Consider the following 1,153,433-nt stretch of genomic DNA (forward strand, 5'->3'; position numbering starts at 1 on the left):
GGATATCGCCTTTGAAGAAAATGACCTGGACCATTCTGCAAGGACTAGTGATCTCACAGCAGGAGCCTGACCGCTGGTAGATGTGTAAGGGGTGGACGGACCCCTTACACGGAGGTGCAGTTTTTCCCCCTGAAGATACCCCACGCTGGGGTAGTTAAAAAGTGTTGATTGTTGGTAGTCCCCAGCCGTCCCGTCCAGCTACCCCATCACCCCCGTCGGGGGCCGAGGAGCCAAAACTGGAGACAGAGGAATCAGAGTCACCGGCCGATTATGAACCGTTCTGAAGGCTGCGCCGCCTGCCCGGCCAATCCCTCTCCGATTATGTGAGGGCCCAGCGGGCTGAATGGCTGCGCGCCTACCACCCCGCGTGAACCATAGCGATCAGAGGTGATGGACATATCTGTGTTGAGAACCGGTATTGTTGGAAGAACCGGTGAAGATTTATAGTTGCAGCAATGTTCAAGTTACCGAGCCCGGAAGGAGCCTGATGCCGGACTGTGCAAGGACTCCCTCCGTGATTGTGACGGAGATTTTTATTGTCTATTGCTTCCTGCCTACAAAGACCGGGAGTGCTGGGAGAGCCTCCGGGCAGAAAACCAGCTAAGACCGGGAGCGCCTGTTGAGGGCCTCCGGGCAAACGTGCTACAAAGACCGGGAGCTCCCTTGGAGGGACTCCGGGCGCCGGACTTGTGTGCCCATTGGTTGTGTTTTTGCGTGAAGGTTTTTAAAGTTTTATAAAGAGATTGCCTTGCTGGTTAGGATTTTGTCTTACAGATGCGAGCCTTGCCGGGAGGCTAAGGCAAAAAGAGGGGAGGAATGTAAGGGGTGGACGGACCCCTTACACGGAGGCGCAGTTTTTCCCCCTGAAGATACCCCACGCTGGGGTAGTTAAAAAGTGTTGATTGTGTTTTACAGTGTTGGCGGGTTTCCTCTCCCTAGATGTCAGGGTGGGACGGCTGTCCCCATAGGAACAGCACAGGAGAGAGGAGGAGTCGGACAGTCTAGGGGAGGGTGAGAGGTTGCTGTAGTAAGAAGTCAGTTTCTGCTGGGACGGGGGAGAAGGAGCAACGGGGGCAGAGTGTGGGGTCGATTGTGGCAGTTAGCCAGAGAGAGAGAAAAAGGAGAGTGTCCGGATCGGGAACCAGCAGTGTACAGGTGGGACCCGAAGAGGCTTAGCCGGCGAAGCAGAAGTGTGTGGGTCAATTCTGCAGTAACCGGAGTGTGAGCTTAGGCAAACGAAAGTAGCCGAGCAAGGCCCCTGAACAGAGAAAACAGGAACAGTTTCCCCGGCAGGAATTGTGATTTGACACTGCAAGATTTTGTGTACCGAGACTGTGTTGAAGATATGTGTAATAAAATGCCTTTTGGTTCAGCTGATGCCTGTCTGCGGAGTTTTCCTGAGTCTGCCAGCGTGCTCCTGCCATCCACACTCTGCCCCACAAAACATTCCCCTGTCCCAATAGTGACGGCTGGGCCGGGGGTTCGCCTGTCGCCAAAAGGGGCCACGACTACACCCCCCGAGGCACCCCCGGCACCCCGTTACAGATGTCACACATAAGGAGATTGCTAACGAGATCACTACTGTGTCATAGAAACCGCGACTCAGCAGCGATCTCGCTAGCGATCTCGTTATGTGTGACGGTACCTTTAAACTCCTCTGTTATCTCCTCATCTCTATATGTGATTATCCCGTCCCTTTATTTAATCTTTTGGATTCTAGTGGCCTGTTTAAATGGTTTTGTCATTGAAGCCAAGAGTTTTCCTGCTTTGTTGCCCCATTTAAAGTATTTGTGTTTCAAGTAATCAATATTATTCAGTGCTGCTTTGTGAGCCAACGTCTCTGCAGCCTCTTTGGCTGCTAGGAAGTTTTGTTTTGCAGCGGGTGTATTAGAAAGTTTGAACATCTTGTATGACTGAGTTGTGTTTTTGGGTTTCCAAAATGCGCTCCATTAGCCTTTTCTTTCTGTAGCTAACATATGTAGTTATTTGCCCCCTCACCACTGCTTTAGAAGCTGCCCAAAATAGATGAACGTCCTCCCCATGTTCCTGGTTGTCTTTTTTGTATGTGTCCCAGAAGGTCTGTAAAGACTTCTTAAAGTCCTCTGACTGATAGAGATAGGATGGGAACCTCCATTTCCTTTCTCTTGCTAACAGCCCCATCCAATTTGGATTTGAAAATGACCAGTGCATGGTAAGATAGAAATACAGTATGTCTAGAATGTTCAAGGATGTGAGGGTAACACAGATGAGCCCACTAGCCAATAATCTAATCTCGTATGAGAATTGTGAACATGAGTAGTGTGAATAGTCTTTGTCGATCGGGTGCTGTAAACGCCATACGTCAACCAACCCAAGATGGTCCATTAATAATTGTATGCATCCCTTATGTGTGACCGAATGTGGTTTAGGGGGTTTGATCAATCTAGGACTGGGTCATACGCCTCGTTAAAGTAACCTCCCACTATTAAATTAGAAGTGTTCCAACCAGCTATGTTTTCCAGGAGACCGGAGTCAAATTTTGTGTCAGGAATATTAGGTGCGTATATGTTGACTAGGCAATAAACCGTACCTTCAATGTTTATTTTGACCAAGAGAACTCTCCCCGAAGGGTCCTCCATCACATCTAGTACCTCATGATTCATGTTCTTATTGATGATTAGAGATGAGCCAACCCCCTGGAGTTCGAGTTTGGTTCCGTTCGTCGAATGGTACCCCGTTCGACGAGCCGTTCGACGAACCTCTCGAACCCCATTGAAAACAATGGGAGGCAATCACAAACAGCTAAAAACACCTGAAAAACACCCTTAGAGTTGACCAAAAGGTACCAAACAACTCCCTAGACAACACAAACAGATGGGAAAGTGACAAGGACAAATACCCATGCAAAAACTAAACAGCTGGATGAGGAACAACTGGAGGAGACACAGATATAGGCATGGCATGCCCTTCTAAAGTCATGTAAAACACAGCAAGGGGACTCCAAGCAGACTCTCCCTTTTTTCAAAAAATTGGGCCCCACAGACACCACTTCAGTGGCAGCACTTGTACCCCAGTTGCAAACTGTATGTGTTGATTTGCATCAAGCACATTCCAAAATACGCCAGCCTTAACTGTCCCCAGGATGACACCGGGGTAGGTAGCAAAGTCTTTGCTGAACCATAACTTGTTCATCTTGGCTCATTTTTAAAAACACAGCAAGGGTTACTCCAAGCGGAGTCTCCCTTTTTTCCAAAAATTGGGCCCCACAGACACCACTTCAGTGGCAGCACTTGTGCCCTAGTTGCAAACAGGATGTTTTGGGCCCCACAGACACCACTTCAGTGGCAGCACTTGTGCCCTAGTTGCAAACAGGATGCTTTGATTTGCATCAAGCACATTCCAAAATACGCCATACTTAACCGTCCCCAGGATGACACCGGGGTAGGTAGCAAAGTCTTTGCTGAACCATGACTTGTTCACCTTGGCTCATTTTTAAAAACACAGCAAAGGAACTCCAAGCAGAGTCTCCCTTTTTTTCCAAAAATTGGGTCACACAGACACCCCTTCAGTGGCAGCATTTGTGCCCCTGTTGCAAACTTGACAGGTACATTTGCATTAGGCACATTCCAAATCCACAATCTTTTACTCTCCCCAGGATGACACAGGGGTAGTAAAGTCCTTGCGGATCCATGACTTGTTCATTTTGATGAACGTTAGTCTGTCCACATTGTCACTGGACAGACGCGTGCGCTTATATGTCAGCACACACCCAGCAGAACTGAAGACACGTTCAGAGACAACGCTGGCAGCTGGACACGACAAGATCTCCAAGGCGTAAGTGGCGAACTCAGGCCATTTTTCAAGATTTGATGCCCAAAATGAGCAAAGCTCCAGTTGCAAAGTCATGGCATCGATGTTCATTTGGAGATACTCCTGTATCATCTTCTGCAGCCGTTGACTATGTGTCAGACTTCTTGTCTCTGTTGGCCTTTCAAAGGATGGTGGAAAAGCCGAGCTAAGATTGAGTAACAGCTTCTGCTGATACTCCTGCATACGTGCGTCCCTTTCTATGGCTGGAATTATTTCACAAAATTTGGACTTGTACCGGGGATCTAATAATGTGGCAAGCCAGTAGTCATCATCACTTCTAATTTTGACAATACGAGGGTCATGTTGTAGGTAGTGCAGCAAGAAGGCGCTCATGTGTCTTGCGCATCCATGCGGACCAAGTCAAGACTGACTATCCCTGACAATGCAACTATGGCTCTAAAACTGGCAGCACCGTTTGCTATAAAAAATAGCGTAGCAAAATGTGCATCAGGGTTTAATGCAGAGGTGCTGGGACTTGCTTGGCACAAGTGGGACACAAAATTAGTATAGCAGCCACTTTTTGGATGCCACTTATGTCCAGCACTGTTTGCTATAAAAATAACGTAGCAAAATGTGCATGAGGGTTGAATGCAGAGGTGCTGGAAATTGCTTGGCACCAGTGGGACAACAATGGAGTATAGCAGCCACTTTTTGGATGCCACTTATGTTCAGCACTGTTTGCAATAAAATTAGCGTAGCAAAATGGGCATGAGGGTTGAATGCAGAGGTGCTGGAAATTGCTTGGCACAAGTGAGACACAAAATTAGTATCGCAGCCACTTTTTAGATGCCACTTATGTTCAGCACTGTTTGTTATAAAAATAGCGTAACAAAATGTGCATGAGGGTTGAATGCAGAGGTGCTGGAAATTGCTTGGCACCAGTGGGACAACAATGGATTATAGCAGCCACTTTTTGGATGCCACTTCTGTCCAGCACTGTTTGCTATAAAAATTGCATAGCAAAATGTGCATCAGAGTTGAATGAAGAGGTGCTGGAAAATGCTTTGCACCGGTGGGACACAAAATTAGTATAGCAGCCACTGTTTGGATGCCACTTATGTCCAGCACTGTTTGCTATAAAAATAGCGTAGCAAAATGTGCATCAGGGTTTAATGCAGAGGTGCTGGAAAATGCTTTGCACCGGTGGGACACAAAATTAGTATAGAAGCAACACTGTTTGGATGCCACTTATGTCCAGCACTGTTTGCTATAAAAATAGAGTAGCAAAATGTGCATCAGGGTTTAATGCAGAGGTGCTGGGACTTGCTTGGCACAAGTGGGACCCAAAGTTAGTATAGCAGACACTTTTTGGATGCCACTTATGTCCAGCACTGTTTGCTATAAAAATAGCGTAGCAAAATGTGCATCAGGGTTTAATGCAGAGGTGCTGGAAAATGCTTTGCACCGGTGGGACACGAAATTAGTATAGCAGCCACTGTTTGGATGCCACTTATGTCCAGCACTGTTTGCTATAAAAAGTGGCAAAAGTGGGCAGGTGGGTACAGTGGCCGGGTTCTCTGGGTCAGTGGACATGAAAGGAAGCCTCACTTTCTATCCCTCCTAATGGTGAAATGCAGCAAGGAATTTCCTGAGCTTAGGTACACAGACGCTGTTATCTGAAGCTGTATACAGCGTTTCCACGGACCTGACTGTCACCTATGGCTGTGAGCCAGAGAAAATGAGCCTTGAAAAGGGCTGAAATAAACTTCTGTCCCTAATCTGTAGAGCGCTGTGTGTATAGCGTACACAGCTGGAGCAGCGCCAGGAGCTGCGTGAGCGGTGACTGTCATCTACACACAGAAAGCAGATAATGGTGCCGTGAGAGAAAATGCCCGTATTTGTAATGCAAGGACATGTGACATGGACAGCCTATGACACATGCCCTTGCTTGTCTGGCAAAAAAGACCACTTAGCTGTTTGTGTGTCTGGGATTGGCTGACATGCTGGTCCGCCCCACTGCACGAGCGCTTAAGGGAAAAAAAAAATAGCGATCGCCATTTTCTTAGCCGCACTGATCTAAACGCGCAGCCCCCGCACACTATACGGTGAAATTAGATAATAGTGGGAATCACAGAGTGACTCACACTATTACAGTGAAAAGCCAGCTAGTAACTAGCTAGGCTTTTTGCTGATCGAACCATTCTCGAACGTAACTCGAGCTATCGAACTTTTAGAATAAAGCTTGCGTTCGCGTTCGATCTCGAGCCCCCCCAAAATCACTTGAATATGAAATTGGCGAACCTCGAACATCGCTCAACTCTATTGATGAGAATGGCAACCCCTCTCTGTTTCTTGGTGAAGGATTCCTCAGCACACATGATGTACTTCCTACCAAGGAGAGAAGGGTGGTTACCTTTCATCCCGTGTGTTTCCTGTAGAAATAGGATGTGGAAATTAGAGCGATTCAAATAATTAAGAATTTTTCTCCTTTTACCAGTGAATTGAGACCATTCCCATTGCACGAGCACCATATCATCTCCTGCAATGCAGACACTCCCACGTATGATTGGTTAGCCATCACCCAATACCTGACTTAGGAATTTTTTCACAGCCTGATCTTGTCTCATTCAGGTCCCCCACCCATCCCAGCCAATGAGTAGAGACCCCCCCAAAAGCATACATTTGGAGATACACATGCCGAGGATCCCCCCAACAATACCCCATTAAACCCCCCCTCCCCAACATCAAGGCTTCCTGCCTTCAAAATAGACATTCCTATGACCAACAGTAAAAATTCAACCATTTTGTCAAACAATCAAGCTTGATGGCACCATGTCAAGTGTCTCTGTTGGATTGTGAATGTGATGCTCCTGTGTTTAGGTGATTCAGGGCCTTCTCCGCATCTCCAAACACCCAATTCTTCCCCTCCACTGTGAAACAAAGGGTCACTGGATATTGAAGGCTGAAGTGAATGTCTGTCTCCACTAACAATTAACAATTAACTAACACACCAGGCTGAAAGCTTTACGTTTTGCTGCCACAATTGCTGAGTAATCTTGAAAGAGTAGAAGATTTTTGTTGTTGTATGAGAGGGCCTGCTCTCTCCGGAAGGCAGCTAAAATTTTACGTTTGTCCTGAAAGTCATGCACTCTAAAAATGAACGGACGGGGTCTGGATTCGCCATCCCTGCGGGGGGAGGGATCTATTCTGTGTGCTCTTTCGATGGCTAATGACCCTGATGTTGTTTCCACCTTTTGGGCCTTAGGTAGCCACTCAGTGGTAAATTTTAATAAGTCCCTTAGTTGGATTGACTCAGGGAGCCCTACAAGCCGGAGGTGTTCCTCCTCGACCTGTTCTCCAGATCATCCACCTTTTCCAACAGAGAGGCTACATCGTTCCAACAAGGTCATGTACTGAGTCCTCTAGGCCCAAAACCCTCTGTTCCACCTCCGTCAGCCTGGTATCTTGTGCATTAACCTGGGTTACAATAAGATCCAAAGAGGATTGGAAAGCTTCAGCCTGCCGTCAATGACTGGCATTAGCAAGTCCATTATGGCTTTGGCTGTGGTTTGAGGATCGGACACAGTCATGATGGCCTCCGTTGTAGCCCTTGCCAGAGGGGGCAAGTCCTGACTCCGTGTCCTCCCTCCTTTTTTAGCTGGTGTGGGGGTTATTTTTGCTTACAAATTTGTCCATATTGTGTTGAGCACCAATCAACTTCTTTGCAGAAATGGGTGACAGCACTTTAGGATGTTTATACATTTGTATAGGAAGGATGGTTAATATGCTGAGCCCTGGTCCTGGTTGTCAGTCAGGCTACAAGGCTGTAAAAAGATCTCTTTCTCCCATGGGTCTCTAGCAGAGGTCCCAGCTTCCCTGTGTGACGCCCTGGCAAAACCAGGTAGTCAGAGAAGTAGTCCACCTTCCTTGATTCCAACACAACAGCCCACACCCTGGTACAATACACAGCCATTAAAGCCTAGCCACCCCCTCATGACAATAGGGACACACCAGTGGGCAGGACCAGGCAGATGGGACTGCCCACCTAGGGGTCCTGAGGTTTCAGGGGCGGGAACAAGAGAGTCGAAGTGAGTATTCTAGTCTGGACACTTGAAGTTGACAGTTCACAGCAGAGTCAGGGGGTTAGGCCCCTGGACTACCAGACTAGGTGGCAGACGGCAAGCAGAATTATAGGCGACGGAGATCCGGTCGCGAAAGAACTCAAGTGGACCGGGGAAGGGTTGTAACCCACTGGTGCTGACAGCGGGAATCCGGTCCAGAGGCTGTACACTGTCGGGGTACCTGGACTCTAGGACAAAGGCGGTTGCAAGCCCCCTTTTTAATTGACCAGCCGTGGACAAGGTTTCAGGCCTTGTTCCACAGAAGCCCAGAGAGCAAAACGGAAGCCCAACACGGGGGATAGGGTGTCTGTCAGAACCTACAGAAATCCCAAGGGTCATATTTTGTGGGCCACAGCTCCCAAACATACACAGTACCGGGAGTGGATTTCCCCGTTCCAAGCGGAGTTGTAGCAGAGAAGACACAGACACTGAGTGCTGGAGGAAGGGACCCCTGTTTGCTACACCCGAATACACCCGCCAAAGGCGACTGGTCACTGGCAACTTGGTTTACCACTGGACTTGTGTGAGATTTTTTGAACTGTGAGTACACCATTGATCCCCAGTCTAGCCCGGCACGCCATCTCCAGCAGCTATTGCTATTAGTGTGAATCCCCTCCACCTCTGGGTACTTTTATACATATGACTGTTATTTGATTTGTTATATATGTGCTGCTAAAACTCTTGTCTGATCCACTAGGATATGCATAGCACTTTATATGGGACAATGTGCAATGTTTATGTAATCCCATGTTTCTGTGGTAATAGTAATTGTATTGCACATGACACTTTATTCCCTGTATCCTTTGTGGACATGTACTTCCTTGTAGCAATAATGTGACTTAATTAACTATATACTGAATACCTGGATACCCTTTTTGACCCCTGATCTCCATATGCAATTTATGAGTGTTATAATATGGTATTTGCCAGCTAATAAAATATTTATTGTTATCCCTTAAACCACAATTCTCCGTTTTTTGTTGAATTATGCCTGTGGTGGGTTATTTACCTATTTGTTTTACAATATGATATGCCCTGCTATAGTACTTTGGATTGTTCTTTTGTTTATACAGTCCTGGTATGTATGCAATGACCGTCCGGCAGCAAGCGTCTGTGGTACTCGGTCAGTTAACAGGCGCAGCTGAGCTAGAGGTGGAGACATGGACTGATCAGGACCGCGCCTTGGTAACCGCCATCTTTGAAAAACTGAGGGCTGCTTTTGAAAACCGCACTAAGGCAGAGCTCAGGATGAAATTCTATAATTGCAAACAGCGCACCCAGGATAGCATCAGAGACTATGCCCTGAGATTGCAATCAGCGCTGCGGAATCAAAAACTGGTTAACCCCATCAGTGACATGGAGGGATATAAGATGCTTGTCGAGCAGTTTTTGCAAGGCCTGGGGTCTGTGGAGGACCGCAAGCAGCTACGGCTGTGGGCCCTGGAGCATCCTACACTGGACTTTGCTGTTTTGAAGGAACAGGCCATTAAAGCTCTGCAACCCCCAGAGACTGCTGACTCTCTGCCACAGTCCTGGCAAGCCGTCACTTCCCCTCTACATGTGCCATCTCCTGACCTAGCGTTGCCAGAGCCAAAATTCCCGGCAATGCCTGCGGACAGTACCAGTGATTTGGTATCACAGGTGCAGCAGCTAAGCAGCGACGTCGCAAGGATCCTAGAGGCGATGCAACTCTAGCCAAAGACCAAGCCGGCAGAGAAGATCCAGCTCGCCGACTGCTCGGAGGTTGTTCCATGGATGAGAGGGAGGAACTCGACATACAGAGGAAGGAACAGCGACCGGTATGGACAGCTTATCTGTTATAAATGTAACAAGACTGGCCATTATGCCCGTCACTGTCCTTTAAACGGGCAACCCCTGGGGCCAAGGGCCAACCCCCAGGAATAAAACAACAAGGCCCAGTGGATTTGAGAGAGCGGTACGTGGGGGGGAAGGTCCATAGTTTCCATCACTCTGGATGAGATCCCGACCTCTGCACTTCTTGATACCGGCTCCCAGGTAACAACTATACCTCATGCACTGTATAACAAGTATTGGTCAGATGATGAACTCACCCCGCCAGATAACGGCATCACCATTTTTGCCATCAATGGGTTACCAGTGACTCAAATCGTGTTCAAGGAGGTGACCATTAAGGTGGGTCGGGTAAAGTTAGAGCGTCAAGGACTCATTGTAGTGAAAAATGACCCTAGTGACCGGAACCCTAAAATGATTTTGGGAACCAATGTTATTGAGAATTGTATGGGGGAAGTGTTGTTTTGACTACAACAGCTCTCTGAGACTGCAGAGGGTCCTGCAACAAGAAATCCGGACTCTCCTGCAGCGGCAGCAGGTACATTTGTCTGGTGGGGAAATTGTGGTGGTGTACGGGTGATGGATGCAGCTCCTCTTGTAGTACCCCGCGGAGTGAAATGAGGAAATGGTGCAGGGCAGCTGTAGGCTCCCATGGACAAGATTACCAGGCAGTGGTAGAGGCCCTGCCCTCAAAGCACTGGCCCACAGTATTAACGGCCAGAGGGGTAGTTGATATCCGTAAGGGGAGGGTGCCCGTGTGAGTATTGAATTGCGGGGAGGAAGAGGTTAAATTGCCCAGGTACGCCACTATTGCCAAATTGTACACTGTAAATGAAGCTTCCATACAGGCAGTAGCATCCTCAACCAGACCAGTCAGCCAGTGACAGTTCCCAGGGTCAGCCAGAGAAATGGTGTCAGGAGTTACATGTAGGTACTGACTCCACAGCACTATGTCAGAAACAAGGGGTCTACAGGGTAGTACAGGATACACACAGGTGCTCATCCACCCATAAAGGAAAGGTACAGGCCCACACCACCTACCCACTATCAATTCGCCAAGGATATGCTGAAAATCATGAAGGGGGCTGGGGTCATCCGTGATAGTTGCAGCCCCTGGGCAGGCCCACTAGTCCTGGTGCAGAAGAAGAACGGCACTATGAGGATGTGCGTGGATTACAGGCAAATCAATAAGATCACACATAAGGATGCCTACCCACTGCCCCGAATTGAAGAGTCATTGGATGCATAGAAATCTGCAAATTAATTCTCTACCCTTGATCTTAATAGCGACTACGGGCAGGTGGCTGTTGCTGAAGAAGACCACGATAAGACTTCCTTTGCCACCCCGATGGGATTATGTGAATTCAACAGCATGCCATTCGGGCTGTGCAATGCATCGGAAACCTTTCAAAGGCTTATGGAGTGCTGCTTGTGCCACTGCAAATTCGAAACTGTCCTGCTTTACTTAGATGACGTGATTGTCTATTCCAAAACATACGAAGCGCATCTGGAATATCTGGCAGAAGTCTTCGAAGCCCTGTCCAGGTACGGGATGAAACTCAAACCATCTAATTGTCACCTACTGAAACCCAAGGTCCAGGACCTGGGACATGTAGTCAGCGCTAAGGGAGTGGCTCCGGATCCTGAGAAGATCATGGCTATCCAGCACTGGCTAAGGCCTAAGAACGTGAAGGAGGTACGCCAGTTTCTGGGCCTGATGGGCTAGTATAGAAGGTTTTTGGAAGGCTACACCAAGATGGCAGCCCCCTTGCAAGATCTCCTAGTCAGCCAAACCCTGCATGGGAACACTGCTGGTCCACCGTTCACATGGGGTGAAGAACAGGAAAATTCCTTCAGGCAGATGAAGTTAGCCTTGACAGGAGATGAGATCCTGGCATATCCCGACTACAGCCTTCCTTTCATCTTATACACTGATGCCAGCAACGTGGGATTGGGAGCTGTCTTGTCCCAGGTGCAGAATGGCAAAAAGAAGGTGATTGCATTTACCACCAGGAAACTCCATCCAACAGATATGAATCCTGAGAACTACAGTTCTTTCAAGCTGGAGTTCCTGGCACTTGTCTTGGCCATGACAGAGATATTCAAGCACTGCTTGGCCTCTGCAAAACAGAGTATACTGTACACGGATAACAACCCCTTGACCCACCTGGACACGGCGAAGCTGGGAGCACTGGAACAGCACTGTAGCAGGGTAGCAAGGTTGGCAAACTATGATTTTATCATAAAGTATAGAGCTGGTTGCAAGAACGCCAACGCAGATGCGTTGTCCAGAATGCCCCATTTACCTGATGATGGGAGGGATGAAGGTGACTTAGAGGAGATTCAGTTGCCTGCTTTCCATCACCCTGTTAATATGGCACAGCCTCGATCTCACAGTAATCGAAAGGAAACAACCTTCAATCAATTGCCCCATCATGGTTGGCAGGAAATGCAAGATAATGATCCTGCAATCAAACTAATCAAGACATTGATATCCCAAGCTGATTCCCATGTTGAACCAGATGCTCCAGAAGAAGCTAAGAAGTTGTGGAAGGACAGAAGTCGACTGTATCTCCATCGAGGCAAGTTGTGCAGAAGTCTCATTAAGCCCAAAACGCATGAGAGAGTATGCCAGGTAGTGATACCCAAAGCGTATGTGCCGGTGGTCTTGGAAGCATATCATGACAGAGCTGAACACTTTGGCTGGAAGAAGTTAGAGATGCTGCTGAAAAGTCGCTTTTATTGGATTGGAATGAGAGACACCATAGAGGCCTGGTGCAGAAACTGCGGTCCTTGCGCCTTGAGTAGGAAAGATAGCACCAGTCAGCAAGCCCCACTTCAACCAATAGTTACCAAGCAGCCTCTGGAAAATGTAGCCTTAGACCATGTCAAACTCACACCAAGCAGGAGTGGTTACACCTATGCACTCACGATTGTGGATCACTATTCAAGATTCCTGGTAGTGGTACCTGTCAAAGATCTAACTGCCAGCACAGCGGCGAAGGCCTTCCAAGCACACTTCTGTAGACATGGGTGCCAAGACCAAGTCCTCACAGACCAAGCTGAAATCTTCAAGGAATTCTGTAGCATGTACGGATGTAGGAAGATACGCACTACCGCCTACCATGCCCAAACAAATGGGATGTGTGAGAAGATGAATCATCTAGTCATCAACCTGTTGAAGACTCTACCACTTGAGGAGCGGAACCAGTGGCCTGAAAAATTGCCAGATCTTGTTGACATGCACAATAATATTCCTGTGAGCTCCACCAAGTGTGCACCCGCTTACCTGATAAGAGCCAGACCTGGGAGACTCCCAGTGGACTTGGAAATGGATGTTGAAGTACCTGCAGCTTACCCACCAGATGCAGATTGGGATGCCAAATGCCAAATTCAGTACAAACAGATTCAAGAGTATGTTGAAGAGAATTTGCACCAGAGTAGAGAAAACAAGAAAAGAACTTCAACAGACAAGCAAAGGCTACTCCTTTCTCGCTAGGTGAAGTAGTACTAAAAGGAAAGAGGACACTACACAAGTTGGATGACCAATGGGAAAAGGAACCCTATGTAGTGCAACCCTCCAACTTTGACAATCAGAAAACTTGTCTTATCAGCAAGGATCAAGGAAGAACCACATCTGTCATTTCAAGAGACCACTTGAAAAAGTGCCCATAACCCTTAAGAGTCCAAAATGAGGCTCCACCTCAACCTCAAGCCATTGAGAAGAGAAAGAAAATGATCCATACTATCCAAGGTGATTTCCCAGAAGATTGGCCTATGCACAGTGGAGCAGTGATTGTACCTGTCTTAACATTCCAATAAGCGGTGGAGGAACCAGAATAGGAAAGGCTTACTGACACTGCACCCATTCCAGCGCCTAGAGTAGCACTCATACCCTTACCATGAACACGTAGAATCCTACCAGCCACATCTGTCACTGATGGTGAGGTACCCGTAGAAGATATTGCCACATCACAGGGGGAAGAAGAAGGTCCAGAGTTAAAGAGGTCGACTCGGGTTAACTTTGGCCAGCCCCCACTGAGATATAGAGAGTAAAGGTAGCGGGACCCGGCTATCTAATTCTAATATTGTGTTTTCTTTTGTTATTTTTCTAAGTTTGTTATTTTCCTGAAAATGATAAGTAAAATTTGAAAAATGCTAAAAATGTTGATTATCCTGGAAAGTCACCTGATTGTCTGCCAAATATTTAAAAGTTAAACATGGACCATGGCTGCGGGACTGGCAGAAGCCAGCATGAACTTGTGCTTTTGTATATAGTTGCGCCCAGTGCGCCTATCAGAGTAGTCTTTTGAGCCTCCAGGACTCAACCCTGTCGTGGAACCAAGTAGGAAGTGGTGGGATTCAGGTTGTTTGGGTGGCGGGTTGAAGGGAGAGGGACAATGGGAATGGACTGTCGCAGGAAGGGGCTGTAGTGGAGTAGGCTGAACCACCGGCTACCGCCACAACCGGTAGCATTCCCAGGGTTCACTTAAAAAAAAAAAATGAACTCTACGAGTTTTTACAATGTAACGTTTAAGTAATGTGCCTCCCCTGTGAGGGAAGATTAACTAACATGTACTTTTTACCTTTTTACAGTTTCATGAAAGCTCTGTGTGTGCTGTAGCTCGAGGATGAGCGATGTTTAACCAAGGGGGGGTGTGATGCCCCTGACTATATCAGAGTGTCACAGGGAACTGCAACCTCTCCTTTAATGGTGCAGGGCCCACCCCCCATGGATCCAAGAACCCATATACAGGTGTCATATCATCTGCACTACAAATCCCAACATGCACCTCACACCATGACTGTCAGGCACACCAGTGGGATGGTCTAGTGGGAAAGGGCCACCCACCTAGGGGTCAGGCAGACTAGTGAGAGGAACCAAGTCAGCAGACACTGTAGAGAGGGCTCCCAAAGTGTGAGGAGCTGGAGGGAGTTGGAGATTCCTGAAGTGACATTTGTTGGGCCGCAAACAGTGACCCAGGGCCCAAGGAGATGGTAGAAAGCCTAAGCTAGTGACAACGACTGACTGGTGCCGAGCACGACAGGGTGCCAGGACCCTAGATTGGGGAGAAGCTCTATGCGACCCAATAATTGACCTGCGGTGGAAGGGGGCCTTCAGGGACCTTCCACATAAGCCCAGAGGTTGGGGGCGATAGCACACTGAGGGGGACGGGGTATCCCATACAGACAGCCCGCTAAAGTCCCGCTTGCCAGCTCCCAAGGGCAAGGACTTTGCCTAATAACAGAAGAACTATTTCTGATAGTTACAGACTATAGGGACTCCAGACAGAAACACTGTGCATGGAAGCAGGCACTGGATCACTAATGACCCCTGGGGCATGGGACCTGGACGTGTTCCCTAAGAATAGCAGTGACTCACAAAGACTTAGATCAGCAGCATGTGGGCCTCTTTTATTCTGCGGTACTGTGGATCCAACAGTGAGTAAAACCCTGCCCCTGTACCCAGCGTGCCATCCCATTCACTCCACCCGAGCGTCCCTGCCTGAGAAGGGACCTACTATCCAGCTGCTCCACACCATCTGCCTCGGTCCTCCATCCAGCAGCGGCGGTAGTCCCCTTTACCGCAACCCGCAGGTGGCGTCACAAACTCTCCTTGTAAATATCCCAATTTTACATCTAAGTGGCTGCTGAGCCCCGTGTTCAAGGACCCTCGAGCCACAGCTAAACCCCCGGATCCGAGCAGTCCGACTACTGCAGGGGTGGCACACGATCACTGCTCATCAAATTCATGATGAGCAGTGCCACAAATCTTACTCGAGCAGGGACTGGAGTAGGATTTGTGGTAAGGCATAGCTAGCATATCTCTTAATGAATAAAGATGAGCGAACATTTGGAGGTTCGGCTCGCAGGCAGCAATAAAACTGAATCTCCACTGGTTCGAACTTTACTAAGCCAGGTTCAAAATCACTGATTGGCAGTTTGAGCCTCCACGCACATACAGTCATGGCCAAAAGTTTTGAGAATGCTACAAATATTAATTTTTACAAAGTCTACTGCTTAAGTTTTTCTAATGGCAATTTGCATATACTCCAGAATGTCATAAAGAGTGATCAGCTTAACAGCAATTACTTGCAAAGTCAATATTGGCTAAGAAAATGAACTTTAACCCCCAAAACACATTTCAACAGCACTGCATTCCTGCCTTAAAAGGAGCAGCTAACATTGTTTTAGTGATTGTTCCATTAACACAGGTGTGGGTGTTGATGAGGACAGGGCTGGCGATCAATCAGTCATGATTAAGTAAGAATGACACCACTGGACACTTTAAAAGGAGGCTGGTGCTTGGTATCATTGTTTCTCTTCAGTTAACCATGGTTATCTCTAAAGAAACACGTGCAGCCATCATTGCTCTGCACAAAAATGGCCTAACAGGGAAGAGTATCGCAGCTACAAAGATTGCACGTCAGTCAACAATCTATGCATCATCAAGAACTTCAAGGAGAGAGCTTCCATTGTTGCCAAAAAGGCTCCAGGGTGCCCAAGAAGGACCAGCAAACGCCAGGACTGTATCTTAAAACTGTTTCAGCTGCGGGATCGGACTACCAGCAGTGCCGAGCTAGCTCAGCAATGGCAGCAGGCTGGTGTGAGTGCTTCTGCACGCACTGTGAGGCGGAGACTCTTTGAACAAGGCCTGGTTTCAAGGAGGGCAGCAAAGAAGCCACTTCTCTCCAGAAAAAACATCAGGGACCGACTGATATTCTGCAAAAGGTACAGGGAGTGGACTGCTGAGGACTGGGGTAAAGTCATTTTCTCAGATGAATCCCCTTTTCGATTGTTTGGGACATCTGGAAAACAGCTTATTAGGAGAAGAAGAGGTGAGCGCTACCACCAGTCTTGTCTCATGCCAACTGTTAAGCATCCTGAAAGGATTCATGTGTGGGGTTGCTTCTCAGCCAAGGGAATCGGCTCACTCACAGTCTTGCCTAAAAACACAGCCGTGAATAAAGAATGGTACCAGAATGTCCTCCAAGAGCAACTTCTCCCAACTGTCCAAGAGCAGTTTGGCGCCCAACAATGCCTTTTCCAGCATGATGGAGCACCTTGCCATAAAGCAAAGGTGATCACTAAATGGCTCATGGAACAAAACATAGAGAATTGGGTCCATGTCCTGGAAACTCCCCAGATCTTAATCCCATTGAGAACTTGTGGGCAATCATCAAGAGACGGGTGGACAAACAAAAACCAACAAATTCTGGCAAAATGCAAGCATTGCTTATGCAAGAATGGACAGCTATCAGTCAGGATTTGGTCCAAAAGTTGATTGAGAGCATGCCAGGGAGAATTGCCGAGGTCCTGAAGAAGAAGGGTCAACACTGCAAATATTGACTTGCTGCATTAAATCATTCTGTCAATATAACCTTTTGGTACTCATAATATGATTGCAATTATATTTCTGTATGTGATGTAAACATCAGACAAACACAATTAATAACCAGAGGGCAACAGATCATGTGAAAAAATAATTTTGGTGTCATTCTCAAAACTTTTGGCCATGACTGTACAGCCAGCATAAGCAGATCACTTTCGAGGGCAGGTGGGTGGGCTTTTTCTTTTTTTTTGTTGCACACTACATCCGATCACGCTGTTGTTACCCCCAGTGCACGCTGCTCAAACACTGCAAGTGGCTTGCACTGGGCTGAGCACTAAGTGTACCTGAGCACAGCACTGCCCACGTGAGTGAAGTTCACATATAAAGCATTCGAACTTTGAACTCAAACTCTGGTTTTTAAAGTCGGTGTTCAATTCGAAAACCGATCATTGGGTTCACTCATATCTATTCATGAATCAGGAATGTGACTTTAGCACATCTCCTCTTCAATACCAGCATGAACAACTCCGGTCTTAATGAATTGGACAATTAATCAAAATAAAATAGCGTATAAATCTCTTCAAATGAAAACATATTGGTATTCTAGAGTGGTGGTCCTTAAAAAAATGGAACTCATATACATAAAATAAAGGGAAATTGAAAATATATTGAACAACTTAATATTTTTCCAAATATTTATATATGATAATTTCGAAGCGTTCTTATTTTTGTAACTATTCTCCATAAATTAGTAAAGTAAAGTAAAGATTATACAACAAAACAGTATAATAAAATCCTGTTATTCTGTGTTCAGGCTTTTAATATTTATTTTTTTTATAGATTAGTAATATGAAGCTATTTTATATATCATCATTTAGAAATCAATATAGAAATTCTATGAATAAAATGTAAATAAATGTCGATGTCTTAATAAATGCATACAAAACGACAGACAAAAATCAGGGTATGGAAGTGCTCTGGCCATAAAGAGGTTAATTACAAAAACACAACAAATGTGAGCATGTGATGATCATGTTTCTTTTTTCAGCTTCTGTCTAAAATTATTAAACCAAATTAAAACATGGAACATTTACTAAAGTTTACATTGATTGGACACATCATCAAGGATTGCCAAGGTCAGTTATTTTAACAAGCAAGGTCTGATTTAAGTAACTGACCAAGTCTCAATAAAGTGATTGTTAAAGCAAATTTAATTATGCTTTACCATCATGGAATGCTAGAGTTAACCTGACTCACGGGTCACATCCCACCATAATGATCCTGCCACGAATAATCTGTACTGCTTCAAGCACTCAATTGATTTCTACATTGATAGTCTTCCATGTAGATTCTCCAGCCTGTCGACATGAACAATTGCAGAATTTGGGGTCTTTATTTTGGCTATATTTTCTGTGTCATTGAAGATAACTAGAAGTATTAAATCCACAAACCCAACAAGCCTCTAACAATGCTCCTGTCTACATTGTTTAGGACTTATAAAAGATCTGTTTAATCTCAAGACAAAGTGGCACTCTCCAGAGGATTTCCTCAGTCTGTTTCCTTATGTTGCTCCAAGCATGTCTTCTTCCATAAAGTCCCTGCAAAACAAGGCTCATGATTATATTCATTAGCAGAAGGTCCCAGCATACCTACTGTACATCAAGAAAGATAGTTTTAGTGCCATTGCAGATAACCTTTTGGCCCACGCAAAGACGTCACAAAGAAATATTGTGCTCAGAATAGGATGGCTTTAAGTCTGTTTTGTGTTACTTCTACATTTTTTTTTCCTGTGGTCGCAGCCTAATGGATTGTTGTAACACATAAAGAGTGTATTGTGATAAGAAAGTCATAAAATCCTTATCTGTCCCTACTTTGGGATTTACCTTGACATTGGAAGAAGAATTTTGTTTGTTTAAAAATCTTTCCTCACTTTAAACAAATAGTTTTCCAATAAACACTTAAAATAAATGTAATCCAGTTATCCCTCGATAACATAGCTAAAATATACCTAAAATCAGATACATGGGGTTAATTATTTAGAATATCAGAATGGAGAGAAAAGAAGGGTGTAAGATATGACCATGTGCATTAATGGAGACAAGTCTACAAAGATGGCAACTAAAGTCAAAAACATTTCTTAATAAAACCACAGAAGATTTATAATAAATATTTATTAATGTAGACATATATGATGTTGTTATTTTGTTAGGGATGCATTACACAGCACTTGGTGACACAGACAGAAAAGGATCCCTGTGTAAAGCCTGTGTCAGACGTCACTGATTCTGGTATGTATGTGCTAGTTTTTATACGTACCAGAATCACAAACATACGCAGACCCATTAGGGTATGTGCCCATAATCAGGAGTTGCTGCGTTCAGGAGTTGCTGCAGAAAAAACAAGCATAGTGGGCACGGGATTTCTAGGAATCCCATCCACTATGCTTGTACTGTGCACCACAGCGGTTTGGACGTAGCTGACGTATGCTGCATCCAAACCGCTGCAAATACTGATCGTGGGAATGCACCCTTATAATCAATGGGCCTGCGCACACATCTGTGATTTTTCACTGACCATGTCTCCGTGCGGCATACTCGCGTGTCCGTGATTTCCGCACAGAGACATGTCCATTTTTTTCTAGCATCACTGATGTCACTATGGTGTGGTCCGTGAAATACATACCAGAAAAACACGGACATTGAAAATAAAAAAACATTTTTAACTCACCATCTCCAGTGCTGTTTGTCTACGGCCTCAGCTGCCTCTGTTTCTGAGCTGGCTCATTACTGCATGCATATTCATGTATGCAGGAGCAGCCGATCTGGAAGTAGCTGCAGCGGAGGTCAGCATAAGCCAGAAACACAGCAGAGCCGAAGAGTTCAGCACCACGGACAGCAGGAGCGGGGACAGGTGAGTATAAGTCCATGTGCAATCATGGATAACGGATCACGAATCTGTCGCAGGCGGGGGCGCAGGCCACGACCAGTGGGGAGTTACTTGGGACACTCGGATCCAGGATCATGGCTGTGGCTCGAGTGGCAGCTGGATCCTGGGCTCGTGCAGCAGCCCGTCGCCCACAACAATATAAAGGGGGTATTTACAGGGGAAGAGTTAGTCAGTGACGCCACCCGTGTGTTGCGGTGATTTGATTGTGGCACCGCTGCTGCCTTTGATTGTGGCACCGCCGCTGCTGATGGAGCGGGGCAGCAAGATGGTATCCCCTCCACGGGTAGGGGAGGTGTAGTCCCGGGGCCCAGGTGTAGGTAATGTGCAGTGCTGGGGCGCAGTCTGCAGGCTGGACCGGATGACACCGGTGTACTCACTGTTGTTGAATAAACCACACAAAGTCCAAGTAGTAAACCAAGTGCCGGATACCGGTAGCCTACAGAGGGGTGTGCTTGGGTCCCACACACCGGTTAACAAGACAGGGGCCCTTCCTCCTGCACTTCAGTGTATTGTCTTGTGTGTTGACTAGTCCGCATAAAACGGGAAAAGTTCACTCCCGGTGTCTTTACTGTGGAAGCTGTTGTCCGCGAGAACTGACCCTTGGGATTTTTGCAGGCACTTGCAGACGCCCTATCCCTGCGTTGGGATTTCGTCTCGCTCTATCTGGGCTCTCTGGTTGGACAACACGTGGAATCTTGTCCCCTTCTGGCTAATTGACAAGGGGCTTGAAGCTGTCCTCGCCCTAGGGTCCAGGCACCTCGACTGTGCACGGCCTCCGGACTGGATCATGCCCCGATCCACTTAAGGTCTCCCACGACCGGATCTCCATCGCTTGTGGCCCTGCTCTGCCATCTGCCACCTAGTCAGCTCTGGTAGTCCGGTAGTCCGGGAGCTACGACCCCCGGCTACCACTTCACTCCTCTCACTTCCTCTGTCCAGACTTGTCTGCTGTGTTCCCTCCCCTGACACCTCAGGACCCCTAGATGGGCATCACCATTTGCCTGGCCCAGTCTACTGGTGTGTCCCTATTGTCCTGGGGAGTAACTAGGCTTTGTGGCTAGTGTTATACCTGTGTGTGGGTTTGTGTTGGTAGGCAAGTAGGATAGAGTCCTGCATCTGTAGGATTTGTGCAATCTCTGTGACAACCTGGTTTTGCCAGGGCGTCACATATCACAAATTGCACATGGACAACCCACATGTGCCGTGAATCACAGCACACAGGGACAGATGCGTTTTTTACTCGTCAGTGAAAAACGTCAGTGTTTTTCACTGACGTGTGAAACAGGCCTAAGAACAGTGCTTTTTTTGCGGTGGCACGCGCCGGTATGGCGTACCGGAAAATCTGAAGAGCGCTGAGGATAAGCACCTCTGGCTCTGTCCACATGGCTAATTTGTAAATTTGCTATATCATCAGCCATTGGCTGGAGCAGGGTGACCTCTGTGTCTCCCCCCCTCTGATCTGATTGGAGCTAGCATCCATGTAGCACTATCCCTCCAATCAGATGTGGAGGGGCGGTGGGTGCCCGCCCTCTTCAAGATGTTCATGGACGCTGAAGATTGATGTAAAGGCCAGTCAACCCAATCTGCTGCCATCCGGTAAGGTATTTGCTCCCCTCTGCTGTCTTCCACTCCCCCCCAGACCTCCGTTGCCCCCCGTCGTCCGATTCAACCCCCCTACTGACCTCTGCTCCCTCCCACCTGCCCTGTAATCACTGTGCTGCTCCTGCCACCGGCAATCGGGTCCCCAAGTAATCGCCCCCCTGTCCCCCAGTGCTCACCCCCCCGTCCCCCCGTGCTCACCCCCCCGTCCTTCAGTGCTCAGCCCCCCCTGCTTCCCCCTGCTACCACCGGCGCAATGTCCGCTCCCAGCTGCTAAGCGGGAACACTAGAAAAAAAATCTCACACTTACCGGTCTGCAGCCTCCCGGGACACGTCCGATCGGCTTCAGGACCTGCCGGTAATCAGCTGGTGCAGTCACGCTACGGCATCAGCTGACAGTATAAGTCCAGCGGTGGGGCCGGCTCTTTACTTCCCAGCTGGTTTAAGCGATCAGGTGATGCTCTGAGGTGACTGCAGCAGCTGATTACCGGCGGCTCCTGGAGCGATCAGTCGTGTCCTGGGATTTTGCAGACAGGTAAGTAGTTGTTTTTTTTTGCACTGATACATCAGCTGATTGTATAAATGGCTTTTATACAATCAGCTGATGTGTCATGTGATTTATGTCCTTAAACCTGACATCATCTGATCGCTTTGCCTTCCAGCAACCAATCAGATGATATTGGCTCCGGATTGGACGGCGCGGGACCCTTGACCCAGGATTACTGCGGAGGGGAGTTCTTTATTTCAATAAAGATGGAGTCACTAATTGTGTTGTGTTTTATTTCTAATAAAAATATTTTCTCTGTCTTGCGTTTTTTTTATCTTTACAAGAAATTCATGGTGGCCATGTCTAATATTGGCGTGACACCATGAATATCAGGCTTAGGGCCTGTTGATAATATACAGCTGGCCCTAACCCCTTATTACCAAGCGAGCCACCCGTCACCAGGGCCGCTGGAAGAGTTGGATACAGCACCAGAATATGGCGCTTCTATGAAAGTGCCATTTTCTGGGGAGGCTGCAGACTGAAATTCGCAGCAGGGGTGCCCAGAAAGCTTGGACACTCTGGTCTGCGGATTCCAATCCCCAGCTGCCTAGTTATACCTGGCTGGACACAAAATTTGTGCGAAGCCCGCGTCATTTTTTTTTTTCTTAAATTATTTCATGAAATTCATGAAATAATTAAAAAAAGGGCTTCCCTATATTTTTGGTTTTCAGCCGGGTAAAAATAGGCATCTTGGGGTTGGGGGCATCCCGTACCTGCCTGCTATACCTGGCTAGCATACAAAAATATGGCAAAGCCCCGTCATTTTTTTTTTTTTACATTTTACGTTTTTGGGCAAAAAACTCCTGCATACAGTCTTGGTTGAAGGATGCTGAGCCTTGTAGTTCGGTAGCTGCTGTCTGCTCTCCTGCATACACTAGTGGAGGGAGTATGCTGAGCCTTGTAGTTCAGCTCCCCCTGCCTCTCTCTCCTGCATACACTAGTGGATGGAGTATGCTGAGCCTTGTAGTTCTGCTACCCCTGCCTCTCCTGCATACACTAGTGGATGGAGTATGTTGAGCCTTGTAGTTCTGTACCCCCTGCCTCTCTCCAGCATACAGTACCGCATGTAGTATGTAGTAAACCCTGCACAGGATCTCCCGGCAGCACGACAGCAACGACAGCACTCCCTCCCACTCCTCAAACTCGGCCACCGGCTGACAGTTCCCCCCCACCTCCTCCTCCTCAATCTTGTCCGCCGGCGCCTAACAGCACCCCCCCGCTCCTCGTCTCAGAGATGCGCACCAGCACAGAGATGCACACCAGCAAATACTTTTTTACAAAAAAATCACTGCCTAGGAACAATATATGGGCCCTTTGCAGTCAATGGCTCATTATAATGTGCAACTCCACCTGCTTTGGAAATTAAAATGGGCCCCTTTACCCCTTAGATACCTGTGCAGAATGGCACAAATCCCACCAAACTGGTAGATCGCGCTGTCAGAGTTTAACAGCGTGATCTAACTAGTTAACAAGCTCGAGTGGATCAGAGAGTTAGCTGCACCTGTAGGCTGATCAGATCAGCAGATATGTGCGAGAAAATATGAGGGCTCGCTCCGTGAGTCTGCATTTTATGGGACAGCCATGACCTTATACACATAGCTACGTCTAAGGTCTTAAAGGGGTTAAATATAAAATCTGAATTTCACAGCTGAATTCTAGGAAATCTGTCAAACTCTAATTTTGTCAGATTCGCTCATCTCTTTGTGTAAGCATTATATGTGGTAAAAAAAAAAATTGCTTCAATGCTTTCATAAGCAGGGTTCTGTGGTAGCATTACTTTATAGTCATGGCCAAAAAAGTTGGTGCCCTTGAACTTGTTCCAGAAAATGAAGTATTTCTCCCAGAAAATTATTGCATTAACACATGTTTTGTTATATGTATACTGTATATGCATGTTTATTTCCACTGGGTCTATTGGAACAACACAAAAAAGGAAAAAAAGGCAAATTGGACATAATTTCATACAAAACCCCCAAAATTAGTCTGAAAAAATTGTTGGCACCCTCAACTTAATATTTGGTTGCACATCCTTTAAATAAATAACTACAATTAATCGCTTCATATAACCGTCACCAAGCTTCTTCCACCTCTCATCTGGAATATTGCACTACTTCTTTTGCAAACTGCTCAAGGTCTCATAGTTTAAGGGTTCCTTCTCACAACAGCAATTTTAAGATCTTCAATAGGTGTTCAATGGGATTTAGATCTGGAGACATTGCTACCACTTCAGAACTCTCCATCTATTTCTGGGTGCTTCTTGAACTTTATTTGGGGTCATTTTCCTGATAGAAGACCCATGAACTAAAACACAAACTCAGCTTTCTGATACTGGGCACTACAGTGTGAACCAAAATCCTTTGGTAATGTTCAGATTTCATGATGCCTTGCACACAGTCAAGGCACCTAGTGGCAGAGGCAGCAAAAAAAAACCCAGACATCTTTAAATCTTCACCATATTTGACTGTAGGTACTGTGTTTGTTTCTTTGTAGGCCCCATTCAATTTTCAGTAAATAGTAGAATGATATACTTTACCAAAAAAACTTTATTATGGTCTCATCTATTCACAAGAATATCTCCCTGAAGGATTTTGGCTTAAGGCCGCTTTACACGCTACGATATATCTAACAATATGTCGTCGGGGTCACGTTGTTAGTGACACACATCCGGCATCGTTTGACATATCGTAGCGTGTAACACAAATGAGCAACTGTAAACGAGCAAAAATACTCACCTTATCGTTGCTCGTTGACACGTCTCTCATTTTCTAAAAATCGAACGTCCTTCTGTGCACCAGTTGTTCATCATTCCCAAGGCAGCACACGTCGCTGTGTGTGACACCCCAGGAACGATGAACTGCGGCTTACCTGCAGCCGCCGGCAATGTGGAAGGAAGGAGGTGGGCGGGATGTTTACGTCCCGCTCATCTCCGCCGCTCCGCTTCAATTGGGCGGCCGCTGTGTGATGTCGCTGTGACGTCGAACGTCCCTCCCCCTTCAGGAAGAGGATGTTCTCCGCCCACGTCCTGCTCATCTTCGCCTCTCCGCTTCAATTGGGCGGCCGCTGTGTGATGTCGCTGTGACGTCGAATGTCCCTCCCCCTTCAGGAAGAGGATGTTCTCCGCCCACGTCCTGCTCATCTTCGCCTCTCCGCTTCAATAGGGCGGCCGCTGTGTGATGTCGCTGTGACGTCGAACGTCCCTCCCCCTTCAGGAAGAGGATGTTCTCTGCCCACGGCGAGGTCGTTCGTGCGGTAAGTACGTGTAACGGGGGTTAACGACTTTGTGAGACATGGGCCAAAAATTGCCCGTAACGCACAAATGATGGGGGCGGGTGCGATCGCACATGCGAATGCACAATAAATTTATACGTGTAAAGCGTCCTTGACTCATGTACTTTTCAGCAAACTGCAGTTTAGCTTTTTATTTCTCTGTGTTAGCATTTCATTCAAATGTCGATGGGTAGCCTGAATTTCTTTGGAATTTGATAAAGGCTGCTTATCCACCATCCTGACTATACTGCATTGCAGCTACAGGGCCATGGGTTGGAAATGTCTTAATTATTTTGCTCACCATGGAGAGAGGAACACGAAGATCTTTGGAGATAGATTCGTAACCTTGAGAGTGTTGATATTTTTCAACAATTTTGGTTCTCAAGTAGTGATGAGCGAGTATGCTTGTTACTACTCGGTACTCGCACGAGTATCACTGTACTCGGGCTACTCGGCGGTGACCGAGTAATCTCGCGATACTCGTGCTGTACTCGTGGTCTTCATGTTGGCGCTCTTTTTAGAGCCAGCCCTTATGCAGGGATTGGCTGGCAGACCAATGCAATGCCACAGCCCTGTTGTGGAATTGCAGTGATTGGCCGGCCATCACAGAATGACCGTGCCTTTAGCCCGACACTTCCCCGCTCGGCTACGGCCCCTCCCGCACTCCACTCCGCGTGTATATTTATATGCACGCTTACACACACACGTACGTTTTTTTTATTAATTTACAGTTTTATGGTTTCTACATGCTGCCGCTGGTCATTTCACAAAAATACTCGGGTCTCCCATAGGATAACATTGGGCTCGGTGCTCGGGCCGAGTACACGAGTATCTTGGGAGGCTCGGCCCGAGCCTCGAGCACCCGAGCTTTTTAGTACTCGCTCATCACTATTCTCAAGTCTTCAGACAGTTCGCTACTCTTTCTGTTCTCCATTCTTAGTGTGGCACACACAGACACACAATGCAAAGATTGAATTTTACTTCTCCACTCTTTATCTGGTTTCAGGTGTGATTTTCATATGTTTCACCCCTGTTACTTGTCACAGGTGAGTTTGAACAAGCATCACATGCTGAAATAAAGTCATTTAGTATAATTTTTAACAGGTGCCAACAATGTTGTCAGGCCAATTTTGGAGGTTTTGTGAAATTATGTCCATTTTGCCTTCTCTCAGTTTTGTGTGTCTTTCCAATACACACAATGGAAATAAACATGTGTATAACAAAACATGTTGAATAGCGATATGTTTCTCTAGGGAAGTGCTTCATTTTCTGGGAGAATTTAAAGAGTGTCAACACTTCCAGCCATGACTGTATTGTCCCATTTATATCAGGATATGTCTCCAATTTATGATGTGTGACATCACTGCTCACTGGCTATTTGACTGTTACTTAAAGGTGTTTTACCATGAATAAAGTTAATTTTAAAGTTCATTTTAATCAATAGATCTTGGTAAAATAATAAGAACCACTATTGGAAGTGTATAAATAAAATGTTCCTAATCTGAGATAATCTTATAATTGTGCCCTATGTACTATGTAATGGCCGTGTCTGACTGTACAAGGACAAGTATATGCGTAGATAGAGAGACTGGGTATATGCCCCACTGTCACCAGAAAGTACAGATGTTGATCATTCCAATTTCTTTTTATTCAGGTCGACGCGTTTCAGAGAACTCAGTCTCCTTCATCAGCACATATCAAGGTTGGTTTTTGTTGATATGTCCTGATGAAGGAGACTGAGTTTTCTGTAATGCGTCGGCCTGAATAAAAGGAAATTGAAATGATCAACATCTGTACTAAATGGTGACAGCCCTGCGTATACCCAGTCTGTATCTACACATATACCTTTGTTATACCGGGGCTGCGGCAGACGCCATTTTTGTATACAAGAAAAAGGAGGAGGAGTGCACTACAACTGCATATTAAAATGTAATATACAAGAAAAAGGAGAGCCATTTTTGTATGCTTACATAGGGGTTGTGACTGGCACAACCCTAAAAGATGAGTTCCTTGCCTTGTGTCTCTCGTTACCTTACCTGGTAAAACCCTATTCTGTGCTTGTGTCCACAGTTCTCGTACAAGGACATGGTCTGATCATACCACATCTCCTGGGCCAGGGTGGGCACAAGAGAAAATATACAGACATCACAGCATGAGAACTCACCTGATTCTTATTGTGAGGTAAACATTTCCCTGTCTGTTTTCAAAAACTATTTTACCTCAAAGAAAGAATTATTTGCGATACCATGCTGTAATGTCTGTATACTTTTTATTACTTCCTCATCTGCCCAGGAGCTGTGGTATGGTAGACAATGTCCATGTACAGGCAGACACAACCATTACACAGTACATAGCAGGGGCACATACAGTATATAGGATTATCAGCTCAGGAACATTTTAAATAACATCCAATTGTGGAAATTATTATTATTCTGACTCGCCCACCCCAGGGCTATGGGACACCCGGTGCCGGGCCGGACTAGTCCGGTGGTAGTCAGTGGTGGCTGGGCCCGGCTCCGTGGCCCTGGTGGGTGTCAGTTGAATAAGTGGCTTAAGTTAAAGTTTGTGTTCGTGACGCCACCTGTGGTATGCGGCTAATAAGCCGCCGCTGCTGTGTGAGGCCTCCGGGATGATATTATGGCAGCAATGGTAGTACTGCTCCCCACAGGTGGAGCAATGCCCGGGGCACAGTTGGTGCTTGTAAATGTCTATGCAGATGAAATAACTGAGGCAACTTCAGAGGTGCAGTTCAAGTTCTTTTACTCACAGTTCTTGTCAGGGCAGGCAGAACCCTTGGACTGCTGGGACCGCTGTCAGGGACCTCCGTCTTCTGGGTGATTCAGAGTGTGAAATCCGGTACCCTCTCTCTTAGTGTCTCTTTCTCTGCTGTCTTCACTAGCCTTGCCTTTGTTAAGATGGACTTGGCTTGGCCTCCATTACAGCCTCCAGGCTGGGGGGTCACCTGTCGGCTGATTACCCCTTTTCTGAAGGGCTGCTCTGGGTTCTGGCCCTGGGAGCTTACAACGTCCCTGGGCCTCGGTTTTTACTGTTTGGAGATTGTCTTTTCACTCCTCCAGTCTCTAGGGACCGTCCCCTGTCGCAGCTAATCACTCCACCGATGTCACTGTGGACCAGGCCACCGCAGCCTGCAGCTACTCGTAGCGCCTCTGGGCCCTCGGCTTCGGTACCCAACAAGGACAGCTCGTGGTACCTACAGGACTACCCGCGGCCCTGCGACCCTTTCTTTCCTTCTCTTCTTTCTCCTCCTTGCCTGCCTCAGCAGGCCTCCTCCTCCCTCCTTTCTCTCGTTCTTCTCCTCCAACTACATGCTGCTTCTCTCACTCCCTGAGGTAAACTGAAACTAACTTGACCTTCCTTTCTCTATCTGCTCTCTGGTGGCTCCTCCCACCTCCCCAGTTGCTAAGCTACCACCCTATGGGAGCAGGGATGGATCTTACAGCCCCTCTCAGCATGCAGCATGGGAGGGTTGCCTGCCACTTTCCCTGGTCCTGTGTGTCCCTAGCAATGGGTGTAGTGTGGATTTACCAGGGGACCGGAGTTCACTCTCTTCCTCTCCCAGAATGGGGCATCACACCGCTGATGGGGTGCAATGACCTGTGGCGACGGAAGCCTCAGGGGCGCCACACTCCCCCACAGCAAATCCCAGCACGTCCTCGGGCTGAAAAACAACAAAAACATGTGGAGAAACTGCAAAATTTTTGTTATGCAAAACATAAAACAATAAAACATTTCTTCCCTTTATGGGAGGCACATATCATGAACGTTGCGAACTTCTTATAAAGAAAACTCTAAGTGTGCACTTCCAGTCCATTGCACGGTTTGGCAAATCCCCCATAATTCTGGTAGGGGGCACAACAGGTGCAACTAATTACATTTTTGGCTACAACAAGTCCAGTAGCCCGGCAGTTCGTTTCTTTCAATCAAACAAAATGACACAATCAACCAGCCATTAAGTCCAATGGCCTGGTTACATAGGACACATAACAACATACCAGCCACTAAGTCCAGTGGCCTGGTATGACATGCCACATACACTTCCACCGGGGCCCACATTCCAGTTCAGTGGCCCGGTAGCACATAACATGGGGGGTGACGTCTTCAAAAAGAATAAGGGGCAAAACACAGCAGGAAAGGGTGTCGTCTTCGAAAAGAATGAGGGGCAAACAGGGGCTATTTACAGTTCAGCAGCTCTTCATCTTTACTCTTCATTGCAGGGGTCCTTCTTTGGCAGGGCCCTGGGCAGCATGTAGGCCATGGAGATCCTGGTCTGCGTTTCTTGCGTGGCTGTCACAGGACCTCTGCTCAGTTCTGTGACCTGGGTCTGCCTTGAGGTAGTGCTGCGGCTGCTGCTGACAGGAGAGACGCCGCACGCTGGCATAGTGCGGCGCCACTCCGGTTCTTCTGAGGCCGTCTCCTCCCGGGCCTCCCGCTCCTGCTGGTACTCCTGCACCAATCTCCGGCAGGTCAGCTCGTTTGCCAGTGCGGTTTCCTTGGGGCGCAGGGGCTTTTGCAGTCCCCTACTCTCTATGGGCGCTGCGTCCCAGTGCACTCCCGGGGATGTCGCTCCCAGGAGACTCACAGGGGGACTCGGTAGGGGGCCCACTAGCTGGTCGGGGTCCACCCCTCCCCAGGCTCCGTCTGCGGGGGTTTCGGGCAGGCCTCCGGTGCCCCACCGAACATTTGCGGGGCTGGCGGGGAAGGCCTGCGGGACAGTGGAGGGACAGGGCGGTGGCGCTTGGTGGGTCAGTGGGTCCGGACGGGTCGGGGCTTCACATTGCTCACCCGGTCGCTGCTCCGCGGCCTCCATCCTGTGGCCCACACTCTCCGGCACCATCGGTGTTTCACTCCGCCGGTCCACCTCTGCTTGCAGGTTACGCAGTCTCCGAGCCAGGATTCGCATTTCCTCCCGGAGCAGGTCCAGCTCGGGATCCATCTTCCCGGTCCCAGGTGTACACTCCTGCAGCCTCTCTGCCATGCTGCCGACCTGGGGAACGCTTGCTGGATTACTGCTCGGGTGCTCGACCACGCCACTCGGCTTCTCCCTTTCCCTTCTCGGCGGCGGGGCCGGAGGCTGCACTTGCATCTGGCGCCAGACTGGCGCCCAGCCCACCACGACCGGCATCACTCCGCTTGCGATAAGGTACATTTTCGTTGTCTGCTGGTCTGGCTTTTTAAACTCTGTCTGCCAGCCGGCCAGCTTATTTGGTCACCACTTCTTTTTCTTCCGCTTTCTATGGCGGGCACCGCTTCGCGCGCTTTTCTTGGACAAGGGGGCGGGGCTTCTCTTCGCGCCCTTTCTTCTTGCACGCCCCCCTTCTTCCCGCTCTCAGCAGCGCTAATGGCGGCGGTTTCTCAGTAAAGTACACAGTCTGTCACACGGCTCTCCAGGCGCACAGTACCCGGTGTGACCGGGCACGAAATCCTGTTCGTGACGCCAAAAGTTGACTCGCCCACCCCAGGGCTATGGGACACCCGGTGCCGGGCCGGACTAGTCCGGTGGTAGTCAGTGGTGGCTGGGCCCGGCTCCGTGGCCCTGGTGGGTGTCAGTTGAATAAGTGGCTTAAGTTAAAGTTTGTGTTCGTGACGCCACCTGTGGTATGCGGCTAATAAGCCGCCGCTGCTGTGTGAGGCCTCCGGGATGATATTATGGCAGCAATGGTAGTACTGCTCCCCACAGGTGGAGCAATGCCCGGGGCACAGTTGGTGCTTGTAAATGTCTATGCAGATGAAATAACTGAGGCAACTTCAGAGGTGCAGTTCAAGTTCTTTTACTCACAGTTCTTGTCAGGGCAGGCAGAACCCTTGGACTGCTGGGACCGCTGTCAGGGACCTCCGTCTTCTGGGTGATTCAGAGTGTGAAATCCGGTACCCTCTCTCTTAGTGTCTCTTTCTCTGCTGTCTTCACTAGCCTTGCCTTTGTTAAGATGGACTTGGCTTGGCCTCCATTACAGCCTCCAGGCTGGGGGGTCACCTGTCGGCTGATTACCCCTTTTCTGAAGGGCTGCTCTGGGTTCTGGCCCTGGGAGCTTACAACGTCCCTGGGCCTCGGTTTTTACTGTTTGGAGATTGTCTTTTCACTCCTCCAGTCTCTAGGGACCGTCCCCTGTCGCAGCTAATCACTCCACCGATGTCACTGTGGACCAGGCCACCGCAGCCTGCAGCTACTCGTAGCGCCTCTGGGCCCTCGGCTTCGGTACCCAACAAGGACAGCTCGTGGTACCTACAGGACTACCCGCGGCCCTGCGACCCTTTCTTTCCTTCTCTTCTTTCTCCTCCTTGCCTGCCTCAGCAGGCCTCCTCCTCCCTCCTTTCTCTCGTTCTTCTCCTCCAACTACATGCTGCTTCTCTCACTCCCTGAGGTAAACTGAAACTAACTTGACCTTCCTTTCTCTATCTGCTCTCTGGTGGCTCCTCCCACCTCCCCAGTTGCTAAGCTACCACCCTATGGGAGCAGGGATGGGTCTTACAGCCCCTCTCAGCATGCAGCATGGGAGGGTTGCCTGCCACTTTCCCTGGTCCTGTGTGTCCCTAGCAATGGGTGTAGTGTGGATTTACCAGGGGACCGGAGTTCACTCTCTTCCTCTCCCAGAATGGGGCATCACACCGCTGATGGGGTGCAATGACCTGTGGCGACGGAAGCCTCAGGGGCGCCACAATTCCAAGATCTATTGATTAAAATTGAGTTTGTTCATGGGTTAACCCCTTTAACTGCCCCAAACTCCAAAACTGAGCCAACTCCCTTTGTCCAGTCTGAGCTGCTTTAGCATGGAAACCCTGCATGTATTTCTGACACCATATTCCAAGGCTTTATAAGGGACTTTGTCAGCAAGTTTTTCCTATGGAGTTTGAGAGAAGAATAATGGAGAGACTGAGACCATGATTCCAGCAATGAATCACTTACTGCACAGATTGATGCAATGTTGATAGAATTTTGTTTTTTTTTCTGTTGTAGATGTATTAGTGATCAGAGTGCTGAGTTATGTATAATGCCGCCCACACCCCTGATTGGCAGCTTCCTATGTGCACTGTATATTGGCAGCAAGTTGCCAAAAAGTGTTAGGGGTAGGGTTTCACAGGCTAGCCGGACTGCTCTGCATGTGAGACCTAGTCCTCTAGTGATAATCTCAAATAAAACACTGACTGTAAACTATAGCACACAGCCTAATAGGTGACACATCCCTGTAGCCTGGCTGCACACCTCCTGAGTATTCAGGTAGTATTGCTGTCTGTTACCAAGTGCTTTCTAAAAGTCAAGCCTCACTTTTCACTTGGCACTGCTCCAGCCCGGAGTCTGATTATCTTCTCAGCTGCTCTATCTAGCAAACAGGTTTTTCTACCAGCTGAGTAAGGGGGTGTGCAGCATGGTTTATGGTGTTGTAATTATGTTTATTAGCCCATGATGAAGGGATTTTTTCAAAGTTGATAGTGGTGGGATGGCTGTACTCAGACTCTACATTCATAAACAGTTTTATAAATAATCCTATTAAATATTTGTCTTTTGTGACTGAGTTCTTACTTAACAGATGTGGGTGCCCCTGAAACAAGCACATTATGGGGGTCTGCAGGATAGCGTCTGCAATTAAAAAATCTAATATAATTCAAAAGATGCATTACTACAATTTGGTTGTATTCCAAGTAAGCTAATTTTAAGATGAAATACCATTAAAAACAAATCCCAATATAAATTATTTGTAGTTGTATTATGAATAATTTGTATAACATTTCTACAATATAACTCAGCACCCCTATCCTTACCCCTATCCTTACCCCTTATAAGAAGATGGAAACCAGGAGTTAAAAGAGGAAGGGGCAGGCAGAAAAAACATTGTCTCACTGACAAAGGGTATGATATTGGGTGCAGAGCACGAGGGGCAATGACTAAACCGCTCTCTGTGGTGTCCATCGGAGGCTCTGCACTAGGCATAACACAGCGTAAAAGTTTGGCATGGTGTGCATCTTACGGGTCACTTGTCTATAATATCTGTCACTAAAGACAAGCAGTTTGCATTTCTTGGCAAAGCCAATTGTTTAAGTGGCAGCTAAGAGACCAAGATAAAAATGTGCATCTATAAAGCGCATCTTCAGCTGGATGCATGGTGCCTGAAGTCATTTAGCTGTCATTATTTTAAGGCTTGTTTGACATCTGACTGTTTTGGGAATTTAGTGGGTATTGTGGGACAGTTGAAAGATTTCCTGCTAGCAGTCTTTCCACACCGACTTAAAGACGACTAGGGATTCTTCTGTCGAAGGTTATAGCAATAGAATAGAGAAAGACATTAATCCTTCCACTCTTGTTACTTACTGCTCAAGAATTGAATTATAATGCAATTAGTGCCAGACTAAATACTGGAATGTGAACAAAACCAATGTGCATATGTACGTAAGATGGATAGATAGATAAATAGATCGACAGATACATTTAGATAATTTATATATACTGTATCACATATATATATATATATATATATATATATATATATATATATATATATATATATAAATATATATATATATATATATATATATATATATATATATATATATATATATATATTTATTTTTTTTTTAAACTAATACATCTGAATAAAGATTAAGTTTTATTATCCCAATCAGTGAGGCCTATATACACCATAACTTGTATTTTGTCCATAGGTGTGTATAGCAGAGCAGCTAGGGCATTTGCCTTGGCTGTACAGCAGACCGGGTTTCTTGTAGGATCAAAGTATCAGGAAACGACAAGACAATGAGGAGAATGACAAGGCAATGAGAATGCAATGTATGAACGCAGCGATAACCTGTCAGATTTTTCTGTTATTTAATATAAGGAGGAAGGTTCTATTTTATTATTGAAACTATCTCTCTATGTATGGAGACACACAGATTCTAGTCTATTTCTTTCCTGCAGGTGTGTTTTGTTAACTTTACACTTACTAATGCCTGGGCTTGATGTCCGTTTACAATTTACAGCTGACTTCAACTCCCAAAATATTACCTCGATTGCCACTGCACCAGGGTAATAGGGAAAGCTGTTGCAAAGTGCCAGAATAGGCAGGTCTAATGTATTGCGCCGATTCTGGGGTGGTTTGTGGCTACGATATTTAAGCTGGGAAGGCCCAAATAACCATGCACCTTCCAAGCCTGATATTATTAGCCCACAGCTGTCTGCTTTACCTTGGCGGTTATCAAAAATAGAGGGGACCCTATATCGTTTTTTAAATTACTTATTTATTTATATTTATTTATTTATTAAATTAAAGCAAGCTGAAAAATGGTGCAGGTGTAAAACTGTCAAAATGCCTGCTCTAATCTAAGATGTCCCTTCTACCTCAACTCGCTCTGAATTGCAGTGTGCCGAGCATCACACTGCTGGTTCTCATATAAGACCACATGATCGATATGGCTATGGAAACGTGGCTACAACATATTGTGTTTAGCAGGCAATCCCTGCATGTTTAGTGGCTGAAAAATAGTCCTAAAACATTCAGGGTGGGGACTCTGCCGAGTAACGAGCCTGCCCAAGCATCCTGATGCTCGATCATGTATCGAGCAGTCCAGAGCACGCCCACTTATCACTAGTGCCAACACTTTCAGACATCACTATGTATATATATATATATATATATATATACTTTATATCACAAAAGTAAGTACACCACTCGCATTCTTGTAAATAGTTGATGATATCTATTCATGGGACCACGCTGCAAATATGACAGTTTGATGTAATGTAACATAGTCAGTGTATAGCTTGTATAAATTTGGTGTGTCCTCCAAATAACTCAGGAGAAACATGGATTAAAAAGTATGCTGCTTTAGATGAATAGAAAATCCAAAATCGCTGGGTAGTAGATGAAGGTGGTTTATTCAACGCGTTTCAATGTGAAACCCCTCTTCTTCATCAGGGAATGAATCGAATTCAGCCTTTGTTCTCCTCACCTAGTTGCTGCAACACACGATTAATGATTAACATCTTAACCAAATAAGTTTATCTATGTCTTATCAGACCACAGTACATGGTTATCCATGTGCTTGTCTTCAGTAAACAGTTTGTGGTCTTTCTTGTACATTATCTTTAGAAGAGGCTTTTTTGTGCTTCATCAGCCTTGCAGACCAATTTACAGTAAGGCTATGAGCACACACTGCGTTTTTTTGACGCTGCGTTTTTGTGAGTTTTTGGACGCTAAAAACGCACAAAAACGCACTCACGGCAAAAAAAGCGGCAAAAAATGCGTGCGTTTTTACCGTAATTTCCTTCGTTTTTGGCTGCGTTTTGCTGCGTTTTTGATCTCTGAATTTTTCAAATGCATTGCATGGGGGAAAAACGCAGAAAAAAGCAGGAAAGAATTGACATTTCCATTTTTTTTTAAGCTCAAAAACGCAGCTTAAAAAAAAAGTTGTGTGCGGACAGCAAAAATTAAAAATCATAGACTTTGCTGGGGAAGCAAAGTCATGCAGTTTTGAGGCCAAAAACGCACCTGAAAAACGCGCAAAAACGCCACGAAAAACACACTGTGTGAACTTACCCTTATGCTGTGTGTGGCGTATGGTCTGAGCACTGACAGGTTTACCCTCAAACCTTTAACCTTTGGTCGACCATGGTGAGGCCTATTTTGAACCTGTGGAATCTGTCTTGTTAAATGACTGTATGGTCTTGGCCACCGTGCTGCAGCCCAGTGTTAGGGTGTTGGCAATCTTCATATAGCCTAGGTCATCTTTATGTAGAGCAACAATTATTTTTTCAGCTCCCCAGAAAATTATTTGCCATGAGGTACCATGTTAAACTTCTGGTGACCAGTATGAGAGAGTGTGGGAGCAATAACACTAAATTTAACACTCGTGCTCCCCATTCACACCTGAGACCTTGTAAAACTAATGAGTCACATATCACCGGGGAGGGAAAACGGCTACTTGGGCACAATTTGGCTATTTTCACTTAGGGATATACTATCTTTTTTTGCAAGTGGTTTTGATCTTAATGGCTGTGTGTTGAGTTATGTAGATGGAATATGAAATTTACACTGTGATACAACCTGTATACTGAATACTTTACAATGTATCAAAGTGTCATAACTTCTCCCATGAAATGATATAATAATATACTTACAAAACAGAGTACTCCCCTCACATTTTTGTGATATATGCGCTCTCTCTCTCTCTCTTTATATATATACAGTCATATGAAAAAGTTTGGGCACCCCTATTAATGTTACCCTTTTTTCTCTATAACAATTTGGGTTTTTGAAACAGCTATTTCAGTTTTATACATCTAATAACTGATGGACTGAGTAATATTTCTGGATTGAAATGAGGTTTATTGTACTAACAGAAAATGTGCAATCCGCATTTAAACAAAATTTGACCGTTGCAAAAGTATGGGCACCTCAACATAAAAGTGACATTAATATTTTGTAGATCCTTCTTTTGCAAAAATCATAGCCTCTAGTCGCTTCCTGTAGCTTTTAATGAGTTCCTGGATCCTGGATGAAGGTATATTTGACGATTCCTGTTTACAAAACAATTCCAGTTCAGTTAAGTTTGATGGTCGCCGAGCATGGACAGCTGCTTCACATCATCCCACAGATTTTCAATGATATTCAGGTCTGGGGACTGGGATGGCCATTCCAGAACATTGTAATTGTTCCTCTGCATGAATGCCTGAGTAGATTTGGAGCGGTGTTTTGGATCATTGTCTCGCTGAAATATCCATCCCCTGCGTAACTTCAACTTCGTCATTGATTCTTGCACATTATTGTCAAGATTCTGCTGATACTGAGTTGAATCCATGCGACCCTCAACTTTAACAAGATTTCCGGTGCCGGCATTGGCCACACAGCCCCAAAGCATGATGGAACCTCCACCAAATTTTACTGTGGGTAGCAAGTGCTTTTCTTGGAATGCCGTGTTTTTATGCCTCCATGCATAATGCCTTTTTGTATGACCAAACAACTCAATCTTTGTTTCATCAGTCCACAGGACTTTCTTCCAAAATGTAACTGGCTTGTCCAAATGTGCTTTTGCATACTTCAGGCGACTCTGTTTATGGTGTGCTTGCAGAAACGGTTTCTTTCGCATCACTTTCCCATACAGCTTCTCCTTGTGCAACGTGCGCTGTATTGTTGACCGATGCACATTGACACCATCTGCAGCAAGATGATGCTGCAGGTCTTTGGAGGTGGTCTGTGGATTGTCCTTGACTGTTCTCACTATTCTTCATCCCTGCCTTTCTGATATTTTTCTTGGCCTGCCACTTCTGGGCTTAACAAGAACTGTACCTGTGTTCTTCCATTTCCTTACTATGTTCCTCACAGTGGAAACTGACAGTTTAAATCTCTGAGACAACTCTTTGTATCCTGCCCCTGAACAACTATGTTGAATAATCTTTGTTTTCAGATCATTTGAGAGTTGTTTTGAGGAGCCCATGATGCCACTCTTCATAGGAGATTCAAATAGGAGAACAACTTGCAAGTGGCCACCTTTGAATACCTTTTCTCATGATTGGATACACCTGCCTATGAAGTTCAAAGCTCAATGAGGTTAGAAAACCAATTTAGTGTTTTAGTAAGTCAGTAAAAAGTAGTTAGGAGTGTACAAATCAAGAAATTGATAAGGGTGCCCATACTTTTCCACCGGTCAAATTTTGTTTAAATGCGGATTGCACATTTTCTGTTAGTACAATTAACCTCATTTCAATCCAGATATATTACTCAGTCCATCAGTTATTAGATATATGAAACTGAAATAGCTGTTTCAAAAACCCAAATTGTTATAAAGAAAAAAGGTTAACATTAATAGGGGTGCCCAAACTTTTTCATATGACTGTGTATATGTATATATATATATATATATATATATATATATACATACAGTGCCTACAAGTAGTATTCGACCCCCTGCAGATTTAGCAGGTTTACACATTTGGAATTAACTTGGCATTGTGACATTTGGACTGTAGATCAGCCTGGAAGTGTGAAATGCACTGCAGCAAAAAAGAATGTTATTTCTTTTTTTATTATTTTTAAATTGTGAAAGGTTTATTCAGAGGGTTATTTATTATTCAACCCCTCAAACCACAAGAATTCTGTTTGGTTCCCCTAAAGTATTAAGAAGTATTTCAGGCACAAAGAACAATGAGCTTCACATGTTTGGATTAATTATCTCTTTTTCCAGCCTTTTCTGACTAATTAAGACCCTCCCCAAACTTGTGAACAGCACTCATACTTGGTCAACATGGGAAAGACAAAGGGGCATTCCAAGGCCATCAGAGACAAGATCGTGGAGGGTCACAAGGCTGGCAAGGGGTACAAAACCCTTTCCAAGGAGTTGGGCCTACCTGTCTCCACTGTTGGGAGCATCATCCGGAAATGGAAGGCTTATGGAACTACTGTTAGCCTTCCACGGCCTGGACAGCCTTTGAAAGTTTCCACCCATGCCAAGGTCAGGCTTGTCCGAAGAGTCAAGGCTAACCCAAGTTAAACAAGGAAGGCGCTCCGGGAAGATCTCATGGCAGTGGGGACATTGGTTTCAGTCAATACCATAAGTAACGTACTCCACCGCAATGGTCTCCGTTCCAGACGAGCCTGTAAGGTACCTTTACTTTCAAAGCGTCATGTCAAGGCTCGTCTACAGTTTGCTCATGATCACTTGGAGGACTCTGAGACAGACTGGTTCAAGGTTCTCTGGTCTGATGAGACCAAGATCGAGATCTTTGGTGCCAACCACACACGTGACGTTTGGAGACTGGATGGCACTGCATACGACCCCAAGAATACCATCCCTACAGTCAAGCATGGTGGTGGCAGCATCATGCTGTGGGGCTGTTTCTCAGCCAAGGGGCCTGGCCATCTGGTCCGCATCCATGGGAAGATGGATAGTATGGCCTACCTGGAGATTTTGGCCAAGAACCTTCGCTCCTCCATCAAGGATCTTAAGATGGGTCGTCATTTCATCTTCCAACAAGACAACGACCCAAAGCACACAGCTAAGAAAACCAATGCCTGGTTCAAGAGGGAAAAAATCAAGGTGTTGCAGTGGCCTAGCCAGTCTCCTGACCTTAACCCAATTGAAAACTTGTGGAAGGAGCTCAAGATTAAAGTCCACATGAGACACCCAAATAACCTAGATAACTTTGAGAAGATCTGCATGGAGGAGTGGGCCAAGATAACTCCAGAGGCCTGTGCCGGCCTGATCAGGTCTTATAAAAGACGATTATTAGCTGTAATTGCAAATAAGGGTTATTCCACAAAATATTAAACCTAGGGGTTGAATAATAATTGACCCACACTTTCATGTTGAAAATTTATTAAAATTTAACTGAGCAACATAACTTGTTGGTTTGTAAGATTTACGCATCTGTTAATAAATCCTGCTCTTGTTTGAAGTTTGCAGGCTCTAACTTATTTGCATCTTATCAAACCTGCTAAATCTGCAGGGGGTTGAAGACTACTTGTAGGCACTGTATATATATATATATATATATATATATATATATATGAATATATACCGTATTTTTCGGATTATAAGACGCAATTTTTCTCCCAATAATTTATGAGGAAAATGATGGGTGTGTCTTAAAATCTGAATGTAGCTTCCTGGGAGGTGAAGAATGGGCGCTGTGCCGGCTGCCATGCGCGCTACGGTTGGGGCTGTCTTTGCGGGCGGCTATCTGTCTGTCTGTGCGGGTGGGTGGGTGGCTGGCTGTCTGTTCTGACAGCTGTCTGTCTGTGTGGGTGGCGGTCTGTCTGGCTGTCTGTGTAGTGGGCTGTCTCGGCAGGCGGATGTCTGTGTGGGTGGCTGGCTGCCTGTGCGAGCGGCTGGCCTCCTGTGTGAGTGGATGGCTGCCTGTGTGAGTGGCTGGCTGCCTGTGCGAGCATCTGGCTGCCTGTGCGGAGGGCTGGCTGTGTGGAGTACTGGCTGTCTGTCTGTACAGAGGGTTGTCTGTGCAGAAGGCTGTCTGTGTGGGCGGCTGTGTGGAGCAGGGCAATGCGGCGTGTATCCTAGATAGTCTGACTTCAAATAATGGCGCCCAGAGTCGGCACGAGCGTAGATGGAGATCTCGACTTGTCATTGAGCCAAGATCTCCATCTGTGGACGCACCGACTCTGGGTGCCATTTCTTTGAAGCCCGCACTACTGACAGATCATCTGTGACACTTGCCGCACTGCCCTGCTCCACGCAGACAGCACAACCCCCACCACTGCCATCACAGATCCCCCGCTGCCCTCACAGGCCCCACTGCTGCCAGCACAGACCCCGCTGCAGCACCTGCAGCTTCGCTCTACTCCACCACTGTCCCAGTCTCCTGTGACCCCACTCTACCACCACAGCCACCCGCCTCCAGTAAGACACAACTGGAGTATCAGATGGACCACCTTTTTCATCTTTAAATTTGGGATGCATCTTATAATTTGGTTCATCTTGTAAAACGAAAAATACGATTTTATATATGGGCTATGTACTGAATACAAACATGCACAACACCATTAATATGGTTAGCCATTGTGTAACTCACCATTCCAAAGTTAAATTGGTAAGTTGCCATTGTGCCCCCCACTAAATGACATTAGCTACTTTTCCCCATCCCAATAAAAATATAAGTTCAAAGTGAAACCTGTGAAAGTCAATGTGAAACCTCCAAAAGGAGGTAAAAATAAGTAAAACGTTCGTATAGAAATGTGGAACGTAGAAGAAATACATAATCGCGATTAGAGACCGCGAAAGGAAAAAAGCACCTGAGAAGAGAGGTAACCTTCGTTCAAAACCGTGAGAAAATTGCAAACTTCGCATGCAGGAACATACCGTTGAAAAATGTTAGAGTGCTTGCGTCAAGAGTAACATATAAAGTGATAGTCTTGTTATTACAGGAACGAGGGGAGCTAGTGAACAGTTAAAAACAAGAAGAAAGAGACATGCATTAGGAGAATTAAAACCAATATGTTGGATAAGTATTAGAAAGAACAAATGATAAGGTAATCACATTAAAACAGAAGATAGTGATAATTAAAAATATATCATATGAATGAAATGCTGTATAACTGAAGAGGGTTTTTGTGCCGCCCAGTGCCCCTTTACCTTCAGGTCATCTCAGGGTCTTCAGGGGCGGCGCATCCTGGGTCCTTTTGGTCACAGGTAGGTTGACGTCTATGGGATTCGTGACGCCACTCTCTGTATTGCGGTCAGGGCGACCACCACTGCAGATTAGAGGACGCGTGGGGCTGATGGTAGGCGCAGTTAGATGTGATAGCCTCCCAAGAGTGAGGCTGGCCCCAGGGCCCAGTGTGGGAGTGTAGTACCACAGGTCGCAGAAGAACTCACACGCACAGCAGGAATGTCTTTCAGGGTTTTTACTCACTTCAGGTGGCAGGCGTGAGTAACTCGGGCGATGCTGTAATGTTCCAAGAGGGGAACCAGGCTCCTTCAGGCTGACTTTAAGGGGTGGCTGCTGACTCGCCTTGGTAGCCCTTGTGTTTTTGTGGTAACCCAGACTTGTAGTCCTACGGGGTCACCCAGGGAAGTTGCTTCCACCTGTTCTCCCCTTTTCGGCCCGTTTGCTTGTAGCTTGGACCAGGTAACTCTGGCTGCTTGCCTCATGTAACCTATGGGCCCTCTCATTGCTAAGTGGCTGCGGACTCTGTGGTGTTTTGGTGGAGGGTATGAAGTACCCCCACCTGCAGGTTAAGCAGGCCAACTGAATGGGCCCCTGCACTGGGGACCTGTAACCCCATGCGGGCAGGGTCTACTGGCAGTCCCCGTACTCAGCCACCTCTCTGCACTCCGGCCTCAGGTGGTTTTCAGGCGGCACTACCAGGTAGCCCTTACTCCCCCGCCAGCAACCACTGCACCTGCGGTGTCTGACTAGTGACATCCTCAAGGTTTCCTCCTTGTGACTCCTCTCCCTGAGCTTCACTGACTGACTGGCTCACTACTCCCTCCCCTCTGTGCCTGCCTCCGCAACTTAGCAACCAGCCTCTCTACCACACCTCTTGAATGGAGATGGAGGCCACGCCCCCTCCTGGATTCCCCAGGGGTCCCTTCAAAGGTCAATGTGGGAAACCTGGTTACTATGCGCCTGTGTAACCACACCCCAGTCAGCCTTCTTGATTACCTGTGTTGTACTGACACAGCATGGGTGCAGTACTCAGTGGTGCCTGAACAGGTCAGGGGCGCCACATTATTTTGCGGTACTTGCTCCAAATTTTTTGAAAAGCCTTCAGGCAGCCCTCATTGATAAATGTTGGAGGGCCATCAGACGGCATTCACTTATAATATTTTCGATGGACAGCAGTTGTCCTGCAGTCACAATGTTTAGAGGGCCAGCAGGTGGCCCTCACTCAATTTTTAGAGGGCCAGCAGCTGGCTCTCACTCGTAATATTTGGAGGCCAGCAGTCAGACCTCACTCAATTTTAGAGAGCCAGCAGGTGGCCCTCACTCATAATTTTGATGAGGTCATCAGGCAGCCCTCACTCAACTGACAAAACTTTGAGAATCAAAAAGATGGTGACTGGCGATGAGGCCATAATCGGTGTAACGATCCCGCTTCTGTGTCTACTCAAACGCTCGTGGCTCACAATTAAAGAGGAAGCTTTGCATGTGGACCTTGTGCAGATGGAGACGGAGAAATTACACAGGGTGTTATTTGGTTGCACAGCCTGACTGCTGGCACTAGGAATGTTGCCGTTTCAGCTTGTGGACTCTGAGGCTTTCCGCAACCTAATGGCAGCAGCTATCCTGCGGTATTCAGTCCCCAGCCACCACTATATTTTGGTGTGCCATCCTCGCCTTACATTTGCTTATGTCCCAAAACATCACCTGTGCCCTGACCAACATAGTTAGTTTTCAGCAGTATACCTAAAGAAGAACTGAAATGGAATATACCATGCCTATATGCCTCCAATTCAAAACTATTACCATTACACCAGTTATCCATACACTGAAGCCAGCCAATAGTGGTATTAATAGGGAATAGAATAGATGTAGGCCTGAAAAAAACTTTTGGTGTTAGGTAGCAGCAGCAGTGTGTATGGCTAGAATCCCTGCCTACATGCCTCTAATACACTATCCCTTCTACAACAGATTGCTTTACAATAAATGCAGCTAGGAAAGGTATTATTAGAACATAGAATAGATTTTTTAGGTAGCTGCAGCAAGGTCTGTAAGGCTAGAAACCCTGCCTACATGCCTCTAATACACTATCCCTTCTCCAGCAGCTTGCACTACACTGAATGCTGCTAAGAGTTGTGTTATATTATTTGCATACCTCTCCCTACTTCATCATAATTACATGCCTCCCAATTCATTATAATTACACACCTCCCAATTAAATTATAAATACACGCCCACAATTCATTATAGTTACATGCTCACCACCAAATCATTATAACTACATGCTCCCTACCAATTTATTATAATTACATACTTACTAATTCATTATATCACATATTTTATCCCACCCTCAATTCAGTATAATATAATGTCCTCTAGTCTACCCCCTTTTCATTTACAGAAAAAAGAATCAATGCTTACTTCTCCATATGATCCATTGCAGCTCCTTTTCTCTTGTGGCCGGTATGTGTGTGCGCTGCCCAGCGACAGCCGACGGGCTGCTCGGATCCAGATCCGCAGTGGCTCGAGAGATCTTCGGACCCGAGGCGGGGTCGCTCGGCCTCTTGAAAATAAAAAGGGGAAAAGAAAGGTTGAATTGGATAGTGTTCGTGATGCCACCCACGGGTTGTGGTAAAATGGGATACCACCGCTGCTGCGTTTAGGAGAGAGGGAGAGCATCCGGGAGCGATGGGATCGCAGCTGATGATGTTAACCCCTCCGTGGGCAGGGGAAGGTGTCCCGGGGCTCGATAATGGGTGGCTAGGGACCCGTTGGAAGCAAAGGGGCACAACGTACTCATGCAGTCCAGAGATGCTGACACTGACACCAGGTAAACCAAAGTCTTGAATGCCCTGCAGCTTTAGTTCACCCTTTTGGCATTGCTGGTTGGTCTGAAGCCTTGTCCCTTGGCACTGTGTTTACACTTGGTGGATCCCTTGCGCCTAAAACTACTCGTGTCCCGCTCACCTGCGTGGCTAGCAGAGTGAGCTTGCTCTCAGGGTTCACGCTTGGGATTTTCTGGACAGTTTTGGGAAGTCCTATCCCTCTCGTTGTGCTAGTACCCCGATTTTGGAGCTGGTGGAGAGCGGTTCATGAAGATTCTGTCCTCATCTAGTGAATTACTGTGCTGCATAAAGCTACTTCCCAGCCTAGGGTCCGCGTACTCCGTCGTGCCCTGGCCCTGTCCGGTTGTAGCACAAGGCCGCCGAACTGCCCTCCATGGCAGTACTGTGCCCCTTGCCACTAACCCCTGCGACCGGTGTTCCAGCTCCTTCCAGGCCAGGCCAACGTCTGGCACCTGGGACGGGTACAGGAGCCCAGCTCCGCAGCGTGACCTTTCCTGTCACTGCTCACTGACACTCTCTGACTACAACTGACACTTCTGGCCCTCCTTCTACCATCCCTCCATCTGGGCGGCCCTATTCCCCTCAGGCTACCCAATGGGTGTTTGGTGGGTGTGGTGCAGAGTGTTCCTCAGGATTTGTGTATACCTGTTCTTAGCAACACCAAAGGGACAGGACCCATAACCAAGGAGGAGTGGGTACCATGTAGAAGGGCTGATTGCACGGCACCCTTGTGACGACCTGATAAAAAAAAAATCCAGCACTCAAAGCATGAAATAAGGTAATTTTTATTTAAATTTTTATAGAACGCAATTTTGTGTCAATTATTGTCAAAAATGTTTCGGTCTTCCGACCTTCATCAGTTTAACACTATAACAGAAAAAAAATATTTAGAATCAATACAAGTGTTTTCTCCAAAAAAAGAAATATTCATAACATTCTTAGCATTCAGAACGGCAGAATAAATTCATCAATTGACATTATAGCTATGCAAATGGTAAACAAAAAATAAAAAACCAAAGCTAATAATCTGTCAGGTGAGTCACTTCAATAGCAGAAGCATGTCCTCCTAAAAATAAGGGGAAAAAAATTTCACTGATTTTTTTAAAGGTGCAGTGTATGGTTCCTTGTTTTTGTCTTTTTCTGTTTCTCCCTCTTCCCCTTTTTTTCTTCTTTTTCTTTCTTTCTTTGTCTCCCTTTCTCTTGCTTCACATATGTCCTGGCATAATTACATCATCGCACCAGCACCAACTAAGTCATACAGGAGGCAACAGAAACTTTCTGTAGCTGCGAGGCCATACTCAATTGCGGCATAGGAGCTTCATTAATGCTCCCTGTCTGGTGATTATCACCACTGATGGTGGCACAATAATACTATAATGAGAGCAATCTGGCCATGCCCTTCCCCTTCATTATAGTCCACATCCAGATAATAAAGCTTTTGACTATGTTGAGCATGGCAGGCTTTGGAAAGCTGAGTGATGTATGAGCACCAGTACACCTGGTTAGGTTCCACAGATCACACTACACCAAAGATCAAAAAGCTACAATGCAAACCACTGTAGGGAGACAGCACACTGAGTAGCATTTGACGTAGGCTAGGGAGGCAACTTTAACCAAAAGATCCATGCTGCTTTAGTCAAACTATATAAAGTACGCCACACACAGGGAAAATAAATGGCCTTAGCAGGAAAACAGGATACAGAGTTCTAACAATGGTACTTCTGTATTAGAACAGTATACAAGTCCAAGGGGAACTTCTTATCTACACAGACAGACACAAATGGATTCACCTAGACTTTGTCCACCATACCATGCCCTGGGTGGTACCCCTGCCACGCCCTATTAACATTCAATTCTAAACATACTGGAGCTTGCTTCTGAGCTTATATCACAGAGGGTTTAACCACCACTGTGATATATATCTCCCATCCATGATGTGACCAGCAGCCATCCTACATGCCCTTCCCCGGCCTAAACCCGGGGAGGCTTGGCACCATCCACCAGCAAACAGCTGACCTCGACAGTTCGTTTGCATTATTATTTAGTTTATCATGCCTATGCTCTAAATGGAAGTAAAAGTCCTGAAGTTCCAGGATCCACTTGGTTATATGGGCATTATTCCCTTTCTTTTCCCTCAGCCATCTCAGCATGGCATGGTTGGTCATTAGCCTAAATTTCTTGACTAATAGGTAATATTTAAAGTGTTTAACCCCCACTTGATGGCTAAACATTCTTTCTCCATGACAAGTCATTCTTCTGGCAAGAAGACTATTTCCTACTAAGGTAAATTATTGGGTGTTCTTTGCCATTAACTTGTTGGGACAAGACGGCATCTAACCTGACCTTTGATGCATCCGCCTGGACCACAAATGTGTTTTTGAAGTCTACTAGCACAAGCTATTTATACAGGGCTAGTTTCCAATTATGGAAGGCTGTCTCTGTTTCTTGAAACCATTTGGCCATAGCCGGCTTTGTACACTGAAAGATGTTGACAAATCCCGCAATACCCAGACACACTAACTTGTTTCTTCAAGAGCGGATGTGGCTGATTCTGGATTGCGTCAACCTTATTCACTTATTGCTTTATGTTGTCCCTCTCAACAATATAGCCTAAGTATTTTGCGACCTCCATGCCCATGGCACATTTATTCGTGTTTACAGAAAACCTTGCCTCCCTTACAGCCTGGACCCTGCTCAAATGGTTTCCCTAATGCTGCCTGAAGATCACAAAGTCATCCAAGTAGGCCGCTTTTGTGGGAAGCTAGCATCTGGTCAATGGCTCTATGGAATGTGGCCGGAGCTCCTTGCAACCCAAACTACATCCTTGTGTACTGGAAACATCAGAAAAAACAAAATATGTCAGCTCACCGAACCATAGCACATGTAGCGTCTAGAAGAATTCAATCAATCCTGGGCAGTGCAGGGAACTTGGATTCCGGATAATCTTGTAGACACAAATCTTTCGGGATATTCCAGCAACTTCGACCAGATGTCCTAGCTATGAGTAAGGAGTAGGACCCTCCAGTCCGAAACACGTAAGCGTTCTTCACATTGGTGACCCATTTGTATTTTATACATGATACCTGTTTTTAATTTTTTTGAATAAAAGTCTTTGATTTTATAATCCTCTGGTCGAAGTTGCTGGAATATCCCTAAAGATTTGCACTGGAAACATCAGTCTGTCATTGAAAAGGCCAGCTTCTCCTTGGCTTCATTAGACATGCCAATACCCTTTTGTGAGGTCCAGGGGGATAATATATGGGGCTGGCCCTAGCAAACAATCAGTTCATTGACACAGAGCATTGGATATGCATCAAATTTAGAGACCTCATTCAGCTTCCTATAGTCATTGAAAAACCACCATTCTCCATCTGGTTTCAGCACTAAGACAATGGGAATGGACCAGTCCGTCTTAGATGTTTCAATGACTCCCAGGCTTAGTATCTGCTTTACCTTTTTTGAGATCCCCTCCTGGAGGGGTTCGGGGATCCGATATGGCTTCAAGGTCACCTGAACATGAAGCTCTGTGAGAACCTCATGTTCTATTATCTGAGTACAATCTGTAACTCTAAAATTAGGTCTCTGATCCTATGGAGCAATTTTTGACACTACTGCTTCTGGGCACATGACAGAATCTCTGCCATCATTACATCTTCAATGTCTGCTTTAAGCTTAGCCACCAATCATGGAGTTTCCACAGCATCCCTAACTTTCCAAGGCTTGATCACGTTTACATGGTGTACCTGGTAGGGCTTCTTTCACCCAAGGAAGTGAAATTTATAGTCAACCTTAGCAAGCTTTTAGACAACTTTATAGGGGCACAGGCATTTGACCAGAAACTTACTCTCCACAGTGGTTACCAGCACTAGTACCCAATCCCTAAGGCTGAACTGTATCATCCTTGCTTACCTGATTGTATACCCTTAACAGGGCCTCTTTTGCCAGGAGGAGGTGATCTCTTGTCATGTTGGACATCACTTCGGCAATTTATTTTTGCATTTGGGGCCATGCTTGATTACACTCCTGTAGGGTGTAAACTCTGCTTCCCAAATCTCTTACACAATATCCAGGAGACCAAGGGAGCGCAGTCTGTATAACAGCTCAAATGGGGTAAATCCCATAGAGGCCTATGGGACATCTCTGATAGAAAATAACAGGTACAGTAGTAGACAGTCCCAGTCTTGGCTGTCCTTCTCTACAATCTTCTTTAGCATGGCCTTCAAGGTATTATTAAGCCGTTCAAAAAGACCATTCGTCTGTGGGTATTATATAGAGTTCCAGAGTTGAGTGCTCTGCAGGGCTGTGCACAATTCCCTCATGACTTTCGACATGAATGGGGTTCCTTGGGCTATCGGGATCTCTTTAGTCAGTCAAATTTGCTAAAAGATCTGGACTAGTTCTCTGGCCATACTCTTACCAGGGGAGTTTCTCAATGTTAGTGCCTCTAGGTACTGTGTAGCATAATCCATGACCTCTAGAATATATTGATGCCCTCTAGAAGACTTGACCAAGGGTCCTACTAAATCCATTCTATATGATCAAATGGAACCTCAATGATTGGTAACAATACTAAGGAGCTATGGAAATGAGTGGCCAGGGTGGTTTGCTGACATGTGGGACAGGATCTGAAATAAATCATCACAATTTAACAGTGACAATCAGGACTGTAGAACCTCTGGAGGAGCCCGATCCTTTCTCTGGTGTTTGGAATCAAAACAGACAGGCTCGGGCATCAACCTGCTGTATGCTGATTCATAGACAGGCTAGCAATAGTTCATCTCTGCTGGTCTGTTTGCTCCTTTGGTTACATGTTGTGGGAAGGCCTATCACAGTAATGGCGAACCAAAGGCACGCGCGCTGGCGCCACATTCAGCCACTTTTAACTGCCGATGTGATCGCGCCGGCAGTTCAAAGTTGTGTTTGAGCAGAGACATTTCTCCTCCCTCCGACACTCCCCCTAGGCCTGTTGCCTAGGAGATGGAGGAGCATCAGAAAGCAGCGCCGACGTCTTGTGGCCGCGCAGGAACTGACTTAGGACCCAGCAGCGAGCAGAGGTGGAGCTATGCTGGAAAGTGAGATTTTTTTTTTTTTTTAAGCTGTGTTCGGCTGTGCCAAGGTGTGAGGGGACAGTGCCAGCATGGGGCAAACAGAGCACTGGGCAAACAAACAGAGTATGGGGCAAACAAATAGAGCACGGGGCAAACAGAGCACGGGGCATACAGAGCACGGGGCAAACACAGCACAGGGCAAACAAACAGAGCACAAGGCAAACAAACAGAGCACGGGGCAAATAAACAAAGCATGAGCAAACAAACAGAGCACGGGGCAAACAGAGCACAGGGAAAACAGAGCACGGGGCAAACAGAGCACGGGGCAAACAGAGCACGGGGCAAACAAACAGATCACGGGGCATACAGAGCACGGAGCAAACAAACAGAGCACCGAGCAAACAAACAGAGCACGTGGCAAACAAACAGAGCACGGGGCAAACAGAGCACGGGGCAAACAGAGCACAGGGCAAGCAAACAGAGCATGGGGCAAGCAAACAGAGCATGGGACAAACAGAGCACGGGGAAAACAAACAGAGCACGGGGAAAACAAACAGAGTAGGGGGCATACAGAGCACCAAGCAAACAAACAGAGCACGGGGCAAACAAGCAGAGTGGCGCGGGCGGGGAAGGATGCCGCTGCGCTGCACTCGCTAACGCTCGGGTCCGGCGCTGCTGCGATGGCTGCTCGGTGGCTCGAGCAGTGGGCCGGATCCGGGGACTCGAGCAGTGGGCCGGATCCAGGGACTCGAGCGGCGCTCCTCGCCCATGAGTGAAAGTGGGTAGTTTGGTTTGGGGATTTGGTCCGTGACGCCATCCACGGGTTGTGGTGAGGTTGGACACCACCGCTGCTGGTGACGGGGATCCCGGGAGCGATGGTAGGGAGCAGCTGGGATGTTGTTTCCCCCCTCCGTGGGTAGGGGTTGGTGGTCCCGGGGCCTGGTGAGGTGACGGGGAGGCAGGGTTGGCAAGGTGCAGGGTCGCCTGGACTGCGCAGCGCGGTGCCGGATGGCACGGTTGTACTCACTCAGCCACAAATGTACACAAAGTCTCTGGTAAACCACACGGCTGGATGGACGGGTCCCGCAGCCGGCTGCTGTGACTTCTCCCGGACGGTTGGTGGTGGCTGCCTTTCCCTGCACCTTTGTGTATGTTCGGTCCCGATGGATTCCCACCGGTAACCCGCTCCCCAGCGTGTATATGTGCCGGAGGAGCCCTTTTGCCCGCAGGCTCTGGCCCTTGGAACTCTAGCTGTGGCGGTAGCTGTATTTCCTTTTGCTGGTCGGACGGTTGCCTTCAATCGGATCTTGGCTGTTAGGAAACCCCTGGGGTTCCGGTCACTGACGGATTTGACCTATAATGGCGACTCCAAGCCTGGTCGGGGTCCGCAGGACCTGCCTGTGTGTGCTGGCTTCACATCGCTCCCCGATTCGATATCGGCGGGCCACCGCCAGTCCCCGGTCCTACGGTTCCGCGTTGATCTGCCTCTCCTGCAGACGGCCACCACCGTCTGCCAACCTTGTTCTTAGTGCCCGGGCCACACACCCGGACACCGTCAGTTCACTCCTTCACTACTACTTCACTCCTTTCACTTCCCTAACTGATCTCTGCTCTCAACTGACTTCCTTCTCCCGCCTCCAGGACTGTGAACTCCTCAGTGGGTGGGGCCAACTGCCTGGCTCCACCCCACCTGGTGTGGACATCAGCCCCTGGAGGGAGGCAACAAGGATTTTGTGCCTGGCTGATGTGCCTGTCTCGGGGTGAAGGTGTGTGTTGTAGTACCTGTGACGACCTGGCTAGTCCAGGGAACCACAAGAGCACGGGGCATATACAGAGCACGGGGCAAAAAGAGCACGGGGCAAACAAAAAGAGCACGAGGCAAACAAACAGAGCACGGGGCAAACAGAGCATGGGGCAAACAAAGCATGTGGCAAACAAACAGAGCACGGGGCAAACAAACAGAGCATGGGGCAAACAAACAGAGCACGGGGCAAACAAACCAAGCACAAGGCAAACAGAGCACGGGGCAAACAGAGCACGGGGCAAACAGAGCACGGGGAAAACAAACAGAGCACGGGGCAAACAAACAGAGCACGGGGCAAACAGAGCACGGGGCAAACAGAGCACGGGGCAAACAGAGCACGGGGCATACAGAGCACGGGACATACAGACCACGGGGTGTACAGACCACGGAGCAAACAAACAGAGCACGGGGCAAACAGAGCACGGGGCAAACAGAGCACGGGGCATACAGAGCACGGGACATACAGACCACGGGGTGTACAGACCACGGAGCAAACAAACAGAGCACGAGGCAAACAATCAGAGCACGGGGCAAACAATTAGAGCACGGGGCAAACAGAGCACTGGGCAAACAGAGCACAGGGCAAACAGAGCACAGAGCAAACAGAGCACAGGGCAAAAAAACAGAGCATGGGGCAAGCAAAGAGAGCATGGGGCAAACAGAGCACGGGGCAAACAAACAGAGCACGGGTAAAACAAACAGAGCACGGGGCAAACAGAGCACGGGGCAAACAGAGCACGGGGCATACAGAGCACTGGACATACAGACCATGGGGTATACAGACCACGGAGCAAACAAACAGAGCACGGGGCAAACAGAGCTCGGGGAAAACAGAGCTCGGGGCAAACAGAGCACGGGGCAAACAGAGCACGAGGCAAACACAGCACAGGGCAAACAAACAGAGCACGAGGCAAACAATCAGAGCACGGGGCAAACAGAGCACTGGGCAAACAGAGCACAGGGCAAGAAAACAGAGCACGGGGCAAGCAAAGAGAGCATGGGGCAAGCAAAGAGAGCATGGGGCAAACAGAGCACGGGGCAAACAAACAGAGCACGGGGCAAACAAACAGAGCATGGGGCAAACAAACAGAGCACGGGGCAAACAAACAGAGCACGGGGCAAAAAAACAGAGCACGGGGCAAACAAAAAGAGCATGGGGCAAACAAAAAGAGTACGAGGCAAACAAAGAGAACGGGGCAAATAAACAGAGCACGGAGTAAACAATCAGAGCACAGGGCAAACAGAGCACAGGGCAAGAAAACAGAGCACGGGGCAAGCATAGAGAGCATGGGGCAAGCAAAGAGAGCACAGGGCAAGCAGAGCACAGGACAAACAAACAGAGCATGGGGCAAGCAAACAGAGCACGGGGCAAACAAACAGAGCATGGGGCATACAGAGCACGGAGCAAACAAACAGAGCACCGAGAAAACAAACAGAGCACGGGGCAAACAAACAGAGCACGGGGCAAACAAACAGAGCATGGGGGATACAGAGCATGGGGCATACAGAGCATGGGGCAAACAGAGCACGGGGCAAAAAAACAGAGCACGGGGCAAAAAAACAGAGCACGGGGCAAACAGAGCATGGGGCAATCAAAAAGAGCACGGGGCAAACAGAGCATGGGGCAAACAGAGCACGGGGCAAACAGAGCACGGGGCAAGCAGAGCACGGGGCAAGCAGAGCACGGGGCAAACAAAACACAGGGAAAACAGAGCATGGGGCAAACAAACAGAGCACGGGGCAAACAAACAGAGCATGGGACAAACAAACATAGCACAGGGAAAACAAACATAGCACGGGGCAAGCAACGCACGGGGCAAACAGAGCACGGGGCAAACAGACCATGGGGCAAACAAACAGAGCACGGGGAAAACAAACAGAGCACGGGGCAAACAGAGCACAGGGCAAGCAAACAGAGCATGGGGCAAGCAAACAGAGCATGAGGCAAACAGAGCACAGGGAAAACAAACAGAGCACGTGGAAAACAAACAGAGCACGGGGCAAACAAACAGAGCATGGGGCATACAAAGCAAAGGGCATACAGAGCACGGGGCAAACAGAGCACGGGGCAAAAAAACAGAGCACGGGGCAAAAAAACAGAGCACGGGGCAAACAGAGCATGGGGCAAACAAACAGAGCACGGGGCAAACAGAGCATGGGGCAAACAAACAGAGCACGGGGCAAACAGAGCACGGGGCAAACAGAGCACGGGGCAAGCAGAGCACGGGGCAAGCAGAGCATGGGGCAAACAAACAGAGCACGGGGCAAACAGAGCATGGGGCAAACAAACATAGCACAGGGCAAACAAACATAGCACGGGGCAAGCAGAGCACGGGGCAAACAAAAAGAGCACGGGGCAAACAGAGCATGGATCAAACAGAGCACGGGGCAAGCAGAGCACGGGGCAAGCAGAGCACGGGGCAAACAGAACACAGGGAAAACAGAGCATGGGGCAAACAAACAGAGCACGGGGCAAACAAACAGAGCATGGGGCAAACAAACAGAGCACAGGGCAAACAAACATAGCACGGGGCAAGCAGAGCACGGGGCAAACAGAGCACGGGGCAAACAGACCACGGGGCAAACAAACAGAGCACGGGGCAAACAAACAGAGCACGGGGCAAACAGAGCACAGGGCAAGCAAACAGAGTATGGGGCAAGCAAACAGAGCATGAGGCAAACAGAGCACAGGGAAAACAAACAGAGCACGGGGAAAACAAACAGAGCACGGGGCAAACAAACAGAGCATGGGGCATACAAAGCATGGGGCATACAGAGCACGGGGCAAACAGAGCACGGGGCAAACAGAGCACGGGGCAAAAAAACAGAGCACGGGGCAAAAAAACAGAGCACGGGGCAAACAGAGCATGGGGCAAACAAACAGAGCACGGGGCAAACAGAGCATGGGGAAAACAAACAGAGCACGGGGCAAACAGAGCACGGGGCAAGCAGAGCACGGGGCAAGCAGAGCACGGGGCAAACAGAGCATGGGGCAAACAAACAGAGCACAGGGCAAACAAACAGAGCATGGGGCAAACAAACATAGCACAGGGCAAACAAACATAACACGGGGCAAACAGAGCACGGGGCAAACAGAGCACGGGGCATACAGAGCACGGGGCATACAAACCACGGGGCAAACAAAAAGAGCACGGGGCAAACAAACAGAGTACGGGGCAAACGGAGCACAGGGCAAGCAAACAGAGCAAGGGGCAAGAAAACAGAGCATGGGGCAAACAGAGCACAGGGAAAACAAACAGAGCACGGGGCAAACAAACAGAGCACCAAGCAAACAAACAGAGCAAAGAGCAAACAGAGCACGGGGCAAACACAGCACAGGGCAAACAAACAGAGCACGAGGAAAACAGAGCACAGGTCAAACTGAGCACAGGGCAAACAGAGCACAGGGCAAGAAAACAGAGCATGGGGCAAGCAAACAGAGCACGGGGCAAGCAAACAGAGCACGAGGCAAACAGAGCAAGGGGCAAACAAACAGAGCACGGGGCAAACAAACAGAGCACGGGGCAAACAAACAGAGCACGGGGCGAACAAACAGAGCACGGGGAAAACAAACAGAGCACAGGGCAAATAAACAGAGCACGGGGCAAACAGAGCATGGGGAAAACAGAGCACAGGGCAAACAGAGCATGGGGAAAACAGCACGGGGCAAACAGAGCATGGGGAAAACAGAGCATTGGGCAAACAATCAGAGCACGGGGCAAACAAACAGAGCACGGGGCAAACAAACAGAGCACGGGGCAAACAAACAGAGCACGGGGCGAACAAACAGAGCACGGGGAAAAAAAACAGAGCACGGAACAAACAAAGAGAGCACGTGGCAAACAAACAGAGCACGGGGCAAACAAACAGAGCACGGGGCAAACAGAGCATTGGGCAAGTAAACAGAGCACGGGGCAAACAGAGCACGGGGAAAACAGAGCACAGGGCAAACAGAGCACAGGGAAAACAGAGCACGGGGCAAACAGAGCATGGGGAAAACAGAGCATTGGGCAAACAAACAGAGCACGGGGCAAACAAAAAGAGCACGGGGCAAACAAACAGAGCACGGGGCAAACAAACATAGCACGGGGCAAACAGAGCACGGGGCAAACAGAGCACGGGGCATACAGAGCACGGGGAATACAGAGCAAAGGGCAAACAGAGCACGGGGCAAACAAACAGAGCATGGGGCAAACAAACAGAGCATGGGGCAAACAAACAGAGCACGGGGCAAACAAACAGCATGGGCAAACAGAGCACGGGGCAAACATAGCACAGGGCAAACAGAGCACGTGGAAAACAGAGCACGGGGCATACAGAGCACGGGGCAAACAAACAGAGCACAGGGAAAACAAACAGAGCACAAGGAAAACAAACAGGGAATGGGCCAAACAAACAGAGCACGGGGCAAACAAACAGAGCACGGGGCAAACAAACAGAGCACGGGGCAAGCAAACAGAGCACGGGGCAAGCAAACAGAACACGGGGCAAGCAAACAGAGCACGGGGCAAGCAAACAGAGCATGGGGCAAACAAACATAGCACAGGGCAAACAAACATAGCACGGGGCAAACAGATCACGGGGCAAACAAACAGAGCACGGGGCAAACAAAAAGAGCATGGGGCAAACAAAAAGAGTACGAGGCAAACAAAGAGAACGGGGCAAATAAACAGAGCACGGGGTAAACAATCAGAGCACAGGGCAAACAGAGCACAGGGCAAGAAAACAGAGCACGGGGCAAGCAAAGAGAGCACAGGGCAAGCAGAGCACAGGGCAAACAAACAGAGCATGGGGCAAGCAAACAGAGCACGGGGCAAACAAACAAAGCACGGGGCATACAGAGCACGGAGCAAACAAACAGAGCACCAAGCAAACAAACAGAGCACGGGGCAAACAAACAGAGCACGGGGCAAACAAACAGAGCATGGGGATACAGGGCATGGGGCATACAGAGCATGGGGCAAAAAGAGTACGGGGCAAAAAAACAGAGCACGGGGCAAAAAAACAGAGCACGGGGCAAACAGAGCATGGGGCAAACAAACAGAGCACGGGGCAAACAGAGCATGGGGCAAACAGAGCACGGGGCAAACAGAGCATGGGGCAAGCAGAGCACGGGGCAAGCAGAGCACGGGGCAAACAGAACACAGGGAAAACAGAGCATGGGGCAAACAAACAGAGCACGGGGCAAACAAACAGAGCATGGGGCAAACAAACATAGCACGGGGCAAACAAACATAGCACGGGGCAAGCAGAGCACGGGGCAAACAGAGCACGGAGCAAACAGACCACGGGGCAAACAAACAGAGCACGGGGCAAACAAACAGAGCACGGGGCAAACAGAGCACAGGGCAAGCAAACAGAGCATGGGGCAAGCAAACAGAGCATGAGGCAAACAGAGCACAGGGAAAACAAACAGAGCACGGGGAAAACAAACAGAGCACGGGGCAAACAAACAGAGCACAGGGAAAACAAACAGAGCACGGGGAAAACAAACAGAGCACGGGGAAAACAAACAGAGCATGGGGCATACAGAGCATGGGGCATACAGAGCACGGGGCAAACAGAGCACGGGGCAAACAGAGCACGGGGCAAAAAAACAGAGCACGGGGCAAAAAAACAGAGCACGGGGCAAACAGAGCATGGGGCAAACAAACAGAGCACGGGGCAAACAGAGCACGGGGCAAACAGAGCACGGGGCAAGCAGAGTACGGGGCAAGCAGAGCACGGGGCAAACAGAGCACAGGGAAAACAGAGCATAGGGCAAACAAAAAGAGCACGGGGCAAACAAACAGAGCATGGGACAAACAAACATAGCACAGGGCAAACAAACATAGCACGGGGCAAACGGAGCACAGGGCAAGCAAACCGAGCAAGGGGCAAGAAAACAGAGCATGGGGCAAACAGAGCACAGGGAAAACAAACAGAGCACGGGGCAAACAAACAGAGCAACATGCAAACAAACAGAGCAAAGGGCAAACAGAGCACAGGTCAAACAGAGCACTGGGCAAACAGAGCACAGGGCAAACAGAGCACAGGGCAAGAAAATAGAGCACGGGGCAAGCAAACAGAGCACGGGGCAAACAAAGCATGGGGCAAACAAACAGAGCACGGGGCAAACAAACAGAGCACGGGGCAAACAAACAGAGCACGGCGCAAACAAACAGAGCATGGGGCGAACAAACAGAGCACGGGGAAAACAAACAGAGCACGGAACAAACAAAGAGAGCACAGGGCAAACAAACAGAGCACGGGGCAAACAAACAGAGCACAGGGAAAACAAACAGAGCACGGGGCAAATAGAGCATGGGGCAAACAAACAGAGCACGGGGCAAACAGAGCACGGGGAAAACAGAGCACAGGGCAAACAGAGCACGGGGAAAACAGCATGGGGCAAACAGAGCATTGGGCAAACAAACAGAGCACGGGGCAAACAGAGCACGGGGAAAACAGAGCACAGGGCAAACAGAGCACGGGGAAAACAGCATGGGGCAAACAGAGCATGGGGAAAACAGAGCATTGGGCAAACAAACAGAGCACGGGGCAAATAAACAGAGCACAGGGCAAACAAACAGAGCACGGGGCAAATAAACATAGCATGGGGCAAACAGAGCACGGGGCATACAGAGCACGGGGAATACAGAGCACGGGGCAAACAGAGCACGGGGCAAACAAACAGAGCACGGGGCAAACAAACAGAGCACGGGGCAAACAAACAGCAGGGGCAAACAGAGCACGGGGCAAACAGAGCACGGGGCAAACACAGCACAGGGCAAACAAACAGAGCACGAGGCAAACAATCAGAGCACGGGGCAAACAATCAGAGCACTGGGCAAACAGAGCACAGGGCAAACAGAGCACAGGGCAAACAGAGCACAGGGCAAGAAAACAGAGCACTGGGCAAGCAAAGAGAGCATGGGGCAAGCAAAGAGAGCATGGGGCAAACAGAGCACGGGGCAAACAAACAGAGCACGGGGCAAACAAACAGAGCATGGGGCAAACAAACAGAGCACGGGGCAAACAAAAAGAGTACGAGGCAAACAAAGAGCACGGGGCAAATAAACAGAGCACGGGGTAAACAATCAGAGCACAGGTCAAACAGAGCACAGGGCAAGAAAACAGAGCACGGGGCAAGCAAAGAGAGCATGGGGCAAGCAAAGAGAGCACAGGGCAAGCAGAGCACAGGGCAAACAAACAGAGCACGGGGCATACAGAGCACGGAGCAAAGAAACAGAGCACCGAGCAAACAAACAGAGCACGGGGCAAACAAACAGAGCATGGGGCAAACAAACAGAGCACGGGGCAAACAAACAGAGCACGGAGCAAACAAACAGAGCACGGGGCAAACAAACAGAGCACGGGGCAAACAAACAGAGCACAGGGCAAACAAACAGAGCACGGGGCAAACAGAGCATGGGGCAAACAAACAGAGCACGGGGCAAACAGAGCACGGGGCAAACAGAGCACAGGGCAAACAGAGCACGGGGAAAACAGCATGGGGCAAACAGAGCATGGGGAAAACAGAGCATTGGGCAAACAAACAGAGCACGGGGCAAATAAACAGAACACAGGGCAAACAAACAGAGCACGGGGCAAACAAACATAACACAGGGCAAACAAACAGCACAGGGCAAACAAACATAGCACGGGGCAAACAGAGCACGGGGCATACAGAGCACGGAGCATACAGAGCACGGGGAATACAGAGCACGGGGCAAACAAACAGAGCACGGGGCAAACAAACAGAGCACGGGGCAAACAAACAGCATGGGCAAACAGAGCACGGGGCAAATAGAGCACGGGCAAACACAGCACAGGGCAAACAAACAGAGCACGCGGCAAACAATCAGAGCACGGGGCAAACAATCAGAGCACGGGGCAAACAGAGCACGGGGCAAACAGAGCACTGGGCAAACAGAGCACAGGGCAAACAGAGCACAGGGCAAACAGAGCACAGGGCAAGAAAACAGAGCACTGGGCAAGCAAAGAGAGCATGGGGCAAGCAAAGAGAGCATGGGGCAAACAGAGCATGGGGCAAACAAACAGAGCACGGGGCAAACAAACAGAGCACGGGGCAAACAAAAAGAGTACGAGGCAAACAAAAAGCACGGGGCAAATAAGCAGAGCACGGGGTAAACAATCAGAACACAGGGCAAACAGAGCACAGGGCAAGAAAACAGAGCATGGGGCAAGCAAAGAGAGCATGGGGCAAGCAAAGAGAGCACAGGGCAAGCAGAGCACAGGGCAAACAAACAGAGCATGGGGCAAGCAAACAGAGCTTGGGGCAAACAAACAGAGCACGGGGCATACAGAGCACGGAGCAAACAAACAGAGCACGGGGCAAACAAACAGAGCATGGGGCATACAGAGCATGGGGCATACAGAGCACAGGGCAAACAGAGCACGGGGCAAAAAAACAGAGCACGGGGCAAACAGAGCATGGGGCAAACAAACAGATTACGGGGCAAACAGAGCATGGGGCAAACAGAGCACGGGGCAAACAGAACACAGGGAAAACAGAGCATGGGGCAAACAAACAGAGCATGGGGCAAACAAACATAGCACAGGGCAAACAAACATACAGTTAGGTCCAGAAATATTTGGACAGTGACACAATTTTCGCGAGTTGGGCTCTGCATGCCACCACATTGGATTTGAAATGAAACCTCTACAACAGAATTCAAGTGCAGATTGTAACGTTTAATTTGAAGGTTTGAACAAAAATATCTGATAGAAATTGTAGGAATTGTACACATTTCTTTACAAACACTCCACATTTTAGGAGGTCAAAAGTAATTGGACAAATAAACCAAACCCAAACAAAATATTTTTATTTTCAATATTTTGTTGTGAATCCTTTGGAGGCAATCACTGCCTTAAGTCTGAAACCCATGGACATCACCAAACACTGGGTTTCCTCCTTCTTAATGCTTTGCCAGGCCTTTACAGCCGCAGCCTTCAGGTCTTGCTTGTTTGTGGGTCTTTCCGTCTTAAGTCTGGATTTGAGCAAGTGAAATGCATGCTCAATTGGGTTAAGATCTGGTGATTGACTTGGCCATTGCAGAATGTTCCACTTTTTTGCACTCATGAACTCCTGGGTAGCTTTGGCTGTATGCTTGGGGTCATTGTCCATCTGTACTATGAAGCGCCGTCCGATCAACTTTGCGGCATTTGGCTGAATCTGGGCTGAAAGTATATCCCGGTACACTTCAGAATTCATCCGGCTACTCTTGTCTGCTGTTATGTCATCAATAAACACAAGTGACCCAGTGCCATTGAAAGCCATGCATGCCAATGCCATCACGTTGCCTCCACCATGTTTTACAGAGGATGTGGTGTGCCTTGGATCATGTGCCGTTCCCTTTCTTCTCCAAACTTTTTTCTTCCCATCATTCTGGTACAGGTTGATCTTTGTCTCATCTGTCCATAGAATACTTTTCCAGAACTGAGCTGGCTTCATGAGGTGTTTTTCAGCAAATTTAACTCTGGCCTGTCTATTTTTGTAATTGATGAATGGTTTGCATCTAGATGTGAACCCTTTGTATTTACTTTCATGGAGTCTTCTCTTTACTGTTGACTTAGAGACAGATACACCTACTTCACTGAGAGTGTTCTGGACTTCAGTTGATGTTGTGAACGGGTTCTTCTTCACCAAAGAAAGTATGCGGCGATCATCCACCACTGTTGTCATCCGTGGACGCCCAGGCCTTTTTGAGTTCCCAAGCTCACCAGTCAATTCCTTTTTTCTCAGAATGTACCCGACTGTTGATTTTGCTACTCCAAGCATGTCTGCTATCTCTCTGATGGATTTTTTCTTTTTTTTCAGCCTCAGGATGTTCTGCTTCACCTCAATTGAGAGTTCCTTAGACCGCATGTTGTCTGGTCACAGCAACAGCTTCCAAATGCAAAACCACACAACTGTAATCAACCCCAGACCTTTTAACTACTTAATTGATTACAGGTTAATGAGGGAGACGCCTTCAGAGTTAATTGCAGCCCTTAGAGTCCCTTGTCCAATTACTTTTGGTCCCTTGAAAAAGAGGAGGCTATGCATTACAGAGCTATGATTCCTAAGCCCTTTCTCCGATTTGGATGTGAAAACTCTCATATTGCAGCTCGGAGTGTGCACTTTCAGCCCATATTATATATATAATTGTATTTCTGAACATGTTTTTGTAAACAGCTAAAATAACAAAACTTGTGTCACTGTACAAATATTTCTGGCCCTGACTGTAGCACGGGGCAAGCAGAGCACGGGGCAAACAGAGCATGGGGCAAACAGAGCACGGGGCAAACAGACCACGGGGCAAACAAACAGAGCATGGGGCAAACAAACAGAGCACGGGGCAAACAGAGCACAGGGCAAGCAAACAGAGCATGAGGCAAACAGAGCACAGGGAAAAAAAACAGAGCACAGGGAAAACAAACAGAGCACGGGGCAAACAAACAGAGCACCAAGCAAACAAACAGAGCACAGAGCACCGAGCAAACAAACAGAGCACGGGGCAAACAAACAGAGCATGGGGCATACAGAGCATGGGGCATACAGAGCACAGGGCAAACAGAGCACGGGGCAAACAGAGCACGGGGCAAAAAAACAGAGCACGGGGCAAAAAAACAGAGCACGGGGCAAACAGAGCATGGGGCAAACAAACAGAGCACAGGGCAAACAGAGCATGGGGCAAACAAACAGAGTACGGGGCAAACAGAGCACGGGGCAAGCAGAGCACGGGGCAAGCAGAGCACGGGGCAAACAGAACACAGGGAAAACAGAGCATGGGGCAAACAAACAGAGCACGGGGCAAACAAACAGAGCACGGGGCAAACAAACAAAGCATGGGGCAAACAAACATAGCACAGTGCAAACAAACATAGCACGGGGCACACAGAGCACGGGGCAAACAGAGCACGGGGCATACAGAGCACGGGGAATACAGACCACGGGGCAAAGAAACAGAGCACGGGGCAAACAAACAGAGCACGGGGCAAACAAACAGAGCACGGGGCAAACAAACAGAGCACGGGGCAAACGGAGCACAGGGCAAGCAAACAGAGCAAGGGGCAAGCAAACAGAGCATGAGGCAAACAGAGCACAGGGAAAACAAACAGAGCACGGGGCAAACAAACAGAGCACCAAGCAAACAAACAGATGCACAGGGCAAACAGAGCACTGGGCAAACACAGCACAGGGCAAACAAACAGAGCACGAGGCAAACAAACAGAGCACGGGGCAAACAGAGCACAGGTCAAACAAAGCACAGGTCAAGCAGAGCACAGGGCAAACAGAGCACAGGGCAAGAAAACAGAGCATGGGGCAAGCAAACAGAGCACGGGGCAAGCAAACAGAGCATGGGGCAAACAGAGCACGGGGGCAAACAAACAGAGCACGGGGCAAACAAACAGAGCACGGGGCGAACAAACAGAGCACGGGGAAAACAAACAGAGCACGGGGAAAACAAACAGAGCATGGAACAAAGAGAGCACGTGGCAAACAAACAGAGCACGTGGCAAACAAAAAGAGCACGGGGCAAACAAACAGAGCACGGGGCAAACAGAGCACGGGGCAAACAGAGCATGGGGCAAACAAACAGAGCACGGGGAAAACAGAGCACAGGGCAAACAGAGCATGGGGAAAACAGAGCATTGGGCAAATAAACAGAGCACAGGGCAAACAAACAGAGCACGGGGCAAACAGAGCACGGGGAATACAGAGCACGGAGCATACAGAGCACGGGGAATACAGAGCAAGGGGCAAACAGAGCACAGGGCAAACAGAGCATGGGGCAAACAAACAGCATGGGCAAACAGAGCACGGGGCAAATAGAGCACGTGGAAAACAGAGCACGGGGCAAGCAAACAGAACATGGGGCAAACAAACAGAGCACAGGGAAAACAAACAGGGAATGGGACAAACAAATAGAGCACGGGGCAAACAAACAGAGCACGGGGCAAGCAAACAGAGCACGGGGCAAGCAAACAGAGCACGGGGCATGCAAACAGAACATGGGGCAAGCAAACAGAGCACGAGGCAAGCAAACAGAGCACGGGGCAAACAAACAGAGCAAGGGGCAAACAAACAGAGCAAGGGGCAAACAAACAGAGTATGGGGCAAACAAACAGAGCAAGGGGCAAACACACAGAGCATGGGGCAAACAAACAGAGCAAGGGGCAAACAAAAAGAGCAAGGGGCAACAAACAGAGCACGGGGCAAACAAACAGAGCACGGGGCAAACATGGCTGCAAGGATGGGGGAAGCGTGAAAGGATGGGGAAACATTCAAAGATGGAGAGAAATGTGCAAAGATGGAGGACAAGTGCAAATGTGACGCCCTGGGCAAGCCAGGGGTCACAGGTCATAACACCACCACATCCTACACCCCAGATAGGTACACCAAAGCTACACAAAATTCCTTGTTGCCTTCCTCCAGGGGCTGATGTCCACACCAGGGGGTGGGCCAGGCGGTTGGCTCCGTCCACCGAGGAGTTCACAGCCCTGAAGGCGGGAAAACCAGGCAGATTAAGTGGAGAGTTCAAAGTGAGAGGAAGGAGAAGGAGGACAGTGAGAGTAGTGACAGTAAAAGTGACAGGAGAAAGCCTGAAGTTGGTCCGGGTGTGGGCCCCGGACTGAGACAGCAAGGTCAGCAGACGGCGGTGACCGTCTGGAGGAGAGGCTGCTCGGAGGTTGCCGGAAGGACCGTGGACGGGTAGTGGCCCGGCGGTACCGGAGCGGTATACGAAGAGCAGTCAGCACCATTGGCAGGGGCCTTTTGGATCCTGGCAAGGCTAGGAGTCGCCGTGAATTTGCCAAATCCGTCAGTGAAGGGGACCTCTGGGTCTCCCAACAACCAAGTCCCGATTGAAGGCAACAGTCCGACCGTTAGAGAGAGACACCACCACCGCCAGGGCACCATTTTCTCAGGGCCAGCGCCTGCGGGCAAAGTAGGGCTCCTCTGGCCCATAACCAAAGCAGGGAGCGGGTTACCGGTGGGAACCCATCGCTACCATCATCATCTTAGGTGCAGGAAAAGGGACCGTCACCGTCAACTACTGGGGAAAAGCAACTGCAGCCGTCCGTGGGAACCGTCTTTCCAGCCGTGTGTTTTACCGAGAACTGTGTCCCCGTCTCAGGCTGAGTGAGTACCACAGTGCCGTGAGGCACAGCGCTGCCCCCGCATCCCTGCACCCCACCAAGCCCTGCACCGGCCCTGCCATCCAGCATCCCCCCACCTCATCACTGGGCCCCGGGACAACCACCCCCTACCCACGGAGGGGAGAACTAACAACTTTGCTGCTCCCTGTCACAGCTCCCGGGATCCCCATACAGAGCAGCAGTGGTGTCCATACAATCACCACAACCGTGGGTGGCGTCACGGACAATAAACTATCCCAACAACCAAACCCCTTTCACTCACGGGCGAGGAGCGCCGCTTGAGTCCCCGGGATCCGGCCCATCGCTCGAGCCACCGAGCAGCAGCAGGCCCCTCCTCCGCCCGCGACACAAAGATGAGGGAAACATGGCTGCAAGGATGGGGGAAACATGGCTGCAAGGACGGGGGAAACATGGCTGCAATGTTGGGGGGAAACATGGCTGCAAAGATGGGGGAAATTTGACTGCAAGGAGGGGGGGAAACATGGTTGCAAGGATGGGGGGAAACATGCCAGGAGGGGGTAAATTTAACAGGAAGGGGAACATGCCAGGAAGGGGTACATTTACCAGGATGGGGGGATACATTTACCAGGATGGGGGGAAACATGAAAGGATGGGGGTACATGAACATGCCAGGATGAGGAAACATGCCAGGATGGGGAACATTTTGCAGGAAGGGGGACATTTATCAGGATGGGGTACATTTACCAGGATGGGGTACATTTACCAGGATTGGGTACGTTTACCAGGAAAGGGGACATTTACCAGGATAAGGGAACATGCCTGGATGGGGTACATTTACCAGGATGGGGTCATTTAACAGCATGGGGGAACATGCCAGGATGGGATACATTTACAATGATGGGGTACATTTATCAGGATGGAGTACATTTACCAGAATGGAGAACATTTACCAGGATGGGGAATATGCCGGGATGGGGTACATTTACCAGGATGGGGCCATGATGGGGACAAATATACCAGAATGTAGGAAATATATATCAGGATGGGTGACATGTTTACCAGGAAGTGGCCCAGGAAGGGGACATAACTACACAATGAAGGGGGAGGGGAGCAACTTTTACGTCTTTATGGGATTTCAAGATGTTCAGACTTTGAAATGTAGATGTGAATTACAGGGTAAATCTGATTGCATTCCATGCTAAAATCTCTGTCTAATATGCTGCAATTTTTTCCAGAAAGATCAATCCAACTACCGTGTCTGGAAAGGGCAGGGGCTCAGCTTCAATGCGTGGTAAGCACGCATGAGCGTGATCCCCCCTGCTGAAGAGAAGACTGCAAAAGTAAGGTCACAATCAATTATTTACATAATAGGATTGGTTGGCACTTTGGAAAAAAATATGGGTTTAGGGCTACAGTTTGGGCACTCGGCCTGTGAAAGGGTCGCCATGACTGGCCTATCAGATCTGCTTCCCTCCTTTTTATGCTGGTGCAATCCTTACACCCATGCCAGCTATAGTTTATTCTATGTTGGTCTGGGAGGTTTGGTGTCCCAGACTTACTGGTGAACGTTGTGCTCATTGCTTGGCGCAGTTATGGAGTTTACCCCTATTGTTTTGCAGATTCCTTCCTGCTTTTGTTTTTCCTCCTGAACCCCTTATTGTTTTTACCTTTGTGTGCATGCTCCATTACAGAATTTTGATTTTCCCTTGTCTGTCTTTAACTGTGGATTTCATCACATTCCTGCCCCGTCCCTCCCTGGAGGGGGAGGGAATCAGCTAGTGAATGGTCAGGAGCAGTGCCATGAAGGAGACTCAAGCCTTTCTACCATCGGGAGTATCCCTAAGACTAGGGATAGCATAGGGCCCTCTTTCTTGAGGGACAGCTTAAGAGCCCTGGTTCCTTACTATCCCATAGTGATCATGACAGTCAAGTCATAATACAGTTAGGTCCAGAAATATTTGGACAGTGACTAGTGATGAGCGAGTACTAAAAAGCTCGGGTGCTCGAAGCTCGGGCCGAGCCTCCCAAGATACTCGTGTACTCGGGCCGAGCAACGAGCCCAATGTTATCCTATGGGAGACCCGAGTATTTTTGTGAAATGACCCCCCGGCAGCATGGAGAAACCCTAAAAATGTCACAAAAGTCTCAGAAGAGTGCTCAAATGACATGGCAACAGCATGGGGAAGACCCCTTGAAGCATTTATCACTGAAAAGTCACAGCTGTGAACAATTTTGTCCGCGTTTTACGCCATTTTTACGGACTCACCAGAAAACCTTCCAAAATGACCCCAAAATGATTTTTCATGGCGGAAATGTTAAGGGCACATACCCAATAGTGAGATAGAGCTGATGTATGTTACTTTTTGAGATTAATACATGAAAGATTTTACGTGAAAACATTGTGTGGCACTCTGATGTCCCTGAGAAGAGACGTACATGAAGGCCTCTTGAGTCTAATGTGCCCATTTTGAGGAAGTGAGTCTTTGTAGTATTTTCCTTTGCCAGGGCAGTCCAAAATTGTGAGGTTCACCAATGCCCCTGCATACAGACGTGCATGAGGGCCTGTAAACCTGAAGTGCCCATTGTAAGGAAGTGGGTCTATTGTAGTATAGCCCTTAGGCAGGGCAGCCAAAAATTGGGAGGCTCCACGTTGTCCCTGGGTAGAGACGTGCATGAGGGCCTCAAAACATTAAGTGTCCATTGTCAGGAAGTGGGTGTATTATAGTATAGCCCTTAGGCAGGGCAGCCAAAAATTGGGAGGCTCCACATTGTCCCTGGATAGAGACGTGCATGATGGCCTGTAAACCTGAAGTGCCCATTGTAAGGAAGTGGGTCTATTGTAGTATAGCCCTTAGGCAGGGCAGCCAAAAATTGGGAGGCTCCACATTGTCCCTGGATAGAGACGTGCATGATGGCCTGTAAACCTGAAGTGCCCATTGTAAGGAAGTGGGTCTATTTTAGTATAGCCCTTTGCCAGGGCAGCCAAAAATTGGGAGGCTCCACGTTGTCCCTGGATAGAGACGTGCATGATGGCCTGTAAACCTGAAGTGCCCATTGTAAGGAAGTGGGTCTATTGTAGTATAGCCCTTAGGCAGGGCAGCCAAAAATTGGGAGGCTCCACATTGTCCCTGGATAGAGACGTGCATGATGGCCTGTAAACCTGAAGTGCCCATTGTCAGGAGGTGGGTGTATTATAGTATAGCCCTTAGGCAGGGCAGCCAAAAGTTGGGAGGCTCCACATTGTCCCTGGATAGAGACGTGCATGATGGCCTGTAAACCTGAAGTGCCCATTGTAAGGAAGTGGGTCTATTGTAGTATAGCCCTTAGGCAGGGCAGCCAAAAATTGGGAGGCTCCACGTTGTCCCTGGGTAGAGACGTGCATGAGGGCCTCAAAACATTAAGTGTCCATTGTCAGGAAGTGGGTGTATTATAGTATAGCCCTTAGGCAGGGCAGCCAAAAATTGGGAGGCTCCACGTTGTCCCTGGGTAGAGACGTGCATGAGGGCCTCAAAACATTGTTCCCATTGCAAAGGAGCGGGTCTCCTGTCGTTGTAATGTCCATTCTGCAAAAAATGGGCGAAAAAATTTACCACTGGGGGTATACCTGAAACAAAGGCCTAAGTATTGCAATTTGTAACGGTCATCATCATGGTGGCGCATGAGGAGAAGGAGGAGCAGTCCAGCGATTATCCAAAGTCCAGAAGTGTGTACCCATGGGTGAGTGGAGGTACATGGCAAACTTTAAATTCCGCTCTCATTTGCTGGTGGTGTGGTGAAGTCTGGCCCAATCCAACCCTTGTTCATCTTGATCAGAGTCAGCCTGTCAGCATTTTTAGTTGACAGGCGGGTGCGTTTATCTGTAATGATTCCACCTGCGGCACTAAAAACACGCTCTGACATAACGCTAGCAGCAGGGCAGGCCAGGACTTCCAAGGCGTAGAGAGCCAATTCATGCCACGTGTCCAGCTTGGATACCCAATAATTGTAAGGCACAGAGGAATGTCGGAGTACAGTTGTTCGATCTGCAAGGTACTCCTTCAGCATCTGGGCAAACTTAGGATTTCTTGTGGCACTACCCCGCACCTCAGGGGCTGTGGTACGTGAGGGGCTGAGAAAACTGTCCCACATCTTAAAGACTGTTCCCCTACCTCTGGCGGATTGGACTTGTGCCTCTCTCGGCTGTACGCCTCGGTTGTCCACTGATTCCTGACCTATGCCGCTAGCGTTTTGTGAGGGGAATGCTTTGCCTACTTCCGTGACTATGGCCTTCCGGAACTGCTGCATTTTGGTTGACCTCTCCTCCACGGGAATAAGAGACAAAAAGTTCTCCTTGTAGCGTGGGTCTAACAGTGTTACCAACCAGTAATGATTGTCGGCCAAGATGTTCTTAACGCGAGGGTCACGAGACAGGCAGCTTACCATAAAGTCAGCCATGTGCGCCAGACTCTTAACAGCCAGGACTTCAGTAGCCTGACCAACAAGATGACTGAACATGCTGTCCTCCTCCTCCTCCTCCTCCTCATCTACCCTGTCCTCTGGCCAGCCACGCTGAACCGAGGATATGACTGGTGTGCATGTCATATCCTCAATTTGGCCGGAGAGTTGCTCCATGTCTTCATCCTCCTCCTCGTCATAGTCCTCCACTGCACGTTGTGATGAGACGAGGCTGGGCTGTGTGTTATCACCCACACCCACTACTGTTTCTTGCTGCAACTCATCGCGCTCCGCCTGCAATGCATCATGTTTGTTTTTCAGCAGAGACCGTTTTAGAAGGCAGAGTAGCGGTATGGTGACGCTAATAATGGCGTCATCACCACTCACCATCTTGGTGGAGTCCTCAAAGTTTTGGAGGATGGTACATAGGTCTGACATCCATCTCCACTCCTCAGGTGTTATGTGTGGAGTTTGACCCATTTCCCGACGGCTTAGGTGATGCAGGTACTCAACAACTGCCCTCTTCTGCTCACATATCCTGACCAACATGTGCAGAGTTGAATTCCAACGCGTGGGGACATCACACACCAGTCTGTGAGCCGGAAGATGCAAACTGCGCTGAAAGCCGGCAAGGCCGGCTGAAGCAGTAGGTGACTTTCGAAAATGTGCAGACAGGCGGCGAACTTTTACCAGCAGATCAGACAGCTCTGGGTATGACTTTAGAAACCGCTGAACCACGAGGTTGAGCACATGGGCCACGCATGGAACATGTGTCAGCTGGCCTCGCCTCAAAGCCGCCACCAGGTTCCGGCCATTGTCACACACGACCTTTCCTGGCTTTAGGTTCAGAGGTGTGAGCCAGTGATCTGCCTGCTGTTTCAGAGCTGTCCACAGCTCTTCTGCATTGTGGGGTTTGTCACCTATGCAGATTAGCTTCAGCACAGCCTGTTGCCGCTTCGCCGAGGCAGTGCTGCAGTGCTTCCAGCTTGTGACTGGTGTGGAGGGTACAGTGGATGAGGATGCGCAGGAGGAGGAGGAGGCTGAAGAGCATGACATTCCGGAGCTGTAGAGTGTGGGTGAAACACTGACTGAGGTAGGGCCTGCAAACCTTGGTGTGGGAAGGACGTGTTCCGTCCCTCGCTCAGACTGGGTCCCAGCTTCCACAATATTAACCCAGTGTGCCGTCAACGAGATGTAGCGGCCTTGCCCACAAGCACTTGTCCACGTGTCTGTGGTTAGGTGGACCTTGGGTGAAACAGCGTTGTTCAGGGCACGTGTGATGTTTTGTGACACGTGGTTATGCAACGCGGGGACGGCACACCGGGAGAAATAGTGGCGGCTGGGGACCGAGTAACGTGGGACAGCTGCCGCCATCAGGTCACGGAATGCTTCTGTCTCCACCAGCCTAAAAGGCAACATTTCCAGCGCAAGCAGTCGCGAAATGTTAGCATTTAGAACTGTGGCATGTGGGGTGTTGGCAGTGTATTTGCGCCTGCGTTCAAAGGTTTGCTGAATGGATAACTGAACGCTGCGCTGGGACAAGGACGTGCTTGATGATGGTGTTCTTTCTGCGTAGGCAACTGCAGGTGCAGGAGTGGAGGAGGCTTGTTCGCAGGCAGCATGGACAGAGGATTGGCTCACATGCACAACCAGCGAAGACGTAGCAGTGACATCAGCAAGCACTGCTCCTCGACTCTGTTGTACTTCCCACAAAGTCGGGTGCTTGGCTGACATGTGCCTGATCATGCTGGTGGTGGTCAGGCTGCTAGTTTTGGTACCCCTGCTGATGCTGGCACGGCAGGTGTTGCAAATGGCCTTTTTTGAATCATCTGGATCCAACTTAAAAAACTGCCAGACTCGGGAAGACCTAACATTTGTACAGGCACCTTGTGTCGTCGTGTTGTTCCGGGGAACGGTTGCCTGACTTCTGCCTGGGGCCACCACCCTGCTTCTTACTGCCTGTTGTGATGCTACGCCTCCCTCCCCCTGTGCACTGCTGTCCTCGCTCTGCATATCCTCCTGCCAGGTTGGGTCAGTTACTGGATCATCCACCACGTCGTCTTCCTCTTCCGCACCCTGCTCCTCCTCCTGACTTCCTGACAATTGTGTCTCATCATCGTCCACCACTTGTTAAGACACGTTGCCAACTTCGTGAGAACGTGGCTGCTCAAATATTTGGCCATCTGTACAGACGATCTCCTCATGACCCACTTCAATATGAGCTGGCGAGAGGCCAGAATGTGTGAATGGAAACGTGAACAGCTCTTCCGAGTGTCCAAGTGTGGGATCATTAATGTCCGAGGAGGACGTGTACTCAGCCTGGTGGTAGGAAGGAGGATCAGGTTCAGAAATGTGCGGTGCAGTATCACGGCTACTGACACTTGACCGTGTGGAAGACAGAGTGTTTGTGGTGGTGCCAATCTGACTGGAAGCATTATCTGCTATCCAACTAACAACCTGTTGACACTGGTCTTGGTTCAAGAGCGGTGTACTGCTGCGGTCCCCAAGAATTTGGGACAGGACGTGCGAGCGACTAGATGTGGCCCTTTGTTGTGGCGAAATTAGAGCTTGCCCACGACCTCGGCCTCTGCCTGCACCACCATCACGTCCACTTCCTTGTTCCTTGCCAATGCCCTTGCGCATTTTGCAATGCTGTGCACTGCTGACGTGTATATTCACTACTTGTGCGTTATATCAAAGTTTGTGGAAATTGCACACAAGTGCACCTGTACGCTGCCACCAACAGGCACACACGTGCGGTTTTAAAAACCAAGCACGGACGCAATAAGAACCTAACAGGTTTTTTTGGGGAGCGACAATTACAGACAAGTCAGACACTATCTGGACTGTTTTACACTGTGTACACCAGCCCCAGATATGATGAAGGCTGGTATACGGTCACCACTACCCTGCCTGCCTGCCTGCCTGTATACTGGTACAATAGTCCTGACAAGGACTCTTCTGGTCACTAGCCTGTATTCAGACCTGGCTATACCCTGCCTGTATATAGCAACAATAGTCCTGAGAAGGACTCTGCTACTGTACTCCGACCTGGCTATACCCTGCCTGCCTGTATACAACTAGAATAGTCCTGAGAAGGACTTTTGGTCACACTGTTTGCAGCCCTGCAACTGAAAAAGCTATAAAAGGCCGCAAAGCTTTCCCTGAATCAGCGACACTCTCCCTGCACTGACTGTCTGGATAGCTGTGAGCAGAGCACAGCGCGCTGGCCGGTATAAAGGCTCGGTCACGCTGTGCAGGCCGGCCAATCACTGCAATTCCACAACTAACAGGGCTGTGGCATTGCAGTGGTCTGCCAGCCAATCCCTGCATGAGGGCTGGCTCTCAAAAGAGCGCCAACATGCAGAAATGAAGACCACGAGTACAGCACGAGTATCGCGAGATTACTCGGTCCCCGCCGAGCAGCCCGAGTACAGCGATACTCGTGCGAGTACCGAGTAGTTACAAGCATGCTCGCTCATCACTAACAGTGACACAAGTTTTGTTATTTTAGCTGTTTACAAAAACATGTTCAGAAATACAATTATATATATAATATGGGCTGAAAGTGCACACTCCCAGCTGCAATATGAGAGTTTTCACATCCAAATCAGAGAAAGGGTTTAAGAATCATAGCTCTGTAATGCATAGCCTCCTCTTTTTCAAGGGACCAAAAGTAATTGGACAAGGGACTCTAAGGGCTGCAATTAACTCTGAAGGCGTTTCCCTCGTTAACCTGTAAGCAATGAAGTAGTTAAAAGGTCTGGGGTTGATTACAGGTGTGTGGTTTTGCATTTGGAAGCTGTTGCTGTGACCAGACAACATGCGGTCTAAGGAACTCTCAATTGAGGTGAAGCAGAACATCCTGAGGCTGAAAAAAAAGAAAAAATCCATCAGAGAGATAGCAGACATGCTTGGAGTAGCAAAATCAACAGTCGGGTACATTCTGAGAAAAAAGGAATTGACTGGTGAGCTTGGGAACTCAAAAAGGCCTGGGCGTCCACGGATGACAACAGTGGTGGATGATCGCCGCATACTTTCTTTGGTGAAGAAGAACCCGTTCACAACATCAGCTGAAGTCCAGAACACTCTCAATAAAGTAGGTGCATCTGTCTCTAAGTCAACAGTAAAGAGAAGACTCCATGAAAGTAAATACAAAGGGTTCACATCTAGATGCAAACCATTCATCAATTCCAAAAATAGACAGGCCAGAGTTAAATTTGCTGAAAAACACCTCATGAAGCCAGCTCAGTTCTGGAAAAGTATTCTATGGACAGATGAGACAAAGATCAACCTGTACCAGAATGATGGGAAGAAAAACGTTTGGAGAAGAAAGGGAACGGCACATGATCCAAGGCACACCACATCCTCTGTAAAACATGGTGGAGGCAACGTGATGGCATTGGCATGCATGGCTTTCAATGGCACTGGGTCACTTGTGTTTATTGATGACATAACAGCAGACAAGAGTAGCCGGATGAGTTCTGAAGTGTACCGGGATATACTTTCAGCCCAGATTCAGCCAAATGCCGCAAAGTTGATCGGACGGCGCTTCATAGTACAGATGGACAATGACCCCAAGCATACAGCCAAAGCTACCCAGGAGTTCATGAGTGCAAAAAAGTGGAACATTCTGCAATGGCCAAGTCAATCACCAGATCTTAACCCAATTGAGCATGCATTTCACTTGCTCAAATCCAGACTTAAGACGGAAAGACCCACAAACAAGCAAGACCTGAAGGCTGCGGCTGTAAAGGCCTGGCAAAGCATTAAGAAGGAGGAAACCCAGCGTTTGGTGATGTCCATGGGTTCCAGACTTAAGGCAGTGATTGCCTCCAAAGGATTCGCAACAAAATATTGAAAATAAAAATATTTTGTTTGGGTTTGGTTTATTTGTCCAATTACTTTTGACCTCCTAAAATGTGGAGTGTTTGTAAAGAAATGTGTACAATTCCTACAATTTCTATCAGATATTTTTGTTCAAACCTTCAAATTAAACGTTACAATCTGCACTTGAATTCTGTTGTAAAGGTTTCATTTCAAATCCAATGTGGTGGCATGCAGAGCCCAACTCACGAAAAATGTGTCACTGTCCAAATATTTCTGGACCTAACTGTAGGTCTTCTGTGCTTTCCCCCATTAGATATTGTGTCAGCACCTCTGCCCACTCTTCTGGATATAATTTCTCCTGTTCCGCTACCCTTTTGAAAACTATCAGTAATGGCCGAACATCATCACCTGGTGTCATCTTATTCAAGGCACTCCTTACCGCCTTCTGCACATGTAATCATCCCCTTGTCAGTGTGGCTTCCCTGGTCTCAGCCAAAGCATCATCTGCTGCTGCTGTAGTTGTTGCTGCTGCAGCTGGAACAGTTGCACCAACAGTTTGATGGTTTCCTGCTGGGCTTCTAGTTGCTACTACCATTGGTGTTGCTGTAACTGAGAATATTAACTTTATCATCTCCTCCATGTTGGCTTTTTTCACTCCAGCTGCTTTTACCCACGACATGTGGTTTCCAAGTGGTAGTCACAAGTGCCTCTCGGGTTCGCGACCATGCTTTTCAACCAATTGTAGGAAGACATCTCTCTGGGTGGCATCTCAGGTAGGCATGGAGGTGTCTTTAACCAAAATCTCCAGGCTGCTTTATTAAAATTTAATAAAGCAAATCATGCACAAGGAAAATAAATAGCCTTGGCAGAAGAACAGGATACACAGTCCCAACAACGGCACTTCAGTATTAGAGCCGCATACAAGTCCATGGATGGAGACTTCACTCAGGAGGACTTCTTACATTGTCCACACACAGACACTAATGAATTCACCTGGACTTTTTTTATGTTCACCATATCACGTCTCGAGGTGGGGATATGTGAACAGCCAATCCAACCCATCACTCTGCTTGCAAACCCAGTCCTTGCCACGCCCTTTTAGCAATCTCAATACTTAATGTAATGGAGCATGCTTTGGGGCTTAAATCACAGAGGATAACCACCGCTGTGTTACATTTTTCCCATCCACGAAATGTCCAGCAGCCATCTTACACAAGGTATGGCGATATAGAATGGTTCAATATTAAAAAGGACACAAAACAAAGATCATTTTCTTTTTAACTTCTATGCAGAAATGATCATAAGGAAACTGGGCTTATGTGATTCACGTATTTCTTTTAAAATAGGTGGCAGAGAATGAGAAGAACATCAAGAAGTTGATAAGTTGACAGAGCAAACTGAGAATGTACTTTACCTGAACATCAAGAAGGTCAGAATGATGAATACCACCAATGGTAAAATCCATATAAAGATCTGCAATGAAGAAATTGAAGTGGTCAACAGTTTTGATTTTCTTCAATCCCTCAATAATCATAGCAGGGGTTCGACAGCAGAGATCAAGGGTCGATAATCACTGGAGCATTCAGCCACGGTGAGCATGGATGAAATAGGACTTCTCAGGTACCATGAAGTACTTTTTACCATTTACCTTTTGTGCCTCCTCTATTTCCTCATACATTGTAAGCTTGTGAGCAGAACCCTCACTCTTGGTTTCTATTTAATTGTGTTATTCTGTAATGTATTCTGTAATGTCTAGTGTTGTCTGAATATGTCTTTTTTGAATTGGAAAGTATGGTGAATTATATCGGCACTATATAAATAAAAAATATTATTATTATTATTATTATTAAACAGTATATGGTTCCGAAAAATGGACACTCATGAAAGCAGACAGAAGAAAAAATCATGCATTTGAGCTACGGTGCTGGAAAAGATTTCAGGACAGCTGGGATCACTAAAAAAAATGTTCTTCACCATATAAATCCAGAAAAGTTCCTGGAAGGCAAGACCATCAAACAGAGACTGAATTATTTTAGATGTGTGATGAGGGCAAATCGGAAGTGTAAGAGGTAAAGGGAAAAAGAAGACAATGAAGGCCAGTTGGATTGATGGAATCAAGAATAAAAACTGAATAAACAATTAGCAATTGAAAGAAGCCGTGGAAAACAGAAGCATGTTGAAAACTGGCCTACAGGGTATCCAAGGGTTGGCGACAAGTGAATGGATACTATTATCGTATGTCTTTGGAGTATTTGAGGAAACTCACGCAGAAGAACATCGGATCTCCTTTCAGAGGTTGTCCTGGTGGGATTTGAATCTTAGATTCTAGCACTGCAAAGTAACGGTACTAGTACCTTGCTACCATGCATGTTATACTTTAAAGGGATTGAACACTCCTCAGACTGCCCTGCTCAATCCCAATCTTTTATCCCCAGTAAAAAACACACACTCACCTTAGGTGCCAATACCATTCCAGTGATGTCACCTCTGCCTCTCCTGGGGATTGAATTACAATATTATGTTACATGGTCCCTGAGACCAGTCAGAGACCACTTAACTCTTCCTGGCTTTGTACAAATTGTATACATCCAGAGGGAGTGAGAGCAGCTTATCTTATGGCAGCAGTGATGTATGTGAGGCAGAACCATATTTCACATCTTTTAAATTTAGGAAAGAGGGACTCATATAGTGGCTCCTTGTGAAGTCCATTAGAATTCGCAAAGAACACAATATAGCTTTCATGGATTCACAGTATCCACCACACACAGTATGACGACCATCAAGGCCAACTACACATTATGATGCCTCCACACAGTATGATGCCCAGAGTGACCATCACACACAGTTTGAAGCATCCATAATCACCATACACAGCATGATGCTGCTGTAGTACCAACACCGTGTAATGCTCTGCAGTACATTCCCACACACCATATAATGCACGCACAGCACCCCACACAGTGTAATGCCCCCACAGCATCTCCACACAGTATAATGCCCCCACACTTCCCTACAAATACAGAACAATGCCCTCACACTAATTAACTGAAATGCTGTGGAGAAACAAGCGCAATAGGGTCTTATCTGAATATAAAGGGAAATAACGCGTTGGTAATGTGTTCACCTTGTGAGGTTGTAGCCACCCACAATCAGTAGTAAAGGTATAAAACAGCTGCTGAAAGCTCTACAACACCAGGAGCTGAAGCAGTATGTAGGAACCAGGGAGAAAACCATGGATTATAAAAGTTGTAGGTAAAAGAAGGTCCAAATCGCTGGATTAAAACCCTCATCTACAAACCAGTGATTTGGACTTTCTTTTATTAGTGCAGTTATCCTTGGTTTTCTCCTGATTCTGACACTAATTAAGACACTATGATGCCTACACAGCACAGTATCAGGCCACATTAATCTCCAAACAGAATAATGCCCTTATAGACTCTCAAAACAGAGTGTAATACCTACACAAAGTATGATGCCCCACTGCCCCCCTAAACAGTATAATGTTCGCAGTGCCTTCAACATAGTATGATGCCCCCACTGCACCATAACATAATACAATTCCCATAGCACTGTATGATGCCTCCACAGTCTCCAGTGACCCTTACACAAGCATCTCACTTAATTTAATACCTACACTTCAGAGATGAAGCTTGTCTTTGCTGCCCAGTCATGTGACCAGGAAATATCATGCGAAATGATAGCTCTCCAGTGTCTACGTAGACGAAATGGTGCAGCAATAATCTGATAGCTCTTTGTTCCAACATGGTCTTCAACTGTATCTTTGTTACTGTAAGGGGATGCGCGGCCAATATTCAATATATTTTATGCCAGAATTAGAGATGTGATCAGCTTCTGAAACATTTGCTTCTTTTTCAACTCGACATGATCACAGGTCAATTATTGTTTCATTCTGCTGGTAATATGTGCATTTATGACTATGTTCACATGGCCAGTCTTTATGTAGTTGCAAATACAGCATTTAAATAAATGATTTGTAACAAATGGAGAAAAAACAAATACATACTTTGATTTCCTTTTTTTTAAGTCAGGTGTGGAATTTAAAGGACCGGCAGACAGCATAAGCGCGGCTGCCGACCGAGCCCTGCAGTTCCCAGGAATGTGCCTGGGAGACGCAGAAAAAGTCATCGCGGGCCACTTTGCAGCATTAGAGGCCTGAGTTCAAGACCCACCAAGGACAATATCTGCATGGAATTTGATATGTTGAATATGCAGCAATCCATGAATTGCTTGTGTTTCCTCACACTCCAAAGCCCTACTGATAGTGTGACGCCCTGGGCAAGCCAGGGGTCACAGGTCACAACACCACATGCACCCCACATTCCCTGCAGGTACACCAAGCTAACCCAAAATCCTTGTTGCCTTCCTCCAGGGGCTGATGTCCACACCAGGGGGTGGGCCAGGCGGTTGGCTCCACCCACCGAGGAGTTCACAGCCCTGGAGGCGGGAAAACCAGGCAGATGAGTGAGGGAAGTGAAAGTAGAAGGAAGTGAAGTAGTAGTGGAGCAAAGGAGAAAAGCTGAAGTGACAGAAAAGTGAGAGTAGTAAAGCCTGAAGTTGGTCCGGGTGTGTGCCCCGGACTGTGACAGCAAGGTCAGCAGACGGCGGTGATAGTCTGCAGGGGGACTGCTCGGAGGTTGCTGGAAGGACGGGTAGTGACCCGGCGGTACCGGAGCAGTATACGAAGAACAGTCAGCACCAGGGCAGGGGCCTTTCGGATCCCGGCAAGGCTAGGAGTCGCCATAATTTGCCAAATCCGTCAGTGAAGGGGACGTCTGTCTCCTAACAACCAAGTCCCGATTGAAGGCAACAGCCCGACCGTGAAGGGGAGACACCGCCACCGCCAGGGCACCAGTTTCCCAGGGCCAGCGCCTACGGGCAAAGTAGTGCTCCTTCAGCCCAGATTGAAGCCGAGGAGTGGGTAACCGGTGGGAACCCATCGCTGCCAAGAGACTTTCATAGGTGCAGCGAAGAGACCGTCACCGCTAACTGCAGGGAACCGCAGCACCGTGACCGTCCGAGGGACCCATCCAACCAGCCGTTTGTTTACCGAGAACTGTGTCGTGTTTACTGGCTGAGTGAGTACCTCCGTGCCGTGCGGCACAGCGCTGCCCCTGCGCCCCTGCACCTCCACAGGCCCCATCCCCGCCTGTCCACCATCCCAATCCCATCACCGGGCCCCGGGAGCACCACAACCCCTACCCACGGAGGGCACATCAACAACTGGCTGCTCCATACCATCACTCCCGGGCTTCCCATACAGAGCAGCGGTGGTGTTAACAAATCACCACAACCGTGGGTGGCGTCACGGACAATAAACTATCCCAAAACACCAATTCCCCTTTTCACTCACGGGCGAGGAGCGCCGCTCGAGTCCTCGGGATCCGGCCCATCGCTCGAGCCACCGAGCAGCGGCAGGCCGCAGCAGCCGCGGCAGCCGGACCCGAGCAGAGGGATAGCACGGCGTCCCCTCCTCCGCCTGCGACAATAGCAAATGGGGCAGTGATGTGGCTGAATACAGTCTGAAAACCATTGTGGAATTTGGTGGTGCTGTGTAAGTAATAATCTGTAACATATCTGTTTCTGTGTTTTCACTAGAAGTGTCTCTGTCACCTTTTGTGCTCTGTGCATGTGCAGTGTTTAAAAACCAATATATTAACAGATGACCATCTGTCATGATCTTTTCCCATCAGTGTTAAAAAATGAAGCAAGTTTCTGTCTCTTTTTTAGAAATACAAAAAAGTTATGCAGACTATGCCTTTTGACCAGGATAAAAAATGGATTAAAAAATGGATCCAAAAATATAAATACAACAAGGTAAAGCACAGTAATAGTATTTTGGGTCTTCCAGCAAGACAATGACCCAAAACGTACAGCCAAGGCAACAAAGGAGTGGCTCAAAAAGGAGCACATTAAGGTCATGGAGTGGCCTAGCCAGTCTCCAGACCTTCATCCTATAGAAAACTTATGGAGGGAGCTGAAGCTTCGAGTTGCCAAGCGACAGCCTCAAAATCTTAATCATTTATAGATGATCTGCAAATAGGAGTGGACCAAAATTCCTCGACATGTCCGCAATCCTCATCATCAAAAAATGTCTGACTGTGGTGCTTGCCAACAAGAGTTTTGCCACCAAGTATTAAGTCTTGTTAACCAGAGGGATAAAATACTTATTTCTCTCTGAAAAATGCAAATAAATTGAAATGATTTATAGAATTTGATTTTCTGGATTTTATTTTGAATATTCTCTCTCTCACTATTAACCCCTTAACAATCCATGACGTACTAGGTATGTCATGGATCGTGTCACTATCATTGCCGCAGGCAGGCCGCAGCGATCCGCACACATATCAGCTGATTTCAACAGCTGACATGTGTGCCTGCAAGTTACAAGTGGAATCGCATTCCACCCACAACTTTTAACCCCTTACATCTCTCTGCCAAAATCTGGCAGCGAGATATATATGCGTGCAGCCATTACTTTTACTTACCGCCGCCCCCACCGAAAGTCACAAGCATGATCACGTGACTTCCGGTGGTTGCCATGGTAGCACAGGGTCATGTGATGATGCCTGTAGCTAACATGAGTAACTTTCTCTCAATGCCGGTATAGTGCCAGCACTGTGAGTAAAGCAGCATATTTGCAGATCTTGGCTCTGTAGCTGAGATCTACAGATATGGCAGAGCGATCAGATTGTTGATCCATATAACCCCCTAAGAGAACTAGTAAAATAAAAAAAAGTAAAAAAAAAAGTTTTCAAAAATAAAAAAAAATAAAAAACCTAAAAGTTCAAATCACCCCCCTTTCGCCCCATTGAAAATGAAAGGGTTAAAAAAAATAAAAAATATACACAGATTTGATATTGCCGTGTTCAGAAATGTCTGATCTATCAAAATATAAAATCAATTAATCTGATCAGTAAACGACGTAGCTGCAAAAAAATTCGAAATGCCAAAATTATGTTTTTTGGTCGCCGCAAGTTTTGCGCAAAATACAATAACAGGCAATCAAAATATAGCATCTGCGCAAAAATTAAAAACGTCAGCTCGAGATGCAAAAAATAAGCCATCACTGAGCCATAGATCCCAAAAAATGAGAACGCTGCGGGTTTCGGAAAATGGCGCAAAACGCGCTTTTTTTTGGACAAGGTTGTGAACTTTGTTAACCCCTTAGATACAAGTAAACCTATACATGTTTGGTGTCTACAAACTCGCACCGACCTGAGGCATCACACCGACATATCAGTTTTACCATGTAGTGAACATGGTCAATAAAATATCCCATACTATTGTGCGATCACACTTTTTTGTGCAGTTTTTCCACACTAGAAACCATAAGTTTTATTATATAGTGTACTGGAAAACAGCAAAAAAATAAAATTCCATTTCAAGGTACGACTCGTCCCGCAAAAAATAAAGTCCTCATATGGCAAGATTGACAGAAAAATAAAAAAGTTACGGCACTCGGAAGAAGCGGAGCAAAAAAAAAAAAACCAGATAAATGGAAAACGCATGGGAGCTGAAGAGGTTAAAATTAACCTACCTTTAAAATTATAGACTGTTCATGTCTTTGTCAGTGGGCAAACTTACAAAATCAGCAAGGGATCAAATAATGATTTCCTTCACTGTAAATACTCTACAAGTTTACACAGGTTGATAAGATTGTGTCTCGTAGCGTCATGACATTTGTTTTCATAAATCAAAGCCGCTAGTCCTTATTGAAATAAATTGCATTCACATTTTTTTAACCAAAAACATATCAAACGCATATGAGTATTATCTGTTTGCCTTGTTCGGTTACAATGTAATGCTTGGATTACACGCCTATTCAACCTTGTTGATGGAGTCCTCAAGAGTTGTGGAACTATCCATTATTTTGCAAACTTTTATTGAAGAGCCATCTCAACACATAATGAAAAAAAGTCAGAATCTTTTTTTCCTTGCTCATTTAGTGATCTGAAACCCGATAGTCGTGCTGAAATTTCAACATGCTCTTATTTATGTGGGAATATGTTGAGCATGGGCAGATAAGGTAACACTATCAGATTTTGCTTTGTGCTCACGGATAGAAGTGCTATGCATACCTTTTTTGTTTGTGTTTCCATTACTTTTGACCAGTCACATGAAAAAAAAACTGTTTGCTCTGTAACTTCATCCCACCTGTGATCTCTGAACACATTTCTAACGTTTTTCTTTCGTTGAAAAACAAATGGTTAAAATAAATCCAAAATTATTTTCTTTGAATATGCAGTACAAAAAAAAAAGACAATGTAACACACAGTGAGTATAAAAGAACAATGACTCACTGTTTGCAGGTATCTTCCGAATCTATGTACAAATGAGCTCAATACCCCAAGCAGAAGGAGATAATGTATTGCACTAATTGATTTGGAAAGGAAGTTACATGCTGAGACCATAGAGAATTTATTGTATTGTGCATGATTTGGAACATCTAGCCATGCTTAAGCTAACTTTATGAACTCCGTGGAATATGTTAGTGCTATATAAATAATTAAATCTAGACAACAGATGTTTTCTGGGAATTTTGAATAGCATGTGATGTTTATTTTTCATGTACTCAGGTACAAGATTTCTGAAGACAGAGGGGGCTTCTGAAATATTCATGAGGTTCACATTCCTCATCTCTGGACGATCAGTATGAGAAATCTGGCAGCTCTGTAATTTGGGTCCTTACAATCTTAAAAAAAACATACTCTACAAATAGTCTTGATTAAGTCATCCTTTCGTCTTTACAATGTATCTCTCTCTGACGCTGCAGTTATAACATTGTCTCTTGTCTCCTGGTCCATTAAACTATACCAAATGTAGGTCATCATAGGCAGGTGGTGGATGGGAGAGAGTATTTTTAAAACGATATGACTTTTTCGATCAAAAAGTTGCAAAAATGGTTAATGACGGGAAAGAAGCGAATATCTCAACATAAAAATAAGTGACGCAAATGATGACTCGGAGCCTATGACTGTAGCATCAGACTACAAAGGATTTATTTGAACTGGAGCAATAAAAATGGTTTCAAATATGTAAACATGATTCAAAACTTAAAATTTAAAAACTTTTTAAAATTCATACTGAGTAGAGATGAGCGAACCGGTCCCGGTTCGGCTCGAGGTCGGTTCGCTGAACGGAGGTCCCGTTCGAGTTCGGTTCGTCGAACGTTCGACGAACCGAACTCGAGCCAATAGGAAACAATGGCAGGCAATCACAAACACAGAAAAACACCTAGAAAACACCCTCAAAGGTGTCCAAAAGGTGACAAACAACTCACAACACAACACAAACACATGGGAAAGTGACAAGGACATATACTCATGCGAAAACAAAACAGCTGGACAAGGAAAAAGAGGAGGACACACAGATATAGGCATGGCACGCCCTTCTAAAGTCATGTAAAACACCGCAAGGTGACTCCAAGCGGAGTCTCCCTTTTTTCCAAAAATTGGGCCCCACACACACCCACCCCTTCAGTGGCAGCAGTTGTGCCCCAGTTGTACACTTCACAGCTAGATTTGCATCAAGCACATTCAAAAATACGCCATAATTAACCGTCCCCAGGATGACACCGGAGTAGGTAGCAAAGTCTTTACTGATCCCAGCTCTGTTCATCTTGGCTTCTTTTAAAAACAATGTAAGCAAGGGTTACTCCAAGCGGAGTCTCCCTTTTTTCCAAAAATTGGGCCCCACACACACCCACCCCTTCAGTGGCAGCAGTTGTGCCCCAGTTGTACACTTCACAGCTAGATTTGCATCAAGCACATTCAAAAATACGCCATAATTAACCGTCCCCAGGATGACACCGGAGTAGGTAGCAAAGTCTTTCCTGATCCCAGCTCTGTTCATCTTGGCTTCTTTTAAAAACACAGCAAGCAAGGGTTACTCCAAGCGGAGTCTCCCTTTTTTCCAAAAATTGGGCCCCACACACACCCACCCCTTCAGTGGCAGCAGTTGTGCCCCAGTTGTACACTTCACAGCTAGATTTGCATCAAGCACATTCAAAAATACGCCATAATTAACCGTCCCCAGGATGACACCGGAGTAGGTAGCAAAGTCTTTCCTGATCCCAGCTCTGTTCATCTTGGCTTCTTTTAAAAACAATGTAAGCAAGGGTTACTCCAAGCGGAGTCTCCCTTTTTTCCAAAAATTGGGCCCCACACACACCCACCCCTTCAGTGGCAGCAGTTGTGCCCCAGTTGTACACTTCACAGCTAGATTTGCATCAAGCACATTCAAAAATACGCCATTCTTATCCGTCCCCAGGATGACACCGGGGTAGGTAGCAAAGTCTTTCCTGATCCCAGCTCTGTTCATCTTGGCTTCTTTTAAAAACACAGCAAGCAAGGGTTACTCCAAGCGGAGTCTCCCTTTTTTCCAAAAATTGGGCCCCACACACACCCACCCCTTCAGTGGCAGCAGTTGTGCCCCAGTTGTACACTTCACAGCTAGATTTGCATCAAGCACATTCAAAAATACGCCATAATTAACCGTCCCCAGGATGACACCGGGGTAGGTAGATAAAGTCTTTGCTGACCCATGACTTGTTCATCTTGGCTTCTTTTAAAAACAATGTAAGCAAGGGTTACTCCAAGCGGAGTCTCCCTTTTTTCCAAAAATTGGGCCCCACACACACCCACCCCTTCAGTGGCAGCAGTTGTGCCCCAGTTGTACACTTCACAGCTAGATTTGCATCAAGCACATTCAAAAATACGCCATAATTAACCGTCCCCAGGATGACACCGGAGTAGGTAGCAAAGTCTTTCCTGATCCCAGCTCTGTTCATCTTGGCTTCTTTTAAAAACACAGCAAGCAAGGGTTACTCCAAGCGGAGTCTCCCTTTTTTCCAAAAATTGGGCCCCACACATACCCACCCCTTCAGTGGCAGCAGTTGTGCCCCAGTTGTACACTTCACAGCTAGATTTGCATCAAGCACATTCAAAAATACGCCATAATTAACCGTCCCCAGGATGACACCGGAGTAGGTAGCAAAGTCTTTCCTGATCCCAGCTCTGTTCATCTTGGCTTCTTTTAAAAACACAGCAAGCAAGGGTTACTCCAAGCGGAGTCTCCCTTTTTTCCAAAAATTGGGCCCCACACACACCCACCCCTTCAGTGGCAGCAGTTGTGCCCCAGTTGTACACTTCACAGCTAGATTTGCATCAAGCACATTCAAAAATACGCCATAATTAACCGTCCCCAGGATGACACCGGAGTAGGTAGCAAAGTCTTTCCTGATCCCAGCTCTGTTCATCTTGGCTTCTTTTAAAAACAATGTAAGCAAGGGTTACTCCAAGCGGAGTATCCCTTTTTTCCAAAAATTGGGCCCCACACACACCCACCCCTTCAGTGGCAGCAGTTGTGCCCCAGTTGTACACTTCACGGCTAGATTTGCATCAAGCACATTCAAAAATACGCCATTCTTATCCGTCCCCAGGATGACACCGGGGTAGGTAGCAAAGTCTTTCCTGATCCCAGCTCTGTTCATCTTGGCTTCTTTTAAAAACACAGCAAGCAAGGGTTACTCCAAGCGGAGTCTCCCTTTTTTCCAAAAATTGGGCCCCACACACACCCACCCCTTCAGTGGCAGCAGTTGTGCCCCAGTTGTACACTTCACAGCTAGATTTGCATCAAGCACATTCAAAAATACGCCATAATTAACCGTCCCCAGGATGACACCGGAGTAGGTAGCAAAGTCTTTCCTGATCCCAGCTCTGTTCATCTTGGCTTCTTTTAAAAACACAGCAAGCAAGGGTTACTCCAAGCGGAGTCTCCCTTTTTTCCAAAAATTGGGCCCCACACACACCCACCCCTTCAGTGGCAGCAGTTGTGCCCCAGTTGTACACTTCACAGCTAGATTTGCATCAAGCACATTCAAAAATACGCCATAATTAACCGTCCCCAGGATGACACCGGGGTAGGTAGATAAAGTCTTTGCTGACCCATGACTTGTTCATCTTGGCTTCTTTTAAAAACAATGTAAGCAAGGGTTACTCCAAGCGGAGTCTCCCTTTTTTCCAAAAATTGGGCCCCACACACACCCACCCCTTCAGTGGCAGCAGTTGTGCCCCAGTTGTACACTTCACAGCTAGATTTGCATCAAGCACATTCAAAAATACGCCATAATTAACCGTCCCCAGGATGACACCGGAGTAGGTAGCAAAGTCTTTCCTGATCCCAGCTCTGTTCATCTTGGCTTCTTTTAAAAACACAGCAAGCAAGGGTTACTCCAAGCGGAGTCTCCCTTTTTTCCAAAAATTGGGCCCCACACATACCCACCCCTTCAGTGGCAGCAGTTGTGCCCCAGTTGTACACTTCACAGCTAGATTTGCATCAAGCACATTCAAAAATACGCCATAATTAACCGTCCCCAGGATGACACCGGAGTAGGTAGCAAAGTCTTTCCTGATCCCAGCTCTGTTCATCTTGGCTTCTTTTAAAAACACAGCAAGCAAGGGTTACTCCAAGCGGAGTCTCCCTTTTTTCCAAAAATTGGGCCCCACACACACCCACCCCTTCAGTGGCAGCAGTTGTGCCCCAGTTGTACACTTCACAGCTAGATTTGCATCAAGCACATTCAAAAATACGCCATAATTAACCGTCCCCAGGATGACACCGGAGTAGGTAGCAAAGTCTTTCCTGATCCCAGCTCTGTTCATCTTGGCTTCTTTTAAAAACAATGTAAGCAAGTGTTACTCCAAGCGGAGTATCCCTTTTTTCCAAAAATTGGGCCCCACACACACCCACCCCTTCAGTGGCAGCAGTTGTGCCCCAGTTGTACACTTCACGGCTAGATTTGCATCAAGCACATTCAAAAATACGCCATTCTTATCCGTCCCCAGGATGACACCGGGGTAGGTAGCAAAGTCTTTCCTGATCCCAGCTCTGTTCATCTTGGCTTCTTTTAAAAACACAGCAAGCAAGGGTTACTCCAAGCGGAGTCTCCCTTTTTTCCAAAAATTGGGCCCCACACACACCCACCCCTTCAGTGGCAGCAGTTGTGCCCCAGTTGTACACTTCACAGCTAGATTTGCATCAAGCACATTCAAAAATACGCCATAATTAACCGTCCCCAGGATGACACCGGAGTAGGTAGCAAAGTCTTTCCTGATCCCAGCTCTGTTCATCTTGGCTTCTTTTAAAAACACAGCAAGCAAGGGTTACTCCAAGCGGAGTCTCCCTTTTTTCCAAAAATTGGGCCCCACACACACCCACCCCTTCAGTGGCAGCAGTTGTGCCCCAGTTGTACACTTCACAGCTAGATTTGCATCAAGCACATTCCAAATCTACAAGCATTTACTCTCCCCAGGATGACACAGGGGTTGTATATTCCTTCTGGATCCATGACTTGTTCATTTTGATGAACGTCAGTCTGTCCACATTGTCACTGGACAGACGCGTGGGCTTATCTGTCAGCACACACCCAGCAGCACTGAAGACACGTTCAGAGACAACGCTGGCAGCTGGACACGACAAAATCTCCAAGGCGTAAGTTGATAGCTCTGGCCATTTTTCTAGGTTTGAAGCCCAAAAGGAGCAAGGCTCCAGTTGCACAGTCATGGCATCGATGTTCATTTGGAGATACTCCTGTATCATCCTCTCCAGCCGTTGACTATGTGTCAGACTTGTTGTCTCTGGTGGCCTTGCAAAGGAGGGTCTAAAAAAATTATGAAAAGATTCCATAAAATTGCTGTTACCAGCACCAGATACGGTCCTACTGGTACGTGTAGACTGTTGAAGATGACGAGACCGTCCCATGTTTGTCAAGTTACAACTGGGAGATTCACTCCCTGCACCTGCACGGTTGTTTGGTGGAAAAGCCGAGCTAAGATCGAGTAACAGCTTTTGCTGATACTCCTGCATACGTGCGTCCCTTTCTATGGCTGGAATTATGTCACAAAATTTGGACTTGTACCGGGGATCTAATAGTGTGGCAAGCCAGTAGTCATCATCACTTCTAATTTTGACAATACGAGGGTCATGTTGGAGGTAGTGCAACAAGAAGGCACTCATGTGTCTTGCGCAGCCATGCGGACCAAGTCCACGCTGTGTTTGTGGCATAGAGGTGCTAACCGTTCTTTCGTCCTCTGACATCTCCCCCCAACCTCTTTCAACTGAAATTTGACCAAGGTCTCCCTCATCTGCTGAGTCTTCCATGTCCATGGACAGTTCGTCCTCCATTTCTTCATGTCCTCCTGCACCTTCCTCAACATCTCGCCTGCTACCATGCGCCCTTGTTGATCCATGTCCCCCATGCTCCCATGCCTGGCGCCTTGGTGATGATGAACGTCTGGACTTTGGTGATGTTGTTGTCCCTTGCGCATATGAATCCTCCTGTAGTTCATCCCCTTCCTGTTGTCCCACCCCCTGACTCCGAATAGTGTTTAGCGTGTGTTCCAGCATGTAAATGACTGGAATCGTCATGCTGATAATGGCATTGTCAGCGCTAAACATATTCGTCGCTATGTCGAAACTGTGCAGAAGGGTGCATAGGTCCTTGATCTGAGACCACTCCATCAGGGTGATCTGCCCTACCTCTGCATCTCGTTGGCCCAGGCTATACGTCATGACGTATTGCACCAGGGCTCGGCGGTGCTGCCACAGTCGCTGTAACATGTGGAGAGTTGAATTCCAGCGTGTCGGCACATCGCATTTCAGGCGATGAACCGGCAGGCCGAAAGACTTCTGGAGCGATGCAAGTCGCTCAGCTGCGGCGCTTGAACGGCGGAAGTGAGCAGACAGTTTTCGTGCCCTGTTCAGAAGGCCATCTAGCCCGGGATACTGTGTTAAAAATTGCTGCACGACAAGGTTCAACACGTGAGCCATACAAGGTACGTGTGTCACCTTGCCCAGGCGAAGGGCCGCACCCAGGTTTGCAGCATTGTCGCACACGGCCTTACCAGGCTGCAGGTTGAGTGGAGACAACCATTTATTAAACTCGGACCGCAGAGCTGACCACAACTCCTCAGCTGTGTGACTCTTATTCCCAAGACATGTCAAGCTAAAGACCGCCTGATGCCGTTGCGCTCTGCTGCCAGCATAGTAATGAGGGGTGCGTGATTCCTTCTGCGCAGTGAGAACGCTGGTGGCCTGACCAGGCAGGCTTGGGGCGGAGGTGGAGGACCCAGATAAGGTGGAGGATGCAGAAGCAGTGGCGGAACTTGGACAGACAGAGGATTGACACACAAGTCGTGGGGACGGCAAAACCTGTGCAGCAGACCCTTCACCATCTATCACCATAGTTACCCAGTGCCCAGTCAGTGACATGTAACGTCCCTGTCCATGCTTACTGGTCCAAGTATCGGTGGTGAAATGCACCCGTTCACACACAGAGTTTCTCAATGAAGCGGTGATGTTGTGTGCGACATGCTGGTGTAGCGCGGGCACACCTTTCTTAGAGAAGTAGTGGCGACTAGGCATCTGGTACTGGGGCACAGCGACAGACATAAGGTCTCTAAAATCCTGTGTGTCCACTAGGCGGAAAGGCAGCATTTCGGTAGCCAACAGCTTACAGAAGGATAGAGTCAACCTCTTCGCTTTGTCATGGGTCGCAGGAAGTGGCCTTTTATTTGACCACATCTGAGGGACAGAGATCTGGCTGCTGTGTGTAGACGGTGTTGAGTAGGGTGTCCCTGGAAAAATGCAGCTTTGTGAGGAAAGTGCAGGCGGAGACATGATGTTGCCTTCATCCAACGTTGGTGCTATCGATGTCTGAGAGAGCTGTACACACTCACTTGTTTCCCCTTCCAAAACAACTGACGACCTACCAAGCAAACTGTCTGTTGCGGTTACAGTGGTGGAAGTTGTGGGTGGAAAAACAGGTGTGACAGCTGTCCCCACAGTCCTAGAAGATGACGAGCGCGCGGATGCACTGGAAGGGGCAGGCGGTGGATGGTTTGCTCCGCTAGGCTGCATTGCAGCACGGTGAGCATCCCACTGGGCCATATGATATTTATTCATGTGACGATTCATGGAAGAAGTTGTCAAACTGCTGAGGTTTTCACCTCTACTAAGAGAACCATGACAAATTTTACATATCACATAATTTGGGCGATCTTTTTCTATGTCAAAAAAGGACCAGGCTAGGCAAGGCTTAGAGGCCATGCGACCTGTTGATCCACCCCGAATAATGCTCAGAGGCAGAGTGGTGGCTGAGGATGCAGTTGTAGACGTGCTACCAGTGCTCCGACTTTGTCCAGGAAGGCGCAAGGTAACTTCGTCGTCGGTTGCATCCTCCTCCACCGCCTCTGTTGACCTCCTCGAGTGACTCACTGGGGGTTGACAGTAGGTGGGATCTAGAACTTCATCATCAATTGTTGTGTTTGCACTCCCCTCCCCCTCAGACCGAGCCTCTTCTTGCCCTGACCGAATATTTAAGTTGTCATCCCAATCGGGTATCTGCGTCTCATCTTCATCAGAATGTTCCTCATTGTCTATAACCACAGGTGTTACAGTTTGTGACAAAGGGTCAACATTATGCTCAGAAACTTGTTCCTCACGGCCTGAATCCGAGTCACAAAGGTTCTGGGCATCACTGCAGACCATTTCCTGTTCTGTACTCACTGTAGCTTGGGAGCAGACCTCTGATTCCCAGGCTATAGTGTGACTGAACAGCTCTGCAGACTCAGCCATCTCAGTTCCACCATACTGTGCAGGGCTGATGGAGACTTCAGAGCTGGGAGAAATCAAGTGTGATTGGGATGACAACTCAGAGGACTGGTGTTTTTTGGATGCGGTACTTGAAGTGGCTGAGAGGGCACTTGTTGGACCACTTGAGATCCATTCAAGCATTTTCCTTTTTTGCCCATCATCTACCTTTCTTCCTGTTGTTCGTGTCCGTAAAAAAGGGAGCACATCGGATTGTCCATGGTAAGTAGTAGACATCTTACTTTTGCTGGTAGAGGGTCTATCTTCAGCAGATGATAATGGAGCTTTGCCACCTTCCCCACGGACAAAACCTTTTTTGCCTTTTCCACCACGCCTCTTCCCCTTTCCACCAGCATCTGTCATTTTGCCACTCATGTTGATTGCGACAAGATTGTGGACTGAAAATGTGGTAGTAAAAATTGAGAGGTGGTGTAGATTGCAGCGGTGGTCTAGCTTTATTAACAGCAGAATAATAAAGAATAAATATCCCTGACAATGCAACTACAGGCCTTAAACTGGCAGCAAAAATTGCTAGTATAATGGCTTAGTTATAATGAGTTGGAGTGTGCAATGCAGGCAGAGGTGCTCTGCAAATGTCTTTGCACTAGTGGGACTATAGCAAAGTCCAATAGCCACAGATAGGATGCCACTAGGTACACTGAGTGTTTGCTAGTATAATGGCTTAGTTATAATGAGTTGGAGTGTGCAATGCAGGCAGACGCGCTCTGCAAATGTCTTTGCACTAGTGGGACTATAGCAAAGTCCAATAGCCACAGATAGGATGCCACTAGGTACACTGAGTGTTTGCTAGTATAATGGCTTAGTTATCATGAGTTGGAGTGTGCAATGCAGGCAGACGCGCTCTGCAAATGTCTTTGCACTAGTGGGACTACAGCAAAGTCCAATAGCCACAGATAGGATGCCACTAGGTACACTGAGTGTTTGCTAGTATAATGGCTTAGTTATAATGAGTTGGAGTGTGCAATGCAGGCAGACGCGCTCTGCAAATGTCTTTGCACTAGTGGGACTATAGCAAAGTCCAATAGCCACAGATAGGATGCCACTAGGTACACTGAGTGTTTGCTAATATAATGGCTTAGTTATAATGAGTTGGAGTGTGCAATGCAGGCAGACGCGCTCTGCAAATGTCTTTGCACTAGTGGGACTATAGCAAAGTCCAATAGCCACGTATAGGATGCCACTAGGTACACTGAGTGTTTGCTAGTATAATGGCTTAGTTATCATGAGTTGGAGTGTGCAATGCAGGCGGACGCGCTCTGCAAATGTCTTTGCACTAGTGGGACTATAGCAAAGTCCAATAGCCACGTATAGGATGCCACTAGGTACACTGAGTGTTTGCTAGTATAATGGCTTAGTTATCATGAGTTGGAGTGTGTAATGCAGGCAGACGCGCTCTGCAAATGTCTTTGCACTAGTGGGACTATAGCAAAGTCCAATAGCCACAGATAGGATGCCACTAGGTACACTGAGTGTTTGCTAGTATAATGGCTTAGTTATAATGAGTTGGAGTGTGCAATGCAGGCAGACGCGCTCTGCAAATGTCTTTGCACTAGTGGGACTATAGCAAAGTCCAATAGCCACGTATAGGATGCCACTAGGTACACTGAGTGTTTGCTAGTATAATGGCTTAGTTATCATGAGTTGGAGTGTGCAATGCAGGCAGACGCGCTCTGCAAATGTCTTTGCACTAGTGGGACTATAGCAAAGTCCAATAGCCACGTATAGGATGCCACTAGGTACACTGAGTGTTTGCTAGTATAATGGCTTAGTTATAATGAGTTGGAGTGTGCAGAGGACAGGAGGGTACAGTGGCAGGATTGTGGGGCTCTGGGTAGAGGAATGGAAGCCTGCCTTTCTATTCCCTCCTAATGGTGAAATGCAGGGAGGAAATCCCTGACCTTGGCTACACAGACGCTGTTGCTGTTTTCAGGACCTGTCACCTATGGCTCTGACCCTGCCGGTTTGAGCCCTTAAAAGGACTGCTATAAAGTGCTCTCCCTAAGCTGTCTAACGCTGTGTATGCAGCGCATACAGCTGTATCGGCGATAGGACTCAGGAGGACGGAGCTGCGACACTGATGTCTGACACCAAAGACGCAGAAGGCAGATAATGGCGTCCTGGAGGAAAATGTCCGTTTTTATAATGCAGGGACATGTGACATGGACATCCTATCACACATGCCGTTGCTTCTCTGGCTAAAAGTCCACTTAGCTGTGTGTGTGTCTGGGATTGGCTGACATGCTGGCCCTCCCCACTAGACGCGCGCACTTAGGGAAGGAAGACAAGGAAAAAAAAAAAAAATGACGATCACCATTATCCATACAGCAGTGATCTGAATGCGCTGTTCCCGCACACTATACACTGAAATGTCATAATAGTGTGAGTCACAGAGTGACTTACACTATTACAGTGGAAAGCCAGCTAGGAATTAGCTGGTTTTTTTGCTGCTAGAACCGTTCTCGAACGTATCTAGAACTATCGTGCGTTTGCAAAAAAGCTCGAGTTCTAGTTCGATCTAGAACAGCCCCCAAAATCACTCGAGCCTAGAACTGGAGAACCACGAACCACGAACCGCGCTCAACTCTAATACTGAGTATCTTATCCAATTATTTTTGTCTTTACTTTTTGTAAATTTTTTTCTGCGTTTTTTCAAAGTTATGACCCCCTCCCCCCCCCCCCCCCCGAAAAAATAGATGCAAATTTTCATTTACGCCAACTTTGCATACACCATTGAACTTCTCTGTGGATTTTACTTTTCACTTCTGATACTGGCCAATCAAAACATGGCTGCGCCCACACAGAGGGAACATTTGCATCTTTATTACTAGGGGGAACCGGCAGACACAGACAGAAGAGGACTACTGGGCAAGAACAATACATGGGCCCCTTCCTATCCAATAACTCATCATAATGCACAATTCCACTTGTTTTGGAGGTAGAAATGGACCCTCTCACCTCTTGGGACTCTGGGTGGTTGCACAGGTTGCACCACTAGTATGTCCACCCCTGTAGGATAACTTGGAAAGAGAATAGAAGAAAAAGAAGAACTGTTCCAGTGTAAATAATAAAAAATCCAAACCAAAAAATGAGCCGGAGAATAACTTGGTATACATGCAAAATGTTGGAGAATGTTCACACTGTGGTTATTAAGCAGAAAAAATTGAAGATAGAAACAAAATGAGCCTATATTAAGTAAGTAAAAATTAATATAAGTACATAAAAAAACATAGGGTGCTTAGTACACTCTATTATTCATTAGAAAACCATAAAAGCCATCCCACTGCGACAAGGTGTATCCCAATCGAGACGGACCTATCATTTAATATTAAAACCTCACTTAGTGTCAGACGACCTCAATGTAGATGGCGGCAAACCAGGACTGGAGCCGATTGGTAAGACACGTAGCCAAGGGAAACTATATGAAATGCCAGGCTCAAAAAAGGAGAAGAGAGCTAGGCATTTCATTTATATAGCTTCCCATGGCTGGGTCTTTGGATGGTCGGCCCAGGTGCTGCTCTGCCTCCATCTACATTGAGGTTGTCTGACACTAAAGCCTGCTTTACACGCTACAAGATATCTTACGATGTGTCGGCAGGGTCACGTCGTAAGTGACGCACCTCCGGCATCGTAAGGTATGTTGTAGCATGTGACAGCTACGTGCAATTGCGATTGAACGAAAAACCATTCATTGCATGCACGTCGTTCATTCCTGACGAATTGAACGTCAGACTGTTCATTGTACCCGGGGTAGCGCACATGGCAGTGTGTGACACCCCGGGAATGATGAACAGATCTCACCTGCCTCCTGAGGCTCCCGGCCCACAATGCGGAAGGAAGGAGGTGGGCGGGATGTTTACGTCCCGCTCAGCTCCGCCCCTCCGCTTCTATTGGCCGGCTGCCGCGTGACGTTGATGTGACCCCAAACGTCCCTCCCACTCCAGGAAGTGGACGTTCACATCGAGGTCGTATGGAAGGTAAGTATGTGTGACGGGGGTTAATCGTTTGTGCGGCATGTTCAACAAATTGAACGTGCTGCACATACGATGGGGGCGTTGCAAATCGCATACGATATTGTATGCGAAATTGCAACGTGTAAAGCAGGCTTTAGTTTTAATTAGATACTAGGATCGTCCCGAAAGAGGTACACGTTGTCACGATGGGATATCGTTTACGTTTTATTGATCAAAAATAGTGTGCACTAATTATTTGTTTTATTTATATTTACTATTACTTCTTACTTACATAGCAGGGTATATATTTTGTTTCTATGTTAGGTTTTATATAGAAAAAAATCCAGTGAAAGGTTTTATTTAACCCTTTAATGATTATAAGTCACCTTCCTGCCTTTGATGCAAGCTCGCAAAAACTTTTTGGGTGTTTTGTTTTTACACATTTCTGAATTTTTTGTCACCACTTAAAACAAAACCTATACATGTTTGATATCTCTGTAATCATACTTACCTGGAGAATCATATTTCCAGGTCATTTTTATGTTAAAATAAATGTAACAAAAAGACTTGCAAAAATTCCCTTTATATTGCTATGTTGTCATATTTGAATTTTTTTTCCAGCTTTCCTATTATAAAATGACATCATATGATAAAATGCATGGTTTCTTTCAAGGCATAATTTATTTTTTCCATCAGTATATCCAAAGGAGGGCTTGATTTTTGTGGGATGAGTTGTAGTTTTTTAAATAAACCATTTGCTTTAATATAAAATATACTGAAAAACAGGAAAAAAAAATCTAGGTGGGATAAAATGGTGAAAAAATGAAATTTTTCCATTTTTGGAGGTTTGCTTTTAGGGTACTTTCACACTTGCATGTTTTTCCTACAGTCGCAATCCGCCATTTTGGAAAACAGCGCAATCCGTTAACGGATTCCGCTGCATCTCATAGACTTGTATTGACGATGCTTTGCGACTGATGGTCCTGCGTTGCGTCCGCCAGCTGACGCTGCGTTGCATCCGCCGGGCAGAAAGAATGCAACATGTAGCGTTTTTCTGCGCTTCCCAGAGAGTCAAAAAAACACAATGTGTTGGCTTCCGTCGGCATCCATCATTTTTATAATGGAAGCCTATGGTGGCGGAATCCATCGGAATTCGTCATTTGATGGATTCCTGTGACGGATCCGTCTTTACACAACTGTGCATGCTCAGTTGAGTAAATTGCTGAAAAAATTCTACAACAGATTCCGTTGTTTTGCAGCATCCGTCGCATAAGTTGTGCCACTATATGCAACGCATCCGTTACATCCGTCACACAATCCAATGCGACGAATGTTGCACAATGCAAGTATGAAACTAGCCTTACTGTGCTCATTATATAGTAAAATGGCACATCTAGATGATTCTCTATGTCCGTATCATTATTGCAATGCAAAACTTGAATTGATTTTTTGGGTTTACTATAAGTGGTGAAAAAATAGTTGGTTTGTGTCACCATTTTCCATATCAGTTTTACTTTACCATGAATGGAGCTGTGTGAGGGCTTATTTTTTGCATGGCAAGTTGACATTTCTATTGATACCATTTTGGTGTAGATACAACATTTTGATTGCTTTTATTGTATTCTTTAGGCGTATGTGACCAGAAAAATGCAATTTTGGTGTTTTGAGTTTTCTTCTTTAGGCCTCTTTCACACGTTCGTGAAAAACCACGCACGTTTTTCCCGGACAAGTCAAAGGTGCGTTTTGCCCTCCGTGAGCCATGTTTATGGCACACGTGTGTTCTCCGTGTGTTATCCGTGATAACATACGGAGAACGGAAACTTTCTACTCACCTGTCCCTTGCTTCGCTGTCCGTGGTGCTGATCTTCGGTCTCCGGTCCTGCTGCTGCTGCAGCTTCCGGCCGCAGTGAAGTGAATATTCAATGAGCATAATGAGCGGCGGTCGGTAGCAAGTGACAGCAGCGGCAGAGCCTGTAGTGCTGGAGAAGGCGAGTAATGTTTTGTTTTTTTTCTCGCAGACACATGTTATTTCTCCGGTGCGTGTCACACGGAACTCATCTGTTTGGTCCATTTGAGTTACATGTGATCCGTTTACATTACGTGTGACACCCGTGATGCTGGAAAGAAAATGGACATGTTGCCATGAGAAACACACGGACACATGTATGTACGGAACGGACACACGTTCTGTGCGTAAATACATACGTGTGTCCAACTCCATTTGAAAAGATAGGTCTACGTGTGTACGTGTCTCCGGTACGTGAGGAAACGCACCAAACACGTACTGGAGGCACGTACGTCTGAAAGAGGCCTTACAGTGTGTACTGTGTACAGGTTAATTCATTTTATATACACTGGACTTTTATAGACTACCGATACCAAATATTGTTACTTTTTAATTTTTGTTGAGGATGAAAGGAGAGTGATTCCATTTTTTTATAATTGTATTTATATTTTTAAAAACTTTTTTCTTATTTTCAATTTATTTTTTTTATTCCACTTAGAGAACTTGAACCTCTGATTGTTTGATTGATTATAATATACTGCAATACTATGGTTTTGGAGTATAAAGAAAAAAATCATAGTCTTCTATAGAGGTGAGCGCGGTTCGCGGTTCGTGGTTCTCCAGTTCGCGACTCGAGTGATTTTGGGGGCTGTTCTAGATCGAACTAGAACTCGAGCTTTTTTGCAAACGCACGATAGTTCTAGATACGTTCGAGAACGGTTCTAGCAGCAAAAAAACCAGCTAATTCCTAGCTGGCTTTCCACTGTAATAGTGTAAGTCACTCTGTGACTCACACTATTATGACATTTCAGTGTATAGTGTGCGGGAACAGCGCATTCAGATCACTGCTGTATGGATAATGGTGATCGTCATTTTTTTTTTTTTTCCTTGTCTTCCTTCCCTAAGTGCGCGCGTCTAGTGGGGAGGGCCAGCATGTCAGCCAATCCCAGACACACACACAGCTAAGTGGACTTTTAGCCAGAGAAGCAACGGCATGTGTGATAGGATGTCCATGTCACATGTCCCTGCATTATAAAACCGGACATTTTCCTCCAGCACGCCATTATCTGCCTTCTGCGTCCTTGGTGTCAGACATCACTGGTGAAGCTCCTATCGCTGATACTGCTGTATACGCTCCATACATAGCGCTGGACAGCTTAGGGATAGCACTTTCTATCAGTCCTTTTAAGAGCTCATACCGGCAGGGTCAGAGCCATAGGTGACAGGTCCGTGAAAACAGAGTTTAACAGCTACACAAGATGACAGCGTCTGTGTAGCTAAGGTCAGGGATTTCCTCGCTGCATTTCCCCATTAGGAGGGATAGAAAGGCAGGCTTCCTTTCCTCTACCCAGAGACCCACAATCCTGGCACTGTACACTCCTGCCCTTTGTACACTCCAACTCATTGTTACTAAGCTATTATACTAGAAAACACTGAGTGAACTTAGTGGCATCCATCCTTAACGTGGCTGTTGGACTTCTGTATCGTCCCACAAGTGCAAAGATATTTGCAGCACGTTTGCCTGCATTGCACACTCAAACTCATTGTTACTAAGCCATTATACTAGCAAACACTGAGTGAACCTAGTGGCATCCTAAACGTGGCTATTGGACTTCTGTATAGTCCGACTAGTGCAAAGATATTTGCAGCACGTCTGCCTGCATTGCACACTCAAACTCATTGTAGCTAAGCCATTATACTAGCAACCACTGAGTGAACCTAGTGGCATCCTAAACGTGGCTATTGGACTTTTGTATAGTCCCACTAGTGCAAAGATATTTGCAGCATGTTTGCCTGCATTGCACACTCAAACTCATTGTAGCTAAGCCATTATACTAGCAACCACTGAGTGAACCTAGTGGCATCCTAAACGTGGCTATTGGACTTCTGTATAGTCCCACCAGTGCAAAGATATTTGCAGCACCTCTGCCTGCATTGCACACTCAAACTCATTGTTACTAAGCCATTATACTAGCAACCACTGAGTGAACCTAGTGGCATCCTAAACGTGGCTATTGGACTTCTGTATAGTCCCACTAGTGCAAAGATATTTGCAGCATGTTTGCCTGCATTGCACACTCAAACTCATTGTAGCTAAGCCATTATACTAGCAACCACTGAGTGAACCTAGTGGCATCCTAAACGTGGCTATTGGACTTCTGTATAGTCCCACTAGTGCAAAGATATTTGCAGCACGTCTGCCTGCATTGCACACTCAAACTCATTGTAGCTAAGCCATTATACTAGCAAACACTGAGTGAAACTAGTGGCATCCTAAAAGTGGCTGTTGGACTTCTGTATAGTCCCACTAGTGCAAAGATATTTGCAGCACGTCTGCCTGCATTGCACACTCAAACTCATTGTTACTTACTAAGACATTATAATACCAAAAATTGAGTAAACTTAGTGGCATACAAGAAGTGGCTGTTGTACTCCATTAGTGCCCCACTGGTGTAAATCTATGTGCAGCACCTCTGCATGACACCCTCCTGCTCTGTTTTTAATAAGCTATAATGATAGCAAAAAATACTGCCATTTAGTGGCATCATAGAACTGGATGTTGTATTTCATTATTGTCCCACTGGTACCAAGCTATTTCTATCACCTCTGCATGACACCCTCATGCACATTTTGCTACGCTAATGTTATAGCAAACTCAGGGAATTCATTGCTGCATTTGATAATTCGGAGGGATAGAAAGTGAGGCTTCCTTTAGCTTTTCCTTCTGTTCATAGACAGCATCTCCAAGTCCACACCCGAAGACCAATTTCTCCTCCACGTGTAAGTGTGGAGAGGCAGCTAGTGCGCATGCGTGTGCCGATTTACCCCAGCTGCAGCCTAACTACAGTGTTTCGCCTAGTGAGTATGCTCAGCCTGACTGTGCCATTCCTGAGGCTAAGTCTTCATTTCGGGATACAGCGCATGCTCCCACACTTAGTGTGAAAAGCCTCTTTGCACAGGTACTTGCATTCCGTGCCGGGTCTAAGTCCTGTTTTGTGCCGAGACACCATGTTAAAGGTGATAGTCTTTTTTCAGAGACTCTATTTCATGCAACTGACCATGCTCAGGCACTTACTGCATCAGAAACTAGGTCCGGTAATGAACTCTTTGGCCCTGCCCCTGATGTGGGGGGGGCCCATATAGAGCACAGGGCATCAGGTGTCCTGACGATGTGGCCAGGCCACTCCCAAATGGCTTGCAGAGGCCCGCCCCTATGACTTGTCACCTCATTATTGATGGTCAGACGATGACTGGTGAGGTGTTTGTGTCGTGGCAGCCATGAGGTCATTATTGAAGTTGCGGTTCCAAATAGGACGCTAGTTATGCCACTCATGACGTGTCACTCTGCTTTTGTCTCGAGGAGGTGCATTGTGGTCCACCCTGGTTTGGGGCAGACCCAGGTTATAAAACGGGCTGGAGCCAACAAGGAGGTGCGCAGTCTTCTATTATGCTCCGAAAGAGCACACCTCCATGTGTTGAACCCATTGCGGCTTTAGGCCAGAGGTAGGCAGGGATAGGGCGTCGATGCAGGCCGCCATCACAGTTGGTAACGCAGAACAGTTAAGACCAGCTCCTGTCCTACAAGTCCTGCTTGTGCAGCCCAGTGGCATTAACAGGCCTGCTGCTGCTGATGCGCCTGCTGTCCACAGGTGTGGCCCCAATGCACACGGTCAGCGTACTGAATGGCCCCTGTGATGTTAACAGGGAGTTCCTGGGCTGGGTGGGCGTGTGGACCCTGTGACGCTAACAGGGCTCCCAGTCTCAAGATCCGAGTGGCGTCTAACTCGGTTCAGGCAACTATTAGTTTCATAGCCACACAGATCTGTATCCTCCACCTAACCTTCCATTTGCCAACCTCTCCTTTTCCATCTGGGAGCACGGTGGACATTGACTGCTGATGGGGATATATACCTTTCTCTTTCTTTTCTTATTAATTTTCGTTATATACCGGTAACATAGTATATACCACCTTATCCAAATCTGCCAGTCCCACCGTAACAGATGGTGTTTCTTCATCAAATGTTACTTTTGCTTAACCACCAAACCCACGGACAAAAACTTTTTTCCCCTTTCCACCAGCATTTGTCCTTTTTCAACTCATTTGGTATATGACCAAAAGTGCAACTCTGCAGGGACACCGTACTCAATGCCATCTCAGCCCAGCAGCCAGCCCTCGGTCCCTCAGATGTGGACAAGTAAAAGCCCATTTCCTCCTATCCATGACAAAGCATTGAGATTCACTCTGTGCAGCACTGGTGTTTACTGGAAAAGCAGATCTAAGAATCCGTACCACCTTCTGCAGATTCTCCTGTATACGTGCGTCCCTTTCTATGGCTGGAATTATTTCGCCAAATTTTGTCTTGTACCGGGGATCTAACAGTGTGGCAACCCAGTAGTTAGCATTACTTCGAATTCGTACAATCCGAGGGTCATGTTGTAGGTAGTGCAGCAAGAAGGCGCTCATGTGTCTTGTGCATCCAGGAGGACCAAGTCCTTGGTGTGTTGGTGGCAGAGAGGTGAGAATCGTGCCTCCTTCCTCTGCCCTCTCCCCTTAACCTCGCACAACCGAAATGTGAACAAGCTCTCACTCATCTGCTGAGTCTTCCATGCCCATCGCAAGTTCATCCTCCATTTCTTCATGGGCTCCTGCACCTTCCTCAACAATTTTTGCTGATACTATGCGCCCTTGTTAATCCCTATCCCCCACCATGACTGCCGCCTAGGTGCCGCTCAACGTATGGACCTTGTACATCTTATTATCCCTTCTGCATATGACTCCTCCTGTACTTCCTCCCCTTCCTCTTGGACCAACACCTGACTCCGCATAATGCTTACAGTGTGCTCCATCTTGTAGATGACCAGAATTGTCATGCTGAGAATGGCATCGCTAGTGCTAAACATCTTCGTCGACATTTGTAAACTGTGTAGAAGGGTGCATAGGTCCTTCATCTGACACCACTCCAGCAGCGTGATCTGCACCACCTCTGGATCAAGTTAGCCCAGGGTATACATCATACCGTATTTCAGCAGGGCTCTGCGGTGCTGCTACAGACGCTGCAACATGTGCAGATTCCAATTCCTGCGTGTCGGAACATCGCATTTCCGGCGTTTAACCGCCAGACCATAAGACTTCAGGAGCGATGAAAGTTGTTGAGCTGCTGGGTGCGAAGGATGAAAGTGAGCACATAGCAGCGTGCCCGCTGCACAAGGCCATGTAGGCCGGGATGGTATTTTAAAAATTGCTGGAGAATCAGATTCAACACGTGAGCCATACAAGGCACATGTGTCACATAGCCCTGACGAAGGGCCGCAGACAGGTTTGCATCATTGCCGCACACGGCTGTTAAGTCACCAACGTAGTCCACTCAATCAATTTGTACTCCGGTCGCCAGGTGACAACGTGTTCCTTTCGTGCATAGTGCTGATGATGGGAAAGGAGTCGATGCCTGCGGCGCAGGTGGACACAGGTTATGGTCACCCACTGGGTTGCGTTACCTTGACAGATACAGAACCACAGGCTGAATGTAGGTGGTGGGTATCTCACAGATGAAGTACCATCATTCAGCTACAACCAATGGGAAGACACCACACCCTTTTTTAGGCCCCTCCTGTCTGCAGATTACTGCCAGACAAAGCTATGAACCTCTTGTTACTGTTACCCCCAGTTCAGTTTTATGAGTTTGTGTGCTTGTTACCTGACTACTTTTCCTGCTTGCTGTTTATGTACCTCGTTGGCCGATCCGCATTTCACCTCTGCTTGTTTTCTGATTAAGTCCTGGCCATCCCATTCTGTTCTTCTTCCTCAATTAATGTTTTTGACCCTGCATGACTACTATTCTCTGGAACTGCAGCCTTCCACAGGTATTGATCAACTTGGGCCCTGTGTAATTCCAAATCACTGTATAGGGGTTAAAGGGTTTCAGGGTTCTGGGTGTCCAGCTTGGTGAGTGGCTTGCCTCTAGCCTATCCTTTACAGCCCATCTGAGTGTGTCGATCCAGGCAGGCGTTACACCGTGCCCTCTGCAGAAGGCCATGTAGGCCGGGATAGTGTTTTAAAAATTGCTGGACAACCAGGTTCAACACGTGAGCCATACAAGGCACGTGTGCCACATTGCCCTGAAGAAGGGTCGCAGACTGGTTTGCATCATTGTCGCACCCGACCTTCCCTGGCTGCTGGTTGAGTGGAGACCACCATTGATGAAACTCGGTCTCACTCTCCAGAGCTAACCATCCACAATTCCTCAGCGGTGTCTCACATTTCCCCTACATTTCAAAGTAAACATTTGACCTCCTGATGGCCTTGAGCTCTGCTGCCAGCATAGTAAGGAGGTGTGGGGGATTCCTTGGGCGCAGTTACAACGCGGGTGGCCTGACCACACAGGGTTTGGGCTGAGGTGGAGGACCCACACGAGGTTGAGGAGGCAGAAGCAGTGGAGGAACTTGTACATACAGATGAAGGATTGACACACAAGTCGTGTGGACGGCAAGACTTGTACAGCAAACCCTTCTCCATCTCTCACCATAGTTACCCAGTGCCCAGTCAGCAACATGTAAATCTCCTGTCCATGCTTACTGGTCCAAGTATCTGAGGTGAAATGCACCCTGTCACACACAGAGCTTCTCAAGGAATCGGTGAGGTTGTGTGCGACCTGCTGTGGTAGCGCGGGCACGCCTTTCTTGGAGAAGGAGTGACGACTGGCCATCGGCTCTTGGGGCACTGCAATAGGCATAAGGTCTCGAAAATCCTCGATCTCAAAAGGGTGTAAAGGCAGCCTTTCTGTTGCCAACAAGTTGCAGATGATGAAACTCAACCTCTTAGGCATGTCATGCCCTTCGAAAATCATGTAAAACACAGCGAGGGGACTCCAACCACAGTCTCCCTCGTTGCCACTAATTGGGCCACACACACCCCACTTGACTGGCATCAGTTGACCCCCCTTTTGAAAAAGAAAAAGATGCTTTGCATGAAGCACTCTCAAAAATACACGTGCCTTTCCCGTCCCCTGGCTGACCCAGGGGAAGAAAAGTCCTCTGAGAGCCATGACTTGTTCATCTTGGTTCTTTTAGAAACACAGCGAGGGGACTCCAACCACAGTCTCCCTCGTTGCCACTAATCGGGCCACACACACCCCCCTTGACTGGCATCAGTTGACCCCCCTTTTGAAAAAGAAAAAGATGCTTTGCATGAAGCACTCTCAAAAATACGCGTGCCTTTCCCGTCCCCTGGCTGACCCAGGGGGAAGAAAAGTCCTCTGAGAGCCATGACTTGTTCATCTTGGTTCTTTTAGAAACACAGCGAGGGGACTCCAACCACAGTCTCCCTCGTTGCCACTAATTGGGCCACACACACCCCCCTTGACTGGCATCAGTTGACCCCCCTTTGGAAAAAGAAAAAGATGCTTTGCATGAAGCACTCTCAAAAATACGCGTGCCTTTCCCGTCCCCTGGCTGACCCAGGGGAAGAAAAGTCCTCTGAGAGCCATGACTTGTTCATCTTGGTTCTTTTAGAAACACAGCGAGGGGACTCCAACCACAGTCTCCCTCGTTGCCACTAATTGGGCCACACACACCCCACTTGACTGGCATCAGTTGACCCCCCTTTTGAAAAAGAAAAAGATGCTTTGCATGAAGCACTCTCAAAAATACGCGTGCCTTTCCCGTCCCCTGGCTGACCCAGGGGAAGAAAAGTCCTCTGAGAGCCATGACTTGTTCATCTTGTTTCTTTTAGAAACACAGCGAGGGGACTCCAACCACAGTCTCCCTCGTTGCCACTAATTGGGCCACACACACCCCACTTGACTGGCATCAGTTGACCCCCCTTTTGAAAAAGAAAAAGATGCTTTGCATGAAGCACTCTCAAAAATACGCGTGCCTTTCCCGTCCCCTGGCTGATCCAGGGGAAGAAAAGTCCTCTGAGAGCCATGACTTGTTCATCTTGGTTCTTTTAGAAACACAGCGAGGGGACTCCAACCACAGTCTCCCTCGTTGCCACTAATTGGGCCACACACACCCCACTTGACTGGCATCAGTTGACCCCCCTTTTGAAAAAGAAAAAGATGCTTTGCATGAAGCACTCTCAAAAATACGCGTGCCTTTCCCGTCCCCTGGCTGACCCAGGGGAAGAAAAGTCCTCTGAGAGCCATGACTTGTTCATCTTGGTTCTTTTAGAAACACAGCGAGGGGACTCCAACCACAGTCTCCCTCGTTGCCACTAATTGGGCCACACACACCCCACTTGACTGGCATCAGTTGACCCCCCTTTTGAAAAAGAAAATGATGCTTTGCATGAAGCACTCTCAAAAATACGCGTGCCTTTCCCGTCCCCTGGCTGACCCAGGGGAAGAAAAGTCCTCTGAGAGCCATGACTTGTTCATCTTGGTTCTTTTAGAAACACAGCGAGGGGACTCCAACCACAGTCTCCCTCGTTGCCACTAATTGGGCCTCACACACCCCACTTGACTGGCATCAGTTGACCCCCCTTTTGAAAAAGAAAAAGATGCTTTGCATGAAGCACTCTCAAAAATACGCGTGCCTTTCCCATCCCCTGGCTGACCCAGGGGAAGAAAAGTCCTCTGAGAGCCATGACTTGTTCATCTTGGTTCTTTTAGAAACACAGCAAGGGGACTCCAACCACAGTCTCCCTCGTTGCCACTAATTGGGCCACACACACCCCACTTGACTGGCATCAGTTGACCCCCCTTTTGAAAAAGAAAAAGATGCTTTGCATGAAGCACTCTCAAAAATACGCGTGCCTTTCCCGTCCCCTGGCTGACCCAGGGGAAGAAAAGTCCTCTGAGAGCCATGACTTAATCATCTTGGTTCTTTTAGAAACACAGCGAGGGGACTCCAACCACAGTCTCCCTCGTTGCCACTAATTGGGCCACACACACCCCACTTGACTGGCATCAGTTGACCCCCCTTTTGAAAAAGAAAAAGATGCTTTGCATGAAGCACTCTCAAAAATACGCGTGCCTTTCCCATCCCCTGGCTGACCCAGGGGAAGAAAAGTCCTCTGAGAGCCATGACTTGTTCATCTTGGTTCTTTTAGAAACACAGCGAGGGGACTCCAACCACAGTCTCCCTCGTTGCCACTAATTGGGCCACACACACCCCACTTGACTGGCATCAGTTGACCCCCCTTTTGAAAAAGAAAAAGATGCTTTGCATGAAGCACTCTCAAAAATACGCGTGCCTTTCCCATCCCCTGGCTGACCCAGGGGAAGAAAAGTCCTCTGAGAGCCATGACTTGTTCATCTTGGTTCTTTTAGAAACACAGCGAGGGGACTCCAACCACAGTCTCCCTCGTTGCCACTAATTGGGCCACACACACCGCACTTGACTGGCATCACTTGACCCCCCTATTCAAAATGAAAAAGATGCTTTGCATGAAGCACTCTCAAAAATACGCGTGCCTTTCGCCTCCCCTGGCTGACCCAGGGGAAGAAAAGTCCTCTGAGAGCCATGTCCACATTGTCAGTGGACAGACACGTGTGCTTATCTGCCAGCAGACCCCCAGCAGCACTGAAGACAGGTTCCGAGAGAACGCTGGCTGCAGGACACGACAAGATCCCCAAGGCGTACGTGGCGAACTCAGGCAATTTATCCAGATTGGAAACCTAAAATGAGCAGGGCTCAAGTTGCACAGTAATGGCATCGATGTTTCCTTGCATATACTCTTATATATGTGTCTCCTCCTCTTTTTCCTTGTCCAGCTGTTTTGTTTTCTCATGAGTATATGTCCTTGTCACTTTCCCATGTGTTTGTGTTGTGTTGTGAGTTGTGTATCACCTTTTGGACACCTTTGAGGGTGTTTTCTAGGTGTTTTTATGTGTTTGTGATTGCCTGCTATTGTTTCCTATGCAGTTCGAGTTCGGTTCGTCGAACGTTCGGCGAACCGAACTCGAACGGGAGCTCCGTTCGGCGAACCGACCTCGAGCCGAACCGCGACCGGTTCGCTCATCTCTAGTCTTCTATGAAGATCAGGCTTCACTGTGGTACCAAGATGGCAGTGATGTTGGTCTTCATTAGGCCCTACCTGCCATGGTAACCTTTCAGTTTCCTGTATTAGTCTTGCAGTGGGGCTGGTGGCAGCCAGTGAACTCCCGCACTGTCAATACATGAAGTTGTCAAAGATTGACAGTGGCATCTCAATAGTTAACATTAACGATCAAAGCTGCTTTTTGGACGCTGTTGTCAATGACAGATGAATGTATGTAACATAGCCAGAATCTAACGAGTTTGAAGTGAACTCAATGCAAGAAGTACAATTACGCCCATATGCTCAAAGGTCTTAATTCTTCTAAGGCCAACATAAGTGACACCTCTGCTTCTCCTATGAGACCAGCCAGATGGAGATTGGCCAGTCTGTAGACTTATCTCGGGGCAGGTTTGGTGGTTGATGGACATCCATAACACCCTGTTAGGTTTGGCCTCTGTTGTTGAACTGGCATTGTTCTGGTTTATTCTGTTGTGTAAACCCTGAATGCCGTATTAGGACTCCATCGTTGGACTCGGCCCGGCCACTATTTTGAAAAATAATTCTGTCAACTTCTGTACTTGAACCTGGCCATACCTTAACTACATTTTCTCCCTCCAGTTGTGTCTTTGTTCTTGGCACACTCTGGTTTAGGCCTCGCTTCCATCTACTTTTCCCCCCTAAATTGCTCCATCATCAAAAAGCTACTCTGTGGATGAAATTCAAAGGTCACAGTAGGAAAGGCCAGATCCCATTATAAGGGTGGAAAACTGAACATGAGAGTGCTCCAGGGACCCACTAAAAGGAGTGACTCGCAAAGACACCAATTTTAGGTTGACTAATATCCTGACATTGCCAAAATTACATCAAATGAAAGATGCTAAAAATAGTAAATTCTGACTGACTTGTCTGATGTTGGCAGTAGAGATGAGTACATTTTCTGAAATACATTAGGTTCAATTTGTCTGAATCTGCCGAAAATATGTATTATGACTGAGTCAAATTGGCATAAATCGAAAGTGCTGAAAGATTTTCAAGCCCCACTGGACTGTATTTCCCGTTATTTAACACAAATTTAACCTTTATGTTACATTGACCCCAACATTTATTGATATGTATAAACAGATGCTAACCAGTGATAACTAACAGTCTGTTATCAAGCGTTGGGTGTCACTAGATTATCACAAAATGAATCAGAATAAGCAATAGTTGATGTATGTTTAGATGCTAGTAGCTTGATAAAGAAAATGCAGCCATAGTAGGTGCGGAAAAAGCAGATCATGCACATGAACAATAGTGTATAAGACAAAAGCAGGTACTTGGCAGGTGCAAATAATGAATGCCCAGCAATCACAGCACTGACAGCAGCAGGTCCCTTCCTAAGGACTCGCTCTAATTAGCCTATAGCATTGTCACCCTGGTACAGGGAAGTACCAAGTGAACGTTGAAAGGGAAGGGACACCCTGTGTCTAGGGAAGAGGAAGATGGTGACCCCTGACCAAACTTACTGCTTGTCCCTGGAGTCCCCCACCACCCTAGATAGGTTCCGCACTTATGCACCGAGCTGGAAACCTGACCCTAGGTATCCCTAGACTTGTGCCCTAAATAGGGAATGGGTGGGATGAGTTCTTCATCAACCCCACTAAACGCTAGAGAACACACAAGGGAAAGTGCATGAACTACTTATCCACAGATGACTCAGGTAGAAGTTTCAGCAATGATACCACAGATGAGTACAAGCTACCTGCTAGCAACCAGAGCTTGATTCAATTGAATAATATCAGCAGCGCAAGTCCAGGGAATACTCTCATGTTTAAGTACATGGAGAATACTGATAATCAGCTTATAGATGGATGGAGGGCTCTGCTGGGTCCTAAAGAGATGAAAATCCAGCAGGAAGGCTACCTAGTACAATGAATGTCGCGGGCGGAGGAGGGGACGCCGCTGCGCTCCCTAACGCTCAGGTCCGGCGCTGCTGCTGCTGCTCGGTGGCTCGAGCGGTGGGCCGGATCCGGGGACTCGAGCGACGCTCCTCGCCCGTGAGTGAAAGAGGGGGAGGTGGTTTGGTTTGGGGATTTAGTCCGTGACGCCACCCACGGGTTGTGGTGAGGATGGGCACCACCGCTGCTGGTGAGGGGGATCCCAGGAGCGATGGTGGGGAGCAGCTGGGATGTTGTTTTCCCCCTCCGTGGGTAGGGGTTGGTGGTCCCGGGGCCCGGTGATGTGATGGGGCTGCAGGGCCAGTGAGGTGCAGGGTTGCAGGGACAGCGCGGCGCAGTGCCGGATGGCACAGGTGTACTCACTCAGCAAATGAGGCACAAAGTCTCCGGTAAACCAAACGGCTGGATGGACGGGTCCCGCAGCCGGCTGCTGTATCTCTCCCTGGACAGGTGATGGTGGATGTCTCTCCCTGCACCTTAGTGTTCTGTATTGACTACTGTGGCTTCCCAGCGGTAGTCCGCTCTCTGGTGTATGGGTGCCGGAGGAGCCCGTTGTGCCCGCAGGCGCTGGTCCTTGGGTTTCTAGCCGTTGGCGGTGGCTGTATACCCTCACGGTGTGGACGGTTGCCTTCAATCGGGACTTTTGCTGTTAGGAAACCCCTGGGGTTCCAGTCACATTCGGATTTGACTGTTATCGGCGGCTCCAAGCCTGGTCAGGGTCCGATGGCCCTGCCTGTGTGTGCTGGCTTCACTTCGCTCCCCGGTCGGTACCGGCGGGCCAACGCCCGACCCCAGTCCTACGGTTCCGCATTGCTCCACCACTCCTGCAGACGATCACCACCGTCTGCCAACCTTGCTGTCAGTGCCTGGACCACGAACCCAGACACCCAAGTGTTTGCTCCTCACTCTTTGACCTCCAAGACTAAACTCTCACTTTTCCCGCCTCCAGGCCTGTGAAATCCTCGGTGGGTGGAGCCAACAGCCTTGGCCCTGCCCCCACCTGGTGTGGACATCAGACACTGGAGGGAGGCAACAAGGGTTGTGTGTTTGACTAATATTGCTGTCCTAGGGGTGGGGGTGTTTGTGTGTTACCTGTGATGACTTGGCTAGTCCAGGGCGCCACAATGAATACTAACAGCAGGAACAATAGAAAGTCAGGGAGCATTTTTTGCAGCTAAACCGAGTGACCTTCTATTGCCTGAAACCACATGAGTGTCTGTCACCCTTGACTCACCTGCGACAGGCATTGGATGCAATATGCGAATTACACTCTGTTCAAACTCTACTGTGAGTGTGAGCCAAGTGTCATGTTACTGCAATCCAAATCCTTTGCATGCGAGAGTTGGAGCACAGGTGCGAAGAAGAGGGAGAGATTAATTCCTCCATCTTCATCGCTGCCTGTCTGTGTCTAAATCGGACTGCACTTAGATGTCATCATCAGTGCAGTCCGATGTTTCACATGTACCTATAGACTTTTATGAGTGTGAGTGATCAGATATACGCTGCCAAAGGCAGCATGCTGCAAATTTTTCATCATGCCAATTCGGCAAGAGAAAAAAAATTGCAGATGAACACTGCCTCATTGTATAACATTTGTGCAAGTGCAATCTGATTGCACTTGTCCATATTAAACATAAGTGAGAGCGAAGACTAACACAGTGTCAGTGACGCTTATCTCTTTTTGTCTCTCTATCAATTTATTGTAATAATATCTATTTTCTTCTCACATCTGTATTTTGTGTACTATGTTTATCAAACTGAACATTGAGGTCCTAGCTTATAACCACATTCCCCAAAAAATTGCAGCAAACACTCCTTATTGAGCTCTTATACTGGGTAAAAGTGCTCATAAACCTCTGACCTATAGTCCTTCATGACTGAGTGCTGGGTGGCCAACCGTCCAGAAGTTCCAGGACAGTCCATAAAAATAGAATACTTTTTGCAATGTACGTCCCAAAAATTTCAGGCACCCATGATTTTTTTACGGTTGAAGAAACTTATAGGACTTATTTTGACTGTAATTACCTCCATTTTACAATATACAGGGAATGCAGTTGATGTCATCATATGAGAATTACGGGCTGCAGACATGTATCTGTGCCACCCCCGTGCCAGCAGCCAGCGCTGCTCGGGTCCAGACCTCCTGGGGTGGTAGCTCGAGATTCTCCAGACCCGGGGGTCTCGCGGACACGCCGAATAAATGGGGCGACGTAGATGTACGGACTAGGCCGTATTATGTTTGTGACGTCACCCACGATGTGTGGTGAGTTGGGACACCACCACTGCTGTTATGGGGCACCCGGGGGAGGTGTAGTGGCAGCCGGATGTTAACCCCTCCGTGGGTAGGGATGGTCACCCCGGTACTCAGTGGCTCTGGTGCAGGGTATAGCGACGGCGGGGGGATGCTTGTTTCATCACAGTCAATAAATCACACAAGTCTCTGGTAAACCAACGTGCTGGTGGCCAGTGCCGCGGCCGGTTGCATTCGGGTCCCCCACCCAGGCTGGTGGTCTCTATCCTTTTCCTCTGCACTGTTTTGTGTAAGATAGACTTCCTAGTCTGGAACTGAGGAGTCCTCTCCCAGCTGGATGTTGCCTAAGGAGCCGTGCCCGCAGATGCTGGCCCGTGGGATCTATGAGCCCTGGCGGTGACCTCTTATCTTTATCGGTGGGCTGTTGTCTTCTATGAGGGACTTTGGGTGGGACAGGACCTATAATCCTGGCCTCAATCGGGTAATTAACCAGGCCGCTGGTTTCCTGTCCTGGCTTCAGGGTCCCAGTACCCCCCTTTGTGCTCCGGGTTCTGGGTCGGTTCCCAGTGTCGGTACCGGCGGGCTACAACCCTGTACCGGTCCACCTCGGTTCTGCCAAGCCGTCTTCCCGTCTCCTGCTGACGGAGACCCCCGTCTGCCACCTAGGCAGAGGCACCAGAGCTCCTACCCTGGCACCGTTCAACTTGAACTTTCCCTGCTGAAGCTACATTTAGCTCCAGCCCACACTCCTCTCAACTTGAATTCCAAACACTATCTCTCTAGAACTGCTTGTTTTCCCGTCTAGACCCCTGGGTGGGCGTGTCCAACCACCTGGTCATGCCCACTGGTGTGTCTATCTTTCCCTAAGGGGGGGTGACTAGGGTTTCAGGTTGGCTGTGTGTTTCCTAAGTGAGGGAAGGTGTTATGCAGGGGCCTATCTGTGACTACCTGGTTTTGCCAGGGCGTCACATTCCCCCTTGGTTTAATACAGACCGTCCGCGGGCTGTCCGACCACCAACATTTATTGAACTGGAAAAGATGAAAAAGGTAAACAGATTGCAAGTATACCAACATATTTACATTCAAGCATATTTAGTTTCTTCCCTTACAGGAGGCATTTTTCTTAAACGTTGCACATATAAAAACCGGGACAGGACGGACCCGGTCCTTCTCACCTCATTCACCCAAAACAACCTGCCCCCTGGTGCCACTGCTAAGCACTGGTGTGCACCCTTTGCCCAAGTCCAGGACAGATCCAGGTGTTGCCCGTACAGGCCGGGTAAAAAGTTCCTTACCCCACAGTCTTTTCAAGGGCCCCACGTCCAGGGGACCCCTGACCCGGAGATTAGTCACCGGTTTTGCTGGTGACAGGGCCTCGGCCGACTCTACCGCAGGCCCATCCTCCATTCAGCCTCTCCAGAGACTGCGGCTGGGTGAGAAGGTTGGTCAGGGACTATTTACAAGACCCAATAGTTTATGGGTTGGCCTGCAAGTTCACGGCCATTGGCTTTTTAACTGAAACACGGGAACTGTAAAAGCACAGATGGTCTCAACGGGGACTTTAAACTGAAGGTAGCCGGAAACCACTACCACTGCTGCATGGGGCCGTATGGCTCACTTGGCCCCTTGGGGTCACAATTCCGGGACCAGCTGCAATGCGTCCCGGAGCTTTGAACTTCCATCGGGAATGGAGGTGGTATAGCAGGTGATGCCGCTGCTGCTCCTGGGAGCAGTGCCGGCCGGCACTCTCCCATCACATAGGAAACAGGCTCCAGCTCCGGGCAGGTCAGCAGGGACGAAACGGTCTGGGTACCTTTCTCCCATCGCGACACTGTTCGGGTAGCTCGGCTCTCACGGGCCCACACCACGGCCACCATTCACTGGACCTACGCTCTCCACTCCAGCACCTGTTGTAGAGACTGTGACCGCACCCGGACACAGAATCTTGCCAGCTCCCGCTCCAGCCAGGCAGCGGTCCTCATCAGTAAGCAATCTGATTGTCGTTCCTCCATGGGGATCTCCACTACACCTCAGGGCGCCGCCACTCCAGCGGTCAGCGCGGCGCCAGCATCAGGGTTAGGCGCAGACATCTTCTCGCTTCTTCCCCTCGGTCTTTTGCCAGCACTCCTTCATGCGGCTTGTTAGTTTCGTTTTACGACCTTGGGGTTCACCTTCCGGCCGTGTTCCCAGGGGATGGGGCTTCGGCTTTCGCACCCTTTTCTCGGGGAAAAAGACGATGGGCTGGAGTTTTGCGCCTAAAAATGGCGGCAAAAATGGCGACTTATGAAAATTTCTCAACGGATCTCCGCTGACTGTCCAATACAAGGCGCACTTCCACAAGGTAAGTGGATGGGTAAGTATCCTGTTCGTGACGCCAAGTTTCGGGGTGTACCGCCTCCATGCCAGCAGCTGACACTGCTCGGGTCCGGACCTCCTGGTGTGGTGGCTCGAGGGTCTCTAGACCCGAGGGTCTCGCAGACACGCCGAATAAATGGGGCGACGTAGATGTACGGGCTAGGCCGTATTAAGTTTGTGATGCCACCCACGGTGTGTGGTGAGTTGGGACACCACCGCTGCTGTTATGGGGCACCCGAGGGGAGGCGAAGTGGCAGCCGGATGTTAACCCCTCCGTGGGTAGGGATGGTCACCCCGGGACCCAGTGGCTCTGGTGCAGGGTATAGCGACGGCGGGGGATGTTTGTTTACTCATAGTCAATAAATCACACAAGTCTCTGGTAAACCAAGGTGCTGGTGGCCGGTGCCGTGGACGGTTGCATCCGGGTCCCCCACCCAGGCTGGTGGTCTCTATCCTTTTCCTCTGCACTGTTTTTTGTAAGATGGACTTCCTAGTCTGGAACTGAGGAGTCCGCTCCCTGCTCAATGTGGCCTAAGGAGCCGTGCCCACAGACGCTGGCCCGTGGGATCTATGGGCCCTGGCAATGACCTCGTATCCCTATCGGTGGGCTGTTGTCTTCTATAAGGGACTTTGGATGGGACAGAACCTATAGTCCTGGCCTCAATTGGTTAATTAACCAGGCCGCTGGTTTCCGGTCCTGGCTTCAGGGTCCAAGTACCCCCCTTTGTGCTCCGGTTTCCGGGTTGGTTCCCAGTGTCGGTACCGGCGGGCTACAACTCTCTGGCCTGGTCCACCTCGGTTCTGCCGAGCCGTCTTCCCGTCTCCTGCGGACGGAGACCACCGTCTGTCACCTAGCCAGAGGTACTAGGGCTCCTACCCTTGTACCGTTCAACTTGAACTTTTCCTGCTGGAGCTACACTTAGCTCCAGCCCACACTCCTCTCAACTCGAACTCCAAACACTATCTCTCTAGGACAGCTTGTTTTCTTGCCCCGGGCTGTCTAGACACCTGGGTGGGCGTGTCCAACCACCTGGTCACGCCCACTGGTGTGTCTATCTTTCCCGAAGGGGGGGTGACTAGGGTTTCAGGTCGGCTGTGTGTTTCCTAAGTGAGGGAAGGTGTTATGCAGGGGCCTATCTCTGACTACCTGGTTTTGCAAGGGCATCACATATCTTGTTTTGTTATTTTTACTATTCATACACATTTTTAAAAGTCCCGCAGAACTTTTAACTCCATCCCAGCATGCCCTGCCCTGTTTGTCCTGCCAGACCCGTTTGTCCTGTCGGACTCTTTTCTCCTGACAGTGGCCATCCTAGCTGTGCTATCTTTTACCCTTCTCTGCACAGCTGCCACAGTCCCGGTTACTGCCCATGGAGTGGCACCTGGCGTACTGCTTTGTGGTTGGTCTTTTGTTAAGCTCTTCCAATGAAAGGGTAAGGCTGAGTTCCCTCTGTGGTCCAGTGACTCCACTCAAACTCTCCGTCCTCATCAGCAGTGAGCATTACAGTTTGCTCTGGCCATGGACTCCACTGAGTGCAGTCAGCGGCCCCCTTGGACAGCAGGAATCATTCCCGAACCCCGGAGGTCGGCGACTGGCCGATTGAGTGCCTTTTTCTTTTTTTTCTTTCGGGCTTTCAGAGAAGGGATATGAAGGGGGAGGATACTGTGGCGCCATCTTCCCTAGTGTGCCGGTGCTCCGCAGCATCATAGCACCATGTCCCTGCACTCTTTTCTGCACAACCAACCTTGTGCGGCACGATCCTCTGCTTACCTGCATGGCCACCCACATGTAGCATAGCTCTCTTCAGTCCCGCATGGCCATTCCCGTGTTGTGTGGTCCTTGGCTCTCCCCTCCCGTGACCACCCACATGTGTTGTCCTCTGCATTCCCTTGTTGCCATACATGTGTATTGTGGTCCCTGGGTCATCCCCCCTACATATGCCCACATATGTGACGGTTTTCTGCTCCCACCTAAACGCCAGAACCTGCGCATGCCACATGGGGAAATCTTGGTCTCCAGCCTGGGGGTACGAATGCGTTACAGTTTGCACTGATGATGGACAAACATCCCAAAACATGTATATTGCAAATTAAGTGTCTGGTTTGTTTCTATATCGTTAAGCATAAGGCAAGGCTCATTAAAGGGTCAATACTGAATTTTAGGAAATTTAACCCAATAGGTGGACTTTAAGTCCCCTTCCTCTTTGAAAAGGTCGTTTGCATAGTCATGAAATAAGTCGTAATTTGGAAGCATTTAATTTTTATTGACATGCATTCTTTAATTTGGCTTGTTTTATAAATGTTTGACATATTTTTGGAATGTATAAAAAAGTTTAAAACATTTTTGTGAGAATTTGCTCTGGACTTTCATGATAATCTATATATATAATTGCCTTATTCTGTCTGTCTGTCTGTCTGTCTGTCTATCTGTCTGTCTGTCATGCTCCGAAATTGTGTCCTTACGGTGACACAAAGCTGATTGGCCGCTGGGCTCGCCATGGCCCCGCCCCCCCACACGGATTGGCCTCTCGCCCCGGCTCTCTGCAGGCCCCGCCCCCCTCACGCAATGCACGCTCGCTCTGGCCCAACTGACACGGAGCTCCGATTCCCAGGTGAGTACACACACACACACATCAGATCACACTCACTCTCACACACACCTCACACATCACATCCACACACTCACAACATCCTGGGATATCGCTTGCTTCTACACCGGCTCCGTCACGATCCCAGCAGCGCCAGACATAACCTTGCGATGCTGGGATCTTGACGGAGGCCGTGAAAGCTGGTAACCATTATACACATCGGGTAACTAAGGTCCCTTGGTTACCCGATGTGTATCATAGTTACCAGTGTACACCGGCTCACACTCACTCTCATACACACCTCACACACACATCACATCGCATCCACACATCAAGGTCCTGCATCGGCGGAAAATACACACACATAACAGCACACACACACACAAATCAGATCACACTCACTCTCACACACACCTCACACACACATCACATCGCATCCACATACTCACAACATCCTGGGATATCGCTTGCTTCTCGGCGGCGATACTGTGCTGTTGTGACCTTCCAGGACCTGCCGGAGGATCACATGGCCAGAAGCATGTGATATCTCCGGATGTTGTGAGTATCAGCGCGTATGTGCAATATCGTCAGCGTGTGTGTGTTTGTGTGTGAGTGTATGCGATCGGGTGTGTGTGAGTGTATGCGATCGGGTGGGTGTGTGTGGGTGTGTGTGAGTGTATGCGATCGGATCTGTGAGTGTCGGCAGAGGAGCACGGCGTGCTGGAGGAGGCTGAGAGGAGAGAGGCTGATCCTGGGGAAGGCTGGGATGGGGAGGCTGATGCTGGAGACGGAGAGGCTGATGCTGGGGACAGAGAAGCTGATGCTGGGGACAGAGAGGCTGATGCTGGGACAGAGAAGCTGATGCTGGGGACAGAGAGGCTGATGCTGCGGGAGGCTGATGCTGGAGACAGAGAGGCTGATGCTGGGGACAGAGAGGCTGATGCTGGGATGAGAGAGGCTGATGCTGGGGACAGAGAGGCTGATGCTGGGGACAGAGAAGCTGATGCTGGGGACAGAGAGGCTGATGCTGGGGACAGAGAGGCTGATGCTGGAGACAGAGAGGCTGATGCTGGGGACAGAGAGGCTGATGCTGGGGACAGAGAGGCTGATGCTGGAGACAGAGAGGCTGATGCTGGAGACAGAGAGGCTGATGCTGGGGACAGAGAGGCTGATGCTGGAGACAGAGGCTGATGCTGGGGACAGAGAGGCTGATGCTGGAGACAGAGAGGCTGATGCTGGGGACAGAGAGGCTGATGCTGGGGACAGAGAGGCTGATGCTGGGGACAGAGAGGCTGATGCTGGGGACAGAGAGGCTGATGCTGGGGACAGAGGCTGATGCTGGGGACAGAGAGGCTGATGCTGGGGACAGAGAGGCTGATGCTGGCGACAGAGAGGCTGATGCTGGGGACAGAGAGGCTGATGCTGGAGACAGAGAGGCTGATGCTGGAGACAGAGAGGCTGATGCTGGGGACAGAGAGGCTGATGCTTGGGACAGAGAGGCTGATGCTGGGGACAGAGAGGCTGATGCTGGGAGGAGAGAGGCTGATGCTGCAGGTAGAGAGGCTGATGCTGGCGCAGCATGGCGGATGGAGCACCTTTGGGAGTGCGCAGCATGGCGGATGGAGCACGTTTGGGAGTGCGCAGCATGGCGGATGGAGCACGTTTGGGAGTGCGCAGCATGGCGGATGGAGCACGTTTGGGAGTGCGCAGCATGGCGGATGGAGCACGTTTGGGAGTGCGCAGCATGGCGGATGGAGCACGTTTGGAAATGCGCAGCATGGCGGATGGAGCACGTTTGGGAGTGCGCAGCATGGGGGATGCAGCACGATGGGGAGTGCGGAGTATGGCGGATGGAGCACGTTTGGGAGTGCGCAGCATGGGGGATGCAGCACGATGGGGAGTGCAGAGTATGGCGGATGGAGCACGTTTGGGAGTGCGCAGCATGGCGGATGGACCACGTTTGGGAGTGCGCAGCATGGCGGATGGAGCACGTTTGGGAGTGCGCAGCATGGGAGATGGAACACGATGGGGAGTGCGCAGCATGGCGGATGGAGCACGTTTGGGAGTGCGCAGCATGGGGGATGGAGCACGATGGGGAGTGCGCAGCATGGCGGATGGAGCACGTTTGGGAGTGCACAGCATGGCGGATGGTGCACGTTTGGGAGTGCGCAGCATGGCGAATGGAGCACGTTTGGGAGTGCGCAGGATGGGAAATGGAGCACGATGGGGGGTGCGCAGCATAGGGGATGGAGCACGTTTGGGAGTGCGCAGCATGGCGGATGGAGCACGTTTGGGAGTGCGCAGCATGGGGGATGCAGCACGATGGGGAGTGCGGAGTATGGCGGATGGAGCACGTTTGGGAGTGCGCAGCATGGCGGATGGACCACGTTTGGGAGTGCGCAGCATGGCTGATGGAGCACGTTTGGGAGTGCGCAGCTTGGGAGATGGAGCACGATGGGGGGTGCGCAGCATAGGGGATGGAGCACGATGGGGAGTGCGCTGCATGGGGGATGAAGCACGATGGGGAGTGCGGAGTATGGCGGATGGAGCACGTTTGGGAGTGCTCAGCATGGCGGATGGAGCAAGTTTGGGAGTGCGCAGCATGGCGGATGGAGCACGTTTGGGAGTGCGCAGCATGGGAGATGGAGCACGATGGGGAGTGCGCAGCATGGCGGATGGAGCACGTTTGGGAGTGCGCAGCATGGGGGATGGAGCACGATGGGGAGTGCGCAGCATGGGGGATGGAGCACGATAGGGAGTGTGACGGGGTGTACAACAGAGCAAAGGATGGACGAGGCCGAGGGACGATCCAACAGGTTTATTCACAAGAACACTGAAACAGCACACGATAAGTCCACGTAAAACAGATTCGGGGGCCCTTCCCGACAATCCTCGGACCGGATAACAAAGCAATCGTCCTTACAGTAGTCCAAAGAGTTCGACACAATCCCACGTGGCCGCGGATCTCCAGTCTGCAACAATCCACACACACAGACCCCAGGATCCAGCCTCAGCTATGGATCCTGGTCCTTCTCCAGCCGAGCTCCAACTAACTGAACTAACATGTTCTTCTCTCCTGGGATCAGCCCCTAAGTTGGGCACACCTCCCCCTGGCCATTTGATGCATGAATGGACTTTAGACTGCTGGCTCTGTTCTGTTTACCAAGTTGTTGTTGGAGAAGTCCCATGCTGAGAAGAACAATATATATATGCAACCCCCACCAAATCAATGACAATAGCTACTGCTGAAGCCTGAGTGCAAGATGATACAGGCTGGGAAAAGGTATAGTCACTTACATCCCAAGACATAGTATTACAGCAAATACAGTGAGAAGGTAAAATACATCACATGGCATCTTATACAAAAATATGGGATGGAGAAAACTACATACATCATGACAATCCCTCCCCCTCCCAACTTGTGTACGTACTAGGGACCTCTACAGGTCACTTGTTAAGTACACACAGGCAGAGCGTTACTTACATGTGGCTTCATGCAGCCACGAATTGGCATCGTAGCTCTCCCACATCATTACCCAGGAGAACAGCTGCCGGCAGACCACCCATCACCCCAACCACACATCGCCTGACCCCAAAACCAAAGTTCAGATCCACAGTGGCTGTGGGAATAGTCCTCCATTGTCCACCAGCCAGTTCAATGACAATCCCAGGTCCTCTATGGATTGCCTCAGGCCGAACCACTCGGGGATCAGCCAGTGTGAGGAAAGCACCCGAGTCACAAAATCCAACAAGTCTCTGTCCATCCAGCACAACCTCCTGCAAGTGCTTACCTCGATGAGCAGAAGTCGTCATAACTGCGGGTCGCACCCCGTAAACTCCTGGTGGTGCAACATGGGGGGCTGAGTCACTAGGCCAGTCCTCGCTTAGCGGTGCCACATCTTCCTCCATGGCACTGGGCTGTAAATAATTAACAATCCGATTGGGTGCAGGATCAGTCCTCATTTGAACAGCTGGGCAGGAGACTTGCCGATGCCCTGGCTGTCCACATTGATAGCATCTGAGCTGGGTCTCCCTCCATCCAAGGCGTCCTCTTGGGTAAGGGGTAGGGGAACTTGGAGGCCGGCTCCCACCTGAAGGTGCTGTAGGGGTTTGAGGATGATTCCTCCATGGGCTGACTGGGCATGAGGCCTGCAAATGCCCGGGATGCCTACAAACATAACACCTGCGCTCTGTTACTTCCTCTCCCCGGCGTATTCCAGAAAGTGCAGTAGAAGCAACTGGAGGCACGTTCACACGGGTATCAACATGTGGTGGCTTAGAGGAACGTGGAACAATGGGGACAGAATAACTGGGGGCATCCGGTGTTGTAGAGCTGTTAGGCGTCTCTCCATCCTCCAACAGAACCCTCCACTGAGGCTTGATAGTGAGCACCTCATCAGCTAGAGCAGCAGCTTGTTCCACAGTTGACGGCTTTCTCTCACGCACCCATTCTCTGATTTCCGCAGGGCACCTGGCATAGAACTGCTCTTTCAGGATGACCTGGAGGAAGGTCTCCCAAGTTAAGGCTCCCTCTCCCTCCAGCCAGCGATGGCATACTTGTTTCAGTCTGTGGGCAAACATCTTGAAAGACACTTCTCCATCACAGGCTAATGTACGGAACTTAGTCCTATAAGTATCTGGGGTCACGGCATAATGTTCCAGAATGGTCTGTTTTATCTCCCCATACTCACAATTCCACTCAGGGTCCATAGCTCTATAGGCGTCGGCAGCTCCACCCTCCAAGAGGCCCACCAGTTGTCTGACTCGCTCTCTCTCTGGGACTTCCATTAATCGGCACTGATGCTCAAAGTCCTGAAAGAAGCCCTCAATGTCACCTGCAGCTTCATTAAATGGCTTAAAGTCCTTGCGGGACACTCTGGAGAATTCCCTCATAGTTGGTGCTGTGGTTACAGTTTGTCTGGAGCCTCTAGCTGCTTCCACAGCAAACCTCCTCTCCAGCAATGCCCTCTCTTGAGCTCTGCGAATAGCCTCCATCTTATATTCAATAGTGACCTCATCTCCAAGCAGTGCCATCTCCTCCTCATACCACACAATCCATTGACTTTTTTGGGTATTTACCTCCAGCTCCCGTCTTTCCTCCCTTTGCTGTGGAAATTGTTCCTCGGTGCCATCTTGCAGGCAAGCGTTTTCCAATGCCTCAATTAGTTGCTCCTTAGAGAGTCCTTTGTAACCGACTCCTAATTCACGGGCCATTGTTTGTAGGCTCACCACAGTCCAGTTCCTGTATCCTGAGGTTCTGAATCCAGATGTTAATGGCCCGTTGTCCTCCATTCTTTCTGCTCTGATCCCACCGCTGCCACCAGTTTGTGACGGGGTGTACAACAGAGCAAAGGATGGACGAGGCCGAGGGACGATCCAACAGGTTTATTCACAAGAACACTGAAACAGCACACGATAAGTCCACGTAAAACAGATTCGGGGGCCCTTCCCGACAATCCTCGGACCGGATAACAAAGCAATCGTCCTTACAGTAGTCCAAAGAGTTCGACACAATCCCACGTGGCCGCGGATCTCCAGTCTGCAACAGTCCACACACACAGACCCCAGGATCCAGCCTCAGCTATGGATCCTGGTCCTTCTCCAGCCGAGCTCCAACTAACTGAACTAACATGTTCTTCTCTCCTGGGATCAGCCCCTAAGTTGGGCACACCTCCCCCTGGCCATTTGATGCATGAATGGACTTTAGACTGCTGGCTCTGTTCTGTTTACCAAGTTGTTGTTGGAGAAGTCCCATGCTGAGAAGAACAATATATATATGCAACCCCCACCAAATCAATGACAATAGCTACTGCTGAAGCCTGAGTGCAAGATGATACAGGCTGGGAAAAGGTATAGTCACTTACATCCCAAGACATAGTATTACAGCAAATACAGTGAGAAGGTAAAATACATCACATGGCATCTTATACAAAAATATGGGATGGAGAAAACTACATACATCATGACAGGGAGTGCTTAGCATGGCGGATGGAGCACGTTTGGGAGTGCGCAGCATGGCGGATGGAGCACGTTTGGGAGTGCGCAGGATGGGAGATGGAGCACGATGGGGGGTGCGCAGCATACGGGATGGAGCACGATGGGGAGTGCGCTGCATGGGGGATGGAGCACGATGGGAAGTGCACACCTCCCCCAACACACACACATACGCGCGCGCACTGCACAACACACCACACCACACACACACACTGGGAACCACAAACAACTGCCCTACACAGACACCCACACACACAGACAACGCTGCACACACAAATATACGCACATACCGCACAACACGCACATTGCACAAAACATACCTCCCCCCAAAACACACCACACACACACAAACTGCGCAACACACACACAACGCTACAGATACACAGCGCTCCACAAACAACGCAACACACAAACAACACCGCTCTCACCCCCCATCACACCCAGACAACATCCAGAACATGTACAGCGCCCTACACAAACACTTGGTAACTACACACAACAACATCTATATATATATATATATATATATATATATATATATATATAACAAAAATCATACATGAACTACACAATACGTAAATTCTAGAATACCCGATGCGTAGAATCGGGCCACCTTCTAGTGTAAGATAAAAACTGTAAATGGAATGCTACATCTATTATGAGTTGGCCAAGTAAATAACCAGACTCCTCAGATATTGCTTAGATCCATACTGTCAACACTTCATGAAATGTAGTAGAATTACTTGATTTTGAGGTGTGGAGTAAATATTTGTCATCTAAAACTAATCTTGCACACACCCTTATTTGTGTAGCAGTTGCTCACTTTTCATCCATGCTATCAAACAGTTATCTGCTGATTGATATCTACATACTCAGGAAACATATGGGTCTGTTTACAAACAGAGGAAGCAATTTGATCCTCCTCTATGTGATATTTCATTGCTTCCTTACTTTCCGTTTAAACTAGACATAAAATGCTCACTTGCCAACACGCATTTTTGCATCTGGTTGACAAATATAATTATTTATTAACAATTCAACTTTGTAGTTTATACAACTTTAAATACATTTTCCCCCAAACTACCCTTTACTTTCCAATAGAAACCCTCGTTTTTTTTTCTAAATTACCTTTTTCTCTACGCAACCTCATTCCATTTACTACATCACCTTTCTTCCTTAAAATATGTTTAAAATATGTTTGGAATTGCGGTTCAGACCATTTGACTGCTTTTGTGGAAATCCCTTTAAAAAAATGACATATTCCATCAATCATAAATGTCAATATAGCAATATAAAATCAGGCTACAATAATAGTTTTTTCTTAAAAAGAATAAATTAAAAAGTACAGAAAAATAACATTAAACAGGGTAGTTGTAAACTGGTGCATTAATCTATCCAGGGTAATCCCATTTTAAGCCTAATATGTCCCAAGGGCTCTATAAAGGGCACTTTACACACAGTGACATCGCTAGCGATGTCGCTGGTGAAAGCACCCGCCCCCGTTGGTTGCGGGTCAAGGGCAAATCGCTGCCCGTGGCGCACATCGCTAACACCCGTCACACGTACTTACCTGCCTAGCGACGTCACTGTGGCCGGCGAACCGCCTCCTTTCTAAGGGGGAGGTTTGTTCGGCGTCACAGCGGCGTCACTATGCGGTCGCCCAATAGAAGCAGAGGGGCAGAGATGAGCGGCCGGAATATCCCGCCCATCTCCTTCCTTCCTCATTGGTGGCAGCCGCAGGTACGATGTTGTTTCTCGTTCCTGCGGTGTCATACATAGCGATGTGTGCTGCCGCAGGAATGACTAACAACATTGTACCTGCAGCAGCACCGATATTTAAGATTAGAACGACGTGTCAACGTTCAACGATATGGTGAGTATTTTAATCATTAATGGTCGTTCCTGCGTTTCACACGCAACGACGTCGCTAACGAGGCCGGATGTGCGTCACGAATTCCGTGACCCAAACGACATCTTGTTAGCGATGCTGTTGTGTGTAAAGTGGCCTTAAAAGAACCACCTTTTATGTGGGCATTTTCTTTTAGCCTTAAAAAAAACAGCATGACTTTCAAGCATTTTTTTGGGTGGTGTATTTTTTATTCTGTCTTTTTTTTCACATGCACTTGTTTAAATCTTATTGTGAAGTCTGTGGGAAAATGCAAGGAAATGAATATTTGGCATTTTTCAACACGTTTTCTGATAGATTTAGGAGTCCTAAGTTAGGACTGAAAGAAACACATTTTTAGAATGTCTGTAAAAAGAAATGACACTGAAAAATGACACCCAAAAAACAAAAAAAAAAACACATGAAGTGTTCTTAGAAAGTTTTTGGAAATTCATTTTTGTAATCAAACTCACTTGTAGGAATTTTTTTCTCACTTACACTAGTAATATTATACTCCCATTTATATTTCACTTATCCTTAATACATTAGTATAAATAATGTCAAACCATTAAGAGTGTTTTCGGAATCTCAATATTACGGATAGATCATCAATATGTGACTAGTGGGGATCTGATTGATGAAGCCCCAGTCAGTGAGCTGGTTGAAGGGGCTGATATTCTGCTTGAGTGCTGGAGCATCTACAGTATAATCCTTTTGAGACAGTCAATTTTGGCATTAATGCGCAAGCCAATTTTTTTAAAATCTGATCAGTGCCACTTTATGTAAAATGGAATGCCTCAACATATCTAAGTGATTCTGAATTTTTTTTTTATGACACATTGTACTTTATGTTAGTGGTAAATTTAGGACAATATAAATTGTGAAAATATATGAATTTTGGTAAAAATTGTGAAAAATGTGCAATTTTCAAATTTTCAATTTTTACATTCTTAACCCCTTTACGACCTTCGATGTACATAAGTATATTATAGGTCACCTTCCTTTTATGCAGACTTGCGAGAGGAGCCCAAAATATTCCCAGCACATGTCTGCTGATCTGATCAGCAGACATGTTCAGCTATCAGGAGCGAGGGAATCAGAGATCCACCAGTGCCTCTTAGCCCCTTAGATTGAGCTGTCAAACTGTGACAGCGTGATCTAACATGCTTCAGCAGGGATCGTGCCATTCCTCGCCGCCATAGACGGCCCCATAACGCAATCATGGGGCGCCAATTGGTAATAATAACAGCATGATGACCCCTTTCACTGTCATATCTCACTTTCTGTGAATGCAGAAGCGCCAGTATAGTAATTTTGGAACACAAATTTTGCTTAAATAGACTGTGATTGCCTTGTTGGATTTGCAGTGTCCTTTAACACTAGAACTACTGGACTCGTGACACCAATATAGAAATACATGGTGCAAAGTAGTCAAAATGACTACCTCAGTAGTTCTAGTGTTAAGGTGCCTAAATACCACAAACATCTCCTATCTGATGCCATTTTAGAACCTACACTCCTCAAGGATTTTATTCAGTGGTATACTGTATTTTTTGGAATATAAGATGCCCTTTTTCCCCCAAAAATTGCTTAGTAGCTGAATGTAGCTTACTGGGAGGGTCAGGGGAGCTGTGGAGTGGGGTGACAGGCTGCAGATCTATGGCTGCAGGAAGCCAACAGCGGCACCAGTGGGGCGATGCTGCGGACTGTGGGCCAGAAGGAGGGGTGTACTGGTGGCACGAGGCAGGCGTCATTGACCTTCCGGTGATAGACGCGATTAACTTCTGGAAAATGGCACTGGAGGCAGCATCTCCGGTGTCATTTTCCCAAAGTCCATCGGATTTATTTGCTTGCGTTCAATAGTGTCTGCCTCGCACCACCATGACACACCCTCCTTTCAGCATCAAGCCACTCGTGCCTCCGCTGGCTTCCTGTGACCCCGCACATCACCCGATAAGCTACATTCGGCCTATAAAACAGACCCCAATTTTAACATAAAGAATTTTTTTTCTCCTTTTTTCGTCCTCTAAATATGGGGTGCGTCTTATGGTTTGTTGCATCCAACAGTCTGAAAAATAAAAAAGTAAGCATTTGAACCCACAAGTACTACACAGAATTTTAAAATGGCGATGAGGAAAAATGCCACTTAATGACCACTGTTTTAATGTGTATCAGTGTTTGTTAAGGGGCTGTTTATTCTGTTCTGTATACCTGTATACTGTGTAAGGCCTCCGTCACACATCCGTGCCGCCGGTACGTGTTTGCCATTTTTCACACATACCGGAGACACGTACACACGGGGACCTAGTTAATCCTAATGGTCAGGACATATGTAAGTATTTAGGAACGGAACGTGTGTCCGTTCCATACTTACAAGTGTCCGTGAGTTCCATACGCTGACATGTCAGTTTTTTTCCGGCAGCACGGGTGTCACACGGCCCGCACACATACCACATGGATGTAGTGTTGATGCGGGCCCGTGTGACACGTGCCGGAGAAACACACGTGTCAGGTTAAAAATAAAAAAAACACACACTCACCTCCACAAGCCATGCAGTCTCTGCCTCGGCTGTCACCTGCATCCGACACTCAGTGAATTTGAACAACGCATCTTCTTCACTGGGGGCCGGAAGCAGCGTCCGCGGGGCGTGGCCTGTGCTGGACACTTGGATTCAGCACCGCAGACAGCACCGGAGGAAGCAGGTAAGACGGAGATTTCCGTTCTTCGTGTGTTATTACGTATAACACACGGAGAACATGTACATGCCACAAACACGGCACACGGGGAGCAAACCACCCCTTTAACACATACGTGAATAAATGTTACGTTTTTTTCACGTGAGTGTGGCAGAGGCCTAAAGCTATGATGAGTACTGCAACCCCCATCTTTTTGATATATCAATATATATATATATATATAGATATTATGTTCCTAGAAAATATGGTACTATGTATATATATATTTGCCTAAGGAAAAACATATGGCAAGATATCATTAGCAGTTTTACTCAACCCTAAATCTGATTAGTGAGGCAGTCTACAGGTTCTTTGCTCTGAGTTCCCTAAACTGCCATACATTTACCATGAAAGCATGTTTTTGAGATATCCACATTTTAGTGGATTACCCTCTATACCTAGCATTTGTCATGTATAATATATATGTAGTGGATACCCATGAGTGCCATATTCTAGCTCCCTATTCAAAATTAAGATCATTTATTCAACTCTGGACGTCTATTCTGAAGACCCATGGAGCGTATCAGATTGTAGAAATGTTTAAAAAAGCACAACTGCCATTCAAATAGAATGCACAAGTTCTTCCCGTGCAATAAATCTCTTCCTTTGTGTTCTCCTATTCTTCCCATGAACTTCATTTTCCTGCGCACATTGCCCCTATTTTCTATACTATTAGATGCATGATAAGTTTATTAGCATATATTGAAGCAATCTTTGCTGCTCCCATGCTCAATCTTCAGTTCCAATAGCCAAAAAAATGGAAGAAATGTCCCATTCGCAAACTGAATTTGCATGTGTCACACTTTTCATAATGAAACATATAGCAGCTGTGATAGTGTTTATAGCCTTGTTTATCACTAATTCACTTCAAGACTGCCCTAATTTATTATATGCTGGTGAATAGTAATTCTTGAAGCCTTTTATGCAAATAAGATGTGACCGTGTATGACATTTTGCGCTAAAATAGGTTTCAGTTCTGTGCCATTTTATCCAACATCGTTTCCTTACCCAACTTCTAAGTCCGTGTCACAGCCCATGTGCATGTGTCCTGCTGCATACTTTCAAACATTTACCCAATTAACCTTTTAATAATAGAATACTTCATAAATGTTATAAACAAATTGTCCGAATTAATTACTTGGTAATCAACCTAATAATACCCATGACTCAAGAACATTGCTTGGTACCTAAGGTCATGTCTGTCATGCAAATGTCTGCACTGGTAAAAAAATAGGAAACAAGCATGTTAACTAGACATAAACCTTGAAAGTGTAGGTTCAGTCTTTCAACAGTTATATATCATACAGTAACAATGCTTGCATACAAATGCTTCCATAGGAAACTGGAAAAAATACCACAAGATAGCTTTACACCATAAAATGTCTTTCTTCTGGCATTAGTAGAAACAGAAAGGTCCCAGTTTGTGAGATATTATCGATTGGATGATTTTAATTATGATTAGTATAATTATATAGAATCCTTATGAAGAAATTGTACCACATTCTATAACACTATTATTTTATTTAATGATCCTCAGCTCAATCTAGAGTCATGAGAACTTGATTGATGAATGATCTATAGAAAGATCGCATTTGTGCCAATCTAGATACTATAAGTCAACCAAGGTGTTCTCTGTTACTTTGATTGTATCAAGCCATCAGGTTACTGGTATTTCTCTTTGCCTTGTTCCTTCTCCGCTTCCAATCATTGTCTTTCTCCATTGACTGCCCTCAACATATCTTGTGTCCAACGCAAACAAATCATAGTTTGCTTCAAGTGACATATGTGGCTTGACTTTTTCCACAATTTATTTGTTTGTTCTTTTTGCCATCCGTGGTATTGATAATGTCCTTTTCCAGCACCACATTTCAAAGACGTTGATTCTTCTGTCTTATTTCTCTATCGTTTAAGTTTCCCCATTGAATGATCTCTTCATATCTTGTGTCTAAAGCAAACAAATTGTAGTTGCGTCGAGTGACATGTCTGGTTTGATTTTTTCCAAAATGTATTTGTTCTTTTTGCCATCCAAGTTATTGATAATGTCCTTCTCCAGTATCACATTTCAAAGATGTTGGTTCTTCTTCTGTGTTATTTCTTTATTGTCTAAAGCTGGTGTCACACATAACGACGACGACAACGACGTCGCTGCTACGTCACCATTTTCTGTGACGTTGCAGCGACGTCCCGTCGCTGTCGCTGTGTGTGACATCCAGCAACGACCTGGCCCCTGCTGTGAGGTCGCCTGTCGTTGCTGAATGTCCAGCTTCATTTTTTGGTCGTCACTCTCCCGCTGTGACACACACATCGCTGTGTGTGACAGCGAGAGAGCGACGAAATGAAGCGATCAGGAGCCGGCACTGGCAGCTGCGGTAAGCTGTAACCAGCGTAAACATCGGGTAACCAAGGGAAGACCTTTCCCTGGTTACCCGATGTTTACGCTGGTTACCAGCCTCCGCTCTTGCTGCCAGTGCCGGCTCCTGCACTGTGACATGTGGCTGCAGTACGCATCGGGTAATTAACCCGATGTATACTGTAGCAAGGAGAGCAAGGAGCCAGCGCTAAGCAGTGCGCGCGGCTCCTTGCTCTCTGCACTGTGACATGTAGCTGCAGCACACATCGGGTTAATTAACCCGATGTGTACTGTACTTAGGAGAGCAAGGAGCCAGCGCTAAGCGCGGTTCCCTGCTCTCTGCACATGTAGCACGGCGACGTTATGATCGCTGCTTCTGCTGTGTTTGACAGCTAAGCAGCGATCATAACAGCGACTTACAAGGTCGCTGTTACGTCACCGAAAATGGTGACGTAACAGCGACGTCGCTGTCGCTTAGTGTGACACCAGCTTAAGTTTCATACCCGTATGTTACCACATAAGAGACCAAACTATGTACGAGCCTATCTTGAACACCAGTCAGAACACCAGTCAAATATTCCTCAATTGAAAGACCTTGTCCAGTGACTTCATTATTGTTTTGCCCATAGCTATTCCCCTATTGATGTATGATGTCATTACTGCATCTTGAGTGATCATTGACCCAAGTAGGTTGAAGTTCTTTACAACTTCCAGTTTGTCACCGTCCATCTCAGATGTGTTCCAGTCAGACCTGGCAGTAGACAATATCTTTATCTTTTTTGTGTTGTGTAGCATTCCCATGTTCGAGCTGTCCAGCTTGACACTTCATAATAAGTCCTTCATTTCATCTACACTTATTGCTATAAATATTGTATCGCCTGCATACTTAAGATTACATAATTACATAGTTATATAGGTTGAAAAAAGACCTAGGTCCATCTAGTTCAACCTTCCTACACTAATTATACATTTGTGACAGAAAATGTTCTATAACCGATAATGTTATGTGTACTCAGGAAATTATCCAGCCCTTTTTTAAAAGCTGTTACAATGTCTTCCATTACTACCTCTTGCTGCAGGGCAATCCACAGTCTGACTGCTCTAATTGTAAAGAAGGGTTTCCTATTTAGCTGCCGGAATTGCCTTTATTGCACCCACAGTGAGTGCCCCTTTGTCCTTCGTGTTTGGAATGAACTGTTCATGTGCCAGTCCTTTGTATTGACCACACATGTATTTATACATATATAAATGGGATCTCCTCTGAGAGTTCTTTTTTCTAAGCTAAACAAGCTCAAGTTTTCAAACCTTCCATCCCTTGTAATAATCTAGTACCCGCCTTTGAACTGACTCTAACTTCTGAATATTTATTTTAAAATGTGGAGCACAAAACTGGATTCCATATTCCAGATGTGGCCTTACAAGTGATTTATAGAGGGGTAACAATACGTTGGGATCACAGGATCTAATTTCTCTTTTTATATACCTAAAAATCTTATTTGCATTTGCAGCTGCTGCTTGACATTGAGTGCTGCTGCTCAGCTTATTTGTAACCAGAATACCCAAGTCCTTCTCCTGTTCTGTAGTCCTGAGTTAACTTCCATTTAATGTATTTGCAGCCATAAGATTACTCTGTTTTAGGTGTATGACTCTGAATTTATTAACATTAAATCTCATTTGCCAAATATCTGCCCATTCTGACATCTTATCCAGATCTTTTTGTAATATTGTACTATCAAGGTCAGTTTTTAATATACTACATTGTTTGGTGTCATCAGCAAAGACTGACAGTTTACTCTCTATCCCATGCACAAGGTTATTAATAAAAAAGATTAAAAATAATTGGCCCTAGCACAGATCCCTGCGGCACCCCACTGCTGACTATAGCCCAATTAGAGAATATACTATTTATGACGACTCTTTGTTTCCTATCTTTTAGCCAATTTCCTACCCACCTGCCTAAAGTTTCCCCTAGTCCTTGCTTCTGGAGCTTCAGTGTAAGGCTGTTATGTGGTACAGTATCAAATGCCTTTGCAAAGTCCAAATTGTTGATGATTGGTCCAGTAATTTTAATTACGGTAGTTCTTTTTTTTACAAGCCTAACTGAAAATAGCTTCTGCATATAAATTAAAGAGAAATGGCTAAAGGATGCAGCCTTGATGGATGCCTTGCTCTTCTTTAAACTAAGACGCATCACAGTGTTCGGTTTGGACTGTTGCTTCTTGGTCTTATTCTTTGGCCTATTCCATTATTGATCTAAAGTTAGCTTGTTTCCCTGCATTTTCTTAATCCTGCTTATTCCTATGGCAGCTCTTTGTCAAAGCAAGGCTGCATTTGTCTTTTTAGGATCTTCAGTAGTATTTTGCTGGCATGAAGTATGAGCACAATAGTCTGATAGTTTCAACAGTCAGTAGCATCTCCATTCTTTGGAATAGGAATATTCACCAATTTTGCTCCTTCTTTGAGCCATTTTTAACAGTTGTCCATACAGTATCTGTTAACTCCGGCATGTGATGATATCAACTGCTCACATCCAGGCATTTTGTTGTTTGACAGAAGCCTTGCTACAGCAACAACTTTATCTTTCAGAATGCTGAGCTCTCTATCGTTTCCAATCTCAGTTTCTCCCTGTATCACTTAGTTGTCCTTGTAGAGGTGCTCCATGTACTCTTTCCATCTTTTCATCTTTCCTTGATCTGTTCTGGTTCAAATAGTTTGTTCCCATTGGAATCTTACATGTCCACTCTTGGTTGAAACTTTCTTTGTATCTCTTTGACTACTATAAGCAACTATAATTTTGGGTGTCAACTAAGCTTATAATTCATTTTGCAGATTGTTCTACTGCTTGTGGTCTTGTAAAACTCAAGGTTATATTAGTTAAACAGCATTTTTAGAATTGGTTTGCCTAAGTGAAGGAATATCATTTTAGTTTTCTCTTAGGTATTATTACTGATTTTACATCTACAGTCAGTGAGACTCTTCTATCAACAGAAGGAAAGAGCTGAAGACAGGGGCTTGTATTATCAAATTTTTATGCAAATGTTATTTTTCTCTGATTTTCCTAAAATGTCAGTATATTGTTCAAACCATTGACCGTTTGAGTATAAATCACATTTTATTGGAAAAACCTCCCAATGGTAACAAGTTTTTTTCAAAACTAAAACAACTCAGAATGCGCTGTTCCGAATAATTATGTACAATGGTGTTTCCAAAAATTTTATAGGTTGTAAAGAACTGAAAGGGGTCATTGGTTTAATAGTCATTATTAAGTTGTCCTATTTGCTTAAATCAAAAGCTTTTCTAATCAAAAACATCTCCACAGGCCACGTTACATGCTAACACAGGATCCCTTCTTTGATATCAGCTTCACAATTCTTGAATCCATTGAACTTTTTTGGATAGTTTCTGCTTAAATTTATTTCTGGGATGTCAGAATAGCCTCCCAGAGCTGCTGTTTTGATGTGAACTGCCTCCCACCCTCATAGATCTTTTGCTTGAGGATACTCCAAAGGCTCCCAATAAGGTTGAGGAAAGGGGAGGCTGGTGGCCACATCATGAGTTTATCTCCTTTTATGCCCATAGCAGCCATTGAATCAGAGGTTTTCATTGCAGCATGAGATGGTGCATTGAGATTAGTGCATTGTCATGCATTAGGATAATTTTGCTACAGATGGCATGGTTCTAATTTATGTACCATGGAACAAAGTGGTCAGTCAGAAACTCTATATAATTTGCCAAGTTAATTTTCACACCATTAGGGACCCTAAATGGGCCTACCAGCTCTATCCCCATTATTTTGGCCCAAAACATTCCGACACTTCCTTGCTTACGTCGCAGCCTTGTTTGAAGATGGTGACAATCCACCAACCATCCACTACTCCATCCATTTGCCCCATCCAGGGTTGTACAGCACTCAAGAGTAAATAGGCTGTTTTATAATTAGTATTCATGTATATATGGACAAACTGCAACTATTTCTCCTTGTAAACACTGTTTAGGGGTGACTGAACATTAGGTTTATGCACAATTGGAAGCCTCTTGGAGGATCCTCCACCTGAGGGTCAAGGAACTCCAATGGCACCAGCAGCTTCAAATACATGTTTGCTGCTTTATATTGGTATTTATTGCAGCTGAGTAGTGATGAGCGAGTACTAAAAAGCTCGGGTGCTCGAGGCTCGGGCCGAGCATCCCAAGATACTCGTGTACTCGGCCCGAGCCCCGAGCCCAATGTTATCCTATGGGAGACCCGAGTATTTTTGTGAAATGACCACCGGCAGCATGTAGAAACCCTAAAAATGGCACAAAAGTCTCAGAAGAGTGCTCAAATGACATGGCATCAGCATGGGGAAGACCCCTTAAAGCATTTATCACTCAAAAGTCACAGCTGTGAACAATTTTGTCCGCGTTTTACGCCATTTTTACGGACTCACCAGAAAACCTTCCAAAATGACACCAAAATGAATTTTCATGGCGGAAATGTTAAGGGCACATACCCAATAGTGAGATAGAGCTAATGTATGTTACTTTTTGAGATCAATACATGAAAGATTTTACGTAAAACATTGTGTGGCACTCCGATGTCCCTGAGAAGAGACGTACATAAAGGCCTCTGAGTCTAATGTGCCCATTTTGAGGAAGTGAGTCTTTGTAGTATTTTCCTTTGCCAGGGCAGTCCAAAATTGTGAGGTTCACCAATGCCCCTGCATACCGACGTGCATGAGGGCCTGTAAACCTGAAGTGCCCATTGTAAGGAAGTGGGTCTATTGTAGTATAGCCCTTAGGCAGGGCAGCCAAAAATTGGGAGGCTCCACGTTGTCCCTGGATAGAGACGTGCATGAGGGCCTGTAAACCTGAAGTGCCCATTGGAAGGAAGTGGGTCTATTGTAGTATAGCCCTTAGGCAGGGCAGCCAAAAATTGGGAGGCTCCACGTTGTCCCTGGATAGAGACGTGCATGAGGGCCTGTAAACCTGAAGTGCCCATTGGAAGGAAGTGGGTCTATTGTAGTATAGCCCTTAGGCAGGGCAGCCAAAAATTGGGAGGCTCCACGTTGTCCCTGGATAGAGACGTGCATGAGGGCCTCAAAACATTAAGTGTCCATTGTCAGGAAGTGGGTGTATTATAGTATAGCCCTTTGGCAGGGCAGCCAAAAATTGGGAGGCTCCACGTTGTCCCTGGATAGAGATGTGCATGAGGGCCTCAAAACATTGTTCCCATTGCAAAGGAGCGGGTCTCCTGTCGTTGTAATGTCCATTCTGCAAAGAATGGGCGAAAAAATTTACCACTGGGGGTATACCTGAAACAAAGGCCTAACTCTTGTAACGGTCATCATGGTGGCGCATGAGGAGAAGGAGGAGCAGTCCAGCGATTATCCAAAGTCCAGAAGTGTGTACCCATGGGTGACTGGAGGTACATGGCAAATTCCCGTTACAAACTTTAAATTCCGCTCTCATTTGCTGGTGGTGTGGTGAAGTCTGGCCCAATCCAACCCTTGTTCATCTTGATCAGAGTCAGCCCATCAGCATTTTCAGTTGACAGGCGGGTGCGTTTATCTGTAATGATTCCACCTGCGGCACTAAAAACACGCTCTGACAAAACGCTAGCGGCAGGGCAGGCCAGGACTTCCAAGGCGTAGAGAGCCAATTCATGCCACGTGTCCACCTTGGATACCCAATAATTGTAAGGCACAGAGGAATGTCGGAGTACAGTTGTTCGATCTGCAAGGTACTCCTTGAGCATCTGGGCAAACTTAGGATTTCTTGTGGCACTACCCCGCACCTCAGGGGCTGTGGTACGTGAGGGGCTGAGAAAACTGTCCCACATCTTAAAGACTGTTCCCCTACCTCTGGCGGATTGGATTTGTGCCTCTCTCGGCTGTACGCCTTGGTTGTCCACTGATTCCTGACCTATGCCGCTAGCGTTTTGTGAGGGGAATGCTTTGCCTACTTCCGTGACTATGGCCTTCCGGAACTGCTGCATTTTGGTTGACCTCTCCGCCTCGGGAATAAGAGACATAAAGTTCTCCTTGTAGCGTGGGTCTAACAGTGTTACCAACCAGTAATGATTGTCGGCCAAGATGTTCTTAACGCGAGGGTCACGAGACAGGCAGCTTACCATAAAGTCAGCCATGTGCGCCAGACTCTTAACAGCCAGGACTTCAGTAGCCTGACCAACACGATGACTGAACATGCTGTCCTCCTCCTCCTCCTCCTCCTCCTCATCTACCCTGTCCTCTGGCCAGCCACGCTGAACCGATGATATGACTGGTGTGCATGTCATATCCTCAATTTGGCCGGAGATTTGCTCCATGTCTTCATCCTCCTCCTTGTCATAGTCCTCCACTGCACGTTGTGATGAGACGAGGCTGGGCTGTGTGTTATCACCCACACCCACTACTGTTTCTTGCTGCAACTCATCGCGCTCCGCCTGTAATGCATCATGTTTGGTTTTGAGCAGTGACCGTTTTAGAAGGCAGGGTAGCGGTATGGTGACGTTAATAATGGCGTCATCACCACTCACCATCTTGGTGGAGTTCTCAAAGTTTTGGAGGATGGTACATAGGTCGGACATCCATCTCCACTCCTCAGGTGTTATGTGTGGCGTTTGACCCATTTCCCGACGGCTTAGGTGATGCAGGTACTCAACAACTGCCCTCTTCTGCTCACATATCCTGACCAACATGTGCAGAGTTGAATTCCAACGCGTGGGGACATCACACACCAGTCTGTGAGCCGGAAGATGCAAACGGCGCTGAAAGCCGGCAAGGCCGGCTGAAGCAGTAGGTGACTTTCGAAAATGTGCAGACAGGCGGCGAACTTTTACCAGCAGATCAGACAGCTCTGGGTATGACTTTAGAAACTGCTGAACCACGAGGTTGAGCACATGGGCCACGCATGGAACATGTGTCAGCTGGCCTCGCCTCAAAGCCGCCACCAGGTTCCGGCCATTGTCACACACGACCTTTCCTGGCTTTAGGTTCAGAGGTGTGAGCCAGTGATCTGCCTGCTGTTTCAGAGCTGTCCACACCTCTTCTGCATTGTGGGGTTTGTCACCTATGCAGATTAGCTTCAGCACAGCCTGTTGCCGCTTCGCCGAGGCAGTGCTGCAGTGCTTCCACCTTGGGACTGGTGTGGAGGGTACAGTGGATGAGGATGCGCAGGAGGAGGAGGAGGCTGAAGAGCATGACATTCCGGAGCTGTAGAGTGTGGGTAAAACACTGACTGAGGTAGGGCCTGCAAACCTTGGTGTGGGAAAGACGTGTTCCGTCCCTCGCTCAGACTGGGTCCCAGCTTCCACAATATTAACCCAGTCTGCCGTCAACGAGATGTAGCGGCCTTGCCCACAAGCACTTGTCCACGTGTCTGTGGTTAGGTGGACTTTGGGTGAAACAGCGTTGTTCAGGGCACGTGTGATGTTTTGTGACACGTGGTTATGCAACGCGGGGACGGCACACCGGGAGAAATAGTGGCGGCTGTGGACCGAGTAACGTGGGACAGCTGCCGCCATCAGGTCGCGGAATGCTTCTGTCTCCACCAGCCTAAAAGGCAACATTTCCAGCGCAAGCAGTCACGAAATGTTAGCATTTAGAACTGTGGCATGTGGGGTGTTGGCAGTGTATTTGCGCCTGCGTTCAAAGGTTTGCTGAATGGATAACTGAACATTGCGCTGGGACAAGGACGTGCATGATGATGGTGTTATTTCTGCGTAGGCAACTGCAGGTGCAGGACCGGAGGAGGCTTGTTCGCAGGCAGCATGGACAGGGGATTGGCTCGCATGCACAACCAGCGAAGACGTAGCAGTGACATCAGCAAGCACTGCTCCTCGACTCTGTTGTACTTCCCACAAAGTCTGGTGCTTGGCTGACATGTGCCTGATCATGCTGGTGGTGGTCAGGCTGCTAGTTTTGGTACCCCTGCTGATGCTGGCACGGCAGGTGTTGCAAATGGCCTTTTTAGAATCATCTGGAGCCAACTTAAAAAACTGCCAGACTCGGGAAGACCTAACATTTGTACAGGCACCTTGTGTCGTGTTGTTGTTCCGGGGAACGGTTGCCTGACTTCTGCCTGGAGCCACCGCCCTGCTTCTTACTGCCTGTTGGGATGCTACGCCTCCCTCCCCCTGTGCACTGCTGTCCTCGCTCTGCATATCCTCCTGCCAGGTTGGGTCAGTTACTGGATCATCCACCACGTCGTCTTCCTCTTCCGCACCCTGCTCCTCCTCCTGACTTCCTGACAATTGTGTCTCATCATCGTCCACCCCTTGTTAAGACACGTTGCCAACTTCGTGAGAACGTGGCTGCTCAAATATTTGGCCATCTGTACATACGATCTCCTCATGACCCACTTCAACATTAGCTGGCGAGAGGCCAGAATGTGCGAATGGAAACGTGAACAGCTCTTCCGAGTGTCCAAGTGTGGGATCATTAATGTCCGAGGACGTGTACTCAGCCTTGTGGTAGGAAGGAGGATCAGGTTCTGAAATGTGCGGTGCAGTATCACGGCTACTGACACTTGACCGTGTGGAAGACAGAGTGTTTGTGGTGGTGCCAATCTGACTGGAAGCATTATCCGCTATCCAACTAACAACCTGTTGACACTGGTCTTGGTTCAAGAGCGGTGTACTGCTGCGGTCCCCAAGAATTTGGGACAGGACGTGCGAGCGACTAGATGTGGCCCTTTGTTGTGGCGAAATTAGAGCTTGCCCACGACCTCGGCCTCTGCCTGCACCACCATCACGTCCACTTCCTTGTTCCTTGCCAACGCCCTTGCGCATTTTGCAATGCTGTGCTGACGTGTATTCACTAGACTTGGGCGTTATATCCAAGTTTGTGCAAATCGTGCACCTGTACGCTGCCACCGACAGGCACACACGTGCGGTTTTTAAATGCAAGCACGGACGCACTAAGAACCTAACAGGTTTTAGGAGCAAAAATTAATGAGAACTCTGACACTATCAGCCACTGCTGATTGACGTGTATTATACACTACACTTGTGCGTTATATAATAGTTTGGTAAAAACGCACACAAGTGCACCTGTACGCTGTCACCGACAGGCACACACGTGCGGTTTTTAAATGCAAGCACGGACGCACTAAGAACCTAACAGGTTTTAGGAGCAAAAATTAATGAGAACTCTGACACTATCAGCCACTGCTGACTGACGTGTATTATACACTACACTTGTGCGTTATATAATAGTTTGGTAAAAACGCACACAAGTGCACCTGTACGCTGCCACCGACAGGCACACACGTGCGGTTTTTAAATGCAAGCACGGACGCACTAAGAACCTAACAGGTTTTAGGAGCAAAAATTAATGAGAACTCTGACACTATCAGCCACTGCTGACTGACGTGTATTATACACTACACTTGTGCGTTATATAATAGTTTGGTAAAAACGCACACAAGTGCACCTGTACGCTGCCACCGACAGGCACACACATGCGGTTTTTAAATGCAAGCACGGACGCACTAAGAACCTAACAGGTTTTTAGGAGCGACAATTAATGAGAAGTCTGACACTATCTGGACTGTTTTAGACTGTGTACACCAGCCCCAGATATGATGAAGGCTGGTATACGGTCACCACTAGGAATGGCTATATACCCTGCCTGCCTGCCTGCCTGCCTGTATACTGCTACAATAGTCCTGACAAGGACTCTTCTGGTCTCTAGCCTGTATTCCGACCTGGCTATACCCTGCCTGTATACAGCAACAATAGTCCTGAGAAGGACTCTGCTACTGTACTCCGACCTGGCTATACCCTGCCTGCCTGTATACAACTAGAATAGTCCTGAGAAGGACTTTTGGTCACACTGTTTGCAGCCCTGCTACGGAAATAGCTATAAAGGGCCGCAAACCTTTCCCTGAAGCAGCGACACTCTCCCTGCACTGACTGTCTGGATGGCTGTGAGCAGAGCACAGCGCGCCGGCCGGTATAAAAGCTCGGTCACGCTGTGCGGGCCGGCCAATCACTGCAATTCCACAACTAACAGGGCTGTGGCATTGCAGTGGTCTGCCAGCCAATCCCTGCATGAGGGCTGGCTCTCAAAAGAGCGCCAACATGCAGAAATGAAGAGTACAGCACGAGTATCGCGAGATTACTCGGTCCCCGCCGAGTAGCCCGAGTACAGTGATACTCGTGCGAGTACCGAGTAGTAACAAGCATACTCGCTCATCACTACAGCTGATCTCTTAGTCCAATGAATTTGTTTGGCAGAAATCATCCTCATTATGCCTTTATCTGCACAAAATTGCCTGTGCTCTGTATCAGCCAGAAATGCCCGCGCAGTTCGATGATCACAGTTATGTTTTGAGGCAGTATCTAATGTCTTCATACCGCGAAAGCATTGTACTTTTTGATGATTTTCAGAAGCAGAGAGATTCAAACTGCTTGTTCTCACCCACAAAGCTCTCCACAGTGTGGCACCCCCCTACATCTCCACCCTCCTCTCTGTCTATCACCCCACCCGTTCTCTACGCTCTGCAAACGACTTTCGACTAACATCCACACTAATTTGAACCTCCTACTCCCGGATCCAAGACTTCTTCCGAGCTGCACCAACCCTCTGGAACGCTCTACCCCAAGAAGTTAGGACAAATCATAACTTACTCAGCTTCAGGCGCACCCTAAAGATGCATCCAGCTCCAGCTGAGGGAAGAGTCCAGCTGAGGGAAGAGCCTTTGCATTCATCTGGGGAAATGCCCAGCTTCAGCGTGGCGGCTCCAATCACTGAAAATAGCTGCTTCACGGTAATCAGAGCACTCGAGTATCACCCGCTGCCCGTTACTAAACTTTACTCAATCTAGCATCCTAAAGCTCAACTATGTATAGAGTAGTGCCGAGCAGACTCGCTCACTGCTAATTTATACAGTTTATAGGTACATTAACAGTGAAAAAAGTTCTGAAATAATCCTTCTTGGCATGATTTTTTTACATGACAAAAACCTGGCATTTTTTTCACCGGTGTGTGGACTTTAATATCCATTATATAAGGTAACTTTCCATTAAAAAAGAATGAATAATAAGTTAGAAAGCATCAAACTTGGAACAGTTTCTGGACATATATAATTGGTAGGCGCACCAAGTTACACTTTAACTTCTGGAAATGAGGACAGTTTTTGTGTGAAACGACAGGTACACTTTAAAATACCTGTGACTAGTGAGTGGAAATGAGGAAAAACCAAGTGAAAAAAAAAAAGATAAAAAGTTTTGAAAATAATTGTGTTTTAAATTCCATAAGGAACCACAGCCCTATATACAAAAAAGGAAATGCATATTTTTTTTTATTTCCTTTGTTAAATTTATGTAAATTACAGTTTCCTCTATGCGATATCCCAGGGCTATAATCCAGCATGTATTTAATTACACAAAATCTTGATGAAAGATTTCCTCACAGTGCACTTTACCTCATTACAACATCATTACAAATAAGTATAAAGTGTAACTGCCAACTGTCAGAAGAGAACAAATGCAAACGACAATAGGAATACATTGATTCATGAAGACAGTGAACATAACGTCATGTTATTTTAGCTCTGGCTTGAAGAAAAAAGCAACATAGTTTACATGACAACAGAAAGATATTTCATGTTCTACAGGGGATCTTTCTAAACAGAATGTTTGATAGATACTCCATGTACTTGCCATAGAAAACGTGCTTAAAGTTCATTCTCACTACTTGATTTTCATGCGTGAGAAATTGTTGCATTTTGTTAAGACATTTTTGTCCTTTGGAGAAATATAACAAAATTAATTCAAAATTACATTTCACAGAACATTGTTGAAATCACTATAGGATATTTCCAAGTCAAATACAACAAATTTGAAATGGGACCACAACATTTAACATAGTTGAACTTAAAGGGAACTTGTCAGGTCCAATATGCACCCAGAACCACGAACAGTTCTGCGTGCATATTAGTAATTCCTGCCTAACAGTCCCTGTATCTAGTAGCATAGATAAAGAAATCTTTAGAAAAAGTATTTCTAAAGATCTTTTATCATATGTTAATAAGGCCAGTCACTAGTCGCAAGGGCGTTAGTTCTCTTGGCTAGTCGGCGCACATAACATGTCAGCATGCCCTTGTGGGCGTACTAACATACTAATGAATGTGTAGCGATGCCACATATACCTCTCTCTTGATGGCGGCCGGTGGAGGATGGATGTGCACAGCACATAATCGGAAGTTCCAGCACATGCGCTCTGTACCTCACTGAAGCCAGGAGGCTTACATCTGGCATCAGTATAGTGCACATGATCGGAAGTCCTGGGGACTCTGCATCATGCCCAGTGCGCATCCATCCTGCACCAACAGCCATCAAGAGTGAGATATGTGTTACTGTGTATTCATTAGCTTGTCAGCACGCCTACAGGGGTGTGCTAACATGCTATGTGGGCCGATTAACCAAAGGAACTAATGCCCTTGTGACTAGTCGCTTGCCTCATTAGCATATAATAAATGATCTTTAGAGATACTTTTTCTAAACATCTCTTTATGTATGCTAGTGTATACAGGGACGGTTAGGCAGTGATTAGCAATATACACCCAGAACTGCTCGTGGATCTGGATGCATATTGCACCTGACAGGTTCCCATTAACACCTCTTTTTATACAGCATGTATAAATGTCATATAGTGCAATCTTGGTGGCAAGATAATTGTTAAAATGGGCATATGTTAAAAGAGCATTTTTTGTAGGCTAAAGCTGAAGGTAAGACAAGTGACCCCCTAAACAGATCAGCTGTGAGATACAGTTGAAATTAATCTATGCAGAGGGTAATTAAAGGGACATTCCATGTCAAACTAAAGTTTACTTTTTCTTTAATAGAGAGTTCAGATTGCAAAACATCAGCTTGAATGTGCTTGAGCAAAAAACTTACCCTCCCAGCATGATACGGGGATGAGGGCAGGATGCCATACTGAGATACCGTGAGGTGTGGACCAGGTCCAGCCACTGACAGTAACAGCCAGCTTGAGAGCTGCACAGGGAATAGAAAGAGTATTGCTCCAGTCAAAGCTAGTGACTAGAGATGAGCGAGTGTGATTGTTACTATTCACTGCTCGCATGAATAGTACGGTATTCGGGTTGTTACATTGCGAGTTTTTGTGTACTCACCTCGTGATATTCGCATGTCTCGTGCAGCAGATTCGGGTGCCTGATTTGCAGCCACTAAACATGCTGGGCTTCTCAATTCTCAACCAATCACAGTAATGCCACAGCCATAGGGCCTACAAAAGACCTTCTGCCACCATTTTGCCATTTTGCACACATTACATTGCCAGCATCTCTCTCCAAGCGCTTCATACTCACTGATCCCCTGTACGAACACTGACTTTTAAAGAAAACAAAACAGAGTTCGGTTCGGAATTCAGACACTTTACGTGTAAACTTCACTTGTGCGAGCATCGTTATGCTAAGATACGCTCAGTGCTCTGTCCAGTGCGAGCTGCTTGAAGTGTTTGAATGGCTCGTACTGGGAGTAACAACAGCATTATCAGATGTAGTGTGTAACCCCCCCAAAAAATGGAAAACCCCTGTCTACCTTCCTCCGGACGTGATCAGCTTATGGCTGGCTGCACGTGGGCAGAGACCCGCACTGCCAATCGGTGACTTCCATTGTGGTTTGGGCCAAGTCCAAACCCGTGGAGGTACAGTTCAGCTACACGCACCAATCCAAACTTCCATGGGTTCTCTTATCTCTAGTTCAGACACAATGGGTTGTGTCATTGGCCGCCTGAGTTAAATGTCCCTCTACATATAAAATGCAGACATGCGGCGTCTGCACCATTTTGTGATTGCCCCAGCTTAGCAATAGTGTTGCTTCCGCTGCTGCTAACCAGCTAGCTTAGCTAGTTGGGTTAATTTTAGGTAGTTGAGATAGTTAAGAGGGCGATAGTGAAGAATACGGAAGTGCAAGGGTGTGCAGTGTGCCACAAATCGGCATTTTATTATCTACTGATTGCGAATTGTGTGGTCCTTTCACAAATTGCTATTTCAGCCTCTAAATAGTGATTGTTAATTTAGTGACAGGTAACTGACTGATGTGGGATTAGGATTGTGAATCGGCTGGTTAAAAGAGTTAAAGGAAACATCAAACATTAGTGGGAAGCATCATTGCTCCTCTGTTGCTGGGTACATCACAGGTTTAATTTACATATGAAAGAAAAAAGATTTTATAAAGACCTTTTTTTTACATGTTTTTAGGTGTCAGGCAATATAAAGACTTGTTTGGTAAGGTATTTAGTAATAAATCTATAGATGCTGGTGGGAGGGATGGTATGGGTGACCGGTGAGGTTCCCTTTAATTACCAGTTTATTAACATCTGTCAATGACAGTGGTGGCAGCTGTAACAGGCACTCTGAAGGTAACAGGAACTATTTTGGTCATCTATAACAAGAGTATGTGTTTTTTGTCACAAACTGCTAAGTGAACATCAGTGCCTTTTTCTAAATAGTCTATATGCACCACACAACATATAGCATTGACTATTATTTCTAGTCTAAATGAGGCAGGGGTAGTTTATTATTTTTCACAGTCTTTCAGATCAAATTTTACCAAAGTTTTTACCTTTTAAATAAATATACTCAGTTACCCCGAGCTCTATCTCTGTCAGTGCATAATATCCATCACATGTAAAGCACAATCTTTCAATACTTTCAAATATAGACTGAAAGACTCAAGGCACTCCTCTTAAAAGCAGCACTAAACTAAATGTTATCTTTAAGAACAGCACTTAACATTTCCATAACCATCATTGCCATGTCTTCCAATGTTTCCTTGTAGACTGTGAGACGTCTCCCGTGAATCTATAGTAGAGAAATAGGCTATTGCCTATCATGCTGTCACAGGAAAAATGGAACCTGAATGGAGTTGGGTTGAAAGTAACATCAACAAAGAATTATGCTGAAATTTGCATTATAAATTTTATTGAAAGGTGTATTACTGCAGAATATTACATGGAAATATTGGGGAGTATTAAAATTAGCAAATTTCAGGGAAGAATCTCCCAAATATTGTAGACTTATTGGTTATGGCTATTTTTTGGTGAGGGTTAATAGGGTTAAAAATTAAAAAATTAAAAATGAAATAATACACTTGCATTACTTTTTCCATACCTGTTTTACTAGTCCAATATGGTAACTGTACACTACACAACTATACTGTATAGGCTAAGAGAAACCAAGGAAAAAATTGTGAAAACATACCCTGCTGTAACTGAATAAAAGCATAGTGCATATAAACATAGGGTACTTAGTAAACACTGAGTATGAGATGGTATACATGGAACTTGTGAGACCATGTTCACACTGGCCATGAGACAAAGAGAAACCAAGGAAAAAATTGTGAAAACATACCCTGCTGTAACTGAATAAAAGCATAGTGCATATAAACATAGGGTACTTAGTAAACACTGTTTTTGATCAAAAAAAGCATAAAGCTATCCCACCAAACGTCAAGATGTACCCAGTTGGGATAGTACCTACACTCTCTAATATTAAAACCTTACCATGGGTCTAAAATAGGCCTCAATGTGGCTAAGGGCTGAGAGCGACCGGGTCCCAACAGGACACACACAGTCAGGGGGATTCACAGAATGAAATGTCCAGCTCGCTGAGAAGGGGGCCACTCCCTGTTTGTACTGAATACAAAAAAACTACATAAAAACAAAAAAGTGAGCCGGAGTATGAGATGGTATACATGGAACTTGTGAGACCATGTTCACACTGGCCATGAGACAAAGAGAAACCAAGGAAAAAATTGTGAAAACATACCCTGCTGTAACTGAATAAAAGCATAGTGCATATAAACATAGGGTACTTAGTAAACACTGTTTTTGATCAAAAAAAGCATAAAGCTATCCCACCAAACGTCAAGGTGTACCCAGTTGGGATAGTACCTACACTCTCTAATATTAAAACCTTACCATGGGTCTAAAATAGGCCTCAATGTGGCTAAGGGCTGAGAGCGACCGGGTCCCAACAGGACACACACAGTCAGGGGGATTCACAGAATGAAATGTCCAGCTCGCTGAGAAGGGGGCCACTCCCTGTTTGTACTGAATACAAAAAAACTACATAAAAACAAAAAAGTGAGCCGGAGTATGAGATGGTATACATGGAACTTGTGAGACCATGTTCACACTGGCCATGAGACAAAGACAAACCAAGGAAAAAATTGTGAAAACATACCCTGCTGTAACTGAATAAAAGCATAGTGCATATAAACATAGGGTACTTAGTAAACACTGTTTTTGATCAAAAAAAGCATAAAGCTATCCCACCAAACGTCAAGGTGTACCCAGTTGGGATAGTACCTACACTCTCTAATATTAAAACCTTACCATGGGTCTAAAATAGGCCTCAATGTGGCTAAGGGCTGAGAGCGACCGGGTCCCAACAGGACACACACAGTCAGGGGGATTCACAGAATGAAATGTCCAGCTCGCTGAGAAGGGGGCCACTCCCTGTTTGTACTGAATACAAAAAAACTACATAAAAACAAAAAAGTGAGCCGGAGTATGAGATGGTATACATGGAACTTGTGAGACCATGTTCACACTGGCCATGAGACAAAGACAAACCAAGGAAAAAAAGGAAAAAATTGTGAAAACATACCCTGCTGTAACTGAATAAAAGCATAGTGCATATAAACATAGGGTACTTAGTAAACACTGTTTTTGATCAAAAAAAGCATAAAGCTATCCCACCAAACGTCAAGGTGTACCCAGTTGGGATAGTACCTACACTCTCTAATATTAAAACCTTACCATGGGTCTAAAATAGGCCTCAATGTGGCTAAGGGCTGAGAGCGACCGGGTCCCAACAGGACACACACAGTCAGGGGGATTCACAGAATGAAATGTCCAGCTCGCTGAGAAGGGGGCCACTCCCTGTTTGTACTGAATACAAAAAAACTACATAAAAACAAAAAAGTGAGCCGGAGTATGAGATGGTATACATGGAACTTGTGAGACCATGTTCACACTGGCCATGAGACAAAGACAAACCAAGGAAAAAATTGTGAAAACATACCCTGCTGTAACTGAATAAAAGCATAGTGCATATAAACATAGGGTACTTAGTAAACACTGTTTTTGATCAAAAAAAGCATAAAGCTATCCCACCAAACGTTCCATGTATACCATCTCATACTCCGGCTCACTTTTTTGTTTTTATGTAGTTTTTTTGTATTCAGTACAAACAGGGAGTGGCCCCCTTCTCAGCGAGCTGGACATTTCATTCTGTGAATCCCCCTGACTGTGTGTGTCCTGTTGGGACCCGGTCGCTCTCAGCCCTTAGCCACATTGAGGCCTATTTTAGACCCATGGTAAGGTTTTAATATTAGAAAGTGTAGGTACTATCCCAACTGGGTACACCTTGACGTTTGGTGGGATAGCTTTATGCTTTTTTGATCAAAAACAGTATTTACTAAGTACCCTATGTTTATATGCACTATGCTTTTATTCAGTTACAGCAGGGTATGTTTTCACAATTTTTTCCTTGGTTTCTCTTTGTCTCATGGCCAGTGTGAACATGGTCTCACAAGTTCCATGTATACCATCTCATACTCCGGCTCACTTTTTTGTTTTTATGTAGTTTTTTTGTATTCAGTACAAACAGGGAGTGGCCCCCTTCTCAGCGAGCTGGACATTTCATTCTGTGAATCCCCCTGACTGTGTGTGTCCTGTTGGGACCCGGTCGCTCTCAGCCCTTAGCCACATTGAGGCCTATTTTAGACCCATGGTAAGGTTTTAATATTAGAGAGTGTAGGTACTATCCCAACTGGGTACACCTTGACGTTTGGTGGGATAGCTTTATGCTTTTTTTGATCAAAAACAGTGTTTACTAAGTACCCTATGTTTATATGCACTATGCTTTTATTCAGTTACAGCAGGGTATGTTTTCACAATTTTTTCCTTGGTTTCTCTTTGTCTCATGGCCAGTGTGAACATGGTCTCAAAGGTTCCATGTATACCATCTCATACTCCGGCTCACTTTTTTGTTTTTATGTAGTTTTTTTGTATTCAGTACAAACAGGGAGTGGCCCCCTTCTCAGCGAGCTGGACATTTCATTCTGTGAATCCCCCTGACTGTGTGTGTCCTGTTGGGACCCGGTCGCTCTCAGCCCTTAGCCACATTGAGGCCTATTTTAGACCCATGGTAAGGTTTTAATATTAGAGAGTGTAGGTACTATCCCAACTGGGTACACCTTGACGTTTGGTGGGATAGCTTTATGCTTTTTTTGATCAAAAACAGTGTTTACTAAGTACCCTATGTTTATATGCACTATGCTTTTATTCAGTTACAGCAGGGTATGTTTTCACAATTTTTTCCTTGGTTTCTCTTTGTCTCATGGCCAGTGTGAACATGGTCTCACAAGTTCCATGTATACCATCTCATACTCCGGCTCACTTTTTTGTTTTTATGTAGTTTTTTTGTATTCAGTACAAACAGGGAGTGGCCCCCTTCTCAGCGAGCTGGACATTTCATTCTGTGAATCCCCCTGACTGTGTGTGTCCTGTTGGGACCCGGTCGCTCTCAGCCCTTAGCCACATTGAGGCCTATTTTAGACCCATGGTAAGGTTTTAATATTAGAGAGTGTAGGTACTATCCCAACTGGGTACACCTTGACGTTTGGTGGGATAGCTTTATGCTTTTTTTGATCAAAAACAGTGTTTACTAAGTACCCTATGTTTATATGCACTATGCTTTTCTTCAGTTACAGCAGGGTATGTTTTCACAATTTTTTCCTTGGTTTCTCTTTGTCTCATGGCCAGTGTGAACATGGTCTCACAAGTTCCATGTATACCATCTCATACTCCGGTTCACTTTTTTGTTTTTTTGTTTTTTTGTTTTTATATACTGTATAGGCTGTATCTGCATTTGACTTCTTTGATGTATACCTACTTAACATTTGTTGATACGTTGTCCTTTTTTAGCTGTTTTGGCACTCCTGTTAAAGTTGGTAAAACTGTTGCTGTGTTAACCTTTATGTCCGAACTATTTCTGTTTGATTCTATGTTTTTTAAGGATTTATCCATTGCATGAACGTAGTTAAACCTTTGTAAACTATATACTTGTGTACAAGATGTATAGTAAATGAAAAAGTGCCACTGGCAATGAACATGGTACTGCGGGAGAAAAAAAACATACAGTACTATGGGGAAGAATGAGGGAATAGCTAGCAACAGCAGCAATAAGGGTACTGGTGGCACTAGCCATTCCGGCAGTAGGAGTACAGTACGCACATCACATTTGGCCTCTTTTGTATTGGACAAGCGCATGAGTGGGAAGGAAGCCGAGGGCATAGTGCAATATATGTGACATCATAATCACATAAGAATGATGTTTCCTACTATGCAGCAGTAAAGTTGAAACATGTGTTACTTCAAAGAGGCTACTACATTTTTAGGGACTAGATGATGTCATCCCCCTCATATTTCCTTTGAACAAACGCCACAAAATTTAACCTAAAACTCAGCCTTAAACTTCTCCACAGAAGTTTATATGTGTATATACAGAGGGTGAAATAGGTATTGAACACGTCACCAATTATTACATATATTTCTAAAGGTGCTATTGGCATGAATTTATCACCAAATGTCGGTAACAACCCATCCAATTCATTCAGGCAAAAAAAATCAAATTGAGACGTTCTAGATAAAAATCTGCTGCCATCTACCAGGATGATGAAGATGAAACAAGGGTGGACACTTCAGCAAGCCAATGATCCTAAACACACAGCCAAAGAAACTCTTGATTGGTTTCAGAGAAAGAAAATAAAGCTGCTAGAATGGACAAGCCAATCACCTGAGGTGAATCCAATAAAATTTTATTGAAGGATCTGAAGCTCCAAGTTCATGGAAGGATCCCACAGAACTTTCAGGATTTGAAGCGAGTTTGTGTGCAACAATTAGCAAAATCATACCTGAGCATTGCATGCGACTAGTTTCTCCATCCAGGAGAGATCTTGAAGCTGTCATTACCAACAAAGGCTTTTGTAACAATCATTAAATTAATTTCAGTAAGCGTTGTTCAATATTTTTTCCCTTTGTCATTTCTCATAATTTCACATCACTACATTTCTCGACATCTATGGTGTGATTTTTTTGCCTGTGTGGATTGGATGGGTTGTTACTGACATCTGGGGAGAAATTCATGCCAATAACACTTTTAGAGACATATTTACTTTGAAAATTGGTGAAATGCTGAATACTTATTTTGTGCGCTGTGTATACACTGCTGTATACACTGCTCTCAAAAAATAGGGATATTTGACTTTCGGGGGAAATTTACTTAAAATGTAAAAAGTTCAAGCTACAGTGATATTTCATCTTAAAAGTAGGCAATTTAAGTAGAAGTATGCAATGGTGATTTCCTCATGTCAAACAATTTACTACAATAAAAGTCAACAACATTAGTGGGTATACCCCCCAAAAATGTCAATGTCTTAATCAGTTGTCATGGGGCCTTGAGCATTAACTACATCTTAACAACAACATCTCATGCTATTCACAAGTTGAGTTATTGCTTGCTCAGGCATGGCATCCCACTCTTCTTGAAGGGCAACCCTCAGGTCATTGAGGTTCTAAGGTACAGAGTTAAGAGCCTCAACTGATCCCTTATGTTTTCTATGGGATTCTTGGCAGAAGGTGGTGCAGGCCACTCCAACTGAGGTAACCCTTTTTGTGACCTCTCCAGCCGTCTCTCGGTATTTCAGTTGCAACCTGCTGATGATCTGACCATGTGAGTTTAGTGGCCACTTCCATCTGAGAACATCCTGCTTGAAGGCTCCCAATACTCTCAAGCAGGATGTTCTCAGATTATTCACAATTATTATTATTAGGTGTTATTTTGGTTTCATGATGTCAAAATTTGAACAGCATGATGAGGAGGACTGTTTAAATACCAATTCGAATTGAATTCTGAAATTTATTGGGCGATTCATGGATCATACACCTGTTGTGAATTTTGCCATTAAGCTCCTTGTTAGAGAACAGCAAGATATGCAAAAAGTACTGAAACATTGAACAGTTGGACCTGTGCATTCAAAGGTTTAGAGAAAATCACATTAAGTTCACCTGAAAAGGTTAGAGAACATTTTAGGTTCATAATGAAATTTCACCAGAAAGCTAGATATCCCTAACTTTTTGTGAGTATTTACATTTATAATGGGTTTATATATAGTTAGGCTAAGAAATATCTGGAGAGTGATAAACGTTTCGGCACATTATCTATTTACCAAAACATATTCAAGATGCAGATATATAGTCAATGTGAGCTTAAAGTGCAGACTCTCAGCTTTAATTTGAGGGCATTCCCATGCTAATTGAAGTAAGGGACTAGGAATTATATCTTTTTAATATGTAGCTGCCTATTTTTCAAGGGAGCAAATGTAATTGCATAATTATATCAAATAATCTGTTTAATGGGCTGCATGGCTATTCCTTTGTTAATCCATCATCAATTAAGCAAGTAAAATGTTTGGAGCTGATTCCAGGTGTTGCATTTGCAATTGTGTTGCTGTTGTAGCGCCCCCACGGGGCAGGTGGTTAACCTACTCGTCACCAGGCCATTTCGGGTCGGGTCAGGTCAGGTGATGTCACAGGTGGCCTTGCCTGGTTCCATTTCCCCCAGGCGTATAGCAAATGGTGGGGAAGCGGGGTATTGGGGAAAGTTTATCGTCATGCCACCTGTGTTATGTGGCCAGGAAGTAGCCGCCGCTGCTGGGTTCCTTGCTGGGGGCAGGTGTTATGGCAGCCGGGATGGTGTCACTCACCACAGGAGGAGCGGGCCCCGGGTGGATGATGAGGGGTTTTAATGGCTGTTGGCGGCAACAATGGTAAGGATGAGACAACACAGTCTTTGCAGGTTCAAGGTGTAGTTTACTCACAACTTCAGCTGCCAGCCTGGTCACACTGGTCACTGCCGTAATGGGCTCTGGTCAATCCCAGATCCGGTAAGGGGCCACCACGGGTATTTTGACAAAGAGGGAGAGAGAGAGTCCTATTTCTAGGGCGTCCCCCTCAGCAGTTAGGTACTCTGGCTGAGCTCCAGCTCCAAGCCCTGGGTCTAGTAAAGTCCACGTTTTCTAGAGATGTCTTGTCAGAATTCTGGTCTCGACAGACCTGGTTTTGATGTGAGTGTGTTGCACCTATTTCTACCCCAAGTTGAACCTGCCCCCCAGGTGGCTGGCTTCAGTGACCGGGGAAGTCCCATGATTGTGATGGCCAATCCCCTGCCTACCCTGAGCCATCACACCCTGTGGGAAGGCTCCTAAGCTGTATGTAGTGTGTGAATATGGAACGGTGATTAACCCCTCCTTACCTGAGATAGATACCGCACCTTAATTGAGGTGCAGTACCCTGTGGTGACCAGAGCCTCAGGGGCACCACATTCCCCCACGGCAAATAGCAGCACTCCTGAACTGCAACAAAACACAGTTAACACCATAATTTTTATATGCATGTAACAGGTTTACAAGAAAACATCCTTCCATTTATGGGAGGCAGCAATGACTTAAACAAATTTCAAACATTTTCAACAATAACGGTCACAGATCATCAAAACATTTCAAGTCAGAAAATATTAGTAATGAGAAAACATTCTGCATATGAAAAACAATAACAATTATTCTTGCTTGGTTGCTGGTGTTTCCTAAGGAGGGCCGAGCCTAGCCCCCCCAGTGTCGGCTGCTCATATGTCATCCTTGAGCAAAATGCTCAGCCTTTCCACAGTGACGGCAGATAGGTATTAGGACATCCACAGTACCTGAGGCAAGCTTCTTCTCAAGGACTTCTCCATGATAATCCTCCATGATAGTCTGCTGTAGCGGTTGAATCGCGACTACTTCAGGTTTTCTTCCACTATGGCTCTCCAGGTGATAAAACTGCCAAGACCAAATCCCTCCAGGATCATCTTTACTGCCGCATCTAAGTGGGATGTGACTGACAGGTTGCAGGGCCCATCTGCGCTTTCGCCCTGCGGTTGTATCGTTGGCAGATACTAATCTTCTTCCTTACTGATGAAGTCTGGTATCACAGGCATCAAGGTTTCAAGGGCTGGAACAACCTGGTCCCCTACATCAATTGCCATATGCTTTCCTTCCCCCTTCATGAGGTCATCCGAGGTGGTAAACTCCACCTCCGGCAAGGGATCCCCTTTTCGCACACTTTTTGGGGGGCCATCCATGAGGGCACGCCCCCTTTCCCCCTTTTCTTCCCGCATGGAATTGTTATTGGCGACTGTTCTTTTTTCAAATGAACGGTTCAACACCAAATTATCTGGTTTAACAAAGTTCTCTGTAGGCGCTCAGTACCCAGTTTAATGGGCACGATATCCTGTTCGTGATGCCAAAAGTAACGACCTACGGGGCAGGTGGTTAACCTACTCGTCACCAGGCCATTTCGGGTCAGGTTAGGTCAGGCGATGTCACAGGTGGCCTTGCCTGGTTCCATTTCCCCCAGCCATACAGTAAATGGTGGGGAAGCGGGGTATTGGGGAAAGTTTGTCATGATGCCACCTGTGGGATGCGGCCAGGGAGCATACGCAACTGCAGGGTTCCTCGCCGGGGGCAGGTGTTATGGAAGCCAGGATGGTATTGCTCCCCACAGGTGGAGCGGGCCCCGGGTGGATGATGAGGGGTTTTAATGGCCGTTGGTGCCTAAGCGCTGGGTGGCGGCGCCAGTAAGGATGAACCAACACAGTATCTGCAGGTTCAAGGTGTAGTTTACTCACAGCTTCAGCTGCCAGCCCGGTCACACTGGTCACTGCCATGATGGGCTTTGGTCAATCCCAGATCTAGTAAGGGGCCACCACCGGTGTTTTGAGAAAGAAGGAGAGAGAGAAAGAGTCCTATTTCTAGAGTGTCCCCCTCAGCAGGTAGGTACTCTGGCTGAGCTCCTGCTCCAAGGCCCGGGCCTAGTAAAGTCCAAGTTTTCCAGAGTTGTCTTGTCAGAACTATGGTCCTGACAGACATGGTTTTGATGTGAGTGTGTTGAGCCTATTTCTACGCCAAGTGGAACCCGCCCCCAAGATGGCTGGCTTCAGTGACCGGGGAAGTTCCATGATCGTGATGGCCACCCCCCTGTCTACCCTGTGCCATCCCACCCTGTGTGAAGGCTCCCAAGATGTATGTAGCGTGGGAATGTGGAACACTGGTGATTACCTCCCCCTTACCTGAGATTGATACTGCACCTTAATTGAGGTGCAGTACCCTGTGGCGACCAGAGCCTCAGGGGCGCCACACTGTGACTTACAAAATACAGTCAAAGGAGAACTTAATAGAAGAAAAAAAAGACCACCATGAGGCTTAAAAAAAAAGAAGGAATCCGAGAGAAAGCAGAAATGTTAGGAGTAAACTAAAACTTTAGTAAACTAAAAGATTGCACTGGAGAACTTAGGAACTCAAAAAGGTCTGGACGTCCTTAGAAGACAACAGTAGTGGATGATCACAGAATCCCTTCTAGGGGAACAAAAACGCTTTCGCAACATGCACCCAAGTGAAGAAAAGTCTCACGGATATAGGTGTTTCAGTATCTAATTCTATCATAAGAGAATACTCCCTGAGAGAAAATACAGAGAGGTCACCACAAGGTGCAAATGATTAATCTGCCTTTAAAAAAGAAAGGCCAGATTAGACATTGCCATAAAAAAGATTAAAGAAGTCAGCCCAGTTCTGGAAAATCATTTTTTGACAATAAGATCAACCTGTATCAGAATAATATAAAGGAGCAAATCTGGAGAAGGCTTGGAATGGTTCATGATCCAAAGCACACCACATCCTCTGTAATACATGGCGGAAGGAGAGTGATGGTCGGGCATGCATTCCAATGGCACTGGTACACTAGTGTTTACTGATTGTGGTAATGAAGACAGAAGGAGCCGTATGCATTCTGAAATGTACAGCGTGAGACTTTATGCTCAGATTCAATCAAATGCAAAAAGAGGAATAGACGGTGCTTCACAGTACAGATGGACAATGTCCTAAAATAGACTGCAAAGACAGCCCAGAAATGTTTTAAAGCAAAGAAGTGGAATATTCTGCAATGATCGAGTCAATCACCAGATGTTAGCCCCAACAAACATGCATTTCACACATTTAAGACAAACCTTAAGTCAAAAAGATCTACAAGAAAGCAACAATTAAAGTCAGCTCCAGTAAAGGTCTAGTATAGCATATGTCGCGGGCGGGGAGGAGGGTGTCAGCACACCGCGCTCACCCCTTCTGCTCGGGTCCGGCAGCTGCTCCTGGTGGCTCGAGCTGTGGGCCGGATCCCGGGGTTTCTCGAGCGACACTCCTCGCCCGTGAGTGAAAGGGGATGTTTGTTGGGTGTGGGGATTGTTATAGTTCGTGACGCCACCCACGGTTGTGGTGATTTCACCACCGCTGCTCAGTATGGGGGTCCCGGGGATGGTGATGCGGAGCAGCCAGGTGTTGTGTTGCCCCTCCGTGGGTAGGAGTTGGTGATCCCGGGGCCCGGTGATGAGATGTGAAGTGTAGGGCCTGGAGGGCGCAGGGACGCGGGGGCAGCGCTGTGCCTTGCGGCACTATGGTACTCACTCAGCCTGACACACGGACACAGTTTGTACGGTAAACCAACAGCTGGTAGGACGGTCCCACAGACGGCTGCACCTGCACTCCCGGTAGGTGACGGTGATGTCTCTCTTCCTTGCACCTGTGTTGACTGATGGTAGCGGTGGATTCCCTCCGGTTACCCGCTCCCCGGCTGCAATCTGGGCCGGAGGAGCTCTACACTTTGCCCGCAGGCGCTGGCCCTGAGAAACTGGTGCCGTGGCGGTGGCGGTGTCTCTCCAATACGGGTTGGGCTGTTGCCTTCAATCGGGACTTGGTTGTTGGGGGATCTGCGTCCCCGTCACTGACGGATTTGGCAAATCTGGCGACTCCTAGCCTTGCCGGGGTCCGAGAGGCCCCTGCCCTGGTGCTGACTGTCCTTCGGAACACTGCTCCAGACCACCGGGCACACAGCCAACGGGGTCCTTCCAGGAACTTCCAAACGGTCCCCCTCCAGACAGTCACCGCCGTTGCTGACCTTGCTGTTCTGGCCCTCACAAAGCTGGACCCTTCAGGCTGTCTTTCTCTTCTGTTACTTTGCTTGCTTTTCCTCCTTTACTACTTTCACTTTCACTCTCTTAACTCCTCCACTTTAGCTCCTCACACTTGCCCTGCCTGGGCTATCTGCCTGGTTACTTCCTGCCTCCAGAGCTGTGAGCTCCTTGGTGGGCGGAGCCAACCGCCTGGCCCACCCCCTGGTGTGCATCATCAGACTCCTGGAGCAAGGCAACAAGGATTTGTGGTTAGCTGTGATGTGCCTACCTGGAGTGTGGGGTGTGGTGGTGTGTGACCCGTGTCCCCTGGCTTGCCCAGGGCGACACATTCCCCCTTAGCAAAATGCAGACCGTCCGCGGGCTGCCGTCCTACACCAGTTTTATTTTTCTGTAAAAAGGGGATAACAGGGTTAAGCAAAACATAAATACATTTTTAATCAAAAACTCTTCCCAAGACGGGAGGCACATTTACTTAAACGTTGCAACGGTATACGGTCACGGTTTCCGCTCTCTCCCACCCAAGCAACCTGGCCCTGATGCTGCCCCTAAAACCCAGGCAGCACCCCTTGACCCACAGTCCAGCACAAGTTACCCGAGCGGGATCTGTCCTTCCCCTCCAGAGGGTAGCCACCGGTTCCTTTGGTGGCTGGGCCCTAGCCTGCTCTGCTCAGGGCCCTCCCTCCAACCTGCCTCTCCGGAGGCGGCATTGCGGAAACGGTAACGGTAACCAACATATTTACAAGCCACTTAACGTTTGTGGTGCCCTGCAAGTTCACGGGCTTGTCCATGGATAGTTCCCATGCTTTTTAAACTTTAACGGTCCCCACGGGGACAACGGTGCCGGCTCCTGCCGGTTCTAATCACTGCAGACAATCAGGTGACAAACTCGGTATAATCATTTATCATCATTTTTCAAAACTTTCTAAACTTTTTCAAACAAACAGCAACACTCTTTTACATTTGCGGACCCCTTTCACTCATAGAACGGTCTCCCTGTACCTAAGTGGGGGTCTACCTAGGTTGGAACGGGTGGACCTTCGGGGCCCGGTGTCAGTGGTGCTAGACAGCGGGGTAGAGGGAACAATCGGTTCCTCCTCCCTGCTATAGTGTGGAGCAGGTGGAGGTGCAGGGGGGCTGGGTACAGGTTCATCCCTGGGCACTGGCACTGGTTCTGGCTCACGGTTAACCGCTTCCACTACTTCTTCATCCACGGGTTGTGGGAACAGTATCACTGGAAGAATCACCGCGCCGTTCTGTGTAGGCCAGTCTGCTGGGAAGTCACCCATTACAGTGTGGATTACCTCTGCTGCCTTCTCCACTGGTGGAGGAACCGGTACTTCAGCCTCTGCCTTCAGCGCTGGGGGGCATTTCTTTAGATGGTCCCGGGAAACTGTGGCTAGGGTGTCCCCTTGGTCACGACTGATCTGGTAGGTCTTCCCATCTCCCCATTCTGTGGGCTGTATGACATAAGGGACTTTCTCCCACTGATCATCCAACTTGTGGGTTTTTCTCTTCCGTTTCAGCACCACATCTCCTGGCTGGAAAGGACCTGCAGGCGCCTTCTGGTTGAACCGGTGCTCTTGCTGCTCTCGACTTCGACTGAGGTTTTTCTCCACATACTCCTGGATTTGCCGGTACTGTGCCCTCCTCCGACTTTCCCACTCTGCCGTTGAGGGGAGTGCTTCCGGGGCTTCCAACCCCATCTCCAGATCCACCGGCAGGCGGCCAGGCCGAGCCCTCATCAGATACGCTGGGGTGCACTTCGTCGAGCTGGACGGGATATTATTATACATGTCGACCAAGTCAGGTAGCTTTTCCGGCCACATGTTCCGTTCTTCCAGCGGTAGCGTCTTGAGGAGCCCCAGGACCAAGTGATTCATTTTCTCGCACATGCCGTTGGTTTGGGCGTGGTACGGAGTGGTCCGGATCTTCTTGCAGCCGTACAACTGGCAGAATTCGTGAAACATCTCTGCTTCAAAAGCCGGGCCTTGGTCAGTCAGCACCTTCTCGGGGTACCCATGGGGTCGGCAGAAATAAGCCTGGAACGCTCGAGCAGCGGTTCGACCAGTTAGGTCCTTAACGGGGACTACCACCATGAATCTTGAGTAGTGGTCTACCATGGTCAATGCGTAGGTGTACCCACTTCGGCTAGGGGTGAGCTTGACATGGTCCAGGGCGACCAGCTCCAGCGGCTGATGGGTGACTATGGGATGTAACGGTGCCCTCTGGCTAGTCTCGTCCTTTCTCCTCAGTGTACAAGGACCACACTCTCGACACCAGGCTTCCACCGATTCACGCATCCCACTCCAATAGAACCGCTCCCTCAACAGCATCTCCAGCTTCTTCCACCCGAAATGGCCAGCACCATCATGGTATGCTCGCAGGACAGTAGCGACCTCAGCTTGAGGAACGATCAACTGGCATATCTTCTCATGGGTCTTCGGGTTGATCAGCTCACGGTACAGCCTCCCTTGGTGTAGGTAAAGCCGTTTTCGTTCTTTCCACAAGCGTTGAGCTTCGGCTGGAGCGGCAGGGTCTATTCCCATAGCACCTTGTTCCACCAGAGTCTTGACAAGGCGGACAGCCGGCGCTTGGTCCTGGACGTCCTGCCACTCTTGACTGGGCCGCGGGTCCAGATCCACCCTTTGCTGACAGACTTGTACCCTCTCAGTAGGCAGCTGGTGAAACGCAGGCAACTCGATCTCCTCGAGGTCGTCATCCTCGCACCCCTCTTCTGACAAATGGGGCATCCGGGAGAGTGCATCAGCATTTATGTTGACACGACCAGCTCGGTACTTTATGGTGAAATCATAGTTGGCTAGCCGGGCTACCCACCGCTGCTCCAGCGCGCCCAACTTGGCCGTGTTCAGGTGAGTCAGCGGGTTGTTGTCCGTAAACGCTGTGAATTTGGCTGCCGCCAAGTAGTGGCGGAACCGCTCCGTGATAGCCCACACCAACGCCAATAGCTCAAGCTTGAAGGAGCTATAGTTCTCAGGGTTCCTTTCGGTCGGCCAGAGTTTTCGGCTAGCGTAGGCAATCACCTTCTCCTTTCCATCCTGGACCTGGGATAGGACCGCTCCTAGCCCCACATTACTGGCGTCTGTGTAGAGGATGAACGGGCTCCCATAGTCAGGGTACACCAGGACCTCTTCTCCGGTCAAGGCCGCCTTCAACTGGCAAAAGGACTCCTCATGCTTGTCCTCCCACGACAGTGGGGCCCCAATGGGTCTACCACCTTTGGTCTGTCCCACGAGGAGATCTTGCATGGGGGCAGCCATCTTCGTGTATCCCTTTATAAAGCGCCGATAGTACCCCACCAGACCCAGGAACTGCCTTACTTCCCTCACTGTAGTTGGTCTCGGCCAGCTCTGGATGGCAGTAATCTTCTCAGGGTCGGGGGCGACACCATCCGCACTCACCACATGCCCTAGATACTGCACTCTGGGTTTCAGCAGGTGGCATTTTGAGGGCTTCAACTTCATCCCGTACTGGGCAAGGGACGCGAACACCTCGGCCAGGTGCTCCAGATGGGCTTCATACGTCTGGGAATAAACAATCACATCATCCAAATACAGCAGGACGGTCTCGAAGTTTAAATGTCCCAGACAGCACTCCATCAACCGTTGGAAGGTCCCAGGGGCATTGCACAGCCCAAACGGCATGCTATTGAATTCGCAGAGTCCCATCGGGGTGGTGAAGGCGGTCTTCTCCCGGTCCTCTGGGGCCACGGCCACTTGCCAGTATCCGCTGGTGAGATCAAGGGTCGAGAAGTAGTTTGCAGTTCTCAGTGCAGCCAAAGACTCTTCAATACGAGGTAATGGATAGGCATCTTTATGGGTTATCTGGTTGATCTTCCGGTAGTCCACACACATCCGCATGGTACCATCCTTCTTCTTGACCAGTACCAACGGAGCGGCCCAGGGACTACAGCTGTCCCGAATAACCCCTGCCTCCTTCATATTCCTCAACATATCTTTGGCACACTGGTAATGTGCGGGGGGAATAGGTCTATACCTCTCTTTGATAGGGGGATGTTCACCTGTGGGAATGTGGTGTTGGACCCCCTTGATCCGCCCAAAGTCTAGGGGGTGCTTACTGAAAACCTGTTCGTACTCCTGCACCACCCTGTGTACCCCGGCCCTGTGATGTGTAGGGGTATCATCAGTGCCTACATGTAGCTGTTGGTGCCACTCCTTTGTGTCCCCCTGAGGTGGGGAAGTGCTGGGGGTAGGTGGGAGTGTGGATGGACTGGCTTCCTGGATAGTGTGAGGGTCCAGGGTGAGCAGCTTGGCAATGGTGGCATACCGGGGGAGCCTGACTTCTTCCTCCCCACAGTTCAACACTCTCACGGGCACTCTCCCTTTCTTCACATCTACCACCCCTCGGGCGGCCACTACAGTGGGCCAGTGCTCGGAGGGCATGGGCTCCATCATTGCAGGGTAGTCACGCCCCTGAGGCCCTACTGCTGCCCTACACCAGATCATCATCTCACTCCTAGGGGGCACAGTCAATGGAGCAACATCCATCACTCTCACTCCACCAATCTCCCCTCCTGTTGAGCTTACATGCTGGCGGTACATCAGGGCGCGGATCTCACTCTGCACAGCCCTCTGCCGGCTCCCCGCCGCTGTGGCGGCTAGCTGTTGCAATAGGTTCAACACATCAGCCATGCAGTGTTCCATCACATTGGTTCCCAGCACTATTTTCGGGTTATGATCACTGGGTTCATTCATGATCACAATCATACCCTGGTGTTGCAGTTCAGCTTGCCCCACTGTCATAGCCACTTGTTTATACCCCACCTGGGTCAATGGAAGTCCATTAGCGGCAATCAAATTTATACTATTGTCTGGAGGCGCCAGCTCGTCTGTGGCCCAATACTGCCGATACAACGTGTACGGTATGGTGGTTACCTGTGATCCAGTGTCCAAGAGAGCCATCACCGGTATGCCGTCCACAGCCACGGGGATGATAGGGCGGGCCCCGACATATCGGTCTCGCCAGTCCGGGGGGCCACGGTGTTCTACTCCTGAGGATTGGCCCGGGGCCCCAGGAGTTGCTCGTTTAACGGGCACTGTCGGTAAATATGGCCCGGCTTACGGCACTTGTAGCAGATTGGGGGTCTGCTCCGCGGGTTGTTAGCGCTTCTCCGCTGCATCCAGGGAACATCTTCGGGACTTTCAGCAAGCTGTATCTGCGCTGGAGGCTGAGATCTGGTCAGAGGTTGTAGCGCAGCAAGGATCTTGGCAAGGTCTCCGTCCAGGCGACGGACCTGGGCTGCCAGTTCTTCCACGGTGCTGCTCGGGGCTGCAGGTATTAAGGAGGTTGGTTTGGCTGAGGCCACCGCAACGAGAGCTGTCTCGACGGGCCACGGGACGGGTTCCAGGACTTCAGCAGCTGGGGGCTGTAGTGCCTTGATAGCCCGCTCCTTTAACACAGCAAAGTCCACATCAGGGTGTTCCAGGGCCCACAGCCGGAGTTGTTTACGATCCTCAGGGGACCTCATCCCCTGCGCAAATTGCTCCACTAACATCTTGTTGCTATCCGCCTCATTAATAGAGTTCACCCGCTTCAGCGTGCGGAGGGCGGTCTGCAGACGTAGAGCATAGTCCCGAATGCTATCTCCAGCTCGTTGCCGGCACTGGTAAAACTGCATCCTCAGCTCAGCTTCAGTCCGGGTCTCGAAGGCAGTCTGTAGCTTCTCGAAGATGGTGGCTACAGAGAGCCGGTCCCCCTCGGTCCAGGTCTCCGCTTCCTGCTCCGCCACGCCGGTTAGCTGACCTAGCACTATCGCTGCTCGTTGCTTATCGGTCAGGGGGTACAGCTCTAGCAACGGGTTAAGCTTTTTCCGGAAGGCCTGTAGGGCATCCGGTTTCCCGTCATACTGCGGTAGCCAGGCAGCTCCGGGCGCATAGGGCAAGGAAAACGGCATGACCGGAGCAAGCGCGGGGGCCGCGGCACCTCCCGCCGGTACGACCGGGACCTGGGCAGGCCCATTCCCATCCGCGGGTGCCGCTGCGGCTGCGACCACCGCTCCTCCAGCGGCTCCGTCGGGCGCAGACATCTTGTTTCCGTCCCCCTTAGCTCTTTCCGGCCCCTCCTCTCTCGGGGCGGGGTTCTGGCCTTCGCGCCTCTACTGCTCGAGAAGACGCTCGAGCGGGAACTTTTCGCGCCAAAGATGGCGGCTTCTGAAATTTTTCTGCCGGATGCCTCCGGCGGTAACAAGGCGCACCTCTACCTGACGGCAGAGCGGTAAGATCCTGTTCGTGACGCCAAGTTGTCGCGGGCGGGGAGGAGGGTGTCAGCACACCGCGCTCACCCCTTCTGCTCGGGTCCGGCAGCTGCTCCTGGTGGCTCGAGCTGTGGGCCGGATCCCGGGGTTTCTCGAGCGACACTCCTCGCCCGTGAGTGAAAGGGGATGTTTGTTGGGTGTGGGGATTGTTATAGTTCGTGACGCCACCCACGGTTGTGGTGATTTCACCACCGCTGCTCAGTATGGGGGTCCCGGGGATGGTGATGCGGAGCAGCCAGGTGTTGTGTTGCCCCTCCGTGGGTAGGGGTTGGTGATCCCGGAGCCCGGTGATGAGATGTGAAGTGTAGGGCCTGGAGGGCGCAGGGACGCGGGGGCAGCGCTGTGCCTTGCGGCACTATGGTACTCACTCAGCCTGACACACGGACACAGTTTGTACGGTAAACCAACGGCTGGTAGGACGGTCCCACAGACGGCTGCACCTGCACTCCCGGTAGGTGACGGTGATGTCTCTCTTCCTTGCACCTGTGTTGACTGATGGTAGCGGTGGATTCCCTCCGGTTACCCGCTCCCCGGCTGCAATCTGGGCCGGAGGAGCTCTACACTTTGCCCGCAGGCGCTGGCCCTGAGAAACTGGTGCCGTGGCGGTGGCGGTGTCTCTCCAATACGGGTTGGGCTGTTGCCTTCAATCGGGACTTGGTTGTTGGGGGATCTGCGTCCCCGTCACTGACGGATTTGGCAAATCTGGCGACTCCTAGCCTTGCCGGGGTCCGAGAGGCCCCTGCCCTGGTGCTGACTGTCCTTCGGAACACTGCTCCAGACCACCGGGCACACAGCCAACGGGGTCCTTCCAGGAACTTCCAAACGGTCCCCCTCCAGACAGTCACCGCCGTTGCTGACCTTGCTGTTCTGGCCCTCACAAAGCTGGACCCTTCAGGCTGTCTTTCTCTTCTGTTACTTTGCTTGCTTTTCCTCCTTTACTACTTTCACTTTCACTCTCTTAACTCCTCCACTTTAGCTCCTCACACTTGCCCTGCCTGGGCTATCTGCCTGGTTACTTCCTGCCTCCAGAGCTGTGAGCTCCTTGGTGGGCGGAGCCAACCGCCTGGCCCACCCCCTGGTGTGCATCATCAGACTCCTGGAGCAAGGCAACAAGGATTTGTGGTTAGCTGTGATGTGCCTACCTGGAGTGTGGGGTGTGGTGGTGTGTGACCCGTGTCCCCTGGCTTGCCCAGGGCGACACACATACGAAAGATGGAAATCTAGCATTTGGTGACTGCCATGGCTTCAAGACTATAGGCAGTCATTTCTCTACAAAAATATTAAAAATGAACATTTTATTTATGGCAAAGATAATTTGTCCAATTACTTTTGAGCCCCTGAAATGAGGCTTTGCAGAAAAATGGTTACAATTCCTGTGTATATATGTACGGTATGTACATACATTTAGAATACCAGCCAATAGGTTGTACATATCATTTTATGCATTCATTTGCCTTTGTTTTTTTTAGGATTCACTCTGCGTATAAATGCGCCGAGTGCACTGTGATAAAAAAACACATTGCGTTCGCACCACTGTTATTCAATGAGGCAGTGTTCATCTGCGAGTTATTCCTCAGCAATAATTGGGCTGAGAAAAAAAATTGCAGCATGTTGCATATGGCCTCGTATATAAGACGAGACTTGCCAAATTAATGGATGAGAAAAAAAAACGGACAGCACGTGGAGCGTCCCTATGCCATCCAATTATTACTCATGCATCTAAAAGAAAAAAAACTTGTATAAAAACATAGAAAGATAGATAAACACAGTGGGTAAAATAAGTATTTGATACACTGCCGATTTTGCACGTGTCACACCTACAAAGGACAGATCTGTAATTTTTATCATAGGTACACTTCATCTTTGACAGACAGAATCTCCCACAAAAATCCAAAAAAATCACTTTGTATGATTTTTAAATAATTAATTTGCATTTTATTGCATGAAATAAATATTTCATACAATAGAGAAACATAATATTTGGTACAGAAACCTTTCAATTACAGAGGTCAGACGTTTCCTGTAGTTCTCAATCAAGTTTGCGCACACTGCAGCAAGGATTTTGGCCCACTCCTTCATACAGATCTTCTCTCTGTCGACCGACTCACAGTCGTTGCAGTGGGTGGACCATTTTTTCACTGCTTAGGCTCTTTTTTATGACAACTCTGATAGCATCTTCCTTGCTGAATCTAAACTCCATAGGCCCCAGCAGGGGGCTTGGCCGGTTCTGCCTAGAGTTTTGCTGGTGAGCCACTGACACCCATTGAAATGACTCTACCCTTAGGAGTAATTTCTCTGAGGGTCTGTCAGTTAAGCTTGCCGTTGAGAGATTTGTGACGGTTCACATTTAGTTTTTAGGTTCTGCAAATTAAACGTATTTGGTTTCTGTACGCACTCAAAGAGTTAATGTTATTTTTCCTTGCAGGTTGCTGCTAAACTAGTTGATCTCAATTGCAATTGGTTTCTGACCACTCCTCTCCTCTTGAAATAGTCACATGATCCTTAATGTGATGCCGGCTAAAGAATCATTATCTACTGAACACCCAAAGAGACAGGAAGGTATTTGTAAGGCTGAAGATTCTGCTATTGGAGCAGTGTCATGTTCTGTCTGGTGTTTGACTGCTTCTGTTGGGTGTTTATCCTCTTGTTGTCCTCCTTAACTCATGTAGTCTAATGCCCCTGTGTTAGCATGCTGTGTGATAGAGTTTTTGGTGTCCTCTGTTGGTCAATTTCTGTGGGGTTACTACTCTGGTCCCGGTCTTCCCCTGGGATGAGGGAGAGGGAAAATTACATCAGGGCTGGCCAGGAGCAGGGCCAAGAAGGTGGTCCAGACGTCCTCACCATCAGCGGTATCTCTTGGAGCAGTTATAGCTAAGGCTCCCTAGCCTGAGGACCAGCCTAGGAGCCCCTATCCCCTGTTATCTCCTTTACCTCTGTGACAATTTCTTCCCATATAGGTCTGACATAGTCCAGTGCTTCCCACGGCATTACCCGATTTCATCCATCAAAGTCTCTGGAGCTTTTATCTGATAATCCTCAGGTTTTGAATAGCAGCCACTCTCGGCTCACACTGTGATCCGTCAGACATGGTGACTCTGATGATGTAATGTTACTGACATCACTGCTCTTCACAGTCACCGGTTGTTGCACAGCGCGACCCAGAACTTCTGAAGAGTGATAACATTACTGACATCACTGCTTATCAGAGGTACCAGGTTTCAAAGAGAGTAGAGTGAGACACCAGTGGCTGTTGCTCGAAGCCTATGGATTGTCAGTATGACTACAGTATCATAGTATGCAAAAGATAATGTTAAAAATACATTACATATGGATGGCATCCGGATGTTAGGTGAGAAGTGAGAAATAAATCGCACACTCGTATAGCACTCACATGACATGTGGAACGACATATGCATGACATTTGTCCCACTTTTCTTAATGAGAATAAGAGCAATTTTAGAATTTTAGAATATACACATGTAGAGTCAGACAAGTGTTAAGTTGCGGTTTGTCTGTCTAAATCCAAAACTGTACCTCCACCTAAAAAGCCACCTCACTCTGGTCGTTTTGAGGAAGACAACCTGGGTGCATACATCTCCTTCATTTTTGTCTCTTTTCCAAACAAGAAATTCCTGGCATAAAGAGGGGATACCTCTCCCACTCCTAAGGATCATGTTAGGCCTTGGCTTCCCTCTAGTCCTACTCCTGAGGGTAAAGTTAGGAAGTCGCTTTTATGTACCCCAACTTATTATTCTATCTGAAAAACTGGCCCCCACACCCCGGCAGTGTGGAAGATGATGATCTGGGTGTGTATATTTTCATATTTTTTATCATAACATTGGTTTTCCCTTCCAAAAAACATCAAGTGGAAATATGCATCAGGGGCTCTGGGCTCAAGGTTCCTTGGTCTGTACCATGTTGTGGTCATTGTTAACCCTATGGATCTTTGGCTGGAGCTACCCCCAGTACTTTATGCCTGTAATGTTGTGCACAGGTTGTCACTCAGCAGATGTGTTGTGTCTCTTGAGTCTACGTCATTACTATCCCCATTGTTGTGCGTTACTGGTAACCGTGAAGGTCAGCTCACATTAGGTGTGAACAATGGTAGGCTGGATCATATTTTTCAGAGGTGTTTTCTGGGTGAACTCAGTCGTGAGGGTCCAGAAACCCCTCATTAAATGTGGGGTAGTGTCACAGCCGTCTCTTTGCATCTAGATACTTGTGACAGGATTTGTGCCAGAGTCTCTTTGCCATTTGAGTCTCCTCACATTAAATATAATTCCCTTTCCTTTGGTACTGAAAGAGTTAATGTCAGTTTTGTTTTCCAGCAGCATCTGACTCCTGGCCTCAGGTACTTCTATTTGTTGACCACTCCCTTCCCCGTATATATGGCCAAATTTCCCAGTAGAAGGCGCTGGTTATTCTGATTCATTCTGAAGCTTGACTTTGAGTTGGAAGGAGCTACTGCAGCCCTTGTTGTGTCCTGGTATCTGACTGCAGCAGTGAAGTTGGGCTTTATCCTTTTGTTGTTTCTCCTGTCTGTCGTACCTTCCCCTCTTGTTGTATTAGTGCAGCGGTGGGACTAGCGATCCTTACCTACAAGCTCACAATTCAGGGTTATTACAGGGTCTCTCAAGGTTTCAGGTATCATGCTCGGCGATAGGTGTGGAATCTGTATAGAGACTGGCTAGGAGTGAAGGGTGCAGCTGCAGTTAAGTGCACGAGTAGTTCCATCATCCCCTTACCTAGCACCAGGGCCCACCATTGTTCAAGTTTCTCCTGTGTACCCGTTGTTTGTTGTGGTGAAACCTCTGTATGTTGCGTCTTGTCCCACGCTGCACCTTCCCCAAGTCTATGCATGACACTCATCTTGGTAGAGAATATTCGTGTTGGGAACATGATTCTTCAGGGCGTCAGTGGTTGGCGGATGAAAATGAATTGACTTTAAAATTACTCTGTGATAAATTTCTGCTGGAACAGATAAGTCGTACTCTCATATTCAGTAGATCCATTCCCCTTGTTTCCTCATTCAGTGCTACTGCACCAAGCAAAAATGGTGACCAGGCTTGGTAAATGATATTTAGACTAACATATAGTGACAACAAGCTAGACTGTATGGCGTAATCATAATTGCAATATACTCAAAATATTGTAAAATGCATTGTGTTTGTTTTTAAGACTACTCTCGTTTAGTAAGCTGCTATTTAATGAAGAAGTGTATAATTAGAGATCAAATATTACTGCAGTCTCTTAAAAAACTACGGGCTTTAGTATTACATAAGGTAAGCTATAGCATATTGGAGGGACATGTTCTTTTCCTGCTTTACTTGAAACATTGTTTAGTCTTTGGCAGACTCAAATAGAGTATGCAGTCCGCCAATGGTCTGAAACTCATGTCTGAGTTTGCAAATGTTCCCCTCGCTTCTTTGAAGTTACTTCCATGACTGAATTGGTGTTTCCTATCCTTGGTTTCCACAATGAAAAATCTGCTGAACACGTGTCTCAAAAACAGAAAAAAAGCTGCCTAATAGCGTTTTTTCCTTTTCTTAATCTATTTCTCATATCACTAATCTTTGTTTTTCTTTTTGTTTTCTAGACCGAAATTCAAGCCAGAAATAATAAACAAAATCGCATCATTTAAGTTAGTACGTTGTATAAAAAATTCCAAGATGAACATAGTATTCTGACCCAAGGAAAGTTTGTTCTCAGCAAAGCGTTTACATGCTCCCTGAACACGAAGCACATGGCATCCTCTCATTTATAGATAATCATGGGTCTTCAGGAGAAGAGACCACTACAACTCATGTGTTTGCTATTATGCTTTGCATCTGTAAAATCAAAACATTTGCTAATTCCCCATCTTAAATGACATGGCTGCATCTTCTTACAGAAGCTGTGCAGATTCTTACTGTAGCCCTGTTATGTAACTGTCTAACTTAATAAGGAATAACATGATGACAACTTTATTGAAGTTACAGTGGCATTTACAGATATTTGAATGCATAGTTGTAAAAGAGGAGTTACGCTATGATACAGAATGCTGTAGGTGCAGACAGGAAAAAAAAAAGATCTTGTGCAAAGCATAAAAAATGACTATAAATTTAGTAATTGTAAATTAGACAAAAAAAAATTGTAATTGACCTACCATATTTTCCGGATTGTAACACAAACTTTTCCTCTCCCAAAACTAGGGATAAAATGGGTGTGTGTCTTACAAAACAGATATGACTTACCAGGGTGGCGATGCTGGAGCTGGGTCATAGGAGGCAGTGTCACAGGACGCGCTAGGGAGTGCCGTGGTGGACACCATTGATCTGCGAGCATGCGGGCTGCGAGGGTGTCACAGGATGGGGTGTCTCGGCGCCGGTGCATTGAGCTGACTGCGGGTTCCATTGAATCGCCCGCAGTTGAAGTGATGGACTCCACGGCCATTTTCTTGAAGTCCATCTCATCAACTGTGGGCGATTCAATGGAGCCTGCAGTCAATTCAATAGCACCAGCAACCGAGACACCACTTCCTGTGACCCTCCTTAGTCACTCCACTACTGTTTCACCCCCGTAGCCCGCCGGCAGATCAATGGCGCCTGCCACCAAGACACCCCTGAGCCCCCAGTATCACCGACTCTCCTGAGCAGCAACAGCCCCTCCTCTGAGCAGCATCGCCCTGCCTCCTGTGACCTTCCTGAGTCACACCACCACCGCCGCTTCCCCTGGTGTGCATTAGGATTAAGATGCAGTAGGATTATAAAATGGAAGCTCATTTTAACATTAAAAATTATTTTTTAATATTTTCCTCCTCTAAATTTGGGGTATGTCCTATAATCCGGTGTGTATTATAAAATGAAAAATACGGTACTTTCAAGAATTCATCAAAAATGTTCTTACTTTCTTGACCCTAACCTAAGCATCAGAAATTCAGTAGTTTTCTAAGTCTAAGCACAGGAGGAAGCTCAGCCCCCAAGCTGGCGCTGTTCACTATGAGGAGGTAGTCCGCCCCTTATTATTCTTGTTCTACATTCCTCATTATTTTCTTGCCCCTTTGCTGTGTCACAAATTTAAGTGATCTCAATACTGTAGACATATTCGTTGTAGGCAACTCATTGTGTCGATAGGCAGCTGGTGTTACCCACCATGCAGCAGCGGTTTCTTAACACAACTATTGTCTTGCGTAGTAATAACACCACAAATGCTGGGAAACTAATTACCTAAAATGTATTGCTGTACCACATTATGGTTGGTAATCTATTATCCCGACAGAGATGCATCTCACATATTAGTGTAATTGCAAAATATGCAAGACTGTGGGAATTTGGAATACTAGCCAGCCACTCAATGGCTGTTTGGTGGGTTAGTAAGTGGCTGTTTCATTAGGATTTTGCACCTATCCTGCCCCCGCCTCTTTCATCAAAGGGGCCTGCTGCATCCTGTTGTACATTTATGTCTGGACATAGTAATAATAAGTTTGGCTGCCTTTTTTTCTGTGATATTTTTATTGATTTTTGTCCTGTCTTCATTGAATTATTATGCTGACCAGACCATGGCCAACACAGATTCATGTTTCAATTACGATCTCCAATCATATGTTAGGGATAAACAATAATGCTACATGAGCCTTTTATGTTCCCACGCTTGCAAAGGCACAAAAACAAAAAATATTTAGCAAACATATGAAGATGATGGTAATCATATAAGCTATGAATTTTTAAAAGCATTTTTTGTCTTTTCTGTCATCCCTACTCAAGGGTCTGCCGGGAGAATTCAGATCAGTCAATGCTGATCAGTAAACGCCGATAAGAAACTGATTTTTACAAACAATGAGAATGATGGTAAATAGAAAATAGTTACAGAAGTCATTGATATATTTTTGTTTTTTTAATTTTCACCTTTTGTGCCTAACCCAATGCAGGGGTACAATCCTGCATAGGGGCTTACCAGGGAAATTCACACCAGTCAAAACACAAAAACTACTCATTTTCACAAAAATGAGAATGATGGTAAAGAAACTAGAAATATAATAAGTCATATAGTTTCTGAAAAAAAAATATTAGTGCTCAGTGGTCATCATTGCCAAAGGCAATGCCAGAAGAATTTATATTCAATGCCCTGCCCCCACGAGGAAGCAGGAAGAAATGCATGCATTGTATGGTGATATATGGTGCTAAAAGTCAAAAGTTATAAACATTGTTACCCTTTTGCTCGTCATCATTGGATGTGGCACCTGTGCTTTTAGTATTACCTTACGGATTTTATACAGTCATGCTGAAAATGTTGGTAAACTTACAATTGTTCCACAAAATGAAGTATTTCTCCAAGAAAATTATTGCAATTATACATATTTTGTCAAATGCATGTACACTACAGTTCAAAAGTTTGGGTCACCCAAACAATTTTGTCTTTTCCATGAAAAATCATACTTGTATTTAACAAATGAGTTGCATAATGAATAGAAAATATAGTCCAGACATTGACGAGGTTAGATGTAATGATTTTTACTTGAAATAATAATTTTCTCCTTCAAACTTTGCTTTCGTCACATAATGCTCCTTTTGCAGCAATTACAGCTTTGCAGACCTTTGGCATTCTAGCTGTTAATTTGAGGAGGTAATCTGGAGATATTTCACCCCGTGTTTCTAGAAACCCCTCCCACAAGTTGGATTGGCTTGATGGTCACTTTTTGAGTACCATACAGTCAAGCTCTCACAACAGCTCAATAGGGTTGAGATCTGTGACAGTGCTAGCTACTCCATTAGGGATAGAATACTGTTTTGGGTTATCAGCCTGCTATAGGATGAAATTGACTCCAATCAAGCGCTGTCCACAGGGTATGGCTTGGCGTTGCAAAATGAAGTGATAGCCTTCTTTATTTAAAATCCCTTTTACCATGTACAAATTTCCCACTTTACCAGCACCAAAGAAACCCCAGACAATCACATTACATATATTACATGTATAGTATATGACTTACTGACAGCAAAACGTAATGTTGACCACTCTCTGCTTATCCTTCTTTACCTCTCTGCCGCCTTCGACACTGTTGACCACCATCTCCTTCTCTCTATGCTCCATTCTATTGGCCTAAAGGACACTGTGCTTTCCTGGTTTTCTTCTTATCTTTCTGGCCGTTCATTCAGTATATCATTTGCTGGTTCCACATCTTCTCCTCTTCCACTCACTGTTGGGGTCCCTCAAGGTTCAGTCCTTGGCCCTCTTCTTTTTTCCCTGTATACTGCCCCAATTGGAATAACCATCAGCAGATTTGGTTTTCAGTACCATTCTTATGCTGATGACACACAGCTATACACCTCATCCCGTGAGCTCACCCCCGCTGTACTACAGAACACAAGTGACTGCCTGACTGCAGTTTGCAATGTCATGTCTGCTCTCTATCTGAAATATAACCTTTCTTCTGTCTTCCAACCTTCCTAAACCTGACATTTCCCTCTCTGTGTGTGGCACAACTATAAGTCCTATAGCAAGCCCGCTGTCTGGGTGTTATACTTGACACTGATCTCTCCTTCACCCCCACATACAATCTCTTGCCCGCTCCTGTCACTTGCACCTCAAGAACATCTCTAGAATCCGCCCCTTTCTCACAATGGAAACAACAAAAACCCTCACCGTGGCCCTGATCCACTCTCGCCTTGACTACTGTAACTCTCTATTAATTGGTCTCCCCCTAACTAGACTCTCTCTTTTACAGTCCATCCTTAATGCAGCAGCCAGGGTCACCTATCTGGCTAACCACTACTCAGATGCCTCTGCTCTTTGCCAGTCATTGCACTGGCTGCCCATATATCACAGGATCCAATTCAAACTGCTTGTTCTCACCCACAAAGCTCTCCACAGTGTGGCACCCGCCCTTGTCTCAGTCTATCACCCCACCCGTTCTCTACGCTCTGCAAATGACTTTCAACTAACATCCACACTAATTTGAACCTCCCACTCCCGGATCCAAGACTTCTTCCGAGCTGTACCAATCCTCTGGAACGCTCTACCTCAAGAAACTAGGATGAATCACAACTTACTCAGCTTCAGACGCACCTTAAAAATGCATCTTTTTAGGGCGGCCTATCACACTCCCTAATCAAATCCAAATCACATAGTCCCTCTACAAATTCTCACAACATAACCCCACGTCAAACTCCATGGCACCCAAATGCATATCAAAGTTCTGGCCAATTGGTCCAGGAAGCCGTTATCTATCCCCCATTTCCTTGAGATGGCTGGACTGTCATTGTAAATAAGCACTTGTAACTTGCCCCCCCCCCCCATATCTCATTGTAGATTGTAAGCTCTCACGAGCAGGGTTGCCTTTTTTCCCTCTAAATATTGTATTTTCTATAACTGTTACTTGTTTGTATATGATCCTCCTGAATTGTAAAGTGCTGCGGAATATGTTGGCGCTATAGAAATAAAGATTATTATTATTATTATTACTATTATTATTATTACCTCCACCATGCTTGACAGATGGCGCCAGGCACTCTTCCAGCATCTTTTCAGCTGTTCTGTATCTCATAAATGTTCTTCTGTGTTATCCAAACACCTCAAGCTTCAAATCGTCTGTCCATAACACTTTTCCAATCTTCCTCTGTCTAATGTCTGTGTTCTTTTGCCCATATTAATCTTTTCCTTTTATTAGCCAGTCTCAGATATGGCTTTTTCATTGCCACTCTGCCCTGAAGGCCAGCATCCCAGAGTCGCCTTTTCACTGTAGACATTGACACTGGCATTTTGTGGGTACTGTTTAATTAATCTGCCAGATGAGGACCTGTGAGGCATCAATTTCTCAAACTAGAGACTCTAATGTACTTGTCTAGTTGCTCAGTTGTGCAGTGGGGCCTCCCACTTCTCTTTCTACTTTTGTTAGAGCCTGCTTGTACTCTCCTCTAGGACCTAGGACGCAAACTCAGCTTTATGACACTGGACACTACATTACCCAATACCCTTTGGTAATCTTCAGATTTGATGATGTCTTGCATACAGTCATGTATGTCATGGCAGGCACCCAGAAGCAGCAAAACAACCCCAAAATATCTTTGAACCTCCACCATATTTGACAATAGGTAGTGTTCTTTACTTTATTGGTCTCATTCCTTTTTTTAGTAAACAGTAGAATAATGTGCTTTTCCAAAAAGCTCTCTCTTGATTTAATCTGTCCATAAAACACTTTTCCAAAAGGATTTTGACTTAAGTATATTTTGGCAAACTACAGTTAGCTTTTTTATATGTCTCTGTGTTAGCAGTGGGGTCCTTCAGGGTCTCCTACCATAGCTTTTCCTTTAATTCAAATGTTGATGGATAGTTCACACAGACAGTCATGTGCCTTGAGACTGTAGGTCAGCTTGAATTTCTTTGGAACTTGATTGGGGCTACTTGTTCATCATCCGCAAAAAACAGTATCTCCAAATAGAACATAGCAAGTGGGAACAAGTGGCAGCTGCTGTAACAACACAAACATAAGAATTCAGCAGCCTCTGTAAGTGTTAAGATATATGCAAACATAGAATGTATGAAATTTAAACTGCATCAATGCTACATGGAATAAACTTAGAAAAATGTGAAGTTGCTCAGTTCAATGAGGTCACCTGAGGTCAGGTTACCTGCAATCACAGGTGTAGGACCTTGCGAACCCCCAGTTGTGCAAGCAAATAACCTGAGTGATGTCACCACTCATCACAGTGGCTCATTCTCTGCCTGATGCTCACAGCGGGCGGTCATGTTCTATGTTCGCATACTGTCACTTCAGATGTAGCAGAACTGGAATTGTCATGGGACCTTGTTACGTCAGACCTGAGTGGTTTGAGGGTTAATAAAGGGGCGAAAGAGGGTGTGGGGGTTTTTTTGCATTTTATTTCAAATAAAGGATTTTTTTTGGTGTTTGTGTTTATTTCTTTTTACTTACAGAGTATAGTTTATTTCTTTTCTTTTCAATTACAGGTTGTTTTTTAAACCCAGTTGGACCCGCTGATCCCGAGTATCTGCAAGTCTGCCCATCACTAGTAGGCATACAGTATGGATCAATTATATTTCTGATTCAGCTTTTGTTATAGGGCAAAGAGCTGTTTATGTTTACACAAATACAAACAAAACTGTAAACTGTACTGTGTCCCTGTTTGTTCTAATGTTTTATAACTTTGAAATGTGGAAATATCCCATATTGATATTGTATAGTCAGTTTTTAAATATCCAGGATATAGTGAACTTGGAAGTTGACAATAAAAGAATATCCATAAACACTACACATCTCTATTACCACTAAGGGCTAAAGTGTCATAGGTGTCTATACCAGTCTTAAACAATGTAAGATAAACATGATAAAATAAAACATGGAATCTATATCAGCCTTCCTCATCATCTTATGTAGCTTAATCATAAATTAACACAGTGCTTCTGAAACTATGAGGCTGTCCTCTCCAGTGAAGCACCACATAGTTGTTTGTGTTCCGCAGCTGAGAAGGTAGTTTCCATAGAAGTGATCATAAACTGCCCAGAACTTTCTCTGGCTGCAGAAATATTTAGTGTAGCAACATATTGGGCTTATTTAGTACTTTGTACTGTTATAATAATGTAAGGGAAACATTTGAGATATTTTTCATTTTAGTAAAGACTTCTGACATCTTCGAGTGCCTGGTGAGACCCCAATTGAAAACATTGAGCCTTTTGATTAACAGATCACCATGTATGTTAGAATGTTAGAGCTCTAGATACACTCTTTCATTATTCTATTGAAATCACATAGCAGATATTATTTGTAGCTATGCGATAAAATATATATAAAACACAGTAATTTAGTATTACAGGTAAAATACCTTTGTGCAGGTACAATCGCAATTATGGGCCAAGATGGTGCAGTCATGAGGGTGCAGATGGTCCACCTGAGGGATGCTGATAACAAGATCAAGGACATTCTTTGCCCAGGTAGCAAATCAAAGGATTTGTAGGCTCCAGATGCATGCATATAACGTGTGAATTGTAGCCGTTTGTTTATCATGTTATACCAGTGCAGTGAAGTCATTTTTCCTATTAGAACTATGGTAAGCATTCTCTGATATTCTGAAAAATAAACTAAATCAATGCTTTCAATTAGTTTGATGAGAAAGTCCAGTGTTCCTTTACACCTGCAATTCTTTGAAGTAAAAAAAAATAAAACAAAAAAAAGATAAATAGCTACTTTGTTTTACAATTACCATAAATATTTGACTTTTTTCTTCCTCTAAAAAGGATACATTTCCACTGTTTTTTCTCTTATATTCATTTATTCAGGTGATCCATATATAAAAAAGGGTGAGATTCAAGTCTTTTCTGCAGTTTTAGACAGAACAACTCTTTTTTTCACTAGATTGTAGATCCAAACAGGCAGGGGAATGTAAGCCAATGTAATATTGTATAAACTGTAATAATATTTACTAACCTTTGTTATAGATTTTCCAAGGATATTATTCAAATAAAGAGATATTCTATACTTATCAAACTGAAAAACATAGAATGTGTTTCATTCAGAATTAAGATCCAAAGTCAATACTGGCTCATCGATTTTGCACAAGTAAAGTGACTTACTGCACACAGGCGTTTTCACACCTACTAGTTTTCAGCTGAATATGGCTTATTTTTTAGAAAACTTTTGAATTGGGTAAGTGCAATAATTCTATTCACAGATGTGTTTTTTAGTAATAAAAAACAAGAAAAATGTATTAAATAGCAGTAGTAACCCCTTCCCAACATGGCCAATTTCCATTTTCGGATTTTAATTTTGTCCTTCTTTTTTTTAAGAGCCACAATTTTTTTTTATTATTTTCTGTCAGCGTAGGTCTATGAAAGCTTATATTTTGCCGGTCGAGATGTCCTTTAGTATACTGAAAAATGGAAAAAAAAAATCTAAAGTTGGGTGACATTGCAAAAAACCTCGCAATTCTGACATTGATTTTTTTTAAAATTGTCTTTATGACATACGTTGTATGGCAAAAATTACATGGCGATACGGTTGTCTTCATCAGTTTAATTACGACGATACCAAGGTTTTTTTTACTATTTTTGTAGTAACTAGAGATGACCAAACCTAAGGTGCAGAGTTTAGATTTAGGCCAAATACCGACTTTAAAAAAAAACCCTAACAAACAAAAAATCAGAGTTCGGGTGCTCTACATACAGTCATATGAAAAAGTTTGGGCACCCCTATTAATGTTATACTTTTCTCTTTATAACAATTTGGGTTTTTGCAACAGCTATTTCTGTTTCATATATCTAATAACTGATGGACTGAGTAATATTTCTGGATTGAAATGAGGTTTATTGTACTAACTGAAAATGTGCAATCCACATTTAAACAAAATTTTACCTGTGCAAAAGTATGGGCACCCTTATCAACTTCTTGATTTGCACACTCCTAACTTCTTTTTACTGACTTACTAAAGCACTAAATTGGTTTTGTAACCTCATTGAGCTTTGAACTTCATAGGCAGGTGTATCCAATCATGAGAAAAGGTATTTAAGGTGGCCACTTGCAAGTTGTTCTCCTATTTTAATCTCCTTTGAAGAATGGCATCATGGACTCCTCAAAACAACTCTCAAAAGATTCAAAACAAAGATTATTCAACATAGTTGTTCAGGGGAAGGATACAAAAAGTTGTCTCAGAGATTTAAACTGTCAGTTTCCACTGTGAGGAACACAGTAAGGAAATGGAAGAACACAGGTTCAGTTCTAGTTAAGCCCAGAAGGGGCAGGGCAATAAAAATATCAGAAAGGCAGAGAAGAAGAATGGTGAGAACAGTCAAGGACAATCCACAGACCACCTCCAAAGACCTGCAGCTTCATCTTGCTGCAGATGGTGTTAGTGTGCATCGGTCAACAATACAGCGCACGTCGCACAAGGATAAGCTGTATGGGAGAGTGATGCGAAAGAAGCTGTTTCTGCAAGCACGCCACAAACAGAGTCACCTGAGGTATGCAAAAGCACATTTGGACAAGCCAGTTACATTTTGGAAGCAGGTCCTGTGGACTGATGAAACAAAGATTGAGTTGTGTGGTCATACAAAAAGGCATTATGCATAGAGGCAAAAAAAGCACTTGCTACCCACAGTAAAATTTGGTGGAGGTTCCCTCATGCTTTGGGGCTTTGTGGCCAATGCCGCCACCGGGAATCTTGTTAAAGTTGAGGGTCGCGTGGATTCAACTCAGTATCAGCAGATTCTTGACAATAATGTGCAAGAATCAGTGATGAAGTTGAAGTTACGCAGGGGATGGATATTTCAGCAAGACAATGATCCAAAACACCGCTCCAACTACTACTACTACTCAGGCATTCATGCAGAGGATCAATTACAATGTTCTGGAATGGCCATCCCAGTCCCAAGACCTGAATATCATTGAACATCTGTGGGATGATTTGAGACGTGCTGTCCATGCTCGGCGACCATCAAACTTAACTGAACTGGAATTGTTTTGTAAACAGGAATGGTCAAATATACCTTCATCCAGGATCCAGGAACTCATTAAAAGCTACAGGAAGCAACTAGAGACTGTTATTTTTTCAAAAGGAGGATCTACAAAATATTAATGTCACTTTCATGTTGAGGTGCCCATACTTTTGCACCGGTCAAATTTTGTTTGAATGCGGATTGCACATTTTCTGTTAGTACAATAAACCTCATTTCAATCCAGAAATATTACTCAGTCCATCAGTTATTAGATATATGAAACTGAAATAGCTGTTGCAAAAACCCAAATTGTTATAAAGAAAAAAGGTTAACATTAATAGGGGTGCCCAAACTTTTTCATATGACTGTATGAACTTCACTTGCATGAGCATCGCTGTGCTCGGGTACACTCGGTGCTCAGCCCTATGCGAGCCACTTGTTGTGTTTAATCAGCTCGCACTGGGGGTAACAACAGCGTGATCAGATGTAGTGTACAATCCCCCCTAAAAAGATTGAATAACCCCACCTCGAAAGTGATCTGTTTATGGCTGGCTGCATAAGGGCAGAGATGGGAACTGCCCTATTAGTGACTTCCATTGTGGTTCGGGCAAGTCCAAACCCATGGAGGTATGGTTCGGCTGCACTCACAGAACCAAACTTCCACGGTTCGCTCATATCTAGTAGTGGCCTGTAATGTTTTCCTTTTTTTTGGTCAATGGGGTTGAGTAAGGCTTTGATTTTTGCAAGGCAAGCCTATGTTTTTATCAATAACATTTTGTGATAGATATAATAATTTGATCGCCTCTTACTACATTTTTTGTATTGTTGCTGCAATAAAAAAAATGTGAGTTTGAGGTTTTTAAATTATTTCTATTTATGGTGTTTACAAGTTGGGTTAATATTTTTTTTTTTTGAGAGATCAGATATTTATGAATATGCCAACACCACATATGTGTACTTTTTATATTTTTTAACAAATATGTTTATTTATAAGGGGGGAAAGGTAGGTGATTCAAATTTTTAAATTAAAATTTTCTAAACTTTTTTTAAAATTTTTATTTTATTTGATAGTACCCTTTGGGGATAAGAACCTGTGATCATCTGATAGCTATTACAATATACATTACAATATACACTAGCAGGTAAAAGTTTTGACACCCCTGATCAAAAATAGTTATTGTGAACAGTTAAGCAAGCTGAAGATTAAATGATTTCCAAAAGGCATAAATTAATTATTAATTAATAATTAAGATGACACATTTCCTTTCCATTTTGGGCAACAAAAAAAAAATCTTTTCATATTTTACATTTTTACATTAACTAAAAAAGGAAAATGGGCTGATGCAAAAATTTGGGCACCCTGCATGGTTAGTATCTAGTAGCATCCCTTTTGGAAAGTATCACAGCTTGTAAACTCTTTTTGTAGCCAGCCAAAAGTCTTTGAATTCTTGTATGAGGGATTTTCATTTATTCTTCCTTGGAAAAGTCTTCCAGTTTTGTGAGATTCCTGGGTCGTCATGCATGCACTGCTCTTTTGAGGTCTAGCCACAGATTTTCAAGATCAAGTGACTGAGATGGTCACTGTAAAACCTTCAGCCTGCGCATTTTGTGGATTTTGATGTGTCTTTGGGATCATTATCCATTTCTAGAAGCCATCCTCTTTTCAACTTCAGCTTTTTTACAGCAAACGTTTTGTGACAGCTGCTTGGTAGGATTGCTAGAGAGGCAAATCAGAATCCCTGCTTGACTGCAAAAGACCTTCAGAAAGATTTAGCAGTTTCTGGAGTTGTGGTAAATTGTTCTACTGTTCAGAGACACCTGCACAAGTATGGCCTTCATGGAAGAGTCATCAGAAGAAAACCTCTCCTGTGTCCTCACCATAAAATTCAGTGTCAGAAGTATGCAACATCTAAACAAGTCTTATACATTTTGGAAACAAGTCCTGTGGACTGAAAAATAAAACTCATTAGCCACATTGATCAAAAGGTATGTGTGGAGAAAAAAGAGCACAGAATTTCATGTAGAATCCTTTTCCAACCATTAAGCATGGGGTTGGATCAGTTATGCTTTTGAGTTGTGTTGCAGCCAATGGTATGGGGAACATTTCATGGGTAGAGGGAAGGATTGATTCAACGAGATTTCAACAAGTTCTTGATGCAAATGTAAGGGGTGGGCAGACCCCTTACAAAGAGGTGCAGTTTCCCCCTGAAGATACCTCACTCTGGGGTAGTTACTGTTGATGTTATTAATAAACATGTTTTTACTGTGCAGTGGGTTTTCCCCTAGAGCCCGGGTGGGACGGCTGTCCCCATAGAAACAGGGCAGCAGAGAGGAGGAGCCGCAGCTTAGAGAGAGAAGTGTGTGTGTTGAAGTCAGTTGATTCCGGGACGGGGGAGAAGGAACAGCCAGGGGCAGAGTGTGGAGCTGAGTGGGCAGAAAGAAAGAAAGAAAGAAGGGAAGAAGAGAAGAAGTGTCCTCAAGGGTGAAGCAGAATTGGTGTGGGTCCAGTCTGTGTTAGCCGGAGTGGGAGCCTAGGTGAAGTGGAGTAGCCGGGCACATCCGCACTAGAGGAGACAACAAGGAAAGATTTCCCCGGACAGGAATTGTGACCGTGCGCTACAAAATCCGTGCATTGAGCTGTCTGTGAAACTCTGTGCAATAAAGATGTCGTTTGGTTTATCTGATCCCTGCCTGAAGAGTCTTCCTGCGGCTGAAAGTATGCTCTTTTACACCACACTCTGCCCCACAGAACAATCCCCTGTCCCAATAGTGACGGCGGAGCCAGGGGTAGGCCTGCTAGAAAAAGGGGCCACGACTACCACCCCCGAGGCACCCCTGGCACTCCGTTACATGTGGCGTAGTCGGCAGGATACGGATTATCTGCAGGGGGTCCCGATCCAAGAAGATGGAGACCAAGTGGTGCCTAAGGCGTTGGACCAGGCACAAGACGGCGGTAAGATGGCCGCCGTCTTCACGAGTACAGCGAGCGCGCGAAGAATTGGCGCCAAACGAAAGACCCTGAGTTGGCCAGCGAAGAAAAAGAAGTACAGAGTACGCCGTCCAAAGAGGGGAGGTGCTGGCCCTAAGATGTTACTGAAAACATGTGGAGAGGGTGGCAGTACAGAGAAAAAGAAGAGTCGCCTATGCTGGGTCGATTTAATGTGTGAGACTGGGGGTGGAGCGTATACAAGAGCGGGAAAAGAAGGCCCGCCTCCACCTTCCCCAGCATCTCCACCGTCCCCGGCGCCATTACAGGAAGGTCTGCAAGAGATCGGATGGGAAGAGTGTCAGTACCGGAGACGTACACAGCAGAGACCGGTGCTGGCTGAGATTTCCCGGCCGAGAAACACGCTGGCGGTGTCGCCAGAAGTCATGACAGGACTGAGTGCTGACCCAGACAAGGGGATACCGGCGGTGTTAGCGATCCACCAGAGTATGGTCACACACCCGGTGATCGTCGTGGAAAGTCCCCGTCCGTCCCGTTCAGCGACCCCGTCACCCCCGTCGGGGGTTGAAGAGGCAAAACCGGAGACAGAGGCGCCAGAACCACCAGTCAACTACGAACCATTCCGGAGGCTGCGCCGCTTGCCAGGTCAGTCCCTTTCCGATTATGTGAGGGCTCAGCGGGCCGAATGGCAGCGCGCTTACCATCCCAAGTGACCCGTAACGACCGGAGGTGATGGACATGTTCGTGTTGAAGACCGGTGTTGTTAAAGAGCCGGAAAAGTTCCACAGTTTGCAACCATGTTTAAGTTACCGAGCCCGGAAGGAGCCTGATGCTGGACTGAGCCAGGGGCTCCCTCCGTTATGTTAAGGAAGACTTTATTGTTTGTCCTCCTATCTACAAAGACCGGGAGTGCTGTGAAAGCCTCCGGGCAGAAGACCAGCAAAGACCGGGAGTGCCTGCTGAAGGCCTCCGGGCACACTGCCTACAAAGACCGGGAGCTCCCAGGAGGGACTCCGGGCGCAGAACTTGGGCGCTCAGTGGTTGACTTTGTTTATGAAGGTTTTAAAGTTTTATCCAAAGTTTGCCTTGCTGCTAAATTGTGTTTTACAGGTTCGAGCCTTGCCGGGAGGCTTAGGCTTAAAGAGGGGAGGAATGTAAGGGGTGGGCAGACCCCTTACAAGGAGGTGCAGTTTCCCCCTGAAGATACCTCACTCTGGGGTAGTTACTGTTGATGTTATTAATAAACATGTTTTTACTGTGCAGTGGGTTTTCCCCTAGAGCCCGGGTGGGACGGCTGTCCCCATAGAAACAGGGCAGGAGAGAGGAGGAGCCGCAGCTTAGAGAGAGAAGTGTGTGTGTGTTGAAGTCAGTTGATTCCGGGACGGGAGAGAAGGAACAGCCAGGGGCAGAGTGTGGAGCTGAGTGGGCAGAAAGAAAGAAAGAAAGAAGGGAAGAAGAGAAGAAGTGTCCTCAAGGGTGAAGCAGAATTGGTGTGGGTCCAGTCTGTGTTAGCCGGAGTGGGAGCCTAGGTGAAGTGGAGTAGCCGGGCACATCCCCACTAGAGGAGACAACAAGGAAAGATTTCCCCGGACAGGAATTGTGACCGTGCGCTACAAAATCTGTGCATTGAGCTGTCTGTGAAACTCTGTGCAATAAAGATGTCGTTTGGTTTATCTGATCCCTGCCTGAAGAGTCTTCCTGCGGCTGAAAGTATGCTCTTTTACACCACACTCTGCCCCACAGAACAATCCCCTGTCCCAATAGTGACGGCGGAGCCAGGGGTAAGCCTGCTAGAAAAAGGGGCCACGACTACCACCCTCGAGGCACCCCTGGCACCCCGTTACACAAACATAACACCATCTGTAAAAGATTTGAAGTTGAAAAGATGATGGCTTCTACAATGGGATATGATCCTAAACACACATCAAAAACTACAATATACATACTATCTCAAAAGGCACACACTGAAGCTTTTACAATAAACCTCACAATTGCGTGATCTGAACATCATTGGAAATCTCACAAGAGCAGTGCATGCAAGACAACCCAGGAATCTCATAGAACTGGAAGACTTTTAGAAGGAAGAATGGATGAAAATCCCTCAAACAAGAATTGAAAGACTCTTGGCTGGCTACTAAAAGAGTTTACAAGCTGTAATACTTGCCAAAGGGTGAGCTACTATGTACTAACCAAACAATCTACAAAAATTAGCGCACAACAACCAAAGTAAAAAAAATATTTTTTTTATTAACAACAGAGACAATTAAAAAAAGGTGAGCAAGACTAAATAATGAGATAAACCACTGGGGCTGCACTCACAGAGCAACCAAGGTCTATCAATACATTTATTATAATGGTAATAGTACTGTGGCAGAGACACTAATGTGCAAGGCCATTATCTTTTCACAATTAATACTGTATCCAGATATGCTGCAATAGTACACACGTATAGTATAATCTATAGTTGAATAGTTGTAGAGACCAATAACATATGTTGTCCTAATGAGTCATGACAGTAACCCTCTCCAAATACAGACATCACTCCATTGAGCTATGCAGCCTACACCCAGATACACATTACAATGCCTCTGCCCTCACTACATATAGTACGCTCTGCTAGATTAGTAATACAGGTAGGAGATGCATATTACCAGGTTGGCCAGATAGCCTGAAGCATCCCAGCTCCCTCCCGACACGTGTTTCGATTTACAGTCTTTCTCTACATTCCTTTTGTTTTTCATAGCATACATATAGAAACAGTGAAAACATCTATATTTTGCATAGCACTCTACCCATCTGTTTAAAACAGTAGCCTTTGATGTAGGAGAAGTAACTATAAATTTGATGTGTTGATGTGTAGATTCCAATCTATAGGGAATGACTTGGCGTAGTAAATCGCTACATGTAAATTAGCCAATTTATGCATAACTTCAATTCTTTAGTTGTAGTCTAAATAGCAGTAATGCAGATCAGAATTCATATATTCAATATTCAAATACATTTTGGCGCATTTTGTACTGCTGCACTTGTTTATTTTTGTACAAGAATTTAGGATAAACCTTAGGCTACACAAAGAAAAGCACAAGCTCATTAGGGTGCCTATAACTGGCATCAAGACTGTTGTGCATTCTCTTTAAACATTCTTATGCTAACCCTGATTTTACCAAAGTGTCAGATTTTTATAAGTTGGGGTGGGAGCTGTATTGTCTCAAGGTCCATCTATTGGTAAACTCCATCCAGGCGCTTTCTTTGCTTTTGTTATCTTTGGCTGAATGTAGTTACGATATTGGTAACAGGGAATTATTGCCGATTAAGTTAGCGTTTGAGGAATGGCGACATTTTTTGGAGGGAGCTACTCATCTTGTTACAGCAATTACTGAGCATAAAATCCTTCTTTACCTTGAGATGGCTAAATGTCTTACACTGTAACAAGCTCGATGGTCTTTATTTTCTTACTAGGTTTAATTTTTTATTTACATATCACCCTGGTTCTGTTTAATTTGCCTTATATACACATTATTATACAGTAAAGAAGGTTTTCTAACATTTTTTCTTGTAAAATCCATTTTATCCTCGGCTTTGTATGTTTTATTCTCACTACGTAAAAGTAACGTTATACTCTGACAACACTGTTCCTAGCAGCAACTTGGGTGTCAAAGACGTGTCCAGTAGAGATGAGCGAACTGGTCGCGGTTCGGCTCGAGGTTGGTTCGCCGAACGGACCTCCCGTTCGAGTTCGGTTCGTCGAACGTTCGACGAACCGAACTCGAACTGCATAGGAAACAATGGCAGGCAATCACAAACACAGAAAAACACCTAGAAAACACCCTCAAAGGTGTCCAAAAGGTCACAAACAACTCACAACACATGGGAAAGTGACAAGGACATATACTCATGCGAAAACAAAAGAGCTGGACAAGGAAAAAGAGTAGGACACACAGATATATGAGTATATGCAAGGAAACATCGATTCCATTATTGTGCAACTTGAGCCCTGCTCATTTTAGGCTTCCAATGTTGATAAATTGCCTGAGCTCGCCACGTACGTCTTGGGGATCTTGTCGTGTCCTGCAGCCAGCGTTCTCTCGGAACCTGTCTTCAGTGCTGCTGTGGGTCTGCTGGCAGATAAGCACACGTGTCTGTCCACTGACAATGTGGACATGGCTCTCAGAGGACTTTTCTTTCCCTGGGTCAGCCAGGGGACGGGAAAGGCACGCGTATTTTTGAGAGTGCTTCATGCAAAGCATCTTTTTCTTTTTCAAAAGGGGGCTCAACCGATGCCAGTCAAGTGGGGTGTGTGTGGCCCAGTTAGTGGCAACGAGGGAGACTGTGGTTGGAGTCCCCTCGCTGTGTTTCTAAAAGAACCAAGATGAACAAGTCATGGCTCTCAGAGGACTTTTCTTCCCCTGGGTCAGCCAGGGGACGGGAAAGGCACGCGTATTTTTGAGAGTGCTTCATGCAAAGCATCTTTTTCTTTTTCAAAAGGGGGCTCAACCGATGCCAGTCAAGTGGGGTGTGTGTGGCCCAGTTAGTGGCAACGAGGGAGACTGTGGTTGGAGTCCCCTCGCTGTGTTTCTAAAAGAACCAAGATGAACAAGTCATGGCTCTCAGAGGACTTTTCTTCCCCTGGGTCAGCCAGGGGACGGGAAAGGCACGCGTATTTTTGAGAGTGCTTCATGCAAAGCATCTTTTTCTTTTTCAAAAGGGGGCTCAACCGATGCCAGTCAAGTGGGGTGTGTGTGGCCCAGTTAGTGGCAACGAGGGAGACTGTGGTTGGAGTCCCCTCGCTGTGTTTCTAAAAGAACCAAGATGAACAAGTCATGGCTCTCAGAGGACTTTTCTTCCCCTGGGTCAGCCAGGGGACGGGAAAGGCACGCGTATTTTTGAGAGTGCTTCATGCAAAGCATCTTTTTCTTTTTCAAAAGGGGGCTCAACCGATGCCAGTCAAGTGGGGTGTGTGTGGCCCAGTTAGTGGCAACGAGGGAGACTGTGGTTGGAGTCCCCTCGCTGTGTTTCTAAAAGAACCAAGATGAACAAGTCATGGCTCTCAGAGGACTTTTCTTCCCCTGGGTCAGCCAGGGGACGGGAAAGGCACGCGTATTTTTGAGAGTGCTTCATGCAAAGCATCTTTTTCTTTTTCAAAAGGGGGCTCAACCGATGCCAGTCAAGTGGGGTGTGTGTGGCCCAGTTAGTGGCAACGAGGGAGACTGTGGTTGGAGTCCCCTCGCTGTGTTTTACATGCTTTTAGAAGGGCATGACATGGCTTGGAGGTTGACTTTCATCATATGCAAACTGTTGGCTACCAAAATGCTGCCTTTCCAACAACTGTGGTTATAGGCAATGAGGAACATACTGATGAAGATGAGACGCAGATACCCGATTGGGATGACAACTTAAATATTCGGTCAGGGCAAGAAGAAACTCGGTCTGAGGGGGAGGGGAGTGCAAACACAACAATTGATGATGAAGTTCTAGATCCCACCTACTGTCAACCCACAGTCAGACACTCGAGGAGGTCAATAGAGGCGGTGGAGGAGGATGCAACCGACGTCGAAGTAACCTGGCGCCTTCCTGGACACAGTCGGAGCACTGGTAGCACGTCTACAACTGCATCCTCAGCCACCACTCTGCCTCTGAGCATTATTCGGGGTGGATCAACAGGTCGCATGGCCTCTAAGCCTTGCCTAGCCTGGTCCTTTTTTGACATAAAAAAAGATCGGCCAAATTATGTGATCTGTAACATTTGGCATGGTTATCTTAGTAGAGGTCAAAACCTCAGCAGTTTGACAACTTCTTCCATGAATCGTCACATGAATAAATATCATATGGCCTGGTGGGAAGCTCACCGTGCTGCAATGCGGCCTAGTGGAGCCAACCATCCACCGCCTGCCCCTTCCAGGGCATCCGCGCGCTCGTCATCTTCTAGGACTGTGGGGACAGCTGTCACACCTGTTTTTCCACCCACAACTTCCACCACTGTAACCGCAACAGGCAGTTTGCTTGGTAGGTCGTCAGTTGGTTTGGAAGGGGAAACAAGTGAGTGTGTACAGCTCTCTCAGACATCGATAGCACCAACTTTGGATGAAGGCAACATCATGTCTCCGCCTGCACTTTCCTCACAAAGCTGCATTTTTCCAGGGACACCCTACTCAACACCGTCTACACACAGCAGCCAGATCTCTGTCCCTCAGATGTGGTCAAATAAAAGGCCACTTCCTGCGACCCATGACAAAGCGAAGAGGTTGACTCTATCCCTCTGTAAGCTGTTGGCTACCGAAATGCTGCCTTTCCGCCTAGTGGACACACAGGATTTTAGAGACCTTATATCTGTCGCTGTGCACCAGTACCAGATGCCTAGTCGCCACTACTTCTCTAAGAAAGGTGTGCCCGCGCTACACCAGCATGTCGCACACAACATCACCGCTTCCTTGAGAAACTCTGTGTGTGAACGGGTGCATTTCACCACCGATACTTGGACCAGTAAGCATGGACAGGGACGTTACATGTCGCTGACTGGGCACTGGGTAACTATGGTGATAGATGGTGAAGGGTCTGCTGCACAAGTCTTGCCGTCCCCACGACTTGTGTGTCAATTCTATGTCTGTCCAAGTTCCGCCACAGCTTCTGCATCCTCCACCTCATCTGTGTCCTCCACCTCCGCCCCAAGCCTGCCTGGTCAGGCCACCAGCGTTCTCACTGCGCAGAAGGAATCACGCACCCCTCATTACTATGCTGGCAGCAGAGCGCAACGGCATCAGGCGGTCTTTAGCTTGACATGTCTTGGGAATAAGAGTCACACAGCTGAGGAGTTGTGGTCAGCTCTGCGGTCCGAGTTTAATAAATGGTTGTCTCCACTCAACCTGCAGCCTGGTAAGGCCGTGTGCGACAATGCTGCAAACCTGGGTGCGGCCCTTCGCCTGGGCAAGGTGACACACGTACCTTGTATGGCTCACGTGTTGAACCTTGTCGTCCAGCAATTTTTAACACACTATCCCGGCCTAGATGGCCTTCTGAACAGGGCACGAAAACTGTCAGCTCACTTCCGCCGTTCAAGCGCCGCAGCAGAGCGACTTGCATCGCTCCAGAAGTCTTTCGGCCTGCCGGTTCATCGCCTGAAATGCGATGTGGCGACACGCTGGAATTCAACTCTCCACATGTTACAGCGACTGTGGCAGCACCGGCGAGCCCTGGTGCAATACGTCATGATGTATAGCCTGGGCCAACGAGATGCAGAAGTGGGGCAGATCACCCTGATGGAGTGATCTCAGATCAAGGACCTATGCACCCTTCTGCACAGTTTCGACATGGCGACGAATATGTTTAGCGCTGACAATGCCATTATCAGCATGACGATTACAGTCATTTACATGCTGGAGCACACGCTAAACACTATTCGTAGTCAGGGGGTGGGACAACAGGAAGGGGAGGAACTACAGGAGGATTCATATGCGCAAGACACAACAACATCACCAAGGTCCAGACGTTCATCATCACCAACGCGGCAGGCATGGGACCATGGGGGACAGGGATCAACAAGGGCGCATGGTAGCAGGCGACATGTTGAGGAAGGTGCAGGAGGACATGAAGATATGGAGGACGAACTGTCCATGGACATGGAAGACTCAGCAGATGAGGGGGACCTTGGTCAAATTTCAGTTGAAAGAGGTTGGGGGGAGATGACAGAGGAAGAAAGAACGGTTAGCACCTCTATGCCACAAACACAGCGTGGACTTGGTCCGCATGGCTGCGCAAGACACATGAGTGCCTTCTTGTTGCACTACCTCCAACATGACCCTCGTATTGTCAAAATTAGAAGTGATGATGACTACTGGCTTGCCACACTATTAGATCCCCGGGACAAGTCCAAATTTTGTGACATAATTCCACCCATAGAAAGGGACGCACGTATGCAGGAGTATCAGCATAAGCTGTTACTCGATCTTAGCTCGGCTTTTCCACCAAACAACCGTGCAGGTGAAGGGAGTGATTCTCCCAGTTGTAACTTGACAAACATGGGACGGCCTCGTCATCTTCAACAGTCTACCCGTACCAGTAGGACCGTATCTGGTGCTGGTAACAGCAATTTTATGGAATCTTTTCATAATTTTTTTAGACCCTCCTTTGCAAGGCCACCAGAGACAACAAGTCTGACACATAGTCAACGGATGGAGAGGATGATACAGGAGTATCTCCAAATGAACATCGATGCAATGACTTTGCAAATGGAGCCTTGCTCCTTTTGAGCTTCAAATCTAGAAAAATTGACAGAGCTCTCCAGTTACGCCTTGGAGATTTTGTCGTGTCCAGCTGCCAGCGTTGTCTCTGAACGTGTCTTCAGTGCTGCTGGGTGTGTGCTGACAGATAAGCGCACGCGTCTGTCCAGTGACAATGTGGACAGACTGACGTTCATCAAAATGAACAAGTCATGGATCCAGAAGGAATTTACTACCCCTGTGTCATCCTGGGGAGAGTAAATGCTTGCGGATTTGGAATGTGCTTGATGCAAATCAAAACATCCTGTTTGCAACTAGGGCACAAGTGCTGCCACTGATGGGGTGTCTGTGTGCCCAATTTTGGGAAAAAAGGTAGACTCCGCTTGGAGTAACCCTTGCTTGCTGTGTTTTTTAAAAATGATACAAGATGAACAGATCTGAAGGCAAGATGAAGGCAACATCATGTCTCCGCCTGCACTTTTCTCACAAACCTGCATTTTTCCAGGGACACCCTACTCAACACCATCTACAGACAGCAGCCAGATCTCTGTCCCTCAGATGTGGTCAAATAAAAGGCCACTTACTGCGACCCATGACAAAGCTAAGTGGTTGACTCTATCCCTCTGTAAGCTGTTGGCTACCGAAATGCTGCCTTTACGCGTAGTGGACACACAGGATTTTACAGACCTTATGTCTGTCGCTGTGCCCCAGTACCAGATGCCCAATCACCACTGCTTCTCCAAGAAAAGCATGCCCGCGCTACACCAGCATGTCGCACACAACATCATCACCACTTCCTTGAGAAAATCTGTGTGCGACAGGGTGCATTTCAACACAGATACTTGGACCAGTAAGCATAGACAGGGTCATTACATGTCACTGACTGGGCACTGGCAAACTATGGTGAGAGATGGAGAAGGGTCTGCTGTACAAGTCTTGCCGTCCCCACGAGTTGTTTCAATCCTTGTTCTGTATGTAGAAGTTAATACACTGCTTCTGCCTCTTCAACCTCGTGTGGGTCCTCTACCTTGGCGCAAACCCTGTGTGGTCAGGCCACCCTTCCTTGCAACTGCGCACAAGGACTACCACACACCTCCTTACTATGCTGGCAGCAGAGCTCAATGCCATCAGGCAGTCAAAGTTTTACTTTGAAATGTATGGGAAATGTGAGTCACACCGCTATTCCAGAGAATAGTAGTCAGGCAGGGTCAAAACATTAATTGAGGAACAGGAACAGAATGGGACGGCCAGGACTTAATCAGAAAACAAGCAGAGGTGAAATGCGTATCGGCCAACAAGGTACATAAACAGCAAGCAGGAAAAGTAGTCAGGTAACAAGCACACAAAATCATAAAACTGAACTGGGGGTAAAATTAACCAGAGGTTCATAGCTATGTCTGGCAGTGGTCTGCAGACAGGATGGGCATAAAAAAGGGTGTGGTGTCTTCCCATTGGTTGTAGCTGAATGATGGTATTTCATCTGTGAGATACCCACCAGCTACATTCAGCCAGAGATTCTGCATCTGTCAAGGTAATGCAGCCCAGTGGGTGAGCATAACCTGCGTCCACCTGCGCCGCTGGCATCGACTACTCTCCCATCATCAGCACTATTCATGAAAGGAACACTTTGTCACCTGGCAACCGGAGTACAAATTGACGGAGCGGACTACGTTGGTGACTTAACAGCCGTGTGCGGCAATGATGCAAACCTGGCTGTGAGCCATCGTCAGGGCAATGTGACACACGTGCCTTGTATGGCTCACGTGTTGAACCGAATTCTCCAGCAATTTTTAAAACACCATCACGGCCTACATGGACTTGTGCAGCGGGCACGCTCACTATGTGCTCACTTCCATCGTGCGCACACAGCAGCTCAACAACTTTCATCACTCCGGAAGTCTTAGGGTCTGGCAGTTAAACGCCGGAAATGCGATGTTCCGACACGCAGGAATTGGAATCTGCACATGTTGCAGCGTGTGTGGCAGCACCGCAGAGCCCTGCTGAAATACGGTAAGACATATAGCCTGGGATAACTTGATCCAGAGGTGGTGCAGATCACGCTGCTGGAGTGGTGTCAGATCAAGGACCTATGCACCCTGCTACACAGTTTTGAAATGTCGACGAAGATGTTTAGCACTGGCAATGTCATTCTCAGGGTGACAATTCTGGTCATCTACATGATGGAGCACACTGTAATTATTATTCAGAGTCAGGTGTTGGGACAAGAGGAAGGGGAGGAAGTACAGGAGGAGTCATATGCGGAAGGGATAACAAGATCTACGAGGTCCAGATGGTCAGCGGCACCTATGCGGCAGTCATGGTGAGGGAGAGGGATTAACAAGGGCGCATAGTATCAGCAAAAAGTGTTGATGAAAGTGCAGGAGCCCATGAAGAAATGGAGGACGAACTGGCGATCGGCATGGAAGACTCAGCAGATGAGTGAGAGCTTGCTCACATTTCGGTTGTGCGAGGTTGTGGGTAGAGGACAGAGGAAGTATGCACGATTCTCACCTCTCTGCCACCAACACACCAAGGACTTGGTCCTCCTGGATGCACAAGACACATGAGCGGATTCTTGCTGCACTACCTACAACATGACCCTCGGATTGTACGAATTCAAAGTAATCCAGAATACTGGGTTGCCACACTGTTAGATCCCCGGTACAAGACAAAATTTGCAGAACTAATTCCTGCCATAGAAATAGACGCACGTATACAGGAGTATCTGCAGAATGTGGTACGCAATCTTAGATCTACTTTTCCACTAAACACCAGTGCTGCACAGAGTGAATCTCAACGCTTTGTCATGGATAGGAGGAAATGGTCTTTTACTTGTCCACATCGGAGGGACCGAGGGATGGCTGCTGTGCTGAGATGGCGTTGAGTACGGTGTCCCTGCACAGTTGCACTTTTGGTCATATCCCAAAATGAGTTGGAAAAGGACAGATGCTGTTGGAAAGGGGAACAGGTGTGTTGGAAAGGGGAAAAAAATTTTGGTCCGTGGATTTGGTGGTTAAGCAACTGTAACATTTGCTGAAGAAACAACATCTGTTACAGTGGGACTGGCAGATTTGGATAAAGTGGTATATAATCTGTGACCGCTATATAACGAAAATTAATAAGAAAAGAAAGAGAAAGGTATATATCCCCATCAGCAGTCAGTGTCCACCGTGCTCCCAGTTGGAAAAGGAGAGGTTGGCAACTGGAAGGTTTGGTGGAGGATACAGAGCTGTGTGGCTATGAAACTAATAGTAGCCTGAACCGAGTTAGACGCCATTCGGATCTGGAGACTGTGAGCCCTGTTAGCGTCACAGGGTCCACATGCCCACCCAGCCCAGGAACTCCCTGTTAACAACACAGGGGCCATTGAGTACGCTGACCGTGTGCGTAGGGGCCACACCTGTGGACAGCAGGCGCATCAGCAGCAGCAGACCTGTTAATGCCACTGGGCTGCACAAGCAGGACTGTTAGGACAGGAGCTGGTCTTAACCGTTCTGCGTTACCAACTGTGGTGGTGGCCTGCATCCACCACCCTATCCCTGCCTACCTCTGGCCTAAAGCCGCAATGGGTTCAACACATGGAGGTGTGCTCTTTCGGAGCATAATAGAAGACTGTGCACCTCCTTGTTGGCTCCAGCCCCTTTGATAACCTGGGTCCGCCCCAAACCATGGTGAACCACAATGCACCTCCTATAGACAAAAGTAGAGTGACACGTCATGAGTGGCATAACTAGCGTCCTATTTGGAAACGCAACTTTAATGATGACCTCATGGCTGCCATGACCCAAACACCTCACCAGTCATCGTCTGACCATCAATAATGCGATGACAAGTCATAGGTGTGGGCCTCTGCAAGCCATTTGGGAGGACACCTGATGCCCTGTGGTCTATATGGGACCCCCACATCAGGGCCAGGGCCAAAGAGTTCATTACCGGACCTAGTCTCTGATGCAGGAAGTGCCTGAGCATGCTCAGTAGCATGAAATACAGTCTCTGAAAAAAGACTATCAGCTTTAGCATGGTGTCTAGGCACAAAACAGGACTTAGACCCGGCACGGAATGCAAGCACCTGTGCAAAGAGGCTTTTCACACTTAGTGTGGGAGCATGCGCTGTATCCCGAAATGAAGACTTAGCGTCAGGAATGGCACAGTCAGGCTGAGCATACTCACTAGGCGAAACACTGTAATTATGCTGCAGCTGGGGTACATCGGCACACGCATGCGCACTTGCTGCCTCTCCACACTTAGACGTGGAGGGGAAATTTGTCTTGGAGATGCTGTCTATGAACAGAAGGAAAAGCTAAAGGAAGCCTGACTTTCTATCCCTCCGAATTATGAAATGCAGCAATGAATTCCATGAGTTTGCTATAACATTAGCGTAGCAAAATGTGCATGAGGGTGTGATGTAGAGGTGCTAGAAATAGCTTGTCACCAGTGGGGCACTAATGGAATACAACAGCCAGTTCTATGATGCCACAAAATGGCAGTATTTTGTGCTATCATTATAGCTTATTAAAAACAGAGCACGAGGTTGTCATGCAGAGGTGCTGCACATAGATTTGCAGTAGTGTGAATAGACAAAAGTACAATAGCCACGTTTAGGATACAACTAGGTACAGTGAGTGTTTGCTAGTATAATGGCTGAGTTTAAAAAAGTTAGAGTGTGCAATGCAGGCAGACGTGCTGCAAATAACGTTCCAATACTGTGAATAGACAAAAGTACAAAAGCCACGTATAGGATGCCACTAGGTACACTGAGTGTTTGCTAGTATAATGGCTGAGTTTAAAAAAGTTAGAGTGTGCAATGCAGGCAGACGTGCTGCAAATAACGTTCCAATACTGTGAATAGACAAAAGTACAATAGCCACGTTTAGGATACAACTAGGTACAGTGAGTGTTTGCTAGTATAATGGCTGAGTTTAAAAAAGTTAGAGTGTGCAATGCAGGCAGACGTGCTGCAAATAACGTTCCAATACTGTGAATAGACAAAAGTACAAAAGCCACGTTTAGGATACAACTAGGTACACTGTGTGTTTGCTAGTATAATGGCTGAGTTTAAAAAAGTTAGAGTGTGCAATGCAGGCAGACGTGCTGCAAATAACGTTCCAATACTGTGAATTGACAAAAGTACAATAGCCACGTTTAGGATACAACTAGGTACAGTGAGTGTTTGCTAGTATAATGGCTGAGTTTAAAAAAGTTAGAGTGTGCAATGCAGGCAGACGTGCTGCAAATAACGTTCCAATACTGTGAATTGACAAAAGTCCAATAGCCACGTTTAGGATACAACTAGGTACACTGTGTGTTTGCTAGTATAATGGCTGAGTTTAAAAAAGTTAGAGTGTGCAATGCAGGCAGACGTGCTGCAAATAACGTTCCAATACTGTGAATTGACAAAAGTACAATAGCCACGTTTAGGATACAACTAGGTACAGTGAGTGTTTGCTAGTATAATGGCTGAGTTTAAAAAAGTTAGAGTGTGCAATGCAGGCAGACGTGCTGCAAATAACGTTCCAATACTGTGAATAGACAAAAGTACAAAAGCCACGTTTAGGATACAACTAGGTACACTGTGTGTTTGCTAGTATAATGGCTGAGTTTAAAAAAGTTAGAGTGTGCAATGCAGGCAGACGTGCTGCAAATAACGTTCCAATACTGTGAATTGACAAAAGTACAATAGCCACGTTTAGGATACAACTAGGTACAGTGAGTGTTTGCTAGTATAATGGCTGAGTTTAAAAAAGTTAGAGTGTGCAATGCAGGCAGACGTGCTGCAAATAACGTTCCAATACTGTGAATTGACAAAAGTCCAATAGCCACGTTTAGGATACAACTAGGTACAGTGAGTGTTTGCTAGTATAATGGCTGAGTTTAAAAAAGTTGGAGTGTGCAATGCAGGCAGACGTGCTGCAAATAACGTTCCAATACTGTGAATAGACAAAAGTACAAAAGCCACGTTTACGATACAACTAGGTACACTGTGTGTTTGCTAGTATAATGGCTGAGTTTAAAAAAGTTAGAGTGTGCAATGCAGGCAGACGTGCTGCAAATAACGTTCCAATACTGTGAATAGACAAAAGTACAAAAGCCACGTTTAGGATACAACTAGGTACACTGTGTGTTTGCTAGTATAATGGCTGAGTTTAAAAAAGTTAGAGTGTGCAATGCAGGCAGACGTGCTGCAAATAACGTTCCAATACTGTGAATAGACAAAAGTACAAAAGCCACGTTTACGATACAACTAGGTACACTGTGTGTTTGCTAGTATAATGGCTGAGTTTAAAAAAGTTAGAGTGTGCAATGCAGGCAGACGTGCTGCAAATAACGTTCCAATACTGTGAATTGACAAAAGTACAATAGCCACGTATAGGATGCCACTAGGTACACTGAGTGTTTGCTAGTATAATGGCTTAGTAACAATGAGTTGTAGTGTGCAATGCAGGCAGACGTGCTCTGCAAATGTCTTTGCACTAGTGGGACTATAGCAAAGTCCAATAGCCACGTATAGGATGCCACTAGGTACACTGAGTGTTTGCTAGTATAATGGCTTAGTAACAATGAGTTGTAGTGTGCAATGCAGGCAGACGTGCTCTGCAAATGTCTTTGCACTAGTGGGACTATAGCAAAGTCCAATAGCCACGTATAGGATGCCACTAGGTACACTGAGTGTTTGCTAGTAAAATTGCTTAGTTTAAAAAAGTTGGAGTGTGCAATGCAGGCAGATGTGCTCTGCTAATGTCTTTGCACTAGTGGGACTATAGCAAAGTCCAATAGCCACTTTTAGGATGCCACTAGGTACACTGAGTGTTTGCTAGTAAAATTGCTTAGTTTAAAAAAGTTGGAGTGTGCAATGCAGGCAGATGTGCTCTGCAAATGTCTTTGCACTAGTGGGACTATAGCAAAGTCCAATAGCCACGTATAGGATGCCACTAGGTACACTGAGTGTTTGCTAGTATAATGGCTTAGTAACAATGAGTTGTAGTGTGCAATGCAGGCAGACGTGCTCTGCAAATGTCTTTGCACTAGTGGGACTATAGCAAAGTCCAATAGCCACGTATAGGATGCCACTAGGTACACTGAGTGTTTGCTAGTAAAATTGCTTAGTTTAAAAAAGTTGTAGTGTGCAATGCAGGCAGACGTGCTCTGCAAATGTCTTTGCACTAGTGGGACTATAGCAAAGTCCAATAGCCACAGATAGAATGCCACTAGGTACACTGAGTGTTTGCTAGTATAATGGCTTAGTTAGAATGAGTTGGAGTGTGCAGAGGACAAGAGGGTACAGTGGCAGGATTGTGGTGCTCTGGGTAGAGGAATGGAAGCCTGCCTTTCTATTCCCTCCTAATGGTGAAATGCAGGGAGGAAATCCCTGACCTGGGCTACACAGACGCTGTTGCTGTTTGAAGGACCTGTCACCTATGGCTCTCTGACCCTGCCGCTTTGAGCCCTTAAAAGGACTGCTAGAAAGTGCTCTCCCTAAGCTGTCTAACGCTGTGTATGCAGCGCATACAGCTGTATCGGCTATAGGACTCAGGAGGACGGAGCTGCGACACTGATGTCTGACACCAAAGACGCAGAAGGCAGATAATGGCGTTCGTGAAGAAAATGTCCGGTTTTATAATGCAGGGACATGTGACATGCAGATCCTATCACACATGCCGTTGCTTCTCTGGCTCAAAGTCCACTTAGCTGTGTGTGTGTCTGTGATTGGCTGACATGCTGGCCCGCCCCACAAGACGCGCGCGCTTAGAGAAGGAAGACAAGAAAAAAAAAAAAAAAAAATGGCGATCGCCATTATAGAAACAGCAGTGATCTGAAGGCGCTGTTCACGCACACTATACACTGAAATGTGATAATAGTTTGATTCACAGAGTGACTTACACTATTACAGCAGAAACCAAGCTATGATTTAGCTGTTTTTTGGCTGCTAGAACCGTTCTCGAACGTTTCTAGAACTATCGAGCTTTTGCAAAAAGCTCGAGTTCTAGTTCGATCTAGAACATGCCCCAAAATCACTCGAGCCTAGAACTGGAGAACCACGAACCACGAACCGCGCTCAACTCTAGTGTCCAGGCATCTTCCCAATCCTTTACCCATTTGAGTGCTGTTTCCCTCCATTTCAGCGATTTTACTGGCCCCCGGACCCCCTGGGGGTCTGACAGATGTTTAAGCTTACCATTGTCTTCCATTATGCTCCTTACTTGAGACGAGCACCCAAGCATTACAAATTGCTCGACTCGAGTACCAAACACCGAAGCATTTTAGTGCTCGCCCATCACTATTTATTATACAAAATGTATCATGACTTAAAGGACATAATGTACATTACCATGTCACTATTTTACTATAGATTTAATACTATTATTCCACTCAACTTAAGGTCACACTTTAGAGGATAAATACTTCAAGTGACAAATCTTTGAAACTTGTAACAGGTTTGAAGGCTTGGCAAAGTACACTGGTGTTGTGTAAGAAAAAGCAAGATGATTTTAGAAAACAGCAGGCTTTCTGGAACAAATAGGGAAAGAAATTCCATTTTCGCTATTTTATCCAAGTCATATGGCACACTTTGTATTTTATCTCTACACAGACGGCAAAGATCAAGCCCATTTTCTGGATGTTTTGGTTGAAATTTATTTTATTTATATATTCACTCTGAATAGAATTTTTTTTTATCTGCCAAGACAAATCTTCAGCAATGTTAAATCATTAAAATATGTAACTTTTAAAACCAGCTTGTATCATAAAATGACTTATAATATTATCAAATTATATTTTTATGAATTCAAATATACCATATTGTTTGCTTTATAAGACGCACTGGATTATAAGACAGCGCCCAAATTTAAAAGAGGAAAATAGGAAAAAAATAATTTTTAATGTTAAAATGAGGGTCTGTCTTATAATTCTAGTGTGTTTTAATCCTAATGCTTACCAGGGGGTAGCAGCAGCTCAGAAAAGTCACAGGAGGCAGGGTGATGCTGTGAGGTCAGAGGTCAGAGATAGGGGGGTTGCAGCTCAGGCGGGTCAGTTATACTGCAGACTCAGGGGTGTTGCAGTGGTCGTGGGCACCATAAATCTGGTGGCGGGCTGCGGGGGTAAAACTGCAGTGAAGTGACTTAGGAGGGTCACAGGACGGAGGTTACAGGACAGGGTATTTCGGCGGTGGTTGACGAGATGGACTTCAAGAAATTGGCTGCAGAGTCGGCGAGTGCACAGATAAGACTCCTCAGCCACTTTCTTGAAGTCCATCTCATCAATCTGCGCGCACGCCATCTCCGCGGCAATTATCTTGAAGTCCATTGTGTCAACTGCGGGCCCACAGTCAGCTCAATGCACCCGCCACCAAGACACCCCATCCTGTGACCTTCCTAAGTTGCTCCACTGCTGCGACAACCCCGCAGCTCACCGTCAGATCAATGGCGCCCGCAGTGACACCCCTAAGCCCGTCTGGTGACCCTGCCTCCTATGACCCCCCTCCACCACCGCCACCCCAGTAAGCCATATCCATTTTGTAAGACACACTCCCTTTTCACCCCCAATTTTGAGGGATAAAAGTGCGTCTTAAAATCCACAAAATACGGTATCTACTGCTACTTTTATTATATATAGGAAATAAATTATTGTACATAACTGGAGCCAATTAAACAATATATGGATCTAGGAAGTTATGCTCTGTACATTGCTTACATATTGCCGCAGATATGTTGATCACTGGTGTGTCAGGCTTCGGAATAGATCATCAATATCTTAGTCATGGACAGCACGTTTAATACTGTATTCCATACTGGTGCTATATAGCTAATTGTGTTACCTCTATCTTCCTTTTATTTCAATGTTGAACTTATTAAGCCATGTTTTTACCAAATATGTCCTGAGCAGCGATGTCCTGCCAGATTCTCTGTTTTACATTTTATATTTTCATATTGCTGTTATTTGCCTGCCAGATGCAACTGTGCAACTATTTATTGACCTCTGAAGTCGTTCCCTACACTGAAAAAATAGAAATAAATTATTCTGTATGAAAACACATGTTTATAACACAGAAACACTTCTGTCTTTCTTAGTTCACACATTAAAATTCTCTTTTTAGTAAAAAAAAATTTCTTGGAGAGATAAAATACAATGTTATTTGCTTTGTTTTTCTAATGTACTAGATAATACAATCACTGGAAAATATTGTACTGAAGCCCAAAAATACGCCCTTCCAAAGTAATCAGAACTACAAAGTGCTAAGAGATGGTTATGAACGATGCGAGTACGTCAAGGAATCATTCTCTATATTCCATACTAAATGGGACCGCTGAAGTTTATCGATTGTAAGTTCTAGTGAGTAGGACCCTCACGTCTAGTGGTTGAATTGTTTTATCACGGCTGTACGAAGAACACAGAAAGGTCTCCAGACTTTTAAAGACAGGGATAGAGACATATGTATTGCCATATGAACACTTTGAGCCCTCGCGGGCAGGGACCTCTCTCCTCCTGTACCTGTCTGTGTCTTGTACTGTTTATGATTATTCTACTTGTCCCTATTATGTATACCCCTTTCACATGTAAAGCGCCATGGAATTGATGGCGCTATAATAATAAATAATAAAATAATAATAATATGCCCCCCGACAGAACTTCCTTTGTGTTCTCACTCTAAAGTGCCCACAATTATGGCCCCCTATGCTTATAGTCAGATACCATAGCAGTGAATACCCCAAACAAAATTTGCTCACGCAATACTCCCAACAAAGTACAATGATATTACAATATCCCCTGCAAAATTTAATGCCCCCACAATTCCCTAAGTATGATAAATTCGTACAGTATGATACCTCTACACTGCTCTATCAAGACTATGAGACCACCACAGTGCTTACTGTAAACACTCTTGTGACGCCCTGGCCTATCAGGTCGTCACAAGGGTACTGTGCAGTCTGCCCTTTTGCATGGTGCCCGCTCCTCCTTGGTTACGGGTCCTGTCCCTTTGGTGTTGCTAAGAACAGGTATACACAAATCCTGAGGAACACTATGCACCACACCCACCAGACACCCATTGGGCAGCCTGAGGGGAATAGGGCCACACAGATAGAGGGATGGTAGAAGGAGGGCTAGAAGTGTAAGTCAGTAGTTCAGTAGTGAGGAGAGTGGTCGGTTCAAGTGCAGGTGACAGTAAAAGGTCACGCTGTGGAGCTGGGCTCCTGTACCCATCCCAGGTGCCGGATGTTGGCCTGGCCTGGAAGGAGCTGGAACCCCGGTCGCAGGGGGTGATGGCAAGGGGCACGGTACTGCCATGGAGGGAAGTTCGGTGGTCTTGTGCTACAACCGGGCAGGGGCCAGGGCACGACGGGGTACGTGGACCCTAGGCTGGGAAGTAGCTTTACACAGCCCAGTAATTTATCCGACGAGGACAGAGTCTTCACGAGCCGTTCTTCACCCACTCCAAAATCGGGGTACTAGCACAACAAGGGGGATAGGACTTCCCAAAACCGTCCAGAAAATCCCAAGCGTGAACCTTGAGAGCAAGCTCACTCCGTTAGCCACACGGGTGAGCGGGACCCGAGTAGTTTCAGGTGAAAGGGATCCACCAAGAGTAAAAACAGTGCCTAGGGACAAGGCTTCAGACCAACCAGCAATGCCAAAAGGGCATGGACCCAGCGTGCGCCGACAACATCTGCAGGACATTCAGGACTTTGGTTTACCAGTTGTCGGTGTTAGAATTCCAGGACTGTGTGAGTACGTGGTGCCCCTCTCCTCCTGATGGGTCCCCATCCTTTCACTATTGAGCCCCGGGACACCTTCCCCCTGCCCATGGAGGGGTTAACATCCCAAGCTGCTCTCCCATCGTTCCCGGCCGCTCCACCAAACGCAGCAGTGCTGGTATCCCACATTACCACGACCTGTGGGTGATGTTATGAACTGTACTGTTCACCTCCCCTTGTAAATAGCCCCCCTTTTTCATTTCGAGGAACCGTGCGACCCCGTCTTGGGTCCGGAGACCCCTCGAGCCACTGCGGATCCAGATCCGAGCAGCCCATCAGCTGTCGTGGGGGCAGCACACTCTCACATAGGGTAGAGCAAAAAAGAGAAGACCTACAATAGGGTGGTGTCACACCGGCACCTAACTGGTCCCTGTACAGACTAGAAAGACCCTAGCCGCATAACTTAAAACACCACTCTGACCTAACTTCTTAAAAATTTCATTGAGTGGTTTCATGTACCTCCTGAAGAGGACGCAGCAACACACTGCCCACAAGGGAAGAGCAAGGTGTGCAGAAAAACACAAAAAACCAGAGTGAGAAAACTAAGACAAGTTCATATAAGGTAGAGAGGGAAAGCTAAAGAAAACTACAAATAAGCAGATCAAGTAAAACCTCACAGAGAAATAAAAGAAGTGAAAGTAAAAAGTGCTGGGAAGGAAAACAAACTGACTCACTGCAGGAACTAAACTGGTGTTTAACCAATGAGGTAAACCCCTTAGCTTAGGGGATGGATCTCCTAAACAGAAATCCACTTAGAGGTATAGCCAGCGAGGAAGTGCAATGAAAGGTGAACATATAAAACCCAACCCAGGATGTGATAGACCAAAACGGGAAAATTCAAAACATCTGAGGAGCAGTGAACCAAGAAGTGGGAGAATAAAAAGAATTGGAACCATCAGCATTTGGCCAGGGAAGAAAAGGCAATAGCTCAGTATACAAAGGAACAGACCATGCAGAAACAGGTCACCTGATCAAATCCTAAAACCGAGCCATCAGACTCATCACACATTATGATGCTGCCACAGTACCTTCAACACAGTGCTCCTCAAAATACTATAATACCCCTATGTTCACACAATACAATATGACATCCCCTCTGTTTCACTAAGCTAACAATTAAAAGGATAACAATGTTTTGAACTTTTGATTTTCAGGCTCCATATCTCATCATCCACTACAGGTTTGAACGTGAGACTACCATCATTTCATAGACAGTCATCTTGGCTAGCTCATACACAAATTTTACTTGCAATTATTTAGCAGATGATTAGTTATGCAGATTATTGTCATGTCACCAAATTGTTACTGTTTTGCTCCAAGTGGTGGAAAAATCTTTTTATTTCTGTAAACTACAAATTGCAACCTGTTCTCACATTCCCCAAGAGCTCAGTGTGTTATTAGGTTGATTTACAATCAAAGATCACTGGTTTGAGTTGAGCAGCAGCCATGAAGGAGATTTCCCCAAAAAAGAGAAACAGCATTATCCAGCTCATTGATAGTGGTCCTTGGTCAAGAAAATTGCAAAACTGCATCATGAGAGTGCCATGATTGTTGAAATAATTTGAAATGAAGTCTGTCCATCTATTCAAAATCTAAGAGGTGGACGTGCATGTATAATATCAGAGTCAATAAGTCTGCTCATCCCAAGGTCTCTCAGTTCTGGTGCAACTAACATGGCAGTTGGAGGTGGCTTGTAACCTTTGTAATAGTTAGATCACAGATGTCCATGCAAGCACCATGTGTAGTGACCAGAAAAGCCACTACTAATGTGTGTTCTGTATTATCTATGTGATTACATTTGTGACACCAATTCCCCACCTTGGGAGGAGGTAAATTATTTAGTGTTGCGCTGCCCTCTACTGCCCTGGTTTGGTATTGCAATTTGTATTGCAATTGATTTGAAAGCAAGGAAGTGTCTGTTGGGGGCGGAGCTTGAGAAGGCAGTTGAAAGATAAAACAGTTAGATGCGGTTGAGTTGCTGTGATGCAGGAGAAAAAAAGGAGACCTCCATTTTCAGATATGCAGGGGGTGTAATGAGCACCCTATTCGGAGCGCCCCATATCTGCAAGAACAGAGTACTGAAAAAGTAAGCAACAAGCTATACCCATATTCTAACACATATTCCTTTTTATTCCTCAAGATTGATGTGTCAGCGCTATATTCCAATATAGCACATCACCTTGGCTTATTATGCCTATCCCTGTTCCTTGAAAAAGATGACAATATTCCACCTACCCAAAAGGAATTTATATTAGAGAGCATGGAATTTGTTTTAAACAATAACTTTTTTACCTTTGAAGATAAACTCTTCCATCAGAAACTGGGCACAGCGATGGGATCCAAAGCTGCATGTTCATATGCCAACCTGTTTATGGGAATCTTCGAGTATATTTTCATCCAGAACAGTATTTTTGAGGACAATTTAATTTTATACAAGCGTTACATAGACGATCTAATTTGGAACAATAAACAAAACAACATTGACTCCTTCTTGCAGCACCTGAACCAGAACAATTGGGGATTAAATTTCACTTTCTCTTATCACAAAACCATAATCAATTTTTTAGATTTGACTATATTTAATCTGGATAATAAAATATTGACCAAAACATACTTTAAAAAAGTAGATGCCAATGGATACATTCATTACAGTAGTGAACACTACAACAAATGGCTGAGGAACATTCCAGCCAACCAATATAAGCGCATCAGAAAAAATTGTTCCCGTCTAGTTGACTTCAATGACCAGGTAAAAATTCTCAGAGAACGTTTCTTGGAGAAGGAGTACCCTAGAACTCTTGTCCAAAAAGCATATCATGTTTCTACAATGCTAGAACAGAAGGACCTTGATTGCACCTAAAGTCCCTACCAGCTCTGCTTCGGGAAGCAATGAGAGCCCTTTCAATCTCAATTTTCTGACTACTTTTAGCAGTGACAACACTAGCATCAGAAACATTTTTAAAAAACATTGAAGTGTTTTACTAAATGATCCTTTTCTAAGAACCATCCCCCCCCCCTCTTCCAGGCATAAATTTCAGGAGAGCCCCCAGCATAAAAAATGTTCTAGCCCACAGTCGTATCAGGACAGCTCCTTTAATAACTAACAACTCCATTGCTCCCTTTGGATCCTATAGATGTGGTACAAGAAATTGCCTATACTGCAAAACCATTTGCCATAGGCGCACCAGTTTTAGCTCCTCTAAGGGAACAGAGGAGTTTTTCATTAAATCCCACCTCACTTGCCAATCCAATTTTGTTATTTATCTCATTGACTGTCATTGTGGCAAGCAATACATCGGTAGAACTTGCCAAGCTGTGCATAACCACTTGAACTCACACAGGCACAATATTAAGATCGGCTACATGCTTCACGGTCTTTCCAAGCACTGCACTTTGTTCCACAACAAACTATTGCTTTCACCATTACTCCTATCGAACAAATTCCACCTAATTGTTCCAACAGAATGAATAATCTCAGTAAAAAGGAATCCTTTTGGATACATAAATTGGATACCTTGAAACCTACGGGCTTGAACTTGGTTACGGATTTGTCTTTTTAGTTTTTTCTTTCATTGTGCAGTCTTTTCTATTGTCATATATGCCTTGCATTTGTTTTTCTCATAAGGTTCATAATGTACTTTAGTTCTCACTATTTTTGTATTCACATATTTTAAATTATATATTATATTACATACTAAATTTTACTATATATTTTCAGACGTGTTTTTAACTATTAAGTATTAATTTTAATTATTATATTTATATACGATTCTGTTACGGGGGGCTGTCTGATAATAACCGAAAGGAGTATCAGACAGTCAGGGTCCACCGTGCAAAGACTTTGCTGCAGACTATGGCAGAGTGCAATACCTCTGTTAACTCACAGAAAGATATAATAAGAAAGTAAAGCAATTCCTCCCTTACTTGGAGGGTGTGTGGAATGATCTCTGTTAATAATCACAGAGACAAAGGCAATGTGTGCGAAATGGCACCTACCTAGGTCCGCTCTTCTAGTGGTGCAAAAGAGACGAACAGCAGCGTAAGCCGCACAAAGCTCCTACCTGCGTTCGCTCCACTAGTGTGCGAGGACACGAACCACTAGATATGGCACCTGCCTAGGTCCGCTCTTCTAGTGGTGCAAAAGAGACGAACAGCAGCGTAAGCCGCACAAAGCTCCTACCTCTGTTCGCTCCCCTAGTGTGCGAGGATACGAACAACTGCCAGACGCAGTATAAGGAACGTTACCCTAGCGGCAACGTCCACCTACGAGTACAATCACAAGGCCCAGCCAGACCATGTGCCTCAGGCACCTGCCTATGTCCGCTCCCCTAAGAGGTAAGGATACGGACAGCAGCCGAAGCTGTAAGGTATAAGAACGCTACCCTGCCGGTAGCGCTCACCTAGCATAGACAGAGAAATGCCTAGAGGAACGCGCACAGAGCGTCTACTCATATGCATGAACCAAGAGGACTGAGCACCATGCGGCGTGTGTCAGGGTCTTATATAGACTCTGTGCCTCATCCAAGATGGAGGACACCAGAGCCAATCCGCTTCCAGAACGACAGGAGTGACGTCATGCTGGCCTATCACCGAGCAAGACGTCACAAGCACATGACCAGCGACCAATCGGCATAGAAGGTGTCAGAGACATGTGACCTCGTGTCAGCGATGATGTCACCCGCACATGTGCAATGGCTCCAAGATTGGACTTAGTCTCCGGCGCTCGCACATGTGCAGTAGCAAGAAATCTGGACTTAGTCTCCAGCGCTCGCACATGCGCAGTAGCAAGAAATCTGGACTTAGTCTCCAGCGCTCGCACATGTGCAGTAGCAAGAAATCTGGACTTAGTCTCCAGCGCTCGCACATGTGCAGTAGCAAGAAATCTGGACATAGTCTCCAGTGCTCGCAGCAACCGTAACAGTACCTCCCCCTCAAGGGCCCCCCTCCCGGCGACGCAGATAATCGGCAACTAAGTCGGGAGCATGGACAGCCTCCTCAGGCTCCCAAGAGCGATGTTCCGGGCCATAGCCCTCCCAATCTATCAAGAAGAACCTGCGCCCTCTAACCATCTTAGAACCAACTATGGCTCGTACCTCATAGCTAGAGCGAGAGGAATCAGAGGCAGGAGAGTGCACTTCACGAGCGTGAGGTAAAATAGCCGGCTTTAGCAGTGAGACATGGAATTTGTCATGAATCCTAAGATGGACAGGTAACTTCAATTGATAGACTACAGGATTTACCTGTCGAAGAACCTCATAAGGACCCAGGAAGCGAGGAGCAAATTTGACAGAGCTCACTCTAAGTCTCACGTGTTTTGCACAGAGCCACACAAAGTCCCCTGGAGAAAAGACAGGAGCCGGGCGACGAAACCGATCGGACACCGTCTTCATACGGTCCTTAGCTGCTTGGATCGACTCTTGAGTCCGATCCCAAACCTCTCTGGCATTAGTTGCCCAGTCGGCCACAAGAGGAGAAGGTGCAGCAGCGGGAAACGGTACCGGTACCCTAGGGTGTTGCCCATTATTGAGTACGAACGGTGTCTGCCCAGTGGCCTCAGCCAGCGAATTGTTAAGGGCAAATTCTGCCCAGGGTAGGAGGGAGGACCAGTTATCGTGGCTCTCAGCAACAAAGTGTCGAAGGTATATAATCATAGATTGATTGGTACGTTCAACCAAACCATTAGTCTCCGGATGGTATGCCGAAGAGAGATTCAACTCAATTTGCAGAAGGCTACAAAGATCTCGCCAGAAACGGGAAGTAAATTGCGGGCCTCTATCACAAATGATACGATCTGGCATCCCGTGAAGCCTAAAGACATGCTTGAGGAATAGTTTGGCTAATACCCTGGAAGATGGGATTCTCGATAATGGTACGAGATGAACCATCCGGGAGAAATGGTCCGTAATGACCCACACAAATCTATGTCCCTGTGAACATGGAAGATCACCCACAAAGTCCATGCCTACCACCTCCCATGGTCTATCTGGCACTGGTAAAGGATGCAAGAGTCCAGCCGGTCTCTGCCGTAATGGACGGTTGCGAGCACACGAGTAGCAGGAACCGACATATCTCTTGACGTGGCTGGCTAAGTGTGGCCACCAATACCACCTCTCCAGTAACTCTCGTGTCCGCCTAATACCAAAATGCCCACCCACCTTTGAGGTGTGGGCCCATGACAGTATATCATTCTGTCGATCAGGCGGAACAAATGTCTTGCCCGGTGGGATTTGGTCTAACGTCACAGGGGAGAGCGTATGAAAAACCCTGGAGGGAAGGATAAGACGAGGTTCGTCATTCTCTTCCTGGGTAGAAAGCATAGAGCGAGACAGGGCGTCTGCCTTGTTATTCTTACTCCCAGACAAATAGTTGATGGAGAAGTGAAAGCGGGAGAAAAACAAGGACCAGCGGGCTTGGCGAGGATTCAGACGCTGAGCGGTTTGTAAGTACGTCAGATTCTTATGGTCTGTATAGACCTGGAAAGGATGTTTCGCTCCTTCCAGCAAGTGACGCCACTCCTCCAAGGCTAATCTCAAGGCGAGCAGTTCCCTATCCCCAATGGTATAGTTTCTCTCTGCCGGTGAAAAGGTTTTAGCAAAGAAGAAACACGGCCTTTTTCTACCTGCACCGTTCTTTTGATACAAGACCGCACCAGCACCCACTGAAGAGGCATCAACCTCTAAGAGGAAGGGCTTACTCTCATCGGGTCTTTGAAGAACGGGAGCAGTTGAAAAGTGTCTTTTTACTGCCTCAAAAGCCTGAGATGTCTCAGTAGACCAGGCTTTGGGATTAGCACCTTTCTTAGTCAAGGCCACCAAAGGGGCCACCAAAGTAGAAAAATGGGGTATGAACTGCCTGTAATAATTTATAAATCCTAAGAAGCGTTGCACCGCCTTCAAGGAATGAGGTTCGGACCATTGCAGGACAGCAGAGAGCTTCGCAGGATCCATAGCCAGACCCTCTTGTGAGATAATGTAACCCAAAAAAGGCAATGAGGACTGCTCGAATACACATTTCTCGAGTTTAGCAAACAATGAGTGCTCCCTTAAACGGGAAAGGACACGAACGACATCCTGACGATGAGTCTCCAGATCAGGAGAAAAAATCAGGATGTCGTCCAGATACACCACTACTGAGGATAACAGTAAATCCCTGAACACATCATTTACGAAGTCCTGAAATACTGCGGGTGCATTACATAACCCAAAAGGCATGACGAGGTATTCATAGTGACCGTCTCGGGTGTTAAAAGCGGTCTTCCATTCGTCACCCTTTCGAATTCGTACCAAGTTATACGCACCCCGCAGATCCAACTTCGTAAAAACTTGAGCTCCTCTCAGTCTGTCAAAGAGCTCCGAAATTAAAGGTAATGGGTATTTGTTCTTTATTGTGATTGCGTTGAGACCCCTGTAATCTATGCAGGGACGCAAATCACCCTCTTTCTTCCGAACAAAGAAAAACCCAGCTCCCGCGGGAGAGACAGACTTACGAATGAACCCCTTCTCTAAGCTCTCTCTTATATAGGTCGACATGGCCTCCGACTCAGGTATCGACAGGGGGTAAACCCTGCCTTTAGGTGGAACCGAACCTGGGATAAGGTCTATGGCACAGTCATACGGCCTATGGGGTGGAAGAACCTCAGCACCCTGTTTGGAGAACACGTCAGCGAAATCCAAATAGGGTGTAGGTATGGGAGAGAGATCAGTTGATGCAACTGCAACGACCTTAGGTGGTAAGGGAAGACATCGGGACTGACATTTCGAACCCCAACTAATAATGCTGTCAGACTCCCAGTCAATGTGAGGAGCATGAGTCCGAAGCCATGGAAGACCCAGAAGGACGTCGTCTATACCCTCAGGCAAAACAAGAAAAGAAATCTCCTCTATGTGACCCTGAGACAGGGAAAGGCGCAAGGGAACTGTCCTCAATGTAATGGAGTCAGACAACATAGTTCCATTAACAACACGGACAGGAATAGGCGCCTCTAACATGATAGAGGGAATATTGTGTCCCTTTACAAATCCTGAGGACACAAAAATCCCGTCAGCTCCGGAATCCACAAAAGCCATAATAGGCCATGTATTCTCAGATAACGAGAGCTGACCTGGGATACAACACTTAGAGGGTGCAGAAGACGTCTCTAGTAACCCCCCTCTAATGGTTACTAGGCCAGGGAGTTTCCCTGACGACTAGGACACTTGTTGGCATAGTGCCCAGCCTGACGACATACGTAACATATAGGAGGACCAGACTTGCGTAGTCTGGAGAACGTATGACCTAACTCCATAGGAGTGGGAGATGTTTCAGATGCTGAGGAAGATGGTAGTGGACCCTCAACAACTGGAATAGCCCGATGCTTAGGGCGTGAGGAAGAGACCTCGAGTCTACGTTCCTTATGGCGTACATCGATCCTCGTTGCTACTGTGATCAAGTCCTCCAGAGAAGCAGGGACTTCACGAGTAGCAAGGGCATCCTTGACATAGCCAGCCAACCCTCTCCAGAAGATAGGAATCAACACCTTCTCTGGCCAATCTAGTTCTGCCACCAGAGTTCTAAAAGCAATGGCATAAGAACTAGTGGATAACGAACCCTGAGATAGATCTAACAGTCTCAGGGCCGCATCATGGGTAACCTGCGGACCCATGAATACCGCCTTAAGAGCATCAAGAAAGTCTTGATGTCTCAGAGTAACCACATCAGAGCGCTCCCATAGGGGAGTAGCCCATTCAAAGGCTTTGTCCTGAAGTAAGGAGATGATAAAGCCTACTCTGGACCTCTCCGTAGAGAAGCGAGAAGAGTTAACCTCTAGGTGTATCTGACACTGACTAATGAAACCACGACATGATCTGGCATCGCCAGAATATCTGTTTGGTAGAGCAAGTCGAGGATCATGTGCAGATGTCACCATGGTCTGAGGTTTATCCTCTATACTCTTGAGCCGTGACTCAAGTACTTGTATGTAACGGTGTAACTGCTGATATTCTGCCATAACTGCCAGACCCTAGGCTCAGTCCTAATGTTACGGGGGGCTGTCTGATAATAACCGAAAGGAGTATCAGACAGTCAGGGTCCACCGTGCAAAGACTTTGCTGCAGACTATGGCAGAGTGCAATACCTCTGTTAACTCACAGAAAGATATAATAAGAAAGTAAAGCAATTCCTCCCTTACTTGGAGGGTGTGTGGAATGATCTCTGTTAATAATCACAGAGACAAAGGCAATGTGTGCGAAATGGCACCTACCTAGGTCCGCTCTTCTAGTGGTGCAAAAGAGACGAACAGCAGCGTAAGCCGCACAAAGCTCCTACCTGCGTTCGCTCCACTAGTGTGCGAGGACACGAACCACTAGATATGGCACCTGCCTAGGTCCGCTCTTCTAGTGGTGCAAAAGAGACGAACAGCAGCGTAAGCCGCACAAAGCTCCTACCTCTGTTCGCTCCCCTAGTGTGCGAGGATACGAACAACTGCCAGACGCAGTATAAGGAACGTTACCCTAGCGGCAACGTCCACCTACGAGTACAATCACAAGGCCCAGCCAGACCATGTGCCTCAGGCACCTGCCTATGTCCGCTCCCCTAAGAGGTAAGGATACGGACAGCAGCCGAAGCTGTAAGGTATAAGAACGCTACCCTGCCGGTAGCGCTCACCTAGCATAGACAGAGAAATGCCTAGAGGAACGCGCACAGAGCGTCTACTCATATGCATGAACCAAGAGGACTGAGCACCATGCGGCGTGTGTCAGGGTCTTATATAGACTCTGTGCCTCATCCAAGATGGAGGACACCAGAGCCAATCCGCTTCCAGAACGACAGGAGTGACGTCATGCTGGCCTATCACCGAGCAAGACGTCACAAGCACATGACCAGCGACCAATCGGCATAGAAGGTGTCAGAGACATGTGACCTCGTGTCAGCGATGATGTCACCCGCACATGTGCAATGGCTCCAAGATTGGACTTAGTCTCCAGCGCTCGCACATGCGCAGTAGCAAGAAATCTGGACTTAGTCTCCAGCGCTCGCACATGTGCAGTAGCAAGAAATCTGGACATAGTCTCCAGTGCTCGCAGCAACCGTAACAGATTCAGCATCAGTAATATAGTTCCCTATACTCCTGCCAATAGGATTGGCTTCATTAAGCCTTCCTTGTTTTCACCAGCTTGTCTTGCAGGTTTAATAGTTGCCCTTTCTCTGCTGATCTATGCATGTATATTGATAATAATTTTCTGCCCCTGGGGGGCTTTTACCCTCAGTTTACTGTTTTTATTCATTAAAATTGTCGGTTCTCCTTCCCTCCCCTTCCCTATTTTTTCGGGATTCTACATCATCATCATATCCCTTGAGCCTTGGGTCCGTCTCCCAGGTGACCCCGGTGTTCACCCAAAGGGTTAATATATTTTTTCCCCCCTGTCTCCTTCCTTTCCCCCGGTCTCGGGCTTTTTATAGTTAATCGATTCATTTTGTCTAATTTTTAATATCATATAGAGGTGTAGCCTCAATTTATCCTCTTTGCCTTTCAGGTTTCAACTTTGTCTTTTAAAATTTTATATGACATTTATTTCTCTTACTGCTATACTGCCTTTATTCCCCCTGCACGCTAACACTTTGTTTTTTTGTTGTTTTTTTCCACATTAGCTATCCCCAGTTACCCACTTTGCGCAGACGCTTTTTCACACTGGTTTGACACAGTTTTTCACCTTAAGTTCACCCCTCGCGCAGGCGCACAGTCCCTTTTTCCCACGCTGTCAACCTCCATTAACCTCCCTTAAGATGTCACCGCTCCCGCTCTGTACCCTTCTTCCCATCATGTTTGTTCACTTTATGTCTGCATTTTTTTATTTATCACAGTATTTCGACACTTCCTTTGTTCCCATCCATATTATGATAAGGGTCTAATTGTACTTAATTAAAAGCCCTTCTCTTATGCCAGCAGGGTAATATAAATAACTGCAAAACCTTGCTTTTTCCCTTTATTTTACACTCTCACACATCATTTATTTATCTCTTTTTTCACTATTTCTGTTCATTTTTCCAATTTGCTTTTCAACCACCACCACATATTTTTCCTCAATCTTGCCCATTCGGCTTTATAATCCACTTTTTCCCGTTGTTTTCTAAACTTTTATATTTCCAATTACTTCTACTCCCCCAGACGCTGATCCAGCCTTATTCCCTTTGCACGCTAGCACTTTTTCATCTTCTTTGCGCAGGCGCTGTTCACTCTAGTCTGACTCGGCTTTCACCTTAGATCATCCCTCGCGCAAGCGCACACACTTTTTTTGCCACGCTGTCAACCTTTAATAACCTTCCCTGCGGTCCCGCTCTTTACCCTTTTCCCGTCATGTTCATTCACTCCGGTCTGTTACAGATTCACCTTAGATCACCCCTCTCGCAGGCGCACGCACTTTTTTTCCCACGCTGTCACCCTCCAAATAACCCTCACCGCGGGTTATAACTGCTCCCACTATATGCCTTTTTCTCCACTACATGTCCTCATCAGTCCATTCACCTTAGCATTTTCACATTCCCTTGCCCTCACCAATATTGTGGCAAGGGTTTAATTGAATCTAAATAAATAAAAAAACCTTTTTTTTGTTTCCATTCCATTTTCACAATATAAATAATCACCACACTTTGTCCTTTCAGTTGATCGTTTATTTGATCTTATTACTTCATTTCACAAACACTTATATACATATTTACATCTTTTTTTCTACCATGTCCGCCCCTTTTTCCTATTACTTTGCATTCACCACCGTACACATATATACATTTATATATATTATCACTTTTGCCCTTCTATCAGCACAATTCCACTACATCGTTTTTTTCCCGTTTTCTCGTTTTTTTCCTCTTGTTTCCTCCTTTTTTTATTCTCTCTTTTTTTCCTTTTCTTCAACATTCAGAACTTTATCCACCCCCCCACGTGTCAAATGAGTCACGGGGAGGGTGATGACGCAAATAGTGAATACGTGGCTTGTTTGTAACATATATATGGGAGCCTGCGGCTCCCTCTCTGCTATAGTATTCTCTGTACATTGTCCTGAAGAAGAGGACGGATATGTCCTCGAAACGCGTAGACCTGTGAAAATAAAGGGAAGAAATGTAATAACATCATCTGTACTCCTGTGGTTTGGCGCGGTATTTAAACCTGCTTTTCTCCTGCTATCTGATATACATATTCTAACACAAGGAGAAGGACTGCAGTACTGCGCAGTATATTGCACTGATCCTCCTCCTCTTATACCCAGCACAGTTAGTCCAATTGATAGTGACATCCATCCTCCCAAGGCCGGGATAGGAAAAACGCTTCAACTAGTTCACTGTGTAAGAGATCTCTTTATCGCTATGAAATTACTGTCTATTGGAAATGGAAAAAGCAACTTTGTTTGACTAAAAATTGGTTACAAGATTTCAGTAAAGTTCATCATTCAAGTTTTCACAGAATCCTCGGTGTATGTCTTCCTTCAGCGGCCTTATACCTGGCAGATATCACCACAACTCAGTCTCCAATCTCTGTTATTTTTTTCTTCATAATTTGCCACCTAACCTAGAGATTTGCTGGAGCCATCAGAGACACCGTGACCTGAAGATCCTCCAAAGTAGTAGGCCCGGCTTCTCACAAGGCGGTGCAACAAATTACACATGTGCTGCACATTACGCAAGTCTGGAATGGGTGGTCCAAAAGGAAAGTGAAGAAGCCTCGACTTCAATATGGTCATAAGAAGTGTTTGCTCAAGTTTGCAATAAAGTATGAAAAGTGGACAATAGAATGATGGCCTCCATAAATACCTCCCACAAAGTATAATGCCCACCCAACACTGTATTATGGATCTAGAACCCCCTCCTACTGCAAAATGTCATTACAGTCCCCACACAGAATGGTGTCCTTTCTGCATCAACACACACCCATAGTATGATGGTCCTCAACACAGTATGATGCCCCTACAGTCCCCCGCATTGTATGAATCCTCCACAGCACAGCCAGTATGATAGCTTTTACAGCCCCCCACACAGTATGTTAGCACTAGTGATGACCGAGCATGCTCTTCTCTGCTCGTTACTTGATCAAGCATCGGGGTGCTTGGACATGACATTAGTACTGAGTATAAAGGAAGTCAATGGGAAACTTGAGCATTTTTAAAATCTGATGCTCGATGCTTGATCAACTAAAAAGCAGTGGCAAGCAAACTCGCTCATCACTGGTTGGCACCCATGGTCACTTTTAAAGTTTATGCCTCCACAATAGATTCCTTTACACAGTATGGTTCCCTGTGTTTTCACTACACTTTGTGATTCCCCCACAGCCTCAATACATAGTATAATATTCCCACAATCCCATATATTATAGCCCCACAGTACCCTACATGCAGTATAATGGCCCCCACCCCCTAGCATAGAGTACAATAAGACCCGCAGCCTCCCAAGACAGTAGGTTGAACCCCACACTAACTCCATACAGCATGATGCCCCAATGTGCTTCTAACACAGTGTGATGGGCATCAAAGAGTGTCTCCCACACTCTTTGATGCCCATACTAACCCCCCCAAAAAACCAGAATGATTTCTCCTACAGCTCTGAAAATGTGATGCTCCCTGAGCACACCCCACACACAGTATGATGGCCCCTACAATCCCCCCAACTCACAAGTACTGACAAAACATAAGAAACATCTCACCTAGTCCCATTCCCTCCATATGCTGCTCTGATCTAAACAGCATGTTGTCTGAGGCTCTGTCACTGAATTCAACTGCATCCCCCATTCTCCAACTCATAAGACGCATAGTGGCCACACGATCATGGTAACACCTAACTTGTATTTTTTTTATTGTTTTAGTGCTGCAAATTCAGTTTCTGACCCCACATGCTATGACCAATAACTATTTCATTTTTTATGTTGATGGAGCTTTGTAAGGGCTATTTTTTTGCATGGTGAGTTAACAATTTTTGATACTATATTGGGATACATATCACATTTTGATAGCATTGACCAAAAAAATTGCAATTTTGAAGGTTTCAATATTATTATTATTATTATTATTATATGGCACTTACCATAAATGTTAAATAATTGTATATCTTGATAGATCAGACTTTTATGCATGTTCTGATATTTAATATGTTAATTTTTTTAACATCTATAATTTTAAAGTGCAAAAAAGTAAGTGATTCAAATGTTTGCTTTATATTTTTCTTGATTTTTTTATTACTTTTGTTTTTTAACTTTTAGGGTTCTTTTTAGTCTATTAACATAAATATGCAGTTGTGTGAACATTGATTCTATATACTACAACAGCATGATATTTTAAAAATAGTAGTCTAATTTGAAGCCCAGGCTCTAGCTAAGTTTCAAAAGACCACAAACATGGCAATCATGGAGACCTTCAGTAGGGTCCCAACTATCATGGCAATTTATCAGCACTCTCTCCTCATAGGTGAGGTGGTTCAATGCCCATCAAATCTCTTACAGGACCTGCTGTTGCGAAGTTTACTTTTTTCAACAAGTGCTGCTGAATTAATTCCACTGGTGGCACTGATCAGGGAGGAGACATTGGGACCAGAAATTTGCGGTACAGGCTCTGTCCAGCCACAGAGATCGGGGTGTCAGGGAACAGTAGTGTTATCCAGTATGAATACTTTGGAGAGCATCACACCTTATAAATACTACCAGTCTAGTGTTGAGAACTGCTAGATATATCTAGTTCTATTCTAGCTAAGTTATCTACTATATGCTTCTTCTTGGTTGTTATATTCCTGTTGTCTGACCGTGGCCTGTTTCTTTACCATTCCTTTGCCTTCCAATTAGGTACATGACTGCCCTCCTTGTTCTGTCCCTGCTATCTGACTGTTGCTTCAAGCTTGCACCATTGGCCAGCAGCTGACTTTGTGGTCCTGTATAAGTCTAGATCCCATTACAAGTGTTAAAGAGTGAAGGAAAGGGAAACCCTGAATGGTTTGCAGAGTGGTTCACACTAAGCCTGTCCATGGTAGCAAATTTAGAGCTACTACTATTAGTAAGTAAAGATGAACAAACAGAAGGTTCGATTTTTGGTATCCATACCAAACACAGACTTTTAAAAACAAACAGAGCTTGGGTTTGAAGTTCGGATGCTTTCTATATGCACACTACTCGCACGAGCATCACTGTGCTTGGGTACGCATGGTGCTCAGCCAAGTACGAGACGCTTGCAGTGTATAGTGTATGAACGGCTCGCACAGGTGGTAACAACAGCATGATTGGATGTAGTGTGCACCAAGCAAATAATATTGAAAAACTCTACCCATCCATGCCAGGAAGTGTTCTGTTTATGGCTGGCTGTATATGGGTGGAGACCCAAACTAACCAATTAGTGACTTCCATTGGGGTTGAGGTCAAGTCTGGGTCCTAAACCAAACTTTATCTAAAGTCGGACTGAATCCACCGAACTGAACTTCCACGAGTCCACTTAGTAAGCTATTACCCACATAATAATGCCACTATCATAAATTGACTGTGGCAATTAAAGGAATTACACCTGCGATATCTATAATATACCCCTGCACCTGACTTGATACATGCACATCACACGTTGAAAAGGGGTTAAAACTGGAGATTCACAATTTGAATTGAAAGAGGCATTGTCATAAATTTACTGCTTTGCTAATATGTAATACAGTTACACAAAGATACAGTAAAGTCTGTTAAAATGATATGGAACATCCCTGCAGCTGGGGAAAAAATGTTTAACCAACAGAGGCCAAAAGACCTCTTTACACCAAGGGTGAATTCATCAAGACTGGCGTGGCGTTTCAAATGCCTTCTGGAGTAAGATGCAACAAATTCATTAAGAAATGCACACATCTTAATCAGTTTGGCACATCTCTAGGTTGTCTGTGTGCCAGAATAATCACTATGAGCTGGAGTCAATTTCTGCTGTAATTTACGTCACTTTCTGGAGTAAATTATAGTAAATCTGGCGGACTGCAATTAGCTACGCACCTGCTACTAAGTCCTTCCACTTTTCAGAAAAATGGCAGTGCCGGCATTAAACAATTGCAAAATTCTTCCTATTTTATAGGACAGTTCTTGGCTTAAAAATAATTATGAATTTCCCCTAATTATTTGCACTAGTTTTTTGAACAGGATCAAGACCTCTGTGTTTTTTGTGATTTTAAAAAAATTGAGGAAAAAAAAAATACATCACAACCATAATGTATGAAAAAAAACCAACAGCTATAAATCTATGGCAATGCCTATCACAGGAATTGGGCTAACCAGACTATAACTCACATAATCCCCTGAAACACAATAACATAATAAATAATTCATCTGTTTACAAATACATAGATTGTAAGCTTCTTAGCAGAGCCCTCACTCCTCTTGTTAAGGGTTGAATTATGTGTTTACTCTGCAATGCTATTGTCTGTACAAGTATTGTATTTTTCGAATTATAAGACCCACTTTTCCTCCCAAAAATCTGGAAGGAAAATGAAGGGTGTATCTTATAATAAATGTAGCTCACCGGGGGTGGTGGAGAATGGTGACAGGAAGCAGGGATGATGCTGCGGGCTGTGTGCTGCCAGGGCTGTGAGGCAGGGGACACTGCTCTGCGGGTGGCGCCGTTGTATGCGTCAAGCAGCGCGGCTCTGTGTGGCGGATGGTGCTGTTCTGTGTGGCGGGAGGTGAGGCAGAGGCCATCTTGAAGACATCGGCAGTGCAGGTTTCAAATAATAGCATCCAGAGTTGGCACATGCGTAATTGGAGTTCTCGGCTAAAGATCTCATCTGTGCATGTGCCGCCTCTAGCCCATTGATGTCCTAGCAGTGGACTTAAGAAACATGATGCTCAGAGGTTGTGCATGCGTAGATGAGACCTTGGCTTGTCATTGAGCCGATAACTCAATCTGCACACGCGCCACCTTCGTGCGCCATTCCTTTGAAGCATGCACTGCTGACAGTTCCTGGATGTTTTCTCTACCTCACAGTGCTGTAGAGAATCTGAGACAACTGCTGCACCACCCGCAGCTTTGCCCTGCTCCATTGACCACCCCTGCCTCCTGTGACCCTCGCTCCTCCACCTCGGTAAGACACCACCGGATTAGAAGATGGATCCCATTTTTTTTCAATTTATTTTCTCTAAATTTGGGGGGTGTCTTATAATCCGGTGCATCTTATAAAACAAAAAATACAGTACCCTTCTGAATTGTAAACTGCTGTAGAACATGTTGGCGCTATAGAAATAAAATTAATATTAAATTATAGTTAATACCAAGCAAATAGGCTCCTTCATTATAGAAATATTTGTCAGCACTAGAGTTGCGGGAGTAGCTAACTGTTCACACCCGCTATACTCATAACGAGTACTGTCTAATACTCACATACTCATTCCGAATAGCGTGTGCAATGCAAGTTAATGGGGAATAACTTGCAAAGCAACAAATATCCCGAATGCTGTATTATTCATGCGAGTAGCAAATAGTGCGGAATTACTCGTTACATTGCGAGTATTCCCCAATGACTTGCATTGCACAAGCTATTCGGAATGAATACTCGAGTAGTAGACATTACCCGTTATGAGTATAGCTAGTATGAATAGTTAGGTACTCACTCAACTAGTAAGCAACAATCCTAGAGAAGACAGTATGAGTAAATTAAAATGTTTGTTTTCTCTTTTCCCTCCATCACCTGTCATCTACATTACCGCTTCCTCTTCTAAATTTAATGTGTCATTTTTTTAATTAATGTTGGATATTTAACCCCTGTAAAGAGAAAATTGTCAACTAGTATTTTTATAATATTTTTTTTAATTAATGTTATATATGTAATATTGACAATTGAAGTTTAAAATTTTATGACCTAATATTGTTAAATTGTCACTCTTGTTTCAGACAACTTGATCTAATTTGATAATATGCTAAATAAGGAATCAGTACGTTAATTCATTAAAAATATTTTATCTACTCGGAAATGCCTGCTTCTAGTTATCTACTTTATTAAAGGGAATCTGTCAGCTGGTTTTCGCTACGTCATCTGAGAGAAGCATGATGTAGGCAAAGAGATCCTGAATCCAGTGATGCATCACTTAGATTACTGGGTGCAGCTGTTCTAACACAATCAGAATTTTTATATTTAGCCATGTAGCAGAGCTGAGAGAGCTGCTCTACCCACACCAGGCTATCTAAAGAGATTATACATTGACAGTGAGGTGTCAGTCAAAGGAGGGATATGCTGGACACACAATTTGAACAAAGCATAACTAGAGGTACCCTAACTAAAGGCCACGTCACACTTAGCAACATCGCTAGCAACATCGCTGCTGAGGCACAACTTTTGTGACATAGCAGCGATGTTGCTAGTGATGTTGCTGTGTGTGAGATCCAGCAACAACCTGGCCCCTGCTGTGAGGTCGCTGGTTGTTGCTGAATGTCCTGGACCATTTTTTAGTTGGTGCTCTCCCACTGTGAAGCACACATCACTGTGTGTGACAGCAACAGAGCAACAACTAAATGTGCAGTGAGCAGGGAGCCGGCTTCTGCGGACGCTGGTAACCACGGTAAGCAGCGGGTAACCAAGAAGCCCTTACCTTGGTTACCCGATATTTACCTTCGTTACCAGCGTCCGCAGCTCTCATGCTGTCAGTGCCGGCTCCTTGCTCTCTGCACACGTAGCCGGAGTACACATCGGGTAATTAACCCAATGTGTACTGCAGCTAGGAGTGCAGGGAACAGGGAGCCGGCACTGGCGGTGTGAGAGCGGCGGACGCTGGTAACAAAGGTAAATATCGGGTAACCAAGGTAAGGGCTTCTTGGTTACCCGATGTTTACCGTGGTTACCAGCGTCCGCAAAAGCCGGCTCCCTGCTGCCTGCACATGTAGCAGAGTACACATCGGGTAATTAACCCGATGTGTACTGTGGCTAGGTCTGCAGGGAGCCAGCGCTTAGTGGTGCGCGCTGGTTACCAAGGTAAATATCGGGTTGGTTACCCGATATTTACCTTAGTTACCAAGTGCAGCATGCTTCCACGCGACGCTGCTGGCTGGGGGCTGGTCACTGGTTGCTGGTGAGATCTGCCTGTGTGACAGCTCACCAGCAACCCGTGTAGCGACGCTCCAGCGATCCCTGCCAGGTCAGGTTGCTGGTGGGATCGCTGGAGCTTCGCTTAGTGTGACGGTACCTTAAAGATCAGTAAAAGTTACCTTTTATTATTACCAAATTAAATTACCAATCTAAAACTGGCATTTAAGGTGATATATTAAATAATCTCTAAGGCTGCTTTCACACATCAATTTTTTTCCATCAGGCACGATCCGGCCAAAACATGAAAAAACGGATCCGGCGTCTCTTGCAGCCGATTAGTTTTTTCCCCCATAGACTTCTATTAGTGCCGGATGGCCTTGCACTCCATTTGGCTTTTGCCGGATCCGGCAAAATTTGCTTGTCCGGCGGCCGGATGGAACGTTCAATGTAACGTTTTTTGTCTCCGGCGAAAAACCATATTGCGCCATATGGCATGTTTTATAATGGAAGCCTATGGACACTGGATCTGGCGTAATACGGCAAAAAATGGATTACGGTGTCGGATACGTTTTTTTTAACTGAGCATCAATTTGGCTGTATCTATACAGATATAAAAGCCCTTGACTCCTCATTGTCCCAGACTGCCTGCCTGACAAGACTACCTGCAAATACTGTCTGCCTGACAAGACTGCCTGCCTGACAAAACTGCCTGCCTGCCAGCCAGCGTGATCCTGCCAGCGTACCAGCCAGCATGATCCTGCCACCCTACCAGCCAGCGAGATCCTGCCAGCCTACCAGCCAGTGAGATCCTGTCAGCCAGCAAGATCTTGCCAGCCTGCCAGCCAGCGAGATCGTGCCAGCCAGCCAGAAAGATCCTGCCAGCCTGCCTGCCTGCCAGCAAGATCCTGCCAGCCTGCCAGCCAGCGAGATCCTGCCAGCTAGCTTGCCAGCCAGCGAGATCCTGCCAGCTTGCCAGCCAGCGAGATCCTGCCAGCCTGTTAGCCAGTGTGATCCTGCCAGCCAGCGAGATCCTGCCTGCCAGCCAGTTTAGAAGTAAGTTTTTGTTTTTGTTTTTTTTTCCATTATTTTTATTTTATTTTAATAAAGGGCTTAAGCCAGAGGTCCTTTAAGCACCTCCCAGGGTCATTGGCATGATCGTCACGGCGGTCAACAGAGAGTAAGTTTTTAGGTTTTTTTTTTCTACTTCATTTTCATTTGAGTGTAATGATTTTTTTTATCTTTTTCAACAGGCTTCAGAGCGGGATCCCGATTCGGACAGTGAGGAGGCAGGATGTATAAACATAGACCTCCTCATCGATGGAGTTCGAGAGCGGGAGCCGCTGTGGAATATGGGGGACCACTGCCACACAGATGCTGTTGTAACCCGTCGGCTCTGGGAGGAAGTTTGCCATGCAGTGGTGCAAGATTGGGAGGACCTTAATCCTCGAGCCCAGAATCAAGCGCATAAGTATTCACAGTTCAGTAGGTTATGTTGCAGGATTTAATGTTTTGTATAATAACCATTTTGTGTTTTCACTTTCCAGGGGATAAAGTTATGAAATGGTGGCGGTCCATCAGGGATCGCTTCAAGAAGGAATTTAATAAAGAGATACGGGCTCCAGGTGGATCCGGAGGACGCATATCAAAATACAAATATACAAGAGCTTTATCGTTCCTCCAGAAAACTATGATGTGCAGAAGGTAAATATTTCCCACAACATGTACAAAGTAAAACTGTTTACATGTGTAACCTTTAAGTTTCAGCCAGAGCCAACCAATAGCACTATAATTACATTTTTGCTTTTTTTCCTTTCTACCACAGCACCATCTGCAGAACTCAGAAGCCAGCATCGATCCCTTGTGGAGCGATCCCACAAGAGTCCGCCACTGGAGAACACTTGGACAGACCCAACCCTTCTGCACCTTCCCTGCTCTGCTTGCTGGTCCTTTGGTCCCATCCACCAGTGCTGGAGCATCTGGTGAGACTTCATTACATGAAGCTGCTGGTGACCAGGTAGCTTTTCCCCTACCCCACCCCTCTGACACTGCTGCTCTCAGTAGAACACCTTTGGGTTCTGGGCAGCAGCATCAGAGGGGCTATGCGCCCGAGTTCTTGACCCTACATTCAGCCTTCCAGAATGCACTTAAACTGCTTTCAGAACAAACTAGTTCTGGATTCAGCCTGCCACTGGACAGGATGCATTTAGATGCAAGAAAGTCGCCAAATCATTGTTTTTTCCAGGCAGTACTCGAGCGCACGTGTGACGCCCTGGCCTATCAGGTCGTCACAAGGGTGCTGTGCAACCTGCCCGTCTGTATGGTACTCGCTCCTCCTTGGTTACGGGTCCTGTCAATTTGGTGTTGCTACCAACATATATACGAAAATCCTGAGGATCACTCTGCACCACACCCACAAAACACCCATTGGGCAGCCTGAGGTGAATAGCGCCACCCAGATGGAGGGATGGAAGAGGGAGGGCAAAGATGTCAGTTGTAGAGTAGTAGAGTAGTAGTTGAACAGTGAGCAGCGGTGACAGGAAAGGTCACGCTGTGGAGCTGGGCTCCTGTACCCATCCCAGGTACCAGACGTTGGCCTGGCCAGAAGGAGCTGGAACCCCGGTCACATGGGGTTGTGACAGGGGGTACGGTGCTGCTACATAGAGCAGGCCGGCTGCCTTGTGCTACAACCGGGCAGGGACCAGGGCATGACGGGGTACGCGGACCCTAGGCTGAGAAGAAGCTTCACGCAGCCCAGTAATTCACCCGACGGGAACGGAGTCTTCAGGAACCGTTTCCCACCCGCTCCAGAATCGGGGTACTAGCGCAACGAGGGGGATAGGACTTCCCACAAACGTCCAGAAAATCCCAAGCATGAACCCTGAGAGCAAGCTCACCCTGCTAGCCACGCAGGTGAGTGAGACTCGAATCGCTTCATGTGAGAGGGATCCATACGTAGGACACACAGTGCCAAGGGACAAGGCTTCAAGCCAACCTGCAACACCAAAAGGGCACGGACCCAGCGTGCTCGCCCAAAAGAAGGACATTCGAGAGTTTGGTTTACCTGGTGTCAGTGTCAGTGACTTTGGACTGTGTGAGTACCTGATATCCTTTTGCACCCTACGGCTTCCCACTCCATCTATCAGCGGATCCCAGGACACCACTCCCTCCCCCTGCCCACGGACAGGGTAATATCTCGAGCTGCCCCACACCACCGTGCCGGGGCTTCCCCCAAATGGCAGCGGTGGTCCCTCACGTTACCACACACCGTGGGTGGCATCACAAACACTATCCCCTTTCACCACCGTAAACAAACTCCCCCCCCTTTTTTATTCCTGGTGTCCGCGCGACCCCGCCTCAGATCCAGAGACCCCTCGAGCCACTGTGGATCGGGGTCCGAGCAGCCCGTCGGCTGTCGTGGGGGCGGCACACATGGAAAAGCTTTCTCCTGACCAGCAAAGGCATGTAATGCAAGCCACCGAGTATGCTCTGGCATAGGTTAGCTCCCAACCCCCTCCACCCACCCCTGCAATTCCTACCGCATCTGCCCCCCTCCAGCCATTGTCCCTCCTCCCCCTCCTGTACAATACCAGCATCCTGCCCCATACCAGTTCCCAACCACGACATCGGTGCATCCACTCCTTGCTCTACATCTACTCCCTGCCCAGTACCACCAATCTGCTTACACACCCATCCTGCTCCAACTACAACCCTCTTCTTCACAAACCACCTCTTCTGTCACCCAATCCATCCCTTACAGCCCTCATTCCTTACCAAATCCCATCCCATCTCCTGTTTATCCTCTTGGTTTCTCCACCACCCCTTCATCTTTCTTCTGTTCCTTCACCACCACCACCACATTCCACCCTCCATACTCCCACTGTCAAAGTTTTCCCATCTGACAGCGTCAGCCCTTCCAGTAATATCTCCACCCCAAACTTTATGAACTTATGTTCATAACTTTATGACTTATGAAGTTGCCAAATCATTGTTTTTTCCAGGCAGTACTCGAGCGCACGTGTGACGCCCTGGCCTATCAGGTCGTCACAAGGGTGCTGTGCAACCTGCCCGTCTGTATGGTACTCGCTCCTCCTTGGTTACGGGTCCTGTCAATTTGGTGTTGCTACCAACATATATACGAAAATCCTGAGGATCACTCTGCACCACACCCACAAAACACCCATTGGGCAGCCAGAGGGGAATAGCGCCACCCAGATGGAGGGATGGAAGAGGGAGGGCAAAGATGTCAGTTGTAGAGTAGTAGAGTAGTAGTTGAACAGTGAGCAGCGGTGACAGGAAAGGTCACGCTGTGGAGCTGGGCTCCTGTACCCATCCCAGGTACCAGACGTTGGCCTGGCCAGAAGGAGCTGGAACCCCGGTCACATGGGGTTGTGACAGGGGGTACGGTGCTGCTACAGAGAGCAGGCCGGCTGCCTTGTGCTACAACCGGGCAGGGACCAGGGCATGACGGGATACGCGGACCCTAGGCTGGGAAGAAGCTTCACGCAGCCCAGTAATTCACCCGACGGGAACGGAGTCTTCAGGAACCATTCCCCACCCGCTCCAGAATCGGGGTACTAGCGCAATGAGGGGGATAGGACTTCCCACAAACGTCCAGAAAATCCCAAGCGTGAACCCTGAGAGCAAGCTCACCCTGCTAGCCACGCAGGTGAGTGAGACTCGAATCGCTTCATGTGAGAGGGATCCATACGTAGGACACACAGTGCCAAGGGACAAGGCTTCAAGCCAACCTGCAACACCAAAAGGGCACGGACCCAGCGTGCTCGCCCAAAAGAAGGACATTCGAGAGTTTGGTTTACCTGGTGTCAGTGTCAGTGACTTTGGACTGTGTGAGTACCTGATATCCTTTTGCACCCTACGGCTTCCCACTCCATCTATCAGCGGATCCCAGGACACCACTCCCCCTGCCCACGGACAGGGTAATATCTCGAGCTGCCCCACACCACCGTGTCGGGGCTCCCCCCAAATGGCAGCGGTGGTCCCTCACGTTACCACACACCGTGGGTGGCATCACAAACACTATCCCCTTTCACCACCCTAAACAAACTCCCCCCCCCCTTTTTTTATTCCTGGTGTCCGCGCGACCCCGCCTCGGATCCAGAGACCCCTCGAGCCACTGTGGATCCGGGTCCGAGCAGCCCGTCGGCTGTCGTGGGGGCGGCACACATGGAAAAGCTTTCTCCTGACCAGCAGAGGCATGTAATGCAAGCCACCCAGTATGCTCTGGCATAGGTTAGCTCCCAACCCCCTCCACCCACCCCTGCAATTCCTACCGCATCTGCCCCCCTCCAGCCACTGTCCCTCCTCCCCCTCCTGTACAATACCAGCATCCTGCCCCATACCAGTTCCCAACCACGACATCGGTGCATCCACTCCCTGCTCTACATGTACTCCCTGCCCAGTACCACCAATCTGCTTCCACACCCATCCTGCTCCAACTACAACCCTCTTCTTCACCCACCACCTCTTCTGTCACCCAATCCATCCCTTACAGCCCTCATTCCTTACCAAATCCCATCCCATCTCCTGTTTATCCTCTTGGTTTCTCCACCACCCCTTCATCTTTCTTCTGTTCCTTCACCACCACCACCACATTCCACCCTCCATACTCCCACTGTCCAAGTTTTCCCATCTGACAGCGTCAGCCCTTCCAGTAATATCTCCACCCCAAACTTTATGAACTTATAAGTTTTATATAATAAAAAATTTTTTTTGGTTAAATGATTGTTACGGGGGGACTGGCAGATCAGGATAATGTGGTAAATATCCCAAATCGCCAGTCGGGGTCCACCGTGCTCCAGATGACAAAGGAGCTGCTGACAACCCAAAGGCTAGGCAGAGATTAAAGAGCTGGGTGGCTCTGAGATAACCCAGGAGACCTGGGAACCGGTCCTGTGTGTAGGGACATGTAAGAACGAACCACAACTCAGTTAGCGTTTCGGTTTACCTGGCGCTACACCGACCACATGTGCAAGAAACATGTCAGGCCAGGTGGTGACCAGGTAGCGTTGACTGGAAGACCGCCGCAAAAGCGCCCTGTCTGCCATGTGTGTATGACACGTCAGACCGAGCGGTCCCCCGATTAGCGTTACTGGCCGCCATGGCTCTCAACTGGCCATGTGTGTACAGGACACGTCAGGCCAGGTGGTCAGACCGGTAGCATTTACTGGGAAGCAGATAAGAGGGGAACAGGGTTCACACACCCAGCCCAGGAACTCCCTGTCAATGCCACAGGGGTCCTGGGGTACGCTATCCATGCTCTTAGGGGGCATGACCAGACAGGTGGCACAGCAGCCGAAGCCCAGTTAACCCAACTGGGCTGCACTAGCAGGACTGGACGGTTGGAGGTGGAAGCCCTGCGCCTGACCCTAACGTGCTGAGCCACGGGTGTCTTGGCGTGACAAGCACCGGACGCTTAATCCTACCTACCGCTTCCAAACTAAGACTTATGCCGCAATGGGCTCTATACATGGAGGTGTGCTCACAACAAGCATATGAGAAGACTGCACACCTCCATGTTGTCTTCAGCCCCTTTTATAACCTGGGTCCGCCCCAGATCGAGGGTGGACCACAATGGCACCTCCAGGGTCCAATAGCGTAGTGCCACGTCATCAGTGACATCACCAGCAGCCTATTCGGTACTGCCACGTCACTTAATGACCTCATGGCTGCCACTCCCCAAACACCTCACAGTCATCGTCTGACGACCAATGGTGAGGTGCCGTGTCATAGGGACAGGCCTCCATGAGCAAGTCCAGAGTGGCCACATCTCAGGACACCTGATGTGTGTTGGCCTATCAGAGCCTGCCACCTCACGGACATGCCCAGTGAGGTCCTTACCAGACCAAGCCTCTGATGCACTAAGTGCCTGAGCATGCTCAGTAGCCTGATCAACAGTCTCAGATATCAAACTATCAGCCTGAGCATGCTCAGTAGGCACAACACAGGACTTAGACATGGCATGATGTCCAAGTACCTGTGCAAAGAGGCTTTTCGCACTAAGTCTAGGAGCATGCTCAGTAGCCCGAACTGAGGACTTAGCCTCAGGAATGGCACAGTCAGGCTGAGCATGCTCACTAGGTGAAACACTGGACTTAGGCTGTGGCTGGGGTAAATCGGCACACGCATGCACATTATCCGCATCTCCACACTTAAGGCGGCGTTACACGCTACGATTTATCTGACAATATGTCGTCGGGGTCATGGATTCCGTGACGCACATTCAGCATCGTTAGTGACGTCGTTGCGTGTGACACCTGCGAGCGACTCCGAATGATCGCAAATAGGTTGAAAATCATTGATCGTTGACACGTCGTTCAGTTTCAAAATTTTGTTCGTCGTTTGGAACGCAGCAGACATATTGGTACGTTTGACACCCTGCCAACGACAAACAACCTCCACATGACTGCCCTGGTCAAACAATATATCGCTGAACGATTTAGCGTCGTTTATGAGATGTGTACGTGTGACCGCTAATAAACGACCTATGAGCGATCTCAGCAAATCGTAACTACGATCTGGACGTGTCACATCGCTAACGAGATCGTCAGATAAATCGTAGCGTGTAACGAGGCCTTTAGACATGGAGGATGAAGTAGCCAGCTGGACAACCCGAGGCACGGCTAAAAATGGCAGCCGGCGCCTGGGCGCAACTGAAACCGCGGCAGGCTGCTTGCGGCTATGGCGGCGCCAATTCGTAACAATGATTTATTGTGTTTGTTTGTTTTTTTTAATCATAAGGTAAAATAACTTGGTTATGGTATCAAGGTAAAATATTTTGGGTAACTATAAAAAGGTTTCTAAACAAATCTTACAAGGTACAATAAAAGCAAAAGCATAAATAGGAGAAGTGCTGAAGGGGAGAAAAGAGTTTTTAACTCCAAGAGAGGGTGACCTCAATTAAATATAAGCATAAGCATAATGCCCAGGGCAGAAGTAGCGCTGCATCAATAATGGTCATAGACTCATCAAGTCATGATGTACTTCCATGTACACAAACAATAGAAGGCAGTGCTACTTACCAATGCCAGGTCACCGTAAGATACCGGGTTAACACATGGGGACCGGCGTCCCAACACGTGTTTTGCATTGGTGTGCTTCGTTGGGGGACGTCCCATTCAGCACTTCTCCTCCCCCTTCCATATTTATTATTCTGTACTTATGTTATACCCTAAGCGCATCACTTTAATAAATATTTAAAAATATTTGCTTGTTTGGGCAATTTTCTTGCATTTTAGCAAATTTAAAGACTCCTATTTCTGCTTTTGTTATTATCTCTAGTGAGTTGTTGCTAATACCGATATGTGATCTGTGCGTGGTCCTTGTTTGTATCAAAAGGTACAATAAAAGGTACAATAAAAGGTAAAAAATGGTTTAAAACACTAATATCAGAAATATTACAAATGAAAGAAGTTTGGTATATACATACAAAGATTAAATCATGTCATCCTGCCATTCACGTCTTCCTTCAGGTGACATGAAGTAATCAGCAAACTTGTCCCTTATTCTAGTCACAGCATCACTTCTTCGAAAACTAACATTACTGTAATCACACAAAGTAGTTTGTTCACCATTCTCATCAATAGAAATATGTTCTTTAGATATGACAAAATTGTGGAGGACGACACACGCTTTAATGACCTCATCAACAGTTTCAATCTGCAGGTTAATGGCGGTCAATAAAACCAGCCATTTTGTTGTTAGAATAGCAAAAGAGCACTCCACCATTCAGCATGCTCGTGATAATCGATAGTTGAATACTATTTTGGTTTGCGTCAAGCCACTACTCGAGTAGGGCTTTAGAAGGTGTTCGGAAAGTTGAAAAGCTTCATTAGCAATGAACACAAATGGCATTGGTGGCAAAGTGGTCTCAGGGAGCAGTCTTGCTGGTGAAAAATCAAGGGTGTTCCTATACAACTTATGCCCTATCGCTGACATTTTGATTACTTGTAAATCATTGGAGCAGCCATAGGCACCATTGTCCACCTCTACAAATTTGTAATGCGCATCTGTGATGGCCATAAATACGACAGAAAAGTACCTTTTATAATTGAAAAACTCAGATCCAGATGCCGCTGGTTTCACAATAGTGATGTGCTTCCCGTCCATCGCACCCAAGCAATTGGGAAACTGACATATTTGTTGGAAGTTATTCGCAATTTGAATCCAACTGTCCCTTGTGGGTTGTGGGATAAATTCTTCATGCAAACAGTCCCACAATGCTTGGCAGGTATGGCGGACAATTCCGGATATTGTGGAAATACCAAGCCGGAATTGGAAGGGAAAGGACGATAGTGATTCTCCTGTTGCAAGGAATCTGTTAAAAGAAAAGCAATAATTAGTAAAAAAATACCAACAACATTACAGTTAAAAGTCTCCTGACAGAAGGATATACAATAAAAATGCCTTACCTAAGAGTGACCAGCAAATGCTCTGCTAGGGAAATCGAGAACCGGCAGTACGTGTCAGTCTTCTGGATTTGTTCTTCAACATAGCCAACTACACCGGCTCCTGGTAAACATGTGCAGGGAGCCGGCATATGCTGATGCCTCGCCCGCTCAGCCCCGCTCCAGCGTACACCGGCTCCCGGTACACATGTGCAGGGAGCCGGCACCCGGCCCTCCGCACGCATCGCCCGCTCCAGCGTACACCGGATCCCGGTACACATGTGCAGGGAGCCGGCATACGCTGACGCATCGCCTGCTCACCCCCGCCACACATTGGCACGCTCGGCCCCGTCCCCGGCGGACATAACCTTGCAATGCTGGGATCGTGACGGAGCCGGTGTACGCTGGTAACCATGATACACATCGCGTAACTATAGAAAGCGCTTCCCTTAGTTACCCGATGTGTATCATGGTTACCAGCGAACACCGGCTCCTGGCACACATGTGCAGGGAGCCGGCATACGCTGCGGTCAATAATGAAGTGTCATGCAGCGGTGAAAGAGTTAAAGACACTGCAAGACACTTGATTATAGGCAGCGGGCACCCCCAGAAGAGAGAAGACAGAAGAAAGAAGACCCCGCAGTCATACTCACCAGACGCCGACCGGGAGCAGGTGAGCGCATCAAGGTCTTGCAGCGGCGGAACACACACGTACGCACACACATAAAAACAGACACACACACATCAGATCACACTCACTCACTCACACACACACATCAGATCGCATCCACACACAACATCCAGTTATATCGCTTAGTTCTCGGCGGCGATACTGTGCGTGCAGTGACCTTCCAGGACCTGCCAGAGGATCACATGGCCGGAAGCATGTGGTATCTCCGGATGTTGTGAGTGTGTGAGCGCGTATGTGCGATATCGTCAGTGTGTGAGCGCGTATGTGCGATATCATCAGTGTGTGTGCGTGTATGCGATCGGATGTGTGCGTGTATGCGATCGGATGTATGCGTGTATGCGATCGGATGTGTGCGTGTGTTCTGATGTGTGCGTGTATGCGATCGGATCTGTGAGTGTCGGCAGAAGTCAGAGGAGCATGGCGTGCAACACAGCTGCTGGCACCGCCCACCGGAGGGCACAGGGAGAAGTGGGGTGTGAGTGTATGCGATCAGATGTGTGCATGTATAATGGGGAGTGCGCAGCATAGGGGATGGAGCACGATGGGGGGTGCGCAGCATAGGGGATGGAGCACGATGGGGGGTGCGGAGCATGGGGGATGGAGCATGATGGGGCGTGCGCAGCATGGGGGGTGGAGCACGATGGGGGTGCACACCTCCCCCCAAAACACACACACAGCGCCACATGCGCACCGCACAACACACCACACACACACTGGGAACCACAAACACCGCCCTACACAGACACCCACACACAGACGATGCCGCACACACACAACACCCAACACACAAACACCGCGGCATACACAAATAAACGCACATACCATGCAACACACACACACTGCACAAAACATACCTCCCCCCAAAACACACACACACACTCCACACCCACACAAACCGCGCAACACACACAGCACCACACACACAGAACGCTGCAGACACACAACGCTCCACATACAATGCAACACACACAACGTGACACACAAACAACACCGCTCTCACACACCCCCCACACCCAGACAACACCCAGAACATTTACAGTGCCCTACACAAACACTTGGTAACTACACACAGCAACATCTATATATATATAACAAAAAACATACATTAACTACACAATAAATTCTAGAATACCCGATGCGTTAGAATCGGGCCACCTTCTAGTATTACATATTAGATATCGATTTCACATTACACTGCCTATCTACAGTAAAAACATTCAGATAAATGGGAAGGCTGTGAACCATCCCTGAATTTTCTATTAACCCATAGAGCTTGCTGTCTTCAAATGACATAGGAAAAATCTGCTGACAGAGTCTCTTTAGTTTCTTTTAGTCAAAGACAATATTAATCTGCCCGCAGAGCACAAAGACAGATTTTAAAAAAAGTGAGTGCAGGTCTTTGTCTCTTTGCTTCAGCTCTTCTGTTTGTTAAACAGCAAATAAGCATAGCCCGGAAGTTAGATTTCATTTCAAGTCACTGGACAAAAAAATGTGCGATGTTAAATTTAGGGAAATAAAGTTCCAGAAACTATAGTGTCGGCAGAATGCAGATGAAAAGGAACTGTTACCTCAAGAAGAATGGATAGCAAATTACAGTGCATCATATTGGAGACACTTTCTTGACATTTTCTGCTGTTGTGTGCAAGAAAAGCATTCTTCTTAAATCTTTGGCAATTAATGTGTGATTTTTTTTCATGTTTTTTGTGACCTTATTGACAATTTGCAACCACACTTTTGATGCTTTTTTTTATTACGCCCCAATATCTTAGCAACTTGAAGAGCACTGCATCCCTTTGTAAGGCTATGTTGACATGTCCTGTAATCATTTCCGTTTTTGCATCCTTTTTGAAACTGATTTATCAAAAGTTGTCATACATTAGGTTCAATCCGTCAGCCAGCCGTTGTTGTTGCCAGACAAAAAGTCCTGTGTGCAGAACTGTTCTTGTGCAAATCCAAATACGGATTGCTAACGGATCCATTAAAGCATTATGAAAGCCAATGATCACGACTCCATTAGTAAAGCATCTGTTCACCTATCAGTTAACGGATCCATAGCATATAGACTCCCATTTTATTTTAACAAATCTGCTGCCCATAAATGCTAGATAAGAATAAAGTAGAATAGATTAGAATAAAATATGATAAAATAGATAGATAAATAGATAGATAGACAGACAGATAGATGATAGATGTGCAACACATATATAATGTCCCACCCCCCTGCATAATGGGCTAATGGGCAACTGTGGCCTGCTATTTTTAGGCTGGGGAGGGCCCAATAACCATGGGTCTCCCCAGCCTGAGAATGCCAGACCCCAGCTCTCCGCTTTACTTTTCCTGGTGATTCAATTTTGGGATGAGGCCACATTTTTGTTTTTAAATTATGTATTTAATTTTAAATAAATAATTTAAAGCAACAGCGTGTGGTGACCTGTATTTAGGATTACCATCCAAGGAAAAGCTGCCAGCTGCAGCTGTCTGCTTTACTTTAGCTGGTTGTCAAAAATAGTGGGGGCTCCTGTCCTTGTTTCTTTTTTAAAAGATTGAATTTGGGGTTTAAAACAATGGTAAATGCCTTTTAGTGTCACATGAAAGGCACTAAAGGATGCACGCTTACAATATGCAGGGCAGTGGGACATTATATATGTGTTGCACATCTATCTATTTATCTCTCTTTCTCTCTAGCTAACTATATAAAATCATAACTTGAACAAAGGACCGGCACTCCAAATCTTCTGGAATTTTTTTCAATTTATTCCACATCATAAGTACACAGGCGTAAATAACGCGTTTCGGCTAATAGTGAGCCTTTTTCACATCTCTATATATATATTTATATGTATACACATATATAGCTCTGGCAAAAGTTAAGAGACCACTGCACAGTTTTATAAACAGCTTCTCTACATGTCTGACAGCCATTCTATTCCAGTGTCAGTAGAATTCCACCAGAGTACACCTCCTTCTACTTAATGTGCTTCTGATTAGGTGATCACCTGAACCAAATCTTATTTCACAGGGGAAAATATAAAAATCACTGTTGTGGTCTTCACAATCCTCTTGCAATAGGACAAGCTTGTCAGGTTTCCGGGTTTTCCAGTTCTCTTTTGACAAAAGCTTGCCCTCGGTTAACATGGAGTTTACTGTTCTGTTGCCCTACTTCCTGTCCAGCTGCTTAAAAGGCCGCCTCTAAGCCTAGTCCAGTGCCTGAGTATACTGCTTGCTGTGTGCTCCTGCCTTGCTGCTTCTAATTCCTGATTGCCTTTGGATCCTCCTGAAAGAATACCGACCGACTCTGGACCATACCCGGTTTCTTCAAGCTGTGCCTGGACTCCGTCTGCCGTCTGTGTTCAGCACTTCTGCCCGGTTCCTTCCGGTTTGTAACCACTCTGGACTATCATCCCGTACGGACACTCCTGGACTTTACCACTTGCCCCTTGTGTCCCGGCTGCTGCGCATTTAGGCCTTCCGGGGTGATTGCCGGACAGTCCCTGTATAGGGGTTCGCTCTGGTGGTCTCCCTGGGGGAGTCCGGTGTGTGGCCCCGGGAATTCCCTTTGCTCCGTTTCGGGAAAGTATTTAGTGTGTTTGTTCTGCTGTGTTTGTTCCGTTCTGTACCTACCGTGGTTACATATTATAAACATCTTGTACCAAGAACTCGTCTCTGGTTGTCATTGCCCTAACGCTATCGAAATCCTCAGAACATACAATAGTATTACATTATACTCAGGCCATAAGAGGATTTCGCTGGGGCAATGACTGAGACACGAGTAGATCAGCTCTTTTCCATGATTAACTCCTTACAGCAGGAGATGGAAGCGGTACAAACTAAACTTAGAGATGTGGAGGCACAGCTGGGCCATGATCACCAGGTACTGGGTCCGGCTATTCAGGATTTGCAAGTCAGAGTGGAGGCTCAGGAAGCCGTCCCCACTACGTCCGTATCAGCTGCCGGTATGCCTAGGTTACCCCCATTCCGTTTCAATGGTGATCGTAGTCAGTTTCGTGGATTTGTTAACCAATGTATACTGTTTTTTGATGTACATGCTGATTATTACCGTTCTGACCGGTCAAAAGTGTTATGCATAATCATGTTATTAACCTCACGAGCACTGGCTTGGGCTAATCCTATGATAGAGAATCGGGACATTCGTTTAAATCACCTGGATGACTTTCTGACCGCAATGGCGCAAATGTTTGATGATCCGAATCGCCGTGCTACCGCTGAATCAGCTCTCCTTTCCTTACGTCAGGGAAAGCATTCTGTCGTTGAATACGCCACTGAGTTCAAGAGGTTAGTGGTAGACACCGACTGGGGAAACAATGCATTATTGTCTGTTTTCAGAAAAGGTTTGTCCGGTACCATCAAGGACGAGTTAGCTCGTTACGAATCTCCAGGGGATTTTGAACTGTTTCTCCAGCACTGTGTGCGTATTGATACCCGCTTGACGGAACGTAGACAGGAAAAATGGGCAGCTGTAAACCGTGTAAACAACTTTGCGTTTCCTTCCAGAGAACCCGCTCTCAGGACGCCACGGGAGGCCGAGGACGTTCCTATGCAAGTGGACTCTCTGCAAAAGCGAGAGACCAACGAACGTCGTGAACACCGGCTCCGTGAGCGTTTGTGTTTCTATTGCGGTCAATCGGACCATTTCTTGATCGACTGCCCAAAACGTCCAAATCGCCCAAATAAGGTATTGGCAGCCATGGCAGAGTGTGACAACACGGACGCAGAGTCCGATATCTCTGAGGCAAGTGGACACTTGGATGCGGTATTTCCCTTGACTGTAATGTCAACCTCACCGAAGGACTCAGAAGGGAAATATACCCATTGCTCGCTTCCCATTCAGATCCGGTGGGAGGGACAGCTAATACCTACCTCTGCAATGATAGACTCTGGGGCAGGGGGAAATTTCATGGACTCTTCTTTTGCCAGGAAACACGGTATCCGGACTCAGCAAAGATCCTCACCGGTTACCATGGAGACGGTAGACGGATCTCCGTTAATCTCTGGACCAGTTGATCGGGAAACAGTACCGCTAGAATGCGTGATGAAGCCAGGTCAGCAGGAGACCCTTGTTTTCATGGTAATTTCTTCTCCTCATTTTCCGATTATTTTAGGTATTCCGTGGCTACGGTCTACAAATCCTGTCATCGATTGGGAGACTAAGGAAATATCCTTTCCACCGCAGAGTGGTCCGACCATTAGTCCAACTGTTCCGGTTACAGTAACACCGAATGTGGAGGGCACTGTACAGGTACCTGTTTTACCCCCGGTTTATCATGACTTCACTGATATATGCGACAAAAGAAAAGCCGATCAGCTTCCCCCGCATAGACCGTATGATTGCCCCATAGACTTACTCCCAGGGGCGGAGATCCCGTTTGGTCATGTCTACCCGTTGGCGGCACCTGAGCTAGAAGCACTAAAAGAGTACATTGATGAAAGTCTAGCCAAGGGATTTATTCGCCCGTCTACCTCACCAGCAGGGGCACCCATCTTTTTCGTGAAAAAGAAAGAGGGGACTCTGAGACCCTGTATTGACTACCGGGAACTGAATAAAATAACCATCCGGAACCGGTATCCGTTACCATTGATTCCTGAGCTATTGGAGAGGGTCCAACAGGCAAAAATATTCACTAAATTGGATCTCCGTGGGGCATATAATCTACTTCGCATACGTCCCGGAGACGAGTGGAAGACCGCGTTCCGATGTCGGTATGGACATTTTGAGTACCTAGTGATGCCTTTTGGACTTTGTAACGCTCCCGCGGCTTTCCAACATCTAGTTAACGATATTTTTAGGGATATAATGGACCAATTCATGGTGATTTATCTGGACGATATCCTAATCTTTTCTGATTCCCTACAGGAACACCAGGAGCACGTCAAGACCGTACTTACCCGGCTGAGGGAAAACCACCTGTACATTTAGCTGGAGAAATGCGAATTCCATTGCTCACAAATACAATTCTTAGGTTATGTCATCTCTCCTCAGGGACTGAACATGGAGTCTGGCAAGATACAAGCAATTCTAGACTGGCCGGAACCGGGAAACATCAAAGAGGTACAACGCTTTGTCGGTTTTGCCAACTTTTACCGACGCTTTATCCGTAACTTTTCAGAGATCGTTCGTCCCATCACTCTGTTAACCAAGAAAGGACAGAAGTTTGTGTGGTCCACCCAGGCCCAGGAAGCTTTCCATCGTCTCAAGGTTTGTTTTACCTCAGCGCCAATATTAGTACATCCGAATCCCGCACTTCCCTTTATCGTGGAAGTCGACGCTTCCGACTATGCATTAGGGGCCATCCTTTCTCAAAGGACTGGGGACAAGAGTCTCTTGCATCCGTGTGCTTTCTTTTCCCGCCGGTTGTCCCCTGCAGAAAGGAACTATGACATTGCGGACAAGGAATTGTTGGCGATTATTTCAGCTTTTAAGGAATGGAGACACCACTTACAGGGAGCCGCGCAGCAAGTGATAGTACTCACAGATCATCGTAATCTGGAATTTCTTAAGTCTGCCAGGTGCCTGTCTCCACGGCAAGCCCGTTGGAGCCTATTCCTTAACCAGTTCAATTTTATCGTTACCTACCGTCCAGGTTCACGTAATGGGAAAGCCGATGCCTTGTCCCGAATCCACGTCGTGGACTCCGTGCCTGGAACCCCGTCTCAGACCGTGTTATCGGATGCCAATTTCGTTGGAGTAATCCAGGACCAGGACTTGTGGAAGGACATCAAGCTGGCCTATGATGGTGACGTATTTCTTGCTGCCCCCCCGAATGATGTAACTCTTGTTCTTCGGAATGGTGTGTGGTTGAGAGAGCGACGTATTTATGTCCCGGAGGCCGTAAGACTTCGGGTTCTCAAGTTAGTCCATGACTCCGTGTTGGCTGGTCATAGGGGGGTACAGAAGACGCAGGAATTTTTGAGCCGTTTTTTCTGGTGGCCTACCTGTTTAAAGGATGTAAAGGACTATGTCCACTCATGTGTGGTTTGTGCCCGGTGCAAGATCCCTCGTGTGGCTCCTACGGGACTCCTCCAACCGTTACCCGTGCCATCTCGCCCTTGGGGGTCTATCTCAATGGATTTTATTGTGGAGTTGCCGGTCTCAGGCGGTCACAATACCATTCTAGTGGTGGTGGATCGGTTGACAAAAGCTGCTCACTTTATTCCGTGTACCGGTCTTCCCTCAGCCGCAGAGACAGTGGATTTGGTTATCCAGAACGTATTCCGATTGCATGGGGTACCAGACGAGATCATCTCTGACCGGGGCGTGCAGTTCACGTCTAGGTTCTGGAAGGGGTTTTGTACGGCACTCCAGATTGATGTCTGTTTGTCTTCTGCATACCATCCTCAGACAAATGGGCAAACCGAACGGACTAATCAAACCCTGGAACAATACCTTCGATGTTATGTCAGCCATCTGCAGGACGATTGGTTGAAGATGCTTCCGTTGGCGGAGTTCTCGTATAACAACACTCAGAGCAGCTCCACTAAGGTAACGCCTTTTTTTGCTAACTTGGGTTACCATCCGAATGTTTTGCCTAGGTCACCCGTAGCGGTTTCGGTGCCAGCGGTGGAGGACCGAGTGACAGAGCTACGACAAAATCTGGAGATTCTAAAAGACACTGTGGCTACGGCTCAGGAGCGTTACAAGAGGTCGGCAGACACTCACCGGAAACCGGCACCCATGTATAAGGTAGGGGACTCTGTATGGTTATCCACCAAAAACCTGAGGTTGGGTGTTCCTTCGCAGAAGCTGGGACAAAAATTCATCGGTCCGTTTAAGATCACCGGGATCGTGAGCCCTGTGGCCTGTCGGCTGCGGTTACCGCACCATCTGAAGGTACACCCGGTCTTTCATGTTTCTCTCCTCAAACCCGTTTCTCCTAATACGTTTCATGGTCGTGTCGTGCCTCCTCCTCCGCCTGTGATGGTCGACGGCGAGGAGCAGTTCGTGGTTGAGGACATTATTGACTCCCGGATCCATCGTCGTCGGCTTCAATATCTGGTACGTTGGCAGGGGTACGCCCCCGAGGACGATTCCTAGTAACCGGTGGGTAACATTCGGGCACCCCGGAAGATTGCTCAGTTTCATCGACGGTACCCGGACAAACCTGGCCCTGATCCGTCCTGAGGCCGTTTCTGGGGGGGGGAGTAATGTCAGGTTTCCGGGTTTTCCAGTTCTCTTTTGACAAAAGCTTGCCCTCGGTTAACATGGAGTTTACTGTTCAGTTGCCCTACTTCCTGTCCAGCTGCTTAAAAGGCCGCCTCTAAGCCTAGTCCAGTGCCTGAGTATACTGCTTGCTGTGTGCTCCTGCCTTGCTGCTTCTAATTCCTGATTGCCTTTGGATCCTCCTGAAAGAATACCGACCGACTCTTGACCATACCCGGTTTCTTCAAGCTGTGCCTGGACTCCGTCTGCCGTCTGTGTTCAGCACTTCTGCCCGGTTCCTTCCGGTTTGTAACCACTCTGGACTATCATCCCGTACGGACACTCCTGGACTTTACCACTTGCCCCTTGTGTCCCGGCTGCTGCGCATTTAGGCCTTCCGGGGTGATTGCCGGACAGTCCCTGTATAGGGGTTCGCTCTGGTGGTCTCCCTGGGGGAGTCCGGTGTGTGGCCCCGGGAATTCCCTTCGCTCCGTTTCGGGAAAGTATTTCGTGTGTTTGTTCTGCTGTGTTTGTTCCGTTCTGTACCTACCGTGGTTACATATTATAAACATCTTGTACCAAGAACTCGTCTCTGGTTGTCATTGCCCTAACGCTATCGAAATCCTCAGAACATACAATAGTATTACAAAGCTGGATGGCAACACAAGTGCTAGTAATATCCCAAAAGTAATAGGAATGAAAAAATAACTTAACCATTCCAAAGCTGTAAAAAAAAAATCTTGAGTGAGGAAAAGAAGGGCTCAATTCTGGCTTTATTAGCAGAGGGATACAGTGAGCGTCATGTTGCCTCCATCCTTAAAATTTCTAAGACGGCAGACCATTACAACAAGGTCAAGCAGCAGACATTAGGGAAAAACAAAGCTACAGACTGGCAGAGGGCGAAAGCGACTCTCCACTGACCGAGATGACTGTTATCTTACTCGATTGTCACTCATCAACCACAGGATGATATGAAATGACCAACATAAGGAATGGCAAATGGCAGCTGGGGTGAAGTGCACAGCAGGAATAGTTTGTAACAGGCTCCTAGAGGCAGGGTTTAAGTCATGTAAAGCTAGAAAAAAGCCTTTCATCAATGAGAAGCAAAGGAGAGCCAGGCTGAATTTTGCCAAAGACCTTAAGTATTGGACCATAGTGGACTGAAGTAAGGTAATCTTCTCTGATGAGTCTAATTTTCAGCTTTGTCTCACACCTGGTTGTCTAATGGTTAAATGGAGACTTGGAGAGGCGTACAAGCCACAGTGTCTTGCACCCACTGTGAAATTTGGTGGAGGATCGGTGATGGTCTGGGGATGCTATAGCAAGGCTGGAATTGGGCAGATTAAACTTTGCCGAAGGACGTATGAATCAAGCCGCATACAAGGTTATCCTGGAAAAACAGATGATTTCTTCTGCTCAGGCAATGTTCCCCAACTCTGAGGACTGTTTTTTCAAGGAGGATGCCACACAGCTAGGTCAATCAGTGTGTGGATGAAGGACCACTACATCAAAACTCTGTCATGGCCCACCCAATCTCCAGACCTCAACCCCATTGAAAATCTCTGGAATGTAATCAAGAGGAAGATGGATAGTCACAAGCCATAAAACAAATAACTGCTTAAATTTTTGAACCAGGAGTGGCATAAGGTCACCCAAAAGCAGTGTGAAAGACTGGTGGAAAGCATGCCAAGATGTATGAAAGCTGTGATTAAAAATCATAGTTATTCCACAAAATATTGATTTCTGAACTCTTCGTGAGTTAAAACATTAGTATTGTTGTTTCTAAATTATTATAAACTTGCTTCCTTTGCATTATTTGATGTCTGGAAGCAATGCATTTTTTTTGTTTTTTTGACCATTTCTCATTTTCAGAAAATAAATGCAAACGTGTTTGCTTGGAAAATTGGAGACATGTTGTCAGTAGTTTATAGAATAAAAGAACAATTGACACTTAACTCAAAAATAAAAAATATACCTTTAAAGAGAAAAATCTGAAAAACTGAAAATTTTGCAGTGGTCTCTTAATTTTTGCCAGAGCTGTTATATATATCTAAATATAATTATAAATATATATATATATATATATATATATATATATATATATATATATATATATATATATATATAATATATACTGTATATATCAGTGTAGGGACCCACAAGACATTAGGACCCTTCCTTGACGTTGGGTTGTCGGCATCCATTTTCTGGCCAAAATATCAACTAATACCTCATTTATATTTTATATATACTGTATGTAGTCCTTGTAAACTGAGTCTCTGTTCCCATGTAATGCTCTTACAGTCATATGAAAAAGTTTGGGCACCCCTATTAATGTTAACCTTTTTTCTTTATAACAATTTGGGTTTTTGCAACAGCTATTTCAGTTTCATATATCTAATAACTAATAATAAAATTTTGTTTTTATGTTTTTGTTTTTATATATCTAATAACTGATGGACTGAGTAATATTTCTGGATTGAAATGAGGTTTATTGTACTAACAGAAAATGTGCAAACACCATCGAACACCATTGAAAACAATGGCAGGCAAACACAAACACATACAAACATGCATAAACATGAACACACACACACACACACATATTATGCTCACCTTACCTTCTGTTCCATCGCCGGCCTCCCGGGACTTGCAGTTCGCCGGTACAAGATGTCTATCGGGTAACAATCGCGACCAATGCCGGAACTTCCACTGACAAAGCGCTGACGTCTAAGGCAAGAGCCGCTTGCCTCTGATTGGCCAGCGCACTGCCTTTGAGTAGCGTCTGACAGTTGAAGTTCCTGCCTCATCGCGATGGTTACCCAATACACATCCTGTAGCGGCGAACTACGTGTATCAGGTAACCATCGCGACAAGGGATGAACTTCCTTGTCAGACGCTACTCAAAGGCAGCGCGCTGGCCAATCAGAGGCAAGCGGCTCCTGCCTTTGATGTCACCGCTCTGGCAGCGGAAGTTCCGGCATCGGTCACGATGGTTACCCGATACACATCTTGTACCGGCAAACTGCAAGTCCCAGGAGGCCGGCGATGGAATAGAAGGTAAGGTGAGCATAATATGTGTGTGTTCGTGTATGTTTGTGTATGTTTGTGTGTGTTTATGTGTGTTTGTGTGTATTTGTGCATGTGTGGAATGGCACAATAGGGGACCAGGATGGGACATTTAATAAGTTGTGGAAGGAATTGTCTGCATTGCAATGATTTCCTAGGGGAAATCTTGCTTTACTGAACGAGTAACTTGGTTAACAAGCACACTCCCAGAATGGAATGTTCTCGTTAACCAAGGTTCCATTGTATTAACATTGAATGACAGTATTACTGTGAAAAGCCAGTTACGCTTTTGGTGATCGAACCGTTATTGAACATAACCTCGAACTGTCAAACTTGAGGCTAATTGTTCGCAATTGTGGAACGACTTGAACATCGCCTAAAACAGGTCGAATTTGAGATTGGCGAACAGTTCGACCCGAACACCGCTCATCTCTAGTCCCTGCACTGCGATACACACTGCAGGCCAAACAGAAGCCGGCAGTCTTCATTGGCGTCCCAGTGACTGAGGGTGGTGCATGACAATGATGTCATGAGTTGCTGTGTCGCCCTGGGCAAGCCAGGGGACACAGGTCACACACCACCACACCCTACATCCCAGTTAGGAACACCACAGCTAACCAAAAATCCTTGTTGCCTTCCTCCAGAGGCTGATGATTCACACCAGGGGGTGGGCCAGGCGGTTGGCTCCGCCCACCGAGGAGGACACAGCTCTGGAGGCGGGAGAAACCAGGCAGATTAGCCCAGGCAGGGCTCAAGTGCAGATAGCTCAGGGGGAGCTAGAGTGAGGAGTTAAGCGAAAGGAGTAAACAAGTAGTGAAAGTAGAGAGAAGTAAAGTGGTAAAGGAGGAAAGCAAGAGTGGTGACAGAAAGAAAGCCTGAAGTAGTCCAGCTGTGTGCAGGACAGGTCAGCAAGGTCAGCAACGGCGGTGACTGTCTGGAGGGGGACCGTGTGGAAGTTCCTGGAAGGACCACGGACGGGTAGTGGCCCGGCGGTCTGGAGCAGTGTACCGAAGGACAGTCAGCACCAGGGCAGGGGCCTCTCGGACCCTAGCAAGGCTAGGAGTCGCCATAATTTGCCAAATCCGTCAGTGAAGGGGACGTAGATCCCCCAACAACCAAGTCCCGATTGAAGGCAACAGCCCAACCAGAGTAGGAGAGACACCGCCACCGCCAAGGCACCAGTTTCTCAGGGCCAGCGCCTGCAGGCAAAGAGTAGAGCTCCTCCGGTCCAGCTTGAAGCCGGGGAGCGGGTTACCGGTGGGAACCCATCGCTACCAGCATAGAACAAAGGTGCAAGGAAAAGGGACATCACCGTCACCTACTGGGAGAGCAAGTGCAGCCGTCCGTGGGAACCGTCTTTCCAGCAGTGTGGTTTACCGTAAAACTGTGTCAACGTCTCAGGCTGAGTGAGTACCACAGTGCCGCAAGGCACAGCGCTGCCCCCGCGTCCCTGCGCCCACCAGGCCCTGCACCTCCCTCACCATCACCGGGCCCCGGGATCACCAACCCCTACCCACGGAGGGGCAACACAACACCTGGCTGCTCCGCATCACCATCCCCCGGATCCCCGTATTGAGCAGCGGTGGTGAAATCACCACAACCGTGGGTGGCGTCACGGACAATAAACACTTCCCACACCCAACAAACCCCTTTCACTCACGGGTGAGGAGTGCCGCTCGAGAAACCCCCAGGATCCGGCCCACCGCTCGAGCCACCACTGAGCAGCAGCCGCCGGACCCGAGCAGAAGGGGTGAGTGTAGTGTGCTGACACCCTCCTCCCCACCCGCGACAACTTGGCGTCACGAACAGGAACTTACCGCTCTGCCGTTAGGTAGAGGTGCGCCTTGTTACCGCCGGAGATATCCGGCAGGAAAATTTCAGAAGCCGCCATCTTTGGCGCGAAAAGTTCCCGCTCGAGCGTCTTCTCGAGTAGTAGAGGCGCGAAGGCCAAAACCCCGCCCCGAGAGAGGAGGGGCCGGAAAGAGCTAAGGGGGACGCGATGGCGGCTGGACGCATGTAGCTGCAGCTATAAAAGCAGGGACGCCAGGACTCTGCGGACATACCGTTCCTGGAAGAAGAAGCCATCATGTGGATGCCGTCCCGCGACACCGTAGCCCCCGCGCCTGGAACCGCGGCGTGGGTGGAAAACCGAACCGCGCAGCTCTACCAAAGGCTGCAGGTCAGGATGCAGCTCCTCATGGAGGAGTGGGAGACCGACATGGCGGACGTCATAGCCACCGTGTGGAGACGCGAGGAGGAAGCGGAGAAAGGGAGGGTGAGTGACCCACGTCCCGATGCCCTGGAAGGGCCGGTCATCGCGGCTGCGGGGCCCGGTCCAAGCCCTCTCCCCCCGTTGCCTCCCGCGCCACCCGTCTCGGAGGCCGTGACCCCGCCACTAGGCCTGCTACCACCGCAACCGGTAGCAATACCCAGCGTCCACGCCCAGGCGTACCGACCTGTAGCCGGAGCCCGCAGTAAACCGGAGGTGTTACCGTGGAAGATTCCAAAGGTTGAACCGGAGGCATCCCCTGAAAAATCCCCCGAGCCGGAGCCGATGACCCGCTCCGAGCCGAAGGCCCAGCAGCGGAAAGCCCCTATGCCCATCCCCCACACCTCGGCTGAGGTAGCGCCGGGTTGTTGCTGCAAGGCAGCGCCCAAGGCCAAGACACCGCGGGACATGCCGCCCAGATTCCTGACAGTGGGCAATGTCCAGGATGTCCCGCGGGGCCCGACCCGTGCGCCGGCGCTGGCAGAAGCGCCGTATTGGGATAGGGAGCCGGTACCGCTGGGCCTGGAGATCGCCGAGAGGGAACGAAAGAAGGCCGAGCTGGTGGCCCGAGCTATCAAAGAAAAAGAGAATCTCCGACAGGCCACGTTCCGTGTCCGGGGTCCGTTGTACGAGGGGCAGGTGAGGCGGTTTGATGTCCGCCGGGGCTACGGGTTCATCTACGAGCCGGGCCTGGAGGCCGAAGTGTTTGTAGCCCGGCGGGATGTGAATGCCCACCTGCCTGAGGAGCATCCCGGCCGCAACCTAATGCCAGGAGACATCGTGCAATACACCCGGCACTGTGGGGAGTGGGGGTGGTTCGCGCTGGACGCTAAGTTAAGGGGCAGCTAAGAGTCCCGAATGAGCGCCGCGCCCCCTCCCTTGGAAGGAGCACTGGAGCCTGAAAGTCTGGAGTAGGGCAGCGGATGCCCGTTGCACCGTCCCCGTTGGGACCACCATTTTGTTTGTTGTTTGAAAAGTTGAAAAATGATGAAAATGATTACCGAACAGTAACCAGATTATCTGTGTGATTTGCAACCGGCTGGAGCCGGCACCGTTGTCCCCGTGGGGACCGTTTAAAAAGTTTTGCATGGAGAAATATCCATGGACAAGCCCGTGAACTTGCAGGGCAACCACAAACGTTAAGTGGCTTGTAAATAAGTTGTTTGCCGTTACCGTTTCCGCAAATGCCGCCTCCGGAGAGGCAGGTTGGAGGAAGGGCCCTCAGCAGAGCAGGCTAGGGCCCAGCCACCAAAGGAACCGGTGGCTACCCTCTGGAGGGGAAGGACAGATCCTGCTCGGGTACCGTGTGCTGGACTGTGGGTCAAGGGGTGCTGCCTGAGCTTTAGGGGCAGCATCAGGGCCAGGTTGCTTGGGTGGGAGAGAGCGGAAACCGTAACCGTAAACCGTTATGCAACGTTTAAGAAATGTGCCTCCCGTTAAGGGAAGATTTATTAAAAATGTACATATGTTATTATTTTACCATGTTATCTTTTACAGAAAAATAAAACCGGTGTTGGACGGCAGCCCGCAGACGGTCTGCATTTTGCTAAGGGGGAATGTGTCGCCCTGGGCAAGCCAGGGGACACAGGTCAAACACCACCACACCCTACATCCCAGTTAGGAACACCACAGCTAACCAAAAATCCTTGTTGCCTTCCTCCAGAGGCTGATGATTCACACCAGGGGGTGGGCCAGGCGGTTGGCTCCGCCCACCGAGGAGGACACAGCTCTGGAGGCGGGTGAAACCAGGCAGATTAGCCCAGGCAGGGCTCAAGTGCAGATAGCTCAGGGGGAGCTAGAGTGAGGAGTTAAGTGAAAGGAGTAAACAAGTAGTGAAAGTAGAGAGAAGTAAAGTGGTAAAGGAGGAAAGCAAGAGTGGTGACAGAAAGAAAGCCTGAAGTAGTCCAGCTGTGTGCAGGACAGGTCAGCAAGGTCAGCAACGGCGGTGACTGTCTGGAGGGGGACCGTGTGGAAGTTCCTGGAAGGACCACGGACGGGTAGTGGCCCGGCGGTCTGGAGCAGTGTACCGAAGGACAGTCAGCACCAGGGCAGGGGCCTTTCGGACCCTGGCAAGGCTAGGAGTCGCCATAATTTGCCAAATCCGTCAGTGAAGGGGACGTAGATCCCCCAACAACCAAGTCCCGATTGAAGGCAACAGCCCAACCACAGTAGGAGAGACACCGCCACCGCCAAGGCACCAGTTTCTCAGGGCCAGCGCCTGCAGGCAAAGAGTAGAGCTCCTCCGGTCCAGCTTGAAGCCGGGGAGCGGGTTACCGGTGGGAACCCATCGCTACCAACATAGAACAAAGGTGCAAGGAAAAGGGACATCACCGTCACCTACTGGGAGAGCAAGTGCAGCCGTCCGTGGGAACCGTCTTTCCAGCCGTGTGGTTTACCGTAAAACTGTGTCAACGTCTCAGGCTGAGTGAGTACCACAGTGCCGCAAGGCACAGCGCTGCCCCCGCGTCCCTGCGCCCACCAGGCCCTGCACCTCCCTCACCATCACCGGGCCCCGGGATCACCAACCCCTACCCACGGAGGGGCAACACAACACCTGGCTGCTCCGCATCACCATCCCCGGGATCCCCGTATTGAGCAGCGGTGGTGAAATCACCACAACCGTGGGTGGCGTCACGGACAATAAACACTTCCCACACCCAACAAACCCCTTTCACTCACGGGCGAGGAGTGCCGCTCGAGAAACCCCCGGGATCCGGCCCACCGCTCGAGCTACCACTGAGCAGCAGCTGCCGGACCCAAGCAGAAGGGGTGAGCGTAGTGTGCTGACACCCTCCTCCCCGCCCGCGACATTGCCATAGCACAAACACTGATGAAAGCTGCTGGATTTTGCTTGCTGGCTACACAGGAGGATGCCGCACAATGTGGGCGCCAGGGAGGGTGAGTGCAATGGAATTTATTTGCGTTAGACAAAAGGGAAACATATTTACCATCATAGAAACAGTATATATATACCAGGAGGGGGACAATATATAAAAGAAGTGCCACAGGAGGGGGACAGTATATACCAGAAGGGGAATGGTATATACCAGGATCGGCCCAGGAGGGGAATAGTATATACAAAGAGGGGGACAGTATATATCAGGAGGGCCCAGGAGGTGGACAGTATATATCAGGAGGGGGATGGTACATACCACAATGGGCCTAGGAGGGGGACAGTATTCACTAGGATGGGGACAGTATATACCAGGAGGGGAACAGTATATACGTATATACCAGGAGGGCCCCAGGAGGAGGACAGTATGAACCAGGGAAGGGATGGTATATACCAGGATGGGCACAGGAGGGGGACAACATATACCAGGATGTGTTCAGGAGGGGGATAGTACAGTCATGGTCAAAAGTTTTGAGAATGCTACAAATATTAATTTTTACAAAGTCTACTGCTTAAGTTTTTCTAATGGCAATTTGCATATACTCCAGAATGTCATAGAGAGTGATCAGCTTAACAGCAATTACTTGCAAAGTCAATATTGGCTAAGAAAATTAACTTTAACCCCCAAAACACATTTCAACAGCATTGCATTCCTAAAAAAGGAGCAGCTAACATTGTTTTAGTGATTGTTCCATTAACACAGGTGTGGGTGTTGATGAGGACAGGGCTGGCGATCAATCAGTCATGATTAAATAAGAATGACACCACTGGACACTTTAAAAGGAGGCTGGTGCTTGGTATCATTGTTTCTCTTCAGTTAACCATGGTTATCTCTAAAGAAACACGTGCAGCCATCATTGCTCTGCACAAAAATGGCCTAACAGGGAAGAGTATCGCAGCTACAAAGATTGCACCTCAGTCAACAATCTATTGCATCATCAAGAACTTCAAGGAGAGAGCTTCCATTGTTGCCAAAAAGGCTCCAGGGCGCCCAAGAAGGACCTGCAAACGCCAGGACCGTATCTTAAAACTGTTTAAGCTGCGGGATCGGACTACCAGCAGTGCTGAGCTAGCTCAGCAATGGCAGCAGGCTGGTGTGAGTGCTTCTGCACGCACTGTGAGGCGGAGACTGCTTGAGCAAGGCCTGGTTTCAAGGAGGGCAGCAAAGAAGCCACTTCTCTCCAGAAAAAACATCAGGGACCAACTGATATTCTGCAAAAGTTACAGGGAGTGGACTGCTGAGGACTGGGGTAAAGCCATTTTCTCAGATGAATCCCCTTTTCGATTGTTTGGGACATCTGGAAAACAGCTTATTAGGAGAAGAAGAGGTGAGCGCTACCTCCAGTCTTGTCTCATGCCAACTGTTAAGCATCCTGAAACGATTCATGTGTGGGGTTGCTTCTCAGCCAAGGGAATCGGCTCACTCACAGTCTTGCCTAAAAACACAGCCATAAATAAAGAATGGTACCAGAATGTCCTCCAAGAGCAACTTCTCCCAACTGTCCAAGAGCAGTTTGGTGCCCAACAATGCCTTTTCCAGCATGATGGAGCACCTTGCCATAAAGCAAAGGTGATCACTAAATGGCTCATGGAACAAAACATAGAGATTTTGGGTCCATGGCCTGGAAACTCCCCAGATCTTAATCCCATTGAGAACTTGTGGGCAATCATCAAGAGACGGGTGGACAAACAAAAACCAACAAATTCTGGCAAAATGCAAGCATTGCTTATGCAAGAATGGACAGCTATCAGTCAGGATTTGATCCAGAAGTTGATTGAGAGCATGCCTGGGAGAATTGCAGAGGTCCTGAAGAAGAAGGGTGAACACTGCAAATATTGACTTGCTGCATTAACTCATTCTAACTGTCAATATAAACTTTTGGTACTCATAATATGATTGCAATTATATTTCTGTATGTGATGTAAACATCAGACAAACACAATTAAAAACCAGAGGGCAACAGATCATGTGCAAATATAATTTTGGTGTCATTCTCAAAACTTTTGGCCATGACTGTAGATACCAGGAGGGCACTAAAAGAAGACAGTACATACCATAAAGGGGACAGTATACACCAGGAAGGGCCAAGGGACAGTATATACCAGGAGAGGGACAGTATTTACCATGAAGGTCCCGGGAGGGGGACAGTATATATCAGGAGGGAGACAGTTTATAACAGTAAGAGGACAGTATTTACCAGGAAATGGATAGTATATACCAGGATGGGGGAACATATATACCACGATAAGTTCAGGATGGGGGACAGTATATACCAATAGTTGGACATATTTACCAGGATGGTGGACATATTTACCAGGAAGATGCCCAGGATGAGGTACATTAGAACAGGATGGTAGACATTACTTCATAATGAGGGGAGGGCAACCTGTATGTCTTTAGAGGATTGAGATCTGACCAACATGTGGGGAAGCCCAGGTCAAACTTTTGCATCAGGATGCATCGAACTGTAGTTACGCTACTGCTCATGCACATACACATGACAGCTTAATCTGAAAAATTACTTGAAAGTGCAGTAAAACCTTAAGTCAAAATCATCTGAAAATGCACAAATCTGCACAAAAAAGTAATTGCTCATTCTGTATGCTTTGTCAATTCCTCATAATTTGAGGAAACAATCTACAGCCCTAAGTTTTAAGATATAGCTCTCTTGGTAATGTAAATTCTGGTTTAAACAACATGTGTAAAAGTGTGGGCCAAAAGTTTTATTCAAGTGTAAAGCCTGTGAACTTATAAACTATAAGTTCAATATTTATTTTGCAGGAATAGCAAACAACTTGTGAACAGTCTTAGGCCCCATGCACATGTCTGATTTTAACGTAGGAATGCTATCCTTGTTTTTCACAGACAACACTCATATCTATCTATGAAAATCTATGGGCCTGTTCACATGTTCATGAGTTATCATGAACCGAGATGTCTGCAGAAAATTGCAGAGAGATATCGGATTTTGATCCAAGGGATGTATCAAAATCAGCAAGGCAAGTGAATGGGTTGTTAATAGTGTTGAGCGAGTATGCTTGTCACTACTCGGTACTCGCACGAGTATCACTGTACTCGGGCTACTCGGCGGGGACCGAGTAATCTCGCGATACTCGTGCTGTACTCGTGGTCTTCATCCCTGCATGTTGGCGCTCTTTTGAGAGCCAGCCCTCATGCAGGGATTGGCTGGCAGACCACTGCAATACCACAGCCCTGTTAGTTGTGGAATTGCAGTGATTGGCCGGCCTGCACAGCGTGACGAGCCTTTATACCGGCGGGCGCGCTGTGCTCTGCACACAGCCATCCAGACAGTCAGTGCAGGGAGAGTGTTGCTGCTTCAGGGAAAGGTTTGCGGCCCTTTATAGTTATTTCCGTAGCAGGGCTGCAAAAAGTGTGACCAGAAGTCCTTCTCAGGACTATTGTAGTTGTATACAGGCAAGCAGGGTATAGCCAGGTCGGAGTACAGGAGCAGAGTCCTTTTCAGGACTATTGTTGCTGTATACAGGCAGGGCAGGCAGGGTATAGCCAGGTCAGAATACAGGCTAGTGACCAGAAGAGTCCTTCTCAGGATTATTGTAGCTGTATACAGGCAGGCAGGCAGGGTATATAGCCATTCCTAGTGGTGACCGTATACCAGCCTTCATCATATCTGGGGCTGGTGTACACAGTCTAAAACAGTCCTGATAGTGTCAGACTTCTCAGTAATTGTCGCTCCTAAAAACCTGTTAGGTTCTTATTGCGTCCGTGCGTGCATTTAAAAACCGCACGTGTGTGCCTGTCGGTGGCAGCGTACAGGTGCACTTGTGTGCGTTTTGCACAAACTAGTATATAACGCACAAGTCTAGTGAATAATACACGTCAGTCAGCAGTGTCTGATAGTGTCAAACTTCTCAGTAATCGTCGCTTCTAAAAACCTGTTAGGTTCTTAGTGCGTCCGTGCTTGCATTTAAAAACCGCACGTGTGTGGCTGTCGGTGGCAGCGTACAGGTGCACATGTGTGCGTTTTGCACAAACTTGGATATAACGCATAAGTCTAGTGACTATAATACACGTCAGTCAGCAGTGTCTGATAGTGTCAAACTTCTCAGTAATTGTCGCTCCTAAAAATCTGTTAGGTTCTTAGTGCGTCCGTGCTTGCATTTAAAAACCGCACGTGTGTGCCTGTCAGTGGCAGCGTACAGGTGCACTTGTGTGCGTTTTGCACAAACTTGGATATAACGCACAAGTCTAGTGAATACACATCAGCACAGCATTGCAAAATGCGCAAGGGCGTTGGCAACGAACAAGGAAGTGGACGTGATGGTGGTGCAGGCAGAGGCCGAGGTCGTGGGCAAGCTCTAATTTCGCCACAACAAAGGGCCACATCTACTCGCTCGCACGTCCTGTCCCAAATTCTTGGGGACCGGAGCAGTACACCGCTCTTGAACCAAGACCAGTGTCAACAGGTTGTTAGTTGGATAGCGGATAATGCTTCCAGTCAGATTGGCACCACCACAAACACTCTGTCTTCCACACGGTCAAGTGTCAGTAGCCGTGATACTGCACCGCACATTTCAGAACCTGATCCTCCTTCCTACCACAAGGCTGAGTACACGTCCACGGACATTACTGATCCCACATTTGGACACTCAGAAGAGCTGTTCATGTTTCCATTCGCACATTCTGGCCTCTCGCCAGCTCCTGTTGAAGTGGGTCATGAGGAGATCGTATGTACAGATGCCCAAATATTTGAGCAGCCACGTTCTCACGAAGTTGGCAATGTGTCTCAACAAGGGGTGGACGATGATGAGACACAATTGTCAGGAAGTCAGGAGGAGGAGCAGGGTGCGGAAGAGGAAGACGACGTGGTGGATGATCCAGTAACTGACCCAACCTGGCAGGAGGATATGCAGAGCGAGGACAGCAGTGCACAGGGGGAGGGAGGTGTAGCATCCCAACAGGCAGTAAGAAGCAGGGTGGTGGCCCCAGGCAGAAGTCAGGCAACCGTTCCCCGGAACAACAACACGACACAAGGTGCCTGTACAAATGTTAGGTCTTCCCGAGTCTGGCAGTTTTTTAAGTTGGCTCCAGATGATTCTAAAAAGGCCATTTGCAACACCTGCCGTGCCAGTATCAGCAGGGGTACCAAAACTAGCAGCCTGACCACCACCAGCATGATCAGGCACATGTCAGCCAAGTACCCGACTTTGTGGGAGGTACAACAGAGTCGAGGAGCCGTGCTTGCTGATGTCACTGCTACGTCTTCACTTGTCGTGCATGCGAGCCAATCCCCTGTCCATGCTGCCTGCGAACAAGCCTCCTCCGGCCCTGCACCTGCAGTTGCCTATGCAGAAATAACACCATCATCAAGCACGTCCTTGTCCCAGCGCAGCGTTCAGTTATCCATTCAGCAAACCTTTGAACGCAGGTGCAAATACACTGCCAACGCCCCACATGCCACAGTTCTAAATGCTAACATTTTGCAACTGCTTGCGCTGGAAATGTTGCCTTTTAGGCTGGTGGAGACAGAAGCATTCCGCGACCTGATGGCGGCAGCTGTCCCACGTTACTCAGTCCCCAGCCGCCACTATTTCTCCCGGTGTGCCGTCCCCGCATTGCATAACCACGTGTCACAAAACATCACACGTGCCCTGAACAACGCTGTTTCAGCCAAAGTCCACCTAACCACAGACACGTGGACAAGTGCTTGTGGGCAAGGCCGCTACATCTCATTGACAGCACACTGGGTTAATATTGTGGAAGCTGGGACCCAGTCTGAGCGAGGGACGGAACACGTCCTTCCCACACCAAGGTTTGCAGGCCCTACCTCAGTCAGGGTTTCACCCACACTCTACAGCTCCGGAATGTCATGCTCCTCAGCCTCATCCTCCTCCTGCGCATCCTCATCCACTTTACCCTCAACACCAGTCCCAAGCTGGAAGCACTGCAGCACTGCCTCGGCGAAGCGGCAACAGGCTGTGCTGAAGCTAATCTGCATAGGTGACAAACCCCACAATGCAGAAGAGGTGTGGACAGCTCTGAAACAGCAGGCAGATCACTGGCTCACACCTCTGAACCTAAAGCCAGGAAAGGTCGTGTGTGACAATGGCCGGAACCTAGTGGCGGCTTTGAGGCGAGGCCAGCTGACACATTTTCCATGCGTGGCCCATGTGCTCAACCTCGTGGTTCAGCGGTTTCTAAAGTCATACCCAGAGCTGTCTGATCTGCTGGTAAAAGTTCGCGGCCTGTCTGCACATTTTCGAAAGTCACCTACTGCTTCAGCCGGCCTTGCCGGCTTTCAGCGCTGTTTGCATCTTCCGGCTCACTGGTGTGTGATGTCCCCACGCGTTGGAATTCAACTCTGCACATGTTGGTCAGGATATGTGAGCAGAAGAGGGCAGTTGTTGAGTACCTGCATCACCTAAGCCGTCGGGAAATGGGTCAAACTCCACACATAACACCTGAGGAGTGGAGATGGATGTCCGACCTTTGTACCATCCTCCAAAACTTTGAGGACTCCACAAAGATGGTGAGTGGGGATGACGCCATTATTAGCGTCACCATACCGCTTCTCTGCCTTCTAAAACGGTCTCTGCTCAAAAACAAACATGATGCATTGCAGGCGGAGCGCGATGAGTTGGAGCAAGAAACAGTAGTGGGTGTGGGTGATAACACACAGCCGAGCCTCGTCTCATCACAACGTGCAGTGGAGGACTATGACGAGGAGGAGGATGAAGACAGGGAACAACTCTCCGGCCAAATTGAGGATATGACATGCACACCAGTCATATCCTCGGTTCAGCGTGGCTGGCCAGAGGACAGGGTAGATGAGGAGGAGGAGGACAGCATGTTCAGTCATCGTGTTGGTCAGGATACTGAAGTACTGGCTGTTAAGAGTCTGGCGCACATGGCTGACTTTATGGTAAGCCGCCTGTCTCGTGACCCTCGCGTTAAGAATATCTTGGCTGACAATCATTACTGGTTGGTAACACTGTTAGACCCACGCTACAAGGAGAACTTTATGTCTCTTATTCCCGAGGCGGAGAGGTCAGCCAAAATGCAGCAGTTCCGGAAGGCCATAGTCACGGAAGTAGGCAAAGCATTCCCCTCACAAAACGCTAGCGGCATAGGTCAGGAATCAGTGGACAACCAAGGCGTACAGCCGAGAGGGGCACAAGTCCAATCCGCCAGAGGTAGGGGAACAGTCTTTAAGATGTGGGACAGTTTTCTCAGCCCCTCACGTACCACAGCCCCTGAGGTGCGGGGTAGTGCCACAAGAAATCCTAAGTTTGCCCAGATGCTCAAGGAGTACCTTGCAGATCGAACAACTGTACTCCGACATTCCTCTGTGCCTTACAATTATTGGGTATCCAAGCTGGACACGTGGCATGAAGTGGCTCTCTACTCCTTGGAAGTCCTAGCCTGCCCTGCCGCTAGCGTTTTGTCAGAGCGTGTTTTTAGTGCCGCAGGTGGAATCATTACAGATAAACGCACCCGCCTGTCAACTGAAAATGCTGACAGGCTGACTCTGATCAAGATGAACAAGGGTTGGATTGGGCCAGACTTCACCACACCACCAGCAAATGAGAGCGAAATTTAAAGTTTGTAACGGGAATTTGCCATGTACCTCCACTCACTCATGGGTACATACTTCTGGACTTTGGATAATCGCTGGACTGCTCCTCCTTCTCCTCATGCGCCACCATGATGACCGTTACAATAGTTAGGCCATTGTTTCAGGTATACCCCCAGTGGTAAATTTTTTCGCCCATTCTTTCAGAATGGACATTACAACGATAGGAGACCCGCTCCTTTGGAATGGGAACAATGTTTTGAGGCCCTCATGCACATCTCTATCCAGGGACAATGTGGAGCCTCCCAATTTTTGGCTGCCCTGCCAAAGGGCTATACTACAATAGACCCACTTCCTTACAATGGGCACTTCAGGTTTACAGGCCCTCATGCACGTCTCTATCCAGGGACAATGTGGAGCCTCCCAATTTTTGGCTCTCCTGCCAAAGGGCTATACTACAATAGACCCACTTCCTTACAATGGGCACTTCAGGTTTACAGGCCCTCATGCACGTCTCTATCCAGGGACAATGTGGAGCCTCCCAATTTTTGGCTGCCCTGCCTAAGGGCTATACTACAATATACCTACTTCCTTACAATGGGCACTTCTGGTTTACAGGCCCTCATGCACGTCTCTATCCAGGGACAATGTGGAGCCTCCCAATTTTTGGCTGTCCTGCCAAAGGGCTATACTACAATAGACCCACTTCCTTACAATGGGCACTTCAGGTTTACAGGCCCTCATGCACGTCTCTATCCAGGGACAATGTGGAGCCTCCCAATTTTTGGCTGTCCTGCCAAAGGGCTATACTACAATAGACCCACTTCCTTACAATGGGCACTTCAGGTTTACAGGCCCTCATGCACGTCTCTATCCAGGGACAATGTGGAGTCTCCCAATTTTTGGCTGCCCTGCCAAAGGGCTATACTACAATAGACCCACTTCCTTACAATGGGCACTTCAGGTTTACAGGCCCTCATGCACGTCTCTATCCAGGGACAATGTGGAGCCTCCCAATTTTTGGCTGCCCTGCTTAAGGGCTATACTACAATAGACCCACTTCCTTACAATGGGCACTTCTGGTTTACAGGCCCTCATGCACGTCTCTATCCAGGGACAATGTGGAGCCTCCCAATTTTTGGCTGTCCTGCCAAAGGGCTATACTACAATAGACCCATTTCCTTACAATGGGCACTTCAGGTTTACAGGCCCTCATGCACGTCTCTATCCAGGGACAATTTGGAGCTGCCCAATTTTTGGCTGTCCTGCCAAAGGGCTATACTACAATAGACCCACTTCCTTACAATGGGCACTTCAAGTTTACAGGCCCTCATGCACGTCTCTATCCAGGGACAATGTGGAGCCTCCCAATTTTTGGTTGTTCTGCCAAAGGGCTATACTACAATAGACCCACTTCCTTACAATGGGCACTTCAGGTATACAGGCCCTCATGCACGTCTGTATGCAGGGGCATTGGTGAACCTCACAATTTTGGACTGCCCTGGCAAAGGAAAATACTACAAAGACTCACTTCCTCAAAATGGGCACATTAGACTCAAGAGGCCTTCATGTACGTCTCTTCTCAGGGACATCGGAGTGCCACACAATGTTTTCACGTAAAATCTTTCATGTAATCTCCAAAAGTAACATACACCAGCTCTATCTCACTATTGGGTATGTGCCCTTAACATTTCCGCCATGAAAATTCATTTTGGTGTCATTTTTGAAGGTTTTCTGGTGAGTCCGTAAAAATGGAGTAAAACGCGGACAAAATTGTTCACAGCTGTGACTTTTGAGTGATAAATGCTTCAAGGGGTCTTCCCCATGCTGTTGCCATGTCATTTGAGCACTCTTCTGAGACTTTTGTGACATTTTTAGGGTTTCTACATGCTGCCGGGGGTCATTTCATAAAAATACTCGTGTCTCCCATAGGATAACATTGGGCTCGGTGCTCGGGCCGAGTACACGAGTATCTTGGGATGCTCGGCCCGAGCCTCGAGCACCCGAGCTTTTTAGTACTCGCTCATCACTCATCACTAGTTGTTAAAACGTCGGACCGTCCTTGGATGACATCCAAGTGCAGCCTGACTTTCATGGACGGTCTGAATCGAGAAAGTGGAGAAACTTTTTTTTTAAATTCTCCACATACAAGAAAAATGGAGGACACTTGGACCACATTCTGATCAAACTGTAATCAAACTCTGTTCAGAATAATTGGTCCGTTTTTACTGCACGTGGAAAAATAAGATCAGACGTATGAATAAACCCTTACATTACCTGGTTCAAGAGGCGAAAATATCCATTTTGCCAAGCATGTTTTGCAAGAAACTGATTATCACTAGTGATGGGTGAACCCGAACTATAAAGTTCGGGGTCTGTGCCGTACATCTAGTACTCGTGCACGGACTCCTAACACGGATTTCTCAGAGAAGTCCGTGTTACTGTTCAGGTTTGGCCACCTGGATAAAAATTTTAAAAAAATGCACACTGCATTTAGTACCTAGTATTAGCCTCTATGGCAAGTATCACAGCTTGCAAACAATTTTTGTTGCAGCCAAGAATTTTTCAATTCTTGTTTGAGGGGTTTTCATCCATTCTTCCTTGGAAAAGTCTTCCAGTTTTGTGAGATTCCTGGAATGTGTTTCATGCACTGCTCTTTTGAGGTCTAGACACAGATTGTCAATGATGTTCAGATCAGGGGACTGTGAGGTTCATTGTAAAACCTTCAGCTTTTGCCTTTTGAGGTAATATATTGTTGATTTTGACGTGCTTAGGATCATTATTAGGGATGATCGAATATCACAAATATTCGGCAATATTTGTCTTCGCGAATATTCGACGAATAGGTCGCCGCTATGCGAATATTCGCTGGGCAATGTAAGTCTATGGGAAGCCCAATTAGTTGCTATTCAGCAACTATTTGGGTTTCCCATAGACATACATTGCGCATCGAATATTCGCAAATAGTTGAATAGCGGTGACCTATTCGTCAAAAATGGGCATAGCCGAATATTTGAGGTATTCGATCATCCCTAATCATTATCCATTGGTTGAAGCCATCCTCTTTTCAACTTCAGTTTTTTACAGATGGTGTTATATTTGTGTGGTATCCCACAAAGTGGTCATCTTCTTGGGATACCACAAATATATAGTATTTCGCACAAATGTAATTTTCTATGTGTATTAAGTACTGTAGAATATTGTGAAAACCTGCAGACAGGCAGAACTCAGAGGGTTGAGTTTCCCCTGTGCAGTCATCCAATGACTGCAGTGATAGGAGTCCCATGCAGGGGGGAGGAGCTAACTCCGACTACGCGTGGAAAGATAGGATCGGCTGGGAGATGGCAGTTAAGGAAATAGCGGGAGTTGATGTCCTCCATTTTGTGAGTAGTTTTTCTAGCGAGAAGAAACGCTGCCCCTCAGAGGTCTGCCTGTCTAGTGTGGTTGAATTTACCACAGTATGCGTGGAAAACACTGACTAGCTATCACCTGTAAATAGTTATTTATATTACCAGTAAAGAGACTGTTCATCACCGAAGCGGAGTTGTTTTATGATTAAATATTAACAACAACAATAACAACTATTAGCCCCATCAGACTCAACCGTGTCCCACACGAGGTTACCACATTTGCATCAAGAATTTGTTAAAATTTCATTGAACCCATTCTTCCATCTACCCATGAAATGTCCCCCATGCCATTAGCTGCAACACAACCTTAAAGCAGAATTGATCCACCCCCATGGTAAATGATTGGGGATATGTTCTTTTCCTGAAATTCTGTGCCCTTTTACACACATACCTTTGACCATTGCGGCCTAAGAGTTCAATTTTAACCTCATCTGTCTATAGGACTTGGTTCCAAAGTGTATCAGGCTTGTTTGGATGTTCTTCTGTATACCTCTGATGCTGAATTTTACTGTGAGGACGCAGGAGAGGTTTTCTTCTGATGACTCTTCCATGAAGGCCATATTTGTGCAGGTGTCTCTGAACAGTAGAACAATGTACCACAACTCCAGAGTCTCCTAAATCTTCCTGAAGATCTTTTGCAGTCAATTGGGGGGTTCTGATTTGCCTGTCTAGCAATACTAAGAGCAGCTCTCTCAGAAGTTTTGCTTGGCCTTCCACACCTCAACTGTTCCTCTCAATTGTCATTTCTTAATTATGTTTCAAGCTGAGGAAAGGGCAACTTACAAATGCCTTGCTATCTTCTTATGGCCTTCTCCTGCTTTGTGGACCTTCACCATTTTCATTTTCAAAGTGCCAGGCAGCTACTTAGAAGATCCCATGGCTGCTGTTTTTGGCACAAGGTTAAAGGTGGCTGGGTTTTTATAAAGCTGTGAAATTTGCATCACCTGCCTTTACAAATGATGATAATGAACAAGCCATAACCCTAATAGGGTAATAAAGGTCTGAAACCTTGGTCAAAGTTATCTGAGCACACAAATCTCCAAGAGTGCATAAACGTTTGCCTGCACCCATTTTCCTGTTTGTAATTTTTGAAATGTAAAAGATGGAAGTATTTTATTTTTCTTGCCTAAAATAGAAATGAAATATGTCATCTTTAAATTTATGCCTTTTATAGTTCATTTCATCTTCAACTTGCTTAACTGTTCACAATAACAGTAATTTTGACCCGGGGTGCACAAACATTTGCATGCCACTGTTTGTGAATGGTAAATCTGATCCCTGCACTGTTATATATGCAGGCGCTTATAAGCACTTTACCAGTGCATCACAGTCATTGAATTTTCACAGACCTCTGTTACGTACCGTGCAGCAGCTGCATTTTGGGATTAGAATAATGAGGAAAGCATTTTTTCTCTTTTTCACATCTTCAATCTTTTCTGCAGTCTGTGAAAATATTTTAGGAATGCATCAGGCACCTCATTTATCAGTGCTTGTTTTGAGGGTGCAAAAATATATTGAAAAGAAACACAAGAGTAACACAGATTTAACATCCAATATGAGATCCTGCCAATCACAGTAATTTTGCTTGCCAATTTGATGAATATATTATTCAATATACTGCTCACCATGAAATACAAACATTCTATTCTTGACAGTCAGCATCAAATATTCAGGGCATAGGTCCCAAACTTCTGAATTGGTGCCCAGATCATGCAGCAACCATTACTTTGAACTTTGTCTTCACGTAGTAACGTAGTACCTTTGTCAGCATGATACTGGTACTGAGAAAGGAGCCACAAGGAGCCAGAAGCTCTCTGCCTTTCACCTACAATCTTGTAGGCCTCAGGCTGCTTTCTGCCTATAGTTTCCAAAACATCTCCGCCCTGGTGCAGTGGCACAATAACATCTCAACATTGTGCCACCTGCAACGTCCCACTGTTTATACAAGTCGAGAGAAAAGACAGAGGATACAGTGCAATCATGATTAGGTGAGTATAAACTTTATTGCTTGTTATGTTATGTGGCAATACAATGCTCTTCCATCATACTGTGAAAAGGGTCTGTGGGTACATTATACTGTGTGAGTGACACTGCAGGGGCATCATACTGGGTGTAGGGTCATTGGGGTATCATATTGTGTAAAAATCTGTTGAGGCATCATACTGTGTGTTGGGGCTGTTGGAGCCATCATACTGTGTGAAGAGGTAGTGGCAGCAAAATCTTTTGTATGTGGCTAGTTGTAGCAGCAATATACTGTGTGTGCGAGAGGCTGTGGAATAACATACTGTCCTTGACTGGTTGTGATGAAACTATACTGAGTGAGAGGAGGGCATTGAGGTCATCATACTGTTGGAGGGAAACTAAGATGCATAATTGTGTGAGGATGGCTCTGGGCATATCATTCTGTGTGTCGGGGCTGAGGTAGCTTCATTCTGTGAAGTGGGATCATACTATGTGTAGTTCTGTAGAGGGGTCATAATGCAATACAGTTATAATAAAGTGGGGAAGCCATAGAGTTAACATACTGTGGGAGGGGTGGCTTTGAGGGCTTCATACAGATGGGGCTGTGATGGTGTCATAGTGTATGGGGGACTATAAGGGCATGTTGGATCCTCTATAGAGGCCATTAAAAGGGTATTGTGATGGATGTGAACCCTAAGGGGCTTAAACATGGGAAAAGCTACTGTGTAAATGCTGCTATGCTGTGCATGTTCCTTTCCCTATATTTAAAAGTTTGGAGATATGCCCATCTATCACTGGACCTATGCACTGTGATCCTTTTGACTAAGTGCATGTTTAATGCTGATGGCAGAGTAATGACACAATTTTGCATGTAGAATTGGAAGTTAGTGTTGTTGGCAATGTGTGTCGCATGGGGATTTAGCTCAGAGTACACTGAGTTTCTGGGTGGCATCTTACCATGCTCACAGTTCAGAGTGTGACACTACACTCTAGGGCTCTTGTTAGGCTTCTGAGTTTCTCAGACAGGCTTGGGAGTCAACCAAGTTGTGCTCTCTTTGGTTCAGGCTAGCAGGAGTTAAGTTCTACTAGCCTGGGGATTGTCTCTAGAGTTACATATTGTGAGAGACTTATCACAGCTTCTTACTGCCCTTTTTAAGATGGTGGAGTTGATCTTCCCATGCTGATTATAGCTTGCAGCGATACCGATCCTTGTGCTGTGGTGTTCCAGTTGCTGGATATGTTCTGTGCATTATTTGGGGTGTTGTGGAAATATTCTCGTTGTTTGTTTATTTCCTCCATGATTCTTTATTTCCCCCCGACCACATATTGTCTTACCTCTGTGTGAGCTTGCAGTGAGTTTGAGTTTTGGTTTTTCCCTGTCTGTCTTTTTGTGTGGGATTAATCACACTTGTCACAGTCCTCCCCAAGGGTAGAAGAGAGTGGATATTAGAGCAGAGCTGGCCAGGAGAAGGACTAGGCTGGCAGTCCAGACATCTTCAACATCAGAAGTATCTCTGGGATAAGGGACTGCTAGGGCTCCTCTAGCCTGAGAGCCAGTCTAAGAGCCCCACTCCCCAGTTATCCCCTGACTGCACCACATGACAATAGATTCTGGAGATATGAACAGTCAAATTTTGCTTATAAGTTCTACAGAGGAGTCGTAGCTGGAAGAAGCCGTCATGTCAATCTGGGCCAGATGGAAAATTCTAGAAAAAGGAGCAATCCTAATCAGAAAGAACATCAGCTATAGTTATTATACTATATATAACGATACTGTACTAATCTCTTATATAGTTAGCAGAACTGACATCCTTCACTTTATGGTTACTGCATTGAGGTAATCTGAATTGTCTCTTCAGGAAGGAAGGAGACAAACTTTAGTTCCACCTATTGGAAGTAGCAATCCTAAAAGTCAAAAGTGGCCCTTTATCGAGTCTTGTCATATGACTTAGGATTTATGCCAGATCAGAACTTCAATTTGCAGACACGGTGTTTCGGGGTGATTGCACCTCGTAAGTGCAAAGTATGAGATCTGATCTGGCTGTATGAGAATATATAGTGGGGTCTAAGGGGAAAACTTTTCTCCTTGACTGACTGACAAACCAATCTGGCTGCTAATGAGGGGTCTTATAGCTGCAGTGGTCCTCTGGGAAATAATCTGGGATAATCTGAACAATTTATTTGTAAAAATGAACAAATAGCCAAACAAAACATAGACAGTATTTAAAGTAAGGAGCAAGAAATATTTTATTGTTTACAAGTTATAGTAGCTCATTTCCAGGGTAAGCCCTTCATCCGATAAACATAGATGTTATCGGGCGGCACGGTGGCTCAGTGGTTAGCACTGCTGACTTGCAGCGCTGGGGTCCTGGGTTCGAATCCCACCAAGGACAACATCTGCAAGGAGTTTGTATGTTCTCCCCGTGTTTGCGTGGGTTTCCTCCGGGTTCTCCGGTTTCCTCCCACACTCCAAAAACATACAGATAGGGATTTTAGATTGTGAGCCCCAATGGGGACAGTGTTCCTGATGTATGTAAAGCGCTGCGGAATATGTTAGCGCTATATAAAAATAAAGATTTGATTTGATTTTTGTCTATTTATATCTAAAAAAAGGGTTATCCCAAAATGCGTTATAACTTATAGCCAATAAGTTACTTCTTGTTACTCCAAGCGCTGGACTCAAGGGTTTTTTTTTTATTATTTATTTTTAACAAATAGCATACTGTTACACTTTGTTTTTCCTCTCTGCATTATTATTATTATTATTATTATTATTATTACTATCATCCTTGATTCTGTGGCAGTGACCCTGGAAGACCTGGAGCTGAATTACAGTCAATACAAGTGCTAATAGTTGTGACTCACGGCTTCATAAAGTAAGAATTGATTTTCCTCCAACCAATTCCCCTGTTTCTTATGTTATTACCCTACGAGGTGCTCTGTTTTTATTTAGATTTATATACTGTATATCTTTCCTTTTGACCCATCTCCTTGATTTGAGGTAATTCCAGTCTTTTTAACAGTGTGTGTTTTACTTATTTATTTAGTTTAGTCAGAAGCAATTTAGTGGTGCAGTTCTGTCATTATGTCATTATGTAGTGGTACGTGTATGGCGCTATTTGTTAGTAATTTTTTTCATAGAATGTGTTTATGTAGAAGTATGTTAAAATTATTTATTCATTATGTACTGGTAATGGTTATGGTCATCATGTATTATTTGGACCATATTTACTGGTAGTTTTACTAATGTTGGACTTTGTAGAGTGTCTTTTAGTATGTAGGTAATATTTAGTCCTGGTATAGCAGCAACAAGGGTATACAATATTTATATATGTATAGATTTTCTTTTAAGTGGGGAGTTATGTATTTTGGAGGTTGGGCATCTGATCTTAAGAGCCTATCAGCAACATCTTGATTCTTGTTATACTCATTGAACTTAAAATATTGTTTCTTTCTCGCCTTTTCATTGGGGGACACAGACAGTGGGTATTATGATGTCTCCAGGGAGGCGTGACACTAGATTTGCAAATGTGTTAGCTCCTCCCCCCACAGCATATACCCTAGCTAGGCAGGAAACTAGCTCAGTTTTTTTCTAGTGTCAGTGTTTATTCTATTTTTGATTATGGGGCAATACCAGGGTGCCTTGCCACCCTTGTTCCCCCCGCTTACGGGCAGAGGAAACCTGGCATGCACAAGCCGTCAGTCTTCCCTCGCGCCCAAGTGGTCGGGTCTACGTACCCCTCCCTGGAAGCACCTCACACCAAGGTAGCTCCAGAGGGCTAAGCAGAGCCGAGGACCTGCTTCAGCCTTAAGCCGAAGATGCGACCCTGAGATCCCCGCATCCCTGGACCGACGCGTACTCAGGCGGAGCCAGGAGCAGGTAGGGAGACGACGAGTCCTCTGTCCCCTGCATCCAAACCACCGCCTGAAAAGGCGCCGGTGGGGCGATGCAGGCTGTGATCCCGGGGAGCCTCATTAATTTAGCTCCCGGCGTCGGCCTGCATTCTAGCAACGCCCCCTCTCACTGCTCTGGAAGCCGCTCCCTCAGTTAGCAGCGGCTCTCCTTCTGATTGGCCGTCACGTTTGGTCCCAGCCCTGGGACCAATCAGCCTCCGGGGGCCATCTCTCCCCTCCATGCTGCCAGGAACGCTGGACGCCATCTTCCACGTGGGGAGCAGACTTGGGTGAGATCGCCTCCTTGGCTCTGCACTTCTGCAGCGCTGTATACCGCTCTGCTCAGCGGTATATCGCTGTCTTTCTAGCGGTGTGTGCCTGCTGGCTAGCGGTGTATATCAGCTGTTAGCGGTATATACTGGCTCTGCCTTTAGGTATATGCCGACTGTTTGACAGTATATGCCATTTTGCTATCGGTATATACCGGCTGTGCATAGCAGTCACTTTCTAATACTGCTAGTGGCTCCTTACTCATACTACAGCGGCATAACCCTATTTCTATAGGGCTGTAGGACTCTGTTGCTGACATGCGTAACCGCAAGGGTGATAAACCTTCCCAAGCATCCTCTACGGACCTGTACTATGCTTGTACCACCTGTGGACGCTCGTTTTCTAATGGCCAAAGCTATCCACTATGCCGGGGCTGCGATGCTACTACCGTGTCACGACAGACCCCATTGCCGGACCAGGATGCCGTGCAGTCTTTGGATTCTGCTCCGGCCACCGGCCAGGCAGCACCCCCGTCTGATGACGTAATTCCTGCATGGATTCTTCTAATATCCAAAAGGATAGAGGACCTTGCCGCTCAGATATCCCAGCCTTCCACAGGCTCCCACAGCCTTCCCCCGGCTCAGCTCCCTCAGAGGAGCCCGCCTGCTTCGTCTGGTCCTTCTTCCCCAGAACATAAAAAGGCTGTTTCCAAAAGTCGCCATTGCGACCTCTATACCTCATCCGACTCGGACGATGGTCAGTCTGACCGAGGTTCCGTGACTTTTAGTAGTCACGATTCTCAAGACTCTGACTGTGATTCAGATGTCCTTTCTGAGTCTAGGCATATAGAAGACACACTAATTTCGGCTGTCAATCACTCTGTCGATTTCTGATCATCCTCCGGACCCGACTTCTCAGTCGGCAATCAAGCGGGCCAAGAAGCCTCCTAAGTCCTTTGCCAGGGATCCGGTTTTTCGTCAAATCATATCAAAACGGTGGAATCACCCTGATAGAAGGTTTAATAAAAAACCCTTCACTTCATTCGCTTATCCCTTTCCATCTGAAATGGTTAAGTCCTGGTCAGTACACCCCGTTGTGGATCTGCCAGTATCCAGACTGGCTAAACACACGGTCATGTCTGTTTCAGACAACGCGTCTCGCAAAGACTCGTCCGACCGCGCAGTTGATGCTACGGTCAAATCTATTTTCCAGGCTTCGGGCTCCTCTCTTTGCCCCCCTGTTTGCCTTGACATGGGTCGCGAGAGCTATGGGTGTGTGGAGTAAGAACTTGCGCAGGATGCTTCGCTCCTGTAATATTCCTCTGGAGGCCCTTGAGATCCTTGATTTGTTCTCTCTAACCTCTAATTATTTTCTTCACGGCTCCCTAGATACAGCCAGTTTGTCTGCCCTAATGGCAGCCAATGCTGTCTTTGCCCGCAGAGTCCTTTGGCTAAAGATATGGAATACAGACAGTGCCTCCAAGAAATCCCTGTCCACACTCCCCTTCCATGGCCTTCGTCTGTTTGGAGAATCCTTGGACAAACTCATATCTGAGACGACGGGTGGTAAAAGTACCATTCTACCACAAAAGCGGCCCGTATCCAGGAATTTTAAAAAACCTTCTTGGTGCAGGCAGCCCGCTCCCCAAAAACCGTGAGCCCAAGGATCGTCCCAACGCTCAGATCAAGGATCCGGTCCCTCAAGGGGCTCTTCCTGGCGTCCCCACTCCAAGCAATCTAAACCCAAACGACCTCGCCCTGTATAGGCCCCCTCAGCATGACGCCAGTTATCCCTGAGATCCGACTCCTGTTGGAGGCCTGCTTCTGCTTTTTCAGGATATCTGGGTAGACCTCACTTACGATGCTTGGGTTTGACAAATCGTCACCTCAGGTTACAAGATTGATTTCCATTCCCTGCCGGCCAACAGGTTTCTGCTTTCTCGTCTTCCAAAGTCCAAAATGCAAAGCCAGGCCTTATTTCAGGCCATAGCCTCTTTACAGAAGGCAAACGTTATCATTCCAGTGCCCCTGGAACAGCGCAGCAAAGGTTTCTATTCAAACCTTTTTGTCGTTCCCAAAAAAGATGGCTCTGTCCGTCCTATCTTGGACCTCAAAAGACTGAAAAGATCCGTACGGATTCGGACCTTCGGAATGGAATCATTGAGAGCAGTGCTAGCTGCCATGGAACTGGGAGAATTCCTAGCTTCCATAGACGTTCAAGTTGCTTATTTACACAATCCCATATGTGTATCTCATCAACGGTTCATTCGTTTTTCCGTAGGACACTGTCATTTCCAATTCAGGGCCCTCCCCTTTGGACTGGCCACTGCGCCTCGGGTGTTCACAAAGGTCATGGCAGCCGTCATGTCCATTTTACACCCCAGAGGCGTCCTGGTCGTTCCCCAGTTGGACGACCTACTTGTCAAAGGGAGCTCTCTTCAAATTTGCTTAGAAAGCATGCAGATTTGCGTAGACATGCTGTCAAGGCTAGGGTGGCTTATCAACTTCAACAAGTCATCCCTCATTCCTCATCAGCGCATCACCATTTTAGGTATGCTGATAGACACGGCTCAGTCCCGAGTTTTTCTTCCAGAAGACAAGAGGTCTTCCCTGATCTGGGCCGCCCAATCCCTCCGCTCCAGCCGTTACACATCCCTTCGGAAAGGGATGAGAGTGTTAGGCAAGATGGTGGCAGTCATGGAAGCTGTGTCCTTTGCCCAATTCCATCTGCGCCCTCTACAACTGGATCTTCTATCCTCCTAGGACAAGAATCCAGCTTCTCTAGACCGGTCAGTCCGCCTATCTCCGACTGTGCTCCACTCCCTCGTCTGGTGGACTCAAGTCTCTTCCCTATCTCAAAGGAAGTCCTTCTGCCCTGTCCACTGGCAAGTAGTCACGATGGATGCCAGCCTGATAGGCTGGGGGTCGGTGTTTCTCCACCACACTGTTCATGGACAGAGGGTCTCCTTCCAAGCGCTCCCTGTACATCAACGTTCTAGAGATCAGAGCCATATTTTTGGCCCTTCAGAACTTTCAGTCCTTACTATTGGGCCTCCCTGTTCGGATCCAATCAGACAATGCCACGGCTGTGGCTTACATCAACCATCATGGAGGAACTCGCAGCAGGGCAGCGATGAAAGAAGTATCCAGGATTCTTCTTTGGGCAGAGATGCACATTCCCATTATTTCAGCTGTCCATATTCCGGGGGTAGACAACTGGGCCGCAGACTTTCTCAGCAGGCAAGGTCTAGCGGCAGGAGAATGGTCCCTCTACGACGAAGTGTTCCATAAGATCACTCTTCGTTGGGGACTCCCAGATGTGGATCTCATGGCTTCTCAGATGAATGCCAAAATACATCCCTTCATATCCCAGTCGAGAGACCCGCTAGCGCTCAGCTCCGACGCTCTAGTCTTTCCGTGGTCGCAGTTTCGGCTACGCTACATCTTCCCTCCGTTTCCTCTCATTCTGAGAGTAATCAAGAAAATCAAAGCGGAGGGAATCCCGGTGATCCTCGTAGCCCCGGACTGGCCCAGGAGAGCCTGGTACGCAGAGATTCTCCAACTTCTCAGCGACACTCCCTGGCATCTCCCTGACCGCCCGGATCTTCTGTCGCAAGGTCCAATATTCCACCAGAATACAGCACAGCTGCATTTGACGGCGTGGCGCTTGAATCGTTGATTCTAGCAAAGTCGGGTCTTTCATATCATGCTTAATGCTCGGACGCCCTCCTCCGCCAGTATCTATCACAGGACCTGGAAGACCTATCTTTCCTGGTGTGACCGTCATAATCGGTCACCCCTTGCCTTTTCCATCCCTAATGTTCTTGCCTTTCTGCACGACGGTCTGGACTTGGGACTGGCTCTCAGTACCCTTAAGGGACAAGTTTCTGTCTTGTCAATATTTTTCCAGAAGCAGCTGGCTTCTCGTACTCAGGTCCATACCGTTCTTCAAGGGGTAGCGCATTTTGTCCCTCCTTATCGCTACCCCTTAGATCCCTGGGATCTGAATCTGGTTCTCGGAGCTCTTCAGCTTCCTCCCTTCGAACCTCTGAGAGAAATCTCTCTTCAACGACTGTCTTGGAAGGTTGCCTTTTTAGTCGCCATTACCTCTATCAGGCGAGTGTCCGAACTGGCGTCCCTTTCCTGTTGCTCACCTTACCTGATATTCCATCATGATAAGGTGGTCCTTCGGCCTTCCCCCGCTTTTCCTCCGAAGGTCGTATCTTTTTTCCACTTAAACGAGGACATTGTGTTGCCGTCATTCTGCCCGGCCCCGGTCCACTCCTTTGAAAAAGCCCTTCACACTCTGGATCTCGTCAGGGCTCTGTGGATCCACATCTCCAGAACAGCGCCGTTGCGCAAGTCCGATGCCCTCTTCGTCCTCTCAGAAGTACACAAAAAGGGCAACCAGGCATCTAAATCCACGATTTCTCGAAGGATCAGGACTGCCATCTGCGAGGCATACAAAGCACGAGGTTTTGTTCCTCCTCAATCTGTGCGGGCCCACTCTACGCGAGCAGTGGGTGCTTCCTGGGCTATCCGCCATCAGGCTTCGGCGGCCCAACTTTGCAAGGCCGCTACCTGGTCCAGTCTGCACACGTTTACAAAATTCTACAGAGTGCATACGCATGCCTCCGCGGATGCTGCTCTTGGAAGACAAGTCCTTCAGGCGGCAGTGGCCCATTTATAAGTGGCCACTGCTTTGTTTTTTGACAGTGTTTTGCTATATGTTCACTGCAGTTGCAGTCGTTAGTCAGCTCTTAGTCTGATGTTATACACTTTTAACCCTAGAACGCATACCTGGGGCCTTGCAGGCCTGCTAGGTTACTTGTTTTCTATGGTAGATTTTTATGGTTGCGTGTTCTAGGGTTAATAGTTCAGTTCCCTCCCAGGGACTGCTTTGGGACGTCCCACTGTCTGTGTCCCCCAATGAAAAGGCGAGAAAGGAAATTACATTTTTGTGTACTCACCGTAAAATGTCTTCCTTGGAGCCTTTCATTGGGGGACACAGCTCCCACCCTTGTGGTTTTGGTTATCCTTCTCCTACTGCTTTTACACCAAACTGAGCTAGTTTCCTGCCTAGCTAGGGTATATGATATGGGGGGAGGAGCTAACACTTTTGCAAATATAGTGTCACGCCTCCCTGGAGACATCATAATACCCACTGTCTGTGTCCCCCAATGAAAGGCTCCAAGGAAGACATTTTAAGGTGAGTACACAAAAATGTCATTTATTTTATTCTTTGCCGATAGTTGAATAGATTGGAGGTCAATAGTTTTGCAATCCTATTTTTTGCTATATTAACCCCTTAACGATCCTTGACGTACTGGGTACGTCATGGTGACATGGTGCTAAACGACCCATGACGTACCCAGTATGTCATGGCGAAATCGGGGTCCCGGAGCCCCGGGGAGAGAAATGTGTTTAATTAAACAGTAGATTCGGGAAGGAGGGGACCTCTGCCTGACCTCAGGAGGGGTGGTGCCTCCTCCCCGAACCTACAGAGGCTGTGATTGGCTGACGAACGCCGCTCAGCCAATTACAGTCACTGTAATGTTCCAGCCATTGAAAACGGCTGGAACATTGAAATCCAGCCCTGATCAGTGCTGCTGTAGCACTGGCCATTGGCTGGAGCTGGGTGATCGGTGCTTCACCCGCCCCCAGCTCTGATTGAAGAGACCGGTCTTGTGACCGATCTCTCCAATCACCGTGGATCTGGTGCCGGTGACCTGTGTCCATCCCTGAAAGCCGAGGAGAGCGGTCTCTGCGGGTGCCCATCGGTAAGTTGCTGCCCCCGCCGCCCGCCCCTGTCCCCGATCACCCTGCCAGCCCCGCCGCTGTCTCCTATCGCCCCGCCTGCCACTTCCAGCCCCGCCGCTGTCTCCGATCGCCCCACCAGCCCCGCTGCTGTCTCCGATCGCCCCGCCAGCCCCGCCGCTGTCTCTGATCACCCCGCCCGCCAGCCCCAACCCCGCCGCTGTCTCCGATTGCCCTGCCCGCCACCACCAGCCCCACCGCAGCTCCGGTCGCCACCGCCAGCCCCGCCGCTGTCTCCGATCACCCCACCCGCCCCCGCCAGCCCCGCCGCTGTCTCCGATCGCCCCGCCCGCCAGCCCCGCCGCTGTCTCCGATCGCCCCGCTGCTGCTCCCGATCCACCGCTGTCCCCGATCGCCCCGCCCGCCACTGTCCTCGCCGCCACGTTCGCCACTGTCCCCACCGCCACGTTCGCCACTGTCCCCGCCGCCGTCGCACCCACCTTTTTCAGCCGCTGCTGCCCCCGAATCGGCCCCCACTGTTCCCGATCGGCCGCCGCCGCCTCCTTCATCGGCTGACCCTTCCCCATCGCCACTCCACCTCCTCCCCCTCCATGTGCTGCAAGCCACCCTCCCCCCACATGTGCTGCAAGCCACCCTCCCCCCACATGTGCTGCAAGCCACCCTCCCCCCTCCATGTTCTGGGCCCCCCCTCCCCCCGGGGACCCCCCTCCTCCATGTGCCATCTCTCTCTCCCATCAGACTCTGCCCGCCTCCCCGATCTGCTGCCTGCTCTCTCCCATCCTCTTCATCTACTGCCTCCTCTCACACTCCTCAATCTGTTGCCTCCTTCATCTGCTGCCTCTTCTGTCTGCTGTGATCCTGCTGCCTAGATCCATCCTGTAAGGTAGGTATCCCCAGCTCACCTCCCTCCCCCCCATCCTCCGCCGCTCCTCCATCCGCTGCGTCATTTCCCATCATCCATCCGCTGCGCCCTTTCCCATCCTCTGCCGCTCCTCCATCCGCTGCGCCCTTTCCCATCTTCCATCCGCTGCGCCCTTTCTCATGTGCCGACCCGCCCTCTCGGATCGCATTATCCAGCGCAGTTGCTCGCTTCCAGACTGGAGTGGATGATGCGATGCGAGACTCGTGCATTGCTCTCACGTTTGGCACTGGTCTTAGTGGCAGGCGCTCATATTTTTTTTTTTTTTTTCATTTTTTTGTTTTTTAATGATGTCTGTATTTTTTATTTCGCCAAACTAATTTTTTTGTATGGGGGGGGTCTAGTTTCCAAAATGGGATCACATGTGGGGGAGTTCCATTGTTTAGGCACCTCAGGGGGTCTCCAAATGCAACATGGCGTCTGCTAATAATTCCAATAAATTTTACTGTGAAATGGCGCTCCTTCTCTTCTGAGCCCCGCCGTACGCCCAAACAATTGATTTCCACCACATATGAGGTACCTGTGTACTCAGGAGAAATTGCACAATACATTTTATGGTGCATTTTTTCCTGATACCCTTGTGAAAAAAAGCTACCTGTTTGAAAACACAATTTTGTGGTAAAAAAAAGAATAAAATATTTTCACGGCTGAACATTACAAACGTTTGTGAAGCCTCCAGGGGTTCAAAGTGCTCACTAAACAGCTAGATAAATTCCATGAGGGGTCTGGTTTCCAAAATGGGGTCAATTGTGGGGGAGCTCCATTGTTTAGGCACTTTAGGGGGGTCTCCAAACACAACATGGCGTCGCTAATAATTCCAACCAATTTTGCTGTGAAATGGCGCTCCTTGCCTTCCGAGTCCTGCTGTGTGCCCAAACATTTGATTTCCACCACATATGAGGTATCTGCGTACTCAGGAGAAAATGCACAATACATTTTATGGTGCATTTTTTCCTGATACCCTTGTGATAAAAAAAGCTACCTGGTTGAAGCAACAGTTTTGTGGTAAAAAAAAAAAAATTATTTTCACGGCTCAACATTATAAACTTCTGTGAAGCCCCCAGGGGTTCAAAGTGCACATCACACATCTAGAAAAAATATTTGAGGGCTCTAGTTTCCAAAATGGGGTCACTTATGGGGGAGCTCTATTGTTTAGACACCTCAGGGAGTCTTCAAACCCGACATGGCGTCCGCTAATGAGCGCAGCTAATTTTGCACTCAAAAATTCAAATGGCGCTCCTTGCCTTCCGAGTCCTGCTGTGTGCCCAAATATTTGATTTCCACCACATATGGAGTATCTGCGTACTCAGGAGAGAATGCACAATACATTTTATGGTACATTTTTCCTGATACCCTTGTGATAAAAAAAAGCTACCTGGTTAAAGCAACAGTTTTGTGGTAAAATTTGTTGTTTTTTTTTTCACGGCTCAACGTTATAAACTTCTGTGAAGCCCCCAGGGGTTCAAACTGCACATCAAACATCTAGAAAAAATATTTGAGGGCTCTAGTTTCCAAAATGGGGTCACTTGTGGGGGAGCTCCATTGTTTAGGCACCTCAGGCAGTCTTCAAACCCGACATGGCGTCCGCTAATGAGTGCAGCTAATTTTGCACTCACAAATTCAAATGGCGCTCCTTGCGTTCCGAGTCCTGCCGTGTGCCCAAACATTTGATTTCCACCACATATGAGGTATCTGCGTACTCAGGAGAAAATGCACGATACATTTTATGATGCATTTTTCCTGATACCCTTGTGAAAATACTAATTGTTATGGCTAAAGTAACATTTTTGTGTTAAAAAAGTAAAATTTTCATTTTTCCTTCTACATTGTTTTGGTTGCTGTGAAGCTCCTAAAGGGTTAATAAACTTCTTGGATGTGGTTTTGAGCAGAGTGAGGGGTGCAGATTTTAGAATGGGGTCACTTTTGGGTATTTTCTTTCGCCTAGGTTTCTCAAATCACTCCAAATGTGATGTGGTACCTAAAAAATTTTTTTTGTAAATTTTGTTGGAAAAATGAGAAATTGCTGATGAACTTTGAACCCTTCTAACTTCCTAACGGAATTTTTTTTTTTTTTCAAAAATTGCGCTGGTGTAAAGCAGACAAGTGGGAAATGTTATTTAGTAACTATTTTGTGTGACATATCTCTCAGATTTATGGGCATAAAATTTCAAATTTTGAAAATTGCGAAATTTTCAAAATTTTCGCCAAATTTCTGAAATGTTCACAAATAAACGCAAAACATATCGGCCTAAATTTACCACTGACATGAAGTGCAATATGTCACGAAAAAACAATGTCAGAATCGCCAGGATCCGTTGAAGTGTTCCAGAGTTATAACCTGTCAAAGTGACACTGGTCAAAATTGCAAAAAATGGCCGGGTCTTTAAGGTGAAAACAGGCTGGGGGCTGAAGGGGTTAAAAGCAAGATTGGATTTATTTTATTTATTTTTGTTTTCTAACTACCAGACTTTGGGTTTGCTTAGGCTCTGAGAATGTGGGAAGCAAAAAAACAAAAACGTTTTTGTACTTTTTGCCTTCCATCATAAATACACTGTGTGCAGAATTATTAGGCAAGTTGTATTTTGGAGGATTTTTTTATTATTGATCAACAACTATGTTCTCAATCAACCCAAAAGACTCATAAATATCAAAGCTTAATATTTTTGGAAGTTGGAGTGGTTTTTTTTAGATTTGGCTATCTTGGGAGTATATCTGTTCTTGCTGGTAACTATTACTGTGCGGAATTATTAGGCAGCTTAATAAAAACCAAATATATTCCCATCTCACTTGTTTATTTTCACCAGGTAAACCAATATAACTGCACAGAATTTAGAAATAAACATTTCTGACATGTAAAAATGATCAACATTGCGTGCAGCAGCCACCACAGCCTCCCAGACACTGTTCCGAGAGGTGTACTGTGTTCCCTCTCTGGAGATCTTACATTTTATGAGGGACCACAAGTTCTCTATGGGGTTCAGATCAGGTGAACAAGGGGACCATGTCATTATTTTTTCATCTTTTAGACCTTTACTAGCCAGCCATGCTGTGGAGTAGTTGGCAGCTTCACGCTTGATTTTCCTCAATTCATGGGCAGTTATTTTGCGCCTTTTTTGCCCAACATGCTTCTTGTGACCCTGTTGGCTATTTGCCATGAAACTTTTGATTGTTTGGTGATCACGCTTCAAAGGTTTGGCAATTTCAAGACTGCTGCATCCCTCTGCAAGACATCTCACAATTTTGGACTTTTCAGAGCCCCTCAAATCTCTCTTCTGACCCATTTTGCCAAAGGAAAGGAAGTTGCCTAATAATGAAGCACACGTTATATAGGGTGTTGATGTCATTACAGCACACCCCTCCTCATTACAGAGATGCAAATCACCTGATTTACTTAATTGGTAGTGGGCTCTCAAGCCTATACAGCTTGGAGTAGGACAACATGTATAACAATTATCATGTGAGCAAAATACTCATTTGCCTAATAATTCTGCACACAGTGTATGTTGTGTAGTGGAGAGGTACAGGAAACTAGGGGTTTGTCAATTGTATGAGAAAGCAGGAGGTAAACAAAAATGTTATGAACCCAAATATACTGTTCATGGAGTGGCCTTCAATGCGATGTTCTGTGCATGTACAGTACTTGCCTGGAGGCAGTAGCTTAGCTACTGGGGGGGCAGATGGTGCGGTTGTCCAGGGCCCTGTGCTCAGAGGGGCCCACCCACAGCTACAATACTGTAAACACTGCACTTTTAAATATAGTGGCTTATATATATCACGATGTACAGGACGCGCCCAAGCAGCACAGTGTGCATTGCCAGGTCGTATCATACCGCGCACCAGTCTGCAAAGGATTCCTGGCTGTTGCTCCAGGACCTGCGGTGCTCATTGCCAGCTCCGTCTCCCTCTGCTGTCTCAGGGATTCCCTCCTGCTGCACAGGGAGCTCTGGGATGGTGGTAAGATGCAGATAGCATCTAAGTTTGTGTACAGAGAGGGAGGCAAGTAAGTTACTGTGGAGGCAAGTGGCAGAGTGTTCATTACTGTGCAGTGTGGGGGCTATATAGTATAAGGGCTTGATAACATGTATGTAATGAGGTGATGTGTGTGGGGAGGGGGCTATTACATTGTGCAGTGTGGTGGCCTGATAACATGTATGTAATATGGTGATGTGTGAGGGGGAGGGGAGCTATTACTGTATAGTGTGGGAGCCTGATAACATGTATGTAATGAGGTGATGTGTGTGGGGGGGCTATTACACTGCAGTGTGGGGGCCTTATAACTTGTATGTAATATGGTGATGTGTGTGGGGGAGGGGAGCTATTACTGAATAGTGTGGGGGCCTGATAACATGTATGTAATGAGGTGATGTGTGTGGGTGAGGGAACTATTACACTGTGCACTGTTATAGTCTGTATTGTGTGTTGCACTGTATACTTACTTTGTGGGATTTTTTTAATTAAAGTATATTTAGAAAAGTTATTTACATATTAAATTAAAGAGATATACATTAAATATGAAAGACAAATGTGGTTATGGACCACCCAAGAGCAGTGGTCCCATGATACCATGTGTAGGGGAACTATGGGCCCATCATACCGTATGTAGGGGAGCTGTGGGCTCATCATACCATGTGTAGGGGAGCTGTGGGCTCATCATACCGTGTGTAGGCGAACTATGGGTCCATCATACCGTATGTAGGGGAGCTGTGGGCTCATCATACCATGTGTAGGGGAGCTGTGGGCTCATCATACCGTGTGTAGGGGAACTATGGGCTCATCATACCGTATGTAAGGGAGCTGTGGGCCCATCATACCGTGTGTAGAGGAGCTGTGGGCCCATCATACCGCGTGTACGGGAGCTGTGGGTCCATCATACCGTGTGTAGGGAAACGGTGGGCCCATCATACCGTGTGTAGGGGAGGTGTAGGGGCATAATACTGTGTATAGAGGAGCTGTACTTGGGAGACTCAGGAGACATTGTTAAATGTTAAGTGGACACTTAAGAAGCATTATTCCTACAGGGGCACTCGGGGTATTGTGACCGTTAAAGGTGCACTGGGAGCATTATTACTTTCGAGGGACAAAATTTGGACACTTGTCTAGGGCACTTGCCAAGCCAACAATATTTTCCAGAGGGCAATTTTACCATACAGAGGGTACAAAGGAGGCAAGTTACCATGTAAGGGGCACAGTGGTGGCATTGCTATGTGGGGCAGTCTGTTTTTGTGTCACACAGCAGGAGCAGTAATAGGGGCACATTAGGCAGCAGTGGCTCAGCATTGGGGTATCAGCAGGATGAGGGGTTTGTACAGGTCGGGAATAGACGAGGACAGTGCTGGAAATGTGTGAAGTCAGATATGTCTTTGTTGTAATCTCTGCAGACAAGCCCTGGCTGGAGAAGTCATGTCTGTCTGGGTCAGATGGAAAAGACGAGAAAAGTGAAAGGGTCCATCAGAAAAAACATTAACTGTAAGCCACTATCTGTAACTGTACTGTTATCTCTCACATGTACTGCAGACTAATATGGTGGTAATATCAGTGTTGGCCTTTGTGTAGATATATTTTCATTAGTAGCTCGGTCATGTGCTGAGGTGCCTGTATATCTGATGCCCTGGCAAAACCAGGTAGTCACAAAAGTGTCCATCCTCCTTGTCACCACCAAAAACCCACACTCAGGTACAACATACAGCCATAAAAGCCTAGCCATGCTCTCGTGATAATAAGGACACACCAGTGAGCGGGTTCAGGCGGATGAGAACGCCCACCTAGGGGTCCTGAGGTGTCAGATGCGGGAACACAACAGTTGGAGTTTGGAGTTAAGTGAAGTTGGAGTTCAAGTTAAGTGGAGGAGGTGAAGTAGAGGAGTAGTGAGTGGAAATCAAGTGCAGATTGTGCAGTGTAGTCAGGGGGTAGGGGCCCTTAAACTACCCGGCTAGGTGGCAGACAGTGAGCAGGGCCACAGGTGACGGAGATCCAGTCGCGGGAGACCTAAAGTGGACTGGGGGCAGGGTTGTAGCCCGCCGGTGCCAACAGCGGGAGTCCGGTCCGGAGGCCGTGCACAGTCGGGGTGCCTGGACCCTAGGACGAGGAAGGTTGCAAACCCCCTTGTTAATTCACCAGTAGAGGACGAGGTTTCAGGCCTTGTTCTCCCAAAGCCCAGAGAGAAAAACAGAAGCCCAACACGGGGGATAGGGTGTCCATCAGAACCCACAGAAATCCCAAGGGTCAGATTTTGCAGGCCACAGCTCCAAATACATACAGAACCGGAAGTGGACGTCTCCGTTCCATGCAAAGTCGTCCAAAAGGAGAGACAAACACAGCGTGCAGGAGGAAGGGACACCTGTTCACTAATCAGGATGTGGGACCCAAATACACCCTCCAATGGCAGCCGATTACTGGCAACTTGGTTTACTACTGGACTTGTGTGCAATTACTGAACTGTGAGTACACCATTGACCCCCGGTCTAATCCGGCGTGCCACCTCCAGCAGCCATCCCTCCCGTGTACCGACACAGGGCCCTGAGACTACACCTCCCCTACCCGTGGAGGGGATTCCATCTAGCTGCCCCGTTCCACCAGCCCCGGGCTCCCCATCACCAGGCAGCGGCGGTGTCACCATCCCTTACCGCGACCCACGGGTGGCGTCAAAGACAAAATCCCCTGTAAATACCCCCCTTTACGACGGTTGTGAGGAAGGACGGCCGTGCGAGCCCGGGTCCGGTCACCACTCGAGCCGCAGCAGTAACCCGGATCTGAGCAGCCCCAGAAACGGCAGCAGCCCCCACCCCCATCATATACCCATTGTTAATATGCGCTACCATAGTTGTTACCTGGTTAGGGGTCCATTCAGATATTTTGCCCTTCTGAACTGAACTACTAGCTACGCCTCTGCCTGGAGGTCAATCTAAAGCCCTTGGCAGTGGAGTTTTGGCTCTAACATATAGGTGACACCCTGCGGTAATGACCTGCATCCCACCTAGCTCTTATATCGGCTGTAGAAACTCTTACATTCAATGGTTAATAACTATTGCAGCATCTTTGGATTTTGATAGAGGCAGGGGATTCCCTAAGTCATCCCTTTAATATCACAATAATGACTGTGAACTCTGCACTAAAATCAGGGGCCTTACTACAGGTCTGACATGTACAGAATCCTGACAGTCAGAACTCTGTATAAGTAATGTATTGAATTATGTAAGGAATCTCAACAGTGCCTACTTCATGGGACTAATTAAAAAATGCAAAACACAAGTAAAAAATGTTTGGAAGTATAAAATGAACAATTTGTAAAGCCTTCAACTTCGATTATAGATATCATGCTACTTATCTGTCCCGAGAAATGCTGGAAAAAAAAAAAGCAATACCGTAAGTGCTGTATTTGTTGCTAGTCATCCTGTTTCTCAAAAACAGAACAAAAAGTATTCAAAACATATTATGTATCTTAAATGATACCAATGACAACCAAATCTCGTGCAGCATGTCTTATAGCAAGTCTTATAGCATGATGGAAAAGAAAATTGTTATGGGTTTTATTGTTGTTGTTTTTTTTTGTTTTGGGCTTATGTGCCGAAAGTAGTAGTAGAAACACATAAACAATATGTATACATTTGTATAGGCATAATTGTACAAATGTAGGAGGTGATCAGAATACCCCAACTCCTACTAGGTGTTGTATTAAAGTGTACTGCATAATGTGTGTTTTAGACTACTTTAAAGTGTAAGCTATGGGTGTCAAAAATATATTATAGTTATATGCATGGGAATACATAGAGGCTTTGTTAGTGGTAGGTGAATAATATGCAGGTGCTGTCAAGCACAGAACCGGATATTTTTGGTAACTAATGGAATAGTGACCCCTGTTCCAGGTGTGCGCTGAAGTGGCCGACGCCTCCCCTCCTCTGGACTGTGTATGGTTTAACCTTGCAGAAAAAGTGCAGGAAAGAGTCTGTGAGGTGAGAGATTGGACTGAGGGGTTCAGGAATGGTTGTGCCTCGGGCGTGGTTTGATATTGCGAGACACTGCCTGAGGAGAATCCAATAAGCATGGAGTGGGAATATATACGGTGCCAGTTGCAAGTCTTTCGCGAGCTGGGCCATGACAGAACCCAGACTTAGCCAGGCCAGGACACATAAGAAGAGAAAATGTCACTCGGAGGATCCCAGCCGCCTCATGCCGGAAAAGAAGAAAAGTGCCCTCTTGCCTCATCTGGAGAAGTGTGCTAACGCCGTTGTTTTCCACCAGGTGGCACTATAGGTGGTTTCATTGCATAGTGCATGGATATTTTACTATACCTAGACACCACTTCTATGCCTATAGCTGCCGCCGTTCTCAAGTTAATGGTGGTGGGCAGGATATGGGTGGACACACTATATACAACTGGTCTGGGGTCTGAATGAAATTACTGGACTGGCTTGGCTCTGATTTATTCAGGGGGATGGATATAGGTACAACTAAGTGGTTACAACTGTAACTTTACAGCATTGGGTTTTTGGGATTAAATCTCTTCAAGGTCAACATCTGCAAGGAGCTTGAATGTTCTTCCCATGTCTGTGTGGGTTTCCTTCAGTTTTCTCCCACACACCAGAGACATACTGATAGAGAACTTATATTGTGAGCTCCAATAGGGACAGGGATAATTATGTCTGTAAAGTGCTGCAGAATATAATGGTGCTATATACCGTATTTTTCGGACTATAAGACGCACTTTTTTCCCCCAAATGTTGGGGGAAAGTGGTGGGTGCGTCTTATAGTCTGAATGTAGCACTGCGAGGAATGAGGGTGCTGCGGTGTAGAAGGTCATCGGCGGCACGAGCAGGCTGTAACAGTGCCTACCATGCCCACTCATTTCATATGCATGCCCATCATCTCTCAGCGCTGAAGCCAATGCTGACAGGTGGGCCGGATGATGGGCGGGGGGTGCACCGTGCCAGCAGCCGGGCTGCTCGGATTCGGATCCACAGTGGCTCAAGGGGTCTCTGGACCCGGGGGTCATGTGGCCACTCAGTTAAAAAAGGATATTTACAGGGGGATCGAAAGTTCGTGACGCCACCCACGGTGTGTGGTAATATAGGAGACCACCGCTGCTGTTGAGGGAGCCCAGTGACGATGGGGTAGCAGCAGGATGTTTAACCCCTCCATGGTAGGAGGTTTTGTGCCCCGGGGCCTGTTGGGTGTTGGTGTTTGGGGTGCCATTGGGTGGAGGAAAAGGGGCTTTTCAGCGTACTCACTCAGTCCAGGAATAATGACACCGACAGCTTGTAAACCAGAATTCTGAGCACCACTGCAGCCTGGAGCGAGCACGGTGGGATCCGTGCCCTTGGTGTTGCTGTTAGCCTGCGGCCTTTTCCGTGGCCCCTTCTCACTAGTTGGACCCTCAAGCTTGAAACTCTTTGGATCCCGCTCACCCATATGGCTAACAGAGTGAGCTTGCTCTCAGGGTTCACGTGTAGGATTTCTTTGGACTGTATTTGGGAAAGTTCTATCCCATCGGTGCGCTAGTACCCCGATTTTGAAGCGGGTTGGGGATGAATCTTGAAGTCTTCATCCCCGTCGGGCAAATTACCGGGATGCGTGAATCTACTTCCCAGCCTAGGGTCAACGTACCCCGTCGTGCCCTGGCCCCTGCCCGGTGATGGCTCAAGGCCACCAGCTGCCCTCCTCGGCAGTCCATGCCCCTTGACGCGATCCCCTGCGACCGGGGTTCCAGCTCCTACCAGGCCCAGACCAACGTCTGCCACCTAGTAAACTCCAGGAGCCCTGCTCCGGACTGGTGACCTCTCTCTCCCAGAGAGTCACTTTCCACCTCCTACTCCTTTCAAACCTGTTTCACTTCCCTGTCACTTTCTCACTTCTCCCTGACAACCCCCCATGTGGGCGGCCCAATTCTCTTCAGGCCCCCCAATGAAGTGTCTGGTGGTTTCGGTGTAAAGTGTTCCTAGGATTTTGACTGGCTAAGCTGTTAGCAACACCAAAGGTCAAGGATCCATAACCAAGGAGGAGTGGATACTGTGCAGAAGGGCAGATTGCACAATACCCTGTGACGACCTGATAGGGCAGGGCTTCACACACGCATAGCAAAGAGCCAGCCCGTGTGATCACCCCTGGCAACTACAGCATGGAGTGATCATGTGTGGCTGTATTCACTGCTCCCCATGCATCATCCTCAGCGCGGGGGGCAGTGAATAAGTACGGTATACTCACCATTCCCCTGCAGTATCGCGATGTCATCCTTCCTGCCGGCCAGCTGATCTGTGTAGAGAACGGTGAGCACAGGGATGATGTCATCTCTGTGCGCACTCTCCACACACATCAGTGGCTGCAATCAGGAGGTCATCGCGATGCTACAGGGGAACGACTCCACACAGGTCAGCGGCGCTGCTGCTGACACAGAGAGGAAGATGATTGATGCTGCAGGGAGTGAGGAAAGGTGAGTATAAATGTTTATTTTTTTCTGTGCCATAGGATACAGGCCATATATCAGGATGGGGTATATAGCAGGATGAGGGCATATACAAGGATGGGGGTATATTATGAGCAGGATGGGGGTATATAGCAGGATGGGTGTATATTATGAGCAGGATGGTGGTATATAGCAGGATGGGTGTATAGTATGAGCAGGATGGGTGTATATAGCAGGATGGGGGTATATACCAGGATGGGGGTATATAGCAAAATGGAGTTATATAGCAGGATGGGGATATTTAGCAGGATGGGGGTATATAGCAGGATGGGGGTATATACCAGGATGGGGGCTATACTAGGATGAGGGACATATATACAAGACAGGAGGATCATTACCAGGATGGGGTACCTTAGTAGAGAATTTGGGGACATTACCCCCATAATAGTGTCAGCAGCAGATCCTCGCCCCATAACAGTGTGTCAATACCACATTTTTTGCTTAAAATTTTATTTTCCTAATTTCCCTCTCTAAAACCAGGGTGCGTCTTATGGTCCGGTGCATCTTATAGTCCAAAAAATATGGTAAGCAAATATAATAAATAGTAAATGCAAAGTTATTAAGATGGAAGTGGGTGAGGGAGAGGACTAATTTTGGTGACGGCCTAAGGCCTATAGTCAATTTAAGCCACTACGGATAGAGTACTTCTGTTTGTGTCTTCTAATATGTCATTTAGACTGATCAGAAGATGGCATCAGTTAAGGTCAATGATATAACCTTGAGTTAAAGTGCTGTTCCTAAAATCTTATTTATAAATATCTATTTTTAACCCCTAACCACTTATTTAATTTATTTAGTTTACAATATCTTACATTTCTCTCTATGCATCTAATCCTTATATGTGCTTTTATTACTTTTCTTACTGTGACATTTTGTTCATGGGGAGTCTCAAACAAGATGTCATATCAGAGGTATGGCCTTCCAGTCATTATCACAGCACCTGGAACAAGACATCATCTGGTGGTGGCTCTGTGGTCACTTAACACACTCTGATGACATCCGTAATCATTAGCACTGATAGAAGCTGTGGGAAGTTAACTGCAGTGCAGGAATTGCGACTACAGCATTGTCCACAGCTTCTATCACTGCTCTGAAACAAATTCTTATCAGCGGCAGCTCCAATGTCACTCACACTGCTTCCATCACCACCCCCTGATGGCATCCTTTTTCAGAGAAACAAGCTGTGGACCATCAGTGAAAGAAGATGTGTGCCCAGCTGTGGTCACTTCTCCCATAGCTTTTATCTGTGCAGTTGATTCCAGATGTCATCAGAGGCTGTAATAATTGACTGCAGGACCACACCCTCATGATGTCATGTTCCTGGCAGGATTATAGAAGGTGAAGTGAGTGCAGGTCATCCTCCTGATAATATCTTGTTTGAGACTCCCCTTAAACTAAACATTATAGATAGTAAAGTAAAAGTGCACATATAGGGATTAGCTGTATAGGGAAAAAGTAAGGCATGTTAAAATAAAGAACATTACAACAGTGGTTAGGGGTTAAAAATAAACATTTTAGGTATCAGAAAATCCCTTTAAAGGGAATCAACCAGAAAGATTGTCATAAACGAGGGGCTGCTGATAAGTCTTTGGCTTTGTGATCTTTTTTTGTTTCTATTGTAATGAATGTTACATCATATAAAAGCCTTATGTGTCTAATATATATTTTCAAAATTTTGTGTTTGTGGCTTATGGTAACAGTGTTCTACGCACGTAGTAAAACAAAATCGCTAATGCTAAGAGTCTAATGCAATATTCAGAGCAATTGAGAGCAGAGGAGGGATAAAATTTTTGTTTCTGCAGGGAAAGTCCCCAAAGGATATTCATGGTAATATATCGCAGACATTGGGGGATCAATGCCCTTCATATTCCACAGTTAAGAACTGGGTTGCCAAATTTAAAACGGCCACTTCAGTACCAATAATGAGGAGAGTCCGAGATGAGTAAGAGTGGTTGTTGTTCTGGAGATCGTTCATCCTGTGCACAACCTCATACTGGAGAATCGACGAATTTCAGCTAAAGCAATAGCAATAGCAGACATCATGGGGATTGCCTGTGAATGTCTTTGTGTCATTATCCATGAACATTTTGACAAGAGGAAGCTATCTGCGAAGTGGATCCCCAAATGTTTAACAACAGATCAGAGAAGCATGGTTCATTTCTCGGCGTTTCCGGACTGATAAGAACTTCCTGGATCGACTAGTCACTATAGGTGAGATCTGGATTTATTTGTATGACCCTGAAAACAAGGAGCAGTCAAAAGAGTGGTTCTCCTCGTCCAAAGAAGTTCAGGGTGCAAAAATCAGCCTCTAAGGTGATGGCGTCTGTGTTCTGGGAGGAGGGTGTGCTGCTAGTGGACTACCTTCAAAAGGATTCCACCATCAATACAAGGTTTTATACTGAACTTTTGGACCAATTGAAGGCAGCTCTGAAGGCCAAAAGGTGCAGCAAGCTGTCCAAAGGAATCTTGTTCCTGCAAGACAACGCCTCCGCTCACACAGCACAAGCGACCACGGCAAAACTGGCAGAGCTGAGATTCCAGCTGGTTGACCACCCACCTTATTCACCAGATCTACCTCCCTCCGACTATTATCTGCTTCCAAAGCTGAAGAAACATCTCAAGGGTACCAAATTTCACACCATTTCTGATGCCATGGCTGCTACGGATGCATGGTTGAAGGCATAACCGAAATCCTTTTTTTTGCTAGGCTTACAGAACTTTTAATACCAATGTAAGAAGTGTGTTGACATCAATGGAAAGTATGTGGAATAAATTTAAAGTTTCATCATCCTATCTCGTTTTTTTTTGGGTAAAGCCAAAGACTTATCAGCAGCCCCTCATATAATTTAAAGCTAGTTACATACTGGCGATAGGATGTTGAATACAATCATACCTTAAGTTGAGAGATTGGATGCTTGATTGCTGAAAATTGTTAATCAAAGGTCCAGAAATACACTAATTGTTTTAGTGGCATGTGCATCGGGGCAAAACTATGTGGATCGGGTTTTGCGTTACTATTCCGCACCTGTATGCTTGCCTGGCTTTTCTCCCCACTTCACTGCCATTACTTTTATATCCAGCGCACGATCAGTAGCATCTAGAAGCATTTCAGGAACTCATTACTAAGATGGTATCGGAGTCAGTGCATATACATATCACTATCTCTAGGCACCATCTTTTGAAGATGGTGTCCTCCTGCTTTGAATTTCTTCGATGCTCATGCCATGGGTGGTGAATGCGTCGTCACCTCCTCTCTTTTCTTCAACATCGCGTCACGAGGCTCTGAAAAGTTCAAAGCAGGAGAACAGCGTCTTCGATATAATGACATTGACTCTGACACCATCTTAATGAAAAGTTCCTGAAATACTTCTGTATGCAACTGTGTGCCTGCAGGACATAAATGTAATGGCAGTGACAAAGGGAGGAAGACCAGGTAGGCACAGGGGCGGAATAATAATGCAAAACCCAACCCACATAGTCCTGCTCCATATGCACATGCCACTTAAACAATCAGTGCATTTCTGGAACTTTAATTTTTCTGCAGTCAAGCATCCAATCACTCAATTGAAGGACTAATTGGATTCAGCATCCTAGTGCCACTATAGCACTGGCTTTGCTTTATATAGAAAAATCCTGCTGGTTGGTTCCCTTTAAACCTTTGAGACTTTAGAGTTCCAATCTCTTTCTTTTTGAGTTTGGAGATTTTTATATCTCAGAAAATAAGTTGAGAAAAGCTCCATATAGAAGTTCAGTAAATGCCATTTTTTATTTTTGCTTCAGCTCCATGAATGTAATATTATACTGCGATTAATCCAAGTGTTATAATTATATAAGCAACAGGCTATAAAATTCATTTAGAAAGTTTCTTCAACCATTTTTTAGTCATTTAGGTACAAATATCAGTTTGGTAAATGATTGTGACCTAATTAAAGCACTGGGATGACACAGTCAAGACAAAGTGCAGTGAGAAAAACACTTAGGGCTGGGCTGTTTGTCCAATGTTGCCTGAAGGTCTACTTTTCTGTGCTGGATTAAGTTGTTAGTTTTACAATGAAGCACTGTGGTACAAATGTTTTCTTAATGCAGGATGATTGTTATGTTGTTTAAATAACTCTTCCACTAATGGTTGAAATTTTCATGTGCTCTTGACTGTTAGTTTCTTTTTTTTTCTATTTAATGCCATTTCATGTTGTTTCCGCCTTAGATTACTTTTACAGTTTATATTATAAATACGATTTTGCATTACAGACAAAAGTGACATTTCTATCTGCTCCTAAAAAGTTAAAAGCCACTTATATAACTACTAGATTGCAGTATAAAATACATGCAATTTTAATGATAAATATGTAAGTCTCACGGTATAAACCATGGCTGAACACAATATACTAGCATTGATTAGCTCAAAAATATATACTAATGCTTAAAGTGAACCTGACAGGTCCCCATGATCCGAGAACCACCAGCAGCTGTGGGTATCTAATTTCGCTTTCTAGCAGTCCCTTTATTACATTGCAGGCATAAACAGATATTTAGAAAAAGTATTTCTAAAGTCCATTTATGATATGAAAATGACCCCCTTGACTAGTCGATGGGGCATTAGTTCCTCAAACTAGTCAACCCACTTAGTATGTTATCATGCCCCTGTGGGAGTAATAACATGATTTCAAGAGCCAGCATCATTGCCAGCGCTATACAAAGTTGGCTCACGCGCACCGCTTTGTTCATTCACATTACTGAGCCTTTGAAGCTGGGTGTACATATCTTGAATTCAGAGAGGCACCCTGCGCTTGACTGTAAGTATAGAAGACAGCTCACGATGTGATTACATGGTAAGTAGGCTAACTGGGCGAGATTTTTACTTTTTTTGGTGCACACTATATCCAATCAGGCTGTTACCCTCAGTTTGAGCCATTCAAACACTGCAAGTGACTCACACTGAGCTGGGGACCAGGCGTACCCGAGCACAGCAATTCTCGCTCGAGTGGGCTTCATACATAAAGCACCTGAACTCTGATTTCAAACTCTGTTGTTTGTGTAGAGTCTGTGTATGCTACAAACACCAAACCTCTGGTTTGCTCATTTCTACCTGTCAGATTTAGAGATAAGTGAATCCGTTGAAGTTTGGCTTGGTGGGTGCAGCCGAAATTTAAATTAAGATCGGTTTGGGACCCGAACTTGACCTGAACCCCAATGGAAGTCACTATTTGGGCAGTTTGGGTCTCCGCCCACATGCAGCCAGCCCTAAACAGATCAATTCCAGTGGTAGTGGGTGGGGTTTTTCCATTTTTTTGGGGTGCACACAACATCCGTTCATGGGCTGAGCATCGAACATACCCATGCACAGCGATGCTCACGCAATGGTGTTCATACGTAAATCATCCAAACTCTGAATACAAGCTCTGTTGGTTTTTTGCAAAGTCTGTATTTGGTATGAACACTAAACACCAAACCTCACGATCACTCATCTCTAGTCAGGTTTCCTTTAACCTCTTACCGACATTGGACGTACTGGGTATGTCATGCCTCATGTCGGTATACTCATTGCCGGGTTGCTGCTTGTTTTAACAACTGACATGTGCGGCTAATAAGCACAAGTGGATCCACTCTCCACTCGTTCCTATTAACCCCTTGCACTGCACTGTCAAAATGTGACAGCGTGGTGTACATCGCAGCTGCGGTAAGTTCTCACTCAGCTGACTCCATCGGAAGTCACGTGACGTGATCACATGGATCTGATGATTGCCTTGGTAGCACAGGGTCATGTGATGACTCCTGTAGCTATCATGAGTCAGTTTTTCTTACAGCCAGCAGAGGGCTGTGTGTGAGAGGAGAGCTGCTTTTATGCAGATCAGAGCAATGCTGCTCTGATCTACAGAAAGGAACTGACAATCAGACTGCTGAACCTTATAGTTCCCTATGGGGACTAGTAAAATAAAGAAAAAGAAAAGTTTTAAAAAATTTAAAAAAAAATTAAAAAAACCTTAAAGTTCAAATGACCCCCAATTCGCCCCATTGAAAATTAAAGGGTTAAAAAAATAAAAAATATGCACGTTTGGTATCGCCGCATTCAGAAATGCCCGATCTATCAAAATATAAAATTATTTAATCTGATCGGTAAATGGCGTAGCAGCAAAAAAATTCCAAACACCAAAATAACATTTTTTCGTCGCTCCAAATTTTCCGCAAAATGCAATAAAATGCGATCAAAACATAGCATCTGCACAAAAATGGTACAGTTAATAACATCAGCTTGAGACACAAAAAATAAGTCATTGCTGAGCCATAGAGCCCGAAAAATGAGAATGGTGCTTTTTTTCAGAATATGGCGCAAAAAGTGCGCCACTTTTTTGGGAAAAACGTCTGAATTGTTTTTAAATTAGATAACATTAAACCTATACATGTTTGGTGTCTACGAACTCATACTAACCTGAGGCATCACACCGATACATCAGATTTACCATAAAATTAAACAGTGAAAAAAATATCTCAAAAAACATCCTGCAATTGCGATTTTTTGCAATTTCTCCACACCATTTTTTTTGCCGTTTTCCAGTACACTATTTGGTAAAACTTATAGTTTCATTTAAAACTACAATTTGTCCTGTAAAAAACAAGCCCTTATATTGCAAAATTGATGGAAAAATTAAAGAGTTATGTCTCTTGGAAGAAGGGGAGCAAAAACCAAAGACTGAAAAAGGGTAAAAAGGTTAAGAAAGAAATGATCTATTTTTATTCAGCCCAATAATATATAATACTAAAACACTAGCAAAAATAATATGTGTTATATACAATCTCAGATTCCCTTACATTATCTATATTTCCATTACATGGTAAGTACTAATGATAACCATGCTGGTGGTCTACAAATAGGTAAAGCAATGGAGAATAATGCCCAGGATTATTAGGTAGATAGATTAAATGAGTAAGACGCTTGTATTATACATGTCTTAGTCTGAGTGTCTCCTGTGTATTACTCAGAAACCAATATAGTAATTCCTGGAAGGGATGTTAAGAACTAAGTGTCACAATGATGCTTCAAAAATGTGAACTATTCATTCAGCCATTTAGTCTTTACCAGGGGAAAAAAATGAAAAGATGGAGAGTTTACATAACAAATGTAATATACTATACACGTTTCACTCAGCTGTTCCACAACACTCATAAAGGACCAATGGTGTCTATTATCATCCATGTACCGTATATTATAGGCGATATTAAGCTGTTTTTTTATAGATAACCAATTAAACAATATCACTACCGCCTGTTTTAGTCCATATAGGCCATATTATTTTATTGTTTAGTCCATCTTCTTATATGAGTAACCTTGCAAAGCGCTTGCAAGAATAAATAACTTTGCAATTTACATCGTATTAAACATCCCCTCTATTCTCAAGACTGGAAGGATTTTTATTTCTGTAGTTTTATATTTGTGGTCTAGGGTACTGGCCCCTTCTCGTCTCGTCTACTTACTGCAAATGTCGACGATCTTGCCAAGGATCGTTAAAAGCCATCCTCTCCCTACCCATTACAGCCGTGTCAAGTATTGGCATAGCTGGGATTGACCACTGTAAAAAAAAGGAAGCAAAAGAGTTAAAGCAGTACATACTTACTGAGTCTCTGGGGCTGCAGTGTTACTTTCAGGTCCAATAATTATCTCTAATGCATAATTACTGCTTGCCTCACCCACTGGCATTTCTGATTGGCTGCTGTTGGGCCACACCCCCACCCTCTGAGACAGGTTCTGTAATTGGTGAGAATTACTGGTGATAAATAAATAAATAGAAAAAAATTGGTGTAGGGTCCCCCCTGTATTAATACCGACACAGATAAAGCCACGGCTACAGGCTGCAGTCCCCAGCCATACATTTATAATAACTGTGTATCAAAATAAGGGGAATCACATGTGGATTTTGTTTTTTACCTAAATAAATAATTTTTTAAAAAATACCGTGCTACACACCAGCAGCACAGGTCACCTGCTATCTCCAAACTATCTACTTGCAACCAAGGAGATTGCATAGTTCATAGCAGTGATAAATTCAGCAATACATCATGCAGAAACAGCATGAGACAAACTGTTTAAGCTTCAATAAGAAATATACCGTAGATATTTTTCCTAAATATTTCTGGTTTTGACTGGGCACAGAAAAAAAATGTTTTACAGCTTTTATATATATATATATATATATATGAAAAAGATTATTTTTTAGGTCTGAGCACGTAGTGCTTGATTCAATCAACTAAGGGCTTAAAGGAACACACTTATTATGGCTTCATGCAATAAGTGCAGTCTGCTGGGCCAAAATGATCCCATTATATTTTTGACCTTTGCAGAGGATGACGACTGCCACCCTCAAAGTAGACTTCCTTTGTCCTCTTCAGTTTATCGCATTACATGTAGGGGACAGAGCTAATGAATAGAGTGACTCCCAATTACTAAAGAAATGAGATATTGAAGAGCAATGGACTATAATTCTTACACAGGGCCATTCTATAATTGCCCAGTTATAAGACAATCTTGCATCTTCATATATCTCTTTTTTTCATGAAGATGCTTACATAAGATGCAGTGTCTCTAAGGCCTGTTTCACACGTCAGTGAAAAAACACAGACGTTCTTCACTGCCGTGTAAAACACGCACATGTCCCTCCGTGTGCCGTGATTCACGGCACTTGGGTTGTCTAAGTGAAATCCGGGCTCCGTTCTCCGTGGTCCGTGATTGCACATAGAGATTAACTCACCTGTGCCCGCTCCCGCTCTCCATGGTGGCCGGCGCTGACCCCCGCAGCAGCTGCTTCCGGGTCGGCTGTGTCGTGCATTCATGAATATGCACAGCAGTAATGAGCCGGCTCAGAAGCAGCAGGCAGAACAGGCTGCACAGAGCGCCGCTGGAGTCGGGTGAGCAAATATGATTTTTATTTTATATGCACGTTTTTTTCTGGCACGTGTTTCCCGGATCACACCACTGCGTGGTTCGTGGGACATCAGTGATGCCAGAGAAAAATTGCCATGTCTCCGTACGGCAATCATGGACACGCGGGTACACTGCACGGAGACAAGGTCAGTGCAAAATCACTGATGTGTGAGCAGACCCATTCATTATAATGGGTCTGCGTATGTCAGTGATTCTGGTATGTAGAAAAAAAAGCACAAACGTTCCAGAATCACTGACGTGTGAAACAGGCCTTATAGAAATGTTTTCTTCATAGCTAAAAAACAATGAGAGTATGAATGTAACCAACAAACCATACAGCAGCATACAGAATGTGAATGGGATGAACATACCACACAGCAGCATACAGAATGTGAATGGGATGAACATACCATATAGCAGCATATAGAATGTGAATGGGATGAACATACCATATAGCAGCATACAGAATGTGAATGGGATGAACATACCATATAGCAGCATATAGAATGTGAATGGGATGAACATACCATATAGCAGCATACAGAATGTGAATGGGATGAACATACCATATAGCAGCATACAGAATGTAAATGGGATGAACATACCATATAGCAGCATACAGAATGTGAATGGGATGAACATACCACACAGCAGCATATAGAATGTGAATAGGATGAACATACCATATAGCAGCATACAGAATGTGAATGGGATGAACATACCATATAGCAGCATACAGATTGTGAATGGCATGAACATACCATATAGCAGCATACAGAATGTGAATGGGATGAACATACCATACAGCAGCATACAAAGTGTCAATGAGACCGACATACCATACAGCAGCATACAAACTGCCAATGGTACCAACACACCATACAGCAGCATGCAGAGTGTCAATGGGGCCAAGATACCATACAACAGCATGCAGAGTGTCAATGGGAGCAATGTAGTAGCATACAGATTGTGAATGGGATTTATATACCATACAGCAGCATTCAGAGTGTGAATGGAGCAAACACGCCATACAGACTGTCAATGGTACCAGAATACTATAAAGCAGCATAAAGTGTGTCAACAGGATTAATATACCATACATAAGCATACAGAATGTCAAAGGGACTAACATACCATACAGCAGCATAAAAAGTGTCAATGGGACCAACATACTATGCAGCAGCATACAAAGTGTCAATGGGACCAACATACCAGACAACAGCATACAGTCTCAATGGGGCCAATACAACATAGAGCAGCATACAGACTGTCTATTGGGCCAAGATACCATACAGCAGCATGCAGAATGTCAATGCGACCAACATACTATACAGCACCATGCAGAGTGTCAATGGGGCCTACATATCATACAGCAGCATACAGAGTGTCAATGGGAGCAATGTACCATACACCACCATACAAAGTGTCAATGGGATTAATACACCATACAACAGCATGCAGACTGTCAATGGGACCAACATACCATACAGCAGTATGCAGAGGGTCAATGGGACCAACATACCATACAGCAGTATGCAGAGGGTCGATCGGACCAATATACCATACAGCAGTATACAGAGTGTCAATGGGACCAATATACCATACAGCAGCATGCAGAGTGTCAATGGGACCAACATACTATACAGCAGCATGCGGAGTGTAAATGGGACCAACATACCATACAGCAGCATACAGAGTGTCAATGGGACCAATATACCATACAGCAGCATACAGAGTGTCAATGGGACCAACATACCATACATCAGCATACAGAGTGTCAATGAGACCAACATACCATACAGCATTATGCAGAAAATCAATGGGACCAATATACCATACAGCAGCATGCAGAGTGTAAATGGGACCAACATACCATACAGCAGCATACAGAGTGTCAATAGAACCAATATACCATACAGCAGCATACAGAGTGTCAATGGGACCAACATACCATACAGCAGCATACAGAGTGTCAATGGGACCAATATACCATACAGCAGCATACAGAGTGTCAATGGGACCAATATACCATACAGCAGCATACAGAGTGTCAATGGGACCAACATACCATACAGCAGCATACAGAGTGTCAATGGGACCAACATACCATACAGCAGCTTACAGAGTGTCATTGGGACCAACATACCATACAGCAGTATGCAGAAGGTCAATGTGACCAATATATCATACAGCAGCATGCAGAGTGTCAATGGGACCAATATACCATTCAGCAGCATACAGAGTGTCAATGGGACCAACATACCATACAGCAGCATGCAAAGTGTCAATGGGACCAATATACCATACAGCAGCATGCAGAGTGTAAATGAGACCAACATACTATACAGCAGCATACAGAGTGTCAATGGGACCAATATACCATACAGCAGCATACAGAGTGTCAATAGGACCAATATACCATACAGCAGCATACAGAGTGTCAATGGGACCAACATACCATACAGCAGCATACAGAGTGTCAATGGGACCAACATACCATACAGCAGTATGCAGAAGGTCAATGGGACCAATATACCATACAGCAGCATGCAGAGTGTCAATGGGACCAACATACCATACAGCAGCATGCAGAGTGTCAATGGGACCAATATACCATACAGCAGCATGCAGAGTGTAAATGAGACCAACATACCATACAGCAGCATACAGAGTGTCAATGGGACCAATATACCATACAGCAGCATGCAGAGTGTCAATGGGACCAACATACCATACAGCAGCATGCAGAGTGTCAATGGGACCAATATACCATACAGCAGCATACAGAGTGTCAATGGGACCAATATACCATACAGCAGCATGCAGAGTGTAAATGAGACCAACATACCATACAGCAGCATACAGAGTGTCAATGGGACCAACATACCATACAGCAGCATGCAGAGTGTCAATGGGACCAATATACCATACAGCAGCATACAGAGTGTCAATGGGACCAACATACCATACAGCAGCATGCAGAGTGTAAATGAGACCAACATACTATGCAGCAGCATATAGAGTGTCAATGGGACCAATATACCATACAGCAGCATACAGAGTGTCAATGGGACCAATATACCATACAGCAGCATACAGAGTGTCAATGGGACCAACATACCATACAGCAGCATACAGAGTGTCAATGGGACCAACATACCATACAGCAGTATGCAGAAGGTCAATGGGACCAATATACCATACAGCAGCATGCAGAGTGTCAATGGGACCAACATACCATACAGCAGCATGCAGAGTCTCAATGGGACCAATATACCATACAGCAGCATGCAGAGTGTAAATGAGACCAACATACCATACAGCAGCATACAGAGTGTCAATGCGACCAATATACCATACAGCAGCATGCAGAGTGTCAATGGGACCAACATACCATACAGCAGCATGCAGAGTGTCAATGGGACCAATATACCATACAGCAGCATGCAGAGTGTAAATGAGGCCAACATACCATACAGCAGCATACAGAGTGTCAATGGGACCAATATACCATACATCAGCATACAGAGTGTCAATGGGACCAACATACCATACAGCAGCATACAGAGTGTCAATGGGACCAATATACCATACAGCAGCATACAGAGTGTCAATGGGACCAACATACCATACAGCAGCATACAGAGTGTCAATGGGACCAATATACCATACAGCAGCATACAGAGTGTCAATGGGACCAATATACCATACAGCAGCATACAGAGTGTCAATGGGACCAACATACCATACAGCAGCATACAGAGTGTCAATGGGACCAATATACCATACAGCAGCATACAGAGTGTCAATGGGACCAATATACCATATAGCAGCATACAGAGTGTCAATGGGACCAACATACCATACAGCAGCATACAGAGTGTCAATGGGACCAATATACCATACAGCAGCATACAGAGTGTCAATGGGACCAATATACCATACAACAGCATGCAGAGTGTCAATGGGACCAACATACCATACAGCAGCATGCAGAGTGTCAATGGGACCAATATACCATACAGCAGCATGCAGATTGTCAATGGGACCAATATACCATACAGCAGCATGCAGAGTGTCAATGGGACCAACATACCATACAGCAGCATGCAGAGTGTCAATGGGACCAATATACCATACAGCAGCATACAGAGTGTCAATGGGACCAACATACCATACAGCAGCATGCAGAGTGTCAATGGGACCAATATACCATACAGCAGCATGCAGAGTGTCAATGGGACCAATATACCATACAGCAGCATACAGAGTGTCAATGGGACCAACATACCATACAGCAGCATACAGAGTGTCAATGGGACCAATATACCATACAGCAGCATACAGAGTGTCAATGGGACCAATATACCATACAGCAGCATACAGAGTGTCAATGGGACCAACATACCATACAGCAGCATACAGAGTGTCAATGGGACCAACATACCATACAGCAGCATACAGAGTGTCAATGGGACCAATATACCATACAGCAGCATACAGAGTGTCAATGGGACCAATATGCCATACAGCAGCATACAGAGTGTCAATGGGACCAATATACCATACAGCAGCATACAGAGTGTCAATGAGACCTTGATGTGGACCCATATGGCCTACATATGGCAATACACACGTTTTGTGCATAATACTTTTCTGTGCGACTCAAGTTTTATTCTATAATTGGAGCTGAAATGACAGAAATATTTAGTCTCAACATTGGTGTTTGTGTTTGTTACTTATCCTAGTCTGTGTATAGAGCGAACTATATATAGACTCTTGTTTAGTGTGATCTGTCTAAGCTTTTTTTCTTAATTTTAGAAATGTCTACGTTAGAGATGTATATGTAATTAGAAGCAACGTAAATTGTGATGTGTTTAAGGTCTACGATGAGCTAATTAACTTTTAGCGGGACTGTCCCTCCCAAGAAAACAATATGGGAATAGCTCTGGAAACTTATTTATAGCATTTCCTTTACATTTCATCCCATTCCATGAAGACCCCGGCATAACAAAAACACACAGTAACAAATGCAAGTGTCTCAGTAAACTCCCTTTATTTAGTTCACTTAAGTTGTTTCATTTTGCTGTTGTTCAAAGAGCAAGAGTACAAAAGATCAAGATAAAACCGTATCTGACCCAAGCATCCTGCGCGTACATAAAAAATGACCTCATTATAGGAGTACTCCATAGTGTAGCTTTTTTTTTAGCATCCTTTTTAACAACAGGCTTTTACCAAGACAGCCACCTGTGTGCATGGTGGACCTTTCGAAGAAAGTTTTTAAAAAGGATTTGAAAAAAAAAAACTATCCCAACAGATATTTTAAAAAAAATCATAAATCCTAAAATCTACAAGGAGCTGTTGAGTATTTCCCACTAAATTGTACAGCTAGCATACCGTCCACATGTAAATCATACTGAGCGGTGTGCCGTCCAAATAAATAATATCTACTATAAACAAATGCAAACATCTCTTTCAACAAAACCGTAAATAAAAAAAAAATACCAGTCCTTTTACACAATAAATATTAAGAAACCATTGACATAGTTGAAAATATTCTCATATAAATTAACAACTTTAATTACATATAGCAGAATGAACATAGGTTAAAGCAATTAACAAAGAGGAAAGTGGAATGCAAATAAAATATTTCCGAGAATGAGTTGGTCGCTATAGCTAAAATATAAAGAAGAAATAGTTTATAGATTTACCATGTTTGTTTTTTTTATTATTTTACAAAATAAATAAATGTTTTAATAGAGCAAAATAAAAGAATAAATTACCTTTTCTGTAAGTTGAATGTTTTTTTATTTGTTTTTAAATTTAAATTTTAGAAGCCCTTAGTTCTAAAATGTGGCCGTTTTAATACCTAGGAATGAAAAAAAAAATACCCACTGTTTGGTATGATGCTATGTTGTTGGACCTACCGGACATTTTTCTTTTTTGTTTACAGATCTGAAAGGCTTTCCCAATGGGAAATGTCTTGTTTCAATATTTTTTTAATTGTGAAAATTTATTTTAAAGGGTATCCTTAAAATTAAAAAAAAAATCACAATAAGGCTTTATGTATTTTAATTAACTGATAGTAAATAGAATTTGAAATAAAAAATGACTAAACAAAAACATTTTTGAAAATCAATTTAAGAAAATCAACAAAAAAAAAATATTTTTTTTCCCCCCACACAAATGCTTAATGATGAAAAGATTATTTCTGGATAAAGGAAGATGGACTCATGGTTTTAGAAAAAAATGTGGTAACATTTACCATTAATTAGGTTTTTTTTTCCCCAACAGCTACCTTAAAGGAGGGTTGTCTACAATATAGGATTGCCTGCAAAATGTTTAAATATGGTAACAATTTCTATTGCTATTTGTGGACATGCAGATTTCATTAAACTAAATTGTCCTCTATGCTATTTAGTAGTGGTCAGCCTTGATTACCATCCTATTTTCCCTCATCTTGTCACGCAGATTTTCTGTTTCCTATACTTTCATTGTAAATTATAGAAAAACACTATATACTGTAGTACCTATCTTTTTTTTCCATGAGTCGGAGGGTACATAATGGCCTTTTATATTCCCCTGTTGATCTGACCTTCATTTGCCTTGCCCAGATGTCATTGTTTTGTTTTTTTTTTTATTTTTAACTATTTTTTTATTTTAAATAACTCTATAAAGTATCTTAAAGTTCTGCTATTTTTTTTTAATAGTGGCTAACGGAAATGAAAATCTCTTAGTGTTTTAACTTTATCTAATTTTTCATAACCAACGAGGTTTAAGACCACCATTTTGAAAAGTATTTGATAATTACCTTTATAGTCCTTTCATGACTTACAATATTACAAGTAAAATATACAGCTCGCAAAAAGTGGTTATTATGTATCTGTTAACGTGGCGTCATATCGATTTGAAGGGGATAGTTATAAGTCTAAGATGACTAAATATTTTACAATGATGAAACTGACCTCTATAGAATACAGTACAAATAGAACATTCTGGAAAACCAGCAATCATTTACCAATATCAGTAGATATTCGTCTTTCAGCTTGGTCTGTGTGACATTCATTTTTAGGAAAATTAGTGTTTGACAAGAGGTAAATATTTTGACATTTTAATAAAAAAATAATATTGTAGAATACCGGTGACCCTGAGGATCTAAATCACTTAGGTGTTGGTCACCAACGTACTGATTTGTTCAATGTTAAACATTTTTGGATTAATGTAGTGTATTGGAAAACTTTATATCACCATATATATATTACTGAATAAAAAAAAATTGAGTTTGACATCTATCGAGTCTCTAAAGGAATGCTCTTTTCGTAGGCCCATTTTTTATCATCTATGGCTTCAATGTAAACTGACAAATTAATACCAAGAGGCCATAGTTACTATATGAGGAACTAGCAGTGTGAAGAAAGAATAAAATTAATTATTTTTGGGGAGTTCACTTTTACAAATGTCTGGGTTGGAAATGAGTTAAAACCTTTACACTCTTTAACTTCCCAAGTCCTTTTACGTCTTAGATCAAATTTTCTTTCAGTCTTTTTTTTTATGAAAAAGAAGTTTGAAATATGTAAAGGAAGCAAATACATAAGATTGCCTTAAGATGCAAGCTAAATACTGTGGGAAAAAAAGGAAAATAAAAGCATGTATTCACTAACAATACACGACTAGACAAACGCAGACATAATTATTTCATCATGTTGACTTCGGCCATGATATGTTTCTCTTACTGAAATGCTCTGTTGGTAAAAGTTTTCTGTCCGGTGACAAAGGATGGATGGTTTTTTAATTTTGCTACTGAATTGAATACGGCACAGTATGAAGCTTGCAAAAGATGATTTGTTTGATAAGTCAAGATTTACCATTAGCAGAATGATAATATGGAAAAATTAGGTATAGAGAAAATAAAAAATTGCTGAAGTGCCATTTTCGAAAGGAAATACAAGCTGCTTAAGGGCAGCACAATTACCCATAACTGAATGGAAATAAAATATGTAATTTTGGCTTTGATACATTGTCTTTTACACTCAATCCTTTAAATTCTTCCCTCCCATATGCTCAGTGATTATTAACCACCGGCAGACTTATATCTTCACACGTCTTTGGTGTAAGTGTCTCATTAAAGGTAGAAAAAATATTGAAAATAGTCATAAAAATATCTATTTTGATGTGTGCTGTAGCATTTCTGATATAGCTCATGTTAAGTGCAGCTCTTAAAACCTCTCTTGAAAATACTTGTTAAATAAGGATATTAAACAGGTCAAATACTGTTGTAGTGCAAATAAAAAAGAAACATTTTTTTTTTACAAAATATAGAAATGTTTGGTTCCAGTATCTGAACCAACATGTTCCTTTCAAGTATCTCTCATGAAAGAACAAAAATATTAAACATGTTACTTCCACTGAAAAGTCTCTCTTTTCTTTGTTTTTGGGTAAACAGTTTTCAAACCCCATAAGTTGCATAGTTCTAAGATCGTAAGCACCTTAGCGAAATTTAACTTTGTATGCTTTCAATTCTTTTTTTGTTTTTGTTTTTCTGTATTTTTTGCAGTAATAGTGCAGAGGAAGAAGTCGAGTCTCCTGCGCAGTATAGATACTTATAGAGTCTTAAGAAGGTGGTCTAGATCTCTGTATATCTATCTATACAAACTCGAATAAATGCAAACACATTTACGCAAACAGTGAATGTGATGTATCTATAGATATACAGGTGTATTCTTGTGCCTGTAAGTCTGTTGGTCACACTCCCGCCTAGAAGAGCTGGAAATGTCCCTTTCGTATATTGGTTGCTGCAGGTGTAGAACTTGCACTTCCTTTGTGTCTTATTTCTTCTTCCATTGATCATTGCTCTGCTGCAAGTCATTTGTCGTCTTCTTGATTAGCGTATTCAATAACTGATACTGTTTCTGCATTTTTGTTCATCTTTTTTTTACGAGCAACCGCACTCTTCCACAATCATGTTCTGGATATCCTTTTTAATGATATTTTGTCCATCGTCATAGTAAAGCATGGACATGGCTCTCAACTTAGAGGGAACACAACAAGATTTGATACTATTGAAGGGACTGTGGCCTTTAACCCGATACTGGTGAATGACTGTAGAATGAAAGGACAGAGATGCCCCAGATGTCCCTGCAATGTGGTTAGGGCAATCCCCCTCGCAATAATTGGCATGGTAGCCAGGAGGTGCTATGATCCAGTCGCTCCAGCCAATGTCCTTGAAACTTACATAAAAATGCTTTTTACAGCAATTGCTTACTTTACCATCACATTCTAAGCCACGTTTCCTCCTTCGGTGAGGGTGTTCGTCTGTCTGCTGAGCCACGATCATTAGGAAAGGTCTATGTGACTGCTCTTTTTCTTCTTCACCTACAGTTGCCCCTGCTTCTTTGTCTTCATCATCTTTTCTCTTTCTCTTACCAAGCAAGACAGGGGTTGCTCCTGATTCTTGGCATTGGTCACATGCTATTCGAACATCCATTGATGACTTTCCATGATTTAGAAGGCGCTGAATGCTCCCAGATATAGGGAATGTATGCCAGCCACTCTTCTTTGTGTCCACCACTTTCTCAGCAATCAGCACTTCATTTTTGTTCCCATCAGGTCCTCTGTGCTCCTTCTGTCCTCGTTGCTGCTGGTATAATCGAATTGTTAACCTCGCCCGGCTTCGATTGGCTTTGGAGAGTTTAAGGAAAAGCCAAAGTTCTGCCTCCCTGATTATCAATAGATCGCTGCCTTCTTTGGAAATTTCGAAGTGGAGTATCTTCTTTGAGGGTCCTACAGATCAAGGGCAACAAAACAAAATATAAATATTTAGTTGTTTGACTTTCAGCTTTTTTGCATACATTTTTTGAGCATTATCTTATACAATTCATATATTGGAGAGGATATATAGCACAATACGTGAGGTTTGGGGTTTTGAGTTTGCTCAGTGCTTCAACTACTTTTCATAGCAGAGCCAAGAACTGTATTGCTCCTAAATGTCTCTAATGCATGTTCCATTTGACACTACAGGATACATATCGTGCAAGTCATTAACTCTAAAGTGAATATGTCAGAGGCTTCTTGATTACTAATAATCCCTAATACATCTGCATGGTATATTCTGCTTTCATCATTACACCAATCTACGAGGGCATGCACATGTGCTTCTACCCTCTAAGTTCACAAATAGCATTAGGAGAAGCAGATTTCACAAATACTCAGCACTTTCAAACAGTGTCGGACAGGTTGACAAGGGTCCCCCAGTAACATTGAGTTTGGGGGCCCACTGTTCAGCTACATACATGTAATACATTAACCGCATTCAAAAATTTACCATATAATGAACGCGGGTAGTTTGATAAATAAATGATGAGATGATGCCCTTTTCAGTACACAATAAATAAAGTATATTGTGCCAACTACTACTCATATAAGGTGGGGCCCACCAGGGAATTTATCTGTCCTCCTGTTGGCCAGTCCAAGCCTGCCTTCTAACAAATCCTACACTTAAGTCTAGAGATGATATACACATATGTATGGAGAATAGTTTTTAAAATACCAGAGGATATCACAGAGGTAGGAGAGCTGAGCTTGTAATTCAACTCACCCTTCATGTTATGATCTCTGTAGTTTTCCTACAGCACTTACTAGGTTAATTCACGACGACATGCACTGAAACAAAGTTAGCTCTGCTACATCTGTATCTTATCCATGTATAGTAAAGTTTGCAGTTTCCTGTGTACATCTATTTACCTGCTTGTGCGTCTGTCTTGCATAAGCAGATTTATAAAGTGTTTATAGAAAGCTTTGTCATTGACAGCTATGTTTCTAATTTAACATGCTGTGTGCATGTTAATTATAGCACTCTGGTGGTAGATATGCTGAGGAATGGATATAATCAGAGAAGAGCATATTTTGGGATGTTTTCTCCTATGCATATACTTGTTGGCATAATGGTTCTGATCGTGAACATCATGATGTGGGGGCGTTCCCTTGATAAAGACTCCATGTACTTGGCAGAGGGTGAAATGAGTAATAGGTTCTGCTGGGTTATTTGATCATGAGCAAATGAAGCGTTTCTTATTATAACAAGTATTACTTTATTAGGGGAAGGTGACAATTTAGAAGACTGAACGTTTTTTACTGTTCCAAAAAAAAATGATCAGAGTCTCCCAGATGGTCGCTGCCATTCTTTCACTCGATGATATAAGCAGTTTGGGTGATAACTAGTTAGTACAGTGTTTTATAGGCACTGAATCTGTTGCGGCAGCACAGGCAGGACCGTCTATGTTTAGGTCTGCTACAACATGTTGTATACTAATAACTGGAACACATAAAATGCATTTCTGTTCCTGCTTGTATGATTTCAGGGCTATGGAACATTTCGAGGAAGTTATTTCATGTCAACTATTTTACAATGAAATTCTAAAGAAGGAAGGATAAGCCCGCTAAGGAGGCTAGAGAAGATCAGAGCCACTTTTACTTTCAGGTTAAATCTCCAAGGATGAGTTCACAGGTCCAGTAATCACCTGTTAGAACGGATGTTGCAGTGATCCATTGGCAAAAAAGTTGTACAAATAAAACTTTTTTGTCTGTTGTTAAATAACTGATGTCTGCCAGATCTTTTTTTTTTAACATTGGAGAACAAATCCGTTAATGCATCGCTATTTAGCCATCCGTTTTTCTTGCCTTCGTAAACAATCCTGTTGTTTTATTACAGGATCCATTTCAAATGGAAGATAAATAGCAATCCCTTAATGGATCTGTCCCCTATAGATTCCAATATTAAAAAAAACGGATCCAGCAGAAATCAGTTATTTAACAATGGTCAAAAAACTTGTGTTTATACAAATTTTTTTGCCACCAGATTGCTGCTAGATCCATTCTAACAGATGATTACTGGACATGTGAACTCAGCCTTAGGATATCAAGCAAAAACATTTAACTTGTCTCTCCTCTTTTATCCCTCGTTAGGCATAGTTACACAGTAAAAACTTTCAAGAAGATGGTATCAGGCGGCCACATGAGCTAGGACTATCAGCTTATAAAAAAAAAGGAGGCCGTAGCATCCCATCAAGGTTCATTGGTTTATAGGGTTTTCAGAACAGCAGCATTATATACATTACTATAAATTATTGCAGAATGAACCATATGGGTCCCTCCGTTTTTGCGACCAGTGGTGGTCAGAAGACCTGAACCTATACTTATGTTAGAATATAGATACTTATAGAGGCAAATTTTACAGTTTGGTGAGGAATGGCAGTCCATTGAGGTAGAGGTACTGGACTGAATGGGTACGAGCAATCTCAGAACATGATACACGTTTTTAAATAAATGTAAACTTTTAACAAACTTTTGTCAATTTTTGGTTGCATATAAGAAGTTTAAAATCAGTGCTGGTCTGGGTCCTGAGAATGAAGGGAAAGAATGGCTCAAATGGCTCAGCTCTGACTTTCTATTAGTCCATACAATGCTCCACTCAAGCTTGGAGGATCAGATAAAATGTTGTGCACTTTTCTATCAGCGACCAGTGGGACCCCCACAAATCAAGACTTTGCTTTTGTGTGTGTGTGTGTGTGTGTGTGTATAGTTAGTCTTTTATGTTACTTAATAGATTTAAAAAAAAAATAAATAAAGGTAAACTCAACAAAATATGTGGTGAGCTTTAATTACTGTAGTTAGACAATGATGTCTGCTAAAGCCAGTTAGGCTTTATGAGAACACTTTACGGTAAACTTGATAGGAGACCAAAATCCGCCTGGGCTTCAAGCGAGTCCATCATGAGCATGAGCTATTATAAGATTGTGCCCAAATTTAAAGGAGCTCATCATTCACCACTAAAGGTTTTGGTCTTTTGGAATTAGATTAATATAACTTGGAAGGGTCTTCCTTATATATACTACATAAAAGGCAGACCCTTCAAAGAAAAAATTAGCAGGCCTATAAATGCAAGCCGACAGGATACATTTTTTTATATATTTGGTCTTCAGAGACCTTATATATGAATAATCTACCTGGATTTCCCAAGTTTAGTTTCTACAGATTGAATTTATCAGAGACCAACCTGGTCTAGTCAGAATCAATGAGAGGAAGCATGAATATAGTTGCACAGTCGTTGTAGTTAGTTTGCATTTGTCTAGTTGCAGGAGCTTGTCATCTTAAAAGGTTTCCTATTATTCACACCTATACTACAGTGCTTGTCTAGGAAGATCAAATATTCATAAAACTGGCCAAAGTCTCTTGAATCAACACAAGTTGAATAGATGTGCTACTTATAAAGGAAAAAGATGAGGTAGGTAAAATAATAGGCAAACTAAGTAAAGCCTAGCTAACAGCAGCCTTATAAGAGAACCTTGGGAGAAATATTGGCAGATTGTGAGTGAGTCTTTGAGAGAGAACAGGATTTGTACGACTTACTGTGTATGCCTTAACGTCTGCAAAGAGATACCTTGGCATCACATACAGCCGCCACACCAACAGTTAAATTATCCCGAAATAAACTAACACTGCAGTTTGACTTTCTGCTTAATACGATTCTGTTTAATCACACTAGGGGAATGTTAGGAGAAGTGCTATGTCGTGATGGAGCTCAATCGGCTGCCAACAGTCAACCAGCCCGGTGGCCTTTTACTTCTTGGATGATACATGAGACAAAGAACTTACTAGTAACTTCCCTTGTGGACTATAAAATATTTCCTCCCAAAAAAAATGTAGCTGTCGAGTCCGGCAGTGAATATATATTAGTTTTTTAATCTATAGCTATCCTCAAAACCAAGTTGTCAAGAGTGAAATTTTCATTCTTAGAAAGAAAAGTGCCATAAATAGAGAAGACATGTTATTTTTCACCGCAAGCTCGTTCCAGATCAGTAAACTCATTTCCAAAATGAGAAAAGCTTTGCACGATGTTCCCATCAAAAGAGAACAGCTCCTTTTGACTTTTCTCTCCTCTGTCACTTACTTAAAGCCAAACAGTTGTGAAGGTTCTGATAAATGCTACCCTCTCGGAGCTAACTCCTATTGAAATATTGCCCTTGTTTGCCCTTTGTCAATATGATGTAAATGATTGCGGAATGATTCAAATCCACCAAGATGAATGCGACTAAAGGCCTTATTATACCAGAAGAAAAAATCCGACCGTTGTCTCCCGTTAATTGCAATTGCAGTCAATGAGAAAATCGCAGACAGAAAACTACCTAATCTGCTTTTGTGCTTGTGTAGAATAGAGATCTAAATCATGAGTATGTCAGCTTGTGGATATATTAAATCATGCCTGCGTACCCTTAATGTGGAGCAGAGAAACGCTGCATTGTTTGGGAGTTCTTGTGTGCAATCATATATATTCTTTATTTGACTTAACATCTCGCTATGGTGCCTGCTCTTTTTCTTTCCATAGAAAGGTAGTCAAGATGTTGCTTTTATATAACAGCCCTTACCAGTGGATAGGACAGCAGTTATCCAATGAGACTTTACTGCTGGAGCTCTGCATGAAAAGTCATTAGGTAGAAGAAGAAGTCTGCAGTGGCCAGTGCCCTCTAGTGGCCACTGGAAGGAAGCTACTGTTTCACAGGACTGCAAGTTTTCCTGGACATATTATCATTGGTATTTAACTCTTTGCCTGTCGAAATAGCTGTACAAATCAACTAAATGAAACTCAACAGTGATATCATATGTTTCACTAGATTACTGAGCAGTAAATGTAAGTGTGGAATAAATGGATCCATTGCAAGTAAAAATTATCACTGGCCTCCTGTATGCAACTAGACATCTGCTGTATGGTTATTATTCCTTGCTACTCATTAGCTGCCATTAGATGGCTAGAATAATGATATATGCTATGTTAAAGGGAGTGACAGATGTGAAAAAAATGCCAGTGTTTTGAATAAATAATTTTCTGACAAGACAAGACTTGGACTGGCCCATGGGTGGACAGGTGAATTCCCCGGTGGGCCCCTCTCCAGGAGTTTGTCACCCACCATTTTATATGAGTAGTAGGCACAATACCCTTTATTAACTGTGTACTGACAATGGCAGCATCTCATCATTTATCAAACGCATCAGTTAATTATATGGTAGACTTGTGAATGTGGATTATAGCTTAACAGTGGGTCCTAAACTCGATGTCTCTAGTGGATTATTGTCACCCCAGTCCTAGTGTGTGATGGACTCTTAACCAAGAGTGTTGGAGATACCTCTCCACAGGCCAGATCTTCCAATCTGGTTATACTTACGTGACCTGTCTTCCTAGCATCCTGAGAACTTCTTCCCTAACCCAAGGAACTCTCCCCTACATATGAAGCTTCCACATCTCTTGGTACATTCACCTGTCCTGACCTGTGAAGTCTTTCAAGTCATAAACCCAACTTAGGGTCGCCCCCAGTGTAACGAGGCAACCACCCATTTGGACGAAGGATTTGCGTGTTGCAAGCCAACCAGATTAGATCATTTAATTTACAAGGTTGCTGTGAGGTTGCAGAGAGCCCAATGAAAGCAACGGAACTTCTTGAAGGACTGACATCATGGAGCAGCTGCGCTCTAGTCACAGCAGGATTTTAATTGATATGACAGCATCAGTCGGACTGTTATATTGTCCATTTTCTAACTAACGTATAGCTAAAGACTTTTTTAATGCCTTGAATTTTTTTATTTTAGATGGATTGCAATTTCTTTAAGTATCGTATAGGATGAAGTTACTTGCCAAGACATTCTCTGCCTAGCAACCGATTCATACATTACATAATGAATAGCCTTATGCTTGCAGAAAATAACATTTTGGCATCCAGTTACGAGTATTGGCTTCATCACATTAAAGCCAGAAGGTTTATACTTTGTATATCTCGTGTAGGGAGAATATGGATTACGCCAATAGAAATCTTACTCACAAAGCAGCTGGGTAACCTGAAGAGCCAACATGCATCTTTATTGTAAAGCATTCCAGGAGTGCAGCGGGTGCCTTCTCCACAGATGTGAATTGCATTTATTCACTAAGCCATATGAAGCTTGACTGGTAACTTTCAGGCTTGATAACAGTCTCATTGACAGTGGAGGACGCAATCCTTCATTGTGTACTCAGAGCGCTGGCAGGAATGTCTGATCTGAAAGCATGCACACACTGCAAGGCTTTTCCTGCAGACAGAACATCTGAGTCAACAGGTTTTTTAAGACTGGAAACTCTGAGTGCTGTCCTAATTGTTTATATTGCTGGAGCACACTTTAAACAGAAATGCTTATAGTTCCCGCACATACTTTGACTACCATGTTCTACGCTAAACAATGACATTCTTTTTACTTTGGCTTAGAGGCAAAATAAAAAAAATGTGTTTACCAGCCCATTCCTTTTTCAGTTGTAGCTACACCGAGGTTTGACAGCCTCACAGCTTCTGCCTGCTGCAGAGGATTTCAGCAATCAGCCAGCGCTAAATTTTTATTCTTATGAATGAGCGAGGACTCATGAGGACGTTTCCAAAGGCTTCTCGGAAGAAGCACAGAAACTTTCTTTTATAATGGAACGGTGGCTCAGTGGTTAGCACTGCAATCTGGGGTCTTGGGTTCAAATCCCACCAAGGACAACATCTGCAAGGAGTTTGTATATTCTCCCGTGTTTGTGTGGGTTTCCCCCGGTTTCCCCCCACATTCCAAAGACATACTCATAGGGAATTTAGATTGTGAGCCCCAATGGGGACAATGATGATCACGTCTGTAAAGAATTTATAGTGCTATATACCCTTTTCAGCGGTCCTGTAAGGTGAGGAGATGATGGAGCACTTTAAGATGACTCCTCAGTGGGACAGCAGAACTCCAACTATAGGGAGGGGGAGATATATACAGCAGTTAAAGTCATCTCCTTGCCTAATTTTACAGCTGTGATGACTGCAAGTGCACAACTCAGTGCTCTGCTACCTGGAACAGCACAGCTGTGCATTACCCTGGCACCAGATGTGTTACCCACTCTCCTGGCATTTCACCTTCTGCTGCGTTTCGGGTTAACCCTTAAGTAGCATCAATACCTTTAGCTACAAATAATGTGGTTATTGTTTTGGTTTTTTTGTCTCCTGCTGGCTAATTACAATGCTAGGATAAAAAACATCCCCTAAGGGCTAAAGTCATATTTAGCACTCAGGACCTTGCTGAGTTTTGCAGAATGTCCATACCCTCCCCCTCTCTCAAACACTTGTACTTTGTTAAAGATTCTTAGAGATAGCTCATTCTAGGTGAATTTAGCAAATGTAAACAGGTAGGCTGCAGCCAAGGTTAAATCCCAGAAAACACATTATTTGGCCATTTCTGCCCCTGTGAGTTGGCTATTTATGGACCTTTTAAAGAATGACAGCCACACTCACCTGCTTCAGCAAAAGTGATGATTTCTGAAGTTTGCTCCAAGATTTCATTCATTTCTGCTCTCCGTGCAATAACATCATCTATTTGCACTTGGCCATCCTCTCCCACTTTCCCCACGTGAACTTTCTTGATAGCGTTTAAGAGCGCGGCTTTAGGCACCGGTTGAGTGATGTTGGGTCTGTCCCTCATATGCAGCATATTTAAGATGTGCTTCTTCACTGCCTCAACCATGTCAGTCTGAGAAGTGGGTGCATCCTTGTGGAATCTGGAGAGCGAGCATGACGGACAGTCTGTGACCAAACTGTGCCCCTCAGATCCCGGAGTTGGCGTACTCCTCACCATAATCCAGCAAAGTACCAGCAGAAATCCGTTCAGTAAATGCACAGACATCCTGACACCAGCTTTTATAGGCTTGATATTTTTTTTCTTTTTATTCTCTGAGTAAAAAGCTTATCCCTTTAAAAATAAAAAATAGAACTTTTTTTATCCTCTAATCTGAAGCAAAACAGAGAAAAAAGTTTTTCAGTGTAGTTTTAGTCAGCAGTCTTCAGAAAGTGCTGGGAGTACTTGAGGCTGTCAGTGAGGAAAGCTCTGACTTCTGTCTCAGAGTGAGAGAGGGAGAGTGAAAAAGAGACAGACGAGAGGACGATTGGCCTCAACTAAGTGAATGAGAGGGTGGGAGTTTGGTCTATGAGTAAGAAAGGGGAGGAACATTTCGAGCTCTGCTCTGGTGCTCCAAGCTATACACACCAATGTTAATGTTTTCACCGCCCTCCTCTTTTATCTTTTCTTTTTCTTTTTTTTTAGTCTCCAGAGCCTCGGAATCTGTTCTCTTTTTTTTTTTCATCATATTAGACACATTATTGTCTGAAGCTGCCCATGTTCCATAGCCTCTATGTGCACAGCAGTTAGCAGGTTTTCACACGCTGTTCTTCACAGGTATCCTAGCAAAGCTTAGACCTTTTTTATGACTTTTGGAGAGAGAAAAATAAGTAACTTAACACAAATACCTCTGGCAGTCATTACTACTGTCCCGCCGCTGCTCGGAGGAGAGGAGGGGGGAGATAACCTAGGTGTATAGACAATAACGTATGGTTCGAGCGATGATGAAGAATTACGAAACACTCCATGACACAGCTGCTGTCTGTTATTTCATTGCCATATGAGCAATCACAAGGAGCGAACTTGGGGTTTCCTGTACAACTGATTCAATATCATTACAGTGACTAAAAGAAAGTCTTCACTTTATTCCCACAGACTACTGTATTACAAACATGTAGGAGGCATTGATGCACACTGTTATGCTAAACGATTACTATGTCGCTGCCATCTGCTCTTTATTTCCTACACACACCAATATATATATATTTACCCGGGCTCAGTAGTATGCGCTCCTACTTCTGCCCCTCCCGACATGGCACATGCTCCGGTAGCCCCCACCAGTGCCTCCCAGTATACATGAGCATGTGTATACAAATTTCTTTATGTCTTTCTCTTTTCTGATATGATATTTATATGTTTATTTGTTTTTCGGATTTTATGTTGTAAGACTTGTTCACACGAAGATTTTTGCTTCTTTTTTTTCCCCATGTGTTTTTTTTTCGTGCAGCAAAATACACAAAATTTCAATAGCCTCATTCACATGGTGCTTTTTTCCTGCCGTGTCAACTATTTCAGCGTTTTTCCTGCAATTTTTTTTAACCATTTTATTGAATATATAGAAAACACATGCAGAACCCATGAAAGAGGCGTGGTTTTGTTTCTGCCAACACTTTCCATTTTTCATGCAGAAAAAAGAGAAACACTGTAAAAAAGTATTGTGTGAGCATCACAAGTGATGACATGATATAATATGATTACAGTATATAATAAAATCTAGGGTGGACATAAAATTGGTGCAGCCTTTGCAGCCACACAGGGGCCCAAGAGTTAAAGTGAGCCACATCCACCACCATAGCAGGTGGAATTGTCCATTATGATGAGTTATTAATAGAGATGATCGGCTTTGCGAATATTTGCCGAATAGATCGCCGCTATTCGACTATTCGCGAATATTCGATGTGCAATGTAAGTCTGGGAAACCCGAATAACTACTATTCAACACTATTCGGGCTTCCCATAGACTTACGTTACGCATCGAATATTCGCATAGCGGCAACCCATTCATCGATATTCGCGAAGCCGAAGTTATTAACTACAAAGGGCCCATATATTGATCTTGCACAGGGCAAAAGAAATAAGGGGGTCACATCCAGCTACAAAGCATTAGGAATTGCACATTAAAATGAGCTATTGGACTGCAAAGGGCCCATATATTGTTCTTGCACAAGGGACCCAAGAGATAATGTGGGCACTTCTGCCTCCAAATCTGGTGGAATTGTGCATTATGATGAGTTATTAACTGCAAAGGCCCCATATCTTGTTCTTGTATGAAGCCACAGATGTAAGGAGGCCATTTCTACCTCCAAAGCAGAAGGAATTGTGTATTATGATAAGGTATTGGACTATAAAGTGCCCATATATATTGTTCCTACACAGGGGCCCTTGAGTTAAGGGGGTCACATCCACCTCCAAATTAGATTTAATTGTGCATTATGATGAGCTATTGGACTGCAAAGAGCCCACATGTTGTTCTTGCAGGGGGGTCCAAGTCATAAGGAGGCCACTACAACCTCCAAATCAAGTTGAATTGTCCACTATGATGAGTTATTAAATGCAAAGGGCCCATATATTGTTCTTGCACAGGGGCCCATGAAGTTAGGGGGCCACTTTTACCTCCAAAGCAGTAGGAATAGTGAATTAAAATGAGCTATTGGACTACAAAGTGCCTATATATTGTTGTTGCACAGGGGTCCAAGAAGTAAGGAGGCCACTACAACCTCCAAAGCAGGTGGGATTGTGCCTTATGATGAACTATTGGACTGCAAAGGACCCATATATTGTCCTTACACATGGACCATCTTCTGTCTGTGTGAATAAAACACAGCTATTGCAATATCACAGTGAGTGCCAAATAACAAGCTCAGCTCTGCTCTGCTCTGAGAGACTCAGCTCTGCTTCATCTGTATATGCATTCCACTCGCTGGTAAACACTTGGCATGGATTTAAGATCCTGATTTCTTCTTTATCCTCAGTACATGATTTTAGTCCTCCCTGAGAGCCATATAAGTTCATGTTCCTGTAATTAATGGATTGACATAATCATATAAATACACATTGTACAATCTCCAGCTCAGATCCGGCTGCTGGTCTTCTTTTATAATATGTCATTCATTCTTACAAAATCATAGTCCACATCTTTCTATTATTTCCCATTCACTATATTATACAGCTATATAAATACAGGACAGACAGCACAAAACTTCACATTTTAAAGTTCATATTTCATAAGGTCGTAGGCGTTCATATGTATATTTTGACTTCGCTCCTTGTGGAAATGGTCCGTACGGTGTATCATATAGTAAGAGCCTGAGTAACCAAAGGCTTATAATAATGCATATTAATATCATGTCTCTCTGTAAACAGCCCAAGAGAGAGCTGTAATTATGGCTTGCTGCAATGCCGAGCCTGAGACTGAAGGAAAAGTTCAGCTAGATACATCTTTAACTCAGCAAGCAGTCTTCTCTCTCCTAGGAAACTGACGAGAATTATTCTGAATGTTAGTATATAAAACTATTTATACTTTACCTCTGTGGTTAAACTCCAGCTATCAAGCCCCATAATATTGATTTTATTATTTTACTCCTGTAATCGCTGCCTTCACCATATAATACAAGGATTTAGTCAGTGCAGAGGGTATGGAGTTACTAAAAAGAGTAATGGAAGTGTATAGGCATGTAATAATCTGGATATAAGCAGATATAAGTGTACAGTATGAGCAGGGCAGTAAGGATGTGGGCACTTCTGAAAAAGAACGAGCAACAGGGGAACTGTTGTTGAGGAATTCTAAAGACACAGACACACACACAGAGACACACAGACACACACTGACACAGACACACACACAGAGGCACACAGACATATGGGATGCCCTGGCAAAACCAGGTTGTCACAGAGACTGCACAAATCTTCCAGGTGCAGGACTACATCCTCCTTGGCATACCAACACAAAACCCACACCCAGGTACACAACATCAGCCAGCAAAGCCTAGTCACTCCCCATGACAATAGGGACACACCAGTGGGCGGGGCCAAGTGGATTGTGACACCCACCTAGGTATCCTGAGGTGTTCTGGAAGGGAACAGAGAGTTCAGTGCTGACAGAGGAGGAGAGAGGAGTGTGAAGTGACAGAGTAGTCAGGGGTTGGAGCCTCTTGATTACCGACTAGGTGGCAGTTGGCAGACAAGGCCACAGGCGATGGAGATCCCATCACGGGAGACCTTAAGTGGATCAGGGCAGGGTTGTTGCCCGCCGGTGCTGTACCGCCCTGAGAAAGGCCCGGACGCTTCTCCACTGCTCGGGCCGAGCCGCTCAAGGTCTGGGCTCGGGTTGTTAGTGGCACGAGCGCCTCCGGACCGGGGGCCACGTCGCTCTGTTAAAGGGGAGGCAGTGGGAATGGTGGTGGTGTGGGACGAGGCGCGCAGCCGGGTGTGCTACGTTGTCGTCCTATGGGTCGTGACGCCACCCACGGGTCGTGGTGATGGGATGCACCACCGCTGCGGCTGGAGTGAAGGTGGGCCCATCCGGAATCGGTGTTGCGGCCGCAGCTTAGATGTCAGCCCCTCCGTGGGTAGGGGCAGTGTGTCCCGGGGCCCGGTGGTGGGGGACCGCTGGCGACGGTGTTGTTGTCGTGGTGCAGGGTGCCGTGCTGCGTTTAAGTGTCGTGCCTGGATGGCACTGGTGTACTCACGATTAATTCACACTCAGAGTCACTGGTAAACCAAAGTTCGGGTATGGTCGGGTCCCGCAGCCGGCTGCTAGTGTCCCCTGTGAGGTTGATGGTGGCCCCTTTCCCTTGCACCTCTTGTTGTGGTTTTTTGGCTCCCCTGCCTGGACAGTGGTAGCCTGCTCCCTGGCGTTGAGCTGCCGGAGGAGCCCTCGGTTGCCTGCAAGCGCTGGCCCGTCGGGTGTTTGGCTTTTGGCGGTGGCACTCACCCGGTATCGGTGGGCTTTTGCCTTCTTTCGGGACTTTGGGTGTGGATGAACCCGTGAGGTCCAGCCAGCAATCAGTCAATTTGCCTAAACTCAGTGGCTTCTAAGCTAGGACGGGGTCTGAGTATCCGGTTTCTGGTGCTCCGGTACACGGTTGACTCCCCGGTTCAGGGCCGGCGGGCTCCAACCCTGGCCCGGTCCCTACGGTTCCGCCGGTTGCTGTACCGGTACTCCTGCAGACGGCCACCACTGTCTGCCTGCCTGACGGTTCAAGGGTCCCAGGCTCCTACCCGGGTCCCTGACAGCTTTGAAACTCCACTCCTCTCACTGTCCCTGTCAGCTCTCCTGTTAAACTGTTTGTATTTCCTGCCTCAGGACAGTAGTCTCCTCGGTGGGTGTGTCTTTCCGCCTGACTCCGCCCACCTGATGTGCCCTACTGGCCCTGAGGGAGGCATCAGGTCTCCCTTTCGGGTGATGGGTGTGTCCTCACAGGGGGTGGGGGTGTGTATGTAATGTGGTAGGTGTTATTACCTGTGACCCCTGGGGTCCAGGGCGTCACAGTGCCGACAGCGGGAATCCGTCAGGGTGCCTGGACCCTAGGGCGAGGACAGCTTCAAGCCCCTTGTCCATTAGCCAGCCGGGGACAAGTCTCCACGTCTTGTCCCACTAGTAAGCCCAGAGAGCAAGACGGAAGCCCAACGGGGGGGATAGGGCTCCACAATTGCCTGCTAAGATGATCCCACGGGTCAGTTCTTGCGGGCCACAGCTCCCAACACACAGAATCACCGGGAGTGGACTTCCCCGTTTCAAGCGGAGTAGTCAAACTGAAGACACAAACACTAACTGGAGGCGGAAGGGACCCCTGTTTGCCGTGCCAGGATGTGGGAGCCGAATACACCCGCCGGAGGTCACCGGTAACTGGCAATTTTGTTTACCATTTGGACTCTGTGTGAATTTCTCTGGAACTGTGAGTACACCATTACTACCCGGTCCAGCCCCGCAGAACACGCTCCGCAGCATCCTTCCCCGTACACCTGGGCCCCGGGACAACACCTCCCTACCCGTGGAGGGGATACCATCCTGCTGCCCCGCTCCATCAGCCCCGGGCATCCCATACCACGGCAGCGGCGGTGTTACCAAACATCACCGCAACCCACGGGTGGCGTCACTGACAAACTCTTCCCCTGTAAATACCCCCCTTTTTATTGTTTTGGGCAACGGGCCACTGCACGAGCCCCGGATCCAGCTGCCACTTGAGCCCCAGCCACGATCCCAGATCCGAGCGCCTCGGGTAGCCTTCCCTGACGTGGTCAGTCACCCTTGCCCGCGACACACTCAGGCACAGAGACACAGAGGCACACAGACACAGAGGCACACAGACACACAGGTACACAGACACAGAAGTACACAGACACACATACACACAGACACACAGGCACATAGACACAGAGGCACAAAAACAAAGGCACACAGACATACGCACACAGAAACAGAGGCACACAGAAACAGAGGCACACAGACACACAGGCACATAGACACAGACACAGAGGGACACAGACACAGTCACACAGACACACAGATACACAAGCACACAGACACAGGCACGCAGACACAGAGTCACACAGACACACAGAGGCACACAGACACAGACATAAAGGCACACAGACATACAGGCACACAGACACACAGGCACACAGACACACAGGCACACAGACACAGAGGAACACAGGCACAGAGGCACACAGACACACAGGCACACAGACACACAGACACACAATATGGAGAGAAAGTATGCACACCAGTGACTATGCAAGGGGAATACATGTAATAGCAGAAACTGCTGTGTGAATACTGGCCTGAAAAATACAATAGCTACATGCAAAAAAATGAACAAATGAGAGTGGAATCTGCATTACTGCCATGAAATATGAATAAAGAGAAATTTAGCTATTGAATTGATCAATGCAACAGAGCCCCAAAACCTCTTCACAGTATTCTATTATTTTTGGGGTCCCTAGCTAATGTGTGTCCTCTCATGCAGTTAAAAAACTTACCAAGTATGGGAAGCTGAGATCCAGGCTATATATGTATAATGTGGACTGACAAGGTATGGGTGGGGTCGGGTTCACAAATAAAACACTACTAACAATTAAAGAAATAATGTTTGGAACACCATTCTAAGTCTGAACTGGGTTTTATTTCTTAGTAGTCTTTCGTTTGTGAACCCGACCCCACCCATACCTTGCCGGTCCACATTATACATATATAGCCTGGATCTCAGCTTCCCATACTTGGTAAGTTTTTTAACTGCATGAGAGGACACACAGTAGCTAGGGACCCCAAAAATAAGAGAATACCGTGAAGAGGTTTTGGGGCTCTGTTGCATTGATCAATTCAATAGCTAAATTTCTCTTTATTCATATTTCATGGCAGTAATGCAGGTTCCACTCTCATTTGTTCATTTTTGCATGTAGCTATTGTATTTTTCAGGCCAGTATTCACACAGCAGTTTCTGCTATTACATGTATTCCCCTTGCATAGTCACTGGTGTGCATACCTTCTCTCCATATAGTGATTTTTTTTTTGTTTTTTTGCAACCAGTTCAGACTTAGAATGGTGTTCCAAACTTTATTTCTTTATTTGCACACAGACACACAGGCACACAGACACAGGCACACAGACACAGAGGAACACAGGCACAGAGGCACACAGACACAGAGGCACACAGACACAGAGGCACACAAGCACATTCACACAGGCACACAGACATACAGGCACACAGACACAGAGGTACACAGGCACAGACACACAGGCACACAGAAACACAGGCACACAGACACAGGCACACAGACACACAGGCACATAGACCCACAGACACAGAGGCACACAGACACAGGGGCACACAGACACACAGCCACAGAGACACACAGGCACAGACACACAGACAAAGAGGCACACAAGCACATTCACACAGGCACACAGACAAACAGGCACACAGACACAGAGGTAAACAGGCACAGACACACAGGCACACAGAAACACAGGCACACAGAAACACAGACACATAGGCACACAGACACATAGAGAGACAACCACATAGGCACACAGACACAGAGCACACAGGCACAGGCACACAGGTACACAAACACACAGGCACAGAGGCATATAGACACACAGACACATAGACACACAGGTACAGACACACAAGCACATAAACACAACGGCACACAGACACACAGACACAGAGACACACAGACATACCAACTGAGCTTACAATCTACTACTCAGAAGATTTTTCATTTACTTTAGCATTAAAAAAGAAAATCTATAGGTTTAATTTAATTTAAAAAAAATGCACATCTCAGATAGATAGCTGGATGGATAGATAGATACATAGATAGATTGATAATAGAGATAGATAGCTGATAGAGAGATAAATAGATAGATGGATGGATAGATAGATAGATAGATAGATAGATGGTATCCAAAAATAGGAAAATGAAAAAAAAATAGAAAAATAAAGGCAGCATTCCAGCTTTTTAGTGAGAAAAGGCTTTAATGAGCCACAGGCTCATTAAAGCCTTTTCTCGCTATAAAGCTGGAGTGTTGCCTTTATTTTTCTATTTTTGGATATATAATATAAAAACAACTTGTGGAAGGTTACGTGGAGGCCTGTCACCCAGTATCTGCAATAGTGGTGCTTTTCTATGACTATTTTCATAGATAGATAGATAGATAGATAAATAGGCAGCAGCAATGCTGGCACAGCACAATATTTAGATAATGAAAAGGGGGGACACCATAGAGGACGCAGGAGGAATTTACAGTGAAGACCCGACGCGCAAAGATGTCAGTCAAAGTGCAGTGTATTTCTAGAACTTTGGTTACAGAAGTTTCAGCAATCAAGCATCCAATCTTTCAACAAAAGGTATGCTTGTATACAGCATCCTAGAGCCAGTATGGCACTTTTTTTTATAGCAAAATCCTGGTGGTTGGTTCTCTTTAAGAAAAGTTGAAATACAAGCCTCAGTGTTGTCTTATTTGGTTATGCTCAGCAAACAGGTTGACAATTTTATAATTCTATTACTAATTATCCTATGTGCTATGCAATGTGTAAGGAAGGTGCAATCAGTGTTGGCTTAAAGGGGTATTCCCATCTCTAAGATCCTATTCCAATATGTAGTATGTGTAAATGTGTAATAATAAAAATATTAGCAAATACCTCCAATTAGAGATGTAGTATAGTTTTTTTTTTGTTGAATTGGTCGGTGGCTGACCTCCACCTTGCGTGCATCTCAATTTGGTTTGTTTTTCCACCTGTCTTGATTTTGGCAATTGGTGACTGTTCACATTCAGCCATCAGGCCCTGTCCACAGGCTATTTACTGCAAGCAGCATTTGCTTGGACCTGTCCCGCCCCAGCCATGATTCAGTCATGGGTATGGGATTGAAAAGAACCAGGTAAGTGCTGCTAAGAACAGTTCTACTTTTCATATGTGAGGCCTTATGGCACATTTTATATAAAAATATTTTAGAGTAGGACTGCCCCAAAGATATTTGCTGTGACGTGGCGGGGTAGCTCAAGAAACTGCAATTTTTTTTTTGCCAAAAATCTCAAACTTATAATAGTACAGTTTGGAATTTTTAAGTGCAATGCGCATCTTATAATACATGCCATTTTGAGTTTAGCTGGCTTTCTTTTTTTTTATGTAGTATAGTTTTCCATTGCATTCCAGTGCATTGCAGTTTAGGTATCCTTGGTTATAACCAGAAGCTACTAACTGTCCCTATATGCTTGGCTATAACCTTGGATACCTAAGCTGTAATGCCCTACACATGAGGTAAGCAACGTGGCTTTTTAGAAGAACTATACTACATTTCTAATTGGAGGTATTTGCTAATATTATCATTATTATTACACCTACTACAAATTGGGGTGGGATCTTGGAGAACCCTTTAAGCTACAATTATCTATTTGTAGTCTGATGCTACTGTGTATTATACTTAAATAATATCAAAGGAAGAAAAGATGAGCTATTCCCTGAAGTGGAGACCACAGGCATTGTCCACAACAATCGATCAGGGACTCCTAATAGTAAGCCCACTCATGTCTGTGCTCTGCATGTTGATTCCATACCCGGACCCTAAAGCCATACATGTAAACAGGTTGATTTTACCAGAATAATCCTGAGCCAAGACTGGAAAGGCCAGGACTTGTGTAAAAAAAAACTGGGCATTTGGTGGTAAATAGGGTTTCAGGGCATTTTCGTGGCATTCCTCGAAGTTGATGGGAGTAAAGCTTAAGGTTATTCCAAAAATCATAATGTAGTCTAATAATAATGTATAAATATATTATTAATTTAAGCCAAAATAACTCTTTTCTAAATGTGCCGCATTTTGCACATGTCACCTTCCCCCAATGGATGCCCGCCAGGCTCTAATTACCCTGCAGTTGGCATTGGAACTGGTTGATCCTGCACAGTCTATCTCAGCCATATTCCTGCCAGCATAGCAATGTCTAGAATGGAGCGGCTCCAGTGAGGGAAGATGTCACTGGAAAAGGCAGGGCCTACTTCAGTATAGTGCAGCAGTGTGCCTGAGTGTGGTAACTACGGAAACAGAATGTAGTGTAGGTTTGGGCTCTGAATAAAAGGGCTGAGGAGAATGAGATACTGCAGGTTGATTGGCCTTAGCTCACAACTCTTCAAGGGTCAAATTATGCAGCACGAACACCAAGTATTGGTTGCACCCCTGGCCACCCCCCAAGCTAGACCCATTTGGCAGAGAGGGATGCTCAGTAGGTGCCACGGATGGTTTATTCATTAATACTCATAGCAACCAGAACTTTCTCATCTTTATGTAGCTTCACTCAGAGGCTAGGGAGGAGGGGGTTGGCGGAGAATGTGCCCTGGGCGCAGTGTCAGGGAGGGCGCTGTTGGGCTGCCTGATGCAGCTCTCTGTGAGACTCCCTGGTGGCTGTGTTTGCCGCCCTCTGTGGTGGGAGCCGGCAATTCTCTGCAGAGGCAGGCTGGCCCTTGAGGCAGATATGCAAATGCTCCCCCCTCCTCCCCCAAGGCTGGTCCCCCAGCAGCAGTTTCAGGACGCCCGGCTGTCTGCTGACGACAAAGTACTTTACATTTATGTGTACAAGTGCTGGCCGGACAAGTGCTTCAGACACTGCCACACTTAGTGCTGTGTGGGTGTCTGCTGGCCTGATGGCCTCAGCGCGCCGGCCATGCTACTTCCTCATCAGACTGGGAGAAGATAAGAGGTCGCATAGTTCATGCAGGAGGTCAGAGACAGGGCCGGATTATGTGTGTCTGTGGAGGCTCTGAGATGTGGTGAGTTATGCCTCCAGCCTCCGCACAGATCAGGTCGCATGGCCAAGCTGCCTCAATAACTCACAATGAGCGACAGCAGACACCAGTGTGAGTTGCCCAAGGAAGGGGGTACTCGATCCCGAGCGGCTACAAATGGGGGATGTCACTTCTGGTGGCCGTTGCCCGGTCCCTTGCCCTGGGGACGATTAATAAAAAGGGGTATTTACAGGGGAGTTATAGTTAGTATTCATGTGATTCTGTGACACCCCTGGATTATCGGATCGTCACAGGGTATTGCACAATCTGCCCTTCCGTGCAGTATCCACCTCCTTCTTAGTTTTGAGTCCCTAACCATATGGTGTTGCCTACATCAGCTAATCAAACCCTAGATACACCCTGCACCACACCCACCAAATACACCAGTGGATGGCTTGAGTGGAATTGAGTCGCCCACCTGGGGGGTTGGAGAGGGGAGGTGAGGAGTGTCAAAAAAGAGAGAGAGTAGTCTGTGGAGTGAAAGTGAGAGGAGGTCAGGTGTGGGCTCCTGGGAAACAATCTAGGTGGCAGACGGTGGTCTAGGCCTAGAGGAGTCGGACCCCCGGTCGCAGGGGATCGTGGCAAGGGGCACGGATCTGTCGAGGAGGACAGCCGGCGGCCTTGCACCATCACCGGTCCTGGACCGAGGCACGACGGGGTACGTGTACCCTAGGTCGGGGACTAGCTCCAGGCAACCCGATAATTTACCTGCGGAGAACGGACCCTTCAAGATTCGTTGCCACCCATTCCAAAATAGGGGCACTAGCGCAATGAGGGGGATAGGACTTTCCAATCCAAAATGGGCCAGAAAATCCCACGTGTGAGCCCTGAGAGCAAGGTCCCACACTTAGCCACAGTGGGGAGCGGGACCTGGCAAGTTTCACACTACTGGGACCACCAGAGAAGTAAACTTAGTGCCAGGAGGCAGATCACGGATCACCAGGCAGCACCATTAGGGATGGGACCCGAACTAAGTTCCCCTCAGTGGCAGCGGTGTCCAGAGACTTGTTTTACCAGTTGTCGGTTTCTGCTTGATGGACTGAGTGAGTACCAAAGTGACCCCTCTTGCACCCAACGGCATTCCCCCGCACCTACCAAGTCCCGGGGCATCCCCCCTACCTGTGGAGGGTTCTAACACCTGGCAACCCCATTCCATCACCCCCGGGTACTCCCCAACTGTAGCGGTGATACTCCTAATTACCACATACCACGGGTGGCCTCATGAACTCTATAATATCCCTTGTAAATACCCCCCTTCATTTGAGTGGCCGCACGACCCCCGGGTCCGGAGACCCTCGAGCCACTGAGAACCCGGATCCGAGCAGCTCGGCTGCTGACACGGGGGCAGCACAATGCCACCTGCGGTAGTGCGGTAAGGGAATGGGTGCCGCCACTACTGCTTGTGAGGTACTGGGGCTGATGGAATCAGCAGCGAGTGTGTTAACCCCCTCCACAGGTAGGGCAAACACCAGTGTCCTCTAGGTGCTGGATGAGGTGCAGGCTGAAAGGAATGCAAGCAGGCAAAGTCCGAGTGAAACAGGGAGTCTTTACTGATGATTTTACTCACAGGTCACACTCCCGTCATGCTGGGGACAGATTCTTGGTTCCCTTTGATCAGCTGCTGTCACTGAGGTTACCCGCGGCCACCGGTGGATGCAGCGGTGGCCGCGGGTAACCTCAGTGACAGCAGCTGATCGCGCGGCTGTGTTCATTTGCTGCATGGAGGTGACCGGAGCGGCTGTGTCTGCTGCAGCTCCGGTCACCTCCATGCAGCTGCGGTGGAAGCGACGCTGGATCATCCTGGATTACGCCGGACAAGGAGGGCTTTTTGGGGCAGATTAAAGTGGTGAACCAGGGTATATGTGTGTTTTTATTTCTAATAAAGGATTTTTTCGGGTGTGTGTTTATTTACTGTAACTTACAGATTAATCATGGAGGGTGTCTCATAGACGCCTGACATGATTAATCTAGGACTTATTGGCAGCTATGGGCTGCCAATAACTCCTTATTACCCCGATTTGCCAACGGCACCAGGGTAAATCGGGAAGAGCCGGGTACAGTCCCAGAACTGTCGCATATTATGTATGCGGCAATTCTGGGCGGCTGTTGGCTGATATTGTTAGGGTGGGGGGCTCCCCATAACGTGGAGCTCCCCATCCTGAGAATACCAGCCTTCAGCCGTATGGCTTTATCTGGCTGGTTTTAAAAATGGGGGGAACCGCACGCCGTTTTTTTTAATTATTTAATTATTTATTTCACTACACAGTATAGACACGCCCACCGGCTGCTGTGATTGGGTGCAGTGTGACACCTGTCACTCAGAGTGGGGGCGTGTCTCACTGTAACCAATCATAGGCGCTGGTGGGCGGGGAAAGCAGGGAATACGAAATTGTTTAATGGGCGGCCGGCTTTTTCAAAACAGTAAAAGCCGCCGGAGCAGTGTGAATGCCGTGCAGCGCCAGGGATCGGGGATCGGTGAGTATATGAGAGAGGGGGATAGACTGACATGGACTGAGAGTGAGGGACAGAGATAGTGACGGACTGACAGAGATTAGTGCATGACAGACATTGTGAGGCGCTTCAGAACGCAGCTTTTCAGCTGCGCTCTGAAGCAGACCTTTTTGAAGCTGCGGTGCAGAGCGCACACCTGCGCACATAGCATCAGACACCAAAATCGTATGAGGGATGTCACACGTTACAATTGACTAGGTTCGTGCAACAAAACGCTCAATTCTAGAGAATGATACGATGTGTTTGCGATCAACGGTTTTGCGTTCAATCCTGATCGCATGTAGCTGTCACACGCAGATACCTCACAAACGATGCCGGATGTGCGTCACTTACAACTTGACCCCAACGACGGATTGTGAGATATATTGAAGCGTGTGTAGCGGGCTTAAGGGACCCAAGACCTATGACACCTAATGGGAGCCGGCTGTATTACATAGGAGAAATATCGTACATTATTACATTTCAATACAATTCAGTTTACACATACAAATACAATGCATTTCCATTAGTCACCATAACAAAGAGGGCGGTAACACACTAGTCACCCTATTACATCTGCACCAAACTACACAATAACAATAATCTCTGATTATTGTATTTTTATACCTTTTCCCGCTTATTTGATGCATTTTTGGAGCAGATATGAAGTCACATTTTTAAGGATTTTTTTATAGTACAGAAAAGCTTTGATTCTGCACTTAAAAATGTAAGTGCAGTTTTTTTACATGGGATTTTTTAATCTCCAGTTAGAAACCTCTAGAAAAAAAAAAGCACTAAAACCGCACAATTCAGTGGTGTCTTTAGAGGCACAAGGGGGCACAGTTTTCATTAAATCACATCCATTTTGCTTGGACAGTTAAACACGGCAGAATTTCTGTGCAAAGAAAGCAGCAGAAAAAATGCAGCATTTATGCTACATGTGAACACGGCCTATTTGTCCAACCAAAGTGGATGTGATTCATGAAATCTCTGCCGTCGGTGCATCTAATGTTGCTGCTGAACTGTGCAGTTTTGGTGCTTTTTTCCTCTATAGGCTATGTGGAGCCTGAAAAAAATGTAAGCAAAAAAAAAACTCTCACTTTTAAACGCACAATCAAAGCTTTTCTGTAGTATTCTGTAAAATGCATAAAAACCCGAATTCACAGCTGCACCAAACATGTATCAAATATTGGGGAAAATGCATTAAAAAAACACGCAGCAAACACGCAATAATCAAAAAACATTACTATTGTATTGAATGGTGCTAACATCTGTGAAAAAAATGCAGCATTAACACAGCCTCAGCGTTACACGTTTTATGGGTTTAATAGGTTTAATAGACAAAAATCAATTGCGACATGTTTTTACACCATTTACCAATCCCCATAAATAATCAGATTTATGTGTTGTGCGGGTCGTTACGATTTTAGGGATACCAAATATAGTGGAACCTTGGATTAAGAGTAACTTGGTTTGAGAGCATTTTGCAAGACAAGCAAAGCTTTCTAAAAATTTGTATCTTGGTTTAAGAGCAATGATTTGCTATAAGAGCAAATACTCACCGTGCACACTACCGGTTCTGTCCTTTCACCACACTCTGACCCGCTCTGGAGCAAACTTTCCGTACATATGTACTGTATATTGTATACCATTGTACGGTACAGTATATACTATATAGTATGTCTATCAATTTGCATGTGTGGATACAGTATTGCACTTTGTTATTGATAACTAGACCACACATTGCTTGTACTGTACCTCTCACACACCAACAATTCTATTGTAAGCTAACCTGCAGTTTAATTTGTTTTATATGCTTTTACTGTACTACAGTATTTTGTAATTTTATTTGAATACAGTACATTATTTTGTATTACTGAAATAAGTTTGTATAAATACAGTAAATATTTTTGGATTGTGGAACGAATTGTCTGCGTTTCAATTATTTCCTATGGGAAAATTTGCTTTGATATAAGAGTAACTTGTCTTAAGAGCACAGTCCCAGAAACAATTATGCTCGTAATCCAAGGTTCCACTGTATATTCATGTTATTTACTCATTTGTGATATTTCTTGTTTTTTTTTTTAAATTACATTATTATTATTAGCCACAGGCTAGTATTCACAGGAGCATCATCATGGTAGTAACAAGGTTCTTTAGTAAGTCCTCGGCTAAGATCAAAAACCACCAGCACCCCTCGTCTGAAGTGGATGGGATCGATAAGCGTGTAAAAAGTTGTACCTCCCTCTGTGCTACACACTATAAAAACCACTGACAGAAATTGACAGCAGTATATAAGTGGTTAACAGCAGTAGGCGGAGAACCAGAATATGCAATTACTGTGCTTTGTGAAAAAATGTGTGATTCTGAGAATAATCCCTTTAAAGTCCTGCTTTTTTTGGCTTTTAGGCCCGTTTCACACGTCAGTGAAAAACAGTGACGTTTCTCACTGGCGTGTAAAACACGCACATGTCCCTGTGTGTGCCGTGAATCACGGCACACGTGGGTTGTCTAAGTGCAATCCGGGCTCCGTTATCCGTGGCCCGTGATTGCACTTAGAAATCAACTCACCTGCGCCCGCTCCCGCTGTCCATGATGCTGATCGCTCCCGCGACGCAGCATCCGGCCGGCGGTGACCCCCGCAGCAGCTGCTTCCGGGTCGGCTGTGTCGCGCATAATGAATATGCGCGACAGTAATCAGCCGGCTTAGAAGCAGCAGGGAGGACGGGCTGCAGAGGACATCGCTGGACGCCGGGTGAGTTAAAATGTTTATTATTTTAAATGCACGTTTTTTTCTGGCACGTGTTTCACGGAGCACACCACTGCGTGGTCCGTGCGACATCAGTGATGCCAGAAAAAAATGGACATGTCTCCGTGCGGCAATCACGGACACACGGGTACGCCGCACGGAGACACGTGCAGTGAAAAATCACTGACGTGTGAGCAGACCCATTCATTATAATGGGTCTGCGTATGTCAGTGATTCTGGTACGTTTAAAAAAAAGCACAAACGTACCAGAATCACTGACGTGTGAAAGAGGCCTTAAACATTGGGAATCAATCAGTTATGTTATACATTTATATTAATATAAAATACTGCTTGCCCAAGTGACCTGAGGTTATTATTTTTGCCCTTTTTGAAATGATGCTTTCTTATCTGTGTAAAATGCAAGCATAAGTTAGTTTTCTATAGTATACAGTTGCTTAGAGCCATGAAAGTATATGTGCGTGCGTATTTGTGTTCCCCATTGTCATTGTAAGGCAGCACAGTCTCAAAGTGTTTCCAGCGCTATTGCATTAAATGAAAACAGTAAGCTCTTTATTACAAGTTTATTTTACAACACAAGCCCCTGGCTCCCACGATGGATGCAATACATAGAGTAAGTTATGCTAGGTCATCTATCAAAAAGAACAGCTTTATTCCACCAGCACAAAACTCCATATTCATCTAGGACACTTTTTATATTTTTAATTACACTCCACATATATTTTTAGTGAATATAAACTGCTTCTTAAAAACAAATCTTCTGTTAACTTAAAGCCAAAAATTACATTTTCCTATTCAAGAAACTTTTATATCCAGTGCAGTAAAATATAATGAGTGCTTAAATTCTGGGAGAGATGAAGTAAACCAAGCAGCTGCTTACAAAACACCTCCACTGGGCTTATACATGACATGAAGAGTTTTCACTGATGTATTACCAACATGTGATTCATGATTTACAGTGACGTTATTAATCATGTTTAATGCAAGTATGAGCATTGCCCCGAAAGCTGGAGATACAGAACTACCGTACTATCCATGATGATAATGATTAGTCAACTCCTTGCACTTGTGGGGTGAGCCACGTGATAGTACACAGCAATAACACGATTGATTGCCAGCATCCCACGGGATAGTACACAGCAATAACATGAGTGATTGACAGCATCGCACGGGATAGTACACAGCAATAACACAGGTGATTGCCAGCTTCGCACACGATAGTACACAGCAATAACACGGTGTGGCGGGTGTCCCAGTCTGTCCGCAGGCCGGGCTTCAGAAAAAAGGCGCCCGGAGCGGCGCATGCACGGATGGAGCTCTTATCCAAGACATCCATCTGCGCACGTGCTGACTCCCGGCACCATCATTTAAAGCCGGGACCGCGAACAGACTGGGACACCCGCCACACAGCCACCGCAGTCCGCACATCCGCCTGGCTGCACAGAGTGGCAGCTGGCCACTGGGACAGAGAGGCAGCCGGCCGCCGGGACAGAGAGGCAGCTGGCGCCGGCACCGACAGGCACCCTGCCGGCCGCCCGCACGTTGTAGCACTCAGGAGGCAGGGGATAGTCAGGCACGAGTCTTGTACCTATTTTACTCGTCACCAGGCTGGTTTGATGATCTGGGATGTCGCGGTGGCCTGCCCAGTTTTGTGCCCTGAGGTGTACACCAATAAGGAGGGAGGATGATAGGGGTTGTAATAGGATGATTGTCGTGATGCCACCTGTGGTACGTGGCTAGAGATTAGCCGCCGCTGCTGTCGCTGTCCTCCGGGGCGGATAGTAATAGCAGCCGAAGATGGTATCGCTCCCCACAGGTGGAGTGGGCCCCGGGAAGGATGATGAGGAGAGTAGTGATGGTGAAAGCCTTTGGTGCCGAGGCACGGGGCGGTGGTGCTGGTAATAAGAGTCCAAGTCAGATGCTGCGGTTCCAGGTGTCGTTACTCACTCTTTGTGCCGCTCGCCTGGGTGGTACTGGTCTCCTACTGTGATGTGCCCCATCGACTTTAGATAAGTTAGAAGCAGTCACCGGTGTTTGAAAGAAAAAAAAGTCCTTTTTTACAGTTGCCCTTCCAACCATGAGAAACCTGGGCTGAGTGCTCTGTTCCAAACTGCAGGCCCCGTGAAGTGACAAGAAGAAAGTGGTGATGGTGTCATTTCCCAGAACTGGTGTCCCGAATAGACTGACTGAAGATTGTGTGAGTTTGCTCCTTCTTCTACCCCAAGTGGAATCCGCCCCCAGGTGGCTGGTTTCAGTGACCGGGGAAGTCCCATGCCTCATGATGGCCACCCCCTATCTACCCTGACTCATCCCCCCCTGTGAGAAGGCTATGAAGCTGTATGTAAAGTGTGAATGTGGAACATCGGTGATTAACCCCCTCCTTACACGAGGCGAATATCGCACCTTAATTAAGGTGCAATACTCTGTGGCCACTGGAGCCTCAGGGGTGCTACACACGCACCGACAGGTACCCTGCTGGCCACCCACACGCACCCGGCTGCCCACACAAAGAGCCGCACAGACAGCCCCCCGCCAATTCACCTCCCAGTAAGGTATATTTGGATTTTAAGATGCACCCCGTCATTTTACTCCCAAATTTTTGGGAGGAAAAGTGCTCATTACTCGATTCAAGCTGATCAGATGCTCAGACGAGCTAAATGCGAGTAACGAGTATTATGGAAGTCAATTATTGGCCTGTCCAGGTTTCCGCCCACATACAGCCAGCCATAAACAGATCATTTCCAGTGGGAGGGTATTTTTTCTTGGGTCATACTATGTCTGAAAACATTGTCTCATCCCCAGGAGAACCAGCAGGAGACTATGACTGGCCCTCTCTGGGGTACCTGCACACATCATGCAGTGAAGCAAGCCTTTGCATTGTGGTCATTGTTTCACGGACTAAATATCCGAGCACCCGCGATATTCAGCAAAGCTCCAAGAATACCTGAGAACCCTGATGCTTGAATGAGTAATCACCAGTGCCGAGCATGCTCGCTCATCACTATTGGTAATATAACATTACAAAATCATCAGTTTTACTGAAATTAGATGATGCAATAATGAATACACCCCATATCAAAAACTAATACATGTAGTATTTTGTATGACCTGCATAATTTTTAAGGACAGGACCAAGTCTTCTAGACATGGAATGAATAAGTTGGTGACATATTGCATCATCTATTGTTTTCCATTCTTCAAGAACGACCTCTTTTACAGCCTGGATGGTAGATGGAGAGTAATGCGGGTGTCACAGGGTACGATCTATCCTGCGATCACACGAGCGATCGTACCCGCATCCGTCGTTTGTGCGTCACGGGCAAATCGCTGCCCATGTCGCACAAAGTCGTTAAACCGCCGTCACACTTACTTACCTGCTGAGCGACCTCGCTGTGGGCGGCAAACATCCTCTTCCTGAAGGGGGAGGGACGTTCGGCGTCACAGTGACGTCACACAGCCACCGGCCAATAGAAGTGGAGGGGCGGAGATGAGCGGGACGTAAACATCCCGCCCATCTCCTTCCTTCCGTATAGCCGGCGGGTGCCGCGGGACGCAGATAAGCAGTATTCATCGTTCCCGGGGTGTCACATGGATCGATGTGTGCTGCCCCGGGTACGATGAATAACCGGCGCCATGAAAAATAAACGATTTTTTAAAAATAAGCGACGTGTACACGACTCACGATTTGTGACCGATTCAGCATTGCTCAGAGGTGTCACACGAAATGTCATCGCAAACGATGCCGGATGTGCGTCACGAAAACTGTGACCCCGACGATGCATCGCATGATAGCTCGTCTCGTGTGACGCCCGCATAATTCTCAACTTTTCTCTCCAGAATTACTGATAGGCATTTAATTGGGGTCAGGTTAGGAGACAAACTTGGCCACAGAATCATTTTCAACTTATTCTTCAACCTTGACCTTAGATGTGTTGTTTTGGATCATTGTTATATTGGGAAACTGCACATGTACTAAGAGCACAGAGTGATGGTGATATCTCTTTCTTCAATATAGAGCAGGACATCTGTGAATACATGATACTATTAATATGTAGCACCCCAACATAAGCAGCACTTATGGAGCCCAACATAAGGGCACTGCCACAATGATATTTCATTGTTGGTACCATGCATTTTTCTTCGTACTCCTCACCTTTGCGACACCATAAATTTGAAGCCATCAGTTCTAAAGACATTTACCTTGGTCTCATTACTCCATCATATATACCAGTAGTCTTCACATTTTTCAGCGAGGCCGTGACAAACTGCAGGCAGGCTTTTTTGGGCTTGGACTTTAGGAGAGGATTCCTGCATGGACGATACCCATGCATGACATTCCTCTGCAGTGTACAACATAATATGTGCTGGGAAACACTGCAGTTTGGCAATCTACTTCTTTAGCCCATCTGTAGTGAACTTGCATGTCCATTTTCTTCATTCATTCTCATCAGAAGACACTTCTGTTTAGGTATTACTTTCTGTGGTGGGTTTGGACGTCTCTGTGACATGGTTGCAGTTCTACCTTTGTTACATTTGTATCACTTTTGCTACAGTATTTTAACTGATAAGTAAAGACTTCTTGTAGTCTTTACCTTTCTTGTGTAGAGACATTATTTTCCTTCTCAGGTCTTGTGACATTTCTTTGGGGAAATCTGCTACAATAAAATCACCAATAATTAAACCTATAACCAGTCAATAGCTTAATAGGACTAGTCACAGCAGTTGACGGGTTAAAGGGTTATGGGTATCTAATTGTTTTATCCTATTGTTTTATGCATTTTAAATACAATATGCATATTAGATAACTCCTTCAAAGAGGACACTTCTCTTGACATGTTTTAGTGAATGCTTGAATTCCCAATGAAATAACAATTCTGACGCATCTTGTCCTAGATGTCAATGCTTTGTCTTTCCTCTGCTGTTCCTCCCAAAAATGTATGAAGAGCGTGACATTGGGTGTTACCTACACACAGTCTGACATTGATCAATTAATACCGCTAGAGTCAGATGCACCCCTTTGACAAGCGGACTGGTAACACTTATTTGTCAATTTATGCATACATTTGTTGGAGGAATTACAGAGATCAGAGATTATGTGAATGGAAATCCAAATGAATTGTATGTTCTTTATATTGCCTACAATAATTTGCTGTTAAATGTGATCTTGGGTGAGTGGCGCACCATTCCTGGGTCTATGGTGGAGCCACCTGGTTCATTATAAAGTCCCCTGCAGCCAAAATAAAAATGTCTACTGTCTTCGATCATTGTTTTCAACTAGTTGCTTCAGAGAACTTGAAAAATGAAACACAATTGGAAAAAGTCTACATTATAAGCCTCTTGTTTTACAACATATATAGCAGTGTATTTTGCAATCCTTACATTTGATATAGTGATTGTTTGCAGCATAGGCCGCATAACCCTCATGATTACAGTGGACTCAGTATGAAACTTCTGTATTCTACGAATATTCCTAATAACCAAAATTTTGGTTGTGCTGTTTTGGCTAACAGGAGTACGGACCTATACAGTGCCTACAAGTAGTATTCAACCCCCTGCAGATTTAGCAGGTTTACACATTCGGAATTAACTTGGCATTGTGACATTTGGACTGTAGATCAGCCTGGAAGTGTGAAATGCACTGCAGCAAAAAAGAATGTTATTTCTTTTTTTTTTTTTTTTTTTTTAAATTGTGTAAAGTTTATTCAGAGGGTCATTTATTATTCAACCCCTCAAACCACAAGAATTCTGTTTGGTTCCCCTAAAGTATTAAGAAGTATTTCAGGCACAAAGAACAATGAGCTTCACATGTTTGGATTAATTATCTCTTTTTCCAGCCTTTTCTGACTAATTAAGACCCTCCCCAAACTTGTGAACAGCACTCATACTTGGTCAAAATGGGAAAGACAAAGGGGCATTCCAAGGCCATCAGAGACAAGATCGTGGAGGGTCATAAGGCTGGCAAGGGGTACAAAACCCTTTCCAAGGAGTTGGGCCTACCTGTCTCCACTGTTGGGAGCATCATCCGGAAGTGGAAGGCTTATGGAACTACTGTTAGCCTTCCACGGCCTGGACAGCCTTTGAAAGTTTCCACCCGTGCCGAGGCCAGGCTTGTCCGAAGAGTCGAGGCTAACCCAAGGACAACAAGGAAGGAGCTCCGAGAAGATCTCATGGCAGTGGGGACATTGGTTTCAGTCAATACCATAAGTAATGTACTCCACCGCAATGGTCTCCGTTCCAGACGAGCCCGTAAGGTACCTTTACTTTCAAAGCGTCATGTCAAGGCTCGTGTACAGTTTGCTCATGATCACTTGGAGGACTCTGAGACAGACTGGTTCAAGGTTCTCTGGTCTGATGAGACCAAGATCGAGATCTTTGGTGCCAACCACACACGTGACGTTTGGAGACTGGATGGCACTGCATACGACCCCAAGAATACCATCCCTACAGTCAAGCATGGTGGTGGCAGCATCATGCTGTGGGGCTGTTTCTCAGCCAAGGGGTCTGGCCATCTGGTCCGCATCCATGGGAAGATGGATAGCACGGCCTACCTGGAGATTTTGGCCAAGAACCTCTGCTCCTCCATCAAGGATCTTAAGATGGGTCGTCATTTCATCTTCCAACAAGACAACGACCCAAAGCACACAGCCAAGAAAACCAAGGCCTGGTTCAAGAGGGAAAAAATCAAGGTGTTGCAGCGGCCTAGTCAGTCTCCTGACCTTAACCCAATTGAAAACCTGTGGAAGGAGCTCAAGATTAAAGTCCACATAAGACACCCAAAGAACCTAGATAACTTGGAGAAGATCTGCATGGAGGAATGGGCCAAGATAACTCCAGAGACCTGTGCCGGCCTGATCAGGTCTTATAAAAGACGATTATTAGCTGTAATTGCAAACAAGGGTTATTCCACAAAATATTAAACCTAGGGGTTGAATAATAATTGACCCACACTTTTATGTTGAAAATTTATTAAAATTTAACTGAGCAACATAACTTGTTGGTTTGTAAGATTTATGCATCTGTTAATAAATCCTGCTCTTGTTTGAAGTTTGTAGGCTCTAACTTATTTGCATCTTATCAAACCTGCTAAATCTGCAGGGGGTTGAATACTACTTGTAGGCACTGTATCTGTAGTACGGTCTCATATTCAACTGACAGATCTACTATAATGTCTGCTAAACATCACACCTGAGGCCACACACATCTGTATTTCAGGTCTGGTCTGAATCTGTGATATGCCAACCGTAGATTGCCATAGGCCTGGATCGTACTTGCACCTCTGTGGAAGAATACAGTACTCTGATGCACTTTATATGCACTCTTTAGCAGGGAAAAAACTCCATTATGGAAAACTACATAATATTTTTTACCTTCCACAGAAAACAATCAACTTTATTTGCATTATCCATTAATTTCTCAGAAGTGCATTATTGCGGTTCCTAATAGCACCATCATTGCGTTATCTCATCTCAGCATCAACGCATAGTTGCAGACAAGAAAATAAAAAATGTAGCATTTGATCAAACCAATAGAGCATTATTGTTCCTCAAAATGTTACCCAAACAAAAGTAATTCTTGACATCACCCACAGCATTTTAAGCCTTAATGGGAATCTGGCAAAAGGTTTTTTTCTATGTAAACTGAGGACTGTGTGCTGTAAGGGTTAAAATAACAAAATGCAACTGTGCCTCTCTTATTTGTGAGTGAGCTAATATTTACTTAGACTAAAGTACAATGATTAAAAATGCTGGAAGAGACAGGAAGCACAAATAGGGTCTTAGGGTACTGTCTCACTAATCGATGTACCAGCGATTCCGACCACGATACGACCTGGTCAGGATCGCTGGTGCGTCGCAACAGGGTCGCTAGTAAGCTGTCAATCAGGCAGATCTCACCAGCAACCAGCCACCAGCCACCAGCGACTCATGTAACGATCCTGCGTTTGGTAACCAGGGTAAATATTGGGTAACTAAGCAAAGCGCTTTGCTTGGTTATCCGATATTTACCCTGGTTACCAGCGTACACCGCTTACAGGCTGCCAGCGCTGGCTCCCTGTATACGTAGCTAGGGTACACATCGGTTTACTAAGCAAAGCGCTTTTCTAAGTTACCCGATATTTACCCTGGCTACCAGCGTACACTGCTTACACAGAGTCGGTGCTCGTTGGTCTTCCGCCGTCAAACACGCCGATGTGTGCTGCAAAGCGGGAGACTAACGAGCAAAAAAGGAACCAGAACAGTGTGTAATGATCAGCGATTTCACAGCAGGGGCCAGGTTGCTGCTTAGTGTCACACACAGCGAGATCACTGATGAGGTCACTGGTAGGTCACAAAACCTGTGACTCAGCAGCGATCTCGCTAGCGATCTCGCTATGTGACAAGTACTCCTTATCCTAAAACAATGTCAGCAAAGGTGCTGTAAGGGTAGACTCACCTGGTATGGTTGTGAGAGTCACAACCACTGTAATGACATAAATACGGCTGCAGCAGAACCCACATGGAGATGCAGTTCAAATTTGGAGAGAAAAGGGTTAATAGACCATGCTGCTGTAGAAAAGACGATCAATGTACAAGGAATGATTTTATTTGTCTACGCGTTTCAAAGCCTTATGGCTTCTTCCTTAGTACAAATCATATACCAATATATGATTTGTCCTGAGGAAGAAGCCAAGAAGTTTTGAAATGCCTAGACAAATAAAATCATTCCTTGTACATGGATCCTCTTTTCTACGGCAGCACGGTCTAATAACTCTTTTTTTCTCCACATTTGAATTACTTAAACTAAAGGCTTTATTACATGTGATTAACAATGCTTGATCTAACTAGCAGGTACATGGCAGTCTGGAACGACCCCTGCTGTGATTGACACCTCACAGTCAATGCTCAATCTCTATTGAGAGCCTGGTGCAGCTCCCTGGGCTCAGCTACATGCTTAAAAGTCAATTATTTGATTATGTGAGAACGGCTGTATCCAGTAATCTATGTGATACACCGTTGGATTCAGAATCTCCTTGCCTACATTAAGTTGCTATCAGATGAGGTAGCAAAAACCTGTTGACAGATTCCCTTTAATAATTAAGAATTGATTAGAAATAAAAGTTCATACAGTAATAAACTCTTTATCTCCCGTGTACCATGTATAATCTTAGTGTCTTGTTACATGATTTGCTATATGTGCCCCTAAGTACCAGTGTAAGGAGCTACCATCACAACCCTATAGCTATGCTCCTGTTGGAGCTATTATGATATAGTAAGCATCAGAGTCAGCAAAGGGAAGATTTGAATGAGTGCTAATGTTGCACAATCTTTATTATTTTTATTATCATTATTACTATTACATTGTAGAAAACGATCTGAAAATATTCCGCCCTTCGAGCCAGTTTTGCTTTTATGTCTTTTTGTATGACAAATTTTGCCATTGATTAATGACGCTTTATGTCACTCATGTCAGTAAGTCTTTATTAAGCAAATTCTTGCATTTGTATGATACTCATTTGGATATTAAACAACTCCGGAAGACAAGCTTCAATCAATTGACGGCTCAGCAAACACTTTCCTACACGAAAATCCATTTAACATCATCTTGGGAACAGGCAAATATATGGTATGTTTGCACAATTGAAAAGGCCTGTGATCCCCCCAACCAATGAAAAGAGTATGTGCGAGTCCCCCCAGCCTCCTCTTTTTTGACTTGTTTAAATACCAGTGTAGTACATCACAGCTACATTGCCTTTCTCACCATCACTAACTGCACAAATTAGTTTATCTACATGATGGACCCATAGCCTGTGATAGTGCTTTTTCCTTCCTAAATTAGTCATGATTGTAACACCATCCTCAAATGACATTATATACAATCATGTCATGTGATAAATTGTTGAATTTTTGGTGAAATGAACTCATCATCGTCAGGCGTAGGTGGAAATAGGATTTTCTGCTTTTGGTTTCTGTGGAAAGCTATGTAAGTTTCATGATTTCACAATCAAATTTGTTTACTCTGATTTTCTTATGTGTTATTTTATGCTTGTGTTCGGTTTTTATTAGATTAATATTGGATTCTGTGACTTTAGAAAAACACTTGGACTGATCATCCAAAACTCATTCAGTAATGGATTCCATTAATATTGTCAGTTTTCGATGTGCCACATGGAAAATATAAAAAATAAATAAATAAAAAAAATTACCTTAGCCCCACAAGTTTGATCTTGGATAATGTTAAAACTATATATCAAAGTTTCATAGACTACTATTACATAATGTAACCAAAAGAAATGTATTATAAATTCCTAACCCTTTAAAGTAATCTAAATTTAGGAATTGCAGAAACAGTATCGTTTTTTGGGTAGTCTAATCATATAAACAGTACATTGCATTACACGTTCGCGAGGGTGGGGGCAGCACTTCCACTTCCTTACACAGTACCAGGCATAATTCAGATATGGCAGTGTGCATGGGTAAACTAAATGGGGACACTGCAGCTTTTTAAAAAATCTTAAAAATGGAATTTTATATTATTTGAGAACATAAAAGCATCTATTGTCTTGCACCTGACATTAGACTATTCTAGCAAAAGATCCACCATGAGGTCAAGCTTTGGATAAAATTATGCATTTTAGCCAAAACATTGGCCTATAAATAGTATGGATGATATTTTGAGATATTGTATTTATTTGCTTTCGTGAGATATTGGAATTCTTAGCCATCATATAATATAGGTGTATAGGATGGATATGTGAAGCCCCTGGACTATTCAGGTCGTCACAGGGTACTGCACAAACTGCTCTCCCCGTGCAGTATTCAACCCCCCAGGGTTCTGGGTCTCTATTCTGCAGTGCTGCCTCCATCAGCATTCACAAATCCTAGATACACTTTGCACCACACCCACCAGGAACACCAGTGTGCTGCTTAAGCAGGAATAGGGCCGCCCACCTAGGGGTCAGACAGGGAGGTGGGTGGTGTCAAGGTCAAATCACTTGTTGAGCAGCCCTCGAGCTGTGAGGAGCTCTGATGGAGCTGGGAGTTGGAGCTCCCAGGGGAGAGGAAAATTAGGTCGCAGACGGTGGTCTGGACCTAAAGGAGTCAGACCCCCGGTCGCAGGGGATTGAGGCTAGGTGCCTGGAACTCGTCAAGGAGGACGGCCGGCAGCCTGGTCCTGTCACCGGTCCGGTACCAAAGGCATGATGGGGTACACGGACCCTAGGTCAGGCAGAAGCTTCAGGCAACCTGGCAATTAACCTGAGGAGAACAGGGTCTTTATGGACTGTTCCCACCAGCTCCAGAATCGGGGCACTAGCTCAACGAGAGGGATAGGGCTTTCCCAGCAAGCAGCCCACTGAAATCCCAAGCGTGAGCCCTGAGAGCATGCTCCTCCACTTAGCCATAGTGGGGAGCGGGGCCTGGATAGCTCCAACCTACCGGACCACAACAGACACTCTAAAACTTAGTGCTAGGAGGCAGGTTACAGACCACCAGGCAGTGCTGCAGTGGATGGGACCTGGACAAGATCCCCTTGAGAGACAGTGGCGTTCAGAGACTTGGTTTACCCTGTTGTCAGCGTCTGCTTCATTGCTGAGTGAGTACCCGACTGACCCCTGCACTGCATCCCCGCATCCCCATCCAGAGTCCCGGGGCCTACCCCTACCCGTAGAGGGTAACGTCATCTAGCTGCCCCACTCCATCACCCCGGGTACTCCCAAGGGCAGTGGTGGTACTCCCAATTACCGCACACCACAGATGGAGTCATGAACTATACCACATCCCCTGTAAATACTCCCTTTTACATTTGAGTGCGGCCCCTGAGCCCCCGGGTCCGGAGACCCTCAAGTGACGAACGAACACCACCCCCGGATCCAAGCGGTTCAATCCGCTGCTGGGGCGGCACAGATACAACTATGTGTATTCATACTGCTTATATGCAACAGAATTACAGAATTGTAATGTTTTTTTTTGAGCCTTAAAAGGATCCTAGTTTACTTATGGAAGTAATGGTATGGCTGTACAGGCCCTTGTCCCCCAATAAAAATAATACCTGGTTTTTGTAGCAGTCCAATATAGCAGTTTTGACAAATTTAGTGTAGATGTCATATGACGATCAGGCTGGAAGTGCATTAGAAGAATGCTTGGAATTCATCTTTTTCTTCTTGACACACCCCAGTGCACTTTCAGATTAATTTGTATATAGTTTCTACTCTAGATTTCTCATGTCTGGCACATATGTAAAAAATATCCCCGTTCGCAAAGGTAATTCTCATGATGTAACTACACCTGTCGCACCAGGACTGAACAAACACCAAACAAGCAGCGTAACACAAAGGGAACACCAATACAATGGAAGACCTTAGTGCTATGGAGAGGGGTGCCGTGTCACCTCCTAAAACTCATCTGAGGCTGATCCCTACACTCCTTGATGTCCCTAAACAGGTTCTTCCTGCCATATGCCGATCATGTGTCTATTCTCTCGCTGGCCCGGAACTCACCCTAACTAGTGAAGGCCAGAAAGATGCTAGTCTTGCCACTGCAAAAAGACGGCACAAGGTTGGAAAGACAAACAAGTGGGGAAAGACACAACAAATAATACTCCAGCATGAACTTCTCAGCAGCAACTAAAGCGACACCTCAACTTTCTCCAGAGACTGGCTCCTTTCAAATGGACAGCATAGGTATGAGCTATAGCCAGTGTAGGGAGGAGAGAAGAGGAGATACGGAGGCGCTGCAGCTTAGATTACAGCTACCTGTTAGATCATTGTAGGATAGAAATAAACCTTAACCTCTTCAGTACCAGATGGAATTAAATGCACTGCGGCTCAAGGTAAACAACGTGCAGGAACTAAAGAGGATCTGTGATCAACAACATGCTGTGACCTTCTGATCCCCTGAGATCACATCAGGCCATGACACATTCATAACAGTAATATCTTGCAAATCTGTGAGTGAGCGACTGCTGGAACACCCAACCAATCTTGAGAAATGCACATTTAAAAAATAACAGGGGTCATTTATTACTTATTATTTTGCCGGAGAAAGTCAAATACAATGGTTAGCTTTTTCAGGCAGTCCCATAGACAAATAATGGCTGCTAATACATTGTAAAGCCACATTATAGGGAGCCCACTCTTGTGGTTGTCTCAAATTGTTTTCACAGAACTTGGTCAATATTGAATATACATAGATGTACTTTATCTGCAAATGTATATAACAATAATCAATTTGTTGCTATACACAGTTTATTTCTACAAGCGAGCTTTGTACTTGAATGACAGCCTTACATAGTCTGTATTTTGTAGTACTGGGTGTGGTAAGGATTGCTATCTCATGCACCCTTAGGCCCATTTTCCTTCTTAGTTATTACAGTGATTTATCATGCTTTTTGCTATAAATATAATGCAGTCTACTATATTGTGAATGTGGCTAGTAATGAAAATCACGTGAGAAGATTCATTTAGGTTATGTCCTCAATGTGTAATATTACTTATTGAAATAAGTAAAACAATCTAATGAAATTAATTAATTAATTATTAATTATGCCCAAGTCTTCCTAGTCATGCAAGATACCAGATGAAACAACTTGTATTCTGCACTGTTTCATACCTGGATATTGCTGTTTGATTTATGGAAACTTCTACTTCACATATTTCATGAAAATCTGACCTAACCATGTTCACAATGGCATGTACTACATGCTTAAAGTTTACATTTATATCAAAAGAGAACATTAGATTCTTACTCATTAACATGCTATTTCATTTTTCTATTGACTTTTTTGACAGTGAAAGGTAATCTGACAGCAGGTTTTCTCTACCTCACCTGAGAACAGCATGATGCAGGGAGATTCTTAATCCAACGATGTATCACTTAGATTACTGGCTGTAGCCTTTGTGATATAATCAGAGGTCTTGGATTTAGCTAAGCGCCAACATCAGGCTCCCAATAGAGATTGTACATTGACAGTATAGGTACCGTCACACTAAGCGACGCTCCAGCAATCCCACCAGCAACCTGACCTGGCAGGGATCGCTGGAGCATCGCTACACGGGTTACTGGTGAGCTGTCACCCAGGCAGATCTCACCAGCAACCAGTGACCAGCCCCCAGCCAGCAGCGACGCGTGGAAGCGATTCTGCGCTTGGTAACTAAGGTAAATTTCGGGTAACCAACCCGATATTTACCTTGGTTACCAGCGCACACCGCTTAGCGCTGGCTCCCTGCACACCTAGCCAGAGTACAAATCGGGTTAATTACCCGATGTGTAGTCTGTCTACGTATGCAGAGAGCAGGGAGCCGGCACTCGCCGCGTGAGAGCGGCGGACGCTGGTAATGAAGGTTAATATCGGGTAACCAAGGAAATGGCTCCTTGGTTACCCGATATTTACATTGGTTACCAGCGTCCGCAGAAGCCGGCTCCCTGCTCAATGCACATTCAGTTGTTGCTCTGTCGCTGTCACACACAGCGATGTGTGCGTCACAGTGGGAGAGCAACAACTAAAACATGGTCCAGGACATTCAGCAACAACCAGCGACCTCACAGCAGGGGCCAGATGTTGCTAGATGTCACACACATCGACATCACTAGCAACATCGCTGTTACGTCACAAAAGTCGTGCCTCAGCAGCGATGTTGCTAGCGATGTTGCTTAGTGTGACGGTACCTTAAGGTGTCAATCACAGGAGGGGGCATGTCGGACAATATGGCACATGTAAGCTAGTAACAGCAGTGATAATCAACAAGAGATAATGCCTTTAGTTTAAGGGTACCGTCACACTTTAGCGACGCAGCAGAGATCCCACCAGCGATCTGACCTGGTCAGGATCACAGCTGCGTCGCTACATGGTCGCTGGTGAGCTGTCAAACAGGCAGATCTCACCAGCGACCAGTGACCAGCCCCCAGCCAGCAGCGACGTGCAAGCGACGCTGCGCTTGCACGGAGCCGGCGTCTGGAAGCTGCGGACACTGGTAACTAAGGTAAACATCGGGTATGGTTACCCGATGTTTACCTTAGTTACCAGTGCACACCGCTTAGCTTAGTGTGTGCAGAGAGCAGGAGCCGGCACGGGCAGCGTGAGAGCTGCGGAGGCTGGTAACGAAGGTAAATATCGGGTATCGGGTTTCGGGTATCGGGTACCTTGGTTACCCGATGTTTACCTTGGTTACAGCTTACCGCAGGCTGTCAGACGCCGGCTCCTGCTCCCTGCACATTCAGGATTGTTGCTCTCTCGCTGTCACACACAGTGATGTGTGCTTATCAGCGGGAGAGCAACAATAAAAAAACAAACCAGGGTTGTGTGTAACGAGCAGCGATCTCACAGCAGGGGCCAGATCGCTGCTCAGTGTCACACACAGCGAGATCGCTAATGAGGTCACTGCTGCGTCACAAAAAACGTGACTCAGCAGCGATCTCAGTAGCGATCTCGCTGTGTGTGAAGTACCCCTAAGTAAAGAACAGCAACGAGTCTGATAACAGAGGCGTAGTTGCTTTTTTTTAAGCCCTACAGCATGCTGTCTTCAGATTACATAGCAAAAACTTATCTTTTAAGCTCAACCATTTTTGTTTAAGGCTAGGTTCGCACACTGCGTCTTTTTGACGCTGCATTTTTGTGCGTTTTTGGCCGCTAAAAACGCACAAAAACGCACCTGCATCGAAAAAACGCATGCGTTTTTGTCGCGATTTGGTGCGTTTTTGGCTGCGTTTTGCTGCGTATTTGATCTCTGCATTTTGCTGCGTTTTTCAAATGCATTGCATGGGCGGAAAACGCAGAAAAATGCAGGAAAGAACTGACAAGTCCATTTTTTTTTTTACTCAAAAACGCAGGTAAAAAAAACAGATGTGTGCGGACAGCAAAAATAAAAACTCATAGACTTTGCTGGGGAAGCAAAGTCCTGCTGTTTTGAGGCCAAAAACGCACCCGAAAAACGCACAAAAACGCCGCGAAAAACGCACTGTGCGCACATAGCCTAACAGTTCTTCTCTCTGACACAATAAGAGGACTACTTCTTGATAGCCATATTCCTTTCAATGGAGCATCATTTTTTGCCACCAAATCTACCAGTGTGGATCTTTATGTAGTTTCCTGATTTCTCCCCTTCCCTATTATGTAGTCACCAATTCTGGTAAGGCCTCTGCCACACTCACGTGGAAATCACGCACGTGCCGCGAGACACTTATTTTCCCTGCATGTTGCGCGTGGTAAGTACGTGTCTCCGGTATGTGTGGTCCACGTGTGTTCTCCGTGTGCTATCCGCGATAACACACGGAGAACCGGTAATTTACATACTCACGTGGTCCTTGCTGCTGTCCAGGGTTCTGATCTTCGGCTCCAGCCCCGCCCACTCTCCGCTGATGCTGCTTCCCGCTGAGCGGAGGGGCGGAGATCAGTACCCGTGACAGTACGCCCACCTCCTTTACACACTCATAATGAGCGGCGGCCGGCAGCAACTGTTTACAGCGGAAGATTCTGCAGGGCTGGTGGAGGTGAGTATGTGTTTTTTTATTTTAAAATAATGACACATGTTTCTCTGGCGCATGTCACACGGGACCGCATCCACACTAAATCCGTGTGGTACGGGTGCGGGTCGTGCGACACCCGTGCTGCCGGAGAAAACGTGGACATGTCGACGTGAGGAACACACAGACACACGTAAGTACGAACGGACACACGTTCTGTTCCAAAATACTTACGTGTGTCCAAACCATTATGAAATCATATGTCCACGTGTGTACGTGCCTCCGGTACGTGAAAAAACTGGCAAACACGTACCGGAGGCACAAACGTGTGACAGAGGACTAAGACAAGGTTTCTCCTTTTTTTTTCTTCAGCAAGTGGATAATTGTATGATTAAATATTTATCTGTATCCCAAGTGGAAAGGTAGAATCTATAAATAAAAAGATGAACGCTTCATAGGTCAATGAGTAGCATTTTATATACACAGTGCTGGCCAAAAGTATTGGCACCCCTGCAATTCTGTCAGATAATACTCAGTTTCTTCTTGAAAATTATTGCAATCACAAATTCTTTGATATTATTATCTTCATTTAATTTGTCTTCAATGAAAAAAAATTAAAAAAATTGTCATAAAGCCAAATTGGATATAATTCCACACCAAACATAAAAAAGGGGGTGACAAAAGTATTGGCACTGTTTGAAAAATCATGTGATGCTTCTCTAATTTGTGTAATTAACAGCGCCTGTAACTTACCTATGGCACCTAACAGGTGTTGGCAATGACTAAATCACACTTGCAGCCAGTTGACATGGATTAAAGTTGACTCAACCTCTGTCCTGTGTCCTTGTGCATACCACAGTGAGCGTGGAGAAAAGAAAGACGATAAAAGAACTGTCTGAGGACTTGAGAATCCAAATTGCGAGGAAGCATGAGCAATCTCAAGGCTACAAGTCCATCTCCAAAGACCTAAAAGTTCCTGTGGCTACGGTGCGCAGTGTCATCAAGAAGTTTAAAGCCCATGGCACTGTGGCTAACCACCCCAGATGTGGAAGGAAAAAAAAAATTGGCGAGATATTTCAACGCAAGATTGTGCGGATGGTGGATAAAGAACCTCGACTAACATCCAAACAAGTTCAAGCTGCCCTGCAGTCCGAGGGTACAACAGTGTCAACCCGTACTATCTATTGGCATCTGAATGAAAAGGGACTATATGGTAGGATACCCAGGAAGACCCCACTTCTTACTCCGAGACATAAAAAAGCCAGGCTGGAGTTTGCCAAAACTTACCTGAGAAAGCCTAAAACATTTTGGAAGAATGTTCTCTGGTCAGATGAGACAAAAGTAGAGCTTTTTGGGAAAAGCCATCAACGTAGAGTTTACAGGAAAAAAAAAGAGGCATTCAAAGAAAAGAACACGGTCAAACATGGCGGAGGTTCCCTGATGTTTTGGAGTTGCTTTGCTGCCTCTGGCACTGGACTGCTTGACCGTGTGCATGGCATTATGAAGTTTGAAGACTACCAACAAATTTTGCAGCATAATGTAGGGCCCAGTGTGAGAAAGCTGGGTCTTCCTCAGAGGTCATGGGTCCAACTAAATGCAAACCAGATGGAATAGCATGCCGCTGCAAGATGCTGTGGTAACCATGCTGGTTCAGTATGCCTTCAGTTTTGAATAAATCCTCAACAGTGTCACCAGCAAAGCACCCCCACACCATCACACCTCCTCCTCCATGCTTCACGGTGGGAAACAGGCATGTAAAGTCCATCCGTTCACCTTTTCTGCATCGCACAAAGACACAGTGGTTGGATCCAAAGATCTCAAATTTGAACTCATCAGACCAAAGCACAGATTTCCACTGGTCTAATGTCCATTCCTTGTGTTCTTTAGCCCAAACAAGTCTCTTCTGCTTGTTGCCTGTCCTTAGCAGTGGTTTAATAGCAGCCATTTTACCATGAAGGCACAAAGTCTCCTTTTAACAGTTGTTCTAGAGATGTGTCTGATGCTAAAACTCTGTGTGGCATTGACCTGGTCTTTAATCTGAGCTGCTGTTAACCTGCGATTTCTGAGGCTGGTGACTTGGATAAACTTATCCTCCGCAGCAGAGGTGACTCTTGGTCTTTCTTTCCTGAGGCAGTCCTCATTTGAGCCAGTTTCTTTGTAGCGTTTGATGGTTTTTGCCACTGCACTTGGAGACACTTTCAAAGTTTTCCCAATTTTTCGGACTGACTGACCTTCATTTCTTAAAATAATGATGGCCACTCGTTTTTTCTTTACTTAGCTGCTTTTTTGTTGCCATAATACAAATTCTAACAGTTTATTCAGTAGGACTATCAGCTGTGTATCCACCAGACTTCTGCACAACACAACTGATGGTCCTAACCTCATTTATAAGGCAAGAAATCACACTTATTAAACCTGATAGGGCACACCTGTGAAGGGAAAACCATTTCCAGTGACTACCTCTTGAAGCTCATAAAAAGAATGCCAAGAGTGTGCAAAGCAGTAATCAAAGCAAAACGTGGCTACTTTGAAGAACCTAGAATATAAGACATATTTTCAGTTGTTTTACACATTTTTGTTAAGTATTTCATTCCACATGTGTTAATTCATAGTTTTGATGCCTTTAATGTGAATCTACAATATTCAGAGTCATGAAAATAAAGAAAACTCTTTGAATGAGAAGGTGTGTCCAAACATTTGGACTATATTGTATATATATATACATACATTGTCACGCATGGCAGGCCCACCAATATGTCTCTACTTACCATATTGAATTGTGTTCAGGATACAAGACTTTGAGCAGCATTATCTGTAAATACATAAAGCTGTGTGTGTGAGAACTTCCTAGGAACCAAATGGTGTGTGGATCTGGATGAGCACTATGGTGATAAATGTGAAGATTTAGGTTGTAACGAGCTGCCCAGCTCTTTAGCTCAAGGGCTTAAATCTGAAAAGTAAAATCTTGCATATTTCATTCTCTCAATAGTCCAAACTGTGTCATGCCCGAGATGATAAAAATGTATACACCTCCATAGACTGATTGTATAAAATCAATCAGAAAACTAGTAAACATACAAAAAAATAGATAATAAAACTCTAAACAACATTTGAAATCAATGAAATCACACTAAATAGTATAAATACCGGCACTGATCATTCACCAGTGGATTAGCTAGCAGCTCCCTATGCTGAGTGATGTAGTTCAGTGATGACAAAGCATCTATACTATATAAATCTCAATCTGCACTAGCAACTTGTATATGTCATTCTCCAATTCAAAAGGTATCAAGCTGTAGTAAGGAAAATTAAAACTTAACTTTTATTAGATCTGCTAAAAAAGTAACTGAGAAAAATATATACACAGTACACACAGAATATTCAGTCGCACACCATGCCAAGGAACATGAAGCCCATTGCAAAAAAAAAAAAACTGTCCACTCTAAAAAATTCTTATAATAATAAGTGAATCCAACAGTAACTAATGCATAAAATGAAAAAATGGTTCTATATTGTGGTCTGGACAAATCTGAGAGGAAAAGGAAGAAATGCAAGTTCCCTATTACACCTTTTATCTCTCCCTGTGTTGCTCTATAACTCCCAACCTTCGAAGAGCCTGACCTAGTTTTTTTCTTGGTTGGGATTGCCCTGTATGTCCTTATGGTCCCCCAGATGCATTTTGTCCTAATTATCTCTTGAATTCTTTAGGGAATCTGAACCTACAACTGGTGGCATTGTCAAGCTTAGTTTGCCCCTCCGGTTTAGGCCACCTAGGCTTAGTAGGTCAAATGTTCTCTTTGGGGTTGGATAGTGTTTTGTTCACAAGGAATGACAGATCAGCAATAGCATCACCTATAAGTTAAGAACTCTTTGCACTTGATGCAATGCAATTTATTTTTTCTGTGCAGTCTAGTGTAAGGAAATTGTTGGATTCCTGGTGATTGGATTCCTGCCCCTGAAGAAACAAGCATATTAATGTACTGTATATATTGCATAGAGTATAATATATATGTAGGAGTTTAAATAGTAGGACATTGTAAGAAAGGACTTAAGGGGGCTTTACACGCTACGATATCGTTAATGTTTTATCGTCGGGGTCACGTTGTTAGTGACGCACTTCTGGCGTCATTAACGATATCGCAGCGTGTGACACTTACCAGCGACCTTAAGCGACCTCAAAAATGGTGAAAATTGTTCACCATGGAGAGGTCATCCGAAAACCAAAAATCGGTAATGGTTGATTATCGATGTGGTTCGTCGCTCCTGCGGCAGCACACATCGCTGTGTGTGACACCGCAGGAGCGAGGAACGTCTCCTTACCTGCCGCCGGCCACAATGCGGAAGGAAGGAGGTGGACGGGATGTTACGTCCCACTCATCTCCGCCCCTCCGCTTTCATTGGCCGGCCGCTTAGTGACGTCGCGGTGATGCCGAACGTCCCTCCCCCTTGAAAGAGGGATTGTTCGGCAGTCACAGCGACGCCACTGACCAAATAAGTGCATGTGACGCTGCGGCAGCGATCACACGAAATCCCATGCACAACGGGGGGCGGGTGCTTTTGCGTACGATATCGCTAGCAATTGCTAGCAATATCGTAGCATGAAAGCCTGCTTTACTCTGTGCTATGTGACTACAAGGCAAGGAAGTACCATAGTTAAATTGTGGGACTAGCCCACAGAGGGAGTAGCCAATGACTAGGAAAGAGGACTGACTCCCTGTTAGAGTTAGATAGGGATTAACGGGAGTTTAGTTGAGACATGCAGGGCATGTTTAACAAAAAGCTGTATTTAGTGCATCTACGTAAGTCCGAAGAAGGAGAATGATTGTGAGGTAGAGTTAAGTCCTCCCAAAGACTGCAACTTCAGGTGTGAGAACACAGGGCTAGGAACAGACAAATGGCCCCAATATTAGAGACTGAGTTGGTGGACATACTGCAAGCTGGGTCTCTGACTCTTCCTGTCAGGGGTGAGGACAAACTCCAATGCAGAGGGATCCATGTTTTGACATGGAAACATGGAACCTTCGGCAACGACTGCGAGCAGAGAGCTTTTTGCTGAGACTATGGCGACCTCCTTAGGACTTGGTCTGTCTGAGGGCCTGGTTAGTCCATTGAGTAGGCCAAGTCCACCACACTATCACACACAATATACCTCACTGTGTGGGGATGGACAGGGTTTCCGAGGACCGAGCCTCAACTGCAACTACTAACACTGGTCACCCTCACAACTGTCATAGTTATCAGGATCAGACCTTGCTTTATGAGAAACAGAAAGAAGCTGGGGAGGCTTGAGCCATAGTGAAGACAGTGACCATTCTGCGATCTGAGGAGAGAAAGCACATGGACAGTGGAATGGCGGACAGCGATGCAGCATGAAAAAGACTGTAATTTCAGAAGGGAGAACAAACGTATAGGAACGGACATATGGCCCCAATACTAGAGACTGAGCTAGTGGACATACTGCAAGCTGGGATGCAGCAGTGATCCACGCTTTTACACAGGACCTTTGGCAGCGACTGCAAGCAGAGAGCTTTTCACTGAGACTATGGTGAACCCCTTAACCCCTTCTTGTCATAGTAAGATAGGCCTTTCAGAAGAAGTGCATCAAATGATAGGACTCAGTTATATGAGGGCATGGGTCTTGATCTCCACTGTAGTGAGTGGCCTCCTTGGAGATTCTTCAGAGAAAGGAAAGATGAAGGTGGTCAGTTGGGTAGAAAACTAAGTTTATGAAACTTTATTGCTGAATACCAGAAGTTTCAAGAGAATGTACTAAAAATATGTGCCCGATATCTCACACTTAAAGTTGAAGGTGTTGAACTAAAAGACTTGTTGAAAAAGAACTGTTTGCCTGATTTTCTATCTTCAATGCGTATGGGACTTGGTTCGCCTGAGACATTGACAATATGCAGCCTCCCCAAAGGCACAACCTGCAGCGGTAAAACTGTCACACCCAGGCAGTTCCACCACACTAACACAAACAATATCCCCCACCCTATGGGATAGCCAGGGCATCCAAGGACCGAGTCTCGACCTCAACTGCCCCCTCTGGCCACCCTCACACTCATCCATTCTAATTGGGAAAGCAAGTATGGAATTATAGAAACAGCTAAGATACGTCACAAAGTACACTACCATGAGAAAAGGAAAATTTAACTCCTACTTTATTTGACTTTTTGATATTACACTGTAAACAGTTTCCAGCACCGAGTCTGGAATGCAGAGAGAATGAGAAGTAGCCATAAATATACTAGTTCTTCTCAGTGTCCTCATACAACTCAATTAGGTCAGACAGGTGTGCTAAAGGAATAAGTTTACAAATTAGGGGTCCTGGGGATATGTCGGTTGTTTATCATTCTTCTACATAGTGGAATGCATGCTGGATATATGATAAGAGAAAGAGGAGCTGCTCTTTGGGACAACACACAGGGACACTTTTTGGCAGGTTATAAAGTTATAAATTACAATTACTTCAATTTTTAAAATGATTTTGCTTCCAGAACTGAAACTACACAGTTGAGCTCCAAAATCGAAAAATATCATACTTTATGCTTCCAAGAGTGTGTTCTCCTAACCTGACTACATCCAAATGAGCCATGTCACCCCATAGACAAGCCATTTAGAGTTAACAACTGTAAACATCAACATACTTCAATGTGGCTTGTTGCCATTTCCTTTACTCTACAGGCACAATGCATTACGTGAAGGCTGCTTTAAATTCAGAAACAAGCAGGATGAGAAATTGACAAGCTACATTCTTACATTGCAGGGCATGAACAGAAAAACACATTAAAAGAAAATCAAGACTTCGGTGTAATATGTGCTTATGTTTTATGTCATGAAGAGGATAAAACGTACATTCAGGTGATTCCTGGTTTTCCCATTTGGGTAGATAGGACTGAGTCATACACAGCCAAATTACAATGCCTGTGGGATGGTGAAAGGTCCAGAATTTTAGTCTTGTGGTCAAAGTTCATTTCGGGATAAATCTTCAGCTGTGTTGTTAACTTTTTCTTATATCCTTTATGTCTAGTGAGCATTCTTGTACGTGTATTTTTATTCACAAGCTAATCTGCTGCATTTGATTTCAGTCAATAACGCCATGCTCAGATAACTGTACAAGCTCCTTCAAGATGCAGGTTCATCTGAGGTTGTAAATGTACAATCTTTCACTTCTCTGTAAAAAAAGAGAAACTTGACAGTCTAATTTCTTGAGCTTTAGATAATATATAAGTGCTCTTCTCCAGCCTGTACTGGATCCTTTTTGTCATTTTTGAAAGCTCTATTATCAATTTAATAAATAGATCACAACCATTTAATCTTTATGGGAATGTTCACATAACAGATTTTAACACCAGACAAATCTGCTGAAGAATCACTTGCACTTTGCAGTTTGGTATGCCTATGAGCCATGAGACGAATTAGCCTCATTTGAATCCTCATGTGGCTACTAGTTATGAGCGAATATACTGTATGTGGCACTATTTGTTACTCACACAAATATTAAGGTATTCAAGATATTTGTTACTCATTAAGTATTTTGGTATTTGCCTTGTACATTTCAAGTCCCCTCCCCATATGTTTTGTGCTAGATTTTCAGCCACTAAACATGCAGGGATTGCCTGCCATTAATAGTAAAGCTGTAGCAATCTTTACTACTGGCATTGCTGTGATTGGCATAGGCAATGAAAAAAATGTGTGTTCCCCGCCTATTTGTAATAACCAGTGGAGATAAAGGAGACACCTGGGGACTGGTATTCTAAGGCTGGGGACGTCCATGGTTATTGGACCCTCCCAAGCCTAAAAAGAGCAGCCTGCAGTCACCCCACAATTTGTGTATCCATTAGATGCACCAATTGGGGCATTTTACCCAGCTTATCGGGATTGCACTGGTGCAGTGCCATTGGGGGTAATATATCGGTTTATGTCAGCTGTGATTTGTCAATAATCACAGCTACTATCAAGCCCTAGGTTGGTAATAAAGAGGTGTCTATAAACCCCCCCTCTGTCACGAGTGTGTCACAGGTGACAGACAGTACTGTGGTGTCCAGCAATAGAAGGTTACAGCGTTTGGCTGTGCAAAAGACTCCCTGACTTTCTATTATTCCTGCTGTCTGTATTTAGTGTACTAGGTATCTCGTCTGCTGGGTGTTCATCCTTTTCCCTTTAGGACCCAGCGGAGCCCCTCTTCCTTTCAGCTGCTGATCATCTGTATTTCCCCTTGGTAAAAATACTCTAATTTTCTCTGGACTTGGGTTAGTGATATTCAGTTCCTATATAAGCTCTGGATGCAATAAGGTGGCTTGCACTCACCTGTAGCATTGTTTCTGTTCTTTCCTGAACTTCTTCCTGAGGCATCTGGAGATAAATTGTTCATGCACTTTCCCCATGTGTGTATGTGCTCACTTTGTCTTCTTTACTGTTTAGTGGGGTTGATGATGAACTCATCCCATCCATTCCTTATCTAGGGCCCAACTCTAGGGTCATCCTAGGGTCAGGTATCCAGCTCGGCGCATAGGTGCGGCACCTATCTAGGGTGGTGAGGGACCCCAGGGGCCAGCGGTAGGTTTAGTCAGGGGCCATCATCTCCCCTTTCCCTAGACGCAGGATTTCCTTTCCCTTTTGCTCCTCACTTGGTACTTCCCTGTACCTAGCGTGACACTACCCCATTACCAATCCTGTAAGTAAAATCTTATAACTCAGAATTCCAGTAAACTGTATTTGCAATTGGCCAATCACTTTACTCACTAAGTTAATGTCAGCACATCCACTTTTTCATTCCGCACTGATTGAAACAAAACTTGGAACAGACCTTTTGAACTATATAAGCCAGAGCCCTTTCATAGTTTTTTTTCACTTAGTCTTGCCAAGGTTGTTACAACATGTTCCCCATATACAGTACCCGGTAGTTTTTTCAAGTATCTGGTTTTATATATATAAATACTCCTTTCTCTTAGAGGGTTACAAGCCCACTTACTTATATAAATAAATGCCACTTTCATATGTCCCTTGGTGCATTTAATAACAAAAATAAAGTATTGGACAGTCACCAAGCTGCTCAAATGTGTATATACCACTATGCAGGAGGCACGTCTTTTTAAGTGCCATTCACTCTGTCAAGTTTTCCATAACTTCACAGCAGCCTATTGAGCTCAGTGTTGCATACTTTTTTAAATTGACTGTTTAACAAACAGGGACAAGATGCGAAGCACTGCCAGTACTCGAATATGTCCAAATAAACCAAAAAAAGGTTTTACTTCTGAACTTACATTACAAGGATGAAGTATGTCTATATATATATATATATATATATATATATATATATATATATATATATAAAGAGAGAGAGAGAGAGAGAGAGAGAGAGAAAGTGCTCAGTATAAATAAGTAAACCCTAACAGATTTGTCAGAAAACATTTAGTTTTCGCTGAGAATCAACATTTTTTCTATACTAAAATATACTCCAAAAAACATTGGCCATTGGTAGCAAAATAGAATTGTTTCCTAACAAATTTATTCAAGACTATGTTATAAGAATGTTCCAATGAAGGTTTTAGGACCAAAGCTAAATTTTATACTGCAGAATTCTAATTAACAAGAATTCAACCACTGATAAGTCAAATTATTCAACAAATTGTGTATCAGGGACTTTAAAAATAAAAAAATGTACCTAAGCACTAACAAGCATGTACAGTGGCTACAAGTAGTATTCAACCCCCTGCAGATTTAGCAGGTTTGATAAGATGCAAATAAGTTAGAGCCTGCAAACTTCAAACAAGAGCAGGATTTATTAACAGATGCATAAATCTTACAAACCAACAAGTTATGTTGCTCAGTTAAATTTTAATAAATTTTCAACATAAAAGTGTGGGTCAATTATTATTCAACCCCTAGGTTTAATATTTTGTGGAATAACCCTTGTTTGCAATTACAGCTAATAATCGTCTTTTATAAGACCTGATCAGGCCGGCACAGGTCTCTGGAGTTATCTTGGCCCATTCCTCCATGCAGATCTTCTCCAAGTTATCTAGGTTCTTTGGGTGTCTTATGTGGACTTTAATCTTGAGCTCCTTCCACAGGTTTTCAATTGGGTTAAGGTCAGGAGACTGACTAGGCCACTGCAACACCTTGATTTTTTCCCTCTTGAACCAGGCCTTGGTTTTCTTGGCTGTGTGCTTTGGGTCGTTGTCTTGTTGGAAGATGAAATGACGACCCATCTTAAGATCCTTGATGGAGGAGCGGAGGTTCTTGGCCAAAATCTCCAGGTAGGCCGTGCTATCCATCTTCCCATGGATGCGGACCAGATGGCCAGGCCCCTTGGCTGAGAAAGAGCCCCACAGCATGATGCTGCCACCACCATGCTTGACTGTAGGGATGGTATTCTTGGGGTCGTATGCAGTGCCATCCAGTCTCCAAACGTCACGTGTGTGGTTGGCACCAAAGATCTCGATCTTGGTCTCATCAGACCAGAGAACCTTGAAGCAGTCTGTCTCAGAGTCCTCCAAGTGATCATGAGCAAACTGTAGACGAGCCTTGACATGACGCTTTGAAAGTAAAGGTACCTTACGGGCTCGTCTGGAACAGAGACCATTGCGGTGGAGCACATTACTTATGGTATTGACTGAAACCAATGTCCCCACTGCCATGAGATCTTCCCGGAGCTCCTTCCTTGTTGTCCTTGGGTTAGCCTTGACTCTTCGGACAAGCCTGACCTCGGCACGGGTGGAAACTTTCAAAGGCTGTCCAGGCCGTGGAAGGCTAACAGTAGTTCCATAAGCCTTCCACTTCCGGATGATGCTCCCAACAGTGGAGACAGGTAGGACCAACTCCTTGGAAAGGGTTTTGTACCCCTTGCCAGCCTTGTGACCCTCCATGATCTTGTCTCTGATGGCCTTGGAATGCCCCTTTGTCTTTCTCATGTTGATCAAGTATGAGTGCTGTTCACAAGTTTGGGGAGGGTCTTAATTAGTCAGAAAAGGCTGGAAAAAGAGATAATTAATACAAACATGTGAAGCTCATTGTTCTTTGTGCCTGAAATACTTCTTAATACTTTAGGGGAACCAAACAGAATTCTTGTGGTTTGAGGGGTTGAATAATAAATTACCCTCTGAATAAACTTTACACAATTTAAAAAAAAAAAGAAAAAAAAGAAATAACATTCTTTTTTGCTGCAGTGCATTTCACACTTCCAGGCTGATCTACAGTCCAAATGTCACAATGCCAAGTTAATGCCGAATGTGTAAACCTGCTAAATCTGCAGGGGGTTGAATACTACTTGTAGGCACTGTAGATGCTACCCACCTGCTTGTTGTGACCGGCGCCGTTCTTCGCAGTCACAGACCTCTCCTGCTGATAATACATTGGCTACATCTTTTCTGCTTTGCTCTGTAGATGGGATGGGACTGCAAACATCATGATGATTGATAGCTGGCTCTCTGCTGCCTAAGGGGTACTTCTCACATAGTGAGATCGCTAGCGAGATCGCTGCTGAGTCACGGTTTTTGTGACGCACCAGTGACCTCATTAGCGATTTCGCTGTGTGTGACACTGGGCAGCGATCTGGCCCCTGCTGTGAGATCGCTGCTCGTTACACACAGTGCTGGTTCATTTTTTGGACGTTTTCTCTCCCGCTGTGAAGCACACATCGCTGTGTTTGACAGCGAGAGTGTAACGATCTGAATGTGCAGTGAGCAGGGAACTAGCATCTGGCAGCCTGCGGTAAGCTGTAACCAAGGTAAATATCGGGTAACCAAGCGAAGCGCTTTGCTTGGTTGCCCGATATTTACCTTGGTTACTAGCCTCCGCCGCTCTCAGGCTGCCAGTGCCGGCTCCCTGCTCCCTGCACACGTAGCCAGAGTACACATCGGGTAAATAAGCAAAGTTGTTTGCTTATTAACCCGATATGTACTCTGGCTAGAAGTGCAGGGAGCCGGCGTTAAGCGGTGTGCACTGGTAACCAAGGTAAATATCGGGTAACCAAGGGTAGTGCTTTGCTTAGTTACCCGATATATACCTTTGTTACCAAGCGCAGCATCGCTTCCACGCGTCGCTGGTGGCTGGGGGCTGGTCACTGGTCGCTGGTGAGATCTGCCTGATTGACAGCTCACCAGCGACCATGTAGCAACACACCAGCAATCCTGACCAGGTCAGATCGCTGGTGGGATCGCTTGAACGTTGCTAAGGTGTGACGGTACCCTAACTGTGGGAGCCAGCTGTCAATCAGCATGATGTTGGCTTTGCTGCCCTGTCTGCAGAGGAGAGGCCCTGGGCACAGCAGCCAGGTAGATAGCAACTACCTGCCTTTTAATGCTTAGACATTTTGTTTTGAAAGTCCTGGATATACCCTCTAAATAGGTTTCAGCAGTATTCTGTAATTGAGCATTACTAAACAAAGAAAACCCCTTGTCATTCCGTGCTGTCACAAATGTCATGCTCTAACAGAGCCTGGTTCAGAGTGTCCTAACAGAGCCCGTGCACAGTACTCTAATGAGCATGATTCCTAGTAGCCTAATTGAGCCTGGTGCACAGTGCCATAGTAGAGCCTAGTGCACAGTACCCTAACAGAGCCTGGTGAAGGTTGCCGTACCACAGTCTGGTGCACAGTATCGTAATAGAGCTGGTGCAAAGTACCCTAATTGAGCCTAGAGTAGAGTACTCTAAAAGAGCCTGATGCAGAGTACCCTAACAGAGCCTGGTGCACAGTACCTTAATTGAGCTTCTTGCACAGTACCCTAATTGAGCCTGGTTCACAGTGATCTAAAAGAGACTGTTGCAGGGTGCCCTAACAAAGCCTAGTGCATGGTGTCCTAACTGAGCCTGGTGCGCAGTTTCCTAATAGAACCTGGTGCAGGGTGCCCTATTAGAGCTTGATGCAGAGTGCCCTAATAGAGCCTAGTGCAGAGTGCCCTAATAGAGCCCGATGCAGGGTGCCCTAATAAAGCCTGGGGCACAGTACCATAATTGAGCCTGGTGCAGACAGCCCAAATATTGACTGGTGCACAGTACTCTAATTGAACCTGGTGCAAAGTACCCTAACAGAGCTTAGTGCAGGATGCCCTAATAGATTCTGGTGCAGAGTGCTGTAACAATATCTGGTGCACAGTACCTTAATTGAGCCCGGTGCAGAGTGAAATAATAGAGCCTGGTGCAAGCTGCTCTAACAAAGCCTTATGCATAGTGGTGGGTTCCTGTACTAAGAGCAGCCAGGTATACAACTGTTCAGCCTGGGAAAAGTTTTGGAGGATGAGGAGGAGGAACCATGTTCACAGCAGGGTGGCACTTAGGCAGCTCATGGGTATCACAGGAGCATGATTGGGGGTATACAGAGGACACAGGTAATACACCTCCCACCAAAAACAGCTTGTCTTTACCTCTGGGCAGCCTGGGACACATGAGTGAATACATGCTGATGTGCCTGTGCAATTACCGCCGAGTTGCCCAGATTGTTACAGTGCTCATTACTGGGTGACCACACTGCTGGATCCCCACTACAAGGACAACTTGCCATCTTTATTTCCGTCACTGGAGCAAGATCATAAAATGTGAGTCTACAAGCACAAGCTAGTACTGTACATGCACTTCTGAGGGAATTCCCACCTGACAGCGGGAGTTCAGTAGAAGCACAAGACAGGAGGAGGAGGCCACTGGCACCACCTCGGAAGGGAAGGTTAGCCTTCTCAAAATATGGAAAACCTTCCTCAGCAAGCCACAACAACTGTCAAGACCATCCGATATGGTTCAAATTAGCAGAAGGCAGCATTTCAATAACATAGTGGAATAGTACATATCCTCATATCTCCACGTACTGAGTGATGGGTCTGCCCCATTTAACTTCTGGGTCTCCAAATTGGACACATCATCTGTGCTTGCCCTTAACACCATAGATGTCCTCTCCTGCCCTGTGGAAAGTGTACTGTCGGAATGTATGTTTAGCACTGCAGGACGTGAGATCACAGACAGATGAATTGGCCTGTCCATGGCTAAAGTGAGCGAGCTCACATTCATTAAAGTGAACCAGGAGTGGATCCCACAGGACTTGTTCTTAACTTGGCTGACTAAAGTATACCAGCCGCATCAAGCCATTGTTATACTCCACCGCAGTTTCTTTGTTCTATTTGCCATTCCCAATGTTTTAGGGCCTCTCCAAGTTTAAAAAAAACATTGTTAGCAACTTCCTCTGCCTCACTTGGACCCCGCCTCCTGGTTCAAGATTATTATTTTACATTTTCTCATATATCATTTAAATTGTATTTGTTGGTGACAGATGCTCTTAACTAATATTAATTCTTCTTCTCCTTCACCTTCTTCTTCTCCTCCTTCTCTTTCTCCTTCATATCCTTGGTGTAACATGTGAAGCCACAAAGGGCCCAAAAGGTAAAGAGGTCCATTTCCACCTTAAAACAGGTGTAATTGTGCATTATGATGAACTATTGGACTGCAAAGGGTCCACATATTGTTCTTACACATGGACCATCTTCTGTTTGTGGCTGCCACTGATAACACATAATTCCCTGAGTGGCGTGTGGTCCCTTGTTTCAAGCTTACAATCTATAAGGAAATAGGAGAGACACAAAAGGTAAAAATACACCTACTTTTTACTAACTGAAGACTTTTTTAAGTATATTTTAAGTAATAACTTATTATAATTAACACATAGAATCCTTCATATAATGTTGTCCATGCAGGGCCTCCATATTATTTTTTTCCTAACAAAATAGTGGCCCATTATGACTGCTGTTGACTTTGTTAGAAGAAGTTTTCTTGCCTTGTACTTGTACTTTGAGAACATTTAACAAAGTGCTGTACTGCATGGGGTGAAATAAGGCAACAAGAATAAAGATTTCTTGTACAGCCACTCATCAGTATGTACTTATTTTTTTTCTAAGATCGATCCAGCCAAATCACCCAAGCGTAGTGCAAGAACATAGAAACGAAAAATCTATGTGAATTCCCTATAGCAAAGTAATGAATATAATCAATGTCATAAAATGAACGGGCATTTTTTTAAGAACCAAGTCTTTTGAAGCCTGAGGCTTAGACATTAGGGAATTAAAAGGAAACTTGTTGAAAATGAATGATGAACAAGCACACTAGTCCAATATTTACAGATCAGACTAACTCCACCGTAGTATTACTTTCCTAGTTGTACTTTCTTTAATTGCTATTTTATGTGTTGAAATGCCTTATACTAAAAGTCGAGAAAATGAATCCTAGCTTCCATTATGGACAATATAATAACAAGATGAGTTATGACACCAGAATGTAATATATATCCCATTATAGCTTATTGTCATAATAAAAAGGGAAGAAATGATTTGTTATCAGAGTGAAATTTATGTAAGACCAAGGCCAGCCAAGTGCATGGTGTTCAAGAACCAAGACACTCTTCAAAGACAAAGCTCCAAGTATTCTACTGTATCTTAAATTTCCTAGTTATTGACTATCACTGACTCTGCAGTTCAATAAGTAACACAATTTAAGACCAACCAACTAGTTTAAGGTAAAATCTAATAAAGCTTACGTTTTTATCTATCATCAATGATTCATCATACATCCTAGTAGGTCTTGGTGATATCTATGATCTTGGGCCACCGTTGGTTTCAGTAATGAATGGCTCTACAGATCTTATACCATTCCTGGACTGTTCAGAGATATGTTATTACAATTTTGACACTATGTTGTAAGCAATATTGGCAGTCCGTTGAAATCCGATTTTTAATGATAGAGATGTCTGAGCAATAGCAAGAGGTTGAAAAGTGTTATACTGGAATTCAGGAGTGATATATGATCACAAATTTCAGTAATTTAACCTTTTGTCTAAAAATAATTTTAATTGGATTTCCGACTGGATTTCCTATTTGCCAACTGCCCGAAGTCTTAAAAGGGCCGACCGACAGCAAAATATTTTTTTTTAACCATGGCCATGGATTGATTAAAAATAATAAACACAAGCAAACTCACGTTCCAAAACACTCCATGGATTCAGTACAGTCCACTGCGGAGCTCTGTGCCACTTCTGGAAGTGGTGTCTGCTTCTAAATCCCAACAAAGCTGCTGCTTATAATTAGCTGCAGCGGTCAGGTGACTAGAAGAGTGTGTCATTGATGTTTCTCAGAAAAATGAGTTTTCCTATTCATTTGACTTCTGCCAATTACACAACTATTAGCAGGATGCACCAGTGCTGCAACCCCCAAACAGGGCAGAGAGCTCTTCTGGAGCTTGCCCTCTCTAGTGACCCATTTTATATATTTGTATACCTATATATTTGCTGCAAATTTTTATTGACCTTACCAAGGGTGTAGTGTTCAATTAGATAATTAATTAGAACAGCCTAAAGACATGCCACTATATAATCCTGGGAGCAGTGTAACATGGCATAGGCTGGTATTCCTGGGCGAGGTGCTGTTCTCTCTCCCCCGAGCAAGCTACTATAAAGACGGGGTCGTAGCTGGGTATGTGGACTTGTATCATGAGTGCAGTGTGTCCTTGTAGGTCGCATGAAGCAAATGGTTTCAGGCGGCCAGAACTGGATGACTTCTTATTCAGAAACGGAGACCACCAGTCATTTAAAACAAACATAGTTTTACTTGGGAAAAAGGAAAGGTCCACCACCAAAATTTTTCATAATTTTTTTTTTGTCTTCTTTATTGAGAAATCACATACAGTACATGATAAAATCAAAAATGTCCCATGATGTGGACCTAATAAACCCACGCCTTACACATTTCAGAGATGACTCCTTACTCATAGGCATGTATGTGATTTCTCAATAAAGAAGAAAAAAGAAAAATTTAAGGAAAATTTTGGTGCTGGACCTTTCATTTTTTCTATTGACTTGTGCATCACAGCATGATGTTACTCACCTCTCCACCGCTATTGTATCCGACGCTGGATTTCAGCTCAATGCGCATAACCCCGGAGTTTGGGTCATGCGCACTACTTCAGTTTGAAGCCAAGATGCGTACACCCGGCTTCATAGTGCACATGACCCAAACTCTGGGGTCATGCGCACTAAGCCAAAATCCCCCATCGGATGCGATGGCAGCGGAGAGAGAAAATTAAGTCTGGGCACCCTTCTCCAATACACTGTGACCGGGTCTCTGACTGCTCCGGTCCCAGACCACTGTCTGCGACCTAGCCAAAGTCTCCCAGGGAGCTACAACTCCCCTCAACTCCTCACTCTCTGAGGGCTACTACTTCACTGACTAAGTCCCTCCCACCAGTCTTCCTGACCCCTAGGTGGGTGGCCCTTTTCTAGCTAGACCACCCACTGGTGTGCCTTACAGGGTGTGGTGTAAGGTGCGGCTAGGATTTGAATGCTGATGGAACCAATACCAATAGTTAGAATCCCAGAACCATGGAGGGTGAGTTCTGCACCATAAGGAAAAGGAGTGCAGTTTCCTGTGACACCCTGATAAGATCAGGGGCGTCACACAATCCTTACCCAGAATGCAGGGCCAATCCCCCATGGTTCCAGGTTCCTAAGAAACCGGTGTCAGTACTGTGCCGCCCCGTGCTCGGCGGCAGCCGAGCCGCTCAGGTCCGGACCTTCAGTGGGTGGCTCGAGGGTCTCCAGACCTGGAGGTCCACGATCACTCCGATCTAAAAGGGATTGGCAATTTGGGGACGTAGGTGTACGGCCAGAGCCGTGTTTGAGTTTGTGACGCCACCCATGGGTTGTTGTGAAGGTGGACACCACTGCTGCAGTTACGAGGCACCCGGGAGAGATGTTGCACAGCAAGTTGTTAACCCCTCCGTGGGTAGGGATGGTGGCCCCGGGCCCCGTTGGGGGAGTAGTTGGACTGTGCAGGGAGATGGGCGGCTGGAGGGCACTGGTGTACTCACGATTAGTAACACACACGAGTCTCTGGTAAACCAAGGTGATGGTGGTCGGTGCCCGCAGCCAGCTGCAGTCTGGTCCACCACCCAGTTGGTGGTCTCTGCCTTTCTCCTGCACCTGTTTGTGTGATGGTGGACTACCTGCGCCTGCAACGTCAGGAGTCCGCTCCCCGGCTTCTGGATGTCGGAAGACCCCTTTGTCCGCAGACAATGGCCCATGGGATCTCTCTGCCGTGGTGGTGGCTTTCTATCCCCATCGTTGGGCTGTTATCTTCAGTCGGGACTTTGGGGATGGACATAACCTATAGTCCTGGCCGCAATCAGTTAATTAGCTAGCCCCCAGTAGCTTCTGGACCTAGCTACAGGGTCTGAGTACCCCCTTTGTGCTCCAGTTTCCGAGTTGGTTCCCCGGGTTGGTATCGGTGGGCCACTACCCTGTCCCGGTCCACCACGGTTCCACCTGGCCGTCTTCCCGGCTCCTGCAGGCAGAGGCCTCCGTATGCCTCCTAGCCAAAAGTGCCCGGGCTCCTACCCTGGCACCTGTCAGTTAGTTGCAGACCTGACACACAGGCCGGCTTCTACTCTACTTCTCCTCCACTCACAGACTCCAACTAGAAACTGACTACTTTTCCCACCTCAGGCTCTCTGAACTCCTCGGTGGGCGTGGCCAACCACCTGGCTCCACCCCCTGGTGTCTCCATCAAGCATTGAGGGGGGTGACTAGGGTTTTAGTGTTTGGCAGCTGTCACCTTGTTAGGGGACTGGTGTTGTGCGGGGCCCTATCTGTGACTACCTGGCTGGCTAGGGCGTCACACTACCATCAGCACAAATCCCAATCACACCTGACGTCATGACCTGTCAGACACACTAGTTGGCTGGTTAAGCTGGAATAGGGCCACCCACCTACGGGTCAGGCAGACTGGTGGGAGGAAGAGAGCAGAGTAGTGAGAGCCTTCAAGGAGTGAAGAGCTGGAGTAGTAGCTCCCGGGGAGCTAGACCGAGGTTGGGTCACAGATGGTGGTCTGGGACCAGATGAGTCGAGGACCGGTGGCAGAGACATTTGCAAGGGTGCGACGGACATAGTCTAGGAAGACTGTCGGTATCAGAAACCCAAAAGAACTAACCGGTACCGAGCACGACAAGGGTACAGGATCCTAAGTCAGGAGCCGATTCAACGTCCTGATAATTAACCTGAGAGGAAGAGTCTCTTTATGAGCTTCCCTAAATGCTCAGAGATTGAAGACGACAGCACACAGCGGGGGATAGGGCTTTCCAGTAAAGCGGCCAACTAAAATCCCAAGTGCCAGCCATCAAGAGCCCAGCTACACTAAAAATATAGTGAGCGGGGCCCCAACAACTTCAAGCAGAGGGGCCACAACAGAGAACTAACTTGTGCATGGAGGCGGGTCTGGATTACCAAGTGACACCGGTGGGAGCGGACACCTGGATGGGCTCCCCCGTAGTGACTGTGATGCACAGAGTCGTCTGCTTTATAATACTCATTCAGCACCACGACTACCCACAGTGAGTACCCTGGTTCCCCTGTACCCTGCGCTCCCAAATATCTACCCAATCACCCAGAGGCCGGGGCCTTCCCTACCTTTGGAGGGACTGACACCTTGCTGCTCCCCACCATCTGCCCCGGTACTCCTTCCAGCAGCAGAGGTACTCCCATTACCGCAACCCGCAGGTGGCGTCACGAACTTCTCCCCTGTAAAGAATCCCCTTTCAAGGATCGGAGTGAGTGCCGAGCCCGGGTCCGGACACCTCGAGCCATGACCATCCCGGATCCGAGAACCCCGGTCTGCGCCGGGGTGGCACATGGGCACTTAAGAAGTATTATTGCTATAGGGACAATCAGTGTATTGTGATTGTGATTGTGAAATGGGCACACTTGGGGCATTATTACTTTTTAGAGGGCAAAATGTAAGCAATGTTTCTAGTGCAATTGCAAGGAACATTAATAATTTTATTAATTGCGCTATGTTACCATTTAGAGGGCACAAAGGTGGCATTTACGTTGTAAGAGATGTAAGATGGTGGTTGAGTTCTTACCCCTGTGTAATGAGATATAAAGTAAAGTTATGTAAGAAAGTAATGTAAAGTAAAGGAATGCATAAGATCTGCTGTAATGTATAGATATAGAAGTGCTGGTAGTGATATAAGGTTATAACATAGGATGTTGATAAGATAGGTGGTCTGGCAACCGACTACAGGGCGACAGTTGGCAGTTCGGATTAGGCCATGGGGAAGGAACTAGTGCTAAGGGAGAGAGACAGATCCATGGATTATTCTCTGAAAGTGGCAGAAGTACAGAATATAGCTGAAGATATTTGAGTTTCCCCCTCCCAGTTTATTTTTTGCACCATTTGCGCATCCCCTGCTGGATTTAGAGGCTGTGGGCTGTGAGTGAGTAGTAAGTTATCTAGCCGATGCATTCTGTCCCAACTGACCCCGTGGACTCAATCAGCCCCTGACACGGGCTCGGCCTGGTCCACTCTAGACCCCACAGGACAAATATTTGGGGAGGGGAGGGAGGAAACCTGTCACTATCCTCAGGTTAAGAACAGGTGGACTCTTGTTGAGGAGAAGAGGAAGAAAGTAAACGGATGACTTGATGTGTCTCATGGGTCCATGGTTTGAAACTTTGCCCCATTTACAAGGAGGACTGCAACCGGCGAGCCATTGTGACTTTTGGGCTGTTGTGAAACATTTAAGGACTGTGCCCTCATCTTGTGCTAGATGGAAGAGCTGGACAATGGCTTATGGCCTACTTTTTTTGGACACCCGTGCTGATGACCCAACCAAGTGGGACTGAAGTTGTACCAATCCCAAATATTTTCAGCTGTAATTTTAAGTGTTTATGTATGCCTCGTGTTTGGTGTCTTGCAGGTCCAGACTAGAGATGAGCGAACCGGTCGTGGTTCGGCTTGAGTTCGGTTCGTCGAACGGAGGTCTTGTTCGAGTTCAGTTCGGCGAACGTTCGACGAACCGAACTCGAACCGCATAGGAAACAATGGCAGGCAATCACAAACACATAAAAACACCTAGAAAACACCCTCAAAGGTGTCCAAAAGGTGACAAAAAACTCACAACACAACACAAACACATGGGAAAGTGACAAGGACATATACTCATGCGAAAACAAAAGAGCTGGACAAGGAAAAAGAAGAGGAGACACAGATATGGGTATATGCAAGGGAACGTCCATGTCATTACTGTGCAACTTGAGCCCTGCTCATTTTAGGCTTCCAATCTGGATAAATTGCCTGAGCTCACCACGTATGCCTTGGGGATCTTGTTGTGTCCCGTAGCCAGCGTTTTCTCGGAATGTGTCCTCAGTGCTGCTGGGGGTGTGCTGACAGATAAGCACCCGCGTCTGTCCACTGACAATGTGGACATACTAACGTTCACCAAGATGAACAAGTCATGCCTCACAGAGGACTTTTCTTTCCCTGGGTCATCCAGGGGAGTTAAAAGGCACGTGTATTTTTGAGAGTTCTTTATGCAAAGCATCTTTTTCATTTTGAAAATGGGGGTCAACTGATGACAGTCAAGTGGGGTGTGTGTGGCCCAATTAGTGGAAATGAGGGAGACTGTGGTTGGAGTCCCCTCGCTTCAGAAAAAAGAACCAAGATGAACAAGTCATGGCTCTCAGAGGACTTTTCTTCCCCTGGCTCATCCAGGGGAGGTGAAAGGCACGCGTATTTTTGAGAGTGCTTCATGCAAAGCATCTTTTTCATCTTGCAAATGGGGGTCAACTGATGCCAGTCAAGTGGGGTGTGTGTGGCCCAATTAGTGGAAACGAGGGAGACTGTGGTTGGAGTCCCCTCGCTTTAGAAAAAAGAACCAAGATGAACAAGTCATGGCTCTCAGAGGACTTTTCTTCCCCTGGCTCATCCAGGGGAGGTGAAAGGCACGCGTATTTTTGAGAGTGCTTCATGCAAAGCATCTTTTTCATCTTGCAAATGGGGGTCAACTGATGCCAGTCAAGTGGGGTGTGTGTGGCCCAATTAATGGAAACGAGGGAGACTGTGGTTGGATTCCCCTCGCTTTTGAAAAAAGAACCAAGATGAACAAGTCATGGCTCTCAGAGGACTTTTCTTCCCCTGGGTCATCCAGGGGAGGTGAAAGGCACGCGTATTTTTGAGAGTGCTTCATGCAAAGCATCTTTTTCATCTTGAAAATGGGGGTCAACTGATGCCAGTCAAGTGGGGTGTGTGTGGCCCAATTAGTGGAAACGAGGGAGACTGTGGTTGGAGTCCCCTTGCTGTGTTTTACATGCTTTTAGAAGGGCATGACATGGCTTAAAGCTTGACTTTCAGCATCTGCAAACTGTTGGCTACCAAAATTTTCGAGACCTTATGCCCATCGCAGTGCCCCAAGAGCCGATGCCCAGGCGCCACTCCTTCTCCAACAAAGGCGTGCACGCGCTACACCAGCATGTCGCACCAAACATCACCGCTTCTTTGAGAAACTGTGTGACAGGGTGCATTTCACTACAGATACTTGGCCCAGTAAGCATGGACAGGGGCGTTACATGTCGCTGACTGGGCAATGGGTTACTATGGGGAGAGATGGAGAAGGGTCTGCTGTACAAGTCTTGCTGTCCCCACGAGTTGTATCAATCCTTCCTCTGTATGTAGAAGTTAATACACTGCTTCTGCCTCCTCAACCTCGTGTGGGTCCTTCACCTCGGCCCAAACCCTGTGTGGTCAGGGCACCCTTCCTTGTAACTGCGCACAAGGAAAACCACATACCTCCTCCTTACTATGCTGGCAGCAGAGCTCAATGCCATCATGCGGTCAAATGTTTACTTTGAAATGTATGGGAAATGTGAGTCACACCGCTGAGAAGTTGTGGACGGTTAGCTCTGGAGACCAAGTTTCATCAATGGTTGTCTCCACTCAACCAGCAGACAGGGAAGGCCGGGTGTGACAATGATGCAAACATGGGTGCGGCCCTTCGCCGTGACAATGTGACACACGTGCCTTGTGTGGCTCACGTGTTGAATCTAATTCTCCAGCAATTTTTAAAACACCATTTTAAAACACCATCCCGGCCTACATGTCCTTGTGCAGCGGGCGCGCTCGCTATGTGCTCACTTCCATCGTTCGCACACAGCAGCTCAACAACTTTCGTCGCTTCAGAAGTCTTTAGGTCTGGTGGTTAAATGCCTGAAATGCGATGTGCCGACACGCAGGAATTTGAATCTGCACATGTTGCAGCGTTTGTGGCAGCACCGCCGAACCCTGCTGCAATAAGTTATGACATATAGCCTGGCCTAACTTGATCCAGAGGTGGTGCAGATCACGCTGCTGGAGTGGTGTCAGATCAAGGACCTATGCACCCTTCTACACAGTTTACAAATGTCGACGAAGATGTTTAGCACTGGCAATGCCATTCTCAGCGTGACAATTCTGGTCATCTACATGATGGGGCACACTGTAAGCATTATTCGGAGTCAGGTGTTGGGACAAGAGGAAGGAGAGGAAGTACAGGAGGAGTCATATGCGGAAGGGATAACAAGATCTACGAGGTCCAGATGGTCAGCGTCACCTAGGCGGCAGTCATGGTGGGGGAGAGGGATTAACAAGGGCGCATAGTATCAGCAAAAAGTGTTGAGGGAGGTGCAGGAGCCCATGAAGAAATGGAGGACGAACTGGCGATGGGCATGGAAGACTCAGCAGATGAGTGAGAGCTTGCTCACATTTCGGTTGTGCGAGGTTGGGGGGAGAGGGCAGAGGAAGGAGGCATGATTCTCACCTCTCTGCCACCAACACACCAAGGACTTTGTCCTCCTGGATGCACAAGACACATGAGCTCCTTCTTGCTGCACTACCTACAACATGACCCTCGGATTGTACGAATTCGAAGTAATGCTAACTACTGGGTTGCCACACTGTTAGATCCCCGGTACAAGACAAAATTTGGCGACATAATTCCTGCCATAGAAAGGAACACACGTATACAGGAGTATCTGCAGAAGGTGGTACGCAATCTTAGATCTGCTTTTCCACTAAACACCAGTGCTGCACAGAGTGAATCTCAATGCTTTGTCATGGATAGGAGGAAATGGTCTTTTACTTGTCCACATCTGAGGGACCGAGGGCTGGCTGCTGTGCTGAGATGGCATTGAGTACGGTGTCCCTGCAGAGTTGCACTTTTGGTCATATACAAAATGAGTTGAAAAAGGACAGATGCTGGTGGAAAGGGGAACAGGTGTGTAGGAAAGGGGAAAAAAGTTTTTGTCCGTGGGTTTGGTGGTTAAGCAAAAGTAACATTTGATGAAGAAACACCATTTGTTATGGTGGGACTGGCAGATTTGGATAAGGTGGTATATACTATGTTACCGCTATATAACGAAAATTAATAAGAAAAGAAAGAGAAAGGTATATATCCCCATCAGCAGTCAGTGTCCACCGTGCTCCCAGATGGAAAGGAGAGGTTGGCAACTGGAAGGTTAGGTGGAGGATACAGAGCTGTGTGGCTATGAAACTAATAGTAGCCTGAACCGAGTTAGACGCCACTCGGATCTGGAGACTGGGAGCCCTGTTAGCGTCACAGGGTCCACACGCCCACCCAGCCCAGGAACTCCCTGTTAACATCACAGGGGCCATTGAGTATGCTGACCGTGTGCATTGGGGCCACACCTGTGGACAGCAGGCGCATCAGCAGCAGCAGGCCTGTTAATGCCACTGGGCTGCACAAGCAGGACTTGTAGGACAGGAGCTGGTCTTAACCGTTCTGCGTTACCAACTGTGGTAGCAGCCTGCATCTACGCCCTATCCCTGCCTACCTCTGGCCTAAAGCCGCAATGGGTTCAACACATGGAGGTGTGCTCTTTCGGAGCATAATAGAAGACTGCACACCTCCTTGTTTGCTCCAGCCCGTTTTATAACCTGGGTCCGCCCCAAACCAGGGTGGACCACAATGCACCTCCTGGAGACAAAAGCAGAGTGACACGTCATGAGTGGCATAACTAGCGTCCTATTTGGAACCGCAACTTCAATAATGACCTCATGGCTGCCACGACATAAACACCTCACCAGTCATCGTCTGACCATCAATAATGAGGTGACAAGTCATAGGGGCGAGCCTCTGCAAGCCATTTGGGAGTGGCCTGGCCACATCATCAGGACACCTGATGCCCTGTTGTCTATATGGGCCCCCCACATCAGGGGCAGGGCCAAAGAGTTCATTACCGGACCTAGTCTCTGATGCAGTAAGTGCCTGAGCATGCTCAGTAGCATGAAATACAGTCTCTGATAAAAGACTATCAGCTTTAGCATGGTGTCTAGGCACAAAACAGGACTTAGACCCGGCACAGAATGCAAGTACCTGTGCAAAGAGGCTTTTCGCACTAAGTGTGGGAGCATGCGCTGTATCCCGAAATGAAGACTTAGCCTCAGGAATGGCACAGTCAGGCTGAGCATACTCACTAGGCGAAACACTGTAGTTAGGCTGCGGCTTGGGTAAATCGGCACACGCATGCGCACTAGCTGCCTCTCCACACTTAGACGTGGAGGAGAAATTGCTCTTCGGGTGTGGACTTGGAGATGCTGTCTATGAACAGAAGGAAAAGCTAAAGGTGTGTGTTACAGCAAGGAGCCACCGCGGAAACACTTCGTTCAATTGTGAGGGGAGTGATTTTGGAGTTTGGTGAGGAGTACCGTAACGCCAGTGAGCAGCATCCTGTGCCACAGACCAAAATTCTTACGGTGCTGTCTATACTGCTTACCGTGAGAGGAGCGTAAAGTCTGTATTTCTGGCAACTGGACATCACAGTACCCGGGTCCGGTAGGCTGTGCCCAGAAAATAATGCGGGCACGCAACACTTTGTTTTATTAGCAAAACACATATCTGTTCTGGGTAGGCCGACTATTTATAGACAATAAGACTTGCTGCCTCTGCACTGTCAAATTGTCACGTACAGTTTAAATCATAGAGGGACAGCGACACATGTTTGCATTGACTGTTGATGTTCATGATTTCCATGACTGTGTTGGAGAGCTGTGTGGTTTGCATTCACACTGTTATCATCTGTCTTATCTGTGATGCTTCAGCTAACAAGGGTATTCAGGGGGGGTAATGTGTTTTGTCTATGTTTACGTAGATAACTGGGAAGCTCTTGTGATGCGCCACTGGTAAAGCTGGTGTCACACTAAGCGACAGCGACAACGACGTCGCTGTTACGTCACCATTTTCGGTGACGTAACAGCGACCTTGTAAGTCGCTGTTATGATCGCTGCTTAGCTGTCAAACACAGCAGAAGCAGCATCATAACGTCGCTGTGCTACATGTGCAGAGATCAGGGAGCCGCGCTTAGCGCTGGCTCCTTGCTCTCCTAGGTACAGTACACATTGGGTTAATTAACCCGATGTGTGCTGCAGCTACATGTCACAGTGCAGAGAGCAAGGAGCCGCGCGCACTGCTTAGCGCTGGCTCCTTGCTCTCCTTGCTACAGTATACATCGGGTTAATTACCCGATGCATACTGCAGCCACATGTCACAGTGCAGGAGCCGGCACTGGCAGCAAGAGCGGAGGCTGGTAACCAGCGTAAACATCGGGTAACCAGGGAAAGGTCTTCCCTTGGTTACTCGATGTTTACGCTGGTTACAGCTTACCGCAGCTGCCAGTGCCGGCTCCTGATCGCTTCATTTCGTCGCTCTCTCGCTGTCACACACAGCGATGTGTGTGTCACAGCGGGAGAGTGACGACCAAAAAATGAAGCTGGACATTCAGCAACGACCGGCGACCTCACAGCAGGGGCCAGGTCGTTGCTGGATGTCACACACAGCGACAGCGACGGGACGTCGCTGCAACGTCACAGAAAATGGTGACGTAGCAGCGACGTCGTTGTCGTCGTCGTTATGTGTGACACCAGCTTAAGTCGTGTTCGCACACACACACACACACACACACATGCACAAACACAGAGGGATTAGCAGGTAGTAGGCAACAGAATAGATTGTTCAATTATTTAAATTGTATGCATGGTTCTTATTGTTTGTTTTGGTAAAGTTAAGCAATCATTTATCAACCCAACTGCCTAGAGTCCTTTTCCTGTTGCCTGGTTTTGCTGCATACTGGGGAGCCCACCCTGTACACGACTTAAAATGAAGCATAAGTCGCAATGTGAATTTCACTGTGCTACAATGTGGCCTAGCGTGCCTGTGCAACCATCGCCTGCCCCATCAAGTGCATCTGCGTGCTTTTCATTCTCTGTGACTGTGGGGACAGCAGTCTCACATGGTTTTTCACACTGAACTTCCACCCCTTTACACGCAACAGGGAGTGTGATTGGCATTTCATCACTTGTTTTGAAAGTGGAAACAGATGGTATTGTTGAGCTGTCAGACATCGAGAAAACCAACATTGGATGCAGGCTACATTATATCCACACCTGCACCTTCGTCACAGATTGCCTGGACTACATGCAGTTAATAATTGCATTCCAGAAATGGAAAGGAGTGTAGAATGCACATGTGTTGTACCTTGCTTGGCAGCAAAGGAACACTAACTTAGAATTACAGACAATTTTAGGAAGGCAGAAAAAGAGTCAGCTCATTGGGCAAATTAAATAGCGTGGCAAAAGTGGACAGGTGGGTAAAGTGGCCGTGTTCTATGGGTACCAGGAAAGTAAAGGAAGCCTCACTTTCTATTCCTCCGAATGATCAAATGCAGCAAGGAATTCCCTGAGTTTGCTATAAAATTAGTGTAGCAAAATGTACATGAGGGTGTCATGCAGAGGTGCTGCAAATAGATTTGCACCAGTGGGATACTAATGGAAGTCCAACAGTCACTTCTTGTATGCCACTAAATGGCAGCATTTTTTGCTATTATTATAACTTATTAAAAACAGAGCACGAGGGTGTCATGCAGAGGTGCTAGAAATAGCTTGGCACCAGTGGGACAATAATGACGTCCAACAGTCACTTCTTGTATGCCACTAAATGGCAGCATTTTTTGCTATTATTATAACTTATTAAAAACAGAGCAGGAGGGTGTCATGCAGAGGTGCTAGAAATAGCTTGGCACCAGTGGGACAATAATGACGTCCAACGGCCAGTTCTTGTATGCCACTAAATGGCAGCATTTTTTGCTATTATTATAGCTTATTAAAAACAGAGCAGGAGGGTGTCATGAAGAGGTGCTAGAAATAGCTTGGCACCAGTGGGACAATAATGGAATACAACATCCAGTTCTTGTCTGTCACTAAATGGCAGCATTTTTTGCTATTATTATAGCTTATTAAAAACAGAGCAGGAGGGTGTCATGCAGAGGTGCTAGAAATAGATTGGCACCAGTGGGACAATAATTAAGTCCAACAGCCACTTTTAGGATGCCACTAAGTTTACTCAGTCTTTGGTATTATAATGGCTTAGTAACAATGAGTTTGAGTGTGCAATGCAGGCAGACGTGCTGCAAATATCTTTGCACTAGTGGGACAATAATAAAGTTCAACAGCCACTTCTTGTATGCCACTAAATGGCAGCATTTTTTGCTATTATTATAACTTATTAAAAACAGAGCAGGAGGGTGTCATGCAGAGGTGCTAGAAATAGCTTGGCACCAGTGGGACAATAATGACGTCCAACAGTCACTTCTTGTATGCCACTATATGGCAGCATTTTTTGCTATTATTATAACTTATTAAAAACAGAGCAGGAGGGTGTCATGCAGAGGTGCTAGAAATAGCTTGGCACCAGTGGGACAATAATGACGTCCAACAGTCACTTCTTGTATGCCACTAATGGCAGCATTTTTTGCTATTATTATAGCTTATTAAAAACAGAGCAGGAGGGTGTCATGCAGAGGTGCTAGAAATAGCTTGGCACCAGTGGGACAATAATGGAATACAACAGCCAGTTCTTGTATGCCACTAAATGGCAGCATTTTTTGCTATTATTATAGCTTATTAAAAACAGAGCAGGAGGGTGTCATGAAGAGGTGCTAGAAATAGCTTGGCACCAGTGGGACAATAATGGAATACAACAGCCAGTTCTTGTATGTCACTAAATGGCAGCATTTTTTGCTATTATTATAGCTTATTAAAAACAGAGCAGGAGGGTGTCATGCAGAGGTGCTAGAAATAGATTGGCACCAGTGGGACAATAATTAAGTCCAACAGCCACTTTTAGGATGCCACTAAGTTTACTCAGTCTTTGGTATTATAATGGCTTAGTAACAATGAGTTTGAGTGTGCAATGCAGGCAGACGTGCTGCAAATATCTTTGCACTAGTGGGACAATAATAAAGTTCAACAGCCACTTCTTGTATGCCACTAAATGGCAGCATTTTTTGCTATTATTATAACTTATTAAAAACAGAGCAGGAGGGTGTCATGCAGAGGTGCTAGAAATAGCTTGGCACCAGTGGGATACTAATGGAAGTCCAACAGTCACTTCTTGTATGCCACTAAATGGCAGCATTTTTTGCTATTATTATAACTTATTAAAAACAGAGCAGGAGGGTGTCATGCAGAGGTGCTCGAAATAGCTTGGCACCAGTGGGACAATAATGACGTCCAACAGTCACTTCTTGTATGCCACTAAATGGCAGCATTTTTTGCTATTATTATAACTTATTAAAAACAGAGCAGGAGAGTGTCATGCAGAGGTGCTAGAAATAGCTTGGCACCAGTGGGACAATAATGACGTCCAACAGTCACTTCTTGTATGCCACTAATGGCAGCATTTTTTGCTATTATTATAGCTTATTAAAAACAGAGCAGGAGGGTGTCATGCAGAGGTGCTAGAAATAGCTTGGCACCAGTGGGACAATAATGGAATACAACAGCCAGTTCTTGTATGCCACTAAATGGCAGCATTTTTTGCTATTACTATAGCTTATTAAAAACAGAGCAGGAGGGTGTCATGAAGAGGTGCTAGAAATAGCTTGGCACCAGTGGGACAATAATGGAATACAACAGCCAGTTCTTGTATGTCACTAAATGGCAGCATTTTTTGCTATTATTATAGCTTATTAAAAACCGAGCAGGAGGGTGTCATGCAGAGGTGCTAGAAATAGATTGGCACCAGTGGGACAATAATTAAGTCCAACAGCCACTTTTAGGATGCCACTAAGTTTACTCAGTCTTTGGTATTATAATGGCTTAGTAACAATGAGTTTGAGTATGCAATGCAGGCAGACGTGCTGCAATTATCTTTGCACTAGTGGGACAATAATAAAGTTCAACAGCCACTTCTTGTATGCCACTAAATGGCAGCATTTTTTGCTATCATTATAGCTTATTAAAAACAGAGCAGAAGGGTGTCATGCAGAGGTGCTGCACATAGATTTGCACCAGTGGGGCACTAAAAAATTACAACAGCCACTTCTTGTATGCCACTAAATGGCAGCATTCTTTGCTATCATTATAGCTTATTAAAAACAGAGCAGGAGGGTGTCATGCAGAGGTGCTGCACATAGATTTGCACCAGTGGGGCACTAATGGAGTACAACAGCCACTTCTTGTATGCCACTAAATGGCAGCATTTTTTGCTATCATTATAGCTTATTAAAAACAGAGCAGGAGGGTGTAATGCAGAGGTGCTAGAAATAGCTTGGCACCAGTGGGACAATAATGGAATACAACATCCAGTTCTTGTATGCCACTAAATGGCAGCATTTTTTGCTATTATTATAGCTTATTAAAAACAGAGCAGGAGGGTGTCATGCAGAGATGCTAGAAATAGCTTGGCACCAGTGGGACAAAAATGGAATACAACATCCAGTTCTTGTATGCCACTAAATGGCAGCATTTTTTGCTATTATTATAGCTTATTAAAAACAGAGCAGGAGGGTGTCATGCAGAGGTGCTAGAAATAGCTTGGCACCAGTGGGACAATAATTACGTCCAACAGTCACTTCTTGTATGCCACTAAATGGCAGCATTTTTTGCTATTATTATAGCTTATTAAAAACAGAGCAGGAGGGTGTCATGCAGAGGTGCTAGAAATAGCTTGGCACCAGTGGGACAATAATGGAATACAACAGCCAGTTCTTGTATGCCACTAAATGGCAGCATTTTTTGCTATTATTATAGCTTATTAAAAACAGAGCAGGAGGGTGTCATGCAGAGGTGCTAGAAATAGCTTGGCACCAGTGGGACAATAATGACGTCCAACAGTCACTTCTTGTATGCCACTAAATGGCAGCATTTTTTCCTATTATTATAGCTTATTAAAAACAGAGCAGGAGGGTGTCATGAAGAGGTGCAAGAAATAGCTTGGCACCAGTGGGACAATAATGGAATACAACAGCCAGTTCTTGTATGCCCCTAAATGGCAGCATTTTTTGCTATTATTATAGCTTATTAAAAACAGAGCAGGAGGGTGTCATGCAGAGGTGCTAGAAATAGATTGACACCAGTGGGACAATAATGAAGTCCAACAGCCACTTTTAGGATGCCACTAAGTTTACTCAGTCTTTGGTATTATAATGGCTTAGTAACAATGAGTTTGAGTGTGCAATGCAGGCAGACGTGCTGCAAATATCTTTGCACTAGTGGGACAATAATAAAGTTCAACAGCCACTTCTTGTATGCCACTAAATGGCAGCATTTTTTGCTATCATTATAGCTTATTAAAAACAGAGCAGGAGGGTGTCATGCAGAGGTGCTGCACATAGATTTGCACCAGTGGGGCACTAAAGAAGTACAACAGCCACTTCTTGTATGCCACTAAATGGCAGCATTTTTTGCTATCATTTTAGCTTATTAGAAACAGAGCAGGAGGGTGTCATGCAGAGGTGCTGCACATAGATTTGCACCAGTGGGGCACTAATGGAGTACAACAGCCACGTCTTGTATGCCACTAAATGGCAGCATTTTTTGCTATCATTATAGCTTATTAAAAACAGAGCAGGAGGGTGTCATGCAGAGGTGCTAGAAATAGCTTGGCACCAGTGGGACAATAATGGAATACAACATCCAGTTCTTGTATGCCACTAAATGGCAGCATTTTTTGCTATTATTATAGCTTATTAAAAACAGAGCAGGAGGGTGTCATGCAGAGGTGCTAGAAATAGCTTGGCACCAGTGGGACAATAATGAAGTCCAACAGCCACTTTTAGGATGCCACTAAGTTTACTCAGTCTTTGGTATTATAATGGCTTATTAACAATGAGTTTGAGTGTGCAATGCAGGCAGACGTGCTGCAAATATCTTTGCACTAGTGGGACAATAATGAAGTTCAACAGCCAGTTCTTGTATGCCACTAAATGGCAGCATTTTTTGCTATCATTATAGCTTTTTAAAAACAGAGCAGGAGGGTGTCATGCAGAGGTGCTAGAAATAGCTTGGCACCAGTGGGACAATAATGACGTCCAACAGTCACTTCTTGTATGCCACTAAATGGCAGCATTTTTTGCTATTATTATAGATTATTAGAAACAGAGCAGGAGGGTGTCATGCAGAGGTGCTAGAAATAGCTTGGCACCAGTGGGACATTAATGGAATACAACAGCCAGTTCTTGTATGCCACTAAATGGCAGCATTTTTTGCTATTATTATAGCTTATTAAAAACAGAGCAGGAGGGTGTCATGCAGAGGTGCTAGAAATAGATTGGCACCAGTGGGACAATAATGAAGTCCAACAGCCACTTTTAGGATGCCACTAAGTTTACTCAGTTTTTGGTATTATAATATAGAAAATATACTCCGGCACACTAAGGGATATCATGAAAAAGAGTCCAATATGGTGCTCAAAAAATGTTTTTATTTGAAATGAGTATTTTTGTCCAACGTTTCAACCCGTTGAGGGTTTTCTTCAAGGACTAATTAGTGATAACAGAAGAAAAGAAAGGGATACAATGTTACAACAGTATAATGTACACAATTGTTGCATAGTAGGGACATGTATCACATACATGAGAAAACATGAGCAAAATTCTTTACAAAAACATAACAAGCATTCCATATAAAGTATACATGAGAATCACCCATGAACAAATTGTAGTAATATAAAACGCATCCCATCTGGGATTAGTATAATGTGATTGTACATATTGTGTGGATAAAAATTAAAAACATACCTATGGTAGGATGAAACTAAAGTTCTTAAGTAAGCACCAGGTCACGTTAGGAGAAACAGATTTTAATGTCCAAAATGGTACTAGAGAAAGGTGAAACATAAAGTGTTACTTTTGAGAGCTGGTACTAATGACCATGGGGAACAATAAGGGATTGTGTTGTCGGCCTACCTAAGAGGACCAGTTTTGGGTGTTGGGACATCTATTGGTGTGAGTAGAGAAGAGGTCACAGCCATATTGTGAAATCAGAAGAATATGCAAATGTTCACTATGTTCACTATAGGTGTCATATAGAGGCAGGTGTCATATCGGCGCCCCTGGGAAGCATACCCTGCAAGTGAAGCTAGTGTGTAAATTCCACAGGAGTCACTGGAAGTCTAATCCTAAATTAGGAGGATCATATTTCTATAAAAAAAACAAAAGACATGACAGAACAAATGGCATATAACCCTAAAAGGGGGGGGGCACACCTTGTAAGTAAAGTTAGGATGTGTCAGGGGTCCAAGCCACGTTATAAGTCAGGTTCACGCCACTGTGGGTGAATAATTCATGCTGTGATTACATGAAAATCAGTCTGAGATGTATGTCAAAGACTAAAAGCATAGTGGCATTCTCAACCAGGGAAAAGTAAAAGCATGATTACCATGAATACAGGAGTAGATAGGTAGGTCTTAGATGGCACCACAGGAGTACTGGGGAAACTAATAGAAAAACACATAACGATACATTACATTAGTGAAAAGGACTATGTATGGATCATAAGAATTACCAAAACGGAAATGGTAATGGACATACCTTACCACAGAGTGTGGATCTCACAGGTGTAGTGCTTTGTTAGCCTCAAGTCAATACATCTGTGATCCTATAGGATCATCAAATGGTGGGTGTTTGCTATAGCGACAGTAAGAGAGGTCATATAATGGAGATTGCAAAAGTCAAAATGACCATGTCTAAAAAGGAAAATCTAAAGAGTCCATCATACCTTGTTCAGTGGTGGCTGTGTAATGTAAGTGAGGCTACATCAGCTGTGGCAGAGGTCTGCAAGGTTCAAAGGTATGTTCCCCTTAAGTGGAGGAATTGCTGTAATGTTAAAGAAGTGATAAAAGGAACATGTGGGTAAGGTGAATATATGAACGTCATAAGGGGTGTAAGGTGGTAACATAGATGTCCCAACACCCAAAACTGGTCCTCTTAGGTAGGCCGACAACACAATCCCTTATTGTTCCCCATGGTCATTAGTACCAGCTCTCAAAAGTAACACTTTATGTTTCACCTTTCTCTAGTACCATTTTGGACATTAAAATCTGTTTCTCCTAACGTGACTTGGTGCTTACTTAAGAACTTTAGTTTCATCCTACCATAGGTATGTTTTTACTTTTTATCCACGCAATATGTACAATCACATTATACTAGTCCCAGATGGGATGCGTTTCATATTACTACAATTTGTTCATGGGTGATTCTCATGTATACTTTATATGGAATGCTTGTTATGTTTTTGTAAAGAATTTTGCTCATGTTTTCTCATGTATGTGATACATGTCCCTACTACTACTATGCAACAATTGTGTACATTATACTGTTGTAACATTGTATCCCTTTCTTTTCTTCTGTTATCGCTAATTAGTCCTTGAAGAAAACCATCAACGGGTTGAAACGTTGGACAAAAATACTCATTTCAAATAAAAAATTTTTTGAGCACCATATTGGACTCTTTTTCATGATATCCCTTAGTGTGCCAGAGTATATTTTCTATATTACCTGTTTTTCTCCAGAGCACCTACCCTTGTTCTAGTGGTTGAGCCAGGTTTTACCTTTGGTATTATAATGGCTTAGTAACAATGAGTTTGAGTGTGCAATGCAGGCAGACGTGCTGCAAATATCTTTGCACTAGTGGGACAATAATAAAGTTCAACAGCCACTTCTTGTATGCCACTAAATGGCAGCATTTTTTGCTATCATTATAGCTTATTAAAAACAGAGCAGGAGGGTGTCATGCAGAGGTGCTGCACATAGATTTGCGCCAGTGGGGCACTAATGGAGTACAACAGCCACTTATTGTATGCCACTAAATGGCAGCATTTTTTGCTATCATTATAGCTTATTAAAAACAGAGCAGGAGGGTGTCATGCAGAGGTGCTAGAAATAACTTGGCACCAGTGGGACAATAATGAAGTCCAACAGCCACTTTTAGGATGCCACTAAGTTTACTCAGTCTTTGGTATTATAATGGCTTAGTAACAATGAGTTTGAGTGTGCAATGCAGGCAGACGTGCTGCAAATATCTTTGCACTAGTGGGACAATAATGAAGTCCAACAGCCACTTCTTGTATGCCACTAAATGGCAGCATTTTTTTGCTATCATTATAGCTTATTAACAACAGAGCAGGAGGGTGTCATGCAGAGGTGCTGTAAATAGCTTGGCACCTGTGGGACAATAATGGAATACAACATCCAGTTCTTGTATGCCACTAAATGGCAGCATTTTTTGCTATTATTATAGCTTATTAAAAACAGAGCAGGAGGGTGTCATGCAGAGGTGCTAGAAATAGATTGGCACCAGTGGGACAATAATGAAGTCCAACAGCCACTTTTAGGATGCCACTAAGTTTACTCAGTCTTTGTTATTATAAAGGCTTAGTAACAATGAGTTTGAGTGTGCAATGCAGGCAGACGTGCTGCAAATATCTTTGCACTAGTGGGACAATACAGAAGTCCAACAACCACTTTTAGGATGCCACTAAGTTTCCACAGTGTTTGCTAGTATAATGGCTTAGTAACAATGAATTTGAGTGTGCAAAGGGCAGGAGGGTACAGTGCCAGGGTTGTGGGTCTGGGTAGAGGAAAGGAAGCCTCCCTTTCTATCCCTCTTAATGGGGAAATGCAGCGAGGAAATCCCTGACCTTAGCTACACAGATGCTGTCATCTTGTGTAGCTGTTAAAATCTGTTTTCACTGCCCTGACTGTCACCTATGGCTCTGACCCTGCCGGTATTAGCCCTTAGAAGGGCTGAAAGAAACTTCTATCCCTATTCTGTATAGCGCTGTGTATAGAGCGTACACAGCAGTATCGGAGACAGGAGCTATGCCAGCGGTGACTGACACCCAGACGCAGAAGAGATAATGGCGTCCGGACGGGCAGATACTCGTTTTTATAATGCAGGGACATGTGACATGGACATCCTATCACACATGCCGTTGCTTCTCTGGCTAAAAGTCCACTTAGCTGTGTGTGTGTCTGGGATTGGCTGACATGCTGGCCCGCCCCACTACACGCGCGCGCTTAGGGAAGGAAGACAAGGAGAAAAAAAAAATGGCGATTGCCATTATCCAAACAGCAGTGATCTGAATGCGCTGTTCCTGCACACTATACACTGAAAGTTCATAATAGTGTGAGTGTGAGTGAGTGTGAGTCACAGTCACAGTCACTATTACAGCGGAAAGCCAGCTAGTAATTAGCTTGTCTTTTTGCTGCTAGAACCGTTCTCGAACGTATCTAGAACTATCGAGCTTTAGCAAAAAGCTCGAGTTCTAGTTCGATCTAGAACAGCCCCCAAAATCACTCGAGCCGCGAACTGGAGAACCTCGAACCGCGAACCGCGCTCAACTCTAGTCCAGACATGGTCAAGGACGGCCATGTTCAAAAGGGGAGGAATGTGAGATGATGGTTGAGTTCCTACCCCTGAAGACATCAAATGTGTTCTTAAATATATATGTGGGATAAAATATAAAGTAAATTTATATAGAAAAGTAATGTAAAGTAAAGGAATGCATAAGATGTAGTATAATGTACAGATCTAGAAGTGCTGGTAGTGATATAAGGTTATAACATAGGATGTTGATAAGATAGGTTTCCCAGCAATCGACTGTAGAGCAAGTGACATGTGTGTGGCAGTTGGGATTAGCCCATAGGGGTAGGAGCTAGTGCTGAGGGAAAGATAGACTCCATCTTAGAATTCAGTTGGAGAACGACCAGAGTTAAGAGCAGACGTACAGGTCCGTCAGATCATTTTAGTCGCATTCGTTGGGTGACTCGTGGAGGCTGTAACGTCAAGATCAAACAAAAGTGATGTGAAAAAACATATGGACACATGGAGGATGATTGTAACCCAAAATAAAAACCAGTGGAAAAATCTAGGACTGGTCGAAGGCCATAGCAGCCCTTATGGCTAGTAACTGGAGTTGCACGCAAGGCGAGTATGCAGTCCAGTGTGTCAGTTCCGAGACCGTCACTACTCCATGTTGCTGGAGGATGTGAAACTGCATGGGGACTGGATTGACTCTCATAAACAACTCCATTGTGCTAGGCCGGGCAGCGGCAGAAAGACTGGGAACATCTACAATAATAACAGCTGAAATGAACTTAGAAGAAATGTGTCTTTAGGTGTTTGATACAAATGAATCTTACTATGAGATTTGTGCCCGCTACCTCTCGTGTAAATTTGCCATCCAGAGATTGCATAGTAAAGAATGTTGTGTAATAGGAATTATCAGTCTCCGTTTCCTCCACGATCCGGTCCTGGCCTGCCAAAGTCAATGGCGAGAAACAACCGCCAGAAAGGTATGAACACCTCTGCTCCTATCCACACACCAAGTCCTATCCACAACACTTTTCCTGTGAAGTAGGGCCGGGGCGCCTACTGGAGGGAATCCCTCATCGATTACTGCCCCATGCCCTCGCTTTACATTTGGCATGTTCATTAAATGAGACCACAAGTTCTAGTGCTTTACTGCACATAAACTGGGCAACAACAATATATGTTAGATAGCAGACACAAATCTTCTTGCACATTTCAGTGTCAAAAAGGATTATGCAAATTGTTTTTTCAGGGAGGCTGTAGATGAACTTTAGTACCACCTATCTATTGCAAGTTGCAATCCTAAAAGTCAACAGCTACCCTTTAATGAGCCTGTCATATGATTTAGGATTTATGCTAGATCAGAACCCCAACTTGCAAGCACACATTCTTCATTTCAGTTGTTCCAACAGCCATAAGTCCTTTTCTTCCCAACACTATCCAGGTTAGTACCACATCAGTGTCCTTGGAAGTCATTCTCCTCCTCCAGTAGTTCTGTCTGTTTCCTGTTAGAGGGATTTTGCCAATATGGCTAGACTGAGCTATAAGCTACTCAAGACGCCTAGGGGACACCTGCTCAAGACACTCACTTCGTTCATTGTCATGCTGTGTCTTGCAAGAGGACATGTCTCTCTCGGTCACTCATTCCTTTAGTCAGTATGCTGACCAGGTCCACTAGATCATTCCATGTTACAGTCACCTCTTTTGCTTTCTCAGTTGTTCCCTCTTTTCCTCTGTCTTGCTATACTATGTAATGGTCCCCCTCTCTTCAGGACACCCATCCCTTGTTATGTGGCTCTGCTGTTACTCAGACCTGAGGTCTGTTTCTATCACAGGTTGGGCCCTAACTAAAGGAATGAGTGACCAAAAGAGATGTGTCCTCTTGCAAGACACAGCAGGACAATAGGCAAAGTGAGTTAATGAATTTCAAGTTTCACAGATTCTTATGTTCGGGGATGATCATATTTAAGCAAGGAGGAATGTACGAGGTACAAAATGTTGATATACTGTGTAATGTGATGTGATGTAAATTTTAATATGTTCCTAATGTATAGTAATATGGTATAACTAGCTGTTCCCAGCCAGCTATCGCTCGGCACACCCATTATGATCAGCTCCTTAGTGTATGCAGGACTCTGCTGAGGGTATAAAGGTCTCCCCCAAGGGTAAACAGCTTCCCCCAAGGGTATACAGCTCTTCTCCCCCCCAAAGGTTTGCAGCTCACCTCCCTGGTATATAGCTCCCCCCCAAAGGTATACAACTGTCCCCTTCAAGGGTGTACAGCTCTCCTCCACCCCAAGGGTATACAGGGCTCCCTCCCCCAAGGCTATACAGCTCACCTCCCTGCTATATAGCTCTCCCCAAAAGGTATAGAGTTGTCACCCTCAAGAGTATACAGATCTCCTCACCCAAGGGTATAAAGGGTATACAGCTCACCTCCCTGGTATATAACTCCCCCAAAGGTATACAGCTGTCCCCCCAAGGGTATTCAGCTGTCCTTCCCCCAAGGGTATACAGCTCTCTTCCTCAAGGGTAAACAACTCCCCTCCCCCCAAGGGTATATAGCTCCCCTTCCCCCAAGGGTATGCAGATCTCCACCTAAAGGTATACAGATCACCTCCCTGGTATATAGCTCCCCCCAAAGGTATACAGCTCTCCCCCTCAAGGGTATACAGCTCTCTTCCCCCCAAGGGTATACAGCTCACCTCCCTGGTATATAGTTCCCCCCAAAGGTATACAGCTGTCCACCCCCCAAGGGTATAAAGCTGTCCTTCCCCAAAGGGTATACAGCTGTCCCTTCAAGAGTATACAGGTCCCCTCCCTCCAAGGTTACACAGCTTTCCCCCCAAGGGTATACAGCTCTAGTCCCCAAGAGTATACAGCTCTCCCCTAAAGGTATACAGCTCTCCCCCTCAAGGGTATACAGCTCACCTCCTTGGTATATAGCTCCCTCTAAAGGTATACAGCTGTTCTCCCCCCAAGGGTATACAGCTGTCCTTCCCCAAAGGGTATACAGCTGTCCTTTCCCCAAGGGTATTCAGCTTTACTTTCCCCAAGGGTATACAGCTGTCCTTCCCCCAAGGGTATACAGTTCTCTTCCCCCCAAGGGTATACAGCTCCCCTCCCTCAAGGATATATAGCTCCCCTTCCCCCAAGGGTATATAGCTCCCCTCCCCCAATGGTATAAAGCTTTCCTCCCCCCAAAGGTATACAGCTCTCCTCCCCAAGGGTATACAGCTCTCCCCCCAAGGGTATACAGCTCTTTTCCACCCAAGGGTATACAGCTCACCTCCCTGGTATATAGCTTTCCTCAAAGGTATACAGCTGTCCCCCTCAAGGGTATACAGCTTCAACCCCAAGGGTATACAGCTCCCCTCCCCCAATGGTATACAGCTTTCCTTTTCCCCAAAGGGCATACAACTCCCCCCAAGGGTATGCAGCCCCTCGATCTGTACACAGCTAGCTGTATACAGCGGGGGTGTAAGGGTTAATCACCGTGGCACTACACTGCAGAGTTGAATATTTGCGGGTTTCCCGGCGGGTTGGGGGTGTAAGGATTAATCACTGTGGCACTCCACTGCAGCCTTGATTATTGGCGGCTTTCCCGGCGGGCTGGCAGTGTAAGGGTTAATCACTGTGACAGGTTAATCACCATGACACTACACTGCACATGGAGGGGAGGAGTCAGAGGTAACATGATCAGCTCCTCAGTGTCTGTAGGACTCTGCTGTTGTCATGGTGCTGGATGAGGTGAAATTTATGTGTGGTGTCAGGGAGGGATTTAGAGTGTTGATGTAGCAGAGCTATGTGTGGGGGGATGGAGCCGCATGGGCTCATGTACGGGGGCCGGGATTAGCGAGTAACCAATAGGAATCACAACGGCTCTTATATATATAGATGCATAAGGTAATATATGTGTAGTTATAAGATAGGTTGCCCTGCAACAGAGTGCAGGGCAAGTGACAGTTGACAGAATTAGCCCTTGGGGGAGGAGCTAGTGCTGAGAAAAAGAACAGTCTCCATCTTGTAATTAAATTAGGGTTTCTGACTGAGAAGAAAGCGGAGTGCTGGCTTAGGTGTGAGGCATTACCAGATATCTCATTGTTAACTCCAGAACATCGGGAGCCGACGGCTCTTATTTGGTGCCAGGGTGAGCATCCATTTTTCCTCCAGTGGGGATACAGATGTGGAGATCAACTGTGGGCAGAAGAAGCAAGCCTGTTAAAAACCATAGACCTAAGCCAGGGGGTTCAGAGTATAAAGGACAGGCTTGAATGGAGATAGATCAGCTGAGAACCTAATGCAAGTCCTGAAGTGAGTTGTAACCAAGGAAAGAAAGATAGATAGATAGATAGATAGATTTGTACCGCCCCGCGTCAGCAGCCTGCCGCCGCTGCTAGTATCCGGGGGTCGGAGTCGCGCGGCCACTCGGAATAAAAGGGGGGTTATTTACAGGGGATTGGAAGGACAGTTTGTGACGCTACCCGTGGCATGTGGTAAAGTGTAGTACCACCACTGCAATGTGGAGTACCCGGTGGCGATGGTATGGGCAGCCAGATGTTTAACCCCTCCATGGGTAGGGGGTGATGCCCCGGGACTCGGTGTTGGTGACAGGGAGGTGCCATTGAGACGGTCAAGGATCACTTTAGTACTCACTCAGTCCAATAACGCTGACACAGACAACCGTGGTAAACCAAAGTTCTTAGCACCTCTGCAGCAGGGAGGGAGCATGCCTGGATCCCGTGCCCGTTGGTGTTGCTTGTTAGCCTGTGTCCTTTTCCGTGGCACCTCACTTCTAATTGGTCCCTCTAGCATGGAACTATTGAGTCCCGCTCACCAGCATGGCTAACTGGGTGAGCTTGCTCTCAGGGTTCATGCTTGGGATTTTCTGGACTATGTAGTGAGAAAGCCCTATCCCCCTCGTTGCGCTAGTACCCCGATTTTGGAGCGGGTGGAGAACGGATCTTGAAGGCTCCATCGTCGTCGGGTAAATTGTCAAGACGCTTGAAGCTCCTTGTTGACCTAGGGTCCACGTACCCAGTCATGTCCTGGCCTCAGCCCGGTGATGGCACAATGCCGCCGGCTGTCCTCCTGGACAGTCCATGCGCCTTGTCACGATCCCCTGCGACCGGGGTCCAGCTCCTACCAGGCCCAGACGAACGTCTGCCACATAGTAACCAAGGAGCCCAGCTCCTGACCTCCTCTCCCTTTCACCTCCAACACTACACTGTTCTGCTGCTAACACTCCTGACCTCCCCTTAACCAACCCCGCAAGTGGGCGACCTTATTCCTCTCAGGTCAGCCCCTGGTGTGTCTGGTGGGTGTTGCGCAGAGTGTTCCTAAGAATTTTGATTAGCTTGCTCTTGGCAACACCAAAGGTCAGGGACCCATAACCAAGGAGGAGGTGGATACTGTGCAGAAGGGCAGATTGCACAATACCCTGTGATGACCTGATAGGCGAGGGCATCAAAGATAGATAGATAAATAGATAGATAGATAGATAGATACTGGATCTCTATGTAAATAGATAATAGGCAGATCATAGATGATAGATATAATAGATAGATGGATAGATAATATATAGATGTAATAGATAGATAGCTAATAGATAAAAGATAGATAAATTGATAATAGATAATAATAGATAGATGATATATAGATAGATAGATACTGATTCTCTGTGTAGGTGAAGGTAAGAGTCAGATTAATTTATTCCCATAAAACTACTATAAAGAATTGAGCAAAAAAATACAAACATACATAAAAATATCTTTATTTTCGCCCCCTTCGAATCAAACCAGCAACTTTGAAAAATGTGTCCAGCAACCCCTAGCTGGTGAGCCACTAGGACTGATGATGTCAGAGGGAGGATTTTATATAGACGAATCTACAATGCTACCTCTTACACAGGATACAGAGCTCCATTGTACAGCACAGTATCTCTGTGTCCTGTGTTCTACAGGGAGAGGAAAAGAGATTTATTTTCTTCTAATAATATTACTAAAAACAATAATAAAAAATTAGAATAATGTCATTTTGATGCGATTTTTTTTTTATAAAATAATTAACATGACTAATCATTAAATAACATGGACATATTTGGTGTCTAATGTAATCGTAATGACTCAAAACAATGCAGCGATTAGATTATTTATGGGGATCGGTAAATGGCGTAAAAAATGGCGCAGTTTATTATTAATTACATTCTTATTAGATTTTTTATGGGTTTAATAGAAAAATATTAAACCCATAAAAAATCTAATAAGAATGTAATGCTGAAGCCGTGTTCACACGTAGCATAAATGCTGCGTTTTTTCTGCAGGTGTCCACACCACAAAACAAAATAACAATCTTCTCTGATTATTGCGTGTTTGTGTTACTTTTTATGCATTGTCCCCCTTATTTTATACAGGTTTGTTGCAGTGAATCCTGAAGCTTATTAAGAAAAAAATCCTCAAATCCGCACAGATCAGCGGCATCTTTAGACGCTCAGCAGGTGGAGGTTTCATGACGTCTCATCCACTTTGCTTGGATACTTAGGGGTACTTTTCACGCTGCAACATCGCTAGCCGATGATAGCGATGCCGAGCACGATAGTACCCGACCCCGTCGCACATGCGATATCTTGTGATAGCTGCCGTAGCGAACATTATCGCTACGGCCGCTTCACACGCACTTACCTGCCCTGCGATGTCGCTCTGGCCGTGACCCACCTTCCTAAGGGGGCGGGTCGTGCAGCGTCACAGCGACATCACACGGCAGCCGTCCAATAGAAGCAGAGGGGCGGAAATGAGCGGGACGTAAACATCCCGCCCTCCTCCTTCCTTCCGCATTGGCGGTGGAGGCAGGAAAGGAGATGTTCCTTGCTCCTGCGGCTTCACACAATGCGATGTGTGCTGCCGCAGGAACGAGGAACAACATCGTATCTCCTATTGGTGCGACATTATGAAAATGTCCGACACTACACAGATCACCGATTTACGACGCTTTTGAGATCGTTTATCGGCGCATCTAGGCTTTACACATTGCGACGTCGTTACCGACGCCAGATGTGCGTCACTTTCGATTTGACCCGACGATATCGCAGTAGCGATGTCGCAACGTGCAAAGTACCCCTTAGTCCGTGTTCACATGTAGCATAAATGCCGGATTTTTCTGCTGTCACGCTCCCCGGCTCCCCTGCTAGGCTCCCCGGCTCCCCTGCCATGCTCCCTGGCTCCTCTGCCATGCTCCCCGGCTCCCCTGCCTTGCTTACCGGCTCCCCTGCCACCCTTCCCCGCTCTCAGGTCGCGCTCCGCCGCTCCCGTGCCAGGCTTCCTGGTCCCCCGCTCCACAGCCTTCCTGCTCCATCGCCTGCGGCCCGGCTCTCCTGCCTCCTGTTCACCGCTCCCTGCTCTGGCTTCTGGCACCCGGGCCTCGCGCATGCGCATTAGGGCACGCGCGCGGTCATTGACCCTCTCTTAAAGGGCCAGTGTCCTCCAACAGGATATTGAAGAATCAGGTACAGAGTATATAGGGGAATCCTTTCCAAGTGGGCGGGGCCTGTTCTTCGTGTTTTGCTAAGCTAGGAGTCAGGTCTCCTTGTGTCTTGCGGTATACTTACCTATCTCTCTCCTAGAGCCGCTCCTGCCTCGCCATCCGGTCCTGATGATTCCCGAACCCCGAACGGTGACTGTCCGCCATCCCGTCAGTCCATACCATCTCTGATCCCTGTGGTGACCCGTCTTCTCGCTCCTTCGGTTCCGGACTCTGCCTGACGTCATCTCGGCCTCCGAACCTGAGCTCCGTCACCCGGACTACCTTCGGTGACTCCGTGGTCCCAGGGACTTCTGCTCCAGCTACCGGACCCCTTGCCTTCAGTGAGGTGTTCGGCCCAGTGGATCCACCTCCTGGGTCTGCCCGTCCACCTGGCCCTAACAGTTTCCATGAAAAGATGTCGCTGAACTGTGCGATTTTAATGTTTTTTTTCCTCTACAAGTTTTTATGTGGAACTTAATAAAATGCAGAAGAAAACTGCAAATACTTTTATAAGTGCAGAATCCAAGTTTTTGTGTACTATAAAAAACACTTTAAAACGCAGATTCACATGTGCACCAAAACCACATTAAATAATGGAGAAAAGGCATAAAAAATGCAGCAAAAATGGAATAATCAGAGAAGATTGTTATTGTTTAGTTTGGTACAGACAGCGGCAGAAACAAAAAACACCTCATTTATGCAACGTGTGAACACGGCCTTATAGGCACAAATAAACAACATGTGTGAAGTGATGCTTATATAAATATAAGAAAAATCTGGTTGCTCTGACTATGAATGACAGTCTGCTGTATGACCCTTAGGGGTACTTTACACGCTGCGACATCGCTAGCGATGTCGAGCGCGATTGCACCCACCCCCATCGCACGGCCGATATGTGGTGATAGCTGCCGTAGCGACGTTGCTGTGACCGGCGAACCACCTCCTTTCTAAGGGGGCGGTTCGTTCAGTGTCACAGCGACGTCACAGCAGCGTCACTGAACCGCTGCCCAATAGAAAAGGAGGGGAGGAGATGAGCGGCCGGAACATACCGCCCACCTCCTTCCTTCCTCCTTTTGTGGACGGAGGTAAGGAGATGTTTGTCGTTCCAGCGGTGTCACACATAGCGATGTGTGCTGCCGCAGGAATGACAAACAACATCGTACCTGCAGCAGCACCGATATTATGGAAATGAACCACGTGTCAACGAGCAACGATTTTGCACGTTTTTGCGCTCGTTGATCGTCGCTCATTTGTTTTACATGCTGCGATGTCGCTACCGGCGCCGGATGTGCGTCACTAATGACGTGACCCAACGATATATCGGCAGCGATGTCGCAGCGTGTAAAGTACCCCTTACTGCTAAATGGGTGTGGCTAGGGGTGCAGTCAAAATTTGCCGCAGCATGCGCAATGCGCCTCAGAGTTTGTCCCTCTTTCTGTTCTTCAAAAGTTGGGAGGTATGCAGTTGTAAATGAACCAACAACGGTTTATTAACTATATGCACATCAAGGATTAACACTTTAAATGTGAGATATTGATATAGCACAAGTAACAGTAGTAAATCAGATTATTTCACAGTGGATTAATCAACAGCACATGTATAAGGAATGCAATCTCAGAATTTTTTACACAGTATACTTACACAGTATTGTTCTTATTCCTAACTAATTCCTAACTAATGGTCACCATCGATGTTATCGTACTGAAGATCACTCTAGCAGGGACATGTCAGTGTCAGTCTATTTGTTACTGTCATCTAAATAATACTATACAGCGTAGGGCCCTGACAGGGTCAGAGATGCTATTTGCTAGGCTACAAGTGGAAATCGAGGGATCTCTTTACACCCTCTACTGGCTGTCTGCTTTCGTGCTCTGAAGCACAGCCCATGGAAATGGTCCTCTGCTATAATCTGGTCGTCTCTCAGGCATGGTTTGAATAAGGTCAAGGTCACGGTCTTCTACTGGTACTGATCAAGGGTTTTACTCTAGCGCTGGTCACAGTCTATCATTGGCACAGGTCACAGTCATTAACTATTGCAGGTCATGGTCTTCCTCTCTTCTCAGGTCCCCGATCTTCCTCTCAGGTAAACAATCATTCTGGGGAAGGTTCTGGTGCCAATTCCTCATCTTTTTGGCCTGGCCAGGCCCTTTATATTTAGTAACTGTGAAACAACTATCACCTGACCTGGTGTCTCTTCTAATCCCCTCCATCTAGGAAACTGATTATTCGCTTTGTAGTTCCAGCTGTTCTTACAATTTCTGGCCACTAGATGGTGATATTTACTTATTTAAGTTTCAGAGATTCTTGATTACCTTACAGATGGCTAACATTAGGAGTAGCCTTTTCTTACTTCAGCACCCCTAGTATCTCCAGTATTAGATTAGATGGACAGAGTGGACAGCAGTGTGAGATGTTTCTTCTTGCCTCAGGCCACTTTGTATTGGCAGTATTAGATTAGATAGTGACGTGCCCACAGGGTCTGGGTGGTTACTCGTCACCATGCCAGTGTAGGGGGTTGGGATGTCACAGCAGCTAGGCCCGGTTTTGTGACCCCGGTGGTGTCAAGAAATGGGGCTGATGATGGGGATAGTAGTTATTCATGACGCCATGTGTGGTGTGCGGCTATAATAGGAGCCGTCACTGCAAGAAGTTTCCTCTGATGGCCGATGGTAGTGCAGCAAGGTTAGTACTAGAGTTGAGCGCGGTTCGTGGTTCGTGGTTCTCCAGTTCGCGGCTCGAGTGATTTTGGGGCATGTTCTAGATCGAACTAGAACTCGAGCTTTTTGCAAAAGCTCGATAGTTCTAGAAACGTTCGAGAACGGTTCTAGCAGCCAAAAAACAGCTAAATCCTAGCTTGGTTTCTGCTGTAATAGTGTAAGTCACTCTGTGAATCAAACTATTATCACATTTCAGTGTATAGTGTGCGTGAACAGCGCCTTCAGATCACTGCTGTTTCTATAATGGCGATCGCCATTTTTTTTTTTTTTTCTTGTCTTCCTTCCCTAAGCGCGCGCGTCTTGTGGGGCGGGCCAGCATGTCAGCCAATCACAGACACACACACACCTAAGTGGACTTTGAGCCAGAGAAGCAATGGCATGTGTGATAGGATCTGCATGTCACATGTCCCTGCATTATAAAACCGGACATTTTCTTCACGAACGCCATTATCTGCCTTCTGCGTCTTTGGTGTCAGACATCAGTGTCGCAGCTCCGTCCTCCTGAGTCCTATAGCCGATACAGCTGTATGCGCTGCATACACAGCGTTAGACAGCTTAGGGAGAGCACATTCTAGCAGTCCTTTTAAGGGCTCAAAGCGGCAGGGTCAGAGAGCCATAAGTGACAGGTCCTGCAAACAGCAACAGCGTCTGTGTAGCCCAGGTCAGGGATTTCCTCCCTGCATTTCACCATTAGGAGGGAATAGAAAGGCAGGCTTCCATTCCTCTACCCAGAGCACCACAATCCTGCCACTGTACCCTCTTGTCCTCTGCACACTCCAACTCATTCTAAGTAAGCCATTATACTAGCAAACATTCAGTGTACCTAGTGGCATCCTATACGTGGCTATTGGACTTTGCTATAGTCCCACTAGTGCAAAGACATTTGCAGAGCACGTCTGCCTGCATTGCACACTACAACTTTTTTAAACTAAGCAATTTTACTAGCAAACACTCAGTGTACCTAGTGGCATCCTATACGTGGCTATTGGACTTTGCTATAGTCCCACTAGTGCCAAGACATTTGCAGAGCGCATCTGCCTGCGTTGCACACTCCAACGAATTATAACTAAGCCATTATACTAGCACACACTCAGTGTACCTAGTGGCATCCTATACGTGGCTATTGGACTTTGCTATAGTCCCACTAGTGCAAAGACATTAGCAGAGCACATCTGCCTGCATTGCACACTCCAAGTTTTTTAAACTAAGCAATTTTACTAGCAAACACTCAGTGTACCTAGTGGCATCCTATACGTGGCTATTGGACTTTGCTATAGTCCCACTAGTGCCAAGACATTTGCAGAGCGCATCTGCCTGCGTTGCACACTCCAACTAATTATAACTAAGCCATTATACTTGCACACACTAAGTGTTTTTTAGTGGCATCCTATACGTGGCTATTGGACTTTGCTATAGTCCTACTAGTGCCAAGACATTTGCAGAGCGCATCTGCCTGCGTTGCACACTCCAACTAATTATAACTAAGCCATTATACTAGCACACACTCAGTGAACCTAGTGGCATCCTATACGTGGCTATTGGACTTTGCTATAGTCCCACTAGTGCCAAGACATTTGCAGCACGTCTGCCTGCGTTGCACACTCCAACTAATTATAACTAAGCCATTATACTAGCACACACTCAGTGTACCTAGTGGCATCCTATACGTGGCTATTGGACTTTGCTATAGTCCCACTAGTGCCAAGACATTTGCAGCACGTCTGCCTGCGTTGCACACTCCAACTAATTATAACTAAGCCATTATACTAGCACACACTCAGTGTACCTAGTGGCATCCTATACGTGGCTATTGGACTTTGCTATAGTCCCACTAGTGCCAAGACATTTGCAGCACGTCTGCCTGCGTTGCACACTCCAACTAATTATAACTAAGCCATTATACTAGCACACACTCAGTGTACCTAGTGGCATCCTATACGTGGCTATTGGACTTTGCTATAGTCCCACTAGTGCCAAGACATTTGCAGCATGTCTGCCTGCGTTGCACACTCCAACTAATTATAACTAAGCCATTATACTAGCACACACTCAGTGTACCTAGTGGCATCCTATACGTGGCTATTGGACTTTGCTATAGTCCCACTAGTGCCAAGACATTTGCAGCACGTCTGCCTGCGTTGCACACTCCAACTAATTATAACTAAGCCATTATACTAGCACACACTCAGTGTACCTAGTGGCATCCTATACGTGGCTATTGGACTTTGCTATAGTCCCACTAGTGCCAAGACATTTGCAGCACGTCTGCCTGCGTTGCACACTCCAACTAATTATAACTAAGCCATTATACTAGCACACACTCAGTGTACCTAGTGGCATCCTATACGTGGCTATTGGACTTTGCTATAGTCCCACTAGTGCCAAGACATTTGCAGCACGTCTGCCTGCGTTGCACACTCCAACTAATTATAACTAAGCCATTATACTAGCACACACTCAGTGTACCTAGTGGCATCCTATACGTGGCTATTGGACTTTGCTATAGTCCCACTAGTGCCAAGACATTTGCAGCACGTCTGCCTGCGTTGCACACTCCAACTAATTATAACTAAGCCATTATACTAGCACACACTCAGTGTACCTAGTGGCATCCTATACGTGGCTATTGGACTTTGCTATAGTCCCACTAGTGCCAAGACATTTGCAGCACGTCTGCCTGCGTTGCACACTCCAACTAATTATAACTAAGCCATTATACTAGCACACACTCAGTGTACCTAGTGGCATCCTATACGTGGCTATTGGACTTTGCTATAGTCCCACTAGTGCAAAGACATTTGCAGAGCACGTCTGCCTGCATTGCACACTACAACTTTTTTAAACTAAGCAATTTTACTAGCAAACACTCAGTGTACCTAGTGGCATCCTATACGTGGCTATTGGACTTTGCTATAGTCCTACTAGTGCCAAGACATTTGCAGACGCATCTGCCTGCGTTGCACACTCCAACTAATTATAACTAAGCCATTATACTAGCACACACTCAGTGAACCTAGTGGCATCCTATACGTGGCTATTGGACTTTGCTATAGTCCCACTAGTGCCAAGACATTTGCAGCACGTCTGCCTGCGTTGCACACTCCAACTAATTATAACTAAGCCATTATACTAGCACACACTCAGTGTACCTAGTGGCATCCTATACGTGGCTATTGGACTTTGCTATAGTCCCACTAGTGCCAAGACATTTGCAGCACGTCTGCCTGCGTTGCACACTCCAACTAATTATAACTAAGCCATTATACTAGCACACACTCAGTGTACCTAGTGGCATCCTATACGTGGCTATTGGACTTTGCTATAGTCCCACTAGTGCCAAGACATTTGCAGCACGTCTGCCTGCGTTGCACACTCCAACTAATTATAACTAAGCCATTATACTAGCACACACTCAGTGTACCTAGTGGCATCCTATACGTGGCTATTGGACTTTGCTATAGTCCCACTAGTGCAAAGACATTTGCAGAGCACGTCTGCCTGCATTGCACACTACAACTTTTTTAAACTAAGCAATTTTACTAGCAAACACTCAGTGTACCTAGTGGCATCCTATACGTGGCTATTGGACTTTGCTATAGTCCTACTAGTGCCAAGACATTTGCAGAGCGCATCTGCCTGCGTTGCACACTCCAACTAATTTCAACTAAGCCATTATACTAGCACACACTCAGTGAACCTAGTGGCATCCTATACGTGGCTATTGGACTTTGCTATAGTCCCACTAGTGCCAAGACATTTGCAGCACGTCTGCCTGCGTTGCACACTCCAACTAATTATAACTAAGCCATTATACTAGCACACACTCAGTGTACCTAGTGGCATCCTATACGTGGCTATTGGACTTTGCTATAGTCCCACTAGTGCCAAGACATTTGCAGCACGTCTGCCTGCGTTGCACACTCCAACTAATTATAACTAAGCCATTATACTAGCACACACTCAGTGTACCTAGTGGCATCCTATACGTGGCTATTGGACTTTGCTATAGTCCCACTAGTGCAAAGACATTTGCAGAGCACGTCTGCCTGCATTGCACACTACAACTTTTTTAAACTAAGCAATTTTACTAGCAAACACTCAGTGTACCTAGTGGCATCCTATACGTGGCTATTGGACTTTGCTATAGTCCTACTAGTGCCAAGACATTTGCAGCACGTCTGCCTGCGTTGCACACTCCAACTAATTATAACTAAGCCATTATACTAGCACACACTCAGTGTACCTAGTGGCATCCTATACGTGGCTATTGGACTTTGCTATAGTCCCACTAGTGCCAAGACATTTGCAGCACGTCTGCCTGCGTTGCACACTCCAACTAATTATAACTAAGCCATTATACTAGCACACACTCAGTGTACCTAGTGGCATCCTATACGTGGCTATTGGACTTTGCTATAGTCCCACTAGTGCCAAGACATTTGCAGCACGTCTGCCTGCGTTGCACACTCCAACTAATTATAACTAAGCCATTATACTAGCACACACTCAGTGTACCTAGTGGCATCCTATACGTGGCTATTGGACTTTGCTATAGTCCCACTAGTGCCAAGACATTTGCAGCACGTCTGCCTGCGTTGCACACTCCAACTAATTATAACTAAGCCATTATACTAGCACACACTCAGTGTACCTAGTGGCATCCTATACGTGGCTATTGGACTTTGCTATAGTCCCACTAGTGCCAAGACATTTGCAGCACGTCTGCCTGCGTTGCACACTCCAACTAATTATAACTAAGCCATTATACTAGCACACACTCAGTGTACCTAGTGGCATCCTATACGTGGCTATTGGACTTTGCTATAGTCCCACTAGTGCAAAGACATTTGCAGAGCACGTCTGCCTGCATTGCACACTACAACTTTTTTAAACTAAGCAATTTTACTAGCAAACACTCAGTGTACCTAGTGGCATCCTATACGTGGCTATTGGACTTTGCTATAGTCCTACTAGTGCCAAGACATTTGCAGAGCGCATCTGCCTGCGTTGCACACTCCAACTAATTATAACTAAGCCATTATACTAGCACACACTCAGTGAACCTAGTGGCATCCTATACGTGGCTATTGGACTTTGCTATAGTCCCACTAGTGCCAAGACATTTGCAGCACGTCTGCCTGCGTTGCACACTCCAACTAATTATAACTAAGCCATTATACTAGCACACACTCAGTGTACCTAGTGGCATCCTATACGTGGCTATTGGACTTTGCTATTGTCCCACTAGTGCCAAGACATTTGCAGCACGTCTGCCTGCGTTGCACACTCCAACTAATTATAACTAAGCCATTATACTAGCACACACTCAGTGTACCTAGTGGCATCCTATACGTGGCTATTGGACTTTGCTATAGTCCCACTAGTGCAAAGACATTTGCAGAGCACGTCTGCATGCATTGCACACTACAACTTTTTTAAACTAAGCAATTTTACTAGCAAACACTCAGTGTACCTAGTGGCATCCTATACGTGGCTATTGGACTTTGCTATAGTCCTACTAGTGCCAAGACATTTGCAGCACGTCTGCCTGCGTTGCACACTCCAACTAATTATAACTAAGCCATTATACTAGCACACACTCAGTGTACCTAGTGGCATCCTATACGTGGCTATTGGACTTTGCTATAGTCCCACTAGTGCCAAGACATTTGCAGCACGTCTGCCTGCGTTGCACACTCCAACTAATTATAACTAAGCCATTATACTAGCACACACTCAGTGTACCTAGTGGCATCCTATACGTGGCTATTGGACTTTGCTATAGTCCTACTAGTGCCAAGACATTTGCAGAGCGCATCTGCCTGCGTTGCACACTCCAACTAATTATAACTAAGCCATTATACTAGCACACACTCAGTGTACCTAGTGGCATCCTATACGTGGCTATTGGACTTTGCTATAGTCCCACTAGTGCCAAGACATTTGCAGCACGTCTGCCTGCGTTGCACACTCCAACTAATTATAACTAAGCCATTATACTAGCACACACTCAGTGTACCTAGTGGCATCCTATACGTGGCTATTGGACTTTGCTATAGTCCCACTAGTGCCAAGACATTTGCAGCACGTCTGCCTGCGTTGCACACTCCAACGAATTATAACTAAGTTACATTGTCAGGGATATTTATTCTTTATTATTCTGCTGTTAATAAAGCTAGACCACCACTGCAATCTTCACCACCTCTCAATTTTTACTACCACATTTTCAGTCCACAATCTTGTCGCAATCAACATGAGTGGCAAAATGACAGATGCTGGTGGAATGGGGAAGAGGCGTGGTGGAAAAGGCAAAAAAGGTTTTGTCAGTGGGGAAGGTGCCAAAGCTCCATTATCATCTGCTGAAGATAGACCATCTACTAGCAAAAGTAAGATGTCTACTACTTATTGTGGACAATCCGATGTGCTCCCTTTTTTACGGACACGAACAAGAGGAACAAAGGTAGATGATGGGCAAAAAAGGAAAATGCTTGAATGGATCTCAAGTGGTCCAACAAGTGCCCTCTCAGCCACTTCAAGTACCGCATCCAAAAAACACCATTCCTCTGAGTTGTCATCCCAATCACACTTGATTTCTCACAGCTCTGAAGTAGAGTTGAGCGCGGTTCGTGGTTCGTGGTTCTCCAGTTCGCGGCTCGAGTGATTTTGGGGCATGTTCTAGATCGAACTAGAACTCGAGCTTTTTGCAAAAGCTCGATAGTTCTAGAAACGTTCGAGAACGGTTCTAGCAGCCAAAAAACAGCTAAATCCTAGCTTGGTTTCTGCTGTAATAGTGTAAGTCACTCTGTGAATCAAACTATTATCACATTTCAGTGTATAGTGTGCGTGAACAGCGCCTTCAGATCACTGCTGTTTCTATAATGGCGATCGCCATTTTTTTTTTTTTTTTTCTTGTCTTCCTTCCCTAAGCGCGCGCGTCTTGTGGGGCGGGCCAGCATGTCAGCCAATCACAGACACACACACACCTAAGTGGACTTTGAGCCAGAGAAGCAACGGCATGTGTGATAGGATCTGCATGTCACATGTCCCTGCATTATAAAACCGGACATTTTCTTCACGAACGCCATTATCTGCCTTCTGCGTCTTTGGTGTCAGACATCAGTGTCGCAGCTCCGTCCTCCTGAGTCCTATAGCCGATACAGCTGTATGCGCTGCATACACAGCGTTAGACAGCTTAGGGAGAGCACATTCTAGCAGTCCTTTTAAGGGCTCAAAGCGGCAGGGTCAGAGAGCCATAAGTGACAGGTCCTGCAAACAGCAACAGCGTCTGTGTAGCCCAGGTCAGGGATTTCCTCCCTGCATTTCACCATTAGGAGGGAATAGAAAGGCAGGCTTCCATTCCTCTACCCAGAGCACCACAATCCTGCCACTGTACCCTCTTGTCCTCTGCACACTCCAACTCATTCTAAGTAAGCCATTATACTAGCAAACACTCAGTGTACCTAGTGGCATCCTAAACGTGGCTATTGGACTTTGCTATAGTCCCACTAGTGCAAAGACATTAGCAGAGCACATCTGCCTGCATTGCACACTCCAACTTTTTTAAACTAAGCAATTTTACTAGCAAACACTCAGTGTACCTAGTGGCATCCTATACGTGGCTATTGGACTTTGCTATAGTCCCACTAGTGCAAATACATTTGCAGAGCACGTCTGCCTGCATTGCACACTACAACTTTTTTAAACTAAGCAATTTTACTAGCAAACACTCAGTGTACCTAGTGGCATCCTATACGTGGCTATTGGACTTTGCTATAGTCCCACTAGTGCAAAGACATTTGCAGAGCACGTCTGCCTGCATTGCACACTACAACTTTTTTAAACTAAGCAATTTTACTAGCAAACACTCAGTGTACCTAGTGGCATCCTATACGTGGCTATTGGACTTTGCTATAGTCCCACTAGTGCCAAGACATTTGCAGAGCGCATCTGCTTGCGTTGCACACTCCAACTAATTATAACGAAGCCATTATACTAGCAAACACTCAGTGTACCTAGTGGCATCCTATACGTGGCTATTGGACTTTTGTCAATTCACAGTATTGGAACGTTATTTGCATGACATCTGCCTGCATTGCACACTCTAACTTTTTTAAACTCAGCCATTATACTAGCAAACACTCACTGTACCTAGTTGTATCCTAAACGTGGCTATTGTACTTTTGTCAATTCACAGTATTGGAACGTTATTTGCAGGACGTCTGCCTGCATTGCACACTCAAACTTTTTTAAACTCAGCCATTATACTAGCAAACACTCACTGTACCTAGTTGTATCCTAAACGTGGCTATTGTACTTTTGTCAATTCACAGTATTGGAACGTTATTTGCAGCACGTCTGCCTGCATTGCACACTCAAACTTTTTTAAACTCAGCCATTATACTAGCAAACACTCACTGTACCTAGTTGTATCCTAAACGTGGCTATTGTACTTTTGTCAATTCACAGTATTGGAACGTTATTTGCAGGACGTCTGCCTGCATTGCACACTCAAACTTTTTTAAACTCAGCCATTATACTAGCAAACACTCACTGTACCTAGTTGTATCCTAAACGTGGCTATTGTACTTTTGTCAATTCACAGTATTGGAACGTTATTTGCAGCACGTCTGCCTGCATTGCACACTCAAACTTTTTTAAACTCAGCCATTATACTAGCAAACACTCACTGTACCTAGTTGTATCCTAAACGTGGCTATTGTACTTTTGTCAATTCACAGTATTGGAACGTTATTTGCAGGACATCTGCCTGCATTGCACACTCAAACTTTTTTAAACTCAGCCATTATACTAGCAAACACTCACTGTACCTAGTTGTATCCTAAATGTGGCTATTGTACTTTTGTCAATTCACAGTATTGGAACGTTATTTGCAGCACGTCTGCCTGCATTGCACACTCAAACTTTTTTAAACTCAGCCATTATACTAGCAAACACTCACTGTACCTAGTTGTATCCTAAACGTGGCTATTGTACTTTTGTCAATTCACAGTATTGGAACGTTATTTGCAGGACATCTGCCTGCATTGCACACTCAAACTTTTTAAACTCAGCCATTATACTAGCAAACACTCACTGTACCTAGTTGTATCCTAAACGTGGCTATTGTACTTTTGTTAATTCACAGTATTGGAACGTTATTTGCAGCACGTCTGCCTGCATTGCACACTCAAACTTTTTTAAACTCAGCCATTATACTAGCAAACACTCACTGTACCTAGTTGTATCCTAAACGTGGCTATTGTACTTTTGTCAATTCACAGTATTGGAACGTTATTTGCAGCACGTCTGCCTGCATTGCACACTCAAACTTTTTTAAACTCAGCCATTATACTAGCAAACACTCACTGTACCTAGTTGTATCCTAAACGTGGCTATTGTACTTTTGTCAATTCACAGTATTGGAACGTTATTTGCAGGACATCTGCCTGCATTGCACACTCAAACTTTTTAAACTCAGCCATTATACTAGCAAACACTCACTGTACCTAGTTGTATCCTAAACGTGGCTATTGTACTTTTGTTAATTCACAGTATTGGAACGTTATTTGCAGCACGTCTGCCTGCATTGCACACTCAAACTTTTTTAAACTCAGCCATTATACTAGCAAACACTCACTGTACCTAGTTGTATCCTAAACGTGGCTATTGTACTTTTGTCAATTCACAGTATTGGAACGTTATTTGCAGCACGTCTGCCTGCATTGCACACTCAAACTTTTTTAAACTCAGCCATTATACTAGCAAACACTCACTGTACCTAGTTGTATCCTAAACGTGGCTATTGTACTTTTGTCAATTCACAGTATTGGAACGTTATTTGCAGGACGTCTGCCTGCATTGCACACTCAAACTTTTTTAAACTCAGCCATTATACTAGCAAACACTCACTGTACCTAGTTGTATCCTAAACGTGGCTATTGTACTTTTGTCAATTCACAGTATTGGAACGTTATTAGCAGCACGTCTGCCTGCATTGCACACTCAAACTTTTTTAAACTCAGCCATTATACTAGCAAACACTCACTGTACCTAGTTGTATCCTAAACGTGGCTATTGTACTTTTGTCAATTCACAGTATTGGAACGTTATTTGCAGGACATCTGCCTGCCTTGCACACTCAAACTTTTTTAAACTCAGCCATTATACTAGCAAACACTCACTGTACCTAGTTGTATCCTAAACGTGGCTATTGTACTTTTGTCAATTCACAGTATTGGAACGTTATTTGCTGGACGTCTGCCTGCATTGCACACTCAAACTTTTTTAAACTCAGCCATTATACTAGCAAACACTCACTGTACCTAGTTGTATCCTAAACGTGGCTATTGTACTTTTGTCAATTCACAGTATTGGAACGTTATTAGCAGCACGTCTGCCTGCATTGCACACTCAAACTTTTTTAAACTCAGCCATTATACTAGCAAACACTCACTGTACCTAGTTGTATCCTAAACGTGGCTATTGTACTTTTGTCAATTCACAGTATTGGAACGTTATTTGCAGGACATCTGCCTGCCTTGCACACTCAAACTTTTTTAAACTCAGCCATTATACTAGCAAACACTCACTGTACCTAGTTGTATCCTAAACGTGGCTATTGTACTTTTGTCAATTCACAGTATTGGAACGTTATTTGCAGCACGTCTGCCTGCATTGCACACTCAAACTTTTTTAAACTCAGCCATTATACTAGCAAACACTCACTGTACCTAGTTGTATCCTAAACGTGGCTATTGTACTTTTGTCAATTCACAGTATTGGAACGTTATTTGCAGGACATCTGCCTGCATTGCACACTCAAACTTTTTAAACTCAGCCATTATACTAGCAAACACTCACTGTACCTAGTTGTATCCTAAACGTGGCTATTGTACTTTTGTTAATTCACAGTATTGGAACGTTATTTGCAGCACGTCTGCCTGCATTGCACACTCAAACTTTTTTAAACTCAGCCATTATACTAGCAAACACTCACTGTACCTAGTTGTATCCTAAACGTGGCTATTGTACTTTTGTCAATTCACAGTATTGGAACGTTATTTGCAGCACGTCTGCCTGCATTGCACACTCAAACTTTTTTAAACTCAGCCATTATACTAGCAAACACTCACTGTACCTAGTTGTATCCTAAACGTGGCTATTGTACTTTTGTCAATTCACAGTATTGGAACGTTATTTGCAGGACGTCTGCCTGCATTGCACACTCAAACTTTTTTAAACTCAGCCATTATACTAGCAAACACTCACTGTACCTAGTTGTATCCTAAACGTGGCTATTGTACTTTTGTCAATTCACAGTATTGGAACGTTATTAGCAGCACGTCTGCCTGCATTGCACACTCAAACTTTTTTAAACTCAGCCATTATACTAGCAAACACTCACTGTACCTAGTTGTATCCTAAACGTGGCTATTGTACTTTTGTCAATTCACAGTATTGGAACGTTATTTGCAGGACATCTGCCTGCCTTGCACACTCAAACTTTTTTAAACTCAGCCATTATACTAGCAAACACTCACTGTACCTAGTTGTATCCTAAACGTGGCTATTGTACTTTTGTCAATTCACAGTATTGGAACGTTATTTGCTGGACGTCTGCCTGCATTGCACACTCAAACTTTTTTAAACTCAGCCATTATACTAGCAAACACTCACTGTACCTAGTTGTATCCTAAACGTGGCTATTGTACTTTTGTCAATTCACAGTATTGGAACGTTATTAGCAGCACGTCTGCCTGCATTGCACACTCAAACTTTTTTAAACTCAGCCATTATACTAGCAAACACTCACTGTACCTAGTTGTATCCTAAACGTGGCTATTGTACTTTTGTCAATTCACAGTATTGGAACGTTATTTGCAGGACATCTGCCTGCCTTGCACACTCAAACTTTTTTAAACTCAGCCATTATACTAGCAAACACTCACTGTACCTAGTTGTATCCTAAACGTGGCTATTGTACTTTTGTCAATTCACAGTATTGGAACGTTATTTGCAGCACGTCTGCCTGCATTGCACACTCAAACTTTTTTAAACTCAGCCATTATACTAGCAAACACTCACTGTACCTAGTTGTATCCTAAACGTGGCTATTGTACTTTTGTCAATTCACAGTATTGGAACGTTATTTGCAGGACATCTGCCTGCCTTGCACACTCAAACTTTTTTAAACTCAGCCATTATACTAGCAAACACTCACTGTACCTAGTTGTATCCTAAACGTGGCTATTGTACTTTTGTCAATTCACACTACTGCAAATCTATGTGCAGCACCTCTGCATGACAACCTCGTGCTCTGTTTTTAATAAGCTATAATGATAGCACAAAATACTGCCATTTTGTGGCATCATACAACTGGCTGTTGTATTCCATTAGTGCCCCACTGGTGACAAGCTATTTCTAGCACCTCTACATCACACCCTCATGCACATTTTGCTACGCTAATGTTATAGCAAACTCATGGAATTCATTGCTGCATTTCATAATTCGGAGGGATAGAAAGTCAGGCTTCCTTTAGCTTTTCCTTCTGTTCATAGACAGCATCTCCAAGACAAATTTCCCCTCCACGTCTAAGTGTGGAGAGGCAGCTAGTGCGCATGCGTGTGCCGATGTACCCCAGCTGCAGCATAATTACAGTGTTTCGCCTAGTGAGTATGCTCAGCCTGACTGTGCCATTCCTGACGCTAAGTCTTCATTTCGGGATACAGCGCATGCTCCCACACTAAGTGTGAAAACCCTCTTTGCACAGGTGCTTGCATTACGTGCCGGGTCTAAGTCCTGTTTTGTGCCTAGACACCATGCTAAAGCTGATATTCTTTTTTCAAATACTGTATTTCATGCTACTGAGAATGCTCAGGCACTTCCTGCATCAGAGACTAGGTCCGGTAATGAACTCTTTGGCCCTGGCCCTGATGTGGGGGTCCCATATAGACCACAGGGCATCAGGTGTCCTCCCAAATGGCTTGCAGAGGCCCACACCTATGACTTGTCACCGCATTATTGATGCTCAGACGATGACTGGTGAGGTGTTTGGGTCATGGCAGCCATGAGGTCATCATTGAAGTTGCGTTTCCAAATAGGACGCTAGTTATGCCACTCATGACGTGTCACTCTACTTTTGTCTCCAGGAGGTGCATTGTGGTTCACCCTGGTTTGGGGCGGACCCAGGTTATAAAAGGGGCTGGAGCCAACAAGGAGGTGCGCAGTCTTCTATTATGCTCCGAAAGAGCACACCTCCATGTGTTGAACCCATTGCGGCTTTAGGCCAGAGGTAGGCAGGGATCGGGTGGTGGATGCAGGCCACCACCACAGTTGGTAACGCAGAACGGTTAAGACCAGCTCCTGTCCTAACAGTCCTGCTTGTGCAGCCCAGTGGCATTAACAGGCCTGCTGCTGCTGATGCGCCTGCTGTCCACAGGTGTGGCCCCTACGCACACGGTCAGCGTACTCAATGGCCCCTGTGTTGTTAACAGGGAGTTCCTGGGCTGGGTGGGCATGTGGACCCTGTGACGCTAACAGGGCTCACAGTCTCCAGATCCGAATGGCGTCTAACTCGGTTCAGGCTACTATTAGTTTCATAGCCACACAGCTCTGTATCCTCCACCAAACCTTCAAGTTGCCAACCTCTCCTTTTCCAACTGGGAGCACGGTGGACACTGACTGCTGATGGGGATATATACCTTTCTCTTTCTTTTCTTATTAATTTTCGTTATATAGCGGTCACAGATTATATACCACTTTATCCAAATCTGCCAGTCCCACTGTAACAGATGTTGTTTCTTCAGCAAATGTTACAGTTGCTTAACCACCAAATCCACGGACCAAAACTTTTTTCCCCTTTCCAACACACCTGTTCCCCTTTCCAACAGCATCTGTCCTTTTTCAACTCATTTTGGGATATGACCAAAAGTGCAACTGTGCAGGGACACCGTACTCAACGCCATCTCAGCACAGCAGCCATCCCTCGGTCCCTCCGATGTGGACAAGTAAAAGACCATTTCCTCCTATCCATGACAAAGCGTTGAGATTCACTCTGTGCAGCACTGGTGTTTAGTGGACAAGTAGATCTAAGATTGCGTACCACATTCTGCAGATACTCCTGTATACGTGCGTCTATTTCTATGGCAGGAATTAGTTCGCCAAATTTTGTCTTGTACCGGGGATCTAACAGTGTGGCAACCCAGTATTCAGGATTAGTTCAAATTCATACAATCCGAGGGTCATGTAGGTAGTGCAGCAAGAAGGCGCTCATGTGTCTTGTGCATCCAGGAGGACCAAGTCCTTGGTGTGTTGGTGGCAGAGAGGTGAGAATCGTGCATCCTTCCTCTGCCCTCTCCCCCCAACCTCGCACAACCGAAATGTGAGCAAGCTCTCACTCATCTGCTGAGTCTTCCATGCCCATCGCCAGTTCGTCCTCCATTTCTTCATGGGCTCCTGCACTTTCATCAACACTTTTTGCTGATACTATGCGCCCTTGTTAATCCCTCTCCCTCACCATGACTGCCGCATAGGTGCCGCTGACCATCTGGACCTCGTAGATCTTGTTATCCCTTCCGCATATGACTCCTCCTGTACTTCCTCCCCTTCCTCTTGTCCCAACACCTGACTCCGAATAATAATTACAGTGTGCTCCATCATGTAGATGACCAGAATTGTCACGCTGAGAATGACATTGCCAGTGCTAAACATCTTCGTCGACATTTCAAAACTGTGTAGCAGGGTGCATAGGTCCTTGATCTGACACCACTCCAGCAGCGTGATCTGCACCACCTCTGGATCAAGTTATCCCAGGCTATATGTCTTACCGTATTTCAGCAGGGCTCTGCGGTGCTGCCACACATGCTGCAACATGTGCAGATTCCAATTCCTGCATGTCGAAACATCGCATTTACGGCGTTTAACTGCCATACCCTAAGACTTCCGGAGTGATGAAAGTTGTTGAGCTGCTGTGTGCGCACGATGGAAGTGAGCACATAGCGAGCGTGCCCACTGCACAAGGCCATGTAGGCCGTGATGGTGTTTTAAAAATTGCTGGCGAATTCGGTTCAACACGTGAGCCCTAAAAGGCACGTGTGTCACATTGCCCTGAGGATGGCCCGCAGCCAGGTTTGCATCATTGCCGCACACGGCTGTTAAGTCACCAACGGAGTCCGCTCCGTCAATTTGTACTCCGGTCGCCAGGTGACAACGTGTTCCTTTCATGAATAGTGCTGATGATGGGAGAGTAGTCGATGCCAGCGGCGCAGGTGGACGCAGGTTATGCTCACCCACTGGGCTGCATTACCTTGACAGATGCAGAATCTCTGGCTGAATGTAGCTGGTGGGTATCTCACAGATGAAATACCATCATTCAGCTACAACCAATGGGAAGACACCACACCCTTTTTTATGCCCATCCTGTCTGCAGACCACTGCCAGACATAGCTATGAACCTCTGGTTAATTTTACCCCCAGTTCAGTTTTATGATTTTGTGTGCTTGTTACCTGACTACTTTTCCTGCTTGCTGTTTATGTACCTTGTTGGCCGATACGCATTTCACCTCTGCTTGTTTTCTGATTCTTTCCTGGCCGTCCCATTCTGTTCCTGTTCCTCAATTAATGTTTTGACCCTGCCTGACTACTATTCTCTGTAATAGCGGTGTGACTCACATTTCCCATACATTTCAAAGTAAAACTTTGACCGCCTGATGGCATTGAGCTCTGCTGCCAGCATAGTAAGGAGGTGTGTGGTAGTCCTTGTGCGCAGTTGCAAGGAAGGGTGGCCTGACCACACAGGGTTTGCGCCAAGGTAGAGGACCCACACGAGGTTGAAGAGGCAGAAGCAGTGTATTAACTTCTACATACAGAACAAGGATTGAAACAACTCGTGGGGACGGCAAGACTTGTACAGCAGACCCTTCTCCATCTCTCACCATAGTTTGCCAGTGCCCAGTCAGTGACATGTAATGACCCTGTCTATGCTTACTGGTCCAAGTATCTGTGTTGAAATGCACCCTGTCGCACACAGATTTTCTCAAGGAAGTGGTGATGTTGTGTGCGACATGCTGGTGTAGCGCGGGCATGCTTTTCTTGGAGAAGCAGTGGTGATTGGGCATCTGGTACTGGGGCACAGCGACAGACATAAGGTCTGTAAAATCCTGTGTGTCCACTACGCGTAAAGGCAGCATTTCGGTAGCCAACAGCTTACAGAGGGATAGAGTCAACCACTTAGCTTTGTCATGGGTCGCAGTAAGTGGCCTTTTATTTGACCACATCTGAGGGACAGAGATCTGGCTGCTGTCTGTAGACGGTGTTGAGTAGGGTGTCCCTGGAAAAATGCAGGTTTGTGAGAAAAGTGCAGGCGGAGACATGATGTTGCCTTCATCTTGCCTTCAGATCTGTTCATCTTGTATCATTTTTAAAAAACACAGCAAGCAAGGGTTACTCCAAGCGGAGTCTACCTTTTTTCCCCAAATTGGGCACACAGACACCCCATCAGTGGCAGGACTTGTGCCCTAGTTGCAAACAGGATGTTTTGATTTGCATCAAGCACATTCCAAATCCACAAGCATTTACTCTCCCCAGGATGACACAGGGGTAGTAAATTCCTTCTGGATCCATGACTTGTTCATTTTGATGAACGTCAGTCTGTTCACATTGTCACTGGACAGACGCGTGCGCTTATCTGTCAGCACACACCCAGCAGCACTGAAGACACGTTCAGAGACAACGCTGGCAGCTGGACACGACAAAATCTTCAAGGCGTAACTGGAGAGCTCTTGACATTTTTCTAGATTTGAAGCACAAAAGGAGCAAGGCTCCATTTGCAAAGTCATTGCATCGATGTTCATTTGGAGATACTCCTGTATCATCCTCTCCATCCGTTGACTATGTGACACACTTGATGTCTCTGGTGGCCTTGCAAAGGAGGGTCTAAAAAAATTATGAAAAGATTCCATAAAATTGCTGTTACCAGCACCAGATACGGTCCTACTGGTACGGGTAGACTGTTGAAGATGACGAGGCCGTCCCATGTTTGTCAAGTTACAACTGGGAGAATCACTCCCTTCACCTGCACGGTTGTTTGGTGGAAAAGCCGAGCTAAGATCGAGTAACAGCTTCTGCTGATACTCCTGCATACGTGCGTCCCTTTCTATGGGTGGAATTATGTCACAAAATTTGGACTTGTCCCGGGGATCTAATAGTGTGGCAAGCCAGTAGTCATCATCACTTCTAATTTTGACAATACGAGGGTCATGTTGGAGGTAGTGCAACAAGAAGGCACTCATGTGTCTTGCGCAGCCATGCGGACCAAGTCCACGCTGTGTTTGTGGCATAGAGGTGCTAACCGTTCTTTCTTCCTCTGTCATCTCCCCCCAACCTCTTTCAACTTAAATTTGACCAAGGTCCCCCTCATCAGCTGAGTCTTCCATGTCCATGGACAGTTCGTCCTCCATATCTTCATGTCCTCCTGCACCTTCCTCAACATCTCGCCTGCTACCATGCGCCCTTGTTGATCCCTGTCCCCCATGGTCCCATGCCTGCCGCGTTGGTGATGATGAACGTCTGGACCTTGGTGATGTTGTTGTGTCTTGCGCATATGAATCCTCCTGTAGTTCCTCCCCTTCCTGTTGTCCCACCCCCTGACTCCGAATAGTGTTTAGCGTGTGCTCCAGCATGTAAATGACTGTAATCGTCATGCTGATAATGGCATTGTCAGCGCTAAACATATTCGTCGCCATGTCGAAACTGTGCAGAAGGGTGCATAGGTCCGTGATCTGAGATCACTCCATCAGGGTGATCTGCCCCACCTCTGCATCTCGTTGGCCCAGGCTATACGTCATGACGTATTGCACCAGGGCTCTGCGGTGCTGCCACAGTCGCTGTAACATGTGGAGAGTTGAATTCCAGCGTGTCGCCACATCGCATTTCAGGCGATGAACCGGCAGGCCGAAAGACTTCTGGAGCGATGCAAGTCGCTCAGCTGCGGCGCTTGAACGGCGGAAGTGAGCACTGCAGACAGTTTCCGTGCCCTGGTCAGAAGGCCATCTAGGCCGGGATAGTGTGTTAAAAATTGCTGGACAACAAGGTTCAACACGTGAGCCATACAAGGCACGTGTGTCACCTTGCCCAGGCGAAGGGCCGCACCCAGGTTTGCAGCATTGTCGCACACGGCCTTACCAGGCTGCAGGTTGAGTGGAGACAACCATTTATTAAACTCGGACCGCAGAGCTGACCACAACTCCTCAGCTGTGTGACTCTTATTCCCAAGACATGTCAAGCTAAAGACCGCCTGATGCCGTTGCGCTCTGCTGCCAGCATAGTAATGAGGGGTGCGTGATTCCTTCTGCGCAGTGAGAACGCTGGTGGCCTGACCAGGCAGGCTTGGGGCGGAGGTGGAGGATCCAGATGAGGTGGAGGATGCAGAAGCAGTGGCGGAACTTGGACAGACAGAGGATTGACACACAAGTCGTGGGGACGGCAAGACTTGTGCAGCAGACCCTTCACCATCTATCACCATAGTTACCCAGTGCCCAGTCAGCGACATGTAACGTCCCTGTCCATGCTTAATGGTCCAAGTATCGGTGCTGAAATTCACCCGTTCACACACAGAGTTTCTCAAGGAAGCGGTGATATTGTGTGCGACATGCTGGTGTAGCGCGGGCACACCTTTCTTAGAGAAGTAGTGGCGACTAGGCATCTGGTACTGGGGCACAGCGACAGATATAAGGTCTCTAAAATCCTGTGTGTCCACTAGGCGGAAAGTCAGCATTTCTGTAGCCAACAGCTTACAGAGGGATAGAGTCAACCTCTTCGCTTTGTCATGGGTCGAAGGAAGTGGCCTTTTATTTGTCCACATCTGAGGGACAGAGATCTGGCTGCTGTGTGTAGACGGTGTTGAGTAGGGTGTCCCTGGAAAAATGCAGCTTTGGGAGGAAAGTGCAGGCGGAGACATGATGTTGCCTTCATCCAAAGTTGGTGCTATCGATGTCTGAGAGAGCTGTACACACTCACTTGTTTCCCCTTCCAAACCAACTGACGACCTACCAAGCAAACTGCCTGTTGCGGTTACAGTGGTGGAAGTTGTGGGTGGAAAAACAGGTGTGACAGCTGTCCCCACAGTCCTAGAAGATGACGAGCGCGCGGATGCCCTGGAAGGGGCAGGCGGTGGATGGTTGGCTCCACTAGGCCGCATTGCAGCACGGTGAGCTTCCCACCAGGCCATATGATATTTATTCATGTGACGATTCATGGAAGAAGTTGTCAAACTGCTGAGGTTTTGACCTCTACTAAGATAACCATGGCAAATGTTACAGATCACATAATTTGGCCGATCTTTTTTTATGTCAAAAAAGGACCAGGCTAGGCAAGGCTTAGAGGCCATGCGACCTGTTGATCCACCCCGAATAATGCTCAGAGGCAGAGTGGTGGCTGAGGATGCAGTTGTAGACGTGCTACCAGTGCTCCGACTGTGTCCAGGAAGGCGCCAGGTTACTTCGACGTCGGTTGCATCCTCCTCCACCGCCTCTATTGACCTCCTCGAGTGTCTGACTGTGGGTTGACAGTAGGTGGGATCTAGAACTTCATCATCAATTGTTGTGTTTGCACTCCCCTCCCCCTCAGACCGAGTTTCTTCTTGCCCTGACCGAATATTTAAGTTGTCATCCCAATCGGGTATCTGCGTCTCATCTTCATCAGTATGTTCCTCATTGCCTATAACCACAGTTGTTGGAAAGGCAGCATTTTGGTAGCCAACAGTTTGCATTTTATGAAAGTCAACCTCCAAGCCATGTCATGCCCTTCTAAAAGCATGTATAACACAGCGAGGGGACTCCAACCACAGTCTCCCTCGTTGCCACTCACTGGGCCACACACACCCCACTTGACTGGCATCGGTTGAGCCCCCTTTTGAAAAAGAAAAAGATGCTTTGCATGAAGCACTCTCAAAAATACGCGTGCCTTTCCCGTCCCCTGGCTGACCCCGGGGAAGAAAAGTCCTCTGAGAGCCATGACTTGTTCATCTTGGTTCTTTTAGAAACACAGCGAGGGGACTCCAACCACAGTCTCCCTCGTTGCCACTCACTGGGCCACACACACCCCACTTGACTGGCATCGGTTGAGCCCCCTTTTGAAAAAGAAAAAGATGCTTTGCATGAAGCACTCTCAAAAATACGCGTGCCTTTCCCGTCCCCTGGCTGACCCCGGGGAAGAAAAGTCCTCTGAGAGCCATGACTTGTTCATCTTGGTTCTTTTAGAAACACAGCGAGGGGACTCCAACCACAGTCTCCCTCGTTGCCACTCACTGGGCCACATACACCCCACTTGACTGGCATCGGTTGAGCCCCCTTTTGAAAAAGAAAAAGATGCTTTGCATGAAGCACTCTCAAAAATACGCATGCCTTTCCCGTCCCCTGGCTGACCCCGGGGAAGAAAAGTCCTCTGAGAGCCATGACTTGTTCATCTTGGTTCTTTTAGAAACACAGCGAGGGGACTCCAACCACAGTCTCCCTCGTTGCCACTCACTGGGCCACACACACCCCACTTGACTGGCATCGGTTGAGCCCCCTTTTGAAAAAGAAAAAGATGCTTTGCATGAAGCACTCTCAAAAATACGCGTGCCTTTCCCGTCCCCTGGCTGACCCCGGGGAAGAAAAGTCCTCTGAGAGCCATGACTTGTTCATCTTGGTTCTTTTAGAAACACAGCGAGGGGACTCCAACCACAGTCTCCCTCGTTGCCACTCACTGGGCCACACACACCCCACTTGACTGGCATCGGTTGAGCCCCCTTTTGAAAAAGAAAAAGATGCTTTGCATGAAGCACTCTCAAAAATACGCGTGCCTTTCCCGTCCCCTGGCTGACCCCGGGGAAGAAAAGTCCTCTGAGAGCCATGACTTGTTCATCTTGGTTCTTTTAGAAACACAGCGAGGGGACTCCAACCACAGTCTCCCTCGTTGCCACTCACTGGGCCACACACACCCCACTTGACTGGCATCGGTTGAGCCCCCTTTTGAAAAAGAAAAAGATGCTTTGCATGAAGCACTCTCAAAAATACGCGTGCCTTTCCCGTCCCCTGGCTGACCCCGGGGAAGAAAAGTCCTCTGAGAGCCATGACTTGTTCATCTTGGTTCTTTTAGAAACACAGCGAGGGGACTCCAACCACAGTCTCCCTCGTTGCCACTCACTGGGCCACACACACCCCACTTGACTGGCATCGGTTGAGCCCCCTTTTGAAAAAGAAAAAGATGCTTTGCATGAAGCACTCTCAAAAATACGCGTGCCTTTCCCGTCCCCTGGCTGACCCCGGGGAAGAAAAGTCCTCTGAGAGCCATGACTTGTTCATCTTGGTTCTTTTAGAAACACAGCGAGGGGACTCCAACCACAGTCTCCCTCGTTGCCACTCACTGGGCCACACACACCCCACTTGACTGGCATCGGTTGAGCCCCCTTTTGAAAAAGAAAAAGATGCTTTGCATGAAGCACTCTCAAAAATACGCGTGCCTTTCCCGTCCCCTGGCTGACCCCGGGGAAGAAAAGTCCTCTGAGAGCCATGACTTGTTCATCTTGGTTCTTTTAGAAACACAGCGAGGGGACTCCAACCACAGTCTCCCTCGTTGCCACTCACTGGGCCACACACACCCCACTTGACTGGCATCGGTTGAGCCCCCTTTTGAAAAAGAAAAAGATGCTTTGCATGAAGCACTCTCAAAAATACGCGTGCCTTTCCCGTCCCCTGGCTGACCCCGGGGAAGAAAAGTCCTCTGAGAGCCATGACTTGTTCATCTTGGTTCTTTTAGAAACACAGCGAGGGGACTCCAACCACAGTCTCCCTCGTTGCCACTCACTGGGCCACACACACCCCACTTGACTGGCATCGGTTGAGCCCCCTTTTGAAAAAGAAAAAGATGCTTTGCATGAAGCACTCTCAAAAATACGCGTGCCTTTCCCGTCCCCTGGCTGACCCCGGGGAAGAAAAGTCCTCTGAGAGCCATGACTTGTTCATCTTGGTTCTTTTAGAAACACAGCGAGGGGACTCCAACCACAGTCTCCCTCGTTGCCACTCACTGGGCCACACACACCCCACTTGACTGGCATCGGTTGAGCCCCCTTTTGAAAAAGAAAAAGATGCTTTGCATGAAGCACTCTCAAAAATACGCGTGCCTTTCCCGTCCCCTGGCTGACCCCGGGGAAGAAAAGTCCTCTGAGAGCCATGACTTGTTCATCTTGGTTCTTTTAGAAACACAGCGAGGGGACTCCAACCACAGTCTCCCTCGTTGCCACTCACTGGGCCACACACACCCCACTTGACTGGCATCGGTTGAGCCCCCTTTTGAAAAAGAAAAAGATGCTTTGCATGAAGCACTCTCAAAAATACGCGTGCCTTTCCCGTCCCCTGGCTGACCCCGGGGAAGAAAAGTCCTCTGAGAGCCATGACTTGTTCATCTTGGTTCTTTTAGAAACACAGCGAGGGGACTCCAACCACAGTCTCCCTCGTTGCCACTCACTGGGCCACACACACCCCACTTGACTGGCATCGGTTGAGCCCCCTTTTGAAAAAGAAAAAGATGCTTTGCATGAAGCACTCTCAAAAATACGCGTGCCTTTCCCGTCCCCTGGCTGACCCCGGGGAAGAAAAGTCCTCTGAGAGCCATGACTTGTTCATCTTGGTTCTTTTAGAAACACAGCGAGGGGACTCCAACCACAGTCTCCCTCGTTGCCACTCACTGGGCCACACACACCCCACTTGACTGGCATCGGTTGAGCCCCCTTTTGAAAAAGAAAAAGATGCTTTGCATGAAGCACTCTCAAAAATACGCGTGCCTTTCCCGTCCCCTGGCTGACCCCGGGGAAGAAAAGTCCTCTGAGAGCCATGACTTGTTCATCTTGGTTCTTTTAGAAACACAGCGAGGGGACTCCAACCACAGTCTCCCTCGTTGCCACTCACTGGGCCACACACACCCCACTTGACTGGCATCGGTTGAGCCCCCTTTTGAAAAAGAAAAAGATGCTTTGCATGAAGCACTCTCAAAAATACGCGTGCCTTTCCCGTCCCCTGGCTGACCCCGGGGAAGAAAAGTCCTCTGAGAGCCATGACTTGTTCATCTTGGTTCTTTTAGAAACACAGCGAGGGGACTCCAACCACAGTCTCCCTCGTTGCCACTCACTGGGCCACACACACCCCACTTGACTGGCATCGGTTGAGCCCCCTTTTGAAAAAGAAAAAGATGCTTTGCATGAAGCACTCTCAAAAATACGCGTGCCTTTCCCGTCCCCTGGCTGACCCCGGGGAAGAAAAGTCCTCTGAGAGCCATGACTTGTTCATCTTGGTTCTTTTAGAAACACAGCGAGGGGACTCCAACCACAGTCTCCCTCGTTGCCACTCACTGGGCCACACACACCCCACTTGACTGGCATCGGTTGAGCCCCCTTTTGAAAAAGAAAAAGATGCTTTGCATGAAGCACTCTCAAAAATACGCGTGCCTTTCCCGTCCCCTGGCTGACCCCGGGGAAGAAAAGTCCTCTGAGAGCCATGACTTGTTCATCTTGGTTCTTTTAGAAACACAGCGAGGGGACTCCAACCACAGTCTCCCTCGTTGCCACTCACTGGGCCACACACACCCCACTTGACTGGCATCGGTTGAGCCCCCTTTTGAAAAAGAAAAAGATGCTTTGCATGAAGCACTCTCAAAAATACGCGTGCCTTTCCCGTCCCCTGGCTGACCCCGGGGAAGAAAAGTCCTCTGAGAGCCATGACTTGTTCATCTTGGTTCTTTTAGAAACACAGCGAGGGGACTCCAACCACAGTCTCCCTCGTTGCCACTCACTGGGCCACACACACCCCACTTGACTGGCATCGGTTGAGCCCCCTTTTGAAAAAGAAAAAGATGCTTTGCATGAAGCACTCTCAAAAATACGCGTGCCTTTCCCGTCCCCTGGCTGACCCCGGGGAAGAAAAGTCCTCTGAGAGCCATGACTTGTTCATCTTGGTTCTTTTAGAAACACAGCGAGGGGACTCCAACCACAGTCTCCCTCGTTGCCACTCACTGGGCCACACACACCCCACTTGACTGGCATCGGTTGAGCCCCCTTTTGAAAAAGAAAAAGATGCTTTGCATGAAGCACTCTCAAAAATACGCGTGCCTTTCCCGTCCCCTGGCTGACCCCGGGGAAGAAAAGTCCTCTGAGAGCCATGACTTGTTCATCTTGGTTCTTTTAGAAACACAGCGAGGGGACTCCAACCACAGTCTCCCTCATTGCCACTCACTGGGCCACACACACCCCACTTGACTGGCATCGGTTGAGCCCCCTTTTGAAAAAGAAAAAGATGCTTTGCATGAAGCACTCTCAAAAATACGCGTGCCTTTCCCGTCCCCTGGCTGACCCCGGGGAAGAAAAGTCCTCTGAGAGCCATGACTTGTTCATCTTGGTTCTTTTAGAAACACAGCGAGGGGACTCCAACCACAGTCTCCCTCGTTGCCACTCACTGGGCCACACACACCCCACTTGACTGGCATCGGTTGAGCCCCCTTTTGAAAAAGAAAAAGATGCTTTGCATGAAGCACTCTCAAAAATACGCGTGCCTTTCCCGTCCCCTGGCTGACCCCGGGGAAGAAAAGTCCTCTGAGAGCCATGACTTGTTCATCTTGGTTCTTTTAGAAACACAGCGAGGGGACTCCAACCACAGTCTCCCTCGTTGCCACTCACTGGGCCACACACACCCCACTTGACTGGCATCGGTTGAGCCCCCTTTTGAAAAAGAAAAAGATGCTTTGCATGAAGCACTCTCAAAAATACGCGTGCCTTTCCCGTCCCCTGGCTGACCCCGGGGAAGAAAAGTCCTCTGAGAGCCATGACTTGTTCATCTTGGTTCTTTTAGAAACACAGCGAGGGGACTCCAACCACAGTCTCCCTCGTTGCCACTCACTGGGCCACACACACCCCACTTGACTGGCATCGGTTGAGCCCCCTTTGGAAAAAGAAAAAGATGCTTTGCATGAAGCACTCTCAAAAATACGCGTGCCTTTCCCATCCCCTGGCTGACCCCGGGGAAGAAAAGTCCTCTGAGAGCCATGACTTGTTCATCTTGGTTCTTTTAGAAACACAGCGAGGGGACTCCAACCACAGTCTCCCTCGTTGCCACTCACTGGGCCACACACACCCCACTTGACTGGCATCGGTTTAGCCCCCTTTTGAAAAAGAAAAAGATGCTTTGCATGAAGCACTCTCAAAAATACGCGTGCCTTTCCCGTCCCCTGGCTGACCCCGGGGAAGAAAAGTCCTCTGAGAGCCATGACTTGTTCATCTTGGTTCTTTTAGAAACACAGCGAGGGGACTCCAACCACAGTCTCCCTCGTTGCCACTCACTGGGCCACACACACCCCACTTGACTGGCATCGGTTGAGCCCCCTTTTGAAAAAGAAAAAGATGCTTTGCATGAAGCACTCTCAAAAATACGCGTGCCTTTCCCGTCCCCTGGCTGACCCCGGGGAAGAAAAGTCCTCTGAGAGCCATGTCCACATTGTCAGTGGACAGACACGTGTGCTTATCTGCCAGCAGACCCACAGCAGCACTGAAGACAGGTTCAGAGAGAACGCTGGCTGCAGGACACGACAAGATCCCCAAGACGTACGTGGCGAGCTCAGGCAATTTATCAAGATTGGAAGCCAAGAATGAGCAGGGCTCATGTTGCACAATAATGGCATGTTTCCTTGCATATACTCATATATCTGTGTGTCCTCCTCTTTTTCCTTGTCCAGCTCTTTTGTTTTCGCATGAGTATATGTCCTTGTCACTTTCCCATGTGTTGTGAGTTGTTTGTGACCTTTTGGACACCTTTGAGGGTGTTTTCTAGGTGTTTTTCTGTGTTTGTGATTGCCTGCCATTGTTTCCTATGCAGTTCGAGTTCGGTTCGTCGAACGTTCGACGAACCGAACTCGAACGGGAGGTCCGTTCGGCGAACCAACCTCGAGCCGAACCGCGACCGGTTCGCTCATCTCTAGTTAGTACAGCTCTCCACAGGCAGAGATCAGGCCCACAGGAAGGTTAGGAGTAGTAGTAATCTTTTGTAGGAGCACAGGGTTGGAGGCGGTGAAAAAAAAGAGCAACACTGGGATTGCAATCAAAGTTCTTTAGTCACTGAGATGTCTCCACGTTTGGACTGCTGGACTCTGCTGTCATGGGCTCCAGCCGATCCCGGATAGTTTGGAGGTCAGAATTGGTGTTTCTTTCTGTGAGTCCTTCCTACTTGCACTGTGTTGTGTGAGTCCTTGCAGCTTGAAGCTACACTGAGACCCTGTGCCTGGTATTGGCTCTGTTCCTTTCCCGTGTGGCAGGCAGCACGAGTCCGTTACTGGTGCTGCTCTTTTGTCACGACTCCTGGCTCTATATGCAGCTGTGCCCCGAGCACTTTGCGTGGACCAGAAGACTTGAAATCCTCTGCCCGGCGGATTCTACTGGCAGGGACGTGCAGTGCCCACCAGCCTAGGGCTCCGCACCCTGTTCTGTGCACTTGGTCCTGAGGAAGCTTTGGTGCAGCTCTCCCCTCAGCGACCGTGTTCTCCCTATGTCTCACTTGTTCCCTGTTGCTGACTAACTGTCCCTGACTGAATGTTTGTTTGTATGTCACCTTACTCCCCGTTGTGTAGCTCCACCCCCCGGGTTGCTGAACTAGTGGGTGGGAGGTCCCATACCTTATGGTGACCATCCAAGTGACCCTACCCTAACCCAGTCCCGGTGAGAGGGCAACTAACTGTGTGTTTTGGTGGATTGTGATGATTTACCGGCAATGACCTCTTCCTTACCCAGGATGAATACTGCACCTCTGGTGAGGTAGGGCAGTACCCTGTGGCGACTGAAGCCTCAGGAGCGCCACAATAGGAATGATGGAGAACAATGTGAGTGGCCTCTTTTTGCCTCACCATGCCTGGCATCTGCAGTATTAGATTAGATAGAGAGAGTGGATAGTACTGTGAGTGGTCTCTTTTTTTCTCAGCACCAATATTATCTCCAGTATTAGATCAGAAAGAAAGAGGCCTTTTCTTGCCTCAACACCCCTGTATCTGCAGTATTGGATTAAATAGGCATGGTGGAGAACAGTGTGAATGGTCTCTTTTTGCCTCACCATACCTGGTATCTGCAGTTTTAGATCAGATAGACAGAGTGGATAGCTCTGTGAGAAATCTCTTATTTTCTCAACAACCTTGGTAACTCCAGTATTAGATCAGACAGAGTGGATTGCAGTGTGAGCAGTCTCTACCTACTTCAGCACCCTTGGTGTGTCCTGTATTGGATCAGATAGACATGTTATATAGCTGGGTAACTGACCTTTTCTTACCACAGTACCATTGATATCTCCAGTATTATACCAGAAAGACAAGGTGGACAGCAGTTTAAGCAGCATCTTCTTACCTCACAATTAGAGAGGAGCAAAGTTGAGGCTCAAGGTTCGGGTTCGTGGATCAAATGCTGAACGTATGAAGAAAACTTGTGTGAGCAACACTGTGCTCAGGTACGCTTGGTGCTCAGCCCTGTGCGAGCCGCTTGCAGTGTTTGAATAGCGCACACTGGGAGTATCAACAACGTGCTCGGATGTAGTGTGCAACAAAATATAAGTTTGAAAAATCCCACCCACTCTCCCTCAGAAGTGTTCTGCTTATGGTTGGCTGTATGTGGACGGAGATTCAAACTGCTAGTCAGGGACTTTGATCTGGGGTTCATATCAAGATCAAGCATGTGGAGGTAGGTTCATTTTCTGCCAGCGAACTGAGCCTCAACGGAACCGCTCATCTCTATTCATCATCACTGATATGTTTTCTATTAGATGAGAAAGATAGGATGAATAGCAGTGTGAAAAGCTTTGTCTCACCTTAGCACTCCTAATCTCTTCAGCATGAGATCAGAAAGACTAGGTGGACAGCAGTGAGCGCATACTCATTGTACCTCAACAACCCTTTTGTTTCCAGTATTCGATCAAATGATAGAACTGCTCTGAAAATGAAAATGGTCTTCTCTGGAATGTGTTGGGATTTGTCTTTAGGGTGGGCTAGTTGTCATGCTTTGTCTATGCTATATACTATGTAAGTATTATGTCATTCATGTTAACTTGTATTTGGAGCTTTTCAATAAAAAGTATTTGATTTAAAAAAGAAAGCGGGGAGAATGGACAGCAGTGTGAGCAGCCTGTTTTTAAGTCTGCACTCCTTTTATCCTCAGAATTAAATCACAATGACAGAGCGGATAGAAATATTTGCAACTTGTTCTTATCTCAGAAGCACTGCTATTCAGATATGTGTAAAGTTAATACAATTTTAATTTACCAAATCAGATGACTAACTGGGAAATTTAATTTGCAGCTAAGCTGTTCTCAAATTAATTTTTCTGTAAATATAGAGCATAATAGACATAGCATAAAAAAACTAATACCTCACCGCGCATCTGTCCAGTCACCCCATTATTACCAGTGCCTGTTGCCTACCTTCTGGTCCTCAGGACTAGAGATGAGAAATTCCGTGGAGGTTCGGTTCGCTGGCATCAAACGAGCTGAGCCTCCACTGTTTCAAGCTTGGCCCGAACACTGAAGCAAGCCACTGATTGGCAGTTTGAGTTTCCACCCACATACTGCCAGCCATATGCAGATCACTTCAGGGGGAGGGTGGGCTAGCAATTTCAAAAAATGTTTGTGCTGCACGCTACATTTAATCATGGTGATGTTACCCCCAATGCGAGCCATTCAAACACTGCAAGCGGCTCGCACAGGGCTGAGCACCAAGTGTACCTGAGCACAGCATTGCTTGTGCAAGAGGACTTTGAATGTAAAGCATCCGAACTCCGAACCCAAACCTTGATTTTTTAAGTTGGTGTTCGGTTCGAAAACTGAACCTCAGGTTCGTTCATCTCTACTCAGTGCCTCTCCTTTTCACCGTTCTGTGCTGGTGACTTCACTTTAGAAAAGGATTTCTAGGGCTTTCAGTTCACAGCAGCAAAGGTGCTAAGACAGATGAGCCATCAGGCGTGTATAAGGTTATGTGCGCACTTTGCTTTTTTTCATGCATTTCAGCAGCGTTTTGAGCTGTAGCGTTTTAATGCAAATTGGCATGCGTTTTGATTTCCAGGCAAAGTCTATGGAAAATAGGGCTTTCTTGTGCGCACTTTGGATTTACAAACGCTGCATTTTAGTTGCAGAAAATTTGTCAAAATCCCTGCGTTTGAAGAAGCAACATGTCAATTGTTTTTGCCATTTTGGCAGCGTTTTAATAACATTGAAGTCAATGAGAAATGTCTAAACGCATATTTTTCAAGAAAGAATGCATTTCATTTGCTTTTTACTAGCAATCTGCATGTGTTTTTGGCATAATAAACGCAGGTCTTTCGGTCTCTCTCTCTGTCTCTATCTCTCTCTCTGTTCATGTCGGTCTCTCCCTCCCACCCCTTCTCTCATACTCACCGATCCACGATCACCGGGGCGGCTCTGCACGGCGTTCACACTGTGGCAGCTTCTCCTCTTTTGAAAATGCCGGCCGCTCATTAATCCATCACGTATTTCCTGCTTCCCCCGCCCACCGGCGCCTATGATTGGTTGCAGTCAGACACACCCCCACGCTGAGTGACAACTGTCTCACTGCAACCAATCACAGCTGCCAGTGGGCGGGTCTATATCGAGCAGTTAAAAAAATATATAAATAATTTTAAAAAAAAACGACGTGCGGTCCCCCCCAATTTGGATACCAGCCAGGGTAAAGCAACACGGCTGAAGGCTGGTATTCTCAGGATGGGGAGCTCCACGTTATCGGGAGCCCCCCAGCCTAACAATATCAGCCAGCAGCCACCTGGAATTACTGCATCTATTAGATGCGACAGTCCCGGGACTCTACCTGACTCATCCCGAATTGCCCTGGTGCGGTGGCAAACGGGGTAATATGGAGTTAATGGCAGCAGCCCATAGCTGCCACTAAGTCCTAGGTTAATCATCGCAGATGTCTCCCCGAGATACCTTCCATGATTAACCTGTAAGTTAAAGAAAATAAACACACACATCCAAAAAATCCTTTATTTGTAATGAAAGAAAAAAACAACCCTCTTTCACCAATTTATTAATCCCTCAAAAACACCTCCAGGTCCGACGTAATCCACGCAAGGTCCCACGACACTTCCAGCTCTGCTACATCGAAAGGTGACAGGAGTGGCAGTAGAACACCGCCGCTCCTGTCAGCTCCATGCAGCAACTGAAGTGAGTTGCGCGATCAGCTGTGCTGTCACTGAGGTTACCCGCGGCCACCGCTCGCAGGTGGAGGACTGCAGCTGTGGCCGCGAGTAACCTGAGTGAAAGCACAGCTGATCGCGCAGCTCACTGCAGTCCCTCAGGGGATTTACGATCACAGGTGAGTCCTTCATGTGTGACCGCAAATCAAGCCGCGGCACACGCACAGAGCCGCGCGATCACAATGAAGTCGGGTGAAATTCATCTGAGTTCATTCTGATCACGTGGCACTGTCTCGCAGCCAGCCATGCTCTTTTTGACAGTAAGGTTCCACTCGGCTCTGCTACAAATCTTTGGGGATGCTGCAGAGCCGAGTGAGACCGCACTGTCAAAAATGTGCGCTCTGGATGCTTTTCCCACTCTGTCTATGGCAGAGCAAGCATCCAGAATGCATGAATTCTCCAGGAATGTGCGCACGTTGCGTTCTGCCGAATGCGTCTCAGAAGGCAGCTTTTTCGGCTGCGTTCTGAGACGCATAGGCAGTGACTTACACGCTGCGGAATTGAACGCAATGTACGCACATAGACTTAGGTTGTTATCTTTTGTCAGGTGTTATCAGCCTCTTCGTACCTTAGAACTTTTGGTACCTCCATTTTTGTTACAATTACACAGTACAAAGAACTATAATGGATATTTACATAATGTATACATAATAAGCAAAACTCTCGAAATAGCCATACTACAAAATGTCATAATCAGCAATAAATGAATGTGCATTATACTCTACATTGCAATTTTCAAATTGCAAAAAATGAAGAACAAGCATGTGTGAACACTTCTACCACAGGCATCTTCAGTATTATATCAAAATATACACTGGGAGCCCATTCTCTAATAGATAAGCTTTTTTGTTAATACTTTGTTTTCCCAAATCCTTCTGTAATATGCGCTGTGCTCCTGGTCACATGAATTCTGGCTGAGATTCCTCCGACTTCCTTTGCCATCATGTTAGATTCTCCAAGTTCTTGGCTCTGGAATCTGATTTGACATCACAGTCATGTGACTTATGTTTTGTGGGTGGGCGGGGCTCAATGCAGCAGAGTTCACTCAGTGCTTTTGTGCATAGGTCTTCAGGCACTGCTCTCACATCTCTCTGCACAGTTTTGCCTCCAAACCTCTACCTTATATCTGTATGTATAGAGCAGGAGTGTATATACATGTACAAATCCTGCTTTATGGGAGTATACTGCCAATAATATATATATTCATACATATCCTTTCCCCTATCCATCCATTCACAGTAGCACATGAGTAGTAAGTGAGCAGGAGTAAAGGTGGTGTTACACGCAACGATTTATCGTGCGATCGCATGAGCGATCGCACCCGCCCCCATCGTTTGTGCGTCACGGGTAATTCGTTGTCCATGTCGCACAAAGTTGTTAAATCCCCGTCACACGTACTAACCTAACAGGTGATGCACATCATCTTGTCTTGACATTGTGAATCATGATGTCACGACATACGTCAACCAACGCCTAGTCAGCACTGGAAGCACAGGTGCAGAGTGAAGGAACACACGGAATAGGATGCTAACTGCCCTGAGGAACAGGCGAGTAGCTACAAAGGCAAGACAGGTGAGCAGGGAAGTACATGTATATATTTTTTATTTTGTAACCCCTATGTTTATTATTCATATGGGGCCTGTAGAAACACCAGTCCATTATAACATACATATGATTTGCATCAAATATGAATGAAATATGCTGGCCAAATTTGAGCTACTTGTCCAATTTGACCATTGTCAGATTCACTGATCACAACTGGCTACCCAATGTTCAATCATTTAACAAGTTTTTTAACAATATGGAGTATATTAGCCAAGCCTGACACCCCTTTACATACAGTTTTATTTGGGGTACAACTCCACTATTAATTCAAAGCAGGGTTTAGCTGTGTGGATGAGAAGCCTTGACACATCTTTTGTGGGTTTATGAGACTAGCGGTATTTGGAGTCGTATTGCTACTTCTTTACCAATTATGATATAACATTTCCATAAATTTCTAACTTTCTCCAAAAATTGAAAATACATACAAGTATTTATTAGCCAGTGTTTTATCTCACATAGTGTAATCTTCAAGTATTCAGCCTGTTACCAGCAAGCTTATATTTATTCTTCCCATTGGTATAGGCCATATTTTTGGAAACTGAAAGCCAGTGATAATGGGGGAAGGATAATGGTCAAAGTGATCTGATGGCTGTATTGTGTGTGCTTATCACGTACAAGCTGTCCAGACTCCATCATGTACAAGAGTTAACTAGATAGAAAGAGTCCAAAGTATCTGACCTTTTACCAGTCAACCTCAGATTCACGTTCAGGGCTGCACAATGTAAGTGCTGTTAAACATGGAACGTGAAAATATCTTCAGTGTAAACGGGTAGAACTTTCAACACAGTGCATTTCAGTTCAGTTGGTAAATATTTCCAGGTGCCCAGCTCTAATTTTAGGAAGGTCAGGTTTGCAAAGGTTAAATTGCAGTCAGGATTTCCATAAGTCTCTATCAGTTTGATAAAGGGAATGTAATTAAACTCAACATTCTTACAGAGATTAACTCAAAGGCCGGGCATTCTCCACTCCGTGGTCATTTTTTGCTTTTTTTTAAACATTTTCATAATTGCTTGTTTTAATTCACAACACACATGGAAGATAGATATAGTTTAGCTCAAAATAGTTTTGCCAGGAAATGTTACACATGGAGGTGACAAATATTTAAGCTGAGTCAATGCAATTTTTTTACCTAATGCATAATAAAAAAACTAAACTCAATAGTCTAAAGAAAATACCCTTAAAAAATGTTATAAATAGAGATATTTTTTTATGAGCGGCCCATCGTAATGTTTGTACTTGTAAAGAAGCTTTGTTTCAGCAGATCATGTAAGACTTAGTCATCAAAAAATGACTTTGACAAGTAAGTTTGTTCAGCTGCTTATAATGCCTCTATTTTCTACCAATGAAGTTACAGTAATCATCTCCTCCCTGGCATTACTCACGGTATTTTTGGTTCTGCATATACAGAATTGCTTCTATTCAAAAAATTCTGAGCTCATAATGATTAACACATGTCACATGAAAATTATTACCAATCTATTACAAATATATGACAAATTCCTCTGATTTTACTACATATGGGGAACATTTTCCACTTTTTTGTTATTGCAGGTCTTTGCTATTTACTAAAAGTCAACATTTACTACAAAAAATCTAAAAAATATAATCGCATTGTATTTTATCATATATTTTATTACATTTATCGTCTTATCTGAGTACAGAATTTAACCTTATATTAAAAATTAAAGTATTATTTGGCTGTTTTCCCAGTTCTACTCATTTCTTGCCTGTGTATATTTTTAATTGGATCTGTCAGCCATTATAGCTCCTATAGGGGTTGACGTAACTTGCATTAATACTCTGTTTCTCCCTATATCACTACATAGTTCAGCAGATTTACCATTCAGGAGTGAGGGAAATGCGAGTCTCAGTGTCAATCCTAATGGGAGCTGTAATGGCAAACATTTCCTGTTGTCACTTTTGGAAAACACAGAGGAAAAAACAGCTACAAGTATGAAACAGCTGAATAGAATATTAAAATACTTCACACAAGAGAACAATATTATGACTTATATTGAATACTTTACTGATTTTCTGCACGTGTTGGCTAAACCTTTTTTTTCTATGCTATTAATATATTTATTATTATTATTATTATTATTATTATTATTATTATTATTATTATTATTATTATTAATAATAATAATAATAATAATAATAATAATACTAATAATAATTATTATATTTGTATTTTTTATTTTTCATTTATTTTTGCATTTGTTTATTTTTATTCCAGTTTTTTCCATCTTCTTATTAATGCTTCCACAATTGATTTCATCACACCAAGCTGCTTGCCTATCTCAGATTCAGTCTTCCCAGCTTGGTGCAGGGCTACAATTTTGTTTCTGGTGTCCTTCGACAGTTCTTTGGTCTTCACCATGGTGGAGTTTGGAGTGTGACTGGTTGAGGTTGTGGACAGGTGTCTTTTATACTGATAACAAGTTCAAACGGATGCAATTACTACAGGTAATGAGTGAAGGACAGAGGAGCCTCTTAAAGAAGAAATTACATGTCTGTGAGAGCCAGAAATCTTGGATGTTTTTAGGTGACTAAATACTTATTTTCCACAATAATTTACAAAAAAAACTTGCCGAATCAGACAAGGTGATTTTCTGGATTTGTTTTCTCATTTTGTCTCTCATAGTTGTGGTCTACCTACGATGTAAATTGCAGGACGATGTAAATTGGTGGCTGACTAAATACTTTTTTCCCCACTGTATCTGATAAGACAAATTTTCTTCTTTCTCTGCCAGAATTGATCAGTCATTACCAAAATTCTCTATTCTGAGGTAAAATCTGTATTCAGTGAAGGCTTTGCCATTACTGAGATAGGAGAACGGCAGTTGGTGCTGATGAGTTTCTATGTAGATAAAGGAAGGAGCAGGATTGATATTTCATCAGTAAAAATTCTAGGCTGAAGGAAGCAAAGTTTTATTACATTTAGCGGTATAAGGGGAAAAGGAGATGCAAAAACGAGAGTTGTGACTAGAGATGAGCGAACCGGTCCCGGTTCGGCTCGAGGTCGGTTCGCCGAACGGAGGTCCCGTTCGAGTTCGGCTCGTCGAACGTTCGACGAACCGAACTAGAACTGCATAGGAAACAATGGCAGGCAATCACAAACACAGAAAAACACCTAGAAAACACCCTCAAAGGTGTCCAAAAGGTGACAAACAACTCACAACACATGGGAAAGTGACAAGGACATATACTCATGCGAAAACAAAACAGCTGGACAAGGAAAAAGAGGAGGACACACAGATATATGAGTATATGCAAGGAAACATCGATTCCATTATTGTGCAACTTGAGCCCTGCTCATTTTAGGCTTCCAATCTGGATAAATTGCCTGAGCTCGCCACGTACGCCTTGGGGATCTTGTCGTGTCCTGCAGCCAGCGTTCTCTCGGAACCTGTCTTCAGTGCTGCTGGGGGTCTGCTGGCAGATAAGCACACGTGTCTGTCCACTGACAATGTGGACATGGCTCTCAGAGGACTTTTCTTCCCCTGGGTCAGCCAGGGGAGGCGAAAGGCACGCGTATTTTTGAGAGTGCTTCATGCAAAGCATCTTTTTCATTTTGAAAAGGGGCATCAACTGATGTCAGTCAAGAGGGGTGTGTGTGGCCCAATTAGTGGCAACGAGGGAGACTGTGGTTGGAGTCCCCTCGCTGTGTTTCTAAAAGAACCAAGATGAACAAGTCATGGCTCTCAGAGGACTTTTCTTCCCCTGGGTCAGCCAGGGGACGGGAAAGGCACGCGTACTTTTGAGAGTGCTTCATGCAAAGCATCTTTTTCATTTTCAAAAGGGGCATCAACTGATGTCAGTCAAGTGGGGTGTGTGTGGCCCAATTAGTGGCAACGAGGGAGACTGTGGTTGGAGTCCCCTCGCTGTGTTTCTAAAAGAACCAAGATGAACAAGTCATGGCTCTCAGAGGACTTTTCTTCCCCTGGGTCAGCCAGGGGACGGGAAAGGCACGCGTATTTTTGAGAGTGCTTCATGCAAAGCATCTTTTTCATTTTCAAAAGGGGCATCAACTGATGTCAGTCAAGTGGGGTGTGTGTGGCCCAATTAGTGGCAACGAGGGAGACTGTGGTTGGAGTCCCCTCGCTGTGTTTCTAAAAGAACCAAGATGAACAAGTCATGGCTCTTAGAGGACTTTTCTTCCCCTGGGTCAGCCAGGGGACGGGAAAGGCACGCGTATTTTTGAGAGTGCTTCATGCAAAGCATCTTTTTCATTTTCAAAAGGGGCATCAACTGATGTCAGTCAAGTGGGGTGTGTGTGGCCCAGTTAGTGGAAACGAGGGAGACTGTGGTTGGAGTCCCCTCGCTGTGTTTCTAAAAGAACCAAGATGAACAAGTCATGGCTCTCAGAGGACTTTTCTTCCCCTGGGTCAGCCAGGGGACGGGAAAGGCACGCGTATTTTTGAGAGTGCTTCATGCAAAGCATCTTTTTCTTTTTCAAAAGGGGGCTCAACCGATCCCAGGCAAGTGGGGTGTGTGTGGCCCAGTTAGTGGAAACGAGGGAGACTGTGGTTGGAGTCCCCTCGCTGTGTTTCTAAAAGAACCAAGATGAACAAGTCATGGCTCTCAGAGGACTTTTCTTCCCCTGGGTCAGCCAGGGGACGGGAAAGGCACGCGTATTTTTGAGAGTGCTTCATGCAAAGCATCTTTTTCTTTTTCAAAAGGGGGCTCAACCGATCCCAGGCAAGTGGGGTGTGTGTGGCCCAGTTAGTGGAAACGAGGGAGACTGTGGTTGGAGTCCCCTCGCTGTGTTTCTAAAAGAACCAAGATGAACAAGTCATGGCTCTCAGAGGACTTTTCTTCCCCTGGGTCAGCCAGGGGACGGGAAAGGCACGCGTATTTTTGAGAGTGCTTCATGCAAAGCATCTTTTTCATTTTCAAAAGGGGCATCAACTGATGTCAGTCAAGTGGGGTGTGTGTGGCCCAATTAGTGGCAACGAGGGAGACTGTGGTTGGAGTCCCCTCGCTGTGTTTCTAAAAGAACCAAGATGAACAAGTCATGGCTCTCAGAGGACTTTTCTTCCCCTGGGTCAGCCAGGGGACGGGAAAGGCACGCGTATTTTTGAGAGTGCTTCATGCAAAGCATCTTTTTCATTTTCAAAAGGGGCATCAACTGATGTCAGTCAAGTGGGGTGTGTGTGGCCCAATTAGTGGCAACGAGGGAGACTGTGGTTGGAGTCCCCTCGCTGTGTTTTACATGCTTTTAGAAGGGCATGACATGGCTTGGAGGTTGACTTTCAGCATCTGCAGACTGTTGGCTACCAAAATGCTGCCTTTCCAACACCTGTGGTTATAGACAATGAGGAACAAACTGATGAAGATGAGACGCAGATACCCGATTGGGATGACAACTTAAATATTCGGTCAGGGCAAGAAGAGGCTCGGTCTGAGGGGGAGGGGAGTGCAAACACAACAATTGATGATGAAGTTCTAGATCCCACCTACTGTCAACCCACAGTCAGACACTCGAGGAGGTCAACAGTGGCGGTGGAGGAGGATGCAACCGACGACGAAGTTACCTTGCGCCTTCCTGGACACAGTCGGAGCACTGGTAGCACGTCTACAACTGCATCCTCAGCCACCACTCTGCCTCTGAGCATTATTCGGGGTGGATCAACAGGTCGCATGGCCTCTAAGCCTTGCCTAGCCTGGTCCTTTTTTGACATAGAAAAAGATCGCCCAAATTATGTGATCTGTAAAATTTGTCATGGTTCTCTTAGTAGAGGTCAAAACCTCAGCAGTTTGACAACTTCTTCCATGAATCGTCACATGAATAAATATCATATGGCCCGGTGGGAAGCTCACCGTGCTGCAATGCAGCCTAGCGGAGCGAACCATCCACCGCCTGGACCTTCCAGTGCATCCGCGCGCTCGTCATCTTCTAGGACTGTGGGGACAGCTGTCACACCTGTTTTTCCACCCACAACTTCCACCACTGTAACCGCAACAGGCAGTTTGCTTGGTAGGTCGTCAGTTGGTTTGGAAGGGGAAACAAGTGAGTGTGTACAGCTCTCTCAAACATTGATAGCACCAACGTTGGATGAAAGCAACATCATGTCTCCGCCTGCACTTTCCTCACAAACCTGCATTTTTCCAGGGACACCTTACTCAACACCGTCTACACACAGCAGCCAGATCTCTGTCCATCAGATGTGGTCAAATAAAAGGCCACTTCCTGCGACCCATGACAAAGCTAAGAGGTTGACTCTATCCCTCTGTAAGCTGTTGGCTACCGAAATGCTGCCTTTCCGCCTAGTGGACACACAAGATTTTATAGACCTTATGTCTGTCGCTGTGCCCCAGTACCAGATGCCCAATCACCACTGCTTCTCCAAGAAAAGCATGCCCGCGCTACACCAGCATGTTGCACACAACATCACCACTTCCTTGAGAAACTCTGTGTGCGACAGGGTGCATTTCAACACAGATACTTGGAACAGTAAGCATAGACAGGGTCATTACATGTCACTGACTGGGCACTGGCAAACTATGGTGAGAGATGGAGAAGGGTCTGCTGTACAAGTCTTGCCGTCCCCACGAGTTGTTTCAATCCTTCTTCTGTATGTAGAAGTTAATACACTGCTTCTGCCTCTTCAACCTCGTGTGAGTCCTCCACCTTGGTGCAAACCCTGTGTGGTCAGGCCACCCTTCCTTGTAACTGCGCACAAGGACTACCACACACCTCCTTACTATGCTGGCAGCAGAGCTCAATGCCATCAGGCGGTCAAAGTTTTACTTTGAAATGTATGGGAAATGTGAGTCACACCGCTGAGAAGTTGTGGACGGTTAGCTCTGGATACCGAGTTTCATCAATGGTTGTCTCCACTCAACCAGCAGCCAAGGAAGGCCGGGTGCGACAATGATGCAAACATGGGTGCGGCCCTTCGCTGTGACAATGTGACACACATGCCTTGTGTGGTTCACGTGTTGAACCTGGTTGTCCAGCAATTTTTAAAGCACTATCCTGGCCCACATGGCCTTCTGCAGAGAGCACGGTGTAACGCCTTCCTTGATCCACACACTCAGATGGGCTGTAAATGATAGGCTAGAGGGAAGCCACTCACCAAGCAGGACCCCTAGAACCCTGAAACCCTTTAACCCCTATACAGGGATTAGGAATTGCACAGGGCCCAAGGTGATTAATACCTGTGGAAGGCTGCAGTTCCAGAGAATAGTAGTCAGGCAGGGTCAAAACATTAATTGAGGAACAGGAACAGAATGGGACGGCCAGGACTTAATCAGAAAACAAGCAGAGGTGAAATGCGGATCGGCCAACAAGGTACATAAACTGCAAGCAGGAAAAGTAGTCAGGTAACAAGCACACAAAATCATAAAACTGAACTGGGGGTAAAAGCAGAGCTATGTCTGGCAGTGGTCTGCAGACAGGATGGGCATAAAAAAGGGTGTGGTGTCTTCCCATTGGTTGTAGCTGAATGATGGTATTTCATCTGTGAGATACCCACCAGCTACATTCAGCCAGAGATTCTGCATCTGTCAAGGTAATACAGCCCAGTGGGTGAGCATAACCTGCGTCCACCTCCGCCGCTGGCATCGACTCCTCTCCCATCATCAGCACTATTCATGAAAGGAACACGTCACCTGGCGACCGGAGTACAAATTGACGGAGCGGACTCCGTTGGTGACTTAACAGCCGTGTGCGGCAATGATGCAAACCTGGCTGCGGGCCATCGTCAGGGCAATGTGACACACGTGCCTTGTATGGCTCACGTGTTGAACCTAATTCTCCAGCAATTTTTAAAACACCATCACGGCTTACATGGCCTTGTGCAGCGTGCACGCTCGCTATGTGCTCACTTCCATCGTGCGCACACAGCAGCTCAACAACTTTCGTTGCTACCTAAGTCTTTAGGTCTGGTGGTTAAACGCCTGAAATGCGATGTGCCCACACGCAGGAATTTGAATCTGCACATGTTGCAGCGTTTGTGGCAGCACCGCCGAACCCTGCTGCAATACGTTATGACATATAGCCTGGGATAACTTGACCCAGAGGTGGTGCAGATCACGCTGCTGGAGTGGTGTCAGATCAAGGACCTATGCACCCTGCTACACAGTTTACAAATGTCGACGAAGATGTTTAGCACTGGCAATGTCATTCTCAGCGTGACAATTCTGGTCATCTACATGATGGAGCACACTGTAATTATTATTCGGAGTCAGGTGTTGGGACAAGAGGAAGGGGAGGAAGTACAGGAGGAGTCATATGGGAAAGGGATAACAAGATCTACGAGGTCCAGATGGTCAGCGGCACCTATGCGGCAGTCATGGTAAGGGAGAGGGATTAACAAGGGCACATAGTATCAGCAAAAAGTGTTGAGGAAGGTGCAGGAGCCCATGAAGAAATGGAGGACAAACTGGCGATGGGCATGGAAGACTCAGCAGATGAGTGAGAGCTTGCTCACATTTCGGTTGTGCGAGGTTGTGGGGAGAGGGCAGAGGAAGGAGGCACGATTCTCACCTCTCTGCCACCAACACACCAAGGACTTGGTCCTCCTGGATGCACAAGACACATGAGTGGCTTCTTGCTGCACTACCTACAACATGACCCTCGGATTGTACGAATTCAAAGTAATCCAGAATACTGGGTTGCCACACTGTTACATCCCCGGTACAAGACAAAATTTTGCAAAATAATTCCTGCCATAGAAATGGACGCACGTATACAGGAGTATCTGCAGAATGTGGTACGCAATCTTAGATCTACTTTTCCACTAAACACCAGTGCTGCACAGAGTGAATCTCAACGCTTTGTCATGGATAGGAGGAAATGGTCTTTTACTTGTCCACATCTGAGGGACCGAGGGCTGGCTGCTGTGCTGAGATGGCGTTGAGTACGGTGTCCCTGCACAGTTGCACTTTTGGTCATATACCAAAATGAGTTGAAAAAGGACAGATGCTGGTGGAAAGGGGAACAGGTGTGTTGGAAAGGGGAAAAAAGTTTTGGTCCGTGGATTTGGTGGTTAAGCAACAGTAACATTTGCTGAAGAAACACCATCTGTTACAGTGGGACTGGCAGATTTGGATAAAGTGGTATATACTATGTTACCGCTATATAACGAAAATTAATAAGAAAATAAAGAGAAAGGTATATATCCCCATCAGCAGTCAGTGTCCACCGTGCTCCCAGTTGGAAAAGGAGAGGTTGGCAACTGGAAGGTTTGGTGGAGGATACAGAGCTGTGTGGCTATGAAACTAATAGTAGCCTGAACCGAGTTAGACGCCATTCGGATCTGGAGACTGTGAGCCCTGTTAGCGTCACAGGGTCCACATGCCCACCCAGCCCAGGAACTCCCTGTTAACAACACAGGGGCCATTGAGTACGCTGACCATGTGCGTAGGGGCACACCTGTGGACAGCAGGCGCATCAGCAGCAGCAGGCCTGTTAATGCCACTGGGCTGCACAAGCAGGACTGGTAGGACAGGAGCTGGTCTTAACCGTTCTGCGTTACCAACTGTGGTGGTGGCCTGCATCGACACCCTATCCTTGCCTACCTCTGGCCTAAAGCCGCAATGGGTTCAACACATGGAGGTGTGCTCTTTCGGAGCATAATAGAAGACTGCGCACCTCCTTGTTGGCTCCAGCCCCTTTTATAACCTGGGTCCGCCCCAAACCAGGGTGAACCACAATGCACCTCCTGGAGACAAAAGTAGAGTGACACGTCATGAGTGGCATAACTAGCGTCCTATTTGGAACCGCAACTTCAATGATGACCTCATGGCTGCCATGACCCAAACACCTCACCAGTCATCGTCTGACCATCAATAATGCGGTGACAAGTCATAAGGGTGGCCCTCTGCAAGCCATTTGGGAGGACACCTGATGCCCTGTGGTCTATATGTGCCCCCCCACATCAGGGGCAGGGCCAAAGAGTTCATTACCGGACCTAGTCTCTGATGCAGTAAGTGCCTGAGCATTCTCAGTAGCATGAAATACAGTATTTGAAAAAAGAATATCAGCTTTAGCATGGTGTCTAGGCACAAAACAGGACTTAGACCCGGCACGTAATGCAAGCACCTGTGCAAAGAGGGTTTTCACACTTAGTGTGGGAGCATGCGCTGTATCCCGAAATGAAGACTTAGCGTCAGGAATAGCACAGTCAGGCTGAGCATACTCACTAGGCGAAACACTGTAATTAGGCTGCAGCTGGGGTAAATCGGCACACGCATGCGCACTAGCTGCCTCTCCACACTTAGACGTGGAGGGGAAATTGCTCTTGGAGATGCTGTCTATGAACAGAAGGAAAAGCTAAAGGAAGCCTGACTTTCTATCCCTCCGAATTATCAAATGCAGCAATGAATTCCATGAGTTTGCTATAACATTAGCGTAGCAAAATGTGCATGAGGGTGTCATGCAGAGGTGCTAGAAATAGCTTGGCACCAGTGGGGCACTAATGGAATACAACAGCCAGTTCTATGATGCCACTAAATGGCAGTATTTTTTGCTATCATTATAGCTTATTAAAAACAGAGCAGGAGGGTGTCATGCAGAGGTGCTAGAAATAGCTTGGCACCAGTGGGGCACTAATGGAATACAACAGCAAGTTCTATGATGCCACTAAATGGCAGTATTTTTTGCTATCATTATAGCTTATTAAAAACAGAGCAGGAGGGTGTCATGCAGAGGTGCTGCACATAGATTTGCACTAGTGTGACTAGACAAAAGTCCAATAGCCACATTTAGGATGCCACTAGGTACACTGACTGTTTGCTAGTATAATGGCTTAGTTAAAAAAAGTTTGAGTGTGCAATACAGGCAGACGTGCTGCAAATATCTTTACAATAGTGTGAATAGACAAAAGTACAATAGCCACGTTTAGGATGCCACTAGGTACACTGAGTGTTTGCTAGTATAATGGCTTAGTGAAAAAGAGTTGGAGTGTGCAATGCAGGCAGACGTGCTGCAAATATCTTTACAATAGTGTCAATAGACAAAAGTACAATAGCCACGTTTAGGATGCCACTAGGTACACTGACTGTTTGCTAGTATAATGGCTTAGTTAAAAAGAGTTGGAGTGTGCAATGCAGGCAGATGTGCTGCAAATATCTTTACAATAGTGTGAATAGACAAAAGTACAATAGCCACGTTTAGGATGCCACTAGGTACACTGACTGTTTGCTAGTATAATGGCTTAGTTAAAAAAAGTTGGAGTGTGCAATGCAGGCAGACGTGCTGCAAATATCTTTACAATAGTGTGAATAGACAAAAGTACAATAGCCACGTTTAGGATGCCACTAGGTACACTGACTGTTTGCTAGTATAATGGCTTAGTTAAAAAAAGTTGGAGTGTGCAATGCAGGCAGATGTGCTGCAAATATCTTTACAATAGTGTGAATAGACAAAAGTACAATAGCCACGTTTAGGATGCCACTAGGTACACTGACTGTTTGCTAGTATAATGGCTTAGTGAAAAAGAGTTGGAGTGTGCAATGCAGGCAGACGTGCTGCAAATATCTTTACAATAGTGTGAATAGACAAAAGTACAATAGCCACGTTTAGGATGCCACTAGGTACACTGAGTGTTTGCTAGTATAATGGCTTAGTGAAAAAGAGTTGGAGTGTGCAATGCAGGCAGACGTGCTGCAAATATCTTTACAATAGTGTGAATAGACAAAAGTACAATAGCCACGTTTAGGATGCCACTAGGTACACTGAGTGTTTGCTAGTATAATGGCTTAGTGAAAAAGAGTTGGAGTGTGCAATGCAGGCAGACGTGCTGCAAATATCTTTACAATAGTGTGAATAGACAAAAGTACAATAGCCACGTTTAGGATGCCACTAGGTACACTGACTGTTTGCTAGTATAATGGCTTAGTTAAAAAGAGTTGGAGTGTGCAATGCAGGCAGACGTGCTGCAAATATCTTTACAATAGTGTGAATAGACAAAAGTACAATAGCCACGTTTAGGATGCCACTAGGTACACTGACTGTTTGCTAGTATAATGGCTTAGTTAAAAAAAGTTGGAGTGTGCAATGCAGGCAGACGTGCTGCAAATATCTTTACAATAGTGTGAATAGACAAAAGTACAATAGCCACGTTTAGGATGCCACTAGGTACACTGACTGTTTGCTAGTATAATGGCTTAGTTAAAAAAAGTTGGAGTGTGCAATGCAGGCAGATGTGCTGCAAATATCTTTACAATAGTGTGAATAGACAAAAGTACAATAGCCACGTTTAGGATGCCACTAGGTACACTGACTGTTTGCTAGTATAATGGCTTAGTTAAAAAAAGTTGGAGTGTGCAATGCAGGCAGACGTGCTGCAAATATCTTTACAATAGTGTGAATAGACAAAAGTACAATAGCCACGTTTAGGATGCCACTAGGTACACTGACTGTTTGCTAGTATAATGGCTTAGTTAAAAAAAGTTGGAGTGTGCAATGCAGGCAGACGTGCTGCAAATATCTTTACAATAGTGTGAATAGACAAAAGTACAATAGCCACGTTTAGGATGCCACAAGGTACACTGACTGTTTGCTAGTATAATGGCTTAGTTAAAAAAAAGTTGGAGTGTGCAATGCAGGCAGACGTGCTGCAAATATCTTTACAATAGTGTGAATAGACAAAAGTACAATAGCCACGTTTAGGATGCCACTAGGTACACTGACTGTTTGCTAGTATAATGGCTTAGTTAAAAAAAGTTGGAGTGTGCAATGCAGGCAGACGTGCTGCAAATATCTTTACAATAGTGTGAATAGACAAAAGTACAATAGCCACGTTTAGGATGCCACTAGGTACACTGAGTGTTTGCTAGTATAATGGCTTAGTGAAAAAGAGTTGGAGTGTGCAATGCAGGCAGACGTGCTGCAAATATCTTTACAATAGTGTGAATAGACAAAAGTACAATAGCCACGTTTAGGATGCCACTAGGTACACTGACTGTTTGCTAGTATAATGGCTTAGTTAAAAAGAGTTGGAGTGTGCAATGCAGGCAGACGTGCTGCAAATATCTTTACAATAGTGTGAATAGACAAAAGTACAATAGCCACGTTTAGGATGCCACTAGGTACACTGACTGTTTGCTAGCATAATGGCTTAGTTAAAAAGAGTTGGAGTGTGCAGAGGACAGGAGGGTACAGTGCCAGGATTGTGGGGCTCTGGGTAGAGGAATGGAAGCCTGCCTTTCTATTCCCTCCTAATGGGGAAATGCAGCGACGAAATCCCTGACCTTGGCTACACAGACGCTGTCGCTGTTTTCAGGACCTGTCACCTATGGCTCTGACCCTACCGGTTTCAGCCCTTAAAAGGACTGATAGAAAGTGCTATCCCTATGCTGTCTAACGCTGTGTATGGAGCGCATACAGCTGTATCGGCGATAGGACTCAGGAGGACGGAGCTGCGACAGTGATTTCTGACACCAAAGACGCAGAAGAGATAATGGCGTCCTGGAGGAAAATGTCCGGTTTTATAATGCAGGGACATGTGACATGGACATCCTATCACACATGCCGTTGCTTCTCTGGCTAAAAGTCCACTTAGCTGTGTGTGTGTCTGGGATTGGCTGACATGCTGGCCCGCCCCACTACACGCGCGCGCTTAGGGAAGGAAGACAAGGAAAAAAAAAACAAGCAGCAGTGATCTGAAGGCGCTGTTCCCGCACACTATTCACTGAAATGTCATAATAGTGTGATTCACAGAGTGACTTACACTATTACAGCGGAAAGCCAGCTAGGAATTAGCTGTTTTTTTGCTGCTAGAACCGTTCTCGAACGTTTCTAGAACTATCGAGCTTTTGCAAAAAGCTCGAGTTCTAGTTTGATCTAGAACAGGCCCCAAAATCACTCGAGCCTAGAACTGGAGAACCTCGAACCACGAACCGCGCTCAACTCTAGTTGTGACCTCCAATTAAAGGGCTTTTCCACTTCAATGTTATTTATGACCTATACTTTAGATAAGTCACCAATAATAGGCCGTAGAGATTCAACACCTGGCACCCCCACCAATCAGCTGTCTATAGTTCCAGTAGTGGGTGGATGTGAACAGTGTTTAGATTGAACACCAGCAATCTCAAGCAGTGGCAGCTCTCAGGTACTGCAGATCAGCTTTGTATATTAGCTTATAGAAGGGGTTAAACTTTTATTGAAGGCGCAACTAAGAGCAGTGTCTACATTTTCTATTTTAGGCACATACATACAAACACACACAATAATTTTGGGTTGTGTGAGAATACAGAAGTGGGCACATGGAGCCCAAGCAAACATGGAGAGAACATATAAATTCCCTAGAGAAGTTACCCTAAGGCCTCTTTCACACGTAGGTACCTCCGGTACGTGTTTGGCAGTTTTCTCGTATTCCGGAGACACGTACACACGTAGACCTATATATTCCTATGGTTTTGGACACGCGTAAGTATTTTCGCGCGGAACGTGTGTCCGTTCCGTACTTACGTGTGTGCGTGTGTTTCTCAACATGTCCGTTTTCTCTCCGGCATCATGGGTTTCACACGGAACGCAAATGTGTCACACGTAATGCAAACGGACCACACGGATGTGTTCCATGTGACACGCACCGGAGAAAAGACGTGTCTGTGAGGAAAAAAACAAACCTTTACTCACCTTCTCCTGTCCTGCTGTCTCTGCTGCTGCTGTCACTTGCTGCCGACCGTCGTTCATTATGCTCATTGAATATTCACTTCACTGCGGCCGGAAGCAGCAGCAGCAGCAGGGAGTCGGCAGGGCCGGAGACCAAAGATCAGCACCACGGACAGCGACGCCAGGGACAGGTGAGTAGAAAGTTCCCGTTCTCCGTGTTTATCACGGATAACACACGGAGAACATACATGTGCCATACACACAGCACACCGAGGGCAATGCGCACCTTTGACACGTCCGTGAAAAACGTGCGTGATTTTCACGGACGTGTAAAAGAGGCCTAAGGGTGCGCTCACACGAACATATGCACACGATTATCGGATTGCATCACCCGGCACGGCCGCATGCTCTCCTGACAGGAGCGGATTGTCTGCATGTATTTCTATGCAGCTGAGATGCTCCTGTTCGAAGACTGTGCGGCCAAGCCAGTTGATGTGATCCAATAATCGTGTGAGTTATACGTTCGTGTGAGAGCACCCTTAAAGTGAATCTGTCAGCAGCACAATGTAGGTAAAAAGATCATGAATCCAACTATGTGTCACTTAGATTACTAGATGCAGCCTTTCTGGCTTTTAGATTTAGCCATGTAGCAGAGTTGAGAGTTGAGAGAGTTCTGTCCCGCCCACACCAGGCTCTCTATACAGATTATGCATTGACAGTAAAGGCCCCGTCACACTAAGCAACATCGCTAGCAACATCGCTGGTAACGAACAACTTTTGTGACGTTGCTAGCGATGTTGCTGTGTGTGACATCCAGCAACAACCTGGCCCCTGCTGTGAGGTCGTTGGTTGTTGCTGAATGTCCTGGGCCATTTTTTAGTTGTTGCTGTCCTGCTGTGAAGCGCACATCGCTGTGTGTGACAGCGAGACAGCAACAACTAATGTGCAGTGAGCAGGGAGCCGGCTTCTGCTGAGGCTGGTAACTAATGTAAACATCGGGTAACCAAGAAGCCCTGTCCTTGGTTACCCGATATTTACCTTTGATACCAGCCTCCTCCGCTCTCACTGCCTGTGCTGCCGGCTCCTGCTCTGTGCACATGTAGCTGCAGCACACATCAGGTAATTAACCCGATGTGTGCTGTAACTAGGAGAGCAGGGAGCCAGCACTAAGCAGTGTGCGCTGCTCCCTGCTCTGTGCACATTTAGCTGCAGCACACATCGGGTTAATTAACCTGATGTGTGCTGTAACTAGGAGACTGGGGGCTGGTCACTGGTTGCTGGTGAGCTCACCAGCAACTCGTGTAGCCACGCTCCAGCGATCCCTGCCAGGTCAGGTTGCTGGTGGGATCGCTGGAGCGTCGCAGTGTGACAGCTCACCAGCAACCTCCTAGCAACTTACCAGCGATCCCTATCGTTGTTGGGATCGCTGGTAAGTTGCTTAGTGTGACTGGACCTTAAGGTGTCGCGCACAGCAGGAGGTGTGCTGGACTGTGAGCGTGGGTGACATTTTAGTAGGAGCAATGAGAAGTCCTGCTGGTTAAACAAACATAGCAAATAAGCAATAGATCGGACCTTGACAAGACAGGCATCCTTGAATTCTCTGTGTTAACCCCTGCAGCATGCTGTCTTCAGATTACATAGCAAAAACTTGCTGACAGATTCCTTTAAATCATATTCAGTTTCAGGCAACTACTGGCAGACACAGACAGAAGTGGCCTCTGTGCAAGAACAATATATTGCCCCTTTGCAGTTCAATAGCTCATCATATTGCACAATTTCAGCTGCTTTAGAGCTAGAAGTAGTCCCCTTTTCTCTTGGGCCTATGCAAGAACAATATATGACCCCTTTGCAGTCCACTAGTTCATCATAATGCATATTTTCACCTGCTTTGGAGGTAGAAGTGGCCCCCTTACCTCTTGAGTTCCTGTGCAAGAACAATATATGGGCCCTTTGCAGTCCAATAGCTTTCATAATGCACATTTCTACCTGCTTTGGAGGTGGCAGTGGTCCCCTTAACCCTTGGCCCCTGTTTGGCTGCACAGTTTGCACCAATATGTTCAACCCTGTAGGCAACACTAATCACTGATCCAACGTTCATGTAAGTAGTGCAGTAGTAATAACAACCCGATCTAAGACCTCCATCCAGTATGGAACACCGTAAATCATAATTTAATTTGTGTACAATCGTCAAAAAGGGGAGCCCTTTCAATAAAATGTTCATTCCTAAGCTTTGAGGGAGATGTTTCCCCTAATTCTTTAGAGCCTTTCTGCTACATAAAATCATATGGTTAAACCGTTTTAAAGATTTCAGCTCTGAAATCTGCAGAATTATGTCTGTCATGCTGGGTTATGGTACAGGATGTCGATACTGGAACATTAATGTAAAATTTCTACAACAAATCTAGATATTTAATTACATTAAAATATTTGCTAATTTGTATTTTTGAAACATAAATTGAAAAAATAAATTATAAAATAATATTCAGATATAAAACTACACAAAGTCATAACAATTAAATGCCTTCTATTGCTAATTTCATCTGTTTTTCATAATGGCTTTAAAATAAATCAGATAGCAGTGCAGACTACACTGCCAAGTCTATTGATTTATATCTCAATGAACAATTAACTAGTGCTCAGTGCTTTACAACCTACGTGTTATTTACTTACTGTATTTATTGAGGCAGAGTCATTAGCATCTGTCACCCATAGACATATGTTCAAACCTAAACTCACTAGGTCTAATTGGGTTCAATTGACATTTCTTAGCAGGAAGGACCTAGGAATGAACTAGCAAAGAGACTAAATTACCTTGTGCCCTTTGAGAGGATGTTCGTCCAGGTCAGGGTAGAGGTCAATGTGCTGCCTAAGCCTGTAAACAAATACTTCACCTTCTTAGCCATCTACTTGCTGATTGCCACTTTATAAGCCCCGCACATATATAGCAGACGCCTTAGTTACACATTTACATAAAGTCGTCATTATGACCTTATTTTATAATAAAACCATGACAGTTATGCCAGATCTGAATTTAGAACAGATATGCGGGAATCCCAAGAGACGCTAATAACTTTAATGTTGTCTATCGGGGCACAAATAACTTTACAGATTGTGTTATGTTTGTAGCCAAAAATACCAGAAATGGTGACAGAAACAGCATAAAATAGTAGAGTGAGATTTATGGCATACTGGAAAAATGGGTGATCAAGGGTTCAACCCCATCAATAAATAAAATAAGCACTCCGAAATGGATGTAAGGAATAGAGATGAGGAAACCTGAGGTTCATTTTTGGAACCAAACACCAAATTTAAAAATCAAGGTTCGGGTTCGAGAATCAGATGCTGTATATGTGAACTTCACTCGCGCGAGCATCGCTGTACTTAGGTACTCTTGGTGCTCAACCCTGTGCGAGCCGCTTGCAGTGTTTGAACGTCTCACACTGGGGGTAACAACAGCGTGATCAGATGTAGTGTGCAACCCAAAAGGTTGTTTGAAAAAGCCCGTCAACCCTTCCCCCGGAAGTGATCTGCTTATGGTTGGCTGTATGTGGGTAGAGACTCAAACTGCCAATCAGCGACTTGCTACGGCGTTCGGGTCAAGCTCAAGCCAGTGGAGGTTCAGGTTCGCCTAACCTCCACATAACCGCTCATTATTATCATGCAGTCTTGAAAATGATAATGTTTTGACCCCTATATTTGGGTTTTCATCAGGCAGAACAAATTTTTGTACAGGATATGTTTTTAAGATGGTGATACTGTCAAAAGTCAACGTGAGAATAATAGAAAAATCAGACTGCTAAGATGTAGAGATATGATGGTGCAAATAGTAAAGAGTCTTACATGCTGTTGGATAAATAGAAATGCTAAAAAGGCTGCTTATATTTCTAATGCAAAATCTAGGTTGCCTAACCATGATGGCTGGTAAAAGCAAGGCGGTATTATTGTGCCCATGTGATTAAAGGGCACAGGTGCCACTGCAAGTCCAATAGTTACTCTCCTAGGATTGAAACAAAAACAATTAATTGTTTGATGTACATAATTAGGATGAAATTAGAAAAATTGATAAAAAAAATATCGCTTTGTCTTGACAATCTATATATTGTCAATATTTACATTCTTTCTTATTTGATGAGGACATGAATGGGTTAAGGACCAAAATATTTTGTCTTATTTTCTACTTTTTTTAAAAAAAAAATAATAAGGAACTTGTGGTATGTCATGGAGCATTAAGAAAAATGGCACCGTGCTTAAGAGGTCATTTTTCTTTCATTGCTAGAACTCAACATTTCTAAGAGCGGCTGTTGAAATCAGAGATAACAGGATGACGAGATAAGTAGACTTCACATCTAATGAAAACCCTCATGTGTATTCTGTCAGAGGTGATTAATGCATCTCTAAAGATCTTGCAAGGTCTTCACAGTATATTTTTATGCCTCTTTTATTTGTGTTAACACATTTTCTTATGATCTGCCCACCAGCCTCATAGGGGAAAAATCCACTAACGTTTTCTTTTTTTTTTTTCTTAAGATTTCCATTATGCTACTAAACTGTTCAAGTTTCAGTATGGAAATGGCCCTAAGCAAGAATTAAGATTGGACGCTCTGAAAATATTTTGGTTTTTTTGCCCATACTTTCTGAAGCCAAATGACTTTTTAACCTCTTAGCCTTCTCAAGCTACCTTCACCTTTAGCCCTGTTTATTACTGCAAAGCTGCGTAATAAAATTTCGTTTAAATGTTCAGGGTTTATCCCTGATCCATGTATTCTTTAACGTTTATATGTTTGTTTAGTATTTTTTTCTGTTTGTTTTTTATTAGTAAATTTCCTTTTACCACAAGTTTTGTCGACAAAACCTTAGAATTAGTTCAAACCCTACTCTTGCCTATTACCAAAATGCTACTCAATGGAAAGGTCACAATCATTTCTATAATAAATGAATATTAAGTGTCATATGTTTATTTCTTTTATATCTGAAACAGTTCTTGTTTACGAGGACCTTCAGCCTCCATTACTAAAGGACTAAAAAATCTAAATCATTGACTGTAATACACTGTACAGTTTCCCAGTTTGTGCTTTGAAGACTTCAATATAGGTATTCGATTACTTGCTGTGTCACCACCTTACTTATTGGGCAGTGCACAGGCACATTACCGCAATGTAGACTACATTTAACCCACTCAGCCCCAGAACGGGTAAAGTACTTGGTGCTGCCCCTTGTGAGCGTGTCTAATTCTTACACCATCAGTTACTAACCACTGAACACCGCCACTTCTGTATTTATAAGCATGATATAGTACCACTATCCTGATGCAGAAAGTAGCACAATTTCCTTGTAAATAAATTGCACATTATATATATATATATATATATATATATATATATATATTTATATATATATATATATATATATATATATATATATATATATATATATATATACAGATATGCATAGATATATAAAGATACAACCACTTTTTTTCTTAACCACTGTTCAGGTGCTTAGTTTTTGGGACATTCATGGAATTGATAAATATGTCCCAACATTACTCTAAATTTTGTAAAAGTGGCTGTAGTGGTAATTTAATACTTGTTTCTTACTGTACTTTGTTCTCACATTGGCCTACATTGAACTTGGCCATATGTTTGAGAGGCTTGCTCACTGGACAGCTGTCTTTTTGACTTTACAGTTTGTGAATATTCGATTTGTGTTTCTAAGAGCGTATATCATATTTTTACTATTTTGTGATGTTTGTTATATTTCTAGTAAATAAATAATTATAATTTATATAGTACACTAATGGGTTCATAAACTTTAATGCTGAGGGCCCAGGACATTCTGAGTTCAGTCCTGATTAGTACATTGAAAAGTTGTCATTCTAAGTTTACCTGAACATTCAGAAAGTCTGCCATCTTCCCTGTACAATGAAAACCAGGATTCATCCGTAAAGATACCCCTCGATATGTTACACGCAATCAAATATGAGCTTTTACCCACTCAAGATGGTTATGATGGTGAACTGCAGTCATGTGGAGACATCTATGAGGACAAGGAGCAGCAGCTAAGCTTCCCTGAGACAGTTCCTGACAGTTTCTGCAGAATTTCTTTGGTTATGAAACCTGAATGTTGCAACAGCTGTCTGGGTGACTTGTCTCAGAAGATCTTGGAGTTGAAAATGCTGGATGTTGAGGTCCTGGGATGGTGTGTTTACATGTGGTCTGTGGTTGTGAGGCTAGTTAGATGTACTGCCAAATTCTCTGAAACACCTTTGGTAGAGAAATGAACATTTAATTCATGGGCAACAGCTCTGGTGGACATTCCTGCAGTCAGCATGCCAATTGCATGCTCCCTCAAAACTTGTGACATCTGTGGCATTGTGCTATGATAAAACTGCACATTTTAGAGTGGCCTGTTATTGTGGCCAGCCTAAGGCACACCTGTGCAATAATCATGCTGTCTAATCCGCATCTTGATATCCCACACCTGTGAGGTAAATGGATTACCTCACTAATAGAGATTAAAGCTGGCTTTAGGGGTGCTTCACACATAGCGAGATCGATACCGAAATCGCTGCTACGGCACGGTTTTGGTGACGCAACAGTGACCTCATTAGCGATCTCGCTGTGTGTGACACTGAGCAGTGATCTGGCCCCTGCTGCGAGATCGCTGCTCGTTACACACAGCCCTGGTTCGTTTTCTTCAAAGCCGCTCTCCCGCTGTGACACACAGATCGCTGTGTGTGACAGCGAGAGAGCGACGAAATGAAGCGAGCAGGGAGCAGGAGCCGGCATCTGGCAGCTGTGGTAAGCTGTAACCAGGGTAAACATCGGGTAACCAAGGTGGTTACCCGATATTTACCTTAGTTACCAGCCTCCGCAGCTCTCACGCTGCCTGTGCTGCCGGCTCCGGCTCTCTGCACATGTAGCTGCAGTACACATCGGGTTAATTAACCCGATGTGTACTGTAGCTAGGAGAGCAAAGAGCCAGCGCTAAGCAGTGTGCGCGGCTCCCTGCTCTCTGCACATGTAGCTGCAGTACACATCGGGTTAATTAACCCGATGTGTACTGTAGCTAGGAGAGCAAGGAGCCAGCGCTAAGCAGTGTGCGCAGCTCCCTGCTCTCGCGGTTATGATCGCTGCTTCGGCTGCTGTGTTTGACAGCTAAGCAGCGATCATAGCAGCGACTTACAAGGTCGCTGTTACGTCACAGAAAATGGTGACGTAACAGCGACCTCGTTGTCGCTGTCGCTTAGTGTGAACCAGCCCTTACACACAACGACATCCCTAGCGATGTCGCTGGTGTAAGCACTCGCCCCCGTCGGTTGTGCGTCACAGGCTAATCGCTGCCTGTGGCGCACAACATCGCTTACACCCGTCAGACATACTTACCTGCCTAGCGACGTCGCTGTGGCCGGCAAACTGCCTCCTTTCTAAGGGGGCGGTTTGTTCGGCGTCACAGCGGCATCACTAAGTGGCCGCCCAATAGAAGCGGAGGGGCGGAGATGAGCGAGCCAAACATCCCGCCCACCTCCTTCCTTCCTCATTGCGGGCGGCCGCAGGTACAGTGATGTTCCTCGTTCCTCCGGTGTCACATGTAGTGATGTGTGCTGCCGCAGGAACGACGAACAACCTGCGTCCTGCAACAGCAACGATATTCGGGAAAGGAACGACGTGTCAATGATCAGGTAAGTCATTTTGATCATTAACGGTCGTTCCTGCGTTTCACACGCAACAACGTCGCTATCGAGGCCGGATGTGCGTCACGAATTCCGTGACCCCACAGACATCTCGTTAGCGATGACGTTGCGTGTAAAACCCGTTTTAGACAAATCTGTGAACAATATTTGAGAGAAAACGGCCTTTTCTGTACATAGAAAAAGACTTAGATCTTTGAGTTCAGCTCATGAAGAATGGGAGCAAAAACAAAAGTGCTGCAGTTATATTTTAGTTCTGTATATATATATATATATATATATATATATATATAATTAATATGTATATATATATATATAATTAATATATATATATATATATATATACTGTATATATACTATATGTATACAGTGTATATATATATATATATATATATATATATATATATATATATTTATACTGTATATATAATATATATATATATGTTTATATAAATAAGTATTTGTATTCTATATTATATGTGTTGTGCCATTTTTAAATATCATCTGTATTTTAAATGATTGTAAAAAAAGTTTAATTGAAAACTTTAAGCAAGGACTGGACATTGCATAAAACTGAACACAATGCAGCTTAGGACCTTGGTTACAAGGCAGTTTTACAGTTCTGTAATAGCAGGTGGCCCTCACTGATGTTTCGGTCAAGGATAGGCTATTGTGCCCTTCACATTGGCCAGAATTCCTGATACCTCCCCTTCCAAGTCCAAATAAGTGAGGACAATGCAGTTGTACCTTTCCTAGAGATTTTTTGAATTCCCTACTAAGCTTAGCATACTTTCCTAAGTGAATGAGTTATTTAACACAGTTGAACAATGCTGTGGCACCTCTCTAGGGGCTAGGAAGAAACTATTTACAACCAGACACAGTAGGACTTAATAATGAACTGAGGAAGGGGACAGCAGGAGCTGTTTGTGTAATGAAGAATGTGTGAGACCATGTAGACTATTTTCTAGACTTGGATGTGAGGACTGCTGAATGCCGCAATAAGGCACTGCATGCACGAGGTATTGTATTTTGTTAAGACCTTTCTACAGTGTTGATTAAACTTCCATGTATTCCAATATATAGGAAGGTGAAGATTAGAATGTTATAAAAAAAATAAACATTGTAATAGTTTATTTTATTTTATTTTAACTGGCTTTTTCTCATTTCATACAATAATTATGGATTAATTTTTTTTATTAATATGCTAAAAACTAAAATAATTAGAACATAGTAATTATTCATTAGAATCTAACAAAAAGGAGGAAAATTGTATTGTCAATATCTTTTTGTATTTTTCGTAAAATTGACAGAAAAGCAATTTTGAATACACCAGTGTGAACTGCGCTCAAAAGACATATGATTGTGATGGCACGCAGAAATGTAACTATAGGTGGTATAAGAGTGAGGTCACAACTTGTCTCAGGTGACTAAGTAGTCTACAAAATGAACAGAAGTACTACCAATAACACAATATTGTAGGGCAATGTTACATATTTTGCTTGGTATCATTGGTGCACAACAACATTTGCAGATGCCATAAGGTACGGAGTGATATGTTATGGGCAATACAACAACATGGTAATGAAAGGTCATCTGTGGCTAGTTTGAGACATGTTGCACTATCCAGTGTAGTACTGACCAGGGTGGGACTGCGGTGTCTGGGCCCACCAGGGGAACTGACTCTAGGTGCCCACCATACAGCGATATGCAAATACCTATTAGCCGCTATCCCCTTTATAGTCGAGCACTGACTGTAAAGCACAGGCGGCTCCTGCACATCTCCTGTGCACCATAACTGATGCATAATTACAGTAGTTTGCAGTAGAGGGTCTTTGATGACAAGTTATCACCAATCCACAGGTTAGGTAGGTGATAATTTATTGATTGGTGGAACTAGACCAGTGAAAACCGCACCGATCGGAAGAACTTTTATCCCTGACAGGGCACTTGTATCCCCATTATATAATGTAGAGGCAGGTGGAATGTGTGACCGCAGCTCCATTCGTCCTCTTTGGGGTGGTCAGATAAAAACAAGTGCAGCACTCGCAGCCACTGAGGGAATCAATGGGTCAGTGGTCGAGTCAGACATGAGCTCCAGTGTAATGGGGAAAAAAATTGCACAATTTGCAGGTCAGTGCAGGTCCCAGTAATCAGACCCCACTGATGAATAAGTTATCACATGCTTAGGCCACGTTCACACTGTCAGTATTTGGTCAGTATCTTACATCAGTATTTGTAGCCAAAACCAGGAGTGGGTGAAAAATGCAGAAGTGGTGCCCGTGTTTCTATTATACTTTTCCTCTGATTTTACATCTCCTGGTTTTGGCTTGAAATACTTAGGTAAAAAACTCACCAAATACTGTGTGCACGTGGCCTTAGTAAAGGTGATTACTTGTTTTCATTGGAGAACCTCTGTAAGTGCATATTTGCTGCTGTGCAATAGTCGCAGGACAGCGAGGGGTTAAACATTCAAATATTTAAACTATTGGAAATAAAGAATCTTCCCCATATTGATATCAGAGAGAAAAAGTGACCTCCATACACAACACAATTTACTATACAAAACCAATAATACCACATACAAGGGAGAAATACCGTCACACTCTGACCAGACAACATATTACCACCACATAGTGACTGAATACACCCACATACAAGAAAGAAATACCGCCACACCGTGACCAGATATTATATTACCAACACATAGTGATCAAACACAACTACATACACGAGAGTAATACCGCCACTCCATAATTAGACCACATAGTAACCAAATATTACCACATACAAGGGAGAAATACCACAACACTATGACCAGACTTCATAATGACCAAATAATACTACATACAAGAGACATACCACAAACCATGACAAGACCACATAATACTACTACACAGTGACGAATACTAAAATAAATGATCATGAATAAAAACCACAATGCTAATAACACTAATATTACCATCAGTGCCATTATACACAGGAGCTCTGTATATATTGTCAGTGTACAGGTTATACAGTGATCACCGATTACTATATTAGCAAGAGATCTGTACATAGGTAATACAGTGATCACCAGTGGCATTATATGTGACGCCCTGGACTAGCCAGGTAGTCACAGACAAGCCCTTGCACAAACACCAGTCCCCTAAAAAGGTAACAGCAGCCAACTTAAAAACCCTGAATCTCCCCTCTCAGGCTTTGACGTTCACACCCGGGGGCGGAGCCAGGTGGTTGGCCACGCCCACCAATGAGTTCGGATAGCCTGAGGCGGGAAAAGCAGATGAAGATGATGAAGTTAGGGAGGAGAAGAGAATAGTAGAAAAGGAGAAAACGTCTGTTGGGGATCTAGGTCGTAGCCCGGATACCCTGTGGCCAGGAGGCAGACGGTGGTTGCCGCCTGCAGGAGCTGGGAAGACAGCTGGTGGAACCGTAAGGGACTGGGACAGGGTACTTTGGAAACTGGAGCACCAGGAGGGGTACTTAGACCCAGAACGAGGCCCAGAAACCACTGGACCGAGTCAAATTCACTGATTGGGGTCTGGACCTTAGGTTCTTTCCCACCCAAGTCCCGACTGAAGACAACAGCCCAACGAGGGGGAGAGAAAGACACCGCTCAGGCAGAGAGATCCCACGGGCCAGCGTCTGCGGGCAAACAGGCTCTCCCAACACACACACAAATCCGGGGAGCGGACTCCCGTCACGGAAGTGCAGGCAGTCAAAGTCTACAAAATGAGGTGCAGGAGAAAGGCGGGGACCACCAAACTGGGTGGGGGACCAGACGCAGCCGGCTGCGGGCACCGACCACCATCTTTTTGGTTTACCAGAGACTCCGGTGTATCTGTCATAGTGAGTACAACAGTGCCCTCGGGCCGCGCACCGCCCCGCATCGTACCAATAAGCTTGCACCCCCACATCCTAACCCCAACAACTGGGCCCCAGGACCATCAACCTCCTACCCACGGAGGGGTCAACACCTGGCTGTGCAACACCGTCCCCGGGAGCCTTGTCAATGGCCGCGGTGGTGTCCACACTCACCACGACCCGTGGGTGGCGTCACGAACTTAAACCCAAAACCACGGCTCCGGCCGTGAACCTCCCCACCGAAACCTCTCACGTAGCGCCAGCCTCCCTTCAGAGCGACGGGACCCCCGGGTCCGGAGGTGCTCGAGCCACTCACGACGAGCCCGGATCCGAGCGGCTCGGCAGTGGTACATTATACACAGGAGCTCTGTATATAGTGTGTGTGTGTGTGTGCGTGCGTGTGTGTGTGTGTGTGTGTGCGTGCGTGTGTGTGTGCGTGCATGTGTGTGTGTGTGTGTGTGTGTGTGTGTACACATATATTACACTGACTTACCAATGACGTCTCTAGTTGAAGTTATTCATCTTCGCTTTTCCTCTTCATCCGGCGCTGACCGCCATCACTTCTTCCAGCCATGATGCGACTCTGCAAAAAATAACACACAGTCACCTATAGCCGATCACTCCCAGAGCACATTCCATACTTTTTCCTCAATTTCTACACTACATCAGACTTTTGATTCCCCATGGAAGACAGTATCCTCAAAATTAACGTATATTTCATCAGTAATAATCTCCCCTAATTTGCTACTACAGTAATTACCTCCACTTGTCACTATAAACCAATAATGTAGGTCCCTCATCCTGGCCCCTTTCATTTAATAATATCTGGGGGAATAAGTGGAATCAGAAAGGGTTGTTACAGTAATTGCTTCCTGCACAAAATATCCCCCACACACTGCTCCCCTCCAAAAGAGGGCCACAAAGTGCCCCTTTCCATAATGTACCCCAAAATGTGCCCTTTCTATAATATCTTTCTGCATAAATTCCCCCTGCTCCTCATTATACTATGCTGCCTTTCAAAATCTACTTCCAAATTGCCTCATAATGACCCTCATTTCCCATAATGTTCCCCACTACCCCATAATGTCACTTGTAAAGTAACACCGCCCCTCCTTCACCAAGGCCCCCTCATCTCAAGTTACCACAAAAAACTGAAAGCTTATTCTCTTGAGTATAATCCTAGGGTGGGAAATGCAGCAGCTACTGGTAAATTTCCAAAATAAAAATAGACCCCAATAAAATGTAATGCCCCCATCCTTGTGCCGTGTAGCAATGAGCCCCCCATCCCTGTATCGTGCAGCAACAGACCCCTCCATCCTTGTGCCGTGTAGTAACGGGTCCCTCCATCCTTGTGCCATGTAGCATTGGGCCCCTCCATCCTCGTGCTGTGTAGCAACTGGCCCCCCATCCTTGTGCTGTGTAGCAACAGGCCTCCCATCCTTGTATCGTGTAGCAATGCAAAGCATTCAACTGTAGTAAAATCCTGATGGCAGTGGCAGCTGCGTACACCACGCAATCATCGAGGGTTGCTTCTTGCGGGCACATCGACCCCTTTATGATCATGCACGGAGCCGCCGCTGCTGTCAGCGATTTACTGCAGTTAAGTGCTTTGCGGCGCTGTAAAGCATTTAACTTAAGAAAAGCCATGAAGTCAGCCTGCAGCGACGGCTCCGTGCAGTGGACGGGATCACCGAGGGGTCTATGTGTCTGAAAGAATACAGTTGTAGGCACCGCGGGAATAGAGCAGAGGTGAGAATATTTTTTTTTTCAGCTCCTCCTGAGTGCTTACCTCCTCTCTGCAGCCCTGCGTGTTCTCTTCTTCTCTGCGGCCCTGGCGGCAGTGTGATGTCGGCCGCTATGCTGGTGCGGTGCTGAGGAGCACCTCTGCCTCAGTCTTGTCACTGGCTGCACTGTTCAAATGTACGTGTGTCTGAAAGATGTGCATACATTTGAATAGCGGCGCGGTCCCAGGACCTGTACACCGGATATGTACAGGCCTGGGACTTCTGCAGTGCAGGACCTTTGGTGAATCACATGACTGTGATGTCACCAAAGGTCCTTCTGCAACCGCGGAAACTGCAGCGATAGTACAGAACTTGTGCTATCGCTGCAGTTTGTGATCGAAAGGCTGGGGGGCCCTCAGAACATGGGAGTCCTCAGCGTAGGGGCCCTGCCCAGTCTGCCCGCACATAACGCCGACCCTGAGAAACAGGCAGCTCCATGGCGCTCTACACAGCCCCGCACTATATATGGCATGGGGCCCACTGCTGGCCCGTTCCTACTGGGGGATTCCCCGGTACCCCAGTGGGCCAGTCCGACCCTAGTATTGACTAACATACAGCAGTGGCCTTGTAATGTAGTATAGCTGGGTATGTCAAAAAGCCTGGGAAAGCACTGACTGCTGGTATAGCAGAGTCTAGCAATATAATAGTACTGGGGATGACACAACATACAGAGTAGTATGGATCTGTGATATAACAGTGCCGTCTATGATTATTGTTATTATTATTATAGCCCCATTTATTCCATGGCGCTTTACATTTGTAAAGAGTATACATAAAAACAAGTACAATAATCATGAACAATACAAAAACAGACTGGTACAAGAGGAGAGAGGACCCTGATCACGAGGGCTCACAGTCTACAGGAAATGGATGAGGATACAAAAGGTGAGGGAGAGCTGATCGGGCAGCGTTATAGCGGACAAAGGGTTACTGCAGCTTGTAGGCTTGTCGGAATAGGTAGGCCTTCAGGTTCTTTTTGAAGGTTTCCATTGTAGGTAAGAGTCTAATATGTTGGGCTAGAGAGTTCCAGAGTATGGGGGAGAATTCTTGGATGTGATTGGGGGAAAAGGAGATAAGAGGGGAGGAGAGAAGGAGATCTTGTGAGGATCGGAGGTTGCGGTTTCTATGTTAAAAGACTCAATGAGGAAATGGTTAGCAATATAGCAGAGCTCCAAGCTGTATAAGAGAACTGGGAATGTCAGGAGACTGAAATTCAAAGATAATCAGCAGTAACAGTATACAGTAGCAGTGAAAACGTCCACTACCTGAATACTCTGGTTGCATACCACCACCTGAGGTAGGTTATCAGGCATGAATGTGTGACCTTACATGCTAAGTTACAAGACACACCATAAAATAAAGAGAGCTGTCTGGGTCTGGACTGGAGGATGGTGATCCGGGTGCTTGAGTTAAGACAGGTGAGTAACACTAAAAATGGGATGTTACAAAGTGGATAGAGACTGTAAGTGAGCAGCACAACACATAAAAGAATTTAATTTGTATCTGTGTTTGAAGTTAACTCTTGGTAATCCAGATTTATTTGAAAACATTTGAATAAATTTGGTCGTGACATGAGTGGCAATGTTTGTAAAGTGAAATTTAAAGTGACATTTCTGGTAACTAATGCTATCAGTTTCTATTGTTGGTGAAGCCACTTTGAAACCTACTGCTTCCCTACAGTGCCACTGATTCAAAATACGAATAAATTCATGGATTTTTTTAAATGTAGTGGCACTTTAGAGACAACAGCTATGTTTTTGAGGTTGTTCTTGGTTCTACCTAAAAGGGTTTTTTTTATAAAGACAACTCCTTTTAAATGTAAATTGGCTTCTGCCAGACAATATTTTCTCCAACTCCTCCCATGCACATGTATGCTCAATTCTATAGATCACATGTGTTTTCAGTAAGGATAGTGATGCAGGAGAAAGAATGGTGTGATGATGACTGTGCTGCTGGGACGTAACAGAAAGCAATGCACTTTGTCCAGATGAAGGGTGGTATGTTTCTCAATGCATTTTGAAGTGGTCACACTTTTTCCTCAGGAGAATCACCTGTAAACACTTTGTTCCATCCCTTAAGAGCCCTGCCTTGCACCCAAACAGTAGATTTCCACCACATATGGGGTATTGGCGTACTCAGGAGAAATTGCACAACAAAAATGGGTTATTTTCTTCTATTACTCTTGTGCAAATCATTTTCTCCTTCCACATTGCTTTAGTTCCCATGAAGCGCCTAAAGGGTTAATAAACTTTTTAAATGTGGTTTTGAGCACTTGGAGGGGTGCAGTTTTTAGAATGGTGTCACTTTGGAGTATTTTATGTCATTTAGGCCCTTCAAAGTAATTTCAAATGTGATGTGGTCCCTAAAAAAATGGTTTTATAAATTTTGTTGGAAAAATGAAAAATTGCTGCTGATAATAATAAGCAGGTTGAACTAGATGGACCTAGGTCTTTTTTCAATCTATGTAACTATGTAATCTTTTAACCCCTCTAACTTCCTAACAAAAAATGTTTCAAAAATTGTTCTGATGTAAAGTAGACATGTGGGAAATGTTATTTGTTAACTATTTTGTGTGACATAAGTCTCTGATTTAAGGGCATAAAAATAAGAAGTTTGAAAATTGCAAAATTTTTGCCAAATTTCCAATATTTTAACAAATAAACGCAAAAAAAATATCATTATAAATTTACTAGTATCATCAAAGTACAGTATGTCACAAAAAACATGCTGAGAATCACAAGGGTATGTTGAAGCGTTGCAGAGTTATCCCACATAAGGCCCCTTTCACACATCAGTTTTTTACCATCAGTCACAATTCGTCGAAATGTGAAAAAACGGATCCAGCGCTGGATCAGTTTTTTTCCCATTGATTTCTATTAGTGACGGATTGTGATGGATGGCCACACGTTTCATCCGTCGTACAACAGATCTGTCCTCCAAAAGTATGACGGAGACAACGTTCATAGAAACGTTTTTTGGGTGCATCGAAAAAACGGACAGCGACGGATCCGTCGGCGTCCATCATTTGTTAGAATGGAAGCTTATGGGTGCAGGATCCGTTGCCATCCCTCAAATGACAGAATCAAGCGACTGATCCGTTTTCTGATTCTGGGCATGTCCAGATCTATTGTAAGTTCACTTCTGGTGACAAAAAAGTCTCTCTCTCTATTATTTTTTATACAAAAAAACTAAAATTGACCAGCACCTGCAACCAGAATAAAGAATGTGTGAACAGGTGCAAGCTGTTAGGACTGCGTAATACACAAATAGAATAATACAGCAGCACTCTGTAAGCGCCAAGATATGTGCGAACATTGAGCATATATAAAAAGAGCTGGAAAACAAAGGAGCACAAATAGGGTCTTATCTGGGGGAGAGGAAGGGGGTAAAGCACTGAGAGAAGTGTAATGTGGCGCGGGGTGGTAGTTGTGGGCGAGGTAATCGTCTGCTGCATCTCGCCACTCTACATGAAAATGGAGGTCCTGTCTGGGAGTGTGGTGGTCCACTTCTGGAGGTGATATGTCTCTGCAGGCCGCATGTTGCTGATGGTTTTAGCTGGCCAGGACCAGATGGTACACAGTTCATTAAGGGAGACCACAGATTAGAAAAAACATAGTTTTACTGAACATAAACTTTGCTCCCTCTCTTCAGGACACACACGTCATGCGGCCCTGCTGCTCCTCAGACCTGAGGTCTGTTCCTGTCACAGGCTGGGCCCTAACTGAAGTTACCACAGAAACCCTCTCTCTCCCTCAGCACTAGCTTCTCCCCTATAGGCTAATCCCAATTGTCTGTTGCCGGGCAGATTTAACCATTACTCGCAGATCTATAATACTTATACACTTATAATACCTTATTAAGCATCCTACATTATATACTACATAACACTACATCTTATACCAATACACAGACATTACATCATCAGTACTGCTACACCTCTACATGGGAACATTCTCGACTCTGCTACATCTTATACATTACAATACCTTACACTACACATTGCTACATAATATTACTTCATATCTGCTCATATGTATATATATATATATATATATATATATATATATATATACAGTTAGGTCCAGAAATATTTGGACAGTGACACAAGTTTTGTTATTTTAGCTGTTTACAAAAACATGTTCAGAAACACAATTATATATATAATATGGGCTGAAAGTGCACACTCCCAGCTGCAATATGAGAGTTTTCACATCCAAATCAGAGAAAGGGTTTAGGAATCATAGCTCTGTAATGCATAGCCTCCTCTTTTTCAAGGGACCAAAAGTAATTGGACAAGGGACTCTAAGGGCTGCAATTAACTCTGAAGGCGTCTCCCTCGTTAACCTGTAATCAATGAAGTAGTTAAAAGGTCTGGGGTTGATTGCAGGTGTGTGGTTTTGCATTTGAAAGCTGTTGCTGTGACCAGACAACATGTGGTCTAAGGAACTCTCAATTGAGGTGAAGCAGAACATCCTGAGGCTGAAAAAAAAGATAAAATCCCTCAGAGAGATAGCAGACATGCTTGGAGTAGCAAAATCAACAGTCGGGTAGATTCTGAGAAAAAAGGAATTGACTGGTGAGCTTGGGAACTCAAAAAGGCCTGGGCGTCCATGGATGACAACAGTGGTGGATGATCGCCGCATACTTTCTTTGGTGAAGAAGAACCCGTTCACAACATCAACTGAAGTCCAGAACACTCTCAGTGAAGTAGGTGTATCTGTCTCTAAGTCAACAGTAAAGAGAAGACTCCATGAAAGTAAATACAAAGGGTTCACATCTAGATGCAAACCATTCATCAATTCCAAAAATAGACAGGCCAGAGTTAAATTTGCTGAAAAACACCTCATGAAGCCAGCTCAGTTCTGGAAAAGTATTCTATGGACAGATGAGACAAAGATCAACCTGTACCAGAATGATGGGAAGAAAAAAGTTTGGAGAAGAAAGGGAACGGCACATGATCCAAGGCACACCACATCCTCTGTAAAACATGGTGGAGGCAACGTGATGGCATGGGCATGCATGGCTTTCAATGGCACTGGGTCACTTGTGTTTATTGATGACATAACAGCAGACAAGAGTAGCCGGATGAATTCTGAAGTGTACAGGGATATACTTTCAGCCCAGATTCAGCCAAATGCCGCAAAGTGGATCGGACGGCGCTTCATAGTACAGATGGACAATGACCCCAAGCATACAGCCAAAGCTACCCAGGAGTTCATGAGTGCAAAAAAGTGGAACATTCTGCAATGGCCAAGTCAATCACCAGATCTTAACCCAATTGAGCATGCATTTCACTTGCTCAAATCCAGACTTAAGACGGAAAGACCCACAAACAAGCAAGACCTGAAGGCTGCGGCTGTAAAGGCCTGGCAAAGCATTAAGAAGGAGGAAACCCAGCGTTTGGTGATGTCCATGGGTTCCAGACTTAAGGCAGTGATTGCCTCCAAAGGATTCGCAACAAAATATTGAAAATAAAAATATTTTGTTTGGGTTTGGTTTATTTGTCCAATTACTTTTGACCTCCTAAAATGTGGAGTGTTTGTAAAGAAATGTGTACAATTCCTACAATTTCTATCAGATATTTTTTTTCAAACTTTCAAATTAAACTTTACAATCTGCAATTGAATTCTGTTGTAGAGGTTTCATTTCAAATCCAATGTGGTGGCATGCAGAGCCCAACTCGCGAAAATTGTGTCACTGTCCAAATATTTCTGGACCTAACTGTATATGAGCATATTTGCTGTCTTCAGGAGTAGAAACACGACCACCATCTTACAGAGACTCACCTTGAAAGGTTGTGACAGTCACAACCACTGTAGTGGCGTAAAGCACAAATGCTGCTGCCCCGCATGGAGGGTAAATTCAGGATGGTTGTAGTAAGGGTTAATGCCGCGCTGCCGTGAATGAAAGGAAACTCAAAAGAAAATTTGATGGTGATTTTATTAACAACGTGATTTGACGATATCATCTCCATCATCATGTCAAAATCACATCCTGAAGAAGGTGATATCTCCAAAACGTGTTGTTAATAAAATGGCCATCACATTTTTTGGAGTTTCCTCTCATTCATGACAGCACGGCATTAACCCTTCTACGACCATCCTGGCTTTAACATTGAACATATAATATTTGAACTGCATTACTGTTATATGAAATATGAAGATACTTAGCACATAAATTGGCGAATTCATTACAGCCCATTAGCAGCGGCAAGTCGTCATTCTTTGACGGGACCCTATAACAATATCATGCCTTTTCCGAGCTAAAAGCCTACAAATTTATGGGCAGGTAAGATACAGCATTAATAAAAAAAATAACCTTAGGCTGATGGGAGGAGTGTACACGCAATATAAATACATGCTATCCTGCTCCCTGATATGTCAATTTAAAATGGATCAATATAGAAGAAAGGAATTTTTATCAAAAAGGATTCCAGCCGTACAGTGTTTTTTTCTTGGAGTTTTTTGACGGGAGGAGTGCTCAGTCTGAAAAGAAAGCAGACATAAATCTTATTTTTCATGTACAGTTTCCATCTGTGACCAGAACATGTACTTATTATGTATGGCCCTATTCACATGTCTGTTGTTTTTTTTTATCAACTTGGTCTGCAATAAAGACATGGAGACATATCCATTTTAGAATTAAGTCATAGATCAAAATTACATATACAAATCAATAAGTCCGTGAAAATCCCTTACAGCACAAAGTTCATATTCTTATGTGATCCGCGTGCTGTTTTATACATCGTAATTGATGGGAGATCCTTTGCAGATGCTCGTTTTTTTCTCAGACGTGAAAATCCACTGAAGGAACACTGTTGGTAAAACTGACACAATGAGCATGCACTGATGAAACTTGGATAAAAAACATTGCCGTACACCGACCCATGTTTTTACGTCCGTTAAAAATCACGGATGTCTGAATGAGGCCTTACTTTGAGCATCCTTGTTACAATGGATCATATTAAAATGATCATTTTGGGAGGTTTAAAAAAGCATATTTTAAGATTAGGCAAGAGAAGTTCAAAAAGGATTGTACCGCTATCCTAACATCGATATTCAAAGTACATCAGATTCATCCCATCATAGGAAAACTATTACCAATGTTTGAGTTTGATATGGTGAAATCTGGTCACAAAATTTCACCACCTAGAATGACCTGAAAGCTGTAGATGTTTTGAGAGATGTAGCTCTGCCATAGCTGGAGAACTGAAGATGAAGACCATTGGTCTATAGGGATCTAAATATGTAAACCCCTATAAGAGATGGTCAGGTGCACATCAAGACTTTGTTTAATCCCCCTGCATGTCTCAGGAAAGTAAGAGAAGATTGCCTGGAAGTGAGTGCTAAAGAGAAATAACTCTCTCCCGGGTGAATGGGTTCCATTAATACATTCATTATAAAAAGCAGTAATGCAAAGAAAAAACTGTGAGTCTATATAATATTGTACTTGATGACATGTCCTCATTCACGGAGCTAGTTCTAAATGTGTACTTAACTGCACAAAATTATGTTAAAATCCTGCTTTCTGGACGTCTTGAGATGAATTGTTGGCTTAAATATCCTCTGTAGTCACGTACCACATAAAATTGTCAGCACTCACGTCTTCACTCTGTATCAATAACCTGCCTCGGAGTCCCTCACTTGACATCCCACTGGTGTATACCATACGTACTATTTCAGGGTATTAACACACAGATTCACACATAAAGGTTGCAGTTTGCGAAACTGTGTGGTAGGAAAATGTCGAAGAAACTGCAGACCTTCTACTGTGAGAGCAAAACTTCAGCAGATGCTCCACAGGATGTGTCTCAGACTATTTTGGCATTGAATGCCTATAGTACATTGACACTAATAATCGATTATATGAATACGCGGTGTTTGGAGGAGATGGAAAGTTTAGTGCCTGCCAGTCAGACAGGGAGACTCGGCACTGGGGAGTCTGTTTTTTCCACACAGCATATATCATTGTTTTTCATGCTCATAAGCCATTAGCTATGGGGATCAGGATCATATTAAGTTTAAGCAGGATTGGAAGCTCCCACTTAGTGAAGTTAATAAGTGTGTTTTGTGCGATTTTATACTCCTTCCTAAGACATAGCATCGAGTTCTTGGGTTCATCCACAATTCTTGGCAAAGTAAAGACTTCCTAGCAATTTACATACTGGGCAGAAAGCCTCTTGGGGGCTTTCAAATACGTCAAAAATATTTACTTACCCAGCATCTCAGAATAGAAATCCCGAGATAGCAGATTTGGAGCGCGTTAAGCTTTTAATTGGCCTTAAGCAGATATAAATCACGCTGATATTTAGTGTAATAAGGGATATAGAATAAATATACACGTGCTACTGATATTCAGCTATATATACAGGTGCCCTGAGGACAGTTTTTCCTATGTTAGTACATTGTAGATGTAATTATTTAGCATTGATAAATTTGGGCACTCTTAGCCCTTTCAATTTTATTTATCCTCTTCCCAAGTAATTCTATGTTTTAAGAAATTTGCAATGTGTGACAGTAAATTTGTAAAGTGGGAAAACTCTACAACCTTTAGCCAAGGTCTTCCGAAATCATAAAACGTTTCAGAAGGGCACATGGGTAGATTCATGTCCATTTGACGGCTTTAACCAATTCCTTTACGTACTGTAAATAGTGGAAGATGTATCAAATGTGAAATTTTTTTATTTTTTTTTAAATTATTTTTACATTTCTACTGCCAGACTATATTAAAGACATAGTGAATTTGTGTACATCCATCTGATATATTTTATTGCTACGGAAAAGTCTAACACTTTATAAACTCCTTTAGCCACTCAGTGATCTGAATGAGTCTTAATGACTGACCCCCCCCCGTTTTTTTGTTTTGTTTTTGCCTCTTCTAATTCCTTCAGTCTTATTTTTTTTTTTTTGTAACTGACGTTGCTATATAAGGTTTCATTTTATGCGGGATAAATTGGGTCACATATAAATTACAGTGTAACTTACATAATTTTTTTTTGTGACACGAATATAGAAAAATAACTATTTTTGGTTTAGTTTTTTGGGCAGTACATTTTTTACTTTTCCCACCAAATGAGCAGATAAATTAATTCTTTATGTTATTGCGATCATGTGACAAGGGGAGATGGATGTGATAAGGAACCAGCAGCCTTGATATGTAGGGATGATCAAATACGTCAAATATTTGGCTTCGCGAATATTTTCCAAATAGGTCGCCGCTATGCGAATATTCGATGCGCAATGTAAGTCTATGGGAAGCCTGAATAGTTCCGAATAGTTGTTATTCGGGTTTCTCATAGACTTACATTGCGCATTGAATATTTGCGAATAGTCGAATAGCAGCGACCTATTCGGAAAATATTCGCAAAGCCGAATATTTGAGGTATTCGATCATCCCTATTGATATGTTAGTGCCTACCAAGTGATTATGTGATCAACAGGTCGTACAGAAGCATCAGCATTGCAAATGCATCTGTTCTCTGCATAGCACTTACTGAGCACTATATAATCGGCAAAATATAAGACAGAAGTTGTGAGAAACTGCTTCTGTCTTCTCCTCAGGGCCTCTGGGCCTGTGAGACAGCTGGGGACTGGTTATGCTGTTGCTAGATTCCAGAAACTTTCACCTCTTACCTTGAATTCACAATGGTGCAGGGATAATAGGGATAAAACCTTGGACCAGGAGCTGTACATTTGTGGCACTTGGTCGTTATGTGGTTAAAATTCTATTTAACTAGGTTGATGTGCCATAACAAGAAAAACACTGACAAAGTGAATAACATTGAATAATGTATTATGTTTGCACCTGTAAAGGGGTGGAATACATTAGGCATCAAGTGGATATGATGTTGAAATGTAGTGTGCTGTGGAATATGTTGGCGACATAGAAATAAAAATTAGTATTATTATTATTATGTGAAAAAAATTAGCAAACACGAGCAAACAAATTGTGATGCCTAGATGACTGGGTCAGATGACTGATAGAAAAGCTGGCATTGTGGGATAATCTCAGTACGCATTATTTACTACTTAGAAAAAGTAATCCAAGGAAGGACAATATTTCTCATGGATTTTTCTGGCTCTGATGCTAGTGAAGAGCAGAGGCCAGTCCATCTGGTCTAATCACAAGGATAACATAAGGTACCATGCTGAAAACAATGGCGGTATACCTATTCAAAAGTCTGATGCAGTATATAATAGTATGTTTAATAATATGACTGCTTGGTGTGAAAAATAGAGGTCTCTATCTATATCCAGTTTATATTTTAGAGGGGTTGTCCAGGACTATATTGTTGATCACCTATCCTTACAATGGATCATCACTATCAGATTGGTGGAGTCCGACAGTTGGCACTCCCACTGATCAGCTGTGCACGCTATGCACTGCAAACCAGTCCTCATTCACCCCCAAAAAGCATAATAATAAAATGTATTCACTTATATAGCACAATTAATTCCACAGCACTTTACATACATCCACAACACTGTCCCCACTGGGGCTCATAATCTAAATTCCCTATCTGTATTATAGATGAGCGAACTTTTGGAAGTTCCATTTACCTGCAGCAAACAAACCGAACCACCACGTGTCCGAACCTTGCCCGAGGAGGTTCGCAATAACTGATTGGCAGTTTGAGTCTCCGCTCATATGCAGCCAGCCATAAACAGATCACTTCCGGGGAGGGTGTGCAGGCTTTTTCATTTTTTTTGGGGGGTTACACGTCACATTTGATCACGCTGTTGTTACCCCAGTGTGAGGCTTTCAAACACTGCAAGCGGCTCCCACAGGGCTCAGCACAGCGTTGCTCGTGAGTTAAGTTCATATGTAAAGCATCCAAATTTCAAACCCAAACCGTGTTTTTTTAAGGTGGTGTTCAGTTCAAAAACCGAGCCTTAGGTTCCCTCATCTCTATCACTATGTCTTTGGCGTGTGGGAAGAAACCAGAGAACCTGGAGGAAACCCAAGCAAACATGGGAAGAACCTACAAACTCCTTGCAGATGTTATCCTTGGTGGGATTGGAACCTAGAGCTGCAAGACTGCAGTGCTAACCACTGAGCCATCGTATCATCGTGACATATCATTGGTGCAATCTGTGCAGCTGCACAAGGGTCCAACAAGTAAAAGGGACCATTTCTACTTCTAAAGTAGACATAATAGTGCAATATGAGAAGTTAGTGGATTGCAAAGGGCCCATATACTGTTCTTGCATAGAGGCCCTATCCCGTCTGTGCTTGCCAGTGGCAAAAGGATAGGTCATCAGTATTATAGTCCTGAACAATCCCTTTAATTTATCCACTGAGGTTAACAAACAAACGTTTAGGTTATTTATTTTATGTTAGTTGAATTAGAAATCTGGCCATAGGAAGCAGTGGAGTTTCAGCTAAAATTGTTTCCCTTTCTTTCTTTTCTCTCCATCCATCCATTTCTTTCTTTCTTTCTTTCTTTCTTTCTTCCTTTCTCTTTCTCTTTCTTTCTTTCTTTCTTTCTTTTTTCTTTCTTTCTTTCTTTCTATATAATTCTTTCTTCCCCTTTCTTTCTTTCTTTCTTTCTCTCTCTATATATATTTCTTTCTTCCCCTTGAAAGATGAATATTAATAGAAATTAGGACGTTAAAGTTTTGCATCAGATTGCTAATAGCTACTCCTTGTACTGTACTTTTCTGTACATAGCTAAAGACAGAGTCGTGATGCTAAAATAGAGGGAGATGTATGAAGACAAAAACTTGTTTTACGCAGTCGTTTATCACCCTCTACTGGACATAAGTGGAATGGCTGAACCACATTCTAAGAATCTAAATTGCAGGCATCCGTGGAAGTCATGAAGAGTACATAAACATTTGTGTGTATATTTTTACTGTATATCCTGTGATCTGATCAACATGACCACCATGGTTTTTGTTATAGACTATTTGTGTAAATAGGATGTATTTAGAATGTTTTTGTTTTTACTTAATTACACTAAGTTTAACCGTTTTCCTCTTCAGTTTTATATGTTTTCTAGCAACAATAATCAGGTGAAACACAGGCGTAAGAGAGTTTCGGCAAGAATTTCTGTGTTTATTTTACTAATTGGATCATTTATTTGGCACTGCAGGTTAATGTTCTTCCTTCCTGATTTGATGTTCCTTTCAGTGTTAGGGTGCGGCGTCTGAACCAGCAAACCAGATGTGTGTGCTGCATACAGTCAGTGTCATAGGAGAAATCCTCTGCTACAATCCAACCTGTTTTATAGAACAGACACATTTCTAGTCACATATCTACTTCCTAACATTTTCTCTATAACACAAATTTTCAGATACATGTGTGAAAGTGGACTTATGGTATACTCTGCATTAACAGATTGTAGATGTACCCAAATAACGTCCATGAAATATATGTTTATAATTGAAAATGAGTAAATTAAATCAATGTGATTTTGTGGTACTCTGTCAAGAGTTTCTATTCTATATATGGGTGCGTGCTGCCATCCAGTGGTTGTGATGGGGATTGCAGCCCATCAGGGGTTTTCCAAGCTTGTTTCGATTTAATGTGGGTCCGAGAAGTTAGAATACTTAACGGAAAATCATGAAAAGGTAAAGGTGAACGAATCGTTTACTGCAGATGTTCAATTTTCTAGTAACACCATCAGAGGAAAAATTAAGAATTACACTAGGCCTAGAGACTGAATGCACAACTGTAATTGCTTTCATAAGGTGTTGAAAATTGGTTCTAGACAACTATCTTTAAAGAGAACCTGTATGTTAAAAGTGGTCATTTTTTCTCTTCATTCCCCCCGAGAATGCACTTTTTTTTTTGTTTTTCCAATTTTTATTTTTTGAGAAAAAAAACCATTTTTAATGATGATTTTTATGGTCTGTACCAAAGAGGTATGACTCACCGCTATCTATGGGGGACTGTTTTTTTAGGCTGATTTGCATTATTATCTGCGAGCAATGCTGCATTGTAAAGATCATAAAAATTTGCCCAAATTAAAAGGCCCATATCTCTGAAACCATATGGCAGATATAAAAAAGAAAATAAAGTAATACAAAGAGGATAAGCAAAAATAAAATAAGTGCAAGAGTCGGTCACTTTTGCCTACACTAGTTTGATTTCTTTAAACACAGGAGATCTCAAATATGAAAGCAGCAGTGTATGTTGTATTTATATCATCTTTTTTTGTATTAAAGTGATTCCATATTAAGCTGTAGCTTGCCCCCTAGTCACACTGGAAAGGCATGTCACATTGTGGGGATACAGTCAGAGGCTCAGTGTGAAACAAAAAGAGCTACAGTCCCCGAACAAATTTGTGCAGAAAATACTTCAGCATATTGTACAGCAGATAATGTGAACCATACTTATAAAATGAGCACTTTTTGACCAGAAGAGTCAGAAATGGGAATATTAGAATTGGACAATCATTAAAGGGAACCTGTCAGGTGCAATATGCACTCAGCACCATGAGTAGTTCTGGGTTTATATTACTAATCCCTACCTAACTGTCCCTGTATCTAGCAGCATAGATAAAGAGATCGTTAGAAAAAGTATTTCTAAAGGGGGCTTTACATGCAGCGACATCGCTAGCGATGTCGCTGGTGAAAACACCCGCTCCGTCGGTTGTGCGTCACGGGCAAATCGCTGCCCGTGGCACACAATATCGTTACTTACCTGCCTAATGATGTTGCTGTGGCTGGCGAACCGCCTCCTTTCTAAGGGGGCGGTTCGTGCGGCATCACAGCGGCGTCACTAAGCGGCCGCCCAATAGAAGCCGAGGGGTGGAGATGAGCAGCCATAACATCCCGCCCACCTCCTTCCTTCCTCATTGCCGACGGCCACAGGTAAGCTGTAGTTCGTCGTTCCCGAGGTGTCACACATAGCGATGTGTGCTGCCTCGAGAATGACGAACAACCTGAGTCTTCAACAATCAACGATTTTTTGAAAATGAACGACGTTTTAACGATGGACGATATGGTGAGTATTTTCCATCATTAACAGCCACTCATTGGTGTCACATGCAACGACGTTGCTAACGATGCCAGATGTGTGTCACGGAATCCGTGACCCCGGCGACATATCGTTAGATACGTCGCTGCGTGTAACGGGGCCTTAAAGCTCTTTTATCTTATGCTAATGAGGCCAGCGACTAGTCACAAGGGAGTTACTTCCCACGACTAGTCCGCACTCTTAGCATGTTAGTATGCCCACAGAGGCGTACTAACATGCTATTCAATGCAGCATCATCAGTGGTGACGTGTGACAGTGTGTCCACTGTCACCACTGTTCAGAAGTCCCTGCACTTCTGGTCATGCGCACTATGAAGCCAGGTGTACATGTGCCAGCTTCAACGAGGTCTTGTGCGCATGACCGAAAGTGCCAGGGACTTCTGATCATGCGCAGTACCCGGTTTCTGAGGATGTAGCACCAGACAGGTAAGCATGTTTTGGCTGGTAATAATGCTGGCAGTGCGTAGTGAATAGCATGTTATTAAACCCCTGTGAGAGTGCTATCATGGTAAGAGGGCAGAATGAGCGCAGGAATTAACGCCCCTTGTAACTAGTCCCTTCGCTCAATAGCATATGATAAAGGATCTTTAGAAATACTTTTTCTAAAGAGCTCTTTATCTTTGCTACTAGATACAGGGACAGTTAGGCAGGGATTAGCAATATACCCCCAGAACTGCTCGTGGTTCTGGTGCATATTGCACCTGACAGGTTCCCTTTAAGAAAAGGTAATATAAAAGCTTATCCTTTGAAATACCAAGAATTTTAGGTGCTTTTTTCGTAAATGGTTAATTTTATTAAATTGTTTGGCATTACAGTAATTCAGATTTGATTGCATCCCTCCTATCTTGGCCCTTTTTTTTGTCTTAACCTTGCATTAGGCCGGCTATTTATATTAGAGAATTGTTGGTTGAACACTTAACTGACAGTCCTCTCTCTGCTGAGCCTTGCAATAAGGCCTAAGCCACACGGCGAGAAAAACAGTGCGAGTGGAGTGCGATAAAACATCGCATTCCACTTGGACCAATATTAGCCTGTGTGTCAGCACACATGAGCAATTATTTTCTCAGCCCTAATCAGACTGAGAAAACAATCGAAGCATGCTGCGATTGTAAGCTAAGACTCTTTCTCTCGCACCCATTCAAGTGAATGGGGCGAGAGAAAAATCGCACAGCACTCGCGGTACTCCGGTGTACTGCTAGTGCAGTGCGAGAATGGCAATATCCGGCTACGCAGGAGAAAGGGAGAGAAATCCCTCCCTCCCCTCCTGAGTGCCGGCCTGCCCCCCGCAGCTGAGGTCTGTTCGCACGAACGGACCTCAGTTGCAAGGACACACGCATGACACTCGGCTCTATTGTACTGCCAGCATGAGCCGAGAGTCATGCAGTAGTCCACGTGTGGCCCCAGCCTAATCAATAGAAGAGATTAAAAAATCATCAACTGTGGCAGCTGCATATTTTTTAGGCATGTACAATTAGGTCCAGAAATATTTGGACAGTTACCGAATCTTTGTGATTTGGGCTCTGCATGCCACTCTCTTTTATTAAACTCCTTCACGACTGTATCTGTCACTTTTCACTGCAAGCCCGCATAATTCCTTGCACATGTCATCTGATCTGATCAGCAGACGTGCAGCTAACAGGTGCGGGGGGGTCAGAGATCCACCTCCGCCTGTTAACTAGTTAGATTGCGCTGTCAAACTCTGACAACACGGTCACACACTCACTGACGGGGATCACGCCATTCCCCGCTGCCACTAGTTAAATCTTACTTTCAATATTTTCCATTTAGATTTAACACTCGCCTCCAGGGAGCACAGAGCACCGATGGGTTGTCATGACAACTGGGGATCAGCTGATAACTCCTATCACTATCATGGTGAAGTTCCTGTGCATGCCAGCAAAGCGCCTACATTCACAGATAATCAAAATTTCTACTAAAGCATTGTTCTGAACAGCAGAAGTGATTGAACAATGCAGGTTTCAAGTGACAAGTCTCCTAAGGGGACTAATAAAATCAATAAAAAAAGTACAAAAAAATAAATTAAAAAATAAATAAATGGTCAAATTAGCCCCTTTTGCCCCATTGAAAATAAAATAATATAAAAAAATATACGGTTAGGTCCAGAAATATTTGGACAGTGACACAATTTTCGCGAGTTGGGCTCTGCATGCCACCACATTGGATTTGAAATGAAACCTCTACAACAGAATTCAAGTGCAGATTGTAACGTTTAATTTGAAGCTTTGAACAAAAATATCTGATAGAAATTGTAGTAATTGCACACATTTCTTTACAAACACTCCACATTTTAGGAGGTCAAAAGTAATTGGACAAATAAACCAAACCCAAACAAAATGTTTTTATTTTCAATATTTTGTTGCGAATCCTTTGGAGGCAATCACTGCCTTAAGTCTGGAACCCATGGACATCACCAAACGCTGGGTTTCCTCCTTCTTAATGCTTTGCCAGGCCTTTACAGCCGCAGCCTTCAGGTCTTGCTTGTTTGTGGGTCTTTCCGTCTTAAGTCTGGATTTGAGCAAGTGAAATGCATGCTCAATTGGGTTAAGATCTGGTGATTGACTTGGCCATTGCAGAATGTTCCACTTTTTTGCACTCATGAACTCCTGGGTAGCTTTGGCTGTATGCTTGGGGTCATTGTCCATCTGTACTATGAAGCGGCGTCCGATCAACTTTGCGGCATTTGGCTGAATCTGGGCTGAAAGTATATCCCGGTACACTTCAGAATTCATCCGGCTACTCTTGTCTACTGTTATGTCATCAATAAACACAAGTGACCCAGTGCCATTGAAAGCCATGCATGCCCATGCCATCACGTTGCCTCCACCATGTTTTACAGAGGATGTGGTGTGCCTTGGATCATGTGCCGTTCCCTTTCTTCTCCAAACTTTTTTCTTCCCATCATTCTGGTACAGATTGATCTTTGTCTCATCTGTCCATAGAATACTTTTCCAGAACTGAGCTGGCTTCATGAGGTGTTTTTCAGCAAATTTAACTCTGGCCTGTCTATTTTTGGAATTGATGAATGGTTTGCATCTAGATGTGAACCCTTTGTATTTACTTTCATGGAGTCTTCTCTTTACTGTTGACTTAGAGACAGATAGACCTACTTCACTGAGAGTGTTCTGGACTTCAGTTGATGTTGTGAACGGGTTCTTCTTCACCAAAGAAAGTATGCGGCGATCATCCACCACTGTTGTCATCCGTGGATGCCCAGGCCTTTTTGAGTTCCCAAGCTCACCAGTCAATTCCTTTTTTCTCAGAATCTACCCGACTGTTGATTTTGCTACTCCAAGCATGTCTGCTATCTCTCTGATGGATTTTTTCTTTTTTTTCAGCCTCAGGATGTTCTGCTTCACCTCAATTGAGAGTTCCTTAGACCGCATGTTGTCTGGTCACAGCAACAGTTTCCAAATGCAAAACCACACACCTGTAATCAACCCCAGACCTTTTAACTACTTCATTGATTACAGGTTAATGAGGGAGACACCTTCAGAGTTAATTGCAGCCCTTCGAGTCCATTGTCCAATTACTTTTGGTCCCTTTAAAAAGAGGAGGCTATGCATTACAGAGCTATGATTCCTAAACCCTTTCTCCGATTTGGATGTGAAAACTCTCATATTGCAGCTGGGAGTGTGCACTTTCAGCCCATATTATATATATAATTGTATTTCTGAACATGTTTTTGTAAACAGCTAAAATAACAAAACTTGTGTCACTGTCCAAATATTTCTGGACCTAACTGTATATATATATATACACATATTTGGTATTGCCGCTTTCAGAAATTCCAGATCTGTGAAAATATAAAAATGAGGGGTATAGCAAAAAAAAAAAATCGAAATGCCAATCTTACATTTGTTTGGTCGCCGCAACATTTTATTACAATACAATAATTAAAAATGTTAGCTCAAGTTATGGAGCAAAAATTGAGAACACTACAGGTCTCAGAAAATGGCGACAAAAGCACAAAAGTAATTAAACATATTTACTTTACTAGATAATCCTTTGCAGGCAGTGACTGCCTAAAGTCTGGAAGAAAATAAAAATGGTCTGCAGCACTCTTCTCCATGGACGTAAAGTTAAAATCAAAGAAGCTTTAAGGAACCCACTGGAAGAAAGTCCAATAGATAAAAGACAGTGTCCAAATAAATCCAAGGTGAAAAAATAATCCAATAGATTATTCTGTCATGAAAAGAGGTCTATATCAAGTACAAGCGTAGAGCAGCATGACGTGCTTAAATAGTGTGTTTCACAGACATAAGACAATTACTAGATAGCTCCTCCCACCAAAAACATCTATACTGTACATATACTCAAAAAAGGTCACATTTAACATAAGGAATTCTCATAATACAAATACACAAGGGAAAAGGATGGTGGACCAAGAGGGGGAAGGGGGCAGAAAGGATGACTGAACAAAATAATGAATAACGAAAGCAAATTTTAATCCTAATCCATCAATTTAAGTTCTGGTCAACAAGTTCTGGTTCAACCAAGGTTCAGCATCACCACAGAGAAGAAACCTAAAAAAAAAAAAGATGCAAGGAGAGGCCAGAGATTATGATAGACAGCTGAGAACAATAAATTCTATATTAACCACTTTACGACCATTGATGTAAATTTACATCAAAGGTTGTGTCCCTGCCTTTGATGTGGGCACACATGCTGAGCCCGCATCTTTACCTACATATGCTGACTGATCTTATTCATGTGCCTCTAATAGCCACAGGTGGATCAAAGATCCGCCATGGCTGTTAACCAGTTAAATCATCCTGTCACTCACTGCCAGTGGGCATTAACACTCGTCGCCAGCGAGCACAGGGCACCGATGGGTTACCATGTCAGCCAGTTGTCAGCTGACCACTATGTCTGTCATGACAATCTTCCTGTGAATGTGCCTGATGCCACAGCACGGCCACGCACTGACTTCATTATGTACCAGAGCCAGTATTCATCATCGGACCTTGTGTAGATTATATTAGAACTGGATTTTTGGGGTTATTAAATTGAAGAGGGTGTGTTTTAAATTTTATTTCAAATAAAAGATTTTTTCGGTGTTTGTGTTTACTTCTTTTCACTTACAGATTGATAATGGAGTGGGTCTCATAGATACCTCCCATTACTATGTGGCGCCCTGGACAAGCCAGGGGCTACAGAGAACAACACCTACACACCCCACACTCCCGGTCAGGCACACCAAAGTCAGATGAAAACCCTTGTTGCCTTCCTCCAGGGGCTGATGTTCACACCAGGGGGGTGGGCCAGGCGGTTTGTCCCGCCCACCAAGGAGTACACAGTCCTAGAGGCAGGAAAAGTAGGGCAGATAGAGTTTGGAAGTGCAAGTGAGAGGAAGGAAAGAGGTTGAGGAGCAGACTGAAGTTGGTCCGGGTGTGTGGCCCGGACAGATCAGCAAGGTTGGCAGACGGTGGTGACCGTCTGCAGGAGTGACCTATTGGAGTTTACCGTAAAGACCGTGGACGGGTGGTGGCCCGGCGGTACCGGACCGGTACGCAAAGAGAAGCCAGCACCATCCGGCAGGGGCTTACGGACCCCGGCAAGGCTAGGAGTCGCCGTGAATTTGCCAAATTCGTTAGCGAAGGGAACCTCCTGGGTTTCCCAGCAGCCAAGTCCCGACAGAAGGCAACAGTCCAACCGAGAGAGGGAAACACAGCCACCGCCAAGGCTACCGTTCCCAGGGCCAGAGCCTGCGGGCAAAAGGGGCTCCTCTGGCCCACATCCAAGCCGGGGAGCGGGTTACCGGTGGGAACCCATTGGAACCATTACACTACATAGGTGCAGGGAAAGGCAGTCACCATCAACCTGCCGGGAGAAATAACACCGCAGCCGTCTGTGGGACCCGTCCATCCAGCCGTGTGTTTTACCGAGAACTGTGTCCTCATCATTGGCTGAGTGAGTACCACCGTGCCGTGTGGCACAGCGCTGCCCCCGCGACCCTGCACCTCGCCAGGCCCCGTAACCCACCTGCCATCCATCCCTACCCCATCACCGGGCCCTGGGACAACCAACCCCCTACCCACGGAGGGGAGAACTAACATCCAGGCTGCTCCCAGTCATCGCTCCCGGGATCCCCGTCCAGAGCAGCAGTGGTGTCACCAATATCACCACGACCGTGGGTGGCGTCACGGACAATAACCAAATCCCCACCATCCAATCCCCACCCTTTTCACTCACGGGCACTAAGCGCCGCTCGAGTCCCCAGGATCCGGCCCACCGCTCAAGCCACCACCGAGCAGCAGCAGCCGCAGCAGCCGCGGCCAGACCCGAGCAGTGGGAGAGCGCAGCGTCCCCTCCTCCGCCCGTGACAACTTGGCGTCACGAACAGGACCGTTCTGCCGTCTGGTAGAGGTGCGCCTTGTTACCGCCGGTGGTGTCCGGCCGGAAAATTTGAGAAGCCGCCATCTTCGGCGTGAAAAGTTCCCGCTCGAGCGTCTCCTCGAGTAGTGGAGGCGCAAAGGCCAAAACCCCGCCCCTGTAGAGGAGGAGCCGGAAAGAGACTAAGGGGGACGGAAACAAGATGTCTGCGCCCGACGGAGCCGCTGGAGGAGCGGCGGACGCAGTCGTGGGAGCACCCGTAGATGGGCCTGCCCAGGTCCCGGCCGCGCTGGCGGGGGGCGCCGCGGCCCCAGCTCTCGCTCAGGTGATGCCATTCTCTTTGCCCTATGTGCCCGGAGCTGCCTGGCTACCGCAGTACGATGGGAAACCTGATGCCTTGCAGGTTTTCCGGAAAAAAACTTAGTCCGCTACTAGAACTGTACCCCCTGACTGATAAGCAACGTGCAGCGCTAGTGCTGTGGCAGCTAACCGGCGCGGCTGAGCAAGAGGCGGAGACCTGGGCCGAAGGGGACCGGTCCTCTGTAGCCACCATCTTTAAAAAGACTGCCTTTGAGACCCGTACCGAGGCGGAGTTGCGGATGCAGTTCTATCAATGCCGGCAACGGCCCGCAGATAGCATTCGGGACTATGCCTTGCGCCTGCAAACCGCACTCCGCACACTGGAGCGGGTGGACACCATCAACAGTGCGGACAGTAACAAAATTTTAAGTGAGCAGTTTGTGCAGGGGATGAGGTCCTCAGAGGACCGCAAACAACTCCGGCTGTGGGCCCTAGAACACCCTGATGTGGACTTTGCCGTATTAAAGGAACGGGCCATCAAAGCTCTGCAACCCCCCGCATCTGAAGCCCCTGAGACAGCACCGTGGCCGGTTGAGACTGCTCCCGTTGTGGTGGCCCCTACCTTATCAGCACCTCCAGTGCCTGCAGCCCCAAGCGGAACGATGGAAGAACTCGCTGCTCAAGTTTGCCGCATGGATGGGGACCTTGCTAAGATCCTCGCCACACTCCAGCCTCCGACCAGATCCTAGGCCCCGGTGAAGATGCAGCTCACCGACAGCCCTGAGGACGTCCCCTGGATGCAGCGGAGAAGGGCCAATGACTCACGGTATGGACCCCCAATCTGTTACAGGTGCAGCAAACCCGGCCACTACTCCCGACGGTGTCCGTTAAACGAGCAACCCCTGGGGCCACGGGCCAATCCTCAGGAGTAGAACCCCATGACCCCCCAGACTGGTGGGGCCGGTACATCGGGGCCCGGCCCATCATCCCCGTGGCTGTGGACGGCATACCGGTGATGGCTCTCCTGGACACTGGATCACAGGTAACCACTATACCATACACACTGTATCAACAGTATTGGGGAAAAGACGAACTGGCTCCCCCAGATGCCAGTATGACACTGATTGCTGCTGATGGACTCCCATTGACCCAAGTGGGGTACAAGCAAGTGGCCATGACTGTGGGACGAGCTGAACTACAACACCAGGGTATGATTGTGATAATGAATGAACCCAGTGATCATAACCCGAAGGTAGTGCTAGGGACTAACGTGATGGAGCACTGTATGAGTGATGTGCTGACCCTACTGCAGCAGCTGGCCGCTACGGCAGTGGGGAGCCGACAGAGAGCTGTGCAGCGTGAGATCCGAGCCCTGATGTACTGCCAGCATGTGAAATCGACAGGAGGAGAGATTGGTGGGGTGAGAGTGATGGATGTTGCCCCTTTGATTGTGCCTCCCAGGAGCGAGATGATGATTTGGTGTAGGGCAGCGGTAGGGCCTCAGGGGCGTGAGTACCCCGCCATGATAGAGCCCATGCCCTCTGAACACTGGCCCACAGTAATGGCCGCCCGAGGGGTGGTAGATGTAAAGAAGGGGAGGGTGCCTGTAAGGGTGCTGAACTGCGGGGAGGAAGAAGTCAGGCTTCCCCGGTATGCTACCCTTGCCAAGTTGTTCACTCTGGATCCCCACACCATCCGCGAAGCCGTTCCCCCAACCTCACCACCTACTGCCAGCACTCACCCATCACCAGGGAAATTAGACGAGAGGTGCTGACAGCTACATGTAGGCACTGACGATACCCCCACACATCACAAAGAAGGGGTATACCGGGTGGTACGGGAGTATGAGCGAGTTTTTAGCAAACATCCCCTAGACTTTGGGCAGATTAAAGGGGTCCAACACAATATCCCCACCGGTGAGCACCCCCCTATCAAAGAGCGGTACAGGCCTATTCCCCCTGCACACTACCAATGTGCCATAGACATGTTGAAGAACATGAAGGAGACAGGGGTTATTAGGGACAGCTGTAGTCCCTGGGCCGCCCCTTTGGTACTGGTTAAGAAGAAGGATGGCACCATGCGGTGTGTGGATTACCGAAAAATTAACCAGATAACACATAAGGACGCTTACCCTCTGCCCCGCATTGAGGAATCTCTGGCTGCGCTGAGAACCACTAATTACTTTTCCACCCTTGACCTCACCAGTGGGTACTGGCAGGTGGCTGTGGCACCAGAAGACCAAGAGAAGACTGCATTTGCTACCCCTATGGGACTCTGCGAGTTTAATAGCATGCCGTTTGGGCTGTGCAATGCCCCTGGAACCTTCCAACGGCTGATGGAATGCTGTCTGGGGCATCTAAACTTTGAGACCGTCCTGCTGTACCTGGATGATGTGATTGTGTACTCCCAGACATATGAAGCCCACCTAGAGCACCTAGCCGAGGTGTTCGCGTCCCTTGCAAAATATGGGATGAAGTTGAAGCCCTCAAAGTGTCATCTGCTAAAACCCAGAGTGCAGTACCTAGGACATGTGGTCGGTGCCGAGGGTGTCGCCCCTGACCCTGAGAAAATCACCGCCATTCAGGACTGGCCGAGGCCGACCACGGTGAAGGAGGTGAGGCAGTTCCTGGGCCTGGTGGGGTATTACCGTCGCTTCATCAAAGGGTACACGAAGATGGCTGCCCCCATGCAAGACCTCCTCGTGGGACAGACCAAAGGTGGTAGACCCCTAGGAGCCCCATTGGTGTGGGAAGAAAGGCATGAGGAATCCTTCCGTCAGCTGAGAGCGGCCCTGACCGGAGAGGAAATCCTTGCATACCCTGATTACAACCACCCCTTCATCCTTTACACCGATGCCAGCAATGTAGGCTTAGGGGCAGTCCTATCCCAGGTCCAAGACGGAAAAGAAAAAGTGATTGCTTATGCTAGCCGAAGGCTTCGACCGACTGAGAGGAACCCTGAGAACTACAGCTCTTTCAAGCTTGAACTCCTGGCACTAGTGTGGGCTATCACCGAGCGGTTCTGCCATTACCGGGCAGCGGCTAAGTTTACCGCTTTCACGGATAATAACCCACTGACGCACCTGGACACAGCCAAGCTGGGCGCGTTGGAACAGCGGTGGGTGGCTCAAGTACAGGGCCGGCCGTGCCAACGTTAATGCCGATGCACTCTCTCGGATGCCCCACCTGTTGGAAGAAGGGCCCAAGGATGACGACCTCGAAGAGATTGAATCCATCAACAACGGGTAAACCTGGACCCGCTGCCCAGCCAGGAGTGGCAAGAAGCCCAGGACCAGGCACCCGCTGTCCGCCTAGTCAAGATCTTGGTGGAACAAGGCGCTGCTGGGATAGACCCTGCCGCCCCAGCTGAAGCCCAAAGCCTGTGGCGAGAACGGACCAGGCTGTATCTGCACCAGGGGAAGTTGTACCGTGAGCTGATTAACCCAAAGACCCATGAGAAGATCTGCCAGTTAGTAATTCCCCAAGCTAACGTGCCCACCGTCCTGCAAGCATTCCATGATGGTGCTGGACACTTCGGATGGAAGAAACTAGAGATGCTGTTGAGAGAGCGGTTCTATTGGAGTGGAATGCGGGAATCTGTAGAGGCCTGGTGCCGAGAGTGTGGCCCTTGCACGCTGAGAAGGAAGGATGAGGCCAGCCAGAAGGCGCCCCTACACCCGATCGTTACACATCAACCACTGGAGCTGGTTGCCCTAGACCATGTAAAGCTCACCCCCAGCCGAAGTGGGTACACCTACGCTCTAACCATTGTAGACCACTATTCGAGGTTCATGGTGGTTGTCCCAGTCAAAGACCTAACTGGCCGTACCGCCCCTAGAGCGTTTCAGGCTTATTTCTGCCAACCACATTGATACCCTGAGAAGGTGCTTACTGACCAAGGCCCGGCCTTTGAAGCGGAGGTATTCCATGAATTCTGTCAGTTATACGGCTGCAAGAAGATCCGGACCACGCCTTACCATGCCCAAACCAACAGCATGTGTGAAAAGATGAACCACCTGGTCCTGGGCCTCCTCAAGATGTTGCCGCTAGAAGAGCAGAACCTGTGGCCGGAGAAGCTACCTGACTTGGTCGATATGTACAACAATATCCCTTCCAGCTCAACGAAATGCACCCCAGCATACCTGATGAGGGCTCGCCCCGGCCGTCCAGTTGGAGGATCCAGCGGTGGCGGCGAGTTACCTCAGTGACAGCTGAGCTGATCGCGCGGCTCACCTCAGTTGCTGCGTGGAGCTGACAGGAGTGGTGGTGTCTGCTGCAGCTCCTGTCACCTTCATGAAGCAGATTGATGCTGGACCTCCAAGGATTACGCCAGACAAGGAGGGGTTTTTCGGGCTTAATAAAGTGGTGAAAGAGGGTATTTGTTAGTGTTTTTTATTGCAAATAAAGGATTTTTTCAGGTGTGTGTGTTTATTTACTGTAACTTACAGATTACTCATGGAAGGTATCTTGGGGAGACGCCGGACATGATTAATCTAGGATTTAGTGGCAGCTATGGGCTACCATTAACTCCTTATTACCCCAATTGCCAACGCACCAGGGCAAATCAGGAAGAGCCGGGTACAGTCCCAGAACTGTCGCAGCAAATGGATGCGGCAATTCTGGGCGACTGCTGGCTAATATTGTTAGGCTGGGGGGCTCCCCATCCTGAGAATACCAGCCTTCAGCCATATGGCTTTATCTGGCTGGTATTAAAATGGGGGGGGGGACCGCACGCCGGTTTTTTAAATTATTTATTTATTTTACTGCACAGTATAGACACGCCCACCAGCTGCTGTGATTGGGTGCAATGATGCAGCTGTCACTCAGCGTGGGGGGCGTGTCTGACTGCAACCAATCTCCGGTGCCTGTGGGCATGGAAAGCAAGGAATACGAGATTGATTAATGAGCGGCCGGCATTTTCAAAGTAATTGTTGCCGCGTATTCTCTGCACAGCTGTTCCTCGCTGCGCTAGTGATGAGGGAGCGGTAAGTATGAGCCGGGGGAAGAAACAGACCGAGCGCCAATGTAAGTATGACTGCATCATGAAAAAAGGTAAGTATACTGAATTAAAAAAAAACCCATCGTTCGTTTAACCTTCGTCAGGCTGCATAATTTTACAACGTTAACAGCGACCCCTTATCTTGGAAGGGGGTGGAGATATTTTATTGAAATTTGGCCAATATATTCTGGACCAAAACTGCAGAGGTAGAGGTGTCACGAAATTTCAGCCCTCTACGGCTTTTGGAAAAAAAAAATTATTGCAATTTTAAAACGGAATAGTTACAATTGTACCTACTCAGCTGGACGAAGGTTAAAAACGCACACGGACGAAGCGTGCCGAACACGGACATACTCCATGTGCGGTCCGTGCAGGCACGGACCCATAGACTTTAGCGGGTCTGTGCCTGAGTGCTGCCGGCCAAATATCGGACATGTCGTCCGTGTCGAAAAGCGCACACATGTACTTTCCACACGGACGCACGTTCCGTGTGATTTTACGCGTGTGTGCCATCCTCCATAGAATAACATTGGTCTCTGTGTCTCCGTGTCTCCGGTACGTGCAAAAACATACCAAACACGTACCGTAGGCACGGATGTGTGTTGCAGGCCTCACAGAGTGAGGCGCAGTCTGACTGCAACCAATCAGAGATGCCAGGACTGCCAGTGGGTGGGGGAAGCAGTGAATATGCATGAGGGTAATGAGCAGCACCAGAAGTAGTGCTACAGCCATGCGGGAGACTTGGTAAGTATAACACTCTTATTTTATTTCCTATTTGCCTTCTTTTTTTTTAATTATCTGGGAGGCCAGATCCAGATAGTTACATGGATTTCCCAGAGAACGCCATGCTCATAACGGTGCATGGATACTAGGTATTTGGTTTGGATCCCAAATTTTACAGTCTGGGTTTGCCCATCACTAATAAACATTATGTCTGAAAGAGCAAGAATGTAACATACAGTATGTTAAAGAATATCCTGCTTACAGTGAAGTATGTTGGTGGCTTGGTGATATCTAAAGTTAAGCATAGTGGTGACTCGCTGATGCTTTGCGATTGCTATGCTTCCTCCAGCATTGGAAATCTGCAGAGATGAGAGCAAAATAGATTCAATCAAGTCTCATGAAATACTAGGAATAAACCAAAGCACACATCAAAGTCCAACAAGGCTTGGATTGAGAAGTTCTTGACGATTCTGAGGTGGCCGTTACAGTTCCAACTTGAATTTTATAGAAAATCGTTGTTGAGATTTCAAGACGGTGGTTGCAGAATTAAACCCCCCAAAATTAAACAGGAGGCCATTGTGTCTGAGGAATAGTCTAACATTTCTCAGTACGTTGCAGAACCTGGTGTCCGGCTATTCATTATGTTTGGAACAGGTCATATATAAGCAAATAGTGGCTTTATTAAATACTAGAAACACTTTTTATGAAGGGATTGAATCATTCTGAGACTTCAGTGTTCATTAACCCCTTCATCACGCAGCCTGTTTTAACCAATCCTGACCAGGCCAATTTTTTTCCAATTCTGGCCAATGTTACTTTATGAGGTAAGAACTGTGGAACGCCCCAACAGATTCCAGTTATTCTGAGATTGTTTTTCATGACTTATTGTTCTTCATGTTAGTGGTAAATTTAGGATATTTTTTGCATTTCTTTATGAAAATATTGGAATTTGGTGAAAATGTTAAAAAGTTAGAAATTTTCAGTTTCAATATTTATGCTTTTAAACCAGAGAGTTATGTCACACAAAATAATTAATTAATAACATTCCCGCATGTCTACTTTACATCTTAACTATTTTTAAAACATATTTATTTTATTAGCAAGTTAGAAAGGTTAAAAGTTTACCAGCAATATCTCATTTTCCAACAAAATTTACAAAACCATTTTTTTAAGGATCACATCATATTTGAAGTGACTTTGAGAGGCCTAAGTGACAGGAAAAAATGAAAAGTGACACTATTCTAAAACCTGCACCCCACAAGGTACTCAAAATCACATCAAGAAGTTTATTAACACTTCAGGTGCTTCACGGGAACTAAAGCAATGTGCAATGAAAAAATGAAAATTATACTTTTTCACACAAAAATGTTACTTTAACCCAAGAATTTGCATTTTTTTTACAAGCACCACATGAAAAAATGCACCATACAATTTGCTGTGCTATTTCTCCTGAGTGCAGAGACACTCCATTTGGTGTAAAACTACTGTTTGGGTGTATGGCAGGGCTTGGAAGTGAAGGATTGTTATTTGACTTTTGAAAGGCAAAATTGTCTGGAATCGACAGCGTACGCCATGCCAAGTTTGCAGAGCCCATGATGAGCCTAGGCAATAGAAACTCCCCCTACAAGTGACCCAATTTTTGAAAGTAGACCTCTCAATAGTGTATTGAGCACATTAAACCCAAGGGGCTTCACAGAATTTTATAACATTCAGCCATATAAGTAAAAAAATCATATTTTTCCCTCACAAAAATGTTGTTCTAGCCCAAAACTTGACATTTTATCAAGAGTAACAAAAAAAAAATGCACCATACAATATCTTGTGCAATTTCTCCTATGTACACCGATACCCCATATGTGGTGGAAAACTACTGTTTGGGCAAATGGCAGGGCTGTGAAGGGAAGGAGCGCCACTTGACTTTTGGGATGCAAAATTGGCTGGAATCGATAGCCGGCGCCATGTAGTGTTTGCAGAGCCTATTATGTGCCTAAACATTAGAAATCCGCCAAAATTTACCTCATTTTTGAAACTAGACTTCTCAAGGAATTTATCTAAAAGTGTGCTGAGCACCTTGAACCCCATGTACTTCACAGATTTTATCACATTAAGCCATGGAAATAAAAAAAAATCATATTTTTCCCACAAAAATGTTGTTTTAGTCCCACATTTTTCATTTTCACAAGTGAGTGTAGGGCTATGTGCCCACGCTGCAGAAAATGTGCGGATTTTGCCGTGGATTTCTCGTGGAAAGGCCGCGGATTTTCCAAAAATCTGCAGCATAGCTACTCCCCAGCCATTTCTATGGCATTTGGGAAATGCTGTGCCCACACTGCGGATTTTTCCGCAGCGGAAATCGTGCGGATTTTCGTGCGGAAAAATCTGCAGCATGTCAATTATTGTTGCGGATTTTCGTGCGGATTTTGGCTATTCAATTGAATTAAAAAAAATCGCAAAATCTGCAACAAAATCCGCATCAAATCCGCACCTATGAAAAGGTGCGGATTCCGGGGGAAAGCTGCGGATTTTGATGCAGAAAAATCTGCAGATACAGAGTCCCGTGAACACATAGCCTAACAGGAGAAAATGGACAATAAAATTTGTTATTCAATTCCTCTTGAGTATGCTGATACTCCATATGTTGTAGAAAACTACTGTTTGGGTATACGACATGGGTCAGAAAGGAGGCAGCACCATTTTGGCAGGAATAGATTGTGGATGCCATATCACAATTGAAGAGCCCCTAACATGCCAAAACAGCAGAAACCTCAACAAGATGTGACCACATACTGTTTTTTTGTACTAAAACGTTGCTTGGCACCACATTTTTAATTTTCTAAGGGGTAATGGGAGAAAATAAATGATACAATTTGTTATACAATTTCTCCTTAGTACATCAATAGCCCATATGTAGTGGAAAACAACTTTTGAGGCTCATCTCAGAAGGATAGTGCAGACTTTGCTTTTATGGATTGTGGGTGCCATGTCAAATTGGCAGATGCACTGAGGTGCCAGAAGAGCAGAACACCCTACAAGTGACCTCATTTTACAAACTACAACCCTCAATGATATTATATAGGGGGGCAGTGGTCATATTGACACCACGGATGTGTCACATAATTTTATACCATTGGGCGGTGAAAAAAAACACTTACATTTTTACAAGAAAAATTTTTAGCTCCTGATTTTACATTTTCACACAGGAAAATGGATGAATATGGCACCAAAATTTGTCACACAATTTCTGATTAATGTGGCAATACCCCGTATGTGACAGTACAGTTCTGCTCAGCCACAAGACTCAGGATGGAGAGAGCGCTTTTTGACTCTTGGAGTGTAAATTTTGTACACTAGTTTTCAGACTCCGTATACAGAGCCCTTAGGTGCTAAAAGAGCAGAATCTCCCTCAAGTGACCCCATTATGGAAGTTAAACCCCTCTAAGAATTTTTTACAGGTGTAATGATGATTTTGACTCCATGGGTGTTTTCCAGAAACAAGCAGAAATGGATATTCTGGAGAAACACACCCATAAACTACATGGGTTCTCTTCACTACAGAAATGTGGGACAGAAGAGGATCAAAAAACGCGGAATCCAAAAAAGGTAACAGTGTGGCTGGAAATTTAACGGACTGCAGACCTAATCCTGACACAGAACTACCAGTAGCCGTGGGGCGTGCCTACGATGACCTGGACGCCTCGACAAAGAGAGAGAACTAAATAATCTGACAGAAATATAAGAAAGCTAATCTGCCTCGGAGTAATCCCCAAAGATAGATAGATAGCCCCCCACAAGTAAAGGCTACGGTGATATAGAAAAATACAATACAAAGCCAGAAAAGACAGATTCAGCAAAGTTGAGGCCCAAACTATCTTTATAGGAAAGAGCAACTGTCTGCAGCCGAAAAAACCCTAATATATATCAGGACTACTGATATGGAAAAATCCTCTCCCCCACTGTACCAGCACTCAGATATTACTGGGATCCAAAAACACTAATACAGATGAGGGACTGAATTAATACCAAGCATGACAAACACAAACCTTGCAGACTCATGGAGCTAAGTATACAAACACTACCAGCAGGGAATGATCCCATTCCACCACGAACTCCACACAGACAAAAAAGGAATCATGCATTAGTATCAAAGCAGAAAAAGCAACAAGAAAGGGGAAAACAAACAGCAAAGGTACAAAGACCACTTATCTGAGAGTCGTTCTGGAAGTGAGCAGAGCTGGTTACAGAATGTCCTTAACACACAGGAGCAATAGAACACCGGCAAGTAACAAGAGAAAGCTACTAAGTTAAATAGCCCAATCTGACCCTGATTGCCAGTTCTCTGCAGGTGTGTCGCTTTCATTCCACACATCAACTGCACCACCAGCACTGACCACAAGAGGGAACCAAAAACTGGAAAACGTATTCACAACAGGAGGCATTTGGATTTGGGAGTGCAGATTCTGTTGGATTTCATTTATGGGGGAACCATAGCGCTTTTCAAGAGCCTTTGAAATACTAGTAACTTGAAAGCCCCCCAATAACAGAAACAGACCTAAGTGGGGACTTGTTTTTTTTGTGGGTTGAGTTGAATGCTAGTGTTGGCAATTTGGGGTACAGAATATTTTGGATCAGTTCCCATTTATATTGAGCACTTATATCAAGGTTTCCATCCACATCTGTGAAATACGTGATTCTGGGGAAATCTCCAATGGATCCATTCATTAATGAGGCAGTAGAGTAAAGGGTACTTTACACGCTGCGATCTCGCTAGCGAGATCGCAAGTGATCGTACCCACCCCCGTTGGTTATGCTACACGGGCAAATCGCTGTCCGTGGCGCACAACCTCGTTAGTCCCCGTCACATGGACTTACCTGCCCTGTGATGTCGCTCTGGCCGCTGAACCGCCTCCTTTCTAAGGGGGCAGTTCGTGCGGCTTCACAGCGATGTTACACGGCAGGCGTCCAATAGAAGCGGTGGGGAGGAGATGAGCGGGACGTAACAGCCTGCCCACCTCCTTCCTTCCGCATTGCCAGCGGGATGCAGGTAAGGAGATGTTCGTCACTCCTGCGTTGTCACACACAGCGATGTGTGCTGCCGCAGGAACGAGGAACAACATCGCTAATAAGCAGATAACGATTTTTGGTTTCAGGACGACCTCTCCACGGCAAATGATTTTGACCTCTTTTGCGATCATTTAAGGTTGCTCGTAGGTATCACACACTGCGATCTCGTTAATGAAGCCGGATGTGCGTCACAAACACTGTGACCCAGATGATAATTCACTAACGATATCGCAGCGTGTAAAGCCCCCTTTACTCCTGACTCCATTTGGTCTCTGTGCTGCTGGGTCCATTCTTTGAAAGTGCACTTTTGTGCAGGCCTAAATAGTGGTGCAAAAAGATGGACAGATGGGAGGTCAAAGTGTCTCCCTCTGCCTCATTACAGTGAATTTTACATTGGGAATTTTGTATGAATCACGTTTTTCAGAGATTAAAACGTAATCCCCAATGAAAGCACTCAGCTTAGAGGGCAGGGAAAATGTGACCTGCATCATACTGCGATCTTTGGGAGGCAGAATAAACAAATCAACATAAATATAAGAATTGGCTTTATTACAATCTTTTTACGCTGTTCACAGTGCAGAATAAGTGATTAGGCGACTTTATTCCTCAGGTCAGTACAATTACAGACATACCAGATTTATATAGGTTTTTTCAGTTTGCCTACTAACACACTAAAAAAATATTTTTTTTACAAAATAAAGGTTTGTTGCATCACTGAATTTTGAAGACTATAGTTTTTTTTATTTTTCTGCTGACAAAGTCATATGAGAGCTTGTATTTTGTGTAATGAGTTAAAGTTTTTATTGGTATCATTTTGGGCTACAATATTTTCAAATTGCTTTATAGACTGTTTTTTGATAGGTACACTCAAGAAGAACTAGCAATTGAGGAATTGTTTGTTGCTTTTTTTATGCCGTTAATAGTGATGACAGTTTTATTTTTCGGGTCAGTACACATATGACGATACATCATTTATAATTTTTATGTTTTGCCCCTTTTACACCATAAAAACAATTTAAGAAAAAAAAAATAGTTTTTGTATTTCTGGGTTCTGAGATCTATAGCATTTTCAATTTTTTGCTTACGTAGCTGTATGGTGGCTTTTTTTTGCCAGTCAAAATAAGTTTTTTAGTGATACCATTATCATTTACATATACATTTTTGATTGCATTTTATTCCACTGTTGTCAGCAGTATGATGGAAAGATGAAAAACATAGTTTTTGTTAAGGTTTTCTTTTTCAATCCTCAATGAAGGAGTTAACTAGTGTGATAGTTTTATATACCGGGTTGTTCTGGACGTGCTGATATCAAATGTGTATACTGTTTTGTATATTTTTGTTTTTACATAAATTTAAATATTTATTGGTATAATTTTTTCATTTTTTTGCTCTTCAGTTTCTGATTTTTCTTATATTTTTATATATTTTTACCTTTTTTTAACTTATTCCCTATACAGGACATTAAGTTTTATTCCTTTAATCGCTGGTATAATGTATTGCAATGTAGAAGCATTGCAATACATTATAAATGTCAGTTTTACACTGTTGTGCGGTGTTCAGCGCTGCACTCGCTGGGTGTCATGGATGTCATTGGACTCTGTTCACACTGCAGAATCCGAGCAGCAGTCTGGGATCCCTTAAGGCCACTTTACACACAGAGATAAATCTTTGGCAGATCTGTGGTTGCAGTGAAATCATGGACATATTGTTCCATTTGTACACAGCCACAAAACTGGCACTGATTGTCCACAATTTCACTGCAACCACAGATCTGCCGCAGATTTATCTCTGTGTGTAAAGTGTCCTTTAGTTACAGTCTGTCATAAGCATCTGCTGGTTCTGGCTGTGCTGCTCTCCAGTACAGCAGGAGTTAATTCCTGCTGGCTTGTGGTCATCTGCTGGGAGCTCAGGCAGTTCATTACTATCCTCCGCTGCCTGCACCCTATATATAGTTCTGCTCCTGGGGCTGATTGCCGGATATAGCTTCTGCTTCCTATGCTATGGTGATCTACAAGTTGTGGTTCAGTGTGGTGTGTGAATCCTCCAGTTGTGCATTTATTTCCTAACCCTTTTACGTTACTCCCCAGTTCACATACTTTCCCTCTTTTGTGTTTGAGTGCAGTGTGCATAAGTTTTCATTTACCCTTGTCTGTGTCTTTTTGTGGGGTTTTTGATACTGGCTTTCTTGCCAGCCTCAATGTTGGGGGGGAGTAGTACCAGGGCTTGGACAGGAGACAGGGCCATGCTGGGTGTCCAAACCTGGCTACCATTGAGCTTACCTTGGAGATTAGGGACAGCACAGAGGCCCCAGTCTTAGGGTCAGCCTAAGAGCCCCTGTTCCATCTGTACATACCCTGTGCATACACTGACACAAGGGTCTTCTTAGACCCTACTCCTAGCAAGGTCTAAGATTCTTGCTGTAGCTGGATGATAGCCTCATACCTGCCTCAGGCAACAATCGGTTCCCCATGATCACATTGCTTTGGAGTGGTAGTACACTCCCTCTCCCAGCACCTAACTGGTACGATTGCAATTGATCACAGCAGTTAGGGGGTTAAACATCCATGGGCATTGCAGGAACTTACGCTAAGCTCCTGGTGGTGATCATGTGTACACAGCTCCTGCGCGATCACCATGACATAAGGTAACCCCTATTCAACCATTATGTAAACTTACATCAGAGGTCGTGAAGGGGTTAAAAGGAGCATTTTGTGTTGAATTTGGAGAAACTACTTGTTGTTCTAGTTTCGTTGAGCTACTTAAATTGTTCTTGATTGGTTTACTGCAAACAGCAGAAAATGTGGAAGGTTTGCTAATAAACCTAAATTGCATTGAGGGTTGAATAATTCTGATTGCACCTGTTACATTTTGCTATTCTAGTGCGGTCTATGTGCGGTTCTGTATTGGAGCTCTGCGTTCTTCACTATTACTTTATGCTGTGTAGAGTTTTCGAGCGATGTAAATGTACAGTAGTTTTCAGTAAATTATTGGCAGGCTTGTTTTCCCTTGCCTTACATGAATCAGGGTGGTCGCATCTTGTGTGAAAGTACATATTATGGCCCACATATTGTAAAAATAAAACACATCTGGGATTTAGAGAACAACTTTCATGTATATATACAAGTAGTTTTTTCTTTATTTTTATAAAGCTTATGGGCCTGATTCATTATTGCTGTTAGGCTATTATTTGTCTAGTTTTCGTTTTTTGCCTTTTTTTCATTTGTGTCTTATTCTTCTTTTAATGTGGGCCTTTTTTTTAAAGTCTACTTTAGATGTGTTCATCTGTTTTGTTTTTTTTTTAAGTTTGCAATTGTAAGAAGTGTTTGGGGTTGTGTATTTTCTGCTGATTCATCAATTGTGTCTTTTTTAAAAGTTGCAAAGGTTTTGTGCTCCCTCCGCCAGAGTGATGTTATGTATACCTGGAATATTCAAGCAACTTTTGCAACATATTAGCAGAACAAATTACATTTTGCTCTAAAAAGATGCTTAAAAAATGGTGTGATGCATCAGGCCAATATATGTTCTATAGTTAGCTGATGTTTCTGTTTTTGAAACATTTTTAATTCCATACAATTTTTTAAATAGAAATGTAAAAAAAATGTAGAAAAAATATTGATAATTATTACCTATAATTTTTCCCATATAGAGTTATTTTAGTAAATATTTCATTTGTAGTCGTTTCATATACAGAAATGTATGCCTCGCTATCTCTTTCCCTGTCTGTCTCTGTCTGTCTCTTTCCCTGTCTGTCTCATTCCCTGTCTCTTTGTCTGTGTCTGTCTCTTTGTCTGTGTCTATCTGTGTCTGTCTGCTTCTTTGTCTGTCTGTCTCTTTGTCTGTCTGTCTCTTTGTCTGTCTGTCTGTCTCTGCTTGTCTCTTTCCCTGTCTCTTTCCCTGTCTCTGTCTGTGTCTGTCTCTGTCTGTTTGTCTTTTTCCCTGTCTGTCTCTTTCCCTGGCTGGATTGTGACACGCCAACATTCCATTCAAGGTCGTGGCTGCGCATTCTTCTGAAGTTCTGGCTGCATTGTGCCTCCCAGCTCCATTGACTTTAATGGATTCAGGTTTTTTGGCAAAAAACTGCAAAGTGCGGGGATAAAATTTCCCCTCAAAACATAGTCTATGAGGTTCACAGAGTCAAATAAAGTGTCTGTGCAAAATTTTCTGATTGTACATGCGATGGTGCGAATTTCTTTAACAGGCACACACACACATGCACACACACACACGTACACACACACACAAACATACACACACAAACATACACACACACACACATACATACATGCACTCAGCTTTATATATTAGATAATCATTTCTCTACCATTAATTTGATTGCTGCTTTGGTGTCCATGTGTGTCCTGCAATTGGTAATGCACCATACATTATATAGTTAACTTATCCAGCCATTCACCAGTCACAGTGGTCACTTGCTGTCCATACCAACATCCATACTGGAACCAGTTGTTGAAGTCAGTGGTCATGAGAACTATGTATGTAAAATCATTGGTGCAAGTGTGAAGCCCCGCAAACGCTGTGTCGGTGCATTACCTTCAGGGACTCCACGTAGCTGGATCTGGTCACAGGTAGGAGATCTTCTTCTTGTCGTGACGCCACTCTCAGTATTGCGGCCAATAGGGACCGCCACTGCAGGTTGAGGGGCGCCTGGGGCTGATGGTGAGTGCAGTTAGTTGGAATAGCCTCCTGAGAGTGAGGCAAGCCCCAGGGCCCTGTGTAGGTGCGTAGTACCACAAGGCGCAGAATAACTCCACACAGGCAGAATGTCTTTCAGGGTTTTTACTCACTTCAGGTGGCAGGGTGAGTAACCCGGGCGTAGCTGGGATGAACCAGGCGGGAACCAGGTGTCCTTCAGGCTGACTTGTGAGGGTGACTACTAACTCGCCTTCCTTAGCCCTTGGTGGTTTGGGGTGACCCCGACTTTGAGTCCCTATGGGGGTCACCCAGGGAAGATGCTGCAGCCTCTCTCCCCTTCGTTTGCCGTGTGCTTGTCGCCTGGGCCAGATCACTCCAGCTTCTTGCCTCCTGTGAGCTATGGGCCCTAACTGTGGCTACGTGGCTGCGGCTTTTGTGGTGTTGTGGCGTGGGCTTTGAGAGCCCCACACCGGCAGGTTTAGCAAAAGAAAGCTGGATCTATCTCCGCTTCGGGATCTGCCGCCCGTTTGGGCCTGGTACTCTCTAGCAGTCTCCTTACTTCCCACTCCGTTGCTCTCTCTCTAGCTGAAGATGGATTTCGGGTAGCACTCCTAGTTGACCGTTCTCCCCCGTCGGTAGCCACTGCGCGGGCGCTGTTAGACAGCAACAGCCCCACAGGTCTGCTCCTCACTGAGCCCTATGGAGTTCTGCTCTAACTGACTCACTGCCCCTCCTCTCCTGTTCTTGCCTACGCCACCTAGCAACCAGATTCTCTTACCACACCCCTTGAGAGGAGATGGAGGCTTTTGGCCCCCTCCACTATTCCAGTGAAGGTCAAGGCTTTTCCCCCTCCTGGGATCCCCAGGGGTCCTCTCATGGGTACATGTGTGAGAGCTGATCACTATGCGCCTGTGTACCACACCCCAGTCAGCCTTCTGGATTACCTGTATTGTACTGTCCCCAGCATGGGTGCAGTACTCAGTGGTGCCTGACCAGGTCAGGGGCGCCACATTCCCCCTTAGTTATCACCAGCACGTCCTCGGGCTGCAAGACAACATTTTAAAATGCATAAAACATTAAAACATTTTTAAAAGCACCAGGTACCATACATCACCACCCTCCACCCACAAGTCCGTTAACCCACCCAAAACCCTTTCACGTTGGCCGCGGCTTCAGCCACTTCTGGCAGGATGTAGAGGCGGCTTTCATGGTCTGGTGGTCTTCAGGGTATACCTGGCCTGGTGGATCCGCGCCTTCAGCCTCTTCTGGCAGGATGCAGAGGCGGCCTCCACAGTTGGTGCTGACCAGGTACCCTCTTTGTGGTGGAGAGCCAGGCCCCATAAACAGGCATGCTCTCTGGTTGCAGGTAAGCCAAGGCCCTATATACGGACGGGCTCCTCCTGGTTGCAGACGAGCCAAGCCCCTAAACAGGCTGACTCTGGTGGTGGTGGTGCCCTCTGGTGTAACTATTTACACTGCGAGAGTTTGTGGCTATAGCCAGTTCATAGCCTTAAGGTTTATTTCTCACAATAGTTTTTGTGGGCACATTCTTGAACTTTAAAACGTTGCAAAACAAACTTCAAAACTGGTCAAAACTTGCTGTACTTTACTTAAACTTAGGCAGATTCCTCTTCACCAGGGCTTGGGCCTGTAGGGCTGCGGCACCTGTTGCTTTCTTGACCTTTTTCTTCATCTGTAGTTGTCTCTTCATTAGGTCTTTGGTCTTTTCTTTCTTTATGGCTGTCTTTCCTTTCTTCTTTGGGACATGGCACTACATCTAGGGCATACCAGCCTCTTTCGCCTTGATGCATAGTAAACTGTACGGAGTCTCCTGTACGCAGGTTCCTTCCAGGATGTCCTCTGGGCAGATTAGCTCTGACGTCTCTCCTATTGACAAAAATGCCTTCTTTGATACCAGGTGCTACGATGAACCCATATCCTGACTTGAGGCTGAAGTCCTCCACTACTCCTCTGCAAAGGGGTCCTCGGACCTGTGCTTTGGCTCTTCTCAGGAACCTTTTTTCTTGTAGGTCTCTGGCCGTGACTTCTCTCTGCTCTGGGGATGGCGGTGCAGGGAAAGACTGGGTTCTGCTACGGCGCTGTGTCTTGCGGGCTGGATTCTGCGAAGTGCAGCTTACAAGCTCCCAGGTGAGGCTTTGGGGCAGATCTTCTTCCGCAGGAGGTGTCAGGTCTTCCTCGTCCCAGCGGGAATATGGCAGCATCTCCGGCTCTGGGACTAGCACTGCTGCTGGCTCCGGGGGCAACTCCTCAGCTTCTTGCCCTCCTCTCCCCCTTAGTTCTTCTTGGCACTCCTTTGGTGGCAGTGCTGGGGATGGGCTTTCTTCGGCAGGCTCAGGCAGGGGACTCTTTGGCGTGGTTGCTGCAGGGGTTGCCGGAACCCTCTTGGGGGTGTGCGGAGGGAGCAGATACCGATCCACCATCTCTTGTGGGAACTGGGCCTCTAGGTCAGCCTTCAGCTTCCAGTATTCGGGGTCCTCTCCTATCAGGGACTTCCTAGCAGGGACCTCTTTGGACTGGGGAGCGGTGTCTGCTCTGGCCTTGCAGGCCGGGGTAAGTGGTGATGCAATCTCTTGGCGGGCCGCGCCCTGTATGGCGGCGGCCTGGTCTTGGCGGGCCGCGCAGGGCATCGCTGCGGCGGCCTGGTCTTGGCGGGCCGCGCCCGGAATGGCGGCGGCCTGGTCTTGGCGGGCCGCGCCCTGTTTGGCGGCGGCCTGGTCTTGGCGGGCCGCGCCCTGTATGGCGGCGGCCTGGATCGGCGTCGCAGCTGCGATGGGATCTGTGCAGGCTGGGCTGGGCGTCGCTGCAGGGACCGGGTCTTGGTGGGCCGAGCAGGGCATCGCTGCGGCGGCCGGGGCTTGGCGGGCCGAGCAGGGCATCGCTGCGGCGGCCGGGGCTTGGCGGGCCGAGCAGGGCATCGCTGCGGCGGCCGGGTCTTGGCGGGCCGAGCAGGGCATCGCTGCGGCGGCCTGGGCTTGGCGGGCCGCACCTGGCGTGGCTGCGGCCTGGCTCAGCGTCGCCGCGCCGGGCGCCTCTTCAGGGACCGCGGGCGTGGCAGCAGGGGTCGGGGCATCCGGGCCGGCAGGGGTAATACTGGACTCACCCATCGGTGGCAGCATCGGGGTCTGAGTCGTCGCCGTCCGGTCTGGCACTCGTCGTGCGGTTCCCCTCTCATAGGCCTGAACCGCGGCAGCCATCTCCAGAAGTTCCATACGTTCTTCTCGGATCTGCTCCACGACCCGGGTCTCCAGTCGGTCGCAGAACTGGGCCAGCTCCCGATACCACCAGGCAGCGGAGCCCGGTTCTGGATTTCTGCGGTCAGACGCCATTTCTTCTGCGCCCTCTTCTGCACGACTCTCCAGCTGTGGACTCGCCGTTGCCTCTAGTAGCAAGCTGTTCAGTTTCCGCTCTGCCTCTTTCAGCAGCTCCTCTCCCAGCAGCAGGCTTCTGGCTCCCTTTCCTTCCCGCCGTCTCTGGACGCCTCCGCTCTCTTCACAAGCGAGGTCAGAACTCTGCAGGGGATCTCTGGGTAGCCACACCTCTTCGTGGGCGGTAACTTCTCCCAGCGCGGGCTGCTGTTGTTTTTCAGCGCGCTTTTCATGGTGGCAATATGGCGGCGCTTCCAATTTTCCAAGCGGACCGCCCAGGCACATGGTCACCTGTCTGAACAGGTCTAGTCCTTATCCTGTTCGTGACGCCAGATGTGAAGCCCCGCAAACGCTGTGTCGGTGCATTACCTTCAGGGACTCCACGTAGCTGGATCTGGTCACAGGTAGGAGATCTTCTTCTTGTCGTGACGCCACTCTCAGTATTGCGGCCAATAGGGACCGCCACTGCAGGTTGAGGGGCGCCTGGGGCTGATGGTGAGTGCAGTTAGTTGGAATAGCCTCCTGAGAGTGAGGCAAGCCCCAGGGCCCTGTGTAGGTGCGTAGTACCACAAGGCGCAGAATAACTCCACACAGGCAGAATGTCTTTCAGGGTTTTTACTCACTTCAGGTGGCAGGGTGAGTAACCCGGGCGTAGCTGGGATGAACCAGGCGGGAACCAGGTGTCCTTCAGGCTGACTTGTGAGGGTGACTACTAACTCGCCTTCCTTAGCCCTTGGTGGTTTGGGGTGACCCCGACTTTGAGTCCCTATGGGGGTCACCCAGGGAAGATGCTGCAGCCTCTCTCCCCTTCGTTTGCCGTGTGCTTGTCGCCTGGGCCAGATCACTCCAGCTTCTTGCCTCCTGTGAGCTATGGGCCCTAACTGTGGCTACGTGGCTGCGGCTTTTGTGGTGTTGTGGCGTGGGCTTTGAGAGCCCCACACCGGCAGGTTTAGCAAAAGAAAGCTGGATCTATCTCCGCTTCGGGATCTGCCGCCCGTTTGGGCCTGGTACTCTCTAGCAGTCTCCTTACTTCCCACTCCGTTGCTCTCTCTCTAGCTGAAGATGGATTTCGGGTAGCACTCCTAGTTGACCGTTCTCCCCCGTCGGTAGCCACTGCGCGGGCGCTGTTAGACAGCAACAGCCCCACAGGTCTGCTCCTCACTGAGCCCTATGGAGTTCTGCTCTAACTGACTCACTGCCCCTCCTCTCCTGTTCTTGCCTACGCCACCTAGCAACCAGATTCTCTTACCACACCCCTTGAGAGGAGATGGAGGCTTTTGGCCCCCTCCACTATTCCAGTGAAGGTCAAGGCTTTTCCCCCTCCTGGGATCCCCAGGGGTCCTCTCATGGGTACATGTGTGAGAGCTGATCACTATGCGCCTGTGTACCACACCCCAGTCAGCCTTCTGGATTACCTGTATTGTACTGTCCCCAGCATGGGTGCAGTACTCAGTGGTGCCTGACCAGGTCAGGGGCGCCACACAAGACTAATGGAGGGCTTTTGAATGTCAATTATGGTTATCTATTTATTTATATTGTAATATTACCTACAATAGGTAAAATCCATAAAATCGCATAAAACCACTTGAAGTGGATCTGTCACCAGTTTTTTTCTATATGCTATAGGGGCAGAGATTTTGATTGCCGCTATGTATCACTTACAAATAACCGTGCCCAAATCGCTGATTGACAGCTTCCTGTGTACACTGTCCATCAGCACAAAGCTGCCAATCAGTGGTGGGGGAAGGGTTATACAGAACTCATGAATATGGAGGAGTACATTACTAATCTAATGCTAGTGATATTATCAAAACTGTAGAAAGTAGCTCAGTAATGGACACATCGCTGGATCCAGGGTCTCTGTCTTCATATAATGCTGCTCTCCTAATAGGTGGCAAAAATCCGGTGACAGATTCCCTTTAATTTAAATCTCATCACACCAAGCTCTTTAAATATGAGCATCAGTGTGATGTCCTCAAAAAGCTTTATTTTTTTCATTATCTGGTGTAGCACATGATCCATCCCAACAAGTCAGCAGGTCTGATTATGTGATGCAGTCTGTGACTTCTGGAGCACCACATTAACCTCATTCAAACCCATCTTAGTTTGAATTCTGCTGCTATGTGTCAATTGACTTCTAGACACATTATTTGGAACTGTTTGACTGATCAGTTGCTTTTATGGCTGTCAGTAAACACTCATTACGATGCACTCTTAGCTGTAAACTAGTAAGACAGTCCAGTTGTGCTCACAATGTATGTACAGTATGGATACTACTGCTGTATACGCTACCAGCATTACACAGATAATTGGTGGTCCATGGAGATTAAGATCCAGTGACTATTCAGCAGAGGGAGGGGGAGCACAATCCTTTCAAATAAGGAAGCCACTGTTAAACTGGATTATACCCATGGGAGTTGCGGTTAGCAAATACCTAAATCATTCCATGTCAATCACATCTGTATATTCTACATGAGCATTACCATTGCATTTTCTGCTGGATGCCATTCTAATCCTTTAAAACATGAATATTTTAGCTTAGCTAAAAAAATTATGCAAATACGTAAATTATATCATTACAAACACTATATGTATAAATATATATGTTTACGTGTGTGTGTGTGTGTGTGTGTGTATGTGTGTATATATATATATATATATATATACAGTTGTGCTCAAAAGTTTACATACCATGGTAGATTTTTTTGCTTTCTTGGCCTTTTTCAGAGAATATGAATGATTACACAAAATCTTTTTTTTCACTCATGGTTAGTGGTTGGGTGAAGCCATTTATTGTCAAACTACTGTGTTTTCTCTTTTTAAATCATAATGACAAATGACCCTGATCAAAAGTTCACATACCCCAGTTCTTAATACCGTGTATTGTCCCCTCTAACATCAATGACAGCTTGAAGTCTTTTGTGGTAGTTATGGATGACGTGTGTTCCTTCCTCATATGGTAAAGCTGCCTAATCTTTTTGGCAAAAAGCCTCCAGTTCCTGGAAATTCCTGGGCTTTCTTGCATGAACTGTGCTCTTGAGTTCTCCCCAGAGTGGCTCAATAGTATTAAGGTCAGGAGACTTAGATGGCCACTCCAGAACCTTCACTTTGTTCTGCTGTAGCCAATGACAGGTCGACTTGGCCTTCTGTTTTGGATCGTTGTCATGTTGGAACGTCCAAGTGCCCAGCTTCTGGGTTGATGACTGCAAATTTGCCTCCAGTAGTTGCTGATAATGTTCTGCATTCATCTTTCCTTCAACTTTGACCAAGTTTCATGTGCCTTTGTAGCTCACACATCCCCACATCATCAGCGATCCACCTCCATGCTTTAAAGTAGTAATAATAATAGTAATAATAATAATAATAAATCTTTATTTTTATAGCGCCAACATATTCCGCAGCACTTTACAATTCAGGAGGATCATATACAGACAAATAACAGTTATAGAAAATACAATAATTAGAGTATGGAAAAAAGAGACAACCCTGCTCGTGAAAGCTTAAAATCTACAATGAGATGGGGGAAACAAGGTGCAAGTGCTTATTTACAATGACAATCCAGCCATCTCAAGGAAATGGGGGATAGATAAGAGATGCCTTAACCAGTGAGCCAGAACCTTGAGATGCATTTGGGTGCAGTGGAGTTTGACGTGGAGTTATGTTCTGAGATGTTGTGGAAGGACTATGTAAATTTAATTTGGCTAGGGAGTGTGATAGGCCACCCTAAAAAGATGCATTTTTAGGGAGCGTCTGAAGCTGAGTAAGTTGTGATTCCTCCTAGCTTCTTAGGGTAGAGCGTTCCAGAGGATTGGTGCAGCTCGGGAGAAGTCTTGGATCCAGGAGTGGGAGGTTCGGGTTAGTGTGGATGTTAGTCTAGTAGGAATGGTGTTCCGTTCATCATAGGCCTTGTTGACACCTCTCCAAATGTAACGCTTATGATTGTCATTAATAAGTTTGATTTTGGTCTCATCACTCCAAATTACCTTGTTCCAGAAGTTTGGAGGCTTGTCTCTGTGCTGTTTGGCATATTGTAGGTAAGATACTTTGTGGCATTTGTACAGTAATGACTTTCTTCTGGCGACTCAACCATGCAGCCCATTTTTCTTCAAGGGCCTCCTTATTGTGCATCTTGAAACAGACGCACTGCTAGTTTTCAGTGAGTCCTGTAGTTTAGCTGATGCTATTTGTGGGTTTTTCTTTGCATCTCAAACAATTTTCCTGGCAGTTGTGGCCAAACTTTTGTTGGTCTACCTGATCGTGGTTTGGTTTTTACAAAACCCCTGATTATCCATTTATTAATCACAGCTTGAACACTGCTGACTGATTATCAATTCCTTGGATATCTTTCCTTGGATATCTTTTTGTATCCCTTTCCTGTTTTATACAGTTCAACTATCATTTCCTGTAGATCCATTGATAATTCTTTTGCTTTCCCACAATCCAGAAATATCAGAGGCTGGATGAAAGATGCAAGAGTCTGTCTGGATCCCAGAAACTCCCTCAGCTTTTATGCACACACACTGATTACAGGCAAACATGTCACAGGTGAGGCTGTTACCTTTATTAGCCATTCAAACCCATTTGTGTCAACTTAAGTGCATGTTATCAGGCCAAAATCACCAGGGTATGTGAACTTTTGATGAGGGTCATTTTAATGTATTTGGTTGTTTTAAAAAGACATAACACAGTAGTTTGACAATAAATGGCTTCACCAAACCACTAACTATGAGTGGGAAACAAAATTTGTGTAATCATTCACGTTCTCTGATTATAGGCCAATAAAGCAAGAAATCTGTCAGGGTATGTAAACTTTTAAGCACTATTGTGTATAAATATATATATATATATATATATATATATATATATATATATATATATATATATATAGTAGAACCTCGCTTAACAAGTAACCCAGTTAGCGAGTATTTTGCTTAACGAGCAAAGCTTGCCATAAATTTGTAACTCAGTTTACGAGCAAGCTTTGCCGAATGAGCAAAATACTCACCGCACACATGTCCGAACATCCACCACGCTCTAACCCACTCTTGCAGTCCACACAGACACACACAAGCACGAGCAAACACACACGCATAAACGCGCACGTAAACACACATATTATGGTCAACTTACCTTCCGTTCCATTGCCAGCCTCCTGATTCTTGTAGTTTGCCAATACAGGATGTTTATCGGCAACCATAGCGTTGAGGGAGGAACTTGCTCTGGCATCGGAAGTTCCTTCCTCGTCGTGATGGTTACCCGATACGCATCCTGTACTGGCAAACTACAAGAGCCATGAGGCCGGCGATGGAACAAAAGGTCAGGTGAGCATAATATGTGTACCTTCCGTTCCATCGCCGGCCTCATGGTACTTGTAGTTCACCGGTACAGGATGTGGATCAGCAACCATCGCGACGAGGGAGGAACTTCCACTGTCACCCACTACTTAAAGGTAGCGTGCTGGCCAATCAGAGGCAAGCGGTTCCTGCCTTTGAGGTCAGGCTCTGGCAGCGGAAGTTCCTCCCTCGTCGCGATGGTTACCCGATACACATCCTGTACCATCAAACTACAAGATCCAGGAGGCCGGCGATGGAACGGAAGGTAAGGTGAGCATAATATGTTGACATGCGTGTTTGTGCGTGTTTGTGTGCGTCTGTGTGTGGCACAATAGGGGACAAGGATGGGACATTTAACAAGTTGTCTGCATTGCAATGATTTCCTATGGGAAATCTTGCTTTGCTGAACAAGTAACTTGGTTAACAAGCACACTCCCAGAACGGATTGTTCTCGTTAACCAAGATTCCACTTTACACTGTATATATATATATATATATATATATATATATATATATATATATATATATATATATATATATATATACATATATACATATATATATATATATATATATATATATATATACTGTATATATTGTGAAATGATCATTTGTACTGTGCTGAGAGGGTTAATGTGGGTTATCTGGGCCAGGTTCATTATTTCGTTATGGCCAGCTAAAGAGATGGGCGGGACGGCTGTTCACCATATCTCCACCTCGGGGTGTGGTTCCAGGGGCAAAAGTCAGGCCTCTGGACACACCCAGGGCCTTGCTCTGAATTTCCTGTGGTGGAGGGAGTAGCCGGGCTTGTCTGTGGGTGGAGGTGTGAAAACCTGCTGTCTGAGAAGGCTATGTTGGGACTTATATCGTTGGACTGAATCTGGAGACCTGGTCTTTGGGAACGTGCCTGTCTCCTGCTTGTAATGCCATTTTGTATGCAGTACTGGCAATAGGCTTTATGCACTTTGAATAAAGCAGCCTGAGATTAAGGAAGTGCCTCCTGTGTCTACCTGAAACACGCATGCTGAGTGAGTACCCCCCCAGGTTGCAAGGTGCAACATCACAATCTATATATATATATATATATATATATATATATAAATAAATATATATATATATATATATATATATATATATATATATATATATATATATATAAAAATAAATATATATATATATATATATATATATACATATATATATATATATATATATATATATATATATATAGATAGATAGATAGATAGATAATCCAATCTACCAATTGTGCAAGTGTGACTAGTCAGGTCGTCACAGGGTACTGCACACTCTTTATCTCCCAGTAGGACTCAACCCCCTATAGTTCTGGGTTCCCAATTTGCAGTACTGCCTCCACCAGCATCTAAAAATCCTAATCACACCTTGCACCACACGCTTTCATGCACACCAGTGGGCTGCCAAGCTGGAATAGAGCCACCCACCTAGGGGTCAGGCAGCGAGGTGGTAGGTGACGAGCAGTCGAGTGGTATCCCTCGAGCAGTGAGGAGCTTGAGGAAACTAGGAGTTGGAGCTCCCAGGGAGAGAAACAGATTGGGTTGCAGACGGTGGTCTTGGCCTGGAAGAGTCGGAGACCCGGTCGCGGGAGATTGGGACTGGGTGCTGGCTTAGTTGATGAGGACGGTTGGCAGCTGCAGTCCAATAGCCGGTCCGGATCCGATAGCACATCAGGGTACTGGACCCTAGGTCGGGGAGAGGCTTCAAGCAACCCGGCAATTAACCTGCGGAGGTCAGGGCTTTTATGGACTGTTCCCACGAAGCTCAGAGATCAGGGGCACTAGCGCAACGAGGGGGATAGAGCTTTCCAAGCAAAGCAGCCCACTGAAATCCCGAGCGTGAGCTCCTGAGAGCAAGCTCCTCTGCTACCCATAGTAGGGAGCGGTGCTCGGAAAGCTCCAAACTGACGGGCCACCTGGACACTTTAAAATTCTGTGCACGGACGCAGGCCACGGATCATCAGGCAGTGCTGCAGGGGACGGAACCTGGAAAAGCTCCCCAGGAGGGCAGCGGCACTCAGAGACTTGGTTTACCACGCTGTCAGGGTCTGATTTCATTCTGAGTGAGTACCTGATTAACCCCTGCCACCATCGGGTCTGCGCTCCCCCTGCCATACATCCCACCATCCAGGGTCCTGGGGCCTTTCCCTACCCGTGGAGGGTAAAGTCATCTGGCTGCCCCACTTCATCACCCTGGGTACTCCCAACGGCAGCGGCGGTACTCCTTATTACCGCACACCATGGGGGGCATCACAAACTATCTAACTCCCCTGTAAATAACCCCCATCACGTTTCGGAGTGACCCCGACCCCTGGGTCCGGAGACCCTGGAGCCACGAGTAGTGACACCCGGATCCGAGCGGTTCGACCGCTTCTGGGGCGGGATTCATCTGAAACACAAGTTCTCCCACTTAAGAAGATGAGAGAGGCCTGTAATTGACATCATAGGTCGACCACAACTATGAGAGACAAAATGAGAAAACAAATCCAGAAAATCACCTTGTCTGATTTTGCAAGATTTTATTTGCAAGTTATGGTGAAAATAAGAAAATAAGTATTTGGTCAATAACAAAAGTTCATCTCAATATTTTGTTTTATATCTCTGTTGGCAATGACAGAGGGCAAATGTTTTATGTAAGTCTTCACGAGGTTGGCACACACTGTTAGTGGTATGTTGGCCCATTCCATGCAGATCTCCTCTACAGCAGTGATGTTTTGGGCCTGTCGCTCGGCAACACAGACTTTCAACTCCCTCCAAAGGTTTTCTATGGTGTTGAGATCTGGAGACTGGCTAGGCCACTCCAGGACCTTCATATGCTTCTTACTAAGCCACTCCTTCATTGCCCTGGCAGTGTGATTGGGATCATTATCATGCTGAAAGACCCAGCCACATTTCGTAATCAATGCCCTTGCTGATGGAAGGAGGTTTGCAGTCAAAATCTCACGATACATGGCCCCTTTCATTCTTTCATGGATCAGTCGTCCTTGTCCCTTTGCAGAGAAACAGCCCCAAAGCATGATGTTGCCACCCCATGCTTCACAGTAGGTATGGTGTTTTTTGGATGCAACTCCGCATTCTGTCTCATCCAAACACGATAAGTTGTGTTTCTACCAAACAGTTATACTTTGTTTTTTTTAGACCATATGCCATTCTCCCAATACTCTTCTGGATAATGAAAATGCTCTCTAGCAAACTTCAGATGGGCCCGGACATGTATTGGCTTAAGCAGGGGAACACGTCTGGCACTGCAGGATCTGAGTTCCTGGTGGCGTAGTGTGTTACTGAAGGTAGCCTTTGTTACAGTGGTGCCAGCTCTTTGCAGGTCATTCACTAGGTCCTCCAGGGTGGTGCTGGAATTTTTTCTCACCGTTCTTGTGATCAGTTTGACCCCACAGGGTGAGATCATGCGTGGAGCCCCAGATCGAGGGAGATTATCAGTGGTCTTGTATGTCTTCCATTTTCTTATTATTGCTTCCACAGTTGATTTCACAGCAAGCTGCTTGCCTATTGTAGATTCAGTCATCACAGCCGGGTGCAGGGCTACAATGTTGTTTCTGGTGTCCTTCAACAGCTCTTTGGTGTTCACCATAGTGGAGTTTGGAGTGTGATTGTTTAAGGTTGTGGACAGGTGTCTTTTATATGCATAAAAAATTGTTTAAAAGAACTGAAGTCCTCAATGGTTGATACCTTTTAATGGCTATCTGAAAAGATGGTAATAATAGCAAGCTTTCGAGACTACTCAGGTCTCTTCTTCAGGCTCAATATAACACAAAATCTGTAGAGTCACATATTTATACACAACAGGACATAGAATGGGGTAGTAAATAAAACAAGTTATGTGAAGCAGAACTATCACTATGGCAGGAGGAAAAACTGTTGTGGCCATAAATATTGCTGCAGTTCAGTGTGAAAGTTTTATTGACTTCTGATTGAGGTCTGGTCCAGGGCTGTGATGCCCCCGGATGGTCTGAGGAGCACATCTCTTAATTAATGTAAAAAGACATGAATCCATGAGACACATTCATTCCTGCTCTGAATGTGTCAAAGGTAATCATGAGTTTGTACTCCCATAGTCTCCTATCTCTCTGGGACTTGAAGTTACCTTTCAATACCAGCAATTTCATGTCCATGATGTTGTGGTCTGAGTTACAAAAATGTTTGGCCACAGGTAGATCTATCCTTTTTTCTCTAATTGTGTGGCGGTGAGAATTCATCCTTGTCCTGAGCTGTTGTCCTGTCTCCCCGACATACAGACCCCCAGTTGGACATTTGGTACATATAATTAAGTACACCACATTGGTTGTGGTGCAGCTGAAGGAACCTGGGATCTTGTAGTCCTGATGTTATCCGGGATTCTTTATCTTGTCCCTTGTCAATATAAATGGACAGGTCTTAAATTTTTTCTGGTTGCAGGGAAGTGTTCCTGTTGTTGTTGGAGAGGACAGGGAGCTTCTGATAATGATGCTTCTTAGATTTGGCGGCTGTCTAAAACACAGAAGTGGGGGGGTCTAACACGGTACAAAGATATATTTTATATGCATAATAAGTTCAAACAGGTGCCATTACTACAGGTAATGAGTGGAGGACAGAGGAGCCTCTTAAAGAAGAAGTTACAGGTCTGTGAGAGCCAGAAATCTTGCATGTTTTTAGGTGACCAAATACTTTTTTTTCCACCATAATTTGCAAATAAAATCTTGCCAAATCAGACAAGTAGATTTTCTGGATTTGTTTTCTCATTTTGTCTCTCATAGTTGTTGTCCTTATATCCTCCCTCATAAGAGTGAGAAAGGAAAAAGGAAAGGAAAAAAATAGAAAACACGTTACAAATTTTCTAAGTAAATATATTTGTAATGGTGCTATTGACATGAAATTCCCACCAGTTGTCAGTAATATCCCATCCAGTCCATATGGGCAAAGAAATCCTACTATAAATGTCCATGTATGAAACTATGTGTAATAATGAGCAATGAGATTGAAAAATCATGACACTAGTTGAAATTTATCAGTAATTAGAAAGCAAATCAACACTTGTTGAAAAATTTTATCTGCTGATTCAACTGATATCTCATTACCAAGGTGCTACACAAAAACATCTCTGTTGTGAATACATTTGAATTAGATTCTAGTTTGGGGCTCCCTCTTGTGGTCAGTGCTGGTAGTGCAGTTAACTTGCTGAATGGGAAACAGACAGCTGAGGAGGATTAGCAATCAGGTCATTCGGATTGGGCCTATATAATTGAGTAGTTTCCTCTTTTTCCTTGCCGGTGCTCAATGTATCTCCTGTGTGCTAAGGACATTCTGAAACCAGCCCTTTTCTCTGTGTCTACCAGAACTCCTCTCAGATAAGCTGGTCTTTGTACCTCTGCTTATGGCTTTCACTTTCTTGTTATTTTGCCTTTGTGGAGTTCTTGGTGGAGTTGGATCATTCCCTGCTGGGAGTATCTGTGTACCTTGCTCCATATTCTGCTATGTATTGTGTTTTGTCATGCTTGTTACTAAATTCAGTCCCTCCTCTATATCAGTGTTTTTCTTGGATCCCAGTAACACCAGAGTACTGATATAGTGGGGGAGAGCCCGTCTAGGCTCAGTATTTTTCCATATCAGATGTGCTGGTATTTACTAGGGTTTTTACGGCTGCAGTCAGTGCTCTTTCCTGTCCTTTCCTATGCAGATAGTTTGGGCCTCATCTTTGCTGAATCTATTCTCTAGCTACATATTGTGTTTTCCTATATCACAGTAGACTTTACATATGGGGGGCTATCTATATCTTTGGGGACTGCTCCGAGGCAGATTAGCTTTTCTAACATTTCTCTCTGTAGGAATATTTAGTTCTCCGGCTGTGTTGAGGCGACCAGGTCATCGTAGGCACGCCCCACGGCTACTTCTAGTTGTGAGTCAGTATTATGTCTGCAGTCCGTTATGGTTCCAGCCACTCTGGTTATTTTTTGGGTTTACGAGTTTTTGTCCTTTTTTTGATCCTCCTCGGTCACTGAATCATAACACATCTCATGATGAGTTAAACCAGTGATATGTCTCAAGAACTTTGCAACCTTATTGATGCAAGACATATTGATGGCATTGGTACAGAAGAATTTATAAACCACTGAAAGTTCCAGTAAGCACTGCTGGGGCCATAATCCAAAAGTGAAAAAGAACATAATTTCACCAGAACAGGGCCAGCCTTAGACTGAATGGTGCCCTGTGCAAAATTGCCCTTTGGTGCCCCCACGCTTCTAATTTTTTTACCCAGTTTCCCAGGACACAAACGAGGACAGGAGGTTAATTTTTTTATACCCTAGGAAAATTAATCTCTTCAAATGTACAATAAACTCCTCCAGATTTGTGCTGGAGAATCTGCACCTCAAATCCACATTAATGTCACCAGGTCTGATCTCGTTCTTATAGGGGTCTTCTGATTTTAACTATTTATACCATATCCCTGGATATTACATTATGGATGGTACAAGCAGATCTCACCAATGGGGCGCACATGTATCTGGAGAATGAGGCACTGATGCTGTTCGTGGAGAGATGGTTTAAGTCCCAGTACACTTGGATGGGGGTTCTGTCATCTCTGGACTGAGAGCGGCACATGTGGCCCCATTGGTGGGATCAGCATCTACTATACAAATCCTGTGGATAAATGTACATGATACCAGACAAGGCACCATGATGCCGGCAGCCGATGCTGCGTGTACTCTGGACCAAAAAGTCCAAAATACAGATGTTAGAGGGTAATGTAAGAAATTAGAAAAAAACCTCTGCTTTCTACATAATAAAGAGTCATCAGATTATATGTGTCGCTGCCTCTCAGCTCCACTGACCTGAACAGACTGAGGTTCAGCAATACATGCATATAAGGATGGGGGGTGCTGTGTATGTGTTGCTGACTCTCAGCTCCAATGACCTGAACAGACTGAGGTGCAGTATCTCATACACACCATCATGATGGGGGGTGCTGTGTATGTGTCGCTGCCTCTCAGCTCCAATGACCTAAACAGACTGAGGTGCACTACCACATAAACACCATGAGGGAGGAGTGCTGTGTATGTGTCGCTGTCTCTCAGTTCCAATGACCTAAATGGACTGAAGTGCAGTCTCACATACACACCATAAGGACGGTAAGCACTGTGTATGTGTCACTGCTTCTCAGCTCCACTGACCTGAACACATTGAGGTGCTGTACCACATACACACCATAAGGATGGGGGGCACTGTGAATGTGTCGCCTCCTCTCAGCTCCAATGACCTAAGCAGACTGAGGTGCTGTACCACATACACACCATGAGAGAGGGGCACTGTGTATGAAAGAATTATGGCATATATACTGTAATCCCTTTATTAATCAGTCTGGGCTCACACCAGCTGGCAATGCTGCAAATATTTTTGTTGGAAAAGTTGTAAGATAAATCCACGCCGAATCATGTGATATTCCGCAGAATATTCTGCTTCTACCTGATCTGCTGCACTAGATTGAACAGTGTCTTCCCTGGGTTTGACATTCTGCACATTGACTGGATCTCCAAAGTGTGTAATGTACGCTGTCAGGATTTCATTTGCCAATTTGAATGGTCGTGTGATCGCTCACAAGTGATTTGCAGACTCTGTGTCATCTGCAGATTGACATCTCCTCTCATTGTTATAATTTCCAGTTTGAGAGAAACAGGAGGAGACATCATTCTGCAGATAACCACACATTGCAAATCACATGTAAGCAATCAAATGACAATTACTCGAATCGGAAAGTGAAATACTAACAGACCGCATATTACACACCTTTAGGATATGGCAGATCAATATTCAGAATTACATTATATTACACACTATACGTGACAGGTACAGGGCATATGTAGGATGTACAATAAATATATATATGTATCTATTACCCTACACATGCTCTGCACCCACTCTGACTGCAACTGCAGGGCCCACTGGCATCACGTCACAGGCTCCCCCTGATGTCATTACACTTATCTGGGACCCGCAGCTGCAGAGCAAGGGCGAAACAGAGAACCAGTTGAGATCCGCTCCTCAATGGTATTCAACCATGCATCCGAGGAAACAGCAATGGCCACCATCACTCACAGGCCCAGTCGTTTTGCCCCCGCATAAATCACACCATATACATGACACACACATAGTGTTACGAACCAGCGTCGCCATAGCCGCAAGCAGCCTGCTGCGGTTCCTGTTGCGCCCAGGCGCCGGCTGCCGTTCTTGGCCGTGCCTCGGGTCGTCCAGTTGGGTGTTCCTTCCACCACGTCTAAGTGTGGAGAGGCGGCTAGTGCGCATGCGTGCGCCGATTTACCCCAGCCAGAGTCTAAGCCTGGTGTTTTGCCTAGTGAGCATGCTCAGCCTGATTGTGTTATGTCTGAGACTAAGTCCTCAGTTCAGGCTACTGAGCATGCTCCCAAAATTAACCCTAACAGCCTCTTTGCACAGGTACTTGGACTTCGTGCTGTGTCTAAGTTCTGGGATGTGCCTACTGAGCAGGCTCAAACTGATAGTCTGCTTTCTGAGCCTGTTGCTCAGGCTACTGGGCATGCTCAGGCACTTAGTGCACCAGAGGCTAGGTCCGGTAAGGACCTCACTGAGCATGTCCGTGAGGTGGCAGGCCCTGATAGGGCAGAGGGTGTCAGGTGTCCTGATGACGTGGCAACTCCGGACTGGCTCGCAGAGGCCCGCCCCTATGATCTGGCACCTCAGTATTGGTCGTCAGACGATGACAGGTGAAGTGTTTGGGGCGTGGCTGCCATGAGGTCATCAATGACGTGGCGGTTCCGGATAGGTCGCATGTGACGTCACTGATGACATGGCACTCTGCTATTGGACCTTGGTGGTTCCACCCTGGGTTTGGGGCGGACCCAGGTTATAAAAGGGGCTGGAGACAACATGGAGGTGCGCAGTCTTCACTTTTGCTCAGTCAGAGCACACCTCCATGTTAGAGCCTCATTGCGGCATAAGCCTATGTTGGGAAGCGGTAGGTAGGGTTAGGCGAACGGTGCCTGTCACGCCAAGATTCGTGGCTCGGCACATCAGGGTCAGGCGCCGTGCTTCCCTCCTGCCGTTCCAGTCTTGCTATAGCAGCCCAGTGGCGTTAACTGGGCTGCGGCTGCTGTTCTTCCGGGCCGATTGTGCCCCCTACGCACACGGACAACGCACCTGCTGCGCCACCTGTCTGATTGTGCCCCCTACGCACACGGACAACGCACCTGCTGCGCCACCTGTCCGATTTTGCCCCCTACGCACACGGACAACGCACCTGCTGCGCCACCTGTCTGATTGTGCCCCCTACGCACACGGACAACGCACCTGCTGCGCCACCTGTCCGATTTTGCCCCCTACGCACACGGACAACGCACCTGCTGCGCCACCTGTCCGGTTGTGCCCCCTACGCGCACGGACAGCGTACTTCAGGACCCCTGTGGAGTTAACGGGGTGTTCCTTATTTTCCTCGGCTTCCCGGTCAACGCTACTGGTGTACCCATCTGGCCTGACGTGTCCTACACACACGTGGCCAGTCGAGAGGTGGCCAGAAACGCTAATCGGAGGACCGCTCGGCCTGACGTGTCCTACACACGTGGCCGACAGGGCGCTTTCGTGGCGGTCTTCCGGTCGACGCTGCCTGGTTACCACCCGGCCTGACGTGTTTCCTGCACACGTGGTTGGTGTAGCGCTAGGTGCACCAAAACGCTAATCGGGTTGTCGTCCGGTCTGACGTGTCCCAACACACGTGACCGGTTCCCAGAGTTCCTGGGTTATCTCAGAGCCATCCAGCTCTATAGTCTCCGCCTAACCTTCAGGTGCCAGCAGCTCCATTGTCATCTGGAGCACGGTGGGCCCCGACTGGCGATTAGGATATATACCCCCTGGTCCTAATCTGCCGGTCCCCCCGTAACAGTAAGACTGCGCCAGGGTCTGGCTGGCGTGGCGGAGATGGAGCAGCTACGTCAGTTCATGCTGCAGCTTGATGCCAGAGTGAGGTCTCTGAAGAAGTCTGCTCTTGCTGCTGATATGGATGATGTGGTGGCTCAAGCGGCTGCAATGGTGTCAGTCACCAAGCCTACTCCAACCCTTCCTCACCTCTCGCTGCCCAACAAGTTTACGGGGAACAGCAAGGCATGTAGGGGATTCGTGAACCAGTGCTCAGTCCATCTAGAGCTGTTGGCTGCACGGTTTCCTACAGAGAGGTCGAAGGTGGGGTTTATCATTTCCTTACTCTCTGATAGAGCACTGGAGTGGGCTACACCATTCTGGGAGAGGAATGACCCCGTAGTACAGGACTCTAAGGAGTTTTTGGAGTCCTTGCGACAAGTGTTCCTGGGGCCTCAGGTCACTCACGACTCGGCCCTACAGCTACTGACTTTGGAGCAGGGGCGTACCTCCTCAAGTCAATATGCTGTGAGTTTCAGGACACTTGCTGCAGAACTGGGGTGGTCAGAGAGGACTCTCATTCCACTGTTCTGGAGGGGATTAGCCGCGCACGTGAAGGACGCATTAGCGTCGCGTGAGGTACCAACTACCCTTGAGGGCCTCATGACTCTGGCTACCCGCATTGACCTGCGGACCTCCGAACGTCAGATGGAGCGCAGGTCAGAGGGTCGTTCAGCCACTGTAGTGGTCTCTCCTACTGCACCTCCCTTAGAGGACATCTCTGTCCCTTTGGACATCGCTAGGGTTGGTGTTGCTAGGTCTTCGAGTCGCAAGGGCATTTCCTGTTTCGCTTGTGGGCAGTATGGTCATTATGCCAACCGTTGCCCAAAGCGTCAGGGTAAGCGACCGCGATTGGTGACCATAGCTGAAGGTAGACTGGACTCTGCATCATCCATTAGGGTGACGTTTCCCGCGTCCATTTCCTTTAAGGGGTCAACATGGTCCACAAGGGCAAGTGTGGACACAGGTGCTGGGGATAGTTTCATCTCCTCCTCTTTTGCCCGGCGGCATGCCATCCCACTGGTGGAAATGCCAAGGCCAGTGAGAGTCCGTGTAGTGGATGGGTCCTTGTTGCCCAAGGTAATTCACCAGCGGACAGTGCCCTTTACCCTTGCCATGTCATCTGGGCATAGGGAGACCATTTCATTTCTGGTTCTCCCTAAGGGTGCAGATGATATTCTGCTGGGTATTCCTTGGTTGAAGCAACATTCCCCACATATCGACTGGTCGTCTGGGGTGATTACGCGGTGGAGCGAGTCTTGTAGCTCCCACTGCATGTCTCCATCTTCCGCCCGTCGCTCAGTGGTATCTGTGGCGACTATAGACCATTCGAGTGGGAGGGCCGCTAGAGGGGGGGGTACTGTTACGAACCAGCGTCGCCATAGCCGCAAGCAGCCTGCTGCGGTTCCTGTTGCGCCCAGGCGCCGGCTGCCGTTCTTGGCCGTGCCTCGGGTCGTCCAGTTGGGTGTTCCTTCCACCACGTCTAAGTGTGGAGAGGCGGCTAGTGCGCATGCGTGCGCCGATTTACCCCAGCCAGAGTCTAAGCCTGGTGTTTTGCCTAGTGAGCATGCTCAGCCTGATTGTGTTATGTCTGAGACTAAGTCCTCAGTTCAGGCTACTGAGCATGCTCCCACAATTAACCCTAACAGCCTCTTTGCACAGGTACTTGGACTTCGTGCTGTGTCTAAGTTCTGGGATGTGCCTACTGAGCAGGCTCAAACTGATAGTCTGCTTTCTGAGCCTGTTGCTCAGGCTACTGGGCATGCTCAGGCACTTAGTGCACCAGAGGCTAGGTCCGGTAAGGACCTCACTGAGCATGTCCGTGAGGGGGCAGGCCCTGATAGGGCAGAGGGTGTCAGGTGTCCTGATGACGTGGCAACTCCGGACTGGCTCGCAGAGGCCCGCCCCTATGATCTGGCACCTCAGTATTGGTCGTCAGACGATGACAGGTGAAGTGTTTGGGGCATGGCTGCCATGAGGTCATCAATGACGTGGCGGTTCCGGATAGGTCGCATGTGACGTCACTGATAACATGGCACTCTGCTATTGGACCTTGGTGGTTCCACCCTGGGTTTGGGGCGGACCCAGGTTATAAAAGGGGCTGGAGACAACATGGAGGTGCGCAGTCTTCACTTTTGCTCAGTCAGAGCACACCTCCATGTTAGAGCCTCATTGCGGCATAAGCCTATGTTGGGAAGCGGTAGGTAGGGTTATGCGAACGGTGCCTGTCACGCCAAGATTCGTGGCTCGGCACATCAGGGTCAGGCGCCGTGCTTCCCTCCTGCCGTTCCAGTCTTGCTATAGCAGCCCAGTGGCGTTAACTGGGCTGCGGCTGCTGTTCTTCCGGGCCGATTGTGCCCCCTACGCACACGGACAACGCACCTGCTGCGCCACCTGTCTGATTGTGCCCCCTACGCACACGGATAACGCACCTGCTGCGCCACCTGTCCGATTTTGCCCCCTACGCACACGGACAACGCACCTGCTGCGCCACCTGTCTGATTGTGCCCCCTACGCACACGGACAACGCACCTGCTGCGCCACCTGTCCGATTTTGCCCCCTACGCACACGGACAACGCACCTGCTGCGCCACCTGTCCGGTTGTGCCCCCTACGCGCACGGACAGCGTACTTCAGGACCCCTGTGGAGTTAACGGGGTGTTCCTTATTTTCCTCGGCTTCCCGGTCAACGCTACTGGTGTACCCATCTGGCCTGACGTGTCCTACACACACGTGGCCAGTCGAGAGGTGGCCAGAAACGCTAATCGGAGGACCGCTCGGCCTGACGTGTCCTACACACGTGGCCGACAGGGCGCTTTCGTGGCGGTCTTCCGGTCGACGCTGCCTGGTTACCACCCGGCCTGACGTGTTTCCTGCACACGTGGTTGGTGTAGCGCTAGGTGCACCAAAACGCTAATCGGGTTGTCGTCCGGTCTGACGTGTCCCAACACACGTGACCGGTTCCCAGAGTTCCTGGGTTATCTCAGAGCCATCCAGCTCTATAGTCTCCGCCTAACCTTCAGGTGCCAGCAGCTCCATTGTCATCTGGAGCACGGTGGGCCCCGACTGGCGATTAGGATATATACCCCCTGGTCCTAATCTGCCGGTCCCCCCGTAACACATAGATACTATATTAAAGATAGATGGAAGCAGGGTCAGACTGGGGTGTCTGGGGTCCACAGGAGTTAAATCTAGAGGACACAGTACAGCTATATGCAAATACCTGCAGAAGCCAAAACACAGCCTCCTATACACAGCAGAAGCCCCCACATAGCCTCCTATGCACAGCAGGAGTCGCCACACAGCCTCCTATGCACAGCAGGAGCCCTCACACAGTCTTCTATGCACAGCAGGAGCCCCCTCCAGCCTTCTATGCACAGCAGGAGCCTCCCCAGCCTCATATGCACAGCAGGAGCCCCCCAGCCTCCTATGCACAGCAGGAGCCCCCACACAGCCTCCTATGCACAGCAGGAGCCCTCACACAGATAGGCAGACAGATAGAAAGACAGATATTTACTGTAATAGAGACATAGATGCTTAGACAGATAAATAATTGAGAAATAGATCGATAAGACAGATAGATTAGACGGCTAATAGATAGATACAGACAGATATATAATAGAGATACATAGATATATATAGACAGATATATAATAGAGAGATTGCTAGACAGATAGATAATAGACAGATAGAGAGATAGATAGATAGATAGATAGATAATAGGTAGATATACATAGACAGCCAGCCAGAATGGATGTATAGACAAACGGTAATGGTAGTGAAATGGTAGGGGTCAATGAAGGATTAGGGGGGGGCTGGGACATGCAAGGAACATAGGCAGGCTAGGAGCAATAATTGTGTTAATAGTATTAAATGTCTACTGGCAAATGCAAGAAGTCTTGCAAACAAAATGAATGAATTGTAGAGTCTTATGTCAACCATGGATTATGATGTGGTGGGCATAACGGAAACCTGGCTGGATGAAAGCCATGACTGGGTGACAAACTTAGAAGGTTATACTACTGGGTGACAAACTTAGAAGGTTATACTACATTCAGGAAGGACGGGAAAGACAAAGAGGTGGTGGGGTGTGTATATTTATCAAATCTAACCTAAAACCTTTGTTGAATAATGACATTGGGGGACTGCAACAATGTAGAGTCAGTATGGGTAAATGCACATAGGGTGGGAAATAATGAAAAAATGCTAATTGGAGTTTGCTATAAGCCTCCTAACATACCTGAACCAATAGAGGGTGAAATGCTGCAACAAATTGAAAAGGCAGCTAATAATAATAATCGAGTTCTTATTATGGGGGATTTCAACTATCCAGACATACAGTGGGACATAGAATCTTCTGTTTTTGCTTTAAAGCTGTAAGTTCTTATCTACTATTCAAGACAATTTCGTCTCTCAGGCCCACTTCACACGTCCGTGAAAATCACGCACGTGTTTCATGGACGTGTCAAAGGTACGTTTTACCCTCCGTGTGCCGTGTTTATGGCACTACGTTTATTCTCCATATTTTATCCGTGATAACACACGGAGAACGAGAACTTTCAACTCACCTGTCACTGGCTTTGCTGTCCGTGATGCTAAACTTCGGTCTCCGGTCCTGCCGACTCCCCGCCGCAGTGAAGTGAATATTAAATGAGCATAATGAGCGGTGGTCAGCAGGCAGAGACAGCAGGGCTGGAAAAGGTGAGTAAAGATTTGTTTGGTTTTTTTTTGACACGTGTGTTTCTCCGGCGGGTGTCACACGGGACCGCATCCACACTACATTTGTGTGGTACGGGTGCGGGCCATGTGACACCCGTGCTGCCGGAGAAAAATGGACATGCATCCGTGTGGAGCACACGGGCTCACGTCTGCTGCACAAGGACGGACGGGCCAATGGCTGCACACGTGCGTGCACATAAACCCATTGATTTTAATGGGTTTACATGTGCCCGTGTCTTCGTTACATGCGGGCACGGACCTAGCACGTACCGGAGATACGTGCATGTGAAGGTGGCCTCAGATAGTAGATGAACCAACGAGGGTAGTTAATTTGCTAGATCTGGTCCTGTCAAATAGATTGAATACAATTTCAGATCGAAGGTCCGGGAGCACTTGGGCACCAGCGATCATAATATGGTAAGCTTCAAAGTAATATTTAATAGAACATTTAAAAGAGGAAATGCTAAAACCTGGAAATTTAGGAAAGCTGATTTAAACAAATAAAGGGAAGAACTTAAATGTGTAGATTGGGATAATGTCATGGTAACTGGGGATACCGAACATAAATGGGGTAAGTTTAAGGATATACTACTAGAGTCCTGTAAAAAAACTTATACCCTCTGGTAAAAAAATGGCCAGGAATAAAAAGAAACCACTATAGATAAATAAGACTGAAATATAAAAAAGAAATCAAGCAAGCAAAATAAGTTACTGAAACAAAAATCGCCAAGGACATTAAAATAAATCCCAAAAGCTTTTATAAATACATTAATGCACAAAGGAGAATAAAGTATAGTATTGGCCCCTTAAAATATAATAACAAGTTAGTTATAGAGGACAAACAAAAAACTGAGATATTAAACAGGCACTTCTCATCAGTGTTCACCAAGGAGCAGACTATTTCAGGGATCATTCAACAAGTGAAAAATCAAAGTTCACCACCCGATATAATTAATTTAACACAAGAAGAAGTATGTCTGTGTGTGAATAAATTAAACAGTGACAAATCCCCCGGGCCAGATGGCATTCATCCACGAATATTGAAGGCATTTAGCTCAGTAATCAACAGACCGCTGTGTCTCATCTTTTTAGACTCACTTGTAACAGGCTTGGTGCCTCAGGATTAGAGGATTGCTGATGTGGTACCGATATTTAAGAAAGGTAAGAGGGTGGATCCAGGCAACTACCGTCCAGTAAGCCTGACATCAGTAGTATGCAAAGTTTTTGAGGGCATTATAAGGGATAACATGCAAAAATATATTGAAGAAAATAATATAATAACTGACAGCATGGATTCATGAAACATAAGTCGTGTATAACCAATCTGTTGGGGTTCTATGAGGGGGTAAGTGCAAATCTGGATATTGGTAATACGGCTGATGTGATTTATTTGGACTTTGCAAAGGCATTTGATACTGTACCACATAAAAGCCTTATACTTAAACTCCAGAAGCAAGGACTAGGGGAAACTATATGCAACTGGCTAAGGAATTGGTTAAAAGATAGGAAACAAAGAGTAGTCATAAATGGTACATTTTCTAAATGGGCTATAGTCAGCAGTGGGGTGCTGCAGGGATCAGTGCTAGGACCGATTCTTTTCAATCTCTTTATTAATGACCTTGTGGATGGGATTGATAGTAAAGTGTCAGTCTTTGCTGATGACATCAAATATGTAGGATATTAAAAACTGACCTTGATAGTACAATATTACAAAAATATCTGGATAAGATGTCAGAATGGGCAGGTACTTGGTAAATGAGATTTAAAGTTGATAAATGTAAAGTAATGCTCCTAGGACGGAGTGATCCTATAGCTGCGTATACACTAAATAGAAGTAAACTCAGGACTACAGAACATGAGAAAGACTTGGGTATTCTCATTACAAATAAGCTGAGCAATAGTACTCAATGTCAAGCAGCAGCTGCTAAAGCAAACAAGATTTTAGGGTGTATAAAAAGAGAGATTAGATCTCGTGATCCCAACGTATTGTAACCCCTCTATAAATCACTTGTAAGGCCACATCTAGAACATGGGATCCAGTTTTGGGCTCCACATTTTAGGAAGGACATACAGAAGTTAGAATCAGTTCAAAGGCGGCTAACTAGACTACTACAAGGAATGGAAAACCTCCCATATGATGGTTAAAAATTTAGATATGTTTAGCTTAGAAAAAAAGATGTCTCAGAGGAGATCTCATTTATATGTATAAATACATGTGTATATAAAGGACTGGAACATGACTTATTTCTTCCAAAGACAGTACTAAGGACCAGGGGGTATACACTGCGAATAAAAGAAAAGCGATTCTGGCAGCTAAATTCTTTACAGTTAGAACAGTCAGACTGTGGAATGCCCTACCACAAGAGGTAGTAATGGCAGATACTATAACAGCTTTTAAAAAAGGGCTGGATGATTTCCTCAATACACACAACATTGTTTGTTATAAGTGACTTAGGGACGAAATGTAGAATTGGTGGAGTAAGGTTGAACTAGATGGACTTAGGTCTTTTTTCAACCTATATAACTATGTAACTATGTAACAAACAGCTAGATATTGCACAATATACAGGACACACATGTTATACATAACACATACACACACACACCAAATAATACATTACAGATATGATACACAGCACGTTATACTCACAGTTATTTCCTGGGCTCCAGGATTTCAGCAGAGCTTTAGCAGCATCTCTGGTAGTGCAGGCACCCCTCCCCCCTCTCTCTCTGGTAAAGCCGGAGAAGAGAGGAAACCGAGCACTGAGAAGGGGAGGTCGCCCTCTGATGGAGCCTGTGCACCAAAGGAGCAACAAGGTGAAAGTGAATTGCTGCTTCCTGGGTGCCTCCTCTGCTGTCTGTCGGCCGACGCCCTGTGCGACTGTCGTGGGTGGGGAGGAGGGTGTCAGCACACTACGCTCACCCCCTTCTGCTCGGGTCCGGCGGCCGCTGCTCAGTGGTGGCTCGAGCTGTAGGCCGGATCCCGGGGGGTCTCTCGAGCGGCACTCCTCGCCCGTGAGTGAAAGGGGTTTGTTGGGTGTGGGGATGATTATTGTCCGTGACGCCACCCACGGTTGTGGTGATTTCACCACCGCTGCTCTATACGGGGCTCCCGGGGATGGTGATGCGGAGCAGCCAGGTGTTGTGTTGCCCCTCCGTGGGTAGGGGTTGGTGATCCCGGGGCCCGGTGGAGGTTTGTGAGGTGCGGGACCTGGTGGGCGCAGGGACGCGGGGGCAGCGCTGTGCCTTGCGGCACTGTGGTACTCACTCAGCCTGAGACGTGGACACAGTTTGTACGGTAAACCAAACGGCTGGTAGGACGGTCCCACAGACGGCTGCACCTGCACTCCCGGTAGGTGACGGTGATGTCCCTCTTCCTTGCACCTATGTTTGACTTGTGGTAGCGGTGGATTCCCTCCGGTTACCCGCTCCCCGACTGCAATCTGGGCCGGAGGAGCTCTACACTTTGCCCGCAGGCGCTGGCCCTGAGAAACTGGTGCCGTGGCGGTGGCGGTGTCTCTCTGCTTCAGGTTGGGCTGTTGCCTTCAATCGGGACTTGGTTGTTGGGGGATCTGCGTCCCCGTCACTGATGGATTCGGCAAATTTGGCGACTCCTAGCCTTGCCGGGGTCCGAGAGGCCCCTGCCCTGGTGCTGACTGTCCTTCGGAACACTGCTCCAGACCACCGGGCACACAGCCAACGGGGTCCTTCCAGGAACTTCCAAACGGTCCCCCTCCAGACAGTCACCGCCGTCGCTGACCTTGCTGATCTGGCCCTACACAAAGCTGGACCCTTCAGGCTTCTTTCTTTACTGCCACTTCACTTGCTTTCCTCCTTTTTCCACTTTTCTACTTTCACTCTCCCTTTGCTGTTTACTTTTGCCCTGTCTAGACTACTCCTCCACTCCTTCCACTTCCTCCTCCCTGACTAGACTGCCTGGTGTTCCCGCCTCCAGAGTTGTGAGCTCCTCGGTGGGCGGAGCCAACCGCCTGGCCCACCCCCTGGTGTGCATCATCAAACTCCTGGAGGAAGGCAACAAGGATTTGTAGTTTAGCTGTGATGTGCCTACCTGGAGTGTGGGGTGTGGTGGTGTTGTGACCTGTGACCCCTGGCTTGCCCAGGGTGTCACACGACCGCACCACTCGCACATAGGTAAAGCTGGCCGTGCACCAGAACCATGACCAAGTGCTTCCCACAAGATCACAAGTGAAAAGAATAAGAAGTGTTGTCCAACAGTCAAGGACCACTTGTGGAAAGCTACAGAAAGATCTGAAGTCAGTAGGTACAATTGTTTTAAAGAAATCAGTAAGTAATGCACTCAACCTCTATGGCCTATGTGCATGCTCACCATTCAAGCCTCCATAGCTGAACAAAAAGCATGTTTAAGAGCATTTAAAGTTTTCTCCTCAACATTTAGACAAGCCTGTGAAATACTGAGAAAGAATAGTCTGGTCAGAAGAGACCAAAGTAGAACTCTTTGGATGCCAAAGGTATAACCCTAAAAACACCACTCCAACAGTGAAGTTTGGGGGTGGGAACATTAGAGTATGTGGCTGTTTTTCAGCACTAGCAAACTTCACATCATTAAAGGAGGGATGAAAGGACAAATGAACCCAGACATTCTTAATAAACGTCTGCTGCCATCTACCAGGATGATGAAGATGAAAAGAAGGTGGACATTTCAGCAACACAATGATGCCAAGGAAATTCTGAATTTGTTTCAGAGTATGAAAATAAAGCTGCTAGATTGGCCCAGTCAGTTATGTGGCCTTAATCCAATAGAAAATTTATGGAAATAACTAAAGATCAGAGTTCACAGAACTAGAGGATTTAAACAGTGTTTGTGTGGACGAATGGACCAAAATCCCATCTGAACAATGCATGCAACTAGTTTCTAGATACAGGAGGCATCTTGAAGATGTCTTCACCAACAATGGCTTTTGAACAAAGTATTCATTAAATTTCAGTAAGCGTGTTTAATACTTTTATACTTTTTCCTTATGTCATTTCTCACATGTGTCGTTATTGTACATAACTTAATTTGTGGACCTCTACACTTTGATTTATTTGCCCGCCTGAATTGGCTGAGTTGTAACTGACAACTGGTGAGAATTTCATGTTAATAGCACCTTGAGAAAATGTGTGTGTGTGTGTGTGTGTGTGTGTGTGTGTACTATATATATATAGATTTTTTTTCATGGTCCAACACTGAAGATATCATACTAATGTTACAATGTAGAGTAGTCAGTGTATAGCTTTGTAACCATGTAAATTTTCTGTGCCCTTTAAATGACTCAACACAGCCATTAATGACGAAACAGCTGGCAACAGAAGTGAGTACAGTCATTGCCAAAAGTTTTGAGAATGCTACAAATATTAATTTTTACAAAGTCTACTGCTTAACTTTTTCTAATGGCAATTTGCATATACTCCAGAATGTCTTAAAGAGTGATCAGCTTAACAGCAATTACTTGCAAAGTCAATATTGGCTAAGAAAATGTACTTTAACCCCCAAAACACATTTCAACAGCACTGCATTCCTGCCTTAAAAGGAGCAGCTAACATTGTTTTAGTGATTGTTCCATTAACACTGGTGTGGGTGTTGATGAGGACAGGGCTGGCGATCAATCAGTCATGATTAAGTAAGAATGACACCACTGGACACTTTAAAAGGAGGCTGGTGCTTGGTATCATTGTTTCTCTTCAGTTAACCATGGTTATCTCTAAAGAAACACGTGCAGCCATCATTGCTCTGCACAAAAATGGCCCAACAGGGAAGAGTATCACAGCTACAAAGATTGCAGCTTAGTCAACAATCTATCGCATCATCAAGAACTTCAAGGAGAGAGCTTCTATTGTTGCCAAAAAGGCTTCAGGGCACCCAAGAAGGACCAGCAAACGCCAGGACCGTATCTTAAAACTGTTTCAGCTTCGGGATCGGACTATCAGCAGTGCCGAGCTAGCTCAGCAATGGCAGCAGGCTGGTATGAGTGCTTCTGCACACACTGTGAGGCGGAGACTGCTTGAGCAAGGCCTGGTTTCAAGGAGGGCAGCAAAGAAGCCACTTCTCTCCAGAAAAAACATCAGGGACCAACCGATATTCTGCAAAAGGTACAGGGAATGGACTGCTGAGGACTGGGGTAAAGTCATTTTCTCAGATGAATCCCCTTTTCGATTGTTTGGGACATCTGGAAAACAGCTTAATAGGAGAAGAAGAGGTGAGCGCTACCACCAGTCTTGTCTCATGCCAACTGTTAAGCATCCTGAAACGATTCATGTGTGGGGTTTATTCTCAGCCATGGGAATCGGCTCACTCACAGTCTTGCCTAAAAACACAGCCATGAATAAAGAATGGTACCAGAATGTCCTCCAAGAGCAACTGCTCCCAACTGTCCAAGAGCAGTTTGGCGCCCAACAATGCCTTTTCCAGCATGATGGAGCACCTTGCCATAAACCAAAGGTGATCACTGGCCATGACTGTACAACCCTATTTGAAAATTGCCAAATTGTGCCCAAAAGCAGAGGTGTATCTAGGCTTTCTGGCACTCGGGGCAAGAATTCAGTTCGACGACCCCCCCCCCCACACACACACAGTTTCGGTAGTTGTCATGTGACCGCTCATTCATATATGATTTGCACACTCAGTCATGTGTAGACCAGCTGCTCTTCCTGACTCTCATTATTCAATGAAAATCAGAGTAGAAAGAGAAGCGAATTGTCACATGACTAAATATGAAAATCGCACATGAGTGGGGCAGCCATGTAATGACTGCTGGAGCCAGAATGCAGAGTTGAATCCTGATAGCCAGTATATTGCACGCTTTTAGGACTGGGCTAGAGAGCTTAATGTTATAATTACAGGGGTTATCCAGGTTTATGCTGAAAGTCTGTAGTCACTCTAGATGACTGCAGACTTCTGAATTCTCGCAACGCATGCTCTGCATACTTTTAGGATCCTCTCATGTCAGTGGTGAGAGTGGACGGTCATATGAGCACAAGTTTGCCGGGTACTGCACATACGCCTCACTGATTTGAATAGGAGCAGATGGGCAGCACCTAGCCGTGGCCACTATTAGAGGATGGGGCAAAATTGAGCACTCCGGCCATCTGCTGCCATTGCTGGTACCTAGAACAGCTGATTGGCAGGGGGCCAGACCCCCATCCAATCAGACATTGATGACCTATCCTGGGAATACAGAGGAATCCTGACAGTGTGCACAGCGCTCAATCCCCATTCATCAGTCTGCTGTCACATAGTGACCACAGAAATCTGTCTAGAGCTCAGAAAACAGTGTTGGGAAAAAAATGTATGACTTGGAAATTGCATGTTGTCCTCAGAATTGATTCAGATATACACGGCTCCATTGTAAACAGACAAAACTGTCCATCTAAAGAAGCTGCACAGTAACTTCTCTAAACCTGTGTAAATGTTAGTGTAGTGTCAGAATGTTATTGTAGTGTCAGTGTGTTAATATACTCACTGATCACCGTCTTCTCTGGTGTCCAGAGCCGCTCCGTTCGTTTCCTGAGTCACCCATGGCTCTACAAACTCTCCGGGTCATACTCCGCTCTACACAACACAGAAGAGGCTTTTACAATGTAAGTCTATGTAGTGTCAGAATGAGGCCCAGAACAAGGCTCCATAGACTTAAGGGTACTTTGCACACTACGACATCGCAGGTGCAATGTCGGTGGGGTCATGTCGAAAGTGACGCACTTCCTGCGTCGCTCTCGACATCATAGTGTGTAAATCCTAGATGATACGATTAACGAGCGCAAAAGCGTCAGAATCGTATCATCGGTGTAGCGTCGGCGAAAACTATAATTACGCTGACGTGACGGTCCGATGTTGTTCCTCGTTCGTGCGACAGCAGACATCACTGTGTGTGAAGTCGCAGGAGCGAGGAAGATCTCCTACCTGCGTCCCGCCTGCAATGAGGAAGGAAGGAGGTGGGCGGGATGTTCACATCCCGCTCATTTCCGCCCCTCCGCTTCTATTGGCCGCCTGCCATGTGACGTCGCAGTGATGCCGCATGACCCGCCCCCTTAATAAGGAGGCGGATAACCGGCCAGAGCGATGTCGCACGACAGGTGAGTGCATGTGAAGCTGGCATAGCGATAATATTCGCTACGGCAGCTATCACAATGATATCGCAGCTGCGACCGAGGCGGGAACTATCGTGCTCGGCATCGCAGCATCAGCTTGCGATGTCGTAGTGTGCAAAGTACCCCTTACACTGAGAGACATCACTCACACACAGAGCAAAGTGATCCGCAGTTCGAACTGATGTCACGTGACTCAGAAGAGCAGGGCAGCGGTGCTGGACACCGAAAAAAGCACTAGGGGAATATATTAATGCACTGACACTGAAGTACACTAATATTTACACAGAATATAAGGGGTCACGGAGGATTATACTATATTATGACCACAGACAATAAAATGTCATGTTGTATATAACACCGGATGTCTGTAGTCACAGTATATTATACAACAGTCATGCGTTCTCCTGTATACTGGATGTAATATACTACTGTATGTGCACAGACATCAGATGGTATGTACAGGATAATATGCACTGGTAATATCTGATATTCTGTACTCGGCATAATATATAACAGTCACATATCCTGTATATAACTTCAAATCTCTGATTACCACAATCTACTTCAGAGATAGATCAGTATATGATATGCAGTGACTACAGATATTAGATGTCAGATATAGGATAATATGTAATAGTATATAATATACTATGACTGCAGAATATCAGATATCACACCAGTCACATATTATCTGTATATAACATCTGGTGTCTGTATAGAGGAGATTGCATCCAGTATACAGGAGTACACAGGACTGCTGTGTGTGTGTGTGTGTGTGTGTGTACACTATGATTAAAGTAATCAAATATTACACCACCAGTCACATATCTGTAAATAACGTCTGGTATCTGTATATAGTATACCACATACAGTATACAGGCGAATATTTGAATGGTGTATGATATATTGACTGCACACATCTGATGTATTATAAGTACATAATATCAGACATTACACCAGTCACATATTATCTTGTATATAATATCTGATATCAATACATACGAGTATACAGGAGAGTGCGTGACTCGTGTATGATATATTAACTACAGACATCTGATGTAATACTAATTCTACCATCACATATTATATAACATTGGATGTCTGCCACATAGTACACCACATATACTAATCTATACACTATATGACAGGGGTAGGCAACTAATTATCCCAAGAGGCCACATGAGAGACAGTGACTGGTTTAGAGGCCGAACCAACAGGCTGAAACAAATTTTGCTCAATATTAATATTAACATTAGAGTTGAGCGAGGTTCGTGGTTCTCCAGTTCGCGGTTCGAGTGATTTTGGGGGCTGTTCTAGATCGAACCAGAACTTGAGCTTTTTGCTAAAAGCTTGATAGTTCCAGTTACGTTCGAGAACGGTTCTAGCAGCAAAAAGCCAAGCTAATTACTAGCTGGCTTTCCGCTGTAATAGTGTAAGTCACTCTGTGACTCACACTGTTATGAAATTTCAGCATATAGTGTGCGTGGACTGCGCATTCAGATCCCTGCTGCTGGGATAATGGCGATCGCCAATTTTTTTTTTCCTTGTCTTCCCTAAGCGCGCGCGTGTAGTGGGGTGGGCCAGCATGTCAGCCAATCCCAGACACACACACAGCTAAGTGGACTTTTAGCCAGAGAAGCAACGGCATTTGTGATAGGATGTCCATGTCACATGTCCCTGCATTATAAAAACGGACATTTCCTCCAGCACGCCATTATCTGCCTTCTGCGTCTGGGTGTCAGAAACCTCTCACGCAGCTCCTGTCGCCGATACTGCTGTGTACGCTCTACACACAGCGCTATACAGAATAGGGATAGAAGTTTCTTTCAGCCCTTGTAAGGGCTAATTACAGTAGGCTCAGAGCCATAGGTGACAGTCAGGTCCATGGAAACCATTGTTTAACAGCTACAGATAAGAGCGTCTGTGTAGCTAAGGTCAGGGAGTTCCTTGCTGCATTTCACCATTAGGAGGCATAGAAAGTGAGGCTTCCTTTCCTGAACACTGACCCACAACACGGCCACTGTACCCTCCTGCCCTTAGCACACTCAAGCTCATTGTTACTAAGCCATTATACTAGCAATCACTGAGGAAACTTAGTGGCATCCTAAAAGTGGCTGATGGACTTCATTAGTGTCCCACTGGGGCAAAGATATTTGCAGCACCTCTGCATTGCTCACTCAAGCTCGTTGTTACAAAGCCATTATAATAGCAAACACTGAGGAAACTTAGTGGCATCCTAAAAGTGGCTGTTGGACTTCATTAGTGTCCCACTAGTGCAAGGATATTTGCAGCACCTCTGCATTGCACACTCAAGCTGGTTGTTACAAAGCCATTATAATAGCAAACACTGAGGAAACTTAGTGGCATCCTAAAAGTGGCTGTTGGACTTCATTAGTGTCCCACTGGTGCAAATCTATTTGCAGCACCTCTGCATTGCTCACTCAAGCTCGTTGTTACAAAGCCATTATAATACCAAACACTGAGGAAACTTAGGGGCATCCTAAAAGTGGATGTTGGACTTCATTAGTGTCCCACTAGTGCAAGGATATTTGCAGCATCTCTGTATTGCACAGTCAAGCTCATTGTTACAAAGCCATTATAATACCAAACACTGAGGAAACTTAGTGGCATCCTAAAAGTGGCTGTTGGACTTCATTAGTGTGCCACTAGTGCAAAGATATTTGCAGCACCTCTGCATTGCACACTGAAGCTCATTGTTACAAAGCCATTATAATACCAAACACTGAGGAAACTTAGTGGCATCCTAAAAGTGGCTGTTGGACTCCATTAGTGTCCCACTAGTGCAAAGATATGTGCAGCAACTCTGCATTGCACACTCAAGCTCAATGTTACTAAGCCATTATAATACCAAACACTGAGGAAACTTAGTGTCATCCTAAAAGTGGCTGTTGGACTTCATTAGTGTCCCACTGGTGCAAATCTATTTGCAGCACCTCTGCATTGCACACTCAAGCTCATTTTTACTAAGCCATTATAATACCAAACACTGAGGAAACTTAGTGGCATCCTAAAAGTGGCAGTTGGACTTCATTAGTGTCCCACTAGTGCAAAGATATTTGCAGCACCTCTGCATTGCACACTCAAGCTCATTTTTACTAAGCCATTATAATACCAAACACTGAGGAAACTTAGTGGCATCCTAAAAGTGGCTGTTGGACTTCATTAGTGTCCCACTAGTGCAAATCTATTTGCAGCACCTCTGCATTGCACACTCAAGCTCATTGTTACTAAGCCATTATAATACCAAACACTGAGGAAACTTAGTGGCATCCTAAAAATGGCTGTTGGACTTCATTAGTGTCCCACTGGTGCAAATCTATTTGCAGCACCTCTGCATTGCAAACTGAAGCTCATTGTTACAAAGCCATTATAATACCAAACACTGAGGAAACTTAGTGGCATCCTAAAAGTGGCTGTTGGACTTCATTAGTATCCCACTGGTGCAAATCTATTTGCAGCACCTCTGCATTGCACACTGAAGCTCATTGTTACAAAGCAATTATAATACCAAACACTGAGGAAACTTAGTGACATCCTAAAAGTGGCTGTTGGACTTCATTAGTATCCCACTGATGCCAATCTATTTGCAGCACCTCTGCATTGCACACTGAAGCTCATTGTTACAAAGCCATTATAATACCAAACACTAAGGAAACTTAGTGGCATCCTAAAAGTGGCTGTTGGACTTCATTAGTGTCCCACTAGTGCAAATCTATTTGCAGCACCTCTGCATTGCACACTCAAGCTCATTGTTACTAAGCCATTATAATACCAAACACTAAGGAAACTTAGTGGCATCCTAAAAGTGGCTGTTGGACTTCATTAGTGTCCCACTAGTGCAAATCTATTTGCAGCACCTCTGCATTGCACACTCAAGCTCATTGTTACTAAGCCATTATAATACCAAACACTGAGGAAACTTAGTGGCATCCTAAAAATGGCTGTTGGACTTCATTAGTGTCCCACTGGTGCAAATCTATTTGCAGCACCTGTGCATTGCACACTGAAGCTCATTGTTACAAAGCCATTATAATACCAAACACTGAGGAAACTTAGTGGCATCCTAAAAGTGGCTGTTGGACTTCATTAGTATCCCACTGGTGCAAATCTATTTGCAGCACCTCTGCATTGCACACTGAAGCTCAATGTTACAAAGCAATTATAATACCAAACACTGAGGAAACTTAGTGGCATCCTAAAAGTGGCTGTAGGACTTCATTAGTGTCCCACTAGTGCAAAGATAGTTGCAACACCTCTGTATTGCACACTCAAGCTCATTGTTACAAAGCCATTATAATACCAAACACTGAGGAAACTTAGTGTCATCCTAAAAGTGGCTGTTGGACTTCATTAGTGTCCCACTGGTGAAAATCTATTTGCAGAACCTCTGCATTGCACACTGAAGCTCATTGTTACAAAGCCATTATAATGACAAACACTGAGGAAACTTAGTGGCATCCTAAAAGTGGCTGTTGGACTTCATTAGTGTCCCTCTAGTGCAAAGACAGTTGCAGCACCTCTGTATTGCACACTCAAGCTCATTGTTACAAATCCATTTTAATACCAAACACTGAGGAAACTTAGTGGCATCCTAAAAGTGGCTGTTGGACTTCATTAGTGTCCCACTGGTGAAAATCTATTTGCAGCACCTCTGCATTGCACACTGAAGCTCATTGTTACAAAACCATTATAATACCAAACACTGAGGAAACTTAGTGGCATATTAAAAGTGGCTGTTGGATTCCATTAGTGTCCCACTAGTGCAAAGATATTTGCAGCACCTCTGCATTGCACACTCAAGCTCATTGTTACTAAGCCATTATAATACCAAACACTGGGGAAAATTAGCGGCATCCTAAAAGTGGCTGTTGGACTTCATTGGTGTCCCACTAGTGCAAAGATATTTGCAGCACCTCTGCATTGCACACTCAAGCTCATTGTTACTAAGCCATTATAATATTAAACACTGAGGAAACTTAGTGGCATCCTAAAAGTGGCTGTTGGACTTTATTAGTGTCCCACTAGTGCAAAGATATTTGCAGCACCTCTGTATTGCACACTCAAGCTCATTGTTACAAAGCCATTATAATACCAAACACTGAGGATACTTAGTGGCATCGTAAAAGTGGCTGTTGGACTTCATTAATGTCCCACTAGTGCAAAGATATTTGCAGCACCTCTGCATTGCACACTCAAGCTCATTGTTACAAAGCCATTATAATAACAAACACTGAGGAAACTTAGTGGCATCCTAAAAGTGGCTGTTGGACTTCATTAGTGTCCCACTTGTGCAAATCTATTTGCAGCACCTCTGTATTGCACACTCAAGCTCATTGTTACAAAGCCATTATAATACCAAACACTGAGGAAACTTAGTGGCATCCTAAAAGTGGCTGTTGGACTTCATTAGTGTCCCTCTAGTGCAAAGACAGTTGCAGCACCTCTGTATTGCACACTCAAGCTTATTGTTACAAAGCCATTATAATACCAAACACTGAGGAAACTTAATGGCATCCTAAAAGTAGCTGTTGGACTTCATTAGTGTCCCACTGGTGCAAATCTATTTGCAGCACCTCTGCATTGCACACTGAAGCTCATTGTTACAAAGCCATTATAATACCAAACACTGAGGAAACTTAGTGGCATATTAAAAGTGGCTGTTGGATTCCATTAGTGTCCCACTAGTGCAAAGATATTTGCAGCACCTCTGCATTGCACACTCAAGCTCATTGTTACTAAGCCATTATAATATTAAACACTGAGGAAACTTAGTGGCATCCTAAAAGTGGCTGTTGGACTTCATTAGTGTCCCACTGGTGCAAATCTATTTGCAGCACCTCTGCATTGCACACTCAAGCTGATTGTTACAAAGCCATTATAATAACAAACACTGAAAAAACTTAGTGGCATCCTAAAAGTGGCTGTTGGACTTCATTAGTGTCCCACTAGTGCAAATCTATTTGCAGCACCTCTGCATTGCACACTCAAGCTCATTGTTACTAAGCCATTATAATACCAAACACTGAGGAAACTTAGTGGCATCCTAAAAATGGCTGTTGGACTTCATTAGTGTCCCACTGGTGCAAATCTATTTGCAGCACCTCTGCATTGCACACTCAAGCTCATTGTTACAAAGCCATTATAATAACAAACACTGAGGAAACTTAGTGGCATCCTAAAAGTGGCTGTTGGACTTCATTAGTGTCCCACTTGTGCAAATCTATTTGCAGCACCTCTGTATTGCACACTCAAGCTCATTGTTACAAAGCCATTATAATACCAAACACTGAGGAAACTTAGTGGCATCCTAAAAGTGGCTGTTGGACTTCATTAGTGTCCCTCTAGTGCAAAGACAGTTGCAGCACCTCTGTATTGCACACTCAAGCTTATTGTTACAAAGCCATTATAATACCAAACACTGAGGAAACTTAATGGCATCCTAAAAGTGGCTGTTGGACTTCATTAGTGTCCCACTGGTGCAAATCTATTTGCAGCACCTCTGCATTGCACACTGAAGCTCATTGTTACAAAGCCATTATAATACCAAACACTGAGGAAACTTAGTGGCATATTAAAAGTGGCTGTTGGATTCCATTAGTGTCCCACTAGTGCAAAGATATTTGCAGCACCTCTGCATTGCACACTCAAGCTCATTGTTACTAAGCCATTATAATATTAAACACTGAGGACACTTAGTGGCATCCTAAAAGTGGCTGTTGGACTTCATTAGTGTCCCACTGGTGCAAATCTATTTGCAGCACCTCTGCATTGCACACTCAAGCTGATTGTTACAAAGCCATTATAATAACAAACACTGAAAAAACTTAGTGGCATCCTAAAAGTGGCTGTTGGATTTCATTAGTGTCCCACTTGTGCAAAGATATTTGCAGCACCTCTGCATTGCACACTCAAGCTCATTGTTACAAAGCCATTATAATACCAAGCACTGAGGAAACTTAGTGGCATCCTAAAAGTGGCTCTTGGACTTCTTTAGTTTCCCACTAGTGCAAAGATATTTGCAGCACCTCTGCATTGCACACTCAAGCTCAATGTTGCAAAGCCATTATAATACCAAACACTCAGAAAACTTAGTGACATCCTAAAAGTGGCTGTTGGACTTCATTTGTGTCCCACTGGTTTAAAGATATTTGCAGCACCTCTGCATTGCACACTCAAGCTCGTTGTTACAAAGCCATTATAATACCAAACACTGAGGAAACTTAGTGGCATCCTAAAAGTGGCTGTTGGACTTCCATTAGTGTCCCACTGGTGCAAATCTATTTGCAGCACCTCTGCATTGCACACTGAAACTCATTGTTACAAAGCCATTATAATACCAAACACTGAGGAAACTTAGTGGCATCCTAAAAGTGGCTGTTGGACTTCATTAGTGTCCCACTAGTGCAAAGATAGTTGCAGCACCTCTGTATTGCACACTCAAGCTCATTGTTACAAAGCCATTATAATACCAAACACTGAGGAAACTTAGTGGCATCCTAAAAGTGGCTGTTGGACTTCATATGTAGAGATGAGCGAACCGGTCCCGGTTCGGCTCGAGGTCGGTTCACCGAACGGAGGTCCCGTTCGAGTTCGGTTCGTCGAACGTTCGACGAACCGAACTCGAACCGCATAGGAAACAATGGCAGGCATTCACAAACACATAAAAACACCTAGAAAACACCCTCAAAGGTGTCCAAAAGGTGACAAACAACTCACAACACAACACAAACACATGGGAAAGTGACAAGGACATATACTCATGCGAAAATAAAAGAGCAGGACAAGTAAAAAGAGGAGGACACACAGATATACGCCCTTCTAAAATCATGTAAAACACCGCAAAGTGACTCCAAGCGGAGTCTCCCTTTTTTCCAAAAATTAGGCCACACACACACCCACCCATTCAGTGGCAGCAGTTGTGCCCCAGTTGTACACTTCACAGCTAGATTTGCATCAAGCCCATTCAAAAATACGCCATAATTAACCGTCCCCAGGATGACACCGGCGTAGGTAGCAAAGTCTTTCCTGATCCCAGCTTTGTTCATCTTGGATCATTTTAAAAAAACACAGCAATCAAGGGTTACTCCAAGCGTAGTCTCCATTTTTTTCCAAAAATTGGGCCCCACACACACCCACCCCTTCAGTGGCAGCAGTTGTGCCCCAGTTGTACACTTCACAGCTAGATTTGCATCAAGCACATTCAAAAATACGCCATAATTACCTGTCCCCAGCATGACACCGGGGTAGGTAGATAAAGTCTTTGCTGAACCATGACTTGTTCAACTTGGCTCCTTTTAAAAAAACACAGCAATCAAGAGTTACTCCAAGCGGAGTCTCCCTTTTTTTCCAAAAATTGGGCCCCACACACACCCTCCCATTCAGTGGCAGCAGTTGTGCCCCAGTTGTACACTTCACAGCTAGATTTGCATCAAGCACATTCAAAAATACGCCATAATTACCGTCCCCAGCATGACACCGGGGTAGGTAGATAAAGTCTTTGCTGAACCATGACTTGTTCTTCTTGGCTCCTTTTAAAAAAACACAGCAATCAAGGGTTACTCCAAGCGGAGTCTCCCTTTTTTTCCAAAAATTGGGCCCCACACACACCCACCCATTCAGTGGCAGCAGTTGTGCCCCAGTTGTACACTTCACAGCTAGATTTGCATCAAGCACATTCAAAAATACGCCATAATTAACCGTCCCCAGCATGACACCGGGGTAGGTAGATAAAGTCTTTGCTGAACCATGACTTGTTCATCTTGGCTCCTTTTAAAAAAAACACAGCAATCAAGGGTTACTCCAAGCGGAGTCTCCCTTTTTTCCAAAAATTGGGCCCCACACACACCCACCCATTCAGTGGCAGCAGTTGTGCCCCAGTTGTACACTTCACAGCTAGATTTGCATCAAGCACATTCAAAAATACGCCATAATTAACCGTCCCCAGGATGACACCGGAGTAGGTAGCAAAGTCTTTCCTGATCCCAGCTCTGTTCATCTTGTATCATTTTAAAAAAACACAGCAATCAGGTGTTCCTCCAAGCGGAGTCTCCCTTTTTTCCAAAAATTGGGCCACACACACTCCCACCCCTTCAGTGGCAGCAGTTGTGCCCCAGTTGTACACTTCACAGCTAGATTTGCATCAAGCACATTCAAAAATACGCCATAATTAACCGTCCCCAGGATGACACCGGGGTAGGTAGCAAAGTCTTTCCTGATCCCAGCTCTCTTCATCTTGGATCATTTTAAAAAAACACAGCAATCAAGGGTTACTCCAAGCGGAGTCTCCCTTTTTTCCAAAAATTGGGCCCCACACACACCCACCCATTCAGTGGCAGCAGTTGTGCCCCAGTTGTACACTTCACAGCTAGATTTGCATCAAGCACATTCAAAAATACGCCATAATTACCCGTCCCCAGGATGACACCGGAGTAGGTAGCAAAGTTTTTCCTGATCCCAGCTCTGTTCATCTTGGATCATTTTAAAAAAAACACAGCAATCAAGGGTTACTCCAAGCGTAGTCTCCCTTTTTTCCAAAAATTTGGCCACACACACACCCACCCCTTCAGTGGCAGCAGTTGTGCCCCAGTTGTACACTTCACAGCTAGATTTGCATCAAGCACATTCAAAAATACGCCATAATTAACCGTCCCCAGCATGACACCGGGGTAGGTAGATAAAGTCTTAGCTTAACCATGACTTGTTCATCTTGGCTCCTTTTAAAAAAACACAGCAATCAAGGGTTACTCCAAGCGGAGTCTCCCTTTTTTTTCCAAAAATTGGGCCCCACACACACCCACCCCTTCAGTGGCAGCAGTTGTGCCCCAGTTGTACACTTCACAGCTAGATTTGCATCAAGCACATTCAAAAATACGCCATAATTAACCATCCCCAGCATGACACCGGCGTAGGTAGATAAAGTCTTTGCTGAACCATGACTTGTTCATCTTGGCTCCTTTTAAAAAACACAGCAAGCAAGGGTTACTCCAAGTGGAATCTCCCTTTTTTCCAAAAATTGGGCCACACAGACACCCCATCAGTGGCAGCACTTGTGCCCTAGTTGCAAACAGGATGTTTTGATTTGCATCAAGCACATTCCAAATCCACAAGCATTTACTCTCCCCAGGATGACACAGGGGTAGTAAATTCCTTGTGGATCCATGACTTGTTCATTTTGATGAACGTCAATCTGTCCACATTGTCACTGGACAGACGCGTGCGCTTATCTGTCACCCAGCAGCACTGAAGACACGTTCAGAGACAACGCTGGCAGCTGGACATGACAAAATCTCCAAGGCGTAAGTTGCGAGCTCTGGCCATTTTTCAAGATTTGAAGCCCAAAATGAGCAAGGCTCCATTTTCAACGTCATGGCATCGATGTTCATTTGGAGATTCCTGTATCATCCTCTCCAGCCGTTGACTATGTGTCAGACTTGTTGTCTCTGGTGGCCTTGCAAAGGACGGTCTAAAAAAATTATGAAAAGATTCCATAAAATTGCTGTTACCAGCACCAGATACGGTGCTACTGGTACAGGTAGACTGTTGAAGATGACGAGACCGTCCCATGTTTGTCAAGTTACAACTGGGAGATTCACTACCTGCACCTGCATGGTTGTTTGGTGGAAAAGCCAAGCTAAGATCGAGTAACAGCTTCTGCTGATACTCCTGCATACGTGCGTCCCTTTCTATGGCTGGAATTATGTCACAAAATTTGGACTTGACCGGGGATCCAATAGTGTGGCAAGCCAGTAGTCATCATCACTTCTAATTTTGATAATCCGAGGGTCATGTTGGAGGTAGTGCAGCAAGAAGGCGGTCATGTGTCTTGCGTGGCCATGCGGACCAAGTCCACGCTGTGTTTGTGGCATAGAGGTGCTAACCGTTCTTTCTTCCTCTGACATCTCCCCCCAACCTCTTTCAACTGAAATTTGACAAAAGGTCTCCCTCATCCGCTGAGTCTTCCATGTCCATGGACAGTTCGTCCTCCATTTCTTCATGTTCTCCTGCACCTTCCTCAACATCTCGCCTGCTACCATGCGCCCTTGTTGATCCCTGTCCCCCATGGTCCCATGCCTGCCGCCTTGGTGATGATGAACGTCTGGACCTTGGTGATGTTGTTGTGTCTTGCGCATATGAATCCTCCTGTAGTTCCTCCCCTTCCTGTTGTCCCACCCCCTGACTCCGAATAGTGTTCAGCGTGTGCTCCAGCATGTAAATGACTGTAATTGTCATGCTGATAATGGCATTGTCAGTGCTAAACATATTCGTCGCCATGTCGAAACTCTGCAGAAGGGTGCATAGGTCCTTGATCTGAGACCACTCCATCAGGGTCATCTGCCCCACCTCTGCATCTCGTTGGCCCAGGCTATACGTCATGACGTATTGCACCAGGGCTCGACGGTGCTGCCACAGTCGCTGTAACATGTGGAGAGTCGAATTCCAGCGTGTCGGCACATCGCATTTCAAGCAATGAACCGGCAGGCCGAAAGACTTCTGGAGCTAAGCAAGTCGCTCAGCTGCGGCGGTTGAACGGTCGAAGTGAGCAGACAGTTTTCGTGCCCTGGTCAAAAGGCCATCTAGGCCGGGATAGTGTGTTAAGAATTGCTGGACAACAAGGTTCAACACGTGAGCCATACAAGGCACGTGTGTCACCTTGCCCAGGCGAAGGGCCGCACCCAGGTTTGCAGCATTGTCGCACACGGCCTTACCAGGCTGCAGGTTGAGTGGAGACAACCATTTATTAAACTCAGTCTCCAGAGCTGCCCACAACTCAGCCGCTGTGTGACTCCTATTTCCAAGACATGTCAAGCTAAAGACCGCCTGATGCCGTTGCGCTCTGCTGCCAGCATAGTAATGAGGGGTGCGTGATTCCTTCTGCGCAGTGAGAACACTGGTGGCCTGACCAGGCAGGCTTGGGGCGGAGGTGGAGGACCCAGATGAGGTGGAGGAGGCAGAAGCAGTGGCGGAACTTGGACAGACAGAGGATTGACACACAAGTCGTGGGGACGGCAAGACTTGTGCAGCAGACCCTTCACCATCTATCACCATAGTTACCCAGTGCCCAGTCAGCGACATGTAACGTCCCTGTCCATGCTTACTGGTCCAAGTATCGGTGGTGAATTACACCCGTTCACACACAGAGCTTCTCAAGGAAGCGGTGATGTTGTGTGCGACATGCTGGTGTAGCGCGGGCACACCTTTCTTAGAGAAGTAGTGGCGACTGGGCATCTGGTACTGGGGCACAGCGACAGACATAAGGTCTCTAAAATCCTGTGTGTCCACCAGGTGGAAAGGCAGCATTTCGGTAGCCAAGAGCTTACAGAGGGATAAAGTCAACCTCTTAGCTTTGTCATGGGTCACAGGAAATGGCCTTTTATTTGTCCACATCTGAGGGACAGAGATCTGGCTGCTGTGTGTAGACGGTGTTGAGTAGGGTGTCCCTGGAAAAATGCAGCTTTGTGAGGAAAGTGCAGGCGGAGACATGATGTCGCCTTCATCCAACGTTGGTGCTATCGATGTCTGAGAGAGCTGTACACACGCACTTGTTTCCCCTTCCAAACAAACTGACGGCCTACCAAGCAAACTGCCTGTTACGGTTACAGTGGTGGAAGTTGTGTGTGGAAAACCAGGTGTGACAGCTGTCCCCACAGTCCTAGAAGATAAAGAGCGCGCGGATGCACTGTAAGGGGCCGGCGGTGGATGGTTCGCTCCGCTAGGCCGCATTGCAGCACCGTGAGCTTCCCACCGGGACATATGATATTTATTCATGTGACGATTCATGGAAGAAGTTGTCAAACTGCTGAGGTTTTGACCTCTACTAAGAGAACCATGACAAATTTTACAGATCACATAATTTGGGCGATCTTTTGCTATGTCAAAAAATGACAAGGCTAGGCAAGGCTTAGAGGGCATGCGACCTGTTGATCCACCCCGACTAGTGCTCAGAGGCAGAGTGGTGGCTGAGGATGCAGTTGTAGACGTGCTACCAGTACTCCGACTCTGTCCAGGAAGGCGCAAGGTAACTTCGTCATCAGTTGCATCCTCCTCCACCACCTCTGTAGACCTCCTCGAGTGCCTGACTGTGGGTTGACAGTAGGTGGGATCTAGAACTTCCTCATCAATTGTTGTGTTTGCACTCCCCTCACCCTCAGACCGAGCCTCTTCTTGCCCTGACCGAATATTTAAGTTGTCATCCCAATCTGGTATCTGCGTCTCATCGTCATCAGTATGTTCCTCATTGTCTATAACAACAGGTGTTACAGTTGGTGAAAAAGGGTCAACATTATGCTCAGAAACTTGGTCCTCACGGCCTGAATCAGAGTCACAAAGGTTCTGGGCATCACTGCAGACCATTTCCTGTTCTGTACTCACTGTAGCTTGGGAGCAGACCTCTGATTCCCAGGCTATAGTGTGACTAAACAGCTCTGCAAACTCAGCCATCTCAGATCCACCATACTGTGCAGGGCGGATGGAGACTTCAGAGCTGGGTGAAAGCAAGTTTGATTGGGATGACAACTCAGAGGACTGGTGTTTTTTGGATGCGGTAGTTGAGGTGGCGGAGATGGCACTTGTTGGACCACTTGAGATCCATTCAAGCATTTTCCTTTTTTGGCCATCATCTACCTTTGTTCCAGTTGTCCGTGTCCGTAAAAAAGGGAGCACATCGGATTGCCCACGGTAAGTAGTAGACATCTTACTTTTTCTGGAAGATGGTCTATCTTCAGCAGATGTTAATGGAGCTTTGCCACCTTCACCACAGACAAACCCTTTTTTTCCTTTTCCAACACACCTCTTACCCTTTCCACCAGCATCTGTCATTTTGCCACTCATTTTGATTGCGACAAGATTGTGCACTTAAAATGTGGTAGTAAAAATTGAGAGGTGGTGTAGATTGCAGCGGTGGTCTATCTTTATTAACAGCAGAATAAACAACAATAATTATCACTGACAATGCAACTACGGCCCTTAAACTGGCAGCAGTGTTTGCTAGTATAATGGCTTAGTAACAATGAGTTTGAGTGTGCAATGCAGGCAGAGGTGCTCCAAATATCTTTGCACTAGTGGGACTATACAGAAGTCCAATAGCCACGTTTAGGATGCCACTAGATACACTCAGTGTTTGCTAGTATAATGGCTTAGCTACAATGAGTTTGAGTGTGCAATGCAGGCAGAGGTGCTGCAAATATCTTTGCACTAGTGGTACTATACAGAAGTCCAATAGCCACGTTTAGGATGCCACTAGGTACACTCAGTGTTTGCTAGTATAATGGCTAAGTAACAATGAGTTGGAGTGTGCAATGCAGGCAGAGGTGCTGCAAATATCTTTGCGCTAGTGGGACTATACAGAAGTCCAATAGCCACGTTTAGGATGCCACTAGGTACACTCAGTGTTTGCTAGTATAATGGCTTAGCTACAATGAGTTTGAGTGTGCAATGCAGGTAGAGGTGCTGCAAATATCTTTGAACTAGTGGGACTATACAGAAGTCCAATAGCTACGTTTAGGATGACACTAGGTTCACTCAGTGTTTGCTAGTATAATGGCTTAGTAACAATGAGTTGGAGTGTGCAAAGGACAGGAGGGTACAGTGGCAGGGTTGTGAGTCTCTGGGTAGAGGAAAGGAAGCCTGCCTTTCTATCCCTCCTAATGGGGAAATGCAGCGAGGAAATCCCTGATCTTAGCTACACAGACGCTGTCATCTTGTGTAGCTGTTAAAATCTGTTTTCAGGACCTGTCACCTATGGCTCTGACCCTGCCGGTATGAGCCCTTAAAAGGACTGATAGAAAGTGCTCTCCCTAAGCTGTCCAGCACTGTGTATGGAGTGCATACAGCAGTATTGGCGATAGGACTCAGGATGGAGCTGCGCCAGTGATGTCTGACACCAAGGACGCAGAAGAGATAATGGCGTCCGGACGGGCAGATACTCGTTTTTATAATGCAGGGACATGTGACATGGACATCCTATCACACATGCCGTTGCTTCTCTGGCTAAAAGTCCACTTAGCTGTGTGTGTGTCTGGGATTGGCTGACATGCTGGCCCTCCCCACTACACGCGCGCGCTTAGGGAAGGAAGACAAGGAAAAAAAAAAATGGCGATCGCCATTATCCAAACAGCAGTGATCTCAATGCGCTGTTCCCGCACACTATACACTGAAATGTCATAATAATGTGAGTCACAGAGTGAATTACACTATTACAGCGGAAAGCCAGCTAGTAATTAGCTGGTCTTTTTGCTGCTAGAACCGTTCTCGAACGTATCTAGAACTATCGAGCTTTTGCAAAAAGCTCGAGTTCTAGTTCGATCTAGAACAGCCCCCAAAATCACTCGAGCCTAGAACTGGAGAACCTCGAACCGTGAACCGCGCTCAACTCTATTCATAAGTGTCCCACTTGTGCAAAGATATTTGCAGCACCTCTGCATTGCACACTCAAGCTCATTGTTACAAAACCATTATAATACCAAACACTGAGGAAACTTAGTGGCATCCTAAAAGTGGCTGTTGGACTTCATTTGTGTCCCACTGGTGCAAAGATATTTGCAGCACCTCTGCATTGCACACTCAAGCTCGTTGTTACAAAGCCATTATAATACCAAACACTGAGGAAACTTAGTGGCATCCTAAAAGTGGCTGATGGACTTCATTAGTGTCCCACTAGTGCAAAGATATTTGCAGCACCTCTGCATTGCGCACTCAAGCTCATTGTTACAAAGCCATTATAATTAGAGTTGAGCGCGGTTCGCGGTTCTCCAGTTCTAGGCTCGAGTGATTTTGGGGGCTGTTCGAGATCGAACTAGAACTCCAGCTTTTTGCAAAAGCTCGATAGTTCTAGATACATTCGAGAACAGTTCTAGCAGCAAAAAGCAGGGCTTTTTACAGCTACAGTGTGCAGGAGCCATCGCTGGCAGCCTGCCACAAGCTGGTAACCAAGATAAACATCGGGTATCCAAGCAAAGCGCTTTGGTTAGTAACCCGATGTTTATCTTAGTTACGTGCAGGAAGCCCACACTTCCCCACTCAGCTCGCTCCACCTCCTCCTGCCCGCGGCATGTACACATACATACACACACACACACACACACACACACACACACACATGGTCCCGCTCGGCTTACCTGCGGTGATGAAGTCCCGCCATCCCGACCTCAGCGCTGTCACTGTCCTCCATGGCCGCCGCTTGTCACATCACCTCTCGCTTCCGACCCGAGACTGACTAGCGGTGATGTCACGGGCCTCTCGCGATACTTGGTGTGAAGGCGCCGCTCATTGAACTCAGTGACAGGGGCTGTCAGTGTGCTGGAGATCAGCGCAGGTAATGTACCTCGCTGACAGCAGCACTTGTCATCCTTTGCAGTGACCTGGGCTGACGCATTAATGTTAGCTCAGGTCACTGCACTGCTCTCCCAGCCAATGGGGAACATCCTGCTCTTCATTGACTGGGACAGTGTGGATCGTCATGGCAACCCCTTGGATTACAGCAGACCTGGATTTGATTTTCATTCTAATAAATTGGTTAAAGAGGGAATGTTTTGGGGAGTGTTTTTTCAAATAAAAATGTGTTTGTCGTCTATTTTTTTATTACTGACTGGGTTGGTGATGTCGGGTATCTGATAGACGCCTGACCTCACCAACCCCAGGGCTTGATGCCAGGTGACATTACACATCTGGTATTAACCCCATATATTACCCCGTTTGCCACCGCACCAGGGCGCGGGATGAGCTGGGGCGAAGCACCAGGATTGGCGCATCTAATGGATGCGCCACTTCTGGGGTGGCTGCAGCCTGCTATTTTTAGGCTGGGGAGAGTACAATAACCATGGACCTCCCTAGTCTGAGAATATCAGGCCCCAGCTGTCTGCTTTACCTTGGCTGGTGATCCAATTTTGGGGGACCCCTACGTGTTTTTTTTTTTAATTATTTATTTAATTTAAAATAACAGCGTGGGGTGCCCTCAGTTTTGGATTACCAGCTAAGGTGAGGTTGCCAGCTGTGGTCTGCAGGCTGCAGCCGTCTGCTTTACCCTAGCTGGCTACAAAACTAGGGGGAAACCTACGTCATTTTTTTTTTTCATTTTTTTGGCTAAATACAAAGCTAAGCACCCCTTAGTGCCACATGAAAGGCACCAAAGGGTGCTCCACTTTTTCTCCACTTTTTCTCCATTTTTTCTCCACTTTTTCTACATTTCTTTCTCCACTTTTTCTCCACTTTTTCTCCACTTTTTCTCCACTTTTTCTCCACTTTTTCCTCCACTTTTTCTCCACTTTTTCTCCACTTATTCTCCACTTTTTCTCCATTTTTTTCTCCACTTTTTCTCCATTTTATTCTCCACTTTTTCTCCACTTATTCTCCACTTTTTCTCCATTTTATTCTGCACTTTTTCTCCATTTTATTCTCCACTTTTTCTCCACTTATTCTCCACTTTTTCTCCATTATATTCTCCACTTTTTCTCCACTTTTTCTCCACTTTTTCTCCATTTTTTTCTCCATTTTTTCTCCATTTTTTCTCCACTTATTCTCCACTTTTTCTCCATTTTTTTCTCCACTTTTTCTCCACTTTTTCTCCATTTTTTCTCTACTTTTTCTCCACTTTTTCTCCATTTTTTCTCCACTTTTTCTCCACTTTTTCTCCATTTTTTTCTCCACTTTTTCTCCACTTTTTCTCCACTTTTTCCTCCACTTTTTCTCCACTTTTTCTCCACTTATTCTCAACTTTTTCTCCATTTTATTCTCCACTTTTTCTCCACTTATTCTCCACTTTTTCTCCATTTTTTTCTCCACTTTTTCTCCATTTTATTCTCCACTTTTTCTCCACTTATTCTCCACTTTTTCTCCATTTTATTCTCCACTTTTTCTCCACTTATTCTCCACTTTTTCTCCATTATATTCTCCACTTTTTCTCCACTTTTTCTCCACTTTTTCTCCATTTTTTCTCCATTTTTTTCTCCACTTTTTCTCCACTTTTTCTCCACTTTTTCTCCATTTTTTTCTCCACTTTTTCTCCACTTTTTCTCCATTTTTTTCTACACTTTTTCTCCACTTTTTCTCCACTTTTTCTCCACTTTTTCTTCACTTTTCCTCCACTTTTTCTCCATTTTTTTCTCCACTTTTTCTCCACTTTTTCTCCAATTTTTCTCCACTTTTTCTCCATTTTTTCTCCACTTTTTCTCCACTTTTTCTCCATTTTTTTCTCCATTTTTTCTCCACTTTTTATCCATTTTTTCTCTACTTTTTCTCCACTTTTTCTCCAATTTTTCTCCATTTTTTTCTCCACTTTTTCTCCACTTTTTCTCCACTTTTTCTCCATTTTTTTCTCCACTTTTTCTCTACTTTTTCACCACTTTTTCTCCACTTTTTCTCCATTTTTTCTCCACTTTTTCTCCACTTTTTCTCCATTTTTTTCTCCACTTTTTCTCCACTTTTTCTCCACTTTTTCCTCCACTTTTTCTCCACTTTTTCTCCACTTATTCTCAACTTTTTCTCCATTTTATTCTCCACTTTTTCTCCATTTTATTCTCCACTTTTTCTCCACTTTTTCTCCATTATATTCTCCACTCATTCTCCACTTTTTCTCCATTTTTTCTCCATTTTTTCTCCATTTTTTCTCCATTTTTTCTCCACTTATTCTCCACTTTTTCTCCACTTTTTCTCCATTTTTTTCTCCACTTTTTCTCCACTTTTTCTCCACTTTTTCTCCATTTTTTTCTCCACTTTTTCTCCACTTTTTCTCCACTTTTTCTCCATTTTTTTTCTCCACTTTTTCTCCATTTTTTTCTACACTTTTTCTCCACTTTTTCTCCACTTTTTCTCCACTTTTTCTCCATTTTTTTCTCCACTTTTTCTCCACTTTTTCTCCACTTTTTCTCCATTTTTTCTCCATTTTTTCTCCATTTTTTCTCCATTTTTTCTCCACTTATTCTCCACTTTTTCTCCACTTTTTCTCCATTTTTTTCTCCACTTTTTCTCCACTTTTTCTCCACTTTTTCTCCATTTTTTTCTCCACTTTTTCTCCACTTTTTCTCCACTTTTTCTCCATTTTTTTTCTCCACCTTTTCTCCATTTTTTTCTACACTTTTTCTCCACTTTTTCTCCATTTTTTCTCCACTTTTTCTCCACTTTTTCTCCATTTTTTTCTCCACTTTTTCTCCACTTTTTCTCCACTTTTTCTCCATTTTTTTTCTCCACTTTTCTTCAATTTTTCTCCATTTTTTTTCTCCACATTTTCTCCACTTTTTCTCCACTTTTTCTCCATTTTTTTCTCCACTTTTTCTCCACTTTTTCTCCACTTATTCTCCACTTTTTCTCCACTTTTTCTCCATTTTATTCTCCACTTTTTCTCCATTTTATTCTCCACTTTTTCTCCATTTTATTCTCCACTTTTTCTCCACTTATTCTCCACTTTTTCTCCATTATATTCTCAACTTTTTCTCCACTTTTTCTCCACTTTTTCTCCATTTTTTCTCCATTTTTTTCTCCACTTTTTCTCCACTTTTTCTCCACTTTTTCTCCATTTTTTTCTCCACTTTTTCTCCACTTTTTCTCCATTTTTTTCTACACTTTTTCTCCACTTTTTCTCCACTTTTTCTTCACTTTTCCTCCACTTTTTCTCCATTTTTTTCTCCACTTTTTCTCCACTTTTTCTCCACTTTTTCTCCATTTTTTCTCCACTTTTTCTCCACTTTTTCTCCATTTTTTTCTCCATTTTTTCTCCACTTTTTATCCATTTTTTCTCTACTTTTTCTCCACTTTTTCTCCAATTTTTCTCCATTTTTTTCTCCACTTTTTCTCCACTTTTTCTCCATTTTTTTCTCCATTTTTTCTCCATTTTTTCTCCACTTATTCTCCACTTTTTCTCCATTTTTTTCTCCACTTTTTCTCCACTTTTTCTCCACTTTTTCTCCACTTTTTCTCCACTTTTTCTACATTTTGTTCTCCATTTTTTCTCCACTTTTTCTCCATTTTTTCTCTACTTTTTCTCCATTTTTTCTTCACTTTTTCTCCACTTTTTCTCCACTTTTTCTCCACTTTTTCTCCACTTTTTCTCCACTTTTTCTCCACTTTTTCCTCCACTTTTTCTCCACTTATTCTCAACTTTTTCTCCATTTTATTCTCCACTTTTTCTCCATTTTATTCTCCACTTTTTCTCCACTTATTCTCCACTTTTTCTCCATTTTATTCTCCACTTTTTCTCCATTTTATTCTCCAATTTTTCTCCACTTTTTCTCCATTATTTTCTCCTCTCTTTCTCCACTTTTTCTCCACTTTTTCTCCATTTTTTCTCCATTTTTTCTCCATTTTTTCTCCATTTTTTCTCCACTTATTCTCCACTTTTTCTCCACTTTTTCTCCATTTTTTTCTCCACTTTTTCTCCTCTTTTTCTCCACTTTTTCTCCACTTTTTCTCCACTTTTTCTCCATTTTTTTCTCTACTTTTTCTCCACTTTTTCTCCACTTTTTCTCCATTTTTTTCTCCTCTTTTTCTCCACTTTTTCTCCACTTTTTCTCCATTTTTTTCTCCACTTTTTCTCCATTTTTTTCTACACTTTTTCTACACTTTTTCTCCACTTTTTCTCCACTTTTTCTCCATTTTTTTCTCCACTTTTTCTCCACTTTTTCTCCATTTTTTCTCTACTTTTTCTCCACTTTTCTTCAATTTTTCTCCATTTTTTTTCTCCACATTTTCTCCACTTTTTCTCCACTTTTTCTCCACTTTTTCTCCATTTTTTTCTCCACTTTTTCTCCACTTTTTCTCCACTTATTCTCCACTTTTTCTCCATTTTATTCTCCACTTTTTCTCCATTTTATTCTCCACTTTTTCTCCATTTTATTCTCCACTTTTTCTCCACTTATTCTCCACTTTTTCTCCATTATATTCTCCACTTTTTCTCCATTTTTTCTCCATTTTTTCTCCACTTATTCTCCACTTTTTTCCATTTTTTCTCCATTTTTTTCTCCACTTTTTCTCCACTTTTTCTCCTCTTTTTCTCCATTTTTTTCTCCACTTTTTCTCCACTTTTTCTTCACTTTTCCTCCACTTTTTCTCCACTTTTTCTCCATTTTTTTCTCCACTTTTTCTCCACTTTTTCTCCACTTTTTCTCCATTTTTTCTCCACTTTTTCTCCACTTTTTCTCCATTTTTTTCTCCATTTTTTCTCCACCTTTTTCTCCACTTTTTCCTCCACTTTTTCTCCACTTTTTCTCCACTTATTCTCCACTGTTTCTCCATTTTATTCTCCACTTTTTCTCCATTTTATTCTCCACTTTTTCTCCACTTATTCTCCACTTTTTCTCCATTATATTCTCCACTTTTTCTCCACTTTTTCTCCACTTTTTCTTCATTTTTTCTCCATTTTTTCTCCATTTTTTCTCCACTTTTTCTCCATTTTTTCTCCATTTTTTCTCCATTTTTTCTCCACTTTTTTTCCACTTTTTCTCCACTTTTTCTCCATTTTTTCTCCACTTTTTCTCCACTTTTTCTCCATTTTTTTCTCCATTTTTTTCTCCATTTTTTCTCCACTTTTTATCCATTTTTTCTCTACTTTTTCTCCACTTTTTCTCCACTTTTTCTCCATTTTTTCTCCACTTTTTCTCCACTTTTTCTCCACTTTTTCTCCACTTTTTCTCCACTTTTTCTCCACTTATTCTCCATTTTATTCTCCACTTTTTCTCCATTTTAATCTCCACTTTTTCTCCACTTATTCTCCACTTTTTCTCCATTTTTTTCTCCACTTTTTCTCCACTTTTTCTCCATTTTTTTCTACACTTTTTCTCCACTTTTTCTCCACTTTTCTCCACTTTTTCTTCACTTTTCCTCCACTTTTTCTCCATTTTTTTCTCCACTTTTTCTCCACTTTTTCTCCACTTTTTCTCCACTTTTTCTCCATTTTTTCTCCACTTTTTCTCCACTTTTTCTCCATTTTTTTCTCCATTTTTTCTCCACTTTTTATCCATTTTTTCTCTACTTTTTCTCCACTTTTTCTCCAATTTTTCTCCATTTTTTTCTCCACTTTTTCTCCACTTATTCTCCATTTTTTCTCCACTTTTTCTCCACTTTTTCTCCATTTTTTTCTCCATTTTTTCTCCACTTTTTATCCATTTTTTCTCTACTTTTTCTCCACTTTTTCTCCAATTTTTCTCCATTTTTTTCTCCACTTATTCTCCACTTTTTCTCCATTATATTCTCCACTTTTTCTCCACTTTTTCTCCATTTTTTCTCCATTTTTTCTCCATTTTTTCTCCATATTTTCTCCACTTTTTCTCCACTTTTTCTCCACTTTTTCTCCATTTTTTCTCCACTTTTTCTCCATTTTTTTCTCCATTTTTTTCTCCATTTTTTCTCCACTTTTTATCCATTTTTTCTCTACTTTTTCTCCACTTTTTCTCCACTTTTTCTCCATTTTTTCTCCATTTTTTCTCCACTTTTTCTCCACTTTTTCTCCACTTTTTCTCCATTTTTTTCTCCACTTTTTCTCCACTTTTTCTCCACTTTTTCTCCATTTTTTTTCTCCACTTTTTCTTCAATTTTTCTCCATTTTTTTTCTCCACATTTTCTCCACTTTTTCTCCACTTTTTCTCCATTTTTTTCTCCACTTTTTCTCCACTTTTTCTCCACTTATTCTCCACTTTTTCTCCATTTTATTCTCCACTTTTTCTCCATTTTATTCTCCACTTTTTCTCCATTTTATTCTCCACTTTTTCTCCACTTATTCTCCACTTTTTCTCCATTATATTCTCAACTTTTTCTCCACTTTTTCTCCACTTTTTCTCCATTTTTTCTCCATTTTTTTCTCCACTTTTTCTCCACTTTTTCTCCACTTTTTCTCCATTTTTTTCTCCACTTTTTCTCCACTTTTTCTCCATTTTTTTCTACACTTTTTCTCCACTTTTTCTCCACTTTTTCTTCACTTTTCCTCCACTTTTTCTCCATTTTTTTCTCCACTTTTTCTCCACTTTTTCTCCACTTTTTCTCCATTTTTTCTCCACTTTTTCTCCACTTTTTCTCCATTTTTTTCTCCATTTTTTCTCCACTTTTTATCCATTTTTTCTCTACTTTTTCTCCACTTTTTCTCCAATTTTTCTCCATTTTTTTCTCCACTTTTTCTCCACTTTTTCTCCACTTTTTCTCCATTTTTTTCTCCATTTTTTCTCTCCATTTTTTCTCCACTTTTTCTCCACTTTTTCTCCACTTTTTCTCCATTTTTTTCTCCACTTTTTCTCCACTTTTTCTCCACTTTTTCTCCATTTTTTTTCTCCACTTTTCTTCAATTTTTCTCCATTTTTTTTCTCCACATTTTCTCCACTTTTTCTCCACTTTTTCTCCATTTTTTTCTCCACTTTTTCTCCACTTTTTCTCCACTTATTCTCCACTTTTTCTCCATTTTATTCTCCACTTTTTCTCCATTTTATTCTCCACTTTTTCTCCATTTTATTCTCCACTTTTTCTCCACTTATTCTCCACTTTTTCTCCATTATATTCTCAACTTTTTCTCCACTTTTTCTCCACTTTTTCTCCATTTTTTCTCCATTTTTTTCTCCACTTTTTCTCCACTTTTTCTCCACTTTTTCTCCATTTTTTCTCTACTTTTTCTCCATTTTTTCTTCACTTTTTCTCCACTTTTTCTCCACTTTTTCTCCACTTTTTCTCCACTTTTTCTCCACTTTTTCTCCACTTTTTCCTCCACTTTTTCTCCACTTATTCTCAACTTTTTCTCCATTTTATTCTCCACTTTTTCTCCATTTTATTCTCCACTTTTTCTCCACTTATTCTCCACTTTTTCTCCATTTTATTCTCCACTTTTTCTCCATTTTATTCTCCAATTTTTCTCCACTTTTTCTCCATTATTTTCTCCTCTCTTTCTCCACTTTTTCTCCACTTTTTCTCCATTTTTTCTCCATTTTTTCTCCATTTTTTCTCCATTTTTTCTCCACTTATTCTCCACTTTTTCTCCACTTTTTCTCCATTTTTTTCTCCACTTTTTCTCCTCTTTTTCTCCACTTTTTCTCCACTTTTTCTCCACTTTTTCTCCATTTTTTTCTCTACTTTTTCTCCACTTTTTCTCCACTTTTTCTCCATTTTTTTCTCCTCTTTTTCTCCACTTTTTCTCCACTTTTTCTCCATTTTTTTCTCCACTTTTTCTCCACTTTTTCTCCACTTATTCTCCACTTTTTCTCCATTTTATTCTCCACTTTTTCTCCATTTTATTCTCCACTTTTTCTCCATTTTATTCTCCACTTTTTCTCCACTTATTCTCCACTTTTTCTCCATTATATTCTCCACTTTTTCTCCATTTTTTCTCCATTTTTTCTCCACTTATTCTCCACTTTTTTCCATTTTTTCTCCATTTTTTTCTCCACTTTTTCTCCACTTTTTCTCCTCTTTTTCTCCATTTTTTTCTCCACTTTTTCTCCACTTTTTCTTCACTTTTCCTCCACTTTTTCTCCACTTTTTCTCCATTTTTTTCTCCACTTTTTCTCCACTTTTTCTCCACTTTTTCTCCATTTTTTCTCCACTTTTTCTCCACTTTTTCTCCATTTTTTTCTCCATTTTTTCTCCACCTTTTTCTCCACTTTTTCCTCCACTTTTTCTCCACTTTTTCTCCACTTATTCTCCACTGTTTCTCCATTTTATTCTCCACTTTTTCTCCATTTTATTCTCCACTTTTTCTCCACTTATTCTCCACTTTTTCTCCATTATATTCTCCACTTTTTCTCCACTTTTTCTCCACTTTTTCTTCATTTTTTCTCCATTTTTTCTCCATTTTTTCTCCACTTTTTCTCCATTTTTTCTCCATTTTTTCTCCATTTTTTCTCCACTTTTTCTCCACTTTTTCTCCACTTTTTCTCCATTTTTTCTCCACTTTTTCTCCACTTTTTCTCCATTTTTTTCTCCATTTTTTTCTCCATTTTTTCTCCACTTTTTATCCATTTTTTCTCTACTTTTTCTCCACTTTTTCTCCACTTTTTCTCCATTTTTTTCTCCACTTTTTCTCCACTTTTTCTCCACTTTTTCTCCACTTTTTCTCCACTTTTTCTCCACTTATTCTCCATTTTATTCTCCACTTTTTCTCCATTTTAATCTCCACTTTTTCTCCACTTATTCTCCACTTTTTCTCCATTTTTTTCTCCACTTTTTCTCCACTTTTTCTCCATTTTTTTCTACACTTTTTCTCCACTTTTTCTCCACTTTTTCTCCACTTTTTCTTCACTTTTCCTCCACTTTTTCTCCATTTTTTTCTCCACTTTTTCTCCACTTTTTCTCCACTTTTTCTCCACTTTTTCTCCATTTTTTCTCCACTTTTTCTCCACTTTTTCTCCATTTTTTTCTCCATTTTTTCTCCACTTTTTATCCATTTTTTCTCTACTTTTTCTCCACTTTTTCTCCAATTTTTCTCCATTTTTTTCTCCACTTTTTCTCCACTTTTTCTCCATTTTTTCTCCACTTTTTCTCCACTTTTTCTCCATTTTTTTCTCCATTTTTTCTCCACTTTTTATCCATTTTTTCTCTACTTTTTCTCCACTTTTTCTCCAATTTTTCTCCATTTTTTTCTCCACTTATTCTCCACTTTTTCTCCATTATATTCTCCACTTTTTCTCCACTTTTTCTCCATTTTTTCTCCATTTTTTCTCCATTTTTTCTCCATAGTTTCTCCACTTTTTCTCCACTTTTTCTCCACTTTTTCTCCATTTTTTCTCCACTTTTTCTCCATTTTTTTCTCCATTTTTTTCTCCATTTTTTCTCCACTTTTTATCCATTTTTTCTCTACTTTTTCTCCACTTTTTCTCCACTTTTTCTCCATTTTTTCTCCATTTTTTCTCCACTTTTTCTCCACTTTTTCTCCACTTTTTCTCCATTTTTTTCTCCACTTTTTCTCCACTTTTTCTCCACTTTTTCTCCATTTTTTTTCTCCACTTTTCTTCAATTTTTCTCCATTTTTTTTCTCCACATTTTCTCCACTTTTTCTCCACTTTTTCTCCATTTTTTTCTCCACTTTTTCTCCACTTTTTCTCCACTTATTCTCCACTTTTTCTCCATTTTATTCTCCACTTTTTCTCCATTTTATTCTCCACTTTTTCTCCATTTTATTCTCCACTTTTTCTCCACTTATTCTCCACTTTTTCTCCATTATATTCTCAACTTTTTCTCCACTTTTTCTCCACTTTTTCTCCATTTTTTCTCCATTTTTTTCTCCACTTTTTCTCCACTTTTTCTCCACTTTTTCTCCATTTTTTTCTCCACTTTTTCTCCACTTTTTCTCCATTTTTTTCTACACTTTTTCTCCACTTTTTCTCCACTTTTTCTTCACTTTTCCTCCACTTTTTCTCCATTTTTTTCTCCACTTTTTCTCCACTTTTTCTCCACTTTTTCTCCATTTTTTCTCCACTTTTTCTCCACTTTTTCTCCATTTTTTTCTCCATTTTTTCTCCACTTTTTATCCATTTTTTCTCTACTTTTTCTCCACTTTTTCTCCAATTTTTCTCCATTTTTTTCTCCACTTTTTCTCCACTTTTTCTCCACTTTTTCTCCATTTTTTTCTCCATTTTTTCTCCATTTTTTCTCCACTTTTTCTCCACTTTTTCTCCACTTTTTCTCCATTTTTTTCTCCACTTTTTCTCCACTTTTTCTCCACTTTTTCTCCATTTTTTTTCTCCACTTTTCTTCAATTTTTCTCCATTTTTTTTCTCCACATTTTCTCCACTTTTTCTCCACTTTTTCTCCATTTTTTTCTCCACTTTTTCTCCACTTTTTCTCCACTTATTCTCCACTTTTTCTCCATTTTATTCTCCACTTTTTCTCCATTTTATTCTCCACTTTTTCTCCATTTTATTCTCCACTTTTTCTCCACTTATTCTCCACTTTTTCTCCATTATATTCTCAACTTTTTCTCCACTTTTTCTCCACTTTTTCTCCATTTTTTCTCCATTTTTTTCTCCACTTTTTCTCCACTTTTTCTCCACTTTTTCTCCATTTTTTTCTCCACTTTTTCTCCACTTTTTCTCCATTTTTTTCTACACTTTTTCTCCACTTTTTCTCCACTTTTCCTCCACTTTTTCTCCATTTTTTTCTACACTTTTTCTCCACTTTTTCTCCACTTTTTCTCCATTTTTTCTCCACTTTTTCTCCACTTTTTCTCCATTTTTTTCTCCATTTTTTCTCCACTTTTTATCCATTTTTTCTCTACTTTTTCTCCACTTTTTCTCCAATTTTTCTCCATTTTTTTCTCCACTTATTCTCCACTTTTTCTCCATTATATTCTCCACTTTTTCTCCACTTTTTCTCCATTTTTTCTCCATTTTTCTCCATTTTTTCTCCATAGTTTCTCCACTTTTTCTCCACTTTTTCTCCACTTTTTCTCCATTTTTTCTCCACTTTTTCTCCATTTTTTTCTCCATTTTTTTCTCCATTTTTTCTCCACTTTTTATCCATTTTTTCTCTACTTTTTCTCCACTTTTTCTCCACTTTTTCTCCATTTTTTCTCCATTTTTTCTCCACTTTTTCTCCACTTTTTCTCCACTTTTTCTCCATTTTTTTCTCCACTTTTTCTCCACTTTTTCTCCACTTTTTCTCCATTTTTTTTCTCCACTTTTCTTCAATTTTTCTCCATTTTTTTTCTCCACATTTTCTCCACTTTTTCTCCACTTTTTCTCCATTTTTTTCTCCACTTTTTCTCCACTTTTTCTCCACTTATTCTCCACTTTTTCTCCATTTTATTCTCCACTTTTTCTCCATTTTATTCTCCACTTTTTCTCCATTTTATTCTCCACTTTTTCTCCACTTATTCTCCACTTTTTCTCCATTATATTCTCAACTTTTTCTCCACTTTTTCTCCACTTTTTCTCCATTTTTTCTCCATTTTTTTCTCCACTTTTTCTCCACTTTTTCTCCACTTTTTCTCCATTTTTTTCTCCACTTTTTCTCCACTTTTTCTCCATTTTTTTCTACACTTTTTCTCCACTTTTTCTCCACTTTTTCTTCACTTTTCCTCCACTTTTTCTCCATTTTTTTCTCCACTTTTTCTCCACTTTTTCTCCACTTTTTCTCCATTTTTTCTCCACTTTTTCTCCACTTTTTCTCCATTTTTTTCTCCATTTTTTCTCCACTTTTTATCCATTTTTTCTCTACTTTTTCTCCACTTTTTCTCCAATTTTTCTCCATTTTTTTCTCCACTTTTTCTCCACTTTTTCTCCACTTTTTCTCCATTTTTTTCTCCATTTTTTCTCCATTTTTTCTCCACTTTTTCTCCACTTTTTCTCCACTTTTTCTCCATTTTTTTCTCCACTTTTTCTCCACTTTTTCTCCACTTTTTCTCCATTTTTTTTCTCCACTTTTCTTCAATTTTTCTCCATTTTTTTTCTCCACATTTTCTCCACTTTTTCTCCACTTTTTCTCCATTTTTTTCTCCACTTTTTCTCCACTTTTTCTCCACTTATTCTCCACTTTTTCTCCATTTTATTCTCCACTTTTTCTCCATTTTATTCTCCACTTTTTCTCCATTTTATTCTCCACTTTTTCTCCACTTATTCTCCACTTTTTCTCCATTATATTCTCAACTTTTTCTCCACTTTTTCTCCACTTTTTCTCCATTTTTTCTCCATTTTTTTCTCCACTTTTTCTCCACTTTTTCTCCACTTTTTCTCCATTTTTTTCTCCACTTTTTCTCCACTTTTTCTCCATTTTTTTCTACACTTTTTCTCCACTTTTTCTCCACTTTTCCTCCACTTTTTCTCCATTTTTTTCTACACTTTTTCTCCACTTTTTCTCCACTTTTTCTCCATTTTTTCTCCACTTTTTCTCCACTTTTTCTCCATTTTTTTCTCCATTTTTTCTCCACTTTTTATCCATTTTTTCTCTACTTTTTCTCCACTTTTTCTTCAATTTTTCTCCATTTTTTTCTCCACTTTTTCTCCACTTTTTCTCCACTTTTTCTCCATTTTTTTCTCCATTTTTTCTCCATTTTTTCTCCACTTATTCTCCACTTTTTCTCCATTTTTTTCTCCACTTTTTCTCCACTTTTTCTCCACTTTTTCTCCACTTTTTCTCCACTTTTTCTACATTTTGTTCTCCATTTTTTCTCCACTTTTTCTCCATTTTTTCTCTACTTTTTCTCCATTTTTTCTCCACTTTTTCTCCACTTTTTCTCCACTTTTTCTCCACTTTTTCTCCACTTTTTCTCCACTTTTTCCTCCACTTTTTCTCCACTTATTCTCAACTTTTTCTCCATTTTATTCTCCACTTTTTCTCCATTTTATTCTCCACTTTTTCTCCACTTATTCTCCACTTTTTCTCCATTTTATTCTCCACTTTTTCTCCATTTTATTCTCCAATTTTTCTCCACTTTTTCTCCATTATTTTCTCCTCTCTTTCTCCACTTTTTCTCCACTTTTTCTCCATTTTTTCTCCATTTTTTCTCCATTTTTTCTCCATTTTTTCTCCACTTATTCTCCACTTTTTCTCCACTTTTTCTCCATTTTTTTCTCCACTTTTTCTCCTCTTTTTCTCCACTTTTTCTCCACTTTTTCTCCACTTTTTCTCCATTTTTTTCTCTACTTTTTCTCCACTTTTTCTCCACTTTTTCTCCATTTTTTTCTCCTCTTTTTCTCCACTTTTTCTCCACTTTTTCTCCATTTTTTTCTCCACTTTTTCTCCATTTTTTTCTACACTTTTTCTCCACTTTTTCTCCACTTTTTCTCCATTTTTTTCTCCACTTTTTCTCCACTTTTTCTCCATTTTTTCTCTACTTTTTCTCCACTTTTCTTCAATTTTTCTCCATTTTTTTTCTCCACATTTTCTCCACTTTTTCTCCACTTTTTCTCCACTTTTTCTCCATTTTTTTCTCCACTTTTTCTCCACTTTTTCTCCACTTATTCTCCACTTTTTCTCCATTTTATTCTCCACTTTTTCTCCATTTTATTCTCCACTTATTCTCCACTTTTTCTCCATTATATTCTCCACTTTTTCTCCATTTTTTCTCCATTTTTTCTCCACTTATTCTCCACTTTTTTCCATTTTTTCTCCATTTTTTTCTCCACTTTTTCTCCACTTTTTCTCCTCTTTTTCTCCATTTTTTTCTGCACTTTTTCTCCACTTTTTCTTCACTTTTCCTCCACTTTTTCTCCACTTTTTCTCCATTTTTTTCTCCACTTTTTCTCCACTTTTTCTCCACTTTTTCTCCATTTTTTCTCCACTTTTTCTCCACTTATTCTCCACTGTTTCTCCATTTTATTCTCCACTTTTTCTCCATTTTATTCTCCACTTTTTCTCCACTTATTCTCCACTTTTTCTCCATTATATTCTCCACTTTTTCTCCACTTTTTCTCCACTTTTTCTCCACTTTTTCTTCATTTTTTCTCCATTTTTTCTCCATTTTTTCTCCACTTTTTCTCCATTTTTTCTCCATTTTTTCTCCACTTTTTCTCCACTTTTTCTCCACTTTTTCTCCACTTTTTCTCCACTTTTTCTCCACTTTTTCCTCCACTTTTTCTCCACTTATTCTCAACTTTTTCTCCATTTTATTCTCCACTTTTTCTCCATTTTATTCTCCACTTTTTCTCCACTTATTCTCCACTTTTTCTCCATTTTATTCTCCACTTTTTCTCCATTTTATTCTCCAATTTTTCTCCACTTTTCTCCATTATTTCTCCTCTCTTTCTCCACTCTTTCTCCACTTTTTCTCCATTTTTTCTCCATTTTTTCTCCATTTTTTCTCCATTTTTTCTCCACTTATTCTCCACTTTTTCTCCACTTTTTCTCCATTTTTTTCTCCACTTTTTCTCCTCTTTTTCTCCACTTTTTCTCCACTTTTTCTCCACTTTTTCTCCATTTTTTTCTCTACTTTTTCTCCACTTTTTCTCCACTTTTTCTCCATTTTTTTTCTCCTCTTTTTCTCCACTTTTTCTCCACTTTTTCTCCATTTTTTTCTCCACTTTTTCTCCATTTTTTTCTACACTTTTTCTCCACTTTTTCTCCACTTTTTCTCCACTTTTTCTCCATTTTTTTCTCCACTTTTTCTCCACTTTTTCTCCATTTTTTCTCTACTTTTTCTCCACTTTTCTTCAATTTTTCTCCATTTTTTTTCTCCACATTTTCTCCACTTTTTCTCCACTTTTTCTCCACTTTTTCTCCATTTTTTTCTCCACTTTTTCTCCACTTTTTCTCCACTTATTCTCCACTTTTTCTCCATTTTATTCTCCACTTTTTCTCCATTTTATTCTCCACTTTTTCTCCACTTATTCTCCACTTTTTCTCCATTATATTCTCCACTTTTTCTCCATTTTTTCTCCATTTTTTCTCCACTTATTCTCCACTTTTTTCCATTTTTTCTCCACTTTTTTCTCCACTTTTTCTCCACTTTTTCTCCTCTTTTTCTCCATTTTTTTCTCCACTTTTTCTCCACTTTTTCTTCACTTTTCCTCCACTTTTTCTCCACTTTTTCTCCATTTTTTTCTCCACTTTTTCTCCACTTTTTCTCCACTTTTTCTCCATTTTTTCTCCACTTTTTCTCCACTTATTCTCCACTGTTTCTCCATTTTATTCTCCACTTTTTCTCCATTTTATTCTCCACTTTTTCTCCACTTATTCTCCACTTTTTCTCCATTATATTCTCCACTTTTTCTCCATTTTTTCTCCATTTTTTCTCCACTTATTCTCCACTTTTTTCCTTTTTTTCTCCATTTTTTTCTCCACTTTTTCTCCACTTTTTCTCCTCTTTTTCTCCATTTTTTTCTCCACTTTTTCTCCACTTTTTCTTCACTTTTCCTCCACTTTTTCTCCACTTTTTCTCCATTTTTTTCTCCACTTTTTCTCCACTTTTTCTCCACTTTTTCCTCCATTTTTTTCTCCACTTTTTCTCCACTTTTTCTCCACTTTTTCTCCATTTTTTCTCCACTTTTTCTCCACTTATTCTCCACTGTTTCTCCATTTTATTCTCCACTTTTTCTCCATTTTATTCTCCACTTTTTCTCCACTTATTCTCCACTTTTTCTCCATTATATTCTCCACTTTTTCTCCATTTTTTCTCCATTTTTTCTCCACTTATTCTCCACTTTTTTCCATTTTTTCTCCATTTTTTTCTCCACTTTTTCTCCACTTTTTCTCCTCTTTTTCTCCATTTTTTTCTCCACTTTTTCTCCACTTTTTCTTCACTTTTCCTCCACTTTTTCTCCACTTTTTCTCCATTTTTTTCTCCACTTTTTCTCCACTTTTTCTCCACTTTTTCTCCATTTTTTCTCCACTTTTTCTCCACTTATTCTCCACTGTTTCTCCATTTTATTCTCCACTTTTTCTCCATTTTATTCTCCACTTTTTCTCCACTTATTCTCCACTTTTTCTCCATTATATTCTCCACTTTTTCTCCACTTTTTCTCCACTTTTTCTTCATTTTTTCTCCATTTTTTCTCCATTTTTTCTCCACTTTTTCTCCATTTTTTCTCCATTTTTTCTCCATTTTTTCTCCACTTTTTCTCCACTTTTTCTCCACTTTTTCTCCATTTTTTTCTCCACTTTTTCTCCACTTTTTCTCCATTTTTTTCTCCATTTTTTTCTCCATTTTTTCTCCACTTTTTATCCATTTTTTCTCTACTTTTTCTCCACTTTTTCTCCACTTTTTCTCCATTTTTTTCTCCACTTTTTCTCCACTTTTTCTCCACTTTTTCTCCACTTTTTATCCACTTTTTCTCCACTTATTCTCCATTTTATTCTCCACTTTTTCTCCATTTTAATCTCCACTTTTTCTCCACTTATTCTCCACTTTTTCTCCATTTTTTTCTCCACTTTTTCTCCACTTTTTCTCCATTTTTTTCTACACTTTTTCTCCACTTTTTCTCCACTTTTTCTCCACTTTTTCTTCACTTTTCCTCCACTTTTTCTCCATTTTTTTCTCCACTTTTTCTCCACTTTTTCTCCACTTTTTCTCCACTTTTTCTCCATTTTTTCTCCACTTTTTCTCCACTTTTTCTCCATTTTTTTCTCCATTTTTTCTCCACTTTTTATCCATTTTTTCTCTACTTTTTCTCCACTTTTTCTCCAATTTTTCTCCATTTTTTTCTCCACTTTTTCTCCACTTTTTCTGCACTTTTTCTCCACTTTTTCTCCATTTTTTTCTCCATTTTTTCTCCATTTTTTCTCCACTTATTCTCCACTTTTTCTCCATTTTTTTCTCCACTTTTTCTCCACTTTTTCTCCACTTTTTCTCCACTTTTTCTACATTTTGTTCTCCATTTTTTCTCCACTTTTTCTCCATTTTTTCTCTACTTTTTCTCCATTTTTTCTCCACTTTTTCTCCACTTTTTCTCCACTTTTTCTCCACTTTTTCTCCACTTTTTCTCCACTTTTTCCTCCACTTTTTCTCCACTTATTCTCAACTTTTTCTCCATTTTATTCTCCACTTTTTCTCCATTTTTTTCTCCACTTTTTCTCCACTTTTTCTCCACTTTTCCTCCACTTTTTCTCCACTTTTTCTCCATTTTTTTCTCCACTTTTTCTCCACTTTTTCTTCACTTTTCCTCCACTTTTTCTCCATTTTTTTCTCCACTTTTTCTCCACTTTTTCTCCACTTTTTCTCCACTTTTTCTCCATTTTTTCTCCACTTTTTCTCCACTTTTTCTCCATTTTTTTCTCCATTTTTTCTCCACTTTTTATCCATTTTTTCTCTACTTTTTCTCCACTTTTTCTCCAATTTTTCTCCATTTTTTTCTCCACTTTTTCTCCACTTTTTCTGCACTTTTTCTCCACTTTTTCTCCATTTTTTTCTCCATTTTTTCTCCATTTTTTCTCCACTTATTCTCCACTTTTTCTCCATTTTTTTTCTCCACTTTTTCTCCACTTTTTCTCCACTTTTTCTCCACTTTTTCTACATTTTGTTCTCCATTTTTTCTCCACTTTTTCTCCATTTTTTCTTTACTTTTTCTCCATTTTTTCTCCACTTTTTCTCCACTTTTTCTCCACTTTTTCTCCACTTTTTCTCCACTTTTTCTCCACTTTTTCCTCCACTTTTTCTCCACTTATTCTCAACTTTTTCTCCATTTTATTCTCCACTTTTTCTCCATTTTATTCTCCACTTTTTCTCCACTTATTCTCCACTTTTTCTCCATTTTATTCTCCACTTTTTCTCCATTTTATTCTCCAATTTTTCTCCACTTTTTCTCCATTATTTTCTCCACTCTTTCTCCACTTTTTCTCCACTTTTTCTCCATTTTTTCTCCATTTTTTCTCCATTTTTTCTCCACTTATTCTCCACTTTTTCTCCACTTTTTCTCCATTTTTTTCTCCACTTTTTCTCCACTTTTTCTCCACTTTTTCTCCACTTTTTCTCCATTTTTTTCTCTACTTTTTCTCCACTTTTTCTCCACTTTTTCTCCATTTTTTCTCTACTTTTTCTCCACTTTTCTTCAATTTTTCTCCATTTTTTTTCTCCACATTTTCTCCACTTTTTCTCCACTTTTTCTCCACTTTTTCTCCATTTTTTTCTCCACTTTTTCTCCACTTTTTCTCCACTTTTTCTCCATTTTATTCTCCACTTTTTCTCCATTTTATTCTCCACTTTTTCTCGATTTTATTCTCCACTTTTTCTCCACTTATTCTCCACTTTTTCTCCATTATATTCTCCACTTTTTCTCCATTTTTTCTCCATTTTTTCTCCACTTATTCTCCACTTTTTTCCATTTTTTCTCCATTTTTTTCTCCACTTTTTCTCCACTTTTTCTCCTCTTTTTCTCCATTTTTTTCTCCACTTTTTCTCCACTTTTTCTTCACTTTTCCTCCACTTTTTCTCCACTTTTTCTCCATTTTTTTCTCCACTTTTTCTCCACTTTTTCTCCACTTTTTCTCCATTTTTTCTCCACTTTTTCTCCACTTTTTCTCCATTTTTTTCTCCATTTTTTCTCCACCTTTTTCTCCACTTTTTCCTCCACTTTTTCTCCACTTTTTCTCCATTTTATTCTCCACTTTTTCTCCATTTTATTCTCCACTTTTTCTCCACTTATTCTCCACTTTTCTCCATTATATTCTCCACTTTTTCTCCACTTTTTCTCCATTTTTTTCTCCATTTTTTCTCCATTTTTTCTCCATTTTTTCTCCACTCTTTCTCCACTTTTTCTCCACTTTTTCTCCATTTTTTCTCCACTTTTTCTCCATTTTTTTCTCCATTTTTTTCTCCATTTTTTCTCCACTTTTTATCCATTTTTTCTCTACTTTTTCTCCACTTTTTCTCCACTTTTTCTCCATTTTTTTCTCCATTTTTTTCTCCACTTTTTCTCCACTTTTTCTCCACTTTTTCTCCACTTTTTCTCCACTTTTTCTCCACTTATTCTCCATTTTATTCTCCACTTTTTCTCCATTTTAATCTCCACTTTTTCTCCACTTATTCTCCACTTTTTCTCCATTATATTCTCCACTTTTTCTCCACTTTTTCTCCCCTTTTTCTCCATTTTTTCTCCATTTTTTCTCAATTTTTTCTCCACTTATTCTCCACTTTTTTCCATTTTTTCTCCATTTTTTCTCCACTTTTTCTCCACTTTTTCTCCACTTTTTCTCCATTTTTTTCTCCACTTTTTCTCCACTTTTTCTCCACTTTTTCTCCACTTTTTCTCCACTTTTTCTCCACTTTTTCTCCACTTTTTCTCCATTTTTTTCTCCACTTTTTCTCCACTTTTTCTCCACTTTTTCTCCACTTTTTCTCCACTTTTTCTCAATTTTTTTCTCCACTTTTTCTCCACTTTTTCTCCACTTTTTCTCCACTTTTTCTCCACTTTTTCTCCATTTTTTTCTCCACTTTTTCTCCACTTTTTCTCCACTTTTTCTCCACTTTTTCTCCATTTTTTTCTCCACTTTTTCTCCACTTTTTCTCCACTTTTCCTCCACTTTTTCTCCATTTTTTTCTCCACTTTTTCTCCACTTTTTCTCTACTTTTTCTCCATTTTTTCTCCACTTTTTCTCCACTTTTTCTCCATTTTTTTCTCCATTTTTTCTCCACTTTTTCTCCATTTTTTCTCTACTTTTTCTCCACTTTTTCTCCACTTTTTCTCCACTTTGTCTCCACTTTTTCCTCCACTTTTTCTCCACTTTTTCTCCACTTATTCTCCACTTATTCTCCACTTTTTCTCCATTTTATTCTCCACTTTTTCTCCATTTTATTCTCCACTTATTCTCCATGTTTTCTCCATTTTATTCTCCACTTTTTCTCCATTTTATTCTCCAATTTTTCTCCACTTTTTCTTCACTTTTTCTCCATTATATTCTCCACTCTTTCTCCATTTTTTCTCCACTTTTTCTCCATTTTTTCTCCATTTTTTCTCCATTTTTTCTCCACTTATTCTCCACTTTTTTCCATTTTTCTCCATTTTTTTCTCCACTTTTTCTCCACTTTTTCTCCACTTTTTCTCCATTTTTTTCTCTACTTTTTCTCCACTTTTTCTCCAATTTTCCTCCACTTTTTCTCCACTTTTTCTCCACTTTTTCTCCACTTTTTCTCCACTTTTTCCTCCACTTTTTCCTCCACTTTTTCTCCACTTTTTCTCCACTTATTCTCCACTTTTTCTCCATTTTATTCTCCACTTTTTCTCCATTTTATTCTCCACTTTTTCTCCACTTATTCTCCACTTTTTCTCCATTATATTCTCCACTCTTTCTCCACTTTTTCTCCACTTTTTCTCCATTTTTTCTCCATTTTTTCTCCATTTTTTCTCCACTTTTTCTCCACTTTTTCTCCACTTTTTCTCCACTTTTTCTCCACTTTTTCTCCACTTTTTCTCCATTTTTTTCTCCACTTTTTCTCCACTTTTTCTCCACTTTTTCTCCACTTTTTCTCCACTTTTTCTCAATTTTTTTCTCCACTTTTTCTCCACTTTTTCTCCACTTTTTCTCCACTTTTTCTCCACTTTTTCTCCATTTTTTTCTCCACTTTTTCTCCACTTTTTCTCCACTTTTTCTCCACTTTTTCTCCACTTTTTCTCCATTTTTTCTCCACTTTTTCTCCACTTTTTCTCCATTTTTTTCTCCATTTTTTCTCCACTTTTTATCCATTTTTTCTCTACTTTTTCTCCACTTTTTCTCCAATTTTTCTCCATTTTTTTCTCCACTTTTTCTCCACTTTTTCTGCACTTTTTCTCCACTTTTTCTCCATTTTTTTCTCCATTTTTTCTCCATTTTTTCTCCACTTATTCTCCACTTTTTCTCCATTTTTTTCTCCACTTTTTCTCCACTTTTTCTCCACTTTTTCTCCACTTTTTCTACATTTTGTTCTCCATTTTTTCTCCACTTTTTCTCCATTTTTTCTCTACTTTTTCTCCATTTTTTCTCCACTTTTTCTCCACTTTTTCTCCACTTTTTCTCCACTTTTTCTCCACTTTTTCTCCACTTTTTCCTCCACTTTTTCTCCACTTATTCTCAACTTTTTCTCCATTTTATTCTCCACTTTTTCTCCATTTTTTTCTCCACTTTTTCTCCACTTTTTCTCCACTTTTCCTCCACTTTTTCTCCACTTTTTCTCCATTTTTTTCTCCACTTTTTCTCCACTTTTTCTTCACTTTTTCTTCACTTTTCCTCCACTTTTTCTCCATTTTTTTCTCCACTTTTTCTCCACTTTTTCTCCACTTTTTCTCCACTTTTTCTCCATTTTTTCTCCACTTTTTCTCCACTTTTTCTCCATTTTTTTCTCCATTTTTTCTCCACTTTTTATCCATTTTTTCTCTACTTTTTCTCCACTTTTTCTCCAATTTTTCTCCAATTTTTTCTCCACTTTTTCTCCACTTTTTCTGCACTTTTTCTCCACTTTTTCTCCATTTTTTTCTCCATTTTTTCTCCATTTTTTCTCCACTTATTCTCCACTTTTTCTCCATTTTTTTCTCCACTTTTTCTCCACTTTTTCTCCACTTTTTCTCCACTTTTTCTACATTTTGTTCTCCATTTTTTCTCCACTTTTTCTCCATTTTTTCTCTACTTTTTCTCCATTTTTTCTCCACTTTTTCTCCACTTTTTCTCCACTTTTTCTCCACTTTTTCTCCACTTTTTCTCCACTTTTTCCTCCACTTTTTCTCCACTTATTCTCAACTTTTTCTCCATTTTATTCTCCACTTTTTCTCCATTTTATTCTCCACTTTTTCTCCACTTTTTCTCCACTTTTTCCTCCACTTTTTCTCCACTTATTCTCAACTTTTTCTCCATTTTATTCTCCACTTTTTCTCCACTTATTCTCCACTTTTTCTCCATTTTATTCTCCACTTTTTCTCCATTTTATTCTCCAATTTTTCTCCACTTTTTCTCCATTATTTTCTCCACTCTTTCTCCACTTTTTCTCCACTTTTTCTCCATTTTTTCTCCATTTTTTCTCCATTTTTTCTCCACTTATTCTCCACTTTTTCTCCACTTTTTCTCCATTTTTTTCTCCACTTTTTCTCCACTTTTTCTCCACTTTTTCTCCACTTTTTCTCCATTTTTTTCTCTACTTTTTCTCCACTTTTTCTCCACTTTTTCTCCATTTTTTTCTCCACTTTTTCTCCACTTTTTCTCCACTTTTTCTCCATTTTTTTCTCCACTTTTTCTCCATTTTTTTCTACACTTTTTCTCCACTTTTTCTCCACTTTTTCTCCACTTTTTCTCCACTTTTTCTCCATTTTTTTCTCCACTTTTTCTCCACTTTTTCTCCATTTTTTCTCTACTTTTTCTCCACTTTTCTTCAATTTTTCTCCATTTTTTTTCTCCACATTTTCTCCACTTTTTCTCCACTTTTTCTCCACTTTTTCTCCATTTTTTTTCTCCACTTTTTCTCCACTTTTTCTCCACTTTTTCTCCATTTTATTCTCCACTTTTTCTCCATTTTATTCTCCACTTTTTCTCGATTTTATTCTCCACTTTTTCTCCACTTATTCTCCACTTTTTCTCCATTATATTCTCCACTTTTTCTCCATTTTTTCTCCATTTTTTCTCCACTTATTCTCCACTTTTTTCCATTTTTTCTCCATTTTTTTCTCCACTTTTTCTCCACTTTTTCTCCTCTTTTTCTCCATTTTTTTCTCCACTTTTTCTCCACTTTTTCTTCACTTTTCCTCCACTTTTTCTCCACTTTTTCTCCATTTTTTTCTCCACTTTTTCTCCACTTTTTCTCCACTTTTTCTCCATTTTTTCTCCACTTTTTCTCCACTTTTTCTCCATTTTTTTCTCCATTTTTTCTCCACCTTTTTCTCCACTTTTTCCTCCACTTTTTCTCCACTTTTTCTCCATTTTATTCTCCACTTTTTCTCCATTTTATTCTCCACTTTTTCTCCACTTATTCTCCACTTTTTCTCCATTATATTCTCCACTTTTTCTCCACTTTTTCTCCATTTTTTCTCCATTTTTTCTCCATTTTTTCTCCATTTTTTCTCCATTTTTTCTCCACTTTTTCTCCACTTTTTCTCCACTTTTTCTCCATTTTTTCTCCACTTTTTCTCCATTTTTTTCTCCATTTTTTTCTCCATTTTTTCTCCACTTTTTATCCATTTTTTCTTTACTTTTTCTCCACTTTTTCTCCACTTTTTCTCCATTTTTTTCTCCATTTTCTCTTTTCTCCACTTTTTCTCCACTTTTTCTCCACTTTTTCTCCACTTTTTCTCCACTTTTTCTCCACTTATTCTCCATTTTATTCTCCACTTTTTCTCCATTTTAATCTCCACTTTTTCTCCACTTATTCTCCACTTTTTCTCCATTATATCACTTTTTCTCCACTTTTTCTCCCCTTTTTCTCCATTTTTTCTCCATTTTTTCTCAATTTTTTCTCCACTTATTCTCCACTTTTTTCCATTTTTTCTCCATTTTTTCTCCACTTTTTCTCCACTTTTTCTCCACTTTTTCTCCATTTTTTTCTCCACTTTTTCTCCACTTTTTCTCCACTTTTTCTCCACTTTTTCTCCACTTTTTCTCCACTTTTCTCCACTTTTTCTCCATTTTTTTCTCCACTTTTTCTCCACTTTTTCTCCACTTTTTCTCCACTTTTTCTCCACTTTTTCTCAATTTTTTTCTCCACTTTTTCTCCACTTTTTCTCCACTTTTTCTCCACTTTTTCTCCACTTTTTCTCCATTTTTTTCTCCACTTTTTCTCCACTTTTTCTCCACTTTTTCTCCACTTTTTCTCCATTTTTTTCTCCACTTTTTCTCCACTTTTTCTCCACTTTTCCTCCACTTTTTCTCCATTTTTTTCTCCACTTTTTCTCCACTTTTTCTCTACTTTTTCTCCATTTTTTCTCCACTTTTTCTCCACTTTTTCTCCATTTTTTTCTCCATTTTTTCTCCACTTTTTCTCCATTTTTTCTCTACTTTTTCTCCACTTTTTCTCCACTTTTTCTCCACTTTGTCTCCACTTTTTCCTCCACTTTTTCTCCACTTTTTCTCCACTTATTCTCCACTTATTCTCCACTTTTTCTCCATTTTATTCTCCATTTTTTCTCCATTTTATTCTCCACTTATTCTCCACTTTTTCTCCATTTTATTCTCCACTTTTTCTCCATTTTATTCTCCAATTTTTCTCCACTTTTTCTTCACTTTTTCTCCATTATATTCTCCACTCTTTCTCCACTTTTTCTCCACTTTTTCTCCATTTTTTCTCCATTTTTTCTCCATTTTTTCTCCACTTATTCTCCACTTTTTCCATTTTTTCTCCATTTTTTTCTCCACTTTTTCTCCACTTTTTCTCCACTTTTTCTCCATTTTTTTCTCTACTTTTTCTCCACTTTTTCTCCACTTTTCCTCCACTTTTTCTCCACTTTTTCTCCACTTTTTCTCCACTTTTTCTCCACTTTTTCCTCCACTTTTTCCTCCACTTTTTCTCCACTTTTCTCCACTTATTCTCCACTTTTTCTCCATTTTATTCTCCACTTTTTCTCCATTTTATTCTCCACTTTTTCTCCACTTATTCTCCACTTTTTCTCCATTATATTCTCCACTCTTTCTCCACTTTTTCTCCACTTTTTCTCCATTTTTTCTCCATTTTTTCTCCACTTTTTCTCCACTTTTTCTCCACTTTTTCTCCACTTTTTCTCCACTTTTTCTCCATTTTTTTCTCCACTTTTTCTCCACTTTTTCTCCACTTTTTCTCCACTTTTTCTCCACTTTTTCTCAATTTTTTTCTCCACTTTTTCTCCACTTTTTCTCCACTTTTTCTCCACTTTTTCTCCACTTTTTCTCCATTTTTTTCTCCACTTTTTCTCCACTTTTTCTCCACTTTTTCTCCACTTTTTCTCCATTTTTTTCTCCACTTTTTCTCCACTTTTTCTCCACTTTTCCTCCACTTTTTCTCCATTTTTTTCTCCACTTTTTCTCCACTTTTTCTCCATTTTTTTCTCCACTTTTTCTCCACTTTTTCTCTATTTTTTCTCCATTTTTTCTCCACTTTTTCTCCACTTTTTCTCCATTTTTTTCTCCATTTTTTCTCCACTTTTTCTCCATTTTTTCTCTACTTTTTCTCCACTTTTTCTCCACTTTTTCTCCACTTTGTCTCCACTTTTTCCTCCACTTTTTCTCCACTTTTTCTCCACTTATTCTCCACTTATTCTCCACTTATTCTCCACTTTTTCTCCATTTTATTCTCCACTTTTTCTCCATTTTATTCTCCACTTATTCTCCACTTTTTCTCCATTTTATTCTCCACTTTTTCTCCATTTTATTCTCCAATTTTTCTCCACTTTTTCTTCACTTTTTCTCCATTATATTCTCCACTCTTTCTCCACTTTTTCTCCACTTTTTCTCCATTTTTTCTCCATTTTTTCTCCATTTTTTCTCCACTTATTCTCCACTTTTTTCCATTTTTTCTCCATTTTTTTCTCACTTTTTCTCCACTTTTTCTCCACTTTTTCTCCACTTTTTCCTCTACTTTTTCTCCACTTTTTCTCCACTTTTCCTCCACTTTTTCTCCACTTTTCTCCACTTTTTCTCCACTTTTTCTCCACTTTTTCTCCACTTTTTCTCCACTTTTTCCTCCACTTTTTCCTCCACTTTTTCTCCACTTTTTCTCCACTTATTCTCCACTTTTTCTCCATTTTATTCTCCACTTTTTCTCCATTTTATTCTCCACTTTTTCTCCACTTATTCTCCACTTTTTCTCCATTATATTCTCCACTCTTTCTCCACTTTTTCTCCACTTTTTCTCCATTTTTTCTCCATTTTTTCTTCACTTATTCTCCACTTTTTCTCTACTTTTTCTCCACTTTTTCTCCAATTTTTCTCCATTTTTTTCTCCACTTTTTCTCCACTTTTTCTGCACTTTTTCTCCACTTTTTCTCCATTTTTTTCTCCATTTTTTCTCCATTTTTTCTCCACTTATTCTCCACTTTTTCTCCATTTTTTTCTCCACTTTTTCTCCACTTTTTCTCCACTTTTTCTACATTTTGTTCTCCATTTTTTCTCCACTTTTTCTCCATTTTTTCTCTACTTTTTCTCCATTTTTTCTCCACTTTTTCTCCACTTTTTCTCCACTTTTTCTCCACTTTTTCTCCACTTTTTCTCCACTTTTTCCTCCACTTTTTCTCCACTTATTCTCAACTTTTTCTCCATTTTATTCTCCACTTTTTCTCCATTTTATTCTCCACTTTTTCTCCACTTATTCTCCACTTTTTCTCCATTTTATTCTCCACTTTTTCTCCATTTTATTCTCCAATTTTCTCCACTTTTTCTCCATTATTTTCTCCACTCTTTCTCCACTTTTTCTCCACTTTTTCTCCATTTTTTCTCCATTTTTTCTCCATTTTTTCTCCACTTATTCTCCACTTTTTCTCCATTTTTTCTCCATTTTTTTCTCCACTTTTTCTCCACTTTTTCTCCACTTTTTCTCCACTTTTTCTCCATTTTTTTCTCTACTTTTTCTCCACTTTTTCTCCACTTTTTCTCCATTTTTTTCTCCACTTTTTCTCCACTTTTTCTCCACTTTTTCTCCATTTTTTTCTCCACTTTTTCTCCATTTTTTTCTCCACTTTTTCTCCACTTTTTCTCCACTTTTTCTCCACTTTTTCTCCACTTTTTCTCCATTTTTTTCTCCACTTTTTCTCCACTTTTTCTCCATTTTTTCTCTACTTTTTCTCCACTTTTCTTCAATTTTTCTCCATTTTTTTTCTCCACATTTTCTCCACTTTTTCTCCACTTTTTCTCCACTTTTTCTCCATTTTTTTCTCCACTTTTTCTCCACTTTTTCTCCACTTATTCTCCACTTTTTCTCCATTTTATTCTCCACTTTTTCTCCATTTTATTCTCCACTTTTTCTCGATTTTATTCTCCACTTTTTCTCCACTTATTCTCCATTATATTCTCCACTTTTTCTCCATTTTTTCTCCATTTTTTCTCCACTTATTCTCCACTTTTTTCCATTTTTTCTCCATTTTTTTCTCCACTTTTTCTCCACTTTTTCTCCTCTTTTTCTCCATTTTTTTCTCCACTTTTTCTCCACTTTTTCTTCACTTTTCCTCCACTTTTTCTCCACTTTTTCTCCATTTTTTTCTCCACTTTTTCTCCACTTTTTCTCCACTTTTTCTCCATTTTTTCTCCACTTTTTCTCCACTTTTTCTCCATTTTTTTCTCCATTTTTTCTCCACCTTTTTCTCCACTTTTTCCTCCACTTTTTCTCCACTTTTTCTCCATTTTATTCTCCACTTTTTCTCCATTTTATTCTCCACTTTTTCTCCACTTATTCTCCACTTTTTCTCCATTATATTCTCCACTTTTTCTCCACTTTTTCTCCATTTTTTCTCCATTTTTTCTCCATTTTTTCTCCATTTTTTTCTCCACTTTTTCTCCACTTTTTCTCCACTTTTTCTCCATTTTTTCTCCACTTTTTCTCCATTTTTTTCTCCATTTTTTTCTCCATTTTTTCTCCACTTTTTATCCATTTTTTCTCTACTTTTTCTCCACTTTTTCTCCACTTTTTCTCCATTTTTTTCTCCACTTTTTCTCCACTTTTTCTCCACTTTTTCTCCACTTTTTCTCCACTTTTTCTCCACTTATTCTCCATTTTATTCTCCACTTTTTCTCCATTTTAATCTCCACTTTTTCTCCACTTATTCTCCACTTTTTCTCCATTATATTCTCCACTTTTTCTCCACTTTTTCTCCCCTTTTTCTCCATTTTTTCTCCATTTTTTCTCAATTTTTTCTCCACTTATTCTCCACTTTTTTCCATTTTTTCTCCATTTTTTCTCCACTTTTTCTCCACTTTTTCTCCATTTTTTTCTCCACTTTTTCTCCACTTTTTCTCCACTTTTTCTCCACTTTTTCTCCACTTTTTCTCCACTTTTTCTCCACTTTTTCTCCATTTTTTTCTCCACTTTTTCTCCACTTTTTCTCCACTTTTTCTCCACTTTTTCTCCACTTTTTCTCCACTTTTTCTCAATTTTTTTCTCCACTTTTTCTCCACTTTTTCTCCACTTTTTCTCCACTTTTTCTCCATTTTTTTCTCCACTTTTTCTCCACTTTTTCTCCACTTTTTCTCCACTTTTTCTCCACTTTTTCTCCATTTTTTTCTCCACTTTTTCTCCACTTTTTCTCCACTTTTCCTCCACTTTTTCTCCATTTTTTTCTCCACTTTTTCTCCACTTTTTCTCTACTTTTTCTCCATTTTTTCTCCACTTTTTCTCCACTTTTTCTCCATTTTTTTCTCCATTTTTTCTCCACTTTTTCTCCATTTTTTCTCTACTTTTTCTCCACTTTTTCTCCACTTTTTCTCCACTTTGTCTCCACTTTTTCCTCCACTTTTTCTCCACTTTTTCTCCACTTATTCTCCACTTATTCTCCACTTTTTCTCCATTTTATTCTCCACTTTTTCTCCATTTTATTCTCCACTTATTCTCCACTTTTTCTCCATTTTATTCTCCACTTTTTCTCCATTTTATTCTCCAATTTTTCTCCACTTTTTCTCCACTTTTTCTCCATTATATTCTCCACTCTTTCTCCACTTTTTCTCCACTTTTTCTCCATTTTTTCTCCATTTTTTCTCCATTTTTTCTCCACTTATTCTCCACTTTTTTCCATTTTTTCTCCATTTTTTTCTCCACTTTTTCTCCACTTTTTCTCCACTTTTTCTCCATTTTTTTCTCTACTTTTTCTCCACTTTTTCTCCACTTTTCCTCCACTTTTTCTCCACTTTTTCTCCACTTTTTCTCCACTTTTTCTCCACTTTTTCTCCACTTTTTCCTCCACTTTTTCCTCCACTTTTTCTCCACTTTTTCTCCACTTATTCTCCACTTTTTCTCCATTTTATTCTCCACTTTTTCTCCATTTTATTCTCCACTTTTTCTCCATTATATTCTCCACTCTTTCTCCACTTTTTCTCCACTTTTTCTCCATTTTTTCTCCATTTTTTCTCCACTTTTTCTCCACTTTTTCTCCACTTTTTCTCCACTTTTTCTCCACTTTTTCTCCATTTTTTTCTCCACTTTTTCTCCACTTTTTCTCCACTTTTTCTCCACTTTTTCTCCACTTTTTCTCAATTTTTTTCTCCACTTTTTCTCCACTTTTTCTCCACTTTTTCTCCACTTTTTCTCCACTTTTTCTCCATTTTTTTCTCCACTTTTTCTCCACTTTTTCTCCACTTTTTCTCCACTTTTTCTCTATTTTTTTCTCCACTTTTTCTCCACTTTTTCTCCACTTTTCCTCCACTTTTTCTCCATTTTTTTCTCCACTTTTTCTCCACTTTAACTCTACTTTTTCTCCATTTTTTCTCCACTTTTTCTCCACTTTTTCTCCATTTTTTTCTCCATTTTTTCTCCACTTTTTCTCCATTTTTTCTCTACTTTTTCTCCACTTTTTCTCCACTTTTTCTCCACTTTGTCTCCACTTTTTCCTCCACTTTTTCTCCACTTTTTCTCCACTTATTCTCCACTTATTCTCCACTTTTTCTCCATTTTATTCTCCACTTTTTCTCCATTTTATTCTCCACTTATTCTCCACTTTTTCTCCATTTTATTCTCCACTTTTTCTCCATTTTATTCTCCAATTTTTCTCCACTTTTTCTTCACTTTTTCTCCATTATATTCTCCACTCTTTCTCCACTTTTTCTCCACTTTTTCTCCATTTTTTCTCCATTTTTTCTCCATTTTTTCTCCACTTATTCTCCACTTTTTTCCATTTTTTCTCCATTTTTTTCTCCACTTTTTCTCCACTTTTTCTCCACTTTTTCTCCATTTTTTTCTCTACTTTTTCTCCACTTTTTCTCCACTTTTCCTCCACTTTTTCTCCACTTTTTCTCCACTTTTTCTCCACTTTTTCTCCACTTTTTCTCCACTTTTTCTCCACTTTTTCCTCCACTTTTTCCTCCACTTTTTCTCCACTTTTTCTCCACTTATTCTCCACTTTTTCTCCATTTTATTCTCCACTTTTTCTCCATTTTATTCTCCACTTTTTCTCCACTTATTCTCCACTTTTTCTCCATTATATTCTCCACTCTTTCTCCACTTTTTCTCCACTTTTTCTCCATTTTTTCTCCATTTTTTCTCCACTTATTCTCCACTTTTTCTCCACTTTTTCTCCATTTTTTTCTCCATTTTGTCTCCACTTTTTCTCCACTTTTTCTCCACTTTTTCCTCCACTTTTTCTCCACTTTTTCTCCACTTATTCTCCACTTTTTCTCCATTTTTTTCTCCACTTTTTCTCCATTTTATTCTCCACTTTTTCTCCACTTATTCTCCACTTTTTCTCCATTTTATTCTCCACTTTTTCTCCATTTTGTTCTCTTTTTCTCCACTTATTCTCCACTTTTTCTTCATTTTATTCTCCACTTTTTCTCCATTTTATTCTCCAATTTTTCTCCACTTTTTCTTCACTTTTTCTCCATTATATTCTCCACTCTTTCTCCACTTTTTCTCCACTTTTTCTCCATTTTTTCTCCATTTTTTCTCCATTTTTTCTCCATTTTTTCTCCACTTATTCTCCACTTTTTTCCATTTTTTCTCCATTTTTTTCTCCACTTTTTCTCCACTTTTTCTCCACTTTTTCTCCACTTTTTCTCCACTTTTTCTCCATTTTTTTCTCCACTTTTTCTCCACTTTTTCTCCATTTTTTTCTCCACTTTTTCTCCACTTTTTCTCCACTTTTCCTCCACTTTTTCTCCACTTTTTCTCCATTTTATTCTCCACTTTTTCTCCATTTTATTCTCCACTTTTTCTCCACTTATTCTCCACTTTTTCTCCATTATATTCTCCACTTTTTCTCCACTTTTTCTCCACTTTTTCTCCATTTTTTCTCCATTTTTTCTCCATTTTTTCCCCACTTTTTCTCCATTTTTTCTCCATTTTTTCTCAATTTTTTCTCCATTTTTTCTCCATTTTTTCTCCATTTTTTCTCCACTTTTTCTCCACTTTTTCTCCACTTTTTCTCCATTTTTTCTCCACTTTTTCTCCACTTTTTCTCCATTTTTTTCTCCATTTTTTCTCCACTTTTTATCCATATTTTCTCTACTTTTTCTCCACTTTTTCTCCACTTTTTCTCCATTTTTTTGTCCACTTTTTCTCCACTTTTTCTCCACTTTTCCTCCACTTTTTCTCCACTTTTTCTCCACTTTTTCTCCACTTATTCTCCACTTTTTCTCCATTTTATTCTCCACTTTTTCTCCATTTTATTCTCCACTTTTTCTCCACTTATTCTCCACTTTTTCTCCATTATATTCTCCACTTTTTCTCCACTTTTTCTCCATTTTTTCTCCACTTTTTTCCATTTTTTCTCCATTTTTTTCTCCATTTTTTTCTCCATTTTTTCTCCACTTTTTATCCATTTTTTCTCTACTTTTTCTCCACTTTTTCTCCATTTTTTCTCTACTTTTTCTCCACTTTTTCTCCACTTTTTCTCCACTTTTTCTCCACTTTGTCTCCACTTTTTCCTCCACTTTTTCTCCACTTTTTCTCCACTTATTCTCCACTTTTTCTCCATTTTATTCTCCACTTTTTCTCCATTTTATTCTCCACGTTTTCTCCATTTTATTCTCCACTTATTCTCCACTTTTTCTCCATTTTTTTCTCCACTTTTTCTCCACTTTTCCTCCACTTTTTCTCCATTTTTTTCTCCACTTTTTCTCCACTTTTTCTCCACTTTTTCTCCACTTTTTCTCCATTTTTTCTCCACTTTTTCTCCATTTTTTCTCCATTTTTTTCTCCATTTTTTTCTCCATTTTTTTCTCCATTTTTTACTCCATTTTTTCTCCACTTTTTATCCATTTTTTCTCTACTTTTTCTCCACTTTTTCTCCACTTTTTCTCCATTTTTTTCTCCACTTTTTCTCCACTTTTTCTCCACTTTTTCTCCACTTTTTCTCCACTTTTTCTCCACTTTTTCTCCATTTTATTCTCCACTTTTTCTCCATTTTAATCTCCACTTTTTCTCCACTTATTCTCCACTTTTTCTCCATTATATTCTCCACTTTTTCTCCACTTTTTCTCCCCTTTTTCTCCATTTTTTCTCCATTTTTTCTCCATTTTTTCTCCACTTATTCTCCACTTTTTTCCATTTTTTCTCCATTTTTTCTCCACTTTTTCTCCACTTTTTCTCCACTTTTTCTCCATTTTTTTCTCCACTTTTTCTCCACTTTTTCTCCACTTTTTCTCCACTTTTTCTCCATTTTTTTCTCCACTTTTTCTCCACTTTTTCTCCACTTTTTCTCAATTTTTTTTTCTCCACTTTTTCTCCACTTTTTCTCCATTTTTTCTCCACTTTTTCTCCACTTTTTCTCCATTTTTTTCTCCACTTTTTCTCCACTTTTTCTCCATTTTTTTCTCCACTTTTTCTCTACTTTCTCTCCATTTTTTCTCCACTTTTTCTCCACTTTTTCTCCATTTTTTCTCCACTTTTTATCCATTTTTTCTCTACTTTTTCTCCACTTTTTCTCCACTTTCTCTCCACTTTTTCTCCACTTTTTCTCCACTTTTTCTCCACTTTTTCTCCACTTATTCTCCACTTTTTCTCCATTTTATTCTCCACTTTTTCTCCATTTTATTCTCCACTTTTTCTCCACTTATTCTCCACTTTTTCTCCATTATATTCTCCACTTTTTCTCCACTTTTTCTCCATTTTTTCTCCACTTTTTTCCATTTTTTCTCCATTTTTTTCTCCACTTTTTCTCCACATTTTCTCCACTTTTTCTCCATTTTTTTCTCCACTTTTTCTCCACTTTTTCTCCACTTTTTCTCCATTTTTTTCTCCACTTTTTCTCCACTTTTTCTCCACTTTTCCTCCACTTTTTCTCCATTTTTTTCTCCACTTTTTCTCCACTTTTTCTCCACTTTTTCTCCACTTTTTCTCCATTTTTTCTCCACTTTTTCTCCATTTTTTCTCCATTTTTTTCTCCATTTTTTTCTCCATTTTTTCTCCACTTTTTCTCCATTTTTTCTCTACTTTTTCTCCACTTTTTCTCCACTTTTTCTCCACTTTTTCTCCACTTTGTCTCCACTGTCTCCACTTTTTCCTCCACTTTTTCTCCACTTTTTCTCCACTTATTCTCCACTTTTTCTCCATTTTATTCTCCACTTTTTCTCCACTTATTCTCCACTTTTTCTCCATTTTTTTCTCCACTTTTTCTCCACTTTTTCTCCACTTTTCCTACACTTTTTCTCCATTTTTTTCTCCACTTTTTCTCCACTTTTTCTCCACTTTTTCTCCACTTTTTCTCCACTTTTTCTCCATTTTTTCTCCACTTTTTCTCCATTTTTTCTCCATTTTTTTCTCCATTTTTTTCTCCATTTTTTACTCCATTTTTTCTCCACTTTTTATCCATTTTTTCTCTACTTTTTCTCCACTTTTTCTCCACTTTTTCTCCATTTTTTTCTCCACTTTTTCTCCACTTTTTCTCCACTTTTTCTCCACTTTTTCTCCACTTTTTCTCCATTTTATTCTCCACTTTTTCTCCACTTTTTCTCCATTTTAATCTCCACTTTTTCTCCACTTTTTCTCCATTTTAATCTCCACTTTTTCTCCACTTATTCTCCACTTTTTCTCCATTATATTCTCCACTTTTTCTCCACTTTTTCTCCCCTTTTTCTCCATTTTTTCTCCATTTTTTCTCCACTTTTTCTCCACTTTTTCTCCACTTTTTCTCCATTTTTTCTCCACTTTTTCTCCATTTTTTCTCCATTTTTTTCTCCATTTTTTTCTCCATTTTTTCTCCACTTTTTCTCCATTTTTTCTCTACTTTTTCTCCACTTTTTCTCCACTTTTTCTCCACTTTTTCTCCACTTTGTCTCCACTTTTTCCTCCACTTTTTCTCCACTTTTTCTCCACTTATTCTCCACTTTTTCTCCATTTTATTCTCCACTTTTTCTCCACTTATTCTCCACTTTTTCTCCATTTTTTTCTCCACTTTTTCTCCACTTTTTCTCCACTTTTCCTACACTTTTTCTCCATTTTTTTCTCCACTTTTTCTCCACTTTTTCTCCACTTTTTCTCCACTTTTTCTCCACTTTTTCTCCATTTTTTCTCCACTTTTTCTCCATTTTTTCTCCATTTTTTTCTCCATTTTTTTCTCCATTTTTACTCCATTTTTTCTCCACTTTTTATCCATTTTTTCTCTACTTTTTCTCCACTTTTTCTCCACTTTTTCTCCATTTTTTTCTCCACTTTTTCTCCACTTTTTCTCCACTTTTTCTCCACTTTTTCTCCATTTTATTCTCCACTTTTTCTCCACTTTTTCTCCATTTTAATCTCCACTTTTTCTCCACTTATTCTCCACTTTTTCTCCATTATATTCTCCACTTTTTCTCCACTTTTTCTCCCCTTTTTCTCCATTTTTTCTCCATTTTTTCTCCATTTTTTTCTCCACTTTTTCTTCACTTTTTCTCCACTTTTCCTACACTTTTTCTCCATTTTTTTCTCCACTTTTTCTCCACTTTTTCTCCACTTTTTCTCCACTTTTTCTCCATTTTTTCTCCACTTTTTCTCCATTTTTTCTCCATTTTTTTCTCCATTTTTTTCTCCATTTTTTACTCCATTTTTTCTCCACTTTTTATCCATTTTTTCTCTACTTTTTCTCCACTTTTTCTCCACTTTTTCTCCATTTTTTTCTCCACTTTTTCTCCACTTTTTCTCCACTTTTTCTCCACTTTTTCTCCACTTTTTCTCCACTTTTTCTCCATTTTATTCTCCACTTTTTCTCCACTTTTTCTCCATTTTAATCTCCACTTTTTCTCCACTTATTCTCCACTTTTTCTCCATTATATTCTCCACTTTTTCTCCACTTTTTCTCCCCTTTTTCTCCATTTTTTCTCCATTTTTTCTCCACTTTTTCTCCACTTTTTCTCCACTTTTTCTCCATTTTTTCTCCACTTTTTCTCCATTTTTTCTCCATTTTTTTCTCCATTTTTTTCTCCATTTTTTCTCCACTTTTTCTCCATTTTTTCTCTACTTTTTCTCCACTTTTTCTCCACTTTTTCTCCACTTTTTCTCCACTTTGTCTCCACTTTTTCCTCCACTTTTTCTCCACTTTTTCTCCACTTATTCTCCACTTTTTCTCCATTTTATTCTCCACTTTTTCTCCACTTATTCTCCACTTTTTCTCCATTTTTTTCTCCACTTTTTCTCCACTTTTTCTCCACTTTTCCTACACTTTTTCTCCATTTTTTTCTCCACTTTTTCTCCACTTTTTCTCCACTTTTTCTCCACTTTTTCTCCACTTTTTCTCCATTTTTTCTCCACTTTTTCTCCATTTTTTCTCCATTTTTTTCTCCATTTTTTTCTCCATTTTTTACTCCATTTTTTCTCCACTTTTTATCCATTTTTTCTCTACTTTTTCTCCACTTTTTCTCCACTTTTTCTCCATTTTTTTCTCCACTTTTTCTCCACTTTTTCTCCACTTTTTCTCCACTTTTTCTCCATTTTAATCTCCACTTTTTCTCCACTTATTCTCCACTTTTTCTCCATTATATTCTCCACTTTTTCTCCACTTTTTCTCCCCTTTTTCTCCATTTTTTCTCCATTTTTTCTCCATTTTTTCTCCACTTATTCTCCACTTTTTTCCATTTTTTCTCCATTTTTTCTCCACTTTTTCTCCACTTTTTCTCCACTTTTTCTCCATTTTTTTCTCCACTTTTTCTCCACTTTTTCTCCACTTTTTCTCCACTTTTTCTCCATTTTTTTCTCCACTTTTTCTCCACTTTTTCTCCACTTTTTCTCAATTTTTTTTTCTCCACTTTTTCTCCACTTTTTCTCCATTTTTTCTCCACTTTTTCTCCACTTTTTCTCCATTTTTTTCTCCACTTTTTCTCCACTTTTTCTCCACTTTTTCTCCACTTTTTCTCCACTTTTTCTCCACTTTTTCTCCACTTTTTCTCCATTTTTTTCTCCACTTTTTCTCCACTTTTTCTCCACTTTTCCTCCACTTTTTCTCCATTTTTTTCTCCACTTTTTCTCTACTTTTTCTCCATTTTTTCTCCACTTTTTCTCCACTTTTTCTCCATTTTTTTCTCCATTTTTTCTCCACTTTTTATCCATTTTTTCTCTACTTTTTCTCCACTTTTTCTCCACTTTTTCTCCACTTTTTCTCCACTTTGTCTCCACTTTTTCCTCCACTTTTTCTCCACTTTTTCTCCACTTATTCTCCACTTTTTCTCCATTTTATTCTCCACTTTTTCTCCATTTTATTCTCCACTTATTCTCCACTTTTTCTCCCTTTTATTCTCCACTTTTTCTCCATTTTATTCTCCAATTTTTCTCCACTTTTTCTTCACTTTTTCTCCATTATTTTCTCCACTCTTTCTCCACTTTTTCTCCTTTTTGTTTTCCATTTTTTATCCATTTTTTCTCCATTTTTTCTCCACTTATTCTCCACTTTTTTCCATTTTTTCTCCACTTTTTCTCCACTTTTTCTCCACTTTTTCTCCACTTTTTCTCCACTTTTTCTCAATTTTTTTTTCTCCACTTTTTCTCCACTTTTTCTCCAATTTTTCTCCACTTTTTCTCCACTTTTTCTCCATTTTTTTCTCCACTTTTTCTCCACTTTTTCTCCACTTTTTCTCCACTTTTTCTCCACTTTTTCTCCATTTTTTTCTCCACTTTTTCTCCACTTTTTCTCCACTTTTCCTCCACTTTTTCTCCATTTTTTTCTCCACTTTTTCTCTACTTTTCTCCATTTTTTCTCCACTTTTTCTCCACTTTTTCTCCATTTTTTTCTCCATTTTTTCTCCACTTTTTATCCATTTTTTCTCTACTTTTTCTCCACTTTTCTCCACTTTTTCTCCACTTTTTCTCCACTTTGTCTCCACTTTTTCCTCCACTTTTTCTCCACTTTTTCTCCACTTATTCTCCACTTTTTCTCCATTTTATTCTCCACTTTTTCTCCATTTTATTCTCCACTTATTCTCCACTTTTTCTCCCTTTTATTCTCCACTTTTTCTCCATTTTATTCTCCAATTTTTCTCCACTTTTTCTTCACTTTTTCTCCATTATATTCTCCACTCTTTCTCCACTTTTTCTCCTTTTTGTTTTCCATTTTTTATCCATTTTTTCTCCATTTTTTCTCCACTTATTCTCCACTTTTTTCCATTTTTTCTCCACTTTTTCTCCACTTTTTCTCCACTTTTTCTCCACTTTTTCTCCACTTTTTCTCATTTTTTTTTTTTCTCCACTTTTTCTCCACTTTTTCTCCACTTTTTCTCCACTTTTTCTCCATTTTTTTCTCCACTTTTTTCCCCCCCCCCCCCCCCCCCCCCCTCCACTTTTTCTCCACTTTTTCTCCATTTTTTCTCCACTTTTTCTCCACTTTTTCTCCACTTTTCTCCACTTTTTCTCCACTTTTTCTCCATTTTTTTCTCCACTTTTTCTCCACTTTTCCTCCACTTTTTCTCCATTTTTTCTCCACTTTTTCTCCACTTTTTCTCCACTTTTTCTCCACTTTTTCTCCATTTTTTCTCCACTTTTTCTCCACTTTTTCTCCATTTTTTTCTCCATTTTTTCTCCACTTTTTATCCATTTTTTCTCTACTTTTTCTCCACTTTTTCTCCAATTTTTCTCCATTTTTTTCTCCACTTTTTCTCCACTTTTTCTGCACTTTTTCTCCACTTTTTCTCCATTTTTTTCTCCATTTTTTCTCCATTTTTTCTCCACTTATTCTCCACTTTTTCTCCATTTTTTTCTCCACTTTTTCTCCACTTTTTCTCCACTTTTTCTCCACTTTTTCTACATTTGTTCTCCATTTTTTCTCCACTTTTTCTCCATTTTTTCTCTACTTTTTCTCCATTTTTTCTCCACTTTTTCTCCACTTTTTCTCCACTTTTTCTCCACTTTTTCTCCACTTTTTCTCCACTTTTTCCTCCACTTTTTCTCCACTTATTCTCAACTTTTTCTCCATTTTATTCTCCACTTTTTCTCCATTTTATTCTCCACTTTTTCTCCACTTATTCTCCCACTTTTTCTCCATTTTATTCTCCACTTTTTCTCCATTTTATTCTCCAATTTTTCTCCACTTTTTCTCCATTATTTTCTCCACTCTTTCTCCACTTTTTCTCCACTTTTTCTCCATTTTTTCTCCATTTTTTCTCCATTTTTTCTCCACTTATTCTCCACTTTTTCTCCACTTTTTCTCCACTTTTTCTCCATTTTTTTCTCCACTTTTTCTCCACTTTTTCTCCACTTTTTCTCCATTTTTTTCTCCACTTTTTCTCCATTTTTTTCTACACTTTTTCTCCACTTTTTCTCCACTTTTTCTCCACTTTTTCTCCATTTTTTTCTCCACTTTTTCTCCACTTTTTCTCCATTTTTTCTCTACTTTTTCTCCACTTTTCTTCAATTTTTCTCCATTTTTTTTCTCCACATTTTCTCCACTTTTCTCCACTTTTTCTCCACTTTTTCTCCATTTTTTTCTCCACTTTTTCTCCACTTTTTCTCCACTTATTCTCCACTTTTTCTCCATTTTATTCTCCACTTTTTCTCCATTTTATTCTCCACTTTTTCTCGATTTTATTCTCCACTTTTTCTCCACTTATTCTCCACTTTTTCTCCATTATATTCTCCACTTTTTCTCCATTTTTTCTCCATTTTTTCTCCACTTATTCTCCACTTTTTTCCATTTTTTCTCCATTTTTTTCTCCACTTTTTCTCCACTTTTTCTCCTCTTTTTCTCCATTTTTTTCTCCACTTTTTCTCCACTTTTTCTTCACTTTTCCTCCACTTTTTCTCCACTTTTTCTCCATTTTTTTCTCCACTTTTTCTCCACTTTTTCTCCACTTTTTCTCCATTTTTTCTCCACTTTTTCTCCACTTTTTCTCCATTTTTTTCTCCATTTTTTCTCCACCTTTTTCTCCACTTTTTCCTCCACTTTTTCTCCCACTTTTTCTCCATTTTATTCTCCACTTTTTCTCCATTTTATTCTCCACTTTTTCTCCACTTATTCTCCACTTTTTCTCCATTATATTCTCCACTTTTTCTCCACTTTTTCTCCATTTTTTCTCCATTTTTTCTCCATTTTTTCTCCATTTTTTCTCACACTTTTTCTCCACTTTTTCTCCACTTTTTCTCCATTTTTTCTCCACTTTTTCTCCACTTATTCTCCATTTTATTCTCCACTTTTTCTCCATTTTAATCTCCACTTTTTCTCCACTTATTCTCCACTTTTTCTCCATTATATTCTCCACTTTTTCTCACTTTTTCTCCCCTTTTTCTCCATTTTTTCTCCATTTTTTCTCAATTTTTTCTCCACTTATTCTCCACTTTTTTCCATTTTTTCTCCATTTTTTCTCCACTTTTTCTCCACTTTTTCTCCACTTTTTCTCCATTTTTTCTCCATTTTTTCTCCATTTTTTCTCCATTTTTTTCTCCACTTTTTTCTCCACTTTTTCTCCACTTTTTCTCCACTTATTCTCCACTTTTTTCCATTTTTTCTCCATTTTTTCTCCACTTTTTCTCCACTTTTTCTCCACTTTTTCTCCATTTTTTTCTCCACTTTTTCTCCACTTTTTCTCCACTTTTTCTCCACTTTTTCTCCACTTTTTCTCCACTTTTTCTCCATTTTTTTCTCCACTTTTTCTCCACTTTTTCTCCACTTTTTCTCCACTTTTTCTCCACTTTTTCTCAATTTTTTTCTCCACTTTTTCTCCACTTTTTCTCCACTTTTTCTCCACTTTTTCTCCACTTTTTCTCCATTTTTTTCTCCACTTTTTCTCCACTTTTTCTCCACTTTTTCTCCACTTTTTCTCCATTTTTTCTCCACTTTTTCTCCACTTTTTCTCCACTTTTCCTCCACTTTTTCTCCATTTTTTTCTCCACTTTTTCTCCACTTTTTCTCTACTTTTTCTCCATTTTTTCTCCACTTTTTCTCCACTTTTTCTCCATTTTTTTCTCCATTTTTTCTCCACTTTTTCTCCATTTTTTCTCTACTTTTTCTCCACTTTTTCTCCACTTTTTCTCCACTTTGTCTCCACTTTTTCCTCCACTTTTTCTCCACTTTTTCTCCACTTATTCTCCACTTATTCTCCACTTTTTCTCCATTTTATTCTCCACTTTTTCTCCATTTTATTCTCCACTTATTCTCCACTTTTTCTCCATTTTATTCTCCACTTTTTCTCCATTTTTTCTCCACTTTTTCTCCACTTTTTCTCCACTTTTTCTCCATTTTTTTCTTCCATTTTTTCTCCACTTTTTCTCCATTTTTTTCTCCATTTTTTTCTCCATTTTTTCTCCACTTTTTATCCATTTTTTCTCTACTTTTTCTCCACTTTTTCTCCACTTTTTCTCCATTTTTTTCTCCACTTTTTCTCCACTTTTTCTCCACTTTTTCTCCACTTTTTCTCCACTTTTTCTCCACTTATTCTCCATTTTATTCTCCACTTTTTCTCCATTTTAATCTCCACTTTTTCTCCACTTATTCTCCACTTTTTCTCCATTATATTCTCCACTTTTTCTACACTTTTTCTCCCCTTTTTCTCCATTTTTTCTCCATTTTTTCTCCATTTTTTCTCCACTTATTCTCCACTTTTTTTCCATTTTTTTCTCCATTTTTTCTCCACTTTTTCTCCACTTTTTCTCCACTTTTTCTCCACTTTTTCTCCACTTTTTCTCCACTTTTTCTCCACTTTTTCTCCACTTTTTTCTCCACTTTTTCTCCACTTTTTTTTTTTCTCATTTTTTTCCCTCCACTTTTTCTCACTTTTCTCCCTTCTCCACTTTTTCTCCACTTTTTCTCCATTTTTTTTCCACTTTTTCTCCACTTTTTCTCTACTTTTTTTTCTTTTTCTCCACTTTTTCTCCACTTTTTCTCCACTTTTTCTCCATTTTTTTCTCCACTTTTTCTCCACTTTTTCTCCACTTTTTCTCCACTTTTTCTCCATTTTTTTCTCCACTTTTTCTCCACTTTTTCTCCACTTTTCCTCCACTTTTTCTCCATTTTTTTTTCCACTTTTTCTCCACTTTTTCTCTACTTTTTCTCCATTTTTTCTCCACTTTTTCTCCACTTTTTCTCCATTTTTTTCTCCATTTTTTCTCCACTTTTTCTCCATTTTTTCTCTACTTTTTCTCCACTTTTTCTCCACTTTTTCTCCACTTTGTCTCCACTTTTTCCTCCACTTTTTCTCCACTTTTTCTCCACTTATTCTCCACTTATTCTCCACTTTTTCTCCATTTTATTCTCCACTTTTTCTCCATTTTTTTCTCCACTTTTTCTCCACTTTTTCTCCACTTTTTCTCCATTTTTTTCTCCACTTTTTCTCCACTTTTTCTCCACTTTTCCTCCACTTTTTCTCCACTTTTTCTCCATTTTTTTCTCCACTTTTTCTCCACTTTTTCTTCACTTTTCCTCCACTTTTTCTCCATTTTTTTCTCCACTTTTTCTCCACTTTTTCTCCACTTTTTCTCCACTTTTTCTCCATTTTTTCTCCACTTTTTCTCCACTTTTTCTCCATTTTTTTCTCCATTTTTTCTCCACTTTTTATCCATTTTTTCTCTACTTTTTCTCCACTTTTTCTCCAATTTTTCTCCATTTTTTTCTCCACTTTTTCTCCACTTTTTCTGCACTTTTTCTCCACTTTTTCTCCATTTTTTTCTCCATTTTTTCTCCATTTTTTCTCCACTTATTCTCCACTTTTTCTCCATTTTTTTCTCCACTTTTCTCCACTTTTTCTCCACTTTTTCTCCACTTTTTCTACATTTTGTTCTCCATTTTTTCTCCACTTTTTCTCCATTTTTTCTCTACTTTTTCTCCATTTTTTCTCCACTTTTTCTCCACTTTTTCTCCACTTTTTCTCCACTTTTTCTCCACTTTTTCTCCACTTTTTCCTCCACTTTTTCTCCACTTATTCTCAACTTTTTCTCCATTTTATTCTCCACTTTTTCTCCATTTTATTCTCCACTTTTTCTCCACTTATTCCTCCACTTTTTCTCCATTTTATTCTCCACTTTTTCTCCATTTTATTCTCCAATTTTTCTCCACTTTTTCTCCATTATTTTCTCCACTCTTTCTCCACTTTTTCTCCACTTTTTCTCCATTTTTTCTCCATTTTTTTCTCCATTTTTTCTCCACTTATTCTCCACTTTTTCTCCACTTTTTCTCCATTTTTTTCTCCACTTTTTCTCCACTTTTTCTCCACTTTTTCTCCACTTTTTCTCCATTTTTTTCTCTACTTTTTCTCCACTTTTTCTCCACTTTTTCTCCATTTTTTTCTCCACTTTTTCTCCACTTTTTCTCCACTTTTTCTCCATTTTTTTCTCCACTTTTTCTCCATTTTTTTCTCCACTTTTTCTCCACTTTTTCTCCACTTTTTCTCCACTTTTTCTCCACTTTTTCTCCATTTTTTTCTCCACTTTTTCTCCACTTTTTCTCCATTTTTTTCTCTACTTTTTCTCCACTTTTCTTCAATTTTTCTCCATTTTTTTTCTCCACATTTTCTCCACTTTTTCTCCACTTTTTCTTCCACTTTTTCTCCATTTTTTTCTCCACTTTTTCTCCACTTTTTCTCCACTTATTCTCCACTTTTTCTCCATTTTATTCTCCACTTTTTCTCCATTTTATTCTCCACTTTTTCTCGATTTATTCTCCACTTTTTCTCCACTTATTCTCCACTTTTTCTCCATTATATTCTCCACTTTTTCTCCATTTTTTCTCCATTTTTTCTCCACTTATTCTCCACTTTTTTCCATTTTTTCTCCATTTTTTTCTCCACTTTTTCTCCACTTTTTCTCCTCTTTTTCTCCATTTTTTTCTCCACTTTTTCTCCACTTTTTCTTCACTTTTCCTCCACTTTTTCTCCACTTTTTCTCCATTTTTTTCTCCACTTTTTCTCCACTTTTTCTCCACTTTTTCTCCATTTTTTCTCCACTTTTCTCCACTTTTTCTCCATTTTTTTCTCCATTTTTTCTCCACCTTTTTCTACACTTTTTCCTCCACTTTTTCTCCACTTTTTCTCCATTTTATTCTCCACTTTTTCTCCATTTTATTCTCCACTTTTTCTCCACTTATTCTCCACTTTTTCTCCATTATATTCTCCACTTTTTCTCCACTTTTTCTCCATTTTTTCTCCATTTTTTCTCCATTTTTTCTCCATTTTTTCTCCACTTTTTCTCCACTTTTTCTCCACTTTTTCTCCATTTTTTCTCCACTTTTTCTCCATTTTTTTCTCCATTTTTTTCTCCATTTTTCTCCACTTTTTATCCATTTTTTCTCTACTTTTCTCCACTTTTTCTCCATTTTTTCTCCACTTTTTCTCCACTTTTTCTCCACTTTTTCTCCACTTTTTCTCCACTTTTTCTCCACTTATTCTCCATTTTATTCTCCACTTTTTCTCCATTTTAATCTCCACTTTTCTCCACTTATTCTCCACTTTTTCTCCATTATATTCTCCACTTTTTCTCCACTTTTTCTCCCCTTTTTCTCCATTTTTTCTCCATTTTTTCTCAATTTTTTCTCCACTTATTCTCCACTTTGTTCCATTTTTTCTCCATTTTTTCTCCACTTTTTCTCCACTTTTTCTCCACTTTTTCTCCATTTTTTTCTCCACTTTTTCTCCACTTTTTCTCCACTTTTTCTCCACTTTTTCTCCACTTTTTCTCCACTTTTTCTCCACTTTTTCTCCCATTTTTTTCTCCACTTTTTCTCCACTTTTTCTCCACTTTTTCTCCACTTTTTCTCCACTTTTTCTCAATTTTTTTCTCCACTTTTTCTCCACTTTTTCTCCACTTTTTCTCCACTTTTTCTCCACTTTTTCTCCATTTTTTTCTCCACTTTTTCTCCACTTTTTCTCCACTTTTTCTCCACTTTTTCTCCATTTTTTTCTCCACTTTTTCTCCACTTTTTCTCCACTTTTCCTCCACTTTTTCTCCATTTTTTTCTCCACTTTTTCTCCACTTTTTCTCTACTTTTTCTCCATTTTTTCTCCACTTTTTCTCCACTTTTTCTCCATTTTTTTCTCCATTTTTTCTCCACTTTTTCTCCACTTATTCTCCACTTATTCTCCACTTTTTCTCCATTTTATTCTCCACTTTTTCTCCATTTTATTCTCCACTTATTCTCCACTTTTTCTCCATTTTATTCTCCACTTTTTCTCCATTTTATTCTCCATTTTTTCTCCACTTTTTCTCCACTTTTTCTCCACTTTTTCTCCATTTTTTCTCCACTTTTTCTCCATTTTTTTCTCCATTTTTTTCTCCATTTTTTCTCCACTTTTTATCCATTTTTTCTCTACTTTTTCTCCACTTTTTCTCCACTTTTTCTCCATTTTTTTCTCCACTTTTTCTCCACTTTTTCTTCACTTTTTCTCCACTTTTTCTCCACTTTTTCTCCACTTATTCTCCATTTTATTCTCCACTTTTTCTCCATTTTAATCTCCACTTTTCTCCACTTATTCTCCACTTTTTCTCCATTATATTCTCCACTTTTTCTCCACTTTTTCTCCCCTTTTTCTCCATTTTTTCTCCATTTTTTCTCAATTTTTTCTCCACTTATTCTCCACTTTTTTCCATTTTTTCTCCATTTTTTCTCCACTTTTTCTCCACTTTTTCTCCACTTTTTCTCCATTTTTTTCTCCACTTTTTCTCCACTTTTTCTCCACTTTTTCTCCACTTTTTCTCCACTTTTTCTCCACTTTTTCTCCACTTTTTCTCCATTTTTTTCTCCACTTTTTCTCCACTTTTTCTCCACTTTTTCTCCACTTTTTCTCCACTTTTTCTCCACTTTTTCTCAATTTTTTTCTCCACTTTTTCTCCACTTTTTCTCCACTTTTTCTCCACTTTTTCTCCACTTTTTCTCCATTTTTTTCTCCACTTTTTCTCCACTTTTTCTCCACTTTTTCTCCACTTTTTCTCCATTTTTTTCTCCACTTTTTCTCCACTTTTTCTCCACTTTTCCTCCACTTTTTCTCCATTTTTTTCTCCACTTTTTCTCCACTTTTTCTCTACTTTTTCTCCATTTTTTCTCCACTTTTTCTCCACTTTTTCTCCATTTTTTTCTCCATTTTTTCTCCACTTTTTCTCCATTTTTTCTCTACTTTTTCTCCACTTTTTCTCCACTTTTTCTCCACTTTGTCTCCACTTTTTCCTCCACTTTTTCTCCACTTTTTCTCCACTTATTCTCCACTTATTCTCCACTTTTTCTCCATTTTATTCTCCACTTTTTCTCCATTTTATTCTCCACTTATTCTCCACTTTTTCTCCATTTTATTCTCCACTTTTTCTCCATTTTATTCTCCAATTTTTCTCCACTTTTTCTTCACTTTTTCTCCATTATATTCTCCACTCTTTCTCCACTTTTTCTCCACTTTTTCTCCATTTTTTCTCCATTTTTCTCCATTTTTTCTCCACTTATTCTCCACTTTTTTCCATTTTTTCTCCATTTTTTTCTCCACTTTTTCTCCACTTTTTCTCCACTTTTTCTCCATTTTTTTCTCTACTTTTTCTCCACTTTTTCTCCACTTTTCCTCCACTTTTTCTCCACTTTTTCTCCACTTTTTCTCCACTTTTTCTCCACTTTTTCTCCACTTTTTCTCCACTTTTTCCTCCACTTTTTCCTCCACTTTTTCTCCACTTTTTCTCCACTTATTCTCCACTTTTTCTCCATTTTATTCTCCACTTTTTCTCCATTTTATTCTCCACTTTTTCTCCACTTATTCTCCACTTTTTCTCCATTATATTCTCCACTCTTTCTCCACTTTTTCTCCACTTTTTCTCCATTTTTTCTCCATTTTTTCTCCACTTTTTCTCCACTTTTTCTCCACTTTTTCTCCACTTTTTCTCCACTTTTTCTCCACTTTTTCTCCATTTTTTTCTCCACTTTTTCTCCACTTTTTCTCCACTTTTTCTCCACTTTTTCTCAATTTTTTTTCTCCACTTTTTCTCCACTTTTTCTCCACTTTTTCTCCACTTTTTCTCCACTTTTTCTCCACTTTTTCTCCATTTTTTTCTCCACTTTTTCTCCACTTTTTCTCCACTTTTTCTCCACTTTTTCTCCATTTTTTTCTCCACTTTTTCTCCACTTTTTCTCCACTTTACCTCCACTTTTTCTCCATTTTTTTCTCCACTTTTTCTCCACTTTTTCTCTACTTTTTCTCCATTTTTTCTCCACTTTTTCTCCACTTTTTCTCCATTTTTTTCTCCATTTTTTCTCCACTTTTTCTCCATTTTTTCTCTACTTTTTCTCCACTTTTCTCCACTTTTTCTCCACTTTGTCTCCACTTTTTCCTCCACTTTTTCTCCACTTTTTCTCCACTTATTCTCCACTTATTCTCCACTTTTTCTCCATTTTATTCTCCACTTTTTCTCCATTTTATTCTCCACTTATTCTCCACTTTTTCTCCATTTTATTCTCCACTTTTTCTCCATTTTATTCTCCAATTTTTCTCCACTTTTTCTTCACTTTTTCTCCATTATATTCTCCACTCTTTCTCCACTTTTTCTCCACTTTTTCTCCATTTTTTCTCCATTTTTTCTCCATTTTTTCTCCACTTATTCTCCACTTTTTTCCATTTTTTCTCCATTTTTTTCTCCACTTTTTCTCCACTTTTTCTCCACTTTTTCTCCATTTTTTCTCCACTTTTTCTCCACTTTTCCTCCACTTTTTCTCCACTTTTTCTCCACTTTTTCTCCACTTTTTCTCCACTTTTTCTCCACTTTTTCTCCACTTTTTCTCCACTTTTTCCTCCACTTTTTCCTCCACTTTTTCTCCACTTTTTCTCCACTTATTCTCCACTTTTTCTCCATTTTATTCTCCACTTTTTCTCCATTTATTCTCCACTTTTTCTCCACTTATTCTCCACTTTTTCTCCATTATATTCTCCATTCTTTCTCCACTTTTTCTCCACTTTTTCTCCATTTTTTCTCCATTTTTTCTCCACTTATTCTCCACTTTTTCTCCACTTTTTCTCCATTTTTTTCTCCATTTTGTCTCCACTTTTTCTCCACTTTTTCTCCACTTTTTCCTCCACTTTTTCTCCACTTTTTCTCCACTTATTCTCCACTTTTTCTCCATTTTATTCTCCACTTTTTCTCCATTTTATTCTCCACTTTTTCTCCACTTATTCTCCACTTTTTCTCCATTTTATTCTCCACTTTTTCTCCATTTTGTTCTCCTCTTTTTCTCCACTTATTCTCCACTTTTTCTTCATTTTATTCTCCACTTTTTCTCCATTTTATTCTCCAATTTTTCTCCACTTTTTCTTCACTTTTTCTCCATTATATTCTCCACTCTTTCTCCACTTTTTCTCCACTTTTTCTCCATTTTTTCTCCATTTTTTCTCCATTTTTTCTCCATTTTTTCTCCACTTATTCTCCACTTTTTTCCATTTTTTCTCCATTTTTTTCTCCACTTTTTCTCCACTTTTTCTCCACTTTTTCTCCACTTTTTCTCCACTTTTTCTCCATTTTTTTCTCCACTTTTCTCCACTTTTTCTCCACTTTTTCTCCATTTTTTTCTCCACTTTTTCTCCACTTTTTCTCCACTTTTCCTCCACTTTTTCTCCATTTTATTCTCCACTTTTTCTCCATTTTATTCTCCACTTTTTCTCCACTTATTCTCCACTTTTTCTCCATTATATTCTCCACTTTTTCTCCACTTTTTCTCCACTTTTTCTCCATTTTTTCTCCATTTTTTCCCCACTTTTTCTCCATTTTTTCTCCATTTTTTCTCAATTTTTTCTCCATTTTTCTCCATTTTTTCTCCATTTTTTCTCCACTTTTTCTCCACTTTTTCTCCACTTTTTCTCCATTTTTTCTCCACTTTTTCTCCACTTTTTCTCCATTTTTTTCTCCATTTTTTCTCCACTTTTTATCCATATTTTCTCTACTTTTTCTCCACTTTTTCTCCACTTTTTCTCCATTTTTTTCTCCACTTTTTCTCCACTTTTTCTCCACTTTTCCTCCACTTTTTCTCCACTTTTTCTCCACTTTTTCTCCACTTATTCTCCACTTTTTCTCCATTTTATTCTCCACTTTTTCTCCATTTTATTCTCCACTTTTTCTCCACTTATTCTCCACTTTTTCTCCATTATATTCTCCACTTTTTCTCCACTTTTTCTCCATTTTTTTCTCCACTTTTTTCCATTTTTTCTCCATTTTTTTCTCCATTTTTTTCTCCATTTTTCTCCACTTTTTATCCATTTTTTCTCTACTTTTTCTCCACTTTTTCTCCATTTTTTCTCTACTTTTTCTCCACTTTTTCTCCACTTTTTCTCCACTTTTTCTCCACTTTGTCTCCACTTTTTCCTCCACTTTTTCTCCACTTTTTCTCCACTTATTCTCCACTTTTTCTCCATTTTATTCTCCACTTTTTCTCCATTTTATTCTCCACTTTTTCTCCATTTATTCTCCACTTATTCTCCACTTTTTCTCCATTTTTTCTCCACTTTTTCTCCACTTTTTCTCCACTTTTCCTCCACTTTTTCTCCATTTTTTCTCCACTTTTTCTCCACTTTTTCTCCACTTTTTCTCCACTTTTTCTCCATTTTTTCTCCACTTTTTCTCCATTTTTTCTCCATTTTTTTCTCCATTTTTTTCTCCATTTTTTTCTCCATTTGTTACTCCATTTTTTCTCCACTTTTTATCCATTTTTTCTCTACTTTTTCTCCACTTTTTCTCCACTTTTTCTCCATTTTTTTCTCCACTTTTTCTCCACTTTTTCTCCACTTTTTCTCCACTTTTTCTCCACTTTTTTCTCCACTTTTTCTCCATTTTATTCTCCACTTTTTCTCCATTTTAATCTCCACTTTTTCTCCACTTATTCTCCACTTTTTCTCCATTATATTCTCCACTTTTTCTCCACTTTTTCTCCCCTTTTTCTCCATTTTTTCTCCATTTTTTCTCCATTTTTTCTCCACTTATTCTCCACTTTTTTCCATTTTTTCTCCATTTTTTCTCCACTTTTTCTCCACTTTTTCTCCACTTTTTCTCCATTTTTTTCTCCACTTTTTCTCCACTTTTTCTCCACTTTTTCTCCACTTTTTCTCCATTTTTTTCTCCACTTTTTCTCCACTTTTTCTCCACTTTTTCTCAATTTTTTTTTCTCCACTTTTTCTCCACTTTTTCTCCATTTTTTCTCCACTTTTTCTCCACTTTTTCTCCATTTTTTTCTCCACTTTTTCTCCACTTTTTCTCCATTTTTTTCTCCACTTTTTCTCTACTTTCTCTCCATTTTTTCTCCACTTTTTCTCCACTTTTTCTCCATTTTTTCTCCATTTTTTTTCCACTTTTTATCCATTTTTTCTCTACTTTTTCTCCACTTTTTCTCCACTTTTTCTCCACTTTTTCTCCACTTTTTCTCCACTTTTTCTCCACTTATTCTCCACTTTTTCTCCATTTTATTCTCCACTTTTTCTCCATTTTATTCTCCACTTTTTCTCCACTTATTCTCCACTTTTTCTCCATTATATTCTCCACTTTTTCTCCACTTTTTCTCCATTTTTTCTCCACTTTTTTCCATTTTTTCTCCATTTTTTTCTCCACTTTTTCTCCACTTTTTCTCCACTTTTTCTCCATTTTTTTCTCCACTTTTTCTCCACTTTTTCTCCACTTTTTCTCCATTTTTTTCTCCACTTTTTCTCCACTTTTTCTCCACTTTTCCTCCATTTTTTTCTCCACTTTTTCTCCACTTTTTCTCCACTTTTTCTCCATTTTTTCTCCACTTTTTCTCCATTTTTTCTCCATTTTTTTCTCCATTTTTTTCTCCATTTTTTCTCCACTTTTTCTCCATTTTTTCTCTACTTTTTCTCCACTTTTTCTCCACTTTTTCTCCACTTTTTCTCCACTTTGTCTCCACTTTTTCCTCCACTTTTTCTCCACTTTTTCTCCACTTATTCTCCACTTTTTCTCCATTTTATTCTCCACTTTTTCTCCACTTATTCTCCACTTTTTCTCCATTTTTTTCTCCACTTTTTCTCCACTTTTTCTCCACTTTTCCTACACTTTTTCTCCATTTTTTTCTCCACTTTTTCTCCACTTTTTCTCCACTTTTTCTCCACTTTTTCTCCATTTTTTCTCCACTTTTTCTCCATTTTTTTTCCATTTTTTTCTCCATTTTTTTCTCCATTTTTTACTCCATTTTTTCTCCACTTTTTATCCATTTTTTCTCTACTTTTTCTCCACTTTTTCTCCACTTTTTCTCCATTTTTTTCTCCACTTTTTCTCCACTTTTTCTCCACTTTTTCTCCACTTTTCTCCACTTTTTCTCCATTTTATTCTCCACTTTTTCTCCATTTTAATCTCCACTTTTTCTCCACTTATTCTCCACTTTTTCTCCATTATATTCTCCACTTTTTCTCCACTTTTTCTCCCCTTTTTCTCCATTTTTTCTCCATTTTTTTCTCCATTTTTTCTCCACTTATTCTCCACTTTTTTCCATTTTTTCTCCATTTTTTCTCCACTTTTTCTCCACTTTTTCTCCACTTTTTCTCCATTTTTTTCTCCACTTTTTCTCCACTTTTTCTCCACTTTTTCTCCACTTTTTCTCCATTTTTTTCTCCACTTTTTCTCCACTTTTTCTCCACTTTTTCTCAATTTTTTTTTCTCCACTTTTTCTCCACTTTTTCTCCATTTTTTCTCCACTTTTTCTCCACTTTTTCTCCATTTTTTTCTCCACTTTTTCTCCACTTTTTCTCCACTTTTTCTCCACTTTTTCTCCACTTTTTCTCCATTTTTTTCTCCACTTTTTCTCCACTTTTTCTCCACTTTTCCTCCACTTTTTCTCCATTTTTTTCTCCACTTTTTCTCTACTTTTTCTCCATTTTTTCTCCACTTTTTCTCCACTTTTTCTCCATTTTTTTCTCCATTTTTTCTCCACTTTTTATCCATTTTTTCTCTACTTTTTCTCCACTTTTTCTCCACTTTTTCTCCACTTTTTCTCCACTTTGTCTCCACTTTTTCCTCCACTTTTTCTCCACTTTTTCTCCACTTATTCTCCACTTTTTCTCCATTTTATTCTCCACTTTTTCTCCATTTTATTCTCCACTTATTCTCCACTTTTTCTCCCTTTTATTCTCCACTTTTTCTCCATTTTATTCTCCAATTTTTCTCCACTTTTTCTTCACTTTTTCTCCATTATATTCTCCACTCTTTCTCCACTTTTTCTCCTTTTTGTTTTCCATTTTTTATCCATTTTTTCTCCATTTTTTCTCCACTTATTCTCCACTTTTTTCCATTTTTTCTCCACTTTTTCTCCACTTTTTCTCCACTTTTTCTCATTTTTTTTTTTTCTCCACTTTTTCTCCACTTTTTCTCCACTTTTTCTCCACTTTTTCTCCATTTTTTTTCTCCACTTTTTCTCCACTTTTTCTCCACTTTTTCTCCACTTTTTCTCCATTTTTTCTCCACTTTTTCTCCACTTTTTCTCCACTTTTCCTCCACTTTTTCTCCACTTTTTCTCCACTTTTTCTCCATTTTTTTCTCCACTTTTTCTCTACTTTTTCTCCATTTTTTCTCCACTCTTTCTCCACTTTTTCTCCATTTTTTTCTCCATTTTTTCTCCACTTTTTCTCCATTTTTTTCTCCACTTTTTCTCCACTTTTTCTCAATTTTTTTTTCTCCACTTTTTCTCCACTTTTTCTCCACTTTTTCTCCATTTTTTTCTCCACTTTTTCTCCACTTTTTCTCCACTTTTTCTCCACTTTTTCTCCATTTTTTTCTCCACTTTTTCTCCACTTTTTCTCCACTTTTCCTCCACTTTTTCTCCATTTTTTTCTCCACTTTTTCTCTACTTTTTCTCCATTTTTTCTCCACTTTTTCTCCACTTTTTCTCCATTTTTTTTCTCCATTTTTCTCCACTTTTTCTCCATTTTTTTCTCCATTTTTTCTCCATTTTTTCTCCACTTTTTATCCATTTTTTCTCTACTTTTTCTCCACTTTTTCTCCACTTTTTCTCCACTTTTTCTCCACTTTGTCTCCACTTTTTCCTCCACTTTTTCTCCACTTATTCTCCACTTTTTCTCCATTTTATTCTCCACTTTTTCTCCATTTTATTCTCCACTTATTCTCCACTTTTTCATTCTCCACTTTTTCTCCACTTTTTCTTCACTTTTTCTCCATTATATTCTCCACTCTTTCTCCACTTTTTCTCCAATTTTTTTTCCATTTTTTTTCCATTTTTTCTCCATTTTTTCTCCATTTTTTCTCCACTTATTCTCCACTTTTTCCATTTTTCTCCATTTTTTCTCCACTTTTTCTCCACTTTTCTCCACTTTTTCTCCACTTTTCTCCACTTTTTCTCCACTTTTTCTCCATTTTTTTCTCCACTTTTTCTCCACTTTTTCTCCACTTTTCCTCCACTTTTTCTCCACTTTTTCTCCACTTTTTCTCCACTTTTTCTCCACTTTTTCCTCCACTTTTTCCTCCACTTTTTCTCCACTTTTTCTCCACTTATTCTCCACTTTTTCTCCATTTTATTCTCCACTTTTTCTCCATTTTATTCTCCACTTTTTCTCCACTTATTCTCCACTTTTTCTCCATTATATTCTCCACTCTTTCTCCACTTTTTCTCCACTTTTTCTCCATTTTTTCTCCATTTTTTTTTCCATTTTTTCTCCACTTATTCTCCACTTTTTCTCCACTTTTTCTCCATTTTTTTCTCCACTTTGTCTCCACTTTTTCTCCACTTTTTCTCCACTTTTTCTCCACTTTTTCTCCACTTATTCTCCACTTTTTCTCCATTTTATTCTCCACTTTTTCTCCATTTTATTCTCCACTTTTTCTCCACTTATTCTCCACTTTTTCTCCATTTTATTCTCCACTTTTTCTCCATTTTATTCTCCACTTTTTCTCCACTTATTCTCCACTTTTTCTCCATTTTATTCTCCACTTTTTCTCCATTTTATTCTCCAATTTTTCTCCACTTTTTCTTCACTTTTTCTCCATTATATTCTCCACTCTTTCTCCACTTTTTCTCCATTTTTTCTCCATTTTTTCTCCATTTTTTCTCCACTTATTCTCCACTTTTTTCCATTTTTTCTCAATTTTTTTCTCCACTTTTTCTCCACTTTTTCTCCACTTTTTCTCCACTTTTTCTCCATTTTTTTCTCCACTTTTTCTCCACTTTTTCTCCACTTTTTCTCCACTTTTTCTCCATTTTTTTCTCCACTTTTTCTCCACTTTTTCTCCACTTTTCCTCCACTTTTCCTCCACTTTTTCTCCATTTTATTCTCCACTTTTTCTCCATTTTATTCTCCACTTTTTCTCCACTTTTTCTCCATTATATTCTCCACTTTTTCTCCACTTTTTCTCCACTTTTTGTCCATTTTTTCTCCATTTTTTCTCCATTTTTTCCCCACTTTTTCTCCATTTTTTCTCCATTTTTTCTCAATTTTTCTCCATTTTTTCTCCATTTTTTCTCCATTTTTTCTCCATTTTTTCTCCACTTTTTCTCCACTTTTTCTCCATTTTTTCTCCACTTTTTCTCCACTTTTTCTCCATTTTTTTCTCCATTTTTTCTCCACTTTTTATCCATATTTTCTCTACTTTTTCTCCACTTTTTCTCCACTTTTTCTCCATTTTTTTCTCCACTTTTTCTCCACTTTTTCTCCACTTTTCCTCCACTTTTTCTCCACTTTTTCTCCACTTATTCTCCACTTTTTCTCCATTTTATTCTCCACTTTTTCTCCATTTTATTCTCCACTTTTTCTCCACTTATTCTCCACTTTTCTCCATTATATTCTCCACTTTTTCTCCACTTTTTCTCCATTTTTCTCCACTTTTTTCCATTTTTCTCCATTTTTTTCTCCACTTTTTCTCCACTTTTTCTCCACTTTTTCTCCATTTTTTCTCCACTTTTTCTCCACTTTTTCTCCACTTTTTCTCCACTTTTTCTCCATTTTTTTCTCCACTTTTTCTCCACTTTTTCTCCACTTTTCCTCCACTTTTTCTCCATTTTTTCTCCACTTTTTCTCCACTTTTTCTCCACTTTTTCTCCACTTTTTCTCCATTTTTTCTCCACTTTTTCTCCATTTTTTTCTCCATTTTTTTCTCCATTTTTTTCTCCATTTTTTCTCCACTTTTTATCCATTTTTTCCTACTTTTTCTCCACTTTTTCTCCATTTTTTTCTCTACTTTTTCTCCACTTTTTCTCCACTTTTTCTCCACTTTTTCTCCACTTTGTCTCCACTTTTTCCTCCACTTTTTCTCCACTTTTTCTCCACTTATTCTCCACTTTTTCTCCATTTTATTCTCCACTTTTCTCCATTTATTCTCCACTTATTCTCCACTTTTTCCATTTTTCTCCATTTTTTTCTCCACTTTTTCTCCACTTTTTCTCCACTTTTTCTCCATTTTTTTCTCCACTTTTTTCTCCACTTTTTCTCCACTTTTTCTCCACTTTTTCTCCATTTTTTTCTCCACTTTTTCTCTACTTTTTCTCCACTTTTTCTCAACTTTTTCTCCACTTTTTCTCCACTTTTTCTCCATTTTTTTCTGCACTTTTTCTCCACTTTTTCTCCACTTTTCCTCCACTTTTTCTCCATTTTTTTCTCCACTTTTTCTCCTTTTTTTCTCCTTTTTTTCTCCATTTTTTCTCCACTTTTTTCCATTTTTTCTCCATTTTTTTCTCCACTTTTTCTCCACTTTTTCTCCACTTTTTCTCCACTTTTTCTCCATTTTTTCTCCACTTTTTCTCCACCTTTTCTCCACTTTTTCTCCACTTTTTCTCCACTTTTTCTCCACTTTTTCTCCATTTTTTTCTCCATTTTTTCTCCACTTTTTCTCCATTTTTTCTCTACTTTTTCTCCACTTTTTCTCCATTTTTTTCTCCACTTTTTCTCCACTTTTTCTGCACTTTTTCTCAACTTTTTCTCCACTTTTTCCTCCACTTTTTCCTCCACTTTTTCTTCACTTATTCTCCACTTTTTCTCCATTTTATTCTCCACTTTTTCTCCATTTTATTCTCCACTTTTCCTCCATTTTATTCTCCAATTTTTCTCCACTTTTCTCCACTTTTTCTCCATTTTTTCTCCATTTTTTCTCCATTTTTTCTCCACTTATTCTCCACTTTTTCTCCACTTTTTCTCCATTTTTTTCTCCACTTTTTCTCCACTTTTTCTCCACTTTTTCTCTACTTTTTCTCCATTTTTTTCTCCACTTTTTCTCCACTTTTTCTCCACTTTTTCTCCACTTTTTCTCCACTTTTTCTCCATTTTTTTCTCCACTTTTTCTCCACTTTTCTCCATTTTTTTCTCCACTTTTTCTCCACTTTTCCTCCACTTTTTCTCCATTTTTTTCTACACTTTTTCTACACTTTTTCTTCACTTTTTCTCCATTTTTTTCTCCACTTTTTCTCCACTTTTTCTCCACTTATTCTCCATTTTTTCTCCACTTTTTCTCCACTTTTCTCCACTTTTTCTTCATTTTTTTCTCCACTTTTTCTCCACTTTTTCTCCACTTTTCTCCATTTTTTCTCCACTTTTCTCCACTTTTTCTCCACTTATTCTCCACTTTTTCTCCATTTTATTCTCCACTTTTTCTCCATTTTATTCTCCACTTTTTCTCCATTTTATTCTCCACTTTTTTCCACTTATTCTCCACTTTTTCTCCATTATATTCTCCACTTTTTCTCCACTTTTTCTCCACTTTTTCTCCATTTTTTCTCCATTTTTTCTCCATTTTTTCTCCACTTATTCTCCACTTTTCTCCATTTTTTTCTCCACTTTTTCTCCACTTTTTCTCACTTTTTCTCCACTTTTTCTCCACTTTTTCTCCATTTTTTTCTGCACTTTTTCTCCACTTTTTCTCCACTTTTCCTCCACTTTTTCTCCATTTTTTTCTCCACTTTTTCTCCTTTTTTCTCCTTTTTTTCTCCATTTTTTCTCCACTTTTTTCCATTTTTCTCCATTTTTTTCTCCACTTTTTCTCCACTTTTTCTCCACTTTTTCTCCACTTTTTCTCCACTTTTTTCTCCACTTTTTCTCCATTTTTTTCTCCACTTTTTCTCCACCTTTTCTCCACTTTTTCTCCACTTTTTCTCCACTTTTTCTCCACTTTTTCTCCTTTTTTTCTCCTTTTTTCTCCATTTTTTCCACTTTTTTCCATTTTTTCTCCATTTTTTTCTCCACTTTTCTCCACTTTTTCTCCACTTTTTCTCCACTTTTTCTCCATTTTTTTCTCCACTTTTTCTCCACCTTTTCTCCACTTTTTCTCCACTTTTTCTCTACTTTTTCTCCACTTTTTCTCAACTTTTTCTCCACTTTTTCTCCACTTTTTCTCCATTTTTTTCTGCACTTTTTCTCCACTTTTTCTCCACTTTTCCTCCACTTTTTCTCCATTTTTTTCTCCACTTTTTCTCCTTTTTTTCTCCTTTTTTTCTCCATTTTTTCTCCACTTTTTTCCATTTTTTCTCCATTTTTTTCTCCACTTTTTCTCCACTTTTTCTCCACTTTTCTCCATTTTTTTCTCCACTTTTTCTCCACCTTTTCTCCACTTTTTCTCCACTTTTTCTCCACTTTTTCTCCACTTTTCTCCATTTTTTTCTCCATTTTTTCTCCACTTTTTCTCCATTTTTTCTCTACTTTTCTCCACTTTTTCTCCATTTTTTTCTCCACTTTTTCTCCACTTTTTCTGCACTTTTTCTCAACTTTTTCTCCACTTTTTCCTCCACTTTTTCCTCCACTTTTTCTTCACTTATTCTCCACTTTTTCTCCATTTTATTCTCCACTTTTTCTCCATTTTATTCTCCACTTTTTCTCCACTTATTCTCCACTTTTTCTCCATTTTATTCTCCACTTTTCCTCCATTTTATTCTCCAATTTTTCCCCACTTTTTCTCCACTTTTTCTCCATTATATTCTCTGCTCTTTCTCCACTTTTTCTCCACTTTTTCTCCATTTTTTCTCCATTTTTCTCCATTTTTTCTCCACTTATTCTCCACTTTTTCTCCACTTTTTCTCCATTTTTTTCTCCACTTTTTCTCCACTTTTTCTCCACTTTTTCTCTACTTTTTCTCCATTTTTTTCTCCACTTTTTCTCCACTTTTTCTCCACTTTTTCTCCACTTTTTCTCCATTTTTTTCTCCACTTTTTCTCCACTTTTTCTCCATTTTTTCTCCACTTTTTATCCATTTTTTTCCTACTTTTTCTCCACTTTTTCTCCATTTTTTTCTCTACTTTTTCTCCACTTTTTCTCCACTTTTCTCCACTTTTTCTCCACTTTGTCTCCACTTTTTCCTCCACTTTTTCTCCACTTTTTCTCCACTTATTCTCCACTTTTTCTCCATTTTATTCTCCACTTTTTCTCCATTTTATTCTCCACTTTTTCTCCACTTATTCTCCACTTTTTCTCCATTTTATTCTCCACTTTTTCACCATTTTATTCTCCAATTTTTCTTCACTTTTTCTCCATTATATTCTCCACTCTTTCTCCACTTTTTCTCCACTTTTTCTCCACTTTTTCTCTATTTTTCTCCATTTTTTCTCCATTTTTTCTCCACTTATTCTCCACTTTTTCCATTTTTTCTCCATTTTTTTCTCCACTTTTTCTCCACTTTTTCTCCACTTTTTCTCCATTTTTTTCTCCACTTTTTTCTCCACTTTTTCTCCACTTTTTCTCCACTTTTTCTCCATTTTTTTCTCCACTTTTTCTCTACTTTTTCTCCACTTTTTCTCAACTTTTTCTCCACTTTTTCTCCACTTTTTCTCCATTTTTTTCTGCACTTTTTCTCCACTTTTTCTCCACTTTTCCTCCACTTTTTCTCCATTTTTTTCTCCACTTTTTCTCCTTTTTTTCTCCTTTTTTTCTCCATTTTTCTCCACTTTTTTCCATTTTTTCTCCATTTTTTTCTCCACTTTTTCTCCACCTTTTCTCCACTTTTTCTCCACTTTTTCTCCACTTTTTCTCCACTTTTTCTCCATTTTTTTCTCCATTTTTTCTCCACTTTTTCTCCATTTTTTCTCTACTTTTTCTCCACTTTTTCTCCATTTTTTCTCCACTTTTTCTCCACTTTTTCTCCACTTTTTCTGCACTTTTTCTCAACTTTTTCTCCACTTTTTCCTCCACTTTTTCCTCCACTTTTTCTTCACTTATTCTCCACTTTTTCTCCATTTTATTCTCCACTTTTTCTCCATTTTATTCTTTCTCCACTTTTTCTCCATTTTATTCTCCACTTTTTCTCCATTTTATTCTCCACTTTTTCTCCACTTATTCTCCACTTTTTCTCCATTTTATTCTCCACTTTTCCTCCATTTTATTCTCCAATTTTTCTCCACTTTTTCTCCACTTTTTCTCCATTATATTCTCTGCTCTTTCTCCACTTTTTCTCCCCTTTTTCTCCATTTTTTCTCCATTTTTTCTCCATTTTTTCTCCACTTATTCTCCACTTTTTCTCCACTTTTTCTCCATTTTTTTCTCCACTTTTTCTCCACTTTTTCTCCACTTTTTCTCTACTTTTTCTCCATTTTTTTCTCCACTTTTCTCCACTTTTTCTCCACTTTTTCTCCACTTTTTCTCCACTTTTTCTCCATTTTTTTCTCCACTTTTTCTCCACTTTTTCTCCATTTTTTTTTCTCCACTTTTTCTCCACTTTTCCTCCACTTTTCTCCATTTTTTCTACACTTTTTCTACACTTTTTCTTCACTTTTTCTCCATTTTTTTCTCCACTTTTTCTCCACTTTTTCTCCACTTATTCTCCATTTTTTCTCCACTTTTTCTCCACTTTTCTCCACTTTTTCTTCATTTTTTTTCTCCACTTTTTCTCCACTTTTTCTCCACTTTTCTCCATTTTTTTCTCCACTTTTTCTCCACTTTTTCTCCACTTATTCTCCACTTTTTCTCCATTTTATTCTCCACTTTTTCTCCATTTTATTCTCCACTTTTTCTCCATTTTATTCTCCACTTTTTTTCCACTTATTCTCCACTTTTTCTCCATTATATTCTCCACTTTTTCTCCACTTTTTCTCCACTTTTTCTCCATTTTTTCTCCATTTTTTCTCCATTTTTTCTCCACTTATTCTCCACTTTTCTCCATTTTTTCTCCACTTTTTCTCCACTTTTTCTCAACTTTTTCTCCACTTTTTCTCCACTTTTTCTCCATTTTTTTCTGCACTTTTTTTCCACTTTTTCTCCACTTTTCCTCCACTTTTTCTCCATTTTTTTCTCCACTTTTTCTCCTTTTTTTCTCCTTTTTTTCTCCATTTTTTCTCCACTTTTTTCCATTTTTTCTCCATTTTTTTCTCCACTTTTTCTCCACTTTTTCTCCACTTTTTCTCCACTTTTTCTCCATTTTTTTCTCCACTTTTTCTCCACCTTTTCTCCACTTTTTCTCCACTTTTTCTCCACTTTTTCTCCACTTTTTCTCCTTTTTTTCTCCTTTTTTTCTCCATTTTTTCTCCACTTTTTTCCATTTTTTCTCCATTTTTTTCTCCACTTTTTCTCCACTTTTTCTCCACTTTTTCTCCACTTTTTCTCCATTTTTTTCTCCACTTTTTCTCCACCTTTTCTCCACTTTTTCTCCACTTTTTCTCTACTTTTTCTCCACTTTTTCTCAACTTTTTCTCCACTTTTTCTCCACTTTTTCTCCATTTTTTTCTGCACTTTTTCTCCACTTTTTCTCCACTTTTCCTCCACTTTTTCTCCATTTTTTTCTCCACTTTTTCTCCTTTTTTTCTCCTTTTTTTCTCCATTTTTTCTCCACTTTTTTCCATTTTTTCTCCATTTTTTTCTCCACTTTTTCTCCACTTTTTCTCCACTTTTTCTCCACTTTTTCTCCATTTTTTTCTCCACTTTTTCTCCACCTTTTCTCCACTTTTTCTCCACTTTTTCTCCACTTTTTCTCCACTTTTTCTCCATTTTTTTCTCCATTTTTTCTCCACTTTTTCTCCATTTTTTCTCTACTTTTTCTCCACTTTTTCTCCATTTTTTTCTCCACTTTTTCTCCACTTTTTCTGCACTTTTTCTCAACTTTTTCTCCACTTTTTCCTCCACTTTTTCCTCCACTTTTTCTTCACTTATTCTCCACTTTTTCTCCATTTTATTCTCCACTTTTTCTCCATTTTATTCTCCACTTTTTCTCCACTTATTCTCCACTTTTTCTCCATTTTATTCTCCACTTTTCCTCCATTTTATTCTCCAATTTTTCTCCACTTTTTCTCCACTTTTTCTCCATTATATTCTCTGCTCTTTCTCCACTTTTTCTCCACTTTTTCTCCATTTTTTCTCCATTTTTTCTCCATTTTTTTCTCCACTTATTCTCCACTTTTTCTCCACTTTTTCTCCATTTTTTTCTCCACTTTTTCTCCACTTTTTCTCCACTTTTTCTCTACTTTTTCTCCATTTTTTTCTCCACTTTTTCTCCACTTTTTCTCCACTTTTTCTCCACTTTTTCTCCATTTTTTTCTCCACTTTTTCTCCACTTTTTCTCCATTTTTTCTCCACTTTTTATCCATTTTTTTCCTACTTTTTCTCCACTTTTTCTCCATTTTTTTCTCTACTTTTTCTCCACTTTTTCTCCACTTTTTCTCCACTTTTTCTCCACTTTGTCTCCACTTTTTCCTCCACTTTTTCTCCACTTTTTCTCCACTTATTCTCCACTTTTTCTCCATTTTATTCTCCACTTTTTCTCCATTTTATTCTCCACTTTTTCTCCACTTATTCTCCACTTTTTCTCCATTTTATTCTCCACTTTTTCACCATTTTATTCTCCAATTTTTCTTCACTTTTTCTCCATTATATTCTCCACTCTTTCTCCACTTTTTCTCCACTTTTTCTCCACTTTTTCTCTATTTTTTCTCCATTTTTTCTCCATTTTTTCTCCACTTATTCTCCACTTTTTCCATTTTTTCTCCATTTTTTTCTCCACTTTTTCTCCACTTTTTCTCCACTTTTTCTCCATTTTTTTCTCCACTTTTTTCTCCACTTTTTCTCCACTTTTTCTCCACTTTTTCTCCATTTTTTTCTCCACTTTTTCTCTACTTTTTCTCCACTTTTTCTCAACTTTTTCTCCACTTTTTCTCCACTTTTTCTCCATTTTTTTCTGCACTTTTTCTCCACTTTTTCTCCACTTTTCCTCCACTTTTTCTCCATTTTTTTCTCCACTTTTTCTCCTTTTTTTCTCCTTTTTTTCTCCATTTTTTCTCCACTTTTTTCCATTTTTTCTCCATTTTTTTCTCCACTTTTTCTCCACTTTTTCTCCACTTTTTCTCCACTTTTTCTCCATTTTTTTCTCCACTTTTTCTCCACCTTTTCTCCACTTTTTCTCCACTTTTTCTCCACTTTTTCTCCACTTTTTCTCCATTTTTTTCTCCATTTTTTCTCCACTTTTTCTCCATTTTTTTCTACACTTTTTCTACACTTTTTCTTCACTTTTTCTCCATTTTTTTCTCCACTTTTTCTCCACTTTTTTTCCACTTATTCTCCATTTTTTCTCCACTTTTTCTCCACTTTTCTCCACTTTTTCTTCATTTTTTTTCTCCACTTTTTCTCCACTTTTTCTCCATTTTTTTCTCCACTTTTTCTCCACTTATTCTCCACTTTTTCTCCATTTTATTCTCCACTTTTTCTCCATTTTATTCTCCACTTTTTCTCCATTTTATTCTCCACTTTTTTTCCACTTATTCTCCACTTTTTCTCCATTATATTCTCCACTTTTTCTCCACTTTTTCTCCACTTTTTCTCCATTTTTTCTCCATTTTTTCTCCATTTTTTCTCCACTTATTCTCCACTTTTCTCCATTTTTTTCTCCACTTTTTCTCCACTTTTTCTCAACTTTTTCTCCACTTTTTCTCCACTTTTTCTCCATTTTTTTCTGCACTTTTTCTCCACTTTTTCTCCACTTTTCCTCCACTTTTTCTCCATTTTTTTCTCCACTTTTTCTCCTTTTTTTCTCCTTTTTTTCTCCATTTTTTCTCCACTTTTTTCCATTTTTTCTCCATTTTTTTCTCCACTTTTTCTCCACTTTTTCTCCACTTTTTCTCCACTTTTTCTCCATTTTTTTCTCCACTTTTTCTCCACCTTTTCTCCACTTTTTCTCCACTTTTTCTCCACTTTTTCTCCACTTTTTCTCCTTTTTTTCTCCTTTTTTTCTCCATTTTTTCTCCACTTTTTTCCATTTTTTCTCCATTTTTTTCTCCACTTTTTCTCCACTTTTTCTCCACTTTTTCTCCACTTTTTCTCCATTTTTTTCTCCACTTTTTCTCCACCTTTTCTCCACTTTTTCTCCACTTTTTCTCTACTTTTTCTCCACTTTTTCTCAACTTTTTCTCCACTTTTTCTCCACTTTTTCTCCATTTTTTTCTGCACTTTTTCTCCACTTTTTCTCCACTTTTCCTCCACTTTTTCTCCATTTTTTTCTCCACTTTTTCTCCTTTTTTTCTCCTTTTTTTCTCCATTTTTTCTCCACTTTTTTCCATTTTTTCTCCATTTTTTTCTCCACTTTTTCTCCACTTTTTCTCCACTTTTTCTCCACTTTTTCTCCATTTTTTTCTCCACTTTTTCTCCACCTTTTCTCCACTTTTTCTCCACTTTTTCTCCACTTTTTCTCCACTTTTTCTCCATTTTTTTCTCCATTTTTTTCTCCACTTTTTCTCCATTTTTTCTCTACTTTTTCTCCACTTTTTCTCCATTTTTTTCTCCACTTTTTCTCCACTTTTTCTGCACTTTTTCTCAACTTTTTCTCCACTTTTTCCTCCACTTTTTCCTCCACTTTTTCTTCACTTATTCTCCACTTTTTCTCCATTTTATTCTCCACTTTTTCTCCATTTTATTCTCCACTTTTTCTCCACTTATTCTCCACTTTTTCTCCATTTTATTCTCCACTTTTCCTCCATTTTATTCTCCAATTTTTCTCCACTTTTTCTCCACTTTTTCTCCATTATATTCTCTGCTCTTTCTCCACTTTTTCTCCACTTTTTCTCCATTTTTTCTCCATTTTTTCTCCATTTTTTCTCCACTTATTCTCCACTTTTTCTCCACTTTTTCTCCATTTTTTTCTCCACTTTTTCTCCACTTTTTCTCCACTTTTTCTCTACTTTTTCTCCATTTTTTTCTCCACTTTTTCTCCACTTTTTCTCCACTTTTTCTCCACTTTTTCTCCATTTTTTTCTCCACTTTTTCTCCACTTTTTCTCCATTTTTTCTCCACTTTTTATCCATTTTTTTCCTACTTTTTCTCCACTTTTTCTCCATTTTTTTCTCTACTTTTTCTCCACTTTTTCTCCACTTTTTCTCCACTTTTTCTCCACTTTGTCTCCACTTTTTCCTCCACTTTTTCTCCACTTTTTCTCCACTTATTCTCCACTTTTTCTCCATTTTATTCTCCACTTTTTCTCCATTTTATTCTCCACTTTTTCTCCACTTATTCTCCACTTTTTCTCCATTTTATTCTCCACTTTTTCACCATTTTATTCTCCAATTTTTCTTCACTTTTTCTCCATTATATTCTCCACTCTTTCTCCACTTTTTCTCCACTTTTTCTCCACTTTTTCTCTATTTTTTCTCCATTTTTTCTCCATTTTTTCTCCACTTATTCTCCACTTTTTCCATTTTTTCTCCATTTTTTTCTCCACTTTTTCTCCACTTTTTCTCCACTTTTTCTCCATTTTTTTCTCCACTTTTTTCTCCACTTTTTCTCCACTTTTTCTCCACTTTTTCTCCATTTTTTTCTCCACTTTTTCTCTACTTTTTCTCCACTTTTTCTCAACTTTTTCTCCACTTTTTCTCCACTTTTTCTCCATTTTTTTCTGCACTTTTTCTCCACTTTTTCTCCACTTTTCCTCCACTTTTTCTCCTTTTTTTTCTCCACTTTTTCTCCTTTTTTTCTCCTTTTTTTCTCCATTTTTTCTCCACTTTTTTCCATTTTTTCTCCATTTTTTTCTCCACTTTTTCTCCACTTTTTCTCCACTTTTTCTCCACTTTTTCTCCATTTTTTTCTCCACTTTTTCTCCACCTTTTCTCCACTTTTTCTCCACTTTTTCTCCACTTTTTCTCCACTTTTTCTCCATTTTTTTCTCCATTTTTTCTCCACTTTTTCTCCATTTTTTCTCTACTTTTTCTCCACTTTTTCTCCATTTTTTTCTCCACTTTTTCTCCACTTTTTCTGCACTTTTTCTCAACTTTTTCTCCACTTTTTCCTCCACTTTTTCCTCCACTTTTTCTTCACTTATTCTCCACTTTTTCTCCATTTTATTCTCCACTTTTTCTCCATTTTATTCTCCACTTTTTCTCCACTTATTCTCCACTTTTTCTCCATTTTATTCTCCACTTTTCCTCCATTTTATTCTCCAATTTTTCTCCACTTTTTCTCCACTTTTTCTCCATTATATTCTCTGCTCTTTCTCCACTTTTTCTCCACTTTTTCTCCATTTTTTCTCCATTTTTTCTCCATTTTTTCTCCACTTATTCTCCACTTTTTCTCTACTTTTTCTCCATTTTTTTCTCCACTTTTTCTCCACTTTTTCTCCACTTTTTCTCCACTTTTTCTCCATTTTTTTCTCCACTTTTTCTCCACTTTTTCTCCATTTTTTTTCTCCACTTTTTCTCCACTTTTCCTCCACTTTTTCTCCATTTTTTTCTACACTTTTTCTACACTTTTTCTTCACTTTTTCTCCATTTTTTTCTCCACTTTTTCTCCACTTTTTCTCCACTTATTCTCCATTTTTTCTCCACTTTTTCTCCACTTTTCTCCACTTTTTCTTCATTTTTTTTCTCCACTTTTTCTCCACTTTTTCTCCACTTTTTCTCCATTTTTTTCTCCACTTTTTCTCCACTTTTTCTCCACTTATTCTCCACTTTTTCTCCATTTTATTCTCCACTTTTTCTCCATTTTATTCTCCACTTTTTCTCCATTTTATTCTCCACTTTTTTTCCACTTATTCTCCACTTTTTCTCCATTATATTCTCCACTTTTTCTCCACTTTTTCTCCACTTTTTCTCCATTTTTTCTCCATTTTTTCTCCATTTTTTCTCCACTTATTCTCCACTTTTCTCCATTTTTTTCTCCACTTTTTCTCCACTTTTTCTCAACTTTTTCTCCACTTTTTCTCCACTTTTTCTCCATTTTTTTCTGCACTTTTTCTCCACTTTTTCTCCACTTTTCCTCCACTTTTTCTCCATTTTTTTCTCCACTTTTTCTCCTTTTTTTCTCCTTTTTTTCTCCATTTTTTCTCCACTTTTTTCCATTTTTTCTCCATTTTTTTCTCCACTTTTTCTCCACTTTTTCTCCACTTTTTCTCCACTTTTTCTCCATTTTTTTCTCCACTTTTTCTCCACCTTTTCTCCACTTTTTCTCCACTTTTTCTCCACTTTTTCTCCACTTTTTCTCCTTTTTTTCTCCTTTTTTTCTCCATTTTTTCTCCACTTTTTTCCATTTTTTCTCCATTTTTTTCTCCACTTTTTCTCCACTTTTTCTCCACTTTTTCTCCACTTTTTCTCCATTTTTTTCTCCACTTTTTCTCCACCTTTTCTCCACTTTTTCTCCACTTTTTCTCTACTTTTTCTCCACTTTTTCTCAACTTTTTCTCCACTTTTTCTCCACTTTTTCTCCATTTTTTTCTGCACTTTTTCTCCACTTTTTCTCCACTTTTCTTCCACTTTTTCTCCATTTTTTTCTCCACTTTTTCTCCTTTTTTTCTCCTTTTTTTCTCCATTTTTTCTCCACTTTTTTCCATTTTTTCTCCATTTTTTTCTCCACTTTTTCTCCACTTTTTCTCCACTTTTTCTCCATTTTTTTCTCCACTTTTTCTCCACCTTTTCTCCACTTTTTCTCCACTTTTTCTCCACTTTTTCTCCACTTTTTCTCCATTTTTTTCTCCATTTTTTCTCCACTTTTTCTCCATTTTTTCTCTACTTTTTCTCCACTTTTTCTCCATTTTTTTCTCCACTTTTTCTGCACTTTTTCTCAACTTTTTCTCCACTTTTTCCTCCACTTTTTCCTCCACTTTTTCTTCACTTATTCTCCATTTTTTCTCCATTTTATTCTCCACTTTTTCTCCATTTTATTCTCCACTTTTTCTCCACTTATTCTCCACTTTTTCTCCATTTTATTCTCCACTTTTCCTCCATTTTATTCTCCAATTTTTCTCCACTTTTTCTCCACTTTTTCTCCATTATATTCTCTGCTCTTTCTCCACTTTTTCTCCACTTTTTCTCCATTTTTTCTCCATTTTTTCTCCATTTTTTCTCCACTTATTCTCCACTTTTTCTCCACTTTTTCTCCATTTTTTTCTCCACTTTTTCTCCACTTTTTCTCCACTTTTTCTCTACTTTTTCTCCATTTTTTTCTCCACTTTTTCTCCACTTTTTCTCCACTTTTTCTCCACTTTTTCTCCATTTTTTTCTCCACTTTTTCTCCACTTTTTCTCCATTTTTTTTCTCCACTTTTTCTCCACTTTTCCTCCACTTTTTCTCCATTTTTTTCTACACTTTTTCTCCACTTTTTCTCCACTTTTTCTCCACTTTTTCTCCACTTTTTCTCCTTTTTTTCTCCTTTTTTTCTCCATTTTTTCTCCACTTTTTTCCATTTTTTCTCCATTTTTTTCTCCACTTTTTCTCCACTTTTTCTCCACTTTTTCTCCACTTTTTCTCCATTTTTTTCTCCACTTTTTCTCCACCTTTTCTCCACTTTTTCTCCACTTTTTCTCTACTTTTTCTCCACTTTTTCTCAACTTTTTCTCCACTTTTTCTCCACTTTTTCTCCATTTTTTTCTGCACTTTTTCTCCACTTTTTCTCCACTTTTCTTCCACTTTTTCTCCATTTTTTTCTCCACTTTTTCTCCTTTTTTTCTCCTTTTTTTCTCCATTTTTTCTCCACTTTTTTCCATTTTTTCTCCATTTTTTTCTCCACTTTTTCTCCACTTTTTCTCCACTTTTTCTCCACTTTTTCTCCATTTTTTTCTCCACTTTTTCTCCACCTTTTCTCCACTTTTTCTCCACTTTTTCTCCACTTTTTCTCCACTTTTTCTCCATTTTTTTCTCCATTTTTTCTCCACTTTTTCTCCATTTTTTCTCTACTTTTTCTCCACTTTTTCTCCATTTTTTTCTCCACTTTTTCTCCACTTTTTCTGCACTTTTTCTCAACTTTTTCTCCACTTTTTCCTCCACTTTTTCCTCCACTTTTTCTTCACTTATTCTCCACTTTTTCTCCATTTTATTCTCCACTTTTTCTCCATTTTATTCTCCACTTTTTCTCCACTTATTCTCCACTTTTTCTCCATTTTATTCTCCACTTTTCCTCCATTTTATTCTCCAATTTTTCTCCACTTTTTCTCCACTTTTTCTCCATTATATTCTCTGCTCTTTCTCCACTTTTTCTCCACTTTTTCTCCATTTTTTCTCCATTTTTTCTCCATTTTTTCTCCACTTATTCTCCACTTTTTCTCCACTTTTTCTCCATTTTTTTCTCCACTTTTTCTCCACTTTTTCTCCACTTTTTCTCTACTTTTTCTCCATTTTTTTCTCCACTTTTTCTCCACTTTTTCTCCACTTTTTCTCCACTTTTTCTCCATTTTTTTCTCCACTTTTTCTCCACTTTTTCTCCATTTTTTTTCTCCACTTTTTCTCCACTTTTCCTCCACTTTTTCTCCATTTTTTTCTACACTTTTTCTCCACTTTTTCTCCACTTTTTCTCCACTTTTTCTCCACTTTTTCTCCTTTTTTTCTCCTTTTTTTCTCCATTTTTTCTCCACTTTTTTCCATTTTTTCTCCATTTTTTTCTCCACTTTTTCTCCACTTTTTCTCCACTTTTTCTCCACTTTTTCTCCATTTTTTTCTCCACTTTTTCTCCACCTTTTCTCCACTTTTTCTCCACTTTTTCTCTACTTTTTCTCCACTTTTTCTCAACTTTTTCTCCACTTTTTCTCCACTTTTTCTCCATTTTTTTCTGCACTTTTTCTCCACTTTTTCTCCACTTTTCTTCCACTTTTTCTCCATTTTTTTCTCCACTTTTTCTCCTTTTTTTCTCCTTTTTTTCTCCATTTTTTCTCCACTTTTTTCCATTTTTTCTCCATTTTTTTCTCCACTTTTTCTCCACTTTTTCTCCACTTTTTCTCCACTTTTTCTCCATTTTTTCTCCACTTTTTCTCCACCTTTTCTCCACTTTTTCTCCACTTTTTCTCCACTTTTTCTCCACTTTTTCTCCATTTTTTTCTCCATTTTTTCTCCACTTTTTCTCCATTTTTTCTCTACTTTTTCTCCACTTTTTCTCCATTTTTTTCTCCACTTTTTCTCCACTTTTTCTGCACTTTTTCTCAACTTTTTCTCCACTTTTTCCTCCACTTTTTCCTCCACTTTTTCTTCACTTATTCTCCACTTTTTCTCCATTTTATTCTCCACTTTTTCTCCATTTTATTCTCCACTTTTTCTCCACTTATTCTCCACTTTTTCTCCATTTTATTCTCCACTTTTCCTCCATTTTATTCTCCAATTTTTCTCCACTTTTTCTCCACTTTTTCTCCATTATATTCTCTGCTCTTTCTCCACTTTTTCTCCACTTTTTCTCCATTTTTTCTCCATTTTTTCTCCATTTTTTCTCCACTTATTCTCCACTTTTTCTCCACTTTTTCTCCATTTTTTTCTCCACTTTTTCTCCACTTTTTCTCCACTTTTTCTCTACTTTTTCTCCATTTTTTTCTCCACTTTTTCTCCACTTTTTCTCCACTTTTTCTCCACTTTTTCTCCATTTTTTTCTCCACTTTTTCTCCACTTTTTCTCCATTTTTTTTCTCCACTTTTTCTCCACTTTTCCTCCACTTTTTCTCCATTTTTTTCTACACTTTTTCTACACTTTTTCTTCACTTTTTCTCCATTTTTTTCTCCACTTTTTCTCCACTTTTTCTCCACTTATTCTCCATTTTTTCTCCACTTTTTCTCCACTTTTCTCCACTTTTTCTTCATTTTTTTTCTCCACTTTTTCTCCACTTTTTCTCCACTTTTTCTCCATTTTTTTCTCCACTTTTTCTCCACTTTTTCTCCACTTATTCTCCACTTTTTCTCCATTTTATTCTCCACTTTTTCTCCATTTTATTCTCCACTTTTTCTCCATTTTATTCTCCACTTTTTTTCCACTTATTCTCCACTTTTTCTCCATTATATTCTCCACTTTTTCTCCACTTTTTCTCCACTTTTTCTCCATTTTTTCTCCATTTTTTCTCCATTTTTTCTCCACTTATTCTCCACTTTTCTCCATTTTTTTCTCCACTTTTTCTCCACTTTTTCTCCACTTTTTCTCCACTTTTTCTCCATTTTTTTCTCCACTTTTTCTCCACTTTTTCTCCACTTTTTCTCCATTTTTTTCTCCACTTTTTCTCCACTTTTTCTCCACTTTTCCTCCACTTTTTCTCCATTTTTTTCACCACTTTTTCTCCACTTTTTCTCCACTTTTTCTCCATTTTTTCTCCACTTTTTCTCCACTTTTTCTCCATTTTTTTCTCCACTTTTTCTCCACTTTTTCTTCATTTTTTTCTCCACTTTTTCTCCACTTTTTCTCCATTTTTTTCTCCACTTTTTCTCCACTTTTTCTCCACTTTTTCTCCACTTTTTCTCCACTTTTTCTCCATTTTTTTCCTCCACTTTTTCTCCTTTTTTTCTCCACTTTTCCTGCACTTTTTCTCCATTTTTTTCTCCACTTTTTCTCCACTTTTTCTCCACTTTTTCTCCACTTTTTCTCCATTTTTTTCTCCACTTTTTCTCCACTTTTTCTCCACTTTTCCTCCACTTTTTCTCCATTTTTTTCTCCACTTTTTCTCCATTTTTTCTCCATTTTTTCTCCACTTATTCTCCACTTTTTTCCATTTTTTCTCCATTTTTTCTCCACTTTTTATCCATTTTTTCTCTACTTTTTCTCCACTTTTTCTCCACTTTTTCGCCATTTTTCCTCCACTTTTTCTTCACTTATTCTCCACTTTTTCTCCATTTTATTCTCCACTTTTTCTCCATTTTATTCTCCACTTTTTCTCCACTTATTCTCCACTTTTTCTCCATTTTATTCTCCACTTTTCCTCCATTTTATTCTCCAATTTTTCTCCACTTTTTCTCCACTTTTTCTCCATTATATTCTCCACTCTTTCTCCACTTTTTCTCCACTTTTTCTCCATTTTTTCTCCATTTTTTCTCCATTTTTTCTCCACTTATTCTCCACTTTTTCTCCACTTTTTCTCCATTTTTTTCTCCACTTTTGCTCCACTTTTTCTCCACTTTTTCTCCATTTTTTTCTCCACTTTTTCTCCATTTTTTTCTCCACTTTTTCTCCACTTTTTCTCCACTTTTTCTCCATTTTTTTCTCCACTTTTTCTCCACTTTTTCTCCACTTTTTCTACATTTTTTTCTCCACTTTTTCTCCACTTTTCCTCCATTTTTTCTCCATTTTTTTCTACACTTTTTCTCCACTTTTTCTCCACTTTTTCTCCATTTTTTTCTCCACTTTTTCTCCACTTTTTCTCCACTTTTTCTCCATTTTTTTCTCCACTTTTTCTCCACTTTTTCTCCACTTATTCTCCATTTTTTCTCCACTTTTTCTCCACTTTTCTCCACTTTTTCTCCATTTTTTTTCTCCATTTTTCTCCACTTTTTCTCCACTTTTTCTCCACTTTTTCTCCACTTTTTCTCCATTTTTTTCTCCACTTTTTCTCCACTTTTTCTCCACTTATTCTCCACTTTTTCTCCATTTTATTCTCCACTTTTTCTCCATTTTATTCTCCACTTTTTCTCCATTTTATTCTCCACTTTTTCTCCACTTATTCTCCACTTTTTCTCTAATATATTCTCCACTTTTTCTCCACTTTTTCTCCACTTTTTCTCCATTTTTTCTCCATTTTTTCTCCATTTTTTCTCCACTTATTCTCCACTTTTTTCCATTTTTTCTCCATTTTTTTCTCCACTTTTTCTCCACTTTTTCTCCACTTTTTCTCCATTTTTTTCTCCACTTTTTCTCCACTTTTTCTCCACTTTTCCTCCACTTTTTCTCCATTTTTTTCACCACTTTTTCTCCACTTTTTCTCCACTTTTTCTCCATTTTTTTCTCCACTTTTTCTCCACTTTTTCTCCATTTTTTTCTCCATTTTTTCTCTACTTTTTCTCCACTTTTTCTCCACTTTTTCTTCATTTTTTTCTCCACTTTTTCTCCACTTTTTCTCCACTTTTTCTCCACTTTTTCTCCATTTTTTTCTCTACCTTTTCTCCACTTTTTCTCCACTTTTTCCCCTTTTTTTCTCCACTTTTTCTCCACTTTTTCTCCACTTTTTCTCCATTTTTTTCTCCATTTTTCTCCACTTTTTCTCCACTTTTTCTCCATTTTTTTCTCCACTTTTTCTCCACTTTTTCTCCACTTTTTCTCCACTTTTTCTCCATTTTTTTTTCTCCACTTTTTCTCCGTTCTTTTTCTATGGTTGGTCTACCCATTAGCTCTGCCATGCATACTGTAGCTCTACACCTACTGCACATGTTACTTTATGATTGTCATCTCTTTCGTACCAGAGCTGTCTAAGTCTACTCTGACCCCATATTTGTAATTACTATATTGTCCTTGTACTGTATTATGACATTTGTATCATGTGTTTCATTTCTTGCTGTGTTGCAATTTTTTTGCTGCATCCCAATTGTACCTCTACATTGTTCGAGTTTATGTTATTTTTCTCTCACTCTTATGTGATACTGATTATTGTCATTTTTCATGATTACATGCAGATAAGTCCAATCTGACGAAGGCTCAGGCCGAAACGTCATTTGTAACTTGTTTTGGACAAAAACATATATGCTTATGAAAAAAATTTTTTTCTTAATACGGACCAATAAAGAGTGATTTTGCATTACTATCCGTTGTGACTTACTGACTTAGTCTGGGAGATTTAGAGTGCCGAGGATACTCACTAATTTTATCTATTATTACCTCTGAGCACCTATATACCAGTGAGCAGAGCTTCCTCTACAGTAGTTCTCCTGATTAGGCATGCCCTTACCTCATGAGCAGGGCATTGCAGCTTTGGTAGCAACCATTACGACATGGACTCTGCTGCTGTGGACCCGGGGAGAGTGAGTGCAGATTCATTGCACCCACACTCCTCACATGAAGGGTCCGCACTCCTAGAAAATGGGGAATACGTTCCCTGAGTGTCTCCCCCCCATATTCTAGACGGTCCAGAGTCATCGTGGGACCCCTTTATTTTTTTTCTTACAATAAATTGGTGAAAGAGGAAATGTTTTGGGGACTGTTTTTTCAAATAAATTTCTTTTGTCGATATTTTGTTTTTGTTAGTACTGACAGTTTATGATGTTGGGTATCTAATAGACGCCATGACATCACAAACTGCTGGGCTTGATCTCAGGTGACTTTACAGCTAGTATCAACCCGATTTATTACCCCGTTTGCCACTGCACCAGGGCACGGGATGAGCTGGGGTGAAGCACCAGGATTGGTGCATCTAGTGGATGCGCCACGTCTGGGGTGCCTGCGGCCTGCTATTTTTAGGCTGTGAAGGCCCAATAACTATGGACCTTCCCACCCTGAGAATACCAGACCACAGCTGTCCGCTTTACCTTGGCTGGTGATCCAATTTGGGGGGGACCCTACTTTTATTGTGTAATTATTAATATTTATAAAATAATTATAAAAAAGAGCCTGAGGGGACCTCCACATTGGATCCCCAACCACGGTAAAGCTGCCAGCTGTGGTTTTCAGGCTACAGCCGTCTGCTTTACCCTAGCTGGCTATAAAAAATGGGGGGACCCAATGTCATTTTTTTTTTAACTATTTTTTAAATAGAAAAAATTAATGGGCTTCCCTGTATTTTGATTGCCAACCAAGGTAACGGCAGGCAGATGGGGGTGGCAACCCATAGCTGTCTGTTTTATCTGTGCTGAGAATCAAAAATACCGCGGAGCGCTACGTCATTTTTTTAAAGATTTATTTTTACAGCACTGTGATGTCCAGCAATCAAAATACAGGGAAGCCCATTTTAGTTTTAGTTATTTAAATAAATAATTAAAAAAAATATATATGGGCTCCCGCTGCATTTTTTGTATTGCTAGCTAAGGGTAATCCAAGCAGCTACTGGCTGCTAACCCCCACTGCTTGGTGTTACCTTCACTGGCAATGGAAAATCCAGGGAAGCATTTTTTATTTTTTTTGCCAAAAAACTACAAAAAAAGGACGTGAGCTTTTTTGTATGCTAGCCAGGTATAGCAGGCAGGTGGTGGAAGAGTTGGATACAGCGCCAGAAGATGGCGCTTCTATGAAAATGCCATTTTCTGAGGCGGCTGCAGACTGCAATTCGCAGCAGTGGGGCCCAGAAAGCTCAGGCCAACCTGTGCTGCAGATTCCAATCCCCAGCTGCCTAGTTGTACCTGGCTGGACACAAAAATGGGGCGAAGCCTACGTCATTTGTTTTCTAATTATTTCATGAAATTCATGAAATAATAAAAAAAGGGCTTCCCTTTATTTTTGGTTCCCAGCCGGGTACCTGCCTGCTGTACCTGGCTAGCATACAAAAATATGGCGAAGCCCACATCATTTTTTCAGGGGGCAAAAAACTTCTACATACAGTCCTGGATGGAGTATGCTGAGCCGTGTAGTTCTGCAGCTGCTGTCTGTCTGTATGGAGAAGAGCAGACAGCAGCTGCAGAACTACAAGGCTCAGCATACTCCATCCAGAACTGTATGCAGAATTTTTTTGCCCACCAAAAAAATGACGTGGGCTTCGCCATATTTTTGTATGCTAGCCAGGTACAGCAGGCAGCCACGGGCTGCCTCCAACCCCCAGTTGCCTATTTGTACCCGGCTGGGAACCAAAAATATAGGGAAGCCCGTTTTTTTTTTATTATTTCACTTATTTCATGAAATAATTAAAAAACAAATGACGTGGGCTTCGCCCCATTTTTGTGTCCAGCCGGGTACAACTAGGCAGCTGGGGATTGGAATCCACAGCACAGGTTAGCCCGAGGTTTCTGGGCGCCTCTGCTGCGGATTTCAGTCCGCAGCCGTCCCAGAAAATGGCGCTCTCATAGAAGCGCCATCATCTGTAGCTGTATCCAACTCTTCCAACAGCCCTGGAGCCGGGTGGCTTGTTGGGTAATCATGAGTTAATACTGGCTTTGTTTTACTAGCCAGTATTAAGCCAGAGATTCTTAATGTCAGGCACGTTGGACCCGGCCATTAAGAATCTCCAATAAAGGGTTAAAAAAACCACCAAACAGAGAAAAAATACTTTAATAGAAATAAATACACAGACACATTAGAGACTCCATCTTTATTACCCCCTGTCAGCCCTCCACGATCCTGCTCTTCTGTCTTCTTTCTTTCTAGTGTAGTAGTAGTGACGATTGTAGTGAGGATGAGGTGCACCTGCCCATCATGGGCTGGGGCATCTCATCCTCACTACAATCCTCACTAGTGTAGTAGTAGTGACGATTGTAGTGAGGATGAGGTTCACCAGCTCATCACTTGGGGCTGGGGAACCTCATCCTCACTACAATTCTCACTACAATCGGGAAGCAGCGTGCAGCCTTCACTCCGTGAGTGATCAGTGCTGGCTGTCAGCGGTAACAGCGGTAACGCTGACAGACGCGTTACCATAGCAACGGTGCTCTCGGAGCCGCGGTTAGCGGTGACGTCACCGCTAACTGCGTTGCTATGGCAACGGTGATCTCCGTTAATGACCGGCTGTGTCAGCCGGTCCCTAACGGAACGGGGAGTCGACCGTGTGCTAGAGCATGTCGCCGGTACACGGCGATACACATATGTGCACCGTGTACCGGAGAGATGCACTCGCAGGTCCTACATGACGCGTCATATGGTCACATGGCTATTTTGACGTCACGATAGGTCCTGCATCTCTGCTGGCAGTGCAGATCACCGGGAGGATTAAGCGATCATCGGATGGAATAGCGGCAGGAGACAGAGTGCAGAAGGGATCGCGGGGACCGGTAAGTGTTATGGCAATGTTTATTAACTGTTTGTGTGCATTTATAATGCATTTTTATGTGTTTGTGATTGCCTCCCATTATAGCCTATACGTTCGCGTTTGGTTCGTCGAACGTTCGACGAACCGAACTCGAACGGGACCCCCGTTCGGCGAACCGGCCTCGAGCCAAACCGGGACCGGTTCGCTCATCTCTAATTATAATACCAAACACTGAGGAAACTTAGTGGCATCCTAATAGTTGCTGTTGGACTTCATTAGTGTCCCACTAGTGCAAAGATTGTTGCAGCACCTCTGCATTGCACACTCAAGCTCATTGGTACAAAGCCATTATAATACCAAACACTGAGGAAACTTAGTGACATCCTAAAAGTGGCTGTTGGACTTCATTAGTGTCCCACTAGTGCAAAGATATTTGCAGCACCTCTGCATTGCACACTCAACCTCGTTGTTACAAAGCCATTATAATACGAAACACTGAAGAAACTTAGTGGCATCCTAAAAGTGGCTGTTGGACTTCATTAGTGTTCCACTGGTGCAAATCTATTTGCAGCACCTCTGCATTGCACACTGAAGCTCATTGTTACAAAGCCATTGTAATACCAAACACTGAGGAAACATAGTGGCATATTAAAAGTGGCTGTTGGACTCCATTAGTGTCCCACTAGTGCAAAGATATTTGCAGCACCTCTGCATTGCACACTCAAGCTCATTGTTACTAAGCCATTATAATACCAAACACTGAGGAAACTTAGTGGCATTCTAAAAGTGGCTGTTGGACTTCATTAGTGTCCCACTAGTGCAAAGATATTTGCAGCACCTCTGCATTGCACACTCAAACTCATTTTTACTAAGCTATTATATTAGCAAACTGTGATGCCATTTTAAGGGCCATAGTTTCATTGTCCGGGATAGTTATTGTTGTTTATTCTGCTGTCAATAAGGGTAGACCACCGCTGCAATCTACACCACCTCTCAATTTTTACTACCACATTTTAAGTGGACAATCTTGTAGCTACAAAATGAGTGGCAAAATGACAGATGCTGGTGGAAAGGGGAACAGGCGTGTTGGAAAAGGAAAAAAAGTTTGTGTCCGTGGGGAAGGTGGCAAAGCTTCATTAAGATCCGCTGAAGATAGGCTATCTTCCAGCAAAAGTAAGATGTCTACTACTTTCCTTGGACAATCCGATGTGCTCCCTTTTTAATGGACCCGGACAACTATAACAAAGGTAGATGATGCACAAAAAAGCCCATGCTTGAATGGATCTCAAGTGCTCCAACAAGTGCCCTCTCCTCCACCTCAACTACCGCATCCATAAAAAAACAGTCCTGAGTTATCATCCCAATCACACTTGCTTTCTCCCAGCTTTCAAGTATCTATCCGCCCTGCACAGTATGGTGGAACAGAGATGGCTGAGTCTGCAGAGCTGTTCAGTTACACTATAGGCTGGGAATCAGAGGTCTGCTCCCAAGCTACAGTGAGTACAGACCAGGAAATGGTCTGCAGTGATGCCCAGAAACTTTGTGACTCTGATTCAGGCCATGATGACCAAGTTTCTGAGCATACTGTTGACCCTTATTCACAAACTGAAACACCTGTTGTAGTAGACAATGAGGAACATACTGATGACGATGAGACACAGATACCAGATTGGGATGACAACTTAAATATTCGTTCAGGGCAGGAAGAGGCTCGGTCTGAGGGTGAGGGGAGTGCAAACACAATGCTTGATGAGGAACTTCTAGATCCCAGCTACTGTCAACCCACAGTCAGGCACTCGAGGAGGTCACAGAGGCGGTGGAGGAGGATGCTACTGACGACGAAGTTACCTTACGCTTTTCTGGACAGAGTCGGAGTACTGGTAGCACGTCTACAACTGCATCCTCAGCCACCACTCTGCCTCCGAACACTAGTCGGGGTGGCTCAGCAGGTCGCATGCCCTCTAAGCCTTGCCTAGCCTGGTCCTTTTTTGACATAGCAAAAGATCGCCCAAATCTTGTGATATGTAAAATTTGTTGTGATTCTGTTAGTAGAGGGCAAAACCTCAGCAGCTTGACAACTTCTTCCATGAATCGTCACATGAATAAATTTCATATATCCCAGTGGGAAGCTCACCGTGCTGCAATGTGGCCTAGCGGAGCGGACCATCCACCGCCTGCCCCTTCCAGTGCATCCGCGCGCTCTTCATCTTCTAGGACTGTGGGGACAGCTGTCACACCTGGTTTTCCACGCACAACTTCCACCACTGTAACTGCAACATTCAGTTTGCTTGGTAGGTCGACAGTTGGTTTGGAAGGGGAAACAAGTGCGTGTGTACAGCTCTCTCAGACATCGATAACACCAACTTTGGATGAAGGCAACATCATGTCTACGCCTGCACTTTCCCCACAAACCTTCATTTTTCCAGAGACATTCTACTCACCACCGTCTACACACAGCAGCCAGATCTCTGTCTCTCAGATATGGACAAATAAAAGGCCATTTCCTGTGACCCATGACAAAGCTAAGAGGTTGACTTTATCCCTCTGTAAGCTCTTGGCTACCGAAATGCTGCCTTTCCGCCTGGTGGACACACAGGATTTTAGAGACCTTATGTCTGTCGCTGTGCCCCAGTACCAGATGCCCAGTCGCCACTACTTCTCTAAGAAAGGTGTGCCTGTGCAACACCAGCATATCGCACACAACATCACCGCTTCCTTGAGAAACTCTGTGTGTGAACGGGTGCATTTCACCACCGATACTTGGACCAGTAAGCATGGACAGGGACATTACATGTCGCTGACTGGGCACTGGGTAACTATGTTGATAGATGGTGAAGGCTCTGCTGCACAAGTCTTGCCGTTCCCACGACTTGTGTGTCAATCCTCTGTCTGTCCAAGTTCCGCCACTGCTTCTGCCTCCTCAACCTCATCTGGGTCCTCCACCTCCACCCCAAGCCTGCCTGGTCAGGCCACCAGCGTTGTAACTGCGCAGAAGGAATCAAGCACCCCTCATTACTATGCTGGCAGCAGAGCGCAACGGCATCAGGCGGTCTTTGTCTTGAAATGTCTTGGAACTAAGAGTCACACAGCGGCTGAGTTGTGGGCAGCTCTGGAGACTGACTTTGGTAAATGGTTGTCTCCACTCAACCTGCAGCCTGGTAAGGCCGTGTGCGACAATGCTGCAAACCTGGGTGCGGCCCTTCGCCTGGGCAAGGTGACACACGTGCCTTGTATGGCACACGTGTTGAACCTTGTTGTCCAGCAATTTTTAACACACTATCCTGGCCTAGATGGCCTTCTGAACAGGGCACGAAAACTGTCTGCTCAGTTCCGCCATTCAACCGCCGCAGCTGAGCGTCTTGCATCACTCCAGAAGTCTTTCGGCCTGCCGGTTCATCGCCTGAAATGCGATGTGCCGACACGCTGGAATTCGACTCTCCACATGTTACACCAACTGTGGCAGCACCACCGAGCCCTGGTGCAATACGTCATGACGTATAGCCTGGGCCAATGATCACCCTGATGGAGTGGTCTCAGATCAAGGACCTATGCATCCTTCTTCACAGTTTCGAAATGGCGACGAATATGTTTAGCGCTGACAATGCCATTATCAGCATGACAATTCCAGTCATTTACATGCTGGAGCACACGCTAAACACTATTCGGACTCAGGGGGTGGGACAACAAAAAGGGGAGGAACTACAGGAGGATTCATATGCGCAAGAGACAACAACATCACCAAGGTCCAGACCTTCATCATCACCAAGGCGGCAGGCATGGGACCATGGGGGACAGGGATCAACAAGGGCGCTTGTAGCAAGGGAAATATTGAGGAAGGTGCAGGAGAACATGAAGAAATGGAGGACGAACTGTCCATGGACATGGAAGACTCAGCGGATGAGGGAGACCTTGGTCAAATTTCAGTTGAAAGAGGTTGGGGGGAGATGTCAGAGGAAGAAAGAACGGTTAGCACCTCTATGCCACAAACACAGCGTGGACTTGGTCCGCATGGCTGCGCCAGAAACATGAGTGCCTTCTTGCTGCACTACCTCCAACATGACCCTCGGATTATCAAAATTAGAAGTGATGATGAGTACTGGCTTGCCACACTATTAGATCCCCGGTACAAGTCCAAATTTTGTGACATAATTCCAGCCATAGAAAGGGACGCACATGTTCAGTAGTATCAGCAAAAGCTGTTACTCTATCTTAACTCAGCTTTTCCACCAAACACCCATGGTGCACGAAGGGAATCTCCCAGTTGTAACTCGACAAACATGGGACGATCTCGTCATCTTCAACAGTCTAACCGTACCAGCAGCACCGTAACTGGTGCTGGTAACAGCAATTTTATTGTATCTTTTCATAATTTTATTAGACCATCCTTTGCAAGGCCACCAGAGACAACAAGTCTGATGCATAGTCAACGGCTGGAGAGGATGATACAGGAGTATCTCCAAATGAATATCGATGCCATGACTTTGCAAATGGAGCCTTGCTCCTTTTGGGCTTCCAATCTTGAAAAATGGCCAGAGCTCTCCACTTACGCCTTGGAGATTTTGTCGTGTCCAGCTGCCAGCGTTGTCTCTGAATGTGTCTTCAGTGCTGCTGGGTGTGTGCTGACAGATAAGCGCACGCGTCTGTCCAGTGACAATGTGGACAGACTATCGTTCATCAAAATGAACAAGTCATGGATCCACAAGGAATTTCCTACCCCTGTGTCATCCTGGGGAGAGTAAATGCTTGTGTATTTTGAATGTGCTTGATGCAAATCTACCTGACAAGTGTACAACTGGGGCACAAGTGCTGCCACTGAAGGGGTGGGTGTCTGTGTGGCCCAATTTTTGGAAAAAAGGGAGACTCCGCCTGGAGTAACCCTTGCTTGCTGTGTTTCTAAAAATGATCCAAGATTAAAAGATCTGGGATCAGTAAAGACTTTGCTACCTACCCCGGTGTCATCCTGGGGACAGTTAAGGATGGCGTATTTTTGAATGTGCTTGATGCAAATCTACCTGTGAAGTGTACGACTGGGGCACAAGTGCTGCCACTGAAAAGGTGTCTGTGTGGCCCAATTTTTGGAAAAAAGGGAGACTCCGCTTTGAGTCACCTTGCGGTGTTTTACATCATTTTAGAAGGGCATGCCATGCCTATATCTATGTCTCCTCCTCTTTTTCATTGTCTAGCTCTTTTGTTTTCGCATGAGTATATGTCCTTGTCACTTTCCCATGTGTTTGTGTTGTGTTGTGAGTTGTTTGTCACCTTTTGGACACCTTTGAGGGTGTTTTCTAGGTGTTTTTATGTGTTTGTGATTGCCTCCCATTGTTTCCTAAGCGGTTCGAGCGGTTCGCCGAACCGAACGCGAACCAGACCTCGGTTCGGGGAACCGAACTCGTGCTGAATCACGACCGGTTCGCTCATCTCTAATTAACATACAAATTATTTTATATGAATATGAATTATGTCACTTAATATTTAGCAGAATTAAGTACACTGACAGTCCCCTCCCCCAATATACAGTATAAGCCTCATATACAGCATGAGCTCCCACACAGTCCCCCTAAACTCAGTATGAGTCCTGCCTTCCATCCTATATGCAGGCACATATCCCACACACATATAAAACCAATCCTCCCCTCGCTCCCATTCCCTGGCGCTTTGCTCCGGCTTCTAGTGCGCTGATTACGTACAGCAGACAAGGATGGGGTGACGTCATCACATCCGCTGTCTCAGTCACACGCACTGATTGGTAAAAGAAGGAACCGGCGGCTTTGGTCTCCACCAATGTATATACTGCTATCTGCATCTTGAGGCTGGGGATAGCGGTGACATCATGAACCGTGACATGGGGGTGGGAGGGTGTAGTGTGGCCCTTGGGCCACTGATTTTAGCCCTTTGACTGTCTCGGCTGGACTGGAGCAGCCAGAGGGCCAGATGTAGCCTGCAGGCCGTATTTTCCTAGGTCTGGTATATGATATATTGTGATTACAGACATGAGATGATATATACCAATATGTGATGTCTGAATCACAGTATGTCATATACCAGTCACACACTAATCTGTATATATACTGTGTTTTATATATATATATATACTGCATATATATATATGTATATATATATATATATATATATACACACACACATTATGTATGTATATATACAGTATATATATATATATATATATATATATATATACACATATATATTGTAACAGGGTTACTGGTCCTATAGTCGATGGGAGGTATGTGGCACAGAGATGGTTATCCTCTGTAATGTAAGCCCGGGAGTAAGCTCCAGTACATGTAGTGCTGGGAGAATATTAGGAGAATATTAGGGCCGGGTTTTACGAGCAGCCGGAGAGATGGGTGGGTCTGGCTGCTCACATACCTCCACTTCTGGGTCTGCTTGTGGATATAAAAGCAGACCAGGAGTCTCATAGGGTGTCTGTGTTTGGGGATTGCTGGACTCTAACAGAGAGGAGCTCTGTGTGAAAGTGGACTGTTTATGCTGAGTGGGCACGCCCGTAGTGACACGGACTTATTGTTTTTTTTTTGTTCTTGTTTTATACCTTTGTGGCCGAAAAGGCTTGCTTTATGTTTCTGCTGAAGCAGGTTATGAGACTTTTAAAATAAACCTGCTGGACTTTTCTAATGAAACCGTTCCTGTCCTTACCTCAACATGCAGCCAAGTGAGTAGCCTTGTTACATTTGGTGGAGAATGCGGGCATCGTTCCCAGGAAACATGTGTGACGGCGGCAGGAGCAATATATGTCCTGGGTGAAGGTGGCTGTGAGTGGCAAGGCTGATTCACCCAAGATGGAGGACGTGATTAAACACCTGGTGCAGGCTCAGCAGCAACAACAACAAGCCCAGCAGCTACAACAACAGGACCAGCAGGAGACCAATAGGCTGTTGTTACAACAGTTGCAGCAGCAGTGAGAGGAACAGCAGCAGCAGATTAAACTTCTTGCAGAGGCGATACGTGGTCCGAGAACTGATCCAACCGAGAGACCAGGTGCGTCCGGAAGGCAGTAGGAATGTGATGCAGAAAATGACCCCTGGGGATGACATAGAGGCCTTTTTAACGGTGTTCGAGAGAATTTCTGTGCGTGAGAAACTTCCGCAAGTACTGTGGGCAGAGGTGCTGGCGCCATACTTAATAGGGGAGCCGCAGAAGGCATACTATGACTTGGCCCAACAAGGTGCGCAAGAATATGTAAAATTAAAAACCGAAATCTTGGCACGCCTGGGGGTGACAATGACTGTCAGGGCCCAACAGGTCCATCGCTGGGTGTATCACCGTGACAAACCGCCCCGCTCCCAGATGTTTGACTTAGTACACTTGGTCCAGAAATGGTTGATGCCAGAGACTTCTACCCCAGCACAGATGGTGGAGCGAGTGGTAATGGATCGGTTCGTGCACTCCCTTCCGAGGCCGGTACAGACATGGGTTGCCCAGGGTGATCCCCAGAATGCTGACGACCTGGTCGGTTTGGTCGAGCGATACCAGGTGGTAGAGGGGTCGTTGGGGAAGCCACAGAACTCACCCTCTACATACTGGGGTTCCCAACAGGGGGTGGATACCCAAAAAGGGGCGGGTTATTCAAGGTCAAAAGGGGGCGCCGGAGCTAGTACCGAAGGTCTCAACTGGGGACATAATTTGCTTTAGATGCCATGGCCCAGGTCATATTGCTGCCCGTTGTCCCCTGACCACCGAACAGATGGAATGTAACTTAGGTCGGCGGTGCTCCTATTACGCATATCCGGCCTGCAGTGTGGACTGTCCCTCCAGTGAGGGGCCACAAGCATGTCCCGTAAAGGTAGACGGGGTGCGAATGACTGGTCTATTAGACTCCAGGAGTTTGGTGACCCTGATAAGGGCCACACCCCCGCTGAACTTGATCCCAGGAAAGAGGATTGGAGTCCGCTGTATCCACGGGGATGCGAAAGACTATCCTGTGGCCAGAGTGATTATTGAGACGATGCAAGGTTCTGATTCCCACGAAGTGGGCGTGGTCCCGGACTTGTTGCACCCCATTATCCTTGGTAGAGACTTTTCCTTATTTCGGGACTTGTGGGGGAAGGGGGACGTGACCGGAGGCGCGGTGCAAAGCCAGATCGCTCCAAACAAAGTCCCACCACAGCCGGTGTCTGACTGTTTCCCTTTGTGTGTGCTTGTGGGTGATGAGGAGGAGACAACGTCTCCTGAGCCAGATGTTCCTGAGTTAGGGGTGAGCATAGAAAACTTTGGGTCTGCCCAGCATAGGGACCTAGCTCTGAGGGAAGCATTCAATAGTGTAACAGTCATAAATGGCATAGCTCAGGAGCCCGGAGCTGACACTAGATTTCCATATTTCATGATGGGCGGGGATTTGTTGTACCGGGTCACAAAGATAGGAGAGGAAACAATTGAGCAGCTGCTAGTCCCAGGGCCCTATAGGCAGAAAGTGTTGGACTTAGCCTATTCACATATCTTGGGTGGCCACCTGGGCGTAGATAAAACGCAAGAAAGGATTACTAGAAGATTTTTCTGGCCCCGATGTTACCGTGAGATCAGGGGGTATTGCAGGTCCTGTCCCACATGCCAGCTAACCGCTCCAACTTCTCATTTCCGCAGTCCCCTAGTGCCGTCACCCATCATAGAAGTTCCGTTTGAGAGAATTGCCATGGACTTGGTAGGTCCTCTTGTCAAATCTGCTCGTGGGCACCAATATATAATGGTGGTCCTCGATTATACAACACGCTACCCGGAAGCAGTGCCCCTGAGAAACTCGTCGGTCAAAAGTATAGCCCGTGAGTTGGTTCAATTCTTTGCCCGGACAGGGCTACCAAAGGAGGTCCTGACTGATTAAGGGACCCCTTTCATGAGCAAGGTGATGCGGGAGTTGTGTAAAATCCTCCAGATTAATCAATTGAAGACGTCAGTTTACCATCCGCAGACGCATGGTCTAGTGGAAAGGTTTAACAAGACATTAAAGAATATGCTCAAAAGGTAATTGAGAAGGATGGCCGCGACTGGGACTGCCTGCTACCGTATTTACTATTTTCTATCCGGGAGGTTCCACAGGCCTCTACTGGCTTCTCTCCAATTGAACTCCTGTATGGCCGACACCCCCGGGGACTCTTAGATGTAGCCAAGGAGACCTGGGAAGCCGAAGTGACCCCCTACCGAAGCGTCATTGAACACATCGCCCAGATGCAGGAGAGAATGGCTAAGGCAATGCCCATCGTAAAAGAGCACCTCCTCCAGGCACAAGAAGCTCAAGCAAGGATCTACAATCGGTCGGCCAGAGTGAGACACTTCAGCCCCGGAGACAGGGTACTCGTGCTGATTCCGACAGTGGAGAGTAAGTTTCTGGCCAAATGGCAGGGCCCATATGAAATAGTAGAAAAACTGGGAGAAGTGAACTACAAAGTACATCAACCCGGGAAGCGGAAAACCTATCAAATCTACCACATCAACCTTATCAAGCCATGGCAAGACAGGGAATCCCGGGAAACCTCATGTTTGGTGGCCAAGCCAGAAGATAACATTGAAGATGTAATCGTGGCAGAGTCGCTGTCAAAAGCCCAAAAACAGCAATGTCGAGAGTTACTTCAGCAGAACAGAGACCTGGTCTCGGACGTACCTGGATGTACCCAGGTAATAGAACATGAGGTTCTGACGGAACCCCACGTGCGGGTGAACATAAAACCCTATCAAATTTCTGAGGCTCGGCGAGAGAGGATCTCAAAAGAGGTGAAACGAATGTTGAAACTAGGAGTCATCGAGGAGTCCAAGAGTGGTTGGTCCAGTCCAATTGTCCTTGTGGCGAAGCCGGATGGAGAATGGAGATTTCGTAACGATTATCAGAAGCTGAACGAAGTCTCCAAGTTTGATGCATATTCGATGCCTCGTGTTGACGAGCTGATTGAGAGGTTGGGCCCGGCACGGTATATAACCACCCTGGATCTGACAAAAGGATATTGGCAAATTCCCATGTCACAAAATGCCAAAGAGAAGACAGCCTTCTCTACGCCTGACGGATGCTTCCAATACAGCCGGATGCCGTTTGGACTGCAGGGAGCCCCGGCCACCTTTCAGAGGGCCATGGACCAGATCCTGGCACCCCATAAGGATTACGCAGCGGCATATTTGGACGACATTGTGATCTTTAGCCCTGAATGGGGAAGCCATCTGGGAAAGGTCCAGGCGGTGTTTGATGCACGGAGGAAGGCGGGGTTTTCTATAAATCTGAAAAAGTGTGCCATGGGAAAAGAAGAGGCCAAGTATCTAGGCTATGTGGTAGGTAGAGGTGTAATTAAACCCCAAATCAACAAAGTGGATGCAATCCAGAACTGGCCAAGACCACTTTCGAAGAAGCAGGTCAGGGCCTTTCTAGGAATCGTAGGGTACTATAGAAGATTTATTCCTAACTTTGCCGTGGTAGTTGCACCTCTGACTGACCTCCTTAAGGGGACGAAATCAGCTATGGCCAAGTTGACCTCGGAGGCGGAAACGGCATACCAGGAATTGAAAGTAGTTTTGTGTAAACAACCAGTCCTGGTGGCACCTGACTTCAAGAGGGAGTTCGTGGTCCAGACGGATGCCTCAGAAGTTGGATTGGGAGCGGTCCTGTCTCAAGAATTACACGGAGAGGAACATCCCATTCTTTACCTGAGTAGAAAACTGTCGCCTTGTGAGAAGAATTATTCTATCGTAGAAAAAGAATGTTTAACCATAAAGTGGGCGGTGGACACGTTACGTTACTACCTGCTGGGTAGACAGTTTTGGCTGATCTTGGATCATGCCCCGCTCAGGTGGATGAGGGAGAAAAAGGGTAGGAATGCCAGAGTTACCCTTTGGTTTCTAGCCCTGCAGGATTATTGCTTCCATGTTGAACATAGAGCTGGGCGGCTGCATGGTAATGCTGATACCCTATCGAGACTCCCTTGTCTAGTGGTAGGTGGTGCCAAGCCCCACGGCTTTGGGCAGAGGGGGGAGGTGTGTAACAGGGTTACTGGTCCTATAGTCGATGGGAGGTATGTGTCACAGAGATGGTTATCCTCTGTAATGTAAGCCCGGGAGTAAGCTCCAGTACATGTAGTGCTGGGAGAATATTAGGAGAATATTAGGGTCGGGTTTTACGAGCAGCCAGAGAGATGGGTGGGTCTGGCTGCTCACATACCTCCACTTCTGGGTCTGCTTGTGGATATAAAAGGAGACCAGGAGTCTCATAGGGTGTCTGTGTTTGGGGATTGCTGGACTTTAACAGAGAGGAGCTCTGTGTGAAAGTGGACTGTTTATGCCGAGCGGGCATGCCCGCAGTGACACGGACTTATTGTTTTTTTTTGTTGTTTTATACCTTTGTGGCCGAAAAGGCTTGCTTTATGTTTCTGCTGAAGCAGGTTATGGGACTTTTAAAATAAACCTGCTGGACTTTTCTAATGAAACCGTTCCTGTCCTTACCTCAACACGCAGCCAAGTGAGTAGCCTTGTTACAATATATATATATATATATATATATATATAGGCTCAGGTGTAATCATTAAATAAAACAAATAAAGAAAACAAATCTACAGTATATATATATATATACACAGACACACATGTATGTTTACTGTATTATTTTTTTTTATTTACTGATCACACGTGGGCCTGGCTGCAGGACATCACATATGTAATTTAAGGTCCTGTATATGATGTATACTGTCCTGGAGCCAGGCACAAGAGTAGTTGGTGTTTCATGCTGTACAAAGGTGTCTGTTGTCACTCACTGTATTGAGGTGGCTCGGCCAAGTGACCTGATCTGTGCGGAGGCTGGAGCCATAAGGCTAAGTTCACACATCAGCTTTTTCCAATCAGGCACAATCCAGTTTGTGCCTGATGCAACGGATCCGTCTCAGATTGTGTAAAAACTGACACGGATCCAGGTTTTTTTTTGGTTTTTTTTTTATTATGCTGAGAGAGAGACCCCATCATCCCCGCACAAACACCGGCACTATCGCCCCCATCATCCCCGCACAAACACCGGCACTATCGCCCCCATCATCCCCGCACAAACACCGGCACTATCGCCCCCATCATCACCGCACAAGCACACACGCAGACACTACCCTACGCATCATCACCGCACACCCCGGCACTACAGCCCCCATCATCACCGCACCACACAGGCATTACCTCATGCACCATCAACGCACTGCCAGTATGGTTTGAAGTCAGGTTACTACCAGCGTGGGAAACCAGCAAGGGAACCCCTGTTTCATTCCATTTTTTTCTATTGTATTAAGCATATAACAGGGAGTGGTGCTCTGTTTGCTGGATTTGCACCCCAGCTACTGGCTGCTTCATTAGCCTCCTTTTTGTTCACCAACTGATATTGTAGGTTTTAAAACCCAGAGAAGATGCAGTGTAGTGTAGGACCCAGCAAAGGAGGTTGCCGTGAAGGGGCGCTGGACTGGTATTACAATGGCCATTATAATATTCTAAATACCTTCACTTATGTATAAGGTAGAATTTATTTTGGTTTTTCACAGTGTGCGGCTGGAATTTTTTCTTTTATTTATATATATATATATATATATATATATACAGTTAGGTCCAGAAATATTTGGACAGTGACACAATTTTCGCGAGTTGGGCTCTGTATGCCACCACATTGGATTTGAAATGAAATCTCGACAACAGAATTCAAGTGCAGATTGTAACGTTTAATTTGAAGGTTTGAACAAAAATATCTGATAGAAATTGTAGGAATTGTACACATTTCTTTACAAACACTCCACATTTTAGGAGGTCAGAAGTAATTGGACAAATAAACCAAACCCAAACAAAATATTTTTATTTTCAATATTTTGTTGCGAATCCTTTGGAGGCAATCACTGCCTTAAGTCTGGAACCCATGGACATCACCAAACGCTGGGTTTCCTCCTTCTTAATGCTTTGCCAGGCCTTTACAGCCGCAGCCTTCAGGTCTTGCTTGTTTGTGGGTCTTTCCGTCTTAAGTCTGGATTTGAGCAAGTGAAATGCATGCTCAATTGGGTTAAGATCTGGTGATTGACTTGGCCATTGCAGAATGTTCCACTTTTTAGCACTCATGAACTCCTGGGTAGCTTTGGCTGTATGCTTGGGGTCATTGTCCATCTGTACTATGAAGCGCCATCCGATCAACTCTGCGGCATTTGGCTGAATCTGGGCTGAAAGTATATCCCGGTACACTTCAGAATTCATCCGGCTACTCTTGTCTGCTGTTATGTCATCAATAAACACAAGTGACCCAGTGCCATTGAAAGCCATGCATGCCCATGCCATCACGTTGCCTCCACCATGTTTTACAGAGGATGTGGTGTGCCTTGGATCATGTGCCGTTCCCTTTCTTCTCCAAACTTTTTTCTTCCCATCATTCTGGTACAGGTTGATCTTGGTCTCATCTGTCCATAGAATACTTTTCCAGAACTGAGCTGGCTTCATGAGGTGTTTTTCAGCAAATTTAACTCTGGCCTGTCTATTTTTGGAATTGATGAATGGTTTGCATCTAGATGTGAACCCTTTGTATTTACTTTCATGGAGTCTTCTCTTTACTGTTGACTTAGAGACAGATACACCTACTTCACTGAGAGTGTTCTGGACTTCAGTTGATGTTGTGAACGGGTTCTTCTTCACCAAAGAAAGTATGCGGCGATCATCCACCACTGTTGTCATCCGTGGACGCCCAGGCCTTTTTGAGTTCCCAAGCTCACCAGTCAATTCCTTTTTTTCTCAGAATGTACCCGACTGTTGATTTTGCTACTCCAAGCATGTCTGCTATCTCTCTGATGGATTTTTTCTTTTTTTTCAGCCTCAGAATGTTCTGCTTCACCTCAATTGAGAGTTCCTTAGACTGCATGTTGTCTGGTCACAGCAACAGCTTCCAAATGCAAAACCACACACCTGTAATCAACCCCAGACCTTTTAACTACTTCATTGATTACAGGTTAACGAGGGAGATGCCTTCAGAGTTAACTGCAGCCCTTAGAGTCCCTTGTCCAATTACTTTTGGTCCCTTGAAAAAGAGGAGGCTATGCATTACAGAGCTATGATTCCTAAACCCTTTCTCCGATTTGGATGTGAAAACTCTCATATTGCAGCTGGGAGTGTGCACTTTCAGCCCATATTATATATATAATTGTATTTCTGAACATGTTTTTGTAAACAGCTAAAATAACAAAACTTGTGTCACTGTCCAAATATTTCTGGACCTAACTGTATATATATATATATATATATATATATATATATATATATATATACACACACACACGTATGTTTACTGTATTATTTTTTTTTATTTACTGATCACACGTGGGCCTGGCTGCAGGACATCACATATGTAATGTAAGGTCCTGTATATGATGTATACTGCTCCAGGCACAAGAGCAGTCAGTGTTTCATGCTGTACAAAGATTGTGTAAAAACTGATGCGACAAATCCGGTAAAAAGCGGATCCGTTTTCTTTTTTGTTTTTTTATTATGCTGAGAGAGAGAGACCCCATCATCCCCGCACAACCACCGGTACTGTCGCCCCCATCATCACCGCACATCCACACATGCAGGCATTACCGCATGCATCATCACCGCACACCCCGGCACTACAGCCCCATCATCACTGCACCACACAGGCATTACCTCAGTGACGTCCCCGCTGACAGCACGACTCCCTTCAGTTGCTGCATGGAGCTCCCAGGAGCGGTCGTGTTCTACTGCCACTCCTGTCAGCTTCATGTAGCAGAGCTGATAGCGTCGTGGGACCTCTGTGGATTACGTCGGACCTGAAGGGGTATTTAGAATTTTAATAAAATTGGGAAAGAGGGTGTTTTTTTGTCTTTTATTCCAAATAAAGTATTTTTTTGGGTGTATGTGTTTATTTACTTTCACTTACAGGTTAATCATTGGGAGTGTCTCATAGACGCCTGCCATGATTAACCCCTTATTACCCCGATTGCCAGCGCACCAGGGCAATTCGGGATGAGCCAGGTAAAGTCCCGGGACTGTCGTATCTAATAGATGCGGCAATTCTGGGCGGCTGCTGGCTGATATTGTTAGGGTGCTGGGTTCCCCATAATGCGGAGCTCCCCATCTTGAGAATATCAGCCTCCAGCCGTGTGGCTTTATCTTGGCTGGTATCAAAATTGGGGGGGGACCGCACGCCGTTTTTTCTTAATTATTTGTTTATTTATTTTACTGCAAGATATAGACCCACCTACCAGCGGCTGTGATTGGTTGCAGTGAGACAGCTGTTACTCAGCGTGGGGGCGTGTCTGACTGCAACTAATCATAGGCGCCGGTGGGCGGGCAAAGCAGTGAATACAAGATTGAATAATGGGCGGCCGGCATTTTCAAATCAGGAGAAGCCGCCAGAGCACCGCGCCCGTGATCGGTGATTGGGTGAGAGTGAGTGAATGAGTCAGTGAGTCAGTGAGTGAGAGAGTTTGAGAGAGAGTGAGTGAGTGATTTTCTGACAAGCAATGAATTTATATTACTTCTGGGCATGCTCAGAATTAAAAACCGGATACGGTACATGCTTACGGCATTTGAAACATGCCACCGTATCCGGCGCGCATAGACTTTCATTATGCACCGTGCCGCACCGCGCCGCACCCGGCACTATGCAGTTTTTTGCCGCTGTCAAAAAACGTTCCTCTCTGCGTCCTGTGCGGCCCCCGGAGTGACGATTTTTGCCGCATATGGCAAAAACCGGATCAAACGCAAGTACATGCGGCACAATCCAGCGCTAATAAAAGTCTATGAGGAAAAACTGCACCCAGCGGCAAAAATTATCGGATGCGTTTTTCCCGCAAAGCGCCAGATTTGTGCCGCACAGCAAAAACCTGATGTGTGAACATACCCTAACTCACCACATCTCAGCGCCTGCACAGACACACAGGATCCAGCCCCGACCTCCTGCACAGACCATGTGACCTCTTCTCTTTTTTGTCTCTGATAAGGAAGCAGCATGGCCGGTGTGCTGGGGAGACAGGTCAGCAGACACCCACACAGCACTAAGTGTGGCTCTGTCTGAGGCACTAGGCAGGCCTGCAGCAGACAGCTGGGCAGCCTGAAACTGCCGCTGAGGGACCAGCACGGGGGTATTTACCTTTCTGTCACCCGGGCCAGTCTGCCCCTGCAGAGAATAGCAGTCTCCCCCCACAGAGGGCAGCAAACGTAGCCGTCAGGGAGACACTCAGAGCCCTGCATCAGGCAGCCTGACAGCGCCCCCTGAGTGCTTGCACCCGGGGCAGATGCCCCGCCAGCCCCCCCTAGATATGCCTCTGCCAAAAGTGTCAATACTTTGTGTGGCCACCAATATTTTCAAGCACTGTCTTAACCATTTTGATCATGGTGTTCACTAGAACTTCACAGGTTTCCACTGGAACTCTCTTACACTCCTTCACTGAGCTGGTGGATGTTAGAGACCTTGCAGCACTCCTCCACCTTCCATTTGAGGATGCTCCACACATGATACCGGGTGAGGGAAAATGGCTAATTGGGCACAATTTGGCCATTTTCACTCAGGGTGTACTCACTTTGAGGGCAAAAAAATGCATATATATATATATATATATATATATATATATATACTGGTCCGCATAAATGAGTACACTCATTTGATAATTAAGATCTGAACTCATTTCTCACTGAATACCAGACCATACAGTATATTTTGACAAAACTGGGTTTCATAGAATATTTTTGGAACCCTTAACATGAAAGTGAGATAAATACCATAACTTTTATTATAAAACCCTCAGTTTTACTCATATTATTTGATGCAAAAGAAGAATACAGCCCATATACAGTAAATGACTACTGCATCTAGTATTTTGTATGACCTCCATGATTTTTAAGGACAGCACCAAGTCCTCTAGGTATGACATGAACAAGTTGGTGACATATTACTACATCTATCTTTTTCCATTCTTCAAGAACAACCTCTTTTAGAGCCTGGATGCTGGATGGAGAAAAGAGAAAATTACATTGATTTTTTTAAATAATTAATTTGCATTTTATTGCATGAAATAATTATTTGATCACCTGCCAACTAGCAAGAATTCTGGATCTCACAAACCTGTTATTTTTTCTTTAAGAAGACCTCCTACTCTGCACTCGTTACCTTTATTAATTGGACCTGTTTGAACTTGTTACCTGTATAAAAGACACCTGTCCACACACTTAAACAATCAAACACCAACCTCTCCACCATAGCCAAGACCAAACGTCTGTCTAGGGACACCAGGGACAAAATTGTAGACCTGCACAAGGCTGGGATGGGCTAAAGGCCAAAAAGCAAGCAGCTTGGTGAGTATGTAGACAATACCCGGGTCTTGCCGCAGGTGAGCGCTACTGAGACGTCACAGGTGGGCGGACGGAGGTGGATCTATGAGGTATTTAAGGGCATAAGGTGGTGGCTTACAGACAACATGTAACGGCCCTTGAGAAAGGTTGCCGAAAAGCGCTTCGGGCTTGTGATCCTGGATACACCACCATTCGTCTGATTAATCCGGTATGTTCTGATACAATTGTCTGTTGCAATGTTGCTCTTTACCCTGACTATATGAGTAATCGTTGATAGCGGTTTTCATTGCACTATTCATTACGTTGTACCTGATTTTCAGACCCCTGGGGGGTTCACCTTAGATCCCCTGCATTATATGGGTATAGCCTCTAATCATTAAACTATTAGTGTGAGTGTTAGTATACCATCCCTAACCAAAGTAAATGCAGGTGTACTATTATTGCTGTATCCGGATCACTACACAGCAGGATTACTTTTTAGCCTTTGTATCATTAGTATGTCTACACTGTGTGTGTTGGTGATTGTTTTAATATATATTTTTCAATAAAGTGAGCATAAAATAACTCCATTGTGTGGCATCACATTGTTTTAAGATACTGAGGAGTATGCATATATTTGGTAAAACTGGGGGATCATTACGTGAGAACACGAGGTTGTAACATGGTTCACTGTAATTCCCCTTTTTTCATGAAAACTGTTATACTAGCTTGGTGAGAAGGCAACAACTGTTGGCCTAATTATTAGAAAATGGAAGAAACACAAGACGACTTAATCTTACTGGGTCTGGGGATCCATGCAAGGTCCCGCCTAGTGGGGTAAGGATAATTTTGAGAAAGGTCAGGAATCAGCCCAGAACTACACGGGAGGACCTTGTCTATGACCTGAAGAGAGCTGGGACCACATTCTCAAAGATTGGTAGAAATGTTGTTCTACGATACTCTGTTAAGATTGCACTTTATTCTCCAGTGACTGAAGTTTGCTGCTATGCGTCAGTACCTGAGTGTTGACTCTCTGTACATCTGAACAAAAAGCAGAATGTTCTGTTTGGTAGGCATTCTCCAGCCTAGTGATTTATGCCTTCATATCCTTGCTAGTGAGTATGGCTGTGATGCTAGAGCGTAACTTCCTGAGCTCGGCCAGTACTCCTCCTCCCAACCATGTCTCGGTATTTGAAGGAAATATTTGTCCTTTAGGCAATCCCATATACTTTCTAGCAGACCCCCTCTCACAGTTCTTCACTCTCGCCCTTTTTGCAGCTGTGGCTAAATCTGTAGGGCAGACCTGGTTCAGGTCATGTGACACTCCAGAGGAATACTCCATTTCTGTTTCCTCGAAACACATCAAACCACAGATAATCGGGACCCTGTGCATTCGAGATGCCTGTGTTCTGGGGGCTTACCGAGAAGTGGCGTGGATGAAGGCTCACCTCCTCTCTTAAGCCCGCTTTACACGCTGCAATGTATCTTACGATGTGTCGGTGGGGTCACGACGTAAGTGACGCACATCCGGCATTGTAAGGTACATTGCAGTGTGTGACAGGTACGTGCGATTGCGATTGAATGTTAAAACGTTCATCACATACACATCGTACCTGTCTCTAGAATTGCATGTCAGATTGTTCATCATACCCGGGGTAGCACACATCGCAGTGGTGACACCCCGGGAACGATAAACAGATTTTACCTGCGTCCTGCGGCTCCCGGCCCACAATGCGGAAGGAAGGAGATGGGCTGGATGTTTACGTCCCGCTCAGCTCCGCCCCTCCGCTTCTATTGGCCGGCTGCCGCGTGACGTCGCTGTGATGCTGAACGTCCCTCCCACTCCAGGAAGTGGACGTTCGCCGCCCACATCGAGGTCGTATGGAAGGTAAGTACTTGTGACGGGGGTTAATCGTTTATGCGGCACGTTCAACAAATTGAACGTGCCACACATATGATGGGGGCTTTGCAAATCGCATACGAAATCGTATGCGAAATTGCAACGTGTAAAGCAGGCTTTAGGCAAGAATCCTCCTCTATCATTATGTCCACATTCAGATAACCGCAGTTTTTTTTGGTGACACCTGTGTTCCGAAGGTGGGTCGAACTGCTCAGGGTCTGCGAGATATTAGTCTCCTTACTATTCGACGATTCCTGAGCGCGGGTGGAAGCAGCTTCTGCATAGCTTGAGGAACCAGTGGCCATGTTTTTTCCTTTCTGCAAGGTGTGAACTGTCGGCTTCTTTGCAAAGAAGCTCTGCATGTCTCTGGTGTCGGGCGAAGGAACCCACGCTTCTTGACACAGATTTCTCCCCCTCTTCCTACTGCTCATAGCCCGGGGTAGAGAGCCTCAAGGGTACTTTACACACAACAATATCGCTAACGATATATCGTCAGGGTCACAGTGTTCGTGACGCACATCCGGCGCTGTTAGCGATATCGTTGTGTGTGACTAAAAGGAGCGACGATCAACGATCGCAAAAACGTCAAAAATCGTTGATCGTTGACACGTCGCTCCTTTTCATAATATAGTTGGTGGTGCATGCCACTGGTTGTTCGTCGTGACACCGCAGGAACGACGAACATCTCCTTACCTGCGTCCACCGGCAATAAGGAAGTATCATAGTATCATAGTATCATAGTTTTTAAGGTTGAAGGGAGACTCTAAGTCCATCTAGTTCAACCCGTAGCCTAACATGTTGATCCAGAGGAAGGCAAAAAAAACCCCAATGTGGCAAACAAGTTCCAATGGGGAAAAAATTTCCTTCCTGACTCCACATCCGGCAATCAGACTAGTTCCCTGGATCAATACCCTGTCATAAAATCTAATATACATAACTGGTAATATTAAATTTTTCAAGAAAGGCATCCAGGCTCTGCTTAAATGTTAGTAATGAATCACTCATTACAACATCATGCGGCAGAGAGTTCCATAGTCTCACTGCTCGTACAGTAAAGAATCCTTGTCTGTGATTATGATTAAACCTTCTTTCCTCAAGACGTAGCGGATGCCCCCGTGTTCCAGTCGCAGGCCTAGGTGTAAAAAGATCTTTGGAAAGGTCTCTGTACTGTCCCCTCATATATTTATACATTGTGATTAGATCCCCCCTAAGTCTTTGTTTTTCCAAACTAAATAACCCCACGTTTAATAACCTGTCTTGGTATTGCAGCCCACCCATTCCTCTAATAATCTTGGTCACTCTTCTCTGCACCCTTTCCAGTTCAGCTATGTCCTTCTTATATATCGGTGACCAGAATTGTACACAGTATTCTAAGTGTGGTCGCACTAGTGACTTGTACAGAGGTAGAACTATATTTTATGAAGGTGATGGTGGCCGGTCATCTCCGCCCCTCCTCTGTTATTGGGCGGTCGCTTAGTGACTCCGCTGTGACGCCGAACGAACCTCCCCCTTAAAGGAGAGATTGTTCGGTGTCTCCAGCGACGTCGCTTAACAGGTATGTGCGTGTGGCGCTGCCGTAGCGATATTGTTCTCTACGGCAGCGATTACCCCCATGACGAAACAGCAACATGGGCGGGTGCTATCGCGCACGACATTGCTAGCTATTGCTAGCGATGTCGCTGCATGTAAAGCCCCCTTTAGATAATTAACGTTGGCTGAATCTTGGTGCCGAAGAGGGAGTCGAGGCAATATGGGTCCGCACTTCTCCATAGCCAGGCCACTCCTATTGTTGCGATTTTAATATTTTATTTTCAATAAAGTATTCTCTTGTTTATTTTAATGTGTCACTATATTTTCCCTATAGATAATAATATTATTCATTTATATAGCGTTGTTAATTCCACAGCACTTTACATACATTGGCAACACTGTACCCATTGGGGCTCACAATCTAAGTTCCCTATCAGTATGTTTTTTGGAGTGTGGGAGAAAACCGGAGTACCCGGAGAAAACACTCGCAAACACGGGGAGAACATTCAAACTCTTTTGCTGATGGTGTCCTTGGTGGGATTAAAACATATTGAGATGTTTTATTGCTGTCTGAAGGGCACTATTTACAATTATATGAGATTGTTGAGCTAACAATATGTTCACAAGTAGTTTTTTATGAGCTTTCTCATTGCTTGCAATGTTGAGAAAGTGATGTCAAAATACTGATAGAATTGACATGCTTTTAAAAATGCAACAGTTTTCCATTTCAGTCAGGAAAAAAAATAAATCGTGTGCATTAGATTTATGGCATCTCCTAACTTTTGCTGGTCCTATATAAATCAGCTTTTCATTTTCAAAACACTCATGTAGAAATGGTTCAAAAAACATTGCAAACATGTGAACGTAGCCTTAATAGCTGGGCCATCTCTCAGCGTATTTCACCATATACACCATGGAAGACACGCAGAGGAGGACCTCAAAATTATTTTTTGGGACAATTTTAAAAAGAGTGGAACTCCTACAGTGGTAAAGCCTATGCACTAATTTCAAGGCCTAGCAAAAATGTAAAAGAACTATTGCAATACACAGTGGAAGACACGTAGAGGATGGCCTCAGAATACATTTTTTAAATTTTTTAAAAAGAGTGGGACTCCAGCAGTGGAACAACCTATACATTAAGTGCAAGGCCTAGCAAAAAATTGAAAGAGGGATTACAATACACCCTGTAAGACACGTGTAGGAAGGCATCAGAAATTTGTTTCCCATTATTAGGATTGGTACTCCTACACTAGTAAAGCCTATGTGTGGCGCACATGACCTGGTCAGGCACCACTGAGTATTGCACCCACGCCTGGGTCAGTACAAACAGATAATCCCAAAGGCTGAGTAGGGTGTGGACACACAGACACATAGTGGCTAGTTCTCACACACATCAGAGGGGACCCCTGGGAAGACCCAGGAGGGGGCGTGGCCTCCACATCTCCGCTAGTGGTGGGGTGGAGAAGCTGGTTGCTAGGTTGCAGTGGCAGGCACAGTGGGAAGGCAGTAGTGAACCAGTATGAAGTGAGGAAGCGCAGTGTGCAGTCGCAGAAGGAGCACGTGCGCGGTGTCACTAGTCAGACCCTGCACGTGTAGTGGCTGTTGGCGGGGGATTTCGGTTACCACACAGTCAGACTGAAAGGCACCTCAGGAAGGAGCGAGATGACTGAGTAAGGGGACTCCTGGTAGACAAAGCCTGCACGAGGAAACAGGTCCCTAGAGCAACAAACCAAGTATTCGGCCTGCTAAACCTGCTGGTGAGGGTGATGAATGTGCCTCACCAACCTACACAGAGTCCGCAGCATCAGCAGCAACGAGGGGGCCCATAAGTGAGACGGGGCAAGAAGCCAGTTCTTTACTTGGCCAGAAAGGGGAGAACGGCACTTGCGACTTCCCTGGGTGATTCCCGCAGTACTACAAGTCAGGGGTCACCCCAAACAAGAAGGGCTAGGAAGGCGAGTTGACAGTCACCCCTGGATCAGCCTGAAGGATTCCTGGTTCCACCTGGTTCGTCATAGCATCACCCGGGTTGCCTCACTCTACCATCTGAATGTGAGTAAAAACCCTGAAAGACATTGCCGCCTGTGTGTGAGTTCTTCTGCGACCTGTGGTTCTACACGCACCTACACCCAAGCTCCTGGGGCCAACCTCACTCTCGGGAGGCCATGACACCAGACTGCACTTACCATCAGCCCCTGACGCTCCCTAAACTGCAGTGCCGGTCACCCCCTGACCGCAATTACCCAGAGTGGCGTCCCAATTCCATTGAAGTTAACCTGACATACCTGTTGCCGGAAGATCTCCAGCACATGAAGACCCTGATGTGACCTGCAGGTGAGATGGGCTTCACATCTGCACTATGTGCCAGGGCTGTCAAACATTAGTAGTAGGTACTCTAATATACCTTGGAAAACACATAGAACAGGGCCTCATAAAACCATTTTTTCTCATTATTAAGAATTAGGCTTTCCCAGTTTAAGTGTCCCAAGCACTAAGTGCAAAAGCTGCCAAAAATTAGAAAGACGTACTCCAATACACCCTGGAAGACAAGTATAGGAGCTCCTCAGAAAACATTTTTTTCCTATTATTTAGTAGTGGGACTTCTAGACTGGGAAAGCCTCTGCACTAAGTGCAAGAGATGAAAAACATTAACCCCTTGGAGTACAGATGAGTAAAAGGTTAGCCATGTTTTGAACTTTTGAATTTCAGGCTCCATATCTCACCATCCACTACAGCTTCAAACGTGCAAGTACCTTAACTTTATAGACAATCTTCTTGGCTATCTCATATATAAATTTGACTTGCAACTATTTAGTATATGATTATTCATGCAGATTCTTGTCATGTCATGTCATTGTTACTGTTTTGCTCCTGTTGAGGAAAAATAGTTTTCTTCCTGAATACTACAAATTACAACATGTTCACACATTCTCTAATAGCTCAGTAAGTGACTTGGTTAATTTCCAAGAGAAAGGTCACTAGTTCGAATCGAGGAGCCATGAAGAAGAACATTCTGGCTCCCAAAGTAACTCGCTTTCCTTGCATTTCCCACATATTGAATATTTCTTTCAGAAATGCCAGCTTTAGAAGGGGGGTGGCTAAGGCCAGGAAAGTGTCAGCCCATTTCCACCATTTTTAAAGACAAAACATGCCTTATTGGCTTTGCAAAAAAACAAAATGATATCCTAGAATGCTGCCTGAATTGTGATATCACAACCCATTGTTTAAGGAGCTTAAAGTGGTGACAGATCAAATTATAAAGCAGCATTGGGGTGCTTGGGTACTCACAGTGCTCGACCAAGTATCGTGGGTGCTCATATCTGTTGTCAGTGCAACAAGAAAACAAAGAGCCGTATCCATTCAGTGAATGATGGAAGTTTGCACCCCAGTACAAAAAAAATTGATGTGCCTGAATGGATCTCCTAGGGGATAAAAAGAATGTTTTTGGATGTAGTCTGTCAAGAAAAAGAACCCTGCCCTTCTCCCCCTGGAAATGCTTTGAATATGGTTGGTTGTATGTGGGCGGAGTACTGGACTGCCCAGTCAATGACTTCAATAATATTCGGTACTCAATTGAGCCCTTTCAAAGCACCTGATTTGCTCAACATGATTAACAAGCACATGGGCATTTTAGTGCTCACCCATCTCTAGTTTCAATCAGATCTGCAATTGGCAACTGATGAAGTACATGTGTCACTTACTGCACTTGTCAAGTGTGAAATTAACTATATTAGCCCCATCCTATTTATCTTCAAAAAATACTAGCTAGCATGCAAGAGAGAATGGAAAAATAAAACCATCATATTTTCATCGCTGCCTTGTTTTTTGTTGGGGTCCCATAAGGTCCATGTTACATGCAGCAGGATTTAAACGAGGAAGCAAGGTGAATTTCATCTAACATTCAAAAGTTGAAATTGGCTTATTACTTGGATAAGCTGTGCTACCTGCTTTGCAAAGCATTCACTGCTGCTTTTGCAATCCCCAAGGACCCAACACTCCTCCCCTGTACCAGAGCTGTGATGCTGGCACTACTCCGATGAGACTCATTTTTCATTGTTTTTTAATTCTATATACAAATAACAATAAATATTTTTTACATATATTCTGTCGGTACTTTGGTTTTTGTAGAATTATTCTGAAAAAAAGAGTATGCCAATGAATGCTTGCCTAGCACATGGTTAAAGAAAGCAATGTTGGCATACACAAGGTGCATGAGCACTCAAGGACACGTTTTTTTCTGTATATAGAAGCATTCCCAGCACACACCTTGAAAAAAGACATGATCAAATCTCTTGTAATTTGAATAAAAAAAATCATTTCACAGGTGCTCAAATTTCCCTGTAAAGACATATATAATACTTTAAGGTCTCCTTAAACTCTTAAATGCAATCACAGCCATAGCAATGTCAAAGTGACCTTAACATAAATAGCTTTGTATAATTAGATGGTAACTTTTCTTCACTGCTACAGTATTTTGTCACAAACACTATCTGCACAGAATATTTCTGTTTTTTCTATTTCTATTGCTAACCTTTGACCAGTGTCATCCTCTCACTAAAAAGACATGGTTTCAGCACTACATTGGCTTTTATACAGTCTATGATAGGTTGTGCTATACTTTATGATGTGCAATACTATGAGATGGCTGTGCTGTACTTTGCAATATGATAGCTGCAAGGTGTTAACGGAATGCATACCCAGTGATGCCCGAGGTCATGTGAGCCTTTTCTGATACAATTTTCTGCATTGTAGCAGAGGGCACCCAAGTTGTTCGAATTTACGAGGTGCAGTGAGTTTCCTAAAATTTAACACAAATTTGATTTGTATTTGAATAGACTTTTTGATCAAGTTGAACATAAAGGAAAAAAAAGATGTGAGCAGATCCTTATATCTTCTTTATTGTTCTTTGCTTTGAAGAACCTGTTGAAATTCTTGACTGAGGGTGAGTACATTATTGAAATGTAAATTTGCTGATCGCCTAATTTTGCCTTAAAAAATTGTCTTGTGATGAATACATTTGCGTGAATCTCAATACTTTAAAGCTTGTAATTGCTCAGAAAGTACACATGGGGGAAAGAAGAGTAAGAGAACCCCGTTAACCATATGAATGGTACTTTGCAGATGAGAAAAAGAGGATCATTGCCAAAGATAAAAACTTACACTCAACAGGGCAGAAAGAGAGAGTACAGAAAGTACAAGAAAGATAAGATCTTTGAGAGATTGCACAATGCAGTAGATTGAGAAAACCCTAGTGATCATAAGAGCTTTCAACTTAACATGTGACAAAAAGAGGAGAGGAACCCACTAGCCATAAAAGCTTCCACTCTACAGAAGAGAAACTTACCCAGTGATTCAGGAAATTGAAAATAATTCTGCTGTACAAACTGTGCACTACTGGGAACCACTGACCTGGTATGGTCCAGGTACTGACCAGCACTATTCAAGGTATTATGATCCTTAAGGTGTCACAGTTGCAGGGCCCATGTAGCAATTCAGAATGAGTATAGGCCACTCTCTGATGCTTCAGTAGTGTGTGTGATGAGTGTATCTCACTCAGGGGATATCCCGAGTGAATCTGGTGTCAGAAGGTCACAGCGTCTTGTTGCTGGAAAGTTCACTACCGCTATTTGATAACATCTCCTTGCTTGTGGTGCTGTAAGGGTTAAGCACCTTTTCCTGACTGGCTGCTGGCTGGAGCTGCCAATCTCAGGTGTGGCTCTTTGGGATCACTCCCCTTCCCTATTTAAGTCATGTGATCTGACTACATGATGCCTGTGATAGAAACTGAATGTCTCATTTCTATGTGGTCCACTTTGGAAGGAGTCTGCTCTGTCATTTTGTGTGCAGCAGTGGTGTTTCCTGCACTGAAGCCACCTTGAGTGTCTTTTCCTTGCATGTCCATTTCCCCTGTTTTTATACCTTCCCTTGTGTTTCTGTATTGTAGTGGCGAGTCTAGTGATCTCGTCAGCCTATGCACTAGCCAGGGTGAGTGGAGGGCTAGCGAAGGCCTAAGGTAGCTGGCTCGGTGAAAGGTTGCAAGAACTTGTATAAAAATGCTGGGAATCTTAGGAGTCAGCTTGAGGTGAGTTCAAGAGGTAATCGCTTACCACTCTCCCTAGCGGCAGGCACCTCCGTTGTAACGTGACCCCTGTGTTCCCTGATAGTCATGTTCGTGACAGTGTGATAAATGATATCCAACAATTTTTCCTTTGTGAATCACAAATCAAATATTAAAAAGTTCTATGTGAAACCGTGATTGTCAGGAAATTCTACTCAAACTTGATCCTATGCAGATCGATCCACTCAACTATCTTCTTTACTAGCTGTACTACCCGGCTTCGCCCGGGTTAATAACTGTTGTTAACAAAATAGAATGTATTACCAAAAATTTATTCTGCACACAAAAACCACAAAACAAATAGATAGAAATGTAATTATTAAAAGGCAAAAACTAAGCTAATAGAAGCATTTCACAACATATATGTCAACACCACAGATATTCCACACAGATTTAACTAAATTGGCCAAGTAATGTGCTCTGTCTGTCTCTTTCCAGATCTGTCTCTTTCCCTGTCTGTCTCTTTCCAGGTCTGCCTCTTTCCAGGTCTGCCTCTTTCCAGGTCTGCCTCTTTCCTCGTCTGCCTGTCTCTGTCTCTTTCTTTGTCTGTCTCTGTCGCGGGCGGAGGAGGGGACGCCGCGCTCTCCCACTGCTCGGGTCCGGCTGCCGCTGCGGCTGCTGCGGCCTGCTGCTGCTGCTCGGTGGCTCGAGCGATGGGCCGGAACCCGGGGACTCGAGCGGCGCTCCTCGCCCGTGAGTGAAAGGGGATTGGGATTTGGGATAGTTTATTGTCCGTGACGCCACCCACGGTTGTGGTGATTTGTTGACACCACCGCTGCTCTGTATGGGGATCCCGGGGACTGATGACAGGGAGCAGCAAAGTTGTTGGTTCTCCCCTCCGTGGGTAGGGGGTTGTTGTCCCGGGGCCCAGTGATGAGATGCGTGATGCAGGGCTTGGTGGGGTGCAGGGACGCGGGGGCAGCGCTGTGCCTTACGGCACTGTGGTACTCACTCAGCCTGAGACGATGACACAGTTCTCGGTAAAACACACGGCTGGAAAGACGGTTCCCACGAACGGCTGCACTTGCTTTCACCAGTAGTTGACGGTGACGGTCCCTTTTCCTGCACCTAAGATGATGATGGTTGCGATGGGTTCCCACCGGTAACCCGCTCCCCGGCTTGGATATGGGCCGGAGGAGCCCTACTTTGCCCGCAGGCGCTGGCCCTGAGAAACTGGTGCCCTGGCGGTGGCGGTGTTTCTCTGTAACGGTTGGACTGTTGCCTTCAATCGGGACTTGCTTGTTGGGAGACCCAGAGGTCCCCTTCACTAACGGATTTGGCAAATTCACGGCGACTCCTAGCCTTGCCGGGATCCGAAAGGCCCCTGCCACTGGTGCTGACTGTTCTTCGTATACCGCTCCGGTACCGCCGGGCCACCACCCCTCCGCGGTCCTTCCAGCAACCTCCAAACAGTCACCCCTGCGGACAGTCACCGCCGTCTGCTGACCTTGCTGTCTCTCAGTCCGGGGCACACACCCGGACCAGCTTCAGGCTGTCTTAACTGTCACTTTCCCTTTACTTCAGCTTCTCTCCTTAGCTCCTCTACCACTTCACTTCCTTCTACTTCACTCCTCTAAACTGGACTGCCTGGTTCTCCCGCCTCCAGGGCTGTGAACTCCTCGGTGGGCGGAGCCAACCGCCTGGCCCACCCCCTGGTGTGGACATCAGCCCCTGGAGGAAGGCAACAAGGATTTTAGGTTAGCCTTGGTGTTCCTATCTGGGGTGTAGGGTGTGGTGGTGTTATGACCTGTGACCCTGGCTTGCCCAGGGCATCACATCTCTATCTCTCTGTTTCTTTCCCCATCTGTCTCTTTCCAGGTCTGCCTCTTTCCCAGGTCTGTCTCTTTCCCAGTCTGTCTTCCCGTCTCTTTGTCTGTGTCTTTTCCTGTGTGTCACTTTCCCTGTCTTTGTCTGTCTCTATTTCTTTGTCTCTTTCCCCTTCTGTCTCTATCAAGGTCTGTGTCTTTCCCCAGCTATCTTTGTCTGTCTCTCTGGCTGTCTCCTCCTTCCCTGTCTGTCTGTCTTTGTCCCTGTCTGCATGTCTGTCTGTCTCTTTCCCCATCTGTCTCATTCCAGGTCTGTCTCTTTCTAGGTCTGTCTCTGTCTGTCTCTTTCTCCGTCTCTCTGTCTGTCTTTTTCACCGTCTGTCTCTGTCTGTCTCTTTCACCGTTTGTCTCTGTCTGTCTCTTTCCCTGTCTGTCTCTATCTCTCTGTCTCTTTCCCTGTCTGTCTCTGTTTGTCTCTCTGTCTGTCTCTCTCTATCCGTCTCCCCACCAACATCTTATTACCTCACATATAAGCTTCTTATACTATGAATGTCTTTTGTTCCTATAGCAACCACTCACAGCTCCTACTAATAACCTGTAGTTCCAGGCTCCATTTACTTTAATGAAGGCATGTTTTTTGGAGAGTTACTGTAAAGTGCGAGGTTAAATTTTCCTGTCAAAACATAGTCTACGACGTTCCCTGGGTCACATGAGGGGTCTGTGCAAAATTTTGTGATTATAAATGCGACGGTGAGGATACACTTTTCGTTTCACTTTTTCCCCATTATGGATATAGGGGCAAAATTGATTGGTAAATTGGAACGCGCGGGGTTAAAATTTCGCCTCACAATTTAGCCTATGATGCTCTCGGGTCCAGACGTGTGCATGTGCAAAATTTTGTGATTGTAAATGCAACGGTGCAGATGCCAATCCCAGACATACACACATACAGCTTTATATATTAGATGTTTGATTTGCTGTATATTTTCAATGGGTATGTGAACATATATGCCTTTTAAAGAGGCCACTGAGAATAAATATATGTCATCAGCCTGGAAAACATGTCTTTGTGGTATTTTTTTCCATAAAGGCAAGATAAATAAAATCAAGCAGTTGTTGAAAAATGATGGTAATACGTGCAAAAACAACCTTTTCAGTCCTTCATATGGAACTTTTGGAAATTGAGATTAAAAATAGTAAAAAAAATAGTAAAAATGAGACAGAAAGAGACTTCAACTCTATTCATTGGAACATTTTGATAGCACTGATTTCATGAATCAAATCCATATGGTGGTTGCTCATAACAAAGGAATATGGACACCTTCTGTTTGGATATGTTGCCTAAAATCATTGCACATACAGCAATACATCATTTCCTTTGTTATCAAGTACTTTTCTATTTAAAACCTAATCAAATCAATAAAATAATGAAAAAGGCATGGGAATACTGATCCTTTAAATAATAAAAAGAAACAATGATGGAAATAATGGTACATAAAGTTTATGTTTTATTCACCATAATGAGCTTCTCTTCATTATTCTGCAGGTCCTACACAGAATGCTGTAAAGACATTTTATCTGGAACGCATTAACTATCATTGTAGTGTTGTGATTGCATCCATTCTAAACACCCACATTTAGCGTCATCGCTTGGATTGGTGCATGTTTGTGTAAATGAACGTTCGTAAAGAGGAAGAAAAAAGGAAAGGAACAACAGATGTTTACAAAATTCTTGTGGTAGCAAATTTCAAACGTTCAGAATAATAGATGACATGAACATTTAAGTTAAAATAGTGCATCAAAGCCTCGGAGTAATTGGTCTTTTAAGCTGGTATTTAAGTACATACCACTACGTTTATTTTTAAAAACAATTCTCTAGATTGGTTCCATCATGGTCACTATGGCCTACATCTTGCTGTGTCAATAGGATGAACGTGTTGTTAATTAGCCATCTTTAATATATTTTCTAATTTAAGAATTCCCAAATTATTTTGTTGTTGTACAGGCAGAATCTGACATAACTTGGAATATGTTATAACCACGGAAGACTAGTTGTTGTTTGTTTGTTCAATGAAGAGTAGTTCCAAAATCATCAATAAGATCTGATACAAATTTTGACAGTATTTTACAAATCTTATTGTTTGCGACAATTATGGTATATGTCTACGTCATACAAGTATGAAAGCCTGCCAACTGTATCTGACTTCTATGTCGGAAAAAAGTGGAACAGGAACTTCAAAAATATGACTCCATAAATACATGATGAATACACCAAATAGGTCAAAATCTGTGGACTCCTATCAGAAAGTTCTTGACAAAACTAACTGCCTGCTGCCACCACAAGGCGGAGCCCAATACATATTCATTGATGTAGCTAACGTTAAACTAAAAGTCAAATGCAAATATCTTCTGACTTACAGTAGATCTCACTGGTGCAAGAAAATGCTGCAGTTGTATAGATTAAAAGTTTAAGGAAATCGGACCTCACCTTCCTCTTACTAAGGGTCCCAAAGCAAAGGTAAGGCCTGCCTCTATGATAGGTGCACTCCTGCCATCAGACCTTTCATGCACCACTGCATGAAGACCACACTTCTCGCACTTGTTTAGACTAGGAGTTTTTTGTGGCACATGTTTTATATGTAAACTGAGGAAATTCACACCTTGAGACAATTTTAAGGCTGTGTGCCCCCGATCTGTGTTTGCAGCATTTTGGATGCAGCATGTTCCAGCTACGTCCAAAACCCTGTGTTGTACAGTACAAGCACAGTGGATGGGATTTTTAGAAATCCCATGCCCGCTGTGCGTGTATGGCCCACAGCAAAAGCTGACATGTGGTGCAACTTTCCTGAGCTGCAGCATGTCAATTCTTTGCTGCGTAGTCTCAAGCATCCTCTGCAGGGAGAACAGAAAGACCATAGCTCCCTGAACCCTGATCGTGGCCACGGGCAGCTGTGGTCTCCTGCGTTCACCTGCGGAGGAGACTCGTAGCGCCGCAGGTCAGGACCCACCACATCCAGGACACAGCAAGTCCTGATCGTGGGCACATACTCTAACTTATTCTTCCCAGCCATATCTTCTTTGAGAGGCTCAGGAGAATCTTGAAAACATAGAAGACTTATAGTTCAAAGCAATATAAAACTTGAGAAAAAAATCATTAAATGGCTCTTGCTGCAATTAAAAGGGGACTGTTCATGTCCAAACAAAGATCTTGATAATTTTTTTTTTTATTTGAGATTGTGTCACTTATGTGTTATTTGGACTGTCTTTGAGTGCATGTGTCCTGGATGTATTTGGCTTCTGTACAGTACAGTATATGAGTCATATGTGAATGGTATAATGGGTCATGTACCCTATATGTGAGTGGTGCATTTGAGGCATGTGTCCAGGGAGTAGATGGTGCTAATGTTTCATTGGTCCAGCATGATAGTTGTCCATATTTGTTTTTTGCCCAGGAGATGGGTGGAATGTGCCCACCATGGGGGAAATGTGTGTGGCATGTTTAGTGTATATGTGGCATGAATGTGTACAGTGTTGAATAGCTCTGTGATAGCTCAGAGACCACAACATGGATGAAAATAAAAACACTAGGCAGCCCTAGTACCACTTGTATCATGTTTTAACAAGAAGTTTAATTAAAAAGTAACTGAGAATTTTATTTTTATTTCAGAAATTAATAGTACACTTGCCGCAACCTCCAGCAGGAATACAAGGCTTCAGTACTCGGAGCCTAATCCTGTCACAGTGCCTCCGATAGCTCTGGCAATCCACAGGTTGGTAGGAAAATGTAAAAGTGAATATGGTAATAGGGGAAGGTAAGTACAGTATGTGGTTGCAGGGTCTGATTCTGTAGTCCAGCTATGTGCAGTGGCTAAGCTTCCCGGTCTGGTTTCACTTTCATGTGGTTGACCTTGGTTGATCCTTTGTGAACGCCTTACAAGGATAGGTTCCTTCACAAAATCATGGTATAGATTATTATCAGAATCCCAATGAAAAATTGATCTTTCAGGCAGAATTTCTTGACTAGGAGTAGAAGCTCTCGGCCAGTGGGTAGACATTGTAGGACGGAACCACCAAGACAATGAGTTATTGATATCAAATTCTAGTAAACAGGTATGTGGTTGTCCTCTTAACTCAGAAGAGACATCTGGCTTGGATTTCTTCTTTAAAAGCGATTAATCAGGGAGGAGATACTCTGCAAGACAGAGTTTAAGTCGGTTTCTGTGCACAATACAGGGTTCTTGATCAGCTCTCTGAATACAATAGATGTCACTTTCAGGACAGGGGAATGCTTAAATAGGATATGGCTGTCTTTCCCACTGTGTATCTAATTTCCCCGTGATTATTCTTTTACCATACTCTGTCACCAACATGAAGTGGTCTAGCATTTGCTTGTCTGTTGAAGTCATGCTGTTGTCTCTTGTGAGCTTCCTTGATTCTAGTATCAATAATCTCTTGTGCTTACCTCAGTCATCTTTGATGATCACTTGCCCAATCAGCAGTAGGTAGAGGGTTGATGCGATCTGGCACAGTAACAGCTAGAACAAGGTCAACCTTGACGACCAAACATCAAGTAATACGGTGTGTATCCAGTAGAGCAATGTGTCATATGGCTGTACACATAAATGATTTCTGGAAGCCACGATGGCCAATCCGCCTTTTTGTAGGGGGGGGGGGAATAGTTTTGAGTAAGTTCAGGATAGTTTGAGTCATCTCTTCACAGAGCGCATTGTATTGGGGATGGTATGCTGTGGTTCTACTGTCATGGGCGGAGGAGGGGACGCTGCACTCTCCCACTGCTCGGGTCCGGCTGCTGCTGCCGCTGCTCTGTGGTGGCTCGAGCGGTGGGCCGGATCCCGGGGACTCGAGCGGCGCTCCTCACCCGTGAGTAAAAACGGTGGGGATTTGATTGTGGGGGATTTGAGTATTGTCCGTGACGCCACCCACGGTTGTGGTGATATTGGTGACACCACCGCTGCTCTGGATGGGGATCCCGGGAGCGGTGACAGGGAGCAGCTTTGTTGTTAGTTCTCTCCTCCGTGGGTAGGGGGTTGGTTGTCCCGGGGCCCGGTGATGGGGTAGGAGTGGATGGAAGGCGGGTTACGGGGCCTGGCGAGGTGCAGGGCCGCGGGGGCAGCGCTGTGCCGCACGGCACGGTGGTACTCACTCAGCCAATGATGAGGACACAGTTCTCGGTAAAACACACGGCTGGATGGACGGGTCCTACAGACGGCTGCGGTGTTGTTTCTCCCGGCAGGTTGATGGTGACAGCCTTTCCCTGCACCTATGTACGGTAAATGGTTCCAATGGGTTCCCACCGGTAACCCGCTCCCCAGCTTGGATATGGGCCGGAGGAGCCCCTTTTGCCTGCAGGCTCTGGCCCTGGGAACGGTAGCCTTGGCGGTGGCTGTATTTCCCTCTCACAGTTGGACTGTTGCCTTCTGTCGGGACTTGGCTGCTGGGAAACCCAGGAGGTTCCCTTCGCTGACGGATTTGGCAAATTCACGGCGACTCCTAGCCTTGCTTGGGTCCGAAAGCCCCTGCCAGATGGTGCTGACTTCTCTTTGTGTACCGGTCCGGTACCGCTGGGCCACCGCCCGTCCATGGTCCTTACGGTAGACTCCGATAGGACACTCCTGCAGACGGTCACCACCGTCTGCCAACCTTGCTGTACCGCCCGGGCCACACACCCGGACGCTGTCAGTTAGTTGCTCCACTACCACTTTCCTTCCTTCCACTTTCACCTCCAAAACTGAACTCTTTACTTTTCCCGCCTCCAGGACTGTGAACTCCTCAGTGGGCGGGACCAACCACCTGGCCCACCCCCCTGGTTTGAACATCAGCCCCTGGAGGAAGGCAACAAGGGTTTTGTGTCTGACTTCGGTGTGCCTGACCGGGAGTGTGGGGTGTGGTGGTGTTGTTCTCTGTGGCCCCTGGCTTGTCCAGGGCGCCACATTCCCCCTTAGTAAAATGCAGACCGTCCGCGGGCTGCCCGTCCATCACCGGTTTTATTTTCACAACTGAAAAAGATAACGGTAAAACAGGTATTACAATTAAAATAACATCTTCCCACATAGGGAGGTACTCTTACTTAAAACGTTGCGTTCCTTCCGCTCTCTCCCACCCAAGTAACCAGGCCATGATGCTGCCCCTAAGCAAACAGGCAGCACCTTTTGACCCCAGTCCAGCAGAAGTTACCCGAGCAGGTTCTGTCCTGTCCCCCCTGGTGTGAACATCAGCCCCTGAAGGAAGGCAACAAGGGTTTTGTGTCTGACTTCGGTGTGCCTTACCGGGAGTGTGGGGTGTGGTGGTGTTGTTCTCTGTGGACCCTGGCTTGTCCAGGGCGCCACACTACGTTCTTACAATGTGAACAATTCCTGAAAAAGCTGTGACTCAAAAGCTAACATTTTTCCAAAGTACAGCAGCGGTAGTTTTAGCAATACGATTTCTCACAGGAACAGCTATGATAAATTTGGTGCAACGATCAACAATGGTCAGTATGTAAGTATGGCCTATTGTGCTAGGTTCCACATTCAAGTGATCAATGGCTGCTAAGTCAAGTGGACAATAATTGATGGTGGGATGAAGTGGTGCTTTCTGATCTGCTTTCTCTTTTCTCCTGGTGGTGCAGGTAGAACATTCTTGACACCATTTTTCAATGTCACCTGTCATGCCAATCCAATAAAATCTACGGCAGATAGTCTCTTCCATCTTCTGCACACCAAGATGTCCAGACTGATCATGGTAAGTTGTGAGGACCATGCTTGCATCTCTTCGACTCTCAATTTGAATTTGTAACCATCCCCCTTTCTCTACAGGAGGTTCTGTAATATTTCCTTGAAGCTGTGAGGTAGGATTTGTTTGTATTTGTAATGTCCAACATTATAGAGCAACACATGGCCCATCAGGGGACATCTAGTAGTCTCTAATCTGGGTCACTACACACTTAAATGGAAGGTGCCATATTTTTTATTTTTGTATTAATAATAGTGATTATGAAATCAAGTATTTTTAATACAAAATTAAACTCACTGTTTAGTTAGCTTTTATTTAATTCTAGTTTTACTGAAGCACTGGGGGCTGCCATCTTGGATTTACTGTGTGTAACGACAGTTACTCACCTCCCTTATGGCAGCCCTCTGTGCATTCACTCTGATGGTCGGACTGCGACCCTATACTTAATACAGGACAGCTCCCTTCTGTGACCTGGACGCGCCCCCTGGGCTGTCCAGATCACAGCAAAGGGAGGAGATCGGCACCATCTTTGTGCAACTCCCAGCATATGCTGTGTGCTGCACTTTCCCCCCTGTCACCCATTCGACCTGTGTGAGTACCGGCACCCCTCCCCCTGCCACCGCTGCTACCATCTCCAATGACAGCCCCCGCTCTCCCCACCGGCCTGTCAGCCTGTGTGAGTACTAGCGCCCCTCCTACCGCCACCGCTGCTATCATCTCCAATGACCCCCCTGCTCTCTGCCCCAGCCTGTCACCTGTTGGCCTGTGTGAGTACGGGTGCCCCTCTCCCCACCGCCGTTGCTACCATCTCCAATGACACCCCCCGCGGCGCTGCTGCTACCCTCCCCTCTCTCCTTGCCACAGCCGCCCTCATGCTGGGTGCTCAGTCACACACACAGTATATAGTATATACACACACTGGCTCTGCCGCCCTCATGCTGCTCAGTCACACACACAGTTTACACACACACACAGTACATATGGTGTATAGTATATACACACACTAGCTCTGCCTCCCTCATGCTGCTCAGTCACACACACAGTATACACACAGTACACATGGTAAATAATATACACACACTGTCTCCGCCTCCCTCATGCTGCTCAGTCACACTCACAGTATATACACACTGTACACACGGTATATAGTATATACAGACAGTATATAGTATATACACACACTGGCTCTGCCTCCCTCATGCTGCTCAGTCACACACACAGTATATACACACAGTACACATGGTGTATAGTATATACACACACTGGCTCCGCCTCCCTCATGCTGCTCAGTCACACTCACAGTATATACACACTGTACACACGGTATATAGTATATACAGACAGTATATAGTATATACACACACTGGCTCTGCCTCCCTCATGCTGCTCAGTCACACACAGTATATACACACTGTACACACAGTATATAGTATATATGCATGCTGGCTCCACCTCCCTCATGCTTGGTGCTTGGTCACACACAGTATATACACACTGTACACACACACACACTGTGTGCGTGCGTGTAGCAGAGCATTGCGGGTGTGCATGTGTGTGTGTGGTGCAGAGCATTGCAGGCGTGCATGCAGAGCATTGCAGGGGGGCGTGCGTGTGGCAGAGCATTACGAGCCTGCATATGTGTTAGAACATTATGTATGCGTGTGTGTGGCAGAGCATTGCAAGCGTGCATGTGGCCTGAAAAATTGCGGGTGGGCATGCATGCGGCAGAGCTTTGATGGAGCGGGCCATGCAGAGCGCTATGTGGGAAGCACTATGCAGCTGTCCTTGGTTACACTTTAGACATTTGTGGTCACCAACAAAATGGCTCTACACTGTGTCCCTAAACTTCATTCTCTTATCCTTTTGGAAACACCCAGATTGGGAGAGGGAGGGGACATCACACACGAGAGCAAATTCTGACCACTTTTACTGCAGCTGTAGTGTGAGCTAGTTCTACAGTAGGATTTCAGCAGCTGCTCCCCCTTGTGTTTAAGAGTAGAAAATATTAAACTTTTTATTTTTTTTATATTTTGCTCAATTAAAAACAAATATCTAAACAAAACATTAAAAGATTAATACTTTCCATTTTTTCAGTTATTGAATTTTGTTTTTTGGACGACACCTTCCCTTTTAAATAAGAAACCTTGTCACATATCTTATCCGAGAACTATGCTTCTTCCTTCATCCAGGCTGAGCATTAAAGGGTTGTTCCCAGCTATAAGATCCTATCCCAACATGTAGTAGGTGTAATAATAATAATAATAGCAAATACCTCCAATTAGAAATGTAGTATAGTTCTCCTGATATACAGAAGCCACGTCTCTTACCTCATGTGCAGGGTATTGCAGCTTAGGTATCCATGGGTATGACCACGAGCAACTAACTGTCATTATATGAGTGGATAGCTAAGCTGCAACGCCCTGCACATGAGGTAAGAGACATGGCTATATCAGAAGAGCTATATAAGACTTAGATTTGGTATCCCTGACTCAGCTTTTAAACCAGTTCTCTCACTTATAGGGGCTCTTAATGACTTAAGACCCCGTTACACGCAACGACGTATCTAACGATTTATCGCCGGGGTCACAGATTCCGTGACGCACATCCGGCATTGTTAGCGACGTCGTTGCGTGTGACAGCAAGGAACAAGCATTAACGATGGAAAATACTCACCTTATTGTCCATCAATGACACGTCGTTCCTTTTTAAGAAATCGGTGATTGTTGAGCACATAGGTTGTTCGTCGTTCCCGAGGCAGCACACATCGCTACGTGTGACATCTCGGGAACTACGAACTGCAGCTTACCTGCGACTGCTGGCAATGTGAAAGGAAGGAGGTGGGCGGGATGTTACGTCCCGCTCATCTCCGCCCCTCCGCTTCTATTGGGCGGCCGCTTATTGAAGCCACTGTGACGCCGCACGAACCGCCCCTTTAGAAAAGAGGCGGTTCACCGGCAACAGCGGTATTGCTATTGTAAGTACGTGTGATGGCTCCAAACGATTTTGTGCACCACGGGCAGCGATTTGCAACATACAAACAATGGGGGTGTGTTACGAGGGGGACCCGGGGAAGCGTGACAAGATGGAAAATGGACAGCTTCCGCCAGTCAAGGTCCACTGTGCGGTGTAAGGGACCGCTGCTATGGTCAGGAAAGAGTGAGCGGGTTGCTACTAGTGATCGTCTGGAATGTCACAGACGATCTATGTACACCGGTCCGCCCTAACCCGTGAGGGTTGTATGGCTCGGGGCTTCTCGATCGGTGTACCTGTTGCACGGGGACGCACAGAGGTGCCTACGCACGTGTGCCAGCGGGAGTCACAAGATATGGCATGAGGGTAGCACAGAGGTGCCCACGCACGTGTGCTTTCAATAACCAGGTGAGTCCGGTGGAGACTCGAGGAGCTCACCTGGGACAGGGACACGGCCTGTCAAAGGAGATACTGCCAGAGCAGCAAGGCAGGAACACGGCCTGCTGAAGGAGATACTGCCGGAGCAGCAAGGCAGGAACACGGCCTGCCGAAGGAGATACTGCCGGAGCAGTAAGGCAGGAACACGGCCTGCCGAAGGAGATACTGCCGGAGCAGCAAGGCAGGAACACAGCCTGCAAACCAGGTGCTGCCTAAGCAGCAAGAGCCAAGCCCACAAAAGACAATAATGCCTGAGCAGTGGCGTGGCAGCACGCTGCCAGACATCCAAACATAGAAGGACGGTCGCGCGCCGCCATGATGGCAGGGGGAGCTTTTAAGGAGGTGTAGCTCCACCCAAGGGCGGGTGTGAGATGGACGTGACCCAATCAGGATTCGTGACGTCTTGGCCCGGCCAGTTAGGATTCAGCACACCACCAGCCTCGTTATCGGGCCGTGTGCTATCAGTGAGCGAATCAGAAGACGTCACGTGGGGCACATACTCATCTTCCTGCCTCTGGGTCATAAAGGCGGGATCCTCGGTTTCACAATGTTCAGAGATAAGGGAAGTCTTGCTGCTTCCCTGAGCATCCATCCCTTGCACACTGCGCAACCTCCCAGACCCTCTGTGATGCTGAGCAGGAGGGCTCGTGGCAGACAAGGGATGGGAGACCACTCCATTCCTTGCAAGGGTAGAACCACCAGGTGTCACCCCTCTGCTGCATCTCCAAAGAGGCAACTCCTGCAGACTGCGCAGTCTCCCAGACCTTTGGTGCTGCTGAGCAGGAGGGCTCACGGCAGACAAAGAATGGGGGACCACCTCATTCCTTGCAACAGAAAATCCACGAGGTGTAACAGGGGTGGGTGCTTTCACTAGCGATATCGCTGCATGTAACACCCCCTTTACTCCGTAATAGGAATTATTTGCCAGAACTTATTAGCTTCCTGTTCTGCAACTCAGCCAGTGTAACAATTTGGAAAACAAGGAATATTTATGATTTTATTAACAATGACCCTCATTCCATAAGAGTCCTTATATGGTCAAATGGGAAAAAGATCTAAAGATCTTCTCCTTGGAACAATGGCAACACTGCCTTAAAACAACATATAATTCTATTGCTTGTGCGACTCTGCATGAATCATTTTACAAGAGCATCATAAGATGGTATTATACCCCAGTGCTTTTCAATAGAGCAGCATTAACTCCGTCGCCACTTTGTTGGAGAGAATGTGGAAGCGAGGGAAATCTCCTTCATACCTTCTGGAGCTGCCCGAAATTAAAGGGCTTTTGGTCAGGAATATCTGCTCTGATAAACCGGATAACCCACATTTCTATTAACCTTACGCCACAAATGGCTGTCTTATCTTTGGATATGGAGCACATCGAACCTATTGTTAGACCGATTATAATTCAAATATGCATGGTAGCTAAAAATCTAATTGCATCATACTGGAGACAAGTTTTGATTCCCACAATCACCAAGGTGATTGACAAAGTTACCTTACATAACGATCTCGAACAAAGTTATGCAATTTATAATAATTAATTTGCTGCTTATTATAAAAAATGGAGCCCTTGGCTTTCTTACCAACAAAATTCTTAATAGCGTCTGGTCCATGTGCTTAATGTCTGATTTTTAAACTTCACAATCCTTGAAAATTGAGACTTCTATACCTGGAATTTGACTTTTTTATTCTGCATTTTATCTTCTTTATATATATATATATATATATATATATATATATATATATATATATATATATATATACATACTTGAATTATTATAAAAGTTCTCCATTGTTTTTTACCCTTTCACACTCCCTTCCCTCTGAGAGAGAGAGAGAGAGAGAGAGAGAGAGAGAGAAAATCCCGAACCCGGATCGTGCAGCCGGATTCCCGGATCCAGGTCGGGCCAGGATCGGACGCTGAAACCGCTCGGATCCGGATTTTTACAGTTCGGATCCGCTCAACACTACTGCACAGACATTGTTCTGACAGGTTCTAGTAATTTGTAAAGCAAGGATTAGGCAACAGATATTACAATATAAAGTTTATATATCACTTGATTGGAATAAAGGCGTTAAGTGCTCACAGCAGCAGAAGTGTCGTGAATACGGTGTTGCATGTGTTGTTTGGCCCTGTCCTACAGACAACAGCCAGAGTTTTTGAATTACAATAAACTAATTTACTGTCAAATTCAGCAATTTCTGCTCATAGTAAATAAATATGAGCACTTTGAAATAAACATAAAATAATGGCCTATAAACAACTAAGGGCCATAATTGTGTTCTTGGATTCTGATCAATGCAAAACTAAGTTTTCTGAATTTACTATACGGAATAAGTAGTCACCACACATTCTTTCCATGAATGGATTCAAATAGCACATTTCCCGTTAAAGGATATCTGCAATATTACTCAAGATGAAAATATATTTTCAACAGAAGCCATTAAACACCTGGAATTAAAGAAATCACTTGTATTGCTAAGAACATCATGTACTCTACATGACACTATGCTCACTGTTACAATATCCATGTTAATCTACCTAATACATATATGGGTGTGTGTACTGTAATATCCATTACTGAGTAGAGGTTTTAGGCAGGTATGAAGAAAAATGCAGCAAAATAAGAATGTTTCAAAAATGAATATGTTGATAGTTTATTTTCATCAATTAGCAAAATATAAAATGAATAAACAAAAAGAAGCCTAAATCTAATCAATATTTGGAGGGACCACCCTTTAACTTTAAAACAGTATAAATTTATTAAGATTCCACCACTCATGGTGTCCTTTAGATGCTGTAAGTGACAGGTCAGTCGTCCTGTGGCATCTTGGGTATGTTGGGCTGTCATTATGGTGAGTGATTGCCCAGTCACCAAATCTGAGTCAGGCGGGTGCTGGGCTGTTAGTATGGTGAGGGACTGCCCATTCACCAAATCTGAGACAGGGGCATGCTGGGCTGTCAGTATGGTGAAGGACTACCCAGTCACCAATCTGAGACAAAGGCATGCTGGACTGTCAGTATGGTGAGGGATTGCCCAGTCACCAAATCTGAGACAGGGGCGTGCTGGGCTGTCAGTATGGTGAGGGACTGCACAGTCACCAAATGTGAGACAGGAGCATGCTGCTGGCCTGTCAGTATGGTGAGTGGTGAGGGACTGCACAGTCACCAAATCTGAGACAGGGGCGTGCTGGTCTATCAGTGTGGTGAGGGACTGCCCATTCACCAAATCTGAGACAGGGGCATGCTGGGCTGTCAGTATAGTGAGGGACTACCCAGTCACCAATCTGAGACAAAGGCATGCTGGACTGTCAGTATGGTGAGGGATTGCTCAGTCACCAAATCTGAGACAGGGGCGTGCTGGGCTGTCAGTATGGTGAGGGACTGCACAGTTACCAAATCTGAGATGGGCATGCTGCTGGCCTGTTAGTATGGTGAGGGACTGCACAGTCACCAAATCTGAGACAGGGGCACGCTGGGCTGTCAGTATGGTGAGGGACTGTCCATTCACCAAATCTGAGACAGGGGCATGCTGGGCTGTCAGTATGGTGAGGGATTGCCCAGTCACCAAATCTGAGTCAGGCGTGTACTTATAGCCTGACAGTATGGTGAGGAACTGCTCAGTCACCAAATTTGAGACAGGGGCATGCTGGGCTGTCAGTATGGTGAGGGACTACCCAGTCACCAATCTGAGACAAAGGCATGCTGGATTGTCAGTATGGTGAGGGATTGCTCAGTCACCAAATCTGAGACAGGGGCGTGCTGGGCTGTCAGTATGGTGAGGGACTGCACAGTCACCAAATCTGAGACGGGCATGCTGCTGGCCTGTTAGTATGGTGAGGGACTGCCCAGTCACCAAATCTGAGTCAAGCATGTGCTACTGGCCTGTCAGTATGTTGATGGACTGCCCAGTTGTCCAATCTGAGTCAGGAGTGTGCCAGTATTATTATTGACAGCACAGCTCCCCTGTCTGGCTGGGCCTACGTGGTTTTCTCCAGTTGTCCCCTGTCCTGAGTAATTAGCTGCCTACTTAGCCTGCTGGCAGTGATCAAATCATTGCCAATTGTAGCTTTGCTCAGTAGTATTGTAATCCTGCATTTTGATATTTTGATGTTGTTGCTTAACCTTTGACTACTTACTTGGATTACCCCTTTTTGCCTTGATGCACACTGAGCTTGGCTACATAATTCTGGACTTGGCCTCTGATTATTTGTTTCTCTTTCTTTTCCCTTTTGTCTGTGACTTTCCTGGCTTTTGACCTCAGACATCTTGACTTCGCCGCCTAATAGATTGTTCGTGAGAAGTGATTCAGCATCACGCAATTCTTCTAGGTACAATTTAAAATTCAGGGATTTTGTAGGATGAGTAAACAATTATACCAAACAGTTGATAATGAGCATCACTTTCATAAATAGACTAAAACACAGTCATTACCTGAAACATAGACAGCTGGTATGAGGTTTAGAACTCGGTGATTAAGACACAAACTGCACTAGAATGGTGAGGTTGTGGAAAACAGTTTCATGTTACAGATGGTGAAATACTATTCAAGACTGAACACACAAACAAGACACAAGGTAGTTATTCAGCATCATCAAGGTCTATCACAAAGATTTCAAAACAGACTGGGATTTTAATCTCTTTTAAAGAAGCATCAAGAAAATGCAGTGGTCAGCCAAGGAAAGTTAGTTCAGCTGATGAAAGACACATCATGCTTACTTGCCTTCACATTCGGAAGATATTCAGCAGTGCTATCAGCTTATAACTGTCAGCAAACAGTGGGACCTAGCTACACACATCTACCGCTCAGGAACATCTGGCCAGAAGTGGTCTTTATGGAAGTCATACCATCTATATGATAACAAGGTGAAATTGATTTTTCTAAATGAATAGTACCTACAATGAAATACAGCTGTAGCTGTAAATTTATGTGGACCTGCATGAGTGTTCCTGATATCGGAGAGGTACATTTTACTGATGGTATCATGAATTCAACCCTCTCACCCCCAGGCAATTTTACGTTTTTAATTTTTGTTTTTTCCTCCCCTTCTTCTGAGAGCCATAACTTTTGGAATTTTCTGTCAATATTGCCATATGAGGGTTTATTTTTTGCGGGAGGAGTTGCATCGTTGAATGAAACAATGAGTTTTACAATATAGTGTATTGGAAAACAGGAAAATAATTTCAAATGTGGAAAAATAGTGAAAAAAGTGAAATTCCACAATGGTTTAGGGTTATTTTTTTACTCGGTGTTCACTGTATGGTAAAACTGACATGTCAGTATGATGCCTTACATTTGTTCGAGTTTGTAGGGGAGTTTTTGGGGGAGTTTTTATCTCCTCTTCTTGTTGCTATTTTTGATATTTATCAGTGTAGGGACCCGCAAGCGTGAGGATCCGTGATGAGGATTGTGGGCTTACGTACATTGGCCAATTTACAAACTAATACCTCACATATATTTAATATGTATTTTTTTTTGCACTTTGATTATGTGGGGTGCAGCCGGGCCTCTTAATACGGCCGTGCATAGTGGAATTTCTGTCCCTTACATGCTGCAGTGAGTAGTGTCCGAGTAACCCGCCTAATCTAATAGTAAGGGCGTGGTAATAGGTTGCTGGCTGGACACCATGCGCATACAAGTGTGAACAGTGCCCTATGCGCGCCACTAGTGTGCAATTTACCTTGCACCTGTGAAGTGTCCATCATGTTGAGAGGCTTGTCTGCATCCTGTTTGTGCATTAGATGTGTTGACCTGGGCTAACTGGACTGGTTGCCCTTTTTTGCTGTGAGTACGAGTTTGTAGATACCAAACATGTATTCTTTTACTTTTATCTAAGGGATGCAAAAAGTCAGAAGTATGTCCACAAAAAGAATAGCACTTTTGTTGCCATTTCCATGACCCATAACGTTCTAATTTTTTGGGATCAGCGGCTCAGTGGTAGCTTATTTTTTGGATCTTGAGCTGACATTTTTAATTATATTATTTTTGTGTAGATCCGCTGTTTTGATCGCTTGTTAATGCATTTAAAATATTGTTGCGGTGACCAAAAAAACTTAATTTTGTTGTTTGAAATTTTTTTCACTCCTTGCTGTGTACCAGTCAGGTTAATTAATTTTATAGTTTGATTGGGCATTAAGGAATGCGGTGATACCAATTATGTATAGTTTTTTAACTATTTTATTTTCACTGAGGCAAAAGGGGGGTGATTTGAACTTTTAGTTTTTGTTTTTTTTTTCATTCTTTTTAAAAGTTTTTTTTATTGATGTTACTAGTCCCTTGAGGGGACTTTATCACTGCAGTGTCCAATCGCCTGTGTATTTCTGCTGATCAGAGCAGCATTGCTCTGATCATCAGAAATGCAGAGCTCCTGTGAGTGTCGGCTTTCTGTCGGCTCTCACAGGAATGCATCACGGTAGCATCAGGGGTGATTTGCTGACACCACACTACCATGGCAACACCACGGCGCCCCGTGATCGCATCAGAAATGGCGAGATTCCAGCCACAGCCATTTAAATCACAGTCAGTGCTTGACACCATGATCTAAGATGTTAACAGGCATGAATGGATCTCCGTTCGATCTGTGCCTGTTAAACCACACATGTCTGCTGGTCAGATCAGCAATCTTGTGTGGGAATTACAGCGGGCTCCTGGAGGGAGGTGACCAAGGACATACCATTACATCCTTGGTTGTTAAGGGGTTAAAGAGGTACTGCTCTATATTGAAAGAGAAGATGATAGCATCCCTCCATGTCCTTGAACAACATGCAGTTTCCAATAGGTGAATGATTCAAAACACACATTTGTTGCATTTCTGAAAAACAGGGTAAATGTTATTCAATGGCCGTGTGGGTCTATTTAGTAGCCAAGCATGTAATACTATCAAAACACCAAACTGTAATCTGAAGAGACAAGTTGAGCATCACTCTCCATCTAGCATTTGGGCTCTAAAATTATGGTAAGTTGTTCGTGGAAAATGGAACAAGATAGCTGTTGCAATATGTCACCAACTTGCTCATTCCATGCCTAGAAGACTTGGTGGAGCCCTAAAAAGTCCTTTAGGTCATACAAAATACTGGATGAAGTAATTTTTTATGTGGAGTGTATTCATTTTTTCATCAACTAATTTGAGTAATACTAAAGATTTTCTAATGAAAGTTATATTAACCTTACTTGCAATGTAATGGGTTAAAAAATGTTTGGAAAAACTCAGTCTAGTAAAAATGATGTAAATTGATCATGTATTCAGTGAGATATTGATTAAAATCTTACTTTTCAAAGGGGATATAATTTTTTATGCTGAGTACTGTATATATGGCCAGTGTAATGTTCAAACTGGTGAAAGATCCTGAAATTTGATGAAAACACTTTGATGAATTAGAGCCATATTGTGTATAAAAGCTGCAAAATGCCGTTGCTCATATAAATTGCATAATATTGTCATAAGTGGCATTACACTTCAAAATGTTGAATAATACTGTAGATTGTGGTCTGTTATTTAAAACCTGTGTTCCTGCTCAAATATGAAACATCTTGTTCAATTCAAACTTGAATTTTTCAACCTTTTCCCACACTTCAAGCTTCAAACATAAATATAACAATTTTAATGTTATGGTAAAGAATCAGCAACAAGTGGGACACAATTGTGAAGTAGAACCAAATTTATTCCTTATTTTAAACTTTTTTAAAAAATAAATAACTGAAAAGTGGGGCGTGCACTGTTATTCATCCCCTTTACTTTCAGTGCAGCAAACTCACTCCAGAAGTTCATTGAGGATCTCTGAATGATCCAATGCTATCCTAAATGACTGATGATGATAGATATAAGTCACCTGTGTAATCTAGTCTCTGTATAAATGCACCTGCTCTGTGATAGTCTCACTGTTCTATTTATAGCACAGATAGCATCATGAAGACCAAGGAACACAACAGGCAGATCTGTGATACTGTTGTGGAGAAGTTTAAAGCCGGATTTCGTTACAAAAAGATTTCCACAACTTCAAACATCCCATGGAGCACTGTGCAAGAAATCATATTGAAATGGAAGTAGTATCATACCACTGCAAATCTACCAAGACCCGGCTGTCCATCCAAACTTTCTTCTCAAACAAGGAGAAGACTGATCAGCGATGCAGCCAAGAGGCCCATGATCACTCTGGATGAACTGCAGAGATCTACAGGTGAGCTGGGAGAGTCTGTGCACAGGACAACGATCAGTCGTACACTGCACAAACCTGGCCTTTTACGGAAGTGTGGCAAGAAAAAAGCCATTTCTCAAAGATATCCATAAAAAGTGTCATTTAAAGTTTGCCACAAGCCACCTGGGAGACACACCAAACATGTGGAAGAAGGTGCTCTGGTCGGATGAAATTAAAATCGAACTATTTGGGCACAATGCCAAATGATATGTTTGGCGTAAAAGCAACACAGCTCATCACCCTGAACACACCATCCCCACTGTCAAACATGGTGATGGTAGCATCATGGTTTGGACCTGTTTTCCTTCAGCATGGACAGGGAAAATGGTTAAAATTGATGGGAAAATGGATGGAGCCAAATACAGGACCATTCTTGAAGAAAACCTGTTGGAGTCTGCAAAAGACCGGAGAATGGGATGGAGATTTGTCTTCCAACAAGAAAATGATCACAAACATAAAGCAAAATCTACAATGGAATGGTTCACAAATAAATGTATCCAGGTGTTAGAATGGCCAAGTAAAAGTCCATATCTGAATCCAATCGAGAATCTGTAGAAAGAGCTGAAAACTGCTGTTCACAAACGCTCTCCATCCAACCTCACTCAGCTCGAGGTATTTGCAAAGGAAGAATGGGCAAAAATTTCAGTCTCTTGATGTGCAAAACTAATAGAGACATACCCCAAGCGACTTGCAGCTGTAATCGCAGCAGAAGGTGGCACTACAAAGGATTAACTTAAAGGGGATGAATAATATTTGTTAGGACCAGGTGGATGGGCAGGCCCAGAAGGTGGATCCACTGGGCTGAACACCTCACCGAGGGCAAGGTGCCCGGTAGCCGGAGCACTACGGGTAGCAGGACAGTCCGTTCAGAGGAGTGGAGTGAAGACGTCCCTGGGACCATGGAGTCTCTGAAGGTAGTCCGGGTGACGGAGCTCAGGTTCAGAGGCCGAGATGACGTCAGGCTGAATCCGGAACCAACGGAGCGAGGAGGTGGGTCACCACACGGATCCAGGGATCGGAGATGGTAGGGACTGACAGGATGGCAGACAGTCACCGTTCGGGGTTCGGGAATCATCAGGACCGGTTGGCGAGACAGGAGCGACTCTACAAGAGAGATAGGTAAGTATGGCACAAGACACAAGGAGACCTGACTCCTAGCTTAGCAAACACGAAGAACAGGCCCCGCCCACTTGGAAAGGATCCACCTATATACCCTGTACCTGATTCCTCAATATCCTGTTGGAGGACACTGGCCCTTTAAGAGAGGGTCAATGACCGCGCGCACGCCCTAATGCGCATGCGCGAGGCCCGGGTGCCAGAAGCCAGAGCAGGGAGCGGTGCACAGGAGGCAGGAGTGCCGGGCTGGCTCAGCGTTGCCGATGGGCGCCGGGAGCGGGAACCGGGCTGCCTGGAGACCGCAGGTGATGGGGCATGGAGGCTGTGGAGCGGGGGACCGGGAAACATGGCACGGGAGTGATGGAGCGTGACCTGAGAGCGGGGAAGCGTGGCAGGGGAGCCGGTGAGCGTGACAATATTGCACGCCCCAATTTTCATTTACTTATTTTTTTGTAAAGGTTTAAAATAAGCAATAAATTTCGTTCAACTTCACATTTGTGTTCCATTTGTTGTTGATTCTTCACCATAATATTAAATTTTTTCATCTTTATGTCTGAAGCCTGAAATGTGGGAAAAGGTTGAAAAATTCAAGGGGGCCGAATACTTTTGCAAGGCACTGTATATATTATAGTATATATATACAGTACTAGCTGTAGTACCCAGGATAGTGACTGTCTCTCTCCCAGTCTCTGTCTGTGTGTCGCTGTCTATCTGTCTCGCTGTCTGTCTCTTTCCTTGTCTGTCTGTTTCTATCTCCTTGTCTGCATTTGCATCAGTCTATCTATCTCAATCTCTGTATCTGTCTGTCTGTCTCTCTCTCTCTGTCTCTTTGCCCATCTGTCTCTTTGCCCTTCTGTCTCTTTGTCCAGCTGTCTTTTTGCCCAGCTGTCTCTTTGCCCGGCTGTCTCTTTGACCGGCTGTCTCTTTGCCAGGCTGTCTGTTTCTAGGTCTGTCTCTTTCCTGGTCTGTCTCCTTCCTGGTCTGTCTCTTTCCCGCTCTGTCTCTTTCCCACTCTCTTTCCAGGTCTGTCTCTCTCCAGGGCTGTCTCTTTGCCAGGCTGTCTCTTTCTAGGGCTGTCTCTTTGCTCGTCTGTCTCTTTGCCCGTCTGTCTCTTTGCAGGGCTGTCTTTCCAAGGCTGTATCTTTCCAGGGCTGTCTCTTTCCCCATCTGTCTCTTTCCCGCTCTGTCTCTTTCCCGCTCTGTCTCTTTCCCACTCTCTTTCCAGGACTGTCTCTTTCCCGGTCTGTCTCTTTCCCCATCTGTCTCTTTCCCCATCTGTCTCTTTCCCGCTCTGTCTCTTTCCCGCTCTGTCTCTTTCCAGACCTGTCTCTTTCCAGATCTGTCTCTTTCCCGGTCTGTCTCTTTCCCGGTCTGTCTCTTTCCCGGTCTGTCTCTTTCCCGATTTGTCTCTTTCCAGGTCTGTCTTCTTGCCCGTCTGTCTCTTTGCCCATCTGTCTCTTTTCCAGTCTGTCTCTTTGCCCATCTGTCTTTTTCCAGGGCTGTCTCTTTCCCCGTGTGTCTCTTTCCAGGTCTGTCTCTCTCTAGATCTGTCTCTTTCTAGGACTGTCTCTTTTCTGGGCTGTCTCTCTCCAGGTCTGTCTCTTTGCCCGGTCTGTCTCTTTCCAGGGCTGTCTCTTTGGGCGTCTGTCTCTTTGGGCATCTGTCTCTTTGCCCGGCTGTCTCTTTGCCCGGCTGTCTCTTTCCCCGTCTGTCTCTTTCCCCGTCTGTCTCTGTCTTTCTCTATCCGTCTCACTACCGACATCTTTTTACCTCACACATAAGCTTCGTATACTAACAGTTTATCTTGTTCCTATAGAAACTACTGACAGTTTCTATTTATAGCCTGGAGCTCCCAGCTTCATTCAGAATAATAAAGGCAGGATTTTTGTAGAGTAACTGGAAAGGACGGGGTTAAATTTTTCCGCTCAAAAATAGTCTATGACGTTCCCTGAGTCACATGGAGTGTCTGTGCAAAATTTCGTGAATGTACATGTGACGGTGTGGATTCCCTTAGCAGACATACACACATACACACACACATACACATACACTGAGCTTTTTATATATATAGATATATATATATATATATATATATATATATATATATATATATATATATATACTAGAAGGTGGCCCGATACTACGCATCGGGTATTCTAGAATTTACGTATTGTGTAGTTCATGTATGATTTTTGTTATATAGATATATATATATATATATATATATATAGATGTTGTTGTGTGTAGTTACCAAGTGTTTGTGTAGGGCGCTGTACATGTTCTGGGTGTTGTCTTGGTGTGACGGGGGGTGAGAGCGGTGTTGTATGTGTGTTGCGTGTGTTGCGTTGTTTGTGGAGCGATGTGTGTCTGTAGCGTTGTGTGTGTGTGTTGCGCGGTTTGTGTGTGTGTGGTGTGTTTTGGGGGAGGTATGTTTTGTGCAATGTGTGTGTTGTGCGGTATGTGCGTATATATGTGTGTGCCGCGGTGTTTGTGTGTTGGGTGTTGTGTGTGTGCAGCGTTGTCTGTGTGTGTGGGTGTCTGTGTAGGGAAGTTGTTTGTGGTTCCCAGTGTGTGTGTGTGTGTGTGTTGTGCAGTGCGCGCGCGTGTGTGTGTGTGTGTTGGGGGGAGGTGTGCACTTCCCATCGTGCTCCATCCCCCATGCAGCGCACTCCCCATCGTGCTCCATCCCCCATGCAGCACACTCCCCATTGTGCTCCATCCCCTATGCTGCGCACCCCCCATCGTGCTCCATCTCCCATGCTGTGCACTCCCAAACGTGCTCCATCCGCCATGCTGCGCACTCCCAAACGTGCTCCATCCACCTTGCTGTGCACTCCCAAACGTGCTCCATCCGCCATACTCCACACTCCCCATCGTGCTCCATCCCCCATGCAGCGCACTCCCCATCGTGCTCCATCCTCTATGCTGCGCACCCCCCATCGTACTCCATCTCCCAAGCTGCGCACTCCCAAACGTGTTCCATCCACCATGCTGCGCACTCCCAAACGTGCTTCATCCGCCATGCTGCGCACTCCCAAACGTGGTCCATCCGCCATGCTGCGCACTCCCAAACGTGCTCCATCTGCCATACTCAGCACTCCCCATCGTGCTGCATCCCCCATGCTGCGCACTCCCAAACGTGCTCCATCCGCCATGCTGCGCACTCCCAAACGTGCTCCATCCGCCATGCTGCGCACTCCCAAACGTGGTCCATCCGCCATGCTGAGCACTCCCAAACGTGCTCCATCCGCCATGCTGCGCACTCCCAAACGTGCTCCATCCACCATGCTGGGCACTCCCAAACGTGCTCCATCCGCCATGCTGCGCACTCCCAAACGTGGTCCATCCGCCATGCTGCGCACTCCCAAACGTGCTCCATCCGCCATGCTGCGCACACGTAAACGTGCTCCATCCGCCATGCTGCGCACTCCCAAACGTGCTCCATCCGCCATGCTGCGCACTCCCAAACGTGCTCCATCCCCCATGCTGCGCACCCCCCATCGTGCTCCATCCCCCATGCTGCACCAGCATCAGCCTCTCTGCCCGCAGCATCAGCCTCTGTCCTCCCAGCATCAGCCTCTCTACCCGCAGCATCAGCCTCTCTGTCCCCAGCATCAGCCTCTCTGTCCCCAGCATCAGCCTCTCTGTCCCCAGCATCAGCCTCTCTGTCCCCAGCATCAGCCTCTCTCATCCCAGCATCAGCCTCTCTCCTCCCAGCATCAGCCTTTTCTGTCCCCAGTATCAGCCTCTCTCCTCCCAGAATCAGCCTTTTCTGTCCCTAGCATCAGCCTCTCTCCTCCCAGCATCAGCCTCTCTCCTCCCAGCATCAGCCTCTCTCCTCCCAGCCTACCCCAGCCTCTCTCCTCCCAGCATCAGCCTCTCTCCTCCCAGCATCAGCCTCTCTCCTCCCAGCATCAGCCTCTCTCCTCCCAGCATCAGCCTTTTCTGTCCCCAGCATCAGCCTCTTTCCTCCCAGCCTACCCCAGACTCAGCCTAACCCAGCATCAGCCTCCCCCAGCATCAGCCTCTCTCCTCCCAGCATCAGCCTCTCTCCTTCCAACATCAGCCTCTCTCCTCCCAGCCTACCCCAGCCTCAGCCTCTCTCCAGCCAGCATCAGCCTCTCTCCTCCCAGCATCAGCCTCTCTCCTCCCAGCCTACCCCAGCCTCAGCCTCCCCCAGCATCAGCCTCTCTCCTCCCAGCATCAGCCTTTTCGGTCCCCAGCATCAGCCTCTCTCCTCCCAGCCTACCCCAGCCTCAGCCTCCCCCAGCATCAGCCTCTCTTCTCTCAGCCTCCCCATCCCAGCCTTCCCCAGGATCAGCCTCTCTCCTCCCAGCCTCCTCCAGCACGCCGTGCTCCTCTGCCGACACTTACAGATCCGATCGCATACACTCACACACACCCACACACACCCGATCGCATACACTCACACACACCCGATCGCATACACTCACACACACCCGATCGCATACACTCACACACACCCGATTGCATACACTCACACACACACACATTGACGATATTGCACATACGCGCTTATACTCACAACATCCGGAGATACCACATGCTTCTGGCCATGTGATCCTCCGGCAGGTCCTGGAAGCTCACAGCACAGTATCGCCACCGAGAAGCAAGCGATATCCCAGGATGTTGTGAGTATGTGGATGCGATGTGATGTGTGTGTGAGGTGTGTTTGAGAGTGAGTGTTATCTGATGTGTGTGTGTATGTGTGTGTGTGTGCTGTTATGTGTGTGCGTGTGTGTATGTTCCGCCACTGCAGGACCTTGATGCGCTGGTAACTATGCTACCATGGTTACCAGCGTATCTCGTCTCCCGCTCGCATGGGAGCCCACACCAGCATACGCCGGCCAGCCCCAGCAATGCGAGGGTATGTGTCGGCTGGTTTGGCGGCGTACGCTGATGTGGGCTCACAGGGGTACAGTACTCACCTGGTAGTCGTGGCTCCGTGACCGTGTCGGTTCGGGGAATGCGTGGGGGGGTGGGGCCAGAGCTAGCGTGCATTGCGTGAGGAGGGCGGGGCGTGGCCGAGTTGCCAATGCCTGCAGGGTGCCGGGGCGAGAGGCCAATCTGTGGGGGGGCGGAGCCTGGGCCAGCGGCCGGCTAATCCGTGTGGGGGCGCAGCCTGGGCGAGCGGCCAATCCGTGCGGGGGGGGCGGGGCCATGGTGAGCCCAGCGGCCAATCAGCTTTGTGTCACCGTAAGGACACAATTTTGGAGCAAGACAGACAGACAGACAGACAGAATAAGGCAATTATATATATAGACTAGAAGGTGGCCCGATTCTACGCATCGGGTATTCTAGAATTTACGTATTGTGTAGTTCATGTATGATTTTTGTTATATATATATATAGATGTTGTTGTGTGTAGTTACCAAGTGTTTGTGTAGGGCGCTGTACATGTTCTGGGTGTTGTCTGGTTGTGACGGGGGGTGAGAGCGGTGTTGTATGTGTGTTGCGTTGTTTGTGGAGCACTGTGTGTCTGTAGCATTGTGTGTGTGTTGCGCGGTTTGTGTGTGTGTGGTGTGTTTTGGGGGAGGTATGTTTTGTGCAATGTGTGTGTTGTGCGGTATGTGCGTATATTTGTGTGTGCAGCGTTGTCTGTGTGTGTGTGTGTCTGTGTAGGGCAGTTGTTTGTGGTTCCCAGTGTGTGTGGTGTGTTGTGCAGTGCGCGCGCGTGTGTGTGTGTGTGTTGGGGGGAGGTGTGCACTTCCCATCGTGCTCCATCCCCCATGCAGGGCACTCCCCATCGTGCTCCATCCCCCATGCAGCGCACTCCCCATCGTGCTCCATCCCCTATGCTGCGCAACCCCCATCGTGCTCCATCTCCCATGCTGCGCACTCCCAAACGTGTTCCATCCGCCATGCTGCGCACTCCCAAACGTGCTCCATCCGCCATGCTGCGCACTCCCAAACGTGGTCCATCCGCCATGCTGCGCACTCCCAAACGTGCTCCATCCGCCATACTCAGCACTCCCCATCGTGCTGCATCCCCCATGCTGCGCACTCCCAAACGTGCTCCATCCGCCATGCTGCGCACTCCCAAACGTGCTTCATCCGCCATGCTGCGCACTCCCAAACGTGCTCCATCCGCCATGCTGCGCACTCCCAAACGTGGTTCATCCGCCATGCTGCGCACTCCCAAACGTGCTCCATCCGCCATGCTGGGCACTCCCAAACGTGGTTCATCCGCCATGCTGCGCACTCCCAAACGTGCTCCAGCCGCCATGCTGCGCACTCCCAAATGTGCTCCATCCGCCATGCTGCGCACTCCCAAACGTGCTCCATCCGCCATGCTGCGCACTCCCAAACGTGGTCCATCCGCCATGCTGCGCACTCCCAAACGTGCTCCATCCACCATGCTGCGCACACCCAAACGTGCTCCATCCGCCATGCTGCGCACTCCCAAACGTGCTCCATCCGCCATGCTGCGCACTCCCAAATGTGCTCCATCCCCCATGCTGCGCACCCCCCATCGTGCTCCATCCCCCATGCTGCACCAGCATCAGCCTCTCTACCCGCAGCATCAGCCTCTCTGCCCGCAGCATCAGCCTCTCTCCTCCCAGCATCAGCCTCTCTACCCGCAGCATCAGCCTCTCTCCTCCCAGCATCAGCCTCTCTGTCCCCAGCATCAGCCTCTCTGTCCCCAGCATCAGCCTCTCTGTCCCCAGCATCAGCCACTCTCATCCCAGCATCAGCCTCTCTCCTCCCAGCATCAGCCTTTTCTGTCCCCAGCATCAGCCTCTCTCCTCCCAGCATCAGCCTTTTCTGTCCCTAGCATCAGCCTCTCTCCTCCCAGCATCAGCCTCTCTCCTCCCAGCATCAGCCTCTCTCCTCCCAGCCTACCCCAGCCTCAGCCTCCCCCAGCATCAACCTCTCTCCTACCAGCATCAGCCTCTCTCCTCCCAGCATCAGCCTCTCTCCTCCCAGCATCAGCCTTTTCTGTCCCCAGCATCAGCCTCTCTCCTCTCAGCCTACTCCAGCCTCAGCCTCCCCCAGCATCAGCCTCCCCCAGCATCAGCTTCTCTCCTCCAAGCATCAGTCTCTCTCCTCCCAGCATCAGCCTCTCTCCTCCTAGCCTACCCCAGCCTCAGCCTCAGCCTCTCTCCTCCCAGCATCAGCCTCTCTCCTCCCACCATCAGCCTCTCTCCTCCCAGCCTACCCCAGCCTCAGCCTCCCCCAGCATCAGCCTCTCTCCTCCCAGCATCAGCCTTTTCGGTACCCAGCATCAGCCTCTCTCCTCCCAGCCTACCCCAGCCTCAGCCTCCCCCAGCATCAGCCTCTCTACTCTCAGCCTCCCCATCCCAGCCTTCCCCAGGATCAGCCTCTCTCCTCCCAGCCTCCTCCAGCACGCCGTGCTCCTCTGCCGACACTCACAGATCCGATCGCATACACTCACACACACCCACACACACCCGATCGCATACACTCACACACACCCGATCGCATACACTCACACACACCCGATCGCATACACTCACACACACCCGATCGCATACACTCACACACACCCGATTGCATACACTCACACACACACACATTGACGATATTGCACATACGCGCTCATACTCACAACATCCGGAGATACCACATGCTTCTGGCCATGTGATCCTCCGTCAAGTCCTGGAAGCTCACAGCACAGCATCGCCACCGAGAAGCAAGCGATATCCCAGGATGTTGTGAGTATGTGGATGCGATGTGATGTGTGTGTGAGGTGTGTGTGAGAGTGAGTGTGATCTGATGTGTGTGTATGTGTGTGTGTGTGCTGTTATGTGTGTGCGTGTGTTTATGTTCCGCCGCTGCAGGACCTTGATGCGCTGGTAACTATGCTACCATGGTTACCAGCGTATCTCGTCTCCCGCTCGCACGGGAGCCCACACCAGCATACGCCGGCTAGCCCCAGCAATGCGAGGGTATGTGTCGGCTGGTTTGGCGGCGTACGCTGATGTGGGCTCCCAGGGTTACAGTACTCACCTGGTAGTCATGGCTCCGTGACCGTGTCGGTTCGGGGAATGCGTGGGGGAGGTGGGGCCAGAGCTAGCGTGCATTGCGTGAGGGGGGCGGGGCGTGGCCGAGTTGCCAATGCCTGCAGGGTGCCGGGGCGAGAGGCCAATCTGTGGGGGGCGGAGCCTGGGCGGGCGGCCGGCCAATCCGTGTGGGGGCGCAGCCTAGGCGAGCGGCCAATCCGTGCGGGGGGCGGGGCCATGGCAAACCCAGCGGCCAATCAGCTTTGTGTCACCGTAAGGACACAATTATGGAGCAAGACAGACAGACAGACAAACAGAATAAGGCAATTATATATATAGACTAGAAGGTGGCCCGATTCTACGCATCGGGTATTCTAGAATGTACGTATTGTGTAGTTCATGTATGATTTTTGTTATATATATATATAGATGTTGTTGTGTGTAGTTACCAAGTGTTTGTGTAGGGCGCCGTACATGTTCTGGGTGTTGTCTGGGTGTGACGGGGGGTGAGAGCGGTGTTGTATGTGTGTTGCGTTGTTTGTGGAGCGCTGTGTGTCTGTAGCGTTGTGTGTGTGTTGCGCGGTTTGTGTGTGTGTGAAGTGTTTTGGGGGGAGGTATGTTTTGTGCAATGTGTGTGTTGTGCGGTATGTGCGTATATTTGTGTGTGCAGCGTTGTCTGTGTGTGTGTGTCTGTGTAGGGCAGTTGTTTGTGGTTCCCAGTGTGTGTGTGGTGTGTTGTGCAGTGCGCGTGTGTGTGTTTGTGTCGGGGGCAGGTGTGCACTTCCCATCATGCTCCATCCCCCATGCAGGGCACTCCCCATCGTGCTCCATCCCCTATGCAGCGCACTCCCCATCGTGCTGCATCCCCTATGCTGCGCACCCCCCATCGTGCTCCATCTCCCATGCTGCGCACTCCCAAACGTGCTCCATCCGCCATGCTGCGCACTCCCAAACGTGCTCCATCCGCCATGCTGCGCACTCCCAAACGTGCTCCATCCGCCATACTCCACACTCCCCATCGTGCTCATCCCCCATGCATTGCACTCCCCATCGTGCTCCATCCTCTATGCTGCGCACCCCCCATCCTGCTCCATCTCCCATGCTGCGCACTCCCAAACGTGCTCCATCCGCCATGCTGCATACTCCCAAACGTGGTCCATCCGCCATGCTGCGCACTCCCAAACGTGCTCCATCCGCCATACTCCGCACTCCCCATCGTGCTGCATCCCCCATGCTGCGCACTCCCAAACGTGCTCCATCCGCCATGCTGCGCACTCCCAAACGTGCTCCATCCGCCATGCTGCGCACTCCCAAACGTGCTCCATCCGCCATGCTGCGCACTCCCAAACGTGCTCCATCCGCCATGCTGCGCACTCCCAAGCATGCTCCATCCGCCATGCTGCGCACTTTCAAACATGGTCCATCCGCCATGCTGCGCACTCCCAAACATGCTCCATGCGCCATGCTGCGCACTCTAAAACGTGCTCCATCCGCCATACTCCGCACTCCCCATCGTGCTGCATCCCCCATGCTGCGCACTCCCAAACGTGCTCCATCCGCCATGCTGCGCACTCCCAAACGTGCTCCATCCGCCATGCTGCGCACTCCCAAACGTGCTCCATCCGCCATGCTGCGCACTCCCAAACGTGGTCCATCCGCCATGCTGCGCACTCCCAAACGTGCTCCATCCGCCATGCTGCGCACTCCCAAGCGTGCTCCATCCGCCATGCTGCGCACTCCCAAACGTAGTCCATCCGCCATGCTGCGCACTCCCAAACATGCTCCATGCACCATGCTGCGCACTCCCAAACGTGCTCCATCCCCCATGCTGCGTACCCCCCATCGTGCTCCATCCCCCATGCTGCACCAGCATCAGCCTCTCTACCCGCTGCATCAGCCTCTCTGCCCACAGCATCAGCCTCTCTGCCCGCAGCATCAGCCTCTCTCCTCCCAGCATCAGCCTCTCTACCCGCAGCATCAGCCTCTCTGCCCGCAGCATCAGCCTCTCTCATCCCAGCATCAGCCTCTCCGTCCCCAGCATCAGCCTCTCCGTCCCCAGCATCAGCCTCTCTGTCCCCAGCATCAGCCTCTCTCATCCCAGCATCAGCCTCTCTCCTCCCAGCATCAGCCTTTCTGTCCCCAGCATCAGCCTCTCTCATCCCAGCATCAGCCTCTCTCCTCCCAGCATCAGCCTCTCTCCTCCCAGCATCAGCCTCTCTGTCCCCAGCATCAGCCTCTCTGTCCCCAGCATCAGCCTCTCTCATCCCAGCGTCAGCCTCTCTCATCCCAGCATCAGTCTCTCTCCTCCCAGCATCAGCCTTTTTGGTCCCCAGCATCAGCCTCTCTCCTCCCAGCCTACCCCAGCTTCAGCCTCCCCCAGCATCAGCCTCTCTTCTCTCAGCCTCCCCATCCCAGCCTTCCCCAGGATCAGCCTCTCTCCTCCCAGCCTCCTCCAGCACGCCGTGCTCCTCTGCCGACACTCACACACCCGATCGCATACACTCACACACACCCACACACAACCAATCGCATACACTCACACACACCCGATCGCATACACTCACACACACCCGATCGCATACACTCACACACACCCGATCGCATACACTCACACACACACACATTGACGATATTGCACATACGCGCTCATACTCATAACATCCGGAGATACCACATGCTTCTGGCCATGTGATCCTCCGGCAGGTCCTGGAAGCTCACAGCACAGTATCGCCACCGAGAAGCAACCGATATCCCAGGATGTTGTGAGTATGTGGATGCGATGTGATGTGTGTGTGAGGTGTGTGTGAGAGTGAGTGTGATCTGATGTGTGTGTGTATGTGTGTGTGTGTGCTGTTATGTGTGTGCGTGTGTGTATGTTCCGCCGCTGCTGGACCTTGATGCGCTGGTAACTATGCTACCATGGTTACCAGCGTATCTCGTCCCCCGCTCGCACGGGAGCCCACACCAGCATACGCCGGCCAGCCCCAGCAATGCGAGGGCATGTGTCGGCTGGTTTGGCGGCGTACATTGATGTGGGCTCCCAGGGGTACAGTACTCACCTGGTAGTCGTGGCTCCGTGACCGTGTCGGTGTTCGGGGAATACGTGGGGGGGTGGGGCCAGAGCTAGCGTGCATTGCGTGAGGGGGGCGGGGCGTGGCCGAGTTGCCAATGCCTGCAGGGTGCTGGGGCGAGAGGCCAATCTGTGGGGGGGCGGAGCCTGGGCGAGCGGCCGGCCAATCCGTGTGGGGGTGCAGCCTGGGCAAGCGGCCAATCCGTGCGGGGGGGCGGGGCCATGGCGAGCCCAGCGGCCAATCAGCTTTGTGTCACCGTAAGGATACAATTATGGACCAAGACAGACAGACAGAATAAGGCAATTATATATATAGATATATACATATATATTTATATATTTTTATATATATATATATATATATATATATATACATATGCAGCTTTGGCAATATTTAAGATAATTAAGAGACCACTGCAAAATTTTTCAGTTTTTCTGATTTTTCTCTTTATATTTTTGAGTAAAATGTAAATTGTTCTTTTATTCTATAAACTACTGACATGTCTCCGAATTTCAAGCACTACATTTTGTATTTATTTTCTGAAAATGAAAAATGGTCAAAATAATAAAAAGAAGCATTGCTTTCAGACATCAAATAATGCAAAGAAAACAAGATCATAATCATTTAGAAACAACAACACTAATAATTTTTTAACTCAGGATGAGTTCAGAATCAATATTTTGTGGAAAAACCATGATTTTTAATCACGGCTTTCATGTGTCGTGGCATGCTTTCCACCAGTCTATCACACTGCTTTTGGGTGACCTTATGCCACTCCTGTTGCAAACATTTAGCTGTGACCTGCAAACCTCTGAAAACTTTCATGTTTGTATTAGGTTAATACTGTATACTTATATGTGAAGTAATGATAAGGCTTGATATCAGCAAAATGCAACAATGTTTAAAACATTTGTTCAGTTAAGCAATTAAATTTTGGAACCGTTGTGGGCTCTCTGTAGTAATGCTGAATATAACATTGCACGTTGTTAACAAGATCCAGAAAGGCCGTTTAATGGTCAAGACATCCCGCTGCAACCAGGTAAGACCTCTACACTCACTACACTACAAAATTTTTCCCTTCTGTCTAGTGTGCCAGGATTGGCACAGGACTGGATCCCACACCCGTGTATACCGGCCCTGGCTACGTTACACTCCGGCAGTCACTGTCACTTTCAATGTCCAGGTGGAGTGCGTGGATCAATCATGGCCTGCACTTTGAAAGTGACTGCCACAGTGCGGGGCACGGTCGCGTCATGCACTCAGCCCGCACTTTGATGGTATGTGCCCATGATCATTTTAGATGTAACGTGTTTCCGCTGTGTCCTAAACGCTGTGTAGCACCCACAGGGCATGGGTTAAATTACTCGTCGCCGGGCCTGATGAAATTGGGTCTGTGGATGTCACGGGGTGTCTTTTTTGACTGGTTTCGTACCCCGAGGTGTACAATAAAGGAGGGGGTGGTGATGGATGATGATGGAGGTTGATTTCGTGACGCTACCTGCAGTATGCGGCCAGGGAATAGCCGCCACTGCTGTCGCTGTTCTCCGGGTCGGATGGTAGTAGCAGCTAAGGTGTTTCTGCTCCCCACAGGAGGAGCGGACCTCGGTGAGGATGATGAGGTGAGTAGTAATGGCGGGCACTGAAGCGCAGGGCGGTGGCGCCGGGAATAACAGACGGACACAGTCTCTGCGAGTTCCAGGTGTTTTACTCAGTTATGCAACTCACTTGGGTAGTAGCGGTCACCCGCTGTGGTGGGCCCAGTCAAACCCGGATCCTTTAGAGGTCAGAGCTGGTACAGTGGACGGTGGGCCCTTCCTCCTTGCACTTGGTGTTGGATCCCTGTGGCCTGAAGCTCTTGGAGACCCTGATTCTTGAAAAGTGTTCTACTCTCGTCCCGTATGCAGGTGCCGCGGTTCTGTTGTGGGGCCTGACTTGGAACACGACCTCGGATCCTATATAGCACTGAGCTCCGGGAATTGTGGGGGCTGGAGGGACATGCAATCACCCTGGCCTGTAGATTTAGGTTGACAACCTGAAGTATAATCCACCCTAGCATTCTGCACTGTACAGCGCCGATCCCGAGGGAGCAATGAAGCTGTCCCCTCGGCTACCATATTCACTCTTGTGTCCCACCAGAGCCACTGGTAAAACCCGACTGCTCTTTTCCTCTCCTGCTGGAGAACTCTCTAACTGTTCTGTTGCTCCTAACTTCCCCTGGTGGTTGCTCCCCCGTCCCAGGTTCCCGCCACTAGTGTATTGGGAATCCCAAGTGTGGTGGTATCCTAAAGACCCAGCAACGTTGGTGACCCCTTTTGACCCAAACCTAGCCCGGTCCATGGTAAAAGAGGGCAACCTACTGTGTATGTGAATTGGTGTGTTGAGGAACCGGTACCGACTTCCTCTGGATCCAGGTTAAGCACTGCCCCTTAAGTTAGGTGCAGTACCCTGTGGCGACTGGAGCCTCAGGGGCGCCACAGCTGCTTTGTACAGTAGACGCTCAGTGGAAGGGACTTATAGAAAACTTATGCAGAAAGTACTTCTTTTCACTGGAGCATAAACTAACATGCAGCGCAGCTCTCAAAGCTGTAGTATGTCAATTTATGCTGTGCATATGTGAATGTATGCTTCCTTAGCGCTCTATCAGACCGTGTTTCATCTATTCTCCCTCTGGGGGTTCACGGCAAGAGCTGCTTGAACGGAGGCCATTTCAAAATCAGGACCAGTGACGCCCACTCCCTCTAGTAACCCGCCACAAGACTGGCCACACAGGAATTCATTCCCTGGAAGGATCTTGTGGACCAACTCCCTGGCAGCGGAATAACATCATACTGTCAGCATACACCGTGGTTGTGCGAGGGCTGCACAACCAAATCAGGTGAGCAGTTTTCAATTACTGGTCTCACCGTTACCGCCCAGACTCTTCACATGCGCTCCCTTGTTTTACTCTTTATTCGTGACCCCGCAGGAAAAGACACGCTGCTTGCAGGACGCAGCATGTTTTGAAAGTGTGCACATACACTGAAAGTGAAAGTCACTTCCAGAGTGTGGGGCACAGCCGCAACTCCGGCAGCACTTTCAGCACTTTCACTTTCACTTTAAAGCCGCTGCTGGACTCTCGGAATGAGAGTCATCTCCGGGCAAAAACAACATGTTTTTTTGTCCAAGAGATGTAGGTGCTGAAATTTATACACCAATTACTGCATCAAATCTATATCGCATCACTACAGCATAGTGTTTTGATGCATTTTTTTTGCCAGAAGATGTAGATTTAGTGCAGGAATTTGCAGTATACATTTCAGCAACGAGTCTGCATCTCCTGGCAAAACAAATCTCAGTTTTAGTGTAATTTTCTACCAATAGATGCAGATTTGGTGCAGAAATATCTCTCTCCAGTTGTCCAAGTGTGCCGCCCCCGTGCCAACAGCCGGGCTGCTCGGACCTGGATCCGTGGTGGCTTGAGTGGTCTCCGGACCCGGTGGTCATGCTGCCACTCAATGAGAGGGGGACTATGTACAGGGGGTTTAGATGTTTGTGACGCCACTCACGGTGCGTGGTAAGTTAGGGTACCACCACTGCTGTTGGGGGATGCCCGGTGGCGGTGGTATGGCGGAAAGGATGTTTAACCCCTCCGTGGGTAGGGAGTTTTTGCCCCGGGAGCCCGGTGATGGTGATGTAGGGGTGCCATTGGGGTAGGAGAAGGGTTTTTCAGTGTACTCACTCAGTCCAGAAATAATCACACCGACAGCTTGTAAACCAGAGTTCTGAGCACCACTGAAGCTGGGAGGGAACACGCTTGGGTCCATGTACTTGGTGTTGCAGTTAGTCTGTGACCCTTTTCCTTGGCACCAGTGTTTTCTTCTTTGGACCCTCAAGTCTGAAACTTTTTGGGTCCCGCTTACCCGTGTGGCTAACGGAGTGAGCTTGCTCTCAGGGTTCACGCATAGGATTTCTTTGGACTGTATTGGGAAAGTCCTATCCCATCGGTGCACTAGTACCCCGATTTTGGAGCAGGTTGGGGATGACACTTGAAGTCTTCACCCCCGTCGGGTAAATTACCAGGACGCATGAAGCTACTTACCGGCCTAGGGTCCACGTACCTCGTCGTGCCCTGGCCCCTGCCCGTTGATAGCTCAAGGCCGCCGGCCACCCTCCTCTGCAGTCCGTGCCCCCTGACATTATCCCCTGCGACCGGGGTTCCAGCTCCTACCAGGCCTAGACCAATGTCTGCCACCTAGTACTCAGGAGCCCTGCTCCACCTGTGACCTCTCCTCCCGAGAGTCACTTCCTTCCCCTTCCAATGCCACTTCACTTCTCCTCTCACTTTTTCACTCTCCCCTACCAACCCCCCATGTGGGCGGCCCTATTCCCTTCAGGCCCCCCAATGTTGTGTCTGGTGGGTACAGTGCAAAGTGTTCCTAGGGTTTTGATTGGCTCAGCTGTTGGCAACACCAAAGGACCAGGACCCGTAACCAAGGAGGGTGGATACCGTGCTGAAGGGCAGATTGCACAATAGCCTGTGACGACCTGATAGGCCAGGGCGTTACACAAGCAGCTGGGAACTCAATGAGTATTAAAGCTCTCTTAAAGTTATCAGTTTGAAAGCTGCCGCAACACCAGATGGCTGTGAGCTCTGGTAACCTTCCGGGAGACCCGGTGGCTGTGAGCTCCAGTAACCCTGATACACCATTTTATAACACAAAAGTTTTGCTTTACATTGAATCCAATGGGGTTTGGTATGTTTGCCAGCGAATCCAAACCAAACTGAGTCTTGAAAGGCTCACTCATCTCTAATCACCAGAACTACCATCAGTACATGGTACATCAATTGTAATGTCAGGTCAGACCCATATAAATTTATATTGGGTGACACGTTGGTTAGTACTGCTGCTTTGCAACACTAGGGTTCTTAGTTCAAATCTCACCAAGGACAACATCTGCAAGGAGGTTGTGTGAGTGTCCTCTGGGTACTCCAGTTTGCTCCCACACTCGAAAGATATACTGATAAGGAATTTAGATTGTGAGCCCCAATGAGGACAGTGTTGCTGATATATGTAAAGCGCTATGGAGTGAATAGTGCTATATAAATGAATAAATATTATGATATTGCATGAAGTGACAATTCCCAGAATATTCTTAACAATGGTAAGGAGATACTGGTAGTTGTTATCAGTAGAGATGGGTGAATAGTGAAATATTCAGATTTGGATTATTCGAGCTGAATAATTTCTATTATTCGTGTATTCATCACGAATAACAAACCCAATGCAATTTAATAAGAAACTCAATTAATTTTCATGAGTACCTTGGATGTTGGCTTGAAGGGCTGTAAAAATGCTGAAATGGATGTAAAAGTGCTGAAACTGAATGGGAACAACATGGGGAAGATGCCTTGATGTATTTCTGACTCACATTTGGTTTCTGGGAATAATATTGTCAGAGTATTACATGGATTAAAAGCAGGAGAATTATATTTAATGAGATTCCCCGCAGTTGTATCACTAATTCTGGGTCCACTCATTAGATCTCATACATATGCACTGCTTCCTCAGCCCATCCTCTTTGCCATCATCTATGAATGGCTGCATTCAGACTACTGCCATGCTAGCATCTCAGATTTTCTGCCCTTACAATAGCTGTATGGGTCCCTGAGTGGAGTGCATAAATAAGTAGATAAATAAATGTTCCAGGGTCCCCCCTATATAGAAACCCGTCACTGATAAAGCAGATGACTGCAGGCTGCAGCCCCTAGCCATGTGCCTTTATCTTGACTGTGTATCAAAATAAAAGGGACCCTATGTGGCTTTTTTAATTATTTGAAGAAATAATTTTTAAAAAATGTGCAGTCCCCTTAAATTTGATACCCATCCTTGGATAAAGCCGATAGCTAGGGGCTGGTATTCTCAGGCTGGAGAGGCCCATGGTTATTGGGCCCACCAGCCTAAAAATAGCAGCCCACAGCCACCCAGAATTTTTGCATCTATTAGATGCGGCAATCCTTCCTCACTCCAATTGCCCTGGTGTGGTGGCAATCGGGGAAATATAAGGAGTTAATGACAGCTCACAGCTGCCACTAAGCCCTAGATTATTAATGGGTAGAGGTCTATAAGACACTCCCTCATTACTAATCCTTCAAGTGAAAAGAAATAAACACAAGCACTGAAAAAATCCTTTATTTGAAAAAAAAATAGAAAAAGCACAGTTGTCCAATTTATTAACCCCACAACCACCCAGGTCCTATATAATTCACACGAAGTCCAACGATGACCCCCGCTCTGCTACATAATAAAGTCGTGATAACAGAGAGTAGAGGAGACAAGGGTTCTCAATACCGCGCTGTGAGGACATAGGAATATATTCTGAGCATGAAGCCATATTCCTATAGCCGCCATCTTGTCAAGCTTCAATCAGAATGCTAATGAATCTGAGGAACCTGTCTGTTTAGCAGTGGTGTGACAAAAGAAAAAGTCTATGATATGGAAATTAGGTGAGCCTTGGGAACATAAAGAGAGAGGAAGACCCCCTCCGTGACACTGTAGCAGAAGTTCCTATCTACTTAGCAAGTTTGGAAGTATCCATTCAGAGAGGCTCCAGTAGAATATGGTTAATATTTCATGTGCTGTGCTTCCTAGAAATATGGCAAGCATAAAAATGGTGTCTCAGCATGCGGACAATGCTAGCACATATTTTATATGGAAGTGGGGCCTTGGGAAGTACCCCAAATGTGATATAGGCCAGTGGGGAACCAGCAGACCAGCCATGCGTCCTACCATTTTGAAGCTAAAATCATAACTGTCAAAATGAGAGCATTGACGTCCGCCTACGACGTTGCCAGGCAAAGTTATGGTCAATATTCCCTTTTGGGATATTATTTTGACTCCAGCCAGGGGTGGAGCAGTGCTCCCTCTGAGGTCACTAAGGTAGGAGGGGACAGGGATTGAGCCAAGTTGATATCCTCAGTGCAGCCATTTTTTAGCTGTTCTTTGCCTTTGCCGGGGGTCACGTGTGGATACACCTGTGGGAAAGTTCCTGGAATCCTGGTCTACAGCGCCCCCCTGTGGCCAGACGCACAAGGTAACTGCTTGAACTGTATGCCTGTTTGTAAACCATGTTTTATTTGTAACTGTACTCTGACCTAGGTATATCCTGTAGATTCCATATTGTATATATTGTAGTTTCTAGTGTGCATAAGGCCGATTAAATTATATAATTAATCTTGGGCTGTTCTGTTATCTCGATCTTGAATCCCACGTCTGTGTGCTCGGTTAATAGTTACCGTAAATTGGTTGGTGGCAGCGATTTTGTGCCAAGGATCATTATGGAGCAGCCAGTGAGATTTGGGGAGGTTTTTATATATTCCGTCCACGGAGGTCAGGGGAATATATACCCTACTCTCACCGGAAGCCCTTCAAGCATCGGCACAGTAGAATAGCGGCCTCTTTGCTTATTGTCGGGCAATTCCATAATTGGCCTGACTACAAGAGGGGCACATGAGAACGCGTCACATGCTCTGTCTGTCGGTCGGACGGGTGGTAGAAAGGAAGGACGTAATTCCCGCTTCCTATACCCCCCTTTCGTGACATATTTCTGACATGCGCCAATGACCCAAACGGATTCAGAAGGAGATTAATGCTTCTTTATTTCCATGCCAAGTCAACGCGTTTCAGGAGTCTCAGCTCCCTTCATCAGGACAACAGGCAAAGAACATCAAATCTCTGTTGATGTTCTTTGCCTGTTGTCCTGATGAAGGGAGCTGAGACTCCTGAAATGCATTGACTTGTGCCGGCGAGTGTGTATGATGTGGACCTGTCATGCACATAGGCTTCAGAAGACAGAGGAGCAAGATGGCTGAGAGAGGAGGCAACAGTCCTGGAGAACAGCGCCGCCCATCGGGCCAACCAGCACCGCAGCAACGAACTTAGGTGAGTATTATGAAGTGTTTTTTAATAATTTTGTATTTAATACTATTGTAAGACATATATTTGTTTGGCAACATGACAGTTAAAATTACTGCTCAATTTTATATAATGAATCTTACATAATAAAAGCTAAGGCTGTTACAACTATGAATGAATGAATGAATGAACAAAAAATATTCTTCACTGATGCAAAAAAATGCATCACAATTGTCATTATGTATGTGCATATTTTATACTATATATTATATTGTGTTGTGAATGTGTTTACTATGTACATGTGAATGTATAGTGTAAATAGACATGTCATTTTTATTATATTGTGTGTAATGTGAATATACATGTAAATGTGCATGTGTTTACATGAGTGGGGCTTGATAATGGGGGGCCCAGACACAAATCCTGCACAGGGGCCCATTGTTGAAACAAAAAATAAAATGTTACAACTGCAGGGAAACTTTGAGACAACTTAGCAAAGTCCCAATTCTGATACTAGAAGGTGTTAAGTATTAGAAGCTTGTAATTTAGTTGGCTGTGAAGTGTATGCTCTCCTGGCCGAGTTGAAAAAACGTATGACTAACCATGGCTCACACAAGAAAGTTTGGAAACATTTTTTATGTGCAGTGATTTTGGAAATGTAAACATAGTCAAGGGCTGTATGACTAATATTTTGAAGTGACCCCAACATGACCAGTTTGGACCTTACTTCAATAATTCTTAAATAGCAGGGATATAAGAATAATTTGCAAAAAAAATAAGGGGGATTGTAAAGAAAACAATTGCAAAGAAAACACTGTGCCTAATACATAAAGACTGGCAGTGTTCACACCAGTCTTAATGAGGAGATGGGCTGGAGTCAGATACTCTTTGTGAATAAAGAGCACTGGACAAATGTTATACACCTTCATGTGTCCCTTGCGACAAATCCTACTCCATTCCCTCCTAGAGTAAAACTTGTGACGTAATGAATAACGCCGTTTGTCTACTTACTTTGGAACTGGACAAAAAATGTATGACAATGTCAAAAGTCACATAATTTTAGTACAATCCACAGTTGCACCAAAATTATATAATCACCCTGACTAATGTTGGTTTAACAACCAATCTGTACCGAAAACCCACTGCCACCAATAATTTGTTGCATTACTCAAATTTTCACCTGACCCATTTACACAATGGAATACCAAAGGGCCAGTTTTTACTGGCCCATAGGAACTGTGGCATGGAGGTAGATTTCCAAACACTGGCATGTGATCTAACGCAAAGATTTTGTGCCCGAGGTTATCCACAAAAGATAATCAAACAAGCCTATTTACACTCCTCGCAAAGTACAATCGCCAATACTTTATAACGTCAACATGGTTTAAATTCTCCTACCATTTATATGGTCACTTCTTACAAAAATCAGTGGCAAAATGTTTAGAAGTTCTTAAATAAAAATTGGACCATTCTCAGTAATGCACCATGTCTGACTCCATTTATTTCTTCTCATCCGAAACTTAGAGCTAGAAGAGCAATAAACATGAAGTGCCGTTTGACCACCAGTAACTTTCAGAGACCCATGTTCAAACTCTGTGGCACTTTTTCATGTGGAAATTGTACTGTGTCCATATTTGATTGCAAATGAAAGCATTAATTTACTTATCTTTCCTTCTCATACATATTCTAAGGTTTACACCAATTGTCGTCCCCGAAATATTCTATATTTACTTATCTGCAGTTGTCCTAAGATATATGTGGGACAGACTTCTCAAGAATTAACACGTAGAGTACAACAACATCTTTCTAATATTGCCACATCCAGAATGGATTGGGAGAAAGGCAAAACTCTAACCTCAATTACTACACATTTTTTGGGCCATCGTGATGGCCGTAGTAGGCGACTATTGTTTATGGTCATTGACTCAGTTTGTGCTAATATCAGGGGTGGCACTATCACTAATGAACTACTTAGACAAGAATCGCAATGTTTTCCAGGTTACGGAGTTTGGCCCCACATGGACTAAATGAAGAACTTTTTTTCACCCTTCTTTACAAACAGATATAAATAAAAAAAGGAGGAAGGAATTTAAATTGTGTGTATATACTGTGATAACACGCTCGGGGATCGCCTTTGCTGGGTTCAAAGGGCACGAATTCCAGGTGATACTTGGTCAGATGTATTGCAGTGAAGCACAAACAAAAAACAACACCAACAAAATAAATCCTTGCCTGTCCGGTGCTAACTATACAGGATGATATCCTAACTACAGACTGGAGGGCTTTTCCCTTCCAGCTAAACCATGCAGACATCGACCAATGCTCCCACTCACAAGTGTCTCCTACACAGACAGGCTTTCTGTGTTCCCAGATGGAGACCCTCCCCCAACTTTCCAGCCTCCTTTTACATCAGTTCTTCGCCTCCCATCCATTAGCAGCCAGGTGATCCCGACCAGGCTAGGTCACATAGGACCGATACCGGGGCGAGATATACCTGCCCTCATCCACTAATCCCACATGAGTCTCACAATACATATATACAGTTGAAACCAGAATTTTGCAAACACTTTCTAAAAAGACACATCTGCATGTTTTTCTCACTATCTGTCATGAAATCAGAATAAACCTTTCCCACTTTAGGTAAATTAGGAATCAAAATTATTTTTGTTTACCAAATGCCAGAATAATAACAAAGAGAAAATGTTTTAAGGCATTCTTATTACTTTCCGCAAAGCCAAAAGTTTGCATACACCAAGGGGTACTTTGCACGTTGCGACATTGCTACTGCGATTTTGTCGGGGTCAAATCGAAAGTGACGCACATCCGGCGCCTGTAACGACGTCGCAACGTGTAAAGCCTAGAAGCACCGATAAACGATCGCAAAAGCGTCGGAAATCGGTGACCTGTGTAGTGTCAGACATTTCCATAATTTAGCTGCAGCAACAGGTACAATGTTGTTCCTCGTTCCTGCGGCAGCACACATCACTGTGTGTGAAGCCGCAGGAGTGAGGAACATCTCCTTACCTGCGTCCCGCCTGCAATGAGGAAGGAAGGAGGTAGGTGGGATGTTTACATCCCGCTCATCTCCGCTTCTATTGGCCGCCTGCCGTGTGATGTCGCTATGACGCCGCACAACCCGCCCCCTTAGAAAGGAGGCGGGTCGCCAGCCAGAGCGTCGTTGCAGGGCAGGTAAGTGCGTGTGAAGCTGCCGTAGTGATAATGTTTTCTATGTCAGCTATCAAAAGATATCGCATCTGCGACAGGGGCGTGGACTATCGTGCTCGGCATTGCTACAATTGGCTAGCGATGTCGCAGCATGCAAAGTACCCCTAAGAGTGCTATGCCTTTAAACATTATGGTACAGTTTATATGATGATGTCATGTCTTTGGAAGTTTCTGAAAGGTTTAGTGGCAACATCTGAGTTAATTAGAGACACACCAGTGGATGTATTTTAATGCACATCAGAAATATACTGATTCTTTGTACAGTATCATGGGAAAATTAACAGAAAACAGCCAAGATCTCAGGAAGAAATTAGGAACTTGCACACCTATGGTTCATCCTTGGGTGGAATATCCAGATACTTGAAGGTACAAATAATCATACACAAGTACAAACAAGATGGAAATGTCCAGCCATCATACTGCTCAGAAAGGAGACAGGTTCTGTGTACCAGAGATCAACGTGGTTTGGTCAGACATGTGCATATCAACTCAAGAACAAAAGCAAAAGCCCTTGTGAAGATGCTGGCGGAAGCTGGTAAGATTCTGTCATTATCCACATTCAAACAAGGACTGTATCAACATAGGCTGAAATGGCAACTCTGCCAAGAAGAAGCAATTACTCCAAAAGAAACATAAAAAGCCAGATTAATGTTTGTAAATGCACATAGGAGGGAAGACCTTAATTTTTGGAGACATGTCCTAAGGTCTGTCGAAACTATAATAGAGCTGTTTGGGCATTATGACAATCATTACGGTTGGAGGAAAAAGGGAGAAGCTATGATGCCTAAGAACACCATCCCAACTGTGCAACATGTAGGTGACACCATCATTTTGTGGTGCTGTTTTGCTGCAGGAGGGATGGTGCACTTCACAAAATTGATGACATCATGAGGAAAGAAGATTATGTGGCAATATTGAAGCAACATCTCAAGACTAGAGTTGAGCGCGGTTCGTGGTTCGTGGTTCTCCAGTTCTAGGCTCGAGTGATTTTGGGACATGTTCTAGATCGAACTAGAACTCGAGCTTTTTGCAAAAGCTCGATAGTTCTAGAAACGTTCGAGAACGGTTCTAGCAGCAAAAAACCAGCTAAATCCTAGCTTGGTTTCTGCTGTAATAGTGTAAGTCACTCTGTGAATCACACTATTATGACATTTCAGTGTATAGTGTGCGTAAACAGCGCCTTCAGATCACTGCTGTTTCTATAATGGCCATTTTTTTTTTTTTCCTTGTCTTCCTTCCCTAAGCGCGCGCGTCTTGTGGGGCGGGCCAGCATGTCAGCCAATCCCAGACACACACACAGCTAAGTGGACTTTTAGCCAGAGAAGCAACGGCATGTGTTATAGGATGTCCATGTCACATGTCCCTGCATTATAAAAACGAGTATCTGCCCGTCCGGACGCCATTATCTCTTCTGCGTCTTTGGTGTCAGACATCACTGTCGCAGCTCCGTCCTCCTGAGTCCTATCGCCGATACAGCTGTATGCGCTGCATACACAGCGTTAGACAGCTTAGGGAGAGCACTTTCTAGCAGTCCTTTTAAGGGCTCAAACCGGCAGGGTCAGAGAGCCATAGGTGACAGGTCCTGAAAACAGCAACAGCGTCTGTGTAGCCAAGGTCAGGGATTTCCTCCCTGCATTTCACCATTAGGAGGGAATAGAAAGGCAGGCTTCCATTCCTCTACCCAGAGCCCCACAATCCTGCCACTGTACCCTCTTGTCCTCTGCACACTCCAACTCATTATAACTAAGCCATTATACTAGCAAACACTCAGTGTACCTAGTGGCATCCTATCTGTGGCTATTGGACTTTGCTATAGTCCCACTAGTGCAAAGACATTTGCAGAGCGCGTCTGCCTGCGTTGCACACTCCAACTCATTATAACTAAGCCATTACACTAGCAAACACTCAATGTACCTAGTGGCATCCTATCTGTGGCTATTGGACTGTTGTCTAGTCACACTAGTGCAAACACATTTGCAGCACCTCTGCCTGCATTGCACACTCCAACTCATTATAACTAAGCCATTATACTAGCAAACACTCAGTGTACCTAGTGGCATCCTATCTGTGGCTATTGGACTTTGCTATAGTCCCACTAGTGCAAAGACATTTGCAGAGCGCGTCTGCCTGCGTTGCACACTCCAACTCATTATAACTAAGCCATTACACTAGCAAACACTCAATGTACCTAGTGGCATCCTATCTGTGGCTATTGGACTTTGCTATAGTCCCACTAGTGCAAAGACATTTGCAGAGCGCGTCTGCCTGCATTGCACACTCCAACTCATTATAACTAAGCCATTATACTAGCAAACACTCAGTGTACCTAGTGGCATCCTATCTGTGGCTATTGGACTTTGCTATAGTCCCACTAGTGCAAAGACATTTGCAGAGCGCGTCTGCCTGCATTGCACACTCCAACTCATTATAACTAAGCCATTATACTAGCAAACACTCAGTGTACCTAGTGGAATCCTATCTGTGGCTATTGGACTTTGCTATAGTCCCACTAGTGCAAAGACATTTGCAGAGCGCGTCTGCCTGCATTGCACACTCCAACTCATTATAACTAAGCCATTATACTAGCAAACACTCAGTGTACCTAGTGGCATCCTATCTGTGGCTATTGGACTTTGCTATAGTCCCACTAGTGCAAAGACATTTGCAGAGCGCGTCTGCCTGCATTGCACACTCCAACTCATTATAACTAAGCCATTATACTAACAAACACTCAGTGTACCTAGTGGCATCCTATCTGTGGCTATTGGACTTTGCTATAGTCCCACTAGTGCAAAGACATTTGCAGAGCGCGTCTGCCTGCATTGCACACTCCAACTCATTATAACTAAGCCATTATATTAGCAAACACTCAGTGTACCTAGTGGCATCCTATACGTGGCTATTGGACTTTGCTATAGTCCCACTAGTGCAAAGACATTTGCAGAGCGCGTCTGCCTGCATTGCACACTCCAACTCATTATAACTAAGCCATTATACTAGCAAACACTCAGTGTACCTAGTGGCATCCTATCTGTGGCTATTGGACTTTGCTATAGTCCCACTAGTGCAAAGACATTTGCAGAGCGCGTCTGCCTGCATTGCACACTCCAACTCATTATAACTAAGCCATTAGACTAGCAATTTTTGCTGCCAGTTTAAGGCCTGTAGTTGCATTGTCAGGGATATTTATTCTTTATTATTCTGCTGTTAATAAAGCTAGACCACCACTGCAATCTACACCACCTCTCAATTTTTACTACCACATTTTCAGTCCACAATCTTGTCGCAATCAACATGAGTGGCAAAATGACAGATGCTGGTGGAAAGGGGAAGAGGCGTGGTGGAAAAGGCAAAAAAGGTTTTGTCCGTGGGGAAGGTGGCAAAGCTCCATTATCATCTGCTGAAGATAGACCCTCTACCAGCAAAAGTAAGATGTCTACTACTTACCATGGACAATCCGATGTGCTCCCTTTTTTACGGACACGAACAAACGGAAGAAAGGTAGATGATGGGCAAAAAAGGAAAATGCTTGAATGGATCTCAAGTGGTCCAACAAGTGCCCTCTCAGCCACTTCAAGTACCGCATCCAAAAAACACCAGTCCTCTGAGTTGTCATCCCAATCACACTTGATTTCTCCCAGCTCTGAAGTCTCCATCAGCCCTGCACAGTATGGTGGAACTGAGATGGCTGAGTCTGCAGAGCTGTTCAGTCACACTATAGCCTGGGAATCAGAGGTCTGCTCCCAAGCTACAGTGAGTACAGAACAGGAAATGGTCTGCACTGATGCCCAGAACCTTTGTGACTCGGATTCAGGCCGTGAGGAACAAGTTTCTGAGCATAATGTTGACCCTTTGTCACAAACTGTAACACCTGTGGTTATAGACAATGAGGAACATTCTGATGAAGATGAGACGCAGATACCCGATTGGGATGACAACTTAAATATTCGGTCAGGGCAAGAAGAGGCTCGGTCTGAGGGGGAGGGGAGTGCAAACACAACAATTGATGATGAAGTTCTAGATCCCACCTACTGTCAACCCCCAGTCAGGCACTCGAGGAGGTCAACAGAGGCGGTGGAGGAGGATGCAACCGACGACGAAGTTACCTTGCGCCTTCCTGGACAGAGTCGGAGCACTGGTAGCACGTCTACAACTGCATCCTCAGCCACCACTCTGCCTCTGAGCATTATTCGGGGTGGATCAACAGGTCGCATGGCCTCTAAGCCTTGCCTAGCCTGGTCCTTTTTTGACATAGAAAAAGATTTGCCCAAATTATGTGTTATGTAAAATTTGTCATGGTTCTCTTAGTAGAGGTCAAAACCTCAGCAGTTTGACAACTTCTTCCATGAATCGTCACATGAATAAATATCATATGGCCCGGTGGGAAGCTCACCGTGCTGCAATGTGGCCTAGTGGAGCCAACCATCCACCGCCTGCCCCTTCCAGTGCATCCGCGCGCTCGTCATCTTCTAGGACTGTGGGGACAGCTGTCACACCTGTTTTTCCACCCACAACTTCCACCACTGTAACCGCAACAGGCAGTTTGCTTGGTAGGTCGTCAGTTGTTTTGGAAGGGGAAACAAGTGAGTGTGTACAGCTCTCTCAGACATCGATAGCACCAACTTTGGATGAAGGCAACATCATGTCTCCGCCTGCACTTTCCTCACAAAGCTGCATTTTTCCAGGGACACCCTACTCAACACCGTCTACACACAGCAGCCAGATCTCTGTCCCTCAGATGTGGTCAAATAAAAGGCCACTTCCTGTGACCCATGACAAAGCGAAGAGGTTGACTCTATCCCTCTGTAAGCTGTTGGCTACCGAAATGCTGCCTCTCCGCCTAGTGGACACACAGGATTTTAGAGACCTTATGTCTGTCGCTGTGCCCCAGTACCAGATGCCTAGTCGCCATTACTTCTCTAAGAAAGGTGTGCCCGCGCTACACCAGCATGTCGCACACAACATCACCGCTTCATTGAGAAACTCTGTGTGTGAACGGCTGCATTTCACCACCGATACTTGGACCAGTAAGCATGGACAGGGACGTTACATGTCGCTGACTGGGCACTGGGTAACTATGGTGATAGATGGTGAAGGGTCTGCTGCACAAGTTTTGCCGTCCCCACGACTTGTGTGTCAATCCTCTGTCTGTCCAAGTTCCGCCACTGCTTCTACATCCTCCACCTCATCTGGGTCCTCCACCTCCGCCCCAAGCCTGCCTGGTCAGGCCACCAGCGTTCTCACTGCGCAGAAGGAATCACGCACCCCTCATTACTATGCTGGCAGCAGAGCGCAACGGCATCAGGCGGTCTTTAGCTTGACATGTCTTGGGAATAAGAGTCACACAGCTGAGGAGTTGTGGTCAGCTCTGCGGTCCGAGTTTAATAAATGGTTGTCTCCACTCAACCTGCAGCCTGGTAAGGCCGTGTGCGACAATGCTGCAAACCTGGGTGCGGCCCTTCGCCTGGGCAAGGTGACACACGTACCTTGTATGGCTCACGTGTTGAACCTTGTCGTGCAGCAATTTTTAACACAGTATCCCGGGCTAGATGGCCTTCTGAACAGGGCACGAAAACTGTCTGCTCACTTCCGCCATTCAAGCGCCGCAGCTGAGCGACTTGCATCGCTCCAGAAGTCTTTCGGCCTGCCGGTTCATCGCCTGAAATGCGATGTGCCGACACGCTGGAATTCAACTCTCCACATGTTACAGCGACTGTGGCAGCACCGCCGAGCCCTGGTGCAATACGTCATGACGTATAGCCTGGGCCAACGAGATGCAGAGGTGGGGCAGATCACCCTGATGGAGTGGTCTCAGATCAAGGACCTATGCACCCTTCTGCACAGTTTCGACATGGCGACGAATATGTTTAGCGCTGACAATGCCATTATCAGCATGACGATTCCAGTCATTTACATGCTGGAACACACGCTAAACACTATTCGGAGTCAGGGGGTGGGACAACAGGAAGGGGATGAACTACAGGAGGATTCATATGCGCAAGGGACAACAACATCACCAAGGTCCAGACGTTCATCATCACCAAGGCGCCAGGCATGGGAGCATGGGGGACAGGGATCAACAAGGGCGCATGGTAGCAGGCGAGATGTTGAGGAAGGTGCAGGAGGACATGAAGAAATGGAGAACGAACTGTCCATGGACATGGAAGACTCAGCAGATGAGGGAGACCTTGGTCAAATTTCAGTTGAAAGAGGTTGGGGGGAGATGTCAGAGGACGAAAGAACGGTTAGCACCTCTATGCCACAAACACAGCGTGGACTTGGTCCGCATGGCTGCGCAAGACACAGGAGTGCCTTCTTGTTGCAATACCTCCAACATGACCCTCGTATTGTCAAAATTAGAAGTGATGATGACTACTGGCTTGCCACACTATTAGATCCCCGGTACAAGTCAAAATTTTGTGACATAATTCCAGCCATAGAAAGGGACGCACGTATGCAGGAGTATCAGCAGAAGCTGTTACTCGATCTTAGATCCGCTTTTCCACCAAACAACCGTGCAGGTGCAGGGAGTGAATCTCCCAGTTGTAACTTGACAAACATGGGACGGTCTCGTCATCTTCAACAGTCTACACGTACCAGTAGGACCGTATCTGATGCTGGTAACAGCAATTTTATGGAATCGTTTCATAATTTTTTTAGACCCTCCTTTGCAAGGCCACCAGAGACAACAAGTCTGACACATAGTCAACGGCTGGAGAGGATGATACAGGAGTATCTCCAAATGAACATCGATGCCATGACTGTGCAACTGGAGCCTTGCTCCTTTTGGGCTTCAAACCTAGAAAAATGGCCAGAGCTATCAACTTACGCCTTGGAGATTTTGTCGTGTCCAGCTGCCAGCGTTGTCTCTGAACGTGTCTTCAGTGCTGCTGGGTGTGTGCTGACAGATAAGCGCACGCGTCTGTCCAGTGACAATGTGGACAGACTGACGTTCATCAAAATGAACAAGTCATGGATCCAGAAGGAATTTACAACCCCTGTGTCATCCTGGGGAGAGTAAATGCTTGTGGATTTGGAATGTGCTTGATGCAAATCTAGCTGTGAAGTGTACAACTAGGGCACAAGTGCTGCCACTGAATGGGTGGGTGTGTGTGGGGCACAATTTTTGGAAAAAAGGGAGACTCCGCTTGGAGTAACCCTTGCTTACATTGTTTTTAAAAGAAGCCAAGATGAACAAGTCATGGGTCAGCAAAGACTTTATCTACCTACCCCGGTGTCATCCTGGGGACGGTTAATTATGGCGTATTTTTGAATGTGCTTGATGCAAATCTAGCTGTGAAGTGTACAACTGGGGCACAACTGCTGCCACTGAAGGGGTGGGTGTGTGTGGGGCCCAATTTTTGGAAAAAAGGGAGACTCCGCTTGGAGTAACCCTTGCTTGCTGTGTTTTTAAAAGAAGCCAAGATGAACAGAGCTGGGATCAGGAAAGACTTTGCTACCTACTCCGGTGTCATCCTGGGGACGGTTAATTATGGCGTATTTTTGAATGTGCTTGATGCAAATCTAGCTGTGAAGTGTAGAACTAGGGCACAAGTGCTGCCACTGAATGGGTGGGTGTGTGTGGGGCACAATTTTTGGAAAAAAGTGAGACTCCGCTTGGAGTAACCCTTGCTTACATTGTTTTTAAAAGAAGCCAAGATGAACAAGTCATGGGTCAGCAAAGACTTTATCTACCTACCCCGGTGTCATCCTGGGGACGGTTAATTATGGCGTATTTTTGAATGTGCTTGATGCAAATCTAGCTGTGAAGTGTACAACTGGGGCACAACTGCTGCCACTGAAGGGGTGGGTGTGTGTGGGGCCCAATTTTTGGAAAAAAGGGAGACTCCGCTTGGAGTAACCCTTGCTTGCTGTGTTTTTAAAAGAAGCCAAGATGAACAGAGCTGGGATCAGGAAAGACTTTGCTACCTACTCCGGTGTCATCCTGGGGACGGTTAATTATGGCGTATTTTTGAATGTGCTTGATGCAAATCTAGCTGTGAAGTGTACAACTAGGGCACAAGTGCTGCCACTGAATGGGTGGGTGTGTGTGGGGCCCAATTTTTGGAAAAAAGGGAGACTCCGCTTGGAGTAACCCTTGCTTGCTGTGTTTTTAAAAGAAGCCAAGATGAACAGAGCTGGGATCAGGAAAGACTTTGCTACCTACTCCGGTGTCATCCTGGGGACGGTTAATTATGGCGTATTTTTGAATGTGCTTGATGCAAATCTAGCTGTGAAGTGTAGAACTAGGGCACAAGTGCTGCCACTGAATGGGTGGGTGTGTGTGGGGCACAATTTTTGGAAAAAAGTGAGACTCCGCTTGGAGTAACCCTTGCTTACATTGTTTTTAAAAGAAGCCAAGATGAACAAGTCATGGGTCAGCAAAGACTTTATCTACCTACCCCGGTGTCATCCTGGGGACGGTTAATTATGGCGTATTTTTGAATGTGCTTGATGCAAATCTAGCTGTGAAGTGTACAACTAGGGCACAAGTGCTGCCACTGAATGGGTGGGTGTGTGTGGGGCACAATTTTTGGAAAAAAGGGAGACTCCGCTTGGAGTAACCCTTGCTTGCTGTGTTTTTAAAAGAAGCCAAGATGAACAGAGCTGGGATCAGGAAAGACTTTGCTACCTACCCCGGTGTCATCCTGGGGACGGATAAGAATGGCGTATTTTTGAATGTGCTTGATGCAAATCTAGCTGTGAAGTGTACAACTGGGGCACAACTGCTGCCACTGAAGGGGTGGGTGTGTGTGGGGCCCAATTTTTGGAAAAAAGGGAGACTCCGCTTGCAGTCACCTTGCGGTGTTTTACATGACTTTAGAAGGGCGTGCCATGCCTATATCTGTGTGTCCTCCTCTTTTTCCTTGTCCAGCTCTTTTGTTTTCGCATGAGTATATGTCCTTGTCACTTTCCCATGTGTTTGTGTTGTGTTGTGAGTTGTTTGTCACCTTTTGGACACCTTTGAGGGTGTTTTCTAGGTGTTTTTCTGTGTTTGTGATTGCCTGCCATTGTTTCCTATTGGCTCGAGTTCGGTTCGTCGAACGTTCGACGAGCCGAACTCGAACGGGACCTCCGTTCGGCGAACCGACCTCGAGCCGAACCGGGACCGGTTCGCTCATCTCTACTCAAGACATCAGCCAGGAACTTAAAGCTTGGGCGGAAATGGGTCTTCCAAATGTGCAATGACCCAAAACATGCTGCCAAATTGGTTAAAAAGTGGCTTAAGGATAACAAAGTCAATGTTTTGGAGTGACCATCATAAAGCCCTGATCTCAATCGTATTGAAAATTTATGGGCAAAGCTGAAAAGGCCGGGGCCAGCAAGACAACCTACAAATATGGCTCAGTTACACCAGTTCTGTCAGTAGGAATGTGCCCAAATTTCTACTATTGTGAGAAGGTTGTGGAAGGATATCCAAAATGTTTGACCCAAGTCATAGAGTTTAAGGTCAATGGTACCAAATACTAATAAAACGTATGTAAAGTTTGGACATTGCTGAACATAATAAAAATGCCTTAAAACATTCTCTCTCTCTGTCTCTCTCTCATTATTCTGATATTTGGCAAATATAAATAACTAGCTGTACTACCCGGCTTCGCCCGGGTTAATAACTGCTGTTAACAAAATAGAATGTATTAACAATAATGTATTCTGCACACAAAAACTACAAAAAAAATAGATATAAATGTAATTATAATGTCTGTCTCCCCCTCTGTATATATTTCTCTGTCTCTCTCTCTATCTGTTTGTCTGTCTGTCTCTTTCCTTGTCTGTCTCTGACTGTCTCTGTCTCTGACTCAGTCTGTCTCAATCTCTTTCCCTGTCTGTCTATCTATCTCTGTCACTTTCCCTGTCTGTCTCTTTCCCTGTCTGTCTCTTTCCCTCTCTTTCCCTGTCTGTCTCTTTCCCTCTCTGTCTCTTTCCTTCTATCTCTCTCCCTGTGTCTGTCTCTTTGCCTGTCTCTTTACCTGTCTGTCTCTTTCCCTCTCTTTCCCTGTCTGTCTGTTTCCCTGTGTCTGTCTCTTTACCTATCTGTGTCTGTCTCTTAACCTGTCTCTCTCTTCCCTGTCTGTCTCTTTCCCTGTCAGTCTGTCTCTTTGTCTGTGTCTGTCTCTTTGTGTCTGTCTCTTACTCTGTCTATGTCTGTTTCTTACCCTCTCTGTGTCTGCCTCTTTCCCTGTCTGTGCCTTTTTTTTTCCTGGTTGCATTGTGACACGCCAACATTCCATTTAAGGGCGTTGCTGCACATTCTTCTGAAGTTCTGGCTGCACTGTGGCTCCCAGCTCCATTCGCTTTAATGGAGACAGGTTTTTTGGTGAATAATTGTAAAGCGCGGGGTTAAAATTTCCCCTCAAAACATAGCCTATGATACTCTCGGGGTCCAGAAGAGTGAGTGTGCAAAATATTGTGGCTGTAGCTGCGATGGTGGAGATGCCAATCCCGGACACACACACACACACACACATACTCGTTTTTGGTGGTTTAGGGGGACACCTGACTGGAACATGTATTGTGGGGACTACCATTCCCTGCAGTGATATTAACAAGGCAATCATATAGGAATATTTTAGTGCAATGTGTAACCACAGTTATCACTTGAGCTAATCAATATTGCTTAAAATAAGGAACCTGACTTTTACTATCCTTGTGAGGACCGTTTCATGAACAATGACCATCTGAGGACATCTGTAAATACACACATCTCAGGGTTTTAACCACCTGGGGACTAAGATATTTTTCTGCTGTTAGGTCACTAACAATGGAGGTCTATAGGAGAAATTACATTTAAGGCTTGCCCACACAAGCGTATTTGCCCGTCTGTGCAGTGTTCGCAAATAGGGACCAAAGCTTTGGTCCCTAATTGCGGACACTGCACAGACGGGCAAATACATTCGTATGGGAGAGTCCTAACTTGTTGAAAAAAAAATCACCACACCAAGACCATGCTGTTTTTTTAAACAAACTGCCAATTACCCAAGAAATACAAAGTGAGAAAATGCTCCATCTACAATGCTTTTCATTTTGTGGTTATTATACTTTCCCTGTTCAGTGCTAGCCAATCTGTCAGCAGCATTTTTCTGCGAAAAAAACCAGGTATAAACATTTAATCTGTTTGAGAACAAAAATTGTTTGATTTTCCCATAATAACCAATCACAGCTTTGGTATCAACCTTTGATTAGTTGCTATAGGTGATTAAGACAGAGTGATAAGTACAGGCCAATGGATTTTTATAGAAAATGGTGTGTGTAACACCAGCCTTACCAATTTTACCATTGATGTTGCATTCAGGCCCTTAAAGTTAATGTATTATTTCCTTCCCGCAAAATGACCTAACTCTACATTAAAGGGGTATTCTGGGAATACAGAATTCCCAGTACCTGGCAGGACACCTGTAAGGAGAGAAGGGGGACTGGTGCTTATAGTCTCGTCACCGGCGGCCTTCCATGCCATGCAGCAGCCTCCATCACCGGCGCCGCAAAGTCCCAAAGTGTTGGGCCGGCATCTATCGTTCATGTTACCAGCGGCTACTCACGCTTCACTGGTTAGGCTCGATCTGCTTCTGAAGCCTGTGAGTGGCTGGCAATCACGTGTACAATGACGTGGTAACAGACACTTCCGGTTTTTGTAGCGCCGGTGACGGGAGCCCCTGCTCAGGACAAGAGACCGTGGATGATGGTAAGTACCAGTCCGCCTCCTATCCCTACAGGTGTCCTGCCGGCTGACAAGAATTCTCTATTCCCGGAATACTCCTTTAAGTTTTTAAGAGACTAGTTTACAATTGACATATGGTAACATGATTTGGATGAAGTGAGCACAAAAGCAGTACTAATATACAGCTGGGCTATTGCTACAATGGATGGGGTTGGAGCGAACTATGATCCCAGTACTGAAGTTAGACAGTAATACAGTTAGACCTACAGTGTAGGTAAATTAATAAATAAATGTGACAGACAAATATTGAATGCCAAAGTAACAAATTTATTCAACATTTTATATAAAATACATATGTAAAACAATTGAAGTTGCAGGGTTGAAACAGAGCGGAGTAAGAACAGTTCACAAGTTGTGGAAGGAGGGCGAGTGCACTGAGGTCACAAAAAGCCTTTGGTAAAACAGATCAAAATCTTGGAGTTTCTTTTAGTAATACCTTTGTTGGTCCTGGGTTTTTGGGAAACCTTCTTTCCATTTAAAATTTAAGTTGAAATTAACCCAAAACTATTTAGTCATGTTGACTAAACAACTAGACACAATGTTAGCAATGGTAAAATGCTTTAGAGAAACCGAGAACAAAAATAATTTCATTCTATCTAATACTTACAATTCAATATGTCCAAGTAAAAGCTTATGTAACTGAGCAACATAAGCATACAGCACTATGAAAATAAGTGTGAAAAACAAAACGCACAGTCAAGATTTACAGGTGTGCTATTCATATAATAGGGCCTATTGATATCCCTAGTGTACCATATCAAATAAAGGACAAGCGGCTATATTGCACACTTGCTTGTACTATACCACTTTCAGACATGCAGGTACAAGTCTTTTATTATTAAACCTAAAGGGGTTCTGGAACCAAACAGGTGTACTCGCCTACTGTTGCGCCCCTAGGTCCTGGTCCGGACAATAATGGTGTTCCCAGAGCAATTCTGGCATCCTGGCTCTCCAACACCTCTGTTAGAAACACTCTTCTTGAGCATTTCTAGCCACTTGTGGCTGAAGGACTAAAGGCCGGAAGGTGCAGTGTATCCGAACATCATATGATGGCGTTCCAACCCATGAATGGGGCGACACCTTCACGAAATCCCAGGCATGCACAGTGGAAGCATTGCCTGGGATGGTGGTGCAGAGCATGTGACCACTGTAAACGTGAGATTTGCTCCACAGCAGTCAAATGCTCCGCACCAATGCATCCTGGAATACCGGCCAGTAAACAACAGCAAAGAGGACCGGAGAAGACCTGGAGGAGCGGTGGGAGGAGGGAAGTCGCATTTCTGCAACATGCTATGGCACACCGATTACCATATCATATTGCAGAAAAAAAGTTGTGACAACAGAACCCCTTCAACAACTCGACAGTTATTGTTAGCACATATTGATCATCATGTGTTACACACACTTTTGGGATTATAGGGGTTTTTTTAAACAATTGCCACAAATGTTTTCTGTAATAACTGTTTCCAGCACCTTAATCTTTTATAATTTTACTTGCCCATCATCTCTTGCATTTGTATATTGCCATACATTTTTGTTGTTTTATTGACTAGGGATGACTTTGAAGACTGAAGGAAAAAAGTGTTTTTCAAATTAATGCTGGAGAGAGAAAGATCAGATTTGGGCATCTCAATCCTGATTATAAGTGAAATCAGGTCAATCTGGTTTGACCCGAACATCAGTGGGGTCGCTTGTTTTTATTGATCACTTACAAACATTTCATTATCATGGCGGCAGTTGTCCTGCTGCTGGGTAGGGCCAGCTGTTCAATAAAGGGACATTAATTGGCCTTATCATATCAATATCTCACTTGCAATGCTTGACTGTGTGTATTTGCTATTTATATTGGTTCATTTTTGTAGTTATTTTTATGTTGCCCAGGTACATGGACTTTTATTTGGGTTGGATATATTAAAGGAGCTCTGTCAGCTATTATGAATCCCATAAAGTAACATATAGGGCTTAAAGGGGTACTGTCATTTGACAAGTAAGATAGAGAGCTGGGGCCATGCCGTACTGGTTGCAATACGTACGGCCCCGTTCTCCGCCCGCCTGCTATGTGTCGGGTTGTAATACCCAGGCGCATGCTCTCTGCCCAACACAGCAATGCAGTACCTCTTGAAAGTAGGGGGACCAAGGAGTCTGGGGTTTTATACTCCTATGGTCACCCATTCTTGCACTGTTCTAAAACAAAAATAGTTGACTAAAAAGGAAGGAAAGAGTGGTGCCACTTGGGGATGACCAAAGCAGTAAAAAATATATACATACAATAACCCCCTGGAAGGACTTGGCCAAATTAAATGGCTACCCCACACTTGGTGGTGGGACCACATGGTGTATACCGGAAAACTGATACGTGTTTCCGTAGAGTTTACAACAAGAGAACCAATAAAGTCACCCACGATCAAGTCGATGGAACCATTACTTCTGTAGGTCTAAATTTACTATAGGGGTATAACATGACAGTTGTTAGACGGATATAAAATGAAAAGTTTTTATTAACAATAAATACTAGACCATGGTAATGTGGCAACGTTTCGGGATACAAGCCCTTTGTCAAACCGTAACATAAAATGCGCAGGGTCTAGAATGAGAATACATATAATCAATTAAAATATTAATAAACACATAAGATATAAAAATGTTTACAAGTCGTACATAATATAAATAAAACCGGGTTATCCTGATTCTGAATCATAAACACACAATTATGTATATACACATATACACACACGTACATATGTCGTATCTCCACTAAATAATAGTACATCATAAATCATTGTTTGTTGAATTAGTCATAGAAAATCCATTGATACACAGATATGCATAGGCTATTACCTTAAGCAGTGTATAATACCATAATATGTCCAGTTACATTATTCTATATAGGGGAGAGAGTTAAGAAACAGGTCCCAGTGACTCCTGTACAATAATGAGTTTTCAAAGATAGTGAGGAATAGCTTACCTAGAGTGCTTTGGTTATGTGACCAACGGCCCCATAGTGTAAAGTGTAGAGCTTCAGAGCAGTTGATAGGCAACACCTAAAAGTTAGCTAGAGTATTACAGGGCGTTGTAAGGCTACGGTCCTCACGTGTATAGAAGCATTAGACCCACAGGAGACCCTTGGTGAAGAGTGATCTTACCTATCTGAGGGGTGATGCGGAGTCACAGCAGCGTGTGCGTGTGGGCAGCAAAGGAGCCCGTGCCTCTTAGGTGCAGCGGGCTCCGGCATCCACGTGGGGTGTACCGTAGCCTTACAACGGTCTGTAATACTCTGGCTAACTTTTAGGTGTTGCCTATCAACTGCTCTGAAGCTCTACACTTTACACTATGGGGCCGTTGGTCACATAACCAAAGCACTCTAGGTAAGCTATTCCTCACTATCTTTGAAAACTCATTATTGTACAGGAGTCGCTGGGACCTGTTTCTTAACTCTCTCCCCTATATAGAATAACGTAACTGGACATATTATGGTATTATACACTGCTTAAGGTAATAGCCTATGCATATCTGTGTATCAATGGATTTTCTATGACTAATTCAACAAACAAATGATTTATGATGTACTATTATTTAGTGGAGATACGACATATGTACATGTGTGTATATGTGTATATACATAATTGTGTGTTTATGATTCAGAATCAGGATACCCCGGTTTCATTTATAGTATGTACGACATGTAAACTTTTTTATATCTTCTTTTGTGTTTATTAAAATTTTAATTGATTATATGTATTTTATCATTCTAGACCCTGCGCATTTCATGTTACGGCTTGACAAAGGGCTTGTAGCCCGAAACGTTGCCACATTACCATGGTCTAGTATTTATTGTTAATAAAAACTTTTCATTTTATATCCGTGTAACAACTGTCATTTTATACCCCTATAGTAAATTCTTGCACTGTGTCGTTCCAAAGTCTGAGCATAAACAGAAAAGTGACTTTTCACTCTGCTTTCCCATAGAGAATAGAATGAAAAGAGTCACTCTTCTTGTGCATCTACTGACTGTGGACTAGCACAGTATGGGAAGGGGGGCAAGTATAAAAAATACATCACCGGATTTCCTATTCCACCTACTATAAGCCCCATGAGTTTGAGGCTCAGAGTAGGGGATAGAACTGTTAGGTTTTAGGTAGAATTAAATTTCTTTTGTTCTTTTCTAGTATGCTAACCTATAATTTAACCAAACTTAAAACCCGGTGCCTGGCTCAAAATGTTGTGTTTATTCTATTGGATTGCGTTTTAGAGCTGTTATGCGGTTCTTTATGTAAAACTTAACAGCAAGCCAGTTTCTGTCTTTCAGTGCAGATGGTTCTGCAGCGATACATGCCACACAGTCATTTTTTCCAGACACTTTACATTTATGAATAAATTTAATCATATGTTTCTCTATAGCCTTCACTTCCTCCCTGTTCCAAGGTATCTTCTTTACAGGTTTTCGGCCTGAAAAATAAAAAAAAAATATATATTTTAAAATACCGGTTTTCATATCAATATATGAGAATTGCATGATATAGTATTCCAATACAACAATATAAAATTTAAAAGAACACATGCCTTCTGATTTCTTTAGTTTATGGTCCTGCCCAAGCTCTGACTCACTTTGGTGCTGAATTTGTTCCAAAGAAGAAAAAGATTATATATATAAAATGAATACTGTATATACTCGTGTATAAGCCAACCCCCTGACTTTTAACATAAAAAAGTGGGAAAAAACTTTGACCCTCATATAAGCCGAGGGTGGGAAATACAGCAGCCTGTGCCCCTCTGTAGCCCCCCACTGCTCTTCTGTAACCAGTATGTAAGTCCCCTGTACCCTCCTGTAGCCAGCCTGTAGGTACCCTGTGCCCTCCTATGCTGGGTTGGCCAAGAACAAGTCGGCACCGGCAGGGTTAGCCGGGAAATGTAGCAGCCTGTGCCCTTCTGCGCCCTCCTATAGCCAGCCTGTAGGTCACCTCCTGTATGCCCTCCTGTAGATACCCTGAGCCCTCCTACAGTCCTCATGTGCTGGATCGGCTGAGAACAAGCCAGCACCAGCAGGGTCGGCCAGGAAATGCAACAGCCTGTCTGTTTTCTGCGCCTACATAGTAAGACAGGACACAAACCTGTAAATAAAGTAAATAAATCATGGCAAATTTACTTTAGCCGCGGGCAGTCCGGCATATACAATAGAACACGGACGGCTGAATGGAAGCGGCCGCGTTCCATTAAAATCGTGGCCACGTTCTATTTATATTCGCCGCTGCAAATACAATAGAGCGCGTCTAGCTCAATAGAACCGGCCATGTTCTATTTACATTCGCTGTGCAGCGAACAATAGCAGCTGTACAGCAAATGTAAATGCCTTGTGTGGCATGACGCACCAGTGCTTCTCACTGGTGCGCCATGCCACACAAGATTTCTTTTTCTCAATCTGTAAGTTATTGTGTATATTCCACCTGACAGGTTTCCTTTTAAATGAGTTTTTGAGTTTTGCATGTTAATGCAATATCGTCAGGATAGGCTTGAATCTGATCAGAGGGTGTAGAGCCACCATAGCAAGATCTACATTGTGAAAGGAGCCCGAAGCAGATAGCTCAATTTACTATGCAGTGGCCATGCCAGACTGCAGCAGCTCAGCTCCCATACTAGTGACTCTGAACTGAGCTAAATTAACCTGGCAGATCCATTACACAGTGAACAAAGCCATCTGCTTCTGGTTCTGTCAGGGAGACATCGATGAATAGCAGATTAGTGGGAGTGTCAGATGTCTGCACCCCACCAATCAGCATTTTCAACACTAAAGACAAATCGTGTGATTGGTGCATGACCTGAAATGTGTGTGAGTATGTCCCCGCGAGCACCGTGACCTGAAAGGAAGAGGCAGGGTGCTTTGAATGTTGGTTATGAAGTCTGGATGTGGTGAATGTCCCCATTTGGTGCATGACCTGAAATGTGTGTGAGTATGTCCGCGCGAGCACCGTGACCTGAAAGGAAGAGGCAGGGTGCTTTGAATGTTGGAAATGAAGTCTGGATGTGGTGAATGTCCCCACTTGGTGCATGACCTGAAATGTGTGTGAGTATGTCCCCGCGAGCACCGTGACCTGAAAGGAAGAGGCAGGGTGCTTTGAATGTTGGTTATGAAGTCTGGATGTGGTGAATGTCCCCATTTGGTGCATGACCTGAAATGTGTGTGAGTATGTCCCCGCGAGCACCGTGACCTGAAAGGAAGAGGCAGGGTGCTTTGAATGTTGGAAATTAAGTTTGGATGTGGTGAATGTCCCCATTTGGTGCATGACCTGAAATGTGTGTGAGTATGTCCCCGCGAGCACCGTGACCTGAAAGGAAGAGGCAGGGTGCTTTCAATGTTGGTTATGAAGTCTGGATGTGGTGAATGTCCCCATTTGGTGCATGACCTGAAATGTGTGTGAGTATGTCCCCGCGAGCACCGTGACCTGAAAGGAAGAGGCAGGGTGCTTTGAATGTTGGAAATGAAGTTTGGATGTGGTGAATGTCCCCACTTGGTGCATGACCTGAAATGTGTGTGAGTATGTCCCCACGAGCACCGTGACCTGAAAGGAAGAGGCAGGGTGCTTTGAATGTTGGAAATGAAGTTTGGATGTGGTGAATGTCCCCACTTGGTGCATGACCTGAAATGTGTGTGAGTATGTCCCCGCGAGCACCGTGACCTGAAAGGAAGAGGGCAGGGTGCTTTGAATGTTGGAAATGAAGTTTGGATGTGGTGAATGTCCCCACTTGGTGCATGACCTGAAATGTGTGTGAGTATGTCCCCGCGAGCACCGTGACCTGAAAGGAAGAGGCAGGGTGCTTTGAATGTTGGTTATGAAGTGTGGATGTGGTGAATGTCCCCATTTGGTGCATGACCTGAAATGTGTGTGAGTATGTCCCCGCGAGCACCGTGACCTGAAAGGAAGAGGCAGGGTGCTTTGAATGTTGGAAATGAAGTTTGGATGTGGTGAATGTCCCCACTTGGTGCATGACCTGAAATGTGTGTGAGTATGTCCCCACGAGCACCGTGACCTGAAAGGAAGAGGCAGGGTGCTTTGAATGTTGGAAATGAAGTTTGGATGTGGTGAATGTCCCCACTTGGTGCATGACCTGAAATGTGTGTGAGTATGTCCCCACGAGCACCGTGACCTGAAAGGAAGAGGGCAGGGTGCTTTGAATGTTGGAAATGAAGTTTGGATGTGGTGAATGTCCCCACTTGGTGCATGACCTGAAATGTGTGTGAGTATGTCCCCACGAGCACCGTGACCTGAAAGGAAGAGGCAGGGTGCTTTGAATGTTGGTTATGAAGTCTGGATGTGGTGAATGTCCCCATTTGGTGCATGACCTGAAATGTGTGTGAGTATGTCCCCGCGAGCACCATGACCTGAAAGGAAGAGGCAGGGTGCTTTGAATGTTGGTTATGAAGTCTGGATGTGGTGAATGTCCCCATTTGGTGCATGACCTGAAATGTGTGTGAGTATGTCCCCGCGAGCACCGTGACCTGAAAGGAAGAGGCAGGGTGCTTTGAATGTTGGAAATGAAGTTTGGATGTGGTGAATGTCCCCACTTGGTGCATGACCTGAAATGTGTGTGAGTATGTCCCCACGAGCACCGTGACCTGAAAGGAAGAGGCAGGGTGCTTTGAATGTTGGAAATGAAGTTTGGATGTGGTGAATGTCCCCACTTGGTGCATGACCTGAAATGTGTGTGAGTATGTCCCCGCGAGCACCGTGACCTGAAAGGAAGAGGGCAGGGTGCTTTGAATGTTGGAAATGAAGTTTGGATGTGGTGAATGTCCCCACTTGGTGCATGACCTGAAATGTGTGTGAGTATGTCCCCGCGAGCACCGTGACCTGAAAGGAAGAGGCAGGGTGCTTTGAATGTTGGTTATGAAGTCTGGATGTGGTGAATGTCCCCATTTGGTGCATGACCTGAAATGTGTGTGAGTATGTCCCCGCGAGCACCGTGACCTGAAAGGAAGAGGCAGGGTGCTTTGAATGTTGGAAATGAAGTTTGGATGTGGTGAATGTCCCCACTTGGTGCATGACCTGAAATGTGTGTGAGTATGTCCCCACGAGCACCGTGACCTGAAAGGAAGAGGCAGGGTGCTTTGAATGTTGGAAATGAAGTTTGGATGTGGTGAATGTCCCCACTTGGTGCATGACCTGAAATGTGTGTGAGTATGTCCCCGCGAGCACCGTGACCTGAAAGGAAGAGGGCAGGGTGCTTTGAATGTTGGAAATGAAGTTTGGATGTGGTGAATGTCCCCACTTGGTGCATGACCTGAAATGTGTGTGAGTATGTCCCCGCGAGCACCGTGACCTGAAAGGAAGAGGCAGGGTGCTTTGAATGTTGGTTATGAAGTCTGGATGTGGTGAATGTCCCCATTTGGTGCATGACCTGAAATGTGTGTGAGTATGTCCCCGCGAGCACCGTGACCTGAAAGGAAGAGGCAGGGTGCTTTGAATGTTGGTTATGAAGTCTGGATGTGGTGAATGTCCCCATTTGGTGCATGACCTGAAATGTGTGTGAGTATGTCCCCGCGAGCACCGTGACCTGAAAGGAAGAGGCAGGGTGCTTTGAATGTTGGTTATGAAGTCTGGATGTGGTGAATGTCCCCATTTGGTGCATGACCTGAAATGTGTGTGAGTATGTCCCCGCGAGCACCGTGACCTGAAAGGAAGAGGCAGGGTGCTTTGAATGTTGGAAATGAAGTTTGGATGTGGTGAATGTCCGCACTTGCTGCATGACCTGAAATGTGTGTGAGTATGTCCCCACGAGCACCGTGACCTGAAAGGAAGAGGCAGGGTGCTTTGAATGTTGGTTATGAAGTCTCGATGTGGTGAATGTCCCCATTTGGTGCATGACCAGAAATGTGTGTATGTATGTCCCCACGAGCACCGTGACCTGAAAGGAAGAGGCAGGGTGCTTTGAATGTTGGAAATGAAGTTTGGATGTGGTGAATGTCCCCATTTGGTGCATGACCTGAAATGTGTGTGAGTATGTCCCCGCGAGCACCGTGACCTGAAAGGAAGAGGCAGGGTGCTTTGAATGTTGGTTATGAAGTCTGGATGTGGTGAATGTCCCCATTTGGTGCATGACCTGAAATGTGTGTGAGTATGTCCCCGCGAGCACCGTGACCTGAAAGGAAGAGGCAGGGTGCTTTGAATGTTGGAAATGAAGTTTGGATGTGGTGAATGTCCCCATTTGGTGCATGACCTGAAATGTGTGTGAGTATGTCCCCGCGAGCACCGTGACCTGAAAGGAAGAGGCAGGGTGCTTTGAATGTTGGTTATGAAGTCTGGATGTGGTGAATGTCCCCATTTGGTGCATGACCTGAAATGTGTGTGAGTATGTCCCCACGAGCACCGTGACCTGAAAGGAAGAGGCAGGGTGCTTTGAATGTTGGTTATGAAGTCTGGATGTGGTGAATGTCCCCACTTGGTGCATGACCTTGTTGTGGAAATATCTATGAATTCACTAGATAGATAAGTTCTATAGTTCTAAAGTATTGTTCAATGTTTAGTCAAGTCTCTTATTAGATGTCTAGAAGTCTGTGACCTTTAACTCTGCTTTCTCTAAACACAAAGTGTTCAGCACATTCTGTAATGTCCTAAGTAGTCTATCTATATTGCCTATGTGGCTATCGTTGGACATTAAGACCCAGGATAAGTTGAAGTATAAACACTTCGTATACTTGTTAACCAGTTTTCTGTGTAACCATATCATTTTCTTAGTAATTTTTTTGTCCAATACTGCCTCCAAAGGTAGGATGCTGCATTGGTACTGTGTACTCATAACTAAACTGAAATTCGTTGAAATGGAGCCCACATGACGAATATAACCCATGTTTATATATACTAACCAATTATCTTCTGTAAATTAACAGATGTTTTGTTACCTCACCATATGATATAATTGGAGGTATTTAACCTCGTCCATTGTAATTATACAATACAACCTTTTCCAAAACTCTACGACATTGTGTGGCATAGATTTATTGGTCTCGCAAGCAAAGGGTAATGATAATTGCGGACACGAGTTAGGGTACCGTCACACTTTAGCGACGCAGCAGCGATCCCACCAGCGATCTGACCTGGTCAGGATCGCTGCTGCGTCGCTACATGGTCGCTGGTGAGCTGTCAAACAGGCAGATCTCACCAGTGACCAGTGACCAGCCCCCAGCCAGCAGCGACGTGCAAGCGACGCTGCGCTTGCACAGAGCCGGCGTCTGGAAGCTGCGGACACTGGTAACTAAGGTAAACATCAGGTTAAAGTGTGATGGTACCCTAATCCTGCTTGTGGAGCTCATTTGCATATAAATTGTGATGAGCAAGCACCAAAGTGCTCAGAAGAGGGGAAGGTGTCCGGATAATACTACTAGCAGGGAACAGCCTGCCTCAAGGTATCCCTGCCCTCTGGCGTACAGACCAAAGTGCCAGATGGAAGGCAAACCCAAGGATACACTCTTTGGAGACACGGTGGGCGGGGACAGCCTGGGAACACTCCTACAGTGTCACTGCAGAAGGCTTTACCGGCTGTCCCTTTCCACATTGACGCACATGGAGTTTCCATGTGTTCCCACCCACCAGCACGTCAAAGTGGGTGGGAAGAACAGGGACTTTGAATTTAGTAGTCCCTGCTCACATTTGTGAGGCGCTGGTGGGTGGGAACAACAGTGTGTCATCAGGGGGTTGGAGCCTGCCCCTGACGCGTCATATGACGCAAAAAGACGCTGCACACAGCCCGACCGGAAGCACTCCAGGCCAGGCAGTGTCAGGAAAGTGACACCACAGCGCCGCCGACCGGAGGACGGACCCATTGACTGCTGGCAGCGTCTGCAGGAGCAGGGGAGTATAATTTATTTTTTTGCCCTGACAGAACTCCTTTAAATCTCTATAATTAAATAACCTAAGTTGGTTTCTGCTGTCTGACCACCGTGCCTACCAAACAGTGAGAGAACTCCACACTGAAAAACTGGTGACCAAATTCCCTTGTTACAGTCATCTTAACATAAGAAATGACACTGGTTGACATCTATTAAAGGAATTTTTCACCAGTTTGATGCTAGCTAAACTGCCAACGGCCATGGAAAGGGAAAGTATACATCTCTGCTTTTAATTTAGACATTTTGCTGCCTTTGTTGTGCTGGTAAAGTCAGAGAGGCTACATCTTCACTGTAATGAGAGATTTCTGGGTATACCAATATGTTTAAAAGCCCTAAGGCTATATGCACACGTTGCTTTTTTTTCAGCGCGGAAAAAAACGCACCCTCTGGCAGAGGGGAGAATTGCAAACAATGCTTTTTGAGAAAAACGCATCGAAAACGCATGCATTTTTCATGCGTTTTTCATGCGTTTTTTTAGGTGCGTTTTTTAAGACTTGTCAGTGTTAATAAAGTTGGTTGAACACAGACCTTTGGAAAAAAAAACCTGTGATTGTCATTTCCTTCTTCTCCACATTCTGTTTGGATAAATGGGAGGGCTTGCAATGGAAGGAGCACCATTTGAATTTTGGAAAAGTTGAAATAAACTTCGCGCACCATGTCACATTAGCAGGGCCCCTTGGGTACCTATATGTCAGAAAAACCCCACAAGTGACCCCATTTTGGAATCTGCACCCCTCAAGGATTTTAGTCAGGAGTATATTAAACATTTTGAATCCACAGCTACTTCACCCAAAATGTTGCTGTAGCAACAATATTCTCACTTTTAGGCCCGTTTCACACGTCAGTGAAAAACACTGACGTTTTTCACTGGCGTGTAAAACATGCACATGTCCCTCCGTGTGCCGTGAATCACGGCACACGTGGGTTGTCTAAGTGCAATCCGGGCTCCGTTCTCCGTGGCCCGTGATTGCACTTAGTAATCAACTCACCTGCGCCAGCTCCCGCTCTCCATGGTGCTGATCGCTCCCGCGGTGCAGCATCCGGCCGGCGCTGACCCCCGCAGCAGCTGCTTCCGGGTCGGCTGTGTCGCGCATCATGAATATGCGCGACAGTAATGAGCTGGCTCAGAAGCAGCAGGCTGCACGGGCTGCAGAGGACATCGCTGGACGCCGGGTGAGTAAAAATGACTTTTATTTTAAAAGCACGTTTTTTCTGGCACGTGTTTCACGGACCACACCACTGCGTGGTCCATGGAACATCAGTGATGCCAGAAAAAAATGGACATGTCTCCATGCGGCAATCACGCACATGCGGGTACGCCGCACGGAGACACGTGCAGTGAAAAATCACTGATGTGTGAGCAGACCCATTCATTATAATGGGTCTGCGTATGTCAGTGATTCTGGTACGTTTAAAAAAAGCACAAACGTCCCAGAATAACTGACGTGTGAAAGGGGCCTTAGGCTATATGGCCATGATCCAGCGACACGGCGTCTAGTACACAGTGCCAGCCTCCTGCAGAGATGTGAGTGTTGTCCACGGGAGAACGCAGCTGCCCATGCCCACGATTTGGGTTCAGGCTGCTGTGGACTTTAGCTCTATTCTACCTTCAGAGAACACTCTCGTCTCCGCAGCATAAATTGACATGCTGATCCTCGGGAAGCCACGCCACCGGTCAGTTTATGCTGCGGAGAAAAGAAGCACAGTGGGCATGGGATCTCCAAAAATCCTTCCACTGTGCTTCTACTGCACAACGCAGCGTTATGGACGCAGGGAAAACACTCAGCGCCCAAACCACTGCAAAACCTGATTGTGGGCACACAGCCTAAAAAGCGTCAATGGATGAATGGATGTCAAATATATATAACGTCCCACCCCCGCCTGCATATTCTAAGCTGGCACCTTTAGTACCTTTCATGTGGCACTAAAGGGTGCCTAGCTTAGTATTTATCCAAAAAAAAAAAAAAAACAATGAAAAAAATGGCGTGGGGTCCCCCCTATTTTTGATAGCCAGTCAGGGTAAAGCAGACAGCTGTAGCCTGCAAACCACAGCTGGCAGCTTCATCTTGTCTGGTGATCAATTTGGAGGGCTCCCCAGGCTTTTTTTTTTATTTATAAATAAAGAATTAAAAAGAAAATAACGTGGGGTCCCCCCAAATTAGATCACCAGCCAAGGTGAAGCTGACAGCTGGGGTCTGGTATTCTCAGGGTGGGAAGAGCCATGGTTATTGGACTCTTCCCAGCCTAAAAATAGCAGGCCACAGCCGCCCCAGAAGTGGCGCATGCATTAGATGCGCCAATCCTGGCGCTTCGCCCCAACTCATCCCGCGCCCTGGTGCGTTGGCAAACGGGGTAATAAATGGGGTTGATACCAGATGTGTAATGTCACCTGGCATCAAGCCCAGCAATTAGTGATGTCACGGCGTCTATCAGATACTAGACATAACTAATTGACAGTTAACAAAAGCAAAAAAAAATGACAAAAATTTTTTATTAGAAAAAACACTCCCCAAATCATTCCCTTGTTCTCCAATTTAATCAAAAAATTTGAAAAAAATGGGTCCGCAGAAATCCATTTGGATGTCCCACGTCGGCTCTGGACCTTCTAGAATATGGGGGCACGTTCAGGGAACGTATCCCCCATTTTCTAGGAGGGCAGACCCTCCATTTGAGGAGAGTGGGTGCCAAAAATCTGCACCCACTCTCCCCGGGTCACAGCTGCAGAGTGCGAGCAGCCAGCACAGCTCTCTGAACACAGTGCTGGCTGTCAGCTGCTCTGCTCATGTGACCGCACTGACCGGCGTCTGCTGTGAAGGAGGAGGGGGCCGCGGGGGATCAGCGCTGCGACCGGACAGGTAAGGGGGAATACCGGGGGGAATAGGGGGTGACCTGGCAGGGCCTGGGGGGCATTTTTCTGTCGCATGTCTCAAGGCACATGCGACAGAAATCATAGGAGCAGGGCGGCCGGTGCGCTACTGTGCGCGCGACCATGTTGTATTTTCGGGAGGGGGGGGGGGTCGGGGGTCTTGGCGGGCACTTTGGCGACACCGGGGGCTTTCCAGGACTTTGCCAGGAAGTGAGGTCAACAGGAAACCTCTTGACCTCACTTCCAGGTAAATGCCTGCGTTCTGTGTGCTGACAAAGCCCGTGGACCGCAACAAAAAAGCAGCTCACTGAGGTGTAGCTGCGTTCTGACCCACAGAGAGAACGCAGCCACAACGCACAAAAGAAGTGACATGCTGCTTTTCTTTCCGCACCGATTTTTGGCATCCAAAACGCTGCGTTTAGAAACGCAGCGTGTGCACTGATTTTTCGGCTTTCTCATACACTTTGCTGGGAAAGCTGAACGCATGCAATTTGCCACTGAAACGCTGCGGTTCTAAACGCAGCGTTTCTGCGGAAAAAAATGCAACGTGTGCACACAGCCTTAATCTACCTGCTATAGCTATTAAATAGCAAGCTAACCCCTATTCATATTGCCCTCTTAAGGGCTCAAATACATCTGAAAATATTTCAGATTTCGGATCCGAAATTCGGACCCCATTGAAATGCATTGATTTCAATGGGGTAAAACACACGTCCGAATTTTTTTCGGCCGATCCAAAAAAAAAATTCGGATGCATGTCCGAATTTTCATTTTCAGACTGAATTTCAGCCCCATTATAATAAATGTGAAAAAAAAATTCGGTCCGAAATTCGGTTGTACTTGTAAACGGAACAGAATTTCAGGCCGAAATTTTTATTTATTTTTTTTTCATTTTCCCATTTAATTTACATCCAAATTTTGGATGTCCAAAAAAAATTTCGGATCCGAAATTGCGCAAATTCAGACCCGAAATTCGGATCCAAATTTTTTTTCGATGTGTGTCTTAGCCCTAAGGGTGCTTCTTTATGTTACCTGATGTTTCAAAAATGGTGCTGCCTCAGTAACTGACTGCAGTGGATTCACATGATCAGCAGAGACAGGACATAATCAGGACTGGCTATCAACTAGGGAAAGATGGATGCCCTCTAAAATGCATTAAAAAAACTGATTACTTACCACCATATTTTTTCATTCCACTGAAATTCGTACACGAAGTTCTTAAAATTTTCTGTCTCTCATCGAAATTGATGAGCTCGCCTCGATATTCTGCAACAAAACCCCCTTTTTCGATTTCAGTTTCAGCAAACACTCCTCTTCCTGTAGAAAATATTTATCATTACCTAAGACAGTCATTCTAATGCATGACAATATTAAGGCAATTTAGTTAAAACTTGTTTTAACTCACCTTTAAGGGGATTGATGTTTTTCATGGTCAGTCCAGGTTTGTCGGTGATGGCACTGACATAAGGTATGGCGTCTTTTTCGGGCGTTATCCTTCGCCTTTTCATTGTGAAAATCCAGTTGCCTATATCAAAGCAAATTCTACTACTTGTAAAGTATGCAGAAAATGAAATGTAGAGCATATAACATGAACTGCTTAGGAACGCATCATAGGTTAGTACTTAAAGGGATATTGTCATGTTCTAGTCATAATGCAAGCCGGACATTTGTCATGTTACCCTGTAATCGCCGGCCTGTTCTAATGCTCACAAGATCTAGGCTCAGCTGCTCAGGCCCCCTCTGCCTTCTGTCTGGGGGCCCTGAGTTATGTCCCAGACACACGTGTGTAGTAGGGGAATATCCCTGCTGAGATGCCAGTGCTAGAGCACGCGTTTGCTGTGGAGTTGAACCCTATGTGAGCAGTTCTTACCTTCCATGAGCAGAAGTCTCTTTTTTCAGATTTCAATATCTGTGGGTATCTGGCAGAAATATGGAATACTCTTTACTGCTAAGACCCTGCACACCACTACTGCTAAGACCCTGCACACCACTACTGCTAAGACCCTGTACACCACTACTGCTAAGACCCTGTACACCACTACTGCTAAGACCCTGTACACCACTACTGCTAAGACCCTGTACACCACTACTGCTAAGACCCTGTACACCACTACTGCTAAGACCCTGTACACCACTACTGCTAAGACCCTGTACACCACTACTGCTAAGACCCTGTACACCACTACTGCTAAGTCACATGACCAAGACTGTATCTGTGTCCCTACAACACGACAAATGTGTGTGTGAGCCTGCATTGTGGGGTATATACAATATATTATAGAGCTGGGAAGGATCGTTCTAAGCAGTGAGCTGTTCCAGTATTTGTAGGAAAATACCCAGTAGAAGCATCAAACACAGCACCAATACCTCCCATCAGTATCCCACCACAGTGCCATGTAACCCATGCCCTATACTCCCATCTACACCAATACTATACAGGCACAAGCTAGTATATCTGACTAACAGCCCCCAAAATATGAAGAACAGCCTATAGTTGAGTGTGGATATAAAATCTATGTGAGCAGAGCTAGAATAGAAATCACTGATCGCATTGAAGTCATTCTGACCATAAATCACCATGATATCAAGGTGAGGAGTTGTGTGTTACTGCTGGGAGGAAAGGGTTAACAGTGGAATATTAAGGAGCATTTCTGTGTGCAGTGTTACTAGTCAATGTAACAATTCAGTATGAGCTGCTCTTGGTGCCGGGGGAGGGAGATGCTCTCCTGAGCAAGCTAGATGGGGAATGAACATGATATCTATATAGTGTAAGGGATATATATTCCACATACTCCGCTTTCGAGCGGCCGCAATTGCGTCCCACTTTTGCAAGAACGGACCGCAAATGCGGCCACAAAAACAGCAGCAGTGTGAATGAAGTGCAAATAGTAAATTTGACAAGTCATTTAAGGGTACGTTCAGACGTGGTGGATTTTTCACAAGGTTTTGCACGGAAATGCCACTGCGTCCACGCCCTCCATTATACCCTGTGTGAACTGCAAAAAGCAGTTCACACAGGGCGGAAAATTGCCACCGTGGAAAGCAGGCCGCAGTGCGGCAATTTTCAACCACATCTTGTCAATTTGCCGCTCGGATTTCTTGCGGAATACAAACGGAAATTGCTTATAGGTTAGAATTGAACCGCTGTCAGACCGCTCTTGCAACATCTTAGCAGTGTATTTTTTGGCGCTTTTGCCGCACATAAGAGCGCCAAAAAAGCACCTCAAAACCTGCAGAAAAGGTGGAATTAATTTTGCCAATTGCAATAACAAGCATGAAGTCTGTGACAGAATTACCTAACAGATGAGAATTATGGCTCGTCCACACATGCCGGGTTTGTGGCGGCTGATTCGTAGCCGCCAGCAAAACCAGTACTGATGTCATTGGTCGGATTATTTTCATCCGGAAATTGATCTGGACTGCCGTTATTCTCAACCGCATCATGTCAATTTGACGGACAGGATCCGTCCGATAATTTGACATGCTAGAATGGCAGAAACCGTGGCTAAATATCAGCCGCGGCTTCTTGCGGGAATTAGTGGTGGTAAGGAACTACCGCCGCTATTCCACCCTATTACTGCCAAATATACGCTGACCAATTGGTATATATACTCTGGAATACCGCCGCATTTAGCGGCCAAAGTCCATACGGAATCTGTACAGATTCCATACGAATTCCAGACGCCATACACCCGCAGCGTGTAGACGTACCCTTAGACTTAACTCAGATTTAAGGTCCGCTAAGAGGTCCCCTTATCCTTTATATATTACACATATATCATGTTTATTCACCAACTATTTAATCGCTTAGGAAAGTTACTGGAAAGCTGGGTATGTGGAATATATCCATTACACTGTATACTGTACATATATTATGTTCATTCCCCATGTCTCTTGCTCAGTACAGTTACTGGAAAGCTGGGTATGTGGTATACATCCATTACACTGTATACTGTACATAGATCATGTTCATTCCCCATGTCTCTTGCTCAGTACAGTTACTGGAAAGCTGGGTATGTGGGGTATATCCATTACACTGTACTGTACATATATCATGTTCATTCCCCATGTCTCTTGCTCAGTACAGTTACTGGAAAGCTGGGTATGTGGGGTATATCCATTACACTGTACTGTACATATATCATGTTCATTCCCCATGTCTCTTGCTCAGTACAGTTACTGGAAAGCTGGGTATGTGGGATACTGTACATCCATTACACTGTATACTATACATATATTATGTTCATTCCCCATGTCTCTTGCTCAGTACAGTTACTGGAAAGCTGGGTATGTGGGATACTGTACATCCATTACACTGTATACTGTACATATATTATGTTCATTCCCCATGTCTCTTGCTCAGTACAGTTACTGGAAAGCTGGGTATGTGGAATATATCCATTACACTGTACTGTACATATATTATGTTCATTCCCCATGTCTCTTGCTCAGTACAGTTACTGGAAAGCTTGGTATGTGGAATATATCCATTACACTGTATACTGTACATATATCATGTTCATTCCCCATGTCTCTTGCTCAGTACAGTTACTGGAAAGCTGGGTATGTGGGATACTGTATATCCATTACACTGTATACTGTACATATATCATGTTCATTCCCCATCTCTCTTGCTCAGTACAGTTACTGGAAAGCTGGGTATGTGGGATACTGTACATCCATTACACTGTATACTGTACATATATTATGTTCATTCCCCATGTCTCTTGCTCAGTACAGTTACTGGAAAGCTGGGTATGTGGAATATATCCATTACACTGTACTGTACATATATTATGTTCATTCCCCATGTCTCTTGCTCAGTACAGTTACTGGAAAGCTGGGTATGTGGGATATATCCATTACACTGTATACTGTACATATATTATGTTCATTCCCCATCTCTCTTGCTCAGTACAGTTATTGGAAAGCTGGGTATGTGGGATACTGTATATCCATTACACTGTATACTATACATATATTATGTTCATTCCCCATGTCTCTTGCTCAGTACAGTTACTGGAAAGCTGGGTATGTGGGATATATCCATTACACTGTATACTGTACATATATCATGTTCATTCCCCATGTCTCTTGCTCAGTACAGTGACTGGAAAGCTGGGTATGTAGGATACTGTATATCCATTACACTGTATACTGTACATATATCATGTTCATTCCCCATGTCTCTTGCTCAGTACAGTTCCTGGAAAGCTGGGTATGTGGGATATATCCATTACACTGTATACTGTACATATATTATGTTCATTCCCCATCTCTTGCTCAGTACAGTTACTGGAAAGCTGGGTATGTGGGTTATATCCATTACACTGTATACTGTACATATATCATGTTCATTCCCCATGTCTCTTGCTCAGTACAGTTACTGGAAAGCTGGGTATGTGGGATATATCCATTACTGTATACTGTACATATATTATGTTCATTCCCCATGTCTCTTGCTCAGGAAAGTTACTGGAAAGCTGGGTATGTGGGATATATCCATTACACTGTATACTGTATATATATCATGTTCATTCCCCATGTCTCTTGCTCAGGAAAGTTACTGGAAAGTTGGGTATGTGAGATATATCTATTACACTGTATACTGTACATATATCATGTTCATTCCCCATGTCTCTTGCTCAGTACAGTTACTGGAAAGCTGGGTATGTGGGATATATCCATTACACTGTACTGTACATATATTATGTTCATTCCCCATGTCTCTTGCTCAGTACAGTTACTGGAAAGCTGGGTATGTGGGATATATCCATTACACTGTATACTGTACATTATTATGTTCATTCCCCATCTCTCTTGCTCAGTACAGTTACTGGAAAGCTGGGTATGTGGGATACTGTATATCCATTACACTGTATACTATACATATATTATGTTCATTCCCCATGTCTCTTGCTCAGTACAGTTACTGGAAAGCTGGGTATGTGGGATATATCCATTACACTGTATACTGTATATATATTATGTTCATTCCCCATGTCTCTTGCTCAGGAAAGTTACTGGAAAGCTGGGTATGTGGGATATATCCGTTACACTGTATACTGTACATATATTATGTTCATTCCCCATCTCTCTTGCTCAGTACAGTTACTGGAAAGCTGGGTATGTGGAATATATCCATTACACTGTACTGTACATATATTATGTTCATTCCCCATGTCTCTTGCTCAGTACAGTTACTGGAAAGCTGGGTATGTGGGATATATCCATTACACTGTATACTGTACATATATTATGTTCATTCCCCATCTCTCTTGCTCAGTACAGTTATTGGAAAGCTGGGTATGTGGGATACTGTATATCCATTACACTGTATACTATACATATATTATGTTCATTCCCCATGTCTCTTGCTCAGTACAGTTACTGGAAAGCTGGGTATGTGGGATATATCCATTACACTGTATACTGTACATATATCATGTTCATTCCCCATGTCTCTTGCTCAGTACAGTGACTGGAAAGCTGGGTATGTAGGATACTGTATATCCATTACACTGTATACTGTACATATATCATGTTCATTCCCCATGTCTCTTGCTCAGTACAGTTCCTGGAAAGCTGGGTATGTGGGATATATCCATTACACTGTATACTGTACATATATTATGTTCATTCCCCATCTCTTGCTCAGTACAGTTACTGGAAAGCTGGGTATGTGGGTTATATCCATTACACTGTATACTGTACATATATCATGTTCATTCCCCATGTCTCTTGCTCAGTACAGTTACTGGAAAGCTGGGTATGTGGGATATATCCATTACTGTATACTGTACATATATTATGTTCATTCCCCATGTCTCTTGCTCAGGAAAGTTACTGGAAAGCTGGGTATGTGGGATATATCCATTACACTGTATACTGTATATATATCATGTTCATTCCCCATGTCTCTTGCTCAGGAAAGTTACTGGAAAGTTGGGTATGTGAGATATATCTATTACACTGTATACTGTACATATATCATGTTCATTCCCCATGTCTCTTGCTCAGTACAGTTACTGGAAAGCTGGGTATGTGGGATATATCCATTACACTGTACTGTACATATATTATGTTCATTCCCCATGTCTCTTGCTCAGTACAGTTACTGGAAAGCTGGGTATGTGGGATATATCCATTACACTGTATACTGTACATTATTATGTTCATTCCCCATCTCTCTTGCTCAGTACAGTTACTGGAAAGCTGGGTATGTGGGATACTGTATATCCATTACACTGTATACTATACATATATTATGTTCATTCCCCATGTCTCTTGCTCAGTACAGTTACTGGAAAGCTGGGTATGTGGGATATATCCATTACACTGTATACTGTACATATATTATGTTCATTCCCCATGTCTCTTGCTCAGGAAAGTTACTGGAAAGCTGGGTATGTGGGATATATCCATTACACTGTATACTGTACATATATCATGTTCATTCCCCATGTCTCTTGCTCAGTACAGTTCCTGGAAAGCTGGGTATGTGGGATATATCCATTACACTGTATACTGTACATATATTATGTTCATTCCCCATCTCTTGCTCAGTACAGTTACTGGAAAGCTGGGTATGTGGGATATATCCATTACACTGTATACTGTACATATATCATGTTCATTCCCCATGTCTCTTGCTCAGTACAGTTCCTGGAAAGCTGGGTTTGTGGGATATATCCATTACACTGTATACTGTACATATATCATGTTCATTCCCCATGTCTCTTGCTCAGTACAGTTCCTGGAAAGCTGGGTATGTGGGATATATCCATTACACTGTATACTGTACATATATCATGTTCATTCCCCATGTCTCTTGCTCAGTACAGTTACTGGAAAGCTGGGTATGTGGGATATAGCCATTACACTGTACTGTACATATATCATGTTCATTCCCCATGTCTCTTGCTCAGTACAGTTACTGGAAAGCTGGAAAGCTGGGTATGTGGAATATATCCATTACACTGTATACTGTACATATATCATGTTCATTCCCCATGTCTCTTGCTCAGTACAGTTACTGGAAAGCTGGGTATGTGGGATATAGCCATTACACTGTACTGTACATATATTATGTTCATTCCCCATCTCTCTTGCTCAGTACAGTTACTGGAAAGCTGGGTATGTGGGATACTGTATATCCATTACACTGTATACTGTACATATATTATGTTCATTCCCCATGTCTCTTGCTCAGTACAGTTACTGGAAAGCTGGGTATGTGGGATACTGTATATCCATTACAATGTATACTGTACATATATTATGTTCATTCCCCATGTCTCTTGCTCAGTACAGTTACTGGAAAGCTGGGTATGTGGGATATATCCATTACACTGTATACTGTACATATATTATGTTCATTCCCCATCTCTCTTGCTCAGTACAGTTACTGGAAAGCTGGGTATGTGGGATACTGTATATCCATTACACTGTATACTGTACATATATTATGTTCATTCCCCATGTCTCTTGCTCAGTACAGTTACTGGAAAGCTGGGTATGTGGGATATATCCATTACACTGTATACTGTACATATATTATGTTCATTCCCCATCTCTCTTGCTCAGTACAGTTACTGGAAAGCTGGGTATGTGGGATACTGTATATCCATTACACTGTATACTATACATATATTATGTTCATTCCCCATGTCTCTTGCTCAGTACAGTTACTGGAAAGCTGGGTATGTGGGATATATCCATTACACTGTATACTGTATATATATTATGTTCATTCTCCATGTCTCTTGCTCAGGAAAGTTACTGGAAAGCTGGGTATGTGGGATATATCCATTACACTGTATACTGTACATATATCATGTTCATTCCCCATGTCTCTTGCTCAGTACAGTTCCTGGAAAGCTGGGTATGTGGGATATATCCATTACACTGTATACTGTACATATATCATGTTCATTCCCCATGTCTCTTGCTCAGTACAGTTCCTGGAAAGCTGGGTATGTGGGATATATCCATTACACTGTATACTGTACATATATCATGTTCATTCCCCATGTCTCTTGCTCAGTACAGTTCCTGGAAAGCTGGGTATGTGGGATATATCCATTACACTGTATACTGTACATATATCATGTTCATTCCCCATGTCTCTTGCTCAGTACAGTTCCTGGAAAGCTGGGTTTGTGGGATATATCCATTACACTGTATACTGTACATATATCATGTTCATTCCCCATGTCTCTTGCTCAGTACAGTTCCTGGAAAGCTGGGTTTGTGGGATATATCCATTACACTGTATACTGTACATATATCATGTTCATTCCCCATGTCTCTTGCTCAGTACAGTTCCTGGAAAGCTGGGTATGTGGGATATATCCATTACACTGTATACTGTACATATATCATGTTCATTCCCCATGTCTCTTGCTCAGTACAGTTCCTGGAAAGCTGGGTATGTGGGATATATCCATTACACTGTATACTGTACATATATCATGTTCATTCCCCATGTCTCTTGCTCAGTACAGTTCCTGGAAAGCTGGGTATGTGGGATATATCCATTACACTGTATACTGTACATATATTATGCTCATTCCCCATGTCTCTTGCTCAGTACAGTTCCTGGAAAGCTGGGTATGTGGGATATATCCATTACACTGTATACTGTACATATATTATGTTCATTCCCCATGTCTCTTGCTCAGTACAGTTACTGGAAAGCTGGGTATGTGTGATATCTATCCCTCATCATCCACATTACGAGCCTTGTGTACACTTATATTCATAATCCACATTATGCAACCCTATGTGCAGTCACCCCAAACATATAAAGAGCAACATACAGCATAAAATAGAGAGTTGTTTGCTGTGGAGTTGAACCCTATGTGAGCAGTTCTTACCTTCAATGAGCAGAAGTCTCTTTTTTCAGATTTCAATATCTCTGTGGGTATCTGGCAGAAATATGGAATACTCTTTACTGCTAAGACCCTGCACACCACTGCCACTAAGTCATATGACCAAGACTGTATCTGTGTCCCCACAACACACTTTAAACAATTTGTGTGAGAGCCTGCAGTACCTCGGTTTGCCAGAGGTGGAATCTTGAGGCTTTTCTGAAGTGTGTATCAGCTTGCAGTACCACAAAGGCACCAGAGAGGGAGTGTACACACATTGAGCACACGCACTCATACACACTCATACACACTTTCTCTTATATATGTGTATAAAGAGGACACTTGAGATTTTGATGCTAGGTGTATAAACAAGGTCTTCTCCATTGATTAGCATTGGCAGCTTTGTGGGGACCTGATTTTTGGTCCCCACGAAGACAGAGGTCCCCACACTGTTGGTGTGTATTCAGGTCCATGTCCCCACAAGTATAGCAAAACAAGTACACACACACACACACAAACATACATTCAGCTTTATATATTAGATTTTGGTTTCTAATAGACATAAAATGGGAAAGGTTCTGATTTCAGGTAAGATAGTGAGAAAAACATGCATATGTGTCTTTTTTTCAATTATATATATCTATATATATAATTGCCTTATTCTGTCTGTCTGTCTGTCTGTCTGTCTGTCTGTCTTGCTCCAAAATTGTGTCCTTATGATGACACAAAGCTGATTGGCCGCTGGGCTCGCCATGGCCCCGCCCCCCCGCACGGATTGGCCGCTCGCCCAGGCAACTCGCCCACGCCCCGCCCCCCTCACGCAATGCACGCTCACTCTGGCCCCGCCCCCCGTACGCATTCCCCGAACCAACCGACACGGAGCCACGACTCCCAGGTGAGTACTGTACCCCCGGGAGCCCACATCAGCGTACGCCGCCAACCCAGCCGACACATACCCTCGCATTGCTGGGGTTGCCGCCGTATGCTGGTGTGGGCTCCCGTGCGAGCGGGGGACGGGATACGCTGGTAACCATGGTAGCATAGTTACCAGCGCATCAAGGTCCTGAAGCGGCGGAACATACACACATGCACGCACACACACACACATCAGATCACACTCACTCTCACACACACCTCACACACACATCACATCGCATCCACACACTCACAACATCCTGGGATATCGCTTGCTTCTCGGCGGCGATACTGTGCAGTGAACTTCCAGGACATGCCGGAGGATCACATGGCCAGAAGCATGTGGTATCTCCGGATGTTGTGAGTGTGAGCGCGTATGTGCAATATCGTCAATGTGTGTGTGCGTGAGTGTATGCGATCGGATGTGTGTGAGTGTATGCGATCGGGTGTGTGTGAGTGTATGCGATCGGGTGTGTGTGAGTGTATGCGATCGGGTGTGTGTGAGTGTATGCGATCGTGTGTGTGTGTGTGTATGCGATCGGATCTGTGTCGGCAGAGGAGCACGGCGTGCTGGAGGAGGCTGGGAGGAGAGAAGCTGATCCTGGGGAAGGCTGGGAGGGGGAGGCTGAGAGAAGAAAGGCCGATGCTGGGGGAGGCTGAGGCTGGGGTAGGCTGGGAGGAGAGAGGCTGATGCTGGGGACAGAAAAGGCTGATGCTGGGAGGACAGAGGCTGATGCTGGCAGGAGAGAGGCTGATGCTGGGGACAGAAAAGGCTGATGCTGGGAGGAGAGAGGCTGATGCTGGGAGGAGAGAGGCTGATGCTGGGAGGAGAGAGGCTGATCCTGGGGAAGGCAGGGAGGGGGAGGCTGAGAGAAGAGAGGCTGATGCTGGGGGAGGCTGAGGCTGGGATAGGCTGGGAGGAGAGAGGCTGATGCTAGGGACAGAAAAGGCTGATGCTGGGAGGAGAGAGGCTGATGCTGGGAGGAGAGAGGCTGATGCTGCGGGCAGAGAGGCTGATGCTGCGGGCAGAGAGGCTGATGCTGCGGGCAGAGAGGCTGATGCTGGTGCAGCATGGGGGATGGAGCACGATGAGGGGTGCGCAGCATGGGGGATGGAGCACGATGGGGAGTGCGCAGCATGGGGGATGGCGCACGTTTGGGAGTGCGCAGCATGGCGGATGGACCACGTTTGGGAGTGCGCAGCATGGCGGATGGAGCACGTTTGGGAGTGCGCAGCATGGCGGATGGAGCACGTTTGGGAGTGGGCAGCATGGCGGATGGAGCACGTTTGGGAGTGCGCAGCATGGCGGATGGACCACGTTTGGGAGTGCGCAGCATGGTGGATGGACCACGTTTGGGAGTGCGCAGCATGGCGGATGGACCACGTTTGGGAGTGCGCAGCATGGCGGATGGAGCACGTTTGGGAGTGCGCAGCATGGCGGATGGAGCACGTTTGGGAGTGCGCAGCATGGCGGATGGAGCACGTTTGGGAGTGCGCAGCATGGCGGATGGAGCACGTTTGGGAGTGCGCAGCATGGCGGATGGTGCACGATGGGGAGTGCGCAGTATGGCGGATGGAGCACGTTTGGGAGTGCGCGGTATGGCGGATGGAGCACGTTGGGGAGTGCGCAGCATGGCGAATGGACCACGTTTGGGAGTGCGCAGCATGGCGGATGGACCACGTTTGGGAATGCGCAGCATGGTGGATGGAGCACATTTGGGAGTGCGCAGCATGGCGGATGGAGCACGTTTGGGAGTACGCAGCATGGCGGATGGAGCACGTTTGGGAGTGCGCAGCATGGCGGATGGAGCACGTTTGGGAGTGCGCAGCATGGCGAATGGAGCTCGTTTGGGAGTGCGCAGCATGGCGGATGGAGCACGTTTGGGAGTGCGCAGCATGGCGGATGGAGCACGATGGGGAGTGCGCAGCATGGCGGATGGAGCACGTTTGGGAGTGCGCAGCATGGCGGATGGAGCACGTTTGGGAGTGCGCAGCATGGGGGATGCAGCACGATGGGGAGTGCGCAGTATGGCGGATGGAGCACGTTTGGGAGTGCGCAGCATGGCGGATGGACCACGTTTGGGAGTACGCAGCATGGCGGATGGAGCACGTTTGGGAGTACGCAGCATGGCGGATGGAGCACGATGGGGGGTGCGCACCATGGGGGATGGAGCACGATGGGAGGTGCACACCTCCCCCCAACACACACACACACGCGTGCGCACTGCACAACACACACACACACTGGGAACCACAAACACCGCCCTACACAGACACCCACACACAGACAACGCTGCACACACACAACACCCAACACACAAACACCGCGGCATACATAAATATACGCACATACCGCACAACACACACATTGCACAAAACATACCTCCCCCCAAAACACACCACACACACACAAACCGCGCAAAACACACACACACACAACGCTACAGACACACAGCGCTCCACAAACAACGCAACACACGTAACACACATACAACACCACTCTCACCCCCCGCCACACCCAGACAACACCCAGAACATGTGCAGCGCCCTACACAAACACTTGGTAAGTACACACAACAACATCTATATATATAACAAAAATCATACATGAACTACACCATACGTAAATTCTAGAATACCCGATGCGCAGAATCGGGCCACCTTCTAGTGTATATATATATATATATATATATATATACACAGTACAGACCAAAGGTTTGGGCACACCTTCTCATTCAAAGACTTTTCTTTTTTTTGATGACTCTGAAAATTGTAGATTCACATTGAAGGCATCAAAACTATGAATTTACACATGTGGAATGAACCACTTAACAAAAAATTGTAAAACAACTGAAAATATGTCTTACATTCAAGGTTCTTCAAAGTATCCACCTTTTGCTTTGCTTACTGCTTTGAACACTCTTGGCATTCTCTTGATGAGCTTCAAAAGGTAGTCACCGGAAATGGTTTTCACTTCACAGGTGTGCCCTGTCAGGTTTACTAAGAGGGATTTCTTGCCTTATAAATGGGGTTGGGACCATCAGTTGTGTTGTGCAGAAGTTTGGTGGATACACAGCTGATAGTCCTACTGAATAGACTGTTAGAATTTGTATTATGGCAAGAAAAAAGCAACTAAGTAAAGAAAAACATGTGGCCATCATTACTTTAAGAAATGAAGGTCAGTCAGTCAGAAAAATTGGAGGTGTGATGGTGTGGGGGTGCTTTCCTGGTGACACTGTTGGGGATTTATTCAAAATTGAAGGCATACCAAACCACCATGGCTACCACAGCATCTTGCAGCGGCATGCTATTCCATCCGGTTTGCATTTAGTTGGATTATCATTTATTTTTCAACAGGACAATGACCCCAAACACACCTCCAGGCTGTGTAAGAGCTATTTGACTAAAAAGAAGAGTGATGGGGTGCTATGCCAGATGACCTGGCCTCCACAGTCACCAGACCTGAACCTAATCGAGATGGTTTGGGGTGAGCTGGACCGCAGAGGGAAGGCAAAAAGGACAACAAGTGCTAAGCATCTCTGGGAACGCCTTCAAGACTGTTGAAAGACCATTTTCGGTGACTACCTCTTGAAGCTCATCATTACTGATTTGGATAAGGACTATGGAGAGCGTGGGAATTTTTGAATATTGGAGAGAATAAGTAGAATGGAGGTGTTCTCTTGAAAACATCTAAGATAAGTACTATTTTTTCTGGTATCATATTTATCATCCTATGTATCCTGATCAATATGGAGGGAGATATAGGGATAGATACCGAGGGACAGCCGCCGAGGAATGTGGGCACCAATTTACATTTAGGGTGCATGTAACTTTAGTTATTTCTCCATTGCTAGGTAGCGGAGAGAACTAGCGAGGGACCTCCTAGAATCTATTATTAATGAATATTTGTTTATTATCCCAATGAAATATCTTTATTCAAGTATCTATATTTCACTAATGCTCTTTGTGGTCCTGGTCCTATCGGGTTATGTGTTCACGGTGTGGGATTGTTTGTGACTTTGTTTTTAAAAGAATATGAAATAAAGATCTGCTTTTATATATAGGAATTTAGGTAGTCCCTGGATAAAAACTGATTTAATTACCTTACAGTATATGATTTTCTTTTTCTGGTTGTTATACAGCGATGTGCTATTCCATCCGGTTTGCATTTAGTTGGACCATCATTTATTTTTCAACAGTACAATGACCCCAAACACACCTCCAGGCTGTGTAAGGGCTATTTGACCAAGAAGGAGAGTGATGGGGTGCTACGCCAGATAACTTGGTCTCCACAGTCACCAGACCTGAACCCAATCGAGATGGTTTGGGGTGAGCTGGACCGCAGAGTGAAGGCAAAAGGGCCAACAAGTGCTAAGCATCTCTGGGAACTCCTTCAAGACTGTTGAAAGACCATTTCCGGTGACTACCTCTTGAAGCTCATCAAGAGAATGCCAAGAGTGTGCAAAGTAATAATGAAAGCAAAAAGTGGGTACTTTGAAGAACCTAGAATATAAGACATATTTTCAGTAGTTTCACACTTTTTTAAGTATTTCATTCCACATGTTTTAATTCATAGTTTTGATGCCTTCAATGTGAATCTACAATTTTCAGAGTCCTGAAAATAAAGAAAACTTTTTAAAGAGAAGGTGTGTCCAAACTTTTGGTCTGTACTGTATATATATAAGCTGGTATATCATATATAGCTATTATCAACTGTTTTTTGTTGTTCTTTCTGCCATAATGTCCTTTTGTTCATATTCATTTTTTATTGAGTTGCTGTGGGTTGATATTTTGTGCTAAAACTGTGGTTTGCGCATGACCCAGTATTTATAAAAATAATTTTGAGGATATAGTACCAGTAGCTTGGAATGAGCCCGAAATTCCCAAATTCTGTTACCACAGTCTTTTCTACATTTTGTTCAAAAGTCCACGATAAGCACTAGTTGATATATTGTCCTGTGTTAAGTCGGAAATGTGCACTTCTGGTTAACGCAGAACCTTCTGTATGGGGTCCTATCCCCTATGTCTTATTTTGGTATTCACACCATCCAACTTATTATTACCTATGTTTATATTTAGATATTCATGGTTCCTTTGAGCCTCAGTTCTGCTTGTTCACTTTACCGTATGTAGGACCTAAATTTTTCTGCAGTTATATTTTTCTTTTTCATTTCTCTTGTGTTTTGGGGGTTTTCTATATGTGTTTTTACAGCTTCTTTGTACAGTTTGTTGTACATTAGATTGGGGTGTATTGAACCTTTTCTACCTATCTGCATAGTGATTATTTGCTATATTATTCTATATATCTCTATTTCTTTTTCATGTGGATAAGATTTCTGTTTCATACTTTGATTTGAGGGGGTCCTTGACCTCATTACAGGCAGGTTATATATGAACTTTTTACTTGTGGGTATGTTAAATGTTTTTAGCGTGTGTTTCTTGCAATTTTTAATAAAGTACTAGTCTATATTATGGTGAACCCTTATTCATTTCTTTGTTTGTGTATATTCTACAGTATTTCTGTATTGCCCTAGTGAAGTGAAAACTGCTGTGTTAAAATAGTCCAGAGCTGTATTCAAAATTCTGTAACTGCTTGACGGTTACAATGGAGACACAAAGATTTCCAAATAATTCTGTACAGTCCTATTATTTTTAAATAAAACTGTTTGTGACGCGCCCACGGGATCGGAGGGTTACTCGTTATCTGGCCACGGTGCTTCTCCTGGGTCACTGCAGAAGCCTTGCCCGTTCCATGACCCCGGGTGTCAATAAAAAGCTGGGGATGATGGGGGTAGTTGTTCGTGACGCCACCTGTTGTGGCTGCGGAACTTCTCTGCTGGGGCGGATGACAATGCAGCTTGGATGGTTCAGCTCTCCACAGGCAGAGCTATGGCCCCAGGGTGGATGTTGGTGGTAATAGTCGCTCTGGTGCTGACAGCCCTGCGGCGTAATTATGAGGGTGTAGGCAGTACCGGACGACACATGCTGTGCAGTTCAAGGTCTTTTATTCACTAGTCACACACTGCCGTTGGAGCACCGGTCTACGCCATGATGGGTCAGCTGATCCAGATACCTCAGAGATCGAGGCTGGTGTTTCCCTTTGTGTGTCACCTTTTGACAGTTTCCCTCCACCTCCTGCTCCTGGGCCATGGAACGGGTCACGGGTGCTTTACACACTCCCCACAAACTCTGGGATTCCCCTCCTTTTCCTAAAAACCCGGGTCGAACCTTCAGCTCCAGACCACGGGCCCAGAATTGTTCGTTTCAGTTCTTGCTCCTCTCCTCCTAAGTGCGACCTCAAACAGACACAGTCCGGTGCTGACTGCCTTTTGCAACTAGGATGATTCCTAACTTCCCCTGTGGGTGCCACACCTCCTGGGTTCCTGAACTAGTGGGCATGAGGTCCCATACCTCGTGATGGCCACCCCAGCACCTACCTAGCTCAGTCCCAGCAATCCCAGTGGAAGAACCCCCGTGTTATGTGTTGGTTGAGTGTAGTTGTGGTTGTTACCTGCAATGACCTCCTCCGGATCCGAGATGAACACTGCACCTTAAATGAGGTGCAGTACCCTGTGGCGCCTAAAGCCACAGGAGCACCACATTTACAAACATGTTTTTTCCTAAATTAATAATGAAGATGCATTAAACTAATATAATGAAGGCTCTGATTGTACAGTCCCTGACAGAAGTTATGTCACTTATCCATGTTACGTAAATAAAAGCTTAGAACCTGACTTTAAACTCATCCATTGGTTTCATAAATAACTCTTTTGAAAGCCGAAACCCTCCCAAATCTGGTTTAGGTTATGAAAATAATGTTGCTGCAAAGCTAAAATATTGATCATTTAATGAACACAGAAAGGTCAGATTTTGGCAAGACATAGGTTTTGTCGCCTTGTCATATAATGCACCCAATCCTAGTTTACATCTCACCTGTGCTCACTAAATAATCAGTTAATTAGTGGGTGTGTATAAAAAGAAACCCAGCACCCTAGACCTTCAGTTGAACTGCAAATTGACCTCTGATAGCATGCCAAAAATCCACCCTGCGACCAAAGCCTTGATTATCAAAAGGCTTAAGAACAGATCCACTGCAGAGGTGGCTGGCACCTTTAATGTGTCTCAGCGTCAAGTACAACGAATTAAAAAAAGATTTGAAGAGACTGGAGATGTTTTTGACAAGCCCAGGTCTGGCAGACCCCGCAAGACAACTGTTCAGGAAGAGCATTTGTTGGTTAGAAAATAGCCAGCCCCTCCTCCACTGCAGCAGAGCTCCAAAAGGCCTAGTCACCTCAGGTCCCTGTGTCAACTAGAACAGTTTGTAGGATTCTGTCTCGAAATGGCCTCCATGGTCGAATCAGTGACCAGAAGCCAGCACTAAACAAAAGGCAATTAAAAAAGCGTGTGGCATTTGCCAATGTCTCACAGCCTGCTAAACAGATGGATACTAGAAAAGTGGCAGAAGGTGGATTTCTCTGATGAATCTTCAGTTGAATTACACCACAGCTGCGGCAAATACTGCAGGAGACCTACTGGAGCCCATATGGATCCAGAAAACAGTTACGTTTGGTGGTGGAAAGATCATGGTCTGGGGTTACATTCAGTATGAGGGTGTGCAAAACATTTGCAAGATGGAAGGAAATATCAATAGCCTAAAATATCAAGAAGTATTAGCTACCTCTTACATTCCCAATCATAAAAAGGGTCAAATTCTGCAGCACGATGGTGCTCCATGTCATACATCCATCTCTACAACAAAGTTCCTCCTGGTAAAGAAGATCAAGGTGCTCAAGGACTGGCCAGCCCAGTCACCAGACATGAACATCATTGAGCATGTTTGAGGTAGGATGAAAAAGGAAGCTTGGAAGACAAAACGAAAGAATCTAGATGAACTCTGGGAGGCATGTAAGACTGCATTCTTTGCTATTCCTGATGACTTCATCAATAAATTGTATTAATCTTTTTAAATGATCAATATTTCAGCTTTGCAGCAACTTTATTTTCATAACCTAACCCGAATTTGGGAGGGTTTCAGCTTTCAAAAGAGTAATTTATAAAACCAATGGATGAATTTAAAGTCAGGTTATAAGCTTTTATTTGTATAACATGGATAAGCGAAAGAACTTCTGTCAGGAACTGTATATACAGCCTTTAACAGATAAACATTAAACAAGGTGTTTTCACAACAGGTTTTAAATTTTCATGTTGCACAACAATTTTACCACTCTTGTAGGTTTTGCCCCAGTCCAAAATGGGCAGAGCCTGGGTGGGACGGAGAATGACAAAAAATACATAAGAAATCTACTTTCGTAATGTAAATTAAGACATAAATATATTCTTTTTTCTGACGCCAATTGCAAGTTGCAAAGTATAGGATAAATGTTATAATTTCATTCTTTCTTTATCCATACTAGAAAAATACTGATGACACACTGATGATAAAAATGGACACACTGAAGACATAGTGTTCCAAAACACTGATCACTCTGGTACCACCTATTCATGTATGTGTTTTATATGGATGTGTTAAGAGGGTCTAAGATACAGTTTTATTCCTGCAGCAGTAGGGCAGTATAGACATTTTTATTTTCACCAAAAATGATTATGATTTAATGGTGTAATCATTGTAATTAAGGGTGTAATATGATGTAAATTCAGCAGTATATTGAAGTACTAACACTTTTAAGGCCTCTTTCACACGTCAGTGATTCTGGTACATTTGTGCTTTTTTTTTAAACGTACCAGAATCACTGACATACGCAGACCCATTATAATGAATGGGTCTGCTCACACATCAGTGATTTTTCACTGACCATGTCTCCATGCAGCGTTCACGCGTGTCCGTGATTGCCGCATGGAGACATGCCCATTTTTTTCTGGCATCACTGATGTCCCACGGACCACGCAGTGATGCATTACTGTACTGATAGTGGTTCTGGTAATGCATTTATCTACTGATGCTGGTTTTGGTAAGGTTTGCATGTGCTGTTGGTAGTTCTAGTGACCTATTATTTTACTGATAATTGTTCTGGGGCATATTTATGTAATGTTGATAGCTCTGGTGATGTATTCAGGTACTAATGATACTTTTGTTTTCATATTTATGTATTGATGATGGTTCTTGTGAAAAATACAGCACCAGAACCTACATCAGGACATGAATACATCACCAGAGCCATCAATAGTACATGAATACAGCACCAGAACAACCATCACTACTTAAAGATGTCCCTATAGCTATCATCAGTATATGAACACATCACTAGAACCACTGTTAATACAGAAATATAGCACCAGAACCACCATCAGTTTTGTTGCAAACTGTATTTGTTGCATGACAGATATAAAAGTCATCATATGTATCCCTTTATAATGGAGTCTGTTAAACTTCCATTGGTATGTCTGCTAAATCCTGTGCACCATAGTTGAAGCCAAAAGGCCCCCATTATAATTTAGTAATATTAGTTTCCATGTCTGTTCTTGGTTTTGACATTTAAAATATAGGATGGCAGGGATGAATATCACTATTTTTTTTTATATTGTGGAAATATCTTACAAGCAATTAATTTTTCCATATCTAACTATGAAAACACACTCACTGTTGAACCTCACCTATAAAGAACAGCAGACACTCTCTGGACCATGGGCACCACCTTCTCCATACATATACTAATTTCTCTTAAAAGTGTTGCAAAGTAACTCAAGTTTTAGTTTTCTGTGGTATGATATAATCAATCAATGCTGCTCATAGAGATGTTCCAATGGGTGCATGCTTCACTCTTTAGGCATAGTTGAAGTGCTGAAAAATCTGTACTGCCATTGTCATCACCTTCTTCTAGCGGGTTTGTTTAAAAAAAATTGCTGAGTCATGCTCTAATGCAGTCTTGGGACAACCAAACTCTACTGGGTAATTTCAGATAGTTAAGAGGTAGTGATGAGAGAATACTAAAATATTTGGGTTCAAGTTATTTGTACCAAATACCTAGTATCATTCCAGTATTTGACACGAATAATATAATACAAGTGAATGGGAAACCTTATCATTTTTCTTGCAGATTTCCAAGAAAAATGCTCTGGTTCCTCATTGACTTGTGTTAGGTTTGTTGTTAGTGACAAATACTGGAATAGTATTAGGTGTTCAGTATGAATAACCCAAACGCGAATATTTTAGTATTTGCTCATCACTATTAACGGGTTAATAGTAACTAAAGTGGGCTTTACATGCTACGATATATCAAACGATATGTTGTCGGGGTCACGTCGTAAGTGACACACATCCGGCATCGTTTGACATATCGTAGTGTGTGACAGCTATGAGCGAGTGTGAACGAGCAAAAATACTCACCTTATTGTTGCTCGTTGATACGTCGCTCATTTTCTAAAAATCAAACGTCCGGTTGTTCATTGTTCCCGAGGCAGCACACATCGCTCCGTGTGACACTCCGGGAATGATGAACTGCAGCTTACCTGCGTCCCGCTGGCAATGCAGAAGGAAGGAGGTGGGCGGGATGTTTACGTCCCGCTCATCTCCGCCCCTCGCTTCTATTGGACGGCCGCTGTGTGACATTGCTGTGACGCCGAACGTCCCTCCCCCTTCAGGAAGTGGATGTTCACCGCCCACAGCGAGGTCGTTTGGAAGGTAAGTACGTGTGACGGGGTTTACGACTTTGTGCAACACAGGCAAGAAATTGCCTGTGCCGCACAAACAATGGGGGCAGGTGCGAACGCACGATTAATCGACATGTGTAAAGCAGGCTTTAGTATAGTGTATTGAAAGAGTTAATGCAAACATCCCTGGTAGTCCAAGGTAGTCAAGATGTTTGTCATGATTCAGGCCTGTATTGGCTGCGGTGGCTTCATTATTTCACCCTGCACTGGCCTGGACATGTCAGGTGTTAACTCCTCCCTGCCTCGCTGCAGTTCCCGGGATGCTATATCCTAGTGTTGCACCTCCGGTTCAGTGCCAGTTATAGCCTATGCTCTGTAGGGTGTGTTTCTGGCTCTGATTAGTTACTCTATCTGTCCTACCTACCGCCTACCCCATTCTGCCCATACCTTCCTCCTTTTGTCTTTCTGTTCCTGGTCCTGACTCACTCATCCTGACCCGCTTGTCCAAACCCTTGCTTGTGACTGAACATCCCGGTGCTTGACTTTCTTGCTTGTCCTCGACTTCGGTTCCTTTTCTCCCTCCAGCATTTATGTGATCTCCCGACTCCTGACCCTTTGCTGCACTGAACCCTGAATTTGATCGCTCCTCATACACTGACAAGACTTCCTGCTGCTGACCTGTCTGACTGATGACTTTATTGCCATCTAGTGGTGTCCCTCCTCGCTGCATCCTGTAGCTGCACTGCTCGATAACTTGTACCTTCAGGTCAGAGTGACAATGTTAAATAATAACACATATGATGATTGAGGTTAGAAAATGGGATACATTAAAGAGTCATTAGGCATCTTGGCTGGTAAAATTATTAGAGGATTTGTCCAACATAAAAAGAATTTTTTTCTTAGGCACCGATGCTTTTGAAATAAAAAATAGAGTCATAGTCACCTAAATAGATCCATACATATCATTGCATGGTAGGAGTAAGATAGCACTGTGAAATGTTAAATGAAGCATAGTTTTATCTGTGGCATGCATCTTGAATAGTGACTGATCGATCACAGAGGATTGATTTCCTGAAATTTGAGGTTTCACATGAATTTCAGATTTAATTCTTGTTTCTACAAAAAAAATTTAAATGAAAAATGAAAAAGTTAAATTAAAATGAATATGAATATAAGAGCTTATTCAGATCTATTTGACTATAATGGATTTTCAACGATCAATTCAGAATAATCTCTTCATGCTCAGATAATATGATCACTTGTGACCACAGAGAAACCCCAACAGCTCAAATGTTTTTTCCTATTTTTACATGTTACTAAGAAACGTCAGGAAGGGATATGCTGCTGTAAGTTTGGGAATGACCCCAGATTTGGCATATGATCAAGACAAACATTTTATTTCACTTAAAAAAATATAGTATATGGAGAGGACTTAGTAGCTACTATGATAATGAGTGTCAAACATAGGGGACACAGATTATAGTCTTTTTAAAATAGAAGTTTAATACGTTCTTAAAACTTTAAATAGATGCCTAGTAAGAGGGTTGAAAAGTGATATGTCACTCTTTTACTAGAAGAGTTCAAAGATAATATGAACTGTAATGTTATGCTACACTATATTGTGCTACATACTGTCAGCAAAGTTATCCTGCTAGATAACATTATGCCAGGGGTACACAACATTTTTTGGTCTAAGTGCAACACCATCATACTCAACCAACCCATAAGGCCATAAAAAAATTTAATGGGTGCTGCTGACATAAATACATCAATGTCATGAACGGAGTCAGGGGAGTCACTTAGACGTCCCTCTGCTCCGTCATGGACCTGTCAATGTGTGACTAAACTGCACCTTGCAGCTCCACCCTGATGTCTCTAATACGTCGGGGCCATGTGATATGACCTCGTCACTTCCACCACCACGCGATGTTCTACGCCCCCAAGTGGTACGTAAGGTCCACTTGGCGCAATGTAATACTGAAACCTCCTGTCTCGTGGGCACAGAGAGGCACGGGGAGGGAGACAGAGCAGGCTGCTCAAACTCCAGCGGCACCCAGCTTTCTCACAACTCCAACCAGCTGCCACATCTTTTCCAATAGCCCCAGCGGAACAGGATTCTGCCAGCCCAGTACAATAGTCTGCCATCAGTTCCTCATTAGATATAGGCCCGATCCATTAACAGAACTATATCGGGCTAGAAACTAGCCCAGGTAGCGTGTAATATTAAACGAAGCTCACGGACATGAGGATATGAGGTTCGGGGATCGAGATAAAAGATACAGCCCAAGATTAAATTATATATTTAACGCCTTAGAGGCACATTAGATAATACACTATATACAAAATTGGATTTACAGATATTATGTCAGAAAGTACAGTTACAGATAAGTTATGGCTGCAAGCAGATACAGAAAAATCAATTATCATTTCTTTGTTCCTTATGCCTAAGCTTTGGTGCTGGCTCGGCACAGGGGATGTGCTGTGGAGCCTGAGACTACCCACATGTGTACCGCACGTGACCTCTTAGATAAGAACACTCACAAAATGTCCAATATGATTTTATGAACCTACGTACCTCCCATGTCCCATCCCACCTTGTAACTGTTGACAGGGCTGGACATGGGATGTGTCTTTAGTTTCCAGAAAGATATGAATTGGTAGTTTTCCCCATATCTCCGCCCCTGAGTGTCCCAAGTGGGAGATAAGACCATCATCTTTCTAGTTATGATTTGATCTATCCAGAGTTATGAAAAATGATAGGTCTGTGGGCTTCCCTCAGAGAGTTCTTAATTTTGAGCTGATTCGCACATCACACTATTAATAGAAAATATGTGTAACGTGCATAGTGAAGCTGGAAAAATACCTACTGTATATGTGGGAGTTAAGCACTCCCTAATATTGTAGCTTTTACACAGGAGCCTCAAAGTCTGAGATTCTTGTTTGAAGCTGCTTGTAAAACTTGTAGTTGTCTGCCATCTCCCTGGCTGAACATTCTTGATAGTAGGGAGCCTGGATATACTCAGAAACTATTCCTTAATCTTGATTGGATTTTGTCACCTTGCTATTTGGCTCCCAGCTTTGGTGAGGGATTCTTGCTGCAGGGCAGGGGGTGTGTAATTGAACAGTGACAGATGACTGACATATATGAATTTCATATTCCTCATTATAATCCTCACAATCAGTATAACCAAGTTTTGAGTATTTGAGATGGAGTTGAAGTTTCTGCTAAAAAAACACACTACTTATACTGTGAGTCTTTGGAGAAGAAACTAAGCAAAATCCTTCTCATAATCTCAAAACTAAGTTTTGAGGATTTTTCAGTTTTAAGATGAAGCATGTTATGGATGGCTACATGATCAGAACCACTATCAGTACAGGAATACATCATCAAGCTTACTACGGTGATAAATTGCAGCTCTAGGTTAGCCCCATGTTATACTTGTATGACATCAACCTCCACCTCCCAGTATGTCCTTAACAATGGTAAGGATATACTGCGAGTTGTTTTTTTCAGTCATCAGACAGCCGACCATTCAGGAACCACAGAACTGATGAGACATAGGCAGTATCATACACAATTATTTATATCCGGGTACCTCATAGATGACATGTTCTCCGATTGGAGGTATTTCCATCTTTCTTGTCTTCAAAACATTTGTCATAGTACTGACACCAACTACAGTTCATCTTGTCATGGTGCTTTTAAAAATAAAAATATCATTATACTGCCAAATAAATAAAAATATCTCCTATGCTGCACCCCTAAATAATTAAATAATTGACTCTTACTGTCCTTCCTGCACAAAATATTCCCTCTACACTGCCCCTCCCTATAATATCCCCCACACTGCTCCTCCCCATAATATTCGCCCCACACTGCCCCTCTCCATAATACCCCCACTCTCAGCACCGCTCCATAATATTCCCTCACACCATGCACCACTCCATAATGTATGCCACACCCTGCACTGCTCCATATTGTTCCCCCACAACTTGCATCTTTCCATAATGATCCACCACACCTTGCACCTCTCCATAATGTTCCCCCACACACTGCACCAATCCATAATGTGCCCCCATACCCTGCACCACTCCATAATGTTCTCCTATAACTTGCACCTCTCCATAATGTTCCCCCACAGCCTGAACTACTCCATATTGTTTACCCACACCCTGCACAACTTCAAAATGAACCACAACACCCAGCACCACTCCATAATGTCCGCCAAACACTGCACCTTTCAATATTGTCCCTCACACTCTGCAGGCTCCAAAATGTCCCCCACACACTTCACTGCTCCATAATGTGCCCTACATCCTGGAAAACTCTATAATGTCCCCCACAACTTGCACCACTCCATAATCTGTTGCACACCTTTCTCCACTCCAAAACATGTCCCACATTTCCCCTTTCTATACTGTTCCCCCTTCACAAACTCCCCATTACCGCATAAGGTGTTCTCATGGCAATAAATACCAACCTCCTTCCTCCACTAATAGTAAATGTAATTGTCAAATGGAGTGCTTACTATTTCCAGTGACAGCTGCAGTGTGAAGAGGTCACATTATGATGAACTCATCATACTGCTGCATGCCAGGTTGGGGGATGACAAGCGCTCTACTGCCCGAGTCCCGGAACACAAGTGCTCAACTGTGTAGAGCTGAATATAGGAAGACGAAAACCAGAGCTTCACGATTTCTGCAGGCCACACAACATTCTTTGGTGGGCTGCATGTGGCCCATGGGCCATTTTTTTGTGCAGGACTGTATTATGCCCTTACTGAAGGGACAGACATATTATTCATGTAAGGGGCCCAAGAAGTAAAGGGCCCCGCTTAAACCTCCAAAGCAGGTGGAATTGTGCATAATGATGAATTATTGGACTGAAAAGGATCCATATAGTATTCTTGCACAGGTGCCCTTTTCTGTTAGTGTCCCAATCAATGCCTTATAGTTAGGTATGTTACAGCAATGCAGTATTTAAACTAATGCTACTATATATACCAAGAATGTTATATTGATAAGTGATTAAAGATTTATTCCCTGGTGCTAGACTACAGGACAGCGGCGATACCTTGCTTTTTCTATTTTGCACAATTCTCCATTTTTAGTGAACATTGCCAACTTGATCTGCCTCCTCTGCTTTCCGAGAGCAGTAGTTGACCCCTTGTCAAAAAGCAGTAAACGATAAAACTTAATAGATAATGTAGCAGGAGAGCACTGCTAGACAAAGCAAGTTATTTGCAAACTTAGTTTTAAACTGTGCACCTGTTTATACTGGGTAGTGTCACACCATAACATGTAAAGTGAGGCCACACGTTTGGCATATGATTTATTTCTTCCAAAAACTATACAAAAAAAATGGTGGTACTCTCTCAATTGGGAAGAAAAACAATTCCATTTGCTAAATAAGAAAGGGTTCTTTACAGTTAGAGCAGCCAGATTGTGGAATTCCCTACCACAAGAGGTAGTAATGGCAGACACTAAAATCCCTGACAAAAGTTCTGTCGCTTATCCATGTTATGTAAATAAAAGCTTATAACTAGGAATGATCGAATACCCTATTATTTGCTTCGACGGATATCCAGCGAATACCTCGCCGCTATTCGACTATTCGCGAATATTCGACCCCAAATGTAAGTCTATGTGAAACCCGAATAATTTTACGTTCAACCTGTTGGTGACCTGTGGTGACTGAGGAAAAGGCTGAAATGGATGGGAAAAGGCTGACACAGTATGGGCACAGCATGTAGAAGGTGCCTCACTGCATTTCTGGTGTCTTTGAATACCGTGCTCAGAGCAGCACGCGGCGTTTACGTAGTTGCCAGAACAGCTCTCAAACCAAAGTAAAAGAGCGGAAATTGCTAAGAAACAGTTTCTAATGCCTAATCACTTTAATAAAACATCAAATCAAGCCCCGACCTCCCAAAACAACCCACTTTCGCATATGTTCACATTTTTGGGACATATTTGACAGCACTTTAAAAGGTCAGCTACAATGTGCCCGGGATGTTGACCTTGCCCTCCTCCTCCTCCTCCACCAGCACCACCGGCTTCAGTGGCACTCCAAGGGCCACTGGCTGTTCTCAAATCTCAGACTTCTTAGGGCTCTCAGGTGGGCCCTGTAACATACATTGGGGAGGGATGGCAGTCATTTGCAGTTTTCTGTGTCCCCTATATGTATGAAAGTTGGAATACGTACTCCATAACACTTTACAGTGCTATTGCCAATGTGGCCATTTGGATGTTGGCCTTGCCCTCTTCCTCCTCCTCCTCCTCCACCAACACCACCGGTTCCAGAAATTCACTTTCCCCAGGGAGAATAGTTCAGACACTATGGAGCACTGCATCAGTAGGTACTCTCAACAGTTTTTTTTTTTTTAAAAAATTGGTAGGATTTGCAACATGGCAAGGAGTTTAATACATTCAGTTGCCCTAGGGTATAGTGGTTCAGACATCATGTAGCTAAGCATCACAAGGTACTCCCAAGAGCTCCCAACAGCTTAATTTAAAAAAATTGGTAGCATAAGCAACAGGGCATAACATGCCAAGAAGCTAAAAAAAAATCTGGTTTTGCAGGGGGCCATGTGTAACACACCGTGGAGCACAGCATCAATAAAGAACACAAATAGAGACTGTCTGACCAATTGTTCTAGACAGTGTAGCCTCGACAGTGCTTGTGCCAGTGCATAATGTACAAAGGCTTGAAAAATATTGTCCTGAGTGATTTGGCCAAACAATTACATGGCAGCAACATAACAAGTTACATTAGTCATGCGGTGTCATTAATGATAGAAGACAAAATAGTCTTGAATGAGAAGCTAGCATTTCCAAAGTGTATAACGCGAGGTCTGGCCAAGTGTTGAGCTTGGAAACCAAATAATTAAAGGGAACAGTAGACTCGGAAAGCACGCTGATACGGTCACCTACATAGTCCCTCATGATCTTACTTAACTGTTCCCTCCTTGTCATCATTCCCCCAACCGTTATCTGATTTGCAGTTGACGGTTTGGGGAAAATGGACCAGTTTTGGCACATTAGTCCCCCACCTGTGTTGCTCCTACTATGCGTAGCCCTCTCTTGTAATCCTGTTGCATGAGATGACACGCTACTTCTGATGCCAGCATGATCTGAGTGTAATCGCTTCATCAACTGCTCCACTACAGCCCTCTTGCATGTACAATCCTTATTTGCCTCCACAAGTAGCGAAGCAAATTTGTTTTTGTAGCATGGGTCAAGGAAGGTACATAACCAGTATTCGTTGTCTGCCAAAATTTGGACTAGCCGACAGTCATGAGAAAGGCAGTGTGACATGAACTGTGCCATGTGTCCCAGACTCTGAACTGGAAACCTTTGTGTGTCTCTGCCAAGAATACATTCCGTCTCCCTAAACCTCCTCCCCTCCTCAGTCTGTCTCTTCTACTCCTGCTCCTCCTCAGGCCATCCATGCTGGACAGCCCTGAAGCTTGGGTTGTCAATCCATTGGTTACCAACTTCAAAGCATTCCTGTTCTTCATCATCCTCCTCATCCTCATACTCATGATGCTGAGCAAAGGTGGCCTGAGCTTGTCAGCCGAGGTTGTGTGGATTAATAGCAACCATTGTGAAGTCTGGATCCACAGACAACTCGGGTTCATGAACACTTTGGTTATTCAGACCATCCAGAGAGTGTTTCAATAAACAAATCAGTGCAATGGTAATGCTGATAACAGCATCCTCACTGCTCACAATGTTGGTACAGTAATCAAAATTCTCCAAGACCTGACAAATGGCTGCAATCCACACCCACTCCGCAGTACTTATGTCGGGCATGTTCCAGCTGGAATTGGGATACTGCCGTCTGCTGCTCATGGATCCTGGCCAACATATGATAGGTTGAATCCCATCTCGTAGGGAGGTCACATATTAGTCTGTGACGAGGCAAGTGTGACAAGGCTGCTGCAGCACAGCCAGGCCAGCATAAGAGGGAGATGACTTGTGGAAATGTGCGCTAATACGTCATACTTTGGTAGTAGTATCCCAGGGTATTTCTTCAGAAAGTGCTGAACTACTAAATTTACAACGTGGCCCATACAAGGAACGTGTACAAGCTTTCCAAGCTTTAAAGTCGCCAACAGATTACGACCATTATCGCACACTACCATCCCTGGACGGAGATCCAAAGGCTCAAGCCATTCATCTGTCTGCTAAGTTATTGCTTTCAAAAGCTCAGGTGCCATGTGAGATTTGTCACCGATACAGATGAGCTTCAGTAGAGCATGTTGACGCTTAGCCGAGGCAGTGCTGCAGAGATCCCAGCTGGGGAATGATGTCGACGGTTGGACACCGGCGGATGTGGAGAAGGATGCACAGGAGCCAGATGAAGAGTAGGAGGAGGAGGGAGTTGTTGCTGTGTAGGAGGCTACTGAAACTGTGATTGAAGTGGGCCCCGCTATTCTGGGTATGGGAATTATATGGGATATTGCCGGCTCAGACTCTGTACCAGCTGCCACCAGGTTCACCCAGTGTGCCATCAGTGAGATGTAGCGTCCCTATCCACTTCCACTTGTCCACGTGTCTGTGGTTAAGTGGATCTTCCCTGTTATGGCATTGGTGAGAGCCCGTTTGATGTTTACGGACACATGATTGTGGAGCGCGGGGATGGCACAACGAGAAAAATAGTGGCAAATAAGCAGAGTACCGATGTTCTATCACCGCCGAAAGGTCGCAGAAAGCCTCTGTTCCCACAAGCCAATACGGCAACATCTCAAGGGCTATCAATCGTGCAATGTGTGCAGTTATGGTTTCTGCCCTGGGGTGCGTAATGGGGTATTTTCGTTTCTTTTCAAAGATCTGCGGTAAGGACAACTGAACGGAACGCTGGGACACTGAAGCTGATGTCGTGGATGATTGAGTTTGGCAACATCAGTTTGGGAGAAGGAGGCATCAGCGCCACCTTCTTGCACACCAGTTTGGGAAGCAGGCAGCCCAGGGGAAGTGGCAGAGTTTTGAGTCTGGAAATCGTATTTTTCACCTAGAGCTGTCAGCCACCTAGTGGTGTGCTTGGCTAAATATGGTTTCTCATGCTGGAGGTGCCCAAGCTGGAAGTATTTTTGCCTCTTTTAAGCTTGGTCTGACAGATTTGACAAATGGCAACCGTTTGGTCTGAAGGACTCTTGGAAAAAAACTCCCATACAATCGCACCACGGACCCTTGGACTCTGAGATGGCTGAGGTGGTGCACGGACCCTTTTACTCTGAGATGGCACAGGTGGTGCACGGACCCTTCGACTCTGAGATGCCACAGGTGGTGGTGTCATGTGCACCGTTGATTGTCTTCTGGCAGTGGTCGAAACCCTATGTGTTACCGCCTTATTGTGGACAATGGGCACATGCTCCTCTGCACTGCTGATCTCGCAATCCATGCCACCCGTCCATGTTGGATCAGTCACCTCATCATCGACCAGGTCATCTTCAAATTCCTGAAGGTCAACATCCTCGGTAATGGAGGTTTGAGACTGACCTGAGGGCAACTGTGTCTCATCATCCTCCAACACTTCTACCTGATTGCCCAGCATGTCACGGCCAACTACATGGCTTTCTTCTGCCCTTGGATGCTCAAATATCTGTGCATCACTGCACACCACGGCATCACCTGCGTTGGGGGTGTTGCGCGGTGAGAGGCATGAAAGGTCAAAGGGTCCCGTAAACAGTTACTCAGAGTAACCTGCTTTGGTGTTATATGTTTCCTTAGAATACTGATGATGTGAGAAAGGATGACCAGGCTGATGATTCGATGGGCCAGCCTCTGAGCTACTCAAGTCTGTCTGTGTGGACCCTTGGGATTTGCTACTCGGAAAGTAACTGGAGGCATTTTCTGCTATCCAACTCGTTACCTGTTCGCACTGTGCAGGGCGCAAGAGTGCTTTCCCACGTGGAGAAGAAAATTACGATAGGAAGGCAGAGGTCGATAAAGCAGGAACCTTTTTCTTTGGCTCGATCACACTGCTTGGGCGACCACCACTGTCACTACCACCTCGTCCATGGCCCTTACCCCCTCTTTTTCCCATTTTTTTAGTTTGATTATTCAGGGTGAATACTGTAACCTGACCTTTTCTACAGGCAGTGGAACAACAGTTATGCTGGATTGCTAAACTTGCATTAACAGTTTCTCACGATAGCTGTTTCTGTAAGTCTAAAAATCAAAAGGTACCTTTATTGGACAAACTACCACTTGGAGGAGTCGACAAAGATGCTGTGAATGGCTTTCAGCCCCAAAAGAAAACAGGGTTTGACAACATTTTTCTTTTAGTATTGGTTTTGGCACTTAGACTGTGTTTTCGTAACAGCAAGGCACTATGTAGGTCCTGTAAGATATGAAGCCCCCAAAACTATACAAGGTTGTTGCTAGGAAGGTACTGGCCTTGAGGCACAATTACTGACCCTGACAGTGAGTATTAATAAAAATTGGGTAACACTAAGACTGTGTGTTAGTTGCAGCAAGCCACTATCTAGCTTCTGTAAGATATGAAGCCCCCAAAACTATACAAGGTTGTTGCTAGGAAGGTACTGGCCTTGAAGCAGAAATTGTGACTCTGACAACAAGTATTAATAAAAAATGGGTAACGCTAAGACTGTGTGTTAGTTGCAGCAAGCCACTATGTAGGTGCTGTAAGATATGAAGCCCACAAAACTATACAAGGTTGTTGCTAGGAAGGTACTGGCCTTGAGGCTCAATTACTGACCCTGACAGCAAGTGGAACGCCCTGGCCTATCAGGTTGTCACAGGGTCCTGGTCCTTTGGTGTTGCTAAGAGCTTAGCCAATCAAAACCCTATAAACAATTTACATCATACCCACCAGACACACCATTGGGGGCCTGAAGGGAATAGGGCCGCCCACTTGGGGGGTTGGTAGGGGAAGGTGAAAAAGTTAAAGAAGAACTGAGAAGGAAGTGGAAGGAGTAGGAGGTAGAGTGGTGACTCTCTGAGAGGGAGAGGTCACCGGGTTGGAGCAGGGCTCCTTGAGTACTAGGTGACAGACGTTGGTTTGGGCCTGGTAGGAGCTGGAACCACGGTCACAGGGGATCGTGTCAAGGGGCACGGATTGCTGAGGAGGGCAGCTGGCGGCCTTGAGCCATCTCCGGGCAGGGGCCAGGGCACGACGGGGTATGGTGACCCTAGGCCGGGAAGTAGCTTCAAGCGTCCTGGTAATTTACCAGACGGGGGTGATGCCTTCAAGATTCATCCCTCACCCATTCCAAAATCAGGGTACTAGCACACTGATGGACTGATAGGACTTTCCCTGACACAGTCCACCAAATCCTAAGCGTGAACCCTGAGAGCAAGCTCACTCCGTTAGCCATACGGGTGAGTGAGACCTGACTAGCTCCACACTACAGGGTCCAAGCAGTGAACAAGGTGCCATGGAAAAGGTCACAGGCTATCAAGCAACACCAAGGACACGAACCCAAGCGTGCTCCCTCCTGGCTGCACAGGGGCGGTACACAAGTATTAATAAAAATTGGGTAACACTGAGACTGTGTGTTAGTTGCAGAAAGCCACTAGGTAGGTTCTGTAAGATACGAAGCCCCCCATAATATGCTAGCTTGTTGCTAGGAAGGTACTGGCCTTGAAGCAGAAATTGTGACCCTGACAACAAGTATTAATAAAAATTGGGTAACACTAAGACTGTGTGTTAAGGTACCGTCACACATAATGAGCGAGATCGCAGCTGAGTCACGGTTTCCGTGACGCAGTAGCGATCCTGTTAGCGATCTTGTTATGTGTGACACCTACCAGCGATCAGGCCCCTGCTGTGAGATCTGTAGTCGTTGCAGAATGGTCCAGGCCATTTTCTTCAAAGGCGATGTCCTGCTGGGCAGGACACATCGCTGTGTTTGACACTGTGTGACAGGGTCACAGTGACTGCTGAGATTGTTATACAGGTCGCTCCTGCGACCTGTATTGTTCCTGCATCGCTGGTAAGGTCTGACTGTGTGACATCTCACCTGCGACCTCCCAGCGACTTACCTGCGATCCCTATCAGGTCGCATCGTTTTCGGGATCGCTGGTAAGTCGTTTTGTGTGACTGGGCCTTTAGTTGCAGCAAGCCACTATCTAGGTTTTGTAAGATATGAAGCCCCCAAAACTATACAAGGTTGTTACTAGGAAGGTACTGGCCTTGAGGCACAATTACTGACCCTGACAGCAAGTATTAATAAAAATTGACTAACACTCAGAATTTTAATTGAGATGGTTGCTGACAGGCACAACACTACACCTTAACCCCTTGTTTTTGCAATTTTGGGACCTTTTTTGCAAGTTGTAATACCTATTGGTAGTATAACAGACACAAGGGATGTAGCAGTGCTGAGATTGTTGATTATTAGTAGCAGATGTCAGGACAGCTTTAAATCTCAACCTGCCTCTGAGTAAGCTGGCCCTACCTGGCCCTATATCATACACTGCAGGAATAGACCGTATGCAGCACTAAGAAGAGGATTTTTTTTTGCAGCAGCAGTTCTATGATTTACACAGCTGTTAAGCCCACTTTACACGCTTCAATATATCTCACAATCCGTCGTTGGGGTCAAGTTGTAAGTGACGCATATCCGGCATCGTTTGTGAGGTATCTGCGTGTGACAGCTACGTGCGCTCAGGATTGAACGCAAAACCGTTGATCGCAAACACATCGTATCTTTGTCTAGAATTGAGCGTTTTGTTGCACGAACCTAGTCAATTGTAACGTGTGACATCCCTCATACGATTTTGGTGTCTGATGCTATGTGCGCAGGTGTGTGCTCTGCACCGCAGCTTAAAAAAGGTCCGCTTCAGAGCGCAGCTGAAAAGCTGCGTTCTGAAGCACCTCACAATGTCTGTCATTCACTAATCTCTGTCAGTCGGTCACTATCTCTGTCCCTCACTCTCTGTCCATGTCAGTCTATCCCCCTCTCTCATATACTCACCGATCCCCGGCGCTGCACGGCGTTCACACTGCTCCGGCGGCTTTTACTGTTTTGAAAAAGCCGGCCGCCCATTAAACAATCTCGTATTCCCTGCTTTCCCCGCCCACCGGCGCCTATGATTGGTTACAGTGAGACACGCCCCCAGGCTGAGTGACAGGTGTCATACTGCACCCAATCACAGCAGCCGGTGGGCGTGTCTATACTGTGTAGTGAAATAAATAATTAAATAATTAAAAAAAACGGCGTGCGGTCCCCCCCAATTTTAAAACCAGCCAGATAAAGCCATATGGCTGAAGGCTGGTATTCTCAGGATGGGGAGCTCCACGTTATGGGGAGCCCCCCAGCCTAACAATATCAGCCAGCAGCCGCCCAGAATTGCCGCATACATTAGATGCGACAGTTCTGGGACTGTACCCGGCTCTTCCCGATTTGCCCTGGTGGGTTGGCAAATCGGGGTAATAAGGAGTTATTGGCAGCCCATAGCTGCCAAAAAATCCTAGATTAATTATGTCAGGCGTCTATGAGACACCTTCCATGATTAATCTGTAAATTACAGTAAATAAACACACACACCCGAAAAAATCATTTATTAGAAATAAAAAACACAAACATATACCCTGGTTAACCACTTTAATCAGCCCCAAAAATCCCTCCATGTCCGGCGTAATCCAGGATGCTCCAGCGTCGCTTCCAGCGCTGCTGCATGGAGGTGACCGGAGCTGCAGCAGACACAGCCGCTCCGGTCACCTCCACGCAGCTAATGAAGACAGCCGTGCGATCAGCTGAGCTGTCAGTGAGGTTACCCGCTGTCACTGGATCCAGCGGTGGCCGCGGGTAACCTCAGTGACAGCTCAGCTGATCGCGCTACTCACCTCAGTTGCTGCGTGGAGGTGAGAGGAGCGGCGGTGAGTAGCGCGATCAGCTGAGCTGTCACTGAGGTTACCCGCGGCCACCGCTGGATCCAGTGACAGCGGGTAACCTCAGTGACAGCTCAGCTGATCGCGCGGCACTGTTCAGTTGCTGTGTGGAGGTGACCGGAGCGGCGGTGTATTCTGCAGCTCCGGTCACCTCCATGCAGCAGCGCTGGAAGCGACGCAGGAGCATCCTGGATTACGCCGGACATGGAGGGCTTTTTGGGGCTGATTAAAGTGGTTAACCAGGGTATATGTTTGTGTTTTTTATTTCTAATAAAGGATTTTTTTCGGGTGTGTGTGTTTATTTACTGTAATTTACAGATTAATCATGGAAGGTATCTCGGGGAGACACCTGACATGATTAATCTAGGACTTATTGGCAGCTATGGGCTGCCAATAACTCCTTATTACCCCGATTTGCCAACGCACCAGGGCAAATCGGGAAGAGCCGGGTACAGTCCCAGAACTGTCGCATCTAATGTATGCGGCAATTCTGGGCGGCTGTTGGCTGATATTGTTAGGCTGGGGGGCTCCCCATAACGTGGAGCTCCCCATCCTGAGAATACCAGCCTTCAGCCGTATGGCTTTATCTGGCTGGTTTTAAAATTGGGGGGGACCGCACGCCGATTTTTTTAATTATTTAATTATTTATTTCACTGCACAGTATAGACACGCCCAGCGGCTGCTGTGATTGGGTGCAGTGTGACACCTGTCACTCAGCGTGGGGGCGTGTCTCACTGTAACCAATCATAGGCGCCGGTGGGCGGGGAAAGCAGGGAATACGAGATTGTTTAATGGGCGGCCGGCTTTTTCAAAACAGTAAAAGCCGCCGGAGCAGTGTGAACGCCGTGCAGTGCCGGGGATCGGGGATCGGTGAGTATGAGAGAGGGCTGCTAACTTCAGTCACTTAGGAGATTAGCGGTCACCGGTGAGTCCTTCACAGGTGACCGCTAATCAGGGCGCGACACAGACAGAGCTGCAGCATGACAATGAAGTCGGGTGAGGTTCACCCGAGTTCATTCTGACAGTGCGGCTCTGTCTGTGTCTGCTGTCATCTGCCATTCAGCTCTGCTACATGGCTGTCTGTGTCTGCTGTTAGCGGCCATGTAGCAGAGCTGAATGGCAGATGACATAGTAAAAACGCATCCCTACACATTACACACGCTTGGCAAGTCAATAAATAAAAAAAAAAAAGGTGCCCAATGCATACGTCACAGAACACATGATCTAAAGGATCGCACACAAAATTGATCAATTTAACATAGACTACTAACGCACGTGTGACAGCAAATGAATGACCTACGTGCAATCTCATAAGATCCCGTATGCAACCTGGGCGTGTCACATCGCAAATGCGATTGTACAACTAATTGCAACGTGTAAAGCAGGCTTTAGGACAGTGGACACTATCTTCAGCCCTTAAAAGGAATATTTTGGATTCTGCAGCAGGACAACTATCTCATAGAACAAACTGCACTGTCCCTATACCTGTTTCTATGATTTACACAGTCCCTTACAGCTAATGCTAAATATTTTTAGCCCTTATAAGGACTATTTTGGATTCTGCAGCAGGAACACTATCTCATAGAACAAACTGCACTGCCCCTATACCTCTTTCTATAATTTACACAGTCGCTAACAGGTATTGCTAAATATTTTCAGCCCTTAGAAGGACTAGTATTAGTTGGCTGGAAAAACGCAGTACCGCAAACAGTACAGTCTGACTTCACCGGCAGTTCAGGAATGAATGCGTGCACACAAAATGGCGGCTGCTTTATATAGCCCCTATGACGCTGTGTGGCCAAGCCAATCACAGTAACACCACAACAAAGATGGCTGTGGCGTTACTGTGAGGGCAAGCAACGTCAGATGTGTTCTTTGGCTGGAAAATGGAGCCAGGAAGTCCAGAAACAAAAATGAAATTAGCGGCGTGAATACCATATTAGTCGTCGGATAGCGAATACCTCGGATTCCCTATTATCCATCGGATACCGAATAGTGGCGAATACATTCGTTCATCTCTACTTATAACCTAACTTTAAATTCATCCATTGGTTTAATAATTTACTCTTTTGAAAGCTGAAACCTTCCCAAATTTGGTTTAGGTTATAAAAATAAAGTTGCTGCAAAGCTGAAACATTTAATGACACAGAAAGGTCAGATTTTGGCAAGACAAAAGTTTTGTCGCCCACAGAAAGTAAATTCAAACACATAATTATCTTCTAATACAAAAATATGTTGCATAACATTGGTGAATCAAATTGTGGTGCTATTAGAGCCATATTTAATATTTTGTGTGACTTCCATAAGCTTGAAGGACTGCATCCATGCGGTTCAAAATGGATTAATACAATTTATTGATGAAGTCATCAGGAATAGCAAAGAATGCAGTCTTACATGCCTCACAGAGTTCATCTAGATTCTTTCGTTTTGTCTTACAAGCTTCCTCTTTCATTCTACCCCAAACATGCTCAATGATGTTCATGACTGAGCTGGCCAGTCCTTGAGCACCTTGATCTTCTTTGCCAGGAGGAACTTTGTTGTAGAGATGGATATATCAGATGGAGTACCATCCTACTGCAGAATTTGACCCCTTTTATGATTGGGAATGTAAGAGGTAGCTAATACTTCTTGATATTTTAGGCTATTGATATTGCCTTCCACCTTACAAATATTTCACACACACCCATACTGAATGTAACCCCAGACCATGATCTTTCCACCACCAAACTTAACTATTTTCTGGATCCATATGGGCTCCAGTAAATCTCCTGCAGTATTTGCGGCAGCTGTGGTGTAATTCAACTGAAGATTCATCAGAGAAATCCACCTTCGGCCACTTTTCCAGCATCCATGTGTTTAGCAGGCTGTGGGACTTGGCAAATGCCACATGGTTTTTTAATTGCCTTTTGTTTAGTGCTGGCTTCTGGGCACTGAGTCGACCATGGAGGCCATTTCGAGACAGAATCCTTCAAACTGTTCTAGCTGACACAGGGACTTGAGGTGACCAGGCCTTTTGGAGCTTTGCTGCTTTGAATTTTCTAACCAACAAATGTTCCTCCTGAGCAGTTGTCTTGCAGGGTCTGCTGGACCTGAGCTTGTCTAAAACATCTCCAGTCTTTTCAAATCTTTTTTTAATTTTTTGTACTTGATGCTGAGACACATTAAAGGTGCCAGCCACCTCTGCAGTGGATCTGTTCTTCAGCCTCTTGATAATCATGTGTTTGATCGCAGGGTGGATTTTTGGCATGCTATCAAAGGTCAAGTTGCAGTTCAACTGAAGGTCTGTGGTGCTTGGTTTCTTTTTATACACACCCACTAATTAACCGATCATTTAGTGAGCACAGGTGAGGATGTAAACTAGGATTGGGTGCATTATATGACAAGGCGACAAAACTTTTGTATTGCCAAAATCTGACCTTTCTATGTTAATTAAATGATCAATATTTCAGCTTTGCAGCAACTTTATTTTCATAACTAAACCAAATTTGGGAGGGTTTCAGCTTTCAAAAGAGTAATTTATAAAACAAATGGATGAATTTAAAGTCAGGTTATAAGCTTTTATTTACATAACATGGATAAGTGACAGAACTTCTGTCAGGGAGTGTAAACAGTTTTTAAAAAGGGCTGGATGTTTTCATCAGCAAAAATGGCATTGTGAGTTATAGATAATTTATTGAAAAAGTATGTATAATAGGTGGAGAAAGGTTGAACATGATGGATTTAAGTTTTTTTTTCAACCTATGTAGCTATCTAACTTTCTCCAGCCCCTTCATTAATAAGGAAATGAGAGTGAAGAGGCCTCTAACTGGCTGCGGAATTCACATGGCCTAACAATGTCACTTGAGACCAAGGATATCCATCGTCCCTGGAACGATGCCTACTACAGATGAGCGTAGCTGTGGAAGGTTGGTTTCGATGGGTTCGCGCTTATTCCACCAAGTGTCCAACTTGTGTCTTCCTTTAGCGTTTTGTGGTGTTGACGAAGAGCTTATCCCACCAGTTCCCTATTTACTGTTGAGCACTAGTGTGTTATGAATGATCCGGAACCATGGAAGACCACCATAACTCATTGGTAAAAGGTGACAAGAGCATTGGCAACTAATCTGGCCGCCATCCCCTTACTAACCATCAACACTAGAAGTAGCCGAGGGGTGAACTAACATCCTGTGCACCGTGAACCCAGCCGGAGAACTAGCTATCCTAAAGGAAGGAAAGATGAATAACTCTCTGCCTCAGAAAATAGAGAAAGAATAGCAAGCCCCCCACATTCAAAGACAGCGGTGATATAGGAAAACACAATACACAGATAGATGATAGGATTTGCAAAAGGTGAGGCCCCCACTGACTAAAATAGGATAGGAAAGGACAGGAAAGGGGCTGATGGTGGCCAGAGAAAAACCCTGTAAAATTAGAAATTCCTGATAGTACAAAAAGGCCCTCAGATCGCACAATCTACACACCGTCCTATACCAGGTGCTCTTGTCATACCAATGAACAGAAAACAAGAATCATTACAAATTCAAAAAGCCAAAAACACATGGACATATAGGAGCTATACTCCAAACGAAACTGCAGGGAGTTTCCCAGCTAAGCAACTGAGAGGGAAAATCCCTGCATGCAAATAAACAAAAAACAACCACAGCAAATGACAAACTCAGATAAGAGTAAAAGAACCAAACAACAAATAAAAAGCAAATCATTTATCTGAGGTAGATGTGGTGTGGAGCAGAATGGAGAAGGCTGGTGAACAAAGAACAACTGGCATCCGGCATAGCCTGCTATCAGACCAGGATTTAAATAAGCAGAGAGTTAGCAATGGAAACGCCCATTGCTCAACACACCTGGTCTATGTCCAAACCATTCCTGGCCACAAGAGGGAGCCTCCCAGCAGCCAAAGCATAACTGACATTCACAACACTAGTGATTCCTAAGGTCAGGTATCCAGCTTGCCGCATAGGTGCGGAACCTATCTATGGTGGTGAGGGACCGCAGGGAACAGCTGTAGGTTTGGTCAGAGTTCACCATCTCCCCCTTCTCTAGACATAGGTGTCCTCTTCCCTTACCTTTTGCCACTTGCTTGGTACTTCGCCATACCTAGTGTGACAGGAGATCTCCAAACAACATCATGAAGAACAAGCCAATCAGACTCCAAGCCAGACTCCAAGCCAGTCAGGGACAAAGTGTTAAGTAAAAACATGAACTACTTACACTGTGTTCCAAATTATTATGCAAAAAATATTTTTTCATATTTTCCTAAATTAGCTTTATGAATTGCAGTCATTGTTATTTTCCAGTCATCTACTATTCAAGTATAATTGAAATGTTTTTGATCAAACTGCCTATGAAAACAGTATATTTTTAAAAATAATAAACACTCAAAATGCACTCAAAATGCATGTTCCAAATTATTATGCACAGCAAAGTTTTCAACCTTTTTATTTTTATTTTGAAAAACAAAATGGTCAATTGTGAAATTCTAAGCATTATCAGCTTATTACAAAATGAAATCAAACAGTTTTCAAGTAAAAACTTAATTCTAGGTGATGTTACATTTGCACATAGGACCCCTTGTTTGAAAGAAGCTTCTGAACTCTCTCATCCTTTGAATTTGTCAGTTTTTGGGTGGTTTGTGCTTCAATTGTTTTGCATGTGGACAGAATATCCTCCCAGAGCTGTTGTTTAGATGTGAACTGCCTCCCGCCATCATAGACACTCCTTTTGATGATGCTACAGAGGTTCTCAATGGGGTTGAGGTAAGGGGAAGATGGTGGCCTCACCATAGGTTTGTCCTCTTTTATACCCATAGCAGCCAGAGATGCAGATGTGTTATTTGCAGTATGAGATGGTGCATTATCATGCATGAAAATGATCTTGCTGCGAAATGCACGGTTCTTCCTCCTGAACCATGGCAGGAAGTGCTGTTTTAGAAACTCCACATAGATTATGGAGTTCATCTTTACCCCTTCAGGGATCCTAAAGGGGCCAACAATCTCTCTCCCCATGATTCCAGCCCAAAACATTACTCCACCTCCTCCTTGTTGACTCCTTAGCCGTGTTTTCATGGGGTGTTAATCAACCAGCCATCCTCTACTCCATCCATCTGGACCATCGAGCGTTGCACGGCACTCATCTGTGAACAAAACAGTTTGGAAGTCAGTCTTCATGTATCGTTTGGCCCACTGTAGCCGTTTCTGCTTGTGTGCAGTGGATAGAGGTGGTCGACAGGATGGCTTACGCACAGCTGCAAACCTCTGAAGGACCATGCATCTTGTTGTTCGGGGGACGTTGGAGGCATCAGCAGCTTCAAAAACTTGTCTGCTGCTATGACAAGGCATTTTAGCTGCTGCTCTTTTAACCTGACGCAATTGCCTGTTGGAAAGAGTCCTCAATTGTTCCTTATCAGCACGCACACGTGTGTGCTGTGAATCAGCTACATACTTCTTGATTGTGCGATGATCACAATGAAGTGTCTTGGCAATGTTGATTGTAGTCATGCCTTGACCTAAATACTCCACAATTTGTTGCTTCTCGGCAGCCGACACATCCTTTTTCTTTGCCATTTTGGCAAAAAATGTAGGCTGCTTAATAATGTGGAACAGCCTTCTTAAGGAGTCTTGCCTTTATTTGGACACACCTGCCAAACTAATGTGCACAGGTATCTGCAATTGCTTTTAGTGATATAAAGAGCCCTGACACACATCACCATCAATGAGTTTAAATGACAAACAAAAAATGTCTGACCTTATCACTCATAAACTCTTTTTGCATAATAATTTGGAACACAGTGTATACACAGATGGCACAGGCAGGAGTTCAGCAAGCTTCAGCAACGATACTTGAGATGAGAGCAATCCACCTGCTTGCAACCAGAGCTAGAATGAACTGAATAATATCACCATCACCCATCCAGGGAAGAAAGTAGTAATTAAGCACCAAGAAAATACTGATAATCAGCAGCTGGGTGGAAGGCAAGCTCCTGCTGGGTCCAAAAGGGAGAGAGAAACTCCAGCAGGAAGGCTACCTATTACAATGAATACTGACAATAGATAATAGAAAGTCAGGGAGAATTTTGCGCAGCCAAACGCTGTGACCTTCTATTTCCAGAAACCATATGACTGTTTGTCTCCCGTGACACTTATCTTTCGAGTAGCACACACCCCATAGCTTGGAAGATAGCAAATATAAAAGAGGATTTTTGACAAACGACCCCTCATCTGGGAGGCATACAGGTATAGCTAGTTTCACCTTTATACCACCTGTATGCCCATAATAATAACTAAAAAACAGAAAAGTGTGACAGATTCCCTTTAATGGATAACTGCACTTAAAGGGAGTGTTGTAATGTACATTATCAGTGTATACACAGGGATTTTTTTTCATATATTATTTATTTCGCTGTGGTTTATTGAGCATATAATATTTCATTTTATTTTTAACTTGATATGCTTTTCTATTATATCTATATATGCATTGTTGGTACATTTATCTTGTATATACATATATACTTGAAACAGGTTTCTGGACGAAACGTTGAATCACATATCTCTGTTATTCGCCTTGATTCACTTTTTCAAGAGCCTCTTTTCTGCAGTGTGGAAGGTTACCTTACAATTTGTACAATTCTTAACAGAGTCTTCTGAGCATGATTTTTTCACTATTCAGTAGTGCAAGGTTTCTTACCTAAATTGTATATTGTAATATAACACAGATTAGCTTAAATTAATCGTTTGGATTTCAGGGTCGAACAATCTCTTTAAAGGGGTTGTCCACTACTAGAACAACTGCCTCTCATTCCCCATTTTGCCCCACTGAAATAAAACACCTTATAGTCACATTCACAAGACACAATCAATTAGGTGCTTTCCCACCAAGGGGATGGCCTGGGGTAGATTGGGGGGTGGCCATCATGAAGCATGGGACTTTCCCGGTCACTGGGACAACCACCTGGGGGGCGGGCACCACGTGGGGAAAAGGAAAGGAGCATCTCTACACATGGTCAGTTAGCACCGGGCACAGCTTGGAGTGAGGCCCACACTAGGACCTCGGTCCAATCTTCTTTTACCTCACACTTCTGGGAGCGCCATATGACCCGTAGCTTGGAGCTTACATCTCAGAACCCCGACCAGAAAGGACTCACACTGGGAACACCGGCGGTGACCTCGAATTGCTCGGTATCGGCTGGGGCCCATCACGGCAGTGACCGGCATCTTCCCGGTAAAACCAGGACTGTGAGTCAGCTTGTACCCGCAGAGTCTGTGACCGCCTTTCCTTGCTGGTGCCCTGCGCTTCGGCACCCGCATAACTACTCCCTTCATCATCCTCCCCGGGGCCCGCTCCACCTGTTGGGAGCAGAAACATCTTAGCTGCTACTACAATCAGCCCCTGTGGACAGCGACAGCAGAGGCGGCTATTCCCTGGCAATGTATCGCAGGTGGCATCACGAAACAATTATCCCCCATCATCACTCCCAACCCCTTCTCTCCTCCTGTACCTGTTTGTGTCTTGTATTGTTTATGATTATTGTACTTGTCCCTATTATGTACACCCCTTTCACATGTAAAGCACCATGGAATTGATGACGCTATAATAATGAATATTAATAATAATAATAATAATTGTGCACCTCAGGGCCACGAAAACGGGCAAAAGGGCCACCCGTGACATCCCCCAGACCTGACATCATCGTGCCCGGCAACGAGTAAAGTTAACCACTTGCCTCGTGAGTGCTACACTCACATGAGGTTATTATGTCACATGAGCTAAGAGGCCAGTCAGCATTGGCTTCCCTCTCCCCGCCTTCAGACAAATAAGTAATCAACAGGAAATAAGAGCAGTGGCTGGTCTCTTACGTCCTGTTAATTGCTTTTACATCTGAAAGCGGGGAGAAGGAGGCGAACGGTAACTGGTTGCAGGGCCCACATGACGTAACAACCTCATTTGAGTCCTGGGAAAGCGAGTGCCGACACAGCTGTAACGGTGCCGGCAAGGAAGGTGAGCATAAGCTCTTTTATTTTAATGGTTGCAAACTTGGGGAATGAGAAGGTGTTGTCCTAGTAGTGGACAAGCCCTTTAAGTAAACAGAGTGGCTTAGGAATTATAGCTTATATATTCAATTATAAGCATGGTTGAAGCAATGGGGTGCAAAATTCTTTATCTATTATTAATACAACAATAAGAGCACATGAACTCCTTAGTGAGGCTACTTGTAGTTGTTACTAGGAGGTGAATATGCTAATATTAGGCTGTGTAATAGACAAAATAGCATTACAAACTTGCATTCAAATTCTCTGTAGAAAATGTATCCTGAAATGTAATGGAGATATAAGTTTAGGGATTCTCAATCAATATTGCTGAAAGCTCAAGATGACCCAATGATATTAATAAAATATACAAGCATTATTTAGTCTGTACTATGTGTTTTGTAATTGATGCCTTAAGTTAATTAGAATTTATATATAATGGTTGGGAACTAAAACACATTGGCAAACTTACCTCCTGCCAAATTATCATTGAGGCATATGAAAAAAGATGACAAGTATCTTAAGTAATCTTGTAAGCATGTGGAAAGATAAGAAACACTCTTTTAAAGACCTTATATTATTTACATATGTTATATATTGCATTTTCCTTATGTTGACATTGTGCAATGTATGTTCAATTGTTTAATGCGTGATTATTTCACCTCTAGAAACTTTGGGAAAGTGACAGCTCCTCCGGAGTGCTATGGGCCTTTTTTCTGCTTCTGTAATTAGTGCTCTTCTTGCTTGGGATGTCAGTTTAGGTGGACGGCCATGTCTTCTTTGCAGTTGTGCCATACTTTTTCGATTTTTGGATGATGGATTGAACAGTGCTCTGTGAGATGTTCAGAGCTTGGGCTTTTTTTTATATCCTATTGCTTTATTCTTTTCCACAACTTTATCCCTGATCTTTCTGGTGTGTTCCTTGGTTTTTATGATATTGTTTGATTCCAAATATTCTTAAACAAATCTTTGAAGACTTCACTGAAAAGCTGTAGTTATGTTGAGAATAAATTACTCACAGGTGGACCTAATTTACTAAGTATGTGACGTCTGGAGGCAAGTGGTCATTCAGTATTTTATTGAGGGATATCAGTCACACATTTCAAATTAAATAATTGTAAAATATTTACAAAATCATTTGTCATTCCCTTTACCCTTCACAAACATAATACTTTGTGTTGGTATATCATATAAAATCCCAGTAAAGTACATGTAAGCTTATGGAAAAGTTAATGGGGTATGAAAACTTTTTCAAGGCACTGTATTGACATATTTATTTTAAGGACCATGTATCAACAGTGATTTCATAAATAAATTAAATGGATTTGTCCTTGCAGAAATGCTATCCATATGGATAAAATGTCTTGAATATTAATATGTCCTCTAATCCACATTCATTTTTATAGCATAATTTTGCTTTGAGGTTTTTTTTTGCTTTTACCCTAAAAAATATATTTTCATAAAGCAGCTGCAGTATTAATTCATTTTCTGTTTTGCTTCTTTCTTCAGGTCATGACACCGTGGTGGTAACACTATGCTGCACCAAAAGAACTTCCCGACACATGGTCCTTACTCCCAATGATGTTGGCAACCAGATTTGTTATAGCAACTTATGGGATTCCTCCTTCCCATATGTGATTCAGCTTGTAAGGAAATGCTTTCACATGCTTGCTGCTTGTTTACAGAAGCAGTGTCTGCAAAGTTAGCTCAATTCTGCTGTGTGCTTGTTCCATCCTTCATTTTTCTCATGGAACACATGGTAATACACTTTTATTCAATATTCATGCTCACTATCTGTGAAATAAAGATGAAATTGGTGTTCAGTCCCATTATGTCTATATAAACATGTTTATGAATTGAAAAATCTTTATAAATGCACAGGCAGGTCACAAATATTCATGAACACGCTCACAATTTATATATTAGGAGTAAATCTTTTATACAAAAGGAGCCTATATGCAAAAATCTTAATTATTCTATAGTGAAAAATAATATACCTTAACCCCTTAATGACCCATGTCGTGCTGTGTACATCATGTGTCGTCTCCCTGACTTTGCTGCAGGCTCACACATTGAGCCCGCATCTTTCTCTGCACATGTCGGCTGATTTAACCAACAGCCCATGGCTGTTAACCTGGTAAATACTGCTGTCAATCACTGATAGCAGCATCTGATGTGCTCTGGTAGTTGGTTGCGCTGTTCTGACCACTCGTCGGTGCCTCCGGGACACGATCGTGGGACGCTGATGAATTGTCAGGGGTCAGCTGATGGCACCTGTGCCTGCCATTGCAGTACTCCTATGAAAACCATCCTGTGATTAGCCTTCATAGAAGACTGTGATTTATTCTATATACAGCAATGCTTTGGTATTGCTGCATATAGAACAAGTGATCAGACCATTGCAGGTTGAAGTTCCATAAGGGGACTATTGAATACAGTAAAACGTAGAAAAAAATGTTTTAAAAAATATATTAGTGTTCAAATGTTCACCACCACCCCCCCCCTTTACCACATTACGTATTAAAAAATGAAAAAATACACACATTTGGTATCGCTGTGACGAAATAAAATCAGAACGCCAGATTTGCAGTTTTTCGTCCACCATAGCAACAAAAAAAAAATCTAATAACAGGCAATAAGATTATCATATGTATCCTAAAATAATATCAATATAAACATCAGCTCCATATCCCCAAAATTGAAAACATTACAGCTTTTGAAAAATCATGACAGAAGCAAGACATGACTTGTTTTTGGTTGTTTTTTTTAAAACATTTCTGAACATTTTTTCACCACTTAAATACAACAAAAACTATACATGTTTGGTATCTACATAATCGTACTGACCTAGAGGATCATTCTGCCAGGTCAGTTTTATGGTAAAATGAACATTGTAAATTGAAACCCAGATAACAATTGCAGAATTTCACTTTTTTTGCTATTTTGCCACACTTGGAATTTTTGTCTCACTTATTATTACATCATTTATAAAATGGATGGTGTCACTCAAAAGTACAACTCATTCCAGAAAAAAACAAGCCATCACACGGCTCTTTAAATAAGGGGAAATAAAAATGAAAGCACAAAAAACTAAAAATTGTCCATTTCTTAATGGGTTAAACTCCTTTTAAATTTTAGGATCTCTTTGTTTTCAGTAAATATAATACTGTGTATGTCCTTGCATCACAGAGACAGCCCACTGACCTCAGTGGGGAATTGTGTAGTAATTTGTTTTCCCAGTGGTGGCGCTAAATAAGGCCAGCTTCACACTTGCGATTTTCTCGCAGTAGTGCAATCTGAGAAATTCTCGCATTGCACTCGGACACATGTTAATTAATGTGGCAGCTCCCATCTGCTATTTTTTTCTCAGTCCAAATTGGACGGAGAAAAAAATCGCAGCATGCTGCGTTGTGGTGAGTTTCTCGCACGAGTCTCTCCAATGCAAGTCTATGGGTGCATACAGACCATCCTAGTGACATGCGTTTTTCACAATAGATTTCACGCATGTAGCAGAGAACAATGTAAATGCTTCTGTACATAACATTACATGAGTAGCAGCTGCTGAGGGTAAAAACTGATTGCACACTGACAGCACACTGACAGCACACTGATGACTAGTGAACTAAAATCGTCCGACTTTTTTTCCTGCTACTCGGACCGATTTTACACGCATAAGTGTGTTTCCAGCCTTAGAGTTAAACAATTGTCAATGATTCGTCAACATACACTTAATGGATTATAAAAAACTGTGACACCTACAGTTACCTCTACAAAATATTTTATGGCATCCTATTCTAAAACCAGTGTGTTTTTTTTAATTTTCAGTACTGGAGTGGTGCTTTTAATCCAAGCTCCCATCCCATACTCTTAGGCTATGTGCCCACGGGACTCTGTGCTCTCGGATTTTGCCGCGGAAAACCTGCGGATTTATTTGTATTTTCCAGATATATCCGCAGGTTTTCAGCATGTACAGACACTCACCATGTTATCCTATGGGGCGTGGGGAGTGTTTGTGTCCATGCTGCGGTATGTGCGGCTGCGGATCTGGAACGGAATTGGACCAGAACAAGGCTCTCATAGACTTGCATTGAAGAATGACATCCGGCTTGCTCCCTGGAGCGTTACAGTGGGTATGTAGAAAAGTAGGGTCAGGGAACAGGTCAGAAGTACCACTCCAAAGGTAAACTAGAACAAAACATTGGATTGGTGCTTTAATAATGTTCTGTAATTTTACTTTGTCTGCTACTTTCTCCCTGAGCTACTGTGGTTCCTAAACACTCCCACTTTTCAGTAATACCACTCACAGTTAATTATGGAATATTTAGGAAGGAAGAAATGTTACAAACTGACTTGTTGCAATAGTTCAATAGTATAAGGCCATGTTCACTCATTCAGAATTTGGTGAGTTTTTTACCTCAGTATTTAACCCAAAACCAGAAGTGGAACAATTAGAGGAAAAGTATAATAGAAACACATCACCACGTCTGTATTTATTACTCACTGCTGGTTTAGGCTTACAAATACTGAGGTAAAAAAAGCACCAAATACTCTATGTGTGAACATGGCCTTACAATAGTACATTCAAATTCAGTGAGCACTTTAGGATGAACGTTCCCTTTATAAATTAGTGTAAAAGCAGACTCCAGTGCAAGGTGCTGTAGTTTATATACCTTTGCCTATGAAAGTTAATGAAACACCCAAACTAAAGCATTAGGAGGTGTTTCCAAACACTTTTGTTGATACAGTGCATCTTTGGGTTTCAGCATTGGTTGGCTTATACTCTCTGGCTCCTCCAACAATGATTGTCAAAAATGGACATGCTTTTTGAGCTTTATTTTCAGAACATCATAAACGTTTTTTAATTGAGAAGACAGCATTTAATATTGTATATGTTATAACTGTGAAGCCCCACAGGTGTTGTATCGGTGCATACCTTCAGGGACTCCACGTAGCTGGTGCTGGTCACAGGTAGGGAATCTTCAGTTTTGATCGTGACGCCACTCTCAGTATTGCGGTCAGTGGGGACCGCCACTGCAGGTTAGGGGACGCCTGGGGCTGATGGTGGGTGCAGTCGGATATAGTAGCCTCCTGAGAGTGAGGCAAGCCCCAGGGCCCGGTGTGAGTTTGTAGTACCACAAGTCGCAGAATGACTCAAACACAGTCCAAGAAGTCTTTTAACGTGTTTACTCACTGTTTGGAGGTCACGGTGAGATGCCCGGGCGACACTGTGATAACCAGGTGGAACCAGGAATTCCAGGAGGCCGTTCTGAGGGTAGCTGTCCACTCGCCTTCCTTGCACTCTTTCTGTTTTAGGAGGATCCTTTGCTTGAAGCGTGGTAGGACCCCTCCAGGGAAGCTGTTACCACCCTGCTCCCCTCTCTCTGGCTCGTCTGCCGGCAGCGTGGCCTTGGTGGGATGGCTTCTGGCCCTGTCCCCTTATGGGCCTGGTGTGCTGCTTGGCTCAAGCTCTGTGTAGTCGTGGTGAGGGCATGAAGTACCCCCCCAACCTGTAGGTTAAGCAGCTCTGGATGATCTGCTGCCTGTACTGGGGACCTAGTTCCCCTTGTGTGCTCGGATACCGGGATCTCCGTACTCAGCCACCCCTCTTTCTCTGGATGCTCTTCAGGCCGACCCACAGTACTCCGTTCTCCTCCGCTTTCAGCTACAGCACTCCTCAGGACCTGTCTGCACGGGAGCTTCTCTGCTCCCCCTCCATACACTTCAACTTCTTCCTCTCGACCCCTCACTTCCTCTCTCTCTCTGCCCTGCTTCCTAGCAACCAGCCCCTGAACACACCCCCAGCTGGGAATTGAAAGTTAACTCCTTCTGGCTACTCAAGGGTCCCCTCTGGTGATGTGGGAGGCCTGATCACTATATGTTTGTGTGTGCACCTCATCCTGGCCTTTGGAGATTACCTGGAAGCATTGCTCCCGCATGGGTGCAATACTCTGTGGCGCCTGACCAGGTCAGGGGCGCCACATAACAAATTTAGAATTATTTATTTTTGGCTTTCCTTTTAAAGAAAATATTAAGATTTTCATTTAGAGCTAATGGCCTGTGGATTTTCAAAATGGATTTGTGAGGGGAAAATTGTAGTGTATTACAGTAGCTGCCAAGTGTACGCAATTTTAGTAAATCTCATTCATATGCTGAGAAAAATCTATCTCAAATTTTACCAGAATTTGACTTATGGTGTGGATTATAAAGGTAATCTATCTCAATCTATATGCTGATTTGTTGCCAAATTTTTCCATTAATTACAATAGAGAGGTAAAAATCTGCTACAAAGCTCTGATTTCGATGGAATACTGATTTCTGGTAGTGTAATCCATTTGCATACTACTTGAGAGTAGTATATGAAGTATGAGTGTATGAAGACCAATATCTACCAGACTTACTACCACCCCCCGCACCACCACCAATCTAGTTGTACCGTAGCTCTAGAATATCCCCCCGTATACAGAAGTTGTCTCATAAATGAAAAGTAATATTTTACATAGATGTGTTGTCCAGGGAAAATGCCATGTAGATGTATTTTATTGCTTTAATTTCCTTCTTAACACATCTGGAAAAGTGGTTCATGGAGCAGATTAATGTTTATACCAACCTCCATAGGATTAAAGTAACATATCTGTATGGGATTCGTATGTGATTCTGGTTAGACATTGACGTGTGCCAGTCGTACATGGTTATGCATCTTAAGAGGTATATTTAATACAACTATTAACTTGGCTCCTTACAGACTAATATATAATTTGATTATGTGTGAAACATGGTACAGTTAGTTTCTCCTACCGCACAGAACAGCAGTTCTTAAATAACCTGAAAGTTACCTTTAATATATAGAGAGCTCCAATTATAAGGACTTCTGCAAAACTACTCTGAATTGTTGGTCAATGAAAATACAGTGTAAGCATTTACAAAATGTGCAAAATGTGTTTTTTTTTTTCAAAGGAAGACATATAACTTTTTATATGCCCTGTGGTCTGCCCCTTTTTTTTTCAACTGCTCTTGTACATAATGCGTTACTCTTACACTCAATTGTGGCACCAACTCATAATTAAATTACGCTAGGTAAATATATTAGGTCCATTTATGTTGCCTTAAAATGTTGGCAATCATACAGTCATTCACATGGCAGTATAACTACGCACCTGTGTAGGAAGAGCCGTAGCCCTTCCAAAAAATAATGAAAGTATTAAAATAAAGTGTCTATGAAAAGCTGTGCTTAACATAGTGTGGTTTGTCTCACAGTCATCCAGGCTCCAAATATGATGACCATTGAATGCATTTATTGCATCTTTTTCACTCTATCTGATATACAGTACAGACCAAAAGTTTGGACACACCTTCTCATTCAAAGAGTTTTCTTTATTTGCAGGACTCTGAAAATTGTAGATTCACACTGATGGCATCAAAACTATGAATTAAAACATGTGGAATGAAATACTTAAAAAAGTGTGAAACAACTGAAAATATGTCTTATATTCTAGGTTCTTCAAAGTAGCCACCTTTTGCTTTCATTACTGCTTTGCACACTCTTGGCATTCTCTTGATGAGCTTCAAGAGGTAGTCACCGGAAATGGTTTTCCAACAGTCTTGAAAGAGTTCCCAGAGATGCTTAGCACTTGTTGGCCCTTTTGCCTTCACTCTGCGGTCCAGCTCACCCCAAACCATCTCGATTGGGTTCAGGTCTGGTGACTGTGGAGGCCAAGTCATTTGGCATAGCACCCGATCACTCTCCTTTTTAGTCAAATAGCCCTTACACAGCCTGGAGGTGTGTTTGGGGTCATTGTCCTGTTGAAAAATAAATGATGGTCCAACTAAATGCAAACCGGATGGAATATCATGCCACTGCAAGATGCTGTGGTAGCCATGCTGGTTCAGTATGCCTTCAATTTGGAATAAATCCCCAACAGTGTCACCAGGAAAGCACCCCCACACCATCACACCTCCTCCTCCATGCTTCACGGTAGGAACCAGCCATATAGAGTCCATCCATTCACCTTTTCTACAAAGACACGGTGGTTGGATCCAAAGATCTCAAATTTGGACTCATCAGACCAAAGCACAGATTTCCAGTGGTCTAATGTCCATTCCTTGTGTTCTTTAGCCCAAACAAGTCTCTTTTGCTTGTTGCCTGTCCTTCAGTGGTTTCCTAGCAGCTATTTTACCATGAAGGCCTGCTGCACAAAGTCTCCTCTTAACAGTTGTTCTAGAGAGGAGAAGGTGTGTCCAAACTTTTGGTCTGTACTGTATGTATATATATATATATATATATATATATATATGCTCCATTATTGTAATGATGCTTTTTATTAATGTTTATCATCTTATCTACTTACATAATCACCAGTTTTGTTTGTTCTCCTATTCCGTCATGTACCGCGCCACTGTCAGTTGCGCAGGCGCAGTCCGAACTCCCCCTGTGCAACTGACATAAACGTCACCCGCAGCTCCACACGTGGCTCTGCCACCTCCACACATTACATTACACCCGCGCTACGCCCCCCCTGCACATTACACCCACGGCTCCACCACCCCCGCACATTACATTACACCCGCGGCTCCACTTCATACTCTCGCACAGCAGAGTCCTGAAGACACAGAGCAGAGTCCCTGGAGCAGCAGCTTCTGATCATGTGACTGATCACATGACAGTGACATCACACGGGTCCTGTAAGCACATGGTTGCATCTAGATTGGAGTGGATTTTTGAGGATCTCCCTGCAGCCTCTATTCTAGACAGTTCAGTGCTGTGTGTGTGTGTGTGTGTGTGTGTGCGTGTGTGTGTGGGTGTGCTGAGTGTATAGCAGAGCTGTGCATGCCTGTGTCTGTGCACGCCTGTCTGTGTGTGTGCGCGCCTGTGTCTGTGCGCGCCTCTGTCAGTGTCTCTGCGCGGCTGTGTCTGTGCGCGCCTCTGTCTGTGCGCGCCTGTGTCTGTGTCTGTGCGTGCCTGTGTCTGTGCACCTGTGTCTGTGCACGCCTGTTTCTGTGCGCACCTTTGTTTGTGCGTGCCTGTGTCTGTGTGCGCCTGTGCCTGTGTCTGTGCGCGCCTGTGTCTGTGCATGCCTGTGTCTGTGCGCGCCTGTGCCTGTGTGTTAAATCTGAGTGTATAGCAGAGCTGTGTGTGTTAGAGAAAGAGAAATAAATAAAAAAATATATATATACCCACACACACACACACACATTATGTTTATTAACATTAAAATTACACACAGCCTTTAACACATTTAATTAGCCCCCAAAAAATTTCTATGGACAATCAGCTTACAAGGGACCACATAGTGTAAACACACACTGCACACAGGGGATACACCACATAGTGAACACAGCTCAAGAAACACAACACCAGATACCAATATACAGCACACAACAAGAAAAAGACAGTGCACAGGGGTGAAAGAGGTCAAATGACGCAACACATATAATACACAAATGCAGAGGAATGATATACAACAGATATATTGGAAAGCACAATCAGTGTGACACATGTCCACTGCTCCTGTCAGCACCACTAAGCATAGACAGATCTTCATTTCACCTCACGGCCGATGCAATAGCATCTGGCCTATTTCTAGTGTTTATCATAATCTCCAGAATGTACAAAGATTGTTATGTTGAATGAATGGTCGTACTGGTTAAATATGGTGTAGAAGAGTTGCATGGCCTGACCAACTATGTGAGAGGACACAGAGAGGGAACGCTCCAGGGAGATTCCCTTATCTTGAGTTCCACTGGGCCGTAATGGAGCTCATTTATCACGATCCCGGCATCGGAAATCTCACCCACTCAGTGCAGTGGTCAGACAGCAGATACATGGCTGGAGGTGCAGGCAAGAGACAGAAGGAGGCAGCGGCAAGAAAAGACGAGGACTTCCAAAATGACGCCGCAGCGTCTACTCCAGGTACCAAGGTGGGGAGGTTGTCGGCTGCACATGCAGCAGAGAAACTGGCAGGATTTGACCGAGGGCTGGAAAAAAGTGCTCTCTCTCCATACAAAGAGCTTGACAAGCCGCTTTCACACAGGGCAGCTTTCCCACTCTGTCAGAGGAGAATGAGGAGTGTAATATAAGCTTCCTGCCAGCAAACTCCAGTGAGCAGGCCAGGCCTGAAACCCCTATCAGCATTCAGAACATACTTCCTGCAGAGAGTGTCACAATCCAGCAGGGAGCAGAGCCCATACTGAAAGGTGTCCTTGCAGCTATAAAACATTATGGCACCACTATGTCATCCCTCAGTATTCAAATGGGCCAGATTAAAGATGAAATCTCAGGCATGCGGTAAGGCCTTCAGAAAATGAATGACCGCATGGCAGCGTCAGAAGGGAGAATTAGTGACCTGGAGGATAAACTGCTCCAAGTAAACCGTGACTCCCGTAGACACAACCATGAACTGGCAGCCTTGCTTAACAAGACATACAACCTGGAAAATAGACTGAGGAGAAACAATGTGTGGGTAATTGGAGTGTTGGAAAAAACAAAGGGAGCCAACCCAACCGAATTCTTCGATAAATGGCTGCACACTGTGTTTGGCGCAGAGGTATTGTTCCCATTTTACACCATGGAAAGAGTTCACAGGGTTCCCATCAGACCACTTCCACCTGCAGCTCCACCAAGACCAGTCTTGATGAAGCTACTTCACTAAAAAGATTGGGATGATATCTTCAGAGCAGCCCGTAACAAGGGGTCCATAACGGTGGATGGCCACAGAATCTCATTTTTCCCTGACTAAGTTGAAATATCAAAGAGAAGAGCACAATTCACAGATGTAAAACGACACCTGAGAAATGCACAAATCTCGTATTCCATGCTATACCCAGCAAAGCTCAGGGTTGCTTCATTAAATGAGACTTTCTTCTTTGAAAATTCTAAAGATGCTCTACGGTGGCTTGACATGGATGAGCAGTGACTCAAGCAAAACTCACAAGATCGATGTTCACCACCTTAAGTCATGTGCCATCGATGAACAATCGATTGTCTGCTGATATCACAAAAAGCTTGGCCCAGTGGACAGGTTATTTTTGCTCCCATTGTCTGGTACCAGCAGATCTCTTCGGGGAGTTTTTTACAGAGGGGTATTTTTTTTTTCTTCTTCTTTTTTTCTGCACCTTAATTCCCTTATTTTTCTCCTTTTCTCTAATTTGGGGCAGACAGTCACCACTGGAGACCTTGCAAAGACAAAAGAAATGGAGGTTTGGCAGTTCCTAACCCATGGGTGTACTATGTGGCAGCTCAGCTTCGGCATCTTCGGGGATGGGAAGACCCTGGGGGGGGGGGGCACAACGACTGCTTCTACAACAGTACTTTGACTCCCCTAGTCTTTATGAGATCTTGGAGTCGTGGGGATTCAGAGTGGCCGCGCACGGGGCTCCTACCCTAATATTAATTAATAAAATATGGGAGAAAATAAAAATACAGGATATACAGGGGGCTTCTCAATACACCTCTATATGGAGGACTTCATGGCTGCCCAATCTGCACCGACTTGAGGGATTTGGGAGCTGGACTCTGAGGGTGATAAACAGACTCATACACATAGAGAATGGAGATCAATTCAGAGATTTTCCACAACTGCAAACCGAATTCGGGATTCAGAACTTGAAATACTATAAGTATTTACAATTAAAACATGCACACTAAGCAGAGAGTCTCATTGTAGGTAGGCCGATACAACAGAATAAGATTGTACAGAGAATCGCAAGTTCTAAAGGCTCAGCAGGTATGATTTCTTATTTATACTGGGATATACTAAACCTGGTACTCCTGAACTACCCCATAAATTCGAAGGAAAAGTGGGAACGAGATATAGGGCCCATGGAGGACAATCAGTGGGCAGAAATATTAGAAAGAGTTCTGGGCTTATCCTTAGGGGAAGCTCATCGACTCTCATACCTATATGTACTGCACCAGGTGTATTGTGCACCCAAATTTTCTTTTTGACATTGGCGTCAGGACTAGAGTTGAGCGATGTTCGAGTCGAACCGTTCATCAATTTCAAATTCGAGTGATTTTGGGCGGTGTGCGAGTCGTTCAATGAACTCGAACGATTTGCTTCAAGTTCGGCAGTTCAAGTTACCATTCGATAATGGTTCTATCACCAAAAGCATGGCTTTTCACAGTAAAGCTATGTGCGCACGTTGCGTATCTACATGCGTCCTGCGTCCCCAGCACAATCCCTCTCTCTTTCCTACTCACCGATCACGGGCGTGGCGCTGCACGGCTGTCACAAAGCTCTGGCGCCTTTTCCTCTTTTGAAAATGGCTGCCGCTCATTATTCAACCTGGTATTCCCTGCTTTCCCCACCCATCGGCGGCCATGATTGGTTGCAGCCAGACACGCCCCCACGATGAGTGACAGCTGTCTCACTGCAACCAATCACAGCCACTGGCGGGCGGGTCTATATCATGCAGTAAAATAAATAAATAAATTAAAAAAAAACTGCGGTTCCCCCCATTTTTGATACCAGCCAGGATAAAGCCACAAAGCTGAAGGCTGGTATTGTCAGGATGGGGAGCGCAATGTTTTGGGGAGCCCACCACCCTAACAATATCACCCAGCAGCTGCTCGGAATTGCTTCATCCATTAGATGCGACAGTCCCGGGACTCTACCCATCTCATTCCGAATTGCCCTGGTGCGGTGGCAATTGGGGTAATCAGGGGTTAATCATGGCAGGCGTCTCCCCAAGATACCTTCCATGATTAAGGTGAAAGTGAAAGTAAATAAACACACACAACGAAAAATCCTTTATTTGGAATAATAGACGGAAAAACACCCTCTTTCACAATTTTATTAAAATTCCCAAATACCCCTCCAGGTCCGACTTAATCCACAGAGGTCCCGCGACGCATCCAGCTCTGCTACATGAAGCTGACAGGAGCGCCATAGAACACAAGCTCTCTGTGTCAGATCCACGCAGGAACTGAAGTGAGCCGTGCTGTCAGCGGGGATGTCACTGAAGTAATGCCTGCGTGTGCGGTGATGATTGGGGTGGTAGTGCCTGTGTGTGTGCGGTGATGACTGCGGTAGTGCCGCTGTTTGCCCTCCCATCCATCCATCCCTCCATCCCTCAATCCATCCATTCATCCCTCCATCTCTCCATGCATTCATCCCTCCCTCCATCCATCCCTCTATCCCGCCATCAATCCCTCTATCCATACATCACTCCATCCATCCCTCCATCCATCCAACCATCCATCCATCCATCCATGCATCCATCCATTCCTCTTTTCCATCAATCCATCCCTCCATCCATCCTTGTAGCTAAATAATCTACTTCTGGATTCTCTAATCTCTACTGCAATACAGAGGTCCAAATTACCAAATGTTCCTATGCTTTTCATTACAGACAGTGGCTCAATGGTTTGAGCTACTGCCTAAGGAGAATTAGTTCACGAGTTTGAGTCCTGGCCGTCATGTTAAAGAATTTAATTTATTTTTAATTTTAAATTATAACTATTATTTATTTATAATTATAATTTAATTTAATTATGCACTGAGGGGAGGAGCCGGACATCAGCTGTGAGCCGCAGGACACACCTCTAAAATCAGAGCAGTTCACGGAATGAGGCTGCATTGCTCTCTCCTCTCTTGCCTCTCTCTCCTCTCTCTCTCTCTCTTTTCTCTCCTCTCTCTCACTCTCTTCTCTCTCTTCTCTCTCTCTCTTTTCTCTCTCCTCTCTGTTCTCTCTTGGTTCTCTCTCTTCTCTCTCTTCTCTCTCCTCTCTCTTCTCTCTTTTCTCCCTCTCTTCTCTCTCCTCTCTCTCTCTCCTCTCTCTCTTCTCTCTCTTCTCTATCTCTCTCTTTTCTCCCTCTCCTCTATCTTCTCTCTCTCCTCTCTCTCTCTCTCCTGTCTCTCTCCTCTCTCTCTCTCTTCTCTTTCATTTTTCTCTCTCTCTTCTCTCTCTCTCTCTTTTCTCTCCCTCCTCTCTCTTCTTTTTCTCTCTCTCCTCTCTCTTTCTTCTCTCTCTATTCTCTCTCTCCTCTCTTCTCTCTCTTCTCTCTATCTTCTATCTCTTCCTCCTCTCTCTTCTCTCTCTCTCTCTTTCTCTATCACTTTCTCTCTCTTTCTCTCTCTCTATCGCTCTCTTCTCTCTCGCCTCTCTCTCCTTTCTCTCTCTCTCTTTTCTCTCCTCTCTCTCACTCTCTTCTCTCTCTTCTCTCTCTCTCTCCTCTCTGTTCTCTCTTCGTTCTCTCTCTTCTCTCTCTTCTCTCTCTCTTCTCTCTTTTCTCTATCTCCTCTCTCTTTTCTCTCTCACTTCTCTCTCCTCTCTCTCTTCTCTCTCCTCTTCCCTCTCTCTCTCCCTTCTCTCTCTTCTCTATCTCTCTCTTTTCTCCCTCTCCTCTCTCTCTTCTCTCTCTCCTCTCTCTCTCTCCTGTCTCTCTCCTCTCTCTCTCTTCTCTTTCATTTTTCTCTCTCTTCTCTCTCTCTCTTTTCTCTCTCTCCTCTCTCTTCTTTTTCTCTCTCTCCTCTCTCTCTTTCTTCTCTCTCTCTATTCTCTCTTTCCTCTCTTCTCTCTCTCTTCTATCTCTTCCTCCTCTCTCTTCTCTCTCTCTCTTTTTCTCTCTCTCTTTTTCTCTCTCTTTCCCTCTCTCTCTCCTCTTTGTAACTGAATAATCCACTTCTGGATTCTTTACTGCAATACAGAGGTCAAGATTACCAAATCTTCCTATACTTTTCATTACAGGCAGTGGCTCAATGGATAAAGCTGCTGCCTAAGGAGAGTTAGTTCACGAGTTTGAGTCCTGGCCGTCCCGGTAAGGAATTTAATTTATTTATAATTTTAAATTATAATTATTTATTTATAATTATAATTTAATTTAATTATGCACTGAGGGGAGGAGCCGGACATCAGCTGTTAGCCACGGGACACACCTCTAAAATCGGAGCAGTTCACAGTTCATGAGGCTGCATTGCTCTCTCCTCTCTCTCTTCTCTCTCTTCTCTCTCTCTCTTTTTCTCTTTTTTGCTCTTCTCTCTCTTTCTCTGTTTCTCTCCTCGCTCTCTTTTTCTTTCTCTCTTTCTCTCTCTTTTTCTCCCTTTTCTCTCTCTTTTCTCTCTTCTCTCCTCTCTCTCTTCTCTCTCTCTTTCTCCTCTCTCTCTTTTCTCCCTCTCCTCTCTCTCTTCTCTCTCTCCTCTCTCTCCTCTCTTTTTTTCTCTCTCTCTTTCTTTTGTCTCTCTCCTCTCTCTTTCTCTTCTCTTCTCTCTCTCTCTCAATCTCTCTTCCCTCTCTTTCTTCTCTCTCTCTTTTCTCTCTCTCCTCTCTTCCCTCTCTTCTCTCTCTCTCTTCTCTCTCTCCCTTCTCTCTCCCTTCTCTCTTTCTCCTCTCTCTTCTCTCTCTCTCTCTCTCTCTTTCTCTCTCTCCCTCTCTGTCTCTCTCTCTCCTCTCTCTTCTCTCTCTCCTCTGTCTCTCTCCCCTCTCTCTTCTCTCTCTGTCTCTCTTCTCTCTTCTCTCTTCTCTCTCTCTTTCTTTCTCTCTCTCTTTCTCTCTCTTTCTCCCTTTCTTTCTCTCTCTCTCTTTTTCGCTCTCTCTCTCTTTTTCCCTCTCTCTTTCCTCTTTGTAGCTGAATAATCCACTTCTGGATTCTATACTGCAATACAGAGGTCAAGATTACCAAATCTTCCTATACTTTTCATTACAGGCAGTGGCTCAATGGATAAAGCTGCTGCCTAAGGAGCGTTAGTTCACGAGTATGAGTCCTGGCCGTCCCAGGAAGGAATTTAATTTAATTTATTTATAATTTTAAATTATAATGATTTATTTATAATTATAATTTAATTTAATTATGCACTGAGGGGAGGAGCCGGACATCAGCTGTGAGCCTCAGGACACACCTCTAAAATAGGAGCAGTTCACGGTTCATGAGGCTGCATCTCTCTCCTCTCTCTCTTCTCTCTCTCTTCTCTCTCTTTTTCTCTCTCTTTCATTCTTTCTCTCTTTCTCTCTCTCGCTCTCTTGTTCTCTCTTTCTCTCGCTCTCTTTTTCTTTCTTTTCTCTCTTTTCTCTCTTTTCTCTCTCTTTTCTCTCTCTCTCTCCCTCTCCTCTCTCTCTCTTATCTCTCTTCTCTGTCTTCTCTCTTTCTTTTCTCTCTCTCTCAGACCTGGCGATGATCAGCTGATGCGGTCATCTGACGGAATCAGCTGACTGACACTATAAGTCGAGCGGTGAGACCGGCTTTTTACTGCCTGGCTGGCTAAACTATCAGCTGCTGCTGTTGGACAGGAGTCTGCACAGAAGTGTGTAGTTTGATTTTTTTTTTTGCACTGATGCATCAGCTGATTGTATAAAAGCCGTTTATACAATCAGCTGCTGTGTCATGTGATTCAGGCCCTTGACCCTGACACATCATCTGATCGCTTTGCCTTCCAGCAAACCGATCAGATGATATTGGATCCGGATTGGACGGTGCGGGACCCTTGACCCAGGATTACTGCGGAGGGGGGTTCTTTATTTCAATAAAGATGGAGTCCCTAATCGTGTTGTGTTTTTTTTCTAAGAAAAATATTTTTCTGTGTGTTGTGTTTTTTTTTATATGTACTAGAAATTCATGGTGGCCATGTCTAATATTGGCATGACACCATGAATTTCGGGCTTAGGGCCAGTTGATAATGTACAGCTAGCCCTAACCCCATTATTACCCAGTGAGCCACCCGTCACCAGGGCAGCTGGAAGAGTTGGATAAAGCGCCAGAAGATGGCACTTCTATGAAAGCACCATTTTCTGGGGCGGCTGCAGACTGCAAATCGCAGCAGGGGTGCCCAGAAAGCTTGGGCACCCTGCGCTTCGGATTCCAATTCCCAGCTGCCTAGTTGTACCTGGCTGGACACAAAAATTGGGCGAAGCCCATGTCCTTTTTTTTTTATTTATTTCATGAAATTCATGAAATAATTAAAAATAAAGGGCTTCCCTATATTTTTGGTTCCCAGCTGGGTACAAATAGGCAGCTGGGGGTAAAAACCCTAGATTAGTGATGGAAGGTGTCTTCGAGATTCCCCCATTATTAACCCTGTAAGTAAAAATAAATATAACACAAATACAGAAAAAAATCTTTATTGGAAATAAAATACAAAAAACCCTCTTTCTCCAATTTATGTTTCTACGATTATCTGCGGTCACAGCTGAAAGTTCCCACAATACAATACCTGTGACTGTAGGTAAACTGACCTCAGGTGAACTGATTGAACTCAGTGACCTCAGTTACCTATTATATGATGTCCCAGACTGGAAGGTTGGAGAATCAATATTTCACACAGACCACTGGGTGACTCCTATACTAAATGAACTTTACAATTTCCAGCCTCAAAAAGAGTTGAATAAAGCAAAGTATGAATTTCAGTGGCATGTTTGAGCCACAATTGCAATATGTATTTAAACTTGAAAGAAAACCTTCTTTAAACTGTCAAAAAAGAAAATAAATTCTACATAACATGCTAAACATTTTAACAATATAAATTTGAAAATTGGATTATGCATTTGTATTCGACCCTGTTATGGGGGAACCGGCAGATTAGGACCAGGGGGTATATATCCCAATCGCCAGTCGGGGCCCACCGTGCTCCAGATGTTAATGGAGCTGCTGGCACCCTGTGGGTTAGGCGGAGACTATAGAGCTGGATGGCTCTGAGATAACCCAGGGAACCAGTCATGTGTGTAGTGACACGTCAGACCGGACGTCAACGCAGTTAGTGTGTCGGTGGAATTGGCGCAACCCCGACCACGTGTGCAGGGAACATGTCAGACCGGATGGTGACCAGGTATCATTGACCGAGAAGACCGCTACGACAGCCCCCTGTCGGCTACGTGTGTCAGACACGACAGGCCGAGCGGTCCTTCGATTAGCGTTTCAGGTCACTACTCAAATGACCATGTGTGTAGAGGACACGTCAGGCCAAGGGATCTCACCAGTAGCGTTGACTGGGAAGCCCAGGAGGATAATAGGTTCACACATCCTATCCTGGAACATCCTGTTAACTCCACAGGGGTCCTGGGGTATGCTGTCCGTGCGTGTAGGATGCACAACCGGACAGGTGACGCAACAGGTGCATTGTCTGTGTGCGTAGAGGGCACTCTCGGACAGGTGACACAGCAGGTATGCTGTCCGTGTGCATAGGAGGCACAACTGGACAGATGACGCAGCAGCCGCAGCCCAGTTAACGCCACTGGACTGCTATAGCACAACAGGAATGGTAGCAAGGAAGCATGGCGCCTGACCCTCATGTTCTGAGCCATGAATCTTGGTGTGAAAGGCACCGTTCGCCTAGCCCTACCTACTACTTCCAACAAGGCTTATGCCACCATGAATTCTAAGTGAATATGAGTGAAGACTGCGCACCTCCATGTTGTCTCCAGCCCCTTTTATAACCTAGATCCGCCCCAAACCCAGGGTGGAACCACCAAGGTCCAATAGCAGAGTGCCATATGATCAGTGACGTCACCAGTGGCCTATCCGGAACCGCTACGTCATTGATGACCTCATGGCAGCCACGCCCCAAACACTTCACCAGTCATCGTCTGGCGACCAATGGTGAGGTGCCAGATCATAGGGGCGGGCCTCTGCGAGCCAGTCCGGAGTGGCCACGTCATCAGGACACCTGACACCCTCTGCCCTATCAGGGCCTGCCACCTCACGGACATGCTCAGTGAGGTCCTTACCGGACCTAGCCTCTGATGCACCAAGTGCCTGAGCATGCTCAGTAGCCTGAACAACAGACTCATAAATCAGATTATCTGCCTGAGCATGCTCAGTAGGCACGTCCCAGAACTTAGACACAGCACGAAGTCCAAGTACTTGTGCAAAGAGGCTGTTAGGATTAATTGTGGGAGCATGCTCAGTAGCCTGAACTGAGGACTTAAGCCTGCTTTACACCTTTCAATTCTGCATACGATATCGTATGCAATGTGACACACCCCCATCGTATGTGCGACACTTTCAATTTGTTGACCGCGTCGCACAAACGATTAATTGCTGTTACACGTACTTACCCTTCCATACGACCTTGATGTGGGTGGCGAACATCCACTTCCTGGAGTGGGAGGGATGTTCGACATCACAGCAACGTCACACAGCAGCCGGCCAATAGAAGCGGAGGGGTGGAGATGAGCGTAATGTAAACATCCCGCCCACCTCCTTCCTTCTACATTGTCGGCGGGAGCCGTGGGACGCAGGTAACATCTGTTCATCGTCTCTGGGGTGTCACACACTGCGATGTGTGCTGCCTTGGAAACATTATTATTATTATGAACATTGAACATTCCGACGTTCAATTTTTAGGTTTTAGGTTTTCAACAACGTGTATGCGATGAACGGTTTTACGCGCAATCGCAATCGAACGTAGCTGTCACATGCTACAACACTAACAATGAACCGCCGACACATCGTTAGATTAGTTGTAGCATGTAAAGCCCGCTATAGTCTCAGAAATGACACAATCAGGCTGAGAATGCTCACTAGGCAAAACACGCCTCTCCACACTTAGACGTGGTGGAAGGAACAGCCAACTTGATGACCCTAGGCACGGCCAAGAATGGCAGCCGGCGCCTGGGCACAACAGGAACTGCAGCAGGCTGCTTGCGGCTATGGTGGCACCGGTTCATAACAGACCCCTTGCAGTCTGATACCAGTAAATAAAATAGTGAGTGATCAATTGCCTCCAGAAGTCACATAATTAGTAAATTGAGTCCAACTGTGTATAATTTATTTGCAGTGTAACTATACCTATTCTGTGAAGGCCTCTGAGATTTGTCTGATAACATTAGGGAATAAACAACATCATGAAAACCAAGGAACAAACCAAGTAAAGGTATAAAGTCATGGAGAAGAGTAAAGCAGGGTTAGATTATAATAAAAAATACATAAGCTCTTAATATCTCACAAAACACTGTTTACTCAATCATTCACTGTTGGTTGTTGGCTACAAGCTCTACGCTAGGGATGGGCTGCACCTCAATGGGGATAGTGCAGCTTTACTGGGGGAAAAATGGCTAGAAGGTTGGAGGAGTGTTTAAACTATGAAAGGCAATTACTGTACAGGAGGGAAAGATAGTGTAGATAGTGACCTGAACATAAGTAATGAAATTGGGGGTGGCATGGGGGGAGGGGTGAGGACAGTCAATACATTAAGCAAGAATAGAGGTATAAAGAAAAGCATAGAGTGCATGTATACTAATGCCAGAAACCTCATCAACAAGATGGTGGAATTATAATAAATATTGTTGGAAAAAAAATATGATATGGTGGGGATAAGAGAGACCTGGCTGGATGTTAGTTGTGACCGGGCTGTTAATTTACAGGGATATAGTCTGTTTCGGAATAACTGTACTCATAAGGTGAGTGGGAGGTGTATGTTTATATGTAAAATCTTACCTAAAACACATCTTACATGAAAATATATACAAGTAAAATATATCTTTGTACCGTGTTAGCCAGTAGAGATAAAAAAATTGTTTAAAAGAACAGAGAGTCCTCAGTGGTTGATACCTTTTCAGTTAGCCATTAAAAGGTATCAACCACTGAGGACTCTCTGTTCTTTTAAACAATTTTTTTATGAAAATATATGTGAGACTAATGAAAATGTAGAGTCCCTATGGGTGGAGATAAGGGAAGGGAGAAAGAATAATAAAATACTCAAAAGGGGTTTTTACAAGTCTCCAAATATAATGTAAGCGGCAGAAAATATACTCATAAAGCAAAGAGATGAGACAGCAGATTAGAGAAAAGTCATTATCATGGGGAATTCAACTATACTGAAATAAATTAGAGAACAGAAACCTGCAGGTCCAGAAAAGGAAACAGGTTTTTGACAACAATGAAAGACACTTACCTATCACAACTTGTTCAGGACCCAACAAGAAAGGGGGCATTGCTAGACCCAATATTAACCAATAAGCCAGACCGAATATCCAATTTACTGGTTTGGGGTCACTTTGAAAATAGTGATCACAAAGTAATAAGTTTTCCTGTATCCTTTAATAAGATGTATGTGAGCAAGGATGGTTGACCTTAGGGAGATCAACATCCACCACTGCGGAGACACCATCACGTGTTTCTCAACGCAGTGATTCTAGAGCAATGCCCCCTGGGAAATATTCAAAGCAAGAAGGCCTGCGGAGACACCATCACATGTTTCTCAACGCTGGCAGGAAACTAGCCAGGTCTTTCACCGGGAAGGAACAACCACGGGAAGGGCAGTCTCCAGTCAAGGAGACCACCTATGCCAAACATGGTATCCATCCACAGACAGCCGTTTCGGGGTATTTGCTCCTCATCAGTGTGGAGTAGGAATCTGGCTAGTGGGACATTGCCTAGTAAAAGACTATGTGAGCAAGGATGGTTGACCTTAGGGAGATCAACATCCACCACTGCGGAGACACCATCACGTGTTTCTCAACGCAGTGATTCTAGAGCAATGCCCCCTGGGAAATATTCAAAGCAAGAAGGCCTGCGGAGACACCATCACATGTTTCTCAACGCTGGCAGGAAACTAGCCAGGTCTTTCACCGGGAAGGAACAACCACGGGAAGGGCAGTCTCCAGTCAAGGAGACCACCTATGCCAAACATGGTATCCATCCACAGACAGCCGTTTCAGGGTATTTGCCCCTCATCAGTGTGGAGTAGGAATCTGGCTAGTGGTCAACCATCCTTGCTCACATAGTCTTTTACTAGGCAATGTCCCACTAGCCAGATTCCTACTCCACACTGATGAGGGGCAAATACCCCGAAACGGCTGTCTGTGGATGGATACCATGTTTGGCATAGGTGGTCTCCTTGACTGGAGACTGCCCTTCCCGTGGTTGTTCCTTCCCGGTGAAAGACCTGGCTAGTTTCCTGCCAGCGTTGAGAAACATGTGATGGTGTCTCCGCAGGCCTTCTTGCTTTGAATATTTCCCAGGGGGCATTGCTCTAGAATCACTGCGTTGAGAAACACGTGATGGTGTCTCCGCAGTGGTGGATGTTGATCTCCCTAAGGTCAACCATCCTTGCTCACATAGTCTTTTACTAGGCAATGTCCCACTAGCCAGATTCCTACTCCACACTGATGAGGGGCAAATACCCCGAAACGGCTGTCTGTGGATGGATACCATGTTTGGCATAGGTGGTCTCCTTGACTGGAGACTGCCCTTCCCGTGGTTGTTCCTTCCCGGTGAAAGACCTGGCTAGTTTCCTGCCAGCGTTGAGAAACATGTGATGGTGTCTCCGCAGGCCTTCTTGCTTTGAATATTTCCCAGGGGGCATTGCTCTAGAATCACTGCGTTGAGAAACATGTGATGGTGTCTCCGCAGTGGTGGATGTTGATCTCCCTAAGGTCAACCATCCTTGCTCACATAGTCTTTTACTAGGCAATGTCCCACTAGCCAGATTCCTACTCCACACTGATGAGGGGCAAATACCCCGAAACGGCTGTCTGTGGATGGATACCATGTTTGGCATAGGTGGTCTCCTTGACTGGAGACTGCCCTTCCCGTGGTTGTTCCTTCCCGGTGAAAGACCTGGCTAGTTTCCTGCCAGCGTTGAGAAACATGTGATGGTGTTTCCGCAGGCCTTCTTGCTTTTAATAAGATGTATAGTACGGGAGCTACTGTGGCGCCACTGCAGCTCCAGTCGCCACAGAGTACTGCACCTTATTTAAGGTGCGGTATTTGCCTCAGGTAAGGAGGGGGTTAATCACCGGTGTTCCACATTCCACCTTTACATACAGTCAGGAGCCTTCCCACTGGGGGGATGGCACAAGGTAGATAGGGGGTGGCCATCACAATGCATGGGACTTTCCCGGTCACTGAAGCCAACAACCTGGGGGGTGGGTTCCACTTGGGGTAGACGTAGGAGCAACTCCCACAATCTTCAGTCAGTCTAGCCGGGACTTCAGTTCTGGCGACATGACACCATCACCTTCTTCCTTTTTCTTCTTTCACGGCGTTTGTGGCTTGGAGCGGAACGCTCAGCCGGGGTTCCTCATTACTGGAGGGGCAATTCTTACAAAATACATTTTCCAAACACCGGTGGCTTCTTTCAACTTATCCAAGGTCAACGGGGCCCATCACAGCGGGTGACCGGTACTACCCGGGTGCACAACATAACAGTGAGTAAAACAACCTGGAACTGCAGCAGCAGACTCAGACTCTTATTACCGGTGACGTTGCTACCTATACTGACATTTCATGTAAGAAAAACACTTATTAGAGACATAGTGAAGAGGCCTATGGTCACTCTGAAGGCGCTGCAGAAATCCACAGCTCAGGTGTTTGGGGCACTTTGCACACTACAACATCGCAGCTGCAATGTCGGTGGAGTCAAATCGAAAGTGACGCACATCCGGCGTCGCAGTCGATATCGTAGTGTGTAAATCCTTTTTGATACAATTAAGGAGCGCAAAAACGTACAAATCGTATCATCGGTGTAGCGTCGGTCATTTCCATAATTTCGGAAGGACTGATGTTACGATGTTGTTCCTCGTTCCTGCAGCAGCACACATCGCTGTGTGTGAAGCCGCAGGAGCGAAGAGCATCACCTTACCTGTGTCCTGCGGCTCACGCCGGCTATGCGGAAGGACGGAGGTGGGCGAGATGCTTATGTCCCACTCAGCTCCGCCCCTCCGCTTCTATTGGCCGCCTGCCGTGTGACGTCGCTATGACGCCGCACGACCTGCCCCCTTAATAAGGAGGTGGTTTGCCGGCCAGAGCGACGTCGCAGGGCAGGTGAGTGCATGTGAAGCTGCCGTAGCGATAATGTTCGCTACTGCAGCTATCACCATGATATCGCAGCTGCGACGGGGGCGGGGACTATCGCGCTCGGCATCGCAAGCATCGGCTTACGATGGCGTAGTGTGCAAAGTGCCGCTTAGAATCTGTCCATAGGACAGCTATTAGTCATATGCTCTACAAGTCTGGCCTTCATGGAAGAGTGGCAAAATGAAAGCCATTTATAAAGCAAGTCCCGTTTGCAGCTTTCATAAAGACATTCAGGGGACACAGCTAGCTTGCTTGAAGGTGTTTTGGTTAGATGAGTCATTGGTTAGAAAGTTTTGGGGCTAAATGAAAAAAGGCTATGTCTGGTGGAAACCATCACCATAGAAACACCATCCCCACAGTCAAAGTGCTGGCAGCATCATTTCTTCAACAGAGACAGTTGATGGGAAGATGGATGGAGCAAAATACAGGGCAAACCTAGAAGAAAACTAGTAAAATTCTGCAAAAGACTTGAGACTGGGGGGAGGTTTTATGACCTAAAACATACTACCAAAGCTACAATGGAGTGGATTAGACCAAAGAATATTCATGTGTTTCAAAGGTCTAGTCAAAGTCGAGACCTAAATTCCATTAAAATGGTTGTCCACTACAAGGACAACCCCTTTTCATTCCCCTTGTTCGCCCCCATAAAAATAAATAAGGCTATATAATCACCCCCGGTGCAGCCGCAGTTCCAGCGGCGTCTAAAGCTGTGTTCCTATTGTTATGACACACAGACCCCGCAACCAATCAGCGTAAACTTCCTTTTCCCTTGACTTTGAACGTTTAAGCATGAAGTCAACAAAGTGCTCACATCCTACTTAAATGTCTGAAGGTGAAGAGACAGACGCCAGGCGCTGATTGTTCTCAGGGCCTGCTTGTCATAAAAATGTCACGTGGACCCAGTGAATGCAGCTTGAGACATCTCTGGAACCGCAGCTGCACCAGAGGTGAGTATATGCTTATTTATTTTTATAGGGATGAACAAAAGGAATGAGAAGTGGTTGTCCAAGTAGTGGATAACCCCTTTACGAATCTGTGGCAACACTTTAAAGTTGCTGTTCACAGATGGTCTCCATGTGGCGCCCTGGACTAGTGTAAAATGAAAAATTGTGGAAAAGTTCACAGGGTATTCACAAGCACAATTTGGCAATTTCTGAAAATGTTTCCCTGTGTTAACTACCATTTGCTAGAGCCAAATACTCGTGGCAATGTTGAACCTGCAGGAAGAGCATAGTGGACACCTGTGATATCCCCGCTGATTGGCAATGCTACACCTTGTGATCAGATTACTGAAGGTAGTTATGAAATGGCGCCTGGAATTTAACTTTTACGATCCAGGAAATCTTCTAGCAGATTGTTTGAATTTGTATGAAACTATGGATTTCAGGTAACTACATTTTTAAAATTTTTAAACTATGCAGATCTCTTCCTGTGCATGTGCCATCAGAGGGAATGATTACGGGTGGAGGGGCAAGTCGCTGAAAGAGTAATGATCTGTCAATCACTGACAAATGACAGTCATAGGATAGTCAGGTTAAGAAAGGGAGACAGTAGTGGAGACAGTAGTGCTGTAAGTCCTGTGCCTGCCCACTGCACTTGCAGCTCATTTGCATAAATATTCAACAATACAATTATCTCAAACAAATGCAGATTTACAAAGTAAATCTATGGAGTTAATCAGCATTACAATGCCTTTACACACATAACATTAGTTAGGGATAGAAAAACCTGGTGACAGTCTTGCTTTAAGGAGAATCTGTCAGCAGCTTTTCACTATTTAAAATGAAAACTGCATGATGTAGGGTCAGAGACCCTGATTGTAGCTATCTGTCATTTATTGGTGTGCATGTTATTTCTATATAAACAGTGACTCATCAGCAGGAGATTATCTCTAGAGGACTAGTTGTCACGTGCCATGTATGTAAGGGGTGCCTGAGGATGCGGTACTCATTACTGGGTGTAGTCCTCAGTAGCGCACCCTGGCACTCCTGGATAAGTTAGGGTTGTGGATTTGTCACATACAAATCAGGTGGAAATCCAATGTATCAACCACCATTGCCAGTTTTTGTTTTTTTCAAACATTACACAGGTCTGCGACTAAAAAGCTATTGGATTATTTTCATCTAATTTCCATGTATATTGGTGTGCTGAAAATCAAAAAACTATTGAAAAAAATCCTGGAAGTCAGGATTTGCCACAAAATGCAAAATTCTCTTCAAATTTAGTAAATTTTTCATAAGTTTTTTTCTTTTTTTTTTTTTAGAGTTTTGAAAGTCAAAATTACTATTAATTAATTTACATCAATGAATTGAAGATATATAATGCAAAAAAATTATAACTTTAAAAGAAAAGAACTTTCAGAGTGAGCTAATGAAACCAGCATCAACATTTTGCAAGCTGAATTAGCGGGCTCTGACATGCCCGGGCTTGTTTCAATTGTTTTATCTCTGTTCTCGCCTGTTCACACTTTTTAATCTCAGTTCATGTTAGCTCTTCATATTCAACAGTGTTTCCCAAAATTAGCATTATGGCTCAGCGGAAGTTTATTAATTCGCCTGACAGTTTCTGTTACATTTGTGGTGAATTTATAGTGTTGAAGCAACAACTGAATATTACAGACTTTGTGAAAAAAGTATACTTCGTATATTTTGGACTAAAGCTTGGAGATCAAGATAAAGCTTGGGAGCCTCATAAAGTGTGCAAATGGTGTGTTGAGGACCTCCGAAATTGGTTCAAGGGTAAGAAAAAAGCTTTCCGTTATGGAATTCCTATGCTATGGCCAGAGCAAAAGAACCATAGTGACGATTGTTACTTTTGTTCATGCGATATGAAAGGGTATAATTCAAAATGGAAGAATTCCATTTCATACCCCAATATTCACTCAGCAATTCGTCCCATCCCCCATGGCACAGATATACCAGTACCCAAGGCCCCTGCTACCTTAGAAGAGATAACTATGTCCGATGAAGGTGGAAAAATACCTGAACCAGATGAATCAAGTTCTGACTTTGAAGATGATACAAGACCAAAATTGTTTTCCCAGGAGGAGATGAATGATTTGGTAAGAGACTTAAATCTTCCCAAAGATGCCACTGAGTTACTCGGCTCAAGGCTCAAAAGCAAGAATTTATTGTTGCCAGGAGTGTCTTTTTCATGGTTCAGACATTGTGAAGATGAGTTCATTCCTTACTTTGCCCAGGAAGATAAGTTGGTTTATTGCATCAATGTCGAAGGTTTGATGCGTCAATTCAAAATCCAATATCATTCAGCGCATTGGCGTCTTTTTATAGACTCTTTAAAAAGAAGTCTCAAAGCAGTTTTACTCCACAATGGCGGTTTTTATGCTTCCATCCCTGTAGGTCATTCCGTACACCTCAAGGAAACCTACGAGAACTTGGAATTGGTTCTTCGTAAACTTAAATATGAAGACCACGATTGGCAAGTGTGCAGGGATTTGAAAGTCTTCTGCATGCTGCTCGGTCAAAAAGCTGGGTATACCAAATACCCTTGTTTTCTGTGTCTATGGGACAGTCGAGACCGACAAAATCACTGGACCAAGATTAATTGGTAGCAGAGGGTGTTTACAGTTGGTGAAAAAAATGTCCTCAGAGAAATTTTGGTTCCTCCCCATAAAGTTCTTCTACCACCTCTCCACATCAAATTGGGATTGATGAAGCAATTCGTAAAATCACTTCCAAAAGATGGAGAATGCTTCAAATACTTGGTCGCCAAGTTTCCAGGCCTCTCGGAGGCAAAATTGACAAAATTGAACGACGGTGTGTTCGTCGGACCAGACATTAGAAGGCTTATAGCTGATCAAGAGTTTATTAATACCATGACGCATCCTCAAAAAGAAGGGTGGATTGCATTTAAAGAGGTCATAGAGAAATGTTTAGGCAATAACAAAGACCCTGATACAAACAAATCATCGGACGAATGCTGAAAGCATTTCAAGCTTTAGGTTGCCTGATGAGTTTGAAAGTGCATTTCCTCCATTCCCACCTTGACAACTTTCCTGAAAATTTGGGAGCTGTGAGTGAAGAACAAGGTGAACAATTCCACCAGGATATTAAAGAGATGGAGAGAAGATATCAGGGAAGATGGAGCATTACAATGAAGGCAGACTACTGTTGGACGCTTCAGAGAGACATTACAGATGCTTCTCACAAGCATAAATGTACCAAGAGAAGCCTCACAGGGAAGAAGAATCGATTTTAGTGTGTGTAAGTGAGCTCATTGCAGTTAAAAAAATGATTTTCATGAAACACTTGTAATAAAAAATTATATTTATGAGTCTATTTTCATTTATTTTGAGGTATTGTCTTATTTAACATACTTACTTAAATTGTCAGAAAATGTGATGTCCTATGACAAAACAGAGGTCATTTTCGGATTCAGCGCACTCAAAATCATAAAGATTATGTGGAATAACCAAAACAGCTCTTGAAAAATTTTTTTTTTGCAGACCTATGTTATTTTGCCGACTCTTAGCAGGATTATGAATGAATGCTGTCACGCTGTACTCTAAGCTGTACAATAGCAGTACAGCACAGTAACTGAGTGGGACTGAGAGGATTCCTGAAACTAGCTGAGAAGGTAGTTAGCTGGTAAACCACTAGGGGGCGTAAAAGTGGAGGAAACGTATGAGCAGGGAATTCCCTAGCAGAGGTAATACTAGTCAAGCCCACCAGATGGCAGTAGAATCGTCAGAAAGCCATGTCACAACATGAGGTCTTGTAAGTACACAAGGGTAAAGTCTAAGGGGTGCTTCACACACAGCGAGCTCACTGCCGAGATCGCTGCTGAGTCACGCTTTTTGTGACGCAGCAGTGACCTCATTAGCGATCTCGCTGTGTGTGACACTGAGCAGCGATCTGGCCCCTGCTGCGAGATCGCTGCTCGTTACACACAGCCCTGGTTCGTTTTCTTCAAAGGCGCTGTCCCGCTGTGACACACAGATCGCTGTGTGTGACAGCGAGAGAGCGACAAATGAAGCGAGCAGGGAGCAGGAGCCGGCGTCTGACAGCTGAGGTAAGCTTGTAACCAAGATAAACATCGGGTAACCAAGGTGGTTACCCGATATTTACCTTAGTTACCAGCCTCTGCAGCTCTCACGCTGCCTGTGCTGCCGGTTCCGGCTCTCTGCACATGTAGCTGCTGTACACATCGGGTTAATTAACCCGATGTGTACAGCAGCTAGGAGAGCAAGGAGCCAGCGCTCAGTGTGCGCGGCTCCCTGCTCCCTGCACACACAGCTAAGGGGTGTGCGCTGGTAACTAATGTAAACATCGGGTAACCATACCCGATGTTTACCTTAGTTACCAGTCTCCGCAGCTTCCAGACGGCGGCTCCGTGCAAGCGCAGCGTCGCTTGCACGTCGCTGCTGGCTGGGGGCTGTTCACTGGTCGCTGGTGAGATCTGCCTGTTTGACAGCTCAGTTGAGCGCGGTTCGTGGTTCGTGGTTCTCCAGTTCTAGGCTCGAGTGATTTTGGGGCATGTTCTAGATCGAACTAGAACTCGAGCTTTTTGCAAAAGCTCGATAGTTCTAGAAACGTTCGAGAACGGTTCTAGCAGCCAAAAAACAGCTAAATCATAGCTTGGTTTCTGCTGTAATAGTGTAAGTCACTCTGTGAATCAAACTATTATCACATTTCAGTGTATAGTGTGCGTGAACAGCGCCTTCAGATCACTGCTGTTTCTATAATGGCGATCGCCATTTTTTTTTTTTTTTCTTGTCTTCCTTCCCTAAGCGCGCGCGTCTTGTGGGGCGGGCCAGCATGTCAGCCAATCACAGACACACACACAGCTAAGTGGACTTTGAGCCAGAGAAGCAACGGCATGTGTGATAGGATCTGCATGTCACATGTCCCTGCATTATAAAACCGGACATTTTCTTCACGGACGCCATTATCTGCCTTCTGCGTCTTTGGTGTCAGACATCACTGTCGCAGCTCCGTCTTGAGTCCTATCGCTGATACAGCTGTATGCGCTGCATACACAGCGTTAGACAGCATAGGGAGAGCACTTTATAGCAGTCCTTTTAAGGGCTCAAACCGGCAGGGTCAGAGTTAAGGTGACAGGTCCTGAAAACAGCGCCAGCGTCTGTGCAGCCAAGGTCAGGGATTTCCTCCCTGCATTTCACCATTAGGAGGGAATAGAAAGGCAGGCTTCCATTCCTCTACCCAGAGCACCACAATCCTGCCACTGTACCCTCTTGTCCTCTGCACACTCCAACTCATAACTAAGCCATTATACTAGCAAACACTCAGTGTACCTAGTGGCATCCTATCTGTGGCTATTGGACTTTGCTATAGTCCCACTAGTGCAAAGACATTTGCAGAGCACGTCTGCCTGCATTGCACTCTACAACTAATTATAACTAAGCCATTATACTAGCAAACACTCAGTGTACCTAGTGGCATCCTATACGTGGCTATTGGACTTTGCTATAGTCCCACTAGTGCCAAGACATTTGCAGAGCGCCTCTGCCTGCGTTGCACACTCCAACTAATTATAACTAAGCCATTATACTAGCAAACACTTAGTGTACCTAGTGGCATCCTATACGTGGCTATTGGACTTTGCTTTAGTCCCACTAGTGCCAAGACATTTGCAGAACGCATCTGCCTGCGTTGCACACTCCAACTAATTATAACTAAGCCATTATACTAGCAAACACTTAGTGTACCTAGTGGCATCCTATACGTGGCTATTGGACTTTGCTTTAGTCCCACTAGTGCCAAGACATTTGCAGAACGCATCTGCCTGCGTTGCACACTCCAACTAATTATAACTAAGCCATTATACTAGCACACACTCAGTGTACCTAGTGGCATCCTATACGTGGTGTGAGACTGTGACCGGGGTTATCTATGACGGCCGGTATGTCTCGCCCCGGTTGTGCTCACTCCATGATAATCCACTATAGGGTTAATGCTGTTTTCCCTACAGGCTGAAGGGAGGGATAAATAGATTCAGGAACAAGGGCAGGTGTGCCGGGTGTGAGGGAGTGATCACATCTCCCTGAGTTCTCTGCCGGAAAGGCACATATGTACTATTATGGACTATTTCTTTGGAATAAACCGTGTGCTGTGAACCTTGGTGCCTGGATCCCGTGTCTTCTGCAGCGCAGCCGACGACGCTACCTCACATATGGTGGAGAATGCGGGCATGACAGCCGGTGAGGTGTAGCATCCATTCCTGGTGACCCAGTAGCACATGTCCTGGATTCGAGCGGCTATACTACAGCCCAAACCCGGCGACGCCATGGAGGACATACTAAAGCATTTGGCTCAGGCTAATGCACAGCAGCAACAGACCAATGCACACCTGCTCCAATCCTTGCAAATGCAGGAAAAAAAATTCCAAGAACAGATGGATCAGGCCAATGCACGTCAGCAGCAATCCTTGCAAGTGCACCAAGAACAGATGGAGCAGGCCAATGCACGTCAGCAGCAAGCCTTGCAATTGCAGGAAAAAAGGCACCAAGAACAGATGGTTCTCCTGGCCAAGTCGATCCGTGCCGGACCGGCAGCAACAACCCCGGGATCGGGTGATGACGGCAGCGTCCGGAAAGCGGTGAGACAAGCGTTGCAAAAGATGACCCCGGGTGATGATGTGGAAGCGTTCCTGGCGGTGTTTGAACGGGTGGCCGAGCGGGAAAAGCTGCCGACCCCGCAGTGGGCTGAGGTATTGTCACCTTATCTGACGGGGGAACCCCAAAAAGCATACCTGGACCTCTGTACCGAGGACGCCATTGACTATGTGACCCTGAAAGCCGAAATACTGGCTCGGTTGGGGGTGAATACCTATGTACGGGCTCAGCGGGTAAATCAGTGGTTCTTTGAGGAAGCCAAACCCGTACGCTCCCAGGCCTATGACTTGTTACATCTTGTAAAAAAGTGGTTGCAGCCTGACACTCTGAGCCCGGCGCAAATGGTGGAAAGGGTAGTAGTGGATCGTTTTGTGCGCACTTTACCCGTCACCGTTCAACGGTGGGTCGGACAGGGTGACCCGAGTACCCTGGACCAATTAGTGTCCCTGGTAAAGCGGCATGTGGCTACGCAGGACTTGATACGGGACACTGAGACTTTGCGTACCGCCCGGCGGTCCGGCCCCTCCAAGCCTAGGGCCAAGGACCCACCGCTGACACCGGTGCGGGAGTCCGCTACCGTCCCGTCTGAAGCTGCACCCTCCGTCCCTGAGGTCCGGAAAACTATGTACCCTAAACGACAACTCGTCAAGGGGGTGTCCTTCCCTATTAGATGTTGGCGGTGCCAGCGGGTGGGACATATGGAAGCCCAGTGTCCACTCACCACGGAGCCCATGGATTGTGGGGTTACCCGGCGGGGTTCAATGTATGCTCAGGTGGTGTGTACCGCTGACCTGGTCTACCCAGAGACTGAGCCCCACTTGTGCCAAATTCAGGTGAATGGATGTCCGGTTACAGGCTTGTTGGATTCCGGAAGCTTAGTGACCATTGTGCGATCAACCCTAAGGGCTAAAGTAAAGGCCACCGGACGTACCGTGGGGGTGGTTTGCATACATGGGGACCGCCGAGACTATCCCACGGGGATAGTCACCATCACAGCACCTTGCGGTCAGGTGCAACATGAGGTGGGACTTATTAATACTCTTCCCTATGATGTGATCCTAGGAAGGGATCTGCCCTATTTTTGGACTTTATGGAAGGGACCTCCTAAGTCCCCTCAGATATTGGTCAGTCCGGGACCTGAGCCCTACAATCCTGAATCCGGGACGCCTGCCGTAGGGGTCCCCATGATAGGGACAGGATGTGAACCTGATAGGTCGCCCCTAGAGGTATTGGCAGGAGAGGCTGAGACGGTCGAGCCCATCCCGGAGTTGGAGGCGTCCCCGGATACGTTTGGGACAGCCCAACTCCAGGACCCTACATTAATACATGCCCGGAGTCGGGTGACAGTAGTTGACGGGGTGGCACAGCTGTCTGGTGCCCAGGTAAGATACCCCCATTTCGCTCTTAAGCAGGATTTACTCTACCGGGTAGATGAAATATGGGGCGTAGGGGTAGAGCAGTTGGTGGTGCCCCAGCCGTATCGCCGGCGGGTCCTCGACTTGGCTCATAAACACCTGATGAGTGGTCACCTAGGGGTCAAGAAAACGCAGGAGCGAATATTGCAAAGGTTCTATTGGCCCGGGGTCTTTGGGGAGGCAAAACGGTTCTGCGAAACCTGCCCGGAGTGTCAGCTTACCGCACCCCTGACCCACTTTCGCAGTCCGTTGGTACCGTTACCCATTATAGAAGTCCCTTTTGAACGGATAGGGATGGATCTGGTGGGGCCCCTCGTAAAGTCTGCTCGAGGGCACCAGCATATCCTAGTGATCGTTGACTATGCCACCCGGTATCCCGAGGCGATACCTCTCAGACATACTGCAGCAAAGCTTATAGCTCGGGAGTTGTTTGCTGTGTTCTGCCGGGTGGGGTTGCCCAAGGAGATCCTTACGGATCAGGGGACCCCATTCATGTCTAAAGTGACCAAAGAGCTATGCCGGCTACTCCAGATCAAGCAGTTGCGTACGTCTGTGTATCATCCTCAGACGGATGGTTTAGTGGAACGATTCAATAAAACCCTGAAAACCATGCTAAGAAGGGTGATCTCAAAAGACGGGAAAGACTGGGATATGATGCTTCCCTATTTGATGTTTGCCATACGAGAGGTGCCACAGGCATCCACGGGGTTTTCGCCTTTTGAATTGTTATACGGGCGACATCCCCGGGGATTGTTGGACCTGGCAAAAGAAACCTGGGAGCAGGAGCCCACCCCCCATAAAAGTGTGATTGAACACATTTTGGGTATGCAGAACCGCATAAGCGCGGTCATGCCAATTGTGAAGGAGCATTTACAGGAGGCTCAGGCCGCGCAAAGCGGCCGCTACAATAGACAAGCCACCGTGCGGACCTTTAATCCCGGGGATCGGGTGTTGGTATTGATTCCCACGGCAGAGAGTAAATTCCTGGCTCAGTGGCAAGGCCCCTACGAGATAAAGGAAAGAGTCGGGGTGGTTAACTATAAAGTATTGCAGCCCGGTAGGCGGAAACCTGAACAAATATACCATGTCAACCTATTAAAACCTTGGCAGGAACGGGAAAGCCTGATGGCTGTTTTTTCCCCACCTCCCTCCTCTTCGGGTCGTTCACATCCGGCTCCAGCGACCTCCGGAGAGGACAAACCGGAAGTAAGGATTGGAGAAGCCCTCACCAAGACACAGAGGCGAGAGGCCAGACGGTTGGTTCAGCAGAACCCCGATGTCTTCTCCAAGCTGCCCGGTAGGACCAGTCTGATACAACATGATATTGTCACCGAGCCCCATCTGAAGGTACGCCTGAAGTCATACCGGGTACCGGAGGCTCGACGACAAGCCATATCAGAGGAAGTGAAGACAATGCTACGCCTGGGGGTCATCGAAAAATCCCGGAGTGACTGGGCTAGTCCGATTGTCCTAATACCAAAACCCGATGGCTCCTTAAGGTTCTGCAATGACTTTAGGAGATTGAACGAAATATCCAAGTTCGATCTCTACCCCATGCCCCGGGTGGATGAGCTGATTGATAGGCTGGGACAGGCGCGATATTTTACCACGCTCGACCTGACCAAGGGGTACTGGCAGGTGCCACTAACGGAGTCCGCCAAGGAGAAAACCGCTTTTGTTACGCTGGAGGGTCTCTTCCACTATGTTGTCTTGCCTTTTGGGTTACATGGCGCTCCGGCCACGTTCCAGAGGTTGATGGACTTAGTGCTGGAACCCCACCAGGCGTATGCATCAGCGTACCTTGATGACATCATTATTTACAGCTCTGATTGGCAGACCCACTTGGAACAGGTACAAGCAGTGGTGGACGCGCTTCGAACAGCCGGATTGACAGCCAATCCCAAGAAATGTGCGTTGGGACTCACGGAAGCCCGCTACTTGGGCTACGTAATAGGCCAAGGAGTGATTAAGCCCCAAATTAACAAAGTTGAGGCGATCCAGAAGTGGCCTAGACCCCTGACCACGAAACAGGTTAGGGCCTTCCTGGGTATCGTGGGGTACTACAGGAGGTTTGTAAAAGATTTTGCGGGACTATCAGCCCCCTTGACGGACCTTCTCAAAGGCAAGAAGTCCGTCATGGTGCACTGGACTCCGCAGGCCGAGGACTCCTTCCGGGCCCTGAAGGGGGTCCTGTGCGGACAGCCCGTTCTTGTAAACCCTGATTTCCGGAAAGAGTTCATAGTACAGACTGACGCCTCGGAGGTCGGCCTGGGGGCAGTGCTGTCTCAGGTGGTTCAGGGGGTGGAACACCCCGTCACCTTCTTAAGTAGGAAGCTCACCCCTCCCGAGCGGAATTATAGCGTAGTGGAGAAGGAGTGTCTGGCGATCAAGTGGGCCTTGGAGTCCCTACGCTATTACCTGCTGGGACGACAGTTTCGCTTGGCGGATCACTCTCCACTGGTCTGGATGAGGTCCGCCAAGGAACGGAATGCCCGGGTTACCCGGTGGTTCCTTTCTCTGCAGAACTTCCAGTTTACGGTTGAACACCGGGCCGGTAGGTTGCAGGGCAACGCCGATGCCTTGTCCCGCGGCCCGTGTTTGATGGCAGGAGTTCAACCCCGCACGCTTGAACTGAGGGGGGGGTATGTGAGACTGTGACCGGGGTTATCTATGACGGCCGGTATGTCTCGCCCCGGTTGTGCTCACTCCATGATAATCCACTATAGGGTTAATGCTGTTTTCCCTACAGGCTGAAGGGAGGGATAAATAGATTCAGGAACAAGGGCAGGTGTGCCGGGTGTGAGGGAGTGATCACATCTCCCTGAGTTCTCTGCCGGAAAGGCACATATGTACTATTATGGACTATTTCTTTGGAATAAACCGTGTGCTGTGAACCTTGGTGCCTGGATCCCGTGTCTTCTGCAGCGCAGCCGACGACGCTACCTCACAGTGGCTATTGGACTTTGCTATAGTCCCACTAGTGCCAAGACATTTGCAGAGCGCATCTGCCTGCGTTGCACACTCCAACTAATTATAACTAAGCCATTATACTAGCAAACACTCAGTGTACCTAGTGGCATCCTATACGTGGCTATTGGACTTTGCTATAGTCCCACTAGTGCCAAGACATTTGCAGAGCGCATCTGCCTGCGTTGCACACTCCAACTAATTATAACTAAGCCATTATACTAGCAAACACTTAGTGTACCTAGTGGCATCCTATACGTGGCTATTGGACTTTGCTTTAGTCCCACTAGTGCCAAGACATTTGCAGAACGCATCTGCCTGCGTTGCACACTCCAACTAATTATAACTAAGCCATTATACTAGCACACACTCAGTGTACCTAGTGGCATCCTATACGTGGCTATTGGACTTTGCTATAGTCCCACTAGTGCCAAGACATTTGCAGAGCGCATCTGCCTGCGTTGCACACTCCAACTAATTATAACTAAGCCATTATACTAGCAAACACTTAGTGTACCTAGTGGCATCCTATACGTGGCTATTGGACTTTGCTTTAGTCCCACTAGTGCCAAGACATTTGCAGAACGCATCTGCCTGCGTTGCACACGCCAACTAATTATAACTAAGCCATTATACTAGCACACACTCAGTGTACCTAGTGGCATCCTATACGTGGCTATTGGACTTTGCTATAGTCCCACTAGTGCCAAGACATTTGCAGAGCGCATCTGCCTGCGTTGCACACTCCAACTAATTATAACTAAGCCATTATACTAGCAAACACTCAGTGTACCTAGTGGCATCCTATACGTGGCTATTGGACTTTGCTATAGTCCCACTAGTGCCAAGACATTTGCAGAGCGCATCTGCCTGCGTTGCACACTCCAACTAATTATAACTAAGCCATTATACTAGCAAACACTCAGTGTACCTAGTGGCATCCTATACGTGGCTATTGGACTTTGCTATAGTCCCACTAGTGCCAAGACATTTGCAGAGCGCATCTGCCTGCGTTGCACACTCCAACTAATTATAACTAAGCCATTATACTAGCAAACACTTAGTGTACCTAGTGGCATCCTATACGTGGCTATTGGACTTTGCTTTAGTCCCACTAGTGCCAAGACATTTGCAGAACGCATCTGCCTGCGTTGCACACTCCAACTAATTATAACTAAGCCATTATACTAGCACACACTCAGTGTACCTAGTGGCATCCTATACGTGGCTATTGGACTTTGCTATAGTCCCACTAGTGCCAAGACATTTGCAGAGCGCATCTGCCTGCGTTGCACACTCCAACTAATTATAACTAAGCCATTATACTAGCAAACACTCAGTGTACCTAGTGGCATCCTATACGTGGCTATTGGACTTTGCTTTAGTCCCACTAGTGCCAAGACATTTGCAGAACGCATCTGCCTGCGTTGCACACTCCAACTAATTATAACTAAGCCATTATACTAGCAAACACTCAGTGTACCTAGTGGCATCCTATACGTGGCTATTGGACTTTGCTATAGTCCCACTAGTGCCAAGACATTTGCAGAGCACATCTGCCTGCGTTGCACACTCCAACTAATTATAACTAAGCCATTATACTAGCAAACACTTAGTGTACCTAGTGGCATCCTATACGTGGCTATTGGACTTTGCTTTAGTCCCACTAGTGCCAAGACATTTGCAGAACGCATCTGCCTGCGTTGCACACTCCAACTAATTATAACTAAGCCATTATACTAGCACACACTCAGTGTACCTAGTGGCATCCTATACGTGGCTATTGGACTTTGCTATAGTCCCACTAGTGCCAAGACATTTGCAGAGCGCATCTGCCTGCGTTGCACACTCCAACTAATTATAACTAAGCCATTATACTAGCACACACTCAGTGTACCTAGTGGCATCCTATACGTGGCTATTGGACTTTGCTATAGTCCCACTAGTGCCAAGACATTTGCAGAGCGCATCTGCCTGCGTTGCACACTCCAACTAATTATAACTAAGCCATTATACTAGCAAACACTTAGTGTACCTAGTGGCATCCTATACGTGGCTATTGGACTTTGCTTTAGTCCCACTAGTGCCAAGACATTTGCAGAACGCATCTGCCTGCGTTGCACACTCCAACTAATTATAACTAAGCCATTATACTAGCACACACTCAGTGTACCTAGTGGCATCCTATACGTGGCTATTGGACTTTGCTTTAGTCCCACTAGTGCCAAGACATTTGCAGCACGTCTGCCTGCGTTGCACACTCCAACTAATTATAACTAAGTTACATTGTCAGGGATATTTATTCTTTATTATTCTGCTGTTAATAAAGCTAGACCAACACTGCAATCTTCACCACCTCTCAATTTTTACTACCACATTTTCAGTCCACAATCTTGTCGCAATCAACATGAGTGGCAAAATGACAGATGCTGGTGGAAAGGGGAAGAGGCGTGGTGGAAAAGGCAAAAAAGGTTTTGTCAGTGGGGAAGGTGGCAAAGCTCCATTATCATCTGCTGCAGATAGACCATCTACTAGCAAAAGTAAGATGTCTACTACTTATTGTGGACAATCCGATGTGCTCCCTTTTTTACGGACACGAACAAGAGGAACAAAGGTAGATGATGGGCAAAAAAGGAAAATGCTTGAATGGATCTCAAGTGGTCCAACAAGTGCCCTCTCAGCCACTTCAAGTACCGCATCCAAAAAACACCAGTCCTCTGAGTTGTCATCCCAATCACACTTGATTTCTCCCAGCTCTGAAGTCTCCATCAGCCCTGCACAGTATGGTGGAACTGAGATGGCTGAGTCTGCAGAGCTGTTCAGTCACACTATAGCCTGGGAATCAGAGGTCTGCTCCCAACCTACAGTGAGTACAGAACAGGAAATGGTCTGCAGTGATGCCCAGAACCTTTGTGACTCTGATTCAGGCCGTGAGGACCAAGTTTCTGAGCATAATGTTGACCCTTTGTCACAAACTGTAACACCTGTGGTTATAGACAATGAGGAACATACTGATGAAGATGAGACGCAGATACCCGATTGGGATGACAACTTAAATATTCGGTCAGGGCAAGAAGAGGCTCGGTCTGAGGGGGAGGGGAGTGCAAACACAACAATTGATGATGACGTTCTAGATCCCACCTACTGTCAACCCCCAGTCAGGCACTCGAGGAGGTCAACAGAGGCGGTGGAGGAGGATGCAACCGACGACGAATTTACCTTGCGCCTTCCTGGACAGAGTCGGAGCACTGGTAGCACGTCTACAACTGCATCCTCAGCCACCACTCTGCCTATGAGCATTATTCGGGGTGGATCAACAGGTCGCATGGCCTCTAAGCCTTGCCTAGCCTGGTCCTTTTTTCACATCGAAAAAGATCGCCCAACTCATGTGATATGTAACATTTGTCATGATTCTGTTAGTAGAGGTCAAAACCTCAGCAGTTTGACAACTTCTTCCATGAATCATCACATGACTAAATATCATAAGTCCCGGTGGGAAGCTCACCGTGCTGCAATGCGGCCTAGCGGAGCGAACCATCCACCGCCCGCCCCTTCCAGTGCATCCGCGCGCTCTTCATCTTCTAGGACTGTGGGGACAGCTGTCACACCTGTTTTTCCACGCAAAACTTCCACCACTGTAACCGCAAGAGGCAGTTTGCTTGTAAGGTCGTCAGTTGGTTTGGAAGGGGAAACAAGTGAGTGTGTACAGCTCTCTCAGACATCGATAGCACCAACGTTGGATGAAGGCAACATCATGTCTCCGCCTGCACTTTCCTCACAAACCTGCATTTTTCCAGGGACACCCTACTCAACACCGTCTACACACAGCAGCCAGATCTCTGTCCCTCAGATGTGGTCAAATAAAAGGCCACTTCCTCCGACCCATGACAAAGCTAAGAGGTTGACTCTATCCCTCTGTAAGCTGTTGGCTACCGAAATGCTGCCTTTCCGCCTAGTGGACACACAGGATTTTAGAGACCTTATGTCTGTCGCTGTGCCCCAGTACCAGATGCCTAGTCGCCACTACTTCTCTAAGAAAGGTGTGCCCGCGCTACACCAGCATGTCGCACACAACATCACCGCTTCCTTGAGAAACTCTGTGTGTGAACGGGTGCATTTCACCACCGATACTTGGACCAGTAAGCATGGACAGGGACGTTACATGTCGCTGACTGGGCACTGGGTAACTATGGTGATAGATGGTGAAGGGTCTGCTGCACAAGTCTTGCCGTCCCCACGACTTGTGTGTCAATCCTCTGTCTGTCCAAGTTCCGCCACTGCTTCTGCATCCTCCACCTCATCTGGGTCCTCCACCTCCGCCCCAAGCCTGCCTGGTCAGGCCACCAGCGTTCTCACTGCGCAGAAGGAATCACGCACCCCTCATTACTATGCTGGCAGCAGAGCGCAACGGCATCAGGCGGTCTTTAGCTTGACATGTCTTGGGAATAAGAGTCACACAGCTGAGGAGTTGTGGTCAGCTCTGCGGTCCGAGTTTAATAAATGGTTGTCTCCACTCAACCTGCAGCCTGGTAAGGCCGTGTGCGACAATGCTGCAAACCTGGGTGCGGCCCTTCGCCTGGGCAAGGTGACACACGTACCTTGTATGGCTCACGTGTTGAACCTTGTCGTGCAGCAATTTTTAACACAGTATCCCGGCCTAGATGGCCTTCTGAACAGGGCACGAAAACTGTCTGCTCACTTCCGCCGTTCAAGCGCCGCAGCTGAGCGACTTGCATCGCTCCAGAAGTCTTTCGGCCTGCCGGTTCATCGCCTGAAATGCGATGTGGCGACACGCTGGAATTCAACTCTCCACATGTTACAGCGACTGTGGCAGCACCGCCGTGCCCTGGTGCAATACGTCATGACGTATAGCCTGGGCCAACGAGATGCAGGGGTGGGGCAGATCACCCTGATGGAGTGGTCTCAGATCAAGGACCTATGCACCCTTCTGCACAGTTTCGACATGGCGACGAATATGTTTAGCGCTGACAATGCCATTATCAGCATGACGATTCCAGTCATTTACATGCTGGAACACACGCTAAACACTATTCGGAGTCAGGGGGTGGGACAACAGGAAGGGGATGAGCTACAGGAGGATTCATATGCGCAAGACACAACAACATCACCAAGGTCCAGACGTTCATCATCACCAAGGCGCCAGGCATGGGAGCATGGGGTACAGGGATCAACAAGGGCGCATGGTAGCAGGCGAGATGTTGAGGAAGGTGCAGGAGGACATGAAGAAATGGAGGACGAACTGTCCATGGACATGGAAGACTCAGCAGATGAGGGAGACCTTGGTCAAATTTCAGTTGAAAGAGGTTGGGGGGAGATGTCAGAGGAAGAAAGAACGGTTAGCACCTCTATGCCACAAACACAGCGTGGACTTGGTCCACATGGCTGCGCAAGACACATGAGTGCCTTCTTGTTGCACTACCTCCAACATGACCCTCGTATTGTCAAAATTAGAAGTGATGATGACTACTGGCTTGCCACACTATTAGATCCCCGGTACAAGTCCAAATTTTGTGACATAATTCCAGCCATAGAAAGGGACGCACGTATGCAGGAGTATCTGCAGAAGCTGTTACTCGATCTTAGATCTGCTTTTCCACCAAACAACCGTGCAGGTGCAGGGAGTGAATCTCCCAGTTGTAACTTGACAAACATGGGACGGTCTTGTCATCTTCAACAGTCTACACGTACCAGTAGGACCGTATCTGGTGCTGGTAACAGCAATTTTATGGAATCTTTTCATAATTTTTTTAGACCCTCCTTTGCAAGGCCACCAGAGACAACAAGTCTGACACATAGTCAACGGCTGGAGAGGATGATACAGGAGTATCTCCAAATGAACATCGATGCCATGACTGTGCAACTGGAGCCTTGCTCCTTTTGGGCTTCAAACCTAGAAAAATGGCCAGAGCTCGCAACTTACGCCTTGGAGATTTTGTCGTGTCCAGCTGCCAGCGTTGTCTCTGAACGTGTCTTCAGTGCTGCTGGGTGTGTGCTGACAGATAAGCGCACGCGTCTGTCCAGTGACAATGTGGACAGACTGACGTTCATCAAAATGAACAAGTCATGGATCCAGAAGGAATTTACAACCCCGGTGTCATCCTGGGGAGAGTAAATGCTTGTGGATTTTGAATGTGCTTGATGCAAATCTAGCTGTGAAGTGTACAACTAGGGCACAAGTGCTGCCACTGAATGGGTGGGTGTGTGTGGGGCACAATTTTTTGAAAAAAAGGGAGACTCCGCTTGGAGTAACCCTTGCTTACATTGTTTTTAAAAGAAGCCAAGATGAACAGAGCTGGGATCAGGAAAGACTTTGCTACCTACCCCGGTGTCATCCTGGGGACGGATAAGAATGACGTATTTTTGAATGTGCTTGATGCAAATCTAGCTGTGAAGTGTACAACTGGGGCACAACTGCTGCCACTGAATGGGTGGGTGTGTGGGGCCCAATTTTTGGAAAAAAGGGAGACTCCGCTTGGAGTAACCCTTGCTTACATTGTTTTTAAAAGAAGCCAAGATGAACAAGTCATGGGTCAGCAAAGACTTTGCTACCTACCCCGGTGTCATCCTGGGGATGGATAAGAATGGCGTATTTTTGAATGTGCTTGATGCAAATGTAGCTGTGAAGTGTACAACTAGGGCACAACTGCTGCAACTGAAGGGGTGGGTGTGTGTGGGGCACAATTTTTGGAAAAAAGGGAGACTCCGCTTGGAGTAACCCTTGCTTGATGTGTTTTTAAAAGAAGCCAAGATGAACAGAGCTGGGATCAGGAAAGACTTTGCTACCTACCCCGGTGTCATCCTGGGGACGGATAAGAATGGCGTATTTTTGAATGTGCTTGATGCAAATGTAGCTGTGAAGTGTACAACTGGGGCACAACTGCTGCCACTGAATGGGTGGGTGTGTGGGGCCCAATTTTTGGAAAAAAGGGAGACTCCGATTGGAGTAACCCTTGCTTACATTGTTTTTAAAAGAAGCCAAGATGAACAAGTCATGGGTCAGCAAAGACTTTGCTACCTACCCCGGTGTCATCCTGGGGATGGATAAGAATGGCGTATTTTTGAATGTGCTTGATGCAAATGTAGCTGTGAAGTGTACAACTGGGGCACAACTGCTGCCACTGAATGGGTGGGTGTGTGGGGCCCAATTTTTAGAAAAAAGGGAGACTCCGCTTGGAGTAACCCTTGCTTACATTGTTTTTAAAAGAAGCCAAGATGAACAAGTCATGGGTCAGCAAAGACTTTGCTACCTACCCCGGTGTCATCCTGGGGATGGATAAGAATGGCGTATTTTTGAATGTGCTTGATGCAAATCTAGCTGTGAAGTGTACAACTGGGGCACAACTGCTGCCACTGAATGGGTGGGTGTGTGGGGCCCAATTTTTGGAAAAAAGGGAGACTCCGCTTGGAGTAACCCTTGCTTACATTGTTTTTAAAAGAAGCCAAGATGAACAGAGCTGGGATCAGGAAAGACTTAGCTACCTACCCCGGTGTCATCCTGGGGACGGATAAGAATGGCGTATTTTTGAATGTGCTTGATGCAAATGTAGCTGTGAAGTGTACAACTAGGGCACAACTGCTGCCACTGAATGGGTGGGTGTGTGGGGCCCAATTTTTGGAAAAAAAGGGAGACTCCGCTTGGAGTAACCCTTGCTTGATGTGTTTTTAAAAGAAGCCAAGATGAACAGAGCTGGGATCAGGAAAGACTTTGCTACCTACCCCGGTGTCATCCTGGGGACGGATAAGAATGGCGTATTTTTGAATGTGCTTGATGCAAATGTAGCTGTGAAGTGTACAACTGTGGCACAACTGCTGCCACTGAATGGGTGGGTGTGTGGGGCCCAATTTTTGGAAAAAAAGGGAGACTCCGCTTGGAGTAACCCTTGCTTGATGTGTTTTTAAAAGAAGCCAAGATGAACAGAGCTGGGATCAGGAAAGACTTTGCTACCTACCCCGGTGTCATCCTGGGGACGGATAAGAATGGCGTATTTTTGAATGTGCTTGATGCAAATGTAGCTGTGAAGTGTACAACTGGGGCACAACTGCTGCCACTGAATGGGTGGGTGTGTGGGGCCCAATTTTTGGAAAAAAGGGAGACTCCGATTGGAGTAACCCTTGCTTACATTGTTTTTAAAAGAAGCCAAGATGAACAAGTCATGGGTCAGCAAAGACTTTGCTACCTACCCCGGTGTCATCCTGGGGATGGATAAGAATGGCGTATTTTTGAATGTGCTTGATGCAAATCTAGCTGTGAAGTGTACAACTGGGGCACAACTGCTGCCACTGAATGGGTGGGTGTGTGGGGCCCAATTTTTGGAAAAAAGGGAGACTCCGCTTGGAGTAACCCTTGCTTACATTGTTTTTAAAAGAAGCCAAGATGAACAAGTCATGGGTCAGCAAAGACTTTGCTACCTACCCCGGTGTCATCCTGGGGATGGATAAGAATGGCGTATTTTTGAATGTGCTTGATGCAAATGTAGCTGTGAAGTGTACAACTAGGGCACAACTGCTGCCACTGAAGGGGTGGGTGTGTGTGGGGCCCAATTTTTGGAAAAAAGGGAGACTCCGCTTGGAGTAACCCTTGCTTACATTGTTTTTAAAAGAAGCCAAGATGAACAAGTCATGGGTCAGCAAAGACTTTGCTACCTACCCCGGTGTCATCCTGGGGATGGATAAGAATGGCGTATTTTTGAATGTGCTTGATGCAAATGTAGCTGTGAAGTGTACAACTAGGGCACAACTGCTGCCACTGAAGGGGTGGGTGTGTGTGGGGCCCAATTTTTGGAAAAAAGGGAGACTCCGCTTGGAGTAACCCTTGCTTACATTGTTTTTAAAAGAAGCCAAGATGAACAGAGCTGGGATCAGGAAAGACTTAGCTACCTACCCTGGTGTCATCCTGGGGACGGATAAGAATGGCGTATTTTTGAATGTGCTTGATGCAAATGTAGCTGTGAAGTGTACAACTGGGGCACAACTGCTGCCACTGAATGGGTGGGTGTGTGGGGCCCAATTTTTGGAAAAAAAGGGAGACTCCGCTTGGAGTAACCCTTGCTTGATGTGTTTTTAAAAGAAGCCAAGATGAACAGAGCTGGGATCAGGAAAGACTTTGCTACCTACCCCGGTGTCATCCTGGGGACGGATAAGAATGGCGTATTTTTGAATGTGCTTGATGCAAATGTAGCTGTGAAGTGTACAACTGGGGCACAACTGCTGCCACTGAATGGGTGGGTGTGTGGGGCCCAATTTTTGGAAAAAAGGGAGACTCCGCTTGGAGTAACCCTTGCTTACATTGTTTTTAAAAGAAGCCAAGATGAACAAGTCATGGGTCAGCAAAGACTTTGCTACCTACCCCGGTGTCATCCTGGGGATGGATAAGAATGGCGTATTTTTGAATGTGCTTGATGCAAATCTAGCTGTGAAGTGTACAACTGGGGCACAACTGCTGCCACTGAATGGGTGGGTGTGTGGGGCCCAATTTTTGGAAAAAAGGGAGACTCCGCTTGGAGTAACCCTTGCTTACATTGTTTTTAAAAGAAGCCAAGATGAACAAGTCATGGGTCAGCAAAGACTTTGCTACCTACCCCGGTGTCATCCTGGGGATGGATAAGAATGGCGTATTTTTGAATGTGCTTGATGCAAATGTAGCTGTGAAGTGTACAACTAGGGCACAACTGCTGCCACTGAAGGGGTGGGTGTGTGTGGGGCCCAATTTTTGGAAAAAAGGGAGACTCCGCTTGGAGTCACCTTGCGGTGTTTTACATGATTTTAGAAGGGCGTGCCATGCCTATATCTGTGTGTCCTCCTCTTTTTCCTTGTCCAGCTGTTTTGTTTTCGCATGAGTATATGTCCTTGTCACTTTCCAATGTGTTTGAGTTGTTTGTCACCTTTAGGACACCTTTGAGGGTGTTTTCTAGGTGTTTTTCTGTGTTTGTGATTGCCTGCCATTGTTTCCTATGCAGTTCGAGTTCGGTTCGTCGAACGTTCGACGAACCGAACTCGAACGGGAGGTCCGTTCGGCGAACCAACCTCGAGCCGAACCGCGACCGGTTCGCTCATCTCTACTCACCAGCGACCATGTAGCGATGCAGCAGCGATCCTGACCAGGTCAGATCGCTGGTCGGATCGCTGCTGCATCGCTAAGTGTGAAGGTACCCTAAACGTAGTCAGAGGGAATCAAATAGTCAGTAGCCGGGAAATCAGAGCCTAGAAGCGAGGGGGAGTGGGAAGACAAGACAGAATTAAGGTAAACAGATAAGGAACGAACAGGGAGACAGCGGGAGAGACACTGATGGAAACAGACAACAGAGGAGGTTAACAGGTCAGGTGAACACGGAGGTCAGGAGGGGGCAGGGCAGACAACAGGTCACTCAAGAGCAGAACACAGCAGAGCCAGAAATATCACTGACAAAGTCCAAGAGAAACAGTGCCCTAATAAAGCAGCCTGACCTCCAGAACGAGGCAGAAAGGATCAACCCCTAACGTGACCTGCATCAGAAGTGAAACTAAAAAAAAGGCTCAGCTCCAGCTGAGTCAGGAGTCAATCATGACAAATGCACTGATAAATGATGAGCCAATATTGTCATCTGTTCACTTCAATTTTTTGAGTTAATACAGTGTAGTCAAGTAAGGTCAATAAAACCCCAATGATGAGCCAATATTGTCATCTGTTCACTTCAATTTTTTGAGTTAATACGGTGTAGTCAAGTAAGGTCAACAAAACCCCAATATATTATGTGAAACTAGGTAATTATTTATGTAGTCCATGATGAGGATCTGTTTTTAGGGCTATTTTCATCACTTGGAGATCCTGCATGTGCTGTTTATAATGTGTGTTTTAGATCTCTAATAAAATACTTTTGATACTTTTGTAAAAAATATTTCATTGCATAATGACTAGTGATGAGCGAGCATGCTTGTCACTACTCGGTACTCGCACGAGTATCACTGTACTCGGGCTGCTTGGCGGGGACCGAGTAATCTCGCGATACTCGTGCTTTACTCGTGGTCTTCATTTCTGCATGTTGGCGCTCTTTTGAGAGCCAGCCCTCATGCAGGGATTGGCTGGCAGACCACTGCAATGCCACAGCCCTGTTAGTTGTGGAATTGCAGTGATTGGCCGGCCTGCACAGCGTCACCGAGCCTTTATATAGGCCGGCGCGCTGTGCTCTGCTCACAGCTATTCTGACAGTGAGTGTAGGGAGAGTGTCGCTGATTCAGGGAAAGCTTTGCGGCCCTTTATAGCTTTTTCAGTTGCAGGGCTGCAAACAGTGTGACCAAAAGTCCTTCTCAGGACTATTCTAGTTGTATACAGGCAGGCAGGGTATAGCCAGGTCGGCGTACAGTAGCAGAGTCCTTCTCAGGACTATTGTTGCTATATACAGGCAGGGTATAGCCAGGTCTGAATACAGGCTAGTGACCAAAAGAGTCCTTGTCAGGACTATTGTAGCAGTATACAGGCAGGCAGGCAGGCAGGGTAGTGGTGACCGTATACCAGCCTTCATATCTGGGGCTGGTGTACACAGTGTAAAACAGTCCAGATAGTGTCTGACTTGTCTGTACTGTAATTGTCGCTCCCCAAAAAAACCTGTTAGGTTATTATTGCGTCCGTGCTTGGTTTTTAAAACCGCACGTGTGTGCCTGTTGGTGGCAGCGTACAGGTGCACTGGTGTGCGTTTACCAAACTATTATATAACGCACAAGTGTAGTGTATAATACACGTCAGTCAGCAGTGGCTGATAGTGTCAGAGTTCTTAATTTTTGCTCCTAAAACCTGTGTTAGGTTATTATTGCGTCCGTGCTTGGTTTTTAAAACCGCACGTGTGTGCCTGTTGGTGGCAGCGTACAGGTGCACTGGTGTGCGTTTACCAAACTATTATATAACGCACAAGTGTAGTGTATAATACACGTCAGTCAGCAGTGGCTGATAGTGTCAGAGTTCTTAATTTTTGCTCCTAAAACCTGTGTTAGGTTATTATTGCGTCCGTGCTTGGTTTTTAAAACCGCACGTGTGTGCCTGTTGGTGGCAGCGTACAGGTGCACTGGTGTGCGTTTTTACCAAACTATTATATAACGCACAAGTGTAGTGTATAATACACGTCAGTCAGCAGTGGCTGATAGTGTCAGAGTTCTTAATTTTTGCTCCTAAAACCTGTGTTAGGTTATTATTGCGTCCGTGCTTGGTTTTTAAAACCGCACGTGTGTGCCTGTTGGTGGCAGCGTACAGGTGCACTGGTGTGCGTTTTTACCAAACTATTATATAACGCACAAGTGTAGTGTATAATACACGTCAGTCAGCAGTGGCTGATAGTGTCAGAGTTCTTAATTTTTGCTCCTAAAACCTGTGTTAGGTTATTATTGCGTCCGTGCTTGGTTTTTAAAACCGCACGTGTGTGCCTGTTGGTGGCAGCGTACAGGTGCACTGGTGTGCGTTTACCAAACTATTATATAACGCACAAGTGTAGTGTATAATACACGTCAGTCAGCAGTGGCTGATAGTGTCAGAGTTCTTAATTTTTGCTCCTAAAACCTGTGTTAGGTTATTATTGCGTCCGTGCTTGGTTTTTAAAACCGCACGTGTGTGCCTGTTGGTGGCAGCGTACAGGTGCACTGGTGTGCGTTTACCAAACTATTATATAACGCACAAGTGTAGTGTATAATACACGTCAGTCAGCAGTGGCTGATAGTGTCAGAGTTCTTAATTTTTGCTCCTAAAACCTGTGTTAGGTTATTATTGCGTCCGTGCTTGGTTTTTAAAACCGCACGTGTGTGCCTGTTGGTGGCAGCGTACAGGTGCACTGGTGTGCGTTTTTACCAAACTATTATATAACGCACAAGTGTAGTGTATAATACACGTCAGTCAGCAGTGGCTGATAGTGTCAGAGTTCTTAATTTTTGCTCCTAAAACCTGTGTTAGGTTCTTAGTGCGTCCGTGCTTGCATTTAAAAACCGCACGTGTGTGCCTGTCGGTGGCAGCGTACAGGTGCACTTGTGTGCAATTTCCAGAAACTTTGATATAACGCACAAGTAGTGAATATACACGTCAGCAGTGCACAGCATTGCAAAATGCGCAAGGGCATTGGCAAGGAACAAGGAAGTGGACGTGATGGTGGTGCAGGCAGAGGCCGAGGTCGTGGGCAAGCTCTAATTTCGCCACAACAAAGGGCCACATCTAGTCGCTCGCACGTCCTGTCCCAAATTCTTGGGGACCGCAGCAGTACACCGCTCTTGAACCAAGACCAGTGTCAACAGGTTGTTAGTTGGATAGCGGATAATGCTTCCAGTCAGATTGGCACCACCACAAACACTCTGTCTTCCACACGGTCAAGTGTCAGTAGCCGTGATACTGCACCGCACATTTCTGAACCTGATCCTCCTTCCTACCACCAGGCTGAGTACACGTCCTCCTCGGACATTAATGATCCCACACTTGGACACTCGGAAGAGCTGTTCACGTTTCCATTCACACATTCTGGCCTCTCGCCAGCTCATATTGAAGTGGGTCATGAGGAGATCGTCTGTACAGATGGCCAAATATTTGAGCAGCCACGTTCTCACGAAGTTGGCAACGTGTCTCAACAAGTGGTGGACGATGATGAGACACAATTGTCAGCAAGTCAGGAGGAGGAGCAGGGTGCGGAAGAGGAAGACGACGTGGTGGATGATCCAGTAACTGACCCAACCTGGCAGGAGGATATGCAGAGCGAGGACAGCAGTGCACAGGGGGAGGGAGGCGTAGCATCACAACAGGCAGTAAGAAGCAGGGTGGTGGCCCCAGGCAGAAGTCAGGCAACCGTTCCCCGGAACAACACGACGACACAAGGTGCCTGTACAAATGTTAGGTCTTCACGAGTCTGGCAGTTTTTTAAGTTGGATCCAGATAATTCAAAAAAGGCCATTTGCAACACCTGCCGTGCCAGCATCAGCAGGGGTACCAAAACTAGCAGCCTGACCACCACCAGCATGATCAGGCACATGTCAGCCAAGCACCCGACTTTGTGGGAAGTACAACAGAGTCGAGGAGCAGTGCTTGCTGATGTCACTGCTACGTCTTCGCTGGTTGTGCATGCGAGCCAATCCTCTGTCCATGCTGCCTGCGAACAAGCCTCCTCCACTCCTGCACCTGCAGTTGCCTACGCAGAAAGAACACCATCATCAAGCACGTCCTTGTCCCAGCGCAGCGTTCAGTTAACCATTCAGCAAACCTTTGAACGCAGGCGCAAATACACTGCCAACACCCCACATGCCACAGTTCTAAATGCTAACATTTCGCGACTGCTTGCGCTGGAAATGTTGCCTTTTAGGCTGGTGGAGACAGAAGCATTCCGTGACCTGATGGCGGCAGCTGTCCCACGTTACTCGGTCCCCAGCCGCCACTATTTCTCCCGGTGTGCCGTCCCCGCGTTGCATAACCACGTGTCACAAAACATCACACGTGCCCTGAACAACGCTGTTTCACCCAAGGTCCACCTAACCACAGACACGTGGACAAGTGCTTGTGGGCAAGGCCGCTACATCTCGTTGACGGCACACTGGGTTAATATTGTGGAAGCTGGGACCCAGTCTGAGCGAGGGACGGAACACGTCCTTCCCACACCAAGGTTTGCAGGCCCTACCTCAGTGTTTCACCCACACTCTACAGCTCCGGAATGTCATGCTCTTCAGCCTCCTCCTCCTCCTGCGCATCCTCATCCACTGTGCCCTCCACACCAGTCACAAGCTGGAAGCACTGCAGCACTGCCTCGGCGAAGCGGCAACAGGCTGTGCTGAAGCTAATCTGCATAGGTGACAAACCCCACAATGCAGAAGAGCTGTGGACAGCTCTGAAACAGCAGGCAGATCACTGGCTCACACCTCTGAACCTAAAGCCAGGAAAGGTCGTTTGTGACAATGGCCGGAACCTGGTGGCGGCTTTGAGGCGAGGCCAGCTGACACATGTTCCATGCGTGGCCCATGTGCTCAACCTCGTGGTTCAGCGGTTTATAAAGTCATACCCAGAGCTGTCTGATCTGCTGGTAAAAGTTCGCCGCCTGTCTGCACATTTTCGAAAGTCACCTACTGCTTCAGCCGGCCTTGCCGGCTTTCAGCGCCGTTTGCATCTTCCGGCTCACAGACTGGTGTGTGATGTCCCCACGCGTTGGAATTCAACTCTGCACATGTTGGTCAGGATATGTGAGCAGAAGAGGGCAGTTGTTGAGTACCTGCATCACCTAAGCCGTCGGGAAATGGGTCAAACTCCACACATAACACCTGAGGAGTGGAGATGGATGTCAGACCTATGTACCATCCTCCAAAACTTTGAGGACTCCACCAAGATGGTGAGTGGTGATGACGCCATTATTAGCGTCACCATACCGCTACTCTGCCTTCTAAAACGGTCCCTGCTGAAAAACAAACATGATGCATTGCAGGCGGAGCGCGATGAGTTGCAGCAAGAAACAGTAGTGGGTGTGGGTGATAACACACAGCCCAGCCTCGTCTCATCACAACGTGCAGTGGAGGACTATGACGAGGAGGAGGATGAAGACATGGAGCAACTCTCCGGCCAAATTGAGGATATGACATGCACACCAGTCATATCCTCGATTCAGCGTGGCTGGCCAGAGGACAGGGTAGATGAGGAGGAGGAGGAGGAGGAGGAGGAGGACAGCATGTTCAGTCATCTTGTTGGTCAGGCTACTGAAGTCCTGGCTGTTAAGAGTCTGGCGCACATGGCTGACTTTATGGTAAGCTGCCTGTCTCGTGACCCTCGCGTTAAGAACATCTTGGCCGACAATCATTACTGGTTGGTAACACTGTTAGACCCACGCTACAAGGAGAACTTTTTGTCTCTTATTCCCGTGGAGGAGAGGTCAACCAAAATGCAGCAGTTTCGGAAGGCCATACTCACGGAAGTAGGCAAAGCATTCCCCTCACAAAACGCTAGCGGCATAGGTCAGGAATCAGTGGACAACCGAGGCGTACAGCCGAGAGAGGCACAAGTCCAATCCGCCAGAGGTAGGGGAACAGTCTTTAAGATGTGGGACAGTTTTCTCAGCCCCTCACGTACCACAGCCCCTGAGGTGCGGGGTAGTGCCACAAGAAATCCTAAGTTTGCCCAGATGCTGAAGGAGTACCTTGCAGATCGAACAACTGTACTCCGACATTCCTCTGTGCCTTACAATTATTGGGTATCCAAGCTGGACACGTGGCATGAATTGGCTCTCTACGCCTTGGAAGTCCTGGCCTGCCCTGCTGCTAGCGTTTTGTCAGAGCGTGTTTTTAGTGCCGCAGGTGGAATCATTACAGATAAACGCACCCGCCTGTCAACTGAAAATGCTGACAGGCTGACTCTGATAAAGATGAACAAGGGTTGGATTGGGCCAGACTTCACCACACCACCAGCAAATGAGAGCGGAGTTTAAAGTTTGCCATGTACCTCCACTCACCCATGGGTACACTTCTCGACTTTGGATAATCGCTGGACTGCTCCTCCTTCTCCTCATGCGCCATCATGATGACCGTTACAATAGTTAGGTCTTTGTTTCAGGTATACCCCCAGTGGTAAATTTTTTCGCCCATTCTTTGCAGAATGGACATTACAACGACAGGAGACCCGCTCCTTTGCAATGGGAACAATGTTTTGAGGCCCTCATGCACGTCTCTACCCAGGGACAACGTGGAGCCTCCCAATTTTTGGCTGCCCTGCCTAAGGGCTATACTGAAATACACCCACTTCCTTAAAATGGACACTTAATGTTTTGAGGCCCTCATGCACGTCTCTACCCAGGGACAATGTGGAGCCTCCCAATTTTTGGCTGCCCTGCCTAAGGGCTATACTGAAATAGACCCACTTCCTTAAAATGGACACTTAATGTTTTGAGGCCCTCATGCACGTCTCTACCCAGGGACAATGTGGAGCCTCCCAATTTTTGGCTGCCCTGCCTAAGGGCTATACTGAAATACACCCACTTCCTTAAAATGGACACTTAATGTTTTGAGGCCATCATGCACGTCTCTACCCAGGGACAATGTGGAGCCTCCCAATTTTTGGCTGCCCTGGCAAAGGGCTATACTGAAATAGACCCACTTCCTTACAATGGGCACTTCAGGTTTACAGGCCATCATGCACGTCTCTATCCAGGGACAATGTGGAGCCTCCCAATTTTTGGCTGCCCTGGCAAAGGGCTATACTAAAATAGACCCACTTCCTTACAATGGGCACTTCAGGTTTACAGGCCATCATGCACGTCTCTATCCAGGGACAATGTGGAGCCTCCCAATTTTTGGCTGCCCTGGCAAAGGGCTATACTAAAATAGACCCACTTCCTTACAATGGGCACTTCAGGTTTACAGGCCATCATGCACGTCTCTATCCAGGGACAATGTGGAGCCTCCCAATTTTTGGCTGCCCTGGCAAAGGGCTATACTGAAATAGACCCACTTCCTTACAATGGGCACTTCAGGTTTACAGGCCATCATGCACGTCTCTATCCAGGGACAATGTGGAGCCTCCCAATTTTTGGCTGCCCTGGCAAAGGGCTATACTGAAATAGACCCACTTCCTTACAATGGGCACTTCAGGTTTACAGGCCATCATGCACGTCTCTATCCAGGGACAATGTGGAGCCTCCCAATTTTTGGCTGCCCTGGCAAAGGGCTATACTAAAATAGACCCACTTCCTTACAATGGGCACTTCAGGTTTACAGGCCATCATGCACGTCTCTATCCAGGGACAATGTGGAGCCTCCCAATTTTTGGCTGCCCTGGCAAAGGGCTATACTGAAATAGACCCACTTCCTTACAATGGGCACTTCAGGTTTACAGGCCATCATGCACGTCTCTATCCAGGGACAATGTGGAGCCTCCCAATTTTTGGCTGCCCTGGCAAAGGGCTATACTGAAATAGACCCACTTCCTTACAATGGGCACTTCAGGTTTACAGGCCATCATGCACGTCTCTATCCAGGGACAATGTGGAGCCTCCCAATTTTTGGCTGCCCTGGCAAAGGGCTATACTAAAATAGACCCACTTCCTTACAATGGGCACTTCAGGTTTACAGGCCATCATGCACGTCTCTATCCAGGGACAATGTGGAGCCTCCCAATTTTTGGCTGCCCTGGCAAAGGGCTATACTAAAATAGACCCACTTCCTTACAATGGGCACTTCAGGTTTACAGGCCATCATGCACGTCTCTATCCAGGGACAATGTGGAGCCTCCCAATTTTTGGCTGCCCTGGCAAAGGGCTATACTGAAATAGACCCACTTCCTTACAATGGGCACTTCAGGTTTACAGGCCATCATGCACGTCTCTATCCAGGGACAATGTGGAGCCTCCCAATTTTTGGCTGCCCTGGCAAAGGGCTATACTGAAATAGACCCACTTCCTTACAATGGGCACTTCAGGTTTACAGGCCATCATGCACGTCTCTATCCAGGGACAATGTGGAGCCTCCCAATTTTTGGCTGCCCTGGCAAAGGGCTATACTAAAATAGACCCACTTCCTTACAATGGGCACTTCAGGTTTACAGGCCATCATGCACGTCTCTATCCAGGGACAATGTGGAGCCTCCCAATTTTTGGCTGCCCTGGCAAAGGGCTATACTGAAATAGACCCACTTCCTTACAATGGGCACTTCAGGTTTACAGGCCATCATGCACGTCTCTATCCAGGGACAATGTGGAGCCTCCCAATTTTTGGCTGCCCTGGCAAAGGGCTATACTGAAATAGACCCACTTCCTTACAATGGGCACTTCAGGTTTACAGGCCATCATGCACGTCTCTATCCAGGGACAATGTGGAGCCTCCCAATTTTTGGCTGCCCTGGCAAAGGGCTATACTGAAATAGACCCACTTCCTTACAATGGGCACTTCAGGTTTACAGGCCATCATGCACGTCTCTATCCAGGGACAATGTGGAGCCTCCCAATTTTTGGCTGCCCTGGCAAAGGACTATACTAAAATAGACCCACTTCCTTACAATGGGCACTTCAGGTTTACAGGCCATCATGCACGTCTCTATCCAGGGACAATGTGGAGCCTCCCAATTTTTGGCTGCCCTGGCAAAGGGCTATACTGAAATAGACCCACTTCCTTACAATGGGCACTTCAGGTTTACAGGCCATCATGCACGTCTCTATCCAGGGACAATGTGGAGCCTCCCAATTTTTGGCTGCCCTGGCAAAGGGCTATACTGAAATAGACCCACTTCCTTACAATGGGCACTTCAGGTTTACAGGCCATCATGCACGTCTCTATCCAGGGACAATGTGGAGCCTCCCAATTTTTGGCTGCCCTGGCAAAGGGCTATACTAAAATAGACCCACTTCCTTACAATGGGCACTTCAGGTTTACAGGCCATCATGCACGTCTCTATCCAGGGACATTGGTGAACCTCACAATTTTGGACTGCCCTGGCAAAGGAAAATACTACAAAGACTCACTTCCTCAAAATGGGCACATTAGACTCAAGAGGCCTTCATGTACGTCTCTTCTCAGGGACATCGGAGTGCCACACAATGTTTTCACGTAAAATCTTTCATGTATTAATCTCAAAAAGTAACATACACCAGCTCTATCTCACTATTGGGTATGTGCCCTTAACATTTCTGCCATGAAAAATCATTTTGGGGTCATTTTGGAAGGTTTTCTGGTGAGTCCGTAAAAATGGCGTAAAACGCGGACAAAATTGTTCACAGCTGTGACTTTTGAGTGATAAATGCTTCAAGGGGTCTTCCCCATGCTGTTGCCATGTCATTTGAGCACTCTTCTGAGACTTTTGTGCCATTTTTAGGGTTTCTCCATGCTGCCGGGAGGTCATTTCACAAAAATACTCGGGTCTCCCATAGGATAACATTGGGCTCGTTGCTCGGGCCGAGTACACGAGTATCTTGGGAGGCTCGGCCCGAGCTTCGAGCACCCGAGCTTTTTAGTACTCGCTCATCACTAATTATTAGTAAACCTGAAGTGCCCATTGTAAGGAAGTGGGTCTATTTCAGTATAGCCCTTTGCCAGGGCAGCCAAAAATTGGGAGGCTCCACATTGTCCCTGGATAGAGACGTGCATGATGGCCTGTAAACCTGAAGTGCCCATTGTAAGGAAGTGGGTCTATTTTAGTATAGCCCTTTGCCAGGGCAGCCAAAAATTGGGAGGCTCCACATTGTCCCTGGATAGAGACGTGCATGATGGCCTGTAAACCTGAAGTGCCCATTGTAAGGAAGTGGGTCTATTTCAGTATAGCCCTTTGCCAGGGCAGCCAAAAATTGGGAGGCTCCACATTGTCCCTGGATAGAGACGTGCATGATGGCCTGTAAACCTGAAGTGCCCATTGTAAGGAAGTGGGTCTATTTCAGTATAGCCCTTTGCCAGGGCAGCCAAAAATTGGGAGGCTCCACATTGTCCCTGGATAGAGACGTGCATGATGGCCTGTAAACCTGAAGTGCCCATTGTAAGGAAGTGGGTCTATTTCAGTATAGCCCTTTGCCAGGGCAGCCAAAAATTGGGAGGCTCCACATTGTCCCTGGATAGAGACGTGCATGATGGCCTGTAAACCTGAAGTGCCCATTGTAAGGAAGTGGGTCTATTTTAGTATAGCCCTTTGCCAGGGCAGCCAAAAATTGGGAGGCTCCACATTGTCCCTGGATAGAGACGTGCATGATGGCCTGTAAACCTGAAGTGCCCATTGTAAGGAAGTGGGTCTATTTCAGTATAGCCCTTTGCCAGGGCAGCCAAAAATTGGGAGGCTCCACATTGTCCCTGGATAGAGACGTGCATGATGGCCTGTAAACCTGAAGTGCCCATTGTAAGGAAGTGGGTCTATTTCAGTATAGCCCTTTGCCAGGGCAGCCAAAAATTGGGAGGCTCCACATTGTCCCTGGATAGAGACGTGCATGATGGCCTGTAAACCTGAAGTGCCCATTGTAAGGAAGTGGGTCTATTTTAGTATAGCCCTTTGCCAGGGCAGCCAAAAATTGGGAGGCTCCACATTGTCCCTGGATAGAGACGTGCATGATGGCCTGTAAACCTGAAGTGCCCATTGTAAGGAAGTGGGTCTATTTTAGTATAGCCCTTTGCCAGGGCAGCCAAAAATTGGGAGGCTCCACATTGTCCCTGGATAGAGACGTGCATGATGGCCTGTAAACCTGAAGTGCCCATTGTAAGGAAGTGGGTCTATTTCAGTATAGCCCTTTGCCAGGGCAGCCAAAAATTGGGAGGCTCCACATTGTCCCTGGATAGAGACGTGCATGATGGCCTGTAAACCTGAAGTGCCCATTGTAAGGAAGTGGGTCTATTTCAGTATAGCCCTTTGCCAGGGCAGCCAAAAATTGGGAGGCTCCACATTGTCCCTGGATAGAGACGTGCATGATGGCCTGTAAACCTGAAGTGCCCATTGTAAGGAAGTGGGTCTATTTTAGTATAGCCCTTTGCCAGGGCAGCCAAAAATTGGGAGGCTCCACATTGTCCCTGGATAGAGACGTGCATGATGGCCTGTAAACCTGAAGTGCCCATTGTAAGGAAGTGGGTCTATTTCAGTATAGCCCTTTGCCAGGGCAGCCAAAAATTGGGAGGCTCCACATTGTCCCTCTATAGAGACGTGCATGATGGCCTGTAAACCTGAAGTGCCCATTGTAAGGAAGTGGGTCTATTTCAGTATAGCCCTTTGCCAGGGCAGCCAAAAATTGGGAGGCTCCACATTGTCCCTGGATAGAGACGTGCATGATGGCCTGTAAACCTGAAGTGCCCATTGTAAGGAAGTGGGTCTATTTTAGTATAGCCCTTTGCCAGGGCAGCCAAAAATTGGGAGGCTCCACATTGTCCCTGGATAGAGACGTGCATGATGGCCTGTAAACCTGAAGTGCCCATTGTAAGGAAGTGGGTCTATTTTAGTATAGCCCTTTGCCAGGGCAGCCAAAAATTGGGAGGCTCCACATTGTCCCTGGATAGAGACGTGCATGATGGCCTGTAAACCTGAAGTGCCCATTGTAAGGAAGTGGGTCTATTTCAGTATAGCCCTTTGCCAGGGCAGCCAAAAATTGGGAGGCTCCACATTGTCCCTGGGTAGAGACGTGCATGATGGCCTCAAAACATTAAGTGTCCATTTTAAGGAAGTGGGTGTATTTCAGTATAGCCCTTAGGCAGGGCAGCCAAAAATTGGGAGGCTCCACATTGTCCCTGGGTAGAGACGTGCATGAGGGCCTCAAAACATTAAGTGTCCATTTTAAGGAAGTGGGTCTATTTCAGTATAGCCCTTAGGCAGGGCAGCCAAAAATTGGGAGGCTCCACATTGTCCCTGGGTAGAGACGTGCATGAGGGCCTCAAAACATTAAGTGTCCATTTTAAGGAAGTGGGTGTATTTCAGTATAGCCCTTAGGCAGGGCAGCCAAAAATTGGGAGGCTCCACGTTGTCCCTGGGTAGAGACGTGCATGAGGGCCTCAAAACATTGTTCCCATTGCAAAGGAGCGGGTCTCCTGTCGTTGTAATGTCCATTCTGCAAAGAATGGGCGAAAAAATTTACCACTGGGGGTATACCTGAAACAAAGACCTAACTATTGTAACGGTCATCATGATGGCGCATGAGGAGAAGGAGGAGCAGTCCAGCGATTATCCAAAGTCGAGAAGTGTACCCATGGGTGAGTGGAGGTACATGGCAAACTTTAAACTCCGCTCTCATTTGCTGGTGGTGTGGTGAAGTCTGGCCCAATCCAACCCTTGTTCATCTTTATCAGAGTCAGCCTGTCAGCATTTTCAGTTGACAGGCGGGTGCGTTTATCTGTAATGATTCCACCTGCGGCACTAAAAACACGCTCTGACAAAACGCTAGCAGCAGGGCAGGCCAGGACTTCCAAGGCGTAGAGAGCCAATTCATGCCACGTGTCCAGCTTGGATACCCAATAATTGTAAGGCACAGAGGAATGTCGGAGTACAGTTGTTCGATCTGCAAGGTACTCCTTCAGCATCTGGGCAAACTTAGGATTTCTTGTGGCACTACCCCGCACCTCAGGGGCTGTGGTACGTGAGGGGCTGAGAAAACTGTCCCACATCTTAAAGACTGTTCCCCTACCTCTGGCGGATTGGACTTGTGCCTCTCTCGGCTGTACGCCTCGGTTGTCCACTGATTCCTGACCTATGCCGCTAGCGTTTTGTGAGGGGAATGCTTTGCCTACTTCCGTGAGTATGGCCTTCCGAAACTGCTGCATTTTGGTTGACCTCTCCTCCACGGGAATAAGAGACAAAAAGTTCTCCTTGTAGCGTGGGTCTAACAGTGTTACCAACCAGTAATGATTGTCGGCCAAGATGTTCTTAACGCGAGGGTCACGAGACAGGCAGCTTACCATAAAGTCAGCCATGTGCGCCAGACTCTTAACAGCCAGGACTTCAGTAGCCTGACCAACAAGATGACTGAACATGCTGTCCTCCTCCTCCTCCTCCTCCTCCTCCTCCTCCTCCTCATCTACCCTGTCCTCTGGCCAGCCACGCTGAATCGAGGATATGACTGGTGTGCATGTCATATCCTCAATTTGGCCGGAGAGTTGCTCCATGTCTTCATCCTCCTCCTCGTCATAGTCCTCCACTGCACGTTGTGATGAGACGAGGCTGGGCTGTGTGTTATCACCCACACCCACTACTGTTTCTTGCTGCAACTCATCGCGCTCCGCCTGCAATGCATCATGTTTGTTTTTCAGCAGGGACCGTTTTAGAAGGCAGAGTAGCGGTATGGTGACGCTAATAATGGCGTCATCACCACTCACCATCTTGGTGGAGTCCTCAAAGTTTTGGAGGATGGTACATAGGTCTGACATCCATCTCCACTCCTCAGGTGTTATGTGTGGAGTTTGACCCATTTCCCGACGGCTTAGGTGATGCAGGTACTCAACAACTGCCCTCTTCTGCTCACATATCCTGACCAACATGTGCAGAGTTGAATTCCAACGCGTGGGGACATCACACACCAGTCTGTGAGCCGGAAGATGCAAACGGCGCTGAAAGCCGGCAAGGCCGGCTGAAGCAGTAGGTGACTTTCGAAAATGTGCAGACAGGCGGCGAACTTTTACCAGCAGATCAGACAGCTCTGGGTATGACTTTATAAACCGCTGAACCACGAGGTTGAGCACATGGGCCACGCATGGAACATGTGTCAGCTGGCCTCGCCTCAAAGCCGCCACCAGGTTCCGGCCATTGTCACAAACGACCTTTCCTGGCTTTAGGTTCAGAGGTGTGAGCCAGTGATCTGCCTGCTGTTTCAGAGCTGTCCACAGCTCTTCTGCATTGTGGGGTTTGTCACCTATGCAGATTAGCTTCAGCACAGCCTGTTGCCGCTTCGCCGAGGCAGTGCTGCAGTGCTTCCAGCTTGTGACTGGTGTGGAGGGCACAGTGGATGAGGATGCGCAGGAGGAGGAGGAGGCTGAAGAGCATGACATTCCGGAGCTGTAGAGTGTGGGTGAAACACTGACTGAGGTAGGGCCTGCAAACCTTGGTGTGGGAAGGACGTGTTCCGTCCCTCGCTCAGACTGGGTCCCAGCTTCCACAATATTAACCCAGTGTGCCGTCAACGAGATGTAGCGGCCTTGCCCACAAGCACTTGTCCACGTGTCTGTGGTTAGGTGGACCTTGGGTGAAACAGCGTTGTTCAGGGCACGTGTGATGTTTTGTGACACGTGGTTATGCAACGCGGGGACGGCACACCGGGAGAAATAGTGGCGGCTGGGGACCGAGTAACGTGGGACAGCTGCCGCCATCAGGTCACGGAATGCTTCTGTCTCCACCAGCCTAAAAGGCAACATTTCCAGCGCAAGCAGTCGCGAAATGTTAGCATTTAGAACTGTGGCATGTGGGGTGTTGGCAGTGTATTTGCGCCTGCGTTCAAAGGTTTGCTGAATGGATAACTGAACGCTGCGCTGGGACAAGGACGTGCTTGATGATGGTGTTCTTTCTGCGTAGGCAACTGCAGGTGCAGGAGTGGAGGAGGCTTGTTCGCAGGCAGCATGGACAGAGGATTGGCTCGCATGCACAACCAGCGAAGACGTAGCAGTGACATCAGCAAGCACTGCTCCTCGACTCTGTTGTACTTCCCACAAAGTCGGGTGCTTGGCTGACATGTGCCTGATCATGCTGGTGGTGGTCAGGCTGCTAGTTTTGGTACCCCTGCTGATGCTGGCACGGCAGGTGTTGCAAATGGCCTTTTTTGAATCATCTGGATCCAACTTAAAAAACTGCCAGACTCGTGAAGACCTAACATTTGTACAGGCACCTTGTGTCGTCGTGTTGTTCCGGGGAACGGTTGCCTGACTTCTGCCTGGGGCCACCACCCTGCTTCTTACTGCCTGTTGTGATGCTACGCCTCCCTCCCCCTGTGCACTGCTGTCCTCGCTCTGCATATCCTCCTGCCAGGTTGGGTCAGTTACTGGATCATCCACCACGTCGTCTTCCTCTTCCGCACCCTGCTCCTCCTCCTGACTTGCTGACAATTGTGTCTCATCATCGTCCACCACTTGTTGAGACACGTTGCCAACTTCGTGAGAACGTGGCTGCTCAAATATTTGGCCATCTGTACAGACGATCTCCTCATGACCCACTTCAATATGAGCTGGCGAGAGGCCAGAATGTGTGAATGGAAACGTGAACAGCTCTTCCGAGTGTCCAAGTGTGGGATCATTAATGTCCGAGGAGGACGTGTACTCAGCCTGGTGGTAGGAAGGAGGATCAGGTTCAGAAATGTGCGGTGCAGTATCACGGCTACTGACACTTGACCGTGTGGAAGACAGAGTGTTTGTGGTGGTGCCAATCTGACTGGAAGCATTATCCGCTATCCAACTAACAACCTGTTGACACTGGTCTTGGTTCAAGAGCGGTGTACTGCTGCGGTCCCCAAGAATTTGGGACAGGACGTGCGAGCGACTAGATGTGGCCCTTTGTTGTGGCGAAATTAGAGCTTGCCCACGACCTCGGCCTCTGCCTGCACCACCATCACGTCCACTTCCTTGTTCCTTGCCAATGCCCTTGCGCATTTTGCAATGCTGTGCACTGCTGACGTGTATATTCACTACTTGTGCGTTATATCAAAGTTTCTGGAAATTGCACACAAGTGCACCTGTACGCTGCCACCGACAGGCACACACGTGCGGTTTTTAAATGCAAGCACGGACGCACTAAGAACCTAACACAGGTTTTAGGAGCAAAAATTAAGAACTCTGACACTATCAGCCACTGCTGACTGACGTGTATTATACACTACACTTGTGCGTTATATAATAGTTTGGTAAAAACGCACACCAGTGCACCTGTACGCTGCCACCAACAGGCACACACGTGCGGTTTTAAAAACCAAGCACGGACGCAATAATAACCTAACACAGGTTTTAGGAGCAAAAATTAAGAACTCTGACACTATCAGCCACTGCTGACTGACGTGTATTATACACTACACTTGTGCGTTATATAATAGTTTGGTAAACGCACACCAGTGCACCTGTACGCTGCCACCAACAGGCACACACGTGCGGTTTTAAAAACCAAGCACGGACGCAATAATAACCTAACACAGGTTTTAGGAGCAAAAATTAAGAACTCTGACACTATCAGCCACTGCTGACTGACGTGTATTATACACTACACTTGTGCGTTATATAATAGTTTGGTAAACGCACACCAGTGCACCTGTACGCTGCCACCAACAGGCACACACGTGCGGTTTTAAAAACCAAGCACGGACGCAATAATAACCTAACACAGGTTTTAGGAGCAAAAATTAAGAACTCTGACACTATCAGCCACTGCTGACTGACGTGTATTATACACTACACTTGTGCGTTATATAATAGTTTGGTAAACGCACACCAGTGCACCTGTACGCTGCCACCAACAGGCACACACGTGCGGTTTTAAAAACCAAGCACGGACGCAATAATAACCTAACAGGTTTTTTTGGGGAGCGACAATTACAGTACAGACAAGTCAGACACTATCTGGACTGTTTTACACTGTGTACACCAGCCCCAGATATGAAGGCTGGTATACGGTCACCACTACCCTGCCTGCCTGCCTGCCTGTATACTGCTACAATAGTCCTGACAAGGACTCTTTTGGTCACTAGCCTGTATTCAGACCTGGCTATACCCTGCCTGTATATAGCAACAATAGTCCTGAGAAGGACTCTGCTACTGTACGCCGACCTGGCTATACCCTGCCTGCCTGTATACAACTAGAATAGTCCTGAGAAGGACTTCTGGTCACACTGTTTGCAGCCCTGCAACTGAAAAAGCTATAAAGGGCCGCAAAGCTTTCCCTGAATCAGCGACACTCTCCCTACACTCACTGTCAGAATAGCTGTGAGCAGAGCACAGCGCGCCGGCCTATATAAAGGCTCGGTGACGCTGTGCAGGCCGGCCAATCACTGCAATTCCACAACTAACAGGGCTGTGGCATTGCAGTGGTCTGCCAGCCAATCCCTGCATGAGGGCTGGCTCTCAAAAGAGCGCCAACATGCAGAAATGAAGACCACGAGTAAAGCACGAGTATCGCGAGATTACTCGGTCCCCGCCGAGCAGCCCGAGTACAGTGATACTCGTGCGAGTACCGAGTAGTGACAAGCATGCTCGCTCATCACTACTAATAATGACTCATTTTACCTGTATGTAGGAACTCCAATGTAGTAGATAACAGCACTTCTTTAGTTTACATCAACTTATTAACAGGTATTTACATGGTATGTTACACTTCAGGATAATCCTTCACATCCTCCTAGACTGCTGCACTCACTGAACACTACACTAGCCAGATCCCTGGGCGGCACGGTGGCTCAGTGGTTAGCACTGCAGCCTTGCAGCGCTGGGGTCCTGGGTTCAAATCCCACCAAGGACACCATCTGCAAGGAGTTTGTATGTTCTCCCCGTGTTTGCGTGGGTTTCCTCCGGGTACTCCGGTTTCCTCCCACACTCCAAAGACATACAGTTAGGGACTCTAGATTGTGAGCCCCAATGGGGACAGTGTTGCAAATGTATGTAAAGCGCTGTGGAATTAATAGCGCTATATAAATGAATAAAATTATTATAAAAAAAAAAATTATTATTATCCCTCAGTCCTAGGACCGTGAAACCCTCTGGGATATTCTTTCTGCCCCTGCCACAGCTACATGTCCTGTCCATCCTCTCTCTCAGAGACTGGTCCTCCAACTGCCAGCTGCCACTCTCCCCGAGCCTCCGTCTGCCTTAGCCGTTACGAGGGCAACAGCTCATTCTGCATGGAAAACTATCTTCCCCAGCAGCACTATCTAGCCTTCCCTATCTAACCTATCAGAAATATTTTTCTATCCTCTCACTAGCCTCTACTCTAGAAGCTAATTTTATTCACAGGTTTTAATGCACCTAAATAATAAAATAATAATAATCTTTATTTCTATAGCGCCAACATATTCTGCAGCGCTTTACAATTCAGAGGTTCATATACAAGCAATAGTTATAGTATATACAATAATTAAAGCAACGAAGACAACCCTGCTCGTGAGATCTTATAATCTACAATTAGGTGGGGTGGGGTGACAAGGTACAGGTGCTTATCTAATATATAAAGCTGAATGTGTGTGTGTGTGTGTATGTGTGTGTGTATGTCCGGGATTGGCATCTGCACCGTCGCAGCTACAGCCACAAAATTTTGCACACTCACATCTCTGGACCCCGAGAGCGTCATAGGCTATGTTTCGAGGGGAATTTTTAACCCTGCTCTTTACAGTTATTCGCCAAAAAACCTGCCTCCATTAAAGCGAATGGAGCTGGGAGCCACAGTGCAGCCAGAACTTCAGAAGAATGCGCAGCCATGCCCTTATATGGAATGTTGGCGTGTCACAATGCAGCCAGGGAAAGAGACAGACACAGAAGGGGATTGAGGCAGACACAGACAGGGTAAGAAACAGACATAGACAGGGTAAGAGACAGACACAATTAGACAGACACAGGCAAAGAGACAGACTGACAGGGAAAAAGAGAGACAGGGAAAGAGAGGGAAAGAGACAGACAGGGAGTGACAGACAGGGAGTGACAGACAGGGAAAGGGACAGACAGGGAAAGTGACAGACAGGGAAAGGGACAGACAGAAAAAGAGATAGACAGACAGGAAAAGAGATTGAGACAGATGGAGAAAGAGATAGACAGGGAAAGAGACAGACAAAGAGATAGAGATAGAGAGAGAGAGAGAGAGACAGAGAGATATATACAGAGGGGGAGACAGACAGAGAATGGGAGAGAAACAGAGAGACAGTTACTATCCCGGGCAGCGCCGGGTGCTATGTTGTGAGGCGAAATTTAAACCCCGCGCGTTCCAATTTACCAATCAATTTTGCCCCTATCTACATAATGGGGAAAAAGTGGAACGAAAATTGTTGGGGGCAAATTGACAGCTGCCAGATGTGAACAAGAAGGACTTAAAGAATGAGAGCGATGGTGCCAAAGAGAATATACCGTACAGTTTCTAATATATAAAGCTGAATGTGTGTGTATGTGTGTGTGTGTGTGTATGTGTGTATGTCCGGGATTGGCATCTGCACCGTCGCAGCTACAGCCACAAAATTTTGCACACTCACACTTTTGGACTCCGAGAGCATCATAGGCTATGTTTCGAGGGGAAATTTTAACCCTGCTCTTTACAGTTATTCGCCAAAAAACCTGCCTCCATTAAAGCGAATGGAGCTGGAAGCCACAGTGCAGCCAGAACTTCAGAAGAATGCGCAGCCACGCCCTTATATGGAATGTTGGCGTGTCACAATGCAGCCAGGGAAAGAGACAGACACAGAAGGGGAAAGAGGCAGACACAGACAGGGTAAGAAACAGATATAGACAGGGTAAGAGACAGACACAAAGAGACAGACACAGACAAAGAGACAGACTGACAGGGAAAGAGACAGACATTAAAAGAGAGGGAAAGAGACAGACAGGGAGTGACAGACAGGGAGTGACAGACAGGGAAAGTGACAGACAGGGAAAGTGACAGACAGGGAAAGTGACAGACAGGGAAAGAGATAGACAGAGAGAAAAAGAGATTGAGACAGACGGAGAAAGAGTCAGACAGGGAAAGAGACAGACAAAGAGATAGAGAGAGAGAGAGAGAGAGAGAGAGACAGAGAGATATATACAGAGGGGGAGACAGACAGAGAATGGGAGAGAAACAGAGAGACAGTTACTATCCCGGGCAGCGCCGGGTGCTATGTTGTGAGGCGAAATTTTAACCCTGCGCATTCCAATTTACCAATCAATTTTGCCCCTATCTACATAATGGGGAAAAAGTGGAATGAAAAGTGTTGGGGGCAAATTGACAGCTGCCAGATGTGAACAAGGAGGGTTTAAAGAATGAGAGCGATGGCGCCAAAGAGTATATACCGTACAGTTGCTAAGGTGGGGCCCCGACATGGGATACTCACCACACTCGGGGATATGAACACACACACAAAATGCGCCACACACTACCAAGTGCTTGAACACATATACCACCCTCAGCACACATCTCACCACACATACACCAACCTCGCCACATAATCGTCCTAAACACACACAAGTCTGGTATTATCCTTCAAAAATAAAAATCTGATAAATAAGCAGCCAAACTACAAGAACAACAAATGTACTACATAGGACATACAGCAGCTGTCAGTCACATGACCTGTCTATATGTGTATGTGTGAGCTACTATATACTGTCAGGGGGGGGGGGCTTTCTGTTGCCTGGAGATTTATCAGGCTGCCAATAGCACCCAATCACAGCTCAGCTTCTATTTTGCGACAGTTAATTAATCTGAGCTCTGATTGGTTAATATAGGCAACAAAGGACATTCTCAGTATATGTGGAGTCATACGATGTTAAATCTGTGTGGAATATCTGTGGTGTTGAAATATATGTTGTGAAATGCTTCTATTAGCTTAGTTTTTGCATTTTAATAATTACATTTTTATTTATTTGTTTTGTGGTTTTTGTGTGCAGAATAAATTTTTGTTAATACATTCTATTTTGTTAACAGCATTTATTAACACGGGCGAAGCCGGGTAGTACAGCTAGTCTAATATATAAAGGTGTGTGTGTGTGTGTGTGTGTATGCGTGCGTGCGTGTGCGTGCGTGTGTGTGTGTCCGGGATTGGCATCTGCACCGTCGCAACTACAGCCACAAAATTTTGCACACTCACACTTCTGGACCCCGAGAGCGTCATAGGCTATATTTGGAGGGGACATTTTAACCCCGCTCTTTACAGTTATTCACCAAAAAACCTGCCTCCATTAAAGCGAATAGAGCTGGGAGCCACAGTGCAGCCAGAACTTCAGAAGAATGCGCAGCCACACCCTTATATGGAATGTTGGCGTGTCACAATGTAGCCAGGGAAAGAGACAGACACAGACAGGGAAAGAGACAGACACAGACAGGGTAAGAAACAGACATAGACAGGGTAAGAGACAGACACAAAGAGACAGACACAGACAAATAAACATACTGACAGGGAAAGAGACAGACAAGGAAAGAGAGGGAAAGTGACAGACAGGGAAAGTGACAGACAGGGAAAGTGACAGAGATAGATAGACAGGGAAAGAGATAGATAGACAGACAGGGAAAGAGATTGAGACAGATGGAGAAAGAGACAGACAGGGAAAGAGACAGACAGACAAAGAGAGAGAGACAGAGAGATATATACAGAGGGGGAGACAGACAGAGAATGGGAGAGAAACACAGAGACAGTTACTATCCCGGGCAGCGCCGGGTGTTATGTTGTGAGGCGAAATTTAAACCCCGCGTGTTCCAATTTACCAATCAATATTGCCCCTATCTACATAATGGGGAAAAAGTGGAACGAAAAGTGTTGGGGGCAAATTGACAGCTGCCAGATGTGAACAAGGAGAACTTAAAGAATGAGAGCGATGGTGCCAAAGAGAATATACCGTACAGTTTCTAATATATAAAGCTGAATGTGTGTGTGTATGTGTGTGTGTGTGTGTATGTGTGTGTATGTCCGGGATTGACATCTGCACTGTCACAGCTACAACCACAAACGTTTGCACACTCACACTTCTGGACCCCGAGAGTGTCATAGGCTATGTTTCAAGGGGAAATTTTAACCCCGCACGTTCCAATTTACCAATCAATTTTGCCCCTATCTACATAATGGGGAAAAAGTGGAACGAAAAGTGTTGGGGGCAAATTGACAGCTGCCAGATGTGAACAAGGAGGACTTAAAGAATGAGAGCGATGGTGCCAAAGAGAATATACCGTACAGTTTCTAATATATAAAGCTGAATGTGTGTGTATGTGTGTGTGTGTGTGTGTATGTGTGTGTGTGTGTATGTCCGGGATTTGCATCTGCACCGTCGCAGCTACAGCCACAAAATTTTGCACACTCACATCTCTGGACCCCGAGAGCGTCATAGGCTATGTTTCGAGGGGAAATTTTAACCCTGCTCTTTACAGTTATTCGCCAAAAAACCTGCCACCATTAAAGCGAATGGAGCTGGGAGCCACAGTGCAGCCAGAACTTCAGACGAATGCGCAGCCACGCCCTTATATGGAATGTTGGCGTGTCACAATGCAGCTAGGGAAAGAGACAGACACAGAAGGGGAAAGAGGCAGACACAGACAGGGTAAGAAACAGACATAGACAGGGTAAGAGACAGACACAAAGAGACAGACACAGACAAAGAGACAGACTGACAGGGAAAGAGAAGGACAGTAAAAGAGAGGGAAAGAGACAGACAGGGAGTGACAGACAGGGAAAGTGACAGACAGGGAAAGTGACAGACAGGGAAAGAGATAGACAGACAGGAAAAGAGATTGAGACAGACGGAGAAAGAGTCAGACAGGGAAAGAGACAGACAAAGAGATAGAGAGAGAGAGAAAGGCAGAGAGATATATACAGAGGGGGAGACAGACAGAGAATGGGAGAGAAACAGAGAGACAGTTACTATCCCGGGCAGCGCCGGGTGCTATGTTGTGAGACAAAATTTGAACCCCGCGCATTCCAATTTACCAATCAATTTTGCCCCTATCTACATAAAGGGGAAAAAGTGGAATGAAAAGTGTTGGGGGCAAATTGACAGCTGCCAGATGTGAACAAGGAGGGCTTAAAGAATGAGAGCGATGGCACCAAAGAGTATATACCGTACAGTTGCTAAGGTGGGGCCCCGACATGGGATACTCACCACACTCGGGGATATGAACACACACACAAAATGCGCCACACACTACCACGTGCTTGAACACATATACCACCCTCAGCACACATCTCACCACACATACACCAACCTCGCCACATAGTCGTCCTAAACACACACAAGTCTGGTATTATCCTTCAAAAATAAAAATCTGATTAAAAAGCAGCAAAACTACAAGAACAACAAATGTACTACATAGGAAATACAGCAGCTGTCAGTCACATGACCTGTTTATATGTGTATGTGTGAGCTAATATATACTGTCGGGGGGGGGGCTTTCTGTTGCCTGGAGATTTATCAGGCTGCCAATAGCACCCAATCACAGCTCAGCTTCTATTTTGCGACAGTTAATTAATCTGAGCTCTGATTGGTTAATATAGGCAACAAAGGACATTCTCAGTATATGTGGAGTCATAGGATGTTAAATCTGTGTGGAATATCTGTGGTGTTGAAATATATGTTGTGAAATGCTTCTATTAGCTTAGTTTTTGACTTTTAATAATTACATTTCTATCTATTTGTTTTGTGGTTTTTGTGTGCAGAATAAATTTTTGTTAATACATTCTATTTTGTTAACAGCAGTTATTAAACCGGGTGAAGCCGGGTAGTACAGCTAGTCTAATATATAAAGGTGTGTGTGTGTGCGTGTGTGCGTGTGCGTGCGTGTGTGTGTGTCCGGGATTGGCATCTGCACCGTCGCAACTACAGCCACAAAATTTTGCACACTCACACTTCTGGACCCCGAGAGCGTCATAGGCTATATTTGGAGGGGACATTTTAACCCCGCTCTTTACAGTTATTCACCAAAAAACCTGCCTCCATTAAAGCGAATGGATCTGGGAGCCACAGTGCAGACAGAACTTCAGAAGAATGCGCAGCCACACCCTTATATGGAATGTTGGCGTGTCACAATGTAGCCAGGGAAAGAGACAGACACAGACAGGGAAAGAGACAGACACAGACAGGGTAAGAAACAGACATAGACAGGGTAAGAGACAGACACAAAGAGACAGACACAGACAAATAAACATACTGACAGGGAAAGAGACAGACAAGGAAAGAGAGGGAAAGTGACAGACAGGGAAAGTGACAGACAGGGAAAGTGACAGACAGGGCAAGTGACAGAGATAGATAGACAGACAGGGAAAGAGATTGAGACAGATGGAGAAAGAGACAGACAGGGAAAGAGACAGACAGACAAAGAGAGAGAGACAGAGAGATATATACAGAGGGGGAGACAGACAGAGAATGGGAGAGAAACAGAGAGACAGTTACTATCCTGGGCAGCACCGGGTGCTATGTTGTGAGGCGAAATTTAAACCCCGCGCGTTCCAATTTACCAATCAATTTTGCCCCTAGCTACATAATGGGGAAAAAGTGGAACGAAAAGTGTTGGGGGCAAATTGACAGCTGCCAGATGTGAACAAGGAGGACTTAAAGAATGAGAGAGATGGTGCCAAAGAGTATATACCGTACAGTTTCTAATATATAAAGCTGAATGTGTGTGTATGTGTGTGTGTGTGTGTGTGTATGTGTGTGTGTGTGTATGTCCGGGATTGGCATCTGCACCGTCGCAGCTACAGCCACAAAATTTTACACACTCACACTTCTGGACCCCGAGAGCGTCATAGGCTATGTTTCAAGGGGAAATTTTAACCCTGCTCTTTACAGTTATTCGCCAAAAAACCTGCCTCCATTAAAGCGAATGGAGCTGGAAGCCACAGTGCAGCCAGAACTTCAGAAGAATGCGCAGCCACGCCCTTATATGGAATGTTGGCGTGTCACAATGCAGCCAGGGAAAGAGACAGACACAGAAGGGGAAAGAGGCAGACACAGACAGGGTAAGAAACAGATATAGACAGGGTAAGAGACAGACACAAAGAGACAGACACAGACAAAGAGACAGACTGACAGGGAAAGAGACAGACATTAAAAGAGAGGGAAAGAGACAGACAGGGAGTGACAGACAGGGAGTGACAGACAGGCAAAGTGACAGACAGGGAAAGTGACAGACAGGGAAAGTGACAGACAGGGAAAGAGATAGACAGAGAGGAAAAGAGATTGAGACAGACGGAGAAAGAGTCAGACAGGGAAAGAGACAGACAAAGAGATAGAGATAGAGAGAGAGAGAGAGAGACAGAGAGATATATACAGAGGGGGAGACAGACAGAGAATGGGAGAGAAACAGAGAGACAGTTACTATCCCGGGCAGCGCCGGGTGCTATGTTGTGAGGCGAAATTTTAACCCTGCGCATTCCAATTTACCAATCAATTTTGCCCCTATCTACATAATGGGGAAAAAGTGGAATGAAAAGTGTTGGGGGCAAATTGACAGCTGCCAGATGTGAACAAGGAGGGTTTAAAGAATGAGAGCGATGGCGCCAAAGAGTATATACCGTACAGTTGCTAAGGTGGGGCCCCGACATGGGATACTCACCACACTCGGGGATATGAACACACACACAAAATGCGCCACACACTACCAAGTGCTTGAACACATATACCACCCTCAGCACACATCTCACCACACATACACCAACCTCGCCACATAATCGTCCTAAACACACACAAGTCTGGTATTATCCTTCAAAAATAAAAATCTGATAAATAAGCAGCCAAACTACAAGAACAACAAATGTACTACATAGGACATACAGCAGCTGTCAGTCACATGACCTGTCTATATGTGTATGTGTGAGCTACTATATACTGTCAGGGGGGGGGGGCTTTCTGTTGCCTGGAGATTTATCAGGCTGCCAATAGCACCCAATCACAGCTCAGCTTCTATTTTGCGACAGTTAATTAATCTGAGCTCTGATTGGTTAATATAGGCAACAAAGGACATTCTCAGTATATGTGGAGTCATACGATGTTAAATCTGTGTGCAATATCTGTGGTGTTGAAATATATGTTGTGAAATGCTTCTATTAGCTTAGTTTTTGCCTTTTAATAATTACATTTTTATTTATTTGTTTTGTGGTTTTTGTGTGCAGAATAAATTTTTGTTAATACATTCTATTTTGTTAACAGCATTTATTAACACGGGCGAAGCCGGGTAGTACAGCTAGTCTAATATATAAAGGTGTGTGTGTGTGTGTGTATGCGTGCGTGCGTGTGCGTGCGTGTGTGTGTGTCCGGGATTGGCATCTGCACCGTCGCAACTACAGCCACAAAATTTTGCACACTCACACTTCTGGACCCCGAGAGCGTCATAGGCTATATTTGGAGGGGACATTTTAACCCCGCTCTTTACAGTTATTCACCAAAAAACCTGCCTCCATTAAAGCGAATAGAGCTGGGAGCCACAGTGCAGCCAGAACTTCAGAAGAATGCGCAGCCACACCCTTATATGGAATGTTGGCGTGTCACAATGTAGCCAGGGAAAGAGACAGACACAGACAGGGAAAGAGACAGACACAGACAGGGTAAGAAACAGACATAGACAGGGTAAGAGACAGACACAAAGAGACAGACACAGACAAATAAACATACTGACAGGGAAAGAGACAGACAAGGAAAGAGAGGGAAAGTGACAGACAGGGAAAGTGACAGACAGGGAAAGTGACAGAGATAGATAGACAGGGAAAGATATAGATAGACAGACAGGGAAAGAGATTGAGACAGATGGAGAAAGAGACAGACAGGGAAAGAGACAGACAGACAAAGAGAGAGAGACAGAGAGATATATACAGAGGGGGAGACAGACAGAGAATGGGAGAGAAACACAGAGACAGTTACTATCCCGGGCAGCGCCGGGTGTTATGTTGTGAGGCGAAATTTAAACCCCGCGTGTTCCAATTTACCAATCAATATTGCCCCTATCTACATAATGGGGAAAAAGTGGAACGAAAAGTGTTGGGGGCAAATTGACAGCTGCCAGATGTGAACAAGGAGAACTTAAAGAATGAGAGCGATGGTGCCAAAGAGAATATACCGTACAGTTTCTAATATATAAAGCTGAATGTGTGTGTGTATGTGTGTGTGTGTGTGTATGTGTGTGTATGTCCAGGATTGACATCTGCACTGTCACAGCTACAACCACAAACGTTTGCACACTCACACTTCTGGACCCCGAGAGTGTCATAGGCTATGTTTCAAGGGGAAATTTTAACCCCGCACGTTCCAATTTACCAATCAATTTTGCCCCTATCTACATAATGGGGAAAAAGTGGAACGAAAAGTGTTGGGGGCAAATTGACAGCTGCCAGATGTGAACAAGGAGGACTTAAAGAATGAGAGCGATGGTGCCAAAGAGAATATACCGTACAGTTTCTAATATATAAAGCTGAATGTGTGTGTATGTGTGTGTGTGTGTGTGTATGTGTGTGTGTGTGTATGTCCGGGATTTGCATCTGCACCGTCGCAGCTACAGCCACAAAATTTTGCACACTCACATCTCTGGACCCCGAGAGCGTCATAGGCTATGTTTCGAGGGGAAATTTTAACCCTGCTCTTTACAGTTATTCGCCAAAAAACCTGCCACCATTAAAGCGAATGGAGCTGGGAGCCACAGTGCAGCCAGAACTTCAGACGAATGCGCAGCCACGCCCTTATATGGAATGTTGGCGTGTCACAATGCAGCTAGGGAAAGAGACAGACACAGAAGGGGAAAGAGGCAGACACAGACAGGGTAAGAAACAGACATAGACAGGGTAAGAGACAGACACAAAGAGACAGACACAGACAAAGAGACAGACTGACAGGGAAAGAGAAGGACAGTAAAAGAGAGGGAAATAGACAGACAGGGAGTGACAGACAGGGAAAGTGACAGACAGGGAAAGTGACAGACAGGGAAAGAGATAGACAGACAGGAAAAGAGATTGAGACAGACGGAGAAAGAGTCAGACAGGGAAAGAGACAGACAAAGAGATAGAGAGAGAGAGAAAGGCAGAGAGATATATACAGAGGGGGAGACAGACAGAGAATGGGAGAGAAACAGAGAGACAGTTACTATCCCGGGCAGCGCCGGGTGCTATGTTGTGAGACAAAATTTGAACCCCGCGCATTCCAATTTACCAATCAATTTTGCCCCTATCTACATAAAGGGGAAAAAGTGGAATGAAAAGTGTTGGGGGCAAATTGACAGCTGCCAGATGTGAACAAGGAGGGCTTAAAGAATGAGAGCGATGGCACCAAAGAGTATATACCGTACAGTTGCTAAGGTGGGGCCCCGACATGGGATACTCACCACACTCGGGGATATGAACACACACACAAAATGCGCCACACACTACCACGTGCTTGAACACATATACCACCCTCAGCACACATCTCACCACACATACACCAACCTCGCCACATAGTCGTCCTAAACACACACAAGTCTGGTATTATCCTTCAAAAATAAAAATCTGATTAAAAAGCAGCAAAACTACAAGAACAACAAATGTACTACATAGGAAATACAGCAGCTGTCAGTCACATGACCTGTTTATATGTGTATGTGTGAGCTAATATATACTGTCAGGGGGGGGGGGCTTTCTGTTGCCTGGAGATTTATCAGGCTGCCAATAGCACCCAATCACAGCTCAGCTTCTATTTTGCGACAGTTAATTAATCTGAGCTCTGATTGGTTAATATAGGCAACAAAGGACATTCTCAGTATATGTGGAGTCATAGGATGTTAAATCTGTGTGGAATATCTGTGGTGTTGAAATATATGTTGTGAAATGCTTCTATTAGCTTAGTTTTTGCCTTTTAATAATTACATTTCTATCTATTTGTTTTGTGGTTTTTGTGTGCAGAATAAATTTTTGTTAATACATTCTATTTTGTTAACAGCAGTTATTAAACCGGGTGAAGCCGGGTAGTACAGCTAGTCTAATATATAAAGGTGTGTGTGTGTGCGTGTGTGCGTGTGCGTGCGTGTGTGTGTGTCCGGGATTGGCATCTGCACCGTCGCAACTACAGCCACAAAATTTTGCACACTCACACTTCTGGACCCCGAGAGCGTCATAGGCTATATTTGGAGGGGACATTTTAACCCCGCTCTTTACAGTTATTCACCAAAAAACCTGCCTCCATTAAAGCGAATGGATCTGGGAGCCACAGTGCAGACAGAACTTCAGAAGAATGCGCAGCCACACCCTTATATGGAATGTTGGCGTGTCACAATGTAGCCAGGGAAAGAGACAGACACAGACAGGGAAAGAGACAGACACAGACAGGGTAAGAAACAGACATAGACAGGGTAAGAGACAGACACAAAGAGACAGACACAGACAAATAAACATACTGACAGGGAAAGAGACAGACAAGGAAAGAGAGGGAAAGTGACAGACAGGGAAAGTGACAGACAGGGAAAGTGACAGACAGGGCAAGTGACAGAGATAGATAGACAGACAGGGAAAGAGATTGAGACAGATGGAGAAAGAGACAGACAGGGAAAGAGACAGACAGACAAAGAGAGAGAGACAGAGAGATATATACAGAGGGGGAGACAGACAGAGAATGGGAGAGAAACAGAGAGACAGTTACTATCCTGGGCAGCGCCGGGTGCTATGTTGTGAGGCGAAATTTAAACCCCGCGCGTTCCAATTTACCAATCAATTTTGCCCCTAGCTACATAATGGGGAAAAAGTGGAACGAAAAGTGTTGGGGGCAAATTGACAGCTGCCAGATGTGAACAAGGAGGACTTAAAGAATGAGAGAGATGGTGCCAAAGAGTATATACCGTACAGTTTCTAATATATAAAGCTGAATGTGTGTGTATGTGTGTGTGTGTGTGTGTGTATGTGTGTGTGTGTGTGTGTATGTCCGGGATTGGCATCTGCACCGTCGCAGCTACAGCCACAAAATTTTACACACTCACACTTCTGGACCCCGAGAGCGTCATAGGCTATGTTTCAAGGGGAAATTTTAACCCTGCTCTTTACAGTTATTCGCCAAAAAACCTGCCTCCATTAAAGCGAATGGAGCTGGGAGCCACAGTGCAGCCAGAACTTCAGAAGAATGCGCAGCCACGCCCTTATATGGAATGTTGGTGTGTCACAATGCAGCCAGGGAAAGAGACAGACACAGAAGGGGAAAGAGGCAGACACAGACAGGGTAAGAAACAGACATAGACAGGGTAAGAGACAGACACAAAGAGACAGACACAGACAAAGAGACAGACTGACAGGGAAAGAGACAGACACAGAAGGGGAAAGAGGCAGACACAGACAGAGTAAGAAACAGACATAGACAGGGTAAGAGACAGACACAAAGGGAAAGACACAGACAAAGAGACAGACTGACAGGGAAAGAGACAGACAGTAAAAGAGAGGGAAAGAGACAGACAGGGAGTGACAGACAGGGAGTGACAGACAGGCAAAGTGACAGACAGGGAAAGTGACAGACAGGGAAAGTGACAGACAGGGAAAGAGATAGACAGACAGGAAAAGAGATTGAGACAGACGGAGAAAGAGTCAGACAGGGAAAGAGACAGACAAAGAGATAGAGAGAGAGAGAGAGACAGAGAGATATATACAGAGGGGGAGACAGACAGAGAATGGGAGAGAAACAGAGAGACAGTTACTATCCCGGTAAGCGCCGGGTGCTTTGTTGTGAGATGAAATTTGAACCCCGCGCATTCCAATTTACCAATCAATTTTGCCCCTATCTACATAATGAGGAAAAAGTGGAATGAAAAGTGTTGGGGGCAAATTGCCAGCTGCCAGATGTGAACAAGGAGGGCTTAAATAATGAGAGCGATGGCGCCAAAGAGTATATACCGTACAGTTGCTAAGGTGGGGCCCCGACATGGGATACTCACCACACTCGGGGATATGAACACACACACAAAATGCGCCACACACTACCACGTGCTTGAACACATATACCACCCTCAGCACACATCTCACCACACATACACCAACCTCGCCACATAATCGTCCTAAACACACACAAGTCTGGTATTATCCTTCAAAAATAAAAATCTGATTAATAAGCAGCCAAACTACAAGAACAACAAATGTACTACATAGGAAATACAGCAGCTGTCAGTCACATCACCTGTCTATATGTGTATGTGTGAGCTAATATATACTGTCGGGGGGGGGGCTTTCTGTTGCCTGGAGATTTATCAAGCTGCCAATAGCACCCAATCACAGCTCAGCTTCTATTTTGCGACAGTTAAATAATCTGAGCTCTGATTGGTTACTATAGGCAACAAAGGACATTCTCAGTATATGTGAGGTCATAGGATGTTAAATCTGTGTGGAATATCTGTGGTGTTGAAATATATGTTGTGAAATGCTTCTATTAGCTTAGTTTTTGCCTTTTAATAATTACATTTCTATATATTTGTTTTGTGGTTTTTGTGTGCAGAATAAATTTTTCTTAATACATTCTATTTTGTTAACAGCAGTTATTAACCCGGGCGAACCCGGGTAGTACAGCTAGTCTAATATATAAAGGTGTGTGTGTGTGTGTGTGTGTGTGTGTGTGCGTGCGTGCGTGCGTGCGTGCGTGCGTGCGTGCGTGTACGTGCGTGTGTGTGTGTGTGTGTGTCCGGGTTTGGCATCTGCACCGTCGCAACTACAGCCACAAAATTTTGCACACTCACACTTCTGGACCCCGAGAGCGTCATAGGCTATATTTGGAGGGGACATTTTAACCCCTCTCTTTACAGTTATTCACCAAAAAACCTGCCTCCATTAAAGCGAATGGAGCTGGGAGCCACAGTGCAGCCAGAACTTCAGAAGAATGCGCAGCCACACCCTTATATGGAATGTTGGCGTGTCACAATGTAGCCAGGGAAAGAGACAGACACAGACAGGGAAAGAGACAGACACAGACAGGGTAAGAAACAGACATAGACAGGGTAAGAGACAGACACAAAGAGACAGACACAGACAAAGAGACAGACTGACAGGGAAAGAGACAGACATTAAAAGAGAGGGAAAGAGACAGACAGGGAGTGACAGACAGGGAGTGACAGACAGGGAAAGTGACAGACAGGGAAAGTGACAGACAGGGAAAGTGACAGACAGGGAAAGAGATAGACAGAGAGGAAAAGAGATTGAGACAGACGGAGAAAGAGTCAGACAGGGAAAGAGACAGACAAAGAGATAGAGATAGAGAGAGAGAGAGAGAGACAGAGAGATATATACAGAGGGGGAGACAGACAGAGAATGGGAGAGAAACAGAGAGACAGTTACTATCCCGGGCAGCGCCGGGTGCTATGTTGTGAGGCGAAATTTAAACCCCGCGCGTTCCAATTTACCAATCAATTTTGCCCCTATCTACATAATGGGGAAAAAGTGGAACGAAAAGTGTTGGGGGCAAATTGACAGCTGCCAGATGTGAACAAGGAGGACTTAAAGAAAGAAAGCCACGGACCCACTTGGGGGGGAGGGGCGACATGACCAAGGGGGAGGTAGGGAGTGATGGGGTTAATAGGGACAGTTGTGTGTATGCCTAATATGGCATTGGGGGATGGTCTTAGCCTGGGAGGAAGAGGAGGAGCAGGGAAAGGGTTAGTCTGGGAGAGGAAAGAGTTACCTCCTCTTCTGCTTTTGGACGGCGAACGATCCCCGCCCACCTTCCCTTTGTGTTGTTATGTGGGGGATGTTTTTTGGGTAGTTGGGATACTCTTTGTCACAGCAGCGGGGGGGGTAGGTCTGGTCCAGAGGTTTGATAGTGATTGGTGGCTGGACCGGGAGTCATTGTCTTGGTATGGTGGCTCTCGGTTTCCGGGATGTGGCAGGCACGGGGTTCTGCCAAAGTGTGGGGGTCAATCCGTGGGTGATTGGCACCTCGTCTCTGGGTCGGTGTGTTGCGGCCGGGGACAGGGGGAGTAGTAGTTAGTGGACTGGGCCTACCCCGGGGGGTATTGTAAATGTTATTGTCTATTGTTACCTTTATGTGGTTGTTTTGGGTCGCCCGTTGGACGGCGCCCCTAAGGTGCTAGTTTGTAAACAATAGGCAATAAAAGGCTGCTGTGGCCATTTCAACCAAGTCGCATGCAGTCCGTGTGTTTATTCTTAGAGGATAAGGGGGTTTGGTTACACAGACATCACGACCGGAGAATCCTCCCTCAGCTGGTCATGAGAGCGATGGTGCCAAAGAGAATATACCGTACAGTTTCTAATATATAAAGCTGAATGTGTGTGTGTATGTGTGTGTGTGTGTGTGTGTGTGTATGTCCGGGATTGGCATCTGCACCGTCGCAGCTACAACCACAAAATTTTGCACACTCACACTTCTGGACCCCGAGAGCGTCATAGGCTATGTTTCGAGGGGAAATTTTAACCCCGCACGTTCCAATTTACCAATCAATTTTGCCCCTATCTACATAATGGGGAAAAAGTGGAACGAAAAGTGTTGGGGGCAAATTGACAGCTGCCAGATGTGAACAAGGAGGACTTAAAGAATGAGAGAGATGGCGCCAAAGAGTATATACCGTACAGTTTCTAATATATAAAGCTGAATGTGTATGTGTGTGTGTGTGTGTGTGTGTGTGTGTGTGTGTGTGTATGTCCGGGATTTGCATCTGCACCGTCGCAGCTACAGCCACAAAATTTTGCACACTCACACTTCTGGACCCCGAGAGCGTCATAGGCTATGTTTCGAGGGGAAATTTTAACCCTGCTCTTTACAGTTATTCGCCAAAAAACCTGCCTCCATTAAAGCGAATGGAGCTGGGAGCCACAGTGCAGCCAGAACTTCAGAAGAATGCGCAGCCACGCCCTTATATGGAATGTTGGCGTGTCACAATGCAGCCAGGGAAAGAGACAGACCCAGAAGGGGAAAGAGGCAGACACAGACAGGGTAAGAAACAGACATAGACAGGGTAAGAGACAGACACAAAGAGACAGACACAGACAAAGAGACAGACCTACAGGGAAAGATACAGACAGTAAAAGAGAGGGAAAGAGACAGACAGGGAGTGACAGACAGGGAGTGACAGACAGGGAAAGTAACAGACAGGGAAAGTGACAGACAGGGAAAGAGATAGACAGACAGGAAAAGAGATTGAGACAGACGGAGAAAGAGTCAGACAGGGAAAGAGACAGACAAAGAGATAGAGAGAGAGAGAGAGAGACAGAGAGATATATATATACAGAGGGGGAGACAGACAGAGAATGGGAGAGAAACAGAGAGACAGTTACTATCCCGGGCAGCGCCGGGTGCTATGTTGTGAGGCGAAATTTTAACCCCGCGCATTCCAATTTACCAATCAATTTTGCCCCTATCTACATAATGGGGAAAAAGTGGAATGAAAAGTGTTGGGGGCAAATTGACAGCTGCCAGATGTGAACAAGGAGGGCTTAAAGAATGAGAGCGATGGCGCCAAAGAGTATATACCGTACAGTTGCTAAGGTGGGGCCCCGACATGGGATACTCACCACACTCGGGGATATGAACACACACACAAAATGCGCCACACACTACCACGTGCTTGAACACATATACCACCCTTAGCACACATCTCACCACACATACACCAACCTCGCCACATAATCGTCCTAAACACACACAAGTCTGGTATTATCCTTCAAAAATAAAAATCTGATTAATAAGCAGCCAAACTACAAGAACAACAAATGTACTACATAGGAAATACAGCAGCTGTCAGTCACATGACCTGTCTATATGTGTATGTGTGAGCTAATATATACTGTCGGGGGGGGGGGCTTTCTGTTGCCTGGAGATTTATCAGGCTGCCAATAGCACCCAATCACAGCTCAGCTTCTATTTTGCGACAGTTAATTAATCTGAGCTCTGATTGGTTAATATAGGCAACAAAGGACATTCTCAGTATATGTGAGGTCATAGGATGTTAAATCTGTGTGGAATATCTGTGGTGTTGAAATATATGTTGTGAAATGCTTCTATTAGCTTAGTTTTTGCCTTTTAATAATTACATTTCTATCTATTTGTTTTGTGGTTTTTGTGTGCAGAATAAATTTTTGTTAATACATTCTATTTTGTTAACAGCAGTTATTAACCCGAGCGAAGCCGGGTAGTACAGCTAGTCTAATATATAAAGGTGTGTGTGTGTGTGTGTGTGTGCGTGCGTGCGTGCGTGCGTGCGTGTGCGTGCGTGTGTGTGTGTGTGTGTGTCCAGGATTGGCATCTGCACCGTCGCAACTACAGCCACAAAATTTTGCACACTCACACTTCTGGACCCCGAGAGCGTCATAGGCTATATTTGGAGGGGACATTTTAACCCCGCTCTTTACAGTTATTCACCAAAAAACCTGCCTCCATTAAAGCGAATGGAGCTGGGAGCCACAGTGCAGCCAGAACTTCAGAAGAATGCGCAGCCACACCCTTATATGGAATGTTGGCGTCTCACAATGTAGCCAGGGAAAGAGACAGACACAGACAGGGAAAGAGACAGACACAGACAGGGTAAGAAACAGACATAGACAGGGTAAGAGACAGACACAAAGAGACAGACACAGACAAATAAACATACTGACAGGGAAAGAGACAGACAAGGAAAGAGAGGGAAAGTGACAGACAGGGAAAGTGACAGACAGGGAAAGTGACAGAGATAGATAGACAGGGAAAGAGGTAGATAGACAGACAGGGAAAGAGATTGAGACAGATGGAGAAAGAGACAGACAGGGAAAGAGACAGACAGACAAAGAGAGAGAGACAGAGAAATATATACAGAGGGGGAGACAGACAGAGAATGGGAGAGAAACAGAGAGACAGTTACTATCCCTGGCAGCGTCGGGTGCTATGTTGTGAGGCGAAATTTTAACCCCTCGCGTTCCAATTTACCAATCAATTTTGCCCCTATCTACATAATGGGGAAAAAGTGAAACAAAAAGTGTTGGGGGCAAATTGACAGCTGCCAGATGTGAACAAGGGGGACTTAAAGAATGAGATCGATGGCACCAAAGAGTATATACCGTACAGTTGCTAAGGTGTTGCCCCGACATGGGATACTCACCACACTCGGGGATATGAACACACACACAAAATGCGCCACACACTACCACGTGCTTGAAAACATATACCACCCTCAGCACACATTTCACCACACATACACCAACCTCGCCGCATAATCGCCCTAAAACACACACAAGTCTGGGGTTATCCTTCAAAAATAAAAATCTTTAATAATAAGCAGCCAAACTACAAGAACAACAAATGTACCACATAGGAAATACGGCAGCTGTCAGTCACATGACCTGTCTATCATGACCTGTCTATTTTGTGTATGTGTGAGCTAATATATACTGTCAGGGGGAGGGCTTTCTGTTGCGTGGAGATTTATCAGGCTGTCAATAGCAACCACTCACAGCTTAGCTTCTATTTTGCTACAGTTAATTAATCTGAGCTCTGATTGGCTAATATAGGCAACAATTTAATAATTACATTTCTATCTATTTGTTTTGTGGTTTTTGTGTGCAGAATACATTTTTGTTAATACATTCTAATTTGTTAACAGCAGTTCTTAACCCGGGCGAAGCCGGGTAGTACAGCTAGTTTACAAAACAGTCCAGTCATTTCAAAGAAAGAAATAGGGGGTAGATAAAGGCTGCCTGAACCAGTCAGCCAATCTTTGAGATGCTTTTAGGTGCGGGGGAGCTTGACAGAGAGTTATGTTGTGAGAAGTCGATGAGAGGGGATATTTGGACTTAATTCGATTAGGGAATGTGACAGGCCACCTTCAAAAGATGTGTTTTTAGGGAGTATCTGAAGCTGAGTATGTTGTAGATCATCCTGGTTTCTTTGGGTAGAGAATTCCAGAGGATTGCAGCTCGGGAGAAGTCTTGGATTTGAAAGTGGGAGGTTCACATAAGTGTGGATGTTAGTCGAATGTTGTTTGCAGAGCGTAGAGAACGGGTAGGGTGATAGACAGAGATGAGAGTGGAGATGTAGGCGGGTTCCGCATTGTGGCGAGCTTTCTGGGTGAAAATAAGCAATTTGACTTGGATCCTGTGATGTATGGGCAGCCAGTGCAATGACTGGCACAGAGCAGAAGCATCCGAGTACCGGTTAGCCAAATAGGTGACCCTGGCTGCTGTATTAAGGATGTATTGTAGAGGAAAGAGTCTAGTTAGGGGGAGAGCATTTAATAGAGAATTTCAGTTGTCAAGGCGGGAGTGGATCAGGGCCGCGGTGAGGGTTTCTGTAGTTTCCATTGTGAAAAAGAGGCAGATTCTAGAGATGTCCTTGAGGTACAAGCGGCAGGAGTGGGCAAGAGATTGTATGTGGGAGGTGAAGGAGAGATCGGTGTCAAGTATAACACCCAAACAGTGAGCCTGTGGCCTAGGAGTTATCGTGGAGCCACACACAGAGGGAGATGTCAGGTTTAGGAAGGTTGGAAGACAGAGGGAATAGAAGTAGTTCAGTTATGAAAAGGATAAGATTCAGATAGAGAACAGACATGATGTTCGAAACTGTGTACAAACAGTCACTGGTGTTCTGTAGTACAGCGGGGGTGAAGTCAGGTGATGAGGTGTATATTTTTGTGTTAGCATAAAGATGGTACTGGAAGCCAAATTTGCTGATGGTCTGTCCAATTGGAGCAGTATAGGGGGAGAAAAGAAGAGTTGCAAGGACTGAACCTTGAGGGGCCCCAACAGTAAGAGGAAGAGGAGAAGATGTGGAGCCAGGAAAAGATACCCTGAACTACTTTTACAGTCAGGGCTACCTATGCAAGAACCCTGCGTAGCAATACCTTACCAACTATTTCACTAACTAACATGATTAACACTGCTCCTGCTCCATGTACCTACCATCTATGCCTTATTGCTATATAGACATTTTATTGCGACATTACATAACAAAAATATGGTGAATATCTCTGAGGGAAGGCACTCGACTACCCCCTACATGTAGTCTTGGCTTTCTGTCAATGTACAGTGTACAACGAAAGCTGTCAGTGGTGTAGGTGGGGTTACACAAAGCTCAGCATTTTAGAAAATAGGTAGATCTGCAAACACTGATTTTATCAAAATTACAGCATTAAGACCAGTAAGTGTTGCATTGCTGTTATCAAGGTTTCTGCCACTACATAATTCTGCTCTCAAATTACATAGCAAAAATCTGATCACAGATTCCCTTTAGACCACATTGAGACATTCAATATTTGGTCACTATTTTACATCAGTATTTGTAAGCCAAAATCAGAAGTGGAGCAATCAGATGAAGAGCATAAAAGAAACACGGGCACCACTTCTACATTTTTCACCTCTTCTGGTTTTTGGCTTACTGATGTAAAGTATTGATCAAATACTGAACGTATAAACCTTAATGTGTCAGTAAAAACAACAAGCTAACAGGTAAAGAACTTGCCATGAGACTTCGGTAACTGAAAGACCTCATTACTTCTTAAAGGGAATCTGTGAGGTCCCCTGTGCCCCCAGAACCATCAGCAGTTGTGTGTACCTGTCTAAATCCAATGCCTAAAGCCTGCTTTACACGCTGCAATGTATCATACAATGTGTCGGCGGGGTCATGTCGTAAGTGACGCACATCCGGCATCGTAAGTTACATTGCAGTGTGTGACAGGTACGTGCAATTGCGATTGAACGTTAAAACGTTCATTGCATACACATCGTACCTTTCTCTAGAATTGCACGTCAGATTGTTCATCGTACCCAGGGTAGCACATATTGCAGTGTGTGACACCCCGGGAACGATGAACAGATCTTACCTACTTCCTGCGCCTCCCGGGCCACAATGCGGAAGGAAGGAGGTGGGCGGGATGTTCTCCGCCCCTCTGCTTCTTTTGGCCGGCTGCTGCGTGACGTCGATGTGACGCCGAACGTCCCTCCCACTCCAGGAAGTGGACGTTCGCCGCCCACATCGAGGTCATATTGACGGGTAAGTACGTATGACGGGGGTTAATCGTTTGTGCGGCACGTTCAACAAATTGAACGTGCCACACATACGATGGGGGCGTTGCAAATCGCATACGATATCGTATGCAAAATTGCAACGTGTAAAGCAGGCTTAACAGTCCCTTTACTACATTGCAGACAAAAACAGAACTTAGGAAAACGTCAATGGATCTTTAGTTCCCGAGAATAGTCAGCCTATCTAACATGTTATCACGCCCCTGTGGGCGTGATAACTTGACTTACAAGAGTCAGTGTCATCACCAGTGTTATTCAAGGCTCAAACATGCGTGTAGCTTTGTTCCCTCACATCTTTGAGCTTCTAATGCTGGGTGAAAGCATCCTGGCTTCTGAAGAGCTCACTGCGCATGACCAGAAAACTTCCAATCATATGCAGTGCACCTCTATGAAGCTGAGATGCATATGTGGCGCCCTGGACTAGCCAGGTCGTCACAGGTACTGCAATAACACACTCCACACCCCGAAATAGGCACATCAGCCAGACACAAAATCCTTGTTGCCTCCCTCCAGGGGCTGATGTCCACACCAGGTGGGGTGGAGCCAGGCGGTTGGCCGCACCCACTGAGGAGTTCACAGTCCTGGAGGCGGGAAAGGAAGTCAGAACAGTTAGGGAAGTAAAAGAGAGAGGAGTGAAGTGAGGAGAAGTCTGACCGTGTCCGGGTACGTGGCCCGGGCACCAAGAGCAAGGTAGGCAGACGGTGGTGGCCGTCTGCAGGAGAGACAGATTGACGTGGAACCGTAGGACCAGAGACGGGCGGTGGCCCGCCGGTGCCGAACCGGGAAGTGAAGCCAGCACAAACCGGCAGGGCCTGCGGACCCCGACCAGGCTTGGAGTCACCGCTAAACAGGTCAAATCCGTTAGTGACCGAAACCCCAGGGGTTTCCAAACAGCCAAGACCCGACTGAAGGCAACCGTCCAAACAGCAACAGGGAAATACAGCTACCGCCACAGCTAGAATTCCCAGGGCTAGAGCCTGCAGGCAAAAGGGCTCCTCCGGCATATATCCATGCTGGGGAGCGGGTTACCGGTGGAAAACCATCGGGACCGAAGTTACACAAAAGGTGCCACGGGCACCTATTACGGGCCCCAGGACAACCAACACCTGCCCACGGAGGGGGAAACAACATCCCAGCTGCTCCCTGCCATCGCTCCCGGGATCCCCGTCACCAGCAGCGGTGGTGCCCCAACCTCACCACAAATCGTGGGTGGCGTCACGAACCAAATCCCAAACCACACAACCCCCCTTTTCACTCACGGGCGAGGAGCGCCGCTCGAGTCCCCGGATCCGGCCCACCATTTGAGCCACCGAGCAGCAGAAGCAGCGCCGGACCCAATCGTGGTGAGTGCAGCACCCTCCCCGCCCGCGACAACTTGGCATCACGAACAGGATCTTACCGTTCTGCCGGCTGGTAGAAGTGCGCCTTGTGTCCCGCCGGCGGCGTCCGGCCTAAAAATTTCAGAAGCCGCCATCTTGGGCACAAAGACTTTCCCGCTCAAGCGTCTTCTCGAGCAGTGGAGGCGCAAAAGCCGAAGCTCCGCCCCTGAAGAGGAGGTGCTAAGAAAGAACCAAGGGGGGGTGTTACGGTTGCTGTGGCTCTGGAGACTATGTCCGGATTTCTTACTACTGCACATGTGCAAGCGCTGGAGACTAAGTCCTATCTTGGAGCCATTGCACATGTGCGGGTGACATCATCGCTGACACGAGGTCACATGTCTCTGACACCTTCTAAGCTGATTGGCCACTGGTCATGTGCTTGTGACACGTGGTCACATGTCTCTGACACCTTCTATGCCGATTAGTCGCTGGTCATGTGCTTGTGACACTTTGTTCGGTGATAGGTCAGTGTGACGTCATTGCTGTCATTCTGGCAGCGGATTGGCTCTGGTGTCCTCCATCTTGGATGAGGCACAGAGTCTATATAAGACCCTGACGCACGCCACCCGGCGCTCAGTCCTCTTGGTTCATGCATGAGAGTAGACGCTCTGTGCACGTTCCTCTAGGCATCTCTCTGTCTATGTTAGGTGAGCGCTACCGGCAGGGTAGCATTCTTATACCTTACAGCTTCGGCTGCAGTCCGTATCCTTACCTCTTAGTGGAGCGGACATAGGCAGGTGCCTGAGGCACATGATCCGGCTGGGCCTTGTGATTCTACTCGTAGGTGGACGTTGCCGCTAGGGTAACGTTCCTTATACTGCGTCTGGCAGTTGTTCATATCCTCGCACACTAGGGGAGCGAACAGAGGTATGAGCTTTGTGCGGCTTATGCTGCTGTCCATCTCTTTTGCACCACTAGAAGAGCGGACCTAGGCAGGTGCCATATCTAGTGGTTCGTGTCCTCGCACACTAGTGGAGCGAACGCAGGTAGGAGCTTTGTGCGGCTTACGCTGCTGTCCGTCTCCTGGCACCACTAGAGGAACGGACCTAGGTAGGTGCCATTTCACACTCACTGCTTTTGTCTCTGTGATCTTTAACAGAGACCATTCCACACACCCTCCAAGTAAGGGAGGAATTGCTTTATTTTCTAATTATATTCCTCTGTGAGTATAACAGAGGTATTGCACTCTGCACTTGTGCTATCTTTATTTACAGTGGCACACTTATATACCCCTTATCCTCTGCCATAGTCTGCAGCAGAGTCTTTGCACAGTGGACCCTGACTGTCTGACATTCCTTTAGGTTTTATTATCAGACAGCCCCCCGTAACATTAGGACTGAGCCAAGGGTCTGGCAGTTATGGCAGAATATCAGCAGTTACACCGTTACATACAAGTACTTGAGTCGCGGCTCAAGAGTATAGAGGATAAACCTCAGACAATGGTGACATCTGCACATGATCCTCGACTTGCTCTGCCAAACAGATATTCTGGCGATGCCAGATCATGTCGTGGTTTCATTAGTCAGTGTCAGATACACCTAGAGGTCAATTCTTCTCGCTTCTCTACGGAGAGGTCCAGAGTAGGCTTTATCATCTCCTTACTTCAGGGCAAAGCCTTAGAATGGGCGACTCCCTTATGGGAGCGATCTGATGTGGTTACTCTGAGACATCAAGACTTTCTTGATGCTCTTAAAGCGGTATTCATGGGTCTGCAGGTTACCCATGATGCGGCCCTGAGACTCTTAGATCTATCTCAGGGTTCGTTATCCACTAGTTCTTATGCCATTGCTTTTAGAACTCTGGTGGCAGAACTAGATTGGCCAGAGAAGGTGTTGATTCCTATCTTCTGGAGAGGGTTGGCAGGCTATGTCAAGGATGCCCTTGCTACTCGTGAGGTCCCTGCTTCTCTAGAGGACTTGATCACAGTAGCAACGAGGATCGACGTACACCATAGGGAACGTAGACTCGAGGTCTCTTCCTCACGCCCTAAGCATCGGGCTATTCCAGTTGTTGAGGATCCACTACCATCTTCCTCAGCATCTGAAACATCTCCCACTCCTATGGAGTTAGGTCATACGTCCTCCAGACTACGCAAGTCTGGTCCTCCTATATGTTACGTATGTCGTCAGGCTGGGCACTATGCCAACAAGTGTTCTAGTCGTCACGGAAACTCCCAGGCCTAGTAACCATGAGAGGGAGCTTACTAGAGACGTCTTCTGTACCCTCTAAGTGTAGTATCCCAGGTCAGCTCTCATTCTCTGAGAATACATGGCCTATTATGGCTTTTGTGGATTCCGGAGCTGACGGGACTTTTCTGTCCTCAGGATTTGTAAAGAGACACAATATTCCCTCTATCATGTTAGAGGCGCCTATTCCTGTCCGTGTTGTTAATGTGGCTATGTTGTCTGACTCCATTACATTGAGGACAGTTCCCTTGCGCCTTTCCCTGCCTCAGGGTCACATAGAGGAGATTTCTTTTCTTGTTTTGCCTGAGGGTATAGATGACGTCCTGCTGGGTCTCCCATGGCTTCGGACTCATGCTCCTCACATTGACTGGGAGTCCGACAGCATTATTAGTTGGGGTTCGAAATGTCAGTCCCGATGTCTTCCCTTACCACCTAAGGTTATTGCGGTTGCATCAACTGATCTCTCTCCCATACCTACACCCTATTTGGAATTCGCTGACGTGTTCTCCAAACAGGGTGCTGAGGTTCTTCCACCCCATAGGCCGTATGACTATGCCATAGACCTTATCCCAGGTTCGGTTCCACCTAAGGGCAGGGTTTACCCCCTGTCAATACCTGAGTTGGAGGCCATGTCGACCTATATAAGAGAGAGTTTAGAGAAGGGGTTCATTCGTAAGTCTGTCTCTCCCGCGGGAGCTGGGTTTTTCTTTGTTCGGAAGAAAGAGGGTGATTTGCATTCCTGCATAGATTACAGGGGTCTCAACGCAATCACAATAAAGAACAAATACCCGTTACCTTTAATTTCGGAGCTCTTGACAGACTGAGGGGAGCTCAGGTTTTTACGAAGTTGGATCTGCGGGGTGCGTATAACTTGGTACGAATTCGAGAGGGTGACGAATGGAAGACCGCTTTTAACACCTGAGACGGTCACTATGAATACCTCGTCATGCCTTTTGGGTTATGTAATGCACCTGCAGTATTTCAGGACTTCGTAAACTATGTGTTCAGGGATTTACTGTTATCCTCCGTCGTGGTGTATCTGGACGACATCCTGATTTTTTCTCCTGATCTGGAGACTCTTCGTCAGGATGTCGTTCGTGTCCTTTCCCGTTTAAGGGAGCACTCATTGTTTGCTAAACTCGAAAAATGTGTATTCGAACAGTCATCCTTGCCTTTTTTGGGCTACATTATCTCACAAGAGGGTCTGGCTATGGATCCTGCAAAGCTCTCTGCTGTCCTGGAATGGTCCGAACCTCATTCCTTGAAGGCGGTGCAACGCTTCTTAGGATTCATAAATTATTACAGGCAGTTCATACCCCATTTCTCTACTTTGGTGACCTTGACTAAGAAAGGTGCTAATCCAAAAGTCTGGTCTACTGAGACATCTCAGGCTTTTGAAGCAGTAAAAAGACACTTTTCAACTGCTCCCGTTCTTCAAAGACCAGATGAGAATAAGCCCTTCCTCTTGGAGGTTGATGCCTCTTCAGTGGGTGCTGGTGCGGTCTTGTATCAAAAGAATGGTGCAGGTAGAAAAAGGCCGTGTTTCTTCTTTGCTAAAACATTTTCACCGGCAGAGAGAAACTATACCATTGGGGATAGGGAACTGCTCGCCCAGAGATTAGCCTTGGAGGAGTGGCGTCACTTGCTGGAAGGAGCGAAACATCCTTTCCAGGTCTATACAGACCATAAGAATCTGACGTACCTACAAACCGCTCAGCGTCTAAATCCTAGCCAAGCCCGCTGGTCCTTGTTTTTCTCCCGCTTTCACTTCTCCATCAACTATCTGTCTGGGAGTAAGAATAACAATGCAGACGCCCTGTCTCGCTCTATGGTTTCTACCCAGGAAGAGATTGACGAACCTCGTCTTATCCTTCCCTCCAGGGTTTTTCATACGCTCTCCCCTGTGACGTTAGACCAAATCCCACCGGGCAAGACCTTTGTGCCGCCTGATCGACAGAATGATATACTGTCGTGGGCCCACACCTCAAAGGTGGGTGGGCATTTTGGTATTAGGCGGACACCAGAGTTACTGGAGAGGTGGTATTGGTGGCCACACATACTCAGCCACGTCAAGAGATATGTCGGTTCCTGCTACTCATGTGCTTGCAACCGTCCATTGCGGCAGAGACCGGCTGGGCTCTTGCATCCTTTACCAGTGCCAGATAGACCATGGGAGGTGGTAGGCATGGACTTTGTGGGTGATCTTCCATGTTCACAGGGACATAGATTTGTGTGGGTCATTACGGACCATTTCTCCCGGATGGTTCATCTCGTACCGTTATCGAGAATCCCGTCTTTCAGGGTACTAGCCAAACTATTCCTCAAGCATGTCTTTAGGCTTCACGGGATGCCAGATCGTATCATTTGTGATAGAGGCCCGCAATTTGCTTCCCGCTTCTGGCGAGATCTTTGTAGCCTTCTGCAAATTGAGTTGAATCTCTCTTCGGCATACCATCCGAAGACCAATGGTTTGGTTGAGTGTACCAATCAATCCATGATTATATACCTTCGACACTTTGTTGCTGAGAACCACGATAACTGGTCCTCCCTCCTTCCCTGGGCAGAATTTGCCCTTAACAATTCGCTGGCTGAGGCCACTGGGCAGACACCGTTCGTACTCAATAATGGGCAATACCCTAGGGTACCGGTACCGTTTCCCGCTGCTGCACCTTCTCCTCTTGTGGCCGACTGGGCAACTAATGCCAGAGAGGTTTGGGATCGGACTCAAGAGTCGATCCAAGCAGCTAAGGACCGTATGAAGACGGTGTCCGATCGGTTTCGTCGCCCGGCTCCTGACTTTTCTCCTGGGGATTTTGTGTGGCTCTCTGCAAAACACGTGAAACTTAGAGTGAGCTCTGTCAAATTTGCTCCTCACTTCCTGGGTCCTTATGAGGTTCTTCGACAGGTAAATCCTGTAGTCTACCAATTGAAGTTACCCGTCCATCTTAGGATCCATGACAAATTCCATGTTTCACTGCTAAAGCCGGTTATTTTACCTCACGCTCGTGAAGTGCACTCTCCTGCCTCTGATTCCTCTCGCTCTAGCTATGAGGTACGAGCCATAGTTGGTTCTAAGATGGTTAGAGGGCGCAGGTTCTTCTTGATAGATTGGGAGGGCTATGGCTGGAACATCGCTCTTGGGAGCCTGAGGAGGCTGTCCATGCTCCCGACTTAGTTGCCGATTACCTGCTTCGCCGGGAGGGGGGCCCTTGAGTGGGAGGTACTGTTACGGTTGCTGGAGCCTATGTCCGGATTTCTTGCTACTGCACATGTGCAAGCGCTGGAGACTAAGTCCTATCTTGGAGCCATTGCACATGTGCGGGTGACATCATCGCTGACATGAGGTCACATGTCTCTGACACCTTCTAAGCTGATTGGCCACTGGTCATGTGCTTGTGATACGTGGTCACATGTCTCTGACACCTTCTATGCCGATTGGTCGCTGGTCATGTGCTTGTGACGCTTTGCTCGGTGATAGGCCAGCGTGACGTCATTGCTGTCATTCTGGCAGCGGATTGGCTCTGGTGTCCTCCATCGTGGATGAGGCACAGAGTCTATATAAGACCCTGACGCACGCCGCCCTGCGCTCAGTCCTCTTGGTTCATGCATGAGAGTAGACGCTCTGTGCACGTTCCTCTAGGCATCTCTCTGTCTATGTTAGGTGAGCGCTACCGGCAGGGTAGCGTTCTTATACCTTACAGCTTCGGCTGCAGTCCGTATCCTTACCTCTTAGTGGAGCGGACATAGGCAGGTGCCTGAGGCACATGATCCGGCTGGGCCTTGTGATTCTACTCGTAGGTGGACATTGCCGCTAGGGTAACATTCCTTATACTGCGTCTGGCAGTTGTTCGTATCCTCGCACACTAGGGGAGCGAACAGAGGTAGGAGCTTTGTGCGGCTTATGCTGCTGTCCGTCTCTTTTGCACCACTAGAAGAGCGGACCTAGGCAGGTGCCATATCTAGTGGTTCGTGTCCTCGCACACTAGTGGAGCGAACGCAGGTAGGAGCTTTGTGCCACTTACGCTGCTGTCCGTCTCTTTTGCACCACTAGAAGAGCGGACCTAGGCAGGTGCCATATCTAGTGGTTCGTGTCCTCGCACACTAGTGGAGCGAACGCAGGTAGGAGCTTTGTGCAGCTTACGCTGCTGTCCGTCTCCTGGCACCACTAGAGGAACGGACCTAGGTAGGTGCCATTTCACACTCACTGCTTTTGTCTCTGTGATCTTTAACAGAGACCATTCCACACACCCTCCAAGTAAGGGAGGAATTGCTTTATTTTCTAATTATATTCCTCTGTGAGTATAACAGAGGTATTGCACTCTGCACTTGTGCTATCTTTATTTACAGTGGCACACTTATATACCCCTTATCCTCTGCCATAGTCTGCAGCACAGTCTTTGCACGGTGGACCCTGACTGTCTGACATTACTTTAGGTTTTATTATCAGACAGCCCCCCGTAACAGGGGGCAGAAACAAGATGTCCGCGCTCGACGAGGCCGCTGGATGAGCGGCGGTCGAAGCCGTAGCGGCACCCGGGAATGAGAATGGGCCAGGCCGTGTTCCGGCTGCACGAGCAGGGGAGGCCGCGGCCCCCGCCATTGCCCAGGTGATGCCGTTCTCCTTGCCCTATGTGCCCGGAGCTACCTAGCTGCCGCAGTATGACGGGAATCCTGACGCTTTGCAGGTCTTCCGGAAGAAGCTTAACTCGGTCCTAGAACTGTATCCCCTGACCGATAAGCAATGTGCAGCGGTAGTGCTGGGACAGCTAACCGGCGCGGCTGAGCAGGAAACGGAGACCTGTACCGAGGGGGACCGGTCCTCTGTGGCCACTATCTTTGAAAAGCTACAGATTGCCTTCGAGACCCGCACCGAAGCCGAGCTGCGGATGCAGTTTTACCAATGCTGACAGCGGCGTGCAGATAGTATTAGAGACTATGCCTCCGCCTGCCTCACATGATTGATGGGAAGAGGAACCAGTTGATCCCTCTGTCCCACTGCCTGTCACCACTGACATTGGGCCCCGAAGGTGCACACGTCCCAACCTAGGTCGACCCCCGCTTAGGTACAGGGAAACTACCATTTAGGGGTGTGATACCTTGAGAGTGCGAATAAGTAAATGAATGTAATCAACCGAAGATGTTACTTGATTGGCGACTGTGATTGATCCGGCCGTTGCCAGCAAGTAGTCCCCGTAGGGACCCTTTGTTACCGTGTATAAGGAACTACTTATGGACATGCCTGAGAACTAGCAGGGCAACCACAAACTAGTGGAAATGTAAATATGTTGGCATGATTCCGTTACCGCCTCTGGAGAGGCTAATTTGGAGGATGGGCCTGGAGGAAAGAGATGGCCCAGGCCCGCCACTACCGTAACCGGTGGCGATCCTCCATGGGTCAGGGATCCCCCATTGACATGGGGTCCCCTGAAGTGACTGTAGGGTGTGAAACACCGTACCCATTCCCGCTCGGGCAGCCTGGATCTGGACTGGGGTCAAGGGGTGCTGCACACTTCTTAGGGGCAGCATCAGGGCCAGGTTGTTTGAGAGCGGAAGCCGTCTGTTTTAATAAAAAGTGACTACCGTTAGTAACGTTAAAAGTACTGTGCCTCCCATTAAGGGAAGATCCATAAAAAAATGCTTGTTGAATGTTTTTACATGTTTTCTATCTCTTTCAGTTAAAAAAGAAAAATAAAACCGGTGATGGACGGGCGGCCCACGGACGGTCTGCATTTAACCAAGGGGGAAGGTGGCGCCCTGGACTAGCCAGGTCGTCACAGGTACTGCAACAACACACTCCACACACCGAGATAGGCACATCAGCCAGACACCAAATCCTTGTTGCCTCCCTCCAGGGGCTGATGTCCACACCAGGTGGGGTGGAGCCAGGCGGTTGGCCCCACCCACTGAGGAGTTCGCAGTCCTGGAGGCAGGAAAGGAAGTCAGAACAGTTAGAGAAGTAAAAGAGAGAGGAGTGAAGTGAGGAGAAGTCTGATCGTGTCCGGGTACGTGGCCCGGGCACCAAGAGCAAGGTAGGCAGATGGTGGTGGCCGTCTGCAGGAGAGGCAGATCAACGTGGAACTGTAGGACCGAGGACGGGCGGTGGCCCGCCGGTACCGAACCAGGGAGCGAAGTGAAGCCAGCACAAACTGGCAGGACCTACGGACCCCGACCAGGCTTGGAGTCGCCGCTAAACAGGTCAAATCCGTTAGTGACCGAAACCCCAGGGGTTTTTAAACAGCCAAGACCCGACTGAAGGCAACCATCCACAGCTAGGGTTCGCAGGGCCAGAGCCTGCGGGCAAAAGGGCTCCTCCAGCATATATCCACACTGGGGAGCGTGTTACCGGTGGGAAGCCATCGGGACCGAAGTTACACAAAAGGTGCAAGGAAAGGCAGCCACCAACAACCATCCGGGAGAAACCACAGCAGCTGGCTGCGGGACCCGTCCATCCAGCCGTTTGTTTTGCCAGAGACTCTGCATCCATTCTTGGCTGAGTGAGTACCACCGTGCCATCCGGCACCGTGCTGCCCCCGCGACCCTGCACCTCACCAACTGCGCCCTCCCCGCCTCACCTCACCGGGCCCTGGGACAACCAACCCCTACCCACGGAGGGGGAAACAACATCCCAGCTGCTCCCTGCCATCGCTCCTGGGATCCCCGTCACGAGCAGCAGTGGTGCCCCAACCTCACCACAAACCGTGGGTGGCGTCAAGGACCAAATCCCCAAACCAAACCACCCCTTTCACTCACGGGCGAGGAGCGCCGCTCGAGTCCCCGGATCCGGCCCACCACTCGAGCCACCGAGCAGCAGCAGCGCCGGACCCGAGCATGGTGAGCGCAGTGCCCTCCCCGCCCGCAACACATACACCCAGCTTTAAAAGCTCAATGATTTGAAGGAACAAAGCCGCGCACATGCGTGATCCTTGAATAACGCTGGTGATGACATTGACTTTTGTAATTGCATGTGTTTTAAATTGTGTTTTATAGCAACTTGATTTGATACATTTTTCTAATTTTCAAGTGAACCTGTCAGGTGCAATATACACACAGAACCACAAGCAGTTCTGGGTGCATATTGCTAATCCCTGCCTAACTGTCCCTTTACCTAGTAGCATAGATAAAGGGATCTTTAGAAAAAGTATTTCTAAAGATCTTTTATCATATGCTACTGAGGCCAGCGACTAGTCACAAGGGCATTCGTTCCCTTGGCTAGCCGGTCCACCTAGCATGTTAGCATGTTAGTATGTATGTATGTCCCTGTAGGCGTGCTAATGTACCGCCCCGTGCTCGGCTGCAGCCGAGCCACTTTGATCCGTGCTCGTTGGTGGGTGGCTCGAGCGCCTCCGGACCCGGGATCACTTCACTCTGAAAGGGGATGCTGGCGCTTTTGGTGGGGGTTAGGTAGGTTCACGGCCGGAGCCGCGCTTGAGTTCATGACGACACCCACGGGATGTGGTGAAGGTAGACACCACCGCTGCAGTTACGGGGGCACCCAGGGGAGATGTTATGCAGCAAGTTGTTAACCCCTCCATGGGCACAGATGGTGGCTCCGGGACCCGTTGGGGGTAGCTGGGTGGTGCAGGGTGGTGTGCAGCCGGAGGGCACTGTTGTGGTCACTGTTATTGACACACACAAGTCTCTGGTAAACCAAGTTGATGGTGGTCGGTGCCTGCAGCCGGCTGCGTCTGATCCCCCACCCGGTTCGGTGGTCTTGGCCTTTCTCCTGCACCGTGTTGTGTACTTGGGCTGCCTGTGCTGCAGTGACGGGAGTCCGCTCCCCGGCTTTGTGGATGCCGGGAGAGCCCATTTGCCCGCAGACACTGGCCCGTGGGATCTCTCTGCCTGTGCGGTGGCTTTCTATCCCCCTCATTGGGCTGTTGTCTTCAGTCGGGACTTGGGTGGGAAAGGACCTATAGTCCAGACCGCAATCAGTTAATTAACTCAGTCCAGTGGATTCTGGACCTCGTTTTAGGGTCTGAGTACCCCCCTGTGTGCTCCGATTACCCTGTCCCGGTCCACCACGGTTCCACCGAGCCATCTTCCCGGCTCCTGCAGGCTAAGGCCACCGTTTGCTTCCTAGCCTAAGGTGCCCGGGCTCCAACCCCGACACCTGTCAGACTCCTCTCTACAACTCCACTCAACAACTCCACTAAACTGAACTCACTGACTGACTGACTGTTTTTCCTGCCAAAAATCTCAAAATATTTATAATAAGTACAGTTTGGAATGTTTGGTGCTGAAGTGCACATTTGGTGCTGGCTTTTTGTTTTTTCTTGACTGTTTTTCCTGCCTCAGGCCCTATGAACTCCTTGGTGGGCGTGGCTAACCACCTGGCTCCGCCCCTGGTGTGTCCATCAAGCACTGAGAGAGGTGACTAGGGTTTTAATGGTTGGCTGATGACACCTTTTTGGGGGACAGGTGTAGTGCGGGGGTCTATCTGTGACTACCTGGCTAGTCCAGGGCATCACACTAACATGCTAGTGAACGCTTAGCGTCAGCAGCATGGTCACTCTCACCTCTGCTGCCACCGCTGGTTTTTAGCTCACTGTACATTATCAGAATGTCCCCAGACTTCCGATCATGCGCAGTACACCAGTTTGAAGCCAGGACGCTTACACCCGGCTTCATAATATGCATGACTGGAAGTCCAGGATTTCTGATTATGGGCACTGAGCCGAAATCCAGAGGTGGTAGCTGAGAGGTGAGCGCAACCATGCCTCTTACGCTGCGCATTCATTAGCATTTTAATATGCCCACAGGGGCATGCTAACAAGCTTAGAGGGCTGACCAGCAATGGAAAGTAAAGGGTACTTTACACGCTGCAAATTCCTTCCCCGTGGCGCACAACATAGCTAACACCCGTCACACGGACTTACTTTCCCTGCGACGTCGCTCTGGCCGGCGAACCGCCTCCTTTCTAAGGGGGCAGTTCGTGCGGCGTCACAGCGACGTCACACGGCAGCCGTCCAATAGAAGAGGAGGGGCGGAAATGAGCAGGCGGAAGATCCTGCCCACCTGCTTCCTTCCTTCTTTTCCAGTGGACGCAGGTAGGAGATGTTCGTTGTTCCTGCGGTGTCACACGTAGCGATGTGTGGTGCCGCAGGAACGACGAACAACATCGTACCAGCAGCAGCAATGATATTAAGGAAAGGAGCGACGTGTCAACGATCAACGATTTTAACGGCGCCGGATGTGTGTCACTAACGACGTTACCCCGACGATATATCGTTAGTGATGTCGCAGCGTGTAAAGCACCCTTAACACTCGTGACTAGTCACTGGCCTCATTAGTATATGATAAAAGATCTTTAGAAATACATTTTTAAAGATCCCTTTATGTATGTTATTAGATACAGGGACCGTTAGGGGTACTTTGCACGTTGCGACATCGCTACTGCGATCTCGTCGGGGGAAATCGAAAGTGACGCACATCTGGCGCCGGTAATGACGTCGCAACGTGTAAAGCCTAAAAGCACCGATAAACGATCGCAAAAGCGTCGAAAATCGATGATCTGTGTAGTGTCGGTCATTTCCATAATTTCGCTGCAGTGACAGGTATGATGTTGTTCCTCGTTCCTGCGGCAGCACACATCGCTGTGTATGAAGCCGCAGGAGCGAGGAACATCTCCTTACCTGCGTCCCGCCTGCAATGCGGAAGGATGGAGGCGGCAGGGATGTTTACATCCCGCTCATCTCCGCCCCTCCGCTTCTATTGGCCGCCCGCCATGTGACGTCGCTGTGATGATCCACGACCCGCCCCCTAGGAAGGAGGCGGGTCGCCGGCCAGAGGTCGCAGGGTAAGTGCATGTGAAGCTGCCGTAGTGATAATGTTGGTAACAGAGAGTAGTAGAGAATGGGTTTCACAGCCGTGCCAAAAGACTACTGGATTCTTCCCAGATTAATGTTTCTTTTATTTCATAACAGGTCAAGTCTACGCGTTTCAGGAGAACACAGCTCCCTTCTTCAGGACAAACCAGCAAAGAATCATCAAATCATAGAGATTTGATGATTCTTTGCTGGTTTGTCCTGAAGAAGGGAGCTGTGTTCTCCTGAAACGCGTAGACTTGACCTGTTATGAAATAAAAGAAACATTAATCTGAGAAGAATCCAGTAGTCTTTTGGCGCGGCTGTGAAACCCATTCTCTACTACTCTCTGTTATCTGCCTCATGGGGACCGCTGCCGGGACTTGGTGTTACATGCTGCTATAGGTGTTGTGACTGTCACAACCCGAATTGGTGAGTAGGATTATTCTTTGCTTCACCCTATATATATTGGGGTAAGACCCTATTGCGCTTTCTTTTTCCACAGTTTTCACTCATACGTAGTGATAATGTTACAGCAGCTATCACAAGATATCGCATCTGCATTAGGGACGGGGACTATCGCGTTCGGCATCGCTATAATCGGCCAGCGATGTTGCAGCGTGCAAATACCCCTTAGGCTATGTGCGCACACTGCATCTTTGTGGTGACCACAAAGATGCACGTTTTTGGTCCAAAAAAAACGCTCCCTAGGCATGCATTTCTTGCTGGTTTTTACAGCATTTTTGCCCAGTGCGTTTTTTAAGTTAAATCTATTGACTGGAAGGGATCAAAAAACGCTGGCAAAAATGCAGAAAGAATTAACATGCTGCATCTTTGTGGTCACCACAAAGATGGAGCCAAAAACAAAGCTGCAACGTGCGGTCAGCAAAAATGAAATCTCATAGACTTTGCTGGGAAGGAAATGCATGCAGTTTTGGGAACAAAACTTCACCCAAAAAAAGCACAAAAACGAGACACAAAACGAAGCGTGCACACAAGGCCTTAGGCAGGGATTAGCAATATGCAGCCAAAACTGTTTGTGGTTCTGAGTGCATATTGGACCTGACAGGTTCCCTTTAAGCATGTTCACACACTGCATTTTTACTGCATTTTTTTTCCACACATTTTTCTTAATTTTACAGTGCCCACTAAGTGAATAATATTTCTGAAATCTCATGCATGTCACTTATTTTTCCCTAGCAGAATTGAACATTGACAGTGTTGTTTCAAATATTAAAGTACGTCAATTCTTTCACCATTTTTCATCCATTCAAATGTATGAAAAAAGCAAGTAATAGCGCAACAAAGCACACGCTAAAACGTGCTGAAAATGTGCAGCATTTTTCCTGTCAACACTCTTTTTTTGCTGCAGAGAATACTCAACAACACAACCTAATTATTTGGAAACTTATAATGCACCAAACTATTCAATGACATTTTAATTTTTCAAACAATCTTTACAATTCCTAACATATTAACAAGACTTATACCCCCAAAATAAATACTTTAGCATTATTTCCTTATACTTTGTCCCTCACTCTATTGCAATTTTACTTTCTTATTTCTTTCCTTATTTCTTGGTTATTGGCAGGCTATTACCATTAACTGTATTAGGTAAATCTTTAGCAGACAATTATAAACAGGTGGATGTCTCGTGAGAGGGTGAAATGTGATGTTGAAAGGTGTGATGACAGCTCTGTATCCTCTATATATGTCTCCCATTTGGCTTTTTTTTTTAGTCCTTAACTTATTATTTTTCTCCTTTGTTAGGCAAAAGACATTAAGTACAAAACCCTAGGCAGGTGTTCAGCTATTACGGATAAATAGAATGGGGAGGAAGTTCAGAATACGCTGTTAAGGTTGCTCAGAAGGACAAGGGTGGCAAAACTTAGTCCCATGTTGAGCCCTTGTATTTTAAGACTTTGTTGAAGATATGACTGTTGAAGTGCTAAGAATCCTCTGAGGTATATAAATGGAATATGCTAAGTATTAAAGGCTTTTTGAGGCCATTTGCTGTCTCCTTGTAGAAAGTGATAGATAAATCTATGTTGTAGCAACCATGTTCATAAACCTACTTTCTCAGGCTTCACCAACCTTAGCACTCAAGCACGAAAAAGTACAGGCCATGTGTTTTCCAAATGGAATTAAATCCATATTACACAGCCTCTTTCTGGGGACCAGTCGAATTTACAATATAAAACATGGTTTGTTCACGAGATTTGCTATTAATGTAATTGTAATTTGTATTTAGACAAAATACCCGTGCTATCTGAGGTCTGGAAAAGACCACTCTATGATTCATAGTTTCTGATGATCTCGAGGATTTAACACCCAATCTAATACATTTCTGGAAAGATGTATAGAGATTATCTTTCTCTAGGAACAACTTTTTCCTTACATTTATTTGGACTTAAAATGTGAATAGAAATGTTGAGTTCAATGGTTACTGATACTAAAGAGTAAACTTCCATTTCAGCATTTGGGCTTTACTAAAGTGATAGGAAACTAAAGTGGATAGCAAACCTACCACATTAAAATCCAGCCCATTTTACAGGAGGAGTAGTATGTAACAGCAGGACTGAGCTGATTGATGTATTGTTCCATAGGAACTTGCATTTTATTCATTTAAAGAAACCCATCAGAGACTTTAACCCCCTTAAATCATTTAAAGGGAATTTGTCACCAGGTTTTTCGCTTATGAGCTGTGGCCACCACCAGTGAGCTCTTCCATACAGCATTCCAGAATTGGACCGGACCGCCCCCTAGCTGAGTATTATAAAGGTGTTTTTTACGTTATACAGCACTGAAATTTTGAAATGCTGTTTATAAGGGCTCACAGGTGGTGGGAAAAACCTGGTGACAGGTTCCCGTTAAATGACTATATAGCCCTTTGAAAATTAAGCCAGTTGATCCATTTATGAACCAAAAATGCTGCTCTAGCAGAGGAATTCATGTTTTGAAGTTGTGTCTGGAAGTGAATTGACTTGTTACAATGCACTTCCAGCTTCTCAAGCTCATGCTATAATCTCCTCCTAGCATCACCCTCCAATGGCTGATGACAGGTCAATGGCCATGTGCCAGAGTAAAACACTTGTCAATGAGCCAGGGAAGAGTCCTGCTACATAGAAAATACAGTGTGAGGATAAGAAGCTAGAAGTCTATTGTCACGCCATAGTGCTCTTCAATACACAACTTCAATAATTGTTTGCTCACTTAAGGTACAGTCAAACATAACGAGATCGCTAGCGAGATCACAGCTGAGTCACGGTTTCCGTGACGCAGTAGCGATCCCGTTAGCAATCTTGTTATGTGTGACACCTACCAGCGATCAGGCCCCTGCTGTGAGATCTCTAGTCATTGCAGAATGGTCCAGGCCATTTTCTTCAAAGGCAATGTCCTGCTGGGCAGGACACATCGCTGTTTTTGACACTGTGTGACAGGGTCACAGTGACTGCTGAGATTGTTATACAGGTCGCTACTGTGACCTGTATTGTTCCTGCATCGCTGGTAAGATCTGACTGTGTGACATCTCACCTGCGACCTCCCAGCGATTTACCTGCGATCCCTATCAGGTCGCATCGTTTTCGGGATCGCTGGTAAGTCGTTGTGTGTGACTGGGCCTTTAGAGTGGTGCTTTAGGGCCATGAAGGAATTATCCCATTAATCTTTTAAAAGGCTGCATAATTCTATTAATGGTTTGGAAAGTGCAAAAGTTTATGACAGGTTCGCTTTAAATTTCTGCTCATTCTGGGCTATTCAGTCAAATGGGCGGCCCTAAGAATTAATTGACAGCTATCTTCAAATTCACAGTTTTACAACCAAGGCTGTCAAACACTGTTTAGCATCAACCACTTGGTTAAAAAGTGTGAGGTAAAGTCAGTTGGTCAAGGTGAGCATGGGAGAGGAGTGTAAAATGGAGACATCCTGGCCTGAGGTGGCTTTTGAAACCTCTGGGGGTTAGCTGCAAATTGGCAGGGTATCAGTCCCTAGGCCATCTAGACTCTCAGGGTAAGAGGCAAAATGAGAAACTGCATAGAGCCTTTTTATAAGGAGCAGTAAATTTGATCAGCACTCAGCAACATTGTTGAATCCGGAAACTTCTACAAGCAACAGTAAGCTTTTCTATAGGATTCAAGTCACCTGTTTGCTGAAAATGATCAAGGATCCAGATTTTTTCTTTATTGAAAATCCCAGGATTTTAAGATATCTTTTTCCAGGTAGGGAAGTAGCAGCAGGATGATTACACTACCACACAGCAGAGAAACTGAACTCTCATTGGGGCAGGTCAGACCACCATCCTAGTGTATGCAGTATAGAAGGTTCTAGACTGTTTTCTGCAGAGCTTCATTAAAAGGTAAAAGCTCCCTGTCCTGTCTCTGGCTGATTATTCCCTGTAGCACACTCCTTACCTCAACTTCACCAGGAACCATGCCTAGTTGGGGGGGCAAGGGGACAACCTTCTAGCACTGTGCATCACCACCTAATTCCTGGAGACCCCAAGCAATACCAAAGCCAAATAACCCAACTGGCGTCACAAACCATTTATTTATTTTTCTCTCCCCTTGTTATATATTATTTTTAACCCTCATTACAAAGCCTATCGCACGTTCCTGGTACAGCCACTTCACCACACAGATGGTGTGACCCACCACCGTGACATCAGAGGCCACCGGGGTGGCACAACATGCTATGTGTTCCACCACAGGTCCTCCATGCATTCCACTGCAGGTCCTCACATTCCACTGTGTTCCAGGTCCCCAAAGCAGTACGGTATCACTGCATGTGTGTGTGTGTGTGCGTTCTACCGCAGGTTCTCGATGCACTCCAGTGCAGGTCCTCTGCACTGGTGTCTGGTGAGTATGATTGGGGGTCTTCTGCCTTCTTTCTTCTCTTTTAGGGGTGTCTGCTTTCTATAGTGAAATGTCCTGCAGTATTCTTTAACTTTTTTAGCTGCATGGACATTTCATTATTGAACCACGACTAGGGATTATTTTTGGGGTAAGGCTTATTTTGGGGGAAACACGGTAGTTTATGCAATTGCCATTTAGAGATGAATTTTAAACCTTTCTGCACTGTGGGAATAAAGAGCAAACCTTTGGCATAGACATTAATAAGCAAGAATAAAATCCTGGAGATCAAATAGAACATTTCAAATCTGTAATGTCTGGCATGGATGAAGCCAAATGTAGCAGATGTGTCTTTCTGTTATTTGGACATAATATAATTGTTTGCTATTGTTTGGACTCTGTCTGATACCACAAATACTCTGACATAATAAAAAGATAGTAACGAATTAAGTTTCATGTAATTATTACCTTAATACATATTACCTTAGTACTTACTCTATAACCATGAGAGAGAATGAAGAATTGTAGATTACTCTAAATCCTTATAATATATTTAATACACATACAAAAAAAAAACCAAATACATTGTAGCTACTATGTTTAACCAGAGTTGGTCACATTTGCTTGAGTATGAGAAAGTGCAGGCTTAGATCTGCAAACTTGCAGTAACAAGAGGAACATCAGCCACAGGATTTCAAACATTTGCTGACGTGAGTACATAAATAGTACAACTTGTGAAACTCCAAAGAACTCCGCAAACAGCAACATTAGAAAAAGCACACATACATGCTAAAGAACGTCCTAAGTCATCCTTTCTTTATCTATCCATCTTCCCTCAGCTTTGCTCCAAAGACGGATGTCTCTGGAAACTGTTACAATTCAGATGCATTGAAAATAAAAATATACATGGAGCTAATTTAACAAAAACAATTATTGTTGACATAGCCAGGAAATCATGCATTCATAAAATCTGATACCCTTTCTAGACCTTGTGGGGCAACATGAGGTCATCGTCAAACCCAAGTTTATTTTTCCAATTTGAAACTATGTCATTAATTTCTTGAAATCAGTGCAGCCCTAGTTGCTAGGCCTCAGTCTTTCCATTTCTGCTTGGTGTCTATTAGTTTCATGTTTCACCTCGAACCAAGTAGAATATTTAAATTTATACATGAAGAACTAAGCTGCAAAAAGTCCATGTTTGCCCTTCACCAAAAAAAGTTAGATAGTTTTCACTTAAAAGACTCCAAAATATTTGGAGAAGTACAAAAGAACAAAATAATAAGTACAAGAGGACATAATAACAATAATAATCTTTTATTACTTGCTGTAGAATAGAATTCTTTGTAGTTTGATATTTTAAAGACCCCCTATACACATTTGGTGGGGTTGCCAGGTGTCGGACCACAACAATGTGATATTGATGACCTATCCTAGAGAAAGGTCATGAGACTGGTGTGAACAACAACTTAAAGGGAACCTGTCAGGTGCCTATATGCACCCAGAATCACGAGCAGTTCTGGGTGTATTTTGCTAATCCTTGTCTAACTGTCCCTGTATACACTAGCATAGGTAAATAGATCTTTAGAAAAAGTATTTCTAAAGATCCCTTATGATATATGCTAATGAAGCCAGGGACTAGTCGCAAGGGGGTTAGTTCCCCTGGCTAGTCGGCCTGCTTAGCATGTAAGTACGCCTCTGTGGGCTTGCTAACATGCTAATGAGTGTGCAGCGTTAGAGGATGGTCGCGTTCACCTCTGTTGCTATCGTGTCAGACGCTGGACTTCGACTCATTGCACATGATCCCAGAGTTCCGGTCATGTACACTACATGAGGTTGAAACCAGGACGCATACACCCGGCTTTATAGTGCACATGACTGAAAGTTCGGGAACATGTGCACTGAGCTTAAATCCAGGAGTCAGAAGTGATGGCAGCAGAGAGGTGAGCATGAACATCCTCTGACACTGCACATTCATTAGCATGTTAGCACACCCCTGTGGGAGGGCTAACATGCTAATGGGGCTGACTAGCCAAGCAAACTAACACCCTTGTGACTAGTCCCTGGCCTCATTAGCATATCATATGGGATCTTTAGAAATACTTTTCTAAAGATTTTTTTATTTATGCTACTAGATATAGGGAAGATTAGGCAGGGATTATGCACCCAGAACTGCTCGTGGTTCTGGGTGCATATTGCACCTGACAAGTTCCCTTTAAAAATCATCCACACTCAAAAATGTTAACAACTGGCCATCTAATGAGTATAGGAGCCTACTGACAGATTATTGGGAGAGATGGGTTGATCAAATACAATTATTAGAAAAAAAAAAATAATAATTATATCTTTTATTGATTATAATTAGGGATGATCGAATGCTTCGATTATTCGGCTTCGCGAATATTTTCCGAATACCTCGCTGCTATTCAACTATTTGATGCGCAATGTAAGTCTATGGGAAGAGCGAATAGTTCCGAATAGTTGTTATTCGGGTTTTTACATTGCAAATCGAATATTCGCGAATAGTTGAATAGTGGTGAGGTATTCGGAAAATATTTGTGAAGCCGAATAATCAAAGCATTCGATCATCCCTAATTATAATGCATGTTTTTATCCCGGGAAGTTATTCTCTGTGAATTTAATGTCCCTTTTGCTCCAGGGTCTCTCCTACCTGCATTAGATTTTACGCTGCTAACTCCTGCAGCCAAATAAGCTAGACATTTTAGGGGTCACACTAGGGCAAGATTCATCCTTGGTAGTTTGTGCTCTTCTTTGTTTTCATTTCACCCTCTCTTCTTTTCTCTGTCTTAAATGGAATTCATGGGCATCTTTTGTGTCTCCGAGGTGACATATAATTTTGATACATGCAACCAATCATTCCTATAAGGGAGAAAATAATCTCTTGAAACCCATTCATGGCTATAAGTAGTTACATTGTCTTTTATACTAGTACCTATTTTTGGTTTGATATTTCATTTTATATAGTGATCTATGAAGTTATATTTTAAAGTCTGCTTTGGATACTTTGTGAGGTCCTGTAATGAGTAATCAGTGTTTTCCTGAGAGATCAGGGTTGAGGAGTTTCAATTTAACTGCCTGATAATTTTTGCTCTCTCAGGAGAGGAAACAATCAGAGTTGTTTGGTTTCACATTACTCTCCTCTCCATATCCAGACCACGTGAATGCTCGACTAAGCATTCATGCATATGTGAGAATTAGGATAGATAACATGTGATTGAACAAGCCTTCTTCCAACAGCTGTCAAATGTGTATGGGTACCCCTGAATTTCTAAGCTAAATTGTTTTAAATGTAAGGTCTCTTTCAAACATCTGTGATCATGAGTCCAATCTCAGATCGCAACGCAGGGACAGGCCACCAGTCTCCCGAACCATGTGTGATGGTCTTGATGCCATGCCATGATCAGGAGATGTGTGCTCAGTCCGTGCATTATGATCTGAGATCAGCCCGATGGACATCTGATAGAGCCCTGAGACAGACCAATACAGATGAGTGAATATATTGAATTTGGAATAGAATTTTACAAATATTCGCATTCACCAAAATGCAGATTTTTCTTATGTAATTCACTTCTGTGTGGATTCACCAATATGGAGGCCTTTACCTACTATTTTTCTATATCTAAAGTGCTATGAAAAGGTAAGAAAATATTTATACTCATCTTACCTTCTAAGCTCCTCCACTCCTCAGCTAATCCAGTCCGGTGCTCGTCACATTTTCTAATTAGCGCCACGCGCACAGAAGCATCCTGGACCTCTCATACTGGGTGGGGACTTTTGCGCACAAGATCATGGCACAAGGCGTGACATCGTGACATTTTGTGCATTTGTACAGAATCTACCTGCCACAATTTAGTTGAGGACCAGACGGGTAACGGCAGGGAGTGAAGGGGCCAGAGAGGTGAGACGTAAGGTGATTCTAAAGGTTATTTTATTTTCTCACTTCTTATGTTTAATATGTTCTAGGCCTAAAGAGACTCCACAACATAATAAGAGACATTAAATTCGCTGCGATTAAGTTCTCTCATCAAAAATGCTTACTTAAAGGGGTTATCCGGCTTATTTTGACTTTTTTATTATTTCCCTATTAGGCTACATTGGGGCAGGTAAGTAGATAGCGACTACTTACCTGCCCTGCTGTCAGCCCCTCTCCCCCGGCTCAGAGTGGTCATGTGACTGCTCCTGCTGCGATTTTGCTGCTTCCGGTCATTTCATGTCAACATGTGCAGGACCATGTTGCATGCAAATCTGGGAACAGTTTGTTGCCGCCCTGCTGGGCGTGTACAGTACGTGGAGTCCCCGCCCCCCTTCCCTGCACCCTCCCACACATTCCCCCGCACCCCGTACTCTCCCCGCAACCTCCCCCGGCACTGTTGTGGGATCCGTGAGCTGAGGGGAGGGGCCTGCCTGCGGCTGCCGTGGTGTCGCCGCCAGCACCGGGCCCCCTGCTCAGGATCGCACATTCAAATGTATCAGCAGCATCTGTGATGGCGATACATTTGAAAGCACCGATGAGAGGGAGCGCTGCATTGCTTCTCATCACTGTCCCGCTGTCTGTGTCTGACAGTTCAGGACAGCGGTGATGTCACTACTGTGCTGATATGTCCAGACCAGACAGCGGACGAATATGCACGAGCAGCGGGGACCGAGGAGGGGTATGTATTCCCTACATGTGTTCCCTATGGGGGTAAGGGAGGTCGGTGCAGAACGATGGTGGGGGGGTTGGTACAGAGCGCTGTGTGTGTGTGTGTGGGGGGGTTGCAGAGCCCGATGTGTGTGTGGGGTGCAGAGCCCTATGTGTGTGTGGGGTGCAGAGCCATATGTGAGTGTGGTGTGCAGAGCCCTATGTGCGGTGCAGAGCCCGATGTGTGTGTGCGGGTCAGAGCCCTATGTGTGTGTGCGGTGCAGAGCCCTATATGTGTGTGGGGAATGCCGAGCCCGATGTGTGTATGGAGTGCAGAGCCTGATGTGGTGGGCGGTGCAGAGCCCTATGTGTGTGTGGGGAGTGCAGAGCCCGATGTGGTGGGCGGTGCAGAGCCCTATGTGTGTGTGCTGTGCAGAGCCCGATGTGTGTGTGGGAAGTGCAGAGCTTGATGTGTGTGTGCAGTGCACAGCCCTATGTGTGTGCGGTGCAGAGCCCTATGTGTGTGTGTGGTGCAGGGCCCTATGTGTGTGTGCAGTGCAGAGCCCTATGTGTGTGTACAGTGCAGAGCCCCAAGTGTGTGTGCGGTGCAGAGCCCTATGTGTGTGTGCGGTGCAGAGCCCTATGTGTGTGTGTGGTGCAGAGCCCAATGTGGTATGGGGTGCAGAGCTCTATGTGTGTGTGCGGTGCAGAGCTCGATGTGTGTGTGCGGTGCACAGCCCTATGTGTGTGGGGCGCAGAGCCCTATGTGTGTGTGAGGTGCAGAGCCCTTTGTGTGTGCGGTGCAGAGCCCGATGTGTGTGTGGGGAGTGTAGAGCCTGATGTGGTGGGCGGTGCAGAGCCCTATGTGTGTGTGCGGTGCAGAGCCTGATGTGTGTGTGGGGAGTGCAGAGCCCGATGTGGTGGGGGGTGCAGAGCCCTATGTGTGTGTGCGGTGCAGAGCCCGATGTGTGTGTGGGGAGTGCAGAGCCTAATGTGTGTGTCTGTGGTGCAGAGCCCGATGTGTGTGTGCGGTGCAGAGCCTGATGTGTGTGTGGGGGTGCAGAGCCCTATGTGGGGCTGTTATTTCCAATGCTGTAGTGATAACAGGTCAGGTGCTGGGGCAGAATACTGACAGGGAATGTGTGTGCAGGGGGCGGGCAGGGGGCGAGGCTGGACAGTGAGACTGGGTGGTGCCCGCTCTGACTGGGAGGTTTAGCACAGGAAGTTATCATGTTTGCTGGAGCTGAATGTAAACAAAGAGCTGCAGAGAATAAAGTCATAATTCAAGAGGAACAAAAGCTAGAAAACAAAAAATAACAATGTAGGGGTGTTTTATATGACAATACAGCACAGATTAGCTTACCAAAAAGTTTTGAGTTTATGTCGGACAACTCTTTTAAGAAACAACAGTGCTTAATTGAGACTTCCAGGCTCAAACATTACAAAACTTTGTGATTATCCAATTTTGGGGATGAAAACAGAACTATCACTCATTCTAATTATCATACGTGTGACTGATCAGTCATCCAGGAACTTTCTTGACTATTAAGTCCTATGACTTGCTTCCAGCCTTGCTTTTCCTAAAACTTGTATGTATTATTTGGTATTTGTAAATTCCACCATCCTAGTTTTTGTAGCATTTAACAATGCAGTTTTAAATCACAAGTACTATTACCATGACAAACAAGATAACATCACTAATCCTAATTACACTACTGTTGTACTAATCAATCATACAAGATGCAAAAGGGTTAATAGACCATAGTCCATAGTAGCTTACAATTTTAAGGGAAAGTTCTGACATGTTAAAATTGCCATTGTTTGGGCAGGCGTCCTGTGAAGTTCTTTGTCATCTGCTTACTGATGTTTCCAATACTGTCCTGCAGCAGTGAGTAGAATAGTCCAATTATCTTCTCAGAAGTCTGAAGATATTCAAGTCAAAAAAGCAAAAAGGCAAAGGGCAAGTATTCTGAGTAATCTTGACATGTTAGTATTAGTGATGAGCGAGCATGCTTGTAACTACTCGGTACTCGCACGAGTATCACTGTACTCGGGCTGCTCGGCGGGTACCGAGTAATTTTGCAATACTCGTGCTTTACTCGTGGTCTTCATCCCTGCATGTTGGCGCTCTTTTGAGAGCCAGCCCTCATGCAGGGATTGGCTGGCAGACCACTGCAATGCCACAGCCCTGTTAGTTGTGGAATTGCAGTGATTGGCCGGCCTGCACAGCGTGACCGAGCCTTTATACCGGCCGGCGCGCTGTGCTCTGTACACAGCCATCTCATATTCCCTGCTTTCCACGCCCACAGGCGCCTATGATTGGTTGCAGTGAGACACGCCCCCACGCTGAGTGACAGGTGTCACACTGCACCCAATCACAGCAGCCGGTGGGCGTGTCTATACTGTGCAGTAAAATAAATAAATAAATAATTAAAAAACCGGCGTGCGGTTCCCCCCAATTTTAATACCAGCCAGATAAAGCCATACAGCTGAAGGCTGGTATTCTCAGGATGGGGAGCCCCACGTTATGGGGAGCCCCCCACCCTAACAATATCAGTCAGCAGCTGGCCAGAATTGCCGCATACATTATATGCGACAATTCTGGGGCTGTACCCGGCTCTTCCCGATTTACCCTGGTGCGTTGGCAAATCGGGGTAATAAGGAGTTATTGGAAGCCCATAGCTGCCAATAAGTCCTAGATTAATCATGTCATGCGTCTATGAGACACCCTCCATGATTAATCTGTAAGTTACAGTAAATAAACACACACACCAGAAAAAATCCTTTATTAGAAATAAAAAACACACACATATACCCTGGTTCACCACTTTAATCAGCCCGAAAAAGCCCTCCTTGTCCGGCGTACTCCAGGATGCTCCAGCGTCGCATCCAGCGCTGCTGCATGGAGGTGACCGGAGCTGCAGCAGACACCGCCGCTCCGGTCACCTCCACACAGCAAATGAACACAGCCGCGCGATCAGCTGCTGTCACTGAGGTTACCCGCTGTCACCGCTGCATCCACCGGTGGCCGCGGGTAACCTCAGTGACAGCAGCTGATCGCTCTACTCACCTCAGTTGGTGCATGGAGCTGACTGGAGCGGCGGTGAGTAGCGCGATCAGCTGAGCTGTCACTGAGGTTACCCGCGGCCACCGCTGCATCCACCGCTGGATCCAGGTAACCTCAGTGACAGCTCAGCTGATCGCTATACTCATCTCATTAGCTGCGTGGAGGTGACCGGAGCGGCGGTGTCTTCTGCAGCTCCTGTCACTTTCATGCAGCAGAGCTGGACGCGACGCTGGAGGACTGTGGAGTACGCCGGACATGGAGGGTTTGTCGGGGTTAATAAATTGGTAATGAGGGACTTTGTTAGTGTTTTTTATTTCTAATAAAGGATTTTTCGGGTGTGTGTGTTTTTTAACTGTAATTTACAGATTAATCATGGAAGGAATCTCGGGGAGACGCCTGACATGATTAATCTAGGATTTAGTGGCAGCTATGGGCTGCCATTAACTCCTTATTACCCCGATTTGCCAACGCACCAGGGTAAATCGGGAAGAGCCGGGTACAGCCCCAGAACTGTCGCATCTAATGTATGCGGCAATTCTGGGCGGCTGCTGACTGATATTGTTAGGGTGGGGGGCTCCCCATAACGTGGAGCTCCCCATCCTGAGAATACCAGCCTTCAGCCGTATGGCTTTATCTGGCTGGTATTAAAATTGGGGGGACCGCATGCCGTTTTTTTTAATTATTTAATTATTTATTTCACTGCACAGTATACACACACCGGCTGCTGTGATTGGGTGCAGTGAGACAGCTGTCACTCAGTGTGGGAGCGTGTCTCACTGCAACCAATCATAGGCGCCGAAAAGCAGGACAGCAGGGAATAGGAGATTGATTAATGAGCGGCCGGCTTTTTCAAAAGAGGAAAAGCCACCGGAGTTTGAACAGCTGTGCAGCGCCGCGGCAGTGATCGGGGAACGGTAAGTAAGAGAGAGGGGGGGGAACTGACCGACAGACTGTGAGAGGGGGACAGACAAGACAGAGAGAGACAGACCGACGGACTGAGGGAGATAGAATAAAAAAAAAAAAATGACCGACATCGCTAGTAAAAAGCACAAAACGTGCGTTTTGGACATCGGAGTGCCACACAAGGTTTTCATGTAAAATCTTTCATGTATTAATCTCAAAAAGTAACATACACCAGCTCTATCTCACTATTGGGTATGTGCCCTTAACATTTCCGCCATGAAAATTCATTTTGGTGTCATTTTGGAAGGTTTTCTGGTGAGTCCGTAAAAATGGCGTAAAACTCGGACAAAATTGTTCACATCTGTGACTTTTGAGTGATAAATGCTTCAAGGGGTCTTCCCCATGCTGATGCCATGTCATTTGAGCACTCTTCTGAGACTTTTGTGACATTTTTAGGGTTTCTCCATGCTGCCGGGGGGTCATTTCACAAAAATACTCGGGTCTCCCATAGGATAACATTGGGCTCGGTGCTCGGGCCGAGTACACGAGTATCTTGGGAGGCTCGGCCCGAGCTTCGAGCACCCGAGCTTTTTAGTACTCGCTCATCACTAGTTAGTATATGTTTTAAATTAAACCTTCCCTTTGATGAGTAAGGATAAATTATGGAAAAACTGGTAAATCTTATCCATTATTTTGTTTATTGTATTATGTAAACACTTTTTATTTAGAATTTTACAAACTCTACACAAAACAAATTTAATGTGCATGCCCAGTGGAGATAGAGATTGAAGGGAATCTTGACTGTGTGTATATTGCACACTGTCAGGACTTGGTAATATGCAGTCACATACTGACTGCACAAATTTAAGTTGAGCCTAGAGAATTCTTTAACACATTCACTACATGTACATTCAAGTCGAAAGCTCATTGAGTGAGCCCGCCCCATATTCAGCAGGTAATGGTTGTGTATTACAGCCAGGACCTGTCTCTTAACAATTAATGATTGCTAAATCCCACTGTCAAACTCTGAGAGCTAATACACAATGCCATGTGGTGAGCCATTTTAAGCTCCCATCGGCGTGCCCGTGATATGATCACAGCTCGCCGATGGGTTGCTATTGGAGCCTGTGGCTGGGCTTTAAAGGAGACTGTAATTTCACTATATGCATCAATACTGTGGCATTGCTGTATGTAGGACAAGCAATCAGATGATTGCAGGTTGTAGTCGCCTATAATAACTAACAAATACAGTAAAAAGTTTTAAAGAATGTTTTCAAAAATATGAAAAAATGAAAACAATAAAACATAAAAATTCAAATCACCCCGCTTTTTCCCTATTAAAAGTAAAGATAATAAATAAATTTAAAAAATATGTGGTATAGCCATACTCAGAAAGGGAAGATCTATTAAAATATAAAAATAATTAACATGATCAGAAAACACTGGAAACAAAAAAATTCAAGGATGTCAAATATATGTTTTTTGGTAGCTGCAATACCACACAAAATGTTGTAAGAACCGGTGATCAAAACGTCCCAAAATGGTATCAAGAGAAACGTCTCGCCCTGCAAAATAACCCATCACATGGGTCCAATGACAAAAAAATGAAAGCGCTATGGGTCTTGGAAAATGGCGACACAACGCACCCATTTTCTTTTTTTTTTTTGCAAACCTCTGATTTTTTTTTCAAAACGAATATAGTAAAAAATGGATGCTTGGTATCGTCGTAATCGTACTGATGAGGACAATCTTACTGAAAGGTCATTTTTAACACAAACTGTACATCATAAAAACAACTCCCCAAAAATTGGCAGAATTGTGTTTTTTTTACAATTTCTCCACATTGCGAATTTTTTTCTGTTTGACAGTCCACAATGTAGTAAAATGAATGAATGAATGAATGAATGAATGAATGAATGAAAAACAAGTCTTTATGTGTCTTTGTGGACAGAAAAAAAAGTTATGGTTTTGGGAAGAAAAAAACGAAAATGGAAAAATGGAATTTGGTCACATCGTGTGCCCAAGTGAATTTTTCAATACTATACCAAAGCCAATTAACTGCCATATTTTCAGACTATAAGACACACTGTACCATTAGAAACACCTAGGTTTTAGAGGCAGTGAATAGGAAAAAAAAAATTGCATCTGCTGCAGACACTGTTATGTGGGTATTCTCCAGTCCCCCAATTCTGTACTAATGTCCCCCTTCCTGGGCCCATCCTGGTATATAATCCTAATCCTAGTATATATGTCCCTAATCCTGGTATACATATCCCCCATCTTAGTATATATGTTTCTCAATCTGGTACACTGTGTGCAGAATTATTAGGCAAATGAGTATTTTGATCACATGATAATTTTTATACATGTTGTCCTACTCCAAGCTGTATAGGCTGGAGAGCCAACTACCAATTAAGTAAATCAGGTGATGTGCATCTCTGTAATGAGGAGAGGTGTGGTGTAATGACATCAGCATCCTATATCAGGTGTGCTTAATTATTAGGCAACTTAAGTTCCTTTGGCAAAATGGGTCAGAAGAGATTTGACGGGCTCTGAAAAGTCCAAAGTTGTGAGATGTCTTGTAGAGGGATGCAGCAGTATTGAAATTGCCATACTCTTGAAGCGTGGTCACTGAACAATCAAGTGTATCAGAGCAAATAGCCAACAGGGTCGCAAGAAGCGTGTTGGCCAAAAAAGGCGCAAAATAACTGCCCATGAATTGAGGAAAATCAAGCGTGAAGCTGCCAAGATGCCATTTGCCACCAGTTTGGCCATATTTCAGAGCTGCAACGTTACTGGACCATCAAAAAGCACAAGGTGTGTCATACTCAGGGACATGGCCAAGGTAAGAAAGGCTGAAAAACGACCACCTTTGAACAAGAAACATAAGATAAAACGTCAAGACTGGGCCAAGAAATATCTTAAGACTGATTTTTCAAAGGTTTTATGGACTGATTAAATGAGAGTGACTCTTGATGGGCCAGATGGATGGGCCAGAGGCTGGATCAGTAAAGGGCAGAGAGCTCTACTCCGACTCAGACGCCAGCAAGGTGGAGGTGGGGTACTGGTATGGGCTGGTATCATCAAAGATGAACTTGTGGGACCTTTTCGGGTTGAGGATGGAGTGAAGCTCAACTCCCAGACCTACTGCCAGTTTCTGGAACACAACTTCTTCAAGCAGTGGTACAGGAAGAAGTCGGTATCGTTCAAGAAAAACATGATTTTCATGCAGGACAATGTTCCATCACATGCATCCAAATACTCCACAGTGTGGCTGGCCAGTAAAGGTCTAAAAGATGAAAAAATATTGACATGGCCTCCTTGTTCACCTGATCTTAACCCCATAGATAACCTGTGGTCCCTCGTAAAATGTAAGATTTACAGGGAGGGAAAACAGTACATCTCTTGGAACAGTGTCTGGGAGGCTGTGGTGGCTGCTGCACACAATGTTGATCGTAAACAGATCAAGCAACTGACAGAATTTATGGACGGTAGGCTGTTGAATGTCATCGTAAAGAAAGGTGGCTATATTGGTCACTAATTTTTTGGGGTTTTGTTTTTGCATGTCTGAAATGTTTATTTCTAAATTTTGTGCAGTTATATTGGTTTACCTGGTGAAAACAAACAAGTGAGATGGGAATATATTTGGTTTTTATTAAGTTGCCTAATAATTCTGCACAGTAATAGTTACCTGCAAAAACAGATATCCAAACAGATAGCTAAAAAATCTAAAAAAAAAAACACTCTAACTTCCAAAAATATTAAGCTTTGATATTTATGAGTCTTTTGGGTTGATTGAGAACATAGTTGTTGATCAATAATAAAACAAATCCTCTAAAATACAACTTGCCTAATAATTCTGCACACGGTGTATACACATCCCTATCCTAGTAAATATGTTCCCTAATCTGGTATATATGTCCCTCATCATGGGCCCATCCTGGTATATATACCTCCCATTATATTGCACACATAAAAAAAAGATTCTGCTCTCATCCCCTTCGTTCCCTGCAATTTTTTCTGATGCCAGCAACTGAATTCAGCATGTAAGTGGAACAGCACCTGACGGCAACGTCATGTGTGGCGCCCCTGAGGCTCAGTCAGCACAGGGTATTGTATCTGACTTAAGATGCAATGCTTTATCCTGAGTGATGAAGGAGTTAACCACTAGTGTTTGTTTCACTTACACAAAATCCAGTCAGTGAGTCAGCTAGTTACACTACTCAGGAAGCCAGCCAGCCTGGGAAGTTCCCGGTTACCAGGGTAACAGCCACTATGAGTCATCCTAAGGGTGGGGCTGACAGAGGAAGGGAACAAACACAAACAGATTCTAGTCAGATCAGTCTGAGACACAGAAGAGAGCAGACAGCCTGAGCAGAGCTAAAGCAGATTGGTCCTGGGGAGGCTAGTGGAATTAGTCCCAGGACCAGGAACCATTACACCGCACTGAGCTAGAACCAGGCAGACTGGAAGAGAGCAAGAGACAACCAGTGGAGATGGTGAGACAGAGAAGAACATGGTAGCTGGAGGTCAAGCCTAACTATTCCCACAGTGCAAGTGCTGACAGGGTGCAGAAGCCCTAGGGCAGATTATTCTCTATATTGTCTGCTAGAATCTGCAGGGAATGGGGATTCCAAGTCCCATCGCACACTACTCATTTTCCCTGAGCACAGTGACATATAGGATCCGGGGTCGGGATTACAGCCAGGCCCCACGGCAAGGATCCGAGCCACCTACATACAGGACAGGACACTTAACAGAGACACCAGGGTGCCCAAGCCCCTTCAAGCCACAGGTATCTACAACCAAGCCAAGGAAGGGAGGTCTCACACTCCACAGAAACTGATGATTACCTCTGATTTACTCGGGACCGGGTGAGGCCAATCGCGGTGGAGGGCGGCACCTCCAGGGCATCTTAAGAACTGTGAGCAAAAAGAACTTTGAACCGCAGCCCCAGTGTCATCCTTGTTATTGCCGGTGCCGCTGTCCCGCGCTTCAGTTCAGGGCCATCAGCCGTTCCCACCGCCCTCATCCTCCCTGGGGCTCGCTCCACCTGTGAGGAGCTGGACTATCTGAGCTGCCCTAACATCAGCCCCGGAGGAGAGCAACATCTCCCAGTGGCAGCTAATTCCTGGCCGCACACCACAGGTGGCACTGCAAAGCATCCCCCATTCACATCCAACACCACTGCTGGAAGAGGAAAAGTCACAGGAAGCGTCAGCGGCAGATGAGGCCAAAAACCCAGTCACCACTGCAACCAGTGACACAGTCCCCAGGGACCCTTCACCCTTCTTCAATCCCCTTTTACACTGGATACCTGTTTGTTTTTACATGTAGCCGATGGGGCCACGGAGCTAGGTCAGGCCAGTCACAGCAACCCCACAAAAACCATTGGCCCGGTGACGAGTACCCCCTGAAGCCCCGTGGGGCACTACACATGCGCCCCCAGTTACATGCCGACGTCAAGTGCTAGCTAATCCAAAATGAATATTCACTGCACAGGATTATGGGTGTGGGAGCAGTAAATATTAATTTTCTTTAATAGCGGACACACACGATTGCCCCACTCGTGACAGTAAGCCAACGGCTGGGGAAATCAGTGTGTCCCCCAGTAAAGAAACTGAATATTCACAGCTCTACAGGCTCATAATCCTGCTCACCTCTCTGCACCAGAGGTGGGATTATGAATGTGGGGAGCAGTGAAAATTCAGGTTTTTTTTAAAGCTGGCATATGTGTTCGCCCCAGCCACAAGCTTCCTGCAGCAGTGACCCTGCTCCTGCTTCCTGTGACCCACACCACCGCCACCCTACCTCACCTCAAAAAGAGCCAGGCACATCCAGACTATAAAATGCACCCCCCACTTTCATCTCAAATTTTGGGGAAAAAATGCTTCTTATAGTCCATAAAATATAGTATATTTGGTATGAAATGTTATATAGTTAGATCACTGGAATAATGACCCAAGTATCATTGGCCCAATGTCTCAAGCGTCAAGCAGCTGAAAATTGCTACTTCTTTATATGCTAAATGAGACTGCACAATAGCAATTTGTTAGTATTAAGCCTGCTTTACACGCTACAAGAAATCTTACGATGTGTCGGTGGGGTCACATCGTAAGTGACGCACATCCGGCATTGTAAGGTATGTTGTAGCGTGTGACAGCGACGTGCAATTGCGATTGAATGAAAAACCGTTCATCGCATGCACGTCGTTCATTCCTGACGAATTGAACGTCAGATTGTTCATCGTACTCGGGGTAGCGCACATTGCAGTGTGTGACACCCCGGGAACGATGAACAGATCTCACCTGCCTCCTGCGGCTCCCGGCCCACAATGCGGAAGGAAGGAGGTGGGCGGGATGTATACGTCCTGCTCAGCTCCGCCCCTCCACTTCTATTGGCCGACTGCCGCGTGACGTCGATGTGACGCCAAACGTCCATCCCACTCCAGGAAGTGGACGTTCGCCGCCAACATCGAGGTCGTATGGAAGGTAAGTATGTGTGACAGGGGTTAATCGTTTGTGCGGCACGTTCAACAAATTGAACGTGCTGCACATACGATGGGGGCGTTGCAAATCGCATACGATATCGTATGCGAAATTGCAATGTGTAAAGCAGGCTTAATGCTGTTATAGTATCCAATCCCTTGATCAAGGGGTGGTATGATAGTATTACATCTACAGACATAGACTGTTGTACAAATACCATTTTTCTCAAACTCCTTGGTTTGCCTTAAAGAGAATCTGACAGCACGTTTTTGCTTACTGATCACAATGTAGACGCAGAGACCCTGATTCCAGTGATGTATAATTTACTAATCTGCAGTCTGGTTTTTATATTTCAAAGGCCTACAAAAAATATTTTTTGTAATCATCGCAGGTGACTTTGTACTTTTCTGAATCAAATTTTTGTCCTAATTTCAAAAATATATATAGTTTTATTGTAGCACGTATAGTTTCCATGGAGCAGCATCATTATTATAAGGTAAAGGAAATATACTGGCGATATTAATAAAACAGTAATCTACATATCAGAAAAAAAATTCTTCACCTTACAAAACAGTATTTATTGAACCAAAATAATTTCACATGCAAAATAGAAACCAAAATATGAGCATAAATGAAGAGTGCTGACATTAGACTGTCATTGATATGATTTTTCAGGGTTGTCCCTATATAACATCCATCAGTAATCTGCCATCATTGAGTCACTGTTCCATTACTTTAATGTCCTGGTGAAACTGCTCACCTTGTTCATCACATACATCCCCAAGATTTTGAGGGAAGAAATCTAACTGTGAATGCAAAAGTACATTTTCAGAGACATGCAACATCCAAGACACTGGTCTGCATTTAGCAGTTCCTCAACACCTTCAACATATTCTGGAGATTTATTTTTTCCTAAGAAGTCTTCACAGATCCACTTGAAGCTTTTCCAAGATCTCAATTCCTTATCATTTAGAGTTCCTTCAAACACATCATGTTCATCTCTCATAAGCTCTCTGATCTGAGGACCATCAAATACTCGTTCCTTCAGTTTTGTTGGTGAAATGCTGGAGAATTTCTGTGAAATGTACTGGAACCCTTGTGAATTTGTCTTGGCCATGGCTTTCACAAAGTTTTTAATCAATCCCAACTTTATATGTAGTGGAGGAAGAAAGATTTTTGTTAGAGCAACTAAAGGATTATGCTGAACATTGTCTCTAACTGGAGCATAGATCTTTCTCTGTCCCCAATCATGATGAACATAATGTTCTACTGTATTTCTACTGTCCCATAAATACAAGAAGCAACAATATTTTGTGAACCCTCCTTTCATTCCCATTAGCAGACTAATCACTTTTAAATCTCCACAGATATTCCATTGATGATGCTTATATTATATACCATCCAAAACAACTGACAGATTTTCATAACTTTCCTTTGGATGACATGAGTGAGCATTAAGGATTGATTATTTCCATTGTGAAGCAACACTGCTTTCATACTTCTGTGGGATTAGTTAATAAACAATCGCCAATCTGCAACAAAATACTCTTGATTCAGTTCTTCAAAGAGGCCACGCACATTGTAACAGTACTCCATTGGTCCATCAAAAAAAATGTGTTAAAGTATTACTTCTGTTTCAGTGAAAACACACCTTGACATCATCATGAAGAAGATTCTTCTGTTCATCCTAGATGCAAGAAGTTCAGCTTTATCTTTTGACAATGACAGGTCTCTGATGAGATAATTTAATTCATGTTGAGTAAGGGGTACTTCTCACATAGCGAGATCGCTGCTGAGTCACGTTTTTTGTGACGTACCAGTGACCTCATCAGCGATCTCGCTGTATGTGACACTAAGGGTGGCTTTACACGCTACGAGATCGCTACAGCGATATCATTGGGGTCACGGATTTTGTAACGCACATCCGGCCGCTGTAGCGATCTCGTTGTGTGTGACTCCTAGGAGCGATTTTGGATCGTTGCAAAAATGTCCAAAATCGCTCCTCGTTGACATGGGGGTCCTCTCCCAATTATCGCTGCTGTCGCTTGGGCGAAGTTGATCCTTGTCCCTGCGGCAGCACACATCGCTACGTGTGACGTCGCAGGAACAAGGAACCTCTCCTTACCTGCCACACGCCAACAATGAGGAAGGAAGAAGGTGTGCGGGCTGTTCGTCCCGCTCATCTCCGCCCCTCCGCTTTGATTGGGCGGCCGCTTAGTGACGTTGCTGTGACGCCGAGCGAACTGCCCCCTTAGAAAGGAGGCAGTTCGCCGGTCACAGCGACGTCGCCAAGCAGGTAAGTAAGTGTGACGCTGCCGTAGCGATAATGTTCGCTACGGCAGCGATATTTACATATCGGCATAACGATGGGGGCGGGTGCTATCACACTCACCATCGCTAGCATCGGCTAGCTATGTTGCAGCGTGTAAAGCCCGCTTAAGCAGCGACCTGGCCCCTGCTGTGAAATCGCTGATCGTTACACACAGTGCTGGTTCATTTTTTGCTCGTTGCTCTCCCGCTGTGAAGCACACATCGCTGTGTTTGACAGTGAGAGAGCAACGATCTGAATGTGCAGAGAGCAGGGAGCCGGGGTCTGGAAGCTGTGGACGATGGTAACCAAGGTACACATCGGGTAACCAAGCGAAGCGCTTTGCTTGGTTACCTGACATTTACCTTGGTTACTAGCATACGCCGCTCTCAGGCTTCCAGTGCTGGCTCCCTGCACACGTAGCCAGAGTACACATCGGGTAACTAAGCGAAGTGCTTTCCTTAGTAACCCGATGTGTACCCTGGCTACATGTGCAGGGATCCAGCGTTAAGCGGTGTGCGCTGGTAACCAGGGTAAATATTGGGTAACCAAGCAAAGCATTTTACTTAGTTACCCGATGTTTACCTTGGTTACCAAGCGTAGCATCATTTCCACGAGTCTCTGCTGGCTGGTGGCTGGTCACTGGTCGCTGGTGAGATCTGCCTGATTGACAGCTCACCAGTGACCATGTAGCGACGCACCAGCGATCCTGACCAGGTCATATCGTGGTCGGAATTGCTGGTACCTCGTTTAGTGGGATGGTACCCTAAAGCATTCTGGCTGCTTGGCTGCTCCATCAAATACATGCTCATCTTGACTTGATGTCTCCATGTCTTCACCAGTAGCTTCAGCTCCATAGTCGTCATATTCTACTTCATTTTCATCCAATCCAGACAATGGTGGTACAGGAACTGGCAAGTACCATCATGTGGAACTGGCCTTATCACAGATTCAAGTTCAGGGTAATTAATCTTATGTTTGTTCTTTGTAGAAAAGCCCTTCAGTTTGACAAAACAAAAATAGCAGTCATCACTATGATTTTTGGGTTCTTTCCAAATCATGGGAACAGCAAATGACATAGCCACTTTCCTCATATTTAACCAGACACGAAGACCATTTGAACAACTTGAGCATATCACATGAGTGGCCCAGCATACATTGAAAATGCAGAAATAACGTAATAACAAAATTACTTCTATCTCAGAAACTTTATGTGATAGAGCAAAACTAAGAATATTTGTGGAATCAGCACATCAAACTCCATAAAACAGACATATTAGCTTTGCTGATGATTTTTTTTTTTTTTGTGTGTGTTTACCAGTGTTATTGTTTTATTAACAAGATGTATTACTTAAAGGACAGTTTGGCCTGTTGCTCTTTAGTCTAACCACGCCCCCACCATCGATTGGCAGCATTCTGCTTATGCACAATGCAAATAGAAATCTGCCAATCAGTGATGGGGGTGGGGTTATACAGAGCTCAGTATTCAGAGAACAGATAGATCTGCACCAGACAAAACAGTTTTTAGTGCAGCACCCAGTAAAATAATGTATACATTACTAGAATCAGGTGTAGCAGAAACCTGGTGACAGATTTCGTTTAATGAAATAAAATTTTATATATCGCTCACCCTAACATATTTTCACATTATCACATGCGTAAAATGGCATTAAGAGCCTTAAGGAGTTAACAGTTAAAGGTTTTCAGATGTCACACTTATTTCTAAATGTCTTTTAAACTCATCCACTGGTGCCTTTCACATGTTTACATTATTATTAACTTCCTATGTATGTTTAGAACCCTTTTTATTTGATTTAGTAAATCTGACCACGAACAAGCTAATCAAACTGTCTACTTTCTGTCACATTTTTCATAGCATTTGGCAGCCAGATGATATTAAACTTTATGATCCCAGAATGGTTATTATTCTGGTGTCTTATGACATGGAAAAGAACATATCTTGGTTCCAAGATTCCTCTCCAATTCCTGAGTGGAATACCCATAGATACACGGAAAACCCTGTGACTTTTTGCAAGGTCTAGTATTATTAAAATGATGACAACGTGAAGATTACAATATTGACATGTCCCCAGGGTGAAAATAAAAAGATTTGTGCTATTAGTGCAGGTGTCCCAAACTTTCTACGATCAAGGCATTCAGATATGCTACATTAGGTTCAGTAGTATCTATGGAGATGTAGGATGGTACGAATGCCGGGCCGTGGACACTCTGCACTACTTTGCCAGCGAAAGTCAGTGTGTGTGTGTGTGTGTGTGTGTGTGTGTGTATGTGTGTGTGTGTGTGTGTGTGTGTGTAGGTCTTCAGGTGGGGTGTGCGACACATTATTTTTTTCAGGTTGGTGTCCATCGCTCTGCAGCCAGTTCTTGTCATAGAATCACTAGACAAACACCTGACACCAGAGTTCTTTTGGCAAAAACAAAAGTTGAACAGTTTATTTTCTTTTCATCGTTATGAGAGCCATTGCCTCACTCCTCCAGTTTTGCTGCTGTTTTCTCTGGGGTAATCTCTCTCGACCTATCCCCACTATCTTGGAACTAGTCAGCAAGGTGCTAGGTACCTGTACCTCCATTCCCCACTTTTATTTTCACTGTTGTCTGCTTCTGGGCTCTGATGGCTGTCTAGTTGGAAGACTTCCCTCGGCCCGTCAGGGTGAGCAGTAGACTCCGCACCTTTAGGATGTTACCTCAGATTTACCTGACTGGCCCTTACTCAATGCCACGTCTTTAGTCCCTTAACTCTTCTGCAGAACTGGCTCTCAGCTATGTCTGTAACCAGGAAGTGACTCTCTGCTCAACAATAGCTCCACCCTCCGTGAGCTGCTATTAATTGTTTATTTTGCTAAAATTCTATCTACACAACAGGCATAGGCGGATTATAATGAGGGCAATCTGGGCCTCCGCCCGTGGCCTAAGGCTCCAGGGGGCCCTTGCTCAGATTGCCCTCATCTATTATCAGAGGTGGTCCGTGAGTGATGTGATTCCTGCTGTGCAGTATCAGTTGCGGAGCGGTAGAAATCCCCTGTGGCCAGGCCAGAATGTACTTGCTGCTGTGAGGTGATCATGTGACCGGAAGGGGCGGTGCTTCCTCGTCCAGTGCAATCACTGATCGGTGTTTACTGTGGCTGGTGGAGGAAGTGAAATGAGTGAGGATCTGCAGCGTGGATCAAGGTGCTTCGTATAGAGGATTATTAGGGTGATAAATGTTTGGTGATGCCTGTTTTGTTTTATTTTTTGTGAAGGGGGGCCCGAGGGGGGCAGGAACGTTTAGGTCCTGCAAAGGAACCTGGTACAATGAACAGTGAATGGCTGCGGGGAGGGGGGGGGTTGTTTTGTTAAAAAAAAAAAAATCCTAGTGCGAAAGCAGCCTTAATCAGAGAGAGAGAGAAAGGGTTTTTTTTGTTAAAAAATCCTAGTGTGAAAGCAGCCTTTTAGGCTGCTTTCCCACTATATTTTTTTTAACATGCATCCTAAACGTTTTTTTAACGCAAAAATGGATCCAGTGCAATTTTCATTTTAATGCATTTGCAATGGACTCGCGTCAACATGCGTTTGCATGCGTTATTGTCAGGATCCAGCGACTTGCAGTTTTTTAACATTTTTCAAATGTTAGCGTTTTTGAGCTGCGTCCAAATACTGCAAGTCGCTGGATCCTGACTAAACAGCACACAAACGCATGTGAACACTGGCATGCTGATGAACAGGATCCTGTTTGGCCAGAAATCAGCCTGGCATGATCACAGTCTCTCTCTTTCTCTATCTCCTCTCCCCTCTCCTCTCCTCTTTTCTCCTCTCCTTTCTTCTCCTCTCTCCTCTCTCTTCTCCCCTCTCCCCTCCCCTCTCCTCTCCCCTCCCCTACCCTAACCCCTCCCCTCTCCTCCCCTCTCCCCTCCCCTCTCCTCCCCTCCCCTCTCCTCCCCTCTCCGCTCCCCTCTCCTCTCCTCTCCCCTCCTTTCTTCTCCTCTCCTCTCCTTTCTTTCCTCTCCTCTCCTCTCTCCTCTCCTCTCTTCTCCTCTCTTCTCCCCTCTCCTCTCTTCTCCCCTCTTCTCCCCTCTCCTCTCTTCTCCCCTCTCCTCTCTTCTCTCCTCTTCTCACTTCTCTCTCTTCTCTTCTCCTCTCTCCTCTCTTCTCCCCTCTCTTCTCCTCTCTCTTCTCTCCTCTCCCCTCTCTTCTCTTCTCCTCTCTCCTCCTCTCTCCTCTCTCCTCCTCTCTCCTCCCCTCTCCCCTCCTCTCTTCTCCCCTCTCCTCTCTCCTCCTCTCTCCTCTCTCCTCCTCTCTCCTCTCTTCTCCCCTCTCCTCTCCCCTCTCTCCTCTCCTCTTCCCTCTCTCCTCTCTTCTCCTCTCTTCTCTCCTCCTCTCTCCTCCTCTCTCCTCTTTCCTCCTCTCTTCTCCTCTCTTCTCCCTTCTCTCCTCTCTCCTCCCTCCTCCCTCTTCCCTTCGCTCTCCTCCCTCCCCCTCTCCACCCTCTCCCCCCTCCCCCCCTTTCCTCTCTCTCCCCTCCCTCCCCTCTCCTCCCTCCCCTCTCCTCTCTCCTCTCTCCTCTCCCCTCTCCTCTCTCCTCTACTTTTCTCTTTCCTCTTGTCTCTCCTCTTCTCTCTCCTCTCTTCTCTCCTCTTCTTTCTCCTCTTCTCTCTCCTCACCTCTTCTCTCTCCTCTTCTCTCTCCTCTTCTCTCTCCTCTTCTCTCTCCTCTTCTCTCTCCTCTCCTCTTCTCTTCTCTCTCCTCTTCTCTCTCCTCTTCTCTCCCCTCTTCTTCCCTTCTCTCTCCTCTCCTCTTCTCTCTTCTCTTCTCTCTCCTCTCTTCTCTCCTCTTTTCTCTTCTCTTCTCTCCTGTTTTCTCTTCTCTCCTCTTCTCTCCTCTTTTCTCTTCTCTCCTCTTCTCTCCTCTCTCCTCTTCTCTCCTCTCTCCTCTCCTCCCCTCTCTTCTCTATCCTCTCCTCTCCTCCCCTCTCTTCTCTCTCCTCTCCTCCCCTCTTCTCTCTCCTCTCCTCCCCTCTCTTCTCTCTCCTCTCCTTTCCTCCCCTCTCTTCTCTCTCCTCCCCTCTTCTCTCTCTTCTCCTCCCCTCTTCTCTCTCCTCCCCTCTTCTCTCTCCTCTCCTCCCCTCTTCTCTCTCCTCTCCTCCCCTCTCTTCTCTCTCCTCTCCTCCCCTCTCTTCTCTCTCCTCTCCTCCCCTCTCTTCTCTCTCCTCTCCTCCCCTCTCTTCTCTCTCCTCTCCTCCCTTCTCTCTCCTCCCCTCTCCTCCCCTCTTCTCTCTCCTCTCCTCCCTTCTCTCTCCTCCCCTCTCTCTCCTCTCCTCTCCCTCTCTCCTCTGTCTCTCTCCTCCTCCCTTCTCTCTCCTCCCCTCTCTTCTCTCTCCTCTCCCTCTCTTCTCCTCTCTCTTTTGCCCCCAGCTGCGTCTGAATTTCCAGTCTGTCACGTTCAGTTCCCCTCACTCTCGATCACATGACTCCAATGCCCGCCCATGAACTTCAAGTGACAGGATTCTGTAAAATAACACATGTGTTTTTCTTTGCAAAAACAGGATCCGCTTTTGCAGCAAAAAAATGTTCATGAGGCATGTTAAAAAAACATAGTGTGAAAGCAGCCTTAATCAGAGAGAGAGAGTTTTTTTTGTCTTAAAAAAAGCCTAGTGTGATTAGGCTGCTTTCACACTACGTTTTTATAACATGCCTCATGAACGATTTTTTGCTGCAAAAGAGGATCCTGTTTTTGCAAAGAAAAACGCATGTGTTATTTTACAGGATCCTATCACTTGAAGTTCATGGGCGGGCATTGGAGTCATGTAATCGGGAGTGAGGGGAACTGAACATGACAGACTGGAAATTCAGACGCAGCTGGGGCAAAAGAGAGAGGAGAAGAGAGACGGAGGAGAGAGAAGAGAGACGGAGGAGAGAGAAGAGAGGGGAGGAGAGAGAAGGGAGGAGAGGAGAGAGACAGAGGAGAGAGGGAGAGGAGAGGAGAGAGAGGAGAGAGCGGAGAGGAGAGGAGAGAGCAGAGAGGAGAGGAGAGAGCAGAGAGGAGAGAGCAGAGAGGAGAGAGCAGAGAGGAGAGGAGAGGGAAGAGAGGAGAAGAGAGAAGAATGGAGAATAGAGGAGGAGAGAGCAGAGAGGAAGAGAGAGGAGAGAGCAGAGAGGAAGAGAGAGGAGAGAGCAGAGAGGAAGAGAGGAAGAGAGAGGAGAGAGGAAAAGAGAGAGAGAAAAGAGGAGAGAGGGAGAGAGGAGAGAGGGGAGGAGAGAGAGAGGAGAGACTGATTACGCCAGGCTTGTTTCTGGCCAAACAGGATCTTGTTTATCGGCATGCCAGTGTTCACATGCGTTTGAGCACTGTTTAGTATTTGGACGCTTTTTAGGTTATAGCTTTGGCAACTATTTTTCAGAAATTATCTGTTTCAGGTGTATGATGATGGACCCGTCACATGACCTGTGTAGGGATGGGGGGGCCCACAGAGCCTGAACAGCCCGGGGCCCTGGTTACCCTTAATCTGCCCCTAATAACAGGGCTATGCTTTCCATTACTTCTTTTAAATTACATTCAAAACCTTTACCTCATACTACACCAGAACTTTAATATCCATATATATATATATATATATATATAACATTAAATGAATAAAATGGTAAATTTGGAGTCCAGATTAGTTATGCCCAAAAGCCAGAGTTCATTTCACTCATCTGGCTACCGAACAAGGGTACACCTTTAAAACTAACAGCCGCACAACCGTCCTTTCCTGCCATTGGCAGTATCATGCATGCACCTTCCCATTCTTAGCAGGATGCACGACAGTCGCAGACCCATTTCTCAGGGTCCACTAGTTCTTCCCCTCTCTGCGGATGCAAGTCATTGATATACAACACTGCCCGGGTATGAGGACACAGGGCAAAGGGCAGAGTCCATGGGGCAAAGACCATGAGGAAAAAAGGCAAGGTCCAAGGGGAAAGGACAGTGTGTGAAGTCCAGGAGCAGGGACAGAGTCTCACGGCTCACCCCAGCGGGCTCAGGAAAATCGCACAACTAGACACCTGTTGGGGCATAGAAGAAAACAGCGGTGAGAAAAAGAGTGGGGGATCAGAGACACAGATGCCCGGTAGCTTGCTGAATAGGTCCAAGATAGCGGGGATAGGTCAAGTGAGAGTACCCCAAAGAAACAGTAACTGTCAGGAGTGAGGCTATCTCTGTCACAGTGTGAAAAGCATAAACTGTTCAAGTTTTAGTTTGCCAAGAGTACTCCAGTGTCACGTTTGTCTACTGCATCTATGACAGAGACCAACTGCGGGGTGATGGACACGAACCCGAAAAAAGCAGTAAGTGTTGCACACCACACTAGAAGTTACACTTACATTGATACTCTCTGGCAAAGGAGTGCGGAGCCCCTATGACCCATCCTTTACAGCAACATACTTCAGCACATAAAAGTGATATCAGAGATAAATAATAATAATTTAGCAGCCAGAAACCTTGGAGGGAGTTGCACGGAGTGCGTACTACAGCTGCCAGTTTACCCATACCTGTAGTGGATATGACGCAGGCAGATATCTCAAACTGGAGAAGAGAATTGCACTGCTCTACACATTTTCAACAATTGTAGAATTCAGTTATAAAATGTCCCATATTTTAATGATTTTGACCTCCTGAATTCAAATTTGAAAATTAACATTTTTATTTGAAAAAATAGAAAAAACTGGGCACTGATTACCGTAAATGCCAAGAAAAGAGAAGACTCCATGAAAGTAAATACAAAGGGTTCACATCTAGATGCAAACCATTCATCAATTCCAAAAATAGACAGGCCAGAGTTAAATTTGCTGAAAAACACCTCATGAAGCCAGCTCAGTTCTGGAAAAGTATTCTATGGACAGATGAGACAAAGATCAACCTGTACCAGAATGATGGGAAGAAAAAAGTTTGGAGAAGAAAGGGAACAGCACATGATCCAAGGCACACCACATCCTCTGTAAAACATGGTGGAGGCAACGTGATGGCATGGGCATGCATGGCTTTTAATGGCACAGGGTCACTTGTGTTTATTAATGACATAACAGCAGACAAGAGTAGCCGGATGAATTCTGAAGTGTACCGGGATATACTTTCAGCCCAGATTCAGCCAAATGCCGCAAAGTTGATCGGACGGCGCTTCATAGTACAGATGGACAATGACCCCAAGCATACAGCCAAAGCTACCCAGGAGTTCATGAGTGCAAAAAAGTGGAACATTCTGCAATGGCCAAGTCAATCACCAGATCTTAACCCAATTGAGCATGCATTTCACTTGTTCAAATCCAGACTTAAGACGGAAAGACCCACAAACAAGCAAGACCTGAAGGCTGCGGCTGTAAAGGCCTGGCAAAGCATTAAGAAGGAGGAAACCCAGCGTTTGGTGATGTCCATGGGTTCCAGACTTAAGGCAGTGATTGCCTCCAAAGGATTCGCAACAAAATATTGAAAATAAAAATATTTTGTTTGGGTTTGGTTTATTTGTCCAATTACTTTTGACCTCCTAAAATGTGGAGTGTTTGTAAAGAAATGTGTACAATTCCTACAATTTCTATCAGATATTTTTGTTCAAACCTTCAAATTAAATGTTACAATCTGCACTTGAATTCTGTTGTAGAGGTTTCATTTCAAATCCGATGTGGTGGCATGCAGAGCCCAACTCGCGAAAATTGTGTCACTGTCCAAATATTTCTGGACCTAACTGTAGTACTGCGAGATATGGAATGCAACAAATATCCGACTATAGCCCCAAATCTATCTAGAGCTGGGTTCACACATAGCGACAACGGCAACGACGTCGCTGTTTCGTCACCATTTTCGGTGACGTAGCAGCAACGTCCAGTCGCTGTCACTGTGTGTGACATCCAGCAATGACCCGGCCCCTGCTGTGAGGTCGCCGCTCATTGCTGAATGTCCTGCTTCATTTTTTGCTCGTTGCTCTCTCGCTGTGAAGCACACATCGCTGTGTGTAACAGCGAGAGAGCGACAAACTGAAGCGAGCAGGATGCAGGGAGCCAGCTTCTGGCAGCCTGCGGTAAGCTGTAACCAAGGTAAACATCGGGTAACCAAAGGAAGCCCTTTCCTTGGTTACCCGATATTTACTTTAGTTACAGCGTCCGCCGCTCTCACGCTGCCTGTGCTGCCGTCTCCCTGCTCCCTGCACACAGCCAGATTACACATTGGGAAATAAGCAAAGGTTTGCTTATTAACCCGATGTGTACTGTGGCTATGAGTGCAGGGAGCCAGCGCTAAGCAGTGTGCGCTTGTAACCAAGGTAAATATCGGGTAACCAGAGAAGCACTTTGGTTGGTTACCCGATATTTACCTTAGTTACCAAGCGCAGCATCGCTTCCACAGCGACACGTGTCGTTATGATCGCTGCTGCATCTGCTGTATTTAACAGCTAAGCAGCGATCATAACAGCGACTTACAAGGTCGCTGTTGCGTCACAGAAAATGGTGACGTAACAGCGACTTCGTTTTCGCTGTCGCTATGTGTGAACCCAGCTTAGGGCAGAGCAACAGGCTCTCAAGCCACTTGAGTCATGGAAAGACATAACAATGCGAAAGGCGGACAAAGGAGGAGGAACTGTTATTTTGAATACAATAGATTATGTGCAAGCTAGCATACAGTTAATGGATAGTTTAGTCTATACAAAATTAACAGGAGATCCTACTGTAAGGATTAAAGAGAAATTACTTGGCTTCCTTAACAAAAAGGTAACACTAGGGATTCTTTCAGGGAAAAAAGCAGAAAAACTCTTAAGCTGGGTTTACACACTGCAACATCGCAAAGGACATCGCTGTAACGTCACCGGTTTTGTGACGTTATAGCGACCTCCCTAAGTCTCTGTTGAGTCGCTGGTGAGCTGTCAAACAGGCAGATCTGGCCAACAACTCAGCAGCGATACAGACCTGCACAACAACCTCGCTGGTCTTTGGGGACGTGTCACACAGCAGGTACTTGACGACTCCCACCTATGTGTAGGCGTGGTGGAGTCCTTTTTACACGCCCCCCTCAGCTCCGATTGGTTAACGCTAGGGCGTTCTTATCGGTGATTCCTGAGCTTGGTCCTGAGCTTCTGTTGCATTGCTTAGCAGATCTTTGTAGAGTTCTGTATGCAGTGACTCCACACTGGTTTATCTATATAGCATCAATACAGCTTCTATACAATACTCAACTCCATCTACAAGGTAAGCATCGTTACTGGGTCTCAAATATGCATGAATTTTTTTAGCGATTCCTTTTTTTCCCCTTTCTCATTTGGGGGACTCTGTAGCGATTCCGTTGTTGCTACTTAATAGAAATCTGCGAACAGGCTGCCAAATCATTTGAGGTCTCTGTAGCGATTCCGTTGATACTACTTTATAGGAATCTGCGATCAGGCTGCCAAATCATTTGAGGTCTCTGTAGCGATTCCGTTGTTACTACTTTATAGAAATCTGCGAACAGGCTGCCAAATCATTTGAGGTCTTTGTAGCGATTCCGTTGTTACTACTGAACTCTGCGATTATGCTTAATTTACTGTACATTTAGCATGGGTTACTGTACATTTAGCATGGGCGGCCATTTTAGCATGGGCGGCCATTTTCTGCCACGTCCTACAAACACTAGTGCGGTTTGACTTGTTTTTTTGGTACTATGAAAAGGAAATGGAGGCCTTGGCTTTACTGTACATGCTCTTTAGCGTGGGCGGCCATGGGCATTTTCTGCACTTTTGGAAAATGTAATAAGTATGTTCCGTTCTCAATGTTTATTTTTATTTTTTTCAGATGCCCTCTTCTCAGAAGTTTACCAGAGAACTTATTGAGTTATATCACTCACTGCCTTGTTTATGGAGGATAAAATCGGCAGATTACACAAATAAATATAAAAAAGGAGGCCTATCAAAAGCTTGTAGCCTTTTTTAAGCTACACCAGCCAGATGACCCCGTCGATGAAAATGTTGTGAAAAGAAAAATTCAAGCTCTACGTACGGTTTATAGGAGAGAGCTAAAAAGGGTGGAGCAGTCGATTAAGTCCGGTACCGGAACGGATGACGTGTATACACCAACGTTGTGGTATTATGAGCTCCTTTCCTTCACAAGAGACCAAGAGCTACCCTGGAGAATGGAAGACCTCATGGATGAAAACCCTGACACGGGGAGTTTGCCCCTTGCGGGTGATGTAAGTACCTTATTTTAGACCTTGAAACAGCATTTCAAACAAATTCAAACAAAAGTTTGTAGGTATATGGTTAACTTTACTAGAAGATTTTGAACTATGGGTTTCAATGATAAATTTTGCATATTCCTAAAGTTATCCCTGTCACTTACTAAAAGTATACCCCTTCACTAGTTTCTGCCCACTCAGTTATCATTGCGTAAAATGCCATTTCATAGCCCGTACAAGTAGTATTCCATATCCCCTTATACTACTATTTCAAATCCCGTAGAACTAGTCCCAGCCCTACCTTTGATTTCCAGTGTACGTGTACCCTTGTGAATGCTGCTCATGATATCCAATGCAAACACATTTCTGTGGTGGGTTGGTGTTGAAAGATGTGAAGTAATATTTTGGTTTGGCGTTAACATGAATTTTCTGTTCACGCAGGAGCATATGCAAGATGCTGAAGAGGAATTGTCCACAAGTGAAAACAGTGACATAGCCAGCACGCAAATTTCAAGCGAGGACACTCCTGACAAAGCTCCACCATGTCCATTACCTCAACGACTTATATCATCGCGTAAACGAAAGGCTGGCCGGCCACCATCTCCATATCTGATAGGTTTGGCCAACAAAATCTTAAGTGTGCCGAACAGCCCCACTGTAGGCTGCTTTGCAAAACTTATGGATGAGAGAATGTCCAAGCTAGAAGACACGCAAAGGAACCACCTGGAAAGGATCGTCCTTGATGCACTGGCGAAAGCAGCAGCGGGAAAACTAAAAGACACTTCAGTTGTAACTGAGAGCATTCAGCAAAATACATATTCCCAGTACCCACAGTACAGCACACCCATGCATATAATTCAGCCTCCGCCACCATTGCACCCTGGCCGCCCACAGTTTCCACTCTTTCAAAACTCTTCCCAGTTACGTTCAACGCCCAGCCAACAATATGGAAACTCAGACGGCTACTACCAAGAGTTGTAGCTGTATTGTAAATTATCAGTTTTCCATACTTCTTTTGATATGTTGTGTTGATGTTTTTTTTTTTTTTTACTTTATTGATTGTATTGATATCATATGTGTTTTGTTTAAAATAAAACATTTTATTTTGTTTCAAAATTGTGGCCTGTGGGCATGATTGAAATAATGGTAGAGAGTGATGAAAGATGTTTTTTTGGGGGTGAATAAGGACTTCAGACAATAGTGTATATAAATTCACACGTTATTTCACATACCAACAAAAATTTATCAAACATAAATAAATCCAGATTTTCATTGTTAAAATGTCTTAAGCTAACTCAATCATAAAGAAGACGGAGTAATTACGCATATTAGATATACAAAAGTTGCTTTTCTGAGTACAAAAAAAACCAGATTAACAATACAGTTAGTAAAACCACATAAAAAAAGAAGTTTTTTAAACTGCATGGTACACAACTGATACAAAGTAACAAACACACTGCTGTGATAATTGTCCAGACCTTAAAAGATAACTACACCTTGCATAGTGGATCTCCTCAATTGTGTACCATGCACTGTAAACTTCAATTTTTATGTGGTGTTAATAACTGGATTGTTAATCTGTGTTTTTTGTACTAATAAAAGCAACTTTTTTATATCTAATATTCGTAATGACTCCCTCTTCTTCAGACATGTGTCTTCAAAAATTTATGAAGAAATTATAAATGAAACCAAAAATTACAAAATGTATACAATGTTTAACAATTACATACATAATAACAAAAAACGAATGACAATGACAGCGCTCCCAATGGTTTAGTGGCTGCCACCCTCTTGTTGGGCCTCCACATACTTCTCCAGCATCGCCTGTTGGTGGTCCATGAGTTTGTTTAACCGCCCTATGGCTTCCACAATACGTCTGTGATTGGCCAACAGATCTTCCAATGTCGGGCTTTCTAAGGAGAAAATCATAATAGTTTACAAGGCTAATTTTTCCCAGCCTTGTAATTTGCACTTACTATTTTTCCACTTACGGTTTTGTGGTTCCACCGGTAACTCTTGGGCTTCATCCTCTTCGTGGAGTGTTGACGGGCCCCACCCGTACCCACTAGCACCACCGGCTACAGAAACAAAGAACACTTCATAGTACACGACAGTCCTCCGTCCGTTTAACACGCATGTTTCCTTTCCTACTTGTCTGCAGTTTATGTTATGTGCTGCACCTACCAGAAGTGGAGCCAGCACCCAAGTCCACTGGGGAGAATGACCCTGTGGGGCTGGTGGACCCAGACGATGCCGCTTCTGGAGGTGGTGAACCATCTGTTGGCGGCATAGCTGGTGGAGCTGGAGGCGGCCCTGCTGGTGGAGCTGGAGGCGGCCTTGCTGGTGGAGCTGGCGGCTTTCTTGCTGGTTGAGCTGGAGGCGGCCTTGCTGGTAGAGCTGGAGGCGGCCTTGCTGGTAGAGCTGGTGGCGGCCTTGCTGGTGGAGATGGAGGCGCTGGAACAACTTCCGGTGGTCCTAGGGATAGGCGATAACTAATCATTAGCGGAACATAACTCTCATCGGCACATTTAAACATTCCCATCAAGACCACTTTGCTCAATGGTCGCTGTAAACCGCGGCGCCATTGAGCAAAGAGGCTTGCGCCTTGGCTTGAAATTTGTGATTGAAATCTCCCGTCAAGCCGCGGTCGACCGTGTCAAACAATGAGCTGCGATGAGTTTAAATGAAGCGCGAACAACGTTCATTGGTCGCCACCGATGGCACTCTGCCAATGAGCAAAGCTGTCAGCTTGGAACAGAGCTGAGCCACCATTCTGTACAAAGCACTAAGCAAATAGTAAATAAAGCACTAAGCCCCTATATACAGTATATAGGAATGAGCCCTTCTATACAGTATATAGGAATGAGCCCTTCTATACAGTATATAGGAATGAGCCCTTATAAACAGTATATAGGAATGATCCCTTATAAACAGTATATAGAAATGATCCCTTATAAACAGTATATAGGAATGATCCCTGATAAACAGTATATAGGAATGAGCCCTTATAAACAGTATATAGGAATGATCCCTTATAAACAGTATATAGGAATGAGCCCTTATATACAGTATATAGGAATGAGCCCTTCTATACAGTATATAGGAATGAGCCCTTCTATACAGTATATAGGAATGAGCCCTTGTATACAGTATATAGGAATGAGCCCTTATATACAGTATATAGGAATGAGCCAAATTATGTTATGTGCTGCACTTACCAGAGGGGGAGGCAGCAGCACTCAAGTCCGCAGGGGAGAATGCCCCTGGGCTGGTGGACCCAGACGATGCCGCTTCTGGAGGTGGTGTGGCTAGTGGAATATTGGCACTGTCTGTTGGCGGCATAGCTGGTGGAGCTGGAGGCGGCCTTGCGGGTGGAGCTGGAGGAACTGGAACATCTTCTGGTGGTCCTAGGATAGGTGTTAGCTAATATTTAGCGGCATTCAAATTTAAGCAAGTAGATTATTATATTTTATTATAGTTTAGTATAATTATTATAGTTGACTTGAGGGGTGGGGCTTAGCCTAGGGAGAATGGGGGAGCAGGGGAGCCAGCAATGGACAGGGTAGAGGCGAGGTTCATGAGGAGGACCTTTTTTTAATACAGTGGCGGTAATTGGCGTCACTTTTAAACCGCCTGTCACCACGTGTGCAGCCCTGGGGGGGGGGGCTAAGAGTGGATAATTGAGTGGATAGCGTGGTCGGGGTTAATAAGTAAATCCCACTTCACTACACCCGGTCTACAGAACTCACGGCGATGTCTCTGCCTCTGTTCCTGGATTCTGGCGATGAGATCACCACACTTGTATCGCAGATCCGCCAGTTTTTTACGGATTTGTTTTATGGTCCGCTCCACTCTAAACTTGCGCTGCAGGCCGCGGGCAATCCTCCGAAGGACCACCTGTTTATGGCGAACAGGATGCTCATGCTCCCCATCATATTCCCAATCATCAATTTTTGAGATCAAGTACGCAACTTCAGCCTGACCCCAGGGTAAGGAACGTCTTCTGGACGCTATGTCGCCGCCTATAAACAGAAACGCCCATCAGCCTTCTTTTGACGCCGGGAATAGTGTCATGACGTCGCGGTGCGCGCTAGCGTCACTTTAAGAGCGCAGCTGCGTCTCCGTCTGCCGGGAACGCTGTAGCATCGCCGGAAGTAGGGAACGCAGCTGAGTCTCCAGGCAGAAAGGAACGTTGGTGTGTGCACTGTATTGTACAAGTGTGAATGTCTATGTATCTATCAAATTGATAGATGTATAGATATGGAATTAGGCATGTATTTGTATATATGTATGTCGGATATTATGTATGTGTGTATCAAGATATATATATATATATATATATATATATACATATACACACATATATATATATATATATATATATATATATACACACACATATATATATATATATACAGTTAGGTCCAGAAATATTTGGACAGTGACACATGTTTTGTTATTTTAGCTGTTTACAAAAACATGTTCAGAAATACAATTATATATATAATATGGGCTGAAAGTGCACACTCCCAGCTGCAATATGAAAGTTTTCATCCAAATCAGAGAAAGGGTTTAGGAATCATAGCTCTGTAATGCATAGCCTCCTCTTTTTGAAAGGACCAAAAGTAATTGGACAAGGGACTCTAAGGGCTGCAATTAACTCTGAAGGCGTCTCCCTCGTTAACCTGTAATCAATGAAGTAGTTAAAAGGTCTGGGGTTGATTACAGGTGTGTGGTTTTGCATTTGGAAGCTGTTGCTGTGACCAGAAAACAAGCGGTCTAAGGAACTCTCAATTGAGGTGAAGCAGAACATCCTGAGGCTGAAAAAAAAGAAAAAATCCATCAGAGAGGTAGCAGACATGCTTGGAGTAGCAAAATCAACAGTCGGGTACATTCTGAGAAAAAAGGACTTGACTGGTGAGCTTGGAAACTCAAAAAGGCCTGGGCGTCCACGGATGACAACAGTGGTGGATGATCGCCGCATACTTTCTTTGGTGAAGAAGAACCCGATCACAACATCAACTGAAGTCCAGAACACTCTCAGTGAAGTAGGTGTATCTGTCTCTAAGTCAACAGTAAAGAGAAGACTCCATGAAAGTAAATACAAAGGGTTCACATCTAGATGCAAACCATTCATCAATTCCAAAAATAGACAGGCCATTCTGCAATGGCCAAGTCAATCACCAGATCTTAACCCAATTGAGCATGCATTTCACTTGCTCAAATCCAGACTTAAGACGGAAAGACCCACAAACAAGCAAGACCTGAAGGCTGCGGCTGTAAAGGCCTGGCAAAGCATTAAGAAGGAGGAAACCCAGCGTTTGGTGATGTCTATGGGTTCCAGACTTAAGGCAGTGATTGCCTCCAAAGGATTCGCAACAAAATATTGAAAATAAAAATATTTTGTTTGGGTTTGGTTTATTTGTCCAATTACTTTTGACCTCCTAAAATGTGGAGTGTTTGTAAAGAAATGTGTACAATTCCTACAATTTCTATCAGATATTTTTGTTCAAACCTTCAAATTAAACGTTACAATCTGCACTTGAATTCTGTTGTAGAGGTTTCATTTCAAATCCAATGTGGTGGCATGCAGAGCCCAACTCGCGAAAATTGTGTCACTGTCCAAATATTTCTGGACCTAACTGTATATATATATCTGTTTTGGTATCTGTGTGTGCATATGCATATTCATATAAATATGTATGTGTACATGGATGAATGTTTACATAAGAGTACACGGATGTATATGCGTGTAGGTGTATATATATTTATGGAGCTGAACACGCATGTGTATACATATTTACAAACTGCTTAGTAGTGAAACAATGACAAAAAAAGCAGTGGTAAAATAAAACAAAAATTTTATTGGACATATCAATACAGAAAATAAAAATTAAACACAGAATTTCCATATGCATAGAAAGAAAGAAGCAAGGTGGATCAAGAATTCACCACCCAACTTCAGAGCTACTCAAATAGCATTTTGAAACAAGAGAACAAGAGTAGAAATGCTTCAAATATTTTTATTATTAGTAATAGTCATAAAAAAAGGGGGTACAAAGAGGGTCTATAATGACCAAGACAATTTGAATATGGCACAAAGTGGGGACCTAGATGTAAAAGGTAGGCAAAGAACACACGGACAGTCAGCTGCACTTCACAAGGACTGTGAAACATTCATTTGCCAAAGATACAGCCATGTGAAACAGTGAATTGCTACTAAAAAATACAGTACTCTTTCAGTGTCGCCATAAAGGAGCATTCACAGGAACACATGACCATGTCAAAGGGCAAAGCCAGGGGGTCAGCAATAACAATAAATATGCATCATCACCCCAGTAACATGCATACAGAGTGGAAGTAAATAGCCAAAAAGTCAAAGAGACAATCAATCACTGTGCATAGAAAAACTGGAGCAGAGAAACATTATTGCACATAGTAAGTGCAGAAGGGCTGACCCACCGTGGATTGTAACTGAACAAGATCAGAAAAGTGCTGTGAGAAGTGCAGGCAGGTCCGTGGGTGACAGGGAGCGTTACCCCAAGCACAAGACTCCGACGTACGTTTCACATTCAGTGATATCTTGCTTCATCAGGGAGTGTTCTTTGCCTACCTTTTACATCTAGGTCCCCACTTTGTGCCATATTGAAATTGTCTTGGTCATTATAGACCCTCTTTGTACCCCCTTTTTTTATGACTATTACTAATAATAAAAATATTTGAAGCATTTCTACAGAAAATGAAAAGTAGGGTATCAGTAGGCAACTATAACATATGCTTAGCAAACTATATTATCTGCTGCTGCCAAGTAACAGCACCTGGACCGTCTTCGAATCATGCGTGTTTCTGCCGTGTGCAAATGTTTGGAGGTCTGCAATAGCAGCAATGTCTTGACGCCATTCACCGGGCTCCACTGCCCCATTGGCTGTATTCACAGAATCCCCAAAGCCAGGTGGACTGTACGCAACAGTATCGCACTGGCGTAGAAAGTTGTGCAACACGCAACACGCCAACACAACAGAGTCTATTGACTCTAGCTTCAAGTTAATAGACGTGTGGAACACTCTAAAGCGATTTGCCATAATACCAAAGGCATTTTCTACAACACGTCGCGCCCTTGATAAACGATAATTATGAATATGTCTTTCATTCGTAAGAGTTTTCTGGGGGAATGGTTTGATTAGATTTGGAAGAAGCGGGAAGGCTTCATCGCCGATAAAAACAAAATTAAGGTTGCCGGTAGTCTGAGAGTTTGGAGGCAAGTTCAGGTCACCGTTTAGCAATCGCTCTCCAAAACGTGTGTGCTCTAAAACACCACCATCGGAAACCCTCCCGTTCATGCCAACATCAACATTTATGAATTCGTAGTTGGCGTTAACAAGGGCCATCAGGATGATGCTGAAATATCCTTTATAGTTATAAAAATAGGATCCGGAGTTGTGGGGTTGGGTGATGCGCACATGTTTTCCGTCCAATGCCCCACCGCAGTTCGGGAACTGCCAAATTTGTTCAAAATCAGAAGCAATTATTTTCCATTCCTCCTGTGTTTTTGGAAACCGCACGTAGGAACGTAGACTTTGAACAATCGCTTTGCATGTCTCTGGAGTTAGACCGCTCAGAAGGGAACTTGAAACTGCTGCTGAAAAATGCAGGTCCTGCAGTGAGCGGCCAGTGGCTAGGAATCTCAGCGTGACTGCCAATCTTTCGTCTACAGGGACAGCAGCACGCATCAGTGTATCTTTCCGCTGAATGAGTGGCGTAACCATTTCCAGCAACATTTTGAAGGACTCCTCTGTCATCCGCAGATAGTTTCGGAAATCTTGAGGATCCTTGCCATGAAGCTGTCGCAGAAGTTGGATGTGGGATATTTCGGACCTCTTCGGCAACCACTCTCTGGTTCACATGTGACGTTTTCGTTTGGAACGCCTCTCAAGCATCCTTGCATTATCTCGTCGCCGAGATTCCTCCATCAGCAATGCAGCAACAACAGCACGCTCTGCATCGGTCATGATGTGCAAACTGCAAAAATACAATGTAAAGATGAGAGAAGTTGCAACAAAATCATTACACATGTACATGTTAAATGTCAATGACAACTGTATTCCATGTTGAGATCAGATACTGCACGGACCTCCAGTATGGGTGTTTGCACAGATAGAAGGCAAGCCCTCCATTTGCTAGCCAGTGTAGAAGCATGACAACAATACAGAATAGGAGTTATGGATAGCACATGTCCTAAAATAAAATGGAAACGCTATAAAAATGAGAATGTGATCGCTAAAAAAATCCGAATGTGAACGCTACAAAAATGATGCTTACCGTAATATATATTGACTGTATAGTATTGCAGGCCAGCACGCTCAAATGCTAGGCAGAAAATGGCCACCCATGCTAAAATGTCCGCCCACGCTAAAGGGAATGTACAGTAAAGCCAAGGCCTCCATTTCCTTTTCATAGTACCAAAAAAAACAAGTCAAACCGCACTAGTGTTTGTAGGACGTGGCAGAAAATGGCCGCCCATGCTAAAATGGCCGCCCATGCTAAATGTACAGTAACCCATGCTAAATGTACAGTAAATTAAGCATAATCGCAGAGTTAAGTAGTAACAACGGAATCGCTACAGAGACCTCAAATGATTTGGCAGCCTGATCGCAGATTCCTATAAAGTAGTAACAACGGAATCGCTACAGAGACCTCAAATGATTTGGCAGCCTGATCGCAGATTCCTATAAAGTAGTAATAACGGAATCGCTACAAAGACCTCAAATTATTTGGCAGCATGATCGCAGATTCCTATAAAGTAGTATCAACGGAATCGCTACAGAGACCTCAAATGATTTGGCAGCCTGATCGCAGATTTCTATTAAGTAGCAACAACAGAATCGCTACAGAGTCCCCCAAATGAGAAAGGGGAAAAAAAGGAATCGCTAAAAAAATTCATACATTTTTGAGACCCAGTAACGATGCTTACCTTGTAGATGGAGTTGAGTATTGTATAGAAGCTGTATTGATGCTATATAGATAAACCAGTGTGGAGTCACCGCACGTCCCCAAAGACCAGCGAGGTTGTTCTACAGAACAGAGTAGCTTTGAAACAAAGGACGGAAGAGCTTTAGCTTTAAGTTGCCTTCTATTCAGTCAAAGCCACCAATCAGAAACGCTACAGCGACCACCAAGGTGTCAGAGACATGTGACCTCGTGTCAGCGATGATGTCACCCGCACATGTGCAATGGCTCCAAGATAGGACTTAGTCTCCAGCGCTTGCACATGTGCAGTAGCAAGAAATCTGGACATAGTCTCCAGTGATCGCACATGTGCAGTAGCAAGAAATCTGGACATAGACTCCAGTGCCACAGCAACCGTAACAGTACCTCCCCCTCAAGGGCCCCCCTCCCGGCGACGCAGGTAATCGGCAACTAAGTCGGGAGCATGGACAGCCTTCTCAGGCTCCCAAGAGCGATGTTCCGGGCCGTAGCCCTTCCAATCTATCAAGAAGAACCTGCGCCCTCTAACCATCTTAGAACTAACTATGGCTCGTACCTCATAGCTAGAGAGAGAGGAATCAGAGGCAGGAGAGTGCACCTCACGAGCGTGAGGTAAAATAGCCGGCTTTAGCAGTGAGACATGGAATTTGTCATGGATCCTAAGATGGACGGATAACTTCAATTGGTAGACTACAGGATTTACCTGTCGAAGAACCTCATAAGGACCCAGGAAGCGAGGAGCAAATTTGACAGAGCTCACTCTAAGTCTCACGTGTTTTGCAGAGAGCCACACAAAGTCCCCCGGAGAAAAGACAGGAGCCTGGCGACGAAACCGATCGGACACCGTCTTCATACGGTCCTTAGCTGCTTGGATCGACTCTTGAGTCTGATCCCAAACCTCTCTGGCATTAGTTGCCCAGTCGGCCACAAGAGGAGGAGGTGCAGCAGCGGGAAACGGTACCGGTACCCTAGGGTGTTGCCCATTATTGAGTACGAACGGTGTCTGCCCAGTGGCCTCAGCCAGTGAATTGTTAAGGGCAAATTCTGCCCAGGGTAGGAGGGAGGACCAGTTATCGTGGTTCTCAGCAACAAAGTGTCAAAGGTATATAATCATGGATTGATTGGTACGCTCAACCAAACCATTGGTCTCCGGATGGTATGCCGAAGAGAGATTCAACTCAATTTGCAGAAGGCTACAAATATCTCGCCAGAAACGGGAAGCAAATTGCGGGCCTCTATCACAAATGATACGATCTGGCATCCCGTGAAGCCTAAAGACATGCTTGAGGAATAGTTTGGCTAGTACCCTGGAAGATGGGATTCTCGATAACGGTACGAGATGAACCATCCGGGAGAAATGGTCCGTAATGACCCACACAAATCTATGTCCCTGTGAACACGGAAGATCACCCACAAAGTCCATGCCTACCACCTCCCATGGTCTATCTGGCACTGGTAAAGGATGCAAGAGCCCAGCCGGTCTCTGCCGTAATGGACGGTTGCGAGCACACGAGTAGCAGGAACCGACATATCTCTTGACGTGGCTGGCTAAGTGTGGCCACCAATACCACCTCTCCAGTAACTCTCGTGTCCGCCTAATACCAAAATGCCCACCCACCTTTGAGGTGTGGGCCCACGACAGTATATCATTCTGTCGATCAGGCGGAACAAAGGTCTTGCCCGGTGGGATTTGGTCTAACGTCACAGGGGAGAGCGTATGAAAAACCCTGGAGGGAAGGATAAGACGAGGTTCGTCAATCTCTTCCTGGGTAGAAACCATAGAGCAAGACAGGGCGTCTGCCTTGTTATTCTTACTCCCAGACAGATAGTTGATGGAGAAGTGAAAGCGGGAGAAAAACAAGGACCAGCGGGCTTGGCGAGGATTTAGACGCTGAGCGGTTTGTAAGTATGTCAGATTCTTATGGTCTGTATAGACCTGGAAAGGATGTTTCGCTCCTTCCAGCAAGTGACGCCACTCCTCCAAGGCTAATCTCAGGGCGAGCAGTTCCCTATCCCCAATGGTATAGTTTCTCTCTGCCGGTGAAAAGGTTTTAGCAAAGAAGAAACACGGCCTTTTTCTACCTTCACCGTTCTTTTGATACAAGACCGCACCAGCACCCACTGAAGAGGCATCAACCTCCAAGAGGAAGGGCTTATTCTCATCGGGTCTTTGAAGAACGGGAGCAGATGAAAAGTGACTTTTTACTGCCTCAAAGCCTGAGATGTCTCAGTAGACCAGACTTTGGGATTAGCACCTTTCTTAGTCAAGGCCACCAAAGGGGCCACCAAAGTAGAAAAATTGGGTATGAACTGCCTGTAATAATTTATGAATCCTAAGAAGCATTGCACCGCCTTCAAGGAATGAGGTTCGGACCATTCCAGGACAGCAGAGAGCTTTGCAGGATCCATAGCCAGACCCTCTTGTGAGATAATGTAGCCCAAAAAAGGCAAGGATGACTGCTCGAATACACATTTTTCGAGTTTAGCAAACAATGAGTACTCCCTTAAACGGGAAAGGACATGAACGACATCCTGACGATGAGTCTCCAGATCAGGAGAAAAAATCAGGATGTCGTCCAGATACACCACTACAGAGGATAACAGTAAATTCCTGAACACATCGTTTACGAAGTCCTGAAATACTGCGGGTGCATTACATAAACCAAAAGGCATGACGAGGTATTCATAGTGACCATCTCGGGTGTTAAAAGCGGTCTTCCATTCGTCACCCTCTCGAATTCGTGCCAAGTTATACGCACCCCGCAGATCCAACTTCGCAAAAACTTGAGCTCCCCTCAGTCTGTCAAAGAGCTCCGAAATTAAAGGTAACGGGTATTTGTTCTTTATTGTGATTGCGTTGAGAACCCTGTAATCTATGCAGGGACGCAAATCACCCTCTTTCTTCCGAACAAAGAAAAACCCAGCTCCAGCGGGAGAGACAGACTTATGAATGAACCCCTTGTCTAAACTCTCTCTTATATAGGTCAACATGGCCTCCGACTCAGGTATCGACAGGGTGTAAACCCTGCCCTTTGGTGGAACCGAACCTGGGATAAGGTCTATGGCACAGTCATACGGCCTATGGGGTGGAAGAACCTCAGCACCCTGTTTGGAGAACACGTCAGCGAAATCCAAATAGGGTGTAGGTATGGGAGAGAGATCAGTTGATGCAACCGCAACGACCTTAGGTGGTAAGGGAAAACATCGGGACTGACATTTCGAACCCCAACTAATAATGCTGTCGGACTCCCAGTCAATGTGAGGAGCATGAGTCCGAAGCCATGGGAGACCCAGAAGGGCGTCGTCTATACCCTCAGGCAAAACAAGAAATGAAATCTCCTCTATGTGACCCTGAGACAGGGAAAGGCGCAAGGGAACTGTCCTCAATGTAATGAAGTCAGACAACATAGTTCCATTAACAACACGGACAGGAATAGGCGCCTCTAACATGATAGAGGGAATATTGTGTCTCTTTACAAATCCTGAGAACACAAAAGTCCCGTCAGCTCCGGAATCCACAAAAGCCATATTAGGCCATGTATTCTCAGAGAATGAGAGCTGACATGGGATACTACACTTAGAGGGTGTAGAAGACGTCTCTAGTAACCCCCCTCTAATGGTTACTAGGCCTGGGAGTTTCCCTGACGGCTAGGACACTTGTTGGCATAGTGCCCAGCCTGACGACATACGTAACATATAGGAGGACCAGACTTGCGTAGTCTGGAGGACGTATGACCTAACTCCATAGGAGTGGGAGATGTTTCAGATGCTGAGAAAGATGGTAGTGGACCCTCAACAACTGGAATAGCCCGATGCTTAGGGCGTGAGGAACAGACCTCGAGTCTACGTTCCCTATGGCGTACGTTGATCCTCGTTGCTACTGTGATCAAGTCCTCCAGAGAAGCAGGGACCTCACGAGTAGCAAGAGCATCCTTGACATAGCCTGCCAACCCTCTCCAGAAGATAGGAATCAACACTTTCTCTGGCCAATCTAGTTCTGCCACCAGAGTTCTAAAAGCAATGGCATAAGAACTAGTGGATAACGAACCCTGAGATAGATCTAACAGTCTCAGGGCCGCATCTTGGGTAACAAGCGGACCCATGAATACCGCCTTAAGAGCATCAAGAAAGTCTTGATGTCTCAGAGTAACCACATCAGAGCACTCCCATAGGGGAGTCGCCCATTCTAAGGCTTTGTCCTGAAGTAAGGAGATGATAAAGCCTACTCTGGACCTCTCCGTAGAGAAGCGAGAAGAGTTGACCTCTAGGTGTATCCTCTGACACTGACTAATGAAACCACGACATGATCTGGCATTGCCAGAATATCTGTTTGGCAGAGCAAGTCGAGGATCATGTGCAGATGTCACCATGGTCTGAGGTTTATCCTCTATACTCTTGAGCCGTGACTCAAGTACTTGTATGTAACGGTGTAACTGCTGATATTCTGCCATAACTGCCAGACCCTTGTCTCAGTCCTAATGTTACGGGGGGCTGTCTGATAATAAAACCTAAAGGAGTATCAGACAGTCAGGGTCCACCGTGCAAAGACTCTGCTGCAGACTATGGCAGAGTGCAATACTTCTGTTAAACTCACAGAGGAATATAATTAGTAAATAAGGCAATTCCTCCCTTACTTGGAGGGTGTGTGGAATGGTCTCTGTTAAAAATCACAGAGACAAAGGCAGTGAGTGTGAAATGGCACCTACCTAGGTCCGTTCCTCTAGTGGTGCCAGGAGACGGACAGCAGCGTAAGCCGCACAAAGCTCCTACCTGCGTTCGCTCCACTAGTGTGCGAGGACACGAACTACTAGATATGGCACCTGCCTAGGTCCGCTCTTCTAGTGGTGCAAAAGAGACGAACAGCAGCGTAAGCCGCACAAAGCTCCTACCTGCGTTCGCTCCACTAGTGTGCGAGGATACGAACAACTGCCAGATGCAGTATAAGGAACGTTACCCTAGCGGCAACGTCCACCTACGAGTAGAATCATAAGGCGCAGCCGGACCATGTGCCTCAGGAACCTGCCTATGTCCGCTCCCCTAAGAGGTAAAGATACGCACTGTAGCCGAAGCTGTAAGGTATAAGAATGCTACCCTGCCGGTAGCGCTCACCTAGCATAGACAGAGAGATGCCTAGAGGAACGTGCACAGAGCGTCTACTCTCATGCATGAACCAAGAGGGCTGAGCGCCGTGCGGCGTGCGTCAGCGTCTTATATAGACTCTGTGCCTCATCCAAGATGGAGGACACCAGAGCCAATCCGCTGCCAGAATGACAGGAATGACGTCACGCTGGCCTATCACCGAGCAAAGCGTCACAAGCACATGACCAGCGACCAATCGGCATAGAAGGTGTCAGAGACATGTGACCACGTGTCACAAGCACATGACCAGCGGCCAATCGGCATAGAAGGTGTCAGAGACATGTGACCTCGTGTCAGCGATGATGTCACCTGCACATGTGCAATGGCTCCAAGATAGGACTTAGTCTCCAGTGCTCGCACATGTGCAGTAGCAAGAAATCTGGACATAGACTCCAGTGCCACAGCAACCGTAACAGAGGGGCAAAGATGAGCGGGACGTAACATCCCGCCCACCTCCTTCCTTCCTCATTGCAGCCGGCCGCAGGTAAGGTCAGGTTCCTCGAGACGAACTACTTCATACACCGAGCAGCAGCGATATTCGAGAACAGGGGAGCAGGTCACCGATGAGCGATTTTCACTGTTTTTGCGACGATTCAAAATCGCTCATAGGTGTCACACACAAAGACATCGCTAAAGCGACCGGATGTGCGTCACAAATTCCGTGACCCCAACGAGATCACTTGAGCGCTGTCGCAGCGTGTAAAGCGACCTTAACTTCATTGAATGAACATTTTTATTTGGCTCTTGTTTTTATGATATCAAACAGTTTTTCTTTTACTCTTGCATATAATTAATGCATAAAAGTTTCAGCACTTTGAAACATTATTTTTTCAAATATAAAGATGTAAAATATTTTGTTATGCCAATTTTCTGATATTTATTTACAGGAAACAGCAACAATTCAAATAACTAAAACAAGTCTAAATGCTATTGTGAACTATAAACAGTTACAGAAATTGCACAACAAAATTTGGTCCATATTCAGTGACAATTAGTGATGAATGAGCACAAAAAGGCTCAAGTGCTCAATACTTGAATTGAGTAGATTGGACTCTCGGACGGGCTTGATTCAATTAACTAGTATAATGGAAGTCAATGGGAAACTCAAGCATTTTTCAGGAAGACCCTACCAAGACAGCTGGGGGGCAGGAAAATCACTGAAATGGATGAAAACACCACTCAAATGGAATGAGAATAGCATGGGGAAGACGTCTGGACAGATTTCTGACTCCCAGGTTGCCACTGGGAACATTGTTATCGGAGTATTACTCCACTAACAATAAAACATACAAAACCAAATATGACATGGATTGGATTTTACGGTAAAGTATGTTGTGAAACATTCTTTTCTGTATAATCACATATATAGCACAAAATGAAAAAGAGAAGAAAAGCCTCCTTCACACCTTAATAGCTGGGCCATCTCTTATTGTATTTTCCCATTGCCTATGAATACAGTAAATTACATATTAGAGGGAGAAATAAAACTACACCAATCAGTAGTCACTGGTTCATGTAATTTTAACATTTTAATACCTTATCTGGGCATGTGATGTGTGTAACATGGTGAGACACAATCTGTTTAATTGATGAAGTATGCACTCTGAAACTCACAAAAACTATGTGGATAATGTAAGAACTAGAGATGAGCGAGCCTCTAGAAGCTCGAGTTCGGTTCAGTTCGTCGAACGGAGGCCGCGTTCGAGTTTGGTTCGGCGAACGGCTTGACGAACCTCTCGAGCCCCATTGAAACCAATGGCAGGCAAATACAAACACATAAAAACACTTTATAAATGTACACATACAGTTATCAAACATTGCCATAACACTTACAGGTCCCCGCGATGCGTCCTGCACTCTGTCTCCCACCACTTTTCCTTCTGATAATCGCTGCGTCCTCCCGGTAACCAGCACTGATGATAGGACCTTCCGTGATGTCAAAAAAGCATGTGACCAGTCACGTGTCTATTTTCTCATTGGCTACAGGCTGGTCACATGACTAGACGTCATTGCTAGGTCCTGTCAGTGCATCTCTCCATTACGCGGTGCTCGTTTGTGCATCCCCATGTACCGGCGAGATGCTCTGGCACATGGTCGGCTCCCCGTTCTGCTCCCCATTCCATTATTCACCGGCTGCCACAGCCGGTCAATAATGGAGATCACCATTGCTATAGCAATGTGCCTATCAGCGGTGACATCACCGCTTAAAGCCAGCAGTCTCAGCTCACTCACGGAGTGAAAAGACTGCACAGGAAGCAGCAGCGTCTTCCTCCCATGCAGCGCTACTAATGTAGCAGAACTGCATGGGTTGAAGGAGAAAGAAGACAGAAGACCATGGATCGTGGAGGGATAAGAGGGAGTAATAAACATGGAGTCTCTAAGTGTGTCTGTGTGTTTATTTCTATTAAAGTATATTTTCTCTGTGTGGTGTCTTTTTTTTTAAACCTTTATTGGAGATTCTTAATGGAAGGGTCAAACTTGCCTGACATTAAGAATCTCTGACTTAATACTAGCTAGTAAAACAAAGCTAGTATTAACTCATTATTACCCAGCGAGCCACTGTCACCAGGGCAGCTGGGTAATTTATGAAATAATTAAAAAAAGGGCTTCCCTAAAGTTTTTGTTCCCAGCCGGGTACAAATAGGCAGCTGGGGGTTGGGGGCAGTCGTACCTGCCTGCTGTACCTGGCTAGCATACAAAAATATGGTGAAACCCACGTCATTTTTTGGGTAGGCAAAAAACTCCTGCATACAGTCCTGGAGGGAGTATGCTGAGCCTTGTAGTTCTGCAGCTGCTGTCTGCTCTCCTGCATACGCTAGTGAATGGAGCATGCTGAGCCTTGTCATTCTGCAGCTGCTGTCTGCTCTCCTCCATACACACAGACAGCAGCTGCAGAACTACAAGGCTCAGCATACTCCATCCAGGACTGTATGCAGGAGTTTTTTTCCCCCAAAAAAAATTACGTGGGCTTAGCCATGTTTTTGCATGCTAGCCAGGTACAGCAGGCAGCTACGGGCTGCCCCCAACCCCCAGCTGCCTATTTGTACCCAGCTGGGAACCAAAAATAAAGGGAAAAATAACTAATTGACTAATGAGGCGGCAGACATTTTCTAAGGAGGAAAAGACACCACAGATTTGTGACAGACGTGGAGCGAGGCGCCCGCGATCGGTGAGTAGGAAAGGGAGAGGGATTGTGCTGGGGATGCAGGACGCATGCAGATAGCAACATGTGCACATAGCCTTACTGTGAAAAGCCATATATGGTGATCGAACCGTTCTCGAACGTAACTCGAACTGTCGAGCTTTTAGCAAAAAGCTCGAGTTCGATCTCCAGCACCCCCCAAAATCACTTGAACATGAAATTGGCGAACCTCGAACCTCGAACATCTCTCAAATCTAGTAAGAACTGCCAAAAACTAGAAGGCAGAGGAACTTCAATTTACCCTACATTAGACATAAAGGAGGGTCTCATACACATTGTGTTAAAATTGTTAAGTAGTGGGACTCCTAGATTTATAAAGCCTATGCCCTAAGGGCAAAGCTGCCAAAAATTAGGAGAAGGGACTGCAATACACCATGGAAGACAAATAGAAGAGGGCCCCAGAAAACATTTTTTACCCCATTTTTAAGTAGAACTCCTAAATTGGTAAAAGCTTGGCACTTATTGCAAGAGCTGAAAAACATTTACCTATAGGGGGTATAATAGGGAGTATACATCTACATGTTTAAGAGAATTGTAGAGGTAGATCTCATACATATCCTGACAAAATTATAAAGGAGAGCATCATATACACCCTGAAAAAATTAAAAGTGGGGGCCACCTGATGACACTCCAAAGATTTTGAGTGAGAGTCACCTGGTGATCCTCTAAACATTTTGAATGGGGGCCACCTGATAACCTTCTAAAGATTTTGAATGAGGGAAGCCTGAGGACCGTCTAAAGAATTGGAGCAGGGCCACCTTATGACTCTGAAAATTTGGAGCGATTTCCACCTGATGACGCACAAAGGATTTCTACAACAGGTGGACGAAATGCATTTGGAGATTAAAAAAAAAAGGTACGTCAATAGTGGGACAGACCACACTAGGTACTTTCCTAGTGAGGACAGGAGACAAAACACGAGGCATAACAGGGTATATAGGATTTTTCCCTCCCCGTTCTGCCACAGATTCTCATCCCACATCCATGGATGGCCTCTTCCAGATGAACATATGGTGAGACTGAACCATTTTGTATTGTGCACTGGTACACTTTGAGCACTTTATCACTTTATACAAGGTTCTTTTTATTGTTTTTTTTAAGTATAATTAATAAAGATTAAATTTTAGTATCTATATTGTATCCCTGCTTTGTTGATGTACATAGATTGGATGCAATAATTCGACTATCTTTGCAGAATCAATAAATGTAAATGTAAAGAGTTCCCTCAGGGTGTCTGAGTTTGGGATTACTTGTCTCTGGGGACTAGCCATTGTGGGAGGAAGAAGGATCACTGTGAGTACAAACTTTTGGTTAGTGAAACTTGACTATGTGGAAGACAGAATTTTCCTGGCAATCATACTGGAAGCATTGTTTGCCTTCCAACCCACCACAGTTTCACACTATGCTGGCTTCAAAAGTTGTCTTGTGCCCCCCTGCAAAGAGGGACAGGAACTAGTTCTCATGTTTTATCGTGTTGGTTCTGCTCCCACAGCAGTAGAGTTGAGCGCGGTTCGTGGTTCGAGGTTCTCCAGTTCTAAGCTCGAGTGATTTTTGGGGCTGTTCGAGATCGAACTAGAACTCGAGCTTTTTGCAAAAGCTCGATAGTTCTAGATACGTTCGAGAACGGTTCTAGCAGCAAAAAGCAGGGCTTTTTACAGCTGCAGTGTGCAGGAGCCATCGCTGGCAGCCTGCCACAAGCTGGTAACCAAGATAAACATCGGGTATCCAAGCAAAGCGCTTTGGTTAGTAACCCGATGTTTATCTTAGTTACGTGCAGGAAGCCCACACTTCCCGCTCAGCTCACTCCGCCCCCTCCTGCCCGCGGCATGTACACATACATACACACACACACACACACACTCTCACACACTCTCACACCCCCCCCCCTCCCGCTCGGCTTACCTGCGGTGATGAAGTCCCGCCATCCCGACCTCAGCGCTGTCACTTTCCTCCATGGCCGCCGCTTGTCACATCACCTATCGCTTCCGACCCGAGACTGACACTGGCGGTGACGTCACGGGCCTCTCGCGATACTTGGTGTGAAGGCGCCGGTCATTGACCTCAGGGACAGGGGCTGTCGGCAGTGCTGGAGATCAGCGCAGGTAATGTACCTCGCTGACAGCAGCACTTGTCACCCCCCTGCAGTGACCTGGGCTGACCCATTGATGTTAGCTCAGGTCACTGCATTGCTCTCCCAGCCAATGGGGAACATCCTGCTCTTCATTGACTGGGACAGTGTGGATCGTCATGGCAACCCCTTGGATTACACCAGACCTGGATTTGTTTTTCAATCTAATAAATTGGTTAAAGAGGGAATGTTTTGGGGAGTGTTTTTTCAAATAAAAATGTGTTTGTCGTCTATTTTTTTTATTACTGACTGGGTTGGTGATGTCGGGTATCTGATAGACGCCTGACCTCACCAACCCCAGGGCTTGATGCCAGGTGACATTACACATCTGGTATTAACCCCATATATTACCCCGTTTGCCACCGCACCAGGGCGCGGGATGAGCTGGGGCGAAGCACCAGGATTGGCGCATCTAATGGATGCGCCACTTCTGGGGCGGCTGCGGCCTGCTATTTTTAGGCTGGGGAGATTCCAATAACCATGGACCTCCCTAGTCTGAGAATATCAGGCCCCAGCTGTCTGCTTTACCTTGGCTGGTGATCCAATTTTGGGGGACCCCTACGTGTTTTTTTTTTTAATTATTTATTTAATTTAAAATAACAGCGTGGGGTGCCCTCAGTTTTGGATTACCAGCCAAGGTGAGGTTGCCAGCTGTGGTCTGCAGGCTGCAGCCGTCTGCTTTACCCTAGCTGGCTACAAAACTAGGGGGAACCCTACGTCATTTTTTTTTCATTTTTTTGGCTAAATACAAAGCTAAGCACCCCTTAGTGCCACATGAAAGGTACCAAAGGGTGCTCCACTTTTTCTCCATTTTTGTTCTCCACTTTTTCTCCACTTTTTTCTCCACTTTTTTCTCCACTTTTTCTCCTCTTATGCTCCACTTTTTCTCCACTTTTTCTCCTCTTAATCTCCACTTTTTCTCCACTTTTTCTCCACTTTTTCTCCACTTTTTCTCCACTTTTTTCTCCACTTTTTCTCCTCTTATGCTCCACTTTTTCTCCACTTTTTCTCCACTTTTTCTCCACTTTTTCTCCTCTTATGCTCCACTTTTTCTCCACTTTTTCTCCTCTTAATCTCCACTTTTTCTCCTTTTATGCTCCACCTTTTCTCCACTTTTTCTCCACTTTTTCTCCTCTTATGCTTCACTTTTTCTCCACTTTTTCTCCATTTTTTCTCCACTTTTTCTCCTCTTATGCTCCACTTTTTCTCCACTTTTTCTCCTCTTATGCTCCACTTTTTCTCCACTTTTTCTCCACTTTTTCTCCTCTTATGCTCCACTTTTTCTCCACTTTTTCTCCACTTTTTCTCCTCTTATGCTCCACTTTTTCTCCACTTTTTCTCCACTTTTTCTCCACTTTTTCTCCTCTTATGCTCCACTTTTTCTCCACTTTTTCTCCTCTTAATCTCCACTTTTTCTCCTTTTATGCTCCACCTTTTCTCCACTTTTTCTCCACTTTTTCTCCTCTTATGCTTCACTTTTTCTCCACTTTTTCTCCATTTTTTCTCCACTTTTTCTCCTCTTATGCTCCACTTTTTCTCCACTTTTTCTCCTCTTATGCTCCACTTTTTCTCCACTTTTTCTCCACTTTTTCTCCTCTTATGCTCCACTTTTTCTCCACTTTTTCTCCACTTTTTCTCCTCTTATGCTCCACTTTTTCTCCACTTTTTCTCCACTTTTTCTCCACTTTTTCTCCTCTTATGCTCCACTTTTTCTCCACTTTTTCTCCTCTTAATCTCCACTTTTTCTCCACTTTTTCTCCACTTTTTCTCCACTTTTTCTCCATTTTTTTCTCCACTTTTTCTCCACTTTTTCTCCACTTTTTCTCCACTTTTTCTCCACTTTTTTCTCCACTTTTTTCTCCACTTTTTCTCCTCTTATGCTCCACTTTTTCTCCACTTTTTCTCCACTTTTTTCTCCACTTTTTCTCCTCTTATGCTCCACTTTTTCTCCTCTTAATCTCCACTTTTTCTCCACTTTTTCTCCACTTTTTCTCCACTTTTTTCTCCACTTTTTCTCCTCTTATGCTCCACTTTTTCTCCACTTTTTCTCCACTTTTTCTCCACTTTTTCTCCACTTTTTCTCCTCTTATGCTCCACTTTTTCTCCACTTTTTCTCCTCTTAATCTCCACTTTTTCTCCTCTTATGCTCCACTTTTTCTCCACTTTTTCTCCACTTTTTCTCCTCTTATGCTCCACTTTTTCTCCACTTTTTCTCCACTTTTTCTCCACTTTTTCTCCTCTTATGCTCCACTTTTTCTCCACTTTTTCTCCTCTTATGCTCCACTTTTTCTCCACTTTTTCTCCACTTTTTCTCCACTTTTTCTCCTCTTAAGCTCAACTTTTTCTCCACTTTTTTCTCCACTTTTTCTCCTCTTATGCTCCACTTTTTCTCCACTTTTTCTCCACTTTTTCTCCACTTTTTCTCCTCTTATGCTCCACTTTTTCTCCACTTTTTCTCCTCTTAATCTCCACTTTTTCTCCACTTTTTCTCCACTTTTTCTCCATTTTTTTCTCCACTTTTTCTCCACTTTTTCTCCACTTTTTCTCCACTTTTTCTCCACTTTTTTCTCCACTTTTTCTCCTCTTATGCTCCACTTTTTCTCCACTTTTTCTCCACTTTTTTCTCCACTTTTTCTCCTCTTATGCTCCACTTTTTCTCCACTTTTTCTCCTCTTATGCTCCACTTTTTCTCCACTTTTTCTCCACTTTTTTCTCCACTTTTTCTCCTTTTATGCTCCACTTTTTCTCCACTTTTTCTCCACTTTTTCTCCTCTTATGCTCCACTTTTTCTCCACTTTTTCTCCTCTTTTTCTCCACTTTTTCTCCACTTTTTCTCCACTTTTTCTCCACTTTTTTCTCCACTTTTTCTTCTCTTATGCTCCACTTTTTCTCCACTTTTTCTCCACTTTTTCTCCACTTTTTCTCCTCTTATGCTCCACTTTTTCTCCTCTTAATCTCCACTTTTTCTCCTCTTATGCTCCACTTTTTCTCCACTTTTTCTCCTCTTAATCTCCACTTTTTCTCCTCTTATGCTCCACTTTTTCTCCACTTTTTCTCCACTTTTTCTCCTCTTATGCTCCACTTTTTCTCCACTTTTTCTCCTCTTATGCTCCACTTTTTCTCCTCTTATGCTCCACTTTTTCTCCACTTTTTCTCCACTTTTTCTCCACTTTTTCTCCACTTTTTCTCCTCTTATGCTCCACTTTTTCTCCACTTTTTCTCCACTTTTTCTCCGTTCTTTTTCTATGGTCGGTCTACCCATTAGCTCTACCATGCATACTGTAGCTCTACACCTACTGCACATGTTACTTTATGATTGACATCTCTTTCGTACCAGAGCTGTCTAAGTCTACTCTGACCCCATATTTGTCATTACTATATTGTCCTTGTACTGTATTATGACATTTGTATCATGTGTTTCATTTCTTGCTGTGTTGCAATTTTTTTGCTGCATCCCAATTGTACCTCTACATTGTTCGAGTTTATGTTATTGTTCTCTCACTCTTATGTGATACTGATTATTGTCATTTTTCATTATTACATTCAGATAAGTCCAATCTAATGAAGGCTCAGGCCGAAACGTCATTTGTAACTTGTTTTGGACAAAAACATATATGCTTATGAAAAAATTTTTTTTCTTAATATGGACCAATAAAGAGTGATTTTGCATTACTATCCATTGTGACTTACTGACTTAGTCTGGGAGATTTAGAGTGCCGAGGTTACTCACTAATTTTATCTATTATTACCTCTGAGCACCTATATACCAGTGAGCAGAGTTTCCTCTACAGTAGTTCTCCTGATTAGGCATGCCCTTACCTCATGAGCAGGGCATTGCAGCTTTGGTAGCAACCATTACGACATGGACTCTGCTGCTGTGGACCCGGGGAGAGTGAGTGCAGATTCATTGCACCCACACTCCTCACATGAAGGGTCCGCACTCCTAGAAAATGGGGGATACTATCCCTGAGTGTCTCCCCCCCCATATTCTAGACGGTCCAGAGTCGTCGTGGGACCCCTTTATTTTTTTTCTTACAATAAATTGGTGAAAGAGGAAATGTTTTGGGGACTGTTTTTTCAAATAAATTTCTTTTGTCGATTTTTTGTTTTTGTTAGTACTGACAGTTTATGATGTTGGGTATCTAATAGACGCCATGACATCACAAACTGCTGGGCTTGATCTCAGGTGACTTTACAGCTAGTATCAACCCGATTTATTACCCCGTTTGCCACTGCACCAGGGCACGGGATGAGCTGGGGTGAAGCGCCAGGATTGGCGCATCTAGTGGATGCGCCACGTCTGGGGTGCCTGCGGCCTGCTATTTTTAGGCTGTGAAGGCCCAATAACTATGGACCTTCCCACCCTGAGAATACCAGACCACAGCTGTCCGCTTTACCTTGGCTGGTGATCCAATTTGGGGGGGACCCTACTTTTATTGTGTAATTATTAATATTTATAAAATAATTATAAAAAAGAGCCTGAGGGGACCTCCACATTGGATCCCCAACCACGGTAAAGCTGCCAGCTGTGGTTTTCAGGCTACAGCCATCTGCTTTACCCTAGCTGGCTATCAAAAATGGGGGGACCCAACGTCATTTTTTTTTTTAACTATTTTTTAAATAGAAAAAATTAATGGGCTTCCCTGTATTTTGATTGCCAACCAAGGTAACGGCAGGCAGATGGGGGTGGCAACCCATAGCTGTCTGCTTTATCTGCGCTGAGAATCAAAAATACCGCGGAGCGCTACGTCATTTTTTTAAAGATTTATTTTTACAGCACTGTGATGTCCAGCAATCAAAATACAGGGAAGCCCATTTTATTTTTAGTTATTTAAATAAATAATTAAAAATAATATATATGGGCTCCCGCTGCATTTTTTGTATTGCTAGCTAAGGGTAATCCAAGCAGCTACTGGCTGCTAACCCCCACTGCTTGGTGTTACCTTCACTGGCAATGGAAAATCCAGGGAAGCATTTTTTATTTTTTTTGCCAAAAAACTACAAAAAAAGGACGTGAGCTTCGCCATATTTTTGTATGCTAGCCAGGTATAGCAGGTAGGTGCTGGAAGAGTTGGATACAGCGCCAGAAGATGGCGCTTCTATGAAAATGCCATTTTCTGAGGTGGCTGCAGACTGCAATTCGCAGCAGTGGGGCCCAGAAAGCTCAGGCCAACCTGTGGTGCGGATTCCAATCCCCAGCTGCCTAGTTGTACCTGGCTGGACACAAAAATGGGGCAAAGCCTACGTCATTTGTTTTCTAATTATTTCATGAAATTCATGAAATAATAAAAAAAGGGCTTCCCTTTATTTTTGGTTCCCAGCCGGGTACAAATAGGCAACTGGAGGTTGGGGGCAGCCGTATCTGCCTGCTGTACCTGGCTAGCATACAAAAATATGGCGAAGCCCACATAATTTTTTCAGGGGGCAAAAAACTTCTGCATACAGTCCTGGATGGAGTATGCTGAGCCTTGTAGTTCTGCAGCTGCTGTCTGTCTGTAAGGAGAAGAGCAGACAGCAGCTGCAGAAGTACAAGGCTCAGCATACTCCATCCAGGACTGTATGCAGAAGTTTTTTGCCCACCAAAAAAATGACGTGGGCTTCGCCATATTTTTGTATGCTAGCCAGGTACAGCTGGCAGCCACGGGCTGCCTCCAACCCCCAGTTGCCTATTTGTACCCGGCTGGGAACCAAAAATATAGGGAAGCCCGTTTTTTTTAATTATTTCACTTATTTCATGAAATAATTAAAAAACAAATGACGTGGGCTTCGCCCCATTTTTGTGTCCAGCCGGGTACAACTAGGCAGCTGGGGATTGGAATCCGCAGCACAGGTTAGCCCGAGGTTTGTGGGCGCCTCTGCTGCGGATTTCAGTCCGCAGCCGTCCCAGAAAATGGCGCTCTCATAGAAGCGCCATCATCTGGCGCTGTATCCAACTCTTCCAACAGCCCTGGAGCCGGGTGGCTTGTTGGGTAATCATGAGTTAATACTGGCTTTGTTTTACCAGCCAGTATTAAGCCAGAGATTCTTAATGTCAGGCACGTTTGACCCGGCCATTAAGAATTTCCAATAAAGGGTTAAAAAAAAGACACCACACAGAGAAAAAATACTTTAATAGAAATAAATACACAGACACATTAGAGACTCCATCTTTATTACCCCCTGTCAGCCCTCCACGATCCTGCTCTTCTGTCTTCTTTCTTTCTAGTGTAGTAGTAGTGACGATTGTAGTGAGGATGAGATTCACCAGCTCATCACTTGGGGCTGGGGAACCTCCATCCTCACTACAATCATCACTAGTGTAGTAGTAGTGACGATTGTAGTGAGGAAGGATGAGATTCACCAGCTCATCACTTGGGGCTGGGGAACCTCCATCCTCACTACAATGCTCACTACAATCGTGCAGCAGCGTGCAGCCTTCACTCCGTGAGTGATCACTGCTGGCTGCTAGCGGTAACGCTGACAGACGCGTTACCATAGCAACGGTGCTCTCGGAGCCGCGGTTAGCGGTGACGTCACCGCTAACTGAGTTGCTATGGCAACGGTGATATCCGTTAATGACCGGCTGTGTCAGCCGGTCCCTAACGGAACGGGGAGTCGACCGTGTGCTAGAGCATGTCGCCGGTACACGGCGATACACATATGTGCACCGTGTACCGGAGAGATGCACTCGCAGGTCCTACATGACGTGTCATAGTCATGTGACCAGTCTGTAGCCAATGAGATAATAGCCACATGACTGGTCACATGGCTATTTTGACGTCACGATAGGTCCTGCATCTCTGCTGGCAGTGCAGGTCACCGGGAGGATTCAGCGATCATCGGATGGAATAGCGGCAGGAGACAGAGTGCAGAAGGGATCGCGAGGACCGGTAAGTGTTATGGCAATGTTTATTAACTGTTTGTGTACATTTATCATGCATTTTTATGTGTTTGTGATTGCCTCCCATTCTAGCCTATACGTTCGAGTTCGGTTCGTCGAACGTTCGACGAACCGAACTCGAACGGGACCCCCGTTCGGCGAACCGGCCTCGAGCCGAACCGGGACCAGTTCGCTCATCTCTACACAGCAGGCACAGTTTCACCTTGCCCATGGCCTCTGCCTCTGCATGCATCATCAGCAGCACATCCACTTCCACGTCCCTTACCCCATGCCTTAGATATGTCTGCAAACTTTACGATTTAAATAAGGAAAATATGTACCCCTGAAAAAGATTTTTGTTTTTAAGTTGCAGAAGCATTATAATTATAAAAAGGATTGTAAGGCAATTAACCCTGCCTATATGCCTCTAATAGCAAACTATCCCTCTGCCACCTGCTATCGCAACACTGCATGCAGGTAACAGCAGTTTTTCTAAAGAAAGTACAGTATGTATTCCTGAAAAGCACTTTTGTTTCAATGTAGCGGCAGCAGTGTTCAATTACTGTAAATACCAAATAAACAGTGCGTATAAGTATTCTCTAAAGTCAGCTCTCCCTCCTACATCAACTCTATCTGAATTGATTCCAGAGGACAGTGTGCCGAGCATCACATCACTAGATCTTAGATAAAACCTGATGTTGCGATGCGGCAGGCTAATCACAATAACGACAGTAGCCAACATGGCAATGGCATTACCGTGTATGGCAGCCAATTCAATCATGTTGATTGACAGTCTACACACCGTAACACCGTAAAACAGTGAGGACTCAAGCATGGGGCTTGAGCACCAGCGATGCTCAATTGAGTTATTAGCATACCCGTGCATCCCATTCCTCGATCGAGAATCAAACAGTGGCAAGCAGGCTTGCTCATCACTAATGACGACTCTTGCTTTGCTTGCCTCCATTATTCCTGCATTAGAGCATTTCTAATAATTGTTCAACAGTAATCTGCATGCATTAATGGATTCCATTTTCCCTAATATCTTTCCATAGCCAAACCATCTTTGTGAAATCTCTCACAGTGCTCATCACTTGGTGGAAAGAAGTCTAGATGTGAATGTAAGAAATTCATTTTTAAGGCCCCTTTCACACGTCAGTGATTCTGGGACGTTTGTGCTTTTTTTTAAACGTACCAGAATCACTGACATACGCAGACCCATTATAATCAATGGGTCTGCTCACACGTCAGTGATTTTTCACTGCACGTGTCTCCGTGCAGCGTACCCGCGTGTGCGTGATTGCTGCACGGAGACATGTCCATTTTTTTCTGGCATCACTGATGTTCCACGGACCATGCAGTGGTGTGGTCCGTGAAACACGTGCCAGAAAAAAACGTGCATTTGAAATAATAAACATTTTAACTCACCCGGCGTCCAGCAATGTCCTCTGCAGCCCGTCCTCCCTGCTGCTTCTAAGCCGGCTGATTACTGTCGCGCATATTCATTATGTGCGACACAGCCGACCCGGAAGCAGCTGCTGCAGAGGTCACCGCCGGCCGGATGCTGCGTCGCGCGAGCGATCAGCACCATGGACAGCGGGAGCGGGCGCAGGTGAGTTAATCTCTAAGTGCAATCACAGGCCACGAAGAACGGAGCCCGGATTGCACTTAGACAACCCACGTGTGCCGTGATTCACGGCACACGCAGGGACATGTGCGTGTTTTACACGCCAGTGAAAAACGTCACTGTTTTTCACTGACGTGTGAAACGGGCCTAAGGACCTATTACAGCCAAGATTCTTATATGGTTTGAGATTTTCCACCAACTTTTCATAGTTATCTGCTCTTGCGTTTCCCAAAAAATGAGTTACCACTAATACGAATGTTACCCATGCATCCTTTTCCTTGCCCTACAACAGAGAAACTCCTTATCTTAAAAAAGCTTATGAATCTGAAGTCCAATAAAGACTCCTTCCTTAATCTTTGCTTCACTCAACATGAAAATGTATCAATAAGAAACTTCAATGCTTTGCATTTTTATCCATTGCCTTTACAAAGTTTTTCATTAGGCTTAATGTTACAGGTGTTAGAAAATAGCAACAAAAGCACATTATTTTTTTGGGGGTTTTTTTTACAATTTTCAAATTTTTTTTACACTAATCAAATATTAAAACTATACTTTTGGTATTGATGTACTCGTCTTGACATTGATAGTCATCTTTTAAGGTCAGTTTTACCATATAGTTTACACGGTAAATAAAAATTGAAAAAAACATTTTGGAATTACACTTTTATTTACAATTGAACACACTTGGAATTTTTTACCATTTTCCAGTACAATTTGTGGTAAAATGAATGGCTTGATTCAAAAGTACAACTCATCTTGCAAAAAAGAAGCCTTCATTCAGCTATATGGAAGGAAAAATAAAAAAGTTAAGGCTTTTGGAAGAACGAAGGACAAAACAGAAACAGGGTCAAAGGATGAAATCCTTGTAATCAACGTATAATAGCAGCATGAGACCTCTCTGCAGGCTTCATTCTTTAGATATTCATGATGGGTTTACTAACAAACATAAAAACTAATCTTATCTATGAAATATAGTTAGGGTTAGGTACCACCTTATTTATTCAATTTGTAGACAGTTATCAGGCAGGCAGACCTTACAAGGCATTAAGTTCAACATCTCCACTAGTTAACACCCTAGGGACCCCATAACAACACAAGACAGAAAATGTTGTCATAAGGATTTTAAAACACAAGAATGGTGCTTAAAAATTCTAATTTAACTTTTTATGTAAAGATAGACTTTAGTATGTAGTATATAGAAGGTCTTTGTAAAAGATTACATTTAAGAGGATTATAATATGAAAACGTTCTTGTTACTATGTCTCCAATTTGTAAAACCTAATTCTTGATTAATATAAGGAGTACTGAGTCCAAAATCAACATGTCTTGGTCATAGTTTAAATGGTTACAAACAGCGTCTCTGCCTGGAGAATGGGAATGGACATTTTTGTCTGCCTGTCTACATCCTGTCTGTGTTGTAACTGAGCCATGTGTGTAGGTCACCTTCTTTGTACAGCCTTTTCAGCTTTGCCCATAAATTTTCAATAGGATTGACATCAGGGTTTGTGATGGCCACTCCAAAAGATTGACTTGTTATCCTTAAGCCACTTTGTAACTGGTTTGGCAGTAAGCTTCGGGTCATTGTCCATTTGGAAGACCCATTTCCGCAGTTTTAAGTTCCTGGCTGATGTCTTGAGATGCTGGTTCAGTATTGCCACATAATCCTCTTTCCTCATGATGCCATCTCTTTTGTGAAGTGCACCAGTTTTTCTGCAGCAAAACAACCCGACAACATGATGTTGTTGCCCCCGTGTTTAACAGTTGGGATGGTGTTAGGGTTCAAAGCTTCTCCCTTTTCCTACAAATATAACGTTGGACATTATGGCCAAACAGTTGAATTCTAGTTTTGTCCGACCACAGCACATGTCTACAAAAATTAAAGTCTTTGTTCCTGTGTGCATTTCCAAACATTTTTTATGTTTCTTTTGACGTAATGGCTTCTTCCTGGCAGATTGGCCTTTCAGCCCATATTGATACAATACTCATTTCACCATGGATAATTTTACCAGCTTCCAGCACTATCTTCACAAGGTCTTTTTCTTTTGTTTTTGGGTTGATATGTACACGTCTGACCAAAGCACTTTCATCTCTGCATTACAGAAGTCTCCTTTCTGAGTGATATGAAGGCTGGACATTCCCATCTTGCTTGTACAGATGAACGAGGCACCTTCAGGTATCTGGAAATTGCACCCAAGGATGAACCAGACTGAGCAAGTCAACAATTCTCTAATTAACTCAGATGTTGTTAATAAACCTATCATAAGCTTCCAAAGACATGACATCATCATATGGACTTCCCCATATTGTTTAAAGGCATAGTACTCTTAGTGTATGTAAACTTTTGACTTTGTAGAAAGTAATAAAAATGACTTAAAGCATTCTCTCTCATTATTCTGGCATTTGGCAAATATAAATAATTTTGGTAATCCTAATTGACCTAAAATGGGAAAGGTTTATTCTGATTTCATGTCAGATATTGAGAAAAACATGCATATGTGTCTTTTTAAATAGTGTATGTAAACTTTTGGTTTCAACTGTATATGTGTGTAGATTTTGTGTGTATGTTTGTGCTTGGTGTACACATGCATGTGTGCAATGTGTGTGTATACATATGTGTGTGTAACATACAGTGAATGTGTCAAATACTGTGTGTATGTAGTATCCACATGTATAAATCCCGGCAGATGAGAGTTCATAGGTGTAAACATGTCAGCAATCACCAAACAAACGAGCAAAATGCTGCTGTGAAATGGTTGTAGTAAGGGCTAAGGGGCTGCAAATGGAGGTAAGCGCATGCCAATTGCCCTGGAAATAAATGTGGATAGGTAAATGACTTCAATGGCTTCTGTCACCATAACAATTATGGTTACAAAGCAAGTATATGAAGAAACTAAAAATTTTAACAGTGACCCCACAGAGATGAATTTCAGAGATTCTCCACAGACCAACGATTTAAAATAGGACCCTTGCAGAGCCTGCATTCCCAGTTCACCCACAGAGTCAGGACTGCCAGACTTCCTGCACAGAGCAACAAGTTTAACAAATTTCCCCTAAGTAAACTTGTTACTGCCGATCCCAGCCATTTATACTTGAAGCAGCTCCCCCATGCTGCTCATTGTCTATCCCGGGAATCCAAAGTATTTATTTTGAAAAAAAATATTGTTCAAAGCAGGCAGCTGAATACAATAGCTTTAAATAATGGAATAAGACTCTGTTTCAATTTTTGGGTTTGGTTGTACCGTGGCCATTAATAGATTACACTGTCTGTACGCTGCTGTTTTTGACTGCTACACAAAGCTGCATGATGCAACACAGTATAAGGTTTCAGAGATGCTCAATCAGCAATCACGCTGGAAAAAATACTCTGTTTTTTGCTGTATTGAGCTATATACATTACACTGCTTGTACACTGCTGTTTCCTACCGCTACGCAAAGATGCGTGATGCAGCGCTTTATTTGATTTAGAACTACATGCATCTATCACTTCCCTATTCATACAGCTTCCTACCCTACAATGTATTTGCTTTTTTCCTAACTGAAGCTATTACTGTCCCTAGCTACAACAGCATTACTCTGATATTTTAGTAAAGGCAAAATGACACCATGGACAAACCATGAAAAAAATCCCTATTTAAAATATCAATTATTTATTAGTCAACTCACTAAAATAACTGTCAGTGCAGTCACATAAAAATAGCCAATAAAAGGTGGATGAATGGTGAGCGGGACAAGTGCGACAAATATCGGTATTAGAGATATTGGTTGGACGGGGGTGGGGGTAGGCTGATGCTCGCCCTGTGGATTCCCCCTACCTACCAGCAGAGTGTAAACACCCTAACTCTCGGTGCCCCCGCTCCTCGGCGGCTGTCCCTCACTGACCCTCCACTCCACAATACACTACCACCATCACCATAAATCGGGTACATGAGATGTGCAGGCCATGTGGTTGTCGGGTAACTGCTCTCTAAAGTCAATAAATATCATTCAAGTTAGTTACACCAACTGGAAAGTTCAGATAGAATAACTCCCTTCAGGAGAAAATAATATTCTTACATCCCATAAATGCTAATGCACATCTATTCAGAGGCCTACAATACCTCAATGCCTGCACATATATAAATAGAAATATAGTACTTATCCCAATCCCAATGCGTTTCTCCCTCAGGATATCTGGGGGTTCATCAGGAGATGTTCATATCTTAAGTCAGAAGGCCGGTCACACAATGGAAATCCGGATGTTATTGTGACTGGTGGCGTCACACAGGACCGCACAATCAGGGTCCTATCTCATTGATGGTGTCAGGGATAATGGCACCATGGCCCATTAACAAGCCTTTATACAAGCGTCACGGGGTGTCACAACCATGCCATAACTTAGCATGGTTGTGGTGGCTCCAGAAGTGCTCACACTCTAAACCTTGCTGAATGACTGCTCTGCAACCTTTCAAGAAGTTTATTCTGGGGACAAACCCGAACATGAGCTGGACGTACAGTCAAAAGTCTGTGTTCGGGGTTCAGCCCTGTGCACGAGGATTACTAGAGAAGCAAATCAGATCGCCCACTGACTGCAAAAGACCTTCAGGAAGATCTAGCAGTCTCTAGAGTTGTGATACATTGTTCTACAGTTCAGAGACAACTGCGCAAATATGGCTTTCATGGAAGAGTCAGCAGAAAAAAACTTCTGCATCCTCACCATAAAATTCAACGTCAAAAGTATGCGCGAGAACATCTAAACAAGCTTCATGCATTTTGGAGACTAGTTCTGGGGACAGATAAAATTAAAAAGAACTCTTTAGCCATATACATCTAAGGTATGTGTGGATAAAAAAGGGAACAGAATTTCAGGAAAAGAATATTTCGCCAACCATTAAGCATGGGGTGGATTAATCCCTTCACCCTCGGGCGATTTTCCGTATTTCATTTTTGTTTTTTCTCCCCTTCTTCTGAGAGCCATACCTTTTTTTATTTTTCTGTCAATCTTGCCATATGAGGGATTGATTTTGCAGGACAAGTTGTAGTTATAAATGAAACCATAGGTTTTACCATATATTGTACTGAAAGTGCGGAATTTTTTTTTAAAAAAGTACAATTGCACGATCGTTTTTTGGATATTTTATTCACCGTGTTGAATATATGGTAAAACTGATGTGTTTGTGTGATGCCTCAGGTTGGTACAGGTTTGTAGATACCAAACCTGTATAGGTTTCCTTTTATCTAAGAGGTTAAAAAAAATTCAGAAGTTTGTCCTAAAAAAGTGGCGACCTGTAGCTTTCTCATTTTACAGGATAAACTGCAGAACATCCATTCTTTCAGTTTTTTAACTGCGTTTTGCCACCCCAATTGCATAAAAAATGTATGGAAAAACGCATGCAAAATTGCATCAAAAACTCACCGAAAACAAGGCAAAAATGGCAGGAGATTTAGATTTGGTGAAGATAATTCTGCAACTAAATACTCAGTGTGTGCACATAGCCTACCTGTTCACATTAACAGTAATTTTGACCAAGGGTGCCCAAACTTGTAAATGCCACTGTAGACTTCAGGAGTGTAGAAGCCCCACTACCTAACATTTTTAACAGAATATGTATGAGGTCCTCCTTTATGTCTAATACAGGGAGTATCAGAGTCCCTCTTCCTTCTAATTTTTGCCAGTTCCTGCATTGTCCATATAGGCTGTTTGAATTTCAGAGTCCCTTCTCCATAAATTGAACATGATATGTCCGACCATGTCACAGACACCACATTACCCAGATAAGGTAATAAAAGTGTTAAAATTACATTTCCAAGTCAATGGTTTTTTCACCATTGAAAGCAATGAGAAAGTACAAAATGCAGCAAAAACACTACATTATTCATTTCATTATACAGGAAAGAATGTTTCCTAACATTTTTTTCCTCTAAAATATGTTATCTTTGGTTTGGTTTGTTTTATTGTCAGTCCATAAATGTGGAGTAAGAGTATTTGTGCACGTTAAGTATTTGGTGCAGAAAGTTTCTGTACCAAAGTCTGCACCTTGTGAAAGAAAAACACACCAAGAAATACATGTTTTTTGGTGCGTTTTGGTGCATTTTTGTTGCATTTTTTGTTGTGGCTTTGAAGGAGCTGCAGGGGGTTCTGCTGAGGCTGGGGGTTGTAGTCATGACACCCTTGACCAGCTCACTCCATGAAAAAGGGATAAAGTGTGTTGAGATGGTAGTAGGATGCAAGCTCCCAGGGTGCTGAAGGGTTTACCTCTGGGTTAGGATACAGTCCTGGTAAAAGAGAGGCAGACTCCAGTTTGTCATTCAACATCTGCACTTTAATGGTCTTGCAAACACCTCCCTTTTCCGAGACAGGGCATGTTTTCTTCACCAGACATATCCATTTCCTCACTACTCTCATTACCCTGGCTGTAAGAGTGTTCCATCGGCCTCCTGGATTACCAGCCTTTCTCCCTGTGGATATGGGTGCTCTGTCCATGCTAATTTCCCACTTCCCGGAGTTCCTCAGCATTCCTACATGGTGGCGGTGTACCGCCCCCGTGCCAGTGGCCGAGCCGCTCGGATCCGGAGCCGCGGTGGCTCGAGGGGTCTCCGGACCCGGGGGTTCGTGCGGACACTTGAGTTTTAAAAGGGTAATATGTACAGCGGAGTTAGAAGTTCGTGACACCATGCACGGTGTGTGGTAAGGTGGGATACCACCGCTGCTGTTGGGGAAAGGGGGAGCCCGGTGGCGATGGTGTTGGTGGTGCAAGGTGTTTAACCCCTCCATGAGTAGGGGGTTTGTGCCCCGGGGACCCGGTGTTGGTGGTGCAGGAGTGGGGTGCCGTTGGAAAAAGGAAGGGTTTCTGCGTACTCACTCAGTCCAAGAATACTGACACCGACAGCTTGCAAACCAGAATTCTGAGCACCGCTGCAGCAAGGAGAGAGCACGCTTGGGTCCGTGCCCTTGGTGTTGCTTGTTAGCCTGTGGACTTTTCCGTGGCACCGTGTTCACTGTATGGACCCTGTAGTGTGGAACTAGTCGGGTCCCGCTCACCCGTATGGCTAATGGAGTGAGCTTGCTCTCAGGGTTCACTCTTGGGATTTGGTGGACTGTGTCTAGGAAAGTCCTGTCCCATCGGTGCACTAGTACCCCGATTTTGGAGCGGGTGTGGGATGAATCTTGATGGCTTCACCCCCGTCGGGTAAATTACCAGGACGCTTGAAGCTACTTCCCGGCTTAGGGTCCGCGTACCCCGTCATGCCCTGGCCCCTGCCCGGAGATGGCTCAAGGCCACCGGCTGCCCTCCTCGGCAATCCGTGCCCCTTGACACGGTCCCCTGCGACCGGGGTTCCAGCTCCTACCAGGCCCAGACCAACGTCTGCCACCTAGTACTCAAGGAGCTCTGCTCCACACCAGTGACCTTTCCCTCTCAGAGAGTAATTACTCTACCTCCTACTCCTTCCACTCCTTTCTCAGTTCTCCTGTCACTTTTTCACCTTCCCCCACCAACCCCCCAAGTGGGCGGACCTATTCCCTTCAGGCCCCCAATGGTGTTTCTGGTTGGTATGATGTAAAGTGTTTCTAGGGTTTTGACTGGCTAAGCTCTTAGCAACACCAAAGGACCAGGACCCGTAACCAAGGAGGATTGGACACTGTGCAGAAGGGAAGATTGCATAATACTCTGTGATGACCTGATAGGTCAGGACGTCACAGCGATCCCTAGGACTTAGCCCCATGCCTGCTGCGTCCATATCTTTATCCACCAGTCCTCAAGCCACAGGGTGGCCTTCTTCACATCAGGATCTGATCTCCTTCCACTCCGATTCTCTGCAGCCTTTCACCTCCCTGTCTTCTTCACTACTGTACTCCTTCCCTGTCTCTAAGGGTACCGTCTCACTAAACGACGTACCAGCATTTTCGACCACGATACGACCTGGTCAGGAACGCTGGTATGCCGCTACGTGGTCTCTGGTGAGCTGTCAATCAGGCACATCTTACCAGCGACCAGCCACCAGTCACTCGTGTAAGGATACTGCGCTTGGTAACCAGGGTACATATCGGGCAACTAAGCAAAGCGCTTTGCTTGGTTACCCGATATTTACCCTGGTTATCAGCGTACACCGCGTAGCACTGGCTCCCTGCACATGTAGCCAGGGTACACATCGGGTTACTAAGCAAAATGCTTTGCTTAGTTATCAGATACTTACCCTGGTTACCAGAGTACGCTGCTCACACAGAGTCGGTGCTCGTTGGTCTCCCGCTGTCAAACACGCCGATGTGTACTGCACGGCGGGAGACCAATGAGCAAAAAATGAACCAGAACAGTGTCTAACGATCAGCGATTTGACAGCAGGGGCCAGGTCGCTGCTTAATGTCACACACAGCAAGATCGCTGATGAGGTCACTGGCACGTCACAAAACCTGTGACAGCAGCGATCTCGTTAGCGATCGCTCTATGTGAGAAGTACCCCTAACTTGTGCCTTCCCCTATCTATTCTGAGCTCATCTCTTCCCCCTGCACTCAAATATAGGGACACTGTGCCCACTAGTGGGCAGTTATGGAACTCCACCCCAACCCACCTTTCTAATATAACAAGAGACCAGGTGTTGCGTGTTTGTCACCTGCCACCCCCTTACATCTTTGAGCCATGAGATTTTTTAGTGAAGTCAAGGGCTGGAAGGGTTACAAAATGCAGGACCAAAACGCACCAACAAGTGACATGCTGCAGATTCTGGCACCCAAATCTGCAAGGAAAAAATAGGCAACGTGTGCACAGAACTTCAGAATTCTCATTGACTTTACTGGCATAAGGATAGGCATGTGTTTTTTTCAAAAAAACTGCACACTAAAACACATAAAAAACGTATAAAAAAAATGCACTGTGTGCACAAAACCCAATGCTCTCACTAAAGATGATCTGATCAGCTCAGGATCGCCGACCGAATTAGCAATCATTGCGGATCTAATCGTCGATCCTTGCTAATCCGATCGTTGATCCTAGTCGAACCCATTAAATTCAATGGCAGGCGAAAGTGATGTGTTGTTCAATGGTGTAGGGGAACTGTAAAAGAAAGAACATAAAAAAGGGTTAGAGCAGTAGATACTTACCGAGTCTACCCGTGGCTGCAACACTTCTAGGTCCAATAATTATCACTCATTAATATTCACGGCTTTCCCCTTCCAGCAGCATATCTGATTGGCTGCCATTGGACCAGGCCCCCACCCTCTGAGACAGTGTCTGCGATTGGTTGGAATCACAAATGCTGTCTGTGTCCATATACTGGTGATCAATAAATATTATTATACCCCGGTTTGAGTACTGCAATCTCCAGCTCTCTGGCTTTCCTTCTAACAGTCTCATCCCCTTATCTCCTCTTCCCATAATCGCATAAAAGATTTCTCCTGTGCCTCCCCCATACTTTGGAACTCTCTACCACAGCATATCAGATTCTCGCCTATCGTAGAAGCCTTCAAAAAGAACCTGAAGACCCACATATTCAGACAAGCCTATAACCTGCAGTAACCCTCAGTCCATTATACTGCTGCACAGCCAGCTCTACCCTCACCTATTGTATCCTTACCCACCTCTGGTAGATTATGAGCCCTCATGAGCAGGGTCCTCTCTCCTCTTGTACCAGTCTGTGCCTTGTATCGTTCATCATTATTGTATTTGTCTATGTATGCCCACCCCTTTTTCACATGTAAAGTGCCATGGAATAAATATTGCTATAATAGCAAAAAATAATAATAAAAAAAAATTAAATAAAAATGTGATAGGGTCCCCCCTATATTTCTACCAGCACAAATAAAGCCACGGCTAAAGACTGCAGCCCCCTGCCAAGCGCTGTCTATCACAATATGAGGAAATGCATGCGGCTTTTTTTTTTTCTTTTTGATTATTTAAATAAATAATTTAAAAAAAAATGTGCATGCGGTCCCCCCAATTTTAATACCCAGCCAAAATAAAGCCCAGCAGCTGGGGGCTGGTATTCTCAGGCTGGGGAGACTCATGCTTATCGGGGCTCCCCCAGCCTATGCATAGGTGCAGTGGCAATTGGGATAATAAAGGGTTAATAACAGCTGTGAGATGCCACTAAACCCTAAATTAGTGATGTATAAGGGTCAATGAGACTGCCCACCACTAATCCTATAAGTAAAAAAAATAAACACAAACACCAAAAAAAATCCTTTATTTGAAATAAAATACAAAAAAACACTCTCTTTCATCACCTTATTAACCCAAAAAGACCCAGGTCCAACATAATCCACACAAGGTCCAATGACAATTCCAGCTCTGCTAGATCTAAAGGCACAGCATGGGGAGGGAGATGATGGTTTTAGCCATCTGAACATTTACAGATCCTTGGCAAGAACACCGACTTTTGCTGTGTATGTTCAGAGGTCCAAATCAGCGAAAGATCGTATGATTTTAACATTTTCCGATCTTTGCCGATCAGGATCGCTCATCTCTAACTCTCACAACAGTGTTCCTAGCAGTGACTTGGGAGTCAGAGATGTGCCCAGGCGTCTTCCGCATGCTGTTTCCATTCCATTTGAGCACTTTTTACATCCATTTCAGTGATGTTCTGCTCCCCAGACCTTCTGGGAGGGTCTGCCAGAAAAAGGCTCAAGTTTCCCATTGACTTCCATTATTCTCATTACTCGAGATGAGCACTGAGCAGTCTAATTTCCTCCATTCCAGTAATGAGCATCTGAGCAGTTTAGTGCTCACCCATCATTAGAGAAAACCCCTTTGCTAGTTAATTGTTGATAGGTTTAAATACTTAATGTACATAACATGGTGACATATGATGCATTTATGTACACAGTATTTAAAGATCTTTGGTCTTGAAGTTTCACATAGCATATTTTAAAGCTAGATGCATATTCTAACAAATTTCTAGACTTGCTGTATTACTGCTCCCTACACAAGAAGAGTCAATAGAGATGGAATACACTTACGTGAGGATAATTTTCTTTTATTTTAAATGAATTATTCTGAATTATTCTGCTTGTACTAATTTCTAGCTCAGATGTACATATTTTTAACAATTCTTTCAGTTCAGCCTTGTGTAATCTTTAACAAATAGTGTGTCACTGCCCTCTAATGGTTCTGCCCTACCTGTCAATGTGCTAAAATGCTTGTAGAAATAAAGGATACTTGCAATCTGTGTTTATTGTAGTCATAGAAAACAATATATATATATATATATAGTTAGGTCCAGAAATATTTGGACAGTGACACAATTTTCGCGAGTTGGGCTCTGCATGCCACCACATTGGATTTGAAATGAAACCTCTACAACAGAAATCAAGTGCAGATTGTAACGTTTAATTTGAAGGTTTGAACAAAAATATCTGATAGAAATTGTAGGAATTGTACACATTTCTTTACAAACACTCCACATTTTAGGAGGTCAAAAGTAATTGGACAAATAAACCAAACCCAAACAAAATATTTTTTATTTTCAATATTTTGTTGCGAATCCTTTGGAGGCAATCACTGCCTTAAGTCTGGAACCCATGGATATCACCAAACGCTGGGTTTCCTCCTTCTTAATGCTTTGCCAGGCCTTTACAGCTGCAGCCTTCAGGTCTTGCTTGTTTGTGGGTCTTTCCGTCTTAAGTCTGGATTTGAGCAAGTGAAATGCATGCTCAATTGGGTTAAGATCTGGTGATTGACTTGGCCATTGCAGAATGTTCCACTTTTTTGCACTCATGAACTCCTGGGTAGCTTTGGCTGTATGCTTGGGGTCATTGTCCATCTGTACTATGAAGCGCTGACCGATCAACTTTGCGGCATTTGGCTGAATCTGGGCTGAAAGTATATCCCGGTACACTTCAGAATTCATCTGGCTACTCTTGTCTGCTGTTATGTCATCAATAAACACAAGTGACCCAGTGCCATTGAAAGCCATGCATGCCCATGCCATCATGTTGCCTCCACCATGTTTTACAGAGGATGTGGTGTGCCTTGGATCATGTGCCATTCCCTTTCTTCTCCAAACTTTTTTCTTCCCATCATTCTGGTACAGGGTGATCTTTTTCTCATCTGTCCATAGAATACTTTTCCAGAACTGAGCTGGCTTCATGAGGTGTTTTTCAGCAAATTTAACTCTGGCCTGTCTATTTTTGGAATTGATGAATGGTTTGCATCTAGATGTGAACCCTTTGTATTTACTTTCATGGAGTCTTTTCTTTACTGTTGACTTAGAGACAGATACACCTACTTCACTGAGAGTGTTCTGGACTTCAGTTGATGTTGTGAACGGTTCTTCTTCACCAAAGGAAGTATGCGGCGATCATCCACCACTGTTGTCATCCGTGGACGCCCAGGCCTTTTTGAGTTCCCAAGCTCACCAGTCAATTCCTTTTTTCTCAGAATGTACCCGACTGTTGATTTTGCTACTCCAAACATGTCTGCTATCTGTCTGATAGATTTTTTCTTTTTTAGCGTAGCTGCTCTTGCTTTCCCATAATGCCACTGCAGATATCACATCACATAATACACTCCTTGACAGAAGTTCTGTCGCTTATCCATGTTATGTAAATAAAAGCTTGTAACCTGACTTTAAATTCATCCATTGGTTTTATAAATTACTCCTTTGAAAGCTGAAACCCTCCCAAATTTGGTTTAGGTTATGAAAATAAAGTTGCTGCAAAGCTGAAATAATGCTCATTTAATGAACACAGAAAGGTCAGATTTTGGCAAGACAAAAGTTTTGTCGACCACAGAAAGTAATGTGAAATTCAAACAAACAATTAACTTCTAATACAAAGATATGTTGCATAACATTGGTGAATAAAGTTGTGGTGCTAATAGAGCCATATTTAATATTTGGTGTGACTTCCATGAACTTGAAGGACTGCATCCAACAATGATTCATATAATTTATTGATGAAGTCATCAGGAATAGCAAAGAATGCAGTTTTACATGCCTCCCGGAGTTCATCTGAATTCTTTGGTTTTGTCTTCCAGGCTTCCTCTTTCATACTACCCAAAACATCCTCAATGATGTTCATGTCTGGTGACTGGGCAGGCCAGTCCTTGAGCACGTTGATCTTCTTTGCCAGGAGGAACTTTGTTGTAGATATTCATGTATGAGATGGAGCACCATCCTGCTGCAGAATTTGACCCCTTTTATGATTGGGAATGTAAGTGGTAGCTAATACTTCTTGATATTTTAGGCTATTAATTTTGCCTTCCACCTTGCAAATGTTTTGCACACCCCCATACTGAATGTAACCCCAGACCATGATCTTTCCACCACCAAACTTAACTGTTTTCTGGGTGTATTTTGGATCCATACAGGCTCTAGTAGGTCTCCTGCAGTATTTGCGGCGGCTGTGGTGTAATTCAACTCAAGATTCATCAGAGAAATCCACATTCTGCCACTTTTCCAGCGTCCATCTGTTTAGCAGGCTGCGGGACTTGGCAAATGCCACACGATTTTTTAATTGCCTTTTGTTTAGTGCTGCCTTCTGGGCACCGATTCGACCATGGAGGCCATTTCAAGACAGAATCCTACAAACTGTTCTAGTTGACACAGGGACTTTTGGTGATCAGGCCTGTTGGAGCTCTGCTGCAGTGGAAGAGGGGCTGGCTTTGGATTTTGTAACCAACAAACGTTCCTTCTGAGCAGTTGTCTTGTGGGGTCTGCCGGACCTGGGCTTGTCAAAAATATCTCCAGTCTCTTCAAATCTTTTTATAATTCTTTGTACTTGACACTGAGACACATTAAAGGTGCCAGCCACCTCTGCAGTGGATCTGTTCTTCAGCCTTTTGATAATCAAGGCTTTGGTCGCAGGGTAAATTTTTGGCATGTTGTCAGAGGTCAAATTGCAGTTCAACTGAAGGTCTGGGGTGGTGGGTTTCTTTTTGTACACACCCACTAATTAACTGATCATTTAGTGAGCACAGGTGAGGATGTAAACTAGCATTGGCTGCATTATATGACAAGGCGACAAAACATTTGTCTTGACAAAATCTGACCTTTCTGTGTTCATTAAATGATCAATATTTCAGCTTTGCAGCAACTTTATTTTTCTAACTTAAACCAAATTTGGGAGGGTTTCAGCTTTCAAAAGAGTAATTTATAAATGAATTTAAAGTCAGGTTATAAGCTTTTATTTACATAACATGGATAAGCGACAGAACGTCTGTCAGGGAGTGTATACAGAAGGGACTATCAGATACAGTATAAAAGCTGAAGCAAGGAATACAGCAGCAATTTTAGAGTGCAATTTCTTGAAAATGGAATGCAACAGTGATATTAGAGTGAATCATCTAAGATCTCTAAGGAGAGAAGCAGGAGTAAAAAAAATAGAACCAATGAGTTATGAAAAGCCCATGAAGTTTATTAAGTAAATTAATAGACACAAAAATACGTGTAGTATAACAAAAATCACAAGACATAGTTGAAATGCTTGGATATAAATATATATTATAAAAAGCCAGTGCTGTAATAACTTAAATGAGCGACATCACAACTAATACACTAAAAAGCCCCATACAAGCTGACCAATATGTGTGGGAATCCAATATATAATACTATAAAGTGCTGATATTTGTAAAGAAATATAAGAACATGGAATAATATGTCCAAGTGTAGCTGGACCCAATATAAGGCTTTTGCAACAGATTAGGAGTTAATCCTATATGAAGTGCAGTATGGCAGGTACAAACTAGGGGAAACCACATTACCAATAATCTTTGTCCTGTGGGATACACACCTAATACCTAATTCTAAGATTTTAAAGAAGATGGGATCCTGATACAAGATGGGTAACAACTTGTGGATAATATTAAAAATGGATGGAAAATCAACACTATTGTTGTTCAAAAAGTTGTTTGTTGTGAAAAATTATTTTCCCTTTATTTGTAGTGGAGAAGTGATTCTCGATGCCTGCACAAAACCAACTTTTTCAAACTATCCAATGACCAATTTGGATACCGCAGAAGGAAAGACGTTGTTGTAATTTCAAAACACTCTTTATTATAATCACTTTCCTCTGAGCAATTTTGTTTGGCTCAAATAAATTACCCAAGGAGAATATTTCTGGTAACATTTTTAGGATGGCATGAACTTAAAAATAAGATGGTATTACAAACTATTAGTTTAGAATACGGAGTGAAAATAATTTTCATGTAATCCCCAAAAAGGGTAAGATTAGTGATGAGCGAGCGTGCTCGGCACTGCTTGTTACTCGATCGAGCATCAGGGTGCTTGGATACTCATGGAGCTCGACCGAGTATCGCGGGTGCTCAGTTATTTTGTCAATCAAACAATGACCCCAACACACAGGCTTGCTTCACTGCATGATGTGTGCAGGTACCCAGGGAGAGCCATTTGTAGTCTCTGAATGGTTCTGACTGAGGTTAAAGCAACTTTTTTGGATGTAGTGCGTGAAAAGGTAAAAACCCCGCCGTCCCTTCCCCCAGAAATGCTTTCTTTATGGCTGGCTGTATGTGAGCGGGGAGACAAATTGCCCAGTCCTTGACTTCTATTATACTTGTTACTTGAGATGAGCACTTTCAGAGAGTCTGACCTGTTCAACTTAAGAGCCAAGCACTGGAGCATTTTAGTGCTCATCCGTCTGTAGTTAAGATCCGAAAAGCTGACCAAGTTTTTGTGGCTGAAAAAGTGAATGACAAGTTAAGGCAATTATTATTGAAATAACGAATGATATTCCATATGTCCGTCTCATCTCCTTTTATAATAATGAGCAGGTCATCAATGACATGGACATACAAGATTATCAAGATAGGTTTTCTGGGGGTGTGATAAATTTGTGGTGTTTCAAGAGGCCTGTAAATTATATTTCAGGCTTCGCCCTCTTTCCTCAGGGAGTGAAGAACAGTGAGTGGGGATAGCAGTCTCCCTGTAGCAGGGAGATCCCCAGTCCTGGGCCTTCTATCTACCAACCAATTCAATTGGTGGACGAGTTTTCGTGACTTTAGCCTTTGTCTATGGTCATCCTTATGGCGTATCCCTACAAGAATTTAATATCCGTAGTCTCCAGTATGAGGCACAGCTGGCTGTGGAGTACTGCTCTTAGTTCTGGAGATGGCCACATACACTCAATGGAGTCCGTTCTTTCAGTGTCTGTCCCTAGTGTACCCCTTATTTTGTTGAGTGTCATATCATATGTCATACATTTTATTGTCACTAGCATGACATAACTGGTCCAACCTTTTTTTTGCTGTACCCATATGGCTAAGATGGCTGCTTTGGCACACCTGTTGCAGACCCTGTCACAGGAGGTGGGTGTCACTAGTAACATCAAGTAGAAGGGTGCATCTGGGGGTTTGGGCTCAAGGTTCCTTGGTCTATATCAGGTTGTAAACATTGCGAACCACTGAGTCATTCAGCTGAAGCCTCCGCCAGTACTCAATACCCATAGTGTTGTTCACACGTCGGCGCTCAGGAGATGTGTTGTGTTTACAGAGCATATGCCATTACCTTCTTCACTAACATACGGTACCTGTAACCCTGGAGACCACTTTTAATGTTAACTCTGGTGGGTTGGATCACTCTGGCCGCAAGCATTTAACGGATGGATCCTATCTTGACAGTCTGGAAGCCTCTCCTTAAAGGGGAGTACTATCACGATCATCTCTCTTTAGTAAGAGACTAGTGACAGGTTCTTAGCCAGAGTCTCTTTGCCTTATGAAACTCTGCAGATTAAATGTATTCCCTTTTCTTTGGGGAGTAGAGGGTTAATGTCAGTATTCCTTTAAGGTTTCCAGGACTCACAGCTGCTGGGACACCCAGTGACTGTGAGTTCTGGTATCCTTTTAGGTTAACAGAGCTCACAGCCACTGGGTCTCCTGGCAGATGTCGCCCCAGTAACTTTAAGGGAGCCTTTAAGGAATCCATTAACACTTCTGGAATTCCCAGCTGCTGGGACATCTGGAGGCTGTGAACTCTACTAAGAGTTCACAGCATCCAGGTGTCTCAACAGCTGGGAACTACAGGACTATTAAAGGCTCCTTTAAGATTTCCAGGCCTCACAGCTTCCAGACTGTCGAACTTCTGTGGCGCCATGTCCCGCAATCCGAAAGTCCAGCAATCTGGTAGTCAGGTCACCAGATTGCTCTCCTGATGCTCACAGTAAACGGAATTGAAACAGCTGCAGAATTTCCAGACTATTGAATTGCGGGACACGACTGCACAGCAGTCCAACAATCAGGTCACCATAGTTCACACTCGGGGACACCCCCGAAGCTCACAGTGAACTCCGTTGAACCTGCTGCCAAATTGCCGAACTGTCAGATTGTAGGAAGTGGCCACACAACAGTCCGACAATCCAGCAGCGAGTTCAACTGAGTTCACTGAGGGCCATAAGGGAGCACTTGAGTTTGAACTCTAGTTAGCTGACTCACGGATTGCTGGACTGCTGTACTGTCACGTCTCATAATCTGAAAGTCTGGCACTCTGGCAGCCATTTCACCTAAGTTCACACTCAGTGACTCCCCTGCTGCTCTCAGTCAACTCAATTGAATCCCGTTGCTGGATTACCAGACTGTTGGATTGTGGGACATGGCCCCACAGCAGTCCAGCAATCTAGTAGCAGATTCAACTGAGTTCACTGAGGGCAGTGGGGGAGCCCCCGAGTGTGATGATCGATGACCTGGCTGCCGGATTGCCGGACTGCTGTGCAGCTGGGACCTGCAAAACAGCAGTCCAGCAATCTGACAGCAGGTTCACCAGTGGTCACATTTGCTACCGTGGAAACCCGGCTGTGAACTCCAGTGACCTGCCTCATATCCCCACCTCTCATAGCCAGGTCACCCGCAGCCCTCAGTGTGTCCCAGGAGCTGCAGTGATTGTTCATGTCTTCCATCACTGCAGCTCTTGGAAGCAGCAGTGCAGGGATTGTTGTGGGATGTCGTGTGGATTATGTTGGACCTGTAGGGGGGTTTGGGGGTTAATAAATTGGTGAAAGAGGGTGTGTGTTTTTTATTATTAAAAATAAAGGATTTTTGTTTGTTTGTGTTTTTCTTCTTTTTACTTGCAGAGATGGTAACGGGAGGGGGGTCTTATTGACACTTCTCCATTACCAACCCAGACCTTGATGGCAGCTGTGATTTTTGACAAATCACAGTTGACATAAACTACATTTATTACCCTGATTGCCTCCGAACCAGGGCAATTGGGATGAGATGGGTAAAGCGCCACAATTGGCGCATCTAATGGATATGCCAATTGTGGAGCAGGCTATTTTTCGGCTTGGGAGGGCTCAATAACCATGGCCCTTCCCAACCTGAGAATACCATTCCCCAGCTGTCTCCTTTACCTGCGCTGGTTATCACAAATAGGCGGGGAACCGCATGTGATTTTTTTTTTCACTGCCAAGCACAGTAATGCCAGTAGCAAAGACAGCTACAGCATTACTGTGATTGGCAGGCAATCCCTGCATGGTTAGTGACTGAAAATCAGGGGCCAAACATGGGGGGAGGGCACTCAAAACTCACGAGGTGAATACCAAAATACTTGACGAGTAACAAATATCCCGAAGACTTTAATATTCATGCGAATAACGAATAGTGCCGAATATATTCGTTCATCACTAGTTTGTTCTATCAAAACATCACTGTTATGTTCTGCACTAAGAAGGGTTCCTTGTGTTATTTTATTTGTAGATGCCTTATTTGTGATGAAATATTTCCATGCTCCATATCTAAAGCATCTCTGATGAGCCCAATTCACTCCACCAGTTACTTGCTTTAGATGAGGAATGCCTATTACAGCTTTCTCAAAAAAAGACCAGCAGTATGGCAACCCTGGAGTGGCAGGGGCGTGAGCAAGATCTATTGCTGGTGTTGGTATTTTTAAGCAAATCAAACCTTTAGAATAGTTCCAATTAAACTGTACAACCACTTTAATCAATGCAAACAAACCACTGCACACTCCTTTTCTAGTTTTGCTCCATGAGGATTATTTTATTTCAAAACATTAAAGTTTTGGCATACAAGTGAGCGACTGAAACACCTAAGGCTATGTGCCCACGCTGCGGATTTACCGCGGATTTTGCCGCGGATTTGCCGCGGATTTCCCGAAAATCTGCAGCAGCCGCACTTCCAAGCCATTTCAATGGCATTTTGGAAATGCTGTGTCCATGCTGCGGATTTTTCCGCTGCGGATTTGCCGCGGATTTTGATGCGGAAAAATCTGCAGCATGTCAATTATTTGTTGCGGATTTTGGTGCAGATTTTGGGTATAGAATGGGGCAAAAAAAAAAAGAAATCCGCATCAAAATCCGCTGCAAATCCGCGGCAAATCCGCGGTAAATCCGCGGGTGCGGATTTGCCGCGAAAGTCGCGGATTTTCATGCAGAAAAATCCGCAGGTACATTCTACCGTGGACACATAGCCTAAGTGGTCTTGATCACGTGTCACCTGCATGCTGTGCATCATGCTTACTTTCCAACAAATTCAGATGTCCAGTAGTGCCATTAGATATGAACCTGCAGCAACCAGAGGGACCCAATTACACCCATCTCCTGTCTGGAGAAGTCTAGCTAGAATTGTGTATAAAAAGTCATACCTTTGATGTGAAAGCAAGGCCAAGTAATTCAACCATGCACAAAAACATAGTAACTTGGGTGCAGAAAAATAGCAGCAGTTGCTCTGGACTGAGTCAACATTGGAAATGTGAGTAGTAAGGTGAGTAGAAGGGGTTTTTTTTAATTTTATTTTACTATTTTTTTTACTATTTACTATTTTACAGATGTAACCTAGGTTAAAAGAGTGTAGATCACACAGCACTAGGATATCTCTATACAAAAGTCTAATCTGACACCTAATTTGAGATGGGTCAATGGCTTTTCCAATGTTAATTTATCTTAATCCACTTAAAGAAGATAACTTTCTGTTCCGATTTAGAGTTATCAAGATGTGTTTTTTGTATAGTTAAACTTGGCTCCATTTGTACAACATTTATACATTTATAATGCTTTGGGGTCTGGAGAGATCTCAGAGCATAATAAGGGACATTCAATTTCTGGAAAATAGCTTCACAGTGAATCAAATTTCCCGGGAGAATTCGGATGGTCACACCAATTATTGATTTGATTTAGATTTCTCTTTTGTTAGTTCATTTTACATTTTGTTAACTGATAAAAATGAACTATTAACACTACTAATTTTGAAAGAAATCTTACTTTTTCATCATTTTCCACACCTGCCTAAATCTTTTGCACAGTATTTTATGCCTTACAGTACATTTGATTTAGTAATTAGAACCCTGATCTACCAACGGAAATCTTAGGGAAATGACTAACCAAAATCAGAAATGAATTGCTTTATATTGTTATATGTACTAAATGAGAAAATGTTTAAATACAAAACTTTCATATTAGAGTTGTTTAATAATGAAATTAAAAATATTAATTATTTACTTTATGATTTCTTTTAATATTGTTTTTATATGTTCATTATTTTGCTTATGACTAAGCAAACTATGAGTAAAATATTTGTGTGTATTTTTATTTTTTATGTTTTATTGCAATAATATTTTATGTATATATTTTTTCATTCAATGTAGCCCTTTAATTTATTTTCATACTTATGTTTATTGCAAATGAAGTAATTCCTTCACGAGTTTCCTAATTAGTAAAAGTTACTGCAGGAGGTAAATTCTACATTAAAAATACATTGCTGGGAACATGCTTTGCAGTGAGTCAGTTTTAATATATTAGATTTGCCATTTTTTTTCCAAAACAGCTGAAATTCATTGGGAGCATGAACCTGTATTCTGTAGTTTCTATATTTTCATATTCTTATTAACACCTTTGCATGCTTCACGATCATGTGATTTATGGAAACAAAAACTTGGAGTCTTAAAATGTTTTATTATTGCTAGCGACACCATCAGGATAGGCATTCACTGGGTATGCAATATGTTAGTGAATTTACCTTGCTTTATATTTATATTGAATACAATTAGTGAAATTAATGTGTTGAGTGAGTTTTGTATCAGAAAAATGGAGCCTCACCTGCTGTAAAGATATATTAATCATCACAAAAATGTATGTAAAATACTATACTGTTGTGTTAGAAGGTGGACAGTCACTTTAAGCTTCCAGCTAATGATGGGCAGACCTGGACTGTATAAGTCCAGATTGGCGCGCTTTCAAACTTACCCGAGTGCCAGGCTGGGATTCTGGGTGTTCTTCTGGATCTGACAACTTGGGAATTAAAACATAAAAAAAGGAAAAATAAAGAAAATAAGAATGAAGCAATCGCTTCATACTTACCAAGGCACTGGAGCGGCTGTACACTGCTCCCGAAGCCACCCATTCTCTCTCTTTCTGGATGTCCATCTAGTCCCTGGACTCTTCTAAGCCCATCCTGAGGTGAGCGGTAGGCTCCATACACTTGTAGGATTCACACATGGACCCAAGTTACAAGGTCATGTCTTCCCTCGAGGAACCCCACTGCAGTACTGGCCCCAACAAAGCCCATATCTCTAACCAACCTCCTGACCATTTGTCCCTCCTCCCACTTTTGCTTTAAGCTCCCTCTGAAACTAGGAAGTGCCTAAATCTGCTACCTCTGTACAACGTATACTTTCAACTTACTTAGGGGTACTTCACACACAGCGAGATCGCTACTGAGATCGCTGCTGAGTCACGTTTTTTGTGACCTCATTAGCGATCTCGCTGTGTGTGACACTGAGCAGCGATCTGGCCCCTGCTGTGAGATCGCTGCTCGTTACACACAGCCCTGGTTCGTTTTTTTATTGTTGCTCTCCCGCTGATAAGCACACATCGCTGTGTGTGACAGCGAGAGAGCAACAATCCTGAATGTGCAGGGAGCAGGAGCCGGCGTCTGACAGCCTGCGGTAAGCTGTAACTAAGGTAAACATTGGGTAACCAAGGTGGTTACCCGATATTTACCTTCGTTACCAGCCTCCGCAGCTCTCACGTTGCCAGTGCCGGCTCCTGCTCCCTGCACACGCTAAGTTAAGCGGTGTGCGCTGGTAACTAAGGTAAACATCGGGTAACCATACCCGATGTTTACCTTAGTTATCAGTGTCCGCAGCTTCCAGACGCCGGCTCCATGCAAGAGCAGCGTCGCTTGCACGTCGCTGCTGGCTGGGGGCTGGTCACTGGTCGCTGGTGAGATCTGCCTGGTTGACAGCTCACCAGCGACCATGTAGCAATGCAGCAGCAATCCTGACCAGGTCAGATCGCTGGTCGGATCGCTGCTGCATCGCTAAAGTGTGAAGGTACCCTTAGTCAATATACATTGTTAATGCAGTTGCAAAGCAATACAGATTATACCAGGGGTCTCAAACTCGGCTGGGCGTATGGGCCGCACAGAGGAAAAAAAATAATTTGGGGGGGCCACATTCTTTGCAGGACAAAGTGGCATTTTTATTGGTACCATATATAATATTTTTTTTTTTTTACACACCTTTGGATCACTGATTTTGAACATTTTCACTTGTTTATTATAGCAAATGTGCACATTCTTTGTTTAAATATATATAAAACAAAATATATATTTATTTTTTTTTATTTACATTTTATTCCTTTCTTGTAACTAATAGTCTTACAATTAGCACTATATAGAAATTTTGACCAACATCTTTTAGTAATGTTCCCTATCTTGTAACGTGCCCATCCTTGTCCTCTTGTAGTATTGTGCCCCATCCTAGTCCCCATCCCACAGTAATGTGCTCATCCTTGTCCCCATCCTAAAGTAATGTTCCCCATCCTTGTCCCCATCTTGCAATAATGTGCCTCATCCTTGTCCCCATGTTATACTGATGTCCCCATCCTATAGTAATGTCCCCAGCCTTGTCCTTATCTTATCGTAATGTGCCCATCCTGTACTGATGTGTTCATCATTGTCCCCATCTATAGTAATGTGTCCATCCTTGTCCCCCATCTTATAGTAATGTTCCCCATCCTTGTCCCCTTGTAGCAATGTCCCCATCCTATAGTACTGTCCCATCCTATAGTACTGTCCTATCCTATAGTAATGTCCTCATTCTATTGTAATGTGCCAACCTTGTCCCCATCCTATAGTAATGTCCCCAGCCTTATCCCTATTCTATAGTAATGTTTCCCATCTTTGTCCCCTTGTAGTAATGTCCCTATCCTGTAGTACTGTGCCCATCCTTGTCCACATCCTATAGTAATGTCCCTAGCCTTGTCCCCAGTCTATAGTAATAATGTCCCCATCCAATAGTATTGTGCCCATCCTTGTAATGTCCCCATCCTATAGTAATGTGCCCATCCTGTACTAATGTGTTTATCGTTGTCCCCATCCTATAGTAATGTCCCCAATCTATAGTAATGTGTCCATCTTTGTCCCTCATCTTATAGTAATGTTCCCCATCCTTACCTCCTTGTAGCAATGTCCCATCCTATAGTACTGTCCCATCCTATAGTAATGTCCCCATTCTATAGTAATGTGCCAACCTTGTCCCCATCGTATAGTAATTTCCCCAGCCTTATCCCTATTCTATAGTAATGTTATCCATCTTTGTCCCCTTGTAGTAATGTCCCTATCCTGTAGTACTGTGCCCATCCTTGTCGCCATCCTATAGTAATGTGCTCACCTTGTCCCCCCCCCTATAGTAATGTCTACAGCCTTGTCCCCAGTCTATAGTAGTAATGTCCCCATCCAATAGTATTGTGCCCATCCTTGTAATGTCCCCATCCTATAGTAATGTGCCAATTCTATAGTAATGTCACCAGCCTTATCCCCATCCCATAGTAATGTGCGCACTTTGTCCCCATCCTGTAGTAATGGGGGGGCAGCGGCGATGGCTGAAAGGGGGCATTAGCTATAACTTACCGATCACTCCCCTCAGCTTCCACAGACGCCGGAGTGAAGCTGGGGGGAGCAGTCTCCGGCCCCAGATCTACAGTGATAGGAGAGATCAGTCACAAGGCCAGTCTCTCCAATCAGAGCTGGGGGTGGGTGAAGCAGAGGTCACCCAGCTCCAGCCAATGATCAGTGCTACAGCTGCACTGATAATGGCTGGATTTCAATGTTTCACCCATTTTCAATGGTTGAAACATTACAGTGGCTGTGATTGGCTGACGAACGCCGCTCATCCAATCACAGCCTCCGTAGGTCCGGGGAGGAGACACCACCCCTCCTGAGGTCCCCTCCTCCCCGAATCTAAGGTATTTGCAAAGCGATCACAGCCACCGTGGCTCCGGGGCCGCGATCTCGCCATGACGTACTGGGTACGTCATGGGTCCTTAAGTACCAGGGAGCCATGACGTACTCAGTACGCGTGTTTGAGAACCCTGCATTATACAATAAAACATTTCTACATTAAATTCTCAGCCACTAGATGATGACGGCCACTGCACAGCTCTGGCTCTGCTACATCGCAAGACCACATTCTCCATCAGCAACACTTCCTATTATACTCTCTATAAACTAGAATATATAAATACAGTGATGCCTCAGTTTTTGGTTTATAATCCATCTGAATACAATCAATGAAAACCGAAACCAACTAAAACCGAAGCAATTATTTCTATAGGAATCAATATAAATCCAATTAATTTGTTTTAGACACTCTAAAATACATACAAAAAACACATTTTATAGAGAATAAAGATAGTGATTAATACTAAAAACAATAAGAAATGAATATAAAATAAATATAAAAGGAATATTAAATGAATATAAAACACTAATGTAAAGAATAAATACATTTTATCTTACATTTCTTACATATATTTTGAAACTGACAAGCGGGGTGACACTCACATAACGCCACACATAGCTGGAAAATGCATGAGTCACTCTTTGTTGTTGCAAAAATAGCAGTGTAGCCACGAGGCCATGCCGACAAAAACAGATGAAAACAGAGGCAATCAACAAAAACCGAGGCAAATTGTTAGTGGACAAAATCAAGGAAAACCGAAACCAACGATAACCAAGATCAACGAAAACTGAGGTACCACTGTGCATTATAGTCAGCAAAAAACACATAAAATACCATATAAATACCGTAGGAGTGGGGTGTAACACGACCATCTCCTACAAAGTCATGCAAGCCCTGCGCTCAATCACTGCCGGTTTCTATCTCAACACCTTCAGATGTTTAAATAATCAACAGGAAGTGAATGGCATCCGCAACTCTCACTTCCTTTTGATTATTATTATACATCTGAAGGCATGGAAAGAAAAGTAGGCGCTGATTGGTAGTGGGGTTGCGTGATGCCACAACCTCATGTGATTCCCAGGTATGTGAGCACCAGCACCTCTGGAACCATGCCGGAACGGGAGATGAGTATAAGCTTTTTCATTTTAATGGGGCCAAACATGAGGAATGAAAAGTGCTTGTCCATTTAGTGGACAATCCCTTTAATGGTTTCCCCTATATGTTCAAGATCCTTTGACTCTGAATCTTTATCGGCTAACTTTCTCTGAGCTTAAATCTTCTCCACTGTAGGCAGTGGCGTAGCAAAGGGGGGGCGTAGGGGGCGGTCCGCTCCAGGCGGCACGTGTCAGGGGGCGGCATTTTGGGGGTAAAAAATAAAAAATAGTAAAAAAAAAAGAAATAATAATTGTTGATTAACCTCTTAACGACCCATGACATACTGGGTATGTCGTAGTGACCTGGTACTTAACGATCCATGATGTACCCAGTATGTCATGGCAAAATCGCGGCCCCGGAGCCTCGGTGTGTGCGATCAGTGTGCAAAAACCTTAGATTCGGGGAGAAGGGGACCTCTGCCTGACCTCAGAAGGGGTGGTGTCTCCCCCCCAGACCTACAGAGGCTGTGATTGGCTGACGAACGCCACTCAGCCAATCACAGCCACTGGGATATTTCAGCCATTGAAAATGGCTCAAACACTGAATTCCAGCCATGATCAGTACAGCTATAGCACTGATCACTGGCTGGAGCTGGGTGAACTTTGTTTCACCCGCCCCCAGCTCTGATTGGACAGACCGGCCTTGTGACCGATCTCTCCAATGACCTTGGATCTGGGGCCCGTGACCTGTAGGTAACGACTCCCCTCGGCTTCACTTCATCTGTGAAAGCTGAGGAGAGTGATCCCTGCAAGTGCCGTTTGGTAATTGCCCCCGATCCACCGCTGCCCCTGCCATTGCCCTCTTTCAGCCGCGCCGCCGTCGCAGCAGTAGTAGTCACCGCTCCCGATCCACTGCCGCTACTGCCTTTGATCTGCCACCGCCCTCCTCCATTTGCTGCCCCCCCCTCCATCCGCCACCGCTCTATCCATCAGCCGCTGCCCCCCTGCATCCGCCACAGCTCTCCCCATCAGCTGCTGCCCCCCTGCATCCGCCACCGCTCTCCCCATCAGCTGCTGCCCCCCTTCATATGCCACCACTCTCCCTATCAGCCGCTTGCCCCCTTCATACGCCACCGCTCTCCCTATCAGCCGCTGCCCCCCTCCATCCGTCACCCAATACCCAAGATACCCAAGTTATATATATTCTGAATTATCGATGGCCAATTTAGGGGGGTGGCAAATTTGACGACCGCCCCAGGCGGCAAAAGCAGTGGCTGCGCCACTGACTGTATGTGTGACTCACAAAGGTGCTTTAAAGACTTAGTGCTTTTCTAGAAATCTGGGTGAGATGCTGTCCTCCCAGTGCAAAACTCCTCCATTTCTGGTACAAGTGAGCCCCATCCCTCTCCCATTCTTTGCGGCACAATGTTGTGGATGAAGGGGGAAGACATCGGATATTGGCACTCGACTTGTTCTGCTGCAAATGCCTCAGCAAGTCACTTACTCAGCAATTAGGAATGACAAAGCTACTTGCTCTTCCGTTGCAGAAAAGCCATTAACTACCTGTGATAGTTTACTTCAGAAATTGCATGTACAGAAATAGGAGCTTGAAAACAATATGCCTGAAGCTGTAGAAGTGACTAGCACCCTTTCTATGATGGTTCTCATCCAGACAATTACTCATTTTGACATATCAGCGATAAAGCCTGCTTTCTTTCCCCATGGTATTAGGACATCCAGGATTCTATATATAACCAATTTTTTCCAGATATCTCCAACCTGGGCTCCAGCCAATGTAGTTGATGTAGAGCCACCAGGCAAAGGCACCTTTATTTCCACCACCACACAAGATCATTAGATGATAGCAGGCAGTCTAGAAGGTGAAGATTTTCCTTTTGAAGGTCTCTTTCCTTTTCAAATGGCAGCTTCTTCGGATCCAGAAACACTTGAAGGTTCATGAGTTGAATTAGTAAAAAAAAGGCAGGCTCTAGTTGCCCGGTGATCTTCCAACTACAGTATCAAACCTTGATCATTTTTCAATGATAAGCTGTGAGTTCATCTTTACTGGAGTATATCTCTTAGAGGACATGGGTTTACTACATGCTCTTAAACCCCTGCTGTCATACCTAGAAAAAGCCCAAAAGACCCCTGTGACCCATAAGCATGTTGTATTTTGTGCCTCCTAAGGAAATAGTTTATGGGGAAGCATTTTAGAGTAGCATAAATCTCAATGAGCATCTAAAGAAACCAAACCAAATTTTAGAGTAACCAATATGTTGCCATCTGGTTTTTAGACTCAACTGATCAACACTCTATTGACAATGAGCAAGGGTCATATTCAGTAAAACAATGGTTAACTGGCTGCAAGCTTTTATGGTGTTAACCCCTTAGTGACGGAGCTAATTTTCACCTTAATGACCAGACCAAATTTTGCACTTCTGACCAGTGTCACTTCATGAGGTTATAACTCTGGAACGCTTCAACGGATCCTGGTGATTTTGAGATCGTTTTTTCGTCACATATTGGACTTCATGTTAGTACCAAATTTAGGACAATATTTTTTGCGTTTATTCATAAAAAAAAATTGAATTTTGGCAAAAATTTTGAAAATTTAGCAATTTTCAACTTTTGAATTTTTATACCGTTAAACCAGAGATTTCTGTGACACAAAATAGTTAATAAATAACATTTACCACATGTCTACTTTACATCAGCACAATTTTGGAAACAAATTTTTTTTTGTTAGGAAGTTAGAGGGGTTCAAAGTTTATCAGCGATTTCTCATTTTTACATCAAAATTTACAAAACCATTTTTTTAGGGACCACATCACATTTGAAGTGACTTCAATAGGCCTAGATGACAGAAAATACCCAAAAGTGACACCATTCTAAAAACTGCACCCCCCAAAGTACTCAAAACCACATTTAAGAAGTTTATTAACCCTTCAGGTGCTTCACATGAACAAAAGCAATGTGGAATGAAAAAAAGCAAAAATTAAATTTTACCTAAAAATGTTGCTCTAACCCAAATTTATTCACTTTTAAAAGAAATAACACAACAAAATGGACCCCAAAACTTGTTCCACACTTTCTTATGAACGCACAGATACCCCACATGTGGTCAGAAACCTCTGTTTGGACAAATGGGAGGGCTCGGAACAGAAGGAGCAATATTTGAATTTTGGAAAGCAAATTTGGCTGAAATAGATTGCGGGCACCATGTTGCATTTACAGGTCCGCTAAGGTACCTAAACAGAAGAAACCCCTCACAAGTGACGCCATTTTGGAAACTAGAGCCATGAAAAAAATAAAATTTTACCACAAAATTGTTATTTCAACCATGTAGCTTTTTTTTCACAAGGGTAACAGGAAAAAAATCACCATGAAGTTTATTGTGCAATTTCTCCTGAGTTTGGCGATACCTTATATGTGGTGGAAATCAACTGTTTGGGCGCATAACAGGGCTCGAAAGGGAAGGAGCGCCATTTGACTGCAAAATTGGCTGGAATCAATAGCGGACGCTATGTTGCATTAGGAGAGCCCCTGAGGTGTCTATACAGTGAAGCTCCCCAACATGTGGCCCCATTTTGGAAAATAGACCCCTGAAGGAATTTATCTAGATGTTTGGTGAGTACCCTGAACCCTCAGGTGCTTCACAGAAGTTTATAATGTTGAGCTGTGAAAATAAAAAAATACATTTTTACCACAAAATTGTTACTTCAACCAGGTAGCTTTATTTTTTACAAGTGTAAAAGGAAAAAATTCAGCATAAAATTTATTGTGCAATTTCTCCTGAGTATGCTGATACCTTATGTGTGATGAAAATCAACTGTTTGGGTGCACAGCAGGGCTCGGAAGGGAAGGAGCGCCATTTGACTGTGTATACCGCCGATCACATTATCGGGGTCCCAAAAAAATACCCCGATTCATAATCTGGGGGGTCTCAGCTACCCCCGGTAGCTGAAACCCCCGAGATTTTCGGTCGCTGGGGGGCGCTACAGGGTTTTTTTGGTCTGCCGCTTTAAAGCAGCGGAATAGAATAAGTACCCTGTTTTGCCGCCGCTTTAAGTCGTACGGCCGTTTGTTATGAGGTTAAGATACGTTATGAGTAAACAGCACTTAATTGTTTAGCTACTTATCTGCAATTTGTATTGCTTTTAAATTTTCATTTCAAATTCAGATTTATTCAGCACTTGACATTCCAAATGTATTCATTGGTGACCAATGGCATAACAAAATAAGATGCCTTTGTTTCCTATATCTTTTTATAGGGTTGTCTATGACAAAGTGAGATATAGGCCACATCCCAGCTTCATCCAGATACACATTGAATGCTACAATTGGATGGATTGTCAGGACGGCTCTATTTCATGTCATTATTATTTAGTACCTTTATTATATAATTGGTCAAATATGAAAGGTTCTCATTCCATTACACACTAAGTGGACCATTTCCTATTTGTCGGAATAAATAAGTGCAAACACAGATGGGCATAACATTTATTTGTGGAAATACTTTAGTCTAACAGTATATATGGAAAATCATTTGGCGTTCCACACAGTGAAAAAATACTACATCCTATAAAAAGAGTTGTACATAAAGACTTATATATAAAATCATGTAAATTTATTAAATATTTTTATTAAAGTACAAAAATTGAACTTTTTAAGGATTAAAAAGGGGGAAAAACCAGCAGATGGCACCACAACTGATAATACAAAAAGAGCAGGATAGAGATAGCAATAAATGTGTTTAATATAGTCCATTTGCAACAAATCCAATAGCATCATTTATAAACCAGATGAATAATACAATATTTATACACAAGATTTTAAATATATTTAAATCAATCTGCTTTTATACTGATAATATAATGTAGCTAAATTAAAAAAACAATCCATATCATAACAACTAAATGTTGCCAAAGGGAAGGGATATGTAAATGCACAGAATGGATAAAATAGTAAGAATATAGAAGTATTGAGTGATAAGCGCGTGTTCTCGCCACTGCTCAATACTCGATCGAGCATCGGGGTGCTCGGGTACATTCATTACTCGACGAGTATCATGGGTGCTCGGGCACCATGCTTAAGTCCTTGCCCTGCATTTTTTCCTGCTGTTAGACAGCCAATCAATGTACAGAAATTGCCTGACATAAACGCTAACGTCGTAACAATGTTGGCCACTGGCATTACTGTGATTGGCTGGCCGTGTTGCGTCATTGGGTCTTATATAAGACACAGAAGCACTTTATTTGGCAGAATAAAGTTGTTCTGATTTTTTTCATCACCTATTTTTGGACATTGTCTACTATTTTCTTTATATGCTACTTCCAAGTGGACTCCTAGGGATTTTGACTATGCATTCTGTATACCCAGATCCACAAATGTCAATGTAGAAGTGCTGCTAGCAACTTCATTTATCATTGATAGTTCACATACAATATAAATCCTAAGTATAGCAGTACAAAATAATTCACCGAAAAGAATATGCCCTCTAAAGAAATTATTTATTAGAAATTACTTTTAAAAAATAGCAAATATAAATTGATAAATACTACTGGTATGGGTTTCAACCCTGGGTAATGTAATACACTACTTACAAAAAGTTAGGGATATTTGGCTTTCGGGTGAAATGTTTGTAAAATGTAAAAAGTTCACGCTACAGTAATATATTATCATGAAAGTAGGGCATTTAAGTAAAAGCATGTGTCGCAGGCGGGGGGGACACGCTCGCCACGCTCGGGTCCGGGGCTTCTGCTGCTGCTTGGTGGCTCGAGCGGTGGACCGGACCCGGGGACTCGAGTAGCGCTCCTCGTCCACGAGTGAAAAGGGGGTGGTTTGTTTAGGGAGATAGTTCATGACGCCACCCACGGGTGGTGGTGATAAAGGGCACCACCGCTGCTGGTGACGGGGATCCCGGGAGCGATGGTAGGGAGCAGCTAGGATGTTGTCCCCTCCGTGGGTAGGGGTTGGTGGTCCCGGGGCCCGGTGGTGTAACGGGGAGGCTGGATGGCTGGGATGCAGGGTTGCAGGGGCAGCGCGGCGCGGTGCCGGATGGCACTGGTGTACTTACTCAGGCAGTCAATGACAGAGTCTCTGGTAAACCAAACGGCTGGATGGACGGGTTCCGCAGCTGGCTACAGTGTTTGTGCTCTCCCCGGACAGTGTGATGGTGGCTGTCTTTCCCTGCACCTGTTAGAATGTTCTGACTCCTGTGGTTGCCCACCGGTAGACCACTCCCTGGTGTATAGGTACCGAAGGAGCCCGTTTTGCCCGCAGGTGCTGGCCCTTGGATCTCTAGCCTATGGTGGTGGCTGTATATCTTCACGGTGTGGATTGTTGCCTTCTGTCGGGTCTTGGTTGTTGGGAAACTCCTGGGGTTCCGGTCACACTCGGATTTGACCGTTGTCGGCAGCTCCAAGCCTAGTCGGGGTCCGATGACCCTGCCTGTGTGCTTAGCTTCACCCTGCCTGTGTGGTACCGGCGGGCCACCGCCCGACCCCGGTGCTACGGTTTTGCCGAGATCCACTAACTCCTGTAGACGGCCACCACCGTCTGCCAACCTCCGACCCAGACACTTGCAGTTTCTGTCCTCTCACTTTCACCTCCAAACTCTAACTCCAAACTACTCTGACTGCTTTTTCCTGCCTCCAGGCCTATAAACTCCTCGGTGGGTGGGGCCAACCGCCTGGCTCCGCCCCACCTGGTGTGGACATCAGACCCTGGAGGGAGGCAACAAGGGTTTTTGTTTGACTGTTGTGACTGTCTAGGGAAGGGGGGTGTATATGGTGTAATGTCTGTGACTACCTGGCTAGTCCAGGGCGTCACACATGCAATGGGGATTTCCTCATCTCAAATATTTTTTTTAAACAAAAACCAATAACAGTGGTGGGTAAAAATATCAATGTCTCAATAACCTCAGGTAGCCTTGAGAATCAGTTACACCTTGACAACAACATCTCATGCTGTTCACAAGTTATTGTTTGCTGATGTATGGCATCTTCCTCTTCTTGAAATGGCAAGCGGTCATTGAGGTTCTGAGGAAGTGAGTTACGAGCCTCTACACAGTGACTCAGTTGATCCCATAGGGTTTCTATGGTATTCAAGTCTAAAGAAAGGGCAAGCATCTCCATTTGACATGCCCCAGTCTCCAGCAGCCATCCTCCAATTATGATATGACCTCAATGAGCTGGAGCATTGTCCTCCATGAAGATAAAATTAGGCCTGTGTTTTTCATTTTATAAACATGAATTTAGCCATATTAAATATAAACCCCATGGAAACACTCAGTAGTGGCCCATAGGGGAATGCCTACTCCGAGGAATATGCAAGACCGGAGGAATTGGAGAATGAGGCAACAGACATATGCAAAAATTATCATTTTATTCATTAAAATACATACAAATTGACATAAAGATTATATTGCATGGGTGGAGGAAGTCAACCCAGCAGTGAGACATAAAAGTAGGGGTAAGAAGAGAAAAGGGAGGGGGGAAAATGGTGGGGCAACCTGCCGACCAGGACCAACCAAGTTGTGGTTTAAAGAATGTTATAGTGCCACCACTCACAAAATTGTCATGTGGTGAATTATGACAAGGAGAGCAGACCGGGCAGTATGAAGGAATTCAAAAATAATCTGCAGAGTGCATGTACCTGTGTTAATGTATTCCCAAGGGACACGCCGCAGTCCTAGGGAGGTCAACTGGGTCGCCGCACGGAACCACAGGCGAGGATAACCAAAATGAGGTTGTGTCAACAACAATATATGTATATTAATAAATCCAAGCCTGGTGCACCGCGCTATCGACGCAGTATGGAGGGAACAAGGGCTCCTATAGTAAGAGTGCGGCAATGTGATACTGGGAGGACTGCAGAACCATGCACCTGTATATATGCATCATCAGTATACAAGGTGATGTAATTAATCCAAATGCCCATCAGGACTGGTCAACAAAAATGTGGCATATGTGCTGACAGCGTGAAGCTACAGGGAGCCGCAGAGCAGACAGTGAAGATCAATATAGGTAAGATCACTGTGCAGCAACCCGGAGCAGCACGCAGCCAGACAGTGCCTTTCCCATGGTGGAATAATGAAAATAAAAATACCTGTTGGTTGGTACTGGGGGCAGGGAAAACAGCCTCCTGACAGCTGTTTCGCAGCGTTGCTTTTTCGGAAGGAGGTAGGGATGTAAAGTGTATGCAAGACTTTATAGGAAATAAATAAGGTGTGTGGAATTAAACACTGATCGCGATCATGCGTCTGCGCATGCGCCGGCGTCCGAGTACGGAAAGCGAGGGAGAGCAAAAACACCGCTGTGTGTGGCGCACGCGCGGGGCCATGGGACGCGTCACCATGGTACCCGCGCGTGCGCACCAACGGGCCCGCTCTCCGTCGCCACCCGCAGTCAGAACGCCGGAGGACGCGCGTGACCGCTCAAGGGTGAGTGACAGGAAGTGGATAATAATACAACACGTGACAATGTACATGAAAATACACATGAGAGACGAGCAGGGAGTTGCTGTACAAAGGACCACACGTTCAGCGAAGAGATTCATAAAAAACTTGTGTAATCAATAGATAATATGTACAAGACCTATAAGAATAGAAAAAAAGGGAGGATAAAAACAATTATTAAAATGATGTAAAGCATACAAAAAATAATAAGAGCCCCACAAGAACACCCCATATGACAAATAATATAATATCAGTAATATATGTATCAGTAGCAAAACATTATTAGCATAGCGACCCGAAAGGAAGAGGAGGAGGGGACGGTATAAAGTGTGTTTTTCATTTAGAGACACAATAAATGTATTAATGATGTCATTCTAGTAGTAGAGGCTTGGTGCCGTACCATTCACAAATTGTAGGGCAGTTCTATGTTGATAGGACAGACCTGCCCACACACTACCAAGGATTCGGCTGGTCATAACAGTGACTGATGCATAGCGGTCTCCTTGATATCTCCAACATCATTGGTGGCAATCATTTTTAATCATCAGAATCACCAGAAGTACAGAAAATACATCACAAGAACCACCAGTAGTACAGAAGTACATCAGCAAATCCCACATCAGTGCAGAAACACAGCATCACTACCCTAATTAGTACAGGAATACATCACTAAAATCACCCTCAGTACATGAATACATCACCAGGACTAAAATGAGCACATGGTACACAATTGTAATATCAGGTCAGACTCATATACATTGGTATCACATGAAACGACAACTCACAGTATGTCCTTAACAATGGTAAGATACTGGGAGAAGTTGTTATCGGTCATCATCAGACTGCTGACCATACAGAAACCTAGTACTGATGAGAATTGATATGATAAGTAGATATTTATATCCAGGCACCTTATAGATGACATGTCTCTGATCAGAGTTGTTCTCTTTCTTTTCTTCATCTTGTCCAGACATTATGAGGACTTTTCAGAGCCATGGTTCCTTTCTGCAGACTTCCATTTTCTCCAGTTTTCTGCAACACATTTTAGCACAATGCCTTTAAAAATAGTAGCATGATTATAATGCTTCCAAATAAATATCTGCTCTATGCTGTGCCCCGAATAAATAATTACACCTCACTGTGTTCCATGCACAATATATGACCAATACGTCGTCCCTCTTATGGTATATGTCCATCACACTGCCCTCTTAATTCCATATTGGGCCTTCTTTTCACACTGTCATCTCACACTGCATACCTCCTATACTTCCCAGTCTCAATAATTTGCCCCCTCATCATCCTCATCCTAGGCATACTATCCTCTCCTGGATGTGCTCTTACACTGTCCCTCCATGCTACTCCCTCTTTATACCTCTTCCTCCACACTACCCACTAGACTATATTCTCTACAGCCTTTTTTCCCCCATAATTTGTTTTCACACTATTCCCCTTTATAGTCCCCTCACACATATCCTCCTCCCTCATACTTCCTCCTCTCAAATTCATCAAATAATCATACTAGCTCCCCATATATTTACCCTATCGCTTCCCATTGTGTGGAAGCACCTATCTCCCACTTTTCTCCCCAAACTGTTTCCTCAGATTTCTCTCTCCCCTACTCTTTATTATGTGTCCTCAACTCCCACGCCCCCCATTCTAATAATTTTTTTATATCTTATCACCAAACTAACGGTGTTGTCTCTGTGACGCCGGCAAGTGACATCAGCAGCATGGTCAGATAACCTTCTCGGAGGAAGATCTTGCATTCTGCAATTTTTACACGCTGCAAACAGACATGTGCAGTGCCTCATTGGTCCGAGTGCGATCCAATGTTTTATCAAATAGTACTCAGAGTGAAAATATGGATATCTGCACAAAATTATAGTTTCTATTTTACAATGATGCATTAGAGGATATTACTAAAAAATGTGTAAATTACTGAGAGTTCAAGGGCTAATAATGCTTTGTGCATGCTCATGCATGATTAAAAAATAGATTGTTTTGGATGCACACCATAGATTCCTCTACACCAGTTAGATAGTTCTTGCTGACTGGTCTGTGCAGTGTCAGAGAACATACTGTTCTCCAATGTCGGTGCAGAATTCTTTATTCGTGATAATTGTTTTCTCCTTACAAAGTCAAGGAGACTGGTCACTGGTCTATTTCTTGGGTGATTCCTATCTAGCTTGAATGACCCAAAGAACAGGTGCAGTACAAATCAGGCAGAAGACGTTTGGGCTTTCACAGAGTGGAGCAGGCCCAATTTTTGTTTGGTGCAGGTGAAAGCTTGCTTTACACTGGCTCCTCTTTTTTGAAAGGACATTTTAAATAAGAATATTGGATTTGTAATCCTGAAGGTGAACTTGGCCTCCTTTGGTTGGGAGATTAGTATATCATTTAAGTAACATAGTTTTTTCTCCCAAAATGGGACATGAATGAAACAGGATCTAAGGGGAAAACTTTTATTATTTTCCAGAAGCATTGCAACTATTAAACTCCTCACTGGCAGCCAGATTGGTTTGTCAGGTCTCCTTTCCCCTGTTTTCCCCTTGGACCCCACTATAGCTTCTCATGTGGCCAGATCAGATGTCATACGTTGCACTGACGAGGGGCAATCACCCCGAAACACCATGTCTGCAAATTGAGGTTCTGATCCTAAGTTGTATGAAAATACTTGTTAAAGGGTCACTTTTGACTTTTAGGATTGCTACTTCCAATAGGAGGCACTTGAGTTCATCTACTTCCTAACTGAAGATAGAATTTGAAAGAAGGAATGAAACAATAATAATAACCTATCTTGAGTGCTCTGTGCATGGTGGCCTAATAATTCATAAAGGGGCTTCCACAGACAGGCTAATGGCTAAAGGGATAGGCTTAAAAAGAGATGGTCAGGAAGCCTCATTAATATCAGGAGGTCTGCAATAGGTGAAGAAACAAAATGAGAAAGGATTGTCTGGATAAATGCCAATCACTAGGAAAACAGGAGTTTATACCAGGATGTGAACCAGGTTAAGATGGGCTAATAACTGGCAGTAGCAGATAGGAATTCAGCAGCTTCAGTAGCCAGAAGCTCTGCTAGAAGATCCAAAAGCTAACAGCAGGGAGCCAGCACAAATCACAAGTTAATCCCCAATATCCTAGCCTGGAGAGCAAAACAAGTCCTAGAGACAAACATAGGACCACCATGTTGATACCTGTATTGAAGGTGGAGCATCGCTCAGCGACAGATGCAGAAAGATAAAAGACAAGCACAATATGGATGTCACATAACCAAATTAAAAAAGCTGTGGCTGACCTTTTCCAATCAAAAGTTAAATATTGTTGTCTGTGGTTATTTTTACCAGGTTCATACTGGTGAAGAGGAAGGAAATATTGTTTATGTTCCCTGGATCCCCGCAGTCTGTTCACTTCCTCTTCATATTATCTTAAGACAGGACTTCTCTTTACAACTTTAACTGTCACAACTCTGCACATTATACTTCTGTAAGAGTTTTTACGGCTCACGAAGAGTCTGCAGTATTTGTGTAAACCTTAGTTCCACTAACCGTTAGAGCAGTTTTGGATAAACATAAAAATACTGCATTAAAACAATAGTAATGAAAAAATGAAACATTATTAAAACAGCTTTGGGAAATCTTACATCTGGCATGTTTTCAAGAAGGCAGAATCAATTTAACACCCACTATGTTACTTTCCAGATCAGGACTTCCATCTTTCCTTGTAGAATTGAACTTCCTTAAGAGTAAATACATAGGTTCTGACCTTTTCAACTTGGAAATTATATTTCATACAATAAATTTCAAAAAGGTTTTACAACTACAGATAAATGTGAACTACTTTAGTAACAGACTAGTGGCTAAAATGGAAAATGTGATGGATTAGCTCAAAAAGCAGTCTTTAAGGGATGCCATTTTTCTTACCTTTTGTGAATGCCCCTCTGTCTGTGTATTTTCTTAAGATTTTCCTGCTAAATCTGGAAAAATAACTTCCTCAACATGTCACTGTTAGGTATTCTCACTGTTTGAGATTACCTCCATCCTGTCATCAGGTCTCACCGGGTATTATAGACAGTCTGACCTTGTTTCTGTGGAAATACTGGATGTTATTCTAAAATGGCAATACTTACTTTATTGTTTGTTAAAGAAATATTCTTAGATTAAGACAGCAGCCAAAGAAATTATTACATTCCCGAGCAACGGACAGTGAAATGTTTCTTTCTAGGCTGTATATAAAAGTTACTAGTTGATTTTGGAAGTAGCCTTTACCATCTCAAATATATGGCATTATTTAGTCTTAGGTGCTAGTAGTGTCTTGAAAAAGTATTCATGCTTCCTGAACTCTTCTACATATCTTCACATTACACCCACAAACTTAAAAGATATATCAGAGACTTTAACAAAAAAATATTGTGTCTTAGCACTAACAGGCAGGGATTGTGACCTGCCAGTTGTGCCCAGCGCTGTTTGCAGTCACAGACTACTACTGCCGGCGATACAATGGCTTCATCAACAGAGCGGAGGCTTCTTTTCTGCTCTGCTCTGTAGACGAGGCAAAACTATTGATGACATTCTGATTGACAGTTGTTTCCTTAAGGGGGCTTTACACGCAACGACATATCTAACGATATGTCGTTGGGGTCACGGATTCCGTTACGCACAACCGGTTTCATTAGTGACATTGTTGCGTATAACAGCTACGAGCGAGTGTTAACAATCAAAAATACTCACCTAATCGTTGATCGTTGACACATCGTTCATTTTCAAAATTTCGTTGGTTGTTGTGGACGTAGGTTATTCGTCGTTCCTGAGGCAGCACACATCGCTACGTGTGACACCCCGGGAACGACGAACAACAGCTTACTTGCATTCTCCGGCAACGAGGTGTGTGTGTCATTAATGCGGCTGGTCTCCGCCCTTCCACTTCTATTAGTCGACCTCTGTGTGACATCGCTGTGACGGCGTACGAACCTCCCCCTTAACGAAGAGGTTGTTCGCCGCCCACAGCAACGTCACTAGGAAGGTAAGTACGTGTGATGGGTGTTAGCGATATTGTGCACCATGGGCAGCGATTTGCCAAGATGAACAAACGACGGGGGCGGGTGCTTTCACGAGCGACATCGCTCGTCGAACTGGGGGTGCCAGCTTTATATCAGCATGACATCGGCAGTCCCGCCCTGTCTACAGAGCAGAGTGGAAGAGAAACCACTGCTCTGTTGTCACAACGTCATCGGACGCAGCTCAATCACCAGCACAGAGTAGACAGAAAATGGCATTGGGCATAACAGGCAGGTAGATTGCAACTACCTTCCTATTAATGCTTGGCAAGCTCATTATTTTATTTTTTTATGTCTCTGATATACCCTTTACATTGATTTTATTGGGATTTTATGTAATATAACAACACTAAATATCAAGTATTTGTGAAGTGTAAAGGGAATGATGCATGATTTTCTAAATATTTAAAAAATATAAATCTGAAAAGTGCGACTTGCCTTTATATTCAGCACTCTTGAGTCCATATTTTGTAGGACCACCTATCCCTGCAATCACTGCTGCAAGACTTTTGAGGTATATATCAAACAGCTTTGAATATCTAGAGGCTAAAAGTTTTGTCCAGTCTTCTTTGCAGAATAGCTCTTGCTCAATGAGATCGGGTGGAGAGTGTCTGTGACCAGCAATTTTCAAGTCTTGTCGCAGATTCTTAATGAGATTCAGTAACGTCTCTGATCCGAAGAGGGCAAGCACAATGAGTTCAGCATGGCCATTGACGGCGATGCTAAACTCATTGTGCCTGGCCTCATCGGATCGCAGACATTACTTAGTTTGAGGCCTGGCAAGTACCACGGTAAGAGACTGGCTGGGAATCCCCGATACTTAATTAGATTCAGGTCTGGACTGTGACTGGGTCAATCAAACACATGAATATGCTTTGATCTGAACCCTCCATTGTAGCTCTAGCAGTATGTTTAGGGTCATTGCCCTGCTGTAAGGTGAACCTACCCCCCCCTCCCAGTCTCAATGTTTTGCAGCCTCTAAAAGGTTTTGCAGTGTTTTGCAGCCTCTAAAAGGTTTTCCTTTCCAAATTGAAATACTAAAAAGTGTAAAAGCATCTCCTGGGAGTAAAATCAACCTGTTATGACCCCTGTATCTACCATGACAAACTTTCATTACATGCCGTCTTTGAGCTGGTGTTCATAAGAAATGATAACTTCTGCTGTCCAGAGCAGTGCTGATCCACTGCTCTGTACAACACAAGCGATCAGATGATCACAGCTTCAAATCCCTTAAGGAGAAAGAGTGAGAAAAAAAAGTTTTGAAAAATATATAAAAAAAGATCAAATCACCCCCCTTTTGCCCCATTGAAAATAAAAGAATAAAAAAAAAACAGATTTGGTATCGCTGCGTTCAGAGATATCCAATCCATCAAAATATAAAATAAATGAATCCGATCAGTAAACAGCGTAATGGAACAAAAATAAAAAATTCAAAATGCCAGAATTATGTTTTTTGGCCACCGCAACTTTACATTAAAATGCAATGAGGCAATCAAAACACTTCATGTAAGGTATCAAGAAAATGTCAGCTTAGGGCAAAAAAATAAGTCATCACACAGCCCCAGATGCTGAAAAATGAAAACAGCATCACAAAACTTCTGAAGTTTTTTAACCAATTTACTAAAAGAAAAACTATACATGTTTGGTAACTATATACTCATACTCATCTGGAGTATCATGCAAGGTCAGTTTTACCATTTAGTGAATATGGTAAATAAAATAATCCAAAAAACAATTATGCTCTTACTTTTTTTGCAATTTCACCGCACTTGGAATTTGTTTTCCATTTTTTTTGTACAGTATATGGTAAAATTCATGCATTAATTCAAAAGTATAACTTGTCCTGCAAAAAGCAAGCCTCCATATGGCTATGTTGACTGAAAAATAAAAAAGTAATGGCTTTTGGAAAAAGGGGAGGTAAAAAGAAAAAAAAGGAAAATTGCCTGGTCATGAAGGGGTTAATAAACCATTTGACATTTAAAATGCAAAATCTTCTGGAATTGATAACGAAGACTTTTTTGCATTTAGAGAGCCTGGGATGTACCTATTAAGTGTACACCTTCCACAAGTGACCACATTTTGGAAACTAGACCCTTCAAGGAAATTATCTGGGTGTGTGGTGAGCACTTTTAAACCCCAGGTTCTTCACAGAATTTTATGATATTGAGTCATGAAGATAAAAATTAATATTTTCCCTCCAAAACTGTTTTAACCTTAATGTTCCCAAGAGTAAAAATAGAAAATGTCGCATACAATTTTGTGTGCAATGTCTCCTGAATATGCCAATATCCCATATGTGGTGAAAAACTAATTCTTAGGCACACAGCAGGGATAGGAAGGGAAGGAGCGCCATTTGAGTTTTGAAATACAAAATTGGCTAGAATCAATAGTCATATCAACGTCATGTCATGTTTACAGAGCCTTGGATGTCCCTAAATAGTAGCAACTCCCCACAAGTCACCCATTTTGGATATTAGACACCTTAAGGAATTTATCTAGATGAGTGGTGAGCACCTTGAACCCCCAGGTGTTTCACAGAATGTTATGACGTTGAGCCACGAAATGTGTTAAGTGGGGGTAGTGTCACTGCCTTCTCTCTTCTACCAGAGACTTGTAGAGATGAGGAAACAAAAGGCGCAAATAGGGTCTTACCCGGCAATAACCGTTTAGAAAAACACGAATGAGAACACTCACCTGATGAGGTTGTGCCAGTCACAACCCCTTGAAAAGCCTGTGAGTGTCAGCGTGGTTCCAAGCAGCGGCCCCGAGATGATCGTGACAAAGATTTTTATATATGTATATACATATATGAGAAACGGGTTTATGCCGCGCTCAAGAATCACTGTATCCAAGGAATTTACTTTAAATCTCTTTTTTTATTTCAGTTCCAACGCGTTTCAGAGACATATACCGTCTCCTTCTTCAGGGAAAAGAGAAAATGTTTTTCTTTCCACTCATATTGTTGACGACTCCCAATCTGATGGTTGAGTTTTATAAAGGTCCAATATAACGCAGGTAGGTCATTTAAGAGTCAAGGTGTTGCCAGATTTTTTGTTTGGTTCAAAATTTTGTTTTTTTCCTAATAGAATAACCTAAAAAAAGTTGTAAAATATCAAGAAATCAAAAATATTCCAAGACATAACACATCTTAGCTCACCTGGACCAACGTGCCGATGGGACATCCAGATGAGGGCATCTAAATGACTTTGGTTTCTGTGCCCCCCGGTGGCATCACCGGACCCCTCTAGGTGCTGGCGCTCCTCTTGCAGCCGTGGTCTCGGGCCGACACGTCCAGGATGTCCAGACTCCATAAAGATCCAGCTTTAGTCTCAGTCATTGGTGGGACTGAGTCTCCGCAGCAGATGTAGGGGCACAGGAGTCCTCTGTGGAGGTGCAGGGTCAGCGGTGCCGTCCTGCCGGTCATCACAGTCACCTATCAGGCCTGACTGCCAGGAGAATGGCTCATGGTCAGAGTCATCTGAAGAGCCACAAAGTAAGAGTCCAGTATGGAGATTCAGGAGCATCAGGCTGTAATGAGGAGAAGGCCCAAACAGGAGGGCTACAGGGCAGCAGGAAAGTGATGGCCCATATGCCGGCTCTCAGCACCAGGAGACTGTGGGCAGAGGCTGAAGTAAAAAATCCAAGAGCAGGACACAGCCATGGCCACCAGCCCTCAGAGGATATTACCTCAGGACACACAGCCATGGCCACCAGCCCTCAGAGGATATTACCTCAGGACACCCAGCCATGGCCACCAGCCCTCAGAGGCTATTACCTCAGGGACACACAGCCATGGCCACCAGCCCTCAGAGGAGATTACCTCAGGACACACAGCCATGGCCACCAGCCCTCAGAAGCTATTACCTCAGGGACACACAGCCATGGCCACCAGCCCTCAGAGGCTATTACCTCAGGACACAGCCATGGCCACCAGCCCTCAGAGGCTATTACCTCAGGACACAGCCATGGCCACCAGCCCTCAGAGGCTATTACCTCAGGACACAGCCATGGCCACCAGCCCTCAGAGGATATTACCTCAGGACACAGCCATGGCCACCAGCCCTCAGAGGCTATTACCTCAGGACACAGCCATGGCCACCAGCCCTCAGAGGAGATTACCTCAGGACACACAGCCATGGCCACCAGCCCTCAGAGGATATTACCTCAGGACACAGCCATGGCCACCAGCCCTCAGAGGCTATTACCTCAGGACACAGCCATGGCCACCAGCCCTCAGAGGAGATTACCTCAGGACACACAGCCATGGCCACCAGCCCTCAGAGGATATTACCTCAGGACACAGCCATGGCCACCAGCCCTCAGAGGCTATTACCTCAGGACACAGCCATGGCCACCAGCCCTCAGAGGCTATCAGTTCAGGACACACAGATCAATCCAAACAGCAACCAAACCAAATTTTCTCTTTTCCCTGAAGAAGGAGACGGTATATGTCTCTGAAACGCGTTGGAACTGAAATAAAAAAAGAGATTTAAAGTAAATTCCTTGGATACAGTGATTCTTGAGCGCGGCATAAACCCGTTTCTCATATATGTATATACATATATAAAAATCTTTGTCACCAGAGACTTGTGACAGAATCTGGGACAGAACCTCTCTTTGCCTTCTGAGACTACTCACATTAAAAGTATTCCCTTTCCTTTGGTGCTGAAAGGGTTAATGCCAGTTTTGCTTTCCAGCAGCTTCTGACTCCTAGCCTCAGGTGTTTCCGGTTGGTGACCACTTCCTTCTCCTATATATCAGACTGTAGCTGTGAAGCTGAGCTTTATCCTTTTGTTCTTTCCCGTGTCTGTCATACCTTCCTTTCATGTTGTATTAGTGAGGCGGTGGGACTAATGATCCTTACCTGTCAGCTCATTAGTCAGGGTTATTACAAAATCTCTCAGGGTTTCAGGTAGCCTACTCGGCAATAGATGTGGAACCTGTATAGGTACTGGATAGGAGTGCAGGGTACATTTGCATGTGAGTGCAGGAGGTGTCCCATCTTCCCCCTAACAAGCACCAGGGCCCACTATTATTAAAGTGCCCTCTGTGTAACCCTTGTTTGTTTTGGAGAACCCCTTGTTTGTTATGTGTCTCGGCTCACGCCGGACCTTCCCTAACTCTGTGCATGACAGGATGGTTATGCTGATTATGGTGTCATCTCCGCTCACCATCTTGTTTGAGTCCTCTAAGTTTTGTAGCACTTCATAGATGTCAGACATATATGCCCTCTCATCGGTTCTTAAATGCCGAGACTGATCAGAATACCAAAGGGCATGTTGTAACTAGTATTCAACTACTGCCCTCTGCTGCTCACAAAGCCTTGCCAAGATATGTAATGCAGAGTTCCAGTGCATGGTCATGGTCATGTTGCACAACAGTCTGTGAGTTGGTACATGAAAGTGCTGCTGTAGCACTGCCAGACTGGTGGCAGCTGTAGCTAACTTGCCAAAATGGATGCACACTCAGTGTATCTTCACAAGTAGTTCAAGCAAATCTTGGTAGGCTTTCAGAAAGTGGTGAACCACTAAGTTGAGCATGTGGGCCAGGCATGGTATGTGTGGCAGCTTACCAAGCTTCAGAGCTGTCACTAGGTTTACAGTCATTATCACACATGACTATGCCTGGTTGGAGGTTCCGTGGTGAGAGCAACAGAAATGTCTGGTCTGTTAGACTGTTCAACAACTTTCCAGTGATGTGCTGTTTGTCACCTAATCAAATTAGTTTCAGCAGAGTAGGTGCAAGACGTGGTATAAGAGGTGATGGAAACCCTGATGGAACTAGCCCCCATAACTCTCGGTGTCAGTAGCATGTGCGCCATCCCAGAGTCCAATTTGGTCCTGGTTCACTCTGTGTGCCATCAGGAAAATGTATCGTTTCTGGCCACAAGCACTTGTCCACGTGTGTGTCAGTCATTAAGCGAACCTTCCCAATTACTGCAATGGTTAGGGTACAGTTTATGTTATTCCACATGTACTGGTGTAAGGCAGGGATTGCACATGGGAAAAAGAGTGGCAATTGTGGTTCAAGTAACAAGTATCGGCTTTCCACATGAATTTGTGGAAAGCCTCAGTGTCCACAAGCCTAAATGACAGATTTCCAGACAGGCAGTCTGGAAATGTGGCCATTTAGTGTTTGGGCATGTGGGTGGGTTGCTGGGTATTTACGTTTTTGTTCCAACACCTGGATTAGGGACAACTGAATGCTCTGCTTGGGCAAAAAACTGAACATAGTTACTGATGGTGCATGCAAATGTTCAACTACAGAAATAGGTCAGGAGGCATCCAAGCCTGCATTCTGGACAGGGGACTCACAATCACATAGCACAGGGAATCAGGCAGTGATGTCACCTGTGGACACTGAATGTGGACCCAGGCAGTTGGCCCAACTAATCGTGGATGCTTTGAGGACATGTCTGAGCATGCTGGTGGTGGACAGGCTGGTAGTGGTAAGGTCCTGCTTATCTTGGTATGGCACAGCTTGCAAATAACCATTTTTTTTATCCTCCGCACTGTCTTTAAAAGAGTGCCAGACTTAGGAACACCTAACCCTTGGCCTGTGAACTTTTCGTGTGTGTTTACTATGGGGAACAGTATAACGCCAAATCTCTCTGGCCACGCCACTGCCTTTTCCTGCCTTTTGCAGTCCTGCAGATCCTTACCCCTATGCGCTGCTGTCCTTGATCTGCATGGCACCTTCCTAGATTAGGTCAGTAACTTTATTTTCCACCACCACATTTTCCACTTCCACACTCTGGTACCCCTGATTTGTTGACTTAACAACATCACTTGTAGGCAACTGTGTCTCATTATCATCTTATTAGACCCTAATTGCTGTTCCCCACTGTCATCTTCTTCTGACAGTGGTGTGTGCAAGCCACGGGAGAAAGCAGCATGATCCAAGGAAAAGAGTGGTCACCACAGGATGGCTGGGCAGGTGAGATACCCGACGTCCCCACCAGGAGAGGGGGCAGCACAGTGCAGCTACTGGACACCTTTATCAGACATGGATTGGCGCAGAAGGCAATCTGGTCAGCAGTGTGAAATGGGCCATTTTTGAAAATCTGTCTGTTACTACCCAGATGGCGGTGCAACTGGAGGATGATGAAGTCGGTGATGAAGTCCATCCCAATATGCTACGAAGGCCCAGATGGCACCGGAAAAGGAAACAGTGGACTAGCAGGAAGGTTCTTCAGGGTTTTGTGTGGACACATGAGGGACAGGTGGAAACAAACTCCAGGACGCTTTTTCACAGCTTAGGCCACCAATAATGCCAATAGATCAGCTGCAAGGACTTCTTATTCCCAGCATGGCCAGCCAGCCTGGAGGAATGACCCCACTGAAGAACTTTCTTCCTATCTGCTTAAGTAATAAATGTTTTACTGGGGGAATCTCAGACACATCTATAGGAGCTACCATCACCATCCGGGAAAGCTCGATAATGTGCTGAGGCTCCTACTCCTGATCGGCAGACAGAAATGACCACAAAAGTGCATCAGGCTTGACGTTCTTTTCATCTGGGCAAAAATGCAGAACAAAGTCGAAGCAGGCAAAGGACAGAGGCCACCGGGCTTCACATGGGTTCAACCTCTGAGCCAACTGGAGATAGGCCAGGTTCTTGTGGTCAGTGAAGATGATGACTGGATGCACAGCTCCCTCCAGAAGGTATCGCCACTCCTCCAAGGCCAATTTGATCTCCAGCAATTCTTGGTCGCCAATCGAGTAGTTTTGTTCAGCTGGAAAGAAGACCCTTGAAAAGAATCCACAAGTTACTGTCTTGCCCATAGCCAACTTCTGCATGAGGACCACGCAGGTACCAGAGGACAAAGCATCCACCCCCAGGATAATCTGCTTGCTAGTCTCTGGTCTATGCAGCTCCTGGGCCATAGAAAAGGCCTGCTTCTGCAGTCATTGCTTTCAGATTCGCTCTTTTGCTGTTCAAGGCTGAAATGGGAAGGACCAGGGACAAGGATGAATATAATAATTGGTGAAGCTGAGTAACTGCTGGATTGCTTTCAGACTGTCAGGATGAGGCCACTTCAGTACCGCTGACAATTTATCCAGATTCATACTCAAGCCAGTATCTGGGATGATGTAGCTTAAGAAAGAAAGGAAAGACTGCTCAAAAAGGCACTCTCATATTTGGCATATAGACGGTTCTCCCTTAACCTCTGCAGCACCTGACAAACATCCCTCCTGTGTGTAGGCAGCTGTGGTGTTAATATGAGAATGTCATCAAGGTATACCATCACGTAAGTGTATAACAAATCTTGGAATATGTCATTGACATTGTCCTGGAAGACTACTGGGGCATTGCGAAGCCCGAATGGCATCACCTGATACTCATAGTGGCTGTCACAGGTGTTGAAGGCCGTCTTTCATTCGTCGCCTGACCGTATCCGGACAAGATTGTATGCACCACAGAGGTCAAGCTTGGAGAAGATCTTGGAACCTCGGAGTTGGTTGAACAATTCCGATATAGGCGTTAGCAGGTATTTTCTTCTTGAGCGCGATATGATTGAGACTTCTGTAGTTGATACAAGGCCAAAAGCCAAAGAATAAACTGGCTCTGGCTGGTGAGGAAGACTTTTGAATGAAAACTCTTTCCAGATTTTCCTTTCTGTACACAGACATACTGTAGTTTGGGTCTCAGTCTGAGACAGAGGATAAATACGACCGTTGGAAGGAGTAGACCCAGAAGAGTAGGTTAATAGGGAAGTCGTACTGTCTGTGTGGTGGCAGAGTCTTGGCCTCTTTCTTGCCAAAGATGTCCACTTAGGCCCAGTAGGCAGACAGCAAACTCGATAGGTTAGAGGGTCTCACAGGCAGCCAAGAAGGTTGAGCATGACCAATATAGATAGTTTTGGGATATTATCAAAAGTAGTAGACCCGATCCATATAACTAACCCGTAAACATTTTTATGGGTTAGTTATATGGATCGGGTCTACAGCCAAGCAGGTTGCCCTGAAACAAGACAGGTTTTGTGGCAGACGTGACCCCACCTGAGCACGTCTCCAGATCTCCAGTCCAAAACTGGTTCATGCTTACAGAGCCATGGCATGCCAGCAACAGTGAATACTACATTCCCAGTAAAATGTGGAAGGCAATTCTCTCTGTATGCAGCACATGAAGGTCAACCTCCTCAGTGACGAACTGGATGGGCTCGGGTTCAGTCTTTCTATCCACCAACAGCACTGTAATGGGAGTTTGCACCTGACGAACAGGAATCCGATACCGATCTACTATGGCCCATCAGCACCAGAGTCCAGTAAGGTGGTTTTAGAGAACCAGGAATTGCCACTTTTAACATTACCTGTGAGATATTGAGATGAAGAGGACTTGCTCTACACTAGCGTAGCATTTCCTTCTGACTCTAGGCAGTGCAGTTTCCCGGCTTCCTGGGACAGAAGCATATTAGGTGTGTGTAACTTCCGCAATAGAAACCCCCCTCAGTGTTATGTCAGCCTTCACCTGAGTAACTTGTCAGGTGCACTTGATGCTCGGTTCATTTCTCTTGATCGATCTTGGAACCAAAGGTCGATGCATATTGCCAGCGATACTAGGTCCTCCAGAGAAAATGGCAAATCACGACCCACCAGCTCGTCATTTATTTTTCCAGACAAACCTTCCCAGAAGATAGCGACCTGTGCTTCATTATTCCAGCCCAGTTCATAGGAGAGGGTGCAGAATCAGACAGCATATTGGCCTACAGTAAGACTCCCTTGGCGGAGTCTGAATAGTGAGCATACAGCCAAAGAGACCAAACCCGGCACATAGAACACCTTGCGGAAGTTCTCCAGAAAGACCCGTAAGTTGGAGGTAACTGGATCTTCCCTCTCTCATACCGGAATCATCCAGGCTAATGCCTCTCCTTCCAAGTGGTACATGAGAAAGGCCACTTTGGCTTGATCCAAGGTGAAGTGGTGAGGGAGAAGATTAAAGTGGAGTGAACACTGATTCAGGACCCTCTGTATAGTTTCAGATCTCCATTAAACCAAGGAGGAGCCATGAGACAAAGTCTGGAGGCCAAGGCGGATCTGACCACCGGATCTGGAACTATGCTCTGAATGGGAGCCAGAGATGTAGTGGCTTGCAGACTGTTCAGGTGGGTATTCACTGGTGTTATAAAGGATAGAATCCATTTCTGTGTCTCACATGACGGACAAGTTCCTATTGTACTCCGGCCAATTGGATAGAATTGGTGCCAATGGGATTCATGGTGGGGGTTATTATGCTCATGGGGTGCGCACGGTATTAGTAGGTCCACTGGACTGAAAGTAGCATTCACTTGTCTGGAGGAGCAAACTTGACCTGCTGCTGAGTCTTCATTACTGCCACGGAAGGAGCAGTAGGTACACATGCTGATAAACAGCCGTCAGAGGGCATCCCCAGGGGATCTACAGTACCTTGGCAGCTGGCGCAATAGATACAGTACAATCTGTTGTTTTTAACAACAGCAGCAGCAGGAGGAGTTGTGGATCTGTCCGGTATGGATGGATGGATTGATGGATGCAGCAGTATCGTCCATTGAGTAGACTTGCGTCATCGGGTATTGTGGTAGGCAACCGCTATGGATACTTTCAGTAGCAGGTATCGTGGAAGCTGGCCAGTGTGTATGGTTGCAGCAGCAGACTGGCAATGCACTGAAACACAGAGACAAATTAGCAACAGAACAAAGCATAAAGACAGCAGTGGCACAATGAGACCTGAGAACTAGCAACATTAGAAACTCATAGTCCAGGCACCTCCCTAAAGGGGAAGGTTCCTTAAATACCTGAAATCTCTCAGCTGGCCTGAGAGGCACTTCAGGGTCAGGGTGCACTGTCCCTTTAAGAAAAGGGGTGTGGCCGCACTTTAACCATACGAGCATTCCTAGGAGGCCTGTGTGGTGTGCAGGACACGGGAGACAGCAGCATGATCCGAGGACAGAGTGGCCACCACAGGACAGCCAGGCAGGTGAGAGAACTGATGTCCCTTTCAGGAAAGGGGGGCACGACAACTGGGAAACATACTGGAAGCATTATCTGCCATCCAACTGACCACCTGTTAGCACTGTTCTGGCTTTAAGAGTGGTGTACTGTTCCCTCCTGCAAAGTGGCATAAGAAGCTAGGTCTTGTGTTTGCGCATGTTTGTTGTGCTCCTGCACCAAGCACAGCTTCACCTTGCCAATGACCTCCTCCTCTGCTCGCACCATCAACAGCTATTTAACTTCCCTGTTCCTTACCACAGGCATTTTAAATTAGTTACTGTATATAACATATTCGTGCAAACATTTTATTAATAGGAAAAAAATATGTAGCTCTGATAAGGACTTTATTTTAGGTTGCAGTACCAGTACTCCTATTGAAGGACTGTAAAGGGCACTTTACACGCTGTGATATCGCTATCGATATTGCTAGCGAGCATACCCACCCCTGTCGGTTGTGCGTCACGAGCAAATCGCTGCCCGTGGCGCACAACATCGCTAACACCCGTCACATGGGACTTACCTTCCCTGCGACGTCGCTGTGGCCAGCGAACCACCTCCTTTCTAAGGGGGAGGTTCGTACAGCGTCACAGCAACGTCACACGGCAGCCATCCAAAAGAAGCGGAGGGGCGGAGATGAGCGGGCGGAATATCCCACCCACCTTCTTCCTCATTGCCGGTGGACGCAGGTAAGGAGATGTTCGTCGTTCCTGCGGTGTCACACATAGTGATGTGTACTGCCACAGGAACGATAAACCAGCGGCATGCACCACCAATGATATTATGAAAAGGAGCAACGTGTCAACGATCAACGATTTTTGACGTTTTTACAATCGTTGATCGTCGCTCCTAGCTATCACACACTGTGATGTCGCTAACGACACCGGATGTGCGTCACAAACACCGTGACCCCGATGATATATTGTTAGCGATGTTGCAGCGTGTAAAGCACCCTTTAGTCAATTAACCCTGCCTCTGTGCCTCCAAAACTATCCCTTATCCCCCAGCTATCCCTACACTGAATATGGGTAACAGTGGTTATACCAGAGAAAGGACCATATGTATCCCTGAAAAGGACTTTTGTTTTAATGATGCAGAAGCTATATACAATTACTGTAATAGCAGTTAAATACTGCACATATGCCTGCTCTAATCGAAACTGTCCTTTCTAGATCAACCCTCCCTGAACTGCTTCCAGAGGAGAGTGTGCTGAGCATCACATCACCAGAGGTTATATAACACCCAATGATGCAAAGTGGCTGGCCAATTACAGTGATGCCAGTAGCCAACATAGCTACAGCATTACCGTGTATGGCAGGCAATCTCCACATATTGATTGGCTGTCTAACAGCCACAAAATATGCAGGGTACGGATTCAAGCATGGCGGTTGAGCACCCATGATACTCGAACAAGTAACCAACATACCCGAGTACTCTGATGCTTGATCAAGCAATGGTGAGTACGCTTACACATCACTAGTGACTGAGAAAAAAGGGAACAACTGACAAAAAGAAGGAGGTTACTGTTACAAGGAGCAATCTAGTGGAGCCAGGTCAACTCTGACCAAAGCACTGACCTGACCAAAGGAACAGGTGACCAAGAGAGATGGGAAACGGTACAAGATAGAGCAGGACAAGGAACAAAGTTAGTGACCTCAGCAGGTGTCCTCTAAAGGGTACTTTACACGTTGCGATATCGCTAGCATCGGCTAGCGATGCCGAGCGCGATAGTACCCGTCCCCGTCGCCCATGCGATATGTGGTGATTGCTGCCATAGCGAACATTATCACTATGGCAGCTTCACACGCACATACCTGCTCGGCGACGTTGCTGTGACTGACAAACTATCCCTCCTTCAAGGGGGAGGTGCGTTCGGCGTCACAGCGACGTCACCGCGACGTCACTAATCGGCCGGGCAATAGAAGCGGAGGGGCAGAGATGAGCGGGACATAACATCCCGCCCACCTTCTCCCTTCCGCATTGCCGTCGGGACACAGGTAAGGAGATGTTTGTCGCTCCTGCAGGTTTACACACAGCGATGTGTGCTGCCGCAGGAGCAACAAACAACATCGTACCTGCGGTCGACCCGACATTATGAAAATGAACGACGCTACACAGATCACCGATTTTCGACGCTTTTGCGATCGTTTATAGGCGCATCTAGGATTAACACGTTGCGATGTCGTTAGCAGCGCCAGATGTGCGTCACTAATGACGTGACCCCGACGATATGTCGGAAGCGACGTCGCAACGTGTAAAGCCCCCCTAAGTGTCTTCAGAATTTTATAGCTCAGTACAGCCATATTTGCAACATCCCTCTAAGGCCTAAAACACACTTCCGCAAAAAAAACGTCCGTATGACACGGTCCGTTTTTCGGGTCCGTGTTCCGTATTTTTGGGGCGTTTCTCCGGTACGTATAGTATCCGTGTGATGGCGTATGCGAGCCGTGTGTGCGTGTGGAATGTCCGTATTGAAATAAAATACGTACGTGTGCTGTTCGTGTGCTGTCCGTTTATAAAGGCCCGCATTCTTACCCAATTAACGTTGTTAATCATTCATCATGAGATCCTGGTGTTTTTGTTTACCATCAATTAACCTGATAGATTGGTAACAAGTGTTTCAAATTTTGTGATGAAAAACGGACACGGACGATACGTGCTGAACACGGACATACTCCGTGTGCGGTCCGTGCAGGCACGGACCCATAGACTAAAGCGGGTCCGTGCCTGCGTGTTGCCGGCCAAAAACGGACATGTCATCCGTGTAGAAAAGCGCACACACATACTTACGACATGGACACACGTTTCGTGTGATTTTACGTGCGTGTGCCATCTACCATTGAATAACATGGGTCACCGTGTGTACGTGTCTCCGGTACGTGTAAATACGTACCGCACACGTACAATTACACGGATGTGTGTTGCGGGTTTTAGGAAGATAAGACAAGGAACTGCTTGAGGAAGAGAAAGACTTCTTAGGACTGTGATGTAGTACTAGGCTGGATAATGTTGGGAAGAAAAGGACTTATGGAGGTTGGAACAACTGAAGTGATGATTGTGAGTTTAATGATCCTCTGCGATACTGAAACGTGTGAGAAGATTTGTGCCTGCTTTTTAAAGGGACTGTATCGTCTAATTTTTTATTTTTGTAGGCCAAATCAGCTAACAATATTATTATAATTGTGTAACAACTATTTTCTTAATGTATTTCAACTTTTAAATATGTAAAATAAAACTTTTATATTAAAAATACTTATAATTGCCATAAAGGGGAGCTTCTTCCTGTGTACACATCAAAAAGCTATAGTAATCCTTAGTAGAATTACGATAGCTGCAAATTTCGGCAGACACTAGATGACATGCCTATTCTTCTCCCCTTTTGGGTGTTACACTGCACCCAAAAGGGTAGGAGGTGTATTTCATAGTAATGTGTCGCCATTTTCTGGGTGACTGTATATGAATTATAGAGCTCCACCCAGAAGTAAAGAGGAAACACATTTATACATATATATACAGACTGCGGTCATCAGTCCCCCGTACGGCCATCAGTCTCCCGTGCACCGCAGGCCCGCTCCCGTGTGGTAATCAGTCTCCCGTGCGGCCATTAGTCTCCCGTGCACCGCAGGCCCGCTCCCGTGCGGTCATCAGTCTCCCGTGCGGTCGGCAGACCCGCTCCCGTGCGGTCATCAGTCTCCCGTGTGGCCGGCAGGCCCGCTCCCGTGCGGCCGGCAGGCCCGCTCCCGTGCGGGAGATGAAGCAGCTGGAAATCAAGTGAACTGTAGAAAAAAATAAAAAAGACATACTCACCTGTCCGCAGACTCCCTGTGCCATGCCCGCTCCCAGCTCCTCTTACGGTACCGCTGCTCAGGCTGTGTGCCGGCTCCAAGGCTCGTCCGATGGATGCAGGACCTGGCGGAGGATCACCTGATGCAGTCACCTGATGCATCAGCTGATCGCAAGTCGCGCGGTGACGCCGGCTTTTTAACGCCCGGCTATCAGCTGATCACCAGCAGCTCCTGCAGCGATCGGACAGGAGCCAGCACGTAAGTGTGTAGGGTTTTGGTTTTTTTCACTGATGCATCAGCTGATTGTATAAACAGCTTTTATACATTCAGCTGATGTATGATGTGATTCACATCCTTTATCCTGACACAACATCTGATCGGTATGCCTTCCAGCAAAGCGATCAGATGATATTGGATGGCGCGGGACCCTTGACCCAGGATTACTGCGGAGGGGGGTTCTTTATTTCAATAAAGATGGAGTCACTAATTGTGTTGTGTTTTATTTCTAATAAAAATATTTTTCTGTGTTGTGTTTTATTTTATCTTTACTAGAAATTCATGGTGGCCATGTCTAATATTGGCGTAACACCATGAATTTCGGGCTTAGGGCCAGCTGATAATATAAAGCTAGCCCTAACCCCATTATTACCCAGCGAGCCACCCGGCATCAGGGCAGCTGGAAGAGTTGGATACAGCGCCAGAAGATGGCTCTTCTATGAAAGCGCCATTTTCTGGGGTGACTGCGGACTGCAATACGCAGCGTGGGTGCCCAGAAAGCTTGGGTACTCTGCACTGCATATTCCAATCCCCAGCTGCCTAGTTGTACCTGGCTGGACTCAAAAATTGGGCGAAGCCCAGTCATTTTTTTATTTTAATTATTTCATGAAAGTCATGAAATAATTTAAAAAAAAGGGCTTTGCTATATTTTTGGTTCACAACCGGGTACAAATAGGCAGCTGGGGGTTGGGGGCAGCCCGTACCTGCCTGCTGTACCTGGCCAGCATACAAAAATATGGCGAAGCCCATGTCATTTTTTGGGGGGGCATAAAACTACTGCATACAGTCCTGGATGGAGGATGCTGAGCCATGTAGTTCTGCAGCTGCTGTCTGCTCTCCTGCATACACTATTAGATGGAGTATGCTGAGCCTTGTAGTTCTGCTCCCCCTGCCTGTCCCTCCAGCATACAGTCCTGGATGGAGCATGCTGAGCCTTGTAGTTCTGCAGCTGTCTGCTCTCCTGCATACACTAGTGGAGAATGAAGAACATATTGAAGAAGAAAATGTCAGACCTTTTATCTTTTTTTATTTTTTAAACAATCTTTAATGGCATTGTTCAATGATAAAATCATGCGTTGTTGCCGCGTTTTTTTGCAACAGGTGCTTTTTTGTACGTTTGTATGGTGGCTCAGTAGTTGGCACTGTACGGTGGATCAGTAGTTGGCACAGTACGGTGGCTCAGTAGTTAGCACTGTACTGTGGCTCTGTAGATGGCACTGTACGGTGGCTCAGTAGTTGGCACTGTACGGTGGCTCAGTAGTTGGCACTGTACGGTGGCTCAGTAGTTGGTACTTTATGGTGGCTCAGTGGTTGGCACTGTACGGTGGCTCAGTAGTTAGCACTGTACGGTGGCTCAGTAGTTGGCACTGTACGGTGGCTCAGTAGTTGGCACTGTACAGTGGCTCAGTAGTTGGCACTGTACGGTGGCTTAGTAGTTGTCTCTCTAGTTGGCACAGTACGGTGGCTCAGTAGTTAGCACTGTACGGTGGCTCAGTAGTTGGCACTGTACGGTGGCTCAGTAGTTGGCACTGTACGGTGGCTCAGTAGTTGTCTCTCTAGTTGGCACAGTACGGTGGCTCTGTAGATGGCACTGTACGGTGGCTCAGTAGTTGGCACTGTATGGTGGCTAAGTAGTTGGCGCTTTATGGTGGCTCAGTAGTTGTCTCTCTAGTTGGCACAGTACGGTGGCTCTGTAGATGGCACTGTACGGTGGCTCAGTAGTTGGCACTGTACGGTGGCTCAGTAGTTGGCACTGTACAGTGGCTCAGTAGTTGGCACTCTATGGTGGCTCAGTAGTTGTCTCTCTAGTTGGCACAGTACGGTGGCTCTGTAGATGGCACTGTACGGTGGCTCAGTAGTTAGCACTGTACTGTGGCTCAGTAGTTGGCACTGTATGGTGGCTCAGTACTTGGCACAGTACGGTGGCTCAGTAGTTGGCACTGTACGGTGGCTCAGTAGTTGGCACTATATGGTGGCTCAGTAGTTGGCACTATATGATGGATAAGGGTAGGATTAGATACACAGCTGTGCAGACAGTATCGCACAGGAGAAAAATACACAACTCAGCACACAGTATCACACATGAGGATTAGATACAGCTCAGCAGACAGTATCACACAGGAGAGGATTAGATACACAGCTCAGCACACAGTATCACACAGGAGAGGATTAGATACACAGCTCAGCATACAGTATCACACAGGGGAGGATTAGATACACAGCTCAGCACACAGTATCACACAATGATTAGATACACGGCTCAGCAGACAGTATCACAGGAGAGGATTAGATACACAGCTCAGCACACAGTATCACACAGGGGAGAATTAGATACACAGTTCAGCACACAGTATCACATAGATGATTAGATACACGGCTCAGCAGACAGTATCACAGGAGAGATTAGATACACAGCTCAGCACACAGTATCACAGGGGAGGATTAGATACACAGCTCAGCACACAGTATCACACAGATGATTAGATACACGGCTCAGCAGACTGTATCACACAGGAGAGGATTAGATACACAGCTCAGCAGACAGTATCACAGGAGAGGATTAGATACACGGCTCAGCAGACAGTATCACAGTAGAGTATTAGATACACAGCTCAGCAGACAGTATCACACAGGAGAGGATTAGATACACAGCTCAGCACACAGTATCACACAGGAGAGGATTAGATACACAGCTCAGCACACAGTATCACACAGATGATTAGATGCACGGCTCAGCAGACAGTATCACACAGGAGAGGATTAGATACACAGCTCAGCAGACAGTATCACAGGAGAGGATTAGATACACGGCTCAGCAGACAGTATCACAGGAGAGGATTAGATACACAGCTCAGCAGACAGTATCACACAGGAGAGGATTAGATACACAGCTCAGCACACAGTATCACACAGGAGAGGATTAGATACACAGCTCAGCAGACAGTATCACACAGGAGAGGATTAGATACACAGCTCAGTGCACGGTATCACACAGGGGAGGATTAGATACACAGCTCAGCACACAGTATCACACAGATGATTAGATACACGGCTCAGCAGACAGTATCACAGGAGAGGATTAGATACACAGCTCAGCACACAGTATCACAAAGGAGAGGATTAGATACACAGCTCAGGAGACAGTATCACACAGGAGAAGATTAGATACACAGCTCAGCAGACAGTATCACACAGGAGAGGATTAGATACACAGCTCAGCAGACAGTATCACACAGGAGAGGATTAGATACACAGCTCAGCACACAGTATCACACAGGAGAGGATTAGATACACAGCTCAGCAGACAGTATCACACAGGAGAGGATTAGATACACAGCTCAGTGCACGGTATCACACAGGGGAGGATTAGATACACAGCTCAGCACACAGTATCACACAGATGATTAGATACACGGCTCAGCAGACAGTATCACAGGAGAGGATTAGATACACAGCTCAGCACACAGTATCACAAAGGAGAGGATTAGATACACAGCTCAGGAGACAGTATCACACAGGAGAAGATTAGATACACAGCTCAGCACACGGTATTACACAGGGGAGGATTAGATACACAGCTCAGCACACAGTATCACACAGATGATTAGATACACGGCTCAGCAGATAGTATCACAGGAGAGGATTAGATACACAGCTCAGCACACGGTATCACACAGGAGAGGATTAGATACACAGCTCAGCACACAGTATCACACAGGGGAGGATTAGATAAACAACCATGCAGACAGTATCACCAGTACACACAGGGTAGCAAGCGGAAGGGTTGACACACACACACACACGAACGTGGACGGGGCTGAGGACAGCTGGGGGAGGGAGGGGGTTTAATTACAGACGGTAACGGCAGGGGTTGGTGAGAGCACAGGGAGGACACACACACTGGCGGCTGCCAGAACGGGGCTGGAGACAGCGGAGGGACGTGATTTAATAACAGACGGTAACGGCAGGGGGCTGGTGAGAGCAGAGGGAGGGAGGGTTGTGTGATCGGTAACGGGGGGAGGGGAGGCGTCCCGGACTTACATCCCGGCGGTTGACAGGTGTAAAGTGGCGCAAAGAGCATGGATTGAATCTCCACAAAAATGGTGCTAAAATCTTCCCTTTGCTGTGATATGGACAGCCCAGGGGGCAGGTACAGATCACAGCACACACCCACTGTAACGTTACACATAGGGTCGGATAGAGACCACTATTCTCTATGCACAGGGGCTGCCGTAAAGGAGTGTGTAACTGTCGTTACTCACACAGCAAATCCAACATGGCCCCCAGTGCGTACAGTAAAATTAGAATTACATAAAAGCTAAATAAGCTACGAATTTCATTTTGAATTAGAAATACTTCATTTCAGAATCACTTATTTTAATAAAAAAAATAAAAAAACGCGATACAGTCCCTTTAATGTATATTGATACTGTAAGTTCATATTCAGTAAAACTAGGTTTTTTAGGAACTTGTGGTCTTCCTCAATCAACTGTGTACTATCTGGTCCTGGCATCTGAAACCTTTAGGAATATACAGCCTGTAAAGGTGTATCACCTCTGGAGTGCAACACCACACACCTAGCCAAGACCCCCATTCTCATGTAACGCACTGAGGTGCGGAAGATGACCACTTCGTCCTCAACTATCCATTCGCATAACGTTACACAGCTATCACATCACAAGGTATACAACAGACAGTCAAAGAGGAACTATTCTTGCCTGTATAAGGCTATGTGCGCACTTTGCGTTGAGTTTATTGCAGTTCTAAACGCATCCTTTAGCAGAAATTGTATTTGTCAAATTTGGTTATGATCACAAAAACGCTAAAAATACGCTTGCATTTTTACCGCATTTTTACCATGTTTTACATGCTTTTTCATTGCTTAAAGTCAGATGGATTTTGAATACAAAGACACTACTAAATAAAGTTTAAACATTCAATCACTATGAAAAAAACGGGAAAAAATGATAACAAATATGAGTAAAACCATACACAAAATAGCTAATTTTATTAAAATTATAACTGTTTAATATTTATGCATAAAATAACATTAAATTATGGATTTTCATTAATTTAATTGTCGGACTATGTGTGTGTGTAAAGGGACATATCATGCCCTTATTATAAAGTAAAAAACGCATGCATTTATTTTGACAAAAAAAGCATGTTTTCTGTATCCAAAAAGCATGTTAAACGCTGGGATTTTGTTTTAGGTTGCGTTTTGAAAGTTCTCATTGACTTCAATGTTAGCAAAACGCTGCCAAAATGGCAAAAACAATTGACATGCTGCTTCTTTAAATGCTGAGTTTTTGCCAAATTTTCTGCAACTGAAACGCTGCGTTTTGAACAGCATTGTGAGCACAAAAAATCCCAATTTCCCATAGACTTTGCTTGAAAATCAAAACGCAAGCAATTTTGCATTAAAACGATGCAGTTCAAAACGCTGCGGAAACGCATGAAAAAACGCAAAGTGCGCACATGGCCTAAAAGCTGAGCTAGGGACTGCAGAAGGAACTTTGGGGTGATTTAATATAGTGAGAGGAAGTCAGTGCTCACATACTCTGCAATAGAGATGGGAATAGAAAGCCCTACATCCTTTGACAAATACTTCAGACAAAAATATGTTGTACAAGTTCAGTTGTCAGGAAAATGATCGTAGTAGTCTGCAAATAATACAAACATTCAATTGATAGGGATAGCTAGCAGCAGTGTCAGTGTGACTGATTGTGATTCATCAGTGATATGGGGCAGCTGGCATCTATTCTGCTGTTTTTGAATTACAATTACACATCTTTTTTTCTTAATACTTAATGTAATAGAAAACAGTAAACCAGCACACTATTTTTCACAGAAAAAAACCTCTGTTTTTACAAACCAGTTATATTAGTCCAACTTGACGACCATACACACCACACTAATACTGTGGCTTGTTGCCACATTTTGCTTTCTATACTGGCAACTAGCTACCTTTCATTTCTTGTTACTTCATTTTAGGCAGGAGTTAAATAATTAGGGTCCAGTAGATTGTAAAAAGTTAAAGGGAACCTGTCACCAGATGTTTCCCTATGCAACTAAAACTACCACCTTCCGCAGCTCCTGGGCTGCATTCTATGAAGGTGTGCCTTGTATCTGGCCCCCTTTTCAGACCACAAAAGCAACTTTATAAATAGTACCTTTTCATATGTACATTTTTTAGTAGGGCCTAAAGGGCAGGCTCTCTTTCTCCTTTGTTCCCCCCTCCTGCCGCTGTATGCCGTCCCCTGTGTTGATTTGAATTGATGACGACTGTCCCATCATCCTCCACGCTGTGCCGAAGTCTCACGCATGCGCCGATATCGTAGGCCACTATCGCGGGCCTGTGCACAAACTATCCCTCACGCGCGCCCAGGATGTATGCGTGGAGGATGACAGGACCGTCGTCATCAATTCAAATCAACACAGGGGACGGCGTGCAGCAGCAGGAGGGGGGAAAGAAGGAGAAAGAGAGGCTGCCCTTTAGGCCCTACTAAAAAATGTACACATGAAAAGGTAGTTTTAGTTGTGTGATGCCCTGGCCGAGCCAGGTAGTCACAGGTCACAGATAGGCCCCTGCACTACACCTTTCCCTCACAGGTGACAGCAGCTAACCTTCAAAACCCTAGTCACCCCCCTCAGGGCTAGATGGACACACCAGGGGGTGGAACCAGGCGGTTGGAAGACGCCCACTAAGGAGTCTAGACAGCCCGGGGGCGGGAAAGTAAACAGTTCAGTTGAGTGTTAAGCTGGGTTCACACTAAACGACAGCGACAACGACGTCGCTGTTACGTCACCATTTTCGGTGACGTAACAGCGACCTTGTAAGTCTGGTTACAGGTTCCTTTTAATGGTAGTGTTTTACAAAATGAATGGCAATGACTATGGAGAGGGTAGTGTAAATATAAAGAAGCAATTAACCTGCGAAGGACAGGGCCTTTATGGACTGTTCTCACGAAGCTCAGAGATCGGGGGCACTAGCGCAATGAGGGGGATAGGGCTTTCCTAGCAAGCGGCCCACTGAAATCCCAAGCGTAAGCTCCTGAGAGCAGGCTCCTTCACTTAGCCACAGTGGGGAGCGGGGGCCGGAAAGCTCCAAGCTGCCGGGCCACAACGGACAATCTAAATTGTGTGCCAGGAGGCAGGTTACGGATCACCAGGCAGTGCTGCAGAGGATGTAGCCCGGACGAGCTCCTCCCAGGAGACAGAGGCAGTCAGAGACCTGGTTTACCCTGTTGTCAGCATCTGCTTCATTGCTGAGTAAATACCCGACTCACCTCTGCACTGCACCCCTCGCATCACCATCCCCTACCCCTACCCATGGAGGGTAACGTCATCGTGCTGCCCCCCTCCATCACCCCGGGTACTCCCAACGGCAGCGGCGGTACTCCAAATTACCGTACACCATCGGTGGCGTCACAACCTATCCCTCCCCCGTAAATGCCCCCTTCTTCATTTCAGTGTGGCCCCTAGCCCCCGCGTCCGGAGACCCTCAAGCCACAAGCAATCACCCCCGGATCCGAGCGGTTCGATCTGCTGCAGGGGCGGCACACTTCATCCCCGTTCCTGCCTCCTGTGACCTTGCTCCACCGCCACTGCCACCCCCATCCGGTAAGACACCACCGGATTATAAGACGGACCCCATTTTTTCACCCTTTTTTTCTCTAAATTTGGGGCGCGTCTTATAAATCGAAAAATACGGTATATGTCACATCACTTGTCTCAGTCACTGGTTTTGGTTACCTCTGACAGCAATAAAATCAGTGTTCTGCATTGAATAGTTCTGCCTGATCACAAAAGACTAAGATACTTTTTGGATTTTTTTTTTCATTTTAATAACATGACATCTTTGTCGTATGTAATGTTATTAAATAGGGTGTTGATTAGGGGTCAGATACAGTCCTAGGAAAGGCCTCAAAGGGTTTGAATTTCAAAGGATTCAATCATCAACAATTGTTCACATGCTCTTACTAAAGCTATAAGGTGCATGCATTACATGAAGTATAAAAATCAAACTATAAAATCAAAGTAAGGCATTAGTGATCACTCCTTGTATAGCTCTTTTCACACACACAGCACCTTGAAATTAAGGGGACTTTAAAATACACAATAACTCTTTTCCTTGATTCGAGGTATTTAACCAGCCTCTGTGGAGTAGTGTTCTTTACATCAAGTCAGAGATCTAGCTTACTATAAAACATTAGTGATACAAGGTGTTCATCCAGAAAAGTAAGATCACAAATGCCACATTTCACTAAACTACCAATAATTCAAAGATGTTCTGTGAAACAAATATTTACAAACATTTTGTAACGGATGTTATTTATTGCATTTTTCTTCTGTTGTGTAAATGATCTGGTTCTGTTCCATGTACAAAAACAGTTTTATAGGATATTTATGGGTCTTTTATATTTATGTCTCAATAGGCAGTTTATGTTATCAATCCACCTGCTGTTTTTAGTTATTTATATGTATACAAAGAGTGTTGATAAATCTAAAATGTTTCAGTAAGTGTCTCGAAATGTATTTGTATATGATGTTACTAAACAAAGTTCAAACAATACTTGCATGCCAGCAATGAATGAGATTATATAAAACAGAGATTGCCCCATCCAGGGTTGGACTGGTCCAGTTACGACATATATTGGGCAACCAGTAACAGCACTGGCTTCACCTGAATGTACATCCATCAATTAAAAAGTATTGCGGTGCACAATAGTGAAAATGATCGCCGATCTATCAGGGGCGGCCATACATCGCAGATGGCACATGGCAGTCAGATATGCTGCCCAAGTTTGGGCTCTCCTGGTCGAAATTACTGTTATTGTGAGCAGTTAAGCAAGTTGAAGATTAAATAATTAGGGATGATCGAATATCACAAATATTCGGCAATATTCAGCTTCGCGAATATCCAACAAATAGGTCGCCGCTATGCGAATATTCGATGCACAATGTAAGTCTATGGGAAGCCCGAATAGTTGCTATTCGGCAACTATTCGGGATTCCCATAGACTTATAGTGCGCATCGAATATTCGCAAATAGTCGAATAGCGGCGACCTATTCGTCGAATATGGGCATTGCCGAATATTTGAGGTATTCGATCATCCCTAGAAATAATCTCCAAAAGGCATAAAGTTAAAGATGACACATTTCCTTTGTATTTCAGGCAAAAAAATAGATATATTTTCATTTTTTTAAATTTTTAAGTTAACAAAAAAAAATTGGCGGATGCTAAAGTTTCTGCACTCTGCATGGTTAGTACCTAGTAAAACCCCTTTTGGCAAGTATCACAGCTTATAAACGCTTTTTATAGCCAGTCAAGAGTGTTTCAATTCTTGTTTGGGGGCTTTTCATCCAGTCTTCCTTGGAAAAGTCTTCCAGTTCTGTGAGATTCCTTGGTGTCTTGCATGCACTGCTCTTTTGAGGTCTAGCCACAGATTTTCAATGATGTTCACATCAGGGGACTGTGAGGGCCATTGTAAAACTTTCAGATTGCGCCTTTTGCGGTAGTGTATTGTGGATTTTGAAGTATTCAAGATCATTATCTGTAGAAGCCATCCTCTTTTCAACTTCAGCTTTTTTTACAGATGGTGTTATGTTTGCATCAAGAATTTTGTTGAAATTTCATTGAATCCATTCTTCCCTTTACCCATGAAATGTTTCTTGTGCCATTGGTTGCAACAGAACCCAAAAGCATAATTGATCCAGCCCCATGATGAATGGTTGTAGATATGTTCTTTTCATGAAATTGTGTGTCACTTTTGCTCCAAACATACCTTTGATCCCTGTGGCCAAAGAGTTCTATTTCAGCCCTATCTGTGCACAGGACTTGTTTTTAAAATGCATCAGCCATGTTTAGGTATTCTTTTTCATACTTCTGACTCTGAATGGTGAGGATCCAGGAGAGGTTTTCTTCTGATGACTCTTCCATGAAGGCCATATTTGTGCAGGTGTCTCTGAAAAGTAGAACAATGTACCACAACTCCAGAGTCTCCTATATCTTCCTGAAGATCTTTTGCAGTTTAACGGGGGTTCTGATTTTCCTCTCTAGTAATCCTACGAGCAGCTTACACAGAAATTTTGCTTGGTCTTCCAGACCTTATCTGACCTACACTGTTCTGTTAGCTTAATTACATTTCAAACTGAGGAAAAGGCAACTCAAAAATGCTTTACTATCTTCTTATAGCCTTCTCCTGCTTTGTGGGCCTCCATCATTTTCATTTTCAGAGTGCCAGGCAGCTGCTTAGAAGAACCCATGCCTGCTGTTTTTTGGCACAAGTTTAGAAAAGGTTAGGTATTTATAAAACTACTAAAAGGTGGCCCGATTCTACGCATCGGGTATTCTAGAATTTACGTATTGTGTAGTTCATGTATGATTTTTGTTACATATATATATATAGATGTTGTTGTGTGTAGTTACAAAGTGTTTGTGTAGGGCGCTGTACATGTTCTGGGTGTTGTCTGGGTGTGACGGGGGGTGAGAGTGGTGTTGTATGTGTGTTGCATGTGTTGCGTTGTTTGTGGAGTGCTGTGTGTCTGTAGCGTTGTGTGTGTGTGTTGCGCGGTTTATGTGTGTGTGGTGTGTTTTGGGGGGAGGTATGTTTTGTGCAATATGTGTGTTGTGCGGTATGTGCGTATATTTGTGTGTGCCGCGGTGTTTGTGTGTTGGGTGTTGTGTGTGTGCAGCGTTGTCTGTGTGTGTGGGTGTCTGTGTAGGGCAGTTGTTTGTGGTTCCCAATGTGTGTGTGTGGTGTGTTGTGCAGTGCGCGCGCGTGTGTGTGTGTGTTGGGGGGAGGTGTGCACTTCCCATCGTGCTCCATCCCCCATGCAGCGCACTCCCCATCGTGCTCCATCCCCCATGCAGCGCACTCCCCATCGTGCTCCATCCCCTATGCTGCGCACCCCCCATCGTGCTCCATCTCCCATGCTGTGCACTCCCAAACCTGCTCCATCCGCCATGCTGCGCACTCCCAAACGTGCTCCATCCACCATGCTGCACACTCCCAAACGTGCTCCATCAACCATGCTGCGCACTCCCAAACGTGCTCCATCTGCCATACTCCGCACTCCCCATCGTGCTCCATCCCCCATGCAGCGCACTCCCCAACGTGCTCCATCCCCTATGCTGCGCACCCCCCATTGTGCTCCATCTCCCATGCTGCGCACTCCCAAACGTGCTCCATCCGCCATGCTGCGCACTCCCAAACGTGCTCCATCCGCCATGCTGCGCACTCCCAAACGTGGTCCATCCGCCATGCTGCGCACTCCCAAACGTGCTCCATCCGCCATACTCCGCACTCCCCATCGTGCTCCATCCCCCATGCAGCGCACTCCCCATCATGCTCCATCCCCTATGCTGCGCACCCCCCATCGTGCTCCATCTCCCATGCAGCGCACTCCAAAACGTGCTCCATCCGCCATGCTGTGCACTCCCAAACGTGCTCCATCCGCCATGCTGCGCACTCCCAAACGTGCTCCATCAGCCATGCTGCGCACTCCCAAACGTGGTCCATCCGCCATGCTGCGCACTCCCAAACATGCTCCATCCGCCATGCTGCGCACTCCCAAACGTGGTCCATCAGCCATGCTGCGCACTCCCAAACGTGCTCCATCCGCCATGCTGCGCACTCCCAAACGTGCTCCATCCGCCATGCTGCGCACTCCCAAACGTGCTCCATCCGCCATGCTGCGCACTCCCAAACGTGCTCCATCCCCCATGCTGCGCACCCCCCATCGTGCTCCATCCCCCATGCTGCACCAGCATCAGCCTCTCTACCCGCAGCATCAGCCTCTCTGCCCGCAGCATCAGCCTCTCTCCTCCCAGCATCAGCCTCTCTACCCGCAGCATCAGCCTCTCTCCTCCCAGCATCAGCCTCTCTGTCCCCAGCATCAGCCTCTCTGTCCCCAGCATCAGCCTCTCTCATCCCAGCATCAGCCTCTCTCCTCCCAGCATCAGCCTTTTCTGTCCCCAGCATCAGCCTCTCTCCTCCCAGCATCAGCCTCTCTCCTCCCAGGATCAGCCTCTCTCCTCCCAGCCTACCCCAGCCTCAGCCTCCCCCAGCATCAGCCTCTCTCCTCCCAGCATCAGCCTCTCTCCTCCCAGCATCAGCCTCTCTCCTCCCAGCATCAGCCTTTTCTGTCCCCAGCATCAGCCTCTCTCCTCCCAGCCTACCCCAGCCTCAGCCTCCCCCAGCATCAGCCTCCCCCAGCATCAGACTTTTCTGTCCCCAGCATCAGCCTCTCTCCTCCCAGCATCAGCCTTTTCTGTCCCTAGCATCAGCCTCTCTCCTCCCAGCATCAGCCTCTCTCCTCCCAGCATCAGCCTCTCTCCTCCCTGCCTACCCCAGCCTCAGCCTCCCCCAGCATCAGGCTCTCTCCTCCCAGCATCAGCCTCTCTCCTCCCAGCATCAGCCTCTCTCCTCCCAGCATCAGCCTTTTCTGTCCCCAGCATCAACCTCTCTCCTCCCAGCCTACCCCAGCCTCAGCCTCCCCCAGCATCAGCCTCCCCCAGCATCAGCCTCTCTCCTCCCAGCATCAGCCTCTCTCTTCCCAGCATCAGCCTCTCTCCTCCCAGCATCAGCCTCTCTCCTCCCAGCCTACCCCAGCCTCAGCCTCCCCCAGCATCAGCCTCTCTCCTCCCAGCCTACTCCAGCCTCAGCCTCCCCCAGCATCAGCCTCTCTCCTCCCAGCATCAGCCTCTCTCCTCCCAGCCTACCCCAGCCTCAGCCTCCCCTAGCATCAGCCTCTCTCCGCCCAGCATCAGCCTTTTCGGTCCCCAGCATCAGCCTCTCTCCTCCCAGCCTACCCCAGCCTCAGCCTCCCCCAGCATCAGCCTCTCTTCTCTCAGCCTCCCCATCCCAGCCTTCCCCAGGATCAGCCTCTCTCCTCCCAGCCTCCTCCAGCACGCCGTGCTCCTCTGCCGACACTCACAGATCCGATCGCATACACTCACACACACCCACACACACCCGATCGCATACACTCACACACACCCGATCGCATACACTCACACACACCCGATCGCATACACTCACACACACCCGATCGCATACACTCACACACACACACACATTGACGATATTGCACATACGCGCTTATACTCACAACATCCGGAGATACCACATGCTTCTGGCCATGTGATCCTCCGGCAGGTCCTGGAAGCTCACAGCACAGTATCGCCGCCGAGAAGCAAGCGATATCCCAGGATGTTGTGAGTATGTGGATGCGATGTGATGTGTGTGTGAGGTGTGTGTGTGTGAGGTGTGTGTGTGTGTGAGAGCGAGTGTGATCTGATGTTTGTGTGTGTGTGTGTGTGCTGTTATGTGTGTGCGTGTGTGTATGTTCCGCCGCTGCAGGACCTTGATGTGCTGGTAACTATGCTACTATGGTTACCAGCGTATCTCGTCCCCCGCTCGCACGGGAGCCCACGCCAGCATACGCCGGCCAGCCCCAGCAATGCGAGGGTATGTGTCGGCTGGTTTGGCGGCGTACGCTGATGTGGGCTCCCAGGGGTACAGTACTCACCTGGTAGTCGTGGCTCCGTGACCGTGTCGGTTCGGGAAATACGTGGGGGGGGCGGGGCCAGAGCTAGCGTGCATTGCGTGAGGGGGGCGGGGCGTGGCCGAGTTGCCAATGCCTGCAGGGTGCCGGGGTGAGAGGCCAATCTGTGGGGGGGCGGAGCCTGGGCGAGCGGCCGGCCAATCCGTGTGGGGGCGCAGCCTGGGCGAGCGGCCAATCCGTGTGGGGGGGTGGGGCCATGGCGAGCCCAGCGGCCAATCAGCTTTGTGTCACCGTAAGGACACAATTTTGGAGCAAGACAGACAGACAAACAGACAGACAGACAGACAGACAGACAGACAGACAGACAGACAGACAGACAGAGAATAAGGCAATTATATATATAGATGAAATTTGCATCACCTGGCCTCTCCTATCGTTTATCGTGAACAAGCCATAACCCTAACAAGCTAATTAAGGTCTGAAACCTTGGTCAAAGTTATTTGAGCACACAAATCGCAAAGGGTGCACAAACTTTTGCATCAGCCCAGTATCCTTTTTGTAATTCTTAAAATGTAAAAGATGAAAATAGTTGACGTTTTTTGGCTAAAATACAAAGAAAATGTGTTATCTTTAGCTTTATGCCTTTTAGAGCCTCAATTTGCTTAACTGTTCACAACAGGAATTTTGACCAGGGGTGCCCATACCTTTGCATGCCAGTGTGTGTATATATATATATACATATATATATATATATATATATATATATATATATATAAAGCAAGAAGGCCTGCGGAGACACCATCACATGTTTCTCAACGCTGGCAGGTTACTAGCCAGGTCTTTCACCGGGAAGGAACAACCACGGGAAGGGCAGTCTCCAGTCAAGGAGACCACCTATGCCAAACATGGTATCCATCCACAGACAGCCGTTTCGGGGTATTTGCCCCTCATCAGTGTGGAGTAGGAATCTGGCTAGTGGGAGCATTGCCTAGTAAAAGACTATGTGAGCAAGGATGGTTGACCTTAGGGAGATCAACATCCACCACTGCGGAGACACCATCACGTGTTTCTCAACGCAGTGATTCTAGAGCAATGCCCCCTGGGAAATATTTAAAGCAAGAAGGCCTGCGGAGACACCATCACATGTTTCTCAACGCTGGCAGGTTACTAGCCAGGTCTTTCACCGGGAAGGAACAACCACGGGAAGGGCAGTCTCCAGTCAAGGAGACCACCTATGCCAAACATGGTATCCATCCACAGACAGCCGTTTCGGGGTATTTGCCCCTCATCAGTGTGGAGTAGGAATCTGGCTAGTGGGAGCATTGCCTAGTAAAAGACTATGTGAGCAAGGATGGTTGACCTTAGGGAGATCAACATCCACCACTGCGGAGACACCATCACGTGTTTCTCAACGCAGTGATTCTAGAGCAATGCCCCCTGGGAAATATTTAAAGCAAGAAGGCCTGCGGAGACACCATCACATGTTTCTCAACGCTGGCAGGTTACTAGCCAGGTCTTTCACCGGGAAGGAACAACCACGGGAAGGGCAGTCTCCAGTCAAGGAGACCACCTATGCCAAACATGGTATCCATCCACAGACAGCCGTTTCGGGCTGCCAGCGTTGAGAAACATGTGATGGTGTCTCCGCAGGCCTTCTTGCTTTAAATATTTCCCAGGGGGCATTGCTCTAGAATCACTGCGTTGAGAAACACGTGATGGTGTCTCCGCAGTGGTGGATGTTGATCTCCCTAAGGTCAACCATCCTTGCTCACATAGTCTTTTACTAGGCAATGCTCCCACTAGCCAGATTCCTACTCCACACTGATGAGGGGCAAATACCCCGAAACGGCTGTCTGTGGATGGATACCATGTTTGGCATAGGTGGTCTCCTTGACTGGAGACTGCCCTTCCCGTGGTTGTTCCTTCCCGGTGAAAGACCTGGCTAGTAACCTGCCAGCGTTGAGAAACATGTGATGGTGTCTCCGCAGGCCTTCTTGCTTTAAATATTTCCCAGGGGGCATTGCTCTAGAATCACTGCGTTGAGAAACACGTGATGGTGTCTCCGCAGTGGTGGATGTTGATCTCCCTAAGGTCAACCATCCTTGCTCACATAGTCTTTTACTAGGCAATGCTCCCACTAGCCAGATTCCTACTCCCCACTGATGAGGGGCAAATACCCCGAAACGGCTGTCTGTGGATGGATACCATGTTTGGCATAGGTGGTCTCCTTGACTGGAGACTGCCCTTCCCGTGGTTGTTCCTTCCCGGTGAAAGACCTGGCTAGTAACCTGCCAGCGTTGAGAAACATGTGATGGTGTCTCCGCAGGCCTTCTTGCTTTAAATATTTCCCAGGGGGCATTGCTCTAGAATCACTGCGTTGAGAAACACGTGATGGTGTCTCCGCAGTGGTGGATGTTGATCTCCCTAAGGTCAACCATCCTTGCTCACATATATATATATATATATATATATATATATATATATATATAAAAGTAGGACTTTATTGAGCCCTGTGGCAATGTTTCAGTAAAGGTATATACAGTATATCAATACTCACTTAATTATTCATCAACATCATATTCAAGACATACATAATAAAGTGATATTGTCTATTTTCATAGATCATACAATACAGTGTTCATTATATAAACACATCATTTACAGATGGTTTATAAAGTGCATTAATAAGTTATGATAAAGTGCTTTCAATCTTAAGTGCTATTAATCATACACATATGTGTTCCATACTTAGGGAGGACAACCCACCCGTTAGTCACGTAACTATTAGTGTACTGTATACCTATACACTGGCGCCATAGTCCGGTGCCCTGTACTTTCCAAAAAAAAAAGCTTTAAGTTCCTGGCTGATGTCTTGAAATGTTGCTTCAGTATTGCCACATGATCTTCTTTCCTCATGATATCATCTATATTGTGAAGTGCACCAGTTCCTAATGCAGCAAAACAACCCCACAACATGATGCTGCCTCCCAGTGTTTCACAGCTGGGATGGTGTTCTTAAGGTACCGTCACACTAAGCAACATCGATAGCAACATCGCTGCTGAGGCACCACTTGCCAGCGATGTTGCTGTGTGTGACATCCAGCAACAACCTGGCCACTGCTGTGAGGTCGTTGGTTGTTGCTGAATGTCCTGGACCATTTTTTAGTTGTTGCTCTCCCGCTGTGAATCGCACATCGCTGTGTGTGACAGCGAGAGAGCAACAACTGAATGTGCAGTGAGCAGGAAGCCGGCTTCTGCGGACACTGGTAACCCCGGTAAACATTGGGTAACCAAGAAGCCCTTACCTTGGTTACCCGATATTTACCTTCTTTACCAGCGTCCGCCGCTCTCACACTGTCAGTGCTGGCTCCCTGCTCTCTGCACACGTAGCTGGAGTACACATCGGGTAATTAACCCGATGTGTACTGTGGCTAGGAATGCAGGGAACAGGGAGCCAGCACTGGCAGTGTGAGAGCGGCGGACGCTGGTAACGAAGGTAAATATCGGGTAACCAAGGGAAGGGCTTCTTGGTTACCCGATGTTTACCGTAGTTATCAGCGTCCGCAGAAGCCGGCTCCTGCCGCCTGCACATGTAGCAGAGTACACATCGGGTAATTAACCTGATGTGTACTGTGGCTAGGTATGCAGGGAGCATGCGCTAAGCGGTGTGCGCTGGTAACCAAGGTAAATATCGGGTTGGTTACCCGATATTTACCTTAGTTACCAAGTGCAGCATGCTTCCACGTGTAGCGACGCTCCAGCGATCCCTGCCAGGTCAGGTTGCTGGTGGGATCGCTGGAGCGTTGCTTAGTGTGACATCTCACCAGCGACCTCCTAGCAACTTACCAGTGATCCCCATCAGGTTGTATCGTTGTTGGGATCGCTGGTAAGTTGTTTAGTGTGACTGGGCCTTTAGGCTTCAAAGCTCCTTCCTTTTTCCTCCAAACGTAACACTGGTCATTATGGACAAACAGGTCAATTTTAGTTTTGTCAGACCACGGGACATGTCTCCAAAAATTAAGATCTTTGTTTCTGTGTTCATTTGCAAACATTAATCTGGCTTTTTTATGTTTCTTTTGGAGTAATGGCTTCTTCCTGGCAGAGTGGCCTTTCAGCCCATGTTGATACAGTCCTTGTTTCACTGTGGATAATGACACAATCTTACCAGTTTCTGCTAGCATCATCACAATGTCTCTTGCTTATGTTCTTGGGTTGATATGCACATGTCTGACCACAGCAAGTTCATCTCTGGTACACAGAACCTGTCTCATTCCTGAGTGATATGATGTCTGGACATTCCCATCTTGTTTGTACTTATATATAATTGTTTTTACAGATAAACAAGGCACCTTCGGTCATCCAGAAATTGCACCAAAGGATGAACCAGACTTGTGCAAATCCATAATTCTTTTCCTGAGATCTTGGCTGATTTCTTTTGACTTTCCCCTGATGCTGCACAAAGAAGCAGTGTGTTTCAGGTGTGCATTAAAATACATCCACAGGTGTGTCTCTAATTAACTCAGATGTTGCTAATAAACCCATCAGAAGCTTCCAAAGATGACATCATCATATGGGCTGTCCCATATTGTTTAAATGCATAGTACTCTTAGGGGTACTTTGCACACTACGACATCGCAAGCCGATAGTCTCCGCCCCCGTCGCAGCTGCGATATCATTGTGATAGCTGCCGTAGCGAATATTATCGCTACGGCAGCTTCACATGCACTCACCTGCTGTGCAACATTGCTGTGGCCGGCGAACCGCCTCCTTATTAAGGGGGCGGGTCGTGCGGCGTCACTGCGACGTCACACGGCAGGCGGCCAATAGGAGCGGAGGGGCGGAGATGAGTGGGATGTAAACCTCCCGCCCACCTCCTTCCTTCCATATAGCCGATGGGAGTCGCGGTGACGCAGGTAGGAGATGTTCCTCGCTCCTGCGACTTCACACACAGCGATGTGTGCTGCCGTAGGAGCAAGGAACAACATCGGATCATCGCGTCAGCGTAATTATGGAATTCGCCGACGCTACACCGATGATACGATTACGACGCTTTTGCACTCGTTAATCGTATCATCTAGGATTTACACACTACGATGTCGCCTGCGATGCCGGATGTGCGTCACTTTCAACATGACCCCACCGACATCGCACCTGCAATGTCATAGTGTGCAAAGTACCCCTTAGTGTATGTAAACATTTGACTTTGCAGAAAGTAATAAAAATACCTTAAAACATTTTCTCTCTCATTATTCTGGAATTTGGAAAATAAATAATTTTGGTTCCTAATTGACTTAATATAGGAAAGGTTTATTCTGGTTTCATGTGAGAAAGTGAGAGAAACCTGCAGATGTGTCTTTTTAAATAGTGTATGGAAACTTCTGGCTTCAACTGCATACCCTCCCGGGCTAAATGTTTTTCAGGCCTTGCAATTATTGTATAGGGTTTACCATTCTATGAATGCCACTCCTTACCAATGGTAAACAAAGTTTTCAGAGGCCCTCCTCTACATCTCATCTAGGGTGTATCGGAGTGCCTCCATTTAATTTTTGGCAGCTCTTGCGCATAGTACATAAGGTTTATCAGTCTAGGAGTCACACTCATTCCAAATTAAGTTTTTGCCAAGGGGTACTGTAATCCCTCTTTTAAATATTTGCTGGGCATGGCACTTAGTGCATAGGCTTTAACAGTGTAGGAGTCCCACTGGTTTTAAAATTCCCTCTCTGGACATGAATCTTTGAGAAATTGGCCATGGACAGTGACTCACCACGCACTTCATGCAGGCGTAGGTGCACCTCTTGCGATTGCTCTCTGCCTCATAAAGGTCTCTCACTGAGTGCATAGGCTTTCCCAATTCAGAAGTCAGAATGTTTTTAAAATTGCACCAAAACTAAATCAGAGTATCCCACTACGTTTCTTACTGGCTGCATTTCAATGCTTCATTGTAATTTTAACTTTTAGAGTCAGATTCTTGGTAATATCGTACCATAATTGAATCAGAATCTCTCCTCTATGTCTCTTGAAGGCTGTGTTGTGGTCCCTCTTTCTAATTTTTGGCAGCCCTTGCACTTAGGGTATAGGCTCTACCAGTCCAGAAGTCCTACTCCTTAAAGATTGTCAAGAAATGTTGTCTTCCAGGGTGTATTGCAGTTCCTCCTAATTTTGGTCAGCCCTTGCACTGTACCAGTCCCACTAGCTAACCATTTTAACAGAATTTGTATAAGGCCCTCTTGTCTAATATAGGGTGTATCTCAGTCCTTCCTTCTTCTAATTTTAGCAGTTCTTGCATTGTCTGCATAGTCTTTGTGAATTTCAGAGTCCCTCCTTCACAAATTAAACTGCATGTGTTTATGTCACACATCACATTTCCAGATAAAGTAGTAAAAAGTTAAAATTGCATTTACCAGTGACTTACAGCTGGTGTAGTTTTATTTACCTTTATACTATGTCATCTACTGTAGTCATAGGTGAAGTGGAAATACGGTGAGAGATGACCAAACTACTAAAGGGTTAATTTGAAAGAAAAAGTAACTTACCTGAGTGCCAGACCCGGGATTCCGGGTGTTAATCCAAATCCAACAACTCGAGGAATAAAAAAAATAAAATAGAAATAAAGAAAATAAGACTGAAGCGAGCGCTTCATACTTACTAAGGCTCCAGAGCAGTTGTACACTGCTCCGACAGCCGCTCATTCACTTCCTATGCCGCTCATTATTGTTCGTCCATATGTACTGCTCTCCCTGTTTTCCCCGCCCACTGGCCGTCCTAGCTCCTCTTATTGGTTTCAGGCAGACGCTGTTACACAGGCTGGGGGCGCATCTGACTACAACCAATCACAGATGCTAGGATGGCCCTTGGGTGGGGAAAGCAGTGCATACAGTATGGACAAGTAATAATGAGTGGCCTAGGAAGTGATTGAGCAGCCGTGGGAGAAGTTGTACAGCCGTGCCGGAGCTTCGGTAAGTACTGCGCGCCTGCTCCTATCTCCCTATCCCTTCTACCACCATTTTTGATCACCTGATTCTGGTCCCCATACACTCATATAGTGACTGGAATCTGGCCCAGATCTGTATTTTAAAAAACAGATAACAAGGACCCATCTGTTCTGGGTATCTGCGAGTCCACTCATCACTAGTCATGATGACTGATCGGTTTCATGGAGGGGGCAGAGGTTGAGGTCACTACCACAGACTCTGCCTCCTGGTGATAGTTGTTTGAGTACCCAGCATGCACTGGGATTCTCAAATGATTTATCATTAGACAGAAAATAGAAAAAAAGACAATAGCAGTTAGATAGCGTAATTAGGGAACTGTACGGAATTTTTAATACAAGTATATTAGACAGTAGCTTAGATTACAGCTTAAAATAGCTAGGGATTTAAAAAAAACTAATTACTTTTGCTTTTGGACCAACCCTGTGAGGCTATGTTCACACTTTGCATTTTTGCAGCAATATTTTTGCAGCATTTTTAGTAAATATTGTGCAAATTAAAAGCAGATTTTTGCAGTAACAGCAAAAGCGATGAGATTTCATAAATCTAATGCACATGATTGGTTTTTTTTTCATGAATCAAATGGAAAACTGCTGAGTTCTTTCGTGTTTGTTGTATTTTTCAATATTGAAAGTAATGAAAAATTGCAAAAATGCAGCAAAACACTATGTGTGAGCATAGCCTAAGAAGTGGAGGAGGTATTTTCTGTTTTTTTTTTTTCTTTTTTCTTTTGCCTCATATAAAGGTAAGAATGTTTCTTAACATTTTTCCAGTAAAATCCATTTTATTTTCAGTTTTGCATGTTTTATTGTCAGTAAAAGTGGCATAATATTCTGCCAACATTGTTCCCAGCAGTGACCTGGGAGTCAGAGATGCATCCTGCCTGACATTTTACCCATGCTGTTCCCATTCCATGTCTTTGATTTTCAGGCACCCCTCACACCTTCTGGGGGTAGATGGTCTACTGGAAACATGCTTGAGTTTCCCATTGACTTCCATTGTGCCCAAGTATTATTAATTGCTGGCTCGTGTATCGAGCTCCCGAGCATTTTACTGCTCACCCTCTGCTCACTATTGCTTACCATTAATGTCTAATGAAGGAAGCAAGCTAATTGGTTTTAGTAAACAGGTTTCATGCAACATCTGCCTGGGTTTCTTCTATTTATTTACACAGATATTTGCAGCTTTGTGTTGTAGAGCCATGGAAAAGCCTCCTGTTTCAGCTGATGCTCTGGCAAGATGTTCCCTGGCGGTGACCTTACAAGAATATTTCTTAGTTTGACAGAGGAACAGCTGAACACTTCACAGATTTTATGCGTCTCTCAAAGCATAATTTTCCCATTCCCTTGTCATGCAGGAAGCAATTGATCAACAGCTTCAGGCAGTGTGTAAAATATGGTATGCATTTGTGAACCGTTACAAGCCTGTCCAGCAGGTGCAGTGGCCCCGTACCAAAGCTACGCTCTACATGCGCTGCTTGTCAAATACTTTAACTAGGATAACTTTGGGAAAGATGGTCAGGGTTGACCGAGTTGAATTATCTTCTGCTGGAATTCAGGGTTTCCCAGCAACTCTAGCCTGACTTTATTTTGACATTTGATCGTATTATTATTATGGTCTGGAGTGTTCTATAGGACTACCCCAAATGTTTCCGCCTTGGTGGGAATCAACACTGTAACAAACAGCTTGACTTTCTCTGATGGTGAACATATGCACTGGATATATACATATGGTAGATAGAAGATAGATAGCTAGAAGATAGATAGAACCATGGGTAAATAGATAGATACATAGATAGAACAAATAGATAGATATCAGATATATGGATATACAGATAGAATGATAGTTAACAGATAGATAAATAGATAGAATGATAGATAAGAGATAGATAGAATGATATATAACACATAGATAGATAGATAGATAGATAGATAGATAGATAGTGAGATAGGTAGATAGATAGATAGATAGTGAGATAGGTAGATAGATAGATGTCAAACACCTATATAATGTCCTACCCCCATACATATTGTAATGTTGCACTTATTAGTGGCTTTCATGTAGCACTAAAAAGTGTTTAGCCTTCTATTTATCAACAATATAAATAATTAAATTAAAAAAAATATATGGAGTCCCCCCTATTTTTGGTAGCCAGCTAAGGTAAAGATAAAGCACAGACAGAGGCAGTATAAAGTAGGACTTAGCATAATGAGGTTGCCATGACGTGGCTGCTGGACAGGTATTGAAATCTTTTGCCATTATAAAGTACAACTCTTTTTCTTTTTATATACATATATATTATACATTATGAACCTGTTTACACTTTTGGAAATGCCGCCAGTTTTTCGGTTTGTTGTATCTAATATGGAGTAATGTTCTTTGACTGGCTGTGCACTCCAGCCCCCACCTTGCCCATTAGCCCCTGATGTGTTTAACGTTTGTGGAGGGGGGGTCATTTGCCGCCCTTACATGTAGGTTTTTAGGAGCCTAGACAGAGGCGGTATAGAGTAGGACCCAGCATAATGAGGTTGCTGTGACGTGGCTGCTGGGCAGGTATTGAAATGGCCATTCTAATATGCCAAACACCTCAAAAAACATTTTCTAGATTGCTATTAGTGTTTGAAATCTTTTGCCATTATACAGTGCGACTGTTTTTCTTTTTAGATAGATAGATAATGAGGTAGATAGATAGATAAATAGATTGATAGATGATAGATAGATAAATAGATAGATAGATAGATGTCAAACACCTATATAATGTCCTACCCCCTTACATATTCTAACTTTTTAGTGCCTTTCATGTAGCACTAAAGGGTGTTTAGCCTTCTATTTATCAACAAAATAAATAGTTAAATAATATAAAAAGATGTGGGGTCCCCCCTATTTTTGGTAGCCAGCTAAAGTACAGCATACAGCTGCAGCTGCTATATAAAGAGATAGATAGATAGATTCCAGCCCAACCGAAGTCTTCCACATGGAGTTCTGCAAATATCTTCTCCAAGTCCATTGCAGCACCTCAAACATAGCCTGTCGGGGAGAACTGGGCCGATTCCCCTTATGGCTCAGTATACACAAGAGGGCGCTATCAAACCAGGGGCACATACAGAACAGCAACCCCAGCTCCTACCATCATAAATCCCTGCCTAGCCGGAGCCCAGAGCAAGCCAGGAACCCCGGCAGCCAGTACAGCCAAAGTCAGCAACACACACTGACAAAAGGCCAAATAAAAGAGTTCTCAGAGAGCTGCAAGATGCAATACATAGAGGTCTGGAAGAGTGAATTAGAGAACTCCCAGAAACTCACCATCTACCGGTCACTGCGGAGGGACTACACTCTGGCCCCATATCTGGAAAGGTTATGCCACCCCAAAGACAGGCAGACCCTGAGTCTGTACAGACTGAGTGCCCACAGCCTAGAAGTGGAAACAGGACAGCACCGACAGACATACAAGCCGTGGGAGAACAGACTGTGCCAGCAATGCCAGCAGGGGGCTCTGGAGGACGAGGCTCATTTCCTACTGCACTGTGACAAATACTCAACAGTGATGGCCTCCCACTTCAAGAAACTTACCACTCACATCCCGGACTTTCCATCCATGGACAAGGAGAGGAAACTCCGCATCCTACTGGGGGAAGAAGAATCAATGGTGGAGATCGCCGCCCAATATGTCTCCACTTGTCATAAGCTGAGAGGAACATAAGGCCCCTAAAAGGACTTTCAGAGCCAAAATTGTGCCCCCAACTCCCCATAACCCTGATCCCCTCCCACCACACTTACTGTATTTCTCTTGCTTTGGCAATGCTAATTGTATTTTGGTCCTGCCAATAAAGCATATTTGAATTTGAATTTGATAGATAGATAGATAGATAGATAGAAGGATAGATAGATGGATAGATAGATAGATAGAAGGATAGATAGAGAGGTGTAGCTAGGTACATAGAAAGACAGAAAGACGTGTAGCTAGATACGTAGATAGGTAGATAGATAGATAGATAGATAATATATCATAATAGCATAAGTGTGCAGACATACCAAAGCTAACGTAACTCTATAATTTATTGCAAAATAATATTCTACATGTATATATACACATCTATTGTGTATATTAGATTCATTTACTTGAAGTTTTGCTGAAAAAAAATACCCTTAAGGGGTGATATGAGGCAAATGTCAAATCCCACCTGCTCTTTACGATGAGGCAGCTGTGCAGATCCAATGCTCTTGTATCACCCTTCTGGCGATATAGCTAATAATAATTTATTTTACACATTGTTACCATGTGTTTTGGACAGCTGGATTTATTTGATAATGCTTCCTATACATTAAGCTGTTTCCCTAAATGCCCTTAGACCAATGCCTTGTTAAGTGTAGAAATATGGCGTGTACAATACAAATGTAGCATTCTGGTGTATCAATTCAAAATGTAATAATATCAGCTCTGTATTTTCTTTCTTGTAAACAATAAAACATTTTCATTTCCATTTGACAGCTAAATATAAATTACGTTGTGCATTTTTTTAACTATAGAAGGGAAAGATTGTGGCCGCCCTAAAACCACCTTATTTGCTTTTTTGAAGTTGCTCTGGAAAAAAAATACTATTTACACTGATATTGAAGAGGTTATAGACATTTTGTCAGCACCGCTTAGTTACAATGGTTGTTCAGTTTGGAAAATGTTTCCTTTAGGTTGTATGGATCACATTGATAGTGGTTCCTTGACCCTTTTGCATTAGAATAAAAAGCCCCTTCACACAGCCTCCCATTTATTTGAATTTGTGCCATGAATATAGCACATCATTTTTTTTCAAGCAATTAGTATTGCTGTGACACAACAGGATCTGCATCTTCTCAATTATAAAAAAAAAACAATTAGTGTGGGTAAAACAATGTCTTACTAGTGAGTAAACAGAGAGGTGTTGTAGGATTTAAATTGTACAAAATGTGTAGTGTGTGTATAGTGTATGTAATTTAGAGTGTGTGGCATATATATGTGTGTAGCATGTATATGTGTGTAGTGTGTATAGTGTGTATAGCATGTATATGTGTGTAGTGTGCATTTGTATAGTGTGTATTTTAGAGTGTGTGGTACACTGTATGTATCTGTGTGTATAATGTGTATGGCATGTGTATGTGAGTAGTATCTGTGTGTATAGTGTGGGTAGTTTAGATTATATGTGGGATATGTATGTGTGTGTAATGAGTATAGCATGTGTAAGTGAGTAGTATGTATGTGTATTGTGTGTAGTTTAGAAAGTGTGTGGTATATGTACTCCAGGAAAAAGAAAAAGGAAAAAAGAAAAAAATCCAGCACTCGTGTCCAGGAAATGTAATAAAATTTGCTTCTTTTATTTATTCAATTTTCATAGTAAAATTGGATCATATCCACAAAGTATAAAAAATCCCCATAAAGACAGGATGGGATGACAGAGGAGTACGCGTTTCGAGCTACATGCTCTTAATCTCAATCCACATTGAATGAATAACCACATGGGGATTTAAAGGGAAAAAAAAAAAAAAAAAAAAAGGAGGAGGAAAAATTTGAATTTAAGACGGATATGACACCATAGAAAAAAGTCAGAACCAAACAAAATAGCAGCAGATAAAAACAGAGCAGAATAACTAAGTACATTGTATGAATAGCAACCCCATATATACATATATAGAGAGGGGACGATCTGCAGTAAAAGTATGCAAAGTGACAAAACACATGTATCAAATATATTCTAGACGTACAAGTGCATCCTTATATATTTTATATTATAAATTTTTATCGACATTGTACATATAAGGAAAAAAAAAAAACAAAAAAACAAAAAAAAAAAACCATCATTTCATTTTATCAAAGCCGTGTACCAATTTCAAATGCATTAATATATATTTCTTAATTCATCTCTTAAATTCATGCCTTGAGGGGCTCTAGTCTCCATCAAGAAAATCCATTTTGCCTCCTTCTTGCGCATGATTTTTGTGATATCACCCCCTCTATGTGGTAACACAATTTTCTCAATAGCATTCACACGGCAGCTGTTTGTGCAGCCACCGTGAACAGAGATAAAGTGTTGTGAAGCACCTGAAGGGCTTCTGCTACTTCTGTTACAAGCATCATATAGGTGTTCTGAAATCCTTTTCCTAAGGCTACTGTATGTATGTATATGTATGTATGTACTGTATGTCTGTGTATAATTTGTGTAGCATGTGTAGTGTGTGTGTAGTTTAGAGTGTGTCTGGTAGGTTCACGTGTGTGTATAATGTGGGTAGTAATGTGTGTAGTTTAGAGTGTGTAGTATATGTATATTTGTGTATAATGTGTGTAGTATGTGTGTATGTTTATAGTGTGTAGTTTAGAGTGTGTGTGATATATGTACGGTATGTGTGCGTACAATATGCATAGCATGGATATGCGAGTAGTGTGTATGTGTATAGTGTGTAGTTTGAAGTGTGTGTGGTATACAGTATGTATGTATAATGAGTGTAGCATGTGTGTGTATAGTGTGTGTAGTTTAGATTGTGTCTGGTATATATTCTGTATGTGTATGTTTAATGTGCATAGCATGTGTATGTGTGTGTAGTGTGTTTGTGTATGTATGTGTGTGTATAATGTGCAAAGCATGTGTTTGTTGTAGTGTGTGTGTGTGTGTGTGTGTGTTTAGAGTGTGTTTGGTATACAGTCCATAACAGAAGTTCTGTCGCTTATCCATGTTATGTAAATAAAAGCTTATAACCTGACTTTAAATTCATCCATTGGTTTCATAAATTACTCTTTTGAAAGCTGAAACCCTCCCAAATTTGGTTTAGGTTATGAAAATAAAGTTGCTGCAAAGCTGAAATAATGCTCATTTAATGAACACAGAAAAGTCAGATATTGGCAAGACAAAAGTTTTGTCGCCTTGTCATATAATGCACCCAATCCAGGTTTACATCCTCACCTGTGCTCACTAAATGATCGGTTAATTAGTGGGTGTATATAAAAAGAAACCCACTAATTTGGAGTAGGATTGCCCCAAAGAGATTTGTCGTGACGTGGCGGGGTAGCTCAAGATATTGCAATTTTTTGCCAAAAATCTCAAATTTTAATAATAAGTACAGTTTGGAAGTTTTATTGCTGTAGTGCACATTTAGTGCTGGCTATCTTGTTTTTTCTTCATTGAATTGGTCGGTGGCTGACCCCCACCTTGCTGTGCACCCCAATTTGGGTTGTATTCCACGTGTCTTCATATTGGCAATTGGTGACTGTTCACATTCAGTCATCAAGCCCTGTCCAAAGGCTATTTAGTTAAAGCAGCATTTGCTTGGGCCTGTCCCGCCCACAGCCATGATTCAGTCATGGGTACGGGATTGAAAAGCACCAGGTAAATGCTGCTAAGAAGAGTTCTACTTTTTTCATATATGAGGCCATAGGGCACATTTTAAATAAAAATAATTTAGAGTAGGACTGTCCCAAAGAGATTTGCCATGACTTGGTGGGGTAGCTCAAGATATTGCAATTTTTTTTGCCAAAAATCTCAAATTTTAATAGTAAGTACAGTTTGGTTGGAATTTTTAGTGCCATAGTGCACATTTAGTGCTGGCTATCTTGTTTTTTCTTCTATAAAAAGAAATTCAGCACCCCTGACCTTCAGTTGAACTGCAACTTGACCTCTGACAACATGCCAAAAATCCATCCTGCGACCAAAGCCTTGATTATCAAGAGGCTGAAGATCAGATCCACTTCAGAGGTGGCTGGCACCTTTAATGTGTCTCAGTGTCAAGTTTAAAGAATTAAAAAAAAGATTTGAAGAGACTGGAGATATTTTTCACAAGCCCAGGTCCAGCAGACCCCACAAGGCAACTAATCAGGAGGAACGTTTGTTGGTTAGAAAATCCAAAACCAGCCCCTCTTCCACTGCAGCAGAGCTCCAAAAGGCCTGGTCACCTCAAGTCCCTGTGTCAACTAGAACAGTTTGTAGGATTCTGTCTCGAAATGGCCTCCATGGTCAAATCCGTGCCCAGAATCCAGCACTAAACAAAAGGCAATTAAAAAAATGTGTGGAATTTGCCAAGTCCCACAGCCTGCTAAACAGATGGACGCTGGGGAAGTGGTAGAAGGTGGATTTATTTGATGAATCTTCAGTTGAATTACACCACAGCCGCCGCAAATACTGCAGGAGACCTACTGGAGCCCGTATGGATCCAGAAAACAGTTACGTTTGGTGGTGGAAAGATCATGGTCTGGGGTTACATTCAGTATGGGGATGTGCAAAACATTTGCAAGGTGGGAGGCAAAAAAAATAGCCTAAAATATCAAGAAGTATTAGCTACCTCTTACATTCCAAATCATTAAAGGGATCAAATTCTGCAGCAGGATGGTGCTCCATCTCATACATCCATCTCTACAACAAAGTTCCTCCTGACAAAGAAGATCAAGGTGCTCAAGGACTGGCTAGCCCAGTCACCAGACATGAACATCATTGAGCATGTTTGGAGTAGGATGAAAGAGGAAGCTTGGAAGACAAAACCAAAGAATCTAGATGAACTCTGGGAGGCATGTAACACTGCATTCTTTGCTATTCCTGGTGACTTCATCAATAAATTGTATGAATAATTGTTGAACCGCATGGATGCAGTCCTTCAAGCTCATGGAAGTAACACAAAATATTAAATATGGCTCTAATAGCACCACAACTTCATTCACCAATGTTATGCAACATCGTTGTATTAAAAGTTAATTACTTGTTTGAATTTCACATTACTTTTGTGGGCGACAAAACTTTTGTCTTGCCAAAATCTGACCTTTCTGTGTTCATTAAATGATCAATATTTCAGCTTTGCAGCAACTTTATTTTCATAACCTAAACCAAATTTTGGAGGGTTTCAGCTTTCAAAAGAGTAATTTATAAAACCAATGGATGAATTTAAAGTCAGGTTATAAGCTTTTATTTACATAACATGAATAAGCGACAGAACTTCTGTCAGGGAGTGTATGTACTATATGTGCGTGTATAATGTGTGTAGCATGTGTATGTGTGTGTATAGTGTGTGTAGTTTAGTGTGTATGGTATATGTACGTGTGTATAATGTGCAAAGCATGTGTAAGTGTGTGTGTATAGTGTGTGTAGTTTAGCGTGTCTGGTATATGTCCTGTATATATGTGTATAATGTGTGTAGCATGTGTATGTGTGTGCATAGTGTGTTGTATATGTATGTGTGTGTATAATGTGTATTGTGGGTAGTCTAGCGTGTGTCTGGTATATGTACTGTATGTGTGTGTATAATGTGTGTAGCATGTGTACAGTATGTGTATGTATAATGTGCGAAGCATGTGTAAGTGTGTAGTGTGTGTATATAGTGTGTAGTTTAGAGTGTGTCTGGTATATGTACTATATGTGTGTGTGTGCCGCTCTGGCGCAGATCGGAGTGCTCGGATCTGGGGTGGTCGTGGCTCGAGGGGTTCGGACCCGGGCTCGGCTAACACTTTGATCCTTGAAAGGGGATATTTACAGGGGAGAAAATTTGTGATGCCACCTCCGGGTTGCGGTAATGGGAGTACCGCCACTGCTGGAAGGAGTATCGGGGCAGATGGTATGGAGCAGCAAGGTGTCAGTCCCTCCGTAGGTAGGGAAGGCCCCGGACTCTGGGGATCTTTGGTGGGATGTTTGGATCGCAGGGTGCAAGGGGGACCAGGTTACTCACTGTGGGTAGTCGTGGTGCAGGATGAGGATTATAAAGCAGACACTCACACTGATGATAAACCAAAGGATCTGTGCATCACAGTCTCTGCAAGGGAGCCCATCCAGATGTCCGATCCCACCGATGATACTTGATAGTTCAGACCCTGCCTCTGTGGTCAATTTTAGTTGTCTGTTGTGGCCTTTTGGCATGAAGCTGCCGCTACCTGTGTGTAGGGCAGCTGTGCTCTTGATGGCTGGCACTTGGGATTTCAATTGGGCTGCTTGTTATGGAGAACCGTATCCCCCGCGTTGTGCTGATGCCTTCAATCTCTGAGTTCTTAGGGAAGTTCGTGAAGATACTCTCCCTCCCAGGTTAATTAACAGGATGGATAAACCTGCTCCCAGCCTAGGGTCCTGTACCCCGTCGTGCTCAGTACTGGTCAGTTCTTTTGGGGTTCTGATGCCGACAGTCCTCCTAGACTATGTCCGTCGCACCCTTTCCAATGTCACTGCCACCGGTCCCCGACTCCTGTGGTCCCGGACCACCGTCTGCGACCCAATCTTGGTCTCGCTCCCTGGGAGCTACTACTCCCAGCTCCTCACTCTTTGAGGGCTACCACTTCACTCACTCTAAGCTGACATCCTCCCTCCCACCAGTCTGCCTGACCCCTAGGTGGGTGGCCCTACTCCAGCTTGACCATCCCACTGGTGTGTCTGAAAAGTTTGATGTGAGGTGTGGTTGGGATTTGTAGTGCTATGTTGTGACACCGGTTATTGGGAACCTGGAACCAAAGGGGTTGGGTCCTGCACCCTGAGGACAGGATGCAGTTCCCTGTAGCACCCTAATATAGTCAGGGGCGCTACATGTGTATAATGTGTGTAGCATGTGTATGTGTGTGTATAGTGTGAGTAGTTTAGTGTGTGGTATATGTATGTGTGTGTATAATGTGCAAAGCATGTGTAAGTGTGTTGTGTTTGTATGTGTATGTGTGTGTAGTGTGTGTATTAGGGCTCAATCACGCTAGCGTATAAGTCGGACGAGTGAAATGCAAGAAAGAAAGGGATTGCCCTCGGACCCATGTTATTTAATGAGGCCAGGCAGGTAGTTTTTTCTCAGCTATATTTAACCTGAATAAAAAATTGCAACATGCAGCAATTGGCGACTTCAATCGGATGAGACTCGCCAAAGTAAGTTTATGGGTGCAGGAAAAAATGGACATCATATTGATCATCCAAGTGGCATATGTTATTTACAGATACATTCCCATTATGTAGCATAGAACAATTTAAATGATGCTGTAAATGATTGACAAATAAGCTGCTGAGAAAAAAAAGGATGGCATACGAACAGCAGACGGACTGTGCAAGGATGATAAGTGAGAATAAAATCATCCTGCTTGGACCAATTTTTTTATACACTAGTGTGAGCACAGAATGACTGTTCACACCAAATACAGGAGCACAGATTCTGCAGCCACACTCACATAGTGTCATTGCTATCTGTCATTATTGGCTCCTGACTGCGGCTGACACTTGATACTGTACCACAGACATGAGGCAGCAAGATATGACAGTGATCAGTATGAAAATTTGGGGGCGTAACTGTAAGGTGGTCCACTTCTTCGGGGCAGTGTTATTGTATTACATATAATGTATATGACAGTGTACTGTATTTAATGTCAGATGTTCTTATGAGTGTGCTGCCTCATCAGCTATGTAGCAGAGCTGGATGGGCACAGCGAGCTTCATATGTTTTTTTTTAAAACAGTTTTTATTAACTTCTGATAATCATTATAAAGGGGTACAGAATGAAGAAAACAACAGTCAATATCCTGTAACTTCCCTTTCATATTAAATACTAAATAATTGGCTCTCCTAATCAGTTAAATCGTAAACCCCCTTTAATTAAACAGACCATTTAATTGTTCTATCTTGGCCACACTTCTACTACACTCCCTCTAATTTTAAACAAACTTTTCCTATAAACGCTACCTCCCTCTACATGCGACACAACCTGAAGCCCTTCTCATATTTTCAACCTGCCAAGGGACCCTGCTATATCTTCCTTCAGATGCCATTCAGTAGACCTGAAAATGGTCATTATTTGTGATTTCTTCTTTTGAACACATCTTACTTATAAATTTTCTCCATTTGTCAAAACATTTTGCCGTCATCCTTTCTGTGCTCCTCTCCACCACCGTTTTTTCCAACAATAACGATTTTTTTAATTGTTTAATCATCTCCTCCTTTGAAGGTGCCTCCTTTTGTAACCATTTTTGGAGGATTAATGTTTTGCTTATCATTGCTATCTCATGGAAAAGAGTTAGTAATTTGCCCTCCTCTCCTCCCTCTTCACTCTGTTGCAAATAGTGAAATATCCATATCATTGGATCCAACTCTATATTCCTACTCCATATTTTCCTCACCACCCCCTGTATTTGCTGCCAGAACCCTAAGATCTTCTCACACTCCCAGATTCCGTGATATAAATCCGACTTTTCTGCGTCACACTTTGGGCAGTTCATTCATTTTTCTGGACTTCTTGCATTTACAAAGTTGAAACCATAGATCGCCCTATGCATAAGTCTAAATTGTGTGTCTCTCAAATTCTCATTCTCCACCTTCTTTCTCATCACCATCCAACCTTTTAAGATCTTATCCTCCCCCTCCTGATCCCCCAACTGCTTTTCCCACCCTTCCAAGATTTTTCCTGGTATAATCGGCATACCTCCCAACATTTAAAGATGAGAAAGAAGGACAAAGTCTGCGGCAATTTTAGGACATGCTTCTAACCACATTAATTTTGCAATCTGTCATGCCCACATTCAATCCTTTTCAGCACTGCTGATCACATTGTTTAAGGCCTCCAACACACATCCATTAAACACGTGCATGTTTGGTCCGTTTCCGTATATACCGGAGACATGGACAAACGTGCACCAATGTTAGGCTATGTTTGAGGTCACACGTGCGTTATTCCATAATGTCTGTGTGTGCGTGTACGTGATCCATATGAGTTTTCGTTTGCACGGAAGCATGTCCGTTTTCTGCATGGAACACGCACACACGGACCCCATGAAAGTCAATGGGTCTGTGCGCACAAGTACGTGACACGGATGCATCTCCGTATGCTCCGTGTACGTTTTGTGCTTCTTTCTAGCGATGTCGGTCATTCTTTCTTTTCCTTTGTATGTCGGTCAATCTCCCCCAGTCCGTCCGTCGGTCTCTCTCTGTCTGTCTGTCTCTCTCTCTCTGTCTTGTCTGTCCCTCTCTCTGTCTGTCGGTCAGTCTCCCCCCTCTCTCATACTTAACGATCCCCGATCACCGGCGCAGCGCTGAACGGCTGTTAAATAAACTCTGGCAGCTTTTCCTCTTTTGAAAAAGCTGGCCGCTCATTAATCAATCTCGTATTCCCTGCTTTCCCCGCCCACCGGTGCCTATGATTGGTTGCAGTGAGACACGAGCCCACGCTGAGTGACAGCTGTCTCACTGCAACCAATCACAGGTCTATACTGTGCAGTAAAAATAATAAATAAATAATTAAAAAAAACGACGTGCGGTCCCCCCCATTTTGATACCAGCCAGGGTAAAGTCACACAGCTGAAGGCTGGTATTCTCAGGATGGGGAGCTCCACGTTATGGGGAGCCCCCCACCCTAACAATATCAGCCAGCAGCCGCCCAGAATTGCCGCATCCATTAGATGCGACAGTTCTGGGACTCTATCCGGCTCTTCCCGAATTGCCCTGCTGCGCTGGCAATCGGGGTAATAAAGAGTTAATGGCAGCACATAGCTGCCACTAAGTCCAAGATTAATCATTGCAGGCATCTCCCCGAGATACCTTCCATGATTATTCTGTAAGTTACAGTAAATAAACACACAACGAAAAATCGACAGCTCCACGCAGCAACTGAAGTGAGCCGCGCGATCAGCTGTGCTGTCACTGAGGTTACTCGCGGCCACCGCTGGATCCTCCAACTGTGACAGCAAGTCGCACGAGTGACAGCGATGAAGTCACAGGTGAGTTGTGGTCTCGGGTGGAGGATCCAGCTAGCCGCGGGAAACCTGAGTGACGGCAGCGCTAATCGCGCTGCTCACTTCAGTGACTCAGGGGATTAGCGGTCACTGGTGAGTCCTTCACGGGTGACCGCTAATCAGTATGCGACACCCAGACAGAGCCGCGGTATGACAATGAAGTCGGGTGAAGTTCACCTGAGTTCATTCTCAGTGCGCGACTCTGTCTGCTGTCTGCGGGTATGCATCAATGACATTTAGCATCACACACGTACCATTGCACACAGACATCACACTCACATGTCAGTTACGAATCTCATGCACACAAAGGCATTACACACGCACACGCGGTTAGCATATGCCGTTCACACGAATGCCACACGGACCATGAAAACGGACATAAAAACGGATCACGGACCTGAAAAACGGCCCGTATTACACGTGCGTGCTTTTCATGGATGTGTGTTTCAGGCCTGAGGCTGCGTGCCCACGATCAGTGTTTGCAGCATTTTGGATGTAGCATGTTTTTGCTGTGCCCAAAACGCTGCATTGTACAGTACAAGCACAGTGGAGGGATTTCTAGAAATCCCGTGCACACTATGCTTGTTTTTTCTGCAGCAAACACTGACCTGCGGAGCGTCTTTCCAGACTGCAGCATATCAATTGTTTGCTGCAGTTGCATGCGTCCTCCGTAGGGAGAACACAGCAAGAGACCTCAGCGCACTGAAACCTGATCGTGGGCACAGGCAGGTGCGTTCTCCTGCGTTCTCCTGCGTAGGAAATGTGCAGCCCCACAGGTCAGGACCCGCTGCCTTAGGACACAGTGAGTCCTGATCGTGGGTACAGGCATACGCACATATACGTGTTACAAGGGGGACCCGGGGAAGCGTGCCAAGAGGGGAAATGGACAGCTTCCGCCGGTCAAGGTCCACTGTGCGGTGTAAGGGACCGCTGCTATGGTCAGGAAAGAGTGAGCGGGTTGCTACTAGTGATCGTCTGGAATGTCACAGACGATCTATGTACACCGGTCCGCCCTAACCCGTGAGGGTTGTATGGCTCGGGGCTTCTCGATCGGTGTACCTGTTGCACGGGGATGCACAGAGGTGCCTACGCACGTGTGCCAGCGGGAGTCACAGGATATGGCACGAGGGTAGCACAGAGGTGCCCACGCACGTGTGCTTTCAATAACCAGGTGAGTCCAGTGGAGACTCGAGGAGCTCACCTGGGACAGGAACACGGCCTGTTAAAGAAGATACTGCCGGAGCAGCAAGGCAGGAACACGGCCTGCAAACCAGGTGCTGCCTGAGCAGCAAGGGCAAAGCCCACAAAAGACAATAATGCCTGAGCAGTGGCGTGGCAGCACACTGCCAGACATCCAAACATAGAAGGACAGTCACACGCCGCCATGATGGCAGGGGGAGCTTTTAAGGAGGTGTAGCTCCACCCAAGGGCGGGCGCGAGATGGACGTGACCCAATCAGGATTCGTGACGTCTTGGCCCGGCCAGTCAAGATTCAGCACACCACCAGCCTCGTTATCGGGCCGTGTGATATCAGTGAGCGAATCAGAAGACGTCACGTGGGGCACATACTCATCTTCCTGCCTCTGGGTCATAAAGGCGGGATCCTCGGTTTCACAATGTGCAGAGATAAGGGAAGTCTTGCTGCTTCCCTGAGTATCCATCCCTTGCACACTGCGCAACCTCCCCAACCCTCCGTGATGCTGAGCAGGAGGGCCCGTGGCAGACAAGGGATGGGAGACCACTCCATTCCCTGCAAGGGGAGAACCACCAGGTGTCACCCTTCTGCTGCGTCTCCAAGGAGGCAGCTCCTGCAGACTGTGCAGTCTCCCAGACCTTTGGTGCTGCTGAGCAGGAGGGCTCGCGGCAGACAAGGAATGGGGGACCACCTCATTCCTTGCAACAGGAGAGCCACGAGGTGTAACATATACAGTACATATTTCAAGACAAATTCCCTAAAATGCTGCATTGTACAAAAAACGCTGCATTGTACAGTACAAGCACAGTGGAGGGATTTCTAGAAATCCCGTGCACACTATGCTTGTTTTTTCTGCAGCAAACACTGACCTGCGGAGCGTCTGTCTAGACTGCAGCATATCAATTGTTTGCCTCCAGGACACAGTGAGTCCTGATCGTGGGTACAGGCATACGCACATATACAATACATATTTGAAGACAAATTCCCTAAAATACATATAAACAGACAAATCTATACACAGTCATCTACACTGACATACATAGATATATACATCATACATATACACACATTGGAGGTAATAATATGGGGAAGCCGGCAGCAGCCGCACTCACCTACCCTGCTTGTCTCTGTCCAGCTCCTCCTCTGCATGTGATCACTTTGAATCACTTTAACAGACCAAGGCAAGCACAGTGCACACTGACAAAGATGTGTATGTGTCGCGGGCAGGGAGGACGCCGTTGCTGCTGCGCTCTCGCTCGGGTCCGGCGCTGCTGCGGCTCGGTGGCTCGAGCGGTGGGCCAGATCCGGGGACTCGAGCGGCGCTCCTCGCCCGTGAGTGAAAGGGGTGGTTGGTTTGGGGGATTTAGTCTGTGATGCCACCCACGGGTCGTGATGAAGATAGGCACCACCACTGCTGATGACGGGGATCCCGGGAGCGATGGTAAGGAGCAGCTGGGATGTTGTTTTCCCCCTCCGTGGGTAGGGGTCGGTGGTCCCGGGGCCCGGTGATGTTGTGACGGTGAGGCAGGGTCGGTGAGGTGCAGGGTTTCTGGGATAGCGCGGCGCGGTGCCGGATGGCACGTGTGTACTCACTCAGCAAGAAAGGTACAAAGTCCTCAGTAAACCAAACGGCTGGATGGACAGGTCCCGCAGCCGGCTGCAGTGCTTCTCCCCTGACAGGTGATGGCGGCTCGCTTTCCCTGCACCTTGATGTTTTCTTTCTGACTACTATGGATTCCCAACAGTAGTCCGCTCCCCGGTGTATGGGTACCGGAGGAGCCCGTTGGCCCGCAGACGCTGGCCCTTGGGTCTCTAGCCTTAGGCGGTAGCTGTATACCCTCACGGTGTGGGCGGTTGCCTTCAATCGGGACTTTTGCTGTTGTGAAACCCCTGGGGTTCCAGTCACATTCGGATCTGACTATTGTCGGCGGCTCCAAGCCTGGTCGGGGTCCGATGGCCCTGCCTGTGTGTGCTGGCTTCACTTTGCTCCCCGGTCGGTACCGGTGGGCCATCACCCGTCCCCGGTCCTACTGTTCCGCGTTGCTCCACCACTCCTGCAGACGGCCACCACCGTCTGCCAACCTTGCTGTCAGTGCCTGGGCCACAAACCCAGACACCCAAGTGCTCACTCCTCTCACTTCAAACTCCAACACTGAACTACTAACTGACACTTTTCCCGCCTCCAGGCCTGTGAACTCCTCGGTGGGTGCGGCCAACCGCTTAGCTCCGCCCCACCTGGTGTGGACATCAGACACTGGAGGGAGGCAACAAGGATTTTTGTTTGGCTGGTGTCCCTGTCTAGTGGGGGTGGGGGTGTTTGAGTGTTATCTGTGACGACCTGGCTAGGCCAGGGCGGCGCCACATATGTATCACAAGGGAGGATGGGGGTTTTATATAATATATATATATATATATATATATATATATATATATATACACACTGTATATATACAGTATATATCACAGGAGGGGCTGGGGGCTACAGTATATACATCACAGGAGGGGCTTGGGCTACAGTATATACATCACAGGAGGGGCTGGGGGCTATAGTATATACATCAGAGGAGGGGCTGGGGGCTACAGTATATACAGCACAGGAGGGGCTGGGGGCTATAGTATATACATCAGAGGAGGGGCTGGGGGCTACAGTATATACAGCACAGGAGGGGCTGGGGGCTGGGCTACAGTATATACATCACAGGAGGGGCTGGGGTTACAATACATCACAGGAGGGGCTGGGGTTACAGTATATACAGCACATGAGGGGCTGGGGGCTACAGTATATACATCACAGGAGGGGCTGGGGTTTTAGTATATACATCACAGGAGGGTCTTAGGGCATAGACAGTACTTGAGGGGGCATACATATTAGGCCTGTTTCAGATGTCAGTGATTCTGGTATGTATGTGCTAGTTTTTATACGTACCAGAATCACTGACCTATGCAGACCCATTATAATCAATGGGTCTGCACACACATCAGTGATTTTTCACTGACCGTGTCTCCGTGCGGCGTACATGCGTATCCGTGATTGCCGCACAGAAATATGTCCGGTATTTTTCTGGCATCACTGATTCCCCACAGACCACACTATGGTGTGATCCGTGAAACACGTACCAAAAAAACATGGACATTGAAAATAAAAAGCTTTTTTAACTCACCTTCTCCAGCGATGCTGAGTTCGGCAGCTGTTCTCTGCTTCTTCCTGCCCGGCTCATTATGGCATACATATTAATTTATGCAGCCAGAGCCGACCCGGAAGTAGCTGCAGAGATGAGAGAGAGCGGTGGCTGGTTGCTGAATCGCGGGACTCTTCAGCACCACGGACTGCAGGTGCAGGGACAGGTGAGTATATGTCCATGTGCAATCACGGAGTACGGATCACGTATCACGGATTGCACATGGACAAGGGACAACCACTATGTGCCATGAATCACGGAGTATGAAGGGACATATGTGTGTTTAACACGTCAGTGAAGAATGTCTGTGTTTTTCACTGAGGGGCATACATGTTAGGGGTATACACATTACTGGGGAAATACAGTTTACTGTGGGGCATACAAATTACTGGTAGCATAGATATTACTAAGGGACATATAGATCTGGTGTTGGGGCTTATACAGCTCTGGGGGCACATACAGCTCTGATGGGGGGCTGGGGACATACAGATTTGGTGGGAGGGGGCTGGGGGCATACAGATCTGGTGGGGGGGCTGGGGAAATACAGATCTGGTGGAGGGGTCTGGGGGCATACAGATCTGGTGGGGGGCTGGGGGCATACAGATATTTTGAGGGGGGGCTGGGGGCATACAGATCTGGTGGAGGGGCTGGGGGCATACAGATCAGGTGGGGGGGTGGGGGCATACAGATCTGGTGAGGGGGCTGGGGGGCATACAGATCTGGTGGGGGGGCTGGGGGGCTGGGGGTAATACATATCTGGTGAGGGGGCTGGGGGGCATACAGATCTAGTTGGGGTGGCTGGGGCATACAGATCTGGTGAGTGGGCTGGGGGGTATACAGATCTGGTGAGGGGGCTGGGGGACATACAGATCTGATGAGGGGGCTGGGGGGCATACAGATCTGGTGAGGGGGGGTGGCTGGAGGCATATAGCTCTGGTGAGGAGGGGGCTGGGGCATACAGCTCTGGGTAGGTGGGGGGGTCACATAAATCGTTCCTTGGTGTTGCAGCTCCTCTTCCTCCAGTCTCTTCATCTGTGGACAGGGCTCAGCATGTTGCGCAGTAGCTCCGCCCACAAATGCACTTCCATACACAAGCAGCCCAGCAGTGAGCAGTGCACTGGGCTGCAGGTGCCGGATTTAAAGCAGGAAAGTGCTGCTGCCGCCGACCCATAACAGCCGCAGCGCACAGAGCCAGAGCAGTGAAGTAGCGCTCGGCTCTGCTCTGCTCATGTGGATAGGAGGGGGAGAAAGACAGACGGGGAGAGAGCGGGTGGCGGAGCCACGGGACACATGGCTCACGGCCGTGATACTGGGACACCCGCTCAAATCCGGTGCAGTCCCGCTATATCCGGGACGGTTGGGAGGTATGAATCGGTACTAAAACCTCTCTCAAGTTTCCATACAAATTTGAGACATTTTTGTCGTTAATATCTCTCAGTATGACCGCGTCCATCTGATTTCTCACATACTCATCCTTACGTTTAGCAAATTCTTCATTACTCCTTGTTTCATCTGCTCATACTGTATGGTCTGAAAAGGGTGTAGACCATACCTTTCTCTCAGTTCTTCACATTTCATCCATCTCTGTTCAGTATCATGCATCATGTTTTTTATGGTCCAAATTACCTTCTCCCTCCACTCTTTAAATAGTTCATTTTCCCTCCTCTTTGGAAAGTCTGGGAAGGCCCAAATATCAAGATACTTAGAGACATTCCAAGCCAGTCCAAACTCTTTCCTTACCGCTTTCCACCACGCCATCACCGTATCCCTACAAATCAGTGACTGCCTGATGTGTGGAGGTAAATTTGGTACGGAAGTGTGTAAAATTGAGCTCAAAGCCCATGGCTTGCAAAATTTGACCTCTAAGGTCCAATCAGAAGATCTACCAGATCTTCTGTGGCGCCCTGGACAAGACAGGTCGTCACAGAACTACACCAACACACCCCACACCCCGGTTAGGCACACCGAAGCCAAACACAAAATCCTTGTTGCCTTCCTCCAGGGGCTGATGTCCACACCAGGGGGTGGGCAAGGCGGTTGGTCCCGCCCATCGAGGAGTTCACAGTCCTGGAGGCGGGAGAAGGAGTCAGATGAGTAGAGAGATAGAGTTTGAAGTGGAAGTGAGAGGAAGTAAAGTGGTAGTGGAGCAGTCTGAAGGCGGTCCGGATGTGTGGCCCGGTGGTGTCCGTCTGCAGGAGAGGCTAATTGGAGCAAACCGTATGGACCGTGGACGGGCGGTGGCACGGCGGTACCGGATCAGGGAGTAAAGAGAAGCCAGCACCATCCGGCAGGGCTTACGGACCCCGAGAAGGCTAGGAGTCGCCGTTGAATTTGTGAAATCCGTTAGCGAAGAGAACCTCCGGGGTTTCCCAGCAGTCAAGACCCGATTGAAGGCAACCGCTCAAACCGTAGAAGGAAACACAGTCACCGCCAAGGCTACAGTTCCCAGAGCCAGAGCCTGCGGGCAAAAGGGGTTCCCTCAGCATCCATCCAAGCTGGGGAGCGGGTTACCGGTGGGAAGCCATTGGAACTGTAACACAAAACAGGTGCAGGGAAAGTCAGTCACCATCAACCTGCTGGGAGGAGAAACACCGCAGCCGTCTGTGGGACCCGTCCATCCAGCCGTTTCTTTTACCGGAGACTTTGCATTCGTCATTGGCTGAGTGAGTACCACCATGCCGTGCGGCACAGCGCTGCCCCCGCGACCCTGCACCTCACCAGGCCCCGTAACCCGCCTGCCATACTGTCACGCTCCCCGGGTCCTCACCCCCGCTCCCCGGCTCACCTGCCACGCTGCCCGCTCCTCAGCCCCCGGATTCCGTCCGTCCCAGGCCCCCTGGTCCCCGATCCCGGCGCCCGACGGCTTCCCAGGACCTGGCCGGCTCTCCTGCGTCCTCCTCTCAGCCTCCTTCCCTGGCTTCTGGCACCCGGGCGGCGCGCATGCGCGTTAGGGCGCGCGCGCGGTCACTGACCCTTTCTTAAAGGGCCAGCGCCCATTAACAGGAAATGAGGTTGAACAGGTACTGGGTATAAAGGGGGTTATTGTCCAAGGGGGCGGGGCCTGATCTTCGTGTTCCCTGAGCTAGGAGTCAGGTCTCCTGGTGTTTATGTGCCTGTACTCACCTATCTCTCTTTGTAGAGCCGTACCTGCCTCGCCATCCAGTCAGCCGTATCCTGAACCCCGCACACTGTCCGTCTGCCATCTGACAGTCCGTACCATCTCGGATCCCTGCGGTGACCCGTCATCTCGCTCCTGAGGTTCCGGACCCCGCCTGATATCATCTCGGCTTCCGAACCTGAGCTACGTCACCAGGACTACCATCTGTGACTCCGTGGTCCCAGGGACTCCTCCGCTGCCTTCACTTGCACGGACTGTTCTGCTGCCCATCAGTGCTTCAGCTGCCGGACTCCCTACCACCATCTTCGAGTTCGGTCCAGTGGATCCACCTCCTGGGTCTGCCCGACCGCCCGGCCGTGACAGTAAGATCAGGCCATGGATCCCGCTGCAGCACTAGCGGCCTTGCAAGAGGAACTCCAACGTCAGCATGAAGTCCAGACCCGCATGTTGCAATTTATGACCTCCGTGGACACCCGCCTGTACACGTTACAAGCATCAATGACGCCTGCGGCACCCAGGTCCCCAGCTAGGCAAGCCATGGCTCCCGCACCAGTGGCAGCCTCTTCAGATGCTTCCCGTCTCCGTTTGGCGTCACCACCTCGTTATGCTGGAGATCCCAAGACCTGCAGGGGCTTCATAAACCAGTGTTCCCTTCATTTCACGCAGCTGCCACATCTGTTCGCCTCTGACCAAGCCAAGGTCGCCTTTATAATGTCTCATCTGGAGGGCGAGGCGCTGGCGTGGATGAACCCCTTGTGGGAGAAGGAGGACCCCATGACCAAGAACCTTCAAGACTTCCTGCAGGCCTTTCGCAGCACCTTCGACGAGCCGGGACGCGCCTCTGCGTCTGCTTCATCCCTCCTCCGCCTACGTCAAGGAACACTGACGGTGGGCCAATATGCCATCCGTTTCCGTACTTTGGCTTCTGAACTCGGGTGGAATAATGAGGCCCTGACAGCCGCCTTCTGGGAAGGACTCTCGAGTCGCATCAAGGATGAGTTGGCGGGCCGTGACGTGCCCTCCACCCTAGATGCCCTGATTGCCCTAGCCACTCGAGTGGACATTCGTTTCCAGGAACGCTCCAAAGAGCTGTATCGTGAGAGACGTGCAGTACGGCACTCCCCTCCTCCACAGAAGTCCTCTGTGCCTCACTCATCAACAGCTGGGATTCCTGTCCACGAGCCCATGCAGGTTGACCGAGTACGACAGTCTGACCAACGTAGAGCAGAGCGGCTCGCCAAAGGCCTCTGCTTTTACTGCGGAGAGGGCACTCATCTCTTACGCTCCTGTCCGGAAAGGCCGGGAAACTCCAAAGCCTAGGGTTGGTAGGAGAGGCCACCCTAGGTGCTGGGACTCTCTCAGACCCAGTTATGTGGACGGTACAAGTGTCAACAGGAGAGACGCGCTTCACGGCTGAGGCATACCTCGACTCCGGAGCAGCAGGCAATTTTATCCAGCAGGCCACGGTGGACAAGTACCAGCTGCCTGTTACTCCACTCGATAAGCCCCTAGTGATTGCCTCGGTGGATGGGAGACCCCTCTCTGATACCATCTCCTGGATCACCAAGCCGGTGGAATTGCGTATAGGTGCTCTGCACACCGAGAACATCGCTCTCTACGTCCTTCCACACATGTCCCATCAAATCCTGCTGGGACTTCCTTGGTTGCGGACACACGAACCATCAGTCAGCTGGGGTACTGGCGAAATCACTCGTTGGGGCTCTGCCTGTCATGAGAGATGTCTAAAGTCCCTACAACCAATCCGACGTCCCCCGGCTCCAGAGAACCTACCGGAACTGCCCTCGGCCTATTGGTCCTTCGCGGACGTTTTTGACAAGAAGGAGTCTGAGGTACTTCCGCCACACCGTCCCTACGATTGCGCCATCGACCTGCTCCCAGGAACAACACCACCTCGAGGACGGATATATCCGTTGTCTCCAGCTGAAACCAGGGCCATGTCCACATACATCACGGAAAGCCTGGCAAAGGGATTCATCCGGAGATCCTCCTCTCCTGCGGGAGCAGGCTTCTTCTTCGTTAAGAAGAAAGAGGGTGACCTTCGCCCATGCATTGACTACCGGGGCTTGAATCAGATCACCATAAAAAACAAGTACCCCCTACCGCTCATCCCCGAATTGTTCGACCGGCTCAGAGGAGCCCGTGTGTTCACCAAACTGGATCTTCGGGGTGCCTACAACCTAGTTCGTATCCGCTCTGGGGACGAATGGAAGACCGCATTTAATACTCGCGACGGGCACTACGAATACTGCGTGATGCCCTTCGGTCTGTGTAACGCTCCTGCCGTATTCCAAGAACTGGTGAACGACATTTTCCGGGACCTCCTCTACCTCTGTGTAGTAGTTTATCTGGATGACATCCTTGTCTTCTCTCCGGACCTCCAGACCCACAGAGAGAACGTAAAGCTGGTTCTACAAAGACTGAGAGAGAATCGTCTCTACGCCAAATATGAGAAGTGCGTCTTTGAGCAGTCTTCTCTTCCTTTCCTGGGATACATCATCTCGGGTACTGGGTTGCAGATGGATCCAAAGAAGGTCTCCTCCATACTCAACTGGCCTCCCCCTTCTGGACTGAAGGCAATCCAACGGTTCCTGGGATTCGCCAACTACTACCGCCAGTTTATCCCGCACTTCTCCGCCCTGACTGCTCCTCTCTCCGCTTTGACCAAAAAGGAGGCTAAACCAAAGGACTGGTCACCTGCGGCCGACGCCGCGTTTTGCTCTTTGAAGCGAGCTTTCGCCTCCTCTCCTGTACTCCACCGACCGGAGTTAAACCGCCAGTTCACCTTGGAGGTGGATGCCTCCTCCTCAGGAGCCGGAGCAGTGCTCATGCAAAAATCCTCCTCCGGGAAGATGGTGACTTGCGGTTTCTTTTCTAAGAGCTTCTCAGCACCTGAACGGAATTACACCATCGGTGACCGAGAATTATTGGCGGTCAAACTAGCTCTGGAGGAGTGGCGTTACCTCCTGGAAGGAGCAGTGTACCCCGTGACCATCTACACGGACCACAAGAACCTGGAATACCTGCGGTCCGCTCAGCGACTGAACCCACGGCAAGCCAGGTGGTCCTTATTCTTTGCCAGGTTTGACTTCCAGCTCCACTTCCGACCCGCGGACAAGAATGTACGCGCCGATGCCTTGTCTAGGTCCCTCATGCCCATGGAGCAGGAGGAAGAGACTACCCAACCTATCATCCCTCCTAGCAAGATTGTTCCGGTGGCTCCCGTCACTCTGGCCCAAATACCACCCGGGAAGACCTATGTCTCGGAGACCGACAGGCTAAAAGTGTTACACTGGGGTCATGCCTCAAAAACAGCCGGCCATGCAGGCCAGAAGAGAACATGGGGTGCGATTGTACGCCATTACTGGTGGCCATCCCTTCGCACTGACGTCGCCGCCTTTGTCTCTGCCTGTTCCTCTTGTGCCAGGAACAAGACGCCCAAACACCTGCCCTATGGCCGTCTTCTGCCTCTACCGATACCCTCAGTTCCGTGGCAACACATAGCTATGGACTTTATTACGGACTTGCCATTGTCATCCGGACACACAGTCATATGGGTCGTGGTGGATCGGTTCTCTAAAATGGCCCATTTCGTCCCTATGGCTGGACTGCCCTCTGCTCAGGAACTCGCGGACGCCTATATACAACACATCTTCCGCTTGCATGGCTTTCCATTACACATCGTATCAGACAGAGGAACTCAGTTCACTTCCCGCTTCTGGAGGGCTCTCTGTAACCATCTGGGAGTGACTCTGGACTTTTCATCTGCATACCATCCTCAGTCTAATGGCCAGGTAGAGAGGGTCAATCAAATCTTGACCTCTTTCTTACGTCACTACGTCAATGCCCATCATGACGACTGGTCCGCCCTTCTACCTTGGGCTGAATTCTCCCACAACCACCACTTCAGTGAGTCGTCCTCCAGCTCTCCCTTCCATGTTGTTTACGGGCTTCAGCCTTCCATCCCATTGCCTGTATCCCCCTCTTCGGATGTCCCTGCTGCAGATACAGTAGCCCGTGACTTTGCAAACATTTGGGACTCTGTCAAATCGTCCCTTGGGCGTGCTTCCCTGCGGATGAAAAGACACGCCGACAAGAGACGTCTGGACCCTCCGTGTTTCTCTCCTGGAGACCTCGTCTGGCTTGCTTCCCAGTACGTCCGCCTGAAGATACCATCATACAAGCTGGGTCCTCGCTACATTGGGCCGTTTAAAGTCCTCAGCAAGATCAATGAGGTTTCCTACAAGCTACAGCTCCCGGCCACGATGAGGATACCCAACTCATTCCACGTCTCCCTGCTCAAGCCGGTTATCCTTGGTCCCTTCTCCGATGCTGCCAGTCCGGCCCCTCCACCTATTGCCGATGACGACATCTATGCGGTAAGGGATATCGTGGCCATGAAGACTGTTCGAGGTCGGCAGTTCTTCCTGGTGGACTGGGAGGGGTATGGTCCTGAGGATAGGTCTTGGGAGCCCAGGGAGAACGTGGGCACTCCTCTTATCCGTGCCTTCATGTCCCGGTTGCGGGGTGGGGGGCGTGGGGGGGGGGGGTACTGTCACGCTCCCCGGGTCCTCACCCCCGCTCCCCGGCTCACCTGCCACGCTGCCCGCTCCTCAGCCCCCGGATTCCGTCCGTCCCAGGCCCCCTGGTCCCCGATCCCGGCGCCCGACGGCTTCCCAGGACCTGGCCGGCTCTCCTGCGTCCTCCTCTCAGCCTCCTTCCCTGGCTTCTGGCACCCGGGCGGCGCGCATGCGCGTTAGGGCGCGCGCGCGGTCACTGACCCTTTCTTAAAGGGCCAGCGCCCATTAACAGGAAATGAGGTTGAACAGGTACTGGGTATAAAGGGGGTTATTGTCCAAGGGGGCGGGGCCTGATCTTCGTGTTCCCTGAGCTAGGAGTCAGGTCTCCTGGTGTTTATGTGCCTGTACTCACCTATCTCTCTTTGTAGAGCCGTACCTGCCTCGCCATCCAGTCAGCCGTATCCTGAACCCCGCACACTGTCCGTCTGCCATCTGACAGTCCGTACCATCTCGGATCCCTGCGGTGACCCGTCATCTCGCTCCTGAGGTTCCGGACCCCGCCTGATATCATCTCGGCTTCCGAACCTGAGCTACGTCACCAGGACTACCATCTGTGACTCCGTGGTCCCAGGGACTCCTCCGCTGCCTTCACTTGCACGGACTGTTCTGCTGCCCATCAGTGCTTCAGCTGCCGGACTCCCTACCACCATCTTCGAGTTCGGTCCAGTGGATCCACCTCCTGGGTCTGCCCGACCGCCCGGCCGTGACACATACATCCTTACCTCCCTCACCGGGCCCCGGGACAATCAACCCCCTACCCACGGAGGGAAGAACCAACATCCAAGCTGCTCCCTGTCATCGCTCCCGGGATCCCCGTCCAGAGCAGCGGTGGTGTCAACAATCTCACCACAACCGTGGGTGGCGTCACGGACAATATCACTAAAACCAAACCACCCCCCCTTTCACTCACGGGCGAGGAACGCCGCTCGAGTCCCCGGGATCTGGCCCACCGCTCGAGCCACCACCGAGCAGCAGCAGCAGCCGGAGCCGAGCAGTGGGTGAGCGCAGCATCCCCTCCTCCGCACGCGACACTTCTAAGGCAGTCGATGACATGCCTCATGAGACATGCCAAGTTATATCCTCAAATGTGTGGAAGTCTTATCCCCCCGCTCCACCACCAGCATTCATTTTTTAGTGCTAATCCTTTGTCTGTTTCCTCTCCACAAAACGTTAGAGAATGCCTTAGTCAATCTGTTCACGTCTGTGTGACAGGTTCCTGTCATTAACACATGCCCTGTGGAAGAGGGCTGAGTTCCTTGAAACACGTAGACCTGTTCTTTTTTAAATAAAAAGACATGTATTAACCCTATCTGCCTCCTGGAATTGGTGAAAAGTGCGGCATTAAACCCGGTCTCCTCTACAACCACATATACCTATATACTTTGGGGCTGCAGCTCATTCACCCTGTGATCACGCCAATATAGGAGTTGTGACTGGCAAAACCCCTATAGGTGAGTCTTTCCATTACCTTATTTTCATACTGTTTATCAGTTAAGACTCTATTGCGCTTTCTTGTCCACAGTTTGTCCCTTCTGATTGAGAAGTAGTAAGATTGTCTGCATAGGATAGAGGAGTTTGCTTCATATGTTTTATTGCAAGTACTGTATAATGTTATATTCTAGCCCTTCGTGCTGTGTCAGGCGGGATACATAGTGTAGTGGGCCAGGAGTACTGAAGGTAAAGGGTTATAGATAGGTTATTTTATTGTAGTGCAACTAGGGACCAAGTGTGCAGGAGTGGGGTTAGTGATAATGATAAATATGTTCTTTTGGTCTGCTGTCCAGATGAAGAGTGCTCAGTCCCTTGACACTCGTTGACCTGTACCTACAAAGAATAAAAAAGACATACATTTAATATTTACGAGCAGTGTGGTGTGAGCGCTGCAAAAATCCCATTTCTCCTGTATACCTGAATTGCCTACCTCGGGGAGCTGCAGCTAAGCACCTTTTTTCGGCAATTATAGGGGTTGTGACTGGCACAACCGCTACAGGTGACTGGACTTTACTTTTATACACAAGTGTTTTTATTGGTTAAGACCCTATTGCGCTTTTCTTTTCTGAAGTTCCCGTGATTAGAAACCCCCAAGAAAGCAGTTGCAACATGAGAAGACCTCTGTGCCCAACGTACAGTAGCAGTGGTTTACTACCATAAAACTTTTCCTCAGTGTTTTACAAAGAGACTTGTATGTGTGAATTTTATAGCCCTCCACATCTACGATGAGGACTAGAAGCTGAAATGGAGATAACAATGGATATTATTGTACACACATTGAGTGAAGCGGGGGGAGCGAGTAACCGTTAGCGGGGTTAGGGTTGCCCGCTTCATAACGGTGCACTGAGCCCCTGACCATGGCAAGGGGGCATCGCCGCCCATATATTTGCATATGAAATAAATATTTTTTTATGGCAACTAAGGCACTGAGACATACACAACAAGTCATCTATTTTTTATAGGGGCTAAAGCTGGGGTCACACTAAGCGACAGCGACAACGACGTCGCTGTTACGTCACCATTTTCGGTGACGTAACAGCGACCTTGTAAGTCGCTGTTATGATCGCTGCTTAGCTGTCAAACACAGCAGAAGCAGCGATCATAACGTCGCTGTGCTACATGTGCAGAGAGCAGGGAGCCGCGCTTAGTGCTAGCTCCTTGCTCTCCTAGGTACAGTACACATCGGGTTAATTAACCCGATGTGTGCTGCAGCTACATGTCACAGTGCAGAGAGCAAGGAGCCGCGCGCACTGCTTAGCGCTGGCTCCTTGCTCTCCTTGCTACAGTATACATCGGGTTAATTAACCCGATGTGTACTGCAGGCACATGTGCACAGAGCAGGAGCCGGCGCTGGCAGCAAGAGCGGAGGCTGGTAACGAAGGTAAGTATCGGGTAACCAGGGAAAGGTCTTCCCTTGGTTACCCGATGTTTACGCTGGTTACAGCTTACCGCAGCTGCCAGACGCCGGCTCCTGCTCCCTGCTCGCTTCATTTCGTCGCTCTCTCGCTGTCACACACAGCGATGTGTGTGTCACAGCGGGAGAGTGACGACTAGTGATGAGCGAGCATGCTTGTTACTACTCGGTACTCGCACGAGTATCACTGTACTCGGGCTACTCGGCGGGTACCGAGTAATTTTGCAATACTCGTGCTTTACTCGTGGTCTTCATTTCTGCATGTTGGCGCTCTTTTGAGAGCCAGCCCTCATGCAGGGATTGGCTGGCAGACCACTGCAATGCCACAGCCCTGTTAGTTGTGGAATTGCAGTGATTGGCTGGCCTGCACAGCGTGACCGAGCCTTTATACCGGCCGGCGCGCTGTGCTCTGTACACAGCCATCTCATATTCCCTGCTTTCCACGCCCACAGGCGCCTATGATTGGTTCCAGTGAGACACGCCCCCACGCTGAGTGACAGGTGTCACACTGCACCCAATCACAGCAGCCGGTGGGCGGGTCTATACTGTGCAGTAAAATAAATAAATAAATAATTAAAAAAAACGGCGTGCGGTCCCCCCAATTTTAATACCAGCCAGATAAAGCCATACAGCTGAAGGCTGGTATTCTCAGGATGGGGAGCTCCACGTTATGGGGAGCCCCCCACCCTAACAATATCAGTCAGCAGCTGCCCAGAATTGCCGCATACATTATATGCGACAGTTCTGGGGCTGTACCCGGTTCTTCCCGATTTACCCTAGTGCGTTGGCAAATCGGGGTAATAAGGAGTTAATGGCAGCCCATAGCTGCCACTAAATCCTAGATTAATCATGTCAGGCGTCTCCCCGAGATTCCTTCCATGATTAATCTGTAAATTACAGTTAAAAAACACACACACCCGAAAAATCCTTTATTAGAAATAAAAAACACTAACAAAGTCCCTCATTACCAATTTATTAACCCCGACAAACCCTCCATGTCCGGCGTACTCCACGGACTCCGGCGTCGCGTCCAGCTCTGCTGCATGGAAGTGACAGGAGCTGCAGAAGACACCGCCGCTCCGGTCACCTCCACGCAGCTAATGAAGGGAATAGCGCGATCAGCTGCTGTCAGTCAGGTAACTCCCGGCCACCGCTGGATCCAGCGGTGGCCGCGATTAACCTCAGTGACAGCAGCTGATCGCTATACTCACCTCAGTTGGTGCATGGAGCTGACTGGAGCGGCGGTGAGTAGCGCGATCAGCTGAGCTGTCACTGAGGTTACCCGCGGCCACCGCTGCATCCACCGCTGGATCCAGGTAACCTCAGTGACAGCTCAGCTGATCGCTATACTCATCTCATTAGCTGCGTGGAGGTGACCGGAGCGGCGGTGTATTCTGCAGCTCCTGTCACTTCCATGCAGCAGAGCTGGACGCGACGCTGGAGGACTGTGGAGTACGCCGGACATGGAGGGTTTGTCGGGGTTAATAAATTGGTAATGAGGGACTTTGTTAGTGTTTTTTATTTCTAATAAAGGATTTTTCGGGTGTGTGTGTTTTTTAACTGTAATTTACAGATTAATCATGGAAGGAATCTCGGGGAGACGCCTGACATGATTAATCTAGGATTTAGTGGCAGCTATGGGCTGCCATTAACTCCTTATTACCCCGATTTGCCAACGCACTAGGGTAAATCGGGAAGAGCCGGGTACAGCCCCAGAACTGTCGCATCTAATGTATGCGGCAATTCTGGGCGGCTGCTGACTGATATTGTTAGGGTGGGGTACTCCCCATAACGTGGAGCTCCCCATCCTGAGAATACCAGCCTTCAGCCATATGGCTTTATCTGGCTGGTATTAAAATTGGGGGGACCGCACGCCGTTTTTTTTAATTATTTAATTATTTATTTCACTGCACAGTATACACACACCGGCTGCTGTGATTGGGTGCAGTGAGACAGCTGTCACTCAGTGTGGGAGCGTGTCTCACTGCAACCAATCATAGGCGCCGAAAAGCAGGACAGCAGGGAATAGGAGATTGATTAATGAGCGGCCGGCTTTTTCAAAAGAGGAAAAGCCACCGGAGTTTGAACAGCTGTGCAGCGCCGCGGCAGTGATCGGGGAACGGTAAGTAAGAGAGAGGGGGGTAACTGACCGACAGACTGTGAGAGGGGGACAGACAAGACAGAGAGAGACAGACCGACGGACTGAGGGAGATAGAATAAAAAAAAAAAATGACCGACATCGCTAGTAAAAAGCACAAAACGTGCGTTTTGGACATCGGAGTGCCACACAAGGTTTTCATGTAAAATCTTTCATGTATTAATCTCAAAAAGTAACATACACCAGCTCTATCTCCCTATTGGGTATGTGCCCTTAACATTTCCGCCATGAAAATTCATTTTGGTGTCATTTTGGAAGGTTTTCTGGTGAGTCCGTAAAAATGGCGTAAAACTTGGACAAAATTGTTCACAGCTGTGACTTTTGAGTGATAAATGCTTCAAGGGGTCTTCCCCATGCTGATGCCATGTCATTTGAGCACTCTTCTGAGACTTTTGTGACATTTTTAGGGTTTCTACATGCTGCCGGGGGGTCATTTCACAAAAATACTCGGGTCTCCCATAGGATAACATTGGGCTCGGTGCTCGGGCCGAGTACACGAGTATCTTGGGAGGCTCGGCCCGAGCTTCGAGCACCCGAGCTTTTTAGTACTCGCTCATCACTAGTGACGACCAAAAAATGAAGCTGGACATTCAGCAACGACCGGTGACCTCACAGCAGGGGCCAGGTCGTTGCTGGATGTCACACACAGCGACAGCGACGGGACGTCGCTGCAACGTCACAGTGTGTGACACCAGCTTTAGTCCCCTACATACCTGTGTAAGTGGTTTATTTAGCATTTTTGAGGGTGACATTCTCCCCTTCATTAGTAATCTATAGTAAGACTGGAAGTGCACACCTAAAGTAATTTCATCCAATTATCCTTGGAGTATATAATCTTTAGTCTTATTTCAGTATTTTTCAAAACATCTCAATTTATTCACTATAGAGTATGAGCATATTGTGTAGAAATACATAGACTTACAACCTTGGCAATTGCAAAGGGAGCTGCCAGCAGCAGATCTTGATGATTTCCATACCCAAAGGAATTGAGGTGGCAGAACATTCCTCAGAGAATCATTAATAAGGTTTTTGATAACATGACAAGGCTTTGAGCATATGGGCTCATACGCTATTTGTAAGTTGCCATTAGCATAACTGTGTAGTTGGTGAGCATACCCCCTACAAAGGGAGTTTAGTTAACCGGAAATGTCATTAATAAAAGTGTTTTATTTGTATTGTGTCAGGGCACCCCTAATGGCCGGGTGGGACGGCTGTCACCACAGTGGAAGGAGGAGCCGGCAGAAACCAGGGGAAGGGAGGAGAAGTGTGTGTGTGAGAGGCAGTTGGATCCGGGACGTGAGAGAGTGAACATCAAGGGGCAGAGTGTGGGAGCTGAATCCATAGGGGGCGCCGGAGAGAACGGGAGTGAACGGAACCTCAGAGAGAGCGAAGCACCCGGTGTGGGTCCGGTGTGTGTGTAGCCGAAGTGGGAGCCCGGCGAAGTAGATTAACCAGGGCACATCCCCACGGGAGGGTACGTTAGGACAGGTTGTCCCCCAGCTCCAAGAAGTGCCATTTACAACTACCGGATTGTGAAGGAGAGTGCAATAAATATGTCTTTTGTTTTCACTACATCCTGCCTGAAGACTGTTTGTGCGACGACCGACAAGTGCACCACCACACTCTGCCCCACCAAGTCATCTCCCGACCTTGAGGTAACGGTGGAACCAGGGGTAAGCCTGACAGCAGAGGCCACGACTACAAGGCCGGAGGCGCCCCTGGCACCCCGTTACAACTGTAATAGCAGAATATGCAAAAGAGTATAGTATAAGAGTTTACAATTACATTTACTCTTACAATTACTTGTAAGAGTATAAAAATTGCACACTAGGATTATTTGGTAATAGTATTGAAAAAGTGGGATTAAATATAAATTTTATTTAACATCTGTAAAAAGGAAAACATTTCTATACAGGACACTTAAAAGTAATTAGTATTTGTGAGCTTCTCAGAGCACAACTATCAATACAGTGTGATTTCTTCCACGTAGCCATATAGACACCAGTGGGTGTACCCAAAAAAGGTCTGTGTCATTTCACAGATAGTAAACCTCATTTGAAAATGGAAGAATTTCTCCAGAGTCAAAGAGAGAGTCCTCATCTCATTTTTTAATCCATAGGACACCAAAGGGTAGGTATATGAAATACAGTAATCCTTGATGGGATCCTAATAGTCTCCCGATGTATTTCCCCGCAGTAGATTCATCAGGGAAGTAAGGTTAGAGATATACCACAGTCCAATGCAGGCTACAGTGATGCCAGATTCTGACAGAGTTAAAGGGAACCTGTCAGGTGCAATATACTCCCAGAACCACAAGCAATTTTAGGTGCATATTGCTAATCCCTGCCTAACCGTCCCTGTATACACTAGCATAGATAAACAGATCTTTAGAAAAGTATATTGGACCTGACAGGTTCCCTTTAATGATGTACTTACTTAGTATCGATTTCCAAAAAATACCGTTAGGCAAATTACCCAAGAGTATCGGAGGATAATAACAACCCATATATTGGCCACAAAAGGAGCATATCAACTCATTATTTCATAAATGGGTCAAAAAGATTTAGATGGTCAATATGGGACACCCACATCAGCCACATAAAAATTGGATTCTTGACAGTGAAAATCATACCTAGATTAGTTAAAAAAAGATGTATAAAGGAGAAATTCAAACATGAAGTATATGTCACGCTCCCCGGGTCCCCTGCCATGCTCTCTGGCTCCCCTGCCTCGCTCCCCGGCTCCCCTGCATCGCTCCCCGGCTCCTCTGCCAGGCGTCCCCCGCTCCACAGCCTCCAGGCCCCATCACCTGCGGTCCCCAGGCGGCCCGGTCTCCGCTCCCGGCGCCCGTCGGCAGCTCTGCTCCAGCCCGGCTCTCCTGCCTCCTGTTCACCGCTCCCTGCTCTGGCTTCTGGCACCCGGGCCTCGCGCATGCGCATTAGGGCGCGCGCGCGGTCATTGACCCTCTCTTAAAGGGCCAGTGTCCTCCAACAGGATATTGAAGAGTCAGGTACAGGGTATTTAGGGGGATCCTTTCCAAGTGGGCGGGGCCTGTTCTTCGTGTTTTGCTAAGCTTGGAGTCAGGTCTCCTTGTGTTTTGTGGGATACTTACCTATCTCTCTCCTAGAGCCGCTCCTGCCTCGCCAACCGGTTCTGACGATACCCGAACCCCGAACGGTGACGGTCTGCCATCCCGTAAAGTTCATACCATCTCCGATCCCTGTGGTGACCCGTCTTCTCGCTCCGTCGGTTCCGGACTCTGCCTGACGTCATCTCGGCCTCCGAACCTGAGCTCCGTCACCCGGACTACCTTCAGTGACTCCGTGGTCCCAGGGACTTCTACACTCCTCTGAACGGACTGTCCTTCTACCTGTAGTGCTCCGGCTACCGGGCACCTTGCCCTCGGTGAGGTGTTCAGCCCAGTGGATCCACCTCCTGGGTCTGCCCGTCCACCTGGCCCTAACAGTAAGAACAGGCCATGGATACCGCCGAAGCACTAGCGGCCCAGCTGGGCACCCTGCAGCAGGAACTCGTACGACAGCGCGAGACCCAGTCCCGCATGCTGGCCTTCATGTCCCGCCTGCACACGCTGCAAGCATCTGCCACGTTCCTGGCATCTCAGGTTACTACTGCACAGTCCACGGCCACGGTTCCCGTGGCGGCTACCTCGGAAGCTTCTAAACTCCGCCTGGCCTCTCCACCCCGATATGCCGGAGATCCCAAGACCTGCAGAGGATTCCTAAACCAGTGCTCCCTCCATTTCAAGCTGCTTCTGCACTTGTTTGCCTTCGACCAAGCCAAGGTGGCGTTTGTGATGTCCCATCTAGAGGGTGAGGCACTGGCCTGGATGAACCCCTTGTGGGAGAAGGAGGACCCTGTGACCACTAACATCCAGGACTTCCTGCAGGCATTTAGAAACACCTTTGACGAACCCGGACGTGCCGCCGCATCCGCCTCATCACTCCTCAGGCTACGTCAGGGGACCATGACGGTGGAGCAGTATGCCATCCGCTTTCGCACTTTGGCCTCAGAATTGGGGTGGAACAATGAAGCCCTCACCGCCGCCTTCTGGGAAGGACTCTCCAGCCGTATTAAGGACGAGCTGGCAGACCGCGATGTTCCTTCCACCCTGGATGCCCTGATCGCACTAGCCACCCGGGTGGACCTCAGATTCCAGGAACGATCCAAAGAGGTGTCCCGTGTGAGACATCCGATACGGCATTCCTCTCCTTCGCAGAAGCTCGCCGTACTTCAGTCAGCATCGTCTGGTGTCTCTGTCCACGAGCCCATGCAGATTGACCGTTTGCGGCAGTCCGAACAACGCCGAGCAGAACGGCTTGCCAAGGGCCTCTGCTTCTACTGCGGAGAGGGCACACACCTTCTACACTCCTGTCCAGAGAGGCCGGGAAACTCCAAAGCCTAGGGTTGGTAGGAGAGGCCACCCTAGGTGCTGGGACTCTCTCAGACCCGGTTACGTGGACTGTTCAAGTGACAACGGGAGAGACGCGGTTCACGGCCGAGGCGTACCTCGATTCCGGGGCAGCAGGCAATTTCATCCAGCAGGCCACGGTGGACAAGTACCAGGTGCCTGTTACTCCACTCAACAAACCCCTCGTGATTGCCTCTGTAGATGAGAGACCCCACTCTGACACCATCTCGTGGATCACCAAGCCGGTGGAACTGCGTATCGGTGCCCTGCACACCGAGAACATCGCTCTCTACGTCCTCCCACACATGTCTCATCAAATCCTGCTGGGACTCCCCTGGTTACGGACACACGAACTGTCAGTCAGCTGGGGTACTGGTGAAATCACCCGATGGGGCTCCTCTTGCCACGAGAACTGTCTGAAGACTATACAGCCCATCCGACGACCTCCGGTTCCGGAGTCCCTACCGGGACTGCCCTCGGCCTATTGGTCCTTCGCGGACGTCTTTGATAAAAAGGAGTCTGAGGTACTTCCGCCACATCGTCCTTATGACTGTGCCATCGACCTACTCCCGGGAACTACACCACCTCGAGGACGGATATATCCGCTGTCTCCTGCTGAAACAAGGACCATGTCTGCCTACATCACTGAGAACCTGGCAAGGGGATTCATTCGGAGATACTCCTCTCCTGCGGGAGCAGGCTTCTTCTTCGTTAAGAAGAAAGAGGGCGACCTACGCCCATGCATTGACTACCGGGGATTGAACCAAATCACCGTGAAAAATAAATACCCCCTGCCGCTCATCCCCGAATTGTTTGATCGGCTTAGAGGAGCTCGTGTGTTTACCAAGTTGGATCTTCGGGGTGCCTACAACCTGGTCCGCATCCGCTCTGGGGACGAATGGAAGACCGCATTCAATACTCGCGATGGGCACTATGAATACTGTGTGATGCCCTTCGGCCTGTGTAACGCACCAGCAGTCTTTCAGGAATTGGTGAACGACGTGTTCCGGGACCTTTTCTACGTCTGTGTGGTGGTGTATCTTGATGATATCCTGGTCTTCTCTCCGGACCTCCAGACCCACAGAGAGAACGTGCAGCTGGTACTACAAAGACTGAGAGAGAATCGTCTGTACGCCAAGTACGAGAAGTGTGTCTTCGAGCAGTCTTCTCTTCCCTTCCTGGGTTACATTATCTCCGATACCGGTCTGCAGATGGACCCGGAGAAGGTCTCTTCCATTCTCAACTGGCCCCCTCCTTACGGACTGAAGGCAATCCAACGCTTTCTGGGATTCGCAAACTCTTACCGTCAGTTCATCCCTCACTTCTCTGCTCTGACTACACCTCTCTCCGCCTTGACCAAGAAGGGGGCTAATCCAAAGGACTGGTCACCTGCGGCCGACGCCGCATTTGGCTCCCTGAAACAGGCATTTGCTTCTTCCCCTGTGCTCCACCGTCCTGAGTTAAACCGACAGTTCACCTTGGAGGTGGATGCCTCCTCCTCGGGAGCTGGAGCAGTGCTCATGCAGAAGTCATCCTCCGGGAAGATGGTTACTTGCGGTTTCTACTCCAAGAGCTTCTCAGCGCCTGAACGCAACTACACCATCGGTGACCGAGAGCTATTGGCAGTCAAACTGGCTCTGGAGGAATGGCGCTACCTTCTGGAGGGAGCAGTGTACCCCGTGATCATTTACACGGACCCCAAGAACCTGGAATACCTGCGGTCCGCTCAGCTACTGAACCCACGGCAAGCCAGGTGGTCCTTGTTCTTTGCCAGGTTCGATTTTCAGCTCCATTTTCGACCCGCAGACAAGAATGTATGAGCAGATGCCTTGTCCACGTCATTCATGCCCATGGAGCAGGAGGAGGAGACATCCCAGCTCATCATCTGCCCTAGTAAAATCATTCTGGTGGCCCCTGTCACCCTGGCCCAGATACCGCCCGGGAAGACCTATGTCTCTGAGACTGAAAGGCAAAAAGTGTTGCACTGGGGCCATGCCTCGAAAATAGCCGGCCATGCTGGTCAGAAGAAAACATGGAGTACAATTGTACGTCACTACTGGTGGCCATCCCTTCGCACGGACGTCGCTTCTTTTGTCTCAGCCTGCTCCTCTTGTGCCAGGAACAAGACGCCCAAACACCTGCCATATGGTCGTCTTCTGCCTCTGCCTATACCCTCGGTTCCGTGGCAACACATTGCAATGGACTTTATTACGGACTTGCCCCTGTCCTCCGGACACACAGTCATATGGGTCGTGGTGGATCGGTTCTCCAAAATGGCTCATTTCGTCCCTATGGCTGGACTGCCCTCTGCCCATGAACTCGCTGACGCTTACATACAGCACATCTTCCGGTTGCATGGCTTTCCATCTCACATTGTGTCCGACAGAGGAACTCAGTTTACCTCCCGCTTCTGGAGGGCCCTCTGCAAACATCTGGGAGTGACTCTGGACTTTTCTTCAGTCTACCATCCTCAGTTGAATGGCCAAGTGGAACGAGTCAATCAAATCTTGACCTCCTTCTTACGTCACTACGTTAACGCCCATCACGACGACTGGTCCACGCTTCTTCCTTGGGCTGAATTCTCCCATAACCACCACGTCAGTGAGTCCTCCTCCAGCTCTCCCTTCCACGTCATTTACAGACTTCAGCCTTCCGTCCCTTTACCTGTATCCTCTTCCTCGGATGTCCCTGCTGCTGATGCTGTACTCCGTGACTTTACGACAATTTGGGACTCTGTCAAGACATCCCTTGGACGTGCTTCCCTGCGGATGAAGAGACACGCAGACAAGAGGCGTCTGGATCCTCCGTGTTTCTCTCCAGGAGATCTGGTCTGGCTTGCTTCCAAGTACGTCCGATTGAAGCTACCATCATACAAGCTGGGCCCTCGCTACATCGGGCCGTTTAAGGTCATCAGCAAAATAAATGAGGTCTCCTACAAGCTGCAGCTCCCGGCCACGATGAGAATACCCAACTCCTTCCACATCTCCCTGCTCAAGCCGGTTGTCCTTGGTCCCTTCTCCGCTGCTGCCAGTTCTGCTCCTCCTCCTATTGCTGATGATGACATCTATGCGGTAAGGGATATCGTGGCCATGAAAACCGTACGGGGCCGACAGTTCTTCCTGGTGGACTGGGCAGGGTATGGTCCTGAGGATAGGTCCTGGGAACCCCGGGAGAATGTGGGTACTCCCCTGATACGTGCCTTCCTGTCCCGGTTGCGGGGAGGGGGGCGTGGGGGAGGGGGTACTGTCATGCTCCCCGGGTCCCCTGCCACGCTCTCCGGCTCCCCTGCCTCGCTCCCCGGCTCCCCTGCCTCGCTCCCCGGCTCCTCTGCCAGGCGTCCCCCGCTCCACAGCCTCCAGGCCCCATCACCTGCGGTCCCCAGGCGGCCCAGTCTCAGCTCCCGGCGCCCGTCGGCAGCTCTGCTCCAGCCCGGCTCTCCTGCCTCCTGTTCACCGCTCCCTGCTCTGGCTTCTGGCACCCGGGCCTCGCGCATGCGCATTAGGGCGCGCGCGCGGTCATTGACCCTCTCTTAAAGGGCCAGTGTCCTCCAACAGGATATTGAAGAGTCAGGTACAGGGTATATAGGGGGATCCTTTCCAAGTGGGCGGGGCCTGTTCTTCGTGTTTTGCTAAGCTAGGAGTCAGGTCTAGAGCCGCTCCTGCCTCGCCAACCGGTTCTGACGATACCCGAACCCCGAACGGTGACGGTCTGCCATCCCGTCAAGTTCATACCATCTCCGATCCCTGTGGTGACCCGTCTTCTCGCTCCGTCGGTTCCGGACTCTGCCTGACGTCATCTCGGCCTCCGAACCTGAGCTCCGTCACCCGGACTACCTTCAGTGACTCCGTGGTCCCAGGGACTTCTACACTCCTCTGAACGGACTGTCCTGCTACCTGTAGTGCTCCGGCTACCGGGCACCTTGCCCTCGGTGAGGTGTTCAGCCCAGTGGATCCACCTCCTGGGTCTGCCCGTCCACCTGGCCCTAACAGTATATCGATGTACATATTGCGTCCTACTATTTTTACTAAAGCCATATACATTGGACATCAAATTTTGAGAACAATGTATGATCACTTGCTTTTTTTAGAAATAATGTAATCTACATTGATCAACAATTGAAGGTTTTTATAAGGGGTACACCATGCCACTAGAACAATGTTTTACAAAAGATCTAAAGTTTATCATCATAAACCCTTTATTTGGCCAAAACATGATGATCATAATTAGAGAACAGCAATGACTGTAGCACAGATAAAGATTATAACTACATTTTCTGAAGGTAAAAACAGTCACCAATCAGTAGGAAGTGTACAGGCCTTTGCTTAGAGTAACTTCAACACATCTGCGGCCACAATATATTTCTAGTGTCTCACACTTCTCTAGTGTGATTTTGGTCTACTTTTCTTCCAGTTTCTACCACAGTTCTTTGGCTATTGTGGGTTTCTTGGCCATAACTTTGTCCCAAAGACTTTCCAGAAGTTTTCTATTTGGTTTAGATCAGGACTCTGTGCTGACCATTTCATTGTTTCATTGTTTTCTGTTTCAAGGAAACATTGAGGACTGTGAATAACGAAGCTTATTCTGAAATGCATCCCTTGTCCAGGTTTTTAACCTTTTTAACATGTATTAATGAAGAAGAACAAGTTTTATATTTTGGATTTCGTGCTGGACTTTTTTGTTTTTCCTAATGTCATGGCCAAGATTTTTTTCTAACTGGACTTCCATCTAACTGGTGAGCTGGAATTGAGAGTTCACTCTCCTTTGTTTTGTAGTCCACAGGTATGTGTATCCGGTAACCATTTCGATCAATGCAGGAGCTTCCACAGTCAGCTCTTCAACAGCAGACGTCATGCGCAGGATCTGCTTGCCTCTGGTTGGCTGCCTTAGAGAAGTGGGTGACAGCGGAAGCTCCTGCATCACCGCTATGGTTACCGGATACACATACTGTACCTGCAGACTACAAGAACCAGGAAGCCACCGAGGGAACGGAGGGTAAGGTGAGCATAATGTGTGTGTGCATGTGTGTTGGTGTGGGTTTGTGCAGACTGCAAGAGCGGGTCAGAGCGCGGTGAAAGTACAGAATCGGAAGTGTGTGCTGTGAGTATTTGCTCGTACAGCAAAGCTTGCTCGTAAACAGAGTTACAAATTTACAACAAGCTTTGCTCGTATAGTAAAATACTCGCACACCAAGTTACTCGTAAACCGAGGTTCCACTGTAAATGAAATAATTATGTGATGTTTTATGGACTTTCTCTCCAGGCAGATGCTGGTCTTCCTTTTTTTTTCTCGTTACTTTTTTTGGGTACACCCACTGGTGTCTATATAGCTATGTAGAAGAAATGACACTACATTGGTAGTTGTGCTCTGAGGAGCACACGGATACTAATTGCTTTTAAGTGTCTTGTATAGGAATTTATTTCCTTTTTAGAGTGATGAAATATAAATCATACTTTAATCCCACTTTTTCTTTGCTATTTCCTTCCATTAGCATAACACCTAATTGATGACATTCTATGTGCTGTATGACCCTACTCACTATCTTTAGATAACCATATTAATTTCTCAAAAACCAACGCTTCTAAGATAAGTCAATATCTAATATATTTTATATAGAATGCATTTCAAATTGTAGCCTCATTTCCACGACATAAATAACAATTTCTATTCTTATTATGGCGTATCATGTTATATTAGAAGGCTCTGGCTAACAAATGCATGTGTTGCTATAAACAGAACCCCCACGAACATGATATGACCCTAGTTGAATTTTCCGCACATTGGAAGTTTTAAATCAATAAGACGTGTGAGATTTCCAACACTTGCTTACACAGACATATTTATATAGCTTGCTCAGACCCATATCAGTTAGGAGAACCTCCGTGCACCTGTGGTCTCATGGCTTCAATCACCTCAACACCCAAAGCTCGAAGCCATGTAATGTACAGCTGGGGATAGGTAATCATAGCTTTTCACACCCTTTAAAACACAGGAAAAAAAACTGTTAATCTGTTCTGAGCTTCTAGATGTAGGAACATACCACCAAACATTCAAGGTTTATAACATTTTTTGCAGATGTTTCATTTGTGAGATTCATTCCACAGAGTAAAAGTAAGGACTTTTGGTCAATGAAGTAACAAGGCACCTTCCGGGGCACGCAGCACCAGAGAGTTGACCACAAATCACAGCTAATGGGACAACTATAGCTCCATTTTGTATGGTCAGTCCACACAACGTTAAAATGCAAATGGTTGTGTAAGGACAGCATGGACAGACATAGTACAATTACTCATATGTTACAGGAAATCACATAACCTGCCAGTGACAGCCCGTGTATCAACCATGTAATGTAATGGACGACATCCAGGACGGTGCAGCAGGGGAATTTTAACTCAAATTGGTCATGCTTGTTAAATTTTAGTTTGCATTGGTCAAGCTGAAGTATGTTCTGTTATATTCAGAGGTTTCGTAATTGCAATAACTTATACAACCCTTGTTAATTACAGTTCCTCTGCACACACTCTTCAATAAACATGTTTTTATTATTGGAGCACATGGGAAAAAAATGGAAAAGAACAAATGGTCCATCCTGGGTAACAAGCAATAACTTAAGTCATTTTATTGTAGAAATCAATAAATTCATTTCCCGGCATGTCAGGAAGAGGAAGGTTTTAACCCCTTCAAAAACACAATGGTGTTGGCCCACAGGACCATAACACTGTTGACCTTTTCTTAAATCATATTTATTCAGAATAACAAGGTTTTTTATGTTTGACACAGCTGTATTGTAATGAACTCTGGGTTTTGTGTATTATCCTTATGTGTACAAATTGTTCCGTAATACTTTTACAATGCCATAAACTAAGAAGTCACCCACTGTTGACACTGGTAAACAAATAGACTGTAACATGGTGCATAAATGAATAAAAAAACTAATTTAATGCATAATTAACTTCTATGCATACAAAATAACCCCTTAAAAACCAGGTTTAATTAAACTTCAATGTCTAGACTTTTTTTTTTTTAAGGTTAAGGTTTTTTATTCTAAATTGCTGTATTAGGGCTTCTTTTTATAAAGATAAGTCATAACTACGAAATGGCGGACCTTTTTCCCCCTAATTAACCACCCCCACAGTTGCCCACTCAAGAAATGGAACTCAGAATCTATTTATTTTGTTGGAAAAATTTGGCCACCTCAGCCTTTTATTGAAATTAAATAACACCATAATAAACTAATCATGAGGAAGAGTGGATCCATGAAAACCAAAAACCATAATAAACGTAGCCCTATCCGCTATGCCTCTTTTCCCCCCCGCAACAGCATTGCATCGATTCAGGGGCCCTCCTGCTGGATGGCACCTACCCATAAAATTGTCCCTCTGACACTTCAGCTTAGTAGGGACTCCCCAAATGTTACCAACCATTTACACAGAAGGAGATGAGGAGAGTGGTAAACTTGCTAAACGATTCCACCCCCCCCACACCTCAGCACCACCATTGGCTTTCAAGAGAGCCTCCTCCGCCTACTGCCATAACAATGATATAAACAATCAGAATAACACTACCCCCATGGATCCTACAGTAAATAAGGGAGGGTGGAACCTGCTGATCCACTAACGAACTAACCCCCCAGACCACACCCTGTGTTCTATATACCCTGATCCATACGCTAATCAGGTAAGGCTCCACCCTATAACCTACTCCATCTTGCAACATACTCTATCCCATGTTAATAGTAAAAGAAAATCCCAAACACCATCATGTAAAAGGCCCCACCTTGGCCATCACCATATTATTTACTGCCTCTCACCTCACACTCTCCCATATTAACACTAAAAGTAAATTAGGGTCTGGCATGCATCTTAGTCATGCGGCCCTACCTTCTAGTCCCCTTTGAGATCCCAATACTGACCCTACTTTTATGTCAGTGGGATACAAACACTATTTCTGAGCTTTTATTAATTTTTTTATGGAAAGAAAAAAACACCAATTCTGATGGTATTTCTAACATTTAAAATTTTAGCAATTTTAATCTTTTAATCTTAATTTTTATTTATCAAGATCAGTGATTTTTTTTTCACCGGTCTTGCTTATGGGGCCTTTTGGAGCAGACGTTCCTGATTTTTTAAGAAACTCAAAGACTCCCACCTCTTAAAGAATGAAGCAAGGTGCATAGTGGCATACATTTTGTAGCACCTATCAGATAAATTATGTTACTTGAAGTCTTTTCATTGTGTTTTATGTGTGTTTTTATTATGTTTTTGCCTATATTGACATGTTGTAAATAAAGCAGCTTTGTTTTTGATACATATTGCTTTTTGCTTTGACAAAACTTTATTGATAGTTATGTATGGACTACATGCACTTTTAGCATATTTCTGCAGCGGGAACACACAAAAAAAGTGCAGCTGAAATCAGAAGTTTACATGCACTATCTGACATGAAATCAGAATAAACCTTTCCCGTTGTAGGACAATTAGAAACCAAAATTATTTATATTTGCCAAATGCCAGAATAATGAGAGAGAGAATGTTTTAAGGCATTTTTATTACTTTCTGCAAAGTCAAAACTTTACATACATTTCTTTAGTATTTGGTACCAATACCCTTCAACTGTATTTTTCCACAAGCTTCTCACAATAGCTGGTAGGAATTTGGGCCCGTTCCTCTTGACAGAACTGGTGCCACTGAGCCATGTTTGTAGGTCACATTGCTCGCACCTGCCTTTTCAGCTTTGCACATACATTTTCAATAGGATTGAGATTAGGGCTTTGTGATCGCCACTCCAAAACATTGACTTTGTTATGCTTTAGCCATTTTGTAACTGCATCTGTGCCACCCCCACGCCAGCAGCCGTGCTGCTCAGATCCAGATCTGCGGTATGGCTCGAGGGACTCTACCGGAGTCACGCGGACACTTCGAATAAAAAGGGGACGTATTTGTACGGGTGTCGTTGAAAACTGTCTGTGACGCCACCCACGGTGTGTGGTGAGATGTAGCACCACTGCTGCTGCTGTGGGACTCCCGGGGGCGATGGGCTGGCAGTTGGATGGTAACCCCTCGTGGGCAGGGATGGATGCCCCAGGGCCCAATGTCTCTGTGCAGGGGATGATATCGGCAGGGGCCAGCGCACCCGGTCAGACTGGGGATGTTACTCACAGTTGAATAAATCACACAAGCCTTTGGTAAACCAAGGCGATGGTGGCCGGTTGCCGCAGACGGGTGTATCTGGTCACACACCCGGGCCGGTGGCCAATGCCCCTTTCCTCGTTACTTTGTGTTTTCTGTGGTGGACTTCCCGGTGTGTAATGCAGGAGTCCGCTCCCGGTCCTTTTGTTGGGAGCCGTGCCCGTCAGACGCTGACCCGTGGGATCCCTGGCGGATGCCCTATCCCTCTCTGTGGGTGGTTGTCTACTTTTCGGGACTTAGGTTAGGACAGGACCTAAATCCAGCCCTCAATTGGTTAATTAGCTAGGCCATTGGTGCTGGTCCTGGCTTCAGGGTCCAAGTACCCCCTTTTGTGCACGGTTTCCGGGTCAGTTCTCCGGTGTCGGTACCGGCAGGCTACAACCCTGCCCCGGTCCACCTCGGATCTCCGGTAGCCGTCTTCCCGTCTTCTGCTGGCACTGACCACTCTCTGCCACCTAGCCAATGTGTCAGCTTCACCTCCAAAACTCCACTCCACTCTCGACTCAACTCCAAACTTCACCCCCTGTTTTCCCGACCCGGACTCTCCAGACCCCTAGGTGGGCGTTTTCCTTCTGCCTGGTCCCGCCCACTGGTGTGTCTGTCCTTCCCTGAGGGAGTGACTAGGATTTTGTCAGCTGATTTAACCCTGTGTGGGAGCGGTGTTATGCGGGGGCCTAGAACTGTGTGACTACCTGGTTTTGCCAGGGCGTCACACATCTATAGAGATGGAGCCGCTGCTGCACAGTCTCTCACTATCAGGGCTGATGTTAATAGCAGCCGGGATGTTGCGGCCCTCCGCAAGTAGGGCCTTGCCCCAGGGGATAGATGATGGTGAATATTTATTTAAGTCCGTCAGTAATGCTGGGGCGTCGAAAGAAGGTAGACCACACAGAGCGGGGTTGTAGTGTAACTGGTGTTTTACTCCCAAGGTGTTGCTGGCAACCCGATGAAGGCTGGTCCTCACCGCTGGTCCCCTTAGTTCCAGTGCCAGTGTGGTGACCTGGTGACTCTCTTCCCTGCACCTGTCTCTGGGTCCCCATGGTTTGGAGTATCTGCGGGTCCCCTCATGGTTGTCTTTCATTCTTAGTCCATATGACAGGTAGCTTGAACCCTGTGGGTGGGGTCAGTTTCTCTGTTCTTGTTCCCCGATTCTCCCGTTGCTACTGTGTCCCTAACTTTACGGTCGGTGAGGTCCTGGATGGTCCCCTTACCGTGCAGCTTTTATCAGGTCTACCTGGAGCATTTTCCTGACCCCGTTGGTGCTATGGTTTTGGGAGTACTCCGTCGTACTCCACCGGCAACCACACGCCTAGGCCCACAGGTCACCGTTACACTCCCATCAGTACCGTATGTCCGTCTCTTTTCACTTCCACTTACTGACTGCCTGGCCCCTCCTCCCTAGTCATCGTCTAGTGGACTGGATCAGTTCCACCTCTAAGTGCCCATCCATTGGGTCCAACCCTAGCCCGTCACTAGTTCTGGGGGGTAAAACAGGGATTAAAATGAATGTTTTGGTGTTACCAGCACTTGTATTCTGGGTCCTTGGGAGTAGGACCTGCATCTTTGATAGGATGCAGTTCCCTGTAGCTCCTGATGGCTTCAGGGGCGCTACACCACACCCCATGTTTCACAGTTGGGATGGTATTCTAAGGCCACATGCTACGTTTTTTGCAGCGTTTTTGCCGCATTTTTTGGGTGAAGTTTTGTTACCAAAACGGCATGCATTCCTTCCCCAGCAAAGTCTATGAGATTTCATTTTTGCTGTGCGCATGTTGCATTTTTTTTGGCTGCATTTTTGTGGTGACCACAAAGATGCAGCATGTCAATTGTTTTTGTGTTTTGTCCCTGCGTTTCTCACTAGTGATGGGAGGACTCACAGATCAATCCTCCGCCGACTTGGAGTCGGCTGGGCATTTATCCCTGGTATCTGGCCGGATACCAGTCCCCGTATAATCTAGGACCAGAATATGGAGCAGAAGGGTAAGAGCAAGAGTTTATTTCTTTCTATCTATTCCATCTGTTCTTTCTTATTATCTATACTATATGTTCTTTCTTTCTATCTATTCTATATGTTCTTTCCATCTATCTATCTATTCTAGCTATCTATCAATTATCCTATCCTATCATCATGTTTTTTCTCCTTTAAAAAACGTATTTACAAAAATGCAGCATGCGTTTTTTGGATGCATTTTTGCCGCAGGTGCATTTTTGGGGGGCCAAAAACTTGCATCTTTGTGGTCACCACAAAGATGTAGTATGCGCATATAGCTTAAGCTTCAAAGATTCTCCTTTTTCGTCCAAACATAATGATGGTTATTATGGGCAAACTATTCAATTTTAGTTTCATCAGATCACAGGACATGACTCCAAAAATTAAGGTCTTTGTTGCTACGTGCATTTGCAAACATTAATCTGGCTTTTTTATGTTTCTTTTGGAGTAATGGCATCTTCCTGGCAGAGTGGTCTTTGAGCCCATGTTGATACAGTACTTGTTTTTGTATGAGACCTCGTTGATCCGCTTGACGACCTTGAAAGAACCGATGTACCGCGGACCCAACTTGTAAGATGGAATCTTCAACCGGATGTATTTGGAAGAAAGCCATACCAAATTCCCAGGAGAGAAGTGAGGAGGGTCAAGGCGTCTCTTGTCCATATGTTTTTTCATCTGGGCGGAAGCACGTTTAAGGGTGGTTTTAACGGGGCTCTATATATTGGAGAAGTCTTTGGATAGGGCATCTACAGCGGGAACATCAGAAATCGAGGGTACCGGTAATGAAACGGAAGGCTGAAGACCGTAGACAACATATAAGGGAGAGCTGGAGGAGGATTCACTGACGTGATGATTATGGGAGAACTCAGCCCAAGGGAGAAGCGCGGACCAGTCATCATGATGGACGTTGACATAGTGTCGAAGGAAGGAAGTCAGGACCTGGTTGACTCGTTCCACTTGGCCATTCGACTGGGGATGGTAGGCCGAGGAAAAGTCCAGAGATACTCCCAGATGTTCACAGAGCGCCCTCCAGAAGCGCGAGGTGAACTGAGTTCCCCTGTCGGACACTATATGCAAGAGAAAGCCGTGCAGCCGGAAGATATGCTGAATGAAGGCATCAGCGAGCTCCTGGGCAGAGGGCAGTCCGACCATGGGGACTAAATGAGCCATCTTCGAGAAACGATCCACCACGACCCAGATGACCGTATGTCCGGAGGACAAAGGCAAGTCCGTGATAAAATCCATGGCAATGTGTTGCCATATAATGGAGGGAATCGACAGAGGTAGGAGACGGCCATAGGGCAAGTGCTTGGGCGTCTTGTTCCGGGCACAGGATGGACAAGCGGAGACAAAAAAGATGACATCATTACGGAGAGACGGCCACCAATAGTGACGGACAATAGCGCTCCACGTTTTCTTCTGACCGGCATGTCCGGCCACTTTCAAAGAATGCCCCCACTGAATGACTTTTAGTCTGTCGTTCTCAGTGACGAAAGTCTTCCCAGGGGGTAACTGTGCCAGAGTGATGGGAGCCACCGGGATGACCTTACTAGGACAAATGATGGACTGGTGTGTCTCATCCTCTTGCTCTACCGGAATGAAGGACCGGGACAAGGCATCAACCCGCACCGTCTTGTCCGTGGGCCGGAAATGCAGTTGGAAGTCAAACTGGGCAAAGAACAGGGACAACCGGGCTTGTCGCGGGTTGAGTCTTCGAGCAGATCGCAGGTACTCCAGGCTTTTATGGTCGGTGTAAGATAATAACCGGGTATACCGCACCCTCCAACAGGCACTGCCATTCCTCCAGAGCCAACTTGACAGCTAGGAGCTCCCGATCGTCAATGGTGTACTTGCGTTCCGGTGCCAAGAATATTTTGGAGAAGAAGCCGCAGGTGACCATCTTCCTGGTGGATGACTTCTGCATGAGCACGGCCCCGGCTCCTGAGGAGGAAGCATCCACCTCCAAGGTGATTTGTCGGTTCAACTCCGGTCTGTGGAGAACAGGAGAGGAGGCAAACGCCCATTTCAGGGAACAGAAGGCGGCGTCGGCCTAAGGTGACCAGTCTTTCGGATTGGCCCCCTTCTTGGTCAAGGCAGAGAGAGGCGCCGTCAGAGCAGAAAAGTGGGGATTGAACTGGCGATAATAATTGGCGAAGCCTAGGAAGCGTTGGATGGCTTTCAGTCCGGAGAGAGATGGCTACTTGAGGATAGAAGACACCTTCTCGGGATCCATCTGCAGACCCGTGTCGGTAATCACATAGCCAAGAAAGGGAAGGGCCGACCATTCAAAGACACACTTTTCGTACTTGGCGTACAGACGGTTCTCCCTGAGCCTTTGCAGAACGAGTCGAATGTTTTTTCTGTGGGTCAGCAAGTCCAGGGAATAAACCAGGATATCGTCCAGATATATGACCACACAGACGTAGAGAAGATCCCTGAAAACAGCGTTCACCAGTTCCTGGAAGACAGCCGAGGTGTTACAGAGACCGAAGGGCATCACCCAGTATTCGTAGTGCCTGTCACTTGTGTTGAATGCCGTCTTCCATTCGTCTCCCGGGAAAATACGGACCAGGTTGTAAGCTACGTGAAGGTCTAAGGTGAAGATACGGGCCCCCCTGAGCTGGTCGAACAGCTCCGGGATCAGAGGTAGAGGATATTTATTCTTTACGGTGATCTAGTTCAAGCCCCGGTAGTCAATGCAAGGGCATAAGTCACCTTCTCTCTTCTTGACGAAGAAAAACCCTGCTCCCGCAGGAGACGAGGATCTCCTGATAAACCCCCTTGCCAGGTTGTCTACAATGTAGTCCGACATGGCCTGAGTCTCGGCAGGGGACAAGGGATAGATCCGTCCACAAGGAGGGGTAGTGCCTGGCAGCAAGTCAATGGCACAGTCGTAGGGTCGATGTGGTGGTAACACCTCTGCCTCCTTCTTGTTGAAAACGTCCGCAAACAACCAATATGCGGAAGGCAGTCCCGGTAGGGACTCCAGTGCTGGAGACTGATGGACGGGCCGTACAGCCTGCAGACAGTTCTCGTGACAAGACAGGCCCCAACGGGTAATTTCTCCAAAAAGCCAACTGACGACGGATTCATGAACTCGTAACCAGGGTAGGCCCAGCAGGAGTGAGTGAGCCAGTTTCGGGAGGACATATAGAGCAATCTTTTCGGTATGCAGAGGGCCAATATGGAGTTCCACGGGTTTGGTAATAAACAACAAGGGTTCGGATAGGGGTTTCCCATCCACAGAAGCGATCACAAAAGGTTTTAAAAGTGGGATGACAGGTACCCATTATTTGTCCACCGTAGCCTGTTGGATGAAATTGCCCGCTGCCCCTGAATCAAGGTACGCCTCCGCCGTGAACCGGATCTCCTCCGCTGTCACTTGGACGGTCAGCGAAACCGGGTCCAAGAGGGTTCCAGTACCTAGGGTGGCCTCTCCCACCAACCCTAGGCTTTGGAGTTTCCCGGCTTCTCGGGGCAGGAACGAAGCAGGTGTGTACCACTTCCATAGTAGAAGCACAGACCCTTGGCAAGCCGCTCTGCTCGGCATTGCTCAGCTTGTCCTAGATGATCTATTTGCATAGGTTCGGGAGTAGAGTTGCCGAGTGGCACTGATTGAGGTGCGGTGGACCTCTGCGACGTGGAGGCGTGACGTGTCGGTCATCTCCCCCGGAATACTTCCTTGGACCGTTCCTGAAAACGGAGATCAATCCGGGTTGCTAGAGAGACCAGACTATCCAAGGTAGGAGGAACATCACAACCGGCCAACTCGTCCTTGATGCGACTGGAAAGACCCTCCCAGAAGGCTACTGTCAATACCTCATTGTTCCACCCTAACTCAGAGGCAAGCGTGCGGAACCGGATGGCATACTGGCCAACTGTTAGGGTTCCTTGGCGTAGCCGGAAGAGGGAAGAGGCGGCCATGGTGGTGCGTCCCGGTTCATCAAAGGTGTTACGGAAAGCCTCAAGGAATTCCCGGATGTCAGTAGTCACTGGATCTTCCTTCTCCCATAAGGGATTTATCCAGGCCAATGCATCACCCGCCAGATGGGACATCAGAAAGGCCACCTTTGCTTGATCAGAGGCAAAGAGGTGCGGAAGCAAATTGAAATGCAGGGAGCATTGATTCAAGAAACCTCTACAGGTCATGGGATCCCAAGCGTACCGGGACGGAGAAGCTAGGCGGAGTCTGGAGGTTGAAGAAGAAGCCACTACGGAAGCCGCTGCCATATTCTGATCAGACAGGGATGTGGCTGTTGCTTGGAGATTATTCAGGCGGGAGTACACTGACGACATAAAGGCCAGCATGCGAGATTGGGTCTCGCGTTGTCGTACCAGTTCTTGTTGTAATCCGGCCACCTGGGGCGCTTGTGCTCCAGCGGAATCCATGGCCTGATCAAACTGTAACGTCCTGGAGGTGGATTCATGGGACCGTGCACCGGACTCCCCCAGAGAGGCAACCAAGAGCTAACCCCTATACAGGGACTGTCTGGTCACCCCACCAGAGGGCCTAAATGCACAGCAGCCGAAACACAGGGAGTACAGGGTACGGGTCCTTCAGAGATCGGCACGGGAGATGACTAATAGTCCAACAGGAACCGGAGGCAGGACAGATGACGGGAACCGGGTACAGGTGCCGAGTAGTCACAGCTGACGGGGTCCGGATCCAGCGGGACGTGCAGGCTGGAGCTTCCAGGTAAAGTCCAGGTGACGGGTTCAGGCTGATGGGAGTTGGCAGGATCCTCAGCAAACAGTCACCGGGACACCTTCTGGGTAATCGGCTCTCTGGGACCAGGTCAGGACAGTAGACGGGCTCTGCGGAAGAGACAGGTTTAATCTGGGTACAAGACACAGAGGGACCTGAACACCTAGCTATGGGAACACGTTGATCAGGCACCGCCCACCTGGAAATGAAGTCCTAATATACCCTGTACCTGTATTTGACCATATACTGTTTCTGGGATGCTGGCCCCTTAAGAAGAGGTGAGTAAACACGCGCGCTCTAATGCGCATGTGCGAGGCTCGTGTGCCGGAGACCAGAGCAGGAAGTGGTGCAGGAGATGCAGGGGGACCAGACAGAGTGTCCTGGGTCGCAGTGAGACGCCGGGACCGCCGGCGGGCAGGAGGCACGGAGGAGGCAGAGGAGGGAGAGTGAGGGGGGCAGCTGCGGGTAGAAGGACCGGGAACCGGAGTGGTGAGTGACAGACGGCGCCAGGACCCGGGGAGCGTGACAGATGCCTAGACATTTCGATCTGGATTATACTTGCATATAATTCATTGTACAGATGAAAAAGACACCTTCAGGTATCTGGAAATTGCAACCAAGGATGAATGAGACTTGTGTAAGTCCACAATTCTCTTGCTGAGATCTTGGCTGATTTCTTTTGACTTTGACATGAGGCTATACAAAAAAACAGTGTGTTTCAGGTGCACATTAAAATACATCCACAGGTGTGTCTCTAATTAACCCAGATGTTGCCAATAAACCTATCAGAAGCTTCCAAAGTCATTACATCATCATATGGGTTGTTCCATATTGTTTAAAGGCAGAGTACTATTAGTGTATGTAAACTTTTGATTTTGCAGAAAGTAATAAAAATCCCTTAAAACATTCTCTCTCTCTCATTATTCTGGCATTTGGTAAATATAAATAATTTTGGTTCCTAATTGACCAAAAACGGGAAAGGTTTATTCCGATTTCATGTCAGTCAGTGAGAAATTCATGCAGATGTGTCTTTTTAGATAGTGCACGTAAACTTCTGGTTTGAACTGTAAATGAGAACTCCCCTGTGGCGTATTTTTTGTAAGCTAAGCAAATCCAACTTTTCCAACCTCTCATCATATGGGAGGCCTTCCATTCCTTGCCATAATCTAGCTGCCAGCCTTTGATCTGGCTCTAACTTCTGAATTTACTTTTAAAAACTGGATCCCATATTCTAGAAGTGGCCTTACAAATGATTTATAGACGGGTAACAATACATTGGGATCATGGGATCTAATTAGTGTAGAGCGAGTAGTTAGGGTATTCATACTTGCTATGCTTTTAGCGAGTACTGTCCGCTACTCACATATTTGTTACGAGTAGTGGACATGTGGCGGCCCCGTGCCAGCAGCCGAGCTGCTCGGATCCGGATTCCGGCTCACTCTCAGGATGAAGGGCGGAGCTTCTACTACGCTTTTGTTGCAGAAGATGGCGTTTTGGCGCCAAAAGATGGCGGAAGATGGCGGGGGTTGTGTGGCCACGCAAATGAAGGGGGGGTATGTACAAGGGATTTATTAAAGTTCATGACGCCACCCGTGGTATGTGGTAATTAGGAGTACCACTGCTGAAGTTGGGAGTACCCGAGGATGATGGAATGGGGCAGCCAGGTGTTGTGACGCTCCACAGGTAGGGGGAATACCCCGGGGCTCGGTGATGGTGTGGGAGTGCCGTTGGATGCAAAGGGGTCACTTGCGTACTCACTCAGTCCATTAAGCTGACACTGACAACTGGATAAATCAAAGTTTCTGGATACCGCTGCCGCTGAGGGGAGCTTTGTTTGGGTCCCGTCCCCAATGGTGCTCCCTGGTGATCCGTGACCTGCCTCCTGGCACTAAGTTTACTTCTCTGTTGGTCCCGTTAGTATGAAACCTGCCGGGTCCCGCTCCCCACTATGGCTAAGTGTGGGAGCTTGCTCTTAGGGTTCACGCTTGGGATTTTCTGTACTGGTTTGGGTGGAAAGTTCTATCCCCCTCGTTGCGCTAGTACCCCGATTTTGGAGCGGGTGGGAACGGATCTTGAAGGCTCAATTCTCCTCGGGTAAATTGTCAGGTTGCCTGAAGCTACTCCCTGACCTAGGGCCCACGTACCCCATCGTGCCTTGGTCCCAGCCTGGTGAGGGTGCAAGGCCGCTGGCTGTCCTCCTCGACAGATCCGTGCCTCTTGCCACGATACCCTGTGACCGGGCGTTCAGCCCCTCTAGTCCCAGACCACCGTCTGCCACCTAGATTGCTTCCCAGGAGCCCTGCTCCTGACCTCCTCTCACTTTCACTTCTCAGACCCCACTCTCCTTCTTCTGACACTCTTGACCTCCCCTCTCCCAACCCCCAGGTGGGCGACTCTATTCCACTCAAGCCGTGTGTTTGGTGGGTGTGGTGTAGAGTGTATCTAGGATTTGATTAGCTGATGTAGGGAACACCATATAGCTAGGGACCCAAAACCAAGCAGGAGGTGGATACTGTACGAGAGGGCAGATTGTGCAATACCCTGTGACTACCTGATAGTCCAGGGGCGTCACATTCCCCCTTGGTTAAACATAGCTCGTCCTCGAGCTACAGGACATCAGAGTTTTTTTTTTGTTTTGTTTTTTTTTAAACTGCAAAATAGAAAAGAGGAACATTTTTATTTACAAGGTTCATCCCACATTAGGGAGGCTTTGCACTTAAACGTTACGAAACTTTGAGTTAATCAAATCAACAGGGTAACGCTACTGGTTAGGTTAGTAGAGGAGGCTCAACCTAGTCCGTTGCAACCTCTTCCTGCAACAGTCCAGTCCCAATGTCCCAGATCCTGTTAACCCGCCACCCAAGCAACCTGACCCGCTGCATAACTATTCGTGGGTCCGTGACTAGATTAAGGTCCCGGGTGTTGCAAAAGACGACTCTGGTGGTCACAGGAGGTGCAACTATTTACAATACACAAGTCTGTGTTGGTCACAACCAGTCTCATGACCATGGTCCATTTTTACTAAACATTGGTGCATAAATATAACGAAGTCCATGCACCTGGTGCACACATTGTATAATCTTCCTAATCAGATGACTTTCTCTATTGATTTGAACCTTGTTGATTAAAACACTTTTGTTCCCTAACATTACTCTATATGGAAAATAACAAACTTTGGATAACAATAAAAGAAAACACAGATACAGTTTACACTTTTCACATTTCTCGACCGGGTCCCGTAGCCATGCTTCCTTGCGACTACGCACCACTGACGCCGGTACAAACTCTTCCTCCAGCATCACCTGTTTAATCATATCCAGGGCATACCAGCCCCGCTCTCCACAATGCCGAGTATAAGTGACCATGTCCTCTGGCTCCAAATTTCGCTTGCGGTGTCCCCTAGGGAGGTGCGGTGCCACATCCCGTCGGGACACAAAAACCCCGACTGTGAAGCCTGCCTCCCGGATGAATCCCCATCCCTGAATGGTGTCAAATCGATGCACTAGACCACGGCACCGTGGCCCTCGGACTTGGGAAGCAGCACTCCTCACCTGCTCTTTCTCTTCTCAGTTGCGGGCGGCAAGTTCCCGTCGTCGCCGGTCTCATGCTGTCATCTCCATCTGAATCGACGAGGGGAGATAATTTGCTAGATCTGGTCCTGTCAAATAGACCAGAGATAATTTCAGATCTCCGGGAGCACTTGGGCACCAGCGATCATAATATGGTAAGCTTCAACGTAATGTTCAATAGAACATTTCAAAGGGGGAATGCTAAAACCTGGAATTTTAGGAAAGCTGATTTCAACAAATTAAGGGAAGAGCTTAAATGTGTAGATTGGGACAAAGTCATGGTAACTGGGGATACTGAACATAAATGGGGAAAGTTTAAGGATTAGAGTTGAGCGCGGTTCGCGGTTCGAGGTTCTACAGTTCGCGGCTCGAGTGATTTTGGGGGCTGTTCTAGATCGAACTAGAACTCGAGCTTTTTGCTAAAGCTCGATAGTTCTAGATACGTTCAAGAACGGTTCTAGCAGCAAAAAGACCAGCTAATTCCTAACTGGCTTTCCGCTGTAATAGTGTAAGTCACTCTGTGACTCACACTATTATGAAATTTCAGCGTATAGTGTGCGGGAACAGCGCATTCAGATCACTGCTGTATGCATAATGATCGCCATTTTTTTTTTTTTCCTTGTCTTCCTTCCCTAAGCGCGCGCGTGTAGTGGGGCGGGCCAGCATGTCAGCCAATCCCAGACACACACACAGCTAAGTGGACTTTTAGCCAGAGAAGCAACGGCATGTGTGATAGGATGTCCATATCACATGTCCCTGCATTATAAAAATGGACATTTTCCTCCAGCACGCCATTATCTGCCTTCTGCGTCCTTGGTGTCAGTCATCACTGGCGCAGCTCCTATCTCCGATACTGCTGTGTACGCTCCATACACAGCGCTGTACTGAATAGGGATAGAAGTTTCTATCAGTTTTAAGGGCTAATACTAGCAAGATCAGAGCCATAGGTGACAGGTCCGTGAAAACAGAGTTTAACAGCTACACAAGATGACAGCGTCTGTGTAGCTAAGGTCAGGGATTTCCTCGCTGCATTTTCCCATTAGGAGGGATAGAAAGGCAGGCTTCCTTTCCTCTACCCAGAGACCCACAACCCTGGCACTGTACCCTCCTGCCCTTTACACACTCAAACTCAAAGTGGCTGTTGGACTTCTGTATTGTCCCACTAGTGCAAAGATATTTGCAGCACGTCTGCCTGCATTGCACACTCAAACTCATTGTTACTAAGCCATTATACTAGCAAACACTGAGTGAACTTAGTGGCATCCTAAACGTGGCTGTTGGACTTCTGTATTGTCCCACTAGTGCAAAGATATTTGCAGCACGTCTGCCTGCATTGCACACTCAAACTCATTGTTACTAAGCCATTATACTAGCAAACACTGAGTGAACTTAGTGGCATCCTAAACGTGGCTGTTGGACTTCTGTATTGTCCCACTAGTGCAAAGATATTTGCAGCACGTCTGCCTGCATTGCACACTCAAACTCATTGTTACTATGCCATTATACTAGCAAACACTGAGTGAACTTAGTGGCATCCTAAACGTGGCTGTTGGACTTCTGTATTGTCCCACTAGTGCAAAGATATTTGCAGCACGTCTGCCTGCACTGCACACTCAAACTCATTGTTACTAAGCCATTATACTAGCAAACACTGAGTGAACTTAGTGGCATCCTAAACGTGGTTGTTGGACTTCTGTATTGTCCCACTAGTGCAAAGATATTTGCAGCACGTCTGTCTGCATTGCACACTCAAACTCATTGTTACTAAGCCATTATACTAGCAAACACTGAGTGAACTTAGTGGCATCATAAAAGTGGCTGTTGGACTTCTGTATTGTCCCACTAGTGCAAAGATATTTGCAGCACGTCTGCCTGCATTGCACACTCAAACTCATTGTTACTAAGCCATTATACTAGCAAACACTGAGTGAACTTAGTGGCATCCTAAACGTGGGTGTTGGACTTCTGTATTGTCCCACTAGTGCAAAGATATTTGCAGCACGTCTGCCTGCATTGCACACTCAAACTCATTGTTACTATGCCATTATACTAGCAAACACTGAGTGAACTTAGTGGCATCCTAAACGTGGCTGTTGGACTTCTGTATTGTCCCACTAGTGCAAAGATATTTGCAGCACGTCTGCCTGCATTGCACACTCAAACTCATTGTTACTAAGCCATTATACTAGCAAACACTGAGTGAACTTAGTGGCATCCTAAACGTGGGTGTTGGACTTCTGTATTGTCCCACTAGTGCAAAGATATTTGCAGCACGTCTGCCTGCATTGCACACTCAAACTCATTGTTACTAAGCCATTATACTAGCAAACACTGAGTGAACTTAGTGGCATCATAAAAGTGGCTGTTGGACTTCTGTATTGTCCCACTAGTGCAAAGATATTTGCAGCACGTCTGCCTGCATTGCACACTCAAACTCATTGTTACTAAGCCATTATACTAGCAAACACTGAGTGAACTTAGTGGCATCCTAAACGTGGCTGTTGGACTTCTGTATTGTCCCACTAGTGCAAAGATATTTGCAGCACGTCTGCCTGCATTGCACACTCAAACTCATTGTTACTAAGCCATTATACTAGCAAACATTGAGTGAACTTAGTGGCATCCTAAACGTGGCTGTTGGACTTCTGTATTGTCCCACTAGTGCAAAGATATTTGCAGCACGTCTGCCTGCATTGCACACTCAAACTCATTGTTACTAAGCCATTATACTAGCAAACACTGAGTGAACTTAGTGGCATCATAAAAGTGGCTGTTGGACTTCTGTATTGTCCCACTAGTGCAAAGATATTTGCAGCACGTCTGCCTGCATTGCACACTCAAACTCATTGTTACTAAGCCATTATACTAGCAAACACTGAGTGAACTTAGTGGCATCCTAAACGTGGCTGTTGGACTTCTGTATCGTCCCACTAGTGCAAAGATATTTGCAGCACGTCTGCCTGCATTGCACACTCAAACTCATTGTTACTATGCCATTATACTAGCAAACACTGAGTGAACTTAGTGGCATCCTAAACGTGGCTGTTGGACTTCTGTATTGTCCCACTAGTGCAAAGATATTTGCAGCACGTCTGCCTGCATTGCACACTCAAACTCATTGTTACTAAGCCATTATACTAGCAAACACTGAGTGAACTTAGTGGCATCATAAAAGTGGCTGTTGAACTTCTGTATTGTCCCACTAGTGCAAAGATATTTGCAGCACGTCTGCCTGCATTGCACACTCAAACTCATTGTTACTAAGCCATTATACTAGCAAACACTGAGTGAACTTAGTGGCATCATAAAAGTGGCTGTTGGACTTCTGTATTGTCCCACTAGTGCAAAGATATTTGCAGCACGTCTGCCTGCATTACACACTCAAACTCATTGTTACTAAGCCATTATACTAGCAAACACTGAGTGAACTTAGTGGCATCCTAAACGTGGCTGTTGGACTTCTGTATTGTCCCACTAGTGCAAAGATATTTGCAGCACGTCTGCCTGGATTGCACACTCAAACTCATTGTTACTAAGCCATTATACTAGCAAACACTGAGTGAACTTAGTGGCATCCTAAACGTGGTTGTTGGACTTCTGTAATGTCCCACTAGTGCAAAGATATTTGCAGCACGTCCACCTGCATTGCACACTCAAACTCATTGTTACTAAGCCATTATACTTGCAAACACTGAGTGAACTCAGTGGCATCATAAAAGTGGCTGTTGGACTTCTGTATTGTCCCACTAGTGCAAAGATATTTGCAGCACGTCTGCCTGCATTGCACACTCAAACTCATTGTTACTAAGCCATTATACTAGCAAACACTGAGTGAACTTAGTGGCATCATAAAAGTGGCTGTTGGACTTCTGTATTGTCCCACTAGTGCAAAGATATTTGCAGCATGTCTGCCTGCATTGCACACTCAAACTCATTGTTACTAAGCCATTATACTAGCAAACACTGAGTGAACTTAGTGGCATCCTAAACGTGGCTGTTGGACTTCTGTTTTGTCCCACTAGTGCAAACATATTTGCAGCACGTCTGCCTGCATTGCACACTCAAACTCATTGTTACTAAGCCATTATACTAGCAAACACTGAGTGAACTTAGTGGCATCCTAAACGTGGCTGTTGGACTTCTGTATTGTCCCACTAGTGCAAAGATATTTGCAGCACGTCTGCCTGCATTGCACACTCAAACTCATTGTTACTAAGCCATTATACTAGCAAACATTGAGTGAACTTAGTGGCATCCTAAACGTGGTTGTTGGACTTCTGTATTGTCCCACTAGTGCAAAGATATTTGCAGCACGTCTGCCGGAATTGCACACTCAAACTCATTGTTACTAAGCCATTATACTAGCAAACACTGAGTGAACTTAGTGGCATCCTAAACGTGGCTGTTGGACTTCTGTATTGTCCCACTAGTGCAAAGATATTTGCAGCACGTCTGCCTGCATTGCACACTCAAACTCATTGTTACTAAGCCATTATACTAGCAAACACTGAGTGAACTTAGTGGCATCCTAAACGTGGCTGTTGGACTTCTGTATTGTCCCACTGGTGCCAAGCTATTTCTAGCACCTGTGCAGGACACCCTCCTGCTCTGTTTTTTATAAGTTATAATGATAGCAAAAAATGCTGCCATTTAGTGGCATACAAGAACTGGCTGTTGTATTTCATTATTGTCCCACTGGTGCCAAGCTATTTCTAGCACCTCTCCATGACACCGTCATGCACATTTTGCTACGCTAATGTTATAGCAAACTCAGGGAATTCATTGCTGCATTTGATAATTTGGAAGGATAGAAAGTGATGCTTCCTTTAGCTTTTCCTTCTGTTCATAGACAGCATCTCCAAGTCCACACCCGAAGCGCAATTTCTCCTCCACGTGTAAGTGTGGAGAGGCAGCTAGTGCGCATGCGTGTGCCGATTTACCCCAGCTGCAGCCTAACTGCAGTGTTTCGCCTAGTGAGTATGCTCAGCCTGACTGTGCCATTCCTGAGGCTAAGTCTTCATTTCGGGATACAGCGCATGCTCCCACACTTAGTGCGAAAAGCCTCTTTGCACAGGTACTTGCATTCCATGCCGGGTCTAAGTCCTGTTTTGTGCCTAGACACCATGCTAAAGCTGATAGTCTTTTTTCAGAGACTGTATTTCATGCAACTGACCATGCTCAGGCACTTACTGCATCAGAGACTAGGTCCTTTAATGAACTCTTTGGCCCTGCCCCTGATGTGGTGGGCCCATATAGACCACAGGGCATCAGGTGTCCTGACGATGTGGCCAGGCCACTCCCAAATGGCTTGCAGAGGCCCGCCCCTATGACTTGTCACCGCATTATTGATGGTCAGACGATGACTGGTGAGGTGTTTGTGTCGTGGCAGCCATGAGGTCATTATTGAAGTTGCGGTTCCAAATAGGACGCTAGTTATGCCACTCATGACGTGTCACTCTGTTTTTGTCTCCAGGAGGTGCATTGTGGTCCACCCTTGTTTGGGGCGGACCCAGGTTATAAAACGGGCTGGAGCCAACAAGGAGGTGCGCAGTCTTCTATTATGCTGCGAAAGATCACACCTCCATGTGTTGAACCCATTGCGGCTTTAGGCCAGAGGTAGGCAGGGATAGGGCGTCGATGCAGGCCGCCACCACAGTTGGTAACGCAGAACGGTTAAGACCAGCTCCTGTCCTACAAGTCCTGCTTGTGCAGCCCAGTGGCATTAACAGGCCTGCTGCTGCTGATGCGCCTGCTGTCCACAGGTGTGGCCCCAATGCACATGGTCAGCGTACTCAATGGCCCCTGTGATGTTAACAGGGAGTTCCTGGGCTGGGTGGGCGTGTGGACCCTATGACGCTAACAGGGCTCCCAGTCTCCAGATCCGAATGGCGTCTAACTCGGTTCAGGCTACTATTAGTTTCATAGCCACACAGCTCTGTATCCTCCACCTAACCTTCCAGTTGCCAACCTCTCCTTTTCCATCTGGGAGCACGGTGGACACTGTCTGCTGATGGGGGTATATACCTTTCTCTTTCTTTTCTTATTAATTTTCGTTATATAGCGGTATCATAGTATATACCACCTTATCCAAATCTGCCAGTCCCACCGTAACAGATGGTGTTTCTTCATCAAATGTTACTTTTGCTTAACCAACAAACCTATGGACAAAAACTTTTTTCCCCTTTCCAACACACCGGTTCCCCTTTCCACCAGCATTTGTCCTTTTTCAACTCATTTGGTATATGACAAAAAGTGCAACTCTGCAGGGACACCGTACTCAATGCCATCTCAACACAGCAGCCAGCCCTCGGTCCCTCAGATGTGGACAAGTAAAAGACCATTTCCTCCTATCCATGACAAAGTGTTGAGATTCACTCTGTGCAGCACTGGTGTTTACTGGAAAAGCAGGTCTAAGAATCCGTACCACCTTCTGCAGATACTCCTGTATACGTGCGTCCCTTTCTATGGCTGGAATTATTTCGCCAAATTTTGTCTTGTTCCGGGGATCTAACAGTGTGGCAACCCAGTAGTTAGCATTACTTCGAATTCGTACAATCCGAGGGTCATGTTGTAGGTAGTGCAGCAAGAAGGCGCTCATGTGTCTTGTGCATCCAGGAGGACCAAGTCCTTGGTGTGTTGGTGGCAGAGAGGTGAGAATCGTGCCTCCTTCCTCTGCCCTCTCCCCCCAACCTCGCACAACCGAAATGTGAGCAAGCTCTCACTCATCTGCTGAGTCTTCCATGCCCATCACAAGTTCGTCCTCCATTTCTTCATGGGCTCCTGCACCTTCCTTAACAATTTTTGCTGATACTATGCGCCCTTGTTAATCCCTATCCTCCACCATGACAGCCGCCTAGGTGCCGCTCACCGTATGGACCTTGTAGATCTTATTATCCCTTCTGCATATGACTCCTCCTGTACTTCCTCACCTTCCTCTTGGACCAACACCTGACTCCGAATAATGCTTACAGTGTGCTCCATCTTGTAGATGACCAGAATTGTCACGCTGAGAATGGCATCGCCAGTGCTAAACATCTTCGTCGACATTTGTAAACTGTGTAGAAGGGTGCATAGGTCCTTGATCTGACACCACTCCAGCAGCGTGATCTGCACCACCTCTGGATCAAGTTAGCCCAGGGTATACATCATACCGTATTTCAGCAGGGTTCTGCGGTGCTGCCACACACGCTGCAACATGTGCAGATTCCAATTCCTGCGTGTCGGAACATCGCATTTCCGGCGTTTAACCGCCAGACCATAAGACTTCAGGAGCGATGAAAGTTGTTGAGCTGCTGGGTGCGAAGGATGAAAGTGAGCACATAGCAGCGTGCCCGCTGCACAAGGCCATGTAGGCCGGGATGGTATTCTAAAAATTGCTGGAGAATCAGATTCAACACGTGAGCCATACAAGGCACGTGTGTCACATTGCCCTGACGAAGGGCCGCAGACAGGTTTGCATCATTGCCGCACACGGCTGTTAAGTCACCAACGTAGTCCACTCAATCAATTTGTACTCCGGTCGCCAGGTGACAACGTGTTCCTTTCGTGCATAGTGCTGATGATGGGAAAGGAGTCGATGCCTGCGGCGCAGGTGGACGCAGGTTATGGTCACCCACTGGGTTGCGTTACCTTGACAGATACAGAACCACATGCTGAATGTAGGTGGTGGGTATCTCACAGATGAAGTACCATCATTCAGCTACAACCAATGGGAAGACACCACACCCTTTTTTAGGCCCCTCCTATCTGCAGACCACTGCCAGACAAAGCTATGAACCTCTTGTTACTGTTACCCCCAGTTCAGTTTTATGATTTTGTGTGCTTGTTACCTGACTACTTTTCCTGCTTGCTGTTTATGTACCTCGTTGGCCGATCCGCATTTCACCTCTGCTTGTTTTCTGATTAAGTCCTGGCCATCCCATTCTGTTCTTCTTCCTCAATTAATGTTTTTGACCCTGCGTGACTACTATTCTCTGGAACTGCAGCCTTCCACAGGTATTGATCAACTTGGGCCCTATGTAATTCCAAATCACTGTATAGGGGTTAAAGGGTTTCAGGGTTCTGGGTGTCCAGCTTGGTGAGTGGCTTGCCTCTAGCCTATCCTTTACAGCCCATCTGAGTGTGTCGATCCAGGCAGGCGTTACACCGTGCCCTCTGCAGAAGGCCATGTAGGCCGGGATTGTGTTTTAAAAATTGCTGGACAACCAGGTTCAACACGTGAGCCATACAAGGCACGTGTGTCACATTGCCCTGAAGAAGGGTCGCAGACTGGTTTGCATCATTGTCGCATCCGACCTTCCCTGACTGCTGGTTGAGTGGAGACAACCATTGATGAAACTCGGTCTCACTCTCCAGAGCTAACTGTCCACAATTCCTCAGCGGTGTCTCACATTTCCCCTACATTTCAAAGTAAACATTTGACCGCCTGATGGCCTTGAGCTCTGCTGCCAGCATAGTAAGGAGGTGTGTGGGATTCCTTGGGGGAAGTTACAGGGAAGGTTGGCCTGACCACACAGGGTTTGGGCCGAGGTGGAGGACCCACACGAGGTTGAGGAGGCAGAAGCAGTGTAGGAACTTGTACATACAGAGGAAGGATTGACACACAAGTCGTGGGGACGGCAAGACTTGTACAGCAAACCCTTCTCCATCTCTCACCATAGTTACCCAGTGCCCAGTCAGCAACATGTAACTCCCCTGTCCATGCTTACTGGTCCAAGTATCTGTGGTGAAATGCACCCTGTCACACACAGAGTTTCTCAAGGAATTGGTGAGGTTGTGTGCGACCTGCTGTGGTAGCGCGGGCACGCCTTTCTTGTAGAAAGAGTGACGACTGGCCATCGGCTCTTGGGGCACTGCAATGGGCATAAGGTCTCGAATATCCTCGGTCTCAAAAGGGTGTAAAGGCAGCCTTTCTGTTGCCAACAAGTTGCAGATGATGAAACTCAACCTCTTAGGCATGTCATGCCCTTTGAAAATCATGTAAAACACAGCGAGGGGACTCCAACCACAGTCTCCCTCGTTTCCACTAATTGGGCCACACACACCCCACTTGACTGGCATCACTTGATCCCCCTTTTCAAAATGAAACAGATGCTTTGCATGAAGCACTCTCAAAAATACGCGTGCCTTTCACGTCCCCTGGATGACCCAGGGGAAGAAAAGTCCTCTGAGAGCCATGACTTGTTCATCTTGGTTCTTTTTTCAAAAGCGAGGGGACTCCAACCACAGTCTCCCTCGTTTCCACTAATTGGGCCACACACACCCCACTTGACTGGCATCACTTGATCCCCCTTTTCAAAATGAAACAGATGCTTTGCATGAAGCACTCTCAAAAATACGCGTGCCTTTCGCCTCCCCTGGCTGACCCAGGGGAAGAAAAGTCCTCTGAGAGCCATGTCCACATTGTCAGTGGACAGACACGTGTGCTTATTTGCCAGCAGACCCCCAGCAGCACTGAAGACAGGTTCCGAGAGAACGCTGGCTGCAGGACACGACAAGATCCCCAAGGCGTACGTGGCAAGCGCAGGCAATTTATCCAGATTGGAAGCCTAAAATGAGCAGGGCTCAAGTTGCACAATAATGGCATCGACGTTTCCTTGCATATACTCATATATCTGTGTGTCCTCCTCTTTTTCCTTTAGAAAAAACAAGCCTGGCTCACTATCTAGTTGGGTGCTCTGGAGAAAAATCAACCTCAGAAAAATACATATAACTCCGGCACTCCTTAGAAAAAAATGCATAAAGTCTCGGGTGGTGCTGAATGCGTTTTTATTAAATCAAGAAATGAAGTCTGTCCCAACGTTTCGGTCTACACCAGACCTTTATCAAGGGATCTATCAGACTAGAGTATTGTAGAAAATAAACATGCACCAACGGACAACATGTCCGCGTCCGCGTCAACCACGTCTAACAGTAGGGTTAGGCGCTTGTGACCGTATAACCCAGGTTATGTGCCACGCTCATTGCACGAGAAATAGTAGAGTCTTGTTGGCAGAACCTTGGGAGGCGGAATACTGTTTGTATTCTGTGCATGTGCTGCCTGGCAGAAAAAAGTGGGGAGGGGGGGAACCCAATGTAATGTACAGGGTGTTATGCCCAGAAATGCGTCCTGAATTATCAGTGTTGAAATCACAATCACAGTGGTTCTCGGTTGGAGGTAAAGACCGTGTATTTCCAGTCAAGCAGTAAGGGATGTCATATGGCTAATCTCTGTCATATTGAATGCAAAAGCATGTTTGCTGTGGAAAGCCACAATGACAAGTCTTCAGTAGGATCAGGAGAGGATCATATGTTCTGGTTACTAGGCGACAGAACAGCTGCAAGTATAACAGGGTAATACCCGTGGAAACTCGTCAGGAGGAAGACAGGGGACATGTGACAAGCGCTGGACTGTGCCTGTGTCCGGGTGGGTGAGTGTAGACCGGAGCATCCGGTCTACACTCACCCACCCGGACACAGACACAGAACATATGATCCTCTCCTGATCCTACTGAAGACTTGTCATTGTGGCTTTCCACAGCAAACATGCTTTTGCATTCAATATGACAGAGATTAGCCATATGACATCCCTTACTGCTTGACTGGAAATATACGGTCTTTACCTCCAACCGAGAACCACTGTGATTGTGATTTCAACACTGATAATTCAGGACGCATTTCTGGGCATAACACCCTGTACATTACATTGGGTTCCCCCCCTCCCCCCTTTTTTCTGCCAGGCAACACATGCACAGAATACAAACAGTATCCCGCCTCCCAAGGTTCTGCCAACAAGACTCTTCTATTTCTCGTGCAATGAGCGTGGCACATAACCTGGGTTATACGGTCACAAGCACCTAACCCTACTGTTAGACGCGGTTGACGATTACACATGTTGTCCGTTGGTGCATGTTTATTTTCTACAATACTCTAGTCTGATAGATCCCTTGATAAAGGTCTGGTGTAGACCGAAACGTTGGGACAGACTTAATTTCTTGATTTAATAAAAGCGCATTCAGCACCACCCGAGACTTTATGCATTTTTTTCTAAGGAGTGCCGGAGTTATATGTATTTCTCCTCTTTTTCCTAGTCCAGCTCTTTTGTTTTCACATGAGTATATGTCCTTGTCACTTTCCCATGTGTTTGTGTTGTGTTGTGAGTTGTTTGTCACCTTTTGGACACCTTTGAGGGTGTTTTCTAGGTGTTTTTATGTGTTTGTGAATGCCTGCCATTGTTTCCTATGCGGTTCGAGTTCGGTTCGTCGAACCGCAACTCGAACGGGACCTCCGTTCGGCGAACCGAACTCGAGCCGAACCACGACCGGTTCGCTCATCTCTATTAAGGATATACTGCTAGAGTCCTGTAAAAAACGTATACCCTCTGGTAATAAAATGTCCCGGAATAAAAAGAAACCACTATGGATAAATAAGACTGTACAAAGTATAATAAAACAAAAACAAAGGACGTTTAAAATCTGGAAGGCTGAGAATACAGAAATAGCATTTCAGGAGTATAAAGATATCAATAAAGATATCAATAGGAAATCAATAGGAAATGCAAAAAAGAAATCAAACAAGCAAAACTAGCTACTGAAACAAAAATCGCCAATGACATTAAAATAAATCCCAAAATCTTTTATAAATACATTAATGCCAAAAGGAAAACAAAAGATAGTATTGGCCCCTTAAAATATAATAATTAATAATAATTATAATAATTTTATTCATTTATATAGCGCCATTAATTCCATAGCACTTTTACATACATTGGCAACACTGTCCCCATTGGGGCTCACAATCTAGAGTCCCTATCTGTATGTCTTTAGAATGTGGGAGGAAACCAGAGTACCTGGAGGAAACCCACGCAAACACGGGGAGAACATACAAACTCCTTGCAGATGGTGCCCTTGAACCCAGGACCCCAGCACTGCAAGACTGCAGTGCTAGCCACTGAGCCACCGTGCCGCCCAAGTTGGTTATAGAGGACAAACAAAAGACTGAGATATTAAAAAGGCATTTCTCATCTGTGTTCACCAAGGAACTGACTGTACCAGGGATCATTCAACAAGTGAAAAATCAAAGTTCCCCACCAGATATAATTAATTTAACACAAGAAGAAGTACGCCTACGTCTGAGTAAATTAAACATTGACAAATCCCCAGGGCCAGATGGCATTCATCCATGAATATTGAGGGAATTGACCTCCGTAATTGACAGACCGCTGTATCTCATCTTTTTAGACTCTCTTGTATCAGGGTTGGTGCCTCAGGATTGGAGGATTGCTGATGTGGTACCGATATTTAAGAAAGGTAAGAGGGTAGATCCAGGCAACTACTGTCCAGTAAGCCTGACATCAGTAGTATGCAAAGTTTTTGAGGGCATTTTAAGGGATGACATGCAAAAATATGTTGCAGAAAATAATATAATAACTGATAGACAGCATGGATTCATGAAAGATAAGTCGTGTCTAACCAACCTGTTGGGGTTCTATGAGGGGGTAAGTGCAAACCTGGATATTGGTAATGCAGCTGATGTGATTTATTTGGACTTTGCAAAGGCATTTGATACTGTACCACATAATAGCCTTATACTAAAGCTCCAGAAGCAAGGACTAGGGGAAACTATATGCAACTGGGTAAGGAATTGGCTAAAAGATAGGAAACAAAGAGTAGTCATAAATGGTATATTCTCTAAATGGGCTATAGTCAGCAGTGGGGTGCCACAGGGATCTGTGCTAGGACCAATTCTTTTTAATCTCTTTATTAATGACCTTGTGGATGGGATTGATAGTAAAGTGTCAGTCTTTGCTGATGACACCAAACTATGTAGGATATTAAAAACTGACCTTGATAGTACAATATTACAAAAAGATCTGGATAAGATGTCAGAATGGCCAGATACTTGGCAAATGAGATTTAATGTTGATAAATGTAAAGTAATGCACCTAGGACGTAGTATCTATATATATATAATTGCCTTATTCTGTCTGTCTGTCTGTCTGTCTGTCTTGCTCCAAAATTCTGTTGTTACCGCGACAAGCGTCTCATTGGCCGCTCGCCTCGGCTCCGCCCCCCGCACGGATTGGCCGCTCACCCAGGCTCCGCCCCCACACGGATTGGCCTCTCGCCCCGGCCCCCTGCACTCATTGGCAACTCGGCCACGCCCGGCCCCCCTCATGCATTGCACGCTCACTCTGGCCCCGCCCCCCGCACGCATTCCCCGAACCGACACGGAGCCCCGACTCCCAGGTGAGTGCTGTACTCCCGGGAGCCCACACCAGCGTACGCCAGCAACCCAGTCGACACATACCCTCACATTGCTGGGGTTGCCGGCGTACGCTGGTGTGGGCTCCCGTGCGTGCGGGGGGCGGGGTACGCTGGTAACCATGGTACACATCGGGTAATATTGTGTAGCATGGTTACCAGCGTACACCGGCTCCCGGTACACATGTGCAGAAGAGAGAAGAAAGAAGACCCCGATCATACTCACTAGAAGCCGACCGGGAGCAGGTGAGCGCATCAAGGTCCTGCAGCGACGGAACACACACACACGCACACACATAAGAACAGACACACACACACATCAGATCACACTCACTCTCACACACACCTCACACACATCAGATCGCATCCACACACTCACAACATCCAGTGATATCGCTTGCTTCTCGGCGGCGATACTGTGCGTACAGTGACCTTTCAGGACCTGCCGGAGGATCACATGGCCGGAAGCATGTGGTATCTCCGGATGTTGTGAGTGTGAGCGCGTATGTGCGATATCGTCAATGTGTATGCGATCGTGTGTGTGCGTGTATGCAATCGGGTGTGTGCGTGTATGCGATCGGATATGTGCGTGTATGCGATCAGATGTGTGCGTGTATGCGATCGGATGTGTGCGTGTATGCGATCGGATGTGTGCGTGTCGGCAGAAGGCAGAGGAGCACTGCGTGCAGCACAGCTGCTGGGACCGCCCACCGGAGGGCACAGGCAGAAGTGGGGTGTGAGTGTATGCGATCAGATGTGTGCTTGTATACTGACTGAAGTCTGACTGTGGAGCACGATGGGGGGTGCACAGCATGGGGGATGGAACACGATGGGGAGTGCGCAGAATGGGGGATAAAGCACGATGGGGAGTGCGCAGCATGGGGGATGGAGCACGATGGAGAGTGCGCAGCATGGGGGATGGAGCACGATGGGGAGTGCACACCATGGGTGATGGAGCATGATGGGGAGTACGCAGCATGGGGGATGGAGCACGATGGGGGGTGCGCAGCATGGGGGATGGAGCACGATGGGGAGTGCGCAGCATGGGGGATGGAGCACGATGGGGGTGCGCAGCATGGGGGATGGAGCATGATGGGGGATGCGCAGCATGGGGGATGGATCACGATGGGGAGTGCACAGCATGGGGGATGGAGCACGATGGGGAGTGCGCAGCATGGGGGATGGAGCACGATGGGGGGTGCGCAGCATGGGGGATGAAGCACGATGGGGGGTGTGCAGCATGGGGGATGGATCACGATGGGGAGTGCGCAGCATGGGGGATGGAGCATGATGGGGAGTGCGCAGCATGGGGGATGGAGCACGATGGGGGGTGCGCAGCATGGGGGATGGAGCACGATGGGGGCTGCGCAGCATGGGGGATGGAGCACGATGGGGAGTGCGCAGCATGGGGGATGGAGCACGATGGGGAGTGCGTAGCATGGGGGATAGAGCTCGATGGGAAGTGCGCAGCATGGGGGATGGAGCACGATGGGGGGTGCGCAGCATGGGGAATGGAGCACGATGGTGAGTGCGCAACATGGGGGATGGAGCACATTTGGGAGTGCGCAGCATGGGGGATGGAGCACGATGGGGAATGCGCAGCATGGGGGATGGAGCACGATGGGGAGTGCGCAGCATGGGGGATGGAGCACGATGCGGAGTGCGCAGCATGAGGGATGGAGCACGATGGGGGTGCGCAGCATGGGGGATGGAGCACGATGGGGGGTGCGCAGCATGGGGGATGGAGCAGTATGGGGGGTGCGCAGCATGGGGGATGGAGCACGATAGGGAGTGCGCAGCATGAGCGATGGAGCACAATGGGGAGTGTGCAGCATGGGGGATAGAACACGATGGGGAGTGCGCAGCATGAGGGATGGAGCACGATGGGGGGTGTGCAGCATGGGGGATGGAGCACGATGGGGGGTGCGCAGCATGGGGGATGGAGCACGATGGGGAGTGCGCAGCATGGGGGATGGAGCACAATGGGGAGTGTGCAGCATGGGGGATAGAGCACGATGGAGGGTGCGCAGCATGGGGGATGGAGCACGATGGGGGGGTGCGCAGCATGGGGGATGGAGCACGATGGGGGGTGCGCAACTTGGGGGATGGAGCACGATGGGGGGTGCGTAGCATAGGGGATGGAGCACGATGGGGGGTGTGCAGCATGGGGGATGGAGCACGATGGGCGATGCGCAGCATCGGGGATGGAGCACGATGGGGTTGCGCAGCATGGGGGATGGAGCACGATGGGGGGTGCGCAGCATGGGGGATGGAGCACAATGGGGGGTGCACAGCATGGGGGATGGAGCACGATGGGGGTGCGCAGCATGGGGGATGGAGCACGATGGGGGTGCGCAGCATGGGGGATGGAGCACGATGTGGGTGCACACCTCCTCCCAAAACACACACACACACTGCCACACACGCACCGCACAACACACCACACACTCACTGGGAACCACAAACACTGCCCTACACAGACACCCACACACACAGACAACGCCGCACACAGACAACACCCAACACACAAACATCGCAGCATACACAAATATACGCACATACCGCGCAACACACACACATTGCACAAAACATACCTCTCCCCAAAACACACACACACACCCCACACCCACACAAACCGCGCAACATACACAGCACCACACACAGACAACACTGCAGACACACAGCGCTCCACAAACAACACAACACACACACAGCGCTCCACACAAACAACACCGCTCTCACACACCCCCACCCAGACAACACCCAGAACATTTACAGCCCCTACACAAACACTTGGCAACTAAACACAACATCTATATATTTAATAAAAATCATACATTAACTACACAATAAATTCTAGAATACCCGATGCGTTAGAATCGGGCCACCTTCTAGTAATCCTATAACTGCGTATACATTAAATGGAAGTAAACTTGTGACTACAGATCAGAAGGACTTGGGTATTTTCATTACAAATAAGCTGAGCAGCATCACTCAATGTCAAGCAGCAGCTGCTAAAGCAAACAAGATTCTAGGGTGTATAAAAAGAGAGATTAGATCCCGTAATCCCAACGTATTGTTACCCCTCTATAAATCACTTGTAAGGCCACATCTGGAATATGGGATCCTGTTTTGGGCTCCACATTTTAAAACGGACATTCAGAAGTTAGAGTCAGTTCAAGGGCAGGCAACTAGACTACTACAAGGGATGGAAGGCCTCCCATATGATGACAGGTTGAAAAAGTTAGATATGTTTAGCTTAGAAAAAAGACATCTCAGAGGAGATCTCATTTATATGTATAAATACATGTGTGGTCAATATAAAGGACTGGCACATGACTTATTTCTTCCAAAGACAATACTAAGGACCAGGGGACACTCACTGCGAGTGGAAGAAAAGCGATTGCGGCAGCTAAATAGGAAAGGGTTCTTTACAGTTAGAGCAGTCAGACTGTGGAATGCCCTACCACAAGAGGTAGTAATGGCAGATACTATAACAGCTTTTAAAAAAGGGCTGGATGATTTCCTCAGTACACAAAACATTGTTGCTTATAAATGACTTGGTGACCAGGTGTAGAACTGGTGGAGAAAGGTTGAACTAGATGGGCCTAGGTCTTTTTTCAACCTTAGTAACTATGTAACTATGTAACTATGTATCTGCAGCTTCTGTTGGTGTCATTCCCAGTAGGGGGCGTCAGCGTCCGGCCTTGGCTTCCTAGCTGGCATAGGCTTTAAGTGCAATCTTCCGGCCCCAACAGCCGTTGGGATGCCGTGAGGTGGAGGAACCAGTAACTCTCCAGGCTCCACCTCCGCCATTGTGAACAAAGGAACTGACAGCTCCGCAGCCAAAGTTTCAGAGTCTGGGTGCTCTGCCTCTAAGGACAGGCCCGGTGATGCGGTCGGGACTGGTCGGGCCAGTGTCGGGGTAACCGCTGTCGTAACCTGGTCAGGTGACGGAACCGGTGGGTCCGCAGCTGCTTTTTCATAAAAACGGGGGCTGAAAGTTCCGCTGCCGTGGTGGGAGCAGGCACCTCGGCGTCCGCCGAGGACGGTGTTAGTGGCAGCGGAGTGTTTGCCGAGAGCGGGGTCGGTCTGGATCCCACAGCCGCCCCCGCCATCCGGACCCATAGGCCGGATTAGGATAATCAACAGGAACTAGGCAACCGCTTACCCTCTCTTCACGAGGGATTTCGATCTCATGGGCTCGCACCACCACCGCCAGGCTCCTCATCTCTTCCCTCCAGTGGTCCAATATGAACAGGAACTGCATCGGCATCCTTCTGCAAAGCTGCTCCGTCTCTTCCTCAATCCAGGTCGCGGTCCCGGGAACAGCACGTTCCGGTGAGCAGCTCCGCTCAGCCGCCATCTTTCCTCTGCGGGGTCCAGGAACATTATGCAGAGTCCTGGTGTGACACCCTGCCCTATCAGGTTGTTACAGGGTATTTTGCAATCTGCCCTTCTGCATGATATCCAATCCTCCTTGGTTACGGACCCTTGTCCTTTGGTGTTGCTAAGAGCTTAGCCAGTCAACACCCTAGGAACACTTTACAACATACTCATCAGACACACCATTGGGGGCCTGAAGGGAATAGGGCTGCCCACTTGGGGGTGTTGGTAGGGGAAGGTGAAAAAGTGAAAGGAGAACTGAAAAAGGAGTGGAAGGAGTAGGAGGTTGAGCGGTGACTCTCGAAAGGAGAGGTCACAGGTCAGGAGCAGAGCTCCTTGAGTCTACTAAGTGGCAGACGTTGGTCTGGGCCTAGTAGGAGCTGGAACCTCGGTCGCAGGGGATCGTGTCAAGGGGCACGGATTGCTGAGGAGGGCAGCTGGCGGCCTTGAGCCATCTCCGGGCAGGGGCCAGGGCACGGGCGCACCAATGGGATAGGACTTTCCCTACAAAACACAGTCCATCGAAATCCCAAGCGTGAACCCTGAGAGCAAGCTCACTCCGTTAGCCATACGGGTGAGTGGGACCCAATTAGTTTCATACTATTGGGTTCACACAGTGTCCAAGGTGCCAAGGAAAGGCCACAGGCTAACAAGCAACACCAAGGGCACGGATCCAAGCGTGCTTCTTCCTGGCTGCAGCGATGCTCAGAATTCTGGTTTACAAGCTGTTGATGTCAGTATTCTTGGAGTGAGTGCGCAAAAACCCTCCCTTTTCCCAACGGCACCCCACTCCTGCACCGCCAACACCGGGCCCCGGGGCACAAACCCCCTACCCACGGAGGGGTTAAACACCTTGCTGCCATACCATCGCAACCGGGCTTCCCCCTTCATCAACAGCAGCGGTGGTACTCCACCTTACCACGCACCGTGGGTGGCGTCAAAAAATTCTAACTCCCCTGTACATACAGTTAGGTCCAGAAATATTTGGACAGTGACACAATTTTCGCGAGTTGGGCTCTGCATGCCACCACAATGGATTTGAAATGAAATCTCTACAACAGAATTCAAGTGCAGATTGTAACGTTTAATTTGAAGGTTTGAACAAAAATATCTGATAGAAATTGTAGGAATTGTACACATTTCTTTACAAACACTCCACATTTTAGGAGGTCAAAAGTAATTGGACAAATAAACCAAACCCAAACAAAATATTTTTATTTTCTATATTTTGTTGCGAATCCTTTGGAGGCAATCACTGCCTTAAGTCTGGAACCTATGGACATCACCAAACGCTGGGTTTCCTCCTTCTTAATGCTTTGCCAGGCCTTTACAGCCGCAGCCTTCAGGTCTTGCTTGTTTGTGGGTCTTTCCGTCTTAAGTCTGGATTTGAGCAAGTGAAATGCATGCTCAATTGGGTTAAGATCTGGTGATTGACTTGGCCATTGCAGAATGTTCCACTTTTTTGCACTTATGAACTCCTGGGTAGCTTTGGCTGTATGCTTGGGGTCATTGTCCATCTGTACTATGAAGCGGCGTCCGATCAACTTTGCGGCATTTGGCTGAATCTGGGCTGAAAGTATATCCCGGTACACTTCAGAATTCATCCGGCTACTCTTGTCTGCTGTTATGTCATCAATAAACACAAATGACCCAGTGCCATTGAAAGCCATGCATGCCCATGCCATCACGTTGCCTCCACCATGTTTTACAGAGGATGTGTGGTGCCTTGGATCATGTGCCGTTCCCTTTCTTCTCCAAACTTTTTTCTTCCCATCATTCTGGTACAGGTTGATCTTTGTCTCATCTGTCCATAGAATACTTTTCCAGAACTGAGCTGGCTTCATGAGGTGTTTTTCAGCAAATTTAACTCTGGCCTGTCTATTTTTGGAATTGATGAATGGTTTGCATCTAGATGTGAACCCTTTGTATTTACTTTCATGGAGTCTTCTCTTTACTGTTGACTTAGAGACAGATACACCTACTTCACTGAGAGTGTTCTGGACTTGAGTTGATGTTGTGAACGGGTTCTTCTTCACCAAAGAAAGTATGCGGCGATCATCCACCACTGTTGTCATCCGTGGACGCCCAGGCCTTTTTGAGTTCCCAAGCTCTCCAGTAAATTCCTTTTTTCTCAGAATGTACCCGACTGTTGATTTTGCTACTCCAAGCATGTCTGCTATCTCTCTGATGGATTTTTTCTTTTTTTTCAGCCTCAGGATGTTCTGCTTCACCTCAATTGAGAGTTCCTTAGACCGCATGTTGTCTGGTCACAGCAACAGCTTCCAAATGCAAAACCACACACCTGTAATCAACCCCAGACCTTTTAACTACTTCATTGATTACAGGTTAACGAGGGAGACGCCTTCAGAGTTAATTGCAGCCCTTAGAGTCCCTTGTCCAATTACTTTTGGTCCCTTGAAAAAGAGGAGGCTATGCATTACAGAGCTATGATTCCTAAACCCTTTCTCCGATTTGGATGTGAAAACTCTCATATTGCAGCTGGGAGTGTGCACTTTCAGCCCATATTATATATATAATTGTATTTCTGAACATGTTTTTGTAAACAGCTAAAATAACAAAACTTGTGTCACTGTCCAAATATTTCTGGACCTAACTGTACTCCCCTTCTGAAACTTGAGTGTCCGCAGGAACAGAGTGTCCGGGTCTAGAGACCACTCGAGCAACCGCGGTTCCGGATCCGAGCGGCTCGGCTGCTGGCACGGGGGCGGTACACTGGCGTCCCTGCTTCTCTTCTGCTACATTCCGTCACACCCCCTCGGTTTTCGCCCTCCACTATCTTTGGTGCTGGGGCCCTGGGAACTTCCAGTTCTGGCTTACTCTCAGGACAAAGGGTGGGGCTTCTACTCTGCCCGCTTTTGTTGGAGAAGATGGCATTTTGGCGCCAAAAGATGGCGGAAGATGGTGGAAATGGAGGGAAACGGGAATCTTGACTCGAGGTTTCGACTTCTAAGGAGCACGTCACCCAGGTAAGTTGGTCCTGCTCGAATCCTGTTGGTGATGCCAGGAATTTGAGGGTGTGCCGCCCCCGTGCCAGCAGCCGAGCTGCTCGGATCTGGATCCGCGGTGGCTCGAGGGTCTCCTGACCCGGGGGTCGTGCGGCCACTCAAATGAAGGGGGGTATATACAAGGGATTTATTAAAGTTTGTGACGCCACCCGTGGTATGTGGTAATTAGGAGTACCACCGCTGAAGTTGGGAGTACCCGGAGATGATGGAATGGTGCAGCCAGGTGTTGTGACCCTCCACAGGTAGGGAGAATACCCCGGGGCTCAGTGATGGTGTGGGAGTGCCGTTGGATGCAAAGGGGTCACTTGCATACTCATTCAGTCCATTAAGCTGACACCGACAACTGGATAAATCAAAGTTCTGGATACCGCTGCTGCTGAGGGGAGCTTTGTTTGGGTCCCGTCCCCAATGGTGCTCCCTGGTGATCCGTGACCTGCCTCCTGGCACTAAGTTTACTTCTCTGTTGGTCCCGTTAGTATGAAACCTGCCAGGTCCCGGTCCCACTCCCCACTATGGCTAAGTATGGGAGCTTGCTCTCAGGGTTCACGCTTGGGATTTTCTGTACCGTTTTGGGTGGAAAGTCCTATCCCCCTCGTTGCACTATCACCCCGATTTTGGAGCGGGTGGGAACGGATCTTTAAGGCTCGGTTCTCCTCGGGTAAATTGTCAGGTTGCCTGAAGCTACTTCCTGACCTAGAGTCCACGTACCCCGTCGTGCCTTGGTCCCAGCCCGGTGAGGGTGCAAGGCCGCTGGCTGTCCTCCTCGACAGATCCGTGCCCCTTGCCACAATCCCCTGCAACCAGGAGTCCAGCTCCTCTAGGCCCAGACCACCGTCTGCCACCTAGATTGCTTCCCAGGAGCACTGCTCCTGACCTCCTCTCACTTTCACTTCTCAGACCCCACTCTCCTTCCTCTGACACTCCTGACCTCCCCTCTCCCAACCCCCAGGTGGGCGACTCTATTCCACTCAAGCCATCCACTGGTGTGTTTGGTGGGTGTGGTGCAGAGTGTATCTAGGATTTGATTAGCTGATGTAGGCAACACCATATAATTAGGGACCCAAAACCTAGAAGGAGGTGGATACTGCACGGGAGGGCAAATTGTGCAATACCCTGTGACGACCTGATAGTCCAGGGGCGTCACAGACACAATGCAAGTAAATGGGAAATACTTGCTAAGTAGCGAGTAACCCGAAAGACGTATTTTTCATGCAAATAGCGAATAGTACGGCTCTCGGGTTACTCGCTACTTAGCGAGTATTTCCCATTGACTTACATTGTGCCTGCTACTTGTAACAAATATGCGAGTAGCAGACACTACTGGCTAACAGCATAGCGAGTACGAATAGCTAAGTTCTTGCTCAACACTAAATCTAATCTCTCTTTTTATACACCCTAAAATCTTGTTTGCTTTTGCAGCTGCTGCCTGACATTGAGTGCTGCTGCTCAGCTTATTTGTAACCAGAATACCAAAGTCCTTCTCCTGTTCTGTAGTCCTGAGATTACTTCCATTTAATGTATATGCAGCAAAAGGATTACTCCATCCTAGGTGCATTACTCTTCATTTATAAATGGCATCCATGTACTATTGTGTTTTTCATGAATCCATAAGCTAATATTGGTACTTGTCTTCCATGCAGCTAGAAAAAAAACAGACGTCTCTGTGTCTTATGGACATAGGTAATAATAAGTAATGCCTCTGTGTGTTTTGAATATGTTATAATGAGTACATGAAAAAAAGGGATACCACACATGTGCCATACAGGCATTTGAATGAAGCCTAAGAAAGAAAAAAACTCACTTTTACTTTCTGAAATATTCAGGTTTCAGGTTTATTAACCTTTTGGATTACTCAATAATTAAGGTAACCGTAAAAAAAAATTGCCTAATAATTATTAAAACAGGGAGCAATTCATCAAGACTGGCAATCTTCTCATTGATCTTGGTGAGGGGGTGTTGTTGGAGTGGACATTCCTGATTCATTAAGAGGAGCAAGCTTCTTATTGAATCAGGCAAGACACATACTGGCATGTGCCGCTATATGTGCGCTTCATCACATAAATTTGTGGCGTAGTGAAGACCGCCACCACATAACATGAATTTGATGAGCTTGGGTTGTCATGCCCTGTCCCACCCCAGTTTGACCCACTTTGTTGGAGCTGCAGTGAGAATGCTGTGAAAATGATAGTTTTTTGTTGTTTATTTTTGCAGAACCTTCAACTGCTCAAACAAATTGTAACTTTTCAAAGCTCTTTTCACCAGAAATTTTGCGAAAAACTTTCATGAATCATTCCCACAGTGTAAAACTATGTCCATTTTCTTTGGTAAAATTGCAGATGAAATAAGAAGTTTCTGTTTAGCACATGAGGACAGTGCAGTTTGTAAGAAGGAGAGTGAGTCAGCAGATGTTATTGAGTTGCATTCACTAAATATTGTGTGCTGTGTGCTATCCCACATATAGCGTGTGGAAGCTCCAATCCGTATTTCTGTCAGGGTATTTCATCCTTGGTGAGGAAGACCAGCCAACAGTGAAGAGGGAGCCATGTTAGAGATGATAAGGAAATCGGTTTCTGTGAGGGACTGATAAGCCACTGAAATATGATAACTGTTGAGTAGGCCACAGGAGAGTGCAAAATTGCATTCAGAATCCCATATAGTATATAGTGTAAGTATAAAGGTAATATAGTGATCATCAGTGACATAGTACCTAGCATAAAGCCAATACAGTGATCAACAATGACATTATACACAGGAGCTCTGTAGATAAGGTGGCATACTGTGCCTAGTCACCACAAATAATATCTACATCTGTATTTCCATCTGAATAACATGTATTGTTAGCCTTGATGGGATACGGTTTTCTCTGCTGTTTACTACAAAACACACATTTGCCAACACTACCTTACTAGGGCTGTTCTCTTGAGATAAAACCAATGCTTGAGTCTGAGCCCTAGAAGGATACAGGGGTGGAGCTTAGGCCTGAGGTAAAATTCAGTTAGAGTTGGAGTTGTAATCGGTGTGAGGGTGAAGTGAGGAGTGTAAGAGCTCATGCGCACGTTGCGGGTTTTTTTGCGTTTCTGCAACGTTTTAAGCTGCAGCATGACATTGTCAAAATTCATGCGTTCTGCTTCCCCAGCAAAGTCTATGAGAATCATGCAAAATCCATGTGCACGCTTTTTTAAATGCAGCGTTTTGATTGTCAAAAATTTGACAAATTCTCTGCGTTTAAAAAAGCAGCATGTCAATTCTTTTGTCCGTTTTGGCAGCGTTCTATACCCATTGTAATCAGTGAGTTGTAGAAAAACATTACCAAAATGCTAAGCAGTGCGTTTGCACTACATTTTTGTTGCGATCCGCATGTTTTTTTGACATAACAAACGCAGGTCTTTCGGACTCTCTCTCTCTCTGTCGGTCTCTGTCCGTTGGTCGATCGTTCTCTCTCTCTGTCTGTTGGTCGGTCTCTGCCTCTCTCTTTCATACTCACCGATCCACGATCACTGGCACAGCGCTGCGCAGCGTTCAAACTGTGGTGGCTTCTCCTCTTTTGAAAATGCCGGCCGCTCATTATTCCATCTCGTAATCCCTACTTCCACCGCCCACCGGCACCTATGAGTGGTTGCAGTCAGACACACATCCACGCTGAGTGACAACTGTCTCACTGCAACCAATCACAGCCTCCGGAGGGCGTGTCTATATCCTGCAGTAAAAAAATAAATAAATAATTTAAAAAAAAACAATGTGCGGTCCCCCCAATTTTGATACAAGCCAGGGTAAAGCCACATGGCTGAAGGCTGGTATTCTCAGGGTGGGGAGCTCCACATCATGGGGAGGCCCCCAGCCTAACAATATCCGCCAGCAGCCGCCCGGAATTGCAGCATCCATTAGATGCGATAGTCCTGGGACTCTACCCGGCTCATCCCGAATTGCCCTGGTGCGGTGGAAATTGGGGCGCGGTACTGCACGGCTGTCACAAAGCTCTGGCGGCTTCTCCTGCTTTTGAAAATGCCGGCCACTCATTATTCCATCATGTATTCACTGCTTCCTCCTCCCCCCCGATTGGTTGCATCCAGACGAGCTCCCACACTCAGTGACAACTGTCTCACTGCAACCAATCACAGCCACCAGTGGGCGGGTCTATATCTTGCAGTAAAATAAATACATAAATAATTTTAAAAAAATGTCATGCGGTCCCCCCCAATTTTTATACCAGGCAAGATAAAGCCACATGGCTGAAGGCTGATATTCTCAGGATGGGGAGCTCTACGTTATGGGGAGCCCCCCAGCCTAACAATATCAGCCAGCAGCCACCCGGAATTGCAGCATCCATTAGATGTGACAGTCCCGGGACTCTACCCGGCTCATACCGAATTGCCCTGGTGCGGTGGCAATCGGTGTAATAAGGAGTTAATGTCAGCCCATAGCTGCCACTAAGTCCTAGTTTAATCATGGCAGGCGTCTCCCCAAGATACCTTCCTTGATTAACCTGTAAGTTAAAGAAAATAAACACTTCACATCCAAAAAATCCTTTATTTGGAATGAAAAACAAAAAAACACCCTCTTTCATCACTTTATTAATCCCCAAATACCACTCCAGGTCTGACGTAATCCACATGAGGTCCCACGATGGTTTCAGCTCTGCTACATGAAGCTGAGAGCGAGCAGCCACAGACCACGACTGCTCACTGTCAGTTCCACGCAACAACTGAAGTGAACCACGCGATCAGCGATGACGTCACTCAGGTTAGTCGTGGCCACCGATTTCAGGTGGAAGACTCCAGCTGTAGCCACGGGTTACCTAAGTGACAGCACCACTTATCGGGCTGCTCACTTCAGTCACTCAGGGGATTTGCGGTCACAGGTGAGTCGTTCACGTGTGACCGCAAATCAGGCTGCGACACAGAGAGAGAGCCACGCGATATCAGTGAAATCGGGTGAAGCTTTGACATCACTGCTGCGGACTCCTGTGTCCTCGCACTGACCTCGGAGGTTCATCTGAGTTCATGACAGCACACAGAGACAGAGCCGCGGGATGACAATGAAGTCGGGTTTAGTTCATCCGAGTTCATTCTCATCGCCCGGCTCTGTCTGTGTCTGCTGTCAGCGGGCATGTAGCAGAGCTGAATTGCCGGGGGACCGCACTGAAAAAAATGCATCCAAAACGCATGTAAAGTGCATGAAAAATACATGCAATTTGGATGCATTCTTTTTGTCAAAATGCAGCGTCAAGTCTGCCAGAGGGTGCATTTATTTCTGCACTAGTCAGGACGCAGTCTGCGCATGAGCCCTAACATGGAGATGGTCCTGTCCTGAGGTGACTGCTAAAACCCCTGGAGGGCCAGCTACACTGGCAACTTAGAGACTGTTATTAGCCTTTTTATGAGGAGCAGAAAATTTCCTGGGACCACAGTGGCATGTTTGAATCGGAAACTTCTGGAAGAAATAATGAGTTTTCCTGCAGGATTACAGTTACCTGCTCACCAGAAGGAATTAAAAATCTAGATGGTTCTTGTCTTGGAAATGTCAGGATACCAAGATACCTATTTGTGACGCCCTGGACCCCAGGGGTCACAGGTAACAACACCTACCACATTACACACACACCCCCATCCCTTGTGAGGACACATTAGTCACCCGAAAGGGAGACCTGATGCCTTCCTCAGGGCCTGTAGGGCACACCAGGTGGGTAGAGTCAGGCGGAAAGGCACGCCCACCGAGGAGAGTACTGTCCTGAGGCAGGAAATACAAACAGTTTAAGTTTAAGTCAGGAGTTGTGGAGTGACAGTGACAGGAGGTGTAGAGGAGCAGAGCTGTCAGGGACCCGGGTTGGAGCCTGGGATCCCCGTAACGTCAGGCAGGCAGACGGGGGTGGCCGCCTGCAGGAGTACCGGTACAGCAATCGGCGGAACTGTAGGGACCGGGCCAGGGTTGAAGCCCGCCGGCCCTGAACCGGGGAGTCAACCGTTTACCGGAGCATCAGAAACCGGGTACTGGGGAATCCAGGAGGGGGCGTGGCCTCCATCTCCACTCAAGGGGTGTGGTAGAGGGCCTGGTTGCTCAGTTGCGTAGGCAGGCACAGAGGGGAGGAAGTAGTGAGCCAGTCAGTTAGTGCAGCTCAGGGAGAGCAGTCGCAAGAAGCAGACCCTGCAGGCTGTCACGATCCTGACAACGCACGTGCAGTGGTTACTGACAGGAGAGAACGATCACCTGGTAGTGCCACCCGAAAATCACCCGAGGCTAGAGAGAGCAGAGGGGTGGCTGAGTAAGGGGACTGCCAGGGAGGTACCAGGCCCGTAAGGGTTAGAGGTCCTAGTGCAGAGATTTATTCAGTTGTCCCTGCCAAACCTGCCTGAGGGGGCACTTCTGATCCCCAAGACAACAGCACAGAGTCCGCGGCCACGTAGCAACGAGAGGGCCCATAGCTCACAAGAGGCAAGCAGCCGGAGTGACCTGGTCCATTCTACAAGCAAACGGGCTGAAACGAGGGGAGAACAGGCAGCAGCAACTTCCCTGGGTGACCCCCGTAGGGACTTCAAGTCAGGGTCACCACAAAAACAGAAGGGCTAGAGAAGGCGAGTCAGTAGCCACCCTCACAAGTCAGCCTGACGGAGTGCCTGGTTTCCTCTGGTTAGTCCCAGCTACGCCCGGGTACTCACCCTGCCATCAATTGTGAGTAAAAACCCTGAAAGACTGTCTGGACTGTGCCTGAGTCATTCTGCGACTTGTGGTTCCACACACACTCCAACCGGACCCTGAGGCCTGCCTCACTCTTGGGAGGCCACGACACCCAGCTGCACACAACACCAGCCCCAGGCGTCCCCTAACCTACAGTGGCGGTCCCTTGACCGCAATACTGAGAGTGGCGTCACGAAAATCCAAAGAAGACAACTTACCTTTGACCAGACTGTTCCTCCATGTGGAGTCCCTGAAGGTAATGCACCGACACAACACCTGTGGGGCTTCACAGACACACTAGGTTTTCATGAAATCACATCCACTTTGCTTGGATATTTAGGCCATAAGCATAGAAGAAAGAAATGGAGCTTACAAGGCTGTTCATATAAAATATCAAAAAACTTTATTATACAAATTTCTTTTTATATAAAAAATGGTTTCAATCATTATAGAAAATGTACATATACGGTGCTAATGGAGAACAAGGTGAATTACCACACATAAGTGGGAGAGCAAAAGTGATAAATACCCCAAGTAGGCGAAAATTACTAGCAGGGGCAAAGGGTCATAAGTAGTCATAAGTGGCTGGCTGATAAATATGGCATCTCTGTCCTGGCAGGATACGTAAATATGTATAGCTGAGTCAGCATAAATCCTTAAGACAGGACAGAGGTTCCAAACATCAGACTAATCATGGAAAAAGGTCACAAAAAATGACTAACAGGTATGGCGCCTCTGCCCTGACAGGACACATGAAAATGTATAGCCAAATCGGCATAGGTCCATTTAGACAGGGCAGAGGTCACCCAATAGCAAACCAGTCACATGAAAAAGACCCTAAGAACCCGTAACTTACACATAGTTAAAAAGGGGGGGTGATCACCAGGGCGTCCCACGACAGTGCAAGGAGCCTTCCTACGCGCGTTTCGCACGGATTACGTCTGCTGGCTTCATCAGGGAAGGTATACGGCAATTGCCGTTCAAGGACCTTAAATAGGAAGTCACATGACTTCATTGGGCAGACCAGGACCTAGAAGATGTGTCCCAGCCAATCGGATCCCCGCTGACGCACACGCGCACCGCGCGCCCAACATCACACGCCCCACAGCCGTCCAATGGGAGAGGGAGCCCGGAGCACAACAACTACGTGCTCCAAGGCCACCCCTACCCAGCAAGGACGGCCAAGGGGCGGGCAAGGAAGGCGAGCGGCGCGCACGGGGCACGGAGATCAGAGGGCGGGACACAGCTCCCAGCTAGAGCCCGTCAATCAGCCATCGGGTTGCCATGGCGGCGCGCACGCCAAAGCGCGGCGACAGTCCACACCAAGTCCCCGGCAGTCCAGCGAGGGGGGACGCGGCGGGCCCCCGGGCCCAGGGGTCCGCAGCATCCACCCCCACCCAAAGGGACGCCGGGCAGGCAGTGGGGACAAATCACCGCGCGATGGGAGCGCGCACAGCAACCAGAGGGCGGGACAGGCTAATAGCTGGAAATGGAAAATGTGAACAATAAATAAGTATCCATGCCATCCCATAGATAAGACTACAGTAATGAGATAACAATGGCATCAGTCATATTACATAAAAACAAGGAACAGGGGAATTATTATGAAGAGATCTTCTTAAAGTGACAGTACGTCCATGTCATAAGGGAATCATGTGCGAACAATTTTCCAAAATCGATGTCAGGTCCAAGTCCGACATGTAAACCACAATGGATTATAACTGTGACAAGGTCCTATGAAGGCAAGAGAATTAAATTAGGAACACTGAAAATTAATAATGGGGCCAAAAAGAAACCAGATAAAAAATGTTGACATGTTCACAAGTAGCAAAAATGCTGCATTTTTTTCTACTGCTTTTTTTGTGCAGAAATTCTGCATTTAAGCAAATCGTATATGATTTTATGGAAACTGCACCCACTGTGCATCTGGGAAAGCTATAAAGAAAATTCTGTCTGCTGATTATGAATGAATAAATAAAAATGAAGTCCATAGATCCCAACTAGAGATGAGGAGGTAATTTCACAGGACTCCAGTTCCAGAAAATAGATCAATGGTACCTGGCCTCTAGATGGAAGGCCCAAGAATGTCTTAGTTTCAGGCATCCCCGTCATTTGATTTGTCAAGGCTGGAACAACTTGATGCACAGATAATGTCACACCAGGCCTGACTTATCAAAAACGAGAAGGTAAAAACTTAAGAGTTTTGCAACCTTCCATCCAGTCATTGGGTCCCACTGACTTGGTCATTGGACCAGAGTCCCATGAATCAATTTACTCATCTCTAGACCCAACCGTTCTAGATACAGAGGGATAGGCCGGATTTGGGCCTACACGCTGACATCCCACGCTCCCATTATGGGCTTGTAAAGCGCTCCTCGTTGTTTGTCTCCCTTTCTGTTCTGTAACAGTTGTATGGTATGTTTATTAAGCATCCTTTAAAATATGCATTATGGAGGGAAACAGTAAGAATTACAGGTGACAGGCATTTCGAGTACTGCTGTGCTTCTTCCAGCCCACCCAAGTTCCTCTAAACTGAATTCATGTTTATGACACGCCGAGCCCCAGGGCCTTTGGTGATACTCGGAAACGGTCCGGACTAGTCCGGGGATGTCAGCAGTGGCGAGGCCCAGTTCCATGACCCTGGCGGAGTCTTTTCTAATTAAAGGGAGGATGATGGAAGTTATATTTACAATAAAATAAAGTTTGTGACGCCACCTGTGGTTTTTGCGGCTATGTGGGCCGCTGCTGCACTGCGTGTTTCCCGGGGCAGGTGGTGATGCCACAGCTGGGGTGTTCTTGCTCCCCACAGGTGGAGCAGGACGCTGGAGCAAACATTGGAAAGTCTGAAAAGTCTATGATGGTAGGTTGTGACTAGAGATGAGCAAACCGGTCGCGGTTCGGCTTGAGTTCGGTTCGCCGAATGGGCGTCTCGTTCGAGTTCGGTTCGGCGAACGTTCGACGAACCGAACTCGAACCGCATAGGAAACAATAGGAGGCAATCACAAACACATAAAAACACATTATAAATGTACACATACAGTTAATAAACATTGCCATAACACTTACCGGTCTCCGCGATCCCTCCTGCACTCTGTCTCCTGCCGCTATTCCATCCAATGATCGCTGAATCCTCCCGGTAACCAGCACTGCCAGCAGTGATGCAGGACCTATCGTGACGTGAAAAATAGACATCTGACCAGTCACGTGCCTGTTATCTCATTGGCTACAGACTGGTCACATGACTATGACGCGTCATGTAGGACCTGTCATTGCATCTCTCTGTTACACGGTGCACGTTTGTGTATCGCCGTGTACCGGCGACATGCTCTAGCTTGACTCCCCGCTCTGCTTCCCCGTTCCCTTAAGGTACCATCACACTAAGGCCCGTTTCACACGTCAGTGAAAAACAGTGACGTTTTTCACTGGCGTGTAAAACACGCACATGTCCCTGCGTGTGCCGTGATTCACGGCACACGTGGGTTGTCTAAGTGCAATCCGGGCTCCGTTCTCCGTGGCCCGTGATTGCACTTAGAAAACAACTCACCTGTGCGTGCTCCCGCTGTCCATGGTGCTGATCGCTCCCGCGGTGCAGCATCCGGCCAGCGGTGACCCCCGCAGCAGCTGCTTCCGGGTCGGCTGTGTCGCGCATAATGAATATGCGCGACAGTAATGAGCCGGCTCAGAAGCAGCAGGGAGAACGGGCTGCAGAGGACATCGCTGGACGCCGGGTGAGTTAAAATGTTTTTTATTTTAAAAGCGCGTTTTTTTCTGGCACGTGTTTCACGGACCACACCACTGCGTGGTCCGTGGGACATCAGTGATGCCAGAAAAAAATGGACATGTCTCCGTGCGGCAATCACGCACACGCGGGTACGCCGCACGGAGACACGTGCAGTGAAAAATCACTGACGTGTGAGCATACCCATTCATTATAATGGGTCTGCGTATGTCAGTGATTCTGGTACGTTTAAAAAAACGCACAAACGTACCAGAATCACTGACGTGTGAAAGGGGCCTAAGCGACGCTCCAGCGATCCCACCAGCAACGTGACCTGGCAGGGATCGCTGGAGCGTCGCTACACGGGTTGCTGGTGAGCTGTCACACAGGCAGATCTCACCAGCAACCAGTGACCACAGCCCCCAGCCAGCAGCACACGTGGAAGCGATGCTGCGCTTGGTAACTAAGGTAAATATCGGGTAACCAACCCGATATTTACCTTGGTTACCAGCGCACACCGCTTAGCGCTGGCTCCCTGCACTCCTAGTTACAGTACACAGCGGGTTAACTTAACCCGATGTGTAGTCTGGCTATGTGTGCAGGGGGCTGGCACTGGCAGCGTGAGAGTGGCGGACGCTGGTAACTACGGTAAACATCGGGTAACCAAGGAAAGGGCTTCTGGGTTACGCGATGTTTACCGTAGTTACCAGTGTCCACAGAAGCCGGCTCCTGACCGGCTGACACAGCCGGTCAATCACGGAGATCACCGTTGCCATAGCAACGTGCTTGGTAGCGGTGACGGGGACGTACCGCTACCAGCACGCAGCGGCAGCGGAATCACGTGTTCGGAGCACCGTTGCTATGGCAACCCGTGCCACCGCTTAGAACCGGGAGCCTGTGGTCACTCTCAAAGAGTGATTTCTGTACGGAGCACAGCGTCTTCCCCCATGCAGCTGTGCTGTCTGATGGAGCAGAGCTGCATGTGTTGAAGGGGAAAGAAGACAGAAGAGCAGGATCGTGGAGGGGTGACAGGGGGTAATAAAGATGGAGTCTCTAATGTGTCTGTGTATTTATTTCTATTAAAGTATTTTTTCTCTGTGTGGTGTTTTTTTAACCCTTTATTGGAGATTCTTAATGGCCGGGTCAAACGTGCCTGACATTAAGAATCTCTGGCTTAATACTGGCTAGTAAAACAAAGCCAGAATTAACTCATGATTACCCAACAAGCCACCCGGCTCCAGGGCTGTTGGAAGGGTTGGATACAGCACCAGATGATGGCGCTTCTATGAGAGCGCCATTTTCTGGGGCGGCTGCGGACTGCAATTCGCAGCAGAGGGGCCCAGAAACCTCGGGCTAACCTGTGCTCTGGATTCCAATCCCCACCTGCCTAGTTGTACCCGGCTGGACACAAAAATGGGACGAAGCCTACGTCGTTTTTTTTTTTTTTTAATTATTTCATAAAATTCATGAATTAATTAAAAAAAGGGCTTCCCTATATTTTTAGTTCCCAGCCGGGTACAAATAGGCAGCTGGGGGTTGGGGGCAGCCCGTACCTGCCTGCTGTACCTGGCTAGCATACAAAAATATGGCGAAGCGCACGTCATTTTTTTTGGAGTTTTTTGGCAAAAAAAATAAAAAATGCTTCCCTGGATTTTCCATTGCCAGTGAAGGTAACACCAAGCAGTGGGGCTTAGCAGCCAGTAGCTGCTTGGATTACCCTTAGCTAGCAATACAAAAAATGCAGCGGAAGCCCATATATATTTTTTTAATTATTTATTTAAATAACTAAAAACAAAAAGGGCTTCCCTGTATTTTGATTGCCTGACATGACAGTGCTGTAAAAATAAATCTTTAAAAAAAATGACGTAGCGCTCCGCGGTATTTTTGATTCTCAGTGCAGAAAAAGCAGACAGCTACGGGTTGCCCCCCCCCATCTGCCTGGCGTTACCTTGGCTGGCAATCAAAATACAGGGAAGCCCATTCATTTTTTTTATTTAAAAAATAGTTAAAAAAAAATGATGTTGGGTTCCCCCATTTTTGATAGCCAGCTAGGGTAAAGCAGACGGCTGTAGCCTGAAAACCACAGCTGGCAGCTTTACCGTGGTTGGGGATCCAATGTGGAGGTCACCCCAGGCTCTTTTTTTATAATTATATTATAAATAATAATTAATTACAAAAAAAAAGTAGGGTCCCCCCCAAATTGGATCACCAGCAAGGTAAAGCGGACAGCTGTGGTCTGGTATTCTCAGGGTGGGAAGGTCCATAGTTATTGGGCCTTCACAGCCTAAAAATAGCAGGCCGCAGGCGCCCCAGATGTGGCGCATGCACTAGATGCGCATATCCTGGCGCTTCTCCCCAGCTCATCCCGTGCCCTGGTGCAGTGGCAAACGGGGTAATAAATGGGGTTGATACTAGTTGTAAAGTCACCTGACATTAAGCCCAGCAGTTTGTGATGTCATGGCGTCTATTAGATACCCAACATCATAAACTGTCAGTACTAACAAAAAAAATCGACAAAAAAAATGTATTTGAAAGAAAACTCCCCAAAACATTCCCTCTTTCACAAATTTATTGTAAGGAAAAAACGGGAACATATCCCCCATTTTCTAGGAGTGCAGACCCTCCATGTGAGGAGTGTGGGTGCAATGAATCTGCACCCACTCTCCCCGGGTCCACAGCAGCAGAGTCCATGTCATAACGGTTGCTACCAAAGCTGCAATGCCCTGCTCATGAGGTAAGGGCATGCCTAATCAGGAGAACTATTCTACATTTCCAAATATTGGTATTTGCTGATATTATTGCTATTCCACCTACTATATATTGGGGATAGGATCTTGGAGATGGAATACCCCTTTAAGGTCAGTTATCCAGCTGAATGAATACTAAACAACAGAGCTCGCTATTTAGATGTGTTTTCTTGTGGTGTATAACGGACTCTCATGTTTGGTAGTCATTCAGCAGGGCAACTATAAAATCAAATGCCTCCATTTGGAAATGTAGTATATAGCTCTCCTGATCAACTATGTTCCTTACCTCATGAGCAGGGCATTGCAGTAATAATAATAATTTATTCATTTATTTAGCGCTATTAATTCCATAGCGCTTTGCATACATTGCGAACACTGTCCCCATTGGGGCTCACAATCTAAATTCCCTATCTGTATGTCTTTGGAGTGTGGGAGGAAACTGGAGAACCCAGAGGAAACCCACACAAACACGGGGAGAACATACAAACTCCTTGCAGATGGTGTCCTTGGTGGGAATTGAACCCAGGACTTCAGTGCTGCAAGACTGCAGAGCTAACCACTGAGCCACCACTGGACTGCAGTGCTAACCACTGAGCCACCGTGCCACCCATTTAGCTTACAGATGCATAACCACCACTCACTGTGTCTAAACACAGGAACTTGAGCTGACAGCCGCACTGTGCATGCGGCAGCGTCTATTGTGAAGGAGAGGGCCGCGGGGGATCAACGCTGCACAGGTACCGTGGGACACCGGGGAACACCGGTGGGGTTATAGGGGGTGACCTGGCAGGGCCTGGGGAGGAGTTTTCTGTCGCATGTGTCATGGCACATGTGACAGAAATCAGAGGAGTAGGGTGAATGCGGCCGGCGCGCTGCTGTGCACGCGGCCATCTTGGATTTCTGGGAGGGCATCAGGGGGGGGCACTTTGGCGACACCGGGGGACCGGAGGGGACCGGGGAGGAGATTTATCAAGTTTGTTCATGCCAGATGGGAGATAAATAATTTTTTACCGACACTGTCATTTACAGTAACGTGATCATCGGTATACGGTGTATACATGTGATCACGTGAGCGGGGACCGGAAAAACCGTCCTGAATCAGGATCTCCAGGGTCTCAGCTACCCCTGAAACCCCGGAGATTTTCTGACACTGGGGGGCGTTATTCACTTATTTCTGCCTGCTGTTTATAAACAGCAGATCAGAATAAGGCTACATTAACAGGACCGATCCATTTTTGCAGTCTGCAAAAAACAGTCCGTTTTTTTTCACGGGTGCATCCGTGTGGCATCCGTTTCCGTTCCGTAGACGGTCCGTATGTCATCTGTTTGTCATCCGTGTGCCTTCCGTTTTTTTTGCGTACTGCAAAAAAACTGAAGGAGGGAAAATACATAAATTTAGCCAGGATCCATAGCTTCAACCTACATGAGGTGGTCACATGTTCACTCCAGTGCCATTTTCTACTGCTTTTCACAGCGTAGAGCGCTCTGGTGATTTTCTTGTGCTTGTACACTTCATATCAGTCTTTTCTGTCATTATAATGGCAGAAAGACACATAATTTCCCACTCTCCTGCATTTTGTAATTTTGCACCCTTTGGTGCCTGTCATGTGGCACTAAGGAGTGCTTAGCTTTGTATTTAGCCAAAAAAATGAAGAAAAAAAAGGGTTCCCCCTATTTTTGTAGCCAGCTAGGGTAAAGCAGACGTCTGCAGCCTGCAGACCACAGCTGGCAGCTTCACCTTGGCTGGTAATCCAAAACTGAGGCACCCCACGCTGTTATTTTAAATTAAATAATTAAAAAAAAAACGTAGGGGTCCCCCCAAAATTGGATCACCAGCCAAGGTAAAGCAGACAGCTGGGGTCTGATATTCTCAGACTAGGGAGGTCCATGGTTATTGGACTCTCCGCAGCCTAAAAATAGCAGGCCGCAGCCGCCCCAGAAGTGGCGCATCCATTAGATGCGCCAATCCTGGTGCTTCGCCCCAGCTCATCCCGTGCCCTGGTGCGGTGGCAAACGGGGTAATATATTGGGTTTATACCAGATGTGTAATGTCACCTGGCACCAAGCCCTGGGGTTGGTGAGGTCAGGCGTCTATCAGATACCCGACATCACCAACCCAGTCAGTAATAAAAAAAATAGATGACAAACACATTTTTATTTGAAAAAACACTCCCCAATACATTCCCTCTTTAACCAATTTATTAGAAAGAAAAACAAATCCAGGTCTGGTGTAATCCAAGGGGTTGCCATGACGATCTACACTGTCCCAGTCAATGAAGAGCAGGATGTTCCCCATTGGCTGGGAAAGCAGTGCAGTGACCTGAGCTAACATCAATGGGTCAGCCCAGGTCACTGCAGTGCTGCTGTCAGCGAGGTACATTACCTGCGCTGATCTCCTGCACACTGAATCATCTTCACAGCCAAGTATCGTGAGCGGCCCGTGACGTCACCGCTAGAGATGAGCGAACCGGTCGCGGTTCGGCTCGAGGTTGGTTCGCCGAACGGACCTCCCGTTCGAGTTCGGTTCGTCGAACGTTCGACGAACCGAACTCGAACTGCATAGGAAACAATGGCAGGCAATCACAAACACAGAAAAACACCTAGAAAACACCCTCAAAGGTGTCCAAAAGGTCACAAACAACTCACAACACATGGGAAAGTGACAAGGACATATACTCATGCGAAAACAAAAGAGCTGGACAAGGAAAAAGAGGAGGACACACAGATATATGAGTATATGCAAGGAAACATCGATTCCATTAATGTGCAACTTGAGCCCTGCTCATTCTTGGCTTCCAATCTTGATAAATTGCCTGAGCTCGCCACGTACGTCTTGGGGATCTTGTCGTGTCCTGCAGCCAGCGTTCTCTCGGAACCTGTCTTCAGTGCTGCTGTGGGTCTGCTGGCAGATAAGCACACGTGTCTGTCCACTGACAATGTGGACATGGCTCTCAGAGGACTTTTCTTCCCCTGGGTCAGCCAGGGGACGGGAAAGGCACGCGTATTTTTGAGAGTGCTTCATGCAAAGCATCTTTTTCTTTTTCAAAAGGGAGCTCAACCGATGCCAGTCAAGTGGGGTGTGTGTGGCCCAGTGAGTGGCAACCAGGGAGACTGTGGTTGGAGTCCCCTCGCTGTGTCTCTAAAAGAACCAAGATGAACAAGTCATGGCTCTCAGAGGACTTTTCTTCCCCTGGGTCAGCCAGGGGACGGGAAAGGCACGCGTATTTTTGAGAGTGCTTCATGCAAAGCATCTTTTTCTTTTTCAAAAGGGAGCTCAACCGATGCCAGTCAAGTGGGGTGTGTGTGGCCCAGTGAGTGGAAACGAGGGAGACTGTGGTTGGAGTCCCCTCGCTGTGTCTCTAAAAGAACCAAGATGAACAAGTCATGGCTCTCAGAGGACTTTTCTTCCCCTGGGTCAGCCAGGGGACGGGAAAGGCACGCGTATTTTTGAGAGTGCTTCATGCAAAGCATCTTTTTCTTTTTCAAAAGGGAGCTCAACCGATGCCAGTCAAGTGGGGTGTGTGTGGCCCAGTGAGTGGAAACGAGGGAGACTGTGGTTGGAGTCCCCTCGCTGTGTCTCTAAAAGAACCAAGATGAACAAGTCATGGCTCTCAGAGGACTTTTCTTCCCCTGGGTCAGCCAGGGGACGGGAAAGGCACGCGTATTTTTGAGAGTGCTTCATGCAAAGCATCTTTTTCTTTTTCAAAAGGGAGCTCAACCGATGCCAGTCAAGTGGGGTGTGTGTGGCCCAGTGAGTGGCAACGAGGGAGACTGTGGTTGGAGTCCCCTCGCTGTGTCTCTAAAAGAACCAAGATGAACAAGTCATGGCTCTCAGAGGACTTTTCTTCCCCTGGGTCAGCCAGGGGACGGGAAAGGCACGCGTATTTTTGAGAGTGCTTCATGCAAAGCATCTTTTTCTTTTTCAAAAGGGAGCTCAACCGATGCCAGTCAAGTGGGGTGTGTGTGGCCCAGTGAGTGGCAACGAGGGAGACTGTGGTTGGAGTCCCCTCGCTGTGTCTCTAAAAGAACCAAGATGAACAAGTCATGGCTCTCAGAGGACTTTTCTTCCCCTGGGTCAGCCAGGGGACGGGAAAGGCACGCGTATTTTTGAGAGTGCTTCATGCAAAGCATCTTTTTCTTTTTCAAAAGGGAGCTCAACCGATGCCAGTCAAGTGGGGTGTGTGTGGCCCAGTGAGTGGCAACCAGGGAGACTGTGGTTGGAGTCCCCTCGCTGTGTCTCTAAAAGAACCAAGATGAACAAGTCATGGCTCTCAGAGGACTTTTCTTCCCCTGGGTCAGCCAGGGGACGGGAAAGGCACGCGTATTTTTGAGAGTGCTTCATGCAAAGCATCTTTTTCTTTTTCAAAAGGGAGCTCAACCGATGCCAGTCAAGTGGGGTGTGTGTGGCCCAGTGAGTGGCAACGAGGGAGACTGTGGTTGGAGTCCCCTCGCTGTGTCTCTAAAAGAACCAAGATGAACAAGTCATGGCTCTCAGAGGACTTTTCTTCCCCTGGGTCAGCCAGGGGACGGGAAAGGCACGCGTATTTTTGAGAGTGCTTCATGCAAAGCATCTTTTTCTTTTTCAAAAGGGAGCTCAACCGATGCCAGTCAAGTGGGGTGTGTGTGGCCCAGTGAGTGGCAACCAGGGAGACTGTGGTTGGAGTCCCCTCGCTGTGTCTCTAAAAGAACCAAGATGAACAAGTCATGGCTCTCAGAGGACTTTTCTTCCCCTGGGTCAGCCAGGGGACGGGAAAGGCACGCGTATTTTTGAGAGTGCTTCATGCAAAGCATCTTTTTCTTTTTCAAAAGGGAGCTCAACCGATGCCAGTCAAGTGGGGTGTGTGTGGCCCAGTGAGTGGCAACGAAGGAGACTGTGGTTGGAGTCCCCTCGCTGTGTTTCTAAAAGACCCAAAATGAACAAATCATGGCTCTCAGAGGACTTTTCTTCCCCTGGGTCAGCCAGGGGACGGGAAAGGCACGCGTATTTTTGAGAGTGCTTCATGCAAAGCATCTTTTTCTTTTTCAAAAGGGAGCTCAACCGATGCCAGTCAAGTGGGGTGTGTGTGGCCCAGTGAGTGGAAACGAGGGAGACTGTGGTTGGAGTCCCCTCGCTGTGTCTCTAAAAGAACCAAGATGAACAAGTCATGGCTCTCAGAGGACTTTTCTTCCCCTGGGTCAGCCAGGGGACGGGAAAGGCACGCGTATTTTTGAGAGTGCTTCATGCAAAGCATCTTTTTCTTTTTCAAAAGGGAGCTCAACCGATGCCAGTCAAGTGGGGTGTGTGTGGCCCAGTGAGTGGAAACGAGGGAGACTGTGGTTGGAGTCCCCTCGCTGTGTCTCTAAAAGAACCAAGATGAACAAGTCATGGCTCTCAGAGGACTTTTCTTCCCCTGGGTCAGCCAGGGGACGGGAAAGGCACGCGTATTTTTGAGAGTGCTTCATGCAAAGCATCTTTTTCTTTTTCAAAAGGGAGCTCAACCGATGCCAGTCAAGTGGGGTGTGTGTGGCCCAGTGAGTGGCAACGAGGGAGACTGTGGTTGGAGTCCCCTCGCTGTGTCTCTAAAAGAACCAAGATGAACAAGTCATGGCTCTCAGAGGACTTTTCTTCCCCTGGGTCAGCCAGGGGACGGGAAAGGCACGCGTATTTTTGAGAGTGCTTCATGCAAAGCATCTTTTTCTTTTTCAAAAGAGAGCTCAACCGATGCCAGTCAAGTGGGGTGTGTGTGGCCCAGTGAGTGGCAACGAGGGAGACTGTGGTTGGAGTCCCCTCGCTGTGTCTCTAAAAGAACCAAGATGAACAAGTCATGGCTCTCAGAGGACTTTTCTTCCCCTGGGTCAGCCAGGGGACGGGAAAGGCACGCGTATTTTTGAGAGTGCTTCATGCAAAGCATCTTTTTCTTTTTCAAAAGGGAGCTCAACCGATGCCAGTCAAGTGGGGTGTGTGTGGCCCAGTGAGTGGCAACGAAGGAGACTGTGGTTGGAGTCCCCTCGCTGTGTTTCTAAAAGACCCAAAATGAACAAATCATGGCTCTCAGAGGACTTTTCTTCCCCTGGGTCAGCCAGGGGACGGGAAAGGCACGCGTATTTTTGAGAGTGCTTCATGCAAAGCATCTTTTTCTTTTTCAAAAGGGAGCTCAACCGATGCCAGTCAAGTGGGGTGTGTGTGGCCCAGTGAGTGGAAACGAGGGAGACTGTGGTTGGAGTCCCCTCGCTGTGTCTCTAAAAGAACCAAGATGAACAAGTCATGGCTCTCAGAGGACTTTTCTTCCCCTGGGTCAGCCAGGGGACGGGAAAGGCACGCGTATTTTTGAGAGTGCTTCATGCAAAGCATCTTTTTCTTTTTCAAAAGGGAGCTCAACCGATGCCAGTCAAGTGGGGTGTGTGTGGCCCAGTGAGTGGAAACGAGGGAGACTGTGGTTGGAGTCCCCTCGCTGTGTCTCTAAAAGAACCAAGATGAACAAGTCATGGCTCTCAGAGGACTTTTCTTCCCCTGGGTCAGCCAGGGGACGGGAAAGGCACGCGTATTTTTGAGAGTGCTTCATGCAAAGCATCTTTTTCTTTTTCAAAAGGGAGCTCAACCGATGCCAGTCAAGTGGGGTGTGTGTGGCCCAGTGAGTGGCAACCAGGGAGACTGTGGTTGGAGTCCCCTCGCTGTGTTATACATGCTTTTAGAAGGGCATGACATGGCTTGGAGGTTGACTTTCATAAAATGCAAACTGTTGGCTACCAAAATGCTGCCTTTCCAACAACTGTGGTTATAGGCAATGAGGAACATACTGATGAAGATGAGACGCAGATACCCGATTGGGATGACAACTTAAATATTCGGTCAGGGCAAGAAGAGGCTCGGTCTGAGGGGGAGGGGAGTGCAAACACAACAATTGATGATGAAGTTCTAGATCCCACCTACTGTCAACCCCCAGTCAGGCACTCGAGGAGGTCAACAGAGGCGGTGGAGGAGGATGCAACCGACGACGAAATTACCTTGCGCCTTCCTGGACAGAGTCGGAGCACTGGTAGCACGTCTACAACTGCATCCTCAGCCACCACTCTGCCTATGAGCATTATTCGGGGTGCATCAACAGGTCGCATGGCCTCTAAGCCTTGCCTAGCCTGTTCCTTTTTTGACATAGAAAAAGATCGCCCAAATCATGTGATATGTAAAATTTGTCATGATTCTCTTAGTAGAGGTCAAAACCTCAGCAGTTTGACAACTTCTTCCATGAATCGTCACATGAATAAATATCATAGGTCCCGGTGGGAAGCTCACTGTGCTGCAATGCGGCCTAGCGGAGCGAACCATCCACCGCCCGCCCCTTCCAGTGCATCCGCGCGCTCTTCATCTTCTAGGACTGTGGGGACAGCTGTCACACCTGTTTTTCCACGCAAAACTTCCACCACTGTAACCGCAACAGGCAGTTTGCTTGGTAGGTCGTCAGTTGGTTTGGAAGGGGAAACAAGTGAGTGTGTACAGCTCTCTCAGACATCGATAGCACCTACGTTGGATGAAGGCAACATCATGTCTCCGCCTGCACTTTCCTCACAAACCTGCATTTTTCCAGGGACACCCTACTCAACACCGTCTACACACAGCAGCCAGATCTCTGTCCCTCAGATGTGGTCAAATAAAAGGCCACTTCCTCCGACCCATGACAAAGCTAAGAGGTTGACTCTATCCCTCTGTAAGCTGTTGGCTACCGAAATGCTGCCTTTCCGCCTAGTGGACACACAGGATTTTAGAGACCTTATGTCTGTCGCTGTGCCCCAGTACCAGATGCCTAGTCGCCACTACTTCTCTAAGAAAGGTGTGCCCGCGCTACACCAGCATGTCGCACACAACATCACCGCTTCCTTGAGAAACTCTGTGTGTGAACGGGTGCATTTCACCACCGATACTTGGACCAGTAAGCATGGACAGGGACGTTACATGTCGCTGACTGGGCACTGGGTAACTATGTTGATAGATGGTGAAGGGTCTGCTGCACAAGTCTTGCCGTCCCCACGACTTGTGTGTCAATCCTCTGTCTGTCCAAGTTCCGCCACTGCTTCTGCATCCTCCACCTCATCTGGGTCCTCCACCTCCGCCCCAAGCCTGCCTGGTCAGGCCACCAGCGTTCTCACTGCGCAGAAGGAATCACGCACCCCTCATTACTATGCTGGCAGCAGAGCGCAACGGCATCAGGCGGTCTTTAGCTTGACATGTCTTGGGAATAAGAGTCACACAGCTGAGGAGTTGTGGTCAGCTCTGCGGTCCGAGTTTAATAAATGGTTGTCTCCACTCAACCTGCAGCCTGGTAAGGCCGTGTGCGACAATGCTGCAAACCTGGGTGCGGCCCTTCGCCTGGGCAAGGTGACACACGTGCCTTGTATGGCTCACGTGTTGAACCTTGTTGTCCAGCAATTTTTAACACACTATCCCGGCCTAGATGGCCTTCTGACCAGGGCACGTAAACTGTCTGCAGTGCTCACTTCCGCCGTTCAACCGCCGCAGCTGAGCGACTTGCATCGCTCCAGAAGTCTTTCGGCCTGCCGGTTCATCGCCTGAAATGCGATGTGGCGACACGCTGGAATTCAACTCTCCACATGTTACAGCGACTGTGGCAGCACCGGCGAGCCCTGGTGCAATACGTCATGATGTATAGCCTGGGCCAACGAGATGCAGAAGTGGGGCAGATCACCCTGATGGAGTGATCTCAGATCAAGGACCTATGCACCGTTCTGCACAGTTTCGACATGGCGACGAATATGTTTAGCGCTGACAATGCCATTATCAGCATGACGATTACAGTCATTTACATGCTGGAGCACACGCTAAACACTATTCGGAGTCAGGGGGTGGGACAACAGGAAGGGGAGGAACTACAGGAGGATTCATATGCGCAAGACACAACAACATCACCAAGGTCCAGACGTTCATCATCACCAACGCGGCAGGCATGGGACCATGGGGGACAGGGATCAACAAGGGCGCATGGTAGCAGGCGAGATGTTGAGGAAGGTGCAGGAGGACATGAAGATATGGAGGACGAACTGTCCATGGACATGGAAGACTCAGCGGATGAGGGAGACCTTGGTCAAAATTCAGTTGAAAGAGGTTGGGGGGAGATGTCAGAGGAAGAAAGAACGGTTAGCACCTCTATGCCACAAACACAGCGTGGACTTGGTCCGCATGGCTGCGCAAGACACATGAGTGCCTTCTTGTTGCACTACCTCCAACATGACCCTCGGATTGTCAAAATTAGAAGTGATGATGACTACTGGCTTGCCACACTATTAGATCCCCGGGACAAGTCCAAATTTTGTGACATAATTCCACCCATAGAAAGGGACGCACGTATGCTGGAGTATCAGCATAAGCTGTTACTCGATCTTAGCTCGGCTTTTACACCAAACAACCGTGCAGGTGAAGGGAGTGATTCTCCCAGTTGTAACTTGACAAACATGGGACGGCATCGTCATCTTCAACAGTCTACCCGTACCAGTAGGACCGTATCTGGTGCTGGTAACAGCAATTTTATGGAATATTTTCATAATTTTTTTAGACCCTCCTTTGCAAGGCCACCAGAGACAACAAGTCTGACACATAGTCAACGGATGGAGAGGATGATACAGGAGTATCTCCAAATGAACATCGATGCAATGACTTTGCAAATGGAGCCTTGCTCCTTTTGGGCTTCAAATCTAGAAAAATTGACAGAGCTCTCCAGTTACGCCTTGGAGATTTTGTCGTGTGCAGCTGCCAGCGTTGTCTCTGAACGTGTCTTCTTCAGTGCTGCTGGGTGTGTGCTGACAGATAAGCGCACGCGTCTGTCCAGTGACAATGTGGACACACTGACGTTCATCAAAATGAACAAGTCATGGATCCAGAAGGAATTTACTACCCCTGTGTCATCCTGGGGAGAGTAAATGCTTGTGGATTTGGAATGTGCTTGATGCAAATCAAAACATCCTGTTTGCAACTAGGGCACAAGTGCTGCCACTGATGGGGTGTCTGTGTGCCCAATGTTGGGAAAAAAGGTAGACTCCGCTTGGAGTAACCCTTGCTTGATGTGTTTTTTAAAAATGATACAAGATGAACAGATCTGAAGGCAAGATGAAGGCAACATCATGTCTCCGCCTGCACTTTTCTCACAAACCTGCATTTTTCCAGGGACACCCTACTCAACACCGTCTACAGACAGCAGCCAGATCTCTTTCCCTCAGATGTGGTAAAATAAAAGGCCACTTACTGCGACCCATGACAAAGCTAAGTGGTTGACTCTATCCCTCTGTAAGCTGTTGGCTACCGAAATGCTGCCTTTACGCGTAGTGGACACACAGGATTTTACAGACCTTATGTCTGTCGCTGTGCCCCAGTACCACATGCCCAATCACCACTGCTTCTCCAAGAAAAGCATGCCCGCGCTACACCAGCATGTCGCACACAACATCACCACTTCCTTGAGAAAATCTGTGTGCGACAGGGTGCATTTCAACACAGATACTTGGACCAGTAAGCATAGACAGGGTCATTACATGTCACTGACTGGGCACTGGCAAACTATGGTGAGAGATGGAGAAGGGTCTGCTGTACAAGTCTTGCCGTCCCCACGAGTTGTTTCAATCCTTGTTCTGTATGTAGAAGTTAATACACTGCTTCTGCCTCTTCAACCTCGTGTGGGTCCTCTACCTTGGCGCAAACCCTGTGTGGTCAGGCCACCCTTCCTTGCAACTGCGCACAAGGACTACCACACACCTCCTTACTATGCTGGCAGCAGAGCTCAATGCCATCAGGCGGTCAAAGCTTTACTTTGAAATGTATGGGAAATGTGAGTCACACCGCTATTACAGAGAATAGTAGTCAGGCAGGGTCAAAACATTAATTGAGGAACAGGAACAGAATGGGACGGCCAGGAAAGAATCAGAAAACAAGCAGAGTTGAAATGCGTATCGGCCAACAAGGTACATAAACAGCAAGCAGGAAAAGTAGTCAGGTAACAAGCACACAAAATCATAAAACTGAACTGGGGGTAAAATTAACCAGAGGTTCATAGCTATGTCTGGCAGTGGTCTGCAGACAGGATGGGCATAAAAAAGGGTGTGGTGTCTTCCCATTGGTTGTAGCTGAATGATGGTATTTCATCTGTGAGATACCCACCAGCTACATTCAGCCAGAGATTCTGCATCTGTCAAGGTAATGCAGCCCAGTGGGTGAGCATAACCTGCGTCCACCTGCGCCGCTGGCATCGACTACTCTCACATCATCAGCACTATTCATGAAAGGAACACGTTGTCACCTGGCAACCGGAGTACAAATTGACGGAGCGGACTACGTTGGTGACTTAACAGCCGTGTGCGGCAATGATGCAAACCTGGCTGCGGGCCATCCTCAGGGCAATGTGACACACGTGCCTTTTAGGGCTCACGTGTTGAACCGAATTCGCCAGCAATTTTTAAAACACCATCACGGCCTACATGGCCTTGTGCAGTGGGCACGCTCGCTATGTGCTCACTTCCATCGTGCGCACACAGCAGCTCAACAACTTTCATCACTCCGGAAGTCTTAGGGTCTGGCAGTTAAACGCCGTAAATGCGATGTTTCGACACGCAGGAATTGGAATCTGCACATGTTGCAGCGTGTGTGGCAGCACCGCAGAGCCCTGCTGAAATACGGTAAGACATATAGCCTGGGATAACTTGATCCAGAGGTGGTGCAGATCACGCTGCTGGAGTGGTGTCAGATCAAGGACCTATGCACCCTGCTACACAGTTTTGAAATGTCGACGAAGATGTTTAGCACTGGCAATGTCATTCTCAGCGTGACAATTCTGGTCATCTACATGATGGAGCACACTGTAATTATTATTCTGAGTCAGGTGTTGGGACAAGAGGGAGGGGAGGAAGTACAGGAGGAGTCATATGCGGAAGGGATAACAAGATCTACGAGGTCCAGATGGTCAGCGGCACCTATGCGGCATTCATGGTGAGGGAGAGGGATTAACAAGGGCGCATAGTATCAGCAAAAAGTGTTGATGAAAGTGCAGGAGCCCATGAAGAAATGGAGGACGAACTGGCGATGGGCATGGAAGACTCAGCAGATGAGTGAGAGCTTGCTCACATTTCGGTTGTGCGAGGTTGTGGGTAGAGGGCAGAGGAAGGATGCACGATTCTCACCTCTCTGCCACCAACACACCAAGGACTTGGTCCTCCTGGATGCACAAGACACATGAGCGCCTTCTTGCTGCACTACCTACATGACCCTCGGATTGTATGAATTTGAACTAATCCTGAATACTGGGTTGCCACACTGTTAGATCCCCGGTACAAGACAAAATTTGGCGAACTAATTCCTGCCATAGAAATAGACGCACGTATACAGGAGTATCTGCAGAATGTGGTACGCAATCTTAGATCTACTTGTCCACTAAACACCAGTGCTGCACAGAGTGAATCTCAACGCTTTGTCATGGATAGGAGGAAATGGTCTTTTACTTGTCCACATCGGAGGGACCGAGGGATGGCTGCTGTGCTGAGATGGCGTTGAGTACGGTGTCCCTGCACAGTTGCACTTTTGGTCATATCCCAAAATGAGTTGAAAAAGGACAGATGCTGTTGGAAAGGGGAACAGGTGTGTTGGAAAGGGGAAAAAAGTTTTGGTCCGTGGATTTGGTGGTTAAGCAACTGTAACATTTGCTGAAGAAACAACATCTGTTACAGTGGGACTGGCAGATTTGGATAAAGTGGTATATAATCTGTGACCGCTATATAACGAAAATTAATAAGAAAAGAAAGAGAAAGGTATATATCCCCATCAGCAGTCAGTGTCCACCGTGCTCCCAGTTGGAAAAGGAGAGGTTGGCAACTTGAAGGTTTGGTGGAGGATACAGAGCTGTGTGGCTATGAAACTAATAGTAGCCTGAACCGAGTTAGACGCCATTCGGATCTGGAGACTGTGAGCCCTGTTAGCGTCACAGGGTCCACATGCCCACCCAGCCCAGGAACTCCCTGTTAACAACACAGGGGCCATTGAGTACGCTGACCGTGTGCGTAGGGGCCACACCTGTGGACAGCAGGCGCATCAGCAGCAGCAGGCCTGTTAATGCCACTGGGCTGCACAAGCAGGACTGTTAGGACAGGAGCTGGTCTTAACCGTTCTGCGTTACCAACTGTGGTGGTGGCCTGCATCCACCACCCGATCCCTGCCTACCTCTGGCCTAAAGCCGCAATGGGTTCAACACATGGAGGTGTGCTCTTTCGGAGCATAATAGAAGACTGCGCACCTCCTTGTTGGCTCCAGCCCCTTTTATAACCTGGGTCCGCCCCAAACCAGGGTGAACCACAATGCACCTCCTGGAGACAAAAGTAGAGTGACACGTCATGAGTGGCATAACTAGCGTCCTATTTGGAAACGCAACTTCAATGATGACCTCATGGCTGCCATGACCCAAACACCTCACCAGTCATCGTCTGAGCATCAATAATGCGGTGACAAGTCATAGGTGTGGGCCTCTGCAAGCCATTTGGGAGGACACCTGATGCCCTGTGGTCTATATGGGACCCCCACATCAGGGCCAGGGCCAAAGAGTTCATTACCGGACCTAGTCTCTGATGCAGGAAGTGCCTGAGCATGCTCAGTAGCATGAAATACAGTCTCTGAAAAAAGACTATCAGCTTTAGCATGGTGTCTATGCCCAAAACAGGACTTAGACCCGGCACGGAATGCAAGCACCTGTGCAAAGAGGCTTTTCACACTTAGTGTGGGAGCATGCGCTGTATCCCGAAATGAAAACTTAGCGTCAGGAATGGCACAGTCAGGCTGAGCATACTCACTAGGCGAAACACTGTAATTATGCTGCAGCTGGGGTACATCGGCACACGCATGCGCACTAGCTGCCTCTCCACACTTAGACGTGGAGGGGAAATTTGTCTTGGAGATGCTGTCTATGAACAGAAGGAAAAGCTAAAGGAAGCCTGACTTTCTATCCCTCCGAATTATGAAATGCAGCAATGAATTCCATGAGTTTGCTATAACATTAGCGTAGCAAAATGTGCATGAGGGTGTGATGTAGAGGTGCTAGAAATAGCTTGTCACCAGTGGGGCACTAATGGAATACAACAGCCAGTTCTATGATGCCACAAAATGGCAGTATTTTGTGCTATCATTATAGCTTATTAAAAACAGAGCACGAGGTTGTCATGCAGAGGTGCTGCACATAGATTTGCAGTAGTGTGAATTGACAAAAGTACAATAGCCACGTTTAGGATACAACTAGGTACAGTGAGTGTTTGCTAGTAAAATTGCTTAGTTTAAAAAAGTTGTAGTGTGCAATGCAGGCAGACGTGCTATGCAAATGTCTTTGCACTAGTGGGACTATAGCAAAGTCCAATAGCCACGTATAGGATGCCACTAGGTACACTGAGTGTGTGCTAGTATAATGGCTTCGTTATAATTTGTTGGAGTGTGCAACGCAGGCAGATGCGCTCTGCAAATGTCTTGGCACTAGTGGGACTATAGCAAAGTCCAATAGCCACGTATAGGATGCCACTAGGTACACTGTGTGTTTGCTAGTATAATGGATGAGTTTAAAAAAGATAGAGTGTGCAATGCAGGCAGACGTGCTGCAAATAACGTTCCAATACTGTGAATTGACAAAAGTACAATAGCCACGTTTAGGATACAACTAGGTACACTGAGTGTTTGCTAGTATAATGGCTGAGTTTAAAAAAGTTAGAGTGTGCAATGCAGGCAGACGTGCTGCAAATAACGTTCCAATACTGTGAATTGACAAAAGTACAATAGCCACGTTTAGGATACAACTAGGTACAGTGAGTGTTTGCTAGTATAATGGCTGAGTTTAAAAAAGTTAGAGTGTGCAATGCAGGCAGACGTGCTGCAAATAACGTTCCAATACTGTGAATTGACAAAAGTACAATAGCCACGTTTAGGATGCCACTAGGTACAGTGAGTGTTTGCTAGTATAATGGCTGAGTTTAAAAAAGTTAGAGTGTGCAATGCAGGCAGACGTGCTGCAAATAACGTTCCAATACTGTGAATTGACAAAAGTACAATAGCCACGTTTAGGATGCCACTAGGTACACTGACTGTTTGCTAGTATAATGGCTGAGTTTAAAAAACTTGGAGTGTGCAATGCAGGCAGATGTGCTCTGCAAATGTCTTGGCACTAGTGGGACTATAGCAAAGTCCAATAGCCACGTATAGGATGCCACTAGGTACACTGAGTGTGTGCTAGTATAATGGCTTCGTTATAATTTGTTGGAGTGTGCAACGCAGGCAGATGCGCTCTGCAAATGTCTTGGCACTAGTGGGACTATAGCAAAGTCCAATAGCCACGTATAGGATGCCACTAGGTACACTGAGTGTTTGCTAGTATAATGGCTTCGTTATAATTAGTTGGAGTGTGCAACACAGGCAGATGGGCTCTGCAAATGTCTTGGCACTAGTGGGACTATAGCAAAGTCCAATAGCCACGTATAGGATGCCACTAGGTACACTGAGTGTTTGCTAGTATAATGGCTGAGTTTAAAAAACTTGGAGTGTGCAATGCAGGCAGATGTGCTCTGCTAATGTCTTTGCACTAGTGGGACTATAGCAAAGTCCAATAGCCACGTATAGGATGCCACTAGGTACACTGAGTGTGTGCTAGTATAATGGCTTAGTTATAATTCGTTGGAGTGTGCAACGCAGGCAGACGTGCTGCAAATGTCTTGGCACTAGTGGGACTATAGCAAAGTCCAATAGCCACGTATAGGATGCCACTAGGTACACTGAGTGTTTGCTAGTATAATGGCTTCGTTATAATTTGTTGGAGTGTGCAACGCAGGCAGATGCGCTCTGCAAATGTCTTGGCCCTAGTGGGACTATAGCAAAGTCCAATAGCCACGTATAGGATGCCACTAGGTACACTGAGTGTTTGCTAGTATAATGGCTGAGTTTAAAAAACTTGGAGTGTGCAATGCAGGCAGATGTGCTCTGCTAATGTCTTTGCACTAGTGGGACTATAGCAAAGTCCAATAGCCACGTATAGGATGCCACTAGGTACACTGAGTGTTTGCTAGTATAATGGCTTAGTTATAATTAGTTGGAGTGTGCAATGCAGGCAGATGTGCTCTGCAAATGTCTTTGCACTAGTGGGACTATAGCAAAGTCCAATAGCCACAGATAGGATGCCACTAGGTACATTGAGTGTTTGCTAGTATAATGGCTTACTTAGAATGAGTTGGAGTGTGCAGAGGACAAGAGGGTACAGTGGCAGGATTGTGGTGCTCTGGGTAGAGGAATGGAAGCCTGCCTTTCTATTCCCTCCTAATGGTGAAATGCAGGGAGGAAATCCCTGACCTGGGCTACACAGACGCTGTTGCTGTTTGCAGGACCTGTCACCTATGGCTCTCTGACCCTGCCGGTACGAGCCCTTAAAAGGACTGCTAGAATGTGCTCTCCCTAAGCTGTCTAACGCTGTGTATGCAGCGCATACAGCTGTATCGGCGATAGGACAAAGGACGGAACTGCGACAGTGATGTCTGACACCAAAGACGCAGAAGGCAGATAATGGCGATCGTGAAGAAAATGTCCGGTTTTATAATGCAGGGACATGTGACATGCAGATCCTATCACACATGCCGTTGCTTCTCTGCCTTAAAGTCCACTTAGGTGTGTGTGTGTCTGTGATTGGCTGACATGCTGGCCAGCCCCACAAGACGCGCGCGCTTAGGGAAGGAAGACAAGAAAAAAAAAAAAAAAAATGGCGATCGCCATTATAGAAACAGCAGTGATCTGAAGGCGCTGTTCACGCACACTATACACTGAAATGTGATAATAGTTTGATTCACAGAGTGACTTACACTATTACAGCAGAAACCAAGCTATGATTTAGCTGTTTTTTGGCTGCTAGAACCGTTCTCGAACGTTTCTAGAACTATCGAGCTTTTGCAAAAAGCTCGAGTTCTAGTTCGATCTAGAACATGCCCCAAAATCACTCGAGCCTAGAACTGGAGAACCACGAACCGCGCTCAACTCTAGTCACCGCTAGTCAGTCTCGGTTCGGAAGCGAGAGAAGGTGATGTGACAAGCGGCGGCCATGGAGGACAGTGACAGTGCTGAGGTCGGGACTTCATCACCGCAGGTAAGCCGAGCGTGACCATGTGTGCAGAGTGCCAGGTGGGCGGAGCCTAGCGGGGTAATGTGTGCAGAGTGCCAGGTGGGCGGAGCCTAGCAGTGCCATGTGTGCAGAGTGCCAGGTGGACGGAGCCTAGCGGGGTAATGTGTGCAGAGTGCCAGGTGGGCGGAGCCTAGCGGGGTAATGTGTGCAGAGTGCCAGGTGGGCGGAGCCTAGCAGTGCCATGTGTGCAGAGTGCCAGGTGGGCGGAGCCTAGCGGGGTAATGTGTGCAGAGTGCCAGGTGGGCGGAGCCTAGCGGGACCATGTGTGCAGAGTGTCAGGTGGGCGGAGCCTAGCGGGACCATGTGTGCAGAGTGTCAGGTGGGCGGAGCCTAGTTGGACCATGTGTACAGTGTGTCAGGTGGGCGGAGCCTTGCAGGACCATGTGTGCAGAGTGCCAGGTGGGCGGAGCCTAGCGGGGTAATGTGTGCAGAGTGTCAGGTGGGCGGAGCCTAGCGGGACCATGTGTGCAGAGTGTCAGGTGGGCGGAGCCTAGCGGGACCATGTGTGCAGAGTGTCAGGTGGGCGGAGCCTAGCGGGACCATGTGTGCAGAGTCTCAGGTTGGCGGAGCCTAGCGGGACCATGTGTGCAGAGTGCCAGGTGGGCGGAGCCTAGCGGGGTAATGTGTGCAGATTGCCAGGTGGGCGGAGCCTAGCGGGACCATGTGTGCAGAGTGTCAGGTGGGCGGAGCCTAGCAGGACCATATGTGCAGAGCGTCAGGTGGGCGGAGCCTAGTGGGACCATGTGTACAGTGTGTCAGGTGGGCGGAGCCTTGCAGGACCATGTGTGCAGAGTGCCAGGTGGGCGGAGCCTAGCAGTGCCATGTGTGCAGAGTGCCAGGTGGGCGGAGCCTAGCGGGGTAATGTGTGCAGAGTGCCAGGTGGGCGGAGCCTAGCGGGACCATGTGTGCAGAGTGTCAGGTGGGCGGAGCCTAGTGGGACCATGTGTGCAGAGTGTCAGGTGGGCGGAGCCTAGTTGGACCATGTGTACAGTGTGTCAGGTGGGCGGAGCCTTGCAGGACCATGTGTGCAGAGTGCCAGGTGAGCGGAGCCTAGCGGGGTAATGTGTGCAGAGTGCCAGGTGGGCAGAGCCTAGCGGGACCATGTGTGCAGAGTGTCAGGTGGGCGGAGCCTAGCGGGACCATGTGTGCAGAGTGTCAGGTGGGCGGAGCCTAGCGGGACCATGTGTGCAGAGTCTCAGGTTGGCAGAGCCTAGTGGGACCATGTGTGCAGAGTGCCAGGGGGGCGGAGCCTAGCGGGGTAATGTGTGCAGAGTTCCAGGTGGGCGGAGCCTAGCGGGACCATGTGTGCAGAGTGTCAGGTGGGCGGAGCCTAGCAGGACCATATGTGCAGAGTGTCAGGTGGGCGGAGCCTAGTGGGACCATGTGTGCAGAGTGCCAGGTGGGCGGAGCCTAGCATGGTAATGTGTGCAGAGTGCCAGGTGGGCGGAGCCTAGCAGTGCCATGTGTGCAGAGTGCCAGGTGGGCAGAGCCTAGCGGGGTAATGTGTGCAGAGTGCCAGGTGGGCGGAGCCTAGCAGTGCCATGTGTGCAGAGTGCCAGGTGGGCGGAGCCTAGCGGGGTAATGTGTGAAGAGTGCCAGGTGGGCAGAGCCTAGCAGCGCCATGTGTGCAGAGTGCCAGGTGGGCGGAGCCTAGCAGGACCATGTGTGCAGAGTGTCAGGTGGGCGGAGCCTAGCAGGACCATGTGTGCAGAGTGCCAGGTGGGCGGAGCCATGTGTGCTGGCGGCGGAGTGCGAAGTGGGTGGAGCCTAGCGGGGTCAAGTGGCACTGAGGACGTCAGTGTCGTGGACTGCATGGCTGGGGACAGGTGAGTGTGAGTGTGTGTGTGTGTGTGTGTGTGTGTGTGTGTGTATGTATGTATGTGTACATGCCGCGTGCAGGAGGGGGCGGAGTGAGCTGAGCGGGGAAGTGTCGGATAAACTAGGATAAATATCGGGTTACTAACCAAAGCGCTTTGCTTGGATACCCGATGTTTATCTTGGTTACCAGCTTCAGGCTGCCACCAATGGCTCCTGCACACTGTAGCTGTAAAAAGCCCTGCTTTTTGCTGCTAGAACCGTTCTCGAACGTAACTAAAACTATCAAACTTTAGCAAAAAGCTCGAGTTCTAGTTCGATCTAGAACACCCCCCAAAATCACTCGAACCGCGAACTGGAGAACCGCGAACCGCGCTCAACTCTAGTTGTGACGCAAGAGGAATGGAGACAACACCAGGGCTTTGCAACAACAGTCTTTTACTCACTGCACCAGTTCCAAGTTGACAGCCAGCTTAGTCCTCACACGGTATGCTGGGATTCCTGGTGATGGGCCTCCGCCGATCCCGGGCAGGTCAGAAGTCAATACCAGTGCACCCCTCAGATGTACCTTTCCTGGTCGTCTCAATTGCGCTGACTCTCACCCGCCTGTCCTACGCCTCCACACACAGTGCCCTGAGCCAGGGGCCGCGGACCTTCAAAGGGACTTCTGCCTGCTTGTCTCCCTGATCTTCTGTAACCCCCTTTCCAGCGGATTCGTGTGCTGTTTGTGGCCCAAAGGTGCATACAGCCACCCTGGCCTCCGGTGTTACTAGAAAGTCCTGAAGTCTCTTCATAGTCTAGGGACCGGGACCCCGTTTGCGACCAGATCCTTCCACCCAATGTTCTGTGGGGCAAGCCCATGGGTGTTTCACGCACTCCTGTGTTTCTAGGATCCCTTGTTTTGTGTACCCCGGGGCGAGCAGGACCCCCAGGTCTCTACACTCCAGTCGCCTCCTCACCACACCACTAACTGACTGACACTGTCAACTGTCAACTTTCAAACTTAGCTCCGCCTACTCACCCCAGACACCTCACCCACGAAGCTGCACCCCCAGGCTGGTTCCAGAGATCAGTGCACAGGGCTTAAGTAACATAACCAGACTACTGGTCGACAAGCATTAATGGGACCTGCCCTGGCCCTGATCTATGTGTAAGCTAACAATTGGGTGTCTGCAGGTTTTGGTGCGTGAGCCAGTAGATGACCTCTTTCCTACCCAGGATGGGCACCACACCTCCGGCTGAGGTGTAGTACCTCTGTGGTGACTGTAGCCTCAGGGGCGTGACATTTATAGACCACACTTTGATTACAAGAGCACAGCCATGCCAATACAAGAAATGGTTTACCCAAACTGATGCCACAAATGTCAAAACCATCAGGTTATTGAAAATATCTTAGTAAGTTTTAGTTTTATCATTGTCCTTCCCTAGAGCATAGCCAAATCTCTGTGCCTCACATCTTTTTTACTTTTAGCTACCAACTTTTCAGTAGGCATTATGCATTCAAGTGAGAGATGGTATCTAGATTTCTGCCAAACCTACATTCGCCCATCAGATTGCTTGAAAGTGAAATTCCGGGACTACTGTATTCACTGCAATATTCTTCATTGCTTAAAATAATGGTATTTCATGGAACTCAATGTGATACATTTCTCATAAAGATTGATACTTGTTTAACCACACAATATAATGTTTTCACCACTAGATGGCGCTTCTGTTTCATTTTCTTTTTCTGTCCTGTCACATATAAGAATACCATTTATTGATACTCTTGCATATTTTAGTTATGAAAGTGAAAATAATGAAGATTATTTTATTTAGTAAATAAATAAAGCTAATAAGTTGTACATGTTCTACCCTCACACCACCCTCAAATCAAAGCCTCATTGCATGGTATACCCTGAAACACATCCCATAAAATGCAAGGCTAATAGGAAAATGGAATAAAATCTGAGACTTTATTTATATCAAATGTTTGTTTTAGAAAAAACACTTGTGTTAAAAGCATTCATTAGAAGACATTAGATAAGGTGGGACAGCCCGAATTTCTTATAAGAATGCTGCTCTTTGTAAAGCATACATAAGGGGGCAGCAGGAGTCACTAACAATACACAAGATGTGCACAGAAATGAGAGGTAGTACAGATGAATCACTAATTGTAACAAAATTAGAGGGGATTAGTGAGTAAAAGTCAACGTGAAAAACAACGCATACCAGCTCTACAGTGTGAGCATAATTAGAGCTCCGTCTGTACGTTAGGTCTGTGCTTTGAGAGTGTAGGACCAATGAATACACCACAACAATCTTGAAAAAAGCAGTGGCCTAGAATCTACCTAATACATGACTGCTATGCTTTGGGACTATTAAGTACTCCAAACCACAATTATACACTTACTTCTAATTGTCTCTCCTCTTTGTTAACAAAATACTCAGCCGAGTAGGTAGGATTATAGTGTCCAACTTTTAGAAACAGTGAGAGGGACATGTATTGTGTGTACATGTGTGTACAATTAGAAGTTTTGCTACGGAGCCATTTCAATGTATGTCCCCTGGCTTCAATGGCTTCTTTCTCTCAGTAAATGATAAGAAAAATAATCAATACAGCTATATAATCTAAAATTTTCCAGTCTATTACTTCTTATATGCCAGCTATATATCAGCTTTATAATATCATATTTGTGAATGTTATCTAATAAATCAGTTAGGCCTACAGACATTTTAATGCTAGCGGTCCATGAAAACTAATGATTGTTAATATTTTGCATATATTATTGATTAATAATTGATGTGCAATATTCTTTTAGTTTAACAAACATTATTCCTCTGACCACAGAACAGATTTCCATCTTGACTCAGTCCATTTTACATGAGCTTTGCCCCATGAAGATGGCAGTGTTTCTGGATTGTGTTTATATATGGCTTCTTCTTGACAGAGCTTTAAAGAGAACCAGCCATCAGGATTTTCATATATAAAGTACAGCCAGTGCTATACTGATGCTAGGATGCTGAATATAAGCATACCTTTTGCACTGAGATTGGATCTTTTATTTCAGAAATATGTGCAAGTAAAGTTCCAGCAATGCACTGTAGATACGTAATGCTACTGTTTTGGATGAACGGACCTTCTGATTCATAGGACTCTGTTATTAACATAGACGCCTGGTTTCATTGTGGATATAACCTAGGACCACTCTGCTATCTGTATAGAACTCTGTCTGTTTCAGGTCAATGTCCATTTCAGATGCCACAAGTTCAGCTAACTCAACAGCTAAGACAGCAGCACACAGTTCTAACCTGGGTATAGTGTGTTCTGGTTGTGGTGCAAGTTTAGCCTTCCCCCATAACAAACCTGTTGGGACTCTGATGTTTAGAATCTACAGTCCTAAGAAGGCAACAGCAGGAAGACGGAAGTGTAGCACCATGGGGTCCAGGTCGGGTCTCGTACCTGGTTTTACTCGTCACCGGGCTGGTGCGGAGGTCTGGGATGTTGCGGTGGTCTGCCCGATTTCATGGCCCGAGGTGTAAACCAATAAAAAGGGGAGGTGATGATGGGGGGTTTTGTCATGACGCCACTTGTGGTACGCGGCCAGGGATCAGCCACCACTGCTCTCGCCGTCCTCCGGGGTGGATGGTAGTAGCAGCCAAAATGGTTTCGCTCCCCACAGGTGAAGCGGGCCTCAGGGAGGATCATAATAGCTAAGGGCTATAGTAGTGGTGGCCGGGGCCGTTGGCACCGGCACCGGTAATAAGCGTCCGAGTAAGCTGCTGCGGTTCCAGGTTGTTTTACTCACTGTTATGCCACGCGCCTGGGTAGTACCGGTCACCCGCTGTAATGGGCCCCGTCGACCTCGGATAAGTTGGAAGAAGCCACAGGTGTTTGGAAAATGTCCTTTCTAAAAGTTGCCCCTCCAGTAGTGAGGAACCTGGGTTGAGCGTTCCGCTCAAAGCCACAGGCCCCGTGATAGAAAAAAAAGGAAGAAGGTGGTGGTGTTGTGTTGCCAGAACTGAAGTCCTGGGTAGACTGTCTGAAGATTGTGTGAGTTGCTCCTACTTCTACCCCAAGTGAAACCTGCTCCCAGGGAGAAGGCTCCTAAGCTGTATGTAAAGTGTGAAGATGGAACACTGATGATGAAGCCCCTCCTTACCCGAGGCGAATACCGCACCTTAATTTTTTGCAGTACTCTGTGGCGACTGCGCCACATAAGCATCTGCGCATACATGATTTTTTTGGCTTTCTATTTCTGTAGAAGGCACAGGGGTGTATGGTCTTGGCACATTCAGATTTGAGAGGGCTATTAAAGAATTCTTCCATTCTTCCCAGTAGGTCCTCCTATTAGGTGTCATAGGTGTATCCCAATCGAAAGTTTCATTAGTTAAGTCTCTTAGTAGGGCTTTGCCTTGTATTGTAATAGGAGCTGTGAAAACTCAAGGGATCGTAGAGATTGTTGATGGTAGACAGAACGCCTCTACGTGTGAAGGGCCTTTCTTCCTGGCTGACCTGAAAGGTGAAAGTGTCTGACTTCAGATTCCAGAGAAGTCCTTCTCTGTGTTGCATCGATGCAGGGTCCGATTCAAAGTCCAAGTCTTTGAGAACATTACATAAGCCCTGAGAAGAGAATACTTCCAGCAATTCTTGACTGTTTGAGGTTATTTTGTGAAGCCTGAGGTTTGAACAGGCAAGCATCTCCTGCGCTCTCCAAAAAAGACTGATGGCGGTCTCATTTGATGGCATGGCCTTCAGACAGTCATCAACATAAAAGTCCTTTTCTATGAATTGTTTATGTGCCGCCCCCGCTTCAGCAGCCGGGCTGCTCGGATCCGGATCCGCAGTGGCTCAAGGGACCTCCGGACACGGGGGTGGGGATGGTCGTGCGGCTCCTCAAACAAAGGGGATTATTTACAGGGGATGTGTTAGAGTTCGTGACACCACCCGTGATTTGTGGTAATTTGGGAGTACCACCACTGCAGTTAGGAGTACCCGGGGCGATGGAATGGGGCAGCCAGGTGATCCACATGTGTGTCCGTGTGATCCACATGTGTGTCCCTGTGATCCACACGGAGATGTCCGTTTACTTCCAGCAACACAGATGAAATACCTACAGCACATGGAGGCATCTGTATCACACTGAAAAAAACTGAAATTAGTGAGTTTTATGTGTAAAAGATGTGCAAAGATAGATAGACAGATGGATAATGTTGGATGGATGGATGGATGGATGGATAGAGACAGATGACAGATGATTGTTTATCACACAGATGACACATGGAAGACATACACATACACATTCATACAGATGGGCAAAATGGACCGTGCAACACATGCCTTTTTTAAACAGATATGTGAAGGGGCCTTAGACAGTACAAAAATAGATGAAACTGAGATGTATGGTTATTATATGATTATTTTGATGAATCCTCTCAGACATTAGAGACTCTTTGGCAGGCCTACCTTACTCAAGTACTTACACTAAATTAACCACACACCATCTTTACAACTACACTTTAACCAAGCTTTATAAATCTCCCAAGGTCTTTCTAAAGACTGATGCTTGATTTTACTGGTATTACCCACTTTTTGCCACTAGGTGGTGCTGCTGCTTTAGTTTTGAACAGTCACATTGGGCTTTTTTTTCATTATAGTTGAAAATGGCACAAACAGCAATAATACAAAAAAACACAAGTCAGAGGTGCAGAAAAGATGATCCATCTTTACTTCACACAGAATATTCATCAGGAGAGTTAGCAAAGTTTCTCTCAGTTCCTTTATTATGATGTATTGTGCTTCTTGTTTTGTTTTGTTACATATGTAATTACATTTCTTTCTACAGTCCTGTTAGAGCTTGTTCCCCTTAGCTCCGCACACAGGCGTATAGCAATATTCCCATCCATCGAACTGACTGAATATCAGTGGTATAGCCTAATTACCTACAGACAGTTCAGTTTACTGCATAGTGATCATCCAGAGGCACTCAGAAGAAATGACAGGCAGGGAAGAAAGCTATTAGTACTGGTTACTCTCTGAACAATGATAAAACCAGTGCACACTGATCATTATTGAAATTGCAATACCTAGATGGGAAAGTTGTAGAATTATTGAAATCCCAAAACAAACAGACATATTAATGATATGCAAATGTTGAAAAGTGGAAACATTTTCAAAACGTTGTTTTTTTCAGTATCCAGTATGAGTGCCATGCGCAGAAATACACACACTTGCAAGCCCTGGCAGACTGTGACGTTATTAATGGTTGAGAAATGTTCTGCCACACTGAATGCACACAAATCATCAAGATCCGCTGCTGGCAGCTCCCTTTACAATTGCCAACCAATGACGTCCCAGATATGCCTGATGAGAAACAAGTAACTCGAGATGTATTGAAAATGTTTACATTTTTTCTCCATTTGCATATCAGTGACATGTCTAACAATCACGCGATATGCATAATTCCATAACTTTCCAACTTGGTATTGCAATTACAATACTGAGGAGTGTAATAGTTCAACATGTTACCAGCTGAATCGTTCTGATGATCCAGGCGTTATTGTCCGTGGAATCTAGACTAGTAGGCTATGGTCACACCATTGGTATTTTCTCCATGCCAGAACATTGGTCCATTTATGCTAATCAGACTCAGATAAGATGCTGATGCAAGTTTTAATTTGATGTAGAGAAGAAAAAAAGGAACATTTCTCCATCTTCTTCATTCTGTCAGTCCGAGAAATACGGACAGCACTCGGATGTCATTCGAACATGATCCGATTTTTTTTCATAGACCCATAAACTTGAATGATTGAGTTCGATCCTATACATGGCAGTAAATTGTGCATGCTGCAATTTCTTTCCTCAAACCACTCAGCCCTAAAATAAGGTCTTCACAAGCCCCTAAACTGAGGGATCAATGTTTTGACCAATTTCTGTTTTAGTTGGAACATGTCTATGTGAATCAGTGGGTGCAGATGAATTAGAATTACCTATATATCAAAACAAGAACTTATGCATATGTATGTCAATGCATGTTAAGGGTCCGTTTTTGTTTTTTGTTTTTTTGCTGTTTTCCGGCATTCTGCCTGAAATTTAAAAAATTACAGCAAAAGTACTGCAGTTTCATTGTGGTTGCTGCAAAAAAATAAACATAATATGTGAATACTGCCTTATTGTTTTTTGGCAATTGAGATAAATTGATTTTAATTAACCATGGTACAAGAGCTTTTTTCATGTATTTAACTATTATAATTTTTTTTTTTACTTTAACAACAATTTTATGCATGATCCAAAGTGATGGCTGAGATCTACAATGTGTTCTAAATAAAAAAAGAGATTGTTGATTCTTCTTTTGTCCTGATGAAGGAGACTGAGTTTCTCTGAAACGCTTTGACCTGAATAAAATAAAAGATATTGATATAATCAACATGTCAATTTGGTGACAACGCGGCACCCGCCATTTCTCAGGCTTTCTTAGGGGTTGTGACTGGCACAACCCTATTAGGTGAGTTCTTCTTATCGATTAACTCACTTTAATTACTGGGTAAGACCCTATCTGCGCTTTTTATTAGTAGCTCCGTACTTAGGTAGAGCATGTTATTTTCAAACTAATTAATTACAATTATGTTGACTGTGACATAAAGCTGTCTCATATACAGAAAAGAAATCACATGAATCTTTTAATTCAGGTCATCTTGTCCTATGAGCAATGAGATGAGAGATACATAATCTGAGGGATTAGAAACTGTAACAGTAGATAACGTATCCAGCGATATAAACTTATATTAGAAGAGTGTGCCTGGCTTCTATCTATGTTGTATATTCAAATGAGAGTCTCTGTGGAACCTTGGATCTACTGGCGAAAAAAGGCTATTTATATCTGTTATCATATATTCTCATTGACTAAATCATCATTAAAATTTTATTTCTTATCTAATAAAATTCATCCAAAGGTAGCAGGGGTTTTTTTGCATTCTTAATCTTTCTTTATTCCACTTTCAGCATGCTACAATTCCATATTAATCATCAGTAACAATACCTTAAAATGTATAAAACCATACACCAAAAACATAAAATACATAATAATATATAACACAAGATAACGCAGTTGTCATGTTTAAAACGCAACATCCCTCCAAACCCCTATTATCCCCAACTCTATTACATCTCATCTATTTAGGTAAGCAAAACATGGAGGAAACAATAGAAATGAAAAAAGCAAACCTTCTACTCGTGCATGTATATACACAGCTCTGGCAAACATTAAGAGACCACTGCAAAATTTTCATTTTTTCGGATTTTTCTCTTTATATTTTTGAGTGAAATGTAAATTGCTCTTTTATTCTATAAACTACAGACAACATTTCTCTGAATTTCCAACCAATGAATTTTGTATTTATTTTATGAAAATGAGAAATGGTCAAAATAACAAAAAAATGCATTACTTTCAGACCTCAAATAATGCAAAGAAAACAAGTTCATAATAATTTAGAAACAACAATACTAATGTTTTAAATCAGGAAGAGTTCAGAAATCAGTATTTTGTGGAATGACCATGATTTTTAATCCCAGCTTTCATGCGTCTTGGCATGCTTTCCACCAGTCTATCACACTGGTTTTGGGTGACCTTATGCCACTCCCAGTGCAAAAATGTAAGCAGTTCTTCTTTGTTTGATGGCTTGTGACTATCCATCTTCCTCTTGATTACATTCCAGAGGTTTTCAATGGGGTTTCATGGGCTGGCCATGACAGGGTTTTGATGGGGTGGTCCTTCTTTCACACATTGATTGACCTAGCTGTGTGGCATGGCACATTGTTCTCTTCAGCTTTGCCCAACACCTGGTCATCTAATGGTTAGATGGGGACCTGGAGAGGCATACAAGCTACAGTGTCTTGCACAAACTGTGAAATTTGGTGGAGGGTTGGTGATGATCTGGGGATGCTTCAGCAAGGCTGGAATTGGGCAGATTAAACTTTGTGAAGGACGTATGAATCAAGTCACATACAAGGTTATCCTGGAAAAACAGTTGCTTCCTTCTGATCAGGCAATGTTCTCCAACACTGAGGATTGGTTTTTCCAGCAGGACAATGCGCCATGCCACACAGCTAGGTCAATCAATATGTGGATGAAAGACCACCACATCAAAACCCTCTCATGGCCAGCCCAATCTCCAGACCTGAAACCCATTGAAAACCTCTGGAATGTAATCAAGAGGAAGATGGATAGTCACAAGCCATCAAGCAAAGAAGAACTGCTTCCATTTTTGCACCAGGAGTGGCATAAGGTCACCCAAAAGCAGTGTGAAAGACTGGTGGAAAGCATGCCAAGTTGCATGAAAGCTGTGATTAAAAATTATGGTTATTCCACAAAATATTGATTTCTGAACTCTTCCTGAATTAAAACATTAGTATTGTTGTTTCTAAATGATTGTGAACTTGTTTTATTTGCATTATTTGAGGTCTGAAAGCAATGCTTTTTTTGTTATTTTGACCTTTTCTCATTTTCATAAAATAAATACAAAATTTATTACTTGGAAATTCGGAGACGTGTCAGTAGTTTATAGAATAAAAGAACAATTTACATTTTACTCACAGATATACCTAAAATTTGCTGTGGCCTCTTAATTATTGCCAGAGCTGTACATACATGTATGTAATCTATATATATAATTGCCTTATTCTGTCTGTCTGTCTGTCTGTCTTGCTCCAAAATTGTGTCCTTACGGTGACACAAAGCTGATTGGCCGCTAGGCTCGCCATGGCCCCGCCCCCCCCCCCGCACGGATTGGCCGCTCGCCCACGCTCCGCCCCCACACGGATTGGCCGGCCGCTCGCCCAGGCTCCGCCCCCCCACACGGATTGGCCTCTCGCCCCGGCACCCTGCAGGCATTGGCAACTCGGCCACGCCCCACCACCCTCACGCAATGCACGCTCGCTCTGGCCCCGCCCCCCGCACGCATTCCCCAAACCGACACGGAGACACGACTCCCAGGTGAGTACTGTACCCCCGGGAGCCCACATCAACGTACGCCGCCAACCCAGCCGACACATACCCTCGCATTGCTGGGGCTGGCCGGCGTATGCTGGTGTGGGCTCCCGTGCGAGCGGGGGACGGGATACGCTGGTAACCATGGTAGCATAGTTACCAGCGCATCAAGGTCCTGCAGCGGCGGAACATACACTCGCACACACATAACAACACACACACACACACATCAGATCACACTCACTCTCACACACACATCACACACACATCACATCGCATCCACACACTCACAACATCCTGGGATATCGCTTGCTTCTCGGCGGCGATCCTGTGCAGTGAGCTTCCAGGACCTGCCGGAGGATCACATGGCCAGAAGCATGTGGTATCTCCGGATGTTGTGAGTGTGAGCGCGTATGTGTAATATCGTCAATGTGTGTGTGTGTGAGTGTATGCGATCGTGTGTGTGCGTGTATGCGATCGTGTGTGTGTGTGTGTGAGTGTATGCGATCGGATCTGTGAGTGTCGGCAGAGGAGCACGGCGTGCTGGAGGAGGCTGGGAGGAGAGAGGCTGATCCTGGGGAAGGCTGGGAGGGGGAGGCTGGGAGGATGAGAGAAGAGAGGCTGATGCTGGGGGAGGCTGAGGCTGGGGTAGGCTAGGCTGATCCTGGGGAAGGCTGGGAGGGGGAGGCTGGGAGGGGGGAGGCTGAGAGAAGAGAGGCTGGGGGAGGCTGAGGCTGGGGTAGGCTGGAAAGAGAGAGGCTGATGCTGGGGACAGAAAAGGCTGATGCTGGGAGGAGAGAGGCTGATGCTGGGAGGAGAGAGGCTGATGCTGGGAGGAGAGAGGCTGATGCTCGGAGGGGGAAGCTGGGAGGCTGAGAGAAGAGAGGCTGATGCTGGGGGAGGCTGAGGCTGGGGTAGGCTAGGCTGATCCTGGGGAAGGCTGGGAGGGGGAGGCTGGGAGGGGGGAGGCTGAGAGAAGAGAGGCTGGGGGAGGCTGAGGCTGGGGTAGGCTGGAAGGAGAGAGGCTGATGCTGGGGACAGAAAAGGCTGATGCTGGGAGGAGGCAGGCTGATGCTGGGATGAGAGAGGCTGATGCTGGGAGGAGAGAGGCTGATGCTGCGGGCAGAGAGGCTGATGCTGCGGGCAGCATGGGGGATGGAGCACGATGGGGGGTGCGCAGCATGGGGGATGGAGCACGATGAGGGGTGCGCAGCATGGGGGATGGAGCACGATGGGGAGTGCGCAGCATGGGGGATGGAGCACGTTTGGGATTGCGCAGCATGGGGGATGGAGCACGATGGGGAGTGCGCAGCATAGGGGATAGAGCACGTTTGGGAGTGCGCAGCATGGCGCATGGAGCACGTTTGGGAGTGCGCAGCATGGCGGATGGAGCACGTTTGGGAGTGCGCAGCATGGCGGATGGAGCACGTTTGGGAGTGCGCAGCATGGGGGATGGAGCACATTTGGGAGTGCGCAGCATGGCGGATGGACCACGTTTGGGAGTGCGCAGCATGGCGGATGGAGCACGTTTGGGAGTGCGCAGCATGGCGGATGGACCACGTTTGGGAGTGCGCAGCATGGTGGATGGAGCACGTTTGGGAGTGCGCAGCATGGCGGATGGAACACGTTTGGGAGTGCGCAGCATAGCGGATGGAGCACGTTTGGGAGTGCGCAGCATGGTGGATGGAGCACGTTTGGGAGTGCGCAGCATGGCGGATGGAGCACGTTTGGGAGTGCGCAGCATGGCGGATGGACCATGTTTGGGAGTGCGCAGCATGGCGGATGGAGCACGTTTGGGAGTGCGCAGCATGGCGGATGGAGCACGTTTGGGAGTGCGCAGCATGGCGGATGGAGCACGTTTGGGAGTGCGCAGCATGGGGGATGCAGCACGATGGGGAGTGCGCAGTATGGCGGATGGAGCACGTTTGGGAGTGCGCAGCATGGTGGATGGAGCACGATGGGGGTGCGCAGCATGGCGGATGGAGCACGTTTGTGAGTGCGCAGCATGGGAGATGGAGCACGATGGGGAATGCGCAGCATGGGGGATGGAGTACGATGGGGAGTGCGCAGCATGGGGGATGGAGCACGATGGGGGGTGCGCAGCATGGGAGATGGAGCACGATGGGAGGTACACACCTCCCCCCAACACACACACACACACGCGCACTGCACAACACACCACACACACACACACTGGGAACTACAAACACCGCCCTACACAGATACCCACACACACAGACAACGCCGCACACACACAACACCCAACACACAAACACCGCGGCATACATAAATATACGCACATACCGCACAACACACACATTGCACAAAACATACCTCCCCCCAAAACACACCACACCCACACAAACCGCGCAACACACACACAACGCTACAGACACACAGCGCTCCACAAACAACGCAACACACGCAACACACATACAACACCTCTCTCACCCCCCGCCACACCCAGACAACACCCAGAACATGTACAGCGCCCTACACAAACACTTGGTAACTACACACAACAACATATATATATATATATATATATATATATATATATAACAAAAATCATACATGAACTACACAATATGTAAATTCTAGAATACCCAATGCGTAGAATCGGGCCACCTTCTAGTATCTATATATTTATACAGGGGTTGGACAAAATAATGGAAACACCTAACGTTTTGGCATCATAATTGGCATCATAATCTTCGAACATGTTATAAACATGCAAACCGTGACATATGTTAATGTTTTGTAGTTGATTATTTGTATTATGTGATATGCATATGTAAATTAACTGTTTGTTTTGCAGAATTGTAAGAGCATTGATGAGAACCTGATACCAATGGCAGACCTCTTGGATTTTAAAAGAGGCCAAATTGTTGGTGCTCGTATGGCAGGCGCTAGCGTAACAGAAAGTGCCAGAATGCTTGGTGTGTCAAGAGGCATTGTCTCTTATTGTCTCTTATTGTCTCTTAAATGCAGTAATGACTGCATTTGAAAGAGATAGAAAAACATCTGCAGCAAAGCACAGGTCCGGCTGACAGTCGAAGTTGACTGAGAGAGACCATCAGACTCTAAGGTGGGCTTTACATGCTGCGACATCACTAGCAATTGCTAGCGATGTCAAGCGCGATAGCACCCGCCCCCGTCGTGCATGCGATATCTGGTGCTTGCTGCCGTAGTGAACATTATTGCTACGGCAGCTTCACACGCACATACCTTGTCGGCGACGTCGCTGTGACCGCCGAACAATCCCTCCTTCAAGGGGGAGGTGCGTTCGGCATCACAGCAATGTCACGGCGACGTCACTAAGCGGCCGGCCAATAGAAGCAGAGGTAAAATGGATACAGCCGCACACTAAATGCCATCAATGTATGAGGGAACTCTGGTACTGCATTACTGCTATATGAAAAAATTAGATTTTTAGTTTATGAATTGGCCAATGCATGTAAGCCCGGAAACCAAACGGCAAGGTAAATCTCAATATTCCGGGTCCCTAACTAAAATGCCACTATCTAGGTTAAAAACATCCTTGTCTGGGCAGCTAGACTAAAAATCTAACTTGAAATGCCACTATCTGGACTAACCTCCATGTCTGGGCAGCTAGGACTCCTGGTATAAGGATTGTGAACACAGCCTGGTTTATAGGGCGGAGTGCTCAGTCAGAAAAAAACTCACTGCAAATATTTCAAAAGACTGACCTGCACATCCTACAAGTGTGTATAGGTGCCAGCTGAAAAAACCTAGCAAATACAAAATGGATACAGCCGCACTGACTGACTGAGCACTCCGCCCTATAAACCAGGCTGTGTTCACAATCCTTATAACAGGAGTCCTAGCTGCCCAGACATGGAGGTTAGTCCAGATAGTGGCATTTCAAGTTAGATTTTTAGTCTAGCTGCCCAGACAAGGATGTTTTTAACCTAGATAGTGGCATTTTAGTTAGGGACCCGGAATATTGAGATTTACCTTGCCGTTTGGTTTCCGGGCTTACATGCATTGGCCAATTCATAAACTAAAAATCTCATTTTTTCATATAGCAGTAATGCAGTACCAGAGTTCCCTTATACATTGATGGCATTTAGTGTGCGGCTGTATCCATTTTGTATTTGCTAGGTTTTTTCAGCTGGCACCTATACACACTTGTAGGATGTGCAGGTCAGTCTTTTGAAATATTTGCAGTGAGTTTTTTTCTGACTGAGCACTCCGCCCCATAAACCAGGCTGTGTTCACAATCCTTATACCAGGAGTCCTAGCTGCCCAGACATGGAGGTTAGTCCAGATAGTGGCATTTCAAGTTAGATTTTTAGTCTAGCTGCCCAGACAAGGATGTTTTTAACCTAGATAGTGGCATTTTAGTTAGGGACCTGGAATATTGAGATTTACCTTGCCGTTTGGTGTCCGGGCTTACATGCATTGGCCAATTAATAAACTAAAAATCTCATTTTTTCATATAGCAGTAATGCAGTACCAGAGTTCCCTTATACATTGATGGCATTTAATGTGCGGCTGTATCCATTTTGTATTTGCTAGTTTTTTTCAGCTGGCACCTATACACACTTGTAGGATGTGCAGGTCAGTCTTTTGAAATATTTGTAGTGAGTTTTTTTCTGACTGAGCACTCCGCCCCATAAACCAGGCTGTGTTCACAATCCTTATACCAGGAGTCTTAGCTGCCCAGACATGGAGGTTAGTCCAGATAGTGGCATTTCAAGTTAGATTTTTAGTCTAGCTGCCCAGACAAGGATGTTTTTAACCTAGATAGTGGCATTTTAGTTAGGGACCCGGAATATTGAGATTTACCTTGCCGTTTGGTGTCCGGGCTTACATGCATTGGCCAATTTATAAACTAAAAATCTCATTTTTTCATATAGCAGTAATGCAGTACCAGAGTTCCCTTATACATTGATGGCATTTAATGTGCGGCTGTATCCATTTTGTATTTGCTAGGTTTTTTCAGCTGGCACCTATACACACTTGTAGGATGTGCAGGTCAGTCTTTTGAAATATTTGCAGTGAGTTTTTTTCTGACTGAGCACTCCGCCCCATAAGCCACGCTGTGTTCACAATCCTTATACCAGGAGTCCTAGCTGCCCAGACATGGAGGTTAGTCCAGATAGTGGCATTTCAAGTTAGATTTTTAGTCTAGCTGCCCAGACAAGGATGTTTTTAACCTAGATAGTGGCATTTTAGTTAGGGACCCGGAATATTGAGATTTACCTTGCCGTTTGGTGTCCGGGCTTACATGCATTGGCCAATTCATAAACTAAAAATCTCATTTTTTCATATAGCAGTAATGCAGTACCAGAGTTCCCTTTTACATTGATGGCATTTAGTGTGCGGCTGTATCTATTTTGTATTTGCTAGGTTTTTTCAGCTGGCACCTATACACACTTGTAGAATGTGCAGGTCAGTCTTTTGAAATATTAATAGAAGCAGAGGGGCGTAGATGAGCGGGACATAACATCCCGCCCACCTCCTTCCTTCCGCAGTGCCGATGGACGCAGATAAGGAGATGTTTGTCGTTCCAGCGGTTTCACACACAGCGATGTGTGGTGATGTAGGAACGACAAACAACATCGTATCTGCAGCAGTAACGACATTATGGAAATGAACGACGTGACACAGATCAGCGATTTGTTTACGCTTTTGTGCTCGTTCATCGTCGCACCTAGGATTTACACATTGCAATGTCGCTACTGGTGCCGGATGTGCGTCACTAATGACGTGACTCCGACGATATATCAGTAGCGATGTCGCAACGTGTAAAGCCCGCTTAAAGTGAATTGTGAGAGCATCGCAAGACAACGGCTCCGAAAATCCCTGCTGAGCTCAATGAACACCTACAGAACCCAGTTTCCATGAAAACTGTTCATCGGGAGCTGCACAAATCTGGATTCCACGGAAGAGCTGCAATTAGAAAACCACTGCTCTCAATGACAAATGTGTCCAAGCGTTTAGCGTGGTGTAGAAACCTCTAGAATTTGTCCCTCGAGCAGTAGAAACATGTTATATTCTTAGACGAATCATCGTTTACCCTTTTTCTGACCTCCGGCCGAGTGTACGTTTGGAGACAGCCGAAAGAAGCATTCCATCCAGACTGCCTTCTCCCAACCATAAAGCATGGCGGAGGTTCTGTGATGATCTGGGGTGCTATTTTCTGGAGATCCGCCGGGCCAATGATATCACTTCATGGAAGAATTAACAGCCGAGATTATTTAGGCATTTTGGGCAAACAAGTGCATCCCACGGTTCAAGCACTGTTCCCGGAGGGGAACGCCATCTTTCAGGATGGTAATACACCAAATCATATTGCTAGAATCGTTAAAGCATGGCACGAGGAACATTCTAATTAAGTTGAGCATCTCATCTGGCCCCCCCAATCCCCAGACCTCAAAATTATTGAGCATTTATGGTCGATTTTAGAGATTCAAGTTAGATGTCGATTTCCGCCACCATCGTCGCTCAAAGAACTGGAGGGTGTTTTAACTGCAGAATGGGCTAAAATTCCTTTGGAAACAATTCACACCTTGTATGAATCCATACATCGGAGAACTGAGGCTGTAATCGCCGCAAAAGGTGGACCTACACCTTATGAAACTAACTTTTCTTGATGTTTCCAGGTGTTTCCATTATTTTGTCGAACCCCTGTATACATACTGCACATATATATATATATATATATATATATATATATATATATATATATATATATTATTTAATTATAGAGCACCATTGATTCCATGGTGCTGTACATGAGAAGGGGGTTACATACAGAATACATAAAAAAGGTACAATGGACAGACTGGTACAGAGGGAAAAGAGCCCTGCCCTTGCGGGCTTACATTCTAAAGGATTTTGGGGAGGAGACAGTAGGTGGGGTGTAGGTTGGGCGGCAGCTCAACACGGTGGTGGGGCGGCAGCTCCGCACGGTGGTGGAGTCATTGAAGGTTATAGGCATTTCTGAACAGATGAGTTTTCAGGTTCCGTTTGAAGCTTGCAAGTGTAGCAGATAATCTGACGTGTTGAGGCAGCGAGTTCCAGGAGACTGGGGATGCTCGGAAGAAGTCTTGGAGTCGGTTGCGTGAGGAGCGAATGAGAGAGGAGGAGAGAAGGAGATCTTGGGAGGACCAGAGATTACGTTTTGGAGTGTAGCGAGAGATTAGTTCAGAGATATACGGAGGAGACAGATTATGGATGGCTTTGTAGGTCAGTGTTAGTAGTTTGAATTGGATACGATGGAAGATTGGGAGCCAATGGAGGGATTTGCAGAGAGGAGAAGTGGGGTGGTATTGAGGAGAGAGGTGGATCATTCGGGCAGCAGAATTAAGGATGGACTGGAGAGGGGCGAGCGTGTAAGTAGGGAGACCACAGAGGAGGATGTTGCAGTAGTCGAGGTGGGAGATTATGAGAGCATGCACTAGCATTTTTGTAGATTGAGAATTGAGGAAAGGGCGGATTCTGGAAATATTTTTGAGTTGAAGACGGCAGGAGGTGGTCAGGGATTGGATGTGTGGTATGAAGGACAAAGCAGAGTCAAAGGTCACTCCGAGGCACCGAACTTTGGGTGCTGGAGAGAGCGTGATGTTATTTATTGTACTAGGTTGATCAGGTAGAGAGTGTAGGTGAGATGGAGGAAAGATGTTCAGTTCAGTTTTGGCCACATTGAGCTTTAGGAAGCGAGAGGAAAAGAAGGAAGATATAGCCGATAGGCACTCTGGGATTCTTGACAGCAGAGAAGTGACATCTGGACCAGAGAGGTAGATCTGAGTGTCATCGGCATATAGGTGGTACTGGAAGCCATGGGACTTTATGAGTTGTCCCAGGCCAAATGTATAGATGGAAAAGAGTAAAGGTCCCAGGACAGAGCCTTGAGGGACGCCAACAGAAAGAGGGCGGGATGAAGAGGTTGTGTTGGAGTGGGAGACACTAAAAATGCGGTTGGAGAGGTATGAAGAGATCCAAGAGAGGGCAAGGTCTCTGACACCAAGGGAAGAGAGGATCTGTAGTAGGAGGGAGTGGTCAACAGTGTCAAAGGCTGAGGATAGGTCTAGAAGTAGGAGTATAGAGAAGTGCTTGTTAGCTTTGGCAGAAAGTAAGTCATTTGTGATTTTAGTCAGGGCAGTTTCAGTGGAATGATGTGGACGGAAGCCGGACTGTAGGTTGTCAAAGTGAGAGTTAGAGGAGAGGTGGGAGGAAAGTTCAGCATGGACATGCTGTTCCAGGAGTTTTGAGGCAAATGGGAGTAGTGATATGGGGCGATAGCTGGTAGTAGAGGTTGGATCGAGGGAAGGTTTCTATAGGATGGGTGTGACTGTTGCATGTTTAAAGGCAGAAGGGAAGGTACCAATTGTTAAAGATAGGTTGAAGAGATGGGTTAAGGCTGGAATAAGCATAGCAGTGAGGTTGGGGAGGAGGTGGGATGGGATGGGGTCAAGTGCGCAGGCGGTGAGGTGCGCTTTTGAGAGAAGATGTTCAAGCTCTCCTTCGTTGATGGTGGGCAGGAAGTTTGTGGGGGAGGGGCATTGGTCTGTTATATGAAGGGGTTGTGGTGGTTGAGCAGAAAAGACTTGTCTGGTTTGGTCGATCTTTTATTTGAAATGTGCAGCAAATTCTTCTGCGGAGATGAGGGAGGTTGGAGGGGGCAGTAGTGGGCGAAGGAGGGAAGTAAAAGTATTAAATAGCTGTTTGGGGTTGTGTGTTAAAGAGGATATGAAGTTTCTGAAGTAATCCTGTTTAGCGGAGGTGAGGGCCAAATGAAATGTGTGAATTGCATTTTTTAATGTGGTGAAGTCTTCCTGGGAGTGCGTTTTCTTCCAGCGCCGCTCTGCAGCCCTAGACACTTGCCGAAGCTTTTTAGTGAGGCTGTTGTGTCAGGGTTGTCTATTGATTTATCTCACTCTGCCATACAGAAGGGGAGCATGTGCATATATATACAATTAAACACACATACATGTGTATATATATATATATATATATATATATATATATATATATTTACTCTACTCACTCTATTTTGAGCTATCCAAATGATTCATTGTGTTCAGCTTTTATTCATATTCTGTCAAGTTGTTTGATTTGTCCACAGTGAGAAAAAGTCCCAAAAGACAAAGTGATATACATAGGGATGGACAGTGATAGCTTAGGGCCCCTGTGTATCTGGGGACTTCTGCTTTTATGGCAATAAAGCTACAGATTATGTTTAGTGTGTGTATGTGACAAGTTATTCCATCAACATTCATTTTATTTTATATATTTTTATATATAATATGAAAGGACACTATGTAAACAGGTACAGTGATATACATAATATGAGAGAATGCTATTTAATAAGGGATAACACAACACATACCAACAAAGGGCACTTTATAATAGCGGAACCGCACTATACATATTAAGGGAGGAAGCTATGTAGTAAGGACAACGCTTTAAATATGAGGTTTTACTATATACTAAGGGATGGTGATATACATTATAAGTGAAGTTGCTTTACAAACTAGAGTTTTACTTCCATTATTCCATGTAAGTCATACAGAATAGATACAGAATAAATATTGACATTCACAAACTTAACTATCTGCCTCCTGAGGAAAATACATACTCGAAACGTAGATCGAGGCAGCTGGGGCACTCTGACCGCTGTGTATATTTATAAGTAGTGTACTTGTTCTGCCTATTGATGCACTTTATTTTTCTGGTATTTTTTTCTATTTTTAGTGTTAATTTTAAGGATTTTGATACGTACTAATTTTATCTCTGTTATTAGAGATTATTGATATTTAATATACCTTAATTAACTTATAAGAGGGAAAATACTACTATTAATTTCAATTGGCCGCAATGTGCAATCTTTGAATTTACTTTGAATCTTTAGGTTGGATTTGGTAATTGTATTTATATCCTTAAATATTTATAATCGTACTAGAAGGTGGCCCGATTCTACGCATCGGGTATTCTAGAATTTACGTATTGTGTAGTTCATGTATGATTTTTGTTATATATACATACATATATATATATATATATATATATATATATATATATGTTGTTGTGTGTAGTTACCAAGTGTTTGTGTAGGGCGCTGTACGTGTTCTGGGTGTTGTCTGGGTGTGGCGGGGGGGTGAGAGCGGTGTTGTATGTGTGTTGCATGTGTTGCGTTGTTTGTGGAGCGCTGTGTGTCTGTAGCGTTGTGTGTGTGTTGTACGGTTTGTGTGGGTGTGGTGTGTTTTGGGGGGAGGTATGTTTTGTGCAATGTGTGTGTTGTGCGGTATGTGCGTATATTTATGTATGCCGCGGTGTTTGTGTGTTGGGTGTTGTGTGTGTGCGGCGTTGTCTGTGTGTGTGGGTATCTGTGTAGGGCGGTGTTTGTAGTTCCCAGTGTGTGTGTGTGTGGTGTGTTGTGCAGTGCGCGTGTGTGTGTGTGTGTGTGTGTTGGGGGGAGGTGTGCACCTCCCATTGTGCTCCATCCCCCATGCTGCGCACCCCCCATCGTGCTCCATCCCCCATGCTGCGCACTCCCCATCGTACTCCATCCCCCATGCTGCGCATTCCCCATCGTGCTCCATCTCCCATGCTGCGCACTCACAAACGTGCTCCATCCGCCATGCTGCGCACCCCCATCGTGCTCCATCCACCATGCTGCGCACTCCCAAACGTGCTCCATCCGCCATACTGCGCACTCCCCATCGTGCTGCATCCCCCATGCTGCGCACTCCCAAACGTGCTCCATCCGCCATGCTGCGCACTCCCAAACGTGCTCCATCCGCCATGCTGCGCACTCCCAAACGTGCTCCATCCGCCATGCTGCGCACTCCCAAACGTGCCCCATCCGCCATGCTGCGCACTCCCAAACATGCTCCATCCGCCATGCTGTGCACTCCCAAACGTGCTCCATCCGCCATGCTGCGCACTCCCAAACGTGCTCCTCTGCCGACACTCACAGATCCGATCACATACACTCTCACACACACACACACACACACACACACATACACACCCGATCGCATACACGCACACATACGATCGCATACACTCTCACACACACACACATTGACGATATTACACATACGCGCTCACACTCACATTATCCGGAGATACCACATGCTTCTGGCCATGTGATCCTCCGGCAGGTCCTGGAAGCTCACTGCACAGGATCGCCGCCGAGAAGCAAGCGATATCCCAGGATGTTGTGAGTGTGTGGATGCGATGTGATGTGTGTGTGAGAGTGAGTGTGATCTGATGTGTGTGTGTGTGTGTTGTTATGTGTGTGCGAGTGTATGTTCTGCCGCTGCAGGACCTTGATGCGCTGGTAACTATGCTACCATGGTTACCAGCGTATCCCGTCCCCCGCTCGCACGGGAGCCCACACCAGCATACGCCGGCCAGCCCCAGCAATGCGAGGGTATGTGTCGGCTGGGTTGGCGGCGTACGCTGATGTGGGCTCCCGGGGGTACAGTACTCACCTGGGAGTCGTGTCTCCGTGACGGTTCGGGGAATGCATGCGGGTGGCGGGGCCAGAGCGAGCGTGCATTGCGTGAGGGTGGCGGGGCGTGGCCGAGTTGCCAATGCCTGCAGGGTGCCGGGGCGAGAGGCCAATCTGTGTGGGGGGCGGAGCCTGGGGGAGCGGCCGGCCAATCCATGTGGGGGCGGAGCGTGGGCGAGCGGCCAATCCGTGCGGGGGGGTTGGGCCATGGCGAGCCCAGCGGCCAATCAGCTTTGTGTCACCGTAAAGACACAATTTTGGAGCAAGACAGACAGACAGACAGACAGAATAAGGCAATTATATATATAGATAGGTTTTTTTATTGGAAAAAAAGGATTTATATATACATAGGTGCCTCATGAGAAGCTTTTATTCCTTTATCCAGAGACACTAGATATACTCACAAAATAAGGTCGAGTCACCCCAGCATATTTTTTGTTTAACATTGTCTTTTGATATTTTAATCTATCTAAATAAAAAAAATTCTGTGCATATATTTTTTAACTTCTAATAAAATAAAATATTATTTGATATAATTTACTCTTTTTCATCTGGTTTATTAGCTATTTTAAGTTGAGATACCGTTACTTGATTTATTGGAAATTAGGTTTGATATGTAATCTAGGAACATATGCTACAGTGCTCCGTGGTGATTATCAAATGTGCTATTAAAACCGCAGGGACAGTAATTAATGCAAAAAAGTGAAAAATGGCTAAAGGATACTAAAGGGTTAAAGAGGGGTTAATAGGACTTGCCTGAGAAACTGTCAGTGCTTGCCACGAAGCTGGAGAATTCCCAACGTGCGTGCTGGTTTAAATCCCCAGGGTGCCTGCGTTGATCGCTGCTCCACGAGGTATGTAGCAATGAAGGAGGAGCGTGGATACCAGGCAGATTCAAAAGAAAATGTGCTCCAGCAGTGGACGTGATTGGAACTGTGTCCGGTATAGACTGACAAAGGTATCCAGGAGCCCCAGCCGGTGGCTTCCCTGGTTACCTGGCAGTGCGCGTGCAGAGAGCGTGTGACGTCACAGCAAAGGGAGCAGGCTACGGAGGCCTGGAGGGGCAAAAAGTCCAATGCGTTTAGGAGATGCAGCTCCCTGATGAAGGAGATCCGCTGCATCTCTGAAATGCCAGAACTATGGCCCCCTGCCATCCTCACAAGGGTACTATGGCTGGCTTTGTTATGTAGACGCTTTGGTTGATTCTAAACATTTTTATTGGGGGCATACAGTTGAAAGGGTGAAAGCCGGATGCAGAGAGATTTGTAACAGAATATATTGGGTCACGGATCAGGAGACCAGACAATTTCGAGGAACATGGATGCTTTTACTAAAGGGGTATAGACTGACAATACAACAAGAAAAAAAACAAAAACAATATAACATATGCCCAGTCAGAACTGACTGTGACCAACCGTGCTGCCCCAACAACATTGTTTAGTTCCCTTTATAAAAAATGCAGTCTTCTTAACTTAGTTTGGTGCCAAAGATTAACTTCGCATGCACGCTCCCCGCCAATGATGTCCGTGGTGGTCCTAAGCTCAGGACTTACATATGGGAAGGTTTACCTTCTTTATCACTTGTCTGGATCTTGAAGGATGAACAGGATATATTAATTTACCAAATGCAAGGGAGGTTTCCTATCAAGTTAATAACATCACTCCAATCGGATAACTACAAGGTACCCGAGGAGGATATGACTCTTCAAGAAACCGTAGAAGCCCTCTTGGGATCAGTCTCTCTCCACAGCAGGCATGCTGATTAAAGTTCTAGTTTTCCTGGCACAATTTACAAGAGCGTCAGGAAATTATTTTTAGAGACCAAGGTCTGGAATTCTCTGTAGTGAGACGAAGATGTTTCTCAATATGTTTGCTTTCCTTGAGTCCTTGCTAGGAACTAACCTATTCCACCAGACCTACCAGTCTCCTCACCAGCCTTAATAGAGACCCCTGGTGGACGGATGCTGACACTGATGGCGTAACCTCCACCACCTCACAAGGACACTGCAGCTGCCTCCTACTGTGGCTTACTTTGAATGATGCAAATCAAAAAAGTCCATGGAGCTTCTGTTAGGAGTCTCGACACAGAAACTAGCCAGATATCCCTCCAGGAAGGACCTAGCCAAGGAGTGGCTCTTTTTAGGAAACTATCATAACCACCATATGAAGTGGCCCTTTTAGTCAATATCCAACTCTTTGACAAGTTTAAAGATATGACAAGGGAAATACCAAGGCCAGGTATCCATCCACAGACAGCTGTTTCAGGGCATTGCTCCTCATCAGTGTGGAGTAGGATTCTGGCCAGGTGGTATTTCCCTTGTCATATATTTAAACTTGTCAAAGAGTTGGATATTGACTAAAAGGGCCACTTCATATGATGTTTATGGTGGTTTCCTAAAAAGAGCCACTCCTTGGCTAGGTCCTTCCCGGAAGGATATCTAGCTAGTTTCTGTGTCGAGACTCCTAACAGAAGCTCCACGGACTTTTTTGATTTGCTTATTTCCCAGGGGACAATGCACCTAGGATTTCACTGTATTGAGTGCCCTCGTTGGCTGCCGGCAGTGTTTTCTCTGGCTGGTCTCCCCAAGATCAGTGATTGTTTTGTCTTATTGGTCTACTAGGCATTGCTCCCATCTGTCCAGAATCCTACTCCACACTGATGAGGGGCAATACCCCGAAACAGCTGTTTGTGGATGGATACCTGGCCTTGGTATTTCCCTTGTCATATCTTTAAACTTGTCAAAGAGTTGGATATTGACTAAAAGGGCCACTTCATATGGTGGTTATGGTGGTTTCCTAAAAAGAGACACTCCTTGGCTAGGTCCTTCCCGGAGGGATATCTGGCTAGTTTCTGTGTCGAGACTTCTAACAGAAGCTCCACAGACTTTTTTGATTTGCATATTTCCTAGGGGGCAATGCACCTAGGATTTCACTGTATTGAGCGCCCTCGTTGGCTGCCGGCAGTGTTTTCTCTGGCTGGTCTCCCCGAGATCATTGATTATTTTGTCTTGTTACTTTGAATGATGTCATTGTTGTTGACTTTGTTATGGGGGACTTTGGTCCTTTTATACGGCTTGGGTACAATGTTAATTTACCATTGCTCACACAGCTACAATACAAGGGATATACTGTATCACCCATTCCTTTATTTTTACAAGTTAAACGGTATGCACTTTGACCTCAGCAATTTTTGTATAAATGAGATTACAATTATTTTTGATTTATGAAAAAAAAAGTTTATTTCTTTCACAAGAGGTATTAGAAAGCAGTGGCATAACTAGAATCTAATGGGACCAGTGCAAAGTTTGATCCGCCCCCCCCCCCCCTATTCGAGCCATTGTAGCATTTGAAATAAAAAAAAATATGAGTTGCCCTCATTCCCTTAATTGTGTAGTAATGACCCCCTGTCCTGTATTAATGTGTATATATATATGTAATACATATGGCCCCATAATATCCCCATCCTAGTATGCTGTATATAGCTTCAGCATGTCCCATCCTGGTATATATGGCCCCATCATGTCTCTATCTTGGTATATAGCCCCCTCCTAGTATATATCCCCATTCTGCCCACATCTTGGTATATAGTCCCATCCTTGTATATGTCCCAAAATGTCCCCATCCTGGTATATAACCATATCCTGATATATGTCCCAATCATGTCCCCATCCTGGTATATAGCTTCATCGTGTCCCCATCCTGGTACATAGCCCCATCCTAGTATATGTTCCCATCCTGGCCACATCCTGGTATATAGCCTTAGCCTCATACTGGTATATAGCCCTATCCTGAAATATACTCCAATCATGCCCTCATCCTGGGATATAGCTTCAACATGTCCCCATCCTGTTATATTTGGCCCCATCATGTCCCCTTCCTGTATATACAGCCCCATCATGTCTCCATCTTGATATATAGCCCCATCCTAGTATATGTCCCTATTTTGGCCACATCCTGATATATAGCCCCATACTGGTATAAACTGTGTGCAGAATTATTAGGCAAATGAGTATTTTGATCACATGATACTTTTTATACATGTTGTCCTACTCCAAGCTGTATAGGCTTGAGAGCCAACTACCAATTAAGTAAATCAGGTGATGTGCATCTCTGTAATGAGGAGGGGTGTGGTGTAATGACGTCAACACCCTATATAAGGTGTGCTTAATAATTAGGCAACTTCCTTTCCTTTGGCAAAATGGGTCAGAAGAGAGATTTGACGGGCTCTGAAAAGTCCAAAATTGTAAGAAGTCTTGCAGAGGCATACAGCAGTCTTGAAATTGCCAAACTTTTGAAGTGATCACCGAACAATCAAGCTTTTCATGGCAAATAGCCAACAGGGTCACAAGAAGCGTGTTGGCCAAAAAAGGAGCAAAATAACTGCCCAGGAATTTAATAAAATCAAATGTGAAGATGCCATTTGCCACCAGTTGTGATAACAGAAGACCAGCTAGTAAAGTGATTAGAGTAGAGTTATTTTTGTTTGATAACGGAATACTGTGTTGTTGCTTTATTGTGAAACTTTGTGATAGTTGAGGCGACCTTATACCTAATACCTTGCTTCAACTAGAGAGATGTTCATTTGTAAGATTCTGTGTTTTCCCGCTTCACCATTATCCCCCCCTTCCCGGCTGTTTTGCAGTCTGTGTCTGTAACTCCTCCCAAATAAATACCATCCTTGGTTTACCCTTCAGCCCGTCTGATACCATACCTTACTTTGCATCGCGGTGTCCCTCGGTCATCGCTTCGGTTGTATGCAAAATTTGTTGAAAAGAGCAAAATGAACATCAGATTGAAAAATAGTATTTTTTTTTGTGCACAAATATTCTATAGTTGGCTCAAACACAAAATGAAGGAGAAATTTGTCTTGTTTTTATTTAGATTAATTAAGGCACAATTTTAATTTGATGAGGCCTTAGAGACCTGTCATCAGGTCAAAAGTGGACAGATTTAGATCTTATTTTAGGTCCATTGTTTCCTGAGTATTCCTTTTTTTAATCAGCCAACCTATTTAAAAGATATGGTTATGTTTATTTACTGCTTATTTTTATGTTCTTTAACAAGGAGGTGTTGTTTGCAGGATTATCTGGGACGTGTTTTTAGGCTGCTTTGCATTATTACCCTATAGGCAATGCCTCCTAATTAAAAAATATAATAATTAGCAGTATGGCAGCTGGAATAAAATAAAAGCAAAAACTTGCTGTTTTTGACCTAGTACTGGTCCCTATTAAGAGCTCAAAATTTAAAGGGGTTTCCAACAAACAAAGTTCAATTTAATTATTATATCTTAGAATAATAATAATTTCCTGTGCTGAGATAATCTTATACCTGTGCCCCTGCTATGTACTGTGTAATGGCGGTTTCTGACTTATATCCTGTGCTGTAATGTCTCTATAACCTTTTGCGTTCACCCCTCTCCAGGAGTAGAGATGGGCAAACCCGCAGATGTTTGGATTCGGCGGACCCAGCTTGATTTTTGAAAAAAAAACGGTACGAGACCAGACTTGAACCCGAACATGAGCCCAGAAGGTGAACGCCATATAAATCTTTGCGGACCCAAACGTGTGTTGTAAAATGGTGTTAGTAAATGCTAGGGGGATTACAGCAGGACAGCTATACTTACCGAGTCTCCCGCACAACTGTCACATTGCTACTGGGCTGATAATTAACTCTCATGCATAGTCACTGCTTCCCCTGCCCATCCTCTGTGACAGCGACTGTGATTGGTTGCAGTCAGACTGCCGGCGTGTCGGCGTGTGTGATTAGTGTTGGAGTGTAAAAATAAATAATTTAGAAAGTGATGTAAGGTCCCCTGTATATTGATACGCAACACAGAAAAAGCAGACGGCTACAGGCTGCAGCTCCCAGCTCTGTGTGTTATCTTTGCTGTGTATCAAAATACGAGGGATTCCATATGACTTTTTTAAACATATTTAAATAAATAATTTAAAAAAAATGTCATGCATTCTTCCCCAATTTTGATCCTAAGCCATGATAAAGTAGACAGCTGGGGGCTTTCATTCTCAAGCTGGGAGGCCCATGGTTATTGGCCTCTCCAGCCTAAAAATAGCAGCTCTCAGCTGCCCCAGAATTGTCGCATGCATTAGATGCCACAATTCCAGCACTTTACCAGACTCATCCTGATTGCCTTGGTGCAGTGGCAAATGGGGCAAAACAAATCACAGCTGCGATCAAGCCCAAAGTTAGTAATGGAAAGGGGTCTATGAAACCCCCCATTACTAACCCTGTAAGTAAAAGTTTTTTTCAATTCTTTATTTAAATAATAAAAAAGCCGCATGGGGTCCCTCATATTTTGATACATAGACAAGATAACACACATAGCTGGGGGCTGAATCCTGTAGCTGTCTGCTTTATCTGCGCTAGGTATCAAAATACGGGGCATCCGACACCATTTTTTCCAATTATTTATTTTTAAAGTCCACAACCAATCACAGACACCGTCATGCCAGCAGTCTGACTGCAACCAATCACAGACATTGTCACAGAAGGTGCGCAGGGAGAGCAGTAAATATGCATGAGGGTTAATGAGTGGACCCAGAAGTAGTGTTACTGCCGCACGGGAGACTCAGTAAGTAAAATTTTCCTGCTTTAATCACTATTTTGCTTTCTTTTAACTTTTTTTATTTTTTCCACATGCCCAAACCTGAACAGTAACATGGACTTATCTGAGAAGTCCATGTTCGTAGTTCATGCGCTGACACTAGGTGTACGGTACAGACCCAAAACTTTAAAGTTTAGGTTCACCCATCAGTACCCAGCAGCTGTGATATGATCAGACCATGTCCCTATATGGTATGACACGCCCATTACACAGTACATAGCAGGGGCACATTTATAACATGATCTCAGCACAGGAACATTTTATTAAACACATCCAGTTGTGGGACATATTATTATTCCAAGATTTATAGATTAAAATGAACTTTAAAATGAACTTTGTTAATGGGAAACTCCCTTTAACTCCTTCACGACCAAGAACATGTATATATACATCCTTGGCCATGTCAATCCTTTTAATACGGGCTCGTATTATTCCCACCCACATCTGCTGATCTGATCAGCAGAAATGTACAGCTAACAAACGTGAGTTAATCTCTGATCCACCTGTGCTTCTTAGCTGCTTAGATCATGCTGTCAAACTCTGACAGCGCAATCTAAAAGGCTCTGATGGGGATCACGCCATTCCCTGCTGCCGTTGGCACTCCTGTGATGTGATCATGGGGTGCCAATGCGTTGCCATGACAGTTTGATGTCAGATGATGACCCCTGTAGCTGTCAAGACTCACTTCCTGTGAATGCCAGCAAAGTGCCCGCACTCACAGGAGATCAGCATTTCTGCTGATCAGAGCGCTCTGATCAGCAGAAGTGATCACACACTGCAGGCATAAATTCCCATAAAAACAAGCCCACATATGGCTATATTTATGGAAAAATAAAAAAAAGTCATGACTTTTGGAAGGGGAAGAAAAAATGAAAAACGGAAAATCTCCCGGGGATGAAGGGGAAGCACACCTGATTTTAAAAAATGACCCCTCTTGTGGTGGTGTGAGCATCTTGACCCCACAGATGTTTAATAAAATTTGATTGAAATGTTTGCACACTACTACCATGTTTCCCAAAAATAAGACAGTGTGTTATATTATTTTTTTCCCCAAAAAATGCACTAGGCTTATGTTCAAGGTAAATTTTATTGTAGTGGAAATACAGCTAAATTTATCCACAAAAGAAGGCAGACACACCCCAGGAGATTCACACTTACCAGACCCCGGATATCTGCATCACTGTCAGGTCCCTCTGAATTCCACAGAGGTCGCTCTTCCTGCTGGCCGGAAGCAGCATCACTCACGCCGTGATACTACGACCCAATGTGTGTGTGTGTGAGAGCCAAGTGATACATCTGATCGGATGTGTGTGTGTGAGAGCAGAATGATACAACCGATCAGATGTGTGTGTGTGTAAGATCGGAATACTACTGAAATCGAATGTGTGTGCATGTGTGAGAGCTGTGTGATCCTGGGACCTGGGACCCGATGTGTGTGTGCGTGAAAGCGGAGATATATTGGACACAATCTGTGTGTGTGAGTAAACGGAGGGATACTGGACCCAATCTGTGTTTGGGTGTGTGAATGAGCAGAGGGATACAGGACCCAATCTGTTTGTTTGTGTGTGTGAGAGAGACACTATGGGAGAGCCCATCTGCCATCGACACTTGCCAGCTGTGGTTGTTCTGGTTCTGATGAGTGTGATTTTTTTGGGAGGCTGACTGCTGTCTTTTGGGGCTGTCTTCTTTTTTTGGAGGGTGTCTGCTTTCTTTAATGAAAACTCCTGATGTATCCTTTAACTTTTTTAGCTGCATGGACAGTTCATTATTGAACCACAACTAGGGCATATTTTTGGAGTAGAGCTTATATTTTAAGCATACTCCAAAAAGGTAAAAAATACCTGCTAGGCTAGGGCTTATTTTTGGGATAGGTCTTATTTTTGGAGAAACATTATGTTGGGTACAAGTCAGGGATCAAAAGGAAAGAAGCATTATTTTGATTTTGGAGCTCACATGGAATGGTTGTCAGGTGCCATGCTGTATTTGCAGAGTCAAATGCCAAATGCCAGAATAATGAGAGAGAATGTTTTAAGGCATTTTTGTTCATTTCTGCAAAGTCAAAAGTTTTCATATACTAAGAGTACTTTGCCTTTAAACAAGATGGGACAGACTATTTGATGATGTCATGTCTTTGGAAGCTTCTGATAGGTTTATTGGCAACATCTGAGTTAATTAGAGACAAACCTGTGGATGTATTTAAACGCACACCTGAAACACACTGCTTGTTTGTGTAGCATCATGGGAAAGTCAAATTACATCAGCCAAGATCTCAGGAAGAGAATTATGGACTTGCACAAGTCTAGTTCATCCTTGGGTGCAATTTTCAGATACCTAAAGGTGCCTTTTTCCTCTGTACAAACAATTATACTCAATCTAATATATAAAGCTGTATGTGTGTGTGTATGTGTGTGTGTGTGTGTGTATGTGTGTGTGTATGTATGTCCGGGATTGGCATCTGCACCGTCGCAGCTACAGCCACAAAATTTTGCACACTCACACTTCTTGACCCCGAGAGCGTCATAGGCTATGCTTTGAGGGGAAATTGTAATACCGCGCTTTACAGTTATTCACCAAAAAACCTGCCTCCATTAAAGCGAATGGAGCTGGGAGCCACAGTACAGCCAGAACTTCAGAAGAATGCGCAGCCACACCCTTATATGGAATGTTGGCGTGTCACAATGCAGCCATAGACACAGACAGGGAACGAGGCAGACACAGACAGGGTAAGAAACAGACAGACAGAGTAAGAGACAGACACAAGAGACAGACACAGACAAAGAGACAGACTGACAGGGAAAGAGACAGACAGGGAAAGAGAGGGAAAGAGAGAGACAGGTTAAGAGACAGACAAAGAGACAGAGACAGACACAGGGAAACAAACAGACAGGGAAAGAGAGAGAAAGAGACAGACAGGGTAAGAGACAGACAAAGACAGGTAAAGAGACAAAGAGAAAGACACAGTGAAAGAGAGGGAAAGTGACAGACAGGGAAAGAGACAGGCAGAGAAAGAGATAGATAGACAGACAGGGAAAGATTGAAACAGATGGAGAAAGAGATAGATAGACAGACAGGGAAAGAGATTGAGACAGACAGGGAAAGAGACAGACAAAGAGATAGAGAGACAGAGAGATATATACAGAGAGGGAGACAGACAGAGAAAGGGAGAGAAACAGAGAGACAGTTACTATCCCGGGCAGCGTCGGGTGCTATGTTGTGAGGTAAAATTTTAACCCCGCGCCTTCCAATTTACCAATCAATTTTGCCCCTATCTACATAATGGGGAAAAAGTTAAACGAAAAGTGTTGGGGCAAATTGACAGCTGCCAGATGTGAACAAGGGGGACTTAAAGAATGAGAGCGATGGCGTCAAAGAGTATATACCGTACAGTTGCTAAGGTGAGGCCCCGACATGGGATACTCACCACACTCGGGGATATGAACACACACACAAAATGCACCACACACTACCACGTACATGAACACATATACCACCCTCAGCACACATATCACCAAGTGAAGCTATTTAATAATTTCTATCTATTTGTTTTGTGGTTTTTGTGTGCAGAATACATTTTTGTTAATACATTCTATTTTGTTAACAGCAGTTATTAACCCGGGCGAAGCCGGGTAGTGCAGCTAGTTATAAATAAGATGGGAATATTCAGCCATCAAATTGCTCAGGAAGGAAATGGGTTCTGTGTACCAGAAATCAATGTGCTTTGGTCAGACATGTGCATATCAACTCATGAACAGAAGCAAAAGACCTTGTGAAGATGCTGGCGGAAGCTGGTAAGATTGTGTCATTATTTACAGTGAAACAAGGAGTGTATCAACATGGGCTGATAGGCCACTCTATCAGGAAGAAGCCATTACTGAAAAAGAAACATGAAAAAGCCAGATCAATGTTTGCAAATGCACACAGGAGCAAAGATCTTAAGTTTTGAAGACCTGTTCTGTGATCTCATTAAAAGAAAAGTGAACTGTTTGGCCATAATGATCATCATTATGTTTGGAGGAAAAAGGGAGAAGCTTTGAAGCCTAAGAACCCCATCCCAACCATGAAATAAGGGGGTGTCAGCATCATATTGTGGGGTTGTTTGGCTTCACAAAATAGATGGCATCATGAGAAAAGAAGATTATGTGGCAATACTGAATCAATATCTCAAGACATCAGCCAGGAACTTAAAGTTTGGGCGAAAATGGGTCTTCTAAATGGACAATGACCAGAAGCATAATTCAAACTGGTTACAAAGTGGCTTAAGGATAACAAAGTCAATGTTTTGGAATTTGCCATCACAGAACCCTGATTTCAACCCTATTGAAAATGTATCGGCAAAGCTGAAAAGGCAAGTGCGAACAAGACAACCTACAAACATAGCTCAGTTACACTAGTTCTTTCAGGAGGAATGGGCCCAATTTCCTACCAACTATTGTGAGTAGCTTGTGGAAGGATATCCAAGACGTTTGACCCAAGTCATATAGTTTAAGGGCAATGCTACCAAATACCAATGAAACGTATGTAAACTTTTGACTATGCAGAAAATAATAGAGGCCTTAAAACATTCTCTCGCTCTCATTTTTCTAGCATTTGGCAAATATATATAGTTTTTGTAATCCTAATTGACCTAAATGGGAAAGGTGTATTCTGATTTCATGTCAAATAGTGAGAAAAACATACATATGTGTCTTTTTAGATAATGTATGTAAACATCTAGTTTCAGCTATATACACTGAGGAAGGTTTCTGCCAGACAAATTCATCAGATTAACAAAGAGGCTGATAAAATACCATTACAAAGCAGCAAATAGGTTTATGACGCTGCTGGTGCCTCTGAAGTCATGCGAACCTCAAGGTGTAGGATCCTCCAGAGGCTTGCAATTGTGCATAAGCATAAACTTACTGTTCGGTCACCCCTAAACAATGCTTACAAGCAGAAACGGTTGCAGTGGTCCCAGACATATATGAAGACTAATTTTAAAACAGTCTACTTTATTGATGAGTGGCAACCCTGGATGGTACAGATGGATAGAGTCAGGGCCGGATTATAGGCGGGGCAGACGGGGCTTCAGCCCAGGGGCCCCCACCACAAAAGCCTCTGAGGGGGCCCCCACCACCATCTGTGTGTCCGCCATTTTATTAATACCGCAGTGGTTCAAGACCGCACTGTACCTTTAAGGTATTTCAAACCCGGCCATCACTGTGCTGCAGACACGCCCACTGCACGCTGTGTGGGCTGCGTCTGCCAGGATGACGTCACCGCGCACCTGCTGCTGCTTCTTCCTTCCGTAGAGGAGCTTGTGGGAGGACCGGAGGTCTCAGTGGGTCCCGGTAAGTATGAGGTCATTAATCATGGTGCCGGCTGGGCAGGAGACTGCAGTGAGGAGGGAGCAGGACGCCGCTGATAACACCAGACCGGTTCCATAGTGTCAGCGGCCACTCTGCCCGGGATCAGTGTGAGATATTGCAGGAGTGTGCTCTGCTGCAGATCAGGTCGGGCTGTCAGTGCCGGGTCATCGGCTGCAGCCTCATCCCTCCCCTGCAATAACTCACACTGAGCTCCAGCAGAGAGCACAGACATCACTACACAGATCCTGCACTGGTTACATCTGAGCCTGCAGCACACATTACACTATATGGCCCATATTACATATAGAATATGTTATATCCTGTCCTGTAGGTCCATGTGTGATCAGTGCAGGGCATTGTATATCTGTGCACATGGTATACCACATCCAGTGTACAGAGTAGTGTGATATACTGTGTACACACATCAGATGGTATATAATAATGTGTATATTGTATAACATCTGGTGTCTGTATCACAGTATATTGTGTACCAGTCATGTATTCTCCTGTACACTGTACAGGAGCGTACCTTTGGGGGGCATGCGTCATATTTGCCCCTGCACAGTAATCAGGGGGGCACCATTAAAAAGTGAGGCAGCAGTATGGTGGGAGAATATTGTAAGTGGAGAGTATTGGTGGAGAAAAGTGTGAGGGGCATAGTATAGAGAGTGGGTAGTGGGGGGGGGATAAGCAGTATGGAGAAGGGGCAGCATGGTGGGCAGTGTGAGGGCACAGTATGCTGAGGAGGGGGAATGTGAGATTGAGTTGCACTATAGTGATTTTGATACTGAGGGTGAGGGCAGTATAGAGAGGGGATATCAAGGGGACATTGTGAGGGTACAGCTCAGGAGGGGGCGTGTGAGGAGGGGGCACAGTATAGACATTTGGAAGTATAGTGGGGACACAATGTACAGGACGGTGTGACGAGGGGGCCCAGAACTGAAAGAAGAGGCCATGTACCATAAGAGGGACATTGTGTGGGTCATTTTATGCAGGGAGCACAGTGAGGGGCAATTATTTATTCAGGCGCACAGCGTAGGTCATATATTTATATTTAGGAGCATTATAATCATTCTGCTATTTATTTATAAGGGCATAATGTTGAGATGTGCTGCAGAAGGCCCGGTAAGTCTGCAGAGAGGAGCTGTGGATGTGAAAACTCATCATGACGTCTGGACAAGATGGAGAAGAAAGAATAAGATGACTCCGATCAGAGAAGATGTCACCTACAAGGTACCTGGATGTAACTGTATGTTTGTGATACTCAATGCTTCATAAATACTGATAACTCCCAGCATTTTCTTACAATTGTTAAGGACATACTGGGAGTTGTTAATTCATGTGATACAAATGTATATGGGGATGTGACATTACAATATATTGTTGTAGTAAATTTGGTACTGTAGTCATGTATTGGTGGTTCTGGTGATATATTCGTTTACTGATGAGGGTGCTAGCAGGGGCGTAACTACCGCGGTCGTCATTATGACCAGGCCCGGGAGGTTAGGGGCCCGGCGCCCGCCAGGCAGATCAGCAGCCAGCTCCTGTCAGTGAGAGAGGAGCTGCGCTGTTCTGCCGCAGACCACGCGGCTGCTATTTGAACCGGTGCCGCCGACGACACCGGGCCCCCCTGCCTGGTGTCAACCGCGGCATTGGGACCCCCTGCCTGGTGTCAGCTGCAGCGGCTCCCCCATCACCGTGCACAGTAATGATGAAGCATAGCGCTGCCGCGCTATGCATCATCATTCTACCCCTGTGCCTGCACCGTGACGTCACTCCCGTGCGACTGTTGTGCTGAATGCACAGAGTGCAGGACGGGAGGACGCCGACCGCAACACCGGGAGAACAAGCAGCGGGGAGGACGAGCGGCGGTGAGGACAGAGCAGCGGCAAATTCGAGCAGCGGCGAAGGAAGGAGGGGAGGACGACAGCGAGGACAGAGCAGCGGGGAGGACGAGCAGCGGCGGGGGAACGAGGAGAGCGGCGAGGACAGAGCAACGGGGAGGACGAGCAGCGGCGGGGGAACGAACAGCGGCGAGGATAGAGCAGCGGCGAGGACGAGCAGCGGCGGGGGAACGAGGAGACGTGAAGAGAGAGGGTACACGGAGGTCAGAGGCTTGGGGAGGCTGCATTATTTTACATGGAGGCTGCATTATTATACATGCAGGCCTGGGGAGGCTGCATTATTATACATGGAGGCCTGGGGAGGCTGCATTATTATACATGGAGGCCTTTGGAGGCTGCATTATTATACATGGAGGTCTGGAGAGGCTGCATTATTATAAATGGAGGCCTGGAGAGGCTGCATTATTATACATGGAGGACTGGAGAGGCTGCATTATTATACATGGAGGCCTGGAGAGGCTGCATTATTATACATGGAGGCTTGCTGCTATATTATACATGGAGGCAGGTTGCATTATTATACATGGAGGCCTGGGGAGGCTGGCTGCATTATTATACTTGGAGGCCTGGGGAGGCTGGCTGCATTATTATACTTGGTGGCCTAGGGAGGCTGGCTGCATTATTATACATGGAGGCCTGGGGAGGCTGGCTGCATTATTATACATGGAGGCCTGGGGAGGCTGGCTGCATTATTATACATGGAGGCCTGGGGAGGCTGGCTGCATTATTATACATAGAGGCATGGAGAGGCTGGCTGCATTATTATATATGGAGGCCTGGAGAGGCTGGCTGCATTATTATACATGGAGGACTGGGGAGGCTGGCTGCATTATTATACATGGAGGGCTGGGTGCATATTATATATGGAGGACTATGTGGTGTAGTATAATATATGGAGAACTATGAGAAATTAATTATAATAATTGAAGGGACTGGGGAGGCTGGCTGCATTATTATACATGGAGGGCTGGGTGCATATTATACATGGAGGATTATGGGGGTGCATTATACTATATGGAGAACTATGGGGGTGCAGTATAATATATGGAGGACTATGTGGGGCAGTATTATTTATTATGTACTATGGGGTGAATTATAATACATGGAGAACTATGGGAAATGCATTATAATACATGGAGGACTATGGAGCTGCATTCTAATATATGAAGGGTTATGTGGGACCCTTTACACTATATGGAAGGCTATGTGGGGGCCATTATTGTGTTTGGAGAACTATATACGAGGGGGGACAAAGATACAATCAGGGGATGGGAACGTTTTGTGCTGAGGGGAAAAAGGCTCTTTCCCTCAGCACCCAGCTTTCTCATGCTCTGATATAGGAAAGCTGAGTGCTGAGGGAAAGATGTATAGCAAAGCATGGGGAAGCTGGGTGCCGAGGACAAGATGGATATCAGAACATAAGAAAGCTGGGTGCTGATAGAGGGATTTCAGATCATGGGAAATCTGGGTGCTGAGGGTAAGAGCCAAGTGTCAGTGTCATTATCCTGTACCCCAAGTGTCGGTGTATGTGGAGGGGGGCCCAGATCTGAACTTTGCACCGGGGCCCATCAAACTCTAGTTACGCCACTGGGTGCTAGTGATGTATTTTGGTATTGCTTTTGGTTCTGGTGCTGTACACCGTGTGCAGAATTATTAGGCAACTTGTATTTTAGAGGATTTTTTTTATTATTGATCAACAGTTCTCAATCAACCCAAAAGACTCATGAATGTCAAAGCTTAATATTTTTGGAAGTTGGAGTGGTTTTTTTTTTTAGATTTGGCTATCTTAGGAGGACATCTGTTTGTGCAGGTAACTATTACTGTGCAGAATTATTAGGCAACTTAATAAAAACCAAATCTATTCCCATCTCACTTGTTTATTGTCACCAGGTAAACCAATATAACTGCACAAAATTTAGAAATAAACATTTCTGACATGCAAAAACAAAACCCCCAAAAATGAGTGCCCAATATCACCCCCTTTCTTTATGATGACACTCAGCAGCCGACCATCCATAGATTCTGTCATCGCTTGATCTGTTTACGCTCAACATTGTGTGCAGCAGCCACCACAGCCTCCAGACACTGCTCCCAGAGGTTACTGTTTTCCCTCCCTGTAGAGCTCACATTTTATGAGGGACCACAGGTGCTCTATGGGGCTCAGATCAGGTGAACAAGGGGGCCATGTCATTATTTTTTCATCTTTTAGACCTTTACTGGCCAGCCACGCTGTGGAGTAGTTAGATGCATGTGATGGAGCATTGTCCCGCATGAAAATAATGTTTTTCTTGAACGATACCGACTTCTTCCTGTACCACTGCGTGAAGAAGTTGTCTTCCAGAAACTGGCAGTAGGTCTGGGAGTTGAGCTTCACTCCATCCTCAACCCGAAAAGGTCCCACAAGTTCATCTTTGATGATCCCAGCCCATACCAGTGCCCACCTCCACCTTGCTGATGTCTGAGTCAGAGTGGAGCTCTATGCCCTTTACTGATCCAGCCTCTGGCCCAACCATCTGCCCATCAAGAGTCACTCTCATTTCATCAGTCCATAAAACCTTTGAAAAATCAGTCTTAAGATATTTCTTGGCCCAGTCTTGACGTTTTATCTTCTGTTTCTTGGTCAGAGGTGGTGGTTTTTCAGCCATCCTTACCATGGCCATGCCCCTGAGTATGGCACACCTTGTGCTCTTTGATACTCCAGTAACGTTGCAGCTCTGAAATATGGCTAAACTGGTGGCAAATGGCATCTTGGCAGCTTCACGCTTGATTTTTCTCAATTCATAGGGAGTTATTTTGCGCCTATTTTGCTTCTTGCGACCCTGTTGGCTATTTGCCATGAAACGCTTGATTGTTCGGTGATCACGCTTCAAAAGTTTGGCCATTTCAAGACTGCTGCATCCCTCTGCAAGACATCGCACAATATGGACTTTTCAGAGCCCGTCACATCTCTCTTCTGACCCATTTTACCAAAGGAAAAGAAGTTGCCTAATAATTAAACACACCTTATATAGGGTGTTGATGTCATTACACCACACCCCTCCTCATTACAGAGATGCACATCTCCTGATTTACTTAATTGGTAGTTGGCTCTCAGCCTATACAGCTTGGAGTAGGACGACATGTATAAAAAGTATCATGGGAGCAAAATACTCATTTGCCTAATAATTCTGCACACAGTGGATTTATGTACATTTTACTGATTCTGATCCTGTACACACGTAGCAAGCCATAATTTGTAAAATTACATGACCGCAAGGGTTTCTACATTATGTTAGTAGCATTAAAGGTGTTGTCCAGGTTTGTGATGAAAGTTTCTATGTGACTGCAGACTTCTGAATGCTCAGTGTGCACACTGCACACTGTCAGGACTCTCCGATGCCAGCAGTGAGCGCTTGAGGGCATGTAACTATTGAGTGAGGCTGCAGACGTCCTAATTTGAATGTGGCCGGAAGTAAGCAAATCGCATACTTGCAGTGCCATGACTACTTGCTCATGGCACGGGAAAATCATGACAGTGTGCAGTCCGCAAGCTGTGAGAATTCAGAAGTCTGCAGTCATATAGGATAACTACAAATTTTCCTTGTCGACCTGGATAACCCCTTTAATAATAAAAGTAAGCCCCGTAGCATGCCCAATCAAACAACCTGTAATATACTCAATGTAAGGATTTAGCTCTGCTTGCTAATTCCAGAAGTGATCACATGACCACTTGCAGGTCATTTTAATACTTTGAATCACAATTAGCTTCTCTTCCTGCTTCTCTTTATGGGCTGTAGTATTTCACTGAACATTGAGAGAATTAGGAAGAGCAGCTCATCGGCACGTGTGAAAATGGCGTATGAGCGGTCACATGACAACTACTCAAACCGCATAAGCCGTGTATAGAAGGGGGCGCCAAACTGAACTCCTACTCCATGGACAGGAAAACCTAGATCCACCTCTGATACTGTGTATGGCATACCGTGTACAGACATCAGCTGCTATGGACTACTCCGGAGACAATACAATAGAGAGCACATTGTGATTTTCAGCAACCATTGCTGCCAGTGAGAACTTTCCCTTTCTTTATTTTTACTATTACTTGGCTGTCTTAACATTGGGATCAATAAAAAAATGTGAGTAACTTTACTTTCTGAGTATAAGTGACGGCTGTGAGTGATCCTGGACTGTGTCTGTATTGTAGTGCTGTAAATCTGAATGTGGCAGAACAGGATAAGATAAATGTTCATTGGATTTATATCTAAATGCTACATTCGCACTCTACTGTTATGACTAAAAATGTTAACGTTATGGGGCCCCCACCAGATTTTCTGCCCAGGGGCCCCCACCAACCTTAATCCGGCCCTGGATAGAGTAGTGGATGGTTGTTGGATGGCCACCATATCCCAATCCCAACAAGGTCACAATGTTAGCAAGGAGGTTGTGAAGTGATGTTTTTGGGCCAAAGTCATAGGTTGACAGCTGGTAGGCCCCTTTGGGGTCCCTGAAAGAGTCAAAATGAACTTGGCAAAGTATATAGAATCATTGATTGACCACTTTCTTCCATGGTACAAAAAGAAGAACCGTGCCATTTTTAGCAAAATCATCTTCATGCATGACAATGCCCTATCTCATGCTACAAAGAATACCTGAGCCATTAACTGCTGTGGGAATAAACTGAGAGAAACTCATAGTGTGTCCATCATACTTCCCTGACCTCAGCTCTATTAAGCACCTTTGAAGTATCGTCAAGTAAAATATCTATGAGGGTGGGAGGCAAATCACATCAAAACAGCAGCTCTAGGAGAAAACTCTGGCATTGTGCAAAAAGATTCAAGTAGAAACTATACCAAAACTCACAAGTTCAATGGATGCAAGAATTGTGAAGGTGATATCAAGGAAGGGGTTTTGTGATATCATGTAACTTGGCCTGTGAAGATGTTTCTAATTGGAAAACCTTTTGATTTCAGTAAATGTGACTTATTAATGCTGTAAATTGAACTAGTGACCAATTTCAGTTCTTAGCAAAGAGTGGGGAGGGCACCACCTAACAAGATTAATAATACCCTAAATGGGTAAATGGGTTCACCTCAGCACACTTAGTAAACATTTATAGGGAAGGGAGGGGCAGAAGTGTGCAAACAAGAGGGATGCTCCAATTTATATAGAAAGGTTATCTTTATTACAAAATGGACACAGGAATACACACAATTAAAAACACCTAAAAGGCATACAGCCATATATCTACCAATCCAATCCTCCAGTAAGGTTTGAAAAAAACCCCTGCTACCCAAGGGGAAATAATGGTGTGACACAGGATAATACAATATATATAGGGGAACCGCCAAACAGTTTAGGTAACAATAATACATGTATACCATACAAGATCACATAGAATTGCAAATGGTACAAAAGAGCATATTATAAATTGCAAGATCATATAAAATTGCAGAATGGAGTTAGTACCCAAAGCATATTTTTTGTACATATATGCGGTTACATTGTGTTATACAGAGCCACCATAAAACCATAGGGGACTCTGGAAAATTCCCCAAACAAGGTTCCCCATAGGAAATAACCTGTAAGTATAAAGAAGCTCTAGTCACCAGCCATTACCAGATTACCCATCAAATAGAGTAGCAGTGGGTATAATCCCCACGCGTATCGTCACCTACTGGGGTGACTTCATCAGGGGTGGGTTCCCTGTATCCACAAAGTACAGGTTTTAAATACCTGGAGATCCAAATACCAGCTGCGATGTTTTCAAATTACGCGCCTCAGAAGCACCCGGCGTCCCGGAAATGGCAACTGCGCATGCGCGAGATCATACAGAAAAGGAAGTATTAGATATCGGTGTACCGCGCGGTACACCGTTATCTAATACTTCCTTTCTGTATGATCTCGCGCATGCGCAGTTGCCATTTCCGGGACGCCGGGTGCTTCTGAGGCGCGTAATTTGAAAACAACGCAGCTGGTATTTGGATCTCCAGGTATTTAAAACCTGTACTTTGTGGATACAGGGAACCCACCCCTGATGAAGTTGTGGCGCCCCTGACCTGGTCAGGCACCACTGAGTACTGCACCCATGCTGGGGACAGTACAACACAGGTAATCCAGAAGGCTGACAGGGGTGTGGTACACAGGCGCATAGTGATCAGCTCTCACACATGTACCCATGAGAGGACCCCTGGGGATCCCAGGAGGGGGAAAAGCCTTGACCTTCACTGGAATAGTGGAGGGGGCCAAAAGCCTCCATCTCCTCTCAAGGGGTGTGGTAAGAGAGTCTGGTTGCTAGGTGGCGTAGGCAAGAACAGGAGAGGAGGGGCAGTGAGTCAGTTAGAGCAGAACTCCATAGGGCTCAGTGAGGAGCAGACCTGTGGGGCTGTTGCTGTCTAACAGCGCCCGCGCAGTGGCTACTGACGGGGGAGAACGGTCAACTAGGAGGGCTACCCGAAATCCATCTTCAGCTAAAGAGAGAGCACGGAGTGGGAAGTAAGGAGACTGCTAGAGAGTACCAGGCCCAACCGGGCGGCAGATCCCGAAGCGGAGATAGATCCAGCTTTCTTTTGCTAAACCTGCCGGTGTGGGGCTCTCAAAGCCCACACCACAACACCACAAAAGCCGCAGCCACGTAGCCACAGTTAGGGCCCATAGCTCACAGGAGGCAAGAAGCTGGAGTGATCTGGCCCAGGCAACAAGCACACGGCAAACGAAGGGGAGTGAGGCTTCAGCAACTTCCCTGGGTGACCCCCATAGGGACTCAAAGTCGGGGTCACCCCAAACCACCAAGGGCTAAGGAAGGCGAGTTAGTAGTCACCCTCACAAGTCAGCCTGAAGGACACCTGGTTCCCGCCTGGTTCATCCCAGCTACGCCCGGGTTACTCACCCTGCCACCTGAAGTGAGTAAAAACCCTGAAAGACATTCTGCCTGTGTGGAGTTATTCTGCGCCTTGTGGTACTACGCACCTACATCGGGCCCTGGGGCTTGCCTCACTCTCAGGAGGCTATTCCAACTAACTGCACATACCATCAGCCCCAGGCGACCCTCAACCTGCAGTGGCGGTCCCTACTGGCCGCAATACTGAGAGTGGCGTCACGACAAGAAGAAGATCTCCTACCTGTGACCAGATCCAGCTGAGTGGAGTCCCTGAAGGTAATGCACCGACACAACACCTGTGGGGCTTCACAAAGTCACCCCAGTAGGTGACGATACGCGTGGGGATTATACCCACTGCTACTCTATTTGATGGGTAATCTGGTAATGGCTGGTGACTAGAGCTTCTTTATACTTACAGGTTATTTCCTATGGGGAACCTTGTTTGGGGAATTTTCCAGAGTCCCCTATGGTTTTATGGTGGCTCTGTATAACACAATGTAACCGCATATATGTACAAAAAATATGCTTTGGGTACTAACTCCATTCTGCAATTTTATATGATCTTGCAATTTATAATATGCTCTTTTGTACCATTTGCAATTCTATGTGATCTTGTATGGTATACATGTATTATTGTTACCTAAACTGTTTGGCGGTTCCCCTATATATATTGTATTATCCTGTGTCACACCATTATTTCCCCTTGGGTAGCAGGGTTTTTTTTCAAACCTTACTGGAGGATTGGATTGGTAGATATATGGCTGTATGCCTTTTAATTGTGTGTATTCCTGTGTCCATTTTGTAATAAAGATAACCTTTCTATATAAATTGGAGTATCCCTCTTGTTTGCACACTTCTGCCCCTCCCTTCCCTATAAACAATTTCAGTTCTTACCAACCTATTTGGAAACACTATTCTGCTTAATAATTTGGAACAGTGCATTTAGAGTTATTAGTTTTGAAAAAATCACTGGGAGAATTGCCCAATAAAATGTGATTTATGCTACAACGGTTGGTGATTATATTCACTCATTTATATCTACCATTTATGAAAATGAGAGAAAACTAGCATTTGCATAAGAATTTGGAATGCGGCGTACAGATTGACGCTCCATGTTGTTTGTCTTGTTTTCATATCAGTTTGTGTAATGGCCCCTTCTGGCTCATTACAGAACATTTTGCATTCATAGGAGCCTGTGCAATAATTCCTGCTTTGATGAATTGCCTGGGGTCATTCTTTCAGATGAAATTTAAGTTATTGCTCTGTAATACCACAGAAGACCAGCCGGTGGCAATATAATGGTCGGCAAGCGATGTCTGATCAATATCCAATATCCTATATAGTCTGGTCACTATGGTGACTAGAGAGAGTTGGCAGTTGACAGTTGTCAGTTGACATAGGTCTGGCTAGAGATCAGGAGCAGGGTACAAGGGCTGCTATGGTAGAGTACCTTGTCAGTCTTTTCAGAGCCCTTACAACCAAGAGCCAATAACAGAAGAAATATAAAGGCACTTTCCTACCTTCCGCAGGAATCTAAATACAGAAACCAGACTGGACACCTTTGAGTGGCACTCAGCGTCCTGTCATCTATAATAGGTAGTCCAAGAGGCCAAGGGTATAACCCTAAAACCCTAAAGCTACAGAGCCCATCGCCGCAAGGCCAACCCTCAGTTATAGGTTTGCCATGTCAGAGTATAAGTCCAATTCAGCCAGAACCTGTATGGAAATCCTGTGTTGCGGCTAAATGCTGAAGAAGCTGGTAATTATTTTTCTGTTATCCAGTACACCGTCTAAACTGTTCATACCAAGTTCTGGTCTGCCTTCTTCCTACCTACCTATCTACCTCCAAATCAACTATCTGTACCCTGGGAACAGGTATGGAGCACCAGGAACCAGGTAGGAGTATCATGACACCCCAATCTGCATAACACTGTAGAAAAGCCATACCACCGAACGGCACCTACACCTTGGCCTACTAGTCCTTCCTGTTCCTTCTACCCGGGTGTGACAAACGTTACATCTATAAAAAAAATTGGTATCACAAACAGGATATCTACTTCTGTGCCTTATATTCACCTTGGGTTGAATTGACTTGGTTCGGTCTTAGAAGAGCTTTATTTGCCTGAGAAGAGCGGAAGGACTTGCCGCTGTATGTGCCTCAGTATGCACCACGGAATTCCACGTTTTTGCAGTTTCCTATGCACCACTGCAGTTCCTGAATCACTGGAGCTCGTAGTATCATGTTACAGAGGTCGGAGTGAGTACTGCTGGGGAAAGGAAGAAAGGAGAGACTGTATTAACCTTTATCTGCCCTCAGGTATAGTCCACTTTACCAAAGTAAGTTGCCATTTCAACTCTTGAAGGGGTCATGCTCCCATTTCTCGGCTGTTGCCCATAGCAACACCTCCAAAAATTTTGAGTTAGGTCAAATTGACACATCTTGTCTGGTGGAGGATATCAATAGCAATGTCTGGTAGCTAAGATAGCTACACCATGGAGCATGAGGATCCAAGTACTGCGGCCACAGAAAAGTAGTGCCTAGTACCTCAGTGAATGCTAGCCTTCCAAAGCACCCACAGCAGCCAGCTGTATCATGGCTCTGAAAATGCTATATTACTTTGGAGCACACTGGCTTCCGCACTATAAGGGAGGACTTCACACATAGAGAAAGTTCAGAAAGAGAATGCAAGCTACTTTCAAACTGTACTCTGTCACTGAAGAGAAGAAAGTTAAAACTTAATTGCCATCTACAGGGAGCAGAACTCTATGAGATCAAGTTAAGTAGTACAGTAGCATCAATTGCCCCTAACAGCATAGGGCATTAAAAGAGCTGGGATGTACGGTCCATGCAACATACAGGCTGTGGCCCAGCATTTAAATTTTAAAAAATGGAGACATGCAACAGTGAACGGTGTAAGCCTCTTCCTCCCAGAAGACTGGCACTTCCCACAAGACACAACTTTGACACCTATCTTGTAGTCTTGACATTTAAAAACCTTTCAGGCAGACAGCAGTACAGCAGCATCAATCACCCCTCCCCTCCACAAAGGGCATTAAAAGAGCTGGGAGGTACGGTCCATGCAACACACAGGCTGTGGTCCAGCATTTGAATTTGAAAAAAGAAGACATGCTACAGTGACATGTGTAGGCCTCTTGCTCTCAGAAGAATGACACTAAAGGCAAAAATCTCTTTACATGTGAGATGAAAAGAAAGGCTATCTTTTCATGGAGACTGTAACAACATTATCAACTTGGATTGACTCATTTTCACACTAGTTTGGAAGCATTGCTGCCCTTGCAACACACATATGAATGAAGACTCCATTTGAGAATTGCCAACATAACCTCCTCGGCTTCCTCCTCCTCCTCCTTATCTGCTGAGCTACAGAGCTGCGTGCCTCTGGGTTCACACCAAGTGGGATCTACAACTTCATCATCAAGCTCTATGTTGTCCCACTCCTCCTCTTCCTAACCTGATATCACAGGACTGTAAGTGTACGCCTCAGGTATTTAGGTCTCATCATCATCACCTCCAGCCCCAGGGGATAATGTCAGTTGACAAGGGTCTGGATCCTGCTGGGACACTACCTCATCCGGGCCAGGATCCAACTCACAAAGATTTTGGGCATTGTGCAGATGCTTTCCTCCTCTTCAGTCAGGGAATCTTTGGAGCGAACCTGTAATGCCCATGGGATAGAATGGGTGAACAACTCTTGAGACTCACCCATGTGTTTACCCACAGACAGTTTGCCAGTTGGCGATTTGTGATGCAGGCCCAAACAAGTGTAATTCAGGTGGCACCTCTGAAGAATGAACTGTGTGTGATGTTGAGGTGCAAGAAGAGGAGGAGAAGCCATTTGTTGCAGTGTTTGCCATCCACTCCAACACCTGCTGTTTATCAGCCTCATTTCAAAGTTGAAGCGATGTGCGGCTGCCAAAAAAATCTAGTGGAGTAGGCTATCCAGTAAGGGAAGTTGTTCACATTTCTCTTGGGAAATGATAAGCCGGCATTTGCTCACTAGACCTTTGACTAACAGTACTTTCCACAGGTACACCTCCAACACTCTGCCTATTCCCACTTTCATGACAACCTCGTCATAATTTACCATACATGATTGATGTAACGTTCCCATTTCAAACAGATGTTTCTCAAACCTACATCCACGCCAGTCAGACACCTGACACAAAAGATTAATTATTTATTTCCTGCTTGAGTTTGCAATATTGTGAAGGCACTAAAAAGTACCACTACATACATATGGGTTTCACTGAGTAATTTGGAGCAGACATGGAAAAGTGCCAAGAAGACCTTTATAGCTTGTTCAATAGCACATGTTCAACAGACACTAATAAGAATAAACCTATAAATATGTTTCACGGCATAATTTTGAGCAGGCTATTAAAATTGCCAAGAACAACTTTTTAGCTAGTTGCCTAGAAAATTTACAGCAGGCCAGGCACGCTAACTAACAATACCTATAAATGTGTTTGCGTAATTTTGAGCAGGCATTTAAAATTGCCAAGAACCACTTTTTACATACTTCCCTAGCAACTTTTTAGGCCACGCATGGCTAACTAGTAATACCTATAAATGTGTTTGTGTAATTTTCAGCAGGCAATTAAAATTGGCAAAAAAACAAACTTTTTAGATACTTCCCTACTAAATTTTTAGGCCACGCACAGCTAACTAGCAATACCTATAAATGGGTTTGCATACTTTTGAGCAGGCAGTAATACATAGCAAAACCTATTTGCATGCTTCACTGGCAACTCTTCATCAGGCACTGCAAGTGCCAATCCCTATTTCAATCATGAAATGTGCCGAATTGTGGTGCACACACACACACACCTTTACCTACACTGCACGTCCCTATTCTAAACTAGCACTCTGCTATCTATCTCAACTACCTAGCATTAAACCTCTAATTAAGCTCACTTTCTTGCAGCGACGGCAGCACAACTGGCAGCAGCACCTTCCCTAACATTTGACATTCACAAAATGGCGCCGACGCAACATGACCTCAATTTATATGCCCACGGACATGTGACTTAGGCAGCCAATCACAGAAGCCCTTCTGTCTGAACCTTGTGGATGTTTGCTGCGCCGTGATTGCCTGCAGCTATATCCACTAATAAAGTTAAGAAAAAAATGACACAGAGCACCAAAAGCCTTCTCTCCGCCTGCTCCGCTGATTTTACACATCTCCACATCAGAGAGTACCACAGTCCTATACTAAAGCATTAAATGCTATTACAAAAGAAGTTTTGGAAACACGGCAAGGGTTTGGGAGCAAAAAACAAACAGAAACGAACATTACCGAACAAACAAGCTAAGGCTAGTACCGAATTTGAAATTGGTGAACCTTTACTGAACAGTAGAGATGAGCGAACCGGTCGCGGTTCGGCTCGAGGTCGGTTCGACGAACCGAACTCGAACCGCATAGGAAACAATGCCAGGCATTCACAAACACATAAAAACACCTAGAAAACACCCTCAAAGGTGTCCAAAAGGTGACAAACAACTCACAACACAACACAAACACATGGGAAAGTGACAAGAACAAATTCTCATGCGAAAACAAAAGAGCGTAACGAGGAAAAAGAGGACGAGACACAGATATAGGCATGGCACGCCCTTTTAAAATCATGTAAAACACCGCAAGGTGACTCCAAGCGGAGTCTCCCTTTTTTCCAAAAATTGGGCCCCACACACACCCACCCATTCAGTGGCAGCACTTGTGCCCTAGTTGTACACTTTACAGCTAGATTTGCATCAAGCACATTCAAAAATATGCCATTCTTAACCGTCCCCAGGATGACTCCAGGGTAGGCAGCAAAGTCTTTCCTGATCCCAGCTCTGTTCATCTTGGATCATTTTTAAAAAACCCAGCAAGCAAGGGTTACTCCAAGCGGAGTCTCCCTTTTTTTTCCAAAAATTGTGCCCCACACACACCCACCCATTCAGTGGCAGCACTTGTGCCCTAGTTGAACACAGGATGTTTTGATTTGCATCAAGCACATTCAAAAATATGCCATTCTTAACCGTCCCAAGGATGACACCGGGGTAGGTAGCAAAGTCTTTCCTGATCCCAGCTCTGTTCATCTTGGATAATTTTTAAAAAACACAGCAAGCAAGGGTTACTCCAAGCGGAGTCTCCCTTTTTTTTCCAAAAATTGTGCCCCACACACACCCATTCAGTGGCAGCACTTGTGCCCTAGTTGTACACTTCACAGCTAGATTTGCATCAAGCACATTCAAAAATATGCCATTCTTAACCGTCCCCAGGATGACTCCGGGTTAGGTAGCAAAGTCTTTGCTGAACCATGACTTGTTCATCTTGGCTCCTTTGAAAAACAATGTAAGCAAGGGTTACTCCAAGCGAAGTCTCCCTTTTTTCAAAAAATTGGGCCACACAGACACCCCATCAGTGGCAGCACTTGTGCCCTAGTTGCAAACAGGATGTTTTGATTTGCATCAAGCACATTCCAAATCCACAAGCATTTACTCTCCCCAGGATGACACAGGGGTAGTAAATTCCTTGTGGATCCATGACTTGTTCATTTTGGTGAACGTTAGTCTGTCCACATTGTCACTGGACAGACGCGTGCGCTTATCTGTCAGCACACACCCAGCAGCACTGAAGACACGTTCAGACACAACGCTAGCAGCTGGACACGTCAAAATCTCCAAGGTGTAAGTGGAGAGCTCTGGACATTTTTCAAGATTTGAAGCCCAAAATGAGCAAGACTCCATTTGCAAAGTCATGGCATCGATGTTCATTTGGACATACTCCTGTATCATCCTCTCCAGCCGTTGACTATGTGTTAGACTTGTTGTCTCTGTTGGCCTTGCAAAGGAGGGTCTAAAAAAATTATGAAAAGATTCCATAAAATTGCTGTTACCAGCACCAGATACAGTCCTACTGGTACGGGTAGACTGTTGAAGATGACGAGACCGTCCCATGTTTGTCAAGTTACAACTGGGAGATTCACTCCCTGCACCTGCACGGTTGTTTGGTGGAAAAGCCGAGCTAAGATCGAGTAACAGCTTCTGCTGATACTCCTGCATACATGCGTCCCTTTCTATGGCTGTAATTATGTCACAAAATTTGGACTTGTACCGGGGATCTAATAGTGTGGCAAGCCAGTAGTCATCATCACTTCTAATTTTGACAATACGAGGGTCATGTTGGAGGTAGTGCAGCAAGAAAGCACTCATGTGTCTTGCGCAGCCATGCGGACTAAGTCCATGCTGTGTTTGTGGCATAGAGGTGCTAACCGTTCTTTCTTCCTCTGACATCTCCCCCCAACCTCTTTCAACTGAAATTTGACCAAGGTCTCCCTCATCCGCTGAGTCTTCCATGTCCATGGACAGTTCGTCCTCCATTTCTTCATGTTCTCCTGCACCTTCCTCAACATTTCGCCTGCTACCATGTGCCCTTGTTGATCCCTGTCCCCCATGGTCCCATGCCTGCCGCGTTGGTGATGATGAACGTCTGGACCTTGGAGATGTTGTTATGTCTTGCGCATATGAATCCTCCTGTAGTTCCTCCCCTTCCTGTTGTCCCACCCCCTGACTCCGAATAGTGTTTAGCGTGTGCTCCAGCATGTAAATGACTGGAATTGTCATGCTGATAATGGCATTGTCAGCGCTAAACATATTCGTCGCCATGTCGAAACTGTGCAGAAGGGTGCATAGGTCCTTGATCTGAGACCACTCCATCAGGGTGATCTGCCCCACCTCTGCATCTCGTTGGCCCAGGCTATACGTCATGACGTATTGCACCAGGGCTCGGCGGTGCTGCCACAGTCGCTGTAACATGTGGAGAGTCGAATTCCAGCTTGTCGGCACATCGCATTTCAGGCGATGAACTGGCAGGCCGAAAGACTTCTGGAGCGATGCAAGTCGCTCAGCTGCGGCGCTTGAATGGCGGAAGTGAGCAGACAGTTTTCGTACCCTGGTCAGAAGGCCATCTAGGCCGGGATAGTGTGTTAAAAATTGCTGGACAACAAGGTTCAACACGTGAGCCATACAAGGTACGTGTGTCACCTTGCCCAGGCGAAAGGCCGCACCCAGGTTTGCAGCATTGTCGCACACGGCCTTACCAGGCTGCAGGTTGAGTGGAGACAACCATTTATTAAACTCGGACCGCAGAGCTGACCACAACTCCTCAGCTGTGTGACTCTTATTCCCAAGACATGTCAACCTAAAGACCGCCTGATGACGTTGCGCTCTGCTGCCAGCATAGTAATGAGGGGTGCGTGATTCCTTCTGCGCAATGAGAACGCTGGTGGCCTTACCAGGCAGGCTTGGGGCGGAGGTGGAGGACACAGATGAGGTGGAGGAAGCAGAAGCAGTGGCGGAACTTGGACAGACAGAGCATTGACACACAAGTCGTGGGAACGGCAAGACTTGTGCATCAGACCCTTCACCATCTATCACCATAGTTACCCAGTGCCCAGTCAGCAACATGTAACGTCCCTGTCCATGCTTACTGGTCCAAGTATCGGTGGTAAAATGCACCTGTTCACACACAGAGTTTCTCAAGGAAGCGGTGATGTTGTGTGCGACATGCTGGTGTAGCGCGGGCACACCTTTCTTAGAGAAGTAGTGGCGACTGGGCATCTGGTACTGGGGCACAGTGACAGACATAAGGTCTCTAAAATCCTGTGTGTCCACCAGGCGGAAAGGCAGCATGTCGGTAGCCAAGAGCTTACAGAGGGATAAAGTCAACCTCTTAGCTTTGTCAAGGGTCGCAGGAAATGGCCTTTTATTTGTCCACATCTGAGGGACAGAGATCTGGCTGCTGTGTGTAGACTGTGTTGAGTAGGGTGTCCCTGGAAAAATGCAGGTTTGTGAGGAAAGTGCAGTCGGAGACATGATGTTGCCTTCATCCAACGTTGGTGCTATCGTTGTCTGAGAGAGCTGTACACACGCACTTGTTTCCCCTTCCAAACCAACTGACGACCTACCAAGCAAACTGCCTGTTGCGGTTACAGTGGTGGAAGTTGTGCGTGGAAAACCAGGTGTGACAGCTGTCCCCACAGTCCTAGAAGATGAAGAGCGCGCGGATGCACTGGAAGGGGCAGGCCGTGGATGGTTCGCTCCGCTAGGCCGCATTGCAGCACGGTGAGCTTCCCACTGGGACCTATGATATTTATTCATGTGACGATTCATGGAAGAAGTTGTCAAACTGCTGAGGTTTTGACCTCTACTAACAGAATCACGACAAATTTTACACATCACATAATTTGGGCAATCTTTTTCTATGTCAAAAAAGGACCAGGCTAGGCAAGGCTTAGAGGGCATGCGACCTGCTGAGCCCCCCCGACTAGTGCTCAGAGGCAGAGTGGTGGCTGATGATGCAGTTGTAGACGTGCTACCAGTGCTCCGACTCTGTCCAGGAAGGCGCAAGGTAACTTCGTCGTCAGTTGCATCCTCCTCCACCGCCTCTGTTGACCTCCTCGAGTGCCTGACTGTGGGTTGACAGTAGGTGGGATCTAGAACTTCCTCATCAATTGTTGTGTTTGCACTCCCCTCACCCTCAGACCGAGCCTCTTCTTGCCCTGACTGAATATTTAAGTTGTCATCCCAATCTGGTATCTGCGTCTCATCGTCATCAGTATGTTCCTCATTGTCTATAACCACAGGTGTTACAGTTTGTGACAAAGGGTCAACATTATGCTCAGAAACTTGGTCCTCACGGCCTGAATCAGAGTCACAAAGGTTCTGGGCATCACTGCAGACCATTTCTTGGTCTGTACTCACCGTAGCTTGGGAGCAGACCTCTGATTTCCAGGCTATAGTATGACTGAACAGCTCTGCAGACTCAGCCATCTCACTTCCACCATACTGTGCAGGGCTGATGGATACTTCAGAGCTGGTAGAAAGCAAGTTTGATTGGGATGACAACTCAGAGGACTGGTGTTTTTTGGATGCGGTAGTTGAGGTGGCTGAGAGGGAACTTGTTGGACCACTAGAGATCCATTCAAGCATTTTCCTTTTTTGTCCATCATCTACCTTTGTTCCTGTTGTTCGTGTCCGTAAAAAAGGGAGCACATCGGATTGTCCACGGTAAGTAGTAAACATCTTACTTTTGCTGGTAGATGGTCTATCTTCAGCAGATGTTAATGGAGCTTTGCCACCTTCCCCACGGACAAACCCTTTTTTTTCCATTTCCAACATGCCTCTTCCCCTTTCCACCAGCATCTGTCATTTTGCCACTCATGTTGATTGCGACAACATTGTGCACTTAAAATGTGGTAGTAAAAATTGAAAGGTGGTGTAGATTGCAGCGGTGGTCTAGCTTTATTAACAGCAGAATAATAAAGAATAATTATCCCTGACAATGCAACTATGGCCCTTAAACTGGCAGCATAAATTGCTAGTATAATGGCTTAGTAACAATGAGTTTTAGTGTGCAATGCAGGCAGACGTGCTGCAAATATCTTTGCACTACTGGGGCAATACAGCAGTCCAACAGCCACGTTTAGGATGCCACTAAGTTCACTCAGTGTTTGCTAGTATAATGGCTTAGTAACAATGAGTTGGAGTGTGCAATGCAGGCAGACGTGCTGCAAATATCTTTGCACTAGTGGGACTATACAGAAGTCCAATATCCACATTTAGGATGCCACTAAGTTCACTCAGTGTTTGCTAGTATAATGGCTTAGTAACAATGAGTTGGAGTGTGCAATGCAGGCAGACGTGCTGCAAATATCTTTGCACTAGTGGGACTATTCAGAAGTCCAATAGCCACGTTTAGGATGCCACTAAGTTCACTCAGTGTTTGCTAGTATAATGGCTTAGTAACAATGAGTTTGCGTGTGCAATGCAGTCAGACGTGCTGCAAATATCTTTGCACTAGTGGGACTATACAGAAGTCCAATAGCCACGTTTAGGATGCCACTAAGTTCACTCAGTGTTTGCTAGTATAATGGCTTAGTAACAATGAGTTGGAGTGTGCAATGCAGGCAGACGTGCTGCAAATATCTTTGCACTAGTGGGACTATACAGAAGTCCAATAGCCACGTTCAGGATGCCACTAAGTTCACTCAGTGTTTGCTAGTATAATGGCTTAGTAACAATGAGTTTTAAGGCTGCTTTACACCAGACAATCTATCGTGCGATAGATCGTCGGGGTCACGGTTTTTGTGACGCACATCCGGCATCGCTGGCGATGCCGGCCTGTGTGACACCTCCTAGCAACGCAGTATCGCTCACAAATCGTGAGTCGGGTACTGCTCGCTAGGTTCCATAATATCGTTTGATTTAGTTGACCATCATTTCCGTGGTAGCACACGCCGCTCCGTGTGACACCACGGGAACGATGAGCAGCTCACCTGCCTCCCGCGGCCGCCGCCGGCTCTATGTGGAAGGAAGGAGGTGGGCGGGATGTTTACGTCCCGCTCATCTCCGCCCCTCCGCTTCTATTGGCCGGCGGCCGTGTGACGTCGCTGTGACGCCGAACGTCCCTCCCACTCCAGGAAGGGGACGTTCGCCGCCCACAGCGAGGTCGCACGAGAGGTAAGTATGTGTGACGGGGGTTACTAACTTTGTGCGACACGGGCAGCGATTTGCCCGTGACGCAAAAAGGACGGGGGCGGGTACGATCGATTGTGAAATTGCACAATCGGTCGTACCGTGTAAAGCAGGCTTTAGTGTGCAATGCAGGCAGACGTGCTGCAAATATCTTTGCACTACTGGGGCAATACAGCAGTCCAACAGCCACGTTTAGGATGCCACTAAGTTCACTCAGTGTTTGCTAGTATAATGGCTTAGTAACAATGAGTTGGAGTGTGCAATGCAGGCAGACGTGCTGCAAATATCTTTGCACTAGTGGGACTATACAGAAGTCCAATAGCCACGTTTAGGATGCCACTAAGTTCACTCAGTGTTTGCTAGTATAATGGCTTAGTAACAATAAGTTGGAGTGTGCAATGCAGGCAGACGTGCTGCAAATATCTTTGCACTAGTGGGACTATTCAGAAGTCCAATAGCCACGTTTAGGATGCCACTAAGTTCACTCAGTGTTTGCTAGTATAATGGCTTAGTAACAATGAGTTTGCGTGTGCAATGCAGTCAGACGTGCTGCAAATATCTTTGCACTAGTGGGACTATACAGAAGTCCAATAGCCACGTTTAGGATGCCACTAAGTTCACTCAGTGTTTGCTAGTATAATGGCTTAGTAACAATGAGTTGGAGTGTGCAATGCAGGCAGACGTGCTGCAAATATCTTTGCACTAGTGGGACAATACAGAAGTCCAATAGCCACGTTCAGGATGCCACTAAGTTCACTCAGTGTTTGCTAGTATAATGGCTTAGTAACAATGAGTTTTAAGGCTGCTTTACACCAGACAATCTATCGTGCGATAGATCGTCGGGGTCACGGTTTTTGTGACGCACATCCGGCATCGCTGGCGATGCCGGCCTGTGTGACACCTCCTAGCAACGCAGTATCGCTCACAAATCGTGAGTCGGGTACTGCTCGCTAGGTTCCATAATATCGTTTGATTTAGTTGACCATCATTTCCGTGGTAGCACACGCCGCTCCGTGTGACACCACGGGAACGATGAGCAGCTCACCTGCCTCCCGCGGCCGCCGCCGGCTCTATGTGGAAGGAAGGAGGTGGGCGGGATGTTTACGTCCCGCTCATCTCCGCCCCTCCGCTTCTATTGGCCGGCGGCCGTGTGACGTCGCTGTGACGCCGAACGTCCCTCCCACTCCAGGAAGGGGACGTTCGCCGCCCACAGCGAGGTCGCACGAGAGGTAAGTATGTGTGACGGGGGTTACTAACTTTGTGCGACACGGGCAGCGATTTGCCCGTGACGCAAAAAGGACGGGGGCGGGTACGATCGATTGTGAAATTGCACAATCGGTCGTACCGTGTAAAGCAGGCTTTAGTGTGCAATGCAGGCAGACGTGCTGCAAATATCTTTGCACTACTGGGGCAATACAGCAGTCCAACAGCCACGTTTAGGATGCCACTAAGTTCACTCAGTGTTTGCTAGTATAATGGCTTAGTAACAATGAGTTGGAGTGTGCAATGCAGGCAGACGTGCTGCAAATATCTTTGCACTAGTGGGACTATACAGAAGTCCAATAGCCACGTTTAGGATGCCACTAAGTTCACTCAGTGTTTGCTAGTATAATGGCTTAGTAACAATTAGTTGGAGTGTGCAAAGGGCAGGAGGGTACAGTGGCAGGGTTGTGGGTCTCTGGGTAGAGGAAAGGAAGCCTGCTTTTCTATCCCTCCTAATGGGAAAATGCAGCGAGGAAATCCCTGACCTTAGCTACACAGACGCTGTCATCTTGTGTAGCTGTTAAACTCTGTTTTAAACTCTGTCACCTATGGCTCTGACCCTGCCGGTATGAGCTTCTAAAAGGACTGATAGAAAGTGCTATCCCTAAGCTGTCCAGCGCTGTGTATGGAGCGTATACAGCAGTATCGGCGATAGGAGCTGCGCCAGTGATGTCTGACACCAAGGACGCAGAAGACAGATAATGGCGTGCTGGAGGAAAATGTCCGGTTTTATAATGCAGGGACATGTGACATGGACATCCTATCACACATGCCATTGCTTCTATGGCTAAAAGTCCACTTAGCTGTGTGTGTGTCTGGGATTGGCTGACATGCTGGCCCGCCTCACTACACGTGCACGCTTAGGGAAGGAAGACAAGGAAAAAAAAAAAAAATGGCTATCGCCATTATACATACAGCAGTGATCTGAATGCGCTGTTCCCGCACACTATACACTGAAATGTCATAATAGTGTGAGTCACAGAGTGACTTACACTATTACAGCGGAAAGCCAGCTAGGAATTAGCTGTTTTTTTTGCTGCTAGAACCGTTCTCGAACGTATCTAGAACTATTGAGCTTTAGCAAAAAAGCTCGTGTTCTAGTTCGATCTAGAACAGCCCCCAAAATCACTCGAGCCGCGAACTGGAGAACCTCGAACCGCGAATCGCGCTCAACTCTACTGAACAGGTTCGCTCATCTCTAGTGAGGATACCTATACCAGCACTGTTCCGGTGGGATCCCAGCAGAAACCTCTCACCCCCTCTCCACCTTTAATTGAGGAGTTTGGCTCTCTAGAGGATCGGGTTGCTTTGCTTAGAGACGCTGACCGTGCAAGAAGTACAGTTCTGGTGTAAAATTCTCAGGACACTCTGCGACCGTCTTAAAGGGAGAACAAAGGATGTCTTCACTTTTATCTGCACAGTTATGAATTGTCTCAAGAGTAGAGTTGAGCGATGTTCGAGGTTCGCCAATTTCATGTTCGAGTGATTTTGGGGGGTGCTCGAGATCGAACTCGAACTTGAGCTTTTTGCTAAAAGCTCGACAGTTCGAGTTACGTTCAAGAATGGCTCGATCACCATAAACGTGACTTTTCACAGTAAGGCTATGTGCACATGTTGCTATCTGCATGCGTCATGCGTCCCCAGCACAATCCCTCTCCCTTTCCTACTCACCGATCACGGGCGTCTCGATCCACGTTTGTCAGAAATCTGCAGCGTCTTTTCCTCTTTAGAAAATGGCTGCCGCTTCATTAGTCAATTAGTTATTCCGTGCTTTCCCCGCCCACCGGCGCCCATGATTGGTTGTAGTCAGACACGTCCTCAAGCTGGCGGCGGGCGGCTCTATATCGTGCAGTAAAATAAATAAATAAATAATAATAAAAAAAAAATGCAGTTCCCCATATTTGATACCAGCCAGGATAAAGCCGCACGGCTGGAGGCTGGTATTGTCAGGATGGAGAGCGCCATGGTATGGAGAGCCCTCCAGCCTAACAATATCACCCAGCAGCCACCCGGAATAGCGGCAACCATTAGATGCGACATTCCCGGGGGACTCGAGGTAATAAGAGGTTAATCATGGCAGGCGTCTCCCCGAGACACCTTCTATGATCAACCTGAAAGTGAAAGTAAATAAACACACACACCGAAAAATCCTTTATTTGGAATAAAAGACAAAAAACCACCCTGTTTCACCCCTTTATTAATCCCCAAATACCACTCCAGGTCTGACATAATCCACACAACACTGTCAGCTTTGCTCCCTGAAGATGTAGCAGCACCGTAGAACACCATCGCACTGTATCAGGTCCACGTAGCAATGAAGTGAATCGCGCTGTCAGCAGAGACTTCAGTAAGCACTGCAGGCTTCAAGATTACAAAATCTGCCTATCTTTATCAATAGAGGCAATAGCTCAGTGGATAGAGAGCTCGCTTATGAGCATTAGGGCACAAGTTCTAGTCTCGGCCGTCCTGGTGAAGAATTTAATTTTTATTTTTTTTTATTTTTTTTATTTTTAATTATATCGTGCAGTAAAATAAATAACTAAATAAATAAATTTAAAAAAAAATGCGGTTCCCCCATATTTGATACCAGCCAGGATAAAGCTGCATGGCTGGAGGCTGATATTGTCAGGATGGAGAGCGCCACGGTATGGGGAGCTCTCCACCCTAACAATATCACCCAGCAGCCGCCCGGAATGGCCGCATCCATTAGATGCGACAGTCCCGGGGGACTCTACCCAGCTCATCCCGAATTGCCCTGGTGCGGTGGCAATCAAGAGTTATAAAGATAAAGAGTAATAAAGAGTTAATCATGCCAGGCGTCTCCCCGAGACACCTTCCATGGTCCACGTGAAAGTAAATAAACACACACACACACCGAAAAATCCTTTATTTGGAATAAAAGCTAAAAAAAATCCCCCTGTTTCACCATTTTATTAAAATCCACACATACCCCTCCAGGTCCGACGTAATCCACACGACACTGTCAGCTCTGCTACAGAACACGAGTGCTCTGTATCAGCTCCACGTAGCAATGAAGTGAATCACGTGGTCAGCAGAGACTTCAGCAATGCAGACTTCAAGAGTCAGTAGCTGAGTAGATAGAGCGGTCACCTAAGAAGCATTAGGTAGCAAGTTCTAGTCCCGGTAAAAAACTTTTTTTTTTATTTTTTTTTTATTTTTAATTTTAAATAATATTTATAATATATTTATAATATATTTATAATTATAATGTAATTATGCACTGAGGGGAGGAGCCGTACATCAGCTGTGAGCCGCGGGACACACCTCTAAAATCGGAGCAGTTCACGGAATGAGGCTACATTGCTCTCTCCTCTCTCTTTCTCTCTTTTCCTCTTTCTCTCTCTCTTTCTCTCTCTCTCCTTTCTCTCTCCTTTCTCTCTCTCCTTTCTCTCTCCTTTCTCTCTCTCCTCTATTTCTCTTCTTTCTTTTCTTTCTCTTCTTTCTCTCTTTCTCTCTCTTCTTTCTCTCTCTCTTGTCTCTCCTCTCTCTCTTTCTCTCTCTCTCTCCTCTCTATCTGCTCTCTCTCTTCTTTCTCTCTCTCTCTTTCTCAGACCTGGCGGTGATCACCTGATGCGGTCAACTGATGGAATCAGCTTACACTATAAGTTGAGCGGTGTGGCCGACTTCTTACCGCCCGGCCGGCTAAACTAGCAGCTGATGCTGTCAGACAGGAGTCTGCACTGAAGTGTGTAGGTTTTTTTTTTGCACTGATGCATCAGCTGATTGTATAAAAGTCGTTTATACAATCAGCTGCTGTGTCATGTGATTCAGGCCCTTGAACCTGACACATCATCTGATCGCTTTGCCTTCCAGCAAACCGATCAGATGATAGTGGATCCGGATTGGACGGCGCGGTACCCTTGACCCAGGATTAGTGCAGAGGGGGGTTCTTTATTTCAATAAAGATGGAGTCACTAATTGTGTTGTGTATTATTTATAATAAAAATATTTTTTGTTGTGTTTTTTTTTAACGGTACTAGAAATTCATGGTGACCATGTCTAATATTGGCGTGACACCATGAATTTCTGGCTTAGGGCCAGTTGATAATGTACAGCTAGCCCCAACTCCGTTATTACCCAGCGAGCCACCCGTCACCAGGGCAGCTGGAAGAGTTGGATACAGCGCCAGAAGATGGCGCTTCTATGAAAGCACCATTTTCTGGGGCGGCTGCAGACTGCAATTCGCAGCAGAGGGGCCCAGAAAGCTCAGGCCAACCTGTGCTGTGGATTCCAATCCTCAGCTGCCTAGTTGTACCTGGCTGGACACAAAAATATGGCGAAGCCCACGTCATTTGTTTTTTAATTATTTAATGAAATAAGTGAAATAATTAAAAAAAACGGGCTTCCCTATATTTTTGGTTCCCAGCCGGGTACAAATAAGCAGCTGGGGTTTGGAAGCAGCCCGTAGGTGCCTGCTGTACCTGGCTAGCATACAAAAATATGGCGAAGCCCACGTCATTTGTTTTTTAATTATTTCATGAAATTCATGAAATAATTAATAAAAAAGGGGCTTCCCTATATTTTTGGTTCCCAGCCAGGTAAAAATAGGCAGCTGGGGGTTGGGGGCAGCCCGTAGGTGCCTGCTGTACCTGGCTTCAAAAATAAGAAAATAGTGTGCACACACTTAGAATTAGAAGTATGGGGGAGGTGCTAGTGTAAGAGGATCAAAAATCCCTGAAAAATCATATATAAATATAACACTGTACTCTCAATGTTCAAGAATGAATAAAGATATAAAATATTATATTTATATCTTTATTCATTCTTGCCCATTGAGAGTGCAGTGTTATATTTATATATGCTGTACCTGGCTAGCATACAAAAACATGGTGAAGCCCACATAATTTTTTTAGGGGGCAAAAAACTCCTGCATACAATCCTGGATGGAGTATGCTGAGCCTTGTAGTTCTGCAGCTGCTGTCTGTCTGTATGCAGGAGAGCAGACAGCAGCTGCAGAATGACAAGGCTCAGCATACTCCATCCAGCCACACAGCCACCGCCTCCTGCTCCAAGGCATCATTATTTAAATACCACCTGCCTGAACCTTGTTCCGCCCTCATCCATGCTTGCTGGTCTGGCACTGTGAGGGCCAGTCCTGACATTGTGCTGGTGTGTGTGGTTCTGCCACACACACTGGCACCTGGGATGCCTTTATTCGCGGTTGTCAGTCCTGGCAGAATGGGAGCGGTTCAGACATGTCTCGGGTAAGTGGTGTTTTCATATGGTCCTGCTCATTATATGAGACCTTATGGTACATAATAATTTATAATATAGCGTTAGGGACCCCACTATAGAGATTTGCTGTGACGGGGCAGGGGGGCTCAAATCATTGATCAATCATTTGCAAAAAATCTCATTGAATTGCTACAGTAGGAATGAATTTGTGAATATTACACTTTTTATTTCTTCATTGTTGCATGCCATTCATAAACAGTGCTGGCTCCCCTCCTTTTTTCGTTTACTGGTCAGGTGGTTGACCGCCACCATGCCGTGCATGCCCAGTGTGGTTTGCAAATTCCTTCTGTCACCATCAAAATTCAGTTTGGTGCTTGTTCACACACAGCCACCGCCTCCTGCTCCAAGGCATCATTATTTAAACACCACCTGCCTGAACCTTGTTCCGCCCTCATCCATGTTTGCTGGTCTGGCACTGTGAGGGCCAGTCCTGACATTGTGCTGGTGTGTGTGGTTCTGCCACACACACTGGCACCCGGGATGCCTTTATTCGCGGTTGTCAGTCCTGGCAGAATGGGAGCGGTTCAGACATGTCTCGGGTAAGTGGTGTTTTCATATGGTCCTGCTCATTATATGAGACCTTATGGTACATAATAATTTATAATATAGCGTTAGGGACCCCACTATAGAGATTTGCTGTGACGGGGCAGGGGGGCTCAAATCATTGATCAATCATTTGCAAAAAATCTCATTGAATTGTTATAGTAGGAATGAATTTGTGAATATTACACTTTTTATTTCTTCATTGTTGCATGCCATTCATAAACAGTGCTGGCTCCCCTCCTTTTTTCATTTACTGGTCAGGTGGTTGACCGCCACCATGCCGTGCACGCCCAGTGTGGTTTGCAAATTCCTTCTGTCACCATCAAAATTCAGTTTGGTGCTTGTTCACACACAGCCACCGCCTCCTGCTCCAAGGCATCATTATTTAAACACCACCTGCCTGAACCTTGTTCCGCCCTCATCCATGTTTGCTGGTCTGGCACTGTGAGGGCCAGTCCTGACATTGTGATGGTGTGTGTGGTTCTGCCACACACACTGGCACCTGGGCTGCCTTTATTCGCGGTTGTCAGTCCTGGCAGCATGGGAGCGGTTCAGACATGTCTCGGGTAAGTGGTGTTTTCATATGGTCCTGCTCATTATATGAGACCTTATGGTACATAATAATTTATAATATAGCGTTAGGGACCCCCCTATAGAGATTTGCCGTGATGGGGCAGGGGGGCTCAAATCATTGATCAATCATTTGCAAAAAATCTCATTGAATTGTTATAGTAGGAATGAATTTGTGAATATTACACTTTTTATTTCTTCATTGTTGCATGCTATTCATAAGCAGTGCTGGCTCCCCTCCTTTTTCCATCCAGGACTGTATGCAAGAGTTTTTTTACCCACCAAAAAAATGACGTGGGCTTCATCATGTTTTTGTATGCTAGCCAGGTACAGGAAGCAGCTACGGGCTGCCCCCAACCCCAGCTACCTATTTGTACCCGGCTGGGAACCAAAAATATAGGGAAGCCCGTTTTTTTTAATTATTTCACTTATTTCATGAAATAATTAAAAAACAAATGACATGGGCTTCGCCATATTTTGTGTCCAGCCAGGTACAACTAGGCAGCTGGGGATTGGAATCCGCAGCACAGGTTGGCCTGAGCTTTATGTGCCCCTCTGCTGCGAATTGCAATCCGCAGCTGCCCCAGAAAATGGCGCTTTCATAGAAGCGCCATCATCTAGCGCTGTATCCAACTCTTCCAGCAGCCCTGAAGCCGGGTGGCTTGCTGGGTAATTATGAGTTAATACTAGCTTTGTTTTACTAGCTAGTATTAAGCCAGAGATTCTTAATGTCAGGCAAGTTTGACCCAACCATTAAGAATCTCCAATAAAGGGTTAAAAAAAGACACCACACAGAGAAAAAATACTTTAATAGAAATAATTACAGACACACTTAGAGACTCCATGTTTATTACTCCCTCTTATCCCTCCACGATCCATGGTCTTCTGTCTTATTTTTCCTTCAACCCATGCAGCTCTGCTATATCAGACAGCGCTGCATGGGAGGAAGGACGCTGCTGCTTCCCATGCAGTCTTTTCTCTCCGTGAGTGAGAAGAAGATGCTGGCTGTAAGCGGTGACATCACCGCTGACAGGCGCATTGCTATAGCAACGGTGATTTCCGTTATTGACCGGCTGTGGCAGCCGGTGAATAACGCAACGGGGAAGCAGAATGGGGAGTCGACCGTGTGCCAGAGCATCTCACTGGTACACGGAGATGGGAGATGCAATGACAGGACCCAGCATGACGTCTAGCCATGTGACCAGTCTGTAGCCAATGAGATAATAGACACGTGACTGGTCACATGCTATTTTGACGTCACAATAGGTCCTATCATCAGTGCTGGTTACCGGGAGGACGCAGCGATTATCGGAAGGAAAAGTGGCGGGAGACAGAATGCAGGATCCATCGCGGGGACAGGTAAGTGTTATGGCAATGTTTATTAACTGTATGTGTACACTTATAATGTGTTGTTATGTGTTTGTGTTTGCCTGCCATTGGTTTCAATGGGGCTCGAGAGGTTCGTCGAACGGCTCGCCGAACCAAACTGGAACGCGGCCTCCGTTCGACGAACCAAACCGAACTTGAGCCTCTAGAGGCTGGCTCATCTCTACTCAAGAGTGAAAGGAGGTTCCTCTTCCTCCAAAGCCTAGAGTCACCTCTTCAACAATGAGTACCTCAACCTACCATTGTATAGCGTTTGAAGCCTTGTGCCCGGGGAAAGAAGTCAGACGGATACTTGAGCTCCCTGTAATCCTGTTTTGTACTGGAAAGCACTCTGTTGATTTTCTTTCTGGTTTTAAATGTTAACCCCAATTATTCTGTTCAAGTACTTTTGCCCATTGTGTGGACTTCTTCTATCGTAATGTAAGCGTTTTAAAAATCTATTGGACTTTACCAAGGGACTCATTGCTCTTAAAATAATATGGACTCTTTGCTAACTATGGTTTTGTAGAATAGATAGGCTTTACATGTACTAAAGAAGAAGAAACCATAGTTCCAATGTTGAATGTCTCAAGACATCAAGTGAGTTGCTTCCACAACTACTCCCACAGAAAAGTCCTGCCTCAGAGGATCGACGTGTAATGGTTTTATTTCACTGTCAGGCTAGAATCCTAGAATGCTACTTATAATGCATATTCCCTTAACTAGAGATCTCCTTCAATGGAGCTGGAGTAAGCCTATGATGTGTATTGAGTAATATGTGTTATGTCTGCTTCTGACCTAGTGTGCAGATCTCATTCAGAACATTCAGAGTAATTGCAGACCTTGATAGGCTTGAGTGGATAACTGTATCATGGCACCCTTCTAAAGATAGATTGGTTCTCAACTGGTTAATTGGTTGGGATATCCATGCCCCCAAGCTCTTTGTGTTCTTAAGAGCTCAAAAACATGAGGAGTCTGCTAGACTAGTCTTTGCCATAGGATACCAGTAGTAGTAGGAATCATAGAATCTTAGAATGGTAGAAGTAGAAGGGACCTCAAGGACCATCAGGTCCAACCACCTGCGAGTGCAGGTTTTCCTAAATTATCCCAGCTATATGTTTATCCAGTTTCCGCTTGAAGTTTTCTATTGATGGATAGCTCACTACCCCCCATGGTAGACTGTTCCACTCTTTGAATGCCCTCACAGTCAGAAAGTTTTTCTTAATGTCTAATCTGAATATCCTTCCTTTTGGTTTCATCCCATTGGTTCTTGTACTTCCTTGTGCTAATGAGAATATGGTGGTTCCATCTGCACTGTGATTACCTGTTACAAATTGGCACCGCCGTCGCTACAAGCAGCCTGCTGCAGTTCCTGCTACGCCCAGGCGCCATTTTTGGCCATGCCCACGGGTGGTCCAGCTGGCTGCTTATTCCCCCACGTCTAAGTGTGGAGAGGCGGCTAGGGCGCATGCCAATTTGCGCCAGCCTGAACCTAAGACCAGTGTTTTGCCTAGTGAGCATGCTCAGGAACTCCATTCCTAAGGCTAAGTCCTCAGTTCAGGCTACTGAGCAAGCTCACACACTTAGTGCGAAAAGCCTCTTTGCCCAGGTGCTTGGACTTCGTGTTGTGCCCTAGTCCTGTGTTGTGCCCAGTGAGCATGAGTCCTTTTTCACCTAAGGTAATTCCCCACCGGACAGTACCCGTTACCTTGTCATCTCATGTGGGCATAGGGAGACCATTTCTTTTCTGGTTCTCCCTAAGGGTGCGGATGATATTCTACTGGGCATGTCTTGGCTAAAACGGCATTCTCCACATACCAAGTGTTAGTCTGGGGAGATTATGCGGTGGAGCGAGTTTTGTAGCTCACAATGCATTTCTCCATGTCCTTCCCGTCGCACAGTGGTACCTGTGGCAAGGGCCTGGAGAACGCTCCATGGGGTGCAGTCTTTACACATAAATGCACATATGCATATGTCTGTAGCCTCAGCAGAGCTTGTGAGCTACATTGCGGCTAGAGCCATTGAACTGAAACCAGTAAGTAGGGCTAGGCGTCCGGTGCCCATCGCGCCAAGATTCGTGGTGAGGCACAGCCAGGGCTAGTTTTCCAGCTTCCCATCCTACCATTCCAGTTCTGCCATAGCAGCCCAGAGGCATTAACTGCGGTGTGTATACTGTGCCGACTCGGTTCAAGCTTTATTTCAGAGCCACCTAGCTCTATATTATCCGCCTGACCTTCAAGTTGCCAGCAGCAGTTTACCATCACTGCACCGTGGACCTCGACTGGCGATTGGGAGATTTACTACCTTATTCCTAATCCTCCAGTCCCCCGTAACACTACCTTTCGGATATTTGTAAACTGCTATTAAGAGTCCTCTCAACCTTCTCTTTTGTAAAGTAAACATTTATAGTTCTTTTAGCCAGTCTTCATATGAAATGGTTTGCAGACCTTCTACCATCTTGGTTGCTCTTTTCTGGACTTGCTCTAATATATCAATGTCTTTTTTAATTCGGGCACCTAGAATTGTGCACAGTATTCCAGGTGGGGTCTCATCAGGGCAGAGTATATTGGAATAATGACCTCTCTTGATCTAGATTCACTGCTTGTCTTGATACATCTCAGAATTTTGTTGGTCTTTTTAGCTGCAGCACCACACTGTTGGCACATGTTAATTCTGGGATCTACTATTATGACTAAGGGGCACTTTGCACACTGCGACATCGCAGGTGCGATGTCGGTGGGGTCAAATTGAAAGTGACGCACATCCGGCATCGCATGCGACATCGCAGTGTGTAAAGCCTGGATGATACGATTAACGAGCGCAAAAGCGTCGTAATCGTATCATCGGTACAGCGTCGGCGTAATCCATAATTACGCTGACGCAATGGTCCGATGTTGTTCCTCGCTCCTGCGGCAGCACACATCGCTGTGTGTGAAGTCGCAGGAGCGAGGAACATCTCCTACCGGCCTCACTGCGGCTTCCGTAGGATATGCGGAAGGAGGTGGGCAGGATGTTTACATCCTGCTCATCTCCGCCCCTCCGCTCTGATTGGCCGCCTACCGTGTGACGTCGCAGTGACGCCGCACGACCCGCCCCCTTAACAAGGAGGCGGGTCGCCGGCCACAGGGACGTCGCACAGCAGGTGAGTGTGTGTGTGAAGCTGGCGTAGCGATAACTTTCGCTACGCCAGCTATCACCACATATCGCTGCTGCGACGGGGGCGGGGACTATCGCACTCGGCATCGCAGCATCGGCCTGCGATGTCGTAGTGTGCAAAGCCCGCCTAAGTCCTTTTCCCCAGTGCTATTATCTAGTTCTATTAATCCCATACGCTTTTTACATTTCTTTTACCCAGATATAGGACTTTGCATTTGTACCTGTTAAACACCATTATGTTTGCCACGGCCTATTGTTCGAGTGTGACTAGATTCTAGATCCTTTTTTTTTATAATTCTTTATTTAACTTGATATCAATAGGCAAAATGTAAATCATGGAGATACATTGCACATAGAAGAATGCAAACCATTTTAGGTAAAACAAGATATAAACTGGACTGTCAAAAGTTCTTACAGAGCTACGACAGCCTCCAGTTACCCAGCAATTGGAAGACAAAACAGCCCAACCGAAGGGAAGAGAGTAAAGGCCCCGTCACACTAAGCAACATCGCTAGCAACATCGCTGGTAACGAACAACTTTTGTGACGTTGCTAGCGATGTTGCTGTGTGTGACATCCAGCAACAACCTGGCCCCTGCTGTGAGGTCGTTGGTTGTTGCTGAATGTCCTGGGCCATTTTTTAGTTGTTGCTGTCCTGCTGTGAAGCACAGATCGCTGTGTGTGACAGCGAGACAGCAACAACTAATGTGCAGTGAGCAGGAGCCGGCTTCTGCTGAGGCTGGTAACTAATGTAAACATCGGGTAACCAAGAAGCCCTGTCCTTGGTTACCCGATATTTACCTTTGATACCAGCCTCCTCCGCTCTCACTGCCTGTGCTGCCGGCTCCTGCTCTGTGCACAGATAGCTGCAGCACACATCAGGCAATTAACCCCATGTGTGCTGTAACTAGGAGAGCAAGGAGCCAGCGCTCAGTGTGTGCTGCTCCCTGCTCTGTGCACATTTAGCTGCAGCACACATCGGGTTAATTAACCTGATGTGTGCTGTAACTAGGAGACTGGGGGCTGGTCACTGGTTGCTGGTGAGCTCACCAGCAACTCGTGTAGCCACGCTCCAGCGATCCCTGCCAGGTCAGGTTGCTGGTGGGATCGCTGGAGCGTCGCAGTGTGACAGCTCACCAGCAACCTCCTAGCAACTTACCAGCGATCCCTATCGTTGTTGGGATCGCTGGTAAGTTGCTTAGTGTGACTGGACCTTAAGAAAGGAAAAATCGTTGAAAAGAGGGAGATAGCGAGGGAACAAAGAAAGAATGAACAATAGGAAGAGCAGAGGAAGATTTTAAGGAGAAAACAAAAAGGGGGAGGGGTGAGGGGAGGAAGGAAGTTGGTTGCAAGTGCAATACCTCCAGACACCTTCATCCACAAGGTATCTCTTTCCGTTTATCTCAGTGCCTCCTTATATTTGTCTGTCTGTTGGAAGTCGAGCCAATACTACCAGGTGGCCCAGAACTTTTCATAAGTGTCATGGATCGAAGATGTCAGGTCCTCCATATGCATAATGTCATTAACATCTTGATCCACAGTAACACGGTGGGACAGGTCACTTTTCCTCCAGTTAAGAGGCACACACGAGCGGGCCGTCATAAATAGAAATCTCAAGAGCAAACGTTTGTATGCAGAAGCTGACATTTCGCTTCGCTGCAGTAGGTATAATACAGGCCCCATTTCTCTCGCATACCCTGTTATTTTGCAGATAATATGACTCACTCCTGTCCAAAAGGACTACAACACACTACGCTCCCAAAAGATATGTAGGAAAGTACCCTCTGCCCCACTACACTGCCAACACATTGAGTCCACTGAAGGAAACATTGTTTGTAAACGAGAGGGGACTCTGTACTAGCGTGAGAGAAGTTTGTAATTCGCCTCCTGTAATAAAGGACGTATGATGGGCTACACGAAATATGTTGGCTCGCTGTTCCAGTGAGCTTACATCTAAGTCTTTTTTTCATTGCAGAATGTTGGGGGGATGTGGCTGATTTGGGGGCGAGACCAACAGGGAGTAGAACATTGAGAAAGTATGTCAGATAGGTCCCAATGCTAGGCAGTTGGATTCAAAAAGAGTCTTATCCATCAAAAACTGTGTCCTAGGTGGAAGCGTGTTCAAGAAATGCTTCAGTTGGGAACTTCTCCAGTTCCCCAGTGGCACCGGATCTGAAGCAGCAATCAGCTCTTCAAGTAAGTGCCAGTTCGAATCCCTACTCTACCCCGCTATGCTGTCAAAACCTACCCTCCTCCAAACCCTAAAAATGGGATCCAAAGAGCCGGGACTAAAGCTGGGGTGACTGAGAATTGGTGCAAGATTCGAGAGGTGGGGAATGCCACCCTGCCCGCTAATGGATCCAAGCAAATTTTTAGTGTGGACCCAATTGTAGGATGCGCTTTCAGGGGGATAGGGGCAGCAGAGGTGGCCCAGGGGAAGCTACATAATGAGAAGACCCATGCCTTATTATGTTTGTTTCTACACCAGTCAACAATCTGCGCCAGGTGGGAAGCCATGTAGTACAGCTTGAGATTCATGATGCAGATGCCCCATTCAGCATTGGGTCTACATATGACACCACGTTTAACCTTAGCTCCCTTGCCAGCCCAGATAAAGGCCGTTTGAATTGTATTTATTGTTTTGAAGAAGGCTGAAGGGACTGCAATAGGCAGGTCCTGTAGCAAGTATAATATTCTTGGAAGGATATTCATTTTGAAGATTTGGCACTTACCAAACTAGGTAAAGTTAGATTTGAACCACCTGTCACAGTCTAATCTTATAGTTTTAAGAAGTCCCAGGAAATTGCATTGGTATAACATCAGAAGGGATGCAGTAATCTTTATTTCTAGATAGCTTAACATTTGCACTGCCCATTTAAAACTAAAAACTCCCTTAAGGTGACTCACAAACAGGGGATGAAGACCAACATCCAGAGCCTCAAAATGGGAAAAATTAACTTTCACGTTAGAGAGGTGAGAGTAGCTGCGGAATTCCGCCATTAGATTAGGGAGAGAGATTCTAGGGTTGGTGATAAAGAAAAGGAGGTCATCTGCGTAAGCAGCAATTTTGTGTGTGGAGGAGAGGATTTTTATCCCGTTAATATTCTCATTAGCCCAAACGTGTCTAAGAAAGGGCTCGATGGTTAGTACAAAAATCAATGGGGAAAGGT

The 1,153,433-nt window shown here is 45.3% G+C and overlaps 1 protein-coding gene across 1 annotated transcript; it reads right to left on the reverse strand.

The window, feature by feature from the left end:
* Positions 1-292,689: 292,689 nt before the first annotated feature.
* Positions 292,690-305,600, reverse strand: INHBA (inhibin subunit beta A). The gene is made up of 2 exons (XM_075315139.1): positions 304,959-305,600; positions 292,690-297,414 (listed from the first exon to the last, which is right to left on the reverse strand). Exons 1-2 carry the CDS (start codon positions 305,344-305,346, stop codon positions 296,567-296,569), a joined length of 1,236 nt encoding a protein of 411 aa, XP_075171254.1. The 5' UTR covers positions 305,347-305,600; the 3' UTR covers positions 292,690-296,566.
* Between the last annotated feature and the right edge of the window lie 847,833 nt (positions 305,601-1,153,433).

Source organism: Anomaloglossus baeobatrachus, chromosome 6, assembly GCF_048569485.1.
Source record: "Anomaloglossus baeobatrachus isolate aAnoBae1 chromosome 6, aAnoBae1.hap1, whole genome shotgun sequence".
In the NCBI taxonomy this organism is placed as follows: Eukaryota; Metazoa; Chordata; class Amphibia; order Anura; family Aromobatidae; genus Anomaloglossus; species Anomaloglossus baeobatrachus.

What these genes read in the sequence shown, in the direction of transcription:
- INHBA (XM_075315139.1), bottom strand. Translation starts at nt 305,346, where the DNA reads ATGTCTGTGCATTTACTGAACGGATTTCTGCTGGTACTTTGCTGGATT. An exon ending in CATCACTTTTGCTGAAGCAG is followed by an intron (nt 297,415 to 304,958) that starts GTGAGTGTGGCT and finishes CTTGATCTGTAG; the next exon opens with GACCCTCAAAGAAGATACTC.